General features: G+C 38.6%; 8 protein-coding genes across 19 annotated transcripts; 7 read left to right on the top strand and 1 right to left on the bottom strand.

The window, feature by feature from the left end:
• Positions 1-73797: 73797 nt before the first annotated feature.
• SLC13A1 (solute carrier family 13 member 1) lies at positions 73798-148954 on the top strand (the record flags this gene model as incomplete). Its single annotated transcript, XM_082846143.1, has 15 exons — positions 73798-73896; positions 93288-93416; positions 95260-95396; positions 97780-97967; positions 98583-98640; positions 98719-98767; positions 118870-119021; positions 129837-129956; positions 133988-134086; positions 134532-134633; positions 137765-137871; positions 139911-140020; positions 145175-145336; positions 146822-146959; positions 148704-148954. The coding sequence occupies 15 exons, from the start codon at positions 73798-73800 to the stop codon at positions 148839-148841; spliced, it is 1788 nt and encodes a 595-aa protein (XP_082702269.1). The 3' UTR covers positions 148842-148954.
• Positions 148955-226286: 77332 nt separating this feature from the next.
• Positions 226287-227203, top strand: TAS2R16 (taste 2 receptor member 16; the record flags this gene model as incomplete). Its single annotated transcript, XM_082846215.1, is given in 4 exon segments — positions 226287-226321; positions 226323-226834; positions 226837-226947; positions 226950-227203. Coding segments are annotated over 4 exon segments (891 nt in total). The 5' UTR covers positions 226287-226307.
• Positions 227204-316986: 89783 nt separating this feature from the next.
• CADPS2 (calcium dependent secretion activator 2) lies at positions 316987-801755 on the top strand. Of its 5 annotated transcripts, XM_082846686.1 has the most exons (29): positions 316987-317487; positions 424094-424207; positions 463051-463383; positions 488672-488752; positions 494775-495011; positions 500126-500247; positions 540143-540254; positions 565164-565303; positions 605051-605117; positions 626975-627083; positions 628111-628311; positions 639356-639492; positions 641793-641980; positions 666644-666745; positions 676437-676500; positions 679696-679819; positions 681884-681904; positions 704943-705046; positions 719068-719224; positions 731414-731555; positions 736420-736575; positions 737948-738095; positions 738821-738835; positions 745708-745782; positions 762753-762836; positions 762943-762975; positions 776411-776518; positions 795608-795712; positions 801338-801755. In XM_082846686.1, the coding sequence occupies exons 1-29, from the start codon at positions 317146-317148 to the stop codon at positions 801509-801511; spliced, it is 3795 nt and encodes a 1264-aa protein (XP_082702812.1). In that variant the 5' UTR covers positions 316987-317145; the 3' UTR covers positions 801512-801755. The 5 variants fall into 5 exon arrangements, with proteins under 5 accessions (XP_082702812.1, XP_082702814.1, XP_082702813.1 ...); XM_082846688.1 differs by lacking the exon at positions 681884-681904; XM_082846687.1 differs by lacking the exon at positions 738821-738835.
• Positions 438052-440205, top strand: RNF148 (ring finger protein 148). Its single transcript, XM_082846824.1, has one exon. It carries the CDS (start codon positions 438957-438959, stop codon positions 439866-439868), a length of 912 nt encoding a protein of 303 aa, XP_082702950.1. The 5' UTR covers positions 438052-438956; the 3' UTR covers positions 439869-440205.
• Positions 442047-444002, top strand: RNF133 (ring finger protein 133). The gene has a single exon (XM_082846318.1). It carries the CDS (start codon positions 442429-442431, stop codon positions 443554-443556), a length of 1128 nt encoding a protein of 375 aa, XP_082702444.1. The 5' UTR covers positions 442047-442428; the 3' UTR covers positions 443557-444002.
• A 14268-nt stretch (positions 801756-816023) lies between the features above and the next one.
• Positions 816024-820272, top strand: FEZF1 (FEZ family zinc finger 1; the record flags this gene model as incomplete). 2 transcript variants are annotated; one of them, XM_082846340.1, is made up of 5 exons in its annotated part: positions 816024-816100; positions 817850-818723; positions 818974-819108; positions 819366-819498; positions 819935-820272. In XM_082846340.1, 4 exons carry the CDS (start codon positions 817923-817925, stop codon positions 820270-820272), a joined length of 1407 nt encoding a protein of 468 aa, XP_082702466.1. The 2 variants fall into 2 exon arrangements, with proteins under 2 accessions (XP_082702466.1, XP_082702465.1); XM_082846339.1 differs by lacking the exon at positions 816024-816100 and having other exon boundaries at positions 817923-818351; positions 818502-818723.
• Positions 820273-904817: 84545 nt separating this feature from the next.
• Positions 904818-978108, top strand: AASS (aminoadipate-semialdehyde synthase). 2 transcript variants are annotated; one of them, XM_082846692.1, is made up of 24 exons: positions 904818-904931; positions 913503-913724; positions 916708-916884; positions 919610-919694; positions 922752-922819; positions 922929-923075; positions 923993-924071; positions 924204-924331; positions 925737-925885; positions 928176-928298; positions 928685-928796; positions 944917-944976; positions 945166-945233; positions 947676-947797; positions 947985-948111; positions 951847-951957; positions 952051-952159; positions 954580-954720; positions 961542-961709; positions 969092-969187; positions 971349-971464; positions 972129-972217; positions 972717-972893; positions 974584-978105. In XM_082846692.1, the coding sequence occupies exons 2-24, from the start codon at positions 913518-913520 to the stop codon at positions 974700-974702; spliced, it is 2778 nt and encodes a 925-aa protein (XP_082702818.1). In that variant the 5' UTR covers positions 904818-904931; positions 913503-913517; the 3' UTR covers positions 974703-978105. The 2 variants fall into 2 exon arrangements, with proteins under 2 accessions (XP_082702818.1, XP_082702819.1); XM_082846693.1 differs by lacking the exon at positions 904818-904931 and adding an exon at positions 914042-914177 and having other exon boundaries at positions 913626-913724; positions 974584-978108.
• Positions 978109-984022: 5914 nt separating this feature from the next.
• On the bottom strand, positions 984023-1146283 carry PTPRZ1 (protein tyrosine phosphatase receptor type Z1; the record flags this gene model as incomplete). 6 transcript variants are annotated; one of them, XM_082846332.1, is made up of 30 exons in its annotated part: positions 984023-984163; positions 985762-985897; positions 986695-986837; positions 988450-988596; positions 989048-989176; positions 991364-991437; positions 991761-991854; positions 994151-994297; positions 995716-995851; positions 997461-997624; positions 998658-998792; positions 999337-999471; positions 1000809-1000891; positions 1003076-1003172; positions 1003338-1003358; positions 1006260-1006345; positions 1009315-1009406; positions 1015980-1016124; positions 1021102-1024675; positions 1028868-1028914; positions 1035128-1035254; positions 1036681-1036865; positions 1045621-1045771; positions 1045939-1046096; positions 1052569-1052635; positions 1053434-1053529; positions 1057051-1057202; positions 1059339-1059518; positions 1094301-1094366; positions 1146226-1146283. In XM_082846332.1, the coding sequence occupies 30 exons, from the start codon at positions 1146281-1146283 to the stop codon at positions 984023-984025; spliced, it is 6966 nt and encodes a 2321-aa protein (XP_082702458.1). The 6 variants fall into 6 exon arrangements, with proteins under 6 accessions (XP_082702458.1, XP_082702460.1, XP_082702462.1 ...); XM_082846334.1 differs by having other exon boundaries at positions 997461-997642; positions 1023676-1024675; XM_082846336.1 differs by having other exon boundaries at positions 1023676-1024675.
• Between the last annotated feature and the right edge of the window lie 7150 nt (positions 1146284-1153433).

Genomic DNA, 1153433 nt, shown 5'->3' with positions numbered 1-1153433 from the left:
TAATTAAACAAGTAACTGAGGATGGAAAAGACAACCAGAAATCAGAAACTCAAAACTCAGACTGAAAATTGTCAACAATAGCATACAATGTTAGAGAAAAGTAGGGTAATACTTTCAAGACATTCAGGGGGGAACGTGTGAGCCAGGGGTTTTATACGCAGTCCTTCAGTGTTTACAGCTATAGACAAACCCATTTTAACCATGTAAGAACTCGGAATATTGCACTCACAGGCTTTTCCTCAGGAATCTGCCAGAGAACAGTCTTCATTCAATCGAGAGATAATAACAAAGGCCTTCTAGTGAGCATCGTTGCATATATTTAATTATGTCTAAGAGTAAAATAAAGATGAGAGTAAAGGTGGAAGATTAGAATGTAAATGTTAAATGTTCTGAGTAAATAGAGATAACATAACTAAAAAATGGGAGAGGAAAGTATAAAGTTAACAAATGTGAAAAAGTTATAGAGAAAGCCTTAAAATATTTATGAAACGTACATTATATTTGAACACATGGAAAGCTATTCCGTATTCTTAAAAAGAAAGAATAAACATCATCAAGATGCTAATTCTATCCAAGATAATATACAACCCCAATAAAAATACCAATTTTTAAAAAGACAGAATTAGATAAACTGAATCTAATTTTATATTTATATAAGTTTATATGAAAAATATTAATGAAGCTCAAATTACTATGGAGGGAAAAAAACACAGGAGAAAAAGGGCAATGGAAAGTAAGGAGACTAGAAGTAATAGATATTAAAACATACTGTATCGCCTCTAATTAAAACAATGTGGACTGTGTATGAATGGACTGCCTGACATTCCAAGGGAACACATAGAAAACTAAAAATTAGACCCAAGTATGTAGGGCAATGTATGTATATTAAATCATTGGGGGAAAGAGACATCTTTCAACAACTGGAGAAATATTGAAAAAAGATAAAATTTAGATTCTAGCCTCAAACTATACATCAGAATAAATTCCACTGATTGATCAGATATCTGAATATTTTAAAAATGAAAATTAAAACCCTATATATGTACCAGAGAAAGTGAATTCCTCTAACAACTAGAAATGGAAAAAGCTTTCTTAATTATGACTAAAACATTTAAAGCTATTAAAGAAAATACAAAATATTGACCTCAAAAATCTGTAAGGCAAAGAAAGAATTTAAAAGAAGAATAAGAGATTTAGAGAGGGAAGGAAAAGAAGACTTGCTTTGCCACTATAGTCAGTCTTTCCCCTTCCCAATTTGATCTTAAATGGTTGTGAATAAAGAGGCTGGATAAAATGATTTCCTTTTAATATTAATATTTTAGAATTCTAATATGCTTGAACTACCTAAATACAGGAAAAAGACGGTTATATGCTTGGTTGAATCTTGGTCTTTTTTTCCCTTCTCAATAATCTGAGCATATCCTTTTAATCTCTTTGCCTAATCATAAAATACAGGCCCTATTCCACTGTTTCTTCTCCTGATAGCCTTCACTCCTTATTCCTCCTCTCAATATGGTGATCCTGCCATTACCCCATGAGCAGTTATTCAAATCTCATGGATGAGAATTTCTGTTTCCTCAAACCCTCCCGCATCCAGGAACTTTGGAACTTCAGAGTGAACAGACAACAGTTGATTAAGGCCCCTGGGTTTGTGGGGTGAGGGTGATGCAGTTAACTCAGAGCTTTCACCTTGGGAAAGGTGGTAGGGAAGGAAAGTACCCAGTAGTAGGAAGTAAGTTCCATGACCTTTGACTATGATGTTTATCAGTGGTAGTTTGTGAAAAGAAAGTGTAAGAGGGTGAAGAGGCAGATGTAGAAGAGAAGCAATATTGCTCTCAGAAATAGGAAGCTAACTATAAATTTTATTCTAGATAAATATACAACTTTTAGCTATTTAGAATATATTTATTCCAAAAATTGTTTGAGGTTGCTTAAAATAGAAGATGCATTTCTTTTTCCTTTTTCTATTGAAGTATAGTTGATTTACAATATTGTGTTAGTTTCAGGTATATAGCAAAGTGATTTAGTTTTATATATACATGTATATATGTGTGTTTTTTAGATTATTTTCCATTATAGGGTATTAGAAGATATTGAATATAATTCCCTGTGCTATACAGTAAATCTTTGTTGCTTTTCTATTTTATGTATAGTAGTTTGTATCTGTTAATCCCATACTCCTAATTTAATCTCTCCCCCCTCCCTTTCCCCTTTGGTAACCATAAATTTGTTTTCTATGTCTGTGAATCTGTTTCTGTTTTGAATATAGTTTCATTTGTATTATTTTTAGATTCCACATATAAGTGATATCATACAGTATTTGTCTTTCTCTGCCTGACTTACTTAACTCAGTGTAATATTCTCTAGGTCTATCCATGTTGCTGAAAATGGCAATATTTCATTCTTTTTTATGGATGAGTAATATTCCATTATATATATATATCTCACATCTTCTTCAGCCAGTCATCTGTTGATGGCTCATCAGCTATTGTAAATACTGCTGCTGTGAACATTGGGGTGCATGTATCTTCTTGAATTAGAGTTTTGGTTTTCCAGATATATACCCAGGAATGAGATTGCTGGATCATATGGTAGTTCTATTTTTAGTTTTTTAAGGAAACTCCATACTGTTTTCCATAGTGGATGCACCAATTTACATTCCTACCAAAAGTGTAGGAGGTAGAAGATTCACTTCTATAGGAAAAAAATCATGTGGTATATGAGATTGAAGGTAATTATATATAAAAGCTTGGATATAAATAGTTTCAAGATTATGTACTTATTTAAGGCATGATACTGTAGCAGCTAAAGCCAAAAAAGGAGAGCTATATTGAGTTATATAATTCCTATTGTCAATTAGAAGTAAGCACATCTTTTTTGAATTAATAGTTCTATTTTATTTATCGACATTTGTTTATTTATTTGAACTCTTTTTAAGAGAGAGAGCTATTTTTTCTATTGCTAAATTCTTTCAATAGTTTACCTGAAGGATCCTTATATAGGCATAGGGAAGAAAAGATTTAACAGTGGGTCTGTAACTAGTTTCCTGTCCTCAGGGATGCTGGAGGGAAGATTGACCTGAACTTGTGCAAACATTGACTTATGGAACAGGAATCCTTTTAGAAGGGTGTACCTGGTTTATCTAGTTTGAGTCTTATAAGTAAATCTGAAATTTATGGAATTACGTGCTCCTGCTGCTGTGTTGAAGAATAGGATTTAATTATGTAGCCAGGACAGGTCTATATGATTAATGAGGCATATAAATTCAAGAGACCCCAACTCAGTGATTTCCCTGTGCTTGCCTGATACCCAATTAGATAGCATAACTCTGAAACCAAATGAACTCAGGTGCAGAAATGAGTATTCTAAGAGCTGCATCTGACGTATGGGGCCTCATAGATATTGGTGCTGCTTGCATTATTGTTTTGAATTCTCTGCTAATCATTAATAAAGCTTAAGGCTGAGGAAGACTCTTATTTCATTGATTGATAATTCAGACCTTTGTGACAGCACAGGGATAGTGAACAGTATAAGATACAGCATCTTCCAGTTTATTTTAGAAAGGATGCTGACACATTCTTCACATAACTATTCCTTATAAACAAACTTCATAGCAGCTGAGGGCCCTCTGTTTCTATAGGGACTCAGATTTCTCTGGGACAAATATGTGGCTTCTTGGAAGTTCAGTTCAGTTCAAGGCTTGAGTATCAGTAACTTAGAGTGATGAATCACTAGCATGTTTATAGACTTCCTTTCACATACTAGTGGTCTTTACAGGGCTTATATCAAGAGCTCTGCAGGGATCCATTTCTAGAGAATGCCTGAAGTGTAAGTATTCATTGGATGAAAAAAAGTTTTTAAGATTTAGAAACAAGATGTGAAGTGTTAAAGTTGGCATTGTTATAAATTTTAAAAGATTCTTCTTTTTTTCTATGGTCTGGAGGCAAGACAATTACATATATGATCTATTAACCATTTATAATGATCACTGAACAGCAAATACCAATTCTGGATGCAGAAATGGAAGTCTGAATCATTCTTTTATGAGTATTACTTGCTTATAAGAGTACTCGGTATATATGCTTTGTATTTATAAGTTGTTAGGTTTATAGTACATGTCTGTTTTGTAAAACTTAAAAAAAGTTTTTCCTATTAAATTTTCCTGCTGGATAAAGAAGGTATGATCCAGTGCAAATAAATTTTGTTTTTGCTCCTGGAATACTCCTCATTGTAAACTAACAAATGGTCTTTTAGCTGATTGAGCTGAATCAGTCCCCTAGAGCTTATCATAATAAATTTATATTTTTTACCTATAAATATGAGTATCAGACCCTGGCCTCATGGGGACTCTACCAGGGCGGAGATAGCTGGGGAGGCCCTACCTATAGCTATGAAACTTTCCATCTGTTCTAGGTACACCTAACAGTGAAAACACCTCCTTGTTAGGAAAGCAAAGTAAGGAGGGAGGGGACAAAATAGAATAACTTTAAAAATGGGGTTTGAAAAGAGGAGATTATGGAATCTCTTGAGTCATGGTTCCCTGAATCCCTGAATTATACTGGTACAGTGAATGTATTTTTACATTCTGAATGTAGTGATATTTTACTGGACAGTATTGTCTACATCACACCCAAGGTGATATGTTTAATCAAATCCATTTAATTGGCCAATATTTTTAAATGCCTGTTTTTGCTTAGCACTGGCGCTCTGTGCTAGGGATACAAGAGAGTAACAAGATAGTTAGAGCTCCTTCCCTTGGGGAAACCACTATCTCAAGGGAGAAACAGACATTTAATTAAGCACCCAGTTGATTATTTAATTATAATTGTGAGAAATACCTCAAAGGACTGGAGCTCTGTGCAATGGAAAGGTGTAAGCAGATGATCTGATGTGAAGTGAGGTTCAGAGAAGTGCCTTTAATTGCCCAAGATCATGCAGCTTAGAAGTAGCAAAGCAGAAATTTGCATCCAGGTGGAATCTTACTCTGATGCACTACATTTGCTGCCTCCAGCTATGCAGCTAAAAAGTGCCATGTGAGCAAAAAGAATGGTGCGTTGGTCTTCCACGACTGCTGCAACAAATCACTACAAATTTAGTAGCTTATCTTAATTTCTCTAGGTTAGAAGTCCAACACTTCTCATGGGCTAAAATCAAGGTGTCGGCAAGTCTGTGTCCCCTTCTGAAGGGTGCAGGGGAAAATCTGTTTTCTTGCAGAATTTTCCATCTTCAAGAGGTTGCCTGCATTCTTTGGCTCATGGTCTCCTTTCTCCCTCTTCAAAACCAGCAATGATGAGCTGGATCCTTCCCACATCACATCACTCTGACATACCCTTCTGCTTCCTTCTTCTACTTTTAAGGACTTGTGATTACACTGAACCCATGCAGATAATCCAGTATAATCTCTCTATTTTAAAATCAGCTGATCAGCAAACTTGATTCCATCTGTAACCTTAATTCCACCTTGCCATGTAAAGCAACCCATTCACTGGTTCCAGGGATTAGGATGTAGGTATCTTTGGGGGCCATCCTTCCACCCACCACAGAAGGCGTATTAATTGTGGCTCAAGAGTGGAGGAGTCAGAGATGGTGTTTGGTAGAAGAGTCCATAAATAGGAAACTGGAACATCATGAACAGACATGGAAAAGAGTTTCAAGTATGATCAGAGAAGAGTAGTAAATTTGATTGTCTTTCTTCTAGACCATAGGCACTCTAGTAGGGAGGCTGTGAAAGAAATATAGTGGATGCTAGTTAGAATAGTTAGGGTAGACCAGGTAATAGTGGCCTTGATTAGCAAGTTATACAGATGGGGTTTATCCCAAGAGCAGTGGCGAGGCACTGAAGAAGCTCAGCAAGCCACAGCATGGTCAGCCTCTACTTTAGTTTCATCCCCTCTCAGATACAGATGGAAAAATGTTCTCCTCTCTGACCCACTAGAACCATATGCAGCCATGAGCCTGGCTGCATGGCAAACAAGAGGGTTCTGAGTAGCACGCTCTTTTCAAGACACCTCCAGCGTATCAGGAAGGAAGAAGGGGCCCCTGGAATCAGCACTGGCCACCCAGAGACTTCCTTACTTTGACGATGGAATCTCTTCACTTTTTATGTTCAAGGTAAACATGTAAGGGAAGAGTGGCCAAGATGGTAGAGTAAGAAGACCCTGAGCTCATCTCCTCCCATGGGCACACCAAAATTACAACTATTTACACAGTAATTATTGATGAGAGAGACCAGAAGACTAGCAAAGAAGATCTTCTACAACTAATGATATAAAGAAAGAACCACAGCGAGATGGGTGGGAGGATGGAGAGATGGTACACTTAATACCCCTGGGTAGGTGACCCACAATGGGGAGGAAAATTTCAGGTGCAGAAGTCCTTCTCAAGGAGCAAGGGATCCAAGCCCCACATCAGGCTCCCAAGCCTGGGGATCCTGCACTGGGAAGATAAGCCCCCAGAACATTTGGCTTTGAAAGCCAGCAGGGCATACTTTCCAGAGAGTCAAAGCGCTGTGGGAAGTAGAGACTGCACTCTTAAAGGGTACATACAGATGCTTACATACTCCGGGACCCAGGGCAGAAGCAATAATTTGAAAGGAGCCTGGGTTAGACCCACCTCCTGATTTTGGAGAGCTACATGCAAAAGAATTAAGGTGTACTACTCCGTCACAGCATGCATAAACATAAATTCAAAATGGATTAAAGACTTAACTGTAAGACCTGAAACCAGAAAACTTCTGGAAGAAAGCATAGGCAGTAAGCTCTTTGACATAGGTCTTAGTAATATTTTGGGGGATATATCTCCTCAGGCAAGGGAAACTGAAGCAAAAATAAACCAATGGGACTACATCAAACTAAAAAGCTTCTGCACAGCAAAGGGAACTATCAACAAAACGAAAAGGCAACCTATTGAATAGAAGATAGTTGCAAATGATACATCCGATAAGGGGTCAATACCAAAATATTCAAAGAACTCATACAATTCAACATTAAAAAACAAAACACAAATAACCCAATTAAAAAATGTTCAGAGCATCTGTATAGACATTTTTTCAAAGAAGACGTACAGATGGCCAAAAGGCGCACGAAAAGATGCTCAAGAGCGTTAATCATCAGGGAAATGTAAATAAAATCCACAATGAGATGTCACCTCTTGCCTGTCAGAATGGCTGTTAGCAAAAAGACAACAAGTAACAAATGTTGGTGAGGATGTGGAGAGAAGGGGACCTTTGTGCACTGTTGCTGGGGATGTTAAATTGATGCAGCTACTTTGGAAAACGGTATGGAGAGTCTTCAAAACCTTAAAAATAGAACTACCGTATGATCCAGCAATTCCACTCCTGGGTATTTCTCCAAAGAAAACAAAACCACTAATTAGAAAAGATATGCACCCCTATGCACCCCTGTGTTCACTGCAGTGTTATTTACAATAGTCAAGATATGAAGCAACCCAAGTGCCTATCAACAGACAAATGAAGACATGGTATATATACAATGAATGATTACTCAGCCATTAAAAAAGAATGAAATCTTGCTATTTACAACAACTTGGATGGACCTAGAGGGTATTATGCTCTGTGAAATGTCAGACAGAGAAAGACAAATACTGTATGATATCACTTATATGTGGAATATAAAAAACAAAATAAACGAACAAACCTAACAAAACAGAAACAGAGTTATAGATAACAAACAGGTGGTTGCCAGAGGGGAAGGGGTGGGTGGAGGAAAGAAATATGACAGCGAGATTAATAGGTACCAACTTCCAGTTGCAGAATGATGAGACATGGGTATGAAATGCACAGTGTGGGGAATATAGTGTAGTGACAGATCATAACTAGATTATCATTGTGATCATTTTGAATTGTATAGAAATACTGAGTCAATTTGTTATGTAACAGGAGCTAACGTAGTGTGGTAGGTCGATTATACTTCAAAAACAAGCAAGCAAACAAACACACTCATAGAGAAGGAGATCAGATTTGTGGTTACTAGAGACAGAGGGGAGGAGGAGTTGAAGAAAGGCAGTCAAAAGGTACGAACTCCCAGTTATAAGATAAATAAGTACTAGGGATGCAATGTACAGTGTGATAAATATAATGAACACCTCTGTATGTTATTTATGAGAGTTAAGAGAGTAAATCCTAAGAGTTCTCATCACAAGGAAAATAATTCTTTTCTATTTTTAAAATTTTGTATCTATATGAGAAGATGGATGTTCACTAAACTTACTGTGACAATCGTTTGATGACGTGTGTAAGTCAAATCATTGTGCTGTACACCTTAAACTTATACAGTGATGTATGTCAACTATATCTCAATAAAACTGGAAGAAAAAAAAATAAACAGGTAGAAAAAAATCATAATTCCTGTCATGGGTAGATGAGTAGTCTCCTGCCTTTTCAACATTTAAGCCTCCAGAAAGATGCCTTTAGTTTTATTGCAGGTTCAGCCCCTTAGACTTTACCAATCCTTTAGTAGTGAAAAGTTCTACCTGTCACACCTGGCACATCTCTATATTTTCTCTTTGGTTGTCTTTTATTAATTTGAAACGCATTTACTTAGGAGGACTAAAGTGTACAGTGTACAAAGTGACAACTTCATACATTGGCTTTCTAAAAAAAGTCCCAACTTTTTACCATACAGGTGCTCACCAGTATAAAATCCTTTAAAATAAATTTTAATACTTAAAAAATAAGACCCTTAACTTGTGATAATTAAGGTAAGCTGGTAAATAAACTAATCAGTAAAGGAAGAAATAAATTCTTTATCCTGTCTTTCTTATCAAATTTGTAGCATTGTTTAGCCAAGTATTAATAGAGGAGATACTCTTTTTCTAAAGGAATTCCAGCTAAAAAAATGAAGAAATGGTAGAAGTAAAAAATCATTATGCAAATTCTAATAGGTTATTTGAGCATAATATCATTATGCAAATTCCAATAGGTAATAATCATCAATGACTGTAATATCACAAAAATAGATGATATTAGACATTTTGTGCCCTGATGGAAGAATATTACCACATCTATGAAGTAGTTTAGAAAAAAAATTGACCCTGATTCTGCTCAAGCTTTTAGATCCAACTACCGATTTTAGTAGTATGAAATTTAGAGGAACATGTTAAATGCCACCAGTGGATACAATGACAACATCCAGACATCAGGACAAATGCCATATTTCTTCAACAATTAAGTTTCAAAGAGGAAGAAGAAAGATAGAGGGGGAACTGGTAAACTAACAGAGACTTGAGAGATAGAGCAATCAATTGCAAGGTGGGTCTTATTGGATTCCTATTCAAAGAAACAACTGTAGAACATTTTTTATATTTGTAAGGAATTGGAAATGTGAAACTTCCAAGATATTTAATGATATTGAAAGATTGTTACCTCATATTTTAGATATTATAATGGTATTACGGTAATGTATATAAAACAGTCCTTACTTTTTAGGGATACATATGATATATTAGTGGATGAAATCATATGACACCTGAGGTTTGCTTCCAGTACAGGAGAAGGGGAGAGATGAAACAGAGTTGGCTATGAATTGATGATTTTTGAATCGGAGTCCCAGAAGCATGGGGATTCATCATGCTCTGTGGTTTGAAGTTTTTCATAATAAGAAGTTAAAGTTAAAAATAGAGATAAGTCTTTTTTAAGGCTGAATGATATTCCATTGTATGTATGTAAGCACACTTTCTTTATCTGTTTATCTGTCAGTGGACTTCTGGGTTGCTTCCATTTCTTGACTATTCTGAAAAATGCTGCAATAAATACAGGAGTGCAAATATCTCAAACCTTGGGGACATTATGCTAAGTGAAGGAAGCCAGTCACAGAAGGACAAATACTGCATTTCCTCTTATACAAGGCATCTAAATAGTCAAACTCATAGATGCAGAAAGTCAAATGGTGGTTGCCGGGGCCAGGAGGTGGGGGTATTGGGGAGCTGCTGTTCAACAGATACGTTTACAGCTATGCAAGATATAAAATCTCTAGGAATCCATACAACATTGTGCTTATAGTTAACAATATGGTATTGTGCACTTAAAAACTTGAGGCTAGATCTTATGTGTTTTTAAAATAAAAAACAAAGATATGTCACCATTTTACATATTTTGATGACAAATGAATAATTGAAGGATGATTGTCAAATATTGCATTCCTTTTCTTTCCCATTTGTTATAATCTCGTCAGACATTCTACTTAATCTGGGGAGCTAGTGTATTATCCAAACAATTCCAACAAAAACATTTACATTTTTACTTTGTAGGTAACGATCTTATTCCGCCATGACACTACATGACATAAATTGAGTTTATTGGCAGAGAACTAGGGTATCGACACACCAGTCATTTACCTCTAATTCCATCTGGTAAAATCATGCTACGGTTGACATATCTAAGGGAAGATATATGACCTTTAATCTTAGAACCTATAAAAATACTGACTAGATAAGACTTAGAACCATGGTCTATGAATCTTTAATCTTAAAACCTATAAAAATACTGACTAGCTAAGACTTAGAACCATGGTCTATGAATCATTACATCTGCATTGTAGCCTTAGCTCTACCTATCAAACTACATTCTTTTATGGCCATTCAGATGATTTGGTTTTGGAACAGGGCTAATAATACTCACTGGAAGGAGAATGATGGGGATTAGTGTATTTGAGAATGTTTTAGCCCTTAACATGAATTTTTGACTGATGATTTCAAAGTGTAATTAATTAATGAAAATAATTTCAACCCTAAGCATATTTGATAAAATATTTGTAATATCTCTACTGACACGCTTGGAGGTTAAAATACAGACTTTGGGAGTTTACTGTGTTGTAGGCAATGAGAAAATTTAATTAGTGCTTCTATAAAGACTGTTAATTTTTTAATACAGCTCCTTGCAAAAGTTTCACCCAACTTAAATTAGTTTCTCCTATGTTTTCTCTTGTAATAACTCATGGAAATAAGTGAGAACCATAAAGTCTGACGTAGATAACAAGCAGGAATGAGCACAAAGACAGTGAGGGGCTGCCACTTCAGTTACTTATTGAGAATCTTAGTCTGGTCTTTTACCCAACTTTTCAAATTTTACGTACCATCTTAATATTCTAGGACTTTTAAGATGGGATGGACATCAAAGCATCAAGCTCACACAGTGATTTTGCCCCTTTGATATCAGATGATATAGGTTGCTGGGTCACATGAGCTTCCCCATAGCTCTGAACCAGGAGGTTTACTTAAAAGACATCTTAAAATGATTTATCTATAACTCTAGTCCCACTTTAGAAATCCTAGTATTTCTCTTTAAAGCTGTTATTGACCTGTTGTCACAGGAGCAAACTTAAGCTACTTTGGAAAGGGTAGTTATAGATTTTTGTTGCTTTAGCCACACGCTCATTCCCAGGTTCCCCTGTTTGTGAACCTTGCCTTTGCAAGGTCCAACCTGGTTCAACCTGGCTGACTATACTGGCACAGTCTGTGGCTGCAAAACAGTTGCTCCTTATGTAAAGCTATTTGGTATAAGGAGTGTTCTTGAGACCATGACCTCATTACTATGGTACCCTAATCAAGCAAGGAAACCTTTGAGATACAACCGTCATACTCAGTTGCCTAGCAGAGTAAACTCTGAGGACCTGAGGGCTGAGAACTTGTTTGAACTGAGACCTTGGCAGTGGCTGATGAACTATTTTGATTCTTTTTAATACTGCAATTCTCTCTTTTTAGTTCACCTCCTGTGGCCTTAAGAATATAGGGCTACTGAGGTATGACCAGGAACAATCTTTACTTACAGTCTCCACCATAGTGGCTGGGTTTTTTTGGCCTTAAATATTATCTATAAGCCAAAGATTTTAACAATTATGGAGTGAAGGTCCCAGATAAAGTGGGGAAAACAACCTGTATAGTGATCTGTAAATCTACAGATCTGTAAATCTACATGAGAGTGACCATTTGACATTTGACCTAAGTTTTGTAATGTTCAATAATGTCTTCACTGGGCTTCCCTGGTGGCGCAGTGGTTGAGAGTCCGCCTGCCGATGCAGTGGACACGGGTTCATGCCCTGATCTGGGAAGATCCCACATGCCGCGGAGCGGCTGGGCCCGTGAGCCATGGCCGCTGGGCCTGCGCGTCCAGAGCCTGTGCTCCACAACAGGAGAGGCCACAACAGTGAGAGGCCCGTGTAATGCAAAAAAAAAAAAAATTAAAAAAATAATGTCTTCACAAAAAAATTCTCTAAGGATGTAGGAATATTTGTTTTGCAAAATAGAAGTAACTTAATTTTCCTCCATTATAAAAGGAATATATGTATATTCATTGCAAATAATTCAGAAAATACAAAAATATATAAAGAAGAAAATTAAAATCACCGTAATTTCATCACTGAAAGATGAATTCGGCTTACAATTGACTATATATTTTTCCAGACCTTTAAAATATATCTATTTATTCTTATGAAGATATGTTCATACTTTATATACTGTTTTATGACCTGATCCCCCATCCCAGAAACACACAAACACGTACACACACAGACAAACACACATGCACGCACACCCCACTGGAATTTTTCCATTTAAAAAATGTGCTTATATACAACCAAAACATAAAGATGTGGAATAACGTCTAATCAGAGGGTTTTCTATTTAGGTGCAGGAAAGGTAAAGGATTATTACTTAAATATTAGAAATACCAGAAGTTTCTAGGTTTCATAAGGATCACATACCCAGGTTAACATTGGCAGAGGCACCAAGGCAGAATTTTGAGAAATATGTCTTTCAGGTATGATACAGAAATATAGTGGTACTCTCCCATATGGCTGAGAACAAAAATCCAATTTTCATCTTACAATTTCAAGTCTACGTTTGTATTTTTCTTTAAGACACTTTATTGCTGGGCTGGTTACCAATAGTTATGCATAAATTTATTGGTTACCAGCTATATGGTGAGCTCTCCATATCCTTGTTGCTATATGAAAGCTGAATAAGAGGAAGGTAAAAAGCAGTTGCTGTTTCTTTACGTCAGCAATCAGTAAAAATGAGAGAGCACTTCTGAAGGAGGTCCTGGACCTGGCATTGCTTACAAATTCCAGCAGCCAAGTTCAGTGTGGTTAGAAGCCTTGAGGCATAAGCAGGCATTCCGGCTTTTAAGTTGCAGTTTTTTAGACTGCATGTGGCAGTAACAACTTGTCTGCTTTACAGATTGTCTAAAAAAACAGGTGTACTCAAACCTAATTTTCCTATATCAGACTGAATTTACCAAATTCTTGTCCTGAATAAGAGTTATCTTGTTGAATATGATAAGGCATCTCCTTTTGTCATGTGATCATAACTCAAAGAATGCTAAATATGTACCTAATATATTTAAGATTTATCTACTCAAATAATGTTTAATTCACTAGTGGAAGAATTAAAGGCTAGAGAAGTGACCTGTTACACAGATAATTGCTGACAGAACTGTGATAGGAACACACAACTTGACACCTAGGGGGTCTATTAGACTATTAGTCTATTGTAATGGATTAACAATGTCTTTTATTTTGTGTATTCTGATGCTTTGAAATCTGGGGCCTTTCTGACCTGGAGGGGCTACCCCTCCAGAATTAGCCAGCTCTCAGAGATAATAAACAACTTGCTCATCAGAACACTTTCTGATGGCAAATCAATCAATCCAGAGCCCACATCCCTTGGGCTCTCACACTCCCAGTCACTATCCATCTGCCCTAATCATCTCAGGACCAGGTACCAGACAACTAGGGACAGTCCCTATGGCCTGGAACCCACTGAAATTATTCAGACTGGCTAATTCTAAGCCTGCTTACCCTGTCTTGCCTGTTCCTTCCTGTGGAAATCACAGTAAAGGTGTGTCCCCATATTTCCCCCTCTCCCTCTGCCTCCTGTCTGACCCTAGTGCTTCCCTATGTGGCCTCCCCATAACATGGCAATGTCTTCATTTCTTGTGACCTGTGAGTATAACAAGCTAGTTTTTCAATGGCAGTGATCTCTGGATCTGTTGGCTTTGCCATACCTGAATAAAAATAAATCTAATATTAAAACACATAGACTCTTCTTAACATGATAAACTTCAGCTATGTTACTACCACCAAATGAGCATTATATGTACAGAGATTACAATCATTGCTTCTGTTTCTGCTTTATACCAATGCTGTGTCATCTCTAATCATTCAAGTCGATCTGAGAGAGGTCAGTACTACACCCCTAATAATAGTGTGTATATTTTAATATGTACATAATATTACAAATACTGTACATATTTCAAACTTTCTTCCCTTTCAATTTTTCCTTTTCCTCCTCCAGATTCAGAGTCTCTGGCAAACTGCTCCATTCAGTTCAAAGCACACAAGGCACATGGCCTTTTGGTTTTGTTTTGGTAGTCCTGGGCTACTTATGACAGACAATGTTCTTGCAACATGTTAGAAAAGAAAGATGTGCCTAAAATCCACACCATTCACAAATGATATCCCAATGACCACTAAGAGGGCCCACCACCAGATGGGAAAGTAGGAAGAAGACTTCGGGGATTTCAGGTTTTGGAAAAAGCATTTGGGAGTTCTCGGAGAGAGGGAAAGTTTTCATATCAGAATTTAGAAAAGTCTGTCCTTTTTTTTTTTTTTTTTTTTTTTTTTTTTGCGGTACGCGGGCCTCTCACTGTTGTGGCCTCTCCCGTTGCGGAGCACAGGCTCTGGACGCGCAGGCCCGGCAGCCATGGCTCACAGGCCCAGCCGCTCTGCAGCATGTGGGATCCTCCCGGACCAGGGCACGAACCCGTGTCCCCTGCATCGGCAGGCGGACTCAACCACTGCGCCACCAGGGAAGCCCCCTAGAAAAGTCTGTCTTTTTAAACTAAAGATATGTAGAAAAAATTGCTTTCACCTATTGGGTTGAACTCTAGGAAATTTCTAATTTTGTAGGTGAAAAATGGTTGAACGTTGACAATTTCCTATGCTCAACTTATAAGTAGAGTAGGGTTTTTCTCTGCTGAGCACTGCTTTTTATCAACGTGAGAATTAGTGAAAGGAGGCCTTACTGATAACAAAGATAAACTCTTACTCATATTTTAATTATCCTCCAAATCTATAGATAGAAGATTATAGCATAATTCTCAGTGACAGAATCTTACAGGCACAGTGACTCTTGCCTGTAAATCAAAGAAAGGAAGACAGAGCAACCTTTCAGGATTGAGAAGACAGAACCTCCCCTTCTGGTTTTCAGAGGAGAGCTTGTTTTCTGCTCTGGTATTATTACTTTCTTGTCATTTCTAATATGACAATTACCAAGCTTCCTAGTGGCATTGACTGATGGTTTGATAACTTTATTTTTATACCTTTCTCTAGCATTTACAGATGGTGAATTTCATATTGGCTCCAAGAAAACACTGACTATTAACTGATTACAGAAGTTTCCTCAGTATTTTTCTCCCTGGTATTATATCTCAACAGGCTTGAATTTGCAAAATGGATGGAGCAGCTGGTAAATAAAGATTGTATTAGTAAAGATCTGTGCCTCCTCAGAGGAAAAGGAATTGACTGAAGTGAAAAAGACTTTCTGTAGTGTTTATTTTTAAAAGTTACATTAGCAGAGCAAACCTCCCAGGAATCTTTCTGTGCCTCCACGACCTCTTCTGTTTGTATATTCCAGGCTATGGTGTCAAAAACACCTTGCACTCATATGCATTGACTCTCTTTCCTCTCTCCTGATGTCTGAATATCTGGAGAACATTAATAAATTCACTCTGGAGCCTGAAGTATACGAGCCACGTAATCTTATATCTCACAGCTAACAGTAGAATAGATGACCCAGGAGACCAACCTTGGACAGTTCCTCAGAAAATATAATCTTGTCTGATTTACCTTTGTGCATAGTTTCTTAGTATTGTGTTGAGAATGAATGTATGCCTTTTTTGTTTGATGTGGACACAGCTGGGCATGTTCTGGAGGTCTGATGTTGAGGTGCCCCAGAGAAGGAGGTAGACTCAAAGGTTCAGACATGAGCAACTAGAAAAAAGAATAAAAGAAGCAGAAGCAAACAGCAGAAGCAGAAACTAGGATGGTACTTCAGGGTCTTCTAAAATATGGAGAAGACTTTAATAGCCCAAACTGAGTTGACCTTGGATATCTGGGACATCCAGGACTCAAAGAGCTGCTCATTTCCACTTCAGGTAGAAGTAGGCTGATGCTCTGGAATTTAGTTAGTGGTTCAGAGTCCCAGTTCTGGTGGTCAGAGGGTAAAACTAGTATGTGGAGGGGCTTCAGATTTATTTATCCTTCTCAAACTTGGACACCACATGAAGTTTGGCTTATAAATCTCTCTCCTTTGCTGATGAAGGGATGAACTCAGGTATCAGCCTGAGTATGAAGAATATTTCATTGAATGTTGTTTATGATTAACTTACTTTTAGAAGATATAAAAACTACAGTGTTGGGCTTCCCAGGTGGCGCAGTGGTTGAGAGTCCGCCTGCCGATGCAGGGGACACGGGTTCGTGCCCCAGTCTGGGAAGATCCCACATGCCGTGGAGCGGCTGGGCCTGTGAGCCATGGCCGCTGAGCCTGCGCATCCAGAGCCTGTGCTCCGCAACGGGAGAGGCCACAACAGTGAGAGGCCCGCATACCGCAAAAAAAAAACCAAAAAAAACCTACAGTGTTTAGGTATACAACATATTGTTTTGAGTGAGTGAATCAAAGATAATTTTAAACTGGCTATTATGGCATGACCATAAAGATGTTTAAACCTCAAGTATCAGTTTAACTTGTTCTCCCTAAATAATATATGGACGTTTAAGCTAATATAAATTTGCAATAAAGAAGTATAGTATAGAGAAGAGGAGTAGATGACAGAGCAAAGAGAGAAGAAAAAAATGTTTGTTTAGCATCTTCTAGCCCTAAACTGTAATTACTGGAACAGGCATATTATGCTTTTTGCCAGCTGCTTAATAAAGAAGATAGATTGTTTGAGCTCCCTCCACTTCCTTGGCCAAAGACATCAAGTTACACCCAACCAACACCTTTGTTAGAAAGTTCTCCAGGTCTAAAAACCTGTGGCCATATAACAGTGAATTGGAGTGACCCAGGGAGGAATTAGCATTGAGGTGCTCTCAAATAAATAGCTACTTACCAGCCCAAAACTATTCCAGATACTCTTAGACGCCACGGTTAAAAGACAGCTTAATCCATGCTTTGTTTCAGGTATCTTCCTGACTTTGAATCAAAACTCTATTTAAGTTGATCCTAGTACGTTCGTGTCTTAAAAAGCAGTTTAATAAGCAAGAGTGAAGTAGGTTTGGTTTGTTCTGGCCTTAATTTGATTGACTAAGTGGCAGTCCCATTTAGTCAACGATTAATAAAGCTATGGTTCCTGAATTAACCATGTTGTGATACATGGTTTATCATTATTTTAGCTGGAAGGCATAATGCCATGGCTAGCTTCCTTTCTTCCTCATATAATTCTGTCTTTTTCAACTTTTCCTTTCCACTATGCTGACTCTCTGTTTTTACTTAAGTGGTATCGGTATTTAAGTGAGGAGTTGGGTTTTCTTTTTTTCCCTGTTCTTAATTCAGTAAAGACCTTTAATGCTTTTTCGGATGCCTTCCAGGTGGTTATTATCTTTTTAATGGAATGTTCTTTTCTAGCTGTGATTTCACTAGAATAAACCTTTTCATGCTCTGTTTGTGGAGGCCCCTTTATCTCCTTCACCCTACTGAACAGTCTAAGCCTTTGTGTTGTAACATTGAGTTGCAGCTAATGTGGTATCCACTAGCCCATATGCTAGGGCTAGGTTTCTGCCCACTGGATACTTCATGCTTTCGAGTGGTTCGTTTTCAGATGTCTATATGTCTTCTCTGCTCTCCCTACCCCCCGCCCTTTTCAAATTGAGTCTCATTTTGTTCATTTCTGTTCCCACTTCCCAAGTCTTTTGGGAAATTTACATCATCTTGTTTTCCACACTAACTTTGTTGAGCAATTTCCAATTTGAAATCATCAGCCAACATTGTTTTTGAGAAGTTCATTTCCTATCTCAGATTATTAATAAACACAGAGTCTGTTCCTCTCTTCTCCTAACTCCTAGAAAACACTGCTTACACTTCTCTCTTATCACTTCCCAGACAGCTTTGCATATGATTAGTTGTGTTCATTTCCCCTACTGGATTATAAGTGTCTTTAGGGCAGAGGAGAGGGGCTTTGCATTTTCCACAGGGACTAGCATAATGCTTTCCACATGGTAGGAATTTAGTAAATATGTGGGAATTCTATTATTATGGATATTTGTGGTAGACTGTGCAAATGCCTCCTTAGAACTGGAAATATTGCCATTCAATCTAACACATCATTTGTGTTTTTTCCTTCTCATTGTCTTTCAGCTGATGTTTCCCACATGTACTTATGCAAATTAATTTGAATTAATACTGTTTTTATAATTCGGGATGCTGCATTATGTCTTCTAAAGTCCAGGCACACAATAAATGTTACATTTGTTCTAATCACAACATTAAATTCAGTGGGGAAGTTTTTTTTTTTAAGTTAATTGAGCATTTCCATCCTGGCGTTTAAGATCCTAATTGCTTTTGTTTCGAGATATTTAAATGTTTTCTCTTGGAATTTTCTAATTATTACACAAAATCACAGGAGCAGTGTTTCAGCCTTTTCTCTTGTTTTGCCAGGGAACCTAAAGTTATTATGTTAGCCTTGAAGACTCTCTTCATAATTTCCCCCTAGTTTTCTGTGATAACAGATTCTCCTGATTTCAAATAATTACATTGTAAAAAAATTAGAAACCATAAAATAACATAAATAAGGAAACATAAATTAACTATAACCTGTAATTCAGATATAAAACATCATTAATGGTTAGCAGTATATTCTTCCATTTTTAAGTAAATTTTTTTGTTTTATGATTTTTTTTTCACTTCAATGTGTATATGAAACTCTTTCGAGTCCTTAAATATTCTGCAATATTTTCAATATTTTCTTATTGTGCTATTTTGATACATCATGATTTATTTTGACAGTCTTCTAAGAAGTTTTGAGTATAAAAGACTGTTGTTATTATAAAAACCAGTATATTACCCTCAAACATACTTTATTTACTTATGTTTTAAAATATTAATTTAATTTATTTATTTGGTTGCACCACGTCTTAGTTGTGGCAGGAAGGCTCCTTAGTTGCGGCTCGCCGGCTCCTTAGTTGTGGCATGTACACTCTTAGTTGCAGCATGCATGTGGGATCTAGTTCCCTGACCAGGGATCGAACCCAGGCCCTCTGCATTGGGAGCGCGGAGTCCACTGCACCACCAGGGAAGTCCTCAAACATACTTTATGACAAATTCATTTTCAATGAGTGGGCAGTCTTAAGTGTAGGGAGAGAGGCCATGGCTGGCACATGGGCTGTGACAAAGTTTAAATTCTTAAAGTTCTGTTGTTTGCTTTTTTACTTTGGGCACCACTCATTCCCACTGGTGAGCCTACAATCTGACTAAATCATTTTTAGGCACTGAAGCTAGGGTTCTTTTACAGAACACCATAATTAGAGCTGGTCAAAGGGCAATTCTGTGCTGAAGCATTAGTGCGGCCAGAAAGGAAGTGAACAAACCCCCCAATCTGTGGTGTGCCATGGAAAATGAAGTGTATTTTCTTTCAATATTTCTATACTAATGATAATGTAAATGCTGGTACTGAGTTCATACAAAACTGAGATGTAAGTAAACCGGGAAGATGAGGAAAGGAGAGGTAAGGTATCACGGTGTTACAGTACCATATCAGTGAGTCTGTTAGGATTAGGTTTGGCTGTGTATAAAATAAAAATACAAAAGAAAACAGGCTTAAATAAATGATAGGCTTATTTTCTCTCAGGTAAATACATTTGGGAGACAGACTGCCCAGACTGATCTGGAAGAAGTTCCACCAACTAGTTGGGGACGCGTATACCTTTAAAATCACTGCTTTGTCATGCTACTGTGTTACCTTCATACTCAAGGTCCAAATGACATCTGCCTCCAGAGATAAGCATAACATGAATAAGCAGTATACACAAGGCCAAAGAAAAGTGTTTACTTTTATATTTTTATTTCAAGGGAAAAAAGAACTCAAGAACCAACCAAAGTCTATTCAAAGAAATAGAAGATCTCTTTCAACTTGTAACTTGTGTCTCACAGTTTCTCTTATACAGTCACCATGAATCTTCCTTACAGCCGGGAGCCTCAAGCCTCTCAAACGATTTTCTAGGGTCCCAAAACACAGATTGGTCCTCCTGTAGAATTTCAGTCTACTTCTGAAACATACACATACCCTTCTTGGTAGGAGCCATATGTTAACATCACTGTATTCCCCTGTGTATGTAATATAGTGGTCTATATGCTTCAAGTAAAATAAAGGTGTTGATTGAATGGATGAAAAAACAATTAGCATAACTGTCGACAACACATTAATTCCTTTATGTTTTATCCTGTCATATTCCAAATAGCCTGTTGACTTTCTAAGCCTTTTCTCTCATCTTGTTCTGAATAGGTCTGGCTACTATTCTGCTCACCTCCATTTCCCCAGGAGAATGTAGGAAATGATGCCTTGGTTATACCTGACTCTGATACTTAATGGCAATTTGAGCACATTATGTCACCTTTGAGGTCCTCAGTTTATTCACCTGTAAAAGTAAGATAACAGCTCCTGCTGTATTGGCCTCACAGATTTCCAAAAGGATCTAATGAAAACTGATTATGAAAAACTGAAAATCTGAAAGCCAATGTACAAGTAGAATGTGGTGGTATTCACCAAGCACTGAGCATGGGTTGGTAAGCTCAGAAAGCCTTTCAGGAGAAGAGGTTGCCCAGTAGGGGTCCTGCATCAGCTCTGCTCCTCCTAAGATCTCCTCCTCTCCTTAAATAGCCTGTGGTCTCCCTGCAAATATAGGAACTATATTCTTTCCCCTTGATCTCTCACATTTCTTTTTTTTTTGTGTGTGTGTGTATGCCATTTTGCAAAGTCTTGTATTTATTTATTATTTTTAAAATATTTATTTATTATTTTTTTACAGGATTTTGTTTTTTTAAATTTTTTTTAACATCTTTATTGGAGTATAATTGCTTTACAATGGTGTGTTAGTCTCTGTTTTATAACAAAGTGAATCAGCTGCTCTTCTATCTTAAGTGTTCCTTCTCTGACATTTTTGTTGCAGGCTTGAATCTCCACCCACCTCTCCCATCCACTAAATGGGCCTAGGACAACCTTATCTCTTTTAGATTCTCTCCTTAAAACTAAGTTAATATCTGATCTCATTTTTTACTCTGTCTGGTATTAGCCATAAGCAGTTTTTCCCAGAATCTTTTCAACATACCAAGTGTTCGTGAAGGAGAAATTACTAGAGCAGAGATGGGAAGTACAGAAAGGAAGGAGTAGACACAGAAAGAGAAATGAAAGTCTGCAACAACCAAATATTCTCCTCTTCAAAAGTCTCCTAAGAAGTGGTGTTTCTCTATTGATTTTCCAAGCAAGCAGGCTAGATGAAGCCTGCCGAAAATGTCATCTCAGGAACCTACCTGCATTGCTTGGAACTTCACTTTCAAACATGTAGAATCATTTCTTTCTCTAGGACCTAGAGCTGTAGAAATGGATACACGGCACATAGTGGAAAATTGTATAAGTCAGTTTTTCATATGTGTGAGAAGCATGTATTAATTGTGACATAGTGCTCAAAAAATATTTATTGGGTGTTTATGACAAGCCATATGCTTGTATTAGATGCTGTCGATAAAGCAATGAATTAAAACAAATACAGCTTAGAGTACAGTTTAATTGTTTATACTTTTATTACAGATCTTTTTGGTTTTTAACTATGCATTTCTAGTTTCCTTAAAGTACTTAGTGGTAAACAAAGAAAAGATACTACAAATGTATTTGAATTTAATGCATCGCCTTCATAGCAGTTCTCATTTCTTCAGTTACCTCCATGTGATACATAAACAACACTTGTAACAGTGTCTGAACATGGAACCAGTCAATAGAGGTTAGTTCTGAGGAGGAGGAAGAATGTTACTAAGCCCAAGCTCTTACTGCTCACCACACCACAGGCCAATAAATCAAGAGGTGTTGGGGCAAGGAATAGTGACTTCACTTGGAAAGCCAGCAGACCAAGAAGATGGTGAACTGGTGTCCCGAAGAATCATCTTCCCTGAGTTAGAGTTCAGGCTTATTTTATTCTAAAAGGGGATGGGGTGTGGCTTATTGTTGCAAACTTCTTGGTGCCAGAATCCTTTGTTCTTGCAGCTGTCTGGGTAGGTCTGGTCACAGTATTCCTTTATTTATGTATTTATTTATGGCTGCGTTGGGTCTTCGTTGCTGTGTGCAGACTTTTTCTAGTTGTGGCGAACGGGGGCTACTCTTCGTTGAGCTGCGCAGGCTTCTCATTGCAGTGGCTTTTCTTGTTGCGGAGCATGGGCTCTAGGCACGCGGGCTCAGTAGTTGTGGCTCGCAGGCTCAGTAGTTGTGGCGCATGGGCTTAGTTGCTCCACGGCATGTGGGATTTTCCCAGACCAGGGCTCGAGCCCGTGTCCACTGCATTGGCAGGCGGATTCTTAACCACTGTGCCACCAGGGAAGTCCCACAATATTCCTTTAAACCTCCAACAAGACAAGTGTTATTTTCTGTTTAGCAACTTTTTATCTTTATATGAATGGTAAAGTGTTATACCTTTAAAGGTCAAGCCTAGGAAGGCAGAGCCTTGAGAATGGGTTATTGTGTATATTTCAGGCTATAGGAAACATTCTTTTACAGAAGTGCAGAGCAAGCATGAGGAAGCACAGACAACAGAGCACAAAGGTTAGACCTAAGAGAATAGATCCAATGTGGAGTCAGGTTTGTTCGTCTCTGTTACAAGAGGAAGATGAAGGATTCAGAAAACTTTATTACCAGATTTGAAAATAACACTCTAATGAGATATGGGGAGGTACAATAAGTTGAAGGGGAACTATCAAGAGATCTGGGTGCAGGTTCCTATATTTGCCATTTTCTCTTGGGCAAATTAGTCTCTTTGGGCTCCATGTGCTCGTTTATACGATATGAAAATAAAACCATGTCTTCTTATGTCATTGAAGACTGCATAAATCAAATAATATAGCACATGTGATAATAATTGTGTGAGTTGTAAAAATACTATTAAATATAATGGTTACTAAGATTAATGTTGAAAATAAATCAAAGTATTTATCAATCAATCCATCTTCTCCAAATGTAACTAATATTTTAAGAAATTCACCATCCCTAATGGTGAATTCACCATCCTTCATTGTTAAATGGAAAATGTGACATCTATTTTTTTATCTCTCAGAATGAAAACATAAGAAATGTCTAAGACAGGAATATTTCTTTTATGGTAGGGAAAGATACTTAGTTGTTTGGAAAATGGTCCATGCTGGTGAATCTGTGCCATCTCTATCATCTCCATAGCAACAAGCTCTGATGTAACAAAAAGAGGAACTTGAAGGAGAAATCAAAAATAGCTCAGAGATACGGTAATGGGAATTTATAAAGTTACTAGCAAAATAAGAAAATTGTTTCCATGTAAACATTCTCTTCCACCTCTGTTCTTAACGTGAAGTTCTTCTTTGAAAGTTATTTGTTACCTGGCTCTTAAATTTTAAATACCATTTATTCTTTTTTTTCTCTATATTAAAAAGTTGGCTTTTGCAGAGTGAAGCATTTTTTGGAAAACAAAATATAGCAGACTTTATCATTTCTGACTTACTTAAGGGGACATGTGGCCTCTGGTGCAAGATAATATTCTTAGGGCCCTGCTATGGTTCTAAGAGTACAGTAGTCAGGGACTGATCTCACTACTCTTGACTCTTTGGCTCCTAAGGTTAGAGTATTGAAGAATTAGATGGACCAATAACCAGATTGTGGTGTATGTACTTGTGTTTTAGTATATTCAGTATTTATTGATTTAACAATAATAATAAAATAAACATGTAGCACTCACAACTAGCAGGCAGTATTCTAGGAGATGTGTGTGTGTGTGTTTTCATTCAGTTTATCATAACAACACTTCGTGAAATAGGTACTATTATTACCCCCAATTTACAAGGAACAGAGAGTTTAAGTAACTTGCCTCAAATCACATAGCTGGTAATGTAAACTGTGCTGTTTGTTAATTACTCTGTTTGTAATTAGTTTGTTAAAAACTCTGGCCGATGGTAATTTATTTGGTTTTGTAGCTAGAGGATCACCATCTAAGAATTATGATTATTGTGGTAATACGATATCCCATTTCTATCAGAGATGATGAAACCTTTAATACTTAAGTAGGCACGGAGAAAAAGAACTGAGAATTATCTTTCCTGAATAGGCACAAGGAGGAACGGAGATGCAGTATCTTTTGGTTCAGGAAAAATCCTTCTACTATACTTTGCAATAATTGATAGCTACAATTTATAAAGCACCTTGTATGTGATAGGCAATATAACGCAATACATATATTTCTCACTTAATTCTCACAGTAGCCCTTTCTGTAGGTGTTGTTTCATTTTATAGGTGAGGAAGTAGGGGCAAAAGGATTTTGAGTGAATGATGGAATGATGAAATTGACCAATAATTCTGTATGCTTTCAGTTGGGGCACAGAAATTTTAAATAAGTTCATAATGATGGGTGGTCCAGGGTTTAAATCATAGACTATTTAGTTCCAAAGCCTAGGAAGTGATCAAACAGAATTGATGAAATTGACCCACACAAATGCATGGGTGCTTCTGCAAAATATTTTATCAAAGTAAATAAGGTGAGTGTGTATAGTTGAAAATTTATCATGTATGATGTTTCTCTTGCCTCTAGTAGATGCCCTGGAATGATAATTATTTCATTCCTTGTGTACTTGGCTGTATTAAAGTCTCAGAGCTACAAAAAATATATGGCAAATATGCCCATGTGTTATTTTACTTTTATTTGTTCATTCAAAAAAAAATTTATTTAACACCAACTCTGACCACATGCCATGCCAAGTAATAGAGATACAGAGATAAGTAAAATATCTTCTTTGGCTTCAAGCTGCTCATAGTTGAATGGGTGAGATGATAAACAAACAACGACAAATGAATATGTAGGGTAAGATTCTCGTTGGGGGGCTTTCGGAGTTGTCAGGGAAGTAATGCCAGGCAGGAAGTATTGTCTGAGCAGAGATTTGAAGGATGAATTGAGTTGTTCCAGGGAGGATGGGTGCCGAAGCCGATTTCAACCATGGGAGAAAAGGATGAGATTTTTTTTTTTTTTTTTTTTGCGGTACGCGGGCCTCTCACTGTTGCGGCCTCTCCCGTTGCGGAGCACAGGCTCCGGACGCGCAGGCTCAGCGGCCATGGCTCACGGGCCCAGCCGCTCCGCGGCATGTGGGATCTTCCCAGACTGGGGCCGAACCCGTGTCCCCCGCATTGGCAGGCGGACTCCCAGCCACTGCGCCACCAGGGATGCCCCAAGGATGAGATTTTACGATATCACTATGTAAAGAGAAAATAGAAAAACAAAGTTGCCTTGTCTGAAAACTGATCACTCCTCTAAAACAAGTGACTTTTTATTTTTGTATTAGCATTATTAATTTAAAAGCGTGTTTCTGATTTCTCAAGAGGATATACACTTGTAAGACCTCTTGTGGTAACATAGATCCATGGAGAGAATTGTGCATGATTTCTCATTGTTGTCTACTTGTCACTCTTAAAGACATTTATCTAATAAAACTTTTTCCCTAAGCATATTTCAGGATTGTTTGTCAGTAGGTCTTTTCATTGAGAAGGATACATTAAAGTGTAATGGTTGAGCTGCAAATTGACCATTTATGATTATAAACTTCCCACCTAGACTTCCTACAAATTTCAATTTATCCTTTTAAGACTCTGCTTAGACACTACTTCCTTCTGATCTTCCTTTCCTAATAATTGAAGGGTCTTTAGAAATCTCATCTTTCCTTCCCCAATTAGTGAAAGTATGTGAAATACAGTTATTTCTTTCAGCTTGAGAAACATCATCTTCTAAGTGAGGGACGTAAAAACACACTCAACTTTTTCTATTGATGTCTTTGACACCGCCACGTGCAATCCTAATTTGTCTTATTTCCTGTGCATTCCAGTCTCTCCCTTTGTCCCCAAAACTCTTCCACTTATCCCTTCCGGCTTACTATGTAGTTTTCATTCTAAATCACCTGTTTCATTGACAATCCTTTGTTTACTCGTAAATATGGGGATTTTTTTTTCCTCTCCTACCCAGTGCTTATGAAGAGTGGGTTGGTGGGTAAACTCTTTTCAGGGAGCTTTCCCAAATTGCTATTTTAACTGCTGATAAATTTCCTAATCCAATCACTAATTCAGTGCTCCTGGGTGTTTTCATTTGTTTGAAATCACAAACAACCCCAATCACTGACACCATGTAAAAGCCGATTCCTTTCGGGCTTGTGCTTGTGGGTGTGAGTGGGCTGGAAGCAAACAAATTTTAAGCGCCATAGAATCTTTACATTTTTGAGCCAAAAAAAGAACCTAGAGATCCTTTAGTTCAGTCCCTTCATTTTAATAAAGAGCAAACTGAAGCACAGAATCCCATAGCAAGTAAGGGAGACCAGATAAGAAGGTAGGACCACAGGCTCCAACCTGTGCCACCATGCCCAGGGCTCTCAGTGCCGACCTGTTGAAATCAAGTGGGCTCGGCCTTTTGGAAAATGTAGATTTTTTTTGGAGTCTTTCAAAGAAATGGCCTGGAAAACACCATCCAGTCTGGTGTTTGACAGCATCTTTCATTTTGGTCTAGTTCTTTTCACTGGAGTGCAAAGAAGTAGTGGAGATTACATTTCAAATTGTGTTTACTGATGTCCTCAGCTCTGAAGCACTTTGCAGGTCAGAGAAAAAAAGACATACATAGAAATTCGGTTCTTAAAAGTAATTAACAAGCTATTTAAAATGCATGACTTAATACTCTGTAGGGAAAGGGTGAGACTCAAAAGAAATTGATTTTTAGTCCTTCTCGAAGGAAAGCCCATTTTGGCCTCTTAGGTACCAGGGCTTAGAGAGTGATATTCTGGATGATAGGATTTAGCCAGCCATGTCTTCAAAGTGAATCCCTGTCGTTTCCTTAAATATCTATTTCTTTTCCCCTCTCAAGTCCTGTCATTTCTACCAAAAATTTGAAGGTTTTTTTTTTTGTTCTTTCTGTAATAAGTAGACAATTTTTTTCCTATCCTATAAAGAACAAGTTAACCCCTCTGAGTGCCACATACTCATATGAGAACATTATGTAGGATTCCCAAATGTTCTTCCTTTGAGACTCACAGTAAAGTCGCAGCCTCATGCTGGGTCACTTTGGCTGCTCACTCATGCCCAGGGTACCCTCCTTCCCCTTGCTGTCTCTGAGATGTGAACGTTGCATTTTTTTCCTTCCTCTGTCATCCCTTCTGAAACTTCAGGTCTCCTTCTGAGTGGCTACGGAACATAGAAATAGACTTGCTCTCCTTGATAATTTCCCTTACGTATAGAATTTCTTTCCTGGTATTTGAGCAGTGATGAGGGATTTGGATTACTCCTTGAGAATCCGTAGTACAGTATTTCACAGGAGGGTGCAGAAAAAACGAATCTCATACCAAATTCTATGTAACAGTTGCAGGGAGAGCAGAAATGTAGACGTTAGAATCTAGGGGAGAAACTCAATTTTACGTTTGGTAGGTTGCCTGCTGCTAGGGTAAACAGGGCATGAGTCTGAATGTAACCTTACTTTTTGGATGTGCCCCCAGAAATATATCTGAGGATATGAAAGCACCCCCTGGAACTCATGAAATCGACTGCAATGCGTTCATTTAGCCACCTTGAAGGAGGTGGGGCTAAGCAAGTCGTGTCTGTTAAATGTGTTTTCTTATTTTTCCAGCGTTCACTAGGTGTATAATATATATGTATGAACATAAATGCATACATACATCTGCCCGCAAGTGATCGTTATGATCAGTTTGTAATTTGCTGCCTTTATGCAGAAAGAAGCTTTTAGAGTGAAAGTGTTAGCTATTTTACATCTTAAGACAAGTCACTAGGTGAGGGCTGATCCTGCATTCCTTAATAGCAAACTACTCAGCAGGAGCTTGGAGGCAGAGATATATACAGAAGTAATATACCTTCAGTATACGCTTGAAGCTCATTTGGAGTTGTTCTTTTATGGTGATTATGAAATCTAGACCTTAAAGGCAAGATTTTCAAAGTAACTTGTCCTCAAAAACAGTGATAAAAAAAGGCCTCATTAACTGTTGAATAAGTAACTTGTCATTTTTGTTCTTTATGTTCTGTACTTTATGTCAGTGAAAGACTAAAACTGTGGGGAAAAGGACCTAAAGAACAGAGTGCACTTGAGGTGGTGATGGAGAAGACTGTCACAGATACGGCAGGGCTTACCCAAAGATAGTTCATCTCTGGTTTGCTCACAGGACTGAAACACCAGCATCACTAATTGCTTCAGGATCCAAAGACGGTAGTTGCAAGTCTTCTTTGGGGTTGATGAAAATCCACTGAATCATTATCAAAGTGACCTCCCTGGTACAAGATATATATTTTTTAACATCTTTTTTGGAGTATACTTGCTTTACAATGGTGTGTTTACAACTGTATAACAAAGTGAATCAGCTATACATATATATATATCCTCATATCTCCTCCCTCTTGCCTCTCCCTCCCACCCTCCCTATCCTGCCCCTCTAGGTGGTCACAAAGCACCGAGCTGATCTCCCTGTGCTATGTGGCTGCTTCCCACTAGCTATCTATTTTACCTTTGGTAGTGTATATATGTACATGCTACTCTCTCACTTTGTCCCAGCTTACCCTTCCCCCACCCTGTGTCCTCAAGTTCATTCTCTAAGTCTGTGTCTTTATTCCTGTCCTGCCCCTAGGTTCTTCATGACCTTTTTTTTTTTTAGATTCCATATATATGTGTTAGCATGCGGTATTTGTTTTTCTCGTTCTGACTTACTTCACTCTGTATGACAGACTCTAGGTCCATCTACCTCACTACAGATAACTCAGTTTCGATTCTTTTTATGGCTGAATAATGTTTGCAGATGACATGATATTTTACATAGAGAATCCTAAAGATGCTATCAGAAAACTACTAGAGCTAATCAATGAATTTGGTAAAGTAGCAGGATACAAAATTAATGCACAGAAATCTCTGGCATTCCTATACACTAATCATTAAAAATCTGAAAGAGAAATTAAGAAAACACTCCCATTTACCATTGCAACAAAAAGAATAAAATACCTAGGAATAAATCTACCTAAGGAGACAAAAGACCTGTATGCAGAAAACTATAAGACACTGATGAAAGAAATTAAAGATGACACAAACAGTTAGAGGGATATACCATGTTCTTGGATTGGAAGAATCAACATTGTGAAAATGACTGTACTACCCAAAGCAATCTACAGATTCAATGCAATCCCTATCAAACTACCACTGGCATCTTTCACAGAACTATAACAAAAAATTTCACAATTTGTATGGAAACACAAAAGACCCTGAATAGCCAAAGCAATCTTGAGAAAGAAAAACGGAGCTGGAGGAATCAAGCTCCCAGACTTCAGAGTATACTGCTAAGATATTTTTTTAATGTTTCCTAGTAAAACGCTTGACATAAGAGAATACAGTACATATAATAGTACTGAAAAAAAGAGAGGAGGAACAGGGTAAGAGCGAAGTTTCCATCGGAAACTGCTGGAGTGCTACAGAGGGCCCTGGGCAGTCACTAAGCTTGCTGATGTGGGGGTGAGGGGGACCAGCCACACAATACCTTGCAATATTATCCAGATTTTTTTCTTCTGCATCACAGTCCAGACAGAAACTGATCATATGTGGAGAGCACACTGAGATTGAAAACATCGATATTTCAGTGCCTTTGTAGTGCATGCTCTGCTGCATACTGGCTGGGAACCTGGGCTCTCAGGGTGGATTACAGTCTTACTTTGGACAGCAGACACTTGGCTTCTAACGTGTAGGCTTTGCATATTATGTTGGACACCCTGCTGCTGAGCCAGCTGGGCACTAGGAGGGCATCGGGTGTGAGCTCACTCATCTGGGACGCCTTCTTCAGGGAAATCCCTGGGTGATCCCACCTTGCTATTAGCATCTACCTCCTCCTCCCAAGGGAGTGGGACTGGTAGGGGCACAGTCTGAACAGGTGCTAAAAACAACAATTATACAGCTGCAAAACCTTTTACCATGGAATCCTACTACAGGTGTAGGCATTTTGGCAAGTCTAAAATATTGGCCAGTATGAATTCCAGAGCTCTCTGGAGGTAAGGACTGGAGGCCCTGAGATGGTTGCAAGTTGTTGTTGCTTTTTTTTTGTTTTTTGTTTTTGTTTTTTGTCTGCACAGCGAGGCTTGCAGGATCTTAGTTCCCCAGCCCGGGATTGAACCTGCACCCTCAGCAGTGAGAGTGCAGCGTCCTAACCACTGGACTGCTAGGGAATTCCCGGTTGCAAGTTTGAGACACTGAAAAACCTTCGAGGTGAAAGAGGAGATTACAGGTCAGACTGGAGAGGAAGGCAAGGCTGTGATAAATAGTTTGGGTTTTATTCTAAGAAGAGAGAGTTAAGGAAAGAAGCAACACGATCAGAGCAAAGATCACTTGACTGCAGTGTGGAGAATAGATTAGGGCTGGGGCTGGGAAGGCTGAAGGAGTGCATGAAGACGACCATCCATAAGGAAGCTATGTCAGGAGTCCAGGCAACAAGAGTGGTGGTTTTGACTAAGGTGGTAGCAGTGGAACAGGATAGAAGGGGCTGGAGTCAGGATATACTTCAGAGGCAGAGCAAATCATTCAGATCTTAAAGGAAGGGTTATGACATTATGTTGGGGCAAATATTCAGGTTATTTGATGTAATAGGGGACCTATAATCTGATATTAATCACATTAACACAAGACAAGAGGCCCTAACGGTCATAGCAGAGGTATACACAGTATGGAGATCTTAGCAACATTTAAATCAAGATTGATTACCTTTCCTCAGTGTTAGAAGCTTAGAATTGGACCCCCCAACAAAGTTGGGGGAAACCCATCCCCTTTGCACCATCCCTCAGAATGTCCCTTCTCCTGTTGTTCCCAGTACTGGAGCTCTGATTCTTGAATGACCACTCAAGCAGGCCAGACAGATTCCTGCCTGCTGTAGGCTCCATAGTGGATACCGATAACCCATGAACCCTTCTAGAAAAACTTGGAAACCCAATAGGAATGTTTACCTATGAATCTCGACTTGTAGAAAATACAGTTTTTGATTGAAATTATCCTGGGCTCACATATCTAAATGATGCCATCTCAAGCCTAAGAAAATCTGGAAAACCAGTAGTATATCATTCAGTTAAGAAAAATATACTTCATATGTTGAATTTCAGCCTATTTGAATTTGTTTGAATCAAGATAGGATCCAGATATTGAGGTAATGAAACAGGATTCTGTGAAGTAGGCTGTAAACACCAGAGGCCAGGGTTTCCCCCCAAAATTGGCATTTTTCTAGCAAATAATAACATTTATTTTTCAAATATATTTTTCATTTTATTCTTTATAGAAATACTTCAGAGGAAGCCTGTTGTTGTTGTGTTTTAGCATTTTTAAAATTTTTTTTTAATTGAAGTATAGTTGATTTACATGTCCACTGTTTTATTTTTTGCCCATACTGTGCGGCATGCAGAATCTTAGTTCCCCAACCAGGGATCGAACCCGTGCCCACTGCATTGGGAGCACAGAGTCCTAACCACTGGACCACCAGGAAAGTCCCAAGCCTGGTTTTTTAAAAAGCCATAAACTTTTTACAACTAGGCAGAAATTCCTTGAGTTCTATACAAGGTCCTGACTCCCTGTTTATCTTTTTATTCCCTTGAACATCAGGGTTTGAGGCCCCCTCACTGTATTAGAAGTAAGAAGAATACTAACTAACCCATTGGTAAAATTTGTCATTTTCCTACAGTAAAAATATTCTATCTACCTTATAGCCAGAAAATAAAGAAGTGCTGTTTTTTTTTTTTTACCTCTGAAAATGATAAAAACAAAATGATCACAAGAAAGAAAACTTGAACGTCCTTTCTAAATCTCTTTCAAATAAGCTTAGGCTGATTTTTTTAACCTAAGCAAAAATCAAATCTTGTCCCCTACAACAGTACTCTTCAACAAACTGACATTCACAGAGAGTGCTTTGCTGTGTTCTGAGAATTTTAAGTAAGTAATTAAGTCAGTGAAGTAGCCTGTATACATGTGGAAAATAACCACCAATGGCCAAAGATGATCCAAACAGTGAGCTATTGTTGACTGAATGACCCTTCAGGGTCTTGACTGGAGGAGCTCAGCCTTGGCTGCACATGAGAATCACCTGGGAAGCTTTGAAACATGCTGAATCTCGGGCCATGCTCCAGACCAACTGAGCAGAACCTCTGGAGGAGGGCCCCAGGTATGATGGTTTTTGAGGGTCCCCAAGTGATCCCCATATGCAGCTATGATGCAACCACTGATGCATGACAGTGGTGCTTTACCATCAGGGTTACTTAGGTGTTTTCTCCAAACTTACATGAATCTTAGGGAACTGGAATCTAGAACTCTCAGGATGAGAAGTTCATTCGGTAAAGGGCACAGAATTTGCCACAACTTGCTGCTTCCTGTCAGTAAGCAAGTGTGCACTGTGTGATTGCTTTGAAGAACTGGGTGAAAACAATTCACCACACCTAAACAAAGCCGTTTTCTTGGTAGGTCAAACTCGCTCAGTTATTATGTTGTGTTTCCAAACAAAAAAGAAGGTAGGACCTTGGGATGAAAATGAAAGAGGAAGCTTAGTAATTACTAACCTGTTCCGCCAGGTGCCAAGACACCTATGAATTACAGTAAGTGGGTGAACAAACATTGGCCTCTCTGAAACTTGGCTTCCATACAAAACCCAGGGCTTCTGTAAAGCAGTAATCATGGGACAATAGGAGGAAGCAGAAATTGTTTCTACTTGGAGAGAAAAATCCACTCCCAACAGAAAGACACTCCCATCCCAACACACACACGCGCGCGCACACGCGCAAGACTGTTTACATTTGAAGAAATTGACATGCATGCACAGGCGGTGAAAGTATCCTTTATAAAAGAATAATTAAAAACTATTTGACAATGAAGGTCACAACTGAATTCGATTTTCTTAGTCTTTCTGAAGTAATCCAAATTATGATGTGTTAATTGAGTAAATACAGATTGATTTTAATAAATGGATAAAGGAATATTATTCTCCCTACCACCAGCAATGATTATGTGGGTTTTTTTGTTTGTCTGTTTGCTTTTTTTTTTTTTGCGGTATGCAGGCCTCTCACTGTTGTGGCCTCTCCCGTTGCGGAGCACAGGCTCCGGACGCGCAGGCTCAGCGGCCATGGCTCACAGGCCCAGCCGCTCTGCGGCATGTGGGATCTTCCCGGACCGGGGCACGAACCCGTGTCCCCTGCATCGGCAGGCGGACTCTCAACCACTGCGCCACCAGGGAAGCCCTGATTATGTGTTTTGATCTCTGCTCTATAACTACCCAACACCTTTCAAATTTGTTATTCAAAGAGTACAGGTTAGCAGAGGATTTGTACTGATGAAACTGGTAAACATCTGGGAATCCAGGTGCTCGACATTTAAAATCTCTGTGGCAGAAGTGTTCCTTCATCATATGAAACTGTCACATTATTGTTTTGCCTAATGATACCATCATTATCATATTCACTTGAATGATAAAATGCAAGATTCATGCTCATCAATTTTCTGCTCTGTCTTTCCAAATCAAAGAGCTTTTTCTTTTTAAATCTATCAAATTAGCATGGTGGGCTCAGGCAACAGAAGGTGGAGTTTCAGTAGTTATATTGAAAAATTATTCGCCATCTTAGTCCATCACCGTAATTCATGCATTAAATTTAGTACTGCGAAGATTTAGCCAGTTAAGCTTGAATTGCTCTGAATTTAATTATGTGTATCAAGACAAATATTTAAGTGTGAAAATTTCAATCACAAGAAATAAGAAAAGAGTAAACAATTTACAGAGGAAGGATAAGAAGAAATATTCTTCTTATACCAATCTGCTAGCCTACCTATATAATTCTAATTTTTTGACTGAATTAAAAGAATAAATTTGCTTTTCAGGTATTTTTAAATGGTGCTTTGTCTACACACACATGAAAGCAAGCATGGTTAGTAGAAGTTACATGAAGACAGTTGTAGGAGTTAAAAGGTCTCTAGTAGTATAACAAATGATTTGGGGAGATCAAGTACAAAAAGAAAAGCAAGATACCTTAGTTGTTAAGGGCTTTGGCTCTGGAATCAAATAACATGAATTAAACCTTGGCTTAGGCATTTATATGTGAACTGGACAAGTTGTCGAACTCTTCAAAGCCTTATTTCAGTGCTACCTAACTCATATGTTTGTTGTTTGGATAGAAGTCGACAACATGTCTCGCACATAGCAAGTGCTCAACACTGATTAGTTATTATTATTAATAACGAAGTTTATTATATTGTATTGTATTATATTACACTACATTAGACTAAATGATATTATATTATATCGTTACACTATAAAGTGATTTTATTCCCAGTTATAGACTGGTACCTAAGAGGGATGAGTAGACAGAAGGTATCTAGATTTCAGCTAACGTTTGAAAGATACTTTCAGAATATTCATGTGAATTAAACCAAAGCTTGCAGGATAGTAGTTCAGGGTGATGAACTTATAATTAGATGATTAACTCTTAGAAAACTAGTTGACATCAATGAATTTGAACTCACTGGACAAGATCTGCCTCAGGTCAACTGATGGTACCATCCACACACCCACCAAGAGTACAATCCTCTTGGCCCCTGAGAGACCTTGCAGTCCTTCACTGCTCCTGACCCACCAGCCATTGTCACAGATTTCACCAGTTACAACTCTGGGAAACGTCTCCAAACTCTTCCTTCTTCCCCATTCCTCTCTCCTGCCAAAGTGCCACATTTGCCTCTCTTGCCCTGGGTCTCTGCCCTCCTGTTCTCCCGCCCACATAATCCCTCAGATTTCTGGTTTAAGAGCTCTCTTACTTTCCTGCTTTCACTGTCTTCTCAGTCCACAGAAAGCCCTTATCTTTCCTTCCATTACAGGATGGCTGGCAAATACAATCCTAGTATGAGAATTAACTAGTAAAAACCGTATTTTGAGCACAGGTTTACTAAACTTCCAAATCATTAATTTTTTGTTCCCTGGTTAAATGTGGTATACACAGTTAAAACCTCTGGCTTCACACAGATCTAGGAGAACAAGCCACATATATGCAGACACCCTAATTGCTAATGATTCTTGAACTCTGTATAAGTCAACACAGTGACACGTATTACACCAGCATAAAACAAATGCAGTGGACTCTTGCTGTGTACCCAAGAAGAGATCTCAAGCATGACGAAGACTAAAGTAGGCGGCATGGCAGTTAAAAACGTGGGTTGTGGGTTCGGACTGCCTCGTTCAAATCTGTTCTAAGTGGAGCCTTGGGGAAGTTATTTACTCTTTACTAGAGATGCTATGGGAGAATCCATGTAAATTGTTTAGCACAGTACCTACTGTATTTTCAGCATCCTGTGACTGGTAGATCAAAGTGATAATCCTATTCTGTATCTCTGGGAGTGTTTCTATGTGTGAATGTGTATGTGTGCTTTAATCTTCCCTTCAAGGGTGATCTCCAGCACAATTTCAAAGAAAGGATGAAACAAAAGTGGAGAACAGCCCCTTTTAAAGGGCAGGATGTCTACATATAAGGATTTATAAAAATCTAATTGCTACTATATTGGCTTCCTGAAATTTTTCATTCATAAATAATATTTATTCATTTACTTAAAATATTTTCACGTATGTTTATTGAGTATCTACTATGTCTACTGTTCCAGGCACAGGGGATAGAGCAGTGAACAAAACACAAAGTTCCTTTCTGGCTTACACCCTAGGGGAGGCAGGTAGAGTAAATAAACTAGTAAATATACAGTGTATCAGGGGCTTCCCTGGAGGCGCAGTGGTTGAGAGGCCACCTGCTGATGCAGGGGACACGGGTTCGTGCCCCGGTCCGGGAAGATCCCACATGCCGCGGAGCGGCTAGGCCCGTGAGCCATGGCCGCTGAGTCTGCGCGTCCGGAGCCTGTGCTCCGCAACGGGAGAGGCCACAACAGTGAGAGGCCCACGTACCGCAAAAAAAAAAGAAAAAATATATATATACAGTGTATCAGATTGTGATGAGTGGAATAGAGAAAAATAAGGCAGGATGAGGTATATGGAATTTCTTCCTCTCCTTCTCTTCTTAATTAATTAACCAATTAATTAATTAATTCGAAGACTGCTCTTCTGCCTGACTGACCTCTACTAGTTCCATAAGAGGAGCAGATCAGCCTGCAGATAACAGGATATCTCAGTGCAATCAGCTGGGACGGGTCTAGGATAGCCCAGGGCTGTCAGGTGGGACACACAGCAGAAACAACTGTCCTTTGCATGAGGAAATTCTGAGAATATAGCAGTGTACTCATGTAATATGGAAGAGACACTAAAGGGTAGTATCAAAAGAACAGAGCTAGAAAGGAATTTAGAGAGGTGAATTGTGGACTCCAGCACTTCCTAACACAGAGTTGCTTTTCCAGATATGAAGATCTGAAGAGACAGAAGGAAAGGAAAACAACTTTAAGTTAGCGGTTATAATGGACACTTAAGAATTGATTGCATTGAATAATTCTGTAAAAGAAATCCTGGATTTTATATAGAGTAGTCTATCTGATGAAGCCTCACTGTAAGGTGTCCAGTGAAGAAAGGACAGAGGGAGACAGCAATGAAGGCACCTGTGGGAAGAGAATTCAGGAAGAGGGAACAGCAACGTCAGAGTCCCACAGGCAGGAACATGTCAGGATTGTTTTATGTGCAGTAAGAAGACCCGTGAAGGAGATGAGGTCAGACAAGTGGGGAGGGTGGGAGGTGGGCAAAACACATAGGGTCGTAAGACCAATGTAAAGACTTTGACTTTTATTCTGAGTGAAGATGGGAAGCCAGTGCAGGGTTTTTGAGTGGAGGAGCAGCGTGATCTGACCGATGTATTGAAGGTCCCTCCAGCTACTCTGTGGAGAGCCGACTGAAGGGAGTGGGCAGTGGAGGTGAGAGTGAAGCAGGGAGCCTTATTAGGAAGTAATCACAACAGTCCAGCCAGAGCTGAAGGTGAAGCCTACGAAAGTGATAAAACATGATCAGAATCTGGATGTGGTTTGAAGGTAGAGCTGACAGGATTTACTGCTGGATCACCTTGTCACAAATTACAAAAGGTCGTTCTGTGCATTAGTACGTTGTCTCATTTAACTCCCTGGACAAAGATGAGTAGTTGTTGAACTCACATCATCAGAGGGAGAATTGATGATCTGAGGCCTTAACGTGGGTAGAGGTCTGACGGCCTCAGCAGGGCTGGGGCATGGTTTTGAACGTGGTGTTACTATTCCCAGCTACCTCCTCCTGTATAGAAGCCTCTCTCCCCAAGAGTTCTCTGACGGCCCTTTTATGCCGTACAACATCTATTTAAGGTCAGAACAAACATCTTATTTGAATTCATAGTACCTTCCTATTACATATCCTTTACTTTATGCCAGGAGGAATTTCCCAGCTTTCTTACACAGCAGCTTCACAGTGTCCTGGGGAGAAGACTTTAACTCCTGCGCAAAGCTCACCAACTTCTTCCTGATCTGGTGATAGGTAATTTCTGTAGCTTCCTGGCTCCATCTCTGGCTGGACTCCTCACAGAGCTCTAGTCCACACTCTACTCCACACCCCACACCTGTACCACACACACACACACGCACCCCACACCTGTACCACACACACACACACGCACACACGCATTAATCAATTACATTAATAAAACTACCTTAACCTCATTAGGTGTAGTTTCCAGGTTAACATAACAACTCAGGTGTGTATATTCTGATCCGGAAGGATAAAGAGAGCAAAATATGGTAATAGACCGAAACAGAAAGTATCAGTCCACTCAGAAAATAGTTATTAAACCCTCAGATATCAAAAGGACGTCCTTTCTTTTGTTTGTTTTGTACCTTTGTCTTCTCAGTATAAAAGAACTTTTGTTTTGTATTTTGAAGACATTTCTGGAACAGGGCTGGTGGGGAAAGGGTGTGTGATAGGGTTATAGAGCCAGGGAGATTTTTAAGTAGGCAAGTTATTTCCTTGCACGTAATTAGAATTTAAACAGCATGATGCTGATTTTTCTCCGCACTCTCATGGTTCAGGAATAAGTGAAAATTAACAGCATCTTTACTGAGATCAAATATAAAGTGATTCCAGCTTAGTACCTTATAAAATCAAGTTAATTTCCACCCCTGGGATAAACAGTCCCTCAAAGGCCTGTGAATGAAAACTCAAATACGATCTTTGGCAATTTTGTTCACTTTAGGTCCTCTTTGCTTTTTTATAAAAGCAAGTGCAGTATGGGAGGCGTAATTGTTTAGTCTCTGAACAACCTTTCAGCTCCCTCTGTGATTCTGAGGCTCTGGTGTGTCTGTGAAGAGACCCACAGAAAGCTGCTCTCACACTGGATTTTGGCGTGCAGGATGCCTTTCTCCCTGAGCCATCATGGCACCAATATAAGGAGGTTTGGCTGGATTGACTTCGTCAAGGAATTGGGCTATAATGTATTTTAGTATCTTCACTCACCCCCCATGGAGAGCAGGCAAATGTCCCAGTTCCTCACGGTTATTGCTTATGTGTACCACTCTCCATTTTTTCATTTCCTCCTCTGTAAAGTGAGTCTGAGTGGCTGGCTTGAAGTTACAGAGAGGAAAGATTATGCACAGCCTTCCTAATCAATCAGCTCTCTACTTGGTTTCTAAAGACAATTAAATTGATTCTGTTACTCCAGTACTTTGTTTCTATTGGCCTATGCATAATAAGTCACTTCTGAAAACCAGCAAGCCCTACATTAGGATCAATCAGTGAAATGATTTTCAACCTCAGTGGTTCTATAATAACGATTTTTAGAAGAAAATACATTTCTCATAGAAATGCAATAAAGTACTAATTTCCAAATATACAAAACAAATAGATTAGGGGTGTGGTGGGTCAGTTTTTGAATAAGAAGAAACTTTTCCTTACTCTGAAGCAAGTATTTGCTGTAGATTCCATTCATTCGTTTCTCTGTGTTCATAATAGTCTTATGAAAACAGTGGCATTCCTGAGTAAGGTAACATATTAGGTTATTATCCGCCGCAGTAACTGTGGTGGATTAGATTATTATTTAAAATATTTACATACTGGGCTTAGGACTCAAAGCCCAGTAATTCCCTGCTTTTTAATTTTGGGCTCAGATTATGCCTTGGTTTGTCCGAAGGGTTATCAGCAGACTTGAAATGTGATTGCATTATTGGCCTTGATCTCTTACCTTTCTGCCATTACCGTACTACCCCCAGGAAGCTGCTGTCCCTTTAGCCTGGGCCCCAGAATGACATGTGTGGAGACAAGAGCTCACCAACAGTGAAGTCTAGCCTTAGGCCAGCAACCTTCAGCTGACTTGTATACACATGTCTCCTGTAAGTTTGTATGTTCCTGGGTTGTTCGCTATGCAATAATAGCTGACTAATACAATAACAACAACTATTAATTGGACATTTACTGGTTAAATGTGCTATAGACACACATTGTCTCATTTAATTCTTACCTCAAGCCTCTGGGCGAGACATCTTTCAAATTTTGAAACAAGATATAATTAGTGTCAGAGCCAATATTTGAACCCAACCTTTTATGACTCCAAAGCCAAATGCTCTTAAGTGCTTTCAGAATTAAGTTATTCAGTAAAATTAATAGATCAGAATGAGACCCTAAATCTGACCTCCTGACCAAGACCCAGAGGCCGTGTATGATCTGCCCCCCTCCCTTCTCTCATTCCATTTTTTTTCCCAGCGTGGCTCTGGCCCCTCTGACATTCCTCCGAACTCTCAAACTTGCTTGGATTTACCCATCTCAAGCCTGTGTATGTGTTTTATTTTCTCTGTTCTTTTATGGCTGGCCATTTCCCATCCTTGGGATTTCAGAAAGATCTAACAGACCACCTTAAGGTAGCCTTCTCTTCATTATTTTCTCTCTCACCACTGTTTGTTTCCTTCATAGCATCACCACAGTTTGTAATTATTTTATATACTTGCTTTCATTATGTCTCTTTCCCCAAATGCAAGTCCACTAGGCAAAGGTATGCTTGTCTTGCATACTGCGGTATCCAGAGCATCTAGGGCAGTGTGTAGGTGCTCAGTAAATATTTGGAGATCTGAACACTTCTTAGATGCCTGAGCTATAATAGCCCTGGTTCCACAAGTAATTACAAAGAAGGGAAGTAGGCCGTATGTTGAAGCACATAATGGAGGGCCTAATCTTTTGGTTGGGCTTAGGGAAGACTTCCCAGAAGAGGCAACATTTTATCTCAGGCAGGCAAGATGAACTGGAATTGGTCAGGAGTCGGATGAGAATGTGGATGGAATCTTGTTTAGGGGATGTCCTGGGGGTGTGAGGACATCTAGACCTTACTGTATACCGTAATCTATGTGAAGAGTTGATTGTACAAGGATGCAGAATAAGGGTTTCCACTCTCATCAAGAAATCATGCGCAAGATAGGGACTTTACAGTGCTCAAAACAGAGAGTTAGGGGATATAGGTGACTACCTGTATTGTTTTTGTTTCTCCTGGATTTGTCAGTTGTCCTCAGTTTCACCTGCCTGGATGTTCTATTCTTTACAAATTATTACAGCACTGAGGCATTCGAGTGCTGAAGTTCAACCATGATACAGTGAGTTATGAGCTGTATCTCTGATGGCAAGATGCCTTTGTTCAGAGTGGCCTCAAAATCAGCCATTATCCTCGGCTGATCTGCATTGGGCCACAAGAGAACCCTGAAGAGAGGCTGTTGGTGAAGGACCGTAATTTCAACTCAAAGTAAAAACAACTCCAGGAGTAAGGCTTTCCATCAGTTGGATTAGTAGATTGATCAACAGACAGGGAAAAAATATTTTGTTATTAATTTAAAAAAATCTGAAAACCTACATTTTAGTTTTTGATGACAGTCCTAAATACTGGTAGCAGAAGCTACATCTGTTAACGCAAGAAGCTAGTAAGAAAGCACAAGTCATCCATCTCTGATTTCCCTGTAATGAGCCTGCAACTCCCTCTCTTGGCCCAAAGAAAGCTTTAATAGGCCCTAGGGCAGCACTGGTTATGGGGAGGAAAACTTCATTTTCCGCCATATGTTAGCAGTAGAAGTAAGGACAAGAATTGGGGATTGAGATAAAGGCTGCCACTCACCGGCTCTCTTTTTTTGTTGTTTTGATGATGGTAAGGTTGGAGTTGGGACAGAATGGAGATGTGGGGAGAGAAAGGCATTTTTCAAAATTCACAGATTACTAGGGAAAATGAAATGGCCTCTTGGCACTCTCTGCAGTGGGCCATTGTACGAGAAAAAAATCATTCGTTTTCCTTTCACTTTTGGCATTGTACATGAATACCCCTTTAGGTAACCTGTACATGGAGACTCACAGAATTCGTTGCTCTATTCATTCAGTGTGACAGGAATGAAAATGATTCTATAGAAAACAAGGCAGTATGAGTTGGATTGTATTTTTTATTGCTCACAACCTAATTTTTTTATGATGACAGGATGACGGTGTCTGTTAACAAATTAGTCCTCATTGTGTTTCGTGTTTAAAGTAACTGGATGGGGATGGAAAGGAAGGGTACTGGAATAAAGAGGTAGAACTAGTAAGACTATATGATATCAACCCATCAATGTTTTTACTCTAACTGGAGAGCACTTGTCAATGTCTTTTTTCAACATCTGGCCTCTACCATCAAGGAGACTTTCAATCTAAAAAGAAAGTCCAGAAAGACCAAAAAAAAAAAAAAAAACAAAGTACAGGAGGAATGTAAAACTAAGATGTATATACATGGATGTTTCCAGACAATGCATAGAAAGCATTATCATGAAAAATGGCAGAAATCTGGACCTCCTAATACTGGTAGGGAATTCACCTTTTGATTCTTCAGATACTTTGGGCAAGGCTTTCAGTTATAAATAAACATGCATGAACAGCTAACCATGACAAGAACACCAAGGAGTAAATAACAATTAACAATTACTGATTTTAGAGTTAATAATTTGGCATTCTAATTTATATTGGATAATAAAATTAAAGGCAATGTTAAGTCCCAGCCAGCTGTTAAGTGGTTAAAACCAATGTGGAAAAGGAGGGCACAGAGTTATTGAGTAGACTATGGAAAACGATTTCCTAAAGATATTACTTCCCATGACCATACATTCTGGTTTGCAGGGAACAGATTCAGTTTATGACTGCTGTCCCAACATAAATATTAATGGATCCCCTTTAACTTCCAAAAGTATACCAATTTGGATAAAAAATTATATCTACAAATGGGTCATCATGACTATTGTGAAGTGGCCTCAATTTGAGGAAGATGAATAATTTTGCATTCAAGCCGAGCTGTATTTATTGAGCAATGACTATAGACTCAGCAATGATGATGATAATAGTAATGATGATAATAATAACAGCAGTAATTTTAGCAGGTAATATTTATTTTGTGATTACTATGTTCTGAGTAATATACTGGGCACTTTACATACATTAGCTCATTTAATTTTCACAACAACCTTACAAATACTCTTATTGCCATTATATAGATTAAAAAAAAAAAGAAATGGAAGCACAGAGTGATAAGTAACTTGCCCAAGGTCACACAGATAGTATGTGTTGAACCAGAATGTTCAACAGAAGCATTTTGATCCCAGAGCCTATTTTCCTAACCATTTCTGTTATTAAGATGCTTACTAATACAATAATTAGTTTAAGAAGTATTATGCAAGAATATGAAACAGAAAACATGGGATAATTAATGAGGCAAAATGAATAGTATTGTCTATTTTCCAGTGGTTTTTCCATCTGTGGAATTCAGAGTTATTGTAAGAAGTTTAAAAAAGTTATATAAAATATGTTGTCTCTAAGCTAAATAATGTGCTTATATATATTCCTGCTGTATTTTTGTGATTAATGAGTTGTATCTTAAAAGCAGTACAGAATTCAAAGTAGTTTGTTTCCTCAATTCAAAGATATTTTTCTTAAAAACTCTAATTTCACGTTTATGTGTGGCCAGGAGCAAGGAGGATACCAGTAAATCAATTAAAGCTGGATAAGTGAATTTTCCAAACAGCCTCAGATCCCCAGTTGAGGTTGGTGAGAGCTGAGCAAATGTATATATTATTCTATTTTGGGGTTTAATCCTGTCCAGCTGATATATGATTTTACAATAGCACCAGGCGTGGAATGCGGGAATATCAAGTGTGGTGTGCATGTGATATAGCGGTGAGAACAGCATTGGAAGATTCAGCCGTGGAGTAATGTGTCATCCAAATTAAGCCAGTGGAATTGATAAAGAGGAAAAGAATGAAGGATAAGAGGGTTGAAAGGCAAACTCAGAGAGTACCAGTATTAAGAAAAGCTAGGTTAAGGAGTTAACTTGAGGCAACTCAAGTTGGGGAGGCATCAAATTCAGGATGCTGGGTGCTATGAACTGAATGTTTGTGTCCCCCCAAAATTCATATGTTGAAGCCCCAGCTTATAATGTGATGGTATCTGGAGGTGGGGCATTTGGGAGGTAATTAAGTCATGAGGGTGGAGCCCTCATGAATGGAATTAGTACCCTTATAAGAAGAGACATGACAGAGCTGATCCCTCTCTCCACCATGTGAGAATGCAACAAGAAGGTGGCCATCTGCCTGCTAGGAAAGGAGCTCTCACCAGAACTCACCACACTGGCACCCCAATCTCAGACTTCCCAAGCTTCAGAACTATGAGAAATAAATGACTTTTTTAAGTCACCCAGTCTATGGTATTTTGTTATAGCAGGCCAAGCTGACTTAGATGCAATGTGTAGCTCGGGTGTCAAACGGCTGATGTGGCATGGAGATGAAGAACTTCATCTGCATAGAAGAAGTAAGAATGATTACTTCATAAATATAGTGAGGATTAAGTGAGGTTATGTATGTAAGTGTTCAAAACGGTATCAGCACATAGTAAATGTTTACTGAGTGGTTGTGCAACAAATGCTACTGAGGAATGTGACTCATATTGATATTAGGGTGTTAAATCATCGTGGAATTTGGGGATGCGAAGATACATTTGGAAAGGTAAAGAAGAAAAACATAAATGAGTAGCTGAAGACATCTAGAAAAGAAAAGTGAGTCTAGCAGAACAAGCACGAGACAGTAGATGGTGGTGGTAGTAGTGATTGGGAAAGGAGAATTTAAAGGTTGCTTGAAAAGGAGAGTAAAGTCCTCCAAAGCACTCACAAAATCCTTGGGAAGTTTGCTTCCTTCTTTTCTACTATTGCTGCAATTCACTTTTCCAGAACTGCTTTAGGTAATACATTCATCCTTTTAAAGCCAAGTTTTATGCATGTTGAATTATATATACTAAAAGGTAAACAGTGGGAGCATTTATAATAAGTTCAAAGAATAAATAAATGAAGGTATTTCTGTGCATTTATATTCCTCATTGTTTTGTGAATGTTTTGTGATCATTCTCTACTCTGCCATAGGATGTGGTGAACGTTCTTAATTTTCATCGTCAGAATGATGAAAGAGTTTCATATCACAGGTGTTGACGGCAAACAAATCTGTGGCTTCAGAAACGGAAGTTCCCGTCTGAAGACAAATGAATGTTTACAGAAGCAGAATAGATATTTCAAGGATATTACTCTCAAATTTATAGGGAGAACAGTACATGTCATGTTCTGCAGCCCAGGTTTAGGACATTTGAGATGAGAAACGTTTTCCATTTTGATTTCAACAAGAGCATTAATTGTTCTCCTCTTGCATTGTGTCTGGTGCAACAGTACAATCCTTGTTCCCTTAATTAGATTTCGGAGGATTCAGAAAGAGCTCACTCCTGATCTGAATTGTTTCCCTTGGTGACATTATTGGGTTTTAGTTCAGCACGGAGGCGAAAACCATCAACCAAGCAGCAAGTTTATAGAGCATCCCTACTATGCAGTCGGCTTTGTGTTAGGTGCTAAGAGCCTACAATTGAACTGAGGAGGCAAAACCTACACATATGAAATAATAAGGGAACAACAAAGGCCAAACTGGGTGGAGCTCACTCTCAGTGCAATAGAAACTCAGAGAAAGGAGAGGTCAGTGTGGGCTAAGTAGCCAAAGGTTTTCAAATTATTATTATCAATGACTATCATTATAGCAACAGTGGTCAGCATTTATTGGTCATTAAGTGCTCACCATATGTCAGGTACTATGCAAAGTACTCTGTGTGCCTTGTCTGATTTAATCCTCACAACAACCCTTTTTATTATTGCCACTTAAAAGAAAAAACAACATACTCTTATTATTCACATTCTATACATGCGGATACTGAACCTTAAGATGGTTAGATAAATTCAACCATAGTCACAGAGTTAGCAATGCCAGAATTCATACTAGAATGCAAATTTGTCTCACCCCAAACTAGTATATGCACATTGCCATTCTTTGTAGCAGGATGAAGTCCATGAGGTCAGTCTTAGAAAATATATGAAGATTCCAAAAGTCAGAAGAGAATAAGGGAGGGCATTTCAATAGGAGGAATAGCATACACACACACCTAGAGACAAGAAGGAGCGTGAGGTCTGTAAGGAACAGTGGAAAGGAGCATGTCCAGAGTAGAAAGTTAGTGGCATAAAGGATTGAGTGGCTCTGCTTTGCACAGCATTGTGCTGGGAATCTACACAAACCAAGGTGTGGAACTTGAAGTGGGTCAGACAGGAGACAGGTGGTATTATCCAAGAAATTAGAATACTATTAGACAGCAAAAGCTTTACATCAAGTTAGATGACCAAGAGGCTCAGGTCCACAAGAATCAGAATAACAAAACAAGAATAGGTCGGGTAGGTCATGCATTCATTCATACTTTCCTTTCATCCATTCACAGGGTTGTACCTGGGCATCCACTGCATTCAAAACATTACACGAGGCACTGTGGAAATTAAGGAGATGATAAAGACAGGCTTTCTTCCCTTAAGCAGTTTGCAGTCTAGACTGGGGTGTCTTGAGCTGGAGTTGTTAAAGTATATAAGAATCAGGAGAAAATGGAGTGGGAGCAGATCTTTGAAGGAAGACTGACACATTCTGATTGGACTGAAGACTCAGTCAGAGGAATAATTTATTCATTTATTGATTTAGTAACTATTTTTTGAGCACATACCTCATGCTAGGTGTTGGGGAAAACAGAGAGTCCTCGTTAATTTTAGATGTGGATAAAAGATAGACTTTAATAAGATGACCTCCCAGACAAGTGTAAAGTCAGGGGACGCCTCCCTGAGGAAATGAATTGAGATTGAGGTTCTCCTGGCAACTAGCCCCCCTCCTCAGGGGCTTTCCAGAAGTCACCTCATTAGCATAACAAAAGACATTTGTCAGTGTCCTCACTCAGGAAATCCCAAGGGTTTTAGGAGCTCAGTGCCAGAAACCAGGAGGGAGACCAAGTATATATATCTTATCATAAATCACAACAGCATAGGACTTTTTGCTCACCACTGCAACACACCATAGTAACTCTGTGCCCCCGTGGCACCCTTTACCTCTGCACCATGGGTTATACAGCTGTGAATACCTACTGTGTGCAAGAGCCAAACTTGGAAACCATGATATTGGAAAGCAGGGAAGGAATTCCATGGGGCAAAGCCAGTGAGACTTGGCTCCAGAGTCTGGGAAGCAGCAGGCAGTGAGGTAGAGGAGGCCTCTTTCTCCTCAGGGCAAGTGAGGAGCCATGTGAAGGCGAGTAAGTAGTGAGAACAAAGACCAGATTGGGGGTGAGGGGGGAATAAATAAATAGAAATGCAGAAAAAAGAGACGGCAAAAATTACTCTCTTGAGAACTTTAGAGATAAAAGGGTTGGGAGCAATGGAATGTTGATTTTAAAGGTTAGCTTAACATTTGGGAGACATGGGGGTGAATTAAACACGTATGTAACTAGAGATTGAAAATGCTGGAAAAGGGGGGATTAACCCCCGAGACCAAGACCAGTGGTGAAGGTGTTTGCTCTAGAAAGGAGAACGGATGTGTCTCCCACTAACGTTAAAGGGGAAGCGCGTGGACATGGAGATAGACATTTTTGAAGTGAAGGATCAGGAATCTTTATCTTCTCGATATAACTCTAATATTGATTTCCTGAAACTGTGCTTTATGGATACGGTGGCTCACTACATATCACTCTGCTAAGAACAATAAACAACTCATCTGCAAAGAGATTATACAATGAAATACAAACAAAACACCAAAAATGGACTTTCTTCTCATGTTGAGATATTGTTCCATCAAATATCCCTTCTTGCCTCTAAATATTCTCCTCCTTTGCATCCTTTCCTTCCTGTAAAGGCCTTCTATACAAATAAATAAGTCATCTAAAACCCTGTACTCCCCTTCTTTCCTACTTTTCAGAGATAACCATCTCATTGGCTCCATTGGCTCATCTTCCACTTACCCTTCAACCTACCTCAGTCTGATTTCCACGCCCACATCCCCAGGAAAGTGCTCTCACATGAGATCCATCATGACCTCCACCCAAGGACACATTCAAGAACTAATCCTTTTGTAGCTCACTCTTTCCTTGACCCCATTCTCTCTCTATGCTTCTTCTCCAATCTCTGATGTATCTATCACCGTCTCTTTCACATATTCTTATCCCATCTGACTGTCTGACAAAAGCCAGTGTTCCCTGGAGTCCTGTTGTATGATGCAATCTGAAACATTCTGCATATATTATGAACATAATCTAAAAGAAACAAGCTTGAAGAAGAGACTGAAATGGTCAGGAAATAAATGCGGATGAAGAGATGAAGATGAAGAGAGGGTAGTGTTGGAATGATGGCAATTCTGAGACCTTTAAGGTGAATAAGGTAGATTTAAACTGAATGGAAACGAAAGGTAAACGTGTTAAATAAGACATAGGGAAGCAGGCTAATCCTCACGGTCACTGTTTGGCTGCACAGAAGACTGGACAAGGCTGTAGGATCTCAGCTCTGCTCAGGTTGGATCAGAAGACCTGATCAGGTTTCCTGGCCCACTCGGGCTCTTGCCACAGTGGTCAGTAGGGGCCCCAAACTCCCTCTAGTAGTGAGGTGTTTTGGATGACGGACTCCTTTGAGAATCTGATGAAAGTTATATTCTGTCTTCCTAGAGAAACTCAAACATGTGCTCTAGATGTGAATTCAAGAGGTTCACGGGTCCCTACTCTAAATTATGGAAAGCTCCAAGTTTTGCAAGCCGGTAGAACACCCCACCCATTAACCTATTTGTTTGTCAAGTTTTGCAAGCAGGTAGAACACCCCACCTGTTAACCTATTTGTTTGTCCTTTGACCAGAAGCCTTCACTAAGTAAATCAGTATTGTTCTTGGCAATCAAGTTTTAGAAAAACTGAACGTTATTCTTTTTTATTTTTTCCAAATACTATCCTGTTCAGCTGCTCTACACTTACTGCTAAAAAGAAAACACACTGGTTGTTCTACTGGCATATGTTTGCCTTTTTTGTCTGAAATTTTTACATGTGACGGCATCAATTCACAGTAGTTCAATCCAGTTTCTCTCTTGCAACCAAATACTTTTGGAACGCTCTCCATATGTCTGAGATACTGTTATAAATCCAAGAGGGAAAAAAGCATCTTGAGTTTTGTCAACAAAAGGTTCCTATAGATTTTTCTCACTCAGCGGAGGATCCCTTGGTGTAATACTTAAAAGTCATTGTCTTTATTAAAGCATTCCCTCAACACCCATATCTGACATAAAAGTGGTCTGGGGTTGACATGTGCTTACTTCTATCCCTGTGGTCTACATTCATCTAACCCATTCATTCAAAGATCTTCTTTTGAGGACTCAGTGAAATACTCAGTTCTATGCTAGATCCAGAGAATAGTACAATGAATAAGACAAAGTCATAGTTCAAAGTCTTATTTCAAAGGCCTGAGCCTCTTGGCAGAGATAGACATATCAATAGATGATAAAGATACATTGTAATAATCAGTGGTCCTCAGCCCTGACTTCATAATAGGATCACCATAGAGACCTTTCAGGAAATGATGATGCTTGTCTCTGACCAAGAGGTACTGGTTTAATCGTTCTGAGATAATGCCTGAACATCAGTATTTTTTAACAACACCCAGGTAAACCTAGTAGCATCTAGATGAGGAAAATCTAAGGTATTGTGGAAACATTTAGGAGTTACCTAGGACCTAGAATGAATGTCTGAATTGATTCACTCAGTGAAGAAGGAATATCTAATTGAAGCAGGGAGAAGGCTCTCCCAACCAGATGCATCAGTATCTGCAAAAACATGAAAGTGGGAGGGCACATGATGGGTTTATTTATTCCTTTGCTCACCAAATACTTACTGAGTGCCTTGCTTAGAGCCAAGAGCTAGGTCACAGTAACTAGACAAATCACTCCTGCTCTTATAAAAATTATAGTAGGATAGTAAGTATTGACAGCATACCATTAACTGTAGAAATGATTGTTAAATTGCTGTTCTGAGAAATACCACAGAGCGGAAGCACAGGAACTATGAGGATAGTTGGAATAGATCCCACTCACTTTGGGGAAGCTAGGAGGGCTCACCTGAAGAATTGTTATTTAGGCTGAAATTTGAAGAAGTAGTCAGCAGAAGCAAGAATGCAATGCAGAGAACTGCTGGCAGAAGAGCTGTGAAAAGCCCTGATGTGGATGTGTGGTCAGTGGGTGGTCAAAGCACAGTGAGTTAGGGGAGAGTGATGGGGGGTGGAGAAGCAGAACGTTCCCTCAGTGTGGCCAGACAACCCAGGACCTTGTGGACCACACTGGGTCCTGAGTGCATCACATCCCTTCTCTTCCTGTACTGCATCAGCAACACATCGGTTTGTGCATGTCTTGGAGATTATCAAAACGTTTGCCAATGTCCTCAAGACAGTCCTGTCTCTTCGTTAATGTCCAGAGATGCTAATTGACTTGCCCAAGTTTGCATAGTTTAAAATTAATCCTAAGAACCAAGGTTAGAACTCAAGGCTAGTGAGTCTAAATCTGAGCCCCTTCCCATCACATCACAGAAAATATTTTATTAGATGATATATTGTATGCAGCTAAGTAAAGTTCTGATAAATCTAGAATCACTTGTCTGAGTTTTATGACAGTACAAAGATGTCAGGAGCACTTTGTGGTTTGTTGTTTGTTTTTGGAATAATAATAGAATCAAAAGATGGAAAGGCAGAATTTTCAGGCCATATAGTGGTAGCTAGGGAGAACTGACTAGATGAAAGGAAGCTATGAAGATAGATCTTTGTTTAGAGCCGGAGGGACCTTATTTTACTCAGTAACTGCTTCTAAGAGGAAATGAACACCTACACTCCCTAGGACTAAATATAAAGAAAAGAGAGGCTTCTCACTACCCAAATTCCACTGAAGTAAAGAAAAGAGCTTTGGTTTGTCAAACAAAGGTTCCAAGGAACCTGTGGGAGCTCTGAGAAAGCAGCCAACATAAGGGAAGGTCTGTGCCCTGCTCTAAGGCCTCACCCTCCGTGTGCCCAGCCAAGAGGAAAGCTGTACCTGCCAAAGTTGCCTCCACGTGGCTCACCCAGGAGCATGTTCACTGGCCTCCATTTTGTTGGTGGGCCCAGATCAGAGCTGCCACTTCCCCTCAGTGACACCCCCGAGGAATCTACAGAGTACCTGCCTGAGTAGAAAAGATTCGTGGTAGACATGAGACAAATAGCAATTTATCCTTCTTGTCACTTTTCCTAGTAGTCCAGACTGGATAGATTGTAGCGGCTATCACCACAAAATGTTTCAGAGAGAAATATTCCCTATAGATATGAAATTGGGACACATACTGTGTCTTTAAATAAGTAAACCACTAACTAGATAGATAGATAGAACTAAATGCCAGGAAAAGTAGCATCTGACGACCTGCTGAAAATGTCAGTTCTTTCATATTTTTCTTCCTCTGTATCCTGAATTTACAATAATAAAGTACATACATATTTCAGAGAATAGAAGCCAAATTGTTTTGAATTTGGGCGAGCATCTCAATTCCTTGAACATAATCGAGGGTTTTATAAATTCATGATTATCTCATTTGGTCAGTATTATTAAAAAACAGAATATCAAAAAGTGAATTTCTATATCACTAAAAGCAAAAACTTTTAATGTCAAAATGTATATTCCCCTATTTTCACATTTACCACCCTTTAGTATATTTTCCCTGTCCCTCAAGGCTGGCTCCCCATGGCCCTTTATTTCTCAGATCCCTTATCCAGTCTATCTTCTGGTTGAATAGATTCCACCTTCTAAAAGTTCACATGTTTAGTTTTGATTCCTCTCTTCCCTTCCCACTGTTGGCATCAATTTATGACACATCACCTGAATTACTGCAGAATGTTTTGAACACTTCTCAGGGTTGCCTGCTTCCAACTCATCGTTAACTCTCTTGCCAGATGAGATGCCATCTGTCATGATAACCCAGCACCTTGGGGCCAGGCTTACTGTACTTGGTGAATTTCCAACATTATGGAATCCACTTCCTAAGGTAGAAGTCAGAAATCAACCTTTCTGGCTGCTTGGTAGCCAAGGCACAGGCGTGAGCCCCGGGCTCTGTGAATTAGGTTCACCCATGCCACACATTTGGATTCCAAAGTAGGTAAATGGAGGAAGAGGCTCCGTGTGAATTCCATTTCACTGGCAAATGTTGTGGCCGGAAGTCTGCAGCATCCTGTGGCAGCAGCGTCTCAGGTGGCCATCTCGTGGGGAGCCAGTCCTGAGTGCAATGTAGGGTGTCATTCTTCAAAGTACCTTTGAGCCTAGTTTTCTTCAGCTCTCCCAGGGGTTCCATGCATCATCCAGTAATGTCAGTAAAGTCAGCTGATTCTTCTTGCCTCTAATGACCCCAGCGTAATCTTTCTGTCCTCAATTCTTTTCATTCTTTTTTCTTTATTTTGCTCTACAGTAAGTATTTCCACTCTTTTATCTTCCAGGTCATTTATCTGTCCATCTGCCTCAGTTATTCTGCTATTGATTCCTTCTAGAGAATTTTAAATTTCATTCATTGTGTTGTTCATGATTGTTTGTTTGCTCTTTAGTTCTTCTAGGTCCTTGTTAAACGTTTCTTGTATTTTCTCCATTCTATTTCCAAGATTTTGGATATCTTGACTATCATTATTCTGGATTATTTTTCAGGTAGACTGCCTCTTTCCTCTTCATTTTTTTGGTCTGGTGGGTTTTTACCTTGCTCCTTCATCTGCTGTGTGTTTCTCTGCCTTCTCATTTTGCTTAACTTATGGTGTTTGGGGTCTCCTTTTCGCAGGCTGCAGGTTCATAGTTCCTGTTGTTTTTGGTGTCTGCCCGCAGTGGCTAAGGTTGGTTCAGTGGGTTGTGTAGGCTTCCTGGTGGAGGGGCCTGGTGCTTGCGTTCTGGTGGATGAGGCTGGATCTTGTCTTTCTGGTGGGCAGGACCACGTCCAGTGGTGTGTTTTGGGGTGTCTGTGAACTTACTATGATTTTAGGCAGCCTCTCTGCTAATGAATGGGGTTGTGTTCCTGTCTTGCTAGTTGTTTGGCATGGGGTGTCCAGCACTGGAGCTTGCTGGTCGTTGAGTGGAATTGAGTCTCAGCGTTGAGATGGAGATCTCTGACAAAGCTTTGGCCGTTTGATATTACGTGGGGCTGGGAGGTTTCTGGTGGACTAATATCCTGAACTCAGCTCTCCCACCTTGGAGGCTCAGGCCTGACCCCTGGCTGGAGCACCAAGATCCTGCCAGCCATACAGCTTCTGTCCTGAACGAATACGTTCAAGAAGGCAGGGGAGCACTTGGCCCACAGTTTTCTCTTGCTGTTGCTTGACTCCTTATAAACACATCTGGTTCTACAAGAATGAAGTCACTGACCTTCAACACACTCTTCCTTCAACATATAAAAGAAGGGTCGATCCACAGCTAGGGTGTTCATCAAGACTCTTCCCCAGCACTGGCATCGGACTGGACTTGTTTTGCCCACTGCGCAGCAAGCCAAAACACCGAGAGGCAGAGGTCTGCAGCAAAAAGGGCTTATTCACAAAGCAGCCAAGACAGGGCAGGAGACGAAAAGAAAGAAGAACAAATCTCAAATTCATATTCTGGAAGGTAAGGGGCTAGGGGTATTTATGGGCTAAAGAAGCAGGGTCGTCTGAGGCATGAGGAACATGGGGAACGAGGGGGAAGGTGACTGGAAGTAAGGAAAAGCCACTTTTAAAAAATTGAAGTATAGTTAATTTACAATGTTGTGTTAGCTTCATGTGTACAGCAAAGTGATTCAGTTATCCATATATATATATATATATATATATATATATATATATATCCTTTTTCAGATTCTTTTCCATTATAAATTATTGTAAGACATTGAATATAGTTCCCTGGGCTATATAGTAGGTCTTTGTTATTTATCTATCTTATGCGTAGTAGTGTGTATAGGTTAATCCCATATTCCTAATTTATGTCCTACCCCATCCCCTCTGGTAACAATAAGTTTGTATGTCTATGAGTCTATTTGTGCTTTGTAAATAAGTTCAATTTTATCACTTTTTTAGATTCCACATATAAGTGATATCATATGCTATTTGTCTTTTTCTGTCTGACTTACTTCACTTTATATGATAATCTCTAGGTCCATCCATGTTGCTTCAAATGGCATTATTTCATTATTTTTTATGTCTGAGTAATATTGCATTGTATATTATACCACATCTTCTTTATCCATTCATCCATTTATCCATTGGTAGCTTCCATGTCTTGGCTATTGTAAACAGTGCTGCAATGAACATTGGGGTGCATGCAGATATAGGGTTTTTCTTTTTTAGCACTTTTTAAAAAGTGTTAAATCTAGCTGATCATTTACTGGACTTTCATGCCTCTGTCTTTCCATGGGAGGCACCACCCATCATATGCCAAAGTAGTTGGCGCCCATAGCACCCATTTCCTTGGGATGCTGAGTTGTCTGCCACTGGTCCTTCTAGCAGAAGCCTCACTAACATGTGCCAGGGCTCACTGCCAGGTGCCCTCAGCCTGGTTGCACATTGGCATGCAGATCAGAGGGCCTTGCAGCAAACCACCCAATGCAGGGCTTGTTGGGTTTTCAATTTCTACCCTGGTATTTTTGCAGAATTCTAAAGAAATCTCCCAAAGAGTTCATTTGGGCATCTGCAAAGATTTCAGTCTGAAATTATTTGAGTTGACTGATTCTACAGCTGGGATTTCAGTCTGTTTTCTCACTTTCTCTCCCTGTTCCCTTTCTTCTTTCTTTTAAGTTGAGTGACTTGGGCAATGCTGTTTCCTCTCTCTAAAGCTGCTGGTGGCATGGGGATTTCATAGATCACCTCACTCAGATTCTCTGGTAGGGACTAGTTTCAAAGCACTGACCCTCATCTATAATCACATTCACTGGCTGTCTGAGTCTAACTCCTTGAAGTGGCAGAATCCTACTGATGCTGTGATAAATACTGACCTTCTGGAAAGGAACACTGTATTTCAGGTCTTGGATCACCAAGAAGAAATGGTCAGAATGGCAAGCCTTGGACAAAGTCATCATTGCAATCTTTTTCCCTACAAAAAGTAGATTATTTTGTTTAATATAATTTTAATGTACATAATTTATAAGTAAGGAGTGGGCATAGGATATACTATCAGACTGTTTGTGTGTTATGTTATAATGGGATGTTAAATTACAGTGGAATGCAGAGGTGAGACAAGCATTGTCTTAGGGTGACCATGGCTTAAGTCAGCTTTCCTCCATGAAAGTTCAGTTGCTCATCCCTGATATAAGGATTCGAAATATAAGATTCAAACGTCCAACTTCAGTTTGCTTCTATAGCATATAGTTAACTCACCTTAATGTTGCAATAATAAATGCATCTATAAGTGCATCCCCAAGCATAACTCATGGGAGATTCATTTTATATTCCAGAGATTGCTTAGCTACAGTGTACAATAAACAGTGCTCCTTTTGGGATACCAGGATGCTTTGACTCTCAATTAGACATGGCTTTGATGTTTTTTTTTCTTAATTAATGGTGCGGATTTGTTCTGTGAGGCATCCATGCTTCCTGTGATGTGTAGCTGGCTAGGTTTAGATTGATCCTATGCCATGGGTTACAGGACAGAATTTTGGTTGGAAGAATCACAGACAGGATCACACTCGTGCCTTTAATTCTATTAGAGTCATACTGAATCAGCTGCAAACATTTAAATATCAGGACATTTCACATAAAAGAATGTTTCTGAATTGTTTTTGAAACATCAAAAAAAAAAAAATCAGACAATTTGGGACCTGTCATGTCTCATGCCATCTGGCTCTGAGGATGGCTGCCTCTTTCAGTGGGCCATCTACTTTCACTTTTACCAAGGTCCCCAGCCTGCTTTTCCCTTTCATATCTGACAGTCTGGTGTCTGAAAGCGTTGGGTTTGCAATCTCTGCTTTAGTTGTTATCCATGGAAGGACAGTGGCCTTAATTAAATTACTTCCCTCCAGTGGTCCTCTCTGATGGAGGAGGCATGAATTTCCCCGTTACTTTCACCAAAAAGGCATTTTATTCTCTTAATGGGATTAAGCCCTGTGGCCTGTGAATTAGCAAGTCTATCAGGACCATAGAGAAGATCTGTCTCTAACAGACATTCTTGTAACTCAACTAATTTTTGACACTCAGAAAATAGATTTCTTTCAATGTTTAAAATTTTTAGTAAAATTATCTGTAAGCTGTCAGGATTTATAAAAGTCCTCTATACCATGAGCCAGTCTGCTCATGTCAGCCTCCATTCCTTTTGCCGTGTCATTCCCTCTAAGCAGGACACTCTCCCCAGGCCCTCTAAATATTCAAAATCTTTCCTTTTAGACCCAGTTTTAGTCTCAGTTTCTGCCCTGGCTAAGGGGACCACATGATGCAATTTGTCTGTGATAGTCCCAGAGGAATTATTAACAGCATTTTTTTAATTCTCAAAACTCTCCAGGTTTGAGCCCTACCCTTGGCTACCTCAATGATATCTGTGTTTGCAACTGCCATAGCACAGAAGTGTCCATGTTCTAGAGTTTAGCAATTACAATTTTCTTATTGAATAGCAGACTTCTTTGAGTAAGAGATTTCTTTTTATCAAATCAAATTTAATGGACACCTCTGACTACCTCCCTCATAAGGCAAACTTCTTTTGAATAACAATAGATTATCTCTTATTTGTTTAGTTTAGCACTTCCCAAAATGTGGTTCAGGGACCCCTGTGGGTCTCTAGGACCCTTTCAGAAGGTCTGCCAGGTCAAACTATTTTAATAATATGACAAAGACATTATTTGCCTAATTCTCTCATTCTTTCACAAGTACACAGTGGAGTTTTACCTTTTCTTAAATTGAGATATAATTCACATGCTATAATGTTCACTCTTAATGAACATTATATTATATACTATTCAGTGGTTTTTAGTATATTCACAAAGTTGTGCAAACATCACCATTGTCTAATTCCAGAATATTTTCATAACCAAAAAGAAACCCCATAGCCATTAGCAGTTAATCCCCATTGCGCCCCTTTCCCCAACCCCTGGCAACTACTGATCTACCTTCTGTTTCTATGGATTTACCTATCCTGAGCATTTTATACATATGTTATTATGCCATATGTGTACTTTTGGCTTCTTTTATCTGGTATAATGTTTTCAAGGTTCATCCATGTTGTAGCATGTATCAGAATTTCACTCCTTTTTATGGCTGAATAATATTCCGTTGTATGGATATACCACATTTTGTTTATCCATTCATCATTAAAGGACAGTTGGGTTGTTTCCATTTTTCAAAGATATTATGAAAAATGCTTCTGTAAACATTCATGTATAAGTTTTTGTGTGCAGACATGTTTTCATTTTTTTCTTGGGTATATACCTAAATGTGGAATTGCTGAGTCATATAGTAGCATGATGGCATGAGACATGACAGGTCCCAAATGAGACCAGATGGCATGAGACATGACAGGTCCCAAATTGTCTGATTTTTTTTTTTTTGATGTTTTTTGGTGTTTAACTTTTTTGAGGAACTTCCAGAATGTTTTTCAAAGTGACTGTACAATTCAACGTTCCCACCAACCTTGTATAGGGTTCAATTTCTCTACATCCTTGTCAACACTTGTTACTGTCATCAGTCCTTTTTAATTCTAGCCATCCTAGTGGGTATAAAGCAGTCTTCCACTGTGATTTTGATTTGCATTTCTTTGGTGACCAGTGATCTTGAGTATCTTTTCATGTGCACATTTGCCATGTGTGTACCTTCTATACAGAAGTGCCTATTCAAATCCTTTGCTCAGTTTTTAAAAATTGTTATTTATGTTATTTGTGTTATTATATCTTTTTATTGTTGAGTTGTAATCATTTTTATATATTCTGGTTACTAGACTCTTATCAGATTGATTTGCAAATATTTTCTCCCATTCTGTGGGTTGTCTTTTCACTTTCTTGGAGCACAAGAGTCTTTAATTTTGATGAAGTTCAATTTTTCCAGTTTTACTTTGGTTACTTGTGTTTTTGGTATCATATCTAAAATAACCAATGCCAGGGGTGTGGGGGGCTGGGTGAAATGGGGAAAGGTGGTCAAAAGGTACAAACTGCCAGGAAAAAATAAATAAGTCATGGGGATGTAATGTACAGCACAGTAACTATAGTTAATTGCGTATTGAAAGTTTCTAAGAGAGTAAATCTTCAAAGTTCTCACCACACACACACACATTTGCAACCATCCGTGGTGATGGATGTTAACTAGACTTATCGTGGTGATCATTTTTCAACATGTACAAATATCAAATGATTAAGTTATACACATGAAACTAAATAAGTCAATTATATATAAAAAACTAGATTAAAGCCAACAACAACAAAAACAAACAAATAACCAATGGCAAATCCAAGGTAACAGATATTTAAACCTATGTTTCTTCTAAGAATTTTACAGTTTTGATTCTTACACTTAGTTCTTTGATCCATTTTGAGTTAATTTTTGTATACAGTGTGAGGCACTATTGCATTTTTTTGCATGTAGATATTGTTGTCCCAGCACTATTTATTGAAAAGACTCCTCTTTCCCCATTGGAGTGTCTTGGTACCTCATCATAGTAGTTTTACTTTTTTTCTTTTTTTTACTTCTTTAAATATAATTTTTAAAGGTTACACTCCATTTACAGTTATTACAAAATATATTCCCTGTGTTGTACAATACATCCTTGTAACCTATCTTACACCCAAAAGTTTGTACCTCCTACTCCCCCATTCCTATGCTGTACCCCCCGGCACCACTGGCAATCACTAGTTTGTTCTCTGTATCTGCGAGTTGGCTTCTTGTTTGTTATATTCACCAGTTTGTCATATATTTTAGATTCCACATATAAGTGATATCATACAGTATTTGTCTTTCTCTGTCTGACTTATTTTACTAAGCATAATGCCCTCCAGGTCCATCCATGTTGCTGCAAGTGGCAAAATGTTGTTCTTTTTTATGGCTGAGTAGTATTGCATTGTTTATATATGCCACATCTTCTTTACCCATCCTCTGTTGATGGACACTTAGGCTGTTTTCATATCTTGACAATTGTAAATAATGCTGCTATGAGCACTGGGGTGCATGTGTCTTTTTGAATTAGTGTTTTTGTTTTTTCATATATATACCCAGGAGTGGAGTTGCTGGGTCATATGGTAGTTCTATTTTTAGAGAGTAGTTTTACTTGTGCCTGATTTTTTCTTGCTTCTAAGTTAGTCTTGACCAGTTGCACCTTTCACCCAAGTTCAAAGTGCACATTCCCAGACCAAGCACTGGCTGCTAGATAATTTGCTGGGAAACTGCTTTACAGAAAAACATCAAAGGTGAAACAGGGCAGTGCAGAAGGATGAAGATGGAAACACAGACTGTCATTATACTCTGTAGGGCCTTTCAGATTATGTATGGATACTAGGCTTTTTTTTTTCCATAGTGGAGAGGCATTGATATGTCCAAACAGGAAAGTAATGTGGTCAGATTCATTTGGGAAGAGCTTTCTGGTGGCACTGTGGAGGATGTATCATTGGGTAAGTTTTTAGGAATGGAGACATAGACCAGTTAGGAGGCCAGTAATCGTAGGGGATGGCGAGAGCCTGAACAAAGAGCAGTGGTCTTGGAGATGAGGGAGACGAGGAATTTGAGAGCATTGCAGTGGTAAAGTGAAGAGACCTCGATGATGGATGCAGTGGGGAGGTGGGGATGAGAAGACAGAGTCAACATAATGTTCAGATCGCTGGTGGATGGGGGCAGGGAGCCTTCTTGATGCCATGACAGAGTGACTCCACATTCTAGTTCACCTGGGACTCTCCTAATTTTAGTACCGAAAGTCTCACGTCCCAGAAAACTCTCAGTCCTGGGAAAACTGGTACAATTTTTCGCCCTATTCACGAGCCTGATATGTTGGCTCCTGAGGTGACCACACCAGGCACCTTCATGGCCACTAAGCTGCCACCTCCCCAATCTCTGCCAAGTTTTATAAATTAATGTATTTGCATCCCACTTTCAGTTCCTGATCCAAGAAAATAATCACCCATCTGGGCAGGACATAAGAGCAATTGACCAGGGTGCTCTGTAGACCCCTCCTTTCAGTGGCTGCACTCCGTTTCCCACATTCCCAATAGCAAACAAGACAGGCTACTCAGAAATGACTCTAGCTCCTGTGTCTTTAGATAGGCTCACTTTAGGAGCCCTGTGCTCTGTGCCTTCCTCACTAGTTGGCATCCAAGTATGCTGTCCCATATGAAGTCAGAACTAGTGGTGAGTTGGGTGAAAAGAGCACAAGCTTTGGAATCAAACAAATCTGGATCTGGACTTGGTCTGATCTTGACCTTAAGCAAGCTACTTAACCTCCTGAAGCCTCATCCGTAAAAATGAGATTGCCATTGGAAATCAAGGGTATGACAAAATACTAGCCATCAGTAATTTGATTTTTCTTTCCTTGGGTCTTTATAATTTCAGGGGATGCCTCCTTCCCCCGAGGGGAACGTTTGAGGTCCTTCCACTCTTTCAGCCTTGCTGCTTCCCGGTTCAGATTTTCTATTTCCCCAGCAGACTCTGCCAAGATGCTGAGTGGCTGGCGCTGAACCTGCCTGGGAGGTAACATCCCTACAGGAGAAAAGAAAGGAAAGAATGGCCTGGAGGAAACATGCTAGTGGTTTCCAGGACTATTAGGTTCACACTAACTCCACAGGTGATTTCCTGGTTGACTGTTTATAGAGTCACACATAGGCATTCATACATATTTAATACTGACAACATTTACTTTCTAGAAAGAATGAACATTTCTAATTTTTAAATAATGATTGATGGATAATCCTTCTTTGTTTGGAGAAATCAATGCCACAATAAGTATAATAACTAACATTTCTTATCCAGACAAATGCATATTTTGAAGTATAGAAGAAGGATTGGTTTGTGAAGTTGAAAGTAACTTATGCCTTAGAAAAAACTGTTTATGTCCTTGTTGGCATTTTATATATAAAAAAAATATATATATATGAGTCTAGTACCCAGAATATATAAAATGCCAGCCAAGGAGTGGAAAGGTGGACATATAAAATGCCAGCCAAGGAGTGGAAAGGTGGACATAATCATATGTGTAATCTAAGTTTCTGGGAAGGTAGATTTCAAAAATTTTATAGGAAATGTGAATTTGTGCTCAAAGACAGGAAAATGCCATCCTGATGGTCAACAGGGCAAAAGTCATTGCTATTAACTGTATGTATATCAGAGAGTGAGGTGTCTGCCTAAAAAGGGAGATGATTCAGTAGGCCTGAGTTAATGATAGTATCCAAAAGCTACTTTCTAATGCGAGAGTGTCAACTTGAAGGGAGGTACTTGGAGAAGGGAGCTTGCTGAATACATTATCAATGATTTTGAATAAAAATGGGGTGGACACTCATTAAATATGTGTATAGCATGCATGTGATGAATTACAGAAGTCATGGCAATTTAAAGCATGTGTAAAAAAATCTAACATGATGAAAATTAGTAGGGAAAATTTGCCGTATTTACTAAGATGACAAGACAGAGATTCCTTAGCTATAGCACATAGAAAAATAGTTTCAAAGTTTATGGGATAGCAAGCTCAAAATATTTCAGCAATGTCATGGGGCAAATGCAGCCGGCGTTGCTATAGGAACCACATCCAGAACCAGGGAGGTGATAGTCCGGTTCTGCTCCTGTCTGCCTGTCTGCTTCTGTCTCCTGTCTGCTCCAGCATCTGCAATAGAGCATTGAACTCAGGCACCAGCCAGGGATATAGAAAAAGACTAGTCCATGTTCTTAATTTAAGATGAGCTCCCAAGATTGTGAAGAAACTTAAAATCTGAGACGTGAGAAATGGTTGGAGCAAATGGGTAAGGGAAGACTTCAAATACATAAAGGCTGTCATGTGGAAGAGCAGCTTGATTTCCCTCCCAATGATCCCAAAAAGCAGAATTAAAACAGTAGATGGAAGCTACAGGAAGACAAATTTTGGCTCAACTTCCAGGGAAAAAAAAATCTAAGAGAGAAGAGAGGGGATATTTAAATATGGAATGAGGGATGAGTCATTCAAGAATGGGCTGGGAAAGAATGGGCTTTTGGGCACCGATATTTCCTGGGGGGCTAGAACAATTTTCCAAACCAGAGATGCTATGATTCTCTAAAAGTAGAGAAAACCACATTAGATCAAGACTCTTGCCGTGAAATTTTATAATTAGTTATTTTAGGGACTGTGAAAATGGAGATTATTATGAAAGATACCAGAGTGCTCAGAATTAATTGCCCTCCCATAGCGCTTGTTTTAAGCTCTACGAAGCCACCAGGAGTTCTTGGCTGTATACATGCTGTCTTCCCCATTCGATGGCAAGGTCCCTTGTGAAGGGACAGTATCTTATTCACATCAATGCAATCACTACAAGAGTCTATTTTATTAGCCCTGTTTCTTTTAAAAACCTCCCAGAATTCAAACTATTCCTCACCCCTATCATTTTTTTTTTTTTTTTTTTTGTGGTACGCAGGCCTCTCACTGTTGCGGCCTCTCCCGTTGCGGAGCACAGGCTCTGGACGCGCAGGCCCAGCGGCCGTGGCTTACGGGCTTAGTTGCTCCACGGCATGTGGGATCTTCCCGGACCGGGGCATGAACCCGCATCCCCTGCATCGGCAGGCGGACTCTCAACCACTGCGCCACCAGGGAAGCCCCCCCCTATCATTTTATATCATGTTTATCCAGGCCAGAAGTATAAATTAAGCTGACCCCTCATGGTCTGTCCATTAATGTGGTTTAACTGTACAGTCCTACAAATGAAGAAGAAAATATTGTTCTGAAAATGTACCTCTGTGAGTCTATGGTAAAGAAAATGGACAAAAATGAAAGCATAAATAACTTGTCAGAATAAATGTTGGTATTTTTCTTCATAAGGTTGTAAGTAGTCACGAGGCACACATTGCCTTCCCTTAAACGATGAGTTGCCTCTAAAAGCAACCATTTTGAACCGAAAGCCACCAAACCCACATAGTAACAAAGTCAAGTGGTGAAGAGCAGTGAATGCTGTAGCTATGCCAGAGGAAAGTTACTCCACGCGGGCCCCCGGCTGACTCCTTGTGTTCATGTTAATGACATGTTGTGAGATATTCCACACTTAGGTAAAAATGAATTTCCAAGGAAGATGGGTCAGCTTGACAGTAAGCTGGATTGTGTCAATGCCACTTGCTACACTTAAAATGAAATCACCTTTAGAAACTTTTTCTTTTCATTGTCATCAAGGACAAGAGATGTACCGAGCTCAAATGGACAATATTTTTGGTAGCAAAATGGTGGGAGAAATACCAATTTTTTTCTGAGGGAGAAAAATGGACCCATTTGGCTATGAGCAACAAAATAGTGAATTCATAGCAGCACTAATATGACCAGGGGAGAACATTTACCTTTCTAGTTTCTTTAAACTGGTCTCTTGAGCTATACCCAAAACAGTTTCTGATTGCCTAACTGAACCCTGTGAAATCCTTTTGACTCTAGAAAAGAAGTGAGCACTTGGATCAGCTGGGATCACAGGGTTGTTCTGTGTGATCTATTGCTGGGGATCCTCAGCTTCCATTTTTTGGAGTCCTGGAGTCATAGCAATCCTCTCAGAGCACCTTACACTCTGGTCTGCTTTCCCACCCAGGTGCTGACAATAAATGCTACATTTGGGAGTCCTGGTTCACCTCTGCATACCCTGAAAGTTCTCATGAGGAGTCCCAAACTGTCTCCTGTGTGAAAGCTGCTGGAATAGGACTATTTCATAAGGCAACCGGGCAGGCGGGTGAGGGACAAGCAGGGAGCGGGAATAAACAGAGTTCTAGACATTTTTGAGTAGCTTTATTCAGTTTCCTTTTCTAACAATGTGCTAAGTGTTCCAGAATGTCCTTTCTCTTCCATTCTCCCCAACATCACCCTCTTCCTTCCTCCATCCCTGAATCTTCCCCTCTCATCCCCCAGAGAGCCCAAGATAAAGACACGGTCAGGCTTAGTCAAGAGAAAACCATCCCGTGCACCCTGGTGGAGGGTGTGACCAGTTGTGTCTGGGCAGGAGTGCTAAGGTGTCCAGGAAGCTGCTGTTCTTGCCAAAAATAGATCTGCCTCTTGTGGAATTTGCTTTGCTTCTCGGTTCATGGGAGTTCAGGTCACCACCTCATAGGACACAGTTCAGTCTTTCTCTGTTCAGTCAGTCATTTACTTCATGGAATTGGAGGAATGATTATTGAAATTGTGGTTAATAATGAACAATATACCAATTTAGGTGTCTAGGGAGTTGCGCATGAATCTGGAGTCTCTAGGGTAGATTATCCTACCCTAGGTAATGCCTTTATCTTTATCCTTTATTTTAGGAAATGAAAATAAAAACTGATACAGTTCATTGACATGGGCCTGGAAATTGCACTACATACACATTATCTGTACATTTCACTTTCATCAAGAGAATTCATCACCTTAAAGAATAGAACAGTGAGCATGAAGAAGTCGAAAATATTAAAAAGTGCCAAAGTAAATGACTATTGGATGCTAATTACGAGGGGAAAAAAGTGATCTTAGTTTTCATAGTATCTGAAAAGGTTTTAGGGCACAGCTCACATACGGAACGCAAGGAGTAAACACTTTACAGTACAGTGTCTGGAAATGATAGAATTTATGATGATAACTGGAATATATAAATGGGGATACACGATGAGTGAGTTTCAGAATTCGGGACTAGTGAAGGCCTAGAAACAAATGACTGTGAAGAGAAAATGTGTCTTACATTCCTGCCTCTATAGTCTCAGCAATAGCAATCAAGTCAAAATGGCATGCACTTTGGCATCCACAAATTCTAAGAATGAAGCCAATGTGCTCTTTTTATGTACAAATGTGCCTGGCTGCTTTCACCAACAGGAAAAGCATTTTGACTTTTCTTTCCTTGGTCAAAGCATACACTCAGCATATACACTTTCTCATCTAAGTATTTATGGGTATATTTGGAATGGAGCAAATATTCCCCCACTGAACAAGCCCCACTGAATACGTCTTTGAAAACCTAAATACTTAATTGAAGAACTGCTCCTGTGGGCTTCCCTGGTGGCGCAGTGCTTGAGGGTCCGCCTGCCAGTGCAGGGGATGCGGGTTCGTGCCCCGGTCCGGGAGGATCCCGCATGTCGCTGAGCGGCTGGGCCCGTGGGCCGTGGCCGCTGGGCCTGCGCGTTCGGAGCCTGTGCTCCGCGATGGGGGAGGCCACGGCAGTGAGAGGCCCGCGTACCGCAACAAAACAAAACAAAAAAGAACTGCTCCTGTAACCCATACTATATAAGCAATGGGGTTAATTTGTTCCCATTTATCTATATTTATAGGCAAATTTAGAGAAATTTTTCACTGAGTAGTCGACTACTTGTTGCTTTGCTAGGGTTTATTGAGGATTTAAGACTTACGTGCATTTTTAAAATAGTAATTAATGTCAGTGTGTCTACTCACAGGGAGATGCATCTTACAGATACTATGTCAATGATTCTCAAATTTTAGTGTGCATAAAAACTATGTAGGGAGCCAACTAAACGCGAAGCCACATTTTGACCTAATAGGGCAGGGACTCTGCACTTTTGTCAAGCACTCCAGGTTATTTGAATACAGTTGGCCAAAGAAGCTTCCCAGGTGGGTCCATGGAAAGTCAGGAATTGTCAGGATGGATTTATAGAAAGCAGCAGATTTGAGATGAGTCTACTGGTTCAAACTTCAAGGATGGGTGGGATTTAAAGACAGAGAAGGGAAGCATTTCCTTGGAAGAGGGAAAGGCCTGAAGAAGAGCACAAATTTGAGAGTAAATATGGCATAAGAAAGAGAAAACCATAAAACAAGCCTGAGAGAAGCCTAAGGGATGGCACATAAAATCTGGTTTCCTTTTCCCCCATGTTGATTGTCTACACAACTTAAGTATCTAAAGTCTTTATGAAAATAAGCAGAATATATAAAGAACGAATCTTTCTATTTGTGGCTGAACCTGCTTTTCACATAAGGTATGTCCAATCATAAGTCTCAATGGACATTAAGAAAGCAAGCCCTAGAGCTACAGTCCCTAAGCCAACCAAACCATGTACATATATACAAATGCTAGGTTTCAGGTTTTAGTGTGTAGTGTCAAACTAATAGTCATTATGGTAGACACGTGACATAGTACCAAAAACACCCCACGTTGCCTTAGGTCCCAGAAATAACTGGATTTAAATCATTATACCACTTAGTACCTGGGAATTTTACCTGGCCTCTTTGAATTTTAGTTTCCGAATCTGTAAAGAGAAACAATTATAAAAATACACACCGTACCAATCCCTTGTATTGGGTTTTTTTTTTTTACCACATCTTTATTGGAGTATAATTGCTTTACAGTGTGCTATTTTATGATGTACAACAAAATGAATCAGCTATATGCATACATATATCTCCATATCCCCTCCTTCTTGAGCCTCCCTCCCTATCCCACCCTTCTAGGTCATCACAAAGCACCGAGCTGATCTCCCTGTGCTATGCAGCAGCTTCCCACTAGCTATTTTACATTTGGTAGTGTATATATGTCAGTGCTACTCTCTCACAATGTCCCAGCCTCCCCTTCACCCCCATGACCTCAAGTCTGTTCTCAACGTCTGCATCTTTATTCCTGCCCTATCACTAGGTTCATCAGTACCATTTTTCTAGATTCCATATATATGAGTTAGCATATGGCATTTGCTTTTCTGACTTACCTTACTCTGTGTGACAGACCCTAGGTCCATCCACCTCACTACAAATAAGTCAATTTCGTTCCTTTTTATGGCTGAGTAATACTCCATTGTATATATGTGCCACATCTTCTTTATCCATTCATCTATCAATGGACATTTAGGTTGTTTCCATGTCCTGCTATTGTAAATAGTGCTGCAATGAATATTGTGGTACATGTATGTTTTTGAATTATGGTTTTCTCAGGGTATATACCCAGTAGTGGGATTGCTGGATCATATGGTAGTTCTATTTTTAGTTTTTTAAGATATCGCCATACTGTTCTCCATAGTGGCTGTATCAATTTACATTCTTACCAACAGTGCAGGAGGGTTCCCTTTTCTCCGCACCCTCTCCAGCATTTACTTTTTCTAGATTTTTTGATGATGGCCATTCTGACCGGTGTGAGGTGATAACCTCATTGTGGTTTTTTTTTTTTTTTAGCATCTTTATTGGAGTATAATTGCTTTACAGTGTTCTGTTAGTTTCTGTTGTATAACAAAGTGAATCAGCTATACGTACACATATATCCCCATATCCCCTCCATCTTGTGTCTCCTTCCCACCCTCCCTATCCCACCCCTCTAGGTGGACACAAAGCACAGAGCTTATCTCCCTGTGCTATGCAGCTGCTTCCCACTAGCTATCTATTTTACATTTGGTAGTGTATATATGTCCATGCCACTCTCTCACTTCATCCCAGCTTACCCTTCCCCCTCCAGGTCCTCAAGTCCATTCTCTACGTCTGCATCTTTATTCCTGGCCTGCCCCTAGGTTCTTCAGAATCTTTTTTTTTTTTTTAGATTCCATATATATGTGTTAGCATATGGTATTTGTTTTTCTCTTTCTGACTTATTTCACTCTGTATGACAGACTCTAGGTCCATCCACCTCACTACAAATAATTTCATTTCTTTTTATGGCTGAGTCATATTCCATTGTATATATGTGCCACATCTTCTTTATTCATTCATCTGTCGATGGACACTTAGGTTGTTTCCATGTCCTGGTTATTGTAATCAGAGCTGCAATGAACATTGTGGTACATGAATCTTTTTGAATTATGGTTTTCTCAGGGCATATGCCAAGTAGTGGGATTGCTGGGTCATATGGTAGTTCTATTTTTTAGTTTTTTAAGGAACCTCCATACTGTTCTCCATAGTGGCTGTATCAATTTACATTCCCACCAACAGTGAAAGAGGGTTCCCTTTTCTCCACACCCTCTGCAGCATTTATTGTTTGTAGATTTTTTGATGATGGACATTCTGACTGGTGTGAGATGATATCTCATTGCAGTTTTGATTTGCATTTCTCTAATGATTAGTGATGTTGAGCATTCTTTCATGTGTTTGTTGGCAGTCTGTGTATCTTCTTTGGAGAAATGTCTATTTAGGTCTTCTGCCCATTTTTGGATTGGGTTGTTTGTTTTTTTGTTATTAAGCTGCATGAGCTGCTTATAAATTTTGGAGATTAATCCTTTGTCAGTTGCTTCATTTGCAAATATTTTCTCCCATTCTGAGGGTTGTCTTTTCGTCTTGTTTATGGTTTCCTCTGCTGTGCAAAAGCTTTGCAGTTTCATTAGGTCCCATTTGTTTATTTTTGTTTTTATTTCCATTTCTCTAGGAGGTGGGTCAAAAAGGATCTTGCTGTGATTTATGTCATAGAGTGTTCTGCCTATGTTTTCCTCTAAGAGTTTGATAGTTTCTGGCCTTACATTTAGGTCTTTAATCCATTTTGAGCTTATTTTTGTGTATGGTGTTAGGGAGTGATCTAATCTCATACTTTTACATGTACCTGTCCAGTTTTCCCAGCACCACTTATTGAAGAGGCTGTCCTTTCTCTACTGTACATTCCTGCCTCCTTTATCAAAGATAAGGTGACTACATGTGCATGGGTTTATCTCTGGGCTTTCTATCCTGTTCCATTGATCTGTCTTTCTGTTTTTGTGCCAGTACCATACTGTCTTGATTACTGTAGCTTTGTAGTATAGTCTGAAGTCAGGGAGCCTGATTCCTCCAGCTCCGTTTTTCGTTCTCAAGATTGCTTTGGCTATTCGGGGTCTTTTATGTTTCCATACAAATTGTGAAATTTTTTGTTCTAGCCCTGTGAAAAATGCCAATGGTAGTTTGATAGGGATTGCATTGAATCTGTAGATTGCTTTGGGTAATAGAGTCATTTTCACAATGTTGATTCTTCCAATCCAAGGACATGGTATATCTCTCCATCTATTTGTACCATCTTTAATTTCTTTCATCAGTGTCTTATAATTTTCTGCATACAGGTCTTTTGTCTCCTTAGGTAGGTTTATTCCTAGGTATTTTGTTCTTTTTGTTGCAATGGTAAATGGGAGTGTTTTCTTGGTTTCACTTTCAGATATTTCATCATTAGTGTATAGGAATGCCAGAGATTTCTGTGCATTAATTTTGTATCCTGCTACTTTACCAAATTCATTGATTAGCTCTAGTAGTTTTCTGGTAGCATCTTTAGGATTCTCTATGTATAGTATCATGTCATCTGCAAACAGTGACAGCTTTACTTCTTCTTTTCCGATTTGGAGTCCTTTTATTTCCTTTTCTTCTCTGATTGCTGTGGCTAAAACTTCCAAAACTATGTTGAATAAGAGTGGTGAGAGGGGGCAACCTTGTCTTGTTCCTGATCTTAGTGGAAATGCTTTCAGTTTTTCACCATTGAGGACGATGTTGGCTGTGGGTTTGTTGTATATGGCCTTTATTATGTTGAGGAAAGTTCCCTCTATGCCTACTTTCTGCAGGGTTTTTATCATAAATCGGTGTTGAATTTTGTCGAAAGCTTTCCCTGCATCTATTGAGATGATCATATGGTTTTTCTTCTTCAATTTGTTAATATGGTGTATCATGTTGATTGATTTGAGTATATTGAAGAATCCTTTCATTTCTGGAATAAACCCCACTTGATCATGGTGTATGATCCGTTTAATGTGCTGTTGGATTCTGTTTGCTAGTATTTTGTTGAGGATTTTTGCATCTGTGTTCATCAGTGGTATTGGCCTGTAGTTTTCTTTCTTTGTGACATCCTTGTCTGGTTTTGGTATCAGGGTGATGGTGGCCTCGTAGAATGAGTTTGGGAGTGTTCCTCCCTCTCCTATATTTTGGAAGAGTTTGAGAAGGATAGGTGTTAGCTCTTCTCTAAATGTTTGATAGAATTCGCCTGTGAAGCCATCTGGTCCTGGGCTTTTGTTTGTTGGAAGGTTTTTAATCACAGTTTCAATTTCAGTGCTTGTGATTGGTCTGTTCATATTTCCTATTTCTTTCTGATTCAGTCTTTGCAGGTTGTGCCTTTCTAAGAATTTGTCCATTTCTTCCAGGTTGTCCATTTTATTGGCATAGAGTTGCTTGTAGTAATCTCTCATGATCTTTTGTATTTCTGCAGTGTCAGTTGTTATTTCTCCTTTTTCATTTCTAATTCTATTGATTTGAGTCTTCTCCCTTTTTTTCTTGATGAGTCTGGCTAATGGTTTATCAATTTTGTTTGTCTTCTCAAAGAACCAGCTTTTAGTTTTATTGATCTTTGCTATCGTTTTCTTCATTTCTTTTTCATTTATTTCTGATCTGATTTTTATGATTTCTTTCCTTCTGCTAACTTTGGGGTTTTTTTGTTCTTCTTTCTCTAATGCTTTAGGTGCAAGGTTAGGTTGTTTATTCGAGATGTTTCCTGTTTCTTAAGGTAGGATTGTATTGCTATAAATTTCCCTCTTAGAATTGCCTTTGCTGTATCCCATAGATTTTGGGTCGTCGTGTCTCCATTGTCATTTGTTTCTAGGTATTTTTTTATTTCCTCTTTGATTTCTTCAGTGATCACTTCGTTTTTAAGTACTGTATTGTTTAGCCTCCATGTGTTTGTATTTTTTTGTTTGTAGATTTTTTGATGATGGCCATTCTGACTGGTGTGAGATGATACCTCATTGCAGTTTTGTTTTGCATTTCTTTGATGATTAGTGATGTTGAGCATCCTTTCATGTGTTTGTTGGCAATCTGCATATCTTCTTTGGAGAAATGTCTATTTAGGTCATCTGCCCATTTTTGGATTGGGTTGTTTTTTTTGTTATTGAGCTGCATGAGTTGCTTGTAAATTTTGGAGATTAATCTTTTGTCAGTTGCTTCATTTGCAAATATTTTCTCCCATTCTGAGGTTTGTCATTTCATCTTGTTTATATTTTCCTTTGCTGTGTAAAAGCTTTTAAGTTTCATTAGGTCCCATTTGTTTATTTTTGGTTTTATTTCCATTTCTCTAGGAGGTGAGTCAAAAAGGATCTTGCTGTGATTTGTCATAGAGTGTTCTGCCTATATTTTCCCCTAAGAGTTTTATAGTGTCTGGCCTTACATTTAGGTCTTTAATCCATTTTGAGTTTATTTCTGTGTATGGTGTTAGGGAGTGTTCTAATTTCATTCTTTTACATGTAGCTGTCCAGTTTTCCCAGCACCACTTATTGAAGAGGGTGTCTTTTCTCCATTGTATATTCTTGCCTCCTTTGTCAAAGATAAGGTGACCATATGTGCATGGGTTTATGTCTGGGCTTTCTATCCTGTTCCATTGATCCATATTTCTGTTTTTGTGCCAGTACCGTACAGTCTTGATTACTGTAGATTTGTAGTATAGTCTGAAGTCAGTGAGCCTGATTCATCCAGCTCAGTTTTTTTCTTTCTCAAGATTGCTTTGGCTATTCAGGGTTTTGTGTTTCCATACAGAGTGTAAAATTTTTTGTTCTAGTTCTGTGAAAAATGCCATTGGTAATCTGATAAGGATTGCATTAAATCTGTAGATTGCTTTGGGGAGTACAGTCATATTCACAATGTTGATTCTTCCAATCCAAGAACATAATATATCTCTCCATCTGTTTGTATTGTCTTTAATTTCTTTCATCAGTGTCTTATAGTTTTCTGCATACAGGTCTTTTGTCTCCTTAGGTAGGTTTATTCCTAGGTATTTTATTCTTTTTTTCCAATGGTAAATGCGAGTGTTTCCTTAATTTCTCTTTCTGATTTTTCATTGTTAGTGTATAGGAATGAACTGTATTGGGTTTTGAAGACTAAATGAGGTGGTAACCTTCCTGATACAAAGTAGATGATTGTAAATGGATGAGCAGTATTTGTAATATTTTTATATTCATAGAGATGTTTTAAATGGACTAATCCATAGTTACACAATGGTGTGATTCATTTTAGGTCAGATAGATAAAACAGCACAATTCTGATGTAGTAAGAGAGATATATGTTTTTCTATACAAATAAGAGATGAAATTTGACAAGTGTGGAACTGGTTAGCACCATGATGTGATTTGAAAGATACCTTAAGATGTGTTTCCAAGTGGCCCAAAGTCTCCCATTAGAGTTTCATTCCCTGCTGGCTCTTGCAGAGGTGTGCCGCTCATATTAGTCTTTTGTGTTTAGTGTGAATTGTCTTCTTAGATCTTTTATCTCAACGACAATGGAGAGAAAAGCCCTGAGGAAAAGGAAATTGGCTGGTCGTAAAGCAAAGGTAGAACCATTTTGTGATAAAGGGCAGCCACAGAAGATGGAGCTGGCTAGAACCTCAGGCCATAATAGGAGGGACCTGCAAGACTCCGTCCGGTGAGAAATGGGAGCCAGAATAGAGAAAACAGCGCACTGAAAGGAGGCCCTGACAAAATGAGTGCCACTGTTCCCTGCATGCATAGGCCTTCATTTCCATTAAATATCATACAAATACCTTTTCATTTTTGGTATCATCTCACAGAGTAAAATCTTCTAAGATGAGAAAATGAGGCTCAAATGGTCTCACCAGGTGGCTGAAGGAAATCTGAGAACAGACATGGTTTCTTCAAAAAATATATATAAAAATAGCATGCAATTAACTGTACTGAGTGTTATATAGAAAAAAAAGTATCAAAACTGCTTTAACTCTCCTCCTTTAATGTGTTTTTTAACACTTTTATTACTGTTCACTATTTACTACTATTTTTTATAATTACCCTCCTTTTTTTCACCTGAGAAATTCAAGATGTAATGTGCCTTTCTGGTTTGGAGACTTTTTTTCTGCTTACTGATTTTCCTGAATCACTATATATGATATATCTTTAGAAATTTAGACTTTTAGAGGCGAAAAAATGTTTTCTCATCCGCATTAACAATACAGTGAGGTGAGTGTTGGTGAAAGAATTATCTTTCTTGAAGGGAAAAGAAGGCAGAGTTATATTAATGGGGCATAGAAATAAGGTCTAAATGCTAACCACAGATTATTTAAAACTAAGGTTATTTGTGGCAAGAGAAATTGACTATAGATTATAGAAGGAAATGTGTTTTGTTTATACCTAGAGCCAGGTGCATAGTAGTTGTTTAGTTGAGGTTTGTTGTATGATTAATTTATGACACAATGAGAAACTAACCAGTGAGTCCCTAGCCCTGAGGTGTTTCAAAACAGATCCTCCATGTCACTGTCAGAACAGTTCCCGTTTACACACACACACTCCTCTTGAATGGCCATATCTCTGTACAAATTATCTCTGTACAAATTCCCTGATAATTATACAGTCAATATAGTCAGTATCAGCACAATAGTATCAACTCAGTTCTGAAAAAGTCTTACAGGTGAGGGCTTATGGAAGACTTTATGGTAACTTTTGGTTTCCTATCCAAAGAGGTCATAGAGTCCAAGAAACACGGAACTTTGCTTTCGAACAGTGAAGAAATTATTGTGCAACTGAGTGTGGTACTGGGGAGAAAAATACTATTCACTCTCAGAAGCAGTGGTATTTATCTTTTGAATGAGAACAGAGAAGTCCTAAATGAGAGCGGTCAGGAGCTCTCCTCTGAGCCAAACTCCACAAAGGCAGTGCATTCGGCTGCCTCAATACCTTATCTGAGAAGTCCCAGAAGAACCCATCCGTAGCAAAAACTTGCCTTTTCACACTGGAATTCCTACTACTGGGGTTGCTATTTCGATTCACAAACTGAAAATGAGCTTCACTGGAAAGGGTACTGGAGGCACCCAGTAAAGACCTGCTCAAGGCACCACGCAAGTGTGGAGCCTCCAATTCAGGGAACATCAAAAGGTAAGGAGGGGCTTCATCGTGGGCAGACTCAGCCAGCCTCATGGTTTGCCTTCTCCTAGACTTGGCCAGTTCACATTCCAGTTAATGTGCACAGACTAAATCAGGACAGTTTTGCCCTTCAAAAACATAACAGAAAATGGTCTTTGAGTTCTTGCAAACACTCTTGAGCTTATCTCTCCATGTGAATTGTGACAGTAAAACAATAAAAATCGAGATTTAATTTTAACTCGTTGGTGAGTCTGGGGCAGTAAATGAAGACGATGGGCTAGAGAAATATTAATCCAGGTTGGCTATTTAACGTCTGCCTTTTTTTGGAGGAGAACACTATTGAAGGCACCAGTTCGGGACAATGAAATTCTTCAGTTATATTTTAGTTTATCGCCGGTTTCTCCTTGTACTTTTCACTCTGTTGATTTTATTGCCACTGCCACTCATCCTCCGCAACAAGGTAAGTGAACCCGGAGAATGGGCTGGTGGGTTTTCTGATTTATCTAATTGTCCTTTATTGTTGCTATGTAATTGTCTGGCTCAGAGCTGAATGGGTGATGACACCTTGGGCTTGAAATCAGGATGGTTATACATTGTGTTTTGTTCATCTTTTCTCCTTTTTAATGATTAATGTTGTTGATCCTCGGTATGATTAACTGCAATAATTAAATAGTATATTAAGTCAGAATTGTTCTCTGCCTGGCAACCAGATGAGAGGAAGGGCAAAAGAATCACAGCCCTTGAGATCCTGTCATTCTAGTTATCAATCTCCAGAGAGCATCCTGGGTTAACACAATCCTTTCCCCTGAGACTAGGCAGCAATGTGACACTGGGGGAAAGAGCTAGAAGAAAACTTGGGAGTCCTAGGGAGGGTCTAGCGCAAACTAATTTACTTGACAGCTCCGTGGCTTGGTGTGGGCCACGGAACCTTCTGGAAATCTAGTTTCCTTATGCTTCATTGAAAGCATGAAGTAATTTTCCTTGGTTAATCAGAAAAGTCTAATAAATAATTGTACATGTTCTGAGCATTTGAGATTTTTTATCATTTTGGTGTGCTTGTAGGGATTTTTCTGTTTCCTTTTAAGTGTGGTCAGTCTATTAAGTCCAGAATAATAAACACAATGCATTTTTAATACCTTGGGAAAATGACTGTATCAGCAAACACTTAGTGAGCACCTTCTCAACGCCAGGCACGATGAGTGTCTCTTGGTGGTAAGAGGACAGTCACCAGAGTCAGAGTTAGGTCCCAGGTTTCCACTTAGAGGCTGTGTGACCTGGACAAATTAATTAACCTCTCTGTGCTTCCATTGTCTCATATGTAAGAGTGAGAGAGTAACAGGATTGTTATGAGGATTAAATAAATAAGCACTCAGCAAGCACTTACTTGGAGCTGTGGCTGGCACACAGTAAGTGGGCTAGTGAGAATCTCCCCAAATCTGTTGATCCCACAGCTGTGCAGTTCCCGCCACCCCATGATGCCTTTTCTCTGAGTAGAAGAGAACCTTTCTGATGTTCTTCTCTCACAAGCATTAACCAAGGTTATACTAGTCTGGGTAAAAATAGAATTGCAGTAATTATAATACTCCACCCTCCCTCAGAAGTCTGCCACTGTCTGAAGGAAAGTCGTATCAGCGACTGAAAAGTCTCTTTTGACTCTGTCAAGGCCTCCTCTACCTGCAAAGCCGGCAAGGGATCTGGCCTCTGCCACCCACAGCTGCGGGGTGTTTCCTTCAGGAGGAGGTGCAACGGAGGTCTCACAGTGCCCCGAGGAGCGGGGGAAGAACTCTCTCCCACTTTTCGTCAAATATTGTTCTGAACCCCCAAAGTTTTAGAGAATGTCTAGTGAAAACAGCGGGCACACTCCATGGTCTTTGGTTTGGTTGACTTTGTTTTGCAAATTCTTTGTGACTAAACCTCCCCTGTTCCCCCTGCCCCTCCCACCCCAGCTAGTTCTGAGGACTCTTCTGTGAGTCTCTGGCAGCCACTAGATGACAAATGTGAATCACAGACATAGGGATTTCATCTGAATGCCCACCCCCACCTGCTTCAAAGACTCGTCACTCCATCTAGTGCGCATGACAGCCTTCTTTTTCCAACTCCCCTGGTCCTACCTGTCCCCCAGACCTGGCTGACTCCTACCATGAGTACATCCTGATTCATACCTGGACACCTGCTCTATTTTAATATTTCTGGGTTACTCTCAGTATAAGTCCTTACTTATGGCAGAGAAAATAAGTTAAACTAGTCAAGACAAACTTTGGCCATGAGTGCATATCATCTGTGCTGCTCCTTTGACATATACACATATGACACTTTGAGTATCTTCCATAATTTTCAGAGGAAGTGAATATAAGCTCCTTGAAAAGGAAGAACAATTAAATTAATAGAAAGCAACATTCTCCATGCATGAGTCATTAATCAGAAAGTGCACATTAGGTCTGTGGGGAAACCTGGCAACAAGTTGCATTTGACAAACTGTGTTCCTCTTTCCTTTCCCTCTAATCAACTCATTTGTTAAAACTCAATTAATGTTAATGGGAGGATTTTTTTCTAGTACAGTAACATGATTTCATTTTTTGTTTACTCTAAATGCATACTTAACCATTCAATCAACCGCTAATCAAACCCAAAGAATATTATTTTAACTGCTGCATACAAGGAGAGTAAAACTTTGTTTCAGAGGATGTGGGCCTTTGGAGTGTTTAAAAGTTAGGTAGAGGCTTACTTTGACATGAATGCAAATCAATTTATTGTAACGTTCATGTTACCAAACCGGAGAACCCTATGCTTGCTTCCAAACCCACAATAATAGTCAAGCAAAACAAAGTCGATTTTGCTTTATAAAAGCACAGTGAATCTACATGATGTAGGACCAACAAACAATAAGTTATTGGCTGATTTTTTTTCATTTTCCTTCTGATTATTGAGTTGTTTCTATAGACCAGCCTTAACGCTTACCTTAATTTTACCTTAATTCAAAAATGTAGCGTCAATTATGAGAGCCCCTAAGTGGCTTTGCAATGTAATGTTCAAAAGGGAGGGGAAGGGCTTCGCTTTGCAGACATGTGACCCAACAAAGGCCAAATAGATGCTACTGAAACTGGATTTGAACTCAGGTTCTGTCAGAACTCAGAATTCATGATTTAACAGTGGTTTTGTTTTGCTCTTTTCTATATTTTGTACTTTTGAAGATTTATCCTCTATTTTGAAGAGTCAAAGTGTGGCTTGATAATCATTTCTGAACAACTCAGGCGTAACTCTTTACAATAATGCTTTAGACAGGTCAGACCAGAGAAGAGGTGCATCTTTGCCATTTCTTCAATTGACCTCATGCAACTCAATGTCTTTAAAAGGTAGAGAATTGCAGTGATTCTAACCACTGGGGCGGACCTGTGAGAACTGGAGTAGCGGTCTCATGTGTGTCATTTGCTGAATGTCCCAGAGTCCCAGCTATACAAGCTTGTATTATCAGCTTGTCAGGATATGGTGCCCCTTCCCTTCACACCTGTGCCCAAATGTTTACCATGAGTCATGGCATTTAGTGGGCATCTTAAAATCTTCTAGTTGGAAGAGACCTTGGAACTGTGTATTTCAGTGTTTTCATGGAAATAATATTTTATAGCGAAAGAAAATATGTACTGATATCACCCCAGAAGCCTATGAGCATAAGTCAAACAGAAGCTCACATTGAATCCTTATGAATTAGGTATTGTAACTGGTCAAATTTTGCAGATTAGAAATGGAGATAGAAACATGCAAATAGCTTACCAAAATGTGGCTATACAGATGTTTCCAATCAACATCTGTCTGACTTTAGAGCCAGTGATCTCAACCACAACTGAGTATCTGTGTCTTTATAGCTTCCGAGGGTAATAAGTATACTCCTAACACATTGGTGTAAATGTCACTTTACCAAAGGAATTGTATTTCCTTATTGCTTTACACTGAAACATCAAAAATACTGTCTTTTTAATCGTCACATAAGTATAAGGGTAGTCCTAGTCCTTTCCCAATTAGTAGTTAGTGGTCAGTAAAACAAGCCTGTAGTGTAATTGATATTTATGTAAATATTTGAGTAAAATTAATAATTGCACTGAATTTTTCTTTTTGGAGAGGGAATATCTTAAATATTCCCAGATAAAAACTTGTTAAAATTGGCCGTAGTCCCAGTGATATTCACAGTGCAACTTTGTTCTTTTATGACTATTTCTAGCAGCTTGTTAATTTTACTTCTCAGAACTCCGTACTATTTCTTTACTTATTTTTCTAGTTTCTTGGCTTTTCTTTGTATTTCTTTTGATGGAACAAAATGATAAAAAGAAGGCCAAGTTTGTTTGAGGAGTTTTGTTTTTTTTTTTTTTTTTTTTTTTTTGTTTGTTTGTTTGAGGAGTTTTAATAGGAGAAAACTGAACAATAATATTTTCTGTTTGTAGACAGCATCCTTCCAGGTGTGTCACTCCATCTAATTTACCCATTCATTATGGACCCCCCCTTTTTTTTTTCAGTTAAGGAGACAGGAAAACAGCCACACAGATACTGAGCAGCATTCCCTAGTTGACTGGTTGTAAACCTGAGACCAGATTTCAGGTTTCTGTCAGATACTTCAGGATTTCTCTGGAAGATATTTTACACCAGGAGAAACTTGAAGAGAGGAGAGGGGAAGAGTCAGCCGAGCAGAGAGCCTTAGGGCACTGGACCGGCCCAGGTTAGGGATGGAGGAAACACAGCTGGGAGGGCCACCTGCTTCTGTTTCCTTCACAATCAATGCATCTGATACACCGTAAATTTCAAAGTTATAATAGAAATTATAATAAGTAAAAGAAATGATACATAATGAGAGTCTTATGGTGCTCCATCTAGAAAAACTAAACAGATGGGAGAAAGGTAGCTCTTGTAAAGAAATGTAAACCTGAAAGTGATAAAGGCTCTGATGGAAGGGGGAAAGTGGTAGGTTGAGAAGTCTGACAAAGGAAAGGAAAATGAGTGGGAGAAAATTTAAAAAGACCACAGGTGAGAGAAGAGGGAGGGCAGAATTCTGAGAAAACATACAGAACTTTTAAAGGGGCAAATCAAGTAATGAAACAGCTGATATTGTTTTTAATGTTGGTCTAAACTGTTGTAGAGATTTAAGATAAAGGGGGGAGATGCTATAAACTCCAAGAAAGTGAACATTTTAAATACAAAAGAGCGTCAAAATGATGGAGGGCAAGAAAAAGAAGGCATGGAATCATGCTAATTAATGTGGTAGGAGATGAACAAAACCAGAAGATCCAAATGTGATATGTATTTATTTCATGAATATTTGATGAGAACTTGCTAGGCCCAAAGTATTGTGCTCAGTGAACAGTGGCACATTACGCAGTTTAATGTTTCTGCTTTCAAGTAGCTTGCACAATTGCTGAAAAGTCAATATATACCATGGCCAACATTCATCACAAAATAAGGTTGTATATAAATCCATGCCAAATGATGGAAACAAATGATTTGTGTTATAGACGTGTAATTAAAAGGTGACTATATCTCTAGGGATTCATTGTTCTTCAGCCCCTCCATTCCCCCAGCCACACACATCCCACTTGCCCACAACCTGCTGCTCCTTCTATTTTCCCCTGTCTCGGAGAATCTGCTACCCCGTTTCCAGGTCTGAAATCTGTGTGTCATGTCAGATCCCTCAGATATTCCCAAGCCCTCATCACTCAGTCTATGTTGCTTTACCTCCTGAATCCACCCGCTTCCCATCTGTGTCTTCATCTCCGTTCCTGCTGGCACTGCTCTCCTCAATCCTGTCTTTTCCTCTCTCTTTCATAGACCATTTTCACACTCTTTCCCCCAGAGTCTCCTGCCAGAGGACTATTTTAAAATGTCAACCTCGTCCTACTGTACCACTGGTCAGACATCTTCCATGGCTCCCTTTTGCCGACAGGGGGAAAATATCTAAACCAAACAGGTATATACTGATGGATCTTTGGGATTTTGCCATTTATTCCTCCTAATAGCCCTCCCCAAAGCCCCCAGTACCTATCTCCCGCATTGCATTCACATTTCCCATGGCAGCAATATTTCACTATCTGCCACCCTAGGAGACCCATGATTGTTCTTCCCTCTCTTTCTCTGCACATGCTGCATCCTCCTCCTGGAATGCCCACTCCTTTCACCCTGTCCTTCTTGGGAAAGGCGGCTTGGGCTGTGATACAAACAGAATCATCCTCCATGCTCTCATTGCACAGTCGTGGAGACATCGGCCTCCATCGTAGTATGTATTCCATTTTGCCTTTATCTTTGCGTCCCCCTCTAAACTGCAGATACCTCAAGAACACAGAACATGTTGTTTAACTTGTTTCCTCCGGCCCAAGCACAGTGCCTGTCACACAGTTAGATAGTTGATAACTCTGCTGAACGGATGGATTGAGGACCTCTCGCAGCAGAAGGATATGGTACATAACTAGATCTTGTAGGAGGGATAAGATAGGAGAAAGGAGACGATGAAAGGAAAGAACTTCAAATAGAGTATAGAGAGCGACTGAGGGACAGAACAAGAATGTAGGTGTAACAGGAGTGTGTCTCTTCCATGAAGCTCTTCTTTTCCTTTCATGATACATATTTATGCCTTGGTTGGTAACAATAGTATATGTGAATGTCTACTGTCAGCTTCCTAACAACCATTAGTATAGTCAATATTATCCCCATTTTACAGATGAGCAAACAGACACTCAAAGAGATTAAGCAATTTGCCCAAAGTCACACAGCGTCTAAGGGGAATGGGAGGATTTAAAGACAAGCTGTCTGGCTCCCAAGCCCATTGATGCTATTGCTTCCTTAATGGCATTTATATCAGATTTTTACAACCTCGTGCACCATTGTTCCTGCATTTGTAATTACAAAACACATGTTGAGATGAGGTCTCCCACTGCCTGGATTACAGAGCAACCACGACCCCTGATGACCAAATAATGTCAGCAAGAAATAAACTTTGGTTGTTTTAAGCTGCTGAGATTTAGGGGGTTTGCCACAGCATAACCTAGGCTGTCCCAACTTATCTAGCATATTCTGAAAAACTCGCCAAGTGATTCTGTCATGCTACCCTCTGGCCCATGTCCTCATCTGTAAAATGAACAAGACTTAAAAGAGTTTTCAATGTTATTTGTGGATTGGCTGCCCCAGATTCACCTGAGGTACTTATGGATGTGAAGTCCAGGACGCTGCACATTTAACAGACTCATCATGATTCGGAAGCAGTTAATCCATGGCCTGAATTGTTATCACACCCTGGTGCATTGGAGAACAAGATGATCTCTATGGCTATGTCCAGTTCCACTGTGTGCATGGGGTGTGAATACAGCATGTCTCCTTTGCTAATTGCTTTTAGAAGTTAGATGAAAAGGAGTTAAAAATTCCCTTGTAACTGACATAGTGGAGCCACCAATTGCCTTTCCCTGCTACCCATTTTGGGCTGAAAACTAACTAGAAATGCTAATTATTTTTCCTTGACTTTGTAGTTGGGCTTCTTACTCTCCATCTTCCAAGATGGAGTCACTTTAACCTTTGCAGTTAATATGGATTGAGTCTTGAGAATTTCCTGCAGCAGTAGGGGTAGGTGTGTCATGAACCATGCAAAGCCCTTTATGGGTTCTGTCAAATAATAATAGTGTTTTTCTTGTAGCACACAGATTTAGAATGCATTATTTTTCTCCTGTCTTAATTGCTTTGCATTCTTTTTTGAAAATCAATTGCAGTGAGTGAGGCCTGTGATTGGTCCTGCTCTTCTCAAGCTGTGCTGAGAGATGGTACCTACATATGTACTAATTCATCAGTGAAATTATTCCATAATATCAGTCAGTGTGTCACTAAAAAGGGGGAGAAGAGGTGAAAAAACTATATTTTAAAGCCTAATTTATATTTCAATTCCACCCGGAACAATAATTTGAAAGAGAACCAAGGTGATTTTTAAATATAATCAGCCACATTTCCCAAGATAATTTGACACTCAGAACTTCAGTAGGGGGGAGTCATTATCCACATTGCCTAGTCATAGGGTCATTTGCCTTTTCTGCCTCGGCAGCAAGTTCCTGGCTGTGCTTACTTGGGGTGGTTGAGACAACATATGACTAATATTGTGAAATGGGAAAGTGGGAGAGTGGCAGCTACTGGGAAGTGACCTATGCAAGTAAAAGTTTTAGTTCCAATTTCAGCTTATTAGCAAGAGAGGTGAGAACCTCAGGAGAACTATAGAGACAATTCACCCACCGGGATGAGCGCCAAAACATCCAGTGCCAGGCAAGTAGGAGAGAAAACAGAAAAGAGAACAAGGCAAAGAAAAGAGATTCCTAGGCTAAAGAATTTATGCCTAGTAGAGGGACTGTTTTATATAGGGATCAAGATATATGAATAAAAACAGCTGTAGGAAAGACACCGAGGGAAAAAAGCTTCATTCATTTAATAAATATTACTGGGCACTTACTGTATGCCAGGCATTGGTTTAAGTGCTGGGAATAAGGCAGTAAATGAAATGAGATGTGCTCTCATGGATATACTTGGATTGAACTCTACTACATACTAGCAATGTGATTATTGATCCTAAGTTCAACATGGAATTACCACACCTACTTTATAGAATTTTGGTAAGGTCTACATAAAACAAATATTATATCTGGCATGTTGCAGGCATTCATAAATGTTATTTTCCCCTCCTCTTACTTAGTCATAAGTCAGAAAAACAGATTTGTCTATTTATTTGGCAAATATCTTCACCTTTTAAATAAGATTTCCTATCTTTAAAGCCTGTGATTACCAGTCTAGATGAAGTTTGTACAATTAAGACCCCCCTCATCCCTTTCTCCACCATAAACACAAAGCTAATAAACAACTCTGTAGACCAGAATGGGTCAGAAAAGCACGCAAGCAGAGCAGATGTGAGAACCTGTGGTCTGAAGTGCTCCCACATCATTCTAGGGTCAGAGTTAATTTTAGTGCCACAAACTAAGGGCTGGAGAATGGTTTTCTTGGCAACTATGACAGGCCCCAAAAAAAGCTAGACTGACCACTCTCTGTGGTGGCATTCAGAGGAAGCAGATTCTGCCCAGCCTCCCAGGCAGAGCTGATCCAAGCTTCCTGATCCAGCTAGATGACAGGATTTGCATTGTCCTGGGAGGACAGGACCTCAGGCTGACAAGATAAGGCACACTCTGTACTATGAGCTAAGGACTGGCTGGAGGCAACTGTAAAACTTCTAGATGGTAAATAATGAGTACAGAAAGAAAAAACACAAAAACAAAACAACTACCATACAGGGTAAATCTGGAAATAAAATTTCAAAATGAAATAAGACAACCAAGAAAGTCTGACAATGAAATCAACACAGAGATGAAAACACTCCAAATAAAATGAAAATAACAGGGAAATCAATAGATGAGGAAAGGGGGAAAATCCACAATAGATGTCAAATTATTTTTAAAATAGAAATATACAATATTGTATTACAATATGCAATTACACACCAACATATTAAATAACCTAAAAGTGGATAAGTTCCTAGAAACATACAACCTATGAAGACTGAATCATAAGGAAACAGAAAACCTGAACAGACCAATAATGAGTGTGAGGTGCTTGAATCAGTAATCAAAAACTTCCCAACAAAGACAGGCCAGGACCAGGGCTTCACTGGTAAATTCTACCAAATATATTTTAAAAGAATTAATGCCAATCCTTTTAAAACTGTTCCAGAAAATTGAAGAGGAGCGAACACTTCCAAACTGATTTTATGAGGCCAACATTATCCTCATACCAAAGTCAGGCAAAGAGACAATACAATGAAAGGAAATCACAGGCTCCTCTACAAAGTACTAGCCAACCAAACTCATTAGCACATTAAAAGGATCATACAACATGAGCAAGTGGGATTTATCCCTGGGATACAAGGATGATTCAATATACACAAAACAGTTAATGTGATGTATCACATTAACAGAATGAAGGATTTTTAAAAATCACATAATCATCTCAATAGATGCAGACAAATCATTGACAAAATTCAACATCCTTTTATGATGAAAAACTCTCAACAAATTAAGTATAGAAGGAATGAACCTCAACATAATAAAGGATGTATATGACAAGCCCTGAGGACATAACATCATACTCAATGGTGAAAAACTGAAAGCTTTTCCTCTAGGATTAGAAATAAGACAAGGATGCCCACTCTCACCACTTCTATTTAATACAGTATTAGAAGTCCTAACCAGAGCAATTAGGCAAGAAAAAGAAAGAAAAGGCATTAAATTGGAAAGGGAGAAGTAAAATGATCTTATGTGTAGAAAACTGTAAATACTCTACAAAAACCTATTATAACTAATAAACAAATTCAGTAAAGTTGAAGGAGACAAAATCAATGCAAAAAATCAGTTGTTTTCTACACACTAACAACTATGAGAAAAGAAAAATTTTTTTAAATCCCATTTACAATAGCATCTAAAAAAATAAAATACTTAGGAATAAACTTAACCAGGAGTTTCACCTTCTGAAAACTATAAAACTTTAAAACATTGATGAAAGAAATTAAAGGAAACCCACATAAATAGAAAGACATCTCATGTTCATGGATTGGAAGACTTAATATTGCTAAAATGTCCATCTACCCAAAGCAATCTACAAATTCAGTGCTATCCCCATCAAAATTCCTATGACATTTTTTACAGAAATAGATAAAACAATCTTAAAATTCATATGGAACCACAAAGACCTTGAATAACCAAAGGTATCTGAGCAAAGAGAATGAAGCTTGAGGCATCACACTTCCTGACTTCAAAACACATTACAAAACTACAGTAATTAAACAGTATCTTACTGGCATAAAGACAGACATATAGACCAATAAAACAGAATAGAGAAATCAGAAATAAACCCATGCATATGTAGTCAACTGATCTTTGACCAGGGTACCAAAAATACACAATAGGCAAAGGACTTGAATGGACATTTCTCCAAAGATGATATACAAATGACCAACAGACATATGAAAAGGTACTCAATATCACTAATCATCAGGGAAATGCAAATCAAAGCCACAGTGAGTTATCACTTCACACCTATTAGAATGGTTTTAATTTTTTAAAAAAAAGATGTGTTGGTGACCATGTGGAGAAATTGGTACCATGGTATACTGTTGGTGGGAATATGAAATGATGCAGTCTATGGAAAACAGTATGGAGGTTTCTCAAAAAATTAAAAATGGAACTACAATATGTATGATGCAGCAGTCTCACTTATAGGTATATAGCCAAAAGAATTGAAATCAGGATCTTGAAGAAGTATTTGTACTCCCATGTTCATTGCAGCATTATTCACAATAGCCATAATATGGAAACAACCTAAATGTCCATCAATGAATGAATCAATAAAGAAAAATGTGTTATCTATAGACAGCAGAATATTATTTGGCCTTAAAGTAAAAGAAGGAAATCATGTCATCTGAGACAACATGGATGAAATCATGTCATCTGCGACAACATGGAGGACATTATGCTGAGAAATAAGCCAGTGATAGAAGGAAAAATACTGCATGATTCCACTTTTATGAAGTATCTAAAATAGTCACATTCATAAAAGTAGAGAGTAGAATGGTGGTTGCCAAAAGTTGGGTGGAGGGAGAAATGGGGAGTTGTTCAACAGGTAAAAGTTTCAGTTATGCAAGATGAGTAAGTTCTAGAAATCTGCTGCACAGCACAGTAACCATAGTTAACAATATTGTATTGTGCACTTAAAATTTTTAAGAGGGTAGATCTCATGTTAAGTATTTTTAACACACACACACACACACACACACACACAACAAAAACAAACAAAACCCAGAATGGGGCCTGAGGAAACTTTTGGACATGATGGATATGTTTGTTACCCTGATCGTGGTGATAGTTACACAGGTATATGCATATATCCAAAACTCAGCAAACTGTATACAATATATATGTGCAGTTTTTTGTGTATCTATTAATCCTCATTTTTTTAAAAAGAAATATAAACCAAGAGCAGGTGAATATAAAAAAAAAGACTAGTTAGAAATCTTGGAAATGAAAAATAAAGTCTCTGAAATCTTTTAAAAATCAAATTTTAAAAACTCAAGATATAATAAACTGTAAACTTTAAACTGAGTACACTTGAGGACATAATCAGTGAACTGATAAGAATACTAGGAATTCACCTAAAAATCAGACAGAATAATAAATAAATAAATATGCTTTACATGAAAGAATAATTTGAAGGACGAATTCGGAATTTCCAACATACATGTAAAAGGTATTCCTGAAAAAAGAGGGACTAGAAGAGAGATTATATTCAAAGTAATAATGGTTAAAATTTTCAGAATTAAAAAAGATATGAATCCTCAGATAGAATATGCATTTCTAAGTACAAAATAATTTAATTAAATATTAGTCCATGTTTAGACACATCATAAATGAAACTTCAAACCACCGAAGATAAGGAGAAAATTTTAAAGCTACCCAACAGTAAAGAGAACAAAAATTATACAAAAGGATGATAATTAGATTAATTTCTCATTTTTTTCAACAATAATGAAGATGTCTAGTACAGATTCTTATGGGGAAAACTTCAAAATATTATAGAAGGAATTTAATGAATACCTAAATGAATGAAAGTGTTCATTTCTTGTTTTATAAATTCTGTGTAATTTCAATAAAAATCTAAAATTCAAAATGTAAAAGCCTAAAACTATCAAGGCAAGTCTAAGAAAAATGTAAGATAAGGGACTTGAGGTACAGATTGTAAAACTTATTGAAAAGCTATGGTAGTTAAAAGAGTTTAGTAATTCTGCAAGAGTTGATGTTTGAAAGGCGGTGGGGGGTGTAGGTGATTGAGGGACAAAACAAGGAGTCCATAAACACATGTGCCTGCATTTGTAGCGATTTGGCACAGGAAATAATATAGCAACACAAATTAGATGGACCAAAGATGGACCATCTAATAAAAAAAGCCAGGGCATTTAGGTTATACATTTAGAAAAAAGGCATCAGATTCTTCTACAAATAAATTTAGGCCCTACACTTGAAAACAGCCTTTTTAAGTTTTAGAAAAAAATATGGGAATATAATAGAATATAGAAAGAATTTCTCATACAAGGTAGTAATAACAGAAAGGATTTTAAAATAACTGCATTAAAATTAAAGTCCTCTTATCAACCAGAAATAGAATAAAACCAATTTCATAGATGAGTCAGAGAGTAAGACAAATATTTGCAAATATATACTTATAAAGAAATATTATTAAGAATCTAAAAATAACTCCAGAAATTCATGATAAAAAGAAATAAACAACTGAACAGAAAGATGGAAAGAGACTATAAATAAGGTAATTTTCAGGAGAGAAACAATTATGTTCAATAACCATGAAGAAAATACTTCAGTGGTATTCAAGCAAATGCAAATTAAGAAGAACTTTCCATACTATCAGATTGTCCAATAAATAAATTAGTCCAGTATGCCAATGGTTGGTGAAACGGAACTTTCTCACATTGTTGGTGCTAATACTGTATAAACTGATACAACCATCTTGCATACTTTCCACTCAGAAACTTCGATAACTACTTTTATACACTAGCTTAGAAAATCTCTTTCCTATATTCACTTTGGAACTAAGTACAAAGATGTTCGTAGCCCATAAACAGCCATCAGCAGAAAAAAGGACATATGAATTCTAATGTATTTATAAAAAGAAATGCTCTATCCATTTAAAACAAATTAACAATAGGCCTTCATGTATCAACATGAATGCACTTGAAATAGATAAAACATTGAGTGAAAAAGCAAGTTGAAAAATCACATATACAGAAAATCTTATTTAATCTCAAAACCACATGATGTTTATTAATGCATTAATGGCTACATGCAGTAAAATCACAAAAGCATGGATAGAGAGGACACACATTCTAGACAGTGGTTGACTTTCAGGATTTCAGAGAAGGAAGTGGAGTGGTGTATGTAAATCTTGAATGTTTTATTTATTTTTTAAAAATTCAAGCAAATGTGGCAAAATATCAGCATTTAAAAATATGTGTACGAATGTGTTTATTATATAATTTTCCATATGTTCTTAATAGTTCATAATTTAAAAAATGCTTTTAAAACATATACTGCTAGAAGGCTTCTTATGCTTCATTTTTTCAAAAATATCAAGGATCAGGAATCTCTTTTTTTTAATTTTTATTAGAGTATAATTGATTACAATGTTGTGTTAGTTTCTGCTGTACAGCAAAGTGAATCAGTTATACACACACATATATCCACTCTTTTTTAGATTCTTTTCCCATATAGGTCATTAGAGAGTACTGATCAGAGTTCCCTGTGCTATACAGTAGGAGGTCCTTATTAGTTATCTATTTTATATATAGTAATGTGTATATGTCAATCAGGAACAGGAATTTCTTGCCCATATTGGTTGGTAATCATCTGCACGTAATCTCTCTGGTAGTTTGAGAGAATCTTCTTTTAACAGGAAAGGTGGAGATGGCCCTAAATGAGCCAGAAAGGCACAGCGTACACACACAGACCAGGAAAACACAGTCAAGTGACATTACACCTCACACTATCGAATGGAATTTACAATATCTGTATTCTGCATAGCTGCCTCTGCCTGGTGGATGTGGTTTGCTGAACTTCTCGGTGTAACTTTTGGAAGTGGTAGAGGGTATATAGGCTTTTTTTTAACAGAAAATCGGTGTTTTTATTTTTGGGTAAGTCCTCTGGACTTTTCCCCCTTTGTTTCATATAGTATTTTGAGAAGAGATCATGACTTAAAAAATATTTCTGTAAGATCAGTCTTACTCATAATTTTGAATCTTTTTTCCTTCCTATATTTTCCTTCACAATAAACAAAATGAAAGTAGACGTTACTTGTGTTGCTCTCACTCAGTTCAAGAATTTATAATACTAAAATGTTTTGCTATCTGTGGAACAGAATTTGATTCAAGTTTTTACTTGTTATGGTTGCAAGGTTAATTTTAATAAAGACAACAGATGTACTCACGATTTTCACTAGACTTGAGAGGGACTGAGAGGGAAATGATTCACCCACAGTCTAACTTACTTGACAATTGGTCTTTTACTGTTGTATCAGTGTTTGCTGGTGGTGGTAGTACTGGTGATTGTGGTGTATAATGGTGGTTACAGTGGTGTCCTTCTGTTTTAGGAGTAGGGGGCTTGATAAGAAGGTGGAGAAAGAGAGGGAAGAGAAAAAAATTAAAGAGACAAAGATGGTAGAGCTAGAGATAATGGGTCACTCTAAGAATTTCCAGTGATATAATGAAGCAATTTTTCCTCTATCTCAGAGATGGTTCTACAAACATTCAGAATGGTTCAAACATTCAGAATGACTTTTGAGTTGTGAGCACTGAGATAACTCCTGAGCTTTCTTCTTCATCAGAAGAATGTGTTCACCCAAAATCATTCACCCTCATTTTAGTTTTGTTGAATATAATGTAAATAACAAATGAAATGTTTTTCTCTATCTTTTCTTTCTTTTTCTTAACAAAAACATCCACAGATCTTTGATTTTTTAAAAAAAATCCTATATATATTTAATATAAGATTCTTAAAATACTTGACTTTGTGCCTGGATTAACCTTGTGTTGTTAAAGGCCTAAAGTGCTAATGGGAAAGAACACGTTCCTGTCCAGGACTCCAAGCCTGACCAAGAAAGATCACATAATGGAAAACAGGAATTTGAGGAAGGAGGTAGTCCTAGGATAGATCCATCAATAGGATGACTGCATAATTTGTCAGCCAAAGAGGGACACTTTGGAGAATGAAAGTGATTGCTAATCAAAAGGGATACCTGCCCAACAGGTGTAAACCAGCACTATGCCATGAAAACTGACACAGATGGCCATCCTAACCCATTCAGAGGGGGATACATCTGTTTTCCTCCTTTTCTAGACTTCAAGCTTCCTTAAGATATGGGAAAAAGAGGCATTTCTTACACATTGTGGGAATGTAGCTATCAGGGACAACAGATATAGTGCCTTAGCCAGATGCAGCTGTAATCTCCTGGGACACATAGGCAGAAATATGAAATGTATGTAAGTGTTTGTGGGAAGCTCCATAGACAAGATGTAAATATGAACCTCACACTGAAGAATGGCCAAGTTTTCACAATAGATTATGAGTCTAGGGATTCAGCTTGAGCAAAAAAACACTTACTGGAAGCACGTTTCTGGTTTGCAAGTTGGACCCAGGGATAATGATAAAAGGGAAGGTCCGAAAAGTTACTTCCTCGAACGAGGTAGTAACCCAGGGCTTCTCAAACTGTAACTTATGTAAGAATCACCTGGGGAACCTTAAAATGGTGATCCTGATTCAGAACGCCTGGGGAAGAGCTTGAGATGCTTGCATTGCTCACAAGCTCCCAGATCATGTTGATGCTGCTGGTCCATGGACCACACAGCTGGTAGGCAGAGAAATCCAAATGAGCGATCCAAGTGTTGATTCTCACTTGGTGATTTGCAAGGAAGAGCAGGTAGGCAGCATTTTTATTACCAGAGATTTTACTCAAATGCTGTTTAAGGCCAAGCAGGTAAGAGAGTGCGTGAGATGGTGCAGAGGTACTGTGCAGAACTGAAAAGCACAAGTCAGTCTCTAAAGGGGGAATTTCGGAGTCCTCAAGTCTGGAGAATTATTGACCTGGAAGAATATGATTCCAATGTTACCAAATTCCTTCGTTTTTCAAGAGAAGCCAGAAATCTGGATTTTAAATCTAATATGAAATCTGCTTGTTTGTAAATCTTGACTCAAATGCACACACACACACACATACCATTGTAAGTCAAGTAAACTGTATTTTTTGCTAGATTTGGCCATCAGTTCGCAACTGCTTTGTCTACATAGTTAATCTAGGTCAGAGGGTCCAAGAGGCCAAGGTATGGTCACACGCAGGTAGAAGCCGTCACATAAGAGTATCTGGGGGCTTCCCTAGTGGCACAGTGGTTGAGAGTCCGCCTGCCGATGCAGGGGACAGGGGTTCGTGCCCTGGTCCAGGAAGATCCCACATGCCGCGGAGCGGCTAGGCCCGTGAGCTATGGCCGCTGAGCCTGTGCGTCCGGAGCCTGTGCTCCACAACAGGAGAGGCAACAGTGAGGGGCCCGCGTACCGCAAAAAAAAAAAAAAAAAAAAAAAGAGTATCTGGGGGCTCACTAGTATGACTGCCTGATTGAATGTTATGGATTAGAGTTTAGAAGGGTGTATGATGAGGAGCGGGGATCAGAACCCAAATATGAAGAAGGAATATAGATAAGACTCTTTAGAAATATTTCAGGAAGTACTGGGGTGAGGTTTTTTTTGGTTTTTTTTTTTGGCTGCGTTAGGTCTTCGTTGCTGCACGCGGGCTTTCTCTAGTTGTGGCGAGCAGGGCCTACTCTTCGTTGCAGTGCACAGGCTTCTCATTGCGGTGGCTTCTCTTGTTGAGGAGCACGGGCTCTAGAGCGCAGGCTCAGTAGCTGTGGTGCACAGGCTTAGTTGCTCTGCAGCATGTGGGATCTTCCCGGACCAGGGCTCGAACCCGTGTCCCCTGCATTGGTAGGTGGATTCCTAACCACTGCGCCACCAGGGAAGCCCTGGAGTGAGTCTTATAGTTAGAGTGAAGGTGGCCTTGAATGCAAGATGAGGATTTTGGATTCTTTTCAATAAACAACTGAAAAATCACTGACTTGATCATTTTAAATCAGGGCTGGGCCAGTTAAAACATGAAAGTCATCTACACAAGCAAATAATTCTTGAAATTTTGCTTTTTATTTTGTCCCCAAAGTTGCCCCATCTGAGCAGACTATGAGTGTCTAGCTGAAGTAGACCCATGTGGAAATGAAATTTCAACACTATGGCAGGGGTTATGAACAGAATTCTGGTGAACAGAATTCACTGGTACCATATTCTATTTATTTTTCTGATGTTTTTGCAGTCCCTCATAGATTGGTGCGCCAGACACTTGTCAGGGTAGCTAGTCCCTTAATTCAGCCTCATGAAAGGGAATGACGAAAACGAAGCAGATTTTTGAAAGATCACCTCATTCTGGAACAGCCTTGCCTGCAGTGGAGGAAGTAGAATGGAAGCAGAAGGTCAGGTTTTAGTGGTAAAATGACAGGGGGATGGATAGGACCAAGAGACTGGTTGGTTGTGATTAAAAAGCAAGATAATAAAAAGGTTCATTTTATCTTTGAAATCTAGGTTCTTGTAAGTATGATAGAAAACATAGGGTCATAATGAAGAGCTTTGGGGTTATCCACGTGTTCTAACTAAGAGAAAAAGCAGGCCTGGTCATTCTCTACACTGGCATTTTATTTTATTTTTTAATTAATTAATTAATTAATATTTTTGGCTGCCTTGGGTCTTTGTTGCTGCACACGGGCTCTCTCTAGTTGCCGGGAGTGGGGGCTACTCTTTGTTGCAGAGCACGGGCTCTAGGTGCATGGGCTTCAGTAGTTGTAGCACGCGGGCTCAGTAGTTGTGGCACATAGGCTTAGTTGCTCCGTGGCATGTGGGATCTTCCCGGACCAGGGCTCGAACCCATGTCCCCTGCATTAGCAGGCGGATTCTTAACCACTGCGCCACCAGGGAAGCCCTACACTGGCATTTTAAATTAAGCTCATATTCACAGATTCTCTCCAGAGCAAGTCAGGAAGATTTAGTCAAAGCTCAGCTTTGTTTCACTGTTTTTTATTGTTTGTCAAGATTATAGAGGCAGACTTTGTGTAATATTGTCAACATCAAAACACCTTTAGTCTTTCTCCTTGAAAAAGCACAACAAAGACATGACACAATCATGGCTTATTAAGAATTTCTTAGAAACCCACTGAAAGTACAGGATTTCTGGATGAGTAAATACCAGGCCCAGAGGACTCACCCTGAGGTAGGTGAATCAGAGGGCAGCAGAGCTAGAAATGTTATTGTCCTGGGAAAGCCTTAAATAAAAGACCTCGGTAAACTCAGACAGCAGTTTTTGTAAATTTGTAAATTTTTCAAACACAGCCCAGAATTTGCAGAGATTAAGCAGTGTGAGAGCAAAAGAAAGCCTGTAAGACATGCTAACCTTTACTGATCACTTAGTACATCCTGGGTGATTTCATATCAAAATTATTTATATAAGCCAAACACAATGACAAATTCCAACCATTCCTTAACAATGCCCTAAAATAGAAACCCACAGTTTTATACCTAGCAAAGCAAAACATTCTATTAAGAGTCTCCATCCTGTTGAGTCCCCCTGTGTCTTCCCAGGAGCTCAGCTGTCTTTCTAAAAAGCAAAGCAGAGGCTCTTCACCTCCAGGTCTGTGTCACTTAGGAGCAAATTCAGTCTTATCCATGCATGTAACAGGGCACTGTCCTTCTTTCCCTGTAAAAAAGTACACCAATACTTTTCTTCTAGGTTGATTTCCCTTTTTAGTAGAGGGAGAGGAAGGTCAGTGTGCATGGTTCCCACCCAACCAAGAAATACAGTGAAAAGGCAGGGAGTACATTTCACAGGCCAAATGAAGGTGAGGGCAAACAACTATATATGCTGACATGAACACAGAAAACTGACTGCATGCTGTTGTCTGTTTTGAAGAAAATGTGAAGGAAACATAACAAATAAGGATGTTTTTATGTCATTGGATTTTCATGTGTATTAAATTTTGACTCTTGGAACCCCTCAGAAATAACCATTTTGCTGCCCAACTCAAAGGGGCAGGGACCTTCAGAGTTTCTTCATAACTTTCTCTGTGACTCGACTCTATCCAGCAAATGTGATTGTGGTTTGAATGCTAATTTCCCAGCCTCATTATTTCACCTGGCATTTTGCCTTTGTTCTGTCCAGGAAGCAGAATGTGCCTACATCCTGTTTGTCGTTGCCACGTTTTGGCTGACAGAAGCTTTGCCTCTGTCGGTAACAGCTTTGCTGCCTGCCTTAATGCTCCCTATGTTTGGGATCATGCCTTCCAAGAAGGTAAGTTCTCCTGCGAATGTTGGACGTAATTAGATTCCCTACTTCATGCTGCTACTTCCAATGAGAAAGCTGTACTTAAAAGGATCAATAATCCTGTTGATAAGGCTTCCACATAAGTCCTCCAAACTTCCAGCTGTTTCTTGCCTCTAGAATTCTGCATGTGTGTCCACCTTCAGGTGGACAAAAACAAAACACAGACTGTGGCTTCTTGAGTCATGTGTGTCAGTAGGAGAAATGTGTGTCCAATCTTCCCAGGCTGACATCCATGCCCGGTGCCTACCTCCCAAGAAAAGGGCCAATTCTTTCACGTCCTGCATCAGCTTTTTCTAGTCAACAGAATTCGGTCTCACACAGTGTTGGAAAAGCAATTTTTGTTTCTAATGAAGAAAAAGCTTCCCTGTCTTCTTTTCCAGAAACCTGCCATTTCAGAAGATAAGGCCAAATTAACTTTCACATCTATTTCCATTTTGTTCTTGCTGAGAGTTTATTCATGCTGAGAGGTGTTTCTTACCTTTATACAATCTAAGGGTACCCATCTGAAGAAAATGGATTCAGTTTCCCATTAAAAGCATGAAATGCATTGAAACCAGAATATCTATCTCCATGCAGCTTTCAGCCACCCAGCACACAACTGCCTAAACCACAGCTGAAACATTCTCAGGCAAGATGTCATGTTCAAGATGCCAGGCCATGCAATTTATCACCTTTGGATTTCTATCTTCTGCCAGGGCCCCATACTGCTTTCATGAGGCTCATCTGTCCTGTAACGTGGGTGGAGACTTCTGTTTTTTAACTAACCCATAATACCCATGATACAGTTCTCTTCGCCTTTCCGCAGGAGAAGATTTTACCACAGCCTTGTGATTCAATTTAAGCCAAGCATTTCGTAAAGTCAGGTCTCTTGAATATCAGTACCATGAGGTATTTTTAAATAAGGTTTCTATGATTAGATAAGTTTGAAAAATATGTAGTATAGGGTATCCCACACTTTGAGAGTGATAGTATACACTAGTGTTTAAAGGTTTTGAGAAGGCCTACAAGAAAGAAAATTCTAGAATCATAGAAAACTCTGTTTTTTAAACTTATTTGACCACAGAAACTTTTTTTTTTTTTTTGGTATGCGGGCCTCTCACTGTTGTGGCCTCTCCCATTGCGAAGCACAGGCTCCAGACGCGCAGGCTCAGCGGCCATGGCTCTCGGGCCCAGCCGCTCCGCGGCATGTGGGATCTTCCCAGACCGGGGCACGAACCCGTGTCCCCTGCATCGGCAGGCGGACTCCCAACCACTGCGCCACCAGGGAAGCCCAGAAACTTTTTTTTTAAAGAAAAATATTATGTACCTTTCAGAGCATTCTTTGGTAAGTCCTGCTGCAAGTGGTTGCCCAAGTATCTGTATACTCTACTAGTCTCCACTCAAGATACAAGAGTGACTGCAGTTTTGGTATAATGGTGGTGATAAAGATATTGGCACGCCAAAACTTGACTTGAGATTTTCCCAGATCATAGTCATGGCCGTTCTGCCATAGGAGTACAAACTAATTAACCCGTTTACAGATGGAGAAATTAAGGCATAGAAGGCACCTGCCTGATGTTGCTCAGCTCTTTAAAAACTTAGTATATGGGTACCCTTTTTTCTTTTCTATATACTTTTTTCATAGCACTACTGTGTCTGGGTAAGGATGTGGAACTTATTTAAATTTGTATTCAAACACATCTACATTTCTTTCAACAAAATAGAAAGATCATGTAGTTGAAGGTCAAAGTTAAGTGCAGTGAAACAATGTCTTTCTGGTGCAATGTTTTCCCCCCACCAATGTAAATAATGGGTTTAACTGTAATTTCAGGTGGCATCTGCTTATTTCAAAGATTTTCACCTACTGCTAACTGGAGTCATCTGTTTAGCAACATCAATAGAAAAATGGAATCTGCACAAAAGGATTGCTCTGAGAATGGTGATGATGGTGGGTGTGAACCCAGCATGGTAAGTAAGTACTGTGTTTACCGTTCCAGGTTTACATTCCAAACAGACCATTTTTGTGCAGAGCAAATAAACAGATAAGTAATGCATATCCAGACAATCATTTGTATGGCAGTGTAAGTCATGACTTTATTTTTCTCTGCAAATATGAAAGTGATAAAAAAGGTACTTGAGGGGCTTCCCTGGTGGCGCAGTGGTTGAGAGTCCGCCTGCCGATGCAGGGGACACGGGTTCGTGCCCCGGTCTGGGAGGATCCCACATGCCGCGGAGCGGCTGGGCCCGTGAGCCATGGCCACTGAGCCTGCGGGTCTGGAGCCTGTGCTCCGCAACGGGAGAGGCCACAACAGTGAGAGGCCCGCATAACGCAAAAAGAAAAAAAAAAAAAAAAGGTACTTGAGTTGGAGGAGGAAAAGAAAGAAAACTTTCCCACTGCAGGTCTGATTACAGGGAGGTTGGAATAAGTGCACACAACTCGTTCACCTTTTATGCACTGTAGGAGTCAAAGCTGAGAGAAGCCTTGAACCTCAACAGACAAGACTGACAGACATCAGAGTAGATTTCAGTGCTATCTTGTTTATTTGGCTGATTACACATTCAAGTCTCTTTCAAGAGTATCCTTGATCATCAGGGAGGATGTTAAGAACCAAAGACATTGCTGACAAAATACAAATATGTGCAGAAAAATTCTAAGGTGAACATTTCTCTTTTTAAATGAACTGTTCCAAAGTGAAGCAATTAAGAAGGTTCATTTATAGAATGTGAAATCACTCATTAGACTGATTTTCCCCACTAAAATAAATGCTTTTTTCCATTAAATTAACTGGCTGTTTTGGTTTTAATTCTAGCTCTTGTTAAGAACATAGATGGGAGCTAAAAAAAAAAAATTCCAGTGTCATAATCATTTACCTAATGGCATTATGCTTTAAAGCCTTAGGTGGTTCTTCCCTTCTCATCTTTCTTTAAAACATAGGAAAATTGTATTGAATTATGTTGCATAATTCGTTCCAGGGTATAACCACATCTGTGTTTATCATTTATGGAGCAAACTGTTTTGTTAAATAGAAAAAAAATTCAATAACTCAGATCAGACACATTTTTTAAAATATCTGTTACTTAAAAATTTTACGACATGTATGTATTAAGGGTATTTCACTCTTACAATGAAATGGTGTTCCATGCCTCTTAAAGTGCTGTAGAAATGTGTCTCTTTTCCTTGGCCACCTGCTCACTGGCCCCAGGGGGTGAGGTCATGCACTGCACAGTGAGGCAAGGGTCCTGTCCATTATACCACTAAGCGGTTTTTCAATTTAAGGCATTTTTACCACGCAGAAGTTTTATCAGTTCCCACCCTTTGTGTATTGAAAGATTTCTTGTTTTGCCAGTGCCTGAAGTTAAAATTGTTTCTTTTTTTTAAGAATCACTTCTTGTTTAAACAGTTTTCTCAAAAGTTTTCTTTTACACATAGAAAATACCCACCTTATCTGTAGTTGGAATTTATAGTGTGGAATTTTCTTATAGATCTATTTCAAAAGAGACTCAGAGAATTTCATAAATGGCTCTATATGGAAAGATGTGCTTCTGAATGATTTTCTTGGACCTCCTACTCAAGAGATCATGTTTTTTTTCCCAATTGTGATTTTGAAAGCTTATAGACATGGTTTAAAATCCTATAATCTTAGGTATGTTATTTTTTAAGGGAGAAGAATTACTCTATTTGTAAGAGGAGACAGTGTAATACATCCAGTCTTGACAACAGGCAGGGATGTCAGATTCAGGAGAGCGTGAATAATTGAATCTACAGAAAATTCTGAAACCTCATTTTAGCTAGTGATTTTACCCATTTCCTCCACCCACCATATATTGAACCAGAGTAGTTAACAAGTAAAAAGCAGATTTATAAATATTAACCTCCCTCCTTGCCCTTGTGCCTCCTTGGCACATATACTAATAATCAGAGATATGACCCAAACATAAAAGGAAGAATAAGGGATCTTAAATGCAAATGCTGACTGTACCTTATCTTACTAGTATTTGAAGATGTGTCATCTGTAAAGGGCATTCAAATATTGGTGTAATATTATAAGCTGTTACACCATCTACCAACTTGCAGTTTGATTATAAGTTTTATCATTTTTCTGGTTTCAGAGAGAAGATTCTTATGGTTTTCAGGGAGACAAACCTCATAAGAAATTTGCCCTTACATGTGCCATTTTGATTTCTACCTGGCTATAGCTGTCCTCAGAGTTCCTCATCTGGGAGGAATCTTAACCTTCTATGTTTTGAAAAAATTAATTCACAACTCATGAACAACATCCTTTACAGTTAAGTGATACGGAGCTGGTGAAGCTAGAGAGCACAGTTCATAATAAGGGCCCTCTCATTTCAGGCTGACCTTGGGGTTCATGAGCAGTACCGCCTTCTTATCTATGTGGCTTAGCAACACCTCTACTACTGCCATGGTGATGCCCATCATGGAGGCTGTGGCCCAGCAGATCATCAGTGCTGAAGCAGAGGTTGAGGCTACTCAGATGACTTATATCAGTGGATCAACCAACTATGGACTGGAAACAGATGGTATCACATGTTGATTTGGCCACAGTGGGGTCTAGTCATTTGGGCAATAGAAAAAGCTCAAGAATTCTGGGTTATATTTTGAACTAATTGTCCATACATGCATGATGGGAATTTAACCTTCTTCTTTCTCTATTTTCCAGTATTTATACAAGGGAATTACATTTACCCAAATATTTTACTTTCAGTTAATGGCTGAATTTACATTCTCTGGCAAAAGGGAAAGAATAAGTATGACTTTTCTATCCTCCAGCCAGTCTATTAGAACTTTCTCTGTCTTTCATGCCTTTATCAGTAGACCTCCAGGTTACTCTTTTATACTGAAATGACTTTCCTGCATAATATTGGGAACGTTTAATTCTTATATTCTATTTGGAAACAGCATCACATTTTACCTTGGTTATTTCTGGTCTGATAAACTGCTCTGATGCAGTGAAAAAAAATGTTGGGAGGATATTGGTGTTCATAAAATACTTTATTATGATGACTGTTATGTCAGTACAAGGTGAATTTGTTTATTTTCAGTTTCTAATAATGCTTCCATCTTCACACACACACATACACACACTGATAACCCTTCATTTAAATTATTATTTTTTTCTATTTAATGTTTTGCAGAAAATGTTAATGGACATGAAACAAGTGAGAGAAAAGAGAAAACAAAACCAGTTCCAGGGTAAAGAATATTATTTTGATTAGGATTTTCTGAACTACATTTTAATAAAATTATAAACTGGGTCAATTTCTTTTTCAGATACAGTAATGATGCAGGGAAAATTTCAAGCAAGATGGAGCTGGAAAAGGTACATTAAATTTGATTCTCTCTGAATAATTATACATAAAATTATATTAGATTTGCAGTTAGATACGTATGCATTTTAAAACCTGTTACTTGCTTCCTTGTCTATAAATTACTTTACTTGCTTACATCAAAGCATGTTGTAATGATTTGATAAGCCTTCATGGATGGACTGAAATCAACATCCTGATAGGAAACATTTTAGGCTCTGAAAATCAGCCTCATTTTCTCCTTTTACCAGGTTCATGGTGATGGCAGTTAGCATATGTAGTTTAAAGAAATATAATGCTAGTCTCAGAATATTGTTTCATTTTCTTATTAAAATCTTGCTGCCTTTTTATTAGGCTCATCCTATTTCTTCCAGGGTATGAACTTAGAGCAACTCCTATTCATGTAATTACAATCCAGTTATCTTTAGTGTCTTCCTCACCACTAAATTCAATGCAGAATTCATGAGCTGCTACTGTCAAACACAGATGGAGGAGTTGTTGTAGCTATTCTGCCTATTAAAGGAAGGAAAGAGACTTTTGTAAACTATCCCATAGAATTCATTTCCCCAGAATAAATCAATGTAAAAATACTATACTAGGTTGTATTGGGAGCAATGTATCTTGAGACCATTGAAAAATAATCCTGCATAGAAATAGTCCAACGTAACCATGGCATTAGAAATATGAGAGTGGGGCATATGTTCCTTCCTCAGGCTATAATGCATTAGCATGCAACTCAATAGGAAAAAGAAAACTTTCTTGTTATTTACAGAAATCTTCAAGGAAAGAGCGAATTTTATGTAAAGAGAAAACTAATACAAAGATAAGTTTTAAACCACTAGCTACAGGGTGTATTAAGGGTTTTTAAGATGAGAATTGAATACATATTTATGAAAACATTATCATCTTTAGGGAGAGAAGTAATTCTTTTAAAACATAGAAAATCAACAGTATGCCCGCTGTATTACAGAAGAATGCATTATAAATAGGCTTTAAAAACTGCTGGATATACTTGCACTCGGTAACTTTCTTGTGGTCATCTTTACAAACCCAGTTTTCTGGTGTGATGCCTAAATTTGGCTTCCAATGATTTGACATCCAACACTGTCCTAGGCATTGTAGGAAGGTCTGTTGATGAAAAGACCTACTCCTTACCATAAGCAGCTCAGAGTCTAATGGGGAAGATGGACTTAAAAAAAAATGCGTGACATAGGGCTTCCCTGGTGGCGCAGGGGTTGAGAGTCGGCCTGCGGATGCAGGGGACACAGGTTCGTGCCCCGGTCTGGGAAGCTCCCACATGCCGCGGAGCGGCTGGGCCCGTGAACCATGGCCGCTGAGCCTGCGCGTCCGGAGCCTGTGCTCCACAACGGGAGAGGCCACAACAGTGAGAGGCCCGCATACAGCAAAAAAAAAAAAAAGCGTGACATAAATACCACAGCAAAGGTGCACACAGAGGCCAGATCTCCTAGAAGCTGGAGCAACTAGCTCAGTCTAGGAATATTGCCAGAGGGAATGTGAGGTAAAGGAATTTGAGTCTGGAGCAAGGTGTCGTGTGCAATCAGGGAAGTGCAAACTCCATGAGCGCAGGGACTGTGTCCACTTGGTTCAGCATGTAATCCCCTAGCACATTCCATTGTTTGACAGAGAGTAGGTATTCAATAGATATTTATCTTGACTAATTAACGAAGGAGAGAAAAAGGAAGAGGTAACATAATCAGAGAATAAGATGAATTCAAAGACCCCAAAATGTCGAGAGCAGGGCTTTTTTGGGGAAACATCTCCAGTGCAGGTGCCAGGAATGAGCTGTGGAAAGTGAAATGTTTGGATAGGTTGGACCAGGTTAAAAATTGCTGTTCATGCCATGCAAAAGAGTTTAGTTCATCTTAAGGGAAATAGAGAGCTTTGAAGCCAGGAGGCAGCATGTTAAATTCTGCCCTTTGAGAAGCTTACTGTGGCAACAATGTGAAAGGCAGAGGGTATGGACCTAATTGAATTTTTTGATTAATCTGACTTTGTGGATGAGAGAGGGAAAAGTATAGAAGATGCCTCTGCTACAGTAAGCTAGGTAAAGGCAGATGGTGATGCCACAGACTGAGATGGGAAACACTGAGGGGAAATGAGTTTTCAACGGGGAGAAGTAAGGTAATTTGGGTATATTTTAGGCAGTAAAGATTAAGATCTGAGTTTGGAAGAGAAGACCTTTGAACAATGATTCTATGGTCTTTCTAGAACTTTATATATACAAATTAAGCTTGGTGTAAAAGAAAAATTAAGGGATCACTTTTTGCTCTGTAATAGTGCTATTTATAAGAGATCACATGAAAGTATTTTTTACATACTGTACATTTAAGATACGTTTTGATTTTTAGCAGTTACACATCTCTTCTCAGATATAAACATATTGTATAGTTTGTGTTATAATTATAATAAATTGCACCTGTTCTTTGCTAGATTTAAACTAGATAATTTAAGATTAACTGGTTATGTGGAAGAATCTATATCTACTTAATCTAGCTATAAAATGGAAGGGATATTTATATTCATAATGTTTTAGTCTTCTGCTTTTTTCATGAAGTTGGTGGGACATTTTATTGAATTAAAATAAATCCTGTGTGGTTTGGCTTTGAATGTGAACTACAAGTCAAAAAAGATCCAAATATTACTCCTTTTGAGAGGGGATGGTTTAAAATAAATTTCAAAGAAGAGAAAAAAAATGAAAGTCATAGATTTTTTTGGTAATTTGCACCATTTTGCCATGTTTTTACACATCTGAATCACAAACGTGTTGATTTGATATACTCACATATTGCAAAATGATCTCCACCATAGCTTTATTTAACACCTCCATCACATTACATAATTACCATTCCTTTATTGCAGTGTTAACATTTAAGATCTACTCTCTTAGCAACTTCCAGCTATGTATATAGTATTACTAATTATAATAACCATGCTGTACATTAGATCCCCAGAACTTATTCATCCTAAAACTAGCAGCTTGCACCCTTTGACCATCATCTCCCCATTTGCCCACCCCCAGCCCCTGGTAACCACCACTCTACTCTCTGTTTTATGAGTTTGGCTTTTATGGATTCCACATATAAATGATACCATGCAGTATCTGTCTTTCTCTGTCTGATTTATTTCACTTAGCATAATGCTATTATAATGATAGCCATTCTAACAGGTGTGAGATGAGAACTCATTATACTTTTGATCTGCATTTCCCTGATGATTAGTGGTGTTGAGCACCTTTTCATGTACCTGTTGACCATTTGGATGTCTTCTTTGTGAAAATGTCTCTTCAGTTCCTCTGCCCATTTTTCAATTGGCTTGTCTGGGGATTTTTGTTTGTTTGGTTGGTTGGATGTTTTTGCTAGTGAGTTGTATGGGTTCTTTATATACTTTATCAGTCCTAAAATTATTATTAATAGAACTGCAAAGTTTTGGTAAAGATGATAACGATGATAATTTGATGATAATTTTCCCACTGCTGCTGCTGCAGCAGCTGATGGTGATGATTATATGCTGGTTTTGAAGCTGATGGATATTCAGCAGTTCCTCAGATTCCAGGAACTGATTAAGAAGCACTCCTATCTAAGAGTCATATTCCTAAGCTGCATACTTAAAAAAGAGATGTCTTCCATGACTCACCAAGTTCCCTTTTCACTATAGGCAATGGCCCACCCATTAGCAGAACTCCCTACTCATGCCCAGAATAAAAATGGTGGGTAGGTACTTAGACCTAACTGACCATAAATTCTATATTACTCCAAAAGTAGCTGAAATATTTTTAGAGAAGAAAAGGAACAAAAAGAAAGGAAGACCCCAAAATGACACTGACATACATGAGGGAATAGATTTGTCAGGTTCCAATGGAGCAATTGGGAGACCAATCATCACTCATATTATTTCCATAAGAAATGAGTTCCAGGTTTCCAAAAATCAATTTTTACATACCAAGAGAAGAATCGAGTTGCTATATATTTTCCTTCTTTCAAGCACTAGTATTAATCAAAGAGATACCTCAGATTTTTACACTAGCTCAATTTCTAAACCTCCAGACATCTTTGAATGAAAGGAACTGAAAAATCAGTACACTTTTAATGAAAGGCCTAAAATAACTGTTTTCCATTCATCTTATATAATTTCTTGTTCCCCAAAGGGAAAAATTCAAAGGAAAATTTCCTTGAACAAATTGAATTTTGCTTTTAATTACGTGTTGTTTAGTTTGGGGGTGAAATTCTTATTATTCAAAATCAAATTCCGTAAGAGGGCACTCTTTAATATTCTCCAAAAATTCTAAGAACCATATAACAGTAATTAGCATGGGTCATAATGTCAGGGACTAGGGGCATTAGTGCTGCTGAGTAAGGAGATATGAGTTCTAGAATATCTGGCCCCTAGATCAAATGTAGAAAAGGAATTTTAGATTAGATCAAGTAGGTGCTACAAACAAAAGTTCTTCTTGATTACTCTTGCCTTCTCTTAGACCGCGTGAAATTCGGCAGCAAAGCCAATTGTTAATGCCTCTCGGACCTCACTTGAGACAACTCACGGGTCTCCTTTACTCATCCTGCCAAACCCTGCGGTTTATAGAGAGGTGAGCAGAAAGAGAGAGAGAGGGAGAATGATTGAGAGAGAGAGCCTATTACACACCCTTTAGGAATCACAGCAGCATCAAAAAGACAAGAGATAACAAGTGTTGTTGAAGGTGTCGAGAAAAGGGAGCCCCCTGTTCATTGTCGGTGGGAATGTAAAGTGGTGCAACCACTATGGAAAGCAGTATGAAGGTTCCTCAAAATATTAAAAATAGAACCACCATAGGACCCAGCAATCCCACTACAGGGTATATATTCAAAGGAAATGAAAACAGGATATTGAAGAGATATCTGCACTCCCATGTTCATTGCAGTAGCCAAGATATGGAAAAAACGTAAGTGAATGAATGGATCAAGAAGATGTGGTATGTATAGACCATGGAATATTATTTAGCCATGGCAAAAAAGGAAATTCTGCCATTTGCAATGACATGGATGAAACCTGAGTGCACTATGCTAAGTAAAATAAGCCAGACAGAGAAAGACAAATACTGCATGGCTTCATTTATATATGGAAATCTTATTTTTTTTTAAAGTAAAACTCATAGAAACAAAGAGTAGGAAAATGGTTGCCAGGGGCTGGGGCAGGGTGGTGGGTAGGTAAATAGGGAGAGGTTGGTAATAGAGTATAAGCATTTGGCTATAAGATAAAGTCAGAGGACCTAATGTAAAACATGGGGACTAGAGTTGATAATACTGTTGTATGGTTGAGATTGGCTAGGGGACTGATACTTGAATGTCTCACCAAAAAAAAAAAGAAAAAAAAAAAGAAAAAGGAAAGAAAGAAAGAGAAACATGAGGTGATGGATGTGTTGATGGGCTGGATGGGGGTAATCTTTTCATAATGTATATGTGGATCAGATCACAATGATGTACACTTTAAATATCTTACAATTTTATTTTTTAATTATACCTCAATAAAGTTGAAAAGGATCATGGGATATTTAAAGTGTACATAATGGTGATTTGATGAAGTATTCATGGTGAAATGGTTTCCCCCATCTGGTTGATTGGCACATTGATCACCTCACATATTTATCCTTTTTTCTTTTTTGTTTTTTGGTGAGAACATCTGAGTTCTACTCTCTTGGCAAATTTCAATTGTTGAGTGCAGTGTTGTCAACTCCAGTCACCATGTTTTGCGATGGCTCTTAAGTCCTTACTCATCTTATAGCTGAAAGTTTGTACCCTTTACTTGGTCCTTTTTTAACCTGGCAGTTTTCTGTGCCTCTGGGAATACAAGATGAAGTTGAACTTTCAAAAGAAATTGTAACTATTCTACTCACTAATCCAATTTATGAGAACTCATTTCATTCAACTGAGAATTTGGAAGCCTCATTATCAATGGTATTAAATCAGAACAAAGGATGATATTTCTGACATACACTGGGGATCCAATATGCCCCACAAAGAGGCTTCACTAAAGTGAAGGTAAACGCCTGGGTGTCAGCAAACAGGTCACACCCGATCCACGTGAAATTCTGCCAGGTGCATCTTCTGAAAGAAGAGAGAAGTGGGTGGCAACCATTGGTGAGGTAAATTCACTTCTGAGTAAATAATTTATTTTAATATTCATTAAAAAAAGAGAGGAATCATAGCAGCAACCTGTGAACACAACCTCACTCAGATTTTAATATTTATTGTAGTCAAAGCCCTAGCTGGGCTCCACTGGTTTACTTAGCTAGGGTTCCACAAAACATTTTGTTATTAAAGAAACAACTGACTATTGATGATACCTCTTCTTCCATATATCTTTCATTTCTGAATCACAAAAATGTGGTTCTTCACATTTCATATTGTTAAAATATTATCTAGCAAATAACATGAGCTTAGCCATGTTGGAAGCATCTGTACTTTCCTCTAACTGTACAGTAAACCTCCCATACCATAAAATTTATTCTAATACTGTACTTTGTTTCCTAAAATCTTCAACAATATTTTTCTCTTCATATTCCAATGATATTTCCTAACAAAGGAATACATTTATTTTGTCCCCAAATTGTTTTTCATATATCTTGATTATGAAATATTTTAATATATACATATTTAAAGAATATAACACAAATTTAAAAGAATAAAACGAATAAAATGGTATTTACCAACACCCCAGCTTAAGAAATAGAACATAACAATTTCTAGAAATCTCCATGAGCTCTTCTCTGATTCCATCTCCTTTCTTCAGACCATCATATCCATCCCCTTATCAACATAGCCACAGTCCAGAATTTCATGTTAATCATTTTCTTATTTTCTTTTCAGTATTACCACTTACATTAGTTACTTCTTCATCTCAACAAAGACCAAAAATAGCAATAGTTTTAATAAGACAGAAATAGGCTGGTATGGTGGCTCCACAACCATGATGACCTTGACTCTTTCTATTCTTGCTCTGCCATCCTCAGCACTTGATGGCTACCTCATGGTTCAAGATGGCTGCCTCATCTCCCTCTATCCATTCTCTGTTCCAGCTAGCAGGAAACAGAAAGAAGAAAGTAGAAGGCATATACATATACTTAGTAATTATTCTATTACTTTCCTGGATTCAGAATTATTCATATTTTCTATTTCTCCTTGAGTTTTAGTTATATTTTTCTAGGAATTTATGCATTCCATTTCAAATTTAGTAGCATGTTGTTTATAATATTCACTTATTACCTCTTTAATTTCTACAGTATTTTTAGTTATGTATCTTTTAGTTACTAATATTTTTACTTATGCTTTTAAACATTTTTGGAATAATTCTTCCAAAAGTATGTTGATTTTATGTCTTATAAGTCTTATCAAAGAACCAGCTTTTGGCTCTTTTGATCCTATTTCATGTTCTACTTTATTAGTTTCTTCTCTTTATTACTTCGTTCTGTCTATTTAATCTTTGCATTTAGTTTCTGTTCATTTACTTTTAAAAGTATACATTTGCATTACTTTTTTTGAGCTTTTCTTCTCTTCCAAAGTAAGAATTTGAGGGGACAAATTTTCTTCCATTTCTTCCACTTTAGCTGTATTCCATATTTTTTAGTTCTTTGTGTTTTTTGCTTTCCATTACACTAGAGTCTTTGATCCATGAGCTGCTTAGACATGTGTTTTAAATTTTGAAATAAATGAGTCTTTTGTAGCTACTTTTTGTTTTGTTTTTTTATTTCTAACATAAATTTACTGTGGTCAGAAACTGGTCTGTATGACATCAGTTCTTTTAAACTTGTTGAGGCAGATTTGTGGACTAGCATGTGGCCAATTGTGATAAATACTTCCTTGTGCTAAAAAAGGATTGCATATTTTCAACTTACTGGGTGCAGTATTTTCCAAGTCTATTAGATCAAGTTTGCCAGTTGTGATTTTCAAATTGTCTGTGACCTAACAATTTTTTGTCTGCTTAACCCAGCAATTAATGCAACTGTTTTGTTAAAATCTCCCTCCATGATGTGGCTATATCTATTTCTCCTAATAGTTCTGTCAATTTTGGTTTCTATATATTTTCAGATTATGTTATTATGTCCCTATCACGTAATAATGTTTAGAATGTTTATATGTTCTGGTTAATTAACACTTTTACCATTTTGCAGTGTCCCTCTCAGTCTATGGTAATGTTTTGGGGTCTTTGAGTTTGTCTGATGATAATGTAATAGCAATGCCAGCTTTCTTTAGGTTAGTGTTTACCTGACATTACTTCTATCCTTTCACTTTCAACAGTTCTATGTCCTTATACTTTAGATGTTTCTCTTATAAAAAGCATATTGTTGGCTTTTGCATTTTTATCCAGGTTAGAAATTTTTGCCTGACAAGTCTGATCCCCTTGAACTCTCTGTGACTTTATAAATTTAGAATAATTTTTAGTGCCAGATTTCTATTTTTCTAAATATTTATTCTTTCCATCTCTCTTTCCTGCATTCTTTTTTATTTTCTTTTTGTTCTTTATTATTTATATCATCCTACACACACACACATACACACACACTTATACTGACGTCCTATGCTGCTATATTATTTATATATCATTTCAGTCATTTTTACCACTATAAAAAGAACAGGATTTTTTTCTAATAGCATGTATGTTTTGATTTTTTGCTCTTCACTAAGAAATTACAAAGGAAGCTTCTACATACTTAACATTTAGGATATAACATTTTGTAAAATAAATCCTGGATTTAATTGATTTTTGACATTGCTAGAAACAGAATTTTTATGAAAAGTCCTGTCTCGAGTGCTAAATTTTGAATATCTATTTGTTATACTATTACTATATAAACAAATATCCCAATTCACAATATGCATCATAATTCTTTATTAACTACAGTGGCTATAAATCCTATTTCAAGGAGTTATTGATAACTTCAAATTTGTTACCAGCTCTCCTGAGTTGTTCAGGTTATTGCTAATTAGATCTTCTCTAGATCTTCATGAAGAATTCATACCACAGGTAGGAGAAGGATATCCTCTTATATTTTATTGTATTATCTTCATTCTAGGTGTGTGGTTTTTTTTTTTTACATAAGTCATTTCCTGTAGAAATCATGTACAGCCGTAAGCACATTATGGGAGGGCTAGTTTAATTAAAACTAGAAAGGATAATTTGTTATCCACTTACCAAGCCCATATAAACTCAATATGCCAAGAGTGAACCAAGTGGGCAGGGCCCTATTGTCAGTCCCTCTGTGCACATGGAGCTTTCCTCTCCTCTCCCTTTACCTCCATCATCCACCAATGTATGGGCCATGAAGGCACTAAGGTCAATCTGTGCAATAATTATTAGTCAAGAATCATTTATTTCTCGGGGATTTTTTAATGTAAAAAGAGAAATATCGCGTCTTCCAATAAGATGGCAGATTGAATAGGTCCATTTACCTTCACTCTATCCCAAATCTCCATTAAAAAAAGAATAGATTTTTAAGTCATATGTCACAATTATAAAAATATCAAGAGAGGAGATGACAGCAAAATCATTTTGGAAGCTGGAAAGTTAAAGATGCCTCAGTTATCCCATGAAAGTGGAATTCTAAGTCAACAGTAAGTTACAAAAGTAAGCAATCTCAAGTCCATTCTCTAGTAGGTCTGCGTCTTTATTCCTGTTCTGCCCCTAGCTTCTTCATGACCTTTTTTTTTTTTTAGATTCCATATATATGTGTTAGCATACAGTATTTGTTTTTCTCTTTCTGACTTACTTCACTCTGTATGACAGACTCTAGGTCCATCCACCTCACTACAAATAACTCAATTTCGTTTATTTTTATGGCTGAGTAATATTCCATTGTATATATGTACCACATCTTCTTTATCGGGCTGGGGGAAGGGTAAGCTGGGACAAAGTGAGAGAGTGGCATGGACATATATACACTACCAAATGTAAAACAGATAGCTAGTGGGAAGCAGCCGCATAGCACAGGGAGATCAGCTCGGTGCTTTGTGACCACCTGGAGGGGTGGGATAGGGAGGGTGGGAGGGAGGGAGACACAAGAAGGAGGGGATATGGGGACATACGTATATGTATAACTGATTCACTTTGTTATAAAGCAGAAATTAACAGACCACTGTAAAGCAATTATACTCCAATAAAGATGTTTAAAAAAAAAATCTAATTTACCTAGCAGCAGCCCTCAAAGTTTTTAAAAATGTTGAAAAGTGAGGGTAAGTAAAAAAATTTTTATGCAACAGTTAAATCCACAAATTTCTTCCCAACCTCTACATGGATGCAGCTGCTCCTCCTCCACCAAACGGAAGTGTAGTCTTTATTTATTTATTTATTTAATTTTTGCGGTACGCAGGCCTCTCACCATTGTGGCCTCTCCCATTGCAGAGCACAGGCTCCGGACGCGCAGGCTCAGCGGCCATGGCTCACGGGCCCAGCCGCTCCGTGGCATGTGGGATCTTCCCGGGCCGGGGCACTAACCCGCATCCCCTGCATCAGCAGGCAGACTCTCAACCACTGCGCCACCAGGGAAGCCGGGAAGTATAGTCTTTTGACACAGTAAAGCAGACAGGAAGGAGTTCAGGGTCAGGAACAGGTTTCACAATGAAAACAGGGACACTGAGTGACAGTTAATATGTTGAATGGTGAGAGCCCCACCTTCCACCCCACTGTCCCCAACAGCCAGGCCTATTCCCTCCAGGTGACAGTAGGCAAGGAACCAGGAGGTTTTTCTTTGGGGAATGCAATGAGCACAAGAGAAAAGATGAAAATATATAGCATTGGGTTTTCTCAAAAAAAGCTCCAGTCAGATGATACTATATATGTGCCCACAGTCAACAACAAATCCCAAAGCACATGTACAGGACTTCCAACCAGCTTTTCACTGCCTTAAATATGAGCAAACCACCAAAGTTCCTGGATATCTGAAGACAGCCTCAGGCATGAAAGAGAGAGACCCAAACAAACAAAAAGGAGACAGAAACTTGCAGGAAACAGACTGTGCAAGAAGCTGAAAACACAAGACAAGAAACTATCATTAATATATGCAGAGAGGCGAACAAAGAAATTGCATTCATGAAATATGAATGACATTCTATAAAAGAGGCACGAGAAGCAATAAATAAAATAGAAAATACATAAAATACAAAATATCAATATAAAGATGTAAAACGTAAGTGGAAATTTTAGTATACAAGGAAGAAACAAGATAAGAAAATAATAGGAGTTTCAGAAAAAGAATAGAGAAAACTGAGATTACATCAAAACTCAAGAAAACTTCCATAAAAGAAGAATATAATTTTTATGACATAAAGTCCCGCTGCGTGCCAGCAAAATTGACGAAACAGATGCACACAGGGAAGGGCACTGGGAGTTCAGAACATGGTGAATGAAGAGAGACCCTAAAAGTTTCCAGAAAGGGGGAAAAACAGATTCCTTAAGATGAACAGAATGGCAGAAGACTTCTTTATACCAACACTGGGAACTCCCAGGCAATAAGGGGGAAATGGCTTCAAGGAAGAAAATGACTAGATGTAGGACAAGCAGAAAAGCCCTGGAAGAGATGTCTCTAAGACAATGGAATTGGTAGAATATTTGATGTAGATTAGGTGTCCTGTCACTTGATTGTTCGAAGGGAAGATTTAAACAACCAGGGAATATTTGGGGCTGATTTAGTGGTATCCACTTAGAAAGCTAAGCAAGTAAGCGGGGGACACAAAACAGGAAAAGTAATATAAATCCCATTGCTCAGCTGTTAACAGATATCTAGACAACATTCTGAACACTGAACTCTGCTCTAAGCAAACTTATGATATAGCCATAATGGGAGAACGATGGAGACATGTGTGAAATGCTGTGAAAGATAGCTAAATTCTCATCATCTAACATAGTGGAGTTTTAACTGTAATGCCTTCAACTGAGAAATCAAGAGATGGTATCATATGAATACTGTTAAAGTAAGTGCAAATAAATGTCCAAAAAGAGCTGGAACATTTTAAACTGGCTGTCTTTGGCAAGCAGAAAATGGTTAGCAGGAATTAATATTTTGTGCAATTTGCCTTGAATAAATATAGAAATATAAATAGAACCCCTAATGTTTTTATACCACACTCACCCAAATGAATTCTTTTGTACACTGCCTTGGAGACCACTGGTTTAGTGCATGGTGATTCTTGTATGCGTTATTAGCACCCGGGGTTGGTGCTAATCACTGGAGTCTGCAGTCACTACCACCAGGTGGCAATAGTGAGTTATAGCTGGACCTGCAGGATTTCTGTTCAGAAATGACCCTTGAGCACCACCCAGTTATCTTAGGATTCTGAATTTGGTCATGTCCTGGACAAAATGTTCTCAGTCACTTGAAAGAAGTTGTGAGACATACTCACAAGGTCTTAGATGTCATATATTTGTGGGAAATACGAATGTACGATGACAACTGGGATTGAATAAAAGCACACTAAGCAATATGAAATGTAATTAAATGTAAAGTTTTAGATGTAGGCTAAAAAACTCACATAAATAAAAAGTGTTCTGGAAGGCAAGATGACACAAGGGAAATTACTGCGAGGGAACTTGGATACACAGAAATCTGCTTCAATTCTGCTGTGACCATTATGTCACACTGAGATTTATTTTTGCTTTTCTGAAAATTTAGGTCTGTGTACCAGATTATCTCTAAATACTATCTGTTCTAATAGTCTATGATTCTTTTATATATTAAAAAAACTTTTTTATGATTGTGGAAGATACAAAAAGTATCAAGAAGGTAGCAGGTACTCTCATATCTTGACACATTTCATTTCAGTCTTATTTCTAGGCACATATGTGTATGTAGATATAGTTTTTATTTTTTAAAAAATTACATCGTTCTATACATTTAATTTCACAGAAGTCACTCATCATGAAACATAAAACAAGTACTTTCCCATTCACAGTATAGCCATGGCAATGTCCTTTGGTCACCAGCACAAGAGGTTTTCTCTGGCCACTTCATCCCTGACTGTCTCCAGCCTCACCCCTCTAGACACTTTGCTTCTCCTTTCTTCACTTTGGATTTTTTTTTCTCTCCCGAACTCCTAGGAGAAAATATACCCCCCCCCCAATTCCTCCTCCACTCATGGAAAAATGTAATGATTAGTCTGATAATCTGCAAATATGTGCTCTCAGGGTCTGAATCTTACTTTCTACCCTGAGTGACTTATTCCAACACCCTCTTAGATTAGGGTCAAACACTTGGTCTCAGGTTGAAACTACTGCCTTGAGCAGAAGATTAATTTGCTAAGGACACCCCCCACTCCCTTTTATAGTTTCTGTACCAATCGTTGGCTTAATTAGTGGCTCATCTCAGACTTCCTTAAGAGCTGTATTTTCCTGCCCATTGCCCTCTACTCCTATCCCTCTGGTCCTCAACTTTTACCCCTTACTGCAGTATCATCTCTTCACAGTAGTTCAGTCCAGCAATCACAGGCCCTAAGTAAAAATAACAGTAGAGCTGACTGCATGGGATTCATGTTTACTGGCTAGATAACGCAAGTGGTGCGCCCCATGCCACCTCCCAAAGACCTCCGCTTAACCCTTGATGTGTTTTATGATATATTACCATTACCATTTACTGCAGGACTTGAATTTAACTTGAATTTGTAATGCTTTTCTAAATTGTCCACGCTATTTGCAGAAACATCACCTTTTGTGCTGTAGCATTCATGTATGTTTTAAAGTCTTTATATAGGAAAAAAGTACGAGAAGTCCATAAGGTCTAAAGCATGCAAATATGTCAATATTTTTCTATTTTGATTTTTAAATTTTATACCTGTCAGTGCAGTTTTATCATTTTATATATATGACTGCATATATACATATATGAAGTCCAATTTTTTATGAAATCCAATTTTTTCTTTGTATTTTTGCAAGTTTTAATGTGATGATGAGAAATTACATGCACATTACATCTTTAAGTTTCCATTTCTTATTATCAATTTAATAATATCCAAATTATATATCATTTTCTGATTTGTGTTTGAAGTCTCTCCTTTAGTAAATAGCTAATAGTTAAGCCCTAAGTTTCATTTGTCATTTTGTATCACTGATAAGAACTTTTAAACTTATTTTACTCTTTTATTTACATATCCTTTATTTTTCAAATTTTCAATGGAAAGTTTTATCATGTAGAAAATACAAATCATTCCCATGTAGGAAATATAAGGCAAAGGGAGACATCTGTAAATTAATTTATTTGGGGTGAAGGGTAGATACCTTTGGGGGCTAACCTTTAAGTTAATTAGAAAGTAAAAGGCAAATTACAATCCAATGTCCTGACCCTGCCATGCTAAATGCCATTCCCACAACCATGATGGCTTTTAGTGAGCAGACATTTTTTCCTATCATGATTTCTCAAAAGGCTCTTTCAGTGCCAATGTCACACACAGCATGCTTATCTGTATGAAACGGGGCAATTCTTCTGTCTGCATATTTCTTAAATACATCCAGCTCTTTTTTTTTTTAAAGGCTCAGTGTGCAAGACAGGTCTGAAATAGGCAAGAACTGGAGACCTATAAAGAGGTGATTACAGTAACTCAAATCAGAGATAACGATGGCTTAGACCAAACGTGATAGTGGAGATGGAAAAAACCCAACAGACTCCAGATGTATTTAAGAAGATACAATTGACAGGATTTGGTGGGATGAGGGAAAGAATGATTTCAAGGAGGATGAGAAATATTGTGTAGTGGCTGAGGGTATGAGCCCTCCATGGTCTCAAAATTCAAGTCTACCATTTCCAGGCTCTATAACCTTGGGAAGCCATTTAACCTCTCTGTGCTTCATGTCTTCATGTGTAAAGTGGGATACTAGCAGTACTACCCTCATTGTGTTGTAAGAAAAATGTGAATTAAATCATTTATTTGATTTTAACCTGAAGCAGTGCTTTTGCATACTAGGCACACTCTAAGTGTTTGTAATCGTGGTGATGGTAATGCTATTAGCCTATATAGATGATCCTGAAGAAGAACAGGGCTTGAGGAAGGAAATAATGAGTTCGGTTTTGAACATTTGGGGACTGGAGTTTTATTTAAGACATTCAAATTATGTCGAACAGACAGTTGGACTGATAGGTCTAAAAGGAGAAGTCTGGCTGAAAACAAGTTTGGTGGTCTGGTTTTATCTTTCATTTCGAAACAATGAAAACATATGAGATTTCCTAAGGAGAAATATTACTATGAGAAGAGACAAGTACTTATGACAGAGTTTCAAGAAATTCCAGTTTTAAGGAAGGATCAAGGAAAATGAACTGGCAAGGGAGACAGAGGAACAGGCAGAAATGTAGAGGAAAACCCAGAGGACTGAGATATCACAGAGCCCAAAGAAGAGTTCTGCAGCAGGAAGGAGTGATCAACTATCTTAGGTGCTGCTGAGAGGTCTACAAACCTGACACTGAACAATATCTATTGGGTTTAGTAATATGGAGGTTGTCAATAATCATAGCAAGTATGTATTGGTGGATTGAAGAAACAGAAGCCAGATTGGAGAGGTTAAAGCAATGGAGTCAGTGAATGCAGACAACTCTTTTGAGTAGTTTGGCTGTGAAAATGGATGTGCTGTGGGCAGTAGTTTCATTGAGAGGGGGGTTAAGAAGGCCTTCTGTTTTTCTTTTGGAAAGATGACTTGAAAATGATTAAACTTTGGTGGGAAAATTCTAGTGAAGTCTATTGTATAAGGTTTCTGAGGAGGCCTGAGAGATTGGGGTTCAGAAACTAGTTGGAGGAGAGAGATTTACTCTCTTTGTATGTAGAATACGGAAGGAAGGGCAGATGCAAGTATGTTTCTACCTTTGACAGGGAGACTTCTACCAGCTTCTATTTTCTGTGTGGAATAGGAGGCAGAGCTACCCGTGAAGAGTGAGAGGAGGGAGGTGAAAAGAGAAGTGGGAAGGTTTTAAGTTTTCTTGTGGAGACAGGTAGAATCATTTGGTGAGAGAAACACAGCAGGGTAGAGGTGCAGCAGTAACAAAGCAGTTGAAAGTTGTGACCATGAATGTTGGGCGCCTAATCTCCTCTACTGTGTGTAATTTTCTTTTTCTTTTTTTTTTTTTAATTATTTACTTTATTTATTTTTGGCTGCATTGGGTCTTCGTTGCTGTACATGGGCTTTCTCTAGTTTCGGCAAGCGGGGGCTACTCTTTGTTGTGGTGCACGGGCTCCTCATGCGGTGGCTTCTCTTGTTGCAGAGCATGGGCTCTAGAGCACAGGCTCAGTAGTTGTGGTGCACAGGCTTAGTTGCTCTGCGGCCTGTGGGATCTTCCCGGACCAGGGCTCGAACCCGTGTCCGCTGCATTGGCAGGTGGATTCTTAACCACTGCGCCACCAGGGAAGCCCTACTCTGTAATTTTCATCAACAGAACTTGGCTGCTCAGGGGCAGACGTGACGCAGAGAAAGTAAATTGTTGGGTTAATCCAAAGTTAAAATTTTGCTAAAGAACTATCATTCTAAAGAGAGACAAGAGAGTTTAGGGTTTTGCTGAGAAAGTTACTGATGGTGGTGATGGCTTCATGGGTGTATAATTATCCTCAAACTCATCAAGTTGTATATATTAAATACATACAACATTTTACATATCAATCATACCTCAATAAAGTGGCTTTAAAAATAAATACATTTGGGGCTTCCCTGGTGGCGCAGTGGTTGAGAGTCCGCCTTCCGATGCAGGGGACCCGGGTTCGTGCCCCGGTCCGGGAAGATCCCACATGCCGCGGAGTGGCTGGGCCCGTGAGCCATGGCCGCTGAGCCTGCGCTTCCGGAGCCTGTGCTCCGCAATGGGAGAGGCCACAACAGTGAGAGGCCCACGTACCGCAAAAAAATAAAAATAAAAATATAAAAATAAATGCTTTTGACCACCTAGAGGGGTGGGATAGGGAGGGTGAGAGGGAGGGAGACGCAAGAGGGAGGAGATATGGGGATATATGTATATGTATAACTGATTCACCTTGTTATAAAGCAGAAACTAACACACCATTGTCAAGCAATTATACCCCAATAAAGATATTAAAAAAAAAATGCCTTAAAAAAGAAAGTTACTGAATTGGTTTACCAAGAAATCTAAACTGGATAAGAAAGGAAGTGAAGAAAGGAGAGGACCAAACTATTGGGAATAATAACTAGATGCTTTAGTGACCAAGACTTGTCAATAGAGTCAAAGGACAACAGGGACAGAAGTAATTCAACAGCTAAGTTGGAAAAGAAGCTGTGGTAAACTGCAGAATTCTTGGTTAATGGAGTGGTAAAACAAGGCTCTTTCTATCCCTGAAGAACTATCATATCAAGCACATACCATAAGTATTCCTGTGTTTTACTTACACGGGATTTGCAAAGCAAGTGACCAAAAAACAGTTTTAGACTCTTAAATTTAGTGTTGAAAATGAGAAGGTTGAGAGACAGTCTACCTTTGGAGAAATTCAGAATATTTTCCTAAACTCCAACTTGTATGATCAATTTTTGACAGGGGAGCCTTCCATTTACCTCGAGACAGTGCAATAGATATTGAGGAATCACCACTTGGAAAACTTGAGACTGTTTCCTAGAGATCAGTGGACTAGTATTTGACATACTCTTGAAACATTTAAAAGTGAAAGTCACTGCTGAGTCTCCTTATCTAATGGAAAGTCAGCCGCACTTTCACTGCGAACGGAGCAGAGGTGCCTGTTTCCCATGAGCCAGATGTATGACAGGAGTGGTATTTGGGGTCATTTTTAAAAGCAACTTTGCCCAAGACAGCTTCTTGACAGGGCAAGGCGACCTCTGCATCAAGAGATCGGGTGACCATCACATGCAGAAACCACAGGGTGTCATAGTGGAAGAGGTGCATTACTCCACAGAAGGAGCAGCAACCTGATGTTCTTATTTGGGTGACAGGAATCTCTAAAAGCACCATGACACATAAAATCCATAATACCGCCCACCAGATGAGGCCATCTGGAACATCCATCAAACATAAAGAGAAATCTGTATGTCTTCTTTGGAGAAATGTCTATTTAGGTCTTCTGCCCATTTTTGGATTGGGTTTTTTTTTTTTTTTTTTTTGGTATTGAGCTGCATGAGCTGCTTGTATATTTTGGAGGTTAATCCTTTGTCAGTTGCTTCATTTGCAAATATTTTCTCCCATTCTGAGCATTGTCTTTTCGTCTTGTTTATGGCTTCCTTTGCTATGCAAATGGACATATATACACTACGAAATGTAAAATAGATAGCTAGTGGGAAGCAGCCACATAGCACAGGGAGATCAGCTCGGTGCTTTGTGACCACCTAGAGGGGTGGGATAGGGAGGGTGGGACGGAGACGTAAGAGGGAAGAGATATGGGGATATATGTATATGTACAGCTGATGCGCTTTGTTATAAAGCAGAAACTAACACACCACTGTAAAGCAATTATACTCCAATAAAGATGTTAAAAAAAAAAAACATAAAGAGTACTAACATCGTATCTTATTTAAACCAGTCAACTAAGACCTCTCCTAATCCTTACTGCTCTTCTCCCGATACTGTCCATCCCTTGCCACTCCAAATATGGAGGATTTAGAAACTAGAACTAGCAAATGGTGGGAGAAACTGGAGCTAGAAGAGAGAGAACAATACAAACCCACAAACCTACTTCCAGCTATGGGCTTTTCAGCAAGCCTGATCTAGGGGACAAGAAAAAGTTTAACTTTACTAAAGTTTGGACTTTTGCTAGTAGAGGACTCTTTATTTCAGCTACTGAAATGAGGTTGCTTGTTTTTTTTTAAAACTAAACATGACTGAAAGACTCTATTAAATGAAGTGACCAAAAATGTTATAGATTCTACTCCAGATTTCACCCCAGGGATAGCAAGAATCAGACCAACAGAGTGTGTTACGTGGATCACAGGTGAGAGAAGGAATGAAGTTGCTTTTGTATTGCACCTTAGGGAGCTCTATTCTTAAACAGAAACATTAGAAATAGTGATTTTTTTTCAGATGGAGCCATCTGAGGTTGTGCTATTGTCCAGGAACTAGAGGAGAGGGTGACAGGAAGAGCGGAGTTGAAGGTCTCTGGAAATGAGATTTAAGAAATGTGTAAAGCCGGGATATTTAAGGGGTTACTCATGAAGACGGTATAGTTATCCAGGTGCTGACAGGATTTGCAGGATGAGGAATGTTGTGTGCCAGATGGGCATGTCATCTTAAGTGATGGCAGTGGGTGACTGGGAGATCAGAACATCCTGTTCAAAAGAATAGGCAGAGAAAGAGCCAAATTATATGAGCCTTAAAGAGAAATCGATTAGTTTTCATGTCAGTAGAGGATTAATGTTCTGGAAGAGGGTGGGGAACAAGGAGGACACTGACTCTCTCTCTCAACAGTGAAGTACAGAGGGTGAAAACGTTCAATTTCACAAGTAGTGGTATCCTCTGGGGAGGATCAGTGAAAGTGCCAAAATAAAGAAACACTCCAACAAGAGGTTTAGGAATTCACTGACCATGTACCACCAGTTCAGAGGGAAAACCCTGGAAAGATTTGGGAGTGTTTGGTGAGAAGGTAAGAAAGGAAGTTAAGAGTTGGCTCAGGAATAAGAAAGAAGGATGAATGAATGAAATTGTGTAAAGTATTTCAGTGGTTATGTATTTTTATTGTTAACATTTCTATTGATGGAAAGATAAATGTTGCATTATTGGGCTGCCATAACAAAATACCATAGACTGGGTGACTTAAAAAGCAGGAACTTATTTCTTCCAGTTCTAGAACCTGAAAATCCAAGATCAAGGTACCAGCAGGATTAGTGTCTGATGAGAGCTCTCTCCTTAGGTTGCAGATGGCTGCTTTCTCTCTGTGATCTCACATGGCAGAGAGAGAAAGATCAAGCTCTCTGGCGCCTCCTCTTACAAGAGCACTAATCCCATCATGCAAGGCCCCGACCATCATGACCTCATCTAACCCTATTACCTCCCAGAGTCTCCATCTCCAAATACCATCTGACTGGGGGTTAGGGCTTTCAGCATATGAATTTTGCGGTGGGGTGGACACAAACATTCAGCCCATAACAAATGCTATTACTGCTTGTTATGACCACAAACAGAGCTGTTCTCATAGTACGTTTTATTGTTGAACAGAATTCAGGCCCAGGAAACAAATATCGAACAAAGAAGGACCACATGATGTGTAAACTTATGTGCCTGTGCGTTGCTTACTCTTCTACCATTGGTGGATTGACAACGATCACTGGTACCTCCACCAACTTGATCTTCGCTGAGCATTTCAATATGTAAGTAAAATTGTTGGACTGGTGATTTAATAAATGGACAACACACAAATTATAAGAATTATTCTTACTTGTTTCAGAGAATCCAAAGACAGAGATGCTATATTGAGTTAACTCTCCTTTGTTCCCCATCAGGACTTCTATATTTCTAGAAACATGCCCTTCTACTCGTTCCCATGGAGTTAAATATGTAGGGCATAGTGAATTAACAGGTGTTTGCAGATTGCAAGGTAACCTTGAAAGAAATAACTCCTGGATGACCATGCTCACCAAACACAGAAGACACTTTTCATTATAAATAATATTGCAAATGGTAGTTACCTACAAAGAAAGGGAATTGTTTACATGGGACAATTTATGTAGGGTTTTGCAACTGACATTTGAACTTAAATGATGAGCAGGAAACAGAATTGCTCATTACAGAAAGTTTGGTGTTGAGGTTGAAAAAGATTTGAAGGATTGTGCAATTACCAAAAATAGCAGTAATAAAGTATTCTAAGGACAGATGTATGAATCTGAATATAAGTTAATGCTGTGATGTTACTCCAGTGCAGAAAATGGGGAACCTTGGATACAGTCAGAGCACTTGAGTTAAAAATTCCACAACTTTCAGTCACTTACTTTGTGAATTTGAACAATAAAAAGTAAATAACTCTTCCAAGACTTAAATTTTTCATACCTAAAATAGTCACAGTTCATATGATTATTGTGAGAATTAAATGAAGTAGACTATGCAAAAATACTTGGTACCATGTAAGAACTATTGAAGCAATAGTCTGAAAGTCCATGCTTCTTTGTGAGAGCTCAATCTGATCCTGCACCCAAGGTGCAGGATATTTTCAAGGACTAATAGGACAGATAATTGTCAGAGTGCTGGAAAGTGGGCAGTGCTGAGGATGGCCTGGAACAGGATTTAGGTCCTTTTCACAGAAAAATTTAGGAAAACCACACTCTAGGAAACAGATTCAGAAACTCTGTGAACTTTCTGAAATTATTTGCAAGATGTTCCAAGAAATCCAAGATTCAAAAAATGTCACCCTCCGTTGTGGAAAGAATGAGAACTTATGTACAAAAGAGAACACTAACAGAACAGTTTAGGGAGTTTGTAACACAGACCTCCATGTGCGCTTACTGTTTCTATTAGTACACAAGCAGCATGTGTACTCCAACGGCCTACTTAGAAAGGAGCCTTAGAAAGACATTTGGTTTATAAGTGGGAGACTTCTAAAATTCCTAGTGCAGAGAGGATTTATCCCATTTATCTCCCAGTTCAAGATAGGAAGTGTGCTTGATCCCTTTCTGAAAGCTAGACTTCTGTCCTTTCCCACGAATCCCCCAAAGAAAGAGATTCCACATTTCAGTCCTCTCTGCAAATCTCTTTCTCTAAAATTTAGACCAGTTTTTTATTTTTTATCTTCGTTGGTGTTAGAGAACTGCTGGTTTCCACCATTCCCATGAAAGTACTTGGTATTGTCAAAATGACCACATTGAGTTTGCCCTTGGTCTTTGTGTTCTTGCCCAATGTATCGACAAAATTTTCTTTTATTTAACTGTTCCTTTGACTCTCTGAATGCATTCATCCATTTGCAATGACAGATTGAGAGCACTGTAGCACTTTGGGAAAAATGTTTTAGTAACTATTTTCCCCAATTGTCTAATCTTCTAGTTCTTCTAATCATGGGAATTTGGCCAAAATGTTCTTTAAATTTAGAAAATACTTAAAATGTGCTTTAAAATTTAGTGGTTTTTTTCCTTCAAGTTTTCTTTAACATTAAGAGTTATATGAAAACTGGAAAAAAACTCAAAGTATCCCTTCTTGATAGAAAATATTAAAATAGAAGGGGGAAAACAACCTTATGTAACAAAATATAATTGATACTATTAAACAAACTAGCTGTTTAATAAATGTTTTCTTAAATATTGACCCTAAAAAATACAACAGCAACCCAAAGCAACAATGGAATGAAATGCCTTCAGTTTCACTGGAAAAAGTTTCAGAAACTTAAAACTGCAGAAAATAAAAAAGATTTATTTTCTATGTTCAGATGTTTGCAGCCAGAGAGAAATCGCCCTTTATTTCCAAATCCACTACAATAATCTCACCTTTTCTCTTGACACTGCTTGCCATCTTTTTGAGCAATACCAACGATCATTTTGTACAAATTCATTTTGGGTCTTGCCAACTTCCAAAGGGTACATAAGCATGAGAGTCAATGATTTCTTGCCTTTAGCATTTAGAAAAAGGTGCTATCTTACAAATAAACTATGGGAGGAAGAGACTGGATAACACATTTAAAAGCCTTATCTATCTATCTGTCTATCTATTTACTTATACATAAAATATATTTATATATTATACATGTGATGTCTTTTGTTCTCTTTTTTACACAAAGGAAATAAGAACAGTAAATTCTGAGAAACCTAAATTTTATTCTGTGCAAATAAAAAACAGATCTTCATTTATTCACTCAGTCAATCAACAAACATTTGTTGAGGACTGACAATGTGCCAGGCATGGTTTTGAATTCTTTCGGAAAAGGCAAAAAATAAAAATTACCAGAAAGAAGATTCCATCTCATTGTCTAGACAAAACATACATATATGGAAACCATGAAAACATTTAAAACATAATAACATTTGTTCTTTGACATATAAGGAAGAAGGTAAAGTGACATGTATTGAGCCCTTGCCAGATGAATTACATATATTATAGTGCACATGAATCCTATATATCCTTGCTGTGGAAGTGGTATACAGTGGTAATTAAAGATATAGCTCTGAGATTAAAATGTCTGTGTTCAAATACCAGCTCTTGGACAAATTACTTAATGTCTTTAAGCCTGTTATTTTGCCAGAAAATAAATGAAGATAATAATAAGATCTCTCTCTCTCTCAGAGAGTTGTTTTGAGTTTTACATAAAATAAATGGCACTTAGAACAGTGCCTAACACAAAGCATGTGCTCCATTAATGTTGGCTATTATTAGTAGAGTTGAGAAAGTTGGCATTCAGCTTAGCAGTTTGAAGGCCAAACCAAGATCAGTCAGACCCCAAAGTCTGTCTCCCTAAAATATTACCTTCCTAGTAACAGTTGAACATGCATCCTTAAAGAGGACTCTAGCTGTGTGCAGCACCCCTTGATCAGTAGAGAAAATCTGTCTGTGTAACCTGGCCCAATCTTAAAAGAGATAAACACCATGTTTATGGAGAAAATGAATGCAAATAATCCATAAAATCAAAGCACAAAAATCGTGTCATCAGTTTTGCAGGGAGGCAGTGCATAGTCTGTGCATGTCTTTGCACAGTTGAGAATAGCAGTGTGCACACTGGCGTTATAAGAGTCTGGGGACGGGAGACCAGTTAGGAGTTTATTACCAATGTACTGACAAATGATGAGAGGCAGAACTAGATTAGCTGTGAAGTGATGGGGGGATTTAGTCTTAGGGCACTGTACAGTCAGAAGGTAGTGAGTAACTAGGTGTGAGGATGTAAGGGTCAGGAGGGGTTAAGGCAACTCTGGGAAATTTTGACAATATGGCTGTATAGGTAGTGATGACATGAACTTCTAGAGAAGTCATGGCAGGTTCATTAGAGAAATAAATAAATTTTATTTTGAGTATATTGAAGTGGCCTGCTCAGAATCTATCCACAAGGAGATTTTCAGCAGGCATTTGCAAATACATTGTTGAAATTAGTTGTAAATTTGGGACTCTATATATATATCAACATAGATATTAAAATCTTGACTCTAGAAATGGTCATATAGGGAGAAAAAAAGTTAAAAGAATTGAGACCTGGATAGATTCATAGGAAATATTAACAAGAAAGAAGATGAGGAAAGTTAATCAAGGTAGGTGGAGAACCAGGAGCACATGGGATTTTTTTTTTTTTTTGCGGTCCGCGGGCCTCTCACTGTTGTGGCCTCTCCCGTTGCGGAGCACAGGCTCCGGACACGCAGGCTCAGCAGCCATGGCTCACAGGCCCAGCCGCTCCGCGGCATGTGGGATCTTCCCGGACCGGGGCACGAACCCACGTCCCCTGCATTGGCAGGCGGACTCTCAACCACTGCGCCACCAGGGAAGCCCCATGTGGGATTTTGAAAGACAGAGGAGACCATTTTCCAAAGGGAGGATGAGTCAGGAGCATGCAATGTTGTGTAAGGGCCAAGTAGGATGATGGCTGAGAAGAGGCTTTTGGTTCTCATCAGTGTCCTCCAAGAGAGCAGGTGCAGTGGAACAGTGGGGTATGGGGCAGAATTCGGACTGAAGAGAGTTAAGGAGTGAGGACATCGTGGGAGGGCAAGGCAGCTAGTTTAAATGATTGTTTCAAGTTTGACAAAGAAAAGGAAAAAAGAGCAAGCATGGTATAACCAGAGGTAGAGTGTTCCTTTAGAACAAGGGTAGTGTCAGTCTGATTTTACACTCAGGGGAAGGAGACAGTAAAAACAGAGCTATGTGAAGTTTGGGGGAAAAAGAGCGAGAGAGAGAATATATTGATTGGCTAAGAGTCAGGTGGAAGTGGAATGGAATAGAAACAAGAGTAGAAATGTCAGTCTTGGAAAGAAGGATGTGTCCTGCTGAGTGATAATGAAAAGGGACAAGTGAAGACAGAGATCTCTCAAATCACGTGTATGCATGCCCTCATTTCACAGATGAGGAAACCGAGGCTCCAAGAGTTTAAATCATGATCACTAGTCAGTGGAGGCACTTGGCCTGAGTCCCATTGCCCTTTTCACTCTGCAGCCTCATTGCCTCTCTGACCATCTGTGAGGGGGCCATGTTGGCAAAAGTCTTGAAAAAGCAAGTTTGCTGACAGTGACAAGTAAAGACTGCATGGGTATTTGCATTCATGAGTTGCATTTTCTTTTTATAAAATATAAACCTGCACACATAACAAGTATTATTTAAAAGAGTTGCAAAGCTGGGAATGTGGCTAGTTTGACTGAACCACTCCCTCATTGTCATAAGCTGATGTATAGCTTAGAAAGTGATTTTCAGAACAATACTGAGAAGACTAAGCCAATTGTCTAACTCAGCCAGAAGGTAGGAAATTTCTTGTGTTCTTAATCTTCGAATCTAGTACCTGTGACACCCGAATTCTGACTGCCTTGTGATTAATTCACCATTAGTTATGACTAATCCTTGGAATAGGGCATTCTGGAAATAGTCTTTGTTTCGTCTTCTCATTAGGGAAACCCTGCTTGCTCAATGCTCTCTACCTGACCCTTCTGCTCCACTGATAGACTCTTCTAGTCATCACCCAATCTCCTCCTTTCCTAACACTATTGTTAATAAATCTCACCCTGTAAGTAACCCATTTCTTTCTACTCTGGTTCTTGAAAGACCTGCCAATTCTGCCAATTTCTTTCTCTCCTTGTGTGGATGCTGTATCATTTGAAACTCTGTTCGGTTACTCCAGAACTTCCATTCCCATCTCCTCTTATAATAAACTATACTCACATTTCTATAAATTTGTCTTACCCACAAAAGTTGTGTTATGCACAACTACCACCCCTGATTGCAAACTTCTAAAGGCTTCATGAATTATTGTCTTCTTCAGCTTTTAGCCCACAAGGGGCACAGGTAGGTGATCAATAAACGTTGGTTGCATTGAACTGTACCAAGACATAAATGAAGTGCTGACTGTTCCTGGGAATCATCTAAGTAACTGAATAATCTTTTGATATTAAAATAAAGTTATTAAGGGAAATATGATTAGGGACAATTACTGCTTTCATAACAGAGGAGTTTTGATGCATCAATATCACTTAACAAATGCAACAGCTATTAATAACATAAAAGGCAAATCTATCAGATTAAGAATGGAAGATATCACAAGTAAAATTTTGTAGTTTGCTGATTATCAAAGTATATTATTCAGCTTGTAGGTGTCAGCAGTGAAATATGTGGGTATACAAAACAGCTTGGAAGGAAGCTGAATTATCAATGGTTAGCACAGTCACTAATTCTACGTTAAATAATAACTATTATAGCTTCACAGACGTAGAAATGGTAAAAGAAATGTGTTTATAGGCACCCTAAATTCAAAGCCCGCTTCCCTAACCCCCGTTCTTGATTAATCACAGAGGAAGAAGGCTAACCAGTTACCTAGCAACAGCCACTTTCAAAACTTACTATGATTCCCCCCTGCAGAAAAGAGCAATGTGTGTTTCTAAGAAAGAATTTCTCTGGCAAATAACAGAGAAGAAATTTGGATACTGCAGAGTTTGGACTTAAGACATTGGTTCAGATTTCAGTCTTACCATGTATTAGCTTAACTTCTGCAAACATCAGTTTCTCCATCTGTAAAATGGAGGCAAGACTAGAACTTATAACATTATTATGAGGATGAAATGGCATAGTGCATCCGTGGCCCTTAGCAGAGGGCCTGGCAGGTAGGAAATTGTCAATAACCCTAACCATTTTTTGTTGCTGCCGCTTCTACTTTTGCCATTGCCATTAGAAATCTAAGCCTGGCTCATGAGTAACGAGTAATTAATATTTCAAAAGAAACCTCTGGAAGTACATAAATACAAAACTGAAAAGTGACTTTGACTCAGAAATCATCAAAACAGTCATTAATCAAAAGGACTATAATCAGCGTGGATACCAGCTGATCGCACTCTTAATGGCCAAAATCTGTTTCAAGGCTGTAAACGTCCACAACCGCACCCATTCTTTTAAGACCAGTACTGTGTATTTCGTTAGTATGATTTGTGATCTTGTATGTGGGCATAAGAACTGCATCGACAACACCATCTTCCTAAATATCAACACTGACGCACATACATGCTTTAGGTCAAAGCATGTCTCTCCTATGGCGCCATCACTCCTATATGGTGTTCAAAAATGTCCTTAAAACATCAAGTTTGTACTCTAGCTTATGGATGTTTTGCAATATATATGGAATTTTCTCTTTTCACCTAGGAGCTGGTGTTGAAGACACTAGGCTTTAATGAAGAGAGGTTGTGTTTTCAACATTCGTCCTGGGTGTAAATATCCAGCTTGACTGCATTCTGTGACCTTGAGCGATCCACTTAACCTTCTGAGACTCAGTGTTTTCGGTGTAAAATGAAAATATAATGCTTTGCCCACAGGATTTTTGTTAGAATTAAATGCGCTTAGCTCATTCCTCTAAGACATAGGGAGCCCCAGGTGCATTTCCTCTTCCGCTCACCTCCATTTACTTCCGAAATTATCACACCCATTTCCATGGTTTATAAATCCACCTGTATGTGGGTAACCACCAATTTTACATCTCTAACCTGCCCTCTCAATTCCAGACTCATTTGTCTAACTGCCTATCCACCATGGCCACTTGGGAAACTAAGGGACATCTCACATTAACATGCCCACAGCAGCTTCCTAATCCATCATTCCTTCTGCCAACCTGTTCTTCCCAAAGACTTCATTTCAATGAATAGCACCTTTTCCCAATTTCGTACATTTTATGCCAAACATTTGTAAAATTTATTGCCTTCTCTTCATCTTCACTGCTACTCATGTAAATTAAGCTAAAATCTACTCAACTCCACTGTTTTTAAAATGTTTTTAAAAGCTGAAAAATAAAAATTTTTAAATAAATAAGAAAAGAAAAACAGCATGAATTTATTACCTCGTAATTTCTGTGGGTCAGGCATCTAGGCACAGTTTAGCCAGGTCCTTTGCTGAGCTGAAATCAAGGTGTCAGCTGGGCCTGCAACCTCCACAGAAGCTCAGGGTCTTCATTCAGGCTGTTGAGAGAATTCAATTCGCTGTGTTTGAATTACTGAGGTGCCCATTTTATAGCTGACTATTGGCGTAAGGTCACTCTCAGCAACTAGAGGCTACCCCCAGATCCTTGCCGTGTGGCCCCTTCCTTCGGCAACATGGAAGCTCACTTCTTTAAGCCAGCAGGAAAATCTCTTTTTTAAGGGCTCCCTTGAGTAAGTCAGGCCCACCCAAGATAATCTCCCTTTTGATTAACTCAGAGTCCATTTGTGGGAACCTCTGCAAAATCCTTTCACTTTAGCCATAAAAGAACATAATCCCAGGAATAAAATCTTGCCCTATTTACAAGTTCTGTCCACACAGAAGGAGAAAGGAATATACTAAGCATATATACCAGGGGCAGGATTCTTGGGGTTCATCTTGGAACTCTGCCTACCACACTTGACTTCCACTCTTGTTACGGTCAATCTTGACAATCCACCTGACTAACATGTTTTATGAAATTCATAAATTTACATAGATTTTAATTTAGATCATATCCCTAGCTTACTTACTATGTTCCAATTACTCCTAACTGCATTAGTATTAAAATCCAAATTCCTTCTGATGGCCTACAAGGTTATATATGATCTGACCCCTATTGGCTACTCCTTGGACTTTATTTCATGTGACTGTAAACTTAGCTCACTACCCACTGCCACACTGGTCTTCCAAACTCATTCCTACCCCAGGGCCTTTGTACTTGCTACTTCCTCTGTCTGGAATGCTATTTCCCAGTTATCTACATGACTGGCTCCTTCTTGCCATTTAGATCTCATCTCAACTATCTCTTTTGTTGGTCACACTATGTAAAATTTCTCCCTCCACCTAATAACTTTTTATCATATTATTCTGTTTTATTTTCTGATTCATTATATGCTTACCTGTTTGTTTATTGCCTGTGTTCTTCATTTAATATAAACTGTGAGAGTCTGGACTATGTCCATCTAATTCGCTACTACATCCCCAAAACTAGGAGACTATCCGGCACATGGTAGACACCCAAAACACAGTGCTGGGTGAAAGAAAATGATTCTATTAGAATTAAATGTACTTAACATAGTTTATGATAGAAGAAATCTGTATCTGCTTTAGGCAGATACTTGCAGTCCCTTCACTTACAGGATATGCGGAAGTGGGAAAAGAACTACCACAGTGAAACTAACCCCGAGTATGCCACTCATTCCACTTTCATTCAAAATATTTACACCTGCATGGTGTTTACTTTCTTACTACTGAGTTAAAAAACAAAGACAAAACAAACAAAACAACCCCCAGAGTTCAGCTTTTTTAAGCTTTCATTTTTCTAAATGACCTATCCCTCCAGGCAAAAATTTTGAAAAGCTCCTCTCCAGTCAAATCTCACAGGACTCTCTGCAGTGGGTGGGGAGAACAATGCAGCCTGATTTCTAGGTATGAGCTACAGATGGTGAAAAATGAAATTGGGTTTGGGGCATTGTTTTGAACCTAATCCAAGTAGCATTTCTCAATGTCTTCAGGCTGAACAAAGTAACATAGGCCACTGACCTGTAATCCAAGTCTAACAGATGGGAGAAAAGCTTAAGCCTTTTCCCACTTATTTTATTTTCCAACTGAAAACAACATTTATTTTTAAGCAGGCAATTCTCAGTAAAACCTCATGGACACGGTAAAGCATTTTTTTCCATTCATCAATTCTCTGTATTCTATAGCAATTTTTACTTATCATTTGTCACTTTCTAATGGCATAAATATATAAGCTAATCCTAGGATCTCTTCAAAGTAGATGGAATCATCCTCAAGTTGCCAATAACTCTAGGACCCAGGGAGATCAGCTCAAAGAAATTGTAGACAACATTAGAAATCTGCAGGTTTGAAAGCTTAATTTTGTTTTTTTAAAAACAGCCTTTGCATTTGTTAGGAACCATTCTAAAATAGAAGGAGTGCTCTAAAATAAATAAATTTGGCTTATGTTGAGGCATGTAGCATGAATCTTCTCATTTATTTACATGATCTTTTTTAAGTGGCAAAATACACTTAAATTTTAAGTGGTACGATTTAAATAGAAAAAATATATATTGAAAATCTGTCATTTCTATAAAGTTCTCTATATTTTGTGATTTCAAAAATAATTTTTAAAAATGTTAAGTGTTTTTATTACTTCTGTATTATATTCTGTACTTTTCCAATTTCTGACTCTGTGTTACTGCTTCATGAAGAAAATTTAAAGACAACTGTTTCTCAAATTTTCTTTTTTTTCCCACACAGTCATAAAATAGATAACTATATGAAATTTAGACTACATTTTGAAACAATGAATGTGAGGTTACCAAAGAAACTGTGCTTGTATCTGAACTTTTTTTGTTGCTATTGTCTTCTTCTTATTATGTGAGCTAAAAAGCTGAAAATAACTAAGAGAGAGAAAAGGAAAAGTTGATGTTTTCCACAGGACTTTTAATTATTTTTATCTGATTTATTCTGTTTGACTGAGCCCCAAAGCACTGTCTAATTCTAGGAAGAAAGGGCTAGAATATGTCTGGTAAGATGGTTGCAGTTGCTCTGGGGCAGAAGAAACAGAGAGGGAAACAGCTTTGAGAGACAACGCGGGTGGGGTCTGAGTCCCTTCCGAGTCTGGGATGTCAGCTCCCAAGACGAAATGGTAATGGACACATTCAGTTTTGTTAATTCTCATCTGTTCCCAAGTCTGCTTATTTGTCTTTCCTCACTCATATACTGATGACTTGAGTACGAACAACAAAACGCACACACCCATGCATACCCATTTCTTGTGCATTTCCATGAGTAGCAGGTACCGTGGTAGGTTCCTTCACAAACACTTCCTTATAGATTGAATAAAGGGAGCAAAAGTTATAACATGCCGACTCTTGTTTTTGTGGGAAGCAGCAATAATTATGCAGTTACAGACAGAGGTGAGGAGTAAAACTAACTTCTGTATTTAATGGTGAATACCTCCCACATCTTCCTTCTTGGCTGGTGGCACAGGAAAGACGGGAAGTGCTGCTTCCCCCTGACCATCAGAAAGGATTCCTCTTGTACTCCTTCTGTGAACACGTTTCCATATTTTCACACAGGCGCTACCCTGATTGTCATTGCATCAACTTTGGATCATGGTTTCTGATGTCCTTCCCAGCTGCTATTATTATTCTCCTCTTGTCATGGATTTGGCTTCAGTGGCTTTTCTTAGGATTCAAGTGAGTACATATTCCACGTTAATCAGATAAATAAAGGTGTCTGGGTTCCATGTTCTCAGCCCCTCATTCAGGGCTTTTACACCTATTTCACGAGTGCTGCATTTCTGCATTTCTCTTATCCACAACACTGACACGTATGAACACATACATACATTAAGGACCCTCTAGAATATCACCTAACCAGTGTTGACTGTGGAAGAGAGTTTGTAGACAGAAATTCCATCTTGGTCTCCTTTGATCCCAACCCATTAAGACATTAATAGACCAGAAGGGCATACGAAGCTCATTATGGTGAGGACCCAGTCCAACCTGTTCAAGTGTTACTTTAAGAAGTTTTGTCCCTCCTCTTGGTTTAATGTGGGGATTTCCTCAGGTTATCGAGTTACTTTAAACTGTAATATGCAGGGCTTCCTGCTTCATCCTAGTACCAACATTGATTTGCCCTTGAAAAACGAAAGAATCCTGGATTGGGAATTGGGAGGCAGGGACAAAGCTGTGGCTGCTCACCAGCCAGATGAGTAATCTTTGCAAGTCCTGATCCATTCTCAGTCTCAGTATCTTCAACTAAATACCATAGAATTTAACTGGAAGATCAGCAAGATCACTTTCAATGCTGTAATTCTAACACGGATGGGCCCCAGTTGAATACAGAGAAGTCAAGGTAGGAAACACGGATCAATCAAGAGCTGGAAAATGTCAAATATATGCATTCAAGGAGAATTTGCAAGTGTTTCTTTGGCTGGGACTGAAGTTGGTGGTTCATAAGTACCAATGAGTTACATGACTTAAATGACAGCCAACACTTAAAATTATACAGGGCTCCACAGCAAAATCTAAAATGCTGCATCATAGATTCACCATATATTAACAACACTCCAAAAGAAAGGGGAAAGGGCTGTATATCAAACCTTGAGTATTCTTTTTCCTAAAAAAAACCCCAAAAAATTCAACTTCATTTTCATAGGGTTTTATTTAAATAATTTCAAGGACCTATGAATGAAAAAACATGTTATCCACCAAGCAGGGGAGACTGAAGTCAGCTTTTTGTACTTCCTTTGAACAGCAAAATACTGCAATCAGGTCGTATTCCCCCCCATGCCTGTGCCCAGATTTTCCAAGCTTAGTCATGTAAGGACTGATATTCTTCTCTCTCCATTCCTCTTCCTGGTTTTTCTCCAGAACTGCCACAATTTTGTTAGTAGTGGGGAGATGGTACTGATGAGTTTTTGAAAAATCTATTTGTCCAGATTGTGGGAGCAGTGTGAGGTTGTCCTCCTGCTGAAGCAAATGAGTGGAATGTCACCGCCTTCAGCAGGTGGGCATTAGTGGGGAGAGGCTAGCTGCATACTAAATGCCCTTTCCTGGAAATCCAAGCCTTTGGGGGTCGATTCAATCGTACAGGTAGCAAAGCAGAATGCAGGGGACAGGAATCCCAAACCAACAGAGAAAGCATCCGGTCTCAGACCCACAGCTGTTTTGTTCTTTTTTTGCTGCATATAATGACTTTATAAAATAAGTATGCAACCCTTGTCATTATTCTGAAGTCGCCCACCGCTTAAAAAGGAGAAATCAAGAAGATAAAGGGCAGATGTACTGAAATGTGTTTCTCTATGAGGAAAAACATCCTGTGAAGTGCATATATTAGGCCAAGTCCATAAATCATGATCAGTAGCATGTTGAAACTGTCCCCTTGTGGTCCACTGTTGGTTAGACGTGGCACAGTTTCATGCTCCAGCTAATTCTTCAGTGTCCTTTTCAGTCTGCCAGGGTGTTCACCTCCAGAGGTTTTAGATTGAGAAACAGAAATTATCAGTCCCTCCCCTGGCAGGCCACCATACATTCTGATTAGCGTGTTGGCTGTTAACACAGTTAACTCACCCGTCATAAATGACCCCAACCCACTCGGGAAGTGAAGCTCATCTATCAGTGCCATGGAAGTTATTTAAAAGGAGAGGTTGATGCATTGTCATACGCTTCATCAGCTCCTTTGTGACGGCATTAACCTTCATCTGTAGCAAAGCCAGTATGGCTTTTGACTTAACTAATGATTATCCCCAACCAAAGTGACAAAATACATATGCAGTCTACTGGGTAGAGAACAGTTTCTAAGGAGACTCATCTTTTCCTTTAACTCTACTTTTTAATTCTACAGATGGTTCTCAAGGCAGTCCATGGATCAGTTTCTTTTTTAATGGTAGGATTTATATTGTGACAAAGGGAAAAACTTCAAAAATAAATAAATGAAATGTGTCTTTGTGTGACAGCTGCCCTCCCCAAAATATCAATGTTTACCCCAGCAATTTTACAGAAGAAAATGTCCCTGATTTCTTTTTTTAAAAAACTGCTTTATTGAGGTATGACTGACATACAAAGAGCTGTAGATATTAAATGTACACAAAACTTACTGTGTTTGGAGATAAACATACACCCATGAAACCATCATCAATATCAATGACATAAACTCATCCATCACTTCCAAAAGTTTCCTCCCACCTCCTTTGCTTTTTGGTTTTTTTTTTCATTTTTCCTTTTGTAGTAAACGCCCTTCGTATAAGATCTACCCTCTTAGCAAATTTTTAAGTATATAATACAGTATTGTTCTTCATAGGCTTTATTTTGTACAGAGATCTCCAGAACTTACTTATTTTGCATAACTGAAACTTTGGCCAACACCTCCCCATTTTCCCCTTACCCTAGCCCCTGGCAATCACCATTTTACTCTCTACTTCTATGTGTTTAACTGTTTTAGATTCCACATATAAGTGAGATCATGCAGTATTTGTTTTTCTGTGTCTGACTTATTTCATTCAGCATCATGTCTTCCAGGTCCATCCATATTGTGGCATGTATCAGTGCTTTATTCCTTTTTATAAGTAAATAATATTCCATTGTATGTATATACCACCACTTTTTCTTTATCCGTTTGTCCATCCATGGACATTTGAGTTGTTTCCATATTTTGGCTGTTGTGAATAATGCTGCAATGGATATATTTGAATGCAGATATCTCTTCAAGATCTAGATGTCAATGTCTTTAGATATATACCCAGAAGTCCTTTCTATACCAACATATAATCTAACTGAGCTTCTCATAGACATTCCAAGAGATAATCCATAAGAATCTGGCCATTTTCCCATTTGTTTCTTCCTCTGGAGGGATTTTTTTTTTTTTTAAATCAAGGTTTAGAGCAGCACTTCACAAAAAAATGTTCAAGGTTTGGAAGACCCTGGACTTCAGGATAGGTAAATTAGTCACAGGAGAAAGGGGTCACTAAAACAAACAGCTAAAAGAAATAGAGACTGACAGTTACTATTAGAAGTAAATTGGAAAATTATCTGGTTGATGCTATTAGGATATAAGGAGTAAACAAACTCAAAAAAAAAAAAAACTAATAGAATCGGTTTTAGTTCTGAGAACAGACCTAGTTTGAACTCTGTTCATCTTTAGTGTATGTGACTTCTATGCCCTAGTGTATAACTGGAGTTTAGCATATTTTGTGAAAATTGATGGATCTAGCAACCAACTATCTCATAAATTTGACAGAGGTACTGAGTGAATGAATCAAGTATTTACCGTGTATGTCAGTGTTTAGAGATAACTGGGCCAAAAAAAAATCCATGATACTGCCCCTGCCCTCTAATAATCTGTTTTCTCACTAGTGAGATAAAACTTATACATGTGCGAAAATTAACAATAAAGATACTTAAGAAATATATTAAAATATATAACAATCAGGTATATAATGAAGTATTAAATTAGAGATGAGTGGTACATGGCAAAATTCCAGTGGTGCAAAAGGACTTGGAAGAGATCAGTGGATGATGTCATGGGAGATATGGAATGAAAATTAAGCAAACCAGGGAAAAACAGAAAAAAGGGGAGAAGAAATTCAAAGAAGGAGATAGGGGTATAGGCAAAAAGCACAGCTTTTTATTATTAGCAGGGAGATTTGTATTTTCTGACACTTTGACACAAGTATCTTCTATAAAGGGAGAATTGTTTGCTTAACAGGCTTAATTATTCTTTTCAGCTTTAAGGAGATGGCACAGTGTGGCAAAACCGCAACAGCCAAACAAAAAGCTTGTGCTGAGGTTATTAAACAAGAATACCAAAAACTTGGACCAATAAAGTAAGTTACACACACACACACACACACACACACACACACACACACACACACAAGCAAGCAAGCAAGCAAGCAAGCAAACACACAGAGAGATGCTGCTTATACTGCAAGTATCTGTTTAAAGGCAAATATGTGCACAATTAATTGTCTTAGTGTATTTATTACACTTGATAAGGGCCCTGAATGTTCTAACCTTTGTGAATATAACTCAACATGATAAAATACACACCTTGTCTAACTAAAACTTACCAGGTGGAAGGACAAGCAGCTGAAAGGCCCACAGAGGACTAAAGCCCCTTTCAAACTGCAGATTCTCTTAAATACTTGATACATCAAGTTTTGACAGTGCTTAGTGTTCTGCTAAGACTACTTCTGACAATAGTTCAGGGAGTTTCTACAAATGTCCTGACTGAGAAAAATAAATGAAAGGATTGGAATTTTCCCACAGGTATCAAGAAATTGTGACCTTAGTCCTCTTCATTGTAATGGCCCTGCTATGGTTCACCCGAGATCCTGGGTTTGTGTCTGGTTGGTCCGTGCTTTTTTCAGAGTAAGCATTACATGTTATGTTTGTCAACACTTCCTGTTTTATACTCAGCTTTTCTCCTAAGTGGTTCCTATAACTCTGAAAAACTGTATAAGATTTTTTTTCTTCTTTTCCATCGAAAAGATTTAATTCTTATCTTTTCAGGAAAAAAAAAAGATAAGGAATGAAATCTAGGGTAAGGCAGCAAACAAGGTAACCAAACTACCCTGTAACTAAAGATAAGTCTCCTTCAGACAAGGCTATTTTCATCTTTACAAAATTAGAAATATGATTGCAGGAAAGCCATGTTTTAAAATGGTCAGGAGTATAGACCTTGGAGCCACACTGCTTGGGTTCCATTCCTGGCTCTTACACTTACTTTGGGCAAGTCACTTACCTCTCAGTTTCTCCATCTGTAAAATGGCGCTAATTAGAATAGTGCTGCGCTTCTCCCCACAGGAAGTGCAGTATAATTGTTTATTATGTGAACTCAATGCCACTCAATGCTTCTTAGTAACCTGATATGAATTCATATTCTGTGATTTTTGCTGGCTTATTTTTTTTTCTTTCTATGGAGGGTTATTTATTTGGTTCATATTTTGTCTTTTCCTCTATTGATGTCCATTTTTGTATTAGTTGCTATAAATCCATCCTGCCCCTATTTTATAAATAAGGAAATCCTGAGTAAGCAATAAGACTGAGTTTACAAACTAATGTTAGAAGCTGGGTCAGAGTTAATTTTATCTCTCAGTGTCTAATATCCCAGCAGACATTGCTGAGTCATGTGAAGTGAGGGGGAAGATTGTAGCATAATTTTCTAAATTAAGGACCATCCTACATGTCAATATAAATACTTTGGTTTTGAGATTCGCATTCCCAAATTTGTCTTTCACTGAAGTCCTCTGGATCCTAAATTCAGCAGATCTCTGATTTGAACTTCCTGTCTCACATCCCCCAGCAAAAATCCATGTAGTGGGGGTAGAAACCAAAAACATTTGAGTCAGATCTATTCTGCCCACATGGAATGAAGAAATTCTTGCATCGGAGCCTTCTGCTTATGTAGGCATTGCCAACATTTTTTTAAAGCTGCCAAGTCGGCGTCCCAATTCCTAGTGAGCACACAAGTGCAGCAATGCAGTGTGGTACATGTTTCAAAGGATCAGCTGCAGCTTTATAAACTTTTTATTTCCATTAGGACAAAAACGTTTCATCTCAAGAAGTCAAAACAAAAGGCAGTATCCAATCATTCAAAGCAAGCTATTCAAAGCAAACTATTATTTGATGGTTTGATTCGAACTTCATAGTTTTGGAATAGGACCTAGACCAACAGAAAAAATAATTCTTCCTCCTTTTAAAAATCCCACTCCTATCATTCTAGAGAGGGAGGGTCTTCTCTAAACACCAGTATGTAAAAACCAAATGAAATCAGGCAATGGGTAATAAAAACCAGGCAGAAATCCCAAGAGGAAATTCAATAGAATCAGCTTCTAATTTCTACTCTTTATGGGAGGAAAATGTAATTCAGGAGATGTTTTTTTTTGTAGCAGGAAAACAAGGAAAACTTGCTTTGGGGAGGTGCTCATGATATCTAGAATTCTGAGAGAAAACAATAAGAAAAGAAACAAAGCTTTGGAAGAGGAAGGGATTTGAAGATATACATCTAATTGGCAATTAGATGTATAAACTGCCAAGGCAAATAAAATTTGCATAAGCTTAATATTTTGTAATACTGAGACAACCTTAGTTCATAATAAACCAAAATAAAATAAACTAATAATAAATAAAATGATAGTTTTAAAAGTCTTTTAAAAAGCAGTTATTTCTGTATTTATGGCTTGATTTTATTTAAAGTATATATTCTGTAGAATACATTTGTAATGTAGAGGTTTTAGGCATTTAGAGTTTCCAAAGCTAGAATGATAAATCTAGATTTATAGCTACCACCTCATGTTTTCATTCCATCTGTTTGAACCTGGAAGGAATTCAATATGTCTTTTCATATAAAGCAAAATCAGATTACATGATGCCTGACCTAATTTGGCAAAAATTCAACCAAAATTATAACTGAAATAAGAGAAATAAGGAACAGTAAAATAATAAATATGGGTTAAGTTTGTTGAATAAATTACACCAAGGCAGCTTTTTACTCCACAATGAAATAAAGAAAATCTATATTTGGGGAAAACAGACTTCTTTATAAAATTGTCAGATTGAATAAAATAATGCATTTCTTGATTATGTAAATTGTTCAAATAAATTACAGGAATAAAGAGCCTCTATACTATGTATGCATTGCTGAGTTACAAGGTAGCAAAATAATTTTTAGGGTGTACATACTTCTTTTCAGACTACGAAGATTCACTAGTTAATACGCTAACTTCTAAACTGACTTCTAATTATTTATGCCTGTTTCACTCATATCTGGTCTCCAGGTACTTCTTAACTGTTGGGGCTTCTGGGAACCTGTTCTACTTGCTGGAATGGCCTGGTGATTCTAAGACCCCATCTGTTTCTGAATAACTCTTAATTTGTTCAGTGATCATTTATGAGTACCTCAAAGCCATTCTAATAATTAATAACCTTGATTGAGTTTCACAGGGTGCAAAGCATTAAATGGGTGATTTCATTTGTATGATATGGCCAGGGCCTATAAACACAGAAGCAGACGTTATATCTTAGAAAAACAGATCAATTCCTTTTCACAATTTACAGAAGAGTTTTAAAGGACACTCAAAACATCCATGCCGTGCCACAATTCAATAGTAGCCTTTTATAAATCAGTTATACAGGATTTGGCCTATTGTTTCAACCTCAATGCTTTGCCAATAAAATTAAAGAAATAATTCAAAGAAGTTATTTACCAGATCTGTCAGCTTTACCTAGAAGTGAACTCTTGGCCTAGTATATCAACATATGTATACATGGTTTTGAAAATAAGGAGATATATATGAAAACAATGGGGATATGATCTGAGATTTTTCAGTCCCACTAAGTTACATATTTAGTTGGGAATTACAGACTTTAGAGCAGATTAGCCAGAATAAATTACCAATACCACCACTTCTACTTGTATGCTATCAACATAATCAGTTGGTGCTTAGTTCATACAAATTCTTGATGGCATTTTTTAATGCACACACATGTCTTTTTTTCAGGTACCCTGGTTTTGCTACAGATTCAACTGTTGCCTTACTTGTAGGACTCCTGTTCTTTCTTATCCCAGCTAAGAGATTGACCAAAACTATACCTACAGGAGAAACTGGTTGAGTATTACTTATAATTCTGAATGAATTTGACAGAAGAGCAAAAATACAAAATTCCCTTGGTTTCAGTTAACACGTAGAACAGAAGGAATGGACATGGACACAGCCCCTGGCTTACATCTCCTGTTTATACACTGCAACCCCTATTCAGACAGCACACATCCTCTCCTTATACGAAGGATTATCTTACTTTGCAGAAGCTAGACTTAGATTTCCTTATGCACCATGGTTATGTAGGATTCTGCTATGGGTGATACTATTTGGATTTGGTCTGCCATGTACCCACTTCCCTGGTCATAATCGGAATTAATCTTACTATTGGCAAACGTAGGAAAAGGAACTTGGAAGTCATACTTCAAGATGAGCCCTTGGTAATAAATACTGAGGATCTAAAAAGGTGAGGAGTTTCAACGGGAAGAGTATTTACAGCCTCATAAGTAGCCTTGGAGAAAATGCAAATCAACCCCACACTTAGCCATAACCTAGTGTCACAGTTGAAAGAAACCACATTCAGTGGGAGCGTTCATTGCCTTTATAACACACAGACAAGAAAGTGTGTGTGTTTATGTGCGTATACCCATCCCGTCCCCAACACACACACACTTCTTAAACATAGGATCCATCCATGCCTGTGCTTTATACTAGCACAGAGTATTTTGGGTAGTCAGATTCATATGTTGTCAATATGGGAAAATGGTTTAAAATTGTTTGGAAATGGCCTAGCAGAGTTGTAGGTTTTTCATTCGTCCTTTATCTATTTATCTATCTATTTATTTATTTATTTATTTTTTATTTATCTGCTGGGATGGAACTGGGAGTCATGCAGTTGGGTTGGCCCACCTGCCTCCTTGAGTCAGAATAGATAAATGACTAATGGGTCACATTTCCAGGACATGATATATGTAAACAGTATAGTGTAGAAATACATGCCTTTTGTTCTTCACTTGAGACTAGAATATTTCAAATGTGTTATAAGGAGGTGTTGTAATATAGAGCAGTGATTCCTGTGAGACCCTGAGGACTCTGACCATTGCAGTCAAAGCCCTAAGGCCTTGCAGTGTCAAGTGCTATGCTTGGCTTAACTCCTCTGGCTCCCACATCTGAGTCCCCTTCTCAGAAAGAACCTTGCCCTACCCACCATCCTCTCCCTTCTCATTCTGCAGCTCCTCTTCTCCCTGATAAACTCATTCACACTAGGTTTTAAAATGCCAAATAAGACATAAAATATTCAGTTTTAGATGAGAGGTACATTCAGAGATGATTGCATTTTGACAGGATATATGGCTTTAATTCGAGCAGGAAATAGCAAAATTTCCATCAACAGTGAGGGTAGGTTTGGTTTAGGTTTGGGATAAGGAGACAGGAAGGGGACTTATTAGTAACCTTAAAACCTCAACATGTAGAAGCTTGCCTGTTACACACAAATGTTAAATGGGCATAATGTGTTCATGGATTATGTTATTTCTAAGCAAATCAATGGAGCTATCAGGACCCAAATATCGAAAGAAATCCTTATGATTATTGCTTTATGAGCATTTTAAGGGTCTCATGAATAATAGATAAATTTTAAAATCTGAACTTCAAATTATTTTAAACAGAAATTCTGGTGAATCTATCATGACCCTCCTCATGATTTGAAAAAACAATAAAATATTCAAATAGATATATGTGAATAATAATTATAATGTTCTACTGATGCTGTTGAACCAATGGCATATTACAGACATTTCACATAGCAAAGGACAGTATAGCCCAATGCACTTGTGACTCATAGTAGGCAAAGATGTTAGTGGAATGAATGAATAAATGAATGAATAGTATTATATATGACAGTGTTATTTATCTAAATTTATTCTATAATAAAATAGAAAGGATTTTTACAAGTTATGGAAATTACTCAAAGTCCAGATCAAGTTTCCTATCTAAGAACAATACAAGAATATTAAAAACTTCTTGTGAGATGGCTACTTAGGATAATAAGCAATGTCATATTGTCATATTTTAAGCAATGTGTAACTGTAGGACTTTTGTTTTTCAGTTGCTTTTGATTACTCTCCACTGATTACTTGGAAAGAATTCCAGTCATTCATGCCCTGGGATATAGCCATTCTTGTTGGTGGAGGGTTTGCCTTGGCAGATGGCTGTGAGGTAATACTCTGTGTCTAAGATAGTTAGCAATTAACTAGACTGTTCGAAAGAAGAACGCAAAGACAGTCAAGCTTTTGGAATGCTCGACTTCATCCTTTCATTGTAATGATGCAGATTTCAGTAGCCATGCAGTAACTGTACCACACAGATGAGGTAAGTTCAGAGTTCAAGAATCTTTATAAGCATAAAACATCATTGTTTATGATGTCCCAGCATATCAAAAGAAAAAAAGAAAATTAGAATTCTTAATCCATGAAATAATATTAGAAGACCAGCTTAATAAGAAAAATATGTTATATAAAAATCATATGTACATATTTTTTTTTGTTTATACCTTCACCTTATTTGATGATGAATTTAAGTTGCTCTCAGATGTCTCTGCAGTATATCATGGTCCTAATGTTGCCAACGAAGCATGAGAAACAACAGCACTTTATTACATTATTTATTACATATCATATTAAATACATTAAAGGTACTTAATACATGCTTATTGAATGAAGTCCAGAAAGAATTTCACATAGCCATGTTTAATATTGTATTATGTCTAATTGTAGGAAGAAACAAAACCGTCATGAGAAATAAAGTTGGCTATTTCTTTGGCCTGTCATCTATGCAGTTGATATAAAGTAGAAGTCTGGGGAAGCCTTTGTCCCTTGAAATTGCCCTGGTCATTATAGGGTTGCTAGAAGAAAAGTATCTTCTCCAGAAATTCCATGAAAATCCTCTCCTCTTTAACTAATTATTCGGGACTTAGTAGCCTCTGTGAAACACTCAAAACTATGGACATTCCATTTCCTTATTCAGTCATCAAAGTAAAAATGATGGTGAGAGAGATATCATGTCAAGCCCTTCAGTTTCTGAAAAGTTATATTTTTATACTTTTCAAGACAAATAACTATCTGTTCTGTTCTATTCTTGACAGTCTAAGGGAAGACTGGTTTTTACTTCTGACTTTATTGTCAATTCTTCTGTATGATATTTGGATACTGAGTTTTCAGCAATTTAGTAATAGGTGAAAGTCTTAGAAATTATCTCAGTTCTGAGTGCCCCTTACAATGTCGTTTTAGGTCTAGATTTGGCTTGCCTCATAGACTGTTCAAATATAAATGATAGAAATAGAAGACAAATACACTTTTCTACTAGCTCAGTAGTAATGAGATCAGGTTTCTCAGAATAAATAACTTCTATTCCTATGTCTGCTAATTTGAATTGTGAGGAAATCAGAATCAGCAATTCTAGCATTGACGTGAATTTGTTCATCTCTCCTTCCTAGAATATCTGTCACTCAAAGTGGTTTTAAAAGCATTGGCCAGACCCTAGAATAGCAAAATTGAAGGAAATGAAAAGGTGGGGACTTAGTCTGATGCACTAGGCTCTCTCACTGGAAGAATGAGAGAAACCATGGAGGGACTCTGCTGTGAAAATCCTAGTACAAAGAATCAGGTTTCTGTGGGATATCCCAAATCACCCTCTTTCTATAGCTGTGGACAACTATTCCACTAGAAACTGGTTTTACAAAGATTTGGAGACAGTTACTTTTTAAAAATTTTGTTCCAAACTGTAATTAGTTTGGCAAATGCCTAGAACTAGATAACCTTTCTAGTCGGGAACTGTGAGATTGCAGCTCCTAAAGCTTTCACCTCATTGCTATTTCCTCTCTCTTAAATGCCCCTTGATTTTGGTTCAACATGATTGAACTCTCACGAACTGACAGTCACCTTCAAAATCTTATCAGTGAACAACTCCTCCTCTCCCATTTTCACACATTCCTCAAAATTTTTCTATTAAGTTAAATATGGAGGACTTAACACTTTGACTCAGGCCTCCACTAAAATGGAAATAGCACAACAAAAAAGTATCAATCTCTAAAGACAAAGAATAAATGGCAGGAACAATAACATACAAGAGATACTGATAAAATTTAGAAGATGGAAGAAGATATATGAGGGGTCAATGACTTTGTACAGTAAAGAATTAGAAAAAGATTCAATCTACAGCCTGCAAAAAAAAAGCCAAAAAGAAACAAACATGCATCCACAAGATTCTGGAAGAGTTTAGGAATTGGAAGCAGCAGATTAACTGAAAGCTAGAGAAAAAACCAGCACTAAAAATGGAAGATTGTTTAAAAAGTGTGTAAGGAGGTGTGAGCCTCCAGACACTCCCTCCAGCCCTGAACAGAGAGACAACTGCCCTCTCTCCTCCCTGGCAGAAAATTTAGATTTACTCTGTAAAAAATCGAATCATTGAGACACTGGCTTACAGTTCAGTCACCTATAGGAATGTCTTCCTCTCAACAATCTTCACTTAGACACAAAGAGCTTCCAATTGTGAGTTTATCGCCTCCCTTTACAACATAAATAGGTAGTCCAGGATTACCAGACAGTGGGGAAAGCCTCTGATACAACAACCAGTAACAAAAAATAAGCAAAAAGAGAAAGAATACCAAAAAGACAAGGAAAATGTGTAAAGTAAAAGAAAACTTCCAAAATTTTTCATTGATGCTTCAAAGAGATATCAGAAACATTAAAGTCATGAAAGTAAAACAGAATGTAATTTTTTTTTTTTTGGAAAAATTCTGTGAACATAGGCTATTTTATTTCCACAGGGGATGCATTGGAAACTTTTTTTTAAATTTAATATTATAATTTTTTTTATACAGAGGGTTCTTATTAGTTATCTATTCTATGCATATTGGTGTATATATGTCAATCCCAATCTCCCAATTCATCCTACCACCACCACCCCCCCACGAGAATGTAATTTTTTTTTAATGGACTAGATAGAAAATAAGAAAGAACCACTGAAAATAAGAAATAGAACAATAGGAGTTTTTAAATTCAGTAGCAGGGTTAGAAATTGAAGTTTGAACTTATCCCAGAAAATAGAACAAAAAGATGAAGAGAAAATAATATTATTAAAAAACGATAAGAAAATTAGAGTATCAATCCAACAGCTGATTAATAATAGCGTCAGAAAGAGAAGGGGAAAAAAAGAAGAAAGAAAATAGAAATAGAAGGCCACTTCCAAAAAATAACACAAGAAATTTCATGGAACCGAGGACTTAGAGATTCTGGACAGAGAGAGCTACTGAGAACCCAGTACCAAACCACCTCATGTAGGATTTTGATATGATCCCAGTGGCTTCCAGAGACAAGGGACAATATGTGGTGTAATCTTTTCCAGCTGTATCTAATCAGGTGTAGATAAAATCCATTCTTAAAATATATTTAAAGATGAATTTGTGCCAATGTGATTTAAATGGTAAATAGTCTTTTTCCATCTAAAAAACAAAACCCAGGGAATTCCCTGGTGGTCCAGTGGTTGGGACTCTGCGCTTCCACTGCAGGGGGCACAGGTTCCATCCCTGGTCAGGGAACTAAGATCCCACATGCCTCGCGGTATGGCCAAAAAAATAAATAAATAAAAATAAAATAATAAAAAATAAAAACCCAAAACAAACAAAAAAGTAAGTCAGAACTGCAAATAATATACATAATATCTGGCTATCACATCTGGCGATGTTTTTGTCAACTTCTGATCTGAGGGTATACTGCTTGTAATTAGAGCATTTCTGATGTCCTGAGCATACAGATTCACACATGCAGCAGCTCACTGAAATCTCACAAATGGAGGATTTTCCCTTCCATTTGACTATTAATTTGACTGTGGCAGATTTTTCTGTATTATGTACAATGAATCCAAGATCAGAATATTATCCGGCTTCTAAAGAACCCAACTGGAAGCCACAGGAAGTGGAGCAGTAATTATTTGGAGTGGTAATTTTTTCAAGTCTAGAATTCTACAAAAGCTAAATATCAAAGCAATGTGAAAAGAAAAGAAAGAGGTTTTCAGACATGCAAAGACTAAAAAAATTTACTTCCCATGCACCAATTAACAGGAAGCTACAGAAGATGTGGTCCTGTGGCCCACCAACACAAAGAAGTTAGCAAGAAAGGATTCCCACATCAGAGAGAGGTGAAGGGAATCCACAGTGTGCTAGTGAAGAGAAGTCTCTTTATAACAGTAAAGTAGATCTAAAGAGCAACTAGTCCCAATGGAGCAGAAAAAGGGAATACTACAAAATTGATACCTCCATTAGGGAAAATGAAAAAGGACAATTACCTGAAATTTTTATCTACTTGTGAGGCGTTTTCCATTTTTACTGGAGAGTGTACTGGAGAATTAGTGATAGATACTTAGAAAACTAAGCAAACAAAAGAATAGGGAGGGCTTCCCTGGTGGCGCAGTGGTTGAGAGTCCACCTGCCAATGCAGGGGACACAGGTTTGTGCCCCGGTCTGGGAAGATCCCACATGCCGCGGAGCAGCTGGGCCCGTGAGCCATGGCGCTGAGCCTGCGCGTCCGGAGCCTGTGCTCCGCAACGCGAGAGGCCACAACAGTGAGAGGCCCACGTACAGAAAAAAAAAAGAATGGGGAAATTATTTCCTGGAAAAACAAACAAACAAAAAGTAAAACAAAAAAGTGAAAGCAATCACAGTACACTAAGTGGCTCAGTTGTGAACGATATCCATATAATCATAATGGCAAACTTTAAATATTGATTTAACCAAAAATGTTGACATATGAGTGAGTGTAAGGGAATGGAGGGTGGGGACAGGAAATATATGTATGGTGGAAGGTGTTAGAAAGCTGAATTCTTATGCACGTATTAGGAAATCAGTAAATAATGTCTACATTTGAAAATTTAGAAATATGAAAAAGTAGAATTTTGTAAAATAGCTATCAACACATAAACATGGTTATAAATAGCTAATATGGATGAAAGTTGTTGCCTCTGGGGAACACAGATGTGGACAGAGGTAGACCAGAAAGGCTGCTCTTTTCTTAAAGCCCTATAGTACTACATGGCTTGTTATACCCACATATATTAATTAGATATAATTAAAATTTAATTGAAAAGATGTGGGAAGACAATTCAAACTTCCTAAAGTTTGGTATATTAAAATGAGAATAACTGAGAACTTTTCCATGCCAAACCCACCTAGATCTAACAAACCACAGAAAAACATGAAAGATTAAAATTATACTTTAGAAACTGAGTTCTTAGATCAAATAATGCTTTTAATATATTTAAATGTCTGATTAAATGACTTATTAATGAATACTAAATATCGCAAATTTGTTTTTTTAGGAGTCAGGACTATCTAAATGGATAGGAAATAAATTATCTCCTCTAGGTTCATTACCAGTCTGGCTAATAATTCTGATATCTTCTTTGCTCGTCACATCTTTAACAGAGGTAGCCAGCAATCCAGCTACCATTACCCTCCTTCTTCCAATACTGTCTCCATTGGTGAGTATCTCATTTATCCTATTTACACTATTCATTGAAAGAATAGTGTTCTACTTTGTGTGTTCTCATATTGCAGTGTGGAATAATTTGGGTCCTGAATGGTCCCCCTGTAGGTAACTTACACAGTCGTCCTTATTTGCATTCATACTTTCTTAGGAGACCTCAACTCAGGAGAACTCTTTTCTTCCATGTTCAAGCAGCATGATCTTAAGTGAACCCTCTACCTTCTTTCTACCCATATTCTTCATTTGCAGATAAACAGGAGGGTCAGCCCAGATCCTTTCCAGCTCTAGAAGACTTTGGGATTCAGTGCTTCCTGGCAACTTTAGTATTTAGATCTCTAACACTGATACTTCTCCCTCCAGAAGATGTCTTGAATTTTTGAGAAGTGCTTCATATAAGTGATTTGCAAGGGAATAAAAAGCTATGTTTACACTTCAGGCTTCAAGCTTAAATGTCTTAGATGCAGTTCTCTACGGCCCAAGGAAGAATTTAAAAAGATAAGTAAGAAGCAGATTTGCAAGGAGCGAGAGGGAAGACTGTCTCTCTTCCTCTCCATCACTAGCTGGCAATTACAAGAAACAGCTTCAAGTAAAATATTTTTCTTATTGGGACAGATGAGTTTGGTGAAAGGAAAGCACTTTGGATGAAGAAGAATTGCCCTTCTGGAAGTGTTCTGCTACCAGCTCAAGGGGCAGATGTTGGCATTCTCGAGCTGCTTCAAATTAGAAAAGAAATGTAGGCAGGTTATGTTGGTAAAATACAATTTTGGGTTTTTTCTGGTTTTTATTTCTCAACATGGAGCAGTTAAAAAATCATGTGATAAATTAAGAATAGTAGTATCTCTTCTGTGATGATTCCTAAGAAAATTTTAAATTACATATGTCACAGAGGTAGTAAAGTTAATGGAATGATGAGAAGCTTTGGAGCCAGAGGGACCTGAGAACTCTGTAAGCTCTACTGCTTGCCAGCTATGTGTTTGGATCAGTTACTTTAACGTTTATGGACCTCAGTTTCTTCATCTGCTATTTGGGACTACAGTTATGATCTTTTAAGGTCGTAGTGAAATTTAAATTATATATATATAAATATACAATGTTATTATGTTATACATTATATATATGTTAAATTTTACATATATCTTATATATATTATATATATATATACACACTTAGCACAGCACTTAGCGCTAGATCAGTAATAAACAGCTGCTGTTTTAATTTTGTTTCTGGAATAAATGATACTTTATTTTCTAAATGAACTGAGCTATAATGCTTAAATGGACGCCAATCACCATATAAACAATGATAAGAGGAAGATACGTTTTCTAAAAGTTATTCTTCCAGTTATAACTGCATTTATGTATATATACTTTTATGTCTTTATATATCAATCTGCTTCTGGGAAAGTTTATTATAATAATTTTGCTCATTTTGATGCCTATCTCAAAATTTTACTTAGACTCCTTTTTATCTTTTCCAACAGGCAGAAGCCATTCAAGTCAACCCTCTTTATATTTTGTTACCTTCTACTCTGTGTAATTCATTTGCATTCCTCCTACCAGTAGCAAATCCACCCAATGCTATTGTTTTTTCGTATGGCCATCTAAAAGTTACTGACATGGTGAGTGAGCTGAAAGAATGCTATCAAGACCAATAGACATTATTTTGTGATATCTTGGGTTGTCTATCCTTTTATACGCTAGTCAACTGCTAGGAAATGCATAGCCTGAGTACTACTTCTGAAGGTGAGCTCATGACTGGCCATAGAATTGTTTTTAAGAGTGATACTGGCCATAGAATTGTTTTTAAGAGTGATAACCAGAAGCAAACATGCCATTAATATTTACAGTCACAAATACAGAGATATTGAATGCATCAGTAATACGCTGGCAGAGGAAGAGAGCAAACAATATGCTCAACACAATGGCTTAAGCTTACATGTCAAGATCAGGACCCAACTTGACCTAAGCAAAAGGGTTAATGAAATTCAGCAATCAAGCACTGTGGTTTACTATCATGAATATTTACAGGACTGACATTTGCTCTGAATAAGATGTTGGGCTCAGTGCTTGACTGATGAAAAGTCATCTTTCTTTTTCTGATTCTAATAGTGGCACCTGAAATAAAACGAAATGAAATGAAGTGAAATGAAATGAAATTAGCACAAGCAAGTAATAATAGAAACTTTAAGTGACAAAACGTGCACATTTTGCCAATTACAAAAGTTGTGGTAGAGAAGGACTAGCTTGAGAATATCCTGCTCTTCTCTCAATCTTGATCACCAGCTTCTGGAACAAACCAAGCAAGACTATAACTAAAGGCAATTCAGTGAGTTTGCTGTGCAAATGCAGTTCCAAGTTAAGCCCCAGGTTCTTTTCTTCCAGACAGATTGCTGTCCCTAAACCCCTGTAACATAAAAATTCTGGAAATGCCTCTATGCAGAAGTCGTATAATCTCCTTTGGGTAAAGAAAATGAGCATAATATACAATATAAACTGTGCTAGGTATGTGAATGTTAAAAAAAACCAGGATTCTAAAATAAACAAGAGGCTTGCATGGACAGAACAGGAGGCCTCTATAATATTTATTTTGCCTTGGGGCTCCATGTTTTAATACAGAGAATGCAGAGATAAGCAAGCTTTCTCTGTAAAGAGCCAGAGAGTAAATATTTGAGACTCTGTGGGTTATATGGTCTCTGTCACAACTACTGAATCATGAAAGCAGCCAACAACAACATGTAAACAAATGGGCAGAATTGTGGTCCCGCAAAACTTTCTTTACAAAAACAGTTTATGGGCAGTAGTTTGCCAACCTCTGTCTTAATAGCTAGAAAGCAATTTGAGATTGTTTAGTGCCACCAGAATAATGACGTCAGACCTAGAAAAATGGGAACTCTAAGAAAGATGAATGGAAGAGGTATTAAATCTCAATAAGAGAATACTGAAGGCTAAACTAAAAATAATATGGAGTGAATATGAAGGATTCAGTTTTCATATAGTGACCTGAACCTTATTTTCACTGAAATACAAAACCGCAAAACTCAAATCCTGATTTGACATGAAATGGCAGATTTTTAAAGGGATTTTTCTCTAATCAGAATGACTTCAGTATATTCCTAAGAGGAACCTCTCTGAGACTCTCAACCTAAATGGCATTTAGTTGGGAACAGATTCTTTTTTGACATGAGTGGAAGGACTCCTTGTCTTATGAAACCAATCATTGATACTAATCATTTAGGATGCATGTAAATCTGACATATGCCTTCTTCAACAGTATTCCAATTCTCCCGTAGGTTGTTTTGGGGGTTTTTTGTTTGTTTGTTTGTTTGTTTTTGAGACTGACATTCATGTTCTTTCATATTCAAGGTTAAAGCTGGACTTGGCGTTAATATTGTGGGTGTTGCTGTCGTGATGCTTGGCATGTTTACCTGGATTGTACCCATGTTTGACCTCCACACTTACCCTTCCTGGGCTCCTGCAGTTAGTAATGAGACCATGCCATGACAAGCATGAATGCTCTGACTATCCTGTGGTGGGTTTTGGGAACCACTAAGAATTCACTACAAAATTTGGCTCTAGAAAACTGATGACACTTAAATTAGTCCTGGTGTAGCTGCTGTAAAACACCCCAAACCTGCTTTGAGATGCAACCAAGACCATCTATGTGCCTTCATGAAGAAGCCCTCAGTTGAGATTTTGCTCATGGACCATATGCATCCTGCTTCATCATAAGAATAATTTATAACTTGACCTTCAAGAGATTAGGTCATTTGCTTCATCTTACACTTTGGGTTCAGTGTAACATTTCAAATGTCAATTTGTTATTTCAGAAACTTTCCATGAAGGTAGAAATAGAAAATAAAATATACAAGTTTATTAGCTACTTGTATAAATCATTTCTGTAGTGTCCAAGGGAATTTTCTGAAAAATCAGAGCTGTGGTCATCTGGTAGTACAAAAGAAAAGTTTAATCTAAGTAAAATATACATTCCCTCATTTAAAAAATATTCCAATCAGATTACTCTTGAAATATCCATATAGTATAAAAATTGAAAGTTAAGGGCTTCCCTGGTGGCGCAGTGGTTGAGAGTCCGCCTGCCGATGCAGGGGGCACGAGTTCATGCCCCGGTCCGGGAAGATCCCACATGCCGCAGAGTGACTGGACCCGTGAGCCATGGCCGCTGAGCCTGTGCGTCTGAAGCCTGTGCTCCACAACGGGAGAGGCCACAACAGTGAGAGGCCCGAGTACCGCAAAAAAAAAAAAAAAAAAAAAAAAAATTGAAAGTAGTAGTTGCAAAATTATAGCTGAATCCACTAAACAACAGAAAATAGATAAGGATTAATTTCTATTTGACCCTATGGTTAAAGTATTGATAATATAATTCATACTTTTATGATCTCGGTGCCCTGAGAAATGTACTTTGTAGAGCTATGGATAAGGCTTGCTATGACTTGCACTATTAGCACGGTATAGTTAGGAAAGAAAGCTAAACAGTATAAAATTATTAACACATTTGTGGATTTTTATAACAGTTTTGCTTAAATGTTTATTTTATTTCAGAACTACATAATGTCATATATAAAAACAAGAAATTCCGAAATTTAAATGAATTATCACTGTGTATGCAGATACAGAAAAAAGTCATGTAACTCCATTGCATCAACATTGAAATGGAATACCAGAGGGAAAATAAAGAATAAAAAATTGAAACTGTTGATATATTTGCAAAAGAAAAAAATAAATTATTTATGTGCAAACCAAAAAGAAAAAAGAACTGAACATTCGAACAAAAGTAGGAAGAAAATAGTCTCCTAGCATTCAGGATGTTAAACTGTAAGGTCTACTGGCATTCCAAAATTAGACTAAAGGCAAAAAATTGAAAAAGACAAAAAATGTGTACAGTTAGGAAAATATGGAGAAGTTAGAGCAATTCTCATGCTAAAAATAAAATGGAAGACAAGGTTAAAAAACACCTTTAATAGCTTTAATTTTCATAGAGCTCATCAGACCTGGTTTTTTTGTGCAAATGACATTATTTATAAAGTTATTCTTGAAAACTAAATATGGTAAAGAGGGTTTTTTAAAGTTATACATTTCTTTAAAAAATTATATATAATAGCCCATGTTTATTATTTGTCTGTTTATTAATTACTCAATGCAAAATTAACCACTTTTTCAAGAAAAAAATGTGTCTATTTAAGCCTGACAATATATTGCTGCTTTGTGTAAATCATCTATGTTCACCTTGTTCACTTGTTCCCTTCCCTATCATATGTTACACATTTATTTATGATCCATAGTATTTATTACATTACTGCTTTCTTCTAGTCATTCAATTTATCAGTGCTGAATTATATTATATGATGAATATATTTTCATTATGAAAAAATGAAATGACTTTTCAAATTATAGTAAGTTTTGCTCTCAAGAAAATAATATAAACATTTCAGCTTGAATCATTTTAACAGAATTACTTCCAACAGCTGCCAGCTGAGTGCAGGAAAAATGATACTTTGTTAAAATTTGTTTAAGTGAGCTGTATGGTTCTCTTGTAACATCTTTATGTTTAGTTGATATATCAAAAATGACTTAACTCATCCATTTCACATTTGTCCCATTTACATCAAAGTTCTCAAGTTCTTTTAGTTTGAGAGGTGCATACTGTCTTTGAAAGTTTCCAAAAGACAGCCTAAACAGATGATCAGACAAATCTTTGTCTTCCCACTCTAGGGTAGACAGTGTTTTTGTTCTTATATTGAGCCTTACTTAGAAGTTAACTAGAAGTCTTTGTCACTTTAAATCCCTGTATCTTGCTTATGGTTGGATCTTGTCCAGATAATAGGAGCAATTTCACTAAGTGCCTATTTACTGTCTGTTCCTTGCAAGTGCTTAGAGGGCTCTGCAGCATATGTGTATCCTTCACTCACCACAATTGCCACTGTATATGTCAGCACCTCTAGAATTCAGCTTTCCTTCCTTTCAGATGTGTGCACTGTTTTCACCCTACCTGGTCTCCAAGACTTTGTTCTCTCCTTTTTCAGCTTGGGAGGTAGGAAGGTACACTTTTAGCCAGTATTACTAACTAAATTTATTAGCAAAATTTGATAAAACAATATCATGACACGTGTCTGGACATGTGTACTACATATTATTATATGTCAAAGTTTATTATTAGATACTTTATTATATCTTTGCCATGGCTAAATATTTGATAAGAATCTTTGTGATGACACTTTTGTTCCAGTTTTCTTGGTTTAGTTATTGAATGATTATTACCTTTACTTGTGTGTGGATTTTTCCTAATTAAATACTTTTATTTTCAGGAGGGAGAGGATTGTACTAACAATGAAAGAGTAAACCCAAACAAACATTCAGTTTTATTACTGTAATGTAATATAAAAATAAAAATAGTTTAAATTATTACCCCAGAGCAGCATCAGCCATGTTATTCCCAAACAAAGTATTTTAGTCAAAATAACAATTTACTAGGTAAGTTTTGGGAATGCACTGGGAAATGTCCCCAGTGCAGAGTAAGATCAGATTAGTCCAGGAGTAAATAGTAAAAACAGCACATAAATAAAGTAAAAATTAAAAGGTTTTCCAAACATGAGGACCTTCATTTGTTTAGGAACAAAAAGATGTGGGGTTTGAAAAGAGAAATAAAAGGGCTTTTCTTAATGACAGTATGGAGGCTAGAGGTGGGGGAGATCTTCTTAAGGCCAAATAATAATAAATATTGTATAACATACATTACCATGTAGGCAAAAAAAAAAAATAGAAGTCCTTAAGAAGAGAAATATATAGAAGGACCAGCAAATGTCCAGAGACTTAAGCAAGGACTGAATATAGAAACTGCTAGTCCCTAGAGATATTGAAATTTTCTTTTAATAAGTACACAGCGTACGAGGGATGGGAGACCAAGCTAGGACCCAAGCAAGTTAGGGGTTGAATGGAAAATTACATAGAGTTAGGATCTCCAAGGGCTATCTATACTCTCAGTGAAAATTAGAAAAAACACACACAAAAAACCCACCTTGTGGCGGGAAACATCAAGGGAATTTTCATGTTTTGGCCTATGCACTTGGTGGAGGGGTAAAACCTCCTTTGAAAATTCATAACCATCCAGGTTAGGGGCCTAAAGTCTCAATAGCAATGTGTGTAGGTACCTCAATCTGAAACGTAGTTTTAAAACAGTCCTAGGCTGATAACATCCCACTACCTGGCCAAAAAAAAGGAACACTTTCCTCAAGTTGGGGCTCAAAGAATTTCTAAGATTATAATCAAAACCCATAAATTCTGCCAAGACATAAAGCATTTTGTGCAAGAGACAACATAAACAGAAGAAATAAAATCCAAAGTGCAAAGACAACAGATATTCTAATTATTAAATAAAGAATATAAAGTGAAGACTCATAAACCAATGTGATTATATGAGCTCTTAAAAGCAGAAGAGAAAGGCAGAAGAGTCAGGTGGGTGAAATCAGACAGAATGGGAAGTCAGGGAGATTTGAAACATGAGAACTGGACCCGCCAGTGTTGCTGGGTTTGATGATGAAAAGGGTCACAAGCCAGAGAATGCAGGCAGCCTTTAGAAACTGAGAATGACCCTGGTTGAAACCCAGCAAGGAAACAGAGGCCTCAGTCCTACAGCTGCATGGAACTGAATTCAGCCAACAACATAAGCCTAGAAATAGATTGTCCTCAAGAGCCTCCAGTAAGGAATGCAACCCTGCAGACACCTTGATTTTAGTCCAGTGAGACTTGTATTGGACAAATCTGCTAATCTACAGAGCTTTGAGATAATAAGAAGTATTGTGGTAGTTTGTTATGGCAACAATAGAAAACAAATACAATGAGGAACTAGAGACCCTGAAAAGTGACCAGAAAGATATGAAAAGGATAGGGAGGGTGGGAGGGAGACGCAAGAAGGAGGAGATATGGGGATATATGTATATATATAGCTGATTCACTTTGTTATAAAGCAGAAACTAACACATCATTGTAAAGCAATTATACTCTAATAAAGGTGTTAAAAAAAGATATGAAAAGGTGTCAAATAGAAATTTTAAGTAGAAAAAGTATAATGATTTAAATTAAAAACTTAATGAATAGTTTAAATAGCACTATACAAACTGGAAGAAAGTGTGTGAACTTGAAAACACATTTAAAAAATTATTTAGAATACAACACAGAGATAGAACTCTGAAGGAGAAGTTAAGAAAAATGCAAGCTAGAATGAGAAATGTAGCATATATTTAATCAGAATTCCAAGAGTATATAGTAAAATGAACGAGGGAGACACAATCATTGAAGGTACAATGGGTAACAATTTTCCAGTATTAGTGAAAACAACCAATCAAGATTTTCAGGAAGCATAATGAATCCAAAGCAGGATTTTTAAAAGGGAAATTTGCCCTCACCTACATGAGAGTGAAGTAGTAGAACACTCAAAAGAAAGAAAAGGTAATAAAGAGAGAGAGAGAAGAAAGAGTACATATAAGGAACTATAATTAGACTAAGGCTACCTTCTCAAGAACAACTGGAAACAGTGAAGAATCTCCAAGTGCTAAAACAAAGAGCTATCAACCTAAAATTGTACATCTAGAAAGTCTATGTTTCAAGAATGAAAGAAAACTAAGGAGTTTTCAAACCAATAAAAACTAAGAGAGTTTACCAATAACCAAAGCTCATAAAGGTACGTCTAACATATGTAACAAAGGAAAGAGAAAAACAATTCAAGACAAAAGTTGTGTGACATGACAAGAAATGGTAAGTAACCAAATTGGTAAACATATGGGTTAAAAAAAAACTAGAATTAATACTGAAAAAGCATAAAATAAGTTCAAAGAAAAGTATTCTAATTTAGCTCTCAAGCTTCCACTTTTCACAACAGCGGCACACTTTAAATCGAAGTCAATTTAGTCATTTCAGTGCTTTTTCTGATTTCAGAGTTTAACTTAGTCAACTTAGGTTTTTGTTTTTTACATCCCCTCTCTTGTTCCTTTCTTCTTGAGGTTTTTATCTAAGTTCTGTGAACCTTACATATGAAACTTGCACTGGATGAGTGAGATGCACCTGGTCTTTGTGATCAGCAATTGTCCGTGTTGGCTTCCACTGAGATGAACAATCCTCTGAAATGTATGATTCCTATCGGTTTTATCTTTTACTTCTGATTCCAAGATCTATTCATACTCCCTGGCTCATGCACCTCTCATGTCATGCCTAAAATCAACATCTCTTGAACGGAGCCACAAGCCCCACTGACCCACCACTTCAAGGGTGTAGGGAAATTGGGATGCCCTCTGCGCCTCTCTGGGATCCTCTGGGAGGAAAGTGTATCTCAGGCCCACCTGTATTAGACACTCCTTGCCATTAACCAACTCTACTGCAGAGCTTCGTGTTAAGTGCAAGAGAGACGGAGCCTGAAGCTCACATCTTTCACCTAGAAGAGTCAGTATATTAATAAATTCATGGCAAAAATAACTGATGTAACCTAGAGCCACAGAACAGAGCAAATCAGCCTAGCTCAAATGAAGACCAAAACCATTGTGTCTAGAGCACTGCTTATGAGAATAGAATCTGGAGGCTGACTTCCAGGACTGAATGCTTGCTCCACAACTCACCATACCATCCTCAGATATGTAATTTGACCTCTACATGCTACAGTTTCCTCATCTGAAAATGGACCACTGATGACACAAGAATATCTTCATAGGGTTATGAGAATTAAATGAATTAATACACATAAAACGCTTAGGGCAGTGACTGGCCATAATAAAAGCTCAATATTAGGTTGTATTCTTATTACTGTTATTTTCTTATCATTCCTTAGCACATCACCAGAAGTAATTGCTCACACACAGTCACCAAGCTTGGTCAAACTCCTTCTTCAGAAGACTCTTAGCCAGAATCTCATTGAAACCTTAGGTAAGCTAATTTTATTAAGTTTAAAAGGTTTCCCTTAGTAATAACACCTAAACAAACATTCCCAAAGAATCATTTAACTTTTACCCAATTACCCTTTGGTTGAGAGAGCACGCTGAAGGTAAAACAGTGAACAAAGTGTGCATTTTTAAAAATGCATTTTCACTTTACAGAATTCAGCACACAAAGAAAATATAGGACAATTTAGACACTGTATACAATACTAAAAAACAAGTTCGATACCTTATTGGAATAATGTGGTATGTTGGTATCAAATGAGCCTCTACTCTCATTATTAGTTTTCACTTCAGGGATTTTTAGATAGTTCAATCCCCTCCCACCCCATATTGTCAGGGCTCCCTGGAGCATTGTTTGCAGGGTTGTGGATGAATCTGGACAAATGTAGTTCTGCACACCTGCTGAGCTGAGCCTACCCTTTGACCTCTCTTCAATGGCAAGTCTATGGGCCACTGAATCAGACTCTATGCCTTTGTGGTTATTATTCTGTAAAAAGTATGTACTGAAGATCACCAAAATGCCAGAAAAGTCAGAGCCTCTCCATTCAAAGAAAAGTGGTGTGCTCTTGCATCCATGTTAAGGCTGACATTTCCATTATTTTCCTTATTTATTCTAATGCTTAATTCTTATCTTTTTTTATTTAGTGCAACTTTTTTTCTTGACACAGTATCTTTTTTTAAGAGATGCAGATATGCTTGGACTCTTCAGAAGAGTCAGAGACTGTGTTTGTTAGAGCCTCTAAGAATAGTGGCCTCTTATAGCGCTCCTACATAAAGAAATGACAAATAGATAGCTTTCTCCATTTACTTCATATTCTATGGCCTTGGAATAAATATTCAAACAAAGCTTGAAAATGACATGCCTTCTATATTATGCAATGGTTTTCAAACTCCAAATGATCCTGAAAGAGTGGGAGAGAGTTTTGGTGGAAAAGCTTAGGGCAGAAGAGATGTTCTAAAGACAGCATGTTTGATCCATCTAAACCTGACTGCCACAAAATCTGTTTCTAGTGTGAAGACTCCCCTTCTTCAAACAATATTATATTTTTTAGATGTTGGATTTCCAGACTAGCTTCCCGGGTCCTTCCTTCCTTCACACTTCTTGAGGGAGTTTATGGATTTTATCACCTTAGACAATTTAAAGTGCATACCAAAAGTGAAAACATTTGAGATTACAACAGGGACTCAATAAACTCTAGTCATAAACAATAAATCAACTTGGGAAGAGTTGACACCTTAAAAATTTTGATTCTCTTGACCCATAAACACTGTATCTTTCTACTTAGGTATTCTTTCCTTTCTCTGAGCAATGCTATATAGTTTTCAGTATACAGTCCTGCTCATCTTTAAACAGATTTATAAGTATTTCATATTTTTTATGCTATTGTATTTTTTTGTATTTCATTTTTTGATGCTATTGTAAATTGTATTATTTTTTAGCTTCTTTTTTTTTAAGATTTTTTTGATGTGGACCATTTTTCAAGTCTTTATTGAATTTATTACAATATTGCTTTGTGTTATGTTTTTGGTTTGTTGGCCACGAGGCATGCGGGTTCTTAGGTCCCGACCAGGGATCGAACCCGCATCCCCTGCATTGGAAGGCGAAGTCTTAACCACTGGACTGCCAGGGAAGTCTCTATTTTTCAGCTTCAATTTCTGATTGATAGTTGCTAGGATTAGTAATACACTGATTTTTTAAATTCTGTACCCTTGCTAAGCTTACTTATTAGTTCTAGCTGCTTTTTTGTGGACTTCATAGGATTTTCTAACATAAACAATGTCTTATGTGAATAAAGTCACTTATATTTCTTGCTTTTCAATCTGGATACCTTTATTTCTTATTCTGCTTTAAGATATCCTTATCTTTTTCCTTCTGTTAGCAGTAAACCCTCTTTTTTCTTACCATTAGTTATCAGTGTTTGTTAGCTGTAGAATTTTCAGATTGAGGAAACTTTTATTGCTAGTTTGCTGATAGTTTTTATCAGGAATAGATGTTGGAATTTGTTAAATGTTTTTGCTGTGTCTTTCAAGATGATCTTATGGTTTTCTTTTTTAGTCTGTTAACTTGCTAAATTACATTGAATTAAACTAACTTTGAGCATGATATATTATACTTTTTATATATTGTTAAATTTTATTTACTAAAATTTTATTTAAAATTTTCACATCAGTGATCAGGAGGGACATTGGTCTTTAGCCTTCTTATAGGTCTTTTGTTTGTTTGTTGTCAGGTTTTGGTACTAGAGTAATGCTGGCCTCAGAGAATTAGTTAGCAGTCTCTTCAATTATCTAGGAGAGTCTGTAGAATTTGATTCCTTTTAAATTTATTGAGATTTGTTTATGAAAGAATATCTTGGTATATATTACACGTGCCCTTGAAAAGAATATATATTCTGCTGTTGTTGCGTGGTGTGTTCTAGAGTGTCATTCAATCAAGTTGGTTGATAGAATTTTCAATTATTCTATATCCTTTTTGGCTTTCTACTTGTTCTATCAACTACTGAGAGAGGAATGTTGAAATCTTTGCCTGTAGTTGTGGATTTGTCAATTCTCCTTGCATTTTTATCTGGTTTTGCTTTATGTTTTTTGAAGCTCTGGTATTTGATTAGTTTGTAAACATTTAAGGTTGCTATATATTCATTATGAGTATATGCCTGTATCACAATACAGTGCTCTTTTCATCAATGTTGATATTCTTCATTCTGAAATACACTGATATTAATGTAACTATTACAACTTTTTAAAATTTTATAATGGTGTATATCTTTTTCCATCCTTTTATTTTTAAACTACTTGTATCTTTATATTATATTTAAAGTGGGTTTCTTGTAGGTAAAATATAATTGATTTTTTAAAATTTTTATTTATTTATTTATTTTTGGCTACGTTGGGTCTTCATTGCTGTACGCGGGCTTTCTCCAGTTGCAGCGAGTGGGGGCTACTCTTCGTTAACAGTGTGCGGGCTTCTCATTGCAGTGGCTTCTCTTGTTGCGCAGCGTGGGCTCTAGGCGCGCGGGCTTCAGTAGTTGTGGCACATGGGCTCAGTAGTTGTGGCTCGTGGGCTCTAGAGCACAGGCTCAGTAGTTGTGGCTCATGGGATTAGTTGCTCTGCGGCCTGTGGGATCTTCCCGGACCAGGGCTTGAACATGTGTCCCCTGCATTGGCACGTGGATTCTTAAGCACTGCACCACCAGGGAAGTCCAATATAAATGAATTTTGTTTTCTTAGGTTTTAGTCAAATATGACAGATTCTGTGTTTTGATTTATGTGTTTAAGCCATTTATATTTAATGTGGTTTTGGTATGACTGCACTTAATTCTACCATCTTTCTATTTGTTTTATTTGTTCTCTCTTTTTTTTTTTTTTTTTGCGGTACGCCGGCCTCTCACTGTTGTGGCCTCTCCCGTTGAGGAGCACAGGCTCTGGACGTGCAGGCTCAGCAGCCATGGCTCACGGGCCCAGCCACTCCGCGGCATGTGGGATCTTCCCAGACCGGGGCACGAACCCATGTCCCCTGCATCGGCAGGCAGACTCTCAACCACTGCGCCACCAGGGAAGCCCTGTTCTCGTTTTTGTTTTCCTCTTGTACTACCTTCTTTTGGATTAATTGACCATTTTTGTGATTTAATTTTATTTCGTTTGCTGACTTATTTACCATAATTTTTTGTGGTTGTCTAAGAATTTATAGTATACATTTTAACTTATCACAGTTACTTTAAGTAATATTATATCACTTCATGTGTATTATAAGACTCACAAGAGTTCATACCTATAGCTCCCTTCACATCTTTGTGTTCTTTCGTCATGTGTTTTATTTCTACATATGTCATAAACCTCAAAATGCATTGCTATTGTTTTTTATTTAAACAGTAGATAATCTTTTAAAAGATTAAAAAATATAAAAGATCAAAAAGTATCTTATATCTTCCCATATTCTTCTTTCCTTTCATATAGGCTTGTTATTTCAATTAATACCTGTTATAACTTTTATTCTTTTTGCTTTGTAAGTTTGAAAAAATCTCTATTTTGCCTTCATTTTTGAAAGATATTTCCACTGGGAATACAATTCTAGATTGACAGTGTTATTTTACTCAGGAATTTAAAGATGTTGAAAGACTCCTGGCTTATATTCTTTTTGTTGAAAAAATGTGATTTTATCCTTAACTTTGTTGTTCTGCATGTAATGTGTATCTTTTCCCCTCTGGCCACTTTTAAGATTTTCCTTACATGATCTTATGCAATTTAATTGTCAGGTAACTTGAAGTCATTTTCTTTATGCGTCTATGTGTTTGACATTCATTAAGTTTCCATGTATTTTTAGATTTTTAAGCAAATTTGGAAAACCTTCATCCATTATTCCTTAAAATACTCTCTCTCACCTCCTTTTCTTCAGGGACTACAATTACACACATATTTGGTTACTTGAAATTGTCCCAGAGTACACTGAACCTCTGGGGATTTTTATCCATTTCTTTGTCTGTGTTTCATTTTGGATAGTTTCTATTGCTACATGTTTAAGTTCACTAATTCCCTCTTTTGCAGTATCTATATTAACTTAATTCTGTTAATTAACAGAATTAACCTCTGTTAATTCTATCAAGCATATTTTTTTCATCTCAAACATTGTAATTTTCTACTCTAGAAATTTGATTTGGGTCTTATATAGTTTTCCTGTTGCTACTCAGCATACTCATTTTTTCCTCTACCTTCTTGAACATATGTAATATAGGTTTCATAACTTTTGCTGTTCTTGTCTACATCTCTTTCATTTCTGCCTCCATTCCTATTGTTTGATTCTCCTCTTTTTTAAGAGCCGTATTTTTGTTCTTTTTCTGCCTGGTAATTTTTTTCAGTTGAGGGCCAGGTATTGCTCATTTTACTTTGTTTAATACTATCTATATTTTTATTTCTATAAATATTATTGAGTGTTATTCTGGGGCACAGTTATTTGAAACAGTTTGCTCTTAAGATTTATTGGGTAAGACTAAAACAACCTTTAATCTAGGACTGCATTTGCCTCACTGCTGAGGCAATATTTTTCTGAGTATTGTACTTGATGTTCCATTAATTTTGAGGTTTTCCACTCTGATTGGAACGTGCATTAGTTTCAACCCTGTGTGAGCCCTTGTGATCATCTCATCTAATAATTTTGAGTGATTATTTCCTTACCCTGAGGTAGTTTTCTGACAGATATGTGTTGATCAGTATTCAGGAGAATAAGGGACAGAATTTTTGAAGCTCTTTCTATCTGTGCATGTCTCTCCTTTCTGGTACTCTGCCCTGCAAACTCTAGCCACCTGTCTTCCCCAGACTCCCAACTCCATCTGTTCAACTTAGGTTATCACCAGACTCTGCCTGGATTCCCCCTTTTCTGAGATGCTGCCTGGAAACTCTCCCCATGCTATGAGTTGGAGCAATCATAGAACTCAACTATTTCCTCCCTTTCAGAGACCACTGTCCTGTTTTGCCTGATATCCAATGTCTGAAAACTGTTATTTCATAAGATTTTTCCTTTTTTTTAAATTGTTTCAGACAGAAGAGTAAATCCTTTTCCTAATGCTGCATCTTGCCAAGAATGCAGGTCTCTAGAAGAGTCAAATTTAATCATAATCTTCTTCTCCCCCTAGTAAACTTGGAATCAGGACAAGCTGAGTTAATTGGATGGTTCTGAAGTCTCCAATTTTAATCACTGAGTGTGTAGTGCAGATCTTAAATAAGAGAGTAAAGAGTGGATAAGGAGCCTTTCTGGTGGTATTGGGAAGTAGAAAAGGTTCTTCCATGAATGCAATTTTGAATTTGTTGACCTTGAGATTTACTCAGCACTTATGAGAGAGTCAAGAAGAACTGACTAAACTCACTTAAATAATCCAAATGTGAAGCTGAGGACAGTGGTCAGACCTTCATTTTTAGCTTAAAATATAATATTTCTATAAGATGAAGTGAGTCCAGAACATACAAAAAAATGTGTAAGAAACTGTCTTTTCTTCAACTTCAGCACTTTGATAGCTACATAATATTCATATCCTAAATTATTTGATATTTATTTTATTTGAAGTATAGTTGTACAAGGTGTTAGTTTCAGGTGTACAGCAAAGTGGTTCAGTTATATATATATATATTTTTTTTCAGATTCTTTTCCCTTATAGGTTATTACAAAATATTGAGTATAGTTCCCTGTGCAACACTATTACCAAACCCAGGTCCAGTTGCTCGCCGCTCAAAAGCCAATACTCGAGAGACGAGTATTGGTAGGAAAGGAAAGGTTGCATTGTTGTGGAAGCCAGCAACCAGGGGATAAGGTAGACTCATGTCCAAGAACCAACTCCCAATTGACACTCAGGGGGCAAGGGGATTTTCAGGGGTGTATTGGCAGAGGGAGGGGGCAGAGCAGCAGAGTCAGCTCTAAGAGTCATCTCTAAATCAGTAATGTGGTGGTCTAATCAGCATCATTTTGAGGCCAGTTCTCAGAATTCTATGAAATGGAGTTGCTTCTGTCATGGTTACAATTTGGTTGTATTCCTCCACCTGGTAGGAGCTTTGTTATCTGCAAAACAGCTCACAGGATATGGCTCAGAATATTATCTATAGCCCTTGAGGAGTAACTAAAGGTCCTTGACTTTGCTTAATGACTAAACTATTATTATTTTGTCTTGTGTAAAGACTTAAGAGTTTAAAGTAAAACTAAGTTCTAAGGCCAAGGGGGTGCTTACAATACAGTAGGTCCTTGCTGTTTATCTATTTTATATATAGTAGTGCGTATATGTTAATCCCAAACTCCTAATTTATCCCTCCTCCACCTCTCTCCTCTGGTAACCATAAGTTTGTTTTCTATGTCTGTGAGTCTATTTCTGTTTTGTATATAAGTTCATTTGTATCATTTTTTTTAGATTCCACATATAAGCAATATCATATATTTGTCCTTCTCTGCCTGGCTTACTTCACTTAGTATGATTGTCTCTAGGTCCATCCATGCTGCTGCAAATGGCATTATTTCATTCTTTTTTATGGCTGAGTAATATTCCATTGTATAAATATACCACATCTTTATACATTCAGAGAAAACCATAATTTGAAAAGATACACACACTCCAATTTTCATTACAGCACTATTTACAATAGTCAATACATACAAGCAACCTAAATGTCCATTGACAGATGAATGAAATATATAATTTTAAATTATTATTTTAATTCAGAACTCAAGATTTCATGGCCATATTTGAAAGTATGTTGGGACAGATATAACATACTTTCTTGTTTTATCTAAAAAGAATTAGGGGATGTAGAGGTTTAAATCTTGCAAAAATTGTTTAGAAAATAATTCAACCTCAAAGTCAGTTCAACCTGAGGAGGCAGGTCTCTGACAGAAGCTACAGTCTGACAGGAATATTTTATTTTCACAGTCACAGGGCTTTTTGTGGTTCATCTAACAAATGTTAAATGAATAATAAATAATGGCAGGTTATTCCTCAGGATCTGGGAAGTCATTTTTACTACAGTCCTTGACTTTCCTCTCCGTAAACTTTTAATCTCCATCTCAGCTGGGAAAGTAATTACTTCTGGTCAGAATTGGGGGTCTACTGACTGTTTTCCAGTCAGAGTTGGGGGTCTACTGGGTGTGAACAGTCCTGTCTTCAGGGAATCTGGTAGGTTGCTTTGGGATGCCCTGATCTTCCTCCATATAGAACCTACTCATGGGTCCTCCTTAGAATTTGAAAAGGGCCAAAATCCATCCTCAGAACTGGAAGTTGACATTCTCTATTATTGCAACTGTAGTTGAGACTATATGTGAGATTTAATGTGCTAGATAATTTATACTTTGAGTTAAAGCCAGCTTTATAGTTAATATATTTCTGAAGGCTAGTGTCACTTATATTTACTTCCCTATTTTTTTTTTTTTTCCTATTTTTTTTGAAAGCCAGAACTGTGAGGTCATAAAGAACCTCAGTCTTCCCATGCGGAAGGAAGTCTCACTGGTCACTATTTACATTCCATCTCCTATATCTGTTTTCTTTATCTTCATATACTCACTTGACTAAATAATGTAATAAGCAAAGAAACAAAACTCTGTACAATTTCCTAAAGCGCTTTTGAGCATTTCTAGTAGCTTACCTTTTAAAATCTGACAGTAGTCAAGTACTCTACAAAATGTAAAGCAAGTTTTCAAGAAAGAGTATTTTAAACTAGTAATACTTGGTATTTGTCCTGGAAAAACTTACATGGAAAGCAGACATGATAACTAAACACTGAAGTACTAGTTGCTATAATGTGCTACTGCATCTTGTGCAACCTCCTCTGAATCTATTCGCCAAATATTATGGATATTGAATCAGTACTTAGGTGGTTCTGTGGATATAATAAGAGCATTCAAAGACGTTTAAAGTAGGCTTTAAATTTTTTTTTTTCAGTGACAAGACAGAGCCAGACTAGTGTACCCAACTTTGAGACTTATAATATAGATACAGTAATCAAGACTGTATGGTATTGGCAAAGGAACAGACACATATAATTGACACAGGATAGAGAAACCAGAAGTAGTACCACATAAATAACTGAACTCTGACTAAAGTAAAAAAGCAATTCATGGAGGAAAATTGGATTTTTAATGAATGATGCAAGAGAGGTGTACATCCACAGATAAAAACAAGAAAACAAAACTTTGACCTTTAAGTTTCATGCCTTATACAAAAATTAACTCAATATAGATCATGGACTTAAATAAATACTTTAAAGTAAAACATAATATTATAAAACTTTTAGAAAAAAATATAGAAGAAAATCTTCAGAATCTAAGCCTTGGCAAAGAGTTAACAGACTTGACATGAAAAGCATAGTCCACAAAAGCAAAAACGAATAAATTGGACATCAAAATTTTAAACTTTTTCTCAGCAAAAGACCCCATTAAGTGAATGAAAATACAAACAACAGAATGAGAGAACATTTCTGCGAACCACAGAGACTAATATTGATAATACATAAAGAACTCTTAAAACAATAAATAAACAATCCAATTAGAAAATGGGGAAAAGATATGAAGATATACTTCACAGAGGAGCATATACAGATGTTAAATAAATACATGAAAAGATGCTCAACCTTACTATCCATTAGGTAAATACAAATTAAAACCACAATGAGATATTACTACACAACTGTCAGAAAGGCCTAAATAAAGAATAATGACAACACCAAACACTGGTGAGGGTGTGAAGAAACAATCACTCAGACAGTGCTGGTGGGAATATAAGTGGTACAAACTAGTCTGTAAAACAGACTGGCAATTTCTTGACAAAAAAACTGGACATGAAACTACCATCTGACCCACTAACTGCAATCCTGGGCATTTATCCCGAGAAATGAAAATGTAAAATGCTATTCATACAAAAACCTACATACGAAAGTTTACAGCAGCTTATTAGTAAAGTCAAAAATTGGAAACAACCCACATGTCCTTCAAAGTGTGAATCATTAAGGAAACTGTGATATATTCATACCACAGAATATTACTCAGCATTAAAAAAGAACAAACTTTTGATACATTACAAACTAAAATGAACCTCCAGAGAATTATGATGAGTGAAAAAGGACAGCATGGAAGTTGGTGTGGTTATAACAGGGCAACAAGAGCAATCTTCATGGGGATGGAACTGTTCTGTATCTTGACTGTATCAATGTCAATATCTTGGTTGTGATGTTTTCTACAGTTTTACAAGATGGGGAAAACTGGGCAAAAATACAGGAGACTTCTTTGTATTAAGCATGTGAATCTGTAATTATGTCAAAGTAAAAAAGCTTAACTTAAAAAATACATTTTTAAAGTATACAATGTGATGATTTGATTTTTATATACTTTGTGGAATGATTACCAAGGTCAAGATAATTAACACATTTATCACCTCACATAGTTAACTTCGCCTGTGCATGTGCACACGTGTGTGTGTGTCTGTGTGTCTGTGTGTGGTGAGAATGCTTTTTAAAAAGTAATAAAAATATACATTTTTGAGTGTCAAGACAGGAAAAACTCATACCTATTGAGAGTACTTAAAATGTTACTTCCAGTTATTCCTGAGGCAATAGGATGTCTAATGTCTTTAAAATATCTTCAACTCAGGCTGCAAATATTTTGTGTACCCTTGTACTTTGTCTACATCAATGGAGAAAACATAAAGAAGACTGTAGAAAGCCTGAAGGTTTGCAGAAATTTTCCTGGACATTCAACCTTATTTATTAATTGCTAATTACAAATTATAGCCTTCCATCTTTGCTTTTCAGTGAGTTGGGTCCTTTTAAGATCTCAGTTCCAGTAGGATTCTTAAAGTGTCTCTAGTGACACAAGTTGCCCAGGTATGCCTTCAGAGTCTCTTTAGTATTGGTGATGTTTTGCATTAGTGAAGTGTTAAGCGTTTTGTGGAGCATTTGTAAAGATTTATTTCTTACACTGTTCTAAATCCTCTCTCTACAAACAGTAAATTATGGTAAAAACAAATGTGGAAATGGAGGTTGGGATGGCAGATGCTGTTGACAGATTGGCTCTGAGGTACAGATATCACTTTCCAGCTACACCTGAGCTTTGGTAAACTGAAGAGATGGAAGCAATACTCTGTACATGCAGGAGTGATGTTGAGCCTCATTTTTCTCTTCCAATTTTTATCCTTCACAATCCATCTGCTTTTCATTTCTACTATCTGAATGGCTGATGGAGTACCTTTTCTTTTTTTTTTTTTTTGCGGTACACCAGCCTCTCACCACTGTGGCCTCTCCCATTGCGGAGCACAGGCTCTGGACGCACAGGCTCAGTGGCCATGGCTCACGGGCCTAGCCGCTCCACAGCATGTGGGATCCTCCCGGACTGGGGCACGAACCTGTGTCCCCTGCATCGGCAGGCGGACTCTCAACCACTGCGCCACCAGGGAAGCCCTGGAGTACCTTTTTAAAGCACTCAGAATGTTACTGAGTGAATTGAAAGATGCATCACACCATAATTGCATGTTCTCAAGGAATTTTCAGATTGTTCACTTTTATTAGAGTCTGATTAAGTGCCCCCTCAGAGGCAAAGCAACAATATCAGAATTATCAAAGCAATCATCTCCAGTATATCTTCTAACTCCATGAAGAAATGTCAGCTTGTGAATTAGGAGATTTTCCAAAAATTTCTTGATATTTTCTAATCCCTTTAAAAAATTCTCTTTAAAAAATATAACAAATGGGGCTTCCCTGGTGGCGCAGTGGTTGAGAGTCCACCTGCCGATGCAGGGGACACGGATTCGTGCCCCAGTCCAGGAAGATCCCACATGCCGCGGAGCGGCTGGGCCCGTGAGCCATGGCCGCTGAGCCTGTGCGTCCGGAGCCTGTGCTCTGCAATGGGAGAGGCCAAAACAGTGAGAGGCCTGCGTAATGCAAAAAAAAAAAAAAAAAAAAATGATGATTTAATAGTGCCCTCTGTCTCTCAAGTATTGTTCTGAATTCCTACAAAAGTACAAGAATTCTTGGAAGGGTTGGAAAACCAGCTATTTCCCCTTATTCAGAGGTTAGAATTAGCTGTGGGCTGATTCAGCCCATTGTATCAATACAAAGCTTAATTCCAAAGCAAGACCTTGTGAGAGGTTCTAGAATTTCTTCATGAAATTGCTTCACTGTAATATATATTCCTATCCCTCTTAGGAAAAAATATTAAAATCAACCATGCTCTTCTGGAAAAGACCATTTAGTCCACATTTTCACTTTTTGGATAAATATGAGATCATAAAGATCTGATATGAAAAGCTCATTCATTAATCAGTTGATTTTAAGGAAGATATACCAGGCTGATGTTTTGATTGTATGAGTAGAGTTGTGGAAGGCTGAGGGTGGGGAAGTAAGGTAAAGAGAGACTTAATTAAAGAGTGCAGTTGGAAGATTTTTGTACAATCTTATCAAAATATTATTAAAATGCCTTTGTATTTAGGTTAAATGCCAGAGTACACTTGTCTAATTTAAGATTAGAAAAGTAAAGAATAAGAGTTAAACTAATTCAAAAAGATACATGCACCACTATGTTCTCTGCAGCATTATTTACAATAATCACAATATGGAAGCAACATAAATACCCATCGACAAATGAATGTATACACATATGTACATACGTATGATGAAATTCTACTCAGCCACTAAAAGAGAATGAAATCTTGCCATCTGTGACAACATGGATGGAAACTGAGGGTATCATGTGAAGTGAAATAAGTCAGATGGAGAAAACCAAATATACTGTATGATCTTGCTCATATTTGGAATATAAAAACTGAACAACACAAAATGAATTGAAAAACAAAAACCAAACCAAAAAAACACAAATGTACAGAGAACAGAGTAGTGATTACCAGGGGGGAAGAGGCAGGAGCAAAAGGAGTAAAGGAAGTCAACTGTATGGTGATGGATGGAAACTAAATTTTTGGTGGTGAGCACACCGTAGTGTATATAGAAGTCAAATTACAATGTTGTACACATGAAACTTATGTCATGATATAATGTTATAAACCAATGTCACCTCAATTTAAATCTTTTTTTTCAATAAGGTAATGTAATAAAGAAAAACCAGTTAAGAGCCTGGTTTTGGAGTAAGAAATACCAGAGCTTGAATATTACCATTTTCTAGTTGCATTATTTTGGCCCAGTTATTTAACTCTTTAAGTTTTCCTGACTGTAAAAGATCATAATAATAGTACTTAACTATTAGGATTATAAGATATAATGCATATATTTAGTTTTTAGGAAGCTCTTTTAAATAAAGAGTCCTTACAATTTTAGTATTGTTCATAAAATGAGTTTTTGCCTATATGAATAACTGCTTTTACTCAAGAGAAGGATTAGGGATTCAAATACTTTTTTGAATCCTCTTGATAATTTCTGTTAATCTGTTTATTCCTAAACTTTTCTCTGGACTTCCTCCCAAGAAGGATTTCAATTGGATTATAGTTATTAAAATAAAAGAGAAAAATTTTAAAAGAAAACAGAGGAAGAAAGAGCATAGAGAAAATAAATGTGGGAAAATCAGTCTAAGCTAAATATATTACACTACATTTATGATACTCTCCATATTGTCATATGCCTTTCTACCTTGGTGATATAGAAGATCCCATTGTTAATGATATTATTATAATAATTAAGCTCCTGAACTGTTACTTAGAATGTCCTATAATAAAAGCCCATAGAATAATGACAAAACATCATTTATGAAAACAGGTCTTGTTATGAGCTGGGGTGGAGGAGAGGGGTAGGAGAGGTGAGTTGACATGTGGTAAGGGTAGAGTGGGGGAGAAATGCCACAATTCTGTTTCAGGTGTCCGATATCTGACAGGTTTGACTCTGAATGTTTTATCTAGAGAATGAACATCATAGTCTTAGGAATATATTCCATGTATATCAATCCTTTTTATCTATTTTTAATTAGGAAACACTCCAAACATAAAGAAAGGTACAGAACATAATATTAACAACACCAGTGTATTCACCATCCCATGGACCCATAGTGCAAATTTTAAAACTTAATAAATTAAGAAATAATTTTAAATTAATAGTTTTAAGTATCTGTTCCATATATTTTCCCAAAAGAAATAAACAACTATACCCTCCCAACTCATTACTGCCCCCAGAGATAATCACAACCCTCAATTTGGTATGTATCATCCCATCTATGCATGATTTCATACTTTTTCTACATTTGTATGTATGTAAAAGCAATTTATAATACTGTGTTTAGAGTGTTTTAAAAGTTTTAGACTCCCTCTTGAGAGAACACCAGAATCACAACTACCTGCTGGACAATCATCAACAGGAAGACACTTGAACTCACCAAAAAAGATACCCCAAATCCAAAGACAAAGGAGAAGCCACAATGAGATGGTAGGAGGGGCACAATCACAGTAAAATCAAATCCCATAACTGCTGGGTGGGTGACTCACAGACTGGAGAACAGTTACACCACAGAAGTCCACCCACCGGAGTGAAGGTTCTGAGCCCCACATCAGGCTTCCAAACCTGGTCCAGCAACGGGAGGAGGAATTCCTAGAGAATCAGAATTGAAGGCTAGCAGGATTTGACTGCAGCACTTCAACAGGACTGGGGGAAACAGAGACTCCACTTTTGGAGGGCACACACAAAGTAGTATGTGCATAGGGACCCAGGGGAAGGAGCAGTGACCCCAGGGGAGACTGAACCAGACCTACCTGCTAGTGTTGGAGGGTCTCCTGCAGAGGCAGGAGGTGGCTGTGGCTCACCGTGAGGACAAGGACACTAGCAGCAGAGGTTCTGGGGGTGCTCCTTTGTGTGGGCACTCCCGGAGTCTGCCACTGGTCCCACCAGGGAGTCTGGGTGGGCTCCACTGTTGGGTTGCCTCAGGCCAAACAACCAACAGGGAGGGAACCCAGCCCCACCCATCAGCAGTCAAGCGGATTAAAGTTTTCCTGAGCTCTGCCCACCAGAGCAACAGTCAGCTCCACCCACCACCAGTCTCTCCCATCAGGAAACTTGCACAAGCCTCTTAGATAGCCTCATCCATCAGAGGGAAGACAGCAGAAGCAAGAAGAACTACAATCCTGCAGCCTGTGGAACAAAAACCACATTGACAGAAAGATACAAAAGATGAAGAGGCTATGTACCAGATGAAGGAACAAGATAAAACCCCAGAAAAACAACTAAAGGAAGTGGATATAGGCAACTTTCCAGAAAAAGAATTCAGAATAATGATAGTGAAGATGATCCAGGACCTCAGAAAAAGAATGGACGCAAAGATCGAGAAGATGCAAGAAATGTTTAACAAAGACCTACAATAATTAAAAAAACAAACAAAGATAAACAATACAATAACTAAAATGAAAACTACACTAGAAGGAATCAATAGCAGAATAACTGAGGCAGAAAAACGGATAACTGACCTGGAAGACAGAAAGGTGGAATTCACAGCTGCGGAACAGAATAAAGAAAAAAGAATGAAAAGAAATGAAGACAGCCTAAGAGATTTCTGGGACAATATTAAACGCCAACAACATTCGCATTATAGGAGTCCCAGAAGGAGAAAAGAGAGAGAAAGGACCAGAGAAAATATTTGAAGAGATTATAGTCGAAAACTTTCCTAACATGGGAAAGGAAATAGCCACCCAAGTCCAGGAAGTGCAGAGAGTCCCATACAGGATAAACACAAGGAGAAACACGCCAAGACACATAGTACCAAATTTGCAAAAATTAAAGACAAAGAAAAATTATGGAAAGAAGCAAGGGAAAAACGACAAATAACATACAAGGGAGCTCCCATAAGGTTAACAGCTGATTTCTCAGCAGAAACTCTACAAGCCAGAAGGGAGTGGCATGATATACTTAAAGTGATGAAAGGGAAGAACCTACAACCAAGATTACTCTACCAGGCAAGGATCTCATTCAGATTCGATGGAGAAATCAAAAGCTTTACAAACAAGCAAAAGCTAAGAGAATTCAGCACCACGAAACCAGCTCTACAACAAATGCTAAAGGAACTTCTCTAAGTGGGAAACACAAGAGAAGGAAAGGACCTACAAAAACAAACCGAAAACAATTAAGAAAATGGTCATAGGAACATACATGTCGATAATTACTGTAAACGTGAATGGATTAAATGTTCCAACCAAAAGACACAGGCTTGCTGAATGGATACAAAAACAAGACCCATATACATGCTGTCTACAAAAGACCCACTTCAGACCTAGGGACACATATAGACTGAAAGTGAGGGGATGGAAAAAGATATTCCGTGCAAATGTAAATCAAAAGAAAGCAATACTTGTATCAGATAAAACAGACTTTAAAATAAAGAATGTTAGAAGAGACAGGGAAGGACACTACATAATGATCAAGGGATCAATCCAAGAAGAAGATATAAAATATATATGCACCCAACATAGGAGCACCTCAATACTTAAGGCAACTGCTAACAGCTATACAAGAGGAAATTGACAGTAACACAGTAATAGTAGGGGACTTTAACACCTCACTTACACCAATGGACAGGTCATCCAAAATGAAAATAAATAAGGAAACAGAAGCTTTAAATGACACAATAGACCAGGTAGATTTAATTGATATTTATAGGACATTCCATCCAAAAATAGCAGATTACACTTTCTTCTCAAGTGCGCACAGAACAGTCTCCAGTATAGATCACATCTTGGGTCACAAATCAAGCCTCGGTAAATTTAAGAAAACTGAAATCATATCAAACAACTTTTCTGACCACAATGCTATGAGATTAGAAATCAATTACAGGGAAAAAAATGTAAAAACACAAACACATGGAGGCTAAACAATACGTTACTAAATAACCAAGAGATCACTGCAAAAATCAAAGAGGAAATCAAAAAATACCTAGAGACAAATTACAATGAAAACATGATGATCCAAAACCAATGGGATGCAGCAAAAGCAGTTCTAAGAGGGAAGTTTATAGCAATACAAGCCTACCTCAAGAAACAAGAAAAATCTCAAATAAACAATCTAACCTTACACCTAAAGGAACTAGAGAAAGAAGAACAAACAAAACCCCAAGTTACCAGAAGGAAAGAAATCATGAAGACCAGAGCAGAAATAAATGAAATAGAAACAAAGAAAACAATAGCAAAGATCAATAAAACAAAAAGCTGGTTCTTTGAGAAGATAAAATTGATAAACCATTAGCCAGACTCATCAAGAAAATGAGGGAGAGGACTCAAATCAATAGAATTAGAAATGAAAAAGGAGAAGTTACAACAGACACCGCAGAAATACAAAGCATCCTAAGAGACTACTACCAGCAACTCTACGTCAATAAAATGGACAACCTGGAAGAAATGGATAAATTCTTAAAAAGGTATAACCTCCCAAGACTGAACCAGGAAGAAATAGAAAATATGAACAGACCAATCACAAGAAATGAAATTGAAACTGTGATTAAAAATCTTACAACAAACAGAAGTCCAGGACCAGATGGCTTCACAGGTGAATTCCATAAAACATTTAAAGAAGAGCTAACAACTATCCTTCTCAAACTCTTCCAAAAAATTGCGGAGGAAGGTATACTCCCAAACTCATTCTATGAGGCCACCATCACCCTGATACCAAAACCAGACAAAGATACTACAAAAAAAGAAAATTACAGACCAATATCACTGATGAACATAGATGCAAAAATCCTCAACAAAATACCAGCAAACAGAATCCAACAATACATTAAAAGGATCATACACCATGATCAAGTGGGATTTATCCCAGGGATGCAAGGATTCTTCAATATACTCAAATCAATCAATGTGATACACCATATTAACAAATTGAAGTATAAAAACCATATGATCATCTCAATAGATGCAGAAAACGCTTTTGAAAAAATCCAACACCCATTTATGATAAAAACTCTCCAGGAATTGGGCATAGAGGGAACCTACCTCAACATAATAAAGGCCATATATAACAAACCCACAGCAAATGTCATTCTCAATGGTGAAAAACTGCAAGCATTTTCTCTAAGATCAGGAACAAGACAAGGTTGTCCACTCTCACCACTATTATTCAACATAGTTTTGGAAGGCCTAGCCATGTAAATCAGAGAAGAAAAAGAAATAAAAGGAATACAAACTGGAAAAGAGGACGTAAAACTGTCACTGTTTGCAGATGACATGATGTTATACATAGAGAATCCTAAAGATGCTACCAGAACGCTACTAGAGCTAATCAATTAATCTGGTAAAGTTGCAGGATACAAAATTACTGCACAGAAATCTCTTGCATTCCTATACACTAATGATGAAAAATCTGAAAGAGAAATTAAGGAAACACTCCCATTTACCACAACAACAAAAAGAATAAAATAACTAGGAATAAACCTGCCTAGGGAGACAAAAGACCTGTATGCAGAAAACTATAAGACAATGATGAAAGAAATTAAAGATGATACCAACAAATGGAGAGATATACCATGTTCTTGGATTGGAAGAATCAATATTGTGAAAATGACTATACTACCCAAAGCAATCTACAGATTTAATGCAATCCCTATCAAATTACCAATGGCATTTTTTATGGAAGTAGAACAAAAAATCTTAAAATTTGTATGGAGACACAAAAGAACCCGAATAGCCAAAGAACCTGAATAGCCAAAGCAGTCTTGAAGGAAAAAAACGGAGGAATCAGACTCTCTGACTTCAGACTATACTACAAAGCTACAGTAATCAAGACAATATGGTACAATATGGTACTGGCACAAAAACAGAAACATAGATCAATGGAACAAGATAGAAAGCCCAGAGATAAACCCATGCATCTATGGTCAACTAATCTATGACAAAGGAGGCAAGGATATACAATGGAGAAAAGACAGTCTCTTCAATAAGTGGTGCTGGGAAAACTGGACAGCTACATGTAAAAGAATGAAATTAGAACACTCCGTAACACCACTCACAAAAATAAACTCAAAATGGATTAGAGACCTAAATGTAAGACTGGACACTATAAAACTCTTAGAGGAAAACATAGGAAGAACACTCTTTGACATAAATCACAGCAAGATCTTTTTTGATCCACCACCTAGAGTAGTGGAAATAAAAACAAAAATAAACAAATGGGACCTAATGAAACTTCAATGCTTTTGTACAGCAAAGGAAACCATAAACAAGACGAAAATAAAACCTTCAGAATGGGAGAAAATATTTGCAAACGAATCAACGGACAAAGGATTAATCTCCAAAATATATAAACAGCTCATGCAGCTCAATATTAAAAAAACAAACAATCCAATTCAAAAATGGGCAGATGACCTAAATAGACATTTCTCCAAAGAGGACATACAGATGGCCAAGAAGCACATGAAAATCTGCTCAACATCACTAATTATTAGAGAAATGCAAAACAAAACTACAATGAGGTATCCCCTCACACCATTTAGAATGGGCATCATCAGAAAATCTACAAACAACAAATGCTGGAGAGGGTGTGGAGAAAAGGGAACCCTCTTGCACTGCTGGTGGGAATGTAAATTGATACAGCCACTATGGAGAACAGTATGGAGGTTCCTTAAGAAACTAAAAATAGAATTACCAAATGATGCAGGAATCCCACTACTGGGTATATACCCTGAGAAAACCATAATTCAAAAAGACACATGCACCCCAATGTTCACTGCAGCACTATTTACAGTAGCCAGGACATGGAAGCAACCTAAATGCCCATCGACAGACGAATGGATAAGGAAGACGTGGTACATATATACAATAGAATATTACTCAGCCATAAAAAGGAACGAAATTGGTTCATTTATTGAGACGTGGATGGATCTAGAGACTGTCATACAGAGTGAAGTAAGTCAGAAAGAGAAAAACAAATATTGTATATTAACGCATATATGTGGAACCTAGAAAAATGGTACAGATGAACCTGTTTGCAGGGTAGAAATTGAGACACAGATATAGAGAACAAACGTATGGACACCAAGGGGGGAAGCAGGGGTGGGGGTGGGGGTGTGATGAATTGGGCGATTGGGATTGACAAGTATACACTGATGTGTATAAAACTGATGACTAATAAGAACCTGCTGTATAAAAAAATAAAATGAAAGCATAAATTTAAAAAAGTTTTATAAAATTATTAGTCTCTGGGTATATTTTTACAATATATTTTTCTTAGTAACTGTATTCATATATGTAGATCTAGTTTATTCATTTTAATTTATCTAAAGCATTAGGTTTTATTTTAAAGGACAACATTATCAATTCTCCTAATGATGGACAATATATTTTTTCCTAGTAATAACCTAGTACATGGCTTGTTGTGCACATGGATGAGTTTTTCTAGAGGAGATCATTGTAATTGATATTGCTCAGTTCTAGAATATGGACACGCCCAATTTTACTAGATATCGCCTAGCTGCTTTCAGTAGTGGCTGCAGTCATTTAATACTCCTGACAGCAATGTATGAAAGTTTCCATTTGTCCACATTCTTGTCAACATTTATTGTTAGATATTTCAGGGCTTGCTATTCCCATAGAAATTTTATCTTGATATTACTTTAACATTTCCCTAATGTGTTGTGAGGCTGAGCATCTTTTCATATATTTATTAGCCCTTGGAATTTCACATTCTTTTGTCTGTAAATATATTTTCCCTAATTTTCTGCTATTTCTTTTTAGTATTTATTTATAGTAATTCTTTAGATAATAATCGTTCTTCTGGTTGGCAGATTGTTTTATTTTTAATCTTTTCATGACGTATTATCTTTGAATCGACTGTTAATTTTAATATAGTAAAATGTGTTTTTTCCTTTAGCATTTGTGCTTTTTGCCTTTTTTGCCCCTATGGATATACTCTATGCAACTTACTTAAGAAACATGTCCCTGCCCACAATGTCATAAACTACTCTCTTATGTTTTGCAGCAATGCTCATACATAAAATTAGTTTATAATTTTTTTCTTTTTTTTGTATTTGTCCAATCTTACTACTAAGATTATAGTAGCCTGATTATGTGAGTTGAGTATCTTTTCCACTTTTTCTATTCTCTGGAATCGTTTATCTTAGGTACGGATGGTCTTTCTTCCAAGACTTGAGAAAAACTGACTACATAAATACTTAGAATTCCCCCCCCCAACATTTTATTATGAAAATTCTCAAATAAACAGCAAAGTTGAAATAATTTTAATGAACATCCCTGCTCCTACCACCTAGATTCTATCATTAACATTCTACTCTGCTTGCTTTACCACACATCTGTCTGTCTGTCCACCCCTCTATCCAGCTATACTTCCAGTAAGTAGATTTTAAATGTTGATTCTGCTTTAATGTTATAAATCAGTACAAATTTTTAAAAATTTTATTATGAGTGACTTTCACTTTAGTTTTCAAAATTATTGGAGTAAAGTTTTTAACATGATCCTCATTATTTTGTCTACTGTATTTCTCCCTCTGCCCCATCTGTCTTTATTGTTTTTACAAATTGATTGATCATGAACTAGTTCACAAAACAAGTCTCAATAAATTACAACAAATCAATTTTAGACAATGTTTTCTGACCACAAGGCAATAAAATTAGTAGCTAATAGCAAAAAGGTAGTTCAAAATAACACCACTTGTTTCAAAATTTTAAAAACCTTTCTAATAAATTTTAATACAACATGAATTACATATTATGTTGTTGTATATGTTGTATATGTTCAATATGTTACTTGCCAGAAACACCTTTATGCTCTCGGCATTTATTGCTACCATCTGATTTGTGATTATATTCAATATGTATTTTCTTTTGTACTACATTTGTTCAGATCTAGTTTTATGCACTTTAATAAGATTCTACAGTTTTATTCTTATAGGTCCCATGCTGGTTTTATGTTATTGATGTTATCGTCAGCAGAACAATCACTTTTCAGCTGAGCTACTCTTTCTGTGGAATTCCATACAATGTTCCACCAATTCACCATAATCAGTATATGCCTCCCTTCACTCATCTCAACATGGCTAAAAACTGTCATTCCATCTGTTCTTGCCGGCAGATGGCATGTATCATTGATTTTTCTTACTCAGATTTCTGTTCACATTCAGATTGCCTATTCTTTCCCTGACTCTGGAAAGGGGTTGCTTAAAGAACATTTGCTGGACACAAAGAATGACCATTGTGCATTTCTCTTACTGGTGCTAGTATCTCAGAAAAATATATTCTTCTTATAAGTAGATAGGTTTTCCCTCAGGTATTTTCCCCTGTTTAGAATCAGCAACATGAGCACTTCTGGACTGAGAACACTGCACTTATGTTTCCTTTATTTGGTTAGTCACAAGATACTTATTAGATTCAAAGCCGTACTGGGATTTAGCATTAATAAAAACAGTAGCTCACGCTTATTGAGTGATCATCGTGAAGCAGGTATGGCTCTAGGGGATATACACGTACTTAATCTCGTATTTGGGATGTGTATATTTTATTTCACAGTAATCATAATAACACTTTTCATTTTCTTCCTACAGTGAGATATATCTGATGTTTGTCTTCCCAATTTGTTAAAGGTGGAAAAATTAATTTAGTTCAGATTCAATGTCAGCAGGGTTAGTGATAAACAAGTTTTCATCATTTTCCTCTTGCCCTTACAGTTAAGATTACGTTAAGATTGCCTCAACATATTAGATTAACATAATTTCAGTTATTATTTGCATAGGCTATGGAAAAATATGCCAAGTCAGTGAAACAATTTATTATCTGGCCTTTAGTACACTTAAAGTCTCGCCATTGACTACAGAAGATTATGAATGATCTTCACAATTGTTTTTTATTATTTACCTTCTCCATTCATTTGGTGCTGTTTACTAAAGCTATATTCACTGCCGTTGCATGCTTATTTAATGTTTTTTGTTCATGTTCAAACAGATGAGGGCAAAGTACATGTATAGTCCTCATACGTTCTGTGGAGACGGAATCTGGCTTTACTTCGTTTTCCCAAAAGCTGAGATCTCCACTAGAGGATTGTTTCTTAAGGCTGGTAACTATGTACTTGCCTTTCCTTTTTTTAATTGCATGATGTATCTACAGGTTATAAAACCAAGGGATCCAGGGAGGCTTGCCCTTCATCGTTTCTATTCTGGGCAAAAACTCCTTTTTTCTAATCACTCCTTTTTTCTAATCACTAGAGAGGTTAAGTGTTTGCCCTCAGTCAGGATCCACCCCACTTTCAGTCCTGTAAAACTTAGTGAAGAGGACAGGGGTCCCTCCACTAACCATTACTGAAGAGAAGAAGTAAAACAAACGAACAAAACATGCAGCCTTAACAAGCATTAGAATTCCTTATTCTAGGAGATCCTGCTCTCTGTTACACATTTGCTCACTTTGAAGAATTAGTTTAATAATTCATCTTTGAATAGATTTCCTTCTCCCTTCAATATAAATCAGGGTTCTCAAAAACAGCGCTATTGACATTTTAGTCCAGCTAAGGTTTTTTTTGTGAGGAACTATCCTTTGCATTGTGGAATGTTTAGCAGCATTTCTGGCCTCTACCTTCTTCTAGGCCCCAGTGGTAAATGCCCTCCATTTGTGGAAACCAAAAATATCTCTGGACTTTGTCAAATGCCCCTTGGTGGGCAAAATTACCCCCAGTTAAGAACCACTGATATATATTATTATTAATTATGTATATATTTAATTGCAATTATAGATAATATAAATCTAATTTACAGAAGATAAATAATTACAGAAAACAGGGTAGCTATTATAACAAAATATGGTTGAAATTTTATATTTAAAAGCAAGTAGAATATTTTTTAACTGATCATATTGACAAAAATATTAAATAATTTATGATTAAGAACATTGCATTATAGCCACCAGGGCATAACAGCTAGCTGTTAGCAACTAAGATGCACTACTCATTCTTTCCTTCAGCAATTTTGGAGTGATTCCCTTGCTCTAGAAACTGTGCAGAGGACAGAGATTACAGAAATTAAAACAGTCCCTTTCTTCAAGTAAAATGTTGTTGACAAAGATAGTTTTTCTAAAGACATAATGTTCATAAATTTAAGGAATATAAACATAGTATGAGGTAGATATTGAATAAAAGTTTAATTCAAAATTCTGTCATTTTCTCAGCTTTTGCCAAACTATGTATTTTGCAGGTGTCAATAAAAAAGTAGGGACTTCCCTGGAGGTCCAGTAGTTAAGACTTTGCCTTCCAGTACAGGGGGTGCGGGTTCGATCCCTGGTCGGGGAGCTAAGATCCTGCATGCCTCACAGCCAAAAGACCAAAAACAAAAAACAGAAGCAATATTGCAACAAATTCAATAAAGACTTAAAAAATAAAATAAAATAAAATAAAGTTTAAAAAAATTAAAAAGGAAAAATTCCCTAATCTTATTTAGCAAAAGGAAAATTGTTATAAGTTCTCAAGAATTATTTAGTAAACCTTCTTTCTGCATTTTCTATTGTTATTCAAATGAAATTAATAAAAACTTGCCACTTAAAAATTTTAGGAATCTGTTTTAATGCCTAGATAACCATGATTTGAAATTGGCTTATCATTTGTTCATGTTCATATATGTTTCTTCAATTTCTGTATTTCCCTTAATATGTATTCAAAATATAACACGATAATACACATATTTCATTCATTTCAATGAATGCAGAAAATTTCTTTGTAAGAATATACCATGAAGTGTTTGTGTCTCCTCCACTGATCTACACTGAGAACATTTGCCGTGTTTCCTTATTATAAATGATATTGCAATGAAAAGCCTTGCGCACTTGTGTGAGAATTTCTGTTCTGTAGACATTTAGTGCTATGTGCTCGTCTTCATCTTCACTGCATATTGCCAAGTGACCCTTGAAAGTAGTTACATCAATTTCAACTCCCACCAAAATTACTGGTAATTTCCCTCTCATTATTTGCAACAGTTAATAATTGCAATTTTCCAATAAGCCTAGCCAATCTGATGGGTGGATAATTAGTATTTCATTATTTAAGTCTGCATTCCATAATTACTAATAAGAATGAATATTTTTAATTTCTTCTTCTATGAATTGCCTGGTCATATCTTTTTCTGATTTATTTTTCTATTGAGTTGTTTGACTTCTACTTGTTAATCTGTGGAGTTTCTTTCTATATGTATATTCTTGCTTGTAATTCTTTTGACATTTGTTTGAGTTGCGTATATCTTGTCCTGGTGAATGACTGTCATTACCCTTTGCTTATTTTGTTTTTTATCATATTGAAGTTTTTAGATTTAACCCCTCATTTAAATTAGCTTTAAATTCCAGTTAATTTTTATCAAATTAATCTTTTTCTTTTGTTTTATTCCACATGTATCTAATTTAAGAACAGCCTTTCCTACTCCCCTATTACAAAGTTATTCCCTACAACTTCCTTTAAAATATTTGTTTTGCTTTTCGCATTTGTTTCTAATCCATTTGAAATGTAATTGTAAATACTGAGACTAGGAATCTATTTTTAACATTTCAGTATGTGTAAACCTGTTGCCCCAGGAATATTACTTAAAAGGTCTAACATTTCCTCCAATGATTGGTAAAACTACCTTTTTCACATGCCAAATTCCATTATGAGAATAATCCCTGTGTATTCTCTTTCATTGATCCTTTGGTCCTAGTTGTCTAAAATAAAGCTTTAGGGGCTTCCCTGGTGGCGCAGTGGTTGAGAATTTGCCTGCTAATGCAGGGGACACGGGTTCGAGCCCTGGTCTGGGAGGATCCCACATGCCGCAGAGCAACTGGGCCTGTGAGCCACAACTACTGAGCCTGTGCTCCGCAACAAGAGAGGCCGCGATAGTGAGGCCCGCGCACCACGATGAAGAGTGGCCGCCGCCTGCCATAACTAGAGAAAGCCCTCGCACAGAAATGAAGACCCAACACAGCAAAAATAAATTAATTAATTAACTCCTATCCCCAACATAAAAATAAATAAATAAAATAAAGCTTTAATACAGGTTTTAAGTAAGCTTTATTTTTAGAATAGTTTTAGATTTCAGAAAACGCAAAAATAGTATAGAGTTCCCATATGGTTTGCACGTTTTATATATATATATATATATATATTCTTCTGTTATTAACACCTTCATTAGCATGATACATTTGTTACAATTAATGAATGAATATTGATACATTATTTACTGAAGTTCATTCTTTAGTCAGATTTCCTTAGTTTTTATTTAATGTCCCTTTTGTGTTGCAGGATCCCATAGGGAGGACCACATTACATTAAGTTGTCATCTCTCCTTAGCCTCCTCTAGTTGACAGTTTCTCAGATTTTCTTTGTTTTAATGATTGTGACAGTTTTGAGGAGTACTGGTCAAGTATTTGGTAGAATGTAACTCTACTGAGATTTGTCTAATGTTTTTCTCATGATTAGACTGGGGCTCCACAGACTTTTTTATCTACTTGGGTGCCTGTCTGACTCTCCCCAGAAAGCTTCACTGTGTGAGTAATACAACTTTTCATACCCCATTGGTGCTTGTGTGGATTATCAGCCAGACATGTGAACCAGATTTGGGAGGGAAAGGGGTGAGGAAAGAATTAATCCTGCTTCAGTGGTGTGGTCACCACAATTATATTGTTCATTAAAACAAATTTAGACTTTGAATTGAGGTTCTAAACTGCACTCCAGTGAATGTTTACAGAATAACAATATTCCTTCAAATTTCTCAACAGGACATCAATTATGAGCCTGTGCTGATAGTTTTTGTGTTTTGCCTGTCTGGCTTTCCCCTATGGTCTGACGTGATACTCTCCCTGAGATCATAGCTTTGCTTTTAGTATCTTGGTATTCAATGTAGCTTGAATTTATCTTGTGCTGCTCTAAGTAAAAGATATAATTTTATTTTTTTCTATATGGATAACCAATTAATTCAATCCAATATTGAATGTTCCTGTCTTTCCCCCCTGGTTTGAAACTCTGTCATATAAAAATATTTCCATATACACTGGTGCAATACCACCCACGGACTCCCAAGAAGAATTGCCTCTAGCTTAGGATCCATGTTTCAAAGGGTCTTTTCTGGTTCCCATCCAGCCATATCCCTTTCTATGGTGAGAGGAGGTGGCCAGGCAAAGGATCTGCCCACCCAGAGCCCATGTTCCAAGTTTAAGCCTATCTAGTGGTAGATATTTTGGATCCCAGAATTTTCTGCCCAACAATTCTGAGCCTACTTATGGGGCCTGCACAGTCTGCTTCCCTCAAAGGCAGACCATACCACCAATAAGCATGAGGCTGGCCAAGTGGAAGCTGTCTTGAAGGATTTGTGGAAAGATCTTGGACGTACAGGCTAAGGCCCTGCTGTCCACACAGATAAGTGCATGAGACCTTTGGGAATGGGAAGAGAACAGGGCTGGGGAAAGGCTTAGGAGCTGGAGTCTGAGGCCTGCTTTTCCTGCGCCATCACTTTCTTTCAGAGAACTCCAGGGATCCAAGAACCATAAATTTAAACTTGCCTTTCAGGTCATTATGAAGGTTTACATGTCAAGGTAAAAATCTAAAACATTGTTTCTTTAATTGTTTGCTAGCTTGATTAAATATTTAAACATGTGATATACGGACCTCCATGTGCACCCTCGTCCTAGGTCCCACAAATGTTAGGTGTGTCTTGTGTGTGTTTCTAGGCTTTCTATCATGTTTCATTGGTCTATTTGTTCTTATTCCAACAGCACACTGCCTTAATCAAAATAACAACTAATCAAAAGAGCGATTCCTGTATCAATTTTGTTCAAAATTATCTTATTCTTGTCTTTTTGTTCACCAATATGAATCTGGGGGTCAGCTTGTAAAGTTCAAAGAAAGCCTCCTTTAAGCTATCACCTTAAAAAAAATAACTGTTTTATTCTCTTTTAAATGTGAAAGCTTCCTTTTAGCCAAATTTATGAATTTTATCATATTCAAACTCCCTCACTTTAGTTCTGTCATAACCTGTAAGTCAGTGGTTTTAGATCAGAGGCGATTCTGCCCTCCAGGGGACATCTAGCAATGTCTGGAGACACTTTTGGCTGTCACAACAGAGTGAGGGGTGTCGCTAGCATCTATTGGATACAGGCCAGGGATGCTGGTAGACATTCCACAGTGCACAGAACAGCCCTCCACAACAGTCAGCTTGACCCAAAATGTCAGTAGTGCCCAGGTTGTGAATCTTTGCTCCACATAACACAGGGACATGTAGCGCCCATCATCACACACACACACACACACACACACACACAAGTGTGTTCGTGCGTATGAATGTATTATAACCAGTACTTAGCTAGCTACTTTCTTACTCAATGCCCTTTATCTGAGAATCTCAAAGCAATTTACCAACATTATCTTGGTTTTTTTTAAAGGGTGATTCTATCCAAATTTTGAATTTTATTTATTTTTTTGTACAGCAGGTTCTTATTAGTTATCTATTTTATACATATTAGTGTATATATATATCAATCCCAATCTCCCCCAATATTATCTTGTTAATCCTGATCCAATGCTCTAGAAATAGGTGACAACTTGATTATGCTTGTTTTTTTAATTCAGAGATAGATTATGTGTTTTACCAGTGTTCATTACAAAAGGAAAAGTAGTGAAAAACATATTTCATGAAGTTCTGTGTTTCAGCTATTTTGTGGTAGTTGATCATTTCTTCCTTTCTTCTGCTTATAAAAGTTGGATGACTTTTTCTTTCAGGCAAAAATACTCTTCCTTCTTTTTAACATGCTATTGAATTCTAAGTACCTAATTCTCAGCAACAGAAAGGAATCTAGTTTTAATACACATTTTAAAATTTTATTTGGGCAGGTAGAAATATGTTCATGCTTTAATGAAACTCTAAGGAAAACTTTTATTAAAAAAACTGTAGTGGTTTTAGAATCCTCCAAACAAACTGATATTGTAAAGGAATCACTAAACTAATCAGGATAAAACAATGCCATTAGGCTTTAGACTTCATTAGACTTCATTTCTAAGCTTAATGTTTGAAAGCAAAACATTTTGCAGTAATTCTGAAGGGATTATTATGAAAGCATCTGATGATTCTCAAGGAATCATATATCTGGATGTGGCTATAGAAGAATATTTCATGCTGAGGTTATTGGTCATAAGGGCAAGTCCATCATCCTTTCTCTCATAGCTGGTAGGTGGAGTTATACTTGAGAATATGTCATGGTTAATTTTATATGTCAACTTAGCTGGGCCATGGTGTTCAGATAAGTGGACAAATATTTCTCTGGATATGTCTATAAGGTGCTTTTGGATGACAGTAACATTTAAACTGGAACTCTGAATAAAGAAGATTGCCTTCGATTATGTGGGTGGGCCTTGTCCAGTCAGGTAATGTCCTGAATAAAACAAAAGACTGACCTCTTTTGAGCAAGAGGGAATTCTACAGCAGATGATCTGTACATTAGAACTGCAAAATCGACTCTCCTCTGGGTCTCTAGCCTGCCAGCCTACCCCACAGATTTCGGATTTGCCAACCTCAATAATCACATGAGCCAATTCTTTACAATAAATTTCTTTCTAAATTACATTCACACATCCTATTGGTTCCATTTCTCTGGAGAACCCTGAATGATACAGTATGTAAAGAAATGATTTATGATGTATCAGCAATATGTAGAAAGATGGATTGATAAACATATACCTTGATCTAAGCAGAATTATACACAGTGTTGAGTAGCCAGTTGTGTTTTCTTTTATTCAGACTATTATTTTACACACTTTTTCATCTTCTCTACTCTCAGATCCCAAATATGTGCTGTGAGTATCACAAACATGCTGAGATAAATACTACATATTCAGCCCTCCTTCCTTCCTGGACACATGGGAAACTAAACTTCCTAGGAGTTCTTGCAGTTAGGCAGGCCAGTGTGACTAAGTCTTGGACAAAGAAATGCGAATGGAAAGGACTATGTCACTTCCAGGGTGAGGGAGTGAAAACCTCCCTGTGCAATTCTCCAGTCTCCCCCTTCCTCTACTGCAGCAAACCCTGAAAGCTCATGTCGAAATGTCAATGCGCCCCCGCACTTAATCAGAGTTTTTGAGTGGCTCAGTGGAGCAGATCCTGCCTCTGTCCAGCTTTCAACATGTAACTTGATGCAGAATAAACCTTTATTGTATTAAACCACCAGAATTCATGGCTAATGTTTTACCACAGCATAACCTAGTTTATCCTGACTAATATATATGCCAGTGTTTCCTTGCTAGCATTATATAAATACTGCAAGGAAAGCTGATTGCAACTATATCCTAATGAAACATGGTTGGATTCTCTAAAAGAACAATAAGTTGAATACAGAATTAATATAATAAATAATTAATATAATAAAGTTCTAATATTAATATTACCACTGTTATTTGATGCTTTGACTGAATTCAGATGTATTTAAATCAGTTTTTGAGTATAGACACAACTCTTCTGTCTCACACTTTTTCTGACATTGTCCAAGTAATTTTAATTCCCTGTGCCACTATTTTCTTACCACAATGGTGTAAAAATTAGGAAGATAAGTTTTTGAACAGTGTAAACTTCTCAAAAGAAAGTACTTAACAAATAACATCACAAGTTTTATTTGAGGCTGATCTTCCAGCGCACATACAAATAAAGAAGTGGTGGTTACATAATTTTAGACCCATAAATGTATCACAAGGTGACACAAATTGACATTACATACCTGACTTATCTTTCTTCTACTTCCTCTCCTTCTAGAAATGATAAAACACAGATATCACAATATTTCTCTAGTTCCTGAACTAGCCTTGCCACCTACATGGAAGGAAGATTTACTCCTCGGGTGGCTGGGGGGGTGGGGGGGAAACACACTGTAAAGCTGAAACCTAACCTAGCAACAAAAGGTCTTAGTCATTTGCACTGCCGGAATAAACCACCTTCCCAAACTGAAAAGTAATGAGAAGGGTGCTGGATTCATCTTACTCTCTGGGTGCAAGCCTTGGATCTAAAAATTATTCTTTTGTGATGCTGAACTAGTCATTTAATCTCCCTCGCCTTCAATTTCCTCAATCCAAAAATACATTTATAAATATGTAGTTATATGATTTCATCTAGCACTTAATAATTACTCAAAATTATATATTGATTGAAAAAATACAAAAATGCATGGGTGGGTGGTAGTTGTGAAATAAGGTTGAAATAATGTTTGTATAAAATATTTTCTAAGTGATTAAGTGCTGTAGAGATATAAGGTATTATCAGTAAATAAAGTGTTTTGAAAACAATATTTTTAACACTTGTTGGATATGAGTCTAAAAACAGATGGGTTAACAATGTAGAAGAATTCTTAACGAATCCTATAAGCATTTAGTGAATTTGCTCAGAAGTTGGGGAATTCCCTTCTGTAGCAACCTGAGCAACAGAGGCTCCCACGCCCCACCCGCACCTATCCCTGGCGATGCACGTTCACAACATGTTTGAACTTCGCAATGGAGTTGGAGTGTCTGCACTAGGAAGATAAAGGTTGGTCTTTTTAAAAATAATGATCAAAAGAAGTTTGAGTGGGACCAGAGGAAGGATGCCTGTAAACTTCAACCTTCTACACTCACCTCTCAGAGAAGCTACATTACCTTGAAAATTCCCAGTCCTGTGGGGCTCCTGGAGATCTTTCTCCAAGACAATGAATATGTGTGAAAGACTTTTGACCTTGAAGATGTGCCAGGGATTAGGTTTAATCTGTGATATAGTTTAGGGTCTTGAAATCACAGGAACCTCCAAAAGGGGAAGCAACTGCTTCAAACCAGATCTTCAGAGAAAGCCTCTGACTGAGTTTAAGCTGAAGTCCTTCAAAACAGTTACAGCTCTGACATCTACGAGTTCTGCAAAAGATCAGTGTGCATCTGATTCTGCTTTGCTATTGATTTAGGGAAAACTGCTTAGTTTGCGGGGGCGGGATCAAAGTTTGCTTTTGTCATAAACAAGAGTCTCTGGTATCTTATTCCCCCTCAAACCCACTTTATGGCCTCCCTCTGTTCTTCCCAGAAGTCTGAAAGTATTTCATCACCAAGAAAAACTGGCTTTAACTCAGGAACTTTACTTAGAACAGTGGAGATGTAGGCAATTTCCTAGTTATCTGTGAAATAGATCTTCGAAATTCAAATAAAGTTATTAAATCATGCTATCATCAATTCCAAGAGGGTAGGACGGCCTAATTAGGCAATGACTGGGGATTACAGTTATACCATTTTGTTTCTTTGTATTATTCTACACTCCACTCCTCTCCCAACACCAATGCCTCTATCGCCACAACCAAACTCCTTTTTCTTTGGTATAAGCATGTTCAACAGGGGATGGTTTGTAAGATAAACAATACTTTTAAATCTCAAAGCAGAAAGTTCAATTATTGATATATTTAACATTTTAAAAAATCTTTAGAGTTTTAAAAATTTCAAGGAGCTGAATTCATAATGGACAGCTACCAGATACCTACAAATGTGTAGGATGAGCTTCTCTAAGTCCAAAGATGTTTTCCAAAAATAACACTCCCTAGGGTCACTGCCTTAAGTCAACATTAACACAAGGGCAGGAAGTGCCCCCTGGTTTGCAACTTTCTTTGCTCTGGTCCCTGATTTTTGCTTTCAGGGTTCCCCATGAGTCTGGCCTGATTTCTTTTAAGCATGCAAGAATGAGGGTGCACCAACACAGCTTGTTCGCTCTCTCTTTCAATCTCTCTCCAACAATCAATAGGATATGGGGGTACAAACACTCTTCTAGGCCCCAGACAATAATGTTCCTGAAAGAAACTAAAACAAAACAAAAAATTACTCATACCAGAAACTGTCAAACTACTTGTGATAAGATAGGTACACAAATGTAATCCATGGTTTTATTGTTATTTTCAGTAAAACTGAATAGATGAAGAAGTGGTAGAAACCAATCACTACATGCAAATAAACTTTTCCCTTAACTCAGCCTGTTCCCCATCCTTCACCAAAAAACCTGTTAACCACATGTTCCGTGAGGCAGCTTATAGGGACATCAGAGGCTTTCATGCCCACCACAGACATTCACATTTGGGTGTCAAAGCAAAAATCCCACCAAAGTTAAACAAGTAAGGACGATTTTATTCCAAGCTATTGAAACGGGGGAGCAAGGCCAGAACTGGGTTTGAATTCATCACTACTGAAGCAAAAGGCAGGAGAGTTTTTAAAGCAATGGGGTGAGCTTGTGGAAGAGTACTGGAGGACACTGGGGGAAGGTCCCCAATCAACCAACGGGAAGGTTGGTTAACTTGATGTCTGAAGCCATTGAGTTACTCCTCAGTTTGCAAATATATGTTTTTCTCTGTGATGATGCCACCAACAGGCACCCATAGATGTTAGAAGTCAGACTCCCACTGTCCAACAGAAAATGAGATCTCCGTGATGATTGCATTTCAACGGGATGACTCCCAGGTCCTGGAGAAAGGCATTCCTGGGTTGTAAAACTGGCAAGAAGCTTCTAAAAGTTTTATATCTCAAAGGAGCAGAGAAAGAATTTAATGTTTTCTAAAGCAAAAAGGAGGTGAGGAGCCTGGAGTTAGGAAGAAGCCTGTCTAAAGTCATGCCAGTTTAGGGGAATGTTAAAGCTATTTTAGGTACTGCTGAACGAGAGTGTCTCCACAGTATGATTTTGACAAAACACAATTTTGTGGAAAATGGACTTCTTTTAACTCCATACAAGAAGGTTTGGCCAGGGGTGGGAGGGAGATACAAGAGGGAGGAGATATGGGGATATATGTATACGTATAGCTGATTCACTTTGTTATACAGCAGAAACTAACACACCACTGTAAAGCAATTATATTCCAATAAAGATGTTAAAAAATTAAATTAAAATGAATTAATTTTAAAAAAAGAAGGTTTGGCCAAAGAATGACCTCACTGGGGGAAGTTTCTCCTGTAAGTCAGATCTCCACCCAAGTACCTGCTGAAAACTACATGATGTCAGCATGGTTTTCCAGAGCCTTCCTGACTATTGCGATTAAAGCACAAAACTATACTAATCAAAATGATACTAATAAAATAACAAATACAAAAAGTATCTAGTCCCAATGTATCTGAGTTGAGACTTAGCTACTTTGTATTTATATGTATGACCCCTACTTTACCAACTAGGTTATGACTGCCTGGATCAATTCTAATACAAATATAGTGCAAGCTACATGTGTAATTTTTAATTTTCTATTAAGATAGTTTAAAGAAATGGAAAGAAACAGATGAAATTAATTCTATATATTATTTAATTGAAAACATTGCCATTTCATCATGTTATACTATCCTCCTATCACATTTCAAGTATGTGCTCAGTCGTCACAGGTGACTAGTGGTTAGGGAACTGGGTATTATAGATCTATGGCAGACACTGTGCCATATTTAGATGTATATTCTCTCTTGCCCAACACAGCAAGTACTCGATAAATAGTAAATGAATAAGCACTCAATAAATACTGTTGAATCAGTAGCTGGAAGAATATCTTGCTTTACATCACTGGGCTTGATCCATTTTTACGTTTTCATCAAGTGTGAGGACTTTTGGTCATTGTCTTCAAATATTTTCTTCTACCTATTCTCATTTTCTTATCCTGGGACTTCAGTAACATGTATGTCAGACTGTTGGCTATTGTCCCACATATCTCTGAAGCACAGTTTATTTTTCTCCAATCTTTTTCTCTGTATTCTTCTGACTGGAAAATGTTTATTGATATATCTTCAAGATCACTAACTCATTCTTCCACTCCCCTAAATCTGTTAAGCCCAGTCAGTGAATTTTCCATTTTATTGACAGTTACCGTACCACTTTTCAGTTCTAGAATTTGCAATATTTTATAGATTCCATTTCTCTGCTGAGATTTCTTATTTGTTCCCTTATGAAGAAAATATTTTTCTTTAGTTATCTGAACATATTTTCCATATTTTTTTTTGGTAATCTTACTTTAAAATATGTGTCTGATAAATCCAATATGTGGGCTGTTGGCAGGGGGTGTGGGTGGTGGTATTAATGACATTTTTTCCTTGACTATGAGTCATGGCTTCCTGTTTTTCTTTGCACGTCTAATAATTTTTTATTATGTACTGGTCTCTGAGGATGATAGACTGTAGAGACTCTGGATTCTGTTACCTTCCTGTGAATAGACAGTTCAATTATAGGATGAGCACCTTGAACTTGAAAAGGTTTGCTCTTATGCTTTGTTTGGTGTATATATGGAATGCCCAAAATATTTCCCAAGCCCCTCTAATTTGGTGGGTCTGAAACTCCAAAGGCTATCTCCCTGATTCCACTCTTTCTACCCTATCTGGGCAACACCTAGAAGGACTTACTTGTTAAAACATAAATAAGAATGTATCACTCCCCTGCTTCAAACTCTCCAGTAGCTTCTACTGGCTGTGAAAATAGAATCCTTCCTCCTTATAACTGTCTGCAAAATGTGAGTGGCTTGACTTTTCCTACCTCTTTAACCTCAACTCCTCAACTTTCTCATTAATTTCCTCCTCTCCAGAGGCTTCTCTCAGTTCCTGAAAAAGGCCAAGCTCAATGCTGCCTCAGACTTTATGCACATCTGTCTCCTCCAGACACCTGTATTGTTGGACTCTAATTATTCAGATTTCAATAAAAGTTTGCTGTGCAAGGTCTTGCCTAACCTGCTCAGTTCACTCCAGATATTCCCAATTATATTGCTCTGTTTTAATTTCTTCATAGCAATTATTATTACTTGTAATTAATTTATATTGTTATTTGTTTATTTTGTGTCTCCCCAAACTTGAAAACTAGATTCCATGTGAGGAAGGACCTTGTCTGACTTATATTCCTGGCAACCAACATAGTATCTGAATCACTGTGAGTGTTCAGTGAACATTTGTTGAAAAAAATGAATAAATTCTATTACCTTGAAAATTATCCAGTTTAGATATATATTATGTAATATATTATTATATATAGCAAAGTATACAGACATTTATTACAGTGCAGATGCACAACACACATAGGTATGAATACAGGTATAGATAGTCTATATTTGAGTGTGTGTGTACTTGTGTGTTTAGAACAGCATGAAAATGAGCCTACATTGAAAGTTGTAACTATCCAAAAACCAACACAGCAACATCAGAATTGAATTCTCTCTTCCCACTGCCCCATGGGTCCAGCTTCTTCCGAGGGAGAATGACAGGGTATTTGCCTTTTTTTATCCTATGACTTCACTCTGCCATCAGTTTTCCTTTCTTACTGCAGCTTGAACAAATTGGGCATGGGATGAAGAGATATTTCCTCTCTGGAGTCTTGGTGTTTCTGGATTTACTTCTAAATGTCTCAATCACAAAGAGGTCTGAGCAGTCCCAAGGAACTCTTGCTGAAGCACTATCAACAATCTGATTTGGAAAACATCTTGCTATTAGGAAAGCAAATTTGGGGGTACCTGGTATGACCCAGATGCTGAATAATGAGGGGGTGGTGACCCAGCGGAAGGTCTACCTCTCTGCTCACCCAGCACTTGCTGGCTAGGGGGTCTGGCTTCAGCAGCCCAGCTTGTGCCTGCCTCACCTCTCTGCCCTCAAGTTCACACCAAAGCTCTGGTCGTAATGGCTCTGTTTAGTCTGAGGCATTGCTTTTATGTTTATACTTCACTGGTAACTTCACTTGTAGCAAGAATTCAGAGGTTTTGAGGAATATCAAAGTTTGGTAGGAACTCCCGGCCATCTTTGAGACCCGCCTCGGCTTAATGCAGATCTTTCAGTTTCACTAAACTGCACTTCACGACACCCGGTTAACTGGACCCCTGTCAATTTCTCCTAAGCCTAAACACATAGGTCGGACACATCCTGACCCTTCTGCAGACACTCAGGTAGGATTTCAACATGTGAACACAGGAACCACACTCCTTGCTTCATCCTCTGTGACTGATGAGCATTCTGCTACAAAAATCGAAGTGGACATAATTATTTCCTAATGCCTGTTCCTGCGGACTATCCTATTAACCTAAGTCTCTGCTTAGCCCCCAAAGTCCGCAGACCCTGTTACAATTCAATACATTTTCTAAGCATGAAAGAATGTCCTCTTGCCTCAGACCTGATACAGTGATACCTGTGAAATTCCTGAGTTTGGGTAACACGGCAAACAACTTATAGCCGTGTTATCCAAACCTTGACAGCTGAGTCTCCATAGGATGGTCTCGGCTACTGACAAGGTCCCGGTGTAATAATGAGTGTCAGAGACCTCGGTTCCATTTCCAGGAAAGACTCAAATTCCTAAATAAATTGTGTGTATGAGGGAGGAAAGATAAACATGTTTCCAACCTATAAGTTTGAAGTAGAGTTTCTTATACTCTTTCACTCTGGGTATCTCACATAACACTGCCTAAACGTAATTCAGCTGTGTGGGGGAAAAATAGACCAGAAACTTTGAAATACGGCAAGGAGGAGATCATCAACCAGAGACCAGGGACTGCCAAGTCTCATTTCTTGACATATCAGTGTACAGTTCAACCCAAGATTCCCCCACATGCATACTCAGGAATTGCTTTAGGATCCACAGTGGAAGATGAGCCTTTAATGAAAAGAGAACAAACTTCATAAGGCCATTATATTTCAAAAGAGATTCAGGTTTGTATTTGAAAAGAAAGTGAGCCAGGAAAATCAGAAGACCAAAGATGAGGTCTATAAAAGGTTTTGATTATTATTCAAGGGAATAAACCATTCAGAATATTTTTCATTGCGATTTTTAAGTTTAGAAAGTGTGACAAAGTTCTGTTGATGACAAGAGGGTTGATTTCCTCTTCAGTTCTAATACATCAAATTCCAGACACTGCATTGTCACAGTGGTCGTAATTCCCATTCTAGACTGGCTTTCATAATCTTCCTCTTATTCTAAGGTGGTTGCCTTCTTTTAAAACCACAAACCAAGCAGCCTGGAAAATGTGATGTTAGAGGCTACCAATTCTATCAGAGTTGTAGGGAGGCAAAGCAAATAATATATCTTAGATTTTAATTTGACCACAATAAAACTTGGTCCCTTGGGGATGCAACATGATGATGCATCAGAAAAACATACACACCACAGAGGTGTGTCTAGCTATTTCTCCTTAAATTTCTACTCTTGGATACAGCTGGTCAAAAATTGATCTTATTCTCTTTCCACATAATCCTTTTAAAGGCCTGATCTTCCTCTCTCATTTGCTTTCTTTCTTTTCAGGACTCCTACTCAGAGCCCCGGCCAACCTGTAGGCCATCCTCCTGCAACAAGTTCTTGCCTTGGGAGGAGAAACTCTCTCCCACTTGGGAAAGAAAGAGAGAGAGAGAGAAAGAGAGAAAGAGAGAAAGAGAGAAAGAGAGAAAGAGAGAAAGAGAGAAAGAGAGAAAGAGAGAAAGAGAGAAAGAGAGGGAGAGGGAGAGGGAGAGGGGGAGGGAGGGAAGGAGGAAGAGAGGAAGGAAGGAAGGAAGGAAGGAAGGAAGGAAGGAAAGAAAGAAAGAAAGAAAGGAGGGAGGGAGGGAGGGAGAGAGGGAGGGAGGGAGAGAGGGAGGGAAGAAAGAAAGAAAGGAAGGAAGGAAGAAAAAGAAAGGAAGGAGGGAAGAAAGAAAGAAAGGAAGGAAGAAAAAGAAAGGAAGGAAGGAAGAAAGAAAGAGAGAGAGAAAGAGGGGGGCGGGGAGGGGGAGAGGGAGGGGGAGAGAGAGAGAGAGAGAGAGAGAGAGAGAGGGAGGGAGAGAGAGAGAGAGAGGGAGGAGGAAGGAAGGGAGGGAGGGAGGGGACAAAAGCAGGCTCTTTGGAATTCCCCAGCTTGAATGTGTGAAGCAGAGTTTAGATTTTGGCCATCTTGAGCCAAGTGTAAAGACTCATCTTACTGACCTTTCAGGCAATATGGAGAAACCCAATCACTCCCTCTGCCTGGAGGCCACCCCAGATGGTCCTGACTGGGAATATTTTCTCTTCATTCAACTGGGCCTTATAACGGCATATTTGTAAAGTAATGCTCTTCTTTTATATTTGTTGCAAAATTAATGCTTTCAGGAAATTGGATAAAGTAAATGCACAAGTGCAAAGATACAAAACTAAATTCTAAAGTTTTACAGTTGGTCCTGGCTCCTGAGTGGATTTCAAAGTTCAGTTCTAGACTTGGGCTTTCTAGGCTCCCTGTAGGCTTTCCTGTTATCTGATTCTGGCTCCCTGAGACTTGGTGGAGAGGCAGTGTAGCTCAATGGTTACGAAGGTAGGTTCTGAGACTCCCAGCTCCATGCTCCCTGGAGGTTATTTAGCCAGTGCTCTGTGCCTTATTTCCATGCAAGAGATGATGGTCAGTTGGACACACTGGCATAAGAATAACTGCTCAGCTGCCTGTGATGATATCCTGAGGTGCCACTCTTCCCAATTGTCTGTAGATAAGACCTCATTCCTAAGTTAACCCGACCACATCTCTTCCTTGTAAATATTCTAAGACACTATTGTTCATGTGAAAAAATCTGGAATGCACTCAGACTCTAGATTATTTTTCTTAATGTATGAAACCACTGTAATTTTACCCAGAACAGTTCCAAAAAATGATCAGAAAGTAAATGAACTATCCTGAAAATAATTCTGATGCTTCATAATAGGATTTATTTTTTAATTTAAGGATACATTATAGATTTCTCTAAAGAACTAGAAAGTAACCTTCTCTCAATTCCAGTGGTTTTGAAAGTGATTTCTCTCAATTCCAATGGTTTTAAAATTTTATTCTCTAAGGAATTCTAGGCACCCTGGAGAAGAAAGTTATAATGCTTTCATTTAAAGTATCCATATTAGTTAGAAGGAACTAATATAACCTTCTTATTTCCTGAGATTTTTTTTTTTTGGTAAATTATCCTTTTTATTACATGAAAACTTTGTAAAAAAAAAAAAATCAAAATATGTAGCAACTAGCTCACCTACTTTCCTTTCCAAAGCATACATTTTTAGTGTCTTGCACAATATCTTCTCTATTCCAGATTATTTTTAGCAAAAGGTTTTTCAATTTGATGTATAATTCAAGATAGGCTATGAACTATTTTCACTGTTAGATTACATATGGTTAGGCTTTCAAAAAATTATCATTAACAAATGGTATTTAAATGGCAATTTTAATAGTAAAATATAAGGCTGTGATTAATAGCCATTGTTAAATGTCAAAATATGTCAAATATGTCAAAATATGACATACTCTTTTCACATCATATGCTTGTGATTAGCCCATTTGCAGGAAAAGTACATTCCTAATATGTTGTCTTTGAATTACAGATTTTCCAAAGATTACTTTAGATCATATTTGTTCCAACTTTCTGCTTAAGTGACACTGTCTCAGAAATTAGATTAACTAAAATATCAGATGCCTGTCTGGTATGGGACTTTGCAAAAGCAATGTCTATTCACTGTGCCTTTTAAATCAATCAAACTCAGTGCCATATATTAATTAGAGTCACCTGGGAAGGTTTTTTCTTTTTTTTTTTTTTCTTGTATTAATAGTGGAGAAACCTAAAGATTTTAATTTAATTGGACAAGAGTGGGCCTCCTAAAAAGAACCAAGAATTGATGAATTGACCACTGATTTTCCCTAAAAGGGAACATTAAAGAGTCAGGAGAAACTGTAAGACCAGGAGTCTGTTTGTACATTAGTTTATATCTTTTTATTCCATAAAGGATTTAAGGCTAACCAATGGCACAAAAATCCCTTCTCTCCTTTCATATGTTTGCTATTCCTATATCCTATATATTCCTACATATTTTCTTAAATTTGATCTACCTGAATTCATGCAGGGCCTTTGTTTTTGACCGAGCACATGGAGACAGCAAATTTAACAGAGAAACTCAGAATGAGCCATCTTACTTTAGATATGAAACTGGCAGACAAGCTTCCTTATGTGGAGATCTGGACCAGAGCTCTTTACACGGTCAGCTTAGGACTTTACCCAGTAGAGTTTAAGGCCTTGTAAAGGGTGACAAGCCACAGAATACACTATGCTTCTGATTCTAAAATGGAAAGTCTGGAGAGGTCACGTCTCATCCTCTGCTGATGCAGAAGAAGACAGAAGATCTTAAGAAGCAGGAGATCTTAATCATGCCTGGAGGTGTGGAAGGCCTGGGCAGAAATATAAGAACCCATACTCCCTGTTTTCTAAAGTGTTTGAGTTTGGTGGCATTTTGCTCAGCCAAAGAACACATTTCTGGCAACCTACCCAATGCCTGGCACGTAACAGATGCTCTGTAAATATTGGGGGAATTGATTAGAAAAAATGGCAATTATAAAATCCTTGAATCCACAGGAAAAGAAGTCCTCTTCTGAGCCTCAGATAAAAGCCCACTGGTTTACAATGATTAGGAAATAAATTTTTTTGATTTAACAAACTTGGTCATCTGTGTCCCTAGATTACAGAAAAAAATCTTTTGGAAAGAATGACCAGACTGTTGTGCTAGAAGCTCACGCTGAGAAAAAAAGCTTATATAAGTAAGACCCAGAGCTAGAAAAATAGTGTCTCATTGTGTTCACAGTAAAACTGAAACAACTGAAATTTATCCTTGAGTTGCATAAGAGAAGTTTATATTTTGTTTAGAATACTGTGCTTCAGAAGACAGGAAAATATCTAATGTACATTAAGAAGGTGTGACTTAAATATCTAAGCAGCTTAAACATTACAGTGAATAAATTCTAAGCCTCAACTATTTAAAAATTTTAATTATGGGAAACTCATTTTCTGATAAAGCTAAATAGATGAAATGATAGTCTTTTTTTCTTTTTCTATATGAAATTAAGACTCCTGATCCCAGAGCAGATATAGACTCTTCATGTTCCCACTGAGACACAGTAATTGCCACACTTCTTTCTGTTACTGTTCTAGCAATGGATTGAACACCAGTCAGTGTTAGCTACCAACTCCTGGGGGCTTCTGAAGCTTGCATGCTGACTCTGTAATTAAAAGCCTGTGCAAGGAAGCAACTGTCAGCTCAAGCCTTCCCTCCTACTGTTGGATGTCTGTCAACTTAAGGATTTGTTTTTTTAATATGAGGAAATGTCAGTTGCCATCTGAAATAAATTTTTTGATGATTCAAGCAAACATTGAATGCCTGAAGGTTAAATAAGAAAAATACAAAAAATACAGCATTGCTTTGAAAGCAAACCCTTTCACATTGTAAAGAGAATTTTCCCCAGGAACTCAGCAGAGATCATAAATGTTACATACTCCCAATTTGTAAATGAAGGAATACACACACACGTTAAATATATATATGTGTGTATAGTATTTTTTTAAAGCTTTTGTCTTTATTGAGGAACTGAGCAACCAATTACTGTAAAATTATAAAAATGTGTGATGCTAATATGGTCACTGTTGGATTTTAAGTCAAGAATTCCATTGTCTTAACTGAAGCCCAAACCTTTGAATACCACCCTTTCCTAGTGTGCTAGGGAGTTGGGTAGGGTTAGTATTTTTTAATAGAAGAACCTAGAAGAACTCAAGATCTCTTATCACTACATCTGTTCCTTTGAACACAAAGACATTCTTAGTAGGAAAACACCATGAACTTTAGTTACAAAGATGATATTAATTCATCATGAGCTTTAACACTCGATTAAACAACAGAAAGCTTATCCTGATCTATACCAAAATAACAGGTTAATATTTTTTAGTTCAGAAAAAACAGTTAGTTCACATGTTATGAATATATGCCCATGGTGGCATTTCTTTACCAAATTCACTCATGCAAGTTTGAGTATATGACTTATCTACATTATTTTTATAAAAGCCAGACCTATGATTTCGATAGAGACAAAGTAATGGTAATAGCTCATTTCATTCTTGTTGTCCCATCAACTAAAACTTAGCCACGCAGATTCCCATTAATTGCTTTTTGGATTTCCATGAATCACAGATGTTCTCAAACAATTGTAATTCTGTAAGACATCACTCCTGCTCCACCGCTTTTCTTCCGCTCAAAGCCTTCTCTAGGAAGGGCCAGTGGGGTCATGTTCTCACAGCGCCATGGCTCGGCCATTTCACGTGTTCTTCCTGAAAATGGGTCATTCTTCTCTCGTGCACATCCCTTCTCCTCTCCTCCTTTTCTTTTCCTTCCTGCCTGGGCCCTTCCAGCCCTTTTTTCTCTAATGTCATAAACAGCAGGCTGCATGCAAAACAGCTCACCCAGGTCAGTTCCTTTAGGGTCTGCCCCAAAGGGCTTGCTGAACTTCTAAGTCACAGGTAGAGTAGCTGGTACATATTCATTTCGTCAACAAGCCTTTGTTGAAACTTTTCAAAATTTTCAGTGCATCAGTAAAAAACCAAAACAAACAAACAAAAAACTGTACAAGATGAAGAGTAATGGCAGGATGTTAGGAAAGATAAGCACACTAAAGTACGGGGAGTTATGCTCATTCCTCTTCTTAAACTAGATGAGTAGCAGTAGGGTGTCCATGTGTGGTTATATCCAATACCTGCTTTTATGAATTGCCTCTAGATGACTTCATTATAAACCTCAACAGCAACAATTCCATCTTTATTTCATAGCTGTATGAATATATCTAGAGGCCTATTTGAGGAGTACACTCCATAAATCCAGTTAACAGCTAATAACTCTCTAAGATCGCTCAGTTGCTAAAGGAGGTGGCACATGCTAAGCTTTCATTTGCAGGCACTGAAATAAAATTACATTTTGATTTCACACAGCTAGAGGTAAGGATTACTAAAGATGCTAAGCCCCATTACTCATCTCTTTACTGCACAATCAATAAATACATTTTTGACCGCCTGCCATATAAGAAACTGTTAGGTATTTTGATGCATTAAAAAATAAAGTCACTGACTTGAATGTAATACCTAGTTTGGGAAGAAAATCATATATATATAAATAAATATAAGACCACATGCTGTATTCCAAGTCTGTAGAATTGATAAAGCTATGGAAATTTCGAGTTTTTTTAAAAACGGGCGCAACATGCCTATATAAGAGCATAGACCCTTGATTACTAACTGTTCAGAGATAAATTCTGTGGTCTTAATCTTTTGCCATAAAAATCTCTATGTTGGGCTTCCCTGGTGGCTCAGTGGTTGAGAGTCCGCCTGACGATGCAGGGGACGTGGGTTCGTGTCCTGGTCTGGGAAAATCCCACATGCCGCGGAGCGGCTGGGCCCGTAAGCCATGGCCGCTGAGCCTGCACGTCCAGAGCCTGTGCTCCGCAACGGGAGAGGCCACAACAGTGAGAGGCCCGCGTACTGCAAAAAACAACAACAAAAAAAACAAAACAAAAGGTAAAATATATAAACAGTGAAGGATAAATCTCAATTTCTTTTCTCTTCCATAGTTACCAGGGCCCCTTCTCTGAGCTAATACTTTTACCATTCTTGCGTATCTTTCTTGTGTTATGCCTTTGAAAACTATACATACCTACTCTGATTTCAGATATAAATAGCAGCATACTATACACACTCATTTGTACCTGGTTTATTCACTAAATATCATAACTTAGAGTTATTATGATTGTATATTTCCATATCAGTTCATGTAAAAGTGAATATACCATAATGCACTTAATCAGCCCCCACCGAAGGACGTTTAGTTATTTTACAACTCTTGCTGGTATAAGCAATGCTTTCATGAATATCCTTGTACACACATTTCATACATGAAGTGGAATTGCTGGATTAAATGGAGGTGCATTTTAAATTTTGATACATGCAGTCAATTTCTCTCCAGCAATAAATGTCTTTAACGGCAAATCACTTATAAGAATAGCAAATCCATAGAAAGTATCTCTACCTTGACATAATGAACCCTCTTGTTCTTTAGGGATGTAAACATCCTAGTCTTAATGTGAAATGGCACTTAGGATGTGGTAAATTTGTTGAAAATTTATTTTTTAAAAACTATGGAGGGGGAGGGGAAAAGAGAGTTACTTGCTCCCATCTATTCTATAAAAATTAATTAACTCAATGTGCAGATGTTTCTGTGGAGCATCAAACTCTTCTTGCTTTTACTCTGATTCTAGAGTTATCATCTTTTTTGGGACAGGCTTTAGACTTTAAAGCACTGCCAAATGATTTTTGCAGAGTGTCAAAAGAAAAGCTCATGACGGTCAAGAAATACCAGGGACATGTAGATCTTCAGGCAAGCTGAACATCTGTTTTCTTATGCAAGAGCTGGGTGGTTTGAAGCCTTACATTTTCAGGTTACATCTATAGCCAGAGTGGTAAAGCCAAAATTATTCAAGACATTTTAAATGTAGCATTTGTCTTTAAAATTAGCCACAGTCTATAAAGTATAATTGTCAAGGGACAAATTTTGAGGACAAATTTTTTGGCTTTTATTTTTAACTAGCACTAAGATCTTAAGCAGGGTAAAATGGGAAATTTTTTGTCAGCAGGATCTATAAATATGGTCTAATAATTTTTCTGAACATTTTTTCAAAGTATTTTTTAAGTCAAGAAGCAATATTTGACAAATATCTACTTAGTCATGAGTTGGGCACTGTTGTAAATAGATACTGGGTATAACAATGAATATTTCATGGCCTCTGACTTCTATTTGTCTATAGCCTTGTACAGGGAGAACAGTATGTTAAGGAAAAGGCGGTGAAGAGTTACAGAAGTGTTAACAGGGATCAATGGATATACAGAGGAAAAGATCAATTACATAGGAGAGAGAAGGAAAGACTTCACAAAGGAGAACACTTGAACTGAGTTTGAAAGGATGAGTTGATATTCAACATGCCCATTAGAGATGGGGATAATGCAAGAAGTAGAGGCCAGGAGGATGAAAACATCTGGCATATTCCATGAAGAAAATTCAGAATAGCCAGACAGAAAGAGATACAGAGACAGAGATAGATATAGATAGATACAGAAACACACAAACACATATATTAGTATGTAAGTATACACATATGTATGTATATATACACATATATAATTCATCAAATACCTATGATATTTGTGATATATGTGTAATACATCGTGTGTGTGTGTGTATATATAACCATGTATTAGGAAGGGTAAGAGCAGAAAAGGAATGCAGCTTGAGATAAGGTTGGAAGGGAAGTAAAGACTGGGAGAGCTTTGTATGACACGTTCAGATATCTTGACTTTGTTTCTTCTAAGTCAGAGTTTCCCAAACAACATCCAATTCATAGACTGATTCTGTTACAGGTACCCATTCCATGAACAACTCAGTTCTGGAGTGTCTGAGGGTGCAATAAAATCACTCTGGACAAGTACTCTCATCCATTTACCCCAAGATACCATCTTTTTTTTTTTTTTTTTTTTTTTGCGGTATGCGGGCCTCTCACTGTTGTGGCCTCTCCCGTTGCAGAGCACAGGCTCCGGACGCGCAGGCCCAGCGGCCATGGCTCACGGGCCCAGCCGCTCCGCGGCATGTGGGATCTTCCCAGATTAGGGCACGAACCCGTGTCCCCTACATCGGCAGGCAGATTCTCAAGTACTGCGCCACCAGGGAAGCCCAACCATCATTTTCTATGTGTGATGAAAAGGGAAAAATAGAGACATACTCCTCTAGATAGTAAGGAGCTATTTAAGACTTATTTTTTCAAAAATTTTTTATTGAAGTATAGTTGATATACAACGTTGTGTTAATTTCTGCTGTACAGTAAAGTGATTCAGTTATATGTATATATACATTCTTTTTTATATTCTTTTCCACTATGGTTTATCATATTGAATATAGTTCTCTGTGCTATACAGTAGGACCTTGTTGTGTATCTAGACTTTTAAACTAGTAAATTACATACAGTTTAGAAGGCTCACTAGCAGCTGCATAAAGGATAAAGAAGATTTAAAGACCAAGTACAGAGTTGAGAATTACTAACAAGAAGTTACCATTAATATCTCCAAGAAGGCAAAAGGATGCACCCACATTTTGGCTTCACTGACTAAGAGAATAATGATGCCTTTCACTGAGTTGAACAATAAAAGATAAGAAAGGGCTTTTGTGAGAAGGATGAGTTGAACGTTAGAGTCCTCGTATGTCAAATGCCAGTGGGACATATAAGATATATCTGTAAGGTCAAAAGAAGTATCAAATATTACTACTGGATATATGTGTACTTAAAATCAAGTAACAGAAACTACAGATATGATTATCCTGCTCCCGTTAAAATCTGCGTTTGATCGTGAATAACCAAATATGTGAAAACACGTATTCAACAAGATAGAGATTTTTTTCGTAGGTAGCATGACTGATCTGGAGTTGGATATTCCAGGACTGGATGCCTCAGCTCCAGGGTATAAGCAATGACCCAGGCACCGTGGGCTTTTCCACTGTACTATGCTTTCTGATGGTTTCCAGCCTTAAAATCATAAGTTAATGTCATACAATGACCACTGTATTTCTAACCAAAACATTCACCATCCACGAAGGAAGAAGAGCAAGAGGAGAGGATGAAAGGCACAAGTCAGCTGAGTCTAGTCACTCTTTTAAGATTTCCCACAGAGCCTACCCAATAACTTCTACCCATACCTGGGTGATGAAAGCTGTGGCATGTTAAAAAAAAAAAAAAGGACAAAAAAAAACTGTGACACGTGGCTGACTTTATATGCAAGGGAGCCCGGGAATGTGATTTTTTAGCTGTGCACGTTACTATCTCAAATAAATCTAAGTTCAGTCAGAAAGGAAAAAGGGGAGATTAAATACTGCCTGCATTACTAGTAGTTCCTGGCACTCAGCCTACATAGATTAAAAAGAGGAAAAAAATCATTTGAATGCTTATCTTGAAAACATGCTACTCTACAATGACATAAGGGTTTTTTGGGGTTTTTTTTTTTGCACTTTTCAAAGCACTTTCTCATACATTATCGCATGTGATCCTCACACCACCCAGTAAAATAGGTGGGAAGTAATGCTTTCTCAGTTATTTTAAAGAAGCAACAGAAAAAGCAGAGCTAGTAAGCAGTGAAAATAAAATGAGAAGCCAAATTTTGTAAGATTAGGATTTCTGCCATGGGAAAAAGGAAAAAGACTGACTGGTTTTTAACTGGATTGACAGGACATCTTTAATATTAGGTAGTCTCAGTGTCTCTCTCCATCCTTCAGAAGGTACCGGAAATTACAGTAGTTTATTTTCAAGTTGATATCAACTTGGAAAAAAAAGAGTCTACAATTCGCCTTAATAATTCAAGGGCCAACCCTAGGGTGGCATCACAAAGTCCCTTCAAATGGACGCTAATCAAGTATGAGTTGGGGTAAGGAGCCATCAGGAGAACTGACGATCAGACCGTTTGTTCCCTCTTGCCTTTATTCTTATATGCTTCTTACTGTGACAGGGAGGGGCTTCGGTAATGCAGACTTTGTTCGTTTAATAAAATGTTACCATGAGACACAACTGAATGTGTATATTGTAGATGGTCCATTCTGAAGAGACTGGAAAAAAGAAGCCTCTTGCTTTGAGAGGATGATGAAAACCCATCACAATCTGGCCATGGGAACTGTCAGTCACCCTTACCCCTAGAGACGTTGAAACTTGCCTCTAGAATAAAGGTGGACCCTGTAAGGGTGACAGAAGTCTAGAGAAGTCAGGGGAGACTCTAGAGGAAAAGAAGGGCAAGAGACTGGAGAAAGAAAGTATCCCCACAGGAGGCAGGCTTAGCATGTACAGAAAGACAACTTGGTATAAAATGTTAAGTTTTACCCACCTGTGGGCCTTCATTTTCATCTGAATCAACTTGTAATGGATTTGTTTTCTATCAAATTATTTTGCTACCTCTGAGATTAGAGGTCCTTTCCAGCTGACAATTAATTTAAACATCTTGGTATAGATGGGAGAGATCTTCAAAAAAATTAGGACTTGAACACATGACAAATAAGAAGGTCACAAGATGAGAAATAAAACTAGAACAATCTCCACTGTCTTGATCAGATTAGAGCTCAGATATTTTCTCTGGAATTTTTCAGAAGCTTGCCAACATTTATAGAAGGTCAGAGAAAGAGAAGAGAAATAGAATAAAGAAGTGTCGCTTGGGAGCCTTTTAATTCCAGAAAGAAGAAAAAAAATAAAGGTGACTTCATTTAGGGGCAGCCTTTTTCCCAGTGATACTTTCTTTGCTTGTGTCCACTTGCAATGTTTGTTTGCTGGTAAACATGCCTTATAAATCAATTTTTGTAGTTTGTACTCTGGTGTCCCCACTGCCAAATGTTATTAGTACAATGACAAAATTTGCTGTATGTTGCATATCCTTCCAAAAAACCTTTTCATATTCTTTGTCTAAGCAATTGCCCATTAAAAAAAATTACTTATTATGGTCATGATTATTATATAAACAGACCAACTTTTGACACTTCTGCTTTAAAAACATCATATCCGCCAATCACCCTACTCCCTTCAACATTTTTCCTTCGGTGACTCATAAGTTTCTTTTCAATTATCATCCTATTTACCTTTTAAATTAATACTTAGCGAATCAGCGAAAAATGTAAGTGCTATGACAGTGTTATGAAAATAATCCCACACAAAACCTTTAAGAATTTTGTTTTCCATTTACCTCCATTGTGAGAGTGGTTTTCATTTCTTGTGAAAGGCAAATTTATCAACCAAGAATTAGAGCAGTTTAGGAAATGGAGTCATTCCTTATATTTGTGTGTATTCTCTCAGCTCAGAGATATCATGTTCAGACTTCTCTGAGCTGACCACATCTCAATGGTCAGTTGGGTGCTTCACACCCTATGGCTTTCTGTAGTTCCTTAATAATGACGATTGCATTTTTTAAGTGGTAAATATTCTTGGCAGCTCAGGTAACCTTTTTGGGGTTTTGGTTTTGTTTTTTTGTGTGTGTGTGTACTTTTGGCAGAACTTGTATCATCTTTTTTTGGGTTTATCTGTTCCTTCTGCCTTCTATTTTCATCTCCTACTTCTGACAGCCAGGAAATATAGAACACGTCTTTACTTTCATTCTCAAACATTCAGTCCTTCACAAAAAGTGAAGAGAAAAATGTCTGAAGTTAATGAAAGGCAATTTTTCCTTCACCCATTGGGGAAATTGAAAATATGACCTTTCGAGAGACAGCTTAAAGTATGATAAAATGTATGACAAATTAAGCGACCCCCCCAGCCCTATAATTGCTCATCAAGCGGTTGAACTCAGTCAGGATTACTCAGGAGCCACTCAGTCAGGATTCCTCAGGAGCCCGCATATCTTGTACAATTTACAAATACTCTCTCCTTTTCCCCTGTGAATTACCCCTTAGTTTCAGCCCCATTACTTCTCTCTGTCCTTTTTCAGCTTTCACCCATTTGCGGATCAAATTACACATCAGACACCAGTAACCTTGAACACGAATTTCAAAGTAAGTTGAAATGAAAAAGCTCATAGAAATGTCTCCTTTACTTGAGAAGAGCATCTTCATTTTTATGCTGGGAAGAAAGTCTGTGTCCTATTCTGGGTTTAGATATGACTAATAATTTAACCTGCATCTAATCTCATTTTTAAATTATAAAATAGGGCTGAATAATCCTTTTAGAGTGGTTATGAGAGTAGAAAAAGGTCCTATTACATGATCAATAAAAGAGGTTATAGTAAGAATAATAATAACAGGAAGCCGATGATTGTCTAGCAGTTTCAGCAATGCAAAGGGGTTTCACGTGCAGGTTTCATATATATATATTTTCTAACTTGACGTAGGAAGTAGATAGCTAGTAGATCCCACAGATGAGGAAACTTAGAGACTTCAAGTAACTTCATCAAGGTCATAACTTAAGAAGAACAAACTGTGACTAAAATAGTCATCTGATTCCACTCCCCAAACCGTCTTTCTATGCATTTAAAATAAAAATGAAATAAAATAATATTTAACTAAGTCTATATCTCTTCATTCATAAAATGCTATTATTCTTTCTGATCATTGAAAAATAAACTCTAAAAATTAGAAAACTCTAACAGCCAGTCTCTCATTCTATCCATAAATCTTTTCCACAACGTATCAGATCCTCTGGATTCTTCTTAAATACCAATGCCAAAGAGCATTCCATCTTGTTTATGGCAGCCTGGTCCAGTGTTAGTTTGAGCTGTCCTATCTTCTACGGAGTCAATATTTTCTTCCTTTCAGCTTCAAAGCATCTATAGCATTTACCCTCTCTATGTAGGGCAATGTGCCAGCATTTGGTTATGTTCTCCAGACTCATTTACCCTAGCCCACTGGGTAGACTATGATGGCTCTGCGTATATTGTTAAATGTTTCTTTTCTGTTGTCACTTCCTTCAGATAAATTTCTCCAAATCCTCATATTAGACAGTTATCTGGTTCCTCTCTAGCCTTGGCATCTCTTTTTGGACATTTCCTAATTGTCAAAAGAGCATCTTGTTGAAATCCCAGCTGTCTTCCCTCTAGGGCATTAGAGGAGTAACTTAGACGTGTGATGCCTCCACCACCTTCTCTTGTCCTCCACTGAGGGATGAGAAAACTGCAGCCCAGAAAACTAAGTGATTTGTCTACAAACACAAAGATCATGGCACAGGATTCCTACACGGCATCTAGGAGACACTATTCTATTATAATCAAGAGATTAATGATTCTTCCTTCTTAGATCTGCAAATATGAAATACTGAAAAGTCACTAGAATGTTAAAACAATCACCAAAAGAATGCATTCTACTTCCAGGGAAAATTACTTGCAAGACTATTGTAGAATTTCTGCTGCTGACCTATGGAATGACTAAAGGAAATGTCTTCAGTGTCTTCTAGTTACTAAAATTAGGCTATCAAAGGTATTGTAACGAAGAGTATTATATATTTGTACTGTATTTCTAAGATCTTGGTACAAAGAAGTATTAAATACACAAACATTTATTAACTGGTATAACTGAGGAATCGGTTGTTTTAATTATTCTTCAAGCTTTTTGGCTAACTGAGCATTCATCTTATGTAGTAAGGTTGCATAAGGTTTTGCCACAGAAATTTTCTTTTATGTGTGTATAATTATATGGTTTTATTTTTAAACAATGTGTTTTTAGAAATATGGTAATTCTATAAACTCAAACCTGACAGCAAGATAACCAATAACAATATTAATACATTTTAAAGGGAGTTTAATTAAGTAGGGACACAGGAAAAATAAATCCTCTAAATTTTAAATAAATAGAAAGCTTTAGGAATTAATAATAATAATACCAAAAAAGCAATCAGAAAAATAAGAAGTCTGAGGTGTTTCTGAGAAATAACAGACAAGTATTTGTGATGGTCACAATTAAAATGCTATAGTTCATCCATCATCCCTGCTTTATCATCTTAGAAGCTATTGGTGTGCTTATATAATTAAAATTCACTTCTAAAAATTCTTTATCCCCAATGGGCCAAGACCACTGAAATTTCTAAGAACATATTTACTTTCCTTTGTATCATGGCAATAATACAGATTCAACTAAGCAAATTGGGAAATGTAGAGATGCACATCCACAAAGTTTTACTCAGACTCCATTACTCAAACGTGAACAGTAAAATTTTTGCTATATATCCATTCTTCCTTTATATATGCCTATAAGTAAATATTATAATATGTAAATTTGAAATTTTAGGGCCATATGGTATATAATAGAGTGTAACTTTTTTTCACTTATGAAAATAAGTTAAAGGCTTTTCAATATTTTTGAGAATCATTCAAAAATGATTTTACTAAAGATACTGTTGGTATATTATCATGGATATATCAAAATATGTTTAATTCCCCTAGGATGCATGTTTTTCATTTTGTAATTAAATTTCTTTCTGATAAATGTGTATACAATGTCATGTATACACACGTGATACACACGTGATACATGATATATATTGTACACACATATGATACAATCCTTTTGGGGGGGCCAAACGGATATAGCTATTCTGAAGCTCTTTGGCAAATATGACTAAAATGCCTTACAGAATTTAAGGATTTACACTCCCAGACAAGTATGGAATGTGTGTATTTTTTTAAACATCTTTATTGGAGTATAATGACTGTACAATGGTGTGTTAGTTCTGCTTTATAACAAAGTGAATCAGTTATACATATACATATATCCCCATATTCCCTCCCTCTTGCATCTCCCTCCCACCCTCCCTATCCCACCTCTCTAGGTGGTCACAAAGCACCGAGATGATCTCCCTGTGCTATGCAGCTGCTTCCCTTCTGTTCTGTTGTTAAAACAACAACAGAAACTAATATGGCTGCTTTCATTAATTGTGGTTATTATTAAATTATTATTAAATTATTATTAAATACATATTATTTGTATTTTCTGATTTTTGAGTTGCCCAAACCAAGAAATATATAACCTAACTCTTTAAGACTATAAATACATTTGTTTTTTTCACTTCTACATTCATGAACATGCAAAATGCTTGACAAGAGTCTGAGGCCATCTGTGGTTACTACCCAAGGGAATAAAATCATAGGTCTTACATCAATAGAAGAAATAGATTTTCCTTACATATCTGGAGACACAGAGACTCAAAGACCATTAGCTCTCCAAGGGAATTTAAAGCCTATATAGTCCCACAAAAACTAAACCTTTTGTTTTAATAAGGAATACTTTAAGTTTTTGAAGTGATGCACATTTAGGTGAAAGTTTCATTTCCTTTAACTTTAATCCAAATCATAGTGACATTAAAATGGGTTTTAGCTAGCAGAATCATAATTGCCTGCTATGATAGACATGAAAACAGAAAAATTGCATCTAAGCATCTCCCAACTCTAGGACAGGTGGGAAAACTGGCCAGAACCTAGGATAGAGTCACACTAAATAACTGACTGGGGGAAGAAAAAAACAGTACTTTTCAGGCTTTCCTTGTGAAACAGAAAGGACATGGGGACCATCCCTCCTACAGTGTCCAGGCTCTATGTCACAGATACTGTGTGTAGCACCCAGACAGATACACCTGAATCAACTCCTCTGCAGAGCTGATGCTGCTTTGGAATCAATCAGTACCTTGCAATGCCCTGCACCAACTTCTTTTAGGACTTTTCCAAAATGGGAATGACACTTCATTTTAGATAGGTCCAATTTAATTGATTTTTTAAAACATCTTTATTGGAGTATAATTGCTTTACAATGGTGTGTTAGTTTCTGCTGTATAACAAAGTGAATCAGCTATATGTATACATATATCCCCATATCCCCTCCCTCTTGTGTCTCCCTCCCTCCCTCCCTCTCCCACCCCTCTAGGTGGTCACAAAGTACGGAGCTGATCTCCCTGTGCTATGTGGCTGCTTCCCACTAGCTATCTATTTTACATTTGGTAGTGTATACATGTCCATGCCACTCTGTCACTTCGTCCCAGCTTACCCTTCCCCCTCCCCGTGTCCTCAAGTCCATTCTCTATGTCTGCGTCTTTATTTCTGTCCTGTCCCTAGGTTCTTCAGAACCATGTTTTTGTTTCTAGATTCCATATGTATGTGTTAGCATATGGTATTTGTTTTTCTCTTTCTGACTTACTTCACTCTATATGACAGACTCTAGATCAACTATGGCTGAGTAATATTCCATTGTATAGATGTGGCACATATATACAATGGAATATTACTCAGCCATACTGATTTTTTAAAATAAACAATGAGATGGAAGCTTTTGAATACCAGGGAATGGAATTCCATTAAAGGGATTTGTCCACTTATACTTTTCAGTACCTACTAAGGCAATTCAGGATATCATTCCACCCTCTGCCTGTCTCAAATTTTTGAGCAAACACCAAGTAACTATGTTAGTCTAGGTTCTCTGAGAAGTAGATATCAAGGTGGGACTAAACGTACAAGGAATGTAATGTAAGAAATAAGTGCCTATGTGAAAAAATAGAGAGGGAGTTGGAAAAGTCTAGTAGAAACTAAGGTGGAAGTCTGACTTCAGGTGAAGGAGAGAACCCACTTTTCTCCAGCCTGCCAGAGACCTCCCCGCACCCTGGAAACAGGAATATCTGGTTCTATATCCCACTAATCTAGATCCTGCTAACTCCACTCCGCTAATTAAAAGTTGTGTGACTGTGAACAAGTGACATCTCTAAAACTTAGTTTGTTTGGCAGTTGAACAGGAATACTAAGAGTGTTCCCCTGCTAGAGTTGTGCTGGTAAATGAAATAATGACTATAATTCAGTGCTTGGCATATGCTAAACTTTCAATGAATACAGCTATTGCCACTATAGCTTGATTAGCTCACTTCTCTTCTAGGTAAAAAGAAAATGGGTTCAAAATAGTATTTCTCTTTTGAGATGCAGCATAGGATAGTGAAAGGTGACATAAAGATATTTTAAAAACATGGGCCTTACAATCCTAGAGACCAGAGTTTGAATCACATTTCAGCCCCTCAAAGTTTACCGACACATTGCAGTAAAATGTCTGAGACCTTCCTCATCTGTAAAATAAGGGTGATAGAAATATCTATAGCACATGGTTGTTACAAGGATTAAATGAGATAAGAAATGTATTCAAAATGCCTACCCAGTGCCTAGCACTTCGTAAGAATTCAATAAATGTTAGTTATCAACAATTATTATTCTCTATTATATAATATGTAATATAACATACTTTGATGCCTGATGAGTTAAGTAGGGTCATCAAATTCAAAGCTAGGCACTGCAAATTATTATCCTCAAGGTCTAATCATCCCTTTTAAAAATGTTTTTCAATCTCTTGTTGTTATTCGTCACTCATGTACTCAGGAGTCATACTTGGCATCCCCGCCAGTGACAATGTGACCATTGTAGGGCCTTTGTTCCTTCTTCTTAGGTTTTGCTTCTAATCTGCTAGGGGCTTGGTAACCAGAGATTCAAATTTAACCCAATACTGTATAAAATAAGAATAAATATATTGTGATGAGGGTCTGGGAGATTTTCCTTATGGAGTGTTGAGCTTGCATTCCAAGATTTCAGTGAGAAGCATGTTACTTTCCAAAGGCCATCTTCACATGCCTCCTGACTGCACTATTTCCCCATCAGAACTGAGTCTCAGGCAGGTTGCAGTTGCTAACTGCAGTCCTGTGTACATAAAAGATGCCAATAAATGGCCACTAATTGAATGAAATGGATTAACCTGAAATTCAGTAACATTATGCCCCTTCTTTCAGTGTAAGAGTGTTAGAGACTAAATGGTCTATAAATGTTCACACTGTTTTATTTCTATCAATCACTTCATATATCTAGTCATGTGCCTTTAGTAACTATGATTTTCTACCTTTTATACCAACAGAAGAATGAAAACTGTGCTAGTCCTGGCACTTCCTCTGTGAAGACCCATTCCTGTGTCTGATTAGACAAGTATTGGCATATGAACCTGCCTTTAGTCACAGCAAATATTCAATATCTCTCTGCTTATTTGGCTTTAAAAAGTTTATGAAGTGTACGTCTGGGTATCCTCAGCACTTCATTTTCCTTCTTTTCCAAGTGGCATTTAATTCTAAACAAAAACTGATCAGAGGTTTAGAATTATCCTTGGCCCACTGTGTTTCCATGGTTACGGGTCTGTGTTGTTCATCTTCCGAATTCAGCCTCAATGACTTACGTTGCCTTTGTGACCCGTGCTTATTAAATCTTGATTACTATGTTCTCTCTGTGTCAGCCTCTTACTTATACACTACAATTGCTTTTAAAGGAGGCAGTCTTCCCACATTGTGATTGAAGCACCTGAACACAAACAACCGTTTTTCAATATTTCTCACCTCTCATGACAAAATCCACACTAAAATAACTGGCCCCTTTTCAAGTTACTCTCTGAGGAAAGCAACATTTTTTAAAATCTCTTTTAATGATGTTATTCCTTCCCTATTCTCTCCAACTGATGATTAACCACCCATTGTTCTACTTTCTCACTTAGCAAAACTATTTGTTTGTTTGTTTGTTTCTTACCAGGGTAATGAATGGATTAATGTAAAACAAAAAATGAGATCATGTTACCAAATTAGTAGAATATTACAACACTAATTAATAGAAAATATTTAAAAATAAAAATGTATTGATAATTCAACTCATTTGGAGTGCCTGCCATCTTTTGTATGTTTTAGAAAATCTCAGATCAGAAATATAAGTAAAATAGAGAAAATTGAAGTAGATTATCAAAGGAAGGTAATTGAAAAGCAGTCTGTGTCAGAATTAGGCACAGTTGCACATAGCAGTCATAACAAAAATAAGAAGAAAAATAATATCATCTTAAGGAAGATAGAAGTTTATGTTGCTCACAAAAGGATTCTAAAAGTAGGCAGTCCCTGGAAATGAAAGCAGCTCCACGGCCATGAGAGACTTAGGCTTCTTTTACCTTGCTGCCTCAGAAGCCTTAGTGGGCTGATCTATGATCCATTGTGGCTGCTGGAGCTCCAGCTCTCATATCCACATTCCAAGCAGCAACATGGAGAAAGGGGAGGACTCCTTGATACTCCACACATCATGTGGGCTTACAACCCTTTGGCCAGAACTTAGTTACCTGGTTACATGTAGTTGCAAAGGAGTCTGGGAAATGTAGTCTTTTAAATAGAAACAGTGGTCCCCAACCTTTCTGGCACCAGGGACCAGTTTGGTAGAAGACAATTTTTCCATGGATGGGGGTGAGGCGGTGCATGATTCAGGCGGTAATGCGAGCAATGAGGAGCAATGGGGAGCGGCAGATGAAGCTTCGCTTGCTTGCCTGCCATTCACCTCCTGCCATGCGGCCTGGTTCCTAACAGGCTGAGGACTGGTACTGGTCTGCAGCCCAGGGGTTGGGGACCCCTGGACTACAAGGTAACCAGCTAAAAATCAAGATTCTGTTACTACAGAGGAAGAGGGAAATGGATATTGAGAGCAACTAGCAGTCTTTACCACAAATTCCAAATAACACAGCATTAAAAACATAAAAGAATACAGTGGACAGTAGGTACTACTGACATTAATCATATTAAAATAAGCTCTGTAGCACCACACACACAAAAACTATTTCAAATTCCTTAAAACAAAAGAATATTTGAAAAATTAAATTTAAAACTTTTTCCCCTTCTCGTCTCTCATAGTGTCATGGTATCTTTAGTAGACCACTGACAGTAAAGATAATTGATATTTATTGAGCATTTACTAAGTACTAGGCAATGAACTAAATTCTTTACATGGACTTTTTTTAAACCCTCAAGCCAACCTTTTGATGTGGCTATAACTGTCTTCCCATTTTATAGAAAACAAATTTAATGAGGTATGTAATTTGGCCAAAGTCACAGAACTATTAAGTGGGGAAGCCAAGACTTTAACCCAGTCAATCTAACCAGGGAATTCTGTTCTCATTACACTGTGGCATTCTTCACTTACTGTTATCATTTGTCTCTTGTGCTACTTCTATTTACAATTCTTATTTCCCTTACCTTCTGCTTTTTACATTCCTGCTCATTTTCTAACCAACACTCAGTAAATAACCTAAACTTTCTGCGTAGAAGCAATCTGGGGTGAGTTAGTGTGCTCACTGTCTAATCCAGCCTCCATACTTCCTAATACAGTCCCTTGCAGAAAGAAGGTGACACTAAATAATTAGGGGCAGAATAATAGAAAGTAACGGATGATATAGTTGTGAGTGGTTTCAGGCAAATGGTGCAGAAAGAAATAGATCATAAAGTGTAAACAGAAATAGAAAACAGAAATCGGGCAAGTCTACACCCTGGCGTTTTGCTTTAAACCGTTAGGGGTTGAAAAAAGGCTATGAGGATTAGCAGGATTTTGCACAATTTTGATTCTGATTGTTTAATTTTTGTTTGTTTTGATTTTGTCACCTGGGAATATTGAGAATGTTTGAGGGTATAAAAAGCCTGAGGAGACAGAAAGATAATATTGGTAAGGGAGAGGACAAAATGTGAAAATAACTCCAAAGGAAGTGGGACAGGATGAGATGAAGGGGTAATGTGAGGAGCAGAGTCCCAGCAAGGAGAGAAAAATCCATTTCCCTGAAGGATAGAGACATAGGATCAATGAAAAAAATCTCCTTTACAAAGACTTGGTTAAGCGCTATTGTTAGTTGAGGAATCGAGAGTAGGAGGGGAAATTAAATAGGAAGGAGGGAAAATGTTGGTGTTGAGCTATGAAGTGACCCAAGACCTAGACATGGGAGCTTAGGCAGAGAAAAATCGTCAAAGAACATTACTACTGATGGGCAAGTCAGGATGGTGGCAAGAGCAATACTGAAGGGCTGATGAAGTCACCAGGGAAAAAGGAGCAAGTGAAATGGATGAAAATAAAGGGTACTGAAAACCAACACCAACTGGGGCAGGGTATCTGGAGGAAAAGACTGAGGTATGTCGGGGAGGTGAGAGATAAGTAGACTTTTCCTCTGATAAACATTCTCTAGTCAGGTCACTGCATTCCAAGGTAATTTAAAAAAATGTGCTATTTTAGCACATGACAACAGAAAAGGAAAGGAACATTCTGTACATATCTAATCTTTGAGGATATTCAAAGCAACAGCATATTGTTTATTATCATATTTCATAATCACAGAGTTACTGTACCCAACTGACATTTTTCTGAAGTACTCCTTTTATTTTCCTCACCACCTCTCCATTTGACTTCTGATACTGTTTACAAATTTACCCCTTTGGTGAAATGAAATCTTGGGACTATTGCTCCATGAAATAATTAATGAAACAGTACATTCTCCAGATACAAGGCCAAACTGCCACCAGTGGCAACTTTTAGCTGTATAAATGCAGATGCTAGATTTCTCCATGAAGAGACTCCTATGGTTTCAATACCATTATAGCATTCGTGTTGAATTGTTTCCGCAACATGAGATGTACTTCCAATCCACATTCCTTCATCTGGTCCTCTTTGTTATAATCAGCAAAATATTCTCAAGAAGTTAGGAATAGCTTTAGAAAAGCTTAGAGTAGCATTAGCAAAATTCAAAAAATCTTTCAAGAAAATATTCACTGGGCTTATTTTGGTCCCGACACTGTTGTGGGCACTGGGGATACAGCAGTGCTCAAAACAAAGTTTTTGCAATCATGATGCTTACATTCTGGTGCAGAGAGCAGACTCTAAACAAATAATTTAGTACATGGTATATCAGTTGGGAAGAAATGCCATGAGAAAAAAGGGAGGAGGAGAGGATAAGACCAGTGACATAGGGCTAGGGAAGGAGAAAATGCAATCTTAAATAAAGGATAAAAGAAAGTCTCCTTGTGAAGGTGTATTTGAGCAAAGACCAGAAGGGGTTGAGACAATAAACTAGATATCTGGGAGAAGAAGTTAAGTGAGACTGGGAATAATAATGAAAAGACCCCAAGAGACTCTGCAGTTGGAGCCTGCATAGTCAGAGAAATGATGGAGTTGGAGAAAGGAAGATCTTGTAGGGTCTGGTAGACCATTATAATATGAGAAGCTATTGGAGGATTTCATGCAGAGGAGTAGCATGGTAGGGCTTACATTTTTATTTTTATTTTTTTAACATGTTTATTGGAGTATAATTGCTTTACAATGGTGTGTTAGTTTCTGCTTTATAACATAGTGAATCAGCTATAGTATACATATATCCCCATATTCCCTCCCTCTTGCATCTCCTTCCCACCCTCCCTATCCCACCCCTCTAGGTGGTCACAAAGCACCGAGCTGATTTCCCTGTGCTATGTGGCTGCTTCCCACCAGCTAGTTATTTTACATTTGGTAGGGTATGTCTGGACACTGTGTTGAGAATAAATAGTAGATGGCAACAGTGGAATCAGACAGATGGTAGAAAGGCTATTGCAATATTCTCGAGGTCAGGAACAATGGCAGCTCACTCCAGGATATTAGTAGCAGAGGTAATAAGAAGTGATAGGTTTTGAATACCTGTATTTGTTAATGGATGGGATTTGGGATATGAAAGAAAGGAGTCAGCAGCGACTCCAATATTTTCGTCATGAGCAACTGAAAAGCTGGCATTGTCATTTGGAGCCATGGAGGTGACTGTAGGAGGGGCAGGCTTGTTGCTTCTCTACGGCTGTTGGATCTAGGAGGTTCAAAAATGATAAATTGGAACATAAGAAATGCCATTAATTCTTCCAGATGGCTGGATTAGCTAGAGGAATGAGAAGGGGGTTGAGGATCGTTTATTGCAGTCCAGTTAAACTGAATATTCATCAAACCCAGACTCTTGAAGCAAAGCCCAATTCATTTTGCTCCAAAGAACAAAGTAGGAGGGAGAGGCACCAGCCCTTATCTCCCCGTACCTGTCACTTGTGAGAGGTTCCTCTCACCCAGGGCGTCCTCCCTCAGGCTGGGAGATGGGGGGGGGTGGGGGGAGAAATGGCTATAAGGCTAATTGTTCCTCTTGCCATGGGGTTTGATTAATGGTGAGGTCCAGGAACATTTTCATAGCAACAGTGGATGGGTAATAACCAAAACTTGGAAATGGCGCTTAAATTTTTATTGAAACACGGATGATGCACAGGTCTTTGAGTAGGGCTCAGAGTTTCTTACAATCTTTTTTTTCTCCTGCCTCAACCTCAGGAGTAAGGATCTGTACCATGCCGGGCCCATTCACCATCATCCTCCATCCAAGGGTGTTCCATCTGTAGCAAGGGCTTACTTCTAACTTGTTTATTGATTCCCAAGAAAAATCCAATCATTATGGATAACTTTTTTTTATTGGATCAACTAAATTCTCGTACTTAATTAAGCAAAGTTAAATGATTCTCAAAACATTTGTTGCTGTGTAAAAGGTGTTATCTACTTTTCTTTACCTCAAATACTATATTACTACCATAAATATCTTTATTTTTTTCCAGTTTTTTATTTCCCCATTTTCCGAGGCAAAACAAAATTTTAAATATCCTATCAAAAAAAAAAAAAAATCTCAGCCTTCATGTTCACTCTCTCTGTTCTGTTTCCTTTTTTCTCACCTTTACTCCAACTGCAGAGTATTATAAGGGAGAATAGTTAGGTCAAGCAAAAGCCCGAAGACTCTGATCTGGATTTTGATTCCTCAGAAAACCTGTGTATGCTACCCTGAGAATAAAGGTTTTTTTAATAAATTACTAAATGACCAGCTAGTTGACCTAATTCACACATTTTTATTCCTCATATGTCCAGAAAGGCACTTCCGCGTGTCTACCTAGATTCAAAGGAAAGAAATAAGCTGATGCATCATATCCAAAATAATAAATTACATCGTGAAAAACTGGGAAGGGATACTGAAACTGGCATGCTGTATGTTTTAACATAATGTGACTATCTTACATATACATTATAATATTTGAATTCATGTGAGTCTTTCTGTGCCCACTATCTTTCTCTGGAAGGAGATTAAAGGAAGATCTAAGAGACTAAGTTGAAAATATACATATATGTGAAAATGAGAGAGCATACAAATAAGTGAAAATGTAAGCAACAGACTAATCGCGAGAATATGTTATTTATTGGATACAGTCTCCACTGACTTATGTTCTACTTGCTTCGTTTTCTGTTTGTTAATAGAAATATTATAGGATTCACAAGCAAACCAAAGATTGCAAATTACAGTTGGGAAATTTTGCCCTCAAAATTTTATTAGACATTTTATAAGTCTTTCTTTTACTAACCAGATAGAGGTTGAAAGGCTAATTTGCATATCACTAGCATGCTCCTGGCTGGGCCCTTTGCTAACTGTAAGAATTGGCTAGCTCTGGTAGGGCCAGTCTCTCCCCAGCCAGAAAAGCTTTTCAAGATGTCAAAACATCATAATATACAGAAATTGTATTGTATAGAAATACGGTGTAAAATATACACAATATAAACACAAAATAAATTCCTAAATCCATCAAATGAGAATGTCCCAGGAAGGGGAGGGAAGAGACAAACAAAATACTTTTTCTTGAGGTGAGCAAGTTAAAAAGCTTATGTGGCCTCTTAAGCATGACTTCTTAACAGTAAAAAGAATTTTTAAACATCTAGAGGATCCCAGGAAAAACAAAAAAGCCTTCTGTCTCTTAAGCTCATTCCCCACATGGTTAAAACAAGACCAAGGAATTACATGCCCCAAAACAAAAACAAAAAAAGAAAGTTCATCTGTTACAAGTAACTCACTTCATAAAACAGTAATTTGTGGTATGTCAACAAATGAGTATTCTCTAGATAAGTTGCATGTTAGAGCTTTTAACTTTCCATTTTTTTAAACTTTCAATTATGAAGGTCTAAAATGAGCAAAGATACTACCATAACAAAAATAAGAAAAAATTTCAGACACTTAGGGTAACCCAAAATGTTGGGGTTTTTTGTTGTTGTGCAAACATATGTTTTCTTTCTCTTGGGTAAATAAATACCTAGGAATGGAATAGCCATATCATGTGGTAGGTGTATGTTTAACTTTTAAAGAAACCGCCAAACTGTTTTCCAAGTGTCCCAGCATTTCACATTTCCACCAATAATATAGATGAGCTCCAATTTCTCCATATTACTGCCAGCACTGGATCTGGTCAGTCAGCTAAAGATGAAATCTTTCAGCTTTCATATGCCTGAAAAAGTATTTATCCGACCTGAATTCCTGAAAGATATTTTTGTGGTTATAGAATTTAAGGTTGAAAGTTTAAAATTTTTCTTTCAGTGTACTAAAATTTTGCCCCACTACCTTCTGGCTTTCATTGTTTCCTACAAGAAGTCTTCTATCATACTTATTTTTCTTCTGTATCTAATGCATCTTTGTTCTCTGGCTACTTATAAGATTTTCTCATTAGCGTTGGTTTCAAGTAATTTTGTTATTATATGCTTTGGCATAATTTTCTTCGTGTTTCTTGTGTTTGGAGTTTATTGAGATTCTTGGATCCGTAAGTTTATAATTTTCATGAATTTGGAAATTTTTCCAACGATTCTTTTTTTAAATAGATTTTATTTTTTTTAGAGGAGTTTTAGGTTTCACAGCAAAATTGAACGCAGAGCACACAGAGTTCCCACATACCTCCTGTCACCCCACCATCAACATCCTGCTCCAGAGTAATACATTTGTTATAATCGGTGAATCTACACTGACACATTATTGCCACCACCCAAAGTCCATAGGTTACATCAAGGTTGACTTTTGGTGATGTATATTCCCTGGGTTTTGCCAAATGTACAATGACATGTATCTACCATTACAGTATCATATGGAATAGTTTCATAGCCCTAAAAGTCCTCCATACTCCCCCAACTCCTGATAACCACTGATCTTCCATAATTCTGCCTTTTTCAGAATGCCATACAATTGGAATTATAGACTACGTAGGTTTTTCAAATTAATTTCTTTCACTTAGTAATATTCATTGAAGGTTCCTTGATTTATTTCATGACTTTATAACTCATTTATTTTTAGCAGTGAATAATATTTCATTGTTTGGATGTATTACGCTTTATTTTTCTATTTTTCTACAGAGACTACCTTATTTTTTCTAAACATATCTTCAAATGTTTCTCTGTTCCTTCCCTTCTCCCCCATATCATCTCCTTCAGGGATGCCAGTTGCATGTATATTAGGCTACCTGAAGCTGTTCTACAGCTGTGTCCTCTCCCTCTCCCCCTCCCCTCCCCCTCCCCCTCTCCCTCTCCTCTCCCTGGCTTACCATTTTTTCTGAGTTTGGTTTCATATACATTCTATTGTTATTTCTTCAAGTTCACTGATCTTTTCATCTGCAGAGTCTAGTTTGTTATTTTTTCCAGCCTTATTGAGACATTATAAACATATACTTAAGTTTAAGGCGTACAACATGATGATTTGATACATGTATATATTGCAAAATGATTACCATAATAAGGCTAGTCAACACCTCCATCCCTCACATAATCACCATTCTTTCTGTGGTGATAACATTTAAGATCTACTCTCTTAACAACTTTCAAGTATGTTAGATCCCCAGAACTTATCCATCTTATAGCTGGAATTTTATCTCCTTTGACCAACATAACCCCATTTTCCTCACCCTCAATCCCTGGCAACCACCATTTTATCCTTGTTTCTATGAATTTGGCTTTTTTAGATTTCACATATGTTATACCGTATTTGTCTTTCTCTGACTATTTCACCACTAGTGAAATCTTTAGCAACCAGGCTACCATACTGTGCTAGGGACAAGCTGTGCCCTAAATAACCCTCATATTAAGGTCCTCTTTGCCTGCTGGGATATGAGTTTGTCAGTCCAAACCCCATCTGATCACCTGTTTCTCAGACCACTCCTGGTATCACTTATGTTTGTTCAGACTTCCAAAAAGCAGATACCAAAATAGTATTAGATATGCAAGAGATTTATCGGAGAAACGTCTGTGAAAAAAAAGGAGGATGAAGCTGGAGAAGACAAAGATAGACTCCAGACTGAGATGAGACTTGACCTCTATGAAGGGGTGGAGGGAAGCAAGAGGGTCAGGTAGGAAGATTCCTGAGCTGCAGTGCAGTTTTAAGAAAGTCCCGGCCTGAATGAAGAGTGTCCTTGAGTCAAAGTCACAGTTGATGAGTCCCCCATCTCACGGGAATGAATCAGCATTATTCCTCCTTCTACCTCTGCCATGCTTAGTCACTAGGTGAGCCCAGCCCATGGGAAGCATGGCTCTTATTGCAAATGTGGTTCTGGATCCAGAAGCTTGGCTCCCCAATTACATTCCCAGCAGCAGACAATCTGAGCAGCACATTTTCATAGCCACAGCCGCCACAGCCGCCACAGCTCCTTGCTGACTAGTCCATGCAAATACTGCCCTCTAGAGTTCTGCAAAGCACAACCCCGCGACGTCTTTGTCTCCTAAATACTGCACAAACTCGCCTCTGTCTTTAAATTCCAATATTCCCATTGCTTTCTCACTCTCAACTCACGGAACCTTGTTTCCCACCTCACTGGAAAACACGCATAAGAAAGGAACTTCTACATGTTATCACCACGTGTATGCTTCTTTTCCTCCTGCTACTAAGGGAAAAAAATCCTTGCATGCAGCAAAGGCCAACTCCTCTACTTGACTAAGCCCTACCATCTCTTGCTTACTAAAGACAACGCTCCCAGAAGTTAGTTTCCCCTCTCTCTCTCTCCTGCACCATCAGTTTCCCCTCCTCTACTAGATCATTTGCACCATACAAAAACATGCTGTTACTTATCTTTTTAAAATGTATGTATTTATGTGTATGAAGGTTTGGGGGAAGGTGACTGGCCCTAGACTAGCAGGATAGTCACATGTGGTTTATCCTTGAGAAACTCCAGGGACATAGTCCCTGCAGAGCCTTTCTTGCCTCTACAAATAGGGTTTAGGCAGCCCATGAACAACTCCAAATTCTGAGATGGGACAAAGACCAGGAGGTTTGAGAATGCTTGTCCTCTTTCTCTTCAATTCTTATTCCTTTTTTCTTCATCTTCATCTCTTTCTATCTTGCTGTTTGCACTTTCCCTGTTGTTTTTTTCCTATGCAAATGCTTTGGTGGTACAGAGGTATCCAAGTCATCCCTTGGGTGCACAGAGTGGGCACCACTGTGTGCACCCAGCACTGGCTGATGAGTTACTGACCTTGTAGTTGAGAAACATACAGAAGGTAACCAAGTGACGATTTCTCACAGCTCTTCCATAGCCAACCTCTCACTCCCCATCACCACATATTTTTAGTAAAGATTTATTCCAAAATCCCTCTTTGCAACATCTGAAAATTTTATTCTGCCCCAAAACTACAACAAAGAAATTTTCATAGTAGGACATCATTTATTAAAAACAAAACCAAAGATCTCACTTCTTTTATATGTTGAGAAAGTCTCAGCTTGGGCCAAAGTTGGGCCTTCCATTAGAGACTGATAAATCTATTTAAACTGGAGCTTCCTGAGGAGTGGCCACAGGGTAGCCTGTACGTACAAGGACCTGAGTCCTCCCCAGGCTAGAAGGAACCAGATATGACGTGTTTCAATCAATGATTTTCAAACTGAATCAAGCATCAAAATCACCTAGAAGCCTGGTTAAAATTCAGATTGTTGGGTCTCACTCCCAGAATCTCTGATTCAGCAGCTGTGAGTAGGGCTCAAGAATCTGCATTTCTAACTATTCTCCAGGAGATGCTGATGCTGTTAATCCTTAGGAATCACAGCTTTAGACACCGCAAGAGAGGAGTGTCTCTGAGGGTGGTGTTTATCATTCAATTGCCTTAACCCCACCCAACCTCATGGACTTGTGCTAAGTCCTAGGGAGAGACACAAAGTAAAGAAAACATCTCTGAGGCTCTGGAGTGTGTTTGTGGCTTTATTTTTCCCCCCTCTCATTGAATGTAACAGGAGAGGAGGAGTGTTATTCTCCTCCGTGTTACCTCTGATCACCAGAGGCTCTGCACCTTGAGTGTTGAAACGTTCTAAGGCAGCAGGGCCAGTGCCTGGGAAGAGTGATGAAAACAGAGGCAGTGCTGAATGGAGTTCTGTCTGTCACCTGAATCACAGTTGTTTTGCTGTTGATGGTGGGGATGGTCTTTAACTCCTTGTGGCCAGAATTTTGCCTAAGGCCTTTGGATAGCATCATTTTAGTATTAAATTATAGTTCTTGTATTTTCTACAATTTGCAATTTGCCAGCTGAGTGGGTATATGCTCCCAGGGTTTCAGTAATGCGTACATTCAATAAATTGGAGACTAAACAAATTAATGCTATGATTCTTAAAGAATGAGATAAAAAGCAAGAAAAAAATGAACTTGCTTCAGGCTGCACAGGTTGATGGCAGAATTAAAAATAGAAGAGAGAATGAGTTTGGATCCTGTGCTTGGACCACGTTAGTTACTATTGGATATTCTTTTCAAATGCTGACCCTTTGGGAGCCATTGCCACGTGAAAAAGATCGATTCTGACTGTTACAGAATTCCAGTAACACAAGGAAGAAAATGTGTTTGGCTAATTGGGAAACATCTGATTCCACTATTTTTTGGTCAGATTTGGGATTGGTTTAACAAGGGTCAAAGGCAAAACTCCACGACAAGCCTGTGGGGAAAAGAGTTCTATTTTTCAGGAAAGGGAGTTATAAAGGGGAAGGCAGGTAAACAAAGTGTGTTCTTCATTTTAAGGTGAGGATGAAATCATTTTTCCCACAACCTTCAAGGATGAATGCCATCTTCCTCCACAGAACAAATATATCCTGAAAAATGAGACTAAGCACAGACTGAAAAGAAGCTTCCTGTGCATTACCTGGCTCATGACTCTGATCTGTTCCATTGTATCATCTCCTTCTCTGACTCTCACCCTCCTGCCTCCTCTTATAAAGACCTTTGTAATTACATTGGGCCCACCCAGGTTTTCCAGGATAATCTCCCCACTCAAGGTCGTTAATCACAACTGCATAGTCCCTTTTGCCACATACGGTAACATATTCACAGGTTTGGGGCATTAGGATGTCGATATTCTGGAAGGGGGACATTAACGATGTAAATAAACTACCACGTTATATTAACAATTGTTGAGTTCATATTGTACTAACTTGGGGTCCATTTGCCAGCCCCACTGGTCCAAACACTGATCAATAAATGCACATTCACAGCAGTGCAGATCATGGGAACCACTCTCCACAATGTCACATATGATGTATAAGAACTTATAATCACCATTTGTCTCATTCAATTTTGAAGGATTTGTTCAAATTAAATGCCCAAGCCACAAGTTTTTCCCTAAAAAATTGTCAATTTGGGCACACTTATATTTTAGCATCTTTGTCAATTTCAAGTATTTGAATGACATAAGAGTATAATCACATGTGTGCATTTCTCTATTATACTAGGAGGCTAGCTTTATGATTTTCAAGGCCCTTACACTTGTGCTATAGTAGGACACATGGTCTGCTCTCCTTGTACTCATCATTCATTCAACAGCTATTTTCTAAGTACCTACTAGGGGCTGTTGTGTTCCAGTTGCTGAATCAAGGGACCCCAGAGATTGCTCTGCAGGATTCACAGGCCCACACAAGAAAAGAGCCAGCCTTTGAACTCCTAACCCCAGGGAACATCAACCACCAGTTAGGGGCTCACTTTATATGTCTCACATTCAAACTTTCACAAAGAGAATCTGGGTTATTCGATTGGTCACTATCATTATGGAGAGTGCCCCTGTGGAGTGCAGTAGAGCCAGGCCTTGAGGGTTCTCAGAATGAGGCAGTGAACACCGGAGGCAACATGCCTAGTGTATCCAGGACAAAAGGCAGGTGTTAATGCTATTATTGTATATTTCACATCATATCATTTCTTATTTTTCTCCCTTTTTTTTTTTTTTTTTTTTTGCGGTACGCGGGCCTCTCACTGCTGTGGCCTCTCCCGTTGCGGAGCACAGGCTCCGGACGCGCAGGCTCAGCGGCCATGGCTCACGGGCCCAGCTGCTCCGTGGCATGTGGGATCTTCCCAGACCGGGGCACGAACCCCCGTCCCCAGCATCCGCAGGCGGACTCTCTACCACTGCGCAGGGAAGCCCTCTTTCTCCCTTCTTATACCTGGATACATCTCAACCAATTCACCTTTTAATTGAAAACTAAAAGGTGCCATCTTCCTTTTAAAATTTCCTGATTCTTGCATTTTGTTGAGAATGCAGATCAGATGCTTTCTAATATTCTGTTTCCTAGTGTAATTTTTAAGTGTGGTTTACCTTTGCACCATGAGTTCAGTGGTTTCTTGTTTTACTTTCAAGGGTTCTATGACTTTCACTTTGTCTCCCTCATCAACTAGTAATTATCAGAATTATCCTCTCAATTTTGAAGGCACTAATTAAATATTTGGTGTCTATCTGGTATAGCTTTCCAGAACCAATTTCCTGAATTCATTTTCTGGTCTGCATATATAGCTCTGGATTCCTAAATACTGAGTTATTTAGAAGTAATGTGCAGTTTGTCCCTTGTCTAAAACAGCATTGAAAGTCTACAAAATCACAAGCGTCCTGCTTATACGGATCTTTGTGTCTCTGAGGCTTTCAATCACCATCTTCATATTCCAAGGTACCACACACCACCACGCATTCACTTCCACACCAGTGACATTGGATACTTGCAACTGTGGTCCCAGAATCAAGACAGAAAGAGGGCTTGCTTCAAGAGGGTGCTATTGTAGTTGTTTGGGCAACTGCACATCAAATTTGCCTCTAGTGAGATTACAAAGAATAGAAGGACTAAGGGTTAAGCTTCTAAGTTTCCTCAAACAGCTCAGAGTGTGAATACTCAGCTGCTTCCCCACAGACATCTGGCTGCTCAGCTCAGCCTCAGGGCCTATGGGGTGGAGCTTTGAGCAGCAAGAGCACAGACAGGACGGTGCAGCCCAGGCCAGGCTACACAGCTGGACAGGGAAGCAGCTGCCAAGTGCCTATCCTCAGCAGGTGCCTGACGGATCCGCCCATTCCACATCCACTGGGGTCAGACTTGCTTGTGAGCCCTCATAAGACACTTCCAGAAATACCTAGTGGGGACTTAACAGAGGGCTACAACTTTACAGAACCAGATTACAGCAGGGCCAGGGACATCGAAGTTACCATCAACAGCGATTACCTTTGTCTCCACAGGCTGGTTAGAGAAGGGAAAGCTTGAAGACAATAATACATAAACAAACAAATAAAGAGAGCAAGGCTTCTACGCTTCTCTATTCAGTAGACCCCATGCTTCAAAATGGTTTTACTAGTGGTAAGAGGGCCCTCTTTCAATTCATCTTGAGCAATGGGAGCAGTGACAAACAGAGCCTCGCCATGTAAGGCAAAAAAATGATGATGATAATGGAACAAGAACATTTCCCAAACATATATAAAGCATGAGCTCAAGGCACAGGAATCGGCAGAACAACAGCCAAGGAGGCCACACCTCAATTGTAGGGAGAGTACTGGGGGCACCATGCAGTGATTTCTCTGAGTTGAGAAATTCAATGGGCAGTAAAGAAAGTGGCCCGTCTTGGATGAGGATACTTGAAGGTGTCAGCTTCCAGCAATTTTGTGGGTGGAATCTCAAAGCAAAGATTTTCTTTATTGTTTTTTCTATGCATTCAAACTTTGATTGTAGCATCCACGCCCAACTGCTGTAGAAGCTGGGGACACACGGTTTCTGAAGTTGACATTGTTACAGCACTCAATGAGCAGAAATGTTACCCAGGATGTGAATGGACAGCGAAGGATTTATCTATCCTGTGGTTCAAACTTTAGGTTAAAAGACTGACGATATTCTATTTAAAAGATGGGGAAATAAGCTAAAGACACCTCAGGCAGATAAAGAAGAAATAAACAGCATGGTTATGAAATACGGATGCTTTTTTTTTTTTTTTTGCGGTACGCGGGCCTCTCACTGTTGTGGCCTCTCCCGTTGCGGAGCACAGGCTCCGGACGCGCAGGCTCAGCAGCCATGGCGCACGGGCCCAGCCACTCCGCAGCATGTGGGATCTTCCCGGACCGGGGCACGAACCCATGTCCTGCATCGGCAGGCGGACTCTCAACCACTGCGCCACAAGGGAAGCCCTAGGGATGCTTTTTATGGGAATAATCAAATCACCTCAGGAGCAAGAATCCACACTCAAACCACATTTCCCTGCATCCAGGCCTGATAACAAACCAGCAGGCAAAGCATAAGCAAATCCTGCAGATAGGAAAATGGGAAAGTCAAAAATAAGCCCAGAAAAATTTGCATCCAGAGGGAGATATTTTCTTGTGTGAAACACTAGTGGGGCCAGGAATCTGGTCCCTACCTGGAAATTGTTGCAGAGATTCTGAGTCTGTGCCCAGGAAGTTTCTTTGGAATAGAAGGATGATAACCATCCAACTCTGTCTTCTTCATGATCATCTATATGCTCAAGCTCTTGACAATAATTATGCAGAGCAGCTTAACTGTTGTAGTGCTGGGCACAGAGTGGGTAAGTTTCCAAAGGCTGTCACCTGTGGAAATGATTCTCACCGGCCTGGGTGTCTGCTGCTTCTGTCAACTGTGGTCATCAATGCTGTACAACTTTTGCTCCCACTTCTACCCTAGTTACGAATTTTGGTACTTCAGTATCGTCTGGGAATTTACTAACATTCTTTCATTCTGGTTGACCAGCATGTTTGCTGTCTTCTACTGTGTCAAAGTCTCCTCCTTCAGCCACCCCATCTTCTGGCTGAAGTGGAGAATTGTGAGGTTGGTTCCTTGGCTGTTGCTGGGTTCTCTGCTGATTTCTTGTGTGTCTATCATCTTTGCAGCTGTTGGGCATTACAGCAAGATTCAACTAATCTCCATGAGGCATTTCCCTAGAAACAGCACCATGACTGAGAGACTTGAGATATTCCTGTGGGATTCTTCCATGTGTCACAAGTGGTTGTGTTGATTATTCCTTTCCTCCTGTTCCTGGCCTCCACCGTCTTGCTCATGGCCTTATTATTCCAACACCTGAGGCAGATGAAAGATCATCACACCAGCCACTCTCCAGCCTGGAAGCTCACTCTACTGCCCTGAGGTCTCCTGCTGTCTTCCTCATTTTCTTCACCTCTTATTTTCTGACCCTACTAATCTCCATGTGGGGTGTCCTTTTTAATAAGGGGTCCTGGTTCTGGGCCTGGGAAGCCGTCATCTGTGCTCTGGTCTCTATTCATTTGACTTCACGGATGCTGAGCAGCCCTAAACTGAAAAGAGTTTTAAAGGTAAAGTGCTGGGACCTAGAGGCTGCCTGAGGCACAGGGGACAAGAAGACCCCTGGGCAAATGGGTGTTTGCACTGATACAACTAATATCAATAACCTAACCTGCAGGACTCTTGACAATCCCGTGTGATGGTGACGCACCATAAATGCAAGCCTCAATCTCTTCCCCTACAGCCATCTATCTCCAAACAAGCAATCCCTTCTCTATTCTATGCCACTCCTTTCTTTTCCTTTCCACAGTCCCCAGGTTGGCCCCAACTTTCTCATGACATCTCCATCTCTCCTTAGTCCTCTCTACCTCTGAAATCTTTCTCCCAGTATATTCAACACAAGAGACCCAAAGTCACGGTATCTGCATTTTGTTTTTATTTGACCCATTCCATGACTGCCAATTCTTCATACTAATATGAATCCCTTCCCCACAAGAATTTATTGCCCACATCCTGGATGTTCTCCATGCTAAGCCCTTGATTTACTTTCCATATTTTAGTCAAGAAAAGATCTTGTATCTCTCTCCATTGCTTCTGTACTTTTATTCAATAATATGATTTTCCTTATTTGTGTCTCTTCCAAATACTGTGCCTTTATGCTTTTAATATTCAAGTCAAATTTTTAACTCTTCTTTTTCTTGCCAAGACATTACTTCCCCCAGAATAGCAGATGACTTACCCAATCCAGGGTCATCCTGGAACCTCTTCAAATATTGGCAATTTAATTTGACCAACTGCACACAGTTTCCATTGGTTGGATTCTTGCCTCTTCATGGTACCACAAGTTGGAATGGACTTTCTAGAAATATTCCCAGATTGAGGCTTAGCTCATTCTCTTCCATACATAACCCAGATATCAGCTGGGAACTCCTCTTTGTAAAATCTGAGTGACATTGGCTTAAGTTTTCTGTAATTTTCTATTCTGTGTTCTCTGACAATCCAAAGTCCTTCCCAAATGGACAAGAATATAGGAACCACACAGGAATCGAATTAAAATCACGTACAGGACTTTCCTGTTCTTTAGAAGTCCTTTCAACCTCCCAATACTCTTTTCCTTATAGGGCTGAGTCCTACCTTATCCCCATGGCATCTCTCTCCTTATTTCTCTCCTCTTCACCCTCACCCACTAGCAACAAAGTGTCTTAGTAATTGCCAACCTCTGGACCTTTGAGTCTCAGCTTCCATCTGTTCCAGGCACTTGTCAAGGTATTTTTCCTAAGGACAGCTTCATCTCTTAAAGCATTCTGATGCCAGAGTTTATGAATATAATTGTTTTCACCTTTTATATATATGGGGCATGTCTGATGAACTGAACTTCTGGTTCTGCCACGAGAAGGCTCAAACACCTCCCGAGGAAAAAACCATCCTACAAGAAAAAGAATGCAGGTATCTCAAGTTTTGACCACAAAAGAAAGCTTAGTCCTGGAAAGGAATAGAAATTCTGATCTGGTCTTGGGTCTATCACTCTGACTTGTCTCCCAGTCAAGTCATCCCTTGAATTCATATTTGAAACTGAGGGTGTGAAGTATACGTACAAACTGAAAAAACTTTTTCCAAAGACTCTGTTCCATTTGATATATCTCAGCAGCATTTCTACTGTTACATAGAAAGGGGAGTAAAGTGTATTTTCCCACTTCACAGTAGCACCCCATGCAGCCTTAGCATTTCCCAAGCTCCAATGGTTCAACTGGAGTAGAAGGTGGGACAGAGCCTGGTGAATGCAGTAATGTCTGGGGAGCAGAGTCATAACCAGATGAAATGGGACTGGGTAAATAAAGGAAAATAAAACATAGATAACAACCTTGTGTTATCTGACGAGATAATCCCAGGAATGCTTAGGAAGCTGGTGGGATGGCAGGTTGCAAGAGTTTGGGAGCCTACCAGAATAGGTGAGACAAAAAAGCAACTGAAATTTGAATTATTGCTATTGGTCATTTGTATCCACATATTGCATGTTCTAAAAATCTCAGAAAGCTGAAAGAAACAGAAACTGTGTTCCACACATATGTGTAAATAGAGAAGAGAGTCAAAAGAAAAACCTTCCCCCTCTGCTCCCAACTATCAAATACACAGATACTCTTCCAGAAGTTGTTAAATATTTTTAATACTCTCGCTGTCTTATTTTGAGTAAGGTGCAATGGAAAAGGTATCCAGGAAGGATATGCATGAGGTAGGGATGTTAGAGCCAGTGGAAGGTATCCAGAACTTAATAAAATAAAATGTAGAAACAGAAATAATAACTGCCTCTTATCATTGTGGTATCTAATAGTTCACAAAGAGCTTCCACGTACATTTAATCATTTTCAACTGGACAGGTTAGGTCATGATCATCCAATCCTGGGAAACAGACCGACAAAAGTCATATGAATTACCTAAGTTCCTACTGTTTGTTAATACCAGACCTAAGAAGCAAAGGAAAAGGAAAGGAAACGAAGAGATAAATTTTAAAGAAGTGAAGAGTTTTTTTTGTTTTGGTTTGGTTTGGTTTTTTAGATTATACATCTTTTTTTATTAAAGTGTGTTGATTCAATCTCAAGTGTTTTCAAATGGATGCGTTTGTGGCCCAGGAAATTGCCTTTTGTAACTTATGGCCTGCATAAGCAAAGTCAAATATGGTATTACACACTAGTGTAGGGAAAATAATTATTAAAATAGTGGTTATGCACTCACAAGTTTGTTGTAGGTAGACAGAATTATCAAAAACCCAGATGCTTATAAAAAAGTTTGCATTATTTAGAATTTCTTCCTTAGGGATCAAAGCAGTTGCTTTCTGGAACTACATTTTTCAGAACTGCTCAAAGCACCTCATCTAGATGAGTGTTTTTTAAAAATACATATAAAAAGTCTACCATGAGACTTCAAACATCACATATTTCACCTTTTATAGGCTTTTTATCATGTATCCCTCCCTTTAAAGTCCTTCAGAATAAAATAAACCCTCACATTCCATTAGGAAAAAATGGAAACATTCATGGTCTGAAAATTTTCTGCATTCCCCCAAATCTTGGGTACTATGTGCAATTTCCTCATATACAAGTTTTGAGGAAACCCCTGATCATCTGTTATTGAATATTCAGCTAATGGACATGCCATGGAAAGTTGACATTAAAAGTAGTAAACAGATTAAAATCTATTCCATAAAATAAAAATGTTCTATGATTAGAAGTGAAAAGTTTTAATTTGGATTAAATTAAATCTGTTAGGATTTAAAAGGAAGATACTTTAGAAAGAATAACAGAGATGTTTGGGCTAAGAACAAGGAAATTCTTTTGAGAGCTTGAGTTAGCTAGATATGAGATTCAGGCACCAAGGGCCTAAATACCTGTATTGTCCAACTTGTAAGCAGTCTACCCTATATAACTCTCATTATTCATAACATCTATTGAGATGATCATTTGAATTTTATCTTTCATTCTATTCATATTGTGTATCACATTTATTGATTTGTGCATGTTGAATCATCCTTGCATCCCAGGGATAAAGTCCTCTTCTTGATTGTGGTGTATGATTCATTTAATGTACTGATGAACTTGATTTGCTTGTATTTTGTTGAGGATTTTTACATCTATGTTCATCAGTGTTCTTGTCTAGCTTTGGTATCAGGGTAAGCTGGTTTCATAAAATTAATTTGAAAGTGTTCCCTCCTCTTCAATTTTTGGAAGAGTTCAAGAAGGATTATTGTTAATTCTTCTTTAAATGTTTGGTAAAATTCACTAGTAAAATCATCTGGTCTTGGGCTTTTTTTGTTAAGAGGTTTTTGATTACCGATTCAATCTTCTTAATCATTGTTGATCTGTTTATATTTTCTATTTCTTCACGATTCAGTCTTAGATACTTTGTTTCTAGGAATTTATCCATTTCTTCTAGGTTACCTAATTTTTGGCATGTAATTGTTCACAGTAGTCTCTTATGATCTATGTATTTCTGTGGTGTCAGTTATGTCTCCTCTTTCATTTCTGATTTTATTTGTGTCTTCTTTTTTCCTCAGGTTTGTCCATTTTATCTTTTAAAAAGCAGATAACAGTTTCACTGACCTTTTATCTTTCTAGTCTCTATTTCATTTATTTCCATGCTGATCTTTGTTATGACCTTCTTTCTGCTTACTTTCAGCTTAGTTTGTTCTTTTGTTTCTAGTTCTTTGAAGTGTAAAGTTATGTTGTTTATTTGACATCTTTCTCTTAACATATACATTTATCACTATGAACTTCCCTTTATGAACTGCTGCTGCAGCATCCCATAGGTTTTGGTTATTGTGTTTTCATTTTCATTTATTTTGAGATATATTTAAATTTCTCTTTCGATTCCTTCTTTGACCCATTGGTTGTTCAGGAGTATGTTGTTTAGTTCCCTCATGCTTCTAAATTTTCCAGCTTTCCTCTTGTTGATTTATAGTTTCATACTATAAATCAAAAGGGAACTATTTGTAGAAACCTGTGGAATCTATAATACCCACAAGAGGTGGCAAATGATGGTCTCTAGAACATGTCTGAAGGCAGAAGTTGGAGAAAAACTTGTTTCTTTGGAGCTCAGTCTATTCAATAAAATTTTTACAGGAGATGTAAAAGTCAGTAAGATGTTAAATGTGCCTACATTTTCTCTGAGATTGCCTGTCAGGCACTGTGCATTACATTCTCCTTATAAATAGACCCTGAGATAAATTCCTTTCCCAGAAGGAACCAAACCAAAGGCCAAGGTAAAGGTTTACCTCTGATGATCCTTAGTCTTCCTGCCACCACAAACTTCACAATTCCCTCTACTTGAATCCAGACAGAGTAGCCTTAAAGTTTGGACTTGATCACAATAACTTTCAGTGTCTGGTAAATCTTGAGCAGAACATTGAGTTCTGCTCTTTTTCCTGTTTTGGTATTTGTGTTTATATTTTGTTAATCGCGTTACTGTTCTTGTGTTAATGGCCCTCACTGTTCTTGTATTTGTATTGTAAACTATGGCAAGTTCTTTCCAAAATTGGTCTTGCTAAAGATAAAGAGCCAAAAGAGAGAGAAAGGCTACCAAGGATAATAGTATGAGTAGTATTGTAGCAAAAAAGCAATCACAGCACACCTGCAATTGTAAACCTTTTAAAAAAATTATCCAGACTTACTTTAATTCCAGAAATGCATATTAAAGGAGAGATTTGGGGGAACTCTTTCTTATAAAGCCTAGAGGAGCATCTATAGTATATTTTACAATCAGTATAAAATAACTTATTCCTGTGGCTATTCATAATGTCAAAATGCTTCCTAATAAGAGGGGGAAAGGCATCTTCTTTGATTTTTCTAGACAGAGTTTTTAAATAGAATCTTTGAGACTCATTCACCATCTTTTAGCCATGTCTCAAACTCCCCAAACATTTCTTTAAGATGATGTTCTATTTTTAATAAAACTTACAAAATTGATCCTAAGTGTGAATTGACTTTTTGCTAGTTTTGGTGGCAAAGATATAGTTGTATTAACTATATTGCAGTGCCAAGTTTCTTCAAATAATTTTTTTAGATAGAATATATCAAAAATGACAGGTCACACTGGTTAGAGTATGTAAATTCTAACCTATATCATGACTGAAGTTTTTCTTTAAATTTTAAACTAAATGCTAGATTTTTAAAAATTAACTTTTATTAAAATATGCTAGCTGTAAGTAACTCAAACACAGCCAAGATACAGTCAAAATGACTGGGAATAATCACTTGCATTTGCAGGAAAAAAACAGATCTTAAAATTTAAGTTTAAAATTAGAGGGAAGATAAATTTCACAAGCCTTCATTCTTAAAGTCTAAAGACAGACTGTGTAGGTAGATATTTCTTGAGAATATTGGCAGACTGGTGTTGTCAGTATTTGATGGTTTGAATGAGACCCACTCCAAGAATTTGGAAATAAGATTGTCTTCTGAAGGGTAAATCAAGAAATCAACTTTTCTCCCTACCTCTGCTCTAAATGTAGTAACCTAAGAATTAATCAGAAAAAGGGTGGGTAGAACGTACTCCTATCAAATCTCAAGATGTATGTCTAGACAGAGTCCAGATTGTAACATATTACACAGAGAGGTAAAACATGTCTTAAAATAAACTAATAAACACACACACAAAAAGGTAAGAAATTTGAATTTCATGATGTTCATCCAGGTCTGCCCATGGTAGGGGGACGTTTTGGCCAACCAACTTGAAGCTTTCTAGTCCTATTGACAAGTCCTTCAAGCTATTATCTGAGAGGTTTGTCACAAGGTCATACAAATCCCTCCAGTTTTTGCTCTATATTCTCTCACTCACTCATTATGATTTAGCATTTCATGTTATGATAGTCTATAACCATGCCTCTAAGTAGACATAAAAAGAAAATTCCTAGGTCCTAAAATGTGGGTACAAGAAAGAGGAGAATCCATGACATACATGAGTATAGCATGGCAAGACTTCAGGACAGATCCTGGATATTAGGACAAGTGTCTGATACCCCACACTGACTGCTCTGCCACCTTTACCAGCACCCTGAGAGCATCCCCTGAGAAACAGAAGAGAGACTCTGCAAAGCTATTGTGCAGAGTTATCATCACGTTTTTGATACTTGATAAATATTAACATATTGGCTTCTATGAGGTTCATTTCTGCCATCTTTTTACTCAGTCCCAGTTTTCTTTACCCATACTTAAGATCATATATTATAGCTTGTGTTTAGGCAGAAATTTCCCTGACATCTTGACTGTTTAATTACCATGCATGCATATGCCCACCTCAGTATCATTTGTCTTCATGTCAGTTTCAGTAGTATGAGTCTTTTTTTCTTTTTTTTTAATTGAAGTATAGTTGATTTACAATGTTGTATTAGTTTCAGGTGTACAGCACAGTGTCTCATATATATATATATATATATATATATACACACACACACACATATACATAATGAGTGTGTAGTTCCCCGTTCTGTACAGTAGGTCTTTGTTGGTTATCTATTTTATATATTGTAGTGTGTATATGTTAATCCCAACCTCCTAATTTATCGTTTCCCCCCTTTCCCCTTTGTTAACCATAAGTTTGTTTTCTATGTCTGTCTCTCTCTGTTTTATAAATAAATTCAATTATATCTTTTTTTTTTTTTAAGATTCCACATTAAAAAAAAAAAAAGATTCCACATAAGTGATACGATATGACATCTGTCTTTCTCTGTCCGGTTTACTTCACTTAGTATGATAATCTCTAGGTCCATTCACGTTGCTGCAAATGGCATTATTTCATTCTTTTTAATGCCTGAGCAATATTCCATTGTATATATGTACCACAACTTCTTTATCCACTCATCTGTCAATGGACAGTTAGGTTGCTTCCATGTCTTGTAAATAGTGCTGCTATGAACACTGGGGTGCATGTATCTTTTCAAATTACAGTTTTCTCCAGATATATGCCCAGAAGCAGGGTTGTAGGATCATATGGTAACAGTATGAGTCCATTTCTTAACCTGACTACCTCAGAAAACTGACAGGGATGGGTCTCTGGACACACAAAGTTAAGGAGCAGAACCTAGAATGTGGTAACCTCACTGAGATATTATTTTGAGAATAATCCTGCCATACTTAGATTTATTACTGTCACTGACTGGGCCACTGTTCTTAGTTGCAGGCAATGAAATCCACTCTAGATCGTTTGAGGAGCGAGGGATTTACTGCAAGTTTTTAGGCAGGATATAGTTTCAGGGAGCACTGCAAAAATAGAAACCACGCAACCAGAAGAAATGCCCAACCATACTCCAGGGATTTTTCTGCAGCAGCATCTGCCAGTTGGCATCCAGGATGTTAGGGAACAGGCAACAGAACTTGTGTTACAGCTGCCCCAGAGGCTTGGATACCTCTGACCCAAGATTAAATCTTTTTTTTAAAAATTTTTATTGGAGTAGAGTTGATTGACAATGTTGTTTTAGTTTCGGCTGTACAGCCAGGTGAATCAGTGATACATATCATTACAGAGTACTGAATAGAGTTCCCGGGGCTGCACAGCAGGTCCTTATCAGTTATCTGTCTTACATATGGCAGTGTGTATACGTCAATCCCAGTCCCCCAATTCATCCCTCTCCCACTTTCCCCCTGTGTGACTCTGGTGGGTGCCTCGGCTTGACTGGACCTGGCTCACACGTAGAGCCCTGGCTGCAAACAGTCTGGAAAAGGTCAAATTCAGTTTCCAGCCTTCGCTGAAGGCTCACAGGAAGGGAACTAGAGGGGGAGCAGAGTGAGACAAAGTAGTCTCTTCACAACTTTCTCATGCAAATACCTACAATCGGTAATTTACAGGCCTCACACATCTATCACCATTTTTCACTAATAAAAAATTAGGTAAGTATCACCAAAAATGTTTTCATACCTGGAATGGATAGAAAGTTTTCAAGCAATTGATGCCAGAAAAATATATAAAAAATAAACAAGGATAATATGGCTACCTTGGCATTTGTTAAAAGCAAGGGTCCTAAAATGTCAGGGCTGGTAGCACACATATGTGAAATACGTGTAAGACAATGGTAAGCTTGGCAATACATACTTACCCCTCTCCATGTGGTTTGCATTCTATTTCAATGGGGGTAAAAAAATTCTTACACTTAATGGCAGAAAAGGGGAAGAAGAGATTATTAGCTGTAGTAGATGGTCTTTATTTCCTTCCCTGATCCACTTTACCAAGACAGTGCACTTATCTCCTAGCTGTTGTCAGTGTGGGCTGCTAACAGCTCACAGGTGCTCCCTTCCTGAGAGAATTGCCAACAAGCAACAGAAACAGCCTCACTCAGAAGACTATTTCCAGCCCACAGTTTGCAGCCTACAGCTAATTACTAAGTGATATGGAACATAAAATTCCAAGCCCCTTGGGCCAGACTCACTCTATGGCATAATTCATGTTCAAAACTCCCCCTGGGCTCCCACATCCTTACCTGGCTGAAGCTTCTCCCCCTTGCCCTATCCCCCCCCTTGCCCTATCCCCCCTTTCACCCCTTGCCCTATCCAGCACCCGTCACTTGTTTTCTCCTCAGAACATTTCTTCAATACATCACTTGAACAAGAAGCTGCTCAAGTTTTGTAGCCAGGGAATGAATAAGAACTAAGAAACTAGCTAATTTCAATACTGCTATAGAAAACAACTAGAAAATGGTGAAGAAAAAACATGACAAACAACGAATTAGTAAAGAGAAATATATGACACATAAACAATACAAAAATATGGTAGATATATGTCAAACTCTAACATTAGGGAATATACTTTCTTAACTATACATGTAACATGTTATGAAAATTGACTACATATTAAACCAAAAAAAGGAAAAAGTCCATAAATACCAAAATGGAAATAATACTAACAGCATTATTTGACACAATGTAATAAACCTAGAAATTAATAATAAAAAAATTTTAAAGGAACTTTTTACATAAAAATTGAAAAAACATGCTAATAAAACAACTCTTGGGTCAATAGAAAACACATCAAGATTTCAAAATTTATTGACAATAACAACCATGAAAATATATCAAATCTATGTGATACAACTAAAGCAGTTTTAGTGTTAAGTGCTGATAGAAATACAAATACAAAAGGAAAATTAATTAAGCACCCAACTTACAAAGCTATAAAAGGAAAACAAAGGAAAGCCAGAGGAAATTAACAAGTATAAAAGCAAAAATTAATGGATTCAAAAAGAGAAAGAGTTAAACTAATAAAATCGAAAAGTGTCAGTTGAAAATTTTAACATGGTAGACAGATCACTAGCTAACTTAATCTAGAAACAAAAGGGAAAAGCAAAATTATACAAAATTATGAATGGCAAAAAAGAAATAACCACTAAAACAGATGGACTTTTTAAAAAAAATCATGAGACTATTTTGCAAAATTCTAAGCAGTTTTAAAATATAGGTGAAATAAATCATTTTCTAGAATAATACAACAGGGATTACTAGTTGTCTCTTCCACATATAAGGAGCTTGAAAGTTGCCACTCTGTCCCAACAGCAAGTCAAAAGCTAAACAGACTGAACCCTGGCAAATATTACCTAGGCCAGATGATCAAGGTTAACCTCATCAATGATAAGTCATGTTGATAGCATGGGAGCTTGGTATGAAGTAATGAGAACAGCACTTTAAGGCTGTGATCTTCCTCCTAAAAATCTAGTTTAACCGTGAGAAAAACATCAGATAGACAAACCCAAATCCAGGGACAGTCTACAAAATATCCAACCAGTACTCCTGAAACTGTTCAGTTTATCAAAAAGTTGGAGAAATTGTCACAGACCAGAGGCGGCTAAGGCAGCATAATGACTAAATGCAACATGATTTTGTGGGTAAGATCCTGGAACAGAAAAAGGACATTAAGGAAAATCTAGTGAAATCTGAATAAACTTCAGAAGTTAGTTAATAGTAATGTATCATCAATGTTAGATCCTTAATTCTGACAAGTGCACACATGTTCCCTATGTATCCTAATTAACAATCAGGGAAACCAGGTATAGCACTCTTTGTTCCATCTTTCCAACTCTTTTGTAAATCTAAAAGTATTTTTAAATCAAAGTTTATTGTTAAAGAGCAATTAAAATTCCCTAATACTTATAACATTCTTGGTCATTTCTTTGTCTCTTGAGAATGATTTCATTATTCTTTTGTGTTTTTTAATTTTTTATTGAATGCCACGCGTTTTGCATAGACTTGTAGAAGCTGAGGTAAATAATATTTGTGTCTAAAGACAGGCATGCCATTTCTTCTGTCAGGGTGTAAGTATGGTGGCTGGCATCTCTTCCTGCCTTGCTCTACATAGCTGATCCATTCCACACGTTCCTTCTCTTCTTGGAGGAGGTTGTCCCTCCATCAATTTAGATTAGTGTCCTTAGTTCTCTGATGGATTCAGGGAAAGTTGTAATTTTTTCATTTATCCAGCTCTTTCTCACTGATAGATGGGAGCATGTTTTTTGGTTTTTTGTTTGTTTGTTTTTCAGCTTTCTACATCCTAGGAGTAAACAGAACTCCAGGGTTTTTTCTCCTTAAGTCTGTCTACACTACAATCAAACATGCATGTAGGAGGAATGAAACTGAGCAAAGTGATTAGAATAATATTTTTTAAAGCAAGAGATTCTGAATGTTTGAAAAATCACAGATTTTAACATTGGAAGGAATGTATTAGAAGGCATCCACCCTAGTTTTAAAATCTTTTGAACCATGTCTTCTTTTGTTAAAATTAAATTTTCACTTCTCATATTTCCTCCAGGAGAATGCTTCTAGTTAAAAATTACTATGTCTTCTGCATATCTCCATCAGTCAAAAAATACCTGTTGCAATTTTTTCAGCTGATATGAAAAGCACAGAGATAATTTTTTTTATTTTACAAATAAAAATTATATTCTAATATTGAGAATGTTTTCAAATTGTGTACCCCTTTCGTGATTCTGGTTAAAAACACCATATGGAATCTTTCCCCTCCTCGGTTTGAAAATAATTTACTGTACCAAACACTCACCAAACAAATATTTTCCTTCTGTATATTGCCTAGAGAGAGAAGTGTATTATACATCAAATTCTTTACACTGACACATCAGTATAGTAGACACAAGGATGGGGATCTATAAAATGGGCAGAGTGCGGGAGGTCAGGGCTATGTTTTGCAAGGAAGTTAAAAGATGGGCTGGGGCTTCCCTGGTGGTGCAGTAGTTGAGAGTCCGCCTGCCGATGCAGGGGACACGGGTTTGTGCCCTGGTCCGGGAAGATCCCACATGCCGCGGAGCGGCTGGGCCCGTGAGCCATGGCCGCTGAGCCTGCGCGTCCAGAGCCTATGCTCCGCAATGGGAGAGGCCGCAACCGTGAGAGGCCCGCGTACCGCAAATAAATAAATAAATTTTTAAAAAGATGGGCTGTATAAAACTGGGCTGCCCCATCTAAGGACTCAGTGCATCTAAGCCAAATGTAGTTAAGCACCGAACAGCCAAAGAACTGAGGTGATGGAACAGATTCAAATCAAGCATCTCTATTCTTTGACCAGAGGCAGAAATCTATGTGAAGAATAAATCAGAAGCATCCACAATGTGATGCCTAAAGAACACAGCACCTCTTCTTTCTCTGTAATTCCTAAATGTTAAAGAAAAAAGCCTGTAATGTTGACAATTGATCAGGAAAATCTAACCCTGTAGCAATGTCCTCTAACCTTTCTTGATCTAAAAAATGACCTGGCTTCTTATTAAAAATAGAGATTTCTGGGAACCATTCCAGATTAACAAATCAGAATCTCTAGGAGAGGCTCCTCAGAATGTGCACTTTTAACCAAAGTTCATGGGATTCCTCAGATCAGAATTATTAGGGAAACGGTGTTAGAATATACTCTCTTCACAATTTCTTACCCTCAACAGCATTTTTGTATTACTAGCTAATCACTTCTGATGATCAAGGCGTGATAATCCTGACGCTTAACACTAAAATATTAAATGCTAGGAGCTGCTTGTGTGCTTGTTAAATTATAATTTCCTTTCTGGAGGTATAAACAGAAGAAACTCAATACTGAATTCACCTTATAGTAAATTTTAGTGAGAAGCTGGCAGCAAACAAGTATTTTATTTATTTTTTGCCTGGATAATTTCCTTTAGAAAATTATTCAAGGATAAGAGATAACCTTTTTAAATTTTAATTTAAAATAACCTTTTAATTTTTAAATGAATTATTCCAATGCATGTAAAATTATATGAGCAGGAACAAAGCAAAATTTATTCACGAACACATGACTGACAGAGGGTAGAATCATCTCTGCAAATCTCTTGAGAGTACATCTCAGACTAAACCTACTTTGAGAGCCTGTTTGTGAAATATCCAGGGCTGTATACTTCAGTGGAAATGTATTTGTTTTACACAAAAAGGAGAGTTTCTAATGAGGACAACTTTGTCTTTTGTAGGAAAGACAAAAAGCATTGAGGCTTGGTTTTAATTTGGGGGAAAGGGATGAAAAGACTGCAGAGAGCTCTGAATTTTCCTGCAAACTACCTCTTGAGCTCTTATTGGTGACCCTTAGGCAGTGTTACTTAATGTTTGGCTCAAGACTATCCGAGTCAGAACTATTTGATGAAAGTGTTTAAAATGCTAATTCCTAGGCCTCTGCAGATTTACTGAATTAACATTTCAAGGATGGAACCCAGGAAGCTACCTTTTTAAAAAAGTATTCCAAATGATTTAGAAGAACATTGAGGTTGGAAAATTCGTGCCCTGAAGCAGAAGTCAGCAAATCTTTTCTGGAAAAAAACCAAATACTAAGTATTTTATTTTCTTTTTAAACCACTTTTTTTGAGGTGCGATTGACATGTAAAAAGTGGTACATATTGGGCTTCCCTGGTTGAGAGTCTGCTTGCCGATGCAGGGGACACGGGTTCGTGCCCCGGTCCAGGAAGATCCCACATGCCGCGGAGCGGCTGGGCCCGTGAGCCATGGCCGCTGAGCCTGCGCATCCGGAGCCTGTGCTCCGCAACGGGAGAGGCCAACAACAGTGAGAAGCCCGCGTACCGCAAAAAAAAAAAAAAAAAAAAAAGTGGTACATATTTAATGTACACAGCTTGGTTAGTTTGAGGGTAAGTATACACCCCTGAAATCATCACTACCATCAAGGACATAAACATATCCATATTCAACCTAACAAAGTTTCCCCCCTCACCTTTATTATTATTATCATTGTTTTTGTATGTGTGTGATAAGAACACAACATAAGATCGATTCTCACAGCAAATTTTGTGTATAATACAGTATTGATAGCTTTAGGCACATCTTATTTATCTTGCTTAACTGAAACTCTGTACCTTTGACCATCACCTCCCCCATTTTCCTCTCCCCCCAGCTCGTGGCAACCACCTTTCTATTTTCTGCTTCCTGAATTTGATTATTTTAGATTTCACATGTAAATAAGATCACATAGCATTTGTCTTTCTGTGTCTGGCTTATTTCACTTAGCATAATGTCCCCGAGGTCTGTCCATGTTATCACAAATGTCAGGCTTTCCTTTTTTTTTTAAGACTGAATAATATTTTATTGTACATATATACCACATTTCCTTTATCCATTCATCTGCAGACAGACACTTAGGTTGTTTCTATATCTTGTCTATTGTGAATAATGAACATGGGAGTGCAGATGTCTCTTCAAGATCCTAATTTCAATTCTTTTGTGTAAATATCCAGAAGTGGGATTGCTGGATCATATAGTAGTTCTATTTTTTAATTTTTTGTGGAGACAATATAGTTTTAGAATGCATTTAGCTAGAGGGATAAACCAAACCATACTTTTATCCAGAATGTCTTTGTGTTGTCTACTTTAAAAAAAATCTTAATAACTAATTGCATTTTTAATAAGAAAACTCAGAAATGCTAGTCATAATTAAGTGCCTCTTTTTCTTTTTAGCTTATTTAGAAAATGACTATGACTTTTGTAGCTCTGGGGACAGTGTATTATTCCCCTCATTGAAATCTTCACCAATAACTTTTTGGCTTAATGTCTTTTCACCTTATTCTTTTAACATTGTTAAATGAGAGACAGATTAATGTACTTTGATGTTTACAAAATTTATTTCATACCAAATTTCTATAATTTTCTAGATCCAGTATCAAACTTTAGCATCAGCTTTATTTTTATTTCATAGTGAAAACTCACTATGTCCAAGAGGCATAAAGTTCTTTTCAAAGATAAACTTCCCTGCCAAAGGTATTCCTGGATATGGCAGGTTCCCAGCCATCATCTGTTTTCTTCCTGCCTTCACTATTCCCACACCCTAATCCCCGTATCCACCACATGTATGTACACACGCTCAAACACACACTCACACTGACGCACTGTACACCCTCCCTTTTGCTACAAACACCTAAACACTGCTGCTTTGCCTATTTCCCAACAGAATGCTTGCATAGGAGAAAATGTGACTGATGATAACAGAGAAAGAGAATGAAAAAGAATGGAGAAAATGTTTGGGGGTAGCAATGAAATGAAGTGGGAGCTGCATATATATCTCTGCCTTCATGATCTTGAAATAATCTGACAACAGCTATCAGCTGATACAGAATTGGAGAGCTAGAAGAGAACTTTGAGTCCTCTAGTACAAAGCCCTTAGTCAGCAGATGAAGAAAAAAATAAATAAATAGGAGTAGAGAGTAGGTGACTTGCTTCAGGAACTTAAGTAGTTGGTAAGGAACCTAGAATTAGAAACTGTATCTTCCAGTTTTTCAACTGAGATGCTATTTTTTTCTATTCATACATTCTTTACAGAACATACTCATCTTAACCATGTAAGGCAAGACTGACATTTTCAAACTCTCTCTTTCAGGATCGTTCTCATCACAGTAATAGTGGCAGTGTATTCCCCATTGCTCAGGATTATAAGGACCTAGTTCTTTCCAAACTGCACAAGAAACAGAACTATGATTAGCTTATGCTATTGAATCTGGGTTTATTGGATAGACATAAAGGAAGCAAATTAAACAGTAAACGGTATCAACTATCCCATAAAAAGGCTTCACAGAGCACTGGAATGTAAGTACAAAGCAATTCTTTCATTTTCAACCAGCAGCAGACATCCTTTGTTCCCTATTCCAGTGTTCTGATATGATGTTGACTCAGTTAATCTCTATAACTGATGCTCTTGTTTTTACTAGTAATAGATTCCTTTTCCTGTGTGTGTGTGTGACTAATACTAATACCTTAGAAAAATGGCAGTCATCATTCAATATGGAAAACACATGTAAGATAGAGCACTTGTGTGTGGCCATTTCAAAGGTCACAACTTAACCCAAAGATTTGGTTACTCTGGATCAGAAGCTCATCCCTACTTCAATCAGCTCTGGCCATGGTGGTGGCACAAAACATGGCATCATATGACCTAAAGATTCCTCACTGGGGCTTCCCTGGTGGTGCAGTGGTTAAGAATCCGCCTGCCAATGCAGGGGACACGGGTTTGATCCCACATGCTGCGAAGCAACTAAGACCGTAAGCCACAACTACTGAGCCCACATGCCACAACTACTGAAGCCTGCGCGCCTAGAGCCCGTGCTCCGCAGCAAGAGAAGCCACTGCAACGAGAAGCCCACGCACCACAACAGAGTAGCCCCTGCTCACTGCAACTAGAGAAAGCCCGCGCGCAGCAACAAAGACCCAACGCAGCCAAAAAAATAAATAAATTTATTTTAAAAAAAATTCCGGGCTTCCCTGGTGGCGCAGTGGTTGAGAGTCCGCCAGCCGATGCAGGGGACACGGGTTCGTGCCCTGGTTTGGGAAGATCCCGCATGCCGCGGAGCGGCCGGGCCCGTGAGCCATGGCCGCTGGCCCTGCGCGGCCGGAGCCTGTGCTCCGCAACGGGAAAGGCCACAACAGTGAGAGGCCTGCATACGGCAAAAAAAAAAAAAAAAAAAAATTCCTCACTAAGGCCATAGGTATAGAAGCACTATGGTTTCCAGAAGGGCTGTGGTACTGCAAACACTTCACGTGACCCAGTCTGTGCTGAAACCCAAACTTTGAAAAAATAAACATGCAAAATGAATTAATATACAGTATACATGTGTAACACGCATAAAGCAGTGAGATTTCTGGTTGGACCTGCGTGTACACAGTAGTAACTCCTGAAACACATTGATGATGATGATGATAAAGGAGGAGCGGTGGGGGTGAGGGCAGGGAATAAATCTATACAGACAAAGAGAAAGGGAGAGGAGAGAACAGAAAGATTTTGGAAGCTGGAAAGCAGATGTTTGGTAAGTGACTCACCGTTACTGGGAAAGTTGAATCCTAAACTGGTAATATGGAAAGCCAAGAAGCAAACCAATTTACACCACATAACCCATGAAAGAAATCAAGGCACCAGTCACCTTGGAAACGGGAGTGAAAGTGGAGTAAGAAGAGATTTTGCTAAAGTCTATTGAAGAGAGCAATGGAATCCACAGTTCCTCTGCCAGCCCTGGCAAAGCCTGTAGGTTTATTCTCTAAAGAGGATCAAACAGAGGGTACCTGAAACAGGGGCCATTAGCACAGCCGAGATACTAAAAGCAGACTTGCATCAGGACCCAGGATAGAGAAGTCCAGGAGCCAAGTTTATACCTTCCAGGCAGGAGATTAGACACATTTTCCTGGGAAATTTGACGATGAGGGATTCCCCCAACAAATGGCCCAGCTAGATCACCAAGTAGTGAACCCCCCATTCGACACACCCCAATCCTGTGCATAGAGCTTCCCGTCAGTGTTTTAGTGCCATGTCCTTTCATACGATTGAATAGCATCTCCAGATATTTGAAAGATCTCCAAATATTTGAAGAAAGCTTCTAATAGGATAATCAGAGAAACAAGAACACAGGGAACAGTAACTTGGTGGGAACCAAAATTAAAAATGACTTTGTGCGGCTTCCCTGGTGGCGCAGTGGTTGGGAGTCCGCCTGCCGATGCAGGGGACACGGGTTCGTGCCCCGGTCCGGGAAGATCCCACATGCCGCGGAGCAGCTGGGCCGGTGAGCCATGGCCGCTGAGCCTGCGCGTCCAGACCCTGTGCTCCACAATGGGAGAGGCCACAGCAGTGAGAGGCCCGCGTACCGCAAAAAAAAAAAAAAAAAAGACTTTGTGGTGAACACACCCCTAATACATCACAGCTCTTCGTGGCCATGCTCTTTGCAAGGATGAATTGCTCATTCTCACATTAGTGTTAAAGTTCATTTCTCCACCCCCTTGAATCTGGGCTGGCTTGTGATGTGCTTTGACCAATAGGCCAATGGTGGGGTGAGAGTATGCTTAGGAAGCCTAGAAGCCTCTGCTCTTGCCTTCTTAGAACTCAGGAACTGCCCAACCTACCCAGGGAATCATGAAAAGCAGTATATTGAATTGTTTTTTTAAACCACTAAGTTTGACATGTTCGTTTTAAGACTGCATGAGATTCATGGCGCTACCTTTTTAAAAATTATACTTTAGCACAGCCAGGTCCTCTCCTCATCTTTCTCAAGGCAAGAGATAATGCCTAAAACTGGAAAATTAAAAAAAGGCAAATAGTATGTTACTTAGAAATGAAGGTTAGTTTCAAAAAAATCCATTAAAACTTGAAAATTCTGCTTTTCCCAAAAAGCTTTGCAGAACACTTGTTCTCTTAAAGCCTTATGCATGCATAACTTAGATAAAAACTGAAACTATATTTCAAAATATAAAAGCCAAAGAAAAAAGATTAGGAAGAAAATGCACCAAAATATTCATGATGTTATTGGTTGTCTGAATGGTAGATTGCAAGTGATTTTTATTCTTCATGCCATATATCTATTTTCCAAATATTCAAAAATGAGTACATATTGCTTACATAATCAGAAAGAAAAAAGAACTTGGAAAGACAGAAAAATAAATAAATAAAAGAAACATGGAGATGACCATGTTTCATCCCCAGACTGTCCCATGCCCCATAGCCCTTCTTATTCTCTTTTCAGTTCACTGGCTTCCATCTCTTTCCTGCTCTCATACATGATGAGAAAACAGTCAACTCTTCTAGAATAGTTCAACTCATTCTAGGTTCTTGGTTCCTCCTGAAAACAAAGCTTCTCTGAAAAATAAACTGGCATATATATTTTAGCTTTCTTTGATTTCTAACAATCCTCTGCATTTCCCCATAACTCTTTTTTTAGATGGCTTATTTATTTATCATTTAAATTTTCTATTGAAGAATAGTCGATTTACAATGTTGTGTTAGTTTCTGGTATACAGCAAAGTGATTCAGTTTTATACCTATTATATATATATATATATATTCTTTTTCATATTTTCATATTCTTTTCCATTACGGTTTATTACAGGATATTGACTATAGTTCCCTGTGCTATACAGTAGGACCTTATTGTTTATCTATTTTATGTATAGTAGTTTGTATCTGATAATCCCAAACTCCTAATTTATCCCTCCCCCACCCTCCATCCCCTTTGGTAACCATAAATTTGTTTTCTATGTCTGTGAGTCTGTGTCTATTTTGTAAATAAGTTCATTTGTATCATTATTTTAGATTCCACATATAAGTGATATTATACAATATTTGTCTTTCTCTTTCTGACTTACTTCACTTAGTAGGATAATCTCTAGGTCCATCCATTTTGCTGCAAATGGCATTATTCCATTCATTTTTATGGCTGAGTAGTATTCCATTGTACGTATATATATACCACAACTTCTTTACCATTCACCTGTTGATGGACATTTAGGTTGCTTCCATATCTTGGCTATTGTAAATAGTGCTGCTATGAACACTGGGGTGCATGTATCTTTTCAAATTGTAGTTTCCTCCAGATATATGCCCAGGAGTGGGATTGCTGGATAATATCGCCAACTCAATTTTTTAGTTTTTTAAGGAACCTCCATGCTGTTCTCCATATGCTGCACCAATTTACATTGCCACCAACAGTGTAGGAGGGTTCCCTTTTCTCCACACCCTCTCCAGTATTTGTTACTTGTAGACTTTTTCATGATGGCCATTCTGACCTGTGAGAAGTGATACCTCACTGTAGTTTTGATTTGCATTTCTCTAATAATTAGTGATGTTAAGCCTCTTTTCATGTACCTATTGGTCATCTGTATGTCTTCTTCTCCATAACTTTTTGTCTCTACCCTATCCTACCCCCTAAGACTACTGGTTCTGCCTACCCACTCTATCCTCCCCTCCCGCATCAGGAGATACAAACTCTGATCCTCCTATCAATGATTTGATTAGCAGTTTAAACATTGATTCAACATATCTGTGTTGAATTACAATCCATTTTCCCAGCCTATTCTCCTCACAATCTGATCCAGTGTTGGCCAGAGGAGTAACAGAAGTTTCATGGTCTCTGGTTCCACTCCCTGTGAGCTCTTTCCAAGGGGAGCTGTGACACTGAATGTCTTCTGTTGGTCACCTTATAATAGCACAGCCCAGGCTGTCTGCACTGTTGCCCCGGTTACCGGTTGATTTGCATGAGACACATATAATCTCCATGAATGGAAGGATCCTACAGAGCTGATCATTTCAGGAGACAAATCATATAAGAAGGATTTTTGTAGAGTGCTCATTCTTTCATTCTTAGAGGAAAGGCTAATTTCACAGCTAAAACATCGTGGAGACAGGGGAAGCCAGGAGGAAAGCACAGATAAGAATTTACCATTCACTAAAACATAAATATTTTATATGTGAAAACTGAGATTAACTTTTGCTCTGGTGTTTGGATTTTATTCTCTGGCTAGAGTTTGTTTTTTCAAAGTGTAGCAGGAAGGTTATAATACAACAGCATTTCCTAACATTGTCACTGTGCTGCACTCAACGTCGTGGCTCACCTCTTTAGATTGTGCTTCAGATTACACATAGAAGTCGTTAAACAAAGTCTCAATAACAGATAGTTATTGCTCACAGTTATTAATACTTCAGATATGTGCTTTATAAATTATGTTCAATATTTGTATTCTTAGTGGAAAAAAGTCTCCCTAGTCCTCTTTCCCCATCTACATGGGGGAGGGGTGGGATTGGAGAAAATGATTATAAACTAAAGACAGGACCATGAATAAAGTATTCACCCATCTAAAAATATATATTTCAGTCATTTTGAATCAACAACTCTAAGAGCATGAAAAGGTCCTTGTGTTTACATGGAGTACAGCTTGTACTTATACGCAATGTAACACCTCGGTATATAAACACTAGAAGTTGCTGCAGCCTCTCCCTCAGGAAATAATACCTACTTCCTTTGTGCTGAGGGCCTAGGAAGCTCTTTACTGTGTCAGGGAGAAATCATCCAAGGGGGGGGAAGGAAGGAAGGAAGGAAGGAAGGAAGGGAGGGAGGGAGGGAGGGAGGGAGGGAGGGAAGGAAAGGAGGGAGGAAGGATAGAATAAGGAAGGAACCCTACTTGTTTAAACTGGATTAACCAACTCGAAGCCACAGCTTAGATTAAGAAAAACATTTTTAGCTTACTATTAAGAGAGCAGGGGAAAGCAAACATAAGATGTCTGGTCACATCAAAAAGAGAATATTAAGTTCTATCTTATGAAACTGTGAGCAATAACTATCTGTTATTGAGACTTTGTTTAAAGGTACTACAGAAAATAAAAAGACTGAAAAGAAAATTAAGTTTATATTATATCTCTCTGAGTCTGTGAACACAGCCTGCTGTGCATGGAGTAGTAGCAGGTACTGGAGTAGATGGGCACCAGTCACAGCATACTTGATTTTAGAGAGCTTTTGAAAGAGGACAATCTGTTTTTTTGTTGGGGGTGTGTGTGTGTGTTTGTGTGTGTGTGTGTGTGTTTTCTTAGGGCATATTAAAGTCTTTTAATTTTATAAAATAAAGAAAAAGAAGTCAGAGAGAGAGAAAAATGAATGTAATAGAAACTAAAATACTAAAAGAAAATCCACAAAGAATGGAGATGGGAAGGATGCGTTGCTTACCAGCTTCCATTCCAACTTTTCTGCCTATATTTTATCAGAACTTTTGGATCTCACTTTAAACACAAACTTTATCTTTTCCTGTAGCCCCATTCCAAATTTTCCTTCCCTTCCCTCCAACTTTCCATATCTATCCCTCCACTCTTCTTGATTCTCTTCACTTCTTTTCTTCCTTCTCTTGTCTTTCTTCCTCCAGTTCCTATTTTTCTTCTCCTACTCACCAGAAATATGTGATGTACAAAACACAATGGAAGGACCATTTTTAATGATGATGGAAAAATTTACAGACACATACAGAACATTTGGGAAGTTAGTTCAATTCTACTTCTCCTCTCCTCTGCAAAAGCAGGACAAAGAAGGAAAAAGTGGGGAAGGAGGTGAAGGAAGATGAGGAGGAGGAGGAAGAGAAGGGGAGAGGGAAGAAGAGGGAGGGAGAGGGAGGAGGAGGAGAAGGAGAAGGGGACTTCCACAGAAAATATCCAGTGACCTTTGCGGGCAATTGGACGTAAGCTTGAAGCACTAAGAAGTGATGAAGACAAAACATGGGAGATCAACAGAGAAAAATAAGAGAGGGTGCCAATGAAGAGGGCAGAGATTAGGATTAGTGGTGAATACAAACAGGAAAATGTGTAAATTGGATTGTTAAAATATACATTCAATGCTTTGAGTGGTTAAAGCAAATATGATAATCCATTATGAAGGCTTTTATTCTAATAGTATCAAATGGCATAACAATTATGAAGTGAAACTGTGGCTAAGTATGTTGCTTTAAAAATATATTAGTAACACTTAAATGTACAGCGTATATAAATTCTTAATGCTGCCCACTCAAAACTATGAATAACTCAGTTTAATATGTAGCTGCTAGTTCAGACAAAATGGTTTCAGCACACTTATTTAAGTAATGAAAGGCCTCATTAATTATGAAGGTTAGTGGTGGGATAGAAAGGCATTCAAATCGGTTTCTTTCCACGATATGTTCTTATACGGAATGATAAAATCCTCTAAGTTTAAGCAAAACTGAGATTTGCAGCCTGTTAGAACACCAAAAACTAAGGGCTGTAATACTGCTAAATATTTATTTGTACTCAATATAATATTATACTATAAGACTTTACCTTTTTTTAAATTTGATGATTATACCCAACAGATTGTGTGATTGTTATATGTCTAATTATCTTGTGAAATTTTTAAAGAATAAATTTTCAGATAAGTGGTAATATAACCAGGTAAATTTTTTTCATTAAATAAAACATACTTTAGGATACATAGAGAGGTTAGCAGTAAATTTAATTTTTATTAATAAGACAACTATGGTAGTGTGAACTAATTCAATAATCTGTAAAGAGTAAATGTGTTTTAAATATATATTATCTAATTTAATTCAGTCAAAATTGCTGATCATCTACTGTTTGTTCAAGACCCTGTATTAGGCACTAAAGTGGACCAAATATTTTGGGTGAGAAACAAAAACATAAATAATTATAAAACCACATTTGCTTTTATGTAGTTCAACAGTACAGTGGGAGAAAAGATGTGGGAGAGATGGGAATAATAATAGGAGGATCTGGAAAATCCTATGGATTGATGAGAATAATGCAGCACCTCCAGCAGATATCACAGGATTAGGAAGTTTCAAGAAGGTGAAAAATAAGAGCTAAGACCCAGAGGTAGGCATGCTTTTACTTTTGAAGCTTCTTCACTGTATCAATTTGAAATCAGTCCTCCTGTGATTTCAACCCACTGGTATTTCTCCTGTCTCTGGGGTCACACACATTAAAACTATTCATTGTGCTAACAGAAAGCTTTTAATAATTACTGATTGTGTCTGAGTCTTCTGTAAGTAAAGACCTTCTGTTCCTTTTTAAATGACATCTTTAAAGTGTTTCTTAACTGTCAAAGTTTTGAATCACTTTATTATCTCCCTTGTTTTCTTCTACACAAGTTCTAGATTGATAATACTATTTCAAAAGTGTCAAAACTCTTTTTAATGGTGACAAAGAAAAACTGGATTGCAAGATCTCCTGCTCCCAAATGCAAGTTAACCAATAATCAAAAATGACAAATATATTACAATGAAATTGATGAAATCCTAAGAATTCTCACTAATACGGTTAATGTGGAGAGAGATGTACTATAAAGTGAGTGGCAGCAGAAGAAAGCTTTGAAAGTAGAAGCCACGATAATTGACATCAGGCTCTCAGAAGCTCAGGAGAGGCAGAAAATATTGTTAAGGATCATACTGTCTAGGGGTTAATTCCAAAACAAGGGAACAATCCAGGGGTTAATTCCAAAACAAGGGAACAATCTAAAGCCTGAAACTATTGATTGTCTCTTGAAAATGTAACATACCTTGGACTAGATAATGTACACTCTACAAAGACAGGAGTGGGTGATGAACAAAATATTAAACAAGAACTCAGCTCTCAAGTCCTGTGAAGAAGGCTCCAGCTCTCAGATATATTTCAAGTTTCAGAAAGGAGATAAAATACAGTTCCCAGTATTCAAGCAGAAGATAAATCAGTCTTAGGTAAAGTGTTAAGGCTGCCAAAAAGAATCCAACACTTTGCATAAAAACATTGAGAATCTGGATAAAACTGCCCACATTAAATATGAGTAAGCTGAGGAAAAAAAGCAAAAAACAACCACAAAGAAAAAGCAATCAAAGATATTAGGGAGAGAACGAGGAGGAAGAGAGGATGAGAACAAAGCATGTAAAGACAGATGAAGAACCCTATATGGAAGAAAACATTATCCAAGGTAAAGAAAAGTCCTCAATAGTGTTTTGAACCATAGAAAAATAAAATCTGAACAGTAATTCAATAAAACATAAACTCAAAAAGAAGATGATAAAGCAACTATATAAACAGCTTGAGAAACAACATTATTTCAGAACTAATCACTAACTTGGAATCAGCAAGGAACAAAACTGACATGGCTGAAAATCTATTAATTATGCAGAGGAAAGGCTTGAGGTAATCCCAATAAATACAGAAGATACAAAAGGGATTAAAATAATTAGCTAAAACATAATACATATATTACATTAGTAAAAATTAAGACCTGAAGAATAATTTCCCTGAAATGAAAATGCAAATACATAGATCAAATGGGTATGTTGTAATCTAAGAAAAATGAATGTAGGAGTATCTATATAAATATGTCCTACTTAAATTGCTATACTTCAAAAATAGAGATTTCTTTATGTATGCATGGTGGCAGGAAGTATATGGGAGATCTCTTTACCTTCTTTTTAATTTTGCTACAAATCTAAAACTGCTCTAAAAAAAATAAAGTCTTAAAAAATGAATTCTTCAGTTACTATACACACACACACACACACACACACTCAAAGTCAACATAAAGGGAAAAAAAATTATTCAGTAACAAGTCAGTGAAGTTCTACAAAGTTCTGAAATAAGATATATATAATCACAAATTTTATGCTCAGCTTAATTGTCTGCCTTCAGGTATATGAAATTTTTTCCACATAATTTTCTATGAATCTATCCTTGCATAAATCCCTTAATCCTTGAAGTCACCTTTTTTTCCTAGTAACCTGTGTACTGTTTGGAGTGATATTCACCTAAAGTTAAAATGGTGATTTCTGAGTTGTGAGTAAAGATAATTTTTTGCTTTTTTCTTTGTACTTCTCTGTATTCCTTGAATAGTTTTAAATTAGCATGTATCTTCAAAAAAAGATTCCACCTGAGATCTGATCAATGATATGTAATTATTATCCACATCACTCCAGGCCCTATACTTCTAATAATGTGGCCTAAAATGACCTACCATTTTGAGGTTGTCGAATCACACTGTTCCTTCATTTTCAGCTAATGCTGGAAAGAGGGGACAGCCTAGAATCCATCAGCATCTCGCGGTCACTGCATAACCACCGTGATCTTCAGAGAGAAATGACCACTGCTTCACTTTTGCCTTTCAAACCTTGTACAGATTCATCCTTTGCCCAACTCTAACCACTGAACCGTACAGTGAATGGAGATTCTGGGAAAAGTACTTCCCACTTAACCAAGTCGATATGGTTTGTAAATCACCTCGTGAGTAGCCTACTGAGTCAATCAGAGGAAATAATGAATACTACAGTGAGAGAGTACAGAAGGCCGAATAATGGCCACCCAAGGATATCAGGTCTAACTCCTTGGAACCTGCAAATATTACCTGAGAAGGAAAAAGGGTCTTTGCCGTTGTGATTAAGGATCTTGATGTGGGGAGATTATCCTGGCTTGTCCATTGGGCCCTAAATCTACTCATAAATGTCCATATAAGAGAAAGGGAGAGGGAGATTTGACACACACAGTAGAGGAGGAGGGAAAAGGAGGAAGGAGGCAGAGGCTGGAGTGACACTGCCAGGAGTGAGGGAACCCTCGCAGCCGCTAGAAGAGGCAAGGGAAAGATTCTCCCAGGAGCCTCCGGAAGGAGGACAGCCCTGCTGACATCCTGATTTCAGTTCAGTGAAACTCATTTCAGACCTCTGGCCTCCAGAACTCTGAGAGAATACATTTTTGGTCTTTTAAGCCAAAATGGTCGTTCGTTAAGCAGCCCCAAGAAAATAATAGAGAGAAATGACTGCTGCTTCATTTTTGCCTTCCAAACCCTGCAGAAGTTCCTCTTTTGTCTGGCTCTAACCCGAAACGAGAGGAAAGGGGATTCTGGGAAAAACAGTTCCAACTTTACCAGCTGATGTGGTTGGCAAACCAACACATTCACAGCCTCGTGAGCCAACCAGAGGGAGAATGTGTTATGAGGATTATAGTGAGAAACTAATAAGCAAGGAATAGGGCCAATTTTTATGTTTTATTTATTATGTGCCAGGTAACATTTTAAGAGTATTAATTCACTTAATTTCCACTATAAGGTAAGCATTATTTTTATCCAAATTTTACAGATTGGGCAACTGAGACACACAAAAGATCATACAATTAGTTAATGGTGGAGCCAGGATTTGAACGCAGGAAGACTGGCCTCATTCCACATTTTTAACATTTACACTACATACTAAAGAGAATACTTCATTCACTGGGCATCCTATTCATCTATTGCTGTGAAACAAATTATGGCAAAATTTAGCTGCTTAAAACAACCATCATTTTCTGTCATATCTCATGATTTCATGGGTCAGAAATCCAAGTGGGGCTCAGCTGGGGAATTCTCTCAATTTGTGGTTTTCAGCTGACAAATGAGCTGATCTGAGGAGTCCAAGGTGGCTTTACTCACAGGTCTGGCACTCACAGGGGTGGTGGGAAAGCTGAGCTCAGCTGGAGCAGTTGGCTTGGAGGCCCTCCACGTGACCATTAGAGCTGGCAGGCTGAGGGTAGTCAAACTACTTAAGTGAAAACTCAGAGAGTGTTCCAAAAGAACCTAGTGGAAGCTTCAAGGATTTTTATAACCTAATCTTAGAAATCCCCTCTGCTATATTCTCTTGGTCAAACAACTTGAAAAGGCCAGCCCAATTCAAGAGGAGGAGATTTAGACTCTACTTCTCAATGGAGGAGTAGCTAAGAATTTGAGACCATTCTTCATCTACTTTTATTTTAATCTACAGATACTGACTTGCCTAAAGTCAAGAACTAGTTCCTTGAACTTTATAGCTCATAATATCTTCATGCATTTCAGAATAAAACTGCTTTTAATGACCTATAAATATGAATTACCTCAACGATGAGTTAGGGGACCTAGTTTACAGTCCTCATTTAATAAGTAAGTCATTGTGAGCAAATCACTTAAACACTCCAAGTCTCAATTTTTTTCACCTATGAAAGAAGAATGTTGGGCTATTTTAATTGAGTATTTTTTCTGGAAATCTTGAGATTGTTGCCTGGAGGGTTGCTGGTGCTGAAGTCCTGGAGCAGTGTGTGGAGTGGGCACTGCTCTCCTTCCTGCCCATCTGGAACAGCAAGGGGACTGTGTGTTGCCTGGGCCACGAGAGCATCTGTCGAGTAGGTGCCTGGGTTTAAATGGTCACTAGGTCTGTTTCAGCTTTAAAATTATCATCTGTTACCTGGTACTTTTGATCATATCAAGCTGCATTCATTTAGGGATTACTTCAAAAAATCAGTGGATTAACACAATAAAAGTATATTTCTTACTCGCAGGAAGTCCAATCAGCAGGGCCTGGGGGCAGCGGCTAATTTGCTCCATGAAGTCATTCAGGGACATAGGCTCTTTACATACTATACTCCCACCATCTGTTAGGAACTCACAGACCTCCACTGAGTTCTCCAAAGCCATTTGGCTGACAGAAGGAAAGAGAGAAAACAGGCAAAATCACACAATAGCCCCTTCTGCACTAGCCTGAAAATGGCATATAACCCTTCTGCATTCCATTGGCTAGAACTCCACTGTATCCACCACACTTAAGAACTGGAAATAAGATCTGTGAGGCCAGAAGAAAAAGGAAATCGATTATGGTGAATACACAGCTGTCTCACACAGCTGTCTAGTCTTTGAAGCAGGGATGCACCATGGTGTTGTGCAAATCCAGATGAATTCATCCAGTTGTATTTTAGTATGAAAAGAGAATAATTTTTTTCATGTTTCCTGCCTAAGGGATACCTAATATCAAGTGCTAAATGACAACCTGAACAAATGAAACTCTACTTGTTTGATAAGCACTATGAAAAAAAGACTTTTTTGTGTGAATGCAGAGGTTTGAATTAAAACTAGAAACGTTCATAAGATGTACTATGGATGGAGAAAATGCTTCAGAACATGCTACAGTTCCTGTTAATGGCAAATTTATGCCAGTAAAATTATCAACCCTTTCTCCATGACCCAGCGCATAAGAGAATTCCTGTTGGGAAGCTCCTATAGCGTCTGCCCACACTGCACTTTGCTTTCATAGGCAGCACTCTTAAGCTGCCACTTCTGTAGGCAGCACATTTACACACTGTTTCATCAGAAATGCATCATTGTGTGCTCACAGTTTTCAAACAAGAACCTCAAAGACTGCTCTGTAATCAGAAGCCATCCAAATTAAACAAATCTATATTTGCTTATAAAATGACCCACTCTCTTTTCATCTTGTTCCTTAGTGAAGCTTATTATTTTCATGTCCAAGGTTAAATGTCCATTCAGGCCTAAACAGTTTGCTCCTGATGTTCATTTCAGATCTGGACCTCAGTGAGGTCGTGATTTCACTCTTGGGAACACATATTGGTAAACTGAAGTTACTTTTTAAAAGTATTTAATGCTGGGGCTTCCCTGACGGCGCAGTGGTTAAGAATCCGCCTGCCAATGCAGGGGACACAGGTTCGAGCGCTGGTCCGGGAAGATCCCACATGCTGCGGAGCAACAAAGCCCGTGCGCCACAACTACTGAGCCTGTGCTCTAGAGCCTGTGAGCCACACCTACTACTGAGGCCCGCGTGCCTAGAGCCCGTGCCCCGCAACAAGAGAAGCCATCGCAATGAGAAGCCTGCGCACCACAATGAAGAGCAGCCCCCGCTCACCACAACTAGAGAAAAGCCCGCGCACAGCAACGAAGACCCAACGCAGCCAAAAATAAATAATAATACAATAATTTTTAAAAAGTATCTAATGCCTAGCTCAAAAGCAAAAATATGAGATGATATAACAAGTAGCAAGGACTTTGAGTCTTTAAGTAGTTGGCTGTCTTCTTATTTACTTTCAGAGCAAGAGACTGACATAGAAACAGAGAAAAACTATACTACATACTGGAATATACCTGATACCCCACCACCCAACATTTTGTCTGATCATTGCTATATTTTATTTATTGATAAGAAACAGAATCAGAGAGCAGAATTTTCTGAAGTGCAAGAATGACTGCACTTGATTGTACTCTTGAATGATTTTGTTTCATGCAGCATTATATAAAATTTAGTCACACAGAGATAAAGATTTTCCCTTTTCAATTCTCTTTCACTTAATTATACGAAACAGAAAGTTTCAAGTTCTTGCTAGTGTGTCTTAAACATACCTCTAAATCTAACTGATCTCTTTTAATAAATAAGGATCAGGTCTCGGGTCCAGGGCCTTTGGTAGGTAATAATATTTTGCTATAATTTTTTTAATGCAGTTATTTTTGTAATTACCCTCTACTTACTCTAAGTCACATCAATTTCCATTTACATCAGTTATAAAAAGTCAATTTAAACAAAATGTTAAATAATTAATATTAAAAGTGGACATGAATATGGCAAGTATTATGAAGGTGGTACAATAATGAATGAACTTTGGGAAACAGTGTATGGGGAAATTATGCAACATACATTCAACCATATCTATGGCTGTCACTGCCATAAATAACACGCAAAAAGAGGCAATACCATCAGAGGTCACTTTTTTGGTACTAAAGCTATTATATTTATACTTTGTATTGTTCTTCACAGGGGACATTCCATGCTAAGGAATAGTTATTTACACATGTAAAACCAGATTGAATTATCTATGATATAAGTTCACCTGCTATTACTGATCACCATATTAAAAGTGGCTCAGATAGGGTAGAGTTTCTTTCTTTCTCCTCTAACAGTCATACTACAAGTAGTCCAGGAGGTTCCCATGTTTCTTTTTGTTCCTCTTGCATCGCTGGAGCAGCTACAGGTGCAAAGATGCCTCACCATCCTGTCTACATCCCATGTAGCAGGATGAAGGAAGAGACCAAAAGAGGGAAAGCTCCTTTTCTTTAAGTTCTATATCGTTGTAGAGACTAACTCATAGTGGCCACATTTAAATATAAAGGAAGCTAGTTGGTTGGCCATATGGTTCACTGAAAATTCCATTCAGATAGAAGAAGAAGAAGAAGATGTTGATGGACAAATAGCAGTCTGTTTAAAGATCCAAGGGATTTCTCAGGACAGAAAAGATGAAATTACATTTAGTACTATTTTATCAATGCAGCATTTTATAATATTTTACTGTTCCATTTCATACCAAATTACATAGAAACTCCTTGGCCTAAAGTTCAAGGTGCTTCACAGTTGTCTACAATATAAAAATATGGCATTAAGCTGCAAAAACTGTTTGAAATGGCAATAAGTTAGAGCTGCTTCTTTTTAAAAAACTATACAATGTGACTGACTTTATCTGGGTGAATCTGATAGTTAAGCAAGATGGGAATTTGAGCATTTAAGAGCATGTATATAGGATTTATTTCTTAAAGACAGCAACTGACACTAAAGCCTGGAAAGGTATTTTTATGTTTTTAGCACTGCTAAACGACCAGCAGGTCACAGAAGGTAAACTTAAGACTCCCACAGAAGAGGCTGACACTGACAAATGAAAATGAGGTTAAACAGAAGCTTTATAAAAATCCCTCTGGTAAAACTTCAGAAAAATAGAAGTTAAAGCCAGATGCTTCTGTTACCCAGCTCATCCAATTTAAGTCTACATGAGACTCTAAAAAGCTCGATTCTGAGGCCTCATAGCAATTGCTCAAGGTTTGGGGAGCAGCAGGAGGCTTGGTTAGCATTTGCCAACACTGGGGAATTTTGTATGAGGCCCCAAAGTCATATAACTTAATTTATGGGAAATCCCTAAAATCTGTCCTAGAGATAAGCATTAAATAATATTCATTATCATGATACCACCATTGGGAAAATAACTTCCAACCTCACAATCTCCTGGAAATAACTGTGACGTGTGATAAGCAGAAAGGTTAGCCAAATTCTCCGAAGAGTAGCATAGCTTTCATTCCAATATAAAAATGAACATAGCATGAAAAAAAAAAATGAACATAGCATGGAAACAATGTTTAATAAAGTAGTTACATTATTTCTCATTGCTCAAATGGTATCTGAATATAAGAATGCACTTAAAATTGGTATAGTAACTATGGAAAACAGTAAGGAGGTGCCTCAAAAAATTAAAAATAGAACTACAATATGACCCAGCAATTTCATTTCTGGGTATTTTTCCAAAACAAAAAAAAAGAACACTAATTCAAAAAGATATATGCACGCCTATGTTCACTGAGCATTATTTACAATAGCCAAGATATGGAAGCAACCCAAGTTCCCATCAATAAACCAACAGATAAAGAAGATATAGTGCATATATTTCAATAGAATATTACTCAGCCAGAAAAAAGGAGTAATATCTTGCCATTTGTAACAACATGGATGGATCTAGAGGGTATTATGCTAAATGAAATAAGTCAAATAGAGAAAGACAAATAAGACTTCACTTATGTGTAGAGTCTAAAAAACAAAACAAATGAACAAACATCACAAAACAGAAATAGACTCATAGATACAGAGAACAAACCGTTGGTTGCTATAGGGAAGAGGGATGGAGAGATGAGTAAAATAGGTTAGGGAGATTAAGAAGTACAGACTTCAAGTTACAAAATAAATAAGTCACAGGCATGTAATGTACAACACAGGGAATATAGTCAATAATATATATACATATATATATATATATATTTTTTTTTTTTTTTTTTTTTTGCGGTATGTGGGCCTCTCACTGTTGCGGCCTCTCCCGTTGCAGAGCACAGGCTCCGGACACGCAGGCTCAGCAGCCATAGCTCACGGGCCCAGCCGCTCTGCGGCACGTGGGATCCTCCCGGACCGGGGCACAAACCCGCGTCCCCCGCATCGGCAGGCGTACTCTCAACCACTGTGACACCAGGGAAGCCCTAGTCAATAATATTGTAATAACTTTGTATGATGACAGACAGTAACCAGAATTACTCTGGTGATCATTTTGTAGTGTATAAAAATTTCAAATCACTATGTTGTACACCTGAAACTAAAAGAATATTGTAAGTCAACTATACTTTAAAAAAAGATAACTAAGTACTAGGGGTGTAATGTACAACTTGATGACTACAGCTAACACTGCTGTCTGATATATAGGAAAGCTGCTAAGAGTAAATTCTAAGAGATCTCATCACAAGGAGAATTTCTTTTTCCATTTCTTGTTTTCTTTCCTTCCTTTTCATTATATCTATATGAGAAGATGGAGGTTAGCTGAACCTATGTGTAAATCATTTCACAATATATGTAAATCAAACCATCATGTTGTAAACCTTAAATTTATACTGTGATATATATCAGTTATTTCTCAGTAAAACTGGGGAAAAAAAGAATTCACTTATATATCAGGACAGAACATGTTCTCATTCAAATGTATGTGACTTAACACCATTTATCTTTCAAATGTAACAAATTGTGTTTTTCCATACTTAAAAGTAATGCTGAAAAGAAGATGTGGTACATAAACACAATGGAATATTACTCAGTCACAAAAAAGAGCAAAATAATACCATTTGCAGCAACATAGATGGACCTAGAGATTATCATACTAAGTGAAGTAAGTCAGACAGAGAAATACAAATACCATATGCTATCACTTATATGTGGAATCTAAAATATGATACAAATGAACTTATTCACAAAACAGAAACAGACTCACAGATTTCAAAAACAAACTTCTGGTTACCAAAGGGGAAACATGGTGGGGAGGGATAAATTAGGAGCTTGCGATTAACATACACACCCTACTATATATAAAACAGACAACCAACAAGGACCTGCTGTATGGCACAGGGAACTCTGCTCAATATTCTGTAATAACCTATATTGCAAAAGAATCTGAAAAAGAATGAATTTATGTATATGTATAAATGAATCACTTTGAGGTACACCTGTAACTAACACAACATTGTAAGTCAACTATACTCCAATAAAATTTTTTAAAAAATAATAGTTTAACTGGTATTAGGTATAGCTCTAAACATAATTGCAGAGCAAGCAGAGCCTCTGTCTTCACTTCCAGCCTAGCCGTTCTGCAATTTCCTCTTCTTGCTGGTCTCTTCTGCTAATCTTTCAAGTTCCTGGTCTTCTTACATTCTTGTCTGCTCTACCCGCTGTCCCAGCCTCTGACCTGCTCCATTCTACTTTTGCTCTGAGAAGGATCTTCTAAATAATGACAATAGTACATTACATTTTATATTCAACTTTGGAGAGAAAAGACCAACTATGGACAGGGTGTCCAGATATTTGTTTATGCTTCCATCCCTACCCTCTCCCATCAACAGTACCCTGGTTTCCCATGAAAGAATTCACTCCCCACTCATTCCTGGTCATGCAGTTTGGGTTGGATAACCCCATCCTCAGCTCTCGGGGTGAGGCATGAGCTCACCTCTTGTCATTTGGAAGCCAGTGTCTACAGAAGCCAGGTTTTTAGTGAAAATAAAGAGTATAACAACTGTGGGGTTGGTTGATTGCTTCTTTAAAAACTTGAAAAAGGAAAATGATGAGCTAGAGCTTTACATTCCCAGCTCAACGTCAAAGGAATGAACCAGAAAGCTTCCTTAGGTCCTATAGCTAAATGGTTGGTATTTCTGAAAACAAACCCAAAGTCCAGTCCTGCAGGCATCTAAATGATAATGTGCATGGAATTCACAACCATAGATTCTCTTACGTTAAAGTTGAAGCATTAATTGGAAAAGAGTAAGAACCATGAAAATGGGAATGGGCACAACTGGCTAGATTCTAGAGAAGCTGGGGACCATGAACCTCCAAATTCTGCTTTGCCACATTGCCAGTGGAAGCAGCCCATTCTTGCTGTCTAAGGAGGTTCAACTCTCCTTGCCTAAAGAACCAGTAATGATCTTTCCAAGAGAGAAAATTTTAATCTTCTTCTTCTTGTTACTCCCGACCGATAATTATATTAAAATCCAGGAAATCAGGCACAAAGTATGACCTGGGAGAACGTGGCATATACAATATTGCAAGACTTTGCCAATATACATTAACTAAAAGCTGGGGAATATTTATCATAATGCATTCTAAGGGGCTGGAATCTGGTAGAAGGAATGCAATACTGGATGAAGCCAAATCTACTGATGCAGGAGGATTAAGCAGAAATTTTGAATTTAATGCATTAACTAAAGTAACTTGGATTGGCTGGTTTGATTGCTTGGCTAAAATTTGGAATCAAATATGGTTTATGCTAACTGGGGTTGAAAAATCAGAACTAACCTAGTGTTAGGGTATCAAATGTTTAAGGAAATTGGGATGTTTTAGTGACTTTATAATCATGTCTTCTATTTATGTCCCTAGGGAACCTCTGGAGGATACCTCTTTTATAAAGGCTCTGAGAAGCACACTAGGGGCCGGGAGCACCAGCATCCTTGAAGACCTCTGTAACAGCTATTCTTTGGAGGCCAGGAGTAACAGAGTGGCAAATGCTGCTATTAAAATAGATTCTCTGCATTCAGTGTGGTATACAAGTGTTGAACAGGTGATTGTCTTTTTTCTCTATACTTGATAGAAAACATCAAGAATAGCTTGCTTTCAGCTCTCCATCACTGTTATATTTAGTTTGCAGGGACTTTGATACCCTATCTATCCCATAGCATATAATGCTGATCTAATGCAATATTATCACATTGATTGAACCTTTCTGGTAAACAGGAAATAGAAGCCTTTGTATGTCACATGAGGATCAGTGGGTAGGAAATATCCCCCAGGAAAATTCAGGGGTCTGACACCTCAGTGAAATTTATAGGAGTCCAATGGTCTGGGGCATGTTGAAATAGCCCTCCATGGTTAAAAGTCCTCTTCAGCTACTAAGAAACGGGCTTACTGGCTTCTCCATAATTTGGAGGCATCATATACTTTATTAGAGTGTACTGCTCCAAATCATCTACTGAGAAACCAGAAAGGCTGCAAGTTTTAAGTGGGCGCAAAGCAAAAGATAGCTCACCAATAGTTCCAGGCTGCTGTGCAAGTTGTTCTGCCACTTGGTTCAAACAACCCACCAGACCCAGATATGTTTGAAATGTCTGTAGCAGATAGGAGTGCTGTATGGAGTCTTTGGCCAGACCCTATAGGTAAAATACATCACAGACCTTTCAGATTTTAGGGCAAAGCTAAGTTTTCATCGGCTGATAACTATTTTCCTTTTGAAAAACATCTTATGACTTACTAGTGAGGGTAAATGGAGACTGAATGCTTGATCATTGGCCCTCAAGTTGCCATATTTTCTAAGCTGCCCATAATGAAGAGGGAGGTGTCTGACCCCAAGCCAGAAAGTTGAATGTTCACAGCAACAACCTTCATCAGGAAAAGTAGTATAAATGAGATGAGAATTAGGTAGGTCCCAAGACACAACAGCAAATGGCTCAGATTCCCGTAAGTCCTACTGGAGCTACATCTTCTTTTTTCTCTCATCCTCCACCAATATCTCATGGGAAATTCACAATGACCAGTTAAATGATGAGGAAAATATCCAGACGATTTTGCACAATATTCTGGCACCACCCATCTGAAGAGCTGCAGCACTGCAGCCCCATTCTATGGGTAGCCCTGAAGGACAATGGTGAAAGGAAGTTCTCCCTGTTGGCAGAATTTAGAACAGTACTTTTGATTTCTCATTTTGCCTGGAAAAAGAAATGTTCTAATGTGTGTATCTACATTGATTTATAGGCAATGATAATGGTCTGGCTAGCTGTCAAAAATTTGGAAGAAACATAATTAGAAAATTGATGACAAGAAGGTCTGGGGATGAGATAGTGACCTCTCTGAACGAGCACAGAGTGTAAGGATATTTATATCACATGTAAATACACGCGAATGAGTAACTTCAGCTGAAAAGGAACTTAATGATCAATGGAGCAGATAATTCATTATGTAGATGTCAGTCAGCCTCTTTTGAAAGCCACTCCAGCCTTGGCAATGTGTTCATGCATAAAGAGGTCATGACCACAGGGATAGAGGTTATGCTTTCTCTCGGTATCATGGACTTATCACCAAAGCCAATATGTCTACACTACTGAGTTCCCAGGCTGCCAACGGCAGAAACCAAGACCGATTCCCTGAAACAGCATAATTCCCTGGGAGATAAGTGGCACCACTCCCTTATGAAAAAGGAAGCATTTTGTTTTCACTGGAATAGACACCTATTCTGGATATGCATTTGCCTTCCCTACATGCAATGTTTTGATCAAAACACCATCCAAAGATTTACAGGGACTTCCCTGGTGTTCCAATGGTAAAGAATCCGCCTTCCAATGCAAGAGACATGGGTTCAATCCCTGGTCTGGGAACTAAGATCCCACATGCCGCAGGGCCACTAAGCGCAAACATCACAACTACTGAGCTCGCGCGCCTCAACTACAGAGCTTTCGTGTCACAAACTACAGAGCCCACGTGCCCTGGAGCCCATGCGCCACAACTAAAGAGAAGCCTGGGTGCCACCATGAAGAGCCCACGTACTGCACCAAAAAGACCCCGCGTGCCTCAGCGAAGATCCCCCGGGGCCGCAACTAAGACCTGACGCAGCCAAAAAAATAAAGAAAATAAACAAATAAAATAACAAAGATTTACGGAAAACTTATTCATCACTGTGGTATTCCGCACAGCATTGCTCCTGACCAAGGAACTCACTGTAGAGCAAACAATTTCATCAATGGCTTACGCTAATGGAATCCACTGAGTTGGCCTCAGTGTAATTGTAATGCAATGGCCTTTTGAAGACTCAGTTAGTTACAGTACCACCTAGGTGACAAAACATTGTGCGCATGGCTAATACCCACCAGCATGAGGTAATGCTCTAAACGGCAATCAATATATGGTGATGATTTTCTTATAGCAAGGATTCCTGGGTCCAGGAATCACTATGTGGAAATGAGAGCGGTTCCTCTCTCTACTACCCTTAATGATCCTCAGAAAAAGTTTTGCTTTTCATCACCACAACTTTGTAGTCTGATAGTTTAGTGGTCTTAGTTCACAAAATATGAGTGCTTCCACAAGGGGACACAACAATTGTTCCATTAAATTGGAAGTTAAGAGTGCCATCCGACCGTGCTAGACTACTTGTACAGCTGAACCAACAGGCAACAAAGGTTACAGCTCCATCTGGAGTTATTAATCCTACCTGTCGAGGACAATTTGGGAGTTTTTTTGTTTGTCTGTTTGCTCGTTTTTTATACAATGCAACAGGAAAGGATGCAGAAGATCTTTAGGGTATGGGTCAGTTTCAATCATTCGGAAAGCATATACTAATACAGTTAGAAATGCAGAAGAATTAAAGAGGGTATTCCTTGAGAAAACTTAAGGAGAAAGGAAGCAGGAATCGGCAAGGAAAGGCTTCAGACCATAACTCAGATCTGATATCTGTGAGTAGAGACTGGTAAATCAAGCCTCTGACTGTGAGACAGCTTGAAAAAGTCCTGGTTAGTCCCGTAAGGATCTTGAGCCAAAGGTTTCCCACACAGAAGTCCCTTATTAGGCCAAACAGTCAGGCCCTAGTACCCCCAGGATGCTCAGTTATTGGCTGGGAGTTCCCTGAAAGCGCATGACCTCAGTCTGAAAGCTGTAGCAGATCCTGAAGGTGCTACCACTGTCAGCTCGCTGCACTCCTTTTGGCAGGCTGTCTCTTGAAGGAGATCAGAGTGGTGCACCCCTATGACTGAAACAGCCCACCCATTATACTGTGCACACTCATTTCTTCATACACATTCAAGAAGAGATCTTCTGTGGTTCTGCTAAGCCTCTCCCTTTGAGAGGAATTTATTAGAGGGATGAACTGTAGCCCCCATCACTGAAGTTGGCCTTGGGTCTGCAGCTGGTACTCAATATCTTCTGTCCCCACTGTGTATGCTAAATTCTTTTCACTCTTAGCCATCACCTAGACAGTTCTCTTATGTACCTGGTGATATGACCTATACCTCCTTCCTAAGACTTCTGGGCCCCTGTTCGCATATGCTTCTCAGGCATAGATTGCTTCATTTGCCCATCTGTAATCCAAGTGGCAGGAGACATCCAAGTGGAATACATAAATTACATAATTATTTCTACCTGCCCCCACTGTGTAACTGCAGTCCTCCTTCCTCCTTCTGATCAGGGTCAATTATCTGTGCTAAGATATTAGCAACTCTTCTCTACTTGTCCATACACACAAGGAATCCAAAGTGATCAAGTGGTAGGCACGGTTATAGCTCAATGAGACCTTTGTTTTGTCTCATAGAAACAGTGAGCATCCTTTGCGGACCAGGACTTCTGATCCTGTAGAGCCCAGAGTTGGGATGAGAGGCAGAAAGTCTCCCCGCAGGTCACTGTGTTAGTAAGTGCAGCCAATCCTGCCTCTATCTCCTGGTTTCTAGACCTATGTGTCCATATTATTCAACTCCTATGCCAACAGGAGACAACTGGACCCAAAAAAACTTAACAGTGTTTCAAGTTCCTTAATCTTCATAGGACTTATCTCCTACACTCTGGAGGGTATGTGTCTTATTAATGCTTCTGGCAAGCTAGCCCCTTCTTCCTCATTCTGTCCAACCAGCATGTTGTCATCAATGTAACAGATCAATGTGCTATTTTATAGGCTGTCCGGATGGTCCACATTTCTGCCTGGGAGGAGTTGGAGTCTCTCACATGGCCTCCACCGACACCACAGGAGGGGTAACCTCAATAGCAACGAGCAGTGGTGAAAGTCATTACTGTCCACTAGGCCTTTTCTAACACTATCCCAGGAAGAGATGCCTCTTTACTGCTGGGTGGTATGGAATCTATTTTCCCCATGAGGTCTTCACTGACACCTTGGGGTGGAAGGTCTCATTGCTCCCAGTGGGAATAAAGGTCCTGGCTCCCTGCTTGGCCTTCTCTAACACTATCCCAGCAAGGGCATTGGAATGCCTCCTTACAGCCTGGCAATGGTAGAATTCTAGGCCTTTGCTGTTGTGAGAGTGGGGGGAATGAAACCATAGCTTTTTTCTCTGTGGTGTTTAGTCAGAGCAGAACAGTTATTGTCTAAAACTTTTCTGTCTTGCTAGCATACCCCTTTCCTGGCCCTTTAACTAGGTGGAACAGGCTTTTGTCGGAGCTATTATTGTCTGTGCCTGTTGGCATTTCCAGGTTGTGGATTCTTTAAGTTTGGGATACCTGGGGCAAATATAACACCCAGAGAATTCACCACCATGTTATTCCTTGAGTACCAAGGTCCCTGGACAATTGGACTTCTCTCCACCTTTCAGAGTCTTCCTATGTTTATTTTACATATAAAGGTCAGGAATTTTTAGTTATTAGCAGGAGGAACAGAAAAAAAGCACATCTGCTCCATCTTCCTGGAAGAGGAAGTGCCGTTTGTGTCTTTTAAATTTTAGGTGTGATCGTAACACTCAATGCATTAAACTCTCCAATAACCCCTCTTAATATCTAGAGTAAAACCCAGAGTCCTGATAATGGCCAACTAGGTCCTATACGAATTAGCTACCTGTTTGCCTAATATTTTCCTCCTTACTCAGTCTCCAGTACCTAGAAGAGGACTGGCCCCAAATAGGTAATCAATAAATACTTTTTAATTAATGAATTGAGTAACGTATCTCTTTTTAATACTGAAAACAATCAATCGAGCACCCACATGCCCAGAGGGACAAGTCCCTTGTGTCTCTCTTTGGGCCTGCATTCCCTGAATTATCCAAGAATCCAAGAGGCTTGCTCATTCCAAAGGGGCTGTAGTAGAAAGAATTATAAAAATGTCCCCCCGAGATTTCTTGCCCTAATACCTGGAACTGTATGATAAAATATCAGGCCCGTGAATACAGCATGCTGCATGGCAAAAGGGACTTTGCCAATGTAATTAAGGTTACTAATTAGTTGACCCTGGGTTGCTAATTAGTTAATTGACCTTAAGATAGAAAGAGTGTTCTGGATTATCCAGCTCGGCCTAATGTAATTACATCAGCCCTTTAAAAGCAGAAGAGGCAGGCAAAGAGATGGGAAGCATGAGAAAGCCCTGACATGCCATTACTGGTATGAAGTTAGAGGGGGGCCACATGAGAAAAAGGGTGAATTAAGGAGTTGAAAGAGGCCCCTTGGTCAATAGTTAACAAAGAAACATGAACTCAGTCCTACAGCTGCAAGGCACTGAATTCTGCCAGCAACACTAATGAGGTTGGAAGCAGATTCTTCCCCAGAACCTCCCGATGAGAGCCCAGCCTGGTTAACACCTAGATTTCTGTCTCTGAGACCCTGAGCAGAGAATGCAGCCATGCTGCACTCAGACTTCTGACCTATAGAACAGTGAGCTAATAAATGGATATGGCTTAAACCTCTATATTTGTGGTGATTTGTCACACAGAAATAGAAAAACATATAGGGGCCATTCCTGTGTCCAAGTGCCAAATAGAGAAAGTGCTAGAGGAGCTAATTAGTTCCTTATTTCCTCTACACATATTAGTTTTCTGCTGCCATTGCTTCTGTTAATATGTTTACACAATTGCTGTTGAAAACAACTCATCTTGCATGGTTAACACATCCTTGTCCACCAGTGTGGTGAAGCATATGTTGTCCAGCTCTCAGAACAGTGTTATTATTCCTAAAGGAAGCTTGGGTTCACAAGGTTACCATTAAAGAATTACAACCAAAGATTGTACTTACTCACTGGCTCAGTCGTTGTTTTTCAAAGAATGCTGCTACACCACGGTGGCTTGGTCCAGGAGTCCTTCTAGCTGCAGCCATGACTGTGCTGGAATCAGCCTTCCTCAAGAACAGCCTAGACCAGTGGTAAGAAAATATTGGTCACACAGGATGCAGAATGGTTTTGTTTTGCCATCACACTTAAATACCGTTTAATATGAACGGCAAGTACTGAATTCTGTTCCCCCCGCCCTCCCCGAATCCATATGTTGGAGTCCTAATGATTAGTACCTCACAATGTGACCTTCTTTGGAGGTAGCGTCTTTCTAGAAGTAAGTTAAGGTCATTAGGTTGGACCCCAGAGCAATATGCCTGGTGTCCCTTTTTATAATAGAGCCGGGACGGGCACGCTGCCATTACCTTACGGCTGCTAGCGGGAGGCCTTCCTCTCGAAACCATTATCGCGAGACTGTTAGCGCGTGATCCTTAGCGCGAGACTGCGAGACCGCGATACCGCGAGACCGCGAGACCGCGAATCCGCGAGACTGAGAGACCACGAGACCGCGAATCCGCGAGACCGCGAGACCGCGAGACCGCGAATCCCCGAGACTGCGAGATCGCGAGACCGCGAATCCGCGAGACTGCGAGATCGCGAGACCGCGAGACCGCGAATCCGCGAGATCGCGAGACCGCGAATCCGCGAGACCGCGAGACCGCGAATCCTCGAGACTGCGAGATCGCGAGACCGCGAGATCGCGAGATCGCGAGACCGCGAGACCGCGAGACTGCGAGACCTGCAGACCATTAGCCAACGGTTAACCTCACAGTGGTCCTTTGGGCGGAGAGTGCGATGAGATGTAAGTGACTGCCTTCTCCCCCCGGGGCCTTCGAGGCCCTCCGTGCTCGGGCAGGCGGGTGAGCTGGAGGGTCCGGGGACAGGCTGAGAGCTGTGTTCCGCAGGGCTCCAGAGCCCTCGCCACGGCCGCCCAGTGGCCGGGCCCAGGCCTTGGAGCAGCAGCATACTAATTCTTTACTAAGCTCTCTGAGGTTGCAAGGAAAAGACAAGCCAAGTTAGATGATATTAGGTTATTATAAAGATATCCTAGAAAATAAAGAAACATGGAAACCCATCACAGCAGCTATATTTATTCAGAAGTGCATCATGACATTGAGGTCCCTGAAGAACCAGAACAAAGGCCCATTTTCACCCAGGATATTTCAGACCGAGGCCTAAAAACCCACCTACTATTGGGGCAGCCACCCATTAGTGAGACTATCCAATATGGAACACCCCAATTAGGCTGAATTTTGCACCGAGCTATCTCAGTAGCAGATGACATACCGTTATGTCCATACCATATAAATTTACATTATGCAGGGCACCTAACCATGGCTGGATCCCTGGGTGGTGTATCTATTTCATTTTATGCACCTGGAATAAACCATGGTGTCTTAGATGCTCATTTCCTTACAAAGGGTCTGAAAGCTGTACTTGTCTACTATTCCTCTCTGGTATCACTGCTTCTGGAGGTAGGTGCTATCTAAATAACAAAATGTTGGTTCTCAAACATGAGTTTGTAATATTAACCTGTGATGTTTATTTAAAGTGTAGATGTCAATCCACAGTGCCTAGGTGTTTTGACTGGATAGATCTAGAGGGAGACCAGTACGTCCATTTTTTAAAAACACTCAGTGTTTCTGATGACGATAGTAGAGGATCACGCTTTGAGGAATTCCATATAGAGAAAACCCAGGAATAGATGTATTCTTAGTGTGCTTTGCTTTATCCAGAGTCACTTGAAGTTATTCAGAGTTTAATCTGGTCATATAATCTTGCACTAAGTTTCTTTTAAAGTGTAACATTTCAGAATAGGGCCAAGATACCCATAGAATGAGAAGAGAGCTCCTAAGAGGAAAAACAAAAAGGGTTTTAGATGTTACCTGTCACATCAGTATTAGAAAAAAATCTGTGTCAGAAATGATTCTGTGCAAAGTGGCCGTAATTCGCAATCATCAGCACCTCTACACTGTTAGACGCCATTAGAATGGGAGCCATTAGAAGACTACACCAGCTGGACTTGGAAACTTGATGAGATTGTAGCCCAGTGACAGATGGTAACAGGGAAAATAATGCAAAACACAACTAAATGATAGCTGGAAATGAGGGTGCATATTGAGAGGTAGCACACCATAATCTTTAATGAGAAATTAAGTTCATTTAACTAAGCTTGTCTAAGCCCTCAGTATTAGGTTGTGTGAGATTTTAGGAAAAAAACTTTGCCAAACAAGAATAGACCATTTCTTTAATAGAGAACTTAAACATAATCATTTGTCTTCTTATATTGATTGTTAGATATTTCCATTACCAAGCTTTCTTTGAAATACTTTTTAATTGATTTCTTCTAGGTTTAATAGTTAAGTGTTTATAAAGCATCAGTGGGAAATTTTGCTGCTAGGTAGCAATGTAAAACTTACGAATCATTTGTTAGGAAGCAATAGAGGTGATCTCTCCCCTACATGTAACTCTCCTGAAAAGATTAAATGGGTAATACTTCTAAAATACTGTGGAAGATTTAATTAAAACTACATAATTCAGCATATAGGATTTGGAGAAGCAGTGTCTGTCAGCAAGAATGGGAAGATGGGCTCTGGAAAATAGATCAGAAAGGCTAAGCATGAAAGAAGCTAGGGTCAGTTAAGAGCTAAGACAGCACAAAGGACCCAAAAACAGAGTGGTTGAGAGCATAGGTCATACTTCTCTCTCTCTCTTCCCCCCCCCCCAAGTTTATAATCCTAACTAACCCTTCTTTATCTGTTAAGCAGAGATAATAACAATATCTGTTTCATAGGACTGCTGCAAATAGTCAATGAGTTAAACACAGGTAAAGGACTTTGGACAGTGCCTGACACATAGTAAGTTTCAAGTAGCTCTTGGCTTTTATTATTAACAGGAGATCCATGCTACTCTAAGACAGAGGGTTTAAATAATAAGACCTTCCCCACAAGCAAGCCAAATCCTTTCTTCTCTTTCAGTTTAAACTCATATTCTCTTATTCTGTCATTATGGCAATAGGGACTAGCCGGCCACTTTTCTCTACATGATGACCCTTCACACTCTGAATGATTTCATGTAGTCAGAAACATTTGTGGATGTAGAGCTCTTCAGGGAAAAGCGTGTCCCAATCTAATTTCACAAAGTAGTGTCAGGAAGGAAACAATCAATGAGGTTACTCCAAATCAAAGCACTTTAGGGAAACTCTTTTAATCCATCTTTAGGCCAGTAAAGCATGGACAGAGAATCACTGATGTGCAAAAGATGTGTAAGAAAGGTGTTCTTACAGCTATATTTTTTACTATATGTTGAACTAAAATTAAATGTGGGGAAAGGTCTAATCTTTTAAGTAAAAATAATTTAGTGTCTGTTTCCATATCAAGATATCAGAGTATTTGTTTTGAATCTTGGACTTTATAATACATGATTTTAGTTTTTTCTAATCTTGGTTTTAGTCTTCTATTTTAAGTAACAATTTGAAGGCAGAGGACAACACTTACACATATTTAGATTCTCACAAACCCAGGAAATCTTCTACGTATTATAAGTGTTCATTAAACATTAGTCCTCTATGAGTCCATAGTAGTCAAATTAGGAATTTATAACTTAATTATTTCTGAGTTGTTTATTGAAAGTAATGGCAACTGGTGAACATCACATGGTAATATAAATGTCCCATAAATATGTTACTTCAAACCATGCAGACAGATAGTAAATAAAATGTAAACCACATTTTTTTTAACATCTTTGGAGTATAATTACTTTACATTGTTATGTTAGTTTCTGCTGTATAACAAAGTGAATCAGCTATACATACGTATACATATATCCCCATATCCCCTCCCTCTTGAGCCTAAAATATGGAACGCTTCACGAACTTGTGTCATCCTTGCGCAGGGGCCATGCTAATCTTCTCTGTATCGTTCCAGTTTTAGTACATGTGCTGCTGAAGTGAGCACCACATTTTCTTTAATAAGCACTGAGAGTGCTCATGGGCCAGTTGCGGGATCCGTGGGTGAGGCATCCCAGTGCCTCATGGGTGGGGTTCTTGGTGGAGTCTGTGATGCATTTAGTAGGACCCGAGTCCCTTTACTGCCCTCTTTGAGTCCTCTCTCTTCGCCTCCCTCTTCCCCCTAGTCCTGCAGCTCCTGACTCAGTACTCTGTAGGGAACGAGAGAGAAATGTGCCTCTTTGGCAACATCCCACACAGGGGGGAAGCTAAGTTCTGACTCATGCACTCACTTTCCCTCATGGGAGAAATCACAGGCCAGAAAGTTCCCGCTTGGCACTAAGCTGTGCCACTTTTTTTTGGCGGGGGGGGGGGGGGTAGGTGACACAGGTAAAGTTCCTCTTAACCTCTGTAATGCATCCTGACTTGTATTGTTTGGCTCCAGTGGTGTGCTGAACTTCTCCACTGGAAACCTGGAAAAAAAAGGCGCTCTCATCCACAGGTGATTGTCTAAGGCACTGTTCTCCCGGGACTCCCAGGCTGCAGCCGAGAGAGGCTGGAGCCCGTTCCCAGGCCACTGCTGACTTTGTAGACAAAGGCACGTTTGCCTGTGGATTGATGTCAAGTTGTTATTGTTAGGATGGGGGATACGACAAAGGACGTCTTATTAGCGATGACGCTGACGTCACCATTGAACATATACTTAACTCATACAGATTCCTCCCTAATGGAGCAATGTGCTTTGCTCCCTGTGTTATATTGTCACATCACCTGTCTCCCTGGAATCCATACCAGCCTCAGGCCTTCCCAGACTTCTTTCATTGTCATTGAGTTCTGAGGTTGTTTCATTAGACTACTCAGATCCCTGTAAGAAATAAATCAGAGCCTTTGACACTACAGACCCAGAGTTCTTCCTTTCAAGTAGTATCAGGATAAGTTTTACATATTAAACATTAATATGTGTAATTCTTCTGCTGTTTCCCACAACACAGAATTGAAAGATATATAACAAAAGAGAATCCGAATGTTTCAGGGTGATTTTTTCCTAAGAAGTCTAGAATATTTAAAAAAAATTTTTATCATTCATGTCTTCTCACCCATATGTACTTGGGAAATGGTAAGAGCGTTGCAAATTACAGGAGATCATGTGATGTGAATCTAAATATGAGAATCCAATGATTTAGAATCCAATGATTCTAAATATGAGAATCCAATGAATCCACAAACTGTGAATTATAACTTTGCAATACTCTTCCAGTAATTGCATGAGATTAAATGTTTCCCTTGCATTTTGAATTCTTTTAACTGTAAGGTTAATCTGTTATTTCGTGTTCTATAGAATTTTACTTTGCTTTTGCTCATGTTTGTTTTCATTTTCTATGTTTGTAGTTTAGGCAGTTCCTTACTAAATTGTCATCTGCCCGTGAGGTTGGTGAATAACTGCTGATATCATTTAAACTGTGGAGAATATATAAGCGCCCCAAATATTCCTTACTTACTGAACTTTCCACTCTTAAAATTAAAACATTTCATGTCCCTTAATCTCCTATTAAAATTCAGATGTGATACTTGGAATAAATAATGTTTTAAGTCATTATCATTCACTAACACATCTTGTAATCAACTTAGTAAATATACATAGTTCATTGAATCTTCAGTAGGTAAGTTTTATAAATAATTCAATTACTCTTTTCATGGATTTATTATTTTTAGTGCTATTTATTTAAAAACTATTTTAACTTTTGACCAAATTAGAGCAGTTTAATATACAATTCCTGATAGGTTAATGAATACTTATTTCAGTGATAGACTTTTTTTTTAAATAAAATAAGAGATTGAGATGAGGCAGAGATATTAGCTTAAACTTCAGTGGTACTTACAATATAAGTGTAATATGAACTTAAGAAGTTTATAGGTCCAAGAATCAAACACTAAAACCTAAAATGGAAGTTTAATAAACTCTTTTCAACTGTTACAAATGAAAGAACAACTCTATAGAAAGGGAACAACCCACACACACACACATGACCAACAAATGTTAAAAATCTTCCAATAAATATTTAAAACTAAAGTGTACATTAAAATAATAATGTGATATCAGAGGGTTTTACCTCTCAATTTGTCATACTTTAAAAGTTGGTAACAACGATTGTACCGAGAAAAAAACAGGTAATCCCTTACATTGATGGAGGCAACGTTAATTGATACAGCCTTCTTGGCAGTTGGATGAGAGGTACACAAACTTTCTGGCAATTAAAAAATACATGCCAAATATCTTGAAATACATGTTTATCAAGTCAGAAATACCTCTGCTAAAAAGTTGTTCTGAGAAAATAACGTATCTGCAAAAATTAACTGTATAATTAAAGGCTGCAAGTGTCCAATAATCTGGGTGAAGGAAGTAACTGTGTTTCTTAAATTATTGGCTAACCTTTTAAAATGATGTTCTAGAAACATGTTTATTGACATAAAATTATTTAAAATTATTGCTTATGTGAAAACCCATTTTTTGAAAAGAATATAAATATCAGTGCATGTAAATATATTCCCCAAATTACATACCTGTGTGGTGGGAATTTGTGTAATATCTATATTTTTTACGTTGGTTCATCTATATTTATAATTTTGTTCAGTGAATATGTACTTAAAGTTTTTTAAAGTAATCTAATAATTATTATATATAAATGGAATATGCCTTAAGTATATCATCCAAAAAAAGAAAATCTCCTTAAGCGGTGATCCTTTCTAATGAAGGAAAATCAGAAAATGTATTAGAAACTCTTCGAGCCATACACTCAGCGCAATGTCCTCATCTCTGACAAATATTTTTCTTCACCTCAGTGGTAGAGCCCATAGCTGTATTTATAATGGCTAATGCTGGTGGTACGAAGTGAGTACATTTGTGCAAACAAAGCCACTCAGGGTCTCTTCCTCTTCTGGAACTGGAATTCATACTGATCCCAGAGCCAAAGGTAGAGAAAATAGGTTTACTGAGAGAGCTAGAAAGAAGGTGAAGAAAGAGTAGAGAAGATGGGAGACCATAGAGTACCTTTAGAAAGACAAAAAGGACTAATCTTTTTTTTTTTTTTTTGGTCCGGTATGCGGGCCTCTCACTGTTGTGGCCTCTCCCGTTGCGGAGCACAGTTTCCGGACACGCAGGTTCAACGGCCATGGCTCATGGGCCCAGCCGCTCCGCGGCATGTGGGATCTTCCCGGACCGAGGCACGAACCCATGTCCCCTGCATCAGCAGGCGGACTCTCAATCACTGTGCCACCAGGGAAGCCCAAAAGGACTAATCTTAGTTTCAGGCTGTTTTCTAAAGCTGACCAGGCCTGATTGTACTTCCTGTCCCAGGATTCCAGGAGAAACCTATATGGTCTGTTTTGTTCTTAACCAATTTAAGTAAGTTTCTGTTATTTGCAAAGAAAAAGCATAGATTAAGAAATGGTCTATCACTTCAGAAAAAATAGAAATCACACCAACTATTTTAACAAGAGAATGTAATAGAGTTGATTTAGATACTGGAGAGCTGAAAAGACAAAAAAGAGAACACTGAAGTATGGTAGAGGAATCTACCACCCCTAGGGCTGGGATAATAAAGGGAAGAGAGTGGGAATACTAGAAGAAATAGTAGTTTGAGGACAGATTGCCTGGCTGGGGCTTGTAACTCAAAATCCTAGAGGATAGGTGTCAGGGAGCTGGGACTCAGATATGTGAGGAAAGGATACCAGCCAACTGGTGCTGGTCTCTGAGAAGGCAAAATGAGACAGGTTTTTTAAATTTTGGGAGGAGAAGTGGAAACTAGAACCAACTGCTACTGTACCTACTGCCCAGGTGAAAAATCATTGCTCATATGATGTTGACAGTCACAGGAAGCAAAACAGGAAAGAACATGTCCCTTTTTCCTTCTCCAGGCCTCCAGTCTTTCTTTAGAATTCTCCATTGTCAAAGTCTAACAGGGAGACAACTGGCAAAACAGAAACGTGATTTGCAGAGTCCCAGCCCTAGTAAGATAAGGCAGAATATAAAAGAGTCGGTTTGAAACAGAAAGAAAATGCCTTAATAACAAGTAAATATGGTAAAAGTAAATTTTATGTTACTTCTAAATTTTATGTTTATGCCAAATACACAGTCTAAAAATACTTTCAAAATGAATGAAAGCACTATAGAGAAATCATAGGAACCACTCAACAGATAAATGAACAAATTCAGGGGAAATTTGCTATTTTGGCAGCCTGTGTCCTACTAAAAAGTCTTTTAATTAGCTTTGTTTAGCCCTAAATATAATTTAGTTTGTGAATTTAGAAGCAATTTTGTATGTTTCAGTTGAACAAAAATGAAAAACTCAGTTGGTAATATTTTTGTTCAAACACATTGTATTTCAACAGTACCAAAATGAATATAAGACCAGAAAGTCAAAAATAAATGGTAACTATGTGAGGTGATGGATATGTTAATTGGCTTGATTGTGGTAATCATTTCACAATGTATGCATATATCAAAGCATCCATTGTATTCCTTAAATATATGCAATTATTTCTTAAAAAAGAACAGAAAAAATTAAATGCTCCTAAATCTATTGAAGAAATTGAATCAATTATTTAATTATTTTTATAAAACAAAGAAAAGCACATTCTTCAAAAGCTTCACCAGAGAAAATTTCCATACATTTAGGTAAGAAATAATGCCAATTTTATTCTAAAAGCTTTTTATGCTTTTTTTTGGGGGGGGGGTGGCCACACTGCGGTATGCGGGATCTTAGTTCCCCAACCAGGGATCGAACCCGTGCCTCCTGCAGTGGAAGCATGGATTCTTAACCACTGGACTGCCAGGGGAGTCACCAATTTTAGATAAACTTTTTAAAAGAGTAGAAGAAGAGTAAATACTTCCCATTTCACTTTATGCCAACATAGATATTACAAGAAAGAGAAACTACTGACCACTCTCTAGATGCAAAAATCCTTTTAAAAATTGTTAAATCAAATATAGGCATATATGAAAAGAATAAGGCATCATAACTAACTGGGGTTTATCCCAGGAGTGCAAAGTTGGGTAAACATTAAAAATTAATCAGTGTAATTTTCTACATTAACAGAATGAAGGAGAAAAGATGATCATTTTAAGAGGTGTCAAAAAGGTATCTGATAAAATTCAATACCTACTCATGATTTTAAAAAGCTGTTAGCATACTGGGACTAGAAAGGAATGTTCTTAAGCTTATAATGGTTGTCTATGAAAAACCCATAGCTAACATTGTACTTGATGATGAAAGAGTAAATGCTTTCACCCTGAAGCCAGGAATAAGATTCAAATGCCCACTCTCACCACGTCTATTCAACATTGTACTAGAGGTCCTGGCATGTGTAACAAGACAAGTAAAGGAAAGAAAAGGTACAAAGATCGAAAAAGAGGAAGCAAAACTTTATTTGCACGTGACGTGTGTGTATATTTTTTTAATCCAGAAAAAATATGCAGGAAAACTATTAGAACTAATGGGTTTGGCAAAATGGCAGGATTAACAAGGTTAATACACAAAAATCAAGTTTTTTCTGTATACTGGCAATAAATCAGTAGAAAGTAAAATATTAAATGAACATCATTTGCAACAGCATCAAATACCTAAAAGTAAATCTAATAGAAAATACGAAAATCCTCTACAATGAAAATTTCAAAACTTTATTAAGAAAAATCAAGTAATTAAATATAGCATTCACCACGTTTATAGGTTGGGAGCCTTAATATTTTTAGGACATCAATTATCCCCAAATCAACCATGGTTTCAATGCAATCCCAAGCAAAAATCCAGAAAGGTGTGTGAGTGTTTGTCAGAGTGTAAACTGGCAAGACACTCCTAAGAGTTATATAAAAATTCAAAGAAACTTGAATAGACAAGACAAACTTGAAGAAAAACAAATTTGGAGGACTTAAACTATAATATTTCAACATTTATTATCATGCCACAGTAATTAAAACTGGCATTAGTGCAAGGACAAATAAATGGAACAAGGGAATCAAATAGCCAAGGCACCACAGCAATTCCGTGGGAAATGAATAGCTTTTCAGGAAGTGGTTCTGCAGTAATTGGATATCTGTATAAATTTTTTAAAGGACCTTGACTCCCTACTTCATACACTATACAAAAATTGAGATTTGTCAAGGGCAAATGTGAAAGGTAAATAAAGCAAATAGAAAAAAATAGTAGACAGTATCTTTAGTAAATATTTTGGGATAAGCAACTATTTGTTGTACAGGACACAAAGAGCAGTAGCAATTAAAAATGGATTTGTTGGACTGCTTTAAAATTAAGAACTTGCGATCATCAGAAGACACCATTATAGGATATGAAAACATTACTGGGAAATGATATTTGCAGTTTATATAACTGTCAGGGGCTTGTATCCAACATATTTAGGAACTCAAGCAAATGCATAAAAAAAAAGACAATCCAAGAAAATATTGAGCCATAAACTGAAACAGGCATTACAAAAAGAGGAAATCGAAATGGCTAATAAATGTATAAAAATGTGTTCAATTTTATTGCACTACCAACTCCATGAAAATGTCAACATGAAAAGAACAGACAAAGATGACAAGGATGTGGAACAATTGGAACTGTCATACACTGCAGTAGACATTTACATTGATATTAATCACTTTGAAAAATTAGCAATACCTACTAATGTGGAATTTACACATTATCAAGCTTCTATTCCTAGATGTGTTCCCACAATGTTTTAAATGTTAATATGAAGAACATATACAAGAACATGCCTAGCAATGCTGTTTTAATAGCCCTAAACTGGATAAATATAAATGTCTATTTGCAGTAAGATTGATAAATAAATTGTATTTTTTTTAAAAGGAACACTACAGAGCAATGACAGTGATCAAACTACAATTTCATGCAACAGCACAAATATACTGTTGAAAGAAAGGCCATTATCAAAAGAATATATGCTAAGATCCTATTCATAGAAAGTCAAACAACAGACAAAACTAACCAATTCTATTAAGTCAGGATATTGGTTGCCCTTAGAATGGGAAGAGGGGCTGGATGGGGCATAAAGAGGCCTCCTGAGGTGCTGGTAATGTGCAGGGTAAGTGGGTGTGTTCAATTTGTGAAAACACATTAAGCCACTCATGATTTGTGTATTTTTAAAATGTAATAATCCAATCATATTTACATTAGCAAACCTGAATGGAAGGACTAAGTAGCTAATTAAACAGAAATGAGGAATAATTTGATAACTGGAAGACAGATCCAAAGAAATGTTGATAAAATCAGAAGAAAAAGATGAGGGATTAAAAGATGCAGAAGGTAAAATGACACGTGCTAATATATAAAAAATAGTATTCCAGAAGGATAGAATGGAGAGAATCAGGGAGAACTAATATTGGAAAAGGTAACGGTTAATCATTTACTAAAACTGATGAAAAACTAGAATGTTCAGTTTGAAGGATCACAAGAAATCCAAATGAGGATAAATAAAAACCAATACACACTAAAGTGTAGTGAAACACAAAATACCAACACACCACACATACACATAAACTCAAAATTTAAGCAGCAAGAGAAAGAAAAATTATCTAAAAAAGGAATGACAATTATCCTGGAAGCCAGAAAACCGTGGAAAATATCTTCAATCTAGACTTGTATACCACATGCCTGTACCCTAGATGAAAGTAAATCTGGCTATGTGAATTTACTTGCTTCTTGGGAGGGCTTAATTTACAATGTTGAAAATTACCGAAAAGTAAGAAGAATGTTCAGAGATGTTGGACAGCTCCATCTGATGAATATCCTCTAAATCCCATCCTTTGATTGCCCACCAACAGCATGCTAAGCTTCCAAATATTAATTCTCTCACCCCAGCAGAAGAATGCTGCTTCAGTAAAGGCAAAGCAAAATAAAATGTGTTCATTTGCTCCCTAAAGGGGTTCAGAATGAGCCTCCCCACAAAGTGCCACATTAGCATGTGGAATATTTTGAGCTAAAGGCACCTGAGACCCCGTGGGCTCAAGCGAAACTTCTGTTCCTCCCTTAACTACCTAGAAGGATTTAAATTGGGGTCTTTCCCGGAATGAGAATTATTACCAGAGATAAATTTTATCTGAATGATCCATCTGTCTTTCAGGGCAAACATCAGATTACCATACATCTGCTCTTCTTATGGTCCTGTGAATTGCCTTCCTCCCCTTTGAAACCCTAGGCCCTTTTCCCATTCCTTGACTCAGGATAGCATACATCCCTCATTTAACTCTTCTGTCTTGAAATAAAATAAAAATTTTTTTTTTCCTGTTAATCTGTCTCATGTCAATTGATTATTAGACCAGCCAAAAGAGCCTTTTAAGGGTAGAGGAAAATTCTTTCTCCCCTACACTCCCTTAAAAGGAATGATCCATAAATTTCATCAGTTACTGCATCCAACTCCAATTTCTATATTCCTAGGCCACATGCTCTTCTCCCCTGGATTACTCACAATGCTGGTTTTGTTTTTAAATTTTTTTTTAATTAAGATAAACTAACGTATAACATTATATTAGTTTCAGGTATACAACATAATTTTATATTTGTATATATTGCATAATGAACAACACAGTAAGTCTAGCTAGTATCCATCACCATGCATAGTTACAATGCTGATTTGATAGTCTATAATTTATCGGCTAAATTCTAAGAATAACCACCAGCCACAAGCCCTATATAAAATACTAGACGAAGTGGGGGAAATAAAACTTGATTAATACTTTAAATACCATTTTCATTTCTACAAATAATCACTAGACCATAGTTGGTATAACTTCCATCCTTCCACACTATTCATTCAGTATTTCTTTTGTCCTCAGCCACCTCAGCTCATTAACACTTTTTGACTGGCAAGGAGAACCAAACTTCATTCATTAGAGTAGTGAACATGTGATGTTCCTGCCTGGATGGATATGCTGTAGTGTTCCCATTAATTCTAATGAACATGATAGTACAAGAGGACACTAGGGGATCCCAAGGTTCCATCTTACTCCTTCCAGTCCTTATTGTTTACTTTTGTGCAAAATGCTCTGCAAAATGCCTTCTGCTGCTTTTTAGTATCTTGAGAATAGCTACCATTTGTTTGGCACTGCAGCTGGGAATCTTTCGGAAACTTGAGGCCAAAAATACATATAGACACCCCAAATTATCTTTAGACAGCATAAATAATATACCTTCTCCATCTATGTATTGCTATTTTTATATGTATAGATGCATTGCTGATTAGTAAAGTACAGTTTATTTCATTATTTCACACATTTAACTTTTATTGAGGGGATTTGGTCCATCTCATCACATGAACCAAGAGTAGGGGTGGAATGGATGCCCCCGGGAAAAATTTATTGTTACCAAAAGAAAGGTCATACCTTTTGAGCAGGGAAAAGCAGCAAATAGTCACATGTTTTATTTTCAAAAATCTATATAAGCATGGAAAAATGGGAATGAGAATTGAAGTTTTGAAAATTTGCTAATTCTTATCTCTTCCTCTTGAAGCTCTGTATGCAAATACAATGAAGAAAATGGCCACCATGATAAAGTGTCAAAAATCTTAGATTTGGTCTTGCAATATCACAACAAAATTATTTAATATCGGGACTTCCCTGGTGGCACAGTGGTTAAGAATCTGCCTGCAATGCAGGGGACACAGGTTCGATCCCTGGTCCGGGAAGATCCCGCATGCTGCGAAGCAACTAAGCTTGTGTGCCAAAACTACTGAGCCCACGTGCCACAAATACTGAAGCCCATGCGCCTAGAGCCCATGCTCTGCAACAAGAGAAGCCACCACAATGAGAAGTCCGTGCACTGCAAAGAAGAGTAGCCCCCGCTCACCGCAACTAGAGAAAGCCTGTGCGTAACAACAAAGACCCAACACAGCCAAAAATTTTTTAAAAATAAAATAATTATTTAATATCTATGGACATGAGTTTTCTTGTTCTAAAAATGTGGGGGAAGGGCAGGGAGAGAAAGAATTGAATAAGATGAGCTCTAAAGTATCAAAAGCTCTATCACTACCAAAATTCTATGTTTCTTTATCTCTCAAGATTCTTGATTAGAAAAACCTCATTTTTCCTTTTTCTGTTTAAGAAATTGGCATTTTTAGTATGTCATGCTTCCCAATTATTCAGATATGCCACGGGAATAATCTTATTGTCTGGTATTAGGGTTTGAGTGAAAACAGAGCTGCACTATGTAATGACAAATATATAATGAAAATTTTTTATGGAAGTCTGGTTACATATTTTGTTGGGATTGTTTCTCTCATCTGACTAACACATGATTCGGATGCTTTTGCAGGAAAAGGATGGTGTGTTAGGAATAGATTAGAGCTCATCATTAAAACGTGTTGCACTAACACGAGGTACAGAAATCATGCATTTGAGTCCAGGAGAATAGTGCCAAACGAATTATAATTGTCATTTTTTCAGTGAACCCTAAAAAGGATGCTGTAGAACCCTGGATAGAAAGATAATAATCACTATCCTTTATTGAACATCTGCTATGTGACAGCTGTTTTGTATGTTTTCTGTAACACTCTATTATAAACCATATTGAAGTGTTGTATGTAGTGACCACCAGGTAAAATATATGTATGAGAAAATGATGAGATTAGGGCTCAAAGAGATTAATAACATACGTAAACTCACAGATCTGATAATTGGCAGACATGGATCCATTCTCAGGTCTCTTGGATTTTATGAGACCTTTGTCTTTTCCACTTTGAGACCATGACCTTTTGTAATCTCCAAAAAGGGAACGCTATGTTCCCTGTGAAACATCTCTGCCACATTTGTGTAAGGTCGGATCTTAACAAACAGCACCGCGAAACAGAGGAAAGCTTCAAGTGAGCTTTATTAGGGAGCGCTCCCGGGCGAGGTTCACTGGTCCGAGAGAAAGGGGCCAGAGAAGTCGCACCCGGGCGAGGATGGGGCAAGATTTTATAGGGGAAGAAGGGAAAGGGGTGTGGTGAATCTGGGAGGACGCAGGGTATTCCTTATTTGGTGGTTTTTTCGGGTATCCTGGGGGACCGTTAGTCCCGCCCCTCGAAAGGCGGGAAGGCTGGGCCGGGTTCAGAGTCCCCAGGTCAGTTCCTGGAACTGGGTGGTCCGGAAAGTCTCCAGGTCAGTTTCTGGAACTGGGTGGTCCGGAGAGTTTCGGTCTGATGCAACCTGTGAATCTGATTGTGTTCCCCTGCCTCGGGCCAGTTGGCCTTACAATTTGAATCTCAGCAAATATACACCGAATGAGGGAAAGTTTATAAAAATGCAGAAATAATATTGAGGGGTTTGGCTTTTTAAGAATTGTTATTTATTATCTGGTGGAGCATATGAAATCTTGACATAAAAAAAGAGCGAACTGGCTCTCATTTCTAAATCCATAAGTGCATTTGATAGTGGTCTTATAGAAGCTGCCTTACTAGAATATCTAGCAGAAATATATTTGGTTACAAATTTAGGAGCTGTTTAAGGATAGCAGTTTAATTTCTCTTTGTTTTCCATGGTATCCAAAATAAATGATCTTATTTGGAGGAAGATGCCTCAGAAGCAAGAAGCACGACTAACTCAGCAGCTGAAAGTTTCTTACTCTTAAGAATGGTGATTGTTCCTTATTAAATCATTGGACATGGATCAGCAGAGCTGCCTCCGAAGGTAATTTTGGACAAATCAAGCCCTAAGGGAACTAAGGCAAAGGTTTCATGTTAATTTGAGTATGCCTCACAGTGCCAAAGGCAATAAAAGAACCCACAGCAATGAACATGTTAAAGTAGCTGGATGTACAAATTGGAAAAGAAAAGACGAATAAGTCACTAGTCCTAGTTCAACCTCAAGATTTTTTTCTATTCTAGATTTTCACAACAAAGTGATTATACAAGCAGAGGTAAATCTCAAGAGGTTGAATAAATGATTCACAAGCCAATTGGAATGTTTCCATTTTAGATATGGTCATTGTTTTGATAATGTCACTGATTGCTTAATTCTGCCGGTTTCTTTAACAGCAAAGGGAAATGGAAACCATTCCTGTAATTGTTAGTCCCCAGCTTAATACAGAAACCAGTTGAACTGGAATGAAAGCAATGCCAGCCTTTCAGTTAACGAGGTTTCTCAATCAATCAGCAATAGTTGCTGAGCGCCTGCTCCGGGAATACTACTCCAGGTAAACTCTGGTTGTTACATTTTCTATGTAGAGCTACAAAGAGTGCCTGTCAAAAACTTGGAAGAAGGGGAAATGAGTTTGCTTTAAGAGCCAAACTTTGAAATCAATGTATTAAGCAGCAATAAGCAAATTTGTCTCAAAGAGGCAAATGGCTCCCCTGGCTACTTGTAACCTGATTGAATGACATAGCAAGGTATTTAAAGGAAGAATGTATTAATGAATGGAGAAATGAGTTTGCTGGCAGGGAAGTGGAGGAAGCAAAGTTAGGAAGTGAAAATCCAAGCTTCTAGAGGAAAAGGAATCTGGCCAAAACAAGTCTGATGCAAATTAAACATTGGAATATTGTACCTCTAAGGACAAATACAAATTAAAAATAAGAGGCCTAATTCTTCCTGTTGTAGATAAGAGAACTTCTTTCTTCCTTCCTTTTTTTTAGGGTATTTACAAAGTCTGTAAGTTCTTTCTCTCCTCTTCAAAATGTATGTCTTTTCATTTTTCTAATTTTTTAAAAAACTTAGATATAATTGACATATAACATTATATTAGTTTCAGGTGTATAGCATAATTGTTTGATATTTGTATATACAGTCTAGTGTCCATATCCACGGGTTCCACATTTCTGAGTAACGAAAATATTTGAAAAAACATTCCAGAAATTTTCAAAAAGCAAAACTTGAATTTGCCACACTCTGCCAACAATTTATGTATTTTCAGTTATTTATAGAGCATTTACATTGTATTATGTATTATAAGTAACCTATAGGTGATTTAAAGTATACAGGAAGATGTGGGTAGGTTATATGCAAATACTATGCCATTTTATGTAAGGGACTTGAACATTCCTGGATTTTGCAATCCACAGAGTTCCTGGAACCAGTCCCCAGGATACCCAAGGACGACTGTATTGCAAAATTATCACCACAATAAGTCTAGGTAACATCCATCACCATTCATAGTTACAAAATACATGTCTTTTTTCCCCAGTTTTATTGAGATATAATTACATACAGCACCGTATAAGTTTAAGGCATACAGCATAATGGTTTGACTTATACATACATTATGAAATAATTACCACAATAGGTTTAGTGAACATCCCTTATCTCATGTAGATACATTAAAGCAATACAAAAAATTTTATTTCCTTGTGGTGAGAACTCTTAAGATTTATTCTCTTAATAATTTTCATTTACAATGTACAGCAGTGTTAATTATCTTTATCATATTATATATTACTCCCTAGTACTTATTTATCTTTTAACTGGAATTTTGTATCTTTTGACTGCCTTCATCTAATTCCCCTTCCCCCCACATTCCCACCCACCCAGCCCCAGCTCTGGTAGCCACAAATCTGATCTCTTTTTCTATGTTTGTTTGTTTGCTTTTGAAGTATAATTGACCTACAACACTATGTTAGTTCCTATTACACAGCATAGTGATTCGATATTTCTATACATTTCAACAGGTATGATCATGATCACTATGGTAAAGTCTAGTTGTCTTCTGTCATCATACCAAGATATTATATAATTATTGGCGGTGTTTCCAACACTGTACACTTTTTCCCTGTGAATCATTTATTTTGTAACCGAAAGTTTGTACCTCTTAATCTCCCTCACCTATTTCTCTCCTCCCTCCACCCCCTCCCCTGTGGTAACCATCTGTTTGTTCTCTGTGTCTATTACTCTGTTTCTGTTTGGTTATGTTTGTTCATTTGTTTTTTAGATTCTACATATAAGTGAAATCATACAGTATTTATCTTTGTCTGTCTGACTTATTTCACCTAGCATAATACCCTCTAGCTCCATCCGTGTTGTCATAAATGGCAAAATTTCATTCTTTCTTATGGCTGAATAATATTCCACTCTGTGTAGACACACACACACACACACACACACACATGCATTCATCTGTATGATAGGCACCATTCATCTATTGATGGACACTTAGGTTGCTTCCATATTTTGGCTACTGTATGTAATGCTCAATGAACATAGGTGTACATATATCTTTTTGAATTAATGTTTTTATTTTCATCAGATAAATACCCAGGAGGGGAATGGCTGGATCATATGGTAGTTCTAGTTTTAGTTTTTTGAGGACTCTCCACACTTTTTTTCATAATGGCTCTACCAATTTACATTCCCACCAACATTGTACATGGGTTCCCTTTTCTCCACATGCTCACCAACACTTTTTATTTGTTGTCTTTTTGATAATAGCCATTCTGACAGGTATGAGGTGATATCACATTGTGGTTTTGGTTTGCATTTTCCTGATGATTAGAGATGTTGAGCATCTTTTCATGTAGCTGTTGGCCATCTGTATGTCTTCTTTGGAAAAATGTCTATTCAGGTTCTCTGCGCATTTTTTAATTAGGTTGTTTGTTTTCTTTGATGTTGAATTGCATGAGTTCTTTGCATAATTTAGATATAAACACTTGTCAGATATATTGTTTGCAAATATCTTCTCCCATTCAGTAGGAGGCTTTTTCATTTTATTGACAGTTCCCTTTGCTGTGCAAAAAGCTTTTTAGTTTGATATAGTCCCATTTGTTTACTTTTGCTTTGCTTCCCTTACCTGAGGAGACATATCCAAAAAAATATTGCTAATATCAATATCAAAGAGCATACTGCCTATGTTTTCTCCTAGATGTTTTATGGTTTCAGGTCTTACATGTAAGTCTTTAATTCGAGTTTATTTTTGTATATGATTTGAGAAAATAATCCAGTTTGATTCTTTTGCATATAGCTGTCTAGTTTCCCCAATACCATTTATTGAAGAGGCTGTGTTTTCCTCATTGTATATTCTTGTTTCCTTTGTCATAGATTAATTGCCTGTATAAGTGTGGGGTCATTTCTAGGCTCTCTGATCTGTTCTGTTGATCTGTGTGTCTGTTTCTGTGCCAGTACCATATTGCTTTGATAATTGTAGCTTTGTAGTATGGTTTGAAATCAGGGAACATGATACCTCCTGTTTCGTTCTTCCTTCTTAAGATTGTTTTGGTTATTGGGGGTCTTCTGTGTTTCCATACAAATTTTAAAATTATGTGTTCTAGTTCTGTGAAAAATGCTATTGGTATTGTGATAGGGATTACACTGAATCTGCAGATTTCATTGGGTAGTATGGTCATTTTAACAATACAAATTCTTCCAATCTATGAACACAGTGAATCTTTCCATTTGTTTGTGTCATCTACAATTTCTTTCATCAATGTCTTATAGTTTTCCCAGTACAGGTCACCAGAACTATATGCTTCAGTGGTGTCCTCTCTGTGGGCTGCATGGACCCTTCTATTGTGGTGGTCTGACTACTGTGTGAGATCTGGTGGGTGTTTTTGGCCCCTGGTCTGGTTTGTCATCATGCACTGCCTTGTGTGAAGGCTGCCAGCCACTGGTGGGCAGAGTTGGGTCCTGGCACAGCTGGCTGCATGGCCAGGGGAGTCTGAGTCCTGGTGCCAGCCCTCAGGTGAGTGGGGCCAGGTAATGAGATGACTAGTATATAGCCCCAAGGTTTTCTGGGGCTACTGTTGGCCCACTTGTGGGCAGAGCTTTTTCCTGGGGTGGCTGGCTATGGTGTCCGGAGTGACCCAGAGCTGGTGATATACCACTGGTGGTGGGGCCAGATCCTGAAATGGCTAGCTGAGGGACCCAAGGTGTCCCAGAGCTGATATTGGCCTGCTGTTGGGTGGGGCCAGGGCCCAGGGAGTCCTGGAGCGATTCCCACCTACCAGTGAATGAGGCCAGGTCCTGGGGCTAGTGCCAGTCCACTGATGGGAAGACCAGATCCTGGGGTTTCTGGCTGCAAGGGGAGGGGTCCCAGAGCTGGTGTCAGCCCACTTGTCAGCAGTTTTGGGGCTCAGGGGGACCCAAGGCTAGTGTTGCCCACTGATGGGCAACTGGTCCCAGGGTCTCTGGCTATGGGGCCCTGGGGGGCTCCCAGTTTTGATATCAGCTAGCAGGTGGGTGAAGCCAAGATCCAGGGGATCCAAGGGCTAGTGCTGGCCCCTTGTTGGGCAGAACTGTGTCCAACGGCTAGCTGCAGGCAGCCCCAGGAGTCCTGGGGATAATGCCGGCCCACTTTTGGGTGATGCTGGGTGCTGGGCCTTCTGGTGGGTGGGGCCAGGTCCCCGGGAAGCTATGGGCTCAGGGGGTCCTAGGGCAGCTGGCCTGCTGGTGGGTGAGGTTGTGTCCCTGCCTAGCTAGCTGCCTGGCTTAGGGTATCCCAGGACTGGTGCCCACATGCTGGTAGGCAGGGCCAATCCTGGCACTAATAAGCTAGAGAAAGGATTTCAAAATGGTGCTTACCAGCTCCAGTGTCCTTGTGGTGGGATGAGCTCTCTAAACTAGCTATTGCCAGAGTCTGCATCCCCAGGGTGAGTTTCAAATGCCTCCTGCCTCTCCTGGAGGCTCTCCAAGATCAGCAAGTGGGTCTGATCCATGTTCCTTTCAAAGTTCCTTTCATGGCTTCTGTTATGGGTCTCAGAGTGTGTGAGATTTTGTGTGTGCCCTTTAAGAGTAGGGTCTCCATTACCCACCACCCTCTTGCTCCTCTGAAAGTAAGTCCCACTGGCTTTCAAAGCCAAATGCTCTGGGGGCTCAAATTCCTGCTGCAGAATCCAATGTGGGGCTTGGATTCCTTTACTCCTTGGGGAGAACCTCTATAATTGTAATTATTCTCCTGTTTATAGATCAGCTACCTGGTGGTATGGGTCTTGACTGTACTATGTCTTCACGCCTCCTACTCCATCTCGTGGTGGTCCCTTCTTTATATCTTTAGCTGTGGAAGATCCTTTCTGTTAGTCTTCAGATTGCTATCATGGATAGTTGCTCTGTAAATGGTTGCAATTTTGTTGTACCCATGGGAAGAGGTGAGCTCAGGGTCTTCTTGCTTCGCCATCTTGGTCACACCCCCCACTCCCTACATAAGTCTTTTCAGAAGTTAAATTAGCCTCTTACCAGCTTAAAGACTCAAGAATGTCTTTCTCAAGGACCTGGGGACCATCTCTTGGAAATGTACTAATCAAGGAAGACATCACCCTATCTCCCAGTTTCTGTGGGAGAATCGTGGCCTAACTTCAGTGGGAGCCCCACTCCAAGTTGCATAACTACCTCCTGCCATAAAGATGTAAGAAGACATAAGGTTATTTTTCTTTTGGATAAGGCCAATTAGCTAACACTGCCGGTCACCCCAATTACCAGGTGAACTGAGGATGAACTATGTGTGACAAATGGTGCTAAGTTATTTTACTTCTTAAGAACTTGTCACTGTACATCTTGAGAACAAGTATGTAATGGATTTTACCTGCTTGGCTATATAAAACGGTGAGGATTTTTTTTGTATTTGCATTCTCTTTAGCAGATTGTCTGTGATGTGCATCACATTGTTGATTAATGCTTATTCAATAGTAAAATTGGTTTCTTTCTCTTCTATCTTTGTGGTGAGGTTTACTGAGTTGGGAGGATTTTGTTTCTAATTATATTTTTCTGACACAAATCCCTTTGCTCTGATTCCATGCTCATTCCAAATTCTTGATTATAAATGGTTTTCCCCAAAAAGTCTGAGTTTAATGCCTTAAATAGGTGCAAGAATGTTGATTTGCAAGATTATTCTTATAATTATAAAATAATAAGGATTTGATTATACACTTCAGTCTCTATGAGTTTGATTATTGTCAGCACTCTCTCAAAGAAGAGTCCATTCTTAATACGCTATCAAGATTTTAGATTTGTAAATCTGAGACCCAACCTCAAATTCCTGATGAATTGCCAAGATTAATGCTATTCTGTGAGGACTCTTAACAAACAGCCAACAGGTCTTCCCTAGTGAATTCCTTTAGACGTGCAAAAATTGCTAAATGTTAAAATAAATGTTGTCTGTTCAGGTCTTGCTCTTGACTTAAAAGAGGTACCTATTAGGAAGCCTTCAAATTTGTTTGTGTGATAGCCAATTGAATTCATCAAAGCAGAAAGAAACAGGTGTTCAATTCAGGAATTAAGAAAACAACAACAACATTATGTTACAGTGTCCCTATCCTAACATCTCTCACATACAGCTGTCTAGCTGATGGAGGACACCAAGCAGGCCTCTTTATTTTGACCTTAGCATGAGGGTTCACTGCTTCCCATATACAATAGTGTAGAGATTACATTTTTGTTCTTTAAGTCAACAACTCCACCATTTGGAGAACCTGATACTCTGTGATTTATAGAGATTATATTGTAGGTATCTCTGGAAATATTTTTAGTTCTTGAAAATTATTGTTGAATATTTATATTCTTAGGAAGCATTGAAATAGAAACAATTTTCTGGGAAATTTCAAAATACCATTGATTATCTGGAGTTGACCTTTTACCTAGATAACATATCTGGATCCCTGTTCCTTTGCTTGAAGTTCCAATAACAAGCTCTCATTTCTATCTACTCTTCCCATGCTCATTTTGTCATCCAGCCTCTTAATATGCCAGCACATTTTCTCAGAGCAGCTCATCTTAAGTATATCAGCTTTTCTCTGGACTATGTATAATCTAACACTATGGATATATTTCACCAGGCTATACCCAGGCTGGACATCTGTAAATTGCTTAAGATATATAATCACTGAGATTTATGTTCACTTGAAGTTTGAGGTACTTAATTTTGATTCTAGATAACCTTACTCTCCAGTTTTTCAATCATTGTTTTCTAAGAAACCTTTTAGTTTTTGAGTCCCTGATTTTGATGTTAGCTTGAATTTTGATTATGATACATTTTGATGGTATGCCCTTGACTAAATTTTATTATTCAAAAGATGAATATTCAATTATTCACCTCAATATCATCCAAAAACTAAAAATATTTATGAACATAGCACCTAGTTACATTTTAATCTCATCCCTAGTTCCCATGTTTTGTAAAAAAAAAGAGTATTAGATGAGTAGGATACTAATCTGAAAGCCTTATCCCAACTTCAGTCTCAAAGTGTATAAAACATATAATCATTGTCTGTCATACTCATCAAAAGTGAAGAACAACAAATGTAGAAAAAAATGGGCATTTGATAATGGCAAGAATAATTAATTCATAGACTTTTTTCAAAATCTTCCTAATATTTTTTAGTGGAAATTAGGCAGAGAGAATGAAGGAGAATAAATATTAAGAACTCAATTATATATTTCAAGTACAACTTAAATAGTACTTCTGAACCTAACTATCAATACATATATCACATGCACACATATATAGACATATACATGCATATACACACAATATGATTTATCATTAATTTTCTGAATTCCCCATAATATTTTGTACTCCTCTTAGGATTGAGATCAATGTCTGAAGTTTTCTACCTACAGTTTTTTTTTAAAGCCTTACTAATATTGTTTTTCACTTGTTCAAAAATGTCCTATTTCATCCTATGTTACACATAGTTGGTTACTAAGCCAGCTTTTTGCTTCACTATAAAATTTTATATCCCCACCTCCACTTCCAAAGAAGCCCAACCGATTTTTAGTTATTCTTCAAGTGTAAGAACTTGTAATAATGGCCTTAATTATCTATCTTTTCTTACCTTTTTCAGTGCTAATCAAGCAAATTATATACAGAGAACATCATTCTTTGTGGTAACATAAGATATTTACATTATTACATCATAAGAAGTGTGATTTCTTAAAAAAAAAGTATAATAAAATTTTGTGATTTAAATAGGTAATTATATTTGGCAGTTAAAATGTCATTTCATTTCATATTGTTTTAGAGGGTGTTGAAATGCTATATTCAAACATCAAGACAGGAGGAGAAATTGGATTTAAACCGATAAACAGCAAGATTCTGACAAATAACAAGATTCACTAGCACTCAGTAGAACCTGACGTGCCATGAAAACTAAAATAAAAATTATTTTCCTCTCTTGTCTTAGTAAACCTGATTCTCAGTCACAAAGAATTCAAATAATCATGTCTGATTACCTCAGTTCTTTTCCAGGCTGGCCGAGTACAGTCAGAAAAAGTTCACTGAAATAAACAGGAGCACTGATGGTGTCTCTCTCTGGGCTGGGGCCTCTGCTTGGTCATGCCCAGCACCAGGGAGTGTCATTCACATTAACAATTGCCCTGGACTTGTGTGTTTATCACCATAGTTGTCTGTCGGGTGGCTGTACCTGTCTTAAGGAAGAGAAGGTTTTCTCCTAATATGAACAGAAACACCATTCAGGCTGCGGCAAGGCTAGTCTCTGACTAAATACACACTGAAAAGTGGTAACACGATAAGCCAGGATCTCTATCTGATTACATTACAGCTTTGACCAAACCTGTGTCCTTTGTGAAAATATGTGGAAATTCAAATGTAATATTTCCTTAGGAAAACTAGGGACTTTAATGAGGATACCCTATTCTGAAATAAAATAATAAAAATGATTAGCTTTTATGGTATAAATATAAATAGAAGTCTAATGAACATATTATTGGTTCCTCCCTGTTGCAGTCAATAGTTCTAGTTTATTTCATTTGAAAAATGCCTAAGAACTTTGGACATCATGATTTGAAGTGGAATACAATTAGGAAATATATTGGGAAAATGTTAATGAACTACATATTTTAAAATAATATAAGAAAGAAAATGAAAACAAATTATAATGAGAAAAATAATGGTACATTAAAATACTTAAGACTATTACAGAGAAGGAAGCAGTTGCCTATTAAATGTTATTAAAAATAATAATGTAGCAAATAGCATGATCTTGAAAGCAATATGTTAATATAAAGCTAAGAGGGAAAGTAATTCCATGCATTAACTCTTATGCTCTGGTTTAGAAAATACAAGGAAATAACACTTGTAATAAACTCCCCAAAATAGGAGATCAAAAATTAATATGGAAGAACAGTTATAGGAGCTTGTAATAGAATCAAATAGATGGGGAAGAGACCTTGAATGACACAAAACTAGTGGAAAACTGTCCCATGGTCAGGAGATCTTCAGGGAGCTCACAGCAAGAGGAGAGTAATAAAGGCATCAGAATAAACCCAGAAGTAAGAGGAAAGGAAAGAGTGGGCAAAAAGAAAAAAGAGTAGCCCTCAAAGTGAGGAGGAAAATATTCCATAAGGCAGTAGGTATAATCTAGAATAAGAATACCATCTCCAAAGCCTAATGGCTTGGATTTTATCCCAGCTCTGCTGTTCAACTAGCTATGTGACCTTGGGCAAGGTAGTAATCTCTATAAGGATTAAATATGTATATGTGTGATTATTATGGTTTTTGTCATAATAATGTACAGTATGTCCATCCATCCATCATATAGAGAGAGAGAGAGAGAGAGAGAGAGAGAGGGAGAGAGAGAGAGAGAGAGAGAGAGAGTTTTTATATATAGTGTATTATTTTGGAAAAAAACAATGGGAGAAAATATAAATATGGCAACCAGTTTTAGTGTTCAAAAGAATTTTAATTTGAGCCTGCAAGTTGGTAGATGTAGAAGAAACAGAAGATCCTTCTTACCACACTATTAATAATATTATTAATTATGATTCCTTTTCATTGCTATACTGTGCAGAGAGGGAGCCATTCAGAGCTCTCTGTTGACTATACCTACACTTTCCCTTCTTGGGAGTTAGTTTTTCCACCAATTTCCTCAAAATGTCACTAAATATTTAGTTTGTTATATTGATGGTTTTGTAGTTGATGATGGTTGCTTGTCCCTACCATCTGGCCCTTTTTCTCCCTTCCTAATAGAAGTTCATCTTTGATCATATGACTATTCCTTCTCACAGCTCAGGTACCTCAGGAGAAACTGACTTTTCCCCCAGCTCCAAGAGTTGGCCTGATTGGTCTAAGAATGCAGGTGAATTGTAATGTATAAAAACATAATCACTATGTTGTACACCTGAAACTAATATAATAGTATAAGTCAATTATACTTCAATAAAAGAAAACAATAAAGATGAATTCCAGTGATTGGTTCAGGGATCCAGGCCTAAGCCAATCAGCACATGGCACGTCTCTGGCTACAAGATTCAGTCACAAATGGGTATGTAAACAAATTCTGGCTAATTGGGAGAGATTTGCTGAAGGCTTCTGGGGAAAAGAGGTCTTTGATATTTTAAGATGTCCCCCTGAATCCTTTCTACCTTTCCATGGTATGGAGAGAGGTGATGTGCTATAGCATTTTTGCTACCATGCGGGGAGCAGCCTAAGGAAAACCCCAATACTCAGAGGAAGGCACAAGACAGGAAGCTGAAGAAACAGAACTAGCATTACTGAATTAAACAGACCTAAAGTCTGTTGGCCTCTGGACTCGCAGTCACATAAACCTATACATTTTCTTACTGTTTAAGCCAGTTTGAACTGAATTTTGAGATACTTGTGTGTTAATTGAGTATACATATCCAAAGAACTTCTTGTTCATTCTCCTATCAGAGTGCCCTTGATCCAGTTTGGTTGGCTTCATAAAATACTGTATTTTAGCCAGAAAGACTTTTAGCCATAAAATCTTGAGGGGTCTCCTGTTCAATCACAATCCTACCATAGCGGGGTTGGAGACTGTACCGAAAGATTCAAAACTTCTTAAAGACCATTCTCTTAGGAAAATCTTCCACTTGTTTGCACTAATTTGTCCTTTTTCTTTTGTTCCAGATTAACTACTGAAAACATTAGATTTATTTCTCATGCTTTCTTTTGCTAATGTAGGTAAAGCTTGAATGTGGTACAACGCCAAGAGATGTACCCAGTGATTTTCACAAGTCCTTCATCTTTTAGATTTGTGTATGGCTAACAGAGGATTTCCATTCAGAAATGTCATTCATAGGAAGCAAGGGGCTGAGAGAGATAAAACAGATGATTCTGACCTGAGACAATTTTGTCTAAATTTAAAAATATGACAAATAAAAATTAAATTAAAATGAATACATTATGAAATTTATACTACTTTTTAAATGAATAGAGATGGTACACATTGTATGTCATGTTAAATATTCTGAAATTCTTACCATTTGAATAATACAAAATAATATTTGAAATTAATATATACTAGAGGAAAAATAATGCAGAATTAATGTGTATTTTCGAGTCAGACTCATCATTTTTTTGTCTTTGATCTTCAAATCACTATCCTTTCAAAATGTATTTGATTTCTAATCCTTGTAAATGCTACAGTCAGCCTTCGTATCGTGGGCTTCACATCTGCGAATTCAACCAAATGTGGATTGAAAATATTCGGGGGAAAAACTTCCAGAAAACTCCAAAAATCAAAATTTGAATTTGCCACCCTCAGCAACTGTTTCCATAGCATTTAAGTAGTATTTATAGTTATTTACATAACACTTACATTGTAGTAGCTATTACAAGTAACCTAGAGATGATTTAAAGTATACACAGGTTATATGCTAATACTACACCATTTTATGTAAGGGACTTGAGCATGTATGGATTTTGGTATCATTGGTTGTCCTTGAACTAATCCCCCACAGATACCGAAGAATGACTATACTCCTTTTCTTTTACCTTAGTGGGACTTTTTTTCTTATTATTTGTTCACCAGTTCTTAGTTAATTTACTCTCCAGAAATAAGCTTTAGGGGAAAATATTAACAAATTCCAGACTACTAAGAATTTACTTAGTTGCTCTGCCACTGAACCATGGGTTTGATATTAGAACCAAAGGCTCTGCTTACTAGTAATCTTTTGCCTCTGTTTTATTTCTTGTTTCACGGGTGTCTGTTCACATCTTAAATATTATTTGCCACGAAAATCATTCACTGATGAATGTTGAGTTCAGATATTACCTCTTCTGGGAAGGCTGTATGGATTCCCCTAAAGCCACTCAGCCTTCCCCTCCTCTGTGCTCCCCTAGTGCTCTCTTCATACCTCTATTGACATTGCATTTACCAATTTTCTTTTATTTAATTTTTTATATAGCTGTCTCCTTCACTAATCTGTGCTCTCTTTGACAGTAGACTCTCAACCTTATAGAATTTTGGGCCTCAATGCCTGCCACAAAAGCTGCCACAGATGCAATCAATATGTTTCTTGCACCCCTGATTACATTTATGTCTTCTAAGGAATGTACCTAGTTTCTGTCATTCTACTTAAAGATTAGAGACAGTTACCTTTCACCTCCTCTGTAAATTGCAACCATTTGCAGTTCATCGTGGCTAAGAGACTGTGTTCTGGAGTAGACTATTTACATTCAAAATCCAGCTCAGCTGTTTACTAACTGAACAACCTTGAAGAAGTTACTTAACATCTCCAAGTCTCAATTTCTGCAGCTGCAATGTTGATATAATAAGAGAAACTACTTCATGGGGGTTTGTACAAATTCAGTGAGAAAATTTATATCAAGGTCTTAGTAAAATGCTGGCTTATAACACACATTTTCACCTTTATGTAGATGGCAATGCTTCTGGGTGTAACTTCAGCTGTTATTATTACTGTTATTATTAGCTCCTCAAATTTTTTACTTCTAGTGTGATTAGATATTACATTTCCAATAATAATGGAATTTTATTATGGGAAGGAAGGCTATGGACTTGTTAGCTTTGGAAAAATTCCAGGTCATTTTACAGCTGAAAATTAACATTATCAACAAGAAGCATTCATGCCAGGATTGTACTTTTGTTGTTCACAGGCTGGCTGTTTGCAGGAAAGCAAGTTTTATATTTCCAGTCGGTCTTCAACCCATCATTTGAATTCCCTGGTGTCTATTTTCAGGGTATTAGCAAGTGGTTATATGATTACACAAACTCTAAAAATCAAATAAAGAGTTGGCAGTGATAGGGAAAAAACGTTAATAGTATTTTGCTGTATATTCAAAATACTGCAAACTTCCCCATATTTCCATGCATGATATATCATTGTGGATAGGTCAGGATTGTGAAAGATTTAGAAAATTGATCTTTAACAAAAAATGCTGATTATTTAGTATTGTTCCACTAACTTTAATTTTTTCTTCCCAGTTCCAGCTCTTGAAAATTTGTGAGTGTGATGGAGATATGTGTAGGTGTATGTTTGCCAGAGGAAATATAAATGGCAATGCTTCTAGGTAAAAAGATAATCCCCAGATATGCAGATCCCATTAGAATTCCAAAGAATCTCACTTGACTATGTTTATAGCTCTTTAGCATTAGCCCTCTGAAATCAGGTTGAAAAAATTAAATTAGTTGGAACTTATAGAGACTGTCCTGTTAAAAAAAAAGTTTAACTGGGACTTTTGGTTGGACTACAGAAAAATTGAGTTTACTTTGGAAATGGACCCATAAACTCTGTTCTTTGTAAGTGTCATATTTAGGAAAGAAAAAGCAAATGTAAGATCAACTTGCAGATTCAAGTGTGTCAATTGTGAGGGGATAGCGACTAAAAACCAGCAGCTGTCTCCTCAGAGATGCACTAAATTAGGTCTGAATTGCATGAGCTTTGGTAGGCACTGAATACTGTACCCTGACTTGGGAGTACTTTCCCTGAATTCTGGAGACTGCATGTGAAATATTTAATTCTTTTTTGTGTGTGTATGAGTACTTCCAATTGCTTTAATGGGAGTACATGTACTACTGCTAGTATTTTATTTTTACACTCAAAAATTCTCACTCCTCCCCCAAATTAACGCTTTTGTGTGATTAGCATTAATCACACAAATAATAGATCTTTTTTCAACATGGGAAGAAGAGGAGGATAAGGAGAGAGAGGGAAAGAAGAAGGGAAAGCAACGTCCATCTGTTCAGCTAAAAGTGGGGAGTAGATATGAGGCAGGAGGAAGAATTCATAGACTCAGAAAGTAGGAGAGAAAAAATTTTATATTTGATTCTGTGACCCTCCATCTTCTGTGATGTTGATTTTTTAAGCACGAAAGAATTTTTTTCAAGTGTTCAGCAGTATTACTTTTTTTCTATTTTGCAGTAAATTATCTGCTAATAAAATGTTAATTCTCTATAGGTCATTTCATCCCATGCCTTTTGGAAAACTTTTATTTTTAAAATCAACTTTATGGAGATATAATTTACAAACAATGAACTACCTACTAACTATAAAATTTTTGAGTTTTGACATATATATATATATATATATATATATATATATACATACACCTGAGAAACTACTGCTACAAATCAAGATATGGATTGCTTTCATAACCCTCCAAATATTCCCCATGGCCCCATACAATTCATTTCTCTCTCTGCTCCTGGCTCCAGGCAACCATTGATCTGTCTTTTGTACTGATAGATTAGTTTGCAATTTCTAAAATTTTAATGAAATAGAATGATGTGTACTTTTTGTGTCTGGCTTCTTTCACTCATCATGATATTTTTGAGGTTGATCCATGTTGCATGTATCAGTAGTTCATTCCTTTTTATTACTGAGCAGTATTCAACTATATCAATTTACCACTTTTTTTTTTTTTTTTTTTTTGCGGTACGCGGGACTCTCACTGTTACAGCCTCCCCCGTTGCGGAGCACAGGCTCCGGACGCGCAGGCTCAGCCGCTCGGCGGCATGTGGGATCTTCCCGGACCAGGGCTCGAACCCGTGTTCCCTGCATTGGCAGGCAGACTCTCAACCACTGCGCCACCAGGGAAGCCCGATTTACCACTTTTTAAAAAATCCATTCACCTGCTGACGAACGTTTGGATAGCTTCCAGGTTTTAACTTCGTGAATAATGCTGATCTGAGCATTCATATACAAATCCTTGGGTGGACATAGCTTCTCATTCTTCTAGGGTAACAAAATACTTAGGAGTGGAATTGCTGGGTCATATGGTAATTATATGTCTAACTGTATTAGAAACTGCCAAATAATTTTTCAAAGTGGTTACACCATTTTACATTCCAATGAAGTGTAAGCTCCATGAGTTCCACATCCTCACCAAGCACTGGTATTGTTAGTCTTTTTAACTTTAATTCAAATGGGTATATAATACTATCTCACTGGGGTTTTAATCTGCATTTTCCTTAATGGCTAATGATGTAGAGCATCTTTTCATGTGCTCACTTGCCATTTGTATATCTTCTGTGAAGTATCTGTTCAAATCTCATGCCTATCTTTATGTTGGGTTATTTGACTTCTTATTAATGAGTTGTACAAGTTCATTATATACTCTGGGAACAAGTCCTTTGCCAGATATGTGTGTTTTTGCTAAATTTGTTTCCAATCTGAAACTTGCCTTCTCACTTTCTTAATAGTGTCTTTTTATGGAAAAAAATGGTTTTAATTTTAGTAAAAACCTATTTATCACTTTTTTCTATTATAATTTACTTTTTTTTGCATCTAATCTAAGAAATCTTTGCATAACTCAAGGTCAGAAAGATTTTCTCCTATTTTTCCTTCTAGAGATTTTATAGATTTTAGCTTCTCTCTTAGGTCTATTATCAATGTGAGTTAATGTCTGTGTATGACATGAGATGATGGTTGATATTTATTTTTTGTATGGGTATCCAGTTATTCTAGCACCATTTGTTGAAAAGATTATTTTTGTGCTACCTTTCCTATTCTGTCCAATGCTGATTTTCTAGTACTAGCCAAAGCTCATTTTTAAAGTATCCAGCAATATTATTTTATACCCATTTTATAATAAGTATCATTATCTGCCAGTAAATGGTTGATACTCCATAGGCATTTATCCTTTGTCTTTTGGGAATCTTTTTTTCAAAAATCAACTTTACTGAGGTATAGTTTATAAACAGCAGACTGTATCTTTTAGTGAATATCTCTTTTGAAAGTGGGTCAGAAGTGAAATCAATGATCTTTTGCTAGGTTCCATTGCTGGCTTCTCCCCAATTCTATCTAGTGAAAATTATGGATCATTTACCTGTGTCATGCACTGTGTTAGGAAAGAGACAAGAATAAGAAACCATTTTCTAGAAGATTTCATTTTGGGAACTAGGAATAAAAGCATGTCACATAGGATCCAGTCACTGCTGTAATAAAGATTAAGAAAAAAATATTGACAATCCCAGAGGAAAGAGGAAAGAGTTACAGAAAACGTCACAGAGGTGGCATAGCTTGAATTAGGTTATCTTTATTATAATTCCTTTCGCGTTCTTTTGAAAAACAAACATTCATCACAGAAAATTTAGAAAATATTTACCTCATTAATCTGGATTTTGGATGTTAGCAATCTCATCTGGATCAGAAAGCTCAGTGATGAGGTGTGCCTTAAATAAAGAAGGGAAACCTGTATGGAGATCTTCCCTATAGAGTATTCATTTATGAATACTCTATGGTTTATGGTTACTAAAGCTAGCTGCACCTAAGTGCAAACTATTTGCCTTGGGCTAAACAAATGTGCTTCCGTGAAGAAAAGGAAAGGAAATGGGATAGCTGTAAGAGGCCTGGAGGTGGGATTCCATTAAATGAAAAGAGCCATATAGAAATAGCAGTGTCTATGTTTCCTAGCACTCGCCCTTTGCTAAGCATCCTAAGTGCTTTGTTGAATTCTGACAGCAACTTTAGGAAAGATTTACAAAGAGAGAAATTAAGGCAAGAAATGTTAAGGTCTCCGTGGTAGATTACTGTTCAAAAATATTCACCCTCCCTTACTATCACTTCCCCATCCCACTGATCCTTGGTTTGGTCATGTGACTGGCTTTGGGCTCATGGTGGACAGAGTGTACTTCCTTGTCTCTTTACTTAGACTTTGGGCCTGGCCATGTGATTCTCTTTAGCCAATTGGAAGCTAACAGATATAACACAAGCAGAGGCTTGAAATATGCATTTGTGGAGGGCTTCTTCTCTTATGCCTCTGCCATCACTATGAGATGAACATGCCCTAGGATAGCCTACTGGTCCAAAGAGGATGAAAGACAGGTGGAATGGACTTGGAACCAACCTGTAATTTGGAGCACAGCCCAGCCTGGATCAGGCAACCCACAGATGGTGAGAGAGAATAGTTGATTGTTGATTATTCCACTGAGTTTTATGGTGGTTTGTTATTCAGCCACCTAATTAAATGGCAGAAAGAATTTGAACTCTGACAATATGGGTACAGAGTCTGTATCATACTGCTACTTGTACAGGAAATAATGAGTTCTTTTCAAATGTCTAGGTAAAGATAATCAGTTGGAGGATGAAGAAAAGGTCTATAACTCAGGAGAAAGTAATGGGTTTGGAATTAAGAGAATATTTCATCAATTAAAGAACTAAACCTTGGCAAATTGTTTAATCTCTCTGTACTTTCCTTAAAAGACTATTGTGAAAAATAAAGTACTAGCTGTCAAAGCTCTTTAAAATGTTGAAAGTGTTATGGAAATTCTAGTTTTTCCTTTAAGTCGATTTTGTTTCCTGCTGTATCTCAGTGCCTGGTGTGTCATAGGTGCTAAGTACATATTTGTTAAAATAAATTGAAGTGAATTATTTTCAAACAGTATTCTTAGTTCATAAATAACAAAAGCACAAAGCATATTTATCATTAGGAAAGTAATTAATTTCTATTCTTGACAAGAGTAGGAAAAAATGTCAAGGAAGTTCCTTCCACTTACAGCAGTAGACTGATATGGAATATACGGAGGATGTTCGTTTCTTATCTCTACTACCCAACTAATGGTACCAGACTGATGTTCTGCAAATCCTAACACTAATGAGAATGTTGCTGCAGTCTTCTAACAGGATACTTTCTGCCCCAAAGAGTGTTTCGTTAGTGGGAAAATATTTGAATTTAATATTTGTTCTGCAGTTTAAAAAATTAAGTTTTATTTATAAAATACAGATAATTCAGAAAACAACCAAATGAGCTTGTGAATTCCAAAGTTAGGTCACTGTGATAGGAAGAAAATGTTCATTTGTCCTTTTTCCTTCTCTGTTTACCATAAAGCAAGATATAGCCAAATAAGGTGTCTCCCTTTTAATACATTTTGCATTTAATTCATTTAGGATTCTGATCAAGGTTATGGTTAGTTTGGGTTCAGGTTAGGGGGCAAGTTTGTTCCTCACATCAAATCACAGAGACATTAAAGGATTAGAGGTGTTATATAGGTTGTTCTACTTTTTATTATAGCACAGGTTGCCTTTTTATCCCAAAACTTCTCCCATGATAACCTGAAAAAAATTTTGGTGGTGTAGATAAGGGTTACATCAGCTCTAAACTTTCCTGTTAAAATATTAAATGGGAACATTTGGACAGTATTGCATCACCAATGTGAAACTAACAGTCTGGAAGCAGTAAATTTTACTTAAGTATATTTCATTGTAGTGAGTGCTTCATCCTGTGACAGATATTCTCCAGTGAAGATTTTGGGTGAACACTTTCTGTCCCCGCTAAAATCCTTTAATAGCTACTCCTAATCCTGAACCAGTTCTGGCCTCCTGTTCACATGTGTTAGGAATCTATCAGTGTCATTGTTATATTAAGAGTTATAGACTAACCCTAGTACTGAAAGAAAGGAGGGAAAAGTTCAATCTTCTCATTATTTTTGCTGCAGATTTTCATCATAATGATTTCTTAGTTTTATTTATTGTAAATCCATTGTATCTGTGCAAAGACCATATGTTTGCAATTCTTGACTTGGAAATGCCAGAAGATAAAAGGAGGGAAATAAACATCAGAAATACAAATATAACTGATATCCTAGATTCCTTGACAGGACCCAGGGTATTAAAGCTGGTTTTACCCTACTCACAAAAGCTTATCTAATTTTATCGTCCCCATACTCCAGATGAAATAGAAATTAAATAGGAAGAATTTAGCACTCTAGTAGGGACTTAAATCTTTTAAAAGAGACAAAAGGGATTGAAATGCTCAAGATTTCATGGTATAAGAATGATACCAAGACAAAAATGTTATTTTTGAAATGTAAAATTCAAAAAAAAAATTCAATTAAAAGAAGTTCTTAAGCGCAGTGTTGCACAAACTCCAAAATTTGGGAGACCTTCTTAACATCTTCCTCTCATTTTTGCCTAATATCTATTTGTTCAAGTTATTTCATTTGTACCGCCTATATTTCTTTCCAGTCACTTTCTTTCTGACATTTCCATCGCCCTCAACTATCTTGCCATTTTCTAATCTCAACCTGGCTGATTTTTATTGTAAAAAATAAAATATATGAGTATAACTCTGGTGCCTAACACCCATCATTGCTCTTAGGATAAAGGCCAACACCTTTAGGATGGTCTACAGAGCTCTTTTCTGTCTGGCTTCAGTTCTCTCCGCTCCGGCCACCCTGGCCTTCTTTCCAGGGTTTAGAACAAACCAAATTCCTTCTTGCCTCAGGGTCTTCAAATATGTTCCTCCTTCTGCCTGAAATACTATATAATAAATATATATATTTATTACCTATAAATATATAAAGTATTTCTTTTTTTGTGTGTGTGTGTGATACGCGGGCCTCTCACTGTTGTGGCCTCTCCCGTTGCGGAGCACAGGCTCCGGACGCGCAGGCTCAGCGGCCATGGCTCACGGGCCCAGCCGCTCTGCGGCATGTGGGATCTTCCCGGACCGGGGCACGAACCCGTGTCCCCTGCATCGGCAGGCGGACTCTCAACCACTGCGCCACCAGGGAAGCCCAAGTATTTCTTTTTGAAATTATCAAACATATTCATATTAATAATACGTGTCTAATCATATTTCATCTATGGCACCACCCACCTTACCTCCACCCCAGATAACTTTGAAGCAAATCCCAGGCATGTAACGAAAGACTCTTTCTAACTCACACTTATCCTCAAGGTCTCTGCTCAAGCGCCACCTGTTTTCCCCATCCCTCTGCCATCTAGGTCATACTGCCTGGTCATATGGTCTCATTGTACCCAGCGCTTCTACTTTAAGAATCATTTCAGTATGTAATTATATATTTATGTGTATGGTTTTTGTATTAGTGTCTATCTTCATCCTATATTTCATGTCCCATGAGGGAGAAATGGTGTCTTTTTTGCTCATCATTCTACCTCCTCTTCTTATCAGAGTGCCTGGCTCAGAGTGAATTCTTAATAGATATCCATTAATTAAGCTGTGGGGATTTTCATAATAGAACCCTGCCCATTGCTGCCTTCTTAGCATTCTTCATGGTCTTTTAATATCAAAAGATTTCCTGCATATAGCCCCTGCCCTGTGGTACCTTTAGTCTCTCCAAATAGAGACTTCTATCCTCTCTTCGATTTCTTCTGAAGCACTTGATCAGGTACTATTTTACCAACAGGTGCAGTTGGTCTTATTTTCAAAATTAATGTGCAGGCAAAACTTATAATTAATATTTATCTTCTCAATCTTTTTAATAATCATTAGCTATTTCTTTTACATCATAATACTATTTTCTCCCCACTAAATACAAAACAACATTGTCATAGAAAGCAGTCTGTGGGAAGGTGCCTTCAACATAAACGTTTATTATGTGTCGTATAACCAACACTATGGTCAAGTGAATGGAAAAATATTTCATTGAAAGGCTGATAGATTATCTGAATGAAAATGGTTTTCAACAGCATTACTTGATTTTAGTTTCTTAATTTTAAATCACACAGATTTAAGTTTTGCTGTCTTTTATTTATATAAACCCCAATATTATTTAGAGTTTCTATTTCAGTATGAGAAAAATATATATATTAAGGAAAATTAAGGAAGTTAAATTCTGGGAAATTTTTGAGAAGGTGAAAATGTCCCCACAAATCTGGTCTCACATATTTCTTAGAGTTATTTTATAACTTTTTAAGATAGCAGTATATTTTGATATTTTGTTGACAAAATTTTAGCCTAAATGTATAAGTTCTTAATAACTGGTCACTAGGTTTTGCTATTTTGCAATATAATGTTATATAGGATTCTGTTTATCACTACTTCATAATGGCTACTAATCTAGTCAAAGTTTTCAGCAAAATTACAGCATCAGCTTGGATTAAGAGATGTAATGATTGGGACTTTCCTGGTGGCACAGTGGTTAAGACTCTGTGCTCCCAGTGCAAGGGGCCCAGGCTTGATCCCTGGTCATGGAACTAGATCCCACATGCATGCTGCGACCAAGAGTTCACATACCACAACTAAGGAGCCGGCAAGTTGCATCTAAGGAGCCCGCAAGCCGCAACTAAGGAGCCCATGAACCTCAACTAAGACCCGGCACAACCAAATAAATAAATATTTAAAAAGAGAGAGATGTAATGATGGTGTAATTCAGAAGATGACAGTGTTCAAAGGAAGAGAAAATTATGAGCCATTGCTAGGAAAGCAAATCTATAAAATTAAATATGTCCCCAAATCATAGCAGTAAATTTTTTTTTTTTTTTTTTGTGGTACACGGGCCTCTCACTGTTGTGGCCTCTCCTGTTGCGGAGCTCAGACTCCAGACGTGCAGGCTCAGTGGCCATTGCTCACGGGCCCAGCCACTCCGCGGCATGTGGGATCTTCCCAGACCAGGGCACGAACCCGTGTCCCCTGCATCAGCAGGCGGACTCTCAACCACTGTGTCACCAGGGAAGCCCAGCAGTAAACTTTTTATTTGAGATTTTCATGTGGTTATGTGATGAGGATTTGGTTCTTGTCTTGGACACACCCATATGTTGGTTTTATCAACCTTCATGACTCCAAATATTTCCTTTCATGAACACATTTTCCCTTGTCACCTTGTCACCTCCACTGCAATGGCTTCTATTCCTTTGGCATAAGATTGTTCATCTTAAAAATAAAAGATCCTATAACCAATTTTAAGCACTCTATTAAATCTGTTTATAAGTGATAATTAAATGGGATATGAAATATTACTTCTCCTAACTGTATCTCCCTGAATCAGAAATAAATTATATAATTAGCATGTCTTAAATTACTTTTCCCTCACTAGGTAAATAAACTTACTAGAGAAAATTATTGAGTTAATTCCTCTACAGTTCTTTAGCATTTGAAAGGAAGTGCTTACATGCAATGTCATTTCTAATTTCCATCAAATTGGATGTTTCAAAGGACTTTTAAAGACTATTATTGACCTTGGTAGAAATGGATACTGTATATAATTCAACTGCTTCATTTGTCATATGTGGTATGTGCAAAGTGGCTATTATTCAGAAAATGTCAGTTGAAATGAGAATTTCAATTATTTTTTTCACCTATAGTTGGCAACTAAATCTGGGGCAAAGATGCTTTAATAGTCTGTGATATATGAAAAATAAGTTATGCAAAGATTCTGATTATACTTATACTGACATCTTTACAGCATAAGACTTTTTAGAGATTAAACTCTAACCTAGTCTTTTAACCACATGTGTAATAGATATATTTTAGCGTTCAAGTATCTGACCAAATTAAATTAAAGATACAGCACCATCTTATGGATATTTCTATATCTGTAAAATATATAAATATAAAAATCTTTTTGAGTTTGGGAATAGAAAAGCTTTATCAGTTAAAAAAAATGTAGGAGGAGAATATTTTACTGTAACAAGGAAAAATGTTGCAATATTGAATAACTTGAATGTGTATGTGTGCATGCATGTATGAATGTGTGTGTTTGTGATGGCAAGGTAAATAAAGAGATTTGTAATTCTTTTTTCCCTTCAAAATTAAGAATTTGAAGAAGACAAACAACAGTTATTACAATACAAATTCATAACTTTGTGAAATAAGACATGTAGCTCAGAATACTGTCAGTCTCTAAATGACTCTGGGACATCACCGATTATCACCTTGCAAAGAAGTGTTCTTATAAGACATGAACCACACTTTATAGAGAGTGATGAGAAATTTAGGTATGATAATAAACCTATTTAACTATCTGCTGATACTATAGAACTGGTAATCAAGTCTCCTTATATTTATCTAGAATTTAAATGTTTTCATAAGTGATTTATGCCCATTATTTTGTTCTGATTTTAGATACAGATTTTTTTTTTTTTCCTGCGGTACGCGGGCCTCTCACTGTTGTGGCCTCTTCCGTTGCAGAGCACAGGCTCCATACGCGCAGGCTCAGCGGCCATGGCTCACGGGCCCAGCCGCTCCGCGGCATGTGGGATCTTCCCGGACCGGGGCAGTAACCCGTGTCCCCTGCATCGGCAGGCGGACTCTCAACCACTGCGCCACCAGGGAAGCCCAGATACAGATATTTTTGAATAAACACTTCTTAATAATCCTTCTTATTATTTTAATATAAAACACATAGGCAATTTAAGGTGATTATAGAAAAATTGATGAACAAAACTCTGCAATTAATTATTAAGGTGTAGTTACATGGGTATGGTTCATATCCTTCATGCTTAGCTCACTTTAGTTATCATATATAGACCTGAGGCTCTACAAGATTTACCCAGTTTATATGGTGTAAAATTATCCCACTTCTAACCAAAGCACAGATTCAGTAGTTCTTAACTTTTTAGGGTCTTGAACTCCATGATAAAAGCTTTGGAACCTCTCTTTTTTAAAAAGTCCGTAGATACTATACATTTTGCACATAATTTTAGGGGCTTCTGGACTCCCTGGAGCTCATCCATCCTCTATGATTTTAAATAGTATTCTCCTTATTTTAACATTTATTTCCGTAGGATGTGATATTGACAAGTAAAAGCCAGGAGCTTTATCACAAAAATGCAAGGTCTTCTTGTGGTAGAAGCAATCCATAATTTTTACACACACACACACACACACACACTCCTATTTGGCTTTAACTCATGTTCTTCCACAACTAAATTATATTAAAAGACCAGTGTAAATAAAGAGGTTATTAGTTTATTTTTATACAGATTTTATTTTCATGTTATTTACAGTGAGATGTAAAAATATGACATTGACTGCAAACTATAGAATTTTTGCCTTTATCCTCACAGAATACTACAGGTTCTAATAATGTCCTATTATGAATAGTTTTCTATATCATGTAGACGACTCTAAATTTCTAAATTTTGTTTCAAATGTAAACTTGTAACTGATTTAATAAAATTAAGTTATTCCTGGATGTCCATATTAATAGAAAAAATACAACATAAAGTTGAAAAATTCTAAGCATACCATATACATATTTTTATGTTTACTTCTGAGATGTGGATAGGTATTTTATAGCTTAATAAGAAATCCAGGGAAATTTAATAGATTTATAATAGTAGCATTATGTTTAAATGCAGATCCAAGACACTATATTAGATGTAACTTAATTTTTCGTGTTATCAAATGCAGAATTATCATAATGTAAAAATTATTTTATTGATACTCTAGAACACTCTCGCTAATTTAATAAAATGCTTTAAGTTGTAAGAGCAGATTCCATAAAAATTCATGAAAAATTTAGATATCTGATCATTTAAAACGGTAATGAAAATATTTCCACCACCTATACCTTTAACTGTAATACGATCCATGGGCTGGATATATCTGCTGTACGTAGTGTAATACTTACTTTGTCCTTAAATTGGGAGGAAAGTAAAATGATGAATTAGCCCCGCCCCAGTCGGCACCCCGCTCCCACCCCGAAGTCTGAGGAGGCGCAGGGGGGCTCTAGTCGCTGGGCTACTCTGCGGACCACGTGCTGTGCTCCCACCTCCCGCTCCTTTGCAGCTGCCCCAGCTCAGGGCCAGGGCCACGTGGCGCCGCCCCGGGGACCCCGGGTCATCCTGAGTGTGGGAGGGAGTCCTCAGGAAGCAGGGGCCTGCGGGTCCCCAGATGTGGTGGGGGAGGTGGGTGCCGTGCGGGCACTAGCTGGTGGGTCGGGCGAGGCGGCCACCATTTTCAGGGTGAGGGTCGTGCGGCAAGGCGCGGCCCTGGAGGAGGGAGAGGTGGCGGGGATCGGGGAGGAGTTGGGGCTGTTGGTGGAAGACATCATGCAGGGGGTGGAGGCGGGGGCGGAGGAATAGCAGGAGGAGGTGCAGGTGGAGGAGCCCCAGGAGCAGGGGCAGGAAGAGCCAGGGCCGGGACCCGGGACCCATGACCGCCCGGCCCCTGCCGGAGGCGCTGGCGGCCCTGTAGTTAGAGCTGAGCCCTCTGAATGCCCAAGCCAGCAGGGCCTACACTTGGCTCAAGCGCATGATGGGTCAGACGCGGAAGCCTCACTTGGATGGAAGAAAGGCCATCATCTGGGGCATCCCTGGCTTCTGGGCCAGAGCCATCATGAAGCAACCCCAGATGTCGGCCATGATCAGTGACCAAGATGAAGACATGCTTAGCTACATGATCAGTTTGGAGGTGCAGGAACTGCGCCATCCCAGGCACCGCTGCAAGTTGATGTTTTTCTTTCGGAACAACTCCTACTTCTGGAACGACATGATCATTAAGGAGTATCACCTTAGCATCGCTGGATATAGGGCGTCTCGTTCCACTCCAGTTCAGTGGTTCTGGGATTATGAACAAGGTGCCCCCAGCCGCAGGCAGGACACCACCAGCTTTAACTTCCTCAACTGGTTGTGTGACCACAACTGCCCAGGGTCTAACAGCATTGCTGAGATCATCGGTGAGGGCCTGTGGCCCAATCCCCTGCACTACTACCCCAGGGAGGAAGGCCCCACCGGGACAGACCCATAGATGAAGGCTCTGGGGGAGCCTCAGAGTTTGGCCAAATAGCACAAGAGGCAGGAGGCGTCTACAGATGTGGGGGACGGGTGGATGTATCTACCTATGCGGTTCTGGTGCCCAGGGGAGAAACGAGGAAAGGATGGCCAGTGAAGGTTCCAGAGACCACGGCCCCACGTGCCGGGAATGACGCCCAGAGAGACATAAATTAACAAGTGAAAAAAAAAAAAAAAGAATTAGTGATGCAATGGTAAAATTAGAGACCTAACCTTGAAAACTAGGAATTCTCAAAATAGGTCCTCAAACCCCTGGTTGGGGGTGTTCCCTGAGACCCTATCAGGGAGGTCTGTGAGGTTGAAACTATTTTTATAGGAATCCTAAGATCTCTTCTTTGTCTTTTTCACTCTGTTGATATTGCATAGATGGTGCAGTAACAATGGTGGATTCATGCTGGAGCTTTAGCATGAATCAAGGCAATAGCACCAAAATCACTTAATAATCACTGTGTTCACAGGCACACACTCACAGAAAAAAATAAGCCAGATTCACTTATGAATATTTCTGATTAAGCAGTAAAAAAATATTATTTTTAAAAATCTCAACCCTTGGGTACACATTTAAAAAATAATGTGAAGTGAAATGGGAAGTATACATAAAACACTTCTGCTGCATAATGAAGTACAATGATTGTCTGGAGAACTGAGTTGCAAGCTGAACTATCTGCTTTTTCATAGAACACCATTTTTACTTGAGAGAGCAACTTGACAAATTATAGTTACTCAGATATTTGGCAGACGTTTTCTCAAATGTGAGTGAAGTGAGCTTGTCACTTTAAGAAAAACAACTGACAGTTTTGTTGTGCCAGTGATAAATTCAAGCTTCCAGGTGAAAATCAGAATTTTGTAAAACGTTATCTGCCAAAGTAAACGATAGTGTTCCAGTACTTAATGACTTTTTTTTTTTTTTTTTTTGCGGTACACAGGCCTCTCCCTGTTGTGGCCTCTTCCATTGTGGGGCACAGGCTCCGGACACACAGGCCCAGCAGCCACGGCTCACGGGCCCAGCGGCTCCGCAGCATGTGGGATCTTCCCGGACTGGGGCACGAACCCGTGTCCCCTGCATTGCAGGAGGACTCTCAACCACTGCGCCACCAGGGAAGCCCTTAATGACTTTTTTGATGAAATTATTGACAAATGTAATTTGTTGGATACTATATAATAAAATAAAAATAATTTGTTGGATACTATATAATAAAATATAATAAAAGTGTCAACTTTTGGACAATCTACATTACCCAATGAACCAGTGTTTTCCAAATGACCAATGAGTGACATTATGAAATCATGCATCAGTAAAAGATCCATTCAAAGTTCAAGACAGACTAATGGATTTTTTAAAATCACAGAGTAAGAAAAATTTACTGATGTGTTTATACATTCCACATTGCAACTAACCTTAAAGAAACTACCACTCATTGAGTTTTGGTTTAATATCAAAGAAGAATATCCATAATTATGTGAAAGGCTATTAAAATACTCCTTCCTTTTTCAACCACATATCTATATGAGGTTGGATTTTCTTCATCTGTTTCAAACTAAACAATGTATTGCAACAGACTGAAGTAGAAGCAGATATGAGAATGCAGAAGCACGTGAATTCTACTAAGCCAGACATTAAAGAGATTTGTATAGTGTAAAATAGTACAACTCTTCCCACTCAACTTTTTCTTTTGGAAATAGTGTTTTTTTCGTAAACATATATAACATGTTATATAATAGGTTATTATTAAAATAATTAATAGTCATTTCTAAATTTCCTTAGTTTTATCTTTCTAATATTAGAAATACTAATAAATATAACCCACATAACCAAGAGAACTTTGGGGTCCTTACTAAGTTTTAAGAGGGTAAATAGGCCCTGAGAACAAGTGTGTTAATCACTGTTACAGACCAGGGTAATAGTAAATAATTAATAAAGACATATCTTCATTTTTCCCACTTAATATCATTTGACTATCCCTTATAATTTTCTCTGATAAAAACTCTATTTCAATTTAATTTCAGTTTACTTTTCTATTTCAGTTTAATTTTCTTGAGCATTATTGTTGAAATGGTCTAGCTTTTTGTTTTGTTTTTTTAATAGGAGTAGAATTCTCATCTCTTGAGACGTTGGTTGAATTCCTGGTCAATCAATGCAATGCTCTCTTTACAGTGTCCTAGTATAGTGCTTAATATAGACTAGGCACTCAATAAATGTTACTGACTGGCAGAACATGTGTTAAACAACAAAGTCAATAAAAGTGCAAAACAACTGTGAAAGCTAGAGGGAAAAAACTCCATTTACTGCTTTATCCATTTATGAACATAATTAGTAGATTTTAATCCATTCCCACAAAAAGCGCAGTTTGTGTCTCTATTACCATTTAAAACACAAACAAGTTCTTGCAGGTTAAGTACCTCCTTCTCTAGGAGACCATAATTATCATCACGTATATTGTACATCTTGAATTAAGGCAAGACTTTTCTCGTGAAATTTTAGGCTCAGAGGTCGCAGTATGCTTTTACCTTTCTTTACTCCCTGTACTTTACAACAAACTCATTTCCGTTACCTTCTCCAAATTTCTTAAAAACTGGAAATTGAAAAATGGAACGGTAATCAATCATTGATGAATGCTGACAGACTGAATAGGAACAGAAGGAAAGTAGCTTCGTATTGTGGGCTCAAACCATCTTATAAAAATTATGAAATCCTTAAGATTTTAATAAAACACCTTAACGTATTTGGGAGTTCTTTTAGGCTGGCTGTTTCAAGGCAAATAATTTAGAAACACAAATTATAAGCTATGTAAAAATCAATAAATAAATGCATTGAACCATTTACTAGTTTATCTACAATTTATTTCTATAGTTCTACAGTTAAAAATGAGCTACATAATAAAACAATTACAATAACAATAAAATACTTGGCATTTACTGAGAATTTACTCTATACCAGACAATCTTTTAGTACTTGAATACATTATTTTATTTAATCTTCACAACAAACCTTTGACTGTATCTTGTGTGGGTATCAGTGTGGATTACTCATTTTTCTGGTCAATTTGTGCTGATCATGTGCATATATTTTTACCCTTTATCTGTAAAAGGTGGGGTCACAGAATGATTCTTTCTAGGATTCAAATTCTAACTTGAGAGGCGAAAAAGAAAAAGCTGAGCAAAGTAAGGAGAGGGATTTAAATAAGGTTGCCAGGAGGATTATTGCCTCATAAGATATAAATACTCATCTTAAAGTTTCAAAAAATGTTTTTATCTTACTTCTGCAAATGCATACCCTTTTATTAGCTGGGCTTGTGAGTTGACATTTTTCTCATACATATTTGCAAAACTAGTCCTTCCATTTGACCTGAGAAAGATTCCTCTGTCTGTTTTTATATAATTTTAGCTAAAACTACAAAAAATAATAGACTCCCAAAACACTTAAGGGATATTTTGTGAATATTTTTCTCTATGACCACAAGAGCATATATTACCGTAACTTCTTATTTTGCTCGTGTTTGCTTCATATACGTCCCCTCAGCGACTAAATTCTACTGTTTTTATCTACTCAGAATAGTGCATAGCCTAGAGTGGGTGCCCCCAAAAATGCCTGTTCAATGAAAGAATGATTTCATCTGTGACTTGAAAGAGTTAATACCTTGCTTTCCGGTCAAATGCACAAATCAATTCTCAAGGAGAAAACAGACCACCTATAGCTATTCAGGTCACACACCTGTTTCCTTAAATATCATTGCCAAAACACATTTTATATTCTATTTTATTATTGTGCATCCATCTTTCCCTAGCATTAGAGGTGTTTCATTAAAAAGCAGTATAACTTCAATTTGTTTTTATGCTCACCTTGACGAAAATAAAAATGAATCACTGAATAAATTCAAGTGTATTTTATGTATTTTTGAAATGGTACAGACCAATCATAGTCTTATGTTGGGCATCATTTACTCAATTATCCCAGAGCATCAACTGAAGTTATAATTACCTGAAAAGGTAATATTTAAGGTAGAAATTTGGCAAGAACATTAGTATAAGCACAAAGTTGAAAATGTTAATTAATAATTATTAGGGCACAGTTAATGTTTAATGATCGGGTTTTCCTTTCAGATCCCTTTTCTTCAAACCATCTCTTTTTGGAGAAGAGGAAGGGAGGGTTCCTCAGAGACACATCATTGGCCCTTTTCTCAGTCTGAAACATGTTTTATGGACCTCATTATCCATATCTGTCTGTAGCTTCAACTACCACCAATATGCTGATGATTCCTTTATCCAGATGTGAGTTAACAGGTTTGCATTTCCAAATGGGTCTAGGAGCACTCTGATAAGCTCCTCATAACTTGATGTTTCTCTATAGCTACATGTCCTCTAGAAGTTCATATTTCTTCTATTCTCAGTCAAGTTCCCCTATCCTGGGAATCATTTTCTATCCTTGACCCTCTTCTTCAGCTCCTCATATATGTTCTATTAATTCCTTTGTCCACCTCTTAAGCTTTCTTCCCCCACTCCCACCCCTTGTCCTCATCTTAAATTCAAGCCCTCATTGTTTCTCTCCCAGATTTCCTTAGTAATCTCATTGGTATCTTGCATCTGGTTTCACTGCCCTTACATTGCTCCAGATTGACTCTTCAGAGTTATAGGTCACCTTATGTTGTACCTTACTTAAACCTTTATGTGTATACCCATTTTCTTCAGGACATAGTTTAAATTCCAAAGCATGGCGTACAAGGCCATGGACACCTGCCCACTGTCCTTCTGCTCAAGGCTGAATTTGACTATGTTCTCTAGCCTCATCTTCCCCATCTTCACATGTAGCCTTTATTTCGGGCATGCCAAGTTTACTTGCAGTTCTCCAAATGTGGCAAACAATTTCATACCTTTGCAAATGTGGTTCGTCTGGTCTATAGTGCCCTCACCCAAACAGCTATGAATCATTCTTCAAAACATATGTCAAGCATCCTGGAAGCCTTCTCTTACTCTATCTTGAATAAGCTACCTTTTCTCTGTATAACCATTATCTCCCAGGTTATTAGACCGATCATCAGATTGCAATACCAATATTTATTTTCTGGGTTTTTTTAGTAAGTGTTTTTCTCATCTGTCATTCTTTAAACTGTAATCTTCTAAAGGTCAGAGACTGTATCTTGTTCTTCTAAATATACCCTGCATAATATTAACAATGTTAGTTTCTTAACCAAGGTATGTTTAACTAATGAAATCCTTAAACATTCTCTTTGTTGTTTTGGATATTTCTTTAATTTATGCCCCTTAACCATTTTCATCTTTATAGAGAAAACACTGTATGTATTATTCTACAAATTATTAGATGTTTTCCAGTGGGATTTCCAAGGCTTGGAGAATCTTTGATAACCATTTTTTAATAGGAAGAGAATAATAAGCTATCACATCAAGCAATTTTAACTAATTAATAAAGGAAGCTGAAAAGATACCTTTCCTTGGCAAGAAAAGGAAGGGCAATAAAGCTGCTGTATATAAATTATACTTTTATGTGCCTAGGAATTAAATTCTTATTTTAAGTATCAGTTTAATAAGCATCATACATTTAATATACTGATTTATAATCAAACAAATTGTAATAGTAAAGCTACTATTTGGAAGTAGAGAGGATTCAGTGTGTTGCATCCTTGTTCTATTAGTTGTTCCTTCTGTAGGAAAGAGGATTCCCTAAGTCTCAGGTTCCTTATCTGTACAATGGAACTAAAAATAAATGGGATAATGTATGTAAAGGGCTTAGTGCAGTACCGGGTACAAAGCATGTAAATGGTAATCATCATCATTATCATCATCATCACTACCTTTCTCAAAAGTTTACTTTGGTGACATATTCGACAAGCACGTTTACAAAACTTTGCAAAATGTAGAGTGCTATGTATATAACATTAGATACTATAACTTAAATGAATAAGCTTGTTATTTATGGTTTACCTTGCCAAAAAGTGAAAAATATTGCTTTTAAATACATCAGTTTTTGAGATTTGTGTTCCTTGGCAGTTGGAGATCAGCCAGCAGTCACGCCCTCAGTGAACACCTTTCATCACCGTGGGCACCTGTAAGGATTGATAAATAGGCAAGTTTCCCCAGGAGTAAATGCTTCTTTGTCTTTCTACATCTTGGGAGACTATGAGTAAATGCAGAAGGAAAGCCTCCCTCATGTGTACCTAACTGCGGAAGTGGCTTGAAAAAGCTACAGCTGCTATTTGGCCACGGGGTAGACGAGCTCAGAGCCGGTAGTTTTACCGGCCGGGTGATATTTGCACTGAGCTTCCATCGCCTCCCTGCCAGTTTGGCCACTGCGCACTGCACCTTATGTTGAATGCACTATTTTCCCTATTTCCTCCTTTGTCCGGATTAAGAATACCGGAAAAAACACAGAAAGAAACTCCTAGGTGGTTCTGGCTTTGGGACTGAGAAATCTGCGCAGATAAGACAGGCTTCGGATGCAGCTACGAGACGCCCACTTGAGGCCGGAACCGATAGTGACCAAGTGTGTGTCCCAGGGCGCTGCGGGCTCGTCCAAACGCTAACAGTGCTGGACACCGGGCGTGTGCTAAAAAATCTGCTGAATAAATATCTACACTGCACAACCTGTCCTGAGTCAACCGCATCCCAACCCAGAAAATAAAGCTATGTGTGAGCTGAAGCAGAGTGCCATTTCGCAGATATAAAACCGGTCTTACTCATGCATCTACAGGAATAAAGACAGTTTAAAAAGAAAGCCTCATGTATTTTGTTTTTGCTTTTCTTTTCAAGAATGTTCCTCTGACTTTTACAATTTGGACTTCAGCATAGCGTCAAACAGCAGCAGAGCAGAGCGAGAGACTTTTTAAAGTCTCTTCTCCACGTTACTTGGCGGTAAACGGCTCTGGCCCCACTTTTCCGTGCTGGGGTTCAACCCTCGGTGTCAAATTCGGGTTGGAGACTCACGTTCTGGCTGTTCCGCTCACCCGGGGAGGTGGAGAGGGCCAGCTCTCCTGCCCCACGTCCGCCTGTCCCTCAGGAAGCTTGCGGGAGAAAAGGGGATAGGTGGTGGGGGTGGGGGTGGTGGTGGTGTCACGGCAGTCCAAGCGTCCCGGGCGGGCGCACACAGAGCCACTGCGCTCAGCGCTCCGCATCTTTGCAAACTACGCGCCTGACACCCGGGCACTCGGCCAGGGTCGCGGCGGCGCCGGCGGCGCGCGCACGCGCACTCCACGACCCCGTGCCCGCTCCTCAACCTTCCATTCCACGTGTTGCTTGTTGTAGGCGCCACAGGTTCCCCACCTGCACCCGGGCGCTCGGGCGGCTCCGCTTCGGCCGGCGGACGTTGGAGGACTACGGGGCTGGCGGGGCCCGGGCCAGCCGAGCAGTTCACCAGGCGCTCGGGCTCACCCCCGACGCTAACTCCGCCTATTTAATCCCGGCGGCTCCTCCACCACCCCCCCCCCCACCCCGCTACCAGTCCTCCTCTCGGCTCCCGCCCGCCTCTTTCGCCCTGGTGGTAGGAAACACTCTTGGGTCTAACTCGACGTGTCCGGAAAGCCTCGGCCAGTTTCCCTTTCGTTCTGCGGCCGCTGCGGCCAGCCGCGCGGCTCCCTCAGACCCGCGGGCGCAGCGGCAGGGGGTGAGGCGCCTGGGGGCCGCGGGCCGAGCGGCGGGGTGCCCCTAGCACTATGCTGGACCCGTCTTCCAGCGAAGAGGAGTCGGACGAGGGGCTGGAAGAGGAGAGCCGCGATGTGCTGGTGGCGGCCGGCGGCTCTCAGCGAGCGCAGCCGGCCCCGGCTCGGGAAGGGCGGCGGGACGCGGCAGGGCGCGCGGGCGGCGGCGGCGGCGCAGCCAGACCCGTGAGCCCGAGCCCCTCGGTGCTCAGCGAGGGGCGAGACGAGCCCGAACGGCTGCTGGACGAGGAGCAGGAGCGGAGGATCCGCCTGCAGCTCTACGTCTTCGTGGTGAGATGCATCGCGTACCCCTTCAACGCCAAGCAGCCCACCGACATGGCCCGGAGGCAGCAGAAGGTGAGTTGCCGGCAGGACCGGGCGTCTCCAGCCCCACTTCTTCCTCCCTGGGCTTTTCTGGGGCGCCTGCCCGTTGTCCTCCTGCAGGACACTGTATTTTTGTTAGTCTTGGAGGGCAAGGGAATCTTTGGAGGGAGGACGGTGCTTTAGCCCGCTGGGTATCAGGTTGCAACGGACGCATCTTCTCCCCCGCGGTGGGCAGAAGCTGTCAGCTTCGTCGGGACCGAGACCGACCTGACAGCCCGGCGGTGCGGCCGTTGCACCCGGCCGGGTGAGAACACAGCTCCCATCAACTTTAATTTCGAAGGGTAGTGGTGCATTCCTGTGCGCTTGGCCCTCCTGGAGCTGGGCTTTACCGTGGGTCTGAATGAGTGCGGAATCTGAACACTTCTGATAGCTAGGGAGAAGTCATTTCTGGGGGAGAAGGTGTAGAAATGTTACACGAAACAAAGCTAACTGGACAAGTTTTCCTGTATTGCTGTGTAACTAGGACATCAGATCCTAAGGAGGGAAGGTGTGCAGCTTTGGAGAGTTGCTGTGGGTTAGTAATTACCGGTCTCGGCGGGCCTAAGGAAACACGCTCTTGATGAAAAATAAAGGACTGGTTCATAACTACTTCATCACGAAAGCGCTTTTGTCCCCGTCCCCAAAGAGCTAAAGAGTTTCAGGTGAAAAACCTGCCAACGTTAGTTTTAAAACAAGACCCCAGGGTCTAATAGCCTGTAGCAGACGAAAGTGATGACTCAAAATTGCCCGAATTGGGTGAATGTTTTCAATAGAACCTAAGAAATCTTGATAGAATGTTGAACCTAGACGATTCACCAGAAATCTGCACTAGCCCCCTTAGTTTGGGACAGGATGTGGAGACCCAGAGAGATTGTATTGTAATTTGTCCAAAGCATACCTAGTTGCACAGATGTTTGTTAGTTTTCTGAACCATTAACTTAAGAATGTGAAGCATTTCTTAGAAATTTGGAGCATTTCTGAATTGACTTGTGAGAAGCTGGTATTTCAGAGTAAATGCAGTCTTCCCATCACCCTCCCACCCCCATTTACCCAACCTCTTAAAACAGGCCTAAACCAAACAGCTGTTTTGAATTGCTCCCTGGGAGTATGTAGGGGATGATTCGCTACAGTTGGTGGCTAATTACACAGATCCTTCAAATGCCTAACCCTCTAGGTAAGTTAGTCACAGAATGCTAGAGCTGGAAAAGACCTTGGGATCCAGGCAAGCCCTTCATTTTGGAGGAGAGAAGGATTTCTGAGTAACATTTTCTATTCCCTAACCAATTGGTATGATTGAAGCCACCATTTGTGAGGTCAGTTTTGAGTGCCCTGTGGAGTTTTTGTGAGCCTTCCATTTTGTTCCTAGGTGAGTACCACACTGTGTTATCCTTTGATTGCATTGGGTTGTATTACAGTCACCCAGTGCCTCTTAACTCTGTAGGTCAAGAGACTTTCATCTTCAGTAGTCACTCTTAAACAAAGTAAGTTTTTGTGTATGTTGTATGTAGTCATATAAGTTTATGAATATCATCCAGTCTCCAGTTTTAATATTCATATTGCATTTAAGTTTATTTTCGGTGTGTTAAAGTATAAAAATAACGTTTGGTGAAACTAAGAGGCTATTCCTGTCTGGAATATGATCACTGAAGATGCTTTTGCAAAGAGTCGCTTACTGGTAGCTGATTCTTACTGTACATACTTGTTGCGTTTTGTTAATGAAACAAACTCTCGCTTGTTCAAATAGGGCAGATTTCTCTGACACTCTTGTTTAAATAGAATGTTTCTCTAGAAATTATTTGAATAGGCAAACAGGTGCATTCACAATACCACTGAGGAGACCATTGTTATAACCTCCTTCAGGCATCACCAAAAATAATTCCAAACTGCAAAAAGGAAGCAAAACATTGCATATGTTCTGTACAAAAATACTTAAGACTGCTTGGAAATTTCTATTTTCTAAATATTGAGAGCATTAAATGCTGTGAGATGAAGTTTTGTGACTTATTCTTATATTTTAAGGGGGAGGCCCCCAAACAACTTAAGTGTTTCCCTTATTCAAACTTCTTCAAAAGGCCCCCCACTTTTTTTTTTAACAAGTTGCTTGTTAAAGGGAGCTGGAGCAATTCTTGGCAGTCGGGTTTCCTCCCAGGACAAAATGAAATGGGAATTTAACTGTATTCCTCCGGATTTGATGCGCAAGCCAATAATTAATGACAAAAACTTTGTTCTTGAAGTATACAGTTGGGTTATATAAAAGAAGTAACAGGATAATTGCAAAATCACTAATCCATTGTGTATATATATATATATATATTTTTGGCGGTACGCGGGCCTCTCACTGTTGTGGCCTCTCTTGTTGAGGAGCACAGGCTCTGGACGCGCAGGTTCAGTGGCCATGGCTCACGGACCTAGCCGCTCCGTGGCATGTGGGATTTTCCCGGACCTGGGCACGAACCCATGTCCCCTGCATCGGCAGGCGGACTCCCAACCACTGCGCCACCAGGGAAGCCCCCATTGTATATTTTTATTCTGTATCTTTAAGTAGTCAGACATCTAGTAAAAGGATTTAATAGCTTAAATTGTTGTAATTGAAATGCATATTGCTGCTTACTCACTTCTAACTTTAAGAATTTAGAAACTCAGAAACTGAGATTTGAAAGGGTCCTCATCTTATAAATGAAGAAAATTAATCACAGGAAGATAAAAGCCTTATCCTGGCAGTCAAAGCTGTCTCACTAGTAGGGTTGGTGGGTTTCTGTGAACCAACTGAGCTGCACTGTTTTTTGTTTTCCCACTTGGCTAAGATGGCCCACAAAGCTAGTAGGAGGTTGTATCCATGAGCTGAAAAAGCTTAATAGCGTTAAGCTCAGTTGACTAAAACATGTCTGTCTTTGCTTTTGGCTGGAAAATTTCAGCTTAGAAGAATAATGGTGGTTAGCTTATGCCAGTCTGATAACTTCAGGCTTTACAGAAAACTCTGGGAGGAGTGTAGACCAGGCACTGACAACGCCTTGTACCGGGTGGTCACACCACCTAAACGGTTCACACATGCTACCAATGTGGAGTAACAAACAGCCAATGGCAAAAATGACTTCAGCTGTGAATAATGCTTAAGCCTCTGATGCTTATTTACGTTGATTACCTTTGCACCATCAGCTAACAGTGATAATGATGAACCTTGGATGATTCTAGGTCATTGGTTAAAGGTGGGATCAGCGTTGAAACTAGGAAACAACAATGATGCAGTTAAAGCTAATCAGTTATTGCTTAATAAAGGCAATTTGTCGAACCTTTGGAAAACATTGAGACGCTGAAGGAAAAATAAAGTCCATGGTGGTTAGAAGGTAGGGAGAATCTGAGAAACATAATGACTACCATAGAAGAGGTTAAGTATGTTCCATAGATGTGGTTTACAGATTGCAGGTCTCAGTTTATAACGATTTCAGGTGTGCATGACTTAAAGCGCTCACAGTTTTGGTTGGCTAGTCTATAGGTTTCTAGTCAGTAGCTGCTTTGTTCATTATTTGTTTTATTAAATTTAGTAAGGCAGATGTTGAAGCCAACTACCTTAAACTAGAAATAATGAAGAGGGAATCAAAAAGACTAAAATGGTATCTAATAACTTAACATGTGATTCATCTGCCCTTGTTCTTTGCATTTTTATGTGTCACTGTAATCTCACTAAACTGCCTTAAACCTGCTTATATAATCACTCCCACCACTTTGCATAATTTTCCACACTAAGTTTGAGAAATGTATACAAATAATGTGAAATTGCAGACGGTGGGGAAGTAATCTCCTTTGGTAGAACCGATCAGGAAGAGAGCACTGTGGGGAAATAGCATTGGGGGAAATAATACACAGTGGGTTCTGCACTTGGCGCGTCTGAGTGTTTATACTGCAGTAAAGTGGCCACTTTTATCCCTCTTTGGAAATGGCAGTACTTTCTGTAGCTTAAAAAAAAATGTTCTCACTGCTTAGGTGATCCCCAGGCTCAGAAAAGACAATTTTATGAAAAAATGAGCTAGATTCACTTACCTTATGCTAGGGGTCATTGTTCCTTAGTGCTATGTTGTGCCATCTTTGGGGCCTAAGATACGACTGTGGCCTGATGTATTCTCAGCATAGTGCATGATGTATAAGAACCTAGTTAAATGCTTTTTGGATAGGAAGTGTCAGATTTAGTCCCTGTCTCGAGGAATTAGGGAGGTATAGGGTGGAGGGAAGAATATAAAGGCAAAGAGTCAGCCTCTCTTCTGTGGAAATTAATGTTCCTAAACATGTTTTGAGACCACCAGGCCTCACCCCACCCTCCGTAAAGAAAGCCATAAAAAGGGTAATACCTGTTGGTATAGAACTAATGACTTCGAAGAGAAGACTGTCCCAATGCCACAACCGAATCCGAGAGACAAGCAGTGTAGAAGCCCCACAGCATGCCTTGCTCTCTTGCTTGCAGGTTTCCAGGAGATGTGGTGATAGTCTAAAAAGCCCACCCTCTCAGGGAGTTAGGATAATTCATGCTTTGCTCCTTGCGCTTTGGTACTTTATGGTGCAGAAGGGATGGGTTATGTTGTTGGCTGCTTTTAATATGGAGTACGTTGTCCTGTGGGGAGTGAGTTGGAAACCACACATTAGAGTGAAACCTCAGACTGGACTTTATCTGAGAGAAAAAAATGCTGCTTGTTTCAATTGATTCATCTATCCCTCCGCAGGGTGTCTTGAGACCGCGGCACTTAATTTGGTGGAATGAGTTGTGCTAATGAGAACTGAAATGGATTAAGCGATATTGGAGTTCGCTTCTTTCAGAAATGAAATCAGCTGTAATTTTGGTTTACGTTTACTGCTTATAAAGTGAAATAAAATATTGTAATTCTGTGTGTTCCCTCTTTTAAATGTTCCCTCTTTTAAATGTGTTCCCTCTTTTCATTTCTACACTCACAAGATGAATGGCATAGTTTGTCAAGTCATGAAAGACCTTCAAAACAAAATTAAGAAACCCAATTGTCAGGCTGTTAAGTATGGGAATTCTGAATGGAAAATTCTACCAGTTATTGTTTTCTAGTGAGGCAGGCCTCTTTTGAGTTATTGTGCTACTTTTTATGCATTTCAAGTTAGACCTTTCTTTGGCAAAGAGGGTGGGTTGCATAGTCATGTGTTATTGCCATTTCAGTTTTTAGGCCAGGAAAAAAACTAATGATTGTAAATAGAATAGCATTGGAACAAATGATATAGTTCCAAAGCTTTAAGAGTATTCAAGAAGCTAATCATGGAACTGTCCCAAATCTGTAACATGTCACCTTAGGACCAGTGTTTAAGTTACCTAAGGATTTTGATATGATTTCCTTTTTTTAAAGAAAAAAAAAAGGAAAAAAAAACCCCTGGGATTCTTATCCTTAGCTTCACATTAGAATCACCCGGAGAGCTTTTAAAAATCAGAGTGAAGTGAGTCAGAAAGAGAAAAACAAATATCGTGTATTAACGCATATATGTGGAACCTAGAAAAATGGTACAGATGAACCAGTTTGCAGGGCAGAAATAGCGACACCGTTATAGAGAACAAACGTACGGACACCAAGGGGGGAAAGCGGGGGTGGTGGTGGTGGTGGGATGAATTGGGAGATTGGGATTGACGTATATACGCTAATATGTATAAAATTGTTAATAAGAACCTGCTGTATAAAAAGTAAATCAAAATTCAAAAAAAATCCCATTATCCAGGTTGTATCCCAGACTAATTAAACCAATCTCTGGGGTTAGAGTCGTAAAGCTTCCCAGGTGATACCAGTGTACGATCAGACTTGATAATCCCTGTTTTAAAGGGAAACTACAGGAAAATGACTTAGTTTATGGCTTATTTTCACCTAGGCAAGGTGAAAGTATAATATTTGCAATAATGAGTGAGATTACTGAGTAATTAAACCCGTTTTACATATTGAGGAAAAGGTAATAGGGGTGCTCTAGGCAAGGAACAAAAAACATCTAAATATTTTAGACTATTGAACCAATACAGTGGGAGGACAGTGCGTACTTAGACTTTTAAAAGGTCTTTAATTTGGTGATATGCTGGAGGCTATTGAACTACATTATCAATTGTGTAATTTATTCATTACAAAACCACGGATAGATCACGGTGTTTGCAACGGGAAATATAGGAGGGTAAGCCTGAGCGTTTACCATTACAAAATGAACTGGAAAGGAGAATCTAGTGAAATCTCAAAGTTGGAGTTGACCCTGAGCAATGCCTAACTGAAGAGTGAATTTCACAGTGGTCTGGTCTTACAAGATCATTAGCAGGTGGAATGTTTTTTCAGTGTGTGCAGTAGGAATGCATATGGGTTTTTCAAAAAGTAAACCTTAGAAGTCATTCTCTAGTAATTGTTTTAAGCGAAGTAATTAAAAACTAAGGACTTACCTAAGAGTGTCTTTATTTTTGTGCTGTTTCCAAAACTCTAATGTTAGGTTAGACAGTAAGGAAAGCCCCTGTTTTCCTCAGATTGCATAATGGGTTAAGTCCTTTGTTTGTATTTGGGAGTCTTCTGCTTTGTAGAGCATCCTTGATGCTTTGCTTTGCTTCTTGAAATTTTATCACATTGCTTTGTAAACTTTATGGTTTGAATATTTTCATTTTATAACTTTCGAGTTAGGAATGAATTATTGTGATGAAAATGTTACTGGGACAAAGGGTATGAATAATTAAAACGCTATCCTTCTCAGTCTGATAGCTGAGGTGGTATTTAATTTGCTCATTTCTGATTGCTTGGGAGGATGAATGTATATGATCTAATATCCTATTCCTACTTCTCTATTGAGATTTAGGTGTCACTTATTAATGTGTCCCCGTCCTCGGTATGTTGAAGGTAGCATTCCTTTGTGGAGGGTGTTTCTATAGTCTGCCTTTCTGCCTTTCGTTTCGTTTTTTAGATAGAATTCAGTTGATCTTAAAAACTTATTTCTTATTTATATTCTTGGCTAATAAGTTTCCCATGTTGAATTAAAATTTGAATCAAGGAGTTGACTTTTTTCCCCCAAATAGCTAAGCAGTTCTTGAAGCCTAACTTTTGATTAAGCTCTACTTCAATTACTAAGGTGTTAGACCAAATCGTTTATATTCTTTCCTTCATTAATTCATTGATCAAATATTTATTGAGCCCCTAGTATGTGAGTTTAACCACAAAATGTTCTGAGACTAGAGAATAAAATAAGCAGAAAATTTCTCATGGGATAATGTTCAGTGATATATAGACTATTTGTATGTATTTCTCTTTATATCTGTTTCTAGGCTACCTGTTCTAATTCATTAATCTACTTTTTCCTACTGCTAATACCAGAATTATGATCTTACCATATTTTAATATCTCATGGAAATCACTCTTTGGCTTCAGAGGGCCTGGGCTTCATTATTTTCTATTCATTCACTGTGTGAGCAAGGCATTTCATGTCTCTGGGCCCTGGGTTTTTCATTTGTAAAATGGGGATAATGACCTCATAGTATTCCTGTTCTGATTAAATGAAGTGATACATATAAAGTGCTTAGTATAGTGCCTACTGCATGGATGCGCTTCAAATTAGGTGCTATCATTTTTAATTTAATCTTGTTTAGGAAACTATATTTTATTACATTCAGTCTTCTAGGAACATAGCATATCTTTTTTTTTTTTTGCGGTATGCGGGCCTCTCACTGTTGTGGCCTCTCCCGTTGCGGAGCACAGGCTCTGGACGCGCAGGTTCAGTGGCCATGGCTCATGGGCCTAGCCGCTCCGCGGCATGTGGGATCTTCCCGGACCAGGGCACGAACCCGTGTCCCAAAACTGCAGGCGGACTCCCAAACACTGCGCCACCAGGGAAGCCCAGCATATCTCTTTAGTTAAGCTTCTTATGTCTTTGTGATGTTTTGCATTTTCATTATATAGAACCTTTGCATTTATAATTAAGGTTATTTTTAAGCATTTTATAATTTTTGTTTTTACTGTGACATCCTTCCCTGTTTTATTATGGATAAATGTAAAACTCTAATTTTTGTTACAGCTGGTTATATTACAGTACACTACTGACTGAGTAATTAGTACTTTATTCTTCTAGAATTTCTAAGTAGGTGGTTGAATCATCTGCTGATAGTTATAACTTTTGTCTGCTCCAGTAGCTGTACCTCTTTTGTTTCACAGGGCAACTGTCCTAATACAATGTCTAGAAGAGTATGTGTACTTGTTGCCAATACCTTAGGCTTGGTCCAGGCTTTCCTGGGAATGCTTTTGGTATTCTACCAGTGAATATAGTGTTGGTTAGTGTTTTAGGATAATTCTGTTTTTATTACGTGAAGAGGATAAAATGTCAGGAATGGACTCTGAATGTTATCAGATTTCTGCATCAATTGAGGTGATTGACTAGTTTTATTTTACTGATGTGACATATTTCTAGGTTCTTATTAAACCATGTTTGCATTGCTAGGGTAACCCCTATTATACGTGAACTTTTGAAACAATTGACTCATGAAATGAACTATATCCAGAACCTATTTTTGATTTTTTTCCTTTCCCTAGCATATTAGATTTTTTTTCTTATTCCAGATTCAATTGTGATGATTGCATAATTTCAGAAAATTGGCCATTTCTAGATTTTCATGTATATTAACATAGAGTTGGGCATATTTCTCACTTATTTTCTTAATCTTTAATGTTAGTTTTAAGTCTTCAGATTTTTTCCTTAAAAAAAAAAATTCACGGGAAGACCTTCAAGATGGTGGAGGAGTAAGACGTGGAAATCACCTTCCTCCCCACAAATACATCAGAAATACATCTACATGTGGAACAACTCCTACAGAACACCTACTGAACGCTGGCAGAAGACCTCAGACTTCCCAAAAGGCAAGAAACTCCCCACATACCTGTGTAGGGCAAAAGAAAAAAGAAAAAACAGAGACAAAAGAATAGGGATGGGACCTACACCTCTGGGAGAGAGCCGTGAAGGAGGAAAGGTTTCCACACACTAGGAAGGCCTTTCACTGGCGGAGATGGGGGGGGGAGGGTTGGGGTTGGGGGGAAGCTTTGGAGCCACGGAGGAGAGCGCAGCAGTGGGGGTGCAGAGGGCAAAGTGGAGAGATTCCCGCCCAGAGGATCGGTGCCGACCAGCACTCACCAGCCCGAGAAGCTTGTCTGCTCAGCCGCCGGGGCGGGCGAGGGCTGGGAGCTGAGGCTCGGGCTTCGGAGGTCGGATCCCAGGGAGAGGACTGGGCTTGGCTGCGTGAACACAGCCTGAAGGGGGCTAGTGCGCCATGGCTAACCGGGAGGGAGTCAGAGAAAAGGTCTGGACTTGCCTAAGAGGCAAGAGACCATTGTTTTGGGTGCGCGAGGAGAGGGGATTCAGAGCACCGCTTAAACGAGCTCCAGAGACGGGCGTGAGCCACGGCTATCAGCATGGACCCCAGAGACGGGCATGAGATGCTAAGGCTGCTGCTGCAGCCACCAAGAAGCCTGTGTGCGAGCACAGGTCACTATCCACACCTCCCCTCCCGGGAGCCAGTGCAGCCCGCCACTGCCAGGGTCCCATGATCCAGGGACAACTTCCGAGGGAGAACGCACAGCGCGCCTCGAGCTGGTGCAAAGTCATGCCGGCCTCTACTGCCTCAGGCTCGCCCCGCATCCGTACCCCTCCCTCTCCCCGGCCTGAGTGAGCCAGAGACCCCGAATCAGCTGCTCCTTTAACCCCATCCTGTCTGAGCGAAGACCAGACGCCCTCAGGCGACCTACATGCAGAAGCGGGTCCAAATTCAAAGGTGAACCCCGGGAGCTGTGCGAACAAAGAAGAGAAAGGGAAATCTCTCCCAGCAGCCTCAGGAGCAGAGGATTAAAGCTCCACAATCAACTTGATGTACGCTGCATCTCTGGAATACCTGAGTAGACAACGAATCACCTAAAAATTGAGGCAGTGGACTTTGGCAGCAACTGTAGACTTGGGGGTTTGCTTTCTGCATCTAATTTGTTTTTGGTTTTTGTTTACCTTAGTTTAGTATTTAGAGTTTATTATCATTGGGAGATTTGTTTATTGATTTGGTTGCTCTCTTCCTTTTTTTTAAATATATAGATTATACACTTTTTTCCTTTTTTCTCTTTGTGAGTGTGTAAATGTATGCTGCTTTGTGTGATTCTGTCTGTATAGCTTTACTTTTACCATTTGTCCTGGAGTTCTGTCTGTCCATTTTTTTTTTTAGTATAGTTTTTAGCGCTGGTTATCGTTGTTGGATTTGTTTTTTGGTTTGGTTGCTTTCTCCTTTCTTTCTTTTAAATTTTTAAAAATTTTAATAACATTCTTTTCTTTTCTTTTTTTTCTTTTTCTTTTTTTCTCCCTTTTCTTCTGAGCCTGACAGGGCTGACAGGGTGACTGACAGGACCATGGTGCTCTGGCTGGGTGTCAGGCCTGTTCCTCTGTGGTGGGAGAACTGAGTTCAGGACTTTGGTCCACCAGAGACTTCCCAGCTCCACATAATATCAAATGGCTAGAGCTCTCCCAGAGATCACCTTCTCAATGCTAAGACCCAGCTCCCCTCAACGACCAGCAGGCTACAGTGCTGGACACCCTATGCCAAACAACTAGCAAGGCAGGAACACAATCCCACCCATTAGGTGAGAGGCTGCGTAAAATCATGATAAGGTCACAGACATCCCAGAACACACCACCAGACGTAGTACTGTCTACCAGAAAGACAAGATCCAGCCTCATCCACCAGAACACAGGCACCAGTCCCCTCCACCAGGAAGCCTGCACAAGCCACTGAACCAACCTTAGCCACTGGGGGCAGACACCAAAAACAACGGGAACTACAAACCTGCAGCCTGCGAAAGGGAGATCCCAAACACAGTAAGTTAAGAAAAATGAGAAGACAGAGAAACACAGCAGATGAAGGAGCAAGGTAAAAACCCACCAGACCTAACAAATGAAGAGTAAATACGCAGTCTACCTGAAAAAGAATTCAGAGTAATGATAGTAAAGATGATCCAAAATCTTGGAAATAGAATTGAGAAAACATAAGAAACATTTAACAAGGACCTAGAAGAACTAAAGAGCAAACAAACAATGATGAACAACACAATAAATGAAATTAAAAATTCTCCAGAAGGAATCAACAGCAGAATAAATGAAGCAGAAGAATGGATAAGTGACCTGGAAGATAAAATAGTGGAAATAACTACTGCAGAGCAGAATAAAGAAAAAAGAATGAAAAGAATTGAGGACATTCTCAGACCTCTGGGAAGACATTAAATGTACCAACATTCGAATTATAGGGGTTCCAGAAGAAGGGAAAAAGAAAGGGACTGAGAAAATATTGGAGGAGATTATAGTTGAAAACTTCCCTAATACGGGAAATAGTCAATCAAGTCCAGGAAGCACAGAGAGTCCCATACAGGATAAATCCAAGGATTTATTCTACTCATTCTACGGGGCTGCCATCACCCTGATACCAAAACCAGACAAAGATGTCACAAAAAAAGAAAACTACAGGCCAGTATCACTGATGAACATAGATGCAAAAATCCTAGGAAGTGATGAGACTGGAGAGGTAGGCACGGGGTAGCTTATGTAAGTTCTTTAGGCCATGGGAAGATCAGACTTTAAGCAGGGTGGGGAGCTATTGAGTATTGAGCAGGTTCAAAAAGTGATCTGATTAAGATTCTAAAACAGTCTGTACCTGAGAAGATCCAGTGCCACTACGTGGCACAACTCCAGGGGCCACCATTTACGTGGAATTTAGGGCAACGCCTGAAGCATCGTCCAGCCTTGAGAATAGATTGTCAAGGCAAGAGTGGAAGCTGGAAGACCAATTGAGAGATTGTGGCAATGGTTCCGGTCTGAAGAGGGTGGTAGCCTCAGGGGTAGTGTAGGATATAGGTAGTATTTTCTCACCATTTAAGTTCGTGAATATATTATAAATGGACCATATGGTAATAGTGTTATTTTGAAGATGATAATGTGCTAAATCTATTTATGCTATTAAATAAAACATATTCATGTGGTTAAAAATTGAAGCCTTGCAGAACTTGGAATAAAAAGCTGTCTCCTGTCCCATTTCTCCCCAACCCCAGTTACATTTCCTGAGGGAACCCTTTTCACTCTTCCCTATGTTTTTAACTCTTCCGGCGAATCCTTTGTAAATTGAAATAAGATGCACAAACCACTTTTCGTCCTCCATCCTCCTCAGACTCCAGCCATTACTTCCTGTAGAAGGGGCAGGGTGGGGAGATCAAGTCCACTTACAAGCATCTGGCTCCTTTCTTCTACTTGGAATGTGGTTAGTTACCATTATTAGTCTGCTAGTTGACCCCAGTATGTTCTCCCCTCCTTACAAGCCACAGACTTTTTAGTTGGGAGCATGGTTACCTTTTCTCATCTTCTCCCCGCTTTTTTTTGTTGTTGTTGTTAACCGTGGGACTGGGTGTGCTTGTCTGCAGAGAATGTGGGTCGAGAGCACAGCCCAGGGGGATGTCGACTTTATTTCTCGCACATGAGAACAGGACTGGGTCTGTTCTCACGACGAATTGCACAGGCAATGTCTCTGTTCTTAAAGAATTCAAGAAGACAGGCTACAGGTGGCTGAGATTTTGCTGAGAAGAGCAGAAAGTGAGTCTTGCCAGGCTAGGAGCAAGTATGTGGCAGACGGACTGTTGCCCCAGATTGTTCTCCTGATGGCTCTGAACAATCTGTAACAATCAGGGTCTGTTGTCTTTTCCAGCTTCTTGTGGCTGGATAGAGCTAAAAGACTTAAGTTCAGGCAAGTGGGGTATGAATGGAAGTGCCCTGTGCAAACCTTATAGGCCATTCCTTGGAAAGAGGGGCACATCCGCCCTTTTTCTACTGGCTGGAATCCCCACGTCAGTCATTAGAGCAGCCATTTGGATGAGGACATGCTGCCTGCTGAGAGCAGAACATGTCTGAAGGAGCCTGGCGCCCTGATAGCTTTGCAGGGGAGAGCTGCCACATGCTCAGGTCTCAGAGAAAATGAACTTCTGTCATGTTTATGCTAATCTTACGTGATGTTAATTATAATCTGTTATATCCACATCATACCTACACTTAGCTTTTTAATTTACGTAATATACTCACCCCTTTTATTTCTCAGTTTTTCCTCTGTAGACCTTCTAGTTGTACTATTTCCGCTATGAGTGTTAATTACTTGATGCTCATTTCCCCTCCTCCTCTTTGCTAAGTTTTCAGCTCTAGCTTCCCTGGCAGCTGTGGGTGGCCATGTGACATGCGTTCTGGTGTATGAGACAGGAGACAGTCATCTTGTGACTGAGGAAGATGCTAAGGGAATTAGAGATGCTGGGTCAGACACACTTGATTCTGAAACCATTGCCAGTCGCCCCTGCATCCAGACATTTCTGTGAGGAAAATACCCTCCCAAGGTTGCTAATCTACTTTATGTTTAAGAATCATTAAGTAAGAATGATTTTTATGGTAAGAATCGTTAAGTTCTCTGCTCTTTGAGTAGTTGCTTCTAGAAATTCAAGGCCATTTAATGGAGTTTACATCATCAAGACTATTTTTCACTGCAAAACCACATAATGTACTTGGTTGCATTTCTTAAAATTTTATTTTTCTTGGGGTCTTTTTCTTCTTCTTTACCCATCTTGTCTCCCTTCATTGCTTCCTTAAGTTGTCCAAAATTATATACCGGTGCCTATCAACGGTGATGGTAATAACCCCTAGCAGACATTTTAAAAAGTATGGGGTGTTTTTGATTTTCTTGGTTGATTGGGGGCTTGCCACTGGTATTTAGGGGGTGGGATCCAAGGATTCTAGAAATCCTGGAATGCATGCTGTATTGTCCGTCACACATGGCATTTGAATGCCCTGTTGGACATTTCTGTAGTTAAAGCCGGTTTATAATTATTTGAGCCTAGAGCATAACTCTTCATCTACAAAATGCAAAGTTTTTTTGCATGGGTTTACTAAGTTATTTTTCTAGTGCGACAACTTCTGGGTAAATTGAAGGAAGATTGAACTTTGTCAGGAAGTTTCCTGAGAATTGCTTTTTTTTTTTTTTTTTTTTTTTTTTGCGGTACGCGGGCCTCTCCCTGCTGTGGCCTCTCCCGTTGCGGAGCACAGGCTCCGGATGCGCAGGCTCAGCGGCCATGGCTCACGGGCCCAGCCGCTCCGCGGCATGTGGGATTTTCCCGGACCGGGGCACGAACCCGTGTCCCCTGCATCGGCAGGCGGACTCTCAACCACTGCACCACCAGGGAAGCCCATTGCTCACTATTTTGAAAAATGTCACCAACAGTAATGATGCTTCTGATACTGTGTTACCAATACAAGGTGCTTGTGTCAGCCTTCATTTTCAGTTTTCACATTCTCCTTGATTTTATGGATACATATATAAAAACTTCTTAGCCCTTATTTCAAAATGTCAGCACTCTGTTTTTGATAAATTTCAGTTAAATATCGCCTAACTTCCCTTAAGTTCTGACTTCTTCATTATATAAGACTAGATGCATACATCCACTATCTTGTAGACCAGCTACGCCTAAGCATTTACATACTAATATACATGTTATTTCAGTTACTTTGTTTCTGTTCCTGTTAGGATGTTATATTTTTGAAAACGGGTCTGGGCAGGTAATATACCTAGGAATAAATTTCATTGCTGCATAGCAAAAGGGTTATTGTTCTGTTTTTTGCATTTATAGGGGGTTTATTAGTTAGGGCCCAGTAGGAGATAGCCTGTTCCACTCCAAGGGACAGTTCACAAATGAGAGGATCAGGCAGGTTTAAGGGAACCAGTGACGGGATGGTGAAGCATTCAAGAGTTGGCTACAGAAGGAAGAGCCCTTACTACCCCTGGGTCTCCAAGAGCAGGAGGAGGGAGCTGTGGTCTGAGCTGGGCGGGAGAAAGGCTGCCTGACAGAGGCTGTGGAGAGTCTAGTCACTGAGACTGTGCATGGCAGGGAGGGAGCAAAGGGCACGACTCTGCTGGCTTTGTCTTCCTTCGCTCCGATTCCTCTGATGCTGACCCTTCACCAGAAGGGAAACCCAGAGAGAAGCTGGAGAGCAGAATTGCTTGCTGTTCTAAGTCATTAGTCCCCCAAGGCACAGAACAGGGTAGACAACAGGGGGAAAATAGATCTGGAGGGCAGAGGGGAATAGCTAGCACAGGGGATGTCGTGTCTGATTAGGGTTGAGAGTCACTATTCCAAAGGATAGCATTCATCTCTCTCTCTACCTTTCCCCCCTCGTTTAGCCTTCCTCAGGCGTAACACTAATCTGAACTCGTGTTTGGACAGCAGGCTGAGTTGTCATTCTCCCTTCTTAGTTCTTTTGAGTTGGCAACACTTTTTTTTCCTTCTTGTTTGAACCTTTGCACATGCGCCTTTGGAAGAGAGAGTGTGATAAATTTCCCAAATCCATGCAAGTCTGTAGTTACCTTTATTTTGCTAGAGAAATGGGCTGGCCATAGAAGTCTGGGTTGAAATCGTTTTCCCTCAGACCTTTGAAGGCATTGCTTCACAAGTGTTGTTAATGAGAAGTTTGAAGTCTGGTGTCGTTTTTACATGACCCATTTTTTTCCTGTCTCATATGCTTTTACTGTTCTTTATTTTTAGGGGGTTCTAAAATGTTACAACAATCCTTTTGGCTTTTAAAGAATTTGTTGCGCTAGGCACTTATTTACACTCAATATGGCTATAGGAGTGTGTCTTTCAGCTCCTGGAAATTCTTGTATTTTTGTGAACTTGAAAGGGAGGGAGGCTGGGCGGTAAAGGGTGGTATTTGCTTTTCTTTAGGGTGAGACAGCTTCTTAAAATCATCCTGCTGTCTTTGTTAGAACATTTAAAGATCTTGGAACGTTCTATTTGGATGAATTTTCTAATCATAATCTTCAGATTGATTGTCATTAACAAACAAGTGTTTTCCTTTCATCTGCCTCTTGGCTTTACTTTAGGAACACAGAGTAATGTAAAATTCAGGAGAATCAAAGGATATAACAGTGTATTCATATTATGTGCATATTCCCTATTATGTTATAATTTTCTGCGACTTAGTTTTATGCTTGACTCCCCTGTGCATTAATGAAGCTATTAACTGGAATAAGACCCATAGTTCCTAAAATGACCTTGATATGATGGAATATAAACATCTGGTTGGAGAAAGGAATTTCAAAAGGACCGTGCTTGTTCAGCATTTTGCCTCTAGGCATTAACCAGTAATGGTAAAGGTAAGAATAAAATTAAAGGTTCTCATCTAATTAGTTACCCAACTCTTTTCAATCTGTGTGTGTGTGTATGTGTGACTCCTGTGTCCATGAAATTTTATGAGTCTGTTGGGCTATTTAATGTAAAATAGTATAAACTTTCAATTAAATAAAACCCAGGTAAGTTGAATATTTTAAGCAGTTTTAGGAGGAAACCAATAAGGGAGTAATGAGGGGAATCAATTTGTGAGGTATGTGTTAAGGTCAGAGGGAGACCTGAATTCCATTAGTAACTTTTTAGCAAAAGTTACTTGATTCTTTTTATAGTACAAGGCCCTCAGGCCCTGCTCTCTGCCGGTATCAATAGATAATGGCTTCAGTAGGTAGTACCGTCTGTGTCTTTCCCCCACCAAGAGACAAGTGCCTGACAATGAGAACATTTTAACTTTTTACAAAGCAGCTTCTTTTATTCTCATGAAAGACTGTTCTCTTCAGCAGTATTTGCTTAAATACTGCACTTTTCACTTGGTTTTTTTTCTAATGGAGGACCTTCCTAGGCCCCCAATGTTTTCATTAATTTCAGAATCACTGTATTGCTGTTCAGAGGCCTCTCAGCAGAATAGTCTGTATCTTCACAAAAATATAGAGTGTAAAAATGTCAACTATACATAATGTGCCTGAAATATTAATGTTTACCAGGTTCTGAGATGTTCTTCAGAGCATGAAGGTTAAAAAGGGATAAAATGCACGATGGCTTTTAAAAGAAATGAGAAGGATTAAATGACATTTTTAAGTCTTGAAGTTTCAGCTTATCTTATTTCTATTTCTGTATTTGCTCAGAGAATGTAAGCAATGTGCTTAAGGTCATTCAGTTTGTAAATGATGGTGTTTGAGTTCTAACTCAGATCTCTGTGCCTCCAAACCCTTGGATCTTTAATTCAGGTGTCTTTTTTAATTTTTTCTTGCAAGATCAGAACTACTTTGTTTCTGGTATAAGAGCTCTTATTTAAAATTGTTTTATTAGGTTATACTGAAGTCAGGAGTATGTGGGTATATTGTAGGACAAATCACATGCCCCTAAAGCATTGCTACCTACAATTAAAGGCTGACAGAAGGAAACTTGAGTATTGTTGTGGTCTTCAGCAGTGGCTTTATAAAGGGAGTTAGTTGGGATTGTATGGGAAACTGTTTGAATAGGAAATGTTAAAATGTCAGGACCTCATAATGGGAATTTTGAATTCTCAAACTGTAAAAGAGTCTGTCAAACTGCTAAGGAGGTTATTGATCTTGATCCCAGGTGCCTGCTCTTTGGGCACCTATGCTCAGGGCTTCTCATTCTGGATCTGGCTAGGGAAAGTTGTCATTTAAAATAGTTCAACCCGGGGCTTCCCTGGTGGCGCAGTGGTTGAGAATCTGCCTGCTAATGCAGGGGACACGGGTTCGAGCCCTGGTCTGGGAGGATCCCACATGCCGCGGAGCAACTAGGTCCGTGAGCCACAACTACTGAGCCTGCGCATCTGGAGCCTGTGCTCCTCAACAAGAGAGGCCGCGATAGTGAGAGGCCCGCGCACCGCGATGAAGAGTGGCCCCCGCTTGCCACAACTAGAGAAAGCCCTCGCACAGAAACAAAGACCCAACACAGCAAAAATAAATAAATAAAATTAAAAAAAAAATAGTTCAACCCAATTTTCTCTTTTACTATTTCAGTTTTTACCATCTTTTTCTCTATTACTCATCAATCTCCAGAATTCTTTATATTCTGAATATAGAAATAATATGTGCTTATAATAAAGTCCAGAAACATAGAGAAATTGGAGGGAAATACTTATGCTCTAACCAGAGGGTAAGGGCGGTGAGTGCTGAACAATTCATCCTTCTCATTTCCATTTCTCTCTTCCCCTGGTGATTATGCTATAAACACAATTTGGCATCTTGCCTTTCCCCCCCCCCCCACTTAGCACTGTATCCTGAAAATTTACCTATTCAAAACACTCTTCCTGATACTTTTTAATCTTTGTATACTCTTTCCTCATATATACATATCATAACATTTATGCTGTGATGAGCATCTGAGTATGTCTTATGGGACGAGGGATGGATTTCACATTTCTAGGCTGAGTATAAAGAGTGTGCACATATTGAGATTTGTAATATGTATTGAATAATTCTTGAACAAATGTACATACATATGCCTATGAATAGTTTGTAACAAATATACTTATCTCACTGTGTCCTTGCTAACTTTGAACATTGTCTTTAAGTTGGTTTTTTATTTTTTAACAGACATCTGGTCCTTACTGTTGCTCCATAGCTAGACAGCTTTGTATATTTGACACACATGGTATGTTGTTTTACTGTTTAAAATGCTAACTTTAGTTAAAATGCTAACTTTTCACGTGTTTTTTAGCAATCGTTGAGCCCCACCCTGTGAAGGCTCTTGAAGCAGGCTAGGAGCCCAGAACTCGTGTTGGTGTGTCTGAAAAGCTTGTAATTAGAGGTTTGTCTGTCTAAGAAGATTGGCGGCTTGGTGACAGGGAGAGGAGTTTGGTGGCATTTCAGTAGTGTAGGAGAGTATGAATGAAGGTGGTGAATGTAGGGATGGATGATGGAGAAACAAGACAAGGGCTGTAAGAGACGTGTAAGAAATAGAATGAGAAGCAAACAAGGACTGACTGAATGAGGAGGATGTAAAGATGATTCTTAGGATCTTGCTGGTGCCACTTGTGGGATGAGGAACCATTACCAAGATGGGAAACATGAGAAAGATTTGGGTATATTCCAGTGAGGATTATGTTGGCTCTGAACAGAAAGTCTAATAAACCACTGGGCTTTATTTATCTCACTTTACAAGACGCACTGGCTGGGATGGTGGCTCAGTGATGCCATCATAACGCAGCCTTCTCCTGTTCGCTGCTGTTCCATCCCTGGCATGCAGCTTTTGTTTGTTTGTTTGTTTGTTTTTTTGCGGTACGCGGGCCTCTCACTGTTGTGGCCTCTCCCGTTGCGGAGTACAGGCTCCGGACGCGCAGGCTCAACGGCCATGGCTCACGGGCCCAGCCGCTCCGCAGCATGTGGGATCTTCCCGGACTGGGGCACGGACCCGTGTCCCCTGCATCGGCAGGCGGACTCTCAACCACTGAGCCACCAGGGAAGCCCTAAAATTGATTTTAATAATGGTATACACAAAGGGAAATACATTTCTGAAGAACATTATACAAACTGAAATTAAAAAACAGTTCGATAAGTCAAAACATGAGACACATCAGAGACATGCCAGACTGTTTTTGTTTTGTTTCGGTTTTTTTTGCGGTACGCGGGCCTCTCACTGTTGTGGCCTCTCCTGGTGCGGAGCGCAGGCTCCGGACGCGCAGGCTCAGCGGCCATGGCTCACGGGCCTAGCTGCTCCGCGTCATGTGGGATTTTCCCGGACCGGGGCACGAACCTGTGTCCCCTGCATTGGCAGGCGGACTCTCAACCACTGCGCCACCAGGGAAGCCCCTGGCATGCAGCTTTTGCCTTCATGGTTGCAGCTACCTGCAGGTCAGGTATTTGTTCCAGGTAGAAGGAAAGGAGAAGGAGCTGTGGAGAGACTTTATTCTGGAAAGGAGTGTCCCTCCCCACCTTGACTTCTTTCTGTACCTTATTGCCAAACTATAGCTGCAAATCAGGCTGGGATGGTAGTTTTTTCTTACTGGTCTCTGTGCTGGAGGAAAGCAGAGAAAGGGATTTGGAATGAGAGTTAGTTAAGCCACTGACAGTCTGGTAACAAGAGGGCAGAATATAAATATAAATTTTGGCCATGTTTGTAGAAGAAGCTTTTATGCAGTGGAAAATAGCATGTAGATTTCAGAAGTTCTCGGGATTCGGGGACAGATGTAGATGCAGTCTACGTTTGCTTCATATTCACTCTTGTAACTGAAGGACTTCAAATTCCTGTTTCTAGGTTTTTTTCTTCCTGAGGACCACACCCTGTACCTTCCAACTGCAAGGCCAGACTCCCCATGACATCCCATCACTCTGGTTCCATTTACTGTTATTTCATCCATTGCCCTCAGAATTCTCTTGGATGTACTTATAGTGTTAATGGTAGGGTCCTTTGTCCATGTTTGGAATTCGAATTCCAGTCTGTAATTTATCAAATATGACAATAACCACATGTTTCAACCCCTCTCTGTATACCTTTTCTTATCTGAGGAAATGGATTGTTAGGACTAAATAAATGTATCTACTAACTCACTTCCCAGGATTGTTCCCTTCCTGTCTCCCCCTCCACAATTTTGAAAAGAGGCCTAGTGTCCAGGCAGAACACTGCTAAGGAATACTAGTAATACCAATAAGGAAGTGATCCCTCCATGAAATCAGCAGCCCCTTTTTCTAGCATCATGCTGTTTTCCCATCAGTCTTCCTCTCTTGCAGATGGGGATCAAAGTCACATTTTAAAAAGCTTTCAGACTCCACCACAAACTACTTCCCCTCCAGGGAGAAAGGCTTTTAAGTCATTCAAAGCTTTTATGGGTTATATTTTCATATATAACAAGTCAATAAACATTATCTAATTTTTTTTAGATCTTATGTAAATATAGTGATGTCCCTTTTATACTATGATTTTCAAGGACATGATTCCCTTTTGAATTAAACTAAGTGGTGACTAACAGTTGTAGTGCCGAAGCCATTTTCTCTGTTCACTGGGGGTTTTCGCCGGGTTCAATTCATCATCTCCTCCTACCAAACGGTTATGCAGCACAATATAATCTTAAGTGTCTTTCTATAGAACTTGTTGCTCTCTGCACATACTCGAAGGCAAATTTTCTGCCGTTGTTGATGCATACATTTATCTGCAGTGATAATAAGTGTTAGCCTTGAGGTTGCTCATGGGAGTTCTCAGCCCTTGCATGTGTGGAGCACGCCTTGTTCCAGCACAGCTAAGCAGCGTGGTGGTGTGGGGTGTCTTGTTTGGCGATGTTCTATAGCAAACGAGGGTGGCACCTTTGTCTTGATGCCTTAATGGCTTGAACTTCTCTCCACTGACTTTTCTGTGCATACATGTCCTCTTCTGACTTTCTGATTATTATATGCTGCGTGCAAGTACGGAGCTGGTGAAAGCAAGACCCTCTTTTCTGGCAGTTCCTAGGATATTGCTTAGGTAGTGCCTGCAGCCTGATTGTGTTGACTGATAGCAGGCTCTCCAGAAGGACGGGGATGGGGTTTTCTACCAGAGTTGTATGCCAGGAGGCACCTCTGGGGCTTTTGCCTTGGGCTGCAGAGAAAATGTTTGCAAAGCACTGAAGCTGGCACACAGTGCATGCCCTCCACCTCTTCTCCCACCCTCCTCCCACCCTCCTCCCACCCTCCTCCCACCCTCCTCCCACCCTCCTCCCACCCTCCTCCCACCCCATGTCCCCGTGTCTCCCGCCTCTCCCTTTTTTTTTTTTTTTTTTGCGGTACGCAGGCCTCTCACTGTTGTGGCCTCTCCGGTTGCGGAGCACAGGCTCCGGACGCACAGGCTCAGCGGCCATGGCTCACGGGCCCAGCCTCTCCGCAGCATGTGGGATCCTCCCGGACCGGGGCACGAACCCGTGTCCCCTGAATCGGCAGGCGGATTCTCAACCACTGCGCCAACAGGGAAGCCCGCGCCTCTCCCTTTTCTTCCTTCTCCCCTGCCATCCCTCCAACGTGATTTCCTTGGGAAGGATTGGATATGAATAGCGTGGATCATACGGGATGATATATGATATTGTCAAGGTTTTAACACAATAGGAACATTCGTGTATCTTTTGATGTAGGAGTTTATTAGTCAGGATCTAGTCAGAAAAACAACTGTCACAAAGTGGTTTAATAGAGGGAATTGAATATAGGGAGCTAATTATGAAGGTATTGGAGAGCCAGAGGGCAAGTGTGGATCTGTCATGCAATGCCTCAACTTCAGGAAACTGCTATCATCCCTTGGGCTAAAGGGATACAGGAAGGAATGGGTGTTGTCACAGCCAGGGAGGGGAGCTGCCTTGGTGAGAGCAGAACCCAGGACGTAGGGCTGCCTACACAAGAGCTGGAATAATGAAGGAGATGTGGTGACCACTGGAGGTGCCCCCTGAAGTAGAGGAGGTAGCGGGGGGAAAATACCCTGAACTTCTCCCCCTTATGATGTCCATTCACCTGCTGGGCTCTCAGCAGCCTAAGACACCAACAGCCAATCTGTCAAGGAAACCTGAGCGCTGAAGTTCGTGGGGTTCAGTCATGTGAAGGGGAAAGCTGGGGAGTCTATGGGAGAGCAAACAGAGGACTGGCACGAAGGCCACGGCCTTTTCCTTAGGTGTGGTTGCAATGACTGTTGTCATGCCTTATTTTTCTAGCATAAGGCACATCCCTAATGCACCTTCTATCATTTCCATTTTAGATTCTTTAATTCACAAAACTTAATTTGTGGGATTTCTTTTTTTTAAATAAATTTATTTATTTGTTTATTTTTGGCTGCACTGGGTCTTCGTTGCTGCGCGCGGGCTTTCTCTAGTTGTGGCGAGCAGGGGCTACTCTTCGTTGCGGTGCGCAGGCTTCTCATTGCGGTGGCTTCTCTTGTGGAGCGTGGGCTCTAGGCACGCGGGCTTCAGTAGTTGTGGCACGTGGGCTCAGTAGTTGTAGTGCACAGCCTTAGTTGCTCCGCAGCACGTGGGATCTTTCTGGACCAGGGCTCGAACCCGTGACCCCTGCTTTGGCAGGCAGATTCTCCACCACTGCGTCACCAGGGAAGCCCCTTAATTTTTTATTGGGTTTTTTGGAGTGGAGATTGCAAAGCAGTCTGCATGCAGGATTCTGCAGTAGCCTTCTAAACTTGTTTTCCAGCTTCCCGCCTTACCACCCCCATCTCTTTACAAACAGTCAGAGATTCCTTTACAACACAGGTCAGATTGTTTCTCTGTTCAAGACCCGCAGCGGGTTCCATGCATTCCCAGTACAGGTGAGAGTCTTTCCAGGGCCCCTTGAGGCCCTGCGTGGTCTGCCCACCTCATCTCCTGCTCCTCCCCCTGGCACTTTCCCCACTAGCTAAACTCACCTCCTTGCTGTTTGTGGAGCATGTTCACATGTTGCTACCTCTGCACCTGTGTTCTTACTGTTCCCTGAACCTTGAATGCTCTTCCTCCAGCTATCCTTCCCTCCTCTCCTTCACTCTTGCTTAATCATCAACTCAGCAAGGCTTTTCTTGACTTCCCTGTATTTTTGTTTTGTTTTTGTTTTTTTTTGCGGTACGCGGGCCTCTCACTGTTGTGGCCTCTCCCATTGCGGAGCACAGGCTCCGGACGCGCAGGCTCAGCGGCCATGGCTCACGGGCCCAGCCGCTCCGCGGCATGTGGGATCTTCCCGGACCCGGGCACGAACCCGCGTCCCCTGCATCGGCAGGCGGACTCTCAACCACTGTGCTACCCGGGAAGCCCTGTCATTCTGCTTTTAAAGTAGTATCTCATGATCACACGTAGGTAAAATAAAAGTGTTATGGACAGAACAAAAGGCTGGAAGGAAATAAATGAAAATGTTATAGTAGTTGTGCATGGACGGTGAGGCTCTTTTTCCTTCCCTAGATTGTTTCCCCAATTTTTTGGAAGGAAATAGATGTCAAAGTACCATACTGCCATTCTGTAGTTAAAGAGGAGCAATGTATTCACAGAAGCTAAGGGAAACAAAAGTAAAGAGAAATGCATTATTTCACTATCATTAAACTGTTTTGTTTTGTCTTTAGATAAAGACTTTATTATTATTTTTTTAGAGTAGTGTTAGGTTCACAGCAAAACTGAGGTGAGGGGAAGGTACAGAGATTTCCTGAATACCCTCTGCCCACACATATGCCTCACCATTAGAGCGGTACATTTGTTAACTGTGAACCTACATTGACACATAATCATCCCAAGCCCATAATTTACCATAGGGTTCCCTCTTGGTATTGTACATTCTATGGGTTTAGACAAATGTGTAGTGACGTATCAACCGTTACCGTATCACACTGAGTATCTTCATTGCCCAAATTGTCTTTTTAAAAATGCTTAGCTTCATGGCAAAGGGGACTTTGGTGCTTTATAGTCTCAACTATATTATGGCAGTTTCCATAGTGTACTGCGATTTCTTCTACAGTTTCGCCAGCCGTGGTTTTGAATTACTCTTACTATATATATAGCAGCTTTTTAACATCTGTTCTTTTACATATGTGGTGATTACCTCACTTGTCTTTAAATGGCAGCTGGAACCAGACAGTAATACTGCTGTCCACTCCCATGGATATGCTGGTAGATTTCTAGTAACACAGGCAGAAGAGGTCTATTTATGTTCCATCTCCCCTTAATGCAGATGGAAGACTAGACTCAGGGAAATACGCACTTACATCTCCAGATGACTTCGGTACATTTGTGGTAGGATAAGATTAATTTATGAGTAAACAGGCTTTGACAATCTGTATGTCACATTTTTCTTGAGCAAGTGGTACAAGCAAAGGGCCACCTACAAGACCAGATTTCCACATGCTAGTGATTCAGGATTCTTTTGTAAGTTTACACTTTTCTTTAGTATTGTGTGTATGCATACATACGTGATTTTTTAACATTTTTTATATTAGTTTATCGAACTGTTGTACTTAAGACCATGATTTTGCAAATGGTGGCTTTGCCAGAGATTTTTAAGAAAGTGACTTGCTGATGTTTTTGAGGAAATTACATTATTTGTTTACATGTCATCCTCCACTGGACTAGACTAGAATTCCATGAAAGACAGAACCGACATTTCATGTATATATTTTAACAGTGCTTGGCACATAGTAAGTACTTATTTTTGAATGACTTCAGAGTGAATGAAATACACAAGTACATGAACAACCCTATACACTTACAGTGAAGGTATTTTATAGCATTGTTTGTTGCATTCATAGTCTCTAACCAGAATGGAACCATTCTCTTATCTTTGGAGTGATGAAATACAGCTTACACTCTGATAGCATTTCCCTTTTTCTAGACAGATTTTCATTAGTTTTGAAGGGGAAAGGTTATCATTTATTACAAACTTCAGTCTATTTTATATTTGAGAGCTAAAGTGGTAGTCCTAGTGTATGCTTTTCTTCTCTGTGGTGTCCTCTTATCAGCATCTTTGTGCAGCACTCAGTAAAAAGGGATCGCCAATGTTTGGCAAAATTGCTTTAGTGTGACAGTGAGTTTCTTCACAAGTTCAGGCTTTGGCCTGTGCTGAGATGGAAAGTTGGGAGTGATTGAAATTTTACTGGCAGCAGTTCCAGTGACTTAATGTAAAACAACAACCGCCCCCATCCCCACCACAGCAGGAATTGTTGAGGTATTGATACTTCCCCATTTGGGAATATAACTCCCAGATCTGAAGTCCTTTAAAAAAGGAGCTTTATTTGTATATATCCCACTGAAATACAAATGTGATCTTCAGTTACAGATTTTCATCAAAACTTAAGATACTGATGCTTTTGAAGACTGGAATGTTTGTTTTTCAGGTATGAATGACATAGTTACATTTCTATTTTACTGGGCGGGGGGACCCAAAATCACACCAGTAAGGCATCATCATATTTTTTTGCTTAAGGTGATGATGTAATATAGGTCTGAGTTGTTTAAATCTTACTTAATGGTGTAATATTGAACTTGGTTTCCCTTTTGCAGTCAGGAGAGGAGCCGAATAACAGCCCCAATTGATCCTACTCAAGGCGGTTGGGGGGTGCGGGGAGTGTGGGGGTGTGGGGGGTGGGGTGGGGAAGGAGAGGGAGGAAGCCTACTTTCTACTTCTTATTAGGACATTGAGTTTTGCCTGGTACTTCCTCCAGCTTCTAAATTTCTCATGGAATAGATTAATAGAATGGCCCTTGAATGTTTAATTTCTCCATTAAAAAGAAAATTTCCAAAAAACTTTCTGATGTTAGATTTTTCTTCCTATTTCCACTTAAATCTGTTTTTTTTTTTTTTTTTTTAATTCTGTTCAGTGAAAGTCCAGATTGCTTTCTTTTAATGATGACATTTTAGAACTATCTTCTTCTGAGTTTCATGGTTTTATAGCTGGACTTTATAAATGGAAAACGTCAAATGACTTTTAAAAATTAAATACAGTAGAATGGAGTTATTTTATAGCTGAAGGGGATATTTAGTTATTGAACTTAGAACTGTCTTTAACCTTCTACTTTTGCTGTCTACAGACTGTTTGCCTTGTGATCTTTTAGCTTTTCTTGTTCTTCTGTCTGAATAACCTATTAAATAAAAATGGAAGATTCCCCAGTGTCCCGATGCAAATTTTTTTGCAGTTATTACAAATGGAAAAATCAACTTATTGAAAAAATATCTATTAAGCCTGTTTTTTCTGTTTGTCCTCTGCTGATGCACTGTATATGGGAGCAGTTATATTTGTTTTTAGTTTATTTTGGTACTTACTGCTTATTTTTAAATAGTTGCATATTATTCTGGATTGTTATCTTTTCAGGCCTTTTGAAATCAGTGGGATTTGCATCCTTTGATTTTAGCAGCATCAGAATAAGAAAGTTTAACTGATTTCATGCTATTTCTGTAGCAGTGTCAGTAAATGGAGTGCTATTTATCCTTATTTCACTTAAAATAGAATATAATCTTACAGACTTTATATTTACTTTACTTTTTTAATCTTGCAATAGACATGCTCCTTTGGTGATTTCCCAGGACTGGAGTGTCTCTGCAATGTAGTGTTAGGTTAGGAGCCAGGGACTCTGAAGACAGACTGCCTGGATTTGAATGGTCGTCTGCCTCTTACTAGCTGTATGGCCTTGAGCAAGCTAGTTAAACTTTCTGTGTCTAAAGTAGTCTCACTTTGAAATGGGGGCAATAGTTCCTATCTGTACTGTTTTATAGTATTGTGATCACGGCTATGAAGTATAATGGATAGTTATATAGTATGCCTTGTTTTATAAATTCATAAATATTCTTGCTCTGTGTCACAGTGTTCACACATTTGAAAAGGTGGCTGCTCTTATGCTATTTTGAATGAGGTTGGCCTAAATGAATTATAATTATTTTATTGGCAACTTCTGAATTATAAAGCCATCTTTGAGGCCCCATAGACGATTTCTGTTGTTGAAGATTTTTATAAACATAAGCTTTATCTTTTCTGCTGGGCTCGTTGTTTTAAGACTTTCAAGTTTTTTATATATATATATATATATATATATATATATATATATTTTTTTTTTTTTTTTTTTTTTTTTTTTTGTGGTACGCGGGCCTCTCACTGTTGTGGCCTCTCCCGTTGCTGAGCACAGGCCATGGCTCACGGGCCCAGCCGCTCCGCGGCATGTGGGATCTTCCCGGACCGGGGCACGAGCCCATGTCCCCTGCATCGGCAGGCGGACTCCCAACCACTGCGCCACCAGGGAAGCCCTCAAGTTATATTTTTAAAGTGGTTCTAAAATACATTTAATACATGAAATGATAAAAGCTGATGGCTTGAGCTTCCCTGGTGGTGCACTGGTTAAGAATCTGCCTGCAAATGCAGGGGACACGGGTTTGAGCCCTGGTCCGGGAAGATCCCACATGCAGCAGAGCGGCTAAGCTCGTGCACCACAGCTACTGAGCCTGTGCTGTAGAACCCGCAAGCCACAACTACTGAAGCCCGTGCTCCACAACAAGAGAAGCCACCGCAATGAGAAGCCCGCACACAGCAACGAAGACTCAACGCAGCCCAAAATAAATAAATTAAATAAATAAATTTATATTAAAAAAAGCTGATGGCTTAAGGTTATTTATGAGTGAAGTAGACCATTTAAATAACTGAACAAAATTATAAGCTTTTCCTTCAAAACTTATATGTCTTCTTCACATAAGATATAAAAAATAGCTTACTCTGTCTACCAGTTTAACAATCATTCTTCATTCATAGGATAGTTTAAAAAGTTGTTTTCAGTGTGGCTTTTGCATGCAAGGGTAGGAATCTGGGAGGCTCGTTTGGTAATGCTGTTTGCAAGATTTCTTTTGTCTTGAAAAACATTTGTCAGCATATTTGATCTAGTATCTCTTCCTTTGAAATGTGAAAGGAAGAAGATTTAAGCTTTGCTTTTGGATTTTCTGCTTCACTTTTGTGTTGAAGAAAAATAAAACACGTTAAAATTGATTAATGCAAGTAGTATAAATTGCATATATAACCTTAAAATGTGGGTAAAATTAATCAGGTTGGAGAGAGTGGAGTGCTCTTTGACCAAGAGAATACCTAGGTGTTACTACACTGACCTCAGGCTGAGCCCTCAAGGTCGTAATGGCCCTGTTATTTCTTGAGGAAGGACACAATAACGCCATTACCATATGTTTGCTGTTAAAATGGTGGTTTGGAGGTGGATGCTTAAAAACTATTTAAAACTTTTATACATTTTAGTTCCAGAAAAAATGGTGTAGGAAACAACCAAAGGAGAACTCTGAACTGTGATAAGGTGAGCAAGATTGGAACAGCACAGTGGCAGGGGGTCTTGTGTCCCCGGCACCCAACGGAAGACCACCCACACTTAGCATTTCTTGACCTGCAGCCCGGAATATTTTCAAGTGCTAGTAGAACAGAACTATCAACTACAAATTTTATGTTCAGTGAAACTATCCTTCAGGAAAGAAAGGCCAATAAAAAGCTTTTCAGATGAAACTAGTTGCTTAACAGACTTTGGCTCAAAGATTGGCTAAAGTTCTTCAGGCAGAAAGGAAATAATGTAAGCAGAAATCTTGATGCATCAGGAAGAAGAAACAGCATAAATGAGTGTGTAAAAGAGACTAAGCTTGTCCTCATGACTTTAATAAATCATACTTGATTGAAACAAATCATGATATCAATATGCAAAACAATGATGTTTATAAGCAGGGGAGGTAAAAGGACCTAAATGAAAGTGAGTTCTCCACACTTGAGGTGTTAAAATGGAATCAGCAAATTGTTATAATTCATATATATAGTACCCACAGCATCTATTACGAAACTATACAGAGAGATACACTGAAACACTAAAGAAATCAAGGAGTTCTAAAAAAAAAAAAAAAAAAAGTTCAAGTAACCTGAAGGAAGAGAAACAGGATGAGATCCAGAGGAACGAAGAAAAATAGAAAACAAATAATAACATGAATAACATGATAGACTTAAGCACTAACATATCAATTACCTTAAAATTAAGTTCTAAATGCACCGACCATTTGCAGAGATTGGCATAGTGGATAAAAAAAGAAAAAAAAAAACAATTCTGCTTACGCGAAACTCACTTCAAATTCAATACCAGTGGGTAAGTTGAAAGTAAAAGGATGGAAAAATTATACCCTGCTAACATTAATAAATAATAGAAATGGCTATATCAATACCTGATGAGTTAGATTCCAGAAAGGAAGAAAGTTATTAGTTGGACATTACCTAATGGTAAGAGGGTAAGTCTACCAGAAATATATCATGATCCTAAATGTGTACATACCAAACAACAGTGTCTCACAATAAAGCAAAAATTGGTAGAACTGCAAGGAGAAAGAAATCTACAATTTCAATTGGGAATGTAAACACCCCACTCTCAGCCATTGGTAGAACTACTAAACAGACATCAACAGGGTTATAGAAGATCTGAACAACACAATCCACCATTGAATGTTGAACTGTTTTGCATCCTTGAACTTTACCCCACCTGATCATAGTACATACTTTCTCTGTATTTCTGAATGCTATCTAATATTTTAAGGATTTTTGCACCTATAGTATCAATATTTTTTGTTCTTTGATATTGGTGTCAAGGTAATGCCAGCTTCATTTAAAAATGGGAAACATTCTCTTATTTTCTGGAAGAGATTGTATAGAACTGTGGTTAATTCTTCTCTAAACATTTGCTAGAATTCTCCAGTGAAACCATCTAGGCCTGGAGACTGCTTATTTTTTTTTTTTTAAAGCGTGTCCTTAAATACTAATTCAATTTCCTTGATAGTTATAGGGCTATTAAGATGATCCATTTCATATTGGGTGACTTGTGGCAGGTTTTGTGTTTTGAGGAATTGGTGCTTTATTTTTGATAAGCTGTTAAACTTACAAAGTTTTTCATAGTATTCCCTCATATTTTTTATGGCTGCAGAATCTCTAGTGATATCTTCTGTTTCATTCTTGACAATTGGTAATTTGTCTTTTTTCACTTTATTTTACTTTACTAGGAATTTATTTTATTTTTCTCCCAAGAATTCGCTTTTTTCATTGATTTTTTCTTTGTAGATTTCCTATTTTCAATTTCATTGATTTTTTTTTTTAATTTTCATTTCCTTCTTGCATTGAGTTAACTTTTTTGTAGGCTCTCAAGGGGAGAACTTAAGATTTTTTAAATCTATACATTTAGTTCTATAGCTTCTCTCTCAGCAGTGGTTTAGCTGTGTCCCTCAAATCTAGATGTATTGTATGTTTTAATTCAGTTAGATGTTTTTTTAAAGTGTGTTGCATAGTTTTCAGATGTCTGGAGATTTTCCTGTCACCTTTGTTACTTATTTGTAGTTTGATTCATTGTGGTCAGAGAACGTATTCTGTATGACATCAATTCTTTTAAAGTTCTTGATGTTTGTTTTGTGGCCCACGATGTGTTCTATCTTGATGTGTGCTCTCATGACACTTGAAATGAATGTGTATTCTGCTGTTGGGCAGGGTGTTCACAGATCCTGTTAGCTGTTGGTGTTATTCTTTTATATCCTTGACTATTTTGTGTGTTTGCTCTGGTAACTGTTGAGAGAGGAGTGTTGAAGTTTCCAACTGTAGATTTGTATATTACTTAGTTTTATGAGTTTTGCTTTACATATTTTTGCAGCTCTGTTTTTTTGGTGCATACACATTTGGGTTGGCTGTGTTGTCATAGTGGATGGACTCTTTATCATTATATAATGTCCCTCTCTAGTAATTTTCTTTGCTCTGATATTGATATCACTCCTGATTTCCTTTAACATTTGCATGGTCTTTTTCCTTACATTTACTTTCAATTGCCTGTATAATTATATTTGAATTGAGTTTATTATAAGCAGCATATATTTGGGTCATATTTTTTAATCTACTTTGCCAGTCTGTCTTTCATTGATATATTTAAACCACTTGCATTCAATATAACCATTTATCTGTTAGGGCTTAAGATTGCTATGTTTTGTTTCTGTCATCTCATTTCATTTGTTTTCTTTGTCTTGCCTTTAATGTTTTTCAGAGTTCTGATTTATCTGTAGTGAGTATATCTTTGTATAGCTTTTTTTTTTTTTTTGAGGTTCTAGGTATCACCTAAATACACATAAATTATCACACTCTACTGGTATCATCCCTTTACCAGTTCATTTGGAGAATAGAAATCTTACCTTCCTTTAGGTCTTAATACTCTTTAAAATATCGTTGTAGATATTTCATTTAAACCACATGAGACGTTTAGAAGCGCGTGGGACAATGTTAAAATTTTTGCTTTAGACTTCAAACATAGTTTAGAAAACATACGAAGGCAAGCTTACTGTATTTACCCAGCTTTTAGTTTATTCTTTTTTGCTTCCTGATGTTCCACGGGTTTTTTTTGGCTGGGGGTGGGAGGGGTGTTCTTTTCTGTTTAGAAAACACTTAAGCCATTATCTTAGAGTAGGTTTACTTGTGAAAAATTTTTCTAGCTTTTCTTTGAGAGCGCCTTGATTTCACCCTTTATTTTCTAAGGATATTGTGCTGACTGTGGGATTGTAGGCTGACAGTTTCTTTGTTTCAGCACTTGAATAACATTGTGCCCCTTCTGGCCTCCTTGTTTTCTGATAAGAAATCAATTTTTTCCTATAGGTAAGTTGTCAACTTTTCTCAGCTGCTTTAAAGGTTATTTTCTTAATGTTAGATTTCGGAATTCTAATTATGTTGTGTCTTGGCATGGGTTTCCCTGGCGTTATTCTGTTTGGGGTCTTCTCGGCTTCTTGAATCTGTAGATTTGTCTCATGGAAAATTTGGAGAGTTTCTAGCCATTATTTTTTTCAGTACTTTTTCGGACTCACCCTTGTCTCTCTTCCTCCCGTGACCCCAACGACATGAAAGTTAGATTGTTACCATCCCACAGGTCGCTGAGGCTGTGTTCATTTTTTTTTTTTCTTCAGTATTTCCTTTGTTGGTTTTCTAGTCTGTTTCCTAGCTCACAGATTCTTTCCTCTGTCCTCTCCATTCTGCCATTGAGCCCATCCATTGAGTTTTAAACTTTGCTTATTATATATTTCATTTCTAAAATTTGTTTTTCCTTTATATCTTCTATTTCTGTGCTGAAACTTCCCATTTTTTTGAGGCTTTCTATTTTTTTTCCATGGGTTTTAAATGTATTCATAGATGTTCCCTGAAGTACTTTTATGATGGCTGCTTTAAAAATCTTTGTTAGGTAAACCTAACATGTCATTTCAGTATTGGTGTCTGCTGATCGTCCCTTTTTAGTTTGAGGTCTTCCTGGTTTTTGTTTATGATGAGTGATTTTTCTATTGAAACTTAGATATTTTTGTATCATGTTATGAGAGGCTCTGGGTGTTGTTTAAATCTTGTTTTAACTGGCTGTTTCTGATGCTGTTCTGGCAGGAGAGAGGGATACTGCCTCATTCCTGCCGCTGGAGATAGAAGTCCAGGTTCCTCACTCAGCCGCAGTTGACATGGAGTAGGGGAATCTTAATCACTGCTGGGTGTGGTGGGATTTCTGCCCTCCTTCTCCCTCACCACGGACCCATGGTGTTCCCACTGGATGATGGTAAAAGTCCGTAGTCTCCACCAGGCCTCCTCTGCCTCCTCCTCTGAGGGGGAGGGGGCCGCCTTGCTGTTTGGGGGCTGAAGTGCAGGCCCCCCACGTTGTCTCCACTGACATACAAGGAGGGCGTGCCATTACTGCCCAGTGGGCATAACAATCTCCACTCCCTACTTGGCCTTCTTGGGCACCACCCAGGCAGGGGTACTAGAAGCCTTGTTAGTCTCAAGAGGGTAGAATTCTAGGGTTGCATTTGTCCTTTGCTGGCACGAGGGGGGATAGTGGTAAAGGCTTTCTGTGGTGACTGGTGGAATAGAGTGGCTGTTGCCTAAATGTTTTCTTTTTTGTTAGGTTGCCCGTTTCCTGGTCCGTTGGCAACATAGAGAAGCCTTTTATCGGGGCTTTTTTCTTTTTTCTTTTGGCTTGGGCCTGTTGGTGTTTCTAGGTTTCCTACATCTTCATCTCCAAATCAGGGGTAATAAGAGGTGGCAGATACAACCACCATGTCCTTCCTTGCTTCCCACAGCTTCTAGCCTGTCTACCTTTTTTCTCTTTTCCAGTCTTATGCTTGTTTCACATGGTATCCAATGTTTTCATTTGTACTTAACGACGTGAATAGTGAAAAGTATGTCTAGTCAGCCTTCCCAGAAGCAAAAGTACTGTATAGCATTTTTGAAATAACACAGTTTTAGAAATCAAGGACAGATTAGTGTTTGTAAGGAGCTTAGGGACCAGGTGAGGGGTGGCAGGAAGGATATGGATGATATATAAAAGGGCAACTTGAAAAATCCTTATGGATTTTGTGTCTGTAGAGTGGATATAGGAACCTTAACAGGTGATAAAATTATATGCAACTTACTGTGCGCACACAAGGAGTACAGATAAAGCTGGCAAGACTAAATAAGGTAGATGGATTGTCTGTTACAACCCTGGTTGTGATATCGTACTCTAGTTTTGCAAAATGTTTCCATTGAAGCCAACTGGCAAAGTGAACATTAGATCTCTCTGTATTCTTTCTTACAACTGTGTGATTCTGCACTTATCTCGGCAAAAATTTGAATTAAAAATAAGTTAATGATTTAAAATAGAAATTTTGTTTCCAAAGCTTAAACTACAGTAAGGCCTAGTCACAGAAATCTTGTTTCCAACCCTGTGCCCTCCCTCTCTCTGTAGGTGACCATATTAATAGTTTGTTTTATCCTTCTGTTGTTTCTTTGGGAAACATTTTCTATTAATTTTGCACCCTCCCCCGATGCCCCCTCATGAAGAATCATGAAACATTATTCTGCACCACGCTTGTCATTTAGTAGTTTTTGTTGAGATCACTCTGTATATAGACTAGTCTCTGTAGGGAGTTCAGCTCTTCATCAGTGCATTGCATGGACGAACCATAGTTTGCTCTTACAAGTAATGAGACAATATCCTTGTGCTTGAGTCATTTTGTATTCTTGCCAGTGTATTTTGGAATACACTAGAGACAGGATTTTTGGATTAAGTGTGAACGTATTTGTAATTTTGCCAGAATTAATTCTAGAGAGGTTATAAGACATTTAATATCTGCTATGGCTGGACTGCCTTCCTCTTTATTGCAATTACTGTGCTTTTTCTGGCTGTTCTTGCTATTTATTTTTCCACCTTGAACTTTTAAATCAACCATTAAAGGGCATCTTGACTGTTTAGTTTTTGGCTATTGGATTGCATCTACATTATTTTGTTTTATTTGTCAAAATTTAGTATCTGAAAAAGATGGCATATCAAATCAGTGAGGAAGAGATAGACTTTAATAAATAGTGTTGGAACAACTGGATAGCCATATGGAAATATAAAATTAGATTTGTTCCTCACATAATACACAAGAATAAATTCCAAATTCAGAATAAATTCTAAATACTGAAAATGAAATAGTACAAGCGCTTAGGAGTGGTGAAAATGTTCCAATACAAGATTCAAACCCCAGAAATGGTTAAAAGAAGACATTAAAACATTTACATGACCAAAGACATCATAAGCAAAGTCAACATACTCAAACTAAGAATTTTTGCTACGTGGCAGACGCAGAATAAGGACTAATCTTGATTTTTAAAGAGCTACCAACTGAAAAGAAAGGGAATAAAACCCATTAGAAAAAAAAGACAAAAGAGAAAAGTGCAAAGGGTCTTTAAACATTTGCAATTATATGTCATCCTTAATTAGAAGGGTCTTTTCTTCACTATCGGAGTAGCAAAATTCAAAAGTTTAACATTTCTTTGCTGGCAAAGCTTTGAGAAAGACGGTACTCAAAGACATTGCCTGTGAGTTCAGATTCACCAGTCCTGGGCAAGAGTTGTTTCGGGGTGCGGTGAAGAGCATGGGCATCGTAACTAGATGGGCCTCAGCTCTGTGACTGTGAACAAACTTCTTATCCTCCCTAAGCGTTAGTCTTCTTGTCAATGAGGTGGGGATGGTAAAAATATTTACCTTGGGTGGTTGCTGTGAGAGTTAAATGTTACATGGAAACACTCAGTTTTCATCACTGTTTCCTACCTTTTAGGTTAAACAATGGGTATTAATCATTAAGGGACCAGGAAAGTTAAGAGTACTTCATTTAGCTGAAGAACAAGGAGCAAGAGGGTACTTTGAGGTTGAGATTCGGTAATTGCAAGCCAGTGCCTTTTGCCTGAGCGTGTTACGCGCTCTGCTGAGGGAGGTCCAGCAGAACTTCCAGAGAGCTTTTTAAAAACACACAAGCACCACCACCTCCACCCTTAGTCTGATACTCACCTACTGGAGTAGGTGGTGAGGGACCTGGGTAGAAGAGGAGAAAGAGGAGAGTGGACCCAGGTGCATAATGGTAAACAGACTTTCCTAGAGGCCCAGCTCCAGAGTTAGGTCTCTTCCAGGTTATGCTTTAAGTTTTCTGGAGTGGACTCAGAGGAGTCTCTGTTCCTTGCAACCAAAATAGCCCTTCAAATTGCAGGCAATCTCCATCCATAGTCAATTACAGAGCCCTGCTACTTAAAGACCATGGATATGCAGGACCAGTATCATCCAAGCTTGTCAGAAATTCAGAATTGCTAGCCCCACCGCAAGGCTCCTGAATTAGAATCGGCATTTTAGCAAGATTTCCAGAAGATTTATATGTATATCAGTGTCAGAAGCACTGTCTAATGGATACTTCTACAGTAAAGCTATCAGAAACTCTATACCTAACTTAAATTTTTATTACGTGACTTGGCTACCTTTTCATTCTCAGTATTGAGACACAGGTATATCAGAAATGATCTATTAATCATATAATATGCTAAGGTTGTGTTAAATACTGTATACACATTGTCATTTAATACTTCAAACTTAGAAGTTAGGTTCTAGTCTACCCATTTTGTGGAGGGGGGGAAACTGAGGTAAGGAGGTTTTTCCCCCTAAAATGGAACGGCATTGTGCAAATAAGAAATTTGAGATGAGCATCAGATGTTTCTCTACTTCATAAGGATTGAATTTGAGGGCGCACACTGCTTGACATGAAATTTCTTAAATTTAAATTTTAACCTTTGTGAAAGTAGAACTTCATCTTTTCTTTCAGCTAACAATAACTCAGTTAATTTCTAAGCAGAATAATTTCAATTGGAGCTGCTTTGAGAGTTAAAAGGAAACATTTTTCTATCACTAGTTTAGAGGCTACTAGTTCAGAGGTAATAACTGAAAGTTTTATAATCATGTGGGAACTCATACAAGCTTATTTTGTATTAACCTCATCAAGGTCTAATGATCCTCTGGGATAAAGCATGAAATTTTGGGTAATCTTCATTATTAGCCATGACTGTTTTTTTCTTCAGATTTATTTGTTGTATTTCTCCACATTTCCACCCTCCTATACCACTTCTTGCTTGAGCCCAAGACAGAATAACTTTTAGAATTGCATATTTTCATTGACTTTTAAACGAGGGTTAATGTTTTGATCTTTGTTACAAATTGCTGTTTTCTGGGGTACAGCTTTGTGAAATTAGCTATATTACCAGTTTTTCTGGATATGAAGTCAAAGCATAATCATTTTAATACCTTTATTAGTTTGGGCATTACTCGGGATCTTGAGCACATTTCTTGCTAGAAGGGAATTAGCTAGCATTTTGGGTTAGTTAGGAGAGCATCTCCAGTGGGTGAGCTTTTGCAGATCGATGAAATTACAGTTTTGATTAGGGAAAGCAAACCATATGTTCTGTGTAGGATAACTTAATGAGTTGCAGGAGTAACGTACTCAAACCACTTTCTTTATTGTAGTTGTGTCGCAAAGTCTGTGCACAACAGGCTCTTTATTTAGCCTCCTCTACGCCTTAACTGTGTCTTGGCTTTTACCTATAAAACTGCTTCCATTTTTTTTTTCCCCTTCGTGCTTTATAATTTGAGTTTTGAGCTTTGCGTAAATGCTCTGTGGGACTGACCTAGGAAGGATTTGCACCCAGCCTTTTACAGTACGCAGACCTTGAAACGAAAGTGTCTGAAGGAGGTTTTTGGTTAACCAAAATATGACAAACTTAGTAAAACGACAGTTCTGTTTGACGGTTGACATAGTTTCTTGATTCACAGTAATTTCTTTTACTATAAAAATGGTTTTTTTAAATTCCATATATATGTGTTAGCATACGGTATTTGTTTTTCTCTTTCTAACTTCACTCTGTATGACAGTCTCTAGATCCATCCACCTCACTGCAAATAACTCAGTTTTGTTTCTTTTTATGGCTGAGTAATATTCTGTTGTATATATGTGCCACAACTTCTTTATCCATTCATCTGTCGATGGACACTTAGGTTGCGTCCATGTCCTGGCTATTGTAAATAGAACTGCAATGAACGTTCTGGTATGACTCTTTTTGAATTATGGTTTTTTCAGGGTATATGCCCAGTAGTGGGATTGCTGGGTCATATGGTAGTTCTATTTTTAGCTTTTTAAGGACCCTCCATACTGTTCCATAGTGGCTGCATCAATTTACATTCCCACTAACAGTGCAGGAGGGTTCCCTTTTCTCCACACCCTCTCCAGCATTTAGTGTTTGTAGATTTTTTGATGATGGCCATTGTGAAACTACCTCATTGTAGTTTCACAGCAAGATCCTTTTTGACCCACCTCCTAGAGAAATGGAAATAAAAACAAAAATAAACAAGTGGGACCTAATGAAACTTAAAAGCTTTTGCATAGCAAAGGAAAACATAAACAAGACGAAAAGACAACCCTCAGAATGGGAGAAGATATTTTCAAATGAAGCAACTGACAGAGGATTAATCTCCAGAATTTACAAGCAGCTCATGCAGCTCAATATCCAAAACACAACCCAATCCAAAAATGGGCAGAAGACCTAAATAGACATTTCTCCAAAGAAGATATACAGATTGTCAACAAACACATGAAAGGATGCTCAGCATCACTAATCATTAGAGAAATGCAAATCGAATTTTATGGTTTTAGTGCAGTGATAGTGTCAGAATGCCCCTTTGAGGCCTCCATGCATTTCCAGGCATTTACTTAAGTCCAGCTTTTTGACAAAATTCGGTTTTTAAGAGAATTTCTGCACCTTGATAAGGCATAAGTAAGCAAGGTAATTTACAAGTGATGGTGCTTCTAAGTGTTTTTTGACTAGAGAACTATAAACACTCCATTTATGGTTAATAAATTGAAATGAGTTATATAATTTCACAATAACAGTGGCAAAAAGACTTAAATGTAATCATTACAAATTGGCATAATTAAGCATTATAATTCTTACAGGCTGTTGTATAATTAAGTCTAAAAATTGGACTTGTATAGAAAATGAAAGTGTTTCATGATTTTGCTTTAAGTATATCTTTAAATTGGGAGTGGGAAGAATATAAAAATACATAAATTCAGGTACTGACTTAACATCTTACAGGGAGGGGCAAAAGGGACTTGGTACAGATAAAGACATAATTAGCTTGCCTGTTTCTCTAAGATAGTAAATAACGTTGACTTTTAAAGTCTTTTCTGGCCTATGTTGCTTTGAAATCTGTGTGGACAAAGAAGAATGGGCAGTGGTAGGTCCTTGCCCCTTGGTCCTTTTATCATAGCTTTTCCTGCTCCATTCCACATTGTGTATAACCTCCCGAAGAATTTGCATCCTAGCTTTATGAGAGCCAACTGAAAATAGGTTTTCAGTGTGCATTAACAAGCAATAGCATTGCCTCTGTAACTTCATAGTTAGGCACTATATCAATATTTAAAAAATGACTATAGTAATAGAACTAGGTTTTATTTTTAGCATCTAATTTACTGTAATACCTGGAAGATAGTGAAGACTGAAATACTTACTGAATGAATAAATACTATGTGCTGGGTGCTGTGGAGAAATTCTGAAGGTAGGGCCAATGCCTTATTATAAAAATAACTCCTCACCCCAACCCATACAGTGTTTTAACTTGTAATCCCCATGTTAGAAAGTTCTTTTATACTAGTTTTCTTTTTTGTTTTCTACAACTAGAAGTAAATGCTACTTATGTTTTTTGAAGTTCTGTTTTGTATCAGTGCCATGAAAATCCTTCAGAATAATGCTTTTCCAACACATAAAACCTCCATGCATATATCATTTCCTTCTTATAGATGAAGAATTGATTTGCTTAAGAAACCACTGAGCAAGATACTGTTATAAGCAGAATATGTAGTCTTTTGGGACTTCAGTTTCTAAGTTTCTTGAAAGGAGGTATACAGGAAGGAAAGAAATCAGTGAAATCTCCAATTAACTGGGGACCAAGAATACTGGAATCTTAGGAGAGGAGAAGGTAACAGCAAATGATTTAAATGACTGAGTAGATAAATAAAAGATGAGTTTAGCACATTATCTCCCTAATCAGTAGTTAGTCCTGCTTATTAGCACAGTGTAATGTAATAAAATGTTCTTAGAAAAAATTATCTTGCTGTGTAAAAAGCCACTTAGTAGTACACATTTAAGGTTTCTCCATGTCTTTTCATGGCTTGACAGTTCATATGTGGATATTTTAAAATACCATATTACAAAGCTGTTTTATACTAGGATGTGAAGGAGCATTTTTTATCTCAAAATGTGCTGTCTTTTTAATGTTGCAATTTTAGTTATTTAAAAACACTTTTTAATGATATGAAACAACTTATTTAATATACATACAGAAAACCACATGAAACAAATATAGAGCTTAATGAATTATTAAAAGCAAGTGTCCCTGTTTTGGTGACAAGGTGATAGGGCCTTGCCAGGTACCCAGAAACCCGCCAGTGTCCTCTCCTACTAAGAAGATAAGCAACTGTAGTCCTAAGCTTAAATTGGAATTATCAGTATGAACTTCCATATATATGTACACATATACATACCTATATATCTGTCTATATGAAATTAAAGGTATTTAATTAAAGGTAAATAAGCCCATATTTTCTACATTTTCCTCTTTCTACTGAAAATGCATAGAAACAATAACCTAGTAATAGTGAGTATGCCTAGTGCCAGGACTGAGGTCTTGAAATACTGCTTTCCATAAACTCATCCAGGATCTTAATGTTATTGACATGTATTGTGGCAAATGCTGGAGCTTCAGAGTGTCAGGTGGATAGTTTGCCTCTGTTCAGAGCTATCTGAATTTGGCTTGCTTTATGTTTATGATAAAAACATCAGTTTGGATCTAAAAAGTTAGTTTGACATCTCACTGTTAGTATGCCTTAAAGCGACACTTAACGTATTTGCATGGGTCTTCTGTAGTATCAAGGAGGTGGTTTACAGGTATCTTGTCACTTTAGCGGTACTTTAAGCTGCTGTTACCCAGTTTCTTAGTGTTGTACCACAGGACCTCATGGTCTTGATCAGTAAAGTGGTCATGGTGGTTAAGAGTAATTAAGTGCAGAGAATTCAACAGAATTGTACTATAATTCTGCGAAACTACATTTTACTTTAATTGTAAATCAGTAAAGGTACAAAACTACAGGAATGCTGAAGTTACAAAAATGTGAACTTAGAATGTGAGGGGGTTCCCAGTTCAAACAATGCAACTGCACCATCACTGTGTATCAGAAGGCAGAAACCACAAAGTAATTTGAAGAAAAATTTAATAAAAAGGCAACTATAACGGGATTACCCACAAAGGGGTAAAAAGAACTTGAAGCAGTGTCTTCATTGGATGAGTGAGAGTACCTGAGTGTTATGGGCCTCATTGTGTCTGTACTTCCCCAAATTCATATGTTGAAATCTTAATCCAAAGGACCTCAGAATGTGACTACTTGGAGATAAGATCTTTAAAGAGGTGATTAAGTTAGAATGAGGCTGTTAGGGTGGGCTCAGATCCAGTGGGACCAGTGTCCTGACAAAAGGAGATGAGGACATAGAGCCAGGGACGTGTACACACAGAGGAAAAACTGTGTGAGGACACAGCATGAGGGTGGCCATCTATAAGGCAAGGAGGGAGGCCTGAGAAGAAACTGAACTTTCTGACACCTTGATCCGTGAACGTCTAGCTTCTGGAACTGAGAAAATGAATTTGTTGTTTAAGCCACCTAGGTTAAATTCTCCCTGTTTCCTATAAACTGACAGTCTGTAAAATTCTTTGGGAATCATTAAAAAAAAAAAAACTTCCAGCTGACTTACTTTGGTTCTAATATTCCCCATCTTCAGATCATAGGCTAAGCTAACAGATTTCTAGACTTGAATACAATTATGAATACCACAGAGGGAAGGATTACGTAGGTGGTAGGTTTGGCAAAAATTCTTAGTGCTGATCTAAGTAACTCATGGTTTGATCATTATTATGTTCACTGAGATTGCCATATTAGAGTATTTCAGGCTACTTTATGGTAAGCTGTGAGAGAAAGATAAAATCATTAGGGTTGCTAATGATTAGAGTCTAATGACAAGACTCTGGACGATCAATTTGTTTATCTAGACACATTATTTGTCAGTGTTAAAGTAGCATTTATAAATCCACTAACTGTCCTTGCCAGTGTAGTGAAGTTACTAGAGAAGGAATTAATTGGGCCATAAATTCTAGATCCTGGCCTTTATTTCCAATCAGAACATTGTTAGATGTGTCCATTTTTAGTTTGGGTGCAGGAGAAGGGAAAAAATAACAGGTCAAACTATTTTTTACTGCCAGTTCTAAACAACTTTGTTTCAGTGTAGACCTGAGATCACCACAAAAATGATTTATTCATTCAAGAGAGAACACTAATATTCCACAGCCTCAGAAATAAGAAAACACTTATGTAGAATCAATTTTTACAGTTTCAAGATAATTTTGTAAATTTGCCTACATTATGAATAGCTTCTGACAGCACAAGTCTCAGGTCTGGTGGCTCTGCCGCAGCAAAAATATCCAAAAACCTGAAGATGCTAAGGTTAGTACCTTTTATTGCTACTTTTAGAAGTGATCATGCGGCAAAGCTTTGCATTTCCAGAGCACTAATATAAATATTAATATAGTCAGAAAGGCATGACTCCTACTTAAACGAGAAAGTACTGTTTTGTTGGAGAAGTCACTTGAAAAACTATGTAAAACATCCATGAGGAGCTAGCGTCGTAGGTCAGTGTGCCTCTTTTTATCACCCTATTGAAGTTTAAGCACCGGTAGGAAATTAGTAGTGTCTGTGCACATTGTTTCCCTTTTCCTCTGTTGTTGGCGGAGGGGTTTCTCTGAGTTACAGGGTGCACGTTTCCTGGTAACTGCTATGTGTTGTAACGTTATCACTGTCACTCTTGGCCTCTCACCGGCCCTTCATAGTTCTGAGAACCTCAGTTGTGGCTTCTCCTGATACTTGTCCTGGTTACCAATCTAATTGCTTAATTATAACCGGGAAAGATGTTTGTGTGACATGTCAGGGTACATAGAAGCACTACAACTTACCTTACAAGCTAGTAAATATGGAGGGTTTTGATCTTTGCTTCTACTGTTGACTCATCTGGACCTAAACTATCTAAAGTATAAAGGAAGTAAACAAGTGTGAGACTTCCTTCATTGTTAATCAAAGCACTCTGCTGGGTGGTAGCTTTGGGAATACAAGGAGGTACTGTGTGGCTTTTGCCCTCAAGGAACTTGTAGTTAATAATGGAAGATAAGACACAGCTAATATTAAATGGGTAACCTATTGCTAACAGTAGGTATAACATAGTCCTCCCACTGAAGTACACAGCTTGTGATGGATAAGAATGCTCCTTTCTAATCCCCGAAGTTTATTCATTGTTTCACACATGGTTCTAACAAACTCACTTACCTAGTTTTTCAGTGTATGATATTAATAATAGCAAATAGGTGGGGATAAGAGATTCTATAGGCAGCAATAGTGATTAGAATGAAAAATGATGGTTGACTTCAAGGCAGGACCTAGGAACTTAAAAATGTGTCAGTCTAGAAAATCTAGGGAACAATCCAGGAGCTCTAGGGAAACAGACCCTTTATGGTATATTGTGTCCTGAGGGCATCTCTATAATGATTTAGAGTAATAATTGCCATTCATAATAATTAAGTTTAAGAAAGGGTTAAGTATTTTCTGCTTCATCGCCTTGGTACCATATACTCTGGTTATACCAAAATCCTTGTCATTTCCTTAGAATGCCATCGAAGAAAATATTCTATGAAAATAGTAAACTAAATGATCTTTTGTCTTTAAACACAACTCTCAGTGATTCTAAAACTGTCATTCACTTGCACAGTATTTCAGAGACACTAGATGTTTTATTTTATCAAAACTATTTTCCTAAAAGAGTAAAGGTAACTAGTAGAGAGTTTATACCTGTGGTTGTGAAAATGCAACATGATAGTCTTCCATGGTTGTAAATACTTATATCCAAATCACAATCTATATACATAGGTCTTGTTCTGGCTTCTAAGAAGTCACTTAAAAACAAGCTCACCAGTTTTCCCTTCTTTGAGGGATTATGATTATGCCGGTGGCCTGGCACTGATGTGGGGAAAGGAAACTGCAGGGGTCAGGATTAAAGCTTTGCCCTAAATTTGTCCAAACAAACCAGAGTTGAGGTCCAGTCCCCTCTTCTATCAGGGAGCAGAGAGGCAAGAGAATTGATGGCTGGGAATGAACGACCACAGTGGATTACCTGTCCCAGGCATTGACCCAAGTGTGGCTGTCAGTTACTTGAAGCAGTAAGCCTCAATGCAAGCCTGGCAGTGGTTCCTTCCCTTTAAGATGGGTTAAAGAAAACACCAGTACAGGTGGGAAGTCAAAACTAGAAAGCCTAAGTATAAGAATTCGCATTTTAAGTAATCCATCCTCCAGCCCCGCTTAAATTTGAGTATAAGTGTATACTAGAAAAACCAGGACTTAAGCGTGTCATTTTGGTTATTCTAAAGCAGCGGTCCCCAGCCTTTTTTGGCACCAGGGACCGGTTTCGTGGAAGACAATTTTTCTAAGGACAGGTGGCAGGGGCGGGGTGGGGGGACGGCAGATGAAGCTTTGCTTACTTGCCGCTCACCTCCTGCTGTGCCACCCGGTTCCTAACAGGCCACGGACCAGTACCGGTTTGCGGCCCGGGGATTGGGGACCCCTGTTCTAAAGAGTGTTTTGATAGCTGAGTTTGAACTGTATAATGCTCAGTTGCAAATTACTTGTTAACTAATTAAACCATTAAAGTTTTAAGATGAATTGAGTGTCTAATTTTTCTCTTTGGTTGATGATGTCAGAGGCAAGAGCGACCAAGACACAAGATCACCATCTAGTGGTGAAAGGCTGCTGTGAATTAGGGTTTGTGTCCCATTTTTGTACATGTTTCCAATAGGAAACACCGTGGAAAATGACAAACTCTGTGTTACAGTGGTAGCAATCTAACGTTCTTCTAGATCTAAAATGAGAGATTCCGTAACAACAAAACCCTTTCTCCCCCGCTCTTCTTTGTACATGACCAGGGCGGGAATTCAGAGGTTTTGTTCTTGTTCCTACCTTGAAAGGGAAGAACTGTATCTTCCTGAACTGTGACTACCCTTTACAGAACAAACACCGGCAATATTTACTTTTTTTCACTTACAACTTGAATTTTTTTAAAGCAGCAAGGTACAGGAGAATTAAGTGGATTTCTGTAAACAGCACGGAGCTCTGTGGTATAATTAAGCTCACTGGTATAATTTTCTTTAATATTTTTTTCTTAGTTACATACATTGGGACAAGGGTAATAAGGGAATTGGGAAGTAAAGAGGTCTGTTTCTTAACCATACATATTTACGCATACAGTAACACACCTATATTAGCTTTTCCTTGTTAAAAATCATGGTTACTTTAGAAAACATAAAAAAGCATTAAAATTAAAAATACAAAAAAACCACTTGATGTTATGAACTTGAGGTTAGTTGTTGTAAGAATTGTGTGCATCCTGTTCACATGAATTTGATTACAAAAATGGGATTTTGCTCTACATTCTGTTTTATCTACTTTGACTAACAGTCATCCTTATTCACCAACATCATTTTAATGGTTGTATGTTATTCCATTGTACACATGTGGAATTATTTAACCAACCACTTAGACATTGTGATAGTTGATAATAGTGAAAAATGAGACACTGTGTTTTGAGGAACATGCTCAAATTCTTTTTTTTAAAGAACATTAAGCCTGAATGTCAGGTATTATGCCAGTCCCTGGAGACGACAGGAGAGACACGATTGCTGTGCTGATGGAGCTTATGTTCTAATGGGAGTGCCAAAGAGTAGGCAGGTGGATGGGATGCCATGGTTATGGTTTGAGATATATCATGGGATAGACCTACACTGGGGGTTCATGTGGGCACGTGTGCGTATCTACATTAGACAAAATCAGAAGGCATTTTTGAACTGAGGTCCAATGAGTGAGAAGACTTGAGGTACAACGTTTGAGACAAAGGGAGTGGGATGTGCAAAGACTGAGGCAGGAATGTACTCAGCTTGTTGGAGAAAGGGAAAGATCTTTTATCGTCTCTGGTTTTTTCCTCTTTGAACATGAATTATAGATTCAGTGTCAGTCTTAAAAAGCTGTTTTTTTTTTTTTGTTTTTGCATTTATAGTGTAATTTGGGAGATATTTGACATATTCACAGTATAGGTTCCTCCATAATAGAAACACAAATTTTCACTCCATATATTCAGGTTATTATTATGTCCTTCAAGAATTTCTTTAAAAGATGGATTTTTCCCATATTGTGATAAGTTTTAGACTTTTAAAGATTTTTTCTAGAGATTTAAAATATTTTTAGTTAATTGTATGGTTTATATTTGAATACTTACTGAAGTCTTATTAATTATAGTAGTTTAAAAAAAATTGATTCTCTTAGCTTTTACATGTAGACAGTTATAGTTTCCAGTAAAGACAACTAAAATTTTTCTTCCTTTCCTGTGTATATTTTTTGATTAGCATTTTCACTTTATTGCATTTACTTAGTGTCTAGTATGTGTCTTAATAGCAGCAGTGATAATAGACATCCTTGTCTTTTTCCTGATCTAATGAGAGCATATCTAATATTTTACTATTAACTGTTTTGTGTGGGGTTTTATGCAAGATATACTTCGGCACACTTTACTAAATGAAGAACCTACCTTGAATACTGTTCCTTGCTTGCTAGTACTTTTTGTTAGCAGAGGGTGATGAAATATCTGGATCAAATCTTTTCAGGCATTAATATTATCACATGGCTTTTGTCCTTTAATCTGCTAATGTAACAGATTATTAGGACATCTTTTCCATGTTGGACCACCTATGCATTCCTGGCATAAACCTTAGTGGATTTAGGCAGCATCATTATCATCTGGGAGCTTATTAGAAGTGCAGACTTTCAGGTCTCATCTGTGTCTACTGAATCAGAATCTGAATGACTCCCAGGTGAGTCCTGTGAATGTTCAAGTTAAAGAATCACTGCTCTGGAACTTGATCGGTGTTTGTAAAGGTTACATGGGTGTTTGGGGGGAAAAAAGCATTATCTGTGAGGTAAAATTTTCTCTCTAATTTATTTTGACAAGTTGTTAGGTTGAACACTGCGCTCTTTATTTTGATAATCCTGAGATGTGTTAAATTTCCAACATGACTACATTTATCAAAATATTTGTCATAAAATATTGTGAATCAAATGTCTAGTAGGAATAAAACTTGTACTAGGACTCGATGTGTTCGCTTATTCATTTATTGAATGCATAATATTTCCTAGTTACTGACCTTGACAGTAGATAAAAACCTTCCGTGTAAATGCCATTTATGGAGCACCATTTGCATATGATGTATACCTCCCGGGATAACTTGACTGACAGGGGTTACACTTCTTCTTCTGAGGAGCTAGGTGCAGCCTTTCTAAAGTCTTTCTAAAGCTTCTAAGTGACACAACCAAGATGTCAACTCATCTCCTGATTTTGTGGTTCAGTAACTTTTCTTCTACATCAGCAAATGTGTTGACTGAAAGAGGTATGACTACGATCAGGCTTTGAACCAAATCCTCCATAAGAGAAAGTGAACAGCTGACTGTTCAAGGTTCAGTTGTTAGTATATAGTCACTAATTGGATTGTCAGTGTTAACATCTTCATCTCCTTGTCCAGACTCTTTTTGGCACTTACATAGATTTTGTCCTACAATTTGGTTCCATTTTTAATTCCTTGTTTTTGTTTGTTTTTGTTTTGTTTTTTGCGGTACACGGGCCTCTCACTGTTGCGGCCTCTCCCGCAGCGGAGCAGAGGCTCCGGACGCTCAGGCTCAGTCAGTGGCCATGGCTCACGGGCCCAGCCGCTCCGCGGCATGTGGGATCTTCCCGGACCGGGGCACGAACCCGCGTCCCCTGCATCGGCAGGCGGACTCTCAACCACTGCGCCACCAGGGAAGCCCTCACTTTTAATTCTTTAGGTTAATTATATATTGTATATTAATGAGCTGCACTCACTTATAACATGCTTCTCTCTTAATCTAAAAAAAAGAATATTGTTTTGTGTTCGGTTTCTTGCATTATTCACCACATTTTACAGGTAATAGATAAATTGGCAATATTTCAAAGCTGGCACTTAAAGGGAAGGTGCAGTATTCTTGAATGGTAGGAAGATAACAAACGTGAATCTATTTAAGATTTTGTATATAAAGCCGTTTATGATTTATGTACCCTGTGACTATGTGAACATGTGAATAGCATTTTCACAATGGAAGACCACTGTTTTTTTTAGATAAATTAATTTATTTTTGGCTGTGTTGGGTCTTCGTTGCTGTGTGCGGGCTTTCTCTAGTTGCGGCGAGCGGGAGCTACTCTTCGTTGAGGTGCATGGGCTTCTCATTGCGGTGGCTTCTCTTGTCGCGGAGCACGCGCTCTGGGCACGCGGGCTTCAGTATTTATAGCACGCGGGCTCAGTAGTTGTGGCTTGAGGGCTCTAGAGCGCAGGCTCAGTAGTTGTGGCGCACGGGCTTCGTTGCTCCGCGGCCTGTGGGATCTTCCCGGACCAGGGCTCGAACCTGTGTCTCCTGCATCGGCAGGCGGGTTCTTAACCACTGCACAACCAGGGAAGCCTGGAAGACTCCTTTCTAAATGTGAGGTACACCTGGACAGGTGATGCACCTGTCCTCCTTGCAATGCATAGAGGCTGTCTTTTGACTGGATCATACCTAGCTGTCCACAGTAACTGTTAACAAGTGCCTTCTGCAAAGGGAGATTTCTCCCCCTCCATACTACCTGTCTTGGAAAAATTGAGTGGATCAGGCAAATTTGCATAAATAATCTTCTATGAGCTCAGGAAGCCTCAGACATTCCACCCATAGTATAGTGCTTTTATTTTTCCTCCTGGGACAGAACTTCATGAAGTAGAGTTTATAATAAAACAGAAGTCTCTCTACAATCGAGTTTACAAAAAAGGTCTGTGATGGAAGCAATGGTAAAGTTTCCTGTAGTGATTTCAATAAGATCTTCGTGAAGTTTTTAGTCAAAGATTCTTCTGTATTATTAAACATGGAGACTAAAATAAAATTAGGCTTTGTGAAGACTAATCTTTGGTTGGCTTTGCATTATTTGGGATAATAGAGGACATGTGTATGGGTTGATGTAGACAAAGAAGCAATAAACAAATATCCTCTAGCTATTGATAGTAAAAAAAAATTATCATTGTTTCAACTAATACTTCACATCTTAGATAACCTAGTTAGTCTATGGGGAAGCTTATATGCTTATTTCGGCTTTGCATCAAGGAGGGTAGCGTTTTTACGGTGACCCAGGGCCTGGGTGAGCTGTAGCCCTGGGCAGGCAGCGATGGTTGGGTCAAGTAGGAAGACAGTGTGTTTGGGGAGTTCCGTAGCATCTTTTTTTTTTTTCCTTGGTAATTGAAATAAGTAATTGGGGAAGGAAAGAGAACTCTTTGGTTAGAGCTTCTCCATGGTGTTAGAGTGGTTTTATTAGACATACTTGAAGGGCTTGTGAAAATGAGAATGCTGTGTTTGAACTTCAAAGAATAATGTTCAAAGGGCAGGGGTTGGAGGGATGGACTGAGGAGTTTTAATCAATGGAAGTGGCAATGAGGGAAAATTTGTGAAATCATAAAGCCCTTGAGGGCTTTTTTTTTTAAACGGAGGATTTTAGCGCATGTAACGGTATGGCTGAAAGGTACAGCTTTTTATATTTCTTCATTTGTACTCTGTATTCTTTGAAAAACAATCCAATAGGAATATTATAGTTTCTACATGAATTATATTAGAACTGCACAAATCCTATCCATGATGTATTGGACTAGAAGTTAACATAAATAAGCATGATGCTGTTAGGTAAACAGTTGATCTTGAGAAACCAGATCCTTTGCTGTTAGTTGTTTCCTGGCCTGGAATGAGCCATTTACCTTTATTTGTTCATTCTGTTCTTGTTTAAAACAGAACATCTTGTAGCTGGTTCGCTTGCTTTGCTTTGCTTTGCTTTGTAAAGAGAATAGACTGTTTGAAAGATCATCAAATCTAATTCACTTAAAATTCAAAATACCGTGCTGTTAAATACTTTCGAGAATCGTAAGGGTGCTTCTTTTAAAGACTTGCATTTTTAATGAAGTTACTTTAAAATGGCATATTTTTATACACTAGCTTTTGTTTTCCCAAGCATAGTATATTACCAGAATAATCATCTCTGTTCACCAAAGGGTGTGCTTGAAAAGTACATTTTGCTTGGTATGATATGTTGGTTTGATTGGCAGACACTGAGTCTGCCTTTTGTTTTAGGTTTCTTCCTTTTCAGTATTCAACACAGAAAGCTAATGTGATATGTGGGAATTGGTCCGTTGTTTACAGACTGACGTAGCCATTTGATTTAGTTACCTTTAAGGCATCAAGATTAGTATAAAATGTATTTTCTTTGACAGTGATGATTTTGAGACAGGTGCATATAAATCATTTAATTTAATGACAATTGAGATAAAGACGCATTTGTCATTTAATCAACCTATTTGGTAATCTTCATACTCATGCCTTTAACTTTGAACAAACATTTTAGGATTATAATTAGATCAAGTACATTGGGATTATAATTAGATCGAGTACATTTAGAAACATTTTAAAATTTACTCTGAAATCAAAAAGATAGACTGTTTTGTTTTGTTTTGTGGTACGCGGGCCTCTCCCTGTTGTGGCCTCTCCCGTTGCGCAGCACAGGCTCCGGAAGCGCAGGCCCAGCTGCTCCGCGGCATGTGGGATCTTCCCAGACTGGGGCACGAACCCGCGTCCCCTGCATCGGCAGGCGGACTCTCAACCACTGCGCCACTAGGGATGCCACCCCCCGCCTTTTCCTTTTGAGGAAAAGGTTGACTTTGTTTTCCAAAGTCAAGATAAAGTGGCTGAGGCAATTAAATAGGAGCTCTCACTGCTAATTACTGGGGCTTTGGAGTCAACGAACCAATGAGAGGCTAAACCTTCCTTGAAATGTTTGGGCCTTGGGGAAGTTGGGTAGTAGAGCAATAAGCCTTCCTTTCTGACAGATAAGAAAGGGGTTCTGGGGCTTCCCTGGTGGCGCAGTGGTTGAGAATCTGCCTTTAATGCAGGGGATTCGTGCCCCCGTGTTCGTGCCCCCGTCCGGGAAGATCCCACATGCCGTGGAGCGGCTGGGTCCGTGAGCCATGGCCACTGACTGAGCCTGCGTGTCCAGAGCCTGTGCTCCGCAATGGGAGAGGCCACAACAGTGAGAGGCCCGTGTACCGGAAAAAAAAAAAAAAAAAAAAGAGTTGGAGAGGGCAAGTACTATTTCCTCTTTTGTGGTCAGTGTCTGATAGGAGCCAGGGTGTTCTGAGTGTTGAAAACAGTAAGGGTCAGTGAAAGGGAAGTACTGAACTGTTTCTACTGCTGAAGCAGATAATTAATCCTAGCGACTGGCTGAGGACTGATGTCCTGGGGAGGACGAGACCACTTAAGCCTGATTGAACACAGGTGACAAAGTAGAGCCCTGTCATCTCAGGAGACTGGTTTTATTGCATAAGGCTTTGCTTGAGTCTAAACTCATCTTGAATCATGGAAAGGGTGGTTACCAGACGGCTTCTAAAAAGTCTTGCTGTAGCCCAGTCAGCCTAAGATCATCTGGGACAAAGCTGTAGTCCAACAAGATCACGTGTATTGACTCATTGCAGTGAGGGTGACCACACACCAGAGGAACCCTTCATTGGACTGCTCACCAATGAAAGGAAAATACAGAGTTGTTACAGGATTTTGGAGAAGGAGGGAGTTTAGGTGAAATTTAAATGAAGCAACTTTTTGATAGGTTCGAAGCAGAACAGAGCTGTTTAAAATGGGTCAGCATCACTGCAAAGTGGACCATGGTCCTGTTTCCTTGGAAACTATAAATCTAAGAGCAATGTGGAATGTTGTATCCAGAAACCTCTTTCTGAAGCTCTGCACCTGGGTTGTAAAGCAAGGCTACTTCTATGTCTAAGGGACTTATCATTCTTGCAGGCAAGAGTGAAATGCTTCATTCTGACTATAATTTCAAAACAGCAAAAGTTTCTGATTGTTTGAAGTTAGAGAACTAAGTTTCTCCATGAGTAAGAAAACAGACACTCAAAGGGATTATTACGGCACTCCACAGTAGCAGAATGTCCTTGAGAAAAATATAGCTTCCTGTTTGACGCCGGTTCTGTCTGCGTCTGTTATTCCAGCCTGATGAATGGCTGGGCAGGTTTTTCCTTTGAGTTAATATTTACTTCTCAGTCTCCTGTAGCATGCTGTGTCCTGTGGAGGACATTTATGTTGTCTAGTCTCGTACTGTTTGTCAGGGACCCTTTTCTCTAATTTGATCATTTAAGTACTGCACAAATATCTCTCCAGTTTAAGCTGGTGTTGGACCTTGGGAGGTGTCTTGTTGAGGGTAGGGGATCAGATGTTTGGTAATACTTTGCCTCATTCCCTGAGTAACGTGAATTTTTGCCTGTGATTAAAGATACTGTGGAAGGTTGCCCTGCCTGCTAGTGCCATCCTGGAGTGCAGTTACTTCGCTAGATTTGTATTTACTTCCCAGACACGTAACTGGGAGCCTGCAATGAGCTGTGCAGTGTACTAGGCGCTTAAATTAATTACTACTATGAATACAATGTTGATTCTCTTTTTCGAGGAGCCAGCCTCTACTGGGGTTGATGGATATGGAAGCAGATGGTTGCAGTGTACTGTGGTTAGTATCAAAGATGAACCACCTGTATTGGGGACACAAAGCTGGTGGTGATTCATTGCCCATTTCCAAATGTCCATTCGAACTTTAATCTTCAGTCATCTGGAATTTGGGCTTCATACTGGAATGTATCTGGGCTCAAAGACGAGAGTTACTGTCAGTTTACAGGGTGTGTGCGTCATTCAGAAAGTTTTGTAATAACAAGTAAATAGCTCATAGGCCTGTGGTTTTTATAGTCCTTTCTGCTGTGCCCCAGGGAAGTGTATGTACAAGTTCATGATACTTCATTCTGCTGTCAAATGGCATGAAACACAGGTGACCAAACTTTCAGACCTTTTTTGAGGGGGGAGGCACCTTGTAAAACCCTCATGAAATGCAGGGAGGTGAGACATCTTGTCTCAAATCACTCAGCTGGGAAGAGCATGACCTGTTCCTTGTGCTTTAAGTTTTATTCTTTGTGGAATGGCTTACCCAGAGACTACTTACACAAAGGAGTCAGGAAGGATGGTTTCCAAATAGTCCTTCATATTCTTAGGGGGTTTAGTTCTTAAATATTAGACAAGGCCTACTTTCGCTAGCAATGGGGATGTAGCTTTGAGAAACATAAAGGCTTCATTACCATGGAGCTTGGTTTCTAGTGGGGAGATGCTTAGGGCTGGGAGCATTGGGTCATACGCAGGCTTCTGTTTGCCAGTGTGAGCTTTTATTTAAACCCCTTTGGGAAAAAGAATGGTGGGCAAAACAAGTTTGAAAACTACTTTTATAGAAGAAAAGAATGGAATCTGGTGAAGCTTTACTGTCCTTTACTTTTCTTATAATGGAGAGAGCTCTGAAAGTAGCATTTGCAAAACTGTCTTGAATATAGGACTCACAACATTAGTAGAAACGCTCACATCTCAAAATTGGAAGGCAACATTATTCACAAAAGTTGTGCTACATATTTCTTACCTAGTGGGTACCATGCACTCACTGTTAAATCTCTGAATATCAAAAGTTCTTGATAAATTCTTATAAGCAAAATTTCCCAAGATTGACAGATAATAGAAGAGGTACAAGAATGTCACTCCCCGTTCACTCACTTCTGGCTGAACATCTTTGTTGTATAAACCTAATCTATAAATGTGCTCCTTGTCTATTTGTCTATATCTGTGTATCATGTTGACTTTGCTTCAGGCGTTGTCAGTCCTTTCTCCCAGTCTCCTGACTGCTTAATCCTCCTCCCTCCCTTTTGAAATTTGCTGTTGGCATTCTAATGCTCATTATTAGCTGACTTACCATTTCCCCTCTCGCCCATCACCCAGTGATGCTAATTTGCCATGTACAGCAACAAAAATTGTATTTAGATATTGACTGTAGACGTGGAAACATACAAAAGACCAAAGTCCATCTGATCCTTTCTAAGAGGTATAGTTTGAAGGTCTGTGTATGGTTTATTTCTTCTAGAACCTTGTTGCTTGGCTCTTCTGACCAACCCAGGAGGATCTAGAGGCAACTGGGTTAAGCGAGACCTTGTGCCAGGTGGGGACTTCAAGGAAGGGAACTAGTTCATGTGTTTGGGGTGGGGGGCTTGCTCTAAATGGTGTGAACCTCGCTGGAAGAACACTATTGGAACCCCAGGATAAAGAGCTTTAAAGAGGCAGATCCGGGGGAAAAAAACCTGGTCTCAGACATCCTGGCAGTAAGGGTATGAAGGTGTGCTGGATTTATTATTTGTAGACCTTTTGATGATGGCCATTCTGACTGGTGTGAGGTGAAACCTCGTTGTAGTTTTGATTTGCATTTCTCTGATAATTAGCGATGTTGAACATCTTTTCATGAGCCTTTTGGACATCTGTATGTCATCTTTGGAGAAATGTCTATGTATTGTAGATCTTCTGCCCGTTTTATGATTGGGTCATTTTTTTTTGATATTGAGCTGTATGAGCTGTTTGTTTATTTTGGAGATTAATCCCTTGTCGGTTGCAAATATCTTCTCCTATTCTGAGGGTTGTCTTTTCATTTTGTTTATGGTTCGCTTTGCTGTGTAAAAGCTTTTAAGTTTAATTAGGTCCCATTTATTTTTGTTTTTATTTCCATTACTCTAGCGACGGATCTAAAAAGATATTGCTGCGATTTATGTCAAAGAGTGTCCTGCCTGTGTTTTCCTCTAAGAGTTTTATAGTGTCTGGCCTTACATTTAGGTCTTTAATCCACTTTGAGTTTATTTTTGTGTATGGTGTTAGGGAGTGTCCTAATTTCATTCTTTTACATGTAGCTGTCCAGTTTTCCCAGCACCACTTATTGAAGAGACTGTCTTTTCTCCATTGTATATCCTTGCCTCCTTTGTCATAGATTAATTGACCATAGGTGTGTGGGTTTATTTCTGGGCTTTCTATCCTGTGGAGGATGTGGAGAAAAGGGAACGCTCTTGCACTGTTGGTGGGAATGTAAATTGGTACAGCCACTATGGAGAACAGTATGGAGGTTCCTTAAAAAAAAACTAAAAATAGAGCTACTGTATGATCCAGCAATCCCACTCCTGGGCACATATCCAGAGAAAATCATAATTTGAAAAGATACATGCACTGCAGTGTTCATTGCACTACTATTTACAATAGCCAAGACATGGAAGCCACCTAAATGTCCATCGACAGATGAATGGATAAAGAAGATGTGTATATGTGTGTATATATATATATATATATATACACACACATCTATATATAGATATATATATACACACATATACACACACACACACACACACATATATGTATATACACACACAATGGAATACTACTCATCCATAAAAAAGAATGAAATAATGCCATTTGCAGTAACATGGATGGACCTAGAGATGATCATAAGTCAGACAGAGAAAGACAAATATCATATGATTATCACTTATATGTGGAATCTAAAAAAAAGATACAAATGAACTTGTTTACAACACAGGAACAGACTCACAGACGTAGAAAATAAACTTATGGTTAACCAAGGGGAAAGGTGTGAGGGAGGGATAAATTAGGAATTTGGGGTAAAATATACACACTACTATATATAATAGATAAACAGCAAGGACCTACTGTATAGCACAGGAAACTATACTCAAGATTTTGTAATAACCTATATGGGAAAAGAATCTGAAAAAGTATTTACATATATAGTGTGTCTACATATATATATAAATAATGTGTATATATATATATATAAAATGTATAATAGAATCACTTTGCTGTGCACCTGAAACTAACACAACATTGTAAATCATCTATACTTCAATAAAAAAAAAAGGGTGCTGGATATTTGACTCTCTGAAAATCCAAGAGGAAGCTGAATGGCTAGACTGAATCACCTCTGCTCCTGAGCCCAGGAGAGGACAGGTAGACCTGAGAACAAAGAGGCTTCCCTTTGCAGAGACAGCAACAGGCTGGAATGGGTGAGATTCAGAACAGCATTAGGGCTTTAGTCTCTTAGCTTGACTTACCTGGGGAATTTACATAAGTACTGATGCCTGAGTACTTCCTTCAATTCTCATTTTATAGGCCCTAGGCATTAGGAGTTTTATACTTCCCACTACCCAGGTGAATCTAATGTGCAAATTAGAGAACCAACATCAGACTGGAGCCAAGATAGCAGTTTACATAAAACCTGTACCTGGAGAGAGGAAAATCAAAGCAAATGAAGTGAGGCAGAAACGTTGGAGGAGACATGTTTGTTAAACACTAGGGAGAAAAAAGTGTACCTATGAAGATTTAATTGTGGCACCTAAAAAATCTTAAGCATGAATTCCCAATTAAAAAGTTTCTGTATAAAGGGGAGGAAGGTTGGTCATTGTTGAGACCTGATTTAGTGTCCTGGAAGATTAAGTGCAAAAAATACCTCAAATCATAGAGCAAAAATATGAAAAGATAAGATAGAAATCATGAGGAGAAAAATGTGAGTTGGAGAGTAGATTTGAGACCTGAAATGAAAATAACTGGAGTTAGTGATGTGAGTAAAGGACATAAATAGGAAAGGTGATAATTATACAATAGGAGACGATCTTTCTGACCTGAGCTAAAGAAAGAACTGGGCCTGCAAATTGAAAGGGCTCAGTAAGGTCTAGGCTCACCTGGTGAGAAAGCTCCACAGTTTAGATATATTCTGGCAAAATTCTTCATTGTCTAACCATATAGATACAAGAAGAAAAAAATAATAATTTTAAGAAAATGGTGGGAGGTGGGATCCAGCTGGCCTTGATTTTCTCATCTGCCAGTAAGTCAGAAAGAGATGAGATGGGGGTATCCACACATTATATAGAGAAATGGACCACAATCCAAGAATTTTACTTCCAACCTACATCATTTACCTGCCTAGGTTGAAAGAAACATATTTGAGGCTATGCAGAAATTCAGAACATCACCCACATACCCCATCTATGGACAGATGCTAACCAAATAGTAGATGAACTAGAACAGACTTCAAGATGGGAAAAGATAAAGAAGTATTCACAGTAAACCTTAACATTGTTGGTTCATAGCTATTTAAATATTAAACCTAAATGGGTGGAGATAGCTGTCTGGGGATTTATAATTTAAGTGCAAAAGAAGGACACAGTAAGCCTCCCTAAAAATATTAAAAGTAAACTTTATCAGACAACCTAACTGTTGGAAGTGGTAGGCAGAGAAGAAGCATTCTAAAAAGATTTTAGGGAGGAGAGTGAGAGGAGAAATTAAAAAAAGTAATTATAGAAGAGTGAGCTTACTAGGGGATACAAGAGGGTAAATAGAGGGTCATAGTTGGAAAACTCAGTTTCTTAAGCAGAGTAGTTGTATTCTTGTTTTCAAAGAAGAGTCATCTGATTATGAGAACAGGGAAAAGGAAGATGGCTACTAATGGAATGGAAGAGTATAGCAGAATTTCTAAACTAATGAGGGGGAAAATAACTTGATCAGCCTCTCAAAAATAAGGAAATGGAACAAAAATAGCAATGTAAAATGACCAAAACACAAAGTAAGGTGGAAGGAATAAAACGACTAAAATACCAGTCATTATATTAAGCATGAACAGATTAAATTATAAAATCAAAAGCCAGGTATGAAACTGGGTTAGAAAAGTAAACCCAGCTATATGCTGTGTTCATTGCTTTGTTGTTAGTATGTTTATAAGAATGTTTGAAATACAGAGATGCATTAAAATGATACTAGGAAATGTAAAATATGTCAATAGAGCAGTATTAATATTAAAGAAAGAGACTCTAGGACAAAGAGATACAGAGTGAAAATGCAAGTTTATCTTGAAGGTAAATTAAAAATGTAAACGCACCAAAAAAATCAGTTAAAACAAAAAAACTAAAGATATGAACAGAACAGAAAACTCATATACATAATTGATTACATTAACACGTTTGGTGCAGATGACCAAATACAAAAGGTAATATGAAAAGCATCTATTGATGTGTGGTAACTTCATCAGTCATTTCCAATGAAAACTAAGAAAAATAGGAATAGAAAGAAACTTAAAACCAATCTTCAAAATTTAGAATAGTTGCTGCTAGTGTTGTTTCAATACCAGCCAAGTTATCTAGTCATGCTATATTTAACATGTTCTTGAAGATTTTAGTAAATGTTGGTAGTAAAATAGCCTGCAAAGGCATTGAAAGAGAAGATTATCCCTAATACTGATAGATGTTATTTTTTACCTGGAAAACCCAAGAGTCTAGTTAAAAAAAAAGACAGTTTGATAAGGTTGCTGGATATAAGGTAAATGCACCAAAATCAATAGCTCTTCTTTACACTAAACATCTAGAAATACAAATTTAATTTAGAAGAATGACAAAACTAAATTTACTAGTAAAGTCAACAAGATCAACCTAAGACATGTGAGAAGCAAACTACAATTTTTCTGATGTAAAATCAAATCCGAATAAGTAGATGGACATTTCTTGTCCTTAGATGGAAGGTTCAGTAGCTTGCAAGTATCAAGTCATTCAAAATACACATATTTAAAGACTTTTCATTTCAGATCCTATCCTGTTTTTTTTAGTTGGATGGAATAATTATAAAGTTTATAGAGAAGAATAAGGGCTTTGAGAATAGACAACTTATTGAGGAGGAAACTGGCTACTTAAGTTGAAATATTCTCTAAATCCAATACTATAAATTCATTATAATCAATATGGTATTAAGAATAGTTAAGTCAGTGGAACAAAGTGAAATCTAGAAATATATTTTAGAGAATTTAACATATGATAGTGATAGTTCATTACAAAAACAAGAGGATAGATTATTGAATGGTACAGGTGTAGTTGAAGGAAATGTGAATTCTCTTGTGTATTAGAATAAAATAAAGCACAAAGGGGATAAGACATAATATAAAAAATAAAAGCCTAGAAGTAGAGGAGACCTCCTTAACCAAGAAAAGAAATACAGAAACTATAAAAGAACATTCGACTTCATGAAATCTCTTTTGATTAGCAGAGGATACCATAAACAACGTCAAAAGTCTCCCCCCTCTGCAAATATGGTATAGATGATAAAGTATAGCAATTCTGTGGAGAAACTTCTTACTAAAAGACAAGGAAGACAGCAGGATAATGGTTAAAGAAATGAATAGACACTTCAGAGGAGACCAAATTAAAATGAACACATTTATGAAAAGGTGCAAATTAAAGTGGCAAACATGTTGCTTTCTATCACTGCTTTGTCTTTGTCTCTCATGGATGTGGCAGGAAGGGTAGTCTTATATATAAAACTTCTTAGAGTGATCTGTCAAAATCTATTAAAATTAAACGTACCTTTTAACTCAGCATTCCCACATATGGGAGTCTACCCGGTAGAGTAAAAGCACTGTTAAGTAAGGGTATACACATAAGAATGGTTTTTGGTGTATTATTTATAATGTCATAAAGCTGAAAAGAATGTAAGTGCTGTCAGAGGGGGAGTGGGAGTATGAATTGTGGTGCAGCCGTATATCGTGGACCGTTATGGAGCCCCTAAAAGATGGTTCAGAGCTAAACCAGATTACTTGGAGGAGGGGAGGTTTCCCTGGAGGTACAGTTGAATGAGAAATGAAGCCTACCCAAAACTATACAATTACCCATTTTTGTAAAACCAAAACAGTAACCATGATTTAACACATCTCTGTGTGCAGTTCATGTAGTTGTGTGCATATTTGTATCTGTAGTATGATGAGTGTAGGGAAAAATAGTCAAAGTTTTATCAGTTGCTCTCACTTAGGGGTGGGGTAGCATGCAGATGGTGCTCAGAGGTTGTTTATAAGACTCAGTATATAAAGAGAAGGCTTGTGAAGCAGTAGTGTGGAATTAGGCAGAAAAGAAAAATAAAAATGATTGTGATATTCATGTATTTATGTAAAATTATGTAATGTATGAAGAAATAGATTAAAATTATCATAGTCTCTCTTTTGGACTTCTGATGTCAAGATAAGTTGAGCCTACACACTTCCCTCCTAAAAATGTTGAAAGGACCAACAAATACATAAAAATTAAAAAACTTGGCAGTAGTGCTAGAAAACATGGAAGGATGCCACCAAGTAGCCTGAGACGTTGTGGAATTTGTAGCAGTTCTGCAGCAGACAGGATCAGATAAAGAGAAATGCTGACTGGCCCTTGAGTCAACACATGGAACAGATGGGACTGCCTAGCAAGTAACCAGTAAATGGATGGGTTTCACCCCAAAGGCTTTAGTCAGTCTGTAGTTTCAGAGTAGCAGTGTATTGGAGCATCATGGGAAGGGGATGAGGTAGTGCATAGGATGACAAAATGAAGGCTTTGGACATGTATCAACAAATTCTGCACATGTGACTCCTGACTTTGCTTACTGAAGACTGTTGACAAAATAAATGGGAGATTTGCTGCAGTGGGCTTTGCTTTCCTTTGACCCTCAAATCTTGAAGACCTTGAAGGACTAGTTAGTGGAGCCAGGGGAGGGGGAGGGGGAAGACTTGACCAAGGAGTCTATACTCGGTTGTATAATTGTAGATGAGTGTCACTTAGGTTGTCCAGCAAATGCTCACTTTGGGCAGAGTGTAGTCCTACCCCTTCACTTAAGCTTGGCCTTTTGACATGTTTTAGCCCATGGAGTATGTGTGGGTATCATGTGAGCAGAGGCTTGAAATGTGCTGTCGAGCTGGGGTTGGCCCCCTGAGAGCTGCTGACCTCCACCATGGGAAGACTCTATCTTCTGCTCCTTGAGCCTGGTCCCAGAATGAGACCAGTGGAACAGTCACCCTGGTCTACCTGCAGCCTGAGCAGAGCTGCTCCAGCTGAAGACCAGTGAGTGTAAGAATAAATGCTTATTGTGTGCACTGCGTCTGTGGCTGGTTGTCAATAGCAGTAGCTGAATGAGACAACTCCAACAGGGGGAAATTATTGTTGTTTTACAGGCCTAGGAACTATCAGTATATGCTCATCTAACTTCAGTAGGAAAAAAAATTTTGAGCTTGTAGAAGTACCCAAGTGAAAAAAAGAATCATGGTGAGGAACAGGAAAGAAGTGAAATGGAAGAAGTAGCAGTAAACACTGAAACTAGTAAAAACATGATTAAGTTTAAATAACCATTCATAAGAAGGTTGTGAATCTTAATGCAGTTAGGAAAAGAGTTTCAAAATGCACAGGCCATCCTATTGGGAAGCACATCGGGAAATTTAATGTCAATAAAATTGATGTTGGCCTGGAAGAGAGATTAAAAGTTTGTTTACTGTCATGTTTTATTAGGGGAAAACATCATATGTGGTGTTTAATTCTATTTTTAAAATAAATTTACTTACTCTTTAATTTATATTTTTGGCTGCGTTGGGTCTTCGTTGCTGCGCGTGGGCTTTCTCTAGTTGCGGCGAGCGGGGGCTACTCTTCGTTGCAGTGCGTAGGCCTCTCATTGCGGTGGCCTCTCTCGTTCCAGAGCACAGGCTCTAGGTGTGCGGGCTTCAGTAGTTGTGGCGCGCAGGCTCAGTAGTTGTGGTGCACGGGCTTAGTTGCTCTGCAGCATGTGGGATCTTCCTGGACCAGGGCTTGAACCCATGTCCCCTGCATTGGCAGGCAGATTCTTAACCACTGTGCCACCAGGGAAGCCCTATAGTGTTTAATTCTTGATGGTGATAAGCAAATGTGGGTTAAAATATGCTAAATTAAAGGAAACTACTTGTGAGAAAGACATACAGTATTTAAAAAAAGATATAGTATCTCTTTCTCGCACAGAGGGCAGGTTTTTTCCTAACTGGGGTAATAGATTGCCTCTCTCTGGGACAAAGTTTGGGTAGATGTGCTTAGTAGCACCTTTAAAAACAAAAAGTGGCATTCCCTAAACTCCACTATTCTTCAGCTGTAACTCAAACCTACTGTGTGTGCAGCATCCCGTTGAGCCACTTTGCGTCACCCTTTGGGGCTTGGGCCACGGAGAACCCATGAAAACATAAAGCTAATGCTGCCGTCTGTGTTGTGCATAATAATATGCTTTATCTTTGATCCAGGAGTCTCATGTCTTGCTCCGGTATCTGTAAAGCAGTGGCAGGCTAATTTGTTAGCTTGCAGTTAAGTGAGATCTCACTCTTCACAGACATCATGCTGTACTGTTTGTTACTTTTTTTTCATATCACACCTGGATAAAAGGTACAGTATACCGAGACCAAGAATAATTGTCCTAAAACTTTTATAATGCAAAACAATGCAGTAACTGAAATACATAAAAGTGAAACTTCTAGAAGGTAGGTTATTTTGTATTTTAAGTCATAGTTGAGAGACTTTAACCAGTTCTTTCAAAATTTAACAACTAGTCAAATCTCCCAAAATTTATATTTGCCTGTTGCCCTCAAAAAGCTTGAGTGAGTATATATATTGAATATTTATGGATACATCTGCACCGTATTTAAAAAGTAATGTAGGGCTTCCCTGGTGGCGCAGTGGTTGAGAGTCCACCTACCGATGCAGGGGACACGGGTTCGTGCCCTGGTCCGGGAAGATCCCACGTGCCGCGGAGCGGCTGGGCCCGTGAGCCATGGCCGCTGAGCCTGCGCGTCTGGAGCCTGTGCTCCGCTGCGGGAGAGGCCACAACAGTGAGAGGCCCGCGTACGGCCAAAAAAAAAAAAAAAAAAGTAATGTAAATTTAGTGCCCGTGAAACAGTTTAAAACATTAAATATAGTTGGTTTCAAAGAAAATTTCAATAAAAGAGTAGAAACAATTAAGTCCTTTTTTGCTTGCCTAAATCCATTTAAATTGGGAATTTGAGACAAATAAAAATTCTAACAGAAATTAAACATTCTTCTGAATCACTTGGGGATCAAAGAGGATATCAAACATGAAGTTAGACTGTGGGAATGATAAGAGACATGTTCTGTAGCAAAGGTTATGGTAAGTGGATAAACTGCAGTTGGTAGAAAATCTCTACAATGAGGTATCACCTCACACCAGTCAGAATGGCCATTATAAAAAAATCTAGAAACAGTAAATGCTGCAAAGAGTGTGGTGCAAAGGGAACCCTCCTGCACTGTTAGTGGGAATGTTAACTGGTACAACCACTATGGAGAACAGTATGGAGGTTCCTGAAAAAACTAAAAATGGAATTACCATATGACTCAGCAGTCCCACTGCTGGGCATATATCCTGAGAAAACTATAATTCAAAAGGAGACATGTACCACAGTGTTCATTGCAGCACTATTTACAATAGCCAGGACGTGGAAGCAACCTAAATGTCCATCGACAGATGAATGGATATAACCTATGCTTTTATTAAACAAAATGACCTGAAAATAAATGAATTCAGGTCTAGAAACCAGAGAGTCTACACTAACTGTTCCTTGGAAATGGTTCTGGTTCTTATTGCTAAATATAAGCCTGTGCTAACACATTGTTCCATTTTTGGAAAAGAAGAAAATATAGCTCTTTCACTTTGAAGGAAATAAATTGGCTTGAGGTGACTTTTTTGTCAGTAAGTATGTTTCCAATGTTTATTTTTTTTCCAAAGAAAATTTAGTAGATTAATTTCTTATGTTCAAAAAACAACTTTCAGTAACTCAAACCTACTGTTAGGGATGAATGCTTATGTCGATATGCAGTGGTTGAAATTAAATGAAATTGAAAAGTTATTTTTTTCTCCTTTAAAATCTTAAAATGCTAACAAGACTTTAATTCAGTATCTGTGAACTACATTGATTTTTTCTGGCTGTTTCTGCCTTTTTACAGCCTATTACTAATAAAAAATAGACCTATAATATGCAAAGTTTACACAAGACAGAAAACTAAGCAGACATAAGTTTATAATCTATATAGCATGCAGAGCAAACAGGGTTTCAGAAAATGTGAACGCTAAACAGAGCAAAACTGCTGAGATCTAGCTGTCTTCATTGCTTTAAAATGTAAAAAGTAATTTAAGGAAAGCTTCGTAAGAAAAGTGGGATGAGAATTTGAAGTGCAGTTATAGAAAAATAGTTTGGTTTGCTACAAGTAGAAAAGAATGTTAAATGTTTTGTATGCTAGTCTTTTGCTGACATTAAAGCAATGCCAGTAAAAGTAATACTTGTTCACTGTATTGCATTTAGCATGTGTCTAAACATATAAAAATGTTTTCCTAGCAGAAGCCTTTCCCAAACTTTTTTTTTTTTTTTGTGGTACGTGGGCCTCTCACTGTTGTGGCCTCCCTCGTTGCGGAGCACAGGCTCGGGACGCGCAGGCTCAGCGGCCATGGCTCACGGGCCCAGCCACTCCGCGTCATGTGGGATCTTCCCAGACTGGGGCACGAACCCATGTCCCCTGCATCAGCAGGCGGACTTTCAACCACTGTGCCACCAGGGAAGCCCCTGAACATCACAATTTTGAAGTTGTTAATCTAATCAATAAAATCTTATTGTTTAGTGTGCTTTTCATACTAGAGCAGTTGAACACTTAAAAGTTTTCATTCATATGAATTGTTCATGTCTTTTGTTTTATTCAGTGCTAATTCTAAAAGTTAACTTTTGCCCGTTTCATACGGTGCAGTTTTCTTCCAGTTTGTTTGCTTTTTAGTTTTCCTTGGGATCTGTTTTGACATACAAAATTTTGTACATTTAAAAGCATTGATTCTTATTTCCTTTGCTTGGAAAGTTCTTTGCTATCAAGAGCCTTGATTTTTATGTTTACTTTCTTATACCTTTTATGGTGGAGGTATCTTGTCTAGAGAGTCCAGTGTAGTTACTGGATTTCTATTAACTATGCATGCGGATTTGTGAAGAACTGACATCCAGCTTCACATCCAGAAACATATGGTATGTTTCTCCAATTATTTAAGCTTTCCTTTAAATCTCTTAGTAAAAACTTGGGTTCTCTATATAGATCTTTGAACCTTGCATTTTTTTTCCTATTTTAGTTTGATTAAATTTTCCAGTGGAATTTTCTATTACATTAAAAAATTATTTTTGCTATTCAGGAAGCTCTTTTTTTTTTGGCAAGTTTCACTTCTATCCATTGGATTTCCTGAACTCCCTTATTTCTATTTAATTTAGCTATTCAGTTAATTCAGGTTTTCTAGATGGAAAGTAATATCAAAGTATATTCTTATGTTATGAGTGATTTTTTTTGTTATGACTTTTAATGGGTAGTGTCAGTTTTTCACAAAAGGAATACACTTTGGTTTGAGAGAAAGGTTGTAATGTGACTCCTAAGATTTATTTGTTTAATGAAAAAAATCAAAAATCCGTATTGAATTTGACAGTACCTTCTCAGCATGTGTTAAGATCACTTTATGATTTCCAAAAGTTTGACCTATTGAAGTGACATATTAATAAAATTTATATCTTAAACCATTCTTGAAGAAGTATGACCTAATATTCATGGATAAGTATTTTACTGTATCTTTGAAATTGATTGACTTTTATTTTCCAAAATATAGAGTACAGTCATATTTTTCTGGCATTTTCATGGCCTACTCATGTTCCACATTCTGCTTGTTTTTCTGTTCTTATCTTTCCGAGTGGTTTCATAGTGTCACTCTAACTTAAGTCTGAACTCCTGTTTCTTTCAGTCCTCCATATCAAGTGGATCAGCTCAGTACCAGTTCTACCCCTGAATAAGTGGAATTCCCCCCACTCTTCGCCCGACCCCTCCTCCCAGAGCTCTGTTAGTCCTCAGTGTTCTTCACCTGGTTTATTGGAATGGCCTCCTGACTGGTCTTCCTATCTGCCTCTCTTCCATCTTTTCCTTGCTGTCAGACTGCATTTTTCCCCTGAAACACACATCTGAGCACGTCAGCTCAATTTTTAAAGCCAGCTGGTCGTGTCCCACTGCCTTCACCGTGAAGCTAAAACTCTTTAGCTGGGCCATTTCTAGCTCTGACGACCTTCAGGTTCCCACGATTGCCCTTTTCCCAGCCTCACTGCATCACTTAATTCTACAGAAGCCTGATATGAGGTTCTCACAGCCTAGAATGATCTACTGCCTTGCTTGCCTGGTGACTCCTGCAGCTTCCCGCCTAGACCTGGAATCCGCTTCATCTTGGAAGTGTTTTACGATACCTCAGCTATTCACTGTACATTTACACATCCTTCCTCTCTTCTCCTGTTGTATTCTTCGCATTTGTATTCTACTTAATGCACAATATTTTAATTTTCTTGCCTCTTTCTCTACTGGGAACTTCTTGAGAGCAAGAGTTGGTGCGCCTTATTCATCTTATTTGTTGTGCCTGCTAAGTAATAGAGGTTCCGATATTTACTGGGTGAGTGGGTGGATGGATGCAGTCTCCCCAGAGCCTAGACTGTAGCAGGCCCTGGTCTTTTCTTCCTCCCTGCTACCAGAGTGTCCTTTCTAAAAGATAAGTCTACTTCTTTTTACAACAGCAAAGTAAATTCTTTCCTTAAAGGGTTTAACAACACCCACATGCTAAAGTACTTGAGGCAGTGTTTCACCAGACTTTAACCATCCAAGGCTGTGGTTCTCAACTCCTGGTGCAGGTAAGGATCTCCTGGGGAGCTTTGAAGAATCAATCTGATGTGTGGGCTGTGCCCCAGACCAATTACATTAATTCCTGGGGTTGGGCCTCAGCACAGATAATTTTCAAAAACTCCCTAATTCTAATGTGCAGAAAGAATATTTGCCCTGCCCACAACTTCAGAATTTCTAGCCTCTGCCACATTCAGTCCATAGCATTGGGACCAGTGGCCCTGTGGGTTAGATACTGTGTGTGTGAGGATTCGCCTCTGAGGGGGTTGCTTTGTCACTTGCCAAAATGATTCGCCTGATTCTCTTCCTTTAGGGTGAGCTTTTAAAAAAAGAAAAAAATTAGGGGGCACTCTTAGTTTCTCATATTTTAAGTAAACCTTTTTCTATAACAGTATTTTCTTTTCCCACGTAAGTTATTAAATTCATTGCATGATCTGCATGATGTAAGGTAAGTTAGAGATGGGACAGGAAAGAAGGAAAAGAAATGAGCATCTCTTTGTGTGGCTGGCAGCGTATGAACGGACTTGTTACCCGTGGCATTCTCAGTAAGTGAGGCAAGGCCCTCTGTGGGTTCAGTTATGCAGACAAGCCTGAGTTCCACTTGTTGGCTCATCAATTCTATGCCCCAGTTTTCTGATTTCTTAAACAGATACTAGTTTCCACTTCCTGGGTAGTCTTGTGGATTAAGAGAGTTAATTATGTAAGTGCTTAGAATACCTGACATACAGACATGCTTAATAAATGTTAGCTCTAACAGTAATTAGGACAGTTACATTAATTTCACCCGCAAAACAGCCATTTGAGATTTCTGTTGCCATCCCTATTTTAGAAGAGGAGTAAACAGCCTCTGATGTTAGTTAAATCACTTGTTCCAGGTTACCCAGTTAACAGTTGTAAGATTCAGATCCATATCTGTCTCACTCTGAAGCCCACACCTTTCATGGACAGCCCATACTGTCCCTGAAAAAAGATGAGGGTATTGAAACCGTTAGTATTTTGAAGTCTTTAATTAGGAAGGTTTTAGTTTTATTTTATCTAAGAGACCATTGAGGATATTGACTTCTGGCAGAGGGATTGATAGCATTTCAAGAAAAATTGGCTCCATGTGTAAAATAAGTTAGACGAGGAAGGGGCTTTTGTAGGGCAGAGAATTGGCAATGGTGAGGTATGATGGATTTTGAATGAACAAAGTGATGGAGTCAAGGAATCACAGATGCTGTGGCCTGGAGATGTCAAGGAATCCTCAGAATTTTGCCCTTGCAAGCTGTGGATCCAAGGGCTGCTTTCCCAAGGCATGGAGGGCTCTGCCGTGCTCTGAATTTGGAGGCAACAGAAATGCTGCCAAAGCCCTGTCAAAGGGAGAGGATGAGATTTGGACTCTATAGCTATGAATTTTAAAACCACGTGTTGGCAGAAGAATAGAGCTAAGTGCCGTCTATCCAGTAATCATAAAACTAAGCTGAATTGTCTGGAGGGCAGTGCTAATCAAAAAGCAGAAAGTCACATTAATGTCTCACTCTTACTTACTGAGGTCTCCAGCTCTTGTGGTATGTATCTCATTAAATGTAGACTCACTTTGACAGTACAGTTTGAATGGCAGCCTTGCTGTGATCTGAAAAAATATATACTTATGGCAGCTGTGACTTTTTTTGGATATTGGCGCTTAGCAGCATATGCTGTCTTTCAGGTTATCTACATTTTTCCATCATAAGCTCTGTGTTTTGCAACTTGGTTGTTATTCCTCATTTGGGTTTTCTTTTTAGAATAAAATATATCTTCTGTGCTCTTGTGACTTTATATGCACGAGATCTTTGGGCTATTCAGTACTGAAATACAAGACATAAAAGGGAAAATATTTGCTTATAAGTATAAACATATGGCTTCCAGAGGAACTGTTATTACTTATATAACTATCCACAATATGATTTTCTTCACATCTAAGCAGAAACTTTAAAAATAGCGTACATTTTCTTTCTGCAAAACGGAAAACATTATTTTGTCCTTTTTAGGCATTTTGTTTTCAGCTCAAGCAGTTGCAGTTCTTTGTGACTGATACAGTTTTAAAGATCACTAGTGAATGTCCAGTGGGTTAGCTAATGTGACACTTCTGAAACCTTTCAGGTTCCTCTTTTATTTGACCTTAGGATTAAGTAACCGTCTATTGAGCTCCTATATTTGCTTTTAAATAATTATGGGAACAAAGTAGGAATTGAAAGAAAAAATTCCTGTTTTCCGGACAGTCTGGTCTGTCTTAGATTTATAATGACTTTGTTGTATGTTTCAGATACGGGCAACTAAGTGGCTCATGTTACCTTCACCCTCCCTACTCAAGCACACCAGAGCCATAAAGAGCAACTGAAGTTCATAACCCTGGATCTGGGCTTGCCAATATAAACTGTTTTCTATGACTAATATGTCAGATGCTTGTCTCACTCAGCTAGGTTGGCAGTTACAGACACTCGAAGGTGCCTGCTTTAAGCCCTTTATTAAGGGACAAGTTTGGCTTTAATTATCACATTTCCCTTTGCTAATTTGTGATTGACAGCTGGCTGCAGACTATAATAAAAGCTGTATATAAGGCCAGAAACTCATTTTAGCTATCTCTTCCACCCAGTCTTTACCTGTTTTCTAGATTTGTGAATAAAAAGGAATGCGCGCTTATTGTCTCTGCAGTGAAATAACAAAATGAGAGGCGACAGGTCAGTTACAGTACAGCTATCAGGATTCCAGAAGCTTAACTTTGCAGTATAGATTATCTGAGTTCCATTATGAAATACTTCCTTCCCCCTTTTCAACTATAGTCTCAGGAATAGACTGAAAACCTGGGGGTTCTTCCAATCAGTGATAGCTTCCACTGTCATATTGTCCTAAAGGTACTTGGAGTTAGATTATTTGGAACGTCAGTAAGTGACTGATTTACAGCTACTAGAATTGTTGACACACCACACCGTCTAGGGTAAGGCAGAAGGAATAAGAAAAAGGCACGGTGGGTGTGCCAGCTGTGTAGCATTTAAGCCTTTGTTGGTCTAACTGCATGCCTTTGAATGTGTCTCTCAACTATTGACTTTTCCTTTTAGAAATAACCGTACAGTAATCCCTCCCCAACTGGGAAGCTAAACTTTCTTGAAAAGCACCATGGGTGGCACAGCCATGGGCTCTGAGGAAATAGAGAGCTAGGGTAACATGACATTTAAAAACATAGACTGCGGAATCAAACAGACCTGAGCTTGGAATCCCGGCTCTGTCATCTGTCTGCGTGGGCAGTTGCCTTAACTTCTTGAGTCCACATTTTCTTGTCTGTAAAATGGGCGTTATAACATCTTCCTCACAAGAGTCATGAAGATTAGATGAGAAGAATGTTTAGCGTGGAGACCTAGGAAACATTCAATCCAGGAAGATGTCTTAACTTTCTAGGAAAAAAGTTAAAAAGACATTAAATGCATATTTAAACTCACTAAATAAAATTTCTAAAAGTGTCTGCTTGGAAACAGTCTATGTTTGATAAGCACTGAAAACCTGCTTTGGTAGGCAGCCTTTTCCCGAATCTTTTCTTACATTGCCTAGGGAATAATGATTTTTTATTAAGTAATTAACAAGTGCTATACATTTATTTGGCTTTTTTACTTTACATGTATTAGTTTACTTCATTCTTATGTCAGTCCTGTGAAGTAGGTGCTATTATTATCTCCACTTTCCAGATACGAAAGGGAGCTGTAGAGCATATGAGAATGAGTTACTTTCCCGGTAGCTAGCAAATGGTGGAGCTGGGATTTAGCTTCAGCTCCATCAATAGGGCCTGAGTTGTCACCTGTCACTCCTTATCCTGTAAGCTAGGATATCATCTGCTGACTCACCTTCTGCCACATTTCTGTGTTCTGAAAAGCCATTTTAAAAGCTTTTAAATTGCCCTTACTTGCTTGAGATTTATTGTCTCTTGCACTGGCACATACCGTTGCTAACACTTTTTCTTGGGTGTTAGCAAGATAGCTTTTCAAAATTATCCTGGTGTTAAGGGACATGTTCTTCTTAGCTGAATCTGTCTGTATATGGAAAGGGAAAGGAATGAATAGTTCACCTTGTTTCCCTACCCTGTGGTCCAATGAGCATGGTCTTTGGGACATGTAACAGTAATTGTTGGCTTTGTTTGAGGAGAGTGAACCAAATGGCATATTGGTAAAATGATCAGTTACAAGAATATTCTTAAATCAGTGTAAGATATTTCTAAAGTATAGCTGGCTAACAAGCACTCCTTTTGTATTCACATGACAGTGGTTCAAATATTTTTTAAAAATCTTCATATTGTTTATCTTTCACGAGAGAAATAGGTGCCCAGAAAACAAACACCTGGGATTGGCTCCACAGTCATCCAACTCTGTGGTTGCCCTTGGAGACATCATCTGCCTGGAGTATGTCTTTCTCAGCGGTAAGACATAATAAGGGTTACCCTATCGGTTTGTTTGACTGAGCAAGTCGATTTGCATTTCAGCTCGCAGAGCACATTCTGGGCTGTTGATCGACAGCTGCTCCTTCAACTATGAGAGTTTTTGTTATTTGATACCTTTCTTTACAGAGAGGACACGTTGTATCCCAAACAAAGAGTATTTGCCCTTAGTTTTAGGAATATTATAGACAGCTTTATTTTTGAATAGACATCGAAGTGGGTGCTGTAGGAAGATAGTCTGGTCACTAGCGATCCATGACTTCCTAACGGCTGCCGCCCTCTCCCAGTGAGTAATTGGTCAGTCACTCATCTGCGCTTATCAGATATTTAGGTTCTTACATCTTCTGTGCACTATCTTTAGCTGCCAGGGTTTGTTTATTTTTTACACAGGTCAGAAGTAAGCAGTGTAAGATGACCAGAATTCTTTGGCCATATTAATTGGTTGTCTTCCATAAGGAGGAAGAATTGTATAGACTATTAGGCTTGAACTTAAAAATCCTTGATTTAGAGATATTGAGGTTACTTGATATCATTCAGATTGGAGCCCTGACTTCTCGCTGGAGTGGAATCCAACCGTGAGCCTTCTGAATCCTGATCTGGCCAGCGCGCTGTTTGGCGCGTGTGAACTCTGTTACATGCCAGAACATGTAGCCTTCAATTGATGTGATCCATCAGTGTCAGATGAACCCCTCCATTTGGATTAAATTCATGAGAGAAAGAGTCAGGGAGTGACTCTGTAAGTCTCAGAAAGCCAGCACGCTTGGCCAACCATCTGCCCCAAGCTGAGCGGTGGTAGGAGGCGCAGAAGCAGTGAAGCCAGGTAGTAGGATGCCTAGGCTGCAAGTGTTGCTTTTAGTTTAATAGACTCCAGACTGTGTAGATGGGGGAAATAAGGCTTAGAGGGGTGAGATTATTCCATGCACGCTATTTAACCAGTGAGCGGCATGCCTACCTTGAATGCATCAGGTACATTGCCTTTTCTGGGCCTTGGTGTTTGGCGGTTTCCTCTACCTGGAATAGTCTTCCCATTGATTTGAGTGACTTACTCTCTCACTTAGCTCTCTAGCTTAATCCTTAAAGAGTTCTTCCTTCTGTCACCGTTCTAAAATAGTACTCTTTCCTATCCCTCTGTATCCTTTGACCCTGCTTTATAACACTCAGCACTGTCTTCCATTGTGTTTTGTACAAATATTATACATATATACAGCCATCCCCCTGAATCCAAGGATATGGAGGGCTGACTGAACTATATACCATTTTATATAAGGAACTTGAGCATCTGCAGATTTTGGTATCTGTGGGCTTCCTGGAACCAGTCCTCCACAGGTACCAGGGAACCACTGTTTTTGTGTCGTTCCTGTCTCTCCATTTAGAATGTAAGCTCCACAATGGCAGACGATTTGTGCTTTTTACAGTTTTAGTCGCAATGCCTAGAAAACGCCTGACACGTAGTAGGTGCTAAGTAAACATTACTTAAATTAATGAACAAACGTATTTGTTAATCAGACATTTATGGGATTACCAAGTATTATGCTGGTTGCCGAAGGTACGATTATAAGTAGGATACAGTTACTCTGATCAAGGTCTTATTTTCTAGTGGAAGAGAGTCAAAACCAGGAAACTTAGTGTGTTCTATTCTGTGATAGGGATGTGAACAGGGTTCTGTGGGAACACCTAGGATAGGGTCTCCTGCCTTAGGGATCAGAGAAGGTATCCTGGAGAGGTGTGATAACTTACCGAGTCTTAGAAGCAGCTGAGGAGAAGCAACTTGAATGAAGCAGAAGTGTGGGAAGGGTAATAGGGGAGGCAAACCAGGCAGGGGGAATTCTGAATGGAACTGTCAGGAGAAGGAGAGCTCAGAACATTTTAGAGGTTATGTGCCTGAAGGAGTGGATCTTCAAGTTTTTCGGCCGAGTTGAATATATAAATTTTTAGATACACTGATGAAATAAATATATACTCATAATACTTACTTGGCTACACTAAATCCCATAACATATAAAATAATACATGGAAAATCCTGCTTTTCCTTCTTTAATAATTATCATTTATGCCTTTAATGTGTATTTTCCACGTCAGTATTGTCATAAATAGAACCCCTTTGGTGTTTTCTAACCAAGTTCTCCAGAACTTGTCTTATTTACCTTACTAGGGCCATTTGTGTATTCATTGAGTAATAAGCATTATAGAGCAACTCCTTTATACCAGGCACAGTGAATAAAAATGGACAAAACCCCTTATTCTCAAGGATGGAGTTTACATTTTGGATCCTGGCTATACAGTACTTTTTGAACATGGTTATGGTGTTACAGTGTTATCTCCATCTACTTGCATAACATTAAGAACGATTTTTGTTCTTTCCTCTTCTGACAATTACTCATGCCCGTATTTCTAAATAATGCCCATATACTGGTGTATTGATCAGTTTTAGCCATTATCTCTGCTGATTTCCTATTATCATGGTTTAGGATTTCGTGTTGTTATCCCACAGTTTCCTTTGCTTTCCTTCCGTCCCTTCATTATTCCCATAGAGTGGTGTTCAATTTTTTCTCAGATCACTATATTATTATGTATATGCAAATACTCTTCAGCTGGGAATTGTGTGGTATGATCATATTTCCTTTTCTTTCTCCTGAAGCTAACGGCGACTTGCTTGCTTAGTTTTCACTGCACCAGTTGCAGATTTTCCCCCATGATCCAAAAGCCTCTCGACACGGCCCTCTGCAAGGTCGGTCTATGTTCAGGAAGACATCTTTTAATTCAGTTTTTGTGGTTTCGTCTCTCTGGAGACCTCCACGTACCTAGCTGGGCTGGTTGCTCTGTAGGCAGCCTCCTAGGTCTTCCTTCCTAAAACTTTTCCTTTGCTGCCATTCTGGATACTCACTTTGCCTCTTCTCTATTTTTCCTGTTACCTAGATTCCTACCTTTTTCTTTGTCTTTCCTTTGTTAAGGAGGGACCCATTCTCTCATGGCTTCATCAGATTGAAAAGAAGGTATGACAGCAAAGTGCACTGTGGTGACAACCCTTAACAAATCTGACTTTTAACTCTTCAGTGCTTCAGTCTGGGCAGGGTAGCCCTCTGGGGCTGGTGCATATCTTTCATCCGAAGATTTCCGCCTCTTCTTAGTTGAAGCCTCTGTTTCTACGACCTTGTCCTTCTCTTTCTTGAGAGAGTATCTCATTTTGTTGAAGCACATCCTCCAAAATGTGCTTCAAGGAAGCACATTTTGGGGAAGGAAGCACATTTGGGGAAGGAAGCACATCCTTCCCCAGAGATGGTGGTGCATGGGAGGAATATTTTTAAAATCCTTGAATATTGAAAAATGTCCTTTTTACTCACCCACTCAATTGATAGGATGACTGGGTAAAGAATTTTAAGTACAAATCAGTGTCCCCCCCAGTTTTTGAAGCCATTGCTCAGTTGTCTTAGTTGCCAGTGAAGAGTCTGAAGCCATTCTAATTCTTCATCTGTTTATTACAGTGATGCGCTGGATTCGTGTTTATTTTACCCTTTGTGCTGAGAACTCAGCCTTAATCTGGAAATTCACAAGTTTGCTTTCTGGGAGATTTTCTTGAATTAAAAATGATCTGTTAATGATTTGCTTTTCAATTTGCTCTATTCTTTTTTTTGGATTTCCAATTAGCCTGATTGCCTAGCTCGTCCTCCAGTTCGTTTTCACTTTGGTATTCTGTAGCGCTTTTTTTTCTCTGCTTTCTGGAGGATTTCTTGAACTTTATCTTCCAGCCTGTCTGTGGAGTGCTTCATTTCTGCTACCATATTTTTCAAGAGCATTTTTTGTTGAATATTTTTCATAGCTTTATGCTCTTTCATGTTGTATCTTTTATCTTTTAGACAGTATTAGGGATAGATTTGTTACGATCTTTCTGCATAGTTTGTTTCTTCCAAATTGCCTTTTTCTATTTGTTTTTATTTTCTTTTATATTAGAGGCTTTTCTCACCTCTCTGGCAATCCTTGGTTGAGTATATGTAATTATATATTATCCAAATATATATATGCATTTACAGATATTCACAACTGAATATGTGCAATAATTGTATTTCCTTTTTCCCGAAACTAATGATGACTTGTTTGCTTAAGTATACAGTACTTAATAATACATTGATATATACTGTTGATTAGTTAATTATACAGTTTCATAATTATACAGCATATATATATATATATATATATATACACCTGTAAATACCTACATATACAGTATGCATATACATACCGATTCTGTTATATTCTCTGTAGGAATTTATTCACTGTACATATGTACCTATATTCATATATTTGCCAAATGTATACATACATACACACACAAATTAAGCTTGTGACTGAAATTCTGAATTAGTTGGATAAAGATTCATATGAGCTGTCTTCTGTTTTATATGCTCACTTAAGGAATTAATCTTATTTAGATTTTTCATTTGCTACTAGCTTTAAACATTTGCCATATAACTTGAATAGAATTAGACAAAGTAATACTAAAATCAAATCACAAAGATAAGTAGCTTTCTTCAGAAATGGTGACAGTTGGATTAATAGCAAAGGTCTAGGCAAGAAGGAATTTTCCATTCCTTCAGTCTCATTTCTGAATAATCAGTTAATCCATTAAAATCATTAAAGTCTGTCTGTGTAGTCTAATGAAATTTCTTCTACAGAATTCAGATGTTTCAAAAGCCTTTTTGCAATGAAACCCCAAATTTCTGAGAATTCAGAAGCAATACCCCTATCATTTTCCTTTAATTTACACTGTGATTTGCTTAATGAAATGTACCAAGGTAATAATTCTTTTCTATTTGTACTTTTGAAAAATTAGAAATGTAACTTCATTAAAATGGTATTTCATTTTCTTTTCTAACTTTTGCATTTCAGTCCATCCTTTGTCTTGTGTTTTAATTCTGCTTTTTGTCCACTGACATCTGCTTTATCACTTGGAGTGTATGCCTTTTCAATAAAATAACTTACTCAATAAGAACCCCTGTAATGCGAATGTTGTTGTGTTTAATGTTGTCCCAGAGGACTCTTAGGCTGTCTTCATTTCTTTCCAATTTTTTTTCTTTATTCTGTTCCACAGCAGTAATTTCCACCATTCTGTCTTCCAGTCACTTATCCGTTTTGCCTTAGTTATTCTGCTATTGATTCCTTCTAGTGTAGTTTTCATTTCAGTTATTGTATTGTTCATCTCTGGTTGTTCTTTAATTCTTCTAGGTCTTTGTTAAGCATTTCTTGCATCTTCTTGATCTTTGCCTCCATTCTTTTTCCGAGGTCCTGGATCATCTTCACTCTCATTATTCTGAATTCGTTTTCTGGAAGGTTGCCTATCTCCAGTTCATTTAGTTGTTTTTCTGGGGTTTTATCTTGTTCATCTGGTACATAGTCCTCTGCCTTTTCATTTTGTCTTTCTTTCTTTGAGTGTGGTTTACATTCCACAGGCTGCAGGATTGTAGTTCTTTTTGCTTCTGCTTTCTGCCCTCTGGTGGATGAGGCTATCTAAGTGACTTAAGCAAGCTTCCTGATGGGAGGGACTGGTGGTGAATAGAGCTGGGTGTTGCTCTGGTGGGCAGAGCTCAGTAAAACTTTAATCCAGTTGTCTACTGATGGGTGGGCCCGAGTTCCCTCCCTGTTGGTTGTTTGGCCTGAGGTGACCCAGCACTGAAGGGTACAGGCTCTTTGGTGGTGGGGCTAATGGTGGACTCCAGGAAGGGTCATGACAAGGAGTACTTCCCAGAACTTCTGCTGCCCATCTCCTTGTCCCTGTGGTGAGCCACAGCCACCCGCCGCCTCTGCAGGAGACCCTCCAGCACTAGCAGGTAGGTCTGGTTCAGCCTCCTCTGGGGTCACTGCTCCTTCCCCTGGGTCCCGATGCGCACACTACTTTGTGTGTGCCCTCCCAGAGTGGAGTTTGTGTTTCGCCCAGCCCTGTCGAAGTCCTGCAGTCAAATCCCACTAGGCTTCAAATTCTGATTCTCTGGGAATTCCTTCTCCTGTTGCCGGACCCCCAGGTTGGGAAGCCTGTCGTGGGGCTCAGAACCTTCACTGCAGCGGGTGGACTTCTGTGGTGTTGCTGTTCTCCAGTCTGTGAGTCACCCACCCAGCGTTATGGGATTTCATTTTATTGTGGCTGCTCCCCTCCTACCCTCTCACTGTGGCTTCTCTTTTGTCTTTGGATCTGGGGTATCTTTTTTGTGAATGCCAGTGTCTTCCTGTCGATGATTGTCCGGCAGTTAGTTGTGATTCTGGTGCTCTCGCAGGAGGGAGTGAGCGCACGTCCTTCTACTCCGCCATCTTGAACCAGTCTCTCCCTAAGCCTCTTCTTAACTTTTAAAATGTGTTTCTGTTCTGTGTAAACAGTATCCTGTGGGTAATGGCTACTGTGAGTTTTTTTTTTACTTCAGTTAATTATAATTTCTTTTTCTCCTAATCTGCAAGTATTTAATAGTTGCTACTTGTTTTTAAAAATTCAACTAGAGATTGAATCCAAAGAAGAGTGTTACTATAAGAGGATTGTTCAGTACTTTCAAATTTCAGCCAGTTTTTGGTGACAGGTATGTCAAGAATGTCTAGAATTGTAACAGAAATTACTACAAAGCATCTAGACCAGGAACTGGAATTCTGAGTTTGGACAGGTGGGCCACAACCAGGGGCATTACCATCCCCTTCTTGTGTTGCCACGTAGAGGTCAGCGATGCCAGATGGTAGTCCAGAGAGCACTTTGAAAAATAATTGTTTAACTTATGTTAACAGAAGCTGAACAGCAGTGTTTGAAAACATTGCCCCTTGACCATGTTTCAGAGCTTTCCCACCAGTGTGCTGGAACACACTGAAAAGGGACATTTATAATACATACATATGTATAAATATATGGAGAGAAGGAGAAAGGGGGAGGGGGGAGGGCTGCTTTGCAGCACAATTCCAGGAAGTACCCTTCACATTTATTCCATACAAAGGATGCTCCCCGGAGGTTTGGAATATGGCAATACTGTCTGTACTGCACTGTGAGGCACAAGGTAGAGGGGATTGGGACATGTGAATGGGGTTTGAGGAAAGAATTCATGACTTGATAATATATGATTATGACATGGGAAAACATCCATGTGTTTGGAAATTCAATTACATGTTAAAGGTATAAGTATTTTAAAACCTAATCTTTTGTTAACAAATGTGCATATTTCTTTTGTAACATGAATGAACTTTCTCATATCAAGATTTCAAAATGACTCTATGAGCATACATAGGTGCTGTTTTACAATGTTAGGATACAAGTGATAACAGCAGCTGTACAGGGCTTAGTGACTTGTTTTAATCTCCCTTTCTGACTTTGAATTTTTATTTTGAATCCATTAGCTGTGTCAATATGTGTCAATATATATTTATGGACTCCTTGTAACTTTCAGTTTGTTCATTCTGGTGCTGTCGTGTCAATTAAGTTAGCCATCTTTTGAAGCCAGTAATAATCCAACAGCAAATCTGCAAGGTGGAAATAAAGCATTAACAATTTTCTTAAAAAAACCTTTAGCTTATAAACTCTTTATTAAACCTTTTTGTACCATCAGTATGCTGTGGTAGGAAACAATAAATGATGCTCTGATCCTGTTTCTTCACATAAAAGCTGAAAACAGATGGGACAGTAGCAGCTTGGATTATATTGTACTCCCTATTTTGTTAACATAACTTAGTGTGGAATTCAGGCAAACTTCTATAGGAAGCCTTCTTTGGAAGAAAACGATGTGTTAATTGCAATGTTTTCAGAATAAACTCTTGGTGTCAAAGCCTTTACATATTCCTGTCAGTGCAGAACATAAACATAGGCCCTGTTTGTATAATGTATTATTGGTTTCCTGGTTTTCTTCTACCACACAGACTATTTTATCCCCAGTAGTTTGGATAGTTCCCTACAAAACAAGTAGTGTTATTCCAAGCATTACTTTCCAGTGATGTAATTTTTTTTAAAATAAAATATTTTTAAGAGCTGGGGATTCGTTAATATGTAATGGAAATTCTTTTGATTTAATAGTTTGAATTAGTGTTGTCTCTGTCATCTGACATCTTTGTACTAAAAGTTTTGACAACTGACGCCTTTCCAGTATCCTTTGCTTCGTTGGTCCCATGTGCAATACAGGGTCCATAATATCACGTAAGCTGATAAAGTGACTTTGCAGTGTATGTGAGAGATTTTGGTTTTAGCTCTTAGTTGCATGACCTTGAGTTCTTGACTTCAGTATGATACTCTTGTAACCTAACTCGTGAAACAATTGTCAAGCTATTTAAATTTGTAGTTTTTTAATATTTAAGATGGATGTATTCTAGGAAGGTATCAGCCTGGTTTGCTTGGTACTTTTGCTTAACTTGATAATGTTTACATGAAATGAGACATTGTGTTTGCAGAAAATTGTTGGAATACAGAAATCTAGATTTTGTATCGTCCTCATCATATTGCCTAATTAGTGGCAGAACTTTGTGACTGTCATCGGAGGACATTCTGGATTAAAAAGAAAAGTTGTGCGTTTTAGTGGAAAGAGATCTGTAAAAATTAAATCAGTTTAGATAAAAACTTCTGAAGGAGACTGAGCTGTTAGGAGTTTAGAAACTTGATTTAAAAAATTAAACCTGTTTTCTTAAGAATGTGTAAATAGAGACTTCAAAAAATTAAAAATAGCATTAGGAAATACTGAGATACGAATTTGATCTAATTCAATAGTTAAAATTTAGAAATTCACATGATATAGATACTACAATCATGAGATTAAAAAATTGAAATATATATTTCAAAATTCTAAAGACCCTTTACTTAATCCTTTTAATTAAATTGCATTAATTATTTTAGAGGCAAACATTTTTCCAAGTTATCAAATTCCTTGGAGTCACTTTGTTTTTGTCTTATTAACCAATTGTAGATAAATTAATAAATAGTTGATAAAATTCACACAATCCTATTCAACTTACAAATACTAATGTAAGAAGGTAATGACAATAACAAAATAATAATAGTGATAGTAGTAATGGTAACTTCTTTCTGTGTTAGAAGGAAGAATTGTGAAAAGCAGAAGCAAATTAAATGGAATAAGAACTAAGTACTTCACATGTGTATGCTAAAAAAAAGTTTTGATTATAAAGGAATTGTGACAAAACCTTTCCTACTGACAGATTTGGCCAGAGGTCAGGGAGAGATGAGATTTGTGTAGGCCTGCACCTCACTTGGTGGGGGGACTGCCCTACATCAAGTTTTATTTGCCAAAACGACAATTACCTCATTAAGAAAGTTCATGGAGGGAGCTATTTAAATAATATTTAAATGTTATTCAATGGTTTAAAATTTTTGCATAGTGGTTAAAAATTAAACAATTTTTTTTTTTTTGTTCACGACCTGCAGACGTTGATTGGAAAGCTCCTCCCTGTAAAATATTACCCCCAGTAGGTGGGTAGGGGAGTATATATGCCTGCAAGTACATGCAAGTATTTGTGTGTGTGTATATATGCAACTGAGTGTGCTTTAAATTACTCATATTATTTTTGACAGCCATGGCTGTTGGGTAATGTGTACTATATTATAAACCAAGATCGTAGGAAGAAAAAATTTTACTTTCTTCAATCATAACTGTATTTGAACACTCCATTCAGAGTATCAGGTTATTTTACAAAGTATTGGAAAATTAGGATATTTTCCCCCAAAATATCACTAAACTTTTATTTGAAGGTAGGCTTATTTCTTTGTCTTTCCCATCCCTATCACAGTACTTGGAATGTAGTAGGCTCTCGATAAATACTTGTTGAATTGCTCATTTGCTGAATATTTGAAGAAACGTTAAAAGCAACATAGCCTTTCTGAATAAAAGTTGAGACAGTGAATGCTTCCTAAGTATGTAGCATAAAGTGCATCTTTTTCCTGGAAAAGTTCTTCGACTTAATTATACCCTATCAAATTTTATTTCAAAACCATGCTTATAAGATGTATTAATAAGAATCTAACTTATAGATACTAGTTGAATTTAGTGACAAGTAATCTCTTACCTGAGGACTTCTGATGAACTTGCTGTACTGTAGGACTAGCCACTGGGTACTCTGTCCAGATGTCTCTCTTCCGAGAGTGGAAGTGCCAGTCTCAGCATACCAGGCACTCCCACTCATCTTCCCTCCTCCTCTTGCTTCCTTCCTTCCGCCAGCCAGCCCTTCTCTTCTTCCTCCTCTTCCTTTTCCTCTACCTCTCTCGATTCCCAGTCAGCAGGGAAATTTTTTATTTGGTGTGCCATACCCTTTTAGGAGCAGGTTGTGTCAGCTTAGTCAACTAACGTTAAGCTGCTTTTGTGTTGTAAAGGACTGATGGGTTTGCATACTAACCTATCGCAGGAATCTTAACAAGGAAGGGGTCCTGGAAAGAGTACAATACCCCAAAGAGTTTGCCTATCAAAATGTCTGGCATTCTATAATGACAAAGGTAGGGTGTGTGACTAACATTTGGAAAATAAATCACAAAACTGTCACGTGGAAGCTTTTGAATTTGTAAAATTTACCCATTGTCTTTTTCACTTTACCTCATGTAATTCCTTGTGATATACTAATGATTTTGGTGCTAAATTATATTCGTGATTGTTAACATATTACTCTATATTGATCCCTGTATTGATGTTATAATTATTCACCTCCCCTTGTAGCCAAATTTCTCCATGATATCCAGGTACATTTCAGGAATTTGCAATACTCAGGACTTGGGAAAACTTGTCCACAAAGTATAGAATATGCTGTTCTTTGCTACAAAAAAAATTGGGGGTTGTTCTGTAACTTAGCAATGTAAATAGATAAAGGATAAGTGAGGTTTGTTAACGGAATTTTTGTGAGAGAAATTAACTGAAAAGAAACTAACACTAGAATAATGTCTTTAGTGTGAAAAATTTTCAGACCTGCTGTAGCACAAAATATTTAAGTTTTCTGTTCTCTGTATTCACATCCTAGAATATCTTTCAGTTTTTGGCATCTTGAATCACTTTTGAGTTGTTTTGGACATCTGTTTTGTGAATTTAAGTTTTCTCCTACAAAATGGAGCTGATAGTATTTCTAAATATTAATGAATTAAGTAGCGACTCTCCTTTCAAGCTGGTTTGGCTCAGTGTCTCCCACTAAGTGGGCAGCAGATGGACTGGAACCAAAGGTTCCCCTTGCACCAGTAGACGGGGGTTTTAGGACCAAAATGCATGTCATGGCCAGAATTACACAGCATTTCACTGTTTTACAAGCCTTTATTTATGCATATTTAGTATAGTGTAGGTTTCCTTTCTAGACCAGTGCTATACGTGGGACATCTGGTCAACAATGAGTGGCACTGTGCAGTGGTCCTCCATCTTTGTTGTATTTGGAGGTTTATTCTGTTTGTGTAGCCAGAGGCTTTCCATGTTTATTTGAATTGCTTTAATTTCTTAGGGTATGGCCAGGATATTAGGGTATTTAAAAATAATAATAAAAGTTAAAATTAAAAAACAAGCTTGTGGGTTTAGTATAAACCCACCACTTTTTGTAAGATCCAGACAAGTTAAGGTTAGGTTGTTCCTAATTAGAAATTTGCTTCAGATGTAAGCATTTCTAGGTTTTCCTAGCAGATAAGATGTAACATGTAAGAAGTACTTACGTCTTAAAATATGATTTATAACTATACTAAGCAGAAGATGAATCTGCTCTTATTTCTTTGTTATGAGTAAAAGCCTAATTTAATAATTGGTTTTAGTCCTATCCTGTGTATCATGTGTATCTGTCATTCCACTTTAGGTTGGTCAAAAATTAAAATTCTGGAGTTACAGCCAAGTATTATGGTGTGAAAATCTAAATCAATTCATTGATACCTCCCTACCCTTTGATTTAGTTGGGTAGATTTCTTTTAACTAACGAGTACCAGATCCAGCAAATCCCCTAACCTAGCTGAACATCAGACCTCCAGGAACTTAAAAAATTGAAGAGCTTTCTGGACCACTCTGTTCAGAATTCAGAAGTAGTAGCTATAGGTAAGGTATTCGCTATGTACATTTTTGAAAAAGCTTTTCAAAGTTTGTGATTATCCAGATTTGGGAAACTTGTTGGTTTTTTGTTATAGAAAAATGATCAGACTTTCCTCTTCGTGGCATCTCATCTGTTTGCCTGGATTTAATCTTACACAGCAGGTTGAGCTCTGCTATGGAAATTTCCTTTGAGCTTCCTTTTCAGGCAGCACTGAAAAGATTAAGGAATTTGACGTGACTGGGACTAGGAGTCAGTATCAAGTCCGAAGAGGCAAAGATAAACTAGGCAGAAACAGTGCAATGAATGAAAGAATGATGTTATCAAAGACTTAGCGTGAAGGTCGAAAGCTACAATACAAATGAAATATAGGATGACCAGTGACATTTTAATTTTAGGTAAATAATGGATAATTTTTACTACAAGTATGACCCAAATATTTCATGAGATACACTTACAGTAAAAATTATTTCAAATTTTTAATGTAAATATTTTATCATTACCTATTTATCTGAAATTGAAATTTAATGGGACATCCAGTATTTAATTTGGCAGCCCTACCTTGGAAGTCCATTAGTGTGGAAGGAGGATATGGCATACTGCTTAGATGCGGCAGTGTACCACAAAACAGCCTTTCAGCTTAACTAGCCCCAGGAGCAGGCTTTATTTTAAGACACCTGTTTTTTAATCTAAAATGAAAATACTACATTTTTATTGAGGTATATTTAATTTATAATATATTCAGGTGTGCAATGCAGTGATTCTAAATTTTTAGACTTTATACTCCAGAAATTGGCTGTATTCCCTGTGCTGTACAGTATATCCTTGTAGCTTATTTTACAAATAGTAGTTTGTACCTCTTAGTCCCCTACCCATCCTGCCCCTCTCCACTTCCCTCTCCCACTGGTAACCACTAGTTTTTTCTCTATATCTGTAAGTCTGTTTCTTTTTTGTTATATTCATTAGTTTTGTTTTTTAGATTCCGCATATAAGTGATAAGATACAGTATTTGTCTGACCTATTTCACTAAGCATAATACTCTCTAGGCCAGCCCATGTTGTTGCAAATGGTAAAATTTCATTTTTTATGACTGAGTAGTATTCCATTGCATATATGCACCACATCTTCTTTATCCATTCCTCTGTCAGTGGACATTTAGGTTGCTTCCATGTCTTAGCTGTTGTAAACAGCGCTGCAGTGAACACTGGGGTGCATGCATCCTTTTGAGCTATGTTTTTCTTCATATATATGCCCGGGAGTGGGTTTGCTGGATCATATGGTAGCTCTAATTTTAGTTTTTTTTTTTTTTTTTTTTTTTTGCGGTGTGCGGGCCTCTCACTGTTGTGTCCTCTCCCGTTGTGGAGCACAGGCTCCGGACGCTCAGGCTCAGCAGCCATGGCTCACGGGCCCAGCCGCTCTGCGGCATGTGGGATCTTCCCGGACCGGGGCACGAGCCCGTGTCCCCTGCATCGGCAGGTGGACTCTCAACCACTGCGCCACCAGGGAAGCCCTAATTTTAGTTTTTTAAGGAAACTCCATACTGTTCTTTATAGTGGCTGTACCAATTTACATTCCCACCAACAGAGTAGGAGTGTTCCCTTTTCTCCACACCCTCTCCAGCATTTATTATTTATAACCTTTTTGATGTTGGCTATTCTGACTGGTGTGAGGTGATATCTCATTGTAGTTTTGATTTGCATTTCTATAATAGTGATGTTGAGCACCTTTTCATTTGTCTCTTGGCCATCTGTATGTCTTCTTTGGATAAATGTCTATTTAGGTCTTCTGTCTGTCTTTTGATTGGGTTGTGTGTGGTTTTTTTTTTTTTTTTGATATTGAGCAGTATGAGCTATTTATAAATTTTGGAGATTAATCCCTTGTGGGTTGCATCATTTGCAAATATTTTCTCCCATTCTGAGGGTTGTCTTTTTGTTCATGGTTTCCTTTGCTGTGCAAAACTTGAGTTTAATTAGGTCCCATTTAAAAAAATCTTTGTTCTTATTTCCATTACTCTAGGAGACCGATCCAAAAAGATATTGCTGCAATTTATGTCAGTGTTTTGCCTGTGTTTTCCTCCAGGAGTTTTATAGTATCCATCTGGTTTTACATTTAGGTCTTTAATCCATTTTGAGTTTATTTTTGTGTATGGTGTTAAAGAATGTTCTAATTTTTTTTTTTTTTTTTTACATGTGGCTGTCCAGCTTTTCCAGCACAATTTATTGAAGAGACTGTCTTTTCTCCATTGTATAGACTTGACTCCATTGTCGTAGATTAATTGACCATAGGTGCATAAGTTTATTTCTGGGCTTTCTGTCCTGTTCCATTAACCTATATTTCTGTTTTTGTTCCAGTACCTTACTGTTTTGATGACTGTAGATTTGTAGTATAATCTGAAGTCAGGGTCCTCCAGCTCTGTTTTTCTTTCTCAAGATTGCTTTGGCTATTCGGGGTCTTTTGTGTCTCCATGCAAATTTTAAGATTTTTTGTTCTAGTTCTGTGAAAAATGCCATTGGTAATTTGATAGGGAGTGCATTGAATCTGTAGATTGCTTTGGGTAGCACAGTCATTTTCACAATATTGATTCTTCCAAAACAATATCGTGTATCTTTCCATCTGATTGTATCATCTTTGATTTCTTTCATCAGCATCTTATAGTTTTCTGAGTACAGGTCTTTTGCCTCCTTAGGTAGGTTTATTTCTAGGTAGTTTATCCTTTTTTATGTGATGGTAAATGGGATTGTTTCTTTAATTTCTCTTTCTGATCTTTCATTGTTAGTGTAAGGCCAGTGTTGCCTTAATGACTTTCTGTCTGGGTGATCAGTCCATTGATGTCAGTGGGGTGTTAAAGTCCCCTAGTATTATTGTGTTACTGTGGATTTCTCCCTTTTGTCTGTTAATATTTTCTTTATATATTTAGGTGGTCCTATGTTGGGTGCATATATATTTATAATTATTATATTTTCTTCTTGGATTGATCCCTTAATTATTATGTAATGTCCTTCTTTGTCTCTTGTAACAGTCTTTGTTTTAAAGTCTATTTTGTTTGATATAAGTACTGCTACCCTGGCTTTCTTTTTATTTCCTTTTGTATGGAATCCCTTTTTCCACCCCCTCACCTTCATTCTGCATGTGTCTTTAGATCTGAAGTGTGTCTCTTGTTAGCAGCATATGTGTCTTGCTTTTGTATTGATTCAGCCACTCTCTTTTGACTGGAGTATTTAATCCATTTACATTTAAAATGATTACTGATATGTATGTACTTATTGCCATTTGCTTAATTGTTTGGGGGTTGTTTTTGTAGTTCTTTTTTGTTCTTCTTCTGTTCTCTTCCCTTGTGATTTGATGACTACCTTTAGTGTTTGGATCCTTTCTCTTTTTTGTGAATCTACGATAGAATTTTGGTTTTCGGTTACCATGAGGTTTATATATAGCAATCTATAGATATGTATCTCTTAATTTCCAGTGTATTTTAACAACCCTCCATTTTAAGTTCTCTTCCTTTCACAATTACTATTTTTGTTTACATCTGTTTTGTGTATGCCTTGATTGCTTATTGTGGCTATAGTGATTTTATTACTTTTTAAGAAAACTTTCCTGTGCTAGTGTTGTACATAGTTGACTTACTACCTTTACTGCATATTTGCCTTTACTGATGAGACTTTCCCTTTTGTAACTTTTATGTTTCTAGTTTTGGCCTTTTCTTTTTCACCTACAGAAATCCTTTTAACATTCCTTGTGAAGCAGTTTAGGTGGTGCTGAACTCTTAGCTTTTGCTTGGCTGTATACTTTTGATCTCTCAATCAAATCTGAATGAGGGCCTTGCTGGGTAGAGTAATCTTGGTTGTAGGTTTTTCCTTTTCTCACTTTAAATATTTAGTGTCGATCCCTTCTGGCATGCAGAGTTTCTGCTGAAAGGTCAGTTGATAGCCTTATGGGAGGGTTTTTTTTTAAATCTAATGTTGTTTTTCCCTTGCTACTTTTAATATTTTCTTTTTCTTTAATATTTGCCGTGTTAATTACAGTGCATTTTGGTGTGGCCTTCTTTGGGTTGATCCTGTTTGGGACTCTGTGCTTTGTTTCCTTTCTCAAGTTAGGGAAATTTTCATAATTGTCTTTAAATATGTTCTCTGCCCCTTTCTCTCTTGCTTCTCCTCCTAGAACCCCCATAACTTGAATGTTGGAACATTTGATGTTGTCCTGGAGGTCTCAAACTGCCTTCGTCTTTTTTTTTCCTAGGTTCTTTTTTTTTTTTGGCTGCACCACATGGCATGTGGGATCTTAGTTCCCTGACCAGGGATCGAACTCATGCCCCCTGTATTGGAAGCACGGACTCTCAACCACTAGACCGCCAGGGAAATCCTGCCCTCATTTCTTTTTCTTTTTTCTTCTGTTCAGCTTCAGTGATTTCCGTGACTGTCTTGCAGCTCAGTGATCTATTCCTCTGTGTCACTTAGTTTACTGTTGATTCCATCTAGTGTATTTTCCATGTCACTTATTATATTCTTCATCTGTTTGGTTGTCCTTTATATTTTTCCTTTGTTAAAAAAAAATTCTAACTTTCTTGCCCTGCTCCTCCAGTCTTCTTCTCCTGTCATCTTCAGTCATCTTTACACCAGTACCTTGAACACTTTCTTGGGTAGATTGCCTATCTCCACCTCACTTAGTTCTTGTTCCTTCATTTGGAACTTGTTCCTCTGTTGCCTCATTTTGCCTAACTTGTTGGGGCTTTTTTTGTTTGTTTGTTTGTTTTGCGGTACGCGGGCCTCTCACTGCTGTGGCCTCTCCCATTGCGGAGCACAGGCTCCGGACATGCTCAGTGGCCATGGCTCACGGGCCTAGCCGCTCCGTGGCATGTGGGATCTTCCTGGACTGGGGCACGAACCCGTGTCCCCTGCATTGGCAGGCGGACTCTCAACCACTGCGCCACCAGGGAAGCCCTAACTTTTTTTTTTTTATTTCTACGTATCTGGTAAGTTGGTTACATTTCCGAACCTTGGAGAAGTAACAGCCTATGTATCCTGCCAGTGCATTCCCCTCTAGTCACTAGAGCTATACACTCTCGGATTGCCCTCCAAGTGGGCTGTGTGGATCCTTCGGTTGTGACAGACTGACTGCTATGGGTGGTCTGGTAGGCATGGCCAGCTCCTGATCTGGTTGGCTGCGAGGTCCTGCCTTCTTTTGAGGCTGCCAACTGCTGACTGGGGGGCTGGTTCATGAGGTGGCCAGCTGGGGAACCCTCGGGGTTCCTGGGGCTAGTGCTGGCTCACTGGAGGGCGGAGTTGGGGTCCAGGTGATCCTGAGGTTGGTACCTGCCTACTAGTGAGCAGAGCCATGTCCTGGGGTCTGGCTGCAGGGCCCAGATGTCCCAGAGCTGGTGTTGGACCACTGGTAGGTGGGGCCGCCCCCTAGTTGTTCTGTAAATGGCTGTAATTTTGGTGTGCCTGTGAGAGGAGGTGAGCTCAGGGTACTTCTACTCTGCCATCCTTGAAACTCCCTCTACCTGTTTTTTCTTTTTTCTTGTTTATCACTTGAAAACTAGCTTCGTAAGTGGTAGAATAGACCCTCATTTTGCTTTTCTCTCTTAATCAGAAAATCATTATATATTCTCCTTATTTGACCTCACTTGGTGAACAGATGTGCTAAGCATTTGCCTTTATTTATCAGCAGTCTTCTGTACTTGAATTCAGAATTGGTTTTAGAATCCAAAAGTGTAAAGCAAATATTTATATCATGCTAGTCTAGGTGTTCAGTTCTTTTAATGTTACTCTTGAAGAGGATTTTTATCTGTTTAATCTTCACAGATCCTTGAGTTTGCCAACATACATGATGTCTTAGAGGTCGTATAGCATTTTTTTGCTGGATAAATTTTGTAAAGTTAAAGAAAGAAATAAATACGAAATAATTTTCATTGTTAAGGGAGCAATGTGACCCTGGCATTTTTTTTTTTTTTTTTTTGCGGTACGTGGGCCTCTCACTGCTGTGGCCTCTCCCGTCGCTGAGCACGGGGCTCCGGACGCGCAGGCTCAGCGGCCATGGCTCACGGGCCCAGCCGCTCCGCGGCATGTGGGATCTTCCTGGACCGGGGCACGAACCCGTGTCCCCTGCATCGGCAGGCGGACTCTCAACCACTGCGCCACCAGGGAAGCCCAACCCTGGCATTTTTGTCCCTAAATATGTAGATACAAATGCAGTAGTCAATATCATTTTACTTATTTTGAAAATTTTAAAGATGTTGCAGCTAAGATTTCTGTTCTAGGTAGAGGTAGAATTTTGTTATTTCTTAGGGAATTTGTGTTAGACATAAGGAGATATTAGTCTTGATATTTTGAGTGTGGTTTTCCAGTTCAGGCCTCCTTATTGGACAGGTCAGGACAGAACAGCAGTGTGTTGCCCACACAGTAGCCATGTTCTAGCTCCTCTTCTTCCTTAGCAGGCCTTTGGTTTTATTCAGATATATAGTCCCTATTTTTCTACAGGAGTGGCTGGATTCTTCTTGTCTCTGGGTGACTTTTCATTGGTCAGTCATGATATTTCCTTTACTTTCCCTCCCTGGTTCCTTTAGGAATGGATGCATGAATCATTTCTGGCCAGTGACCTGTGGGGGAAGATCTGCTGGAGGGTGTGCTGTTTCTGGGAAAGTTTTCTCCTCCCTCTTTCCATTTTTCAGAATGAAAATATTTTCTTCAATCCTTGGTTATTGTTGTGAGGATGCTTTGCGTAGAGTTAATGTGGAATTCTTTGGAGGCAGTAGATCTGAGAACAAGCCAACATATGGAGGATATAGACTTACTGATAAGGCTTGGGTCCTTGGTGACTTCATCGAGTGACCAAGTTAACTGACTCTGGAACCCTCTTACCTTTGGACTTGTTGAGAAATGTGATAATCTGCCTTTTTATTGTTTAACAGGCTATTTTGAGTTGGGGCTTCTGCAACCTTCAGTCACATGCACCCTCACTAAATTAAAGGAGTAAGGTAGACTTAATGCTTTTCTTTTTAGATTCTACCGCTGTGTGTGTCAGAAGGATGGATCCACAAAGATGGCAAGCTGAAAGTTCCTTACCTTCCTTCCTATTCTTCCGTTTTCCCTTTATAGCGAGACATTTCTCATCCTTGACATACCTACTTTAGAAAGAAAGTAAAAACTTCAAACACTTCTTTGGAAAGCAAATTTATATCATGTTTTCTTCTTTCAAAAGGAACTATTTCAAACGACTTAACTGTCTACTGGAAAAGGCCGTTGGGCTTGGAGCTGGTCAGTGTGTCTGAGCTTTTAGGCCAGCATGTGTCTACTGCTGAGCCCGTCTGAATTCCTTATAATGAATATAAAATCACTGTTTCTTGCAAATATGTTTTCGGCATACAGAGCATTTTCATGCAGTACCAGGTGGTTCTGAGGCACAGAGTTCTTCCTGCCTAAGAACAATATCATCTGCATAACAGAACCACTCACACTGCAGCTCAACCAAGAAATCCTTTGCTTTTTCTTCAGGCTTCACCGAGTCTGGCCAGGAACTTATTATTTGGACAACACATAAGCTATCTTGGAATTCTTTTCTAAGACTGTTTGTTCCCTGTTCCTCACTCAATTATATCACTGCTAGTGTCTTTTGTCAATGGCTGTGACAGGATACATTCCCAGAAAAGCAGTATTGAATGGTGATATTGTCTTCCACTCTGGATTTTCTTCACCAATAGATAAATTCATAATCAACAAACATTGTACTGAGTGGGGAAGGGGGATATAGAGATGACTGGCATTGCTGTTTAAGGGGTCTGTACCCTAGTAAGGAGAAAGCCACATTAAGCAAATGATAGATGAATGTATGAGGTGCAGAAGTGACAGAGAGGATGAGATGACTTAATTTGGGGGGAGCTGAAGGAAGATGATTTCTAGGCGGTTTCATCTGAGTTATGTTCCTAAAGGATGAAAGGATATTCCAGGCAGGAGGAAGTGTTTGCAAAGGCTCAGTAATGTGGATGAGAATGAGATGATGTTTTGGAGGTAAATGGGAAGAAGGGGAGCCTTTACTTGCCTCTTCAGTCCCATCAAATCCCATGGTCAGCTTTCCCAGGCTCTGGTAGCCCCCGTGTCTTTACCTCGGTATGGAGATGTGATTTGGGGAGTTCCAGAAGAAACCCCAAGGATAGCCAGTGGCTAAGAGCATGCTAGTAGGTGTACCTGTCCCTGCCCCTAAATCGCATGAACTGGACCACTTTATTTATTTCTCTGGGTCTTCGCTTCCTCCTATTTGAAACAAAAAACCCACCTTATAGGAAGTTTAAAATAATACTTGTAATGAGGTTAGAAATGTGCTTCTTATGTAGTAAGTTGTCAATTAGTATAACCTATTGGGTATTAGTATAAGCTACTGGGTATTAAATTACACATTAAGTTTAGTCAGGGGGAAATTATATTGTCTCAAAAGGGCAGTTCCCTCATGATGTACCTTGACATAATTCACTAGTGTTATTTGTAGGAAACCATTGACTAGAGTTTGAAAGATGGCTCATGATGACAGACTCTTCTGGCTTTGTAGGACTATAAGGTAGCAAAGCTTGTCCTGAACTATCTCCTATTCCTGTCTTTTTTCCATAGTAAACTTCCAAGACTACTTGGTTGAGGAAGGCTTATTGATTTTTGTCAGACCTTAATGGGGGAAGGAGTGACTTTTGATTGTAGTAAGAAGTTCTCAGAGTAGCTCCTAAGGTTTGTTTCTCTTTGAACCTTCTACCCTGCCCCCCATTCCCAGCCCCCAGTTATCTCTGAATTGCTAGATTGCTAAGGCTGTTATTATTTTTGGTGATTGGTGTATTAGTCAGGGTTCTCTAGAGATAGAAGCCCAATAGGAGATTATATATGTAAACATCATATAGGAATTGGCTCATGCAGTACGGAGGCCAAAAAGTCCCACAGTCTGACCTCTGCAAGTTGGAGAAGCCAGGAAAGCTTGTGGGATACTTAAGTCTAAGTTGAAAGGCCCCAAGAAGCAGGAGCTCTGATGTCCCCGGGCCAGAAAAGATTGACCTCCCAGCTCAAGGAAAGAGAGAGAATTTGCCCTTCCTTAACCTTTTTTGTTGTATTCAGCTGTCAATGAATTAAGTGATGCCTGCCCACGTTGGTGAGGGTGGATCTCTTTACTCGGTCTACTGAATCAAATGCTAATCTCTTCTAGAAACACCATGATAGACACACTCAGAAATAACTTTTTACCAGCTTTCTGGGTGTCCCCTTGTTCAGTCAAGTTGACGCATAAAATTAACCATCACAATTGGTTTTGCTTTTGATGAGGTTATGTTATTAATGGGGACGATTAGAAGTTACTGTCATAGATCTGTTTCACTCTGGTGGGTGAAACAGATGCTAATGAAAAAGCAGGTTTGGGGAGGATAATCACCAACAAGACTTGCCAGTGTTCTCTCTCACCTATCGCCATGTTCTGGAGTATGAGGCAGTTCTGCTGAATGACTCCTCAGTACTTAGCTTGATTGTCTTTTGTAAGAGTAGGCTGAATGAAGGCTCAGTCATGTAAGGACATGCCAATGGGATGGGGGCACGCAGGGTCAGGTAAAAAATGTGGGCTTGGATTCAGGAGAGACCTAGGCTAGGGTCCTAGTTCTGTGAGCTAACTGATTTTGTATCTTCACCTCTCAGTTTGTTTTCTTATCCATAACATGGGACTTAATAACACCTACTTCACTCTCTGACAGTGAAAAACGCTAGGCAAATACCTAGGTTTTGCATTTTGGCCTTTGCTCCGTTTCTCTTCAATCAGTTATAGCACAGACTTGTCACAAGCTTTATACTGTGGGGCCTGCTGCTGTGAGTGAGGCCACCCCTGTTCTGCGTGGTGCAGCGAGGCTTCGTTCACTTGTGTCTTCAAGGGACATTTCAGCATCTCGCACATTTCTCTATACCGGTGCTGTTCAATTGAAATATAGCGGGAGCCACACAGGTACTTCAGAGTTTTCTAGTAGCAATATTAAAACATTATTAAAATGATAAAGGTCATGTTAATAATTTATTTTACCCCATGTATCCAAAACACTTTTTCAACATGTAACCACTATGCAAGTGTTAGTGAGATGTTTCGTAATCTTCTTTTTCTTGTGTAGAGTATTTGAATCCAGGATGTGTTTCGACATAGAGTGTGTGTTGAGTTGGGCTGGCCACGTTTCAAGTGCTCAATAGCCACGTGTGGTTAGTGGCTCCTCGATGGGACAACCCAGCTCCGGACAGTCTATTGTTGATTGTTCATCTGCATCCATCTTTTTTTTTTTAAATTAAATTAAATTTATTTATTTTTTAGACAGCAGGTTCTTATTAGTTACCTATTTTATACATATTAGTGTATATGTGTCAATCCCAATCTCCCAAATCATCCCAACACCCCACCCCCACCCCCTAACTTCCCCCCCTTGGTGTCCATACATTTGTCCTCTACATCTGTGTCTCTATTTCTGCCTTGCAAACCGGTTCATCTGTACCATTTTTCTAGGTTCCACATATATTTGTTTTTCTCTTTCTGACTGACTTCACTCTGTATGACAGTCTCTAGATCCATCCACGTCTCTACAAATGACCCAATTTCGTCCCATTTTATGGCTGAGTAATATTCCATTGTATGTTTGTACCACATCTCCTTTATCCATTTGTCTGTCAATTGGCATTTAGGTTGCTTCCATGACCTGGCTGTTGTAAATAGTGCTGCAATGAACATTGGGGTGCATGTGTCTTTTTGAATTATGTTTTCCTCTGGGTATATGCCCAGTAGTGGGATTGCTGCATCATATAGTAATTCTAATTTTAGTTTTTTAAGGAACCTCCATACTGGTCTCCATAGTGGCTGTATCAATTTACATTCCCACCAACAGTGCAAGAGCATCCCCTTCTCTCCACACCCTCTCCAGCATTTGTTGTTTGTAGATTTTCTGATGATGCCCATTCTAACTGGTATGAGGTGATAGATACCTCACTGTACTTTTGATTTGCATTTCTCTAATAATTAGTGATGTTGAGCAGCTTTTCATGTGCTTCTTGGCCATCTGTATGTCGTCTTTGGAGAAATGTCTATTTAGGTCTTCTGCCCATTTTTGGATTGGGTTGTTTATTTTTTTAATATTGAGCTGCATGAGCTGTTTATATATTTTGGAGATTAATCCTTTGTTAATTCATTTGCAAATATTTTCTCCCATTCTGAGGGTTGTCTTTTCGTCTTGTTTATGGTTTCCTTTGCTGTGCAAAAGCTTTTAGGTTTCTTTAGGTCCCGTTTGTTTATTTTTGTTTTTATTTCCATTACTCTAGGAGGTGGATCAAAAAAGATCTTGCTGTGATTTATGTCTGAGTGTTCTTCCTATGTTTTCCTCAGAGTTTTATAGTGTCCGGTCTTAGATTTTGTTCTTTAATCCATTTTGAGTTAATTTTTGTGTATGGTGTTAGGGAGCATTCTAATTTCATTCTTTTACATGTAGCTGTCCAGTTTTCCCAGCACCACTTATTGAAGAGACTGTCTTTTCTCCATTGTATATCCTTGCCTCCTTTGTCATAGATTAGTTGACCATAGGTGTGTGGGTTTATCGCCGGGCTTTCTATCCTGTTCCATTGATCTATATTTCTGTTTTTGTGCCAGTACTAGATTGTCTTGATTACTGTAGCTTTGTAGTATAGTCTGAAGAAAGGAAGTCTGATTCCTCCAGCTCCATTTTTTTCCCTCAAGACTGCTTTGGCTATTCGGGGTCTTTTGTGTCTCATTACAAATTTTAAGATTTTTTTGTTCTAGTTCTGTAAAAAATGCTGCTGGTAACTTGATAGGGATTGCATTGAATCTGTAGGTTGCTTTGGGTGGTATAGTCATTTTCACAGTATTGATTCTTCCAATCCAAGAACGTGGTATATCTCTCCATCTGTTTGTGTCATCTTTGATTTCTTTCATCACTGTCTTATAGTTTCCTGAGTACAGGTCTTTTACATCTTTAGGTAGGTTTATTCCTAGGTATTTTATTCTTTTTGTTGCAGTGGTGAATGGAATGGGATTGTTTCCTTAATTTCTCTTTCTGATCTTTCAGTGTTAGTGTGTAGGAATGCAAGAGATTTCTGTGCATTAATTTTGTATCCTGCAAATTTACCAAATTCATTGATTAGCTCTAGTAGTTTTATGGTGGCATCTTATCTATGTATAGTATCATGTCATCTGCAAACAGTGACAGTTTTACTTCTGCTTTTCCAATTTGTATTCCTTTTATTTCTGTTTCTTCTCTTGTTGCTGTGGCTATGACTTCCAAACCTATGTTGAGTAATAGTGGTGAGAGTGGACATCCTTGTCTTGTTACTGATCTTAGAAGAAATGCTTTCAGTTTTTCACCATTGAGAATGATGGTTGCTGTGGGTTTGTCATATATGGCCTTTATTATGTTGAGGTAGTTTCCCTCTGTGCTCACTTTCTGGAGAGGTTTTATCATAAATGGTGTTGAATTTTGTCAGAAGCTTTTTCTGCATCTCTTGAGATGATCATATGGTTTTTATTCTTCAATTTGTTAATATGGTGTATAACGTTGATTGATTTGCGTATATGGAAGAATCCTTGCATCCTTGGGATAAACCCCACTTGATCATGGTGTGTGATCATTTTAATGTGTTGTTGGATTCTGTTTACTAGTATTTTGTTGAGGCTTTTTTCATCTATATTCATCAGTGATATTGGTTTTTTAATTTTCTTTTTTTTTGTAGTATCTCTTTCTGGTTTTGGTATGTTGGTGATGGTGGCCTCATAGAATGAATTTGGGAGTGTTCTGCAATTTTTTGGAAGAGTTTGAGAAGGATGAGTGTTAACTCTTCTCTGAATGTTTGATAGAATTCACCTGTGAAGCCATCTGGCCCTGGACTTTGATTTGTTGTAAGATTTTTGACCACAGTTTCAATTTCATTACTTGTGATTGGTCTCAAATTTTCTGTTTCTTCCTGGTTCAGTCTTGTAAGGTTATACCTTTCTAAGAATTTGTCCATTCTTCCAGGTTGTCCATTTTATTGGCATAGAGTTGCTTGTAGTAATTTCTTACGACGCTTTGCATTTCTGCGGTGTACGTTGTTACTTCTCCTTTTTCATTTCTAATTTTATTGATTTGAGTCCTCTCCCTCTTTTTCTTAATGAGTCTAGCTAATTGTTTATCAATTTTCTTTATCTTCTCAAAGAACCACCTTTTTGTTTTATTGATCTTTGCTATTGTTTTCTTTGTTTCTATTTCACTTATTTCTGCTCTGATCTTTATGGTTTCTTTCCTTCTACTGACTTTGGGTTTTGTTTGTTCTTCTTTCTCTAGTTCTTTTGGGTGTAAAGTTAGATTGTTTATTTGAGTTTTGTCTTGTTTCTTGAGGTAGGATTGTATTGCTATAAAATTCCCTCTTAGAACTGCTTTTCCTGCATCCCATAGGTTTTGGATTGTTGTGTTTTCGTTTTCATTTGTCTGTAGGTGTTTTTGGTTTCCTTTCTGAGTTCTTCAGGGATATCTCGGTTATTTAATAACGTATTGATTAGCCTCCATGTGTCTATGTTTTTTACATTTTTTCCCCTGTAATTGGTTTCTAATCTCAGAGTGTTGTGGTCAGAAAAGATGCTTGATATGATTTCAATTTTCTTAAATTTACTGAGGCTTGATTTGTGAACCAAGATATGATCTGTCCTGGAGAATGCTCTGTGTGCACTTGAGAAGAAAGTGTAATCTGCTATTTTTGGATGGAATGTCCTATAAATTTCAATTAAATCTATCTGGTCTATTGTGTCATTTAGAGCTTCTGTTTCCTTATTAATTTTCTGTCTGGATGATCTGTCCATTGGTGTAAGTGAGGTGTTAAAGTTCCCCACTATTGTGTTACTGTGGATTTCCTCTTTTATAGCTGTTAGCAGTTGCCTTATGTATTGAGGTGCTCCTATTATTATTGTGTTACTGTGGATTTCCTCTTTTATAGCTGTTAGCAGTTGCCTTATATATTGAGGTGCTCCTGTGTTGGGTGCATATATACTTATAATTGTTATATCTTCTTCTTGGATTGATCCCTTGATCATTATGTAGTGTGCTTCCTTGTCTCTTGTAACATTCTTTATTTTAAAATCTACTTTATCTGATAGGAGTATTGCTACTCCAGCTTTCTTTTGATTTCCATTTGCATGGAATATCTTTTTCCATCCACTCACTTTCAGCCTGTCTGTGTCCCTAGGTCTGAAGTGGGTCTCTTGTAGACAGCATATGTATATATGGGTCTTGTTTTTATATCCATTCAGCAAGCCTGTCTCTTGTGTTGGAGCATTTCACCCATTCACATTTAAGGTAATTATTGATATGTATGTTCCAATGACCATTTTCTTAATTGTTACAGGTTTGTTTTTGTAGGTCTTTTCTTCCCTTGTGTTTCCCACTTAGCGAAGTTCCTTTAGCATTTGTTGCAGAGCTGGTTTGGTGGTGCTGAATTCTCTTAGCTTTCGCTTGTCTGTAAAGCTTTTGACTTCTCTGTCGAATCTGAATGAGATATTTGCCAGGTAGAGTAATCTTGGTTGTAGGTTCTTCCCTTTCATCAGTTTAAATTTATCGTTCCACTCCCTTCTGGCTTGTAGAGTTTCTGCTGAGAAATCAGCTTTTAACCTTATGGGAGTTCCCTTATATGTTATTTGTGTTATTCCCTTGTTGGTTTCAGTAATTTTTCTTTGTGTTTAGCTTTTGTCAGTTTGATTAGTATGTGTCTCAGTGTGTTTCTCCTTGGTTTTATCCTGCCTGGGACTCTCTGCGCTTCCTGGGGTTGGGTGGCTATTTCATTTCCCATGTTAGGGAAGTTTTCAACTGTAATCTATTCACATATTTTCTCTGGTCCTTTCTCTCTCTCTTCTCCTTCTGGGACTTCCGTAATGTGAATGTTGTGTTTAATGTTGTCCCAGAGGTCTCTTAGGCTGTCTTCATTTCTCTTCTTTCTTTTTTCTTTATTCTGTTCCACAACAGTGAATTCCACCATTCTGTCTTCCAGGTCACTTATCTGTTCTTCTGCCTCAGTTATTCTGCTCTTGATTCCTTCTAGTGTATTTTTCATTTTAGTTATTGTGTTGTTCATCTTGGTTTGTTCTTTAATTCTTCTAGGTCTTTGTTCTTTAATTCTTCTAGGTCTTTGTTAAACATGTCTTGCATCTTCTTGATCTTTGACTCCTTTCTTTTTCCAAGCTCCTGGGTCATCTTCACTGTCATTATTCTGAATTCTTTTTCTGGAAGGTTGACTATCTCCATTTCATTTAGTTGTTTTTCTGGGGTTTTATCTTGTTCCTTCATCTGGTACATAGCCCTCTGCCTTTTCCTTTTGTCTGTGTTTCTGTGAATGTGGTTTTTGTTCCATAGGCTGCAGGATTGTAGCTCTTGCTTCTGCTCTCTGCCCTCTGGTGGATGAGGCTATCTGAGAGGCTTGTGCCTGCATCCATGTTAAGATTCAGCTTTGTCTGGTGCTTCTTTAAGTTGTTGAAATAACATCACCATGTGTTTCTTTTTAAGCCTTTTTTTTTTATGTGGACCATTTTTAAAGTCTGTTGAATTAGTTACAGTATTGCCTCTGTGTTTTGTTTTTTTGGCCCAGAGGCATGTGGGATCTTAGCTCCCCAGCCAGGCATCAAACCCTCACCCCCTGCAGTGGAAGGTGAAATCTCAACCATTGGACTGCCAGGGAAGTCCCCACTGTGTGTTTCTGACAACAACCCTACTAAATGTGCATTATTACTCTCCTTGCTGTCTCGGTGAACACCTTGAGGTTAATGACCTGTGGAAGACCCTACAAATTGTGGGGGTTACTGGATACAGACAGTAGTCTTAAACCAGAGCCTGTGCTCTTACTCACTCTAATGCCCTGTTAGTCATATATAACCTTATGAAATAATGAAACGAGTGAAGATATCCATAATAGACTGTTTTCTCATCCATTGTAGTGGTTTGAGGCACTATTTTAGTATGGGATTAGTGCTGTGAGGTACAATGAAGTTCTTATCCTAAAGTTAGTTTTATGGTAGTGGGAGGAGTTAAATAAGCAAATACATACAGGAATTACATACCTCTTATTGAAAAAAAAAGCGTGGCTGTGAGGGAAACAGAATAATATGGAGATTGGAAAGAATATATGCTTTAGATCAGGTTACTGGTTGAGATTCTGCCCTTGTCACTTCCTAGATGTGAAGTTAGGTGAGATGCTTAACTTCCTCATTTGTGAAATGAGGATGAACTTTCTAGAAGATTTAGGGAGATTTAATGAGACATGCGTGAAGTGTGCTCAGTACAATGCAAGGAAATTCATAGAATCATGGATTTAACTTCCCTAGTTTCAGTGTTCACCAGCAGCTCCCCTCCCCCAAGCCAGTCCCCTGTAGTGACTTGTACTTTTGCTGAGGCTTGAATTCAACTAGGAGGTCGGTGAGAGTGTGGATAGAAGTCATACTTAGCAGCTGGGCAAGCCTAGCCTGGGACCCATTTGTTCACAGTGCAGTGGGATTTTTCTGCTCTGTACTCATCTTTTAGTATAGCTTTTATTATAAAATATGTTAAAGCAGTATTTGCAAATCTGGGGCTTTCTAAAATTTCCCCTTTTCAATACTGTGGGACAGTAGAACTCAGTCTGTCAAACTAACTTTATTTGTAGTCTACCTCAGGCACTGAGAATCTGGTGTTCACTGTTCATTGGGGCAAGTTCACTGGATGAGGAGTTTTTCATATAAGATAACATATGGAAAGAAGATTTTGTTGTAGAGTAAATTGAGATAAACCTACTAGCCAGGGATGGTAGTGCTGTGGCATTTTCTCCCTGACGGGGTATTCTCATTGGGATTTCTATGAGTTAGGATTTGGTTCAGTCACATATGACCAGTGCACCCAAGCCCAGCTCCCCCTGCCCCCAAGAGTGATCTGTACCTATAGATGTTTCTCTCTCTCTCACATAAAGCAAGTTGGGAGGTGGCAGTCCAGGGTTGTAATGGCTGCTTCACGTTTGGGAGAGTCTCAGGCTCTTATTTGTTGCTTCACCATCTTCATGGGCAAGCTTACATTCCCAGCTAGCACATCAAATTCCAGCCAGTGGGAAAAGAGGAAAGAGAAGGAGGCAAAAAGTGCTTGCTTCAGCTACCGTTTATGGTTTTCTGCAAGTCACATATACTTGTGCTTACATCTTGTTGGCTTTAACTTAGTCACTTGACCATGTCCACTGTCAAGTGAGGCTGGTATTTGTAGTCTTAGATAGGCATATTCACTGTCCCAAGTATCTGCAGCTGTAGAAGAGAGTGAGAAATTATTTGGATAGGAAATTGTTAATAGCAGTGACTCCCACAGGGTATTATAACGTGTGAAATGGGCCAGAGGCTCTTTGTTGTTCTGTTCCGACATGCAGTTTGGGGAGGTCTGTTTCAGAAAGGCTCTGATGATTTTGCCTGAGTGGTTTTATGCAGATCTTTCTGGTAGAGTGTCCATAGGAAGGGAAAAAGAAAACAATACCTATCCTATAGTCTTTTCCTGCTAATGTCTTTTGCTATATCTCATTAACGGGTGTTAAAGCTATGCCTTTGTGCATTTCAGAGACCATCTGTGCCTGGAATAAATCCTTTCACCTCCTTGAGAAGTGCTTGTCTTTCTACTTTCTTTAAGGTTTGTGCGTACACCGACACCCACCCTCCTGGAGGAGGTACCTACCCACTGGTCACCTGCCACTGTGCTATAGAGTCTGACCTTGGCCTCCTTCACTTACCAGGAGGTCATGCAGCCCCACCATGAGTGTTCAGACTCATGACGGGGCTGCAGGGCCAGGTAGGCTCCGCACAGCAGTGGTTGCCAGGTTCCTGAGTAGCATAATGGGTGGTCTCCTGCTGCAGTCAAGATCCAGGCATAAGGCTTCAGGGGATCATGACTTAGAATGGAAAGGCTAGGATATAATTTGAACAGGGACAAAAAAAAAAAAAAAAACCCAAAACAAAAAACGCTCTAGGTTGCATAAGACATCTCTGAACTCAAGAAATTAAGTATTTTTTCTGAGGCCACTATTATTATGGATAAATTATCACTGCCAGCCAAGATTTATGAAACTTAGCTTTTACTGTCAGTAATTGAAGTGTTCTTTTTATAAGGTAAATCTCTTGGTTCTATTTAGATGTTTGCAAGGATATTTATGTTCCCGTTAAGTTTTTGCAATTTGGTTTCATATAAAAAGCTCTTCTTAAAATTCCCATTAGATAATTTCTGGTGGTCAGTTTTTTTACTTCTGAAAAATATTTTCTTCATTCATTAGTAAATATACTAGGGTGAAGACAGTATATGGGCAAAACTAATATATAGGCTGACTAATAAAACCAGCTGCCCTCCAAAATGTTAATTGGTTGTGTCAGACAGGAGGTATGCATGTGACAGGTTTCCCTCTTGCTTAATCCTGAATTGATGAATATTTTTATAATGATCTGGATGATGAAGAATATGGATAGCACATTATGTTAGTGGTATAACAAAACTAGGAGGGTTCTTTGGTCACAGGGTGAAGGAATCAGAATTCTAAAGAAAAAACTGAATCAACTGGAACAATGGACCAAATATATCTAGCCAGGATGGAAACACGGCTCAATGAAGCACATGTAAGAATGTTTTAGAATTTTTGTTGATCATAAGCACGATGTGAGTCAGTTGATGTGACTGCCAAGAAGAGTTAATTTGTTTTTCGTTTGAGTTAATAGACATAGCGTACTTAGAATGTGCGAAGTGGCCCTCCCACTTGTCTCTGTGTTGGCCACATGGTCCTAGGAGAATCATCATCAGTCTGTTGAGTATATTTTGGAAGGGACATGGCTGTTGTAATGAGTTTCATGATGTTATAGCTTTCAAAGTACTTGCTTATATTGAGTTTTATGTAAATAAGTTTTATTTAGCTATGTAATGCTTTATTTATGGGCAAACTGGAGAGTACTCTTAGGATGCTGGGGGAACTGGTAAAGTTTATTCTAGAAAAGAGAAGACTCAAATAATCTAGTACTTGTCTCCAACTTCCTGAATTGCTATGTTGAAGAAGCAAGGTAACGTTTAGTTTGTTTGGTCTTAGGTAGTATAGAACTAGGATTTATGCAAGGCATAAGGAAGCAGGTTTCAATCCTTCATAGTTGTCTAAAATTAAAGTAGGCTTCATTGCAAGGTATAAAGGTAGGGTGTGTATGTCTGTGTGTATTTTAGTTTCAATAGGCTCAAATGGAGACCGAGAGATCACCTGGTATGGATTTTGTAAAGATTAGTGCATTGATTAGAATGTTGAGTAGCATGATTATTATGGTTCTTTTCTGACTCTTTCTGTTTCTTTGAAATCCTCAACCTTGAAATGTTAAAAAAAAAAAAAAAAGGGGGTGGGTGGGTGGATATACAGTCAAGTTCAAATCTTATACCTGAAAGGAGAAATTAAAGAAAGTCAATTGGTTTGTTCAGTCTTTCTGCAGGATGATCAGATTTAAGCTGTCTGCAATGAGTCATAATTGTTCTGAGTTTAAAAATGTGTAAAGTGGCTCTTAAAGCTTAATTTCTTTTTTTTTTTTTGGCGGTACGCGGGCCTCTCACTGTTGTGGCCTCCCCCGCTGCGGAGCACAGGCTCCGGACACGCAGGCTCAGCAGCCATGGCTCACGGACCCAACCGCTCCGCTGCATGTGGGATCTTCCCGGACTGGGGCACGAACCCATGTCCCCTGCATCGGCAGGTGGACTCTCAACCACTGTACCACCAGGGAAGCCCTAAAGCTTAATTTAAATGTAAATTAAAATTTGAGTATGTAAGAAGGGTCCTGTGATTTAAAACTTAAAAAATGAATAAAGTGATATAGGTTGAAAGATCTTTTTCATCCTTATTTTCCATCTGTCCAGTGTCCAAGGCCATCCTTCTTCCATAGTTTGTCAGTATATGGAAGCAAATACATGTTCTGATTTTTGTCCCTTTTCTATGGAAGTGGTGGCTTATTTTAAATACTGTTCTATACTGTTTCCTTCCCCAAGATATTTTGAGGATATTTTCACATCAGTACATAAGAGAACTTTGTCATACTTTTTTATAAAGCTAATAGTATTACCACCGTTTGGATGTAGTATTATTTACTCCTTTATTTATGAAAAGTTAGGTGGTCGGCATTTTTTTGTTTTGTTTTTTGCTAATGTGGGGCTTGAGTGCTACTCAAGTGCTACATGGGCCCAGTTGCTCCGCGGCATGTGGGATCCTCCCAGACCAGGGCTCGAACCCGTGTCCCCTGCATTGGCAGGCAGACTCTCAACCACTGCTCCACCAGGGAAGCCCCTGGGAGACAGATTTCTGGTGCTTCCTGCTCCACCATCTTCCCAGGAGCCTTCTGCTCTCAGGTAGACTTCATTTGGAAAAGAAAAATGTAAAGTAAGGTAGGCATGTTTTCATAGCTTGAGTCATTTCTCTGAGTACATCCATGTTGCCTGTCTTTCTGTTGGCTTATAGGTTAGACTCTTGTCAATTTCTAGGACCTATATGTTTGAAAACTAGCTCTTTAGGGTATGAGTTGCAAGTTTTTTGTTTTTTTTTCTGGTAAGTCTTTTTTTCCAATGATTTTATTTATGGTATGTTTTGCCATGCTAAATTTATTTATTTAAAAAAGGATATATTTGACATAACATTGTATAAGTTTAAGGAGTATAATGTGATGATTTGATACACATATATTGCAAAATGATTACTACAATACTAAATTTATTTTTAATGTTTAGGCAGTTAAATTTATGACCTGTAGATGTTGATTCATGCTTAAAAAGATCTCTCTCGGGGCTTCCCTGGTGGCGCAGTGGTTGAGAGTCCGCCTGCCGATGCAGGGGACACGGGTTCGTGCCCCGGTCCGGGAGGATCCCACATGTGGAGCGGCTGGGCTGCTGAGCCTGCACGTCCAGAGCCTGCATGTCCGGAGCCTGTGCTCCGCAATAGGAGAGGCCACAACTGTGAGAGGCCCGCATAACGCAAAAAAAAAAAAAAAAAAAAAAAAAAGATCTCTCTCATGCCCGTGTTTAAAGGAATTCTCCCATTTCTTCTAATACCTTTACGGTTTGGTCTTTTTTTACATTAGAAGTTTTCATCCATTTGGGCTGTAACCATGTGTTATGGTCCAACTTAATATTTTTCTCCATGGCTACCCAGTTATTCTAACATCATTGATTGAAGAAACCATCTTTTACTACTGATTTGAGTTGGAATAAAGGTATTTTATAGTACAGTTCTGGTTGTATTTGGATCTATTTCATGGGTCTATTACATTGGTCTCTATCTGTTGATGTATAGCATAGTTTATTTTGATAATGCCAGTAGCTTTTAGGAAATTCTTTCTGACTGCCTTCCCACTGCTAGATTCTAAATTGCCTTTTTTCCTTCCTCTCTCTTTTATGTAGAATTGTAGACCTTTTCTCTGTACTAATGGAGTATCCATTTATTGACTGTTTGTATATCGTTAGGATATGGCTGTCATTTTATGTCTTAAATGTAACTGCAGTAATTTTTATTCATAAAAAAGTTGAAGCCTGGGCTTCCCTGGTGGCGCAGTGGTTGAGAGTCCGTCTGCCGATGCAGGAGACACGGGTTCGTGCCCCGGTCCGGGAAGATCCCACATGCCGTGGATTGGCTGGGCCCGTAAGCCATGGCCACTGAGCCTGCGCATCTGGAGCCTGCGCGTCCGGAGCCTGTGCTCCGCAACGGGAGAGGCCACAACAGTGAGAGGCCCGTGGACCGCAAAAAAAAAAAAAAAAAAAGAAGTTGAAGCCTTATACTTAGCCACGTGCCTCTGGCATGTTTTGTGAACTACACCACCATTGTTAGAGTTTCCAAGAAGATGGTTTGTGCACGTCTCCTTCTCTTGATTCATATGCTTGAATTTCCCACAACATAATCACCAAAACATAACTCACTGCCACAATGGCTGAACTTAAACACTGGCAAACTAGAAATTGAAAAGATTTAGTTCTTAAAGAATAAAATGCCTCTGAAAGAAGAAAATTGAAGGAAGATATCCCTAGGTTGTAGTTTTTGAACAATATTTACTTTATTTATTGAATGAGGGAGTTGGGACAAATGATCATTAAGGTCCCCTCCAGGTCATTGTCGTTCCCCCGTGTACATTTCCAGTTACATTATTTTACCTGGACAGTTGGTTTGCAAGTTGAAGCCCTTCTTGGCGGTTCCCAGGGCTTGGCAACTAGACTGCTCTCAGCCATTTCATTCTCAGCAGTTGCTGTCCTACTTTCATCTGGTCCCTTTTGTGAACCATGTTTAGAGAGCTAAAGGCATGGGCTTAATTTGCCTTGCTAGTACACATACACGAAAGGTTCCTGCTTTCATTCTCTTCATATTATAGAAATGGAGAGTGTAATATAGTGGTGACATTCCTGCTTTTCAGCTTGGTTTAGCTTTCCCTAAAATGAAGAAGGTAACCTTACTAAAGAAATGGAATGGTCTCCTCTCTCCACTGCTCGGGGCAAGGGGTTTTTTTTACACTGCGGCACAATAGGACACTTCTTTATCAGTCTGTTACTACCAGCAGCAGTTTCTTTACAGGCTGTCTTGTTTATTAGACCCCTAAATAAAACCCGTGTTTTGAAAGAGCTTGTCTCATATTTGAATGGCATTTTAGTAAGCCTTTTGAACAGTTTTAAACTTACTTCATATCGGCCTTCTTTTGGAAGCCAAATCATACCAGTTTGTTTAGTCTTTCTAATCCTTTAATCATTTTATCCTCAGCATGTTTCCAAATGCTTCACATCTCTCTGTAGAATCCAGAACTGGGCTGAGTTCTTTAACAGTCTGATGAGGATGACTGAAATGGAAAGATCACTCCTTCTGTTCCTTATATATCTCAGGATTTGTTGTTTTATCTGCAAGACCATGCTCTGTCTCCAGTTAAGCATTAAAAAAAAATGCTTCTGCTTGACCTAACGCACCCTGCCTCTAGTGAAGTGGATGCCTCTGTAGTCGGTGCTGGCTTCGTGGGGATGAGCCTGTGCAGCCACCTGGGGCTCCTGCTGAGAAGGGTCCCATGCTTGGTTTAATGCTCTTTTGCTGCTGTATTGAACTTAATTTTTTCAACAAGGAGCTTCTCTTTCTCGTTTTGTAGTGCGCCCTACAAATGAAGTAGCTGCCTCTTCTTGTAGTTGATAACTAGAGGACATGCTTAGTAAGTCATGGTTCGTGTCTAACCCACCCTCCGTAACTGTGATGGGTAGACCCAGGGTGAACAAATCTGGTTGTGAACTTCCACTCCACTCCCTGCGTCACGGTCTTCCCCTAGCCTGCCTACAGATGCACTCACTGCCCCCCATCGCCTCTCTGTTCGCCTCCTTATCATTCCTTTATCTCAGCTCAGGCACTGAGGTGTGTTTACTCATGGAATCCAGGCTTTTGGCACACAACAGATGTCTTTTCCAGAGGATTCTTTCTCTGGGTCCCTCTGTCTTTCCTGTCACCTTTTGTCCAAAGCTGATGGTTGGCCGTTCACCTCCAAGAGCACTTGTCCCTTCTGCTCTCTCTATTCAGGGCAGCTGCCAGTTAGTTTCTCATTCGAATTTTAGATTTTTTTTTTCTTCTCTCTACAGAGGGATTAGAGTGTAGTAATCACGGGAATTCTGTTTGGGGCAGAAATTTGGATTCCATCGCAATATCAGGTATCGCAGAGTATGTGGGGCAGTGCCCTACATTTTTAAAATGACCCATAAGTTAATTCTAGCTATCAAATCTTAGACACAAGTAGCAAATGTAACTTTTAAAAGTCATTATGTTTCATGGATTGGCTAGTTTTTGATCTGATTCCCTCTTTTTTCTTGCAGCTTAACAAGCAGCAATTGCAGTTACTGAAAGAACGGTTCCAGGCCTTCCTCAATGGGGAAACCCAGATTGTAGCCGATGAAGCGTTTTGCAATGCAGTTCGGAGTTACTATGAGGTAAGTTTGAAGAGTCCCAAGCCTTTTAAAAGACATTTTTAATGGCTTTCCCATTTTAAGAAGCTCACTGGTATGATAGGATGGCTGCGAATTTGCCACCTTCCTTGAAAGCATTGTCAATTCTATTTTGCAATTTAAAAACAGATTCCGCAGCCTGGTTTTGAGAGATAAACAGAATTGGAAATTATTCACATCCTTTGAGGGAGAAGTAAGCTGTTTAGAAAAATCTTCTGGCAGTGATTGATATAGCTGAGTGTAGCTACCTCTGGGTCCACATGTCTAATTTATCCTTTTTAATCAGGATTTCAATAGTAAATTGCTATCTTGTGCCATTCTGTTCACTAAACTTTATAATATTTAAGGCCAGGAACTAATTTCATGAGGATAAATTGAATTCTTTTCTTCCTGGGGAGATAATACTACAATACCACCGTTCTCTTTCTTCTGATTTTAGTTTCTGAGTCATCAGGAATTCTCTGTGGACTTCCTATGGGCACCAGTTTTCACACAGTGTCATTAACCGCTTCAGTGAGTGGCCAGTAGATGTTAAGAGAGTTCCCTTTTTTCCTGAGGACTTTTAGAGTCATCTGGTGCATGGATTCCTTCCAGTGTGAAGATAGTCTACATCTCTCAGCTGAAGAACAACATACAAAGGTGTATTAGACTAGTACAAATTAAAAATATAGAGATGCAGCGTGTCTGAAGTTTTCTGAGGCAGGGAAATATCTTTGCAAGAGTTAACAAAGTAACTGGATGTACAGATACTTGGTTGGATTAGTAATTAATTGATGGTGTGTATGTATCAGAAGTGGCTTAATGCAACCCGAGGGAGGTGTATGTTATCCCGAGCCTAGGCCTGTCAAACAAGATAAAAGTATAGAAGTCTTACTCACCAGATGTTTGTGTGTGGCAAGAATCTAGTGGCAATAGTGGATGCTGTCTAACTGAACCTTGACTCAGAATACCTTATTTTTTTTTAACTAATTAATTTATTTTTGGCTGCATTGGGTCTTTGTTGCTGTGTGAGGGCTTTCTCTAGATGTGGCAAGTGGGGGCTACTCTTCGTTGCGGTGCATGGGCTTCTCATTGCAGTGGCTTCACTTGTTGCGGAGCACGGTCTCTAGGTGCGCGGGCTTCAGTAGTTGTGGCTCGTGGACTTAGTTGCTCTGCAGCACGTGGGATCTTCCCAGACCAGGGCTCGAACCTGTGTCCCCTGCATTGGCAGGCGGATTCTTAACCACTGCGCCACCAGGGAAGCCCAACTCAGAATATCTTAACAAGTATAGGGTATCCAAAGCTTGAGTCTTTGAGTCAAAGTTTTGCAAGATGAAATCTTGCCTTGAATCTTAATAGATGAAATGTAAGGGCCTATACTTGCATCATGTAGTAAAAGAAAAGCCAAACGTCTGTGTTCAGGAGGAAAGAAATGGGTTAAGTAATTTGTGTAAAAAGATGTAATTAAGCAAACTCATTTTTGGTTCAGTACTGTGGTATTGTACGTGTTAACATTAGGAAAAGAAACCGGGTGAGGGGGGCATGGGGGCTCTTTGTACTACATGTGACACTTTTGTGTAAACCTAAAATGACTCCAAAATAAATATATTCCAAAGTAAGTGTTTTTCGTAAGGATATTACAAAGATATTACAAAGTGTTTTTCGTAAAGATATTACAAAGGATATTACAAAGATATTACAAATGGTTGTCAGTTTCGTAAAAGGCACACTTAAGCTGTGTTAATGAGAATATTTTTCCTGTAATAAAGGAGTATCACCATTTGGTTTCTAAACGAGGCTGGTGTGCTCTTCTGGGTACAAACTACAAATGAAAAGTTGTGGATAAGTTTAGTGATAACAGATTTGAAACATACCATAATATAGATCACTTGAAGGGCCTAAAGACAGATGAGGCTTGTGTTGTGTGTGGCCCCAAGGATAAAACTAGAATTAACATGGAAACTGAAGTGGGGAAGATTTTAACCTAATACTATTGGAGTTTGGTTGCACTGCCCAGATACAGAGTGGACTGGAGAGTGCAGCATCACTGGCGGCCAGATTCCCGCTCACTTCACAATCACTTGGGAAGCATTTTGCACAGAGGGATCCCAGAGCTCTGCCCTGGGCTTACTGAATCAGAATTTCAGAATCTATCTTTTTAAAAGCTTTCCAGGTGATTCGCTTACAACTGGTAGATTGCCGACCAATGGAATTAGATGATCGCTTGCTGGGATTGTTACAGAAAGTGATATAAGTACTGAAGAGTGTTCAAAATGGCAGCTGGGAAACGACTGCGGCCTATTAGAAAGTCAGGAAATGTGGCTTCGCATTGAACTCAGATGCTTACCAAACACATAACAGACAAGTCATTGAACCTCTGTGAGCTCCAGTGTTTCTATTTCTATTATCTAGTTGGTGGGTAGTAATGTTTAAGTATTGGGCTAGGTGATCCAGGGTTTTCTGTTCTTTGGGTAGTATTTCCAACAATTGTTGGCTTGTGAGACTGTAGCTAACTTGTCTTTGTGAAGTTCTCAAAGGGGTTAAGATTTATATTAACGTCTATGGAGTCTATATTCCTGATTTACATTTGGGGAGTTACCATTTTCCCAGGTGGCACACATTCAGTACTCAAACTCTTGATAAGTAAATTTTGTTGGAAAAATAAGGTTAAAAAATTCTCAATTTTTCCTACAAAAGTCTTTACCCTCTTTTTTAAGGATTATATTTTAGTATACTTTGCTATGACTAACAATGCTGGTAGTCTCAAGTGAAGTAAGTCAGAAAGAGAAAGACAAATACCATATGATAATCACTTATATGTGGAATCTAAACTATGACATAAATGAACATATCTACGAAACAAAAACAGACAGACATAGAGAACAGACTTGTCATTGCTAAAGGGCAGGTGGTTGGAGGGAAGGACTGGGAGTTTGGGATTAGCAGCTGCAAACCATTATATATAGAATGGATAAACAACAAGGTCCTACTGTATAGCACAGAGAGCTATATATTCAATATCCTGTGATAGACCATAATGGGAAAGAATATGAAAAGAATGTATGTATAACTGAGTCACTTTACTATACAGCAGAAATTAAACAAAACATTGTAAATCAACTATACTTCAATAAAATTTTAAAAACCTGCTGGTAGCCTCTACTATAATTACCTCTGTGGTACTTCTTACAGCTTACCAAAAATATCTATTTTTTCTTCTTCCAGTATCTTTATGCTAAACAGTGAAAATATTACTACCCACAAATTCCATAAATAGAAACTGAAGCTCACAGAGGTTTCAGTGACTTGTCCACTGTTGTATATTTGGTAAGCATCTGAGATCAGTGTGAATCCAGATTTTCTGACTTTCACGGTGCCATTTGAATACACCTGTGCCACGTACTGTGCAAAACACTTCGAAAATGTTTTTATTCTTCAGAATAAACCTTTTAAACAGAATTATTCCCATCTTAGAGACAAAGTTAAGTGACTAGTGCCCAAAGCTGCATAGCTGATAGCAGAGCCAAAACCTCACTCTTTCCACTAAAGCTTATTAAAAACAGATCTTGGGTTCTACCCAATACCTATTGAATCATAATTCCTTGGGATGGAGCATCTGAATTTTGAACTTGCACCTGGGGATGACTTTGGTTCAGTCTGTATTTTGAGAAACATGTCGACCTAGATCTTAATGACTTCTTGAATGTATGTTCCCTGAAGGAACCATTTCTGCCCTGGTTATCATCTTATTCCACAAATGTAGCAAGTATTTTGTGGCACACAAATGCTTTCAACAAAAGCTTGTTGACTAAGTGGATGAGTATTGGAGCACTTATTGTTCTGTGTAAAATTGTATATTTGGGGTTTTTTCTCCATAATTTTTAAATTAAAGTATCACTTCAATAGTGCCATGGAATTTCTTTCCATTATGATCTCAATTTCATGGCTTTGTGCTTCCGCAAAGACAGCAGATGCTTCAGAAGCACGGTTGGGCTTTATTGTTCTTTCTAACCTAGTATTCTATGATTTTATGATCTTTTTTGGCTTATGTATTTCAAGGTCTCCCTTTTCAGGGATGTTACATGTTGTTTCCTGTATACAGCTGTTTTCAACAATTAATCCATCAGTAGCGATTTTCTAATATATTAGATTTTTGGTAGCCTTTAGCTGTGATGGACATTTCTAACCATGGCAGTATGTGTATGTGTGTGTGAATATATCCATATATGTGAAAAACCCTAGTAAACCTGTATCACCAATTAAATTGAAAATATATCTTTATACTCAGGGCTTACAAATTCTCCAAAGTCTGTCTGCTATTAATTTTTTTAGCTCCATAAATGGTACTCCTTCAGTGATTTTATGAATAGTCTTTTCCATCTTGGTTGTATGTCTGTTTTATATAGACAATTAAGAATTATCTTTTTTTTTTTAGCTAAACTTTGTTGTTATTATTGTTTTTTGGCCGTGTGGCATGTGGGATCTTAGTTCCCTGAGCAGAGATCGAAATCGCACCCTCTGCATTGAAAGCTTGCAATCTTAACTACTGGACCAGCAGGGAAGTCCCTATCTGTCTCTTCTTAAACTGGTTGTACCTTTGGATATTTGGTTTACTTTACCTCTCTTTAATACCTGGGATCTTGGTGTGCTACTCAATATATTTCTTTTTCTCCACAATATTTGACCAAAAGCATTTCTTCAAAGTACGTTCATTATTTTATTTATTTATTTTTTTTGCGGTATGTGGGCCTCTCACTGTTGTGGCCTCTCCTGTTGCGGAGCACAGGCTCCGGATGCGCAGGCTCAGCGGCCACGGCTCACGGGCCCAGCCGCTCCGCGGCATGTGGGATCTTCATGGACCGGGGCATGAACCCGTGTCCCCTGCATCGACAGGCGGACTCTCAACCACTGTGCCACCAGGGAAGCCCAGGACCTGTTTTTTGAAGTTGGCATATACATTAAGAGGATAATATTCATAATAAGCAACTCTATTATCATGCATCCTTTATGAATCATGAAATACTTTCTCTAATGGGCAATCACTTACTGTTTAGCTGCAGATGTTAACAGGCGTTTATGCAATAGATCAGTAGTTATGTATGTTATATATGGAAAAGTGATACTAAATGTTTTATGTCAATATAGAGACTTCCTTAGAATTAAAGGATTGAGAAAGTCCCTTAAAGACCCTGACATCACTCTTATCTAGTAAAATAAGTGAATAAGACTATAAAGATGATGATAGTGGTGGTAACACATATCGGTCTGTGTATGAGCCAAGCAGTGTTCTGAATGCTTTAGATACTGTACATTTCCTCATAAGAGCTCTAAGAGTTTGGTACTGCTAATTTCCCCACTTTACAGGTAAAGAAACCAGGGCATATAAGTTCAAGTGAGCTGCCCAAGGTTGCAGAGCTAGTGTAAATACAGGTTTCAAACCCAGGCAGCTTAGCTTCAGAATTAATTAAACCTGTGAAATTTAAGTAATTCCTATTCCTGTTAAAACTAATGAGACCTACTGTGAAACATGATACGAAACAAAGATTTGTTTTTAAATATAGAAATTTAGCAGCTCCGTGAGCTTCATGAACCTGAGTCAAGGAAGCTTTGTGATCACATGTGCTGTTTGGCCTGCTTTATTGTAAACTGCATGAAACATACTAGTGAATGTGGTACCTTAGCTTAGGGTATCCGGACAGTGTGTGAATAAACTGCTCCATCTTAGGGCAGGATTTATCCTTTCCTACTGCTCTGCCGTTTACTTCACATTACTTATTTATCACATCAGAGTTCTTGGGTGAGATACACCCTTGACCTCATTCATCTTTGAATCCCCAGGTACACAATAAAGATTGATTCATGAATATAGAAAATTGGTTTTTTGACCACTGCTGTAGCCTCAGCACTGAGAACTGTGCACATAGTAGGTTCTTGATAAATATTTGCATGAATGAGTGAGAGAATCGTGTAGGTATTGAGTAGGTGGTTCTTGGATTGTCATCCTGGAGCGTATGTGAAAAATAGGACTTGCCAAGTTCTTCGTGTCAGAGAATCACTTTTATTATGAAAAATCAAATAAGTAATTGATTTTACACAAATCAGTGTACTAGGCTCTGTAGGAAGACAAAGGAATATAACAAAATCCTACCCTCAAAAAACTTATAATTGAGAATCAAAAAAGCCTTTATTAGAATGAAAAGTAAATTAATGTTGTTTCAACACCTGTGGAAAAATATCACCAGGTAGTATATAATTTCCTAAGAAAGGATGTGGAAAAATGAACAATAGTATTTTTTTCTTAAAAATGTACATAGTACTTGATTTATTTTTATTTTAAAAATGTATATATATGATATATACTGTTTTTACTCTAAAGTATAACTACAAGTTTTTTTAGTGATAAAAAATTAGAGGCAGTTCACAGTAGAAAGAACATGATTTGTACCTGGTTAGTCAGATGGTTTCTAGGGGTTGCAGGATTTGAGTGTGTCTTGGGCCGGGAATAGAAGGCCTCAAGGGTTGTTGAGAAAGTTAGTTGCTGTAACTATTACTGCTCATATGATGATAGGGCTTTCTTTGAGGCACTGAAATGAACAAAATTATTCTGATACTTTTCTCTGGATAATGACTATTTGGCTTATGACTTGATACATATCTATATAGGTATGTGTGTGTGTGTATATATATATCTTGATATATAAAAGATAATTAAAGGAGCATTTAAAATATTGTAGAGTCTAGTTGCTTATATATTAGAAATAGTTGTTAGTTTATGGCTATAACTCAATTTTTATATCATTTTTCAGATACAGAGATGTGGATGGAATTCTTGACTTTTAGAGAGAAAATGTGAGACACATGGCCTCTGATCCTGTGATGTTAAATAAGCCTTTTTCTGGACAACTGTTGTCAAAGTAATTCTTAGCTGAGGGACGACATGGCAAATCATTGCCGGTTCTATTTTTTTTAATGGATGACCGTATAATGCAGAGGTTGCCGAAAGCTGCTGCTATGTCTTAATATTTTGAAGAATAAGTGCTTGAAAAGTCACACATTGGTTGGGGACCCTGAGCAAATTTTATTGTGCTGGGAACAAGGGAAGGAAACAGGATTTACAGAAATAAGATGACATTGCTTCTTCCAAGACATTCTAAATCAAACAAAAGTATAGCCAGACATATAAGCATCTAACTACACTATATAATATATGGCAAAATTAAATGACTGTCAAATAGACACAAAAAAATGGGAGCACGTTGTTTTGACTGGGATGATTGCAAAAGGGAGATGGGGATCAGCCTTGAAGGATGAGAAAATATTATTAGGTGGAAAACAGAAAAGAGCCTTCATAAAATTGGAAGGGGGAAAGGGCCTCTTTGCTGAGCCCCTGCCATGCTAGCTAGCCCTGTGCTTAGTGAATTACAAAGAGATGTGAAATAGGTCATCTGATACTGTGTACCAGAGAGGCAGTCATTTACTCCCCCATCTTACAAATGAGGAAGCTGAGGCTCAGTGTGACTTACGTCACACAGCTAGCACATGGCAGAGACTGGGTTTCATGGCAGGTCTGTTGCACATAACTTTGTGCCTCAGTACAGTTTCTGCTAGTGTGATGACTCCATATTCTTGTTTTTTTCTTCTCTGCTGCTTCCCAGGAGGGATTAAATTACCTAATAAATGAGTAAGGTTTTGTGACCTGTGAATCGGAAAAACGTAAGGGATCTGAGTGGGAAAATCTTAATCGCCGCTGCCCTGCTATTTCTGACTGCTAAGAGCTCACTCAGAGTTAACCGCACTCCAGGGGACTAGTGTTAGGAAGACAAAGCTTATAAAAACCTTCAATGAAGGCTTCCCTGGTGGTGCAGTGGTTGAGAGTCCACCTGCCGATGCAGGGGACATGGGTTCGTGCCCCGGTCCCGGAGGATCCCACATGCCGCGGAGCGGCTGGGCCCGTGAGCCATGGCCACTGAGCCTGCGCGTCCGGAGCCTGTGCTCCGCAACGGGAGAGGCCACAGCAGTGAGAGGCCCGCGTACTGCAAAAAAAAAAAAAAAAAAAAAAAAAAACCTTCAATGACCCCGATAGTGGCTTAAGAAGGTCTAGCATCTAAGGGTTTTAGGGCAACTTTGAAATGACAGGGCTCCAAAAGCAGGCTCCTCATCCCTGGCGGTTCTTAACTACAGGAGCAAAATAGTCTGTTCAGAGAACAGGGCAAGTTCTGGTGGTTCTTCAAAAGATTCTGCTTTTATTTATTAATTTTTTTTCCTTTTTTGAGTATGTTGCCTTCTCTCCGCCCTTTCGAACAAAAATCCAGTCTAAATGATTGAGTTAATATTAAGATGTATTTTGTCCTAGGCTCAAAGAAAGAGAACAGTACCACCAATTACCGTCCTTAGTCTTTAATCTTGTGTTTGCTGAGGAATATTCAGCTACTTTCTCTGTCCTCTGAGTGCACAGGCTGTGGTGTGAGGTTTTGCCCCCATTACTTTCCAAACTACTAGTAATGTTTTTCTACTCTGTTGATTGCCATTCTGTCTTGTAACTTGGCAGATTGAATGAGAAGGAAAAGTTGTTTTCAATTTAGTGTTAAAGTTTTGTAGACCTTGAGTTGAATTCAGAATGTGGAAGAGAGTGCAATTTATGTAGTTTGATTTATACCCATTAAAGTTTAAGATAATTTGGTCATATTCCAAGTGCTCATTTATCTTATTAGAATTCAGGTACAGCTATAAGAAATTCAGTTTTATGAGTATTAAATCTGTGGAAGAATTAAAGGTTAAACTTATTATGTATATTTAACTATTGCTCTAACTAGAATGATCACCCTGACGAAGATAAAATTAAGTAGATGCATTATTGCATGAGTAATATTACAGGTTAGAATTTGGAGGATAAGACGCTATCAATTTAATTAACTTTCATTGAGAACTTACAATGTGCTGGAAACTGAGTATTGAAAGAATGAGAATAAGATTTAGTCCCAGACCTGGAGATTAATGGAATAGATCATTTTGTAGAGGGAACTATATCAGCTGCTGTATAAAAACTCACTGTATATAAGGGCAGTATTCTTTTATAAACTCCTTTTTTCAAAGGTCAGTATCTGTCATTGCTCAGGAGTCTAGATAGGCTAAGCAACTGAGGTCTCAGCTGTACTGAGTCATGAATGTGTGGTCACCTCAGGATTATGGAGACATCTCTGCTCATCTTGGGTGCTCGCATATGTTTGCCCATCTGTAGGTTGACTTAGGGTAGCCTCAGCTGGGGCACCTGCGTCCTTCCCTGTCAGGCTGACCTTATTTGTTGGAGGACGGTGGGGTCCCAAGAGTGAGGGGAGGAGTGCAAGGCCACCTGAGGCTTAGGCTCGGAACTCGCACATCATCACGTCCGTGCCAGTCTGTTCACCAGCTTGAGTTATCAGGCCATCTGAAATCAAGTGGTATAGAGGTAAATCCCACGACCTGATGGAAGGACCTGCTAAGTCACATTGCAGAGGGCATCACTGGGAGGGAAGTAATTGGGCCATTTTGTGATTACTGTTCCTACCGTAGGGACAGAGTTTTGTAAAAGGAACAAAGCCTGTCTAAGGGCTTACATAGTGACTGCTGCAATAGGAGCCCAGGAAACTATAAGCCCTTTGAATTGAAGAAGCATACATTTCAGGACTGATAACGGTAGAAAATGAGGCTGGATTGAAGGAAAGAGGACCAGGTTGGAGAGGCTTATATTTGCATTTCTAGAAGCTTGGGTGTTACCCTTTGGATAGAGGGAGCCATCTAAGGTTTTAGGCAAACAGGAATGCCATTGTAAATTTCATTTTTTTCTGTAGGTTGCTCTGGCAACAATGAATTCAAGGTGAGCAGAACATTGGTGGAAGATTAGATGCTGTTGCAAAACTCTAGATTGTGGAAAGATTATGAAGGCCAAACTAAAGCAGTGGAAAGAATTCAAGTGTGGTAAACCTGATCATGTTAATCATTCATTCAGACAAACTTCTTTGAGCCAGGTGCTGTGTTAGGTGTTTGAGAACCGTCAGTGAGAATTCCCTTTCTTTAATGTTGCAAAGGCTTCTTGGAGCTTTAGACTTCTGGAGCTCTTACACGAGTTACCCTTTCATCATCCATCCCACTGTTAGGCGTGCAGATAAGTAGAGGGGAATAGTAATCCTGGCCTACATAGCGAAGAAATCGTGGCTAGTGATATGGTGATTTAGAATGTCTGTCTTGGCTATTTTTACTTTCTAGTATACTTAGTTACCAGAGATTTTAGTGATATTGCAAGTTATTTTATTGGTTAATATAAAGAATAATGAATAGGAGCCTGAGTAAATTTTGTGACTTTCACACATCTGTACCTGCCTCTAGTATAGTGTGTGATTGTGAAAGTAATTCAAAGATTTATTATTTTTTAATTTACTGTATTTCATTTTAGCATATTCAGAACACTTTCCTGGGTTCAGAAATATTAAGTGGAAAAAGTGTATTTGTATGTGGAGAATAATTTTTTTATTGCATATGTCTGGGAGAATATGTGGGAGTAGAGACTAATTTACAGGAGAAATTTAGAAGAAATTTTTATAAGGATTTACCAATTTGCAATCAAAGATAATAACGTTTTAAAGTAAGTTTTGCCTTTAAAAATCTTTAGAAATAAAGATATCTCTTTCAGAGAATATCATTAGCATTACTTGCTATTTTGTTGTTCTCAGTAAGCTACTTAGAGTCAGTGTTTTTTTCCTGTCACATCCCATTATGATGCATTTAATTACGCACAGAAACCCTATACAGTTGTTTTCTCAAGATTAAATGCAAATCCAGTGTGCTTTGTGGATTCCTAGAGATCTCTAATAATATCATAGCCCTGGATACGGTGACTTGGGAGGTAATTTATTGAAGTCTCTTCAGGGTTCCCTGCATTTAGAGATACAATTACAAAGCATTGCCCAGAGAGTTTTTGGCTATTTTTCTTCTCAGAGTAGAGATTTCTGGACTTTTGAGCATTCTTAACAGAGGTTGATGAATAGTGGAGGGATAGAGATCTGCTGATTCCCACCCCCCACCCCCCGCCAAGTTAATGAAATTGATAACCTTCTTGAATTTTAATTAGAACCTAGAAGTTAAGAGATATATATATATATATATATATGCATGTACCTAATTGGTGTATTACTCTTTTCTTCTACCTAGATGATGACCCCTGAGAGCAGGGCCGTGCTGTGTCCCTGGTAACACAGGCTCCAGCTCATATCAGTACCTTGTGTATAGTGAATATTATGTGTTTGCTGTGGTTAATGGTTATTTAAGTATCATTCCTTTGGGTAAACCTCAGGAACTTTGTTTACCTACTCACCTTCCAGTTCATACCTTTTCCCTTTGGGGGCAGGGCACTGATTACCTTCGTGTTCCCTCCTGCCATGTGCTCAGTCAGGGAAGAGATTTTCCATAGCAGGATAAATCGTGGTTAACCTTAGCTGATCATGATAATTCTACTCTGATTTCCAGGGGTTCCATTAAGCATGGGTCTCTAAAGCACTGCTAGCCAGAGAGACCTTGAAGGAAGTCTAGTAGGTTTCTGGAAAAGAAAATTGCCTTGCTCTTATATAGAGAGATGGGAGAAGAAAAGTCTCTTTGTGCTTCTGAATGTGGTCTGCCTGGAACAGCAGTAGCCACCTTGGGGGATAATGAAATGGGCCTGTGTAAGAGAAAAATCAGCATACTGTCCTTAAAGAGGCAGAGTGGCAAGGTGGAACAGGCAGGCATTTTTGAACGTGATCAGCCAGCCTTAGTATATTTCAGTCTCCTTTGGTTGAACCTGGCAGGTAGGCTAATGAAAACCTCTTTAATACTTGGCTGTTAAGAAGATAGAAAGTCTATATATTGAATAAATGGTCTAAAAGTCACAGATTAGAGTAACACGAGTTATCCATTTTCCACTCCTTCTCCCACCCCCACTGCCCACTTCCCTCCTTTCCTGTCCAGACATCCTGGCCCCAGCACAGAAGACTCTTGGATCTGGTCCTGATCAAATGGATGCAATTTTTAATCAGGCTTCATGGACTAACAGGCACTCGTGCAGGTGTCCACTGTTTCTATTTCAAAGACAACAGGAAGCGGAGACTGGTTGAGGAATCCTCCTTGATGGATGTTTTGCCAATTATAAACTTTGTGATAAGAGCTCAGGCCTCATTTCTCAGGGACACGTGAGTTTGGGGATGATTCCTCCCTCCCAAGGCTATTATTGACATTTTGGGTCAGAAAATTACTTCCTGCACAGGGCTGTTTCGTGCATTATAGAATATTTATCAGTGTCCCTTACCTCTACCCACTAGATGCCCATTGTGACGATCAAAAATGTCTCCAGAAATAGCCAAATATTTCTTGGGGGCTAAAAGTATCCCCCACTTGAGAACCACTGCGTTAGAGATAAAGGATTGTTTTTTGTAGGTGCGTGTGTCCTAAGACTCAGGTGAAAGAGGGGGGAAGTTCTAACTTCCATTGCCTTAACTGCTTCCTCATATGGTGAGAAAATACAATGAATTACTAAGTTTTTCAAACTGGTCTTTTCAACCATATGAAGAACCTTTAGATTTGAGATGTTTTGAGCTGACATATAGTTACTGCTTAAACTCCTTCAACCTTGAAAATCAGCAAACCAGAAAAGCAAAGTTAGGATTTAAAAACTAATGTAATTCTATCTTCAAATGTTAAATAATGGTATATTTAACAAACAGCCTCTGATATGATGATGATAACTGTCTTCGTGGTAAGGCTTCACTTTGCTAATAAATAAGCCAGGATTTCACACTGTTTGAACTTGGGAAAAGTCTACATGTAAAGACAATTCAGATGTGAACTGAAATGTTGCCTGCATAAAATTCTGTGCATGGGGCAAGTTGATTGGTTCCAATTTTATTTTTAACAGCAAATGTTAACTAAAATATTACAGACCAGGGAGTACAGTAATTCCTTTTGTGAAAATGACAGAATTCTTAACATGCCTCTGATTTAAATGTTGCTGTCTATTTCACACACAAGCAAATGGAGGCTGCCTTTTCTTTTTGACATGCGTAGCATGTGTCCTGTGTATAGTAAATAATGTTTGAATGAGTGTTGCCAATTTATTGAATCCTTGAGTGAAGTCAGGTGAAGATTTAAAATAAACGCAAACAAGCATTAAAGCAACTTTAAAGCAGTAAAGATTCTACAGTTTGCTTCAACTAAGTAATGTAGTGACTTGTGATAGCTATGGTCATCCTTTGCTCTGCCCACTACTACCCTTCCGGTTACCACGTATGTTAATTCAACCTTTAAAGTAACTTGATATGTCTGTCTCTACATCCTTACTGCTATTTCAAGAGTCCCAGCCACTGTCTTCTTTTGCCTAAAAGAAGACACTCATCTCATCAATTTATTCTCCTCTTCCTCCAATCCATTTTCCACTTCAGGAAGCCAAAGTGCACTTTTAAAAAAGTGAACATTTTGAAACACTTAAGTCACCTCCCCAGGTTGAAACCCTTCAGTGTGTTTCTCTGGTCCTTGGGACATAATCCAAAATCCTTAGTCTATGGTTCATGATCCTGAACCTCTGACTGCTGTTGGCCTCGCCTCCCCTCATCACCTTAACTTTTGCCTCTCTTGCTTTGCCAAACTCATGTTCCTTCAGATCCTTTAACTTGCCATGTCCCTTGCTATCTTAGGGTCTTGCAATTGCCGATTCCTCTGCCCGGAATCTTCTCAGCTCACACTTTGCTTGGATAATTCTGATGTATCTGTCCAGCCTCAGACTGACTATCACTTTCTTAGAGAGCAATGCCCTGGGCCTCTGGCCTCGAATCAAAGTTTGGATCCCCTTTACATTTGTTCTTTCTTTTGATACTCTGTTTTCCTTTCAGAGCTCTTATCACAACTTGCAGTTACACATTTGTGTTTTTGTTTAAAATCTGCCCTCACCAGATAATCTCCACAAGGTAGGTGTCTGTGTCTTCTCCAACATATGACCCATACTTAGTACTTGTTCAGCACATAGTATAGGTTCTTGGTAGTGATTTTAGTGAATAAAGTTGAATTCGCCTTGCAAGATGGCAATATATCAGACTAACAGTAAAAGTTTATATTACATTACCCTCTTTAGGCCTGGGATAAGCATTTAATGTTGGAAGAGAGAGGGAATGATTTGTTCCTGCTTCCCATAGAATGGCATATTGGGTAGCACAGAACCATATCTGAGAACTGGTGACTGGACAGGGACGTACACTTATACATGAACGATTTCTCCTTTGCCTTATAGATAGGAAAACAATGAGCAAAAAGTGCTGAGGCAGATTTTCAGGCTATCCAGAAGTAGAAAAGAAACTCGAGGTATTTAAAAAAATTATTTTTTTTTTTGCTTTAGAGTTTATTCAGGTTGGTACATGAGTCATTGCTGCCTAGCTTTTTGGCCAATAGGATTTCAGTATGCAGTGCACTAATATAAACTCTTGGATTGGCTAACTACCTCTGATGTCACTATTTCCCCATTAGGAAGTCACAGTTTTCTTGAAATAACATTGTACCAATAACAAGTCTTGTTATTCTGTTTCATTATGAGAAAGATAATCTACCAAAAGTAAAAATGCTAGAAGGAGCAAGATAGAAGGCCTTTTCCATTTACGTGCTTTAATGATCTACCGCCAACACCTGAAGGTAGCTTCTTGACTTTCTTTTACAACGGATGGTTTTTTTTTTCTTCATGTTTGTCAGTTAATAGGCAAATGGAGGAATGAGCCTACTTAGAATTACTCCTTCAATTCGTATTTCTGTTTCATCTCAACTGTGGAGGCTTGGCATCTTTCTACTACTTAGCCTTCCTGATTCAAAAGGAAAAGCCATTTGGACAGCCCACCTGAATATAACGTTTCAGGTGGGAAATCAGAGTATATCAGAATTAGGAGAGAGTGGCGTGTTTGGGAATCATTCTCCTCTGGAAAGGGTGTCTGGTGTGGTGGTACTTCCCGAAGGATGGAATCAGAACGCTTGTAATCCTATGACCAATTTCAGCAGGCCTGAGCGAGCAGACTCTTGGCTGGCCCTCATTGAAGGAGGAGGCTGTACTTTCACACACAAAATCAACGTGGCAGCAGAGAAGGGGGCAAATGGGGTGATCATCTATAACTATCCAGGTACGGGCAACCAAGTATTTCCCATGTCTCACCAGGGAACGGAAAATATAGTCGCAGTGATGATAGGCAACCTGAAAGGCATGGAACTTTTGCACTTGATTCAGAAAGGAGTCTGTGTGACGATCATCATTGAAGTGGGGAGAATGCACATGCCCTGGCTGAGCCATTATGTCATATCTCTGTTTACCTTTGCGGTTGCCACGGTGGCCTACCTGTTCCTGTACTGTGCCTGGAAACCTCGAGTGCCCAATTCTTCCACCAGGAGGCGAAGACAGAGAAAGGCAGATGTGAAGAAAGCTGTCGGACAGCTTCAACTGCAGGTGCTCAAAGAAGGGGATAAGGAACTAGATCCAGATGAAAACAGTTGTGTTGTTTGCTTTGACATATACAAGCCTCAAGATGTAGTACGTATTTTAGCTTGCAAACATTTTTTCCATAAGGCATGCGTCGACCCCTGGCTTTTAGCCCATAGGACATGCCCCATGTGCAAGTGTCACATTCTGAAAACTTAAGAAACCCAGAGAATCTCCTGAAGATGTAACTGAGTCTTACCAAAGGTTACAATGAAGATGAATTCTCTTTTAGCACTTTATGTAGAGAGAAAATTCAACTGCAGCTTGTCTATGCAAGTACTAAAGAGGGTGACATTTGTGTACTTTAAAAATAAAACTCCATATCATCTCCATCTATTTGAACTTGTTTTTCTAGTGTTTTGTTATACATTTTTGCCTTTATCTAAATAAGGATGTTAGTATACATTAAAAGCAATTTAGTCTTGATTTTCAAATTACAATGATTGTGACATTGATGCCACAGAGAGTTAGTCATAATATTTTAAAGTTTCTTTATACTCATTTTTATACTTTGCTTCCATATGTTTAATTTTTGATATCTAATAATACTTCTGTTCAGTAAACTTCATTATAGGTTTAGATCTTGATTTAATTTTCCGTGGTTAATTTTATTAATACCCAGAAAATCTGGTTGCCAAAGGTATTGACTGGGTAGGTAATGTGTTCCAAATAATTATTTTAGATGGTAGCACTTCTGGTTATGTATCTAAAAATATTTTAAATTATTATAGGCCTAATCTAGGGCAGCATTATAAAAAAAAAGTCACCTTTGTTTGCCAGAGCCCTTTAAATCCTAGCATGGTGAATCGGCTATGGTTGCAAATTTTCCTTCTAGAATTGACTCTAGTAAATGCTCCTCTTAAGATGGTGGTATGTCTCTATTTGGGACATTTTGATAATATAGACCTAGAGCAGAACTGCAGTTTTGTTCATTTGCCTTTCCAAATTGTATCTCTTGCCTTATTTTGCCTCTTCCTTTTTTCTGGTAGATGAACACCTGTATAACAATGAGAGGCCTGAAGACGTGGGTTTTGTTGTTTTGATGAAAATCTCTCTGGATAATATGCTAAAGCATTGATGTCCAACTCCAGTGGCAATTTGTGAGTCAACCCACTGTGTGCCTCACTGTCTTTTTTAAAGAGTGGGTGTGTGGAAATCAGATTAATGGTCTTTGGGAAAGAAAATTGACCACTGTGAGCCAGAGGTGTCACATCAATGTTCTTTTCTTTTAATGCCACTTTGTGTTGGGCCTTTAGGTACCATTCCTCCTTCCTCTTTTCTGCTTTGAGCTGTCACGTTGTTGACTGATATTTCATAAGAATACACTAGCTCCCGCAGTCCTGGTGAGACCCAACCTAAGGTGTCTCTTAGTACCCTATGCATAGAGGTCAGAGACATTTATGTCCAAGGTCAAAATCCTTGGCTTTGGTTTCCTAGCTGGTGAATGAGAACCACTGAGAGATACCCCTGAGAAAGCGTATGGCCGTGCCAGTGACTGCCCATATTTGTTAGTTCACATGTCATTCTTTGGCTTTGAAGTCATATTGTGCCATTGGCCGAAGTGTAGCAGCATGTAGGCAGAACCGACAGTGTATGCGAGGTCTTCCACCAACGATGTTTGTTGATTTTGGCAAACATTTTGTTAAAAGCATCTATGACCTTTAACAGTCACTGCTGTCAGTGGTTAAATTTAAGTGAGGACCTTGAAGTTTTTCTTTTTAAAATCTATAGCTACATTTTGGATCAAAGTAAATTGTGCTAAACGAATATTGCTCTATTTAATCTTTTCCCCTGTACCCGTCCTCCTCTTCCCTCAAAATATTGTGAGATTACTAACAGATGTCTCTGCAGACCCAAGGTCTGCAGAGAAATGAGATGAGGCTTTTTTGTCTTTACTGCTGTCATCCCTACGTATAATCAATGTAAGAGTGAGGGTAGTGAGGCTGAAGTGGTTTAACGGGATGCCCTGCTTTTAAAAGTTAAATCAAAACCAAACCTGTCCAACAAATTTCTGAGCAAGCTTTATTAAATAAATTCAGTTCAAAAAATTTACATGATAGATAAATTTGCACTGTGACCAAATGTGAGTTAAAAACAGTGTTACTTACCACTTTTATCCCATATCTGGTCATAGTGCTAATTTTTAACTCTCATTCATGGTTTTGAAACTTGCCATTTTGATACAGATGTTTACTTCACTGATTGTGAAGGAGAGTGTTAATCGTATGGTCTTTCTTGCATATGTTTTCAGGTTTTAAAACGCGTTGCATTATACAATTTTTAATATTCTTTAGTTTAACGTGATACCAGGTAACATTACATGTAGTAGCTCAAGGATTGAATCTATCCTGTAACAACACTGAAATTACCCATAACAACATTTGAAACAGTCAAGCCAATAAATGTACAGCATGCTCTAAGCTCTTACCTAATTGGCCGTGTTGTCTTTTATGTCATAATCATGCCACCCAACAGTAAGCAGTATGTAGAGTTACAGTAGTGAGACTGGGATTTTTTTTTTCAATCTAAAGTTTTTCTCTTTCTCTCAAAAAAACATCTGAAACTCATAAGACGTCTTTCTTACAAAAACATGCTGGAAGACAGTGGAACTTGTTTTCACCCAGAAGGTTTTTTTCACTTTAATATTTTATGTTGATTGTCAGCAGATGTGGAAGCCACATCTTTTTGTTGGGTTAGTCCTTCAGGCAGTAAGAGAGAGATGCATCTACTCAAGATTGGCACTCGGAGAAACAGCACTGCCTCTTCCTGGCTCATGAAATTCAGTTTCCTTTGGCTGCTTAGCCAGCACTGTTGCAGAGCCAGAGCTGTTTGGACTGCATACACGAACATATCATTTCACGTTGGGAATCGCATGTTGTCAGAGTTGGGGGAGACTGGAGTGTTTGGAAGAAGCTCTGCTCTCAAGAGAGTGGCGGGAGTTATCGTGCCTCCAGCGGGAAAAACGCAAAACGCATGTGACCCTGGTACCAGTTTCAGCACATCGAAGAACTCGGAGACGTGGCTCGCACTTGTTGAACGGGGAGGCTGTACCTTCACACAGAAGATCAAGGTGGCCGTGGAGAAGGGAGCCAGCGGAGTGATCATCTATAACTTCCTAGGAACTGGCAATCGGGTTTTTCCCATGGCTCATCAGGCGTTTAAAGACATCGTCGTGGTGATGATTGGTAACTTGAAAGGCATGGAGATTTTGCATTTAATTCAGAAGGGAGTTCACGTTACAGTCATGATTGAGGTGGGAAGAAAACACATCATCTGGATGAATCACTATTTTGTCTCTTTTGTGATTGTCACAACCGCTCCGCTAGCGTATTTCATCTTTTATCATATTCAAAGACTTTGGGTAGCAAGGATTCAGAACAGGAGATGGCAGCGGTTAACAAGTGATCTCAAGAAAGCATGTGGCCAGCTTCAACTTCGGGTACTTAAAGAGGGGGACAAGGAAGTAAGTCCAAATGGAGATAGCTGTGTAGTTTGCTTTGAACTCTATAAGCCTAATGATACAGTTCGTATTCTGACTTGTAAACATTTTTTCCACAAGAACTGCATTGACCCCTGGATTCTAGCCCGTGGGACATGCCCCATGTGCAAATGTGACATTCTTAAAGCTTTGGGGATTCAGGTGGATGTTGAAGATGGAACAGAATCTGTGCAAGTTCTAATGTTGAATGAATTGCCTGGTATCCTGTCACCTCGTGAAGAGGGCACAAGTAATGAACTTCCTCCTGCGGGAAGGTCAAATAAAGGGACGCACGTGGAGGAGTGCCCTGCTTCTCAGAACGATGGCCCGTCTAATTCAGTAGCAGCAAACGTTCATCGTCCACCTTGACAGCATGGCCTTTGAGGAAGTGGATTAAACCTGTCTGTGAAATCAGGTCCTAAGTACTAACAAGCAGTTTGTCTGAAGTGTGGTTTCTGTGTCTTTTTTTTTTGTTACTTCGGTAGTTTTCTACATGCTTTGTCCAGTCTCAGAGACAGAAGAAAAGTACTAGCAGGATTTTTTTCCCCGTTTTTCACCTTTACTAAATGTAACTTTTTGTCAGTGTGTGTTACTCCTGTGAGTATATATGTTTATTTCTGTATGCACATGACCAAGGACGAACTTTGCTTTTTATTTTTTTGGCCACAACATGCAGCTTATGGGATCTTAGCTCCCCGACCAGGGATCGAACCCAGGCCCCCCGCAGTGAAAGGTGCCAGGTCTTAACCTCTGGACCGTCAGGGAATTCCTAACCAAGGACAAACTTTATTCCCTAAATTTGTGTGTGTGTGTGTGTGTGTATATATATATATATATATATATATATATATATGGCTTTATTTTGGTAAGAAAATTAACATATTTACACATTCCTTATATTACAGAAACTATCGATGAAGTTTGAAAAACATAAATTACCTTTTATATACTAGGAAGAATAAAATGTGTCTTTTGATATTTATAGTACAGTATACTAATTTTGAGGTCATTGTGCTGTGTTTTCTTCATTCTTGGCATGAAAATTTTGTTGTATAGAATTTTAGTATTTTGACAAATAGTTCTGTTCAGCCATGAGTACATCTTATGTGATCTGCGTATATATAATGATAGAAATTTTAATAAAATACTAGGCACTCCTTAAGTGAATAGGAGCGATTTCAGTGCCCAGTATTGCTTATCATAGTTGTTACACGTTCATAATGTATAGAAAGACTTAAGTGAAGAATTCCTATATTTAGTAATTGTGTATTTATTTCCCATGTGTCCCACCCTACTCCCTAGCAATTAAATAAGGCACTTTAATTATGTCATATTATTTTGTAGATAAGTACCACAATGTAGAAGTTATTATGACATATTGGGATTGTTTGTTTTGTTCACTGTATTCTCAGGATGCAGCACAGTGCCGGACCCTCAAATATTTGAGTAAATGAATAATTATTATCTTTTAAATAATGTAACTATTATGTGTTAATCTGAAAAACTGGACAGTTTTATGCCAGTCATACAAAATAATGGGAACATAATCCTAATTTTCATCCCAAATCGCTTTGGAAAATATAGAAAATTACAATTTTTAGCCCAGAACTCAGTATTACAATTTAGCATGTGTAATTTTAACAAAGGGCTTTGAACTCTCCAGGGCTGACACAAGGATTTGATTTCTTGTGCAACCCTAGAGAGAGCTTTATTAAGAGGAATTTCATGAGTTGCTCGGTGCTAACGGTACTGGAATCCAGAGACTGGCAGGAGGGCAGTAGTTGATTCTAACTGCAGTGCCAGAGAAGACTGTTTAAAGGAGGAAAGACATTCCTCGAAGGCCAGGGAGAACTGAGACACAGCACAAACTAGGCAGACGGCCAGATGGGGGTGATGCCTTGCTTGGTAGATACAGGGTTTTTTTTTTATACCCAACCGTGGAGAGGTGTTTTGATGAAATTAATCCCAAGAGCTGCTCTTTGAAGGACTTGCATAGCACCAAGGCTGCTGAAGGATTTAGCAGGAACACTGTTTCATGTGTCTTCCTGAGTTTATCTTCAGGGTAGAGTCCTTTCCTGAAGGTCCACAGATCACACTGAAGAGACAGGACACGGAGGACCCCATGGGAGCCACATCTGGTAGGATTCCCAAGCCAGAATAAGCTGTCATTCTCAGACTGGCCACTGTTGGCATCTCTGCCACGAGGGGCTGGCAGCTTATAGGGGTGGCTAGACTGACTTTCTCCGGTTACCTGCTGGAATCATTGGAGCAATGGAAATGAATGCATCTGGTAATGCTGGCAGTCCCCAAGCCCAGGGTTCTCAGGTTATTATAGTTCTGTGAACTTTCAGCAGATTCATGTGGGGTACGTGTTCCGTGATAGACCCAACACTTGAGGAATTTATTTGCTCTTCACACTGACACAACATTGTTCTTTCCATCCTTCCTCTGCACTCTCGTTGCTTTCTCCTTTTCTTTCCCTCCTTTTCTTCCACTTTGTTCGTCATTGTCAATCTTAGACCTGACTTAACCCTCATGTGTAAGAAATTCGCATGTAATGTCTCTTGTTAATGTGACCATCAAACATTTAACACTGTGTGCTTGTGGTCTTGATTTGAGAATTTTCAACAGATGTTCTTTAAAGGATAGTTAGAATCTGTGTTTGAAATGGGGAAGGAAAGCTCACATCAGTGAACTTGGGAACTGTCATTGCTGAGTGCCTACCATGTAGCAGGCAGTGGACTAAATTCTTTCCATAGCTGTTTCTTAGGTCAGAACAAAATAGCAGTTTTAATCCTTGTCTTTAGAATGCTGTAAACAGATCAATAAACCACTTTCACTCTGGGTTTAATAACTAGAGCCTGGAAAGAGCACTGCTATGTCAAATGTTAGGTATTATTCATTGTAATAGATTTTTACCTATTTTGTGGGCTACACCATTTTCTCTTGTACCTAGTGATGCAAATGTATTTTGCCATAATGGCATGGGGCTATAATATGAATTATTTTGCCCCCAATACCAGTGTCATAATGGATTTCCCTTGCATTTCTCCTTTGTATATATTTTTGCATTTCTCTGGTAATTGATTCCCCCTGCTCACCTCGCTAGGTAGGGGTTTGATACTCCTTATAAAAATTAAACTCTTTTCCTTATAACTGGGATAAATTGGATTTACTATCTACTGAAGTGAAAATGATTCTAAAGCACTTGACCACTGATTGGGCGATGCCATAGGTGAAGTTACCTGTATAGTTCCTCGTATTATATGACACTACACTGATCGTATTCCTGCCTCTTGCTGTAGGATTGTTGTAACGCAGTTGTCCTGTAGAGATGTTGGTCAGCCATAATATTTACAATAATGTATTTCAAAGGATTTAGTGAGCCAGGATCTGGCATTTCTGATGGTATTTATGCTTAGTATATACAGTTAAAGTGTTTTCTCCTTCTGCAAAACTCACTGGTTTTTGAAGCAGCGTGCAGGAATCAAGTGGGAGAAAGGATCAGAATTTGAAGATGCATTGAAGTACAGAGGAAACCTTCACACGTTGAAACTGCGAAGGAGTCCATTTAATGGCAACTCCATGTTCCCACTCCATCATTTACTGTGAGCACTGGGGTTTTTTGGGTTTTTTTTTAGAATTTATTTGGTTTTGTACTTCATTTTAAAAAATGTTTAGTGCTTAGTAATGAAAAATAAGGATTATTACAATTACTGATACAGAAATATCTTAAGATACATACCTGGTTTTCTAAACTGTAAGAACTTTTTTTTGGGGGGGTGGGTAATGTACTTTAAGTTGGAGAGATGATCTGGTCCCTGGGCACAGGTGTTAGAGTTATTCCATCACAATCTCTCCAAAAAACGTCCCTTTTTTTTAATAACTACACCACAGCTTATAACACCTCTCTCTGCAACTATGCTGTCATCTTCGTCAGACCTCCAAGATATGTGTTCTTTGACTTCAGCTGCTGATAGGAATTTTCCTCATCACTGTTGATAAGCAGGGTAACCCTGATTTGGAAACTTCCCTACATCTGTAACATTCGTTGCTGCCCCAGAAGTTCTGTCGTCTTTGAACACCTCCCAACTTACGGCGCCTTTTTCAGAATTCCTTCTCTGAATTCACTTGACCTCACTTCCACCACTTGCTCTTTGTTCTCATTCCAAGCCTAGTTTCCCTTAACCATCCTTTCCAAGCCCATCTCATCTTCTCCAACTTCAGCCTACAGCCAGTTGTAAGCCATTTTAGTCCTACTCTATCTACGAAGTGCTACTGAATTCCTTGACTTCCAGACTTTTTTTCTGCAGTACCATTTGCCTACCCTGAGTCATCTCTACTGATTTCCACCAGATCTTTACTGCTATTTAAGAGTCCTTTATTAATCTCAACTCCTTTTTATATTCCCCATAGAGCAGTACTTCTCCGCGTTGGCTGCATGTCAGAATCACGTGAAGGGCTTTGAAAATGCTCAGTGCCCTTGCTGCACCCAAGACCTCTGGGGTGGGGCCCAGGTACCTGGTATCCAGGTGTTTCCAATGTGCAGACAAGATTGAGAACCACTGCCATAGGGCTCTTCCAAAGAGTCTTTATGTTAGTCAAGTTCTAGTTTTATCCTCTGATTCCTTCAGCTTTACTGGTTTTCACTTTCCTGAAAAATACAGGTAAAAATCTAAATGTCAAGTTATAAAGGGTTACATTTCATGGAGAGGAATTGTTAAAGGCTTCTGGGAGTATGAAGGAGTGGATTTCAACTGGAAAGGCAAGGAATGCTTAAATAAGAAAATAACATTTGAAATGGAACTACTGGATTGGGACAGAGGGCATGCTCGTGGAGGGAACAGTGAATAACAGTGTTTTTTAAAGAAGTTTTGAGTGTCATGTAAAATTTTGGTTTAGGAAAATGAAGACGGGGAATTTTGCAGGTAGTTGCAATAATCCAGGAGTTGATAAGATGAAAGTATGAACGAAAACAGTGACGGGTGAATTGGGTGAGATGAATAGAAGGTGGGTCATGTCCAGGGTAATGTTCTTTGATCTCATTTTCTGATAGGAATTTTCTACTTCATTTCTTACTGACCACAGTCACAGTGGTTTGAAAACTTGCCTGTACCTGTAGCTTTCATCTTCAGTTTAGCAACACATAGTGGATACAGAAGAGAAGGGTATGGGTCAGAAGGAGTTGAGAAAAAGAGTCAAGGATGACTCCTTGGTTTCTGACCTGGGCCAGTAGGAGGTGATGGTGTCATTCATTGAGGTAGAAAATAGTTAGATGAAGCAAGTTTAGGGTGGAAGGGGAGTTCAAATTTTTAGTATGCTGAATTTGAGGAACCCAAAGAACTTATAGGTGCTGTTCATTATATAGCTGAAAGTATAGGTCTGTGCTAATTAAATGAGATACTTGGAACAGTATAGCAAAAGGCAGTACTTAGTTGTTGTAATTTATTAACAAGACAATTCACATTAATTGTAATTTACTATTATGTGAAATTTAATGTTACTATTTTGGACCCGTATCTCCAATTACAAAGTTGTATGACTTTTTCTCTCAAATGTGTAGCAGCCTGAGTGAAGCTGATGATTGTGAAGGTGGCAGTGAGGTGGCTGTGAAAAATAACAGCTGCAATATACCCGTTATATGCACTTAACAGCTGCAGTATACCTGTTATATGCACTTAACAGTAGAAAGCCACTTAGTCCTAACAGCAACTCTGAGGTAGATGTTATTAGTACCCCCATTCTTTAGATGAGGAAACTGAGACCCAGCCAGGCTAAGTAACTTGCCCAAAGTTAAACAGCCAGTATGTGGCAAAGCCTGTATTTGAACTTGGTCTGGTTCCACAGCTCCTGGTCTTAACCACTACACTGCAGGTAGCTTGGAAAGCTACTTTTTACGTAAAGGAGAAAGTGTTTAGGTAAGTCTCGTGTTGAGGACTTCAAGGATGAGGCCTTGGAAGAAAAATCCCAGCTAGAGGTGTTGAAAGTGCTAGCAGCAGGATGGTTAAAGCAGTAACTCCTGAGATCTCAAAATAAATAATTAGGAAAGAGGAGTGTGGGCAGGGGAGGGTGTGGGGAGGGTGTGTCTGAGTGAGGGAAGAAGGACAGTCAAGCTCTAGGAAAGGATACTTCCATTTAGGAGGTACTGATTCTGGAATTGGTAGTTCTCTTGTGTAAAAACTTCAGTCAGAGGGGTTTTATAGAGCCTTCCTTTCCTCTGAAGTTGGAAAGGGGCAAAAAGTAATTTTTATAATTCTCTTAATAATAGCAGTTTGTTTTAAAAGTTCAGGCCTAGGAAGCACAGTTGCCTATTGAAAAGAACACCAAGCCTTTACATCAGATGGCCTGCACATTCATATCCTTGCCCCAGGGCAGAGCATCTCGGAACAGTGGTCCTCAGACCGGCAGCATCAGCATCACCTGGACTTGTTGGAACTGCACATTCTTAGACCCCACTGCAGACCTGTGGAGTCAGGAACTCTGGAGGACCCAAGAGTCTGTTTTAACAGGTCTTCTAGCTGATTCTGATGGACCTTCCAGTTTAAGAACCTCTTCTGTCACAGAGGGTCAGTTCATTTTCACAGAAGGATGCATCATACGGTTGTCATCAGAAATAGCATAAATGAAAATAAGTGTGAATTTTAAAGCATGACACAAATAATAGTTGCTGTTAAGTTTTCTAGAGACACATTTAGGCATATTTCAGGTATCCAGCTGCTCTGTTGTGCATGGCTTGTGCATTAATGCTTGCTCCTTTTCTCTCCCGGTTCTGGTTTCTCTGCCACCACTATCACATTGCCAAGGGAGTTGTGAGGAGATGAATAGATTTTAGATGGTTTATGAATTTCAAAGCATAAGGACAGAAAAAAACCTGAGAAGCAGAAACAGCTTAGGGCAATCCATGCACTGGACTGAGCAGTCCGCGCTGGCAAAGGATAGTGTTTAGTACCACCTGTTCACTAAAGGTCTGAAAATAACATACTAAAATGGTGGGCTGAAGATGAAATTCAAAAAAAGAATCATGTAGGGGCTTCCCTGGTGGCGCAGTGGTTGAGAGTCCGCCTGCCGATGCAGGGGACACGGGTTCGTGCCCCGGTCTGGGAAGATCCCACATGCCGCGGAGCGGCTGGGCCCGTGAGCCATGGCCGCTGAGCCTGTGCGTCCGGAGCCTGTGCTCCGCGACGGGAGAGGCCACCACAGTGAGAGGCCCGCGTACCGCAGAAAAAAAAAAAAAAAAAATTATGTAAATTCCTCGGTTTGGATCCGTAAAACCAGCTTCACAAACACTGGAGGGAGACTCAGTTTACTATCTTTAACATTGTAGCTGAAAGTAAGTACAAGAGGAGGACCATCGAGCATCTAAGCAGGCCATCTTAAGGTGTGTGGCCTTTCCTACTGCATTAATAGCAGCGTTGCTTCTGTAACTAGAATTGCTGTCCTTTTCTTCACATTAATGGTGAGAATTTACTTATGTGGCAAATTCATTGATGAATCATTTCATGCATTCATTCATTAAATATTGGTTTGCCCTGGAAATACAGGGGTGAATAAACCCAATGCCCTCATGGAGCTTACTTTCTACTTTCTAGTGGAAATAAATTATATTAAAAAAATTTAATTTATTGAATAGTTATAAGTGCTGTGTAGAAAAACAATACAGGATGGGAACTTGTCAGAGGCAGAGTTGCAGTTTTAAATAGAGAAGGCTTTGTCAAGAAGATGAACAGCTGGACAAAGGCCTGAAAGGAGCGAGGGCCCTGTGCTGGAACACAGAGAAAAACTGGGCCATGTGCCAGGAGAGCCCTCACGCTGGTGAGGGCGCCCTGTCATCTGAGGAGTGTTTAACCTGGAAGGTTGAAGACAGTGTTAGCTGACTTGAACACCTGAAGAATGGCCTGGGGAGAATTTAGATTGTCTTTTCTCTTGCAGGGGTTACAAGTAGGTAAGAGAGTGACAGCTACAGGGAGAGTGTTGCCCCCTGGAAACAAAGAACTTTCAGGTAGTGGGTCCTGCCCATAGACAGGCCATTGCCTCCGAGTGCCGAGAGTTTCTCTTCCCTAGAGGAGTTTGGTGGTTTGGATGTCGTTTTGATGGTGGTGGCGGCAGCAGTGGTGAGGGAATTCAAGCTCTGGAAGGGTGACTGGATTTATACCTTTGAAGTCTTGCACAATCCTGAAAATCACATGTGGAGATTGAAATCATTGTTATTCCACCCATAGTTGCCATCTGGTGGAAAAACAAATAACTACAAGGTATCGTTCAACAGATATTTAGTGAGAGTCATTATAAGCCAGGGAAATGTAGTTCAAAAGGTTTGGGGTTTATTTTTTCTGACTTAACAGAATGTTTGTTTTTAAGATTGATTTACTTTCCAGAAATTCTTTTTTCATTTTGGAACTTTGTCTGCTTGTAGGCTCTTGGCTTATCAGGAGCAAACCCCTCGCAATCCTCAAGATTCATGTTTTATAAACCTTCCATCTGAAAGGACAGTAGCTCATTCTCTGGTATGCTGATAGTGTTGTAGAAAATATAATTTGGCTTTTAGAAATATCTGCTCCCAATTTCTGTGTCAACATTAGGACATCATCCATCTTCTCAAAAAAAAAAAAAAAGTTTGAGATGATGTATCTGCAGCAAAGGACCTGTGTTATTTTCAATCCATTGTGGATTATTTTGTAAAAACACAAGATCATGCATTTCACTAATTCTGAAATGTATAGTGAAAATAATTTGGACTGATGGAGGGGACGGATAGTTATATGAAAGAAAAACTTGAGTAAAATGTTATTTGTGGAATCTAGGTTGAAGGTCAATGTCGGAACAGAAGAGATCGTTTGCTGTGGGTTTTAACTTAATGATTTCTTCACATTTGATAAAGGAATAGGATCAGTTAAGTCAGTGATTTTCAAACCACTACAAACTTTTTTCGGCTTTTCTGTATGTTTGGACATTTTCATAACAAAATACTGGTATAAAATCATGTATTAGGATGTCATGGCAATGTCACATCACTGCAAGTTTCTACAAACATACTCTCTGTACTTGTCGGGGGACAGGTTACAATCCGTGGCATTGGTCCACGGATCACACTTCGCATAACTGATTAAAAGCTTATTTTACTGTATTATTTCATATAATACTCAAAAAAACTGTTTGAAAAAAGGGATATAATTCCTATTCCACCAGTGGCAAAAGTGCCCGAGAACAGTTGAGTCTCTCAGCTTGTGTCACACCTTGAAGGCTCTTGGCTTGTCGGGAGCAAACCACTCAGGTCTGATTTCCTTCCAGGTTTTGGTACATTCTTTCCTCGTCGAGAGGAGAGCAGTGCAGCAGACGTGAGGGTGAGGTGAACAGCATTACACAATCGGGGTTGGAATATTGTAAAGGTGGAAACAGCACATTTTCTTCCATACAATAAAGATAAATGATTTTAGGGATTTACTGAACATTAGATAGTATAAGACTGTAAATGTAATATACATTTAAAAAATTTACTTTCTGTATCATTATAATGAGGGCAAACTGCGCCCCCCCCAAAAAAACAAACAAACAAACAAAAAACCTCTTCATAAAATAGGCAGAACGAGGCAGCCCAACCCAGGAACTTGTAGAGTTTTCTAAAATTTTCTATAATACCATGAAACATTGAATGAAATAGGGGAAGGGTGAGGGGATTGATTAGGAGGGGGTGATGCCTTCTTTCACTTTATGTATGCATATAGAAATTGACTTCACAAATTTACATTTATCATGCTCCCTTTTCCACTGTGAACATGATCTTTTTTTCCCGTTACGACTTTCAGTCTGTGCAGATTGGAAGCCCAGCCAGTGCTCAGTGATCGTGCTTCTCTGTTAAGATTTGTGCTCGGAGTGAGTGGTTTGGTAAATTCTTCAGTTTCTGGCTCTGTAGTTACAGGGTTAAGGAGAGTTTGCCATCGGCTTAGGGAGATTTAAGCTAATCATTGAGTTGGAAGATATCTATAAAGGAAGACTAAAGGATCTGCTATTAGCTAATATTAGAAGAAAAAAGCTTTCTAAAAACCTTGTAATATTGATGATGGGAAGAGCATGTGTATTCTTTTTTCCATAAAAATAGTTTTATACTTCTCAAATCACATTTATGTTCATTTGGATGTAAACTCGCCTCAATTCCTACCCGCAGATAATGCGAGAAGCCTTTGGTAGTTTAGGGGGTTTAGGTTTGCTTTAAGGGCTTTAGAGTTGATATAAGGGATTTAGGTGAGTTATAAGGCAGGGTCTTTTGTGAGCACCTGCTTCCTAGTTTACACATAAAGGTCTAGACATATCACAAAGGTCTAAGCACATTTTTTTTTTTTTTTTTTTTACAGATTGCTATCAGTTTTAAGGTATGATTTCTTAACATTTGAAAAGGGAATGGGATTGGTTAAATCAGTGGTTTATAAACCTTGGGAATTCATGGATTTAAAAAAAAAAACACCAATGTCAAATATAGCCTCTTAGTTTTTTGCCAAGAAAGATCATTAACCACTACAACAAAAAAACTAACCCACAATCTATTGTTAATAACATTGTATTACATAGAAGTGACTTGCACATACGATTTCTACTGTTAAAATATGGAGGAAATTTAGCTTTATTAGAATGACTTTGTAATCTTTATGTTCATTTCTTTACATTGAATCAGTGAAAACCTCACTCCACACTGGTCAAAACTACCCCCCTTTTCGGATTTAATAACTTTCCAAAATCCATTACGACTATAAGAACCTCATTATTCTCTGTAAAATTTGAATATCCAATGATACCAGACCCTGCAGAGGCTTTAAAGGTGCAGTTCTAATGCAGTTCATAGTCTAAGCAGGGGAGAGATACAGTGATGCTGTACAGAACTTGCTTGCTTGAGGACAGGTATATTTCATACCTTCAGAGAGGATGGGAAGTGCTAAGAAGGCACAGGATGAAGAGCTGGCATAAGCTGGGGAAAGTGCCACAAAGGAGCAGAGGATAACAGGAGTGCATTCGGCCTCCTCATTCTCTGCATTCTCCCGGCTCCTTGCTCTGTCCCACTCAGTTTAATGAGCCGTGAGCTGATCAGTCACCACACTTGATTGCATGGTCTGGGCTTAGATTTTCACTCCTCTACAATCTGGCTGTGTGACCTCGGACAAGTGTCTTTACCTCTCTGTGCTTTTGTTTCTTACCTTTAAAACAGATACTAACACCTACCTTATGTGTTTGAGGGTTAATATAAATAAAGCCCCTAGAGTAAACTTCAGCTGTTTTCAAAATGCGGTCTTTATCATGTGACTCTCTGACAAATATTTGGGTGGCATTCCCTGCTCTGGGGATAAAGACCAGATACCTTTCCAAGGCTTATAAAGCCTGTCCCTTCTCTCCAATCTCTTCTCACACCACTATAGCCTCATTCCCTTCACTGAAGCCCGCTGAGACCAGCCGTGTCCCACCCTACCACATGGTCCCTTGGTCTCCCCTCGTTTTCCAACTGATTCCTCTTGGTCTTCATACCTCCATTGACCTCCTCAGATAGATTCAAAGTCTTGCTACAGACTCTTACGGTGCCAGAAATGCTCAGTAGTATACATCAGGCTGTGGTCATTTTAGTTCGTGTAGTTTGTTTCTTCCACTATAAGTTCTGTGAAGGCAGCAAACCCATGTCATTTTGCTCACCAGTAAATCCCCAGCACTGAGCACATTGCCCAGCAGGGAATATGTTTTGCTAAATATTTATGGAACAAGTGGATGAGGTACGGTAAGGGGGAGGAAGCTTGTAGAGAATGTCAAAGGCTAAACAAGCGGTTCCCTTTATTGGAAGAGAAAATATGTTCTCAGGAGCAGTGGAAGAGAAGGCTGGAAAGGTAGGTTGAGGGGGACTTGGATGGGTGAAGAGGCTGGCACAACAGGGTGCCAACAGGGAATATAAGCCATGGACTGGCTTTAGGCGTGAGAAGTGAACAATAGGAAATACTGGTATTTATGCCGGTAAACTGGGAATTATTTGATATCTAGTAAAATCCATTTTTACCAAAAAATTGATCATGAATTGATAACACCTGAAAAACAGTTTAAGAAACTGTTTCTCCATGGGCCGCATAGATTATTCGAATCATTAGCCAGTATTTTATTTGTCATTATTCAGGAGAAAAAGGCGTCTCTTTGAAGCGGGGCTCTTGTACTTTCTCGGCGTTTTCCTGGCTGAACACACCTTGGTGGCCTTCCCGGGAACCATGTCATAGATGACCACAGTGATTTGGCAAGCAGATAATGTTTTTCTCATCGTATACAATCCTTTTGAGTCAAAGAAGCAATGCATGTTTCAGATCAAAAGCAGTATGTGAACAATAAGTACTTTTGTAGAAAAGTGTATTTGAGGTTTTGTTTGGACAGCTGAGCAGACTCACCCTTTGCAGACACAGCTGCTCGTTGCAGTCACCACATCTCAGTTGTGTTATTAGTTCACCATGACTTTAAGCTCTTCAGTAACTTCTTTGGTCTCGAAGCTGAGCAGGTGAATGGGAAGGGTGGCAGTTGGTGGTTCTCAGAGGGCCCACGTACAAGTTAAAACCCAGTAAAATGTGGAGAAAGGTAGCATGTGTGGTGTATTATTTTTCTGATGTCCGGATCGTAACTCCCCACCCTCACCCTGCCACGCCAGGTGTGTATTCAGTTGGTTGTATATTCAGTGGCCTTTTCACAGGGAGGTCACTGATGGGTGATTCCACATGTGTTGGCCAGCACCCAGCAAAATACATGGTGTGCAGGGGTGAGCCCTTGGTAGGAGTGGGGTATGGTGGGGTGGAAGAGTGCGTAAGGAGAATAAAGAAATGTTGCTTCTGGGTTCCAGAGGCAGGGATTCAGTCTCTGTTCTCCCAGTAACTTTGTGATCTTGGGCGAGTCACTTCTCAGCCTGACCACTTCATCTGTAAAAGAGAATGATAATGGAGAAAGGGACAGGGTGATGATGAGGATGAAAGGAGATAATATGTGAAGAGCTCTAGGGAGACAGAATATCTGCTCATTGGTGGGTGTGTTGATATACTAAGTTCCCGTGGCCGCTTCTGCACCAGGATGGCCCCCTGTTATGTGTTCTCCGGACAGAAGTTCACTGAGGATCCTGGGGCCTAGAGCAGAAAGCTGGCGTATGTGCACGCTTGGCTTGGAGAGCGGCATCTAGGACTAGCCTTTGCACGTGGTCACACTTTACCCGCCTTTAACTTGCTAACTGTTCTTATGAAAGGACACAGGATTAAGACAGTTGATATCTAATGAGACAAAATCCATCATGGTTACAGTTTCATAACTGATAACATCTGAAAAATTAAAAACTGTCATCTCTGCAAGAACAGCACAGATGGAGAATTAGACAGTATTATGTTTTTAGACAATAAACATCTTATTTTTCTCACAAAACTAGTTCTCTGTGGCATCACTCATCGTGCCTCCTTCCCTCTGAGATATCTTTCCCTCTCCCGTTCATATGGGCAAGGTTCATGTCCTATACTTTCTTCTGTAAGCAAGTAACTGAAACTCAGTAAACCATACTGGTTAATTGTTTAAATTATGCAGTTGCATGGAGGGGGAGATACAGTGGTGAATGAAACAGTCTTTGGCTTCATGGAGCTTACTGTCTAGTGAGTAAAAAGTAAGATGGTAATAGAATTTGCAGTTAAGTATTACAGTTATAAAGTGAATTTAAAGGAAAAAGAAAGGGTGCTAGGATTGCATACAAACAACATAGGATATGGCCGATTCAAGGTGATTCGGGGAATCACTGAGGGTCAACTGAGCAGGGATCTGAATAGTTGGTAGGAGGTAAGTTGGTTGTGGTGAGATGGACAACGTGAAGTTTTTGAAGGAAGGATGGTGGAGGGCGGGGCATGGAGATTGAGAGAGAGAGAGATTTGTGATGAAGCCAGAGTGATAGGTAGTTTGGAGCCAGTTGAAGTGTAGGGCCTCAGAGGCCTTGCTGATGACTTTTGGTGGAAAGTCAGCAAAGACTTTTTAAGCTGGAGAAGAATTTAAACGGCCAGATTAAAAAAAAAAAAAGATAGATACCAGTGAAGAGGATAAGTTGGGGAAAATGAGAGTAGAGTGGCTATCAGGGAAATTTCTAAGGCAGGAAGACCACTTAAGAGGCTGTTGTTCTTAGCCAGCTGAGTCACAGTGAGGGGCAGGAACGGCTTCTGTGGGGTGTGAAGAAGTGCGCAAGGATTTCAGAGGAATTCCAGGGTGAGCAGGACCAGCAAGGTTTAGGGACAAGTTGTATGTTGGGAAATAAACATGGAGGAGATGGTGGAGTTGAGAATGGTTTCCAGGTCTCTCCAGGAGGGAAATAGGTTTTGATACTCATTGAAGCAGGTAAGCAGGGGGTCGAGCAAATAATGGGAGAAGTCATGAATCCCATCTGAAATTTGTTAAGTTTAGGGTGTCAGTGGGACGTGTCAGGAGAGCTGATGGGTGGTATTGGAGATGCAAATCTGAAGCTGAAGTGAGATTAGGAGGGGTTGGTGGATCACCCTTTGTGATGGTGTTGGGATTGGGAACACGTGCAAAGTGGAGCCCCTCAGACCTAATGATGGTTGGGATGGAACCTTAGCGAGGACACAGGGAGGAACGGCCTTCTGATGATGGTAGGCCTTCCTTTCTCCTCCACATCTAGGGCCAGGAGGGCTGTTCCTCATTCCTGCTTTCAGATCATTGCTCTTCCTCCCTCAGGCGAAATCTCTTTTGCCTTCTGGAGTGCATTCCTGTTCACTGTTACCACTTATTACACTTGCAGTTTTTCGGTGTTTATCCATCTCCTGGTTCCTCTCCCATGGGCATCCGTATTTGAGGAAGCCTGTGATCCAGGTGCCTGTCTAAATTCTCTTCTTTAGCCTCAGAGGATTCAGTGTCTATAGATAGTCATCACTTTTTTCAACAAACCTTTATCGATCCCTTACTATAGGCAGGCACTGTGTTAGGCACTGGGTTCACTAGAAAACAAGACAAAGTCACTGCTCTGGTGGCTCTTGTATTCTGGGGAGACAGACCTACAGTAAATACATATCTGGTAGTGCTGTGTGCTAAAAAGAAAAACAGAGCAAGATAAAAGGGTGTGGTGGGGCTTCCCTGGTGGCGCAGTGGTTGAGAGTCCGCCTGCCGATGCAGCGGACACGGGTTCGTGCCCCGGTCCGGGAAGATCCCACATGCCGCGGAGTGGCTGGGCCCGTGAGCCATGGCCGCTGAGCCTGCGCGTCCGGAGCCTGTGCTCTGCAACGGGAGAGGCCACAACAGTGAGCGGCCTGCGTACGGCAAAAAAAAAAAAGGGGTGTGATGATGAATAGGGGGAAGGGCTGGGGCTTCCTCTGAGGAAATGATGGTACTGACACCCGTGTGAAGTAAGAACATAAACCATGTGGATATATGACATGAATATGATAGAATACAGTGTAAACCATGTATATCTATCCCTGTGTAACAATTTATCCCAAAACATAGCAGTTTAAAACAGTAAATGCATGTGATCTCACATGCATTTCTCAGGATTAGGAAGCTGAGAGAGGCTTAGCTGGATGTTTCTGCTCCGGGTCTCTCATGAAGTTGCAGTCAAGCTGTCTGCTGAGATCACACTCGTGGCTCAGTTAGTCATGAATTTGCTTTCCAGTCCACTCCCCGTGGTTCTGGGCTGACCTCAGTTCATTGAGGGCTGTTAGACCGAGGGCTTCAGTACCTTGCATCACAGCAGCTTGCACCCCCCGGGCATGTGATGGGAGAGTGCACTGCAGGCTTCCACAGACTAATCTCAGAAGTGACGCACCATCGCTATTTTCTGTAATCCATACCATAAGCTGCCTCTCTTTCCTGACTTGTCTCCCTCGTTGCCTACGTGTCGTTTCCCAGTTCAGCTTTTTGCCTTCCTCTCATTTCCCTTTTCATGCAAACTTTCTAGAAGAACAGTTTATATCGGGTTGGCCGTTCATTTGGGTTTTTCCATAAGACGTTACGGAACATCTTATGCAACGTCTTATGGAAAAACCCGAACGAACTCCTTGGCCAACCCAATATTTGCCGTCTTAACTTTATTACAACTTGTCCTTTCCTCCTTCCGCAGATCAGTTCCTACTCTTTACCACTCTACTATCTTCTCTGCCAAAGGTGACCAGATGGTGGTAGAGACAATCAAATTTCTGCTGATTTCCCTTGTGGTACTTGATTCTCTTTCTCTCAGGACTGTCTCCCCTCTTGACTGCGAATGTGTCATATTTTTCCTTCTGCTTCTGACGCTACCAGCCTCCCCTGGATCCAGTTCTTCTGCCAGCTTTGTAAATATAGGTATTTCATGGAGTTTTGTTCCTCACTCTGTTTTTACTATACTTGGTCTTCAAAGCTGACCTCTACCAAAACTAAACTAGTAATCCAGGACCATGCCCCCCATATACCCACCACCATTTACAAGCAACACACACACACACACACACACACACACACACGCGCGCGCGCGCACGTCATTCCACCTGTATTCTTTAATTATTTTTAGCTAGTGGAATCCAGACACCCCAGTAAAAACTGTGAATCATATTTCCCTGCCTTTACACATCCTGTAACTCAGCAGGATATGTTGATTGTCTCCCAGCTGTCTCTCCTCTGCCTCTCTCTCTCTTTAGCCCATGAATTGCCCTAGATGAGGCCCTTACTGCTTTTCACCTGGTCTCCAGATAACTGATCCCAATCTCTGTTCTGGCCAGTCGTCATCTACCCTTGATGCTGCTACCAGTTATTTGTCTCAATCATGCTTCTCAGTATTTCAGCACCGAGGTTACCTGGCCATCATCGACTCCTGACCCACCGGCAGAGCTCAGATTCCTTGCTTGGCACACACTGCATTTGGCCATCTGGTCTCTGTTGGTCTGATTGGCACAACTTGTGTTCCATTCACCCTTATATTTGATGCTCCTGAAGTATAAAAATTCTTATGTTTCCTTCAAAAGGTCATGCGATTTGATGCTTCTTGCTTTTTACCTCTTTTATTTTCCTGAAAGGTATTTTCTTCTACCTTTTCCCCTTACTCACCCCACAGGTCATTCAAATCATGGGTCCTTTGTCCTGTTCCCCTCTCCTCCCTAACCTTGTCCCCCAGATAACAGAGTTAGTAACTTCCTTTTCTTTCCCCCCACCTTTGCATAGGTCTCTATGATTGCTCCCACCCTCTGTCTTACTGTGTATCCTGTCTCTCTCAGGTGGTGTGAGCTGTTTGAGGGCAGGGTCTTTGGCTCATTTGTCTTTATGTCTCCAACACTTAGCAGAATGCCTGACATGTTGTTACCACTTACTAAATGTTGATTAAATAACATGCAATTGGACTGAGTTAGTATGGCTTTAGGTATGGTTTTACAGAGGAAATTAAGACTCCAAAAACCTAAGTTCATCAGCGCCCTTGCTTCAAAAACACTGTTTGGTTACTTGGTAGAATTTAGCACTGACAGAAGAGGTTGAAAAAAATGAAATGCCTCCTAACTTAGAGTATTAGATATCAAGCAATTAAAAGGTTTTCTGAAGCCAATTGTAAGGCATTTATGTTGTGCTTTAAAAACATCTTGCCGTTCCAGCTTTATACAATTACCAAATTTTTAAAAGCTGTTTCAATTTCAAATATTTTCTCTTAGATATAGTGTCCCATGCAGCATTTCAGTATTTCTGTATCACGGTGCAATCTGGAGACAGAAACCACACGATAATCGATCAGGGAAAATTTGTTATAAACAGTGAGGGGTTGGCTACGATAGGCGACTAAAGAATGTAGGAGTAGCAGATACAGGGAGCAGAGCGCCCAAGGAAGGAGCAGATCTGGAAAAGCCTGGGATCCAGACCTCACCGGAGAAGATGTGGCGTATCCTACCAGATGGCAGACAAGTTCACTGCAGTGCCGCACCGGCAGGATTCACGGGAGCCTGCCTTCTGCAGTGCTGCACTGCAGAACTGCCCGGGAATCTGCCAGTGTGGGCGCGCCCTGCGAAGCCATCCTTGGGGTCTGCAGAGAAGCTGCCCCAGGGGTGGGTGCCACGTGCCTCCTGGTATAAGAAGAGAACCGGGAACCAGGGCCCTTCCTCCTCCAGTGTCCCTCCAGCACCCTCTAAAACTGTACCAGTGGCAAGGCCACAGGAAGACAGCCCTGGAAAGCAGTGGACTGACAACTGGCGCAGTCCGCCCCCTCTGACTCCTGAGCCTCCGTACGTTCCCATTTAACAAGATACAGCTGTAACAGAAATTAGAAAAATTATGTCCGTATAACATTTATCTTGAAGCCTAGTGCCCAACGAGAGTAGTGCAATTAGATGAGGATGAGAAAGAAGTTGGAGAGACTCTTGTGTGTTTAGAGGTAGTTAAATGGCATTTTTAGATAAAATATTAAATATCTAAATTTTATTTTCCTTCATCTAAATAAATTAAAGACACTGTTCTTATACTTGGGGCTTAAGAATTAGTTTTGGCTTAGAAACATAAAAAATAAGAGTCCTTTTGACTGTAATTGAGCCACAGCTAGTAAAAAGAGAGGAAGCGCTGTGTCTGTGTGTCATGCATGTTTGCCTAGTGTAAAATTCACCACTCCTAATTCAGTACGTTAGTTAACCAAAATATTCAAGAGTCAGGAATCCCCTCTGGCCTTTGAGCAAAGATAGGAAACAATATTTTGTATGCATGGTCTGAAAAGAGGAGAAATTAAGTGGGGAGAAGGTTTGGGACCTGGTAGCTGAGATGCCAGTCGCTGGGACAAATGAGGCTGCTTTGCACAGACCACACATGCTGTTTGCCCACATGCGGACGGACATGGTAGTAGCATTAGAGCAATTAGTGGGGTCATAATTTGGGAGTACCTCAGTATCATGAGTCAGTTCTTAGGGAAAAGACTGACATGAATTTTTGTTCCATAAGCCTTAACAACGGATATAACTCATGGGGGCTGCATTAAATAGTCCTACGGGTTCTTTGGAAGGAGTTTTTGTTATTATAGGAAGAAAACAGGAATCAAATCAGTCTCATATGACCCCTAGAGGCTTCTTAGGAATATTATATTGATGACAGAATAGATGTTTCATGAATCTTGGCCGATACTCGTTGATACTTGGGTCTGTGACTTAGAAGAAAGGAGAGATTCGAGGCCAAGTCTGATGTCCCTTGCACAGTATGACCTTATTACTTATTACCCACCTCTTTCTACCCATTTCAAAACTGTCTCTCTCCCTGGTTGTCATTGTTTGTGCTTTACTTCTTACTTGATATTAGCGGACAGCTAAAAGTTTTAGAGTTTGCTTTTTCATCATCGATTTTTCCCAGCTACAAGAGGTGTGTGAGAAGTTGGGGAGGTAGTGAAGTCAGGGGTGGGGACAGGTGTACCCCCAGCTGTGGAGTAGTTTTGATTAACAGTTATACCCGGAGGGTATTGACTTGGACACTAGACTTACCACACTACTGGCCTTCAGATTTTCAGACAATAAGGGACCTTCCCTTTGCTGAAGAACTAACCAGAGCTCCCAAGGACACATAGGGAAGTTGGGTTCGTATCTCCAATTACCTTTTCAGTCGACTCTTAAGGGTTTCAGTTGTAGAGATCCCCATGACCTTCAGGTGGGGAGCGTGTAGGTCAAGGTTGGGTCATACAAGTTCCTCAAGACTCATTATTTTCTCTCCTGAACATTTCAACATTTTGAGAGAGATGATTTGGAGCCTCCATTTCGTCATTAGTTAGTGCGTATTATGAAACATTTGAACCGTTGTGAATGTTTGGTGTCATGACTCTTGGACTGCTAAAAGCAGTTGGTGTTAGTGTCCACGCCTAATTGTAAGTGGGTTTTTGTTTTCTTTTGCTTTTTGTTTTGTTTTCAGGTTTTTCTGAAGAGTGATCGAGTGGCCAGAATGGTTCAGAGTGGAGGATGTTCTGCTAATGACTTCAGAGAGGTGTTTAAGAAAAACATAGAAAAACGTGTGCGGAGTTTGCCAGAAATTGATGGCTTGAGCAAAGAGACAGTGCTGAGCTCCTGGATAGCCAAATATGACGCCATTTACAGGGGTGAAGAGGACTTGTGTAAACAGCAAAACAGGATGGCCCTGAGCGCTGTTTCTGAACTTATTCTGAGCAAGGAACAACTCTATGAAATGTTTCAGCAGATTTTGGGAATTAAAAAACTAGAACACCAACTTCTTTATAATGCATGTCAGGTAAGTGATCATGATATTTCCTATTCCCCTGACTCACAGAATGAACACCAAGTCTTTACAAGCCTATGAAGATATACTTTACTTTCTCTAATCACTTTGTTTGGAAAGGTGAGTGAAATTGAATTTTTATATGTCAAATAATGACATTTGGAAGAAGCTTTGAAAGAATTATTCGATAGGAGAAGAATATCTGTGCATTTTATTCAGTAAGTAATTGTTCCATGTGCCCTATTTTAGGACATCAGATTTATACCTATTGGGTATATGTGTATGGGGCATGCCCTGAGTAGTAAAGTGAAAATCGTCTCTTATCTGAAGAAGCTTGGCAATTTATAATAAACAGGTATTCCTCACTGCAGAATAATTTTTCATAAAGGTATGATACTCATCTTCAGAGTTTTATGGAAGTGACTGAAATTTCAAAAATTTTTTCTTTAACCCAGCCAGATAGAAATGAATTGAAGAAGATTGCTAAACTACATAATTTAGAGGTGACAGAGTAAATAATATATTTTCTCTTCAGTTGTTATTTTAATCATACATATGAAAAACTAAATATAATATCATGTTTGTTCCATGTCTTTCATCTTTAGATCCTATGATTTGTCTAAATGTATTCCTCCCTTAGTTGTATTTTGTTTGCTTATTTTAGAGCTATAAATTATTTAACTGTGCCCTAATATACAATTTAAGTTGCCAAAATTCTGGCATTTTAAAATTCCTGTGTTCATTAAGAGTCACACTTTTATAATGTACATATGTTTACATTTATTTTAAATCTTTTTGCAAATCTACTTCTCAATTTCTGTATTCTATGTGTATCATTTACTTTGCATTACTAATTTGTGAATCATTTCCAATGAATAAATTAGCAGAGTTAATTAATGGAAAAGCAATGTGGAACCTTAACCCTGTGAACAATTCATGCTTTCACTATAATTGATTTTACTGCATTATTAAACCAGGTGGTGGTTTTGATAATATTGGAGGATGACTGTACAGCCAAAATCTTCCATTGTAAAAGAAACACAACTGGGACTTTCTGTTTTTAATGGAGCAGTAGCTCACTTGTATAGTTAAATATTGATGAACAAAATTTATTAGTAAAATTCAGATTCAGACATTGAGTAAATGTTTACCGAGTATTCAAGCCAAAAACTTTGCTAGGTGTTGGGGAAACCAACCTTAACTAAATAAAATATTTGTTCTCTATGTGCTGAAGTCTTCACAGAGCAGGTAGACCTCTAAAATAAGTTATTACAAATGCAGTAGAATTTATCCTGAATGTTACAGGGTCATAACATAAATTCCTGTGGACCTACGAGTTTATGTTTATTTACTCAAAATGTACTCAAATTAATCTTTTGTTTACTTTTAAAGATCACTTCTACAGCAAGGGTTTTGACCTCCTGGTTTCTGTCCTCTGTGATTTGGAACATATTGCGTTGGCCAAAAGGTTCATTCGATGTTTTCTGTCAGATGGCTCTAGTAGTGCTTAGTTGTCTTTAACTTCATTCAAAACAGTTTTGTTAGATTGTATTATGACAGCTGTCATAGCAGCACGCATTTAAAAAAAAGTATCAAAATTGGTGAATTTTTGTGTAGCCATTTTAATATTGAAGATGGAAGAAAAACACATTTTCGGCATATTATGCTTTATTATTTCACGAAAGGTAAAAAAGCAACTAAAATACAAAAAAAAGATTTGTGCAGCGTATGGAGAAGGTGCTGTGACTGATACAACGTGTCTTTCGTGCTGGAGATTTCTCCCTGGACGTTGCTCCACAGTCGGGTAGATCAGTTGAAGTTAATAGCGATCAAATCAAGACATTAATTGAGAACAGTCAATGTTATACCACGCGGGAGATAGCCGACCTTCCCAAAATATCCAGATCAAGCACTGAAAATCATTTACACCTGCTTGGTTATGTTAATCGCTTTGATGTTTGGGTTCCACATAAGCGAAAGAAACCTTCTTGACCATATTCCCACATGTGAGTCTCTACTTAAACGTAACAAAAACATTTTGTTTTTAAAACAAACTGTGATGGGTGATGAAAAGTGGATACTGTACAACAATGTGGAACGGAAGAGATCGTGGGGCATGCGAAGTGAACCACCACCAACCACACCAAAGGCCTGTCTTCATCCAAAGAAGGTGATGTTGTGTATATGGTGGGATTGGAAGGGAGTTCTCTATTATGAGCTCCTTCCAGAAAACCAAACGATTAATTCCCAACAAGTACTGCTCCCAGTTAGACCAACTGAAAGTGGCACTCGACGAAAAGCATCCAGAATTAGTCAACAGAAAATGCATCAGGATAATGCAAGACAGCATGTTTCTTTGATGACCAGGCAAAAACTGTTACAGCTTGGCTGGGAAGTTCTGTTTTGATTTTTTTTTTTTTTGATCTGAACCATTTTTAAAGTCTTTATTGAATTTGTTACAATATTACTTCTGTTTTATGTTTTGTTTTTTTGGCTTCAAGGCATGTGAGATCTTAGCTCCCCAACCAGGAATCGAACCCACACCCTCTGCACTGGAAGGCGGAGTCTTTAACCAGTGAACCACCAGGGAAGTCCCGTGGCTGGGATGTTCTGATTCATCCGCCGTATTCACTACACATTGCGCCTTTGGATTTCCATTTATTTCGGTCTTTACAGAATTCTCTTAATGGAAAAAATTTCGATTCCCTGGAAGACTGTAAAAGGCACCTGGTACAGTTCTTTGCTCAAAAAGATAAAAGGTTTTGGGAAGATAGAATTGTGAAGTTGCCTGAAAAATGGCAGAAGGTAGTGGAACAAAAACAGTGAATATGTTGTTCAATAAAGTTCTTGGTGAAAATGAAAAACATATCTTTTATTTTTACTTAAAAACCGAAAGAACCTTTTGGCCAACCCAGTACTTCTAGTTCAAATCTCTGTCTGTAATAATGGATTTATTTTTGCCTTCAGTTCTATCAGTATTTGCCTCATGTATCTTGATGCTTTGTTAGGTTCATACACATTTAGCATTGTCATGTCTTTTTGTGGAATTAATATATAAATTTGTGGACTTTATATAAAGTCCCTCTCTGTCCCTGATAATCTTTTTTTCTTTTTTGAAGTCTACTTTGTCTCAAACTAATATGGCTACTTCAGCTTTCTTTTGATTATGGTTACCAGGGTGTATCTTTCTCCATCTGTTTCTTTTTAACCTGTCTGATTCTTTGTTTAAAGTGGGTTTCTTGTAGTCAGCTGCATATTACCTCTGGTTTTTGTTTTTGTTTTTAATCCAGTCTGACAATTTCTGTCTTTTAATGGGTGTGTTCAGACCTAACATTTGTATATAAAGTGATGTAGTTGGATCACATTCTGCAGTCTTTATAAGTATTGACTCTTCTTTGCATTTGTTCTGTCTCCCCTCCTTTTTCTGCCTTCTTTAATTTTAATTGAACATTTATATGATTCCATTTTATATTCTCTTTTGATGCACTACTTATCTTTTTTAAAAAGCGTGTGTAGTAGTTGCCCTAGGGCTTACAATATGTATTTTAAAATAATCTAATCTAAGTCTACCTTCAAATAACACTATAAGGCTTCAAGTGTCGTACAGCTCTCCTGTAATAGAGAATTCTCAATTCCTCCCTCCCGTCCCTTGTGAAATTTCTGTCATTCATTTCACTTATAATATGCTCTGTTCACCAAACATATTGTTACTACTCTTGCTTTAAACAGATAATTTTTAGATCAGTTAATAAGAAAAGTAAAAGATACGTGTGTGTGTGTGTGTGTGTGTGTGTGTATATATATATATATATAATTTCACCTTCATTTATTCCTTCTCTGACACTTTTCTTTCTTCATGTAGATCCAAGTTTCTGCCCTACATCATTTTCCTTATCTGAAAAACTTCTTTGAACCTTTTTTGAAAGGCAGGACTACTGATAATGAACTCCCCCAGTTATTGTATATCTGATAAAGTCTCTGTTTCTTCTTTATCGTTAAAGGATAATTTCATTAGATGTAGAGTTAGCTTTTTTTCTCTTTTAACATATTCTAAAGATTTCACTCCATTTTCTTGCTTGTGTGGCTTCTGATGAGTAGTCCGATCAAGCTCTTTTCCTCGATTCTCTGGAAGGTGTTTTGTTTGTTTTCTTGTCCTCTGGCTTCCTTTAATAATTTCTCCTTGGCTTAGTTTTCTGCAGTGCAAATATGATATGCCTGGTATGAGTTTTTTGGTATTTCTCCCGCTCGGTATTTTCTGAGCCTCCTGAATTTTAGGGGTTGGTGTGTGTCATTACGTTTGGAAAATTCTCAGCCATTATTAATTCAAACGTTCCTTATAGCCTATCCTCACCTTCTCCTGCCAGTATTTTAGTTATATTTGTTATGTCTACTTATGTTACTTGTCACAGTTCTGGGATGTTCTTTTTATTTTTTTGTTTACTTTTAGGTTCTCTTTCTCTTTGCATTTCAGAGAGGGAAGTTTCGGCTGACCTTCAAGTGTCCTGATTCTTTGCTCAGAATCAGCAAGTCTGCTGATAAGCCCCTCGAAGGCATTGTTCCCGTCTGTTAGTGTTTTTGATTTCTAGCATTTCCTTTGATTCTTTCTTAGCGTTTCCACCTCCCTGCTTATATTATCCATCTGTTCTTGCCTGTTTTCAACTTTTTCCATTACAGCCCTTCATACATTATTAACGGGTACTTAAATTCCTTGTGAGTTAACTACGTCCGTGTGACATCATAATCTGGTTTGGATGCATGATTTGTCTCCACAGACTGTGTTCCTTTTTCTTCTTTCGCCTTTTGGCATGCTTTGTATAACTTTTTGTTGAGAGCCAGGCACGTTGTATCAGGTAAGAGAAACTGCGGTATATTCGCCTTTAGTGTGAGGATTTATGTTAATCTGACTGGGAGGTTGGCTGTGTTTAATGTTTGTTGTAGCCACAGGCGCAAGAAGCTTCACATTCTTCTAGTGTCCTTGTCTTTTTCTCCTGTCTTGACTTTGGGCTTCCCGAAGTATTCCTCTTCAGAGAGTCTGTATCTGCGGCTCTTTAACCGTGATCAGCCGTTTTTCTGGAGCGATGCTGGTGTTGTGGTAGGGTGCTGGGGAGAAGGGAGTGTTCATCCTACCATTTGGTAAAGTCTCAGTCTTTCCATGGGCCTGTGTCTCAGGGCTGTAACTTGCACAAGTGTTTCTTGTTGTTGTTGTTTTTTTTTTGTTTTGTTTTGTTTTTTTTTGCAGTACGCGGGCCTCTCACTGTTGTGGCCTCTCCCGTTGCGGAGCACAGGCTCCGGGCGCTCAGGCTCAACGGCCACGGCTCACGGGCCCAGCCGCTCTGTGGCATGTGGGATCTTCCCAGACCGGGGCACGAACCCACGTCCCCTGCATCGGCAGGCGGACTCTGAACCACTGCGCCACCAGGGAAGCCTTGCATAAGTGTTTCTAACCTTTGTCCCCGAGTATTGTTTTCCTCCTCACCCACACCCCTTATTTCCTTCCCTGGCTAAAGCATCCCCCATTTGTTTCCTTGAAGTCTTGTCTCCTGTTCATGCTGGGTTTTTTGTTATTATTATTATTTTTCAAATAGACAGGACAGAAAGGCCGCAAAGGACTGCAGAGGGCGGCCTTCTCCTCCTCCAGCTAGAATAAGTTTTCAGCGTTTTCTTCTAACAAAGTCCTTTCCCCTTTGTTAGGGAAAAGAATCTGGGCGGTATAACAGTGGCTCTTCTCCCCCTCTTCCGGCCAGGTTCCCAAGGGGAACCTTCTTGGATCCTTACCGTGAGAACTTGGTGGGGTCACTGGAAGAAAGCCCAGGAAAGTGCGGAAGCCCCTTTATGATTACAACCCCAGGAGTTTCTCACTCTCTGCCCTCAGCTTCCAGTAGTTTGTTCGAATTACTAGTCAGATAAGTGGTTCTGTATTTCTGGCACCCATTGACTTCTGCTTTAAATGTAGTATCTCTGTTTTTCCTGTGTCTCCAGATATTGGGTTAGTGGTTTGCCCTGAAAGCTCAGTTCTCTGAGAAGTGCAGAAAAGTCATTGATTTTCAGCTTGTCCAGCTGTTTATTGTAAAGACGGGAGGCATGACTTCTCCTAAGCTCTTTACGTGTCTGAGCTGAAACTAGAGTTCTCTTCAGCTCTGAGATTTGAAAGAAAAGCTTAAAGATTTTTTGATTAACTTAAAGAAATTACAAAAATACTCATAAGTAAGGGAAGAGCTTTCCTTTGGAATAAGAATCATTTTACAGAAATTAAGAAAATGGATTGTTGAGAAAAACAGCTGAGGTTCTTCTTTTACCCTCAAGGACCTGTCTATCTTGTTTGTTCCTTTGTTGTCTTTCAACAGAGTTTTAAAAAGAAAAGGCTATAGAAATCACAGAAGATAGCCTGCCCTTTATAGGGAAGGAATGGTGTGAGGAGAGGAATTAGTAGAGCAGGGCTCGGGGAAACAGCTTGGTCTAAAGCTAGCCAAGCTGCGGGCACCTGGGTCCAGGTACATGTTGGTGGAATTTACTCCCCTTTCCCTGTGTCTCAGGAAAGGCTTTGAGGCTCTTGCTAACTGTAAAATTCTTGCTTCTGTATTTATTTACCCTGTCTGGTCCCTTGTTCTTGCCAACAGTGTTCTCCTAGGAAATCTCAAAGATGTTTTGTTGCTTCAGGGTCCAAAGCTCAGGATAGGAAGCTGCTCTGCTGAGATGTGCAGGTTGGCAACGGCCAGACAGCTCTTGGGGACTCGGAAAGGAAAGGACGTGAATGAGGAGGGAGCAGTGCCAGGGCTGCCACCTGAAGCTGGCAGGAGCCTCACGTGGTTTTGTAGCCCTTGTCCCAGAGCTGTAGGTTTAGCATCCATAATGGAAAAACAGGAAGCTGTCTTCTGAAGAAGCCATGGGTGTTGACATTGCTTCCGGTCAGAGCCGAGAACTTATTAATTTCAAAATTAAGGCATTGAAGAGTTTCCTCTAGGAAACTCTTAAAAGCGCTAATTTAGAAGATAGCATGTGTAACAATTAAGTTATGAAACCAGGGATAATTGAAAGAAAAATTATTTACATGTTATCAGAAAAACATAAGAACAACCCACATATGTCATGGATTAGTTCTTGTGCTACTGAAACTGCCTGTCAGATTTTGGATTCTTTGCTTTGAGAATATCGTGTTTGCATTGGTGCACATTCATAGCACAGAACACTAAGAAAAAAGATGAAGAAAAGAGCACAAACTGTACATTCTACAGTGACTAACATAACAATACCGGAATCTGAAATTGTTAGCCATCATTTACTTGAATCAGGATATTAACGGGGTGAAAGAAGCCCAGTCTGTCAGTAAAGACTTTAATTTCAGAATAACTTGAAGGAAATGCAGTGAATTTCAAATAAATACAGTCATACTTTTAGAGAAATGCAGTTAGTTGATATTAAAGCTATGTGTTTTATAGTCTTCAGAATAATTTTGATTTCACATATTTTTGAATTAAAATATTGTTACTTAAGTGGTACCGGTAAGGAGTCAGCTTTCCTTGAACAGAAATGAAATGTCTTTTAAAGATTATTTTAAAATACGACAAAGCGTGGTACACTGTGTTTAAATCAGTTCGTTAACCCATTCTCTGTAATCATGTAGAGAATACAGATGGTAATATAGAAAGGAGATCTAGTTATTTGCTAGCTTTAATTTTTTTCAAAGGAAGCACTCTTGTAAATGCCACAGTGGCGTGGTAAGTCCCTGGCTCTACCTTCTTGAGGTTGAGGAGAATTCAGTATTGGGGAGAATTGTGTAATCTTCAGGTGTGTCATGAAGAGGGTTACCAGGATGAGAAGATGCTAAATATTCTGTGAGGGGGGAGGGGTGAGCATGTTTCGGTGTGGAGATGTGAAGCAGCCCCTGGCGTCTGGGGGGAGCTGCTAGCATAAGGAGGGCTGGGTTGGGGCTGTGGTTTGAGGTGACATTAGCACGTGTGGGTGTGGCTCTTGTAGATTGCAGAGACACACAATCCTAAGTGACCGGAGTCTGCGTAGTGGAATACATAGTACCATATACACTGTCATTCTCCTCCTTTTACCTTTTAAGAGGATTAATTAACTGAATTTTACAGCCATCTAGATCCTGATCTTTTCTGCCGAAAGCAACCTTCATTAATCTTTCATAATCTCCTTCCATTAACTGAAGAAAGTTTCACCCACGTTTACCCAAGAGTCAAAGCAAAGTTACCTGGAACCTTCCTCTCTAAACACCGCTCCCACCTGCCCTCACCAAATTCCTTATATTCTGAAGACTGTAAGAACTGTGTTAAGTAATATTACAGAACTGGTTGTGTGTTTGTAAGGAATAAGCAGGAATATTTATGAATGGTTAAAAAGTATAGTGTTCAGGTTTATGATTCCCTTCCCCTAGAAATCTCAAGCTTTGGAGATTAAGCACTTGAGGTCTAGGAATTTTTAAAAAAATCAACAGAGGCAATTGCTGTGCTTCCTGCCCCTCTCACTGTGAAAGTCTTCCCCCGGAAGTGCAGGAACCATGAGGCGTTCTGTTCTGAAGACCCCCTTTCACGGTGTGTAAAGGGAAAATAGGGAGAGACATGTGAATCGCTCAGAGGAAATTGGTATCTGCCTTTCACTGCCATCATCTTTTTTCTCAACTAGTATCATGTGATTGATAATACATTTTAACATAATTTGTCTACTTTGGCAGAAATATAAAAGCACATTCTACAGAGACAATTACATTTGATAACAAAAATCACTTGCAAATCAGGAGAATAAAGCTGAGGAAATGATTGTTAGCAAGATATATCTTTCCTGGGTGTATAATTTTAAATCTCAAAATGTCTGAGGAAAATATTCAAGTGAATGTCATTAAATAGCAATTGTTATGTTTTAGGAAACAGCAAGGAGCAACTGAAGACCTTAAGACTGATTGGATCGTATAATACCTGACTTTTGAAATTCTGGAGTTAATAATTAGCTATAATATTTATATAAATATTCACTTCTTTTTTAAAAAATAAATGTATCATGATATATAATTGATGAATCTGATTTCAGTTAAATAAATGTGAATCTGATTAGTAATATTGAATCAGTTTCCTCTCTAAAAATTGTTTTTATTTTTTAAATATCTTTATTGGAGTATAATTGCTGTACAATGCTGTGTTAGTTTCTGCTGTATGATAAAGTGAATCAGCTATACATATACATATATCCCCATATCCCCTCCCTCTTGCGTCTCCCTCCCACCCTCCCTATCCCAGCCCTTTAGGTGGACACAAAGCATCGAGCTGATCTCCCTGTGCTATGCGGCTGCTTCCCACTAGCTATCTGTTTCACGTTTGGTAGTATATATGAGTCCATGCCACTCTCTCACTTCATCCCAGCTTACCCTTCCCCCTCCCCGTGTCCTCAAGTCCATTCTCTACATCTGCATCTTTATTCCTGTCCTGCCCCTAGGTTCTTCGGAACAAATTTTTTTTTTTTTTTTTTTTAGATTCTATATATATGTGTTAGCATACGGTATTTGTTTTTCTCTTTCTGACTTACTTCACTCTGTATGACAGACTCTAGGTCCATCCATCTCACTACAAATAACTCAATTTTGTTTCTTTTTATGACTGAGGAGTATTCCATTGTATATAGGTGCCACATCTTCTTTATCCATTCATCTGTCTCTGGACGCTTAGGTTGCTTCCGTGTCCTGGCTATTGTAAATAGTGCTGCAGTGAACATTGTGGTACATGTCTCTTTTTGAATTATGGTTTTCTCAGGGTATATGCCCAGTAGTAGGATTGCTGGGTCGTATGGTAGTTCTATTTTTAGTTTTTTAAGGAACCTCCATACTGTTCTCTATAGTGGCTGTATCAGTTTACATTCCCACCAGCAGTGCATGAGGGTTCCCGTTTCTCCACACCCTCTCCAGCATTTATTGTTTGTAGATTTTTTGATGATGGCCATTCTGACTGGTGTGAGGTGATACCTCATTGCAGTTTTGATTTGCATTTCTCTAGTGATTAGTGAAGTTGAGCATCCTTTCATGTGTTTGTTGGCAATGTGTATATCTTCTTTGGAGAAATGTCTGTTTAGGTCTTCTGCCCATTTTGGTGTTGGGTTGTTTGTTTTTCTGATATTGGGCTGCATGAGCTGCTTGTGTATTTTAGAGATTAATCCTTTGTCAGTTGCTTCGTTTGCAAATATTTTCTCCCATTCGGAGGGTTGTCTTTTCATCTTATTTATGCTGTGCAAAAGCTTTTAAGTTTCATTAGGTCCCATTTGTTTATTTTTGTTTTTATTTCCATTTCTCTAGAAGGTGGGTCAAAAAGGATCTTGCTGTGATTTATGTCACAGAGTGTTCTCCCTGTGTTTTCCTCTAATAGTTTTCCTTGGCTGTGCAAAAGCTTTTAAGTTTCATTAGGTCCCATTTGTTTATTTTTGTTTTTAGTTTTTATTTCCATTTCCATTTCTCTAGAAGGTGGGTCAAAAAGGATCTTGCTGTGATTTATGTCACAGAGCGTTCTCCCTGTGTTTTCCTCTAAGAGTTTTATAGTGTCTAGCCTTACATTTAGGTCTGTAATCCATAAAAATTGTTTTTATAATTGTGAATACAACTGTATTATATTCTTAAATCAAGTTATAACTTTTATCAGTGTTGCTTCATTTGACTATGCATTATTTTTTTTTTTTTACCTTTGGCCTACGTGTAGAGGAACTACATAAAAATATTTCTAAGTAAGGTTTCTCCTAAAGATGTTTTCACTCATTTCTGCTTTCTCCCAAATCTCATCAGATAAAAATATAGGCTACAGTCAGATATTCCATGCATTTATTTTTAGACTTTTCTTCTTTACTTAGATCTAGCCTATAGAAATTAGGGTTTTATCCCAGCATGTCCACATTTTTTTTTTTTTCTTAATGATAAGAGAACACAAATCTTCAGAGATCAGGCATTTTTGTAATAGTAATGGAAGGGAAAAGTGTATTTGCCAATGCACTTCATGACCTGTTTTCATCTATTAATGAATAAAAGATTATATGAATCTACTGTTCCAACTATAATAATATGAATATTGTTCTTAGGTTTTTCATGGTTGTTAATGAAAATATTCTGTCAAAATGACATATATGTGATAAATATATTTTATACATTGAAAAATGCTTATTGAATGCCTTCTAAAAATATCAGTTACTGGGCGAAACAATGAAAATACAAAAATGACAAGATTTTATTCTTTCCCTCAGGGTGTTTGCATGTGGTCAGGAGACAGGTATGTAAGTAAAATGTGACAAATGGTATAATTAATCAGTGTGTCTCTGAGGGTGTGTATAGGGCATAATGTGAACACGTGGATGACAGTCTCCTAATTTGATACTGGATAGTTTGCGTGGATTTCTTTAATGCTCCACCCTGGCTCCACATTAGAATGACCTGAGGAGCTTTACAAACCACTGGGTACCTGGGCCCCCACCTCAGACTGAGTGAAACAGTCTGTGGATGTGGGGCCTAAGTGTCTGTTTTTTAAAAGCTTCCTACGTGATGCTGAGGCTTAAGGACCCCTGGTCTGACAGTTCATCTGAGGTCTTCATGCCATGGTCATATCTAAGTATAGAGGAGGCTGGGAAACAGTCTAGCTCTCTGCCCAGAAGAAGAAATGATTTGGAAGTCTGGAAACTCAATCCTCTGTTGGAACTTTAATGAAGGTTCTAACAAGGACAATTCCTGGATTTTGGAAGATGCGTAGAAATTCAGCAGACTGGAGGAAAACAACGCTTACGAAGGCACGAGGAGAATGAGATGGCTTGGAGTCTATGGGAGATTCATTGTGTGTTTTGGTGGAGTAGCAGATGAAGCTAGAGTTAGGAAAGGACTTGAATGTTAAGGGGCCTCACATGCTGGCTGGAAGAGCTTGGAACTGTCACGAGATAGGGAACACTGTTGGTCTGTGAGGCAAGGAATGACAGGAACAAGTTGGGGTTCTGGAAAGATCACTCTCTGTGGTCTAAAGAATGGATTACATGTGGCCCATCCCCTGCCTCACCCCACCTGTGGGCATGGCGCAGCATTATTAAAAAAGAAGTGGAGGACTTCCCTGGTGGCGAAGTGGTTGAGAGTCCGCCTGCCGATGCAGGGGACACGGGTTCGTGCCCCGGTCCGGGAAGAGCCCACATGCCGCAGAGTGACTGGGCCCGTGAGCCATGGCCACTGAGCCTGCACGTCCGGAGCCTGTGCTCCGCAATGGGAGAGGCCACAACAGTGAGAGGCCTGTGTACCGCACACACACAAAAAAGGAAGTGGAACAGGACCTGCATATTAATGTTTTGAGTAGTCATGAGGCTCTGCTCCTTGCCCTACTGTGGTCCTGTTTTCCTGTGTTGCCTGTGAAGTTCCTAGACTACTGGATTTCACCTGGGTGTCGCGTCACATCCTCTTGGATCCATGCCCTGTTTTGTGCTTCGGAATTCTTCTGTGCTCCCGCGCTTGGGAACTTTGGCCTGAGTCAGAACACTAGACCACCTACTTGCCTTAAAAGGGACATGATGAAAGCCCAGGAATTCAAGCAGAAAAAGGGATCCGCTGGAGCCTGTAGTTTAAGACATACCATTCTCCAGAACTACGGGTAACATCCACCTATTCCCCTCACTCACGTTTTATAGAAAAGATAGTATCCTTTGATACTATGGCTGTCTCCCATTTACATTTCCAGCATTTATCTGATGCAGCATTTCTATTAATTGTGCCCTGATGGTGCATCTTTGATGAGGGTGTTCTTTCAATATAGCACCTACTCTGGTCAGCCACTGATCAAGGCTCTCCATATATTGCGGTCCCTCTTCCCATGGAGCAGTATTTTGGGGCAGGGGCATATGTGGCAGGGGGCGGGGGGAATCAAAAGTTCTGTTGTGTACCTGATGAAATAAGAATGTTATACGTCCATGTGATGGCAGGTGGTAGTCTGAAATTCCAGTGAGAGGTCAGAGTTGGAGATAAAGATTTGGAAATCATTTTGATAAACTTAGTGTTTTAATTTAAGTCATGAGACATTATGAAATCATACTGGGAGAGTCTGGGGCTCAAGAAGAAAAAGGGCCAACGACAGAGAGGCCTGGGGATGCCAGGATTTAGAGGCTGCACAAAGGCAAAAGAGCCAGCGAAGAGGGAGGAAACCAGAAAGTGCGGTGTCAGGAAAGCCGTGGGAAGACATTGCAAGGAGAGAGTTTACCTGTGCCACACAACAACGAAGTGACCCTTGAGTTTGTGAAGTGGAAGAGCCACTGTTGGCTTTGACAAGGGAAGACTTTTTGGAGTGGTTGGGAGTAAACCTGACTGGAGTGGGTTAAAAGAAGAACCAAGAGGGCTTCCCTGGTGGCGCAGTGGTTGAGAGTCCGCCTGCCGATGCAGGGGACACGGGTTCGTGCCCCGGTCCGGGAAGATCCCACATGCTGCGGAGCCTGTGCGTCTGGAGCCTGTGCTCTGCAACGGGAGAGGCCACAACAGTGAGAGGCCCGCATACCGCAAAAAAAAAAAAAAAGAAAAAGAAGAACCAAGAAAATAAGAAAGTGGTGTTAATAGGAAAACTTCAGGGAATCAGCTAATATGAAGAATATTATATAGTCAAGAAATTCCTTCTATTTAGTATATTGAATCATTTTATTTAAAAAAAAATTATTGAGCCCTTACCTTACTATGTGTCAGGCTCACAGTATCGGACTTGGTTCTTAATTGTTTATTGCTTTCGGACTTTTAGAAATGTGTGGCCCACAAAATCCCGATTTCTTCTGGTAGGGGGTCAGAACAACTTTTTACAAAGCACTTAATTTTAAAAAAGCAGTTTGAAAGGGCTGAAGAAAAAGGACTGTATGCTTACAAAGAGTATCCTGTGAATTTGACACTTTTAGATGATTATTGGGGTCATAATATCCTGAACCCTCTTTGTTTAAGACCAGAAAAAAAATTTCTTTTTTCCGTTTTCCCTAATTACCTTAGATAGAGCAGGGCCAATTGATCATTGTCTTAGTAAGATTTTACTTGTGTAATGGGTGGCAGTGATGATTCTAGTTATTTGTTACAAACTGGTAGAAAGGCCTCTCTTGTTAAATTTTTTTTTAATGATGTCATTTCCTGTTTGCAAAGTGTTTTCAGTTGTTTGTTACAAACTGGTAGAAAGGCCTCTCTTGTTAAATGTTTTTAAATGATGTCATTTCCTGTTTGCAAAGTGTTTTCATGATTCTTTTGTGAAGGTCTCCAGGTGAAGGAGGCTGACATCTTGTTTCACGAAGCCTAATCAGAAGTTTGTGCACTCATTATGTACATGGTATGGTACCAAGAGGAATAGTATTTGAAAAATATAGATAGGTTTGCTACCCTGTTTTGTTTGAGAATTCAGATGCTATTAGGATTGTTGCACTGAAAAATACTGCAGTGATAAAAATACAGATTCGCTATGCTTATTTTGAGTTTCCCTGTCTTTCAGCCTTTTCACGTAGGTCAGCTCTTCTTTCCACTCTACATCCATGGCAAACTGCTGAATCTGAAACTTCTCAAACTCAACAGGTTCAAAGTGCTCTTTTTTCTCATCTCAAACCTGGTTCTATTTATGTATGTTCAGCTTTCTGACTCAACACCAGGAGCCATTCGTGATTATTGCCTTCCCAGTGCAAACAATAATCTGGTACTGCTACTTCCTCCATTATATTGCAGTGTCTGCTCTTGTCTTCCACAACCACCCGCGTAGCTGGAAGCTTCAGTACCTTTCACATGGAGCGTGACAGTAACCTCTCACCTGCTTCCTCCCTTCTAATCCTACATGCTTTTATTGCCAGATTGATATTATTGAAGCACCATCCTGTTGTCATCATGACCCAACTTTGAACAGGGAAAAAAAATATGGCTCCTCTGTCAGCAGAATGAAGTTCATAGCCCTTGGCTAGGCTTTCAACACCTGTGGCATTCAGCCTGGCCCCCACCTGCCTTTCCATGTTCTTTCCCATATTCTTCCCCATGTGACGATTCTTTACACACCCCCTGTGCCAGGTGAGCCGAAGCACTCCCTGTTCCTCATCTACACCCTGTATTTTCTTGAATTTTAATTCTGTCTCACTTTATTCTCTTCACTTGGAATCCCCCTTCTCTGTTCTTAAAGAATCAAGCGAAATTCCTCCTCCACAAAGCCTGCTCTGCTCCTGCCTTCACTCATTTTTCTTAAATATTGTGGGAGAGGGGGAAATCCGTGAGGAATGTATAATTCCCTAGCATACCGAAAAGCTTGTGATATTCTACTTTGTATTATAGATACTTATACATGCCTCTCTTATTGCATTGTAACAACTTGAACATAGGATAAATATTTAAATCCTTTTACCGTAAATTGTCCAGTAATATTTAACGTGTTTCCTATTGTGGGCACTCATGGCAAGTGACTGACAGAATGGAAACTGAGGGTGAGGTGTCGTGAAGGAGAGGGAGGTGGTTACGTTGAACCCTGGGGTCAAACTATAGGATTCAGACCCTGGCCCTGCCTAGTATGAACTGTGTGACCTTGACCTTGGAAAATCGTTTAAACCTGTCTGTGCTTTAGATTTTTTCATTACTAACCTGGGATGATGATAGGAACTCCTTCCATATGGTTGCTCTGAGGCTTAAATGTAATGATGTTTACAAACACTTAGAACGGTTCCTGACATACAGTGCTGTATAAATTCACCTCTTACTAGTCCTGATGAGGCTAAAGTTCTAATCTGCTCTGACAGCGTCCTCTAAAGTCGCTGATAGTGTCTGTGTTATTTTACTTAGTGCTAAAATCTCTCCGTTTCATCATTATTAATGTAAATGTATATTCAATTATTTTACTGAGGGAAGTATAGTTAGTAAATAATTGCTTGAAAATGTTAGCTCATGACGTCTGTCTAGAAGATAAAATGTTAATACCAAATGGAATCCTAAGGAGAATTTCATGATGTGCAAAAATTAGCGAAGTTACACCTACCATTTTAGGCAATGATGTATGCATAGTCTCCAGGCTGTCGAAGTCCCCTGGTTTTTATGTTTGAGGTTAAAGTTCTTGCGTTCTTACTTTTGAACATTTTTTTCCATTACTTAATATAGTTTAGTTCAGTTCACATAGGCTAATTTTATATCTCATTAACTTGTTCATCTTTTTCCTACTTTTATGTAGTATTCAAAGGGAAGTGTGGTTTGGGAAATGCAATTTTAAGACTCTCAGAACTGTTCTCTGAGAAGCTGCGACAGAACTGCTCTTTCCGAGCCAGGTTTCTTATGCACAGTTTAGCAAGTAGACGTGAGAGTGATCTTTACAGGCTCTGCCTTTAGCAGCCGAGTGCTCCCTGACTCAGACGTAACAGCATCCAGGCAATGCGTCCCTCTTGAGAATACGGGGATCACTTCACTTCCTTGTGCTCTTTGTGCTGCACGAAGTTGCAGAAAGAGTTTTAGTTACCATGTTCTGTATACCTTGCTGGCTAATTGTCAATGATCAGGTAGCGGGGAGGAAGGATTTTTTTGTTTCTGTTTTTGAGGGAGGTTGCCTCATGGAAGATGGGTCAGTGTGGAGGGATGTTAGGGTCCAAGAACCTTTCAAATACAGGTGGAATTATTCCTTGCATTTACATTAAAACTGGGACTGGTTACGGAAATCCCACCATTGGAGATGGATTGGTTTAGGCCTCTTGTTAGGGTGGTAGGGTGAGCTAACAAGGGTCATATATTGCAGTGTGAGGCAGGGGTCATAAATATCTGAGAAGTTGAATAATGAGAAGACTACTATGAAAGACATGTTGTCAGATAGTACCTGCTTTGTTACCCAATAGGTAGGCAGGTAGTCTTCTCAGAAGATTTGGAGATTGATCTGGACAATGAAGGTAGGTAAGAAGAGCATCCCAGGCAGGAGAAACACAAACAAGGTATATGATTGGGGAAATGTAATATGTTTTATATATAATGAGCAAACTAATTTGTATAAATAATGCAAGTATCCAAGAGGTTAAAAAGTGAGATTGGTACAAAATAGGGTGGACCTGAAAACTAAGCTGAGATGTTTGAGTATCATTCTTTCTCATTCATATCCACTTATTTTCATTCACTTCCACCCATCCTTCCATCCCCCTGCCCTTTACTCCTCCTCCTCTTCTAAGATGTTAGCCTGATCAAGGGTAGTGAGAATCATGTGTAGAAACAGGGCAGCCATGAAGAAGAGTGGATTGTAAAGAAGGACACTTCAGTCTTAGCTGAGGCCATTGTTGGATGCCTGAAAGGAAAGACCTTGCCTTCAACTGGAGATAGAGAACTGGGACTCAGGAGAGAGGCCAGAGCTATGTGCTGAGTTATGTTATGACATCATATACAACAGCAGAGACTCTGTCTAGAACAGCGAAGGACCAACTGTGTGCTTATGGGCTGAGAGAATGAGGGGGCTCAGCACAGAAAACAGAGCAGGAACAATCAGTACTCTATCTTCACGATAAGTAATTTGATTCAAGTGATGGTAGAAAATTAACAAATTTATTGATGAAGTAAATGAATTTGCTAATTCTTAATACAGCTTTTGACCAGGGTTTTTAGGCTATGTTGCAAAATCCATGCATATTTGGCACTGTCAAATAAGTCAAACACTGGGCTGTGAGAAAATTATAATGTTGGGTGGAGTGTTCTTTTGGAATTGGGGTTAGGTTTGTGCAAATTCGTTCTCATGATGTATTATCTCTAGATCACCAGATTTATAGATGATATAAACAGAATAACCAGCAAATGAATTAATCTCAGGGAAAACACTATTTATGTAACAGTGCAAATCCTAGTCTACTTGTATATTTCATACTAAAAGATAAAGGTGAATGTTATAAGAAAGTAACAGAATATAATTTGTTTGAAAAGAGATATGCCATAATTGGACTGGGGACTCAGAAAAGAACTAATTTTTTTTTCACTGGGAGAAGGGCACAATTGACTGGGGTTAGCGCAAACAAAGGCATCATTATGGAAAAACACAGCTATTAATCCCCATTTTTAGTGATTGACAATATTAATGTGAAGACAGTTATCCTGGTTCTAGAAAATAGATTAATCATAGAGGGCAATGATGCTAAACAGTGCTATGAAAAGTGCTTTTTTTTTCTTGAAGATATGAGCAAATTTAATGAATTTGAGTATTTGATGTTTGTAGTTTTTACAGCGTTAGAAGAATGATATCAGATGCTATAAAGTGAAGCTGTTGGGTAAAACTTGGTAAGGTTGTTCTTATGTGGTTTAAAATTTTCTTACCTGTAAGATAGTTGGCCACCAATGAAGTCTTTGGGTCTTCCCAAGGACTTCTGCAAAGGGAGATTTGTTGATTTCTGAGACCTTCTCTTTTCAGAACTGTTTCCATGGAACTTGAGAGGACTGGGGCCCAGAGAGCCCAGGGTTTGAGATTTGCAAGTCAAGACTAATAGATGCGGCATCAGATCAGTATTTTCTCTATTCCTCAAAGTCCATTTTTTAATATTTCCATTTTAGCAAATTCATCCTGATATTATCAACCAGGAAAAACATCTCTTCCATCACTGATTTCCCACACTCCTTGATCAGTAGCTTTCTGGTGGCAATTCTATTCTGTTTTAAATGCTGTTTTTACTGTTTTCTGTATGAAATGTGAACTCCTGGAAGGCCACTACTTCTGCAGCTACAGAATAGCTTTCAGCAGTGCTTGCTGTACAGTAGGTGTATAAAAAACATAGAGTTAGTAAAGTAATTGTGGGCCATTCAGTCAACATTGTTCAGAGCCTTTGTCTTAGTGTCCTTTTATGAAGAATTTAACAAATCTTCGAAAGGGTAAGGTTGATGTAGGCCTGTGGTGGCCATTTTCCATTGCTTATGTTTGAGAAGCCAGACAGCCTCTTGTAGAAGAAATGAATAGAGACTTCTATAAAGAAGATTCTCCTAGAGCCATGGTTCTTTACCTCTTTTGAGTTAACCACCCCTTTGGGTAAGCTATGAAATTCAAACAATTCCTCAAGGAGAAAAGTGCATATCTCTCCAAATTTTGCTCCCAACTTGAATGGTCCAGACTCCTGAAGGTCCAGGTTAAGAACTTCATAGCCAAGAGAATAATGAATTTGGAAACAGCAATCCCTGTGTAATGAACAGGAGGAAAATAAAAGTACTGAATATTTGTCAAGACATTGAAATATTTTGATAATCAAAGTGATAAAATGTTCTGTATAATAGATACTCAAGGCATTGCAGAGAATAAAGATACGTTTGGGCATCTGTTATGGTCAGGGTTGAATGACCCTCTTTGAAAGACCTGGAAAATATTCTGTGCCAGGAAAGGATATCTGTGAGATATAAGTAATCTATTGTCGTATAAAGTGTTGTAATCAGGAATTTAAAGTAAAAGAAAATGAAATTAAAAGATGTCCTTGTGGAGTGAGGACTTGTCTCTGGCCTCTACCACCAACTCCATTTTCCCCAAATTATCCCCATTGTCTTTATCTCACAGCCCAAATCAGGCACTAGAAATGGATACATCACCAACATTTTAAAGTCTGATGTCCCACATCTATTAAACCATCCATATGGGCTTTTTTCTACTTTTTTTTTTTTCTTGAGGGGAAGGAGGAGAGGAGGTAGTGTGCAAAACCAAGTTTTCAGAAAAGAAAAGATTATTTTCACCATAATGATGTATACAACTGTATTGACAAAGTGAAATGCACTTCAAGTGGCTAGAGATACACTACACCACGCAAAAAAAGAGTCTTGGCCAAGGAGTAAGAGTACCTGGATTTGGTCTGCCTTCAACTATGTGATTCTGGGTTTCACTACATAACTCTAATTGGATTGGTTGTGGGCTGTGAAAGAAAGAGAGAGGTCAAAGATGAGACCTAGGCTTTGGGCTTGAACAAATGGTAAATAGGTGTGCCATTTATACGACATGGCATTACTCACGGAAGGAGTGATTGAGGTGGGGAGATGGCAATCAAAATTCCATTTGGGGCATGTTAAATGCAATGTGCCTTGTCTTCATGCAGGTTGAAATGGTAGGTAGGCAGTTGAAAATAACAGACTGGCCCTCTGGTGAGAGGTTGGAGCTATAAATACATACTTGGGAGTTATCAGTGAATAGATGCTGTTTATGGCCATGCGCTTTGAGGAAAGCACCTAGGCAGTGAACGTGTAGATTAAAGAGGTCTGTGGCCCCAATCCATTGTTTATAAATGTTAATCTCTCGTGCATGGGAGCACATCTCCAATTTAATAATGGAAATTAAAATCTATTTGCCTTATTAAATTTATTTTTAAACATTCTGAAAATGAGGTACATTGTATAAAACTAACCAGCTGGGGATTGGGTGGAGGAAGTGGGTGTGGTGATAAAAGGGCAACATATGGTGTTAAAACTGTTCAGTGTCTTGACTGTGGTGACTGAGTGAACCTAGACAGATAATAAATTGTACAGAAATCCATACAAATGAGTGTGCATAAAACTAAGGAAATTGGAATAGGATGGATGACTGTATCAATCAGTATTCTGGTTGTACATGATGGTCTAGTTTTGTAAGATGTTACCATTGAGGGAAACGGGGCAGTGTACAATGGATATCTCTCAATTATTTCTTACAATTGCATGTGAAACTGCAGTTATCTCAACTGAGGAGTCAACCTTTAAGAAAGCATTCATAATCCTAAAGATGCTACCAGAAAACTACTAGAGCTAATCAGTGAATTTTGTAAAGTAGCAGGATACAAAATTAATGCACAGAAATCTCTTGCCTTCCTATACACTAATGATGAAAAATCTGAAAGTGAAATTAAGAAAACACTCCCATTTCCCATTGCAACAAAAAGAATAAAATATCTAGCAATAAACCTAAGGAGACAAAAGACCTGTATGCAGAAAACTATAAGACACTGATGAAAGAAATTAAATATGATACAAAGAGATGGAGAGATATACCATGTTCTTGGATCAGAAGAATCAACAGTGTGAAAATGACTATACTACCCAAAGCAATCTACAGATTCAGTGCGATCCCTATCAAACTACCAGTGGCATTTTTCACAGAACTAGAACAAAAAATTTCACAATTTATATGGAAACACAGAAGACCCCAAATAGCCAAAACAATCTTGAGAAAGAAAAACAGAGCTGGAGGAATCAGGCTCCCTGACCTCAGACTATACTACAAAGCTACAGTAATCAAGACAGTATGGTACTGGCACAAAAACAGAAATATAGATCAATGGAACAGGATAGAAAGCCCAGAGATAAACACACGCACATATGCTCACTTTATCTTTGATAAAGGAGGCAAGAATATACAGTGGAGAAAAGACAGCCCCTTCAATAAGTGGTGCTGGGAAAACTGGACAGCTACATGTAAAAGAATGAAATTAGAACACTCCCTAACACCATACACAGAAATAAACTCAAAATGGATTAAAGACCTAAATATAAGGCCAGGCACTATCAAACTCTTAGAGGAAAACATAGGCAGAACACTCTACGACATAAATCACAGCAAGATCCTTTTTGACCCACCTCCTAGAGAAATGGAAGTAAAAACAAAAATAAACAAATGGGACCTAATGAAACTTAAAAGCTTTTGCACAGCAAAAGAAACCATAAACAAGACGGAAATACAACCCTCAGAATGGGAAAAAATATTTGCAAACGAAGCAACTGACAAAGGATTAATCTCTAAAATTTACAAGCAGCTCAATATCAAAAAAACAAACAACCCAATCCAAAAGTGGGCAGAAGACCTAAATAGACATTTCTCCAAAGAAGATATACAGATTGCCAACAAACACATGAAAGAATGCTCAACATCATTAATCATTAGAGAAATGCAAATCAAAACTACAATGAGATATCACCTCACACCAGTCAGAATGGCCGTCATCAAAAAATCTAGAAACAGTAAATGCTGGAGAGGGTGTGGAGAAAAGGAAACCCTCTTGCATTGTTGGTGGGAATGTAAATTGGTCCAGCCACTATGGAGAACAGTATGGAGGTTCCTTAAAAAACTAAAACTAGAGCTACCATACAACCCAGCAATGCCACTACTGGGCATATACCCTGAGAAAACCATAATTCAAAAAGAGTCATGTACCAAAGTGTTCATTGCAGCTCTATTTACAATAGCCAGGACATGGAAGCAACCTAAGTGTCCATCGACAGATGAATGGATAAAGGAGATGTGGCACATATATACAATGGAATATTACTCAGCCATAAAAAGAAACGAAATTGAGTTATTTGTAGTGAGGTGGATGGACCCAGAATCTGCCATACAAAGTGAAGTAAGTCAGAAAGAGAAAGACAAATACTGTATGCTAACACATATATATGGAATCTTAAAAAAAAAAAAAAATTCATAAAGAACCTAGGGACAAGACGGGAATAAAGACACAGACCTACTAGAGAATGGACTTGAGGATATGGGGCGGGGGAAGGCTAAGCTGGGATAAAGTGAGAGAGTGGACATATATGGCTATATATACACTACCAAACGTAAAATTGATAGCTAGTGGGAAGCAGCCGCATAGCACAGGGAGGTCAGCTCGGTGCTTTGTGACCACCTAGAGAGGTGGGATAGGGAGGGTGGGAGGCAGGGAGACCCAAGAGGGAGGAGATCTGGGGATATATGTATATGTATAGCTGATTCACTTTGTTATAAAGCAGAAACTAACACAGCATTGTAAAGCAATTATACTCCAATAAAGATGTTTAAAAAAATTCATAAAAATTATATAAACTTTCAACTGTGTTTGAGTTTGGTAATACTCAAAAGAAAACAAAACATATGGCACATGGAATGGTAAACTAAAATTCTTACTTACAGTTAACCAGCTGATTTACCTCCTTGAATTCTGTCTAGCATTACATAAAACAAAGACAACCAGTAAAAAGTTTTATTGGTTGTCTTTATTATATTAGCTTTTCCTCTTTTTTTTGTAAACATGTTTGGGAGTATGCTTTTCTGGTTTCACAGAAATGGCACTGTAGTCATCAGTCACATTTCAGTCTCTGATTGCTATTAACGGACAGTTTAGTACAGTAATGCTCTGCTTTTCTTTGTCTATATGTTTTCAGACATATGCAGTTAAGGCATTAATATTTTTTTTAAAGTAGTAGAAAACTCAGAAAGAAAACACTTGCAGACTGCAGAAGTGACTGAAACAATTCCATTTAAAGTTAAATAAGAACTGTTAATATGAAGATACAACTAGTTAAAGATGTTAAATAATATTTTGTGGTGAAATATGAAGGAGAATTTTTAAGGTTTTAAGATGTTAAATGCTATTTCTTGGTGGAACTGTAACTCTTCACTGCAAGTAACCATTTTATTTTTTTGTGGAAAAATATTTATCAGCATTTAAGCAAAATGAGAAGATACCCCATATTACGTTTACTGTATTTGAGGTACTGTACTTAGGGTTCTTACACATAATTTTTGTTTTTAGGACCTTGATTTCGGTTACCTGGAATAGGCATTTATCATCTATTTTTTTCCTTAATAATTTTGTTAGTTTTTAATGTAAGTCATTTTGACTTCAGATGCAGTGAACAGAGAGACTTGTTTCTGTTTGATTTTGAATATGAATCAATTAAAATAAAAAGTGTATTTTTTTTTGAGATGATATAGCAACTCCTTTACAACAAGGATTTAGTTTAAGAAAATCTTGGCTATTTAAAAACTTGTTTTTAAATAAAGTTGATTTTTTTATATAAACTTGGGAACATATTTTTTGGAATATGTTTGGAAAGGTGACCTTAGATCTGTTAAACAGATAGATGGATTGATATAGAGGGACAGGTAGACTTCCTTATGTCCCTCTTAACCTGTTTGTGATGGAGACAGGCACAGTGACCTTTCCGAAGTCCTGTTTAAAACCTCCCGGTGAAATCCCGGTGCTATAGGAACCAATTCCAACCTCCCTAATTTGCCTGCGAAGAGTAGGCTTATAAAATAGTCCCACCTCTCTCTCCAGCCCCATCTCTCATGAACCTTCCCTTCTTCCCCCTCTCCCCCCATTCCATTCCCCAAACCACTGTCTGCTCTCACCTCCAGACATTTGGTGCCCTCTTACTGGAGCACCTACCCTTCTTCTTGACCCTTCGTATACATTCTGACACCACCATCCTACTGACCTGCTTTGCCCCTACTCCTCTTTTTCAGAATTTTTCTTATTAAGGCTATTTTTTTTTAATGTAACACGGTAAATTTGTAGTTCTTCAGCAAATGGACAAGTTAATCTTATTCTCCTGGGTGTTTAATGTTGTACTCAGTACTAATCCAATTTTTAGATGGACTTTTACTAAAGTATGGTTGTATTGTGTGGTCTAGGCTTCTTAATGAGGGAAGTGGGAGAGGGGAAGGAATTAAAGAGAAACATTGGCCTTGTTCACATCTGTAACCCACCCAGTGCAGCCCACACCGTGCATGGCCTGGCCCATAGGACTGCCTCGATTTAAGAGGTCTTAATGAACTAATACAGGGAGATAGAAGGAATCATGAGGAAAAGTTAAAAGAGGTTATAGAAAAAGTTAAGGATTATGTCAGTGGAGAAGTTAAAGTAATATTCCATGTAGATGGAAATATCTATAAAAATGAGGATAGCATGCTAAGCTTTCAGTCAAATTTAGAACAAGAGAATGGAATTCTAACGTGGTGCCGGTCTGTGAAGGGATTTCTTGGCAGTATGAGCCTGTTGGTACTAGAATGAGGAGCATATGAAGACCTAAATGGTAGAAAGTTACAGCAATCAATCAAATAGTGCCTTGATAGTTTAGCACAAATAAAAACTTATTATAAAAATGAAGGAAATATTTTTTGAAAGATCAAGGAAAAAAGTGAAACATTACTCAGTATCTCACTATCCAGAAATGCATTCTGGGAATTTGAAAGAACAAAACAAGAGATTTATCTATTTTGAACTATTTAGGACTGACCTTAATGAAGGCAGAAGGATGGCCTGAATAAACTTAATGACAGCTTAATGCATCCTCAAGGAAACAAGGACTTCTTGGTTTAGCTCTGTTGTGGACAGGTTGGGCAAAGAATTATTATAATTAGATTTTTTGGTAAGCTGAGCTATTAACCTTAGAGATTTATTACCTTTTTTGTGAGCAAACCACAATGAAAAGTGCCCAAGAAATTTAATTAGAGTGTCAATCTAATTAAACAACTTTCTGTGTTCTCAGTAGGTAGTTGAGAGAATTTATGAAGTTTTTTCAGAGTCATTTTGTCTTTGCTTTAATCTGTAGGTCACTGCCATTAAGTAATCATGTATGTGTGATTTCTGTTTTATTTTCAAGTTGGATAATGCAGATGAACAAGCAGCCCAGATCAGAAGGGAACTTGATGGTCGTTTGCAGTTGGCAGAGAAAATGGCAAAGGTAAATTGTTAACTTTGATATACTGTACCACATTTCTTTCTGTACTTAGATTTCTGTGAGCTGAAAGAGTTCTGTATAGATAAAGCCAGCATAATTTTATTTTCTCATCTCCATGCATACCTCTTAAGCCCAGGTACCTGAATGCATATTATCTAAAATGGAGCACATTATCTATTTTACATATCCATCCTTATATAAGATGTTTAAATTCAGTGGTAACTTTTATAGATTATTCTTAAAGCAATGCCTGAATTTCTCAAACTGCCAGACTTAGAAGAATTTTAATACTGCACTAAGCATAATATAATCATGCTTAGTGCATGAGAGAAAACCATCCTGCCTGCAGAATCATACAATGTATTCTGAAGTATCTAGCACAGTGCTTGGCACACAGTGGTGTCAACTAATATTTGAATGGATGAAAAATATAATTTGAAGTTTCTAGTACAGAGTCTCATAGGGCATATTGAATACAATATTTTGTTTACTTTTATTTATACAATCATTGTGTGAACAGAAATAGATTTCAAACAAAAGCCATGAGTTTCTTTTTAATTCTGAGAACTCTTTGTCTAAATCATTCTCTAGTAAATTGATGCATTAATTTACTTCAGTGGTAAAAATAAAATTTTAGTCTCTTAAAATAGACTTGAGGTTATAATGCTGTTGATCTGAGAATAAGATTTTTTTCCTTTTGCTAAATGAAAAATGTGAGTATTTGATAGACTCTCCCTCCCTCCCTCTGTGTCTGTCTCTGTCCTGTCTCTCTGAAGAATCCTCTCTGTTGGGGATTTTTCTTCTTTTTAAAAACTTTAGGCATAACATGTATATAGCAAAGTGCACAGATTTTAAGTTTACAGCTTGATGAATGTGTATACGCCCTGTATTAACTACCTCCCAAATCAAGATAGTGAACTTTTCCAGCACTTTAAGGAGATATATCCCATACTGCATGTGACTATTGAAGTTTTGTGTTTTTCAAAGAAAAATGTATTTATGAATATGTAAGTTTTAAGACTAGTACTGTGTTTATCTAAATGTGTATGAAATTTAAAAGTAGCCAAGTTGTTGAGAAATAGATGTAAATAGAAATACATAGAAAATTGAGAGAAATTGGGTAACAGAGATGACCGTAAGTTGTGAGAACCAAGCCAAGGGCAGAGAGTGAAAAGACAACACATCTTGTTACCACCCTCTGGAGAGGTACTACATCATTCTAGAGATTCAGAAGTGGAATTCATAGGCTAGGAATCAAGTATTAGCTTGAGGCTTTGGGAAGCTTTAGGGAGAGAAATGCATTCCCCAGAATCCTAACCTGAGTTGGAAGCTGTCTGTGTCTGGAAGGGCACTGCTTTTCTTGAAGCCCTGAGGCTAAGAGAGAATCCAGAGAGATGTGCCCGACAGTGTGGGCAGGACTCTGGACCTGTGATCAGCATTTCTCAGTTGCCTACTTGTATTTAGATTGTACCTGAGCTGTACACACTGTCATAAGTTGAACTTCTTCAAGGGCCTGGCTGAATATGTGATAGTTTAGATGAATTTCTAGAGGGTTACAGAACAGGATGGAAAGCCTTGGGTGTGTCCCCGAGCTCATGTCTGTGGAAGAGGATGTGTGGTGTGTGTGTAACCTCTGGACTGAGTGAGAGGAGCAGGGTCAGTGATGCCCATACAGCAGCTTCTCTTTGCGGGGACCTTGATGATTTCATCAGAAGTGCTGATAAAGTAGAAAAAGCGTGGAGACAGGTGTCTGGGAACTGACTATACTGCTGAACTGAATGAATAAGCATTTTCAGAACTCTAATGGAAAACTGATGAACTCATAAAAGTGCTAACAAAAGATCAAGATAAAAAAAATTACATGGGACTGAGTGAACTGATGAGGATGATTATAATTTTTGTGACTTTCTGTTCGAATTAAAAAAAAAAAATCCCACAAGGACTCAGAGGCAAAAAATATACAAATCAATTTTCACTTAAAGTAAAGGAGCTGTTACAGTGGAGAATTCCTGGACTGAATGTCAATATTATGGCATAGTATGAGTGTGTTTCGTGCTTGATAATTGCAATCATTGTTGCTTCTGTTGTGGTCATCCATTTACAATGCTTGGTGTCAGTAAAAATAAAATACAGTGTGTGTGTGTGTGTGTGTGTGTGTGTGTGTGTAAAAAAAAAAAGCGTGGAGAAGGAAGGAATTGGAACTGATGGGATTGGAACAACAACAACAGCAAAAAACACCCCAAAATATAATGCCTTTTGGTAAATATATTGACATAGCAGATAGAGCATGTTTAATTGCCTTCTACTTCAGTTTCACCAAATTTAAGCCACCTTCATAAAATATAAGGCTAATTATAACTTACTGACCTTGTTGTCTTAGATCTCTACAATAATCCTGTGAATCCACAAGGGCAGATGATATAATGAATTTATTTTATAGACAAGGAGACTGAGGTTTAGGGAAGATTACTTAACAAATCAGAAGACCTCAAACGCTGGTCTTTGGACTCCAGAGCTTAGGTTTGCTCTCTTAGGCCCTGATACCTCTTCAGTCTCATAAATCCAGAAGTGTGGTTTATTCATAGTTTATAGTTTGCAGTCAACTATTAGTAGCACCTGTCATGCTTTACAACACAGTATAATAACACTGAAACCACAGGGCAGAAGTCTGTTTCAAGGGATGTAAATATTGACTTTAATATTTTAGCCAAGGCATAATTAGGAAGTAGTAGGAGAAAAAAATATGGCTGGACTGGGCCAGAAAGACTTGTGGGCCAGATCCATGATTGCTGTTTCCTCGATATAGGCAACTTATTTAACCTTTTGGAGCCTGAATTTTGCTATTCATAAATTCAATGAATAAATATTTCTTGAACACCTGTTAAGATAACCAGGCACTATTTTAGGCACTTGGGATACATCCAGACAAATGTAGTTCTCTTAGGATAAAGCCAGACAAAAATATTCCTGCCATGCCCTCAGGGAGCTTACATTTTATTTGGGAGAGACTTACAGTAATTACTGTAACTGAATTATGGAAGGTGAACATTTGCTACTTAGAAAATAAAGCAGAGAAGGTGGAATCGGGAATGTGGGAGGGAAGGAGAGTGTTGAAAATTTCCAGTCAAGTGGTCAGGGTAGGCCAGTTCTTGGCAGTACTGTCTTTCTAGTACATCAGGGTCAGAAAGTTGGAATCATCTTTGCCTCCTTTTTTCCTCATGCCAAATTTATCAGGAAATCCATTTCTATCTATCTTCAAAGTATTTCCACGATCTGACAGTTGTCACCGCGTTCATCCTACCACTCTGGTCCATGCTTCATCTACTGGAAAGTTAAGAACGCTTACAGTGACTAAAGTTGAATAATGGAAATTTTATGGAGCAAATTTTTTTTAATGTATATAGTGCGTTAGGGCTGCTAATGGGCTAAGCTGTACAGAGGACTAAATTAGAACGTTGAAACTGTGGTTTATAGGAACAACTCACAGGTAAACTACAGAATAACCCTATTTCTGATGCTGTTCTAATTTAAAAGATCAAATTTAATATGTACATTAGTTGTACAGTTGGTTTTGTTTCCAAGAAAGAGGCAACATAAGCAGGCTAAATAAAATTTATGAAATATTATCGACAAACCTCAAAGCTTTAAAAGAGAGTTGTTGGGGTTTTTTCCCCAGAGAGAAAAAGAAAATCTAGTATAGTCTATTTCCTGAAAAGTTTGAAAATGCTGATGAAACAGTTAATTTGGGTGATTCCTGCCAGTCTCCTCCTTGAAAAATGATAATGACTGAAGTGTTTTTAATGAAAGCTAAGTAAGAATAGATTTTTTTTTCATGTGCTAATGCTAAGTTTTCCATTAAAAAACACCTTAAAAATTTGGAGAAAATAACTGGTACATCCAAACTTTCAAACATGTGATATGTTTGCCTTTTGCTTTGCTAAAATGTTTCTAAAAGGCAAAAGTGTGACTGTTACATGAATATAAAATGAACAAACAATAATGATTGTACTCAGTGTATAATTAATGAGCACACTAGTTAGATGTTAAAACTAGTCTGAAGGGCATTTGAAAAGTAGGTGTTTTTAGGCAAAGTTAAAGTAAGATTCAAGTATTAGATATAAAAGTGGTTAAAAAAAACTGGTTAATTTCCAACAGGGATTTAAACTATAACCATTGGATTATCTTAGTCACCAGACACACATTATTTATATCTTTACCAGACAAAATTCTACAAAGTAACGTGTGACTTCACTTGTAAACAGGATCTTTAATCAATGTAAACAGTAAATTGAACTAGGTACATTTCCCCCACATGGTCCTTGGATGGCCTTTGCTCACATATGACGTTGGAAGGACCTGTTCCCTCACCTTTTTGCCTTATATCTGAGTTTTGGATGCTTTTTATGACAGCTTTTAAAATTAGTCCACAAATGTAAAAATGTTTTTATGCTTTATTTTCTTTTTCCTCTTTTGCATGTATTGAAAAACTATCCAAAACATTATTCCCTGCATCCCCAAAGGAAACCAAGTTACTATATAACTGAGTAGTTACGTGTTTTTCCTGAGGATGCAAACTTACTGTGTGGGAATGTTGCTTCAAGCTATAGAGGAATATTAAAAGGATACTTAAGAATCTTCCTTGGGAAAGTTTACTATGGATGTAGGTATTTAATCTCTCTGTGGTATAAATACGCAATTTTAACATTGATTATATGTAAATTATTTTAAAAGAAATATGTCAAGGTTATATTGGGGGAAAAGAAAAACAGGTGGTCCAGGACTCTGGGAATGATTCATGAGGTGGAGCCAGATGCTCCTTTCCAGCCCATGAACAGACTGGTGCAAGTGAGTCAGACCAGGGGCAGGTTGATGAATGCATTGTGGATGTATTCCATTCACCCTGGAGATGGGGATTTCTTAGGTAACAGTTTGAATGATGCCAAAGGAGACAGTAGTAAAGGCAGTGATTTTTCTGGAACATTAGGCAGTCATTCATTTGAATGATGGGAGCTTGAGGCTGTCATCCCCCAGCCAGTTTTATACCGCTGTCATTACATTACATCGCATTTCCCATCATAAAGCTGTATACCCTCTACCTTTCAGAGAGAAGACCTAAGTGCCAGGCTGTCAGAGGTTAAAGAAAGAGCCAAGAGTATGAGGAAACCTCACTTGCTATTTGTGGGAATGTAAATGGGTATAACCTTCTCTAAGGGCAATTTGGCGATAGCTGTTAATATCTATCTAAGTATCAATACTTGGAATGTCCTTTTAACTGAGTGAAAGAAACAGAAGTCTGATTGCAGAGGTCTGAGGACTGAATGGCAACACTCATGTAATTTGGGAAGAAAATTGAATCTCCTAATTTGATATTATTACTTTTTCATGTACAGCTTTTATCATAAATTTACATTAGGCTTTAAACTTAATTTTTTCTAAACCTTTACTAAAAAACTGAATTTATGGCAATAAGGGATCTTGATACATTTGTATGACATGAAAGTTAAGTAATTTTAGAAGTATGGCCATATTTCTATTTCATAGTAAAGGTTTTTCAATTTGAATGCCTAACACATCAGTGGTATGAAAGAGAGATACTGTTAAAATGTTTGTTTCTTAACAGTCAGAGGCAGTATATACTGAACATTCTTCTTATAGACCAGTTGTTCCAAGTATTTCAAAGATATCAGTGGCTAATTAAGATTCATCTATACACTAAAACTCTTTACATGTATGTTTTTTAGAGTTGGTTTTTCCCTTAAATAAATACCATATCAAAAATAAAGTTAAGCTGAAAATGTATATCATGTGATCATTTTTTATGATAATGATCCTCCATAAGGTAGATAAGGTACAGTTAAATATAATCAAAATTGCCAAAGCCTGAGGCTTTCAAAGCCTAGAGACTAAAGTATCATTGAGCATCACAATTTCTAAGACAGTGGAGTATATAGCCATCATATAATCTTTTACGATAAAATTGAAATATGACTTGTGTAACATTATTATTTTAAAAATTATTTTCAAGGAAAGAAATTTCCCCAGATTTATAGCAAAAGAGATGGAGAATATGTATATCGAAGAGTTGCGGTCTTCAGTGAATCTGCTAATGGCCAATTTGGAGAGTCTTCCAGTTTCGAAAGGTGGTCCAGAATTTAAATTACAAAAATTAAAACGTTCGCAGAATTCTGCCTTTTTGGACATAGGAGATGAGAATGAGATTCAGCTGTCAAAGTCCGACGTGGTGCTGTCATTCACCTTAGAGGTAAGTGGCTTTATCCCGTGTTTGCTTCCGGCAGTGTAAATGAGGCTACAGGGTCATTTCCGCTGACCTTGGTGGTAACGTTTCAAATTTAAAGCAATGTAGTATATTTTGAAGAAGTTAAATTATTCTTCATTTGCTAGACAATCAGAGTGTGAATGCAAATTAACGCAAATTGTCCTTTAAACGTAACAGTGGTGTTAGGGTTAAATAATAAAATAATACAAGTTTTGAGGCAAGTGTTCTTGGCGCCACCTAGGCTGGTGGAAATTTATTGGTAGAGTAAGCACTGAAACACGCTTGAGTGGAAATAGGATTTAAACACATAATTGAATTCTCTGTCATTTGGAAACTCCTTTCAAGCTTTTGGTTATTCTTGTTTTTAATCTGCTTTAACTACGAGATCATCTTTCTAGAATCAAATCGCATAAACCAGCTGTAGTGTACAGTATTGGTACTATAGATGATGAGAAGTAAAGACTTCTTCCTTTCTAGGATTTGCCGTTTCATTACAGGTACAGTAGATATCATTAAAAACAAACGAGAATAAATGTTGTGCATTTAAAATTGTGTTCCCCAAGACTTCAGAGTTTCATCCCTTTTATACAGATCACTGGAAACCAAAGACATTGATCCCTGACCCCTACCACTGCTCCCGTGGATATTTTTCATGATGGCATTTCCTCACTGCTCAACTCTGTATATGGGCTGATCCAGGGATATGTGTATGGGTTTATGCCCAACACCCGCACATACGCTTGCAATATCCAGCTTAAATTTTTAGCCTCTCAAAAATTCAAGCTTGTAACTCCTTTCTTGCGTTGTTATGTCCTCTCTCTGCTAGGTCCCAGTACTGCTGTTTGAGTTTGCTCGTTGACAAAGCAAAACATGTGGAGTCTTAGGAGGTACAGCTTTAGATTTTTTTGTTGATGCCTCTTACACTTGGCTTGCTTCGTTTATGGCAGAAAAAGCAAATGTCTGCTTCTGTTCTTTCCTCCACTTATTCAACTCTAAGAGAAATTCAAGCTTGAGGATAAGACAACTGCCTGTCTTTCTTCCCTTCCAGGCTAACATTTTCTTTGTAGGTTAATAGATTCAATTCAGTGTCAGGGTAGAAATAGGAGATTTTCTTCTGACTCCATACCCAGTTCAGGGATTAGCTAATAACTTTGCCAAGTGGCTTTGTTCCTGGGTTTCTTCTCAGTCTCTTTAACCTTATAACCTCAGGATGTTTAATTTGAAACTACATAGTATCTCAGGTGTAGAATTTCCCAATCATTCCTGCGTCAGGTTTCCTGCCAACTAACATGAAAACTGCCAACTCTTTTTTTCTTAAGGTTTTGTACAAAACAAAGTCAATTCTTTAATTACAGTCTAACTTTTCTAACAAGAGTTTGGCATTTAAATTCATTAATAATAAAAAATAATTTGGAAAGCAAATGATTTGTGTAATGTTTAAACCTACCATTATCTCTATAAGCATGAAGAACTGAAAACAGTTCAAAACACTTTCTCTTTTCTCTATTGTTTAAAAATCTTACACCATTGTTAAGTAATTAGCTTTTATGAATTGTCTTTCCCTTTTGAAAACAAAATTATGCTCATGAGTTAGTTTTTTTGTGAAACTATGAATTGTTATTCTGTGCTTCATTGCCAGTATGTTAAACAGGGTTGTTCAGTTAGCAATAAAAGGGTGTTAGGAGGATGAAATGAGTTAAAACTTCATTTTGCCATGATCTGAGAAGCTTCCATATTTTTACAATCGTTTTGACATCCTCTGTTACTGGGTCTATATGAGGCAGATATTTCCCTATCATGGCATAGTACAGATCTGTTCCATGTTGCCTACAGTATTTTAAAGAGGAGTTGTGTCTCACAACAAAATGAAGTCTCTTTCAGGGCAGACTACGCAGTGCTTGTCTATGGGACACCTGAGGGAATGGACCAGGTACCTCCTCCAGCCCCAAGGCCTCTGACCTCAGCCTAGCTAAATTGAATAATTATCTCTCGCCCATTATCCAGGCCTCGCTCATCAGACACCAGATTTCAGCCTAAGAAAACTCTGAAGGGCAAGCAGTTAATCCATTTTAAGGGTTTCACATTTCATCCGTCAGGCTTAGAGCTGGTCCAGTGGAGAAGGAGTTTTTCTAGGAACTGAAGTCTGAGTCAAAGGAATAAGTGCAGATTTGAAACACTGCTAAAAATTTTATCATTTCTTTAAAATTTCTACCCACTCCTCCCTTCTTGCACCACACCACCTAACATATAAATCAGTTATTTATTATATTTATTATTCATTATCTGGCTTTCTTTACTAGAATGTAAGCTTTAGGAAGTTAAAGTCCTTTTTTTTCTTTTTTGTTTACTGAGGTATCCCAGGAGCCTAAAACAGTGCCAACAGCCTAAAACAGTTGACTCAATAATTGTTTATTGAATTGGGAACTTTGATGGTATCCAAACACAGCAGTTAGCCTCACAAGATTACTCTTATGTCTCTTCATTTATGAAGCCTTCAGAGAGACTTATAAAGCAAGAGACAAGCTAACTCACAAAACACTAAGCCAAACAACGGTCTGTTACAATTTAATATTCGAGTAAGGTTAGGAAAACGTTCATCCATGAAGTTATGAGTCTGTTGTAAGGGGAATGGTGTCAGTGGCATGAATATAGTTGATGTTCACACTGAGTGTTTTAGGGCCGGCAGACCCTGTGACCTCCTCCGTGTTTGGAGGTACGTGTGTGGTCCCCCTATTCACCATACTGCTCAGCTGCCTTTACCCACAACCCGCACATGCCTGAGTGCCATGTAACTCTGTGGGCGGACAGTGCATTATCCAGAAGCGTGTTATCTGGTTTCATATTTTGTACATGCCTCCCTTCTTTATGCTTCTAGGATAACTTTGTTTTATCCTGATTACGTCAGTTATCCAGAGATCTGGGAAGAAAAGGCAGAACACAGATCAGCTTTATTTTCTGTAGTTTCATTATCAAGTTTTACTGGCAATTGGTTGAAACAGTTGCCTAAGATAACTTAGGTTAGTTGATGGTCCATGGAATTCTTAGCTGCCTTTATCATTAATGATTGAGACTAGCTGCACGTTTCAAATTCCTTTTGGAAGTCAGATCTGTAGAACTGTGTTTTATTTACTTATATGTGTGGATTCATAACAGAAGTTACGTCTTTTGAAAGTGGCAATTCTGCAGGATAGAACATTCCCGGAACAGACGGGAGCATTGTTTTGAGGGACAGAAAACTGTTTCACAACTCGTATGTTTTAGGAGGTCCTGTTTATAGTAGCTTTGTAGTAGAGGTGACAGAAATAGTGTTAAGCAGATGCTTCCTTTCTTCTCTCTTGCACTTTGGCTATTAAACACGCTACAGAAAGAGATGCAGGACAAACAGTCATATTCCCATATAGGAAACAGTGCCATCAGGATTTCTAGATTTATCTTGTGTACTCAATTCTGCTTCATGTTTAGTACTTCATCTAAACTTCCTTGAGTATTAGAGCGACTGTGAAAACTGTTACTATTATCAATTCTCATAGTCTGTTTTCAGTTGTCTTCATTTTAATTCATATGTTGGTATGCGTTTCAGTGTGACAAAATGACAAAAGCCTTGACTGGGGGAGGAAAATGGTTCTGAATTTGACCCGTATTTTTTGGTGATCAGTTTCCCATATGTTTTTATGAAAAAATGCAACAAAAATAATAGACATTTGTATTTACAAAAAAAAAGCTGTTGTACCAGAACTGAAAGGAAGAAAACTTCTTTTAAGATGGTTTGTTCCTTTGAGGTTTTTGCCTGAACTTTCATATCAGAACTCTATGAAGAGTGTAATGATTTTCATAATGTATTAAAAGATCAATAAATGACACACATCTTTTTTTTGTTTTGTTTTGTTTTGTTTTGTTTTGTTTTTGCGGTATGCGGGCCTCTCACTGTTGTGGCCTCTCCCGTTGCGGAGCACAGGCTCCGGACGTGCAGGCCCCGGACGTGCAGGCTCAGCGGCCATGGCTCATGGGCCCAGCCGCTCCACAGCATGTGGGCTCTTCCCAGACCGGGGCACGAACCCACGTCCCCTGCATCGGCAGGCAGACTCTCAACCACTGCGCCACCAGGGAAGCCCTGACACACATCTTTTTAGTGGATATTTTGGTAGCTACATGGCATGAATGATGCTATTAATCTTGTTTATACATATACAACAGGAGATCAGTACATGTGCATGTATAAAAAGGTCATTGAATATATTTTATTAATTTTGAGAATTTAGGAAACTGAATGATGCAAGTTTTGATTTTAAAAAACTATTATAAATGATATTTAGTAATAGTTATATTTTATGTGTACATCCAGTAAGAATGTTAGGTTATAATATTTTAAGATTGGCAGTCTTTTATACAGACATAAAAAGCACACTTGAAAACTATGTTTCCCTTTCCCCCAGGAGTTACAAATATATAAGGTAATATCAGTCTTTCCACCCTTTTCCAGTAGACTACATCAAATTGGTATATACCTTTAATGGATGGGGAAAATTGTTTTCCTTGTTAAGTTAATAGTAAGATATTCATTGCCAAGTTATATTTTCCATATTTTCATAAGGTAAACAGTGGCTATGAAGAAAATTCTTTTATAAATGCTAGTAGTCATATAAAATAAGTGAACATAGAAATTTTCTGACGTCATGTATGGATATCAATGAATTGGTGTGATGGTGACAGTGTCTACCAGTCGCCTTATGTGGAATTCAACCTGAATCCTTTTAACACATGCACTGAATTTTCATTAATGATTCTGCTTTGCCTCATGCAGACCTGCCATAATGTCTTTTCAGGCTCTGAGTTTATATCTCACTTACTTCATTGTGGCTCATATTTAGAGACTTGAATCTCTCATAACTGGCAGGAGATGCGTCTTCAGATACCAGACTTTCTCAAAATGTTACTTGCCTTCCATGAATAAAGGTGGATTATGAAGAAGATAAAATACCATGATATTGCCAGATAATGTTATCAGTTGGTCTTCCTAATCGTATGTGGTTCATACTGCCGTCTCTATTGCTAAGTGTTGTCAGTTTGACGAATCAGTGAAACGTTTTTCTTATCCTTAGATTGTCATAATGGAAGTGGAAGGTTTGAAGTCAGTCGCTCCCAATCGAATTGTTTACTGTACAATGGAAGTGGAAGGAGGAGAAAAACTGCAGACAGACCAGGCCGAAGCCTCAAGGCCACAGTAAGCCAGCTGAAAAAAATGTGTTTTTCTTCCCTCTTTTTTTTTTTTTTTTTCTGTACGCGGGCCTCTCACTGTTGTGGCCTCTCCTGTTGCGGGGCACAGGCTCCGGATGCACAGGCTCAGTGGCCATGGCTCACGGGCCCAGCCGCTCCGTGGCATGTGGGATCTTCCCGGACCGGGGCACGAACCCGTGTCCCTTACATCGGCAGGCGGACTCTCAACCACTGCGCCACCAGGGAAGCCTTTCTTCCCTCTTGAAGAAATGTGCTTTATCTCTTTGAAGAATCGTATGGTTTTACACTCTGAAACTGTTATTTGGCTAGCTTTGTCTCTACTGTGTTAGAATCAGTGTGTGCCTTTCTGGATAATGAGGCTATAATTAGAGCTATGCAGAATCCCTGTGTAGCACAAACAGAAAATCCAACATGCAAATGTGAAGCTAATTATTAGGCAATTAAATGTTTGTACGTCACTTGTAAGGAATGCATGTGTTGTTATCATGTGTTATTTAAAAGGCAGTGCTTGATCCTATTTCAGGTACTAGAAATGTAATCTATAGCTTTTCCATTTCTGTGTATTACAGCTCTGTGGTGGTGCTGAGGTAGATACCAGACAACGTCTTGGGATACTTTAGCGAGTAGGCTCGAGTTAGAGAACCGGTTAATGACTACCGTGCAGTAACTGGAGATGCTAAAGCTGTTCTTTGCTGGCAGTTTTATGTTTCAGATTCTGGGAGTGAGTTTAAGTTTGGAAGATGTTCTTTTTAACTGATTCAAACGTGGGAAACATCACAGTCTCTGGTAGAAATAACCACGTGGGCCAGGGGAATTTAAATGAAAATTGCCTGGCCTTCATTTGCACACTGCCTTTCGATGACACTTTTTCTTCCATTTAAACTTTATTTAGAATTTCGTACAGGCCTTAGGATTTTTGCCTTATAACGGTGTCCATATGTGGATTCTGCATTCAGGAAACCTCAACCTCTGAGGTTCTGGCTGAGCACTGGCTCGATGGAGATGAACGAGAAACTTTGATTTTCTTTGGGGCAAAGTCTAAGGAGGTATACAGAGAATTAAGTGTAACAGGACAGATGTGCACAGAGTGTTATGGGATTGAGAGGAAACAAACTGAAACTTCTCACCCTGCCTTCCAAAGCCCTACAGGTCTCCCCTGACCAGCCTCTCATTCCCTCTGGGGCCTCACCTTGTCTCTCTGTTCCCCCGGTCAGTTACCATTCCGCCTCCCTGGGCCTCACGAAGTTCCTCTCAGCCTTCTCTCATCATTGCACCTGCCTTTCCCTCTGCCTGCAGTTGCTCTGCCTCTTACCTTTTTTATAGCTGGATCCTTAGTACTGAGAAACTTAAACATCACTTGCTGAGAACAGCCCCTTCCTTTAGACAACGCAATGCTGAGGGGATATTTTCTGGCTCATCACTTGATAATTTTTAGATTCATCGGTTCCTCATCTGTGTATCTTGTACTGTTTCCCTTCCTCTGTCCTTTCGGACAGAGCTCTTGTCCTGTTGATCTTATGTCTTAGCACCTCGTAGGTACTCAGTCAGAATTTACTAATTCACGGTGAAGTGAAAATAATGAGGATAAACAGCTCTTTAAGAGGTTAAAAACCTCTCAAGAGGAGGCTGTGTGAGACAGAGAAACTGGGACCGTTTCTAGCAAGGCATATGGAGTCAAGGGAGGGGTTTGGTGTCTGTTTTAAAAATTAGCTGGTTTAGTGTATTCACAGTGTTATGCAACCATCGTCAATTTTAGAACATAGTCATCACCTCAGAGAGAAACTCCTTACCTTTTACGTATCAGCCTCAAATCACCTCAGCCTTAAGCAACTACTAATTGACTTTCTGTGTCTGTGGATTTGCCTTTTTGGGACATTTCCTATAAAAGGAATCATATATAACAATAATATGTGCTCTTTGGTGACTGGCTTCTTTCACTTAGCATATTTTCAAGGTTCGTCCATCTTGTGGCATGTGTGAGGACTTCATGCCTTTTTGTGGCTGAATGATATTCCATTGTATGTATGTACCACGTTTTGTTTATTCATCTAGGCTAATGAGACTTGGGCAGTTTCTACCTTTTGGCTACTGTGAATGATGCTGCAGTTAGGGCTGGTATACAAATACCCATCTGAGTACCTGTTTTCAGTTGTTTTGGGTATACAGCTAGGAATGAAATTGCTGAATGATATGGTCATTCTATGTTCAGCTTTTTGATAATCCGTCAAAATGCTTTTTCACAATGCACCATTTTATTTTCCCACCAGCAATGTATCAGAGTTAAATTTCTTCATATTCTCATCAGTGCTTGTTGTTTGACTTTTAAAAATATATAGCCATCCTAGTAAGAGTAAAGTGGTATCTTGTGGTTTTGATTTGCTCTCCTCTAATGACTAATGACGTTGATCATCTTTTCATATGCTGTAGTAGCCATTCATATAGCTTCTTTAGAGAAAGAAATGTCTATTCAAGTTTTTTGCCTATTTTTTGAGTTGTTTGCCTTTTGGTTGTTAAGTTGAAAGAACTATTTATATATTCTAGATACTAGACCCTTATCATATATATGATTTGCACATGTTTTCTTCCATTCTGTATATTATCTTTTCACTTTATTGGTACTATCTTTGGAAGCACGAAGTTTTACAACTTTAAGTCCAGTTTACCTAGTTTTTGTTTGTTGCTGTGCTTTTGGTGTCATATCTAAGAATCCAGGGCCAAATCCAAGGTCACAAAGATTTACCCCTGTGTTTTCTCCTAACACTGTCATAATTTCAGCCCTTACATTTGGGTGATTGACCCATTTTAATTTTTGTACATGGTATGATGTAGGGTGAAACTTCCTTCTTTTGTGTATGACAGTCCAGTTGTCCCAACACCATTTATTGAAGAAACTACTCCTCGTCCGTTAAATGTTCCTGGTACCCTTTGGAAAATCATTTGACGATAGATACATGGGTTTATTTATGGACTGTCAGTTTCATTTCATTGATATATCTATATGTCTATCCTTATGCTAGTACCACATTATCTTGATTACCATTGCTTTGTATTGAGTTTTAAGATCAGGTGTGTGAGTCTTCCAAATATGTTCTTTTTCAAGATTATTTTGGCTATTCTGGTTTTCCTTATGAATTTTAGGTTCACTTTGTCAATTTCTGCAAAAATTTTGTAAATATCACCAGCTTGGATTCTGATAGGAATTGTATTGAATCTGGGGTCAGTTTGGAGAGTATTGCCAACTTAACAATATTAAATCTTCCTACCCAGGAATGTGGGCTATCTTTCCGTGTATCTAAATCTTTAATTTCTTTCAACAGTGTTTTGTAGTTTTCAAAGTATGTTTTTTACTTCTTTGGTTAAGTTTATTGCTAGTATTTTTATTCTTTTTGATGCTATTATTAATGGAATTGTTCTTTTAAATTCACTTTTGGATTTTCATTGCCAATGTATAGAAATACAGTTGATTTTTTGTATATTAATTCCATACCCTTGCTGAACTTGTTTATTCTAATAGTACTTTTTTACTGGATTTCTTAGACTTCTTACTATATGTCATTTGCAAATAGTGATTGTTTTATTTCTTACTGTCCAATCTGAATGCTTTTTATTTCATTTTTTGCCTAATTGGCCTGACTAGCACCTCCAGTACAATGTGAAATAGAAGTGGCAAGAAAAGACATCCTTGTATTCCTGATTTTAGAGGAAAAGCATAGTCTTTCATCATTAAACATGATGTTACCTGTGCCTTTTACATAGATGCCCCTTATCAGTTTGAGGGAATTCCTCTCTATTCCTAGTTTGAGTGGTTTTTTTTCCATGAAAGGGTGTTGGATTTTGTCAAATGTTTTCTCTGCATCTATTGAGATGACCATATAGTATTTGCCTTTTGTTCTATCAATATGGTACGTTACATTATATGCTTTTGGTGGGGGGGGGTGTTAAACCAACCTTGCATAATTGCCACTTGGCCGTGATGTATATAATTTTTTTTTTTTTTTTTTTTTTTTTTGCGGTACGTGGGCCTCTCACTGTTGCGGCCTCTCCCGTTGTGGAGCACAGGCTCTGGACGCGCAGGCACAGCGGCCATGGCTCACGGGCCCAGCTGCTCCGCAGCATGTGGGATCTTCCCGGATTGGGGCACGAACCTGTGTCCCCTGCATCAGCAGGCGGACTCTCAACCACTGTGTGACCAGGGAAGACCCTATAATTATTTTTGCTACTGGATTATTTTCTCTAGTATTTTTAAAATCTATATTCATAAGAGATTGGTCTATAATATCCTTTTTTTTGTTGGCATCTATCTGATTTTATATTGGCCTCATAAAATTCTTTTACTTTTTGGAAGGATATGAAGAATTGGTATTAATTATTTTTTATGTGTTTGGTAGAATTACCAGTAGAACCATCTGGAGATAGATTTTTCTTTGTGGGTATTTTCTGGTTACTAATCCTGATTATATAGTGAACCATAATAGCCCTGCTAGGTTGGGTTCTTGGTGAGAGCCCTCTTCCTGCCCTACAGATGGCTGCCTTCTTGCTGTGTCCTCACATGGTAAAGAGACAGATCTCATTTCTCTTCATCCCATAATAAGGACGCCAATATTCTCATGGGTCTCCACTCCCATGACCTCATCTGAGCCCACTTACCTCCCAAAGGCCTCGCCTCCAAATACCATCACATTGGGGATTAGGGCCTCAACATATTAATTTGTGGGGGGGGGTGTCACAAACACTACCCTACTCTAGTACTCCGTGATTTCTCAAGGGAGTGCAAATGCCCTTAGAATCTCAATGTCATGATGTTTTTACAGAATCTTTTCTTAAAGTTTTACTGAGGTATAGTTTATATAGCATAAAATTCTTTTACTGAAATTTAGATGATTTTTAATGAATTTATACACTTGTGCCACGATCATCACAATTCAGTTTCAAAACACATTATTTCACAAAGTTGCCTCATTCCCATTTGCAGTCTTACTCACTTCCAAGAAAACACTCGTATGCCTTCTAGCTCTGTCATTTTTTTTCTGAACACTTCATATAAATGATATGCAAAATGTAGTCTTTTGTATCTGGCTTCTTTTCACTTAGCATAATCTCTACAAAGTCTTTTATTTAATTGATACTTAAATATTTGGTCAATCAAATGAGTTAATTTTTACATAAGTAGTTATTTTAACAATAATTTTTTCCACAAATAGTAAAAGTTTTCACAGAATACGTCTCATTTTATTTCTAATAAACTCAATGTATTCATAAAGAGATGCTACAATAGGGAACATATACATGCATAATTTAAATGAATTAAAACACTTGTGAGTTAGAGAGAAAATATTACAGTTAAGCCTCCAATACGCTTTTGATTACTCTTTTCACAAGGAAATTTGGCTAAAATATCTTACCTGTTTCTTCAGGCAGACTGAGTTAACTTTTAAAAAGAATTAAAAGATTTTTGTTTTTCATTGTATCCCAGGGGCAGATTTCCTTAAAAATGTATCTCCTGAATGCTGACCAACTGCAGCTTTTCAGCAGTGGGGTGACTTTTATCTTGAACTCATCTTGCACAACAGGAAAGAGATTCGTCTCCTCCATCATCATAGTGAATTATGCCTTGGACACGTTTTCTAAATCTTATTGCTTCAACACTTTGTGCTTTGTTGGAGATCAATTCATTCTTCTGTCTGATACTAATTAAGGTGCCTTATTTAGTCCATATTTCCAATAAATGTAATCACGATTTCTAGCCATTGCTTATTTCATTCTTGTAATTCAGATTTCCTGCCAGCAGTTAACGTGGAAAACAGCATGTGAGGTTGGTACATGACTTAGAATATGGAACCTGGGATCTAATAAAAGTGGTGTTTAGAGACAAGTTTGATTTGTGAAGAGTGGTAGTGAGGTCATCTATTAAAGTTTTTTTTTTAATTTTGATTTTTTAATATAGGGAAAGGAATGTAGACAAATGGTATTTTCAGTGGAGAAAATTCTATTACTTCTGAATTTTTAAGTCATCGTTTCATAGTCTCTCGGTCAACCAGGGAAAGTTTTGTTCTCTATGAATGAGGTACAGAAGCATTGTTGCTCCACTTTTATAGCTTCCTACCATTTCCAGACGTTTCATTATTTCAGTTTTAGCCCATACCCTTAACGATACCAGCTGAAAGGAAGTGGAGGGGTAGTCAGACGACAGCTGGAGCTGAAAGAGGGGTAGGGAGTGACTTGTCACGGTCATGTAGTGGTCACCAATCTCCTGATACGTAGTGATCTTAAAGCACTTTCCCTGCAGATGATGAGCATCCTTTGAGTGCCTAAAAGCATAAAAGCTAATAATACCCTATGGAGGGCCAAGTTAGACCTTGGTTCTGGGGAAGTAGAAGGAAGGAAATGCGTTGTTAAAAACAAATCAGGAACTTGGGGGAGCAGGGAATGGGGAGTTGCTATTTGAGGAGCTTAAAGTTTCCGTCATGCAAGATGACTAAATTCTAGAGAGCTGCTGTGCAACATCACACCTATAGTTAACGATGCTGCATCATACTCTTAAGAATTCTTTAAGACGGTTGATCGCATGTTAAATGTTCTTGCCACACACAAGAAAAGATCCTGGGGAAGCAACACTGTGTTTTGCTGTACTCTCTATCTCGTTCATCCATAATGCTGTTTTATTAAAGACCTTTGAAGGTTAATTGGTCTCTGTCCCCACCCCCCCTTCAAAGTAATAAAACAGAGAGGCAGGGAGCAGTAAGAAAAACTGATGAGTTGCATCATTAGAGAAATATATTTATGGTTTTTAGTATAGAACATTCTTCTACCTCATGAAAATGATGGGAAACACAGGCTTCACTACCCGTTTCTGGAAACTTTAAATTCTGAACCATAATTGTAATAATCTGTGAAACTATTGAAAGAATATTGCCACTATAAATGGAAAGCTTATCAGAATGACAAGCTACTAGGACAAGTGTTTAAGAGAGATTAAATACAGATTTCAAATAAACCAATAGAAAGGTAACCGTGCTTTTTAAAAACATAGTAGTTTTCATTTTAATTTACTAATGCCAGCGTTAGTTTTGAAGTGTAATTCATCAGCCAGCTACTCTTGCTGATGAGAGAGAGAATATGCTACATTTTTAAATGATCTATCAAAAAGGATGCCTGTTTTTAATGAATCAAAAGGAAAACACTCAGACAGCACACAAGTTTCATCTTTTATCATTTCCATCTTTAAAAATATGAGGTTCCTTCCTCTTACGTAAATTCACCAGAAATAACATTTCTCGAAAACTCATACTGCTGGTGCTGAAGAAAATGAGGCCTAAAGAGACGAACACTGGCCATATACAGAAACTACGTTCATGGAGAGTTTATTTGCAAGTAAAGGAAGCTAATGTGTGGATCCTCATAATTCGTGGCATCTGAATTAGAGGGGAAAATGTGATCGATTAAGATTCCAGATGCTTGCTGAAGAGCACTGATGGAAAACAGCAGTGAGAGAGCTTGGGAGAAAGTGTATATAACTGTGATTATCAACATCTCGAGGATGGATTTGCAGCTTGTAAATAACTGCCCCTTATAATCCGTGACTTTTTTCCAGAGCAGTGTTTTGCAGTTGCTTTCATCATTATTTTATTTGATCTGGATAGCCAGTTTATTGCACGGGATAAATTTGGCAAAGTGTAAGTAGCAAAAAACTTAACTTCTCTTCTGGTACGGCTCTCAGACGTGCTCCAGGGTCACCCTCCCCTGCCCTTGGGAGAGATCTTGGCAGAAACCATAGCTTTGCTGCCCATTTTCAGGTATTAAATAACATGTTCGGGTATTAAAATTTCAGACCACTTTAAGTCAAAACCTACCCATTTCAAAAGGGTAGGGTTTTCCTTTCCTTCCTCCCAGCTTTCCCAGAAACCTGCCCGGGGGAAAGGGTGCTGCTCTCTGTTCCTCACATGCTGCTTGTTTTGCCTGCTTGTATGCTCTTTCTACCAGTTTTGGGTAGGGTGGAGGTGGGGATGAGGGGAAGAGGTGAAGGGGCAAAATGTCTTTTAATGTAGCTACTCTTTGTAATCCTCTCTTGGGTAGCAAATGCCTTCTGTCATGGGGAATGTACACATTTAACTTTTCTCTGGTGCACTTCCTGGGAGACACACCTCGTGCTGCCCGGAACTACTGACATCACACCCTTCCGTCCTAGAATGATGCATCCTCTAGCTGCCTTCCTTCTGCTTCCCCTGAGCTACTGCTTTAATAACATCACCCACATATCCTCTTCCTGCTTGAATTTAACTTTCTTAGCAGATGGCTCAAGTAAATTGGAAGCTCCTTAAAGACAAAGGCTCTATAATATACCTCCTGGTTCCTGTCTAGCACCAGCCGCAAGTAATATGGCTCATGGAAGTTTTTTTCTCTACTATTTAGAGTATTAAAAAATACAGTCTCTCAGTAGGTGTCAGGCTATGACACTTGAGCCAGTACCTACCCTGATTAACACGATGTTTAGTCCTCATTCTCACACCCCGAGCTCCCATTTTTCTAGAAATTCCTTGGAAAACATATTCACTTTAAAGGGCCATTTCTTCTGCTTCTGTCTGGTAACTTGCGGCTGGGATTCAGGATCTCTTCCAGATCCTTGCTGTGCTGACTACCCTGAGATGGGGGACCACCTGCGTAAACAAGATGACTTGCCAAGGGATAGACAGGCACAAGTTCAGTTTTAATAGAATTGATATATGATTCCTCTAGTTCAGAAGTCCTCTCCCCTAAAGCCCTTCTTTCTAGGAAAGAACCTGCTAAACGCAAGTTCTCTCTCAAGCCGCTTTCAGTCTCCCTTCCTTGACTTTACAAAAAAAGGTACACCTCTAACCCAACTTGAGTCTTAACCACGGTGTGTTTGTTCTGGAGTGGAAAAAAACCTCCACATCACCTTTCAAAAGGAAAAATTTAGATGTTCCTGTTAGTTTTGGGAAAGCAATTTACCTGTGATGTAATAAATCCTCCTGTAAATTAGATGGCGTCTATTTCTCTGCTTTCAGCAAAGTTTATTTAAGTTTTATTTATTTATTCAAGGACTACATCAAACTAGAAAGTGTCTGCACAGCAAAGGAAACAATCAACAGAGTGCAAAGGATTTATTCAAGTTTTCAGCTGCTGAATGATGGAGAAATAGTTTTTGCTTATCAATCACTGTATTATTTTGGGACAATCAAATAGGACGGAAGCAAACAAATTGATAGACATTGCTATAATAGTGTCCCATCTACTTATTTTCTTAGAGCTTACAACAGAAAGAATGAATTTCTGGGTTAAAATTGACGCTGACCTGTCTCAGTGTATCAATAGAATTAAGCTGTGGTCACCCGTGGGTATGTGTAGGCTTAAGCCTTTTTTAACTGAAAGTTTGTACCCTTTGATCAAAGGGTACAAACTTTTCCTTTCCTTTTCCTCCACCCCCAAGGCTCTGGTAACCATCATTCTACTCTGTTATTACGAGTTTGACTTTTTTTTGTTTTAGATTCCACATATAAGTGAGATCATGCAATATTTGTCTTTCTGTGTCTGGCTTATTTCACTTAAAGTAATGTCTTCCAAGTACTTCCATGCTGTTGCAAATGACAGGACTTCCTTCTTTTGTAAGGCTGTGTGATATTATATTGTATGCATATACATTTCCTTTCTACGATGGATATTTAATTTGTTTCCCTATGCTGACTACTGCGAATAATACTGCAGTGAACATAGGAGTACAGATATCTCTTCCAGATGAGGATTTTATGTCCCTGAGTATATACCCAGAACGGGGATTGCTGGATGGTTTGGTAGATCTACTTTTAATTTTTGGACAAACCTCAGTACTGTTCTCCATGGCAACTGCACCATTTTATATTCCTACCAACAGTGTTACCAGGCTTCCAATTTTTCCAAATCCTTACCAGCACTTGTTATCTTTTATTATGTAGAAAATAGCCATCCTTAACGTGTGTGATGTGACATCTCATTGTGGTTTTGATTTACATTTCCCTGATGATTACGGATGTTGACCATCTTTTCATATATCTGTTGGCCATTTGTATATCTTCTTTGGAGAAATGTCCATTTATGTCCTTTGCCTATTTTCTCATTGGGTTTTTTGTTTGTCTGTTTGCTTGCTTGCTATTGAGTTGTATGAGTTCCTTATATATTTTGGATATAAACTCATTATCAGAGATACAGCTTGCAAGTATTTTCTCCCATTGCATAGGTTGCCTTTGCACTCTGTTGATTGTTTCCTTTGCTGTGCAGACACTTTCTAATTTGATGTAGTCCTGCTTGGATGTTTTTGCTTTTGTAGCTTGGGCTTTTAGTGTCATATCCAAGAAATCATTGCCTAGACAAATGTCAAGGAGATTTTCCACTGTGTTTTCTTTTAGGAGTTTTATGGTTTTATGCCTTATGTTTACATCTTTAATCCATTTTAGTTGATTTTTATGTGTGGTGTAAGATACACCATCTGCATATGGATATCCAGTTTTCCCAGCACCATTTATTGATGAGATCATGTCATGTGCCAACAGACAATTTTACTTTTTCCTTTGGGTTTGGATGCTTTTTATTTTTCTTGCCTAGTTGTTTTGGCCAGGACTTCCATTATTATGTTGGATAAAAGTGGTAAGTTTGGCACCCTTGTCTAGTTCCTGAACTTAAAGGAAATCTTTCAGTTTTTTGCTGCCGAGTATGATACCTGTGGGCTTGTCATATACGACTATTATAATGTTGAGGTATATTCCAGAAGGAAATATATGTATTCCCTCCCTCTCTCTTTCTTACTCTCCACCTCCCATGTTGAGCCTTACAATGATTGAAAAAATATATAAAAAAATGGTCAAGCATTAAAATATAGTAGGCTAAAATTCTAAATTTATGAGGGGTAAGGAGAATCAAAGTATAAGTTCAGGGCAAAAAAATAGTGTCAAATTTCTGTTAAAGAGGAGTTGTACAGGTGTGTTTTTTTTTGAATGGACAATGGTGGAATCATTTTGCTCTGATAAATTCCCTTGGATCCACTTAAGAATGATATCACTGTTTCAAATTAAATGTCAATGTTTCCAACACACCAGAAATTATACCCTTTGCAACTCTTTAAATTTATATTTAAAAATTCTAGATGTCAATTTAAAAAATGTGTGAAGAGGGTACATAATTTTTCAAAACTATTTTAGGAAGTTCATGAGGAAAAGGTTGAAGGCCGCTTTTCTAGGACATGTAGTGTTCTGGAGCCAGACCAAGTCCTGTGGTCAAAAGACTTTACTGTTGCTGTGTTTCAGATGCAGACTGCTTAGCCCAGACAGAAGAAATGCCTTTATTCTTAGCTGCTCCTGTCCTAGAGTACAGACCGGCAGCCAAAGAGATATCTTTGGGGCTCACTTCCACCAGTGCACATCTTCACCCAGACCAGGTCCAGCACCTGGTGGGCAGCAGTGAAGGACCTATGTTCTCTTGAGACACGTGCACAGTAATCACTACTTAGAGCATTGCTGTGAAGAGAGAGTGGGAGTAGTACATGTAAAGGATTTTCCAGGATCCTCAGAACAGTCAAGGAATGAGAAGAATGCTAATAAGTAGGAAAGACATTTTATGAAACCTGTATAGCATTTGGTGTGAGTTCGTAAAATAAGTTCATATTTTCAGAATTTCAGCAGAATTTATAATATTTAAAAATAGAAAGAAATACATTAGAAATGAAATAAGTTGGAAAGGGAGTAAGATATTTTAAAATTCAGATTTCAGGATTTTAAAATGTTAATTTCAGGGTGATGATAGTGGATATGTAACATGGCTCGAAGCCAAAGAAGGAGACAAATCAGAGGGTAAATCTCAGCTTCACCCCAGGTTAGCCATGTTGTCATGTGTGTGTTTCCTCATTGGTAAAATGGGGACAGTAGTGCCTATATCAAGGATTGTATTGTGAGTTAATTGACATAACGTATGCAGGAACACTCGACCATGCTCTTCTGCTTTTGCCTCTCCCCATATACTCACCAGTTTTTGTTATAGCCTTTGCTTTTCAGTTTTTTAAATCTTGTGTTCATTTCCTACTTTCTTTAAACCTTTTCTCGTAGCACCCTGCTTTCAAGTTGAGAATTTTCAGGAGGGGGCTCATAGTTGAAGAAAAATTCAATGCCGCTGACAACATGAAAGAACATTTTATGAAGCGAAATTTGCTTCTGTCTCCTGAGTCCCGTCTGAGATTTTTGGCTTGGGTGTTTTCATTGTCATGCAATATTTATTTGATGAGAACCCCATGACCAATTTTTTTTAGATTTGAGAGTTAGTTTCAATCAAAAAGAGGTCGTTTTCAACATGAATAATGCTCCAGTGTCAGTTTGAAGGAACAACATTCTTCGGTTGTCATCTATTTACTATCAATATTGGGTTTGTTTCTCAGTTGATGTCATTGAAGATTTATATCTGCTCTGGTAAAATGCAGCTGTCAGAGGATCACTAGCTCTGAGCAGCAGAGTGTTCTGCCATTGTTGACGGTAACTTCGCAGCCGCGTCTCCCATGTTGGCACCGTGTTAATACATTATGTGCAGGGCACTCAAGCGTGACCTGTACTAGAGCCGTGGAATAGAAATGCAGCTGGGGACTCCCATTACAACTGACGTGTGCATCAGTAAAAGAAAGGCTAATCCTAAATTCAGTGCAACTTATATAACTGGGATTGTTTCAGATACAGGGAAATCTAGAACAGTTGGGAAAAATATCCTGCAACCCTTTGCAGGCTCTCCCTGGAATGAAGGGAATACAGAAGGTTGTTTCTGCAAATCAGAGTGTTCAGATGGCCTTGGTGACCGGGAGATGCACGCAGAGTCAGGGTCAAAAATGCGGTATGGTCATGCCTCTGTACGTGAGAGCAGGGTGCTTCCCCTTGCCTTTCTCTGCCCAAGAAATGTGAATGATGTTCTAAGACCAGTTCAGCTTGGTGCAGGTTTTGCACCCAGGTTGATCTCAGCACACTCTCCTTTTATTAGCACTTTTTACTTAAACATAGTATAATATAATACATAAACATAGTATAAATATATAAACATAATACCACATATAATAATGTATTTTATTTTTTACATTCATCCTAATGCTGGTTTTATATTCCTTCATAGGAAAACTCATTTTGGGGTAATATCCATAATATGTATGTATACATTATTATATAGAGATTTTTTTAAGTTAGGTAACTGTATGAAATATAATTGCAGTAGTTGTAATGAGATCAAGACTGACATTCTTTGCAAGTAAAAATTATTTTTTATTGTAAGAATACACACACAAAAAAAAACATGAGATCTCTTCCCTTAATAAATTTTTGAGGGCCCAATACAGTACTGTTGACTATTGGCAAAATGTCATACAGCTGATGTGTAGAATTTATACTGAACTGAAAATGTCTGTTGAACAGCAACTCCTTTTTCCCTTCCCTCCAGTCCCTGGCAACTACCATTCTACTCCCCGTTTCTATGTATTTGACCATGTTAGATACCTCATATAAGTGGAATCATGCACTATTTGTCCTTCTGTGACTTAGCTAATTTTACTTATAATGCCTTCATGGTTCATCCATATTGCCACATATGGCAGAATTTCATTCTTTTTTAAGGTGGAATAATATTCCATTGTACATATATAAAACATCTTTGTCCATTCATCCATTGATATACATTTAGGCTGTTCCGTATCTTAACTATTGTGAATAATGCTGCAGTTAACATGGGAGTATACCTCTTTGAAATCCTGATTTCGGGTCTTTCATACACACACACACACACACACACACACACACACACACACCACACACACACACACACACGCACCCCCACCCACCCACCCACCCACCCACCCAGAAGTGGGATTGTGTTGGGTCATATGGTAATTCTGTTTTTAATTTTTTGAGGAACCTCCATACTGTTTTCCATAGCAACTGCACCATTTTTTATTCCCACCAGCAGTGTTCCAAGGGCTCCAATTTCTCCACATCCTCGCCAGCACTTGTTATCTTTTGGGTTGTTTTAGATAATAGCCATCCTAACAGGTGTGAGGTGGTGTCTCATTGTGGTTTTGATTTGTATTTCCCTGATGATTACTGATGTTGAGCAAATTTTCATATACCCGTTGGCCATTTGTATACATTCCTTCGAGAAATGGCTGTTTATGTCCTTTGTCCATTTTATAATCAAGTTACTTGGTTTCTTTCCTACTGAGTTGTATGAGTTCCTTATATGTTTTGGGTATTAACGCATTATCAGATATACTGTCTGCAAATATTTTCTCCCATTCCATAGGTTGCCTTTTTCACTCTGTTGATTGTTTCCTTTGCTTTATAGGAGCTTTTTCAGTTTGATGTAATCCTAGTTGGCTCTTTCTGCTTGTTGCTTATACTTTTAGTCTCATATCCAATAAATCATTACCTAGACTAATGTCATGAAACTTCTTCCTATGTTTTCTTCTAGGATCTGTTTAAATTCAGACCTTACATTTAAGTGCTTAATCCATTTTGACTTGATTTTTGTGTGTAGTGTAAAGTAAGGGTCCAGTTTTATTCTTTTGCATGTGACTATCCAGTTTCCCCAGCACTATTTGTTGAAGAGACTACATTTTCTGCATTACGTATTCTTTTTTTTTTTTTTTTTTTTGGTGGTACACAGGCCTCTCACTGTTGTGGCCGCTCCCGTTGCGGAGCACAGGCTGCGGACGCGCAGGCTCAGCGGCCATGGCTCACGGGCCCAGCCGCTCCGCGGCACGTGGGATCCTCCCGGACCGGGGCACGAACCCATGTCCCCTGCATCGGCAGGCGGACTCCCAACCACTGCACCACAAGGGAAGCCCAAAGTTACACTTTCTTTTTTTTATTTTTTTATTTTATTTTTTTTTGCAGCATGTGGGATCTTCCTGGACCGGGGCATGAACCTGTGTCCCCTGCATTGGCAGGCAGTCTCTCAACCACTGCGCCACCAGGGAAGCCCCTGCATTACGTATTCTTGACACCCTTGTGGAAGATAAGTTGATCATACAATATATGTATGGGTTTATTTTTGTTCTTGCCGTTCTGTTCCAATGGTCTATGTTTCTGTTTTTATGCCAGTACCATACTGTTTTAATTACTGTAGCTTTGTTATGTGTTTTGAAATCAAGACGTGATGCCTCCAGCTTTTTTCTTCTTTCTCAAGATTGCTTTGGCTATTCAAGGTCTTTTGTGGTTCCATTTGAATTTTAGGATTTTTTTCTATTTCTGTTCAGAAAAATGTCACTGGAATTTTGATAGGGATTGCATTGAATTTGTAGATTGCTTTGGATAGTATGACCATTTTAACAATATTGATTCCTCCAACCTGTGAACATGGGATATCTTCCCATTTATTTGTGTTGTCTTTAAATTCTTTCATCAGTTTTATATCATTATCATTCTGTAAGTCATTCACATCCTTGGTTAAGTTTATTCCTAAATATTTTGTTATTCTTGACACTGTTGTGAATGGGATTGTTTTCTTAATTTCTTCATGGATAGTTGTTAGTGTACAGAAATGCAGTTGGTTTTTGTGTATGTTGATTATTCTGCAGATTTATTGAATTTATTAGTTATAACAGTTTTTTGTGTACTCTTTAGTGTTTTCTACATATAAGATAATGTCATCTGGATCATTTTACTTCTTCCTTTCCCATTTGTATCCTTTAAAACAATTTTTTTTCCTAATTGCTCTGGCTAGAATTTTCATTACTATGTTGTATAAAAGTGGACAGCCTTGCCTTGTTTCTGATCTTAAGGAAAAGTTTTCTATTTTTCACCATTGAGTATGGCATTAGCTGTCTGCTTGTCATATACGGTCTTTATTATATTGAGTAAATTCCTTTTGTACTTAGTTGATCTTTTATCATAAAAGTATGTTGAATTTTGTCAAACATTTTTTCTTCCTCTGTTGCAATGATCATGTGATTTTTATCCTTTGTTCTATGAATATGCTGTGTCACATTGATTTGTATATGTCAAACCATTATTGCATCCTAGGAATAAATCACACTTGGTCATGGTGCATGATCCTTCTAACATCCTGTTGAATTTGTTTTGCTGGTATGTTGTGAGGACTTTTGTATCTGTGTACCTCAGGGATATTTACCTGTAGTTTCTTTTCTTGTAGTGTCTTCGTCTGGCTTTGGTATCTGGATAATGCTGGGCTTTTAAAATGAGCTTCAAAGTGTTCTCTTTAATTTTTTGGAAGAGTTTGAGAAGTGATTAGCATTAGCTTTTCTTTAAAATTGTGGTATAATTCACCAGTGAATCCATCTGATTCTGGGCTTTTCTTTGTTGGGAGGTTTTTGATTACTAATTCAATCTCCTTGCCAGTTATAAGTCTGATCAGATTTTCTTTTTCTTTACGTATTGGTCTTGGTAGGTTGTATGTTTCTAGGAATTTATCCATTTCTTCTGGTTATCCAACTTGTCGGTGTATAATTGTTCATGGTAGTCTCATATGATTCTTGTGGCATCAGTTGTAATGTCCCCTCTTTCATTTCTAATTTTGAGTCTCTCTTTATCCTACATAGTCTAACTAAAGATTCATCAACTTAACAAATCTCTGCTTAAACCACCTATGCAACATTTTTTTCCCCTGCTAAGGTACTTTTATTCATGACAGTGACTCTCCTTATTAAATTTTACTTATGAGATATTTTGTCACTAGTTTATTTAGTAAGATTAATTACAAGCTGATTATTTTTAAATTAATGTATTTTCAAAAATCATAATTTCTAAGCCTTTCTGTTTAGAAGGAAGTAGACACTTAAATAAATCTAAAGTAGTGACAATTATCAGATAACTTTTGCTGAATGAGACCCCTTGTTCACGGTATGTTTTCTTCTTTCTGAAATTTGAAGAGAACTCTTTATGCATGGGAACCCTATGATCTAGAAGATGTGAGAGTGTTTTTCCTTAAGCTTTCTTTTGTTTTAAAGAAAGAATAAGTCTTACGTAAATTTCAGGGCATTTTTGTTTGTTTGTTTTGCACTTTCCATCTTCCCAATTAAAACTATCAGCTCTGGAAATATGGCATCAAAGATATTGACATCGCATCATTTAAAGAGAGTTTTGAAAGATGGGAAAAGAAGCCTATTCTTGAATTTCTCTTGTTCTCAGAAAACACTTCATTGACTTAAGATGACCAAAGAAACCACAGTGACAGTAAGTTTGGCAAAAGAAATGTACGTGAAGAATCAGTCAATTTTTAGACAAGTAACACTTTTGTTATCCTGGCACAAATTTCCTTATTACATAAAATGCAAGATGAATTTGGTTGGCAAAGATTTTATATCTTTGGCTTATAAAATAGCAAAATTTTACCTGAAGCAACTTTGGGAAATTCTCACTGTGTTCTAATGTTTAAGTTTCCTCTTCTTGCCATAATATAGCTTTGCTGGCAGATGGCAACATTTGGATCATACTGAAATTGGCAAATTCTCATAAGAATCTTTAAAATTTTTAATATTTGCATGTGGAGAAAAAAAATCACAATTTTTACATAGCTCTGCCAGAGTGGCAAAGACAAATTCTTAGGCATTTTTCTTCTTTTCGTACCTGTGTTACAGTTAAATAGGATTGATGTCTAGGAAAAAAAAGTTAAACTATTTACTATGAATATAATCTTAGAGTTGTAAAAACTTAACCTTTTATCTTCCATATTTAAAAACTGTGTTCCTAAAGTAACAACTTGTGTTTTTATTAAAATATTACCAGTAGGTGAAAGTCAACATTTCTATCAGGGTCAAACACCTTTTCCTGTAGGTTCCCTCTAAAAATTCAAAATGTTCTCATCCAATTACTTATTTTACAAAGGGGCAGTGTTTCAGGTTACCTCCTTCTCGTGTTATTTCTCTGCAAATACTCCATTCTAGGTGAAAGCTCCAGAATGAACGTCTAGGGGAGAGACTCGTTAGTTCTTTAGTAAATAAGACCCTTGGCAAGTTAGGACCAAAACACATGTTTTTCTAAGTTTGGCTTCAAGCAAATTCAGGTCATAGCAGGAACTTGGTGGACCTCAGTATTTATTTGAGCCCCTTGCTTAAGTGTACATCCTACTTATAGTGGGACTAGAATGGTAAATGGCTTAGAGTAAGGGTCTCGATTTCTGCTGCAAACCCATTAAAGTTGCAGAAGTAACTATTTCTGGAAGGCTCAGAGCAGGTTTATGAACTTAATATGATTAGTCACTTTTGTGATGAGACCTGCTGACAGCTGGACCTGTTTCCCTCATCATCAGACAGATTAGTGATTACATTAAATTTTCATGATTAATATTTTCTTGGGCATATCTGTGAATGTTTCATGGCTCAGGTTTTCAGAGAAGGTCCCCAACCTAGCCAGTGACCTTTGCTGTTTTCCCTCAGTTGGTGGCATCTTTAGAAAGAGAAAGCTTGTTTGCACCAAGCTGAGCCTGGCTTTGTTGCTTTGACTCCACAGGGCTGCCCTTTCTGCTTGCAAAGAGGCTAATTCCTTTATTTAGCTACTGCATGTGTTGTTTTGCTTTGTTTTCTTTCCATCATGTAGCTTGTGATGGCCTGGACAAAAAGTGTACGTCCGTTTTATAATGATCCTTTTCTTAAAAGCAATCAAAAGATGTAATACTCCAACAGCACATTCTTATAAAGTGATCAAAATTGTTCACAGTTTTATAGCACCACTTATGTAAAGTAAGATATATTACAAGGAGGATAATTAATTTGATCTAGGAATATTTATCCATATGGCATGGATGAGCAATAATTTCACAGTAGAATATAATCACTCTCTTTTATTAGATAGGCAACAGATACAGTTTATTCTCTCTTACTTTAATAGGTGAGTAATTCATATTGTGTGCAGTATTGTTCATTCTGAAAGAAACATTTATAATGGGCCAACCCCTGTGGTAGAATACAAAGAAAAAAACTTCCAAGTTGAGAAAGCTGTTACTAAAAGTAATTCTACAATCTAGAGTCTTCTTTGTAGTTATGCAGATTAATACTGGACAGCATATCCTTCTCTTGTCTGGATATCTTCAGCTGGGTATCTTGCAGACTCTGAAATTCCACATGTTCAGAATAGAAACAATTCTTTTTCACCTTTAACAGACTCCTCCTTTCTGCTTACCATCTCAGTTTGTGGTACCTTTATATTATAGCGGTGGCCAAAGCAGAAATGGGGGCATTCATCATTTCTTTCTCTTTCTGATCCCCACAACTAAATCCTATTGATTCTGCTTCCGTAATGTCCAGCCAATCTCACTCTCTTCCCACATCTTCATTGCCAGCACCTCTGTTTGGGCCGTTGCTAACATTACTTCAGAAGCCTCTATTTGGTCTCCCTACCTCTGTTCTTTCCTTTACTTCAGTCCAATTTCTAAAACGCAAATCTGATTATGTCCTTTCCCTCAACATTTTTTAGTAACTTTCCTTTGCCCTCAGGATGAAAGACTCTATCTACATTTACCTGACAGCCACTGACCACTCCACCCCACCTCTTACGTCTTGCCAGCCACAGTGTTTCCAAGCAGGAGCGCTGTTGCATTTTTACGGGAGCAGTTTTCATCAGTGGAACTATCCCTTCTATCACAGGTTAGTTAGCTTCCATAGCTTCTGCCCATATGCGTTTTAAAATGCCCCTAACAGGGGGAGGTACCATCCCTGGGGAGAGCCACTGTCTGTTCTCACCCATGGCCTGCCTACCTTTCATTCTGCACCTAGCTGCCTATCTTTTACCTTTCTTCCTTGAAGGCTCAGTTTAGGGTGCTCTGCTCTGTGAAGCTGTCCTGAACCCCTGTCCCCCATTTCCCTAAGGCAGCTTCCTTAGCACCTGTGTATAGTCTGGAACTCTGTGTTGTAATTGCCTCTGTATGCTGCTCCCCCAAAACTGTGAGCCCCTGAAAGGCAGAGGCCAGGTCTTGTGCAGCCTTGTGTTCCCAGTATCCGGCTCAGTGACTGACCTCTATCTGATGAAGCATTTGACCTCAAATAATTGACGACAAAATTCTCTTGACTCTATTAAGCATCAGTGAGAGTAATTCATCCATAAGAAGGACACTTTTAACAAAAATAAGACATGCAAATAAAACTGCCAGCCTTCTAGTATTCATGCATGAGAAAGTTAAACCTGAGTCTGAATGGACTTGAGAGCAACTGGGAGCCAGTTGTCACCTTAATTTCCACCCACTACACAGTGAAATACAGTCTGCTGAGTGACAGTGTACAAATCACTTTCTGTGGCCCAGATCTTCACAAATTACAACTAACACAACACTGCCGTCCCATCTTGCATATCCAGAACGTTGGTGCAGTGACAAAAATGTTATATATAAATAAAATCTCCTGTGTAAATCAAATGGAATTTCTCGGAGAATATGCCCCTTAAATTTAAGCTGGAATTGTAAAGTTCTTTAAAGCTATTATAATATTCTAATTTTTTAAAGCATATATGGGTACTTTGCAAAAAGACATCTTTGTACCAAAGGTAGAATATTTTTACTTAACCAGATACACAACTGTGCTTGTTTCCACTTAATAATTTTCCAGCCACATTGTTTACTTCTAACTTTTGCATATGTAAATAAGGATTAACAAAGCAGCAGCTAAAAATATATGCATATAGGTAATAAAGAAAAAGGAAGTTGTAGTTCCAAAATAATTAAATATCTAACCAGGCAACTGAATTCCACCTGGTTTGTAAATACGTATGATTTTGGTGATCAGAGGACCCAGGTATTTCATCTTCTAAAATCATATTATTCCCTTTAAAAGTGTTAGGAGTAAGCCAAACCTGGCTTTACACAAGTTCTGTGTACTTCCACTGAAACTGTGGCAGATGTATTTTACTGGGTTAAATTGGAATATGATCCACAGTTTTGTGATTCTTCTTAAGTTATAAACATATCAGACATATGATGTGATTGGTTAAGTTAGTGTTTGTGAGGTATTCAAAGGGAAATTGGAGACAAAGTCTTTTTTGATCTTTAGTATTTGCTCTTATAATATGTACAAACAGACTCTGCCTCCGTATTTCATTTTTATTTCAGGGAAGACTTCAGTGAATAAGTGCTCTATCAGATTCACCTCATAGAGAAAATTATGATTACTACTTAAGCAGTCAGGTAGCATTTAATTCTTGTGACATATTCCGTACTAATTCTCTACTTAAGCAGGGCACAGGTGCAGTGATGATAGGACAAGAAACGTGTACCCAAAAAGACAAGTGGAAAAATACCACAAAATCATTTCGTTCAAGCACCAAAAAGAGCTTAAATAAATTTAAGCTCTTAAAAACTAAATGAAATGTTTATTGAATAAATTAGTAGAACACACACGTTACTCATTAACAAATTTTGCCTAAAGAAAGTTCCACATCTTCACAGTTGGCTAAGACAGAGATTGGGTAAGAAACGGACAGTAGTCTCAGGTAAACACTTAAAAAGCGTACGTGTGTTGTTTATCAGCCGTGACAGTTCTGATACGTAGAAATTCACTTATTTGAGAATATTTCTGAACCACTATAAATATATTAAAATTACTGGCAATATTATTTTAGTTAAATGTAATGTTATATTTTAAAATACAAAAGCGGCTTTCAGATTCAGATGATTGCTCTTATTTAACACCATCCCCCCACCTTGAGTTGGTTGCGTTATCCACAGAACTGTGTGTCTGTAAACATGAAATATTTTCTATATTTTTTGTATATATTAATGGAAGTCTGATCTAAAGCTCTGGTGCATGCAACTTGTGCAGTTGTCCGATGTGGCAGTAATTAAAGAAACTCAGCTCCTGATCTCAGTTCTCCTTCCATGTAAGTTGGCCCTGCACATCTGTGGGTTCCACATCCACAGCTTCAGCCAGAGGCACTAGGTCCGCATTTGGTAGAATCAGCTTATGTGGAACCCGCCAGATACCCAGGGCCGACTATACTTACGACATTGTATATGAGGGGCTTGAGCGTCCATGGATTTGGTATCTGAGGGGGATACTGGAACCAATCTCCTGCAGATACCAAGAGACAACTGTATAGCTCAGTAAAATATACTATCAACCAAACTTGGTCATTCAACTGCTGTGAATCACTTCATAGTCCTTTGAGGACTGGTTAGAATAAAGTATATGGTGTCATTCATTCATTCAACAAACAGTTATTGAGTCGCTCTGTGCTAAGTGCCACACAGGTACTGGGTTTGAAGTGATGACTAAAATCAGAAATGGCTAGTAAATAAAAATAAAATAAAAATTAAAAAAAAAAAAGAAAGAGCTATTGCCAATGGTGCTTGAAGTCTAAAGCAGGGAGACACCCTGTTACATGTACAGGAACACATAATTACAAACTGAGTTAACTGCTTTGAAGAAAAGGAATCTGATCCTAGGCAAATATATATGTCACAGTAATGTTACTTACTTGGGGGATTGTCCAGTGCTGCAAATGGAGTTGGCTAGGGAAGTCTTTTTGAGAATGTAACCCTTGAGCTCTCAACAGAAGGACAAGTAGTAGTTAATCGGATGATGGCAGAGGATCATGGGACAACTAGGAATCTATACTAATGAAGGAACAGGCAAGTTCAGCTGCCCTATGGCGGGAACCTTCTGGATGGGCATCGACTGGGGTTAGAATGGTTGACATGAGGCCTGAGGCATAGCTAAGGGCCGGGTATGCCATGGTAAGGATATTAATCTTCATTCTGGTGTCTTTGTTTCCTTATCTTAAATTTTTTCTTTTACCCTTTCCCATCTTCTATGGTAGAAACCTCAGTGTACTTCAGAGTTTTTGCTTCTGTTCATAAACATAGACTTGCTTGCTTAGTACATCTCAGAGTGGTAGGATTTTTCTAGGGAAAATAAAAAGGAACTGCTTTCATATTGTGGAGTTTGGTGGGAAAGAACCATTTGTAAGGATAGCTCATGTGTAAAGCAGCGGTATCTTCTCGCATCATTGCGGGAAGCGAGTTAATCGTTCACAAGTAGTTACTCCAGCTCTGTAGCTGAGTAAAGACCACCACAGATTTTCTAATCATGCTTCTCAGGTTACCTTAGCCCTGTTCTCCTGTACCCTTTTTCCTGGTTTATCGTTTTCTGATTTTCCCATCCGTAGTTGACTCTTTTGGGTTGCACCAAATCTGCATCATCTGGCCATTCCTTCCAGGGCCATGCGCTGCTCTGTGTGTACCACCATATCCCTACTACTTGATTTGGCCTGTTTCTTTTTTTTTTTCCGGTACGCGGGCCTCTCACTGTTGTGGCCTCTCCCGTTGCGGAGCACAGGCTCCGGACGCACAGGCTCAGCGGCCATGGCTCACGGGCCCAGCCGCTCCGTGGCATGTGGGATCTTCCCGGACCGGGACACGAACCCGTATCCCCTGCATCGGCAGGCGGACTCCCAACCACTGCGCCACCAGGGAAGCCCCTGGCCTGTTTCTTGACTCTGTCATTCTGGTCAGCTCACCTCTGTAGCCATTCTTTACATTTTACCATATCTCCACCATTTGAAGGTAAGACTCTGTTGCTAACCATAGCTCAAGGACAGAATGAATGAAGGAAAAAAACAAAAAATGAAAACAAAAAATCCCAAGCCTCCCTCTGCACATGCCAACCAAAACGGGGGAGAGACCTGCCAGCTGGTTTTGAATCTTAAGAAATTCTTCTCTAGGCCAGATTTCCCACTGATATGTTGATGACAAAAGCTCCACCTGGACTATCAGGTTCTTAGCCTGACCAAGATAAGCACCAGCTTTGTGCTGTTACAAAGTACCATAGGACTGGAATTTTCATTTTATTTTGTTTCAGAATTTCCTCCAAGTGGCACCTGTAAAGATTTAATAAGGATTCTAGGAATTCCAAATATCTATATCTTAGACTTGGATGCAACGTTCCCCAAAGTGCTTCGTGCCTCGAAATTGGGTACCATGACTGTGTGAAAGTAACTGTGCCTTACTCTCACAGACCAAGGGGCGCAGAAAGCCGAAACATGCATCAGCCGTGTTTTCTGGAGCTAATTCAGCACTGATGGACTTCCCAGAAGTCAAAGAGCTATCAGCAAAACCTGCATCCCCACCTAAACTGGGTAAAACCTGTGGTGTTTCAGGACCTGTCTTCTGTCCTACTTGATGTATTTGCTGCTGCTTTCGGCTGAGAACAGAATGTACGGTCATTCTCAGGGCTGCTTTCCCTTCAGAGAAACGGGTATGAGGAAGCAGTCAGGACTTACTCACTTGGATCTCTATCCTGACATCGGGAGAATAGGGTGCTCGGGTGAATTGAGAATAGTCATTTATTTAGTGTGCCCTTCTAATTTTCAAGACATTATGATAGGTGTTTTCTTACTGATTTCATTTATTCTTCTGAATCCTTGTCAGGGAGGACTTACTACTATTCCTGTTTTCTAGGTAGGAGAATGTATCCTCAAAAAGTTTGACATACATGATTTAACTCAGCTTTTCAAGCCCAGTCCTCTTAGACTACAAATTTTGTACTTTTTTTTTTTTTAACACATCATCATCTTCTCTCTTGAATATGTAATGTCTGCTTGTTATGTACAGAGCACAGTGGTGGTTGCAGTGAGGGGTCTAGCTGTTGTTGCTGAGACAAATCATAAACGTAGAAGGATGATGCAGTAGGGGGGAGACTTTGGTCTTAATGTGGAGGCCACTATGTACCTTTAATCTGTACTATATAGTATTTGTTTGTTTCACGCTTCTCCCTTTCCCACAAGCTAAGTCCCTGGATGCCGTAGTCTGTTTTCTTTCATTTTCGTATTTTAAAACACTCATCACTACAATGGTCACATACTAGGTGCTTATTAAATATCGTTCTAGAGGTTGCACAAATGAGGCAAGAATTAAAGTGTCGTTATTAAAATGTTTCCTCAAGTGCCAATTAGGTAAGTTATGGAGAAACATAAATCACTTTCACTCCTTGAAAACCTTAACAGAGTTCCCGTTGTCTCATAAGGATCAAACATTTTTTTCAAAAAAATCAATTTAAATGTCCTTAATTTTTAAAAGCACGTCTGCGTTGCATTTACGTTCTAAAGTATCACAAAATTAAGTAGTCACCGGCCATCAGAAGTCCCCAGCTAATGGGGATTTCTTTTCCTGAGTGACACAGGGTAGGTCTCATAGGGTCTAGAAGCACCAAGGGGCAGAGGTGACTGTGTCCTATGAAAATTGCCAGATCCGGCTCCTTGACCGGATTCCTCCTGCGTCTTCCCGTGATGTCCTCCGGGCAGTGGACTGGAGTACAAGTACCCTACTGATGCCCTTGGGGCTGGTTTGCGCCCTGCCGTGTTTTGCATGCTTTAGATCTGCTTGTTTCAGCTCCATACGTCATGCTCTTGTTGAGTGCTTGTTGCTTTTGGCTGTCTTCTTAACCCCTTCAGGATGGTCCCAGGTGACTCCGACCCTCTCTGGAATCTGAGATGTTGGTATAATTCAGAGACTTCTCCTGTTGTTCCCAAACTACTCTGCACTTGGCAAATCTTTTTATTTCACATAAATAGTCATTTAGGAATGAAAAAAAAAAGTAGTTTTATCTGCAGGGAGACCCCAGGAGGGATTTTTCTAGGAGAAAACAGCCTGTGTAGATGATTCAGTCTGCTGTCTCCCTTTCAACCCCCCTGCCCCCCACCCGATGTTACTGCTTGAAGACACAACCAAGAGTCTTTTGCCTTTGGAGCAGCTAGAAACAGCTGAGGAGCATTTGCTTTCAAATGTAAGTCATTAAGAATGGGATGCGCTAACATTGTATTACTTTAGCAATTCCAAGGCCTTCACATTAAAAAATATATAAAGCAAAATATTTTCATGCCCATATTGTCTAGCCCCAAAGAACATTAACCCCTGCTTGAAATTCTATCAAATTAAAGAGTAATCATTGGAAGATCTGGTAAAGCAAGCACCAGCTGACCCTTGAACAACATGGGTTTTGAACTGCATGGGTCCACTTATGCGTGAATTTTTTTCACTGGTAAATACTACAGTACTGCGCCATCTGAGTTGGTTGAATCCACAGATGCGTGTATAGGGAGGTCTGACTGTAAATTATACTTGGATTTTCGACTACGCAGAGGGTCAGCACCCCAACCCCTGTGTTGTTCAAGGGTCACCTGTACTAGTAACTGATGGACACTCCAACTTACTAATAACAGTATGCTATACTGATTAGTGATAATTATAACGTAGTATTTGGAAACAGTATAGTTTAAATTTCTTTTTATCCTTAAAGGATAATGCATGAATTCTATGACATTTGAAAGTTTTTTTTTTAAATTCCAGTTTATATAACACATCCACCTTTTATTTTCATGTCAAAAAAAACAGGAAAAAAATCAGACTGATATTCTCACATAAGCCTCAAAGTTACGGGTATGAGAACAGCATGCACATACATTGGCAAATTTCTGTAGTGGTTTATGCTCTCAGTTTTACACCATTGCATTTTATTATTTAAATCCTTTTCTAGGGATTTATATGTGTATAGTGGACTTTATGCTTTAAAGTTAAGTTAATTTATCTTCTATCAATTATTTAGCCTGTCTTTCTAAATGTAAGTTCTTAAAAATCTTGATTTTCAGCTTATAAAAAGTTACTTTTGGGTGCTTTCTTGACCAAGTAAAATTGTAATGCAAGATGTGACAAATGGTTCTCTTTAAAATTAGAGGCATCAAGCTAATGTCTCTGAACTACCTTGCTCTGAGGGAGAAAAAGAAAAATGCGTATGAGAGATTATATCTTCTGTCGTTCCTGAAATCCGATTTTGTGCTAACATGCTTGTTAGACTTGTTCAGAAGAAAATGGTTCAAATATAATGATTTCTGTACTCTGGATATGGAAGTTTAATGGCATTGAATAACTTCATAAATGAAATGCAGACTTTAGAGGAGAATTTTATCCTATTATTCTTGAGGCTTTACCAATCTTGAGAGCAACAAAATGGAGCTCTTTGAAGGCTAGCGGAGACATCATCGAGTAGAGGGTAAGAGCCAGAATGAAGGTGAAGCCCAGAGCGTTTTTCTTTCATTATGAAAGTGATCATTACCCATCCTGAGTCATCCCCAAATATTGTTCTACCTTAAACTGCAAGATACCATCCCAGGATTTCTTCATTGTCATGTTGAAGAAACAGATAACTTTGTATTGTCTTTTCATCATAATAAAAAGGTTTTAGTGTGGTGTTTTTGAAAGCTCCTCCCAAAGCTTAGAGTGATCAAACTTAGTGACTTTAAAGGATATTTTTTATTTCTTCTATTAAGATTAGCATCATGTCAGCATTTAGACTGTACATTGTCTTTAAAAGAAAGATTAAAGATAATGTGCAAAAATGGGTTAAGATCCAGACTACTCTGTCTCCTTTCCAGATTGGTCTTTTATTAATCCTCCTTTCTTTTCTCCCCCCTCTACCCTCTTTCTCCATTGTTCTTCTCTTTTTCACCCCTACTTTCTTTCTCCCCCATCTCTTTCTCTTCCTGTTTCTTTTTTTCTCCTTTGTCGTCTTTTGCTATTAGTTGGTATCTCTCTCTAGTTTCTGATATTGTCTGGATTTTAATGTTGCCGTTTTATGGAACAGATTAAAATCTTAACGTTCAAATCTATCAGTTTTTTTCCAGGTAGGTATCACTTTGCTTAGTAAAGCTAAAGGAATACTACTGTGGATCCTAATAGTAATAGTTAGCATTCTGTATGCACTTTCTGTGTGGCAGGTGCTGTGCCACTGTGAGCATTAATATGAATTGTCTTCATTTATACCTCAACAGTTTTATGCGGGAAATGTTAGTTATGACAGAGTTGCTTGCCTGGAGTCCCTTTGCACATTAGAATTGGTGTTTGAGCCCACAGACTGTCTCTGGGACCTGCACTCTTTAGCCCTGTCTCACTACCACTGTTACTCCACTGAGGCAAGGGCTCAGATACTGGTTCGGATTTTTTTTTTTTTTAGTCAATCTGTTTCCCCCCCCACACATCTTTATATGAAACTCTTTAGAACAATGTTGTGACACTTGTCATTAATTTCATTAAGGTTGTTGTATTTCACAGATAGCTATGCAGAATAATTCCTTTGGTTTTGTTGAAAGGATACAGTAGTATACTATGATGTCTTAAATGGAAATGTGATTTGTTGAATAAATGTTATCCTCATGGCCTAGGAAGTTATATCATCATTTTATTCATTACCACAGTATTGCCCTGGGCATATCATTAACCTCTGCATTTCAATTTAGATATCTCAAATTGAAATTTCAAATACTTTTGAAGTATGTCAACTGTTACGACAATAAGTAAGGCAACTTTTATAAACATTATTGATCACCTAACTTAAACTAGTTCCATTAAATATATAGAAAATTGTTTTAAAATATACTCAGTATATTTTTAAGGGAAGAAATTTAAATCTGCTCTACAGAGTAACTATTAAAATTGAAGGGGAGGGGTGTTTGTTTGTAATAAAAGTTTGAAATTCTATCCAGTAATCTTGGGTTTTGTATTACAATGCATTATTTTCAAATCTGGAGTTTTAATTACAATAGCTATTTGTGACAAATGTTATGTAATACATAGATAAATTTCTTATGAATCAACCTTTTTAATTACTTAGGAAACCTTTAATATTTAAGAACATAAAAGATGTCTTGGAATTCTGTCCTTGATCTTTTGTTTTTAATATTGTTGTAAAAACAATTGAATATATAGAAAGACTTTTTTGTAGTATTTCTTGTAATAGTTAAAACTGGGAGCAACCTTAGGATCCATTCACAGAAGAGTGGTTGAATAAATGGTGACATAGCCATATAAGGGGAATGCTTTACAAGTCTTAAAAATTGTGTAAATCCACGTACTGATGCATAAAGAATACGTAGTGTTAAAGTACAAGTTATGGAACAATTTAAATTGTTAGAAATAAGTATGCACTTAGGTACACACACAAGCATATGGATACATATATGGACCTAGACTTGTAAGATACAGGTCCCCATTATCATTGACTTTTAATGGGCACCTTTCACAAGCTCATTCATTGTCATAGCTTCTACCATCTCTATGTTAATAATTCTCAAATCCGTATCTTCATTTGCAGCGTTTTAGCAAAAGTCCAGACCTGAGTTTCCAGCAGCCTATTGCAATCAATTAAATTTTTCAAATAAGTCCCTCTGATAGTTTTGACCATAGTTTTGATGGGTAAATGACATCACCAGTCATCCAAATTCCCATGAAAATGTAGTTATCTTCACCATTCTTCCATTAATCTTTGGCATAAGTCCATCAGTTTTGGATAAAACTCTGAAACACTTGGGCCCTGGGAAATGACTTAGAAATGTTGAACTTTTTAAATTTGAAGATCTGTTCTTCCAAAAATGTCTTCTGTTTAAAAAGAGCTTTCCATGAAACTGTCTTATTACTTGCTCATATTAATCAAATGCTATATTTTAAAGGATTTATACAGTGCTTAACAATTTTTAAAATGCTTTCAGTGTTTTCTTATTTAATTTATATTCATGTAATTAATAATCAGGCTATTTGTAATGCTTTTTAAATTAATCCCCATTTAAAATAATTCAATTAAAAATATAGTCCTGTGTATTTGTAATAGTGAGGTCTTGTATCTGCTTGGTATATTTTATACGTCCTATTAATGTACCTATTTTACACACACATCTATTTCAGAGTGATTTTAGAATACTCATGGCCATGATGAGTGGGACAATGGCTGACAGAAATATACCAACAGATTCAGGCAAGGGTTATAGGTTTCTTTATGTAAGTAAAGCATGCTAGAGCTCAGCTGCATAAAGACAGCTGCACAAGCAGAGACACAGCTGTTTGCCCTCAGTCAACCAGGCAAACTTCCCTGGCATCCAGTCCCCAAGAAGGCACATGTCTGTGGATGATAACTCTTTGAAACTCTTGTGGGTACAACATACCATCAGGCCTTCCTCATGAACTCACTGCATCCCATTCTCAAGCATCTTATTCCTTCTTGGTCCTTGGAGCTTGTGAAGAATGCCCAACTACCTTGTCACCAAATATGAGTAATTGAAAATAACTCAAGACAGTCCTGACTGTTCATCATGAATTGGGCGAATCCAAATCTAGTTTCTTGGGCAAATTCCCTGTAGGACAGCAGAAAGAGACCTCAGACCTATTTGAAATCAATTGCAGAAAACTTGGAAGTGTTTTCTACTTTCCAAGAGAGTATCTAAGTCAGTGCTGCCAAATATCTGATGTTTGGATGTTTATCAACCGAAACTTTTATTTAGGCAAAGATTGTTGGATGCATGTTGCATTATTTTAATCTTAAAATGCCTAAATTATGAAAATGATAACTTATCTATAGTTGGATTGTTTGGTTAAGTAATTGCAGCATGGAAGATCTTAAGAATTACATGTGATTCTTTAAAGACTGATCTCTACCTCTGTAGTTGGATCCTTATTTAATGTTTTTATTATAAAATTAGTGATGTATTTGAATTATGTCACTGAGTTTTGATCATTTTAATAACTCAACTTGTGTAATAGAATTAAAGATAATTTGGTGAAGACTTTATTTTAAAAAGCAGTCACTAGATTGGAAATAAGGGTTTGTAAATTTCCTATATAAGAGCAATAGTCAGACAGTATAAAGGAAATAGATTCCGTAGAATTGCAAAATGAATACAATTGACCCTTGAACAACATGGGTGTGAACTGCATAGGTCCACTTACATGTGGATATTTTTCAACAGTAAATCCTACAGTACTGCACAGTAAGTGGTCGGTTGAATCTGCAGATGGAGAGGAGTTGCGGATAGAGGTCAACTATAACTTACATGGGGATTAACCCCCATATTGTTCAAGGGTCAACTGTACTATGAAATGAGTTCAACAAGGAATGCGTGAGACCTACATAGAAGAAGAAGAAAAAGTCTTCACCAAGAAATATCAGAACAGATTTTAGTTCACGGAGACCTCCCTTTTTCTTGAATAGAAATATAATTTGAAAATGTCTTTTTTCTGTTCTAACAGATATCTTATGAAGCTGTAAGAATTAAAACAGAATAGCACAGCTCAGGAGATAGATATTTAGGACAGAAAATTCAAAACCAACCTCAAGTTTATATAATAGTAAATGCATTTGACTTTTAAACCAAATGAGATTGGGATAAAAGGAAAAGTGAAACTGAAATTTAATATCACTACTAAATTTCAGACAACTTGACGATTTAAACAGTGGAAATGTGTGAAATAAATATAGGTTAATATTCATCTTTGGTTAATCTTTGGTTAAGAAGAAACTTTTAACGTCGGATGTCAACATCAGAGACTATAAATCAAATTGATAGAATTAGCTACCTAATACTTTTAAACTATACATTTTTTAAACTTTTTTTTTAAAATTTTTATTGGAGTGTAGTTGATTTACAATGTTGTGTTAGTTTCAGGTGTACAGCAAAGTGAATAAGTTATACATATATATGTAGAGCCACTCTTTTTTAGATTCTTTTCCCATATAGGCCATTACAGAGTATTGAGTAGCATTCCCTGTGCTATACAGTAGGTCCTTATTATGTGTTTTATATATAGTAGTGTATATATGTGAATCCCAGTTTCAAAGTCATATGAGTTAAATAGAAAATAACCAAGTGTGACAATATTTGCCATATGTATGGAAACAGTTAATGTCTATCTTACAAAGAGTTTTTAAAAATCACCAATTGATAGAAAGCCTGCTAAGAGAGAAATGGACCGTGGTAATAAAAAGGCAAGTCAGAAATGCAGATGACTAATAAAGAGAAAGTGCTAGACCTCAAAAGTAATTTAAAAGTACAATTTAGAGCCCTGTTCAGTTCTGTATGATTTAGTTTATTGTTTATATTTGAGTTTATATGTCTGTCTCCCCTACTACTATGAGTTTACTTAGTACAGGATCTGTTGTCTTGATTTTTTTTGAATGCCCACTGCCTTTCCCAATACCAGTCACATAGTTGGCTAGATAAAACAATGAAGAGATAAGATGATGGATGAAATAATTTTTTGAGTTACATATATCTTTAACTCGTTACTGCTGGTTATAATGAGGAATATAGACTGAGACTGCTTTTAAGTTCTTAGCTTCTGTAATCATGGTGCATTATGTGGTCACAATGAATAAGAATTTTGAGTTAAGGGATTTGAATGGTTTTTGACATAACTGTTGTACCGCTCATGGTTTTCAACATACTTTAAAACAAATATGCTATTAACTTCTGAGAATTCTTTCCGATCACAATATAAATCTAGTTCTCTAACTTCTCTGAGGCCATGGGAGGTATCTAGCGGTTAAGAATGCAGGGCAAGGGTAGAGAGAGATACGTTACAGAATAGAAGAATAAAAATGTTTATTGTCTATAATCTTCTGTTAGAATATGTTTCAAGAGGCGAGACTTTGGTTGCTGACACTAGAATATGTCTGGCACACACAAGGTACTCATCAATTTTTTTTGAATGAATGAAAGGCCCTGATTCAGTTTTGTGTCCCCTCTTTTTTTCTCTTTTTTTAATACATCATGCATGGCTGTACATCACCTTCATAGCTGTCATAGGTAGCAGCAAAATATTCCATTGTGCGCCATATAATTGACATAATCCTTCCCCTAATATTAGACATTTAAGTTGCTTGCTTTTGCTATTATACCTAATGCTATAGGGAATATGTTCCTGCTTTTACTTTTTTATTACACATTATTTTGTTAGGATAAATTCCTAGAAATAGTCTTACTGGATGAATAAATTGAACATATATTTTGGCTCCTGATACAAATTTCCAGCATACTTTATTTATTAGCAAATACATAAATAATGTCAGTTATTTCAGTTGTATACGAACTACCCTGTTTTCATAGCCACGAAGACCTGCAGGTGCTTTGTAGATATTTTATTGATTGGAAGATTTGCATTGGAAGTCTTAATCCTCATAAATAATACATTCATAGATGTAGAAAAAGGCAACGCATTTTGAAACAAAGCAAATTGACAGCAAGGGTAGTGTATTCTTTCATCACATAATACAGAGAAAATAGTAAGATGATAACTAGTATTAATTCCTGAAAGTGTTTAAACATGCCAATTAAGTAGAAAACAAGGAATATCATGGTGAATATTGAAGATAGGCCTATTATCTTTTTCCTTTCTTCCCTGACTTTTTTGGTGGAGGGGGAGGGAGACTTTGGTTTTTAATTCATTCGTTACAGAATTCATAAGCATGTTTTAACTGTACATATCTTTTTAACTTATTTTTCAGAGGAGAAATTATCAAGGTGATGCCAGTTTGCTTGTATCCTAGAATGTTGGAATATATAAGGACTGTTAAGTGTCACCATATTTATATTCATGCACTCTTTAAAATTGCACATTTTTGTCAAATGTCCATAAAAACTTAGACCTCTAGCTGTTAGTTAGGATCTGCCAGTATCCTTGTGCCTCAGCTTCTCCCTGCCTGAAAGCATGTTGTTTAAGCTTTCCTCATTTCACAGGAGTTGGCCATTAGCAATCCATACTCTGCATACAGAGTTCCTGGACCTGGTTTGTAGGTAAATGTACTCTTGTGGATCGCCTATCAGGCCTCTGATATTCATCTATTTCCTGCCTTCATTGGCATACTGGTTTTGAGAATGGATACTCTGGATTCCCTTCCAAGTTATAGATTACTAATGATTTCTCATAAATTTTAACTCTTTGTTTTCTAATAAATTACTGTCTCTACTTGGAATATATTGATTAGATTCCTTGTCTGACTTCTCTAAGCTTGTCTGTACCTTATCACCGTTCCTAGCATAGTGTTAGTTCTCTAATTTTACAAAAGTCTGATGGTTGAAAAGTAATCATGACCTTGGGATCGTGAAAAAATAAACTGTTCATACTTAAAGGGCATGGTTACTATTGAACACTTTACATCACCAAAAAGGACACCAAAAGTTGACAAAAATACAAAGGGAAATTGACAAAAATTTCAATTTTGGTGGGAGACCTCGATACTTACACCTTGCTATATAAGGGATACCAAAAATCATCAAGGATAAAATAGATTTAAATAGCACAGTAGAGGAGGGACCTTCAACATGGTGGAGGAGTAAGATGTGGAGATCACATTTATCCCCACAGATACATCAAAAATACATCTGTATGTGGAACAACTCCCACAGAACACGTACTGAACGCTGGCAGAAGACCTCAGACTTCCCAAAACGCAAGAAACTCCCCACGTACCTGGGTAGGGCAAAAGAAGAAAGAATAAACAGAGACAAAAGAATAGGAATGGGAGCTGTACCTCTGGGAGGAGCTGTGAAGGAGGAAAAGTTTCCACACACTAGGAAGCCCCTTCCACGGGCGGAGACTGCGGGTGGCGGCGCGGGGGAAAGCTTCGGAGCCGCGGAGGAGAGCGCAAGCACAGGGGTGCGGAGGGCAAAGTGGGGAGATTCCCGCACAGAGAATCAGGGCCGACCGGCACTCACCAGCCCGAGAGGCTTGTCTGCTCACCCGCTGGGGCGGGCAGGGCTGGGAGCTGAGGCTCGGGCTTCGGTCAGAGCGCAGGGAGAGGACTGGGGTTGGCTGCGTGAACACAGCCTGAAGGGGGCTAATACACCACAGCTAGCTGGGAGGGAGTCTGGGAAAAAGTCTGGAGCTGCCTAAGAGGCAAGAGACCATTGTTTCAGGGTACGTGAGGAGAGAGGATTCCTTCCCTGTCTGCCCACAGAATGCAGAACACCGCCTAAATGAGTTCCAGAGATGGGCGCGCGAGCCGCGGCTATCAGCTTGGACCCCAGAGACGAGCATGGAACGCTGACGCTGCTGATGAAGCCACCAAGAAGCCTGTGTGCAAGCACAGGTCATTGTCCACACACACACTGCACCCGCCCCGCCCCCGGTAGCCTGTGCAGCCCGCCACTGCCAGGGTCCCGTGATCCAGGGACAATTTCCCCGAGAGAACGCACGGCGTGCCTCAGACTGTTGGAACGTCATGCCAGCCTCTGCCGCTGCAGGCTCTCCCCACATTCCAATTATAACTACCGTACTCCTCCCTCCCCTGGCCTGAGTGAGCCAGAGCCCCCGAATCAGCTGTTCCTTTAAACCCCTCCTGTCTGAGCGAAGAACAGATGCACTCAGGCGACCTACACACAGAGGCAGGGCCAAAACCAAAGCTGAGCCCCTGGGAGCTGTGCGAACACAGAAGAGAAAGGGAAATTTCTCTCAGCAGCCTCAGGAAAAGCAGATTAAATCTCCACAGTCAACTTGATGTACCCTGCATCTGTGGAATACCTGAATAGACAACAAATCATCTCAAATTGAGGAGGGGGACTTTGGGAGCAACTGTAGCCCTGGGGATTGCTGTCTGTGACTGACTTGTTTCTGATTTTTATGTTCATCTTAGTATAGTTTTTAGCGCTTGTTCTCATTGGTGGATTTGTTTGTTGGTTTGCTTGCTCTCTTCTTTTATTATTTTTAATACTTTTATCCTATTTTATTCTTTTATTATTTTTTCTGTCATTTTTCTCCCTTTTGTTCTGAGCTGTGTGGCTAACAGGGTCTTGGTGCTCCGGCCTTGTGTCAGGCCTGAGCCTCTGAGGTGGAAGAGCTGAGTTCAGGACACTGGTCCACCAGAGACCTCCCGGCCCCACATAATATCAGTCGGCGAGAGCTCTCCCAGAGATCTCCATCTCAACGCTAAGACGCAGCTCCATCCAATGGCCAGCAAGCTCCAGTGCTGGATGCCCCATGCCAGACAACTAGCAGGACAGGAACACCACCCCACCCATTAGCAGAGAGGCTGCCTAAAATAATACTAAGATCACAGACACCCCAAAACATACCACTAGACGCAGCCCTGCCCACCAGAACACAGGCACCAGTCCCCTCCACCAGGAAGCCTCCACAAGCCACTGAACCAAACTTACCCACTGGGGGCAGACACCAAAAACAATGGGAACTATGAACCTGCAGCCTGCGAAAAGGAGACCCCAAACACAGTAAGTGAAGCAAAATGAGAAGACAGAGAAATATGCAGCAGATGAAGGAACGAGGTAAAAACCCACCAGCCCAACCAAATGAAGAGGAAATAGGCAGTCTACCTGAAAAAGAATTCAGAGTAATGGTAGTAAAGATGATCCAAAATCTTGGAAATAAAATGGAGAAAGTACAAGAAATGTTTAACAGGGACCTAGAAGAACTAAAGAGTAAACGAACAGTGATGAACAGCACAACAAATGAAATTAAAAATTCTCTACAAGGAAGCAATAGCAGAATAACTGAGGCAGAAGAAAGGATAAGTGACCTGGAAGATAAAATAGTGGAAATAACTACCGCAGAGCAAGATTAACAAAAAAGGATGAAAAGAATTGAGGACAGTCTCAGAGACCTCTGGGACAACATAAAAATGCATCAACATTTGAATTATAGCGGTCCCAGAAGAACAAGAGAAAAAGAAAGGGACTGAGAAAATATTTGAAGAGATTATAGTTAAAAACTTCCCTAATATGGGAAAGGAAATAGTCAAGTCCAGAAAGTGCAGAGAGTCCCATACAGGAAAAATACAAGGGGAAACACGCCAAGACACATATTAATCAAACTTTCAAAAATTAAGCGCAAAGAAAATGTATTAAAAGCAGCAAGGGAAAAGCAACAAATAACATACAGGGGAATCCCTGTAAGGTTAACAGCTGATCTTTCAGGAGAAACTCTGCAAGCCAGAAGGGAGTGGCAGGACATATTTAAAGTGATGAAAGGGAAAAACCTGCAACCAAGATTACTCTACCCAGCAAGGATCTCATTCAGATTTGACAGAGAAATTAAATCTCATTCAGATTTGACAGAGAAATTAAATCATTCAGATTTGACAGAGAAATTAAACAAGGATCTCATTCAGATTTGACAGAGAAATTAAAACCTTTACAGACAAGCAAAAGTTAAGAGAATTCAGCACCACCAAACCAGCTTTACAACAAATGCTAAAGGAATTTCTCTAGGCAGGAAACAAAAGAGAAGGAAAAGACCTCCACAAACAAACCCAAAACAATTCAGAAAATGGTAATAGGAACATACATATCAAGAATTACCTTAAATGCAAATGGATTAAATGCTCCAACCAAAAGAGCAAGACTGGCTGAATGGATATGAAGACAAGACCTGTATATATGCTGTCTACAAGAGACCCATTTCAGACCTAGGAACACATACAGACTGAAAATGAGGGGATGGAAAAGATATTCCATGCAAATGGAAATCAGAAGAAAGCTGGAGTAGCAATTCTCACATCAGACAAAATAGACTTTAAAATAAAGACTATTACAAGAGACGAAGAAGGACACACTCAGAGGTAAAATGCTGAAAATATTCCCTTTAAGAAGAAAGTAGGGGACGCGGGTTTGTGCCCCAGTCCGGGAAGATACCACATGCCGCGGAGCGGCTGGGCCCGTGAGCCATGGCCGCTGGGCCTGCGCGTCCGGAGCCTGTGCTCCACAGCAGGAGAGGCCGCAACAGTGAGAGGCCCGCGTACAGCAAAAAAAAAAAAAGAAGAAGAAGAAATTCTAGGGAATTATTAACACAAAATCCAAAATCCTAGCTACTTTGGTGGTAGTGTGGAGTAGGGGCGAGAGGAAGATGTGACCACTGCAGACCTGAACAGAGCTCTTCTAATGTCCTGGTACATTTTCCATCTTAACCTGAGCTGTGGGAATATCGATTTTCTTTTTATTATTATTTACATTGTGTCTCACTTTTAGGCAACTTATATAGGATGTTCACAATAAAATGGTTTTAATGAGTAAATGAGAGACGTACCACAGTGAATAAAGATTGAAGAACAGATGTTGAAGATGCTTGTTTGTCAAGGATCTGAGTTAGTAGGCAGTTTTCTGGAAGTTCGTGCGATCATGGGTGAGCACAGCTCTTTCCATGTGCGGTGTTATTTGTCTTATTGTATCCAACAAAGTGGAATTGGTAACACATTTCCCTTCCTTCAGGTAAAATTACAGGAGGATGAGGGTAAAAGACAAAACTCACCAAGTCCCTCAGTGATGGTTAATAGGGTCAGTCAATATTTTTCTCTTTGGAGAACTGCATATTGGAGTAGATTAGGAATTTCAAATAATCATCTAAAACTGTAATAATAGTTTCAAAGGATTTTTGACATTAGAGGAGACAAAATATCATTGATGTAATACACCAAAGAATTTTTATGAAGAGAATTTAATTTAAAAGATCAGCAAATTCTGTGGAAAACTATTAGGCTGTGTCTACATGACTACTAAAAATCATTGATTTCAGTTATAAGAAAATGTCTCCAAAAGTTAGTTTTCCAAATTTAACAACATGTTACTCAATAAAGAGAAGGGTATGTCATGGGCGTCAACTCCGGAGTTGTTATCCAGATCGGCTGACTGTATTCAAGGCTTAAGATTCCACACTCTAAATTAAGAATTGTTCTCTCCTTCCTTATTTTGGTTCTGAATCTATTTTTATTTTTATTCCTATTTTAGCTCTACTTTATCTCAGACCATCTTAATTCTATGAAATGGCAAAAAGATTCTTTGCTAATCAGTTTCTAGAAATCTAAAATAGAAATTAAGTTGCTTTCCATCCTGAATGAATCTCTCCCTTCCCTCTGAAGTATGACTTTAATTTCAAAAGAACAAAGTGCATCTTGAGGCAGGTTTCTTCAGTCATTGAAATGGCCTCTGCTTTTACTGTACATGTATCACAATGTTAAAAATTAAAACGGCTGTGATCGGAGAAGACATCATGATTATTTAGTTTTTGGTATACTTACGTCAGCTTTCTGTATTTCAGCTTTCTGAATAAGGTTTATAAAATAAAGTTTAGACAGTGCCAGGAATGTGGTAAACTTTTTTTTTAAATAAGAAATTGGTATTTTTATTTGATTATTTACTTTTAGCAGGAATCTTATCTCATTAAGCCTCTCTTTTTCTTCCTGTTATGTCTGTTTTTCTCGGTGGTGTTTTCTTTATGCTGTGCTGAATATCACGTCTGATCTCAGAATTATGAGAAACATTGATAAGATTTTTTAGTATCAGGTGTGTGCTATCTGAGTCTGCAAATAGACTAGAATGAGTTGGTATGTGGTAAAGATGAGATGCTATTAATTAAAAGATAAGCCAAGGGAGCATGTTATTTTGTTATGATTTGAAAAGCCAGATATCGACAGACTGACTTCCTTCTTAGCAGAGTGTACTGGGAAGTTAATGGCAAAACGCTCCTATCTTTATGGTGCTTGTTTCTTTCCTTTTGACAGGAGCTTTAAAAAATCATGTAAAGTAAGGCATGAGATGATTACCTCCACTTTTAAAAATATAAATAAAATATCTAGTGAAGACTCTGTAAGAAGAGATGGTGTGAAATCTTCAGCATGCAAAAATAATTTCTGAGAAACGACCTCTTACACACTCCAACCGTTAACAGTTTTCCCCAGCCATCCATAAAAATTGTGTTGTGATTTGTGTTTGAATTAATAAAATAGGTTCCAATAGCTCTATCTATAATGCTCTACCTTTCTTTTAAAACTGAAGTATAGTTGATTTACAGTGTTGTGTCAGTTTTAGGTGTACAGCACAGTGATTCAGTTACATATATATATTCTTTAATGCTTTACCTTAACCTTACGGCACACAGTGTTTTGTACTCTAATGTGCTAATTTTTAGAACAGCTGAAAAATTATTACAAGCTGTAAAGCTTATTGTTATTTTCTTTCTTGACTGTGCCATCTGTCAGAAACAGAAGCAAAGATAAAAATCTCTGAGCCATGAAAGATTCTCCATTGCTTAATCTGCCTTCTAAGGAAACACATCTACATGGAAAACACAATTAATGCTGCGTTTCAAAGAGAATCTTTGTTACTTCATTGCAGGTGGGGAACCCAAGGAGATTTTACCACTACTCATCCACGGCCTGTGGTCAAAGTAAAACTCTTCACGGAAAGCACTGGGGTCCTGGCCCTTGAAGATAAAGAACTGGGAAGGGTGAGTTATGCTCAGCTCCGTGTTTCCCAGAGAGCACAATTTTAACTTCTCTTGATTTAGAGTTAAGGTGGACCAGTATGCAGTGTGTAAACCTTCTGTTCGTACATTAATAATTTATTTGTAATTTCCCACGAGCCCAGCTTACAGCTCTGATTTACTAAACGTAATTGCTGTAATGGAGAAAGTATTGTGATAGGCCTTGGGTGTTTAAGGGGAACACATAAGGTCCTAGTCACTGACTGAGTCATTCTTGTCACATGTACTCCACTGGCCAGTGAGTGAATGGTATAGGCCAACTTGTCCTTCTTGGTGAAAGGTAACCCTAATTCAGACATTTCTGTCCGTGGGTTACAAGCATCCTCTTCATATTTGAAGTCATCTGCTCTTTATGTTCGTTGTGATTAGATTGATTACAGAATATCTCTTAAGTGTATTTATCTCTTGTACCTCTCTCATTTTCCCTGTGAGAAGGTCTTCGCCACACACCTTTTAGCATAGAATTGTTTTTTTCCTATAGTCACCTCTTCATACCTGTAACATATTTATCCTCTAATCCAGTATCTCTCAGCTTCTTCTGACGTTATGGTAGATGTGTGATCTTAACACCTCTCTGTGAAAGATTATCTGCACTTTTGTTAACGAGGTAGATGTGTTCCAGTGAGTAGACTATAAAGTTATCTTCTGTAATGTGGATCTATCTTACCCAGACCTGAGCACTGCTTTCATATATATTTTACAGAAAATAAAGCCTTAAGAAATCTTACTTGAAAATTGCTGGTAATGGTGGGTAGCTGGTGTGATGCTAGGTGTCGAAGGATGCTAGGATTCGTGTGTATGTTGGATTTTTTTCCCCCTAAAGTTGGGATTTCTGTTCCTTTCAACTCTTCCTCCTTTTCTGTATCCTTTTCACCTTTGAAGTTTTTTTCATTTCTAGGGATTTTGTGAATCGATACCCACACTCCAGAAATTGTGAGTCTGCATTCATATGCTAGATTTCCTCTTCTATTTCCCTGTTATGTGTATTTCTTAATACCTAAGAGAGCTAAACCATAATGTTCGTTCATTCATGTGCTTATATATTTGTGCATTTATTCATTCAACAAAGGTATACAGGTGGCATAATCTAAGCGCAGGACCCTGGAGACTGCACGTGGTCTGATGGATTTGTGAATCAGGGTTTCTCATTTAAATTATTGTTACATTCATTTTACCTTGTTTCCTTATTGCAACTATTTTTCACTGTGTAATAGCAGCCATTTTAAGTCTAAAGCTATAACGTAATTTAAGGTATTTTTAATTTATTTTTCAGCTCTCTAGATCGATATAGATATCTATATATATAAAAGCAATTTTTAAATTATGTACATGAGTGGTATATCTTCCAATCAGTTGTATATCTGAGAAAGACCTCATGCTCCCCTGTTCCTGTGATACATGAAAGACAATTTTTCTATCTGTATAAGAGTTTCTCAACCTCAGCACTATTGATGTTCTGAGTAGGATAATTCTTCGTTGTTAGGAGCACTCCTGTGCATTTTATGATATTTGGTAGCATTCCTGACCAGTCAATATATATGCCAGTAGTCTCGTCCCCTCTTAAGTAAAGATGGTAAGAAATGTCTCCAGACATTGCCAAGTGTCCCCTGGGAGCACCCCTGCTCGAGATCCATAGATCTATGCTAATGACCTCAGTAGGTTCCATGATTATAAATGTTTTTCTGGGTTAATAACTTCCAATTTTTAAATTAGTTTTCTGGAGCTTCAGATTTGTATATCCAACTTGCCTACTTGGTATTTCTAATTGTGTATTAACAGATATCTCACACTAAATATTTTTGAAATAAGAACTTTTGATTAGCAACCCCATCAAGTCTTCCATAGGGGCCATTGTCAAGCAGGTGACCTCAGCATGCCCTTTTTTTCTTCTTCTTTGACTCTAATACCCAATCTGTTTGCAAGTTTTGTCAGCTTTTTCTTAAATTTTTATACTGAGTATGTTCACACTTTAACATTTCCTTGACCGTAATTCAAGACATCATTATTTCTCACTAGTAGTAGTCAGCTTACTGCTTCCTCATTTGTCATCTCGTTCCTTCTGATCCAGCGTTCACACCTCAGCCACTATGACCTATTTAAAATTCAAAACAGAATCACATCATTCTGTCCTTAAAATCTTCCATTGTCTTCTCAGTTACTTGGAACAAAGAATCAGACCCCTCATCATAGTGTCGTATGGCCAAGAAGGGTTGTCAAAGTGGGACCCTGGACAAGCAGCATCAGCAACACCTGGAAAATTGTTAGAAATGCAAGTTCTCAGACCCAACTCTCCATCTGTTGGCACAGAAACTTGGGGGTGGGGTGCTGCAGTCTGTTCTAACAAGGCCACCTTATAATTTGGACACACACCAACATTGAAGAACTCTGCTCTGCCTGAACTGATCTCTCTCCAAATTCATCTCCTATTACACACACCTTGCTTACTATCATTCTTCCTTCATGTTTGGCTTTCTTTCTGTTCCTCAGACATATCAGACTCCTTCTTGGTTTACACTTTGGGTCTTTAGATGTGTTATAATCTGACCACATGTGTGCAATTAGAAGAAAATTAGAAGAGAATGGTGGTCATCGCTGGAGGGTAGAGCTACTCGTAATGTTTTCTATATATTTACCTACTTTTATACTTAGAAACAGTAACAACATTTTAATTTGAAGAAAAAGGCATTACTGAGCTTTGTAGTCTAAAATGATATAACTCTTGTATCTGGGGATCTTAGTTTAGTGAAGTTTTTTAATTAAAATTTTGTGTGGTATTTGAAAGATGAGTAACACAGCCTTTAAAATAGACGTATAGCACAAGAAGATACACTAAATGGATATAACACAAGAAAACTAACAGTAACAAAAGCTGACAAGGATTCAAATCAACAAACTTAATCTTTGCTGGCGGAAATGAAAAGTTGTACAGCCACTGTGGAATACAACTTGCCAGTTTCTTATAAAGTTAAACGTAGACTTACCATATAGCCCAGCAGCTGCCCTCCTAGGTATTTACCCAAGGGTTTATACAGTTCATGTCCACACAAAACCTGCATGTGAGTGTTTGTAACAGCTTTATTCATAATCGCAAAAAACTGGAAGCAGTAACATGTCCTTCAACAGAGTAATGGATAAATTGTGGTACATCTATGGAGTGGAATACTATTCAGCAGTAAAAAGAAATGAACTACTAATTCATGAAACAACGTAGGTGAAACTTAAATGCAAGTGAAGGAAGTCAGACCCAAAAGACTACATAATGTATGATTTGTTCTAAAAAAGGCAACATTATAGAAACAGAAAACAGATGAGTGTTTGCCATGGATTGACCCAGGGGGGAAGTGGTTGGCTGAAAAGGGGTGTACAGGGATCTTTCAAGGTGAAGGAATTTTTCTATGTGATACTGGGTATTGGATGTATGAATGTATGTATTTGCCTAAACACATAGAACTGTACGTCACAGGAGGAGATCAATCAAGATGGAGGAGTAAGAGAATGTGGAACTCACATGTGTTTGATAAGTACATCAGAAATACACCTACATGTTGAACAGTTCTCACTGAAAACTAACTGGAAACTGGCAGAAGGACTCCTATACAACCAAGGCTGTAAGAAAGATACACATATAATCAGGTAGGAAGGGAAGAAAAACGATCAGGTTGGGACTTGTGTGCCTGGAAGGGAACTTAGAGGAAAAGGGAGAATACACGGCTGAACGCCTGCCCTGAGGAATGAGCAGTGAGAGCCACAGATTAGACACCCCAGTCCCAGGGTCCTAAACAGGGGACACGAACCCCCTTGGCTGGTTGGAGGCTCTGGGAACAGGAGGGCTAACAGGAGGGCTCTGGGAACACTGGACTCAGCTTGTTGGCAGCACGAGCACACTGGCTTGCCCCCCAAGGCAGGGTGAAGAGAGGGCTGCTCTAGCAGCTGCCAGGTTTCCCAAGACATGGGATCTTGGGCAGCCGTGACTGGGGAGAAGACTCAGCTGTGGGACACGGAGACTACCAGGTACTGGGGCAGAGCCTGGGTGAGGGGGTGGCAGCCATTGTTGGCACTTACTTAAGCAGCCCATCAAAAGCAGCCCAGATCTCTGTGGCAGCCGCTCCACCACAGCTCATCACCCCCATACATGCTTAGAGTCCATGTGGGTCCCCCCCGCCCTGCAGTGTTGTTCCACCACAGGGCAAGGGTGGCAGAGGCTGGGGAGAGGGATCAGCTGTTAGGGACAGAGGGATTTGCACCTGAGGCTGTGTCTGAGCAGAGCGAGGGAAACTATTGTGGGTGCCTGCACAGGCAGCATGGCAGAGAAAGCTTGGACTTCTGTCTGAGGCAGACAGGAGCAGAGAGCCCCCAAGGACCCCATTTGCTTCAGCACTACCCCCTCTGGGGCAAGGGTCCCCAGTGCAGGGAGAGGGATAAACACATACTTAAATGGAATAGAGCCAGCTCAGGCCTGACCCTCAGGGAGTCTGCTCCAGCAACTTGGGATCAGATCACTCCCCCCAATAGGGTGTTGCTGGCCACTGAGCAGAGGGGAGGTCCTGCCTCACACCTGGCTCTAGCCCCTCCATCTCCAGCCCCACCCCCTACCAAGGTCATAGCTGCCAGAACACCCTGAGGAAAGAAGTGACTTGCATCCTCATCAAATCCAGCTCTCCTACCAAAGGCATTGGACACAGTCTGTATGGGGACTCTCCCACATAAGAATACTCCTTCAGGACCACAAGAGGTAACTGTTTCACCTAAATTCATAGAGGCAGAGAAAGTTCACCAAAACGAGAAGGTAGAGGCATTGCTCTCAATTGAAAGAGCAAGAGAAAACCTCAACAATTTGCAATTGAAACACACAATTTGCCAGATAAAGAATTCAAAATATTGGTAATAAAAATGTTAACTAAATTAGGGAAAAGAATAGATATACACAGTGAAAATTTTAACAAGTTAAAAAATAGAAAGACCCAATCAGAAATGAATTCAATACCTGAAATTAAAAAAAAAAAAAAAACACACAAGAAGGTATGAATAGCACACTGAATGATACAGAAGAATGAGTAAGTGATCTGGAAGATAGAATAATGGAAATCACCCAATCAGAGCAGCAAAAAGAAAAACAAATTTTAAAAAATAAAAATAAGAGAACTCTGGGATAATATTAAGCCCACCAATACTTGCATTATAGGGGTCCCAGAATGGAGAAGAGAGAAGGGGATTGAAAATGTATTTGAGGAAACTATGGCTGAAAACTTTCCAAACCTGAGCAAGGACATAAATATCCAGGTATTAGAAACACAGAGGATTCCAAACATGATGACCTCAAACAGACCCACACCAAGATATATCATAATTAGAATGGCAAAAGATAAAGAATTATAAATGCAGCAAGAGAAGAGTCAAATACAAGGGAATCCCCATAAGGCTATCAGCTGACTTCTCTGCAGAAACTTTGCAGGGAGTGACATGATATATTCAATATCCTGAAAGGGAAAAACTTGTAACCTAGGATACTCTACCCAGCAAGATTATCATTTAGAATACAAAAGGAACTTCTCAGGCAAGCAGAAACTAAGAGTTCATCAGTACTAAGCCTATCCTAAAAAATGTTAAAGTGTCTTTAAGTGGAAAGATAGGAATCTATAGGAGAAGGAAAATTCCACTAGGAGAGGCAAATATATAGTAAGGACTGAGGATCAACCACTTACATAAGCCAGTACAAAGATTAAAAGACAAAAATTGTAAAAGCAACTATAACCACAAAAAACTGTAAAGGGATACGTGTGAAAATGTAAAATATGACATTAAAAATGGTGCAGAGGAGGGGAGTAAAAAATGTGGCTCTTTTAGAGTGTGTTTGAACTTAAAATGACTACTAGTTTAAAACAAGTAGATACATGAACCTCACAGTGACCACAAATTAAAAACCTACCAACTAAGATAAAGGAACACAACCATACTACTAAGGAAAATCAAACCACAATGGAAGAAGCAAGAAGAAATGAACAGGGAAGAGCTATAAAAACAACAGAAAAACAAGTAATAAAAGGCAATAAGTAGGTACCTATCAATAGCTATTTTAAGTGTCCATGGACTAAGTACCCCAATCAAAAGACATAGGGCAAAAGACATAGGGTGGCTCTTTGGATAATACAAGAGACTCACGTCAGAACTGAAGACACGCAGACAGAAAGTGAGGGAATGGAAAGAGATATTTCATGCAAATGGAAACAAAATGGGGGTAGCAATAGTCATATCAGACAAGATGGACTTTAAAACAAAGTCTTTAACAAACCACAAAGAAGGGCATTATATAATGATAAATTGATCGATACAAGAGCAGAATATTACTCTCATTAACATGTATGCACCCAATACAGGAGCACCTAAACATACAAAGCAAATACTAACACATAAGGGGAGACATTGACAGTAATGCAATAATGATAGGGGACTTTAACACCCCACTGACATCAATGGACAGATCATCCAGACACAAAATAAGGCAACAGTGGTTTTAAATGACACAATAAACCAGTTGGACATAGTAGATATTTACAGGACATTACATCCAAAAACAGAATACACATTCTTTTCAAAGGCACATGGAACATTCTCCAGGATAGATCATATGCTAGGCCACAAAACAAGTCTAAACAAATTTGAGAGGATGGAAATTATATCAAGCATTTTTTTGGACCACAATGGTATGAAACTAGAAGTCAGTTATAGAAAACAAACAGAAAAGAACAAAGACGTGCAAACTTAAAAAACATGCTATTAAAAAACAATGGATTGGATTTCCCTGGTGGTGCAGTGGTTAAGAATCCACCTGCCAGTGCAGGGGACATGGGTTCGATCCCCGGTCTGGGAAGATCCCACATGCTGTGAAGCAACTAAGCCCGTGTGCCAAACTACTGAGCCTGCACTCTAGAGCCTGCGTGCCGCAACTACTGAGCCTGCGTGGTGCAACTGTTGAAGCCCACGCGCCTAGAGCCTGTCCTCAGCTACAAGAGAAGCCACTGCAATGAGAAGCCTGTGCGCCACAACAAACAGTAGCCCCTGCTCACCGCAACCAGAGAAAGCCTGCGCACATCAACAAAGACCCGATGCAGCCACAAAAAAAAAAGTCAATGAAGAACTCAAAAAGGAAATCATATGTGGAATCTAAAAAATAAAACAAACGGGTATAGCAAAACAGAGACAAACTCATAGGAAACAAACCAGTGGCTACCAGCAAAGACAGGGAAGTGGGGAGGGCCAAGTTAGGGGTATGGGATTAAGAGATACAAATTACTATGTATTGATATAAAATAGATAAGGATATATTGTATAGCACAGGGAATTTTAGCCATTTTCTTGTAATAACTTATAACCTGTAAAAATACTGAACCACTATGCTGTACACCTGAAACTAATTTAATATTGTAAATCAACCATACTTCAATAAACAAGAAGAACTGTACATCGTAAAGCATGTACTTTAATGTATGCAGATTAACACAGATGAACTTAGTTGTATTACAAGGTACAACATAACTGCACTGAAAGGAGTGGTAAGAAATGTACACCTAAGCAATATAAGAGAAAAACAGTAACCTGCAAACACTACCTTAACCAAGTAATGAAGATTAACACTGCCATTGATGCCACATAGCTATCATGTACTCCTGTTACGATGTTATGAGAACGGCATGTTTCACCTCTGTGATATTCTTTCTGAAAACCCCAACTTAAACCCAGTTTAATTATGATGAAAATATCAGACAAAACCAGACTAGGGGACACTGTACAGGGTAATTGGCTAGTATTTTTCTAGTCTGTCTAGGTATAAAAATAAGACTCAGAAACTGTCACACACAGATCAAAAGAGACTAAGGAGACATGACAACTAAATGCGATGTGGTGTCTTGGATTGGGTCTTGGAATAGAAAAGACTGATGGAAAAACCCATGGAATCCAAATAGAGTCTGGGGTTTAGTTAAGAGTAATGTAACAATGTATGTTTCATGGTTTTCACAGAAGTACCATGGTATCATATGTTAATTATGGGGGAAACTCTGAGAGGTATACAGGAACTTTCAATAATATTTTTGCAACTTTTCTGTAAATTTTTGAAATTATTTCAGAATGTAAAGCTTAGTTTTAAACAGATTTGTAATAAAAAAGGCTTTTCAGCATTTTTTTCCCAAAATGCTTCAGCTTATATTTTCTAAGAGACAAACATTTTCTTGTATCAATTCCATTATTGCACCTAGGAAATTTAATATTGATGAATATTAGTATGTGATATATAGTCAACATTCAGAGTCCCATTATTATCCTAGCATGTCTGTAAAAGCTGGATTTCCCCATCCCCCAATCCTGAATACAATTCAGGATCATATATTGGGTGGGCGGGGCGGGGGGTTGTCTATGATGATTTTCTTTTTGTTTTTTTTTTTTTGCGTTATGCGGGCCTCTCACTGCTGTGGCCTCTCCCATTGCGGAGCACAGGCTCCGGACGCGCAGGCCCAGCGGCCATGGCTCACGGGCCCAGCCGCTCCACGGCATGTGGGATCCTCCCGGACTGGGGCACGAATCCGTGTCCCCTGCATCGGCAGGTGGACTCCCAACCACTGCGCCACCAGGGAAGCCCTGATGATGACATTTTTAACGAGTTTAATTTTGTAGAATGTTTTCCCTTCTGGATTTGTCTTACTGTTTTTTCATGATTGGATTCAGCTAAACATTTTTGGGAAGAACCCTACATAGGTGATGTTTTGTGATTCCCATAGCATCATATCGGGAGTCATATAATAGTAGATTTTCCTGGTATTAGTGAAGTTAATTAAGCTTGATAGCATCAGTCTTTGTTTTTTGGAGCTTGAGATGTTGATTGACTCAGCTTGTACTCTCCCTATCCCGGGGCTGTAATCAGCACTGATTCTTTTTAGTGATAATGGAATTTAGAAATCAACATTCTGTGTATCATCACTTATGGTTAAGGAATATATACTTTTTAAAAATCATGAGTTTACAGGTTCCCTGCAGCGTCAATATGTTTACTTATCTTCTGTCTTGTAATACATACAAAATTGTTCCAGAAATAATGTACCAGTACCATAACCAACAAAGAACTTACCAACTAATGGTCAGTATTTCTTTGTAGTTCTTTTTGTCCTTAGAACGTATCTCAGTAAGGATGTATGTGTGATTACTTCATTAAAAGTAACCTAGTACAGGGCTTCCCTGGTGGCGCAGTGCTTGAGAGTCCGCCTGCCGATGCAGGGGACATGGGTTCGTGCCCCGGTCCGGGAGGATCCCATATGCCGCAGGGCGGCTGCCCCTGTGAGCCATGGCCGCTGAGCCTGCACATCCGGAGCCTGTGCTCCGCAATGGGAGAGGCCATAACAGTGAGAGGCCTGCAATGGGAGAGGCCACAACAGTGAGAGGCCCGCGTACCAAAAGTAACCTAGTACAATAGAAGATAAAGCTTATTTATATTCTAAATGGTAAAAATCACTGAAGATACTACAGGTTCAGTCATTATGGAGATTTCCTTCAACAGGTCTATCATAATAATTCTCATCCAAGCAGCTCACTGAAGGATTTATTAGATCAGTTTTGCCATACTGAGTAAGGTTAACTCCACTGACTTTTTATTAAGCGTTATCTGGAGTCATTTACTCTCTGGATCTGTGACCCCTTGTCTGAAATACACACTGTGTTGTCATTTCTTGTTCTCCTTTTCTATCATTATATTGATTTACTGGTTGCTATTACTGCTTAGTATTCACATATCCCATTTAATCCTCTTTGAAGATGCTAGTAGCAGTCCATATTTAGTTAAAGAGTGAGAATCAGAGGTTAAGACCACTCAGTTAGCAACTGCGAGAGTCCTGATCTGAACTCCCGTTTTCTGACCCCAAAGTCTATGCCCTAAAACAATCATTAAATGCTACGTTTCATAGATGAGGTAATGTGACTGTTTTACAAATCTTGGTGTTGGTGTGGACCAATTTAATTTCATGACTTAAAGCAGGAACTGAATATTATTTAAGCTAAAGCCAATTCATGCATAATCATTTTATATCATTTTATACAGTGATTTGAATCTTATTAGGGTACTGTCTGGCTGCTTTTATTACTGTCATTTGTGATGGTGCGTCTCAACTTGATGTTCACATAAGAACTGCTTCAGGGAGTGTTTGAAAAGACTCAAGGTCTGGGCTCACACTTTTAGTTGGTTTAGGGTGAGCCCAGGAAAGAGAATTCTAAGCACTTCTCAGGAGCTGATAATGTGCATATAGGGTCGAGAGGCACTGGCACAAATAGCATCGCCGATACTAAGGTGCAGCCAGGGTTGAGAACTAGTAACACATAAAAAAAAAGATCTGTTGTAGCACATAGTTCTGTGAAATGATAGCTCAAATTTAAATCGGCATTAGGCACTCAAAGGATATGTTCTTTGGCAAATGCTTGGCCTGCAGATTTTGTTTGTAGATGGCAAATGCAAATACCTATTTAGGGAAACGGGGGTGGCATATGGAGATTTTTCATCCAAGTTGGTGGCCAGCCCTCTACCGGGTGCTAAGGGAATACCTCGAGACAGAACAGGGAATTTTTCTTACTATGGGTATGTCCGAGCAGGTAAATAGTAGACCAGTTAAGCACCCAAACTTATACAGTTCATCATAATCAATTGTCCCCGCAAAAATTTAAAAGCGGGACTTTTGTAACATAGCCATATAAAAATCTAAATGATCCCACAAGGCATCTATTTGTGAGCAATGCAGTTTGCATTGAGTCTTTCAGAATGAATTAATGTACTCCTGGGTACTATTTAACCTGCCAAATGGTGTTCTTGAGTCCAAAATGGATTTTTTCCCCTCTGCATTGGGTCTTCGTTGCTGCATGCAGGATTTCTCTAGTTGCGGCGAGTGGGGGCTACTCTTTGTTGCGGTGCGCCGGCTTCTCATTGCGGTGGCTTCTCTTGTTGCCGAGCACGGGCTCTAGGAGCGCAGGCTTCAGTAGTTGTGGCACACGGGCTCAGTAGTTGTGGCTTGCGGGTGCATGGGCTTAGTTGCTTCGCGGCGTGTGGGATCTTCCTGGACCAGGGCTCGAACCCGTGTCCCCTACATTGGCAGGCAGAGTCTTAACCACTGTGCCACCAGAGAAGTCCCCAAAATGGATTTTTGAAGTTTCTACCCAAATAACTTTTTAGTTTTAGAGTGTTGCTGTAAAGACATTCTTTCTGACAGTTGTTAGAAAAAGAACCTATTGTCTATTCATACACTCTAAGTTTGTGGCCTTGGTATCACATCATCAATATACACAGGAGGGTGCTGGTTCTTCTGCCTCCCTGAGGTTGGAGAAGTGTATAAATCAGAATCTATTTTCCTTTATGGTGCAGTGGAGCTAGAACGTCATCTTTTTTTCTCATTTGATTAAATAATATTTCAACACCTGTACTTCTAGTAAACATTTCTTAATATGGAGATGTTCATAGCTAATAATGCAGAGTGACAATCATTATGCATGTTTTACAAATTTAAATATTGATATTATATGGAAATTTCAGGTACATTTTAAATATTAAGATAAATTAGCCTTGCTCAATAGATTATTCCATTAAAATGTACTATTATCTTTCAGGCACCTTGGTTAGGACCTATAGAGTTTAAAACATGTCTCTAATTGCCTGGTTTGTAGGGAGTCATCACAGAACTTATTTCAACATACAGAGTAATAGATCAGGAATAGACTACAGATGTTTTATTGACTAATTAACAATTCTGATTTTTCACAAATAATTATAGAGTTAAATGCATAAAAATCACTTTAGGCCTTCCCTTCACTCAGACAAAATTTATATTTGAGGATTAAACTTTCCAGCATTATATAAATTTGATTCATCTATATATGTCAAAAAAGCATTAAAGAAGCTGCTAGTGAAATCATAATCATAGGCATTTTACTTCCATTTGAAAGCAAAATTTAAGGTCCAATTTCATTGAAATAGCCGGTACTCAATGACTGCTATTTTAGCCAACAAGTTAATATCATTTGCTGCAAAATGGAATGGAAATTCATTTGCGTTTCATATATGTCTAATTCACCTCCTCAAACAGAGCAAACTTTTATTTTTGTAGTTCTAACAAGTGGTATTCCTTTTCTGAAACTAAAAATCACGGAAAAGCTCTCCTTCCTCCTTTAGTCCTTTCATGTAGCCATTTGTCACAAGCCTTTGTTATCATATCTCAGAAGCCATTCCAGTGACAAGAAAGGGACCACAGACAGGTGAAGGGCCAGAGATCATTCATATATGATGCGAAGTCTTTCTAGATGTATTTTCTAGCAGCAGTTGATTACATCTGTCTCATTAATTACATGCTGTGAAGTGCTAGAGGAGAGGACTTACTGCCATCCTGAGTCTGACTTGGAAAGGAACCTTTGATAATGTGCATCACTTGTTCCTCAGTGAGTCTCCCTCAGACCTTCTCTGAGGAGTTGGCTGGCATCCTCACTGTAGAGGTAGAGGAAAGCATTTCCTTACATTCTCACCACTAAAAGAGCAAGTTATAAATAGGCATCCTGCATGATGGGTCCATGTGGGTGATTATAGTAGCAGAAGTTGACATTTCAGTTTCCTCAGAAAAATAGAGGGCTGCCTCAGTCCCAGATAGAACAAGTATTCAACGTACACACTGTACCAATTCCTTATTTGTAATAGGCGTGTAGTGTTACTTCATTATGGTTTTAGTTTATACTTCAGTAACAGCTAGTACTAATCATGTTAACATCTTTTTGCATGCTTACTTTTCATTTGTACCTCTTCTTTGATGAAGAATCTGTTCAGACATTTTTCCAGTTTTTAATTGGGTTACTTGTTTTCTTATTCTTAAGTTTGGAAAGACCATAATATATTGTTTACACATCTTTTATCAGGTTTATGATTTGTAAATATTTTTCTCCCAGAATTTGGCTTGTCTTTTCATTCTGTTAACAGTGTGTTTCAAAGAGCAGAAGTTTTTAATTTGGATGAAGTCCAATTTTTTTTCTGTTATGGCTTGTACTTTTGGTGCCATATGTAAGAAATCTGCATTGAATATGTAGATCAGTTTGGGAGTTGATCAACAGAGTTGAGTTTTCCGACCCATGAACACAGTATATCCCTCCATTTATTAGGTCTTATTTCATTCCCCATAGTGATGTCTTAAATAGTTTTCAATGATCAGGTCTTGCATTTCTTTTGCCAGATCTATCACTGAGTATTTCATATTTTTGTTATTTTAAATAGCATCATTTTGTTAGTTTTAATTTTCTTAATTTAGATATTGTTAGTATATTGAAATGTAGTTGACTTTTCTATACTGATCTTACATCCTGCAACCTTGATAAACTCACTTACTAGTTCTACTGGTATCTCGGTAGATTGATTGTTTTTCCATAGACAATATTGTTGTCTACAAATAAAGACAATTTTACTTCTTCTTTCCAATCTAGATGGTTTTATTTATTTATTTCGGTTGTCTTATTGTACTTATTAGGATGTCCGATACAGTGTTGAATAGAAGTGGTGCAAGTGGACATCCTAGTCTTATTCTTGATCTTAAGGAAAAAACATTGTCTTTGAACATTAAGTATAACATTAGTTGTAGGTTTTTGGTAGACCCCCTTCATCAAGTTGATAAAGTTCCTTCTGCTAATTTTTATTTAATCTATTTTGGCTCTGATCTTTATTGTTTCTTCTATTTACTTTGAGTTTAATTCATGATACTTTTTCTATTAAAGCTGAAGCCAATGATTTGAGAAAAATCTGTTTTTTCTAATATAGACATTTAGTGCTCTAAGTGCCACCCTCCCTAAATATTGCCTTAGTGGCATCCCACAGATTTTTTTCTCATTTTCATCCTGTTCAAAATACTCTCTAAGTTTTATTTTGATTTCTTTGACCCATGGGTTACTAAAACTGTGCTAGTTTCCACATATGTGAGAGATTTTTTGGAGTTCTCTATGTTATGAATTTCTAATTGCAGTCTATTGGGCTTAGAGAATATACTTGATATGACTTGGATCCTTTATAAATTTATTGAGGCTTAGTTTATAGCCTATAATAGGGTCTATCCTGTGAATGTTCCACATTCACAGTTTAAAAGACTGCATATTCTTTCGTTCAGTAGAGTTTTATACATGTCAGATAGTTCAAGTTACTGTTATTTCCATATCCTTACTGAATTTTTGTATCTACTTTCTAAAAAGCAATTTTTTTTTTTTTTGCGGTATGCGGGCCTCCCACTGCCGTGGCCCCCCCAGTTGCGGAGCACAGGCTCCAGACGCGCAGGCTCAGCGGCCATGGCTCACGGGCCCAGCCGCTCCGCGGCATGTGGGATCTTCCCGGACCGGGGCACGAACCCGTGTCCCCTGCATCGGCAGGTGGACTCTCAACCACTGCGCCAGCAGGGAAGCCCTAAAAAGCAATTTTTGAGAGACTGTTACTAACCTGAGGATAATTATGGATCTATTCTGTCATTTTTTGCTGCTTGTATTTTGAAGATATGTTATTAGGTGCACAAATATTTAGGATTCCTATTTCCTCTTCATTAATTGACCACTTTGTTACTATGAAATAACTTCCTTATCCCTGGTAATATACTTTGGTTTAAAATCTTCTTTTTCTTAGCTATCCCAGCTTTCTTTTAACTAGTGTTAGCTTATTATATCTTTTTACATCCTTTAATCTATTTGTTTCTTTACATTTAAAATATGTTGATTGAAGCAGCATATCATTGGGTCTTTATTTTTTATTCAATCTGACAATCTCTGCCTTTCAGTAAGTATTTAAACTGTATTTTAATATGATTACTGATATGATTAAATCTGTCATTTAGCTGCTTTTTCTGTTTTATATGTTCTTTATTTCCTTTTTCCTCCTTTTTTTCCTCTTTTAGACTAATTGAATATTTTTTATGGTTCCATTTTTTCTTCTTTGCTTATTATTGGTAACTGTTATTTTAAGTGTTGCTTATGTTTAGTCTAAGTTCAAATGATACTATAACACTTCGTGTATAGTTTATGAGCCTTACAATATTATATCTCCATTTCCCATTGAAGGTAAGACATAGAACATATTATTTCAGCAATAGCACCTGTCTAACAGTTTCTGATGTGTAATACGTGTCCAATTATTGTTGGAAGGATGAATGAACAAATGAACAATCTCCTGAAGTTTCAGTTTCATTTCTCCTTTGCAGAGTTATCGTAGACAGTTTTTGTTTGAACACCTGAGCTCCCTAACCAAGTGATAAGCTGAAACAGCAACTGTGGAATGATACATGGTTTGGATCCTATAGCAAGAGTGAGGTTCTAGGATGTTCAGCCCATCTCCTAGTTATAATGTATAGAAGAAGCAGGTTGGAACATCCTGACATCCATTACTAACTTCTTCTTTTAGTTACTGCATGAAGAAGTCCCTGTGCCTCTGGGAGCTATACAAAACCTCTTAGGAATAGCCACCTTTATTGTCTCTAGCACTGATACTGAAAAGCTAAGTACTTTATTCCCTGCTAGTTTTTATTATATGTATTGAATGAGTCAGAAATAAAGTCTTTAGGTCAAAGGTCCAACATTCAGATTACTTAGTTGTTGAGCATCACAAACTGACAGTTTGAAACCTCCTTCCGTAAGACATTGATTCTGGTCTTGGCTCTGCCGTAATAGCCAAGAGGGCATGAACAGGTCACTGAACCTCTCTCCCTTGACCTTTATTCCCCACTACTTCCATCTTGTCATATTTCTCTAAATTCATGCAGTTCTTTGGAGCATGTGAAAATGGAACACTGAGAATTCTTAACCTCCTACTCTCCTATCTTCCTTTTCTATAAAGGATTTCTGACTAGTTTGTATACGTATAGAATGACAAATTGGGAAGGTTTTCATGAATCTTATCATTTTGGCAAATTGTTAGCTTGTAATTATTAGACCTTGCTTTGATTCCGTATTCAAATGAAGAATAATAATTCACGTTCACTCTTCAGGGTGGCAGTTGGTTTTTAATAAAAATACCAACACTTATCTGTAAATTTTTCAGTTCCCAAACACTTTGCTATAATTGTCTTCAGTTTAAGGACTGCAACTGAAGTAATCCAAGTTTAGGCATTAACATAACTTCCTCCTTTCCATCCTACCATCCTATGTATGGATTGACAGAAATAAAATTGATTTGGGCTCTAAGAGTTCTTATAGTTCTTAATAACCAAAGAATGAGAACAAAGCTAAATTGGTTATTATAATGTATGTGAAATTATGAAGGGAATGTGTTGGGGAGGGTATGTAAAATTGAAAGTGTCTATTGTTATCTTGAAGTAATGTCCCTTAGGTATTCATTTAACTTCAGTGTCAAGTTATTTACACAACAAGAGCAATGCCTATCTATTAAGGGTGATGTGAGAATTAGTTTAAATTTCCCAAAGCACTTTGAGGCACTGAGTTGAAAAGTTCTTTATAAATGCCAGGCATTATTATAACCAGACTAGTAAAAAGAAACATGATAAAGCTACTCATGCAGTGTCCTCTAATAGAAACTTTATTGGTAAGGAAATATAAAGGTTACTGCTATTCATAATTTATGGCTGAGGGGAATAGATCAAGAATAATAATGCTTTCCTGTCTACGTAAGTCTTAAAGACACAGATGTAGCTCGGATGGAATATATTGCTCCACTCAAGGAGAAGTATGAAATTGAGAACTTACAGGCAATAAAAGTGATATATGAAGATTAGTAAAGGCCAGTATCTTTAACTGAGCCCTGAAAAATATCTTGACAAATTTGACTATGTCTTTCAAAGTCTTTCTTGAAGACTGAAATAGAAGATGTAATCCTTGATCATTTGGGTATATGGAACTTGAAATTTGTTAGAAATATATGCATGATGGTCTTCATTCTAGTAACCAAAGTAAGCTGTCTCATTGTGAATCCTTTTCAATTTTTTCTTTTGTTTTGTGGTGAGGAAAATGAAAACTTTAAGTTAAGTAACACTGAGTGAGTATTTTTCAAAAGATTTAATGCAAGCAGAATACCTCAGGAAAGTGAGAGAAATAATCACACCCCAAAACATCTTAAAGTAATCAGAGATTATGATAGAAATCTGTCTGTAAGAATCTTTGAATGACACAGTTAGTAGAAGAAATTTTTTAAAAGGTAAATTTAGTGTTTTTGTAATCAGAGCGCAGCTTTTATTGGCTGTGTATTGGTTTCCTATTGTAACTTTAACAGATTACTGAAAACTTAGTGGCTCAAGACAACACAAATTTATTATCTTACAGCTGTGCCGGTCAGAAGTCCACAGCGAATCTTGGTGGGCTCAAATTAAGGTGTTGGCAGGGTTGTGTTCCTTTCCAGAAGACCTAAAAGGGAGAAGGCAGGTTTTTTTACCTTTTCCAGCCTCTGGAGGCTGCCTGTGTTTGGCTCATGCATGGTCCTCTTCCATTTCCAAAGCCAGCAATGGCTGGTCAAGTGTTTCTCATGTCAGTTTGCTTCGTCACTCCTCTGCCTTCCCCTTCCACCTCCCAGAACCCTTGTGATTGCACTGGGCCCACCTGGATAATCTCCCTTTCTTAAGGCCCACTAGTTAGTGACCTTAATTCCATCAGCTACCTCAATTCCCCTTTGCCAGGTAAGTAACATAGTCACAGGTTCTGGGGATTCGGAATAGGCATTTTGGGGGAGACTAAATATTCTACCCGTTACAGTCCAGAAATGGAAAAATGAGAGTTGCAGAAGCTTTTAGAGACCGGCAAGTAAGTGGCGTACCAATTCTGCCTTTGCTACTGTCATTTTCTGTTATCAAGTTTTGGCAGTACTTTAGTTGGCAAGCCTTTTTCTCTTTTCACCTCAATGAAGTTATCAATGTTTGGTTTGCATTTTTATTTCTAATTTCTCTAAGCATCCACCCATCTATGCAACAAACACTTGGTAAGTGTCTAGTTTAGGATGTGAAGCAACATGTATGGACCTAGACCATATTATCCTTAGTGAAATAAGTCAGAAAAAGACAAATACTATATGATATCACTTGTATGTGGAATCTAAAAGAATAATACAAATTAATGTATATGCAAAACAGAAACAGGTTTACAGATGTAGAAAACAAACCAGTGTTTGCCAAAGGGGAGAGGGGAGGAGGGAGAGACAAATTACGGGTATGGGATTAAGCTACAACTATTATATATAAAATAGATAAGCAACAAGGATATACTGTATAGCACAGGGAGTTATAGCCATTATCTTATAATAATCTATAATAGAATATAATCTGCAAAAGTACTGAATCACTATGCTGTACATCTGAACCTAACACAATATTGTAAATCAACTGTACTTCAATTTCAAAAACAAAAGCATGGCTTAATTAAAGATACTGGCTTAAATTACACTAGCAGCCACAGGTGAATTACTCTAGGTATCACTATGAGCCCTTGCCCTCAAGGAGCATACTCTGCTAAATGCAGTCCATGAGCCCCTTCATACAGTGGTTCATTATTAAGTAGTGATGCCAGACAAGATTTAGGAAGAATTTACACACCTTGATGTTTGTTTTTCATGCTCTCTCCAACCCCCATCATGCAAATAACAAAGCTTATAACCCCTATTTTTTTAACAAGCAAATGCCAAGAAAAAATATATAGTTCAGATAATACTTTCCTTTTTCTTCTTTTACTCATTTTTTTAAAGGCTTTTCTTATTAAAAAAAAAAAAGTACTATATAGAAGGAAGGAAATGTGTAATTTCCTGTTGGGCCATCAGCACATTTTTAAGGGGTTGGGAGTTTGATCAGTTCTATATTGTAAATTCCAGGATTCTTTCCAGCTTTGAAAATAAAGGGAACTGGATTTAGCCTACAGACAATAAGGTTCACAGAAGACTTAATGCTAATTTTTCAGTATACAGAAGGACCTCGTGTTAGTGAAAGTGAGCAGGTGTTCTTTGTTTCAGCCAAGTAGGACAGGAAGCAATGACATTAAAGGAGAAATTATTTAGACTAAAAAACCTCAGGTGTATTAAAACACTGGAAAATGTTACTAAGAAGGATGTATTGTAGATTTCTCTCAGAAGTCATCCAGTTCATCTTCTCCATACAGTGAAAATACAGGACTCTGATATTGGAGAAAATACATGCTAGTTATTAACATGTGCTAAATAAAAATTTATTGAAATGAAGTAAATTCAATTGGTCCTTTCACTGTACATACTTTCTTAAGGTTCTAAGCTCTCAAGAAGGTACTTAAAAGGTTCACAAGGCATAGTTGTCATGAATCTTTGCTAAACTGAAAAATTTGTCAGTTGAAAGAGAAAGTTAGAAAAATGTCAACTGAACCCCAAAAGTCAAGGTTTCTCGTAGAGATAGCTCTACTTATCTGGAGTGATGATCCCTTGGACATTTCCTTAAAATACCCTATGCCTCAAGGACATCTGATTGTCAGCAAAAAAAAAAAAAAAAAAAAATTTTAATCACAAACTGAAACATTCCAGCTAAAAGCATTTTCAGTCCCTTCTTACTCTGTTTTAAAGATGTATTTCTAAGGCCATTTCATTTCTTAATTGGATGTTAGACACTTGACTACACATGACTCCTCTCTAGAATGTATACAGCTGGATAGACAGGGATTATCCTTTCCACAAGAGTATGACGTTTTGATCATGTCATTCTCTGGTTTAGAAGCATCTTTGGATTACACGTTATGGGATAACATACAAACTCCTTAGCAAAACCTATGCTTTGACAGTCTATCCCCATTCTTCCTTTCGGATCTCACCTATCGGCACAACCTTCCCATTTCCTTACCCTCTTCAGTCTACGTGGCCATATCCTCACCACCCACCCCGCCCCCGCCTTTGTACACAGTCCCCCTTCCAGCCAAAACGATCTTGCTTATCTCACCCCATCTTGTTCATTTAAGAATTAAGTGATGTCTTCCTCCATTCCTCTCACAGACTTTATCCCTCAAGCCATTATAGTCTGGCCTCACCTAAACTTTCTCTTGCTGAGATCTCTAGTGACCTCTCTGTTGTTAAACCAAGCAGTAGCCTTTCCTTCCTTGCCACGCTTGACCTCTTGAGTGTCATTTGGCACTGACGGCCACTTCCTGTTCCCCGAAACACTCTCTGCCTTGAATGTCGTGCATCCCACCCTTCTGGTTTTTCTTCTGTCTCCTTGGCCTCTGGTCTTGATTATAGAGTTCTCTTCCTTTTCTTAACCCTTAAAAGTTACTGTTCCACGGGGCTCTCCCCTTACCTTTTGATAAGGTAGAGAATTGACATGGCAGAAAATGTCATGAACGTTTGTACTGGTTGAAGTTCCCTTGGTGGCAAGCAATGGAAACTGACTAAGGATAGGCCCCTGGGAACAAAGAGCTGACCAGTCACGCTTGGGGAAGGGCTTGAGAAGCAAAGGTAGTGGTAAGAATGTCAGCATCGGGATTGTGTGCCTACTTTCTAAGGGTGGGTCAGTTGCAATGGCCTCATGTCTTTATCAGTCCCTTCCCTGTGTCTTTTATTGTGTCTTGTATATTGTATCTTACAATATCTTAGAAATCTTATGTATTCTTTTAGACTCCAAAATGAAGCAGTGATTCCTCTATGAAGTCTGTCCTGATTCCTTTAAGAATTGTTGATTGCACCTATCTCCGAGCTAGATTCATACCAAAAATGTAGCTGTATTATTTTACTCAAAGACCACAGTGCAATTGCTGCAGTCATGTGGTCTTTTTTTTTCTTCCTCTGGACTAAGAGAGATTTATGGGACAAGGCAGTGAATTCTTTACCTCACCCCAGAGCCTACCTAGCTCCCTCTCAGTTCTTCTAGATTGTTCCTCCCAGTTTTTAGGTTTTTAGTTTTGAAACAGTTTAGAAATTTAGAAAGTCGTGAATTCATAGGCCACAAAGTTCAAATAATGTATATGTACAGATGCACATGGCTTGGCTTTAATTAATGTATCTTAATAGAAGAAAAATAATGTAGAGGTGTCAGTTTGTACAAGTATATTTTAAGAGAAAGATCCTTCTGTACCCCCATATTACTCTAGATGTTATGTACATGTGTATTTTTACACTTCATTTTAAGTTTTGACTCTATTAAATTTGACAGAATTTTAAACAAAGCCTGAAAAAAACATTTTGTGTTTTCCATTACACTTTAGCAAAGATGGAAAGTAATGTTGACGTTTTATTATGAAGAAGATACATTGGCTTTATATTTAAGATAAATCATAAAATGTGTTGTGTTATGCTAAATGACAAGGCATTTAAAGTGTTGGTGACAAAAATAAACTAAAAGACTAGAAGAAGCAGAAATACGTGTAGGAAAGTTAAGAAATGAATAGCAAAGAATAAGCTACTTTGCTAAATTCTGTAAGAAGCTAACTATTTTGCACAGAGCTACGATTTAACTTATGTGTGAACCTAAAATACAAGAAGAATCCTTAATAAATTATGTCTCTTAAGTATTCTAATTATTGTACCATCAACATCAGACATCCCTCTCTGAACGTGAACTAAGTCGTGTTGAAGTAGAACTGTTTATCTGCTTATCGTGAAAGAAAATTCTTCAAGGACTTACTACCTGGGCAAGTCTTGTGCAGCAAAACTCTGTGTTGATGTACTAGTTGGTATACTAAATGCTGTAACAAATGACAACATTTCAGTAATTTAAAACGATAGTGCCTGTATAACAGTTTATCATGGGTGTTCCTGATGGATGGGTAGATTTCCTCCGTGTGGTGATTCAGGGCTCTAGTTTCTTCCCTCTTATGGCTCTCTTATTTGCTAGAGCATTGGAGTCCTCTGCCTTTGGCTAGCAGATGAGCGAAGACGGCATACCTTCTTCACTTCTATATCTTAATCATCATTCCCCAAAACGATTTACCACTTTTCTTCATATTCCATTAGCTACAACTTTCATGTGCCCCTACTTAGATGCCAGGGGAGCTAGAAAATATGGCTGGCTAGCTGCTTCTTGGCAACAGTTCTATACTAGGGAAAGCATGAATCTTGGTGAACACGTTAGATCATCTGCCATAGCTCACCCCTATAGCCAAGGTAACAACAATTCTGTTACCCTTCCAACTACCCATAGAATGCATTTACTTCAAGGGAGACAACCCAAAGCTTCATCCTGTCCTTACTTCCAGTTCAAGGTCCAGCATCTCAATCAGGTCCAGCTGTGGCTCTTTGCAGCCTGGTGCCCAATGAGCTAGGGTTCGTGTTCACTGCCTGCTGTTCCGTCTCCCCTCCCCACCCTGCTCAAGCACAAATCCAATATATAGCAGTGGAGCAGGGGGCAGGAAAGCTACAGTTAAGCTTCCCATTCTAAAAAAAGGTGAAGTGGGAAATACAGAGCAATACGTGTCCAGGGAGAACAGTGAGATGCTGTCATGGCAGGCACTGTGAAGACACCCTGCCTGACAGTGTTCAGGATCTCTTGATTAGACCCTTGTTATGCATCTGAAAAGAATTGTTTTGTCCTTTATTCTCCCTGGCCCTTTGGGCTCTACACATTTGGGTGCTTCTTCCTTGTCTGTTATCATCCATGGCTGAATCATGGAAAGGAGTATGATCACTTTCTGCTTGTACAATTTGGGAACCTGGTAACAATTTAACAGAGTTTGTTCACCAGTACCATTTTTAGAAGTAATAGATTTCATATCTCTGGGCCTTCATTTGTTACATATGGCAGTGTTTACATCTTTATTAGAGTCTGTCCAGAAAGACAGAAAATTCCAGGCCATTCAAATGGTGGAAATTTAACACGGGGAGTTAGCTACATGTGTGATAGAACAGAGAAGCCAAACAAACGATGGTGAATAAACCCAGAGACTAACAATATCGGAAAACTGCTGCACACCCTAGGGATAGAAGGGCAAGAGAAAGAAGTGATATTACCAGATATTATCTGAGTTTTTAGCTTTGATAAGAAGAAACCATCAACTCCTTATGGAGTCCTCCATATTCTTTCATCTTTCTGTGTCCCCACAGAGTAAGCACTCAAATGTTTAATTGAACAGAGATACGCAGGAAATCCTTCCACCGACTTCAGTTAGAGGTACCCATCAGAACATTAAAATGTGGCAGAAATGATGGTGTTCAGTACTGAGATGATCCTTATTTGGGGATAAACTGCAGTTATTTGGGGACCTTTTTTAGTAACCCATTATTAGCATTTAGAAAATGAGAAATTGTCGAAAGTTTTAATTTAAATATTCTCTTCCTGTATACGACATTTAGAGTTTGGAACAATACCAATGTTCATATAAACATAGAAAGAAGAATTAAAAAGGAATAAAGTCTGTAGGTGGTTCGTGCCAAATTCTTTTTAAAAGGATGGGGTGGGGAGAAATAGAAAAAGCTTTTCAGACTTGCTGGGAAATAGCAGTAAAAGCTACAGAGGATGTATAGCTCTTTAGTCTTTGACTCTTCTTGCGGAATCACCTTCTGAGTTGAAAATGACACACCTTTGTCTGCTGGTTTGAGCCAGAAATTACTCATTTATTTTCCTTTACTGTTGTTTAAGAAAGAATCTGTAAAATATTCCATTGGCTATTTCAGCAGTCAAAAAGAACTCTTTCTAGAATCTGATCATAAGTTTTGAAAACGTCACAAATGCCGTTTAATCTGCTTTGGGCTGAGCATTTATATGCTGAAGTGTGTAGATACGCTGGACTGAACCTGGCTATGGATAGGTTTGAGAAAAGTCTCAAAATAGTAGATATATTTAACAACTTGGAAGTTGGAGACTATGACTATGTTGTTTTTCCTAGAGAGAGAAAGAGCCTTGCCTGAAGATTTCTCCATGCATATTTTCACTCATACATGGAAATGAAGATTTTTTTTTTTTTTGACAGAGCATGTCAAATTCAGTTGCCATGATGTGCTCTGAAAACATTTTATCATACCTGAGCATGTTTATAGTTCTTTCATTTTCTTAGAAACTTCAAGCTTTTTTACTTTTCACGTTGCTTTAAAATAAGAAATGGCTTAAAATATGATGTACTGCATTTCATATCTTCATTTTATCCTTCAGAATATAGTGCTCCCATTTAAAAATATTCATTAAGGCTTGAATATAGGCTGTGTCTAAGTAGTGTCATGACTGACTAAAAGGGGAAAATACTTTTTTTTTTTTTTTATCTACATGGTACGTAACATCTGAAGAGTAAGCTTTTCTTTCCTGTGTTGGCTCTGTGGAATGTGGGATTGTGAAATAACGACTTGATAATTTGGCAGTTTTATTAAAAATAATTACTTTGTTTCAGTCATCATAATATCATCTTTATAGTTTTGAGAACATGTAGTCAGGAAAAAAATCCTTCTCTGATATTGATCTAGAGCAGAAAACGCGACGATCCGTCTTTTCCATCTCTAATTGGGTTGATTTCCTTTAACACTGCTTTGCAATGAAAATATTAAAACATGAGGTATATGTTTGCTGCTTCAAATAATTGGTTTTGCTTTTTGAGCATGCTATTTGTAATTTCAAAGACTATTTCTTTCTGAACTTCTTTGCTCTGAGGAGTTTAGAGTGGTCTTGAAATTATAGGTGTCTATTAAGTATTTTTCAACTGTCAATTCACCCGTAGGCGCCGTGCTATTAATTCATTATGAAGTGACACAGGAAGAAAACTCGTTATGTGATAATGTGAAAACACATATTTGTCAAAAAAATAAATAAATAAACCAGTCTGTATTGAAAACCCATCTGCCGTGGGGGGAGTGAAATGGTTTATTAGACACATTTGAGCACGACACCACCTTTTCAAACAGGAAAATGTATAGAAAAGATTTCAGTTCTACTCCTTAGACGTTCTGTATTCACCTAAATGTGTTATTTGTGTCCCTTACAGGTGATATTATACCCAACTTCTAATAGCTCCAAGTCAGCTGAGCTGCACCGAATGATCGTTCCAAAAAACAGCCAGGACTCTGACTTAAAGATCAAATTGGCAGTGCGAATGGATAAACCACCACACATGAAACATAGTGGGTGAGTGTGCTTGGAGATGTTTTTCTCCTGAATTATTGGATTCCATTGTATCACTTTTGTCATTTTACTGAGAGCCAATATATCAGACATTCCCATGGAGTTTTTTCCCCCCAAGTTACATTAATAGGTTAACTTAATTTTTTAAATCTGTAGACATCTTTATAGCTGAATACATGGGTACTTAGTTAATATAACTGATTGCATGCTAACACACTATTGGTACTTGATTATGTTGGTATTGCACATCACTTATATTGATAAAGAACAGTGATGTATGGAGATAACGTGTAAGATATATTTCAAAATACAGTAGTAGTTGAAACAAGCCTAGAATTCAGATCCCCAGAAATAGTTAAACCTACATAGACTACATTAGAGTTTAATGGTGGTTCAGATATAACCCAGGAGGCTGTACAAGTTTTGACGGGAGGGGCGTGAGTGTTCATTGCAATATGTGAGTGAGAAACTAGATCAATACTGGAGGAAACTGATGTTGGTGGATAACCAGAAGTGCAGGGGCTGGCCCCTGGGGATTGCTGTGGGTCAGAGTCAACTTCTATCTCTGAGATTCTTTTTCCCTTGTAGCTGATGAGGAGACAGGTCTGAACTCTTCAGTACAATTCAATGAGTTTTTTAAAACCCAGGTCTTTCTCAGATTAATACTTTAGGACTTGCTACAGCCAAATTCTAGCGTAGGGGTGTTAGCCGCTAGGAAAGAATGTGAAGACTTTTCTTACTAAGGAGAGAAGCAGTTGCTAAAGTGTCTCCTCCCAAGCTTAGCAGCAAGTCTAACAGTCTGTGTGCATGCCTGTACAGAGGGGCATCTCTGCTGGCTTTGGAGCCAAGTCACTGGCACTGTGGCAGAGTTAACTGGTAAGTCCACAAGATAAGGATTCTTTAGATGACTGTTAGGGAAAACCAAGTGAGGCTCTGAGCAGGAGGCAGCCCAGATGTATCTACTAGAGCTGGGATGAGACTCTAAGGACCATATTGCTTCCTTGGTTTGGGTGGGCAGTAGTGTATGCAGTGTCAGAACTAGTCTCACCTGGGGGAAGAAGACCTCAGCGGGTGGGCTCTTAGAAAGGGAACAATAATTTAGGTATCCCACAGTATGGCGTCTTTAATGTAGTAATGCAGAGTCTAACTATGACTCATGATGCAGATGGAGTTCCTGGGATTTAATACTGAGAGTTCTTTCTTCCCACTTCCATCTACCTGCTCACTGTTGATTTATGCAGCAGACATGGATTGAGCACTTCCTCTGTGCCAACCAGAGCAAGCCTCAATGAGATACCATCCCAGGCCTGAAGGAACTGGCTAGCCAGGGATTCAGGCTTGTGTACGAATAATGATAATAGTGATAAGCGCTACAAGAGAGGAATGGGAACGGGTGGAAATAACACCTGATTCTAGCTGGAGTCAAAGAAAGTCTCACAAGACAACTGACTTTTGAGATGAAGCTTGAGGGATGAATTCAGCAGGTGGGCAGTGGGGAGGAAGGGCAGTCCAGCCACCAGCCACATGGCATAGCCTATACATAGGCAGGAGATCTGGAAGGGCTGTTAGCCAGCCATGACAATTTTGGTATGGCTGGAGAGTGCTTTAAGACTAGAGAGAGTACTACTGCTCTAAAGTGCTTAGAGACTAGTAGAAACTAGAGGGAGATAAAAAAAGAACACATTATGTTCCAAACATGGTAGTTATTTCCCTACTCTTTTGAACTCAGTCTCTTGATGAATAGTACAGCAAGAAATGGGAACCTATGCACTGTAACGCCAAGATGGCCCCTGATTTACACATGGGCAGCACTGTGATGAATACCCTTTGAGCCTTCAGATTGACCCAAGAACCAGGATTGAATATGAAGTTGGGCACATAGCAAGTTCTGAAGCCTTCAGCTCCCGTGGAAAGAAAGCTCTGCTCTAATCCTTGGCATTTTCTTGCTCTAAAATGCTTCAGGGCAAGTGGTGCGATCTAGCTGCTTTCTAAGACTTGAATTTTTTTTTTTTTTGCTTTTTTTAATCACTCCTTTGCAACGAAGGAGAATTGGTTTGTATCACATCTCAGAGACCTTTGACTAAATTAGGACCCCCAGAATGGTTCTGGTGTTGACTTCTGCCCAAGACTATGGGTGAAAGAGCTGACTAAAGAGAATGTCTCATAGTTTCTGAATTTAATCTGTAAAGCTCGAGAGCTATTGTGACCTGCCTTTACGAAGATACTAGCAGGCATTGCCAGACATTTGGGTAACTGCAGTTTGTGGTATGTAAAAGGAAGAAATTCTAGAATTGAAAATATCTGTGACGTTGTTCTGCTAGTTGGTGTGTTATGGGAGCATAATTAAGAATATCATATTTCCTAATAGTTATTCAAAAAAGCTATGTAAGACCATTATTGAATGTAATAATAACGATCAACCAGAATTTCAACATTGCTATGATAGCAATTTATCACTATGGGCAGGGACCACAAGCACCTGTCTAGGTTTCTCAGTGCCTGTGTGGTAACAGTTTTAAATATTTTGAATATCACCCCTGTGTTTAGATGTATATGGGAAAACATGACTTGACACACACATGACAATCCTAACCTTATACATCTTTTTCTGTGGTGCTTCACAGATGGATTTTACTGAAGCCCCAATTGTTGCATTTTAAAATGACCTTTTTTTGAACCAGAAGGAAAAATATAACCAATCTAAAGCTCATGCTTCTGGTAATTAATCAGTCCATGACTATACATTATAAATTTTTAATAGGACTGACTACATGCAAATGAAAATAGATGTTTAATTTGGATAACATAAGCATAATGACGACTCATTCATTCAAAGCCAAACTAAACATTACTATGTGACATCTAGCTAGTAAAAATTTGGGTTCATAGGCTTCCCTGGTGGCGCAGTGGTTGAGAGTCCGCCTGCTGATGCAGGGGACACGGGTTCGTGCCCCGGTCCGGGAAGATCCCACATGCCGTGGAGTGGCTGGGCCTGTGACCCGTGGCCGCTGAGCCTGCGCATCCGGAGCCTGTGCTCCGCAACGGGAGAGGCCACAACAGTGAGAGGCCCGCGTACCACAAAAAAAAAAAATAAAAAATTTGGGTTCATTTGTTCTTTGGGGGTATGTCATATAAACTAATTACATAAACTCTTATATAAATTTGTTAAATGAATTTCCAGCTAGGTTTTAAGTGTTAAATAATTCACATTCAGCTTTAGAATATATCTTCCTTCCTTTTTTTGGGGTGGCTGGAAGACAGAAGTGTTCGTGAACAAATGGACTGTCCTTTAGCATAGCCTAGTGGCTGAGAGGCAGTATTAACTTAAATCTCAGAACTACCGTCGTCGTTTTTATTAAATCATGTTTTCCTAATTCAAATGTTATTTTCTCAGCCCAAAGAAAGGCAAAATAAAATGGGGCTAATAAAGCAAATGACTATTATGACAAATCTACAACTGAAAAGGAGAAAGATGAAAATTCAATTGCCACAAATATGTAGAAGCATTATGACCGGGATCTACGTAGTCTGCATGAAGCTGATTACTTTTATAGTTAAAAGAAAGAAAGAAAAAGAAAACTTCATGAGTATATAACTATAGAAGGATTATTTCACAGTTAAAATCAGTAAGATAAAATTTTAGCCAAATCACTACCATATAAATCTCATAATTCTCTGTGTGTAAAGTCATGCTTGGCAGTTTGAACATTTATTGAATGAATAGGTGTTTTGAAATACTTTGAGAGTATCATATATAAAGCTCCCTAACTTACATCATAAATGTAGAAAAGGCCCTGGGCCCATTGCTTGCTGTAGGGGCAAGACAGCATGTGAGCTTCCAGCAGGAAGAACAGCATAAGCCCCAAGCTGGCTGCTTGATTGGTTTCGTGTGCTTCCCTGTAGAGAGGACCGGCCAGGCATTCAGGGTCTGCTGTGTGATGCCTACGGAACCTTTCAGTCATACTCTTAATGTTCAAGTGTGGCATTTGCTCTAAAGTGAAATGACTGCACTCTAATGAAGTTGAATTATTTTGTTTATGACTTAGGGTTTATTATCTTCAAGTAGTTTAGGGGACAGTCTGAAGACCAAAAGGAGGAAAATCTTATTTTTGGCAAAGTGGCGCTTACTTAGAGGGTCTGGACCTTCCAAAAAAAAAACAAGTCGGGGTTTTTTTTTCCAAGGAAAATTGATTCCTCATTTTAAATCGACCTTTTAGCATGACTTTTCTACATGTCCTTGTCTAAAATAACCATGTTTTGACATCTCTGCATTCCCAATTTATTACCTCAATCTGGCTTACCCCAGTTTCATAGAAATCCCACTCCTTGTAGCCGTGCCAAAACTTCTGACAAAGTGTTTGCTAGTTTCTTAATAAATGATTGATTCTTTTTCTGGATACAGTTTTCAGGAGAGAAGGGCTGTCTGTGGTCCTTTATAAACGTTGATTTAGTCATTGTAGAATGATAAAAATGTTCCAAATACCTTAATACTCATGTCATTTTATATATACTAATATAAATCATTGAGTTATGGTTTTCATTTTAATTAACTAGTGATTAATAAATTATTATAATGTTAGAAACATAGTTTTAATAATTATTAAGCTAAATGTCTTAACTTGTTATACTCCTTTGCAAAACTTCTCTGATTTCTCCTGTGACGGATTAGTTTGTCTGCAACTTTAAGCTCAAACTGTGGCTTTCTGTTCAACACAGGATTTTTCTCTAGGAGGCTAACATCTTAACCTGTGTTATCTTCTTCTACTTTTTATGCATCAAATAACTATTCTCTTGCTTTTAGACACCCTTCAGTATCACATTTGGGCATCTTAAACAAAGGTACTTTAGGTCAGATAATTAAGGGTAGCAGATGAGTTCCTTTTTTCTTTATTTTCTTTCAGAAACCACAGACCATATTCATTGGTTACCTTAATTAATTTGGAGCACTTTTCAAGAAGGTATCGTGAAAACTATTTAGGAATACTATAAAATTTTATAAAGAGTTAATGCACATAATTGTAATGGAATGGTTTCCTCTTCTTGATTGATGCCTTGCTGTAAAATTTTTGTACTATATACTTGACACAGTGGTACTTTTTATTTGTGCATTTGTGCATATCCAGAAGTTTGGAAATAGTAACACTGTGTTAATAAAGCAAAAATCTTGGGCTGGTTAAAGGCCTGGGCATTGTGGAAGGTCAAGAAAAATTTGTACGTTATTTGAAGATATTTATTTTTAGTTCATTTCTCTGGTACTTGTAGCTGAATAGTGGCATAGATGGAGGACAGTACTATAAGAGTTTGAAGAGTAAGCAGTAGTTTAAGAGCCAAGATGCTTGTATTTTGGCCCCAGTTCTGTCACTAACTTTGGGTAAGTCACTGCATCTTTTTGGCCTCAGTTTCACCAATTACTGAAGGAGACAGTGGGCTACAAAATTTGAACGGCTCCTTAGACCCCTGGAAAATTATAACTCAGTGAATCATTTCCTCCCTGGCCTCGCCAGGTGCATATTTTACTCATTCCGTAGTATGTCATCAGAGAGAGGGTGTAAGGGTTCAGGGGGAATAGAAGTGGTAAAAGCGGGGGCAACAGGGAGGGATGTGGCAGATTTGGGGGTATATCTGAATCCTCTCAAGGCGAGGAAAGGAAGTATCATGACTGACTTAGAAACATCAGGCTTCTGTTGTATAAGGTTAATTTGAAAAATGCACAATATAGAATTGTTTGTACTCTGATGGTGTTAAATGCATATGAAAATTCAGAAAGGATATATACTAGACCTACTAAATAGAATACAACTGTGGGTGACATTGTTTTCCAAATTTTCTGTGATGTCATCATACTTCTTTTATGATGAAAGAATGCAGTTTATTGAACTGAAAAAAAAAAAAGGAAATAGGTTTTCTTTTCACTAAAAACAGTTAAATTTGTTTTACCAGAAATCTGATTGTTAGGGAGACCTTTGAGAGGATGCCTTCAGGAGAGCCTAGCCTGGGAGGAGTCCTGCCCTTCCAGTACTTAAAGGGACAGTGTCATTTAGGAGTGTAAATTCTGGAGCCAGACTGCCTGCCTTCAAATTCTGGCTCCATCACTTAGTAGCTAGGAGATCTTGGGCAAGTTATAAAACTTTCATAACTTTGCCTCAGTTTGCTCATCTGCAAAATTAAAATGTTGGTAGAACCTACCTCATAGAATTGTCTGGAGGAGAAACATTTAATGTGTATAATGTGCTTACAGGGGTGGCTGGCTAGCTCACAGTAATAATATATTTAGCTATTAATAAAACCCTAAGGCAGGTACATCTTTGAGTTGAGATACTAGTAAAAGAAGGAAAAATATTAAATATTTAAAATATGAAACAGACAAAAACACTTCAAGAAATAAGACATTTCCATTTCACCCCCAACTTCTGACCCCCTGCTCTACTCCTCTCCAGCACTCAGGAGGGCTGCAGCTGGGCAGTAGGGGGCCAGGACTGGGAGACCTGGGCTCCAGCCAGCTCTGCTTTCAGGTAGCACTGAGTCCACAGTCACGTGCCTCCTTGGTTTCTTCATCTTTATACAACATATTGAACTCATTAAATGATCTTTAAGTTTCTTCCCGCTCTGAAATCTTTTAATTCTTTACGTCTAAAATTAGGATTCCCTTAAGGAAAGAAAGATGGAAGTGTTTATATTCCTGGGCAGGGTGGAAACAGTTAAGTGATTTTCAATCCGCATTATTCTCTTTGAGGACATTTCCATAGACATGAAGCAACGTGCAGAGTGACACAGAACACAGACTTTGAAGTTAGACCTGGGTTCAAATTCTAGTCCTGTCACTTTTTATGCAAACTTGGTCAGGTCTTAACTTCTCATAGCCTCACTTTTCTCCACCATGAAGTTGGATTGTCCTGAGCATGAAATGAGATATACTGACTGATAAAGCATGTAGCACAGTGCCTGTTCCATAGTAAATTCTCAGTTAACTAGTAACAATCATTAAAATAAACATTAAAAAAATGTATAATTCCTTAAACTATAATACACATTATAATCACATCACATCATTTGACTTTATTTGGAAGAAAACGCTCAAAGACAGATGGGACAATAGCAGTGCACAAATCCTCACTGATTTCTTGAGAGTATAAAAGTTATATCCCCATTAATCCCCCATTAGGGCCTTCTGCTTATTGTTAGGCTTTAATTTACATTTTTATTTGACAGCTGTTATGGCTGTAGGTGGTGGCGGTGGTTTGTTTCTCTTAGTGTGTACGTTTGGGTGCTCACTTTATTTTGTCTACTCTATGTCCAAAGGAAGGAAGAGGAAAATACAGTTGATTCTTGAACAACATGGATCTGAACTGTACATGGCCACTTATACTGGGATGTTTTTCAGTAGTAAATACTGCAGTACCACACCATCAGCGGTTGGTTGAATCCAAGGATGCGGAGGAGCCGTGTATACGGAGAGCCAAAGTTATAGGAGGATTTTTGACGGAGTGGAGGTTCAGCACCCCAGTCTCCACGTTGTTCAGGGGTCAACTGTATTGCCTAAGAGCTTTCAACTGTGTCTGAGCAACTGACCTGAATGATTTATCTAAGAAATAAGCTCCAGTTCTAAGAAAGAACACCTGGAGATCATTTCATAGCAAGTGAGAAGAATCTGATAGAATTTCTCTCTTTATTTTAGTCCAGTGCAGTCTAACTTCTTTGAAAAATGGCATGTGCTCTCAAAGTGTATTATTTTAAATAACTAGTGTGGTGCCTTTTGTAGGTTTAGTGCAATTGCTAGCTTTAATTTCCTTAAATCATTAGACAAGTATTACTTGACCGACATAGGTCTAAACAGTCTATCAGATCTTTCTCTTTGTGGTATTAAAATTTGTTCTCTTTCCAATAAGTTGTTGATCTCAATTTGTATATACCAAATAAGTTAGTTTTAATTTCATCTCAGGTATTTTTTTTGTTTTTTTAAACTAGTGTTGTGTATGTGCTTTGTTTAAGGAGGCATTGGTAAGCCTGAATAGCTTATGCAATACTTACTGAGTAAAAGACTTTTATTTTGTAGTTAGCATAGTACCCAAGACATTCAGGTAATTGAGTAGTCAATTATATATGCTGACATTTTATGAAAATAATCACTGGGAGTGATTAGTGTCTTTGAGATTAGAGTTCTACAGCTGCATCTTGGACATTCTTAGCTGGCTCCTGGTAGAGGACTGTAGCATTTACTGATGTTACTACAGAATACTCTTACTCCACATCCACCCCCGCCTCACTTCTGCCAGTTTTCAGATCAGATACCATCTCTGCAGTGAGGCTCATCTTGACCACCTTGTATAGAACGGTGCTCTTCTTGCCTTGCTGCCAGCTCTCTTAACCTGCTTCAATCCTTAAAACTCTTATTACCCGATATTATAGGTAGTGACTATTGCTTATAGACTGTCTCACCATCTAGAATGTTATCTCCATTTGGGTGATTTGCTGTTAACTAGCTCCCCAACCAAATCTAGTTTCTGTAAGATAAGTACCTTGCCTTATTCACTGCTATTTTTAAACCCAGTTTTTAGAAGATTGCCTACCACTTATCAGAAGCTAAATAAATATTTGTTGAATGAATGAATGTTTTCTTTTCCAAAGAAAGAGGAGAATGCACAACTTAGGTTCACAGATCTTTTGTATTCAAGGTTTTGGATTGGTTGTTTGGATATATTGGTTATAAACTTCAAATTATAATGCTGTCTAATTGGTACCACTGTAATATAAGTTTATTGGAGTGTGCTTCAGAACATTATTGCCCCAGACGAAGTGCAGGAAACTTCATTAGTCCACAGATTTCTGTATGAAATCTAAAAGTTATATTATGAAAAAAAAAATGTATTCTTGTCTAAAAACTTTGTTATTCTCTATAGCGATGCTTTCTTTTTTTAAAAAAGCTTTTTAAAAAAGCTTTTTTGTCTAAACTATGATGGAGGAAGTAAATTTCTAATATCTATTATCTGCAGACATTTATATTTAGACTATTCCTGTGATATGTGGTTGGAACGTAGAAGGAGGCTTTAGCAGCATTTTGTGTGGGCAGCATTATACCTCAGGGTTCGTATATAAGAATGACGGATCACGTAACCCATACTTATTAAGGGCAAAAAAGAGCTAGGCTTGAGCTTTGTTCATACTATCTCTGTGGAATCAATAAGTTACTCACTTTCTTTCTCCTGTAGCGCCTCCTGATTTGAAGTAGTCCCATTTATTTCAGGAGTTGTTCTGTCCGTTCTGTTTGGTGAACACTTTTACTCCATTTACATAAGCTCAAAAATACTTCATGAAAATATTCTTCCCGACAACTGCCGAAGAAGAATGAAGAGACACCAAAAAGGAGCCAGCACTTTGGCCATCAGTCAGATAGGAAGGGTCTTGGATACATTACATGGGAGAGGAGTCGAGGGGACAAGCAAAAGAATGGGCTGATTGCTACCAAGATTTGTAAAGATTTCAAAGGGTCCAAACATGGCCCAAATCATCAAGAAATGTAGGCACCTGAAGATTACATAAGTTAGGAAGAGTGAAGCATGGCATCAGGGAAGGGCAACAGCACTAAAAGAACTTGACCAACGTATGTTGCAGCAAAGCTGGCCTCATTGGGAAGCCCCAAACAAAAGGAGTAAAATAGCTTAGGGGCATATGAGAGAGGTCCAAAGGGACGAAAATGAGTGTTGGTGGGAAGTAGTGATCGATAGGGTAGTGTCTGGAAATACAGAATTGATTAAAAACAATCTCTTCAGAAGTAGTCCCAACGTGTCTAGTAGTGTACTTAATTCGGTAATTCTTTCAAATAACACATGATCATTAGGAATATTTCCTAATCTTCTCTTTATGATCAGAGCTGGAGTTTAGCAGGTTTGGGTATTGGTGACAGGAGGTAACATCACAGCCACAGTTTCCCATCGAGACTGTGTTTGAAATGCCTGAAAATCGTTGTAAGCCCATGATCGTGGGGAAGATAGCAAATGAGCTTGTTTTAGTCAGATAGACGTGTGTTCTGATTATAAAAAGAATCATCACCACAATTTAAATGTTCATTAGTACCAGTGTTGATGACATGAATGAGCATGAGCAAAGGGTTTGCAAGTATTAACATTTCTAATCATTCATCCTGGAATCATTGATATCCTTAAGGGATAGTACGCTAGTATTAAGTCAGAGGAAAAGCACATCTTATTTTCGTAATTTTAAAAAAGGAATGTTTATTGCCTTTATAAAACTGTGAGTATCTTTTAGTGTCTTTGATTATTTCATGTATCAGAACTTATGAAAAAAATTTTTTTAATTTCTTTTGACGGTAGATTAGAAGGGCATAGCAATAGAACAAAAGTCAGAGAAAATTTGAATGTCAGCTCTTTCCAGCTTTGTGAAATTGGGAGCCTTATCCTTTCTGCCAGTTAGACTGATCTTTACATTTGTCTTTAACCACTTCCTCTTCACCCATTGTAGTTAATACCTCTCTCTCTATAGTCTTTCCCACAGATAAATCCATTCGTTCTGCCAACCCCAATTCAATCTCTATTCTAACAGCAACAACAAAAACAACCCAAAAAGCTGTTCAGTGACTTTTGTACTGATTTTCCTGTTTCACCTGTTTTCCAACGCAGTCGGGAATTTAGGAATACTATTTAATATGTCTACTGAAAAACTTCTTGTGCTTCCCCATTGTCTGTAGGATTAGAGTTACATTTTTTAGCCTAGCATTCAAATTCTTCAAAAACCTGTCCCCATCTAGTCTTTACAACTTTTTCTCCTTTCCATACCCAATACAAACCCCCAGCTTCAACCAAATCGATCAGTTTGTATACACTGAACATGCTTTTCCTAACACAACCTTATTATTTCCACTTTTTTATTAACAAACCCTGCCAGTCTGATACTAGGTTACACATTTTCTCACACTAGTACAGATGTACCAAGAAAGGTCGTTTGTTAATCTAACTTCCTCTTGAGCAGAAACCCAGCTAACCCTCATCACTTCATCTCCATGCCCCTGGTTTTGAGGGAACTGCTGGAAATCACTCAGATGTCCATTTTGATAAAATGAATAAATTTATAGAAAGGTTTAACCATCAGATTGACTAAGTATATCTGAGAGAGTGATAGTGTTAGGTGTGTTTGTAGTGAAAGATGTGAATAATTGATGAAATGTTTTAAGGCATAATGAGAACTACTAAAGGACAATGTAATACCATAGCAGTACGACTTTGTTGCAGTGGCTGGGGGTGTACAACCCGGCTGTAGCCCCATCACTGTGTACTCCTGGCATAAATTTCTTAACCGCCTTGTGCCTCAGTTCTTCACTTGTAAAGTGGAATGGTAATCACCTATTTCACAGGGTTGCTGTGAGGGTTAAATGAGTTAGCATCACTAAAGTGCCTGGCACATAAATGTTCAGTACATTTTAGCTGTTCTCAGTAAACAATAATTAATTCAAACTATGATTTACAAATAAGTGCCATGTTTGTTCTTAATGAAAGATTCTTTAAATTTTATAGTGCTTTACAATTTTCAGAAGTTTCACACATGTGAATGCCGTGTTTTAATTTTATGATATAGTATTATATAAAAATAATTCCTGTGACTGAGATTTTCCTATTACTGTAATAATATATGTTTAATATAAAAAACTGGAATTATAAGAGAATCAACATAGAAGTCACCTCATAATAACAACTTTTTAAAAAAATCTTAGGTATAAACACAACATTGTAAATCAACCATACTTCAATAAAATTTTTTTAAAAAATAAAGGAACTGGAGAGAGAAAAAGAATCTTAAGTATTTAAAAGTTAAAAATAAAAGTGCTTCTCGGGGTTCCCTGGTGGCGCAGTGGTTGAGAGTCTGCCTGCCGATGTAGAGGACGCGGGTTCGTGCCCCGGTCCGGGAAGATCCCACATGCCGCGGAGCGGCTGGGCCCGTGAGCCATGGCCGCTGAGCCTGCGCATCCGGAGCCTGTGCTCCGCAACGGGAGAGGCCACAACAGCGAGAGGCCCGCGTACCGCAAAGAAAAAAAAAAAAAAAAGTGCTTCTCTTTATTCTCTGATCCCACCAGCCGTATCAGCAATTTTGTGCATGTATCTTTGTTATGTTAATATATTCAATGTACAGTAATTTATTTTAATATTTATTTAATTGGCTGCATCAGGTCTTCGCTGTGGTACGCGGGATCTTCCTTAGGGCACTCTTTGCAGCGCGCGGGCTCTTCGCTGTGGTATGCGGGCTTCTCTCTAGTTGTGGCGTACGGGTTTTCTCTTCTCTTGTTGCGGCACAGGCTCTGTAGTTTGCAGCACGTGGGCTTAGTTGCCCCGCAGCATGTGGGATCTTAGTTCCCCGGCCAGGGATCGAACCCACGTCCCCTGCATTGGAAGGCGGATCCTTTACCACTGGACCACCAGGGAAGTCCCTACAGTAATTTTGTTTTTTTTTTTTTTTTGGCCTACAGTAATTTTTGATGTCTCATATTCCACCACTGTTATTTTCTGCCAACATCAACCACTCTATGTATTTAATGTTCTGACTGTTAAAGTCATATCATGAATAAATGTGTTAAAAATTATTTCTTAATTAAAATTATCCCTACTACTTGCATTCCTACAAAATCAGTTGGTTTTAATAGGTTATGTAAAATGAAAAGTTGAACTTTGTGAGACAGAGCACAAGTTGCATTAATGATTGAAGGGTAATAAGTGAAATGAAAAATTACTAGGCAAGGAGGAGAAAGTGTTTATCCTGCTACCGAATATTCAGTGAATGGATTATAGCTGCGATCTTGCCTTTAGTGTTTCTTGTGGTAATTGTCAGGAAGAGGTATGAAGAATCATGGGACCTTAATAGTATGCCTTGCCATTTTAATTGCTGAGAGAAGCAAGAGAATCTAAATTGCCAGGGGATGCATTACTAATTAAGGTGTCATTCTACATTCATTCTGAAATAATTAGTTTGAATATCTGTAAGAGCTGAGATATAAATTTACTTCCAAATTCAAGACCGTACCCACAGCAGACTTTGTTAAAGTGATCTGTGGTTGGGAAAGGTTAACAGTCATAAAATTTTAAAGGTTACTTTAATTTGGTACAAGTTAATTTTTTATTGGATTGATCATGGAACTTGAACAGATAGAGTTTATAATACTTTAAAACTTAGTATGTTTTTAAAATTTTTATAACACTGAGTACCTAAATTGTTTTCAGCTTCCTTGAGTATTGATTTTTTTGTTTCAGCATTTTTCACCATTTGGGAAAAATCTTCTTTAATAAATAATGATGTCAATATTATATGAATTACATGTTCTCTTAACACTCCATGGCAACTTATAAATGTAGTCATATTCAATGGACACTTAAAATTCTAGATTATATCTCAAAAACTTCTGGTTAAAATAAATTCACCTGAAAGGACGTGTACTTGAGAAGAGTTTAAACAATTACATGTTTCTCTAGAATCTGAGGCACAGAAATTCACATACTCATATTCCTCATTTCATGGCACACTGTCACCAGCTCTTCCTCTGTTTTACTTTTTAGTCCTTTCATCCCTTGTCCCATCTCTTACTCTGCTCCTACCTGCATAGGTGTCCATCCTGAATTGGAGAGTGTATCTTTGAATGTTAGGTAACCTTATAGAATATGTTTTGTATGTGTATGTCTTTTAAGTTTATATATTTTGTGCTAAAGATACTCAACTTCTTGTTTTCATTAAACATTAAGTATTTAAGACCTATGTACATAATTATGCTTACATTATTCTAGGTCATTGCTTCTTGATATTATGTACATTCCATAGTATTTATCATATTTTACCTATGCAGTCCTCTTATGATGACCACCTACCTGAACTGTCTTCTCCAGTCCATCACCATACACAGTGCCCCCTTGATTGTCCTTGTTCATGTCCACTTGTAGGCCTATGTCAGAATTTCTCCCCCATACATAACCAAGAATCAGATATACACATACTTTTGTTGGTTTTAGCTGTTACAGATACCCTCTTGATCTGTTATCTGACGGATAACCTTGTTGAACAGAAACGCTTGGTCAAATTCATCAGTTTTCTTTCTGTGTATTTGTGCTTTTGGAGTCATTTTAAAAGGATCTTTTACCCCTAAGTCACAGAAATAATCCCTTTTATTTTCTTCTTTTAGGTTTAAAGATTTATCTTATACTTTTATGTCTTTAACCCACATAGAGCTCCCTTTTGGAATGTTGTAATAAGAAAGGCCTCTAACTTTGTTGGGAAGGCAACCCATCCTTCCACCTTTACTTTTGTGGGATAGAAGCATAGTACTGATTGTAATAAGCTGACTTGATCAATTCTCTTATTCTAACAATTGATTTTGTTGTAGTTTTTCTGTAGGTGATTGTGTCACCTGCAAATAATGGCAGTTTCTTCCTCTTAACTTGCTGTCTTTACTCTCTCTTTTTCTTGTCTTATACAATGGGCCTAGGCCTTGAATGCTATGTTATTTAGAAATGACAGCAGGCAAGCTTGCCTTTTCTCAGTTTTAGAATAACTAAATCTGTATTAGGGTTCTCCAGAGAAAAAGAACCGGTAGGACGCACACACGCATACACGCATGTGTGTGTGCACTAAGAGACTTATCATAAGGAGTTGGCTGTTGTGATTATGGAAGCTGGCAATTCCAAAATCTACAGAGCCAGTGGTCCAGTTCTAGTCCAAAGACCAGAAGCTGCTGTAGAACCAGGAAGAGCCAGTGTCCCAGTTTGGAAGGTTTCAGACAGGAATTGCCAGTGTTCCAGTTTGAAGGCTGTCAGACAGGAGAATTGTCTCTTACTCAGGGGAGGGTCAGCTTTTTGTTCTAGCTAGGTCTTCAACTAATTGAATGAGGTCCACCCACATTAGGGAGGGCAGTCTACTTTATTCAGTCTACTGATTTAAGTGTTACTGTCATCCAAAAATATCCTCACAAAAACACCTAAAATAACATTTGACCAAATATCTAGGCACCCCATGGCGCAAATTGACATAAATTAACCATCGCAATATCTAAAATTTCTTTTATTAAGCACGATGATTGCTTTATGTTCTTGATATACAGCTTTACTAAATTGTTTATCAAACCATAAATTGTTCACCTTTATCAAATGCTTTCTGTGTGTCTATTAAGGTAGTAATATTATGTTTCTCCATTAAGTCATCAATATAGTGATTTTCATTGGTAGGTTTTCTGATGTTCAACCATCCTTATGTTCATGGAACGCATGTTTTATTATTGAAACTATTTAAAATTAAATGAAATTTAAATATTCTCATCAGTTTATCTGACTGCTAATGAGTTTGAGTAAATTTCCATTTGCTTTTTAACTAGTTGGGCTTCTCTTCTGTAATTCATATATTCATCTCCATTGCCAAATTTCTCATCTCTGTTTATAGGTGAAATTGGCCTACACTTTATTTCTTTTAATGTTTGCATTTAGTTTTAATTTGGGGAATCAAAGTTATGTTAATCTCTTTAAACCTCTTGGGCAGTTTTTTCCTCAATTCTTTTCTTTTTCCTTTTTATTAAAATAACTTGTATAAGAGGGATTTTCTGTCATTGGAAGTTTGTTAAAAACTTATCTTACAACATACCAACTATAATGGCCAAATTCTGGAACACTGGCAACACCAAATGCTGGAAGGATGTGGAGCAATAGGGACTCTCATTCATTACTGTTGGGCATGCAAAATCGTACAGTTACTTTGGAACACAGTTTAGCAATTTCTCACAAAAATAAATATATTCATAGCATATGATCCAGCAGTCATGCTCCTTGGTATTTACCCAAAGAATTTGAAAACTATGTCCACACAAAAGCTGGACATGGGTGTTTATAGCAGCTTTATTCATAATTACCAAAGCTTGGAGGCAACCAATATGTCCTTCAGTAGCTGAGTGGATAAATAGTGGTACATCCAGCAACAGAATATTATTCTGTGCTAAAAAGAAATATCAAACTATGAAAAGACATGGAGGAACCTTAAGTAAACTTAAGTGAAAGCAGTCAATCTGAAAAGGCTACATGCTGTATGATTCCAACTATATGACATTGTTGGAAAGGCAATATGATGGAGACAATAAAAAGATCAGTGGTTGCCAAGAGGTGGAGGTAGGGAATGCACAAATAGGCAGAACACAGAGGATTTTTAGGGCAGTGAAAATACTCTGCATGATGCTCTAATGATTGGTATATATGTATCATTACACACTTGTCCAAATACATATAATGAACAATACCAAGAGTGAACCATGTCCTAAACTATGGACTTCGGGTGATTGTGATGTGTCAATATAGGGTCATCAGTTGTAACAAATATACCACTCTGGTGTAAAATGTCCGTATTGGGAAGAATTTGCTTGTATTGAGCTAGAGAGTCTAAGGAAATTTCCATACCTACCTTTTAATTTTTTCTGTGAGCCTAAAACTCTTCTTAAAAAATTAAATTAAAAAAACCTTACTTGAATATAAATATATTCTTAGTTGATTATTTTTATGATGTATTCTTATTTCTTGCAACTCTTATATGTTTATATAACTTATGTATTTATGTATCATTTGTATAATATGATTGATATCACTATTATATCAATTTACAGAGATTACTGAGGCATAAAGAGGTTAAGGAATTTGACCAAAGTCTTATAACTAGTAAGTGACCATGATTTAAACCCAATTTTGTCTCGTTCCAGAGCTTGTTCTCTAAACCACCAGACAACATTCCCTAAGAATATAGAACACTTTTCTCAAGTGATAACCAGGTGTTCACAAAACTCAAATGGCACCATAGGCCAGGCAAGCCAAACGAAAGTGTGAAATGATTAAGTTTTAAGGTCAGGAAGAGTAGAATAGTCAGGGTTAGTGGAATCAAGATAACATGCCCTATAAAAAGAAATTCAGAATCGCTTTTTGTGATGCTGGGCTTTCAGAGCATATCTGCAGCCCCATTTGGCCCATCAGGTCACCGTGTTGGATCTCTTGGTTACAGGAATTATCCCTCACTATTCTTACCTTTGAATAATTGTTGAGGCTTTGCTAGTTGCCACATACTCAGAAATAGCATTTGTTTATTTTCTTAATGAGTAAGGAACCTTAGACAGTCACATATTTTGAAAGTGATTTTAAGAGCATGAAAGGAATGAAAAGTTAATGCACTTTTCTTTTTTTAAACCTCCTTCATATGTTCTTTTAAAATAATGAAGTCCCCATTGGTGTACACTGCTGTTATTCTGCCATCTAATCAGATGATCTTTTTCGTTGTCTCCTCTGTGATTATCTGACATTAAGGTTTTAGAGGTATGGCCCTGCTAGTTATTGAATAACTAATTTGCAAACTCTGAATATTAGGGTCTTGATTTAGGACATAATTCAGCATCAGTCTGGTATTTATTCATACTCTCAGAATTGTGTCAGTCTACAAGCTTGGCATGGTGAATATCTTAATAAGTAAATTTTAAGCTTGTGTCTTTGTTGTAAATTATATTCAAAAAAGCAAATCTTTTAGCCAAGTGAATATATTTGGCCCCTCTATGTGGTTACTTTGCTAAAATACATTTAGATACCATGTTGAGAAGGCTTTGTTGAAATAGGCTTTACATGTTAAAAACTTCGAATATTCTTAGTTCAAGGAATTTACCTTAGTACAAAAGCAGCTGGTTTTGATTGTTTAAAATGTAATATTAGGAAACAAAATTGCTCATGTTAAAGTGCTCTAGAGTTTAGATAAAAATCAAAACATCCCTTTAAAAGAATCCAGATGCAATAAATAGAATTTAGATCACCAAATATTCAAACTCCTAAATCGGTAGCAAAGTAAGTAACACACAGGGCTGGAGATGTGAATATTATATAATGAAGATAATAAAGGAGTTGAATGTGATGTGCCTTGGGTGCATGTTAGTAGCTAATTCCAATATGAATGCTTTGCAATCACTTGCCGGTTGAGATGCGTGTGTTCAGCTAAATGGAAGTCTTGGACGTTCTCTCATACACCCCATTATTTGTAATTGAACACCTGATTTCTATCATGCAACAAATTAACATCTGCACTGGATCTTTTCTGCATATGGATACAATGATTAGAATTTTGCAGATAGGCAGATACTTGAAAACAAAAAGACAACATTGTGAAACACTTCCAGCCATAATTTTTGATTACATATTGAGAATCGTTTAATTATCTTACTCCATTTAATTAGCCCTTCTACTTAGGTCAATTGCTTTTTTTTTATTAACATGACATGTTAACAGTTTGTTAATTGGCATGAAATAACATGAGACTTTTCAGGGTATTTTGTACGAGAAATACACGGGCCTAAGGAAGCCAGGGGAAATGCGAAGAGGTAAATGTACGCATTAGCCCCCCTTACAGCGTGTACCAGTGCCACCGAAGCCTGTGTTCCTCGGAACCCTTTGAATTTCTGTCCTTCTGTTAGGCAGAATGAGTTTATGTGAGCGGCTTATGAAAATGTGAGACTGTGGATATACGTTTGAAAGAGATGTCACTTTTCTGAAATTAAGAGAATGATGAAAAATGACGAAGAGATGGAGATACACATGTATATAAATAAATGCTAATAGGTGGGAGGAAGGTAGGCAGAGAGATACATGCATGTAAGAAAATTAAGAAAAACATTTAGTCAGTATCAAGCCTTTAAGCCCCAAGCCTCTTCACCAGTGTTTTATGTTAGAAATAATTTTAACCCGTCCGCAGTATCCCTTTCGTGGCATTGACTAAGGTCCTTTAATTTATTGATTCCGTATATGCCCGTTGAAGTGAAAGAATATATATAATTCAGCTGATAAGTTTTTAAATGAATTAGAGTGCTACAAAATGATATACAAATTGCTATGGAGTGTACTGTAAAGATACTGTTATTTACGCCTAGGAAGAAAGATTGATTTTCTTCCTAACAATTCCTCCAGGGTTGTGGCACAAGTAGCCGCACTGGGGAGGCAAGTGTTTAGCCAGAGCCCATTTAACCACCTTGCATTATATTCGATCATTTAAGTACGGATATTTTGTTTCTAAACCCTAAATGAATGCTTATTGCAGTCCTATCACAGCTTTGAGGAGCTATGTGATGGTGAGAATAAAGAGCATAGAATAATACTGGTTTCTCTGTTATTTCTTTATATTCTACTTGATTCTAAATAGGTTTTTGTGCTTACTTCACGCCAGCATAGAATTTAAGCACTAAAAGAGATCTGGGGATTACTTGACCCGACATTAGAGTTTTATAAATAAAACACTGAGGGAAAGAGTGGTAAGCCTTTCCAAAGTATGTGTGAGTATTTATTCCGTTAACCTGTCCTGAATGTATCCTGGCAAATACAAAGATAAATTTACCTAACTCCCTCCCAGTGAGAATTGTTTTCCTTTCCCGTTAGTAACATTTTCATGCACTTGGGGGCACTATGATCAAATTTAAGAAGAAAAAGGGAAAAATGTTATTTTGTTAGGTTTATTTCAGTTAGAAAAATTGTTCCTAATACTACTATAAGGAAACCGTAACTAATTGTATACTTTTAGGTAAAATACCTTTTAAACATATACTCGAGGTGGCTGAAGTTTTTGTTCAAGCTTCAGAATAGGTATAGATTAACCAGTGGTTAATGTGTGTTGCCTGGACCAGGAGTTTCAGCCTCACCTGAGAACTTGTTAGAAATACAGATTCTCAGGCCAGCTGCAGTGGATCAGAAACTCGGGGCGTGGGACCCAACAGTGTGTGTTTTCACAAGCGCTCTGTGCATGATTTCGTTGCTTGCTAATAACACTTGAGAAGCACTGGATTAGAATAAGTGAATGTCGACATACTTTAAAAAGTTCTAACTGTTAAAAATCATTAGGTTAAAAATTAACTTATCAGATGTGCTTGAAATGTTGTGAAAATGTTTCTCAGGAAAGTTTTCTCTCCTACATTAACAATAAATGAGTCTAAATTTATTTTTTTGCTCGTGATTATACAGCTGGGTCCATGTGAGTCACAACAGTTAGTTGATGAGTCACTTTCATCCCCCCTCCCAAAAAGAAACCAGTTTTTTTTGTTGTTTGTTTGTTTTTTTGCGGTACGTGGGCCTCTCACTGCTGTGGCCTCTCCCGTTGCGGAGCACAGGCTCCGGACGCGCAGGTTCAGCGGCCATGGCTCACGGGCCCAGCCGCTGCGCGGCATGTGGGATCCTCCCGGACCAGGGCACGAACCCGTGTCTCCTGCATCGGCAGGCGGACTCTCAACCACTGCGCCACCAGGGAAGGCCAAGAAACCAGTTTTAATCATCTGTTTTATATTATGTAAATAAATAAGCCAATTAATGGAATTTCTCATATTTAACTCCTTGTGATAGTAACAAGACATGACCTAGATTTTAATGTAATACTGCTAACAGTATTACGTCTTAATAGTATCTTTATATTTATTATAAGGGCTATTATACCTATTGGGTCATTTGATCCTAATGATAACCCTTTAAGGCAATTAAGAACCAATCATTAGCTCTATTTACAGTTAAGAAAAACTGAGGCTCAACTGAACAGTTTCAGAATTCTTATCTAAGTGTTATATTAGTGTAGGGACTATGCTAATTCTCTTTTTAATAAATTAATTTTGCTCCTCGTCTCTGAGAGTTAGTGGAAACTACTGGGAGAGAATGCCTCTGCCCTTAAAAGAACAACTGCAAACCTCCAACGATTTGAGTCAGGTAGGAGAATCTTCTGGAAATACGGTGACTGGACTGTGAGGTCGGGACCGAGTTTTCCCCTCCTGGAGATACTCTCTCACATCCTTCCTCCGTCCTGTGCTAGACCTCATCTCATTCTCTTTCTCTCCCATGATAGACTTCCCTTCCTATTTCTCTTTGGTCAGCTAGAATAAGGTAGAGCTTTTGAAAGTCTTCATGCTAAGGGAGAACAAATAAGAAAGTAATCACAGAGAGTATAAGAAACTACCAGTAAAGCTTGCCATTATTCTATAGATTCTGACCTGTTTATCTACTGTCCTGGGATACTAGGGGGTCTATCCAAAAAGCTGGCCTGAGTTAGATGGCATTTCATGCGGGTCCCCTGCTATTTTGCTCTTAGTCTTTTCTCCAAATGAAGACTCCTACGTTAACACCCAGCGCCAGGGAGCGGCCTCCTGTTTAAGTAAGTAAACGCCTCCCATTCACAACCAGTCCAGCAACTAGGACAGGATGTGCCTCACCCAGTGTACAAGGAGCGGTCTTGATATTCCTGTTCTGAGCTCAAGACCACCTTCTCCATATATGAGAGGTTAAACCTTAGGTGAAGAGAAGCGTTTTATGTATATATCAGTAGAAGCTGGGGCCTGTTCCCTCACAATTAACTACAACTGTGAAGTGAATCTTGTAGCAAAGTCAGAAAGTATATTCAGTGAGTGTTGCTAATTAAAACTTAAAGGTGGTCCTTAATATATAGTTTCTATAGTATTGAAAGTATTGGAAGTTGGTTATAAACTGTATGTTTCCTGTCGTTTGTAGCAATAACTATACCTACCTAATAGGATCGTTAATGAGTATTAATCAAGATAATATATGTAAAATACAAAGTACAATGCCTGGAATTCAGTAAATCTCAAAAAATGAAATGTAACCTGTTATAAAGAAAACAATGATGAAATGCATTGTGAATAGTTACCTGATACGAAGAATATCAACATAGGATGTGTGCTATGATGGGATATATTCTGATGTAATATTACAGTCTGTCATTTTACTCACTTTTGTTGGTTTTTGTTTTTGATTTTTTTTAAATTTCAGATTGATTCAAAAGGTTAACTTGAATGCTAGCAAAATAAGTCTAACTTATTTAAACGTTTTTAAATTTCAGACTTTATTGTTTAAAATTGCCTTGATGTTTACTGGAATTCTGTATTTCTCTTTAGAGTTCATAAGTACATTTTAATTTTATTTGACGATTAAGGATCATTTATTCACCTCTGGTCATCTGTCTGATTCTCTCTGACTTATAGGTACTCCCATGGTAGTTTATCTTCACTATTCATCGTATTTTCTACCTTTTGTTAATGTTTATGGTGATCATATCTTCCGTCCTGAAATGCACAAAGTAAATATAAATCAATTATCACTAAGGAGCAGCAACTCCAGGATATGTCTTATAGTCTCTGCAGTGAGGGGTTTTTTTTTTTTGTTTTTTTTTTTGGTCTATTTCCTCTAATTATAGAGAGAGGAAGGGGTAGGGCCTCTCATAAATTGAAAATTATTTGGATTCTTAACAATTACAGTTACAGTGTAATTTATGTTAATTCTAATAATCATGCATCCCACTAAAAAGCAGATATATATGTGCCTGCAACTGAATCACATCCCACACCCAGAGATGTAATTGTGATATGGACCTTCAAACAAGATTCTCATTTCTTTTGCTAGGAAAAAAATAGCCGGCCTTCTTAATTGAAAATGAACAGATCTTAAATTCTTCTGCTTTAGGTGATGACCTCATACGGAGAGAGGGGAAAAGAGCTATTTAGAGATCATTGTCTTCTGTGTACTGATTTTTTTACCCTCCATATTATTATGGTTGTGGTTATTTAATAAGAAAAACCCAGAGATACCTTCAGAATGGTTTCAGTTCTCTTCTGTGAAGTAATCTTGACATTCTACCAATTCATCTGACCATTCTAGTCTTTATCCCTAGCTGTATGACTGAATGGGAGAGAGCCTCTGCTTATATTCATTTTAAAATTAGGTGTTTGTATACTTTCTAAATAAATAGTAAAATGGTTGTATAATCTCCTTTCCTCCATCTGTGTTTCTCTGTCTTCCACATCTATTACTTTTGCTGGTGGATTAATAACTGTCAAATTAAGATGGAAATATTGACTTACTTGAACTAACGTATATTTGCGTTGTTTTACGGAAAAACGTGGTGATTTCCTCTACTGACACATGCAACAAAGAAAAGGACCAGATTTTGTTCCAGTGTTGCATTTTGGAGGGAAGTACCTCACAAGAATCTTTGGAAATGGTGTTAAAGTTGTCCTTTGACAAAAGTAGTAATATATTTCTCCAGTAGATGGTGCAAGCATCCCCCCCAAAAAACAAAGTGTTTTTATCTACTGAATGGAGAACTTGATAATAAAGGTGGCATTATTTAAGTAGTATTAAGTAATCTTCAAGACGTTTTCTTTTTTTAAACAATGTAAGAAAATGTTAGGTGAAGTGGTAGTTCATTTTGGACATATTAAACTTGTCAAGACATTTTATCACATTAATACAGAAAAACTTTAATGTTTAGCACTATATGAATAATCAAAGATGTCACTAATGTCAGTTTTAACCAAAAATATCTGAGACTTGAAATTCTGAATATGTTTCATTAAATGTCAAAGGTTTTTTTTTTCTATTGACTATCTTTTTCTTTTTTTGAAGATGTTGGGGATAGGAATTTATTAATTAATTAATTTATTTTTGCTGTGTTGCATCTTCGTTTCTGTGTGAGGGCTTTCTCTAGTTGTGGCAAGCGGGGGCCTCTCACTATCACGGCCTCTCTTGTTGCGGAGCACAGGCTCCAGACGCGCAGGCTCAGTAGTTGTGGCTCACGGGCCTAGTTGCTCCGCGGCATGTGGGACCCTCCCAGACCAGGGCTCGAACCCGTGTCCGCTGCATTAGCAGGCAGATTCTCAACCACTGCGCCACCAGGGAAGCCCTCTATTGACTATCTTGATTTCATTTTTCTTTGTATCCTGCATTCATAGGCAGAAGCATTGTGTCTATAGTTTAATAAGCAAGTAAGTAAATAAGTGGAGTTCTTAAGCTTTAAGTTAAAGGAGAAACATTTTACAAGTGTAGCCCAATGAATCCCAACCTGATTGTACATAGCCCTCTTATTACTGTTACCTTTATTTTATTATTCATTCTCCTCCAAATAAATAGATGCATGTGAGAGAGAAACTGAACATCAAAGTGTACTTTTTCATAGCAGTCTAGAGTTTTTTAGTAGGTGGTTAAGTAGCAATTTCTTAAGAACCTAAGGAATTCAGTAGCTGGGAAAGATAATACATGCACTCTATAGAAATATTGCTTTTATCTGATGAATGAAAAGAACTAGGTGTTTTGCTGTAACTTGTGTGATATCATAGTTATACTTCATTGTAGGAAAATGTATACTTAAATTTTTGTGCCACTCTTCAAAAGTCTTTTTTTCGTAAATGGGAAAAGTTGAAGAATTCATTGCCACTCTCCCCAACCTTTTCCAAAGAGTCCTTTAAAAAGTTAGATTGAAATCGTTTTCAGTATATACTGCTACTATTACTATCATAAAGATGATGATAATGCCTTCATTTACATTATGCTTTATAATTTCAAAGGCTCCTTTACACACATCATTTAACTAGATTTTTGTAATGACACTGTCTGTTATAATCAGAACAAATATTGCTCTTTCTATTTTACAGGTGAAAAATAGTGAAAGTCATACCAGGCACATAGCAGTTAGAAGTTAAAGAGACTTAAGAAAATCATTCATTCGTTTTCCCTCTCACTCTCTCTTTCTCTGTCATTCTTCTCTCTGTCTCTGTCTCTCATATTTTCACTCTTTCACCTCTATTTGGAAAAAGCTCTTATTCTGTGCCCCAATATTTGCCTCCATGTGGAGGAATATCCGTGACAGTAATACTCCTGGCTTCTCTCTACCCCCTTTTTTTTTCTTTTTTTTTTTTTAGTGCATCTGATTAGTTAGCTTGAGAGGAGGGACTGGGCATGCGTAGATCAGCCCTTTCCACTCCATTTGTCCCTGGAACACCTGTTCAGGCGACTGCTTGCTGCTGCCCCCTGTGTGACTTTGTCAGGGGCGGGATCGCCACGTGGACAGGCGTGGCCTGACCAGCGCTGTCTGTCACTGGAGTGGGGAAAGTATGTCTGATAGTAATACTGAACCTCATAAGGGAGCCCACTTCTTACAGAAAGAAGCCACATTCTCCAGTATTATTGTTATCACTAATAAGGAGATCTTTTTTTTTTTTTTTTTTTTTTTTTTTGCGGTACGCGGGCCTCTCACTGTTGTGGCCTCTCCCGTTGTGGAGCACAGGCTCCGGACGCGCAGGCTCAGCGGCCATGGCTCACGGGCCCAGCCGCTCCGCGGCATGTGGGATCTTCCCGTACCGGGGCACGAACCCGTGTCCCCTGCATTGGCAGGCGGACTCTCAACCAATGCGCCACCAGGGAAGCCCAAGGAGATCTTTTAACCCTTTTTAACAACTCTTTGTCTTTAGCCAGTTAGCTTGGAACTCAGGCAAAGAAAAGAGGTACTAAATTATTGGGCCTTCTCAAAAACTCCAACCATGTTTGTATATCATGAAAGATAAAAAAATATATATATATATATACACACACATACATTATATATATATATATATATATATATATATATATGCGGGAGTTAGAAATCTTTAGACAGAGAATATATTCTATTGCATTTTAACTTAAAGGCCCCTGTGATACTGTGACCTTGGGGCCATCTCCAGCTGTGGTTCAAACTGTCTTGCCAGAAACCCTGGGAGTCCCTTTCGTGACTGATGGGCTTGTAGGCGAACTGGACTCGGTTCCTCCTTTCCCAGCAGCCACTTCTTCTTTCCTCTGTGTTCTGAGCTTCTGTATTAAGTTAAATATCAGGATAAAATTCTGCTGCTAAAACCTTGAATACTCTTGATTAGATAAATATGAAAATACCAACTTTATGGAAAATCCAAAGTCTGTCTAAGGCTTTTTCTTTTACACTTGTACATATTATATAAATTTTTGCTGAAGATTTACTTTCTTCATTATGTTCTTATAATCATTCCTAATGACAAGACTAGAAATAGCCATTCAGTCATTCCAAAAACGCTTATGGAATATCTGCTGTATAAAGTCACAGTGCTGAGACAGGATGGTGAGTGGTAACTGATGTATGTGGTCCTTACCCTCACAGACCTTAATGTGTTGTGTTGGAAATAGACATTCATCCAATGTGCCATGCCATACACCATGGCAGGGCTGTGGAAGGAATGTCCACATCTCACCAAATACATGTAAGAAGGGCGTATGACCTCATTAGGGATGTCAGGGAGGGCTTCTCTGAGAAAGTGATAGTTGAACTCTGAGGGATGGGAAGAAATTGGAAACATGAGAGGTGAGAACTAAATGAATTTAAACTGTTGGAAATGGATGGAATTGTAAGATATGTGGGACTGATGGGGTAAGACAGCCAACACACAGCCAACACACAACCAGGGGAGCAGCAAGAACTCAGAGTATTGGTACAAAGGAGCACTTGGTGTCCAAAAAAAAACACAAGAAAAGTATCAAGTATCAGCACAGAAATGTTCCAGATATGAGCTGTCTTGGAAATGTCTGTGACCAACTAATAAGTCTAGAATTCAAGAGCAGGGTGTCAGAGAAAGATTCGCAAGAACAAGAGCAAAGCTGCGTCCTCAGCCTGGAGTATTGGGCAACTTATCAAAGCAACCACTTAAGCTCAAAGGAACAGGGACTGAGACGCTGAGGCCAAGGTACAGGTCAGAGCTGGCAGGACAGCAAGGGGATCTCACAGCTCAGTCCAAATTTTGACCCAGAATTCACAGTCCTCCTTGATGGCAGGTAAGATTGGTCACAAAGCACAAAAGTGAAGTTCAAGTGATACAGTTTAGGTAAAACAAGGCTGTTGCAGAATGCCGAGTGTCAGGAGGAATTCAAATACCTTTACAAATAACTCACATGAAGATAAGTTAAAGATGGACATAGGCAGTTTGTTTTCTAAATTTTCAGAGCCCTCCAAAATGTCCTCATTAACTAAGACCAGAGAATAACGTTACAGAAAAAGAGACCTTTCTGGAATCAAACATAATCCATGGCGATTATGATCCAAATTTTACAGAAAACTTTTTGTTTTCAAATATAAATGTTTATAGATTCTAAGTAAAGCAGTGTCAGAAGTGAAGAGGATTTTTAAAAAATATTTATTTATTTGTTTGCTTATTTATTTTGGCTGTGCAGGGTCTTAGTTGCAACATGCGGGATTTTTTTTTTTTTTTTAGTTGCAGCATGCAGGCTTCTTAGTTGCAGCATGCATGTGGGACCTAGTTCCCTGACCAGGGATCGAACCCAGGGCCCCTGAGTTCACGGAGAAGCGCGGAGTCTTACCCACTGGACCACCAGGGAAGTCCCTGAAGAGGATATTTTTCATCATGATTAGGATATTAGTTAATTCTGAACAGAATGCAAAAACCAAGTTATATGGTTGTAGTGCTTAAAGACTCATCAGCAGTCATCTGGTCCAGCTAACTTCCCAGAGTGTGTGCTGGAGAGCGTGACTGCTACATGGTCTTCAGTGAGAGAGAGTCTGTAATTTTGGAGACGCTGCCTGCACTGTTCTCCCCCCTCCTGTCCTCACTCCTCAGCGTTTCATTTCCCAGGTCTATTACAGGCTTTTACTAGTCCTCACACACACACAGCACTTAGCTTTGTTTAGCTCGGCATCTCTCACAGTTATTTGCTTGCCAAACTCGTTCTGTCTTTGTGTACTACTTCTTTCTATCCAGATGTCCTGAGACACACAGTGGAAAACACGGAATCCCAAATTATCTTCTCGATGATTTTCTTTTTAGAGTGTGTGCAGTTTATAAAATGGGCGTTTTATGTACGTATTTCACTTGAATTTAGCCTAAATATGAAGCAGGTAGAACAGATATATCCACTTACAGAAGAGGAAACTGAGGCCTGCCATATCTGTGTTAACTCAGGATTACCTGTACCGTATATACAGTTTAAAAGTGTGTGACCATTTTGCATTGCTTTAGGAATTTTGTGCCCCCAAAGGGAAGGTAGTTCCAGTACCTTCCAATGCCTTATAAATAATATGTACTATGATACATGCATAAAAGCCTTTGCTAAAACTTTTGTTTCCTTATTTCCAAACCATTTGCATTTTCAGGGAGAAGAAAGCGTAATGGATTGTATCACAAAAATATCTAGGAGTGCCTAAGTAAATTATTTCATTTTCATCATCACGTGTGCCAGAGTTTTTTGCTAAATGGTGCGGAGCATCCTTCCCTTTGGAATGTGTCATAGCCCCTAGAGAGTCACATCTTCATAGCAGCTACCCTCCACCCTTCTCCCAGGAGATGCAGGCATAGGCTTGACTCTAAGCAAGTTTGCCTGGTTGGGGTAGGTTACTCAGTACATTCTTGTGACATTTTTTCCCTCTTGTCCTCTTCTGAGACATTTTATAATCAACTTGGAAAGGTCACTAATTTTAACTTTTAACAAGGCAGTAAAGTTTCTGCACATGCAGAAAAGTATTATTATATTTCGAAGGACATTTAAACTGAGGAAAAACATGAAACCATGCCTACAAAATATGCACTCTGTAGTAGAGTATATTAGAATGAGACCCTAACATATTTATATAACTTTCTAAATATCAGCATTGGTAAGGTCATGAACCATTAAAAAATATGTATTGGGGCACCTTTTCTGCTAATTGAGATATAAAAGGGTACTGATGATCAGTTATCAAAAAATATAGGAAAAACTGCCTGTATAACAAAAGATTTCTCTGTACAGGTTTAGTTCCATGGTTTGGCTTGTGTTTAGCTGTTTAAAACTGCTTTTTGTAGAACTGCTTATAGTATAATTTACCCAGATCAGTTTTGTTTCTAGGTGGTAGTGCATTGCCATTTATATTAGAACACCTCCTTTAAGAGTGGTCACTTGTAGATCTTGATGTCTTAATCTGAGGGTGGAATAGGGCTTTATGGTCTTCTCATCTTGGCAGTTTGCCTATATTCATATTCTAGTTTGTGAATAGCAAGCCAATTTTTAAAAAAATATTTATTTATTTATTTGATTGCACTGGGTCTTAGTTGAGGCTCGAGGGCTCCTTAGCTGCAGCATGTGAACTCTTAGTTGCGGCATTCATGTGGGACCTAGTTCCCTGACCAGGGATTGAACCTGGGCCGCCTACATTGGGAGTGCAGCGTCTTAACCACTGCGCCACCAGGGAAGTCCCAGCAAGCCAGTTTTTAAAGGATAGCATTTATACCTTAGACTGTTAGACTGAATCTGAAAATGCTGATATGAGCTCAAGTTTAACTCCCATCTAGCTGAGATTAAACTAGCAGAAGATGAGACTTCTCAGAAAAAGGGTGGGGGGAGGCAGTTCATGTTGCTGATTCTACAAAACGTGATACAGAAAAGGAAGAACTACATTTTATTCCTTTGCTGTCACAGGTCTCCTGCTGACATAGCACGCGCATTTTAACTTCTTACTGAACAATAGGAGTTTCTGATTTTTCATCATTCATCATTTCTTTCAAAATGTTCTGTGATTTTGTTTGGTGATGATCCTCTCCTTGCAGCCTCACCTCTTGTTCTCTTTCCCATAAGAATTCAGGAAGTATATAAAAGCCAACTGGAAAGTATTCACTTCTAGGTTTCTTAATGCCCAGGTCACACTGTTGTTTTGAATCAGTTTCTTTTTCTCATCCTTAGCTGAAAACAAAACCAAAAAAAAAGAAAAAAAAAAGGCTTAATCTTGTGGGGTTAAATAAAGGAAAGAATGTAGTGAAAGAAGGAAGATTCCTTTTATGCGGGGAAGCTGTGAGCACAGACTGCAGGGAATGACTGAAAGTGCCTGAGGGCATTTGGTCCCTATTGGTTTTCACATCAAATGCAGTGATGCCCGCGGATAGCCTGTATTGTTGTCAGTTAAATGGGATCATGAGTGTCTGAAAGGTGTTTGAGAATGAACCGAAAATCATTTTCACAAGTGGATGATTACTTCTGCCACATGTTAACCGAACTCTATCAGAATGGCCCAGATTTTTGAGCCTGCATTAATTGCTCTTTCAACCTTGACTGAGGTTTCTCTTTAAGAAAGCCCTTTCCAGGACTAAACTACTCTATATATTGATTTTTTTTCTTCCTGTATTTTTCCTTGAGAAATGAAGGCTCGTAGAAGAATAGGCTTTATCATTCAACATGTAGATTGATTGTTCCATTTCTTTGAATAAAAAGCTAGAGTCATAAGTGATCTGCCAAAAGTAATAGTCTTTTTTTTTCAAGCACCGCATAATTCCCAGTTTCTGTATACAATTATGTTTTTCAAATATTCATTAGTGATGATTTTTCACCATAAAGTAAAACCATGGACTCCCACACCATGGACTCCGTGCAAATAAATCATCATATGCTCCTTTCTGTTAGAACTGTATGCCACCACCCTAACTGAAACTAAACTACAATGTTTAGTAAGATGTCTGGAGAATTTGTGTGTGTTGAAGTGTTCTTTGAACAATCTTCAAGTTAGAAAGGTTTTATAAGGTGCTTTTAAAGCGTTTGGATAGATGAGTTCTTTATTTCATATTACCATTTTCTATTTCAAATATGGCATAGAGAATATTAGCTGTTTCTTTACTATACTAGAAAAATATAGGGTATATTGTAGTTTAGACATACTGTGTTATGAAGATGAGTTAAATCTCAGTTATTAAAACTAATCAGAATGAGCTCTTGAAATTTCATTAACTTTTGTGACTATATATATTAGCAAATAATATATAGCATTTCTAGAAAATGGCTTAATTTATTAGTAAAACTAATTTCAGAGGTTTTTTGGCTTAAAGGAAGGCAAATCACAGAATGTTATATGGGAATCTGTTTTTTTTAAAAAAAATACTCAAGGGGTACTGAATAAAAAACAAGCATTTAAAGTAATTTTGTTTTACAAGCATTGCAATGTGAACATGTGATGAAATGTAAATATCTATTTGAAAATTCAGCAAAAATAAGCTTCATATTTTACTGATTTTTGTTTTGCTTGAAGATTATTTTTACCAAGCTTCATTTTACTCCATAAATATATTGAGACCATTTTATTGGTAATAGAGTAATGTATGTTGTTAATGATCAACATATCTCTACAGAAAAGTTTTTATTCCTGTTGTCACAGAACATTCTGATGGATTTCATTAAGACTCTGCTTTTGTTTGTCCACAAATGAAAACTTTTAGAAGCAACTGTGGTATGTGTTCCAGCTGGCTTCTTAAGTTAACAGATAACTCTTTTAAGGATCACGTTGAGACCATAGAGGTTGTATAATTTTTAATGCTAAGTATTGAGATTCTCTAATGACATATATAAATGTGATGTAATAGATGAAAAATAATGACCCGTTTGCTTTGTTGATAGTAACTGTATTGACTTGAGGTTTGGCTATGCCAAAACTTTTATTTTCTCTTCTTTTTTTTCTCTCTTTTCTTGACATTTTTCCTAACAGCCTGGTACATAATCTGTGTCCATACCATATTTTAAATATACAAGCAGAAATTCATAACGTTCATTGTCTCTTAGCTTTGATATTTGAGGATAGAGCACAACCTAAGAATAGTTAGAAATAAATACCAAAAAAAAAGTCGTAGGTGAGTGGATCATTGATAACACGTTAGTTTGTTTTGTGCCTTGTTTCCTAGCTGATTCCTATGTTTCTTTGGGGGAACTAGTACTCTCAATTAGAAACAGCCCTAGAAGAGGGATTAATACTTTAAGATTATTGCTGTATTTATACTGATTTATAAAACCAAATGCTTCAAGGCTTTACTCTTATGTGTTAAATCCGAGCTTTGTGTCAGGGCTGCTAATTTCTTTGTTACCTAATCCCATGTAAGAAGAGAAGATTTTAAAGTTAAGCAGGCAATTTTTTGTTCAAAGGGAACAGCTTCTTAATACCTTACTTAAGTTGGGTGTATTGATGAAAGCAAACACTTTAAAATAGTATCTGAGCAGTTATTTTTAAATAACCCAAAATACTCTAGTTACATGAGTATTGTGATGTATTGGAAATATTTCGATGGAAAAAGTGTTATATTTAGTATCAGTTTAGCATTGGAAATATGTGCTTTTGAACTGTGTTACATACATTAGAATATATCTTCTGTCCTCATTTAAAAAATCTTGAATCAAATTTAACTCCGATTAGGGAATTTGTTTCCTAGGGTCATACTCTAGTATAGAGTACTGGAGAATGTAATATGACTACGACTGTGAAAACTGCTGGTATGTGTTCCTCTTCCATCCATTTCTTTGTTGGTTTTTTTTTGGCCATGCCACCCGGCTTGTTGCATCTTAGTTCCCCGACCAGCGACCAGCGATCGAACCTGGGCCCCCTGCAGTGGAAGCTCAGAGTCCTAACCACTGGACCAGCAGGGAATTCCCTCCATCCATTTCTTAGTAACTGAGATAATTTAACAGGGTGAGAAAACATGTTTTGTTTAAAATCAAACTCTGTAGGTTGAGGAAAATGAATCATGTTGAAGACCCCACCAAAACTAAAACAGAAGACTTGCTTTTGGTTTGCTCTTTAAAACCTTTAAATAAGGTGACAAAAATTCACTCATTAGAGAATGTTGGTCTCATGCTGTGTGATAAATATTTATTTTATTGGGTAACATTGTAAATTGTCACACAAAACCCAGTTAAATGTGTGTTCCCAGTTTGCCTGGTATTTGGCAGGTCTAATTTACATACTCTGAAAAAAAACTTTTTTAATTTGAGATAATCCTACAATTGAGAGGAAGCTAGTAATGACTCAGCAGGTTACTAAATATTCAGGGAGAATACAGTTGCAGAGCAGACCGCAACCCCTTAACAACATTACCGTACGAGCCAAGGTACTCTCTCTGTCTCAGGTGACAAATGCACTTCTTGGAAGATGTTCTCTACACCTTTATGGGGTAGAATCAGATTTCATAAAGCTTTAAAAAAATGAATTTTTCCAGAGTTCAGACAGCAAGAAAATAATATTAGTAATAGATTTCTTAAATTCTAAACTATTTTTATGAAACAGAAATAAGTGACAAGTAAATAACTCTCAAGGATTTGTTTAATCATCACTATTGCCATTGTATGTCAAATAGATTTGGTCCTACCAGGTGTACCTTCTCCTTTTACAGAACTATGCAGTTATAATTGAAGTTCATGGTAATGACCCCAAGATGTTTATAGGATCCTTTTCTAAATCATTAAAGAATGATCAAATTATATTTTATGACTGTTTGAAGTCAACCTATTGTATACAGATTCTTTAAAAATTCATTATAGATGAATATACAGCCTCTATACAGAATAACTCATTTTTCAGTAATCATTGCTGTGTAAGTATAACGAAATGAATCTATTGCCTAGTATAATATGTTAAATGTAACTTTAGTGTATTTTTCTGAAATTAAAAAAAATGTATTGGATTTTCATCCATAAAAGAGATCATTTATAACCTAACACTCAACATTAAAAACAACAACAAAAAAAATGGAACTCTGAATTCAGCAGCAGTGCTAGGCATAAAGATGAGTCACGAGAGAATGCATCTTGAGTGATGAACTAGGCGATTGGGACTGACATGTATACAGTGATGTGCATAAAACTGATGACTAAAAAAAAAGGAAAAAGACCCAACGCAGTCAAAAATAAATAAAATAAATAAATTCAAAAAAAAAGAATGCATCTTGATTTTTACAGATGCTTTCTAATAAATGGATTATCTGATTGTAACCAAATATTCAAATGATTTTGGCTCCTTTTTCCTTACTTTCTTTACACTTTAATCATCCCCTGATAAGACAACCCACCTACGGAGAATTTAGACTGCTCTGCATATCAGAACTTGAGAACAGCTTTGAAAACTGGAAAACCCATTTAACCATTAAAGTTTATAGGAATTCGCCACTGTACTCAAGATAAAGTGACAAAGATCCTCATCTTTGGTCTATAGATATTCAACTTAGTCATGTCAGAAGTATTGTTTATGGAGCTGTAATGCCCACATCCTTCAAATCCTTAATAAAAGTGATTTTTTTCTAATGATAAAAGTAAGATGAGTTCTCATACATTGTTAATGACAATGAAAAATTGTACAGCCATGGAAAACAATCTGGCAGTTTCTTATAAGGTTAAACACACTTTCACTGTAACTCAGTAATCCCAATCCTAGATATTTACCTAGGAGAAATGCAAACATGTGCCCACACAAAGACTTATATGTGCATGGCTATAGCAGCTTTACTTACGATAGCCAAAAAGGTGGAAACAACTCAAATGTCCACCAACTGGTAAAAGGATAAACACATTGAAGTCGTACATTGAAATAAAAAGGAATGAACTCCTGATACAGACAAAAGCTGAATCTCGAAAACTTTATACTAAGTGAAAGATGCCAGACACCAAAGGCTACATACTGTGTAATTCCACTTATATGACATCCTGGAAAACAAAAAACTATAAGGTCAGAAATCAGATCAGTGGTTGCAAAGCTGCAGATGTGAGGAGGAGATGGTTCATAAAAAGGCATGAAGGAACCTTTGGGTGGGGGGGTGGGAGTGTTCTATAAATTCACTGTGGTGGTTACATCCCTCCTATTTCAAGTTTCGTCCAATTATATACCTAAAATGGGTGAATTTTACTTTAGGTAATCTACCAGTATACCTTACTTAAATGACAACAACAACAAAAAAGAAGACATGCTCAAGATAGAAACTGTGAAAATGGAGAAAGGTGTGAAGAAGAACATAAAATTTATCTTTAATCTCACCAGCCAGATACTCACTTCAGGTTTCCCATTTTGATACATCTTTCTGGATTTTTTTCCCCATGCATACAGTATAAGTTCATGTGACAGCTTTTTAAAAACATTATTATGATTTTCCATTATCTTTCTTTCTGGCCTCAGTCTTTTTTTTTTTTTAACATCTTTATTGGAGTATAATTGCTTTACAATGGTGTGTTAGTTCCTGCTTTATAACAAAGTGAATCAGTTACACATATACATATGTCCCCATATCTCTTTCCTCTTGCATTACCCTCCCTCTCACCCTCCCTATCCCACCCCTCCAGGTGGTCACAAAGCACCGAGCTGATCTCCCTGTGCTATGCGGCTGCTTCCCACTAGCTATCTGTTTTACATTTGGTAGTGTATATATGTCCATGCCACTCTCTCACTTTGTCCCAACTTACCGTTCCCCCTCCCCATGTCGTCAAGTCCATTCTCTAGTAGGTTTGTGTCTTTATTCCCGTCTTGCCCCTAGGTTCTTCAAAACTTTTTTTTTTTTAATATTCCATATATGTGTGTTAGCATACGGTATTTGTTTTTCTCTGACTTACTTCATTCTGTATGACAGACTCTAGGTCCATCCACCTCACTACAAATAACTCAGTTTTGTTTCTTTTTATGGCTGAGTAATATTCCATTGTATATATGTGCCACATCTTCTTTATCCATTCATCTGTTGGTGGACACTTAGGTTGCTTCCATGTCCTGGCTATTGTAGATAGAGCTGCAATGAACATTTTGGTACATGACTCTTCTTGAATTATGGTTTTCTCAGGTTATATGCCCAGTAGTGGGATTGCTGGGTCATATGATAGTTCTATTTTTAGCATTTTAAGGAACCTCCATACTGTTCTCCAAAGTGGCTGTATCAATTTACATTCCCACCAACAGTGCAAGAGGGTTCCCTTTTCTCCACACCCTCTCCAGCATTTACTGTTTGTAGATTTTTTGATGATGGCCATTCTGACTGGTGTGAGGTGATAGCTCATTGTAGTTTTTTTTTTTTTCAATCTTTATTGGAGTACAATTGCTTTACAATGGTGTGTTAGTTTCTGCTTTATAACAAAGTGAATCAGTTATACATATACACATGTTCCCATATCTCTTCCCTCTTGCGTCTCCCTCCCTCCCACCCTCCCTATCCCACCCCTCTAGGTGGTCACAAAGCACCGAGCTGATCTCCCTGTGCTATGCGGCTGCTTCCCAGCCACTCCACGGCATGTGGGATCTTTCCCGGACCGGGGCACGAACCCATGTCCCCTGCATCGGCAGGCAGACTCTCAACCACTGTGCCACCAGGGAAGCCCTGGATTCCTTTTATTTCTTTTTCTTCTCTGCTGTGGCTAAAACTTCCAAAACTATGTTGAATAAGAGTGGTGAGAGTCGGCAACCTTGTCTTGTTCCTGATCTTAGTGGAAATGGTTTCCGTTTTTCACCAGTGAGGACAATGTTGGCTGTGGGTTTGTCATATGTGGCCTTTATTATGTTGAGGTGAGTTCCCTCTATGCCTACTTTCTGGAGGATTTTTTTTATCATAAATGGGTGTTGAATTTTGTCGAAAGCTTTCTCTGCATCTATTGAGATGATCATATGGTTTTTCTCCTTCAATTTGTTAATATGGTGTATCACGTTGATTGATTTGCCTATATTGAAGAATCCTTGCATTCCTGGGATAAACCCCACTTGATCATGGTGTATGATCATTTTAATGTGCTGTTGGATTCTGTTTGCTAGTATTTTGTTGAGGATTTTTGCATGTATGTTCATCAGTGATATTGGCCTGTAGTTTTCTTTCTTTGTGACATCTTTGTCTGGTTTTGGTGTCAGGGTGATGGTGGCCTCGTAGAATGAGTTTGGGAGGGTTCCTCCCTCTGCTATATTTTGGAAGAGTTTGAGAAGGATGGGTGTTAGCTCTTCTCTAAATGTTTGATAGAATTCGCCTGTGAAGCCATCTGGTCCTGGGCTTTTGATTTTGGCATCACTCTTAATGGCAACGTAATCATTTTAACTGCTTGATTCTTAGATGGTTTGTGAATTTTTACTCTTAAATGACATTGATGAACATCTTTTTTCTTCATTCTCCCCTCAATTTTAAATGTGTCTTTTACACCAAGAATCTGCTTTTATACAGTGAAAAAGCAGCTAGATGGTGATATTGATGCCTGATTCCAGAACTCATGCTTATAGTGAAAAAACTCAGAGTTGTTGAAGTTTAATCTGTTCTTATTCAGTATAGTTAACTTTTCTGATATCTTTTATATATGTTCAAAAAAATTTTATGTAAAATTTTTGTCTGGCTAATATGAAAACTAAAGGGCAGGAGCTATCATATTTTTCCTACATAGCATTTGTAACATTTCCTTTATGCAGAAATGTTTACTTTTGTTGAATGTCATTTTTTTCTTATATAGAGACTAAAACTCTTATGAGCAATTCCTTTCTAGAAGTGTCTGATCAATTGTGACTTCTTCTGTATATATTCTGTTGAATTCTAGTGCAATAGTCCATAATACCTCAAGGCCCAACATTCAAATGCTTACCTTGGTTCCAGTCTTGAATTGTCTTTTATTCTAATAATATCTTTCAGTATACACGTGTACATCCACCCACCCCTCTGCTTTCTGTCTTCACAGAAACCATACCTTTTCATTCCAAATGTGGTGAGGCATCATTTTTAATGAGGTTGCAGATGACAGTATTATCCCTTATGCAGAACCTTCACTGTCAGCAAGACTTACACTTGCTTGTGGTGTTGATGGTTTGTGTATCCCTATTCACTTTCACTTATGTCTGACCTAGTAGCCCAGCAGCATGCTAAGTGAGACACGTTGAAGAACCAGCCTGTGGTCACAGGCAGAGGTTATTCCCGATGCCCTCTTGGCTCCTCAGCAGCTATTTGGTGCACTCCTTGCTAGTGAACTTGTACAGAGAGCATCTGTCGTGTCCACAGTGTATAGCTCCTGAGGTCATTGCTGTTAACCCTGTAATAGGAGCTTGGGTGTATGCCTTTCAGCAGAGGAAAATTACATAGGGGAGACAGAAAGAGAGCAACTAAACACCTATCACTGGCACCATAGAAGAGAAATTAGAGGCTAGAGCAAAGATGGGGCAAAGGGTTTCAAGGGGCCCTCAGGAGGAGATAGTGAACAGGTGAGAACAGTAGCGGTAGATATTTCTGATAGACTCTAAATGCATTCGCATTACATCCACAAGCGCAGACGATAGGTCATCAAGGGTATTGTGAGAACCAAATAGAAGTTTGCCAAACCCTTCAGCTAGCTGATGTGTCTGAGAGAAAGAAAATATATAATTAATTTGGGCAGTTTGGGGTGATGCTTTCTAGGCAAGAGCCTAGGATTTATGTCGACTTTTAGTAACCCCATGTTTGTTCGTATGTTTTTATTCAGAAAATATAGAAATACAGGGAATAAAGAAGGCAACGCAAATCTTCCATAATCCCACCACTCAAAGGCACTATTACTAAAATTTTGGAATATCTATTTTGTATTTTTTTTTTTACAAATTTCAAATCACTAAGTATTTGTGTATCAATAGTTTTGAATCTGCTCTTTTCCCATAATATTATGCAATGAAGTTTTCTTTGTTATTTTATCAAAAATATGTTTTCAGTGGCATAGTATTTCTATGCATTTTCTAGCATTTATTAAACATTCACCTACTGTTGGACATTTAAGTTGTCACCTTTTTCATAATATAAATAACGCTGTTCTAAGTATCCATGTAGCATACATCTTTGTGTATGTATCTAATTATTTCCCTAATTCCATGATGAAGAGGTGGAGACTGTTTCTATATACTGCCATGTTATCCTACAGGAAGGTGGTCTTATGTTACACTCCACTAGCAGTGAATAAGAAATCCCATCATTTCAGCACACCTTAGCTAATATCCCGTATTTTTTTCAAAAGGGGGCAAAGAGTATGTTTGTTTTGTTTTACAAAAGAGAATTATTTTCATAAGACAGAAACTAAAAATTCAAGCTAAGGTTTCAGTTTTAAAAATTTAGAGAAAGTCTGAAGACTTTAAGCCCCTAAACAAACTATTAGCTATAGTCCTTTTTTTAAATCACTCAGAATTATTTATAAATTAAGTTAGTTTGAATAGCCTCAGCAGTGTTAAACCTCCACATTAGAAAAAGGGATTGTGATAAAATACTGAAAAGTCTTACTTTAATTTAAAAATTAGCTCTCTATTTGTCATATTTTAAACTTCTGACAATGTTTCCCACTTTTGTAGGAGGTATGTGGTATAATTTTAAATAGCTCTCCATGACACACTCATACCTGATTAATTTTTAATTTCTTCTCTTTCCTCCTTGATACTTAAGCTTACATCTGTATATTCAGTAAGAACAAAAGTTCTCTTCTCCAATGATTGACTACTTGAATCATTTCAATTTAGGTTACTAATAGCAGTGCAAAGTTAAACAAAAGCCTTGGTTGAAACTGTGTTAAATTATACAGTGTCATCTTCATTAGTATCTAAATTTCATAGTTAGGAAAATTTGCAATAAGAAGCTTGCATAAGTCAGGCAAATCTCCAAATTATGGAGCTGGCAGGGATCTCAGAAATCATCACATCCAGTCCTTTCATTTGATAGTTGAGGAAATGGAAACTGAGATTGGTGCAGGCACATCTCAGGAACACTCAGCTGAACAGCGACCCTTCTCCATGGGTTCTGGACTCTGCAGCCAGCTCCCTGCGAGGCCACACTCCTCAGCCCCGGTCAGCTGAGAGCTGAAACATTTGGTACTATAGCCTCAATTCGTAGCCTTTGTCTCTCCTAAGAAATATGTATAAGAATAAAATTCCTACTACTTCTTTGATTATCCTTTCTAACTCCAACTTCGCTCAGTTTGTGGGAAGAACTGACAGTTGACAAGCCACATAAATCAATTCCCTTTCAAAAGCCTTAGAACAGGCTCAGTCATTTTGTAACACAGAAGCTGCGTGCTGTCACAGATTCCAAATGAACTAAACTTTGCCTTTAGCAGGCTTGTTGCAAGAATGAATACCTATGGAAGAAATACGATTACGTGGAACCACACCACTATTCATGTAAAGTATTCTTTTACTTGTTTTTCTTACCAGATATCTGTATGCCCTTGGACAGAAGGTTTGGAAAAGATGGAAAAAACGTTACTTTGTTCTTGTTCAGGTAAGTAGACTTTTTTCCTGTCACATAATCACTCTAAGCCATTCTCAAGTTTTTTGTGGGTTGTATCTATCAATATTCACTGTATCAGAAATTAAAACTGAGAAATTTAAAAAAGTTTTAATTCATTTTAAAATAAAAGTGGTAAGCCCATTATATGCCAACGCAAATAACCTTTTTATTTAAAATAACTATTTTTCAGGCCAAACATTTTAGTGATATGAGTGGCATTACTGTATGCTTTTGTACCCCTCTGTGATATTCTGGCTTAATAAAATAGAATGCAGCTGCATTTTCACATCAGCTTCTGCCTTCAATCTGTCGCAATCTCAGGTGAAATTTAGCCTCTGGAAAACTCCGCTATACGCTCTTGAGAGAGTAAGTGTGAAACAGGCAAAGATGTTTGAATATTGTTAGAAAAATGGTTTTGACTTCCCAAGTCCCTGAAAGGATCTTGGAGAGCTCCGGGATCCCAAGAGCATACCTTGAGAGTCACTGCATTGTTCGATAGTTCATAGATAAAACTTAATACATAGAAACATGCATTTTAATAAAAATGTACCATATATATCACTTATTCACATGTACAGGTCTTTAAATTACCTTGACTGGTAGATTTGTTTGTGATAGGATTCTGAATGTAGACAGGATATTGGAATGTACACTTCAGTTGACTCTTTTTTGTTTTGGTTTGGTTTTTGAATCGTGGATGACCTTTGCTCATGGAATATACTCATTTAGTTAAAGTTACATTAAAGAATAAATTTGAGTAATAGTCATTCCATTTCATGATAAATCCAAGCTGTTTTGTTCCCAGTGAATATATATGGAAAGAGAAGCTCTCTTGGGATCCTTAACTCAAAACAGTCTATAAAATCTCATCAATTCCTATTCACACGTAAGTAGTTTAAATAGCCCAGATCAGATTAACATGGTGAAATTCCAAGGAAAGAAAATTATTTGCTGTCTTCCAGAAATAAAGCCATCTATCAACTGCTGGATAAAATTATTTTAGTGATGTGCCATAATAGCATGGTAACTTCACGAAAAGTATAACCTTTTCATCAAAAGTGCTTTTTTTCCCCTGGGTAAAGTGTGACTTTTTCTTATGTAAATAGAACCAGTATTTGGTCAACGAGTTTACTAAAAGATGCACACACATGTGCGCACACACACTGACGATCTTTTGATATAAACCCCAAGCACTTGCTTTGAGAAAGGGCTCCCTGTTGGGAGTTCTCAGTGATCCTCCTCCAAAAACGACACCTATAAGCCATCTTCTTTGGTTTCCAGGTTTAATTTCTTGACATTGGCACAAGAATTGAAGTGCATTTACCAGGCAGTTTGAGTGCAGATCTTTCTCCAGTTATAGATGTCTCACCCACATCTAATTTGACAAGTTTGTGTTAGTGACTTGTCTTTGTCAAATCTTTCCAATCATTCAACTGATTTTTTGTACGAAGTGCAGCTTCTTTTTCATAGTCATATGTCATTCATTTACATAGAATCTCATAAGTTCCCATAAGTTCAATAGCTGATGTTATTGGCCTAATAAGCAAACGCTACTGACTCTTAGCAAGCCTAGGGTTTAACTGGTGGAAATATGTATGAGAGCACATGAGAATGTCACCCAGTAACCACAGATGTTCAGCATGTCATACCTTTTAGTCGATATTTTTTTTTAGAGCAGTTTAGGTTCACAACAAAATTTAAAGGAAGGTACAGAGATTTCCTATATATCCTCTGTCCCCAGACATAGCCTCCTCCACTGTCAACATCACTCACCAGAATGGTACATTTGTTATCAAGGATGAACCTACGTTGACACATCATCTTCATCAAAAGTCCATAGTTTTTATTAGGGTTCACTTTTGGTGTTGTACCTCTGTGTATTTGGACAAACATACTATTCATTATTGTAACATCATACAAAGCATTTTCACTGCCTTGAAAATCCTCTGTGTTCTGCCTATTCATCTTCCCCTCCACCTTTGGCAACCCTTGATCTTTTTACCATAGTTTTGCCGTTTCCAGAAAGTCACAGAGTTGGAATCATGCAATATGTAGCCTTTTCAGATTAGCTTCTTTCACTTATGAATTTGCATTTAGGGTTTTTCCATGTTTTTTCATAGCTCAAAAGCTCATTTCTTTTTAGCACTAAATAATATTCCATTGTCTGGATGAATCACAGTTTATTTATTCATCTGCTGAAGGACATCTTGGTTGCTTCCAAATTTTGGCAATTATGAACTGAGCTGCTATACACGTTTGTGTGCAGGTTTTTGTATAGACATAACTTTCCAGCTCCTTTGGGTAAATGCCAAGGAATGTGATTGCTGGATCATTTTCATTTTTTTTTTTCATTATTTTTTTTAAAGAATGAATCAGAGAGTGTTTGTTGTGTAGAGATCCAGTGAAGTGACAGTAGGCTAAAGAGTTTCTTATATACTGACTGTTTTAATATGAAAACTAGGCCTTAGCAGATCAGTTTTGAGAGGTCAAATGGACACCTCATGCTTCTGGCCAGGTAAAGTTCAAGGTAATCCTTTGCTTCTTACCTTATTTTCTGGCATATGATCACAAGAATCAAGTTACAAAACAACCACGTATACTTTGTCACCCCATAAGAGAGTTTAGAAATGAAAGAAGGAAGTTGAATACTTTTGAGATCATTAATTGGTATGTCTTTTAGGAACATTAACCATGTCTTTGGAGAGCTAGAAAGTTCTCCACGTAACAAAAATATGTTTAACATTTTAAAGGCAAAATTCAGTTTAAACCAAAGGAGGTAAACCTCTATACCCCGTAATTAAAATTTAGGAGAAACACCACCAAACTATCATGAATTCAGATTTATTCTACCTGAGGTATCATTTTAAAATTTGAAGTCATATTTAAGCATTGTATCTTTACCCAAATATATGTAAGTACGTGTACTCACACAAAGAATCCCATGCCCCAGTGTTTTGAGATTTACACGCCAGTAGTCTGGCAACTTTTTGAAGTTTTAAATACAATTGAATCTTCCTTTCAATTCCAAATGTAATGGGAAGACAAATTGAATGTACCCACTTCAAAATCAAGATGGGTATGTATGGAGGTTGAGCAAGAAAGACTCATTGGGAAGAGCCAGGTAGTTTTATCAGTATTTTTAAAGATAGCTCTCATTCTATTGGCAAATAGTTCGTAGATCTATACCTGCAGGCTGCACTATTAAAAGGTGAAGGAGTCATTTTCAGAGAGGACAGTATACCCCTGCTGTGTCTGCTGCCGCCATCGTCAGAATGGTGCTCTGGTGATAATGTGAATCTCATCACCACTTGTGAGTGTGTATTATATGAGTGATACAGCTGGAGATCTAGCCATCAGCCCAAGAATTTGTACTCATAAAAATTGATTGAGAGTCGGGTTTGGTCAGCTGCAAAGTCATTGTTCAAAGGGAACACTTGCAGAGCTGTTGAGGTGAAGAGACTTTTCAAAGACTCTTGTATAAACATTTAAATCAGAGTTGAAAATGGGAAAATGAATTACTTATCAATGTGGGGTGTTTATTTAGCTTCTAAGTAAGATTAGTTTTGGACCCCATTTAGATTCTGAAGCCAGTATAGTGACAGTATTAATTAGATCTTTCATGTATCTAAGAGGCTGCATTTGTTTTTCATGAAGGTAAATTTTGGTTCAAGCCAAACTGAAAGAACAGTGATTTTGAGGAATATGTTTGAACTCTTACCAAAACTTACATGTGTTTGTATTAAACTTATATGTGTTTGTTATGCTTATTCAGTGTTTTAGTATTACATTTGGAGGATATCATTGGCATAAAGTACTTATGACACTAATATGTTTTAGTTCATTATAATAAACCATTCAGTAGCTTTAAAATTCTATACTTGTATTTATGATTTAACCAAACTGAATTATTTCATAATTCTGTATTCAGCTAATGCCTATTCAAAAAACTGTATGCCCCCAGATATTGCATATTCTCTGATAATATAAAAATTCCTGAATCACTCACCTATTAATATAATTATTGCTATATTTAATCTAATATTTATTATGCAAATGTGGCAGGCATTTATGGGGAGCACTTTTACTACATTATCTCTTTTACTCTTCAGAATAAGGTTTATTTGAGGGTAGGTATTATCCCCACTGTACAGATTAAATTGATGTACAAAGAGGTTATATAATTTGCCCAGAATTATACAGTTAGTAAGTGGTAGCGTCAAGTGATTAATCCAGTTCTGTCAGTCTCTAGAGGCTAAGCTCTTATGTCCTCTGTCACGGTGCCATGATCAAATTAATGCACACAACTACAATTGATCTGAAGACAAACAGAAAAAACGAATAATCACTGTGGATCATTCATTTCACGAAGTACAAAACAGTGTCACTCCATTAAAGAAATGGCCAGTGACTGATGGCATAAAGAGTCCCATGCTCATGAAGGCCACTTACCGTATGACATGCCTGGAAACTGAAGAAGATAGACATCTATGTTGCTTTGGCCCTGTATCAGAGTGTTCACTGCTTGTTGTCGATGTGTCAGAATCATGACTTGAAGTTGCTGCAAACAGCAGGCTATCAAGACATAATGTTAATTACACATCAGCCGAGTTGGCACAGGATATAAACAGTCAGCCATGCCCCTGAGTGATCATTACATGCTGCAGACATACGAGAACCACTCTGTTAGTGGCATGCCATCAAAATCTCCTCTAAACTTAAAGAAGTGGCTGCCCCAGCCTACTGATATCTGAAATATTCAGCACACCTGGAGAAGCACTGCAGCAGGCTACTGTCACAGTTCTGAGAATGCCACTGACTGCAGGAAATTATATGGTCTAGGTTTAGTCTTAGGACATAAGCTGATGTTTGCTTATAGTAATGCAAAGTGAATAAATATGCTTCTGTCAAGTCAAGAAAGTCATAGCGTAGTGGCTCTCTGGCTTCATGTTTTAAACTGATTTAAAATGTACAAACCCAAGACATACTCAGTATAGGATAAAACCAAACCATACACAAGTATTTATGGCAGCAAATGAAAGGCCCTCTTCAGCACCCCTACCAGCACGGCCACCTTATTCCAGTCTTCCCCCCCAATAGCCAAATAACCATTGCTAGTAGTTTGACCTTTTAAACTTGTTTCAGTCTAATCCAACCCTAATGGAATCATTCCATGTATTGATACATTTGTGAATTGTTTTGATCCTCCTGTTTTTTTACTGGAGTATAATTGCTTTACAGTATTGTGTTAGTTTCTGCTGTACAATGAAGTGAATCAGTTATGTGTATACATATATCCCCTCCATCCCACCCCACGCCCTATCCCACCCATCTAGGTCATCACAGAGCACTGAGCTGAGCTTCCTGTGCTATACTGCAAGTTCCCACTAGCTGTCTGTTTTACACAAAGTAGTGTATTTATGTCAAACTTGATCTCCCAATTCATCCCACCACCCCCTTCATCCCCTGTGTCCACACATCCGTTCTCTATGTCTGCGTCTTCTCTATTGCTGCCCTGCAAATAGGTTCATCTGTACCATTTTTCTAGATTCCACATATGTGTTAATATACGATATTTGTTTTTCTCTTTCTGACTTACTTCACTTTGTATGACAGACTCTATGTCCATCCACATCTCTACAAATGACCCAATTTCATTCTTTTTTATGGCTGAGTAATATTCCATTGTATGTATGTGCCACTTCTTCTTTTAAAATATATCATAAAGTTACCATGTCAGTATTTTAAAATCTGTTTTATTCTTTTTAATGGACGATTGGATCCCATAGTGTAGATTAAGATAATTTATATAACAATTCCCCTTTTTGAGACATTTAAGTTCCTTTTTTTAATCAACAAATAATGCTGGAATCAATATATGTGCATAATCTTTAGGTGTATTGGGAGTATTCCTATAGAAATGAAATTGCTGGGCCAAAGGCATAGATACCTATAATATGAAGTAAGATTTATAAAGCTCTAGCTGACTCATGAATGCTTAAATACTCACCAAAACTTTTTTTTTGAATTTGTCTTTTTTTATAGTTAATGGTCATTATGTGTCGAGTTGCATGTATTATCTTTCAAAATGCACGTGTGAAAGAAACTCGAAAATTCTTCTGGTTGTGGAGCTTATTTGGAACAAAATCTCAGAGGAAAAGAATTTTTTTAAGTTTCATTTTTAAGATAACTTTTGCTTTGTGATAATTGAGTTTTCCATAGCCAAAAAAAAAAAGAACCAAAAACAAGAAAATGGCCATATTAATTTATACAATTTACCTTTGGGCATTAGCGAACTAATGCACTTACTCTTCAAAATGGTTCTAGAATATCATTTACCTGTGTCTCAAGAGCTAAAACTATAAAAGAAAGTAGAGTGCGAGTAGGGCCGAATTTGGTAAGGAGTATCTCATACAGATCAGGATATGATCGCAAATGCAAAAATTCCTCTTTTGCGTATACCCTGTGTTCCCTTAAACTTTGCGTTGTTATTTTCATGTTTAGATTGCAGAGAAATGTCTATTTCTCTTCTTTTCTAGCTCATATCTATATGAAAGAGCAAAGGCCCTATGAATGAGGAATGTGCAATATTGTGACAATATCCTTTATCTGAATTAAATTTTAATGGACTTAATTTTTTTGTTTTATAAAACTCAACTTTAAAATGCTGTATGTGTATATCTTTATGTATATGCGTGCATTCGTATGCATATATATCTTTACACATACATGTGTAGTGTTCCTGCCACATAATTAAGACTTGGTAAATGTAAGATAAATTAATATCTCACCTTTAATTTGGGTTCCTTCTCAAACCTCTATATGGAACATAAAAACTGACTTATATTTGAGCATACTTGAACCAAAACGTTGGTGTCGTCTTTGATGACTCTTTTTTCATTGCCCCCATGTCCGTCAGAAAATACTGTTTTATCTACAGCCAGAACAGTATCCTGCTTACATTCAATTCTTTCCATCTTCTCTGCTCCTGTTCTAGTTGAAACCACTATTATCTTCACATGGATTTTCACAATAGAATCCCAGCTGTTCTCTCTGCTTCTACTTTCTACCATTCTCTTTACAATCTATTCTTCACATTGCCAGAATAATCTATTTGAAGCATAACTCAGATTTTGCCAATTTTCTGTCTAAATCCCTCCATGACTTCCCATTACACTTAGAATAACCTCTGACTCTAACCTAGAGAAGGTCCGATATATTGTACATATTGTGGCCTCTAGCTTCCTCTTTGATGAGTCCCTGCCTGTGTCTGAGCAGCACCGTGACTTGTAATGCCCTGCGCCCAGATTAATCGCGGTGCCAAGAGCTGGAGTTTAGCACCTCCAAGTCACCAGCCCCCTCTCTCAAATATATGATAATATGAGTTTATTTCTAAAGTGTGATTCCTATGCAAATATGCCTTTGAATTAAGTCTCCCTACCTTTCTTCCACTCAGTTGTTGCTTGGCTACCCCTAAACGCATCTAAAGAAATTCTGAACATTTTTTCTACTGCTTATATGTCCTCTGTGACTGGCTCATTCTACCTACCCACTTAGGTATCAGGTCAAATGTCACCTTAAATAGGCCTTTTTTACCCACCCAATCTACAGTGACTCCCTGTCACATTACCCTGTTTTATATTTTTTCAGAGAATTTTTCTCTAATCAAAGTTGTCATCCTTATATATCTATTTTTTAATTATCTCTTTACCCTTTCTAGAATATATGCTCCATGAAAATAAGGACCTTGTCTTTCTTATAATCTACTGTGAGTAGAAACTGCCGAAATATTTGTTCAGTAAAAGAGTATATGTGACTCGGTCTGAGCATTGTTTTAAAAAGACTGCCTTTCCTCTTTCTAATTTATGCACTGATTGCTAAATCTTTTTGATGCCATTTGGTCAAGACAGTAAATATATATTTCCTTCAAATCCATCATGATCTTGAAGATATATTCATTTTCCTTGATTAAATTAAGCTCTGGGATTTTTTTTTTTTTTTAAATAACTCTAGCAGCACCTTTGGCCTCTGCCAAGAACATTTCCAGCTAAGGATTTTTAAGCCTTAATCTTTACTGAAATTAGACGGTGGCAGTTGCTAAGCTGCCAGCTGTTAACATGATCCCTGCGGTAGGAATACGGCACACAAACCTGAATGCTGTGGTGTCTCAGAACTCACCGTTAGCGGTTACACGTGTGGACACAGACAGGTGTTAAACAGGTTGGCAATTGAAAATAAAATGGGAGGTTTCGCAGACCAGATGCAGGTACCTCGTGGGACCTCGGCAACTCAGGTGCCCCATCAGAGGTAATGATGCCAAAACCTGATTTAACGCTGTCCTCAGATTAAAGTCTGTTTATATCCCCCAATTCTCAACAAATCCATTCTTTATGGAGTTATTAAGAGTGGATTGGGTTAAGGATATTGAATGTTTATCATTGCTCTTGTCTCTCCACTGAATGGATTTTCCATTACAATTATAGTATATAAGCTTATAAGTAAGCTTATACATGAAAACAAATGCTAGATCAGAATAGGTCAGACCACCTGTTTCTATCTAACTCCCTGGTATGCGAAGATGGAGCAGAGTGGAGGCTGCAAGACTGCCTTCAGCTGGAAGCATGGGGAGCATGGTAAACCCCTGGCCCCTGTAGCTTATCCTTCAGCAGCATACATTAACTGTTAGTGCCAACTGATACTGACAGTTCTTTTCGTTCAGAGTGCAACTCCTCCAGTTTACCCTCACTCTGGAGACTGGCGAGCAAACCAGTAGCTACAAGGTGTTGACACTCTTCTGAAGGATTCACTTGAATATATCCTACAGGTTCATTGTAGGGTTTGCCTCTGGAATGTGATTTAGCATGACCTTGCAAAAGAGATGGGCAAAAGTGAAGGTGCTTGGGGACGTTAGAGGAATCAAACGCATAAAACACAGCGTCATTTTATGGAAGCGGAACCAGGAGCCAATGAGTCAAAAGGATAGTGTTCGTAGTTAGTTGCTTCCTGAGCCAGAGTATTCGAAAGCCAAACTGCACTTTTTTCAGTTGTCTCCTGGGTCCGATTTCCTAACTGTCAGTGACAGCTTCGTTGGTCGTTGGTATTTTGTTACTCTTCCATCTGTACTGTTCATTAAAACTCTGGGCCCAATTATCTGTGATAGACTCCAGGACTGTTAGGGGACTTTTGAGATATTAGAGTAAACAAAATATTAAAAGAAGTACAAAATAATACATATTTAATACCATTTAAATTACCATGACTTTCAAAAGTAGGCGATCTCTCTAAAGCTGGAGGTTTTTTTGGCTTTGGGTTTTTTTCTTGGTATCTCTAAAGATTTTGAAATTGGTACTTAAACATATCCATCATGTTAAGAGATAATTGTATTATTTAAAGGTAGCTAGAAATACAATACGTAAAGCAGAAAACAGCAACTGAACCTGTACTTCAGGTTATATAAAGAAAAGAGCAACGTTGATGTAAGCGTTTTACACTGACTGAAAAAAACAAGTAGCCTTTTGGCGGGTAGTTTTTAAGGCTAGATCTTAAATAGCAAGCACATTTTTAGCACTTTAGGTGCGTTATGCATATTAATTCTGGATTGTTTAATGTGTGACAACACGAACATGATTTATATAAAGAGCTTTAGAGATTAATCTTTATTGTTTTAAGAGAATAATTTTTTTAAATATACATTGAAATATGTATTCAAGATAATGTCCATTAGAAATGGAGGGACTAATATCTAAAACTACATTTAAAAGCATCTCCAATTTTTCTTCTCCCTCAGTTTCTTGTTCATTTACATATTCATTCAACAGGTATCTTCAGTAACATAGTCACTGTCTGCTTAATGGAAAGAAACAACGCATGAGACTGGGGAGAAATAGAAAGCTAAAGGGGGAGAGAACCAAGTGAGGCTGGAAAGCAGAAGGCTGAGGCGTGAAAGTCAACAGTCGTTAGTCATTCCCAGCATGGAAGCATACAGCCCCCAAATCGGGTCAATCCCCAAGTCAGTCAGGTATCTTCACACCTGTTGCAGAACAAACTGCATCTCTAACCCACAGTGAAATGACTCTAGGAAGACACAAAAACATAGAGAGAAGGTTGATGGTTCCCTGACAGTTGGATTTGATTTATTGGGAGACCACTGCATAACAGGCAAGCATTGTGCTAGGTGCTCTATGTCAGTATCTCCAGTTCTCTCAAAGCCCTTTATAACATGAGTCATTGTTGTCTCTGTTTTACAGAAAATCAAACTGAACTATACAGGGCTTAAAGTAATTTGTCCAGAGTCTTGTCAAAGATAAGTTGGAAAGAGTAAGGTTAAGCAATTGAGGGGGATATGAAACTGGGACTTGGATTTGAAATGGCAGACTCATTTGTTAAGCCTGGCTTATCCCCCTTCACTTCCGATTCAGATGCTTCCAATGTTGAAATACGATTGTCTTCAGAGAGCCCTTTTCTGGCCACATTATCAGAAATAGACTCCCTTCAATGACATACTCTTTGCTCTGCTTTATTTTTCTTCAAAGCAATTCACCACCCAAAATTGTTGTAGGTATCTCCTTGTTTATTTGTAATTCAGTCTTCTCCACCTCACTATGTGAGATTGATTTTATTTTTCTAATTTTTTTTTTCTGATTCTGGTGCTGGGGACATTGTTGTATCCTCAAGGCCTAGAAAAATACACTGTAGTTATTCAGTAAGTATTTGTTGAATGAATGAATGAATAACGGGAAAAACGACCCATAAGAACATGGAAGAAGATAATAAAAATTGTAGATGTACATGAAACTACAGCCCGTTACTTACCATTCTGACTAGTAAGGAATGAAAGACTAATTCTCACAGTTCTAAAAGGTATCAAGGAAGGACCAGATGTGTCTTCCTAAAAAAAGACCAGTTAGGCAGGAGCAGTCACATCAGTCTTCAAACTGTTTTCCTAGTATGTCCCTTAAATTAAATCTTTTACAACTATAGATCACTGTAAACTTTTTATCATAAATTTAAATAGTTGCAACGGATGCAGATTCTAAAATAAAACCATTAAATTAATCGTAAAAATGCTCAATAGAATTTACATGCTGTTGTGATTTTATATGCACCTGTAACCATTGCAAATTGTATATTATTAGCTTTTTCTCCTTGAATTCTTATTTCTATGACTGTTCCCCAACAGAATTTTATTCTTAGGAAATAAGTATTATGCATCAAAATTTTTTTTATCACTCTATCACACTTCTCTGCAGTTAAAAATGTGTACAGGGCTTCCCTGGTGGCACAGTGGTTGAGAGTCCGCCTGCCGATGCAGGGGACACGGGTTCGTGCCCTGGTCTGGGAAGATCCCACATGCCGCAGATAGGCTAGGCCCGTGAGCCATGGCCGTTGAGCCTGCACATCCGGAGCCTGTGCTCCGCAACGGGAGAGGCCACAACAATGAGAGGCCCGTGTACCACAAAAAAAAAAAAAAAAAAAAAAAAGATGTGTATGTTGCCTCGTATTTCCTTAACACTCAACTACTGAACTTAATAGAGTATATCTACAGAGATATACTGTAGATATACTCTATTTGATGGGAAATAGAGTGTATCTACAGTATATGTAATTTGATGGTGAATTGTGTGACTTGAGAAGTAATATACATCCAAGAAGTTGTTCATGAATAAAAGCACTAGAAAATATTATAGTATGGGTGGAGATTCAGAAAAGATACAATTCACCTTCCTGAAAATATTTAAAGTGGAGTTCCTGATATTTGAAAGGTGAATGAGTGTGGTATCTCAGAAATATCAAACTTAAAATATAAAAGAATTAAAGAGCATAATGATAAGAAATAGCTAAATCTAAATTACTGTTATAAAATATTTTGACTCAAAAACGTGAAAGATGATTCCTAAAATACGTTATAGGTATATGAAGTAATTAAGGAATAATAACAATATGTGAAAACTAAACTCCAGATTTTGTGAAAGTTAATGAATGGAGCGATAAAAATAAGCTACATTTTTCAAGTTCTATAAGACACAGTAAAAAATGATTTGTCTTTCAATAAATAGAGAAAAGATAGGGTCAATGATGTCTTTGAAAACTTTTAAAGTAACTAGTATAGATTAAAAATAGGATGCCAAGGAAATTGTAGTAGCCATATTACAGAAGACAGCGATATATACGTATATATATGAATTTTTAGTATAAATGAGTTAAATGGACCTAGTAACATTCTCGGAGTGGGATAAAAACCAAAATCCCTATGTGAGATATACCACAAACAAAAGGCCAAAACACAGAGAAAGTAGGATGACAGTATTAAATTCAGACCAATTAAAATTCAAGAGAAGTATTAAATATATGAAAGGATTATAATTTTATATTGTTTAAAGATATAGTTAACAGTACTATAAAACAAATGATGGTGATTTATTGAATATGTACCTGAGAGAAATGCCTCAACTTGCTTGCTGTTCAACTCACTTTTCTTTCTCTCCCCTACCCTTAGTAGTCTTTGATTATAGTTTCTTACAGATACCTAACTAAATCTCTTATAGATCTCTTAAATAGTAACTTTGCCAGAAATTAAGGGGCAATTGGCTTGTTATTTGGGAATACAGTTTTTAAGTTTCAGAATGTGAATTAGAATGTGGTATATCGTAAGGAGTACTTACTGGATTGAGGAGACTTGTGTTCTACACTCAAGATGACCATCTCCTTCTGGGTGACCTCAGGAAAGTCAGTTTCCACATCCGTGAACTCTCAAGTTGAGGTCACAACCTCGGGGATCCATAACCCTCATCCCTCAATACCAGTATATTTCAGAGGATAATCATATGTTTTCTTTTCAGTGACGTTTAGCTCTGAGAGTAACTATTTGTCACTTAGTGAGACTTGAGTCCTCTAGGTATCACAGCCTCTAGTTTCCAAAGTATTAAAAATCCTCACCACATGATTGAAATCTGTAATTCTAGCAAATGTAACAATGTTTTATTCCATTGGTGAATTTTTACTGATTAAGTAAATACCTTGTAGAATGTTAGGACAATACTATCAAAAAGTGTTGCACCCTGGTGGTGCAGTGGTTAAGAATCCGCCTGCCAATGCAGGGGTCACGGGTTTGAGCCCTGGTCCGGGAAGATCCCATGTGCTGCAGAGCAACTAAGCCCATGCGCCACAACTACTAAGCCTGCATGCCACAACTACTGAAGCCCACGCACAGCAACGAAGTCCCAACTCAGCCAAAAAATTAATTAATTAATTTAAAAAAAAAAGTAAATCTATAATGTTGAGAAGTACAATCCCATGTATTATTATATAATGTGTATCTGATATATGTAAGATCTGGGATTTTGAATGAAATTATACATTTTATGATGTTCCACTACAATTTTAAAACTGCTTACTGTTTTTTTCTGATCAGCTTTCAGTTTACAGTACATTTCATTATTTTGGCCTTGTTTTTTTCTCTAAGTAGAAATACATAAAATATAGACAGATCTCTTTACTTTTATGAACCATTTATTTTTGAGAAGGTTAAGAATTTCTTTTTAATATGAATAGTCACTCCCTAACTAGTTGTTTCCCATATTATTTTTTGCTATATTATCTGTTGTTTCACTTTGTTTTTCCTGCATTTTCTTAGCATTTTGATGGCTTTATGACTGTGGTCACATCACAGCTGTGTATCCTGAAGGAGTACGATCTGGGTCCCCGTGGCCCTCACAGGTGTGCCCATCACATAATGGGTACTCAGGACAGGCTCTTTAGATGAAGGAATGAATTTGGCCTCATGTTTATTATTTCCTGAACATTTTAAGTGGAGTGTTCGACATTCAAAAAATCAAATATCATTTGTGTGCCAAGTAGTGGAGGATCCATTTAAGTACACGTTGGGTAATTTGGGCTGCTGGATTATTAGTATTATTTTTTTTTAACAAGGTAAGTATGTGATTTGTACTTTCAGATAGAATACATTTTCAAATGTGGCTTCATAGAATATTTATCGAACTGAAATAAGTTGGATTTCGTGGAGAAATTAAAAGGCAGGGACTATATGCCAGACAGTGTAGGAGCCAGTGAGGCAAAAACAGGGAACAACACACAGGAAATGCAGTTAGAAAGGTAAAGGGGACACGTTTGTCAGGGTCTTGGAAGGGGGAGTAGGGTTTTACTAGATAAAGAAATACATGGAAAGTGGGATTTTAAAGGCGAAGGTGATATTTTCCTGCTCGGCAGTTCAGGTGAAGAAATGCATAGAAGTGGGCGAGTCTTGCCGGATAGCCTGTCTGGAGTAGCAGATGCAGTGGTTGCTGGTACTCCAGCTGGTAATTACTGGAGATTGTTGCTAACCCTCGCAAGGAAGGCAGACCTCTCTCCCAGCGGGTTCCAGATCGTTCCTGTGGTGATTTGTCAGGAGACTTTCTTTTAGTCAGGTTTTGAAGACTCTCCAAAAGAATGAAATGGAAAACATGAATGATTTGCTTAATAAATATTTCTGTTTTGTTAATAATCACAAAATGACGACTTTGGAATAGTCTCTGGTGTCTAATAATTATGTTTTAATTATAAGACAAATTTGAACATATGTTTGGTTTTATATACTATCCATCATAGATTTTTTTTTTCCTGGAATGTGGTGAAAAAGACACGTATAGTCTCTCTCATGCATATAAAACTTAGACCTACTATTCAGAAACTCCATAAAACAAAATTAGAATCGAAAGTTAGCCAAAGGGTTTAAACTGGTGGTGTTGGCTAGTCATAAAAATAATACTAAGAATTATTTTATGGCAAACATCTAGAAATATGATATAATACACATCTTTTTACATACGTAACTGTAAGAAGAAAGGAAAACCTCAGGGACCAAATAGTGAAGCTTGTGAGTTGACGTTGTGGCTGTCCTGGGGCTGGGGTATGGGACAAGGGATATTGATGTTGGTCTGTCAGGGGCTAGGGATTTTACTGTTCACTCCAAGAGAAAGAAAACATACCCTGAGGCATTCTCAAAGTGGGAATTTGGAACAGAGACTTTCTCCTAAAGAACTTAAAAGAGTTAGATTTCAGGGAAATGGTAGACTAGAAGAAGCCTGCCCTCAGGCTGGTAAATTTCTTTTTGGCCTTAGGTTTGGAATGTGGAGTAAAATAGATGCCTGAGAATGTAACTGAGCCTTGACTCAGAAAGTTTTGAAGTTCTAATTTATTTCTCCAAATATAAGGGAAACATCCAAGTTAAGAAATTAACATAAAAAAAAAACTTCTGGATTGGTGATACATCTGAGGCATCTGGCATTAAAAAAAATTTTTTTTTTAGAGAAATGATCCCTTAACCTAGGCTTTATAAGAGATCTACGGATAAAACTGTGCTGGATATGAGCTCGTAATTTAAAATTATAGAATAATAAACTATTTGCACCCCCAAGAATTTCAGTAATAGAAATATCACATATATAAACTATAAAATAATTGTATTTAAGGCATTGAAATTTATAAGTGGGTTCAGAAGTATAAGAAAAGAACAAAACAACAACAGAAAAGAACGTAACACTATGAAATAATAAACAAGCAGGTTTGGAAAGGGACTATGCACAACTACTAACTAAAAATGTAAAGCAGTCATTGAAATTACACCCTTATTGGACATGTTAAACAGTAGGTTAGACACATCTGAAGAGAAAGTTAGTGATGTAATTAATGATAGCGTATTCGTTATAATCTGAAGAAATAACTCAGAATTCAGCATACAGAAATGCAGAAACATGAAACATGTAAAGAGGTTAAAAGATGTGGAGGAAAGAATCTACAGTTTCAAGATACTTCTGATAGAATTGGAAGAAAAGGCAGTATACAGGAAAAATGGGACAGATTCAACCTTTGAAAAAATACTGAACAAGATTCTAAAATTGATACAAGTCATGCATTATCAGATATAAGAAATACAACAAGTACTAACTACGATAAATATAAAAGTAGAAATTTTGCAGCGCAACTGCAGGGCAACAGAGATAAAGAGAACATTTAAGAGAAACCAGAGAGAAAAGGCAGATTAACTACAAGGGAACCACAACTGGATTTCCATCAGACTTTTCAACTTAGATATATAAGCCTTCTGACAATGGGGTAGTATCTTCAAAGTGCTGAAAGATTACTAGCCTAAAATACTATATATAACCAACTAAACCATCATTAATAAGTAAGGGAGAATTAAAGACATTTTAAAAGAAAAAGAGGGCTTCCCTGGTGGCGCAGTGGTTGAGAGTCCGCCTGCCGCTGCAGGGGACACGGGTTCGTGCCCCGGTCCGGGAAGATCCCACATGCCGCGGAGCGGCTTGGCCCGTGAGCCATGGCCGCTGAGCCTGCGCGTCCGGAGCCTGTGCTCCGCAACGGGAGAGACCACGGCAGTGAGAGGCCCGCAAAAAAAAGAAAAAAAAAAAAAAAGAAAAGAAAAAGAAAAACTGACTCAGCTTTTGCTAAAAGGAAGGAAGAAGGAAATTGAACTCAGAATGATGGAGTGTAATTCAAGAAATAATGGTCACAAAAAAAATATGGGTAAAGACAAGGACGAGGGCCTCCCTAGTGGAGCAGTGGATAAGAATCTGCCTGCCAATGCAGGGGACACAGATTTCTTCCCTGGTCCAGGAAGATCCCACACGCCGCGGAGCAACTAAGCCCGTGTGCCACAACTACTGAGCCCACGCGCCTAGAACCCGTGCTCCGCAACAAGAGTAGCCCCTGCTCGCCGCAACTAGAGAAAGCCCACAGACAGCAACGAAGACCCAACGCAGCCAAAATAAATAAATAAAAATTAAAAAAAGAAAAAGACAAGGGCAAATAAATATTGACTAGATAACATATTTGATAATGAATATTTTCTGACTAAATGTTAATATTAGTATATTAATAATAGTGTTAGTACAGTAATATTTCGTATTACTTAATACCAAGTATTAAGTATACGTAGTATACTTAAGTATAATTATTACCTTATTTATTACTAAAATAAGGTAGAATTAGCATATAATGAGCACTGCTTTATACGATGGGAGCTGGTGATAGAAGCAAAGCACTCAGTTTTCTACACTTAGGAGAGTTAAAAGCAAAAGAAATAGATATTTGGCCATCATCCCCATTCTAACACAGAGCTTCTAAAACCCTGAGAGTTTCCTAAGTAATGAGAGTGATAAAGGTGTTATGTTGATGCAGTGACTTTGGGAAGCACCTTAGGCTGGTTGTCAGGAGAAACAACCACAGGATTAGAGGGCTGGAACTTTCAGTCCCACCCACCCTGACCTCTGGGGCAGGGAGAGGGGTTGGTGGTTGAATAAATCTCCAGTGATCAGTGATTTAATCAATCATGTCGATGTAATGAAGCTTCAAAAACCCAAAAGGAGGGCATTCAAGAGAGCTTCCAGGTTGGTGAACACATGGAGATCTGCGGAGAATGGAGTGCTGGGAGAGAGCATGGACACTCCTCACTGTTTCTCCATACCTCGCCCCATGCATCTCTTCCATCTGGCATTTCCTGAGTTATATTCTTTTATAATAAGCCTGTGATCTAGTAAGTAAATGGGTTTCTTGAGTTTTATCAGTCTCTCTAGCAAATTAATTGAACCCGAGGGGGTGTGTGGGGCAATACTGGGAACCTCTGATCTATAGCCATTTGGTCAGAAGTACAGGTAACAACTTGGACTTGCAACTGGCCTCTGAAGGACAGGAGGGGGTCATGGGAACCTCCAGTCTGTAACCGGTTGACCAGAGCACAGGTAAACAATCTAGGCTTGCAACTGGCATCTCAAGTAGGGGGAGTGGGAGGGCAAGCTTTTCAGACTGAACCCTTCACCTGTGGAATCTGATGCTATCTCCTGGCAGATAGTATCACAATTGAGTTAAGTTGTAGGAAAACCAACTGCTGTCCAGAGCATTGTTTTGGTGGTGGTATAGAAACCACCCCTCACCCTCTCCCCACACACAGGTTGGAACTAGGTCCAGGAACCTACAAGAACTTACATGTAAAATAAAAGTTTTAAAGCATGAGTGGAAATAATAAACACAAAATTCAGCATAATGATTACCTCTGGGGAGAGAGAAAAGGAAATGGGTTTGAGTAGGTGTAATATGTAGGCATTAACTTTTTCTGTCCGGAGGAGCCGGGGTCGGGGGTGGGGGCTTAAAGCATATATATATATATATATATATATATATATGTATATATATATATATACAAGAAGTTATGATTGAACAAAGCTGAATGGGGGGTATATACATGTTAATATATTATCATGTTTTTTACGCTTGAAATATTTCATAATATTTTTAAGCTAACACTATGTTAAATCACTTTATGGAAGAATGGTGGGATTTTGGACTAAGTTAAGTAAGAGAGTGAGTTGCTTTTCAGAATAAATAATGGAAGTATAATGTTACAGTTTACCACTTACCAACACCCCCTAAAGAAACACCCACAGTCATACCTTTTTACACAAAGAAACTGAAGCTCCGATGGGAGCCAGTGGGTTTCATCTGTAAGCCTTAGGCATATGCAGGTGAGAAAGTGAATTCATTGGCCATCTATAAGATACGGAAAGCAAAAAGAAAAGGAAGTCTAAGAGTAGTAAGAACTGCAAGTGTCTCAAGTTATTGGACTCGCTGTTCCCAAACAAAGCTTTGGTTTTTTTTCCCAAAATAGAAAAAGTCTCATTATAAAGTAATTAATATTCTTTGGAAAAAAACTTTAAACACTGAAAAAGTAACTTTAAGTGACCTATAATTGTACTATCTAATAATAATCACTATTTATAGTTTCAGTATACATCCTTCTATTCATGTGTATATAGAGTGTTTACCAAAAAAAGCACACTCTACATTTTTTAAATCCGCTCTTCATGTTATATCTTAGAAATAGTTTCATGTCCAGAAAAAAAAAAAACCGTCATATTTCTTTCAGTGGCTGTATGGCATTCTGCTCCTGTGGGGTTATACCATAATGTATTTAATCAAACCACTGTTGGTTTTTCCACACTGCACATGCATCTTTGAGTATTTGTCCATTTGTTTCCTTGGGTAAGTTCCTGGAAGGAAATTGGCTGGATCAAGTGTTCATAATCCATCATAAGTCTTTTGGTATCAGTCAGGGTTCTCCAGAAAGGCCAGCAGGCTAGAAACTCAGGCAGGAGTCAATGCTGCAGTCTTGAGGCAGAATTTCCTCTTCTCCAAGTAACCTCAGTTTTTGCTCTTATCTACAAATCACCCCACATTGATATTAGTTCTTTGTTGAATATATACTTTGCATACACCTTTTTACTTTCTTCAGGGTATCCTTTAATGAGGAGACGTTCTTAATTTTAGTGTTGGTTCATGTAATCTATTTTTTTTCTTTCCTAATTAGTTCCTTTTTCAGTCCTCTTTAAGTAATCTTCATCTACTGAAAGGTGTGCTTATGTTTCCGTAGTTTTAATTTCTGTTCGGAAGTGGGAAAGGGAACTCTAAGCAAAGTGTCTTCCCTGGAAACCTGTGTTGTAGGAAATTTTGCAATTAGGTATCAATCCACCAGACATCTTTTTCTCCTGCTCGGAGCAGCACCTCCCCCCCACTGCTTTGGGGGAACTTCTAAGAGCCTGCCCACTGTAGCATTCAGTAGTCTTTGCCACAGACCCGGACTGGGCTAACAGTGGTACTTTTGCCCCTTGGCCACAGTGAATGGTCCACATACGGCCTTACACCTAAGCTGAGGCAATCAGAGGTGGCTGCGGAGCTGTTGGCAGCTATGGTTCTAGCCCGGTGAGACTTCAGGGTAAGAACATGAAGCCAGTTCCTCAAGAGAAGCAAAGCAGAGAGACAGCAGACCTTGGCCATGTTGAGTCCCTGGCTGCCTAAAACCTTAACTCCACCCTGGACCTTCCTGTGGGGTTGGCTATGTGGCCCAATAAATTTCCAACACTTATTAAGATCTTTCTTACTTTGGTTAAGTCTTGAAATACGTGTGCTTGAAAATGTGGTTCCATGATTATATGTTTGAGAATGCTCATAATATGTCTCATTCTTGGAGATTCACAATGTGTATTAGCATATTAAAGGCCGTAAAGAACCTGCAGTAAAAGAAGCCTGTTTGTCTTTATTTAACCTGATGATTCCCAAACTTTTTTTTAATTGAAGTGTAGTTGATGTACAATATTATGTAAGTTACAGGTGTACAATATAGTGATTTACAGTTTTTAAAGGTTATACTCCATTTATAGTTATTATAAAATATTGACTATCTTCCTGTGTTATACAATATAACCTTGTAGCTTATTTTAAGCATAGTAGTTTGTACCTCTTAATCTCCTCCCCCTCCCTCCTTCTTTCTTCTCACTGGTAACCACTAGTTTGTTCTCTGTATCTGTGAGACAGCTGCTTTTTTTTGTTATATTCATTAGTTTGTTGTATTTTTTAGATTCCACCTGTAAATTATATCATACAGTGTTTGTCTTTCTCTGCCTTATTTCACTTAGCATAATGCCCTCCAAGTCCATCCATATTGCTGCAAATGGCAAATTTTCATTCTTTTTTATGGCTGAGTAGTATTCTATTGTGTATATAAACCACATCTTCCTTGTCTGTTCATCTCGTTTTGGACACTTAGGTTGCTTCCATACCTTGACAATTGTGAATAATGCTGCTAGGAGCATTGGGGTGCATGTATCTTTTTGAATTAGTGGGTTTTTGTTGGGGGGGGGGTTTCAGATATATACCCAGGAGTAGAATTGCTGGGTCATATGGTTGTTCTATTTTTAGTTTTTTGAGGAACCTCCATACTGTTCTCCACAGTGGCTGCACCAATTTACATTCCCACCACCAGTGCACAAGGGTTCCGTTTTCTCCGCATCCTCTCCAACATTTTTGTTTGTGGTCTTTTTGAAGATAGCCATTCTGACAGGTGTGAAGTGATACCTCACTGAGGTTTTGATTTACAGTTCCCTAATGATTAACGATGTTGAGCATCTTGTCACGTGCCTGTTGGCTCTCTGCATGTCCTCTTTGGAAAAATGTCTATTCAAGTGTTCTCCCCACTTTTTTAATCAGGCGGTTTGGTTTTCTTGATATGGAGTTGTATGAGCTGTTTTTATGTTGGATATTAATCCCTTATCGGTCATATCATTTGCAAATATTTTCTCCTATTCAGTAGGTTGTCTTTTCATTTTGTAGATGGTTTCCTTTGCTGTGCAAAAGCTTATGTTTAATTAAGGCCCATTTGTTTATTTTTGCTTTTATTTCCTTTGCTTTAGGAAACAGATCAAAAAAAATATTGCTGCAGTTTATGTCAGAGTGTTCTGCTTATGTCTCCCTCTAGAAGTTTTATGGTCCCAAACTTATTTTTAACACAACTATTTTTTTTTATGGCTCTTCTGTTAATAAATAGCTCATGGAATCTTGGCCAGCAGGTCATCAAACTGGGAAATGCTGGGTCATAGGCATGAAAGGCCTAACTGCAAGCTGATAAATGAAAGGTGCTTAATCTCTGAGCAAGGTATAAAAAATGTGAACATTTAATAATTTATATGCAGATCATATGTTTGGGGGTTTTTTTGGTCAAAGAGTCTTCTGATAAAGAAAAACCTAGAAGATAAATTTAATGTAGGGGCTTCCCCGGTGGCGCAGTGGTTGAGAGTCCGCCTGCCGATGCAGGGGACACGGGTTCGTGCCCCGGTCCGGGAAGATCCCACATGCCGCAGAGCGGCTAGGCCCATGAGCCATGGCCACCGAGCCTGTGCGTCCGGAGCCTGTGCTCCGCAACGGGAGAGGCCACAGCAGTGAGAGGCCCGCGTGCCGCAAAAAAAAAAAAAATTAATGTAACCAATATGTAAACTTTTTTTCTCATGCAGGTTAGCCAATACACCTTTGCTATGTGCAGTTATAGAGAAAAAAAGTCTGAACCACAAGAATTAATGCAGCTTGAAGGATACACTGTGGATTACACAGATCCCCACCCAGGTAATTCTTAGTTGAATCACTTTCCCTGCCTCTCATGTATTCATGAAGTTGTCATAAATATCCTGTGTCTATTCTCCATTTCAAACTCCATTCAGTGAATGGTACATATTCCATTTATATACCTAGACAAGATTTGATAGGATTTGAATTATATCTTTATGAGGCTACTTAGTTTTAGCCATAACTCATTATCTCTGTTATCTCAGTACAAGGATGAAATATGTGAAAGTTACTGTAACGGGGAAATTATATGAGAAATATCAGCAGTGCTTTCAGAAACTTCTTTACTGAAAAGCAAAAGGTACAAGAGACAGAAATAGGGAAAGAAATAGCTAATGAATAACTGTATATTATATACTGCTAATTTTCTCCCCAGCATCATATTCTTGTACTTCTCTCCCTCCCTCCTAATATATTAATGCTGTGTATAGTACTGGACACTCAGTGCTTGAGATGAGTGAGTGAATGAATAAGTGAATGAATGAATATATGGAGATTAATGAAATTAATAAAGTGAGGTTAAGAAATATAGAGATACTAATGAATAGATTAAGAAATTATTATAGATTAAAAATAGAAGTCCGTGATCACATTCACCGATCACTTAAAATGCAAAATATCTTCTCTGTGAAAGAATTTTGCAAAAGTAAAATTCCATGCAACGTATCATTTTTGTCTTGCCTGTATTTTTTTTTACTGCTAAACTGGTCATATATATCTCCTGCATATAGAATGAGGAATGTGCCGGCAGATAATGACGTTCTTCTCTGGCATGGAATATCAGACTTTGCTATGCATCCCTTTGGGGTACGTTTGTATGTCTTGCAGAGTGCTGCTTTGTTATGAACGGTTCCCTAAGCTAATTTTAATTTCCAAAGTGATATGGAAGTGTATAGCATCGCCTTATTGTTTTCCTTCAATTCTTGGATTCTGGATTTGATCCTCAACTGAAAATGATTCAAGGCATTGAGCTCAAAATCTGCCAATTGTGTACATTTTAAACAATATCTTTTTTTTTCCTCCACAGGCCTTCAGGGTGGTCAGATGTTCTTCAATGCTGTTAAAGAAGGAGACACTGTAATATTTGCAAGTGAGGATGAACAGGATAGAATATTGTGGGTTCAGGCCATGTATAGGGCCACAGGTCAATCATACAAACCCATTCCTGCAGTTCAGGCCCAGAAGCTGAATCCTAAAGGAGGAACTCTCCATGCAGATGCTCAACTTTGTAAGTTTGGTTAAAAAATAATTTGATTATCAATTAATAACCTTAATAAGATACAAAATTGCCTGAGTCAAATTTGTTCAGTATTATAGTTTACATCATTAACTGATTCCTAATTGAATAAGAATAGTTCATTTTAGTAGTTATAGAATCAGTTATCTAATTTTTCAGACAAACCTGGAATAAATGGTGCCTATGATTTCCAGTCATGAATTTGCCAAGCACTGGGATGTCTCTGGGAATCTCAAGAGCATAAAAGAAAATTGATTTTAACTTACTGTAATTTTAACGTACGTGTTCTATTGAAATGGGAAAAGTATTGCAAAATCCAAACTGGCATTAAGATTCCAGAATACCACAATGATGGACCGTAACCTTCTAGAGTTGTTCCTAACAAACCAAAAGGATAATAGGCCTACTTTCTGTTGTAGGTCGGAAGAAAAAGTCATCAAGGCAACTTTCTTTTTCTAGATACCTTTATATTCATGCCATTTTCTCGATGCTAATGTAAATCATTAAGAACTAAATTTTTCATTTTAATTTACAAGTAATTAATAACAAATTATGTAATAATGATAGAAACATTTTCAAATGTAGCTTTAATAATCATTAAACCAAATGTTTTCACTTGTTATACTCCTTTTCAAAACTTCTCTGGTGCCTTCTGTAATATAATAAATCAGTTTGTCTTTAACTGTAAGCTCAAATTGGAACTTTTCATTCAACACCCTTCCACTCTCAAGATTCTTCTCCAGGGAGCAGCATTTTGACATTCATTATTTTCTTCTCTCATTATTTTCTTCTCTCCTCTCATACTTTTCATGCAGCAAATAACTATTTTCTGTTCTTTTTTAGACACCCGATAGTATTACATTTAGACATCTTAAACAAAGGTACTTTAGGCCAAATAAAGATGGAATATGAGCTCACCTCCAGATTCCTACATGCTTTAGGCTTCGAAGTGTACACCTTTAAACTCATCCCGATCCATCTTCAAGTGATGCTGGTGCTTCATACGTAGTCTATGCATCTCACAATTGTATACTTCCGTATCTCCCTTCCTGGCCCCTGCACAATTCTGGTCATACATTTTACTTCTACAGATGTTGTAAACCCCACAATACATTGATATTATTATTATGCCTTAAACAGTCAATTACCTTTTAAAGAAATTTAAATAATAAGAGAAAATGTTGTATACTCAACCGTGTGGTTACCATTCCTAGCACTCTGTATTCTCTTATAGAGATAGTTCACTTCTGAAAGGACTTCCTTTGACTTTTCTGTAGTGCTTTCAGCTTTTTTCTATATGAAAATGTCATTATTTTACCTTCACTTGGAAAGATGCTTCTTTTCAGTACTTTAAAGACTTTGCTCCACTCTCTGCTAACTTGCTTTTTTTTCTCCTGATGAGAAATGTGCTATCATTTTTGTTTCTTCCTCTGTATATAATGTGGATTTTTTCTCAAGCTGCTTTAAAGATTTTCTCTTAACCACTGGTTTTGAGCAATTTGATTATAATGTGCCTTGGTGTAGGTTTTTTTTTTTTTTCGGTACGCGGGCCTCTCACTGTTGTGGCCTCTCGCGTTGCGGAGCACAGGCTCCGGACGCGCAGGCTCAGCGGCCATGGCTCACGGGCCCAGCCACTCCACGGCATGTAGGATCTTCCTGGACCGGGGCACGAACCCGTGCCGCCTGACTCTCAACCACTGCGCCACAAGGGAAGCCCAGCCTTGGTGTGGTTTTGGTTAATTGTCCCCAGTTCTGGACCAAGACTATTCTTAAAGACCCCAACTGCTGACCAGTGAAATTTGAGGTTTTATTTTCTGGCTGTTGGGAACAGGCACTGCTCCAGGCTCTGTGTGAATCTGGGGCATTGGCCCGTCTAATCCTTTAGGGTGGTTCTTTCCCCATCTTCATATTGTTGCCTCCCTTGCGTGAGGTGGTCAGTATTCATTTGAATACGAAATGGGGCAGCGAGAGGGAACAATAGTCTTTCCTGCAAACTCCAGCAGCCTTGGCCTTCCTGAACTGTCAACTCCATCTTTTCAACTCAGGGAGACCACTGGCTCTCTCTGGGTTCTCCTTCCCTGAGCCACAGCTTTGAAAGTTTCTCCTGGCATTAACCTGGGGCAACTAAAAGGCTCATGTCATTTGTTTCCCCACCTCTTAGGAATCACTCTCCTATGTTGCACGATGTCCAAAATTTTGAGAACATTTTAAAAAATATTTTTACATGAATTTTTAGTTGTTTCAGGTAGGAAGTTTAATCTGTTTTTAATGACACTGTCTTAATCAGAAGCAGAGTGATTGTTTTCTTCGTTAGAGCAGTGTTTCTCAATCTCAGCAAGACTATCCTTTTGGGCCAGATAATTCTTTGTTTCAGGGGTTGCGGGGAGGGCTGTCCTGTGTATTATAGGATGTTTAGCATCATCCCTGTCTCCTACCCACTAGCTCTCTGTAGCACCTGATCGCACTGCCCCCCCCCCAGGTCTAACGACCAAAAATATCTCTAGACATTGTCAAATGTTCCAGGGGACAGGGGAAAAGGTGGAGAAGGTTTACCCCCATTGGAGAACTGCCGAGTTACGGTGACTTGAAAATTATTTTTGTGAAAATGTTTCCCTCATTCACTTGTGTTCCAGTATTTTTTCTTTACATCTTGTGTGCAAGGAATACCCAAGGAGTGTGCTGGTACCATAAAGGATATCAACCATCTTACACACAATGGCAAGAAAAGTGGACAGGAACCACTGGTCTAGAACATTGATATCATGACTACATGATACAGAATTACTGAGTAAAGGATCTAATAATCAGTTTATTCAGATAGCCGTATAATTTCTTTCTAGCAAAACCTTTCTATTAGATAACAATGTGTTGTCAAGGCAGTGTTGATCAGGCTAAGTGGAACTGAATTTTCTAGCCCCTTGATAAACTTGTTTTAAAAAAGCTAAATTTGTTCTAAAAAGCCAAACTGTTCCAGTCGCGTTAAGAGCTTTCTTGTATTCCAGGCTCTTAGTAAAGTTTTCTGTCAGAGCAGACCATGCTGTTTTACCTTTCTTTAAAAAAGAAAAAAAAAAAAAAGAGAGAGAAAGAAAAGGAAAGAAGAAAGAAAAATCTGTTTCTACCTCATCCAAATGAGCTACTGACCATGACCTTCATCAGAGATGCGACTTGACTGCTCCAGAGAGTAGTTTTCCCTTTAGTATTTTCCTCCCTTCCTTGGCTTCTGTATTATTTCTTTTTCTCTTTCTTGATCATCTCTCGGAAGAACAACTTTTAGAGTCATTAGTGGAAACTGAGAAAATAACATGAAATTAAAATGACTCGAAATAAACGTTTCTAAACATTTATTTAAATGTTTAAATATGTTTTTCATTTCTTTGCTGACCTATATAGCTGGTAAGGGTAAGTATTTTTATGATACTTTTTTGCTGCACTATATTAAATTTTTTGTAATGATGGGATTTTTTGTAACATCTTTATTAGAGTATAACTGCTTTACAAAGTTGTGTTAGTTTCTGCTGTATAACAAAGTGAATCAGCTATATGTATACATATATCCCCATATCCCCTCGCTCTTGCGTCTCCCTCCCACCCTCCCTATCCCACCCCTCTAGGTGGTCACAAAGCACCGAGCTGACCTCCCTGTGCTATGCGGCTGCTTCCCACTAGCTATCTATTTTACGTTTGGTAGTGTATATATGTCCATACCACTCTCTCACTTCATCCCAGCTTACCCTTCCCCCTCCCTGTGGCCTCAAGTCCATTCTCTATGTCTGTGTTTTTATTCCTGTCCTGCCCCTAGGTTCATCAAAACCTTTTTTTTTTTTAGATTCCATATATATGGGCTAGCATACAGCATTTGTTTTTCTCTTTCTGACTTACTTCACTCTATATGACAGACTCTAGGTCCATTCACCTCACTACAAATAACTCAGTTTCGTTGCTTTTTATGGCTGAGGAATATTCCATTGTATATATGTGCCACATCTTCTTTATCCACTCATCTGTCAATGGACACTTAGGTTGCTGCCATGTCCTGGCTATTGTAAATAGAGCTGCAGTGAACAGTGTGGTACATGACTCTTTTTGAATTAAGGTTTTCTCGGGGTATATGCCCAGTAGGGGGATTGCTGGGTCGTATGGTAGTTCTACTTTTTCAGGAACCTCCATACCGTTCTCCATAGTGGCTGTATCAATTTACATTCCCATCAACAGTGCAAAAGGTTTCCCTTTTCTCCACACCCTCTCCAGCATTTATTGTTTGTAGATTTTTTGATGATGGCCATTCTGACCAGTGTGAGGTGATACCTCATTGTAGTTTTGCTTTGCATTTCTCTGATGATTAGTGATATTGAGCATCCTTTCATGTGTTTGTTGGCAATCTGTATATCTTCTTTGGAGAAATGTCTATTTAGGTCTTCTGTCCATTTTTGGATTGGGTTGTTTGTATATTTTGGAGATTAATCCTTTGTCAGTTGCTTCATTTGCAAATATTTCCCCCCATTTGGAGAGTTGTCTTTTCATCTTGTTTATGGTTTCCTTTGCTGTGCAAAAGCTTTTAAGTTTCATTAGGTCCCATTTGCTTATTTTTATTTCCATTTCTCTAGGAGGTGGGTCAAAAAGGATCTTGCTGTGATTTATGTCATAGAGTGCTCTGCCTATGTTTTCCTCTAAGAGTTTTATAGTGTCTGGCCTTACGTTTACGTGTTTAATCCATTTTGAGTTTATTTTTGTATATGGTGTTAAAGAGTGTTCTAATTTCATTCTTTTACATGTAGCTGTCCAGTTTTCCCAGCACCACTTATTGAAGAGGCTGTCTTTTCTCCATTGTCGCCTCCTTTATCAAAGATAAGGTGACCATATGTGCGTGGGTTTATCTCTGGGCTTTCTATCCTGTTCCATTGATCTATATTTCTGTTTTTGTGCCAGTACCATACTGTCTTGATGACTGTAGCTTTGTAGTATAGTCTGAAGTCAGGGAGCCTGATTCCTCCAGCTCCATTTTTCTTACTCAAGATTGCTTTGGCTATTCGGGGTCTTTTGTGTTTCCATACAAATTGTGAAATTTTTTCTTCTAGTTATGTGAAAAATGCCATTGGTAGTTTGATAGGGATTGCATTGACTCTGTAGATTGCTTTGGGTAGTATAGTCATTTTCACAGTGTCGATTCTTCCAATCCAAAAGCATGGTGTATCTCTCCATCTGTTTGTATTGTCTTTAATTTCTTTCATCAGTGTCTTATAGTTTTCTGCATACAGGTCTTTTGTCTCCTTAAGTAGGTTTATTCCTAAGTTTACTCCTTAGGTAGGAATAACCCTAGGTTTATTCCTAGTTTTATTCTTTTTGCTGCAGTGGTAAATGGGAGTTTCTCCTTAATTTCTCTTTCAGATTTTTCATCATTAGTATATAGGAATGGAAGATATTTCTGTGCAGGAATTTTGTATCCCACTACTTTACCATATTCATTGATTAGCTCTACTAGTTTTCTGGTAGCATCTTTAGGATTCTTTATGTATAGTATCATGTCATCTGCAAACAGTGACAGTTTTACTTCTTCTTTTCTGATTTGGATTCCTTTTATTTCTTTTTCTTCTCTGATTGCTGTGGCTAAAACTTCCAAAACTATGTTGAATAATAGTGGTGAGAGTGGGCATCCTTGTCTTGTTCGTGATTTTAGAGGAAATGGTTTCAGGTTTTCACCATTGAGTATGATGTTGGCTGTGGATTTGTCATATAATGATAAGATTTTTTAAAGTAATATCATGATCTTGTTTATGGTATCATGATACCGCTTTCTAGGCAAACCTGGAATATTTACATTAACTTTACCATTTATGAAACAGAAATGTTTATTTTTGCCACAACAGGAAAGTAGAAACAAACTAATATCTATCATTCATGTGGGCATAAAGGAAACGGCTATGAAGGTGTTAACAACAGCATGCAAAAAATTCTCTGTAATGTTTAGTAGAAAAATGCTAAATTATATATGTGATGCTCTTTTCACTCTATTAAAAAAGATTTTTAAATATATGTAGAATGATACCTAAAATATTTACAGTGGATGCGTTTAATTGGAGGGATTGGTTGCTAATTCATTGCCTCTCTTGCCTGAATTTCTACAATCTATGTTATAACTTTAAAAAGAAAAGCTCATTTTTAAATCCAAGCATACCAAATAGTTAGGGATAGTCAGATCAAAATAATAAATTGATGAAATCTAACTTATTAGGATACAACCTTATTATCTTTTAAAAAGTATATATAATGGTGTGTATTTATAGATTTATCCGGTAAGTGTATCTATTCTACATCCATATTTCTTTGACTTTCAAGGTCTACAGAAATTCTAAGGAAAAGGGTAAATTGGAGTGAGGTTGGGGGAGTACTGTTGAGTTTTTCTGCTTCAGTCTGCCTCTTGCCAGATGGATGACGTTGTTTAAACTGTCCTTCTTTGCGGTCCCCAAACAAAATACTGTGCAAGCACCTTTTTCTTTTTTTCATTTTCCTCTCACACATATAATGTGTATGTTACATAATACAATACAACACAGTACTAGTTGACTTTCAATAATAAATCAGTGTCAAAAATGAACCAGAGTACTTACCTTCTTTTCAATTTTAGCCAGACTTTTAAAAAATTCTTAAATCAGACTGTAAACTTATTTAACTTTATAAGTTAATTCTCCTGATTGATCTAATAAGTTAAATTTCACCCTTCATCAGTAAAGTATATCCTACTTTATACTGAATATATTATTTCAAATAAATGTTGAATATCTGTGTACTTTGCCTATGATTATAGGTCTGTATGTGTTGATTAAGATTGTCATCATATACAAGTATTATTTATTTGTTATTTGCTGCAGAAAGTAAGATGTGTAAATCCATACATTCATTTTTAATCAATTAACGAAAACAAGCTAAGAAATTATTTGGGTTAATAATAGAGGCATGAACGGACCCCTCATGAATATATCTACCAACCTTTATTGTTAGGTCTTCAGCATAAACCATATGTACGTGAACATACCAACAAGATAATCTACATAAAATTTTAAAACATTTAAACTTTTCCTATTGAAGTCTATATGGGTGCTCTAAAAAGAGAAGTGGTACTTCTCTGTGCCACTTTTAACTTGCTGTAAATTTTCAAGCTCAGTGAGAGTTGGTGCTAAAAGGAAATTCTAATTGGGGTGGGTAGTGGTAAATGCAGCTACAGGCAAACTCCTGAACATAGGATAATTTTAAAACAAGTTATTGTATTTCAAAGGTTCATTTGCTGCTTAGTTGAGCTCAAGGTTTTGCAGAGAAGACAGGCTCTTAGCTAGCAGCACCATCTTCTTAGTCCTTTTGGTACTGGAGTCCCAGGCCTGGGACCAAGCACCTGAGTGGTCTCAGAAGGCTGATAAATGGCCTCCTCTTCTACGGTGCCGTCCTGTTCTTGCCCCTTCCTCCAACTCTCTTTTTCTTCCCCTTTCCCTTTTATATCCCTAATCTCTCACACCACCAGGAACAGCAAGAAAAAAAAGAAAGAAAGGAAGGGGAGGGAAGGGAAGGGAAGGAAAGAAAAGGAAAGGTAAGGAAAGAAAAGAAAAGAAAAAGAAAAACATGTAGCATCCTTAGAATTAGTTGCAAAGGAAAGAGAAACATTTCAGTTAATTTTTACCCTTCTCACATTCTGATTTCTGACTTAGGTACCCTTCCTGGGATTTGGGTTCCTGAGCACATAGGAGCTGGCTGTGGTCAATGCCCACCAAATAGCCCTCCCACCACAGTGGGACCTGCCAGCTTGCTAGTAGACCTCACATGGTTTTCTATGCTAGCTATTTTCAAGTCGTTGTTAACTGTTTAAATTGATACTGTGAACCTGCTAATTATTCTTTTCTCTTGACTTCCAATAGCTATTACCCTAATGAAAAACTTAAATTTTCAGGTCCCATTCGAATAAAGCCTCTATAATTTCTTAAATCTATAGCCAATAGTAATCCTCCTCAATTTGGGTTTTATTCCACCCACTTTTACCACACCTGGTGAGAGTACTACCTAAAGACGCTGGAGCATGTATCCAAATGTTACCATAGAAACTCTCCACCAGTACCCTCATTTATCATGTCCAACATCTGTACTTAGTCCGCAGATTAATCATCACAATATATGACAGCTTTACAGTACATTGTTTTAGCTCTTATCTTGTTGGTTTCTTTCGATGATTTCCTTATATTGTTTCAGAAGACAAACTGAACTGAGCTAAGTTGTCATTGAACATTTGATTAGTGCCATGAATAATTTTCCGTTTAAGCCTCATCACCATAATTCTGTGTTATGGTGAACATGAATTGAAGATGATCGAGTATAACTCAGTTTTAAAGCAAGTCTCCAAGCCTTGGATTTGGTTATGTAATTGATTGAAAGCATGTTTTCCATTTGACCCAGATGATAACTCTGTGTTACCCTCACAGTTAATAAAGACATGTTATTCCAAGAGAAAACTTTATGAAAATATTCTTTTATAAAAATAAGACACTAGCTATTTTAATGATAATTATTTTCCTATTTTACTTTAGTTCATGAGAGGATTTTAAAATGAAAGGTTTCCCACACAGGGAAACCTTTCTAATTTATTGCCTTTCTAATTTATTTTTATTCATAAATTCATGGAAACTAATGGTAAAATAGTGCATGGTGAAGTTTATTTACATAAAATATTTTGAATTGTGCTGATCAGATAGCATAGAAAGTACATTTCACTTTCATAGAATTTACAGCCCTGAAGAGATTGTAGGTTGTTGTTGCTGTTTTTAATAAAAATTTTAGTCGGTTTGTTTGCCTGTATGTTTTTTCACCGTCAATGTACATTCTATGTTTGTGACTTAAATTGCTATCATAAATATTATTTTTATCAGTAATACTGTTTGCTAGAAAAGTACTTTTCCTTTTACGTGTGTGATTTGGGAAGGTTTCTCACATTAAATAATATATGGTTTTGAGTTATATTTCATAAGGAAGATAATTCATAAAGTACCTTTATTTTTGAAAATATGATTTAATTATGGGAATGAACTATAGACTCAGTTTTTTTCAGAAACTTGTGTATCTTATTTAAAGACTGTATACCCATTATTTTAAAATAAGAATTTTTTTCTACAAACCTTTATAGTAAAAGGAGAATTATGGATTTTTTTCTCTGAAGTTTATTACATATCCTTTTCTCAACACATAAACCATTAATGGGTGTTATTTTTAACTTCTTGTTATGACCTTCTCTGGTGAAAGAAATAATGAATAAAATTCAGCAGATGTTTTATAAAACTAGTCATTTAATTTCATAAAGGTGATACTAAAAGATTTTTTTACTCAAATGAAGAGATGAAGATTCTAAGATAAATTCTTTAAAATACAAAATCTTCTGATTTTATAGTATGTATGCCTTGCATTTTTCAATATTCTTCCTCCACATTTGATATTATTTCACATGATCATATACTTAACTTTATATTAAAAGACTATCAGACATAAGAATAAAATACAGGAGAAGTTGGATTATCTCATTTCTCAGTTCAGGAAAAGCAGTTTAGTTCAGTGTTCATGCAACTAACACTAATTACAACATGTAATGTACTTAATCATTCAGATAAGTAATTACTAAATGCAAAAGAATACATATGCTACTTTCTCCAGGGACCATAACTGTATCCCTTACATCATTGATGAATGGCCATTCATTGCTTGCTTGCTGCATTCACCTCTTGATATCTGTCACTGATGTGAGATATAAATTAGTTTGTGTATCTTTTCTTTTTACATGTGATTCTGAAGACCCTTCAGCTTGAATTATATAGTTCTTCCGTCCACAAATATGGCTGAAAGTTGAACTTGACATGGATCAATATGATCTGGGCTAAATATCTAAATGTGACTGATTATGTTAGCATCATGTCCACAGATCAATATTGAGTTTTATTATGAGCCTGACTCTATAATTGGGTTTAATCAATAAGCTTTTGTCTCCTTTCCTTTGCAGTTTTAGGGTTGGACCATATAGATTTTTAAAAACTGCATTTAGCTTACATTTAGGACTCTGCTTCTTGTGATGACCAGTAATGAGATCTATCCGTGAATTTTAAGGAACAATGGAGCCTCAGCTCTACCACTGTGAGGAGAGCCCACTTTTATCTTGATAACTGATTGCTTGCCCAATATGCGCGACATCTCTAACAGAGCTAATGTAGTAACACCCCAGCACTCCTTTCGGGTGGTGTGTGGCGCTCTCTCTCTCTCTCTCTCCTTAGTAAATAACTCACATTGAAGACGTTGACAAAACATACCATTAATGAAAGCAATCATAAAAGCTTGCCTTTTGATAAACCCGCAGGGTCTATAGGCGTTGAAAGATGCAATCTGTAAAGAACAATAAATTTGGGCCTTTGATTGAAGGGCCATTTGGGACGTTGTGCTTGGTCTGCATATTTGCACAGGCATGATGCTCCCTTTTTCATGTCTCTTAAACTTGAAGCCTGAGAGCATTCATTGCCATTTCTACATTAAAGTTGGTCCCATTAAAAGCTCCCTACAAAAAAAAGACTGGAAGTGATCCAGCTGAAGCTAGTATGTTCATTTCTGCCCTAGTTTGCCATTTGGAAAGCAGGCTTCTAGCCATCGTTGTCGGTTTTTTTTTATAAATAGGCCCGGGTTCTTTTCCAGGCAGTTCCTTCAGTAAATGTATACTTCAAATGCATCAAGTTTTCTTAAATTAGGGGGAAAAAAGATGATTTCTGTGATGGATATTTGAAGTAGCTTTGAATGTGAATAGAATTTCCTCATTCCAAACGATTGGCAGATTTTTCCCTGTCGTTTTTGTTTAGGCTCCAAAAAATGTTGCATTTTATGGTTATATGCTGAATTTGTGGCGTCATATTTTATGTAATGGAAAGTAGTCATCTGTTATCATGAGACATACATTTTGTGTTGTTCAAAAAGCGCATTTGCCTGTTATTAAACCACAAAAATAAATGTACATGCCTCTCTGAATTTACAGATGCAGACCGTTTTCAGAAACATGGTATGGATGAGTTTATTTCTGCGAATCCCTGCAAGCTAGACCACGCCTTCCTTTTTAGAATACTCCAGAGGCAGACTTTGGATCACAGACTGAACGATTCCTATTCTTGCTTGGTTAGTACAAATCTGTCTATCTCGTCCCCTATAGGTTAGAGTGAAAGATTTTTTAAAGTGAGAAATACTTGTTATGAAGGAGCCTTTTATTATCCCTGACTCATTTAATAACTATAGTTGGAGTTAGGGATAAAGGATTCCAATCGATTGCTTCCCAATTTGAAAATTATACACTTGAAGACCACTGCTGTGCCACTCAATAGACAGGAGAATGGACTCAAACAGACTCTGAACTGTGGTTTCTCAGTCCCTCCAGAGAAGGTGGAATGAAAATAGAAGGCTTTACTAAAGATAAAAAACCTCTGTGATAGAATTTACTAACACCTGTACAGACATTTTAAGGTTTAAATTCTGCTCACCTAATGGTGATACTGTTCATGTCTCTCTTTTGTTCCTAGAAAGACAATCTAAGTGACAGGGAAAAGGAACAGTGCAATAAATAATACGATGACAGGGGCTGTATGTAACAGAGAGAGGAAAGCTTTAGTTTCATCTAACCCTCCAAAGATAATTTGAATTTCCTTTAAAAAAAAAAAAAAGGCATTAAATCGAGTAGCTAAACTGCTACTTTGTGTTTAAACCAGCCAAAATTCGGGATACAAAGTATAATTTACATTTAGAAGGAATGCTTGACTCCTTAGAATGTGGGCATTAAACTATAGCCTAAAAATCGTATGTACCTTTAAATCCAAGGATTTTTGTTCATGGCAGTTCCTCTGGAATTTCTCCAGCTGGAATATCCCTATTTCTATCACCACTTAGTCTGTTGGCTACTGAGCATGGTAGCTGCATGCAGTAAAGTTACACTCTCTTTAAAATAAGATTTTAGACAGGATGTGCTGTCAGCTCATCAGAGATGTTTCAGTAGACAGGAAGAAATTAAACAATTTATTGCCATGATCATGCTGATGGTTCATTAATTCATTTATAGACTCTTTTTTAAGTACCTGTTATTCAACAAGTAATTGTGTAGCTTAAACCCAATCCAGCCCAAACTTTACAATTACATGGAGAGTAAAACAAGTCATCACAAAACCCTAATGTATCTTTCTGTGGACGAGCACACGTAGACTGATCATCAATAAGAACACTTTCCTCTGGGATTCCACTCTGTGGGGTTAGTTCCTGAACTGTCAAAAGTCGTTTTCATTATGTGGATGACCTCACGTGCCATATGAAGTGTGAGGAGAACACTACAGTGTGTCTTCAACTGCACCTAGAGGGTAGGTGTGATTAGAAAGAGTGTTTGAGCGCAAGATGACCCTGGGTGTAAATCATGGCTCAGCAGCGGATTTGCACTGTCGTCTTGAGCAATTCACTGATTACCTCTGAACTTTAGTTTCTGTATCTGTAACATGGAGTCATAGTAACTACTATGCATGATGGTTCTAAATATTAAATATATACATAGTATGTCTGGTACGGTGCCTATACTATCACCACAGTAAGTAGTATTCTGGTTTTCTTTTTTCTCCTCTTCCTTTTTAGTTATTTTTTATTGCAGTCTCATCTTTCTGTATTTCTCACTGTTCTTTTCCTTCTCTTGCACAATTATGCTGCCCCCTTTGAAAACTCTCCATTTCCCCTTCTTTCTCTTTTTTATCTTAAATTAATCCATATAATCCCCTGAAATATTTTATAAACCAGCTCTACCTAACCTGGCCCTCTCTTGTTAGCCAAGCATACACACCCATCCTAACATCTCATTTCAAGAGAACCAGAAACTACTGCTGTAAAACATTAACTTTGTTGTATTGGTCATAGAAAGACAATAGAATGAGAACAATATCCCAAATATTTAAATACCGAAGTAGTACATGTTTACCACTGCTAGACTTACTGACATTCTCTTAGTTCACTTTATAAAATGCTTTTGGAAACTAGGCAATTTCAGTTATCAGGTCTGCTTTACCATTCTCTTTTTAGTTGATTCGTATAGAGATTGAAGTTTTTTGTAATGTCATTCTTTGTGACCAACAGTTTAGATGCTGTGAATAAATTTGACTAATTGTGAGTGACAGTGGAGAACGGTTGCCCATGCCTCACTGTGGCAATAAAGACAGGATGCTTTCACGTTGTCAGTGACCCAGATCAGTTCCAAAATTGATGACATTCGCTCTTTAGAAAACAATAGGAAACATACTACTAATTTTAAAAATATTGTCAAAAGACACTGTAACGCAGCTTCCGCTTATAATGCCTAAGAGTGCCTACAGAAAAGCAAATCCTGGTACAGAAAGAGAAAAAAAAAAACATATATATATATATATATATATATATTTCTGTTCTTCCTTTTGCAGGGGTGGTTTAGCCCTGGCCAAGTCTTTGTGCTGGATGAGTACTGTGCCCGTTATGGCGTGAGGGGCTGTTATAGACACCTCTGCTACCTTACAGAACTGATGGAGCATTCAGAAAACGGTGCTGTCATTGACCCAACCCTGCTTCATTACAGCTTTGCGTTCTGCGCCTCTCATGTGCATGGCAACAGGTATTTTTACTTGCAAACACACAGTGAAATGTGGAGGGGTGACTTGGGAAGAGAGAAAAATGCTATTATCACCTAGTTACAGATTTTAAATAGCAAATGCTTCTTGCAAGAGGAAAAAAAAAACCCACAAAGGAAAAATGTACATCAATATGCCGGTGATTTAGGTGGGCTGCACTTTATGTTTCTTTTTGCCATTAAAGCCACTTGAAACAGAGAGAGAGAGAATCTATGAGATTAGAAGTCGCCTTTTAGTTCTTATGTACCACCCAGTATTAGGGTCTGCCCAGCTTAAGTGTCATCTGTATTTCTGTTGTAATGCATGTGGATGTCTGGGTAGGGTTTGTTGACAGGTTTGTGTATACCTAATGATCCTTGCTTTTCCGCTGTGGAACAAGTGTTCATCGATAAAGCGAGACAAATACTGGGTTTATGTAGAGTCTCCTCCCAGCCCCTTCCCTAATCCACACTTGAGGAACAAGTATCCCCTTTTAGCACTCTAAGCCAGTGACCTCACCTCTTGTTTTACCAAAAGAGCAAAATACCACCTAATGCAGGCCCCCGCAACGATGCATCTCTGACCTTAAAAATCTCTCCACCTTGTTCCCTCTCTCCTCCCCATCTTGTTCCAGGGAACCTTCACTAGGTGGGGCTCCTCCCATAAAGGAGATGCCCTTTATCTCATCCCCTTTGTACCTTGCCTCACCCGTTATTCCATCTCCCCCCTTTATATTTCCTTTCTTCCCACAAGCCTAAGCTTCATCTAGCCGCACAAGAGAACAGAGTGGTAGTACTTGCTAACTAGATGAGGTAGGGCAAGTTTCTGCATCGAGTTCTGTCTCTATTTCTCCATCTTTAAGAAAGACATAAGATAGTATCTCTCTCAAATCATAAGTTGTGATAAGGATTAAACGCATTAAACAGTGCCTGGCTTGTGAGTGGTCAAAAAACTGTGAAGGGATAGTTTACATTGTCTTAAGTACTGTTGTCCCGTCAAGCTACCTCTCCATGGTTCTCTTTCTCCTCCCCACCAAACTCCTCTCACCATTTCCCCCGTTCGGCCCCCAGCTCCGCACTTGCCGGTGATGCTGCTTGAAATGGATTGCCTTCTCCAGCTCCACCCTCCTTACTCTCATGGGAGAGGTGACGCTGTGGAATATCAAGTCCCCGTGCTTCTGTAAATGCTTCTCATTTTCCCTGATGCAGCTATCTCAGCGCTCCTCTTTTTATTTTATTCTATTATCTTCTCTTTTTTGGCCGTCTCTTCGCTCATAGTTCGTGTTTCTCCAGACCCCAAGTGTGGCATTTTCTCACGTCTGTTCTTGAACTTGCTCTCTTCTTTCTGAGGATTTTTTTCTACTTCAGTGAAAAATTCTGTGTTGGTGATCTTGCCACTTTCCACAGCTTCAAGTATGACCTCTCTTCATACAGATAATTCCAACCCAACTCTTCTCCTAAGCTACAGATCTCTGTCTACAACTGGCAGCTTGAATCTTCTGCTGATGTCTTAAACTCTCCACATTTAAAACGAAATCCATCATCTCATGAAACCCGCTCCTGTACCTCTCTGAGCTCCTAGCAGAGTGCCTGACAAGAAGTAACGCTCAGGCACAAAGTAAGTGTTCAGTAAATACTTGATGAATGAATGAATGACTTTGTTATTTGTATTAATATCACTTCCAGTAATGGCCATTCGTCTTTCATTTATCTTTCCCTTTTACCTCCTAGCCCCATTTTGTTGCCAATGTCAATATTCTGTCTTTACAGTACTCCTCAGATTTGTCTTTTAGCATTTCCGTTGTGTCTACCCTAATTCTGGCCTTTATTTTTTCTTGCTTATCTACCTTTATTCATCTCTCTACTGCTTTTTCCTCCCCACATTAGTCTAGCAATCACCTTCAAAATTACAGGCTAACTTTTACCATACTCCTTTGCAAAAGCCTTCGGTGATTCTCATTTCATTAACAAATTAAAAATAAATTACAAGTATCGGGTTTTTCCAATATCATCATGTTCTGTCTACCTCGTTTGAAGTCCCGGTATTCTTCGCGACATAATCTTTACCCCAGACAACCTGTTTATCCTCCTTGTAAGGTTTCTTTTTTCAAGTTTTTAAAGTCAGATATCACAAAATTCCTCTAAGAAGACTTCTGTTAACTCAAGCAAACACTACAAACCTTTTGCCTGTAGTTATAAACTTTATCATGTATACTTGTATGCACACACACACTCGCACACGTGCACGCCTGCTTCTGCTGCACTAGATCATATTTTCAAAGCAAAAACTACTTCTCATTCCCCTATTATCCTCTGTAAACCTTAACACAGTGCCTTGCATATAGTGGGTGTAGAATAAGTACTTGCTGAAGTCCCCACTGCTGCCTTTTCTCATCCTACAATAAAATAAGACCGATCCTAATCTCAGAATCTCTTCAGACTTTCACCTCATTATGGAACTCAGCCTTACTTGGAAATTAGGGCAGTGTTACAGAGTTTAGTCGCTTTTCCTATTACCCCAAGCTAAACCCTCCACACTCAGCATACTTTGTGGGGGGGTGGCTGTTGGGTGAGGTGGCAGGGCAAGCAGGGGACCGTGAGAATAACCAGATGGCTAACCTTTGATAGTCAAAGTGAGGGGCTGTTGTACAATAGTAGAAACTGTCTCTTATCTCTCTGGGCACTGTCTTAATTCCTCCTGACCAATGGATATCAAAAGCTCGGCCCCCCAGTGTTAGGCAGCACTCTGAAATGCAAGAGGGTAAGAAGGTTACAGTGGAACAGACAAACCCAGAGAGCCCTGTATGATCAGATTATTTTAGTCATTAACACAGAAAGGTAAAATTAAATTGAGAACATTAAGTGGAAAATTCAGCTTATGTGCCCCCAAAATGTATGTGTTTGAGACACATTTTAATGGAAAGTTACTGAGGCCATTGGGAGCTGCTGCCACCACCTGGGAGGCAGCCTGATTTGAACCTGTGGGTTGCCATAGTTACTTCTATTCTGTAAACTATTGTTTTCCTTATGATGGTACACTGTAAAATACCATGTAAGGTATGTTTCTACGTTCGTGCATATATTATACTTAATATTACACATTAAATTCATTTTCCAGGTTAAAATATATACCTATGAAGGTATCTCTGGGTGGTGCTTTAGAATAGAAATTTGAGTCAGTCTCTGATTCAGCATTTAGGTCATATGTAACTTAAGAAAAAAAGAAAGGAAGGAGTATAGGTTTTAGGGAAATTTGAACCTCAGTTGGGGTAGAAATATTCCAAGATAACCCAAAAGGCATAATGTTTCCTATAATGTTTAGAGTCTAACAGATGTCACTCAGAGATGTCGTGCTGTCTCGATGAAAGAATTAAAAGAGGCAAAAGATCTCTACTTGCATCTTGCCTCTGAAATTTGCGGGCTGACCCATGTTGGGCAAATCACTTAACATTTCTGAAATGGGCGTTCTTATATGGAAAAGGGGAAATATTAAGGTGAAGGTCCTGGATAATTATAAAATACTCTGTCAGTATTGATTAGTCATTATTCTAGTATGTTTCCCTTTGTCAGCCAGCCACAAGCATGTAAATTGTAAGAGGAGGAAAAACGTGAAAAATAGGTAGTTGCTCAGTGGAAATATTTCAGCGTGTAAATAATTATATTCTTAATTTCTTTGCTAATAGAATATTCTGGGTTTTAGCAACCTCCCTCTGTGAAAATAAGCTTCTCTCATCCCTGTCTGTGGCATCTCATATGTATACAGACTTCCGTTAAAAATACTGTCAATGTCAAGTCTGACTTTTCTACAGTGTTTGCCGTATTCTCTTGTTAAGATCATCTTTCCGTCTGTCAAGACACACACTCAAAGAGTCGTTTTGCTCATTACCTGAACCGCCTCTGTCAAAAATGCAAAAGAAAAGAAGACTGCCTTTTGTTATGGATGGACACGAAGGACAGCAGTGCTGTCTGGATCTGAACCGTTTCCAGGAGCCCATCGTGTCACATGGCGCTGAGCGCGCTTAGGCGTGTGCCTTCCCTGCAGACACAGCGTCTCTGAATAGCACTCTGAGTGTTTCAGGAGTAAAAGAATAGAGTTAAACAGAAAAGGTCTGGCTGGTACTAAGACCAAGGAAGAAAGAGAAAAGTGAGTCAAGGACAGAAACCGACCCACTCGTGCAGGATGCTAGCCACGGACGGCCGTGAAGAACACAGCCCCGCACTCAGCGTTAGCGCAGCTCAGGACTGTCAGCGAGGAGAAAAGAGACTTTCGGAGACGATACCTGTAGGGCAAGGTTCCAGGTTGATGTGCATGGTTAGACATCTTGGTTTTGTGAGTCAGGCTGATGGTGGAGAAACTAAAGCAGCAACACAAAATGGCTTTTATGTCACTGTTTAATGTAAGGGATGCAGTGGAGTCGCTGACTCTTGTACGGTCTAGCAGGGCCATCCTAGAGCTGCTACACACCCGGCAAAGACCAGCTCAGCTGTGCGAGCTTTCGAGTACAGGGTACAGGGAGTACAACGTGACTATAATTTATATGGAAAGTAATCCCTACTTTCTGTGGATTCCAGATCATATCACAGAGTAATAGGCAACCTTCACGGGAATCAGTCAAATCATCATATCACAATACCTCCGTCTTCAGAGATCATAACATTTCCTCTTACCTATCACTTCAGAAGTCATGCCTCAACTTCCTGCCTCTCATTTTGGAGACAAGGTTGCATATTTTGAGTCACATCATAGAAGACTGCATCAAATAGGCTCATCAAGAATTTTCATTACCAGTTCTTAATTCTAGTCGTTGATAAATGACTTAGAGAAATTAAGTCTAGGTATCACACCCATTGTGAATCTAGAGACTCACTTCTGGGACGGGGGAGCAACCAGATACAATGTCATCGCAAGGTGAAATTTACACGGTGCGGCTAACCTGACAGATTTTATCCCAGGTGATATGTGTGCAGAGGTGGAAGAGATAAGTTACCAATGAGGGCCTTTTAAATATACACTGAGGAACCGTTTTTGATTCTATCAGAAACTATAGTACAACCCAAATGCGCCTCAATCAGACTTTCAAACAGAAATATCTACCCCTACTCAAGCTGGAATTCAATACTAAAGATAATTATGCTCTTTAAAATAAGGCAGAAACAGAAAGTGAGCGATGTGGGTAGAGACTGACTAAGTTGGAAATAGCACGGAGCTAGGAGTCAGCACAACTGTCTTCCTGCCGAGGTTCCCCCACTTTTGAGCTATTTCATTTGGAGCAGTTGGTCCTGGGCCTCAGTTTCCCAACCTGTTTCTTGTGAGTAATATCATCGATGCTGCCTACCTGATGAGTTCCTGAATAGGTCAAATACGATTATGTAAGCACTTTGTAAATGACAAAAATATCACGTAAATATCAAACAGTGACATTTTACATATGGTATGGTAGTTAAATAAGCTTTGGGGAATTGCTCTGTAAAAGACTGACAGTGCAAAGGTGAACTTGATAGTGGTGTTACTGCAGCACAATTTATACAAGCCTCAAGCAGGAAGATGAGACTGGAAAAGCGTTGAATAGGTGCCTCACTTCAACTACCACCCATAAGCATTAGAAGGAGCCATGGGGAGGTTCTGGGATCACCCCCCTTCCGTCCCAGCCCCTCGTGTTGCTGGAAAGCATTGTGGGCCTAATGGGGCAGCAGCATAGACACAGCCAGAAGCAGGAGCCGGGTATCCCATCATCCAGAGTAAGGAAGTTGCCAGGCTGCAAGTTGGGGGGAACGGTTACTAAGGTCACCTAGTCAATTTTCTCTCTTTTCCCTCCACACCATTCATGCACAGCAAACAACTCCTGGTTTTTTCTGAAACAGTGCACGAAAGAGCCTACTGAAGGTAAATCACTGAGGAAGAGATAAAGCAAAGGGATTTTTTCACTATGACTTTGAATATAGATCAAGTTAACAATGAACAGAAGCAAGAGCTACTTTTCTGGTGTAGCCTTTCTGAAGCTTGGGACCTTTAAAGCCTCTTAGCATCTAAAGTGTGGAAAGGAGTTTGGGGTCTTGCATTGGATCTCCATGTAGTTTTCCAACATACTAAAATTTTTAAAGAACACAGTATGTGATGCTGTTGCATGAAAACAATCAAACAAAACCCAAAAGCTGTATATATACATCTGAACCATTTACCATTACTGTTGCCACTCAGTCTGGTACTTTTAGATCTGTGTTGATCTAAACAGGCACAAGATTGGCCTATTATTTTCCCTTCTCATACTGTTTTTGTCAGGATTTGGTATCCAAGGTATTGCAGCCATATAAAATGAGTTGGGGAGCTTTCCCACTTGTTCTGTTCGAGATTCGAAAGGTCTATCAGTAACCCATTTTTAAAACCATCTGGGAGAGGTACAAACCACTAGGTATAAAATAAACAAGAGATAAGCATATAACGTAAATAATAGCAAGAATATAGCCAATATTTTATAATAACTTTAAATGGAGTATTATGCATAAAAACATCAAATCAGTATATTGTACACCTGGGACTAATATAATATTATAAATCAACTATACATCAATATAAATAAAGAAAGAAATATTTTTCCTATTCCAAAAAATAAAAGTTACATCAAAAAATAGGAAAACAAAACCATCTGGCCTTAGGGACCTATTTGTGAAAAGATTTTTAACCACTGCATCAGTTTATTTTATAGTTAAAGAACTATCAGGTTTTCCATTTATTTCCTGAGTTAATTTTGTCAGGTTATGATTTTCTGGGAAATAGTGCATTTCATCAGAGTTTTCAAATGCATTGATATTAAGTTATTCAAATTGTTCTTTTTATACTTTTTTTCCTGCCTATAAATATCTTCCCTTTACATTCTAAAAATGTTTATTTTTACCTTCTCTCTCTCTTTCCCCGTCAATCTATCTTATCAGAAGTTTGCGAAATTTATTGGTCTTTCCAAAGAAGCAATTTTTGGCTTTGTTGAACTCTATTGCTTCTGTGTTTTCCATTTCATTAATTTTTTGAAAAAAATAAACTTTTTGATTTTAGAATAATTTTAGATATACAGAAAAATTGCAAAGATGGTACAGGGAGTTTCTGTATTTCAGTTTAGTCTAATGTTACATACATAATAATGTCATACATTCCTACAGCACATTTGTCAAAACTAGAAGACCAATATTAGCACATTACTCTTTTTTTTTTTTTTTGGCTGTGTTGGGTCTTCATTTCTGTGCGAGGGCTTTCTCCAGTTGTGGCAAGCGGTGGGGGGCCACTCTTCATCGTGGTGCGCGGGCCTCTCACTATCGCGGCCTCTCTTGTTGCGGAGCACAGGCTCCAGACGCGCAGGCTCAGTAGTTGTGGCTCACGGGCCCAGCCGCTCCGCGGCATGTGGGATCCTCCCAGACCAGGGCTCGAACCCGTGTCCCCTGCATTAGCAGGCAGACTCTCAACCACTGCGCTGCCAGGGAAGCCCGGCACATTACTCTTAACTAACCACGAGGCCTTATTTGGATTTCACCAGTCCATTGGGGTATTTTGTTGTTGTTTCTTTTTTTTAAAATGCCCTTTTTTCTTTTCCAAGGTCCAACTCAGGATACCACATTACATTCAGTCCTCAAGTCTCTTCTGATCTGTGGCAGTTTCTCAGTCTCTCCTCCTTGTTTTTCATGACCTTGACAGTTTAGAGGAGTACTGGCCAAGTATTTTGTCAAAGGTCCCTCAATTTGGGTTTCTCTGACGTTCTCACAGTTAGACTGGGGCCACAGGTTTTTGAAGAAATGAAATACCCTCTCATCTCATCCTTTCTGGGAGCACATGGTATCTACAAGACACAGCTGGTCATGGTAACCTTGATCACTTAGTTAAGGTAGTGTTTGCCAGCTTTCTCCACTGTAAAGATATTGTTTTGCTGTCTCCATGTGCTATTTTTTGGATGTAGGTCACTAAGTCCAACTCATACTCAAGAAGAGAGGGGAATTAAACCCTACTTCCTAGAGGGAGGACTAGCTACATACAGTAAATTGGAATAATTCTGCAATGAAGATTTGTCTCTTGTCCCCTGTGTATTTAGTCAACCACTTATTTATATCAATATGGATTCATGTATAGTTACTTTGTACTTTGGGTTATAATCCAATACTACTTTGTTTTGCTGCTCGAATTGTTCCAGCTTTAGCCGTTGAGAGCTCTTTCAGGCAGACTCCCTTTGGTGTGTTTTTTTGAGCACTTTCTTACTCTCTGGTTCTAAAACATGCTTGTAGTTCATATTGGTTTTTCCCTGCCTCAGCCCTAGAATCAGCCATTTCTCCAAAGATCCCTGATACCTTTTCTTAGAGAACGGTATATAGAAACCAAGATCAGGATGATGGATATGCTCATTGCTATTGGGATGCCATTGCTTCCAGGCCCTCTGAGTGGACACAGCTAGGTGATATGTATGTATGTGTGTATACTAACCCATGAGTTCATGCTGATGTCTCCGCCTCTAGTCCAATACCACAAAGCTCATATTAGCCACCCTCTCTTGCTTATTCGTAACTTCTCTCTTCAACAGTGAGAAATCTGGCTTCCACCATCCCATCCATTTACTTGTTTGTTCAACCCCAGTATACATGTAAAGCAGTTTCAGAATTTGCCAACTAGAGTACACTGTGTACAGGGCCTTTAGTTATTGGCCTTAGAGTTTCCAATCAAAAATGTTTTCCGGGCTTCCCTGGTGGCGCAGTGGTTGAGAGTCCCCCTGCCGATGCAGGGGACACGGGTTCGTGCCCCCGTCTGGGAAGATCCCACATGCCGTGGAGCGGCTGGGCCCGTGAGCCATGGCCGCTGAGCCTGTGCATCCAGAGCCCGTGCTTCGCAATGGGAGAGGCCACAACAGTGAGAGGCGCGCATACCGCAAAGAAAAAAAAAAAAATGTTTTCCAAAGTTCAATATGACACCTTCTTTTTTCCCCCACGCTATTTAATGAGGTTATGTCATACAGTACAGTTAGAGCCACTTGCACGATATGCATTCCATCCTGGGATCCCTCAGCGTCCTAGTTGATATAGAATTTTTTTTTTCTTCTTTAAGCTTGTATACAGTAAAGTTCACTCTTTTTGCTACACAGTTCTTATAGTTCTGTGGGTTTTGGCAAATGCATAGAGTCATATATTCACCACCCTAGTGCTAGTTCTACCACCCTAAAAGTTCCCCTGTGTGCCCCCTTTTGTAGTCAACCATTTCATTACACTTTGTCTTTATTATTCCATCCTTCTACTTTCTTGGATTATTTTTTCTACCTTCCTAAATTAGCTGTTTAACTCATTACTAGTCATCTTTTCTTCTTTTCTAAAATAAGTATTTAAGGTTAAATTTCCACTAAGTACTGCTTTTGCTACATATATGCATTTTGATAATGTATTTGATTCAAATTCACTCTAAGTAATTCTAACTTTCCATTATAATTTCTTCTTAGACACAGGATTGTTTATAAGTATATTTTAGAATTTCTAGGAAAGTGAATTTTTTTTTGGGTTATATTCTTGAAAATTGATTTCTAACTTAATTTCTTTGTGTTCAGAGAATGTAATCTGTATGATACTGATTCTTCATAACTTGAGACTTCTTTATGTCCAGTTATGTGTTAAATATTGTAAGTGTTTCATGTCATTTGAAAAAATATGTATATTCTGTAGCTTGGTAGGGCAAGCAGGAGTTCTGTGGTTGAAATCTTCTAAACTCTTACTGGTTTTTTGTCTGCTTGAGCTGTGGGGTTATGACCAAGGTGAATGGAAAGCTGCCACTGCAGTGGTGTTTTCTTCCTCTACTTCTGCAAATTTTTGCTTTTGAGACTGTTTCTTAGGTGTATTCAAGTTTAAAAATTATTAAATATTCCTGGTAAATGGAAATTATTATTATGATTTAGTGACCCTTTTCATAATTAATAATGCATTTTACATTAAAGTTTATTTAGATGGTTATTAGCGTAGCCGTCTTTTGGCATTTGTCTGATATATGTTTATTCTTACGTTTAATCTTTCTGTATTCTTGTGTCTTATAAATAGCATACTAGAAGGGTGAGCTGTGACAAAACGAGAGAGAGGCATGGACATATATACACTACCAAACGTAAGGTAGATAGCTAGTGGGAAGCAGCCGCAGCCGCATAGCACAGGGAGATCAGCTCGGTGCTTTGTGACTGCCTGGAGGGGTGGGATAGGGAGGGTGGGGGGGAGGGAGACGCAAGAGGGAAGAGATATGGGAACATATGTATATGTATAACTGATTGACTTTGTTATAAAGCAGAAACTAACACACCATTGTAAAGCAACTGTACCCCAATAAAGATGTTAAAAAAATAAATAAATAAATAGTACACTAGATTCTGATTTAATTATCCAATATAACAATTTCTGTTTTTTAATTAGTTTAGTCCATTTACAGTTATCATCTGTATTGATATGAGTAAATTCATTTCTACCATTTTATTTTGGACTCTTTGGCTCATGTCTCTAAGCTTTTTGTTTCTTTCTTGCCTCCTTTTTGTTTCACCCAGTGTATTTTCTTTTTTTCTCCTCATTTACATTTTTCACCTTTTGAAGATTTTACCATGTATGTGACTAAAATTTTAAATCTTATGTTAATCAGCAAATTTTCCCCTCCTTCTGCCAAGTGCAGAGACCTTAGAACATTTCCCTCCAGTCACCAGCTTCCTGGCTTACATGCTTATGTTATCTGGTATTTTAACTGTATCCTTATTTGTTTTCTAATCTTACACATTAGACATTATTTTTTATTATTTTATACTCAATACTTGCTTCAATTTAGAAATTACTTTTTTCCTAAAATATATTCTTTGGAATTTCATACAGTGGAATACCTATAGATAATGAATTTTGGAATTTCTTTGTTTCATTCACATTTTTGAAAGAAAATTTTGCTTGTTATACATTCTACACTGACAGTTATTTTCTCTCAGAACTTTGCAGATAGTACTCCATTTTCTTCTGACTTCCTGGGTTAAGAAGGCTTCATTGCCATTCTCTTGAGGGAGATTTGATTTAATAGTTTTAGGATTATTTTGTTCTTTTGTGTTTTATGGGTTCACTGTTCAGTGTGGATTTCTTTTTAAATAATTCTGTTTGGGAATTTTGTGGCTTTCTGATCCATGTGCGCTGATATTGGGTAAGTGCAAATTTCTTTGAATTTACCTTGATTGGGATATGAAGATCCATGTTTGTCATCAGTTCTGGAATATTGTAATCTCTTTAAATATTGTCTCTCCTCCAATCTTGCTCTCTCAAACTCCAATTACCCATATATTAGGCATTTTATCTTCTATATCTCTTAATGTCTCTAAAACATATCCTATCTACTTATTTCTCCAGCTGCATTCTATATAATATTTTTAGTTCTGTCTTCTACTTCAGGACTCAGCAGACTTTTTCTGTAAAGGGCTAGACAGTAAACATAATAAATATTTTGTACTTTGTGGGCTATATGGTCTGTCACAACTACTTGACTCTTACTGTATAGCAAAAGCAGCCGAATGGGCGGTATGTAAATGAATGAGTGTGGCTTGTGTTCTAATACAATTTGATTCACAAAGACAGGTGGTAGACTATCATTTGCTGGCCCTTGCTCTACTTCCACACTTCTCTCTTCAGCTATGACACCTGCTTTTTTAACCTACTCATTGAATTGTTAATTTCAATTATTAAATTTTTTTAGTTCTAGAAATTCTCTCAGGTTCTTTTTTAAATCCATTTGGTAATTTCTGAGTAGCTCTCATTTCCTTTCTTGGCTTTTATTTCCTTTTCTGTTTCCTTAGACCTTTTATAATTAGTTATTTTGTATTCTGATCATTGCAATAGCTAAAATTTCTAGGTGTTTAAATAGATCCATTGTTTCTGCTGATGTTTTTGCCATGGTCAACCGTTTGCTTATTCTGCTGGTAGTTTTTGTAGTAAGCACATATACTTGGATTAATCTGTGGAAATTCTACAAGGCCAGGGTGGAGAATGCTTGCTTCGCAAAAGGATTTGCTCTTGCTTTTACTTGGTGATAGGAGGTGCTACTGGAGCTGTTTTATTTTCCGTCTTGGAGATTCCTCGATTGCCCAGGTGGTACCCAGTTTAATGAGGTCAGGCAAGTGGTGCGTATTCTCAAGAAAGACTCTTTTCACTCAGTCTATAGATGTTGTACAAACAGACAGATTTCCTTGTTTGTCCTCCTTTGCAAGGATATTGATTTTCTAGCCCATCCTTTCACTGATAGTATAGCCCATTCAAGCGTCCCAGTTTTTGCAGGCATCTCAAGTTTAGCTGCCCATGCAGATTAGGTCTCTGAGCCCGTGGTGCATTCCCTTGAACAACACAGCTACAGAACCTCCTTGGAATCGACATTTGCCCTTAAGGCAGCCCTGGTATTCACATGCACCCCTACTTTGATTTCAGCTCCTAATTCATTTTTATTTTCCTGCTCTTGGGAGATTTTTTTACTTTCTTATAAGTACAACATAACATTTAACTGTATTTGCTATAATTTATTCAGTGTTCAGGAGTTTTGTAGTGAAGAGGGACTTTTGGAGTACCACATCAGTCTACTATAATAGGAGCAGAAATCACATGATAAGACTTGCATTTTGAGAAAAACATTGGGACATCTCAAAGGAGAACCTCCTGGGACTCTCTCCCTAACCCCTCTGCTTCAAGTGCCCCCTAGTGACTGCTGCTCATCCATTGCATCTCAGCTTTAATATTCCCAAAGTGAATCCTTACCTGAAATTCAAACTACATCAGAGCTTTGTACTTTCGCCCTTCTTAAATGTAATGTACACTTACTCTCTAATTTTTCTGTTTTATGCCTTTCCCTATTATAAATTCTATTAGGGAAGGAGTCATTTCTGTTGTGCTTATATTGTATCCCCAGGACCTGGCCAGTACTCGATAAGTATTTGTTGAGTAAGTAAATGAATGACATTGGACCATATGTTTACAAACTTTATAGGTGACATGTTGGGGCACTTCATAAATAGATCTCACAATTACATGTTCTTCATGAGTTAAATGCAGTGAGTTTTATGGCCCGTGGAAAGACCCCGTGTAACCAGCAAGATTGTGCCATTTTACAACATAGAAATTAATAAATTGAAACAATGAAATACCCTTTTTATATATAAAATTGAAAATGATTATAACACATGATGAAGACCACAGTTGATGAGGTTAAAGGGAAATTAATAATTTCACACACTGTGGGTCAGAGTATAAGCTGGTAAGTGCTTTCTTAAGAAGCAGTTTTGTGATATGTATCAAATGCCTGAAAGTGTCATCTCATTTGTCTTAGCTCAGGCCACCATAACAAAATACCATAGACTAGGTGGGTTAAACAACAGAAATTTATGTTCTAACAGTTCTGGAGACTAGACGTCTGGGCGCCAGTGTGGTTGGGCTTTGAGGAGGACTCTTTTCCTAGCTTGTAGGTGACTCCCTTCTCTCTGGGTTCTTACAGAAGAGAGAGAAAAAGATCTCACTCTTCCTCTTCTAACAAAGCCACCAATCCTATCAGATTGGTGTCCTAGCCCTATGACCCCATTCCACCTTAAGTACTTCCTAAAAGCCCTGTCTCCAAACACAGTAATATTGGGGGTTGGGACTTCAACATATGAACTTTTAGGGAAATACAGTTTGATCCATAGTACTATTTAACCTAACAATATACTTTCAGGAATTTATCCCAAGGAAACAATCAGAGATGGGTTAAAAATATTTAGTGTGAGATTGGTTATCACAGCAGTGTTTATGGTAGGAAAAAAATGGAAAAAGTCTAAATTTCTACCAATAGAATATTGGATTAATATATTATGGTGCTAAAGACTGTCATACAGAGTGAAGTTAGTCACAGAGTCACTCTGTATGATACAGTATAATATCGCTTATATGTGGAATCTAGAAAAATGGTACAGATGAACTTATTTGCAAAGCAGAAATAGAGACACAGATGTAGAGAACAAACATATGGATACCAAGGGGGGAAGTGGGGGTGGGATGAGCTGGGAGATTGGGATTGACATATATACACTACTATGTATAAAATAGTTAACTAATAAGAACCTACTGTATAGCACAAGGAACTCTTACTCAGTGCTCTGTGGTGATGTAAATGGGAAGGAAATCCAAAAAAGAGGGCATATATGTATACGTATACATACTGTATACTGATTCACTTTGCTGTACAGCAGAAACTAACATAACATTGTAAAGCAGCTGTACTCCAATATAAATTTTTTAAAAAATATATGGTACATCCATATAATGAAATATCATTCTTCCATTAAAAAGCATATATTAGAATATTTAAATGATTTGAGCAGATGTTTATACTTCACTAAAAGAATCAAATTATACAGTAGAATGTGCAATATATGTATAGATTTATAGAAAGAAGGCTGGATTATATTTACAAAATGGTATTACCAGTTATTTCTGATTGGGGCATTTAAGAAAACTTTTGTCTTTGTATTTTTCTGAATTCTCCTCCCAAATTATGATGTGTATATAGTTCTTTAATTTTTTAAAAAAGTTATTTTTAAAAATATTAGGCAGAGATGATACTTATATCAGAGAACACTATCAACCTTAATTCTCTTTATTTTTAAACTCCTCTTGATATTTTATTTTTCTTGAGTTCTAGAATTTTGTGCAGTATTTTAATTGGTTCCGGGAGAGGACAGTTATGAGACACCTTGATACCTGACCTTGACCTGTCTGTCCATCATTACTTCACCACAAAAACTAAGTCACAAGATCACGTATCTTCATAGTGTCAGATTCCTGCCTTTTTTTTTTTTTTTTTTGTAGAAGTATCTAAAACCTCCAAAGAAAATAGAATACAGATGGAAATTCAAATATGGAAAGGATCAGGAGGGACGAGGGTTTGGAAAAAGAGAATATGATTTTTAAATTTCATTTCCAAGATATTTTCTCCTAGAAAATCTGTTTCTTCTATTTCAATGAATGTATAGGGGTAGAATTAATTTCTTCTTCTGTATATTTGAAAATTTTAGGGGAAGTAAAAGGACACTGATTATATATTATATGACCATCCAAGTGATACATCATTTTGTTTGAAACAATAGGAGGTGTTACAGATTTGAGAACAAAAATGAGAGATTATTGTTTTCTCCCTCATCTTCCACCATTTCTTATTTTCTTGTGTCCTGTGTCTTCCTCTGTTTTTTTTTTTTTTATTCTGTTCACAAATGGATATTGGTGGGAAATACATGAAGTGCAAAGTGACTTTTACCTGCTGTGCTGTAGGCAGAATTGACAATTCAGAAATACCACCCTCTAGGTGCCTCCTGCCTTCTCACTCTCTCTGGAGGAAGCTAAGATGTCATACATTCCTCATCAGAGAGGGCAGGTAAAAGAAGCCTATAAGAAACTCAAAAGCACCATGAACTTTGTCATTTGCCCACTCATTGCTTGCAAAATATCTTCTACCACAAACCACCAAACTTCCAGGACAAGCAAACCTACCTGAGGAGTTTGGGGAGGGAGGGAGTATGAGGCAGGAAGGTAAAGGAAATCTCATCAATTTACAGGACTTTTCTATATGTTAACTCCTGGTGTATTTATTCAACCCACAAACTTCCCAAGCACCCTGTTCCAGGTGGTATGTCCACTCCTAGAGATTATAAAGCAAAGGGCACATTTATCCTTCGAGTATCTAGAAGTTGTCCCACTGATAAAAGTGATTAAGAAAATAACCACAGAAGATATTATAGTTTTCATTGAGTAATAGAACAAATGCTCATCAGCACTAAATAGTGCTTTTTAAGTGGGAATTGTAGGGAGATACCATGACTAAACAATTCTCGGATGTGCTATTAAAACAAATTAAACCCATTTCTTTACTGTCAGCCTTCTCAGACCTCACTGTTGCACTAAGAACCTCCAACAAGGTCTCATGATTCGTGGTGTTCAAAAAAAAAAAAAAATACATGGGGCGTTTCACCCTTTTTGTTGGAGTGTGTCACAGAACCATTACTCCTTAAAGTATGTTGGCAGCCAGTAAATCGTCTTTACGTAAATTCACCCAGATGAAATGGATGTTAAACATGCCAGAATTAGTCTGTATTAGTCTTATGGGCCTCTGAAATGTATGATACTGAAAAACACATGAACTGTCTACTGTCGAGCCAAGGGAAGTGAAGTTACTGGGTTCGTCCACATCAGAACATTTAGGCAGATCCCCTCCTTGATATTTTCTCTTCTGCTCAAATACCCAACTCTGCAACCCAGTTGTGTACTCTTCTCCTCAGACCTTTCTTGAAATAACAGTGAAATCATCATTTCCCTTCATGGAAACTGTTCTCTGAACTACCCCAAAAGCCATCAGAGATCACAGGAAATGGATGGGTAATACTGTGCCTCCCTCTTGTTCCGGAGTTGTCTCTTCAGAACATCTTCCTCACTTTAGAGCTTATGTTGTACTCATTACAGAAGGAATTGGTAATCATGACAAGATGTCACATGTACAGAAAGGATTCTGTTTGCTTTAAAATACCTAATATGCCAGATTGATGAATAGCACAAATTATAAAATCCCTTAGTTCATGGAGGAATTGAGTAAAATTAATTTGTACAGGCCTTAATATGTATAGGAACTATTTTTTGGAGGAATCCGCCTTTCAGAAAAGGTGTTCTCTATGTGCGTGTGTGTGCATGGGTGTGCACATGTGCACACATGTGATGGTTTCTGTGAAAACAGAATATGACCCATAGGCAGATGTAAGATCAGTCTATTCAGTATGAATCAGTGGCAGAAAGTTGTGTTGTATGATCCTGTTTGTTAAGAATCTTTCAAGTATAATTAACATAGACACAACTGCATGTGGTGTTCAATTGCTTATTATGTAATACTGGAAGGAAGTTCTGTGTCATAGCTCGTTTGACAGTATCTATAACTAAAAGAAGTGTACCTGCTTTATAACTTGTTCATATCTTAAATTTATTTCACAGAACACTCTATTTTTATTAAAATCATGTAACTTCTGTAACTACAAGCCTCAGGAAAAAATGAAAATGTTAACTCTTGGTACAAGAACATACACTTCCTTCCCATTGGAACTGCTTTAACGTAATAATATAATAATATAGGCATAGCGTTAAACCCCAGTTAACATTCAAATCAGAAAACTGGTCTTCTTTGTTAGAATTTTAAATAACCACATTTTAACATCATCGTTTTATGAATGTCAAAGAGGCATTATTATTTTTGCTTTTACTATCTCAGGAAAACTATTCTTGAGATTAAAACCACTTCATTTCATGGCAGGTAAACACTAAAAATTTTCTGCTAAGTGTAAATACATGCAAATTTTTTGTTAGAGATCTTTTTACCCAGAATTCTTAACTATAATTCCTGCTCTAGCTTGCTTTTCAAAAATTTTTCTATTTTACCTACTGTTACATAATAAAAATTTTCCAAATAATTCATGCCATATTAATACTAATACGTAATAATATTATGTGATATTACTAGTTCATGAATTCTTATAATCATATATAACTGATACTTTTTATTCTATATAGCACTCATTCATTTCTTTAGCATTTATATATTGAATATTAACTGTATGCCAGCTACTGTTCTATGCACTAGGAGTGCAGCACAAAGAGACAGACAATAAACAAATAAATATATCATGTGTTGGACGATGGCAGTATATACAACGGCAAGTAATAAACAGGCCTGTGGAAGTGGGAGATAACACTCTTACACCAGGTGGTTAGAGATAACTTTGCTCATCCTGAGTCATGTCGGTAGAGATAAGAAGGAGGTGACCATACAAATTGTGAAATTTTTTGTTCTACTTCTGTGAAAAATGCCAGTGGTAGTTTGATAGGGATTGCATTGAATCTGTAGATTGCTTTGGGTAGTAGAGTCATTTTCACAATGTTGATTCTTCCAATCCAAGAACATGGTATATCTCTCCATCTGTTTGTATCATCTTTAATTTCTTTCATCAGTGTCTTATAATTTTCTACATACAGGCCTTTTGTCTCCTTAGGTAGGTTTATTCCTAGATATTTTATTCTTTTTATTGCAACAGTAAATGGGAGCGTTTTCTTGATTTCACTTTCAGATTTTTCATCATTAGTGTATAGGAATGCCAGAGATTTCTGTGCATTAATTTTGTATCCTGCTACTTCACCAAATTCATTGATTAGCTCTAGTAGTTTCCTGGTAGCATCTTTAAGATTCTCTATGTATAGTATCATGTCCTCTGCAAACAGTGACAGCTTTACTTCTTTTCCGATTTGGATTCCTTTTCTTTCTTTTTCCTCTCTGATTGCTGTGGCTAAAACTTCCAAAACTGTTGAATAAGAGTGGTGAGAGTCGGCAACCTTGTCTTGTTCCTGCTCTTAGTGGAAATGGTTTCAGTTTTTCACGATTGAGGACGATGTTGGCTGTGGGTTTGTCGTATATGGCCTTTATTATGTTGAGCAAAGTTCCCTCTATGCCTACTTTCTGCAGGGTTTTTATCATAAATGGGTGTTGAATTTTGTCGAAAGCTTTCTCTGCATCTATTGAGATGATCATACGGTTTTTCTCCTTCAGTTTGTTAATATGGTGTATCATGTTGATTGATTTGTGTATATTGAAGAACCCTTGCATTCCTGGAATAAACCCCACTTGAACATGGTGTGTGATCCTTTTAATGTGCTGTTGGATTCTGTTTGCTAGTATTTTGTTGAGGATTTTTGCATCTATGTTCATCAGTGATATCGGCCTGTAGTTTTCTTTCTTTGTGATATCTTTGTCTGGTTTTGGTATCAGGGTGATGGTGGCCTCATAGAATGAGTTTGGGAGGGTTCCTCCCTCTGCTATATTTTGGAAGAGTTTGAGAAGGATAGGTGTTAACTCTTCTCTAAATGTTTGATAGAATTCACCTGTGAAGCCATCTGGTCCTGGGCTTTTGTTTGTTGGAACATTTTTAATCACAGTTTCAATTTCAGTGCCTGTGATTGGCCTCTTCACGTTTTCTATTTCTTCTTGGTTCAGTCTCGGCAGACCCCAAATAGCCAAAGCAATCTTGAGAACGAAAAATGGCAGCTGGAGGAATCAGGCTCCCTGACTTCAGACTATACTGCAAAGCTACAGTAATCAAGACAGTATGGTACTGGCACAAAAACAGAAATATAAATATAGATCAATGGAACAGGATAGAAAGCCCAGAGATAAACCCACGCATGTATGGTCACCTTACCTTTGATAAGGGAGGTAAGAATATACAGTGGAGAAACGACATCCCCTTCGATAAGTGGTGCTGGGAAAACTGGACAGCTACATGTAAAAGAATGAAATTAGAACACTCCCTAACACCATACACAAAAATAAACTCAAAATGGATTAAAGACCTAAATGTAAGGCCAGACACTATCAAACTCTTAGAGGAAAACACAGGCAGAGCACTCTATGACATAAATCACAGCAAGATCCTTTTTGACGCACCTCCTAGAGAAATGGAAATAAAAACAAAAATAAACAAATGGGACCTACTGAAACTTAAAAGCTTTTGCACAGCAAAGGAAACCATAAACAAGACCAAAAGACAACCCTCAGAACTGGAAAATATATTTGCAAATGAAGCAACTGACAAAGGATTAATCTCCAAAGTTTACAAGCAGCTCATGCAGCTCAGTGACAAACAAACAAACAACCCAATCCAAAAATGGGCAGAAGACCTAAATAGATATTTCTCCAAAGAAGATATACAGATTGCCAGCAAACACATGAAAGAATGCTCAACATCATTAACCATTAGAGAAATGCAAATCAAAACTACACTGAGATATCATCTCACACCAGTCAGAATGGCCATCATCAAAAAATCTAGAAACAATAAATGCTGGAGAGGGTGTGGAGAAAAGGGAACACTCTTGCACTGCTGGTGGGAATGTAAATTGATACAGCCACTATGGAGAACAGTATGGAGGTTCCTTAAAAAACTAAAAATAGAACTACCATACGACCCAGCAATCCCACTACTGGGCATATAACCTGAGAAAACCATAATTCAAAAAGAGTCATGTACCAAAATATTCATTGCAGCTCTATTTACAATAGCCAGGACATGGAAGCAACCTAAGTGTCCACTGACAGATGAGTGGGTAAAGAAGATGTGGCACATATATACAATGGAATATTACTCAGCTATAAAAAGAAACGAAATTGAGTTACTTGTATTGGGGTGGATGGACCTAGAGTCTGTCATACAGAGTGAAGTAAGTCAGAAAGAGAAAAACAAATACCATATGCTAACACATATATATGGAATCTAAGAAGAAAAAAATAAGGTCATGAAGAACCTAGGGGTAAGACGGGAATAAAGACACAGACCTACTAGAGAATGGACTTGAGGATATGGGGAGGGGGAAGGGTAAGCTGCGACAAAGTGAGAGAGTGGCATGGACATACATACACTACCAAACGTAAAATAGATAGCTAGTGGGAAGCAGCCGCATAGCACAGGGAGATCAGCTCGGTGCTTTGCGACCGCCTGGAGGGGTGGGATAGGGAGGGTGGGAGGGAGGGAGAGGCAAGAGGGAAGAGGTATGGGAACATATGTATATGTATAACTGATTCACTTTGTTATAAAGCAGATCTAACACTGTTGTAAAGCAATTATAATCCAATAAAGATGTTAATAAATAAATAAAAAGAAGGAAGTGAGTGAGCAAGCCATATGTGTGCATAGGGAAAGGCTCCTGGGCAGTGGAAGCTACACGTGCAAAGGCCCTGAGGCAGAGCCTGCTTCCTCTGTTTGACGACTAGCTAGGAGACCAGCATGGCTAGTCTTGCCATGAGGGGGCAGAGGAAATCAGAGTGGGCTTTGGCTTTTACAATGAGTGTTACCACTACAAGGATATGACTCACACTTGAAAATGGCTCACAATAGTGTGTAGCCAACACTCTGACAAAGAAAAGACTGGAGGAGAGAGAGACCAAGAAGGCTACAGCCATACTCAGGGAAGAGCTGATGATGACCGGAACCAGGGGAGCAGCAGAAGTGGTCAAGGGTGGTCAAGTTCTGAAAATGTTTTGAACATATAGCTGACAAATTAATTTATAAACTGAGCTTATAAAACTATTATACTTTGAATCTCTATTACCCTGAGTCTACTAGGCAAATGTTCATCAAATGAAACTGGTTTAAATATCTCTCCAGGACTCTGCAAGTACCTATGTCGTAATGCACGAAAGCGCAAATTTTAGGATTTCCTTTGTTAGGGTCTTTTTTAACTGAATCACTGATTCAGTGGTAGGTATTTTAAACTGTATTGGTATTTAAGCTCTCTGCCTTACACAGGTAACATAGAAAATGTGTGACGTGAGGAAGTGTATTTAAAATAGTTCCACCATTGTTGCTTCTCAAATATAGCTTCCATTTTTTATTAGGGATTTTTCGTATTGTTCTTGATTTTCTGTTAAAACACAGAGGAAAGACAATAAGGCATGGGCACTGAGAGCCTCTGATTTGGAAGGCAAGAGACCTAGATTCAAGTCCAGGCTCTGTCCTTACAAGCTGTGTGACCTTGGGGAAGTCACCTAACCTCCCTGAGGCTCAACAGACTCCTCTCTTGGAGACTAGAGAAAGGATTGCTGTGGGCATCCTATGTTGTTATACATATAAAACAGAACAGTACGAGGCACGTTGATAATTGCTGTGTTTGTTTTAATAGCAGCTATGACAAGAAGATATTGATGAAACAGAAGTATCTGCAGTTACTCAGAAGAATGATTTTAGAAGGAGCTGTTACTTTTAGGCTTGACTGCAGCACAGTTGCCATTTAGCCTCAATAATTTAGATACAGAAGGCCACTTCATATACCTAATATAGTCTGGTATACAGATTAAAATAAAGATATGTGAATAAGGGCAAGTCCAAAATATAAAATGTATTTAACCTGTCAGATGTATACGTAATTTAGTAATAAGCTCAGTGAAGTGACAGCCCTTCACTGTGTATAACAGTCTTTATCTCAGTGAAAGTGACACGAGTGACATTCCCCCCGACTGACTTTTCTCGCTGTTCATTGACTGAACCCCTGGCCTCATTCAGTCAGGTAGGCGATGTGCCCCAGTGAAGCTTCATATGACCCACCAATGTACTCTGTCACTGTGGATTACAATCTCCTTTGACAGTTGAAACAGACAGTAAAATTCACTCAAATATAATTGTGTGGCATCTGTCAGAGCGCAAGGCCAAAGGACCATGTCAATCATCAGAACAGTAAAGAGAAGTTCTTTGCTCTTTTTCATCAAGTTTGCATAGGTGTATTTAGTGAATTGACCACTTGCAACTTTGTGGTATGGGATGTTTTGCTCTCTATGTAATAGCATAATGTAGTTATAGTTCTTGTCTGCCCAAATTCCCAAATTAATGATTTATATAGAACTATCCAGTTCAACTTTTGTGATCATTGGCAGTAGTTATGCTTAGGTTACAGTCCGGGTTTTGTGCTATTGTTTGCTTGGTAGGAGTTGACTCTGAAGTAATATGTGAAAACAAATCCATTGTTAAATTATTCTAAAACATTGGGGTTAGTTCATAGTTCATTGCTCTAGAATTTAAAATCAGACTTTCTTTTTTACTTCCTAAAAATTTTGAAAGACCAAATATTTTGCCCTTAGTTTTTCTGCAGTTAACATTCAAACTGCATTCTGATGGATCAGAATGAAATGTAATTGTAAGTAGTATTTTCAAAGCATAAATTCAAGCAGGATGCAAGTTTCTGAAATAACAAATTATTTACTCTGTTTTAGAAAAAACTTCTCAGATTTAAATGATGCTTTTTTTCTGGGAAAAATGATGCTTTGATATGAATAAAAGGTCTTTAAGCCAGTATGATTCAGGTATAACTTTAGAATTAATTGCTTTTATCCTAACTGACTAGTTTACAAGTATCAAAAATGCACACACACACATGTCTAGGTGTCTAGGTAAAAAACAGTGGGAACAGCAAATAAAAATCTTGTTGGGAAAGTTATTTTAAATACCCATTTTTTTCATAATCCTCACTTGTACCTATTTTATACATAAACATTAAAAATTAGTAAGTTCAAATGATAAATCTTTGGAAATTAAAACAACCTTCAGAAAAATAAGTTAATTTGAAAAGATATGATTGGTGTTAAGAAATGCAAAAGATTCATTTTGTTGAAATATATAAATACTTAAAGTAAATGTGAAATTAATGTATCTTTTTCTCTGTTTTAACAGACAGTGAAATTCATATATTCAAAATTTTAGATGACTGCTATACTACCAGATACTTAAATTGATATAGAATAAATTCTGAATCCCTATTGGATATATTTTATGGTTTCAATCCTAATCTTAGTAAAAGAAGACTTCTGTTCAATCTTTGTTGCTACTGTTTTTTCTTTGTTTTGGTTGCGTTGGGTCTTCGTTACTGCACACAGACTTTCTCTAGTTGTGGTTTGTCGCAATGTGCGGGCTTCTCGTTGTGGTGGCTTCTCTTGTTGTGGAGCACGGGCTCTAGGCACACAGGCTTCAGTAACTGCAGCACGCGGGCTCAGTAGTTGCGGCTCATTGGCCCTAGAGCACGTGGGCTTCAGTAGTTGCAGCTTGCAGGCTCTTGAGCACAGGCTCAGTAGTTGTGGCACACGGGCTTAGTTGCTCCGCAGCATGTGGGATCATCCCGGAACAGGGATCGAACCCGTGTGCCCTGCATTGGCAGGAGGATTCTTAACCACTGCACCACCAGGGAAGTCCCTGTTGCTACTTTTAAAGGTACTACTTTATTTATAAAGTTGATACTTTACTTCATAGGCATATTTGGTTCAGCACAAAAATCTTGAAACATAGGTGGTCTTTCTTCTCTGTATATTTTTATTCAAGTATTCATGTTTCATTTATATTTAAACAAAAAAATAGAGCAGTACACCACTGCATGAATCCAAAATGTCTGTTCCTTACAACAATTAAAATTAAATCTCCAGTTTCACATTAGCTTAATTTTTATTTGGAAGAGAAGGAGTTAAGACATTTTAGCTTACATTCAGTATATTTTTTATAATAATTCCATTCACGATATTTAATTGATCAAATGTTTGGTATCACCATAAAACACTTTTTACTGCTATTCTCAAGGACTAGTCATTGTTTTCTGTAGATCTGAAAAATATTTATTGTAATCCTTTACCTTGAAGGCTGTCTAAAAGAGAATAATTCTGTTCCATTCATTCCAGGTCGAAACATGAAGCAAATGGCTATAAATACCTCCAATAAATTTCCAGTGTAGACACAAGTAGTATGTATACTGTGAACCAATATGCATTTTCCTTAATTATTTGGATTTTTCAGGGAAATAGAAAGATATAAAATATACAAAAGTAAATGTTCAAGGGACTTCCCTGTTGGTCCAGTGGGTAAGACTGCACGCTCCCAGTGCAGGGCACCCGGGTTCAGTCCCCAATAGGGGAACTAGATCCCGCGTGCACGCCTCAACTAAAGATCCTGCACACCACAACGAAGATCCCGTGTGCTGCAAATAAGACCCAGTGCAGCCAAAATAAATAATAAATAAATAGATACTTTTTAAAAAAGGTAAATGTTCTATCACAATAAATTACTGACTCTTTTTTTCCAGGCCTGATGGAATTGGAACTATCTCAATGGAAGAAAAAGAGAAGTTTGAGGAGATCAAGGAAAGACTGTCTTCCCTTTTAGAGAATCAGATAAGCCATTTCAGGTATATACTCCATTAGTACAAGTGTTTGTTTCTTTAATTCACTCAACCCTCTAATCCCCTACAAATGTTTATTATGTCTTTCTGCTACTGCTCAAGCACAATCAGTAGCTTCTCCTCCATTGCCCGCAAGGTATGATCCACGTTCCTAGGTCTGCGTTCTGCTTCTCAGCCTGCCTTCAGTTTTTGCACTACTCATTCAGTAGTGCAAACCCGCCCCTTGCAGTATCCTTTCCACTGGCCCTCTTGCTAGCCCTGTGCAGTTCTCAGCCTTGCATAGCCTCTTCCCCCAGCTCTGGGGGCTTTTCCTCCCTCTCACTGCATAGCCAGGCAAGGAGACTCAAGCCCCACCTTCACAGGGGAGACTTTTTCATTTATTCCAGCAGAGAGTGGAAAAGCTAAAGTCTTCTTAGCATTCATCATCTGTACTATGCCCTGGTCACCTATCATATAGTCCTTAGTTATCCTTTTATTTACATTCTGTGAGAACAAGGACCACAGTGCATCTAGCACAGTTTCTTTGCCAAAAAAATTAAGTATTGATACTAAGAAGCATTTGCAGGGTGACGGATAAATATCTTGATAATATTGTTTCCCCTGATTACAGTTAGCTTAATAGAACCTAATGGTTAAAAACAGAAATATACCTTTTTCTATCAGTCTCATCATTAGATCGTATAAAATGTTGCTATGTCAGTGTATTGCATCTTATAGCATATCTGTCATGCTGCAGGTATGTCATTTCATGCGAACTTACTGAAAAATAAATTCGGTTAATATTCCCCCTCAACAGTTTGAAAACACTGTTGTTTAACCATATGAATAGAGTGTGGCTGCTCTGGGCCTCAGTTTCCTTATTTGTAATATGAAAAGCTTAGACTCTTACTTTAAAATGATACTGAAGGAAAAAATTATCATAGGATATACTATCCATCTGTTTCTCTGCATTGGTGTTTTCATCTGGGGCTGGTACCACTACCTGAAGGTAAGTGAATGAGGGAGGATTTTCTTTGTCATGATAACTGGGCATAGGGGCAGTCATTTAGTGCTGGATTTAGAAATGCTATTCATGGAACAGTCTCACATTGGAGAACTGTTCTTCCCAAAAGGCCAATAAATTCATATTAGGAAACACATTTGCAGAGGATGTTTCTGCATTTGCTGTTAAGAGTATTGTCTTTTAGGTTGTGTAGAGACCCTTATATTTATTGTGTTTGTCATTTAATGAAAGTCAGTATATAATTTTCCTGTTTTTGACATTATTGAGACAGAGCTGATCATTCAGTTGACTATATACATCAGTAACTATAAGTCTCTATGGTTATTTGTAGTAGTGCTTTCATGTGCAAGTAACAAATCCTATCTCAAACTGGTTTAAACAAATAAATGGATATGTTCACTTACATGCAGGTCTCAGATGGGGTGGACTTTAAGACAGGCTGAATTTAGTAGCCATAGCTCAATTTCTTTGTAATTCTCACACGGCTATTCTCCTTTATGGGATGGCTTCATCCCCAGATGGGTAACAAGACCACAGAATTCCTTGGCCTCACATCCATACATGTTGGAGTTGAAAGGGAAGGTAGTAGAGGCTGTCTCTTTCTGTGATTCTCTCTTAAGGTGAAAAGTTTCCTTAGAAGATCCTAGCAAACCAGCCCACATATCTCATTTGCCCTAGATAGGTCATAGGCCCAGTCCTGAACCAAACCCAGGGGCCAGAGGAAGCCCACATACTAGGTCCTCAGTCACTGACAAGCCATGGGACCGCCACGATCGAGTTAGCTTGGTAAGAGCCAGCCCACCAGCGGGTCCTGTCCCCCACAGTGCTTACAGCTACACAGTAGAGGCGGGGAATGACAGTTGTCCACATCATTTATTGTATTAGTATTCGCTCTCTTACAGTTTTGTTTCTCTATTTCTCTTAATAATGTCTGTAAAGATGTACGCTAGAATTCTTTTTTGTTTTTATTTCTTTGATGTACTATAAAGAACTGAACTAAACTGGTCTAGACATTTTAGGCTGACTTTTATATTCCCTTTTGCTATTTGTAGAGTTTGTATAAATTTTACCAGTTTTATTTTTCCTGAGTCCATAGAAAACTGGATAAGAGGAAATGGGGTTAAAGTAAAGCAGAGGAAATTTTAGGTATCCATATAGGCAAATATAGAAAAATGTTTAAATTTTCCATGAAGATCTTCCTAAGGATTCTGCCAAGTGATCTTCCTTAGCCACTTACATTAAAATTTAGAAAGAACGTAAATTACTTATCAACTCACACTAAAGAAGTAACCAGAGTACTGTTAATAACTCTTGTATAGAAATTTATTTATTCAGGCCCAACTGTATTTCAGAAATGGATTTCAAAGATACAGGTAAAATAATAAGGCAAACTAAATTAAACAAAAATGAGGAACTTCTGGTTAAAGACAGCAGATTAAATGCATGTCTGGCTCAGTTTCCTCACAGAACCTAACCAAAACAACAGAACAGTACTTTTCAGAAGACATAAACCCACAAGGACAGCAAGAGTAAGAGGGAAAAAAAAATGGAAAAAATAAGTTAAAAATGTGGAAGTCAGTTGGATGGATGGTATCTAATTTAGCCACCCAGGAAAAACTGGATCATAAACGGGCAATGGGGAATACAGAGAAGCAATCTGATTTATGTCATACAATCACCAAAACGTTCGGAATTGCCAGTTGTAAGCCCTCCTGGAAATTAAGAGTAAAGGATGATCTGTTGTAAATCTGCTTAAGACACACTTAGATCCCCAGATCTCCTTTCCGCCTCATCAGCCAGACCGCTGCCCCTCCCCTTCCCTGGAAGAGCGCTGCTGGTTTGTTCCCTGGAGAGGGTAAAATTAGAGGGTACCTGAGCTGAGGTAGAGGAGGGGAGGAAACATCAGGCACAGTTGGAGTTTGGGATTACATAGAAACATGGGGATTAGATAAATGGTTATTCTGAAATCTGAGAATCACAGCCTTCTCCTTCCAACTCACACACTTGACACCCAAAATGCTGGCGGGCAGGCTTACACTTTCCATACATATTGTAAGTACCTTCCCCCGGGACTCTGACTAGCCCAAGAGAAAAGACCTAAAGCTGTGGAAAAGAAAGACTCCCACCGAAACAGCCCAGCTCTATTGCCCTTCAGCAAAGACCACAGTCTGCACGTACCCACCTAGGTGCATATAGCTTCCGTTCAGTTTTTTAATAACGCAATTTTGAAAATGATCTGACAGCCAAGGTAAGGCATCAGATATTTGAGGAAAGTATTTACTGTGGGAGACAGAGCCCAAACAAGTAATACAAAAAAGCAACTTGGGGAAAAAAGAAAGATTATGTGGGAAGAAGGAAATGGTGGAGGGGGTGGTGGGAATCTGTTATTAATATGCTTGGAGATTTGAGAAAATAGAGCATCCATAAAACAAAAACAAGATGTTGCTTAAAAAAAGAAAAAGAAAAAATCTTAGGGAAAAAAATTAGAACTCTTAGAAATTGATGCAAATGACACAAATACTTACATACTATTGAGAGATTAAGTTAATGAAATCTTCCAGAAAGTACAGGGTGGAGGGTGGCAGGGATAGGAAAATAGGAGTTCAGTTGGCCTTTCTTATCCTTGGGTTTCACATCCCTGGCCAGATCGATTTGGATTGGTTGAATCTGCAGCTATAAGGGAGTTGAGTATCGGTGGATTTTAGGATCCATGGGGGTCCCGGAACCAATTCCCCACAGATACTAAGGGGCAACCGTACAAAGACAGGAAAAATGAAGGATCTGCTTAAGAGTTTCATCATCATAAATAATAGGAATTCCAGAAACAGTTAAGGTTGAAGATAGGAAATTATCAATAAAGTTATTCCAAACAATTTTCCAGAATTAAAAGACATAAGTGTTCAGATTAAGAGAGCCCATTGAGTACCAAGCACAAGGGATTAAAATAGATACTCGTTAGAGTGCATTTTTATGAATTTTCACAATCTTGGAGATAAAAGGGAGGATGCTGAAATACAAAGCATCAAGATCAGAATGGCTTCTCAACACTGCTTTATTCTACAGTAATTTACTGAGTGCCTACTGTGTGTCGGGCAGTGAACAAAATTTTTAAAAAGATCCTTTTCTTCTGCAGCTTTCATTTTGATGTGAGGAGCAGTACTGATATCCAGAAAACAATGCATCAGTGGCCTCACAATTTTGAGGAAAGATTATTTCCAACCTAGAATTCTACACTAGTAAACGTCTCCATTAAGGGTAATGGTAGAATAATGATATTTTCAGGCATACTGGACATCAAAAGGTGTGCTTCCCATATTCCCTTTCTGGGGAATGCAATTTACCAAGACAAAGGAGAAAACAAAGAGGGAGAGTTAAGATCCCTGCGACAGGAAATCAACATGAGAGAGGAGGGAATCTTCATAGTGGTAGCTAATAGAGACCCCAAAGTGGCAACTGAGCCTAGAGAGGAAATAGTTCTAACCAGAGCAGGTCAGAACATTCTTCAAGTAGATCAAATTGACAAAACACTGAGCTATTTTAACATATTGAGAGAAGTTTCACCCACTTGGAATAGAGTTTGGAATTATATTAATTGTGTTAGAGCTTGGAATTGTATTAGATTAAGTACATAATAAAAAGAAGAAATTAAAACAAATATAGCAAAGTATTATAAACAAAATAGTGACACTAGAAAGTAATCATATTGGATACATTTCAGTTATCTAGGACATTTATGTAATTAATGTAGATGCTGAATTTCGGTCTAACACACAAAAGTGATGTAACTGCATTAAGGGAAGGAGGAACAGAAATTATGTCTAGGGTGGTGGAAAGTGGTCTTAAAAAAAAAAAGCAACTTATGTCCAAGATGGAGTAATGGGATGATATTTACCCTCCCACCTGAAACAATTTTTTTTTTTTTGCGGTACGCGGGCCTCTCACTATTGGGGCCTCTCCCGTCGCAGAGCACAGGCTCCAGACGCGCAGGCTCAGCGGCCATGGCTCAGTGGCCATGGCTCATGGGCCCATCCGCTCCACGGCATGTGGGATCTTCCCAGACCGGGGCACAAACCCGTGTCCCCTGCATCGGCAGGCGGACTCTCAACCACTGCGCCACCAGGGAAGCCCCTGAAACAATTTTTTAAAGACAAAATATGTGGGAAAAAAATGCTTTTCAAGATATTAAACATAAGACAATAACAGTAATTCCTGAGAAATGGAAAACAATGGATAAGCCCTTTAATTGCCCCAGCTTACTGACAGCACAGTGTTTCTAGATCATGGTCCAGGGAGGAGGAATCTGGGTGGATCCCCGTGGACACCCTGACTTGAGGAGACAGAGCTGAGAGTCCATGGAGGGTAAGGCTGCCAGAGTTTTCAACTCCAAGTTCTAAAGGAGAGAGCAAAGAGACCTACAAGTAATATTTGCTGAGGGTCCTCCTGGCGTCTTCAGCTAAGTATTGATCTGTGCATGGATGTGAGGAAACTATTCAAAGTTGGGCCGAGAACTATGTGAAAGGATTACAGGGGTCTCTTTACACAGGGCTAAGAGTAATTCCAGTTTTCAATATCTAGAGTGGAAACCTAATTCATGAGCATCAGGTAGAATACAGAAGGTTTTGCCTCAGTAGTGGAAAAAAAATAGCCCTAGAATAAACACTGTCATGGTCTCTCCTGATGAGGCTGAAAACCAAGATTCATATGAATCAAACTATTTTCAAGTAATTTAACTGCATTCCAGAACAAAAGTCAAGAGTATTGAAAGAAATACAAAAGCGTGCAGCCTCCAAGAAGGTAAAATAACAATGTCTAGCATCCAGTCAAAATTTTCTAGGCATACAAAGAAGTAGTAAAATACGACCAATGAAGAGAAAAAAAACAAGCAAAAGTGAAACTGACAGGGAAGATAGAATTAGTAAACAGTAGTATCAAAATAATTATTATTACCACATGTCATATGTTTAACCTGTTAAGGGCATCATGGAACACCTACCACTAACATCATACTTAATAGTAAAAAAGTAGGAAAGACTGAATGTTTTCCACCTACAGTCAAAAACAAGGCAAGACTGTCTACTCAAAAGTCAATAATCAAGGTAGTGTAGTATAGAGAGTCCAGTAATAGACTCACATACATATGGTCAATTAATTTTCAACAAATGTACAGGTAATTTGCAAAGTATACTTTATTCCACAAGTGGTGCTGGAACTATTGGATATCCAAATGTAAAATAAAATCCTGGATCCGTACCTCACACTTGATCCAAAATTTAACTCAAGATGGATAGACATGGAAAACAGAAAATCTCTGTGTCCTTGGACTAAGCACAGATGCTTAAATAAAACACCAAAATCGTGATTCATAAATGGAAAAATATTACTTCCAACTTCATCAACATTAAGAACTTTTGATCTTCCAAAGACATTATAAGGGAATCTCAGAATGGGAGAAAATATTTTCACAATACATATCCCACAAAAGACTTCTATCTAGAATATATAAATTTATTTATTTATTTTTTGGCCACACTGCATAACTTGCAGGATCTCAGGTCCCCGACCAGGGATTGAACCTGGGCCGCAGCAGTTAAAGCCCAGAATCCTAACCAATAGGCCACCAGGGAACTCCCTATAAATAACTCTTAAAACAATAAGAAATAAAACAGCCCAATAAAAAGTTGTTTTGACAGATATTTCACTAAAGATATATGATGGTGAAAAGGCATATGAAAAGATGCTCAACATCATTACTCTTTAGGGAAACATAAACTAAAGCCACAGTGATTGATAGGCATATAAAATGGTACAACTCATTTTGTAAAATAGTTTGCAGTTTTTAAAAATTTAAACACCTAACGTATGACCCAACTATTCCACTCTTAGGTATTTCCCCAAGAGAAATGGAAGCATACATCCACACAAAGACTTTAATATGAATATTTATACCAGCATTATTCATAATAGCCCAAATATGAAGACAAGTCAGATGACCGTCAACAAGGAATGGATAAAAAAATGTATTAGAATACTTCTGAGAAATGAAAAGGAATGAATTGTTGATACATTGCAATAGCATGAAAGAATATCGAAACAGCTATGCTGAGAGAAATCAGACCCAAAAAAGTTCAATACTGTATGATTCCTCTTACATGAAATTATAGGAAAACACAAACTAATCTAAATGACAGTAAATCAGTAGTTGCCTGGGCCCCACGAGTCGGGAGGAATCATTTGAGGGGCATGAATATGTATATTGCCTTGATTGTAGTGATGGTTTCACAGGTGTATACATATGTCAAAACTTATCAAATCGTATACTTTAAATCTGTGTAGTTCATTGTATGCCACTTACACCTCTAAATCTATTTTTTTTAAAAAGCTAAGAACTCGTCTTCCATAGTGGAAAGTTAGTAGGATAATATCTAAAACTGGAAAATCAAGAATTTGAAATATTATCATGTAGGTTAGGGATATGACATTTAAATACCAAAAGAATCAGCTAAAAGTTAAAAACATTTTTTTCTCGAGAAATTACTTGGGAAATGGGGGTGGAACTGACATAAAGGATTTACGTTTTTCATAAAAATCCCCTTAGGAAAAGTTCCCTTTCAGGCTATGTGCATATACAACTGATAAAAACAGATACTGTATTTAAAATTTTAATTTAAAAGTCAAAGAAAACCAGTTTAATCATTGGACAGGTCTATGCAGGCTCACTTATCTGTGTAATTAATTGACTAAAGTGAAAATCAGCGTGACTTTGATTTATTCAGATTAGGTATTAAACTTGGTTGAATTTTCTTTGTTAATTGAGTGTTTTTCACTTTGCTTAGCTATTACAGAGCTATCAAAGTGGTAAAAACCCAAAATATTTATCCTGAAAGGCAGAACAAAATGATTCCCTTCTTTTAAAACTTGTTTTGTGAAGATTAATTAAGCTTCTGTGTAGTTATTTTCTGTATTTTATTGATTCAGGATTACTTGTACTCTGTAAATGTGTTGAATTATTTACACATCATGGGCAGCTAATGCTAATTCAGAGCATACCCAGTGGGACCTCAAAGCTCTGAAATGCTAAATGTAATCTGGGGATCAGTAACATTCCATTCATAAAATGTGTCACCCATAGGTTAATGGAAATAAACAATAGGAAAGACAATGGGTGGATTATGCAGAAACACTGAAAAGATTTAAGCAGGAGGAGGGGACTACAAGAACCCAATTTGTGTTTTATTTAAACGTGGATTAAGGTTTATGGTATACAAAATGACTAAAGCTACTTTACTAATTTGCTAATGCTCTAAAAAGCACCACTGTGCAGGAAAAACTCTTATCAAAATAAATTGGTCATGTTTTTTTATGTGTGGGCGGGGGGAGGTAGTGGGGGGGATGCATAGAGGCAAGATTAAGTGAAGAAAAGTTTTAACAGTAAATGGAATGATAAACAGTGCTCTGAAGAAAAAGGTGAGTGGCTAGATTTATAAGACACTTACTTGCATTTATCTGACGCGAATGGAAGTTTCGCAAAACTAAAAGCTAATCCGAATGTAAATTCAGCTACGGCTTTGTGAGGAATCCATCTTTCTCTTTCTCTTTAAAATTAGGTCCAGTAAAGTTTCTCTTTAAAATTTGGTCCTGTAAAAGAACGTGAGCTTAAACTATATGTGCTTTTGAGGGAAACCTCTTCAAATTACAGTGTGGAAAAAAAGAATTTCTTTGTAATTACGTCTTAGAAAATACGTCTACTTAGTCCTTGGATAATGGCAAAAGACATGGAAATAAGTAAACTTTTCAAGTTATTAGTTTGAAGATGTCTAAGAGCAAAATGTCAGTCCGCGACAGCCCAGCTGCCTGTGTAGCACTTCATCTTGGGGCTGAGGCAGCGGTCAGGGAGGCTTTGCTGAACCTGGTTGAACAAGTGAGGGGCACCCGCAGGATGAAGTGGCCCTGACATTCTGTACTCTCTAAGTGGAAAGTGACCTGAAGAGGGACCCTCTTGTAAAGAGCAGTAAACCTGTCACCACCATGTGGCAGCTAACTTTTGAGGGGCCTACGCATCCTCCCAACTCTGACCCTGATTTCAGAATACCTGCCCTCCAGTTGTTGGTGTGTACTAGGAATACATGGGACTAGAAATACTTTGGATAAATGACTGCGGGCAATAGAGCTGCAGAAGGGTTACGTGAGGGGATGGGGAGGTTGGAGAGCTAGACACCAGCAGAGACAGGCAAGCAAATGTAAGGACAGGAGGGAGCCGGAACCTTGCTTCTCCTAGAAGTTATGTATGCAGTGTGTGTTTCCATCTTAAATCGCACATAAATATAGGAGGAAATAGGGGGAATCGTTTCATTTTATCATAGAGCTTGAATAACAACACCTTAAACAAGAAATTAGTAGGAAATGCATTTTAAGTTTCTCTTTACTTATAGGACCCTAGAGATTCCTTTTTGATTACTGTATTTTTGTACATGTATCATCGAAACTTGAGAACCTTTTGCATCACAGTTTATATCTTTACTGTTTAAGACATTTGAATCATGGGACTAGGTAAATTTCAGCATTTAAAAATTTCCTGCATGGGTCAATGCATGGGTCAAATGTTCTCCAATAACACCAAGTTATAGAAGAGGGAATTATTTAGCAGTCTTGGATATTAAATGTTTGACTTTTTTGTTCCTCCCTTTTTTTTTAAAGATACTGTTTTCCCTTTGGACGACCTGAAGGTGCACTGAAAGCTACACTTTCATTACTTGAAAGGGTATGTTTGAACGTTACTTTTTAAGTACTATTTGCATTCTCAATGGCTGTGTATTTCAGTGTTGAACTAGGCAAATGGTCCCATTCCTCATGAGTGTGGTGTCACCTGGGTCTGTTGCATTTCATCAGTTTCTCACTTTTTCTTGCTACATTCAAATTCTTCTATATCCTGCTTTTCCTCTCCAAAGCCTTTCTGAAGCCTACCACTGCCATCCTATGCTGAGTTAGGGTTAAAGTTATCATCTTTTTGGTAGTATCCATTTTTCCCACCTCTTTTTTTCCCCTCCTTATTTCAGATAAGTACAATTATCTGTTTTTCAGACTTTACAGTTGTCTTTTATTATCCCCCTGACTTATTTGTACTTCTGTCTGTCATATCCCTCATACCTATAAGAGTTTAACATTTAATATTCACAAACATATAATTTCTTTCATTCTAAGTTTATCTCAGAATTTATTTCAGTTCAATTTGTGTTACTTTGAAAGAATTCATGAATTACAGAAATTGATGATTATAGAAGTCATGAAATTATAGAAATATACAAAAAGTAAATAGCAAATAAGGTGTTATACCCATGCTAGAAATAATTTATTAATGAAAGTCTCTTCTCCACTGCTGTTTTTGTGGTAGATTAAGTGTAAAGGGAGGGGGGGGGTGGGAGGAAGGTCCAAGAGGGAGGGGATATATGTATACAAATAGCTGTTTCACTTCGTTGTACAGCAGAAACTAGTACGACATTGTAAAGCAATTCTACCCCAAACTATACCCCAGTAAAAAAAAAAAAGGGAAGTATCCTTTCACCTGTCTATAAAACTATTCATGTGCTAGTTGGAAGCTAACAGCTTAAGTAATGTGAACAAGTTTTATTCCTTATCTGTATTAAAAAGAATATCTAGGGATCATCTCTATCTCTTGATTTGATTATTCTGGTCCTGATTTGTTGACTTTAAGCACTTGGCTCTTGTTGATTTTTCTGCCCAAGGAATTGCAGATAATATATTATTTATTCGCACCTCTGAAAAGCAAAAAGGGGAGACATTGTTCAGTGATTTAAGGATTTGGGAGAGGAGGGCTAGAACTGATGACTAAAGTGAGATCTTTGGATTATAGATTGGTTTTATCTATATATCCCTGTCTTATCCTTGATTACTGTGAATGGTGTGATAGAAATATTATTGTCATAATTATCTGTTTTATTAGAATTTTTATAATATTAAAAGCTGCATGTAACTCAGGCTTTTCAGAGTTTTCATTTCATCCTATCCATTAAGGTATGATCAATGAGATAAAAATCCTTAAAGGCAGCTTTGCTTTTTGGAACGGCATCCCATCTTGGGTACCTAGTACAGCCTCTCTATATGCTGGTTTCCATGGCAGAGCTCCCATCCTCCCCCCGGCAGGGAAGAGTTAGTAACAGAAGAGATGCCCTTGTGCCCTGTACTGACAGGTGGCAGGATGAACAGTGACCTTTATTCCACTTACAGTAACTAATCATGTCTCTTGCTGAATTGAAAGAGAAATGGTAAGGGCTATTTCTTCATTTTCATGTCTCTGTACTTACTGAAATCTTAGAAAAATAAAATCTACCTGTGAATTCTTGATACAAATGGTATCTTGGAAGAACTTGGGGCGGAAACATGAAACAAATTGTGTGTCTCCCTTTTTGCACTTGCTAGCCCTTTATCTGTGCTTCTCCAGGAAAGGGGATTTAGTTTCCCCACACGCACTTCAAATGAAGTGTCCAGCTCCTAGATACTGTGAAATATTGCCTGATTTCAACCCTAGACTCACCTCTGTAATAGATACAGACATTCTAATTTTAACAGCTATTTCTATTATTTGAAAGTTTGGCACCATGGGAAAGCTTAATAGTAAAATTAATCTTAAATTTTAGTAATAATCACCTTAAAAATGATAGTGCCTGTTAATGCTTATATGTTTTTACTCTAAACACAAGGATTTTTCTGGCAATAAAAAGTCTAATGTGCAGTTCTAATTAAAGTGCCAAATATACATCAGTGTTGAAGATTTTTAATGTGAAAATATGAAGAAAAATTTAATTTGTTAGGGGAGGAAATCTTTAAGTGATAAAGTTTGCTGTTTTCAGAAGGAAGCCTTGTCTGACAAAATGAAAATATGTTGTCAAGGATCACCAGTGCTAGAATGACTGAATGAATTTGAGATTATAAAATCCGCAGTGCCGAGGCTGATCGAAATAGAATGAAGTAACAAACCATGAAATGGATGTCTTCATGTTCTTTCAATATTTCTTTCAAAGTAAAAGACTAATAGGATAGTCAGAACACTTACAAAAGTATTGACTTCTTTATGTTAAGATTTTGCTATACCTGTATATTGTAGAATTTGAATGTAAGCAAAGCACGGAAAGCCACATCAATTATATGGAAAATAGCGTATGACTAATTGTATAATCAAAACTTACTGTGAGCAGTTTTATCAGTAAGAAAGTTTTAAGGAAAATTATCAATGAGTAACTATAAAAGTACTTAAATACATTATATTTTGAATTCTGGATACAATTGTATTTTCCATTTGCCAATAGTAATACTTTTAAGTGAAAAATCCAAAAACACAATTTAGGAACCCAACAGAAAATAATCCGTTTTTTGTTTTTCTTTTAAATTTCAGGAAGTTTTCCTTGTGTTTTAACATTTGATACTCCATTCATTTCACTAAGACAAAGAAGTTCCCCCTATCCCCAGCAGATCAAAATAACTAAAGTATAATTAGTGAGAGTAGTGGTCTTGATTTTTATAAAGCCCATAAATGATGCTTATTTTAATGGAATTTATGTTTTCATATATATTGCTCAAAAGATTTAAAGCTTTTAAATCAGGTATATGCAAGGTAAACTTTATTACAAAGTATCCTAAGGACTGTAATCCTCCTTTGAAACAGCTGCTCTAGTGGCGTTGTGGGTCCCTGGAGGAAAAGTGACAGTCACACTGAATGGTGGCTTGGGCAAGGGAGGTTTTGATGTGCATAAATGATGCTTAGACAGGCGGAGCCAAGACTGGGAGAAATTACTTCCCGGTTGTGGAGTGCTGACTCATCACCTCCCCCAGCGTTACCTAGGACCCCTTCCTACCAATAGGTCTAGGGCAATTTGTGTACTTGATTTTTAGTATGTTATGCCGTCTCTCTCTCCCTCTCTCTCTCTCTCTCTCTCTCTAGGTTTTAATGAAAGATATTGCCACTCCCATACCAGCGGAAGAGGTGAAAAAAGTGGTCAGAAAATGTCTTGAGAGAGCTGCCTTGATCAATTACACGAGACTCACAGAATATGCCAAGATAGAAGGTCAGTGCAGTGAGCAATTGCCGAAATGGCAGTGAGAGCCAACATTGCCTATTAACTGCTTTTTCTGTGAGAAGTCCTTTCCTTTCTTGAACAAACCTGTGCCATGGCAAAGGGAAATGTCTCATTAAAATCTCAGCTGGTGAACTAAAGAGCTTTTTCCTATTCATTGCCTTAATATGCCTCCTGGGACTCTGCTTGAATGAAAGACCCAGGATTCATGCTTAAGTTGTCCTTTGTTCTTACTTTGAGTTTTGAAGAAACCAAAACGTGTTTTCATGGGTTGTATTTTTTGACATTACAGTAAGTATGTCTAACATTTAAACTATGGGCAGTGTATTCTTTCCTGATCAGTAACAGTGTAGTATTATTTTATTTTATTTTTGGTTCTGCAGCATCTCTCAGAGAAAGAGGAAACTTGTTGATTGTCGTGAGGGCTGAAATAAACTGATAGAATTTCCTGCAACTTTTAATTGCTTACAATATATTGATGCATTTGTAAGATTAGCTCTCTTGAGAGGACTGTGCATTTTTTCTCTTTCTTCAGGTTTTATTCATTAAGGATAATTATTTTATTCATTTAAGGTTTAAGATAACTTAGAAATACATAGATTGAAATTTGTGGCAAAGTCACACAATCAGCTTTTATCTGACAATCCTTTGACTGATATAATTAAAAGTAATAGAAATGACCTCAGGTTCTTTAATTATCATAAAACTAGCTTGTGTAATACATGTAGCATTAACTTAGGGAGGAAAAAAGTTTATAGTGTTAAATACTTATCTCTAAAAATAAAAAGTAAATCATCTGTTAGAAAAAATTTAGTAACTTTTAATATAAAATTGTATTTAATGAATTATAAATTTATTAATGAGTTGATACTGTGATAGATTCATCAAAATTGGGACAATGAAAAAGATGATTATAACTGGCTGTGTTATATCCTTTTTTCTCTCCAAATCTGATCAAGCTTTCTAACAAGCACGTGATAGCCAGCCTCCTGAGTGATTAACAAAAAAGCCATCCCATCACTATAGCAACCAATATTATATCACGAGAGTAACAACATGAAACCTCCTTAGATACCAGTTTAACATCATTAATTATGATACCATGTTGTGTCAAAGCAGAAGCAATGAATATTAGGTCATTTGGGGAAAGTGGAAGATAAACTGATTGGTTTTCACGTTTTGAATACTCCTTCAAACAATTTTCATGTTTTGGGAATATTGGGTATTGTGAACATGGATTGAAAGATTGATATAAAAATAGACATATGAAAACCTTTCAACTCTGGCAAAGAGAAAAAATTGTAGGCAACCTGAGTAAACACAATATTGTTTTATCTAAATATTATGAATGCGCTCCAAAAAACTATGAGAATCCTTTTGGTCTTAACTATTTTAGTTATTTTTGACCATTACCTTATCCAACAATACTGAAAAGATATGCAGTATATTTTTTGTTTTATCTCTGTATTTATTTTCTAGTTGTAGAGTCCATTTTAATATGGACAAATGAAGAACTTTCTTTTATTTGTACACAGACATGGGCTCCTCTCGTTAATCAGCTGGATAAACACGTTAACAATGGTGATCAGAAAGGAATAGTTATTCTTCTGGATCACACACAAAAACAAGTCTGTGTTAGAGAAAAGCCTAAAAGAGGACCCAATGGAGAGTGAGCAGGGAACTCTCCCACCTCTTCCTTTCTGGAGTCACCCCCTCTCTTATCTCGAGTCCAGTGTGAGAACATTCTAGAAAAAGGATCCTAGACATCTAGTCAGGTAGGACTGCTGAGCAGTCTCTTTTCAAAAAAAAAATAAAATGCATACTTACTAGATAAGAAAAGCTTTTATCCTTTTCATTTTCTCCCTTCTCCCCCTTTTTTTGTATCTTAAAAAATCAAGTGCTTTGTTTTATGCTCAGACCAAGACCAAAGTCGACTTTAAGTTAGAAATAGGAAATGGGCTACTTTTCTTTGCTTGATTGGTCTTTTACGTTACGTGAGTGAGCAACACGTGTAGAGTTTGTTTTTCTCCTAAATTCTCTTCTCTTGTGTTTTAGGCCCAGCAGAAAAGGAAACAGGTAATTAATGTTTGTACATGCATGTGTCATTATTTCTAATGTGGCGGTGTTGTGTTTTGATATGGATGAATAGCTCTTTCCTTTTCAGGGCTCCTGTTAGATCACTTTGACTAAGATACTGAAAAGACTTTGATTTTATTGGAACTGTTGCTAATGCTTTGTATGGAAAATATAGGCCATTTATCTCTACAAAAGTTCAGCAATGTTTTTTTGATATGAATTCAAAGCAAAACACCTGAGGCTGTATTAATGTTATGCATTAGGTTTTAACCACGTACACTAATCTTATTTGGAAGCTGTTGCCAATATTTGAAGGACTCTGACAGCTAGAAAAGAGGACCATCTTTCTTTTATCACTCCTGGAACATAACCTGAGAGTAAAAATGCATAAATGCTATTAAGTAAAAAGTAAGCAGCTCTTAACTTTGAAAGTTGTTAATCATAGTAATGAGCAGAGGTTATAAAATCCCATTCTCAAGAAATTGCTAGGAAAGAGTTCTTCTCTGGGTCTCTGAGATTTTAAAGATTTTGTTACTTTTGTGTGTGTGTGCGCGCACGCCACTTATCACGGTTGTAATTAATTTATGTATGTATTTATTTTTGTCTGCGTTGGGTCTTCGTTGCTGCACACAGGCTTTCTCTAGTTGTGGCAAGCGGGGGCTACTCTTCATTGTGGTATGCGGGCTTCTCATTGCGGTGGCTTCTCGTTGCGGAGCACGGGCTCTAGGCGTGCAGGCTTCAGTAGTTGTGGCTCACAGGCTCTAGAGTGCAGGCTCAGTAGTTGTGACGCACGGGCTTAGTTGCTCCGCGGCATGTGGGATCCTCCCGGACCAGGGCTCGAACATGCATCCCCTGCATTGGCAGGCGGACTCTTAACCACTGCACCACCAGGGAAGTCCCACAGTTGTAATTAATTTAATTAATGGGCCATTATGTATTCATCCTGTCCATCTCCGCTTCAGCCTCTTGCAGGCAGGGTCTCTACTGAACTTGTTCACTGTTGTATCTCCAGCACCCAGCACTGTGCCCATGACACAAAGTAGGTACTTAGTAGTTGGAAAGAGACAAGAGGTCCATTAGTTAAGTTCCATTTGAAATCAGTGGCATGAGAGACAAGTGATGAACCTTTCTAATCTGAGTTTTCTCATCTTAGTCAAATTTTGCGTGCAGTCTTATGGACAAGTTTGTTTGGGTTGTTTTTAACTGAAGTCTTCCATTCAGGATGCTATTTCTTTTTTCCGACCTTCACTTCTTTCCCAGTGTTTGACCTCAAAAAGTGTCAGGAACAAAACACTCAGAGCCAGGAAAAGGGGAAAGAACACACCTACAATGATCGCTGAAGTGCACTTTAGAAAAGATGAATTAGAAAACAATATTACCATCCCCTCTTATGACAGCCCGCTGTGATAGCAGCAGCCCCATGATCTTTAACAAACTTCTTCAAAACCTCGTATAGCATCTTATCTCCCACATTTCTGTTGTAAAAATAGTTTTTATATAACTTTCAGACAAGAAGTCTAGGGTTGTTAGTGGTTTTCCCACTTGCCATAGAGTAAATAAGTCAGCCAGCTGGGACTGGAGTCAGGTGTCCTGATCCCCAGCCTACAGAGACTACACTCCTGTCCCTGTGAAATAGGAAGGGGCCACCATATGCCATGACAAGGATGGAGCAGAGGCAGTTGCCCTGTTTGTGACAGTTGCTGTCCGCTGTGTACAGCACTTCCAACCAGATGAAAGGCTTCCCTTCACTTGTGTTTAACACCGTACCATGGCTCAACTGTCTGGGCTGCAGACTCTGGGAAAAATACTTTTTAAAAGTCAAATGCTTGTATAGAAAAGAGAAAAAAATCAGTATAGCCTCAGTAATTTAAGAGAATCGAAGGGAAAGCTACCCTCCATTGAAGACTTCTGAAGTAACAGAAGAGAGGTTTTTAAGAAATGTCGTTACATTCCTTTAGTTGTATTTGGTTGCCAGTTAACAGGGTTACCTAGTAAATGTTCTTGGAGGTGGTTTTAAAAGTGAGTAAAAATGAGAATATCAATTGCATATGTAAGAGCTTAAATGCTTGATAAGACTTTGAAACAGCACGCACTTGAGCATTATAATCATTATCCCCTGTTCGTTTGTTCCACATAGAGAAGAGGAAAATTTGGCTCAAGTTTTGTCATCATGTTGTCGTCTGTTGACCTGCCTGTTGCCCCAGAGGTTTTTCATTTACACTGCTTCAGGAGTTCCTTAAACAACTCTTCAAAACAGATATTTTACAGAAGAGGTAACTAAGACTTCAGAAAAAGGCGGTAACTGGCACAAGGTTGTGCTGCTATTAAAATTCAGCAGACCTGAGATTCGCACCCATGTTCCTCGGACACCAGAGGGCTCCTCTCCCCGTGGCTGCCCTGCCTCCAAGGCTGTCTGATCCAAAGTCATGGCATTTTCTGATAAACCCCTCACACACATCACAAAAGCCAAGGGTTAATATTGGTAGCGTCTCTTTTTCCAAAAATAATATTTATTTAATAATAGGAGCAAACACTTACATGCCAGGCACTATTGTAAGCACTTTACATGTATCTGTTTATTCTTTACTACAAGCCTTTACAGTAAATACTACTATTATTATTCCTTTTTTAGTAAACCAAAGTAGAGAGGTTATTATCTACCAGCCAGTCTCTGGTCACATAGCTAGTAAGTGGGAGATTAGAACCCACTGTCTACCTATTAAGATATCTTCTTATTTTCCTATGTCTTCCTTCCTCTCCATTCTTGGCAAGCTTGCATAGTTCAATTTGCACTCAGTTAAAATTCACGGACATTTAAAAAGGAGTCTGGAACAGTGCTGCACATAGAAATATGATGAAAGCCATATATGTAACTTGGAAAAAAAATTGTAGTCACATTAAAGAGGTAAAAAGAAATACGTGGAATTAATTTTATGCATATAGCTTATTTAACCCAGTATACCCAAAATATCATCATTTTAAAATGTATTCAGTATACACAACTATTGAGATATTTTACATTATTTTTTTCCTGTGTCTTTGAAATCCAATGGGCATCTCCCTCTCCCAGCACATCTCCATTAGAAGTAGCCCCGTTTCAAGTACTCATCCACCACATGTGGCTAGTGGCTGCTGAATTGGACAACACAGGTGTCTGGTTGGAAGGCTAAGAGCTGAACTCCAGAAACTGACTCTTTTTATTTTCCCGGACACATGTTAAGTGTCGGGTGTTGAACGTGATTAAAATGTGCAGCCTCCCCAACCCCGAATGTCTCTTCCCTTTCCCTGCTTTATTTTTCTCCATAGCCCATTTGATCTAACACACAAGATAGTTCTTTCACCCAGCTATTGTCCTAGAATGTTAGCCCCACAAGGGCAGGGCTTATGTATTTCAAAACTGCTGTATCTCCAGTGCCAAGAAAAGTGCCTGGTGCGGTGTTACTCGATAAGTACTTCATTGAATAAACGATTGAGTTAATGTCCCAGAGAGTGATCAGGCTCTTTACAGCAGAGAGAACATCTGTAAGCTGGCAGGTTGGCTTGCAAAAGATCATTCAAACCAATCACTGAATAATTAACAATATAGAGCAAAAACTAACCGCTAAAAAATAACAAGGTTGGAACAATTAAACCAGAATTTCATGCCCTTTACAATGGTGTAGCGTGGGAGTGAGGAGGCACTAACTCTGGATCACAGACGCCAGAAGTTATAGACAGCAGCTGTATTAATGATAGTTAAGAATCTAACCTGTTTCCGTTGTTTCTATAATTCAGCGTGTTGCTCAGTTTGACTCATAGTTCTTGTCTATCCTTGGGAATTCTTCAGATTCTCCACTGGCAGCACAAATTTGCAGAATAAAGGAATTTTACAACTCTGTAATAGATGAAATAAAACAGATGACCTCTCTCTAAATGCCTTCTTTCCTTCTTGGGAATTATTCACATGTGTCTTATGAGAACAGATAGTCCATTTTAAGAACTTGAAACTTCTAGAAAGCAATTTTTTTTTTTTAATTTTAAGAAAAGTTTGAGATTTACACTGTTGTGAAATCAGCTACTTTTCTTCTTTGGTTTAATTTTATCCCTAACTTTTTATGTAATAGTAAGATTATTTTTATTTATAATCCAAGGTTCAAAATGATACTGAAACTTTATGTTTCTCATTGTATTTTTCTTAAATCACATACCTTGTTGATGCAGATTAGCTGTTACTTATAAAGAAGAATCCATTCTTTAATTCACGGAAGTTTTTATGGACAAGAATAACTCTAAAACATCTAATAACAGTCCCTGTCTTCTCCTGAAAACTACATAACATATTGTGACTTACGATAAAAGAGGGAGACCACTCCTTAGAGCTTGCCTTGACCTGAGATCTTTTATGTAAATTTGGTACCTAAGCTTCTTGTGAATCTCAAAACGTGGAGGTGCCCTAAACAAAAGGTAGCATGGAATGAACAGGCAGAGGCTTTGTGCAGTGATGATCTCTCTGGGCCCTCTGGTTGCCAGGTTCCCAGGTCTAACCCCCAGTGCTTTCATTTTCAAAGTCTCAGTTGAACAGAACAGAGATGCTTTCCCAGAGGGCCACGCTGCTTGCTTGCTTTGAGTGGAGAAGTTGCACTGTGGCCATCCTTACGTCATTAGGATGTGTTTGCCATCTGGGTGGCATTTTAATTTAGCACTTCATTGTCAGAGTGTAGCGATAAATAATAAATAAGTGAAATCTGTTCTACTGAAGGACATGTGTGTGCACAGAAATGAGTGTATAAACTGCACAGTTGATGAAAATGCTTTTTGTTAATGAATAATTTCATATTAATATTTCTAGGATAACTTAGCAGTGTACTCTCATAAAAGTTTTTTGAGTTTCCTTATAAATTTGATTCTTAAAATTTTTGAGTATTATATGTTACCATGAATTCAGGCTACAATGCCTAAGTAATAGACCTGAAATTTTGCACTCCCATAGCACTGGCAACACTTTGCAGGAGGTAATTTGTATACTAAAAGAAACAGGGCCCTCACCTTAGAAATGATAAAACAAAATTAAAGAACTGAAGAATTTCTGTCCAGCCTGTTTGGACAGTGTGGCTTGGACTCTGGGACAGGCCTGAAAGTAAAACCTCTGTGACCATGTCTGCTTCTGATGATTTCACCTGATGATTTAGGGACAAATTGATAGATACGATTTCCGGCTCTGAAACAAAGAGAATGACCTATTGTCTTTTTATTTAAAATATTTGAGAACATCATATAAATCTGTAAAGTTTTTTCTTCTTTTAGTTTGTAAGGCAATATGTGCATATAAGTAAAAACTCATTGCTTGAGCTACCCTGATTTAGCATCTGTGATTACCTGGATAGGATCAAATTAAAATTTATTTTTGCACTATATACAAAGAAAAGCTGTGAGTATTTTTCAGATGGTCAATGAACTATTTAAGTTACCTAAGAAGATAATTGTTTTCTTTTTTTTTTTTTTTTTTTTTTTAACGGTACGCGGGCCTCTCACTGTTGTGGTCTCTCCCATTGCGGAGCACAGGCTCAGCGGCCACGGCTTGCGGGCCCAGCCGCTCCGCAGCATGTGGGATCTTCCCGGACCGGGGCACGAACCCACGTCCCCTGCATCGGCAGGCGGACTCTCAACCACTGCGCCACCAGGGAAGCCCGATAATTGTTTTCTGATAACCATAAATTACTTTGATTCTATCACCGAGTATGATACAATTGAAATGCTAATTTTAAACTATTTTTATCAGCATGTTCTTCTCAATATATTGAATAAGATGTCTTTCACATCTCCTTGCCACACCGTTAGCCTTATTCTATATAATGTATGTGCCAGAAAGTATTAAAACCATATTCTCTTTTAAGTACTACGTAAGTAATATGAATTCACTTTGGCTATTTCCACATCTGATCTGGAAGAATGAGGATTTCTGGTACATTTGCCCCAACTTCTCTCCCACCAACTCGCTAGCCCCTCAAGATAAGAACCCCGCACTATATAATTTGTGTTCTTGTCAATTAGTCAGCTCATGACAACGTTGACAGATTCATCCCCATGTATCCAAAACTGGTTTGGGAATATAACAAGCAGGAGTTGCAGGGATTATTGATTAGAAAAGGCAAGTAAAGGCGTGACTTGCTTATGTCTGACAGAGCTTTCAAGCTCTGTATGTACCTTCTGTCAGCTTAGGACAGAGGACAAGAGTGTGGTGCAGTTGCTCAGTAGCTCTCGGCACACTCAGGTCACTAACCAACTAAGTGAAAAGTCAAATGAAGAGATGAGGTGCACCCTTGTACACCAGTGGCAACCCGATGGCAGTGCTTTCAGCACTCCTGGGACCTCTGCACCCACTGTTTACCCACAGCTTTAGTGACCAAAGGACGAGGGTTCTGTCAACTCCAAAGCATGGAGACATTTAAAGACACTTCGGTCTCTCTCCTCTAAAATTAGTTCTGGGTCTGCGTTCCTCTAACATCCTTGCTGACTGATCTTCGTTTGATTCTGGAAAGCGTTAGTATGTGTTACTCTGTCTAAAACAACTGCTGGCCTTCTGTCCTGCTGCCCTCTGCTTTTGGCTTTCTGTCCCTTATACTGGGGTTAACATTACCAGTGCCGAGTGATTTCTAATGCCATGAGATCATTTGCGACCCAAATGAGCAGAACTTTTCCTTGATCCACAGTCTCTTTGTCAATGAGTCATCCATCATTTCTCTCCATTTTTATGTCATTCTATTTTGAGTGTGAATTACAATAGATAAGGACGATCTCAATCAGAGACAGTTGTAGCTAATTCCACATATAAAAAAAATGAAAACTTGATTCAATCTTGAACAATGTTCTCCTTCCGGATCAGGCTATAATAGGAACTTGAGCTTAAGTTTAAATGACACCTAAGTTAAAGGTTATTTAAGGGCAGACACTTCCTTTCAATCTTGTAAAGTGCATAGTAAGCCTCAGCTTTCCAGCTCTGTACCTCCCAACTTCCTGTTATTTATACTCACCTGTGTCTTCTCTTCTGCATCATCAGGGGATGAGGTATCTTCCTCTTCAAGGCCAACGTGTCCACCTATCATGTTGACCCCAATTCCACTTACCTCTTTCCGGATGTATTTTACTGCATTATATATCTCTTCTTTCTCCTGTGGCTTGTACCTCCGTCTTCTTTTACATGTTTCCCTTCCATTTATAATCATGGTATCTCCCTAAATAATGCCTTATCTTGAGCTCTACACCTCCTTTCAGTTACCATCCAAAAAGCAGGCTATACTCTCACCTTCATTGTACTCACCTTCACGCCACTTCGCCCAAAGAAGTTTGGCTTCCAATGTCACCAGTCTGTCCTGTGGGGAGTTAGTTACACTAGCCTGGAGCATGGCTGGTCAGAAGGAGAGCGGAAGGGAGGAAAACTTTTAAATTCTGCTCCTGCCTCCCCACTACATTGCCTTGAGATGTCCAACTCCTTATCTTTTGTCATTGGAATTGGTAGCAGTAGGTCAGGTGGTGTCTGTGGTATTAGCAAAACAGGGCCTCAGCTGTGCTGCAGTGAGATGTTGATGAAGATAGGAAAGGGCTGAGCCACAGCTGCTCATCCCTTCACTCCTCTACATCCAAACGCTGTAGCCTGGTGAATTACAGGACTGTTGACCAAGTGCTGTTGCTTTGAATCCAACAAATTAATGGTGAATCCCTGTCCACAGGAGTTGCCTCATGACTTAGTAGGAAAAGGAAATTATCAGTGTTGGTTCTGTGTTGCCTGGAACTCTCTGCTCCAAAGCTTAAGCTTCTGTCTTTTCGAAGTCCCTGCAAAGGACACAAGCCTGCCCATCACCCCATTCTTTGTACCTCCAAATGATCGTGAGCTCTCAAACTAAAATTACTAGACTCCTAAGGAGTGCAGCTCTTAGTAAAGACGATAGGTGATATGTACCACCTGGAACTGATGGAGCAAGAATTTAAATTGAGCATAATACTCTCAAGGTGTTACAGGAGGATGCTAGCTTGTCCCTTCTTGCTGCAGGGACAAGAAGTCATGAAAAACCAAGTGGAAATATTGGGTATGAAAATAATATGGTTGTAAGAAAAACAGGATACAGGATGAATATAGCTGAAGAACTTGATAGTGACCTAGGAGATCAGAATGGGGGCTGCAGGGAAGGAGAAATAAGTAGACAATACAAAAGGAAAGCTAAGTGATATGGAGAATAGAAATAGAGTAAGACAGACTTCCATCAGACTGGTTAAGAAAAAGATGCAGATAAATATAGTATGAAAGAGAAAAAGTAACTAGAGACACAAAACAAAATAATAGAGTATTGTGAACCAATACAAAATTGAAAGTCTCAAAAAACTGTATATTGGTAAAGTCAGCACAAAAAACAAAACTCAAGTAGGCCAATAAATTTGAAAGAAATTGAAATAGTTGTCAAAGATCTCCCATCCCCAAATTCCTAGACCCAGTTGTTTTAGGAGGTAAGTTCTACCAAACTTTTAAGGAACAAATAATTCCTATCCAAAATAGGTTCAGTAAAATGGGAAGTGAGGGGAGTTCATTTCATGAAGCAGGTATAATCATGGTTCCTAAACCTGATCAAGACAATAGAATAAGAGAGAAATAGGGCTTCCCTGGTGGCACAGTGGTTAAGAATCCGCCTGCCAATGCAGGGGACATGGGTTCAAGCCCTGGTCCGGGAAAATCCCACGTGCCACGGGGCAACTAAGCCTGCAGGCCACAACTACTGAGCCTGTGTGCCACACTACTGAAGCCCACGTGCCTAGAGCCTGTGCTCTGCAACAAGAGAAGCCACCGCAGTGAAAAGCCTGTGTGCCGCAACGAAGAGTAACCCCTGCTCGGTGCAACCAGAGAAAGCCCACGCGCAGCAATGAAGACCCAACGCAGCCAAAAATAAGTAAAATTTTTAAAAAAGAATTATTACAGGTCCATTTCATTATAAGCATCTATGCAAAATTCCTAGATATGATATTAGCTCACAAAATCCAACAGTGTATTTGTAAAATAATATATCATAGTCAATGGGATTTGTTCCAAGAATATAAAAGTGATTCAACATCAAAAAACTAAAAAACTTAAAGATCAAATGATCTCAACAGATTTTTTTTTTTTTTTTTTTTGCGGTACGCAGGCCTCTCACTGTTGTGGCCTCTCCCATTGCGGAGCACAGGCTCCGGACGCGCAGGCTCAGCGGCCATGGCTCATGGGCCCAGCCGCTCCGGGGCATGTGGGATCTTCCCGGACCGGGGCACGAACCCGTGTCCCCTGCATCGGCAGGCAGACTCTCAACCACTGCGCCACCAGGGAAGCCCCTCAATAGATATTTTTAAAAGGGTGAAACAGTTTAACACTTAGCCATAAAATTAAAAAAAAAAATAGGCTGTTAGCCTAGATAGACTTCCTTAGCTTTATAAAATCCATATAGGAAAAGACCTACAGTGAATATTTAATGAAGAAAGTTTAAAGGCATTCTCTAGGATTAGGAACAAGACAAGTACATAAACTTCCATTTTTCACAGTACTGAGAGTCTCAGACTCTACATAAAATGAATGAAAAAAAGGTGAATCAAAAGATTGGAAAGAGAGGAGATAAAACCATCATTGTTTGCAGATGAAATGATCATCTCCCTAGAATATTCTACAGGATCTAAATAGAGCCTATTAGATACAAAAGTTCAGCAAGGTTGTAAAGCCAGCCTGTTAAAATCAATAGCCTTTCTCTACATCAGAGGTCCACAAACTTTTTAGTTTCAGGACCCATCACACTCTTAAAAATTAACACAGATCCCAAAGAGCTTTTGTTTATGTAGGTTATATCTACCAATATTTACCATACTAGAAATAAATTTATAAAATGTCATTGTTTAAAAATAAATATAAACTCATTACTTGTCAACACGAAACATTTTTATGAAAGAAAAAATTTCCAAAACAAACAAAAAACTATGTAGTGAGAAGTTTACAGTGTTTTACCTTTTCGTACATCTCTTTAATGGCTTCCCTAATAGAAAACAACTAGATTCTCATACCTACTCTGCATTCAGTCTATTGCAATATATTATTTTGGTTAAGACACGAAAAACAAATCTGGGCTTATATGTAGTTGAAAAGGGAGGAATATTTTAGAAAACTTTTCAGATAATTGTGGGTTTCCTTCTTTGATATTATACCAAAACTCGGCAACTGGAAGTTTGTTACAGTTTAATTGAAATGTGAAGTCTGAAAGTACATCAATGAACTTTTCATGCTATTACATTAAATTCCACTGGTTTATCATGTATTTTGAATAGATCTTTCACCGTGCATAATTTTTAACATTATGTATTGATTATTTGAAAAATATGCAGTGAATTGCAATCTTCTTAATGTTAACAAATATTATGTAATATCAAAAAATCACCCTTGTGAATATCACCCCCGACTCATCAGAAGAGTCTTAAAGTATTAGGAAGCTGTCAAGCTCCTGACAGATACAAGTTTTCTAAAATTCTACTTTTCCTTAAAAGCTCCCATTTTATCATTGGCAACAGATACTATCTATTGTTTCCTTAAAGTGAGAGGTTTACTTCATTTTTCAGAAAGTGTCTACCAAATTTCCAAGTCTGAATAACCATACTTTGCCAGTAGTCAAGTGGTTCTCTGTGAAAGAAAACAAAAAGCAATTAGCTCAGCCCTGGACTCAAACAGTCACACAAACAATTTTCCTTGAGATAGTCATCATACTTCAGTACACAAAAGTGCTTTATGCAAATTTCTCATTTTGTCACAGATGATACTTTTTTAAATGTATACTCAAGCGAGATTCAATGAAATTAATAATTTTTTACTCTTTCCTCAAGGACATTCTTATGTAAAACTAGCTGTTTTTCTTGAGTGAATGGTGATAAAGAATACGTGATGAGTATAATTTAGCACCATAACCTTGATTCATGCTGAGGTAACAGTTTTGCCCACTAGTGCTTTTGCATCATTACTGTAAATGTCAACGGAATTTAAAAGGCAAAACATCTTATTATGAAAGTACTTCTGACTATGCAGGCCCCCAAAAGGTCTTAGGGATCCACAGTGGTCCATGGACCACACTCAGAAACACTATTCTGCACCATCATTCAACTAGATAGATAGATAGATAGATAGATAAGGTACCTTTCATAGTAACCACCAAACTATAAGGCATCCAAGAGTTAACTTAGCCAGATTATACAAAACTTCCTAGACCTCTATAAAAAAAATTTTGAAATTCAAATAAAGATCACAGAGAGTAATGTAAATAGATGTAGAGGCAGTTCATGCCCTTAAGAGAGATGACTTAATAATATATAAACTCTCCCCCCAAATTAATCTATAAAATCACTGCAATGTCCATCAGAATTCCAGGGTTGTTTTTTTTTTAATTTGATAAAGTTACTTCAAAATTTAAGTAAAAGAATAAAGGATACTGGAAAACTATATCACCTTAAGGAAAAAATAAAACAGTGTGGAGATTTGCCTTGCCAGATACTAAGACAAATTACAGAGCCATCACCAAAGCCCAGGATCAGGCAGATACTCAGAAGAGGAATGCAGAGACAGAGTCATGTATAAATGGGAGACTGATATGCTTCATCGAGAATAAAGTGGGACCACAAGTCAGTATGGAAGGATGGGCTGTTTCAGAGATGTTAGAAAGAAGGGCTCACTAAATGGATTAAAATAAACTGAAGCCCTCTCTGATAAAAACGTGGTCTCCAGAGAGACCTCAAAGTATTGAAGAAAACATCTATCCCTATAAATGCATCATTACTCTTTATTGTAACTATCTTCAACTAATATTTTTACCTTTTCACATCCTCAGTTTTCTAAGTGTCCAATTTACTTACTTCATTTTCTACATAGAATTGTCAACCAACCATTTATGCTTGGAAGAAAATACTTCACACTCTGAAATGAAAGCTCCATGAACCACATTGACTCTCAGAGTTTCAGAAGAAGATGTAAAATAATGAGGTAAATGCACAAGATATTGTATCAGGAGGACTTAATTAAGTATATCCCAGATTCCTCAGGATCTGGAAAAATTATATTCTTCCAAAAGCTTCTCTTGTGTGAACATTTGCCTTCTGCAAAAATTCTTAAAACATAAGCACCTCCTGAGAAAACCAAACGTTTATGTAATATCTCTTTCAGTTTGTTCCTTACTGAGAACTGTCCCCTCAGCCATGATCTGTAACACTCTGAACAGCTCTTGCTAGAATCCTATCTCCTTCCTCTGAAGATGCATGGAAATCTCATTACAAGTGTTCAACACCTGTTCCCTAAAAGGTCTCAGAAATGATGTCAGGTTATTCAGCTCACTTGACAGTGTGTCATGTATTTTTTGTGTTTTTGTTTTATTTTTACTTTTATATGGAATGTGATTCACAGATAAATGCAGTCTTGAAATAGCAAGCTTTCCTCCTTTCATGAGCAATTCTGTAGAATTTATCATTCTCTAAATCCAGGGTTTGAAACCAACTGATTGATGACCCTCTTATTTATTTACTAACACATGTCAACAGGTAACCAAGTGACATGCAGCAGTGTGGCTTCTGCAGCACCTTGTTAATCCGAGTAGTTTAGATGTATTAAAAAGTCTTTTCACTTGGACAAAACGAGAGTAATGCAAACTGACAGATTTCACCTCTTTATTTCTCAACAGAGTTTGTAAGTACTCAAAGCCTAGACAGATGACTAGTTTGGGAAATTAGGGAGATTTCTTATAGACCAGAGCGAAGTGGACGTAGAGCTTCAAGCACTCAATTTAAAGACCTAATTGAATAATTTGTAATGCCGGATTTTTTTCAAAAGGGAAACCTATAAAATATCCCTGAGGCATCATCGGTGCATACACACACATTCACAGTGGCAGGCAGACCCACGATGTTAAAACCAACCATAGAAATACTCAGGAAGTCACCAAGCCCAACCCTACTCTCTACACTTGGTCTTTACACTTGTCCAGCTAGGAGACTTTCTCCAAATCTTGGCATCAAATACTTTATCACCATTAATGCATGAGCTGGCTGCCCTAACAGATCTCGATTATGTGTCAAAGGAATCAAAGACATATGTACAGACGTCAAGATCTTTTGACTAATTTCTTAGCACCCAAGGCTACAAATCTTCAAATTATCTCTTTCATATTGTAGTTGCTGTGTCTGGGAAACTTCTCGTTTCTTCTCCTTCAGCTTGCTACCCAGCTGGCAAGCCTCTGGAATGCCTTTCCCCGTAATCACTGCTCATTCCTGAACAAACCATCTTCACCTCCATTGCCTCACTGGATCCTGCTTGCCTAACCCCCACTGTTCACAGGCAGACTTTCTCCCTGAGAATGAAAAAAAGAGCATAAGTGGCAGGAGAAGTATAAGTGTGGAGGTGTAAGGGTATTATTCCCTTTCTGTGGGAATGTAACAAACGACTATGGACAGGCTGCTTGTTTCAGGTAAATGTAATTAGAAGACAAGAAGATCTAGGCATGAAATTTAAGACGCTATAGGCTTTAATTATATGATAATTTAGTATTGCCATGGCATAATTGAGATTATTCTGATGGTTTTCAGTTTCTGAATCTGAATTATATTGGGGAGAAGTAAATACGGGATATATATATATGAAGAGCAGTAAACCAGGGAAGGGACCATTTCTCAGTTTCAGCTGCTGAATGTAATCTGTGTTGTGAATACAGATAGAGCTATCATGGCTAAAGCCCAGTCTCTAGAAAAGCCCCTGTTATGCAACTAGCTGACGGAACTGCCAGTGGAAGAAAATTTCTGCTGTCATTAGAGTCCTACCACATAGTTCTAGCCAGAGCTAACCAGAGCAAAGTAAATATGCATGTAAGAAAATTTTTTTCTCTTTCAAGCCTTCACAGGCTCTGCAGTCAGCAACACGATGCAGATATTTTCTTCCTGTGAGATCTTAGATCTTCTGGTTTCACAGATTTAAGGAGAGCCAGAATCTCAACAGCTGAAAGGACTAAGTTAAAACCTTAATAAAACTCAAACCAAGGTGTCTGTTTTTCCAATCTTTTTTTTTTTTTTCCCTTTTTTGGCCGCACTGCGTGACATCTCAGTTCCCCGACCAGGGATTGAGCCCTGGCCATGGCAGTGAAAGCCCAGAATCCTAACCATGAGGCCACCAGGGAACCCCCCTATTTCTCCACTCCTATAAGTCACATAATTATAAAAGCCTGTGACAAATGTTAAACCAAATAATATTAAATTGTGTGTGTGTGTGTGTCCTAATAATCCTCTCTCTGTAATTCCATCACCATCATGTCTTTAAGATCTTAAGAGGAGACGATGCCTCCATATTCCTCCTCAAGGAAGGTTCACGAAGTGTCACTGACATTTACGTCCAGAGGTATCTGCCTTTTTATGGCCAGTCACTCATGGATCACCACTGGCTGTTGCCTTATGGAGATGGCTCAGTTTGCATCCAGTTTGACTGCCATTGCCTCTAGTCCAGTGTCCAATTCTCCTTTGCTCTATAGCTGACCATTTCCTTAAAAATGAACTTATTGATGCAAAAGATAATCCAGGTAAAGCAGCTAACGTGACTGTGACTGCAGGACAGTTATTCGAAAGCAGTGTATCATTAGCATGGTTAATTCCAAGGAGATATTAACTGCAACTGTTGGTTTAAATGACAGGGTCATTAAACAAGTTGGCCCCAAAGGGAGCCTTGGAATTAGGAGGCCACAGACCTATTGTTTTCAAACATCTGTGGCATTGGTATTCTCATGGATTTTAAACGTCCATAGGCAGGCCATAACATCGTAGATTATTTTCATTCATCTAAGGATTGTCCAAATATGTACCTCATCCTATCTGGGATAACAATACTGAAAGGTAAAATGTGTTCCGATTCTACACAAAAGTCACCTTTTTCCTAAAATGAAGTTTATGTAAAGATATAGCTTGGGCTTCCCTGGTGGTGCAGTGGTTGAGAATCTGCCTGCTAATGCAGGGGACACGGGTTCGAGCCCTGGTCTGGGAGGATCCCACATGCCGCGGAGCAGCTAGGCCCGTGAGCTGCAACTACTGAGCCTGTGCGTCTGGAGCCTGTGCTCCGCAACAAGGGAGGCTGCGATAGTGAGAGGCCCATGCACCACGATGAAGAGTGGCCCCCGCTTGCCACAACTAGAGAAAGCCCTCGCACAGAAACGAAGACCCAACACAGCCAAAAATAAATTAATTAATTAATAAACTCCTACCCCCAACATCTTCTTTTAAAAAAATATATATATATATATGTAGCTTGATTTCAGGTAGGTAAAGGAGGAAATAATCTGAAGCTTAAACAGTTCATCTTTGTTTTTCGTAAACACTAGTAGTTCTCAAAGTGCATTCCCCAAACCAGCATCATCAGCATCTCCTAGGAACTGCGAGTTCTTTGACCCCAAGCAAGACCTTCTGAATCTGAAAACTCTAGGGGTAGTGCTGTCAATCTGTGTTTTAACAAGCCCTCCAGGTGATTCTGGTGCATGATGAAGTTGCAAACTACAGACCTATACTGAAATACTCCATTCATTGATTAGAGTGATGTATTATGTCTGGCAGTCATAGAACCATAATAGATTGCAGTCAAGAGAGAGTCAGTGATTCTCCATCCTTTTGCATCAGTTGACAGTACCAAGTCTTGGGGCGTCACATACTGGGCAAGTAAGTATAGGTCAGGCTGGAGAAGTGGGGTTTAGATTTAGACACCGCCTCTCTCCTGGATTCTGAGGTGGTCTTCTTAGCCAGAAAGTTATATACTATTCCCTCTAGGGGACTAAGTCGAGGGAGATTCCCTCCCCCTGCCGCCGGAATCATCTAATCTAGTCACAAGCTCTAAAGGTGGCAGACAGGTGGGAGGGGGAGGGGTTTTGTTTAATGGGAAAGTGTTTGATCTCCTGCCCTCCTTCCCTCTTGGGATGAAAAGGCCCATGAGTATTGAGATCTGGCAGGGGTAGGACTCCCAAGGGCCTAGCTGTACTAGACTCTGGTACTGTATCACTCACCACAGGTTGCTATGCCTGGAGCTAAAGGGTGGGTCAGAAAATCTCAATAAAATTTACACTTTCCAACTGAGTCCTCAGTCTGGATCATGCAAAGAGGAAGAACACTGATCCCAGACAGGAATTAAGGTAGGTTTAAATTACGACAAACTAGGGAGCCAGTAGAAATTCCTGAGCCGGCTGGGCTGGCCTAAAGGGGTGTATGAATGGATAAAGGCATTTAAGATGGAGTTGGTAGCTCAGATGGAACCGTTTCTGATCTCTCTAACTGGTACAAATCATGTATGTGCCCATAGCAGTGCGCAACGTGTGTAATGTGGTTTTGCCCTATGTTTTTGTAAGAGGGTGAGGTGGCTGGTGGGAGCAGTCACCGTCTACTTGGGTGGAGAAGGAGCACAAGGAAATAGAGGGGTCCGTTCCACCATTTCTCATTGGGGTCTGTGGGTAGATAAGTTTTTCTGACCAGCAGTCCACAGAGAGGGTGCTGACAGTCCTTGCTACTGAATGAACTTTAGGGTTTCAGGTAGAACTCAGGTGTTGTACCCTTGGCCCAACTTCCTTGTTTAGTTAAACCTCACAAGGCAGAGCCTCACTACTTGGGTCTCCACAGTGTCCCATGTAGATGCTTCCATGTTGCTGACATCCTTACTCCTTCCAAACTGTAGGCCTTCCTTTAACTCCTTTCTCTAGAAAGTAGTCATTTGCCCATTTTCTCCCCCTCATTCCTCTTCTTCTTTTTTCTTTCTTTTTCTTTTATTTTTTATTTATTTTTTAGGATTTTTTTTTTTTACATCTTTATTGGAGTATAATTGCTTTACAATGGTGTGTTAGTTTCTGCTTTATAACAAAGTGAATCAGTTATACATATGTCCCCATATCTCTTCCCTCTTGCATCTCCCTCCCTCCCACCCTCCCTATCCCACCCCTCCAGGCGGTCACAAAGCACCGAGCTGATCTCCCTGTGCTATGTGGCTGCTTTTTTTCTTTTTTTCCCCAGGACCTGCAGTTCTCCCCAGTCTTTTCTTCAGGCATACAAGTTTCTTGCCTCAGTTACCTCCTGAATGTCAGGGCTTTCTCCGCATTCATCTGACTTTTGTCCTTTAGAGGGAGGGAGTTCTTTTTCTTCAGATGGGAGGAGGAAAAAGATGGGAGACCTCAGTGTCAGACTGCTGCTTTCTCTGATCTAATGTTTCTGAACTCAAACACCCACCCATTAAAAGGATAATTTGATTCTGAAGAACTCCATATATTACGCATGAGCAATTTAAAGCCCTCTTTTTGATATATCTTTGATCCTATTTCTTGCAAGCTAGTAACTCTTTTCTTACATATTGAATGCATTTAATTCACTCTTTATCAGAGCTTTATTATAGGACTTCCTCATATTGACCAAAAATGCATGGGATGCAGCTCTATCCTCTACTTCATAAACTGGTTAGGGAAAGAGATACATAAATTGTTTGAAGGCAGAAATACTGTTTTGTTCATCATTTTATCCCCTCGGTTATTAGTACAATATCTTACATGCAATATATGTTTGTTGAATCAAATTCAGGGCCACAAAATCTGGGGATGTTGAAGAACCAGCAAGAAATCTTAGCGCAAGGGAGGAGATCTGGGGATGTATGTATATGTATAGCTGATTCACTTTGTTATAAAGCAGAAACTATATTATTAGTTTCTCCAATAAATTGTACTTCAATAAAGATGTTAAAAAAAAAGAAATCTTAGCGCATATGTAGGAATTATATGTTGGTGCACTCTAGCTGTTATCATGATGTAGATGCAGAGGAGAGTAGACGAGGCAGTATTGCAGTGGGATTATCACCATAGCCCTTCAATCCAACACCATCTTGAATTCTAGTCCTTGTTTAGCTGCAAGTACAGATACAATCAGTCTGTTGAACGTTAAGGTCAAATAATATTTCAAATTTCTTTGTATCTTATATGGAGAAAAATGGACTGAAATGATTTTACTGGCCTTCTCCCCGTATCCCTTTACAACCTTCACAATGAGCATCATTGTGTATCCAATGTTACAGGCAGTGGCAGGAAAGGAGGCAGCCAAGGAGAGGATGCTGAGAGTATGCACCCTCTTTGAAACAGGGGAGCAGAGTTAAAGCCTGCTAACACACAATGGTCAGGCTGTCTTCTTACATCTCCCCACCTCCGACTTTTTTTTCCAGTGAGATCTCTTCTTAAACGTACACAGGTGCATAATTACAAGGGGTTGCTTGGAGGAGCCTAGCAATGTTGCCATAGAAAAGTAAAAGTGTTCCAGAATGAAGAAGTATCGTAGCCAAGAGCAATACATTGAAATTCATCAAGAAACCTTGCTACTTTGGGGTGTATTTGTTTTAAATGCCACTATTTGAAATGCGTTACCAACTACCAGCAACTTGGCGTGAAGCTTGAAGAATATAGAGGCATCTGTAATGCTGTAGAAATGTTGCAAAAAGAGGGAAAGTGGACATTTTAAGGGGGAATTCTCAAATATTCACAGTGCTCAGAATTTTAATGGAGCTGTTGATAACCTTGTTGTCTAGTAGAGTTCTGGCTAAAAAATGCATTACACTTCTTGGCTGTACTCAAATGAGTGGCAGCCAGAGATGGCATACATAGTGTACTTGATAAAAATGCTGTTTGTTTAAAGTATTAGAGTGGTCATTATGTTCAAGTACAAAGTTTTGATGCTCAGTAAATTTAATCTAGAAAGAATAAAGTGTTTCAGACTGTTTTTAAGTTTCAGTAGAACACAGGGGTACTCTGAGTTTTTCCTTAAGAGAGTGTTAAATGTAAAAGCTGGTTTTGATATATTCACACATAAACAGAAATACGTTTTCAGGTTGCTTCCTTGATTCTTTCCCATAATTGCCTACTTGTGGCTAAGGATATGGTGACTTTATAAACTCAAGCTTTCAGCTATTTCAGGAATTTATATTGAACATATATATTCAGTTGAGTGTATGTGTGTGTATGTTAATCCTATTCAGAGAATTTGAAAATGGAAAAGAATTCAAGTCACTGGATTATCACTGTTTTAACCTCTCCAAGACACTTTTCCCTAATCTGGAAATGGGGCTCCTGATTCCCTAACTTTCAGAATGGTTTTAGGGATAGAGTAAATATTGTACTAAAGTATGTAGGAAAAATAAGTTTCTCTTCTGTGATCAAAACAATTACATTTTGTTGCCTTTCCCTTTCCTCATGAAGTTGAAATGATATAATCCAATACAGGTAAAGCCCAAAATTTATAGGAAGCGTAGCCTCTCTTAGCTAGAAGGAATCTTAGAGCATATATGGTTCAGTGATTCTTACCATTCGTTTGGCTCATAGACTACTTTGAGAATCTGAAAGTTGTGATCCTTCACTGCCCCAAAAATGCCTCTATACACAAAAATTAGCATATAATTTTAAGGGGTTCAAGGACTCCCTAAAACCTATTCCTAACCCCTAGGGTTAAGAATCCTCAACTTAATTCAACACCCTCATTCTAAAGATGGAGGGACTTCCCTGGTGGCGCAGTGGTTAACAATCCGCCTGCCAGTGCAGGGGACACGGGTTCGATCCCTGGTCTGGGAAGATCCCACATACCACAGAGCAACAAAGTTCGTGCTCCAAAACTGCTGAGCCTGCACTCTAGAGCCCACGAGCCGCAACTACTAAGCCCATGAGCCACAACTACTGAAGCCCCTGTGCCTAGAGCCCGTGCTCCACAACAAGAGAAGCCACTGCAATGAAGAGTAGCTCCCACTCGCCACAACTAGAGAAAGCCAATGCGCAGCAACAAAGACCCAATGCAGGCAAAAAAAGCAGAAACAAAAAAATCTAAAGATGGAAACATTAAAGAATATAAGTGACACGCTCTTGAGAATTAAAAATTATTTTGAAAACTCTTCCCCAAAAATCTCTAATAATTTAAGGACACAGCTTCATCAATTATTTGAGCAGTGTCCTTGGACTACAGCTGCATTTCATTGGTGGACTTGCTGTCACTCACCTTGGTTTGTGAGTGACAGAAGAGCTATTTGCAATCCCACACAAAGTGAAATGAAATAATTTGGGCATTGATTCTACTTTTAACATGCCCTTTCCCAAAAATTATACTACTGCATTCTCAGTAAACATTCATTAAGTACCTGTCATGGTCCAAAGCCTATTCAAGGTAGTGAGAGCACAAGATCATGAGACCCAGTTTCTGACTGATCTGGGCCTCGTCTAGTAACAGCTCATGAGCTGGTAATAGGGGAACCCAGAGGGAGGAGCGACTCACCCAGCCCCAGAACTTTGAGAAGGTCCTACATTTAAGGTAGCATTAAAGCTGTGTCTTGAATGATGAGTAGTTTTCCAGGCAAAGGATCCAGATATCCTAACTCCCTGTGCATGCAGATTTTACAATGCACCACTTTCCTTTTAGTTTAGAATAATTTGCTTGCTTTAAATTTTATGTACATGGTAATTAGGTGGGGTGGCCCACCGAAGACCCGTTTGGTGGTTTCATCAGCCACGCATCTCCATTCTCTGAGCCATGCAGTCTCCAAACCTCAAGGTCATTGTCCTCCCTGACCCGCAATTTCTAGTCACTCACAAAGGCTTGCAAGTCCTTTCTTCAAAGTGTCCCTTCTACCTTTCTCTTCTTTTCTGTTCCCATTACCGTCTTCCCATAGTTCTCCACACGCTAGACCTGGTCCCCACCAGTCCTTCCTTGTACTACACAACCACAAATACGTTCTCCCAAAATTAATTTATTCTGAAGCCCGGCAAAGAAACATTTGCTCCAGGTTACCAGATAGGATATAGTTACTGAGTCTATTTATTTTCTTACTTAAAGCCTCAGAGAAAAGCTGAGAGAACCCTGCTCCGGACGCGCAGGCTCAGCGGCCATGGCTCACGGGCCCAGCCGCTCCGCGGCATGTGGGATCCTCCCGGACCGGGGCACGAACCCGTGTCCCCTGCATCGGCAGGTGGACTCTCAACCACTGCACCACCAGGGAAGCCACGATCCAACCTCAGGCTCCTCACCCATCATTTCCCAGAACTTTTTTACTCCAGCCAGGCAAATGCAGGGTAGAGATGCTAAGAGCCCACACCAAGTCCGGTCTCACCTTTACCACGTGTTAGCTGTGGCATTTCATCTCTCCAAGCTTGTTTCCTCATTTACGACTTACATGAATAAATAACCAAACGGCTTAAAGCTGTTAGGAAAATTAGTGTGATGACACATGGGAAGTGCCTGGTGCCGGGTCTGACACGTAATTGGCTCTCAATAAATGGTGACACTTGTAGCCACCTTCATCATCACCTTCCTCTGAAACGCACCACATCTCTGACATGCAAGCATTTCTAGAAACCCTTGCTCCTCTTACCCAGGTCATTTGCTTCTCCTGTAGGACCTGCTTCAGGTTCTACTTATCTTCCCACTGATATCCCGGCCCCCCCCCTAAATACACCTGCTCTCAGCAGTCTCTCCTAACATCGCCTGCCTCCCCTCTGTTTGCTTTACACTGTTTCCAAACTTTGAAGTTTCCTCACTGCAATAGCGAGAGCTGCCCCCAAGTGGAGCAGACTGTCGTGCAAAGTCACAAGCCTCCTTGACTTCACCCTCGTTTGAGGATGTTGAAGTGATGATGAAACAGACGGGAGGTTGGATAGTGGATGTCTAAGGGTCCCAGCAGCAGTGATTTTTGGAGTCTGAGTGGTTTAAGAGCAGGGACATGTCATCTACTTCCTCCTACTTCCCACAGCTAAGATTATTGTAGGCACACTCAACTCTGTTGTGTTTGGCCGACTGTTTTCCTGAAGAATCATCCTACTCTTTGATCCCTGTGACAGATGAGCAGTGGCTTTAATCCTGCAGGGGAGTTTGGGAGGATGTGTATCAGGGTTGGAGGATGGGAAACCCCACGTGCATCACACTGTGACCCATAGTGAGTTTATAAGAAGTGTTTAATGAACAAGCACCAATCATAGGCTGTTTCACTGAATCGTATGTCCCTTGGGAACAAATTAAGAGCAAATGGAAGTCTTCCAAAGTTAAGGCTGAAGTTATAGGGAGATGTAGAGGGAGTAGATCTCTTGCCCTGCCCCTGCCAAAAAAAACAAAAAACAAGAAAACTCCTTAGGTTCCACAGAAAAAGCTCTTTATCTAAACATTTTATGTCTCTTCCTTATAATCTCCATACAGGGGCAAAGAGAGAGTCCAGAAACGTTTATCTTTAGTATCCTTATTGGAAACTCTATTCCTCACAGTTGTGAAACAGTTTCATTACACAGGGCAGCTCTAATTTTTGCCAGTTCGTTTTATCTCTGAAATCAACTGCTTTGCCTTCTCTGTTGCTGAATTTCAGCTGCACTTAATCTCATTGTGGCCTGGCCTTTTTATACCAGTTTGCTGTAATGCTGAGAGAACCTTCAACTTTAAAGAATGGCTCTTCAGCCCTCCCCGGTTGGAGGAGAGGAAATCAGTTAATTGCAGCCTGTCAGAGCTGTTTTAGGTGACTTTGTACTTCTTCCATTTAAGATCAACATGAACCTTAGACATTTCAGGCTGGAAATCTAAATAGCAACAGAAAAGCCTGCGTTTCACTAATGCCAGGAATGACTCATCTCGTGAGAATGGTATTGTATTGCTAATACAATACAGAGAGAAGGAAAAGACTGTGGTATCTGCCTTTCTTTGTATTTCTGACCTTGAGGAGAATTATAACTTGTTTGTTGCAGAAGTTGAGCATCTAATGTGCTGATGCACCTGTTAGTTGTAATATGTTAAATGGCAAAGCACTTGCAGTTTCCCATGATTGCTTTGTGGGTGAAATATTTTGTGCAATCTTGTGTACTGATTTTTTTTTAAAGACTGTATTCATTTGTATTTCTTGTCTCTCATTTCTCAAAACTATGCTTTCTCATTCTATTTCAACACCCTGGTCTCATCATTAACATCTTAGAATCTGCTTGGCTTTTTATTTTCAAGGTAACATTATTATGATCTGTTTTTAATGCAGAGACCATGAACCAGGCGACTCCTGCTAGGAAGCTGGAAGAGGTTCTTCATCTAGCAGAGCTCTGCATAGAAGTCCTACAGCAGAATGAAGAGCATCATGCAGAGGTGATGGCTTGTTTTAACTGTCACATAAAGCGTCGCATAATGCTTCACCGTAGTGGGAACAGCACTGAAGAAGTGGCTTTTTTTTTTTTTTTTTTTTTAAGAAGTGGCTTTTGATACACATCTGGCCATTTATCTACAGAAAACTGAGAACGTGTGTGCATTTCCTGGAAATATAGCTCCTATATGTTACAAAGGAATTGTATATGTATATAATTTAGTATCTGTTCCTGACAACTGTCTTCCTGTGAGGAACGTGGGAGAACTTATGGGATCTGCCTAAGGTGTACGACTAGTAAGAAGCAGAGCTGGAACACGAACCCCCATCTTGTGATGCCAGATCACTTGCTTTTCCCCTGTGCCCCGATTGCTTTAGTTTCGAAATGTAAGTTAATCAATGTGCAAAAGGGAAAGTAGTGATAAACTGTAGGACACCAAAATTGAATAGAAGACGTTCGGAGCTGTATGATTGATAACTCCAGTCTTTCACTTTTACCGTCAAACTTTTCTTTAAGTTTTCACTAAACTTTCGTTTTTAAGAGATTTTTAAAAGTTCTAGTACTAATTATATACTGACATTCACTAAAAATATAGAATGGTATTTCATCAGGCAAACTGCTTATTCTGAGACTTAAAAGTGTCATTCTTTCTAATAGCCATGAGTTTATTTTTAAAAAACAAGAGACTGAATTAGGTAGGGGAAATGTGTAGGATTAAATAAATGTAATAAATTTCAGTGCCCTAACAGTGCTTTTATTCTTGAGGAAGCACATGAAATGAGTAAGTATGAAAAAGACCAGGTACAGAAGAATTTATAGAATATTTATATTTAATGAAGCCTTGTTCTCAAAAATACAAGAAACTACAGGAAGTACGTTTTAAGCAAATTCTCAGAAAAGAATATTCATGAAACCTGGCTATAGATAACTAAGATTTATTGTATCTGGTTATAAATATGATCATTCAAAACATCTGCTTCTAGCTCACACTATGGAATCTAGCTTTTACCTTGCATCTGTCATGTGTGAACTTGTTATGGATATTTTATTTTAAACTGAAGAAACAGCTGCTTCAATAATTTGAAGTGAATTCCCAGGAGGAGCTTTTCTAGGCTAATACTACCGCTATGTTACAATGAAAATGATTATATGATAAAATGTATGTACGTGTTGTCTTTTGTTAAAAGGCATTATCATCAGAGTATTAGACCTTTTTGAATTAAAAAAAAATTCTGATTGGGTATCCAATTTCATCTAAACAGGTACATCTAATATTCCTGTACATTTCACAAAAATTACATTTAATTTTCCTGCACTAATAAGGGAAATAATAACTCCCCTGTCTTTTAAATGTAATTAGCATTATATACTCCCTGCAACCACTACATGCTTGTTAAAGTACAGTGTATCCAAACACAATTAAAATGTAAATATTACTTAGTTTCTAATCCACAAAAATACAGTTGACTCTTTTGAACAGAGGTAATCAAAACTCATAAATGTAACTCAACTATATGCCAAAATATAGAAGTGTTATGAGGACCTCTTTTTAAAATGCTTTGTAACACTATGACATGTCTTCATTCCACAATGCTTCCAAATTCTTGGGATTCTTCAGGGAAGAGAGGTGAGCAAAATTGTTTTCACCATTTTTCTAGCATGGAATAACTCTTTTATGTGAAGATAAGACAGAACACACTCTGGTTACACTTTTAAAGCCACCTTAGTCCCTCTCCTTGGAATTAAAGACTGTATTTCTTTAAATGGGCAACTCTTTGTTGTACTGGTTCTGTGAATGTGTCTTATTAGTAATTGCATGCATAATTATTGCTGGCCATCTAAGTACAGGCCAGCTGAGAGGGTTTTGCCATTTTGGTTTTGGTTTTATCTTTTAGCCGTTTTTTTTTTTGGCCTTTTTCTTTTTTTAACCAGGAGATCCAGCTTTTCCTTTGAACAATATTGGGGGGTGAATTGATCTGATTCCAAAGTCATTTCCACAGTGAATTGATGGACTGCATTGTACACTGATCTTGATTTTGCTGAATGTCCAGGCTAGACTCTACTGCACAAAAGAGGACCCGGCCCGGCTCCCTTGGTGAAGGTTAACGCGTCTGCCTCAGAGACCTTCAAGTGGCCGTGTGTCAGCTCCTCTCATTTCCCTCTCCTTTCCTCCACAGAGGCGGTTCATTTCACAAGGCCAAGAGGTTGTTTCTGTCCTTCAGCAATTTCTCAGTTAAGCAGGTTTCACGTCCTTCAGATCTTTGACAGTAACTTACTCATAACACAGTCCTCCCTTCTCTCTGAAGGCCTCTCCACCTCTCCCCTCAGGCTTTTCTTCCGATTTTCTGTGTTTTCTTTTGAGAAAGACAGTTCACACTCCTTTCCAGAAAATCTCGAAGGACGTCTTCCACATTCCCATGATGAGACTGTGTCTGACCAGAAATTTAGACAAACTGATCTGACAACTGTCCATCCAAGGCCACTCACTCTGACAAAGGCGGCAAGTCCCAGATGCCGACCAGAAGGCCTTAGGCTCTCACCAGCCCACCCCCTCCACACACACGCAGCACTTTCCTGCTAAGAAAACTTGCCAGGTGCACAGCTGGTCAGTGACGGGGTGAAGACGCAGGCCAACTCCAGACTCCACACTTTCCAGGGAACCACATTGTTATTTCTTGGTTTCAGTAGAATGGCAGGTATGGGTGCCTTGTCCTAGTTTTGCTGGCAGGTTTGGCACTTAGCATCGTAGCAGGGATATAAACGCAGAGAGGAGGATGATGGTGCAAGCCTGGGGATGTCCCTTCTGTTCTGTCAGGCTCTTCTCCTGGCATATCTTGGGACTCTGCTATGGGGATGGAGGGCTGGAAATATCCCTCAGTGAAGGGGCAGAGAGAGAGGCAACATGATCGATATGAGCACAGCTCAGGTTGTTACTTTGTGATTTATTGTTGCAGCAGAATCTTAATTGAGGGTCCCTGAAATATTTTAAATACGATATTGTCCACCATATCAGTGACACTGTAGGCCAGGGGTATGTCTGGCGGTAATTCGGTATTTGCAACTTAGCTCTCGGTTCACTGTAAATGGTTGATGCATCCTGCCCTCCAGCTGGCTGGGTCCCAGGCTGCTCCAGCAGCAGAGTCAGGGCAGGGAGAGGAGTTCAGTACGGACACACATATTTGTGCATGTGGTCATTCGCATGAACATCGGTGTCTGGACCAGATTATGCGTCTGGATGGATTCTAACATAAAGAGAATGGATGTTTGATTTTTTTTCCATTGTTTTTACTTCCTCATATCCTTATTCCTCTCTACTACCATGCATATCTAATGACCATCTTAAAGTGTAGTTATACAAAACTTGATTATAGACAAGATCTGTTTACTACCTACTACTAACTAAATTGCACTCATCTCAACAGTTGAGTTCATCTTATTTGCCTAGTATTTATATCTGGATAGCCAGTGAGATAAATCGATATTTTCTTTTTTAGGACGGGTTTAGGGTTAGATTAGCCTGTGGTCCAACAAATGTTCCTCTTTTTGGAAGAAGATGACCAGTAAGTGGCTTTCATACAACTAAGCTACAGAGGCAGAATTCAATTTGCAGCAGTGACTCTCAAACGAAACTGCATCGGCAAAAATATCCTATCAAAAATGTTTGTTAGTCACTCACTGACTTATAAATGTATAATATTAAGAGTAGCACTTTACCCCAACATGTTTTTAAGCATTTTCAGTTCTTCATCTCACTTGGTTATTTCAGTATTTATATTCGTCTATGAACACAATTAGGGAAAGATTTTCGTGAATCAAGAGTGCAGAAAACTTATGATTCGTTTGGCAGTAGTTTAGGTGTCACCAGTCTAGTTTAGTCCATTCTGCTGGCTCCTCAAAAGCACTTAAATATTTCTAGAATATGACCCCTTAGCATTATGTTGCTCTGTGTGTATGTTGGGGGTTGTGGTGATACCCTAGACACTGGGTATCCTAGACACCGGGGCTTTTAGGATCATCTGCAAAATACAGGATTGCAAGCTGATCTTTTCTTGGGGGGGAAAAAAGCACGTAATACATTACAAAATCAGACACGCTATTTTTGCTCATTTATGCAGCCATATTTTTTGTGGTATTTTAAATTATGAAATGTTTACTATATTTTGAGGGTAAAAGTAATCAAAAGCCTAAGACCTCAAAGAAATTTGAAGAGATATAAAGAAATCAGACCGTTAAAAGGTGCTCCGGCAAGAAAAAAATCAGAGGACATTAACATTGGTCTGATCTGCAACACTAGACCGACAGACAGACAGGCCCTGTGCCATGTATAGTTAATTAAGAAGAGGCTGTATGTGTAAGAGCTTGGTCTCTACACTCCAGCTGACCTGGATTCAAATTATTGCTCTGTTACCTACCAACTTTAGGCAAGTTCTTTAATCTCTGAGTTTGCTAACCTATAAGATAAGGATAATTATACCATCTACCTGAAAGGAATAAGTAAGATAATGTATAAAAAGCCTTTCGAATATTACAGTAAACCCCCTACATATGAACCTTCAAGTTGCTAACTTTCAAAGATGCGAACATACTTTCTCACATCCAATCACGTAAGTTAGTTCACCTGTCTGGTGTACATTGTCACGTGCGTGCATCCTCTACAGGTGGTTGTGCTTTTGTGTACTTTACTGTACACAACTGTATAGAGTACAGTAGTACAGTATCTTTATTTCAAGCTAGATCTACAAGAGGACAACTTCACCGAACTCCTTCCTGTGCAGACCAAGGAGCTTACTAATAAAGACCTGATGGAATTGGAGGCCCAGAGAAAGGATGAAGAGAGACAAGAGGAAGAAGAAGTAACTGAAGAACTAAGAGATTCACGATGCAGGAAATGGCAAGGGGATCTTCTTTAGTTGGGAGGCACTGTTAGTTTTTGAGGCACAGGACCTGAATGTAGAATGGTACACGAAGGTTGCAGCAGCTGTTCAGAATGCAATCCAGTGCTACCGTGTCATCTATGATGAGAAAAAAAGAGCTACTACCCAGACATCACTGGATCGTTTTTTCAAGAGGGTAGATAGACTTGGATCCAGCAAGGAACCAGAACCTGTGCCATCAGCGTCAGGCGTGAGTGAAATTGCAGCTTGCCCTCCGTCTCCTATTGCTGACAGTCCTTCGCCTCTACCATCTCCCACCTCCTCTCCCTCCTCCAGTCACTAACTCTTCTTGCCTGTTCACTCGATGCCAGCCCCTGTATGCCAGCTGTTGTACTGTACTACTGTACTTTTCAAGATACTGTACTGTAAGATTAAAAATGTTTATTTTTGTTTGTTTGTTTTTTATGTATTATTTGTGTGAAAAGTATTATAAACCTATTACAGTACAGTACTATATAGCTGATTGTGTCAGTTGGGCACCTAGGCTAACTTTGTTGGACTTAGCAAACACATTGGACTTAACGAACGCACTCTTGCAACAGAACTCATTTGTATGTAGGGGACTTACTGTACTTGGCACATAGAAACTATTCCATTCATGTTGGATATCATTATTTTAAAAATATCTAAAGTCACAATATAAGATTTGTGTGAATTTTGTCTCATTTTTATGTTACTGATAATGATTCATTTTTTTACTTCTGTACAGCAAGAGATTTTCATATTCCTTGACTTTTCCAAACAGCCCTGGAGGAGGCTGGTACAAGTATCGTTATTAGCAATTTGCAGATGAGGAAATGGAAATCCACTGAGGGAACTGATTTGCCCATCATCACTTAAATCTCACCAAGTTCAAAAGCTCAGTACTCTGCTTCCAGTTTCAGGGATAGTCTTACCTGCCACTATTTTCAACTACTCTGAGTAAACAGACACGGCTTTCAGAGTATTGTCAGCCTGCCACAAATATTGTTCTCACTGTACAAGATTTATTTACTGTTAGAACTTTGATAGAAATCGTATGGCTAAAGGATTACAATCAAGTTTTGTTTTGTATTTCCTTCTTAATCAAGTTAAACATTGCCTTCTGCCTGTGCTGTCTCATTTACACTAATTAGTGGCTTAGCTTTAGAGCCAAGATAACTCTAACCTAGATAATCGTGACTTTTGATTGGTGCCCTGCAGATGGGTGTGTTGCTGAGAAGGGTTTTCTCCTCCCTGGTGGAGCCCCTCATGCTGTGGAGCCTCAGCCACTCCCAGGAAGTGGCGCTCTAGGACGGAAATTATATAGCCTCTGCTCTTAGCACCAACCCGGGGTGCGAGGACTGCCACCCAGAGGGATGGCAAAAAGCAGGAGGGGACAGGTGGGAGAACTGACCCTGTGTTCTCAAGGTAACAGCCTGCAACCCTTGCTTTTCGTTTTCAAGGACAGTGGTTCCTTAAAGCTTTCTCTGGTCATCATTAGAACAATAAGCATTCGTCACAGATTGGCTTACGTTCATTAGGAATAACATCATCAGAGATACAATTTGAAACATAAATATATACTTCGGCAAAACATAATGAAAATTTCCAGTTGATAGCAAAGTCTTGCCGACCTGAAGCTGTTATTTTAAAGAAAATTATCTTCCATCATGTTCCATTCCCCACTACGACTCTGTCTTCCAAGTAAACTTTAAAAAGAGCTTTGGAAATTTTTCTCAGAGTCTTGATACAATCTTGACCTAACGTGGCTGTTATTGTCTTAATTTTAACCTTTCGCAAAGGTATTGGTTGCGAACTGGAAGTGAGACTTTGAAAATGTCTCTCTTTGCAGTGCCGCATTTTCAGTAGCATTTCTATCCTGCTCTACTCAGAGGGAGGAATCTCAGATTCTTCTTATCTATGTCACCAACACAGCTCTAAAAGACAGGAGCAAGGTATATGCAATGAAATTGTGTATGCTATTTTATTTTTTTCCTTTTATATTATTGTCATATAACCATTCTAGTAGAAATTTAAACAAAACTTATTCAAATATAATATTTTCAAAGAGCAATAGCTTGGTTTACATAGAACATACCACTTCCAGCAGGTTTTCACATTCACATGTTTATACAGCAAAGTCAAAGTTACATGCTTTGAGCCAACCATTAAAAATGTTCCTACCTCTGTAGTCTGTGATTTGTACTACACCACTCTTTTTTTTAGCCAGTGTTTTCTTCAGTTTCCATCTGCTAATTAGTTACACGGTAATGTTTTTTATAAACATATTGAACATTATTATTGTGACAGAAGTTTTTAAGAAAATACTCAATATGTCAATATTTTATAATCCACCTTTTTTTGGTTTGTGGTTTGACTCTTTTTGTTATAATCTAATTTATACTGGAGGGAATTGAATGGAGTTTTGCGACCACAAGTCTCACATGTTCTTAGAAAGTTCTTGAAAGTAAATATGGACTTCTCTGAGTATATAGTATGATTAAACATTTATTAAAAGTTACTTTTAATTGGAAGAATAACAAGAACATCTGTATCACAGAAATGTGTGTGCTTTGTAGTTATTTGGTTACAAAATTGTAACACTTATCAAAAGTTAAATGAAAATAAAGGGGAAAAGACCTGAGAGACATTTCACTAAAAACAGTATAAAGAGAGCCCTAAAACATTTGTAAAATGTTAAACTCATTCAAAATTAGACAAATGCAAATTAAAACAAAACTGAGATACAATAGCCAGAGAAGTCCACATTATTTTTTGTGAGTGTGATAAGAACACTTAACATAAGATATACCCTCTAAGCAAAATGTTAAGCATATAATACAGTGTTGTTAACCAAAGGCACTGCGCTGTATGTAGACCTCTAGGATGTGTTCATCTTCTATAACTGAATCTTTGTACCCTTTCACTAATACCTCCCTTTTTCCCTCTTTCCCCAGCCATTCTACTCTCTGCTCCTATGAAATTAACTATTTTAGATTCCTCATATAAGTGGGATCATACAGTATTTGTCCTTCTGTGTCTGGCTTATTATACTTAATATCCTCCAGGTTCAACCATGTTGCCGCAAATGGCATGATCCCCTTCTTTTATCAGGCTGAAAAATATCCCATTGGATATAAATATCATACTTTATTTTCTATTCATTCATTTGTGGACATTTAGGTTGCTTCTGTGTCTTAGCTGTTGTGACTAATACTGCATTGACCATGGTAGAATATGTATCTCTTTGAGATCCTTATTTCAATTCCTTTAGATATATACCCAGAAGTGGGATTGATGGGTCATATGATAGTTCTATTTTTAATTTTTTGAGGAACCTTCAAGTGTTTTCCATAGTGACTGCACCAATTTACATTGCTACCAACAGTGTACAAGGGTTCTCTCCTCTACATCCTCAACAAAACTTACCTTTCGTTTTGTTTTTGTTAATAATAGCCATTCTAACAGGTGTGAGGTGATATCTCATTGTGGTTTTGATTTGCATTTGAAAATCAAATGATGATTAGTGATGTTGAGGACCTTTTCATATACCTGTTGGCCATTTGTTAGTCTTCTTTGGAGAAATGTCTGTTTGGTCACATGTCCATCTTTTAATCAGGTTATTTCTTTTTTTGCTTTGAGTTTTAGGAGTGTATTATATATTTTGGATACTAACCCTTTATCCAGTATATGGCTCACAAATATTTTCTCCCATTCCTTTGTTGATTGTTTTCTTTACTGTGCATTAGCTTTTTAGTTTGATGATTTGCCTGTTTTTGCTTATGTTGTCTGTGCTTTTGGTGTCATATCTAAGAAATCGTTGCCAAGGCAAAGTTAAGAAGCTTTCTCTCTGTATTTTCTTCCAGGAATTTCACAGTTTCATGTCTTAAGTTTAAGTATTTAATGCGTTTTGAGTTGATTTTTGTATATGGTGTAAAACAAGGGTCCAGTTTAATTCTTTTGCTTGTGGATATCCACTTTTCCCAGCACCGTTTATTGAAGGGACTGTCCCTTCCTCGTTGTATATTCTTGTCACCCTTGTTGAAGATTAGTTGACCATATATGTGTGGGTTTATTTCTGGGATCACTATTCTGCTTCATTAATATAGGTGTCTGTTTTGATGCCAGTGCCAGATTGATTTAATTACCACAGCTTAGTAATATACATATTTTGATATCAGAAAGTGTGATGCCTTCAGCTTTGTTCTTCTTAAGAACACTTTAGCTATCTGGGATCTTTTGTGGTTCCATATGAGTTTTAGGATTATTTTTTCTATTCCTATAAAAAAAAGTTCAATGGAATTTTGATAGGGTTTGTGTTGAATCTGTAAGATTGTTTTGGGTAGTATGGACATTTTAACAATATGAATTCTTCCAATCCATGACACCAGATATCTTTCCATTTATTTGTGACTACTTTAATTTCTTTCATCAGTGTTTTATACTTACAGTTTACAGGACTTTCACCTGTTTGGTTAAGTTTGCTTCTAAGAATTTTTACGCTTTCTAATACTATTGTAAATGAGATTGTTTCTTAATTTCTTTTTCAGATTGTTTGTGTGTAGAAATGCAACTGATTTTTGTATGTTGATTTTATATCTTGCATCTTTGCTGAATTTGTCCATTAGTTCCAACAATTTTTATAGAGTATTTTAGGTTTTTCTACATACAAGATCACATTATCTGCAAAGATAATTTTACCCTTCCACTTTGCATACCATTTATTTCCTTTTCTTGCCTGATTGCTCTGGCAAGGATTTCCATTACCGTGTTGAAAAAAAAGTGATGACAGTGGGCATCTTTGCTATATTCTGGATTTTAAAGGGAAAGTTTTCAGTTTTTCACCACTGAATATGATGTTAGCTGTGAGCTTCTGACATATGGCCTTTGTTGTGTTGAGGTAAGTTCCTTCTATACCTAATTTGTAAGAATTTTTATCATAAAAGGATGTTGAATTCTGTCAAATGTTTTTTCTGCATCTACTGAGATGATCGATCATGTGATTTTTATCCTTCTCTCTGTTAATTTGGTGTATCACATTGACTGATTTGTGTGTGTTGAACCAACTTTACATCCCAGGGGTAAATCCCACTTGGTCACAGTGTCTGGTCCTTTTAATATGCTGTTGAAATTGATGTGCTAATATTTTGTTGATAATTTTCACATCCATGTTTATCAAGGATATTGGCCTATATTTTTCTTTGCGTATGGTGTCTTTTTCTGCCTTAGATATCAGGGTGATATTCTCCTCATAAAATGAGTTTAGAAATGTTCCCCCTTGGGCTTCCCTGGTGGCGCAGTGGTTGAGAGTCCACCTGCCGATGCAGGGGACACAGGTTCATGCCCCGGTCCGGGAAGATCCCACATGCCGCAGAGCGGCTAGGCCTGTGAGCCATGGCCGCTGAGCCTGTATGTCTGGAGCCTGTGCTCCGCAACGGGAGAGGCCACAGCAGTGAGAGGCCCGCGTACTGCAAAAAGAAGAAATGTTCCCCCTTCTATTATTTGAAAGAGTTTAAGAAGACTTGGTTTTAATTCTTCTTTAAACGTTTGATAGAATTAACCTGTAGTGCTATCTGTTCCTAGGCTTTTCTTCTTTGGAGGTTGTTGATTACTGATTCAAATTCCTTACTTGTTTTTGGTTTGTTCAAGTTTTCTGTTGCTTCTTGATTCAGTCTTGATAGATTATATATTTCTAGGAATTTATCCTTTTCTTCTAGGTTGTCTAATTTGTTGATGTACAATTGTTCATTCTAGTCTCTTATGATTCTTTTTTCTTTCCTGTGGCATCAGTTGAAATGTCTCCCTTCCATTTAAATGATTTTATTTATTTGAGTCTTCTTTGTTTTTTTTCTTTTTAATCTAACTAAAGTTTTGTCATCTTTTCTAAAAAACAGCTCTTAGTTTCCTTGATTTTTTTCTATTGTTTTTCTATTTTCTGTTTCACTTATTTATACTCTAACCTTTATTATTCCTTTCTTTTTCTAACTTTGAGCTTAGTTCTTCTTTTTCTGGTTCTTTGAGGTGTAAAGTTATATTGTTTATCTGAGAGTTTTTAAAATTTTTTAATGTAGGTGTTCATTGCTATAAACTGCCTTCTTAGTACTGCTTTCACTGCATCCCATAAGTTTTGGTATGTTATGTTTTTTGTTTGTCTCAAGATGTTTTCTACTTTCTTTTTGCTTTCATCTTTGATCTGATGTTTGTTCAAGAGTATCTTGTTTAGTCTCTATGTTTTTTCTCTTTTCCTTTTGTTATTCATTTCAAGCTTTTTTCTACTGTTGTTGGAAAAGATACTGGGGATGATTTCAATCTTCTTAAATTTGTAAAACTGTTTTTGTGACCTAGCATGTGATCTTTCCAAGAGAATGTTTCATGAGTACTTGAGAAGAATGTATAGTCTACTGCTGTTGTATGGAATGTATGTATGTGTCTGTTAGGCCCATTTGGTGGTGTTCAGGTCTGCTGTTTCCTAACTTCCTGTCTGGGTGATCTCTCCATTATTCAAAGTACAGTATTGAAGTCTCGTATTGTAATTGTGTTGCCATCTATTTCTCCCTACAGAGTCAATGTTTGGATTACATGTTTAGGTGCTCTGATGTTTGGATGCTTATATTTTTATAATTGTCCTAGCTTCCTGGTGAATTGACCCTTTCCCATTACGTAATAACCTTCTTTATTTCTTTTGGCAGTTTTTAACATATACTGTAGTTTGTTTGATATAAGTATAGACACCCCTGCTCACTTTTGGTTATCATTTGCATGGAATATCTTTTTCTACCCCTTCACTTTCAGCCTATGTGTATCCTTAAATCTAAAATGAGTTTCTCATAGATAGCAAGCATATAGTTTTATCTTGTTGTTTTACCCATTCAGCCACTCTGTGTCTTTTGATTGAAGATTTTAATCCATTTACATTTAAATTAATTACTAATAGGTAAAGCTGACCTCTCAACTGGACTTCAGAGCTTTTAACCATCTATTTTAAACCTATAACTCCAATCATATACAAAATCCTGCACTTGGACTTCCTACACATACTTTATGTTATTCATGTCAAATTTTACCTCTTCTGTACTATATATCCAGTAACAAATTTTTGTGGTTATAGTTATTATTACTACCTTTGTCTTTTAGATTTTATACTAGCGTTAAAAGTTATTTATGCACCACCATTACAGTATTGTTTGTCTACATATTTACCTTTACCAGTGAGATTTATACTTTCGTATACATTTGTGTTGCATTTAGCATCCTTTTGTTTCAACTTGAATTTTCTTTCACACTTTTTGTAAGGCAGGTCTAGTGGTGACAGACTTCCTCAGTTTTAGTTTGTCTGGGAAAGTCTTTATCTTGCCTTCATTTTTAAAGGACAGTTTTGCTGTGTATAGTATTCTTGGTTGGCACTTTTTTCTTTAGCTATTTGAATATATCTTACCACTCCCTCGAAGCCTCTAAGGTTTCTACTGAGAAATCTGCTAATAGCCTTATTCTTGTATATGATGAGTCACTTTTCTCTTGCTGCTTTCAAAATCCTCTCTCTGTCTTTAATTTTTGACATTTTAGTTATAATGTGTCTCAGAGTAGACCTCTTTTGGTCAACCCATTTGGGATCTTTTGGGCTTCATCAATGTGTATGTCCATTTCTTTCAGATTTGGAAAGTTTTCAGCCATTATTTCTTTAAATAAATTTCCTGGCCCTTTCTCTTTCCCTTATCTTTCTGGAACTCCAGAAATATGTATTTGATAATACATATCAACTTGGTTCACTTGAAGATGTACCACAAATCTCATAGGCTTTTCTTCACTCCTTTTCATTCTTTCTTTTTGTTCCTCTGACTAGATAATTTCAAATTACTTGTTTTCAAGTTCATTGATTCTTTCTTCCACTTGATCAAGTCTACTGTTGAAGCTGTCCTTTAAATTTTTTGGTTATTGTGTTCTTCAGCTCCAGAATATTTATTTGGTTCATTTTATGGTTCTCTTTGTTGAACTTCTCATTTTTTTCATATATTATTTTCCTGATTTCATTTAGTTGTCTGTCTTTGTTCTCTTGTAGCTCACTGAACTTCCTTAAAAGAATTTTTGAACGTTTTTAGGCAATTTATAGATCTCCATTTCTTTGGGATTGTCTATGGGAGCTTTATTTTGTTCTTTTGTTTGGTGTCCTATTTCTAGATTCTTCATGATCTGGTAATCTTACCTTGGTGTTGTGCATTTGAAGAAACTGTCTCTTCTTCCTTTCTTTACGACTGACTTCAGCAGGGAAAGCCTTCACCAGTCAGCCCAGTCAGATATTCCGGGTGGTCTGGTTGGTAGGATCCATAGGCAGGCTGGCTGGTGGGCCTGCTGCCAGGTTACATGGGCAGGCCACATTATTTTTGAGAACCTCCTAAAAAGTAAATACTCTTTTCACCCATCTAAACAGCAGAGATTTTTTTAAAGTGATTATTGTTACTACCTAAAAGGCATTAAAAAATGCCCAGTGGAGTATAAAGTAATAAACAGGACATACACAGCCTTGCCCCTGTGGGGTTTACAGTCTAATTTAAGAGGCAGACATTAAAATATTTATATGTGTGGTCATAGACACAGTACTAAGTCTTGTGAAATGGAAATACTTGGTATCAGAGAGACTATCTAGGAGGACATAATTTACACTGGAGGGTCAGGAAATCCCTCTCTGTGAAAGTGTGTTTTAGCTTTAGACCTTAGATTCATAAAAAAAATACTACAAATAAAATGTAATCTTTTTTAAATGGGAAATAATTTTGTAGATACGTGTATTTAAATAGTAAACAAATTTGGCATTGATAAATAAAATATGAAATCTAATGTAGAATTAAAATGTAAAATGACATTTATTGCTTTATTTTTTAAAACACATTTTTGATTTAGAACATTTGAAAAATACATAAAACAAAAATTCCTTGTATCTCATAATTTATACATAACTACTATTTGGCATATTTATTTCCAATTCTTTTTTCTGTGACTAGAAATATTAAAACATTTGGTATCATACTCTACAATAGTGTCCTACAGTTTCACTTTTAGTGACATATTTTTACAGTATTTGTGTATGTTTCTAACAGGTAATGTATGTTTACATTATTTCTTTATTTGTTTATAGGCGTTTGCCTGGTGGCCTGATTTATTGGCAGAGCATGCAGAGAAATTTTGGGCTTTATTCACAGTGGATATGGATACTGCACTGGAAGCACAACCACAAGACTCCTGGGACAGTTTTCCTCTTTTCCAGCTGCTTAATAATTTCCTCAGAAATGACGGTAAGCACTTGCATTTTCTTTAGGGTAGAAATGGGGAGGAGGGGAGAACTTTGTGTGTGTGAGTCTGGATTTACGGAGCTCTAGCAGTCACCCAACAAGAATCAACACGGGTAACGTTAACATTTGCTCGGTCTCCCCCGGTATATCCGGCCCGGGTCTGGGCGAGACCAGCAACACGCTCGCATTGCTCCGCTGGCCTCTGAAGTTGCTCTCATTCTACCCTCCTGCTTCTTCAGGCACTGACAACATAGGTACCTTCTCAGTGTACCTGGGAATCAGAAAATCTTCAAAGGTTAACATTTCTAAAGTACCTGAGAATTTAAGATCTCTGAAAAACACCTTAGAAACTTATTATTCTAGACATCATGCCATGTTAAGGCTTCTACTAATACACACTGTGCTAATATTGTTTGCCTGAAGAGATTCGGTTCTACAGATGATGGGAATATTGCCCTGCGGTATTGCTTGCTCTCTCAGTATTTAGAAATTGAAGAGAACGTAAAGGTTCTCTGTTGCGATATTTTTTTCCAATGCAGTAATAACTTTTATAATTATTCTGGTACATGGTCTTCTAGCAGCCAGTATAAACATAGTTTTCAGTCAGGATTTTTGGAGGCATTTCTTAGCATACAGATTCCTGTGGGCCTTTCCTCTGATGATTCTTTTTGAAGTTTCCCTTCAACTCAGGTTTGGTTTCTACTGACAGCCTTTTGCTTCAACACTTGCAGTGGTCTTGGGGTCACTAATTCCCTATTGTATCACACTACTCTCAGTATAAACCAGGTTGAACTCTGCCTCTTTCTAACCTCTGGTTCTGACTTGTTCTGCCGGATCCATGGAATGGCCTTCTTTTGTTGCATAAGTTCTTCTCCCAGCTATTATTCCCAGTCATTTAACTCTTTCTCATGTGATAGCGTTTTCATGCCCATCACCATTTTTATCACCTTCCTCTAAGAAGGTCTCCCTCCGGTTTTCAATATTGCTCTGGAGTGTGGTGCTAAGAGGTACACAGTGCCCACAACGTTACCTGGGTAACCCAGGCCCCAAGGAGAGCTGCCTGCCTTCTGCCCTGTCTTCCTGCAGCCCACGGCTGCCCTCTCTCCCAGGAGCTTAGTCACACTGGTGATACAGTTCACACTTGCTGTCTTTTAAAACTCCAAATCTCTTTGCTTCTCTCTTTCCAGGATATCACTAACCTGTATTTCCAGGTTTAAATTTAAATCTTTTTTTTTGACATTTATCTTTGTTTTTTTAAAAATGACTCTCTTGATTTTGTTCATCACCCTAGTCTATCATTTCTTACCTTCCTTTGGTTATTCATCCCTTTGAGTCTATGATAAAACTACAACTGTTTTACTGGGAAAAAACAGCTACATAGATATGAAATTGTGTGTAATATTGGACTGCCCGTGGACATCTGGATTTGGGACACCAGGGTAAGAACCTTTGTTATACTAATTAATAACATGTTATACTAATTACATAAGAGAGAGAGGCATCATATTATGCTAATTAATAACATGGGCTTTGGTGCCAGACAGATTCACATCTGTCTCTGTTGCTCACTACTTGACCTTTGGCGATAGCTTAACCTCGGTAAACTTTAGGTTCTTCATCTATAAAAGAAAGAAATAATAGTACCTACAGTGGCATTGGTGGTGAGGATTAAAGAAGGTAATAGCTCATGTATAATGAATGCTAAATAAATATTACAGATATTAATCAGTTACAATTTCAGTCTTGATTTTTTTAGCCATCTTATTCATTCTCTTATCCAATTTCATTTCCAAAAGTCCTTATTAAAAAGCCAAAGAACTAAGCTACAATTCCTAGTTCAGATTCAACAACAATGTCTTCTCTCAGGAGTTGCTATACCCACAGTTATCCGTCTGTGAATCGTTTATTCTGCAAATTGTCCTCAGACAACTTTTACATTCCAGTTTGGTTCCCTCCTGCCAGCTAGCAGACCTCAAATGACCTTCTTCTTTCCCAGTCTCTTATCATCATTTTATTTTCTGCTAAGAAATTACAAGTGAGGTTTAGTATTTTCTTACGACAAATATATATCAATAAACTTGCTGCCAAAAATAAATACATGTACAATATTATACATTTAGTCCCTAAATAAGAATAAATAAACATAGGATTATTTCTAACATTGCTCTTTTCCACTTGCATGAAAACTCAAGAATTGACCATATTTAGATTTATTTGGGGGTTTGTTCAAAGATGAAAGTATTTATTAATATTCTCAGTGAAGTAGTAAAGATGTTGAATCATTTAACTTATTTAATATATTAGAATTTATTTATAAGGAAAAGAAATATGCTGTAGATTTCTTAGAAATCGGGGAACCTCTACTATAATGCCAATGAATTAACATCTTTTAAAATTTATTTTTAAGAAGAGCTCTTACATTCAAGTGTAATTTTATGAGTCATATCAAAAAGAACACTAAAAAGAGTATAACAGAAATGTGATTTTTAGCCAAGTATTTAATTCAAAAGAATATCACATTCCTCTCCTGTTTTAAACCATTTTTATAATATTGGCTACTATTAAATGCATAAAGTATTGTGTTATGTCATTTTGGTATACATTACTCAATCACACAAAAGCATTGATTAATGATTTCTTTTGAATGTTATCAATTTGGGGGGGGAAGTCTAGATCTAGGCTTTGATTTTGCAGTGATTAACATATTTTAGAAAAACATCAATTATTTCAGAGAAAAACAGCTCCTCTATGTAGTGAGGTAAATAGAAAAGTTCCCCAGTGCTGTAATTTCCTTTTGGTACTGGGAGAACAGTGTGGTCTGGGTAATTGAAATAGAATGCAGTAACTTTCAACTCAAACTCACAAGTTACTATCCAAAGCCAAGACCACTTAGTAATATCTCAGTAGTTGGTAAGACATATTTTTTTTTTGCTATTAATATCACCCTTGATAATAATGAAGAATATTGTTAATAATTATGTTTGTTTCATTAAATTCCTGAAATATTCAGATGGTGAGTTAGTGAATTCAATTCAAATGTTAAATGTCAACCTATAGCTGCCCCCAAATTGTCCTTTTGGAAAGCTTATAGGAAAACATAAAACTTCTGTCCCTTTACCACCACCTCCCAAAGAAAGATTCTTACATCACTGGCCATGGCCTGACAGTTTTTACCATATTGACCCAACTAGAGGTATAGTCCAAATTCTAATTAATTTAAACCTCAACTAGCCAGGGGTAAAATAGGAACAGATTGCTCCAAAATGTCCAATCTTGTTAAGGGAGATAATTTGCTGGATAACAGTGCTTGCTATTACCCCACACGTGGCATACCACTAATTATATAGAGATTTTAAATGGTTGTGATTTATTACGAATAATGTCACATACTTCTGTCTGCTTTTCCAAAATAAAAATTACTAACACGTCTCTAACAGAAGTATTAGTTAGAATCTGTGCTTTATTTGTGCCTTGAAAGCTTTATAGCTGAGTTGTTTTGGGCTTTTTTTTTTAATGAATAATTTAGATGTTCCTGCTGGATGTTTACCATCTTTATTTTGTTAAAATATTTATGCTTTGATATTTAAAAATAAGTGTTTATCTTTAGGGGAGCGGGGAGGATCTTAGACAAACGTCTTCATTTTCCAGCTGAATAAACTAAACCCCTAGGAGGCGAGGTGCCTGGGCTGGGGCTTGCGGGTAGGAAACCAAGGCAGCGGCAAGTTGCAGCCTGATCACTTAGTCTCCAGCCCACCTCAATCTGCAGGCGCAAATGCAGATTCTGGGGGCATTTATAAAATAAGATCATATTTTTAAAGAAGATAGGAGATTCCTTGAACTTCTATTTTTACCTCATAAAATGTTTATAAGGGCCTTGAATTATGGGGGCAAAGGAAGCAGGTTGGTTAAAGGGTGCAGAAGGGACCAGATAAAGTATTGTCTTAGCATGTACCTTATAAAACATCCATGACGAGATTTCCAGGGACTGAACTAATTAGAGGAGGAAAGAGATTCAAGACAGTGAATTCGGTTGCTATTTTAAGGAGGGAAAAAAGAACTGTGTCTGGGGTAGGTGTGTTTCCTTACAGTTGGGCGTGATTAGGGAAAATCTTAGCCTCAAGGATCCTTGGAGATGAAATGTGGTTTTCCTCGAGGGAAGAGTACCAGCTGCACCACAATTGTAGCAACTGTCCCCAGTCTCCCGCCCCTCACAGGCTCACCCATTGACTCCCAGAGAAGGACTGATGAAGAAAACAAACTCCGGCTCCCTCATTTCTGTCCAAAAAAGACTGAACTCCTGCTTACCTCTCCATCCTTCCTCCATACATCCTGATCCACTCCCCACAACTCAAGTCTTAATTAGATGGGTAATCAATTTAAATGGTATCTCAGGAAACAGTTTTGAAAAACAGATGTATTAAAATTAGGGAAAATAAATGTTTTCATAATGAAGCAATTAGCATGATAGTTGAATGATCCTGAATGACTATGAAGCTGGTACAAATAGATTCTACCCTTGCATGCCGTTTTCCACAATTGTCCTGTCCTGTCGATAATCCGTATGGCAAGTGACTGCTTCTGACAAATGAAAGCCATCTGCAAATGGCACAAATCATCTCTTTCAGTACTACCGAAAGACAGACTCTTGGAGCTAGTCACCTTTTAATCTGTGGATATGCTAGCAAGTGGCAAATGACCATTCTGTTGGGAACTGATTCCCAGCTGAAAAATACCACGGTGCTTCTTCTTTAATTAACAGCCTTTTCACATTGCTAGCACATTAAAGCCATCCTTAAGAACACCCGTGCTTATATAATCAATGTCACAGCGTCTCTACCTAAACGAATAATAAATGTTCAGGCTCTACACTAAGTGAAAACCTATCCTCCAAGACTTTCACCTTCATAAAGATGGGCTCATAAAAATGGAAAAAAGAAAAATTGGAATGTGGTCTCATGAGGATAAAAAGGCTAGTGTTAATAATTAACAAGGAGAGTGAAGTGGAGTCAAATTAGCCATAATAGAGCCCAGAGTGACTGGCAAAGTCACCTCTCATTATCAAAAAACTCATTAAGAAATGAAGAGGTGGAAATCCTGGTGGTTATTCTCACACTTCAGCTGTATCAGAGATTATTTTTTAGATTTCTTTCAAATGAAGAACAGTTAGGTCACCATATTGCATATTAGGTTAATTTTCAGGCTTTGAAATATGGAGGGCTGGCACCTGCGTGTCATTCTACCTCAAGAGCTTAAATGAGCTGTACATCTGAAATTCACAAATTGGTGTTTACAGTTATATCTGTATATACATCTACTAGGAATAATGCAGAAAGGATGTGACTTCTAGATTATAGCAGAGCTGTGTGCCAGGTTAGTTTTATAGCTCTTTTACAAATGATGAAATGACCACTAAAACTCAAAAATGTATTTAACACCAATCCCAAGAGCTGATTGAATTCAAAATTGTGTGTCAGAACTTGTTTTACTGACTAATATAGTAAAAGAAATGAAAAAGCAAGGAGTCACTACCTTTTTCTTAAATTGAATGCTGCACTACTGCTCTAGTATCTTTTTACTACATGTAGACATTTTAAAATTTTAATCTGTATATTTTCTTAGAAATTAGTGCCTTAGAGAAAATAACCTAAAATGCTCTAACAGTGTTCTTCACTATAGATTTGTAGAAACATCTTTAACTTTTGAAGGCCACGAACGTCAGGAACCCCACACTTGAGGGCTATTGATCATGTTACAGCCGTACTCAGTTGTTTCCATTACCGGGACGGTATTGTGGGACATAACCCCAAAGATCAGAAGGTTGTATGTAACTGGAGTAAAATTTCAGACTTTTCCATTTGGCTTTAATACTAGTCTCATAAAATCCAGCATGAGAATTGCTAGACCACGAGACTTTGCTTATTTTTGCCCTAAGCCTTGCTTAATGTTTATATTGATTTTTTCCTGAATTAATTCTGCAAGAAACGGGGGCTGAATGCCTACAATTTACCAAATCCCAGTCACCTTACAGATACATGGGTAAAAAACAATTCCTGCCCTTGGAAAGCATATAATCTAGTGGAGGATATGGGCATATATGCAGTACTAACTATAATGCAACAGATTGTAAAACTGTAATTCAATGATGTGTACTCTGTGCTATGACATTTTTAATTATAGTTTTAACCTTGGTTTTGTTTGATTTGGATTTGTTGCCCCCAAAATAATAAACATTATAACATCAGTGCTCTCATACCTTGTTACCTCCTATCTCTAGATAGATAGATAGATAGGTAGATAGATAGATGGGTATTTTTTAACAAGGGCCCTGAGAGGAAAGGAAGAGTTGGGTGTGGATTTAGGAGGTTATCATTCCAGTATAGTATAAATTAAATATTACCAAACTATGTAAAATTGCTTATCAGATTTTTAGTTAAAAGGAGAATAAAAACTGAAGCGTTTTCTATTTTACTTAACCCTCAGCAGGATGCTCTCAGAGTTTTCCTTTAGGGGGTGGATTATTCAATAAACAGATATTTATTGAGTGCCTGCTTAATGTGCCAGCTCTTTGGCTGGGCGCTATTCCTAGATCTGAGTGGGGAGGAAGTTTGGTTTGGTTTGTGTGTATGTGTTTTCTTTTTACATACTGCTGTTCTAGGCTGCAGTCCTCCAGGCTTTTCTCCTGAAGCCCATAGTCATATTTCCTGTGATGGGGATCCCATTATATGTATTTGTCAACATAGAGAGTGATCTATTAATTTTATATCTTAGTCCATGGTGCTTGCATTGTTAAGGATTGGTACAGTTTGTAGTCCCTTGAATAATTGTTGTTTTCTGGCAAAATCTATTGTTTTTATTGTGGTTCGCGTGGTTGGGTATTTTTTGTGTTTTGTTGCTGGTCATAAATTACTCATTCCCTTCTGAAATGCCTAATTAGAATTAGAATTTTAGGGGGGAGTTTCATTCTTCCTAGTAATCCACTAATGCTGACTAATTAGAAGGAGGAATGCAGATATAAAATTGGATTATATGGTCTCAGGAGTCAACAGCGCATTTTTACCCTAAACACAGTATGTGGACTCTTTCATCTGCTTATCCTTAATTTATCCAGTGGTTATTGTCTCAGTAATCGTTATTAATTGGATTGTCGTTTAAATTCTGTGTTGAAATCTTACTATTAAAAGCCTATGACAAGTACTTTTGTAAATGTAAGACTCTTTGGGGTCTGTAAAGAATCAACACTAATTTATTAATTATTGGGATGCTCAAAATAACTGGGCACATCTGCCCCCCTAGTTTACCTTTTATTTAAGCCTTTTGCTTTCTTTTTGCCATTTCTGATTGTACTGTTGGGCTTGATGTCATTGATGCTTCCCTGTTTTCTGACAAGGTGATATTTGGAGATATAGAATAGAATCTTTTTGGAAAAAAATATTTTTATCAACCAACTAGATGCTAATCCTCCACTTATGTTCTCGTGACCACTATTTGAGACTCCTTCTGAGCAGTTCTTTCTACTTCCACACCTCTGGTATAATGTCAGAAGCGTTCTTGGATGAGGCCACATTGAGAACTGGCCTCTTCCAATGAGCTTTTGCAATGGGAGCCTTGTAAAGGCTTGATTTGGACAGGTGGCAGCCCCAAATCCTAATCTATCCTTATTAAACCGTATGGAGAAGATAGAAGCACTCATTCTGATGCCTGGGGTTACACATTACAATGGCTTTTGACAGTGTCTGATAGGAACGGGATGCAAACTGGCATATGGACAACTGAGGAAAGGAGCATGCATTTACATACACAAGTATAGTGTCATCTGTATTCCAGGAGTCTTGCCTTTTGAAACCGGATTCTCCCTTTTCTTTCTTTCCCTTTCTATGTGTATTTTCTCTTCATTTCTTCTCATTTTTCCTCTTCCTCTTTCTCCCCTCCATCCCATCTCTCCCTCCATTCTTCCTCGCCTTTCCTGAACCTGATTACCAAAGAAATACTACCAATTGCCAATTTTCTAAAACTTTTGAACATGGGTTTATAATTGGATTGACTTTAATGAAAAGGAAAACTCTGCTGAAACGTAAGCAAACTTTTGGCCAGAATTCAATATTTGTGACCATTCTTAGGAAATACAGGAACTCTCCATTTTCTCCTCATTCTGCAGGATGTAATAGTTTGCTATCAAGTCATGACTGAACAGAGAAAATCCTCCCTTTGGTACATTCATTAAAATAAGAGACATAGAATTCCCTGGTGTTCCAGTGGTTAGGATTCCGGGCTTTCACTGACGGGACCCTGGTTTGATCCCTGGTCAGGGAACTAAGATCCCACGAGCCACAAAACCCGGCATGGCCGAAAGAATAATAATAGTAATAAAATAAGAGACATAAAATAGACAACATTCATATCCAGTAGAACTTTCAGCAGCATGATCTTGGACGTATGGGTCTAAAAATAAGATTTATCATAAAAATATTTAGTACTATATATTTTATAGAAAATATGAAGAGCTACACAGGCCTCAGACGTTCTTATACAGAATAATAATGTAGTAACTATGTAGTAATCTTAATAGTGTATACAGGTAGTCATTCATTCAACAAACGTTTGAACACTTGCTCTGAGCCAGGGACTTTGTTGGATGCTAAGAATACAGACATGGTCCCTTCTCCAAGGACCTTGCACACTCATAGGAAGAAAGAGATATGTCAATGAGGACAGAAGTATAACATGGACTACAGTAGAAACCTGTGCAGGGTGGAGAATAAACATGGGAAACCAGTAATCAGGGAAAGGGACAGCAGAATGAAGCATTTCAAGGAAGACTTGGAGGGGAAAGTGTATACTTGAACTGAAACATGAAAATCATTATGTCTGGACCACAGGAAGTAGGGGGGTCAGGCAAACGAAAAGAGCCAGAGAGGTCATATTAAGACACCTCATAGGGACTTCCCTGGTGGTCCAGTGGTAAAGAATCCACCTTACAATTCAGGGGACGTAGGTTTGATCCCTGGTCAGGGAACTAAGATCCCACATGCTACGGGGCAACTAAGCCCGCGCGCCACAACTACTGAGCTCGCGCGCCTCAGCTAGAGCCTGCGTGCTGCAGACTACGGAGCCCACACGCTCTGGAACCCACACGCCACAACTACAGAGCCCACGCGCCCTGGAGCCTGTGTGCCACAACTAGAGAAGAGAAAACCCGCACGCCGCAACGAAAGATCCTGCATGCCTCAATGAAGATCCTGCATGCCGCAACTGACCCGATGCAGCCAAAAATAAATAAATAAATAATAAATAAATCTTTAAAAAAAAAAAAAGACATGCCATAGATGGCTTTCATTCCATGCTAAGGCTTTTGAAGTTTTTCTTGAGGATCCATTAAAGGATTATAATCTTTGGGAGATACATTATTTGTTTTACATTTTAACAAGCCCCTCTGCTTGAGATTTTAAGAAGATGAATGGGCAGAAGGAAAATTAGGAGTCTAAGACCAGTTAGGAGATTATTGCATTAGCCAAGGCAGGAGATGAGAAGGCTGGAACTAGGACAACAGCAGTGGTGATGAAGAGAGGGATGAGAAGTGTTAGAAAGATAATAAGGATATAAAATATGCAGGTTTTGACTACTGCTTGGAGGTAGGAAGTGAAGGAGAGACCTCTGGTACAACTTCCAGGTTGCTGGTATAATGATCAGGTGGACAATCCCTATTTTCACTCCTAGGGTGAGAATAAGAGAAGAGAAGTAGGCTTATTTAACAAGATAATGAATTCGGTGCTTATCAAGGATATCAAAAAAGAGAGCTCTTGCTAGAAATACATTCGAGTCAACTGCTACTTAATCTTAGAATCATTATAACATTTAATAATAACTGAGTGTGATTCTCCTTATGTGCTTCATTTTAACGAACTAAGTATGACTTCATAGCCAACATATCTAATCTCTAAATGTACAGTAAAGTAGCATTTGAATTGATGAGGTAGAGTGCTCATTTGTAGATATAATTTGTTACATAAGAGAGCTCTTGCTAGAAATACATTTGAGTCAACTGCTACTTAGTCTTAGAATCATTATAACATTTAATAATAACTGAGAGCGATTCTCCTTATGTGCTTCTTCATCTTAAGAAAGTAAGTACGGCTTAATAGCCAACATACCTAATCTCTAAATGTATAATAAAGTAGCATCTGAACTGATCAGGTAGAATGCTTATTTTCAGAGGTAATGATTTGTTAACATTAGCATATGTTTTGGCTTTGGTGTACTTAAAAATAATGACAATATTTAACAGTACCTATCAAGGTGCAGAGCCTAAGGTTCTTTATACTTTTTATTAGTAAGCCATATAAATTAAGGCTTAGGCACACAGTCTAGCTGTATAGCAATGTAAAATTATCCAGCTTTCAATGCGTATTATAAGCGCATTGAATATTTTCACAGTGTTCACTTTTTTATTGAAATATAGTTGATGTATAATATATAAGTTACAGGTGTACAATATAGTGATTCACAGTTTGTGAAAGGTTATACTCCATTTATAGTTATTGTAAAATATTGGCTATATTCCCTGTGTTGTACAGTATATCCTTGGAGCTTATTTTATACCTAATAGTTTATACCCCTTAGTCCCCTTCCCCCTTCCCACTGGCTCTTTTTTGTTTTATTCACTGGTTTATTATATTTTTTATGTTCCACATATAAGTGATATTATACAGTATTTGTCTTTCTCTGTCTGACTTATCTCACTTAGCATAATGCCTTCCAAGTCCATCCATGTTACTGCAGATGGTAAAATTTCTTTTCTTTCTTTTTTTAATGGCTGAGTAGTATTCCATTGTATACGTATACCACATCTTCTTTCTCCATTCATCTGTTGATGGACACTTAGGTTGCTTCCTATCTTGACAATTGTAAATAATGCTGCTATGAACATTGGGGTGGATGTATCTTTTTGAATTAGTGTTCTTGTTTTTTTGGATATATACACAGGAGTGAAATTGCAGAAAGACCCCAAATATTCAAAATAATCTTGAGAAAGAGCAGAGCTGGAGGAATCATGTTCCCTGAGTTTAGTTTACTTTTCAGTTCATTGAATATAATCGTTTTGGTAACCTTTTCACTTTTTCATGTTGTAACTGAGTTGTTGTTTTTTTTGTTTTTTTTTTTTTTGCGGTACGCAAAGCACTAGCAGATTCAGTGTCTGGGGAGAGCTAGACTTCCTGGCTCACAGACAGCTGTCTTCTCACTGTATCTTCAAGGGTGAAAGGGTCAAGGGAATGTTTCTGGGGTCTCTTTGATAAGGATCCTAATCCTGTTCTTGAGGGCTCTGCCCTAGACCTGATCATCTCCCAAAGATCCCATCTCCTAATGCCATCATACTGGGAGTTAGGATTTCAACAAATGAATTTGGGAGAGACACATTCAGTCTACAGCACTGACCTGTGTTCTAATAAAACTATGACCTGTGCATAGAAAGCAGCCATCTTTTAGTGGAGGTAAGTGCATCTTGTCCAGCAGTCCTGTCCCAGTAGTGCAAATTCTTAGACGTCTGCAACGGCTTCAGGTTGGATGTCCTATATCATAATTCAGTGAAGACTTATGGACAACTAACAAAATGCATGTGATATGCTGACGTTTTTAATACCCATATGAAAAAGTAAATGCCTAAGAAGAAAATCCACAAATAACTAAAAAGTTCATGAAGCAGAATAGACATTCGCAAGGCCACAGTCACCCTCCTGCTGAATTAAACTAGTGTATCTCTTAGAAGCAATCAAACTTATCTCTTAGAATTGAACAGGTTTAGCTCTTCTGTGATACACAGCATACCACAGGTATTCTAACTCTGTTTAATTGCTGTATTTACACGTGTCAAGACCTTCAGGGAATTCGGCAGCTCCCTTGAATCTCCAGCAAGTGGTCAGATGCCTCGTGTGCTAAACCTCTTAGAAAATAAAACCATACCACCTGGCAGGAACATTTTAGAGAGATATAATCTATCTGTGGTTTTGACAGCCATATATAGGAGGTCAATTGTACTTCTTGATCAATTTTCATGACACGATATCCAGTATGAGGGGCCAGACCTTTGTATTTTATTGGTTCTGTGTCAGACTCTTTCCAGAAAAGTTTTTCGTCCATATTTTCCAAATGCCTGATATTATCCCTCTGACAAACACTGTTTCTGCTTGACTATTTCAGCACTTCTATGTAATGGAAAATTTCATAAACACTTGCAAGAAATCTTTGTGCCCTTGGTTGTCCGCTACGTGGATCTCATGGAGTCCTCCATCGCCCAGTCAATTCACAGAGGTTTTGAGCAAGAGACATGGCAGCCTGTCAAGTAGGTATCTTGCCTAGTGTCCACAGAGCCCCTGTCTCTTCTATGCTGACCTTATGACTTTACACGTGGCCATCTGTAGTTATTGCTTATGGTGGTCCCTTCCCACGTTGTTTGTTTCTTTACAGGAATATCGCCAACAGTCTTCCCAATGTAGCTCTTCCAAAAGTTCCAAGTCTGCCTCTTAATCTTCCACAGATTCCTAGCTTTTCTACTCCTTCGTGGATGGCTTCTTTATATGAGTCCACGTGTGTATCCCTCACTTATTTCCTGGTGGTTTGTTAGCTGGTGCATGGCCTGGGCTGTATTCTGTGCAGATGTGTTTAGATTGCATGGCATTTATCATTGGTTGAGGAATACTGTGTTTGATTTTATTTGTTTTGAGTTTTTGAAGCTATTAAGCTAAGCTTAGCATATCAATGATAAATAATATGGATTTTAAAAAAAAAATACTCACTGGTTTGATGTCGTTCATATGTAATCTGTGGGGCAAGGGTCATTTTGTGACCCAGGTTGTAGACTCTAGTCTAAGTGGTATAACCAGAGTTCTCCATATTCAGACAAGCAGTGTGGTTAACGGTTGGTATGTATCTCCAGGATCCTTAGTTGGCTCCAGCTTTGTTACTGCCACTTGATTTATCTTGTATATGTAGAAAAACCTTTGTAAGAACAGTTTCAAGAACATAATCTTTTTCTGCTTTAATCTTAGTCTCACCTTTAAAGAAATAATAATGCAGGCTCCAGAGAATGGGTTGTCCTTTGTTTCTCAGTACCAACAAGTTCTTCTTTTGTCCTTTCATATATCATTTGATGCACCTTGTTATTTTTAAGTAATCTTTTTTTTTTTTTTTTTTGCGGTACGTGGGCCTCTCACTGTTGTGGCCTCTCCCGTTGCGGAGCACAGGCTCTGGACGCGCAGGCTCAGCGGCCATGGCTCACGGGCCCAGCCGCTCCGCAGCATGTGGGATCTTCCCGGACCGGGGCACGAACCCGTGTCCCCTGCATCGGCAGGTGGACTCTCAACCACTGCGCCACCAGGGGAGCCCTAAGTAATCTTTATATCATTACAAACCATATTTATTAACTCCACATTTTGCTGAGCCTACCTATTGCAGATTCAGTAACCAAGAGTCATTAAAGTGAAAAGGACATGGGCTTTGAAATCGATCAGCCCCACATTTAGATCCCAGCTTATTCATTGTTAAGTCTTCCTTTGCCTCAGTTTCCTCAATTCTAAAATGGTTATGACACCTAACTTAAAGACCTTTTTTGTGAGAATTTTTTAAAAAACTGAAAAGTGCCTGGCACAGCATAGGGTCTCGATAGATGATAACGACTCCTATTCTACATTATGATTGTTATTACTATAATTATTATTACATTATCGTCAATCATCATTATTACTCATAACTGTATGGTTGTCAAAAGTATGAGCCTCACAGCAATCAAATGGACTCAATAACAGCCCATGCTTTGCACAAGGTCTCTCATGAAGTCAGCAGAAAGAATAATAATTATAAGAAGAAAATTAGCTACCATTTATAGAGAATTTGTTATATAAAGTGCCAAATTCTTTATCTCGGTTAAGCTTTGTAACAACCCTGCGAGGTAAATGTCACTTTCCCTATTTTACAGTTAAGGAAACTAAGTCACAAAGAAGTCAAAAGGCAAAACTTACGAGTGTCTCACAGTAAGCAAATGACAAAGACAAGATTTGGACCCAGGTTTGCTTGACTCCAAAGCTCTCACTCCGGTTATTAATATATTTTGCTTCCAGAGAATATACTGATTAAAAAGTTGTCCAACATCCAAAACCTATCCCATCACCACATGTCAAATCTATTCCCAGTCTAATCTGCATATAATCAAAAAAAAGAGAGAGAAACAAAGACCAAGGAAGAGAATGATAACTTGCAAAATAGTTTGGCAGTTTTTCTCCAAATTAAACATCAACACTATACTCATAATAATTATTAAGATATTAGAAAAAAAAAAAGATATTAGGTTACATGTGAATCTTTTTCTTACAAGCAAATGCTTTGGGCTTTACAAGTGGTGTCTGTGTGTCCTCAGTTATCTAGGAAGTGTAGTGAACCTTTCTAAGTTTATGATATTTTTTTGTACTTCTTTACATGGTTTTCTAATTTAACTCTTCTTCCTCATTTCCCATCTGTTTAACATCCTTGATTTTAATGAAGAACACTATTTTGGGCACTGCCTTGTGAAATTTAGTGGGGTTTTTTTGTAATTACTCTATTAGCTTTGAGATATATGTGAGCCCTAAATCTCATTATTGGGAGCCCCTTTTTAAAAATAACCTGTCTCAGGACAGGAATGTCCTGTCTTTATAACAAATTGTGACTTTGTAAATAAAGTGCTTCTACTTTCATCATTCTGGGCAAATAAAAAATTATGTTTTACAAGTTAGTTACCATTATCTTTACCTGCCAAGGTTTTCAACACTAGGCTTTGTGTCAAGGTGGCCAGAATTACTGATAATGTTCTGATGTCATTGCAAAGTTTTTTTTAACTTTTCTTATAAAGCATTAAATAACAAGAAAAAAATCCCATTTCACATATATAAGGAGTTAAAAATACAACTACTGATAAAGTAAAGAGAAATAATACCAAACTAGCCATGAGTCTGAAGATGCATCTCTACATACTCATGTATAAATCACCTTAAGAGGTGCTCCTCCAAATCTCTCGTTGTATATAAAATCTTCATTCTGGGTGTTTTCGCTCTAGAAGTGAATGCCAGTCAGGTAAGTTTACTGCTGGCATTTTGAGAAAATTATCTCAGACTCCATTTTTCACGTTTGAATTCTTTAATCTGTTACTAATACTTTTAGGGATAGGTCACTGATTAGAAATAATTTTAAAATGAAAAAGCTCTGAATAAATTGTGGGTTATACATGCCAGCTTGAGAGAAAACCTATTTACATTTTTTCATCTATTTGATTATAACAAACTCTTGTTATCTTAATTACATTCCCAGTTAAGCACATGTATCATTCAGAATCTCACCATAACATCAAAGAACAGAAACAACATATATCCATCTTCTCTATAAAGATTTAATTGTCACATACGATGAGAAAGTCCATTTTTAATAGAATCCTACCTTTACTATTTGGGGGTTTGTTTTGATGGTGGCTTTTGTTGCTGTTGTTTTGTTGTGCTGTTACTTATATGTCTCCAAATTAGAATATTATAAGAAGTAGATTTGCTTCTTTGACAATTATATTCAATAGCTCTTAAAACATAGTTCCTCTATCTACTAAATTGTACACTACAGATGTACAGGAGGATTTTGCTTCAGGACTTTTTTCTCTTATTTTTTATTATATAAATGGCAAAATGGAAAATTGACTATAGTGTTTTCTCAAACATTTTTTGCAGCAATGTCAGCATGGTTGTCTGGTTCTTTTGTTTAATGATACATTTGGGGCACTGAATATTAAGGTTTGGAGATATTAAGTGAGGGAAGTGCTATGGGTAGTGTTCACTGCTTTGCTGTGATCGTTCCCTTGAGAATTTAACTCTGAGGACATCTTGGCTAGACGAGGAGATCATGAGGAATTACTGGCAAAATGGGAGGAGGAAAGCACAGTAGATTGGTGATGGAGCGAAGATGCTGGGCGCTGCAGGGCAGAAATAAGCTTTTAATTAGCCAGAGCAGGAGGTGATTGTTTTTACGCTTGGCTAATTAAGATATATTTAGCTAAACAATGTGGTTATTTAAAAGACTTTTTAATAAAATTTTTCTACCATGCCCTTGTGATAAGTTAGTTTATTTTATTTTAATATTTTTCTTTTACAAACCTAAAATATAAATTTTAGGTTAGTGTATGTTAAAATTTTGGAAAGCTAAGCAGAAATGAATCATACAGCAGTTTTTGTTTTTTTCTTTTTCTTTTGTTCTCTTTTACAATTAAGTTTCAGTATACATAGGAATATTTTATTTTCAAATCATCTATTTTCCTATTAGGCTGTATACTTGCTTAATGAAAAGTAATAATATTATCCTTTACTCAAATATGATATACTCTGACACAAATTACCTTCTCGCAGGGTGTGAAAATATGGTCCCTAGAGTAACTTTACCATAGTAGTGAATGCATAGCAGACCTTGGCTCCATGGTTACGTAGATGGAAGGACCTGAAATATATGATGGTGCTCCAACTTGAGAGCACCTTGAATATCTTTTCTCTGTTAGACCATACCTGGTACTAAGTTAGGTTTGATTATGAACGAGAAAAGGCACAAAGCATTCCAAAGTAAAAGTAAGATTTGCTTCCCTACCCAGCCTGTTACTTCATTCCCAGTACCTGTTTCACCTTTACCTGTAACTGAGAAATTTAAGGCCCTGAAGGCTACATACCTACAGATAAACAGAAGCCATCATCATGGCTGTCATCATGATGACAGAGGCACGTATGCATGAGTTAAATAAAGCTGCTAGTTGCTGTTATATGAATTTTCTGGCATAAAACATACTTTTCTGAATATCTAGGAGGAAATGTGTATTTTATCTTTATCCTAGAGATTGGTAAAGAACGATTTAAGATGTTTGTTCCTATGTATATAATTTGAATTCCTTAGTAAAGAATCATTATTCATTTTACCCCTTTTTAATGAAACCCTACTACTATATTTCCATTTTGTTCTCCTTGCCTTATTCATTAAGAAGAAGTGAAAGGGGAAAATTAGAAGGTTGAACAAAGAAAAGTATTGATCACTAGGGGGTTTACGTAGTATTTTTTCACTGATGGCAAGTGACACAGAAAAGAAGAAACAATGTATTGGTGACGCAGCTAACAGTGGAAGTTCACGATGTTCTTCATTTTTCCCTTTTCTTCTAGCAATGGCTCAGCAACATCAGAAGACCTTTTTTGGAAACTTGATGCACTGCAAATGTTTATATTTGATCTTCACTGGCCAGAACAAGAATTTGCCCATCACTTAGAGCAAAGACTTAAACTAATGGCCAGTGATATGATAGAGGCCTGTGTCAAAAGGTAGACATGTATTTTCAAGTTGCTGCTTACTCTGCCAACCCCCAAAATACCACTTTTCACCAAGTCTCTTCTATATAATTGTCACAAGGAAGGTTTCAACATGTACCACTTTTCCGAAATTTCAAGGACATGAGGTCCTTTGACCTGAATTCTGGGGACCCATGTAATTGATAAAATTGGCCTGCTACTTGTTCTCGGGTCTCCTAACCGTTACCCTCATCAATAGCACCCGTACCGTATTAATCCTTTCTGTTGTGCTTATTATCCTCTGGGAATACTGTGCTTTAAATTCCCAAAGCAATACTTCCTGAGACATATGGAGGAGATCTGTTAAGTACTTTATACATTACTTACTGTGTCTGTGTGCTGTGAAATGACATGGCAAACTCCATGGGTGATCATTGCCATCAATTGTTCTGTTTTTCTGGCATTCTCTATCCACATCGGATGAATTCCGAGTATCTATTTACATTCTTTCAGAACTTAACCAGAAATAAGTTATGAGGCTTTGGATTCTTCCACATGTGCTTTCCTTTTCTTTAATACTTTTTACAAAATCAGTATTGCATCCTAATTAGCATTGTTTTCCCCATCGCCCTTGTTCACAGTATGTGCAAGAACAATGAGGGCAGCATACGGGAATAACAAATTCTGGTTGGAGCAATTAATAATCCTGAATTCTTTAAAGCAAGAAAAATCTTGTCTTTAGAATAATGTTTAATGGCTTTGTAAAGCAAGGCCATGAATTAGATTATTTAATGTTTAAAAAAATTCATGTTCGTCATCTGTGATTCTGATGTATCAAATCTATGGATATTCTTTGGATACTTTAGCAAAACCATTTCCAAACTACCTGTTATGCAGTTTCTTTAAAAAACCTAAATGCAACTTCAGGTATTTGAAAGAGAAACTAAATGGCATAAAAGAATTACACATTCTCCATTGCACACTGATTATGGTGTTTTAGTGTTTTCTAGACTTGTCCTTTTTTTGATGTGGTGAACACTCACACAGAGGATTTGTTCTGCTTTAACATAGAGAAGCAGGTGATTTTTCTACTTGGATATTCATTCAGACAGTTAAGCGCAACTATGAAGTTTTTCCATGAAAAGTACACACTAGATGTAACAAATAGCTTCATTTGGGTAGAAATATTGTCTGAGCAACTGCAAAAGCTATGTTTAATATAAAATACCACAGTCTGATTTTCATACGAGACACCTGAAAAGAAGAGCATCCTAGCTCCCAGGCAATGCCACACCCCATATTTGCATGTTTTAAATTAGCATCTTGTAGTTTTGATTTCACTTTTACAAAACAGGTGGGACATATGTCAGAAGTTCTTACTCTGAATTCATGTTTTAATGAATAGAACAAGAACTGCATTCGAACTCAAGCTGCAAAAGGCAAGCAAAACAACTGACTTGCGCATCCCAGCCTCTGTGTGTACAATGTTTAATGTATTAGTTGATGCCAAAAAGCAAAGCACCAAACTCTGTGCCCTGGATGGAGGACAGGAGGTAAGTGGAGACTGAATGTCCCATGTGGAAATGCACCACTGGGTGCCCTGGTGGAGGAGGATGCTGTTTCTAGAAGTCTCTCACTTGACTAGATTAAAAAGACCACATTCCGCCTACAAGTGTTAGATCTTTACTATAATAATGGAATGCCCCTTTATCCTTTGCTCTTGTCAATTTCTTCTTTTTAATATAAAGACTGCCCAAAATTTTACAAGTGGCCATTGAATTTCAGATATACCTTTTAACGGCTTAGGTGTTGTGTATTTACATAAACCTTGCTTTTCACAAGCAAATGAGAAAGCTAGAAAGCTACTTACTTTGTTTATACAAATATAGAGTATCCAGAGTTTGCATACAAAAAACAGGCCACAGAAAATAGCGCATGAAATATTTTATTTACACAAAAGTTTCCATTTCTTTTCAAGATCAAGTAGAAATGTACTTAAAGATCGGGCTTTGCTTTTCTTCAATAAATACCCCGTTGTTTCAATTTGATTTCTATTTTGTTTGATTCTATACTCAGAAATACGGTTTATTTTACCCCATGATTTATTTTTGTTGAGAGTGGTGATTGGGTGAAATGGATCTCTTTTTCTTAGATTATTTGTTTAAGTTGATGTTTTATTGCATCTTTTCCCATGGTAATTACCTTTTCATCATTTCTTTATTTTTCCCTTATGTTCTTCTTCATCATCTTTTCATTTCCCCCCCATGGCATGATCCAGTTTGGTAGTCAGTGGGTAAGTTTCTTTTTTAAAAAAAAAAGCACATTTTCATTTGAATTATTATTTTCGTATGTGTACATTTTTTATTTTCGTCTTTTCAAATTAAAATAATATAATTAATTCCATTTTCAGGGTTTTGGTTTCTGCGTATAACACTACATAGCAATACCCAATGACTCATTAAAACACGTGTCGATACTTATACCTTAAATAGTGTCAAGGGGAATGTTTCTTCCCTGTTAAGCTGCAGAATCAGCAAACTACTTTAAAATTTTTAAAGATAAGATTATTTAAAACCAAATGAATTCACCCTCCTTTAAATTCTAAATAAATTCAGAAGCAGAGTGATTGTTAACATTTTCAAGATGCATATACCTGTATTATGTACTTTCATTAATACTAGAAGAATTTAGAGTTTGGGGCTTTGGATGACATATAGCATATATGAGGGTGACCTCTAAATTTGAGGACCAGGAGGCAACTCTTAAGGTCACTTCATACAGAAGAACCCAGATGTGGATTTCAGTGAGGGACATGCCCACCATGATAACAGCCTTTCCTCCCACTCATGGTGTGGGATGTAACCATCATCAGAGGCAGGGAAGAGGCAGGCCTGTGTCAGGAGCCTTCTTCCTCCCTGACACAAGGTTTTCTTGAGGTACTACCCAGAACCTCAGGAGGAACACAGTTTGAAAACCTTTTAGAAATAAACAAATGAGACCTAATGAAACTTAAAAGCTTTTGCACAGCAAAGGAAACCATAAACACGATGAAAAGACAACCCTCAGGATGGGAGAAAATATTTGCAAATTAAGCAACTGACAAAGGATTACTCTCCAAAATATACAAACAGCTCATGCAGCTCAATATCAAAAAAACAAACAACCCAATCAAAATATGGGTAGAAGACCTAAATAGACATTTCTCCAAAGAAGACATACAGATGGACAAGAAGCACATGAAAGGATGCTCAACATCACTAATCATTAGAAAAATGCAAATCAAAACCACAATGAGGTATCACCTCACACCACTCAGAATGGCCATCATCAAAAAATCTAGAAACAAGAAATGCTGGAGAGGGTGTGGAGAAAAGGGAACCCTCTTGCACTGTTGGTGGGAATGTAAATTCATACAACCACTATGGAGAACAGTAGGGGAGAGGTTCCTTAAAAAAACTACAAATAGAACTACCATATGACCCAGCAATCCCACTACTGGGCATATACCCAGGGAAAACCATAATCCAAAAAGAGTCATGTACCACAGTGTTCATTGCAGCACTGTTTACAATAGCCAGGACATGGAAGCAACCTAAATGTCCATCAACAGAGGAATGGATAAAGAAGATGTGGTACATATATACAATGGAATATTACTCAGCCATAAAAAGGAACAAAATTGGGTCATTTGTAGAGACATGGATGGACCTAGAGACAGTCATACAGAGTGAAGTAAGTCAGAAAGAGAAAAATATCATATATTCACACATATATGTGGAATCTGAAAAAATGGGTATAGATGATCTTATTTACAAAGCAGAAATAGAGACACAGACATGGGGAACAAACGTATGGACACCAAGGGGGAAGCAAGGGGTGGTGGTGGTGGTGGGATGAATTGGGAGATTGGGACTGACTGTATGATACATACACTATTGATACTATGTATGAAATAGATAACTAATGACCTAGAAATAGATAACTATGTATGAAATAGATAACTAATGACCTAAATGAGAAGGAAATCCAAAAAAGAGGGGATATATTTATACATATAGCTGATTCACTTTGCTGTACAGTATAAACTGACACAGTATTGTAAAGCAGCTATACTCCAATAAAAAAAAAAAATCCTTCTCCAGAAGGATTCACGCATTATGGATTTCTCACTGATTTTTAATGCACCCAAAGTTCATTGTTCTGTAGTGTTCAGGTATTCAGTGAACACAAGTTGCTGAACCACTTTGTTTCTTGTTCAAACCAGTCATCTTTAAAAAAAAAAAAAAAAAGAACTATATCTTAATCATGTTCTTATCAAAAAATTACATCTAATGAGACAATAAAATCTAAAATTTTCAAAATAAAGAAAACCTTTTATACCTGCAGGATTGACTAAATATTTTTTAATAGGTCAAATGCTTTTGTGCTCTACGGATATGTTAAATCTTACAAGTCTTACAGTTGACACCTGGGAATCAAATTCAGAACCAACTCTTCACTGGGCTAACAATTCTCATCCAAGCAGAAAGGCTTAAGTAACTGCTAAGAGGATGAGAAGGCCCACTTTTTGTGAATTTCATACTTTTTAGCCCAGAGATAAACATTAGCTATTTGGCCATAACTTATGTGTGTGTACACATCTTTCATTCTTTGAGCAGTTCAGGGGGAAAAGATGTGTTTCTAATACCACAGCATACAACCATACAGACACATTAAGTAGCTGGTATGTGTTATAGAGTGTTCAGTAATTATTCTCTGATCTCTTATGATGTGATTTATTATCTCTAATTACCTGAATGCGTAGGCAGCTGGCTTGGCTCTCAATGGCTCATAACCACCTTCTCTTGGTTTTCTATAGCCAGATGTAAGCCTTTGATTGTCTGCTTGGGAATATTGCCTTAAGTCTCTTTATACACACATCCATTTCTCATCAGGTTGATAGAATGATCTTGCCTCTTCCATTAATACTGAATTTATCCATTTGTTCTTATTTTTACATACACTGCAGTACCTGATACTGATAGGCACGTAATAAATATTTGTTGAATGAGCAGACTGATTTTTTTTGCTTTAAAAATATTACCCCCATTAAAAAAAAAAAATCCTCCTCTGTAAGAAACAACTCACTGTAGGACTCTGAAAGCAAAACAGGCACAAATGACAAAACATTGTTGCATTGTCAAATGATTCTTTACATTAATAGGTGGATGGTTTTGAAGAGTAATCTGCTATTGTTCATTATGTTTGCACCTGTACCTTCTCACCAGAGACAATTAGTTTCCCACAACTTTCACACAATTAATATAGTTCAAAATGTGCAGGTGTAAAACTCATTAGCAACCCTGAAAAGTGGTAAACAAGAATTTCAATGCAAAAGAAGTATTTTATACTTTGCTTTTAATCTCCAGGAAATATATGCACGTAATTGCACAGGCTTTTCCTCCCTGTACGTGTTTGAGACAAGTTTTGGAATTATGGCAAAGTGGTGAATACATTACATAACAGAGGTGAACCAACGGACCCCAGTGTATAGCAAGCAGCAAATAAAGTTGTTGAAAAAACTAGATTATTACACAATTTGGAACCTTATAAAAATATATACTACATTGGTAAACCTAGCAGATTTTTTTTTTTTTTTCCTAAATTTAAGGGAATTACCTCTCCACAGTCTCTAGTAAATTTGTTATATCGTCATTGCTGGGATAAAACCTTCCCAGCTCCTTACCCACAGTGAAGCCTCTTCTGGGCTCCTAAATGATGATTCTGTTTCCTTACGTGGCACACAATGATGCAAGCACTCTGGGCCACAGCCCAGAACAGCATTTAATGGAGTGATTAGTGAGTGAATGATCTGCTCTTGTGACAGCTGTGTGCAATGAGTCAGCAATCTCAGGCCAGGCCCTCAGGGACAGATGTGGGGATCAGAAAACCACCAGTGTTTAGAAATCCTCCTTATCCATTCCTGCAGAAAAGCAGATGACTGCGTGGGCCTTAGGCAGTCATATGCTCTCAGAACCACTGTACCTCATGGTCCGTCCATTGAAGATGGAAACACATTAATGGAGCTACTCGGGAGCCCCTACTTACGTGGGATTTGTTCTCAGTTGCAGTAAAATACTTACATTACCAGAACAATCCAATCCAACAGAAGGACCAAAATCTTTTAAGAATGCTGGATTGCAGTGGCCTTTGATTAGTCTTCGTTTCTTGCGTGTTTCCTCATGAGAACAGTCCGGTGAAATGAGAATATTTACCCACATGTAGGGGGGCAAGGATTTCAGACCTGTGCCTGATCTGAATTCCCTGGGCTCCATGAAGTAAAAATTCCTCAACGGTCATCTAAGTTCGGAGTCATCTACTGGAGAAGCAAGGCACCAGCGGTTTACTTTTGAGGGCAGATGTGGGGAGAATTAGTCTAAGAATGGTCTGGAAATTACCAAAACCCTGGTCTGTAGAATCATTGATCCAGCTTGAAATATCCTGATAGGAATTTTATTTATAGGCTTTTATGGTTGCCGAGAAAAAGTTTGCAAGTTTTTAACAAAAATTTGGTCTGCTAATCTAAATGAAAAACCTATCAGTTTTAGCTTAGGAAATGTAAATGTCTCCAGATAAATTCTCTTCTTACCTGTTTTGTGGTTTTTGTATGTGTCTGTATTTGTCTTTGGAAGCTATCTGGATCTCCTGATGAATAACTTTTTCTAGCTAATTATCTATTATCTGTATGTGGCATTTCTGAACTATTCTCTTTGCAGAATATGTATGTAAACTATGAATTCTCAGGCCACCTCCCCATTTCCACCCACAGTTCTCCTAGACCACCTCTACCAACTGTGCAGCTAGAGCAGACTCTGGAAGTTCCCAACAGCTTTCAGATTTAGAATTAGTGTAAGAGCTAATCAGAGAAATTTACAGTAGCAAAATCCCATATTAAAAAAATCTAGCAACCCTTATACTATTTGGGTTTGCCCCCTGGGTAACACATTTAAGATGTATAGTATATTTTCTTTCTTCCTTTTTGACTTTCTCTCTCTCTCTCTCTCTCCTTCCCTCCATCTCTGCTTTTGGCTAGATTAGATATGAAAGAAAACAGCAGTCAAAAGATGTGTATAGTAGGAGAATTTGATGGCTCCTAGAGTCTTTGGCTTTCCCTGCCTTTCGATAAAAAGGATATAAATGGCCTCTTCAGCGGCTCATCTCTTGACTTTAAGAATTGACAAAATCGGTCCAATGCAAAAGTTTAACATGTATAAGCTCTACTATTTTATATCCAATAGCCTTCTGATGGCATTTCATTATTTTTGAGTTAAAAATAAAGTTTATGGCAAAGGGAGATGAACATGGAGGATAAGGCATATTTAAGAAGATGGAACTGTTTGCCGGTTCGGGCGCCTCAACCCCTGAATGTTCTGTAGCACTTTCCATGTGAGAGGGATGAGAGAAGCTTGAAGCCCATCTCCTGTATCCCTTTCTTATTCTACCCCAAAGAGGAGGGAGCCTCAGGCTGCTATTTTAGCTCTTCCTGCTACACAGACACGAATGTGGAGAGAGAAGGATTTGAAAAGAGTGTGTGCATGGAGGGAGAGCTGCTGTGCTCATTTGCATAAGCTCCTCCACTGCCGAGGCATTGGAACAGTTTCAGCTGGTGGGGGCCAGGGGGAGTGATGTTTTTGTACCTGTATCTGTGGGGGGCTTCCTGGACATCTCAACTACCAGCCAGGTTTTTCAGGTTCTTCCTCTTCTGCCTTGCTTTTCTTTGTTCTCTTCCCTTTCCCTTCTCTTCAAGCTGTTCTGAAAGCAAAAGTGTCAGTACTACAGCAGTAGAAATCCCCCATCTAGGTTTCCGTTCTGTTTGTCCTTCGGGGAGCACAAATTTGAGGATCAGTAAGGCTTTACGTGAGATGGACGCTTAGTATTTTGTTTCACTGGGTGGAATACATGCCTAGAAATTTCCTTGTTCATATATGTGTGCTTAATTTTAGACCACTTGTCAACACACACATGCATACACACACACAAGCAGGAAAAGAAAATAATTCACATGCTCCAAAATTATGCTTCCTTTCTTCATTATTTGTGCAGGTAAATGATGGCTTGTAACTGTCAGAGCCTGTGGGGAGACCTCATTCCTGTGTATTCCAACGCAGACCTAAGTTGATGTTTTGTTCTGTGTAGAAACTTTGAGACATGTTTTCAGAAGAAAAAATAGCTTTCAAAAACTTACATCTTTGGAAACCATTCACCCAGCAGCTGTTAAGTTGGTCTAATGTTTATACTGACCTGAGTACTTTTACTCTATGCATTACGTTAGCTGTTGCAAGAAGCCTTGAACCATCAAGATAGGGTTAGTCTTTACAAGTCACATTCTCTGTGAAGTGTGCCTTCACACACTGTCAAGCCCGAAGCTCCTGCTAGCTTAAGAAGGGGACTCTCTAGTATTCTCTAAAGAAAGCAAAAAAAGAGTCTTTCAGGTTTATTTTAAATACATCTTTTTTGCATTTACTTAAAGGCGTCTTTTTCAGAGGAAGCAGTAATAAAACTATGGGGAGTGAGTGCGGTTTCATTATACCTTTTATGGCCTATTAATTTGTTACCATCTATCACCTTTGTTGATGAAATTTTAATTTTGCCCTTGCTTGAGCATATTGTAAGAATTGTATAAACTGCGGCTCCCTGTGCTGACAAAAAGGTCCTTTCAGTGTGAACAACTGGGAGCTCATTTTATTTCTAGAGCACATTTAAAATAACTTATGAATGAGAGTTGTCAGACATGAAATGCTGTATTAATTAAATCTTTTTCCAGTCTTTTTGCTTCTCCAGCTAAACCAACCCTTTAGAAAAATACACAGCCACCTTAATTATAGAGGAGAAGACAAAAAGTATCCTTCACATTCCTTCTCCTGAATAAGAATAAGAACTCAATTCATCTATATAATAACCCCATTAGCTGCTTCACTCAACAGAGCACATGGGAAAATTTTCAAACCCCACAATGTAAAAACTGTTGATTGGGTGGATCGTTTTCAAGGTTTTGTTCTTCTAATGTGCAAAATGGCCATTTTGTATAAATCGGATATGCCATAACTAGTAGCTTTAAAACATTTGACTTACGACAAAAGTTTTGTGTCCACATCAACTAATGCATCATTGTCTTTTAATATCTAGCAGCAGTACCATTCGAAAATAGATGATTTGATTGACAACACTGTAAAAGAAATCATTTCACTTCTAGTTTCAAAGGTAAGGTATTTTTTATTTACCTTTTAAAATCACATTAAATAATTTTCAACTGAGAATGTTTAGAAATATCTGTCTTAGGTTTCTAAATACCTAATGGAGAAATAGTAGCTTTAAAGACAGATGCAAGAAAAGTTCAAATTTTAAGGAAAGTTATGAGCAAACTATGAACACTTTGTCAGTAACTTTTGGTTTTTCATTTATAATTAATTTTGGCTTTTTTGCAATTGTTGTCTTTCTAAAAATAACTCTATCTTCCAGTAATACCTTATTCTTTCTCATTCATGTTCTCTTATTGTTTGTCTCCACGGATAAGTTGAGTCATCATCAGTTCTTGAATTTAGCCTATTTTTTTGTGTTGACAGCACTGGGACTCTAGGTCTGGAAATTTGAGGCTTCAGATATCTTTGACAAAAGCTATGGCCTTTAGCTGTATAAGGAGAGATGAAGTATAAGTCAGTGTTCCACTGAATGATTAGGTGATTTAAAATCCCACTAAGGTGGAACAGACTGCCATAGATGACATTTGAGATCAGGGTCTGATAGGAAAAGAGATGAACAACCGGAGAGCACGGGGAGCTGAAAGAGGGTAAGGAGAGAGGATGGATTTCTCCCAAAGAGTCACTTTCATAAGAGCGGGTGCTGAATCAAAGAGCCCTAGACCAGGCTTCATAAGACAATTGGAAGAATGTGCAAAAAGCAAAGGAAAAGCTACCCTCAGTTCAATAAACAGACAAAGGACACATTGTTTAGAAGAGAAAAAAATAGAGATGCCCAACAAGCATGAAAGCTGTTAAGCCTCAATAGTTTAAGGAATACCAATAAAACTAAAATTTATATAATATTTTTATAGCAAATTAGCATAGATGTTTAAGCTATCACCCAGTTTTAGAAAAGGTGAAGTGGGACACTCACATTTTCTATTTATGGGAGTATAAATGGCTACAGCCTTTCTAGAAGATAGTTTGGAACTATGTCAAGTACCTTAATACCCCTTCACCTAAAATTCTTTCTGCGTTTCTTTTTTCTTACTACTCAGAGAGATGCACAAAATTTATATACATGGATAGATGTCACCTTATTTCTAATGAAAAATACAGGAATCAACTTTAACATGAGGGCAACGGTAAAGTAAATTATGGGACATCTATGTTAATAAAGTTTGCTTTCAAAGACTATAATGTTAAAGGAAAATTTCATAATATCGTGGTAAGTGGGAAAAAAGCTGACTATTTAGAAATGTAAACTATGATCTGAATTGTCATCACATAGAGAAAAGACAGATAAACACCACAGTACCAACAGAGCTTTTATCTAGGTGGTGGGATTATAGTTGATTCAGGGGTGGTGGGGTTCAAATTGTTTTGTGCTTCCTAATTCTCTGGTAACAGGTCTTGAGGTAGAAAAAAAGTCACAAAGAAAGGGGATTTTAGAACTGCGCCACCTCCCCAGTTTGTTCTTGCCCCCCAGCTTCTACCCCAGCACTGAACACCTACACTTACAACACAAATTCACCAGCAGGGGGAAAGGGGAAGTGTTAACAGGAAAACCATCTGGGAGGTAGAGGAAGAGGTGGATCACTGGAGAATGAAGCTCCTACAGGAAGAACCATGAGATTCCCGCCCTCCCAGGAGCCCAGCCCAGCAGCTTACAGCCCATAGAACAGACATAGTTAACCCTGCACCTTTATTGTTGGCGAGCCATCCAGGGAAATTTTATCCGGGTAGAGCCTTCCCATCAGCACAGTTCTCCTGTGGAAGTTGTCTTCTGTGAGAAGGGTACATAAAGAGAGCCACTGAATTGCAAGCATGCAGTTGATAAAGGGTTAAATAGGCAACAAGGCAAAAAGGCTACAATGAGTTTTGGTTTGGGGCAAAGGGGAGGAAGGGTTGCAGAAAAGGCAGGACGGTCTATACATCAGTTCTGCATTTGTTTCTGGCAAAGTAAAAAACTTAAATTTTTCTATATCAAATGCATCTGGTTAATTGAAAAAATAGTATATTTGAGTCAAGCTGGGAAATGGTGTCCTAGAGATCAGCACTATGAAATAGAACTTTCTGTGATGATAGAAATGTTTATCCTTCACCATCCAGTATGGTAACTAGTAGCCACATGTGGTTGTGGAACACTTGAGACGTGGCTAGTGCAACTGAGGAATTGAAATTTTGATTTTACTTAATTGTAATTAATTTTAACTTATATAGCCTAATGTAACTAGCTATTATATTTAGAAATCAGGTCTAGATTATAGTTTTTCTCTCTGGATCCATTCTCCTGCAGTCAAATGGCACTTTTTAATAACCTTTAGTTGAAAAGAATAAAATAAATTAATTTGATAGTTTTGACAACTGTCTTAAGCTTCCATCAAAGATGACAATAAATGGTGCATTTTATTTCATTAAACAAAGATGAATAAGATTCTGTAATACAATCCTTAAATGTTAGCATGCCAAAACATTGCCTGAGAGCTTTTTAAAATACAGATGCCTTAGCCCTGCTTTCCAGAAGTTTTGGAAGAAGGGCAGGAATGTGCATGTTTAACCAGTCACCATGGTGATTTTGATGTAGGAGTCCCTGAGCCAGACTTTGAGAACCACTGCTCTGATGACCCTCCACTCAGATGGACATGCAAACTACCTTAAAACTTCAGTATATTTAAAAACAAGACAACCGCTTAGATAGTATGTTCCCATTTGTCTTCACCAAAGAAGAAATGATTTTTTTAAAGGAAGTATTTATGGAGTACCTACTGTGAAGCAGCTACTATACATATGTTATTTAATTCAAACTACATAGCACCTATGGAATGGGTGGACTTACCCTATTTCACAGAGAGGAATGTAATCTTCAAAGTAGTACAGTAAACTGATCAGAGTCACACACCTAATAAGTGCAAGAGCTGGGATTCAAACCTTTGAGTTTCAGATTCCTAATCCAGTGCACTTGCTGATTCCAGATCTCCAGGAAATCAGTAAAAAGCAAAAGACTAAAAATTAAAATATGTAACTTCTACATTAACTGTCTTTATTCTGGAAGATTCTAAGAGCTGTGTCCTAGACATTTTTATAGCATATTGATTAATTCAATATAGAGTAGATGCATAAAATAGTGAATTCCTTGTATTGTATCCCAAATGTTTCTGCCCATATTTCAATTCTTCTGTGCGTATTGAGAAATATGTTTGCTACATTCTTTTCATGTCTTTTCTTAAGTTCAACTTCTGCATCCTCCTTTTATCCACATGTCTTCACAAATATTTTGAGAATGATCCAGGGCTCTTAATCACATGTAACACTCAACAGGATGTGTCCCACCTGCACACACATTTCCCATGCCTAGAAAAGATCTTGGCTTTCCATCTCTATGTTCTCTCTCCACCTAGCAGCTAAATGGTGGGATTCTTGGGTTTCCATCTTTAGTCTTCTTTTGAATTCATTCTGTATATATATCTGTGACTTTCACACTTCTGGTTTAAGTACATGCTGATGATTTCTGTACCTGAGAGGTAGTATGGAATCATGGTTAAAAGCCCAACTACAGGGCTTCCCTGGTGGCGCAGTGGTTGAGAGTCCGCCTGCCGATGCAGGGGACATGGGTTTGTGCCCTGGTCCAGGAAGATCCCACATGCTGCGGAGCGGCTGGGCCCGTGAGCCATGGCCGCTGAGCCTGCGCGTCTGGAGCCTGTGCTCCACGATGGGAGAGGCCACAACAGTGAGAGGCCCGCGGACTGCAAAAAAAAAAAAAAAAGCCCAACTACAGGCCTGAGGAGTTTAATGTCTTCATCATTAGAGCAATGAGAAGTCACTGAATGGTTGGAGAGGCAGGGAGTAGGGGTGTAGAGTTAATCATATTTGCATTGTAAGACAATTCATTTGATTGCCCACAGCAAACAGATTGAGAGGGAGTAGTAAGGAGGCTATAACATTGGTCTCTATTGGACTAGTCCAAAGACATTTAAGATATACAATGGGCAGGGTGCCATAAACTGAATGTTTGTGTCCCCCCAAAATTCATATGTTGAAACCTAATCCCTAATGTGATGGTATTTGGTGGTGGGACCTTTGGGAGGTGATAAAGTCATGGGGTTAGAGCCATCATAAATGGGATTAGTGGCCTTATAAAAAACACCCCACAGGAGTTGAGTGTCCTGTGAGGAGCTTCAGTGCACATCCCAAGCTGAGGTGTCAGCCCAGCCATTTCACGAGGAGCTCTGGTCTGAAGGCCGGGGGCAAGGCCTCTGCATGGGGCCCATTATGAGCAAGTGAAACAGACTAAGCACAAAGGGAGAAAAGGTGGATGGGCTAGGCCTGAAGTGAGATTGCCAGATTTATGTCCTTTCCAGAAGAAATGTGGATCCTCAAGCAACAGGAGCTATGTGGCTGACAGGGTCTTGGTGCCCCAGCCAGGTGTCAGGCCTGAGCCTCTGAGGTGGGGGAGCCGAGTTCAGGACATTGGACCACCCGAGACCTCCCGGCCCCAGGTAATATCAATCAGCAAGAGCGCTCCCAGAGATCTCCGTCTCAACAGTAAGACCCAGCTCCACTCAACGACCAGCAAGCTCCAGTGCTGGACACCCCATGCCAAACAACTAGCAAGACAGGAACACAGTCCCACCCATTAACAGAGAGGCTGCCTAAAATCATAATAAGTTCACAGATACCCCAAAACACACCACCAGACATGGTACTGCCCACCAGAAAGACAAGATCCAATTTCATCCACCAGAACACAGGCATCAGTCCCCTCCACCACAAAGCCTACACAACCCACTGAACCAACCTTACCCACTGGGGACAGACACCAAAAACAACGGGAATTACGAACCTGCAGCCTGTGAGAAGGAGACCCCAAACACAGTAAGTTCAGCAAAATGAGAAGACAGAAAAACACACAGCAGATGAAGGAGCAAGATTAAAACCACCAGACCTAACAAATTTAGAGGAAATAGGCAGTCTACCTGAAAAAGAATTCAGAGTAATGATAGTAAAGAAGATCCCAAATCTTGGAAATAGAATGGAGAAAACACAAGAAACATTTAACAAGGACCTAGAAGAACTAAAGAGCAAGCAAACGATGAACAACACAAAAAATGAAATTAAAAATTCTCTACAAGGAATCAGCAGAATAACCGAGACAGAAGAACGGATAGGTGACCTGGAAAATAAAATAGTGGAAATGACTACTGCAGAGCAGAATAAAGAAAAAAGAATGAGAAGAATTGAGGACAGTCTCAAAGACCTCTGGGACAACATTAAACGCACCAACATTCGAATTATAGGGGTCCCAGAAGAAAAAGAGAAAAAGAAAAGGGCTGAGAAAATATTGGAAGAGGTTATAGTTGAAAACTTCCCTAATATGGGAAAGGAAATAGGCAGTCAACTCCAGGAAGCACAGCAAGTCCCATACAGGATAAATCCAAGGAGAAACACGCCAAGACACATACTAACAAAACTATCAAAATTTAAATACAAAGAAAAAATATTAAAAGCAGCAAGGGAAAACCAACAAATAACATACAAGGGAATCCCCATAAGGTTAACAGCTGATTTCTCAGCAGAAACTCTGCAAGCCAGAAGGGAGTGGCAGGACATATTTAAAGTGATGAAAGGGAAAAACCTACAATCAAGATTACCCTACCCAGCAAGGATCTCATTCAGGTTCGACAGAGAAATTAAAACCTTTGCAGATAAGCAAACACTAAGAGAATTCAGCACCACCAAACCAGGTTTACAACAAATGCTAAAGGAACTTCTCTAGGCAGGAAACACAAGAGAAGGAAAAGACCTACAAAAACAAACCCAAAACAATTAAGAAAATGGTAATAGGAACATACATATCAATAATTACCTTAAATACAAATGGATTAAATGCTCCAACCAAAAGACATAGACTGGATGAATGGATACAAAAACAAGACCCATATATATGCTGTCTACAAGAGACCCACTTCAGACCTAGAGACACATACAGACTGAAAGTAAGGGGATGGAAAAAGATATTCCATGCAAATGGAAATCAAAAGAAAGCTGGAGTAGCAATTCTCATATCAGACAAAATAGATTTTAAAGTAAAGACTATTACAAGAGACAAAGAAGGACACCACATAATAATCAAGGGATCAATCCAAGAAGAAGATATAACAATTGTAAATATTTGTGCACCCAACATAGGAGCACCTCAGTATATTAGGCAAATGATAACAGCCGTAAAAGGGGAAATTGACAGTGACACAATCATAGTAGGGGACTTTAACACCCCACTTTCACCAATGGACAGATCATCCAAAATGAAAATAAATAAGGAAACACAAGCTTTAAATGACACATTAAACCAGATGGACTTAATTGATATTTATAGGGCATTCCATCCAAAAACAACAGAATACACTTGTGTCTCAAGTGCTCATGGACCATTCTCCAGGATAGATCATATCTTGGGTCACAAATCAAACCTTGGTAAATTTAAGAAAATTGAAATCATATCAAGTATCTTTTCCGACCACAATGTTATGAGACTAGATATCAATTACAGAAAAAAAAAAAACTGTAAAAAATACAAATACATGGAGGCTAAACAATATGCTACTAAATAAACAAGAGATCAATGAAGAAATCAAAGAGGAAATCAGAAAATACCTAGAAACAAATGACAATGAAAACACGATGACCCAGAACCTATGGGATGCAGCAAAAGCAGTTCGAAGAGGGAAGTTTATAGCAAAACAATCCTACCTCAAGAAACAAGAAAAATGTCAAATAAACAACCTCACCTTGCACCTAAAGCAATTAGAGAAAGAAGAACAGAAAATACCAAAGTTAGCAGAAGCAAAGAAATCATAAAGATCAGATCAGAAATAAATGAAAAAGAAATGAAGGAAACAATAGCAAAGATCAATAAAAGTAAAAGCTGGTTCTTTGAGAAGATAAGCAAAATTGATAAACCATTAGCCAGACTCATCAAGAAAAAAAGGGAGAAGACACAAACCAACAGAATTAGAAATGAAGAAGGAGAAGTATCAACTGACACTGCAGAAATACAAAGGATCATGAGAGATTATAACAAGCAACTATATGCCAATAAAATGGACAACCTGGAAGAAATGGACAAATTCTTAGAAAAACACAACCTTCCGAAACTGAACCAGGAAGAAATAGAAAACATAAACAGACCGGTAACAGGTACTGAAATTGAAACAGCGATTAAAAATCTTCCAACAAACAAAAGCCCAGGACCAGATGGCTTCACAGGCGAATTCTATAAAACATTTAGAGAAGAGCTAACACCATCCTTCTCAAACTCTTCCAAAATATAGCAGAGGGAGCAACACTCCCAAACTCATTCTACAAGGCCACCATCACCCTGATACCAAAACTAGACAAAGGTGTCACAAGAAAAGAAAACTACAGGCCAATATCACTGATGAACTTAGATGCAAAAATCCTCTACAAAATACTAGCCAACAGAATCCAACAGCATTTTAAAAGGACCATACACCATGATCAAGTGAGGTTTATCCCAGGAATGCAAGGATTCTTCAATATACGCAAATCAATCACTGTAATACACCCTATTAACAAACTGAAGGATAAAAACCATATGATCATCTCAACAGATGCAGAGAAAGCTTTCAACAAAATTCAACACCAATTTATGATAAAAACTATCAAGAAAGTAGGCATAGAGGGAACTTACCTCAACATAATAAAGGCCATATATGATAAACCCACAGCAAACATCATTCTCAATGGTGAAAAACTGAAACCATCTCCACTAAGATCAGGAACAAGACAAGGTTGCCCACTCTCGCTGCTGTTATTCAACATAGTGTTGGAAGTTTTAGCCACAGCAATCAGAGAAGAAAAAGAAATAAGAGGAATCCAAATCGGAAAAGAAGAAGTAAAACTGTCACTGTTTGCAGATGACATGATACTATACATAGAGAATCCTAAAGATGCTACCAGAAAACTACTAGAGCTAATCAATGAATTTGGTAAAGTAGCAGGATACAAAATTAATGCACAGAAATCTCTTGCATTCCTATACACTAATGATGAAAAATCTGAAAGAGGAATTAAGGAAACACTCCCATTTACCACTGCAACACAAAGAACAAAATACCTAGGAATAAACCTACCTAAGGAGACAAAAGACCTATATGCAGAAAACTATAAGACACTGATGAAAGAAATTTAAAATGATACAGACAGATGGAGAGATTTACCATGTTCTTGGATTGGAAGAATCAACATTGTGAAAATGACTCTACTATCCAAAAGAATCTACAGAGTCAGTGCAATCCCTATCAAACTACCAATGGCATTTTTCACAGAACTAGAACAAAAATGTCACAATTTATATGGAAACACAAAAGACCCCGAATAGCCAAAGCAATCTTGAGAAAGAAAAATGGAGCTGGAGGAATCAGGCTCCCTGACTTCAGACTATACTACAAAGCTACAGTAATCAAGACCGTATTGTACTGGCACAAAAACAGAAATATAGATCAATGGAACAGGACAGAAAGCTCAGAGATAAACCCACGTACATATGGCCACCTTATCTTTGATAAAGGAGGCAAGAATATACAATGGAGAAAAGGCAGCCCCTTCAATAAATGGTGCTGGGAAAACTGGACAGCTACATGTAAAAGAATGAAATTAGAACACACCCTAACACCATATCCAAAAATAAGCTCAAAATGGATTAAAGACCTAAACATAGGCCAGAGCGTATAAAACTCTTAGAGGAAAACATAGGCAGAACACTCTATGACATAAATCACAGCAAGATCCTTTTTGACCCACCTCCTAGAGAAATGGAAATAAAAACAAAAATAAACAAATGGGACCTAATGAAACTTAAAAGCTTTTGCACAATAAAGGAAACCCTAAAGAAGATGAAAAGACAACCCTCAGAGTGGGAGAAAATATTTGCAAATGAAGCAACTGACAAAGGATTAATCTCCAAAACATACAAACAGCTCATGCAGCTCAACATCAAAAAAACAAACAACCCAATCCAAAAATGGGCAGAAGACCTAAATAGACATTTCTCCAAAGAAGTTATACAGATTGCCAACAAACTCATGAAAGGATGCTCAACATCACTAATCATTAGAGAAATGCAAATCAAAACTACAATGAGGTATCACCTCACACCAGTCAGAATGGCCATCATCAAAAAATCTACAAACAATAAATGCTGGAGAGAGTGTGGAGAAAAGGGAACCCTCTTGCACTGTTGGTGGGAATGTAAATTGATACAGCCACTATGGAGAACAGTATGGAGGTTCCTTAAAAAACTAAAAATAGAACTACCAGACCACTCAGCAATCCCACTATTGGGCATATAACCTGAGAAAACCATAATTCAAAAAGAGTCATGTACCAAAATGTTCACTGCAGCACTATTTACAATAGCTAGGACATGGAAGAAACCTAAGTGTCCACTGACAGATGAATAGATAAAGGAGATGTGGCACATACATACAATGGAAAATTACTCAGCCATAAAAAGAAATGAAATTGAGTTATTTGTAGTGAGGTGATGGACCTAGAGTCTGTCATACAGAGTGAAGTAAGTCAGAAAGAAAAAAGCAAATACCATATGCTAACACATATATATGGAATCTAAAAAAAAATAAAAAAGGTTCTGAAGAGCCTAGGGGCAGGACCAGAATAAAGATGCAGACGTAGAGAATGGACTTGAGGACACTGGGAGGGGGAAGGGTAAGCTGGGACAAAGTGAGAAAGTGACATGGACATATATACACTACCAAACGTAAAATAGATAGCTAGTGGGAAGCAGCCACGTAGCACAGGGAGATCAGCTCGGTGCTTTGTGACCACCTAGAGGGGTGGGATAGGGAGGGTGGGAGGGAGACGCAAGAGGGAAGGGATATGAGGATATATGTATACGTATAGCTGATTCATTTTGTTATAAATAACACCCACAGAGCTCCCTAGTCCCTTCTGCCATGTGAAAACACAGCCAGAAGGTATCATCTATGAACCAGCAATTGGGTCCTCACCAGACATGAAATCTGCCAGCGCCTTGACTATGGCCTTCTCAGCCTCCAGAGTATGAGAAGTTACTGTGGTTTATAAGCCACCCAGTCTATGGCATTCTGTTATAGCAGCCTGAGAAGACTAAGACAAGGGGTTAGTAATGGGGAGAGAAGGGAAAACGTTGACAATTACCTCTAGGTCTATAGCCTGCAGCAGGAGATGGATGTTGTGCCATTCGGTGATGCAGGGTGCCCTGGAAGAGGGACAGATTTGGAGGGAACAACCCATGTCAGAATTGGACGTGGGGGAATCGAGCTGCCTCTGAGATACCTGAAGGAGGAGATAGCAAGGGGACATTCAGATATTTAGGTATTTGGGGCTGGAGTTCACAGGAAGGATATGGGATGAAAATACCAATGGGATTATAAGATTTCAGCCATTGAACATGATTCTATCAGTGGCTGCTGTTCTCAGGTATATATGTTATAAGTGGAACTCCTGTGGAAGACATGGAGAAATGAAATGGAAGAAATAAAAACCATTTTAAAGAAGGCAAAAACAAAAACAAAAAAGAAGCTTCTATCCAGAAAAGGATATAGATAATTTTTACCAAGAAAAAAAAAATGAAGGCAGGAACATTAACTCTTGCCAAGGAAAGGATACAAGAAATGCTATATTTATTGCTGCCTTATATTAGAATTAATTCAGTCAGATAAACTGTGGGAGGCTCAGGAGAACTGGACTCCATTCCTGTTTCTTCATGTTACCAGCTGGGTCTCCTTGCATGACTCAGTTTCCGCATTAAAAAAAAAGCAGGCATACTGGATGAGAAGAAAACCTACAGCCTTTTCTCAGTCTAAAGCAAAAATTCTGGGAACTTCCATGGAGGTCCAGTGGTTAAGACTTCGCCTTCCAGTGCAGGGTGTGTGGGTTCGATCCCTGGTCAGGGAACTAAGATCCCACATGCCTTGTGGCCAAAAACCCAAAATATGAAACAGAAGCAATATTGTAACAAATTCAATAAAGACTTTAAAAATGGTCCACATCAAAAAATAAATAAATAAAGCAAAGATCTTTCTATATGTTTGTGTATGGAGGCTTCCAGGGACCTGCATCTTTTCTCTGCAGGCTCTGAAGTCCCATAGCACACACGATGCTAGAGTTGGAAGAGAACCCTGAGATTGTCTAACAGAGACTTTTCAAACACTTCTGTAATGTTTATAAGACATATTTCTATATACTTTTATGATGTTTATGAGATATATTTAATGTCTTCAGATATATCTTAGGTGGCACCCCAGATACAACACTGGTGGAAGCAAAGCTATTCTGATTGAGGAGGGGAAGCAGGCCAGAGCTTACCTGTGTAGCCCCATCGCCCAAGGCAGGCCTGATCCACCCAGAGTCCAGTCTCCTTGTTCACAGATGAGGAAACAAAGGCCCACGGTTTTACAGTGGCTGGCGGAGAAGCCAGGACTTGACCCTGTAGCCCTAAGCCTGTCATCTTTGCACAACAGCACACAGAACTCAGCAAGATCAGAGAGGAAAAGAATGGGAGCTTCACTGCAGTCTTCTCATGTCCCCTTTATATGTCCAGGCTCTGTGGATATTTCCTTCGATATTTGTTACATGCAGGCATACACACTGTGGGACCAGCGTGGGCAGGCAATCATGTGGGACAGCTGTGAGTCAGGTAGGTGAGAGTGGAATTCATTGTGTGTAACATCAGGATGCTAAAGAAAAACTGGGAAGGCTGTGGGAAAGAACTGTTTGGAGGAAATGGTCAACAGAGCAAAGAGTGAGAACGTGATTACTCTCACGATGCACTCCAGTAACGGGCTCAGTAAATTCTGGGTATGAATTAAAAGACCATAGCAGTGTATTCAACTTCCTGAATTCTCAACTATTGCAAAAAGGGATTTAAGAAAGAGTATATACTTTTTCACTAAGTACATATATAGATATATAGGTATGTAGGTGTAAATACCTGTACATACCACTTTTTTTTTTTTTTTTTTTTTTTTGCGGTACGCAGGCCTCTCACCGTTGTGGCCTCTCCCGTTGCGGAGCACAGGCTCCGGACGCGCAGGCTCAGCGGCCATGGCTCACGGGCCCAGCCGCTCCGGGGCATGTGGGATCCTCCCGGACCGGGGCACAAACCCACGTCCCCTGCATCGGCAGGCGGACTCTCAACCACTGCGCCACCAGGGAAGCCCCACCTATTCTTTTTAATAACTTAGAATATTTTCCCCTGAATTTCTCTTAAGAGGGACAGAGGACAAATCTGACCTGACTGTCTAGATGTTGCAATTAAAGTGTCTCCTCCACCACCACCAATTCAGTCTGATTAAGTTAACTTGGTTAAACTTACTTGTTTGGATCAAGACAATGTATTCAGAAGACAACTGTTGAAACCCAAGAATGTGCTTAAAAGGAATAACATGCACTGTTAGGAGTAATTAGAAGAAAAGAAATACAAACTAACATAGTTCAGTCTATTTGGGAGACAAGGGAGAAAGGAACAATGAGAGGAATGTGGAGACTTCACCAACATCCGGGCTAGGCGTGCTGTTTTGGAAGTTGTCTGAGATACTGTGCAGAACAAGGCATGTCGTATAAATATGTGCTGTCAGATCCTGTCCATCCTCAATACCGATCTGGATCATCTGGAAGGACCTTTTCGGAGTCATTTGGAACAAAGGTTCAAAGAGGACGTGGATACACAGTGGGAGAAGCGAGGATTATTTTCCATTGTATCATAACGTTAACATTCCAGTTCAGGGAAGGAAACCTGCTTTCTTCCAATCCATGACATTCTGGTTCCAGGTGGATTTTTAGCAGTACTAGTCAGTCCTGATTGTACCAAACAAAAATAAAACATCTGATAGATATCTCCAGCCCTATGTATCCTCCCCCCTCCAAAATACACCTAGTTTTTCATGATTAGTCTTGTTTATGGGTGCATCTTTTTTCTGTGGAAGATTTAATAACTTGCAGTGTAAATGATGCAAATATTCCTTGTTTACTTCCTGAAATTTCACAGTTGAAAAAAGTAAGAACTGCGTGTTTTGAACCCACCAATCTACAGCTGAATCGTTCCTATCACTTCTCAGAATTTGTCGTTCTACTTTCCATACATGTAGGAAAATGAATCCTATACCCTGTTAAAATCCAGCAGGAAATTTAAACCGACATGCCTCGTGGCATACTTCATGTTTCATTCTACCAGTCCTTTCAACATACCTTCATCTTTAATTTCCCTGAGCGTGTACATAATGAGGCAAAGTTGGTAATGACCCAGACAGACTTTGGGCGCTAAATATTATTCAAACAAACCCAGTAAATGACATCCGCAATAAAAAGCAGGGAAACAGAGATTACAGGGTTTCCTTCCAACCTGACACCCTCAGGAGAACAGGGAGCACAAGGCAAACCTGTAAGTATTTATATCCTCCCTGAGCTGTACAGAGAAAGTTCACAGGAAGCAGTTACAGACACAGCAACTAAACCCAGCATTTAGCTGGATTTCTTTGGAATCTTGCTGCCTTCTACAATTAAAAGCCAGATGGAAACTACATCATTATTGGTCAATCTTGTTAATAGATTTTGGGTTTTAAGGTAGCTCTTCCACCACATGTGCCTTGACAGAAATCTTACAAAGAAAACCTTCCTCTTGGAACTGTATGGCTCATGTGGTTGGTCCCAGAGGTGCAGTCACTGTTCACTGCCATGTAAGCACTTAGAGTCCCTGCTGTATTGGGCCTCCCCAGGGACCATTTGGGGTAGGGAGGATCCCAGGGAGAGGCTCTACACTATTGTTAAAATGGAAGCCAAGGGGCTTCCCTGGTGGCGCAGTGGTTGAGAGTCCGCCTGCCGATGCAGGGAACACGGGTTCGTGCCCCGGTCCGGGAAGATCCCACATGCCGCGGAGCGGCTGGGCCCGTGAGCCATGGCCGCTGAGCTTGCGCGTCCGGAGCCTGTGCTCTGCAACGGGAGAGGCCACAACAGTGAGAGGCCCGCATACCAAAAAAAAAAAAAAAAAAATGGAGCCCAAGAATGCTGTGACATGCATGCAGCAGGTGCACACACTGGACTTCGTGGGATATAACCTGGTGCTGCTTCACACTCTAAAGAGAAGACGAGCCAGACAGGTTGTCAGATGCCACAGTGGGGCAACTTCTGCCCTAAGGTCATCTGCTAATGGGCTTCCCCAAGTGTTGTTTTAGCCACTCGATTTCTGCTACCCTGCTGCTCAGCCCCTGTGCCACAATGCAAACGAAGCTTACCCAGTATCCTCCAATGGAAGTCAGTTTCAGTTACACTGTTTGTCCCTCATCACTTCCTGCCTTGTGTCATGACCAACTGTGTACACGTCTGTCTCTCCTACTAGTTTGTGCATTCCTGGAGGGAAGGGTCTAAGACTCACTTTTTTTTTTGTATTCCCCATATTAGGTGCTCAATAAGAAGAAGAAAATAGCATTTATTGAGCACTTATTATATGCCAGGCACATTAGTTATAGCATTTAATGCTTACAACTCTGTAGTGTGATGGCAAAGAACACGGGCTTTGGAGCCAGACCACCTGTGTCCAAAGCCTCCCTCCTCTACTGTCAGCCACATGACCTTGATACAGATGGGATTCCGACATGGGTCTTCTGACTTACAGCATCAACTCTATCCTGCCTGCATAGATATCATGTCACTGAATTAGACGCATGCGCTGGTAACCAAATGCATTATTTCTCCTTATCACTAAACAATCCCAAGGCTACCCCCGTTAACTTGTGACTTAACATGTGTAGGTTTTTAGACATATAATGACTAGTGATTTAGCTCATCATACCAATAATATTCATTCTTTATATCTCTTAGTGTGTTGCCATTTTCACAGTCCCTTCACCTAAATCATCTCTGCTGATTTTCACACCATCCTTATTGTGAGCAAAGCAGTGACATTTTCCCCGTTTTACTGATGAGTACACTGAGGCTAGAGAAGCTGAATGTCCAGACTGTTGTCTCACCTCCAGAGAGTGGCAGAGCTTCAACTCGAGCTAAGATCTTCTAAATCCATCCACAGGACCTGCCTCTACTTTGCCTAGTCCCTCAGCATCACTCACCTGTGTAAACAAATACTAAAGTGAAGCAGATGCTATGCTAGAGCCTTCAGTGGTTCACGTTGTCTGGTAACCATAGCAATTGTCTCTCTCCTCGTGGCAAATGATATCACCCATCACACACTGGCTTTCAAGATTTGAGTTACAAGAGATGAGGCATTTTCCGCAGAGGGCCATTAAGTTTGGCATTCCCTTCCCCTGGTCATAGCCCTGGAGTATAGGTCTTCTGGGTCTTTGCCAACCACAAGAAGTTGAGTTAGCCAGCTGTGATTGGTAAGAAATCTTAATGGGCAGGAGGAAAGTGCTAAACTGACTTTTAGTTGTGAGCAATTTGTAATTTTATGTTTTTTGCTATTTGTATCCCCAAGGATAACTAACCAACCATACATAGTTCTCATTCTTTAATAAAAATAAAATTTTAGTCAGCAGTTCACATGAATTTGTTTCTGTGTTCTTACATCATGTCTCAAATGATGTGATGGAGAAACCTGCAGGGAAGTTTTTGTTTCTTTTGCATAAACTATTTTGCAGTAATTGACCAGCCATAGCGAAAAGATTATCTCCTGTGCACTCTCAGCGAGTTCTCTGCTCACCAGAGACCAATAAGGTGTGTCCCTAGAACTATTATCCCTTTGTTGAAGAAGCTGCTTTAATTAATTTCCTTCATTAATTTCCCTTTTTGTATTTAAAAAACCGTGTCGGTATTTTCCCTTTGGGAAGGTATAATTTGTCAATAGTGCATATTATTTTGCTTCTAAAGAGGAAAGATGTAGGGCAGTAGATCCTTATTAATATCTTTTATTTATCTTCATGCCAGATCTTAATGTTTCTGCTCAATGAAATAAAATTCTCCACATTTTTAATTACATTACAGTATATATGTCTTAACTCTCATTTCGTAGAAGTATAACATTTTAGAAATGTAAAACTCTTAAGACAATTTTAATTCCATACCCGTCCCACCAACACAAACACACCTTTGACTGATGGGGGAACCGGTGCACTGGTTGGCTGGAGCCCACATAGCAGTCAGTCAATGACAGAATCAGGATTTATATTCTCAGTCTGGTGCTCTTTTCATTGTACTCTGCAGTGCGTGTATCAGTTTGAGCTCCCCAACTACTTTGTAAGCTTCTGAAAGCAGGGATGATCCTAACATGTCCCAATTGGAACTGCTTGGTGAATACTCGTTAGCTGATGTATCATACTTCATTTCAATGTTACAAGGGCCCCAAATGTTACACCTTTCCATTTTCTGTTCTTTGTCATTCAACCTCTTCTGTAGATAGAAAAAGTTGGGGAATGGTCAAGTGCTATATGTTAGAAAGGAATTTGATGAAGCTTGACCATCGTTGCCTTGAAACGTCTCTCTATTTTTTTTTTATTGAGGTATCAGTGACATACAACATTATGTTAGTTGCAGGTATACAGCATAGTGATTTGATATCTGTATAAATTGCAAAATGATCACCAAAATAAGTCCATCCCCATACAGAGTTACAACATTTTTTCTTGTGATGAGGACTTATAAACATCTATATTGGAGTTGAAAATTATATTAAGGAAGAGTCACAGGGATTTAAAGTTTTTTACTAATGGTTTAAGTCATCTCACACGTAGTAACCAGACTCCTATTACACATTGTTCTTTTATCTTAAAAAAATGTGCGTAATTTTTCCAGCAATGTAAAAGGACCTTAGAGTTCATCTTCAAAATGAGATTTTGTCATTGTGTCACTTTATACATTTCAGGTTTTTGTGCCACGGGAGAAGTTGGTCCAAGAGTTGTTTGCCCCGTTATTTGTTTGTATGCACAGTACTATCCTAAATACTCACTATAACGTGTATTCTAGTTTGTTTCAGTGTTGGAAGGGGTGTTGTCTAAGCTGTCAAGATATGATGAAGGTACTTTCTTTTCATCCATTCTGTCATTCACTGTGAGTATTTTGAATGAGTTCTCCTCTGCTGTCTTTTGACTGCTGTCACAGTACTTATCAAACAGTTAAGAAAATAATTCTCATAATTATCTCTTTTCCACTTAAGGTGAAAGCAGCCGCAAAATATGTTGATGTTCCAGTAAGTATTTTTTTATCTGCTTTTTAAAATTATAAACAAGTCTTTAAAAAAATAATTATGGTTCACCGCGGGTGTATTTCAGATCTTTAATCTAGCATCGTTGCCTCAGGGAGCAGTTTATTTTTCTTAAGCAAGCACTAACCCTCATAGCAAGGCCTGGCAAGGTTATTTCAGTGTACCTTTTCCGTTGTAACTTGGGGAGGTCAATTCATCCTGAGAACGTATCAGCTCAGCGGCAGCTCTAGGATGGGGGAGAAAATGACTCACATTACTTATAGGAAAAGGTTCACTCTCCTTCCCTTTCCATGAAAGCTCTAACAGGTTTCTTATAGGAGTTAAAGTAACAATTAAGACCTGTTGAATCAAAGAACTAGTTTTCTGAATACAGAAGTGTTATAAATAAATCAGTGTTCACTTAGTTCAACATTTGGTTTTTCACAGAATTCTTGGGAAACAATGCGTGACCTGTAAATTTGTTCAACAATTAAGATACCATGAGAGGAAAGTATGAAACTTACTTAGCTACAATGAAAAAAAATTCATGTGATAAATATAATCAACAAGTTAGTACAGCATTTGTAAGTTGATAGTCATTAACAAATTAGCTTTTGCCTTAAATTCTGTTATCACGTATATATGATCAAGGCCTAAGATGTTCTGTTTAATCATGTGTTTTGGCACGTGTATCAATTTTCAGAGAATTAGAGCACAATGGGAAGAAACTAAAAATTTAAAACTAAGTGGAATATAAGTCATCTCATCTTTGATTAAGGCTGTACTTGAATAGCATCACCATCTCTAGATCATCATTATGAATGTTAGTGGTTCGAGAGCTGGCAAGCGTTGTATATCAGTTGTAGGTGGCTCTTATTTTTGAAATGCATAACTGCATTTTATACTATGGACTAGACAGTCTCCAGGTTTATTGCTGCTATAGTTATTATAAATGAACATTTTAAATGAAAAGGCCATGGACTTTCCTGCCTTTGCCTGGGGTTTCTTCAGAGTAGTTTTTTGTTTGTTTGTTTTTAGTTTTACAGATGATTCCAAAAGAAGTCTTGGCATACTCCTTGTCTTGTACCTAGAATCAGAAAGTCAGTACTGGGCAATAAGCAGAAATAATCACATTTGTATGGTCCTGCAAAGGAACAGCATGAAAGAGAGAAAGGGAGAATTAAGGGGGAATGGTTTATACTCGCTGTATGAAAAAAAAAGACAAGTAATCATGGGAACACATGAATTTTATTGGAATTCCTAGCAAATACTTTATAATATAGATTTTTTTAAATTTTGAATTACAAATTTTGAATCACAAATTTTTGTTTTTAATTTTGAATAGGACACCATAATTATTTCTGTTCTTAGAGCTTTTGAAATTCTTTATTTGACTGTGTACTAGATCTGTTAGAGCCCATAGAGCTTCAGCATTGAAAGACACAGAAAGTGGTTCATTCACTCTCCTTCTCAATGCAGAAGCCCCGTCTCCTGATAGCCCTCACAAAGATTCAGTCAAGCTCTTTTAATTTTTTCAGTGATTGCAGGCTCACCGTAAGACAGCCTCCTCTTATGTATAATGAGTTGAAATTCTGTACCTCTGTGAATTCTGTCTTGGTTCTAATCCCTTTTCTGCATGATAGCCCTTCAAATATTTGTTGATAATTATCATACATCCACTTCCCAAGAGATATGGTGGCTATTCAAAGGGATATATTGTGTGAGGAATTCTTATTTTCTGTATTAAACATCCTTAACTTCTTCACTGAATTCACTAATTAAATACTTATTTAACACGTACTAAGTGCTAGACTCTGGGCATGTATGATGAAAATATATATACGTCCTGCCCACAAGCTGTTCAGTGTCTAGGAATAAAAGAGATAGGGAAATAGACATATCATGAAAACAGCTGTAATAATTGTATCCAGACTCTTTATCATAGCAATCGCTCTCTAGATGAATTCCAGCTTACCAATTTCACTATTAAATCAAGTTGCCACCCAGAGCAAAGCATACTAAACCATAGATATGGTCTGGCCATGGCAGATTGCTATAGGAAGAGTTTCTCCCTTAGATCCAGACATTACACCTCTATTATTGATGTCTGTAAGCATTAACTTCAAAAGCTATGAGGTGCTGTTGGCTGTTACTGTTTGTTTGTTTGTTTGTTTATGCTAAAACTCCAGCAAGATACCTTTCTGAAGCAGTCTTTTAAGGAGAACCTTATGAGAAAAAAAACAACAACACTGGCTCACCTTTCACAGAAATTAACTCAAAACTGATCAAAAACCTACCTGTAAAATGCAAACTACAATATAAAACTCTTCTGGAAGAAAACATAGAGAAAATATTTATGGCCTTAAGTTTGGTGATAAGGTTTTAGATACAACACCAAAAGCATCCATGAAAGAAAAACATTGTAAGTTGGACTTAATAATTGACTGCTCTGCACTGTTAAGGGAATGAAAAGACAAGCCACAGACATATATTTGATCAAGGACTTGTATCTAAAATGTACAAAGAACTCTTAATACGCAACAATAAGAAAACAAACAGCCCAATTAAAAGATGGTCAAAAGATAAGAACAGACATTGCAGTGAAGACATATAGGTATCAAATAGGCAAATGAAAAGATGCTCAACATCATTTGTCATTAGAGAAATGAAACTTAAAACAATAAGATACTATTACCTATTAGCATGGCTAAAATTTAAAAACTGACAGTAGCAAAATGTTGACAAGGATGCAGAGCAGTAGGGACTCTCATTCATTGCTGGTGGAAATACAAAATGGTACAGCCATTTTGGAAGAGCATTTTGCAGTTTCTTACAAAGCTAAATATAGTCTTTAGCAAACCACCGATTGCACTCCTAGGTATTTATCCAACTGATTTGAAAACATATGTCCACAACCAAAACCTGCACACAAGTGTTCATAGCAATTTTATTCATATTCAAGAATTGGAAGCAACCAAAATGTCTTTCAGTCAGTGAATGGATAAACAAGCAGTGGTATATCCATACAATTGGAGTACTAGTCAGCAAAAAAAAAAAAAAAGAAGAAGAAGAAGAAGAAAAATTAGCTATCAGGCGACACTAAGACACAGATGAATCTTAAAGGCATATTGCTAAGTGAAAGAAGCCAGTCTGAGAAGGCTACGTACTGTATGATATCATTTATATCACATTCTGAAAGGGAAAACTACATCTAAAACACTATAAATAAACTGTATAAAGATTACAGACAGGTTAATGGTTACCATAAGTTCAAGGTCAGGGAGACTTGAATAGGTGAAGCCAAGGGAACTTTTTGGAGCAGTGAGACTATTCCATGTAATACTGTAATGATAGATATAAAACACTATGCTTCTGTCAAGTCCTAACTTTATAGCACAAAAATTGAACCTGAATATATGAAAAAAATTTTTAAATCAATTAGGATATCATGGGCTCCTAGGATGGAGACCGTGATAAAATAATCTAAACCCTACTGCAAATGTATGGAATAACCTCACTAAAAAAAGTTGAAGGAAAAAAGTGCTGAGCTGAGTCACTTTTGAAATGGGTGGCATATATAAAAATAAAGGAAAAAGGAACTGTACATAAACATTGTACTCTTGCTGAGAAAGTGTTTCCTCCCAGGTTAACAATTCAGAAACCACTCTACGTGTATAATGGAATTGAACAATTAAGTAAAGGGTGGTGGCTGGTGGGAGCCAAGTTTCCCATGGAGTGAGATGTTGAAGACAAACAAGAGGAAGAGGCTAGAATTATTGCTGTGGTAATGGATTGGAGTTGGAGCCGTCAATGTGAACTTGTCTTTAGCTTAATATAGATAGAGCTGGTTGCATATAGAAATATTTTTAGATATACGTCTATGCACGGGTTAGTATATACACATATATTTCCTCGGTTTGTTAGCTGAGAGAGCCTAGAAGCAGTGATATCCCAGTAGCTACAAGCACACCCAGTGCCCAGATCGTGGTCTCTAATCTCCAATAAAATGAACCAGGATTCCTTGAAGAAATGGCTGACACTAGGACTGGGGCAGGAAACACAAGATGAGCCTGGAGCATCTTATATATGTGTGAGAGAAAGTAAGGAAGCGTCTAGAAAGAAAAACCCACAATGATAGGAGATATGTTAAAGGAACCCAGGAGACCCCTGAGAGAGCTCCCAATGGCCTGAGCTAGAGTAAGTTCAGCAACCAGATAAATTAGGTAGTGTTAGCTTATAACACAAAGTATAAAATATATATCTGTTAGTCCATACTGACGTAAGTAAATGATTGACTGAATAAATAAATGGGGAGGGGGGCTTCCCTGGTGGCGCAGTGGTTGAGAATCTGCCTGCCAATGCAGGGGACGTGGGTTCGAGCCCGGGTCTGGGAAGATCCCATGAGCTGGGCCCATGAGCCACAACTGCTGAGCCTGCGCGTCTGGATCCTGTGCTCCGCCACAAGAGAGGCCGCGACAGTGAGAGGCCCGCGCACTGCGATGAAGAGTGGCCCCCGCTCGCCGCAACTAGAGAAAGCCCTCGCACAGAAACGGAGACCCAACACAGCCAAAAATTAAATAAATAAATAAATGGGGGAAGGACTTCCCTGGTGGTACAGTGGTTAAGACTCGGTGCTTCCAATGCAGGAGGCGCAGTTTCGATCCCTAGTCAGGGAACTAAGATCCTACATGCGGCGCTGCCAGAAAAAAAAGAAATGGAAAAGGTAAATCTCCCAAGCAGAAGAATTCCAAATAAAGAATGTGGATACTTTACTTCCAAGGAGACAGTATAACTCCGTACTCCTTAAGGCTGTACGTAGCAACTCCCTTCCAAAGAGCACAGTATGAAAAGGAGGGTGAGGAGAATGGATTTATCAGGGAGAAACCTGACAGTATCACCTCAGCCAGTTTACTGAGGTCAACATCAACAGTGATAAATTATATAGATAATATTTATTCTTGATAAATATTCTGTGGTCTCCTTCCAGAAGCCTATAACTCCAGTCTAATCAGAGGAAAAACAACAGACACATCCCAAGAAAGGGACAGTCTACAGAATATCTGACCAGTACTCAAATTGTCAAGATCATCAAAAAGAAGGAAAGTCTTATAAATTGACAGGAAGAGGTTAAGGAGACATAATGACTAATTAAATGTAATGAGGTCTTCTGGACAGGATCACGGAACATAAGGAGGACATTAGGTAAAAACTAAAGAAATATGAATAAAGTATAGACTTTAGTTCATAATGTATCATTATTTGTTCATTAATTGTAACAAATATACCATACTAATGTAAGATATTAATAATAGGGGAGGGCTTCCCTGGTGGCGCAGTGGTTGAGAGTCCGCCTGCCGATGCAGGGGACACGGGTTCGTGCCCTGGTCTGGGAGGATCCCGCAAAAAAAAAAATAATAATAATAGGGGAAACTTAGTGGGGAGTAAATGGGAATTCTCCATACAATCTTCACAATTTTTCTATAAATCTGAAATTATTCTAAAATTTAAAAAAATTAAAAGGCAATGGACTAGGACTTAATACCTGAGGTTTAATTCCTCTTATGCTGCTCTACGCCCTTGGATTAACTGTATGACCCTGGGCATTACTTCACTTCAGTGGCCTCAGTTTAGTTATCTATAAAATGGATGAATAAGTTATATAAACTGCATTAGTCCCTCTAACTGTGATATTCTATCATTCTGTGAATTCTAGATCTCTGTCCTATTCCATCCAAGAAACAACAGAGCCCATAAATGTCACTTAGAAGATGATAGTAAGGTAAAGAGCTAGAAAAAAAATTCTTCAGAGAAATGAACAACATCTTCTAGCAAATAATCTCATTTTTGAAATTTTGAAAAAGCAAAAACTAAAAAATACATTTTATGAAATGAAGCGTTAGAAATATAAAATTATCTATGATATCAAGTGGCATTCCTAACACAAAAGAGAAGGAGGAATTCATGATCCTAGTACATACTTGATTGTCAGGTATTCCATGTAATTATAGCACAGCTGAAGATCTATAAGAGTCAATAACAAATGGGAGAAAATATTTGCAAATGAAGCAACCGACAAAGGATTAACCTCCAAAATATACAGGCAGCTCATGCAGCTCGATATCAAAAAAACAAACAACCCAATCCAAAAATGGGCAGAAGACCTAAATGGACATTTCTCCAAGAAGATGTACAGATTGCCATCAAACACATGAAAGGATGCTCAACATCACTAATCATTAGAGAAATGCAAATCAGGACTACAATGAGGTATCACCTTACACCAGTAAGAATGGCCATCATCAAAAAATCTACAAAGAATAAATGCTGGAGAGGGTGTGGAGAAAAGGGAACCCTCTTGCACTGTTGGTGGGAATGTAAACTGATACAGTCACTATGGAGAACAGTATGGAGGTTCCTTAAAAAGCTAAAAATAGAACTACCATACGACCCAGCAATCCCACTACTGGGCATATACCCTGAGAAAACCATAATTCAAAAAGAGTCATGTACCACAAAGTTCATTGCAGCACTATTTACAATAGCCAGGACATGGAAGCAGCCTGAGTGTCCATTAACAGATGAATGGATAAAGAAGATGTGGCACATATATACAATGGAATATTACTCAGCCATAAAAGGAAACGAAATTGAGTTATTTGTAGTGAGGTGGATGGACCCAGAGTCTGTCATACAGAGTGAAGTAAGTCAGAAAGAGAAAAGCAAATACCGTATGCTAACACATATATATGGAATCTAAAAAGCAAAAAAAATGGTTCTGAAGAACCTAGGGTCAGGACAGGAATAAAGACACAGGCGTAGAGAATGGACTTGAGGACATGGGGAGGGGGAAGGGTAAGCTGGGACGAAGTGAGAGAGTGGCATGGACATATATACACTACCAAATGTAAAATAGATAGCTAATGGGAAGCAGCCACATAGCACAGGGAGATCAGCTGGTGCTTTGTGACCACCTAGAGGGGTAGGATAGGGAGGTTGGGAGGGAGGGAGACGCAAGAGGGGGGAGATATGGGGATATATGTATATGTATAGCTGATTCACTTTGTTATACAGCAGAAACTAACACAACATTATAAAGCAATTATGCTCCAATAAAGATGTTAAAAATGAGTCAATAACAGAAAATGATTCAAATCAAGTCATTTAAATATAACATGTTATGAACATAGTCTTATGTATCTTTGTAATCTGTACTTTCATGACACTTCTTTATGAAAGAAAAAATATCATACATAAGAGAAAAATCATCAGTATGTTCCTGAACAGAAGTGAATTTCATTACCTCCTGCTTCTTAGCAAAGAAGCTAGTAGCCAACCCCTCCCCACCCCCGTGATATCTTTCTAATCAGGGTGATAAACTGTGACCTTCGGATGGTTTGGTAGATTTTTTCTTGGTTAAACAACCCTATTCTGGAGAGCTGTTCCTGTTGTAGTTGCACAGTTTAAGGCTCCATCATAGAACCTTGGAATGTTCATGGTGGCAAAGCCCTTAGACATATAAGAAAAGCAAGACCTCGAGGGCGTGAATCTGTTCCCCCTGCTCAACAGTAACTTAGATGAAGGGAACTCAGACCTGAGAGAGGGGAAGGGAGAATGGCTATAGTAGATGTAGGACCAGCATGAAAACATTCACTTTAGCTTTACAGACGTGAACACTAGGCCCAACCCAAAACTTCAGTAGATTTAAAGTAGAATATTAAACTAACCACCCCCCCCAAAAATATTGCCTCCCTATAAGGTAGGGAGGATATAGATGATAGCAATGTATGTTAAAAAGTTGTATGAAAAATTAAGTGAGACCATAATGTAAAGTAGCTGCTTAAAAAAACAAACACAAGGTAGCACAACAGAGAAGCTACAAACCCAAACTCAGGAGCCAGACTGCTTGAGTTTGGACCCTTGCTCCATCACTTTTGCTCAGTATCTGTATGACCTTGGGCATCAGTTTCCTTTTTTTTTTTTTTACAGCTTTATTGAGGTATAATTGATATATTTAAAACTGCACGTATTTAATGTCCATAATTAGATGAGTTTGGACATAGGCATATACCCGTGTGGACATCAATTACTTTATCAAATGGAAATAGAATAGCACTTCTAGGCTTGTTGTAAATATGTTAAGCACTTTTCAGGATTCCTGGAATGAAATTAGTGATCAATCAATGTTAGTTGTCATCATACATTATTACTGATTATAATAAATCTAGTGTCCAGATTCTAAAAAATAATCATTCTGCTCTGTACTATCTTGTTCACATCTGTGTTGTGGGAAAATCCATCTGTAGTCTTTTAAAAACGACGTATAATTTTTACTTTACCTCCTTTTGAAGAGAGCAGCCAGCATAGTTAAGGGGATCTGGAAATAATGGCTTATAAAGAAAAAAAGGGAAATTGGAATATTATCCTTGAGAGAGGAAAACGCTAAGAGACAAGAGAGTCACGTTTAATACATGGAGTTCCCATTTAAAGAAGCCTCAGTCTGTATCAATCAAGAGGATAGAACTAGGATCTGTGACTAAAACCTAGTGGGAGGGCTTCCCTGGTGGCGCAGTGGTTGAGAGTCCGCCTGCCGATGCAGGGGACACGGGTTCGTGCCCCAGTTCGGGAAGATTCCCACATGCCGCGGAGCGGCTGGGCCCATGAGCCATGGCCGCTGAGCCTGCGCGTCCGGAGCCTGTGCTCCGCAACGGGAGAGGCCACAACAGTGAGAGGCCCGCGTACCGCAGGAAAAAAAAAAAAAAAAATTGTCTCCTTGTTAAATAGACACCATGACAGTGTTTGCATAGTGTATTGTTAACCTCCTGTGGAAGGTTAAACGGGCTTCTTCTGTATCTAAATCTGTAGCTGTGAAAAATGTCTGCAGCATTGCACCCACCCACCCGTGAATGGGGAAAGTGAAGACTTGCACCTGTGGGATTAGGTGTAGCAGCAGGAAGTAAGAGCATTTGCAGTGTGTAATTAGCAAGGAATTTTTTGCTTTTCTTTTTTTTTTAAACGGCATTTTCATCTCACTGGGTTAACCAGTGATTAGCGCTCGAAAAAAATTTGCTGGAGTCTGCATCCTTACTTAAACTCATTCCCTCGCTGGTGTATTCTATTATGCAGCCAAAGTCAGAGGAGCTCACCTTACCATACTCCATTCCCGTCCATATTTGATTTCTTTATGCTCGTGGGGGAATGTTTTTAGTTATTTGTATCCTTTTACTATAACTTCGTTAGCCAAATTCTGTTCTTTTCTGAATCGAATTAGAAGCAATCCAGGAAGGCTTATTTTGATTTAGAGATTACTACCCTAAGAAATAAGATGGAGAAGTTAGTGCTTAATGAACTGAGGATCTCAAAGTTTTTTGTTTTTTTTTTTTAACATCTTTATTGGAGTATAACTGCTTTACAGTGGTGTGTTAGTTTCTGCTTTATAACAAAGTGAATCAGCTATACATATACATATATCCCCATATCCCCTCCCTCTCGTGTCTACCTCCCACCCTCCCTATCCCACCCGTCTAGGTGGTCACAAAGCACCGAGCTGATCTCCCCATGCTATGTGGCTGCTTCCCACTAGCTATCTGTTTTCCATTTGGTAGTGTATATATGTCCATGCCACTCTCTCACTTCGTCCCAGCTTACCCTTCCCCCGACCCCGTGTCCTCAATCCCATTCTCTACGCTGCGTGATCTCAAAGTTTTAAATGGGAGAATGAAAAACAACATTTACTCTCTCTTGGTGGTATTTAATACATAATGTGCTCGCTATGTGGTTTTTAATTGTTATTTTCTCGTTCATTAAGAAAACTGTAATTACAAATATAGCGAAGATTTCTAAATGTAGCTCTCCAGAACAAAATATCCTTGATAAAAATTCATCCAGATCTACAGTTGTTGAAGTTTAACAGGCTGCTCCTTTGATAAGGTTGGAGACACCCACTTGCACCAGAATGTGTAGCAATATTCTACCTGGTGATGCAGTCACATGCATGCTTTTCATTTACACACCAGCAAACAAAAACGTAACTGAGTGTGTTCAGTTTTTTGCTTTTTTAACTAAACTTTATTTCCTAATAAGATAACATGTAATAATGGAATGAGACGCAGTGACTTCCAAAATATGTAGATCTTACTGCCATAAAACAGAGTCTTTGCACAAAGGAGCACTGAACCAGCGATAATGTCTTCTATCCAAACACATTTGTACTGTAAGTAGAAACTGTTTAAAAGGAAAATTACATCTTTTTCAGCAGTTTATCAGAGATAATTACCCTTCATACACCAAAGGAAGGATAAAGTGTTTTAAAGAACTATAATTCTAATTGGTAAATGTCACCAGCTGTTGCAGTTATCCTTACTTGTATATATTCTTTTAATGATTATAGTCTCATGCCACAAGCTACATGAAAATATATTCACTAGGTGTGAAATTCCCGTATGTCACAGTTGCAAGAATACGTAAACAGCTCAAAGATAAAGGAAGAAATAATGCTAATGAGGAATGTAAGAATTGTAGGTTTTGTTTTCTAGGCAAGTGGATCTTAATTTGCCAAAGGGGAGAAAATGTAATTTCAAAAAGAAAAAAAGAAAAAGACAACACTTAATTTGTTGAAATAAACTTTTAAATGAGCTTTACTTCACACCCTCAACCACGGTTGTGATTTTCTTAGCTGTAGAACTGTCTCAGCTTACAGATTTCAGCATTATATCCCTCGGGTCTGCGGAAGGGAATAGCACTGAGTTTTTTCTTAGGCTTAAACTGTAAAAGTGTTTGTTAGTTTTAGATGACAAAAGATAAATTCTTCCTGGACAGTGTTTCATGATGTCTAATGTTATCTTAAAAGTGATCAAGGAACTGGGAAAAAAATTACCTTCGGGTCTGTGGCAAGCGTTTAAAGCCATCATTCTCCATTTCTCCTGGCTGTAACTCAGTTTCCAGTGAGTCTGATGGGTCAAGTGATTGACTAGTTTAAACTTCTAAGCGTACTCTTCTTTTGAAAGGCAGAAATAAAAATGGGGTAGCGGTGGGGAAAAATGGTGGAGGAGGCACGCCTCTCATGTGTTGATTCTTAACTCTCAGGTCCTCTGGGCTGTGCCCAGCTGCCTTGGTATTATATATATCACAGCATTTTGTTTCTAAGCACCTGACTGAAACTCAGATGTGGAGCTGACTTGTTATCATGTATAGAAAGTCGTTCTCCTGTCATTTTCATTCTGCGGCAGTATCCTTTCTGAATGTTCACACTTTCAGTGTCTTGACGAATTTGAGAGGCACCGAGAGAAATCCTTATCTTATGGGCTAGCTATCTTCAACCGTTAATAGTAGTTAGTAATCTTGTACAAATTACCCTGCCTTTTTACTGGAAAAACTTACGTGTAACACCCCTCGCCCCCAAAGAAGAAAATAACCTAGGCTTCTCTTGAGTAGCCTTGTAATTATTTAAACTTTCAGACATTGCTTATGAGAATTATGTAGAAAAATAGTGAAGGCATGAATTTGGTAAGTTGTCTCCATTAAGTTTGGAATATATTTCCTACATTGTGTTTGGATGCTCTGGAAGGAAAGATCAGTGAAGACATTTATATAAATAGTTGTTTCAGATTATAGCTAGTCACGAATTTTGGTTTTGGTTTTTGTTTTATAAATTTATTTATTTTTTTTATAAATTTATAAAAGGTTATGGTTTTTGTTTTATAAATTTATTTATTTTTTTGGCTGTGTTGGGTCTTCAAATCTGTGCGAGGGCTTTCTCTAGTTGCGGCGAGCGGGGGCCACTCTTCGTCACGGTGCGCGGGCCTCTCACTGTCGTGGCCTCTCTTGTTGCGGAGCACAGGCTCCAGACGCACAGGCTCAGTAGCTGTGGCTCACGGGCCCAGTTGCTCCACGGCATGTGGGATCTTCCCAGATCAGGGCTCGAACCAGTGTCCCCTGCGTTGGCAGGCAGATTCTCAACCACTGCGCCACCAGGGAAGCCCCCTCAAGGTTATGTTTGAAAGGATCCTTCCGTCCATGTGGTATAAATTTCCCTTTAGGCTAAATATAAGAGGTAAATATATAAGAACTTTCTGTGATTTTCATTGCCCAGAAATAACTTTGTTACCAAAAAATCAAATTAATTTTTATTAATGAGATATGCCCAATGTCTATACTGTGCACTGGTTAAGAGATGGGCAGCTTTATCATTGTATCAATACATAAGATACAATCCCCTCCTGGAAAAAGAAGTGATAAGAACTTTGTCCTTAAGTGCCTTAAGGAAAAGGCACTACTACTGTCCTAGCATCACTCAGATGTATATCTTGTCTTTCCTGCAGTAGTAATAGTTAAATGATTCATATCCTCTTTCACCTAGTTTCCTTACATTATTTACTTTTACAAAGAGTCCATTGATGGAGTTTGTAAGCGCATCCTATAGATAAGAAGTTATGCACGACTGACATTGACTTATTCGGGCATCAGTTCTACCATTTCATCATTATTATTGTCCTATTCTAATGAAATGAATTACTCAGTACAGACTATGAGTCAACCCCAGGTATAGAGTATACAGATCATCTAGTCCAGCTGTGTGAAACTAAAAGAAGAACTAGAGATAAATTTAGAAGGAAAACTCTCTAGGAGCCATTCAGGTTTTTGTCCCTCCCTGGTGCTGATTCTGTAGACTCTGTAGGGAGGAGGAATTCTGTTAACTGCCTTATCTTGTCTAATATTAGAGGACACCAACTGTTGAGTAACTTTGGAAACTTGTCTAATCCACACCTTTGGCTCTTCATGGGAGACTAGTTCATCAGTATTCTTATTGCATTTCTAAAATAATATAAATCCTTGAGGTAGTATTGATAAATATGGATGAGTAGAAACAATGGATAACCCACAAAATTTTGATTTGCATTTCACTTTGTAATGCATTAAATATTTTTTGTTCAATATCTTCCTAATAAGAAAATTTATTTTGTATCCCTTGAACACCCATAGTAGTTGAGGAAGACAAACCAAGGAAAGCTAACATTTTTTAAAATATATATGGATAAACCAGCCAGAAATGATGAAAACGAAATTGAACTTACAATTAGGAAATGATTATTGCATGTGGGAACTTTTTTGAAAAATGTATTCATTTATACTGCTTGGCATATTGACCTAGCAAGTTAGCCATTAAAAAAAAAAAAAAGTATCTACTAGCTTACAACCACATATTTCTAATCATCTTAATAATGATAAGAAACTATGACCTCAAGTTATAGACCTCAATAATAAACGTTCATTTACTTTAATTATGGAATTTGAAGGTGTCCATTGTTGATTTGATCTTAAGCATATTTTTCTACTGTAACTGTTGAAGGATATAAGGAATGATTTTCTAGGATGGTGATTAAATAACATTTTCACAATCAAGACGTGATATTGTCTTATTCCCTGTGCTTTTCCCTCACAACAGAAACCAGGAATGGACCTGGCAGACACCTATATTATGTTTGTTCGGCAAAACCAGGATATTCTTCGAGAAAAGGTCAATGAGGAAATGTATATAGAAAAGTTGTTTGATGTAAGTACCCTTGCAAATCATGCTGGCTTTGCAGCTGTACTGTGAAGGAAACAGTTACACTTTGATGGTATGTCTGCCGAGCAGACTCTCTTTTTTATTTCTTTTTCTTCTACGCAGTTAATATAGTTGCCCATTTTATTTCTTTGACTGCTGACAGAAGCCTTAACTGGCTTTTTTCTGTACTTGAAAACTGTCACTATTAGAGTGAGAGTCTCAAAATCCTTCTAAGGTTAATTTTAGCAAGCAAGGTGATATCCAGTTTACCGTTGTATAGAGTTTACATCACTTGCCTTTGCAGCAATCCATAAACAGAATCAGACTGTAATGGATTTGGCCCCTACTATAAAAGTTTTTCTTAAGTCAGTATAATATTCTTCATTTTAACAAAGAAACAAGCTGCAGTAAAGGCAGATATCTGCCACTGTACTGTTAGTGTGCACTTTCATCTTGCTTTCCAGTACTGACGTTTGCTAACAGAATACTGCTGTAGTCTCGTGAAGGTCTTCATTGAGGCATGGCAGCTCCTAGAATGGGGAGGTTGTGGTTTTAGATGGCCTGATCAGCAAGTGTCATTCACCGAGTACCTGTAAAAGAGACTAAGAGAGCAGTCCATTTCAACAACAATGTTGTCACTCATTTGTAATTATTCAGCAGTCAGTTCAAAGGAAATGGTGCTTTGCTTGTGACATAACTTGGCATAATTCACTACAGTGCTGATTCTGAAATGGAGTATTTGCTTTGAACTGTATTTATTTATGTACATCTTCTCTGCATTTTAGAAATGCTTTTCTGGCAGTTTCATTTAATTATGCAAGTTACTGCAAATGTTTTCATAACAGCAGTTCACGGGCTTCATGGTGACACTTCAGCTGTGGCAGTTACAGAAGGTCCTGCTACGTCATCATCTCCACCATGGTCTGTCATGTCAGTGTTTGCTGTTTGTCAGATTGGGTGGTCAAAATGAGCCTTATCTTTCATATTTTATGTTTCTAGCCTCTACCCAGGCTGTTTTACAATAAAAGTATCATCTGTTTTAATAAGCTAAGTGTTAATATGTGTGAAAAGAATGATTTCCTAAAAGCTTTGATGCCCTGCAGGGGTAGAAAAATTATCATCCATCCAGCTGGCTCCTTTACAAAATACTGAAACCATATTAGCAACTTCTGCTTCCACTTGGTATTGCTCTGAATTTACAAGCATATGTTTCACTTCCAAGTTCTCTTTTACTTTTTTGCTTATGTGGTAATTTTCAAAAATGTTGAACAGAAAAGTTGAGTTGATGTTATTCCTATTATGTTTCTTCTTGGTATAGCTAAAGCACATCTTCTATGGTGAAAAAATTGTAGAGTCATTCTGGAAATAGGCCACTGTGTGTGTGTGTGTGTGTGTGTGTGTGTGTGTGTGTGTGTGTGTGTGTGTGTGTGTTTCTTAACATCTTCAATTTTTTGTCTTGGCGACCTATTTACTACAAAGCTTGCCATCAGATTGTAACAGAGGTAGAATTTCTTTTCTTTTTTTATAAATTTATTTATTTATTTATTTATTTTTGTCTGCGTTGGGTCTTCGTTGCTGTGCGCGGGCTTTCTCTAGTTGCGGTGAGCGGGGGCTACTCTTCATTGCGGTGCGCGGGCTTCTCGTTGTGGTGGCTTCTCTTGTTGTGGAGCACGGGCTCTAGGCGCGCAGGCTTCAGTAGTTGTTGCACGTGAGCTCAGTAGTTGTGGCTCGCGGGCTCTAGAGCGCAGGCTCAGTAGTTGTGGTGCACTGGCTTAGTTGCTCCGTGGCATGTGGTATCTTCCTGGACCAGGGCTTGAACCCAATGTCCCCTGCATTGGCAGGCAGATTCTTAACCACTGCACCACCAGGGAAGTCCCAGAATTTCTTTCTTCATAAAGTTATTTCCTACTTAAACTCCCCTTCATTCACCAAACTTCTTTTGAAGACCTTTTGTATGGCAGCAATAACAAACGGAGCTAACTAAAGTGGATGCCAGGAGGCCAACATTAAAATGATGGGCTAGTTTGATTGTCCTGGTGATAGGTATATACTTTCCTTTCAACGCCTAAGCATCAGACATGGCTGTGAGTTTGCTTCTAAGGGGAACCCTTGACAAGCCACCATTCTGTTTTGGTTGTGAAGGTTTTGTCATTCTGTGTATCCCCAGTAGAACATTGGACTTGTTATTTGTAAAATAGTTATAATGTCCTTAAACATTCTAATATTTTTAAGTTGCACATTTTTATTACTGTAATTAAAAATAAAAAGTAATCTGTAATTCTATTGATATGTCACCAAGAATAACATATGAAGGGGTACCGAGAGCCCCTAATTAGCCAAGACTGAATTTGCCTCAATTACAGTTAGTAAATGAGAGGTTATCAAGTATGTGTTGAAAGGTAAAGTAGAATGTGTATCTTAAGCAACAGATCATTACTGAGAGACGTTATATAATTACTTGGCTGGAGCTTAAAATAATATTGTTAGGTGTCAAGAAACAGTTGAAAGTAATGACCCTATAAATCCTGTTAGCAACCTTAGCCTAGTACAGATAAAAGAATGAACAGTTTTATTCAGGCATCATGACAAACTTTTGCTATTCCAGTTCGCTTCCTGAGTAAGGAAATGGAGCCTCCCACCTTCAGATGCAGAAGAAAATGCGCACACACACACTCACACGCCTGCGCGCAGACGCGCGCACACTCACTGCAGTGAGTCAATACTTAGTGGTTTTAACCCACCCAGATGAGAGTACAGGGCCTGCAGTTTCTGGTCATGAAATAGGAGAGCTTAACTTCTTACAAAAGATGTGCTTTTTATCCAGATGAAGTTCGCTTCGTTCTAGAACACATAGCAGTATTTCCATATAAAACAATTATTCTACAAAACACCCATCCTGCCACCAACACCAACACTTTAAAAAAGAATGCATGTGTTTTACTAAAGAATTTTTCTCCGCATGATGCCTCACGCATGAAAAAGACTGCTGAAAATTCTGTGAAACTGGCCCTGAGAGTAGTAATTAATTACTTGTGGTGTTCCTGGCCTCAGAAACTTTTTGATCCATTAAGCATCTTACTAGTTCCTGATACTTGTGGCTAAATACCTTAGGTTCTGATTAAATAACTGTACCAGGGACTAAGGTAAAAAAATGACCATTGCCCTGGATTTGCATCCATCGTGTTGGGGAGGCACCTGCAGAGGAGAGTGGTACCTTCTACTGTTGTCCATGTGCAGCCCCCCACCCAGCCGTACACCATGACTGCTTCCTAAGCATCCTGCACTGCTATTATTATTGTTCTAGCCCCTAATGGAAGTTTTCTTATTTCTTCAATGTGTTAAAGAGGGGGATCACTAAAATCTGTATTATCTGAAAGACCATAGATAGGATAATCTTAGACGTTTACATCAAATCTTGAAATATTAAAAGTATCATTTGAAGATCAAAACAGTTAATATTAGGATAAATATCAAGACGTTCTGCTTTACTCCACAAGTGGTTAAACTTATAAACACTTTCTGCTTAAAACAGAAATAATTTCCAAAAAGTGTAAGTAAATGATGGCAGATCCCCTGTTTAACGGAAGGTACTAAGTTTGATTAAGGTACATCCCTAATCTTTTCAAAGTGTCAAAATAATTATAATAGCCTTCCCTGTCACCACTACTATTCGCAGGGCACCTCCGTGTGCCAGGAAATATGCTAGATACTTGACCTATATCATTTCTAACCTTCTGGGTAGATGCCATCACCCCCATTTTAGCCTTATTTTCAGGTTAAGGAATCTCCCACCCAGAGACAATAAAGGACTTGTTAAGTGCTAAATCGGACTTTGAAATTGTGTCTCTCTAGTTTCAAAGTCCATGTTATGTCTACCATACTTCAGACTTACAAAATTTGAAGTGGTAAAACAGTGTTTGTAGGAAGAGGGCTAGGCCAGGAATCCAGAAACCTCAGATCCAGCCACAGTTCTGCCATTAATTGGATGAGTGAGCTTCAAGAAGTTATGTCACCTGTTTGAGACTCAGTATAGGTAGTACATATAAACTGAAGAAGCTAGTCTAGAACTCCAGATGGTTTCTGAAATCCCTTCCAGATTTTAAACCAACCAATTAAATTAGTTCTAATTTTAGCAGTGGCGCCAAAAGTTACTGGGTTGGTTGCATGCTGAGTCTTGCACCCCGGAGTAGCAATCAATTCTTAAGTTTTTTTGTGATGGCCAGGTGAAAGCAATAAGCAGTAGCAATTACAGTAGATAAGTAGAAAATAGATTCTATGTAAAGACTGTCATTTGACATTCTGTACAGCTACCACCATGGTTCTGAACCCTACATTTAGAAAAATGGTTGGAACTCATATTCTGTATTCATGTTAAGTCTTTCTGAGTGACCAGAATATCTTAAACAGAGGCTCTCTTTGCCTGTCAAGTGGTCATTGGTGGTACACAAGCTGTGTTTAAAATCTATATGTTAATATAATGGTCCCTGCGTCACGCAGTATATTCTTGTAGCTTATATTGTACAACATGGGGAATATAGCCAATATTTTATAACTATAAATGGAGTACAACCTTTAAATGTTGTGAATCCCTATATTGTATATCTGTAACTTATATAATACTGTATAGCAACTATACTTAAATTTAAAAAAAGAAAAAATTATACTCACTTATTATGTTTTGAATTTAGCCAAAGGAAAAAAATATACATGTTAAATCTACTTTTTCAATTTAAAAAAATGTGTCTTATCTGGGTAAGAGAAATCTAGAGGAAGTTCTGTAGCAGAAGAGAATATGGATTCACCAAAAGAAGGTGTTCTGCTTTGCAGGCAATCTCCCTTACCTCAGTGTATAAAACATCATTGTCAGTAGCCGTTTAAAAATTTTATCAAATCAAAACCATCTACAACTTGTCTGATCCCAATATAAAGGCATGGCAATGATTTTCTAATTCTTAAGTTCCATTTTTAATGCCTACTATGATGTTTCTTCCCACGCTCTCAAGTTTCAGCAAACACAGTGAGAGCCCCAAGTGCCCATGGGTCAGGAGAGAGGCTGGGCAACTTCCCTGAGAGCTTTGGATCTCTGGGTCGGAAAGTGGTGATGTTTCAGAAATCAAAACTGACACCACGGTAATCGCCACGAGAGCATCCTCTGTGGTCACTTCCTAATGTCCAAGAATATTACCGTGCTGAGGCCCGTAGGGGTCGACTGAAGTGCATCCTGCTGTCCAGGAGAGACACTCAACCTTCCTACCTCTCTAAACCTTTGTGCATCTATAGGGCATTTCCCATCTTGTGTCCCTTTGAAACAATTTCGATTTAGCTCTAGTGTTGCTGAAGACACATCAGGGTGCAATATTTAATTGGTAAATCATGCAGATTAAACATTCTCTTGTGTTATAAACTGATTAAATATCTAATTGTTGAGGAGTTTCATCTCAATGAGATTTTTTTTTAAATCGTGTTGTGATGTCTTCTAAAATTAAAAGTAATTCTTTAAATGATAATTAATCAGTGATATTCATCCGAATAGTGTTTTATGAAGGATTAATTTCTTAGGACTTTCCTTGAAAAGAATTCGTTTCAGTAAAGAAACTCTAAATTAAACATTTTAAGTAAAATCGACCTAAACTATGTCAGTGAGTTCAGTAGTCATTTTAAGATATGGTAAGAAAAAGAAATGAAACTATTGCAAGTGAATATGCTTTTCAAAATAAAACTAATTTTGCACTTCTATGCTCGTTTGTCTCTGGACTCCCAAATAAGAAAAAGGGGGGAAATGCTCAGAATTTTTGAGTTAACTGTTTCACACCAATGCCCAAATATTTGATTTGAGAATTTATTCATCCTCAGTAAGACTGACACTACTATTCTTAACTTATTTAAAAATTAAATTTATCATGTTGGTTTCCCAAGAATACATGAAAGCAACAGGACATGGGTAAGAATGGCTGCTAGATAGTAGGATATATTTAGAACTGACCATCTACTTTTTCAGTCATATTCCTTGGATGAATTTCTTTGTGTATGTAATCAACCTCATTATTAGAAATGCAGGCTGGAACCCGTTAAGACCCGTTAAGAAGACTTCTTTGCCTTCCTGCATTTCTTATCATTCCATGATATTATAGATATATTCTCTTATATGTGAATGTCGATTTAAAAATAGCGCTTTTCCTCTTTTCAATGATCTTTCACTTTCAAATGACGAGCAAGTGGTTATATACCTGCCTAAATCAGTATAGCTTCCCGTTACAGCGTATTTTCTTTTTGGTTTTGTCCCTATGTAAAAAGAAGTCAAATGTAAAGCATTAACTTTGGCACATCATGCCCAATCATGATTTCCCTATCAGCACTCAAATGTTACCATCACTCTCATGTCATTGCATTCTTTTCGTTTTCCATCACTAGAAAAGATGGATGATAGAAGCTCAGCGATGTCCTTGAGAGTCTTTGAGATCATTTATTTCTACCCACTGTTAGGTCGTGTACCCTGGGCCACACTGTGCTCTAAAGGTAGATAAGAAGTTTAACTGTCTGTTTCTTACTTGTGTTATAGGACCGGCATCTCACATCTCCTACATTTAAACAATGTCTGATTTCGCTGCTTTAACACATTGTTTTCCAGGTGGTGGTTTTTATTTTCATTATATATATTCCTGCTTTGTTTTACCCACAGTATTCAGACTCCCACTGAAGTTGTTGGACGTCTTTTAAGACAGTTGTAGTCAGACTTGTTCTGTATATGGTCATGTCTGCCTCAGTAAATGCCATACAGAGCTTGCCCCTTAGCTGTTTTCTTTTTTCCCCTCAAAGTTTGTTTCTCTTCAAAACCTCTGCTCTCAAATTACAGCCGTCTCGTTCATTTTAGTTAATAATCCTTATTTTCATGTTATCATTTGTAAGTGTAAGGATTTGTGAAAGGATCTACTTTTGATGTACGGTGTGTGCCAGAATAGCTTTGGCAAGTCCAGACGCGGCTCTGCGGCCAAAGGCCCTCATTTGAACCTAAGCTGTTGGTGCATTAAGACCTGAGAAACTTGAGATAAGCGTGCCTAATTGCCTAAAAGAAACTCAACAAGAAAATGTATTGTAGCGTGTTGATCTTATTTCTTTAATAATTCAAAAGAATCTTCCAGAAATATGTGGACTTCTTCCTTAGATTCTTGAAATGTGATCACGGGACACAATTGTCATTTGGCACTTGCCCAGAAATACACATCTTTGCATGAGGCACCTGGACATATGTGGCAGGTCTGGTAGAATCAGCTAATTAACAACACAGGCTTAAACAGGCACCTCATCTGGCAGCGCAGTTAGTTGCCTGATGGTGCTCAGCGGGACCGGGTAGTGCTTTTTATTTTTCTACCCTAATGGTCTGCTGCCCACCTAATTTTGCCTTATTGTCAGTCACTACTTACCGCAGCTTGGGGCCCTCCCAGGAGGCTAAATTATTATCAAAGGATTAGGGAGATGTAGCCTTGCAGCTCTGACATTTCTGATTACTTGTCTATGCCCGAACACTAATTAGCTGTGACTAATTAAGAAAAATGTTCCTGCCATAGAAAACCATTTAAAAGAACTGAGAAGTAGAAAAGCAATTCAAAAGCTGAGCAGTGCTCAGATTTGCTGATGCTCTTTAGATTTCCACCAGAGCCTTAACTCACCTTTAATTGTGCTCAGAATTTAAAAAAAAACAAAAAACAAAAAAAAACCTCACATGTGAACTGATCTGAGGTTTTTGTTTGAATAGAAAAAAAAAAAATGGTGGTTGATCACCTTAAAATCCCTTAGCAATGGTAAAACTCTCTCTGGTGAATGGAAAATGTCAAAACTTGCATTTCGATCGAGAAATTTTTCTTCACACCGAACGCATAAGTACGCATTTGCTTTCATTCACCCAAGCCGGTAACAGTGACTTAATAGTCATGGAAGAAATTAGAATATTCTCCCTCCTGATCTTATCAAAGATAGTTGAAATAATTACAGGCAACATGTTGAGCATTTCAAAAGTTATTTAGTATTGATTTCATGCTGCCTTCACATGTAATATGGTCTGAAAACTCTGACTTCTCCACACAGAGCCTGGCTTTTCCTCGGTGGTTTGCATGCTTGCACTGCATCTGGCAACCACTGACTTATTAATGAAAATACCCAGGGCTTCCCTGGTGGCGCAGTGGTTGAGAGTCCGCCTGCCGATGCAGGAGACGTGGGTTCGTGCCCCGGTCTGGGAAGCACGGAGCGGAGTGGACCGGACCGGCTGGGCCCGTGAGCCATGGCCGCTGAGCCTGCGCATCCGGAGCCTGTGCTCCGCAACAGGAGAGGCCACAACAGTGAGAGACCCACGTACCGCAGAAAAAACAAAAAAAGAAAATACCCAGGACTCCCCTGAGACCAGCATCTCTTTCAGTTGACCAGTGTGATGTTTTCATAGAAATGATAGCTACGGCTCTTCTCTTCAAACCTAACTTCATAAGCAAATGACACATGGCTTTAAAGCCGTTTTCTGTGGTAGCCTTTTGAACTCCTCCTCCGTCAGACACTCCCTCTGCAAGCTTTCCATGCAGCCCCATCTACATGGTCAGTGCCATTCACAAGTGGGCACAGCAGTGGCAGCCAGATTGCCACTATTGACTACGTCCAACTACAAAAAAAAAAAAAAATCCGTGTAAGGAAACGGCTATTGTAGTGAATCAGCATCATTGTGGCAAAAACGTGTTTATTGAATGCATTGAAAGGAAACTCTATAAAAGAACAATTTTCACAGGTACTTATAAATACCTAAACTTCAGAGAGCTCTCAATTTCTTGATCGCAGCCCAGTCCTAATTAAGAGACCATCTAAATTTTGCTCTCTTAATATGGGCAAGGTGTTTTGTTTGAAATAAAGCAAGTTCTAACCCCTACATCACCAAAATTCTTCATGCTGTTTTTTAAACCCATTTCCCTTTTTCCTCTCAGTGGAGAACAAAAAGCAGGTAGCCAGCATCTCTAGGGAATAATCCTTCCTATATATAAAGACTATTATTAAGGCACCTGTCATACTTGTCTACTCCAGGATAAATAATCCCTATTTGCTAAACTTCTCTTCATAGGCCCCTTTTCTAGCCCTTTAATCATCTTTGTGGCTGTCCTTTGAAACTTCTCAAAATGTTCTCGGTCATGCTTAGGGTTTAGAGTCAGGAATAGGACGCAGTATTTGAATGTGGCTGAACAATATTTTTTTCAAGGCATATTCCTAGTTATGCATTCTCATGGATAACTTTCCCATACTTTTGCTCTACTGATCCTTATAAATTTGGTCCCATATACTCCCCATATTTCTTGTTGACTTTCCTCTTACTGCCTATGTTATACAGTTAAAAATGTATATGTTTATAGATGTAGGATGGTCATTCGTGTGACGTTTTGGATAAGATCTAGAAAAACAAATCCAAAGATCTAGATCCAAAGATCTAGAAAACAAATCCAATTCATCCTTCAAGTAGGAAGTGCAAGGGATGGTGGTGAATGTTGGGATAAAAGGTTAGGCATTGGGACTTCCCTGATGGTCCAGTGGTTAAGACTCTGCACTTCCACTGCAGGGGGCACTGGTTCAATCCCTGGTTGGGAAACTAAGATCCCACATGCTGTGCGGCCAAAAAAAGAAAAAAAAAAACGTTAGGCATTTGTTTCCTCCCACATAGTTGGGTATCTCTGTCACAATGACTCGGTAGGATTCTAATTAAAATAGGAAATCAAAACCCCTCTTATTATTTATTCATACAACCAGTATTTATTTTCTAGAGGCCACACACTGCTAGAGGCTGAGAAGGCAATGTTAGATAAGATATACCAAGTTCCTGCCCTAAGGGAGCTTACATTCTTACGGCCAAGTGGGTCTTCTGAAAAAGTTGTTAATTTCTACATTAAAATGTTTCATATTTTCGTCTATTGAATAGACCTTCATAGATTTTTTCCAAATGGATGTACTATGGAGAATTAAAATTTAGTACCCTTTCAAAATAGATGATAGTGATTATCTAAATCTGACGTTTATTTTTTTCTCTCCGTTGCAAGTGGATGGTTGGAAACTTGCCAGAACTTAGGGCCAATGCAAGGGTTGTACGTAGCTCTAGTGCCTGCAATATCCAATGCCGTGACGTTACAACAAGGGCACACTCTCCCTCTCTACCCTTCATGGATTCTTTGCTCAAAAGCCAGGCTTATACCAGCTCCCAGGAGAGCTCTCATGTCCCCTCAGACTCAAGTCAATAGTGCCACACCAATGATGTTTCTCACTTTTTTTTTTAACACCTCTCACAAAACCAACAAGCACTGAAAGCACCCAGGACATGTCACTTCTTGGTGTAAATGCACAGGCAGTGCTGCCAGCCATACACCAGATATGCCCCACAGCCTCAGGTACCCCCCAGGAATAGCTACCAATACCCCTGAGCATATGCTGGGGGGGCAGCTCACTGCATGCGTGACAGACTCTTGAGGGCCAATCCAGGAGCTGAGCACATCAACCGCTGAGCACATAATGTTATCATATCTTTGTGTATAAGAGTATATATGCGGACACTCATATATGTACATAGACATGGGGGTTTGTTAGTTTACAGTACTTTCTCCTTTACTTAATTCATCACTTAAAACGAAATTAGACTGTCACATTTTCAGTTCTATGTTAAATGTCTTTAGCCAGATGCAGTTGTTTTCTTTTTGATGATATCTACAACTTTAGCATGCATTAAATTATTTTGCTATTAATGAAACATGTTAATTCAAGTCAACAGTTCCTCTGGCTCTGATATTCTTTTATCTTTTTTCTGTTGAAAAGCTGCCCTGCCACTATTATATACGTAACAGTTTATGTTTCCAAATATTTAAAAGCATTCAGTCCTTCAACAATTATGTAATGCATGTCATGTGCCAGACATTCCGCCAAGGGCTCAAGATATCAATAAAAAGACTTGGTTTCTGCCTTATGGATACTCACAGCCTGGTGAGGCAGACATAGGGCACATTGTGCAGTATTTTTATAGACACCTGTACAGGGTTCTAGGAGCAGGAAATACAGGAGCATCTAAGTCTACCTGGTAAGAGATAGTGTTGGCTTCGTAGCAGAAATGATAGTTGAACTGAGTCTTAAAGGTCAACGTGAATCTGGCCAATGAAACGTACATGGGAATAAAAGTCCAGACAGAGGGATTGGCATGTCCAAAAACCATAGATACAGAGAAACCCAACATCTAGCAGATCAGCAGGTCATTCAGGTCCTGTGGGAGTGCGCCATGAGTCGGAGACCGGAAGGCAGCTATTTATCCCAGTCCCTACCACACTCTGGAAACGGGACTTTGGAATAATTGTTCCCTATTTTTTATAAGGAAACTGAAGCAGAGAGACTTGCTAACCATTAATTCTCAGACCTAGGTTTTATCTCAAACTTGTACCGTTTAATAGTCTAATTTATTTTTATCCGGATCCTACATTATTGATTTAAATGCAATATCGACCAAACTTTTATATATAGTACTTAAGATGAGTCATTCAACCAGATGAACAGGTCATATGCCCAAATAAATCATTCATAGTCTATGTCTGCACCCCAAACTGGTGCACACACCATAATAACTGGGTTGACCACTGAGTTCAACCAAACCACTGATTAGTCAAAAGATTAGCCAAACCAGTATGCGTTCCATCATTTGTCAATAAGTAGGCGAGAGGGGGAACAACTGATGATCTGAAATTTTCACTTTGTAATCACTAATCTTTTTAGCACCAGGGAAAGAACCACAGAATAAATTTACAAAGGCACTTGCCTACTTGATGATAATGAATGTGAAGAATAGTATTGATTTTAATGCTCTTTGTCTAGCGTGAGAATAGGTAGGCTAGTTTAATAATATTACTTTCAGGATATTTTGGAAGAAAGGAAATTTGGGGTTAATGAAATAGTAGTGAGTGGAAAAGAGCTTTTGCAACCCCCAATTTGTGGAACTTACCCTGTTATGTAACTTATCCTATTTTATAAGTGAAGAGGATTGAATGCATCTTGGAAGCGTCTTGGTTATTATATTCATGTATTTTTTTTAAAAAAAGGAATGGGAAAAAAAAAGTACTGAACTTCAAGAGCAGGAAAGGTTTTTCAGCATTCAACAAGCATTTATTAGGTACCTACTATATGCCAACCCTCCCATGTTAGTACTTTTTACATTTTCCCTTTCTTAACAGACATCATAGTGCTCATGAGCTCTCCTTTGCAGACTTCCTCATAGAGATAAGAAATGGAAATCTCCCTGAATGTGAGTTTATTGAATATGGAAGGAAAAAGGCATGAATCAAGTTCTTCTCTGTTCTGTATTTTTAAAAAAGATGAAGAAAACTGCACATATAGATCGAGTCCCCTCATGAATGTACTAAGGATCTTCTTTCCGCATTGCTTTGTTTTGTTGCAGTGAAAAAAAAATTCTTCCCAGGATTCCTAAGCATTAGGGTATATGGCACTGTAAAACAACTTAAGAAGTAAACACGTGGGAAATGCATAGCACAAGGACCATTTGGTTGGTTACCCTAACAGAGTGTGGCTCTTCCAAAAATTTATTACATTATGTAATTACATTATCAGGTGTACAAATACCTTTGGAAATGCAGATTACAGTAACTTGCAAGAAAATGTGATGGACTTCTTTGAAACAACAAGCATCTCCTGTATTACTTCACAGTCCTGGGTTATGATAACTATCAGGGACCACCAGGAATGGTAGAGTTGTTTTCTTAGTTGTTTGCTGCAAGCATCAAACTACTCTTAAAAAATCAGAGACTTCACTGATGGAACAGACTGTTTCATAGAAGGAAATGGAATAACCTAGTAGTCATGAGCACGGACTCTGGAGCACAGATATAAGATGAATCTTAACCTTGCCACTTACATAAACTTACATAAGTAAATTGCTTAATCTAAACTCAGTTTTCTACCTACGTGAGCTCAGTTTCCCTGCAAAATAGGAATAATAACCACTTCACCAAGGTTGTTTTAAGAATCAAATGAAAACTGATGCACTTGAACTTCCCATGGAAGATTTTTTAAAAACATCAGATACCTTTATAATCAGAGTATTATTATTATATAATATATTGTATATAACGTTATTTGTTATTATAAAATCATCATAAGAATACTTCACAGTTCTTAATAGATTTCATTTATTCCTCATTGTACTTTATTGTTTCATTTTTATAATATGTCTGTACTTCATTAAAAGGCCAAATGAAACTTCTGGAATCCTAGACTTGCATATTTGGATGAACAAAGCTATATTTAAGTAGCATTAAAAAAAAAACAATTTGGCTTTTCCCTTCTTTGAGGAGAATCACAAGCTATATTGCTTCTAATCATGCCCCTTCCTTTCACAGTCAAATCTAATCTCATAGTATTTCTGGAGAGCATAAAAATCTTATTTTAAAGCTAGTTCATATAATCTGTCCGTCATATCACAGATGAGAAAACTGAGGCATAGAGAAAGCAAGCGACAGACTCAATCAAGCAAATAGTCGCATCACAGGGGCCGGCACTGCGGCCCCTGCAGCTTCTGTGTCGATGTTCTTCTCTGGTGCGTTCACGGCCAGCCCTCAGCCTCCATGTCCAGATGCGAGTCTCTGTTTCCCTCCTCCTGAGCGCCTCCGGGGCTAGCTGGTTGATAGATGTAGGTTGGGTTGAACACTTCCTGTATTCTTAACCTAATAGACTGGTTTCAGTTTTCCTTAAATATAGCCTTTAATCCTATTCCAAGCCAACACAAAATTCACACTTAAAACTTTCAAAATGCTTGTGGTTTTTTTTTTTTTTGTGGTACGCGGGCCTCTCACCGTTGTGGCCTCTCCCGTTGCGGAGCACAGGCTCCGGACGCGCAGGCTCAGCGGCCATGGCTCACGGGCCCAGCCGCTCCACAGCATGTGGGATCTTCCCGGACCGGGGCACGAACCCCCCGGAGGTTCGGAGATGCAGGAGATGTCTCCTGCATCTGCAGGCGGACTCTCAACCACTGCGCCACCAGGGAAGCCCTAAATGCTTGTGTTTTGAGGGTCTGTTTTGTGGAACCAAATATAATCATTTTGAGTGGGTTAGCTTGAAAAGAGGGTGGAAATGTTGGTATTATTATATCAAATGTACCGTTAATATAGATCTGCATTTTAGTGCCTAGAAATGGGAAGTGACCACGAATTTAGTTATATTAAACAGATGTACAATTGACAAAAGGAACACTCCATGTATAAAGAAACATTTCTATTTACTTTTTAATGTACTGGTGAAACTGTAGGGCATTAACATTTCTAAATAATTTGTTGCCCTCTGAAGCCACGAAGTGATCCTAAAGGATGCTTTATATATATCAAGCTTTTCAAAACCATTATTCTTTTATCCAATTAAACTTAACATTTAAAAGGCACATATTTCCTAAGATGAGATTTTCTAGATGGTATGTCATTTCAACACGGTGACTTGACGCTGGTAAAACTATCAGCTTCTCTTGAAATAAATGAAGAAATGCACACATACTGTGGAAATGTAGCCATTTCATATCTGGGGGCACTAAAAAGTGTTGGGTTTGTTTTTTTGTTGTTGTTGTTCACCTATTGAGACGAGCCTAGCTGGAGAAGAATGAAAATACATCAGCTAGTTGTACCAAGTTCATAATCAATAAAAAGCTAAACACTTAAGCAGAAAATATATCACAGATTTGTTCCCCAGCAAAGCAACTATTTTTACCCTGCCATCATCCTCAGAAGCCACATTCTGACAGAAATCATTTGCTTGAAGCAGCCGCAATATATGAACCCTATGTGGTCCTGTGAGTCAGATTTAGGAATATTAGCCCCAGAAGGTCTGAAGACATTGTGCATTAGTATGTATTGAGACCTCATTCCAGGTGGCAAGCAGCTGGACTTTTTAAAAAATAAAACTTCCAAAATAAAGGCGAAGCGCCTGTTTCCAGGCAGTAAGTGTTATATTTAATTGAATCCTCCTCAAAATGTTATAAATTAGGCAGCAAAGGGAGCCGTGCATATTTAATATATTTGTTTTGTATTTCCACTAGTCGACAGCATAATGAAATTCCTTAACTACTTCTCTTTAACTTGCATGAAGAAAGCACGGTATGTTGCTAAATCTCTTTTCACCAGCACTGCCGAGAAACAACTTTAATCCTTGTTAGAAAATTGCCGAGTCTGGGACTGACAAAGAGCTCATGCTTGTTCCATTGTTAGTGCTCCCCGGCCCCAAGAGCAGAGCCCTTTACAGCTGCGTGGATCCCGCCCGGCTCAGCTGCACTATTTAGGAGAGGAGGTTTGTCAATTTCTATTGACAATGGAGAGAGTTTTTCAGGGCCTGTAGCAGTGCTGACACAGTTGGGGATCAATGCCAGCCATTCAGAATGCACCCTCTTTCATTGCTTTCGTTTGTTAATTCAAGACTAAAGGTCCGCTGAGGGGGTTCAGGGTGTTTAAGAAAGCTGATGAACTGTTTAAAAAAGCTGATGAACTGCAAGCGTTTATAGCCCTGGTGTGGCAATTTCCATAGTCAGTGGCAACTCCCGGCACTGAGGGAGCTGTGTCCTTGTTGACCCTCTTGTTATTAAAAATGCACAAGTGCTGCGCTTCTCAATATTTCAACACTCTTTCATTGTCAATACCACCTTCTGAGCCCTTCAGCTTGTTGCTTGCTCTAAAGATCTTCTTAGATTGGGTTTGAAAACTTCACCTTAAACACTAGATTAGACTGATGTTCTGTTTTCCGTGCTCCTGTTGATTTGTTGAACCTTCCCAGGGCTGGAAAGCAAGTAGCAGCTTGATGGGGAGACGGGCTGCTAATATGATTTACCAGTCTACAGTCATGCACAATAAGTGTGAATAAATACAGGGGTCTCACAGAGTCAACCCTAGCCTTTCCTTTTCTTTTCTTTTTGCTTTAAAAGAGATATCTCAAGAAAATGAAGTGAGTAAGGCATGCCCTTACAGGAGTTGAATGAACCACAAAAAAGAAAAAAAAAAAAAAAACACATATATTTTGTTAAAGTGGTAGGCTGCTGGCATGGATTGATGGAGAAAAAAAGTGTAGAATATACACTAACTGCTTTATTCTTAAGTAGACCAAGCAGGGAATAAAGCAGTAATGCCATACCCACGACTTGAGTGCAAGCTCCAGTGCCCCTTCGTTGTCATCCCCTGAAAGGAAAAGTGAATAGTCAAACAAGTTGCTTTATAAAATTAACTTTTCCAAAATGAAAGCACATTTTCTAACAGTCACACTTCAGTGCACATTCACCCCTTTCAAATTTTGTTTTCTTTGCTTTGGAGGGTGGTTTGGTTTGGTTTGGTAGGGTGGGGGGAATGATGCTAACTTACCTTTGACATTTTTCTCAAGATGAAAAAAATGGAATCTATGGTCCACCCAGAAGAAGGACATAACCATTCCAACACCAGAAATAGGAAAATGCTAGAGATTTCTGTTTGGTGGTTTTGTCTGTTTGGGGTGTGTGTGTGTGGGGGTGTGTGTGTGGGTGTGTGTGTGTGTGTGTGTGTGTGTGTTTCACCATATATAAGAAAGAAGCAGTCCTAATAAGGTTTTTTGTTTGTTTGTTAGCTTATTCTTCATAGCAACGTAAACTCTAAGCTAAGCTATTGATTTTTCTTCATCATTTGCTTGATTTAGCTGAAATTCTTCAAAATGCTTTGACTTTGGAACCAAGAAATATGCATGATTAGCAGATGGAATAATTTTTCTTATAGAATGTTCCTTGTAGAATAATTTGTTTGCCTTTAAAGTAAGATGATGATGAAGTAGCTTAAGCACTTTATTAACATTAGTTCTTTTTCTCTGTTTTTATAGTTAACTTTAGATCATTTTATTCCCAAATTATTCTTCTTTAAAATTATAATTTTGGCATTGTGTTAAAGAAGTTATATTAAAAATAAATTTCTGTGTTATGTTAGATGTCCTTTCAGTTATCGCTTAATCATAAGTACCACTCATATGTAATGGAAAAATGAAGTTACATTAATTTTAAATTACCTAAGGATTTTTTAAGAACATAAGATGCATATGGAGTAATTTTAAGAAAGCATTTTCATTTACTTCAGATTCATGCAACTTACCATATATATAGTAACTTTACAGTCTAACAGCCCAATTAACTTGTATGTTATAAATTTTGTACAATGTATCGTATTTTGTCCCCCCAACTAAAAAAAAAAATTATTCCTTGAAGAAGCACTATAATTTAAGAGTCATAACCATTATGACTACATTTTAGTTTTCAAGTTACTTGGAGGGTGGGCTGGGGGTGAGGGTTTTAATTCAGTATACTCATGTTCAATATCACCAATACCTATGAGTGTTTACCTGCATTAAAATAGAACTCAAGTAGTTGAGGCTATAACTTGAAATAAGGAAGTATAGAATTTAAATACCAGATACTAATCTATTAAGATTTAATATGTCAGCAGAAGTACTGAATTTTTTAGCAGTTTATTTTTTAAGAATTTAGGAGTATCTCATTTTATAAAACTTATTTCTGATACTTTTACATGTCCTGAAAATTAGGAAAGTAATCATTAGGAAAAAGAAAAACTGGGTACATGAATAATATTTTTTTTAAACAACCATAGCCCATCTCACATTTTAAAAACTTGAATGTTCATTCATCCATTTAATATCACAGTATTCAGTAAATCAGTTATTCATTTTCATTAGCTTATCTCATTTTATGCATGTGTGTCCAGTATGCCAACAAACTAATAGAAATAAGTCTGATGAAATGTTAAACTAATTCATTTTTATATTATGCTTAAACTACCATTCCTTATACTAAATTTTATTAGAACAATGTTAGTAAATACAAGTCCAGGTGAAGTTCAGACTTACTTGTATCACTTGAGATTTCTTTTAGAAATTTGTATTTACTGCTTTATTGTGGAAGAAAAATATCCTTTAAGATTTTTTTCTGTGTTTGAATACCTAAGAACATATGCACGTACCTATGTGATCTGTAGTGTCACTGTGTGTACACAAGCAAGGCACAAAATACCCTCTCTTTCAAAAACTCTTTTGTCATTTCCTAAATGCTGCGTGGACATTGATATTTCTCACAGTTATCTGAATGACTAGCATTATTTTCTTACAGTATTACCTAAACCTGGCTCTGACATGTAAGTACTGAATCCCTTAAAATGCCATCACTAATGGCAGATTGCCCTTTTTTGAAAATAGGAACAAAATTTCTTCTTTTACTATACTCACAGGCATTATACAGGAGCAGGAAAGTACATTAGAGAAGAATTTCCATTTTCCCACCAAGAGAGTTATAATAAACAGAGAGAAAATATGAACCCTCCAAAAACACTTGCAAAATGAAACAGATTGTTTTCTTTTATAATTTGGTCAACTGACATCTGTTTTTGTGATTCTTATAAGACACAAGAATTCCATCCTGATAATGTTCCTTCCTAAGATCTGAAATCTTTATTTTAGGTGGTTTTAGACCATCTTGGCAAATACTTAACAACCAATAGTAGATAAAGTTGTGACTGGGGATTAGAGGTTAGTAAGCTGTGGATGTTTTTCGCCATCCCTCCTTTAAAATGCTATTTCTAGGTAGTGCCTACATGCATGATGGTATCTACTCTGATTTTTACATAACATGCAGGCTAATGGGAAATTTCCCTTTGAAAATAATTTACCTGTTTTTTTCCTGCTGCTTGGCAGTCCATTCAGTCCCATAACATGTATTTAGTACCCATTGTTACCTACAAATTACAAAGCAGGCCGCTAGGCTGCAAGTGCAAAAACACTGTTTCCCATGAATATGTTACAGCTAAAAGACTGTAATGTTAATTCATGTAAAGAACAGCCTAGGTCAACTTAGCAGATTTTCTAGCAAAACATACAATTCTGTTAACAGGAAATTATAGCATTATTGACTTCAAGTGCTGATCTGTGGTCATTTCAGAGTGTTTCATTACCCCCTCATTACCGAATCTGTTAAATGAATACTGCAGAGGTTGTTTTCTTTTCTGTTTTCTTCCCCCCCGCCCCCATCCTTCTTTCCAGCAATGGTACAGCAGTTCCATGAAAGTCATTTGTGTGTGGTTGGCTGATAGATTAGACCTGCAGCTTCATATTTACCAACTGAAGACACTAATCAAGATTGTGAAGGTAAACAAAATGTGTTTAGATGTGTATTGCCCAGCAAGCTATAAAGAATAATGGCAAGATATTGACATATAAGAAAATCGTATTTAATATACCTGAGTGGATGTAAGTACTTTAAAAACATCACTTTCAGCAATGATGTGCTGCTGTTTATTCCATTTTCAGTTAGATTACTAAATAAACATAAATTTATTGTTTTTGTGTTAATAATCATAGTAATAGTAATCATATTTGTAATATGATATCAAATAGTAATCATATTTGAAGATAATATATACATAAAGCCCCTAGCACATGTACCTGAATCTAGTAGGTCCACAATAATTTTGTATTAATTGTCTTAGGTATAGAAAAGTTTTCTCCTAATATATTTCCTTCATATTTATTAATATATTATTCGGAGGGCTTTTGAATTATATTTGCCCCTAGGATAAGGAGAGTCTCCTTTATTTTGTTATATCCTGATATGAAAGTAAAACATTGTCACTGCCTGAATTCTTTTGGAAGCATGCCCCTTCTTATATGTAAGAGATGATCAGTATGAGTGTCGGGGACCATCCATAACCACTAACAGATGTTATATCAGTTCAATGAGGCCATTTTGACTTCTGCTTTTCAAGAGGAAATGTAATCACGTGCATGTTATATTGAGTGAGTAGGGGCTTTAAAGTAATATATTATTCAGCATGATTTTTCACACCTTATAAATTCCAGTGGAAATACAAAATTTACCACAGGTATAACTTGTTCTTAAAATTGAGACAAATTCTACATTATGGCAAAAAACATAACTCTAAGCTCTTGTGAATCAGCTGTTCCTTTAAATAAGTGACTTTTACTTCCATTCTAGTACCATTTATCAAATGGTATACATATGCCATTGATGTATTTATATATATGTGTGTGTGCCTATATATGTGTATATCTATATTTGCACGTACATATATATGTATATGTGTATATTTGTGTGTATGTGTGTATATGTACACACACACACACACACAGTGGTTCTCACAGTGTCATTCCTGATATAACATTATCAGCATCACCTGGGGACTTGTTAGACATGCAAATTCTTCGGCTCCACACCAGACTCACTAAGTCAGAGTGTCTGAGAGTGGGACCTGGCCTTCTGTACATGAACAAGCCCTCCAGAGGATTCTGATAGAGATAAAGTTTGAGAAGAACCACTGTATCACATCATTAAAAGTTTTATCCACATTAAAATATTTTCCACCATTCTCTTGGTTCCTGCAGTCTCATTAGAATATGAATTTTTTTTTTTTTTTTTTTTTTTTTTTTTAGAATATGAATTCTTTTGTGCCACAGACACATAGGTTATAGAAAGAGCCACCAAGAGGAAAGTTCTATTCTAAAGTCAGAAATCAGCCAATCTACTGGAACACAGAACCAGACCTATCATGTCACAGTAATAGCAATCATGATTAGCCATAAATAACAAGTGAAATTGGTCACCCACTAATTTTAATACACTACAACATTACATTTCAATTGACAGACTACCTTTGATCGAGAACACTTTTTACCAGGTGTTATTTATTTTACAAAGAAACTGAAAACACATTTTGATAACGTTCAGGTTTGCTTTAGTTCCTCCATGGTTTCTTCCTTGTTTCTACAAATGTCACTTGGAGAGCTTTCAACTGAAGTTTGTTTTTCATAAAAGAGAATCAGAATAATCTGTGTTTACCTTCTAAATATGTGTACATGTTAAGATTGCAGTCTATACTGTGACTAATATTGGGATTAGCTTGTTCCCCTTAGGATCAGCCATATTTTCAAGCTAATGTCTACTGTGTTCAGGATGTCAGAAATTACATACTCGGCTGATTGGTATTAGTTGATAGATTGGTAAGCTCTTTCTTTGTTTTTATAATAATAATCTCCATTTTTTTATTAGCCCATCATCTGTTTATTTCAAAGTTATTCTCATATTCACAGTCATAACAGTTCTTCTCATATTCACAGTCATAACAGTTCAAGCACCAGTGAATATTTTAGCAGAAAAAATGATTAATAATTTTGTTAATTATAGGGTGACATTTCCATTGTATTCTAAGCCAGTCAGTTTATCTTATTTTAATATAGTCTTCATTATGGCTACCAACAGTCAAGAGTGATAAATATGAAATTAAATTTCATGTATATGTTTGACTTTCCATGTTTTGTTTTTCGCAAGCAGGTCCCCAAACTCAGCCGTTATTTTCTTGGGCTGATACATTTAATCAACTCATAGGGCTTTATTTAATAACTAAAAGTGATTATTCTCACAATGAAAATTAGGATGAATTAATTCAGTGTCCTAATTGGTTTTTTTTCTACTTTGAATATAAACAGACTTTAACCAATTTCATACATAGATTCATCACTCTTCAGAGCCTATATGGCTATGTTTATAATGTTCATTTTCCAGTGAATTTAAGTGGCTATTAAACAGCACATGTATAGAATTGTGCAGGCCCTGAGTAGGCTTTCCTTCCATCCACATCACTTAGACTGGACCTGCATGTTACAGCAGGGTAGTGCATTCTACTCAGGAGCTGAGCCGAGAGCTACTGGACTCTGGCAGCCTAGTCCTTAGAAGCATTGTCATTCTTCTGTGCCCACGGAGACCCAGATGCCATCAAGATGTATACGATAGCCAACTTTGCCCCACAAAGACACTTAGACGCCAATTGGTTCATTGACGTTGCTCACTAAGAAGAGACAAATTGCAGTAAGATATTCACAGAAGATTTAGGACTAAGAAATTAACAAAGTTTAAACATCAGAATGGTTTATTTGGGGAAGGGAAAAATAGAATCCTCAAATAATCAAAATGGCTGATGGATTTCTGTTCTCCCTAGAGGCCATTTGACATTTAAAAGCGGTTAACATAAACGAGCTGCCTCTTTTACTAGGAGAAAAGACGACAAGTGAGCAGCACCCTGCGGCAGGCACTTGTCTTAAGTAAGAGCCAAGCAGACCTTCTTGGCAGCCACAGAGGATCTCTAAGTGTCAATAACATGTTATGAATTCTAAAAAAAGAGAAAGAGAGAGATTGCAAGGGTACCTGCCCTGCAGTGCCCCTAACTGCTTATTGCTTACTAGTAAAGTGAGGAAGCAGAGTCTTAATTTTATACAAATTAGAAAGCCTTTAGGGCTGCAAATCCACAATACAACTCTGTCCTGGCCAACTTACTGATAATTAAGCTAAGTCTAAGGAAAGTCATTCCAATAAAATAAGAGAGTGGGACTCACAAACTTGGCATATAATTCTCAGTGGAACACTAATACTTTATTTCAGATGTATTAGCTGTAGATGAATGTTTTTTGTGCTTGATATATTTTTAATCTAACTATCAGAGTGTTAGAGGCTTGAACAGAAATCTCTGTGGTAGTAATACCATGCATACTAGTTACCAGATTTTTCCAGACAAAATTTACCTTACAGAGTTACTTCATGGGTTCTGATGCAAATTACCATATGTTTTGGTGTGAAAGTATCACCTTAGTAATAATAAGCTTTAATGGTTTAGAAAGAGAATATGAGGATGGTGGGATTTATGTGTCTTAATACAAAATATTAAAATCAAATTAAAAGGACTACCCTGGTGACACAGTGGTTAAGAATCCGCCTGCCAGTGCAGGGGACACAGGTTCGAGCCCTGGTCCGGGAAGATCCCACGTGCCGCGGAGCCACTAAGCCCGTGCGCCACAACTACCGAGCCTACGTGCCACAACTACAGAAGCCTGCGTGCCTAGAGCGCGTGCTCCACAACGAGAGAAGCCACCGCAACGAGAAGCCCGTGCACTGCAACAAAGAGTAGCCCCCGTTCACCATAACTAGAGAAAGCCCACACGTAGCACCAAGACCCAACACATTATCTATAAATAGATAAATAAATAAATAATCAAATTTAAATAGTTTGGGTCATTTAAGAAAAAAAAACACTAAATTTTTCTTGCTGTTGAGATACTGACCTCAGATACAGTACAGTGTTCCTCACCATTCAGTTTATTTTTTGGACATGAGGTGGACTTTATTTATGCATTTTATTTATAACAAGTGACTATCACTTCTGACACTTGAATGGTACCGTGGGGCATAAGGCAGATGATATAAGACAGGAAGATAAAATGTGAAAACACCAGTGACACCACTACCTTGTAATGGTTCTGTTCCTTCCCAGAAGTCTGTTTGTAGACCAGGTGTGTATATCCAGGGGATTAAGATGCCATCCATCAGCACTTCCTACCTCAAGTGAATAAGCACCTTCAGCTGAGCTGTTTGAATATTATATTTTCCTTCTAATTGTGTTGAGTGAAATCAGGCATCCCTTAATGTTAATTTTCAGCTATTGGAGTTGTAATTTGGGGCCAGGAAGTACAACATTCCTTTTTTTATTTGACTTTTTTCATCTGTTAAGTGCAAACCCCCAAAAAAGTGACTGTTAGCAATCATTTAGAACAAAAAAGTGGCACATTGATATGTATTGATACTTTGGTCCAGTCAATTGACATCTGGCTGTTTAGTATTCTAAATCTAACATAGGACAGTTAAAAAAAAAAATCTTTAAAGATATTTAGCATTTTAATGGCCTTAGAAGTGCCCCTACAGAATGAGCTATCTTCGTTTGTGCTTTGTTTCCCCATTGAACTAACTCTAGACTTTTTCTACAACTTTAAAAATCAATTTAAAAAAAAAATCAATAATAAAATACCAGCCTTGTTTGTCATCAAAAACTCATGTGTGAAGAAAGTCTCACTTAGGAGAAAAGTAAAATAAGGAACGTTTTATAGGTTACATATCTTAAGAGCCACAGAAATGAGAGTTTCGTTGTTATTCTTGTTTTTAAGAATCACTGTATAAACAGTAACATGATATTTGCACTATTTTTGACAGATAATACACCAAATAATAATTTACTGTTTCACACCAAAAAAAGTAAATATGCTTTATTAGCCCATCAGTGGAAGTTTAATGCCAGAATTTAACACTTCACATTCCAAGCCAATTTCAGAAGGGCAAAATTCATACAGACGTTTAGGTGTACACAAAGTTTAACCAGTGTGCATATAAATAAACTTTATAATTCACAAATGCTGAAAATGCAAACTTCTTTTAGTGATAATAGGATTAATCCTCTTCCCTCCACACACCTTCCCCAAAAACCTAATGCATTTTATAAAATGTAACGTATTTTTCAATACTAAAATAAAGGCTCCTCAATTGAAAAACTAAGAATTCCTTCATATTGAAAATGTACATAAGTACATATAATTTTACCTTTGTTACAGGTTATTCAAATAGTAAATTCTGCGCAATTAGTAATATTTGGGGGGGGAAAAGCTCATTTGTCATCTGACAGTCACAACATTTTGATCTACTCAGAGTGATTCTAGTTTGAATAGCACTATCAAAAGTCTCTCATTTCATTTGCTCCCCAGAACCTACACCAACAGGATGACTGGCCTGGGCAGCTACAATCCGAATCCATTAGTGAATTGTCCAAGATCATTTCTGAAATGCCAACTGAGTATATATACATTCAGACATACACATATACATCCATCCAGACATATAATCCATAAGGGATCTAAGCAAATTCTCTCTCCTTCCTCCAGAAAACCTATAGGGACTTCCGATTGCAGGGTGTGTTGGAAGGCACCCTGAACAGTAAGACCTATGACACCCTGCACAGACGTTTAACAGTAGAGGAGGCTACAGCTTCTGTTTCGGAAGGAGGTGGACTTCAGGGCATCACGATGAAAGACAGTGACGAAGAAGAAGAAGGCTAATAAAATGCAGCTCTGCAGAAGGAAGGAGGGCCTTGACATTGTTTATTTTGTACTTGTAATTACATTGATAGTTTGGACCGAATATAAATGCTTATATTTCACTCTACATTTTAAAAAGTTAACCTGAAGCAGAGTTAAAAGAGAAAACGCCAAGTATTTTTTTGAAGAAGATCAGCCTTTTTTGTGTAGCTTGATCTAAAATGATGACCTTTGGCTCTGTGATTGGAACATGAACCTTTTTTTTTTTTAAAAGAAGATTCGACTTTTTTTCCTGTAGTTACATCAAAGTCATGTCGCTTGTATGAAGTGAAATATGTATTTCTCATGATACGACATTGTGAGAATAAGCCACTTCTCATCATTGCGCCTGCTCTATTGTACGTACCCTTGTTAAAATGGTGTGTACTTGACAGTTTATCATTTACGTGCAAGGTTTGTTTCCTAGTTAATTTATCATTGTTGTGATGTGTGTTAAAACTTTAACCTTGGTTCTTAGTACTCTGAATTGGTCTTCCTGGGCTTAAAGGATCGCCAAACCCAAATATAAGCTAGATTATCCAATGGGCTTGTGTCTTGTTCCATTCTGAACATTTTTTCCTTCAAGTATAAAAATCCCAAAGTGTGGGGTAGTAAGTCTGCTGTCGTCAGCATACCATATTCTCCTACTACTAAGTGTAACAGCTTGCAGGCAATAAAAGTCCACTTGGTCCTAACCACTTATGTATTTATTAGACTTGTATAAATTAAATCCAGTAAAATATGTTTGCAGTATTATAACCATCTCAGCAATTTGGCTCTGTGTTTTTATTGTGTTTGTTTACAATCAAATGAGTAAAAGATATTAACACTGCTTTCCACCTAGTAGGCACTCACACTTGTTAAAAGAACTGGTTAAATATGAGAGCATATTTCCATAGCAAAGCTGATGTTGACTACATACTCATAGATTGTGTATTATTAGTTAACATTAGCAATTAGTGTTAATAATGAGTAATACTAGAAATGCTAGTAATGTTAACTAGCAATTGACATATTAACAGTTTTTCTTCCCCCAAAGTATTTTCTGGCTACAATTTTAAATTGTAATTTATCTTTGAATTTTAATTTTTGTATTTTTTTCAAAAATATGCCGGCACTCATTCATAAGTAGTTTTTTTTGTTTTGTTTTGTTTTGTTTTGTTTTGTTTGCGGTACGCGGGCCCCTCACTGTTGTGGCCTCTCCCGTTGCGGGCCTCTCACTGTTGTAGCCTCTCGCGTTGCGGAGCACAGGCTCCGGATGCGCAGGCCCAGTGGCCATGGCTCATGGGCCCAGCCGCTCCTCGGCATGTAGGATCTTCCCGGACCGGGGCACGAACCCGTGTCCCCTGCATTGGCAGGCGGACTCTAAACCATTGCGCCACCAGGGAAGCCCTGGTAAGTAGTTCTTAAATGAAGTGAGTTAATGCAGAATAAGTGAAGGTACCCCTGAATTTGTGTAAACATAAGTTCTGAAGCTTTGGAAGTGAAACAACTTCTTGGCCCTCCAAATTTATTCTGGTGCCTGACCTAGACTAGCCCACAAAAACCTATTTAATCCACAGTTATTATATAATATTGTTTGGGCTCAATTCTGGGTCCTAGGGGTAAGAGACCCTGTGCTACAAGATAAACATGAATGGAAATTTCTTCTCCTTTCCTGGATTAGAGACCCACTGTACGAGCTCAGTATTGTTGAAAGGCAGTTTGTCTTGGAATGCTTGTCCTTCCCTTTCTTCTCCACCCTCATGCCCATACTATCCTTTCTCAAGCCCTCAGGTGTCTAGTCAGGCTACCCTCAAATCCCCAACGGTACCCTCCCCAAGCTGGCTCTGCACAGCTCAAATTGCTCTCTACTTGGAACTTACCCACCCTTCTTTTCCTTTATATCGAATGTCTATTTCTTTGCTGCAGCTTATCTCAGAGTAATTGGCCCATCTTGTCCTAAAGTATGAATAACTGATGAACCCACCCCCTTAGCCATATATATACATTTTTTTTAAAGGAAATATCTAGCTGATAGAATTCGGAAATAAAGGGGAAAGCACGTGTTACAGGGGAAAGTACTTGGGGTCAGCAGGGTCTCCCTGCTGACCTGACCTATTTAACCTGCCCACTGGTCCTCTTTGCTGGTCAGCCTCTTGTAGCTTCTCTCCAGATTTGGGTATTCTCTGCTCCTTCCCTTAGACACCCAGGAGATTTCTAAACCTTCCACCCCCACTCCAGCCTCCACTGGCTTGCAGGGAGAGGACAATAGCAATCAAGGGCAGGTAGTGGAGGTGCTCACAGTTTTCTGAGGACTGTGTGGACTAACCTTTGAGCCGCAGAGGGGTGTATGGAGAGAAATTTATAAAGTCACCCTGAAAAAGAATGAAAAGTTAGTTTGGGGCTTTTGCCCAGAAATGCTTTTCAACATAACTGCAAATTGCTTGAAATGACTTCATAATTCATCCGTATGTATAGCTGTGAGAGTGGATGCCCAAGCATCTGTCTATTAAAGGATACCAAGTGTTCTTTAAAAACAAAACAAAACAAAAATCTTTTTAAAAAGAATTTAATTGAAAACCTAACAAATGTACAATTTTTGAAAGGAAAATCATTTTTAACTTCAAAGAAATAGTTGTACTCTCCTAAACGGTCTTGGGGAAGGGGGGAAAAAAAGTGCATTCTTCGGCCAGTTCGGTGAATGTTGCAGGAGAAAATAACTAATACAGTCTAATGTCCAGCCGGAATGAGTTTGTTAAAGAACACACCTAGAGGGAAAGTTTCTCCAAGCTCTTGTTGGAGAAAAATAATAATAAGGCCTTTTTCCCGGGAAGGGAGAGAACCACATAGAGCTTAACGCAAACCTCCCAGCTCCAGCTGGGGGTCGTTCTTGTATTCACGGATTTTTCCACTTGAATTCCCCTTAGTTCTTGTTCATTGTCCCTCGCTCTGGAGAAAGGATTTCCTGCTACTTTTGCAGTAAGCGCCCATGCAAAGTGTCTCGGGGCTCCCCCCGCGCCCCCAGGGTCACAGCCGGCCTGGTCCCGCGGCGATCGTGGGTGAGGGGGTCCGTGAGCTCCGGGAAGGTGCCCTTGGTGGGAAAGCGGCCACTCAGCTGTCGCCATTCCTGGACCGCGAAACCCCTCCCGAGAGGGGCGCGCCCCGAGCCACCCCGCGAAAGCCCAGGGGAACCCCAGGCCCGGCGCGCCGCGCAGAGCCGGTCTTCCGAGCCCCTCCCGCCACGCCTTTGGTAGAAGGACCGATGGAAGAAATTAGAGCAAGAGCTCGATCGCTTTCATTTCTTACTCCCAGCACAGAAAATGGAAATTTCCCGGTCCGGGTCCCTAAAGGGAGGTGACAAATCGATGTTCCCGAGAGTTGTTCACGCGCCGCTGGCGGGGCAGCTACGCGGCCGGAGAGCCACCGAGTCGGCCCCCGCGCGCTCGCGCTTCACCGCAACCCCGGCCCCGCCCACAGCCCTTGACCCTTCCCAGCCCCGCGGGGTTTGTGCGGAATTCGGGCCTGGTTTGGGGGGGGTTCGGGAGGATGGGGCTCATCCCGCCTTTACACTGAGTCCCCATCCCCTCCCCGGTACTGTGTTAGCGAGACGCCGTGGGCCTGGGTCTCCTTTTCCCTTCAAGTCCAGATCGCTGGACCCGCAGGAACCTTAGGGAAAAGCTGGCGGCTCGTTTGGCCCCGGTATTTAGCTGCAGATGGAGTCAAGCCCAGGGGCCTGGGCAGCAGGCCAGAGGCAAAGAGCAGTTGCGACCCCGCAGCAGCGACGGCTCCAGAGCGCTTCACCCCAACCTCGGGAGCCCAGGGCGAGGCTTCCTCCCCCACCCTCCCCGCCTTCCGCCGCGTGGGCTGGTAGATGCAGGGCAGATGTGCCTTCAACTGCCCTTCTCTGTAACGTTGAAGCGTGATACTTTAAGGGGCCCGAGGCGAGTGCAGGCTGTGAGCGCAAAGCTCTGAGCCTGGCTTCTAGAAGCCACGGTGACGGTCAGCCACAGCCTCTATCCAGGTGCAATACGTGATCATTTTAAGGGAGAAGGAGGCACTAGACTGTGAGTGTGTACAGCCGAGAGACAGGAAGTAAGACAAGAATTCGATGTGTTTCCCAAGTTGAAAAAGACCTCGATTTAAAGATCTACCCAGAAACGTGTGAACGTGACACAGCTTGGGGAACCGTAAGGGGCCAGGGCCTTAGAGCCAGGAAAGCCTGGGTTTGAGTGCCAACGACTACACTTACCCGCGTCCGAGCTGTGTGTACTTGGGCAAGTTATGTAACCTCTCTGTGAAGTGGGCGCTCAGTTACGAAGGTGATGCGTATAAGTTGTGGCCGTTGTTGACTCTTCATGTAGGGGTGGATTCGAAAGAAATTGTGGGAGGCCTGCCCCTGCCAACATACACCACCACTCGCCGCCCAGTTCTCGCCGGGTTGGCACAAGGTGTAGACCACAGTCATCTCGGTGGACCTTTGGCTCCGTCCCTAGCGTGTCAGTGGACTGGCTAGAACTGTCCAGTTTCAAGGTTATTTATACAGCCAGCCTAGTGGGAGGAGAGGAGACCGGGAGGGGCAAGTCGACTGTCTCCCAAAAAGGCCAGTATTCCGAGAGCAGCCCTTGGAGCTGCAGTTAGGAGGGGAGGCGGCTGGAGACGTGTCTTTGGGTCCACGTTTGTTGGTCAGGGCCTCCGAAACCGGACGGTTATGATCGGGGGGTGTCGGACCACAAGCGAGGAATCTCAGGCCTCTGCCTGTGACCAGTAGGTTGAGTTCAAGGGCAAATTGGTGTTCATTAGTGTTTTCCCAGATTTAAGGAGGCCTTTAATGGCGTCCTGCGTCTCAGCCCAGGGATGCGCACACGGCACGGGAAAATGCGAAGCAGCACCGGGAGTGAGGCAGAGGAGACCGAAGGCCGCCCCGGCGCGCCCCAAGGTGACCTCCGCCGTGGCAACAGAGTAAAAAACGGCAGGCTCGGAGGACGACAGCCAGCACGGAGTCCTGCCCCGGAGTGTTGAACTGACCGCCCTTCGAAGCCGTCAGGGAAACGCCAATAGCGTAGAGACCCAGCGCGGGGCCGAGGGCGCGCCCAGGGTCACAAGCCAGGATGTCCGTGGCGAGGGAGGTGCGAGCCCAGGTGGTGCCGGGGCCAAGAACGCGGTGGCCTTGAGGAGGGAGAAACTGATCACTCACCAAAGGGAAAGAGATCGCACCCTGCTTTGTGCCAGGACTAGAGCTGCTTTTTTTTTTTTTTTTTTTTTTTTTTTGCGGTACGCGGCCCTCTCATTGTTGTGGCCTCTCCCGTTGCGGAGCACAGGCTCCGGACGCGCAGGCTCAGCGGCCATGGCTCACAGGCCCAGACGTAGAGCTGCTTTTGTAACTGGAGAGATGTTCCCCATCCCCATCATTCCTTTAAGATAGCCTACTTGCAGCTTCCTGAGTTCCAGACCTAGGAAACAGGATTCGTGCCCCACGCCCATCCTCCCACTCCGGAATGCCACGTTGCCTTTAATCTCTCCTACTTTGCAACTTTACACTGCGGGCCGCTGTATTTGTGTGCTTATTTGCAGTGCGATTAAAAAAAATAAATCAGGGCTTCCCTGGTGGTGCAGTGGTTGAGAGTCCACCTGCCAATGCAGGGAACACGGGTTCGTGCCCCGGTCCGGGAAGATCCCACGTGCCGCGGAGCTGCTAGGCCCGTGAGCCATGGCCGCTGAGCCTGCGCGTCCGGAGCCTGTGCTCCGCAACGGGAGAGACCACAACAGGGAGAGGCCCGCGTACCGCAAAAAAAAAAAAAAAAAAAAAAGAATCCGCCTGCCAATGCAGGTAACACGGGGAGCAACAAAGCCCGTGCGCCACAACTACTGAGCCTGCGCTCTAGAGCCCGCGAGCCACAACTACTGAAGCCCGCGCGCCTAGAGCCAGTGTTCCGCAGCAAGAGAAGCCACTGCAATGAGAAGCCCCCGCACCGCAACGAAGAGTAGCCCCCGCTCACCGCAACTAGAGAAAGCCCGCGCACAGCAACGAAGACCCAAGGCAGCCAAAATAAATAAAGAAATTTATTTTTAATAAATAAATAAATCAGACAATAAACATAGTCTAGAGTTGTCTGAAATCTCCTTTCACGTGGTCCATCCCTAGGATCGGTGGTTCTCTGGTCTGAGAGGAAGTGAAGAGTTGATTTCAAACAAGAACCATCAGGCAGAGTAGATACTCTTTCCTGGCCCCTGGCACAGGCTTGTTTATGGAGCCCCTACACATAATATGTACCTTTGCAAAACTGAAAGTGGTATGTCAAATTATTTCTTTTTCTACTTTAAGTCACTTCTGGTTTGCCTTTTAACACTGCCTCCTTCCTGACACCCAACTGGTAACACCTCTCTTGGGTGTGATTGACAGAAAGAAAACTTTAAATGCTGAAGTTTGTTGTTTAGGGTACTTCCTTAAAATGCCAAGGGTACTTCCTTAAAATGCCAAGGGTACTTCCTTAAAATGCCAAGGAAGCAAAACTAATTGTAACCTTGGAAGGAGATTTTGCTAGGGAGGTAGAAAAAGTTTCATTAAAGAGGGGTTACATTAGTAAAAGGTCAGAACCCAAGAGGACTGGATTTCAAAACGTGGAAAGTGAAATATGGAAATGCCAGGATAGCAGCAGATTGTGTCAGGGGAGGGCTTTTGTTAGGTGTCCCTGACCTACACATATACCCCAAAGCTGGGTAATAATTTTTTTAAACACACTACAAAGTTGCTGTATTGAAGAAGGTTGTTCACTGTCACTCATTCAAGCTGCCCAGTTTTTTGTTACATTGGGTGATGGCTTGGTGTGTTCTTTCATATAATCATGATGGTCTATCAGGAAGTTGATTAATTTTAGAAATAACAGCTTCGAAAGAGAAGCTTTAATCAAATTGGGATTTTTGAAAAGCTTTTGTGAAAGGTTAATTCACAAATCTACAGAAGAAATTGTCCCCTGGGGAACTCAAGACTGGACGTGGGAGAGCAGGCCCCCAAGGATAAGGGAAGTCCTCAAGGTTGTGAAAAATAATTTAGCAAATGTGATTTTTTTATGTGTATTTTAACATTTCCATGTATATAACCAGAAAGCAAATCACTGAGCAGAAGCGTTGTTTTTAAAAACAGTTGTCTGAAAAATATTTGTGAAAATTTTATAGCTTAATTTTTTAACAAGGTGATGGATAGCTTTTCACATGTAAAGTAGTTTTATTTTTAAATCTCTTTTCAATCTCAAAGCCTCCCAAGAATGAAGTGGGCTTTGATTTAGTCCCATTTTACAGAAAAACAAGGCAAGGGGAACTGCCACTATCCGTTCAGGTTAACAAGGAGTCCACTGGCTGGGTGGCCCTCCCCAAGCTGGCACTCCCTGGCTAGAAGGCTAAAGCAGGACAGGAAACTGGCATCATTTATTTCAGCCCTCAGAACTCCTGGGACACATCGGTGGTAGGAGTACTTAATGAAAAAGAAGTTTCTTAGAAGGGAGGAAACGTTCTCAATTTCAATGGATAATTGAAGAATCAAGTTTTAAAAGTATAGAAGGGGACAAAGAGGAGAAAAGAGGATTACTATTTACCCTTTATGGGGCAGCAATTGCTGGGGGGGGGGTGGTTAGTGAAGGCAGAATTCACTGCATACTTGAAAAAGTAGATGATTTCTCCTCTTAAGTTCCTGCCCATACAGGTTTAACTAAAAGCTCTAGAAATTGATTTAAAATAACTGCAAACTACTGATGGGTTGGACTGAATGAGAGAGAATATGGCCAATTTTGCACATAGGTTTTGGAGAGAAGAGGGAGGCTGGAATAGCAGTAAGATGCAGAAAGGCAGAGATGGGAGGAGAAAGGCCTTTCCTCTTTCCGATTTCCAGTGACCACCACGTCCGCCACTAAACAAGAGGGGAGGGCTCCACTGCTCACCCGCGGATGGACTGGATGCCAGATGCACTTGGCCGAGGCACAGCACGAGTCCAAGGGTACCTGCACTCCTGCAGCCTTCCCGCTAAAATAAGGGGACGCTGGGATCCCACAAACCTTGCCCTTGGATTTCCCCATGCCCGGTGTTCCACAGGGAATCATTGAGAAAATGCCTCCAGCAGGGCTCCAGAATTTGAATTTATTAGTGGTGTCTGAGTTCAAATGCAGAAGGAACAAAACAAAACAAAAATACTAGTCCAAAAGGCAAGACAGCCAATCATGTGTATTTTGTAGCTGCCACGTCTTACTTTTTGATCTTACATTGGAGCTGGCCAGCTGGAGCCCAGTTGACAGCGGGGCCTCTCCGTAGATGTTGTGGCCTTCACTTATCTAGGGAAATAATGAATTGGAATGTCCTATTAATATTAAAGGGTAATGAATTTGCTTTTCAAATAAAAGGTCCATGTTAGCCAAATCAAAGGGGAACAGATCCTTTGGAAAGTGAGGGACCCCAATTACCATCATGCCCACTGCCTTTTGAACACAGCATATGCTCTCAATTTTTAAAACTCTTTTGCCGTCAGTAAGAAATCTAAATCAGAGTCACTAAAGCCATTTTCTCTCTCTCTCCCTTTTTTTCCTCCCTCTCTGCCTCTCCTTTCAACGCTGTTGTGAAAGTTCAGTTACTCTCCGTCAGGAGTACAAAGCTCGGGGAATCAGCTACATGCCAACGCCGGGAACACGTCCAGGCCCATGGTGCGAATAATGGAACATGTGCTGTCGAATTCATATTTTTGTCCTTTAGGTTTACATCCACGCCCTGGTATTATGTAAATTTCTGAAAAGCTGTGAATCACAGGGTTAGATCGAGGAGGGTCCCCCCACCTCCACTTGCAACTGGAACCGACCCCATTCAGTCTTTGAATGATTCACAGCCTCGTTTCTTCCTCGCGCTTTTCTCCCGGACCCAGCTTTCCTTCCCACCCTCCACCCCGCGGGTCGGCAGGGAAACAGAGCCTCCAACCCGGGCCCTGGGAGCCGCGGCGGGGCAGCGTTCGTGACATCAGGCGGCCGGCCCTCGAGGTCACCGCGGGCCGCCGGACGCCGTTCCCCAGTAGTCGGCGTTCACACGGACTCGGGCCGCTTAGCTTCGCGGTGTTTCCAGCACCCTCTTCCTCTGTGAGACTGATGGGAAACTCTGAGGGCAGCAGACCCACTGCTGGTGAAATTCAAAGAATCAACTGAACTTAAAGAGGAGACGGTGGGAAGAGAAAAAGACAAATGACTTCCCAAAACAAAGGCAATGATTTAACCTAACATTGTAAAAGTCAGATTCCTTAACGACGGATCAAGCCTCATCTTGGGATCTCCTCGGCGTGGATGTTACAGCTCACCTCTTGAAACAGGGTCAACGCCTGTAGGATCTGGTCCGAGAGGGGCCTTAGGGAGGGAGGCGGGGGGAATCGCAGAAGAGCGTCCAGCACCCCTGAGAAAAAGGGGTCGGCCAGTGGCTGAGCGATTCCTCCCCTTCGGGACTGGGGCGGCCTGCTGGAGGTGGCCGCGGGGGCATTGTGCTCTGGGGACAGTCGTCCCATCTCCTCCTTTGAAGGGGGGAAAAAAGGGATTGACAGGGAGAGCTCAGGAACCCGAATAAAAGGACAAGTTGGAGGATGGGCCGAGAGGAGAAGGTAGAAGGAAAATGTCTTAAAACAGGAGAATCTAGTTAGAAAACTCTCTCTCATCCCCAGGACTTTCAGAAGACTCCAACTAATTGTAAGGACAAGCGAAACGGCTCTGAAAGGAGGATTCGCGGGGTTGGGGGGCGAGGAGTGGGCACGAAAATACGGTACGGGAATGGACGTGACAGGTTTGGGGAGAACACAGTGGTGCCCCCCCCCCTTTGCCCCCATTTAAAATTGGCTTAAGAAAGTGTTTTCTGGGAAACTCAAAATGACAGGCAAAACTAGTAAAAAAAGTTGCTCTAGTTCCTTCTTGGGCGTGCCACAGCGTCAGGCCTGTTTTCTTTCACCTGACATCTAGATTAAATGACCCTTCAGTTAAACTCGGAGTCGTCAAAGCAAGTCTATTAGCGAATGTTCTGTTCAAAAACTTTTCAAACAGAAGTTCTCTGCCATCTGTTACTGGGTCTTTAAACACGATCCGGCAGCCCCTCCCCCCTCCCGAAACTCTTTGGAGTTTTGGAGACTCCCCCCATTCTCGCAGCCTAGGGGAGGACTGAGAGGGAGCCGCGGCAGGAGCCGCGGGGTGCGCGGGGAGGGGGAGGAGCGCGATCGAGCCCCGAAGGGGCCGCGGAGCCCGCGGGGTCGGTGGCGGTCCCCGAGGCCCGAGGTCAGAGGGACCGGGTCGGCGACCGCGCGATGCTGGCGGACCCGGCACCCCGGAGGCCCCGCCGGGGCCCGGAGCCCAGCTGGACGCGCACCGCACCGCGCGGCGGGCGGGAAGGGAAGATCGGGCTAAGCGAGTGGCGCCCCAGGCCCCAGTCCCCTCCAGGCGCCAGGCGCCATCGCCCCCGGGCCCCTCAAGGCCACAGCACGGAGCCAGGTCGCCCTAGGCCTTGCCAACCTCAGTTTTACTGTTTGGGACTCGGGAGCAAGGGCCATTGAGTAGAGAGCCCGGCCGGGCCGGGGAGAGTGGGTCCGCTTTTCTGTTTCACTTCGGGCTTCTATCACCTCGCTCAGCGCGGGCCAGCGCTTCGGGAGTGAGGAGGGCGCCCCAGCTCCCACGCCGACAGCCGGACGCAGTCTCCCTTGGAGGCCACGGCAGGGGGCGCCGAGGCCGCCGCTGTGATGGAGGCCCAGGCGGCCGAGGCAGAGGGTCGGCGCGGGGCGCTGCGACGGCCGGGGTCCGGGAGGAAACTGAATTTATAAACGGCTGTCAGAGATTTCTCGCCCAAAGATTTTGATTTACCTCGATTGCTTCTCCATTTCTCTAAGCTCATTCTTTGCTCTGTGTTATTTGAATGGCCACTGTCGACTTTTATTTCGTGTGAGAGATAAGAAAGTTTGAAAACAACATGAAAACCGCTCTAAATCTCGTGGGTGGTATCAAAGAAAGAGCAGCACTGTGTTAAATATAGTTTTTATTTTGACCACGAAATGACTTTGAAAAAACTGGGGACTGCGGCAAAATGCTAATCGGTCAATTGCATAACGAGCTATCAGTGTAGGGCAAGAGCGCATACTTGGGGCATCCTCTTCTAATTGTCCACTTCCCGGGTTTCAATAACACCGTTGTAAATTGCAAGTAAAACTTTGCTGGGTTTTGTTGCTTGACTTCGGGGCAGCTCCTCGAATATGCTGGAGAAATTGGGTTGCTTGTTTATAGACTTCTTTTTCCATCAAGTCCAGCCCTGAGTCGGAGCCTGGCAGTCTGGAGGGAAAACACCTCACAGGCCTGTGGGAACGGGTGAGAAGAAGCCCAGCATTAGTGGAGGGGCAGCAACAAACCCAGGGCAGGTGATCGGAGTCTGTAATGCCTGCCAGCTCATTACCAGCTCTCACCTTTGGGGCTCTTCATTTACTTTCACAAACCGATTTAATATGCAAATGCTGTTTTGAGGAGAATAATTTCACTAGGTTTAAGGGAAATCCTAGTATGAAAGAAATACTAACAACAAAGACCTAGAGATAAACAACAAGCCATATTCCCTCCTCTCCGACCCCCAAAGAAAAGAGGGCTCTGCGAGTTAACTGATGCCTCCTATACTCCTAACCTGTGATACTTACTGCCTTTCACGTGCTATATGAAATTAGCAAGAATTCTTTATTTGCTACTAAACTAACTAAAAGCAAAAGCAGTAGCCTTCAGTATGAACTTGTGGCCCATGTATTTGTTAATGTACTGGAAAGTTAGTTCCCACTGTGTATTCAGTAATTAATCAGAGGAACTGAACAAGACTCTTTCCTTGAACCTTGCAGACCCTTCCTATTTGTGTCCTAGTCCATCACCCGCCTCCATCACACACAAGAAATAACAAAAGACCAGTCGGAGATAAAGACTGAGCAAAACTGTAGAAGAATTTAGGAATGTTTTTCCTCCTCTAGAAGGAAGGTACGTTGCCCTTGGTGCTATTTATTAAATAGGAAAAAGTGTGGATGAATCTGAATGCCTGGGAGAGGGGGGTCATCATCATAATAATCTTCTCTCCTTTTTTTTTTTAACTTGCAGTAGTTAATAAGAAGCAAAAAGAAAGCTGGTTTGTTGCTTTTGAAAAAGAGGCCGGGGTGGTAGATGTTGTTGGAAAGGCCTGAAAACCTTAAAAGCGTGACCAGGGATGAATTAGTGCACTTGGCAGAAGGCTGAATAATTCCCAGTCCATTTTTTATTTTTAAAATAGTCAACAGTATTTGATGACATTAAAGAGAAGAGATTAAAAATTGTGGCTTATTTGGCAATTGATGGTTCTGTTATATTGTCTTTTATTGCAGTAATCATGACCAGAAACTTCATTTCCTTATGACAGGGATGTAAATCAAAAGCATGTGAAAATTATGCAAGTTCTTGAAAAATATCAAGAACATAGTTTAGGAAGCATTGAGATCAAAATCAGATTCCCCAGGAAAAAGAGAACTTTGAATTACTTTAGCGGAGTAGAACTTCTTTCTTATTTTCTCAGAAAGTCTTAACTCAGAGCTTGTTACCTAGTCTCTTTGTACCAAAGGTTTTTTTCTGCTTCCCTTAGGACATCTCATGCAGGATAAACCAAACATTAAAACTCACCTTCCCCAAGGATTTAAAGTAGTAGAGCAAATGAATACTGGCTTTCCAAGGCTGGGAAGGGGAGGGAACTTAATCATCAGCTCTGATGAGAAAAAGGGGGGATTATAGGATTCTCCAAGAAAATCCAAAGAAACGATAACCGAGTTTCTATTTTGCCATTAACAAAACAAACAAGTCTTCTTTGCATTCTTTTAATAAATAATTTTAAAGTGTTGAACTGATTTAGAAGCTTCTAAATTTGTCAGATAAGCTCTGCTTTCATTGGTGGTATTTTTGTTGTTGTTATTTTTCAAATGTATTTGGAAAAAACCCAAAGTACTGGCTAGATTAGTTAATAAAATGGAAGACTTTGCTGAATACATTGTGCATTTTGTTTAAGACAATCCTTACTTAATAGAGATTTTTAAAAATTAACATATAGGTTAGGCTTTTATATATATATATATATATATATATATATATATATATGTTAGGTTTTAAATGGAAAACACTCATCAACAAATGTTGGAATAACAAGACCTGGATTTATAAAGAACCTCCTCGGTCTTTAGGATTAGGAAGCTCGGCACTAGTAAAGGAAGGGTATAATTGCTACTTTGTGCTATTTGTGTTACTCAAATGACACTATACTTTCAAACAACACTTGTCAAAAAGGCAAATCCCAAAAAGACCAGTGGAAAGCAAACTACTGAAGTATTAGCCATACAAAACACGTATACCCCTTAGCCAATAATTTTCCTTTTTAGTTCACTGTCCAACGAAGGGGAAATTTACCGAGGTCAAACCAAGGCTCTTTTGCCGTTAAGGAGGAGGAAGTGGGGGAGGGGAAGAGAGGGAGGGACACGCGACGAACATAAAACAAACTGGTGGCATTCAGTCAATAAGGCAGGTAACGCTCCGGAAGCGGGTGAGTTGTATATGTCAGCTGGGCGCTGCAAAGCTTTCCAGAGTCGGGCAGTTTCGTGCTTCTTTGCTTTTTCCTTTAAATCTGGCCCTGCCTCGGAGGAGGGCAGCAGGAGGGGGATTCTTCGATGCTGGGAAGCGGCAGGTAGGAAAGGAAACCTGATCCGCCCCCCAAAAGGCAGCAATTAAAGTCTTAATCGCGACCCATCTGTGGCGGGACCCGCCCCCACTTTCCCCTAGCAAAGCTGTCCGGCGCTCTTTGTCTGAGCAGGGGAGAAGAGGAGACAGGTTCTGCGGCCCCAGCAGCAAACGGAAAGAAAATTTCCAGCCTGGGAGCACCCTGGGCGACTGCGCCTGGGCCTCAAACCGCCCCAAAGTGCCGCTGGGGGTGTGGCACCTCTTCCTGGACCCGGGCCCCGCGCTCTGCGCTCGCCTCATTCTGCACTTCTCTACCGCCGCATCTGTCCTCCAAGCCCGACGCCACCTCGAGACCTGAAACCAGGCACTTGCAGGCTTGGTTGCTAAGGCCGGTCGCAACCGGACCTTTCCCCCACCTGGCCCTTTGGCTGCCTTCAACTTCCAGGCGGACTCGCGTCTCCTCCCCCATTGCCCCAGCAACTGGGTTTCCTCGCCACCCATCCAGCTGCTCTGCTTCGCGGTTGGGCATCGGGCGCGCTCCCAGCCCAGACTCTCTCGGTTTCCACTCCTCTTGGCCCGCCGGGCGGGGGCGGGGCAGACCCCCCAAGTAAAGCCAGAGAGAGTGGTCCCCGGCCTGTGCTGGGCAATGGGTTAGGGAAGAGGGACTGTTTTGAGGTCGATTTCCTCCCTTTGAGGTCCAGGCTTTGCATTTGGTGTGTAATTTGGTCAGCGGCTCAACAATCCCAGGGTTTCTAGTCCGCTTGCATCCAGCCTCCCACTGCCGACCGTTTCCACCGCTCCTGCTGGAAGAGGACGCCCACACCCGCTTGGCCCGATGTCTGGCGCCCGTCACCACCCGTTCTACAAGCACCCACTCGGGGTAACTCACCAGGTAGATGGCACCCTGGGCTGCTGCGGGCGGCCACTCACAGGGGCGGGCAGGCCGCAAGGCCCGGAGCTGGCATCTCTGTGCTCTTCCTCTGCCTCCTGGCGCGGTCTCCCGGCTACCGCGTCCTCCGGGTGTAGCGGCTAGGGCACGCCCGGCACTAGCACACCTGGCCCCAGGGCTAAGCTCCGCACGATTGCAGGCTTGCCAAGGGGAGCGACGAGGACGGTGCGCGCTGCTGCTCCCGGCGCGCTCCGGGCGGCGCCCGCCTAAGCTATGAGAACCCGCGCTGCCGGAGTCGCTGCCGGGAACATCCTTACTCTCTACAGCTCCTCCCCGGGAGTTTTGGCCCAGGCACCGGACCCGGAGGGCGCCTTGATGGGGGACGTTGCGGGTCCTAGTCTCCGCGCGCTCTCTGGGAGGCGAAAGCGCGGCTGAGGCCGCGACAGGCATGCAGCCAGCTCGCGGTGCTCGTCGCCCCCGAGCGCACACACACCCTGGCTGCCGCCCGCGCTGCTTTGAGGAGGCGCGCGGACACCAGCAGTCAGGAGGTTGGGGGAGGGAATCAATAGGTTGCTTCCCTTCTCTGCCCAACATTCAGGATTTTAAATGCTCCGAGAGAGCTCTAGCTGAGCGCAAGTACTGAAAGAAAGACTCTCTTTCCGGGCTCTCAATGGAAACGCCAAAAAGCGCGCGTGTGTGTTTGGTGGATGTGGGGGGAGGGTGTCTAGTCCTAGCCGAGGTTTCTTTTGGTGTGACACCCGCTTATTCCTTGCAATTCCTCCTCAACTTTGTGGATGGAGCGTGTCTTTCCCAAGCTTAGGTCACGGCATCGCGCTTACAAAACCACAAACATAAAACAAGCCTCCCAAGGCCTTTAATTCTCAGGGGCTTTGGGGGGAGGCCAGTTACCTGGCTGGCGTCTTCCAAATGGTCCAGACTCGGTTCAGGCCACGGAGACTTCGGGATTCCAGGAGCCCTCAGCCCCAGGCCCTAGAGGAAGAAAGAGGACCGCGGAGGAGGCAGCGGGGCTCCGACCCGGGCCCACCTCGGGCCCGGCGGAACCATGCCTGGAAGGCTCGGATTTCTCTTGCCGGAGGCTTTCTGGCCGCGGCTTTCTAGAGCCTGGCGTTTGATAAATATAGCCTGGTGTTTGCCCCTGAATTCGAGTCTGTTTCCTTATTTAGCCCTTGTACAATGATTTTAGATGATGTCATTTAGAGCTAAACGAGAAAATTGATCTCAGATTTGCTTGGCCTCTAAAGCCCGGTTAAGCAGATTGAGAGTTAAAAAGACAGGAAAAAGCAAAGGGGGGGGCCGACGCGGAGGGTAGCGAAGTGTCCGCCGGCGAGTGTGTGCGCGGAGGCGACGGTCCGCCGCGCCTCGGAGAGCGCCCCCGCCTCTTCTGGGCGGGGGAACCTCGCTCACCAATGAAAAGTAGTCACTGACTGCAGAGAAAAAAAAAAAAAGTTTTCCTGTTGAGTGTTGGAAGCGAATTGAGCAATTATCTAGTTTACCTTCTCCTCTTGGAAGTTAACGATTGGCGAGATCTTGGCTGCGTTATTGACACAACACTTTCTATTGATAGAAATAAGTAGTGATTGTCCCCGAGTCATTGGTGCGCCAAGAACTCTGCGATGGGCTGGCAGGAGTCCATTGGGCTGGGCAGGCAGGTTCGGCTGGTGATGCTGGGGAGGAGGAGGAGGCTGTTGGTGGTGATGGTGCCCGTCCCCCTCTCCGCAGGTCTGTGACAAGCAGGGAACAAGGCAACGACGGCGCAGCCCGGCCCCGGCTGAGGGACGCTGGAGACTCAGACATGGACAGTAGCTGCCACAACGCGACTGCCAAAATGTTAGCGACCGCTCCGGCCCGGGGCAACATGATGAACACCTCCAAACCCTTGGCTTTCTCCATCGAAAGAATCATGGCACGCACCCCCGAGCCCAAAGCCCTGCCCGTCCCCCACTTCCTGCAGGGAGCCGTGCCCAGGGGGGACCCCAAGCACTCTCTGCATCTTAACTCGTCGATCCCCTGCATGATCCCCTTCGTGCCCGTGGCGTACGACACGAGCCCTAAGGCGGGAATGACGGGCTCGGAGCCGCGGAAGGCGAGTCTGGAGGCTCCGGCTGCACCTGCAGAAGCGCCCGCGGCGCCCGCGTTCAGCTGCAGCGACCTGCTCAACTGCGCGCTGACTCTCAAGGGCGACCTGGCCCGCGACGCGCTCCCGCTGCAGCAGTACAAGCTGGTAAGGCCGCGGGTGGTCAACCATTCTTCCTTCCACGCCATGGGAGCCCTGTGCTACCTGAATCGAGGTGACGGCCCGTGCCATCCGGCGGCCGGCGTTAACATCCACCCGGTGGCCTCCTACTTCCTCAGTTCCCCTTTGCACCCGCAGCCAAAAACGTATTTAGCCGAAAGGAATAAACTGGTGGTCCCGGCGGTGGAGAAGTACCCCTCGGGAGTAGCTTTCAAAGACTTGTCCCAGGCTCAGTTGCAGCATTACATGAAAGAAAGCGCCCAGCTCCTGTCGGAAAAAATAGCGTTCAAAACCTCTGACTTCAGCCGCGGCTCTCCTCATACCAAGCCCAAAGTTTTCACTTGCGAAGTGTGTGGAAAGGCAAGTACTGTGTAAGGGGTGGGGGTGGGGGGCTTCCTTCCTTCCTTCCTTCCTTCCTTCCTTCCTTCCTTCCTTCCTTCCTTCCTTCCTTCCTTCCTCCCTTCCTCCCTCCCTTCTTTCTTTCCACATTTAATTTTATTTTGTAATTATTTGTATACACTTGTTATAACGTTATCACCTCCCTCCCTTCCCTCTGCCTGGTTTGATCTCCAAGGGCTTGTTGAGCTAACCTGTTGTACTTGTGTTTAAGGTCTTTAACGCGCACTATAACTTAACCCGTCACATGCCGGTGCACACAGGAGCCAGACCCTTCGTTTGCAAAGTTTGTGGAAAGGGCTTCCGGCAAGCCAGCACCCTGTGCAGGCACAAGATCATTCACACCCAGGTGTGTTCGGCTGTCTCAATTTCACCTGGTTTATTTCCGAACGATTTGTTTTTTTTTTTAATGGCCGATAAACTCTTACTCTTTAGCGTAAGGTTTGTTTAAAATGTGCCGGCTGTGAGAGAGAGAAATGCCAGGTATTGTTTGCCTTTGTTTTGCTTAAAAGCATGTGGAAGAGCATTACAGTGTTTGTGAGTTTTTCAGACTCCACTGAATAGCAAAATACCTTAACTTCTCTGCTTTTTCTCCTTTCCGCTTAGGAAAAACCTCATAAATGTAACCAGTGTGGCAAAGCATTTAATAGAAGTTCTACTTTAAACACGCATACCCGAATACACGCAGGCTACAAACCATTTGTGTGTGAATTCTGTGGCAAAGGATTTCATCAAAAAGGTATCGAACCCAGGAGGCGTTGTCTTTCGCAGTAGTCTTACCAAAAGCCCTCAACTTTGGGGGGTATTTCAGAAAACGATTTGTTAAGTGCAGCTAGTTACCAGCGCATGTGTTGCCATTCCAACGTCGTACCCTCAAGTGTGATGAGTGCTAGAGAAAGGCATGGCTCGTATACAGAGGGGGCATTTCTTTTTAACTGCTTGTCCTCGTTTTATAGAATTGGATTAATAACTTGTATTAAAACGTGGAGGGAACGACCTCACTGCTGATGTTTAAAAATAAATTTGGGGAGCGAAGTGCAGGCGGGCAGCATAGAACTGCACCGGCCCTCCGCGCTGTGGCCCCTCTTCTCTAGACTCGTTGTCCTTCAATCGTCTGCTCCTCCCGTTCCAAGCTTTCTTTTCAGATCCACGTCCCTGTCATTTGTCTGTTTCAGGGAATTACAAAAACCACAAGCTGACCCACAGCGGGGAGAAGCAGTTCAAGTGCAATATCTGCAACAAGGCTTTCCACCAGATTTACAACCTCACGTTCCACATGCACACCCACAATGACAAGAAGCCCTTCACCTGCCCCACGTGCGGCAAGGGCTTCTGCAGGAACTTTGACCTCAAGAAGCACGTCCGCAAGCTGCACGACAGCGGCCTGGGGCTGCCCTGCACCTCTGCTGGGGAGCCGGGAGCGGACCCGTCCCCCCCTCTACAGCAGCCGCTGCCCGCGCCGCTGCCGCCCCCTGGGCCCCTGCAGCCTGGGCTCCCCCCGGGCCACCAGTGATCAAGGCCGAAGTCCCTTCCCAGCCCCAGCCGGGGTCCCCACTACTGAGACAGCGGCGGAATAGAGCTGGACCTCTCTACCCAAGCTCACCTGTAGAACCCAGGGCATGTTGGGCCTTACACGTTAGCGCCAACCAGAAGCCTCTGAACTCCCCGGCCTTTCGCCTCTTGCATGCACCTGCTAAATGGTTTTGTGTATTATATCCTATATAGGCACTAACAATTATGAGAAAATTTGGGGGTTTGTTTTCTGATTTTTTTTTTAATTTGCAAAGAATTTTCATCTCGGGTGGAGAGATCATGTTTGTTTTGCTTTTTAAACACAAATTTCTGCTGTATTTATTGAGATCTGTATTATCCTACCCGGGAATGCTGCACCATTTTAATTTTATTATTGTATATACTTCCATTGTGTGGATTCTGTGGTCTCAAGATGCCTGCCGATTGTTTATTACCAGTTCCTCTTTTCCTGAGGTTAAAAAAAAAAACCCAATTCTGTGTGTATGTTATATATACACGCATAGATGTGTGTGCCTGTAAAGGCACAGTCCACATTCATCAGCACACACACACATACAAACACACACACATTAGATAAGGACGGTTCATTATGGATGAATTTGAATTTTGGGTTTGATTCTTGCACGTGAAAACTGATTCATTGACTGTTGGAAATAAATCCTTGGAACATGCTTATTTAATCAGCAACCTTCAGGGCTCTGTTCATATTATTGAGCCAGGGATCCCTGATTCTGACCCCCTCAGCCTTCTTTCTTCCTTTTTAAAAAGTTCAACCCTGGGTTAGTATCACCCAATGTTTCATCTGAAAAATTCACCAGGAGCAAATAATAGTCTCTCCAAATAGTTATAACTTTGGTAAAGTAATGAAATTCGATAAGTTCAGAGACAGAAGATGTGGAGCTTTCTAACAGAAGCACGTCTTTGTCCTGGACCATCTGGTATATTTGTAGTGCAAAGTTAAGTGGGAACAACATATCTATAGGAGCTGTGTGTAATATACATCCCCACACAGGCGTTACAATGATATCATGTGGACGGGGATCTATTGTTCGCATCCTGAACGCACATACTGACTTGTACATAGCTGGCAAAGGGAGCCTGCATGTTTTTATGTGTGTGTATATGTTTATAGACGAATATACTTCCGTTCAAGGAGGAAAAATGGATGAAAACCAAACTGTGGCGGGTGCCAGGTCCTTGAAATGCTTCAAGTGTTAATCAGCATCTCCGCTGTGAGCTCGGGCTCTGGTGTTTTCTAACTGCAAGTCTCTCCTGTTTTCTTGCCAAAACAGTGAAACAACTGCTAAAGACTTTAATTAAGAGGGGTAATTAGTTCAGATTTGTCAAAGCCGGGTTGTTATACTATTAGCTGCTCAGTAGAAGCTGCCAGACAAGCTCCCAGCCCAGCCACCCTGCTGCAGCGGGGCCACATCCAGGGAGAGAGGCTGGGGGGAGTGGGCCGCAGGGGTCCCCGCAGCCCCGCCTTCCTCGGGGGTGCGTCTCGGCCCCTCCCTCGGCCTCGAGCTCCCGCCGGGCCTGGCCGCTGCGGAGAATGCACCGCGGATCCGCACGGCGGGCACAGGATCCCCTCCCACCCGGGGCGGCCTCGCCGGCTCTTCGAGCGCCTCGACGGTCGCAAGAGAGGCGTAGGGAACGAGTTTAAATTTGCTCTCCTGCCTCACTTTTGTACGTCTTGGGGGGCGCTCAAGGAAATGCGGAGCCAGGAGGCGACAGGCGGGACGAAAGGGAGATGGGTAGGGGGCACCGCCGGGGCGAGGCGGCGATTTCCTTGGCAACCAGAGCCCGCATTTCCAGGTGGGGGAAGGATTGACCGCTCCGGGCGCCGAGAGCCGACGACCCGAGGCCCTCCTCGGCGGCCCAAGTCAGAGAGGTGATAGACACCCTGGGTGAGGCGACCGCGGACAAGCGGGTGAGCGGGCCCCACGGGACATCCGAGCCAAGTTCCACCGCGGCCGCTCTCGGGTTGGGGGACCCCAATATCCTGGGCACGGAGCTGAACGGGAGGGATCCCGAGAACAGGGGATTCCTGATTCCACGTGCAGGCGTCGGGTCCAGACTTCCCAGCTCTTGCCCCAGGACGCAAGCCCTCGGGCACTGGGACTTTTAAGTCCCAATCCAGCAATCAGTAGATCGAATCCCTACCTTTCTCTTTTCCTGACGTCCCCATACCCCACCTTATCCTTTGCTGAGGCTAGATCCGTGTTAGATTTGACTTCAGAAAGAGATAGTTCTGAAATTCCATAGTTGGGTAAATTCTGAATCTTCGAGGCTGGCAGAAGAGCCATTTCTCCTGAATATCACAGCCAAGTGGAAAAATCTTTTTCCAGGTGCTTGTCACATTCCCTCACAGCTGCCTGTGCCCCAGGGAGCTTGGAGGAAATGTCTGGTAGCTTATGGGTAGCCACCTTTTCGAGGTAACTTTGTCGAACCTTGAAAGCGTTTGTTCTCTTTGAGTAAACAGAATGAGGTCAGGGGTAATTATAAAGGGCAGAAAATGGCTTTTGTCTCTTGAATTTATTCTCAATCAGTATTTGAACTTATCCTCAGAACCCCAGGATGTAATTCTCCCAGACTTTCAAGGTGACACAATTTCACTGGTGGAAAAGAAAATGAACATTGTTGAGGAAAATTACTAAGCCATAAAATACTTACAGTTAGGAAGTACTTATATGTGGTACTCCCACCTTTTAGCCCCTGCCAGTGTGCTTTGACATATTGAAAAAGAAGTCTTCTATGGAAGGATAGAATTGGTCTGTTTGGGGAGGTGGGAGCATATAGGGGATCTGTTATTGTAATCTGGAGAGACTTTGCGCAGGTCTGATTTGGGATGGGGCAACAGTTCCAGAGAAGGCAGGCAACGGAAACAGTAGTCTGTCTGGTCACAGGTTTGAGTAGTCTGAAGTAGTGGTGATTAAGTAGGAGAAGCCAAAAGGAAATCCTCTAAAATAAGCACTCAGGAGGACTACTTGTCAGGAGGTGAATTATCGATGAACTTTGATTTATGACAAAGCTGTTAGAGCTCACTAAACATCAAGGAGAATCTCCTTAAAGATAGGATGAGCTTAGAGATTAGTTGGAGTGGCGGTGACTGGGAGGGGGGTGTTAAAAATTGATGAAAAGGGATACTTAGCTAATAGTCAGTGGAAGACCTTACAATTCTCCCACCTCCAACAAATGTGAAAAGGTGCCCCTTCACTCTCTAACCTGTATGTTTGTATTTGTGTGTGCTTATATAAATGTTTATGTTCATTCATGAAATAGGCACCCCAATGGTATGAATAACAAATTGGCTCATCCCCATACACCTTCTCTTTACTTGAAGTTAGCCAGCAAATTCTCTCATGTTTAGGAAGAGTGGCCAGTGTTCAGATCATCTGCAGAGGGAAATGTTTTATCTCCAGCTGTCTGTTGGAGTTAACTTTTGGTACAGAGGAAGGTGGCCTATGGGACTGCAGGAACCAGTTTTAGAAAGTTCCTGACCTGGAGCCTTGTGTTTTGTTCAGTTTTGGAAATCAGAATATAGAATGGAATTAATAACGTTAAATAGTTAATTCCTACCGATTTTATTTTAACCCAGATCCCAAATTCTGATTTCTAATAATCTCTTCCCAAAGGATATAATATGTTCGACTTTAAAAAAATTTAGTTTGAGAACAAGTTATTATCATGCAAGATTAGGAGTGAAGTGTCAATTTTTCAATAGTAAATGAAAGCATTTTTAGGGGCCTCGTCAAAGCAGTTACTTGTTCATGAAGTCTGAAGCTTAGTGAGCCTATCATAGAACTTTGCTCCTTTCCAAATATGGAAGAAATGAACCCACAAGGCGCAATGGACTCATGAGTCCCAGAACTGTGCACACTGATAGATGTCCCTTATGTTAGTGGCAGGTAACAATGTCAGACATCATAATTTTGTTAGATTTGGTGACAGCTCAAAGCAGTGACTAAATTATAACTGTGATGGGATGTTTTGTCTTTGCAAAATATTCACCCCCAAATATGCGATATAAAATACAAATGATCTCAAATTCAAAATTAGGGTTTATTTCTTACAGAAATTTTTTGGGTCACTTTATAAACACTTTCAATGGGTAGAACCTTTATTACACATAAAGTTTATGATTTTAAGGGATCATGATCATGACTTACTCTGTTACCAAACAGTACATTTTTAAAAGCATAAAAATTAAAGACAAACCTAAATCTCAGTGGGTAAGAATATGAAGTTGTTGCCTGGCCCTGAAAAACATTGCCTTTTGCTATGTTTTTGCCAAAAACACATATTATTTCGCACAAGAAATTATATGTTTCCATTAGGTTAATTAAAAACCAAAAAATAAATCATATTTATAAGTGTAAGCAGATACCTTATTATACATTTCATTGTTTCTAGAAGTCAGTGCATATGTCCATTCCAGCTCCAGGCAGACTAACTAAAAACAAAGCTATATTAATCTACACACTGGTCATTTGTATTCTCTTGGTGTTGAAGCAATTGGCAGTTCAAACCAGGATAGGTTACTCACTCCAGGCAATAGAGAAGAGGAAGCTTGGTGTTTAAATGACCCTGATAGGAAAATCTACCTCTGCTATTATATTATTTCTGCTTGTATTGTGACATGCTGCCCATAATGAACTTTGAAGAAAAGTCAAAATCCATCATGCACTTGAATGAGTACAAAGTTATCACAAATAACTGTGTACATTTTCTGTTCAAGTTCGAGGTGATATTGGTGTCAAATGAAATCATGTTGCTATTGGTCATATGGAGATCAAGTTACTAAATAAAGACGAAGTAAAATTCTGTCAGTACAAGTCTCCAGGGCTAATATTTTGCTGTCAAACAAATGTTGATCATGGGTACAAAGGTGTGGGAGTGGGGAGAGAAAGCATCACGTACCAGTTCCTAACTGGAGCTAGAAATCTATACTCACATGAAGAACAGATCTTCAGTTTGATTTCACTCTATTCTTCTTGATAACAATAATGTACACTTTTTACGTGTGAGAAATGCAGAGCCCTTGAATCATAGTAACAAATATAGTGATGTCTTTTGATAGCTCACCATAGAAAGGTAATTTTTCAGTTAAATGTGAACCAGATCTGGAGTTGGTGAAACATTCTACACCTGTAAATTGTTTACACAAATTTCCGAATAAGATTTGCATTTTTTAAGATGTCAGCTAAAACCAAAGTTTGGAACAAACCTCTGTGGAACAAACAACCCAGTTTCTTCAACAAACAGTAGTAAGGGAGAGTGGCAGAGGGAGAGCTAGAAAAAGAGAAGAGAGTGGAGGGGGAGTGGGCAGGGGGAGGGAAAGAGAGGAGGAAGGGGACCAGGACAGCAGAACAAGAAAACCTACCAGTTAAAAGAGATTTTAAAGACAGTTGCTATGTTTTTAACACAGCTATTTATTTTAACAGTTGCTAAAAACAGTTGCCATTAATAATCAATTGCTACATGTAAATCTTATTTCAATCCCAAGTCAATAAAATAAACTATAAAAATGAAAGCCATTTATGACATTCGAGACTACTGGAAATTTGAACACTGACTGGGTGTTTAATAAAATTAAGGAATTATGTTTACTTTTTAAGATATGAAAAAAGCATTGTGATTTTGTTAAAAAATAGTTCTTTTAGAGCTATGTATTCAACTGTTTAAGGGTGAAGTGATAAGATCCCTAGAATTTGCTTAAAAATAATACAGGAGAAGGGAAGGGGTGTAAGTACAGATCAATAAAATTGGCCATGAATTAATCATTGTTGAAGCTGGGTGATGGTAAACAAGATTATATTATACATTCTGAATACTTGGATTAAATTTAAATTTTCACTTAAAAATATTTTACAGTAAGTTGTGTCATATCAGAAAACATTTCCCCCTTAAACATTCATAATCCTATCACCATAAAGCATTAATTGCATTGTTTATACTGTTCTTTTTAGTCTGATTCCAGGACTAATCCCATTACAATATAGAGCTTTAAACCTTTTGTAGAATTAAATAATTCTACAATAAAACAATTAAATAATTGTCAGTTTACATAAAAGAATGTAAAGGAAGAGAATCAGTGAACCTGTTACTCTCTTGAGAAGCAAAATGTTGAGGGTAAAGGACAATTGAAAATTTATATTGGCTAGGATATTTCAGATAGTGAGAAGAAACATATATATGCATGGGTTAATCGAAAGGCAATACATAAAATGGAGACTACCTCAGCATTGTATAGTCACTCCAAGTCCCAAGAAAACCAGAACTAAAACTCAATATTCATTCATTATTTCGTTGATTCATTCAAAGTGCAAGGCGCCAGCTTAGGTGGAGGGTATGCAATAGGAATTAACACCCATATGTTTTTTATCTTCCTGGAATTCACATTCTATCATGGAAAACAGAGTGTTTTGCATGGGATCAATAGATTTCCCTTTCACTAAGATTGATGTGGTTTTCATGGATGAATGACCTTCTAGCCAATACTAGAATCTAATGCAGAACCTCTGGCATGGTACTATGGGACCAGGTGACCAGCTGGTGATACGCTGATTACGTTGGACTCCTTCCGCATGGAGGACATCATGCTGTCTTTGCTGGAAGAGATACATATTCTGTACCGTAAGTCCCCTACATACGAACCTTCACCTTTCAAAGTTGCAAACGTGCGTTTGCATGTCCAATCACGTAAGTTAGTTCACGTGTCTGGCCGTACATTGTCATATACATTGTCACGTGTGTGCATCCTCTACAAGTGGTTGTGCTTTTGTGTACTTCACTGTACAGTACTGTATAGGGTACAGTAGTACAGTGTCTTTATTTCAAGCCCAGGCTGTCCGGAAGCAAGCGTAAAAGCAGCGGTATACAGCTGATTGTGTTAGTTGGGTACCTAGGCTAACTTCGTTGGATTTATGAACAAATTGGACATACAAACATGCTCTCGGATCGGAACTCGTTCGTATGTAAGGCACTTACTCTGTATAGATTTGTCTTTCTTGTACATGGTGTTTTTGCCAGCACTTGCGTCTATGGATTCTCTAAATGCCTCATTTACTTTCATACCACATGAATTTTTCAGGCTAAGAAATTTTACAGTAAGAAAATGGAGCTACTAAGTATACAGCGAGTATACAGAAGGTATTTGCAATGCCTAGAATAGCTAAGACATTCAACACATATAATTTGTGTTATCCCACATACATCCAACATATATAAAGAAATCTATAAAACAAAAAGAAATGGCAAAAAAAACCTAATCAAAAAACAAGCAAAAACTTGATAAGGAATTACAGAGAAGGAAATCAAACTGCCCATATACATGTAAAAAGATGCTTAGCCTTCTTAATCATCATCAAAATACAAAATATCACCACAGTGAGATCCAATTTCATACCCAACCAATTGGACAAATTAAAATTCTTACAATAGCAAAGGTGGTGAGTACATAAAGCATCCAAGACGTCTTTATCCTCTTGATAGCAAAGGAATCTGTCATAACTTGAGAAATCACTTTAGAAAACATGTTGGCATTAGCTAGTAATTTGTCTATACATACACTATTTCTATCAGCTAGAAATCCCTCTATTAGCTACATAACTTAGAGAGTCTCTCACACACAGTTACCAGAGACATATAGGTACCGGGGTACAAGATTTCATAATAACACTGTTATAATTATAAAAAACTGGGAAAAACTCAAATGTCTATTAACAGGAAAATAATAAATTGTGGTATACTTATACAATGTAATAGTATATAGCAGTGAAGATAAATGGATTACTGTTATATGCAAAATCATAGATAAATCTCAGGAACATAATTTGAGTAAAAACACAGGTCATTGAAGAATGCACACTATGTGAATCCATTAAAAAGTTAAAAATATATCAATAAGGTCAATAAATGAAGAAAACTTTTTAGAATAGTGGTTACCTATAAGCAGGAAATAAGCCAATGATATTGAAGGGTACACAGGAGGCTTTGATATTAATAGTTGTAGTCTTTTTATTAAACTAGCCTGTGTGTATACAGATGTTTGTTGTGTGATGATTCCTAATAGAATTTATAGCTATTATTTTTATCTGATTAAATTTAATTAAAAAAAATTAAACCACTACATTTTAGAACCTTTAGGATACATCTAAATCAGAGGAAAATTCATGTCCTTAAATATTTATAGTAATAATCTGGAAAGAATGAAGAGAAATGTATTAAGCACTTAACTCATGAAGTTAGAAAAAGAACAAAAAATGTTTAGGGAAGCAGAAGGAAATATAGAAATGATAAAATTGATCATTAAAAAATTAAGTAACAGAAAAACAAGATAACTAATAAATTAGACCATGCTGTGTTTTCAGAAAAATGATAAATCATAGTATTAAACAGTACTGGGGCAGCTGAGCAGTCATTGAGAAGAACAAATACGGTTCATACTGCCTACCTTAACCAAGGTAAATTGCAAAAGGACAAAAATTTAGATGAAAAGTGTGTAACCATAAAAGTCATAGAAGAAATTATGGCATATGTTTTAATACTCACATAATAAGTATAATCTTCTAAGTATGGCAACAAAACTAGAATACATTAAATAGATGTCGATAAACCAACCTCATAAAAATGAAAAAAGTCATGCATATCTAAAAAAAACTAAGCAAAGTCAAAAGAAAAATGACAAACTGGGGAAAATATTTGCAACTTAAAAAACAAACATAGTGCAGATATCCTTACTGTATGAGAAGAGTTCCTTACACATTTGTTATGAAAAGGATGCACCTTACAAATGTTTATAGAAATAGTTCTTAAAAAAGAAAGTACAAATGTTTGTTAGCCATCAGAAGATGTTCAACCTCACTTGTGTTGAGAGAATTGTAGATCAAAACTTCAATAAAGCAATTTTCAGCTCTCTGATTAGCAAAGATTTAGCACATTTTGATGGTGAGGTTTTGTGGGAACAGGCACTCAGTCATTGCTGGTGGTGTTTTAAATTGATACAATATCAGTGGAGGGCAATTTGGCAATATCATTCAAATTACAGGTTGCAAATCCCCTTTGACACCACAATTCTACTCCTAGGAATTGATCTCATATGTGGGAAATACTCTATAATTTATTTCAGCATAATTTGTAATAATAAAGACTGGAAACAACCTGTATATCCACGTCTAGGGCTAGGTTAAATTCATTGCATTATATTCATATAATAGAAACCATGCAATCACCAAAAAATGAGAATGTGGGTAGAATTTTACAAAGTTAGGTTAAAAAAAAACCCCACACACAACAAGGTTTTAAAGCAGAGTAGCAGTATACTATCACTGTGAGAAGAAAAATGCCATCTGCTTGTATATGCATGTAATCTTACTGGCAGGATGTGCAAGGAACAGGTAATTTTGGTTACCCAGTTAGAGAACTGGCTGACTGGAAGGGCGGGAAAATGGAGAGAGGTGGGAGGAGAGATTTTACTGTGTATCCTTTTGAACCAAAACAGTACTATATACTCTTTTGAATTGTGAGTCTGTGTAAGTGTGTGTCAGACTGTTACTAGCCTATCCATTAGTCATTTTCCTTTCTTCCATGCTGGAAGAGACCTAATTTGGTTCAGGTGTTCGCATTCTGACTTGTAACTCAGATGTATTTTCCTTAATTTATGCCTATCATTGTGTTTTGTTTTCTATGTCAGAGGTTTGTTGAGAGTGGGCAGTGGTGTATTGGTAAATATTTAACAACTGGCTCTCTTTAAAAAAAAGTCCTGATTTGGAGCATTCAACAATTTCTCTGGTGTGAATACTCCCTCTGTAGTGAATTCAAACTCCAACGTGACATCAACTGGTTCACAAAATTCCTGAAAATTTAACAATTGACTATTGCAAGCCACAATGAGCCAGCTCTAAGATACCACTCTTCCTGCAAATGAGAAATGAGGGAAATTCTTCTATTATTTGGGGAAAGGCTTCATTGCTCATAAAAAGAGACTCAGAAGAATAAAACAATTTTTTTTCTGGGCCTCTTTCCCCAGCATTTTATTATGAAACAATGTTTAGCAAAGATAAAGGATTTTTGCAGTAAACACATATGTGTATCACCAAGATTCTACTACTAACATTTTGCTGTATTTGGTTTATCACATATCTATCCATCTATAATTCCATCAATCCATCTTATTTCTTAATGCATTTCAAAGTAAATTATAGACATGCCTACCCTTCTCACTAGATAATTCAGACATGTAATATTAACTAGAGGTCATTATATGTTTATAATTTTTTCTTTTGAAGTAAAATTTTCAAATGAGATGTAAAAATCTTAAGTGATAAGTGCATACACTCGTGTAACCCAAATCCCTATCAACGTACATTGCCGTCACTCCAGAAGTTTCCCTCATTCCCCGTCTAAGTCAACCCTACCTCTTCCCCCAAGAGGCTACAATCGTTCTGTTTTTTTTTTTCTATCATAGATTAATTTTACCTATTCTAGACTTTTATATAAATAGAATCATACATCTGTGTACTCCTTCGTGTAAGACTCTTTGCATTCAGCGTAGGGTTTTCGAGATTCATTCATGTCCTTGCATGCATCGTAGTTTCTTCCTTTTTAATTACTTGGTAGTATTTCATTATATGAATATATCAGAGCTGTGCATTGGACATCTGAGATTTTTCCAGTTTTCGACTATTTTTAGTAAAGCTGCTATAAACATTTTATGCAAGTCTTTTTGTGGAAACTTGTCTTTATTTCTCCTGAGTAACCACCTAGAGGTAGGATTGTTGGGTTATAGGGAAAGTGTATGTTTAATTTTATAAGAAAGTTTTCCTGGGTGGTTGTAATATATTACACTCTACAAAAAAATATATGCAAGTCTCTGTTAGTCCAAATTTGGCATTGTGGTGGGTATACAGTGGTCATCATTTCCTTGGTGACTAATAATGTTGAGCACTTTTTCATGTGTTTATCAGCATTTCATACATTCTTTTTTGTGAAGTATTTATTGAAATATTTTACCTATTTAATTGAGGTGCTCTTCTTTATATTATTAATTTGTAGGAATTATTTACACAACCTACATACCAGTTCTTTATCAGAAATATATTTTGCAAATACTTTCTCCCAGTCTGCAGCTTCCATACACCTTTTCTTAATAGTGACTTTGGATAAGCAGTTTTAATTTTGATGAAATTTAATTTATTAATCTTTTTCTTTTATTCATTCTCTGTAGGAAACTTACTATTACTCCAAAGTCATTAAGAATTTCTCCTGTTTTCCTTTAAAATTATTATTGCTTTAGCTTTTGTGTTTAGGTCCACAATCTATCTTGATTTAATTTTGGACTATGATATGAGGTAAGGGTTGAGAATCATCTCTTTTCCATATACATATCCAGTTTTCCCATAACTATTTGTCAAAATATTATTCTTTTTCTCATTGGATTTCTTTGGTGCCTTTGTTGAGAATATAATAGCCATATAACTGAGGATCTATTTCTGCAGTTGGTATGCTGTTTCATTAGTTTATATGTCTATCTTTATTCTAATAGTATCTTGATTACTATATCTTTAAAGTACATCTTTATTATTACTTTTCAAAGATTCCTTTCAATATTTTAGACAGTTTGGATTTCTATACACATTTGAGAATCAGCTTGTCATGTTTGATGCAAAATCCTCCTGGAATTATGATTATAATTGTGCTGAATAGACTTAGTGAGAATTGACATAGTAGCAATATCGTCTTCTACTCCATGAATATGACTTATCTCTTCATTTATTTAGACATTCTTTAATTTCTCTGAGACATGTTTTATAGTTTTCTGTGTAGAGGTCTAACACATATTTTGTTGAATTTATTCCTAAATATTTTTTGATCCTACTGTATATTGAATTATATTTAAATTTAATTTTCTAATCGTTTACTTCTAGTTTATAAAAACACAGTGAAGTACATTCACCTCATATGCTGTGACCTTGCTAATTTTATTAGTTTTTGTAGTTGTTTAGTAGATTCCTTAATTTTCTAAGTAAATAATCATGTTATCTGCAAATAAAACAGTTTTTCTTCTTCCTTTCCATCCTTATGACTTTTATTTCTTTTTCCTTGCCTTATTTCAATGATCATCATTATCTTTTGGATATTTTAGTGTTTTTATTTGTTGCCTAGAACTTTAGTAACCATCTTGTAACCACAAGGAGAGATAACTTGAAAAGGATATGCTGAAGATGGTACAGCATAAATCTGTAAGGAACCTACATCTTTAGTGATATCATCAAACTGCTGAATTCATTACCTATTACAAATTTACTTCTAGACTTCTAGTGATGGGAGGTATAAATCATTTTAACGCAAAGCTTAAAAATCAGGGTGTTTCTCCTGCACAGGACTTTCTAAGACCTGGAGAGCAGTATTAAATTTGTAATTTTGCATTCTTTTGCATGAAGAGAGCCTCAAAGATTGTATTAGCCTTCAGGTCTCATAATGCCTGAATCTGCCCAAGATGCTCCCATTGTTTAAGCCCTTTTGAGTCGTGATTTCTGTTATTTGGAGCTAAGAACATCCTAAAAAATAAAAAAGGTGATATGACATTTGTGTTCTTCAGCATCTTCTAAGACAAAATAAATTCTGCCCTTTGTTTTTCCCTCCTTTGTCAGAGCTTATCTCAAGTCTGGGACCACCTGCCTGACAGCATTATCATATTTACTTTCTGAATTAGAAAGTGGGACCTCCCAGAGTTCCAGAGTGTCAGCCTCTCTCCTTAAGAAAATGAGAGTGCAACAGAGGAATGTATAAAAAATATGTGGTGCATATATACAATGGAATATTACTCAGTCATAAAAAGAACAAAATAATCCATTTGCACCAACATGGATGGACCTAGAGATTGTCATACTGAGTGAAGTAAGTCAGACAGAGAAAGACAAATATTGTATGATATTGCTTATATGTGGAATCTAAAAAAGGGTACAGGTGAACTTAATTATAAAACAGGAGTCACAGATGTAGAAAACAAACTTAATGGTTACCAGGAGGTAAGGTGGGGGAGGGATAAATTGAGAGATTGGGTGTATTGAGTGTATACACACTACTATATATAAAATAGATAACTAATAAGGATCTATGGTATATGTGTAAAGCACAGGGAACTCTACTCAATACTCTATAATGGCCTATATGGAAAAGAATCTAAAAAAGAGTCGATATAAATATGTATATGTATAACTGATTCACTTTGCTGTATACCCAAAACTAACACAACATTGTAAATCAACTATACTCCAAAAAAAATTTTTAGAAAGAAAAAGAAAATGAGAGTGGTCCTACGTACTATTCAAGATTTGTAAAAACAACCCACAAAACTGGATCTGTGGATCTGAAAAGAAAAGGAATTTCTTGAGTGGGAATTATTTGGCTCACAGACCCAATTGCTCACAGCTTGGATTACAGAGATTTGAAGTGAACTCAGACAAAAGCAAAGGGAGGCAAGGCATAGGCAAGGTCCTGCCTAGGATGCTGCCAGAAGCACCACTGCACTGGACACATGACTCCATCACAGCCATGGGTCCTAGTGCTGATAGCTCAGAACAATGAGTCCTGGCCAGAAATACCACGTTGGCCTCTCAGAGAATGGTGTTTGGATGTTTACTCCACTCATCCGCCTGAGCTTCCCCAGATTAGAGATTCAAGGCTCATCAAAAAGCCTTCAAAAATGAGTTACAGGGCTTCCCTGGTAGCGCAGTGGTTGAGAGTCCGCCTGCCGATGCAGGGGACACAGGTTTGTGCCCTGGTCCGGGAAGATCCCGCATGTCGCAGAGCGGCTGGGCCCGTGAGCCATGGCCGCTGAGCCTGCGCATCCGGAGCCTGTGCTCCACAACGGGAGAGGCCACAACAGTGAGAGGCCCGCGTGCTGGAAAAAAAAAAAAAAAAAAAAAAAGAGTTACAAAAGATCTTTTCTTTCTTCCCTCACAGCGACATTCTATATAGGCTGGTAAAGTAGGTTGAAGAGTAGCATTTAAAGGAGGACCCTTGTGATGAAACACAATGTTTTTTTCTACTTGGCTACCTGAAATGCCCTCAGAATTTTCATTTAATTTAGCAGGAAGCACATTCCAAGAAAGATTTCTTTAGGGACATTAGAAATTACTCTCTTTGTTCCAGGAAGAATTTAAAACAGATTACTGAAATACATACATATAATAAGAAAATAAAGTTTAAATTAACAGATGAGAAGGCAGGAAAGATAAAATCAAGCCTGGATTAGGTTTAGTGCCTGGAACAGTGCGGCCGGACCTTGTTGGTTTACTGTCACCGAGACACCAATTTTGTTTTACACTTTCAAAAAGCAAACATGAAAAGGGAGAAATCATCAGTGGTGTGATTGACTGTACCTATAAAAAGATTTGCTGGGAAGAAATATAACTATGCTGGTAGTGAGACACCGTAGCAATTTCCACAGGTAGGTCTTCCTAGAGAGAAGACACTGAGAGGATGCAGAGAATTTCGTCCTCAAAAATGTCTTTATAGTAAGCACTAAACTCTTCAAAATTGTTTTGTGTAGCTTTGCTCAGCCTGGGCTATTGGCAAAATGTCCAAGTACAACTGAGGGGCCTAGCAGTTTGACTCAGGAATGTAATTCTCCAGTTCTTTCTAAACATGGAGATTCTGCAGGTATAGCTAGACTGTATTTCAGGTACTTTTTCATGAATATTGTGTTTCCCCTAATGGAGATTTAAAAAAATTTTGAGCATCAGTGAATTAAGGTAATAGAACCCGTAATGTACATTGCTAACTAAATCAATGAACAATGTTTTAAAAATCAATAGAGATGGAAGATAGGATTAAAATCCTATTAGGGGGCTTCCCTGGTGGCGCAGTGGTTGGGAGTCTGCCTGTCAATGCAGGGGACACGGGTTCGAGCCCTGGTCGGGGAAGATCCCACATGCCACGGAGCGACTAGGCCCGTGCGCCACAGCTGCTGAGCCTGCGCTCTAGAGCCTGTGGGCCATAGCTACTGGGCCCGCGTGCCACAACTGCTGAAGCCCGCGCACCTAGAGCCCGTGCTCCACACAGGAGAGGCCACTGCAATGAGAGGCCCACGCACTGCAGCGAGGAGTGGTCCGCGCTCGCCAGAACTGGAGAAATTCCTGTGCGCAGCAGCGAAGACCCAACACAGTCAAAAATAAAAATAAATAAAAATTTAAAAATCCTATTATGAAAATTGAGGAATTAGGCTAGGTAATGTGCTGGAATAGATTGCTACACCACAATACCATAGATGAGGCCCAAGGGATACCTTTATACAGGGCCAAGAGTCCTGTAAGACATTAATATTGACTCTGTTCTTACTTACAATGAGTCATCAAATCGAATTTTCTATGTTATAGGACAGGGCTGCAATGAATTTAGCCTGCAGAAATTTTAAGGCAGTTGTAACCAAATACTCATCTCAAAAAAAAAAAAACTCAAGTTATCTTGTAACATATAACATTGAGCCATGTAACTTTACTCACTGATGAAATTTCCAAGATAAACTGGTTGTAAATGTATAGCCAAGTAGGACAGAAAATTGATTATACTGTTAGTTTGGGCGGCGGGGTGGTGGAGAGGCTCTTCGTCTGCAAATTGTAACAATTATTACCATATGAGGGAGGGAAAACAAATCCTTATTTTACCAGTTAAGCTGTCGTTTTGCTGTGGAGCGGGACTTCTGAACTCTCTATTCCCACATTCTGGAAGATTCAAACAATTTTTTTTTGTCATTCTTAAGACCTTTCTCCAACAGGTCAAAGGTGAAATAATTACACCTAAAACGTCCGCCACATCCTCTCTCATTTGCTCCATAATCTCCACGCTGGTGTTCTCTAAGCCTCTTCAACACGAAGACAAACAAGATAACACACCAGTACAGGGCTTCCTCAAAAAATTAAAAACAGAACTACCATATGATCCAGCAATCCCACTTCTGGGTATATATCTAAAGGAAATGCAATTACTATCTCAAAAAAATATTTGCACTCCTATGTTCATTGCCACATTATTCACAATAGCCAAGATATGGAAACAACCTAAGTGTGCATCAATGAATGAATGGGTAAAGAAGATTATATATATACATATATTTATATCACAGAATGGAATATTACTCAGCCCTAAAAGCAGGAAATTCTGTCATTTGCAACAGCATGGATGAAACTGGAGGACAACATGCTAAGTGAAATAAGCCAGCCAAGAAACGACAAATACTGTATAGTATCATTTATATGTGGAATCTAAAAAAAAAAGTTGAACTCGTAGTAACAGAGAGGAGAATGTTGGTTACCAAGGGCTATAAAGTGGGTGGAAAAGAGAAATGTTGGTCAAAGGGTACAAACTTTCAGTTATGGGATGAATAAGTTCTGCAGACATAACGTATAGCATGATGATTATAGCTGATAATAATGTATCACATGCTTGAAATTTGCTGAGTAGATCTCAAGTGTTCTCACCACACACAGAAACAGTAACTACATAAGGTGATGGATATGTGAATTAGCTTGATTGTGGAGATCATTTCACGATGTATACGTTTATCAAAACATCACGTTGTACAACCTAAATGTATATAATTTTATTTGTCAATCATACCTCAACAAAGCTGGGGGAAAAAGAAGCTCAGACTCATAGTCAATGAAGGACATCGACAGACAATGCTTTTGAGAAAGAACCAGTTCCTCAGAGGTGGATGAACAATAGGAAGTTTCCAATTTCAGCTTTTCAAAAGCAGCCAAGTAGTCTCTCACCATCCTTTTATTTGTGACACTAAACAGACACAACGTGCTTTGTGGGGTTCCAGGATAAGGGGAGTACAGAGGCTGACACTCCTCAAGGCTTCCTTCAGGCCTGCTTAAAAACTTAGCCTTAAGACCATTCAATCCTGCCGTCCTGTCACGCCTCACCCCCTGCCATAGTCAAAATGCAAGTCTCCCTGGTCAATTTTGCACTTACACAAAGTCATCGTCATCTTTCAAGCCATTCATGAATTCCATCGCCAGCTGCTCTTCAATACACTTCTCGGAGACCTCCTTCTGTTTCACCCAGGTCATTACCATTCTCACAGCCTCGCCTCCTTCCCCAGTTAGACTACATTTTACAGTGCATGATGTCAGCCACCCGCTTGCAAGCATTTTCAGCATACTAGTCTCCTTCTATTTCTACTGCACCCCAGCTTCAAGCCTCAACCTTGAATCAATTCATATACCTGTTTTCTCTCTTGTTACACAGTTTGCTAAAGTGCTGTTGGAGAAAACCACAAAACTGAGTGGATTTATGCCACTATATAAGCCTGGTTTCAATCTCAGCGGGGGAGTTCTACCCCCCTTAAGGCAAAGTGTCTACATAAATTATTTGGAATTTTTCTGCACGAGAGATTTTTTTCCCCATTCATTTATTTATTTAATCATTTATGTATATCAGTATGGACTGATGGATGTTTATTTTATACTTTGAGTTATAATAAAATACTACTTTATTGTTTTGCTCAAATTTTTCCAGCTTTGGCCGTTGAGAGCTCTTTCAGTTGGCTCCTGTGTCCCTTTGACACATAATCCCAGCATTGTCAGTGTGTGTGTGTGTGTGTGTGTGTGTGTGTGTGTGTGTGTGTGCGTGTATATGTGAGTGTTTGAGTACTTCCTTACATGCTGGCACTGCAAGATGTTCTAGGCTCATCCTATACATTTCTTGCCCTAGTCCTGGAATCAACCATTTTCCTACGGCTCTCTCATTCCTTTTTTTGGAGAATGATATAAGAAATCAAGATCTAGGGGACTTCCCTGGCGGTCCAGTGGTTAAGGTTTTGCCTTCCAATGCAGGGGGTGTGGGTTTGATCCCTGGTCAGGGAGTTAAGACCCCACATGCCTCACGGCCAAAAAACCAAAACATAAACCAGAAGCAATATTGTAACAAATTCAGTGAAGACTTTAAAAATGGTCCACATCAAAAGAAATTAAAAAAAAAAAAAGAAATCAAGATCTAGGCACTAGATGTGCTCTTTGCTATTAAGCTGTCATTGCTTCTCGGCCCTCTAAGCTGTCAGAGCAGGGATAGGTGTGTGTATACTAACTGGTGTATATATATGTACTTATAAATATTTCTATATGTATTTATATTAAGCTAAACATGAGTTCATATTGATGTCTCTAACTTGAGTCAAAATCAACATGGATCTTTCTAGCCCTCCCTTCTTTCTTATCTGTAATTTCTCACTCCAACAATGAGAAATCTGGTTCCCACCATCCACTATCCATTTATTTATTTGTTCATGTATAGTGGTTTCTGAATTGGTAACCTGTACACTCATGGGAAAAGGTTTCATCAGCTGGAGTACAGTGCCTGTGTACAGTTCTTGTGTCATACCATGTCCACTTATTTCCAACATTACTTAAGTTAGCATTTTGTATCCCATCACATCCCACTCAGTGAGGTTGATGTTGTATCATGCATTTGTAATACAGTTAGAGCCTCTTGACAGTCTGCTTTCCTTCCTGGGATTCCAAGATCTTCTGAGTGAAATTTTAAAATTTGCACACATTAAGGTTTACTCTTTGTGCTATAAACTTTCATGGTTTTGACAAATGCATGGTATCATATATCCACCATTATCGTACCATGCAGAATTATTTCACCATCCCCCCAAATCTCCTGTGCCTCACATATTCAACCCACTCTTCCCTTGAGCCCCTGGCAAACATTTATTGGTTTTCAGGCAAACTCTCTCTCCATTTATTTAGATTTCTTTCATCAGTGTTTTATAGTTTTCCACATATATTCTGTATAAATTATGCTAGATATATACCAAAGTATATATTTTAGTGTTATTGTAAATAACATTAAAAAAATTAAGATTACAGGGGACTTCCCTGGGACTTCACTGGACTTCCAGTGGTTAAGACTCCACACTTCCACTGTAGGTTCGATCCCTGGTCAGGAGACTAAGACCATGCAGGTTGCATGGTGCAGCCACAAAAAAAAAAAGAAAAAAATTCAGGTTACAATTGTTCATTACTGGTATATAAAATTTTTTTTCCTTTTGCTCATTGACCTTGTATCCTGCCACCTTGCTATATCAGCCTTTTAGTTCCAGAAGTTCTTCATAGATTTTCGGGTGAATTCTATATAAAAATCATGCCATCTCTCACTAAAGGTAGTTTTATGTCTTCTTTTCTGATCTGTATGCCTTAAAAATTTTTTTATTTTATTTTATTTATTTTTGGTTGGGTCTTCATTGCTGTGCACGGGCTTTCTCTAGTTGTGGTGAGCAAGGACTACTCTTCGTTGTGGTGCACAGGCTTCTCATTGTGGTGGCTTCTCTTGTTGCGGAGCATGGGGTCTAGGCACGCAGGCTTCAGTAGTTGTGGCACACAGGCTTAGTTGCTCCGTGGAATGTGGGATCTTCCTGGACCAGGGCTGGAACCTGTGTCCCCTGCATCGGCAGGCAGATTCTTAACCACTGTGCCACTAGGGAAGTCCCAATCTGTATGCCTTCTTATTTCTTTTTCTTGTCTTCGTGCATTAGCTAGAACTTCTAGAACAATGTTGAAGAACAATGTGGTAAAACAGAACATCCTTGCCTTCATTCCAATTTTAGGGGGTAAAGCATGCAGTTGCTCATCGGTAAGCTTGATGTTAGCTATAGATTTATTGAAGATAGTACTTGTCAAGTTCAGGAAGTTCTCCTTTGTTCCTAGTTTGCTGAGAGCTTTTGTCACTGATGAGAGTTGGATACTGTCAAAAGCTCCTTCTGCATTAATTGTTATGATCATATGATTTTTCTCTTTTAGGCTATTGATATGGTGGATTACAATAATTGATTTTTTTAAATTTATTTATTTATTTAAAAATTTATTTTAGTTTTGACTGTTGGGTCTTCGTTGCTGCACGCAGGCTTTGTTTAGTTGCGGCGAGCAGGGGCTGCTCTTTGTTGTGGTGCACAGGCTCTAGAGCCCAGGCTCAGTAGTTGTGGCGCACAGGCTTAGTTGCTCCACGACATGTGGGATCTTCCCGGACCAGGGCTCGAACCCATGTCCCCTGCATTGGCAGGTGAATTCTTAACCACCGCACCACCAAGGAAGCCCGATTAATTGATTTTTGAATGTTGAATTAGCCTTAGATACTTGGAATAAGTCCCCCTTGGCTGTGGTGTATAATTCTTTCTATCCATTTTTGGATTATGCAGATATGAATAAAAATGTCTCCTGGGGCTTCCCTGGTGGCGCAGTGGTTGAGAGTCCGCCTGCCGATGCAGGGGACACGGGTTCGTGCCCCGGTCTGGGAGGATCCCGCATGCTGCGGAGCGGCTGGGCCCGTGAGCCATGGCCGCTGAGCCTGCGCGTCCGGAGCCTGTGCTCCGCAGCGGGAGAGGCCTGTGTACCGCAAAAAAAAAAAAAAAAAAAAAAAAGTCTCCTGCCTTAAAGGATGTTATAGTCAATTAGGGGGAAATAAACAGGTACACCCTTAACTATAATCCAAGGTGGAGCACGGCAAGTATTCTAAAAGAGGGGGAAATCTTACAGGTTTTTAATGCAGGGAAAGGTCATATCTGATTTGGAGGAGTTAGGAGGCACTGCTATGTAAAATGTGGCTAATGTAGAATCAGAATTTGAGAACTGGGAGAAACCTTTGGACCATCTAATTCAAACCCTTTCCTTTTCTTATAAATGAGGTAGTGCATAGTGTCCCTAAATTAGGAGGTGGAATCTGATCTCACTTACCCCATCCTTATGTCAGTAAGCTTTCCTGTACCTCACACAGCCACCCACTTAAATAGGTAACAAAAGTCTTGACTTTTAAGTCGCCTGTTTAGAAAATAATCATGGCTGTTCCTTTGAATTTCCTCATTCCTTTAATAAAAAGAAAACTGGAGGCAGTAGGTGGGTATGGAATTGCCTAACTCTGCAATTGAGTAACTCCATCGTGTTCTTGTGCCTCAAACCCTTAAAGCCAAACAAAGAAAACATAATCCCCATCTGCTACAATCTGTAGCTCCCTGCTCCTCCCTGAGGGAGGTGATTCCCTGGCTGATGCAGCCATTCCTGTATGTTCTCTGCACGGACTTGCCTTTAACATGTAAGTTATTTCTTTTTTCTAGACTTGGGCCAAGTTTTTCCCACAAATAGTTTACGGAGAAACTTAAGTTGAAGTCCACCTGTGTTTATTCTTTGCAATTTAAAGAGGTAAAATTCGCTTTGCCCTAAGGATATTTTAAATAAGGAATTTATAACGGCTTGTTCCAAGAAATGTAGATTTTTAAAGGCTGTTCAAAATGAAAACAGCCTCTATCTTAGTTGCCTTATAGTATTGCTGAGAATGGGGTTCTTTCCATCAGAGCCATGCGCAGTAGTGGATGGATATCTCCACTCATCTCATATAGAGAATTAATTTTCCTGAAATAATAATGATAATAACGAAGATGATAAAAATGATAATGTCTAATATTTATACTTCGTCTTACCATGTGTCCAGTACTTTATAGAGATGATTCTGTTTAACCCTCTCAAACAACCCATGAATTAGGAATTGTTAATATCACCCCCATTTTGGAGAGGCGGTACCTTGGCCTTAGATAAGTAACTTGCCCAAGGTGGCAGAGTTAGGAGGTAGCCAAGCCAATATTTCAGCTGTGGTAGGTCTGACACAAGTCCTTCCGTCTTCATTACGGTGCTCTAATGGTCTATTGCCACTTATGGCTATCCCTTATTAGCCGAAGTCCTTGGACAGCACCCATTCCCTACACACACACACACACACACACACACACACACACACACACACACTCACCCCAGTGGCCTCTGCGGCTTCCAATTATCCAGACATTAAAATTCCTCCACAAAGTGCCTCCTCTACAACCACTTTCCCATGTGAACCCTTCAGTCCAACCAAAGGAGTCACTTCATCTTTTCCCTTTGGGTGAAGTCTCACCTCTGCTCAAGCAGCTCCCTTCAGCTGCAATGCCCACTCCCACCCCCTCACCGCCTGTCTGCATTCCAGCTGGGTCAGCTCAAAAGAAAAATTTCCAAGGATGGAGAGAAACTAGGCAGTGGGTGGCTGAGCCCAAGGTGAAATAAAATAATGTTTTCTTTTATTGATTTACTGATGTTTGTCTTTTCATTTCCGGAGAGCCTCAGTTGTACGCAAAAATGTTAATAGGAGTTGAAGGTCTCTTATTCATAGAGTTCCAATCTATTCTGCAAATAAAAAGCAGTGAAAATGATTCAGATGTGAATAATTCCCCCAAACCTTTGCTTATTGAAATGGATCGGAGATAATTACCAGGTTGGAGAATTTGCATCCACACAATTTTCTATTCTCACAAACATAATTTTCTTTAGAACGAGTAGAAAATATTTGCTCTTTTAAAAGCTGTTGTGAATGGCGGAACTGCGTTCTTTCTGTCTCTGCAGAAATGTGGCTGCACCATCCACTGTTGCTACTCCTCAGAGCGAGGGATCTCTGTCCCCATCCTGGCCTGTCCAGCGCTGTGAGTCTCAGCATGTGTTAAACTCTCATCTGTGTTCATCTCAGTGTGGTGATCTGTACATTCTGTCGGTCATCATGTCCACTAGGAAGAAGTCAGTGTGATCACAGTCATTTGGGTGTTTGTCATTTCTTCTTGCAAGACGACTTCACATTCATACGCAAGTTGGAAGGATAAGGATAACCCGTCCCATCTCAGGCATTTATTTAACCACTTAACTTTTCGAATTTAGCTGAGAGTAGGAGGACATTTTCATTGGAGTTGCTCTGAAAAGGGGGTAGAATGAATGCTTTTTGTCTGTGAGCCTTCAGAACCATCTGGAATACACATGAGATTCATTTTCTGCCATTGTCTCTCCAAACCATCCGGCTGTTGTTCCAGGTGTGTGAAGTGCCTGTATGGCTTACGTTTAATACTTGATTTTCATTATGCCCAACAGCTTGGTCCTTTATTCTATGAGGGATGTTTTTTCAGTACCGCAGGAGATTTCTTTATGCCCAACCAAATGAATCTTGACAAACAGCTCAATTGGTGTAAGGCCTCAGGTAGGCTTAAGGGACCCACAAGAACAAGGTGGATGTGTAGGCGCAGGGGGTATTCAAATGTGGCATTATATTAAAGGCATTTTGAATTTCTCTGTTCTGGTTTTCTAGGAAAACAAACACCCCTCTTCCTGAAACTAAACAAGAGATGCCAGGGTTCCTTGAAACTATGTTGGAAAAAGAAGAAGCAAGGCATGTATGAGATACACAGTAAAGTAAACGAGAATGTTGTGGAAGAGGAGAGAGGAAATAAAGAAAAAAAGGTTTTAATGTTTTTTAAGGAAAAGATAAGAAAAAAAGGTGATGTCTATAGATGAATTTCCAGAAATGGATCTTGAAGATAGAAAAAATTCAGTAAACAAGATGAATGAACATAGCTACATATGACACTATGGGTGAATTTTAGGAATATAATTTTAAATGAAAAGTCTCCAGAGATTACATCTTGCATGATACCTTTAAATAATCCTTTTCATTGTGAAATATAATACAGTAAAATTGGATTGAGACCCTTTTTTATAAATTTTAAAATGACCGAACAAAAGTATATGCTATTGAGAAACAGAGTTAAGTGTAATATAATTATATCAAAAGGAAAGCAAGACAACGTGAACTCAAGTTTCAAGGTGAGACGCAGGGGGAGAGGATGGGTGAGGCTCTCATGTGAATGTTATTGTCCCATGAGATCCTCACCCAAGGAGAATTGTTTGGATCCCAAGGAGGATCATATTGTCATCGTTTAAATTTTCTCTTGGGTGGTGATTTCACAATTGTTTATTACGTTATTCAAACCAACAAATGAACAACAAACAAATAAAAGAGAGCCTTTTATATATAGATGATGGAAGCCTGTTCTGAATTTAGGATTATGGTTAGTGCAGTTCTGTGCACCCGATGCCCAATCAAAAAAATGTGACAAAGGAAAAGAGGAAAGAAATACATATTTTGCCCTTTGAGTAACATACTCTAAGCATGGCTGTTCCTATACTGTAGTATGTGTCTTTTCCCCCAGTACTGGACATTAATTACCCACCTTGCCTTTATATATATTTATGTATAGATAGATAGAGCTCTAGAGAACTCTCAATTCCACCAGCAAGCATTAGCCTTTTGGGAGCTACACTCCCCTTGCTGCAGAAAAGTAACGAGAAAATAATTTGTTCTCACATGTTCCAGGCAAAAGCGCCCTCTGCTTTCGGGTAGCGGTGTGGCAGCCCAAGTCTATATTCTGGTATAGCTCTAGCCAAGGTGTATGTCTCCACCATCAGAAATAAGAGCACTAAAAAAACAAGTATCAAAATTGATAACTTGAATTTCCAAGCAGAAATAACATCCCTCCATGCCTCCCACAAACTTTCTAAATGTAGAAATGTTAATCCTGATTTATTTCACTGGTTCTTTTTATTCATTGTTTGCAAGTTGGGTTTCCTGGGAAACAGGCTGAACTGGAGATAATTGAGATGTGTTTTTGGGCATAACCTCTATAAAGAGTTGAGGGAAGCAGGGCTGGGCAGAGGGAGAAGTTGGACTGTAGTGCAGCCTCAGAGAAGCCTGACCCGACCCCACACTGTGCTATGAAGCTGGGATAATACTTCAGACATGTCCTGAACCGAGGCGAGGGGCTAAGCCTTTGAATACCGCTTCCCCAGGGGCAGCCCACATCCAAGACTGCCTTTGGGGAGGATTTTCCTGTCACTATTTTCTTTCAGACACCTCCTCTCCCTCTGAGTGAGGAGATAGTGAAACTGCAGCCAGTTTTTGTCTTGCACATATATATATACTGAGCCAACTCACCTGTGAATGCAGCTTGGCCTTTTTTCACCTCTGTCCTCTGGGCCTCAGGTAGCACTCCCTTCGGGTGTGAGCTCAGCAGGAGGCATCATTGCAATACTGATGTATGTCACTGGAGTCTGGGCTCATGCAGCTTACTGTGCCTCTTCGTCCTGCTCAGGACCGATCTCCAATGTACCACGTCCATCTTATTATGGCTAATTCTCTGCTGCAGATGCCATGGTCTCACTCCAGAACCTTACTTGTCTAACGTTATGATTCTCCTACAGGAACTTGCCATAAATCCACGCAACATCTTTTTCATCACAGATTCCTTTAATATCATAGGGTCTGCTGGGTTACACAGCCCAAGTGACAGGGCTGCTTGTCCCACAGCCTAATCCTGCCCCAGAGCCCTTTACTTCTCTGGATCTCATTAAAATCTGTCAGCCTTCCATGTCACTCAGTAAATGGGTTGGAGCAGTATTTGCAAGTGTGAACTGTGCTGTCTCCAGAACCTAATATGGGATAATCCTGGCATACCTCAGACCATTAAAATCCTAAAAAGTTTTTTACTGATGTGTTTGACTTCTGAGTCTTCATCAGGTTTATTTTAAACCCTCTGGAACACAGGTACTTTACCAAAGGCTTCAACATATTAGCTTCTTTTGCTCATCTGTTTCAATTAGCATGACAACATTGGTATCACGGCCAATGTTATGTCACAAGGGATGTCCAGATGGTCTATACCTCTTTTAGGAAACTTTGCAAACAATTCTCCAAGGAGGTTATACTAATTTTTCACTCCCACTGGGACTATATGGGAGGATCAATTGCTCCACGACCTTATTTGGTACTGGCATACTTTTTGACTTTTAGCCACTCTTAACAGGTGTGAAATGGTACCCCATTGTGGTTTTAATTTGCATTTTCCTGATGATTAATGATTTTGAGCATCTTTACATATGATATCAGCTATACCTACATTTTCTCTTATTAAGTGTCTGTTCAAGTCTTTTGCCCATTAAAAAATAGGGTTGTTTTTCTTTTTATTGTTGTTTTGTAGTAGTTATTAAAAATATATTGCAGCCATGAGTTCTTTTTTTTTTTTTTTTTTTAAGAAGATGTTGAGGGTAGGAGTTTATTAATTAATTTATTTATTTTTGCTGTGTTGGGTCTTCGTTTCTGTGCGAGGGCTTTCTCTAGTTGTGGCAAGCAGGGACCACTCTTCATCGCGGCACACGGGCCTCTCACTATCGCGGCCCTTCCTGTTGTGGAGCACAGGCTCCAGACGTGCAGGCTTAGTAGTTGTGGCTCACAGGCCTAGTTGCTCTGCGGCATGTGGGATCCTCCCAGACCAGGGCTCGAACCCGTGTCCCCTGCATTAGCAGGCAGATTCTCAACCACTGCGCCACCAGGGAAGCCCCATGAGTTCTTTTTTAAGCATATACTGTGAATATTTTCCCCAATCTGTGGGCTGACTATTCATTTCTAAAGGTGCCTTTGATGAGCAGAACTTTTTCTTTTAATAAAATCTAAATTATCTTTTTTTCTTACATGATTAATGTTTTTTGTGATATAAAAAAAACTTCCTACCAAAAAGTCATGAAGATATATGCCTATATTTTCTGCTAAAACATTATGGATCTAGTTTTACATTTAGGTCTATGATCTAGCTCGAATTAATTTTTGTGTATGGTTGCACAAGCGTAGAGGTCTGTTTTTTTCCATATGTTTTTCCAGTTCTGGAGTCATTTGTTAAGAAGACTTTCCTTTTCCCATTGAATTGACCATATGTGTGTTGATCTATTTCTGGACTCTCTATTCTGCTTCACTGATCTATTCATTGATGCTTAGGCCAATTCAATGTTTAATAAATGTCTTATTTTTGTAGCTATAAAGACGTTAAGTCAGGCAGAGAAAGTCCTTTACTTTGTCCTTCTTTTTCGATATTGCTTTGGATATTCTAGGTCCTTTGTATTTTCATATACATTTTAGAATCAGCTTGTACATTTCTGTAAAAATCCTTCCTGGAATTTTGACTGGGATTGCACTGCATTTGAAGAGATGGGAAATATTTATGATATTGAGTCTTTTAATCCATGAATGGGGTATGTCTTTTCATTTGTATATGTCTTCTTTAGTTTCTTTCAGCAATGCTTTGTAGTTTCCAATGTTGATGTATTATGTATCATTTGTTGGATTTATTCCTAGTTATATGGTGTTTGTGATGGACTTACAAATTATATTTTTTAAAATGTAATTTTACAGTGTTTTGGATTACAACTGATTTTTTCATACTGACTTTGTATTCAACCAAATTAATAAATTCATTAGTACTGGTATTTTTATTAGTAGTATTATTTGTTAGTATTTTATTCTATTAGTGGTTTTATTAGTACTTTGGGAGAGATTTAGTTAGGTTTTCTATGTGTATTTGCATGTTGTTTGAGAGTAGTGTTGATTATGCTTCTTCCTTTCTAATAAGTCTTTTATATTTCTTTTTCTTGATTTGTAACATTGGCTAGGACTTATATTACAAAGTTGACTGGACAAAGTGAGATCAGACTTCCTTGCAATGTTCCAAATATAAGTGAAAAAGAGTTTAGTGTTTCACATTATGTATAACGTTAGATATAGTATTTCATGGATGTCCTTTATCAAAAGGAAATTTCCTTCTTTTTATAGTGTGCTTAATAGTTTTTATCATTAATACATTTTTTCCATCTACTAAGATGTCAAATAGTTTCTCTCCATCTATTAAGATGATAATATGACTTTCTCCTTTATGTTGTTAATAAGGTGAATTACATAGATTGATAGAAAAATGTTAAGCCAATCTTAAATTTTTGAGTTAAATCCCACATGATCATGTGGTATTATCCTATATATGCACTGCTGAATTTGATTTGCTAAAAATTTGTTAAGATTATTTTTTGCCCATGTTCCCAAAGGATATTATCCTGTAGCTTTTATACCTTGTTAATGTCCTTTCAAGTCTAACCTGTTAAACTGATTTAGGAAGTGTTCCCTTCTCTTCTATTTTCTGAAATATCAGCAGTTTGTGTGAGATTAGAATTATTTTTTCCTTAAATGTTTAATAGAATTCACTGGTGAAGCTTTCTGGACCTGCAGTTGTTTGTTACAATATTTTGGTTACAAATACACTTTCCTTAATAGATAGAAGGCTACTTGACTTTTTGATTTCTCTTCTGTCCATTTTGGAAAGTTGTATTTTTCAAGGAATTTGTTCTTTTCCTTTGTTTGCCAAATTTGTTGGCATTGAAGTTGTTCATAACATTCATTTATTATTGTTTTAATATTTGTAGCATCTGTAGTGTGGTCCCCTTCTACATTGATATTAGTAATTTGTCTCTTCTGTTTTTTGATTAGTCTTGCTAGAGGATTATAAATTCAATTGAACTTTTCAACTTTTGAAAAACTTTGTTGATTTTTCTCTATTGTTTGCCTATTTGCTGTTACATTGATTTCCATTCTTTTTATTGTTTCTTCCATTCTTTTGGATTTTATTTGGTCTACTTAAAAAATAACTTCTTATGGTGGAAGCTTAAATAATTTATTTTACACTTTCTTTTCTAATATAGGCATTTAGACCAGTACATTTTTCTCAAAACACTACTTTTTTTGCTCTATCTCACAAATTTTGATATGCTAACATTTCATTATCTTTTCATGATCTTTCAGTACAAATATTTTCCAATTCTTTTGGTAATTTGTCCTCATTCGACTCATGGGTTATTTAGAAGTGTGTTGCTATATTTCCAAATATTAGGGATTTTCTAGATGCCTTGTTTTTACTAGGCATGTTTTAATCTAAAACCATCACGGTTAGAGAACATACTTTGCTTTATTTTTATCATTTTAAATTATTGACTTGTTTTATGGCCCAGTATGTCATTTATTTTGGCAATTGTTCTTATACACCAAGTTATGAAACTTTGTGGTTTTCTCTCAATGTTAATTAAAGTTGGTTGATAATGTCATTCAAAAGTTCTATATCTTTAGTGATTGGGTGGGGTTACCTTTTCTACCAAATATTGAGAAAAACCCGTTAAAATCTCTAACTAACAAGTGGATTTGTCTACTTCCCCCCCTCATTTTACTATGTGTATTTTATTCCCACCTGCGTTGCTGCCTTATTGTTGATGAAGTGAGTACGTTTTAAGTATCCTATTTTATCTCCTAGATTATGTTTTAAGCTATATCTCTGTCTGTTTTATCTCATCACAATGTGCCTTCAAATAATATTCTATTATCTCATGAAAAAGTGTAATAATCTTAAAACAAGTGTTTTTATTCCTTCTCCTGACACCTGTTCTCTTATTCTTTTATATTTTACTTCTGTATATTCTATAACCCCTACATTATCAATGTGATTGTTTTTCATAATCAATAGTCTTTTAAATAAATTTTATATATATATATATATATATATATATATATATATATATATATATATATATATGCTTCTTTTTCACTTCCTCATATCCAATGTTCCATTTGACAGTCTTTTTCTTCAGCCTGAGAAACTTCTTTTAGTGTTTCTGATGGTCTTCTGGAGACAAAATCTCTCAGGTTGTCACTAATGAGAATATCCTTATTTCATCTTCATTTTTTTTTTAAATAAATTTATTTATTTACTTTTGGCTGCATTGCGTATTCATTGCTGTGTACAGGGTAGGCTTCCTCCAGCTGCTGCGAGCCGGGGATACTCTTCGTTGCAGTACGTGGACTTATTGCGGTGGCTTCTCTCTTCAAGGAGCACGGGCTCAGCAGTTGTGGCTCGCAGGCTCTAGAGCGCAGGCTCAGCAGTGTGACGCACGGGCCTAGATGCTCCGCGGCATGCGGGATCCTCCCAGACCAGGGCCCGAACCCGTGTCCCCTGAATTGGCAGACAGGCTCCCAACCACTGTGCCACCAGGGAAGTCCCCATCTTCATTTTTGAAGGACAATTTTGCTGGAAAAGGGATTCTAGGTTATGAATTATTTTCTTACAGCATTTTAAAGTTTCTTTTTCATTTTTTTTTTTTTTTTTGCCTATTCCACTAGCTTTTTTTGCTGTTTCTGATGAGAAGTGAGCCATAATCCATACCGGTTTTCCTCTGTATATGATGTGTTTTTTTCTTCTGGATGTTTTTTCAGATCTTCTCTTTGTCTCTGTTTTTCAGCAGTTTACTGTGTTACACGTGTGTGTGTGTGTGTGTGTGTGTGTGTGTGTGTGCGTGTGTGCTGTACTCCACTTGTTCACTGAGCTGCTTGTGTCCCTGAATTGATATATTTTATGATTTGAGGAAAAATTACCATTATCTCCGAACATTTCTTCCGTTCCATTTTCTTACTCTCTTTCTGGCACTCCATTTATATGTATATCAGACTCCTGGGTATTGTTCCAGACATTTAAGGTTTCTGTTTCATTTTTCACCTTTCTTTCATTTCAATGTGAATAATTTTTATTGATTTATCTTCAAGTTTACTTATTTTTCCTCTGCAGTAGCCAGTGTACTGTTAAGGCTATCGCTTGAATTATTTTTAAAAAATTTTAATTAAATTTATTTTTATTGAAGCATAGTTGAACATTTCTTGAATTTTTGATTTCATATTTTTCATTTCTAGCAATTTTATTTAACTTCTATTTAGTTTCTATCTCTCTTCTAAAATTCTCCATCTATTAATTCATGTATACATGTTGTCCATCTTTTACACTACCTCTTTTTAACATTCATCATAATTACTTTAAAATCACTATCTTCTAATGATGGGGTATTTTCTGCAATATCTCTTAATCTGCTTCTATTCATGGTTTTCCTTTCTCGGCTGCAGATGTTTTTTTCTTGCTTCTTTCTGTGTCTTACACAGTTTAATTGTATGGCCAGACATTACATGTACGAGAATAATAGAGATTGAAGTAAATAATACGATAATCCTTTTTTTTTCTGGCAGGCTACTAGTATGGGACACTAAGGTAATCTAATCTATAATTGAACTGAATCTCAACTTTGTTGCAGCTTTAGTTAAATTCGATTCACCTCTGGTTTAAATATTTTGGGGGAAACATCAGGACTTTTCTTCAGTAGTGCTTGGTTTTTGAGCTGTGCCGAAATTTGCCAAAGATCTGAGATCTTTGTGCTCCAAAGCCTAGTTACCAGCTTTTCGGGTTGGAGAGCACTTCAGGGGGTATTTCTCTTGGCTCTCCTGCACTGTGACCAGTCTTTTGTGTATCTTCCCTCCGCACTCCATGAAAACCTGTAGGAAAGTTCGAGTAGGCGCTCTCTCTTGGCTTGGGCTTCTGAGGGTTCCAATCCCCAGGTGCTGCTTCCAGAAGCTTGTTAAAGGTCAGCTGGTTTCCCCTTACCACTACCAAGGGTGCATTCCTCCTCTTCCCACTGCCTTGCAAGAGATGGAAGCCTCTCATCGCTTCATGTTTTTCAGTTTACTTTGGTTTCTTTGTGTCCTCAGCTCTCTGGTTGTTAAATAAAGCCGTGATTTAATGTTTATTTTTTTTGTGGGGAGGTTAGCTTTTTCAACTTGTTGGCAGTAGGGTTGGAACAATCTCTTGTTATTTTCTGTATTCTAACTGCAAGTGGAAGTCTCTTGCTTTTTGTTCACTATCTCAGCGAGTGTAAGGGAAGATTCAGAAGTTTCCACCTGGTCTTCTTCACTGCAGGGGCTTTTATCCCACATGTCAAGGGATTATTGTATTAATTCTGCCCAAATACTAAGTACTCAATATGTACATTGAGGCACTGGGTAAGTCCATGATCGAAGTGGGTTCAGTGGACCTACCATGAGTCAAATCTAGGGCAGAACACCATTTATTACTTGGTTCCCATATTTTTCCACTCTAGCAATTGGGCTCTAATGGTACTTCAAGTTCCTGAATATCAATTTCAACCCAGACCATTTGTCCAAGAGTCCTAGAAAAAAGCAAAATGACAACAAGCCAAACTGTGCATTCCCTCTCCCCAGTAAGCAATTACCCAAGTAACTAACTATAGGACCCTTTGGGGAAGGATTGGAAGAATTATTATGAAGTATACTTGCCAGAATTTGCAAGTTCTTTCTCACAGCACTTCTCTCTCTGGGCTACATTATTCTCTAACTCTTTAAAATGACAATAAAATGGAAAATTGCAGGACACCAAGAGACAGAACATACTAAAGAGCTTTTCAATCCATTTATTTCCTGTCAAATAGAATACTAAGCAATACTGAGATGTTTCACTGCTACTTCCGTTTTTTTGCCTAAAGGTGGGATTCTGCAATTATTGAAAGATTCTGGGCCATGAGATGACATTATCTTCTCAGGATTGGGGATAGACTACAAGAGGTTCTTGAAACTTCCAACTTAGTCTCTGATGTGTTGAAGTGCTATCTCCTGAAGGAGTGATTATGACCCCCTTTTGTTAACTTTCTCTGGGATGCCAAATTCCAGCAAATGCTTTACATAACCTGGAATCTAGTCATCACTCATTTTTTCTTGATAGTTTCTATTAAACGGAATGCTAGAGGGAAAGTTTCTCCCTATTGTCCAGAAGAAACACAAAGACTGGGTTTGCGTAATTTCTAAACAAAGAGGGACTTGTAATAAGAAATTTGCAAATATTATATGTTCTCTTCCCTTGTTGCAATATATGTCCTATCTTCTGGGAAAAGAGCCCACAAAGAGCAATGGACCCTAGTCCAGTCCCAATCTATTAATTCCATCTCCTCATTCCATGAGTAGAATGTAGTTATATATTGCTTGCTAACAAATATTCGTTGAGTGCCTACATCACCATGCATTGTTCCAAACGTTGGAAATACTTTTGTTACAAGAGGCAAAAGTCCCTGATTTCATGGAGATTACATTCTAGTGAGAAGAGATAGTAAAAAAATAAGTTAATATGTGAAATGGTGTTAAGTCTTATGGAGAAAAATAAAGGAAGGACGAGGGAGAGAGTTTCTGGGTTGGAGTTGGTAGTGGTTGTAATTTTAACTAAGTTAGGAGAGGCCTCTTTAAAAAGGTGACATTAAAGGTTCTCTGTGGGAGGATATCAAAGAATTTGAAAGCCCAAAGAAGGGAAGTTTCCTGAGCATCTTCCACAACACCTAAGTTAGCAGCAAACTGGGACCAAAATCCAGGTATTAGAATCCTCTGTTCCCTCCTTTTTCCATTATGTGACACTGTTATAAGGACTCAGAAGGGATTCACTGAAGCACTATATCAAGCAATGCGGTGTAGCTGTGAGCTGTTGGCAAACAGGAGTGGCAAACAAATTAGGCTAACGAGTCCTTATTGATTACCCACTGTTCAGAGAAGATCACCGGTTCCCTAGGGATCACAGAGGAATACACACTGGATTTCCTGCTTCCAAGAAGCTGACAACATGGGGTGGGGCTGGGGGCAAAGTGCAAACAAATAAAGCAAATGTTTCGAGGATACAATCTGAAGAGTGCAGACGCCGAACTACACCTAGGGATGCTCTTAAGGCAGTGTCATTTGCCAAAATTCAAATGACTTTCTTCACAGGCTTGCTGTGAAGAAAGAAAATTCTGCTCCTTCGTCTTCTTTTCAGCCCTGCTCACGCACATGGGTCATCATGCTGTCACCTGCATAATCTAATAAGAAGGATGGCAATATATTGTCTTCTGTTAGCTGGCTGAAACCCAAAGGCTGTGATTATTGAACACAGAAGGGCAGACAGATGCAAGTTTCACGCTGTCCTGTAATTGCAAAGTAAGCTTCTCTTTGAGAGTCTTTTCGAGAACAGCATCTATTACCTGTGGTTAAGTTGGGATGGTACACGCTAAACTAATATGGAATAGACCTACCGGTGAAATTTAATTGTCACCAATTAGATCTGGCAGGAGAATGTATATCAGATACCATGACTTATCTAATCGAACTACAGAAGTAAAGCTGTCATGATACTCAGGAGAGAAAGTACTTGTTTAAGAAAGTACTTGTGAAGTACTTTCACTGCATGAAAATATCGTGGCTAGAGGGGCTTCCCTGGTGGCGCAGTGGTTGAGAGTCTGCTTGCCGATGCGGGTTCGTGCCCTGGTCCGGGAAGATCCCACATGCCGCGGAGCAGCTGGGCCCGTGAGCCATGGCCGCTGAGCCTGCGCGTCCGGAGCCTGTGCTCCGCAACGGGAGAGGCCACAACAGTGAGAGGCCCGCATACCGCAAAAAAAAAAAAAAAAAAATCGTGGCTAGAAACCAGGCATTATACTGCCCCCCTATGCTGTGTACCATGGTGAGGAAAATAACAAACAGGCATTTGGAAAGGTGTTTAAAAAATAGGTCTTGTAAAAATCAGAAAAATTCAGAAAGTCTAGCATATATCTGCTTTGTAGCAATCCAAGCTATTTACTTGATCAAGCAAGTCCATTAAGGAAATATTCAGCCAAACCAGCTGTTTGTTCTTGCGTTGTCATAAAAGCTTATAATTAAAATGTTCTAGTATTTGCCTTGATACCTTGAAAAGTCTCAGTTTAAAAAAAAAAACTACATTGCTTTGACTTTACTTTTTCCCCTCAGTTTAAAAATATATATATACAACAGTTCAAGTTTTATTACACATTTAAATAGTTCCCCTTTCATCCTGTTTAATAGGAATTATCAAAAGAAAAAGAGTACAGGTTGTGGGCTTCCCTGGTGGCGCAGTGGTTAAGAATCTGCCTGCCAATGCAGGGGAAACAGGTTTGAGTCCTGGTCCAGGAAGACCCCACATGCCGCGGAGCAACTAAGCCCATGTACCACAACTACTGAGCCCGCGTGCTGCAACTACTGAAGCCCATGTGCTTAGAGCCTGTGCTCTGCAACAAGAGAAGCCACCGCAATGAGAAGCCTGCGCACTGCAACGAAGAGAGAGTAGAGGGAGATGACCTGGTCACCAAGCCAGGGGTTGATTAGGATTAGAAGTAGAAGTAGAAGTAGGCCGTGTTGTAATTCAGAAGTTGTAACCAACAAGTTCAGCTCTGTCATGTCACTGGTAGAGAATATGGTATGAATTAGAAAAGAAAAACCTGTTGAGTATGGTGGTGGTGGTGTGCAATCTGTGAATTGATTGGAAGAAGACATCAAAATTATTGCCCAAGATGGCTGGTGATTGCCTAGCAACCCTCTCTGGCCCATATTGCCCCCTCACCCAAATATCATCTAGAAGGGATGATATTGTAGGCATAGGACACGGCCTATGGGATCACAGCAATGAAAGAACCTTTAAAGGCTGGAGAATAAGTGGTGGGTTTAAAGTAATCCAAAACACCAAGCACCCAGCTGAAGCTTGAAAGAAATGGTGCTGTACTTGTTTGAGGAAATACATGTGAAGGGCTGAGAGGCTGAGCCATGGCCAGGACGGATATGAAGGAACATCCATGAGAGGGAGATACTGGAACCGGGGAGTTTTAGTTTCTGGTGGCAATAACTAAGTGTTGTTATTTGTATTTTCTCTGAATGAAACCTTTTGTGTTCCTAATGAGTTGTGATCGTAACGATAGCAGGAAAATCGGCAAGCTCTTTCTATCCCATACTTTAGATCTTTCTGGGATGGCAGGGTAAAGGTGGAGATAGAAAAAGGTTTGTAAAGGCTAGCAAAGTAATCATCCCACAAAGCTAATTACTTTGGCGGCTTGCAGACCACATTTGTGTGGTTGGTATAGGTTTCGGGTCCCATAAGCCACAGGAGAAGTGTTATCCCAGCACCATGAGTGAAAAGGTGACTTTGGCAGATAGAGAGAGCTTCATGTGTTTTTCATCACTAATGCTCTCACAGAATCTGCTATATTACCAGCATCATGATATGGTTTAGTTCAAGAAATAGGCCTTTGAAAACTGTTTTTACTTTTATTACTCATAAGATGCAACAGGGGGTTTCCCTGGTGGCGCAGTGGTTGAGAATCTGCCTGCCAATGCAGGGGACACGGGTTTGAGCCCTGGTCTGGGAAGATCCCACATGCCGCGGAGCAACTAGGCCCGTGAGCCACAACTACTGAGCCTGCGCGTCTGGCTCCTGTGCTCCGCAACAAGAGAGGCCATGATAGTGAGAGGCCCGCACATCGTGATGAAGAGTGGCCCCCGCTTGCCGCAACTAGAGAAAGCCCTCACACAGAAACGAAGACCCAACACAGCCAAAAATAAATAATTTAAAAAAAAAAAAAAAAAGATGCAACAGGGGAAATTGTCCAGATGGAAGAGTAACAGGGAACAGTCTTGATTATATTGTGGGTCTCCTTTCCACACTCACACCCACTCAAAGCAGCACTTTGGTCAAGGTCACGAGTGGGTGTTTGTTGGGGGAAAAAGAAAATTGAAAAAAGCAGATAGGTGTTATGGAAAAGATTAGAGGCCTAGGATACAGAAGACAGAGTATGTATGAGGTAATAATTGCCAATGTTTACGAAGCACTTATCTGCAGGTGTTGTTTAAGTGTCTTACATAGAGTAACATTTAATATTTGTAACAGCACTATAATGTCTGTTTTCCATATGACAAAACAGGCAAAGAGAGGTTACCTAACTCATCCATCACCACAGAGCTAAGGGTGGTAAATTGCAGAGTCAGGGTTGGATGCCAGGAAAGTCTGGTTTCCAAGTCCAGGCTCTTAGCCACTACACTGCCCTGCTACAAAGCAGCAAGGTGCAGATGTGGGGTGAGAGGGCTAAGGCAGTGGATATATACTAGGAGGAGGACAATGGGGGAGGTGTCAGATTATCTGTCTATCTAATGTATAGATTATTCTAGAAGCATGGCTTGTGTTGGCTCACACTTTTCAGATCCTTCTGCTCTAAGGCATCCCTGTGCCAGCAGCGCTAAGAATATAATGAAGGATAGAAGTTTGTGTGTGTAGTGTTTCAAATAGCATCTTCACATCCAATTTCCTGAAATGTCCTTTCAACAGTTTGCAATGAAAGAAGTAAACTTCACTTAAAAAGAATGTATTATACAGAATGTATTTCTAAGAAACTTGAATTTATTTAGAAATTTTTGTGGGTGCTCAATTTGCTAATGAAAAACATTATTTCATGTAAGTAGCGTCCTCAAGAATTGAAACTTCCCCATTAAGTGCTAAGGATTTCACATGGTACCAGGTTTTAAAGGTTTTTGAAAGACCACCTAAAAGCACCAATGACACAACTTATTCTGCCTGTGTGTTCAGAATTATAAAAAAGCTTTTGACAATATCGTCAATATGCTGACATTATCGTTAAAGGTCCTTAACCTTATTACGGAGCAGTTGAACAATACTTGTTTGCTTGTCCCAGAATCATGTGGGAAAGATTGTTGGGTTTCAAGGTTTTCAGGTGCTTTTTTCTTTTCTTTTTTTTAAACCAAAAGTGATGTTGGCAAAGACAAAGAGTACAGTGACAAAAGCTGCTGGTAACAGCAGAGATGAGTTCTCATACCACCCTTAATAGTGTTAAGAGTCTCTAGCTGCGGGTAGTTTTTTCATACACTTATTATTTTTAAGCGACGCACTTGCATAAAATCGCTTTTCTTCCCCTTTGGAATTCACTTCCCTTTCAGAGGTTGTAAAATAACCTGTTATATAAACTTACAATGGATATTTCAATAGTGTTTCACATTGCCTCACGTGAGATACACATGGGTTTAATCAAGGGCGTTGGGAGGCTTAATGTGCTGTCACATCCCTGGGTGTGACTGGAACTCACAACCACTACATTTTTAAAAATGTAACATTCTGATTCACCTCCCCACTTTACTGTTTGGTTTCTCAAAAAAATATTTAGAAACGTATAAAGAAGACAAAAATGCTACTGACCCTCCCAAGTCAGTACCCAACAAGACTCCTCCTGCCTGGTGCCTCTCTCTCCAATAGGAGACCAAGGTTGGTTCAGAAGCGAAGGAAAGCTTTATTCTTTGATCAAAGAATGGAGAAGGGTGAGCTCAGCTGGAGCGCACACCGTCCAGCTCTTGTAGCTCATGGGCAGGGATGGTTTGAGGGTTCACATCAGCGGGGAGGGAGAAGGGGCCGAGTTCTCGCCGGTGGGGGGCAGGTGCAGCATGCCGTTCACGGATCCAGGTCGCAGTGCCAGGTGCAGCACCTCTGCACACGGCCCGCTGCCCACCGTCCTGAATTGCAGTGTTGTGTGCAGTGCTTCAGCGCGTAGCCTGCCCAGCTAAGGTGTTTCGCACTAGGAACTCTGGTCTGAAGCACCAGGTTGGAGGCCTCTGCATGCAGCAGACACGCTTTGGGCAAGTGAAATGAGACTGAGCACAAAGGAAAAGAGCAAAGAAAGGTTAGACTTCATTTTATTATCCAGATTCTATTTTTATTTCCTGGGAATTGTTAATGGGCTCTGTCAGTGAGAAAAATGGTCTAAGTTGCCCCATCAGAATACTTCTAGCTGAATTTTTTAATTAAAAATTAAAGTACTACATTCACGTGATTAGGAAGTTACAACAGAGGTCTAAATGTAATAATTGGTCATGTTTGTGTTTTTAAGATCATGATTCACAGGGATTCATTTCATTGTTATGCTTCAAAATATATGCTTCGTAATATATGTTTCGTTTATTCTTTTGGGTGCGTGATGATTTTTAACCCTCCCTCCAAATAAATTAACAACAAAAATAGAAAGATTGAAAGGAAGAAAAATATCTCTTCCCTCCCAAGGCACTTGCCTTAAAGGGAACTACTATTTTGATCATTTCTAGTTTATTTTTTCCCAGAAAATGTTCTAAGCATATAAAAATACATGCTTTAAAAATGCTTTTTTTGGACTGTAGTTAAGACAGCATAGGGCTGCTAGGCAACCAGGCTCTAGAGCCAGAAAACAGGGGTGGAATCCTGTCTCCTCTGATGACTAGTTCTGTGACTTTGAATAAATTATTTAATCTCTTCATGCTTCAGTTCCTTCATCTGTAAAATGGGGCTAATAAGCCTCAGAGGTTCTTTTTAGGATTGAATGTGTTATTTATGTTACATACTTTCCTGATATAACACTCAGCAAGTGTGAACTATAATTATTATTTATGCAAAACAGATATTTATTTTTTCAGTTTTACTGAGGCTGGATTGACAAAAGTGTAATATATTGAAAGTATACAACATGATAACTTGATATATGTATACATTGTGAAAGGATTCTACCCATTGAGTTAATTAACACATCCATTGCCTCACATAGTTACCTTCTGGGATTTTCTGGGTGAAAACATTTAAGTTCTACTCTCTTAGCAAATTTCAGTTATATAATACAGTGTAATCAAGTATATCACTATGTTACACATTGAATCCTCATTCATTGTACTGCTGAAAGTTGGCACCCTTTTTACCATTTTATCCATAGTTCCCCCACCCCCCAACCCCTAGCAACTACTTTTCTATTCTTTATTTCTCTGAATTTGACATTTTTTAATTTTTTTTTAGATTTCACAAATAAGCAATAACACACAGTGTTTGCCTTTCTCTCCCTGGCTTATTTCACTTAGCATAACGCCCTTCTGGTTCATCCATGTGCAATTATGCATCCAGTTCCAACGTGTGGCATTTTTTACCACACCAAGCAATTCTCAGACATCAGTCAGGTGTCCCAGTATTCAACTAAATCCTAACAATATCTACCCGGAGGTAGCGTCAAATTCCATAGCTTTAGGGCTCACTCCTAGAAACCTGCACCCACTCCACCCCAGCCAAACTCCAACCGTTTAAGATGCCAATTGCAAGTCCAAGTTGTCACCTGTGTTTCTGATTGACTGACTATAGATTGGAAGTTCCAATGACCCATGACTCAGGTTCCATTAATCTGTTAGAGTGGCTCACACAGCTCAGAGAAACATTTTACTTACTAGATTACCTGTTTTGTACAAAAGGATATAACTCAGGATCAGCCATGTAGAAGAGATGCTTAGGGCAAGAAAGGGGGAAAGGATTTGGAGCTTCCATGTGCTCTCTGAGTGTATCACTCTCTCCAAATCCCCACAGATTCACCAACCGGAAGGCTCTCCAAACCCTGTCCTTTTGGGTTTTTATGGAAACCTCATTACAGAGCCATTGGTGATTAATTCAACCTTCATCCTCTCCCCTCCCAAAGATCATGGATGTGGGACTGAAAGCTCTAACTCTCCAATCATGTGGCTGGCTCCCCTGGCAATCAGCTTTCCAAAAGCCACCTCATTAATATAACAAAGACACTTATATTGCTCTCATCTCAGGAACCTCCAAGGGTTTTAGGAGCTCTGTGCTTGGAATGGGGATAAAGACCATATATATATATATATATATATATATATATACACACACACACACACACACACACACACACACACACACACACACACACACACATATATAGTTTTTTTTGCCGCAAGGCATGCAAATCTTAGTTCCCCAACCAGGGATTGAACCCATGCCCCCTGCATTGGGAGCACAGAGTCCCAACCACTGGACCGCCAGGGAAGTTCCCAAATAAATATTTCTTATAAATCACGTCACACCATGTTGTCGCAAATGAAAATATTTATTTTTTATGACTGAATATATTTCATTGTAAATACATGCCACATCTTGATCCATTCATTCATTAATGGACACAGATTATTTCCATTCCTTGACTATTGTGATTAATGCTGCCAATGTATATGGACATACAGATCTCTTTGGGCAAGTGGTTTTTATTATATTTAATAAAATTCAAAATTAATTGTGAATCCCCAATCCAGACAAAGAGCTTGGCACATCTTAATTCAGATCAATGCTGCCTTAGATTCATGTACAATCACAATTTTTCCCTTCATTTCCTTTTGCATTTACACCTTCTTTCTGGACTTGTTTTGCTCTTCCTGAAGTACATCTTAAGAAGTTTCTTAGTGGGGCTCTATTGTTATGTGCTCAGTTTTTCTTTATCTTCCCACAAAAACAACACCAGGCCCAGACATATATTAAAGGAAATTTTTGTTCTTAAAAGATAGTTCTGATGGCTTTATAATTCTAGTTGTTAGTTGTTTTTTTTCCTCAGTGACCTCTAGATATATTATTTTACTGTTCTCTAGCAACAATGGACACTAGCATAGTTGTTTTTGATCTATTTAGTCCTTTCTCTCCAGCTGTTTTACAAATGTAAAGTTTTAAATTGAAAAATGTTTGCTTCAACCTTTTGTTCTCCAATTTCATTACAATATTTCTATAAGCAAATTTTTATATATTATGCTTTGGTTTTAATGTTTTTTGAAAATGAGATGATATCTTTTATCAGGTCTGGAAAATTGTTAGGCATTACCTCTTCATATTTTGACTTTTCTCCATTCTCCCTATTGCCTCTTTCTTAGACTCCAGTTAGACCATCTTATTGAACTTTCTCATCTCTTAAATTTCTTTTCCTATTTTCCATATTCCTGTCTCTTTGTGTTGCACTATGGTAAATTTTTTCTTTTTTTATTGAAGTATAATTGGTTTACAGTGTTGTGTTAGTTTCAGGTATACAGCAAAGTGATTCAGTTTTATATTGTATATACATTTTTTTAAAGATTATTTTCCCTTATAGATTATTACAAGATATTGAGTATAGTATAGTTCCCTGTGCTATACAGTAGGTCTTTGGCATAAGGGTAATTTTTAAGCTCTCTTTTTTGGTTCTTCAATTTGCTTCCAACCGCATTTAACAAGCTGTTAACCTATCCACTGAGGTGGTATTACTAGTAGTAGTAAATGTAAGTTCTTGTTAATATTCTAATTCTTGCATTAGGTGGTGAATTTCCAAATGTTCGTTATGTTTTTAAGATGAAATAAAGTAAAAAAGGCCATTCTTGGGCAAATGATTCTAATGTGCCATGATTAAAGGGTTATGATTAAATCAATTCTGTGCACCAAATTTCCAATACAAATTAAAAAAAATTTTCAAATCATCTCAGAAGCTTTAAATAGTTTTTCCTAATCAAAAAATTCTATTTTTTATTTTAAGTGTTTTCTATCTAATAATTTTATATTACGCATCTTAATTTCAACATCTAAAGCCCCAGTCTTCTGAATCTGTTATTTGTTGTTTTTTTTTGTTTTTTTGTTTTTTTTGGTTTTTTTGCGGTATGCGGGCCTCTCACTGTTGTGGCCTCTCCCGTTGCGGAGCACAGGCTCTGGACGCGCAGGCTCAGCGGCCATGGCTCACAGGCCCAGCCGCTCCGCGGCATGTGGGATCTTCCCGGACCAAGGCACGAACCCGTGTCCCCTGCACTGGCAGGCGGACTCTCAACCACTGCGCCACCAGGGAAGCCCTGTTATTTGTTTTTAATGCTATTTGTTACTCATATGATCTATAACTAAAAAAGAAAAGATTGATAAATTAGACCACATTAAAATCAATAATTTTATTTATTAAAAAAGTCATTAAGAGAGTGAAAGTAAAGATTTAGAGGGAAGGAAGTTTTTTGCATTCATGTGTCTGATTCAAGATATATCCAGAGTATAAGAAAATCAACCACCTACAAATCAAAAAGATAATGACAAACCATTAGATAATTGGGCACAGAACTTGAACAGGTACTTCACAAAAGAGAGTTTCCACTACTATATACAAAATAGATGAACAACAAGGACCTACTGTATAGCACAGAGAACTATATTCAATATCTTATAATAACCTATAATGGAAAAGAATCTGAAAAAGAATATACATATATATATATATATATATATATCTGAATCACTTTGCTGTACGCCTGAAACTAACACAACATTGTAAATCAACTATACTTCAATTAAAAAAAAAAAGAAAGTTGAATGCCACCTCACCATACACACCATCAATTTATACTTCCACAGATATATCAACCTTGGAATATTATTTTCCTTATCACTGATATCAAGAATGTCAATCACTTAAAATTGAATGTTAGCTCTTTTCTCTCTCAATTTCCAGTTCCATAAAATTTTTATGGGAATTTCATTTCTCTTAATGAGTTACCATTCACTATAATTTACTTGCAAGTGCTTTTTATTGTCTGGATGTTATGAAAAAATGAAAGAGTAACTATTGTAATACCTATGATATGGTGTTTCTCTTTTCTCTTACCTGATGACTTCCAGGCAGCAGGTTTGGCTTTTTGTTTGGTTTTGGGTCACTTTTCAATAAATTTCCATGCCTATGAAAAACATTAAAGAAATAAAGGGGCAAAAAAGAGAGAGTTTCCAAATGGTCAATAAGCCTATAATAAGGTGTTTAACATCATTACAATTCAGGGAAATTAAAATTAAAATTAAATATCATTACACACCTGACACAGGGCTAAAATAAAAAAAGAGAGGTAATACCAAGTGTTAGCAAGCATGTGGAATTCCCATACATGACTGCTGAGAGTGTAAATTGATGCAACCTCTTTGGAAAAATTTGGCAGTATCTACTGAAAATAAACTCGTGCATGAGCTATGACCCAGAAATTCCACTCCCAACAGAAATTACACCCAACATGGAGCTATGCAGCCGCATAGCACAGGGAGATCAGCTTAGTGCTTTGTGACCACCTAGAGAGGTGGGATAGGGAGGGTGAGAGGGAGACACAAGAGGGAGGAGATATGGGGATATATGTATATGCATAGCTGATTCACTTTGTTATAAAGCAGAAACTAACACACCACTGTAAAGCAATTATACTCCAATAAAGATGTTAAAAATTTTTTTACAAAGAAAAAGAGGGCTTCCCTTGTGGCGCAGTGGTTGAGAGTCAGGCGGCACGGGTTTGTGCCCCGGTCCGGGAAGATCCCACATGCCGCGGAGCGGCTGGGCCCGTGAGTCATGGCCGCTGAGCCTGCACGTCCGGAGCCCGTGCTCCGCAACGGGAGAGGCCACAACAGTGAGAGGCCCGCGTACTGCAAAAAAAAAAAAAAGCTGACAAAAATGTGAGTTCTGCCTGTTTTAAAAGGGCTTCCCCGGTGGCGCAGTGGTTGAGAGTCCGCCTGCCGATGCAGGGCAGACGGGTTCGTGCCCCGGTCCGGGAATATCCCACATGCCGCGGAGCGGCTAGGCCCGTGAGCCATGGCCGCTGAGCCTGCGCGTCCGGAGCCTGTGCTCCGCAACGGGAGAGGCCCGCGTACCGCAAAAAAAAAAAAAAAAAAAAGAAAAAGAAAAAGAAATGTATACATATATGCACACTAAAAAGCATGTACAGAGAATCTTCATTGTATTATAGCATTATCCTATACTATCATTATGTTAGGAATCTTCAAAATAGCATTAACTCATAATATAATAGTTCCAAGAATCCATCAACATTAGATTGGAAAAGTAAACTGTGGTACATCCATAAAACAGGGCAATGAAAATGAAGTACTGTGACACATACAACAACATGGATTAATTTCAATAATGTTGAAAGACAAGAAGCCAGACAGAAGAATGCATATGGTATATTCCATTTATATAAAGTTGAAGAATGGGCAAAACTAATCTATGATGTTAGAAGTCAGAACACTGATTAATTTTGAAAAGGGAGTAGAGACTAGGAGAAAGAACAGAGGAATGGGCTTTTGAGATACTGGTAATGTTCTATTTCTTGATTTGGTTACCTTGTGTGTTTATGTGGTACATATATACAATGGAATATTACTCAGCCATAAAAAGGAACGAAATTGGATCATTTTCAGAGATGTGGGTGGACCTAGAGACTGTCATACAGAGTGAAGCAAGTCAGAAAGAGAAAAACAAATGTTGTATATTAAAAGGCATATGTGTAGAATCTAGAAAAATGGTATAGATGATCTTATTTGCAAAGCAGAAATAGAGACACAGACATAGAGATCAAACATGTGGATACCAAGGGGGAAAGGGGGGGTGGGATGAACTGGGAGATTTGGATTTACATATATACACTATTGATACTATGTATAAAATAGATAACTAATGAGAACCTAACGTATAGCACAGGGAACTCTACCCAGTGCTCTGTGGTGACCTAATGTGAAGAAAATCCAAAAAAGAGGGGATATATGTATATGTATAGCTGATTCATTTTGCTGTACAGTAGAAACTAACACAACATTGTAAAGCAACTATACTCCAATAAAAATTAATTTAAAAAAATATTGAGCAATGTACTTATTACTTGTGGACTTTACTATATGTATTCATTCATCTTCAGTAAAAAATTTACTTGTAAAAACAACCTGTATGTTCTCTATTCTAGAGTTAGATGCTAACTTACATAATTTTTTTTCAATTTTTAAAATGGCTCAAATTGGCCTTAGTGGGGTATATTCCATATAACGTCAAGTGTTTGTTAAGAAGTGTACTAAATATTTTGCATTCGCTATCTTATTAAATCTCCTTAATAATCCTGTAAGTTAGAAATTACGTCCCTTAGGTATATGAAGAATTAAACTCAGAGAAACTAAGTTTTTTGCCCAAGGTCACACAACTAGTAGTATAGCTATACTCTCCTACCCTGACAGTATATATATATATGTGTGTGGGTATATATATATATTTTTTTTGTGTGTGTGTGTGTGTGTGTGTGGTACACGGGCCTCTCACTGTTGTGGCCTCTCCCATTGCGGAGCACAGGCTCCGGATGCGCAGGCTCAGCGGCCATGGCTCACGGGCCCAGCCGCTCCGCGGCATGTGGGATCTTCCCGGACCGGGGCACGAACCCGCGTCCCCTGCATTGGCAGGAGGACTCTCAACCACTGCGCCACCAGGGAAGCCCTACTCTGACAATATTTAAAGCTACAAGTTAATTTTAGAGCAGAAAGAGTTTTCAAATTGGAGTCTTAGGCATGGAAGACATAGTTAAGTCATTTAACCTAGGTGTCTTTACTTACTAGCTATAGTATAAATTACCTTCGACAAGCAGAGCAGTGCCACTATCTTTTTTCCTTAGTTTTTGAGTTCCTGTGAATAGAGGGAAAAGTCATAAACAACCACTATTAATACTAAATATTTCCTTTGAACATGTTCACCTGAATTGCTTTCTAAATAAAATGCTTGGAAAATTAACATTCATCTCTCTGTATCTGTTGTTGACCAAAGAATTCCAACCAATCACTGGACATCTGAGGCTGTGATAAATACTTGCTACTGTTTGTCTTTTGATAGCTTATACAGGGAGGCAAACTGCCTAACACTCCAAAGGGATACTACTATGAAACATATTGTCTGACATTACATTAAATAGCTTGAAAATACCATAACCATTGATGCAAGGTTGTTGTTAAAGTATCTTAGAATCAATGAAAGAAATTAATAAATAGAAAACGCAGTCCTAAAAGAGATCTTCTTATGGTTTTCTAGTTAAGAAAAAATAAATTAACACTCTCAGCAGGAGCGAAAGCAGTAGATTGTGTGGGATTCTCTTGAAAATGAAGACTTCACTCCCAAAGTTAATTTAATTTGCATACACTTCTAGGGAAGTCATTTATCACCTTACTTGAATAATAAGGTGACTATACCTTGAACAATATTTATACTTCTATATAAGCATATACCTTGAATAATATTTATACTTCTATATAAGCATTTAATAAAATATACTTCTATCTCTGGACGACCAATTCAGAATCGGTTAATAAAGACAACAATTGAAGGAAAATTTCGATAAGAATTGAGTATAACCCCTTCACATACCTTAGGGATATTAGTGTTATGATCAAAGACCGATAACAAGGAAGTTCTGGTTGTATTTATCCACTGCTTGTGCTATTTATGACGCCCTGAGCATCAATTCTTTGATTCATATAATGCAAGTTACCAGTATGCTGACTCCATTTTCAGTAGTCATGAGTTTGGGGAGCTCAGGTAACAAAAAGAAGACTACAGTTGATTTGCCTTACAGAATCTGAGCTATATTATTGACATCAACATGAACTAGGGTATAAGTATGGATAGCTTAGCTCCAGAATGGACGTGCTGGGCAAATAATTATATCAGAAAGTGAGAACAACTCCGCCATCTTGCCATTGACAGTTGCACCCCTAACCTGGACTTGCTGTTGGGAGGCCCCTTCTTTCTTGCCCTCTTCATGCCCCTGTGAGCTCTCAGCTCTGTGTTGCTCCTTGCTGAGAGGACAGAAGAGTCCAATCTTTACTAGACATCTTAGTGTTTTAGTTTCCTCACTCGTGTAAATTAAGTCCTTCTGTCCTTGCCCCGACATCCTGAATAATAATAGATCAGGCTACTAAAATCACTTCAGTCTTTCATTAAGAAAATGTGAAGACCAAATGTTTGAAGACCAGAGGGGTTGCAGATGTTTACTAGATAAAGACACAGCAGAAAAAAGAAAAAGGGCTGTGACTCTGCTGCCAGCAGTGTAACAGCTAAGAAGGACTTGGACTCGGTGGGTTCAAGCCCCCATACCTCCGCTCACTACCAGTGAGACTGGGAAATTACTTAACCTCTTGAATCCTCAGTGTTTTTGTCCATGAAGTAAGAATAACACCTAATTCTTAGGGGGAGATGGAAGGATGAGAAGCAATCCTATAACTACGATGCTTATTAATCATAATATTTATATAAGTATAATTATGTTACATATTATATTATAATATAATAGATAACATTATAAATATATTTAATGATTAATATATATGTTACATTTTATATAATGTATTTATTATTATATTTTATATTTATATAAGTATAATTATAGTAATTATTTTCATTTCAATTATAATGCCTTGCACATTTAAAACACCCACATTTAAAGTTGAACACTGCTAGGTCTGTTTAGCGGCCCCCTCCCCCTTCATCTGGGAAGCACATGATTGGAGCACATGATTTGAACACAGCCAATCAGAATGTCTGAACCCCAGTCACCGTAATTAGCCTAGGCTTGGCAAGGGACTGAGTTGAGTCAGTTACTCGAGATCTTTTTTATCCCTCCTTATCAATATAGTAGTTGCTTACTATAGCTTTTATCATTACTAAGTTTACTTAATATATGCCATAATGATAAGTAATTAGTCCACATGTTTATAGAAAATTCTGGTAAATAATAATGAAGTAGCTTACGACATCGTATATGTGTTAAAGGAGGAAAGAATGGGAAAGTGGGTCCAGTAGTAAAGTGAACATTAGTTTCTAATGGTTCTATGATCCCGTATATTTCCTTTCTATTCCTTAAGCTGGTTGGAGTAAGAGCTCTGTCACTCACATTCAGAAGAGCCCTGACTAATATTAAGAAATAATAGGAGTCTTCCATATCCAGAGACGTTGTTCAGTGGGCTCTGGGAGCAGTGCCCAGGGCAGCTTAACCATAAGAGCTTCGTGAAATCGAGCTGAGGCCAGAGTTGGGCCCTTAATAAAACGATAACACTCTGGTCACTTGGGGCAAATCAAATTTTGGGGGAGATTCTAACAACTTTTACAAGTCAGAGTCGATAAATCTCAAATGCCTGGATGATAGGATAATTGACAGTAGAGCTAAGACATTGCAACCTCTTCCCAGCACCCCTGCTCTTGCTTCAGACCACCGCTCTCAAGGCAAATTGTCCTCTTTGATCAGAGAATTCATCATTTTGGTTAGAGTCCCTTGGTGTTCCTTTAAAATTCTGTCTCAATTAACTAGAACATACTGTTTCACAGCTCCTTAATTTTAAATCTCATTAATATTTTGCATTTATTACCTGAAGCTTTAAACAAAAATATAAATTCTAACTCTAGTTTTAAAAAATTTAGGCATAAAACAGTTTGAACTGATGAGCTGATTGACTTACATGAAGAATTTTAAACCTCCTGAGTTTTCTTTCTGTCCAATTTTACCCAGTGGTGATCATCTTCATCCAATCAGCTTTCGGTAGTTGATTATATAAACCAAGCTTCCAAAAAATCTGATGTCCTAATGATAATGAGACTGGTCAGTGACATTTAATTATGCCTTTATCCTTTAACTAGTTTTCTGTCATCCCTTCCCCACCCCCTCACTGCCATTGGTCATCCCAATAGCTGGTCCATTCATGTTTTGTCTCTAGGGCAGAAAATTGCCTGTATTAGAAAATGTTTTAAGTAGCCATGGGCTCTGGGCTCCCAGCTGACATTTGAGTAAATAATGCTTTTTTAATAAAAAGATCATGCAAGTTGAAGGTTACATTATAACGATTTACTTTAGTCTTTAATATGATCAGCCATCAGAGATGGAATTAGCAGTGAGATTTGGATAAGAAAGGTTCACAATTCCCATTTTCATCTGTGTTCCTTGGCAACACTTCCTGAGAACAGTGTGAACGAAATTCCAAGACTAAATAGCCAATGGCATAATACACTTTCCAGCAGGCTGAGAAACAGAGAGTGAAGAAAATTAAATCTCCAAAGGTTTCCCATGAAAGATTTCATAAATTATTTTCTAGTACAAAAACGAGGTTGAAAATAGCTCTCATAACATTTTTTATACTTGTACCAGGTTTAAAACTATGACAGAAATCCAAAATTATGTGGGCATTGATACATAATATACTTAAATATGAATGAATATAATTTTAATTATAACTAAATGTATTGAATACTTACTATCTGGCAGGCACAGGACTGAGTGCCTTACAGGAGTTAGCTCATTTAATTCTCACGGTATCCCCAAAGCAATAGCTATTATAACGTCCATTTTACAGATGAGAAACAGAGGCTTATGGGTTAAGGAACTTGCCGGGACCTGCCTAGTGCAAGGGCTTCAGGGCAGCTTTGTTGGCTTCAGAGCCTGGACAGTGCTGACAGTGCTATTCCATGGAAACCTTAATCTATTTGCTTTTTTTCTCTATAGATACCCTTATGTTTATTACTTCCCATGAAACACAAGTTAAAAAAAAAACTGTTCAGTATGCACGCATTTATTTTTTAATGTATTATTTTGAAATAATTATAGTGTATTAGGGTCCTCCAGAGAAACAGAACAAATTGGAGATATATGTATATCTATCTCCAGGACATATATATATCTAGAACCATGTGGGGTTAGGGGCACCAATGCCCCCATGCAGTAAAAAATTACGTTTTTCTCTGGGTATATGCCCACCAGTGTGATTGCTGGGTCATATGATAGTTCTATTTTTAGTTTTTTAAGGAATCTCCATACTGTTCTCCATAGTGGCTGTATCAATTTACATTCCCACCAGCAGTGAAAGAGGGCTCCCTTTTCTCCACACCCTCTCCAGCATTTATTGTTTCTAGATGTCTTGATGATGGCCATTCTGATTGGTGTGAAGTGATACCTCATTGTAGTTTTGATTTGCATTTCTTTAATAATTAGTGATGTTGAGCATCTTTCCATGTGCTTCTTGGCCATCTGAATGTCTTCTTTGGAGAAATAGCTATTTAGGTCTTCTGCCCATTTTTTGACTGGGTTGTTTTTTTGATATTGAGCTGCATGAGCTGTTTGTATATTTTGGAGATTAATCCTTTGTCAGTCGCTTCATTTGCAAATGTTTTCTCCCATTCTGAGGGTTGTCTTTTCATTTTGTTTATGGTTTCCTTTGCTGTGCAAAAGCTTTTAAATTTCATTAGGTCCCATTTGTTTATTTTTGTTTTTATTCTCATTACTGTGGGAGGTGGGTCAAAAAAGATTTTGCTACAATTTATGTCAGAGTGTTGTGCCTATGTTATCTTTTAATATTTTCTTTTGGTATTATTTTTAGAATTTACTTTTTGTATAGTGTGAACAGAATCTAATTTAATTCCCCCCCCCAAATGTATAGCCAGTATAAATATCATACTTTAACAAGGAAATAATACTGATGGGAGCCTACGGAGCATGAATGGCTTAAGTCCATCATGGTCCTGTGCAGTTCCCTCACCCACGTGCTTCTGGAGACCATGCAGGTATCACAACTGTGTGATGAAGTCAGCTGTAAGTCAATAAAAATTGGTTTATACAATAAACATGTGATTAATGTCTCTCCTAAAAGCATTCCATTTTAATTTTTTAACATCCATTTAAATTTTTTAACATGACTTTCTGTCCAGACACATCTGTGGTCTCTAAATGTCCACTTTTGGTCTGGTGCAGAGAATGCCGTTGAATCAAAAATCTCTCCAAGCTTCGCCATGTATTAACTTTAAGACTAGGAGCAAATTACTTAATCTCTCAGAAGTTCAATTTCCTCATTCTGTAAAAGAAATAACAATACTTCCCCACAGGGTTGGACTAGTTATTACATGCAATAATATGCATAAAATACTATATATAGTGAATTGTAAATGATCTTTACTCAATAAATATTAATGGACTTTAAACAGTAACTTATTTAGAGAGGGAAATATTGTATCTTTTGATCTATATAGAGTCCCCCCACCTTTTTTTAGCAAAAAAAAAGAGAAAATACTTTTTATTGTTTGAATTTCACATATTTTTGTTTTGGTGGGCATGGTGATGTCACCATCTTTTGATAAAGGCCCCTTTTAAGCCATCGTATTCAGGCAGCTAGAAACTTTGTAAATAAAAATTTATTTATGGGCGCTCATGTATAGCACTGTTTTGAATACTATCTGGGGAATACAAATAATTATCAGATGTAGTCCTTGCTCTTGATACGCTCACAGTCTGATTAAGACACAGACACTGTAAAGATCTTTTTTTTCCCATCCAACACCTCTTCTTACTCTGTGAGGACTTGACCACCCCACTCTCAATTCATGCGTTGGATTGGGGTTTACCTAGAAGTAGGCATATAGGTCCCAGGCCTGGCCTTTTGGACAGTTTCACTTTTCAATTATGATGATTGCTTCAAATCTGGGTTTGGGACCCAAGTCAGTTAATTGAATTCTGAGATTTTTGCTAGAGCTGTTGCAAAATAAAATCTTTGAATAAATAGTTATGCTAGCAAAATTTAAGCCTGAAACTGCTCATGGGTCATCTCATAAAAAAACACACAAACAAAAAATGCCTGAGAAGAAAGCCAGTGTAGAAGGTAGCAAAATTAAGACACGAAGGGAAGAGACCAAGGTTGGTGTTATCATTGGAGCCTCTGAATTCAGATTGTGTATTCATCCCTTGAACTTCCTAGTTACCTTTTTGGTTTATGCTAGTTTGAGCTTTGTTTTTATTAATTTCAAGAGCTGTGACCATATAGGAATAAAATACAGATATAAAAACCACGCAAGGAAGCTTACAAAGCCAAATAAACTATCAATCATTTTCTTGGGAAATCTGAAACTCCATTTCTCTTTCTAGGCATAACTGTTCCAAGTTTGGTTCATCAAACTAGGGAGGAGTTTTGGGAGGAGATCATAGGCATTGGTACAGTTTTTAAAAGTATCCTTAGAAATACTTTTACGGAGCATGAGTGTATGCATTGATGTTCAATGTATGTTAGCTGTTATCATGTCATCTTCATCACCGTTGTTGTTGATTGGTTTTATTACAATAGGAAAGATAGATGCTTTAAGGAAAGCAGCCTGACTCACTTCCCAGGTTTGCTTCAGGCAGGTATGTTCTGTTAGAGCAACACTGTCCACTGGAGACCTGCTGGGGATTGGGTAAGGAACATAAAAGCTGTGTATGCTCCGGACCTCAGTAATTCTAGAAGAATTAGAAGAGAGACTCCTACCACAGGGAAACAAATGTCTGCTACCATAAAGAGTTCCATACAATGCAAGGGAATTAGCAGCCTTATTCTTTTTTCCTTATCACTATAAGCACATACTGGATTATAAATATCAACAATATCTGAGTGCTTTATCAGGTCCAAATAAATGAATGTTTCTATCGCTAGCAGTTTTCCTCTTTCCTTGAATCACAAATGCTTCAATTAACAGAGCATCTCACTGTGAACACTGTGCTTAATCACATTCTGTTGGTCTCTATAGTCCCCACACACCCAGACAAAATATAAAACATCCAGTCCATGGTTTATTAACAAAACCCAAATATCAGGAGACCTGGAAGCATTGACATGTGGTCCTGTGGAGTCAGAATATTTAGATGCCAGGGTGGAGATTTCCCCTCTCTTGTTGCTTAGAAAACAGCACAAACCCAACCAGGGTCCAGACCCTGAGTCCCAGAGAATCCACTTAGCTTCTATATTCAGATGGTTTTCAACAGAATTCCTTATATTTGTATCAAACAGCATAGGAAAATGAACACAGCTTTGGAGTCACGCAGACTTGGGTTTAACGTTTATTTTATGCACTTACTAAACATGTGAGGTCTTATCATGGCTCTTTGAACTCATCTGTCTCACCTGCAAGGTGGAGATGATCATCTGTGTTGTGGCCAGGGGAGGTGAGCGTCATGTCAAGGCACTGTGATCTCAATGTAGAACCCTAGGAGAACTGGAGGGAGGAGGCACTTTTCCTCACAGGAAAGGGTAGAGTAGGGGAGTGGCAACTAGGAGAATCAAGGCTTTGACACCAATGTATGTGTCTTATACCCTATGACCCAATAATTCCACTTCTAGGACTTTACCTACAGACATACACTCACATGCATGCAAAAATGCCTGCACAATGATGAACACTGAAGTATTAGTTTAAAAAATGTTTTGAAAATGACCCCAATGTTCCTATATCAATTATTGTTAAATAAACCATGGCAGAGCCATTCAATATACTATTGAATTGTGGTAGAGCTATTTAAAAGAGTGAGGTAGGTCTAGATATATTGACATGGAAAATTGTCCAAAAATATAAGGTTAAGCCAATAAAGTAATTTGCAGAAAAATATTATATTATGATCCTACCTGCATTAAAAAATACCCATCAAACTGTCAATAGTAGTTTTTACTAGGAAGAGAAGGTTACTCGGGAATTTCACTGTCTATAATACTCATTTTAGAAATGATGGACTTTATCACATTGGACATGTATAATTTTTGGTGTAAGGAAATATAAAGATTCACCTTAAAAATTGCAACCTTTCCAATCAATGAAGAAGAAAAATCCATTGGAGAATTTTAAGCAGCGAAGTAATATTTCACATTTAAAAGGATCATTGTGTTGACAGTAGACTGTAGGAGGGAAGACAGTGACAGCATGAGCAGTCGTGAGTTTATAGAAATAATTGAGGCAAGAAATGGTAGTGGCTTGGAACAGGGTTACAGGAGAAGGAGTAGGGTGAAGTGAGTGGGTGTTTGTCTTGGTCTGTTCAGGCTGCTATAATAAACTACCGCACACTGGGTGGCTTATAAACCACAGAAATTTATTGCTCATGGTTCTGGAGACTGGAAGTCCAAGGTCATAGTGCCAGTCTGGTAGGGTTCTGGCAAAGGCCCTCTCTGGGCTGCACACTTCTCATTGTATCCTCACGTGGCAGAAAGGGTTAGGGAGCTCTGTGGGGTTTTTTGGTTGTTTTGTAAAAGCACTGATCCCATTCGTGAGGGCTCCATCTTCATGACTTAAGCACATCTATAAGGCCCCACCTCCTAATATCATCACAATGGCTGTTAGGATTTCAACATAAGAATTTCGGGGGCACACAAACATTCAGACCGTAACAGACCTGTATATATTTTGAAGGTAGAGAAAATAGAGTTTGGTAATGAATTGAATCTGCAGTGTGAGAAAAATAGAGGCGTCAAGGTTAACTCCAAGTATTTCTGGTCTGAGCAACTGGAAGGAAGGAATTGTCCCACAAGACTTTTCTCTTGCGTTCCATGCACTATCTTTTTCTGGTTTTCCTCCTTCTCCTGTGCATATTTTTTTCTTGGTAGTATGTGGGCTTCTGGTTACGATGCCCAGCCAGTCAGTATATAAAGTACATTTTTTCCCCTGGGTTTCTTGAGAGACAATTGACGTATAACACTGTGGAAGTTTAAGGTGTAAAATGTGATTTGATATACGTATATATTGCAACATGATTAAAGTACAATTTTGGATTGGATGTGTAAATTACCATCAGAGGGAAGAAGAAAGAGGAAGCGTGAGACGAGAACATCTTGAAGGTTCACTCCCTTTAAGAGAAGGTCACTTTGATAGGAAATCAAAGGATGACTTCATAGACCACAGCAAGACTGAGAAAACCCACCAAGGGAATGAAACACTGGAGTGAACTATTAGAGCAGATAGTTCAGGAAAACAGGTGGTTATCATAAGCTTTGGATAGTCTCCAACTTGAATTCATGTGGCTGGAGCATATTTGCATTACTTTCTGTCTTTGTACTGCGAGTTTGTTAAAGTTTATTGTGACTTATGGATTTGAACAGTTTTCCTTTGGATTAATCTAATTTCAAGGTTAAACATTCGTTGGTGTTGTTACATACAATTTACTTTGAGTCAACACTTTTGAATTGTAATGCTCATTTATACACATATTTTGTTTCTTCACTTACAAACATGTGGTGCAGAAATGTTAGTTTTTAGCGTTGACTTGAGGATTAGGGTGTGATTCTACCTGATTGAAGTGTTTTGTTCTTGATTAACTCCTGTAACTTAAATATTTACTTTACTGCTGTGCACTAGTCTCAATTTCAATTGAAAAATCAACTTTAAAAGATAAAATCTGGTGCCGTCCAGTGGTGAAATTGTGAATTGCCGCATAAGAGCAATTGTGAGGAGAATTTCACGTTGGAACTGTAAACTAGCTCCTTATTATACCCTACAGTTCACAGAGACACCAATAACTATAAAAGAAAAATGGCATAAGTTTGGAATTACATTTAACTGCAACATGATATAATATAGAAAAAATATTGAATTAAGAGAAGGGAGACAGATGTTCTGGAGTTGCTTCATTTATAAAAAGGGACTATGTTGCCTACATTATGGCTGAGAGCTGGAAAAATGTGTTTTTTAAGGTCTAAATTGCAAATACATATTATACTTTGGCATCAACTGCATTAGACAAATAAGATTTTTATATTATACTATGTTAAATAAAATCTTTATATTTGTGTATTTGAAAAAATTTTTTTAATGTTTTGTTCAAGTTACGAGAGCCTTGCAAAAGTCTGAAATATTCAGTCGTTCACAGGAAAAATATGAGACCCATCTCTCCAGGGGCCAAAATGAAGAGTGAAAATCCTCCCTGTGTAGGAAACTCTCTGCCTGCTGACAAATGCATTTTGTTGAAGTACCAGGAAGTTTTTGGTCATCCAGGTTGAGGAACAGCCATATGTATTCACATTTCTTAAACCAAAGTTAGTCTCAGATTATGACAGTAAGAAAGTCATACTTCCGTCTCACTTGCTGCAACTCTATCACATATAGCTGAAAAACCATCTAAGCATTTCCCCAGGAGAGGTTACATCTCTTTTTTGTCTTTGGGTATTCATCCTTCTCCCATCTGATTTACGCTCTCTTTTTGATAACCTGATAAATACTTAGCTATCTACTATTAATACAACCTATATTAGATAATAAAGGATGAAAGAGGTAAGAAAACAAAAATGTTCATATAAAAATAAGTAAAACCACTCATAAGTATTGCATTCCTCATATCTGCAACAGGTCACATGGTTGTAGCTAATATTTATAATGACATCCTTTCACTAACCCTCTATATTTCCTTTGCCCCGAGGATTTACCTCAACTGGTCATGACCCTTTGCCTGGTGAAGTGACCCTAAGCTTCATTCCTGAGGGGTCTGAGTCATTAGAAGTTCTGCTTGAATTAATTGTTGTCATTTTCCATGGACTTTACTCACAGGATATGACAGTAATAAGAGGTGTCCCAGGGATCGTTTCTCTCATTATGCACTTGCAACCTCAATTTCCCCCTTTTCACTCAGGATGAATCAACCCCTAGCAGTACAGTCACTGCTTCTTCTGCCTGTTGATTCAGTGTCATGAGGAGCTCAATGTGTCCAGGTGCCAGTCTCACCTCCCAGTACCATGGATCCATTGTTGTGCCCCTAGAGAGTAAGTTTATTTTTTATTGGGGTAGCATTGGTTTATAACATTATATAAGTTTCATGTGTTCAACATTGTATTGCTACTTCTGTACACACTACAGTATTCTCACCACCAAAAATTTAGTTTTGTGAAATGAAATTCACCATTTATGGCAAGACAAGAAAAATTTAAACAAAAAAAATGTCTCTGCCTTTTGGCCTCCTCTCTCCCCTCTACTGTGTATTGTGTATCTGGATTATGCATCAACCAAACATCCCCCATTGGCAGAAATACCTGCTCAACCATAAAGAGCAACCTTCTTCTAGCATCAACAAGACAATTCCTTAAAAGATAACATTCCTTCTTGATCTTGTAAGGAGTCATGATGACCCACCACTTTGCACTTACAGATCTGAGATTGTGTAAACTGTCAAAAATACATCACTTAAAGTTCAGCTCTCTGTCTCAAAAAACTTAAATAACTGTGTTTTGACTTCTAATGAGTGGGACAGTTCTCAAAGTTTTCTGAGAGCTGTTTCTGGGTTATAATCACCAATTTGGCTTGAATAAAATTTCTCATTTCTTTCTTAGATTGACTGATTAATTTTTTATTGACAGTTTCCATCCTTTGACAAATTAGAGGGTCTAAGTTTAATACAGTGACAAAGTGTTAGGAAATCTATTGAGACTGAACATTTAAGCCACATCTTCCTTCTACCTTTTATCACTAATAAAGATTATGCTTTGATCTCTGTCAGATTCCTGCATCTATTGGGGTATGGAAAAGTGGAGTGCTATTTATTGGCTCTCTAAAACCACAATCACAGGGTCCAGAAAATTGAAATAAAAATATTTCATTTTAAAAATGATACCCAATCAAGCCAGTATAGATGTTTAGGGAGCTGTCCTTTCAGGACTTAAGCTGAGCTCACTGAAGTTCTGAGTTTACAGGACTCTGTTTGCACATGCCTGTGTTCTATATGGGGGTCCAGTTGGACCCTTACGAAGATATCACTGCTGAACACTGGGAATCTTGAACCCTCAAAGTTGCCAGAACTCAATTTCCTCATGGTTGATAGGTATAGTCTTTCCTAATTTTAGTTCATTGCTAAGGGTTTTCTGGTTTCACACAGTGTAAGTGGGGCTGTCCCTGAAGTATGTTGTGCAAAGAGAAAAGGTGATAGGTTAAAAAAAAAAAAAAAAAGTACAGCAACAGCAGTCCTTTGAATTCAGCCTGTAAAGTGTTTAGTATATCTGGAATATTTCGTTATATTTTTTTCCAGTTATGCACACTCTTTCTGCTTTCAGAATACTTTGACAGTTGTAACCAGAGAAAAGGAAAAGGTGGAAGTTTTAAAATAAAATTGCATTTATAAAGCATTTGTATCACAATATAATAAATCTCCTTCAAAGTCACTTATCACCTGCATTGTTCAAAAGCAACTGCATGTTCTAATTGCTAATAACAAGTTATATAACTGAAGAAAAAAAAAAGATCACCTAATCCAATCTAAATTCCTTTCCAAGATAATCAATCAGTGGTGCTGCTTAGAAAATGGAATAAAAAACACTGTTCACCTTGTAGCCGTTATTGCATATTCACTGCTGAGACTTCTGGTTTGGTTGCCTTTGAGGGATTTTTCTTTGAAAATGTGAAAATCAAGGTAACAGTTTATTTTCAGACTTGTGTTACTATGGAGGTATTCATTATCTTGGAACACAATGCAAAGGCAACAAATAGAATTATTGGAGGCATAAACAGATATGAACCTGTGACCCCCTCCACTGAAGCTAGAACAAGTCTCTTTCCTAACCTTTCTCAATAGATCGTCTGAAACGGATCTGTGAGAATATGGGGAGGTAGCTGAGGGAGTCCCTTAAGCAAGGTCTGGGGGAGTTAAACCAGGACCCTACTGCCTTTTAATGCTCACGCAGGGTTTCAGCCTAGGGAGTGGGGAGGCAGAGAAAGAAAAAAGGTGAAAGGTTTGGGTGTTTAGCGTGGCACTGTTGTTATGACTAGAGCTCAGCCATTGGGTCTTTAGGAAATTCAAGTGAATGTCTAAGCCCTAGTTTTGGTCATTTTCTATGCCCTTTGGATCGAGGCAACAAATGAGACACGTTATAAATGAAAGCCTGGTGGCTCTCATTTAGTGACCGTCTCCTAAACAATTCAGACAGCATCTCGTTCTTGCCTTCTAACTAATTGGGTGTTATCTCATCATCGACTCCTGGTCCTTGGCTTTCAATACCAATCTCACTACAAATCTTAGGTCTTATCTCCACTCCATACTTCCCAGGAGGCTTGAAGTGAGTCCTTCTGGCCTTCCTTTTTTTCCACCCCATACTCATTCCTCTCCATAGGAGGGAGAGTTGCAAGTCTGACTCAGTGGTGTCTAAGTCACTGTGCTAAATCAATGCCGTTGGGTGGCACAGTCTCTTGGCTTTCCGACGTGCTGTTGGATTTAAACAAAAGTTAGATAAATTGGACAGTGTCTTCACAACAAGCAGAAGACTGGGTAGATGCAGTAGGCCTGCCCCTTCTAATCTTTGTTGCTGGTTGGGTTAGTGATTAGAGGTATGCTCTGCACAGTATCCCACCCTCTACCTGCCCTTCCCTCCCCGTAAGATCTCCAGAGTAAGAGATCTCCCTGCAACTGAAAACTAAGCTGTATCTTCTTATCCATCTTTTACCATTGAGATGTAGGGTACTTGCCGTGGTGTTCATAAAACTGGCAATAAATTCTTGCTTATCTATTTGATTTTTGATAATATAATCTCTCATCAGGCAGCCCCAGAAAGGAGGAGAGGCAAGTTACAGGAACTAAAATGTCACTGAGAACCCTCCAGTTTACCTTTCACCACTTTTTCCTCCCTATCTAGTTCAGTCTAACTGTTCTTGTGCCTCCAGCTCAGGCCTGTATCTCCTTGAAACTTCCTCCTGACAACACCTCTCCCCTTCCTTTCAACTGATATTCTGTTGTCAACAAACTCAGAAATACTCCAAACAATCCCTTTATCTCCCTTCTCAACCAAATCCCAACTTTCGTCTGATGAAAGCACAGTTATATTTTACAGTACCCCAAGTGGAGACCATTTTCACCCTTTATATCACAGGATAAGGAAAAAAGATTATTAAGTTATGATTATTATTCCCTCTGACCACCTCCAGCAGAAGTTTGCAACCCCTCAGCTTTAAACAGCAATTCCAATTGTTAATGATTTTCAGACTAGGGCACAGGGAGGAATCGTGGGTGCAACAGGTGGGTAAAAAGTTGATATTGTGGATGGAATGTCCTATAAATATCAATTAAGTCCATCTTGTTTAATGTATCATTTAAAGCTTGTGTTTCCTTATTTATTTTCATTTTGGATGATCTGTCCATTGGTGAAAGTGGGGTGTTAAAGTCCCCTACTATGAATGTGTTACTGTCGATTTCCCCTTTTACGGCTGTTAGTATTTGCCTTATGTATTGAGGTGCTCCTATATTGGGTGCATAAATATTTACAATTGTTATATCTTCTTGTTGGATCGATCCCTTGATCATTATGTAGTGTCCTTCTTTGTCTCTTTTAATAGTCTTTATTTTAAAGTCTATTTTGTCTGATATGAGAATTGCTACTCCAGCTTTCTTTTGGTTTCCATTTGCATGAATATCTTTTTCCATCCTCTTACTTTCAGTCTGTATGTGTCTCTAGGTCTGAAGTGGGTCTCTTGTAGACAGCAAATATATGGGTCTTGTTTTTGTATCCATTCAGCTAATCTGCGGCTTTTAGTGGGAGCATTTAGTCCATTTACATTTAAGGTAATTATCGATATATATGTTCCTATTCCCATTTTCTTAATTGTTTTGGGTTCATTATTGTAGGTCTTTTCCTTCTCTTGTGTTTCTTGCCTAGAGAAGTTCCTTTAGCAGTTGTTGTAAAGCTGGTTTGGTGGTGCTGAACTCTCTCAGCTTTTGCTTGTCTGTAAAGGTTTTAATTTCTCCGTCAAATCTGAATGAGATCCTTGATGGGTAGAGTAATCTTGGTTGCAGGTTTTTCTCCTTCATCACTTTAAATATGTCCTGCCAGTCCCTTCTGGCTTGCAGAGTTTCTGCTGAAAGATCAGCTGTTAACCTTATGGGGATTCCCTTGTGTGTTATTTGTTCTTTTTCCCTTGCTGCTTTTAATATGTTTTCTTTGTATTTAATTTTTGACAGTTTGATTAATATGTGTCTTGGTGTATTTCTCCTTGGATTTATCCTTTATGGGACTCTCTGTGCTTCCTGGACTTGATTAACTATTTCCTTTCCCATATTAGGGAAGTTTTCAACTATAATCTCTTCAAATATTTTCTCAGTCCCTTTCTTTTTCTCTTCTTCTTCTGGGACCCGTATAATTCGAATGTTGGTGCGTTTAATGTTGTCCCGGAGGTCTCTGAGACTGTCCTCAGTTCTTTTCATTCTTTTTTCTTTATTCTGCTCTGCAGTAGTTATTTCCACTATTTTATCTTCCAGGTCACTTATCCGTTCTTCTGCCTCAGTTATTCTGCTATTGATCCCATCTAGAGTATTTTTAATTTCATTTATTGTGTTGTTCATCGTTGTTTGTTTTATCTTTAGTTCTTCTAGGTCCTTGTTAAACGTTTCTTGCATTTTGTCTATTCTATTTCCAAGATTTTGGATCATCTTTACTATCATTATTCTGAATTCTTTTTCAGGTAGACTGCCTATTTCCTCTAAATTTGTTAGGTCTGGTGGGTTTTTATCTTGCTCCTTCATCTGCTGTGTGTTTCTCTGTCTTCTCATTTTGCTTAACTTACTGTGTTTGGGGTCTCCTTTTCGCAAGCTGCAGGTTCGTAGTTCCCGTTGTTTTTGGTGTCTGTCCCCAGTGGCTAAGGTTGGTTCAGTGGGTTGTGTAGGCTTCCTGGTGGAGGGGACTAGTGCCTGTGTTCTGGTGGATAAGGCTGGATCTTGTCTTTCTGGTGGGCAGGTCCATGTCTGGTGGTGTGTTTTGGGGTGTCTGTGGACTTATGATGATTTTAGGCAGCCTCTCTGCTAATGGGTGGTGTTGTGTTCCTGTCTTGCTAGTTGTTTGGCATAGGGCGTCCAGCACTGTAGCTTGCTGGTCGTTGAGTGAAGCTGGGTGCTGGTGTTGAGATGGAGATCTCTGGGAGATTTTCGCCATTTGATATTATGTGGAGCTGGGACCAGTGTGGACCAGTGTCCTGAAGTTGGCTCTCCCACCTCAGAGGTATAGCACTGACTCCTGGCTGGAGCACCAAGAGCCTTTCATCCACACGGCTCAGAATAAAAGGGAGAAAAAGTAAAAAGAAAGAATTAGTTGAAGTAGAAAGAAAGAAAGAAAGAAAGGAGGGAGGGAGGGAGGGAGGGAGGGAGGAAGGAAGGAAGGAGGGAAGGAAGGAAGAAAAAAGAAAGAAGATAAAGTAAAATAAAATAAGATAAAATATAATAAAGTTATTAAAATAAAAAAATAATTATTAAGAGAAAAAAATTTAAAAAACCCAAAAAACCAAAAACCAAAACAACAACAACAACAAAAAAACGGGCGGATAGAACCCTAGGACAAATGGTGGAAGCAAAGCTATACAGACAAAATCTCACACAGAAGCATACACACACACACTCACAAAAAGAGGAAAAGGGGGAAAAATCCTAAACCTTGCTCTCAATGTCCACCTCCTCAATTTGGGATGATTCGTTGTCTATTCATGTATTCCACAGATGCAGGGTATATCAAGTTGATTGTGGAGCTTTAATCCGCTGCTTCTGAGGCTGCTGGGAGGTGTTTCCCTTTCTTTTCTTTGTTCTCACAGCTCCCAGGAGCTCAGCTTTGGATTTGGCCCAGCCTCTGCGTGTAGGTCGCTGGAGGGCGCATCTGTTCTTCGCTCAGACAGGACGGGGTTAAAGGAGCCGGTGATTCGGGGGCTCTGGCTCACACAGGCCCGGGGGAGGGAGGGGCACGTAGTGCGGGGCGTGTCTGCGGCCTCAGAGGCCTGCGTCACCTTGCAGCAGCCTGAGGCGCGCCGTGCGTTCTCCCGGGGGAGTTGTCCCTGGATCCCAGGACCCTGGCAGTGGCGGGCTGCACAGGCTCCCCGGAAGGGGGGTGTGGGTAGTGACCTGTGCTCGCACACAGGCTTCTTGGTGGCGGCAGCAGCAGCCTTAGCGTCTCATGCCCGTCTCTGGGGTCCGCGCTTTTAGCCGCGGCTTGCGCCCGTCTCTGGAGCTCCTTTAAGCAGCGCTTTTAATCCCCTCTCCTCGCGCACCAGGAAACAAAGAGGGAAGAAAGTCTCTTGCCTCTTCGGCAGCTCCGGACTTTTCCCGGACTCCCTCCCGGCTAGCTGTGGCGCACTAGCCTCTTCAGGCTGTGTTCATGCCGCCAACCCCAGTGCTCTCCCGGTGCTCCGACCGAAGCGCGAGCCTCAGCTCCCAGCCCCGCCCGCCCCGGAGGGTGAGCAGACAAGCCTCTCGGGCTGGTGAGTGCCGGTCGGCCCTGATCCTCTGTGCGGGAATCTTCCCGCTTTGCCCTCTGCACACCTGTTGCTGCGCTCTCCTCCGCGGCTCCGAAGCTTCCTCCTTCCGCCACCCGCAGTCTCCGCCCGCGAAGGGGCTTCTAGTGTGTGGAAAACTTTCCTCCTTCACAGCTCCCTCCCACTGGTGCAGGTCCCGTCCCTATCCTTTTGTCTCTGTTGTTTCTTTTTTCTTTTGCCCTACCCAGGTACGTGGGGGAGTTTCTTGCCTTTGGGAGGTCTGAGGTCTTCTGCTAGCGTTCAGTAGGTGTTCTGTAGGAGTTGTTCCACGTGTAGATGTATTTCTGGTGTATCTGTGGGGAGGAAGGTGATCTCCACGTCTTACTCTTCCGCCATCTTCCGGAAGCCAATACCGTTCTGACATATAACATTTTTTATAAATTTATTTATTTTTATTTTTGGCTGCGTTGGGTCTTCGTTGCTGAGTGCCCGCTTTCTCTAGTTGCAGTGAGTGGGTGCTACTCGTCGTTGCAGTGCACAGGCTTCTCATTGCGGTAGCTTCTCTTGTTTCAGAGCATGGGCTCTGGGTGAAAGGGCTTCAGTAATTGTGGCACGTGAGCTCGGTAGTTGTGGCGCTCGGGCTCTTAGTTGTGTCTCATGGGCTCTAGAGTGCAGTCTCAGTAGTTGTGGCACATGGGTTAGTTGCTCCGCGGCGTGTGCGACCTTCCTGGACCAGGGCTCAAACCCGTGTTCCCTGCATTGGCAGGCAGATTCTTAACCACTGTGCCACCAGGGAAGCCCAGTTGATTTATTTTTGACAATGATGCAAAGGCAATTTAATGTTGAAAGGGGAACCTTTCAACAAACCATGCTGGAACAATTAGACAACCATAAGCAAAAAATAAGAACCTTGACCTAACTTCACACCTATGCAAAAATTAATTTACATGGATCATAAATCTAAATGTAAAACTTAAAATCATACAAATTTTTAGAAGTAAACCTAGGAAAAATCTTTATGACCTGGGGTTAAACAAAGAGTTCTGGGCAAGGCATCAAAAGCACAGTCCACAAAAGAAAAATATTAATACATTAGACTTCATAAAAATTAAAACCTTTTCCTCTATGGTAGACACTTTTCAGAGAATAAAAAAGAGAATTTACAGATTGAAAGAAAATATTTGCACTCCAGATGTTCTACAAAGGACTTATGTCCAGAATACATAAGATATCTCAAAACTCAAGAGAAAGAAAACAATCCAATTAAAGATGTGGGAATGCTTGAAAAGACACTTCGCTAAAACAGGTTATGTGGACAAAAAATAAGTAGTCACATGAAAAGATATCCAACATCATTAGCCACTAGGAAAACACAAATTCATGCCACATTTTTAATACCACTACTGTGTATCTATCAGAATATCTAAAATTAAGAAGAGTAAACATACCAAGTCCTGATGATGATACGGAATAACTGGAACTCTTTTGGACTCCTGGTGGTAGTAAAACATGGTAGAGCCACTCTGGAAAACAGATTGTCAGTTTCTTTCTTTTTTTTTCTTTTGGCCACGCCACACGGCATGTGGGATCTTAGTTCCCTGACCAGGGATCAAACCTGTGTGCCCTGCTTTGGAAGTGCTGAATCTTAACCACTGGACTGCCAGGGAAGTCCCGATTGGCAGTTCCTTATAAAGTTAAACTTCCTAAAACCTAGTAATCCCACTCTTAGGTAGTAAAATGAAAGCACAGCAACCTGTACACAAATATTTACAGCTCTATTCAGAATTGTCAAGAGCTGAAACAACCCAAATGTCCTTTAGTGAGTGAATGGATGAACTGTGGTACATTGACACTGTGGAATATTATGCAATGATAAGAAGGAATGAACTATTGATACACACTATAACTTAGATGGTTTCTGAAGACATTATGAGTGGAAGAAGCTAATCTCAACATTATAGACAGTATGATTCCACTTTTATGTCATTCTTGAAAAGACAAAACTATAGCAATAGAGAACAAATCAGTGATTGCCTGGGGTTAGACATGGGAGCAGGACGTCACTACAAAGGATGTTACCAACATGAGGGAGTTTTAAGGATGATATAACTGTCCTGTATCTTAAAATTGTGGTGGTGGTTACATGAATCTGTACATGGGTTAAAATTCATAGAACTGTATTAAAAAAGGTAACTTTTACTCTATGTTTATTTAAAAACCAAGTCATGATTATATGTGCTTATTTTTATTTTTTCCTTATCAGTCAGATGAAAGACCCAGTGATCTCATTTTACTTGCTGACAAATTTCTCAAAAGAATGTTGGACACCAGAACTTCTCAAACTAGTTTATTCAGGGAAACAGTTCCAGGAGAAATTAATAGTTTTGATGGGAAAAAACTTTCCCAACTCAAATAGGTTTTTTTCCTTTTTTGTTATAACAAGGTATTTCCTAGATTCTTTAATGTGCTATTGTTTATTGTGAAGTTCTGAGAGAATAATTTATGGCACAACAGTACCCAGCTTCTAGGACTAGAAGATCTATTGTTCTTGAAGTACTGATTAACATCTCACTAAGATTCCAGTTATCTTAGTCAGTTTGGGTCGCTGTAACAAAATACCATTGACTGGGTGACTTAAACAACAGAAATTTATTCTTCATAGTTCTGGAGGCTGAGAAGTCCAAGATCAAGATTCCAGCAGATTCAATTCCTGGTGAGATTCCTGGAGTGTAGAAAGCCTCCTTCTTGCTGTGTCCTCACGTGGCATTTCCTTGATGTGTTCTCCTGGAGAGAGAAAGAAATCTGTCTCTTTCTTCCTCTTTTTCTAAGGGCACTAATTCCATGGGGGGGGGGCGCCCTACCCTCATGACCTAATCTAAGTATAATTACCTCTCAAAAGCCACAGTCCCAAATATTATCATACTGGGGGCTTGGGCTTCAATATATGAATTTTGGTGGGGACACAAACATTTAGCCTACAACCCTGGTTTTCTTTGGACCACAATTTGGGAACAGCTTCTGCCCACTTTTTTGGAAATCATCTTTATTGAAGTTTAATTTACAAATGATATAAGTTGTTGATTTTAAGTATACATCTCAATGAGTTTTTACAAATGTATACAGTCATACAACCACAACCAAAATCAAGACATAAAACATTTCCATCAACTCAAAACATTTCTTGGTGTCCTTTTAGATTATTTTTTTCCACAATTTGTTTTTTCCCTCCCTTTGTTTTATTATCTCTTTATTATATTGTTATTTTTTTAGTGGTTTAGTGGTAGCACTATTATTTTAGTGCTCTAGAGTTTACCACATACATTTTCAACTTAACAGTTTTCCTTCAAATGATACTATGCTACTTCACATACAATGTAATCAATGTAAGAATCCTATAATAGTATATTTTCACAATTGTTGTCATACATTTTATGTCCACATTTATTAAAAATTCATAATACATTGCTATTCTTTTTGCTTTAAACGGTCAATTACCTTCTAAAGAAAGTTAAAAATATATATTTTATTTATTTTTTTAAGAAATTTACTTATTTTATTTATTTATTTTTGGCTGAATTGAGTCTTCGTTGCTGCACGGGGGCTTTCTCTAGTTGCAGCGAACGGGGGGCTACCTTTTGTTGAGGTGTGCAGGCTTCTCACTGAGATGGCTTCTCTTGTTGCAGAGCACGGGCTCTAGGTGTGCAGGCTTCAGGGCACATGGCACATGGGCTCAGTAGTTGTGGCTCACAGACTCTAGAGTGCAGGCTCAGTAGTTGTGGCATACGGGCTTAGTTGCTCTGCAGCTCGTGAGATCTTCCCAGACCAGGGCTCGAACCCGTGTCCCCTGCATTGGCAGCGGATTCTTAACCACTGTGCCACCACGGAGGCCCTAGAAAAAAAATGTTATATTTACCCTCACATTTGTCATTTTCGGTTTTCTTCATTTATTTAGGACTTCTTTCAATATTTCTCATAAGGCAGAACTGCTGGTGACAAATTCTCTTAGTTTTTGTTTGCCTGAAAATGGTTTTATTTCACCTTTGTCTTTGAATGATTTTATTGGCAGGGGAGGGCTGAGTATATAATTGTATTCTGATAGTTTTGTTGGTTTGTTTCGGTACTTCATTGGTATTCATGGCAGCCATTAACCCACCAGTCTATTCACCTGTTCGGGGGTTATTCTCTTTGGCCCTGGTTCCCCCATGACAGTTCATGCAAGATGACAAGATCCATGTTGAGCCAGGGTGGGAGCAGCCCTGGCTTAGAAACCCCATGTTCCACATGAGCCCATCTCTTCTAACAACTTCTTAGCCATCTCTTCCAGGGTCCTTGCAAGTCACTGCACTCACTGAAGGCCAAAATTATGGCTCCTCACTAGGTGTGTATATTCATACCTAGAACTCTCAGTCCAGGGGCCATCCTTCAAGCAGAGTTCATTGTGTTGCTTAGTATCAACATGACATTTCACTGTATCACATTTCCAAAAGTTTACAAATTATCAAATTTCCATGCAACATAAAACAGGTTTAAAACCATCTACCCACATCCACATTCTCCTTGAAGCTCCTTCTTCTCTCGAAGTCCCCTGTGTCACACTCTCTTGGTGCACTCTCTTCTCATGCCTTGCTCTCGTCTTCCCCTTCCATGTAGGCTTTTACAAGGCTGTGTCCTCTCTTTTTTTGCTGTCTATGCCTACAGATACCAAATCCTATCTACAACCTTAACTTTTCTAACTCTAGTCATTAATTCCTAGGTTCCTACTATACATTGTCATTTAGATGTCTTGCCAGAACATTGCATTCAATTCATCTAACCCAGCACCTCAACTCTGCCTACTACTGTATTGGTCACTATCCTGCCATTCTCCCGTTTCCAGTTCTGCCATTTCTATCTCCTCCGTTTTCCAGGCATCTTCAATGTTCTATTGATTCTACCTCTGTACTATTTTTCTCATCAAGATAGGTCTTCCTTTTCACGTCTATGTACTTTTCTTCTGCTTCTGAAGTGCTCCAGGCAGTCTCATGACTACATCCATGCTGGTAGTCATGAGAACTGAAAAAACATCTCTTCAACTGTCTATGCTTTGATTTGGAAACTTCTTCAGGCCTGCTCTTATTTTTCTTACTTCAAACTTTCTCTTGTATTGGATCCTACTGGTTTCAGATCATACTCTGTCCCTTTTTTCTTCTCTACTACTCCAACATGTGCTCCCCAGGGTTCGCTACCATCTACACAGTCAGACTCTAGTCCCATGCCAATAATTTTATAACTAGGTGATTTATGATAGGTAACAACATACCCCAAAAGAGTTCCAGAAAATTATTTGTCATCACTAGGTTACTTCATCACATGCTTTAACAATAAAAATTCTGTCAGTTAACTCTGAACATTCACCAAGGAGGGGAAGGAAAGGAGGTGTAACTGGTAGCATGGCATTGAAACTGAGTCCTCCTAAAACCAAGTTCCTCTGCTGAGTTTATAATTAATGTCTCTATCCAAATGTTATTCCCTTTCTTGCCTAACACCTGAACACCTGTTCTCCTCAAGACTGAGGATTATCAAATAAAAGGGGGATTGAAACCAAGCTGGACCCCGTGGGACCCTCCCAGGTAAAAAAGCCTTTCCGTGTCCCCCATTTTTAGTTTGTAGGAAAAAGGTTTCAGCCTCCCAGACCTTCCCTGATTTCGAAAGGGTAGAGTTACTAATTAGGAAAGGGAGGAAATGCAGAAACAAAGGAGGAAGAGTCAAGAAACAATAGTGTAGACAAAGCAGCCCTCACCCCCAATTTTGCCTATAAAAACACTTCTCCAAAAACCAGTGGAGAGTTTGGGGTATTTTGAGCATGAGCTGCCCATTCTCCTTGCTTGGCCCTGCAGTAAAGCTTTCTCTGCTCCAAACTCTGATGTTTAAGGTTTGTTTGACCTCACTCTGTTGGACAAATGAACTTGCATTCGGTAACAGTTGATGTTGCAGTATAAACATACCATCTGCTAGGGATTGAATTGTGTCCCCCTCAAAATTCATGAGTTGAGGCCCTTAACCCCTAGTACCTCAGATGTGACTGAATTTAAAGATAGGAACTTCAAAGAGGTAATTAAGTTAAAATGAGCTTGTGAGGTGTACCTTAATCCAGTTTAACTGGTGTCCTTATAAAAAAAGGAGATTAGGACTTCTCTGGTGGAGCAGTGATTACGAATCCGCCTGCCAATGCCGGGGACACAGGTTCGAGCCCTGGTCCAGAAAGATCCCAGAAAGATGCCGAGGAGCAACTAAGTCCGTGCACCACAACTACTGAGCCTGTGCTCTAGAGCCCATGAGCCACAACTAGGGAGCCTGCATGCCACAACTACTGAAGCCCGTGGGCCTAGAGCCCATGCTCCGCAACAAGAGAAGCCATCGCAATGAGGAGCCTGGGCACCGCAAAGAAGAGCAGCCCCCGCTCGCCACAACTAGAGAAAACCCCCATGCAGCAACGAAGATCCAACGCAGCCAAAAATAAATAAATAAATAAATAAATCTTAAAAAAAAAAGAAAGAGGAGATTAGGACATACAGAAAGATACCAGGGATGTGCTTGCACAGAGGAAAGGCTACATGAGGACACAGGGAGAAGTTGGCCATCTGCAAGCCAAGGAAAGAGGCCTCAGGAGAAACCAAATCTGCTGACATTTTGACCTTGGATTTGCAGCCTCTAGAAAATTAATTTCTGTTTAATATATCCAGTCTGTGGTATTTTGTTTTGGAAGCCCTAGCAAACAACATCAATAAAGGCAGTGGAATGCATTCATTGTGCAAGCTGTAAACTAGTATAAATACTAATATCAGGCTCCAGGTGAAACAGTAGACCCTGGACCAATTTGTTAATCATAATGAATAGGGAAAAAAGGAAAGTCCTCTTCTCCACTTTCATCTCTTTTTTCCCATTTATTGAGCCAATAATACACATAAGAGTTAGGTCATGCTAATGTTGTTTTAAATATACATATGTTGGAATAAATCTGTTTATCTTTGTAGCAGCAGCAGTAGCCTGAACACGAGCCCCCTCTTTCCTGCTTTCTCTCCCTCACTTCAAATGGACAGTTATGGGGAACAGTAGTAGGTGTCGCTGGTGAGAGGCCGTAAGAGAGATGCAGGAGATGAAGCTTTTTGCCCACTCTTCCTCAAATTTTTCTTTGGCTCTGTGAGATGGATATGAATGGGTGGGAATAAATCCATCCTGGCTGGGTGATGGGAATCCTCTGCAATCTCTTAACATGGTTATTAAACCTTTAAAGTCAGCTGTGTGAGAAGCTGGCAGCCAAGAGCTAAAACATATCTTGGGATGGCTTGTCCCATCCTTTATTTCTGAACTATCACAATCAGACCTCTGAATTTTAATCCAGTGGTGTTTCTTCTCCTTCTTCTTCTCCTTCTCCTCCTCCCCCTCCCCCCTCCTCCTTCAATTTTGACAAGAGCTGCAGATATTCCTTCTGAGGGGATGTCAGATTTGGGGGGGTGGTGAAGGACCAGGGAGAAGTCCCATGAGCAGTGAGTATCTTTATTCTGTTTTACACACATCTCATCTTGATTATGTTCATTTAGGCAAAATTAAAGAATTGGTTTGCTTTTACTGACTTTCTCCAACCACTTTGATGGTCCCCAGTCTCCTTCTTCCCAAGCATTTCATCTCTTCACAATTTTATATTTGATATGCCCTAAGTATGACCCAAACTGTTACTTCATCTGAGCTTTTCCCATCCCCCCCCCCACCTTTTGCCTCTTAGAACTTCAATTTTACTTTCATTTGTGTACTACTGGTAATCTTCAAACACCTCTGCTCTTTTCCCACATTTTTCTCCAAAGGTCCTTGTTGACAACTTATAATTTTTCTATTTGTCCATCTATAAATAATTCCTTCAGGATGTTCCAAACACAGCTTCTTCTCCACCCCTGACCCTGGATCTACCCATTTCTTTCAGTTCAGACAGCATGAAGTCTACAGCCTTGGAAATAAATAGATCATCTTGTATAGATGGACTATATTTTCTATTGATTTTGAAGATGAGAGAAGCAAAGTACCCAGAATCAGAGAGGCTGCCACCCCTAAAAGATAAAAGCTTTCATGCTTCAGGGCCATTTGTGGCAGGCAAGTTCTATGACAGGAAATTGTATAGAAAAGCAGTCACCTTACTAAAACAAAACGAAACAAAAACACCCCCACTAGTCCCGGTTCAAACTCACAAATTATTGTTTTTCTGAGAAGAATCATAGCATAGTGGTTAAGAGCATGAGCTTTGGAATCCACCAGGGAATTGACCTAAGTTTAGCTCCTCAGCAGGGATCTGAGTGTCTTCACTTAACTTTTCTGAGCCTCAGTTTTCTCAAATAGATTGCAACTACTATTAATATCTACCCCATGTGATACTGTACGGCCTGCATGAGATATTATAGGTTTAGCACTTTTCACAATATCTGGCATATAGGTGTTCAAACATGGTACTTTTCTTATTATCATTTTATTACCATATAATTACCTAATTGTTTGTATTTTATCCCTGTATCCATTTATACTTTTAAATTTCTTTCTTGTGTCAGCAAAAACATCAATTGGTCAATCTAAGAAAGAAGAGGAAAATTTTATTCGAGCCAAATTGAGGATTATATCCTGGGTACAGCCTCTCAGAAATCTCTGAGAGCTGTCCGGTCCATTAGAAGTAGAGGCACAGTTATAAAAATTTTTTTGAGACAGAGAGCTGAACTTTAAATGATGTATTTTGATAGTTTACACAATCCCAGGTCTGTAAGCACAAAGTGGTGGGTCGTAGTGACCCTTTACAAGATCAGGAAAGAATGTTATCTTTTAAGGAGTTGTCTTGTTGGTGCTAGGAGAATGTTGCTATTTATGGTTGAGCAGGTATTTCTGCCAATGGGGATGTTTGGTCGATGCGTAATGCAGATACACAATGCGCAGCAGAGGGGAGAGAGGAGGCCAAAGGACAGAGAAAAGTTCTTATGTTTAAATTTTTCTTGTCTTGCCATAAAATACGAATTTTACTTCTCTCTCAAGACTTTCTAAAATATACATTATATTCTTAGATTCTGACCTATACTTTCACCACTTTTATTTCACCGCTCTCTGTTGTTCTTCTTTTTTTTCATGGAAACCTTTAAGGTTATGGTTTTCATGTATTTTAGGATCTTTGCAGCATATTTTTCACTGATACCCTATAGAAAACATTTAGGAACTCACTGATTTCCTGTAAGAATCCAACATTTGTGTTTATATAAATAGCTTTCCTACATTCCTGCTTTAAATACATCGTCACAAGAATCAGTGTTCTCCATGGAATGAAAGTAACGTAAGCCAATCATCAAAATATTGTTAGGAATACTATGCCAAGAGCTAAAGTAAAAGAAGTCAAGTCCCTAGAATTTTATATGGGGATATTTCTACAAATCTACATATTCTCCATTACGTCTGAGTCTGGAGAAGCAGGTCCTGTGGTTAATCAAAGTCCACATTTGATTATCCAGATAAAGTCATTTCAGTGGAAATGGTGGTTCTTCAGCCAGGATGCTGAGTCTCAATAAGATCTTATGTTGGTGATTCTTCAATCACTTATCCTTCTCCTTTCCAAACATTACTCTTCCCAAGCTCTCTACTTCCCACTTCTCCACTCCATTTCAAGGCAAAGTATAATCAGTGCTGTTAAACTGAATTTCCGTCCATCAGTAGCAGAGCTCTGTAAGTTCTCCAACTGAAACACGTTAGCATCCGTAAATATTCCTTAGTGTTTACATTACACTGTATTTTAACATTATTTACATGGATAACCCACACCTATCATTCCCAGTTTTACAAGCCATCATAACAGGTCACAAAAATTCAACAAAGAGAAGAATGTCAGTTCCAAGGACCGTTGACTATTATAAGGATAAGAGTTGAGTATCCGTTAGTACCAGGAGATAAAGAAAAAGTCCAGATATGCTCTGGTAATTTTGTTTGCTCCAAATGACATTAGCAAACATGTAGGGTATTATTGAAGAATATTTCTAGTTATAATTATATCAAATATAATTTATAATAAATTATTTCTAAAACTGATAAATTCCATTGTAACAAAATTGCATCAGCAAGTTATTCAAACTCATTAAACCTCAGAAGGAAAACACAATCAAAGTAAAATAATTATAAGGCATGTTGGCATTTGCCGAGTAATCTTTCCATTGAGAAGTAGATTTAGATAGTGGTGTCCCAGGCCTCTAGAACAGAGAGACTTACATACACATGTTCATTTAGTCTTTTATGTTAATTGATTTAGAGGGATAAATATTGATATGTCTGCTCTGTAAAGAAGATTTTAAAACCTTCTCAACCTTAACTGTTATAATCCAGGAGTTATAACTTAAAAAACAAGTTGTTTTTTAAAAGATGTCAGTGTGACCAAGTATGCTGATTATTATCTGAGCGCTACATCACATCCATCCTCCAGGTTTCTAACTTGTTCTGTGCCACACCCAGGAGGCTGACTTCTGTGGATTGCAACCCTAGGGTTTGCCCTAAGATTTCCTGTTGAGTTGGGTTGATGAGATACTCTGGCCAAAGTTTGGAGCATGGGAAGAAAACTATGCCAAGGGACTCTGAGTGAGCTATCTTTTTTCCTGCTGTGATCCTGGCTGATACTGGTCTCAGAAGTGATCCTCAAAATGGGAAGCTCAGGTCGTGATGGTCACGTATTTGAATGCATAGATACCCTCCTTGTTGGGAAGAAAGGAGATGTAATAATATCACATTACTCAGATTATCGTTAGAGGCGGCATGTGATGGAGTTAGAGGGAGAGAACAAAGTAGTGAGGGATCAAATAGTCTTTCACTTAGTTGCTATGGCAACCATGAGGTGGATTGAGGAATGGACTGGACACTGTCTACTCTGGAGACTATACATAAAAGATAAACCTAAAGTCTAGAATTCCCAGTTCAAAACACTAGTCAATGGAAAACTCCAGTAGCTCAATAAATCAGAAACACCAAGGACTCAGATTCTGCAGGCAAGAATTTTTAGGTAACCCTACTAGATAAAGAATTCTGTTCAGTCAAGATGCTGGTAGAGAGTGAGGGAATGAGTGCTAAAACACGGAAGCTCTTGTTATCAGTTTAGATCTAACCAACTACAAAAAGCTTTGCAGCAGTTTTAAATTAATTGTCTCCCCCCTTTCCTTCTTACATTTTATGAAGAGTGCTAATGGCGGCTAACATCACAGTTTAGATTCCAGTGGTGGGAAGTGTGACAGAACTGACATCACTCAACAATGACGCTATGACTGATGATATTTTGTGTTTCTCCTGTATGGGGGGTCACAAGTTCTTCATCTAGGCAGAGGTCAGGAGTAAAAGCTGTGTAGCAAAAGGAATGGACTGTATAGGTTATTCTCTGTTTGCATACCCCCATGTCATACCTTGATCCATACCATGCCCTTTACCTTCTGTGCGTCAGACACTGACCTCTATGGATTACATTACCAGACTGCCCTTGCCCTTTGGCTTCCAGCTGGGTTTAGCCAAAGGGAGACAGCGGCAGGGTATTGGCAGATGAAAGGAGAAGCATGTTGGGTTATTTATTCCCTCTGCACTCTTACATTTGCTTGGCCACAGTTTGGGCAGTGGCTGTGTTCTATAGTTAGAGCTTCTGTCCTTCAGTTCCTCTTCTATGGCTCCAAACTTTTTCTAGGCTCTGGAAACACTATTTCCCATTCTTGTGCCTTCAGTTGTGACGTAGCAATGATTTCTCACTCTTGCTGATCCCTGAGTGTTTCACCCAGACTTGCCCATACCGCTTTCATGGAACTCTCTCAGTTACAGCCTTTGTGTTTGCCATTTCTTTCCTGCTAGTACATTGATACACCACGGAAGGAAGGACACATTGAGAGGGTCTAGGTAAGGACAGCCATTGGCAGTGGGATGCAGCTACAAGTAGTGGAGAAAATGCAGCTAGGAAGGCAGAGTAGAGAGTACAGAGAATATGGGCACAGATAACGGTATTCTAGATGAGCAATCAGCATTACACAGTCATAGCAAGGGGTAGAGGTGTGAATTGCTAAACATGAAGGGTAAGGAGCCAAGAATCTAAGAGAAGGTAGTCTTTGGGAGAACCCGCTAGCCAAGTGGACAAAATAAGGGAATCAGGATTTTCAAGTGTCAGGGCTTCAGGCACCAGAATTTTCATCTCTCTTTGGGACTTGGCAAGTGTACAGAAAAGCTTCAATCTCAATGACTCAGTTCCTGAACAGATTATCAAACACTGGTTCATTTACTTCATATAGTAGTTTGTTTGTTCATCCACTCACCAAATGTGGATTGAACTCCGTTTATACTGTAGGTCCTGAGTTGGATACCAAGGATATAAATGTGAATAAGATCTATTATCTGGCTTCATGGGGATCACAATTTACCAGGAGCTGAAGACATGTGTGAATGTAATTGTAGTACATGGTTACTAAACATCTTTACCTCGGTATATGCTGCAGGTACCTCACACCAAATATGCATGAAACTTTACTCGTTGTCTTCTAAAAAAGCACAACACTCCTCCACTCCGCATTTCACGACCAGCACTGCTACCACCTTGTCTCAGGGAAACATGATGTGGCTCTTTTTTTTTTTTTTTTTGCGGTACGCGGGCCTCTCACTGCTGTGGCCTCTCCCGTTGCGGAGCACAGGCTCCGGACGCGCAGGCTGAGCGGCCATGGCTCATGGGCCCAGCCGCTCCGCGGCATGTGGGATCTTCCCGGACCGGGGCACGAACGCACGTCCCCTGCATCGGCAGGCGGACTCTCAACCATTGCGCCACCAGGGAAGTCCCGATGTGGCTCTTTTTAATTAAGGCATTCGTCTATCCCTTGGTCCATTGGACTTGGTCATTCTTTTTTTTTTTTTTAATTTATTTTGTATACATTCTTTTTTTAAAAAAATAAATTTATTTATTTATTTAATTTATTTTGGCTGCATTGGGTCTTCGTTGCTGTGTGCGGGCTTTCTCTAGATGCAGCGAGCGAGGTCTACTCCTCTTTGCGGTGTGCAGGCTTCTCATTGCGGTGGCTTCTCTTGTTGTGGAGCACGGGCTCTAGGCGCATGAGCTTCAGTAGTTGTGGCAGTGAGCTTCAGTAGTTGTGGCATGCAGGCTCAGTAGTTGTGGCGCATGGGCTTAGTTTCTCCGCAGCATATGGGATCTTCCTGGCCCAGGGCTCGAACCTGTGTCCCCTGCACTGCACCACCAGGGAAGGGAAGCCCTGTATACATTCTTACTGGAGCATTTTCTTACTTGTAATTCTGATGAACAGCCAAGGTTGAGCACTGCTGCAGAAGATATAAATTCATCTTAAACTGAGATCAAAATTGATCCTTAAAGAATGGAGTGAGCTGTATCTTGTGGGGTGTGTGTGTTTGTGTGTGTACAATTCATCTTAAACTGAGATCAAAATTGATCCTGAAAGAATGGAGTGAGTTGTTTCTTGTGGGGTGTGTGTGTTTGTGTGTGTACAGGAAGGCGAAGAGTCCAGTATTTCTTGCTAAGTGTATTTACGGAGCTAGTGGTCCTTGTTGGAGATGTCAAAGATGCAGTGTGACTAGTTGTTCAGCCAGGGATTCTCAGGATGATGTTATCTGCTAGAGTCTCCACATTCAAGCTCCCTCATTGTTATCAGCCCTTTGGGTTCTTAGGGACTGATTCATGCAGGTTGAACTCAAAAGCCAAAATGTCAATTTATTATTAATATTTGATAAGAAATTCATGTCACTGCTTGACAGTACATTCTGTCCTGGACAGGGAAATCTCTGTTACAGCTGGACACAACCCTCTCTGCAGAATTGGATGTAGCATAAACAGGTTTCAGCTTCGGCCCCTCCCTTACCTGAGTCCTGTGAGTGCTGGGCGTGACTGGGAACTGTAGAGTATTCTAGGTAGAGAGGGGAAGCCAGAATTGCAACCAGGAAGTATTTCTATGTAAACATTTTTAGTAAATTGCCTAAAGAGATCTCAGAAGAATGAGACCTGAATTTTCAAGGCTCTAATAATCCATCGTGAATTCTTTTCTTAGTATAAATAAGAATTTATTCTTGTACTTAATTTTGAATTTATAATTTTGTCTTTTTTATTGAAGGAAGTCCAACAGATGATATCTCGGGCTCCCCCACATCTGGATCTTCTCCTGTGTCTCTAACTCAGGGATATGGACACTGCTGGCCTGAGCAGAGGATTCTCCTTCATAGGTAAGACTCTGTTCACCTTTTTTTTAGATTCCATGCATCTCACAGCTCTGGGGTTACCATATCATTGCTTCAGGCAGAAAACAAGCAATTAAGTTACAGTTGGTCTACATTATTGTATCCCATAGAGATCTTGAGAGGACAACAGGATCTCCTGAAAGAGACCTGGAAAATTCCTTAGTACCTTCAGCGATTCATTTAAAAACAATTTCTAAAGTTGGCCGCTCTTCTCTCCATTTTGGTGCTGGTCATCTGTTTCACCTGAGGGTGATACTTTTCTGACTTTTTTCTCACATTGTCAGATTAGTGTGCCGTGTACCATGTAAAATAATAACAATAATACCATTTTCAAGATAGTATTCACCAATTCTCTGATATGCTTTTTATCAGTCTACCTAATGAAGAAACATGGGTTACAGAAGACTTGTCTGAGATGAAGTGGTTAAAAATGTTTGTTTCCACCATTGTCTTTTCATATAGGCATTTTTGTAAATGAAGTACTCTTGCTAAATGAGTCTGTAGAAACTGCAGGTATAAGGGTGTTTCTCCAAAATCCATAGGCGTAGGTCTTTTAAAAGTAGAATCAACCAGCTTCAGTGTACCTGTATTTCAAATTGATTTTAGAGCTCACAGGGAAGCTGTAGCTCAGCTTCATTTTCTCTAGACCTTTAGAGCAAACAGTCTTTGGAAGATCAATCTAAAGAAGTGACCTTGACTTTGAATTCCTGCCTATGCAGTTATGGTATATTTCTACCCTCTTTATTCATTGTGTGATTTTATTTTGTTTTGTGTCCTAAGACAGTGATACATGAGCAATCACCACAACATTGGGGGGCAATCTAGCTCTTTGGTGGATTAAGGCTCTTCCTAAGGGCTTCCGTAACAAAGTGCCAATGACTGGGGGGCTTAGAACAACAGAAATGTATTGTTTCATCGTTCTGGAGGCCAGAAGTCCGATATCAAAGTGTTGGCGGGGCCATGGCCCCTCCGTAGGCGCTGCAGGGAGAATCCTTCCTTGCTTCTTCAAGTTCCTGGTGGCTTCTGGGTTTCCTTGGCTTGTGGCAGCATAACTCCATCTTTGCTTCTGTCTTGGGCTTCTTCCTTCACGTGTCCTTTTCATTTAAAGACACAGTGAGTTTAATCCCACCGGAAACAAATATGATCTCAACTTGATTCTTTCCTTCGTTATACCTGCAAGGGCTCTACCTCCAAATAAGGTCACATTTCAAGGTTCTGGGTGGACATGAATTTTGGGGGACATCATTCAACCCATTACAAAGGCCACTGAATTCCATTAGGTGGTAGGAGCGCAGTTCCCTTCCTGACAAGGGAGATGGTATTTCGCTGTTGTGGGCTCAGCAGGTGGCACAGCCAGGCTCCCAGCAGCCATGGAGCTTTCATGGCAGCCAGGATGCTGACAGGAAGCCGAAGATGTAAGCAGGCAAGGCAGCATGTGCCCAAAAAAGAGGGGGGAAGAAGCAGAAGTGGTTTCTAGCAGGAAAAGATTTCTTGAACTTAATTCCTTCTTAAAATTCAATAGAGGTGTTCTGAGATGTGGGTGTTATTCCCCAAACCTTTGACATATTTGTCCTTTCTGAAACCCTTTTGTGTCCTCATCCGCCTGTCTCCTCATGGGACTTGCATGCAGTGAGTAAACTTTGCTGTAACCCTTCTGCTGCTGGCCTCTCACCTTCCACTCACTTCATTCTTTATCCTTGTTTTCTCCACTCTTCCTCATTTTATTCCTTTTTTCAGTTGCCTGTTTCATCCATGGTCTAAATCTATTACTTTCACAAAATTGCACGGATCCCTCAGGGCCTAGTGGGTGTAGGGCGGGCAGGGGACACCTGAGATTCCAAAGACAGAGCACAAGTCTTGGACTCCTAAGAGTTTATTCATTGTTGTGGTGTTTGTCTCAACACATCCTTGGCATTGTAGGCATTTAGCTTCTTAGGGTAGGGAAAGTGTTTATTTAAACTATGTTTATAAAATAGCTAACAAATATTTGGAGTTAACCTGTGTATATAGGCCCAGGCAGTACTCTCTTTATGGAGTAAATTCTTGTCTTTCAGGCTTTTGCCTTTGTTTTGTTTTAGGGGGTTGGGAGTCGTTCGTTCAATAATGATAAATAATAATGCCAGACAAGCCTGTGCCTGTCATGGGCAATGTCCATATTATTACACCATTCAGTGAGAACATCTTCCTTTGATATTCTTTCTCTCTTCCTTTCCAATTCTGTTACCTTTGTTTCCGAGGAGCTATACAGATGGCAGTGATCATGAGAGTCAGTTCAGTGTCAGGGATACTTTCTCTACTTGACTTCCTGCTTCCTGATGAGACCTTGTCTATGCTGAGATTATTTTTCCTAGCTGCTACTTCTTACACTGCAAAAAACAATTTTTATATTCTTTTCTCCTTCCTATGTCTATAGTGAGATGACAACAGTAAAAGATTGGTTTCGTTCAGTCCCTAACCCAGATTAGGACTAGAGTGAGAAAGTCCTGACTCTCCTACCTCCTCCTCCTGGCCTGCTGGTTGTCTCCAGCTCAATTACACTTGCAGTTACTCCAGAAAAACTACACTTGTATTTTATTTTTGCTTTAAATACTTCCTCCCTCCTTTCTCCAATCTTTTCTCAGTCCTTTAAGACATCTTCTCTTTTGAGATTTTCATGCAAATGAGGCTGAGAGGAGGAACGCTGGATTTTCTTCCTCGATCTGAATATGTTAGATCCATTATTGGTCAGGGAGATATATTCCACAATCTGCATCCCCAGTACAATGCTTGTATTGTCATGGCATATAATTGTCACTCAATCTATAAAATGCATTGTTGTGTAACTGAAAATTTAGAAGTCCTGGTAGACTTACAATAACAGTTACTAAGCAGGTGATGATGGACAGCAAACCTGTCCAGTGAGTTATGTTTGCATAAGTAACTCTCAAGGGAGGTCATGGACGCTTGGGGACTTTGTGAAACCAACAAATGTTGACCCTGGAAATGCCAGGGGGCTTGGGATTTTCTTAAAATTTTTTTTCAGGAAGGCTCCCTAAGGACTGGTAATGGTAGAGGAGGTGAACTAAAAATTAGTTTTTTCTGCTTCTTTCTTCTAAGGGTGGGGGGAAAATACAATCCCCCAGGACATCACTGTCTCCACCCAGAACCTGTTTGCAGGAATTGTGATTTTTCTGTGGGTGGTTCCTGCTCTTATCTTACCTAATCAGATTTTTAAATTCCTTGATGGTAAAGAAGGTGTGTTTCATTCCCAAGATAATTTGGGAGTTAGGCAACAATAGTAATTGTCATTTAGAAACTTTTCTTTCCTAAACTACTTCTTATTTTATACAACATGACTTTGTACTTCCTGTCTGTAAGAAAGTTCTATTTATAATAATCAAATATTTTATTAGAGTGGGCTGATATAGGTGATATTGTGAAATTTGCTGTTCATGTGAGAGATATAAAGTCTTGAGAGATCAAGAGAACAAATGTCCACCTCTTGGGACTTCCCTAGTGGCGCAGTGGTTAAGAATCTGCCTGCCAACACAGGGGACACAGGTTCGATCCCTGGTCCAGGAAGATCCCACATGCCGCAGAGCAAGTAAGCCCATGCGCCACAACTCCTGAGCCTGAGCTCTAGATCCCACGAGCCACAACTACTGAGCCCATGTGGTGCAACTACTGAAGCCCGCGTGCCTAGAGCCCGTGCTCCGCAACAAGAGAAGCCACCGCAATGAGAAGCCTGCGCACTGCAACGAAGAGTAGCCCCCGCTCGCCGCAACTAGAGAAAGCCCGCGTGCAGCAACGAAGACCCAAAGCAGCCAAAAATTTAATTTAATTAATTAATTAATTAAAAAAATAGAACAAATATCCACCTCTTTTCTCTTTATGGCAAAGTTCACTTAAGATTAAAAATGGGTTCTGCATACAAAGAAAGGGGAGGGGAGGAGGAGACAGAGTAAAACAGTAAACCCCAATGATAGCTCACATATCCTGAGAATGTGTCACTTAATCTTCTTGAGAACATTATGATGTTTGCCAATGTCCTGGTGGGGGAAAATGACTTACTAGGGAGTTGGCAAAGGAGGGATTAAGTCTAGGTCTGGCTCACTCCAGTGCTCCCATGCCTGACTACTACCCTCATGGCCTCTCAGGAAGAACAAAACCAAAGTAAGGAACAACGAGGGGAGAGAGAAAGCCAAAGAATGTGGGAGAAAGAGAGGCAGCTTGAGTGGCCTAGAATCAACTTTCCGATTTCAGGAGTATTGACTCAGCACCCCACGTAGGTGGAAGAAGAATTCTCCTATATTGAAGGAGTCTGAGGGGTTGACTGCCAAAGTTGACTGTGGAAGCACTTGGGGTGTATCCAAGACTTGTTTTTCTTGCATCTGTTGTCTCTTTTCATTGTGAAGAAATTTCTGAGAACTGTCACACTTATTACAACAAATGTCACTACGATGAAAAACATTTGAATCCCCCATTTTAAGGAACAGGTTTTCTCATGTGCATATTTTGCAAAATTCTTGAACGCCATAAGCGTTTGAGCGGTAGTTTGGAATTAAAAGGAAGGACTCTTTTTGCCAGGTTAATGTTTCATCGGCAGGTCAGAAGTGCATGGGATTTCAAAATAAAGCAAGAGAGAGGCTAACGGAGCATCCCAGTCTCTCGGTGGAGTCACCGTAATCCAGGACCCTTTCCTGGCTTTGCCCATTAAGGGATGTAATTTTGATAGTTTTCCTATGAGTGTTCAACCATTTGCAGAGTAATTCACAGTGACCAATCATTCATTTAAACAAGCATTTGCTGAATACCTTTTGTGCCGAATACGTTCCTTTGAACCTTGTAGAACTTCTGCCCCTTTCTGTACCTGCTCTGTCCTGAGGGACTGACCTTTATGGACTGTAGCAAGCCTCAGGCTTTCCTTGGGCTCAATTTGTAGAAGGCACTAGCAGGAGAGGGGAGGGCAGGAGAGGGAAGTAGGGTTATTCATTCCATAGGCGAGGCATCTGCAAACTGTGACCCTCGATCCAAATCTAGCCTGCAATTTATTTCTATAAATAAAGTTTTATTGGCACACAGCCATGCCCATCCATTTAAGTATTGTCTATGGCTGATTTTACTCTCCAAATGTCAGAGTTGGGTAACTGTGACACAGACGTAATGGTCTGCAAAGTCTAAAATATTAATTTTCTGTCCTTCACAGAATAAAGTTTATTGACCTCTGCCTTAGGTAACTCCCTCTCTGGGCAGGGTTATTGATTCCTTAGGCATCTCCATGCCTGTCATAACTCACCACTGTCAAGTGGCTCTCCTATAGCTTCAGCTACGCCACAGCTAGAGCTCTTCCTGAGTTCTGGTAACTGTCTCTTCCCCTGGCCCTATCAAGGCCTACAGGTATTCTCACTATGGCCAGCCCTGGGGTGCATCACCATCTTTTGTTGCCCTTCTTTATCCCTGTACCCACTCTCTTAATGTCTCCTAATTTACCCCGTTGGAATTACAGAGAACCACAGATAAGTAAACAGCATGAGATTCTGGGAAAATGAAGAATAATTGCCTGTTTCTTTAGCTAAACACTTCGCAGAGCACTTTGGCCATCATCTTGCTTTATCCTCATAATGACCCCATGAAGTAGTTCCTATTATTTTCCTATTAGCAGGTAAGGAAACCAAGGCCTTTTTGAAAACTGAGTAAGTTGTCCACGATTTCTACCTTGAGGGGAAAAAGTAAGGATTCTGATTCAGGCTCTTAATCCTTAGGAGATAACAAAGCACAGATTGTGGTTCATTGTTCTTTTCAGGCTGGTGCTGCTGTTGAAATAAAGCTGAGATGGCTGATTTGGGCCATATCTTGAAGGAACTCACACATTGTGTGAAAGACTTTGGGCTAAATAGTCTAGGCATGACACACTAAACAGATGTGTGTAGCTCCTGGAAAAAAGTTTTGAGTTCACGACTATCACACTTGTTTAGCGATATGCACTTTTCAAAGTGTTTTCACAGCCTCATAACAAGTCCGTGAAGCCAGATGACGGTTCTTAGAACAGTTTCAGAGTCCAGCAAACTGAGACTGAGATGTAAACTTACTGTATCCACATCCAGTGAATATTAAGAATTCATGCATATGTGACAAAGTCCAATGTTCTTTAAAAGTCCTGGCTAAATGGCCCTAGAGGGTCAGGGGGAAATGCATTTTGTGAAGACTAGCCTCAGCACTAGAGGCAGAAAAAACACCTGAAGTCCATCTGTGGGCTTCCTAGGGAATCAATGGCCAGAGGGTAATATTCCTTTCTGTTTTTGTAACTTTCTCTAACACATACTTTTCTCATACTGCCACAGATGTGTTTAACTATTAAATGCTCATGTCAACGATCTTGAACCTAGAACATTTTTATAAACTCCACTCATATCTCCAATTACAGAGAAAATGAGAAGGTTCTCTGGAAGCTGGGGTTTTCCTCTGTATCTTTAGCTTTACACATGCCAAATCACATTCCTAACCACTCCTCTAAAGCCTTCCCTTCTTGCTGTGTTTTACTGCACTGTTCTTGATATCACCAACTTCCTAATCACCACTTAGCCAAGCCTGAAACACCAAATTTGTTTCAGTTCTTCCTCTAGCCTGTTAGTCTTACTGGTGGTGTTGACTCTGTCCTTTTAAATCCCTTTACTATCACTTTTACTTGACCCCCTTCTATACACTATCTAGACCATATTCCCTTAAGTGCACGACTCTGATCATCTCATTGACTTGAGCAAAAAGCCTCTGGGGCTACACACTATTCATAAAAATGAAAATTCATTATTCAAATTAGTAAATTCATTAATGAACATTAATATTCATTGGATGTGGATACACAACACTTAATTTCTCAGTCTTAGTTTGCTGGACTCTAAAATGGCCTTAAGAACTGTCATCTGGCTTCACAGTCTTGTTATGAGGCTGTGAAAATGCTTTGAGAAGTGCATATCGCTAAGCAAGCGTGGTATACATGAAACGGAAACTTTTTTCCCAGGAGATACACGCATCTGTTGAGCGTGTAATGTCCGGACTATTTTCGTCCTTCTCCGTCTCCGCCTGTCTCCTGCTATGGACAGTTACAAACTTGGTCAATAACAGTCCTGGAAGGACGTGACGCCCCCAGCTAAGGACGTAGGTCAGAGATCTAAAAGGCAGGAGGATTTTCGGGGAGGAGCAGGGGCAGGGCATGACCTAGCACCTAGCAGCGCCGCGGATTGGTGGAGGAGAAGGTTGTTCCCTCAGGGCGGGCGCTGATTGGCTGCGGAGGAAGAGGCATGACTTCCGAAGTTGAGCAAACACCTCCTCCTCAAGGCCCCCATCCCAATTTCTGCTGGGAATTCGGATCCTACTCTGCCCGGCCCCGGGAGCGCAGAGGCGGCGGGGACCGGACGAGGTGAGCAGGGGGAGGGTGCCTGGAGGGGCTGAGCAGATGGGCGGTGGGCTCAGCCTGTGAGAAGGATTTGGAGATCGCCGGCGGGGCTCTGCCAGTCCGCCGGGCGGTGCTGGCGAGCTCTGCCTCCCCCTCCCCGCGCCGCCGGGGACCCGGGAGCTCTGCGGACTCCGGCCTTTGCCGGGACGAGCGTACGGAAGAGGGTGGCGAGCGTTTGGGCCTCCTCGCCAGGCCTCCCCGCCTAGCGTTTCTCTGCACGAGAGGGCTGGGAGGTGGGGCGCAGCGGGCGCGGCTCCGGAGTTTCTGTATAGGAAGGAGAAGGCAGGGGATGGCAATTCGGATTTCTTTCTTGGCGAGGGCTGAGGTGGGGAGCGGTTGCTGGGGAGTAAAGCATTGGTATTGAAGCTGTAGAGCAAACCCTCTGTTAATTCTTGGACTGTGTGCTTATTTAGATAGGCAGCTGTGGGAGGTGGTTGACGGAGAGGGGGGCCTCCCCGCGCCACCCCGGTCCCCCCCACCCCGATTTCTTTCGGCGCATCTGAACTGCGGAGACCCCGCAGGGGCTGTGCGGGCCAATGTGAGCGTTTGCGCGGGGAGGGGGCGCGGCTAGAAGCAGTTATCTACCCTGTTTAATTCAGTGGGACTAAATGGCCCGACTACTTCTGGAAGAAATATGCTTTTTAGGCACTGATTTTAGGAGAGCGGGAGTGGGTGTGGTGAGAGGGAGAGAGTGTGTTTAGTAACTCTAACAAAGATGAACATTTTTTGATATTGTGGGTCGTCAGCTATCGGAATGTGGAAAAGGCGTAGCTGTTATTACGCCGACCTAGCTATGCACAGGACCGAACCATCACTGACTTTGACACGTGGCTTTCATATACTTTATATTGGAAGAAAAAAAAAACCAAGAAACCCATGGCACTTGGTGTGGACGCTTCTGTGTGTGTGTGTTTTGTAACTTGAACTCCCCCCGTTTTTTAAAAAATAAATAAATTTATTTATTTATGGCTGTGTTGGGTCTTCGTTTCTGTGCGAGGGCTTTCTCTAGTTGCAGAGAGCGGGGGCCACTCTTCATCGCGGTGCGCGGGCCTCTTACTACCTCGGCCTCTCTCGTTGCGGAGCACAGGCTCCAGACGCGCAGGCTCAGTAGTTGTGGCTCACGGGCCCAGTTGCTCCGCGGCATGTGGGATCTTCCCAGACCAGGGCTCCAACCCGTGTCCCCTGCATTGGAAGGCAGACTCTCAACCACTGCGCCACCAGGGAAGCCCCCCCTTTTTTTACTATAAAGCTGAGTGAACCTAGGGCCAGACTACCTTCTAGCCATGTAACCTGGTGGCCGTTCTGCAAAATGAGCTAGGACGACAGAGGTTAAGCCAATGTCCCCAAGTGACTTTCCCACTCTCCAGAAAATCATATTTGTTCTCAGTCTCACTTGTTACTGGTGACAGCGTCATCAGAATTTTGATTTATTTGTAATTGAAAATTTTCCCCCTTTACTAACTAATCTTCTATTTAATCATTAGCAGATTTTGGTTCAGGACTTTGGAAGTGATCTTTGGTATGTAACCAATGCCAATTTAACAAAAAAGTTTTCATTTCTCCAAATATTCTTTTTCTAATTTTCTCATAGAGATAACATTACAAACAGTGGCAAGTTTCTTTGATGAGGCCACAAAAAAATTCTATGGAATTCATGGAATCACGGAAATGCTGTACATTTGGAATGGGAAATAACCAACAACATTATTACCGTGTTCATAGAATTAAGGTGCAACCAATTATAAGATGCATCCCCATTTTGGGGATGCTAAAATGTGAAAAAACATGTTTTAAATTTGGTGAAATACAGTATTAAAATGATAACTTATTTTTCTTGAACACTCATGCCTAAAGGGTGAAGGTAAAGAGAAGGTTTACTGGGCTTCTAAAAAAATAAGAAAGGGGAGGGATTAATATGGAGCCATTGTGAAGACCTTCCCACGGTGTGACCCAGAGTATGGAAGAGTGGTGTCTTCTGTCAGTGGTGATGGTTGTGCTCACCTTTTTTTAAAATAAATTTATTTATTAGTTTATTTTTGGCTGCACTGGGTCTTCGTTGCTGCACGGGCTTTCTCTAGTTGCGGCGAGCGTGGTCTACTCTTTGTTGTGATGTACAGGCTTCTCATTGTGGTGGCTTCTCTTGTTGCAGAGCATGGGCTCTAGGGCACTTGGGCTTCAGTAGCTGTGGCACGCAGGCTCAGTAGTTGTGGTGCATGAGCTTAGTTGCTCCGCGGCATGTGGGATCTTCCCGGACCAGGGCTTGAGTCCGTGTCTCCTGCACTGGCAGGCGGATTCTCAACCACTGCACCACTACGGAAGCCCCTGTGCTCACCTTTGAGGAGTGGGCAGGCTTGCAGCCTTTTTCTTAACATTTACTGAGTGTTTATGGCATGCAAGGCAGTGCTCGGCACTTTATGCCTACTAGCGCAAATAAACTTCACAATAGCTCTAAAAGGTAGATAGTATGATTCCCATTTTGCCGATGAGGCACAGACAGGTTAAGTTACTCACCGAGGTCATAGAGTAAGTGGGAAGCTGAGGAACCCAGGCCATTTGTGGAAGAGAGGAGTCAGAATTCCTTTGAGGTACCCCCTCCTGTTTTAAGCTCTGGGCTCCTGGTCACTGCAGTTAATCCAGGTAATTTAAGTGAATATCCTGTCTTCCTCCATAGTGTTTTTGGTATTTTTGTCTCCCTGTTTACTGTACTTCACCTGGATCTTCATGAGTCAGAGTGCCTATTTATGTTCTAAAATTCTAATGCTTTTGTAATGCACAGTGCCTAGTCACTACTATCCTTAATAAGAATCAGTACATCAGAGCTGAAAAGGACTTTAGTATTATATTCCAGTCTGGATTAGGAAACTGAAGTCAGGTAAGGAGCCCCATATCTAGTTAAATGTCTCAGCAACCAGGTCTGGATTTTGCTACCATTTTTATTTGCATTTCAAAATATTCATTGGTCTATGAGATTTCAGCAAGAGATTAGATCTTTTGTGGGGCATTGTTGGAGGGATGGGAGATATGAATTCCTGTTCTTATTCATTAGTCTATTTTGTTTTCTCTGCTACATTGGTCTTTATGACATTCATTTAAATTTTCTCATTTATTTCTTCATTCTTTCGCAAAACACTTGAGTTCTCCTATGGGGCAGTCACTGGGAATACAGAGATGAGGAAAACACAATTCATTTCTTCAAAGAATTTAGAGTTTAACAAAGAGACAGACAAATATGCAGATAAACGTTTTGGATCAGACTCCAATTCAGAACTAACTTTGCATTCCATCTCAGTGAAGCTACATTTGTGGGCTAGAGACCAGGAGACTCATAGGTCTTATGTCTTTGGATGACTTTGAGTAGCTTATAGGCTTGAGAACATATGAATATTCTTAGACCAGATTACTTAGCACTAATAAGCACTCCCCAAGTCTGCTTGTTTTTACTTCTAGCTAACTATTTTGTAAGGAGTTTAATATTAAAAGAATATAGCTATGCAACAGGAAATAAAAGTATGGAGGACAGTGTTGCTGCATACCCAAGCCTAGTTCTAGCAGGCCTTGGGGTTGGGAGGTATTTGGATTAGTTCTAGGCCATCGCTGGGTGTTCTATTAATTTGGAACTCTTTTGGACCTCTACAGGATTATTATGGTCTGGATGCCAAATATGTTGTGTAGGCCAAGACTCATGGCCACGCGGCTGCCTACCCTTATTTATAGTACCAAGGCTTCCTGGGAAACCATGGCTTTTTAAATACACTTGCACTTTTTGAATAAACTGGAAGTGTGGATATAAAACATTTGCGTTTCTCACTCATTATTTATTTTAGTCAGCTCAAGGCTACTCCATCCTTAGTGTCTCAATATTTAACCAAGATGTATGCCTGATCATTTGCAAATAACTTGGCATTGAGAAATCTCCCCATGTAATTGGATGGTTTTAGTGTGAGTCACTGAACTATGTTCTAGTGGAATTATTTCAAAGATCTAAAATATAAGGACAAAGAGCACATCTCTGACTTTGGGGGCTAAAGATAGATGATTTGGCCTTAAAATTTCTTTAATACTGAATTTGTAATCCTTTTGACATGTCTCAGTGGAAGCACCAGAAATTAGAAGGGGCCAAGCCTAACCCTTTTTTGTACTTAAGCTCTTGTGTTTGCTTGCACATTGTTCTGGCTTTGGTAGGTGGTTTGTAGGTTTAAAAAGTTTTCTGTTTAGGTTGATAGTATGGAAAGGATTGAAGAGACTTAAAAGATTTTTGAACATTCGATGGAAGGATAAAAAGCTCTCTGTAGATCTCAGCTTTCTTCATCCACCTACCATTCTAACCTGTGAAAACCAGCACAAATCAGGTACTCTGTTTTCTGGCATAAGTACTACCTGAACAATAACAGATAAATGTAACCTAATCCAGTTACATTTAAAAGTTATACCAACCAAAGAGCAGACTGTTTTATTATGATTCATCCATAGATGCTTGGAAAATGCTGTTTATGAAACATGGGAAATCCCATATTTATATGAGGCACGCTACCTTCATTTGTATTATCTGGTTTTAGATGATCTTTTCTCCCATCCACTCTGACTCTAATATTCAGCTATAATTAGTGATTGATAAGTCACCAGCAGATACTGCTTGAGGTCATTTAATTAGATAAAATTGTTTCATGCTGCTCCTGTTGGATCTCATGAAAATGAGCAAGGGACTGGATTGCTGCTGCTTTACAAGAAACTAACATCACGCTATGCATACCTTAAGTAACCCCAAATTTATTTTTAATTAAAGAAAGAAAATCAAAACACTTCTCCCATAATCAATGGGCAAATTATAGCTCATCAAGAAAATGTCTGGCTTTTATTTATTTATTTATTTATTTGCGGTACGCGGGCCTCTCACTGTTGTGGCCTCTCCCGTTGCGGAGCACACAGGCTCCGGACGCGCAGGCTCAGCGGCCATGGCTCACGGGCCCAGCCGCTCCGCGGCATGTGGGATCTTCCCAGACCGGGGCACGAACCCGTGTCCCCTGCATCGGCAGGCAGACCCCCAACCACTGCACCACCAGGGAAGCCCCGTAGTGCTATTCTTGTTTTACAAAAACATACAGAAGAATCTTTTCAAATTTTATTTTAATGCCATTTGAAACATTGGCCCTTCATGTGTTGAAGGGAAGACTGTTTAGAAATTGTCAGGGAAAGGGCCTTGTTCTCCAACCCTGACTGGGTGACACTTCTCGTTCTCCCCTTATTTCTCACCTCTTCCTCCTCCTTATTTTTCCTCTTTCCTTTCCTTCTCTTGCTTTTCCACATTCTCCTTGCTCATGCCAGAAGCTGTTATCAGCACACAACCCTGTCAATTAACCTCACTTGAGCCAGTGAATAAGTCCGGAGTCTTACTGCCTTGCTTCCACTTGAAGGCATTGCCAGAAATATACATGACATTTACTTCACGATATTCTTGGAAAAGCCCATAAAACACAGTACAGGGAAGTCCAGAATAACCCACTTGGGCATTTCCATGAAATGTCAGACACCTGCAGTGCCATACCTCAGAGTAATTCAGAAATTCTCACTGTTACATATTTCTTGATGACCTGAGAATGAAATGAATGGCGGTCCCAGAAAGTTCTATGCTGAGACCAAGTTTCAAGGTTCAAGCAATTGCTAACATAATCAGACCTGCTATAATCATCTTTTTTCTAAGCATCCAGAAACTTAGAATTTACCTTGGCAGGGACTCAGGAAGGATTTTTGGTGACACATAGAAAGGGGTTGATGGAGGAACCCCATGCTGTGCGAGAACTAATAATATGCCATATGGATCTGATCTATTTCTGAATTGAGCTGGCAGGAGTAACATATGTCAGATGTACGAGGTGTGGATCTGCAGGCTTTCGCAAAGAAGAGAAAATCCTGAGTGTTGAATATTACCCTAGGGATTCTGCTTCTGCTTAAAAGCAACAGCTCTAGTTGGATTTCACTTCAGTTTCTTCATCTGTAAAATGGGGCTAATAATAGTATCTACTAAATGAGATTTTCACAAGGAGGAAATGAGATAATGTCTGTAAAGTGCTCAGTATAGTGCTTAGCATATAATGTTAAATCAGTGGTGACTATTGTTCTATTTCTTTGAAAACGAAGGGTCAGGAATTGTGATTCAAGAATTCCCTACAAAAAATGAAAGTGAAAGTAGCTTCCCAAATAAAACGCAGAAGGCCAGCCTCTGCTACTTTCCTTTCCTAGGTCCCGAGGAAGGTCTGCCGCTGCAAACGTGTATGTGTGTATTACATGAGTGTATGTGGTTATGTCTCTCCTCCCACGCTGTACCCCCCGACTCCAGGCAAAGGAGGTGTGGAAGAGGAGGGAGTGTTGCTGAGAAAGGGGAAGCTGTGGTTATAAATCAAGCTTGGGCTGAGGAAAGAGACTGAATTATTTGGACATGTTTCCTAATCTTTGTGCCAAGTACTGCTACTAAGTATAGAGGGTTAGGGTCACTTGGTCAACTATGGTATGTGAGATGCAGCCCCTGCTGAGAAGATGGGACTGTTTCTGGGCTTCTCAGTGTGTTTAGAAGACTCATTTGTCTTTGGAATTGATTTCATTTACAAACATAGGGATTCAAGTTCTATGGGACGTTGCAGATTTTCCTTTGGCTTGGGGGAGAATAAATCTTATGGGCTTGGGCTTGGATTTGGGCTTAGCATAGTCTCTTTTAAAAACGAAACTATATAAGTAAACCAAAAAGTTAGATAAAGTATATAACAGACTTTTACTGAAATGTCGGTCATCCGTATTTTGGCCTGAGTAAAAGTTAGCCTGAACTCCTCATGACCGGCATGTTCATTTGCTGTGTGCAGTGTTTTCTCTCCCTGCCCCTTTTCTTCCTAAAACCTTCTTAGCTGGACTCTTTGCTGTTTGCTTTATTCTTTTAGTCTGTGTTGTGAGTTATCCTACAAGTTTTCTATCTAGGGTGATAAGTAGTTTGCCCCCAGGAAATAGTACTTGTACATTCCATTGTTGGACAAAACTTCCCTGTCTATAAGGTGGGTCTGATTTAGAGATTGTAGTCTGATGTAACAGAAATGTGTTCCATAAGAATTGTGCTATATGCTAGGGAATTTCTAGAAGATGTAAAATCATTTAGTCTCTATATTTTCATGCCAACCTTAAACATAGAAAACTAAGGTCCAGCATCCAAATGACCAGCAAATTATCATCTGAAATGACTTCTGACTACTAAATTTATGTAACCATTTGAAGAGGCACAGAATACTGTTTGATACTTATGCTTTAAAATTTTCTGTAAAATTTATTCTGTGCTGACACATAGTAAGCCTCTTGTAAATATTTCTTAATTGAATTAATGAATAGAGTTACAGAATCTGGAATAGCAGTTAGAAAACTGAGACAGGTCTGGGTTTAATATGATAGCAGGGGGAGGTGGTCTGGTAGAGGAAAATCTGGAAAGGGGAAGAGCATGTTTTTTTTTTTGTCTGCATTGGGTCTTTGTTGCAGTGCGCGAGCTTTCTCTAGTTGCTGTGAGTGTGGGCTACTCTTCGTTGCGGTGCGCGGGCTTCTCATTGCGGTGGCTTCTCTTGTTGCAGAGCACGGGCTCTAGAGTGCAGGCTCAGTAGTTGTGGCGCATGGGCTTAGTTGTTCCGCGACATGTGGGATCTTCCCGAACCAGGGCTCAAACCCGTGTGCCCTGCATTGGGAGGCTGATTCTTAACCACTGTGCCACCAGGGAAGCCCGGGAAGAGAATGTTTAGAGCAACAACAGGGTAAGAGAAGTGAGGCTGGGGGTGTCAGGTGCTTCTTCAGCTTCTAATACCTGTGGTGATAAATTGTTTGTTTGTTTTGTTTTCTTAAATTTCCAATCTTCCAGGACCAATGCTTTTATAAAATTCAATACCAATGAATTACTAGAAAAATGATCCTGTCATATAAAGGTTTCTAAGTGCTTACTTTCTATTTCTGTACATATCTCACTGTGGACCAGTACAAAGTAGTCACTGACTGACAACAGGCTATAAAACACACTGAGTAGAACTAGTTTAGGAAATGGTCAGAGATGAAACTCGAAAGAGGTTGGAGCTAGATTGTCAAGGATCTTGTACATTATGAAAGGATTCTAAACTTTAATCATCAAAATTGGCGTAAATTATCTTCCTGTATTTGCATTGTAGATGAACTTGCTTAAAACTTTTGTGCTGAATGTGTGTTTGATAAAACATACATTAAAAAAATGAGTTCAACTTAGCAGATATTGATTAGTGTCCCATAAGTTGCTCGGGACATTTTATTGTGTTTTTTGTTTTGGAAGTAACTTTGTTTGTGGAGGCTTGGGTTTGTTTGGGTAAAGGAACAGCATCCCAATGGCCAGCAAATTATCATGTCATCCAGCTTTTCACTCTCCCTTCTTCATCTTGAATCTGTTACCACCTGAGTTGGTTGGATTTTACAGCAGGTTTCTCAGGAGACCAGAACTGACCTGTGGGTCTTCTTGCCTTTTGTTGTCCTGCTCTTACAATTTCTTTACAGTCACCAGGTTTCAAGATGCTGCGAGTACCTAGGACCAAACTGGGCAGGCTGGGCCTCAGCCTCTCCAGGCTTCACTATAAGGCGGTGATGGCATTGAGGCGGGAGGATGTGAACGCCTGGGAGAGGCGGGCTCCCCTGGCTCCCCGGCACATCAAAGGGATCACCAATCTGGGGTACAAGGTCTTAATACAGCCTTCCAATCGGCGGGCCATTCACGATAAGGTAAATATTTCCAATTTTTAAAAATAGGTGGGACTGAAATGACCCTGTGTATGAAAAATAGGGAGCATCTGAGTGAAAATAAAATGTTTGCTAGTGTCACTTAAAGACCACATGACAATATTTCTTTACTTTGGTTATAATGAGATTATATAGTTATGAGATTTCTAGTTAGAATCCTTTCTTGAGCCCATAATTTAGCCAGTAAGTACTATTTTCACCCCATTCCATGCTTTCTTCCAGCTGAGGGATAAAATGATTGCTTTTAGGAGATGACATCCTTCAGTCATTCTCTCCTTCATGTGTGACCCTGGTTCTAGGACTGGAAAGACAAATGTCTGCAGGAAATGCTTCACTGAGTAGAGTTTGTTCATGAGTGTTTACCTTGCCAGCCACCAGGTGAAGCCCCTCGTATTCATCATTCTGTTTATTCTTCACAATAATCTTATGACACAGGTTTGACTTTTATTTTTATTTTAGATACATGCATGTGTTTTTCCTTTCCTGAGCCGTTTGAAAATATGCTGCAGACAATGCCGCTTTATTTCTAAACGCTTCAGTATACATTTCCTAGGAATAAATCATCTTCCTACGTAACCATTGTATCTTTTTCACACCTAAGAAATTAATAATTCCACAATATCATCTCACATCTCACATTTCAAATTCCCCATTGTCTCAGATGTCTTTTATGGTTTTTATTTTAATCAAGGCTTAATTAAGGTTCATTGTATTCATTATGATGTATCTTTAGTTCTTTTAATCTAGAACAGTACTGGGCTTATTGTTAACTAGGCTTATTGTTGTGATCATTTTGCAATATATACAAGTGTCGAATCATTTAGGTGTATACCTGAAACTAATATAATGTTAATTATACCTCAATAAGAGAATATTGAATGGAATTTAATATTTCTTAGAAGAATTTTTTTTTTTTTTGGCCTTTAGAATACATCCCACAAAGAATATTCAGAGTGCTGTGTTCAAAAGATATCTGAATGAGTTTTTCTCTGTGGTTACATGTCAATGTGATATCCAGTTGGATTTATTTTTGTTTCTATTACATTTTAATATTTGCTTGAAATCCTTTTTGATTTAATTTTATTTTTCAAATAAGTTAAACATTTACAAGCTTCAAAGATTAAAACTGTATAAAAAGATGCGACACAGAGAAGTCTTGCTCTCATCTTAATCCCTTACATCCCATTCCCACCCACCCTATAGGTTACTATTTTCATCAGTTTCTGATCTATCATTCCTGTGTTTCTTCTTGCAAAAATAAGCATGTGTATGAGTGTGTACGTATGTGTTTTCTTATTTTCCCTTCAATCTTATACAGAACGTTTTATACTGTATATACTCTTTTGCACCTTGCTTTGTTCTACAGCCTACCTGGAAATCACTTCATGTCAGTTCATAGACATCAGCTTCATTCTATTTAATGGCTGCTATAATTACTCCATTATTTATCATGATTTATTTAACCAGTCTACTATAAATGGGCAAATAGATTGTTTTCAGAGAAACCAGGTATGAACCATATGTTCATTCTTTTACTTTCTTTCCTATTCATTTGTACTTTCCTTTGAAGTAGATTCCTAACTAGATTTATCTTCATTTTATTCAACTGCCATCTAAGATGCTTTAAAAATTCTGCCTGGATCATGGTACCCCTTTATTTAAAAATCTGAAATGATTGTCTATTGCCTCCATGTACTAGCTATGAAATCTCAGTTTAATGTGTAGGACTCAGGTTTCCCATTGATAAATTGGGGATAATAATAGTACCTACCTCATGGGAGTTTTGAGAATTAAATGAGATAATTCACCCAAAGAGCTTAGCAAAGCACATAGTAATTTATTAATAAATATCAATGGGGCTTCCCTGGTGGCGCAGTGGTTGAGAGTCCGCCTGCCGATGCAGGGGACACGGGTTCGTGCCCCGGTCTGGGAAGATCCCACATGCCGCGGAGTGGCTGGGCCTGTGAGCCATGGCCGTTGAGCCTGCGCGTCCAGAGCCTGTGCTCCGCAACGGGAGAGGCCACAACAGTGAGAGGCCCGCGTACCGCAAAAAAAAAAAAAAAAATCAATGATTATTTTTATTTTTATCCAATAAAGCTCATATTCACCATAATAATATTCAGTCTATTTTTCTAAATTGATTCACTTATTATGCCCTAAACATCTCCTTACTTTCCCATCTCCTTCACTATCTCTTACTGATATTACCACCTTGTATTTCCCATCTCCATCCCTCCAAATCCTACCCAGCCTTTTAGATTAATTTAAATTTCCACATTTCCTTGATCATCTCACCTGGGAGTTATCTCAATATCCATTAAAGTAATATATCACTTAGATTATGCTACTCATAATGTTCTTTTGAATTCAGCCTCATGCACTGTGCCTCTGACTTCTTTTTACAATATTTTGTGAGCTCCTTTACAGGGGAGATCTTGTCTCTGTTTCTTTGTGTCCTATCTCATCTTTAGCACAGTCCATGGAACAGAGTAGGGCAGTAATAAATACTAACTGAACAACAAAAAAACAAAAGAAAAGAAAATATTGCATATATGTCTTTCCTTTAAAAGTATACCTGTATATAAAAGTATATATATTTCCTTTAAAAGTATAAAAGTATATTACTATTTAGCATTTAATGTTTCAGGGCATTGTTGGCACAAAATATACATTTTACATGTATATTTAAATCACATGTGCTAGCAGTTATGGTCAAACTATTAACAGTTCTTAGATTAAAGTATGTGCTGAATTCTCTAATTTTTTGTTTCTGGTACAAAAGTCAAACATGTTAGATTGATCTTTAGCCAGCAAGTAAGAATATTAGAAGTAGTTTTTCTATGATTTGTTCCTTATATTTGTTTCCTTCAAAAGGTTGTGACTTTAACTGCTACATTTATTTATTAAAGAAAATATGGATACAACAAATCAAGAGAATAACTTTTAATCAAAATTACATTCCCAGGAATATGTCAAAGCTGGTGGCATTCTTCAGGAGGATATTTCTGAAGCTTGTTTAATTTTGGGAGTTAAAAGACCCCCAGAAGAAAAACTAATGCCTAAGAAGACCTATGCATTCTTCTCCCACACCATAAAGGCTCAGGAGGCCAATATGGGTTTGTTGGATGAGATCCTAAAACAGGTAATTAGTGGCCAATATTCATAAATGTTAACATAGAAACATATTTTTTTTTAACTTTTAACTGTCAAGTGGAGTTTTAGTTTTCTTTCAGCATCTAGAAAATACATGACGTATTCACCTCAGTAGGAGAGGTGATCTGCAGTTAGTCCTTGTATAGTTCTGCTGCTCTTTGGGCTGCTCTGCTGGGCAAGTTTGGAGTTTGTGATAAGAGGAACCAAACACACTTCATTCCTTTGTATTCTGAAATGGGAAGAATGATAGGAGCATTTGCTCCAAATGATTATTAACTTATAAGGTTAATAGTTCAAATATTAGCAAGTAGAATTTTTGAGCTAAAAGGAACCTCAGGGATCATATAACTTACCACCCTAATTTTTCAAATGGAGCCCAGAGAGGTGAAGTGACTTGACTGAGGCTGCACAGCTCTGTAGTACCAGAACTGTACTGGAAACTATTTTTACATTTATTAACATTCATAAGGAAAAGAAACATTTTTTGAGATATAAATACTGTGGAAAAACTATCATCTATTTAAAATACATCTATTTAAAATACTCAACAAATATTTACCAAGTGCCTACAATGTGTCTGACACTGATCACTGCAATGAACATAGCTTACATTCTAGTACGAGGAGACACTAGAATAAATAAACAACACCTCCTATGTCGCTTGGTGATATGTGTAATGGAGATAAATATAATACAGGAGAAAAAAAGGAGTGCTGGGCACTAGGGGAGGTGATAACGCTACTTGAAATAGGATGATCAGGGAGTGCCTCACTGCAGTATTGGCATTGAGCAAAAATTTGTAAGAGGCAAAGGATCAAGCCATATCCATCTGGGAGAAGCCTTCCAGCCTGAGAGAATAGTAGTGCAAAAGCCCGACAGACAGTCTTTTTGAATGGAGGATTAGAGTTCATCATATTCTAAAATGCTTATTCTGCCTGCTCTGTGAATAAAAGTTGGAGACGGGAGAAGGAGAGCAAAATGGATAAGAAGATCGTTAGTCTAGACTAGTCCAGATGCTAGGCTACAAATGATGTTGAGGGCGGCGGGAGTGGAGGTCGTGATACATGGACAAATCTTGGATGTATTTTAGAGGTCTGATCCTACAGGATTCATGGATGAGGTGAATGTGGACTATGAGAGAAAGAGAGGAGTCAGAGGCGACTCCAAGATTTTGGTTAGAGTAACTTAAAGGAGTTGCTTTAGATTGACATGATGCTACTGCACGAGGAGCAGGCTTGGGTGGGAGGATGAAGATTTGAGCTTAGGGCCTGTCGAGTTTAATTTGCCCATTAGACATGTAAGGGGAGATGCTGAGTGGGCCATTGGATGTGAGTCTGTAGCTCAGGAGGGCAGCTTCTCCAGATACACATTTTTCAGTTGTCAGAGACTAGATGGTATCTAAAGCCATGAGACTGGGTGAGGGTAAGGAGTGACTGTAGATGGAGAAGTCCAAGGTCTAAGTCCTGGGGTAAGGATGTTAGAGCATTAGAAACTAGACTTGAATCTGACAATAGGTAGAGGACAGGAGAGTTTCACAAGCAGTAAAAGTAATGGAGGAAAATGTATTTTACATAAACCTGTAGAATACATTCTTACCAATTTCAGATTCACTAAACAGACACTGTAGTTAATTTACAGTGTTTCATAAGAACCAATTCAAAAAGTAATTAAAGGAAATAGTATTATAGAAGAATGTTTCACTTTAAGCAGATAAAACTCCTCAAAAAGTACTTTAGAAACATTTTTCTTTTTGGTTATATGAAGTTTCATTCATTTCAAGAAAATTAATGAAAACAGACCCAGCAGGGCTGCTTTTGGGCAACATTTTGTAACAAATTACTTGGAGTTGGATTAATATTAAATATTCTTAAATCCAAGCACACGGCAAAAATTATATCATCTTTGAGACTATTTAAAACATTCTATAATTCCAATGTGTCAGCAGTTTTTGAGCATGAGGTGATAGGACATTTCCAAGAGAGAGGGAAGATTCCCAAGGAAAGAGGAAGGACAAGATTTTAGTGAAGGTGAGGAAGTGAAGAACAAGCAGCTTGTGCTACTTTTAAAATAAAGTTCGCTTGTGAAAGGTTGGAGAGAGAGAAAAAAGAGAGAGACAGAGAAACAGAGAGATACTAAGAGAGACGGAGAGAGAGAGAGAATGAGATAGATTCGTGTGTATGGACTTGAGAGGGTGTGTAGTTGCTATTTTTAAAGTAGAAGAGAGACCTGGGTGTATTTAGAATGGCTGAGGGAAAGCAACAGTGTAAAGAAGGAAGAAAGAAAAGAAAGAAAAAGTTTGAGAGGTCTTGGAGGACATAGAATAAAGCCGGCATCTAGCTCACAGGGATTAGTCTCAGGAAAGACTTGTGTTTTTTGAGACTAGAGGGAAGGATGTGAGGATGAGTGGGGGCAGTATGTGGATATATTTGTCAGTGGTGCTGGGCTAAAAGTTAAAAGAAATCATGCCTTTGTTATTTTATTGCCTACCATCAAGGGGTGTTAGCACCCTGCTAGGACCATTCTTTCATCTCTCATCACAAACCTATCATTAGTTTGTGACCCAGCATTTTCTAAATATTTCATGGTGCACCTGGCAAGTCAAGATCTATTTTATGAGGGAATACTGTGAAATAATCACTTGCTCATATATGTTTTGTACTCATTCAAATTAAGCTGGATGGGTCTGGTTGAGAAATTTTTTACTGTTTCTTCAGGAAATCCGACTTATTGATTATGAGAAAATGGTGGATCATAGAGGAATACGGGTAGTGGCGTTTGGACAGTGGGCAGGTGTGGCAGGTAGGTATGCCAAGGCTGTTACATCACCCATTTTGTAAATTTGCCTGGGAAGTAACTGCGTTCTCTCTTTTTTGTGGCAAGGGGATGGGAGTGTTCATTTCCACCAATAAAAATAAACATGGGGGTGTGACTAAGGGTGATGAATATCAGGGGAATAAAATAAAATCATTAAACTATATTTATTACAAAAATTAAGAAAAAGAGAGTAGGGAGAAGGACAACAGCTATGCTTAGGCTCTGAATTTTTACTGTCCGGAAGACTGGAAAGAGAGGTCAGTTTGGTGATGAGAAATTGAAGAATGGAAGAAAGGGTAAAAGAGGGAGAAAAGGTACGGGGACAGGAGCCAACAGAGGAGCAGTCTAGCAAGGATACAAGCTGGAGTTTGGGGAAAAACAGCACTTGATTTTTGTCCCAGTTAGTACTTTGAACCATCTTTAGTTGAGAAACACCACATGTTATAACTCTATATCAGATTAGACTACTTGAAGGTGTATAATTGTCAGAATAAAGTAGACAGAAAATTTGTAGGGATAGAGGACGCAAAACACTATCAACCGCCCTGACATCAGTGGAAGTTCTTGAGCACCCAGCACTCCACCCAGCAACTTGCAGAATAGAACACATTCCTTTCCTGTGGAACATTCATCCAGATGGTCCATATGCTAGGTCACAAAACAATTTTTAATAAATTTAAAAGGTCTGAAATCATAGAGTATGTGCTCTGACTATAATAAAATTGATTTTGGAATTATAATACAAAGATATATAGGAAACTTCCAAATATTTGGAAGATAAACAATGTATTTTTGAATAACCCATGAGTCCAGAAGACATCACAGGAAAAATTAGAAAATATTTTGAATTGAATGAAAATTTAAAACACAGCACACCAAAATTTGTGGAATGCAGGTAAAGTGGTGCTTAGAAGGAAATTTATAGCATTTAATGCTTTCATTAGAAAAGAAGAAAGTTCTTTTTTTTTTTTTTTTTCCAGTATGCAGGCCTCTCACTGTTGTGGCCTCTCCCGTTGCGGAGCACAGGCTCCGGACGCGAAGGCTCAGTGGCCATGGCTCACGGGCCCAGCCGCTCCGCGGCATGCGGGATCTTCCCAGACCGGGGCACGAACCCGTGTCCCCTGCATCGGCAGGCGGACTCTCAACCACTGCACCACCAGGGAAGCCCAAGAAGAAAGTTCTTAAATTAGTAATCTAAATTTCCATCAGAAGAAGCTAGAAAATGAAGAATAAATTAACCCAAAGCAAATAGAAGGAAGGAAATAATATTGATAAGAGGGAACATCAATTAAATTAAAACAGGAAAATAATAGAGAAAATCAAAAGCCAGTTCTTTTTTAAAAAAATAATCAATAAAATTGATAAACCTCCAGTTAGATTGATTTTTAAAAAAAAGAGAGAGAAGCCACTTTTGACCAATATTAGGAATACAAGAGGAATCGTCACTATATATGTCACAGATATTAAAAATGATAAGGGAATATTATGAATAAGCCAATAAATTTGACAACGTTGACAAAATAGGCAAATCCTTGAAAGACTCATCTCAAGAATAAATAAATCACTTGCATATCAATGTACTAAATAAATTCCACTCATAGGCATTTATCAAGAGAAACAAATTATTTTTTGTAAAGAATTATTTATAGTAGCTTCATTCATAATAGCCCAGACAATCCGCAGAGGAATGGATAAATAAACTGTGGTACATCCATAGAATGGAACACCCCTCAGCAATAAAAAGAAGCAAACTACTTATACGCACAAAGTATGCACGAATCTCAAAAACATTTTCCTGCATAAAAGCAGACACACAAAGAAGAGTAAATACTTAAAATTTCATTTGTATGCAACTGTAGAAGAAACGAATCTATAGAGACAAATAAAATCAGTAGTTGTTTGGGGCCAAAGTTTGGGGAGGATTGACTGGAGTGATGGGAATATTCTGCATTTTGATTATGTTGGTGGTAATATGGGTGTGTGCATTTGTTAACAGTTATCAAACTATAGACTTTAAATTGGTGTGATTTGTTGTATATAAATTATTCCTTTAAAAGTTGACATCAGAAAAAAGGTCAAAGAAAATTTGTCAGGGATATGGAGAGGGAAAGTTCCCTTCTGGAAAAGAAGGGGAGAATGGATGCTGAGGTCTTCGTTACAGGCATGCTAAGTTTCTGCTACGTGAAGGACATCCAGATTGAGAAATCCATAAGGTGGTTGGTTGGGTCTTGAAATAAAATATCTGCGTTAGAGATACAGACTTGGAGTCATCATCATACAGAGAGTACTTGAAATTTAGGAATGCATGAGATTAGCTAAGGGAAAAATGTAGAGATTGAAGAGAATAGTGCCTGGGACAGAATCCTGAGAGTGACCAATACCAAGCAAAGGGCAAGGCACTAATATAAAAGGAATGGGCATGGGAGGTGGAGCCTGCAGAAATGTAGGGTGAAAATGTTCAAGCCAGGCAAGCTGAGGGAAGAGAGTCCCAACAAAGAGGGGCTCTACATTGCCAGATACTTCTGACAAGTAAGTCAAGATCTGAAAAGTGTCCACGAGTTTAGCTGTGTAGGTCACTGAAATGATGGGGGGAGGGGTCATAGGGTCAATGGTGACTTCTTTTTTGCTTATTCGTTTGTTTCTGGTATGAGAGAAATGGAGGCGTGTTTAAATGTTGATAAGAATGAACCAATAGAGAGGGATAGAGAGAGGACATAATTCAAGAGTAAATTCCTGAGAGAGACAGGAAGGGATGGGATCCGGAGCAAAGGTGGAGAGATTAACCTTAGAGAAAAAGAGGGGCACTCTTTCCGTTTTAGCAGGATTGGATGTGGAGGGGACAGGTCGGGGTGCAGCTGGGTTAACGCTTTCGATGGCAGAAAGTTGAGGGAATGGATAAGATGACTACTGGGGCCCCTTCCAAATCTGAGATGCTGTGGTCTGTGCTTTCTCAGAGCACGGAGCAGGTTGGAGGACAGGTAGAGAGAACAGCTTCAACTCCTCCCAACTAATGGTCTTTCTGTTGGTCTGATTCTGCAACAGGGATGATCAACATTTTACATGGAATGGGTTTAAGGCTCCTTGCTTTGGGACATCACACACCTTTTATGGTGAGATGTTTATTGTGTCTATTTTTTTTTTGAAATACATGTCACATTTTAAGAATAGAAACCTGTCTCAGGTGGTAGACTAATGTGATCCATGTGTGCTTGCTTGCAGCACATTGGCATGGCTCATAACTACAGGAACAGCAGTCAGGCTGTGCAAGCTGTCCGAGACACTGGCTATGAAATATCCCTGGGTTTGATGCCAAAGTCGATAGGGCCCTTAACATTTGTGTTCACAGGGACTGGTAATGTATCTAAGGTATGCTCCAACTGTCTTCTTTCTGTAAAGCAGTCTGAAACTCTGACACTAACCCGAAGGATGTGGGCATTTTGTGTAACATTTCAGAGCCCTTCTTTTCCATGACTGGGCATTCTGTTCTTGGTACTTTTCTTACCTATGTACTTTTCCCACAGTAAAGTGCAGTACTGGTCCAAACTTAGTGTCTTTGCTTTGAGTTGATTCCAAGCTGTCAGAGGCTTTGAATGGTTTTTCTTTTCTTTTTTTCTTTTTAGAGGGATAACTCCTTGTTGTGTAAAGGTCAATTCTTAGGGTGCTCTGTTCTACCTCTATCACTGAGATATCCCAAAATTTGGAAGTGACCCCAGGATGTAAATTTTACAAGATTTGGAGTTTTGCCAAAAGATGTTAAGAGGCTTAACTCAAGACTACTATTGTTACTTTCTTCCTTCTGGGGTAGTTTCGAGAATGTATTTTTGATCCCATAGAGAAACTTGTAATTGCAAAATAGATCTTTCTTCAGCGAAAATATTTTACAAACAGGACATCACTATTTACATTATACTGTGAGATAGCCATCTGATATAAGTAGGAAATATAGTTTCCCCACTTGAAATAATTTCTGCAATGGAGCAAAAATTAAATAGAAATCTTTTTATCGTACTGTCAGTTCTTAAACCCCCTTGCTTCTATGCTGAATAACTTTAAGTAAAAAAATCAAAGCCCCTTCCAATGAGCGGTGTTTAAATGGGAATAAAAGTTGGTTCACAGGCTGCATGCAAGAGGCTCACCTGTGCTTCCGTGTTGTGGTCCCAGTTGCAGGGCAGGGCAAGTTGAGCTATAAAATTGTGGGGAAAATGAGTTGGAACCTTTGCAGGAAATCGGATTGGCTCTTTTCGGATTGATTTTTAGAGTTTTCACTCATGCATTATTTACAGGGAGCCCAAGAAATCTTCAATGAATTACCTTGTGAATACGTGGAGCCGCATGAATTAAAAGAAGTTTCCCAAAATGGAGGTAGGGAGGGCGGGGAGGGCGAGTGTTTGTGTCTTTTACTGTTTTTTTAACAGTTTCAGTGTTATAATATTTTATCACCATAAACCTTTATCATTTGTGACCCACTTGACTAATTCCTTTCTCCTCTGCAAGACCTGAGAAAAGTGTACGGGACAGTGTTAAGTCGCCATCACCATCTTGTCAGGAAAACAGATGGTATCTATGATCCTGTAGAGTATGACAAATACCCTGAACGCTACATAAGCCGTTTTAATACTGATGTGAGTATCATGCCTCGGTTTTGAGTTGGTTGCTCGTGATACACTATAGTTAGGCTGCTTTGAAGGAGAGAGATTGTGTACATTGGTTTTCAGTTGTCCATATTGACTTGTGGTGAGTCCTTTGGGTATTATGAGTTGTCCTTAGGTGTTGTTGGCTTTTCTTGGTGTTTGGAGTGGCCTTTGCTTTGTGGCTTTGGTAGTTTCTATGGGTATGCACATTGCTTCACTGACTCTGTTTCTCCTTCAGGTCTGCATGTGCCCAGTTGCTCTAAACCATTTCCTGTGGGTTACTCTTTTCTGTATTTACCCTGAATTAGTTAGTACTGTTGAGAAACCATAGTGTCTATGAGAGTTGTTCTCAACATAGTTCTATCCCTTCTGTGGCCACAAATTGCAGTCAACCTCAGCCAGCCATCTTGAAATACATGCCATTGATTACAGGGGACCAGAGTGAAACAGTATGGCTATGGAAGACCCATCTCCACTGTACCAAAGTTACTTCCAGTTCAGATCCTCCTTCTGATGGGGACACACTGGTCTCGTCTTATAAGAAGGATAATATATTTGTGTGTTTTGTAGTCATTGGTCATGCAACAGTCCTTCTCAAAATAAACCAACAAAAAAATGCATGCATCTAATTGTGAAAAGGAATATTTTAAATAATTTTAAATGTATTTGAACAATATAACATTTTTAGATTCTGGTATGAAATTTAGTGTTATAGCATGTAGAGCATATTATAGAAGAACTCTTATCTGTGGCTTGAAAATGCTTGAGATGCTTGAGAAACAGGAATTATAAAACTAGTTTCAAATTGAAAGATTTTGAATCCAGTAAGTTTCCATCCCTTCTCTTCCCCAGTCACAGAAATACTGGTGATTGGATGCATCCCCAAACTTATAATGACCTAGTTACCATGTATGCATGCATGTAGCACTTTTGCCCATGGAGCTTACAGATGTTATCTGATTTAATCTTCACAGCATTCCTTTGAGGAATAGGGTACGCATTATCCCCATCTGGCAGGTAAGGAAAACAGAGCCCAGAGAAGTTAAGGTAGCATGCTTTAGATCACATGCTACTAGAGGCTGAGCTGGAAGTAGAGCACTTGGTCACTTGAACTTCTGTTATTTCCTTTTCCTTGGCTAGGCAAGGCATTATAGAACACAAATATTAATGTATTTATATTCATATGTTTTTCTATAATGAGATAATTTTCCACTGAAATCTGGGTGGGTATTTATCGTCTTTGCTTCGAAAGGTGGCCACTGACTTGGCAAATAACGAAGTCAATTAGAAATAACGTTAAATTATTTCTCATGAACTTTACTGATAGCTCTCTTTCAGCACACTGCTTTGAAAAAGGCTATTTCCTATCTCGCTGACCTTGGAATCTGCTTTACAGATTGCACCCTATACAACTTGTTTAATTAATGGAATCTACTGGGAACAAAACACTCCTCGCTTACTAACCCGCCAAGATGCTCAGAGTCTCCTGGCTCCAGGCAAGTCCTCAGTTGCTGGTGTTGAAGGCTGCCCTGCACTGCCACACAAGTAAGGACTTCAGCAACGATGGCAGTTTTCAGCAGCAAGGCCCACTGTGAGGGTATCACACATAGGGGACCCGCATAGCACAGGACTTGACTAGTAATAACCAGTTGTCTGACTTATCTTATCTCTTGGAAATATTTGACAGTTAACCTTCCCTCCTTTTTTTTTTTTTTTAATCAAAGTATAGTTGATTTACAATGTTAGTTTCAGGTGTACAGCAAAGTGATTCAGTTATATATATATGTATAAGGTGACATCCCGAAAGTTAGAAAAAGTGTTCTGGGCTTAACTGTGTTAAGTGATCAGCTGGACTCGGTGATAACATGTTAGGGATAACTGAGATTGCAAAGTTTCTTTTTTTTGTTTGTTTGCTCTAGGAAGCAAGTTTATTTTTTTTATTGAAGTCTAGTTGATTTACAATGCCCTGTTAGTTTCAAGTATACAGCACAGTGATTTAGTTACATATATATATATATGTATGTATACATATACATACATATATATATGTACATATTTTCCTTTTTCAGATTATTTTCCATTATAGGTTATTATAAGATATTGAATATAGTTCCCTGTGCTATACAGTAGGTCCTCATTTTTTATCCATTGTATATATCGTAGTGTATATCTGTTAATCCCAAGCTCCTCATTTATCCCTCCCTCCCCCCCTTTGCGCTTTGGTAACCATATGTTTGTTTTCTATGTTTGTGAGTCTATTTCCTTTCCTCCTTCTTGAGATTCTCTTCTCTTATGGGACTCCACACGTAGCTCAAAAGTAAGCTCCTCAGAGAGGTCGTCTCTTGCTTCCCCATTCCCATCACTCTTCAGTCTGTTACTGTATTTTTCCCTGAAATTCATGTGTTTATGATTTTTATTTTCCTGTGTTTATGATATTTCCTGCCTCACTAGAACTTACTAGAACTTAATCTCCTTAAGGATAGGGGCCCTATTTGTTTTGGCCACAGGTACCCAGTACGTTGTTTGACATATAATGTTCATTCAAATAATTACTAAACGTTGAATGAATTCGTTAATAAATAAATATTTGTGGAGCACCTGGTCTGCCTGTCACTCTGCTAAGCTGAGAGATAAAGAAAAAATGTGGTTGCTACCCTCAGGCATGTAGCTGGCATCAATTCAATTCCAAAGGAATGCTAGGAGCAATCAATATCGCAAGAGTTTAGAAGCAAGTGGGAGCATGGGCTCGGCAAAGTCTCTAGGGAGGAGTGAGAACAGGGATTTCAAGTGATAGGATTGGTGCTTGATAACTATGGAGCCACCAAAGCACAGTTTAAGACAGTGAGTGGGACACTGTAGCCCTAGTATAGGGTTTATATGGGCAAGTGGAAATTAGAGATCGGGCAGGAAAATTGGGGTCAACTTCAAAAGGATTTCGAATCCTGGGCTGAGACTTTTGTTCATAATTCCAGAGATTTCTATGTAATAACACATAAAATGATGTATTACTAAGCGGGGTGGAGGTAGTGTAGTCGAACTTGCTAAGTTATTTAAAGTTGGCTGACTAGCTTAACTTTAGGCTGTTGTCAATGATTTCTCTAGGGAGGGTTTTTTTTTTCATTTTTATTGGAGTATAGTTGATTTACAATGTTGTGTTGTTTCTGCTGTACAGCAAAGTGAACCAGTTATATATATATATATATATATATATATATATATATATATATATATATATATATATCCACTCTTTTTTATTTTTAATATTTATTTATTTAGGCTGCACTGAGTCTTAGTTGCGGCATGTGGACTTCTTAGTTGTGGCATGCATGCGGATCTAGTTCCCTGACCAGGGATTGATCCTGGGCCCCCTGCACTGGGAGTGTGGAGTCTTACCCACTGAGCCACCAGGGACTTCCCTATCCACTCTTTTTTAGATTCTTTTCCCATAGAGGCCATTACAGAGTATTGAGTAGGGTCCCCTCTGCTATACAATAGACCTTATTAGTTATCTATTTTATGTATAGTAGTATGTATAAGGAGGGTTTTTTTCCTTTTACTTCTATCTCTTTTCCTTTCTTATCTTCCTCTATCCATCTCCTCTTCCTCTTTTTCTTTTTGCTTGGGGAGACTAAAACTCCTATTAGGAAGATTCTCTGTATCCCAAAAGAACAGTTTCCTGAACATGTGAGCTGTAGGAAAAAGAGCTAAGGAGCCTAGGAAATATTTAGCATCTACATTGAAAATTGTTCAAGCACCTTTCATTTTTACTCATTTTAAATTCTGTCGGAGACTTCAGAGATCCATGTTCACATCTAAGTATTGATGTTATTTACAGACTTGTGGCAATATGTGACATTTCAGCTGACACCGGAGGATCTATTGAGTTTATGACTGAGTGCACGACAATAGAGCATCCCTTCTGCATGTATGATGCAGATCAGCATATTATTCATGACAGGTGAGTTTGCTAAAGCTGTTAGATGGGGAGAGATACATAATAATGCATCATTTACTTCCTTTGATATACTACTCTAAAATACTCAATATTTCACGGCTTTATGAAGGCTATGCAAATTTCCAGAGATACGCTCAAGCATATTAAAAAATTTGGTAGAAAAACCACATTCAGATTTGAGCACTTAAATACACACACACACATACTACATTTCCATGGGTTGTGAAGAAGGGAAAAGTTTTATTTGAAAAGTCTTGTTTATTTTCCTATATACTGTGGTAGAAGATTACAAATGATTATGAAGTGTAAATAATGGAGTAGACATCTGGGAAAGTTAGAGCTTACACATAAATTTTGTCCATCCGAATAAAGCACGTTGCTTCTCCTAGCGTCGAAGGCTCTGGGATTCTGATGTGCTCCATTGACAATTTGCCGGCACAGCTTCCAATCGAATCTACCGAATACTTTGGAGACATGCTTTACCCTTATGTTGAAGAAATGGTAAGCGGACTGGTAGCAACACCTCTGTGGCTTTAAATAGGACTTTGGAGTGATCTTATGAATGTTCTGGTCTTCTGTGTCTAAGAAATCTGTTGTAAAATGAAATGCCAGCGCTTCCCCGAAGTACTTACTGACATTCTTATTTTTACATATTCTGCATAATTGTTTCATGGGAAATATGTAACTGCCTTCATGCTTAATTACAATTGCATTTGCCTCTCATTATGCATACTTTATTAAGAATGTTCCTGACATGTGAAATAAGATTTACTTTATTTTCACTTTTTCTCTGCTTTTCTAGGTCAATTCATATTTTGGGGCATTCTTACTATGCTGTGATTAATAGATTGGAAAAATCAGAAATACAGACAATTTTGTTGGATTTTACTCACTCATGCTTGGTTAATTGACAGCCTATGTTCTGGTCATATATTATTATTATTATTTTTTAACATCTTTATTGGAGTATAATTGCTTTACAATGGTGTGTTAGTTTCTGCTGTATAACAAAGTGAATCAGCTATACATATACATATATCCCCATATCTCCTCCCTCTTGCATCTCCCTCCCACCCTCCCTATCCCACCCCTCTAGGTGGTCACAAAGCACCCAGATGATCTCCCTGTGCTATGCGGTTGCTTCCGACTAGCTATCTGTTTTACATTTGGTAGTGTATATATGTCCATGCCACTCTCTCACTTCGTCCCAGCTTACTTTTCCCCCTCCGTGTGTCCTCAAGTCCATTCTCTACGTCTGCATCTTTATTCCTGTCCTGCACCTAGGCTCTTCAGAAACTTTTTTTTTTTTTTTTTTAAGATTCCACGTATATGTGTTAGCATACGATATTTGCTTTTCTCTTTCTGACTTACTTCACTCTGTATGACACACCCTAGGGACATCCACCTCAATACAAATAACTCAATTTTGTTTCTTTTTGTGGCTAATATTCCATTATACATATGTGCCACATCTTCTTTATCTCTTCATCTGTCAACGGACACTTAGGTTGCTTCCATGTCCTGGCTATTGTAAATAGAGCTACAGTGAACATTGTGGTGCATGACTCTTTTTGAATTATGGTTTTCTCAGGGTATATGCCCAGCAGTGGGATTGCTGGGTTGTATGGAAGTTCTATTTTTAGTTTTTTAAGGAACCTCCACATACTGTTCTCCATAGTGGCTGTATCAATTTACATTCCCACCAACAGTGCAAGTGGGTTCCCTTTTCTCCAAACCCTCTCCAGCATTTATTGTTTGTAGATTTTTTGATGATGGACATCCTGACTGGTGTGAGGTGGTACTTCATTGTAGTTTTGATTTGCATTTCTCTAGTGACTAGTGATGTTGAGCATCCTTTCATGTGTTTCTTGGCAATCTGTATATCTTTTTTGAAGAAATGTCTATTTAGGTCTTCTGCCCATTTTTGGATTGGGTTGTTTGTTTTTTTGATATCGAGCTGCATGAGCTGCTTGTAGATTTTGGAGATTAATCCTTTGTCAGTTGCTTTATTTGCAAATATTTTCTCTCATTCTGAGGGTTGTCTTTTCGTCTTGTTTATGGTTTCCTTTGCTAGGCAAAAGCTTTTAGGTTTTATGAGGTCCCATTTGTTTATTTTTGTTTTTATTTCCATTTCTCTAGGAGGTGGGTCAAAAAGGATCTTGCAGTGATTTATTTTTATTTATTTATTTATTTTTTTGCGGTACGCAGGCCTCTCACTGCTGCGGCCTCTCCCGCTGCGGAGCACAGGCTCCGGACACGCAGGCTCAGTGGCCATGGCTCACGGGCCCAGCAGCTCAGCGGCATGTGGGATCCTCCCGGACCGGGGCACGAACCCGCGTCTGCCGCATTGGCAGGCGGACCCCCAACCACTGCGCCACCAGGGAAGCCCTCTTGCGGTGATTTATGTCATTGAGTGTTCTACCTATGTTTTCCTCTAAGAGTTTTATAGTGTCTGGCCTTACATTTAGGTCTTTAATCCATTTTGAGTTTATTTTTGTGTGTGGCGTTAGGGAGTGTTCTAATTTCATTCTTTTACAAGTAGCTGTCCAGTTTTTCCAGCGCCATTTATTGAAGAGGCTGTCTTTTCTCCCTTGTATATTCTTGCCTACTTTATCAAAGATAAGGTGACCATATGTGCATGGGTTTATTTCTGGGCTTTCTATCCTGTTCCATTGATCTATATTTCTGTCTTTGTGCCAGTACCATACGGTCTTGATTACTGTCACTTTGTAGTATAGTCTGAAGTCAGGGAGCCTGATTCCTCCAGCTCCGTTTTTCGTTCTCAAGATTTTCGTTCTCAAGGCTATTTGGGGTCTTTTGTGTTTCCATACAAATTGTGAAATTTTTTGTTCTAGTTCTGTGAAAAATGCCATTGGTAGTTTGATAAGGATTGCATTGAATCTGTAGATTGCTTTGGGTAGTATAGTCATTTTCACAATGTTGATTCTTCCAATACAAGAGCATGGTATATCTCTCTGTTTATATCATCTTTAATTTCCTTCATCAGTGTCTTATAGTTTCCTGCATACAGGTCTTTTGTCTCCTTACATAGGTTTATTCCTAGGTATTTTATTCTTTTTGTTGCAGTGGTAAATGGGAGTGTTTCCTTAATTTCTCTTTCTGATTTTTCATCATTAGTGTATAGGAATGCCAGAGATTTCTGTGCATTAATTTTGTATCCTGCTACTTTACCAAATTCATTGATTAGCTCTAGTAGTTTTCTGGTAGCATCTTTAGGATTCTCTATGTATAGTATCATGTCATCTGCAAACAGTGACAGTTTTACTTGTTCTTTTCTGATTTGGATTCCTTTTATTTCTTTTTCTTCTCTGATTGCTGTGGCTAAAACTTCCAAAACTATGTTGAATAATAGTGGTGAGAGTGGACAACCTTGTCTTGCTCCTGATCTTAGTGGAAATGGTTTCAGTTTTTCACCATTGAGAACCATGTTGGCTGTGGGTTTGTTATATATGGCCTTTATTATGTTGAGGTAAGTTCCCTCTATGCCTACTTTCTGGAGAGTTTTTGTCATAAATAGGTGTTGAATTCTGTCAAAAGCTTTTTCTGCAACTATTGAGATTATCATATGGTTTCTATCCTTCAGTTTGGTAATATGGTGTATCACATTGATTGATTTGCGTATATTGAAGAATCCTTCCAACCCTGGGATAAATCCCACTTGATCATGGTGTATGATCCTTTTATTGTGCTGTTGGATTCTGTTTGCTAGTATTTTCTAGAGGATTTTTGCATCTATATTCATCAGTGATATTGGCCTGTAGTTTTCTTTCTTTGTGACATCTTTGGTTTTGGTATCAGGGTGATGGTGGCCTCGTAGAATAAGTTTGGGAGTGTCCCTCCCTCTGCTATATTTTGGAAGAGTTTGAGGAGGATAGGTCTTAGCTCTTCTCAGAATGGTTGATAGAATTCAAACATTTGAATTCAAACATTTGATGGCTTTGAAGCCATCTGGTCCTGGGCTCCTGTTGGTTGGAAGATTTTTAATCACAGTCTCAATTTCAGTACTTGTGATTGGTCTGTTTATATTTTCTATTTCTTCCTGGTTCAGTCTCGGAAGGTTGTGCTTTTCTAAGAATTTGCCCATTTCTTCCAGGTTGTCCATTTTATTGGCATATTGTTGCTTGTAGTAATCTCTCATGATCCTTTGTATTTCTGCAGTGTCAGTTGTTACTTCTTTTTCATTTCTAACTCTGTTGATTTGAGTCTTCTCCCTTGTTTTGTTGATGAGTCTGGCTAATGTTTTATCAATTTTGTTTATCTTCTCAAAGGAGCAGCTTTTAGTTTTATTGATCTTTGCTGTCGTATCCTTCATTTCTTTTTCAGTTATTTCTAATCTGATCTTTATTATTTTCCTTCTTCTAACTTTGGGATTTTTTTGTTCTTCTTTTTGTAATTGCTTTAGGTGTAAGGTTAGGTTGTTTATTTGAGATGTTTCTTGTTTCTTGAGGTAGGATTGTATTGCTATAAACTTCCCTCTTATAACTGCTTTTGCTGCATCCCATTGGTTTGGGGTTGTTGTGTCTCCATTGTCATTTGTTTCTAGGTATTTCTTCATTTCCTCTTTGATTTCTTCAGTGATCTCTTGGTTATTAAGTAGTGTGTTGCTTAAGCTCCATGTGTTTGTATTTTTTACAGGTTTTTTTCCCTGTAATTGATATCTAGTCTCATAGCATTGTGGTCAGAAAACATACTTGATACGATTTCAATTTTCTTAAATTTACCAGGGCTTGATTTGTGACCCAAGATATGATCTATCCTGGAGAATGTTCCATGAGCACTTGAGAAGAATGTGTATTCTGTTGTTTTGGATGGAATGTCCTATAAATATCAGTTAAGTCCATGTCGTTTAATGTATCACTTAAAGCTTCTCTTTCCTTATTTATTTTAATTTTGGATGATCTGTCCATTGGTGAAAGTGGAGTGGTAAAGCCCCCTACTATGATTGTGTTACTGTCAATTTCCCCTTTCATGACTGTTAGCATTTTCCTTATGTATTGATGTGCTCCTATGTTGGATACATAACTGTTTACAGTTGTTATATCTTCTTCTTGGATTGATCCCTTGATCATTATGTAGTGTCCTTCTTTGTCTCTTCTAATAGTCTTCATTTTAAAGTCTATTTTGTCTGATATGAGAATTGCTACTCCAGCTTTCTTTTGATTTCCATTTGCATGGAATATCTTTTTCCATCCCCTTACTTTCAGTCTGTATGTGTCCCTAGGTCTGAAGTGGGTCTCTTGTAGACAGCATACATATGGGTCTTGTTTTTATATCCATTCAGCAAGCCTGTGTCTTTTGGTTGAAGCATTTAATCCATTTACATTTAAAGTGATTATCAATATGTATGTTCCTATTACCATTTTCTTAATTGTTTTGGGTTTGTTTTTATAGGTTTTTTCCTTGTCTTGTGTTTCCTTCTTAGAGAAATTCCTTTAGCATTTGCTGTACAGCTGGTTTGGTGGTGCTTAATTCTCTTAGCTTTTACTTGTCTGTAAAGCTTTTAATTTCTCCATCGAATCTGAATGAGATCCTTGCTGAGTAGAGTAATTTGGTTGTAGGTTTTTCCCTTTTGTCACTTTAAATATGTCCTGCCACACCCTTCTGGCTTGCAGATTTTCTGCTGAGAAATCAGCTGTTAACCTTATGGGGATTCCCTTGTGTGTTATTTGTTGCTTTTCCCTTGCTGCTTTTAATGTTTTTTCTTTGTATTTAATTTTTGATAGTTTGATTAATATTTGTTTTTGTGTGTTCCTCCTTGGATTTATCCTGTATGGGACTCTCTGTGCTTCCTGGACTTGATTGGCTATTTCTTTTCCCATATTAGGGAAGTTTTCAACTATAATCTCTTCAAATATTTTCTCAGACCCTTTCTTTTTCTCTTTTTCTTCTGGGACCCCTATAATTCGAATGTTGGTGCTTTTAATATTGTCCCAGAGGTCTCTGAGACTGTCCTCAATTCTTTTCATTCTTTTTCTTTTTTCTGCTCTGCTCTTATCCTTTCTTCTGCCCCAGTTATTCTTCTATTGATTCCTTCTAGAGAATTTTTAATTTCATTTTTTGTGTTGTTCATCATTGTTTATTTGCTCTTTAGTCCTTCTAGGTCCTTGTTAAATGTTTCTTGTATTTTCTCCACTTGTTTCCCAAGATTTTGGATCATCTTTTCTATCATTACTCTGAATTCTTTTTCAGGTAGACTGCCTTTTTCCTCTTTATTTGTTTGGTTTGGTAGGTTTTTACCTTGCTCCCTCGTATTTTGTGTATTTCTCTGTCTTCTCATTTTTCTTAACTTACTGTGTTTGGGATCTCCTTTTTGCAGGCTGCAGGTTCGTAGTTCCTGTTGTTTTTGGTGTCTGCCCCCAGTTGGTAAGGTTGGTTCAGTGGTTTGTGTGAACTTCCTTGTGGAGGGGACTTTTGCTTGTGTTCTGGTGGATGAGGCTGGATCTTGTCTTTCTCGTGGGCAGGACTGCGTCTGGTGTGTCTTTTGGGGTGTCTGTGGACTTATTATGATTTCAGGTAGCGTCTCTGCTAATGGATGGGGTTGGGTTCCTGTCTTGCTAGTTGTTTGGCATAGGGTGTGCAGCACTGTAGCTTACTGGTGTTTGAGTGGAGCTGGGCCTTCACATTGAGATGGAGATATCTGGGAGAGCTTTCATCGTTTGGTATTATGTGGGGCTCTGAGGTCTCTGGTGGACCAATGTCCTGAACTCGGCTATCCCACCTAAGAGACTCAGGCCTGACACCCAGCCAGAGCACCAAGACCATGTTAGCTACACGGCTCGGAAGAAAACGGAGAAAAAAAAGAAAGAAAGAAAAAATAATAAAATAAAGTTATTAAAAATATATATTATTGGGGCTTCCCTGGTGGTGCAGTGGTTGAGAGTCCGCCTGCCGATGCAGGGGACGCGGGTTTGTGCCCCGGTCCGGGAGGATCCCACATGCCGCGGAGCGGCTGGGCCCGTGAGCCATGGCCGCTGAGCCTGCGCGTCCGGAGCTTGTGCTCCGCAACGGGAGAGGCCACAACAGTGAGAGGCCCAAGTACAGCAAAAAAAAAAAAAAAAAAAAAAAAAAAAAAAAATATATATATATATATATATTATTAAAAATTAAAAAAAAAGAAAGAGGGCTTCCCTCGTGGTGCAGTGGTTAAGAATCTTCCTGCCAATGCCGGGGACACGGGTTCGTGCCCTGGTCCGGGAAGATCCCACATGCCGCAGAGCAACTAAGCCTGTGTGCCACAACTACTGAGCCTGTGCTCTAGAGCCTGCGTGCCACAACTACTGAAGCCCGCTTGCCTAGAGCCCGTGCTCAGCAACCAGAGAAGCCACCACTATGAGAAGCCTGCGCACCGCAACGAAGAGTAGCCCCCACTCGCCGCAACTAGAGAAGGCCCTCACGCAGTAACAAAGACCCAATGCACCCAAGAATAAAAATAAAATAAATTTTAAAAAAAATAAAAGAAAGAAAGCAGAGAGCATCCAAACCAATAAACAAATCCACCAATGATAACTAACAGTAAATACTATACAAAACAAAAAACCCCCAAAAAAGTGGACATATAGAACCCTAGGTTAAATGGTAAATGCAAAGCTATACAGACAGAATCACACAAAGAATCATACACATACACACAAAAAGAGAAAAAGAAAAAATATATATAAAAAGGAAGAGACTAACCAAATCAATAAACAAATCTAACAGTGATATTAAGCTCTAAATACTAAACTAAGATAAACATAAAACCAGAAACAAATTAGACACAGAAAGCAAACCCCAAGTCTAGAGTTGCTCCCGAAGTCCACCACCTCAATTTTGAGGCGATTCATTGTCTATTCAGGTATTCCACAGATGCAGGTACATCAAGTTGACTGTGGAGATTCAATCTGCTGCTCCTGAGGCTGCTGGGAGAAAATGTTCCCGTTCTCTTCTTTGTTCGCACAGCTCCTGGGGTTCAGCTTTGGGTTTGGCCCTGCCTCTGCGTGTAGGTCGCCCTCAGGTGTCTGTTCCCACCCAGACAGGACGGGTTAAAGGAGAAGCTGATTAGGGGGCTCTGGCTCACTCACCTGGGGGAAGGGAGGGGTACAGAATGAGGGGTGAGCCTCTGGTGGCAGAGACCGGCATGATGTTGCAACAGCCTGAGGCGTGCCGTGTGTTCTCCCGGGAAGTTGTCCCTGGATCATGGGACCCTGGCAGGGGCAGGCTGAGCTGCACAGGCTCCCGGGAGGGGAGGTGTGGACAGTGACCTGTGCTTGCACACAGGCTTCTTGGTGGCTGCAGCAGCAGCCTTAGCATTTCATGCCCATCTCTGGTGTCTGCGCTGATAGCTGCGGCTTGCACCCATCTCTGGAGCTCATTTAGGCTGTGCTCTGAATCCCCTCTCCTTGCGCATCCCGAGACAATGGTCTTTTGTCTCTTAGGCAGTTCCAGACTTTTTCCCGGACTCCCTCCCGATTAGCTGTGGCTCACTAGCCCCCTTCAGGCTGTGTTCAGGCAGCCAACCCCAGTCCTCTCCCTGGGATCTGACCCCCGAAGCCTGAGCCTCAGCTCCCAGCCCCACCCGCCCTGGCGGGTGAGCAGACAAGCCTCTCGGGCTGGTGAATGCTGGTCAGCACCGATCCTCTGTGCGGGAATTTCTCCACTTTGCCCTCGGCGCCCCTGTTGCTGCGCTCTCCTCTGTGGCTCCGAAGCTTCCCCCCTCTGCCACCCGCAGTCTCTGCCCGCGAAGGGGCTTCCTAGTGTGTGGAAACTTTTCCTCCTTCACAGCTTCCTCCCCGAGGTGCAGGTCCCATCCCTATTCTTTTGTCTCTGTTTTTTCTTTTTTCTTTTGCCCTACCCAGGTAGGTGGGAAGTTTCTTGCCTTTAGGAAAGTCTGAGGTCTTCTGCCAGCATTCAGTAGGTGTTCTGTAGGAGTTTTTCCACATGTAGATGTATTTTTGATGTATTTGTGGGGAGGAAGGTGATCTCCACGTCTTTCTCCTCTGCTGTCTTGAAGGTCCACTGGTCATGTATTATTTACTGTGATCAGCGATTGACTGCTGAAATACGGTGTTATCTAAATTCCATTTTCTTTTTCGGGAAAAGCTTTCTTATTTCAGTATTTATCCTAAGCATTTATACCCATCCTGCTTTATTTCTATTGCTTATGGCTGTCTGCCTCAGGCAATGGTTCCAAAGGTATGAAGAGTGGCTCTTGTCCTTTTCATCCATGGCTTCACTCAGGAGCTCTCATACTAAAATGGGGCAATAGGTAATGTGGTATTAATAAGTGCAACTTCCAGCCCATTTTCTTCTTTTCTTTTTTTTTTTTTCTTTTTTAATCAACTTTATTTTTTTTTATTTTTTTTTTAACATCTTTATTGGGGTATAATTGCTCATTTTCTTCTTTTCTTTCACAAATTATTCTATTTTGACCCTTTGTTTTTCCTCCTGGAATATGTCAGCAGGGAGATGTAACAGGCTTTAGAAAATGATGGTGGCAGGCATTATCATGGTTGGAAACAATATTATATAGCACTTACTATGTTCCAGACAGTGTTCAAATTACTTTATATATTTTAATTTTTAAATACTCGTGATCACCCCTTCAGGTAGGTACCATTATCAACCCATTGTACTGATCAGAAAACTGAGACACAAAGAAGTTAAGGCTGAGAAAGCTTGCTGCTGCAGTACTGGATCTGCAGTGTGTCTGGAATTGGTGCTGAGGGATTAAAGTAGCCTGAGAAAGAGAGTATAAGTGCCAGGTTTTACTGGAGACATTACTTGCTTTATGGCCTTGAGCCGGGCAGTCACTTCCTTTCTGAGCCTCAGATGTTTCACCTGTAAAGTAAGGTGGTTTTAATATATAATCTTAATGGTCCCTCTAGTTCTAACATTCTGTAATTGTAAATGTTTAAGTGGTGAAAAGCATGTGTATATTTAAAAAGTAATAATAAATTTACCTAGATGTTTACTATTTTCAGTGATGTTCATTCATTTCCCTCTGGTATCATTTCCCTGAAGAATCAATAACTTCCTTTAGCTCTTTACTTGAATTTTTATTTCAGATATTCTCTTTTAGTTCTAAACTTTCCATTTAGTACATTTTTTTCTCTTTCTCTCCTGAGAATTTCTATCTTTTTATTTATTATGAGTGTAGTTTCCTCTATCACATGGAGCACAGCTGTAAAAGCCACTTTACAGTCTACCTCATATTTCCAAAATTCTGGGTAAACTTGGGCTTGACATATATTGATTGTCTTTTCCCTTGAGAATGGATCACGTCATAGTTTTCTTGTTTTCTTAAGCTGAATAGTTTTGGAGAACATCCTGGATGAGGTGAAGAGTCATGCTGTGGAGATTCTGGATTGCTACATTTCTCTGAAAAGTGTTGATTTTGTTTGGTTTATTAACTTGGCTAGACTTAAACTGAAAACTCTGTCTCACCTGAGACAGGTAGCTCAAGTTCAGCTCTTTCATCTTTATCTGGATTGCTTGTAATCTGACCTGCACATGCTCAGTCTTTCCAGACTTGGACCAGAGTTTACATGGAAGTTGGGCTTCACTTTATCTGAATCTGTCCTTTTTGGCATTTTCCAGTCACACTCCAGAGGCTGTGGTGCTGTGGGTTTTAGCCCTGTTTCCTCAGATCAGAAAGTCAGTGAGCTTGCTTGCAGGTTTTTAGCTCTTCACACCACGTGGCCCCTCCTCAGGGCAATGCCAAGAGAACAGCAAGCTCAACTACGGCACTGCTGATTTCTTCCGAGTTTTGACACTCTCCCCAAACCGCCTGCTATTCTTCATTCTCTGAAGCCCTCACGTAGTTAGTTTTGTTTGTATTCTGTCCAGAGTTTATAGTTGTTATGCGTAGAAGGGATGGTCTGTTAGAGCTTAGTCCCTACCTAAAAGAGAACTCCCCAGTCATAATACATTAATTAAATCAGCTTGACTCCAGCAGAGCTTTGGAGTAGCTAGAAGAGCTATCGGTGAGCCTTTGGCTTTAATTCATCTTTTGAATCTTACAAGTATGCATTTCAGTGCAACTCTTACCTTATTAGGCCAAAATATGGAAAATGTTGCATGCTAATTTGCCTTTGTGAATGGATTTGACTGTTATTTCTTGAAATGTCTTTTTGTTTGGCTGCTCTAAAATCATTTACCATTCTAAGAAGCTGTTACTAGCCATTTGCAAGTCACAAATTATTATGTTTCAAAATTTCAATTACAATTTCTTTCTTTCTTTTTTTAATTAATTAATTAATCTATTTATTTATTTATTTATGGCTGAGTTGGGTCTTTTGTTGCTGTGCGCGGGCTTTCTCTAGTTGCGGTGAGCAGGGGCTACTCTTCGTTGCGGTGCATGGGCTTCTCATTGCGGTGGCTTCTCTTGTTATGGAACACGGGATCTAGATGTGCAGGCTTCATAGTTGTGGCACGTGGGCTCAGTAGTTGTGGCTTACAGGCTCTAGAGCACAGGTTCAGTAGTTGTGGCCCGTGGGCTTCGTTACTCCACAGCATGTGGGATCTTCCCGGACCAGGGCTTGAACCCATGTGCCCTGCATTGGCAGGTGGATTCTTAACCACTGTGCCACCAGGGAAGCCCTACAAGTTTATTTCTTTTGAACCTTAGATCACAGTTTTTCATTCCAATTTGTCCTTAATCAAAATTGCCATTCATTCAGTACAGTTGATCTCATACAGATGTTAGGAGAAAAGCAAGCCAATTCAATGAAATCCTTAGTAAAGTGTGTTTGAGGGTTAGCCCATGTAACTGATGAGGGATAAGTAAAATTTAAATAAAATTTTTCTTAAAGAAGAAAATATAATTTTTTTACATTATATAATAGCATAAAATATTAAAGTCTCACAGATAAGTGATATGTAAGTATACAGCATGATAAATTATCACAAAGACACCCATGTGAACACTACATAGGTAAAAAAGAGAACAATGTTAACATCCCAGAAATCCCCTTGTGCCTCTCCCAGCACCGTTTCCACTCTCCTTCTGAAAGGTACCTATCATCTTGACTAAAAACTATGGATTAGTTTTGCCTTTTTGGGGAAAATTTTATTTTTTGAACATATTAATCTGAGTTTAAACTCACTTCTGATAATTACAGTGAACGTTTGGGTCTGTTTATGTTCTTTGTTTTACTTCTTCTTGGTTTTCAGTCAATTCTTATCACTTACTATGCCTGTTTGGTTTTGATTGAATGTTGGATATTGTGTCTATAAAATTTTAGAGATGATTTGAGGCTCTGGATTTTGTGTATTTTTTTTCAGAGAAGATTTCCTTTGTTTCTGGCAGGGGGATAGGCTAGGAAAAAAATCACCTCAATTGATGATTCAAAGGTGGGCTTTGGTCCTTTGGAAAACTGATGTTTTTCAATTTACCATTTATTTAGAATATAGTCTTTCAGGATCACAAATGAAAATCTGGCCTTTATTAGGATCCCCTTCAACAGAACTTAAGCTCCAGTTTTTGTCACCCTATTGTTTAAGGTCAGCCGAAAGCTCTTCTCAGTTTCTCTCTGCTCAGCGTCCCAGCCATTGCTTCCACATTGGTGACTACATCTAAGAAAAGTGCTTCGATGTCTGTTGACAAAGCCAACTTCCCTAAGTTGTCACAGCTCCTTCCTTTTATATGTCACTAAGGTCTTCCAAACAGTGTGGTGGGATTGTCTTGGAGACATCTATCTCAGCCTATCTTTGAGCACTGGACATTTTTGAAAACTGATGAGTGTCTCTATGTAGTTTTAATACTATGTGTATCTGCTTACCACTAAAAAATTAAGTATATTTTCTGTATTCTTTTCTGATAATGGTATGGGAGCTATACTTAAAGTACCTCGGAGATATTGTGGGTTTAATTTCAGACCACTGCAGTAAAGTGAATATCACAATAAAATGAGTCACACAAATTTTTTTGATTTCCCAGTGCATATACAAGTTATGTTTAAACTATACTGTAGTCTATTAAGTGTGCAATAGCATTAAGTCTAAAGAAAATGTACATACCTTAATTAAGAAATACAATATTGTATATCAACTCTACTTCAATTAAAAAAATACTTTATTGCTAAAATATGTTAACTATCATCTGAGCCTTCAATGAGTCATTATCTTTTTGCAATAATAACATTAAAGATCACTGATCACAGATCAGCTTAACAAAAATAATAATAATGAAAAATTTGAAATATTGGGAGAGTTACTAAAATGTGACACAGAGACATGAAGTGAACAAATGCTTTTGGAATAATGGTACTGATAGACTTGCCCGACACAGGGTTGCCACAAACCTTCAATTTGTAAAAAAAAAAAAAAAAAAAAATCAGTACCTGTAAACCACAGTAAACTGAACACAATAGAACAAGGTATGCCGGTATATGCACTGTCCTATTTCCCACAGATTTTCCTTTTTGACTTGAGGTCCCTATGGACCCTGTAGCACTGCAGGGCACAAGATATCATTTTGAACCAATATGGAAGTTTTGTTTCAGTTGAGTTCAATAGATATTTCTTGTCTGTTGGAACAAGGCACACATATAAGTGAAGAGAATTAAAACAGTTTCTGACCTATAGGAGTATGAGGTCCAGGAAGGGGATAAGATGAGTGTGCAACTCTGCCATAAGATGGAATGTGACAGCCATCAGAAAGATGCCAATGATGTTGTGGAGGGAGAGGATCTGCCCTGTTGGGAAAGTCAGGGAAGGTGACATTTGAGCTGGTTCTTGGTAGATGTATAGGATCTGTTCATTTGCGTAGGTGTGGGAGGCATCCTGTGTGATGGAGACGGCAGCAAAGGTGGGAGTAATTTAATGTAAGCTTTCTGTGCGTTGTCTGGTCTGGTGGAGTTAAGGTAAATATGTTGGTTTTGTGTTAAAAGGGTCTTAACACCAGGATAAATAGCTTGAAATTAATTTAGAAAAGACTGATGAGGGACTTCCCTGGTGGCGCGGTGGTTAGGAATCTGCCTGCCAATGCAGGGGACACAAGTTCCAGCCCCCGTCCGGGAAGATCCCACATGTCGGGAAGCAACTAATCCTGTGGGCCACAACTACTGAGCCTGCGCTCTAGAGCCTGTGAGCCACAACTACTGAGCTCGCGTGCTACAACTACTGAGCCCGTGTGCCACAACTACTGAAGCCTGCACACCTAGAGCCCATGCTCCGCAACAAGAGAAGCCACGGCAATGAGAAACCCACGCACCGCAATGAAGAGTAGCCCCCGCTTGCTGCAACTAGAGAAAGCCCGAGGGCAGCAACGAAAACCCAACACAGCCAAAAATAAATAAGTAAATAAAATAAATGTATTAAAAAAAAAAAGAGTGATGAGCCTCAAAGGTGTTATATGTGGAAGTGACGAGACATACCACATGTTCCAGGAGGCTTGTGCTTGCAAGTTTTGTACTGGTCGAATTCTAGCAAGGGAGACAGTTAAATGCAGTGATCAAACAGCCTTTTGTTGTCTTTTATGTTTGCCTTTCTTTAGGTGGACTCAAGACAATTATTAGGGACTTCCCCGTTGGTCCAGTGGTTAAGTTCCACGCTTCCACTGCAGGGGGCACGGGTTCTATCCCTGGTTGGGGAACTAAGATCCCGCATACCGTGTAGCATGGCCAAAAAAAAAAAAAAAAAACGAAATGAGGATTGGCATCTCTGAGGACTGCAGTGCAAGACAATTATTAGTTTCCTTGGGGAAAAAAAATCCATTGAACTTTAAGTAATTATTGCATGTATCCACTAAGGTATTTATTGAATATTTACCATTTTATAATGTAGTAGGCATACAGCAAGATGCCAAGTGCAGTTCCTACTTTCCAGGTCTGCCTGGGGGCAGATTTTGGTAAAGGCTTTTCAGAGGAGGCAATTCTTCAGCTGCATCTTGGAGACCAAAGAGGAGGAGTTCCAGGTAGAGGAATAGCATGTGAAGCGTCTACATGGCGTGGCACAGAGGCAGGTGAGGGTGTGATGCAGATACACAGCTCCACGCTGTTAGCAGGACTGAAGTGTTGGGTGTGAGGCCAATGGGAGGGTTGAGGCAGGAGAGGCAGAGCCAGACTGTAGAGGAGCCTGAGACTAACTTGAAGGCAACGGAAAGCTACTGAATTATTTTAAATAGGCACAGGAGAAATAATCAGATTTGTGTTGTAGATTGGAGATAAATGGAGGAAAGAGAGGTGGGAAGTAGTTCCCATGGTCCCAGTAAGGCCTAAATAAAGCTGTGGAATTAAGAGCTAAAGAGCAGAGAGAGAGTGAAGAGATACACAAGAGTTCAGCCGTTTAACCATATACCGAGTGAAATGCGAACTCATTTCATTGTCTTCTTACTGATGGCTCCTGGCTTGTAGACAGGGTTGGTAGGTGGAGAAGTCAGCTTGAGAAGGAAATACTCCAAAGGTGCCTGGGAGAAACAAGCAGTGGGGAGACCCCAGGTGTGTCCATTTCATCAGTTTCCCAAAGAATGCCCTGGCTTTGCCAGTATCCCAGCAATAGAGAGCCTAGGTGTCTTATGTTTTAGACACATGGAAGTAGTTTTATATTTATTTTAATACAGTAAACAGATACTGTCTTGCCAGCATCTGGTAGGTACATTTTACACTTTCGTAGTTGGATGAGTGCTCTGGACCTTAACCTATGGATAAAGAAGGAATGATCGTCGCATTGGCCATCAGAAGCAATCATACTGACTTGTATGACCTTTACCCTTTGGCAGTCTATTCAAGGATTCTATACCTTGGAAAAAAAGAGGAGGACTGGGTTGCTGGGATGTTAATATGAGAGATGTGGCCTTTGTTGTTGGCCATCTGACTCATTCTTGCAAGATAATGGGAAGAGTGTGAATGACTTTTTGAGTTTACCAGGTCAAGTCATTTTCCTTGACACTTTGGAAATGCTGATGTGCCTATAAACAGAACTAATATTGACCCGAGGGAGACTCTCTATTGTAGGGTTGGTGGCTCTTTTGTCTGCAAGACCCATTCTCTACTTCTAATAGAACAGCCTGAACTCTTTTTTTTTTTTTTTTTTTGCGGTATGCGGGCCTCTCACTGTTGTGGCCTCTCCCGTTGCCGAGCACAGGCTCCGGACTCGCAGGGTCAGCGGCCATGGCTCACGGGCCCAGCCGCTCCGCGGCATGTGGGATCTTCCCGGACCGGGGCATGAACCCGCGTCCCCTGCATCGGCAGGCGGACTCTCAACCACTGCGCCACCAGGGAAGCCCCAGCCTGAACCTTTTGGGAAGGGGTAGAGTTCCTCAGAGGGAGGACTATGGTTATAAAGCGTGTGATGGTATTTACCAGCACGCTCAACATGATACATTTAACTGGTGGGGAAGCATAAGTTTTTTTGTGCTTCCAGTAAGCAAACATGATTAAATTTTGGTTTTAGAGTTGGAAATTGTACTGAAATAATTGTACTAAAATAATGTTTTAGGGGGGCAGAATTCATTGCTTATAGAAAACTTCTTTTACCAATTATCTATACAATTCAGTGATTTTCAAAAAACTGTTTTCTAAACTATTTTCTTTCCTTTGACTAATATTTTCATATGGATAAAATAGCAAGAAGCCTTCTTTGCAATGTCATTTCTCTCTTTCCAATCTCATTTCCTTTTCAGATATTATCAGACGCGACACAGCCTCTTGAGAGTCAGAATTTTTCTCCTGTGGTGCGAGATGTAAGTTATGAAAAGAATTTCTTTTCATGAATGTCTTTTTCCACCACTCTCCTTGCTCCCCATTCTCCCCTTTCCTTTTTCTCTCCCTGTCTTTCTCTGTTACTCTCTCTTTTCTCTATTAGTCATGAGCCCATGTTTGTGGGACTAAATGTGGTGACTAAAGAAATGTCTTGTATCGTATATATTCAGGCAGTGATTACATCCAACGGCACATTGTCTAATAAGTATAAATATATCCAGAAACTCCGGGAGAGCAGGTAAGCATCATTCACATCCTCTTGTTTAATACATTTATTCTTATCATGGATCTCATGAGTCCTTTTTTTTAATGCTTCCATGTGAGTTCGCGATGCTAGGATTATGCAATATGTAATTTTAAAAAATGTCTGTAAATAATAGGAAATTCAAACGAAGTGACTGCCTGGAACCATTGTGAATTATTTTCCCTTAAACAGTAGTGTAGCATCGTTCTGGCTTTCTGTTATCCATGTAGACTTGGGTGTAAGTAAGCAAAACTCCAAAAGCTCTGTCCTTGTTCCTTCTCCAGCATTTTGCATGTTGTAATGTCTCAGCTATTCTCTCAGAGGAAAATGAGCTTGCTAACCCTTTCTGTGGTGCTTTCAGGCTGATTTTTGGTTGAGGATTTGGACTCTCTTTTGTTTCGGATAATACTCGGAAAAGTGAGCTTTTGGTTAGAAATTAAGAAAAGTAGTGAAGAAAGAAAATCGTGAGAGGTCAGTTTCCCCTGGGGATTCTTACTAGGAGGAAAGTGTCAGGAAGTAATGTGGCAAATCTACTGGAGAGAACAGTTCTCTTAGGAAGATACTTAGCTAAGGCCCTGGATTCTATAATTGGTTTTACTACTAAAAGTTTGGAAACATTGACATTTCTTTGGAATGTTCTGGTCTCCAACTGATTGCACTTGATCCGTGTTTATATCTGCTCCACTGGTCTATTCACATTAAAAAAAAATAACCCATGCACTGAATTCTCAGGAGAAGCCAGAGTGGGAAAATTAAAAACAAACAAACAAACTGCCTGGTCTTCTTTCTCAGTTTTTCCACCTGTAAGAAGTAAATAAGAGGTATGACCAGATCAAGTACTACTGTTACGCCTTTTCCAAATGTGTTTGTTAGCTTACAGTAATTTTGTGTGTGTCAGTGAAATATTCTGGCATGATACAAGAGTGTATAATTTGTTTTTTGAAAAAGCAACTAGTTCTGTAACTCCATAGGAGAGTGTCTTGTAGGGGAAATTGCACATATTTGTTTTTCATAGTTCTGTGTATCTTTGAATTGTCATCATCAGATGATCTCTTTCTTACATTACTAATCCAATGACGTGTCTACCATGACCAGTCCCTCTTTACACACTATATTTCACGTAGCGGCAGGTCTGCTGGCCCCAACTGTTGGGACTTCCTGCCCTCCTTCCCAGGTAGAACCTTGTGCCAAGAGACTGAAAATGAAGATTGCATTTTGGAAGGAAATTGGAGTTATCTTGAATCCCTGCCTTGTTCTTTTGTTCTCTTCGTTCCTTAGCACAATGATTATTAACCTGGAGCGTTTTGGGGTTGCTGATGGGGTGGGGAGTATTAAAATCTAGGAGCGAGTTCTTAAATATGCATTTTGAACATTTTATTTTTTGGACATCAAAATAATGTGTTTCAATTACACAAACTACAGAAAGTGCTGTTAGAGAGGATCTGTAATAGTGTTTCTTTCTGGGAGGTGAAATGGGATGGGGGTGGAAGTTAAAGGGGTCGTCCCCTCATCAGTAATATGAGTTCTGGGGGTGAAGAGGGGGCAGCAACATTTTACATTTAAATTTATTTTTATTCACTTATAATTAATGAAATGAAGTGAAGTTAAATAAAGGTTAAGGTTTGAGAGGCATCCTGTCCTAAAAGATTCCAGCAACAGAGCCTTCTGCTTAAGTCCCTGTCACCAAGCCATTCCATGGTTTTATAATGTCATCTGGGACTCTGATTCAAAAGACATTTAATGAGTATCTTCCATCTTTAAGGCAAAACACAGTGAGCAATAGTGAGTTTATAAAGACAGCTAAGACTCAGTCACTGTCTTGGAGGTCAGAGTTTGCAGGAAAGACAAAGAGTTAGCTGTCAGGAAGGCACAAATTCCAACAACAGAAAAATTCAAGAATTAAAGTTCTGCCTAGTGACTCATGTAGGTTTCTACATTTAACCCATGGCGTTTGTGATTTCAAAATTATGGTTTTAACTGTTTTCAAGTGACCCTGAAGATAAATCACAAGACAGTGTCTAATATGATAATAATCTCCTCCTCAGATCGTTGTCTTCTCGGATGGTTGCGAGGAGTAAATAAGGTTCGATGTAAGGCCCCCAGCATGATTTTGAGTCATGCCCCCCAGAAGGATAGAGTGTGACACCAAGTTACTCAGTTGTGAGTAGCCAGGCGCTGGTCCAGCATCTGCACCTCACTAGTGGTATAGGGAACTCATACACCTCAAAGATCTCAGGGTCTGTTGTTCATCATACAAGATCTAAAATAATGAAAAATGTTGGTATTGGGAACTCCTGTTGAGGTTCTTACTGTAAGAAGTGTGGGAAAAAAATAATTGCTTCACAGTCTAGGTTTTAGTCTGGTTTGGGGACAGCAACATTTTGTTACTTGAAATGTTTTTTTGTTCAAATTCCCTCCCCTCCCTTTTATTTATAGGGAACGTGTTCAGTCACTCTCAGCGAGCACCAAGAAAAAGGTCTTGGTTCTTGGATCTGGTTACGTATCTGAGCCGGTGTTGGAATACCTATCGAGGGATGACAATATAGAAATAACAGTAGGTAAATAAGCCCCAATTTTTAAAGAAGAGGAAGTAAAATTGATTTCAAAACATGGCTACTCTGTGAATGTTAGATGACTATCTTGTTTCTAAACTTTGAAAAATTATTTTTGGAGATGTTAAAATGTGTTTTACTCTCTGACTAGTAGAAGGAAATCTAAAGATTGGATGTTTTGATTCTTGAATAGGCTCTGACATGGAGAATCAAATCGAACAGTTAGGCAAGAAGTATAATATTAATCCTGTTAGTCTGTACGTTGGTAAACAAGAAGTGAAGTTGAACTCCTTGGTGGCAACGCAGGATCTTGTCATCAGGTTAGTAAATAGTAAGACATGATTGCCGTATATTTTGTTGTTGTTGCTGTTACTTCTCTTTCCTTATTTTCTCTCCTCTCCACTCTTCTCTTCTCCCCTCCTCTCCCCTGTCCTCCCTTCCCCCTTCTCTCCTCTTCTCTTCTCTCAGTAAACTTTTACACTCACATGTGCCTCCAGGAAAGTGTACAAATCATAAGTTTGTAGTTCAAAGAATTTTCACAAAGTGAACACATGGTGTAACCATCATCCACATCAGAAACAGAATATAATAGTGTCCAAGAAGTGCTCCTTGTGCCCCCTTTTATTACCAGCCCCATCCTTCAAGGGTAAGCACTGTCCTGGCTTCTAACATAGAGATTCGTTTCTGCTAGTTTTCAATTTGTACAGTCGGGATCTTTCAGTATGTCCTCATTCGTGGCTGCCTTCTTTCTTTAGCATTGTGATCGTCATTTGTGTTGTTGTCTGTAACTGTAGTTTATTCTCTTTACTGTGTAATATTCCATTACGTGAATATACTATTATTATCCATTTGACTGCTGATGAGTGTTTAGGTTGTTTCCAGAATTTGGCTATTATGAATAGTGCTGCCATGAACAATGTAGTGTTTGTCTGTTGGTTACCGTATACACACGCTTCTGTTGGATTCACCTAGAAGTGGAAATGCTGGGTCATGAGGCACTAACGACGTATTTGGGTGGCTATTTTTTCCTTTGGACTTATAAAGCTTAAATGAAAGTGAGTAGATTCTCTAGCCCTATGACCATTTTTAGCCTTAGCAGAGGAACATATCTTGAAATATATCATTCATTACTATCTAATACAACTGCAGATCTAACTCTAGATACAGGGCTACAAAATGAAGGCTAGCTACTTCACTTTGAAAACATCAAAGTGATAAGAATAAGCCATTTATTCTTAGAATATAATTTTTCCAAGATGGAAGGAAGAAAGTTAACCTGCTTTTTCATAATTAGATCACTTTCATAGTTAGATCAGATTCAAATGGTATCTTTGGAGGAAGTTCTGCAAGTTCTGTGCAAGTTCTGTGATTTCCTCCTTAAAAAAAGGGGGTGTGTGTGTTGGAAAACAGACGCAAAGAAAGGTAATTCTAAGTGGGAACTTTCTCATTATCTCTTAATATAGGCTCACTTTGGACACTTAAAAACATTATTCAATTTATAAAAATTTAATGTGAATTAATTATTTTTTAGCAAAAGTTTATCAATAACCAATAGACCTTGTCTGTCAGGTTATAATTATGAAAGTAAGTCCTTCAAAATGTAATATTCTAGCCTACTGAATAAAACAAAGAGAATTTGTTTTGCCACACATAGGTACCTAAACATAACGTTGTTTTTTGATTAAAAAAAGAAAAGAACATAACAAAACACATTTTGAACAAAATCAGAAGCAAAATATGACAAGATAATGGACACGATAATAATCTATGAACAGGTGTAAAATTTAGAATTCCACGACTTGGTGACCTGCAATAAGATTTAGCATGAGCAAAATCTGTTTTATATTCCATTTTTCTCAGTTGGTTGAATTTCTGTGGTGAATAGTGGAAATGATGTTAAACATTCCTGTAGTGTTTCTTACATAGCTTTTCATTTTTTAAGTTGGAGAAAGAATGTTTTGATGTAAACACAATGTTAGGGACTATCAAAGTAAAATGAGTGAAGAATATGTTTCACAAAAATTTTATAATATGTCAAATTCTCATGGTTTTATTTTGCAGTTCTGGTTTTTAACGATTTAATGCAAAGTAGGAATTGAGTTTGATAAATTACTTTGAAAATTAGATGTGTATTTTGTGTATGTTTTCACAAGTGGCATTTCCAACTATTTGGGTTAATTATGTCCTCTTGAGTAGTTGCTATATTACATACACAATGAATTATGAACTCTAATCCCTTTGTCTAAAATAGGCACCATCAATGGAAGTTCTATCGTTCTAGTTCTCAGCATATTATTAGGTTAGTGCTGATAATGCCCAAATTTAAAAATATTAGATCTGGATAAAATTTTTATCAGACAGGTTTTCAACGTGGAGAATGCGACAAAAAATCCCCACTAACCTTTAAGATGATGCCACTGAACATTTTCTATTAATAATTTTCCAACTAAGAGTTTTGCAAGTATTTCATTCATTGGCTTTTAAAGGGCTACCACATTTAGTAATAATTATTTTTGATTAAAAAAGCCAAAAAGGGCTTCCCTGGTGGCATAGTGGTTGAGAGTCCGCCTGCTGATGCAGGGGACACGGGTTCGTGCCCCGGTCCGGGAAGATCCCACATGCCGCGGAGCAACTAGGCCCGTGAGCCACAACTGCTGAGCCTGCGCGTCTGGAGCCTGTGCTCCGCAACAAGAGAGGCCGCGATAGTCAGAGGCCCGCGCACCGCGATGAAGAGTGGCCCCCGCTTGCCACAACTAGAGAAAGCCCTTGCACAGAAACGAAGACCCAGCAGAGCAAAAATAAATAAATAAATTACTGAACTCCTACCCCCAACATCTTCTTTAAAAAAAAAAAAAAAAAGCCAAAAAACAGAGATCAAGGGCTTTCATATTGTTACTGGCAAAATACGTACCCAATTTTATTCTGCATGATAATAAATCTAAGTAACAATACTCTGTTCTGTTAACCTGAAGAGGAATAAGTGCCTGAGAGGTGGTTTTATTGTTTTGTTTTATGTGAAATAGAGAAAATATGAAATAAACAGGAGGAATTTAACAAGTACAGTGATATACTGTAATAATGTTTACAAGTTTGTATTTATATTTTCATTGGTACTGTGTAGATTGCTTTGCCAAATAGGCAATAAGCTAGTAGAACTTAAATATTACTAAATGATTGACAGGATGCTTGTTATTTCTTGGTAGAATATGAATATACTTATTTATATGTAAATTTATGGAAATTCATTTTTTTGTGATTGTGTAGTCCCAGCACCAAAGTAAAACACCAGAGCCAGATTCTTAGAAGACCCAAAGTTGAGTTTTGAGTACAGTTTCAGTTTTTGCTTACCATATAGACGTTTAGCTGTTTCGATAGCTTTTACACCTAACAATACCATCGAAACTTATTTCTTCCGCTGGCCTTTCCTAGACTCTACTCTTTATTGTAACATATGGGTCACTTTGACTTAGTTTAACGATAGCCATTTAGGAGATGTGGAGGTAAAAAGAATAGCAACGTTACCTTTTACTAAGGGACCCAAGAGAGAAAATCATAGAAATATAAGGATGAGTAGAATAAAGTCCATTAAATGTTACAAAAGGATAGCTGAGTGCATACAGAGGAAGATCTGGATTTGGGGGAATCTGGGAAAGCTTCTTGGAGGATTTACCTTTTCAGACATTTCTTTAAGGAAGGTATGATCTGGATGGGGGTGGGTGGGTGAGGGACTATTTCAAGTGGAAGACACGGTGAGAGTAAAGATTCACAAATGGAAAAGTAAAGACTGTGAGTGGAGAATTACAATAGCTTCTTTGGTCCCCATATATGGTTTATGAAGGAGATGCAAGGAGGAAAAATAGAAAGGTTAAGTGAAGGTCATATTGTGGAGAGTTTTAAATATGATAACAGGATGAATTTATTCTGTAGTCTTCAAGGAGTCATTGATCATCTCTGAGAGAATAATCAGTGTGATATCTTCACTTTAGTGCAGTTCAAGGTACATTGGAGGGACGGTTGGCAAAGAAAGTTTCTGATTAGTTTCTCCTGTTTTTAAGCTTGTTGCCTTATGTATTGCATCCTCTTGTGGCCAAGGCATGCATCGCAAGCAAGGTTAACATGATCACTGCAAGCTACATCACCCCGGTGCTAAAAGAATTAGAAAAGAGGTAAGTTTCTGTAGGTTTTCAACAAAGTAGCTCCATGGAATTGTTTTTATTTTCTATCCAAATTTTCCTTCCTTCTCTTTCCACCTCTTTCAGTGTGGAAGATGCTGGCATCACAGTCATTGGCGAATTGGGATTGGACCCTGGTCTTGATCATATGTTGGCAATGGAAACGATAGATAAGGCCAAAGAAGTGGGAGCCACGGTGAGCCCAACGGACACCCAAAGGTCCATTTAGGAAAATATTAAGAGGTCCCGATTTTTGTGTACAGAAATACTCTTTCTATAATTCTGATTAAAGAAACTACTGTATTCTTTTTTTAAAGGTTATACTCCATTTATAATTATTTTTAAATGTTGGCTATATTCCCTGTGTTGGATATATTCCTTGTAGCTTATTTTATGCCTAATAGTTTGTACCTCTTAATCCTCTACCCCTCCTCCCTTCCCTCTTCCCATTGGTAATCACCAGTTTGTTCTCTGTATCTGTGAGTCTGCTTCTTTTTTACTGTATTTACTAGTTTGTTGTATTTTTTAGATCCCACATATAAGTGATATCATACAGTATTTGCCTTTCTCTGTCTGCTTATTTCACTTAGCATAGTACCCTACAAGTCCATCCATGTTGTTGCAAATAGAAAAATTTCATTCTTTTTTATGGCTGAATAGTATTCCATTGTATATATGTGCCACATCTTCTTTATCCATTCATCTGTTAATGGACACTTAGGTTGCTTCCATATCTTGGCAATTGTAAATAATGCTGCTATGAACATTGGGGTGCATGTATCTTTTTGAATTAGTGTTTTTGTTTTTCTCAGATATATACCCAGGAGTGGGATTGCTGGGTCATGTGGTAGTTCTATTTTTAGTTTTTTGAGAAACCTCCGTGCTGTTTTTCACAGTGGCTGCACCAATTTACATTCGCACCAACAGTGTATGAAGGTTCCATTTTCTCCACATCCTCACCAACATTTGTTATTTGTGTTCTTATTGATGACAGCCACTCTGACAGGTGTGAGGTGATATCTCACTGTGGTTTTGATTTGCATTCCCCTGATGATTAACAATGTTGAGCATCTTTTCATGTGCCTGTTGGCCATCTGCATTTCTTCTTTGGAAAAATGTCTATTCAGGTCTTCTGCCCATTCTTTAATCAGGTTGTTTGTTTTTTTGATGTTAAGTTATATGGCTATTTATATGTATTTTTATATATATATATATATATATATATATTTTTTTTTTTTTTTTTTTTTTTTTTTTTTGCGGTACACGGGCCTCTCACTGTTGTGGCCTCTCCCGTTGCGGAGCACAGGCTCCGGACGCGCAGGCTCAGCGGCCATGGCTCACGGGCCCAGCCGCTCCGCGGCATGTGGGATCCTCCCGGACTGGGGCACGAACCCGCGTCCCCTGCATCGGCAGGCGGACTCTCAACCACTGCGCCACCAGGGAAGCCCTTATATTTTGAACATTAACCCCTTATCAGTCATATCATTTGCAAATATTTTCTCCCTTTCAGTAGATTGTCTTTTTGCTTTCTGGATAGTTTCCTTTGCTGTGCAAAAGCTTTTAAGTTTAATTAGGTCCCATTTGTTTATTTTTGCTTTTATTTCCTTTGCTTTGGGAGACAGATCCAAAAAAACATTGCTGCAATTTGTGTCAGAGTGTTCTGCCTATGTTTTCCTTTAGGAGTTTCATGGTTTCTGGTGTTACATTTAGGGTCTTTAGTCTATTTTGAGAAGAAACTGCTATATTCTAACTCATACTTTGACTAGAAATTTCAAGTAAAATTTTGAAACTGCAGAAATATTTGTATGGTAAAAAAAAAGTCCAAGCCTTAACAATAGATTTTTAGAGAAATAGATGCTACTATAATATATATTTTGGTTTGATAAAAGATTTTAGACTGCTTTGGAGATTCTATAATAAGGTTTGACTTTTAAAAGTGGGAAAAATTCTTTGTAATATTATCAACCTGTTGGTATATAAAGTATCTTTTACACATAAGAAAGAACTATTGGCCATGAAAATGTGATGACTCAGATTAAACCTAACCTAACATAATATATATATAACCTAAAACAGGTTATATATATTTTATATTATATATATACACACACATATGTAATATATATAATCAAATATAGAATCAAATTAATTAAATTATATATCATATCAATTAATAATATTTATATTAATTACATATTAATACTAATAATTATACATATATAATCAAATTATAATGAAGTATATAATTTGAATTAAAAGTCAGGAGGCACTGACCAAGCAGAATTGAACTAATGGTTGGATTTTTAACGGAGCAAAATGTTAGCCACAATCTCTAGATGATTAAAAAAAAAAAAAAAATATATATATATATATACACACACATATATATATATAAATATACCTGACTTAATCTAAATATAACTGACAAACACCAAATGGTGTTTGGCTTTAAGGATGTATTTTTGAAAGCCTTTGTAACTTTAAGAAAGGAGAAACTGTAACAAGTTTACCTTATTTGTGTCACTGTACTCAATTAATTACTCGGATAGATTTGGATAGATTATTCTCCGTAACTAATTGTTAATTTCCCTAATTTATTGATTCTTTATCTTACAGATTGAATCTTATGTTTCCTACTGCGGTGGCCTTCCAGCCCCTGAACATTCAGACAATCCCTTGAGATACAAATTTAGCTGGAGTCCAGTGGGAGTGTTGATGAACATAATGCAGCCCGCCACCTACCTGCTCAATGGAAAGGTGAAGGCTCATCATCAAAGCTTTAGAGATACAAACCTGCAGTAACTGCCTAAGAAAGTCCAAACACTTTCTCCCCAGTACCAACGCCCTTTAACGCTGGCTGTGCTGCTTGCTCTCCATTCTCCTCCTGCACTGTTTCCCAGTGTATGTTTACTGTTCCATTCCGTGTGGTCTCCTCGCGGTTCCCAGCAAAGCCCAGGCTCATTCTTTCCTCTTTGCCCTCTTGCAAGTTGTTTCTGCCGTTGAAACGCTCACTTCTTAACTTCTCTGCGTGCATAACTGCTGGTCATCTTGCAGTTTATTTCAGCCTGACAAACATTTACTGAATCCCTACTATGTGCTAGACTTGGGCCAAGGCACTAAAGGTTGTCCTGCTGAATGAAGTTTCTGGTATCAGAGAACTCACAGCTAGAATGGGGGTAGCTCTCGGGATGGAGGGTGTGATGGGTCAAGGAAGGAAACTAAGATTTCTTCCCAGCTGCCGTGTGGCAGAACGTAAGAGCGCTCTGAGTTTAGTACTGTTTTCATCATTTTACTATAAGGAAACTATGGTGCAAAGAGAATGTTCACAGTCATGCAGCGGGGATTCAAACCCAGATCTAACTAACTCTAAAGCCTTTTTTTCCCCTCTTTTACCAGATCGCTTCACGGCAGGAAAGGCAGACAGTAGAATAAATAGGTATAATTCAATGAGAGAAGTTCCAAAGTATGCTAAAGTGCCACAGCGATGCAGATGAGAGGCCAATTGACTTTTTTTTTTTTTAACATCTTTATTGGGGTATAATTGCTTTACAATGGTGTGTTGGTTTCTGCTTTATAACAAAGTGAATCAGTTATACATATACATATGTTCCCATATCTCTTCCCTCTTGCGTCTCCCTCCCTCCCACCCTCCCTATCCCACCCCTCCAGGCGGTCACAAAGCACCGAGCTGATCTCCCTGTGCTATGCGGCTGCTTCCCACTAGCTATCTGTTTTACATTTGGTAGTGTATATATGTCCATGCCTCTGTCTCGCTTTGTCACAGCTCACCCTTCCCCCTCCCCATATCCTCAAGTCTGTTCTCTAGTAGGTCTGTGTCTTTATTCCTCTCTTACCCCTAGGTTCAATTGACTTTTGACTTGACCTTGGTGAGGAGGTCAGGGAGAGGAAACTTAACAGAGAAGAGAAGATGTGCTCAGCCTTGAGGGATAAGAAGGCGCCAGCCTGGCAGAGACACTGCCACTCATGACTGTGCTCAGCAGTGTCCAAATCACATCTGTCTGCTTTCATAGTTTATGCTCTTGACTGTAAGGAAAGACTCGCATTTAGGAATGAACATAACTAGACCAAGGCTTCCTCTTTATATTTTGTGCCCTAAGCACCTCACTCACCTCACCGTAGTCCCAGCTCTGCAGGGAGTGATGAATGACTTGATCAGATGTGGGTCTTAACAAAGATTATTCTGGCAGCAGTATTATAAGTTCTCAGTGTATCTGTGATCTAAATGTATTTCGTGTAAAAACCGGAGTAAATTGAAAGAATCTCTTAAGGTGAATGTCACTGTCAGCCATCGACTTCTGTACCTGTGAGCGTGGCTCACAGCCTTGGCCGAACACTGGAGTCACCAAGGCACTTAAAAAAATCCTGATGTCTGGGCCTCATCCCCAGAGATTCTGATTTTCTTGGGCTTGGAGATCTTTAAAAACTTCCCAAATGGTTCTAATGTGCAGCTGAATTTGAGATGGACTGACTTAGTGACCAGAGGACCACAGCTGCACTGAAAACACTACTGGACAAGCAAGACACTTGACCTTGATTCTGGAAAGACACATTCACATGGTTCAGGATATGAAACAGAACCCTTGAGTTGTGGTCCAAGTGCTGACATCCCTCAGTGTCACCAAAGGCCAGGCAATCTAGTTCTCCAATTCTAAGAATCATGAAGGTTTGGGTCTCAGTCTCACGTTCTACCAGACACACGCCCTTTTCCATGCCACTGCCGATCTCCTCTTCAACTGCCCCTTCTACCTTCTGCAATCATGGAACAGAGACTGGCCTATGTTTGGTATAAACTCACATGTGAATGCAGGAAGAATTCTTGCTTCAGCTGGGTCAAATGCTTATTCTCAAGAGGCCATATAAAAGATTAAGAGGGCTTCCCTGGTGGCGCAGTGGTTGAGAGTCCGCCTGCCGATGCAGGGGACACGGGTTCGTGCCCCGGTCCGGGAAAATCCCACATGCCGCGGAGCGGCTGGGCCCGTGAGCCATGGCCGCTGAGCCTGCGCGTCCGGAGCCTGTGCTCCGCAACGGGAGAGGCCACAACAGTGAGAGGCCCGTGTACCGCAAAAAAAAAGAGATAAAGATGATAACAAGGAGGTCAGTGGAATGCAATGTGCAACAGAAAGAGCATGGAACCTGATACCAGTGTGTCTGACTTGGTCCTCTCGCTCTGCCATGGCTGGCTGGGTGGCACTAGAACAAGCATTTCATCTCTCTGAGCTTTGAGCTCCTTGCCTGAAGGTAAGCATAATCACACCAGCCTTGCAGGGTTCTTGCGGCAGGGCTCAGTGGGGTCATATAGATTACAATCCGCCACACAGCAGACCTTTGGGCGTGTCCTAAGCCCCTAGCAAACATCAGCTGCATAAAGAAATTAATGGTGGTAGGAGCTCAGGAAAAGCAAGAGGTTATTTTCAGGCAGCAAAAGTTGTATTTGTTGAATTTGAAGTTTTTCCCTTTTATCCTGAACTCCTTTTGTAAAAGAGGAGTGCTTTTTGCATCTCCCTGACACTGTGGAGGACACCCAGAGAAAACACGATGCTTTTCTTCTCTTTGCTAAAATCATACTTTTTTCAAGGTCTCCTCTTGTGGACGCAGCTCTTCCTGACCACTCCAGCCCCTGTCACTATTCTTTTGTCTGAACTCCCACACTTTGGTTGTCTGTGTCTAACACTTTTTCCGGATGCTGTATTATTCACTCAGTAATTCAAGTGTGTCGGTCTGTCTTCTAACCCAGATTGTTAAACATCTCAAAACCTCTCTTGTTCCTCCATTGCCTCTGTCACCATCACCCTCCACCATGGAGCAGGCCTTATGTAATACACAGAATCATCATGGGGGAGCCAGGTGACTTCTCTGGCTTCTGCTTTTTTTTTTTTTTTTTTTTTTTTGCGGTACGCGGGCCTCTCACTGTTGTGGCCTCTCCCGTCGCGGAGCACAGGCTCCGGACGCGTAGGCTCAGCGGCCATGGCTCACGGGCCCAGCCGCTCCGTGGCCTGTGGGATCTTCCTAGACCGGGGCACGAACCCATGTCCCCTGCATCGGCAGGCGGACTCTCAACCACTGCGCCACCAGGGAAGCCCCTGGCTTCTGCTTTTAAGTTGAAACCTTAAACTTTTCCAGCAACTCAGGCAGTAGCCTAGGAATTAGGATGTATCTCATTGGAAATAACTGCAAGGATGTAGGACAAGATCTACCTCTGGTACTACTGCTAACTTCTAACTTCTAATCCTGTTTCTAATGCATCTGATTTCCTTCCACATGTTTGGAGACAGTGACTGTGTCTTCTCTGAGTTCTGTTCCCTCCATGGGTGGTGGGACATTGGTGACACCTGGGGGTGACATGGCAGACCTTCGCCATCATCTCCTTCAGCTTCCCAAGCCACTCCCAAGCTAAACAAATACACTAAGTAAGGATCGTGCTCGCTCTGCAAACACAGATTTGAGATAGGTTTTCTGGCTCTCTTCCTATTGCCTTCCCCTCCCTTGACTGTAGCACCCAGCCTTCCCTCTGTAGCTGCTGCTCTCTATTGCCTGCAGCCATTCTTTTTTTAAAATTTATTTATTTTATTTATTATTTTTGGCTATGCTGGGTCTTTGTTGCTGCACGCGGGCTTTCTCTAGTTGCGGCAAGCGGGGGCTACTCTTCGTTGCAGTGCACAGGCTTCTCATTGCAGTGACTTCTCTTGTTGCAGAGTATGGGCTCTAGGTGCGCAGGCTTCAGTAGTTGTGGCTCACGGGCTTCAGTAGTTGTGGTTTGCGGATTATAGAGCGCAGGCTCAGTAGTTGTGGCACACGGGCTTAGTTGCTCCGCGGTATGTGGGATCTTCCCGGACCAGGGCTCGAACCAGTGTCCCCTGCATTGGCAGGCGGATTCTTAACCACTGCGCCACCAGGGAAGCCCACCTGCAGCCATTCTTAACTCAGTTTTCAGGTGCATCACTGGTGGCATGATCAGGAATGCTGTACCTAGTCAATTAATATCCTTTTCAAACTACTGATCCACAGATGAGCACAATTAAGGGGACGGTATGGTATAGTAGAAAGAACACGGACACTGGAGTCAAATAGACATGGGTTTAAATCTGCCCCTGGGTGACTCTATCAGCCTCAGTTTTCACCTCTGAAAAGTGGGTTATTGCGTGGATTAAAGGTAATGTATATAAGGCACCTGGCACACAGTGGGCCCTCATAAATGCTTGTCTGTATATTGCCTGTGTTACATGTCTTGTTGGTTTAGTAATCCAGCTTATTGTCAGTGGTTCTCAGCGGTTGGGGGACGTGTGGGTGTGGGCGCATGTGTGGGGCAGAGTCACACTTGGAGCAGTCTGCACCGGCAGCGAGTAATGAGCCACTGTTTCTGCTGGGAGTGGGTCTTGGATGGAATCATTGTTGAGTCAGAAAAAAAATGCATATTCTCTGGCAAATGGATAAAAACATGCCTCTCTTTCTTATCTGTCATGTAGGGCGGGGCTTATTAATGAATCCCATGATAGGACATTAGAAATACGACTCTGAATTGATATCAAAGGACCCAGTGATTTTGGGGTCAGGTTCCCTTAGCAGCCGTCAGTCTCTAAACGGATCACTACCATCCAGCTTATATTTTCCCTGTTTTCTTTACAAGGACCTCATGATGGACTTAGGAACCAGCTGATTTATTTCTGATTAGTACAGTGCTGGAATATAGTGGTCTTTATTGAATTTTTCTTTAAAAATCCCTAACCTGCAAACAAGTAAACCAAACTTTAGAATTGCCATAGGTTGTAGAAGAGAGATGGGTGGGAAGACCCTAAAAGTCAACATTTGCCTCTTTATTAGACTTTTTAAAAAAATTTAGAATCCTGATGGAAGAAATTTGTTTTAAAGAAAAAGTACAGAAATGGCTCTTCAGGAAATGTTTACTGTGAAGTTCAGAAGAGTTTGACAAGAAACTTAAATGAAAAGCATTCCTCACTTCCTTCTGATTCCCACTCTTGGGATTTTTTTGTTTTGTTTTGTTTTGTTTTTTGCTGTACGCGGGCCTCTCACCACTGTGGCCTCTCCCGTTGCGGAGCACAGGCTCCGGACGTGCAGGCTCAGCGGCCATGGCTTACGGGCCCAGCCACTCCACGGCATGTGGGATCCTCCTGGACAGGGGCACGAACCCGTGTCCCCTGCATCAGCAGGCGGACTGCCAACCACTGTGCCACCAGGGAAGCCCCTCACTCTTGGGATTTTTGATGGTCCTTCGTGCTCTTCAAAGTGAGCCTTTGACTGCGGAGGCCCCTCCAGGCATGACTCTGTGGTCAGCACTTCCCGTTTCCTTCTGGGGCTTCAGCTATATATATACATACCTTTCCATTTTCCCTTTCATACCAAGACATACGCAGAACCTCCCTACAAATAAACCCTGTGAACCATTAAGTTTAGCCGAAGACTCCTTTGAGCAAATTGCTCAGACTCCGCCAGAAGGTACGTCACCAGCTCCCTTGTGCAGTGTTTTTTCGTGCAGCTTTTAGATGTGGTCAGAGATTGTTTCCAGTGGTGCAAGCAGGACAAAAAGTCTAGTTCCACCAGGATTCTCAGCCCTGATTTTATTACTCCAGAATGTTTTCCGTGATCTCAAGGATGATCATCAACCTCACAAACTGAAAGAAAAATTTAGCCCTTTAATCAAAATTAACGGGAAAAAATGCTTCACTGCATTTTGATTGTGTATGATGGGGGGAGAGATGTAGGAACGAGGATTACTGAGAAATCAGAAGAGCTTGGGAATCGGTGACATAACTTCTCAGAGGCAGTAAGATCAGGAGGTAGTATTTTTTTTTTGAGTTTCACTGTATGTTCATTGCATTGTCCTTGTGAGAGGGCATCTCCCCCACTCCATTTCCCAACGTACACATGTTGGTTGACTAGTCCAGGCTGTAGCACTTTATTGTTGCTCTAGTGCAGCTCCTGGGTCTTGGTAGACATTAAGTAAAGGTTTGTTCAATGAACAAAGGATTGCACGGAGGCAGGAATTGAATCTTATCCATCACTGTCCTTATTCCCAGGTGTGATCCTGGCACACACAGAGCAGGTGGTCCGTAAATGCTAGCTGTGTGAATGGATGTGCAAGACTGGTGCCTGATGTAGCGAGCATCCGAGAAGGGGGATGGGAGTGAAGAGAAAGAACAGAGTGAGAACGTGGCCATTGCTGTTTGAGCACAGAAGCCACTTTGAGTATCTGTTGCTTATAGCGTATTGTTTATTTAAAAACAAAACAAAACTCTACTGAGACATAATCCAGTGCCATCTCATCCAGGGGCAAGGAAAAATCAGAAACAAGATCTGAGTAAAAAACGAAATGCTTTGTCAGATTTTAAAGCTTGGGAGAACAATGGCCTTGTGAATTATGATATTAGTAGAACAGCTTGAATATGGGATGTTGATTAGCGTAGTTTCATTACATTTTTTTTTTCAAATCCCCTATTGCTTTCTTGTAAAACCTGGATTTCTTCCTTATGAAACGAATGCAGGTGAATCCAAAGAGGAATGCACTTTCTTAACCCCACGTGTGCCTTTTCCATGTTCCTCAGGTTGTGAATGTGGTCGGGGGTGTCTCCTTTCTGGATTCGGTTACTCCTATGGATTATTTCCCTGGATTAAATTTGGAAAGTTATCCTAACAGAGACAGTACCAAATATGCTGAGATTTATGGCATTCCGTCTGCTCACACTTTATTACGGGGGACGCTGAGGTACAAGGTAAGTGGCTCTATCTGAGATGATCATGTTGCCTGTTTTGATATAAGTGATGTGAACACTTAACTTTTCTTCATAATTGAAATAATTAAGATGATAAACCAGACTGGCACCCCTATGCTTACTATTTACAATAACCAAGATAAGGAAGCAAGCTAAGTGCCCATCAAGAGACAAATGGATAAAGAAGATGTGGTGTATACATACACACAGACACACAGACACACACACACACACACACACACACACACACACACGCAGTGGAATATCACTCAGTTGTAAAAAAGAATGAACTCTTGTCATTTGCAGCAACATGGATGGACCTGGAGGGTGTTATGCTAAATGAAATAAGTCAGAGAAAGACAAATACCATATGATTTCACTTATATGTGGAATTTAAAAACAAAATAAATGAACAAATGTTAAAAAAGAAAAAAAACAAAGTCATAGATACACAGAATAAACAGGTAGCTTCCAGAGGGAAGGGGAAATAGGTGAGGGCTATTAAGAGGTACAAATTTCCAGTTACAAAATGAATGAGTCAGGTATGAAATGTACATGTCACGGGTATGAAATGTAGTCAATAATAATGTAGTATCGTTGTATGGGGACAGATGGTAATTGACTTATCATGGTGATCATTTTGTAATGTATAAAAAACAAAAAAACCAAACCAGATTGGCATCTTTTTTCTCAGGGCTCTTTTCTTTCTTTCTTTTTTTTACTCTATATGTAAATATTTTACTTAAAAATTGGATTTTTTTAAACATCTTTATTGGAGTATAATTGCTTTACAATGGCATGTTAGTTTCTGCTTTATAACAAAGTGAATCAGTTATACATATACATATATCCCCATATCCCCTCCCTCTTGCGTCTCCCTCCCTCCCACCCTCGCTATCCCACTGCTCTAGGTGGTCACAGAGCCCTGAGCTGCTCTCCCCTCAGGGCTCTTTTGATTGACTATTTCAGGAGACAACTCAAAGTGACTGGGGCAAAAAGGGAATTTTTGACTCAGGAGAAGGGGGGCAGGTGAAGGGTCAGCTTCAGGTGTACTGAGGTTTGAGGGTTGTGACCTCACTGGCACGTAGTAGTTTCTCTTCACCTCTCAGCTCTTCCTTCAAGCATTGGCTGCGTCCCCTGTTTCACAGGGATGGCAAGATGGTGGCAGCCTCTTAGGTTCAAATCCAGTGAGAAAGAAAAAGTACTTCTTCACAGCCAGAAGTCGAGTTTTTGTCTCATTAGCCCCTGAGGTCAGTGCAATAAAAGGTGCCAATCAGCTTTGGCCCCTGTTTTATGTCCCCAGTGCTGAAGATGTAGTCAGCGTCACTTTCTCCAAAGTGAATCTGAAATGTTTTTACCACAAAATGGGGTGTAGCTACTAGGACCATAAATACGAATGTCCAGTACACATTTTTAAAAATGGTTTTATTTTTTATTTTTTAACTTGAGAAAGCTTCTTTAATCACAAACCAGGTCATGTTTTGTAAAACAATGTCAGTCCCCATACATAATGTTTGCTGACGCCTTCAAATTTGGCATTAGAGAAATTAATGCCTCCTAAGCCATGTGTAAAGAAAACATTGGTATATTTTTTAAAGGCTATTTTTGAACAATGTTACTTGCATAAATGAAAATCTGTCATATTGTTTGATCTTGGTTCTAAGTAAAATGAGTCCTTTATACTCCTGAACACCAAGGAATGGCAGTGAACATAATGTAAGATTTGCAGTGAGTGAATCTGAATAGTTCATAGGATAAATGAGCAGTATAATGGGGAATCTCCTTATATTCTCTTCTCCTCAAAAACTCATAGAAGTGCAGTTCCTTATTCTTGTCACCAAGGAAAAGCATGAAAATTCTCTCCCCCGCCAACTCTTTTTGGTGCAAGAAGCACCAGAGAAGCAGGGGATGGATTTCTGCCAATGGGGTCTGGGGAGGAGGTATGCTTTTAATCACAAGAGGGGGATAGGTAGTAGGGGGATACAAAAGACCTCCTAAAATAAGGCTCCTGCTACTGTGGGAGCTCCATCATTCCAAGTGCAAAGTCCTTACATGGGTCAACGAGAGTCTTGTTGAGAGAATTTCAGATCTGGAATGAAACTTAAGAGGTCCTCTGGTACAGTGATATCATTCTGCAGAAGAGGAAACTAGGGCTTAAGTGAAGTGACCTACATCAATTATTACTAAAGCAAATTGTCTTTAAGTTTCTCTTGTTGGTATCTTTTTTGTTTGAATGAACAAGTTTTTGGTTTTCAATTTTGTCACTCGGAGCATTTCTGCACTTTGGAAAACGTCATAGCTGCTCTTGAAGGCTGAGGGTTCAAAAAATGCAACGGAACATTTCCAAGCCAAATACCATCACATGCTAACAATGAGCACTGTGAACACGGCAACTCGTCTCTCCCTGTTCCGGGCCTTTTCCAACCATCATTCAGGATTAAAGAACTAGGAAGGATAAATTACCACATAATCATAATCTATAAAAATACTGACCTAGAGCACACTAAAAAACTCTCAATAAATAAATATTGGGTATTTGCTTTTGAAAGTCAGTAAAGATGTACTCTTTTTTTAAAATTTTATTTATTTATTTATTTTTATACAGCAGGTTCCTATTAGTTATCTATTTTATACATATTAGTGTATACATGTCAATCTCAATCTCTCAGTTCATCCCCCCTAACTCCCCGCTTTCCCCCCTTGGTGTCCATACGTTTGTTCTCTACATCTGTGTCTCTATTTCTGCCTTGCAAACCAGTTTATCTGTACCATTTTTCTAGATTCCACATATATGCATTAATACACGATGTTTGTTTTTCTCCTTCTGACTTACTTCATTCTGTATGACAGTCTCTAGGTCCATCCACATCTCTACAAATGACCCAATTTTGTTCCTTTAGATGGCTGAGTTATATTCCATTGTATATAGGTACCACATCTTCTTTATCCATTCGTCTGTCAATGGGCATTTAGGTTGCTTCCATGTTATGGCTATTGTAAATAGTGCTACAATAAACATTGGGGTGCATGTGTCTTTTCTCTGGGTATATGCCCAGGAGTGGGATTGCTGGGTCATATGGTAATTCTATTTTTAGTTTTAGTAAAGATGTACTCTTCAGAAATCATGTCCATACTTTCAAGGCTGCTTTTTACAAACCACACAGAGTCCAACAGATGACAAAGGTTCAGGTTAGGATACAATCTGATAGAAAAATGACTCTTAACGTGATATTTCTACAAAGGAATACAGTTTCAAAGGCAATACTTAAAGAGATCCAAAATGTTTTTAGCCACGGCAGCATCATTGAAATGAGTGTTCAGGTCCTAAGGTCACCCCTCTTGAAAGGGACAGCACTCATTAGGGTGTATTAGTTCTGGAATTTCCCCTTGTAAACCAGCTGCACTGCTTTGCAGTCAGGCCTCAGAGGCAGCTGTACATGGCACTTCTTGAGGAGTGCAGCTATCCCTGCGACCAATTCTGTTCCTCTTCCATGTCTGGTGACTCAGGAAGTTCAGGGGCCCGATGTCTGATACAGAGGGTACTTGGGATTTCAGTCTGGCCACACACTTTCCTCAGAATACAGGTTTGTTCTCAGGATGACTTCTAGCAAGCGATTCTGGTTTCCGGTCTGGTTGAGAAAAGTGAAAATTTAACGTCTGTACCCAGTTCTTTCTCGTTGCGGAGCACAGGCTCCGGACGCGCAGGCTCAGCGGCCATGGCTCACGGGCCCAGCCGCTCCGCAGCATGTGGGATCTTCCCAGACCGGGGCACGAACCCGCGTCCCCTGCATCGGCAGGCGGACTCTCAACCACTGCGCCACCAGGGAAGCCCCGCACGCAGTCCTTAAAGGCTCATTTCTCTGTGATAAAGCGGTGATGACTACCCTTCCGTCCTCACTCACGGGAGAGGTACATTGCACATTCATCAGGTCCAAAAGGTTCATAATAGTGATAAGGTACTGAAGGGTGATTGGGAGCCCTGCAGAAGTCTTGGGGATCCATGCCATAAACATTGGTCCTGTCGCAGAGCTCCAGGGCAATCGTCATTGTGAACCAGCCAGTGCCGAGCCAAGTGTTGGAGATCTTCCTTGTGGTCCGCCACGCCAAGGTATCCTTGCAGTGACCGCGGTCGCGCGGGGGCCTCGGGGCGCGGCAGGGGGCTGCTCTCTGCGGGCCGCTGCGCGCTGCCGGTCGCCGCTGCCGGCTGCTGCTGCGGGGGCTGCTCCTTCTGGCCGCCAAGGCCGCTGTACACGAGCGGCAAGCTGGTGCACGTGCTGGTGAGCGCAAAACACATTGCCAGCCCCGGGCGCCTCAGGGTCTTCATTATGGGCACCTCTTTCGTGCGGAATCCTCAGGCACACGCGTCTGGGACCACTTTTTCTTGGAGGGTTTCCGTCGTGGGTGATGGGACAGAGGCGGGTCTGATTTTTGCCCAGCAGCCAGCCACGCCTGACTCACCAGGGAAGCCGCCGCGGGACCCAGGAAGCACCGCCGTTGCAGAGATTCCAGCACACGTTTTGTAATCACAAAGGAGTAGTTACAAGTGTGACCAGATTAAGACAATCAGTGTAATTGTTTCCTAGGGTGGTTATAATAAATTACTACAAACTTAAAACGACAGAAATGTATCCTCTCACCATCCAGGAGGTCACAGTCTGAAATCAAAGTGTGGGCAGGGCAAGCCTTCTGGAGGCGTCGAGGGAGAAACTGTCCCTTGCCACTCTCGCCTCACTTCTGGTGGTTGCTGGCGACTGTTGATGTTCTTTAACTTGTAGACATACTGGTCCCATCTCTTTGTCTCCATCCTCATACCACCTTCTCTTGTTTATATCACTGTGTCCTCTCCTCTTCTTATCAGGACACCAGGCACTGGATTTAGGACCCTAAATATAGGTCGCTTCATACTGGGGTCCTTAACTAATTATCTTTGCAAAGAGCCACGTAAGGTCATACTCTGAGGTTCTGAGCGGCCGTGAGTTATGAGGGATACACTACTCAACCCACTACAACCAGCGTACCTAAAACACATAGATCTCTAAAAATTAGAGACCTGATTTCAGACCTGGATGCCCTGTGAGATTCCGCGGTACCTGTGCTCTCATGAATGCGATGTCCTCATTGTCTAGGAATTAAAGGAATTGTCAGTGACAGCATCCTAAGGAGGTCGAGGAACCATGGATGCTTCAGAAGCCTTCAAGCACAGCAGAAATTCTAGTGTGCATTGCAGCCATACTGTCCTCAGATCTGACAGATTCTTGATTCTGCTTCTTTTCCTCAGGGGCTTCAGGAGTTAGGATTTTCCAATAGATTTAGGCTCCTGCCAAACATATAGACCCAGAAATAGAGGATTTTGAGATTTAAGAATTAACTAAAGCTCTCAAGGATGTGCATGGATGAGAGCCATCCCCACAGAACCCCAGAGGATGGAAGATGTCACAGAGTTCACGTCCTGAGCAATGTCAGCAACCCTTCAGTAACCTGAAGATTCTTTCCAGCGTTAGAGATGAGACCCTGTCACCCAAGTATGACAGGGAGACCCTGACTTCTCTCCTGCACCTGCCTGTCACCTGAGTCCTTCCAGACCCAGCTTGTACCACCTTACAGGATCTTTCTTAATTCCTCTCCTTGACTCCCCTCCCCGATATCTACGTGAGTTCCCCTCCTTGTGCGCCCACAGCTCGGCGTTTACCTCTGTCGTAGCACCTGTGATAGCCCAGTGTGTCGTAGTCCTCAGTGGTCGTGGTTTTGCTCACTATGTGCCAGGCCTTATTTGTTGGACTTATCTGACCCTTCTCCTGGACTGTGGTGTCTTCATGGGGAGGGACTGCATTTTTCGTCTCTGTGGCCTCAGCCCCTAGCACAAGTCTCACACATGGCAGCACTTTGCTAAGTACTTACTGATAAATGAATACACATAATAAATTCATTTCTAGAGGTCACCATAAAATTATTTCTGAGATGAAGAAATAGCTGAGAAATGTCTCAGTATTTGAGGTGTTGGAAGAAGGGACCCCCAGCATTCATCAGATCCTAGAAGCAGGCTCGGGGTAGTGCTTTTTTGCTTCTCCTCTGTGAAGTATATTTACATCGGGTTAGAGCAAATGAATTTTAATTCTTTAATTAGTAACTTTGGACAGTTTGAATAATACAGCCGTTCAGACGTGTGAGAATTCACACATTAAATGGTGAAACATCCAGTGGCAACAGGAACTATTTTATATCTTAATAATTTTACTGCTTCCTGAAATAATTTCCTGCCCTTCTTCTCTTCTTCTTCTTCTTCTCCTCCCCCCACCTGCTGTCTCTCAGTTGCAGTGGCTGTAAAGCCCCTTATTTTGGCTTTCCAATCCCCCCTCCCTCCCGGCCCCCAGTGTAACTTGCTCACAGGAGAACATACATTATGATCCTTCTTCACTTCATCTTCATTCAGAGTCTATTCATCCAGTCATTTGTTCTCTTTCAGCATATTGGAATGATGGATAATGGGGTGAGGACATGGGGTTGAAGGACACACATACACATACTTTCTATGCCTGCCGTTCAGCAGCTGAATAGACAATTAATTAGAGTTTGTGTTAAGTGCGTATGTACAAAATGCTACAGGAATACAGAGAAGAAGGGAGTGCCCACTCACCTAGGGAGCTCAGTGTGTGTGCTGAGCTGGGTCTTAAGAGAAAAGTAAACATTTTCATAGATGAGAAAGAGGGGTTACCACGTTCCAAGCATGGGAGCGGCGTGCACCGAGCCCCAGGTCTCTGGAAGAGCACAGCAGCTTGTTTGGAGGTTGGTGAGTGGTGGAGAGGATGATTAGTGAGTCAGGCTGGAGGGGTTTATTGGGATGGGTTCTACATAACAGTGCCAAGAACCTCGGCCTGTCCTGTAGAGAATGAAGGACGTGTGAGGAATTTCTATCAGTGTGATGGCATTTTAGAAATACCTCTCTGATGCCTGCCTTTTCCCCTTGCTCCTTATAGACGTTAGGATAATGGCTCTTAATCAGTAGGATGGATTATCTTCGTTGGGAGATATTCTTACAAGCTCCTTCTTCCATTATAAGAGAGAGAACAACTATTCTATTAAATACAGTTCTGCTGACCTGAGCATGTAACCCAAGATGAAACTTTCCCTTATGCTGTCAGAAAACACCACTCGCATGTTACCCAGAAACAAAAGTAAAGACCCACGTTTTGCAAGGGCTCTCGTGTAAACCAGTGGAATTGTTGTGACGCTGCCGAGGGTGACTGCATCAATACTAGCTACAAATGGCTATTCTCAGCCTGTTTTCTAAATGAACTACAAAAATAGGTCCTTATTTTCAAATTTAAAAAATGTTTTTCTTTGAAGACAAATTTTTATATATTGCTTAATAACTCTTGTTACAGGGATATGCCAAAGCCTTGAATGGATTTGTAAAATTGGGTCTTATAAACAGAGATGCATTTCCTGCCCTTCGACCTGATGCCAACCCGCTCACCTGGGTGAGTGACTCCGGAATTATACATTGTCTGCTGCTCTTCAGAAATGCCTTCTGAGGGCTTCCCTGGTGGCGCAGTGGTTGAGAGTCCGCCTGCCGATGCAGGGGACACGGGTTCGTGCCCCGGTCCGGGAAGATCCCACATGCCGCGGAGCGGCTGGGCCCGTGAGCCATGGCCGCTGAGCCTGCGCGTCCGGAGCCTGTGCTCCGCAGCGGGAGAGGCCACAGCGGTGAGAGGCCCGCAGACCGCAAAAAAAAAAAAAAAAAAAGAAAAGAAAAGAAATGCCTTCTGAAAGGGTCAGGTTTGAACGTGGGTTTGGACCAGCAATGAACCCATTCTGTGGCTTATGTGCAGGAAGTTAAGTCCTAGCCCCAAAGCCCCCCTTTCCACACGTCCTTGTTTGGGGAGGATGGAGAGCACACGGAGGCTGACCCTCGGGGCCCGTTTCCTGCTGCAACTTCTACCACTTGATTGCGCCCTGAGCCCTGAGCAGAGATGCGCTTGCTCTCTGCACTGTGCTCCGGGCTCTGCCGCTTGTCTAAGTGGTGGCCCCATGACAGGAGTTAAGCTTGGGCCTCCTGAAACTGAGAAAGCAGGAGAGCTCCTGCTGGTATCGCAGAACTGGATTCCCAACGCCCGAATCCCATTCGTTCCTTTATTTGACCATTTGTAACCATGCGTAATCTGAGTTTTTAATTACTGAGTTTATGCCCGTATCTGTGTTGTATTAAAATCTAGAGCTTCCACTAACTGCCAGGAATTAACTTGTTACCAGCTGGTCATTCAACTTAAATTAATGTGCCCATATTCCAATAGAAATGCTAGAAATTTATCACAAAGAGAAAAGAATCAATACTGCTAATCCCATTAAGTGTCCCAAAGAAACTTGGATCTTGGGTATTTTGGTTAGCCAGTTGCTTTTTTAAAAAAAATTAATTAATTTATTTATTATTTTTGGCTGTGTTGGGTCTTCGTTTCTGTGCGAGGGCTTTCTACAGTTGCGGCGAGCGGGGCCACTCTTCATCCCGGTGCGCGGGCCTCTCTCACTGTCGCGGCCTCTCTTGTTGCGGAGCACAAGCTCCAGACGCGCAGGCTCAGTAGTTGTGGCTCACGGGCCTAGTTGCTCCGTGGCACGTGAGATCCTCCCAGACCAGGGCTCGAACCTGTGTCCCCTGCATTGGCAGGCAGATTCTCAACCACTGAGCCACCAGGGAAACCCGCCAGTTGCTTTTAAATTCAGTTCTTTTGTGTATCTGAGTCTTTTCAATCTAAGTTTCAGATTTCATAAACTTACTTGTTGGACAGGAGTGAATAAATACCCATAGTGAATCTGATATTGAGGCAGTTTGATTGGGAAGGCTGGTGCAGGCATTCTTGGGGCTGGTCCCCTTGTCTTGGTAGCTACAGTCTAGAACAGGGGCTGGCAAACGTTTTTTTTTTTTTTTTGGTAAAAGACCAGATTGTAAATGTTTTAGGCTTTTATGGGTCGTGTGGTCTCTGTCAGGCTACTCAGTTCAGACTGCTTGTAAACAAATGAGCACGGCTATGTTCCAATAAAACTTTTTATTTACAAAACCAGGTGGTGAGCTCAATTTGGCCTGTGAACTAGTTTGTTGATCCTTAATCTAGAGCGTAACGTTTTCCTTGGGAGCCTGGTAAAAGTCTTGTTTAGAAATTAGAAAAAGCTATGACCACTGTTTAAGTGCTCGTCCTTTGAGATTTTATTATCTGCACAATTTTCCTCATTTCTTGAACCTACAAAAGAACTCTAGTTGCTACTAGCAACCACAGCAATAAGCCCCTTTCACTCTATCCTGGACAAAATTGACTTCTAGACGGTGAGGGATAATGAGGGATAAGGTGATAGAGAGGACCTGCAAAGGTAGTCAAGGTGATGGTAAATATGGTATCACCTTTTTGGTATTGATTTGGTGTCATGACTCTTTTATTGCTGAAATATCATTCTGAAATACCCATTTATTGATGTGTGGGTGTGCAGATGTGTGTATGCACATGTGTGTGCCACAATTTACTATTTCTAATTATTTCTAATTTAAAATTTGAGGTTCTTTTGAGGTCCAATGTCTTAATAGGATACTTTCTCAACTCATTTTTTATTTTATTTGGAGCTTAGAATTTGTATCTTTGTTTTTCTAATAACCAGAAAGAACTCCTCTGTGATCTAGTGGGAATTTCACCCTCCTCCAAGTGTGATGTGCTTAAGGAAGCTGTCTTTAAGAAACTAGAAGGAGACAGTACCCAGCTGGAGGCTGTTGAATGGTAGGTACCCACCAGTCAACCTAGAGCAAAATACTGGATCAATGATTACTTAGTGCTTTCTAGTCAAAGAAAAGTCAAGATAGAAGCAAACATTTTACATTGTCTTTGATTAATTTGCTGCTCTAATGTTGGCCTGTTGTACAGAGATTACCATGTACCATGTTCATGTGGGGATGAAAAGTAGGTAAAGCGAGAAATTCAATGGCAATTATAACTTGGGAAATACTTATTTTTGAGCAGCTTCACTCCTCAGTTCCTGAGAAAGGTGGTATATTTTTTCTCTCCTGTAGGACATTCTCCCAGTCTTCCTTTAACTACTTTACAACACTTATTCATGTGGCTGTGGCCCATTCTGCTGGTATCCTTCATGTGGGAGAACTAACCTGTAAATTAATCTCATGAAAAGCTTTGCAACAGTGTGTACTTACAGTGCATCAGGTCTAGCTCCAGGCAACACTCCTGGGAGAGTCTGGGGATGATTCTAAAGGTTAAAACATTACTCTCATTATTATTATTTTACAATAACTTGAGAGTCCTATAACTTGAACTGTCGTCTTGTGATTCTGCCCTTTCAAGATAAAATCCAGTGAGCGTTCCCTTCTGCTTCCCAACTGAGCATATGTATAGGACTTGAACTAATGCAGCCATCTCTCGTGCTTCTCAGGTTGGGCTTGCTTGGGGATGAACAAGTCCCTCGGGCAGAGTCTCTCGTGGATGCACTCTCCAAGCATTTGGCCATGAAGCTTTCCTATGGTAGGCTGTGGGCTATTGGCTAAACATCCCAGCAGAGGAATCATAAGAACCAGTGAATTAGACTGAAGGGCGGGAGCTACACAGTGGGAATGGGGAAAGAACACGTGGACTATTTTTCCAGAGGGGAGAATAAGAGAACTATTAAGTAAGAGTGAACTTGGGTAATATGGCAAAGGAAAAAATCATTAGTTTTACTTTTTGACACATTAAGGAAAATGCTGAAGGAGCGTTTTGGGGAGAAGCAGGGACGGCCTCTACAGCAGTACCCTCGTGTCTGTAACCAGGTTATAGTGATACCCACCTAGACAGAGGAACCTGGTTAGTTATCATTTCCTTGAATTTTTAATTTGGTCTTTGGGCTAAAAAGCAGTACATATAATTGTTTAAGGATATACATAGTGGGAAGGGAAACGAGAGCAGAAGGGCAGGCGCAGGGGGATGAAGTACGATACTGGAGTTGTAATGATAGTGACATTTTAAACTGTATGTTTATTTTAAGGCCCTGGAGAGAAAGATATGATTGTGATGAGAGACAACTTTGGAATCAGACATCCTTCTGGACATTTAGAAAATAAAACTATTGATCTTGTGGTTTACGGGGATGTCAACGGTTTTTCAGCTATGGCTAAAACTGTGGGGTTACCCACTGCTATGGCAGCCAAGATGTTACTTGATGGTAAGTTCTTTCACTGGGGGACCAAGTTTGTCTCCATATTATCTCCAAGTCATTCAGGGCCTGGATGTCAAATAATTAGTCTTGAGTATGACACTAGCTTTCAGTAAAAGTGAGCCAGTTCAGAAGATCTAAGGGCTGGCTGACTGGGAGATCACCTTGTGATGAATAAAAAACCTTGGCTTTGGAGTTAGACCTGATTTCTGTCCCAGCTCAGTTGCAAGATGACTGAGTGATGGGGTGCAAGTTACTTAGCATCTCTGAGTCAGAGTTCCTTCATCTTTAAAGCGGGGATTGTCATGACTAATTCATAGGGTTGCTGTGACACTAAAGTGAAATAATACATAAAGCTCCTACCACATAGAGGGGTTCCCCAGGGAATGTTAACTGCCTTCTTTTCTTTCCTTATTTTTTTGTATTTTTGGGGTAACACTGAAATAGCAGAGGGTATTCATTTCCAGATCTTCAAAAATATAGGCCACATTTTATTAATCCTCATGTCTCAACATACTATCAATACTAAATATATATTTTGAACTAAATGAATTCAAATTTCAACTCTCCACTCTCCCCTTAAGATGATGTTTGCATTCAATAAGCATTAGCTCTGAATATGACACCCCATTTGGCCCCTGTGAAGGTGTGAGGGGAGTAACAAACACCAAAACATATAAATGGGAAATAATGGGGAAAAAACGTACAGTATCATATTAGCTAATATCAAATTAAACCACCTAGGGCTTCCCTGGTGATGCAGTGGTTGAGAGTCTGCCTGAGGATGCAGGGGACACGGGTTCGTGCCCCGGTCCGGGAAGATCCCACATGCCGCGGAGTGGCTGGGCCCGTGAGCCATGGCCGCTGAGCCTGCACGTCCGGAGCCTGTGCTCCGCAACGGGAGAGGCCACAGCAGTGAGAGGCCCGCGTACCGCAAAAAAAAAAGAAAAAAATTAAACCACCTACTTAGTTATTGAGGAACCAGAGTGAAGAAGTGATGAGGGATGAGGGCATCATAGTCTTTAAGGAAAGTGCCCAGACTTACTCTTTCAGCCCCCCTAACAGATGCCAGTGCCCAAATAACCAGACTGGTTTTAATTTCATTCTGTTGGTCTCATGCTTTTTAAAAAATGACATCAGCAAATAAAGCAGACCCGTTAGGTTGACTTTACTTTCTTACTAGACTTTATTCTCTGATTTGGTAGTTAATGCAGTTAAGTGTATAAATTCAGACTCTGTTCCTAACTCCAGCTGTGCTTTCAATTAACTGCTTTTTCTTACAGTGTTGATTAAGTAATAATTTAAAAAAATATTTATGTATTTATTTTGGCTGCGCCGGGTCTTAGTTGCGGCACACAGGATCTTCATTGCGGCATGTGGGCTCTTAGTTGTGGCATGTGGACTTCTTAGTTGCAGCATGCGAACTACTAGTTGCAGCATGCATGTGGGATCTAGCTCCCCGACGAGGGATCGAACCCAGGTCCCCTGAATGGGGAACGCGGAGTCTTACCCACTGGACCACCAGGGAAGTCCCAAAGTAATAACTTAGTAGGGGACATTTAAGCTGCTATTTTGAAAAATCCTTAGGCCTCCAACAATTTGTTGACTCACAGTTTCCTGCTGTATGGAGACTCTTGCTGTAGAAGTTAACCTTTCATACCACCTTTAAAATGGTAACTACAAATTTATTTTCTTCTAGGTGAAATTCAAGCTAAAGGCCTGATGGGGCCCTTTTCAAAGGAGATCTATGGACCAATACTGGAGCGAATTAAAGCAGAGGGCATTATGTATACTACACAGAGCACAATCAAACCGTAATTGAGAATTATATTTTGTTTTTATCTTCCCAGCCAACACAGCTCTGAACTTTTATGCAACAAACATGCTTGCTAATGTGATATTTTAAAACATAAAGCATGATATGTTTTGATTAAGTCAATACAATGGTGTTTTTGAAATATAAATCTCTATTTTAATATGAAAACATTTGGAACAAGAGATGCCAGTAATTACCAGGGAACTTTAATAATTCTATCATGTATTTTTTCATGTGTATGTAAAAGTGACAATGATTATACTACTTGTTAATTTATTATGCAACTTTTTTCTTACAAGAATATATTTTCCGATAATTAGCAGATGAAGTTTTATCTTTTTAGTAAGAAAAAAATTTCTCCATGCAGCTTTATTTTTCTAACGGATTCAGTTGGATGCTTTTAGATCACCAAAGCTTTGCAATAATACTATTTTATGCCTTTTTGTAAAATGATGATTCATTTAGAAAGTGACATTTCTTATAGCTTTCTTTTAATGTTTGGAGAAGGAAATAGGTCAGACTAAATCAAAATCCACATGGTCACCTCATTAGGCACAGGAAAAGCATTAACAAATCCAACACACTTTTATGATAAAAACACTCAACAAACTAGGAATAGAAGGGAATTCTTCAACCTGATAAAGGGCATCTATGAAAAAACCATAGCTAGTATCATAGTTAATGATGAAAGACTGAAGGATTCCCCCCTAAAATCAGAAACAAGACAAGGATGTATACTCTTGCCATTTCCATTCAACTTGTACTGGAGGGTATAGCTGGGCAATTAGGCAAGAAAATGAAGTAAAAGACATCCAGATTAGAAAGGAAGATGTAAAACTATCTCTAATGTTATACAAAGAAAATTCAAAGGAATACTCTAAGAAAACATTAGAACTAATACATGAGATCAGCAAAGTTGCATGATACAGGATTAATATTCAAAAATTGATTGTATTTGTATACAATATCAATGAATGAAGCAAAAGTAATATTAAGCAAACAATTCTAAGAAAAAGTGTAAAATAGGAATAGATTGAGAGTCCAGAAATAACTCATATTTACAGTCAATTGACTTTTGAAAAAGGTGCTAGGACAGTTCAATTGAGGAAAATAATCTTTTCATCAAATTGTGCTGAAACAACTGGATATCCACATACAAAAGAATAAAGTTGGACTCCCTACCTCACAGCACATATAAAAATTATCTCAAAATGGACCAAATACCTAAATATGAGAGCAAACACTATAAAACTTTTAGATGAAATCATAGGTGTAAATCTCTATGACCTTGGATTAGGCAGTGCTTTCTTAAATAAATGACACCAAAAGCACAAGCACTGAAAGATAAATTGGGTATCATCAGGATTAAAAACTTCTGTGCTTCCAAGAATACCTCAAGAAGGCAAAAGACAACCCATAGAATGAGAAAAAATGTTTGCAAATCATATACCAAATGAGAGAAGAACTTGTACTTAGAACAGGTAAAGAACTACTATATTCAAGAAAAAGTCAAAGAGCCCAATTAAAATAAATGGACAAAGGATCGCAATTAACAGTTCTCCAAAGAAGACATACAGAAGGCCAGTAAGCACATGAAAAGCTGCTTAACGTACATTAGCTATCAGGGAAATACAAATCAAACCTACAATGAGATACCACTTCAAAGTCACCAGGATAGCTACTGTGAAAAAATAATAACAAGTGCTGGTGAGGATGTGGGGAAATTGGAACCCTCATAAACTGCAGGTGGAAATATAAAATGGTACAACTGCTTGGAAGAACAGTTTGGCAGTTCCTCAAATGGTTAAACATAGAGTTACCATATGATCCAGTAATTCCACTCTTTGGTATTAGAGAAATGAAAATCTGTCCACGCAACACCTTGTAAACAGATGTTCATAGCAGCATTATTCATAACAGCCAAAAATCAAAACAAGTCAACTGCCCATCCAATAATAAATGAATAAACAAACTGTGGCATAGCCATACAATGGAATATTATTTGGCAATTAAAAAGAGGTTAAGTACAGTCACTTGCTACAACATGGATAAACATTAAGTGAAAGAAGCCAAGCATGAAAAGCCACGTATTGTATGATTTCATTTGTTTGAAATGTCCAGAGTAGTCAAATCTCTATATGGAGAAAGTAGATTAGTGGTTGCCTAGGGCTGGGGGGCTTGGGGGCAAGTGGGAGTGACTGCTAATGAGTTTGGGGGTTTTTGGGGGGAGATGAAAGTGTAGAGTTGATTGTGGTAATGGAGGTGCAACTCTGTGAATATGCTAAAAATCACTGAATTGTGCACTTAGTGTGAATCGCATGCTGTGTGAATTAGGTACCAAGATGTACAAATAAAACTTTGTTTCTCCTTGGAGGAAAGGAATGTTTCTCTTTAGGGATAAAAATTAAACTTTCTGAGGGACTGTGCTCATATTCTGGCATATGAAACATCCTGCCATCGAAATAAGCAGGTATTACATGTGGGACATATGGCAGTTGAGGAAGCATCTATGCTTTTGGAAAAGGATCAAAGTTGATTGCGAGCTGGTCCCACCTGCCAAAAATATCAATAATCTATTAACAAGTAAAGACATAACTGTTATGAAAGTTTTTTGTTTTTAACCACAACATTGATTTTAACATAATCAATTAGGAAATAACACTTGTGTTGCATTGATTCCACCCCCGGTCTGGATGAGCACCCAGATGGCATGGGAACTAGGGAACTAGCACCTTGGGTGGGAGGAGGAACCCACTGAGATAATATAATAACTAGTTTGGGCTTTAACTGAGTGATAAAGGGGGTATGATTGAAGGGGGGCTGTCTAACGTTAGTGCTAGAAAAGGAAATGTCAGTAAGCTTGAGTAAAGATATATAGAGTGAAACACTGCATTGGCTCTCAGTAACAAGTTTTCTACCAGAAATTTCAATAGTAAAGGTGGTGGTGGTAGGATCTGGGTATGGATGGGTAGATTATACTGTACTTAGAAGCATGTGGCCCCTGAGCCACAGTTTGGGAATCCCTGGTCTAACCATTTCGGTAGACTTAATGCTCACATCTTCCAGGTCTTTCTGACTTTTTTGGCTTCATCCAGATAATACTGATATTTGTATTTCCAGCTTTCCTCATCCTAGACTCATGAGACAGAAGTTTCTCTGAGAAGTAGTGTGATTAGTCCTACAACATACTAGCTGTTTCCTTTAACATAAACTGAAGACAGCAGTAACTCACAGCATGGTTATAAAGGGAACCAGGCAGATGCTGTGTTGCCTTTTATGACTTAACCTCAGAAATCACGTAGCATCACTTTCATTGTAGTCACAAGTCCATCCAGATTCAAGGCAAGGGACCATAGATCCACCTCTCACTGGGATGAGCTTCAATGAGTCACATGTGGGCTGAAAGCTATTGTTGAGCTATTTTTGGAAAATACAATCTGCCACAGGAAGGCACCCCAGAAGGAGAGTGGCATGTAGGTGGATTCTGTGAATATACAGTAAATGACCCCAGTTATCAATGTTTCCTCATTGGCCTTAGTTATTTTCTAACCATTTCATTTTTTTTCTCCAGGTGGTTCTTTGAACATTTTTATGTATCCTGTGAGATTAGAACTAGACATACTGTGTAAACAAAATGTGGAATGTTTTTCATTTACTCTCTAAAAAGCCCAAGAAATGTGCTTTTAACCTCCCGAGTCCTTTAAAACACTTACCTGAAGTAAAAGTGCTGTAAGAGACTTCTCTAATAGTTTCCATTAGGAAACTTAATGCTGTAGTTTTCAATACATACCTTCATTAAACAAGTTAGCAGCAAGGAAAAAATTACTTGCATCGGTTCATTTCTCATGTGGATAATTCAGAACTAAAGCAACTCCCCTAGGATTGAAGCAAGATAATAGGAATCTGAGAAAGTCATGTCCAAAGCTTCAGAGGAAAGGATTACAAATTAGCATATTCGGGAAGTTTTTCAAAGGTCAGGCTGTGTGTCTTGAGCTGCTTAGAATGTGTCCCAGGTGACAGGCTGATTAGGAGTTTGTTGTGTACGTAACAAGAAGTTTCAATCTCACACACAGTTTTTCTTACTCCCACTTCCAAATCTTATTTTTTCTTTTTAAAAATGATTACCTTAAGAAGCTTGTTAACTTTAATGCCAAGGATGTCCAGATTTGTTTTATATATATAAATTTATTTATTTTTAAAATTTTTGGCTGCGTTGGGTCTTCGTTGCTGCACGCAGGCTCTCTCTAATTGCGGCGAGCAGGGGCCACTCTTCGTGGCAGTGCCCGAGCTTCTCATTGTGGTGGCTTCTCTTGTTGCAGAGCACAGGCTCTAGGCGCATGGGCTCAGTAGTTGTGGCCCACGGGCTTAGTTGCTTCGCGGCATGTGGGATTTTCCCGGACCAGGGCTCGAACCCGTGTCCCCTGTGTTGGCAGGCGGATTCTTAACCACTGCGCCACCAGGGAAATCCCGGATGTCCAGATTTTTAAAACCAGTGTAGTGTGTTTCATTTATATGCCTTAACATTTAATACCACCTACCCTAACACACCAGTATTGTACTAATGAGGAGGAAACCTCTAATATACAAGAATATTTTGCAATTAGCCAGTGAGTGGATGATAATCAATCATGATTTATAATAAAAGTGTTTTTGTTTATTTTGACAAATGTGTGTATTTTTCCCACTTTCCCTAAGAAGTTCACTTTAATTCAATAAATACTTAGTATTTCTGATTCTATGTGCTATTTATGAATGGAATTCAATTCTAAGAAACTAAAATGTATCTGCTTATAAAGGGTTCTTATTTTCTAAGTTTTGTCTATTAAAGTCATTTTGGATGCTAACAAATTAGGGGCTTTCAGATGAGAAATGTGAAAATTAAGTCAGAGTCCTATGGTGTAATATTGAGTAGAACATGCACGTATTAAATATTTGTATTAATTTGATATGAAGGAGCAGCTGCCATAAATTCTCAGGTAGTATCAGGCTGAGACCCATGATGGACTATATAGAGTCCCGTGCACTTGGCTAAATAGATGGATTGTGCTCATCTTTAATACCTCTCTGCAGATTGCAAAACTGCTCTACGTGATTTAATATCGGAGATAAAGTCTGTATAGAACACCATTTCTCAATTGGGCTAATTTACAAAGGTGCTACAGAAAAAGAAAATGGGTAAAAATTGACACATTTATTGTATGTTGAGGAACACTACCTATAGGGTGTCGGGTTTCCCAGGATCACTAAAGAGCATTTTTGTCCTAGGTAAAACAAAACAAAACAACCCCAATTCATTCATTAATTCACTCCTTATTCATTCATTTATCTAAAATGTAGTGAGTGTTTTTAACGTGCCCAGTCCTGTTCTAGGTATAGAAATACAGAGGTTTACAAGAGCCAAAGTTCCTCTCCTCATGGAGCTTATATACAAATAGGGGGGGGGGGGACAGACAACAAATATAAAATACGTCAGGAAGCAAAATGTGCTCCGGAGAAAAAGCAGGGTAAGGAGACGGGAGGGCCTGGGGTGAGGGGCTCGCGGAGAGGGGGCCCCACATTCGGCTTGCACACGCGGGACACTGAGCCAGCTCGAGTCCCTTCCAATGATCAGCACTAAATATTTTGAAGATCTTCCTTAGGAGGAGGGGGATGCTGCTTCCAACAGGCCGATTGGGGAATGCTGCTCAAAGAGATGTTTGAGCAGAAGCCTGAACCCAGGAGTGGAGCCCTAAGACTCCAATACCTGAGCAGGGGGAGTGTAAACTGTACAACTCTCGGAAAGCCAAAGAGTATTAAGACACCCAAAAATATTCATACAATCTTCTCACCAACTGGCACTTACAGGAATTGGTACTAAGGAAACATCCTAAATATGGTAAAAGGCTTTTACATAAAGAAATGTTTATCATAGTTTTGTAGTTTAGGAAGAATTTGAAAAGAGCCTAAACAGCTGACATCATGAAAGTGATCACAAGAGCCCCGGTACATCACGAGGGCAGGTTCCTCCACCCTGGTACTACCGACATGCTGTGCTGTACGATTCTTCGTTGCGAGGACTGTCCTGTGCATTTCGAAATGTTTAGCAGCATTTCTAGCTTCTGCCCAGTAAGTGCCAGCAGCACATCCCCTTCAGATGCGAAAACCAAAAATGTCTCCAGACACTGCCAAATGTCCCCTGGGGCGCGATACTATCCCTGTTTGAAAACCACTATACAAGGTAGAATATTACACAGTGACAATGATAGGTTTATAATTATGTGTAATAAAAATGCCTATGTAACAACATGAAAGGCAGCATAAAAATATATTCATAACAAGGCCACAATTATGTAATAAAACAATGTGTGGATAAAAGCTGTGAATGCAATAAAACTCTATGAAATTTTGGTAAAGGATGTAAATAATTGGGTAAGACTTATGAGGCTTACTTACGAGGCTTCATTTATTTTCACTTCTCGTAATTGATTATTGTCTCAGAGTTAAGCTTCATAAGATGAGGAAAGATTGCTATATCTGACAGGATCATCTTTTTTATTGGTTTCAGGGTATTTTTGTTAGAATTTGTCTATAAAATACTTGGTTATCATACCTGCACTTGCAACATTACTTTCTCTTGGAAGAGACCCTACAAGGCACCTCACTAATAAAAAAAACCATGAAGGAAAAAAAATTCTATATCCCTTCAAAGGCCATTTGTTCCTGGGACAAAGGCAAACGGAAAAATAGAAAAAATAATTGTGACATGGACGCCTTGTTCAGATTAGACTTTGTGGGTTACGGGGAAACAAAACTGTAAAACAAGAGGACTAAGAGACAAGGCTAGAAAAGCAACCAAGGAATCAGAATTAACCTTCTGGCCTTCCTCCCTGGGAGGGTGAGAAAGAAGCATGTTAATTGTTTTATACCCTGTAGGTCAGTACTTATCAATATTTTGTGATTTGTGACACTATTTGTTGGAATTTTTTTCTATTTCAAAACTCTTCATGACTATTGCTTTAAAAGGAAAGCTGAAAAGGTAGAACCATAGGGCTTCCCTGGTGGCGCAGTGGTTGAGCGTCCGCCTGCCGATGCAGGGGACGCGGGTTCGTGCCCCGGTCCGGGAAGATCCCTCATGACCATTTGCCTTAAAAGGAAAGCTAAAAAGGTAGAAACATAGGGCTTCCCTGGTGGCGCAGTGGTTGAGCGTCCGCCTGCCGATGCAGGGGACGCGGGTTCGTGCCCCGGTCCGGGAAGATCCCTCATGACCATTTGCCTTAAAAGGAAAGCTAAAAAGGTAGAAACATAGGGCTTCCCTGGTGGCGCAGTGGTTGAGCGTCCGCCTGCCGATGCAGGGGATGCGGGTTCGTGCCCCGGTCCGGGAAGGTCCCACATTCCGCGGAGCGGCTAGGCCCGTGAGCCATGGCCGCTGAGCCTGCGCTCCACAACGGGAGAGGCCACAACAGTGAGAGGCCCGCGTACCTCAAAAATGTTTAAGTTTCTACTTTTTTTTTTGCGGTACGTGGGCCTCTCACTGTTGTGGCTCCGGACGCGCAGGCGCAGGCTCAGCGGCCATGGCTCACGGGCCTAGCCGCTCCGCGGCATGTGGGATCTTCCCGGACCGGGGCACGAACCCGTGTCCCCTGCATCGGCAGGCGGACTCTCAACCACTGCGCCACCAGGGAAGCCCAGCAAGTTGCGTTAGATTGCTGAGTTGCAACCTCAGAGTTTCTGATATTTTAGATCTGGGATGGAAGTCCAGGATTTGCATTTCTAACAAGTTCCTGGGTTTTTCTCATGCTGCTGGTCTGGGAACCATACTCTGAGAACCACTGGTTTCAACAAAACTTTTCCTGGCCTCTCGCTTTAGGCACTGACCTGGGCATTCTTGGGGACTGGTGCCCCCTTTGCGGGCAGTGTTCTAAAACACTCCTGGCTGAGGCAGGGGACTGCTTCCAGTATCAGAGCAGGCTTGCTACCCATGATTCCCTGTTTTCCTGCCCTTCACCTCCACATAGCTCTTAAATCCTGACAATAGGATTGTCACCTAGGACTTACCTTTTTCCACTCTGGGAGTTAGGACCTCCTGGTCCTTGTCCATTCACCCACTTGGCTCCCAAACCAGCTTAGCATCTCCCTGGCTGGCAAATCTGCCTGCTTCTAACTCCCAGCTTGGTTCTAAACCAGTTTCCCAACATTTCTTGGTACATCATGCCCTCAGGTTCTGAGTAACATTTTCATAGCTCCCCTAAACCAAAGGAAATACATAATGGTTCTGTTTATTAAGTAGTTAGATCCAAATAATTTAGTAGTAGTAATTGTGTAGTGTCAGTACACATTGCTGTGTTGTCCTCAAAAATCTTCAGTTTTGTGAGTTTCCTGTGTGCCTTAAGGCACAGTTTGGGAATCAGCTCTATACACTGTCCCATCCCATCAACCTTCTTTCACGTCCATAATCTCAGAGGGAACATGTCCACAATTTTCTGCTACACATGCCTCAGCACTCCACAAGCAAACACAAATTGATGGCAATATTTATATTTATTTTTGCAATGCCTTGGATAAAAACCATTTAAACAATGTCGGGTAAGGTGTTATTCTCATAAAAACATCTTCTTTCAAAACAAATGTATTTTTATTTTCCATAAAAGTTAAAATTACATGCTAAAACAGAGTTAACCACAACACAAAACAATATCAGAAGACTCACAGAGTAAGACCAGATGATGAGCTGCAACATTAAACTAAACAATTACACAGAACTAGAAAACTGACTCAGTAGTAAAATATAAAAATCTACAATTATAAATATAAATTTGGTCCATGGAGATGCTAGAGCAGTATTTACAGTAAGTATCAGATTATTTCTACTTCAGGTGAATACTGTGGTTGTAAAATGTTGAATATCATAGGGAACAGAGTGTTTTATTTACAGCATACTATATTAAAAGTTATATTTCTAGCAAACCTGACGATTGCTACAAATACAGCTAAAAATTTGACACTAAAAACAAACATGTTTTCTGTAGTTGGGAATTCCTAATATCTATAAATTGAAATTCTCTGTTAAAATCAATATGAAAAAAAGATACCACAATTCCATTCTTAGAAATACGGTAAATTTCAATCATTTTAGTTTAAACACAATAAGTGAATCACAAGAAGTTTTGCAAAAAGGCACACATTGTTAATGATGTAAACTTGGCAGCAGAATCCTATGCCATGATAGTTACTGTCAGGTGATGTGAAGTAAACAGATAACAGAAGAACTGGACTAATTTTCCTGTCTAATTTTAGAAAGAGGAAAGCAATGCCCAGATGTGGACTCTTCTCGCCCTTTTCCACGTTAAACTAAAGACTCTAAGCTCTCGGCTATATTTCCATCAGGCAACGCTGCGCCATTACTGTCCAGAGAGGTGGACGGATTCTCTTCCTGCCTGGTGCTCACAAGGCTGAGGACTGCTTTGTAGAGAAATTGATACTGCTCCTGGAGAACAGAGAATGGGAGGTCAGAAACAGAAAGCTCGCTGAAGACATACGTTTGTAAAAAGAAGCAAGGTTTTTAGTCACCCTTTGCCACTGTCATAGAAAGGCGTTGTGTTAAGGGCTCTGTTATAATCAGCAGAGGCCCACCATCCGTATTAATGTCTCTTTCTGATTAAATTTAAAGTGGCTCTATAATTAGCCAACAGTCATTGACCTAGAACACTGGCCCACTACATTTGCCAATGGTAAGCACTCCATTCTTATTCATTTACTTCATGGAATCAGAAGGTGATGTGATGAGGTTCTGATACTGATTTATCAACTTGTGTGTAAACCTTTTGGCACTAGGCTCCTGTAACCCACTAAGTTACTCATTTTCCTTTCTCCTTTTGTTACAAAATCTGTTGGGTTTGTCTATTTATGAAGAGGTCTCAGGACTGCACTGTCAGCCCAGGAACTCATGAGGAATGCAGGCCTTTCACAAGACCCACTGTTTACCAAGTATCCTTCACACTCCACCAGCCCGACGGATCTTATGTCCTGCTTGGTGAGAAGGAGAGTGTGTGCCCGTGTACCCTGCTGTGGTCTCATGGTAGAGACACACAGAAGAGTAAAGTAGCTGTTCTCTTACAGATGCCAACTTGGGGATGGTGAGGTGGGGGAAGGCAGTTGCAAAGGACATGAGCAAGCGGCTGGCTCCATAGTAGAAAATCATCAGGACCACGCGTCTCATTAAATGCATTTGTGAAACCTGGGTATGAGTTTAGTCCGCCGAAAGCAATTTCCTACAAGACAAGCCTGATACAACTCAACTCTCCTGAATGAGACTTTCAATAAGGGCTCCTCTGAAGTGCATGTGCACAAGGGTTACCTTACTCTCTGGCCAGCTGGTCTGGGCTAGAGCTTTGAAGATGGACTCCTTATAAGGCCCTTACACATACCCAGACGAGGAAGCTGGAAGTGAGCCTATGACCTCTGCATCCACCTAAGCTTCTCCCACTGGGGCATTTGCACAAAGTTCCCTATTGTCTTTCTAGCTCTTGTTTCTATAATAAAAAAACTTCCCAATTATTCTCAGAGTTGAGACTTATTTTTCCAGATGTGCTATGCTCTTTCTTGATTGTACGAGTGTCTCTCTCTCTCTCTCTCTTTTCAAAACTATCCCCAGAATTAGCTACTTCTTAAGTTCAGAAAATGAATTTGGCTTGAGAAAAAGGTGAACAGCTGAAGTCTATCTTCTGACTCTTCTTTGAGGCTACGTAGAACCCTAACCCCGGGAAAATAACTATTTATTTTGTTGGATAAATCAGATTAGCTGGTGCTTCTACTGAGGATACGTTTCAGAATTACAATAAGTCTTGCCAAAAGGCACACAATGAAATTTTAAAATTTTGATCCATCAATTTTCTGGAAAATAAACTTTAAATGTTTATTGTTCCAGTTCTATGGATTGCAAACTGAACATAATTCAGCTTGAAAACTACATGCTAACATTATCAATGTGATCTTTTTTGATACAGGACAAAACGATTTTGGTAGCCTCTAGAAAGTGACTTGTGCTCTAATGAGAAAAGTTTGGTTCGCTGCTTTATTACTTACAGCATCAGCAAAGACTCCTGGCCTCATCAAATTGATCATCTTGGCTACCTGGTAAACATCCACTGAATTTTCTTTTTCTAGTTGGTGCATAAGGGTTGTCAGAGCACAGAAAGTTCCTGCTGTCACTCCTCCATGCCTGGAAACAAATGGAAGGAACAAAGACTCCATTCAGATGCAGCACATGTTCACATCTGAAACTCACAGAGCACATGGCCTTGATAATTCTGCAGTAAGAACACTGAAATTTTTAATAAATTGTCTCATTACTTTATAGTGCGTGGAACTGTGGTCTACTTCGAATCACTGGGGAGTGTTCATGATATTACTAATGAGACACTTTCTAGAAGTTCAATATTTGGTGATACATTTCTTATTTTTATACTATGGAAGGGGTTGGCAGTAAATCAAAATGATCTGACTGAGGTTATAATATATATTATGTAATATTATCATATACATCATATATAATATGTATTGATATATAACATAATTCCAGCATATGCATTTTTTATTTGTTCACAACTGAAACTTGGAAAGATCTATTGGATAAAATTCCTGTTTCTGGTAAATAAAAAATATATCCATTTTACTCCTATCCCAGGAAGCCAATGGCTGAGAGACGCCTCGCTGGTTAGCACCTGAAGATTCAGGTTCTAAAACACTGACTCATCACACCAAGTGTTCTTAGTGTAGAATGCAACAGCAGATGCTTGTGATCATGCATACATTTTCTGCCTTCAACAGGAGCTCCCAGAGAAGCGGAAAAAAACCCCAAAACTATTCTGTGTTAATCCTGTCCATGAGAAGCAGATAAGCCACCCTGGCTAAACAATTCACGATTGGTCCAAAGTATTAGGTTAGTACAAAGACAACAGAAATATACATACACACAGAGAATGTCAGGTGTGAATTGATTTAAAGTGTGGAACTTACTCATCATGAACAATCATGGGGCCATCCCTGGTGGCAGCTTCTTCTTTGATAATACTTATAAGTTCAAAAGTTTTACTAATGGGGCTATCTGGATTTGGCCATTTGGGACACTGAAAATGCCGCACTTCAAGTACATAATCATCCTATAAGAAGAGATAAAAATGACTGTTTTAGAAAGTGTCACATTGGTTGGTGAGTAGATGAATTGAGGAAAGTCAGGAATTATAGGAAGGCAATAAAACCAAGAAACACGCTGAGTGAGCAGCAGTAGTTGCAGCCTGTCCTCCACCTTGGAAGGGAGAAACTGCCGCGACACCACATTTGCCAGGTACAGAGGTGATCTCTTTTTTATTCAAAAATAAACCTTGTTTGTGGGCGTATCTTGCCAATCAAGTCATGAACAAAGATGTATCTGTGCCGATAAATTTAAACTTACAAAAAGAAATCTTCAGTTTTAAAATTAGTTTTAAAAATAACATAGACTTCTTCCTCTAAAAATTGTGAATCACTATATCGTATACCTGTAACATATAATATTGTACATCAACTATACTTAAATTTAAAAAAAGAAAAAAGAAAAAAATAGCATAGACTTCTTCAAATACCAGCATTACTCAGGTTTAACTAAGGGAAGAATAAGATTGCTTGACACGGTGTGAGAAATGCTGGTAAGGAGGATGGAGACATGGTTTCCACTCCAGTCTCAGTTCTGATCCTTGCTTATTAAGTGACCAAACCAGGTTGTGTGACTTTAAATCTCTTAAATCTCTGATCCCCAGTCTCCCAAAGTAGCTTATACATATATAAAAATTTGATTTATGACTGAACTGGTATTGTTGATCTATAAATGATACTGGAACAATGGTTATTCACACAAAAATAATAAAATTGGACCCTTGACTCACAAAATATAAAACATCAATTTCAGGCAGAAGTATAAAACATTTAGAAAACAATGTATTTGCATTATCAATTTTATAAGTTTTGGTCAAATATTCTAGCGAATACTCAATCTTCTTATGTACCCTATATGTTTTACCAGTTTCAGAATTAGGGTAAAGTGAAACATTTAAACCATCTAAAACATGATTTATTTTTTTTCTGATTGAGAAAGTCCTCTGAATTTCACATGCTTTACTCATCACTATTAGCCTCTTTCAGTCTTTCACAGGAGCTGTGCAATAATTTATGAACTGTGCTGTAATCATAGAAACAGTTATTGACAAAGAATTAAAATTGGTGCCTTGTAGATAATCAGGAGTCTAGTAAAACAACACTAGTTCATTGCACTGCATGTTTTCAAAGCAGTTCTTCACTTAGCAACCCTCTGTACATAAGTAGAGAGCAGTAAGCTTTTTTTGGTAGGTAATATTTTTCCCATTTTATTTAGGAGAATACAAGGTAAGGACTTGCCTTAAAACATGAGAATTAGGATTAATGAAATTATTTTTTTACTCTGTTTATTTTCAGCTTAACTTCTATCAGCAACTGCTTTGGAGTAAAAGACAAATCTTTGACTTCCTGTGTGTGTAGAAGTCAGGGATGGTGGAGTTTAGTGATGGCTAATTGTTTAATGATTCTATAAGATTTTGAAAATGAAAATGACAAGTAAGGTAAAATTTATTATTTGGGTAATCTGTCTCAATTTGTAAGAAATCAGATTCCTTCTTTTTAGTTCTAGGAGAGATTCTTAAATTGGCATATATTTAACATGTGCTTAAGATGAAAAGTTTGTCATTTAAACTATGTCCATACCTGGGTAGCTTCTAAGATAAAATCTTGCATTATAAGTTTTTCTTCGTTAGACAGACATTTGTGTTCTTCAGCCATAAGAGTGACCTTAAAACTCTCACAATTTATGGGCTCATCCTTATTTGGCCAGTAAACAAATTCATCTTCTGCCTGGAGGATTAAAAACCAAAGAAGGTTCTAGATTTTAATAAAATGTTTAAGTCAGACTGTGAAACGAAGTTAACTGGTTGCCATAGACAATTCAACTCAAATTTTTCTTTGAATCTCAATATTTACTCTTAAAATATCCTAACAACTTTTATTTAAAAAAATGTAAATAGAAACATACGGGCTGACTTCCTTCATGATTGCAATTCTAATTTCCTTAAGCAGCGTAATAAATACTTAAGTTAATTTCAGCCTACTTTTATTTAAAACTGTCATTCAACAATTTCAGACCTGGGATATTGTATCCAAACCAAGTCCAATAATAGACAAGGTGCAACTTCAATATTAGTTTATTGGTTGAAAAAAATACATTCTTTGTATGCTGGACTTCTGGTGGTTGTGTCTTGATACCTACCCTGTAAAGAACATGCCAAAAATGATCTGAGGGACTTACCATGTTTTGACCATCTGGAAGCATAACGACCAGCTGGGCGTTATGGTCCCAGATCATCCTCCAGAAATCCTTGATGGTATGGAGAAGGGGATGTTGGGTGATGATGAATTCATTGCTCTGATAATAACCCTACAAAACCAAAGAGAACATAGAAAGAGCCTTGGCATGTGACTTTAAACATTCAAAAAACATTTATAGGTTAATGGTTACTGTCTTTTTATTTGTGGATTGTATCTATAAATAATAATGTGATTATTATAGCCAATGTTACAGACATCTCCTACATGCCAGGTATAGCACTAAACATTTTCTTCCTTTATTCCTCACAGTAGTACTATGACAAAGGGAATGTGATCTTCATTTTATAGGCGATTAAACTGAAGCTTAAGAAATTAAGTGCTGTGCCCAAGCTTACCCAGCTATCACCTCTAGGAGGAGACAACAAAAATGGCTTCTGGACTATGTCTCTCACACTAGATAGAAAGGAAATCTAGAGATTTTATATTTCTTACTTTTCACAAGTCCCAATGGCAGAGTGCTAAATTTCACACGTACCGGCAACCGGATACCTTTACACCCTGGCTGCCTCTACAGGAGAGGAGCCGGAGGGGTGGGGGTGGGGTGGGGGGGTGGGGGGGGAGAGTGGGGGTGGGGGTGCGGGGGGTGGGGGAGGGTGGGGGTGGGGGTGTGGGGGGTGGGGGGAGAGTGGGGGTGGGGGTGCGGGGGGTGGGGGAGGGTGGTGGTGGGGCGGGCACCTTGCAAATGTTGCTGCAGAAACCTGAAAGCTGGTGTCATTGAATTAATCATGATTTCCACGTTACTGCTTACCAAAATCATGGCTCAGTTAGCCCCTTCTGCAATGGAATCTCTCAGATCGCATTCTTATCCCCCATGGGCTCATATGAAGTGTGGAATATTTTCATTTTTTATTTTTTAAGCTTTAGCTTCATTTATTCATCAAGTAGAATTCTACTCAATTTACTTTGTTTTGGTTACAATCTTGTTTAAGAAGCAGAAAACTTTTAAGTTCATATATTCGGATTTGAATGAGCAGGTTGTACATAATTAAATGTTTTTCTGGTTATTTGTAGATTCTTTGGATGGGAAGAGACCCTGAAAGGACCTCTAGTTTATCCTGCAACTTCAGTCAATATCCCACTTAAGTCATTCCAGGTAGGTAAAAACTCATCCTATTTTGTAAATCTTCAGATGTAATGTGGCAAGCTTTGTAGGTAATATTTTCCAGCATTTAATTATTCTCTTGACAAGAACAGTCTGTCTTCTATCTAACCAGCACACAATGCAATATTTATATTTGTTCTCTTAACCCATTCTCAATTTTTGAGTAAAAATATCTGCTTCCTATAGTAATAAGATGCCCCTATTTTAAGTGTGGCATGCTTTTAGATGCCACCTCCACACATCTCCCTGTTTCTTGCATGGTATACCTTAGTATTTTCTAGATAAACAGAACAGTGATTTTGGCACGGGGATTAGGACTCTTTCATCTGAAGGCAAACTCTGTGATTGATTGACCTAAAATGGAAATGAAGGTCACACAACAGCTACTAAAGCACTCATCCCTCCGATAGTAGATCTAAATGCAGAAAGAAAGTATTGTATCTTTAGAAATCCAAGTCCCCAAATGAGCCCAGTTTGCAGGGTGAGAACCGTGCTGCAAACCTGGAGTGGTAATGTGAACGAGACTGGACTTTGCTAACGCTAGTGTATCCTGGGTCTGCAGGGAATCCGCTTTGGTGAATGAAATGGAGCTGCTTAGAAGGGTGAGTGGATGTTTTGTATCTACTCATGGTGAGTTTGGTTCCCACATCTACTCATTGTCTTGATTAAGAGTTCTCCAGTCCCAGCACACATAAAAACATCAAGGAATGCTATGATTCTACTGCTGCTGTGGACTGTGAGTCTGTAGTCATCAGATACGACTCACGTCCACCTGTGGTGCCTCCCGTATCTGCCAGTCACTGCTTTGGGCAGCCCACTCTGGTTTTTTTTGTTGTTGTTCGTTTTGTTTTTTGCTTTTTTGTTTTGTTTTGTTTTTTGTGGTACGCGGGCCCCCACTGTTGTGGCCTCTCCCATTGCGGAGCACAGGCTCCAGACACGCAGGCTCAGCGGCCGTGGCTCACGGGCCCAGCCGCTCTGCGGCATGTGGGATCTTCCCGGACCGGGGCACGAACCCGTGTCCCCTGCATCGGCAGGCGGACTCTCAACCACTGCGCCACCCGGGAAGCCCCCCACTCTGGTTCTGATTCTGATAACGCAAGCTACAGCAGTCTCCCCAGTGGCTCTCTGACTTACCATGATGTAGGAGGCATTGATGTAGTCTGTGCCTTCCCCACTCAGGGATGAAATGCCAACTCTGGATCTTTCCACTGGGAATACAGAACATTCATCATAAACAAGTAAGCTCTTGGCACTGTATCTCCTCCCCGCCCCTGCAAATGGCAAAACATAGCCACATTTTGCAAGTAGAGTGGGTTTGACTTTTAAGCTAGTTTTTCTATGTATTTTGCACTTCTAGACGAAGACCTCAAGGTTTAAGAGTCCTTGTTAAGTTATATTATCTGGCATGATTAGAAAAATATGAGTGTATTGTTTTTGTTCCAAGATGTACAACTATTGTCAAATTATCTACAAGGCTTCTATTATTTAAAAAGTGGGGTTTTTTTTTCTTCCAAAATTCAACATAGCTTACCAGGGATGATGGAAGACGTTCTGTTCTTTTCTCTGTTGCATTGCTTTAGGGCTGTAGAATAGTCACTCTGCTGTATATTTGATTGACTCAGGAGCTGAGAAAGGGTGTCAAGGAAAAATATAGATTATTTCATTTAAGCCCCTCAAATAAACACACACACACACACACACACACACACACACACATATACACATATACACAGGAGACTCAACAAAGATAAGATACTGAATATAAATATATCTGACTTATTTTCCAAGAATTCCTTGAATTAAACTTGTTCTGGGGGACTCCCTGGTACATCTATGTTCTATATTCTATACCAGGAGGGTTAAAATAAGCAGAGAAGACTTCATGTCTAGTTTGACTTGCAGCATTAGGAACCTTCCTCTATGGTGTGTGCCCTCCATTTTCTCTACCTAAATCTCACACTGCAGCTGGGAGATAAATTGCATGTGAGTGTGTATGTATGTGTGTGTGCACATATATATGCATATAGTTGGATTTTATTCATTATTTTAGTACTCAATCACACGAATTATCTACTTGTTATTTATCTATTCCCCAGTTAGTGAATGTTTGGGTTATTTCCAATGTTTTGCTATTTCAAACTTTGTAGCAATGAATATCCCTTGTATATTTCTTAATGTGCACACATGTGAGGGTTTCTATAAAGAATTAGGAGTCACTGGTGTTTAATTTTTGACAGGCTAACAGATGAAAAAAGTATATCCCAGTTTGTTTTTTTGTTTTTTTTTGTTTTTTTTTTGCGGTACGCGGGCCTCTCACTGTTGTGGCCTCTCCCGTTGCGGAGCACAGGCTCTGGACGCGCAGGCTCAGTGGCCATGGCTCACGGGCCCAGCCGCTCCGTGGCATGTGGGATCTTCCCGGACCAGGGCTCGAACCCGTGTCCCCTGCATTAGCAGGCAGATTCTTAACCACTGCTCCACCAGGGAAGTCCTGATTCTTTACTTTTCAATGCTGAGGTGGGTTTCTGATAAATATTTGTTGAATAAATAGACATGCAATTCATTTCAAGGACATTTTTCTATGGGTAAACTTGAATAAATACCTTTTCTTATAGGACAGTATACACACACACACACCTCCAAATTTCCCTAGTTAGGATGTTAACAGGAAACAGAGTCAAATGTCTCTGTTTTTAAATTAGATTCTGATCTCATAATTGATATTTCCATTTTGATCCTGAATTATCCAGTATAAGCGATATCAATTCTTTTATTAATTTAATTGTGTATGGGGTAAATCATATTTAAATAAGAAAACGGGTAATAGATGTATATTTTTAACTTAGAAAAAAGCCATCCTAGCAACATCACATTAATGCTTTATATTTATTATCTGTTTCTGGAAGCTGTATTGTGCACTTTGTCTTCCTTAAAGTGTTCCTTTATGACTCAGATAAGTTTGGCTGAATAAAACATTTATGTTTTCCTGTCTGCAATTTCTAAGTTCAGCTTCCACCCTTCCTCTGTCTCTTCCTCCTCCCAAAGCACAAAAGGTGCTGAACGAGAAGGTAAAAAGTCAGAGGGAACTCATGACTACATCTTCTATGGTGTAAGCTGTGGAAAAGAAAGAAAAAACTTCAATCTTGAGGTTTGTTAACTCTCCTGGGTTTTTCCAGGGCCTTCTGAATTCTTCCTAGACATTCCTTCTTCAGAAACTGGCCCTGTTTCTCTAGCAACCTTGAGAAGTAAGAGGTTAGAATAGAAATAATGGGGAACAAAATAACGCAGCCTTCATTCCTCTGGAAGATGACAGCTCTGCAAATCCCTCTATCTCCGCAGGCAGGTCTGGTAACAACTGCTTTCTGAATTCTTTGCTGACTGGTTTCTGGAAATCAGAGAGCTAAGCTGTGAGAGGTAGAACATTGAACAAACCATGCTCCCCTGTCTAGCCGACGTCCTTGTGACAGGGTGGGTGGGAGAAACTGGGGTTGAAGAAGCTATTCTTGTGGGATGGCCTATTCTAGTCTGGGGGTTTCAAGTGAGACAGACTCTTCCAAAGAGCAGCACAAGCAGCCTGAGCACAGCACTCGTGGTTAAGTGGTCTGGTTTTCTCAAAGCGAGAAGAGCACTTACACCGTCTGTGTTAGAAGTTCTGCCTGTTCCTCCTGTTCTGTTCTGTGCCCTCCTTTCCTGGACCACGTCTGCATTTCTAGGGTTTCTGAGAACCTTCCCTCTCGCTACTCAAAATTAAGGTTCTTGAAATTTGCCAAGTGGCTTTGTTGCCTGTTGTAAAGAACACAACAAAGCCACTGGGCCAACAGAGCGCTCAGCCTGTCCACAGGGCTTTGTCCACTCAAATGAGGAGGTGCAGGAACATTCCAACCTGTGGTGACACCCAAGAGAGGGGCTTCCGAGAGAACTCACCTTGAATTGTTTGTCTAGTTTTGTTTTGCCTGTTGGTCCAGGAATGAGGATCCCATTGACATAGGCGTGGATGTGGCTGTCCGGGACCTCAGTTTCTTTACTAAGTATCGCCTCGACCAGTGCGTCATGAATGAAGACATACTGTTCCTGGCAAAGCAATGACAAACAGGGATATCACCTCAGGTCTTCCTTATATGTATTGAGGTACAAAAGTAGTATCTTCCACTGATGGACAAAAAGCGTTTTACAAAATGTAAGGGAGGACCCACAGAGATTGTTCACCAGTCCTGGCAGGAAGTCAGATGGAGGAAAAGGTGGTCATCCAGAAACAATACAACTCTTTCCATCCCTCATCTCTTTATTTCTTGTGCGTTGGCATTTAGGGAAGGAGATCACTGGAAGATTTGGGGAGGCAAAGCAATGCCCTCTCTGCTCATCCTTCAAACCTGAGACCCTCTTCCACATTTTGCACTGACTTCTCTACTTCTGATGGGTCTTCCCTTCTCCCCATTCCAGTTCTCCTTTTAGCCGGTCATATATAATTGAGTACAATTATCTATACAGTTTTTAACAGTTATCTTCCATTTCACGTATGGGACTCTTCCCTCGTCTTATCTGACTAGAATGTCATTTCCTCGATGGAGTGAAGTTTGGTTGGTTTGGTGTGGAAGCCCACTCAGTCATATGTTTCTTATTGCTTTCAAGCTGCCATACATAGTTTTCAATTTAAATCCATTTTTATTTAGAAATAGTGAAAATAAAATACAGGTATGCAGAGTTTGTCCTGTGTCATATAGGGGTAAACGATCTGGACTTAAAAAAGGGAATAATTTGAGCATAATTCATACTATTTAAATATGAGAATAAATCCATTCATTCATTACATGCAGGAAAAGCTTGAGGATTCAGCACGAGACGAGGAGATGAGGGTTGACTGATCCACTTACTCTTTTTCTGAATCTCGCCTGTGACCGGTGTCATTTTAAAGATATTCCCCATTTGGTCATAAAATAGACAAAATTTAGCTGGTCCATCCATGACTTACGTGCAAGTACCTGGTGTTATAGTTTGAATTATGCACGCCTCCCACCCCCGCAGAAGATATGCTGAAACCCTAACCTCCCAGGACCTCAGAATGTGACCTTACTTGTAAATAGAGTCGATGCAGATGTAGTTAGTTAAGATGAGGTGGGGACTGGTGTCCTTATAAGAAGAGGGAAATTTGGACACAGACACGGACACAGAGGGAAGACAGCCGTGTGAAGAAGGAGGCAGTTAGGCTGCCAAGTCCAGGGAAATATGAGGCTATCAGAAGCTTGAAGAGACAGGGAAGGATCCTTCCCTAGAGGATTCGGTATGGCCCTGCCTACCCCTTGATTTTGGACTTCCATCCTCCAGAAGTAGGGGACAACACGTTTCTGTTGTTTTCAGCCACCCGGTTTGTAGCACTTTCTTACAGGGAGCCCCATGGGACTAACGCACCTGGTAATACAAACGCTGGTCTCTCCAGCAGTTTAGGGACACTTCCAACCCTTAGCTAAAGGACATTATCCTTTTTATCATACCTCGGTTTGCACCAGGTAATTTCTTTGTGAACGAATGTGTTTTAAAAAGCCAAATATGTTGACGGTTCCTTCGTGCTGAATTTGCTGCAGCATGCTGTCTAGCACGATATATGTGCCTGTCCTCCCAACGCCAGCACTGAAAAGCACACAGAGAAAGAGACTTCAGTGTCAACATAAAACACATTTGAGGATTGGTCACTCCCGGCCGTCTTGTAAATTAATATCCTTCTCCAAGCAAATGAGCCACTTAGTAAGTAATTCAGCAAGACAGGAAGCAGCTTAGGAGTTACGCATAATGCTTCAAAGAACAAACAAAGTTTTCTTTTTTCTTTCTCGCTTACAGGTCAAACTCCAAAGCAATCTGATTATTCCTGTTGGAGACGTTTTTATTTTCAATTACAGTTATTATTCGTTATACATTATACAGTGGAAATATTATGTATCAGAGTATAGCAAATAGACATTTAATTTGAGAAGAATGAAAGCGTCAGCCTCACCAGACTCTGAAAAGACAAGGTCTCTGGGTCTGTATCGTCAGGTAAACATGTTTGTAAAGGTTTCCACGTTAATGGAAAAAAAGAGTTTGCGAAGGCTTTCAGCTGAAAATATCATTTCAGTGAGATGGTGAGGAATAAAGAATAACTTCAGTCATTTCTAAAGGGCCATTATCTAGCAACTTCTTCAAAGCCTCTACTGGAGGGACAGAATTCAGAGACAGGGATTCTTTTCAAATGCTCTGACGAGTAGGAAGTACTAGAGTGAAGAATTAGCACCCGCTCTGCACAAGGCTCTGGGCCTTTTCCATTCGCTAGGAAACAATCCCTGACCTTCACAGCTATTTTTCCTGCATCTTCCCGTTTCCCTCAGCTTATCGTCGTCGGGCTCGCAGATAAAAAACTCAAGATAGGTCTCTCAGACTTTGAGGATAACTCCTGAGATAGGTAATTAGAATGTGTGAGATACTCTGCATATCAAAGGAAAACAGTTGTTTCTGTAAAAACACAGACGCCGCTTTGACAAAAGTACTCCACATAGAAATGAATTTGACTTTTGTGGTCGGAAAGCTTGGCACAGGAGTCAGCATGCAGTAAACAGTAACTGCTATTTTTGTTTTAACTGAAAAATATTAAATTGAAGCCTCTAATGCATTTTTCTCCTTCTCTGAAATATCATTATTTCTATTCACTCACCCAGTCTTGGAAATTAAAGCACCTGGGCAACGATGAATTGATTACACGTTCAAAAGGACATATTAGACAGAACTCAGGAAAATGAGAATGGGCTTTTGACCCCAAACTGTTTAAAAACAACTTAAAATATTTTGCTAAATTCCCCATACTTTGTGCACTTTGGTTTTTCTAACGTAAACCTGGCATATTAAGTCTACAATAGACTATTAACTCCTAGGAACAGGGGTTGTGTCTTAAGCATTTTTATCCCACGACGTTATGTTGTAACAAGTGCTTGTTTAATGACAAAACATTGTTCTGCCTGCTCCACACAGTTAATAAGCTGAAATCCAATTAACCAATCAAATAGAATACTATACATCATAGAAATACCTGGTGCTTTGAAATATTCAGCAATCCAAGCCTGAGTCTGGCACACTCACTTCCCAGTAACCAACGTTTCATGCCCCTCAGTTTGTGAAATCATTCCCACTTTGGCAAAACTTTGTGCCACCGATTCCCTTTTTGTTAGCATAAGCAATTCTATGGGTTTGGAAACCTGGCGCTGAGACTCACCTGCAATGGACAACAACAGGGCCTACTGCGTGGCGCTTGGCCTGGGATGCCTTTCTCACAAAGGTCAGTACGGGCAGCGAGTACTCTGGCACTCCCATGTCAGGCCACTGAGTGTAGTGGTACTGGGTGACCATGCGCCCACTGGGTCTTCCTTTCTGGGAACCCTGGAAGAGACCAGACAGCTAATCAGCTAATTATAGGAACACACACATACGGGGTCCTTAAACATCAACTCAGGATTCATAGCTTGATGTTGGTGGTTCATAAGGAAGCTAAAAAAGTACACTGTCATTTGTGATGGTTAACGTTATGTGTCAACTTGGCTAGGCTACGGTGGCCAGTAGTTTGGTCAAACACCTGTCACACCAGATGTTACTGTCAAGGTATTTTTTAGATGTGATTGACGTTTAAATCAGTAAGACTTCCAGTAAGGTGGATTACGCTCCCTGATGTCAGTTGAAGGCCTTAAGACCAAAGACTGAGGTTTCCTGAAGAAGAAGGTATTCTAAAGACTGCAACGTAAAAATCTTGCCTGAATTTCCAGCCTGGAGTCAATTCTTAAAACACCCGCTCTCTCTCTTTAAATATATGTATATATACACACATACATATATATCTACATGCAGATATATGTTTTTCTAAGGAACCCTGACTTATAACTTGCTCTTTTTCTTTTCCTCCCCTTTTTCAGTCTCCACTATTTTCAGCTGGATGTGCAGTTATCACATGGGGCAGGGACTTTTGTTCCTGTATCACTGCAACCATTGGCACCATGACCAATATGGTGCTAAAGCCACATCTGGCATTAAGAGACTTGGAAGAAACTTTTGGGATTGAGGCGTAGCTGTGATAAGAACTCTTTTTTTTTTTTTTTTTGCGGTACGCGGGCCTCTCACTGTTGTGGCCTCTCCCGTTGTGGAGCACAGGCTGCAGACACGCAGGCTCAGCGGCCATGGCTCACGGGCCCAGCCACTCCACGGCATGTGAGATCTTCCCGGATCGGGGCACGAACCCCTGTCCCCTGCATCGGCAGGCGGACTCCCAACCACTGCGCCACCAGGGGAAGCCCTGTGATAAGAACTCTTAATGCCTTTAATTATTTGTATTTTTACCCTGTTTCGGTTATACCACCTGTTTTCTTAAAAAAGGATTGAGATGTATTACTCAATTGATGATAGCCATCATTTGTGGACTCACCTTTTTGATCTTTGTGTTTCTTAGAGTAAAAGTCCTCACAGTGTAATATGCAAGCATTTGAACGCTCTTTTGAGTGACCAGAAAGTTCCCATACTCTTCATTCCCATCGGCAGGCCAGTACTGGTCACATTTTCTCTGCAAAAGAGAAAGTCAAGATGCTCTTTTCATATTTCAAATGCTTAGTGTAAGTCATCCCTGAAATCAGTAAAGATTTGATACCATGACTCCCTCATTCTTCTAAACACGTTCTTTCTGTTCTAAGTGATTGCAGGTTTGTTGTCGAGGAGAGCAGAGAGAGAATTACAGGGCTGAAAGAGACTTGAGATGATCAGATTCAAACTCCCCCCTTTCAGATGAGGAAAGTGAGGCCAGATGTACTGAGTTGCTATAAAGCCAGGACTAGAATCCAGCTCCCATGAATTAAAATCTACTTCACTCTGCATCGCTTTTCAATGAACCTCATTTACTTTTTCTTACGGAATGAAGAATGCATTTAAATAGCAGGTAGCTTGAGTTACAGCGAAACTTTTTGACCTTTTAACAGTTTCCCTTAAGCTGTCATACTTACTTGAAAGGAATGCTGATTAGCTTCCCTGACTTTAATGCTGACTCTATCAAAAGCAACTTAAAGCATTTCTAATCACTATCTCGGGGATGGCATAATAGATGACCTTCATACCCTTCCTTTCTCCACAAGGTTTGTTATCATGACAATAACTTCCACATTATGCTCCCATATCATTCTCCAGAAATCTTCAGCTGTAGATTTCAGTGGGCCTTGGGCAGCAATGTAAGCTTTTGGTCTGTTGTAGCCCTGAAGAAACAAATGACAAATGTTTCTTACTGACAAATTTGTATGCCATTTTTATCTGCTCAGTTTCTAAGATCAGGAGATTTTCGCTATAATAGAAAACCATAAAAAAAAAAAACTTTCAAAGCTAGAGAAACTTACTAGTACTAGCAAAGACAGCAACTCTTCTTTAGTTATAATTTTTGTAAAAAAAAAAAGAGTTCTTTTTGCACTGACACAACCACTATTCTCTGCACCTCTAGTCTAAGTGCATTTAATCCAAGTCTGTTTACTATGCTTAACATCTGGTGCTTAATTGTGCTGCTTTGAAATATGTTTGAGGCATTAGGGCTCAGCTGTTTATAATAGTCAGGAAACCTTTGGTGTTTTCTCCTTACCCTCTCCTTGGTGGCACTGAGCAATGCTAATCATTAATAGCTATCCTTCACTTATTACTCACTGTTGGCCAAGATAGTTTACAAACATTAACCCTAATCCTTAATTTATATGCAAAGTGGAAGCATCATCCCTGATTTGGAGATAGGAAACTGAAGCTCAGAGGAGTTCAGTGGCTTTCCAAGCTTTCACAGTTAGCCAATGGCAGAGCTGGGATTCAGAACCAGTTCTAACTCCAAAGCTCATATTCAGTCTGACATGCACACTTCCTACTATGGAAGCCTGAAGTGGTTGCCTACAACAAGCCTACTGTATACTTATATTTGCTACTCACTTCTTTGAATTAACTGTTCCAAACAGCATAAACCTGAAGGCTGCTAGACTGCAAGGTCAGTGTCAGGAAAATAACTGAGTTCCATTGGCATTCAACTGACCACAGGAAAAAAACCAGTAAGTTAGTCAGTGGTCTACAGTCCCTGGAGATCTCCAGTAAGTTTCACAAAGCTGGGTATCCTGAGAAGGGCCCAGGATGATAAAGGCTGGTAACTGGTTTAGAAATCATGTGTTTGCCTTTTAGCCAGTACCACCCTGAGAATTTTTCAGTCAAAATTTATTTAGCAGCTGCTACCTACATAGTAATGGGCTAGGAGCTATGGGACATTCCAAATAAGCACTGATCCTACCCCTCTTATTTAAGGAGCTATAAAACTATCAGAATATATACATCCTACCTTGAATGTAATTTCTCAGCCTGAATTCCCTCTCTCACCCAGGAGATGAACCAAGTACAATAGCTTGAATGCCACTCAATCTGAAAACTTTTAGCTACGGGATCTCTTACTACTAATTTGTATTTTTTATTATCTTTCATTTAATACTTATTACTATTCTATGTACAATACCATGGTATAATAAATTCATAGTTTAACATAATTTTCATAAAATTTCAGTTGAAACATGCTTACATCCACATAATTGGCATTGATGTAATCAGTCAGTTTGCCATCCTTTTCAGCAAGTTGTGTAAGCTTAACCCTACTATGATCATCTGTAATAAAAAAAAGAAAATATTTCACTATAGCATGAACTGCTTTTCAGCATAAAGTTCATTTATATTTACATAATAATTTATCAAATACAATTAAAATCAGTGCAAACATCATTTACTTTAGTCAGCTTTCGGAGGATACAGAGATGACAAAAATAAAGAGAAATACAACAAAATCCTCTTTCAAGGTTTCCAGTGTGGAAGGTGAGAATGGACATATACACAGAGAGGAATGTTCCGGTGTCAAGAGAGAGGTGCAGAATCCTAGAGGGACACGAAGACAGAAACTGTATTGGTTGGGGATGAAAATAAACCTTTTCATAGAGGTTGAATCCTGAAGTTGGCATCTTAGATGGGTTTCTAAAGGTGGATACTGGGGCTGTGAACACTGCAGAGCCAGTGAAGGGGAGAGAAGAGTGACGGGGGTGTCAGAAAGCTCAGGAAGGATGGCAGCATGCATGCTCTGAACAGGAGGCTGATGGTGGCAGAAGAAGTAGAGAAGGAAGCAGAAGGGGTCTAGAAAGTTTCCGTGAATGGTTACAGCAAACAGCTCTTTCAATGGAAGATCTCAAAGAGGAGCTATTGCAAAGGGAAGCAGGGCAACGACTGCCCAAGAACGGAGGACACGGATCCTGTACTCTCAGTGAAGAGGGGATGAAAACCGTGGTAACTTATACATGGTGCACGGTCATAATTAAATGTGTTGAAATGAGGCATTTGGGATTAAATTCAGTTCTACAGAGAAACTATATTTGGAGGAACTGCGTAGTAAGAAAGGAAAGTGTCACTAGAAGGACACTTGGGGATTTCACTGGGCAGACTATTTTTTTTTTTCAAGGATGAAGAAATGAATACAGACCAAACTATGACAAGTTAAAGAGACGTTCTGGGATAATACTACTTTGGTGACATTAGCAGTTCACAAAGATGCAGGAAATGTAGGCAGAAATAGATGTGTGGCCATGGAAAGAAGGGTTTGGATGGCAGGCTACTTTTGTATCTTGGTTTTCAGATTTTCAGAAGGGTATCACTGGGTAAGTTTTCCGGGTTGCTTTCTTCATCTCAGAGTAGGATTGTTATTACCTCTATCTTGCCAGGTTATTTCAGGGATGGAATGAAATGACGAATTCACAGTGCCAGGCACATAGTAGGTGTTCAACAAATGTTAATCTCTATCTGCTTCTTAATTAGCCGGCGGGTATTTTCTATTTAGCTTGTGGAGAGAATGGTCTAACAACCACTTCACCCTGTCCAAGAAGCAACTGAGTTTTTATGTGCAGCAGGATAGCTGCTTCTGTTGAGAAAGACAAACATGAAGCAGAACGTTCTATCAAAATGGAAAGACTGGTGTAAACCTTGTGGGGATAAAAGACAGCATCCATGCAAACTGCTTAGAACCGTGATCGTAAAAATTCCCATTCCAGAAACTAGAATGGAACCAGAATTTAAATAACCGAGCTGGTAATACCATGTTCACATGAATCTAGGAAGGCCCACTGAATACATAAGAAAGGATATAAGTTGAAGTTTCGGGGAAGAATGAATTTCAAGAAATGGAGGGGGCTATAAAGCAAAATAAAAGGGAACAGATGTAAATAAGAGGTGCTGCAAGAAGACGGAAGAAACATGCTAATTTCATACAAAAAAATAGGTAAACTTGTCCTAAAGAAAAGAGCCAGAAAGCTGCTCATGGAGGAGAAAAAGAGAGGTCAGCTAAGGCAGTAAAGGGAGAGAAGAAATAAAAAGAATGAATCCAATTAACCCTTTATCAGACCCCAGGGGAGAATGGCAAGAAAGGAGGGAAAATGGTAGAAGGAAAAAATAGAGTCTAAAGAAAATCCCATTTTATTAGTAAATTCACATCAAGTAGGGGGATCTCCAGTAAAAATAGGACTATGGAGTATAAATAATGACAGAAAACCATAAGAACAGATTTACAGGCCATGGGGTCTGAAGAAAGGACTGGATTAAAATATGAGTTTATTTTGTTCAAAAGAAACATGTCATTCATTGCAGAATGTATTTAAACTGGAGTGTTATTATCTAATGCAAGTCTCATCCCCTGATACAAAGGTCCTGAAACAGCTACACCGAGGTCTGCTGTCAGAGGACTTCAGGACAGTGAACTAAAAGCACCACAACGACAATGATAACAAGTCAGAGTTGAGTGAAGGGTATACTTACAGGCAACAATATTTATGTATCGGTTCTTGTGCTTATTGTCAGGGTGATTGGAGCTGTCTGCTGTGATACCTAAATCAACAGTACAGCTCTGCACCTCCTGTAAAGAAATTGTACGCATAACGTTTTAACACACATCCTTTCAAACAAAGTGCCTTAAAATATACTACAGAAGACAAAAACAAAACAATCTATCCAAAAATTTTTTTTTATATGTTACAACTATTTCTTGGCTAAAAGAAAATGCAGTGAAATAATGCCTTACCTGGTAAAACTCTTTCAGTGTCTAATGAGGGAATGAATGCCAAAAAAGTAAAGAAATCAAATTCCACAGCACACGACAAATGAGAAAAGAAAGTGTTCATATTAGGTTTACAATGGAAAACCATGATCATGCAATAAATACATTTGTCAAATACTAACAAAACAGAATGTTTCAAACAGTTGCATGCAAATCAAAACTTCTAACAGCTGGGAACCTTAACATTATGTAAAAGGAAAAAAATAACACTTTTAAAAGGGGACAGTGGTCTAATAATATGATGAATTTTTAAAATGCTGATGAGAAAAACCACATACTTGATGACACATTTTAACATACTAGGCAGATTTACTAATATCCAAATATAATTGTATTTGATCATGATAGAACTATTTAACACTGAATTAGTAGTACATTTTTTTTGTTTGTTTATTTTGAGTAATTTCAAAGAGTAAACAGTTTCCTATTAGGTGGTCTGTAGAGCTGTCAAAACATTAGAAATCTCCTGAAATTTTTTTTTATCATATATACTATGTCTTTTGAAACAAAATTTAGATAGTACTACTTTCTACATATTTAATTAGTAGATCTCTTTTTAATTAAAATAAAACTTCAATGGGTAGAGAAAAATTATTTCTGCCATTTCTCTTTTAAAATGAATTAAAATCCTTCCCAGGGATGTCTTCTATCTAAATATATTAGTTTGGAATTTACAATTATTTAGTACATATTAAGGTAATAACATGAAAGCTTTATAATTTTTGAGAAAGTATGTAACTTAAATATAAATCTGATTCATCAGCAAAATGGCTCAGCCTTTCACTAAACAAGCTTTTAAGCCCTCTTCTGGAGCAAGTCATTCTGACTCTAGATTTAAAAACAATTTAATATATGAACCACTGAAAAGGTGTAGCATTATTAGTTATTAAGCTAATTACTAAGTTAATGAAAAGTTTTCTTTAATCAGACTATGAGTTAAACCAATGGAATTAAGAAAATACTTTTTGAGTAAAAATGTGAGGTTATTTTATTAATTTAATCATTATGAACTGCTTAATAATATTCAAAATGATTTTATAGTGAAAACTGTGAATCTGCCTTTGTATATATGCTTATCAGCAACTTTTACAATAAACTGTCTATTTTTCCTTATGGCTTTTTTTTTTTTTCTTTTTAAAATTTATTTATTTTTGGCTGCGTTGGGTCTTTGTTGCTGCACATGGGCTTTCTCTAGTTGCCGCGAGCGGGGGCTACTCTTCGTCGCGGTGTGTGGGCTTCTCATTGCAGTGGCTTCTCTTGTTTCAGAGCACGGTCTCTAGGCATGCAGACTTCAGTAGTTGTGGCTCGCGGGCTCTAGAGCGCAGGCTCAGGAGCTGTGGCGCACGGGCTTAGTTGCTCCACAGCATGTGGGATCTTCCTGGACCAGGGCTCTAACCCGTGTCCCCTGCGTTGGCAGGCGGACTCTTAACCACTGCACCACCAGGGAAGCCCCTCCTTATGGCTTTTAACATCTGGAAGATTAGACACATCCTTAGCATATTCTCCCTTTTACAACTATGATTTTGTTTGATGGATGCCTGATAGTTTCTACAAGTTAATACCGCACCACCCAGTACCCTCTATTATAGTAGGAAAAAATAATTTGATGTTTTAAAAATATAATTCTTCATATTATTCCACTTTACTTAGTAGTCACTTCACACTGCTTTCTTATTCAATGTAGCTATGACTTAGACTTCTTTTAAGATTAAATTAGCTGATTTCTACTGTTTTTAATTTAGTGAAAACATATATTTCATTTCTCTTTCCTTTGGTTTCTTAAAGCTTTCTAATCTCTGGCATTTTCCTTCCATAAACACGTTCTTGTTGATCTGATTCGTGGGGAGCAGTTTCTGCGTATATTAGGGATGGTGGTGTATCCTCTGATCAGGATCAGACCTCAAAGGGCTCCAAAGAGGGAGGTCAGTTGAGCACTTGGGGCTGAGGTAAGGAGACAAAAAAGCAATGTGATGCTTCCTTAAGGGGAGAGGCTGGGGAGGGGGTGGGGATCCCTCAATTCCTAGAATGGAAAGGACATGAGTGTTAAGTTTGAATCCCAACCCTGCTCTTTATTAGTTGTTAATTAACTTCTGTGGAAGTTGATTTCATCAGCAATACGAATAGAAATAAAAACAAATAACTTCCAGAGTTGGGTGACGGTTGAATGTAGAAGCATCTAGTACAATGATCAGCATATTAGGGAGCGCTCAACAAGAGTAACTTTATGTTTCGTGGTTATTATTGCTAACTGTTGGTTTATGGCGCCCTATTTTGGAAAAGCTCTTTAACTGACAGCTCAGTGGGCCATGATAAATTTGCAGTAAATTTCTCTGCCCCTACCATCTAAGAGTGTTTTACAGAATAATACTAGAAAAATCTTCACTGATTGTGAAGTTCAAATGTTTTTTAGAAATGCATATTTTCTTGAGAAGATGGGGTTTTACCTTGTATAATATTTATTATGCCTTGTATAATAAATGCTTCTGCATTTACACTGTTGTAGTCCTTACAATTAAGAACTTGTATGTACTTTGGCTGAAAATTATGAAATTTACTAGTTTACTATAATTCATATAATTTAGGAAATTAAAAGGAATCAGTGTTACTAGTTCAGATTTAGAAAAGAATACTAGAGCTCTGAGTTTATGGGAGAGAATTAACAATGTTTTTGTTTTTTCCACTTTTACAACTTGAATTTTAAAATGGAAAACCAATTTTCTAAATTGTATGATAAACATAACACATATCTTAAACACATAATTGATTATGGAACTAATAATCTTGCTTGAAGTGAAAATGGTTTCAATGTCAAGAAATAGCCTATTGCTGAATTTTAAAAATTTACTATTTTCCATATTATTTAAAATAGACATATTAAAATCATACCTCAAATTCTTCAGTAAACCCACTACTTGCATGTAAGTCTGCAACATGCTTTGGAAAGTGCTTTACTGGAATTGCTCCAACATCATCTAAGTGAATAAAAAAATCATGTTGGAAAGGATAATTCAACAGAAATAAACGTGCCTCTCATTTATAGAGATTTATAAAGAGCCTTCTTCTAAAACAACTTCAAAGTTCACTTATTCCTATAATCCCGACTGAATTTATGTTCCAAGAAACATTCAGCAACAATTATCAATTTTCTCTATATTTACTTTCAATCATAACCTGCATTTTAGAATTCTGATTTGATCAGGAATCTCTTTTCCTTTCACACTCTAAAGAGAAACTTAATTTTCAATGTTAAGTTATAAATAATATCACAGCCTCACTTCTTATCAATGGACTGCATCTCTTTATGGATAACTTTCTTTAACATGAGTGGAAGTTGCCTGCAAATTCTGGGGAAAAAAATGCAGAAATAATATATTTTCAATTTTACCCTGGACTAAACATAATATATCGTGCAATTTCAGTTTTATAAAATTGTACAGTTTAATGCCTCTCCGTTAAATAGTCAGATGTTTACATTTGAAAACATTTTTTCCTTCTTTCTATAAATAATAGAAAACATTTATATGCAGACTATTCATTAAGGATAATGTCAAAAACCTTTGGGACTTTTAATCTGTAAAATTTCAAGAATTCTAACTTGAAAATATGCTATGTAAACAAAGTCATTGGATCTGTTAATTAATTGTGAAGGGGCCAAATTATTTTACCTGGTTCTGTTTTTTCTTTTTTTTTCCTGGAAAGACTTCCTTAGATTAAACATATTACTAGTTCACAGTGTGCAATTTCACAATTTCCTTCCTCTGACAAGGAAACATCAAACACATTTCACTAGAACCAGTTATCTACATCAACAGATGTTCAGCATCTAGGCCATTTAATATTTTTAAGCTTCAGTTGCCAAGAATTTGTTGATTTAAAAAAAATTAGAATCCATCTGTTCTCTTTTAGATGAGTATACCTGAATACTAAAATTGAATTAGCGAGTTAACCTTAAGAAACACTAGACAAAGGTGTAATTTCACCTTCACACCTACAGAAGGATCTTGCCTAGAAGTAGCTTTTATAATTAGACAAGAAAACAGAAATAACTTGTCACATCTAAATCGTTAGTTCTCCTAGTAAAGCTTCGTCAAAACCATGGATATTATCCTGCACAGCTAACCTCTTCCCACAAGCAAACTGACTACTTCTCATTTGCCATCATGTCTTTTGGTAATTCTTTTACGAATTGGTCTGCAAGTAAAAGGAGGAGATGCCCTTGAGCACCTTTCTTCTAAGAAGTGGAACAGGGGATTCTGGATTTCCTGGACAACCTGATTTTGGATTATTTTATTTATTGTTAATAATAAACTGTGTTGGACTTTGGATAATGGTATAGTTAATTTGCATACCCACGCTGACAGGATATGTAGAAGAGGTATGTTTGAAAGTGAAGGGAACTAAACACAACAGATCACCAAGAGCAACTGGTCTCAAAATTCTAAATATGTTAATGAGAAATTGTGCTGTACTAAAAGAAAGAATTTTAATATAAACTAGAAAAACAAAACAGTGGTGGTTAAAGACACAGAGTTGCTAGAGTTGATAAAAGAGGTAAAGGAGCAAAACACTTCTTATTCCTATGCCTGCTGCAAATTACAAGGAAAATGCTTCTCTTCTTTATTTTTGTTTTTGAAATCATGAGACTTCAGGAGATAACTTCATGTAGAATTTGAGCCTCAAGCAATAACATATGGCATCTCAGACAATTTAAAAAGAGGCTTCTGTACAAAGATGTAGAGTGGAATGTTTCCATTTGCTTTCCCTGGTTTGGTGATTCTCCGTGTCCTCGTCTCGTCCTCTGTCCTCCAGTTCTGCTTCCTTAATTCGCACATTTCTAGTAAACTTTTTTTTTTTTATTATTGTTAGCACTTTTCATTCTGAAATGTTATAAAATGTTAATTCATAAGTGTCTGTGACCTTAGTTACAGTGTGAACTCTAGGGTCAGTAAGGGTCTTAAAATGACCCTGGTTAATTCTTGAATATTGTTAACTAGGTAAGTTCTGATAAAACAGTTGATGTTTTCCCAGGGATACAACTGACATTTTCACTTAGAGTATTTCCGGCAACCACGCATTCTTTGTGCTCAAGTTTTTCTTGTACCCTCCCCATTTTAAAATTTCTTTTTTTTCCCGTAATGTAGTTAAGAAACCTTTTCTCACATACACTCAGATAATCAGAAGGGAACTAAACGTTATCCTTACTTTTGTGGGTTTTGTCCTGGCCATCCTTACTGCAATGATTTAGTCTGACTTTTGTTGTTTAGGTTTCCATTAAAGGAATGCAAATGACTGAAAGTCAGCATTATTCCTTACTGATATTTTATTGCTATAAATATTTATGTTCTTTAACATGTAACATCTGAACAGCTATAAATTATTTTGCCACATTACCTGTACGGTTAAGACTGTTCAAAACATTTTTTTTATTAATTACTTAAAAAAATTAATTAATCAATTTATTTATTGACTGTGTTGGGTCTTCATTTCTCTAGTTGTGGTGAGCGGGAGCTACTCTTCATTGCGGTGCGTGGGTTTCTCATTGCGGTGGCTACTCTTGTTGTGGAGCACGGGCTCTAGGCACGTGGGCTCAGTAGTTGTGGCTCACGGGCTCTAGAGCACAGGCTCAGCAGTTGTGGCGCACGGGCTTAGTTGCTCTGCGGCATGTGGGATCTTCCTGGGCCAGGGCTCGAACCCGTGTCCCCTGCATTGGCAGGCAGATTCTTAACCATTGTGCCACCAGGGAAGTCCCAAGAATGTTCAAAATTAACAAGAACAAGTTATAAACCTGAATGCCTGATACATAATATTTTGGGCAACACAAACATTTAACTAATCTACATTATAGCCATTTGCAAAGTACTCCAATAAGGAAAAACTTTCCAACATCACGCTTTTCATTTAACATCTACCAGCTACTCAGGGTCACACTTTAAGCTATTACCTGAAATTGGAAAGATAGGTGTTGGAGGTGTGGATATTACTCGAGGGGATGTACTGTCCTCTAAGTAAAAGTGTGCAGTCTGGAAACATTTCCTGGAAAGAAAAGAAAGCAATTTATACTACTAGCTGGCATGGTCAGCAAGACAACTTCCAAGATGCTTAAAGATTATGACAGAAATCTCCAGAATTAAAACATAAGTGGAAATCATCTAGTTATCACCTACTTTTACAAAACACCGTTATTAGAGAATTTTATAGCCTCCAAATTTATCTCAGCTTTACCTGTACCAGATGAAGAAGACTGAGCAGATATCAGACATGGTAGAAGCAGAGATGACACTTGAACTTGGCAGTTGGTGCCAAGGAGTCGGACACCTCCATGCCCTAGTTACTCTTCCACTGTTGCCGTATACCAGGATGTCTTGCCATCTTGGACAGGACCAGAGTGGAAAAGAAAGCCTGTCCAAAGCTATTTTCACTCAATATTTAAGGGACCATGCCGTTCTGAGGATATTCAGCTGCTGGCAAAAGGCATCAAGCTGTGACCACGTAGAAATGAAATTCTAGTGTGGTAACATTTTGATGAAAAAAGAAGGCAGCTTTATATTATAAGTATGATAATGCAGTAATAACAAAACGAGGTGAGGAAATAGTGAGCATATAACCAAAAACAGGGGTGATTTTCTCTCCAACAGATGCTAGCCTTGATGAGAGTTTTGAGAATGAATATATTTGGAATCAACGACACCGTGACCTAAAATGTCACCTGAATCTATTTTCATTCAGATAATAAGAGTAACATCTCTCACTACAAACAATTGAGAAGAGCAAAGAACCAACTGCTGCTGTAAACTAATGCAAACGATCCTTAATTTAAAAAATGTTTAAATTAATACTGCTAATGACACTCTTTGATGTGGGTCATTTAATTTATTTGAAGCATTACTCATGAGTGGTTAAGTTTAAATGGAAAGATCTGTTTAGGGGAAAATGCCAATCTCATTTTCCATTTAAAAGATCCAAGCGACAGGATATTTATCCTAATGAGCTTTAACGTAACATTTGTTCTTACATGACACACTTCAATTTGTGATATTTTTTTCAATAATCATTTTCCTGCACAGAATTCTTCAGTGGCTTCCCACTGGAATTACAATGATATTCTATTATTTCAGCAAGGGCTATAAGACCCTCTGCCACCTGGTCCCCTCGAACCCCAGCGGTTTCACCTCCTACAACTCCTACCTGCACCCACTAGGCTCTAGCCCACTGGTTCTTTCTTTCTCCCTCTAAGAAACCCGCCAGGATCATCTCAGGGCCCTGGTTCTTGATGTTCCCTCTGGCCACTTGCCTCTTTCCCATCATTTATGCATTGGCTAAAATGCCACATCCTCTGAGAGTCCTTCTCTGACCACCTGAGCTAAAAGTACCAGCCCTGCCAGCCAAGTCACTATTCTTCCCCCTTTTGTTTGCTTTGTGGCACTTATCACTATCTGAAATACTTTATTTATATATTTGTTTATTCATGTTTCATAATTTTAGTTGGTCCTCCCTCACCAGAACGTAAGCCCCCAAAGGGCAAGGTACTTGTCTTAAGGCATTGTTAGTCCTCAGTGCTAAGAATAATGTCTGGCATGTTGTAGGTGCCCTGAAATATTTGCTCAATGAATTCACTGCTATAATTATGAATAGTACAAAATTATATAATGTCACAAGCCCAAAAAAAAAATTCAAAGGCGACGATATGCATAGCAAAAAACTAGCCCTCGGCTGTGATGTTATAACCTTTAATAATCAAGCCTGTGAGAGCATAGATAACTGACAGAACACAGGAATGTCTTCAACAGAGAAGAGGTGATGTAGGAGGAAGACGAGTGGATGTAGAATCAACTGCAATGTGGGGTCAAAGGGACCCTGAGCGAGGTTCATATCCTGGAAAGGTGAAAGAGCATGGCAGACTAATGAGAAATGGGAAAGATGAGGGTCACAGGTCTCATGATAAAGAAACTATCCTACTGAAAGTCCACATTTGAGCAGAATTGACACCAGACTGGAGCAGGAACTACAGGGAAAGTGTGGCTTACCTGTGTAACCACAGATGTAGTATTTCCTGACACGCTGATATGAAAACACTGGATTTGATACACCTGCTTTTAAGATCACTGAATTAAAACCTCCTTGATTCCTCTAAAATACGGTTACACAAGCCGGTTGAAAGGGTTTCTATTTATTTTTCAATGAATCTTAAAGTTGTAAAATACCTTAAGGGACCTAGTGCAATATCACAGCTGATACAAGAGTCCCTTCCCTAGCATCTCTGACATATTAAAAAGACCCAGTTTGAATACTTTCAGTGACAAGGAGCTTACTTCTTTATGAACCATCTTTACTTACTAGACATTTCTTGTACTAACTCAAAACTCAATCTCTTGTAAGTATCTCCAAATGGTGCCCAAAGAGGAGACCCTCCTTTTCCAAAGTTACGCCTCCTACTGTTGATATTTTTTTTGTGTCGAGCCCCAAATATATCTCCCTGTTACTTTGACATATTGGCTCTAGTTCTGTGCTTTACAGATTTTTAGATTATAGTACCCCAAATCTTTTAATACCTAAACCCTACCTATCTGCGGTCCAAATCTTTTTTGACTTTTCTCCTTGAAGTTCATATCCAATAACACAAACATGTTGTAGATCATTGAACATGTCTTTTCCTGCTCTAACTCAGTATCTCTCCTCCCTGCTTTAAACATGGTTCTTCTGACCAAAATGCCTCAGTCACTAATGTGCCATGCAAACACTTCCTTTTTAAACACAACTCAGTGGTTTCCTCCCTGTGAAACAGCCTCTCATTTCCTAAGCAGACTCTTGCACTCCAGTTTCTGTTTCTACTATACCCAACGCAAATCTCCATTCACACTCACCTTAAGACTGCTTTGAAAAGTATGCTTAATTAATCCAAGGATGACCTTCACTTCCTGGACATTATTCTCCATTATTTTATTTTAAATATTTTAATTAATCGGTGGTTATAGTATTTTGCAGTATATTTGTTTTGTGCTTTTATCCTCATTATGTTTTTTTTTTTTAAAGATGGGGCCATGTCTTTTGATTTATGTAGACTCAATTTTTAATACAATGCCAGGAGTACAATAGGTGTTAAGGGTTGAATGATTAGACGGATTTCCAGTAGTAAGTAAATTCCACCAACCACAAAGTATTAGGCTGCATCCTAGACTCTCTTGTCTACCTGAGCCTCAAATGAGATTAACCTAAAATTTCAAAACATTTGGGAAGGAGAGGTGGAATACGTAGCTAGAGAAAAATGAATGGATAGGCGGATGGATGGATGGATAGAGGATGTGTCTGAGAGAATGGGAAGAAGGTAGCATCTCTTAGAAGAGGAAAAGGTAAATTAAAACATATTAGTATAGCGGTTTAACATGTTGCTAATATTCATCATAGTATCTGGGTATATACCAGCTCTATACTTTTCAGCTATGTAATCAAACATTCGTTGGTTTTAGAAAATAAGTGGTCTTGTAATGATACTTGCATTAATAAATAACAAAAGCATCTTATAAATCATACCAATAAGCTTAAAAGTGGGGAAAATTAAAATAGTACAGGATAAATTCTGGATGAAGATCATCTGTACATGGCTTAGGTACCCTTTATAGTACAGTCTTACCTAGGAAGTGACATTCTACTTAAAAGGCAGCATGGTACTGGGAGGCCTCCATTCTGGGTTGGTAGCTACTAGTGACCCACAAATTTAAATGTAAGATCAAGAGAGAATTCATATTGCTTCTCTTCCCACTCTCCCCAGCCAGAACAAGTGTGTCTATGGAAAGTTCTGTTCTATACAGCTTTTGATGAGTGCTGTTTTGTTGAATATAGCCTTGGTATTTTTCAGATTCTAACTATTAAAAAAGCTCTCCAAAATGTACCCTTTGTTGTCTTTAAAAAGAACTTTCTGAAAATATTCCTTATGGAAGTAATTTTGCGTTTTAAAACTTATGATTTGGCTCACGTAAATTATACCTTAAAATATCTGGAAAATAATTTCAAGGCACATTATTTAATGTATGACAAGATTCAATATCTAATGGTCCATCTGTTCTGTATCAACAGTGAATGTCTTCACGTCTACGTGCTAAGTGTTGATAACTATGTCTCCTGCTAATTTTCAGTCAGCCATGAGGAAAAAAGTGATGACTGTTTTAAACTTATAGACATAGGTCCTATCAATCAATGTTAATCTGATTATTTAATTTACACCTTTTCATCACAGTATTTAGAATTAAAAGCTAGAAATGTGTAATTATGATTCCATTTTTTTGGATCCTTATACAAAAATGAAACAACATTCATCATGCTGTATTCATCACAGAGACCCTAAAGGAAGTCTGACTACAATCTTAAAGATGATCTTTCCCCCCAAATGGTAAAAAGAGGAAAGTTTCATTCCTAGATGGGTAAGTGACTTGCCCAAGGCCATATAACAAATGTCAGGAAGAACTGGGAAAGGGATCCAGATTTATCACCTCTGATTTGTTCTGTCTTCCTGCTACGACATGCTTCTTCTCAAGGTTTACACAAAACATGAGAGACCGAGTTACATAAATTAGGCAAAAGAGAGGATTTATTATACCACTTTGCGATTATTTTTTCTCCTCAAGAATTAGGTCAGAAAAGTGTTTTAATATATAAACTGGAAAAACCTATAAGGACCATACACCTATTAGGACTCTTGTTGGTATGCCACTAGATTTTTAAACCTTTCTACAGGCTGTAGTTTCCACAAAGGTTGAAAACGTTTCCATATTGGATAGTGAAATCATATTGCTCACAAATGCAGCTACACTGGAATTTGAATAATTCACACAGACCTTGAAGAATGCACTAACATTGTCATTAAGTCAGCAAATACTACCCCTCGTGTATTCGTGTTACTGATCTAAAAAGTTACATTTGGAAGTGAATCAACTTCAAATGGTTGTGAGTTGGACAGATAAGTGAAATTTGTAAATTGGTAAGTAAGAGTAACAAATCTTATCAGGACATTTGATAGTTAGATATAAAATACATACATAAAACCCTAAGAGTGCTTATATTTTATTTAATTAATTTATTTTTTTTGCGGTACGCAGGCCTCTCACTGCCGTGGCCTCTCCCGCTGCGGAGCACGGGCTCCGGACACGCAGGCTCAGGGGCCATGGCTCACAGGCCCAGCCGCTCCGCGGAATGTGGGATCTTCCCGGACCAGGGCACGAACCCGTATCCCCTACATCGGCAGGCAGACTCTCAACCACTGCGCCACCAGGGAAGCCCGAGTGCTCATATTTTAAACTAACACTCTGTACTCAAGTTACATAAGACCCTGACTGGAATGCCCTTCTCCTTTAGCTCCTGTTTCTGAACCCTATCCAGCTCAAGCCTGACATTTTACATTCACCCTGCCCATTCTGGCTTATCAAGATCCCTTCTTCTCTGACCTCTCTTAGCATTAGAGATTTCAGCTGCCATGCATACACTTTTGTGTAATTTTTTATAAATTTTGCGTGGAAAATTCTTTCCCCTCAATAAGCATAAATTTCTTGACAGTGGTGATTCTCATTCATTCATTCATTCCTTCTTTTATACTTTCCCATAGTAGTTCACAGAGTACTAGGCACATGGGAAACAGTCAATAAACATACTAAATAGTTTTGAATAAACTGAGAGAATATATTTTGGAATAACACAAAGAGTGGTGATATGAACTTACAGACAGAGGTTGCTAAAAAAAAAGAAACTGATTATAAATCTTCTGAACAAAATTCCCTTTTAAAACAAAAGTATAGCGTACTAAGCTATATCCTTTCTTAGTTTACAGATATGATTCCTTATATCATCATAAAGTCCTTGTTTTCCAACAGACACAGTTATAACAGTTATACTGATTTACATTGTGTCCCTAATAATCTTATCACTTTGCAGTGTGTTCTGCTTGCTGTAGGATGGGAAGCTTACAGTGGGTACAATTTTCCTTGTCCTTTAAAGGTTTCAAGAGATTATTGATAAGAATAAAGCTATATCTCATCTTCAAGGCAAATTACAATGAATTGAAAAATCCCATCCATCTTAATATAGTCATTTATTTTCAAATTATATTTTAATGCTTCATTTTTACTTTTGTGTATGGGTTATCATTTTTTGTATTAGTATGCAATTGATATATATCTTGTACAAAATCCGCTGCTATATATAAAAGTATATTTCACTATATCAAAAACTATGTTTTCTAAAATAATAACTTTTAAAGTTATAACAGCTGGAGCATTTAACTGAGAAGCTTAGATTTATATTAAATGCTATGATAATGTTTGAATGCTAATTAGATGAATATGAAAGTGCAACTGTCAAAATGCTGTATTAAATATTAACTGAAACCAAAGTTCCTCCATTTCGCCTTTAATTGTTTGACAGAAGTATGAAGAACAGTCAAATCTTTTATTATTATGTCTTTGGATTCACAAATTCACCTTACTCATAGTTACCTGGATAAATTAATGGTAGCTCTCAAGTAAAGGGAATTTTGAATATGCTTTGAAAAGCATTCAGGTAAAACAAAGGCAAAAATCTGAGCTTTATGAAATGCATATCCAAAACAAACACTCAACTTACCTCCAGTAGATGAGAATACCCACAAGAACCACTAGACAGATAAAAGTCAGGGCTGACACGATCACAAGGGGTATAACTGCCTTCTTCTCGGATTCCAACCCCTCAGCTAGACCAATACGAGACTCATGGCTACTATTACTGGCCTCTGTAGTCGGAGAAAATTGAGAAAGTTGATATTTAAGCTTAAGGAAAAGCACATTTTTCAACCGAATAACTGTAATCTTCACTGCTGTTGCTTACCTTTAAAATTTCGACTCTATGAGACAAGCAAGGTCTATGATCATAAGCTAATTTAAGTAACACAAAGCTTAAAAAGTAAGGCAGGCTATCCAGTTGCAAAATAAGTGAGTCATGGGAATGAAATATACAGTGTGGGGAATTCAGTCAATAACTATGTAATATCTTTGTATGGTGACAGATCGTAACTAGACTTATTGTGGTGATCAGTTTGAAATGTACAGAAATATCAAATCACTATGTTGTGTAACAGGGACCAACATAGTGTTACAGATCAATTACACTTCAAAAACAAATGAATAAACTCACAAAAAAAGAGAAAAATAAAGTAAGGCAGCCGATCAGAGCTGAAGAACTGTAATATCCCAACAAAGACTGGCAACCTAGAGGTGCCATGGCAAGAAGTATAATATTGCCTTGAAAAGCTTAGTAAAAGGGACATGAAAATATTAAAATAAGAAAACTATTCAGCTTCTAAATAAAATGATCAGGGAAAACAGTGCTACTTACTGAATCACCACATATAATCTTGATTTCCCAAAACTAATTGTAATGGAAATATTTTTAATCCCACAGTTAGGTAAATAGTTAGGAGCAGTTAATAATTTCATGAAGAGAGAATCTTAGGATAACCCTCCTTACATTAGGAAAACCCTTCAATCCAGCAAACTATTTAACATTTAAATGTAGGTTGCTTTTAAGATGTTATTTTGAATGCCCTTCTTACCAACTGTTTTTCTTTATCAACAATAAAAATACTATTGCATGTAAATTGAAGGAATGCACAGATCTAAGAAATTCTTTTTAAATATGCAAGTGTAAATTACGAAAATGTCTAAATTCTGTCCTTTGGTTAATTTTAAAAGATGGCAAATAACTATTTTTGTGACCAATCAGGTACATTATTATTCTAGCATTTTCAAAATCACTGCAACTGAAGCTGTCATTCTAAGTTGTTAAAAAAAAGTTTCAGAACTGCAGGGTGTCAGTGGCCAGTCACAATTCTTCGCTTTTACTCTGAGGTGTGTGCAGTGTGAAACCAAGATGATTGAACATTAGAACAATTCTACCAGGATGATACGCTGACACTGCTACAAAGTAACAGCCCTTATCCTGTCTACCTGTAGAACTTCTGGAATAACGAAGTTTAAGCCCCTCATCAGAGTCTACATTGCCTCCTACACATTTGGTACGTTTGGTGCTTTTATACCAAGTATCTTATTCTTAGTGATATGAGACAACAGCAATCTATTTAATTGAAAATATTATCAATTTAGTTGAAAATATTTGAGAATAAATTTGATAGTCACAAATTCATAAATATAGCATTGAAATATATCTAACTGGAGAGAACTTAAGAGTTAAAATGATAGCTTCCTTCTGTAAGAAGAGATGATGCAGAAAGGGTCATGAATTTAATCCACTCATATAGGAAATGCATCTATAAGTGACAACCAAATGTCCCAAGATGTTTGTTTTTATAACTATGGAAGGATTTGCTAGAAAAAAGCAGAATTCAAAGTTGTGGCTAGAAATAATAAAGCTGTATAAAAAGTGGGAATATTGTAAGTCAGTATTGTAACCCACCCCCTTAGCCATATATATATATATATATATATATGTAAGTCAGTAATCAGTAAGTCAACTGATCCCTGAGCTGTAGTTAATATTCTTGTGAGAGAAGGCTGAACTTTACCTTTTATTATGTTAATTATATGCTCTGGTCATTACATATTGTAGGGAGACTCATCTAGAAGCCTAAATAATCTGACGGTGAATGTACCGGTATTTTTAAAAGAAATTTAGGAAAGTATCTTGCTTTATACACAATTGTCTTTACATTGTTTCTTATTGTAATTATTGTTACCTAAGTAGAAAGTTTGTGGTTAACAAAGGAAATAAGCCACTTAGCAAAGTCCCTGGTACCTAGAAATTACAAATGCAGGTTAGTATTATTGTCTATTTCAGTCATACTTGAAGTGTGTCCCCCAGAATAGCAGCATCGACATCACCTGGAACTTGTTAGAAATGCACATTTTCAGCCCCTCTCCAACCATCCCAAATCTACTGAATCAGAAACTCTGTGGCTAAGACCCAGCAATCTGTGTTTTAACAAGTCCTCTGGGTGATTCTGATCCACATTAAAGTTTGAGAACCAATGATGTACATTAACTTACATGCAGAGTGAGGTTATATAATTATACTGGTCTTCAATGACCACAAATATTCACTGCAGTGTGTATATAGGTGTATGTGTATATATATATGTATCTAGATACATACATATCTCATTTATATAGATGTATGTGCATACATATATATGAGATATGTCTGATCAAATATGTGATACATATGTAAGATATATAACACATAAAATATATAACAAATTACCACATATATATCATACACTCTATATACATGCACTATACACACACATGCACACACACAGAGTCCTGTATATAGACTTTTCTCATAAGTTCACTGGGATGTCTGATTTTAAAACAAGCCTTTTAATTAGGGAGTTAGAATGATAAATTCATGGTAATTACATATAATGAAACTTAGATTTTTATATAAGATGAGATACCACATGAAAGTAGACAATCCCCTGGCTGCTTTGTATATACTACAATGAGGAACAACTAGTTATACTGATTTTTATATTCATTAGTTGACACTAAATATCTTTTTGGATATGGCTCCGTAGTGTATATGAGTTACCTAAATGATAAGACAAAAATGTGCTAATAGACAATTAGAAAAAAAGAACTAAGATTAATATTTTAAAATTCACTTTGAGAATAAAACACTAGAATTTTGGTATTACAAATTAAGCATTATACATATTTTATTGTTCTCAATCATGAAAACGTAGTCCCTAAGAGACAGACACCAATGACACATGTTTCCAGTCTCAGTTTTTTATTAACTCCCTATGTGACCTAGATCAAGCAATCTAGTATCTCTGGGACTCAGTTTATGCATTCATAAATTGCAGATACTAATATCTGCCTTATCTATATTATTTTGACGAGCATGTCTTGTAAATTATTCTACATTCTAGAAGTAGGTAATAAAATGATAAGCTTCAGAATTAGTCTATATGCATTTGATAAAGAGGCATATTCAATTATTGGATAAGACAGACTACATATGTTTTTTTACAGATATGTTTTAAAAATAGGCAAGAATTTTCCCCTAATCCTGTATGATCTTATTTACTTCATTAATTATGTTACTTGCTGCTGTCAGATGTTATATTTGTATTGTTTTCCTCATCAGTGGGAGAACATACTCAAATTAAATAAATCTAATAAGTGCATTGAAGAGAAATTGCTAAGTTTTAGTCAATAATTTAAGGTTTGGCATTTTACAGTATATATAGTCTTTCCATAACAGCATAATCTAGCAAGAACATACAGATGATGTCACTACCTAAAAAGACAGAAAAATGGATGGATTCCCGATGTTTTATTTCTAAATAAATCTAATAAAAATTAAAAAAAACACAAGGACTATATTTGAAGCCAGATAACAATTCATATACATGGCAACACTAATGAAATATGGTGATTCATGAATTCCTTACTCATTTTCACATAACAGAATGTAAATGTTTAAACTGGAACGAAATGTTAAACAGGTATCAAGTCAGAATGTAGAAAAACTTCTCTATCAAAATATACAAACTTTTAGTTGCTGCTGCACTGAAGGAAAAGTAGATAACTAATTCAAGGGATGGAAATAACAAAGAGGAAAACTATACTAATGAGATTGTTGTCTATGTTCTGGATTTTACATACCTACTTTTATGCAACAAGAGTGCAAGATTTACTTTAGCCTATCTTTTGACTTACTGTTGAGATTTAAATATTTTCATTGTTGATTTAAAAAATGCCTTAAAATGTAACAAAAGCAAATTATAAAACTCTTATGATCAATGCAATGAAATTATCTAGTATTTCATATTCTTAATGGTTTTGAATTTCCCCTTTTCTCTCCCATTGGCATCTAAAGCAAACATCTGTATTTTATATGCTGCAAGTAATCTGCTCGAAGAAACATCTGGCTGATAAATTAATTTGCATAAAATACATTAACAAATGAAATGCATTTCTACAGAAAATGTCTAGTGTTGTACATCTTGTCATACAATACCTATACACACTATGCATATTAATGGCCGTTATTTAACTTCTTAGAAAGGTGTATAACAGCAAGTATAAAGTAGAATGTATTTTGTTAGTTCACACTGCCCTCTTTAGGCAACATTAAGGTAATCAAACAAAGACAATTTTTAAAAATTAAAATCTTAAAAAAAATCTTACCATTAACTCTCAAAACTTAGCAATAGGACTTTTTTTAAAGCCCCCAAGCTGATATGGATGTGCAATTATCTAACTCCTTTCCATTGGGTGGGTCAGAGAGAGGTGATACATATATCGTATTACTATCAGTTTATAATTCGTTTTATAATTCAGTAGAATTAGTTGACAACTTATTTTAGAATATGAGTAAACCTTAAAATTAAAATCATCTAAAACACACTCCAATCTATCATTTAAAAAGCCGTGTACTGAAAATGTATTATGCACACAATAATTGCTCTCACATGTAATAGGTATCTTGCAGAATACGAAAAAATTGACAATAAATAAAATCACCTTATCTATTTTGGAGAGTGTTAACTTAAGGATCGAAACACATTGAGTATGCATTTGAAATAATGAGTAAAATCATATTTTAAAAACTTTAAATTGATTTGTGAACATCTTGATTTTGAAAAATGATGGCCATTTTACCAAACTTCTCTTCCCACGATTTTTCTATTTTTTGAGGCAAAAGGCCACCACACCTCAATCTATCCCTTGGATCCATAACTAACCTGCCTCTGAAATGTTGAATACTTCTGAGTGCCTGCTAGTAACAGTCGGTGTTGAGGGCTGTGGGGATCCAGGACTTATTTCTGAGTCACCTGCTTCCAGGACCCCATCACCATCTTTTTCATTAATATCTGGAAAACTGAAATCTGTGGAAGTCTCGTTATCATTAAGGCTATCTGAGGTGGCTTGCCCTGATCCACTCTCTTCATCACTTGTAGGAACTGCCCAAGCTTTAGATTCTGGGCTGAAAGGAAGCAGGGCATTACCAGTCTGAATGTCATTTTCCTGTTTTCCATCACTGCGCTTCTGGGGTGGCACATTTGTTGGTGGTGATCTATCAGGACTTCTGTCCACATCAGTCTGACTGTCTGATATTACACCTGTGACTTTATTTCCTTCTTCAGAATTCTCAGATAGTGAGTATGAGACTGGGTTATTCAGATCCACAAGACTGTTTTCCTGGGTGTCTGAATCATTCATTACCTTTTCCTGTGATTCTCTATAGGAGGAGCACGACATACACTTATTTAGGGATAAGCCATCTCTATCTCTGCCATCATAACCATCATCATCATAATCATCAGTATCACCATCGTCACCACCACCCACTAAATCAGCATCAGATCTGGCACTTTGAGTCAGCTCGGAAGTTGTTCTAGAAGGAAACAGCAACTTGGTTGTGGTTACAGAACCATCTTTGTTGGGAGAAATAACTGAAATGGAAACATACACGTTTCCTAAAGGGACAGAATGATCAGCAGTTACAACTGTATCAGAAACAACTGTTGGAATACCAGCCAATACCTCATCAGACATAGAACCCTTGGCAGAGGTGAAGACTTCATCAGAGTAAACAAGCTTATTTATAAGCGCATCTGGTGGTGCATCAACTGATAAAACAGGAGTAGCAAATGCATGCCTTCCTTCCCGGGGGGTGGCCTGGTTAAGCTCCAAATTGGCAGTTTGGAACGACTCATCATTACTGTACAATGAAGGTACCGCTTGCTGGGAACTTTCGCTTTTAAGCAAAACTGGTTCAAAATATTTCTCACTTGCGTAAGAAATGGTTAAACCTTGAAGTGAAGAAGCGTGCATATTAGAAGTAGGCGATACATCAGAGACTGGTACAGATGTAGCGTGCAGCGTGTTTTCCCTTGAAGTGGAATTTGATGCCATGAGATGCAATATTGTAGAACTAATGTGATCAACCTTGGGGGTTTCAACCAATATTGGATCACTAGGCACAGCTGGAAGAGCAGTTTTAAGCAACGTGTCAACATCAGAAGCCTGAAAGGAAGGTTGCAGCAATACTTCAGTATTAAAAGAAGCTGAGGGCTCATGAAATAAGAGCTGAGTTGAAGGAGATAACATTTCACTAGAAGCAGGGTCAGAGGATGCTGGCTCTGAGCTTGCGCTAAGCACAGGTTTAAGCGAAGTATCACCAAATGCTTGAGATACAGCGTGTGAAGACTGAACTGGAAAGTTATTTTCTGGAACTTGACTAATCTCATGATCAAAAACCTTAGTAGCAGTAAAAGCAAGAAGCCCTGGGAGGATGCCCTTTGCACTAGAAGTGCAAACAGGGGATTCTTGTAAAGACGCATTCAATTTATTTACATTATCATACAGGTCGGGCATGACTGTGCTTTCAGAAGGGTAAATCAGCTCACTGAAAGAAGCAATGTGTGGTTCCGTCTCATTTCCATTTATTATGTCACTTTTAGAAAGCAGCTTGTTATCATCCCCAAACATAGATGCTGGATATGAAAATTCAGCTACAGAAACAGGTGAAGACACGTTAAGGGCTGTCAGACCATCTGTGTCAGATAAAAGAAATTCACTATCAGAGGAGGCTCCAGACCACTCCCCATCACCAGAGAGGCCATGAGTAGGCTGCGGCAACGGTGCGCTTGGGGTTACTAAGGGAGACTCAGGCATCGGAACGTGGTTAGGGCTGCTAAGTAAGGAACCCTGGATAGACTCATGCACAGGTACTGCAGAACTGTAAGGAACACTGAAGAGGTATTGGGAGCCCTCATCATTAGTTAAGGCATAAGAAGGTTCAGGCCCTGAAGAATGTGCATGCATCATAACGTCACTGCTGGACGGTTCAGCTTGAGAAAACATAAGCGTTTTATAAAGCACACCAGGTTCACTACCACCGAATTCCAAGGTCTCTGAGGCAGCACGAGTAGTGGTCTGATGTGACACCACATCAGAATATGGAGCAAGGCTGGGCTCTAATAGCAAATCACCCCCAGCCACTGGCAGAGAAGCATGCAGGGACACCTTATCACTCTCAAGAGCTGAAGTAACTTGTGGAAGGATCTGAGAAACATGGTGAAACAATTCACTACTGAAGGAAGCAGAGGAAAATGGAAGCAAAGGCGCATCATCATAGGAAGACAGGATGGATTCAAATGACACACCGACACTGGGAAATACAGGCGTAGCATGCAAGGCCGAATCACTACTTGAAGCAGCAGGGGTAGTGTTGAGGATCTGATTGTCAAGCAACAAAGGGGTGACTAGAGGAAAGACTTCACTACTGTAGGAAGGTTGGAGAGGTGTCTCACCATTGTATACTGGTTGAGTTGTCTGCGGGTGTGCCAGGTTGATGGTGGGGACCGAATCGGGTTGTCCAGAGGATGGAGTAAAAGCATGAGGTGTTACCTCAGTTGGGAAGTACGCAAAGGTAGAATAATGTGGCATTTCCATATCTGTGACCAAGGGACCCTGTGACACCAGTGGGCCTGGAGGAGAGGACTCAGCTGTCTTCTCAGATTCATCAATATCCATCTCGGTGTAATTAGTCTGGAGAAAGCTCTCTCTACCTGATCCAACGTCGGGCAGTGTTGTCACATCTGTAGTACTAGGAAACCACACATTTCCACCAACGGAAGGATCCTTTAGAGATTCTTCCGAACCCGAGGAGGCTGAATCTTCTGAAGCATTTCTCGTAGATTCTGGTACAAGGACATCGTATGTGACTGCCTCTGGGATTTCTGAAGAAAACACATAGCCACGGGATATGCTCTCAGAAACGAACGGCACAGCGGAAGTTGCAGGACTGGAGCCTGAAGAATCATCGGCTTCCGTACTGAGCTTGAAATTGGTCAATAAACTCTCTTCCCCACTGATATCAGTAGATACCTCTGGAGATTCCATTACAGAAACTGTATTTGAATATTCCACAGTCCCAGACAAGTTCATCTGTGGAAATCTGAGAACAGTTTTAGAGCCATCACTTAAAGAGGCTGAAGTGTCTGCCAGAGTGAGAGATGGTAGCTGGGTCGCAGTCTGTGAAGTCAAAGGAACATCTTTTTCTGGGTCTAATTCAGTGACTGGTTGGGAAGTGGAATCTAAGGATGTGTTGGGAATATCACCCTTTCCAGAGAATTCGCTTCCTCCTGCTGGGGACCGGTTAGTCTTGGCCTCATTGTATTTCGTTCCTACTTGGTTGTAGTTTGTTGTGGTAGGAATCTGGGGTTCCTTTCTCCTGATCTGGTTTGTGGTACCGTCTCTACCAGGATTCACAACAGTGTCTTCTTCAGTGTTCTTTCCCTCTTCTTCCTCCTTTGAAAAACAAATAAGATTTAATGGGACATAAGGAAATAAGAGAAAAATGAAATCTTAATAATATCTTATACTGCATTATGCTGTGAAACTTCACTTGTGGGATTTTGGGAACGTCACATAAAGCACCACCCCGTAGAAGCCATGACTATCCTATAACCGTTATTATCCACCCTTGAGGGAGAGTAACTAAACTTAATGAAAACATCTTATTTATGGCTACTTTATTTTATTTTATTTGATGAAAGGAAGTAAATCAATAAATACCACAACTTTGAAGACACATTGTAGTGGTATTTACTTACTGAGAGTGTTATGTAACACAGTATTTATTTTCTTGTGTTTATATTTCTCTGTTCAGTTCATCTGGCAACAAGCTAGATAGCAATTAGCTTCTTGTGCTGTGAAATGGCAATGAAACAACTTACTTCAAAGACAAAAGTAGCTGTATATTCAGAATATTTCATTGTATATATTAAGGATAAATCACAATTTCTAAGCCATCATAAGAGGAAGGTTTAGGACTGGAAGAGGTTTTTGGTTTTGTTTATTATTTTGTTTTAAATACTTCTCCCTGAGAATTTCATCTTAGACGGAGGCAGACATTTTAAAGACAACTTGTCAAAATATGGTTCTAGTACTGGTCATTAAATTTCGTGTCTCCTTTGGAAACACTATTCAGGTGACCCAGTCTTTCATGGACACTTAATCACTATAATGGCGCAGGAGTTATCTGGCTAGAGGTCAACCAAAACCCATGCTTTCTTTTTTTCTTTAAACTGTGCATTTTATAAAACATCTAATCATATGCTTAGAAAACTAAATTGCCAAACGTATCAAGATATGATATTTTTTGTCCACGTGGGACATGACTCTGTAAGTTTGTTAGCACTGCCATCTATTAGACCTCTTAAGGCCGTGTGCCTTAAACAGAGAAAAAAGCTACCGAGTACAAATTAGTCAGTGAGAACGTGACCAATATCAGTAGAAAGAATCTGACTCTTTAACCACGTGCGCTCATGAGCTTTTGTCTCATACACACGGAAAGTGGCCCTGTATGAAACACAAGCTTTCAAGCTTAATGTCTGCATCATTATCCAGAGCTTAATTATTCAGTTAGTTTTAAGTATTTTTTTTTTATTTTAAGGCACATGTGATAACCCTGAGAAGTGAGTCGTTAAAAATGGATATTCTCTTAGATTCCCCGGATACATTTCCTCACCAGTGGTATTTCTTGATAAAATTTTGCATTGTGTTTGATGCCTTGTTCGCAAGGACAACCAGGAGATTTTATCAAATAATTTCCTGAATAAATATTCCCCTAATCTTCAAGCCCAGAAACTTCATGTAAAAGGAAATAAGAATAGTTTGTCTTGACTCGCTCTTGGTGAAAGATACTCTTCTTTCCTTAGAAGTTCTCACAAACACTTGTTTCATAATCTGATCCAGAGTTTCTCTGAGGATCAATGTTCAACTTAGCAATATGGAGTTTCTGAACTCTTCCTCATTTTTGCAAATCTGCATATTTGCCTAGTTTTCTGGTATCACTCCACACTCTTACCCTTTATCAAGACTTTCAAACTTTTTCTCTGCTCTATTCAAATCTCCATTTCCTTCTCTCCTCATTCTCAGCAGATGGCTTTCCTGGCTATAGAGAAAGTAGAAGCCACTAGACAAAAACACACCTCTTCCTAATGTTAAAACATCAAAAACCGGGACCAACAAAATCCACCCCTGCCCCTCTCATCCTGTTGTAACTGAAGAGATGTTCCCCTTCCTTTCTATTTCCTACATTTGCGCTCTAATCCATTCTCTATCATCTTCTCGGGAACTGAATGCAACTATTTCCCTCTATTTTGTATTTTAAATTTTTTGCTCTCTTGAATAGATCATTCTCATCAGCTTAAACTCAGATCTCTCCTATTTAAAAGGAACATAAAGGAAAATCTCTAATTCAACGTCTAGTATTCATTTTACCTCTCCCCTTCTCTTCACAGTAAAGTTCCCAAAACACATGTCATCTATCTTCTCTATAGGATCTGACAATTTCTATCAAATCCCACAGTAACACTGCTTCTCTTCCTCTTTTCTTAGATTCCCACACAAACCTCCTTTATCATCCTCCTATCACAAGCTACGTAGATGTCTATAAAATTGTTCTTAAAACATAATGCCACTCACCTTTTCTTCTATTTGATCTTTTGGAAAAAAAACTATACACACATTAAACACACATATCCCTTTCATTGCTTTCTTTTCTAGCAGATTTTAGACTGTGAGGTTCAGATACCTCTTAGAATCTGATGAAAGTGATGGACCTTTCATTAATCCCACCCAACTAAGTCTTGTACATCTCTATGAGGTCATATTATCTCATGTCCACATTTCAAGAAGAATATATGATTCATGTTCTAAGATTACTTTATACATATCTGAAACCACAAATATTTTAATGGACACTGTTTCCTGTAACTTCTTATGGAGTTATTGTGAATCTCTCTTTCACTATGGTTTGGACTACTACTTATTATTATAAAGGATCACACCTGTTATCCTTCACAACTTCTATTAAAATTTTTTTATTGTAAAGCCTTGATTGTGCTGGAGATACTTTGTCTTTCAAAGTCATGCATTCCTATTAGAAGAGAATTTGAGGAACATCTCCCAAACTATTCATTTCCATATTCAAGCTTAGAACCATCACTGATACATTACAGATGTTTGCCAACCTCTATCATTCATTCCTGCATGAATTGATGAAAGTGAATAGTGTTATGAACTGTGTTTGTGTCCCCCCTAAATTCACATGTTGAAACTCTACACCCCAAAAGTGATGGTCTTAGGAGGTGGGGCCTTTGGGAGGTCATTAGTATTAGATGAGGTCATAAGGTGGAACCCTCATGAATGGGATTAGTGCCCTTATATTAAGAGTCATGAAAGATTGCTTCTTCTGCTCTGCTCTCCACCATGTGAAGACACAACAAGAAGTCTGTAGTCAACAATCCAGAAGGGGCTCTCATCAGAACCCAGCAGTGCTGGTGCCCTGATCTCAGACTCCCAGGTTCCAGAACTGTGAGAAATAAATGTTTGCTGTTTATAAGCCACTTAGTTCATGGTATTTTGTTATAGCAGCCCAAACTGGCTAAGACAAAAACCAATGATTTGTAAAGGTAATTTCTTTTTCTTGCCTTTGACTTGATTCTGGTAATCATTTCTAGGTATATTCATATCCACATGCATGTGCACACATGCATGCATGCAAACACACACAGACACACAGAGATATCTTTAGCTGAGTTCTGTGAACTCTTGATGAAATGCGGACTGGTCATTTTGGTAAAATAGTCCTTTGTAAGAGAGAATTGCCATAAGATAAATAAATTATTGGGGTAATTATATCTGTGAAAACACAACCTAATTGCTATTTATTACTAGATAGTGGAATTAGTTTTCACCAGTTACCAGCTCATACACACATATGTACTTACGGACAAATTCATACTATCATTAACAACAGAATCTGGCTTTAACATATAGTCTCAGTTATAATGAATAGCACACTTGGGCTTAGGATGAAATATTGAATATAAGACACAAACAGTCATTTTCTCTCTATTTCAAAAATTAAGACAATGTCAAAATTTATAAATATCCTTAGATGCCCGTTTACTTAAAGGACCTTGTGCTAGCAACTGACATTTATAATATAAGTAGTCCAAACAAAAATAATCAAATTAAATGGGCAAAAGAATATATACAATTTATACTTTGACTCATATTTATTATCAATCTGTCAATCATTGGTTAAGTTAGTTAAAAATAAGCTGTACTAATATTAAGGATGGCTTAAATATTATTTTAGTCTTTTAGAGACATTTGAACATGAAAAAATTTCAATTTGTGGCTATAGTTCATAGCTATCATTATTTTTAAAGTTCACTGTTTTTCTAATTATCAACAAACCTTTTCTATCTCTTTTTAAAAATTATACCAATTAAAGTGTCTTCCAACTTCTTCATAAAAAAATCATGTATATTAATCACATGTCTATCTACAAAGCTCAGCAACTAATCCCACAAACAATGAATAATGCAACATGAACTTTTTATTAATGCAACATCTGAAACCTAACCGGTAATCCAAACCAGACTTCTTAATTTTAAAGCACTTGAATAAAAAGTAGCTATGATACCTTAATTATTTCTTCAGTTCCAATTAATTCAGGAAAGAGGTCAAGTTCTACAAAATTAAAAACAAAATTATTAACATTTTTATTCAACGATTTCAGCCTTATGGGTCAACCGTTGGATGAAAGAGGGAAAAGGGAAAAGAAAGACTGTTAGTTTGGAAAATACAGAATTGCCCAAAATAAAAATTTCGAATTTCAGTTTTCAAGACTACTGAATGTTACATAACACAACACTACATAAACGTATAGTAAACTGCACTCAAAACCTTCATCTCTATCCTCCACTCCAACTCCCTTCCCTATTCTCACCCTAACTGTGATTGAAGCTCAGAAGGGAGAAGGGGACAGTGAGGCTGATATTACTGGGGGTAAAGAAACCCAAGTAATTTTTCATCAGTGTAGACTTACTTTCATTCTTAGCATGGCTGATAAAAGCATAGTTGGGAAAATGCCAGGGGAGAATTGACGGATTTATTTTCGTATTCAACTACTTATTCCTCAAGGTCCACTTCTGACTGAAGCTCAAGTAGGTCTTTTTATTCTTCAGATTTGGGCTCATACGTATTTGTACACAGGGTACTGCACCAGATAAAAGGAAGAATGTTTTCCAGCAGGTCCAGCCTGGACTGGCAGCAGGAAGGACTGACCGGGGTTAGCCCCACACCTTCTTCCCAGGGATACTCAACTAATGCCATCTATGCGAGGAATATAATGACCAGGATCATTTAAGTCTGATTTTCCCAACTGGCTAGAATCAAGCGTATTTCTAGTCCCTGGCTATCTCAATCCTAAAACAAGACCCGTCAGTAAATGTTAGGAAAGATAAGGAGCTGGTTCCCTCTCTCCAACAAGGAATGTAGCCCCACTGCCAAATTACCGAGGAGCTCGAGGACCACTTTTCCTCACTCTTCATCCAAGCTGCATCAGGAAGATGGGAGACAGGGTAACTGTGAGGGCTTGAGCATTATTACAAAGATGCCCTTCTTATGCCTATTATTTTAGAGAATCTCATTCCATCTCCGAAGTTTATGCTCTTCACTATCCTACAGCTGCTTATATTCTATTTTTTATGCCTCTATAGATCCTCAAAGGAAATGCATAGTCTATAGAATTTTCAAAGGCATAACTGAACTAACATTAAATATGTATCACATCCAGGCCTGTTTTACAATACAGACTTTCTTGAGTTTATTTTTATGATAAAATTTCTAGGTATTAAGAAATGTAAAACTATAAAATATAGTTATGTGCCCGAATTCTATTTAGACGAGAACTCAAGTAAAACATAGAAGTAAGCCCAGGCCCCATGAAGATTTAGATAAAATTAATACTCTTGACTATTTAATTATTTTAAAGTTACTTACCCTGAATAAGTTTCGATGCTATAAAAATGAAAATATTCATGGGAAACAATCATAGTCTTAAATCTTAACTCTCAGTTATTATTTTTTTCTTGTTAAAAGAAGGAATTTGAAAACTTTCATTTGGATCCTTAGTGTTCTCCTTTTTCTATTTTTGTCTCTGTGAAACCCTTTCCCACCCTGTTTTTCATGCTCTTTATTCTTTATATTTTTAAATTAAAGTGATTTCAATAGTCTGAAACTGTGTCTCTATAACCTCCAAGGAAACCAATATATGTGAATTTTAAAATGGGTGGCAACTAAACTGTGAGAGAGAGATAAAAAAACCTTTAATATGATTTTTAAAAAACTACAATTAGAGAAGTTCATGCATGTAAAAATCTCCCATTTCAGCATGTAAAACAATACATAATTTTATGTATCCTTTTCATGTACTTTTAAAATACTTTAACATTAATAAGGGCAAATCATCATCAAATGCCTGTTAAGTGATATATATATTATACAGATTTTTCCGTTAAGAGGCTACCGAAAAACATCTCAGTGAGAGTCCATTCTCTTCAACGTTCTTACAGAAGTGTTTTTAAAAACTGGTCTAACTTCACCTAACTTTATACTTTTAATGAGCAAAGATAATTCTCTTATTTATTGTCAGGGTTGGGGTGGGGTGTATATAATTATTACATTGAGGACTGATTTTCTTTTCTTTCAGTACTCTCTGTGTGTATTGCATTTGATTAATTTTTATCGTTTGACCAGAGCATAACTTAACTGTATAGATTATGTTTCCTATTAAGTTAAAATACATAATTCTACTCAATCATATCCTCTAACGAGTATCAGGATCAGTGAGTTCTACTATAACTGGCTTTGCTGTTTACCGCAATAAGAAGCAAGAAGTTTCCTTTGGGCCCCTTCAGGCCCTAGGGGCAGAACCTATGGGTCCAAGCAGCGCTTTGATCCTTTATTTCATGGCACATTCATGGGTGAATATAGCACCCAAGTATGGGTGCCTTCGTGTTGGTACGTAAAAACCCACTTTGAAGGATCTTCATTTTGGTTTCCTACTAGACTCAGATCATTTGCATTGACCGAAATCCTGGGGTTGCCCAGGAACACGTTAATAGCCCTGCCCAAAATAATCTAGAAGTGTTTTGCTGAGCCTCTTCAGAACAATTTTGAAATAAAATAATTTTGAAAGGTTGTTTCTATCTCCCTGGAGAATCCGAGCCATAATCCTGGGTCTGAGAGCTCATAGCACTCAAGGTCTAGCGCTGCTGATTGGCATGAGGTCTCAGAATGGGTACACTTTGGCCTGCTGTTTTCTTGCAAATAAGAACTAATGTTTTAGTGGCCACTGGTCTGACTCAGGCACATATATTAAACAGATAAAAAATTACACTGGTTTACAGAATCTTCTCACTTCATCAAAACAGACTCCATGAAGGAAACAAAAAGTCCAATAGTGAAGACTGTCAATATATTTTTTTGACTGAACACTTAAAATTCACATTTATGTGATAATAGAACAAAACCTATTGGTTCGTTCTGGTTTTGTTTTGAGGCACATGCAATGTTAGATTTTCTAAAAGAGCATGTTAGTCACACATTAACATTCCATAACACAAAAAAGCAACACTGATGTAGGTTGGCAAGCAAGGCTTATTTAATTGTTTGAAGGTTTTAAGCCAAGTTTCACAGTGCAAAAAGGCAAAAGCAATGTCAACTGCAATCTCTTTGAAGTGTGATTTTTAAATATCATTATATAATAACTCCTGTAGTGTAGTGTGGTACAGGCTGAATAAGGACAATATATAGTGATTTAACAAAGACAATTGTTATACAAATGAAAAGCACACAATACAGGAAAATGTGTTGACCTAATTCACCATGCATTTAACACATATAATTATCAAGGCCCTAAAACATGTACTTAAATAATGTCCTCTATAACTATTTCATAATTAGATCTACATTATAGAAACGAGCATTATTTTAGTTACAACCAAATAAAAAAGAAAAAATTCTAAAAAAGTTTTTAAAAAGAATATCCATTTTGTTTAACCTTAAAAAGGTTTCCTCGACAAATTTAAATTGTTTCTGGACATGAGTTTATGCATTTATCTTAAAATAGCGATTTATAATAAATTTAATGGACACTAATTTATGGTGATACTGTTGTACACAACAACAAATGTAATTAAAATGCACAAGTGATAAATTAATCTAATTAGCCAAAGTTAAATGCACAATTTGGAAGATTGAGTTTTCCTTCACAGATATTGATTAGAATATTTAAAATCTGTGACTGAAGGAATGAGGGCAATTATAAGTGATCTCCTTCATTCCTTTTAAACAAAAGCAACAAACAGTACAATATTTAGGAAACAGCTTACCCAAAATAATAGAATAATTCAATAGGGTACATTACAATGTTACTAAGGTAATGAAACAACATGATTAACAGGATGAAATGGTACTAATAAAAACCATGAAATAAGCAGCAAACTCAAAAGCCACTTACATCTATATTAGCCACATAAATCATAAAATTTACAAATCTTGTAGGTACCATCACACTAAACCACAGGATAGTACTGCTGTCAAGACTTTTACTGTGATATATTTACCAAAGAAACAATCTTTAAGGTAATGTAATTTCAATAATGAACTGAAAATATATGGGCTGAAATGCCATTGTAGTCTTCACAATCAGAAAGAATGAGTTCTAAGAAAGAACTAATATTTTTTTATAAAAATAGGAAGAGCCCAAACTTTGGGTAAATTGGTTTTAGACAAAGGACTTTTTGGTAGAAATAACTAAGGAATAAACTAAGTTTTTAACCCTTGGCTTTTAAGAGTAATATCATAGTAAAATATCAAATCAAATACCATCTTTTACCAAAACATGTACAAAATGCTCTAAGGGACTGGGATATCCATGGAGATTAAATGATGTGTCCAAGCTAGCACCTCATTAGTTCAATGGTGTCCCGATCCTTTGAACAAATAGAAATTAAGTTATAATATGTATTATTTTGTACAAATGGTGTAAGTGCTACAAATGATACAAGTAGGTTATACTTTGTGCCAGTATAGACTCAGTCTAAAAGGATCACTCAGAAATCACTTCTGTAGAAAATAGACATTTGATCTGTTTTTCCATATGCAATAAGCTTCTCTCTCAAAAATAAAAAACAAAAAAATTCAGAAAGTCTAAACTTTTAGCATAGTGGCTAGAGTAAGAAAGTGTACAACATAAATAGCTAAAATTATTTTTTGTAAACTCCTGGGAAATTTTTTTATGTTCAGAAATTAGAGTGGTATAATCAAACCAAGATAGTAAAGTTAAGTGAATGCATTCAATATATTAGAGGAGATTTTTCTATATCACATTTAAACAATTCACATATGATATTGGCCAACATGGTCAATGGTGCACTGCTACTGATGTCATTTTGGGCGTGGATCAATATGGGGAACTTTGGTGAAGGATGACATTCAATGGAGGGGCATGATATGGTACAGTGAAACCACGGTCAGTTAATTTGATACTCACCTTTCAATAAGACTTAGAGCTCACATTCCATCTAAAACAACCCTGCTTTTGAAAAATAATGCTAAATAAAAGCAATAGGAAAGATGGTTATACCCAGGACATGAGGCAGATTATAAGAAATATTATTAAATAATGATTTTGCCATCATGAAAGTAGTCATATTCATTAGCCATCAATGCTCTAACTTGGGAAATATCTTGGCAAGTTTTGTAGCCTGTGGTTTGGAAGGATCCATAATCTAACATCTAACGCTCTGACATATATTCTTTAACTTAAAAGTTCAACTAATGAGAACAACTATGATGAGGTCATCAATGAATGAGCTTGTAACAGATTAAAGCCCTGCTACGGCATAGAGACCACAAAGGCAAATCAACAGACATCAGTTTTCCTTCCATATGTAAAAGTAAAAAACGCTACAATTAATATCACTTGTAACCATCGCCATTAAAAACTTGTGAAAATTTCAGTGAGTAGCCTCATGATAGGGATGAGCAAAGAATATTTACATTTGTGTATGTATGTATGTTTGCATATATTTATGAACATGCAGTGCATGATGTGTATGCGTATATATATATACGCATACACATATATGTACATATATAATTCCATTCTATCACTTTAAAAATGCTTATACGAACAAAAGGAAGGCTTTAATTTAGTTATGTAAATTTGTAAATTGTCAAATTATGATGGTCAGCACTTCATTCAATTATTGCATATGCCTTGAGATCAAAGATTTTCCTGTAATACTTAGAGAAGATGCATGCAAATGAAATACAATTAGAAACAACTTTTTTGTTTGCTTTTATGGAATAATACTGGCAAATCTAAGAGGAAAGCTCCCCCTCCCCCACCAAATTACAAAAAGTGGATTAAAATATCTAAGATAAACTTTTGAGATGCTTTGTATAGATATTTCAAAGTACCTCACATGATTCTTGAATCACGTATATACTTACTACAAAATGCTTTGGGGGCTGAAAGAGGAAATAAACACAAATGAAACCAACTCTTTATTTTCCAAAATCAAAGACTTTATATTTACTTAGCTATTTTCATTTGGTGGCCAGTACAGACATTACCATAGGTTTTGCTGTTCTTATCTTACAAATAGAAAACTTCAATATTAAGAATAAATTTACTTATTGTGCTGCACCATATCTGCTGAATGAAAAATGAGTTCCATGCTTTACAAAATTACCTGATGATCCAGACTAAAAAGGAAATCATTTTGCCTTTTGGCCAAAAGAATATAAAGTCAGAGAGAAAGCACCAATGCATTCAGAAATTAAACTAGCCTCGTTTATTTAGATAAGGCATATCAGGGGGTCACTTACCAGGGTCATTGGAAGGCATGTCCACAATCAGCTGGTCGCTGTATTTTCCATATAAGCCATTAGTGCATATGGCTACTATTTGAAGAACATAACTCATATTGGGTAGTAAATTATTAAGAATAGCACCCTAAAAGAAAGGTGGCAGTAATTGTACAAATGTATTATTCTCATAGGAGTACTAACATGCTAGACATCGGTGCTTAGAAAAGATTTTCTCATTTGTCAATAGAAAAATTTATATTTTATTAGCCAGAGAAAAAATTCTATGCAATGTTGTTAAGTTGAACTTGTGATATTTGTGAATTAGGGAGACACTGGAAAACTGCACTTTTTTTTTCTTTTACAAATCAGATCTAGTATTAGAAAATTTCGTATTTTAAATATTTATTTAAAATTTCTATGTAAATAGAATTATTATCTTCACATCATTATGGAGTGAAAAATAGTATATTCTCATAAATCCCACAACTTTCTCAATTCATAGTGTCTTTGTTCTAGACATCTGAATTAAAAAGTTGTTACAAATCTCATTATTTTGTTTATATAATATTCAACACCAGCTTTTGTTTAAATGCAGGTTCCTAGGGCTTGAGTGACACCCCAGTGAGTGTCTGTATTCAGAGTTCAACGTCTTGGACCTATACTGGGGGCTTTCTTGAGGGGTTTTCTCAGCTATACCTCAACACCTCCCTTCCAGGGCAAAGCTTAATACTGAGATGTCCAGGTCACAGAAGGAATCTGTACTTTATTTTCTTTAATTCTCGTGCATGGGTGGGGAGCAAGAGGACGTGGATTCTTTACTAAGGATTACCTGCCTCATGTCCCCAGAGTTCTATCTCAATTGACTTCACATCTGTTACTTGGAAATTTTTTTTTTTTTCCTGCGGTACGCGGGCCTCTCACTGTTGTGGCCTCTCCTGTTGCGGAGCACAGGCTCTGGACGCGCAGGCCCAGCAGCCATGGCTCACGGGCCCAGCCGCTCCGCGGCATGTGGGATCTTCCCGGACCGGGGCACGAACCCGTGTCCCCTGCATCGGCAGGCGGACTCTCAACCACTGCGCCACCAGGGAAGTCCTGTTACTTGGAAATTTGATGCAAAGAAAAGGACTTTCAAGACCCCTACTCTATTTCCCTTGTACTGATTCAGTATGATGGGGAAACAACATACGACGGTATCAGAGCACTGACATTCCAGGCCCAATTCTTTCCCCAATGGTGAGAGCATAAAGTATTTAACTGTTCTTTGAGTCCTTTTCTTTGTAAAGAGAGGCTGCACTAGATGATCTCCAGTTCTACCTCTTCCATAAGTGTCTACTCTACAATGTTGCTGTTGGCAAAGCTGTGGTCTCCATGTAATTCAAAACATTAGTAAGAACCTAGTGTCAACCACTGTAAGTTCTGACATAGTTAAATATAGCTTCTGTGTCCCCTTCACCCCACTAGAGAGCTTCATACAAAGTCTAAAGTCACGAAAGGCAACAATATACAATCATTTTAAGTTCTTACCCTAAAAATTAAACTACAATACATGAAACAATTGATTTTATAGTTACCAAGTCTTGATAGCCATCTGTCAAAAACTCATGCTTGGTTTGGTCTTCTCCCTCTAACTGCTGGTACAGAACTGCGAATTTCTCAATCATGGTATCATAAACTACTCGAGGTCTCTCCCACGTAACAAGAAGGCTGGTATAATTCTCTGGGTCAGCTTGAACATTTTCTGGTTCTGAACTACAAACTTCAGAGAAAAAAAAAGTACAGTTATCGATACAACTGTCACCCTCTAGGATTTCAACAAGTGAAACATATTCTGTGAACATTTTTGTTGTATTTTAATAAAGGGTAAAAAGTTACACTTCCCCACTGTGGCACTTTTGTTCACGCCATTTCCTGTATCTGAGATACTTCTTCCTTCCTTCTGTGAATGAAAAATATTGCCTGCCATATCAGTAAACAAAGGATGTTGCAGCTGTCAAGCCATCACATTACAGCTGCCCCAACCGTGCCCCCTGAGGAAACTCAGGATGACAGTGTACAGGAAACTGACCCCAGATAGCTGAGGTGCATATCAAAGGAATGATTTCAGTGAGCCCAGACTCGTGCATCCTCCGATAAATAGAAAAATGCTAAACTCCTTAACTTGAGATATCTGGTTTTCTTGAATTAACAGTAGGTAACCTTTTGATGTTCTGACTACCTGGTCTTTGTTGCAAAAACTCCTATATATCCTGGCTCCCCCTTTGCCTCTTCGGAGCAGTCCCTCAGAGTGATCTGAGAGTCCTGTCTCCTGGGCTTGAAGTGCTTAGAATGTCTGCCGAATAAAACATAACGCTCAACTTTTAGGTTGTGCGTTCTTTTTCAGTCGACATCTCCTATCTCTATCTGTTGACGTCTGATCTTCCCACTCAGGAAACGTCTTGATCAAGCGCAACCTTCTCTGTCATGCATGCTTTGATCTCTGCTGAAGTGATCGCTGTCTTTCTCAATTGTCTGTTTTGTTTTACCACTATTATTTCATTATTATTTCATTGCATTATTATTCATTATTATTTCATTGCATTATTATTCATTGCATTATTATTATTTCATTGCATGTCTTAACTCCTTTAGTAGATTATAAACATAAGAACCAGAGCTTCATATTTCTGTATTGCCCAGAACACTGTCTTGAATATATCTGGAATACTGATTCATTGTCAAAAATAAAGGAACAAAGTATACCTTCAAGTTTATGGTGTCTTTATTACACTTGTTGGGTACCTGACAAATATGCTTAGCTCAGGATGAGGAGAATTTCAATGATAAAAGATGGTCTATTATCAGACGTTTTATTGTTTGAAAATCCTTAAACTAATTAAAAATTCCCTATGAAGAATTCCCAGAGAAGAACAACTAAAACTATTATTTCAATATTTTTCAGACCTGCTGACAAAAATCCCACTTTGGCATCATAAACAGATTAAGCAATTAATTTCAGGGAATTAGAAGATTTGTTTGTCTTAGCTGAAAAAATACACTGAAACTCATTCAGGGACTTCTTAAAATGAATTGAAACCCATGCTGGGAATCATGCCAAAAATGTAGTCCCATCAGAAAGAAAACTCTGATACTTTCTGAAATACATTCATAATGTGATAATTTGGACTAACTGTGAGGATAAAAATGACAAAATTCATGATACTGTGCTAATAAAGCAAAGTAATGAATATAATCTCTTCATAGGCCAGATAGATTTGCAAAAGAGAGGGAGAGAAAGGTCTCTAAGGCCAAAGATTATGCTCGCAGAGCATATTATGCTCACAGAATCCAGGCTTTGCTTTAAAGGGATACCAGAAGTTACAAACCACTGGACGAGACCACGCAGTTTACTTAAGTCAACCAATCATTGCTACTGCCAAAACTATTTCCAGGACCCAACGAAAACATGCAAGCAGCAGCATCAGAATATGACCAAAAAGTCTTTTTGTCTCTATCAGTCTGTAGTTTTTCTCGTGAACATGGGAGGGCACCCAAAACTAACAATTGACCTTATAAATTGAAACAAATTTTATTACAGTACTTAATAACAGATATTTTGGCATATGTATGCTATGCTAGCAATGGTATATGAATGATTCAGAGCAACATAAATATATATAAACATAAATATATATACACATATACTCTTTAAATCAATATATGAATAACTTTGTATGAGTTAGAGACAGAAGTTTTCACTGTTAAAACTATATACTATTTTTTGTTTATCGAGGATGTAGGGTGGGGTGTTCCTTTGGGAACAAGAGGACAATTCTTCCGTTATCAAAAACCACGAATTCAGAATAAGAAGATGTATTCTAATTCAGGTCTAGACTCCATCATCGTTACTCTATCTAGTGACAATTCTACTAGTGTCCGCCAGATGGCAGAAGACCACCAAAGCATCTCAGAAGTAAGCTGCTAACAAACTATACAGGTGGAGGAACAGGACTGCCTCAGCCTAGATTCTGATGAATCCCAAGTCTGTTTTTAAAAGACAGAAAGTGATTCTGGACAATATCATTTGCAGATTTTGTTCAAAAATCACTCCCACTTTGTACAGAGTGAGAATGATTTAAAGTGAACTATCTCTTCCTCAAAGATGAAACTATCTTAAAATGCATTAGAGTTTTATGCATGTACACAAAACATAAAACTCTGAGAAACTGAGAAAAACATAAAATTATTAGCTGCAAAATACCCAAAGGACTACTTCCTAAATAGTGCAGGCAATTTTGGTCAGACGTCTATGTTTATCTTGCCTTAATAGTAGAAATCAGTGGGTACTTCAAATAGTAGAAATCAGTGGGTACTTCATCAACATTAATATAAAGTAGGATTCTGAAAAGAAATTCACATTTCCTTGCCACCAGGTTTTCATTCCTTTGTTTTCTTCTTTACACTTCTGTAAAAGCTTATTAGTAATTTGTTTAAGAGTTTAAACTTACATTGTAATTAGAAATTTATTTTTAAAACATTCCTTTTGCTTATTGATAATCATAGCTTAGTAATATGTTATAAAGCTGCCGCTGAATCTTATCTTTAGATGCTGAAATACAGAATTTTATGGAAAAAAGATATATACTTTAGAATGTATTCAAGAGAAAGACCAGTACTTCCGTATATAGTCTATGACCTTGCCAAAGGGTTGCCCTTCTATAAGGTAGGACGGGATCTTTTAAATAACAATCTAGTTAATTTTATATACACTACTTGGTGTTCAGACATAAAGCTGCATAATGACTATGGAATAAGTTATTAATTTGCACTAAGTTTTCATTATATTTTGTATTGAAAATAGTTTATCTTATTAGAAGGACATACACTCCATAAAGCTCATTATCTGGATTGAAAATCAAGAAGTGTCTTCCAGATCAACATATATTCAGACACCAAATACAAGCTACCAATAAATGTAATAAAATAGTAACAAAAATATAATTTCCTTGATTATGGGGAGTTCAGAACTACAATATGTTGAGGTCCCATTTCCTTCCTTAGGAATGAATCGCATGCCCTGGTTCCTTTCTACAAGCTACACGTGACCTGGATCACAGTTACTGATCCTTTAAGGAACACTGGCCAAGGAGGAGAATCGGGTTTCTGCAAGCTTGTGGCTATGAGCCAGGCTGTGACAAATCTGGAGTCCACGTCGAGTCACACAGAATACAAGTAAGCGCTTCAGTTCACATGCAAGGGATCCTCACATATAAAGAATGAGAATGTGGTCTCCATTTTAAGGGAGTGGTAAGTGTTCTTACTTAAAAACTTATTTCTAACATTCACTTCTCATCTACTTGGTTCCAGGTACTCTTGGACATACAAATAAAGACGGTGTCATCCCTGCCTATAGGAAACTCACTCCTCTCATCCTTAAATTTAGTAAGGTATTAAATGTAATGGGTGCTTCTAGTTTCCAAATCCTAGACTCCATTTACAGAGGAATGCAAAATAATCTTTTAAACATTCTGCCATTCAGGTCAAATTAGGTTGTGCTTTTCAAAAGCACATGTTTTTCTCACTAAAAGTTGTAAAAGCTTCACACACTTAGCTCACACGAAGTCCTTTCCCTTCTCATCACTTAAATGACTGGATCTGGAGAGTGAACACCTCCTACATAGGAATGCATATGCCTTGCAGAGCAAATTGCAAAAGAGTAATAGGCAAAGCGCTGAGTGTCATGAGGAAAAAGGAAAAGAAGTGGGAAAAGACAAGGAAGTAAATGAAGGAAAAGCACAAAGGAGGAGAACATGACACCTCTTTCCCTATGACATGTCTCGTGATTGGCTAATCACGAAAGTCAGTGCCGATGGTCGAGGGCAGGAGATAGGAGTTTTCTTCTGCCTTTGCTGTTCTATGTGCCCATCCTGGGAGAAGGGACACACGCCCTAAGGGAGAAGGTCCAGTCTTACCTCCACGGATTATGAGTAAAAATGTAGATGGAAGTGAAAAGACAGCGTGGTGATTCTTGGGGAGTGGCAGAGAAAATGTCACCAGGTTTTCACCCAGTATTTCCCATTGTTTGAGGTTTGGTACAGTTTAACACAGCCCGTGGCAAAAGTACTTCCGTGAATGCGCACTGATAAATCCACCACATCCTTGTTTGAGGTCCATGAGCCTCATTTTAAAAAGTATTGAGACAGGGAATTTGATGACTACCACGTGAGGAACTTGAAGACTGACAGACTCAGAAGACAATCAATATTAAGGTTGTGATTTCCCCTCACGGAGTAGCAGATCTTAATAAAACGAATGTAAAGATTGCCACAAATGTTAAAACTAACTAGAAATGATCTATCACTGCTTTGCACTTCTCAATGATTATATGCCATTCCCTTTAAATAACCAAAAGAAATTTTTCGAATTCTACCTAATTCAGTCAATCTTCTCTAGGAACACACAGTCATTTCGTCAACAGTTCAATTTGTAACATATAATCTTCCATGAAGTAAATAATCTCCACGTCACTTTTCTGCAGATGGTTAGAGCACAGAGTTAATGTACATGTGACCTTAATGAATGCTATTTACAACTACTGACCTTCAGGAAGGTAGGTCTACTGATGCATAATGCATCATGACATTTCTCAGGAAATTATAGAAAATTTCTCATAGCTCAAATACAACACTAAGCTATGAAGACACTCTTTTCATGCTACCCTGCCTTGAAAAGCATTATATATTTTATGTTTTTTTTAAAAAAAGTTTGCATTAAATAATATTACAATGCTAGCAAATGAGATTTAAAGTGCATTTGTAATTCTACTTAACAAACAAAAGTCTTAAGCATGGAAAACTTGAATAGCACGCCGTACTAGTGAGAGCTTGCCCCATTCTATATATACAAATATATAAATGCATACACACACATATATACATGAGTGTATACATACACACAAACACATACACTACAGTAATAGGAGCTATGGGTCTGGAGCATATTATGTTCAAGGGAATGGACTGCTTTGCAAACTTTAGTTCATTTAAACCTCACAACAACCCTACAAGGTGGCCATTTTGAACTCACATTTTATAGGTGAGGAAACTGAGCTCAGAGAAATTAAATAACTTGATAATTTTTATATAACGAATAAGTATTTGCACTGCGGTTTGAAACCAGAAGTCGACTGGGCTTTAAAAGACCCAGCTCTTTCCTACTGTGCGTCAGGAGGCCCCTGCTTCTAGGTGGAGAGCCTTGCTAGTGGGATAAGAGGGCAGCAGGGAGGCATCTGTTGCCTGGAAGGCAGGGGGCAAACCTGGACTTCACCTCCTCTACACACATGTTATGTTTGTATGGTTACTGACACGTATTTCTCATTAACTAAGAGACAGCTGGTACTAACTCCTTCAAGATCAGATGATTCCATTAAATTCTGTGATTCTTAGAAGAGCCACCACCCATTCCTTGAAGCCAAAAATAAATGCCTTTTAATAAATAGCAACGCTAGGTAAAAATTCAAAAATAGAGGACTGAAGTTCTGGTAAAATATGGATTCATTCACAAACATTGAGTGCATTTTCCTACGAATGCAAAAATGAATAAGGCTTGATTTCTACCCTCAAGAATTTTGCATGGATATGCAGACCTCTCATGGGTTTTGCAATTACTTATAATGTATTGATATTTTGCAAAATATGTTTTTCTAAAATGCATTTACCAAGAGCAGAATTCTAACAATTTTCATGCCACCTCTTACTTTTCTCATGGTCAAAGTGAGGATGTTCAATATTTATAATAGCAAAATATAGAAATATAATCTGAATGTCCCAAACTGAGAAACTGATTTAATAAGTTGCTATGACTACACAATGGAATAGTACATAAAATTAAGAATGTGATTAATGATATGTTTACATCATTAAGTAAAGCAAAATCAATAAACAGGTAAGTGTGGTACAGCCTGATTTTTGTGAGATACAATAATATAGTTTTAATTTAAGAGACAGACCTAGAAGGATATTCCTCAAAATCCTCATAGCAGTTATCTCTGGGTAATGACAGTATAAGGCATTTTTATTTTCTCCTGTGTGCTTATCTATATTTTCTCCTTTTTTACAATGCTCATGTAATAAAAACATTTTCAGACTAAATTTAATAAAGATTAAATCCTGAAAATAAATGCAATCCTCAGTTCTTATTTTCAAATTCAGTTCGAGAAAGTAGAAGGGCAATAGTGTATTAAGGGGAAAAAAAAAATCACAGGAGTATGCACATGGAAAATACGTGCTTGGTGAATGCAAATACTCATAATGGAAAATGCAAGAATTCAATTGTCCTAGTTTTTGAAAAGAGCCAATACTATGTTTAAAAAAGTTTCACGTCATTAAAGTCATCAGTTTTTATTATAAAATTATGTAAGCATAAATTATGTTCCCTTATAAAGCATAGTGGAGAGAGCTTTGAAAGTCTGTAGAATTAGGAAGACCTGGATTCAAATACTGACTCCAGCCTTTTACAGTTCCGTGAACTTGGGTGAGCCACTCAGTATCAGCTTCCCAAACTATAAAATGAGGAAAATACGGCCAATGCTTGTTTGAACACACTGGTCTATTACTGTTTTTGTTATTATTATTTTTAGCCTTCATCCCTTAACTGTGAAATACAACAATGATGTGCATTAAAACGGAAGGGTTTACATAAGGGTTTACATGTTAAACGATGCAAGAGGCACCCATTGAGCACAGACTGCCATATTTTTACTATATATGCAAATGGATTTTTTCAGTCATTTGGTGACTATTTGATGAATGAGAGCTTTACTTTAGCCCAGCAAAGGAGGTAAAGTGATAAGAGACTTAGTTACTTCCTTCTTGGAGCTCAGACGGTGGTGGGGGACAGATAAGTAGACAGACAATATCCTACAATGGCAACTGCTAAGAAGTGTGGCTGCCCAGCGTATAGGAACTCCAGACGAGCTTCATTCATCTTGCACCCTATGGGCACGGCACCTTCACGAGGGCACAGTCCTGTGCCCCCGGGCCAGAGCCAGGCTTGGTAGCGGTGGAGGTAGAGTCAGAGATGGCTCCCCAGTGGAGGCAATGGTCGACCTGAGTCTTGAAGAACAAGGAGGAGACCAGCAGGGAAGAACATGCAACCTGGGAGAGTATGGTCTGCCCCCTTCAGGGACCTCATAGAGGTCCGGATGAGGGAAGGAAGTTGGCCAGGGATGGGTAAGCACTAAGGCCAGTAAGTGCTGAATAGGACCTACCATGTAATGACAAACTGTTTGGATTTTATTCTAAAAGCAATGGGAGCCACTGAAGGGTTTTAATAAAGTATAACTAATAAAAGTACATGACCAAAAAATCGTATTTATTTACTTTGTGATTTGGTCATTTGCATTTCGGAAAAGGAGATGGGTAAATCTGTTTCTTTTTTCTAATCAACTGTGTATTATTTACCAGACAGGAAGTTTTAGTATTTACTATTTTTGGTAGAAATATAATTAAATGTCCTCACTTTGGGGCAATTTAATTTGAAACAATGTCACATTAAGTGCAGCTATTCATCACTGTTGTCTTGTGCTCTGTCGTTGTTAAAGGATAAACAATTCCCAAAAATATCACATTGAAACAATAAAAACATGCTGTTTTAATGCCCAACCTTCAAAAGCAGACAATTATTGAATTAATATTATACACGGCCAAAAATTCATTGCAGGACGGGGATCAAAGAAGACCATGTACTTGGAAAGGTTTTCAGTGCCCAAAGCAAAGGCCACTTCAACTCTTTCTTTCATGAACCAGTGCACCCTCAGTGTGAACTGAAAAGAACAAGTCAGTAGATGCAACTGATTGTGTCCTCTGGACACTTTCAAAGGCTTCTGACTGCTGTGTCAGCTTCAAAAGACTCCAGAGACTTTCCCTCCTCTCCATCGCCTGGACTTGACAAGGACAAACTTCTTTTCTTTCAAAGAAAGAAACTGGGGGAAAGACTCACTTTTTATTCATTAATAATTCAGTGCCTTTGGTTTCAATCCTTACTAGGTACCAGGCTTCTCTGGGAGCTGCCAGCACAAGGATGAGTACTTATTTAAAACCCAAATCACACATCAAGACTCAGGTCAAATGTGGTTCTCCCACGGAGATTCCCTAGTCATCCCAACCATAAGTGATCTCCCCAAGCTCTGAACACCTCACCCCTTATTCATCCCTCTCTTATAGCTGTTAGCTCAGGCAAATGACACAAAGAATGTGGAGGTGTGTATGTGACTTTGCCACCTATTACTATGTATTTTAGAAAAATTACTTTCCTTACTGAATCTGTGTCTCTTGTCTGCAAAATGGGGTTATTCATGTTGGAAAGACAGATACTTTTAATTGCCATTTTATAAAAATGGCAACCGAGATTCAGAGAAGTTAAAGTGCTTACCTAAAGCTACAAGGCTATAATCAAAATATTTCCAAAAATCAAAGCCTTGTATATTTTCCACTATACCACAATTACCTCCTACAAAATTATATTTCAATACACACCTGCTTCATGAATCTCTTCCTTTCCAGTATATGAGGAAAACACCTGCCTGGAGAACTTGTACTGTTGTTCTCGGAAATTATTTTGTAAGTAGTCCATCAGCATGACATAACCAGACTGTTGCATTGTAAGAACTTCACAAAAAACAGCCAGCTGGAAAGAAGATAATTTAACATATAATAACACATAATTTAACTGTGTATCTGCTTCAAAGGCATATCGGCAAGTGCTTTAAAATAGATATTCTATAGTAAAGCTTAGAAAATAATGCTTTCAAAATTGCTTCAAATTACTTCATTTGTTTGAATTTCCAAGATTACCTGGCTTTCAGAGATGCTAACTGTATCTTTAAAAACAACCCAGTCAACGGTGTCTGTGCAGGGAGGAGATGTCAGGGAGCCATTGTAAGTGTAATACTTGTCGGTTGAGTTTGGCAGAAGGTTCAGCAATGTGAATGGATCCAACACAGCCTGTTTCCCTACAAAGGAATCACACACATCTCAGCTGAAATCCCAACAGTGGAACTTAGCTGCTCAAAGCTCCTATGAAACAAAGACATATGCTTTGGTATGTATTTAATCAGAACTGAAATTTTAAGAACATTTTAGATTTATTTCAAAAATGGTGATAAAACTGGCATATTCTAAATTTTCTTGCATATATCCCTACATAGTGCTAGATGCTTTATCATTACATGGGCAAGATGCTGGAGAGATTATTTTTACCTATGAAAGATATTCAGAAATCATATGGCCATCTGAATAGATACAGTAAAACCATTTGATAGGATTTAATACCAATTTGTGTAAAAGAAAAACAAAACCTTATTCTGATGAAGATATCTTCAAAAGTCTATAATAAACATCATATTTAAAAATGACTTATTGAAAGTTTTTCCCTTAGAGATAAAGAATGAGACAAGGAATCCTTCTACAATACCACCATTTTTATCTAACATTGAACTGGAGGACTGGGACCATTTATTTACTTTATTTATTTACAATAAGGTATGAAAAAGAAAAAAAGAGTCATGAAGATGGGGCAGGAAAAAATGATGTCATCATAATTTTCAAATAACTCAGCTGAGCATGTGAGATATTGAAAATAATTTACAGACTATTAGAACTAATAAGTGTGTTTAGCAAAGTCACTGCATGCAACACCAATATATAAAACTTAATTGTACTTCTATTAACTGGTAACAAACAATAGAAAATGAAATTTCAAACAATATAACATGATAGCAACAAATATCAAATACAAGTAAATCTAACAAGTGATGTGTAAAACATCTACACTGAAAATTTAAAAACTTTGAGAGAATTAGATAAAACCTTAAAATGGTGGGAAATATGTTAACGGGAAGATTCAGTATTGTGAAGATGTTAATTTTCCCTAAGTTGTTTTATGGAGTCAATGACATCTTAATCAAAATTCCAGATGGGTTGGTGTTGGGGTGTGTGTGTGTGTGTGTGTTTGTGTGTGTATTAAATGACATTCTGTTTTTAAAATTTAAATGTAACCACAAAAAATGTTAAGACAATCTTGAGCAATAACAAAGGTAGGGATACCAAGTAGGAAGACCTACTATATAAGGCCATAGAAATCACGATAGTGAGATATTTATGCAAAGATGGAGAACTATGGAAGAAAATAAAGAGTCCAGACACACACATATATGGTTACATGATTTAAGACAGAAAAATTACTATGTAATGAATGATTAACCTTTTCAATATGCACTGCTGTGTCAACTGGATATCCTTATAGAAAAACATGAATCTTTATTCCCTACTTCACACCGTAAGCACAAATCAGTTCTAAATAGAGTGTGGATCTAGACGTGAACAGACTAATAAGGCTTTTAGAGGAAAACATAGAAAATTATCTCCATAACGTTAGGGTAGGTTGAGATTTCTTAAATAGCATGCAAAAAGTGTTCTTCACATAGGGAAAAATGAGGTACATGATACTCAGGATCTCTTTATCAATAGTCACCATTAAGAGAGTAAAAAGGCAGGACAAAGAGTAGAAAATATATTTCAGATTTTATATATATAATAAAAATATTGATTTATTCCTGCTATATTTACAAAGATATATAACTTGTATCGAGAATAGAGAATTCCTACAAAAAATTGGTAGACCTTTCCTAAGTGTTCCATCTAGTCTTAGAACCTTGAAACAACCCAGCTAAATCCATCTCCTTGAAGAGTCCCATTTTTGATCTTGCATCTTTCCAACAGCACTTACCAATGGCACTGCCTTGGCCATTTTGCTCTTTGTGTACCAGTCCTCACTCATATGGGCAGCGATCTGCTTACCAGTGAGATCTGTGTTTAACTTATTTTAACTTATCTGTGTTTAACTACCCAGTCCAGTACATGTCCTCTGCTCTGTCTTGTAGATTTAGGTCATTAAGAAATAGTCCCTGGGCTTCCCTGGTGGCACAGTGGTTGGGAGTCTGCCTGCCGATGCAGGGGACACGGGTTCGTGCCCCGGTCCGGGAGGATCCCACATGCCGCGGAGCAGCTGGGCCCGTGAGCCATGGCCGCTGGGCCTGCGCATCCGGAGCCCGTGCTCCGCAGCGGGAGAGGCCACAACAGTGAGAGGCCTGCGTACCGCAAAAAACAAAAAATAGAAATAGTCCCTGACGCCAATTTAATCTAGCCTAAGTGAGATGGTACAGTACAGAGTAGCAGTATACGAATTATCTGGGGAGCATTAAAAAAAAATCAATGTCCCAGACCCCACCCTAGGCTGTTTTAATTTAAATCTCTAGTAGTGGGACCTGAGCATCTATATTTATTTTTAGGCTATAATTTTAGGTGCGTCTACATTTTTTAAAAGACCATCCCCAGGTGATTCAAACATGCAGCCAGAGTTGAAAACCTTAAGTAGAGTAAAGCTTTTGCAAGATTTTAGTCTTCTTGAACCCCAAATTCCTCATTACAAAATGAAATAACTGGACCGGATGATTTTTTTTTTAAACATCTTTACTGGAGTATAATTGCTTTACCATGTTGTGTTAGTTTCTGCTGTATAACAAAGTGCATCAGCTATACATATACATATATCCCTATATCCCCTCCCTCTTGCATCTCCCTCCCACCCTCCCTATCCCACCCCTCTAGATGGTCACAAAGCACCGAGCTGATCTCCCTGTGCTATGCAGCTGATTCCCACTAGCTATCTATTTTACATTTTGGACCAGATGATCTTAATAGTGTATTACAGCTCTAAATGAAATGAAGATTGGACACATCCAGAAAGCCTCAAGGAAAAAAACTATTTCCATTTAAAAGTTAGTTATTGAATGTTACTTTTTTCTGCAATACAGAAACTTCTTCAGGAAGAAAGAAGCCTGCTAATAAAGTTATAGATAACTGCTTCCAGTCTGCATTTAAGACTAAATCTTAGAGGTAAAAACCTATTGACAGAATTGATAGTGTCATGTAGATACAACCTAAGTCGTTTTAATCCACTAGAAAATTCAAGCTACATTAGGTTTAATGGGTTAATTAGTAACTTCTAAAAGTATGTCTTCCTCTCCTCCAATGTCAAGACAAGATTATTTAGAATTCAGACTCAGATTCAAGTTCTCAGAAACTAAGGAAACTATTTTGAATATGTGAATATTTTTCCATTTTCAGATTTATGTTTTTGATATTTAGAAAATTTGTGATTAAATAACTTCTTTTTTAATCATCAATGGACTACAATTCTTCCTTTTTCTGATGAAAAAACTTATCTTATAAATGTTCCGTGGAAATGTGGACGTAGAGAATACTAATTAAGTAAGGAGCCGGAAACTGACTCACTGCTACATTAGGTGGGAAATTAAACACCAGGAGACCTAGAAGCCAGAAAAGGAAAAACAGAAGATTTGAACAGGAATGGTGAAATAGATAATTGTCATGAAATTGGAGAAGAAATTAAAGGGGAAATAATTAAGAGCAATGGAAAGAATCAGAAGAAAGTTTTCAATTCCTCCTTCCCTCATCTCAGTATAGAATCCATTCCTCCTTCAACGGCACTTCAATACCACTTATCTAGTCTCTGTTATGGACACGTTAACTATTTTGTACCTTATTTTTTTTTGTTATGTACGTACATGTCCTAAGTTTCTTTCTGATATCACAAGACTTTACAATTACAGTAGTATTTTCCAATTGCACCATCATCTTATGAGAAAACTGGACTAAGGTGGGGTTTTTTTGTGGCTTGCAAAAACATGCACCTCATCTGAATGACCTCACTATTACTAACACAAGAGAGAATCACACCTGAGCCAACACTGCTCTATTTGTGATCAGTCATTCACTCAGTGATCCTCTTCCTTTGAACATGAATTAATGGTTAACAAACCAATCAGATCCTCCTTCGTGGGAGGCTGATAGGAGGAGGTGGAAAGATTAGGAGGGTGAGAGACAAGGAGATAAAGACAAAGACCATGGTCAGGCCCAATGCAAGGAAAGAACCATTAAATATTTAAAACCAACTCTTATCACTTAGGACAATGAGACTTAGGATGGGGCCACATCAACACTGCCCGTGAGGATTTCAATATACAAATTCCTGGCCTGCATTTGCGATTAGGAAAGCACAACAAATCATTCTGATGAGAACTCCCATTTGAGAATCACTGATGATTTACCTGGGGTGTGTCTCCTTCTTGCAACTTGAAGGATTTCGACTAACAGTTTTTCCTTTTGTGGGCTCTGCTTAGGGAATATTAATGCATTATCTCTGATTGCTGCAACCGCACCCTCCCTCACCACTCCACATGAGGGCAATGTCTAACACAGAGTAGGTGTGATGGAAGGAAGGAAAAGAAAAGAAGGTGCGAAAGAGGGAAGGAAAGAGAAATGGGTTTGTCTCTTAGAGAGGAACATAGGAAATGAGCAACCAGCCCACACCGTAATAAGGCAGACTTTACAATCTGAATGACGGTTGAACAGTGTTGATTTTTTTGTGTCACTCACATTATATGGAGAATATGTGGCAGGATTTTAGCCGCATATTCTCCATATAATGTGAGTTTAGCTGCAGTTCCTGAGCTACTGTCTAAAGACGAGCACTGCCTTCAAGTTCCCAGCAGCAATGGCTGGCAGCCAATGTTGGGAAACCTACCGTTTATGGGGCACCAGGGGTTTTTCTAGACTCTGAAATAGGACTAAATTTAATCCAAGAATTCTCAAACATTTAACTTTGGAAGGACTTAACTTATTTAGTTTGGACAGATCATATCTCACAACCATTCAAATCAGATTGACAGGTGTTTCATATGTGTTCTGAAACATGTAACTAATATAAATCTCTACAATATATTAGAACAAACTTTTTGGACAGACAGGTTCTAAATCCTAGCTCTACAACTGTATGGGCTTAGGTGTCCTTGCTGAGTATATGGAAATATTAAGTATCTAGTAGATGGGCTGATAGGCATGGAGGATTTTATTTTTTGGTAAAAGAGGAGAGAAGTTGGTGCATGGGTAGAGAGAGAGAGAGAAGATAGATAGATAGAGGGCAGACTAGTATGTGTTTCCAGACAGCCAGGAGACCATTTGTTCTGTTTCTGAATTAAGAGCCAGGACAGAGGCAGAATGCTGTTAGGGAACCCACATTCCCAGGGAGGGTACTATGTGACAGCAGGCTCTGATGAAGCATCCCCCTCAATGGCTTATAGACAGTAGATATTAAAAAGGAAACTTTAGTCCAAGAACACGAGCAAATTGGTTCTTAAGCTCAGACTACACCCTCCTAGAAACCCCCAGAAACAACTGAAGAGGCCTCAAGAGAGTGGCCAAAGTGCCACAGTTGCACAAATCAGGACTAACAACCAGTGTTAGTATCACTTTTGTGGTCCCACAGGCTGGTGCAAGGCCTGGGAACATTTAGGTTCATATTTTACATCATTTTAAGTTTAGGAATTCAAACTAGCTGCCTTCTTGCAGTCTGCAAAGACTCCACTTTCTGACTAAATGAGGGAAAAATTAAGTGTGGCTTATGGCATTCAATGTTGAATTCTGCAATCTAGGTGGATGGAGGGAGATAACTAACAGCTTTATGCTGTTTGATTGCACCTTTCAAAAAAAAAAAGAAAGAAAGCTGCACTGCAGGAGCTCACATATGCCTGACTTCTGAAGAGTTTGGTCAATTCAAGTTCTCACATATAATTGACAAAGATGAATCAACCCTAGGCCAGATTTCTGCTTTCGGGAAAAGGACCTATGTGAGTTGTGTTTCTGATTTCACATTTTGCAGCTTCCCGGAGAGGACTACTCCTCCTTTATTGATAACTCAGGACAACATTAATACTCTGCTTAATAAAAATAAAACAACAATAACAACAGGTTTGCTGTCTCTTGCCAATGTTGTCAAAAGCATTTGCCGTGACCAATTACAAGATCCGTGAGATAGCAGGCAGAACAGTATAAAAGTATAGTGAACCTTGTTCTATGTAGGCATTCACCTTCCAAAAATCTTATCTCATCATATTGGTAAAGCAAAGGACTTATCAAGGAAACCACCAGGGAATACATTTGAACTTGAGTAACAATTCCCTTTTCACTTTAAAATATAATTTTTATAAAATTAACTGGTTTCAGATTATAGAGTCTTTTACAGATGTACAATGCAGAGACAGAATAAAAATACGTTTAAATGCATAATGTGATTAGATTATTTTCAATAAAAGAATTAGAAAACTTCCAACTTCCTACTTACATTAACGTTTTATGATTTTATGTGACAAAAATTTCTGATGAATTGTTCTTTAGTGAGAAGTGTATAAACCGTCAAGTGTAAGATGTGAGAGATTGCTCCTCTTTACAAATGTCTGCCCTTCTTCCTTGGAACAGTGATTTTTATAACATTGTAAAAACATTGTAAAAATTCATATGCATTCCAGTAAATCTGGAAGAAAGAGATTTCTCCAAATAGCTTACCGAAACGACTAACACTCTCAACTCCATCAATAATTGCTTTGTAATCCAAATTTTCTTCTATTCCAACCTGTGAAAGAAGAATGATGTTCTAAAAGTTGCATAAAATATTTGACTAATTATTCAATAAAATGTAAAGATTAGTAAATTCTATTTTAAGTATTCAAAAGTAATGTCCTAAATGCACACTTCTTTTTCACAGCAAGTTAAGAATAAACCAAACTGGGCTTCCCTGGTGGCACAGTGGTTAAGAATCTGCCTGCCAATGCAGGGGACACGGGTTTGAGCCCTGGTCCGGGAAGATCCCACATGCCATGGAGCGGCTGAGCCCGTGTGCCACAACTACTGAGCCCACGTGCCACAACTACTGAAGCCTGTGCACCTAGAGCCTGTGCTCTGCAACAAGAGAAGCCACCGCAATGTGAAGCCCATGCACCACAATGGAGTAGCCCCCGCTTGCTGCAACTAGAGAAAGCCTGCGCACAGCAACGAAGACCCAACGCAGCCAAAAATAAATAAAATAAATTAAAAAAAAAAAAAAAAAGAATAAACCAAACAAAAACCAGATAATTTTCAAATTTTCCATGAAGAAAAGGACATTTTAAAATGTTACGATTCGCAGTTACTGCTGTATCATGCTGATGCTTTGCGAATAAGCAAATCTTATAGTGTACGAGTGCACAGATTTGCTCCAGCTGGAAGTGACATATCCAATTGACAAATACAAGAGTCCCCTTTTAAACATTGTTCTCTTTGAAAATAATCACCAGTTATCATTCCACTTATGAGCCCTTCTATTTGTAAAAAAGTGTGTTTTGAAATTCCCCATGATTGAAAAGTTAGTGCTAAATCTCTGTATAATGATTACCTCAAATAAAATGGATAAAGCTCTTAACTTCCCTTTTCCTTTAATGGCTTCCTCAAAACTTGAAAATCGGTCCGCATCAAAGCAGTAGATTTGCATCTATAAATGTAACAAAGATGGCTTTATTACATACAAAGACTTCACAAAAAAGTCAGCAAAAAGACAATAAAATGATTTATCAGTTCATTAAATTCTATTTGAAAAATTCTATAAACTATATAATTCTATATTTTGTGAATTTTCAAAATATTTTATCAATTACATGTATACACAACTATCACTTATCCTTCAATGAAGAAAGAAATATGAAGTTGGACAGATCTAGAACTGGAATGACCACTTTGTGATTACCAGGGGACACTGAATAATTTACTAGAGCAATTATCAAATGTAATAAATTATCAAATGTAATTTTCACTATTTTGATGGAATTCTTTCAAATATGGTTTCATTCTTTCCTGAATGGACATGCCTTTCTTGATGGTCTGAGCTACCAGTTTTGGACATTATTGTATTGTGCTCTACTAACAGTGAAACTCTCAAGAACTCTCTGCTTCTACCTAAAAAATACCAAAGGAGTCATAAATTTTATTTTCCTTATTTTAAGTCTCTCCCCCCCTGGTGCGAGGCTATCCCTTGTTCATTTCTACTTCAGTCCACACATCTATCTATAACAGCCTCCACTCTCACTTACAAGCTGGTGCTCCTAGGGTCGTGGGCTTGGAAATTTGATAACTCAGGTAGTTTAGACATATAATTAAGGGAAGAGCAGAAAGCCTCTGAAAAGATTAATGTGCAGTTAGGGCTATGGATCAGAGAAATAGCAGGTGTGAAGCAGAGGAAGGCAGTGGCTCCTGCCTTGGGTGGTCACCAAAACCTTTTCAGAGAGAGGATTTCCAAGTTGACCCCTGAAGCATGAGTGGCTTTAAAGTTGACAGAGGAAAAAGCAGAAGAGATGAATGTGTGTTCAGGTCAGAGGGACCGGCTAGGAAAAGGCCTACAGGCAAGAAAGTATGAGAAGTGTGGGAAATGGAAAGTAGTTTGTTAGAAGTTCAGTTGAGCACACGTGAGAGGAGAAGAGAGATATGAGGTTGGAGAAGTAGGCAGGGGCCACACAGGCAGTCCCAGCAGTTTGGGCTGGAGGGCAATAGAAGTCCCTGATGGGAAGGGGGCAGGGCTGGGGAGAAGGGGGGAGAGCAGAAGGGATTAAGACCGGAGAGAAACTAGCTGCAGGGACTTAGATACTCAAGTAAGAGACAAAGGTGGTTTGAACCTTTTTCTGACCTCCCACATCATTTAGGGGCAGGACTGAGGCGCTGATTATAGGATGTGAGAGGCCGGAAAGAAAGAGCAGGTCACGCATACCCCCCAGTTTCCCTGCTTGCACAATTACGTGGAGAGTGTTTTGAAAAACAAACAAGATGGAATTCCCTGGCGGTCCAGTGGTTAGGATTCTGGGCTTTCACTGCTGTGGGCCCAGGTTCAATCCCTGGTCAGGGAACCAAGATCCCGCTAAGCCATGTGGCGCGGCCAAAAAAATAAATAAATAAAATAAATAAATAAAATTAAAACCATGAATGTTTTTAAAAATAAAATAAAAAGCAAACAACAAACAAATGACATCTCTGAGAGACAACTTGAGGGGCTTTTAAATAAGAAAAGTACGTGAGGTTTAGTACACAGATTCTGTATAATTTATTTTGCTGAATCACAGCTTTTGTTATTGTTAGAGTTTTTCTTGATTTTCACCATTGTTCTAAGTAGTAGTGTGAGAGAGCTAAACTCTCGGAAGTGAGAATGTTATGTGTTTAATGGGTTGACTTTCGTATTTTTTTTTTTTTTTATTTTTTTTATTTTTTATTTGAAGTGGGCCTCTCACTGTTGTGGCCTCTCCCGTTGTGGAGCACAGGCTCCGGACGCGCAGGCTCAGCGGCCATGGCTCACGGGCCCAGCTGCTCCGCGGCATGTGGGATCCTCCCGGACCGGGGCACGAACCCGTGTCCGCTGCATCGGCAGGCAGACTCTCAACCACTGCGCCACCAGGGAAGCCCGACTTTCGTATTTTTAACAAACCAAATTTGATAAATATGCTTTTCTTTAAGGATATTTAAAAAGTTATAAGACAAACTTGAATGTGCTTCTCCACATTAAAATATTTTAATCCTTTATGAAATAACTAATTTATCTTATTTTTATTATCAATAACTATTTTGGATTATAAAAGTAATACAGATTTATTACAGGTAATATTGAAAATATGGCAACTTTAAAGGAGAAAAGAAAAGGCACCTATAATGCCATCACCCAGAGAAAATCACTATTAATGTTTTCTTGGTTTCCTTCAATTATTTTTACAATAGCAATAATTCAATCTTTCATTTAATCCTCATAATAACTTTACAGAGATGTGCTACTACTATTATGTCAATTTCACGGAACAGAAACAGAAGCTTAGGGAAATTAAATAATTTTTACAATGTCATGTCATATAGCTACTAACTAGACGGTGAAGCCAGTATTCAAGCCTCGTCCATTTGACTCAGACTGTACTCTCAGCCACTAATTAGTTTCATGTTTTACAAAATTTGGAATAATAATACTGTGTATACGGGTTCAAGCCCTGGTCGGGGAAGATGCCACATGCCGCGGAGCTACTAAGCCCGTGCGCCACAATTACTGAGCCTGCGCTCTAGAGTCCACAAGCCACAACTACTGAAGCCCTTGCGCCTGGAGCCCGTGCTCCACAATAAGAGAAGCCACCACAATGAGAAGCCCGCGCACCGAAACGAAGAGTAGCCCCCGCTCACCGCAACTAGAGAAGGCCCGCACGCAGCAAGGAAGACCCAACGCAGCCAAAATTAAATACTTAATTAATTAATTAAAAAAAAGACTGTGTATACTATTTTACACTCCACTTTTTAAAAGCACTTATGATGAACTTTTTCTGTGTAAATAAATAGTTGAAAAACATGATTTTTACAAGATCTATAATAATCTATCATAATGTATTTAATCATTTCCTTTTGTTTCAATTTTTATTATTGTAAATAAGTCTTTGCACATAAATTTTTATGTCCTTAATTATTCTTCAGACTAAATTGCTACAAATTGAAATGTGAATATTGAGAATAAAACATTTAAAGTTCTTGATAAAAACAAGTGAACTGCTTCCCAGAAAGTCTACCAATTTATACTTTCTCCAGACATGTATGAAAGTGTTTACATATTTCACTGCACACACACTATTTATTATAATTATATTTATTTTGCCAATTTTAAATCTGAAAATTTTCTCATTTTAATTTGAAGCTTTTTGATTCTCCAGTATGTTGATAAAATTTTCCCCTTCTGTTTCTACTGGGCTATGGAAAGAATTTCATTCATTCACTCATTAGTATTTACTGATCATCTATAATGTGACACTCTGCATTACCAGGACGTGGAAAATCACATATGGATCTTATTGAGCTTAGGCTAGTGAAGAAGGCAGATATTAACCAAGTAAACAAAATATAGCTGTATAAATTATAAAGTTGATTACAAATGAATTAAATTATATGCTAAATAAAATCCCAATGATTTAGAAAATGAAATAGTAACTAGTGGAACTATTGACTTACCTCCAGTGGAAATTTTTGTCCTTCTAAACTATGTTCTGATCCATCAGATGACATATTGCATTTTCCCCAGTGAAAAGTTATCTTGCTTGCTCTGAACACCGTTTCTGAAACTCCTCCACTGAGACGGTAGTCATTTGTGAGATTAATTTCCACTTAAAAAAAACAATAAAATTGCATCTAAGTTTCTGAGAATCAAAATTGCAAATTTAACTAAATTTTCATCTATTAAAGTACATTAATAAAATCATTTATTTGATAAATTTAGAAAAAGTTACCATTTTGGAAGCTGAACTTTGTAACTCTGCATAGTATACTTAATGTATCCTATTGCCACAAATGTAAAATAAACCTAAGACCTTCACTGCTATACAGCACTAAAAGCAGGAGACAGGCAGTCCACCTGCCCTGTCTGTTTGGTGTTCCAAGATTTGTTTGTTTGGTGTCCAAAGCCCTGCTCCCCTAACGCATCAGAGGGTAGTGAGGGGATAGTTAAAGGGAGAAGGAACAGAGGAGTGGAAAGAGGAAGTCTTTTCCTGGGGGTACCCCCAACCTTCTCAAGGTCAGCCTGTTTCTACTCTTTAACAGGCTGCTGCTTTTGTCCCATCTCCTTATGCCTCCAAGCATCACTCCAGGCTTCAACAAGCTTCAGAACTTCTGTCCTAGACTGTGGCAAGGGAGGCGGGAGACCCATTCCTGTTGAAGGGGTTTAAGCCATCTCATGTTTGAAGCCTCGGTTGCAACTCTCAGAATCTTAAACTCTCCTATTTCAGTTCCGTAGCAGATACTATCTGACTGTATTTTAGGAGTCATCTGGAGATTAATGATTCTCTGGAGACCCTAATGCAAGATTTCAATGTCTCTCAATCAGATTTAAATAGTTTTGTTCTATCAAGCGGAAACCACTGTTGGCATTAGGAACAGAATCCAACACATTGGCCAGTATAAAGTCTGCCAAATAAAACATAATTCTTAACTTTTAGGCTGTGCTTTTTTTTCCAGTGGACACCAGCCAGCTAGAGATATAAACTTTCATGAATAATAACAATAGCAACAAACACAATAACAATAATGGTCAACATTTATCACTTACGACATGCCATGCATTACACTACTTTACGTGTATTCAATATTTGATCCTCACACAACCCTAGGAAGAAGATACCATTACAATCCCTATTTAACAGATAAGGAAATTGAGTCACAGAGAGGTTAAGTAACTTGCTCAAGGTTCCACACTGTGCTTTAAATGGCCAGTAGTGAACCTAAAAAGTGTGGCTCTAAAGATCATTCCACTAAGAAAAATAAAGCAGAGATTACATGCTTTACTGCTTTGTAACATCCTTTAAAGCTGGTAATTAAAATGTCAAGATTTGGGACAATATACTTTTATGTATTAAATTAATTATATCTTATAACATGTAATAATTTTTCAAATTATTCATTCAGAAAAATACTTACTGAATGCTTATTATTTATCAGGCACTGATGTTGAAAATTCCTACCCTCACGGGACTTAAAATTAAATTACCACATTAAAATAATTATATTACCAAAATATGGAAAACAGAGAAAAATACCACTAATGATAAAACCACACCAATATAGCTACTATTATAGTGAATATTTTTTCTAATCTTTTTCCTATATTTGTTTTTACATAACTTCCTGATATACATACGATTTCATTTAACCTGTAAGATCAGAAAAACAATACTGTTCACTTTTATAAACTATTTTGTCTATCTGTTGTTTACTGGAATTTTTTATGGTATTATATTTTGCATACTAAGAGAAAAAACTTAGAGAGTGCTTCCTAAGGATGGTATATAATTTTAAACTTTCTAATAGAAGGGCTAGTAATTTCTTAAAATTCAATTATAGTAGATTGCTTTTTTCACATCCAAATATTGAACACAGCACAAGGCTGAGCAGACAAGACCAAATAAAATGCCCAAGAAAAAGAAATCCTGATTGACTAAGTGATTAACCAGTGATGGGGTTATTAAATTACAATAGCTATATATTATATTATCTTTAACAGCTCTTCCAGTAGAGGCACCTTTATTGTTATATTACTGGAGAACATGGTATTATGACTTTGGTCATTTAATTTTTTGTACACATTTTCAGAAGGTCTAAACTTCCAATTTCCTATTTGACTTCTTCTACCTATAGTTTCTATCCGGTTCAGAATACATCATTCAAAGGAAAATAAAAGGAAAATAACCTAAACATGCTCTAGGTCTGATAAACATATTAACGTCAGAAACAAAATGCAAATATTTTACCTGTTTTCCCAGTGTTATGAATGAATGTGTTTTCCAAAGATGTTTTATCCCAACCCTGAAATTTAAGTTTCTTAAGATTCACATTTACTTGTGTAAGATCTTCATCAATATTGATAGGAGATTGTTTGGGGCTATTACATGTTGGATATTTCTTTCCCCAATTTTTTTGATTCAATGCTCCTAGGGGGAAAAAAAAGTAAGAAGTTAGTTTTTTAAATTACCATGCAAAAGCTAAATTTTATATTTATAAAGTAGTTAATATGTTACATAAAAGTAGACACAATAGTAGGGAAAATTGGGATATCTTTAAACCAATTCTTAAAATAATTACAGTTGGACCTCTGTATTCACAGGTTTCACTTCTGCAGATTCAACTAATCTCAGAGCAAACACATTTGGTAAAAATAATTCCAGAATGCTCCATAGCACTGGCAACTATTTACATAGCATTTACATCGTATATACAACTATTTACATAGCATTTACATTGTATATACAACTATTTACATAGCATTTACATTGTATATACAACTATTTACATAGCATTTACATTGTATTAGGTATTATAAATAATCTAGAGATAATCTGAAGAATATGGGAGGATGTATGCAGGTTATATGCAAATACTACACCATTTTATATAAAGGACTTGAGCATCACAGATTTTGGTATCTGAGGGAATCCTGGAACCAATTCTTCTCCAATACTGAGAAACAACTGTATGCCTAGATTTAGATTCTGGGTTTTAATATGATACACTATGAGAAGATGCTTATAGAACAAGTGCAGGGTTCAACAATGGCCTTGTTTAGCCATCACGCTCTTCCAAATCAACAGAAAACCTACTTGTCCTATCAGATAGTTAGTCCTAGCTCAGGGTTCCAGATTGAAGCATGTCCAGATGAGAGGAGTTAAGTTCTGACTTCCTTAGTACTCTCCACGGGGATGAGGTGGGGGGAGGCCCCTTTAGACTTTCTCTTATCCCTGCGTTGAACGATTTGGTTTAATTTCCATCTGCTCAGGGCTTATTTATAAAAATGTAATCACAGGCTCTCCTTGAAATATCTCCTTCCTTCCCCTCTCCCCCTTTTTTTTCCTGGTTAGAAAGCCTAACAGATTTTATGGTTTAACAATAGAAAAAATAAAACAGGGCTTTCTCTAAAGATTTTTGCTTACAGTGAAGTGAATTTTCATCTGTTCCACAGAATGAATAGTCCTCTAAACCCAAATTGCCCTATGTTGCCTTTATTTCACCACTACCTGAAACCACAAACCATCTCTCATAACCTATTTCACTGGACATTAACTTAGCTAAGCACCCAAGCAGTGCTAACAATGGGTATGTTTTATTTAATGTTCATCTATTAAAATATATGCAATGTTGTGAGTCCAAGTCTCAACCTCTTCTCTGGCTAAACTCTAGCATTTCTGCCGCCATTCCACGAAAGAGCAGGTAGCCGCACCGTTTTCAGCTTCTATCCTTTCAAATGCTTTTCTTTCAGAACATGAGTATGGGTAAGGCCAAGATTTCACACGGTTGATGTTCAGAGAAATTATAAGAAAACATACACTCCGTGCAACTCTAGTCTATGCCATCTTCTTTTTGTGATAAGGGAGTCAGTGAGGATCGACTTACATGCAAGCTCTCATAATGTGATAAAGCTAATTTTGCATAATTTAACCCAGGAAAGAAATAATAGTCACACCATGAAACTGCCTATATAGCCAGGGAAATTTTGGTAATTCATCTCCTAGTGAGGCATACACCAGAATCAATAATAGGTGCTGAAAACTTATTTTATTTTAAAATGTAGCTCTCTGTTTAGAGAGCACTTGAATACAATATGCTTTAAGTATGCAGAGTGATGCACATTTTGGCTTCTGGCAACAGCTCTAACAATTTGAGTAATAATACGTTAATTTCACTGTAAAGAACACTGGCACCGGGACAAGAAAACGCTGCTTGTTTTACTAGCGTCAATGCAAGAGAAGCAGAGAAAGAAACTGCAGTACGAATCAATAAACCACTTTTTATTGCTTACATTTTTTCAAACAGTACAATAAATTCTGAGCACACTTAGGAAGAGTCTCATAGTTGTGGTGCATAGAAACACAAAGTTTTAAGTCTCTAGAGCACTGAATATGAGTTATAACCTGTTTTGTCCACAGCATTTAGTGCTCATCTCTACTTGGATTCTAACTTAGCATATCCACAACTGAACACTGGATTTTTGCCCTACAAGTGCCTCCTATAATCACTGCCATCCCCTAAACACAGAAGTCATCCTGGTGCCTCTGTTTCCTCCTCAGCAAGCCCTTTTGCGTCTACCTTCAAAATATGTCCTTAATCAGATCATTTCTCATCTCAACTGTTAGCATCCTTAGCCCAAGCCACTGTCATCGCTGGCCTGTTAGTGTTGTTGTTTCACATGCAGCAACACCATCACCTAGGAGATTGTCAGGAGAGTCAGGCCTCCACTGTAGCCTTACCAAGTTGGAATCTACAATTTAACCCAATCCCCAGGAGATTCACACACATGTTAAATTTTGAGAAGCAACGGCTTAGACATCTCCAGCGCCTTCTAATTAGTCTCCAGCTTCTTCTCTTGCCCCTTTCACAATTTTGTTCCCCACCTACCTGGTAGGCAGGATTCCGAGATGACCCCCCACACTCTAGTGTCTAGAAAAAAAGCCTGGCACATAGTAGGTATTCAATAAACATTTGTTGAATGACTGAAACGGACAAAAAATGATGATGTCTTTCATTTTATGAGTCTGAGCTCACAGGGGTCTAACATAGGATGAAAACAAGAAAAAAGAAAGAATGAAAACTGACCGACTGAAGAAATATTTCTAAACTCAACTGCAGATCACATCTGACTGTTTGTTATATGACAATTTTGTTGAGTAGTCCCCACTAAACTTCTCTTGAAGGATATAAAGAAAGATCTCGTGTCCAAATTGTATGTTGTCTGACCTTGTACAGCACAATGATCCTGAGTCACTGGATCTCTGAAGTGTATGAATGTAGACTCAGTTTAAAATACCTACTAGATCGTGATGTCAAGTACGGTATAGGTTCAGGAAGCCTCCTTAATTTCTGTGATTAACAGACAAAATAGAAGAACCAGAACAGGCAAAAGGAAATTTTTTAGTGAAAAGGCTGTAAAACAGAAAAAGTCCAAAAAAATAAGACCTTGATGTTCTTTTTGCAGTGAACTCTGAAAAGAGGATGTCTCAAATCATCGTAAGTAGAGACCCAGGGAAAGTAAATTAATAAAGTGTTAAGATTGCACACAAGGACGAAACATAAATCAAAGAAGCATTAAATATACTCTAGCTGTTTTTAATAATGAACCATTAGGTTAACCTTATGCTTAAACATTACTTTTAAAATTCCCAAATTAATGTTTTTAATTTTGCAGTTGGAGACCTCAGTCCATGTCATAATAAAAACCAGGATGACATACCCAAGGAAGCAGGTGTACAGAATTCACTAGAACTATATTGTATCACTTGAGTGTTATTAACAAATGTTGTGAAGGAAGAAATTAGGATATGCATTGTAGTTGCAGCAGAAGATTATCAGGGTGATTTACCCATCAGGAGGACTGCAGAGTACTAAATGTCAGCTCTAGAGAATTAAAATAAATTATTCATTCACGTATTCATCCATTCTTTCATCCGTTTATTGACTTACCTGAACTAGTACCACTCCAATAAATTTGCTGTGCTCACCTGTGTTGGAGCACTTCACAGACTGTATGCTGTTTGTCACCTTAGCTATCGCATCTGTGTCTCATTGCTAAGCTCTGAGTCTGGCACATAGTAGAAATAAATTAAACGCTTGGAAAATAGGCTCTGAACACCAAGTGAATGTATTCAGTATTTACATCCTGTGCACTCCTGATTCCAAGCAGAATGGAAAGTGATTGTAGGCTCTGTAGGAGATGAGCATGGGCTCAAGTTTCTTTGTTTGCTTGTTTATTCTTGCATCCCAGAAGGTTGGGGGCGTGTTCAAGAAAAAGTAGACAAATGCCTGAAGGAGTAGATGGGATGAAAGAAGGTAAACGTGGATATCAAAGCACACAATGCAGGCCTTGAGGGATGGGTAGAATCTTGACAGGCAGAGGGGAACTGAGAGCATGTCTGGTTGAGCGATGAGCCTGAGCAAACTCATGGGGGCAGAAAAGTGCAGAGAGTGAATGCCGAGGACTTCTACAGAGGGAGATGGAAAGGCAGACTGTGATCAGACATACCTGGGGAGGCCAGTGGGAGGCACTGAGGCTTTGGAAGGCTGAGGAGCTTACTGCTGCCTTATCAGAGAGGTTGAGCTGGCAGGAATGCAGGATGAGCAGAGAGAGGGAGGCTGCATAATTAGCAGACATTTCCCTTGGCATCTTCTATTTGTCTTCATCTGATTTGTACATAATCCCTGTGCAATGGACTGAATGTTTATGTCCCTCCAAAATTCGTATGTTAGAATCCTAATCTCCAACGTGATGCCATTTGGTGGTGGGGCCTTTAGGAGGTGATTAGGTCATAAGGGCTCTGACTAACACAAAGGATTAACGCCGTTATGAAAGAGATGCCAGAGAGATCCCTCACCCCTTCTGAAATGTGAGGTTACAGTGAAAAAATAATGGTCTAGGAAGCAGCCCTCACTAGATACAAAATCTGCTGGTGCCTTGATCTTGGACTTCCAGTCTTCAGAACTGTTACAAATAAACTCCCGTTGTTTATAAGCCAACAGTCTATGGTATTTTGTTATAGCAGCCTGAATGGCTAAGGTACCTTGTATTTATTTGAGCTACAATATGTCTGTTTCTTATTTGTATCGTAATTCCAGAACCTTTGTTAGAACCTGGCACTTAAGGATTAAATAAACATTTCCTGAATGAATAAATACTTCAATAAAATATCTACAGTTACCTACACTTCAGTATCTTTGTACTACACACCTTCTAAATAGGAACACATTCTAAAAACCATTCTGTGTAGGGAAGTATTTATTACTCCACCAGTCTCTAACATAAAGATATCAACTGAGGAAAACTAAAGTTTAAAATAAAGAAGGAATGAGTAAAAAAAAAAAAATACCAATGAAGATTTTTAATATTTGAAGAAAAAAGTGAGAAAATGATGAAAATGAAAGTCAAAGAAAAAATCATCCTCTCTGTTTTTTGCATGATTCCTGTTGAGTCTTACCTTCTAATGTCAGAAAAATGGATAAAATAATTATAATACAGTGTAAGGTATTCAGCAGACATCCACTGAAATTTCATTTAAATATGATTTTAAAATCCCAATATTTGTTTCTTTTCAAGGTTATCATAAGTTACTGATATTTAACAAACTTTGAATAACAGTAGACTTAGAACTGATTCTTTAAAGACCAAGATATCGTTAAGAAAAATACATACTGCTTTTAATCTTAATGTATTTCTTGTCTAGTCCAGGTTTTGACCTAAGAAAATGTTTGTGTCTCTACACATTTAAATATAAAAATATTATTATTAAGAGGCAAAAATAAATGTAATACTGGAATGTAGACTGCAGTAATGATTGTGGCATTAACTGCAAGTAATTGCTTTGAATAAACTCCGCTCAAGATTCCATATACCATAAATCAAAGCTTTATAAATGACTCTGGACTTGCTTTATGTGTGCTAACAAATATACCAAAAGCCAAAATTTAAAAGTCACTGAAATAGCATAAAGCTATCAGCAGTGAAATGTCTTGGATTCAAATTTCAGTTTATTCAAATACAAAAATGAAACAAACCAGTGTTATTTTCAATAAAAGTATAGCACATAACTTAGTACTCCAGCAAACTGTATATATATACTTAAGTATGCACTTTTCAGATAAGGCAATCAGCTGCTTGAGAAAGGGAGCTTCCTCAAAGATTAGAAAATAAACCCCTGAAGTACTGAGTAACAGTCATTGAGTGATTTTATGTCACACCAGTAAGTGTCACCATTTGAAAGCAAAGGAAGAAAGATGTCTGAGGTAACTTTCTATGTTGAGAACAAGAATGACGATGTATTTTTACACACACAAATCAGTGTGTCTGCTTATGGTTTTGGTTTAACAGAGGTTTTAGGAGCTAGAAAGAGCAAAGCAGTTGGTGAATATAGATAATGGTTGCTATTAAAACTGTGCTGAAAGTAGATCAAATGCAAACAATTTCAGCACGAGAAGCTGTTTAGTCAAGACTGCATTTTCCCTTATTATCTGCCCTAATGGGACACTCACATCAGGGCAGCAGAAAATCTTTGCAAGCCTGGCAGATATATCCAATTGACAGAGGGTTACAAACGTCAGGGAAGGTAATTATCAACTGATTCAGGAAAATGCTAGCACAAAACTTCCTTAAGCACTATGATATTGAAGAACATTATTAATTGAAGTTCAGTATAAATAGAGAGAGCGATCAGAAACTTACTTCAAAGTTCCTGTTTAAAATTTTATGACTTGGGGCTTCCCTGGTGGAGCAGTAGTTGGGAGTCCGCCTGCCAGTGCAGGGGACGTGGTTCGAGCCCTGGTCCAGGAAGATCCCACATGCCGCGGAGCAACTAAGCCCGTACGCCACAACCACTGAGCCTGAGCTCTAGAGCCCGTGAGCCACAACTGCTGAAGCCGGCTCGCCTGGAGCCTGTGCTCCACAGCCAGGGGGCCCGCCGCGGTGAGAGGCCCACGCACTGCAGCAGGGAGTAGCCCCCAACTCGCTGCAGCTGGAGAGGGCCTGCGTGCAGCGGAGAAGACCCAATGCAGCCCAAAATAAATAAATTAATTAAATAAATTAAAAAAAAACTTGTTTAAAAAAAAAGTTTATGACTTTTTCAAGTTGGAAAAATCCGAGGTAAACAAATAAAAACCTTAAGAAAACAATAGCAATAAAAATTACTGCTCTATAATGCAATAAACAACTTAAGTTTTTACAGACCACGGGGAAAACAAAAATAAAAACACAAGGTGAAGATCTAAGGACACCGACATAGTAAAAAACTATTACTCTGAAGATAAGTAATTCCAACCTGATAATAGGCGGTGGGTACAAATGAAATCAATGAGCAGAACAAGTAGACTGGTACTTCTAATGGGTCACAATTAACCAGTGCTTTAATCAGAAAATGGAATGAATCCTATAGAGAAGTAAAGAAGAATTGAATCAAGGCAGGGAATTTGGGGGGTACAAACTAACACAACAGAATTCAAGACTAAAAGTAGGATGTCATTTCAAAGGATTTAGGAATGTTCAAATGATTTTTATTTGAAAGTGAGAAAGGGATATAGGCAAAGGATGACTCCCAAGATCCTGACTGGAGTATACCTGGGTGTATCATGGTACCTGTTATGTTGATAGAGAGAATGGATAGAAAGAAAGACTTTGCCTCTGGCTTTGAACCTACAGACTGAGATTTCCATGGAGGCTCATTAGGCAATCAAAAATATGGGTCCAAGAGCCATTAAGAAGTCCAGACTACAGATAGAGACTGGGGAACATTAATGAGGGAGTAATTTAAAACCATGAACGTGGATGAAATATTTCAATTAAGGTCAATAAGGAAGAAGAAGCTCAATGATGAGACACTGAAGGGTATTAACATTTAGGGAGCCTAAGGGGAGGAGGGAGCACTCAAAGAAATTAAGAATAAGTGACCTGAAAAAGAATTGCAAATTGAGAAGAAAATGGTATCCTGAAAGTCATAGAAGGATGGTTCCAGCAATGAGAGATAATCCCAAAGTAAATATCATACATGTCAGAAAGCTTACAGTGTCATGGCTGAAGAGTAACTATTGGATTTTGTTATTTCTTAACTCCAAATCTTGTATTTCTAGAATAAAACTATCTCAGTGAATGGTGGACCTGGAATTCAGACTACAGTAGGCAGAAGACTACATTAGTGGTGACAGAGTAGCATTAAAAAAGAGCTTTTTTAAAGCTTGTTATGAAGGAAAGAAGATTGATAGGGTAGCATACAAAGACTGATGCAAGCATGAGGAATGCTTTTTTTAAGACAGAAATTTAAGCATGTATATATATATTGAGGGGAAAAGTTATTATAAGAAGGAGTTTGAATAATGAGAGGTCCATGATCAAGGTTCCCCCAAGGGGAGAAGATAGATCACGGATGGAGGATTATTAGCCTATGAGAGGAAAAGAAACGTAACAAAAAAATCAAGGAAATATGGATTTGTAAACATTCAGAGATGGGGGAGTAAGAAATCTGATGGTTCATACCACAGAGCTTCAGGTGTAGAGCACGATCACATCCCATGGAAGGAAAAGAGGTTGGGAGTTGAGTTGACTTTGGTTCAATCCCAGCACCACCATTTACAGGCACCACTCACCTGTGCCTCAGTTACCTTCTCTGTCAGAAAGGCAATAATCTCTCTCTCCTAGACTGTGCAAATTAAATGAGATAATACATGTAAATGGGCTGGCAGATAGTATGAACTTTCTTAACCCTTTTGCCTATTTTCTCAGGAAAACTGGAAGCAGGATGCATTAGCTGTGGGAGAGATTCAAGTAAGAGAGGGTTCTTGAGGAAACCAGTAGAGAATGAAACTGTGGACATTCAAGACTGATGGAAAGCACTGAGGACTCCACTGGTGTGGGCGACCATGAACTTGCAGAGGCACCACTCAAAAGTGTGTCTGTGTGTGCTTCTGTCTTTGTTTTTTGTTTTTGTAAGTTCAGTAGTCCTGATGGACAAGCAGAGAGGGTAAGGAGTTGCAGTCCTACAGTGGAGATCAGTAGGATGGGTGTGACGGTATTAGAAAAGGTCAGGGAACTGGAGATCTGGCTAAAGAGTATTGAAGACCTCCCCAGTCCCCAGTCTCAGATCTGGTGGGGGGAGACAAAGGTAATTTTTTTTTAAAAAGCTATTAAACAGTTACGACCACAGAGTCCTCTGTCATCCTTCATTTTGTTATAAAATGAGAAGAGTGATAGTGGTGAGGCCCAATACTACAGTGTTTCTACTGCTGTAGCTTGGTATCAAATATTTAATCAAAATCAGAAAAATCACCGCTGAAATTTAACAATTCCCAGAAACCATGAAGAGGTCTTGCTGCTCTCTCATCACCCTCTGACAAGCCATCACTTCTAAAAGAAAGAAAAGGTTCAGGCTTTAGGTAACTCTGTGATTAATGTTATGTCCTTTATATTTGCCTGTTTCTCTCCAAATGAGTCCACTGTGTTTAATATTCAGGATTGAGATTGAAGGCCATGCCAACTGATTAATCGCAGAACTTCAGTGTATCATTTGCTGTTAACTAACTGACTTCAACAAAAGGCAGGCAAAGTATCAGTGGGAAGATGAGAGAAATACAGAGCAAGATTTCATTGTTGCTGCAATCTGTCTATTCCCAATGAGATAGCAAACACAGAACCAAAAATACCCCCTGGAAATTACTCCTTTGTTTAAGGAATAAAATACTCTTCATGTAGAATAGCTCTGAAAGTTGCCTAGGAGTCACTGTAAACTCCCCTGTGGTCATCAACTTTTCCTCTGCTCCAATAACTGAAGAGCCAAGCTCTTCCAGCAAGGAAGTAGCAGTGCAACAGAGAACAGTGACAGTGGTGGTGACAGTGACACCACCATCACATCTGCACTCAAAGCTTATAGCCCACATACTTATTATCAATACGAGGCATAACAGAGGCTCTGTTTCCTACCTTTGCTGGGAGGACCAGGGATTCAGAGTTGAAGACTAAGACACAAACATAACTGAGATCTTTCTATTGGTAATAGGACTTCTGATAATTTTCCTACAGTGTTGTTTATTGTTTCGGTTAAAGAACACGCTGCCTATAAGACCAAAGTTTCTGGTTTAATTCCTAAATAGAACGATCAGTTCCTCCTTTCTTGATACACTTATCACAAAATACTCTAAAATCAGATCACCTAGATGCATTCTACTGGTCACGTGCAAGGACTAACAAGGAAGCTGTGAGTATCAGAAATCCATTGCTGCAGCTAAGAATACTAAGTTTTATATTATCTTCAGATCCCATCAAAACTTAATTCCATTAAATACAGCTTTTACCTGTTCATTTATTCATTCCTTCATCAAATATTTATAGACTGCCTAGTGTGAAACAGAATAAAAGTCTAGTACAAAAGGACCTAGAGACTGTCATACAGAGTGAAGTAAGTCAGAAAGAGAAAAACAAATACCGTATGCTAACACATATATATGGAATCTAAAAAAAAGAAAATAAAATGGTCATGAAGAACGATTGTTGTATAGAAATAATTTGGGTTAGAAAATAATACAGGGCCCTCAGAAATACATCATTTCATGTGAGCATCCCTTTATTCAAGTCTGCCAGGAATTCTCACTGAAATAAATGAAAGTAGGATGTTGCAGTGAAAATTTGTTTTGTAACTCTTTAAGATTCTGTTACTTAGCCTCCATTAGAATTTTGTTTGCAAGGCCAAATCCAGACTAAACTAAATAGATCTGTCATGGTAACATTACCATTCTGGGTCCTAAATAAGTGTTTCCTTTTAATACACATATTGAAATTTCCTAATATGACAAACTGGGGCACATGAAATGGAGTTTCATGCTCCACTGAACTGAATTCTCTGCAGCTGCTTAGAAATGTTTGGAGAGTTTTAGTGGATTTTATTAATTTTAGTGGCCCTGTTTCCCCTTACATTTGTGAAATACCTATTGCTATACATTTTAGTTATTCCAAAAATGTGAATTCATTGATCTGCCTGCTTCAGAGAGCACTCATGAGAACTAAGAGAAATGATAAGTGCTAATAAATACAATAACAAGAATAGTTGTAGGTGATACTCATCAATTTATTTATTCACTACTAGTCTCTGTAAATATAACAGTTGACAGACCAGATAAGGTATTGCTCCGATTAAGCTTCCATTCTATTAGGGAAAGAAAAACAAATAACTAAACAAGATAATGGCAGAGTGTGAGAAGTATTGTCAAAAGAATAAACAGAGTGATGTGATAGGCAGTAGTTTAGCAGAAGTGGGAGGGCCTTTCCAAGAGGGGGACATTTCAGCTGAGATATGAAGGAAGAGAAGACAGCCAGTGAAGAGGAGGCAGGTCAGCTTTTCAAGCAAGGGCACAGTAAGTGCAAAGGCAATGAGACAGAAAAAAGAGTAGTGTGATTGAGAAAAAGTGAAGTGTGGTAATGAAATGGAGAGAGTACGCAACCCGTTATTTTGTGTTAAACACTGTGTTGATGGTTTTCCCTGTACTAGCTCATTTAATCCTCATGGTACTTAATTCTGTGAGGCTCATCCTAATATGAACCATATTTTCAAGTGGTAATAGTGAGGAACAGAGAGGTAAAGAGTCCTACCTATAAAATTAGTCATCCGATAGTGGTGAGGACACGATCTTCACCCAGGAAGTCTGACTCCAGAACCCATGCTTCCAACATTATTCTTATGCTATTTCCCAAAGAAAGCACCATACAAATGTAAATTACTGTTGTTATTATCATGATAAAGTTTTAGTTATCTTTTATAGCTTAGAAAACTCACCTATATTTCCATATTTCATTGCTTAAAGAATGTTGTGCCCTGCTATAGATGCCCGGCTTTACAAAGAACAGAGACAAAGCAGAGACTCTTTGGAAGAAGACCCTCTGGTTGGTAAAGAGTCTTGATATATGTGAAGCAAGTGTGACCCTATCATGAAAAAGGTAAGGCTCAGGAGACTACAGTATCAGTATTCACATATTTAGAGGGACATCCTGAGGAAAAATAACTAAACATTTCACATGACCCCAAGTAGATATAATTTGGAGAGAAATTACTTTTGGAGAGAAACTTATTTTGAAAGAGGAAATGACTTTCTAACATTGAAAACAATCCAAAATTGGAATACGCTATGCTGGGAGAGATAAAGAGACTCTAACATCAGAGACATTTAAGCCTAAGCAGAAAAACCTATTATTAAGAGTGTTGTATAGAGGACTCAAGCAATGATTGGATAATTGAACCAGGGTGGGTTTTCCCATTCCTAAGATTCTATGATGGATAAGCTATAGTCAGAAGCCAGGAGAGTCAGACTTGGCAGAGCACAGCATACAACCCCGATGCCAGATATAGGCGAAGAAGCAAAGTAAGATCCCAGACGGCGGGGTTGCAATTAAATACCAAAACCCCATTTTCTTCTCTAGTTTCAAAGGAACTAGTAATCTGGCTTAGGCTAGAAGCAGGAGTAACCCTGTCTTAGTGAACAGGTACTCAGCTTTCTACATTTCAAAACCAATCATATCACCCCAGGGAACTGACCATGTAAACATGTCTTTATTAAATTACCTTTAATTCTCATTGCACTGATTTGTTTATCCATATGTCTTCTCCTTCTGGACCCTAGACTCACTGAAGAAAAACTTATATTTGTGTTTTCAGATCTACAAATGTTGCCAAAAAAAAAAAAAAAAGTAACAGAGACAACCAGTAGCAGACCCGTACAAGTCCAGAGAATAGATCAGAAAGTCAAAGTTGGATTTAGAAACATAACATGTTTGTAGCCAGCGTTCACTTTCCAGTTACCCATCAAGGTCACTGACATGTGCTCTTTGAACATGAAATCAGAAGACTAATTCATAAAATATATTTTTGACTCACAAGATTACAGAATCCAAACGATTCTATGAAAACCATAATGAGTTATGATGGAATTACATCTTAGATTTGGAACATTTTCTCTATTTGTTGTTCTAGAGATCTACCAAACAGAATCACAGTGAATTCATTGAAAATAAATATTTTGTGCTAAGCCAATATGTCGACCTTTACAGAGATATGGTCTAGGGTCAGCTTCTTTGAAATTCCCAACATTTGGGATAGATTTCTTAAACAAAAGGTAACACTGACTTCTTGGAGTTGAGATGATTACAACCTCAGCTATCTACCAATGAAGAAAAAAAAAATACTTTGTTGGCAATACATTTTGGTATTATTAGCATAATTTTTTAAAGTTTGTTTAGGGGCAGTGAAAATGAGTGACTTATTTGAAGGGTTTTCCTAATTTGACTGTCTTGAACACCTTTTAGAAATGTGGTTGTTTATTATTTGTTAATGGTGTATGCAAAGACATGGATACCACATTAACTAAACCAGAGGAATTTGCTCTTCTGCACATGCATTGTTGACTTTTACCTTGTTCTTAATTTTGGCATTCTTCAGTATTAATTAGTTGAAGATGTCTAAAACAGATGTCAGCTGGGGCCTCCCAACTTTTCAAAGATCCAGCTTATGTTGGCTTGAAAGCCAGCCTTGCTGCTTCATCCCCTCAAGTTCTGCCACCTGTTGAAGTCCTAAGCTCTCTCCAAGCTTTCTGTAACTTCTCAAGGGGTCTCCCTTCTCTGCCTGCTTCATTTCCTTTGCCCCAGCTTCCTGTCACACCATCTTTGTTTAATCATGCAGGGGCAGGGAACCTGCTCATCCAAAAAGAGAACCTACTTATATCTATAGTTGCTGAAAAGACTGTTACAGAATTTTTCACTGATCTGGACACAAGGTAGACACAAGTTAAGATACCTTTGAATCCATGCAAATGTATCCTTATTTTGCATACATGATAAAGCCTTGAAGAATCGATTTATTAAAAATCAAATATAATTGACTTGCATGACAATTTTAATATTTTTTCTTTATTCGGGATTGATAGTCCTTTGGCAGAGGCTCATAACATTTGAGTTTAAAGCGTCTAGCCTTTTATGTATATTCATAAAGAGTAGAGGCACTTGCTTGTTTAATGGACTATTGCACTAAATCTCTTTGTAGTGTAAATTGATTACCACCTCATTTTATCTGATTTATAAATTGTCACATACTGGAATTACTCATGTTCAAAAACTCTCACATTTAAACATCACTAAAAAATAAACTAGAAAAAAAATGAAAGAACCAGTGTTCAGACTTGTCTGTTTTCAAGAGTTTCCTGACTTGAGACTAATTAAAAAATAAGTGGAGATTCAGAAAGCAGAAAGGCTAGAGACGCAGCAATAGACTGTGTGGTTCTCACAAGCTGTTTATTGCAACATTAAAACAATTTATTATAATTCATGAGTCAACTTTAAGATTTTTTAAACCAAGCATTAAATTTACTACCTTTAAGTAGAAATTTGGTTTCATTATCACTTAAACACTTTTTATTTTCTCATTTTAGGCTTTAAATTTGGGTAATAATGTTTCATCATCTATTTCTTTTATATTTCACAGGTTCTGTTAGCTTTCATTGGACAGTTTATTTCAAATTGTTCGTGAAAAAATAAATTTTCGTTATCATTATTTCCCTCAAGTAATAGCCATATGAGTGTCTGTCTATAGAACATTTACCTTGTTTGGAAGGACTGTGATATAACAGCAAGACTGAGCAAAGGTAGATTTACACAAAAGGCAAACAGACCTTCAATTCTTTGGGGGATTTTTTTTTCAATTCTAACCCTTTCTATTATTTTAAGAAACATTTCTGGCTGTATTTTATTATAAAGAGCAATCAGAATGATCACTGATGTCACATAATGTTTATTATTATTCAGCAATATATATGTTTAAGGAACCTGCTACCATTAAATTATTCTTTATGTTGCTCTTGGTCAGACCAATGTTTTATTGGCACTTTGCAAACAAAGGGAGTAAGGTGAAGATAAATTTCTCATGTACGGAATCATCAGTCTAAAATTTTTATGTGATTTTAGTTCCCTGAAACGAGCCACCATGCTCTGTGAGAGGCTGGAATCAATGGTGCCACTTTACTGACATCCATGGCAGAGCTCTGACCCACAGAACAGTTCAGTTAGGCCGTCTTCATGCTATTCCCCGGGATTATCAAGTCTGTAGTGTAGACTGGAGAAAACCGTGGCTCTCCCCCTCCCCGCCCCGAAACGAATGCCTGGTTGCACAGTGGCCATGGCGGATGCCATGGGAGAGAATGACTTGGCAAGCAGTCCCCTGGGGGAATAGAAACTCTTGCTTCTTCATTGCTAGCACTGCCATCCTCAGCCACCCAAGCCAGAGTCATTAAAGCAACCACTCACTACCCCTTCTTGCTAACTCCTACTGCTAATCAACTGGCCCTGAGTTTTTTCCTTTTTCTCAAATCCCTCTCCCTCTTTCTCCCTGCTTCTTTATCCCCATCCCCGATCCTTACTATTCTTCAGTTAAACTGTTGCTCAAACTTTTAACTGACCTAAAATCAGTTTTGTCCTCCTCAACTGAGTAACCGTAGTTACCTGCATGAAACTTAAATATGACTCTGCCACCTGCAGCTTAAATCCCTTCAATAGCCTCCCAGAAAAGTTCAAACCCTTTGTCATGGCATTCAGAGCCTCAGCATCGGCTCACCCCTATCCATTCCTCTCTCCTCTCTGCCTTGCCTTTTATGTATCAGCACATAACACTTCCAGCTGTGCTTCTCAGATAACCATTCTTTCTTTCTTCTGTGCTCATGCCTTTCTCTCTTCTTGGGTACTTTCAGCCCTAGATATCTTCCCCACCTTTAATTTGGTAATACTTGCCCATCATTGCAGACTTATCTCAGGCATCTTGTCATTCAGGAAGCCTTCTTTATCTCTTGTCCCATCTGGGTTAGATACAACTCTTTTATGTCCCTGAAATATTCCATGCATATCTCTGCTTTTATCCTTAGTAGACTGTACTATAATTAACAGTTGCTATGTCTTGGGGTCCTCACTAGAGCCTGAGTTCCTTGATGAGGGATGCCGTTTTATTTGTCTTTGAATCTTTTTTTTTAAATATCTTTATTGGAATATAATTGCTTTACAATGGTGTGTTAGTCTCTGCTTTATAACAAAGTGAATCAGTTATACATATACATGTGTCCCCATTTCTCTTCCCTCTTGCATCTCCCTCCCTCCCACCCTCCCTATCCCACCCCTCTAGGTGGTCACAAAGCACTGAGCTGATCTCCCTGTGCTATGCGGCTGCTTCCCACTAGCTATCTATTTTACGTTTGGTAGTGTATATATGTCCATGCCACTCTCTCACCCTGTCCCAGCTTACCCTTCCCCCTCCCCGTATCCTCAAGTCCATTCTCTAGTAGGTCTGTGTCTTTATTCTCGTCTTGCCCCTAGGTAGAATTACCAATTGAATTTTCAGTTAAAACTAGAGGTAATTCAGTAGTTGAAACTACTGTAATCACATTTCTGCTCTGGTAGGCGTATATGTGTGGGTTCTGTGATATTATCTTTCCCTTTTTTACTATTAAACAATTAAAATTTGCATGTATTCTCAATGTAAAGGGCAACACATACAACTATAGAGTAAAATAGTAAAAGACTCCATATTAACCTTCTTCACCTTTTATTCCTCTTTTAAAAAGTTAAGTCTTGTTAACTAGTTGGTGTATACAGTTATCCCCCAGTATCCATGGGGGATTGATTCCAGGACCCCCTCGAATACTGAAACTGATGGATGCTTAAGTCCCTTACATAAAATGATGTAATATTTGCATATAATCAATGCACATCCTCCCACACATTTAAAATCATATCTGGATTACTCGTGATACTGAATACAATGTAAATGTCATGTAAACAGTTGTTAGTACAATGTAAATGCTATGTAAATAGTTACCAGTGCCTGGGCAAATCCAAGCTTTGCTTTTTGGAATTTTCTGGAATTTTCTGAATATTTTCAATCTGCGGTTGGTTGAATCCAACATTCATACGTGACATTCTCCTTGTATCAACAGGTCTCTGATTCCCTGTGCCAGGCCATCATCTGAGTGGATGCCCTCTTCATCTCACTTAACACCTGACACTCTGCCTTGGTAAGTCCGCCTTTGGTTGACCATTCCACTGGCACAAACATTTATTTTGCTTGGCCTCTCCTAACGGCTTTAAGACTGAAACATTGAGAAAGAAATGAAATGAAAGGGAAATGAAGGGAAGAGGAAGAAGAGAGGAAGCGCTCCAGTTCTTTGTCTATGCATTTGCATTTGTACGCATGTGCATATATCTGGAATCATTTTTCTTCTTATCTTTCTACATAAATGAGAATCATGTTACACATGTTGATATGACTTTCTTTCTGCAATTGTCTCTAAACAATAATGTCTTGGAGGTCATTCAATATCAGTGTATCTAATTCTGCCACATTTTAAAAAGTGGCTGGATGATATTCCATGGCATGGATGTACTATAACTTATTTACCCACACACATACTTGCATGCACACACACACACACGTATAGCTATTTACTCTCCTATTCCTGGACAATAAGGTTGATTCCAATTTTCTTTATTACAACCAAAGCTTCAATTAACATATTTGTACACCTATGTTTTTAATCTCACTATAGAAATCTCATCCTATTAAAACGGAGTGACAAATTTTAGAGAAACTATAATGCAGTCATAACTTCTTTGATTTATGGCTTCTAGAAAGCTGTTAAAGCATGAAATAACAAGCAAAATGTTCTTTTCTAATGAAAATGAAACTATTCTTTTGTCTGCTATGGTTTGAAGGACATAAAAAGGCTTGCTGACCAAAATTATCTCCCTTACAAACAGACACAGTGCCTGCAGTTCTCATGAAATTATTCTTTTGAGGATACAACCTATAAAGGCAGTGTGATAGGTAAACATGGTCCCTGAGAGGGCCCCCGTGAACTCATTTATTCCTATTACTGTCTCAGAGTGCAGTTCATTAGATCAGGAAAACAATATTTGAGAACAAGTACTTAGAGATGCAGTTGTCAAGGACAGACAGCTACACGTTAGACTTCAGATGAAAGGTTGATAAATAGAAGAGCAAATGACTGGAAAATTCCTAAGAATGGGGCACTACCTGAAAGGCAGGTCCTGTTGAGAAAAAAAAAAGATGGCGCTCAGGGTAGTGGTTGGAGTTAAGTGAGCGATGGCTGAGAACCAGTGCTGCATGAGAGAAATGATGCCTAAGGAGCAGTTTCAGGGACCCACTTTGAGTCAAAGCACACCTGCTCCACAGTCTCTTAGGGAATGGAGAAAAATCACAAGTTTGAAATTTTATTTATTTATTTGAGAATGAGAAATACATTAAAAATTTTTTTATTGGAGTATAGTTGCTTTATAATGTTGTGTTAGTTTCTGCTGCACAGCAAAGCGAATCAGTTATACATATACAAAAGTTGCACTTTGCTTTCATTGGTTAACCATAACTGGTTTATTTTTTAAATGATCCTTCTTCTATTTTAACAGCTTTGTTATATAAAAATAAGAAATTACGAAATTTCTGTTTCGTATATATATAGTTGACTAACCATGGATAAAATATAATTATAATCTGGTATTCTTCAGTAATGTTACTGGAATGAAAACTTCACGTTGTCAGTTTTGTTAGTGCAGTGCAGTCATAAGTCATTTTAGAAACATTAGGGTGTTAATCCCAATATAATATATAAGAATATGCCATACATCATATCATATATATTATATAATATACAAGCAGATGTCATACATCATATCATATATATTATATGATATATAAGCAGTTGTGTTAAGTAATATTTAATGAGTGCTGTTATATCATTCTGTTGAGATCTGAAAGTAATACAAGATTTTTAATTAGATGAAATTATGCCCTGGGGAAGGCAATTCTGTTAAGTAACTCCAAGTATGTTTAAAAGTAGAGACATCTCCATTCTTGAAAAATAATTTTACTTAAATTTTATCTCTTCTTTTTACAAGAAAAATTGTATAGAAAAATATGAATCATTATGTGCTCTTATAAAATCCAACACCCTTTAAGAATGACTTAACCAAGGCAACCAGGCTATCACATTTGTAGGGCAAAAATAAAAGGATCCTTTTACACTAAATTCCATCAGCTAATGAGGGGTGGGGTAAGAATCAGTAAATAACAAAGTTAGCAAGACACAGGCAGGTAAGAGGCAAGAAGCTGACCTGTGTGTCAGATTTTAGGGATTAAGGCAGACATACAAGGAGACTAGGGTTAGCAATGATGAACATCTAAAAAACAGACTGAGGTTTAAGCAGGTTAGACTAGGCTCTTCACAATCAAAGTAAGGGAATCATGTTTCCTTGGCAGGCTGGCAACAGACTCTTAAAGGAGTAGAAGGCCATGCCAGTACATGTATCCAGAGGGCTGGTAAGTGGTAAGTGAGGTATGCAAGATGGGCCTGGCTGTGCTGATGTTGAGGGTTGAGACTGCAGGCTGAAGGTTTGGGAACCCTTCAAGAATAATGCCATCTGTCCCACTAGGCCCCTTTAGCCTTTCAGTGGCCCCTTATCCCCCAAAGTTGATTTGGCTTGTAAAGATAAACCTGATTCTCCCATTTCTCGGAGGTCCTAGGACTTCTGTATGGGAAATGCTGAGTTATCTACTAGGACTTGGGGACTCTTTTGTCTTGAAGAACCTGAGTCCTACAGACTACCACTCAGGGTTAATCCCCATTTTACTCTGCTGGGTTAAGGTGGTCTTTCAGTGTGTGACCATTTTACTATATCCCAACTCTACTAAGAGAATACCCTTAAATCTTGGGGATGGCACCATGTCTAAAGGAGACTCTGGAACTTTTCTGTACCTTGTTATGTTCAGTCTCTTTTCCAAGAAATGATTACGAGCCATGGCAACTGATTTTAGGATTAGTGTAGAACAGAAACAGCTCCTACATTCCATAGGCTCCCAGGAGGGAGGCTTTGAATTCCCTGTCAGACTCATATTCTCTCTCATCATGTCCTTTGGGGTATAGGCCTTAGCGTCCAGAAGTTCCATTAGAATGACTTTGACAGGGGCCATCACTACATACAGGAATATGGGGGCTAGGGATTGCAAAGATCGTCACATTGCTGAACACTGGCTCTATACTGTTGAATAGTTCCTTAGGTATTTGTAGGTAAACACTAGGTCCTTTCCCCATTTCTGTGACTAGGATGAAAAGTCTTATTTCAGATTCAGGACCTTCAACAAGCACTGCCCACTCATAATCAGACTGGAGTCCGAGTGTTCCTCAGGCTTCTCTGTCACTAATGACCTAGATTCCTGATCAACATCTAATAGTACATGCACGGGTGGGATGCAGAACTTTTAATGAGTGAAGGAGATGTCATAATCAGGGCATGGTCCCTACTGAATTCTATTCTGAAGGTACTTGACTAGGCTTAATGATAAGAATTTGACCAAAATGACAAGCTGCTTCTTCCAAACTTTTGAGAAAATGACCCTGTCACTAAGTCTATCATTCTCAGGGTTCTGGAGAAGAAGGTGTCTTTAACCTCGGAGGGATATTCCATGGCTAACAAGGGAGAGAGAATTTCTTCTCCCTGGAATGGACATGGATTGAGATGTTATGCCTGACACACTGCCACCAGGGTATGGATGAATGGAGGCCCAGAATGCAAAGGAGGAGTAGATATGGTTGGCTGCAGATATCAGTAAGAACTAGGTAGTGTTCAGTAGTTTTTCTGGAGTTCCCAACACTGACCATGTCATTACTAGGCAGGGCTTAATTGGGACTTCTCATATCACCTGGAGGTATACTGTGAACGCTCCCAAGCCAAAGGGCAAAAGTGAGTCAAAAGGAAATTAAAAAAAATTTTTCCCCAAACTTTCAATTTAAAAAATTTATCAAAAATTAATATCTACTGAAAATAAGACAACGTCTTGGCCTTACGAATTTTGTAGTTATTTATTTACTTGAATAAATGTAATCCCTATAATTTTGCAAAGTCTCCAGAGGATAATAAACTAAAATGACTGTACTCAGTGTTCATGACCATACTTATGCAGCATAACTTAACAGGTCAGTAGGAGTCATTTCCTTTACCTACAGATGTTTGTTTTCTGCTGCCAGATACAAAGTGCTCAATTAAAAGGTGTTGAATGAATGAATAAGTGAATGAAGTGATTATCCAACAAGTTCAGGCTCTATCATCCACTGTAAGATTTTCAAATAAGTTTTCTACTAGAATAATGAGATCTGACAGATCTTTTTTTCTCAATGTCTACATACAGCTATTAAAACTTTCAAAAATATCCCCCAGGGTGAGAGACTAAACTCCAAGCAAAATGCAGCCCAGTGATGGAAAATATGATTTGCATGTGTAGTAGTAAAATAATTTATCCTGTGGAGTTGACATTAGTGACTTGAAAAGTGACAAATACATGAGTCACTTAACTCAAAACAGCTACTGAAGAAAGGAATGAATAACAATGTTTACTTAAAAAAAGAAAATCCGGAAACATTTCAATCCTATTTTTCAACTTGTGAAGGTAGCACTAAATTACATTACCAACAGCCAAAAAATTTAGGAGGAAACCGTTATTAACAGTAATAGTTTAGGAGAACTGCAAGGCTGGAATTTGGAAACTAGAAAGAAAAGAAAAAGAATCAAGGAACTAATAATACCATTTGGATAGCATTGGAACCCAGGCTTTTTTGGAACCAGGTCAATAAAAAACGATTCTTGAAAGGTTATGAAAAAGAACTTTCCTTGGCAATTGCTAGAGATAAATGTGTCTAGAGTAATTCAAGGTAAAGATAGCTTGCAGCCAGACTCACTAGTGAGGTATTCCCACTGGACTCACCCAGGCCAAGAACTTCATGAGGTAGGTAATGATGCCCTACCTAAATCAACAAAGTAATGGAAGTTGTGTTAACTGTTCAAAAGTTTACCTTCTCTCTTTACTGATGCAGATAGCAGGTTTTGAAAATAACATTTACAATGTTATTATATGTTAAATAGAAGCAATAATAATATTTTTTCAGGTCAATATACTACATCCAGAGAACTAAAGCACTAATAATATTTTTTCAGGTCAATATACTACATCCAGAGAACTAAAGCACTTCCATGTGGGTAAATGTATTCACACATACGCTTTCTCTTTTTTACTCTATCATTCATTCATTCCCCAAATTAAGGCAATGTAAGTAGAGACTGATCTAGATTCTGGACACTGCAAGATGAGGTTCCCCAGACCAACAGCAGCAGAATCACCCGAAAAGTGTTAGGCATTAAATTTACGGCCTCCACCTCAGATTTACTGAATCAGAAATTCTGGAAGTCGGACCCAGCAATCCTACTTTAGTAAGATTTAGTTAGTAATATTTAGATAATTCTGATGCACGCTGAAGTTTAGGAAACACTGATTTGGATTATAAGCTCTCTAATGCTCTTGTTAAGCTTTATCATTATAATTGCTCCTTGGGCAAATTCATTTTCAAATAAGGAGCAAAATGTAAAAGCTTAGGAACAATCCAATTAAGAAAATGGAATTGCATACTAATCCAGTATTTGATTATCTTTTAATGTTATTTAAATGCGAAGGAATTTCATATAGTCACAAAAGTTATTTTTAGTTGATGGATCATCACATACTGTGAGCAAAAAATACACTAATCAACTGTGATAATTTAGCATGAACCTTAACATTATTAAACATATAATAAATTATTTTTCAGTGATAACCTATAACATACAACCCTCCCAAGATGTGTGAATTTCAATGTCTTGTAATCTATTCTAACATAGTCCAAATATGGTGAAAAACTTGTGTGTGTGTGTATACATATATATACATATATATACACACACACAAGTATTATATATATATATATATAATTGACAAAGTTTAATAGTTATCTGACTAATAGCTGCTTGCTGTTGAATTGCTTAACATTAGGAAATTGGAAGGTGACGAGACTACTTAATGTTACTAATATTAATTAGCATCAGATAAATATAGTTCCTTAGATCTCTGTGGTATCTAATCTATATAAACATCTTGCAGTGATAACTCATAAATGATTAAACAAAGGTCAGACACATTAGAGGAATTTGCATCATAAGCCCGAACTTAATTTTCTACTCAATTTACTTTTAAAAATGTTGATGGGATTAAAAACATGTCAATAAGACTTGGACTTTAAATCAAACCTTCTTCCTTGTGCTGAGGAAGCATAAAAAAGCAATCTCAATCACCATAAATGAAAGGCATAGAACAGTTATTATAATTTACCCAAACATGTACTTTGGGGGGTAAAGGATCATAGTTACAAGTCACAGAATCTTCTCCCCAAATCTACTCTGAAGACACATAAACGTATCCCAAACTGGCTTTCCTCACTATCTCCACAGAAATTAAAGATGTAATTATTCTGCTAAAAGGAAACAATAGACGCTGCACTCTGAAGATGAACTGTTCTCCTTCCAAAAGAGAATGAACTCTTTCATATCAATAGAGGCTCACTTAGAAAATGGGGAATTGGAATGGGGGATCCTTTGATCTATAGGTCAGCAACAACACTGTCGATCAATGTGCAAAAGAATGTGAGCTCCAGGAGGGTGACTGCTCTGAAGCACATTCTGAGAGCATATCAAGGCTACACGTTACCTGCATAATTGTTCTGACTTTTTAAAAAAAACTATACTTCCTGGTGAATGATGTAGAAAATGTGACTGAGCTGGCAGTGATTCAAACAATCAACTATGGGAAATTGACTCTCACTGAGCTAGGATAACGATCTCGATTGTGAAACGAATGCAGAGTGGATATACTGCACTGCAAGAGAATCAAGTTGTGTGAGACTTTAAGTGCGCTCAGTGGAATCCTGGCTAGATGGAGTCTGGGTGAAATGTAAGTGTATAATGATATGGCCATCTTTCTAAGAGAACAGTATCCATTTCCACACTAATTACAATTTATTAGCTACTCTTTAAGGATATAGATGACTACTATAGTATTTTCAACTTTATTGATCAGTAAAGAAGTTCACCTGCTACAGCCAAGTAGGAAGAGACCCAGATACAAGGCCCTCAGATACATAAACCATTAGATCATCATATGAAGTGAGGAAATACGCAGAAGCAGAAGACTTTCTGTGACGCAAAACAACTTGTTAATCACACATAGAATAAAAATTAATTTAAATAAATTTATATTATATTAAATAGACGTTTAAGCCCCATTTGGTTATAAAACAAATATATATCTAGTGTAGACAAGCTAGAAGATATGGACAAGCAGAGATGAAAATAAAAGGCACCCACAATTCCACTTTTTAATAAAAAGACACATGCATAAAGCAAAAAGACCATACCAAACACGATGGCTTGGGAACCAGCATTTTTTATATCTACACGATAATTAAAAAATCTAACAGCTTTGTGTTGTAACCCACATCACTGAAACAAATGACTTAGATGTGGCCATAAGGAGTCTCAGGAAGAGCCCTGGGAGTCAAGACCCAGGTTCAAGTTTCCAGTCTGCTGCTCAGCTTGTGACTCTGGGCAAGTGACTTCACCTGTCTTTCTCCATTTGTAAAATGAAAACACTATCATGTCTCAGCTTTATTCATTCATGGCATAAGTATTTGCAGGGTACATACCACGTCCACACTATGCGAAAGGAAAGATGAATAAAACACGGGACCTGCCACGTCCTTGTGTTATGTGCAACAAAGAGGAGGGCACAGGGACACGGGAGGAATGTGAGAGATCTGCGCTGGCCTGGGGGCAGCAGGAATCAGGAAGGCCTCACTTCTTAAAGGAGGCGCAGAGGTTTGGAATTCTGGCAAAACAGTGAAGAATGATTAGAATCAGAGAGACCTGCTTTTGAAAATGCTGGCACAGCAGAAGGCGGGGGGGGGAAGATAATTATGGGGGGCAGAACAGGACAGGTGGGCTGAAACGGATCACGAAAGTCACTCTATGGCACACTAAGGAGTCCATTTTTCATTTTGTAAGTGATGGGGATCAACTGAAGGGATTCAAACAGGAGAATAATATAATCACATCTGTACTTTAGAAAGAGAACAGTGTGATGGATATTAACCTGGTACAAAACAAGTCCTGAGTATTACAGAAAATGGATCTGACTTTAATACCTTTATTGAGCACTTTATATGTACTGGGCACTGTTCTAAGTGCTATGAATATACTGACTCATTTAATCATTGCTGCGCCCTTTGAGGTAGGTACCATTATTAGCTCTTTTTTTTTTTTTTTTTTTGCGGTACGCGGGCCTCTCACTGTTGTGGCCTCTCTCGTTGCGGAGCACAGGCTCCGGATGCGCAGGCTCAGCGGCCATGGCTCACGGGCCCAGCCGCTCCGCGGCGTGTGGGATCTTCCCGAACCGGGGCATGAACCCGTGTCCCCTGCATCAGCAGGCGGACTCTCAACCACTGCGCCACCAGGGAAGCCCATTATTAGCTCTTTTGACAGATGAGGAAATAAAAGAGGCAGAGCCTATGGAGCCCACTCTGAAGTTAAGCAGTTAGACAGTTTGACCCCAGACCCTGTTACTTATCAGACAAAATAGCAAAGGAAACCCCACTAAAACCTGCTTCCTTAGACTATCATGAGGTTCATAATCTTTATCTCAGCTAGCACTCCCTGTGAAGTCATGTGACATGGTTAGTCCCATCTCCTTGAAACCCCCTCTCATTTGGATTCTGTAAAACCCTCTCCCTCCCCCTGCCTTCCTAACATCCCCCTCTTTTGGTCTCTTTCACTAGTTCCAGTTCCCTTAGTTTACTAACTAAAACAGTGATGAAAAATCATGCTTAACATCCCTTAAACTAAAAATTTAAGTTACTGCCAATTAAAGTATGCTATAAATTTTATTATCTAGAATTTTGGATAGGATAGCAGTTAAACCAGAATTAATTCATGGGGCCCTAAGAATGTTCTCATCACATTCCTAGCTTTCTGTCCAGAGAGGAAGAGTACTAGAGAGGCTGGGGCATAGCGATCTTGATTTCTCTCTCACCCACAGCTTAGGACGGCCGCTCTCTTTGCCTGGAACCATCCTTCACCCATGTTGGCTTAGTTAGCTCCTACTTATGCTTTATCTCAATTTAAAGTCCCTTTCTCTCGCTCTCGGGAGCCTCCCCTGAACCCCTTAAGCTCTGTAGGGGCCACAGACCTGTGTCACCACAGTCTACTACTGGGGTATTTGTCACACTTCGTAATTTGTCGTTGGCATGTGATTGCTTCTGCATTCCCGGAACCCGGGAAAGTGTCTGGCTCATGTTATACATCCAGTAAGTATTGGTTCATTAAACTAATGATCTCAAAACTTTAAATTTCGCTTTGTCGAGGAGTATATAATAGCATCCAGGTAGAAGGCAAGTCAAGAAGTGATAAGAACTCAACTCCTTCACATTCTAACACAGATTAACTGAACCTCAGAATCTCCTCAAGGATATATGGGGTGCTATAGGCATGCGTGCAGCTTTGGGGGTTTTAGAAAAGAAAACTATATGTTATTTATGAAAAAAGTGCTGCAAGCAACTCTTACTTCCTAGAGATACTCATGAAATATGAAAGGAAACACACATGTAAAAAAGCTAGATTAGCCGTTAGTAGCTTAGAGGTGATCCAGTTCAGCATGTGCCAACTTTTGAATGTGCTTTGATGCTGATTCTGGGTGGCTCTGCTATTGTTTCAATTTCCAGGTGGCAAAGGGCTATAAAATACAGCTTTTCCTGTTTTCCAGTTCTTTAAGATTTATAGCTATTTTCTATAAATTCCAGCTATCATATACATTTCTATATAAATTTATTTAAATTATATATATATATTTAAGATATTTACATAAATATATTTATAGGTAAATATTTATAAATATAATATATTTATATTGTACTTATACATACTTATATTCATAAACATAAATACATTTATATATTTATACATAAATAAATCTGCACTTACAGATAAATCATATATAATATGATTTTTCTTAAATGAACGTGTGTTATTTTTATAATGAGAAATAACTGATTTTCATTTTGGGGGAAAACATATATCAGATTGTTACTCTTGATACTCATCAAGATAATGGCTCATTGACTTTGTCACTGGGAGAAATGAAAGGAGCAGAGAAATGATCAGAAAGGCATCTACAGTCTTATCACACTCAGTCTCCTCAGCCCGGGTACGGTCTCCTCTTTCTCAAAAAAAACTGTCATCAAAAATTAATCTATTAGGGCTTCCCTGGTGGCGCAGTGGTTGAGAGTCCGCCTGCCGATGCAGGGGATACGGGTTCGTGCCCCGGTCTGGGAAGATCCCACATGCCGCGGAGCGGCTGGGCCCGTGAGCCATGGCCGCTGAGCCTGCGCGTCCGGAGCCTGTGCTCCGACTGCAACGGGACAGGCCACAACAGTGAGAGGCCCGCGTACCGCAAAAAAAAAAAAAAAAAAAAAAAAAATCTGTTAAATTAGAGCTGGATAGCATCTTCTAAGGGACTAAAGTTTAGCCGAGGTAGACAAGAATCTGATTTTAAGTTCAAGGTTGCTGCTCCTTCCTAGAGACCGTCAATCACCTCCCTGGCTATGCGCAGCTGCTGGATGGGACTGGATGCCTGCACTTCGGCTGGCTTGCCTGTGAGTCTGCCTGGGAACCCCCAGGGTGGTCTCCTCATTTCGGGCTCTTTGAGAAGGAGCCCACAGTGGAGTTGCTTGAGCTCTTTGTTTCCAGGACAGTGCATACAGGCATTTAAAAGTGAGGGGGCCTCTGGGTGGGGAGTAGCCCCGCAAACAGCCGGGAGCATCACGGGGAACCTGGAAGCTGGTCCCACTGATGCCAGGCTCCACTCTGCACTCAACCTCTGTTGCCAGGTTTCTTCCTCAGTCACGATAATTATTTCTCAGGGGTTCCCAACTGCCTCTCTCAGTCCTGGCTTCCTTCAAGCCCACCTCCCTAGGTTATTAGATACTACTCTGAATTTACCTCTAAATAGGGTTCAAGTTCGCTTCCCTCCCCATAGAACCCTAGGCATATACAGTTTGAGGAATGAATCTGGGCAGCTGTTAAGTGTCCCAGAATATTCTGTGATAGTTAAGATGGTCCCTGCACAGTCTATTAACAGTTTGGAGGCAGGTTTGCCAGAAGCCACAAAGAGCCTCTAAGATCCTCTGCATTCCAGCCAAGAAAAGTCCTAGCTCTGGCGCAAAGCATCTCTTACCTGAACAAAACATACTACATGGTTAAACAGAGACCTGTATTCATAGGTAGCAGGATAGAGAGATAGCCATATAGATACATACATACATTCAATGGATAAAGGGGAAGAAAATCAGTCCTAAACATGTCTGAATATATTTCAAAATAATTTTTGTATCAATAATTCTCTGCTTCGGTTAATAAGAAATCTTTCTGAATAGAAGAAATGAGTCATTTACATATTCTTCATCTTTTTGCTCTTTGAAAGTCCTCGGTTTAAAGAGTCAGAGTTACCACACAGAAAACAGGAAACTAGGTAAATAAGCCTTGCCCTCAGCCTTTACTGATTCATAAAATAAGAAGGTGACATAGGTCAACTTAAAATAATTGCAATGGCATTTTGCCTAAATGTTGAAAATATTTAAATGAATTTTGTGTGATTACATAAACTGTGGTCTGATCTTAGGTTTCTTTTTTAAATTAATCATGTAATATTCTCTCTCGGTGTTTTTTGTTTGTTTGTTTTTGCTGAAAGATGAATTTTATGAACCAGGGCACTTCAGAGTAAACACAGAAAGTGAGATAAAGGAGGTCCAGAAAAGGGAGGGAGAACAGTACATCCAGCCACTAAGCCCAGACATTTGAGCACAGACAGAAGGAGAAACAGCCAGATGTTCTCATCTTGAGCTGCTAAGGGACTTGTCCAATCCATTCAAGACTACCAAGTATAGTCAGCAGGGGTGGTTATGAGGCTGAGCTAGAGAATGTGTGCAATTTCAACTCTACTCACGGGAGAATACTACTGACATATTGTTTTACTCTTAGATACATTCAGCAATGATTATTTAATTGTAATGCTAATCTGTAGCCACACCTTTATTTTTTCAGTTCTATACTAAAGTGATAGTTGCAGAGAAATAAATTCTAAGTTTTAGATTATTTAACTGAACCTATTCAGCCTTTACAATGAGGCATGCTCTACTCATCACGTTTAGCATAGGGAAAGTTTGCTCAGTCATACATCTTAGCTAAACTTTTAAAAATGTACAATGATAGGAAATACCTGTCTGTAATATGCATTTAAACAGCCCCCTCTAATCCTCTTGTGAGATGATCAGATACACCCCGACTTGTTTAATCTGTTTGGGCTCAAGTTAAGACACTGCCATAATAATCCCTTGGATTTGTAGCGTAACTGCTCAAAGAGATTTCCTACAACAATGTGAAACACTGATTTGATTCATGCACAATCAGGTAGGGCATTGTTAAAAACTATTTACTGAAAGAAAACTGAAATACAGAGCAGTTAAACAGCCTGGTCAGTCTGAACGTTAGTGATGACCAGACAGCCTGACTCTACATGTCCTCGTGCTCTGATTAGATGTCTGTGGCATCCTCTCACTGCAGCTTAGCAGGGACCCTACATTCTGACAGGTGAAAATGCAAAGCTGTGGTCCTTATCCAATTACCTTGCCCTTCTTAGCTAAAACTAAGAGAAGCAAGTTGAAAACCTTTTGTTTCAATATACGTGTTTAAACAATTAGCGAAATACGAATCGCATACAATAAGATGTGATCGTCTCCTGCCTCCTATGGCGCTCCGTAGTCCCGTTCTTCAAGGGTAACCACTGCCAACAGGGTTGTGTGTATCTTTCCAGGCCTCTCTTCTATGCCCATATAAACATATAATATTTTACAAAAATGAGGTAATTCTATACATGGAGTTCTAGAACTTGCCTTTTCACTCTTAAGTTGGAAATGAGAAATGAACAGTCTGTTTTAGATAAGGAGTGATGATTCAGAGGAAAACATAATATGTTAAAAATGTTTTCAGATTCTAGATGTAAAGAGAGGGCTGGGGCTTCCCTGGTGGCGCAGTGGTTGGGAGTCCGCCTGCCGATGCAGGGGACACGGGTTCGTGTCCTGGTCCGGGAGGATCCCACATGCCACAGAGCGGCTGGGCCCGTTAGGAGCCAGAAATCAGTCATTATTCAAGGTAGCTTCAAATTTTCTTTCTGAGTTACCTTTGGCCTACTTTCTCCTAGGTTAGAGAAGAAAAATTACTAAACCTAGCTATGGTCCAAAAATAAATGTCAAACATCAAACAAGACAATACACGACCTTATATTATGGTTCTTTTGTTTTCCACAAGTAGCATCTTCTAGTCTATATATGTGTTGGAAATACTGTTTAGACAGGATACTCTATTTAAGGAAGCAGAAATCAATTCAGCGTTCAGAGACTTTCTCCTTCCAAGGTATTCAGTCAAGTGTCTAATTGTGACTCCTGTGTGGCCTTTCTAACTTGTACCCAATGCAACCCTTTAACTAAAACTTTAAAGGTATCTGGGTTTAAGAACACTTGAGAATATATCAATACAAAATTTTCAGTTTCAAGTTGTCTTAAGGTATGGTGAAAAAGAACCAACAGAATAATTTTTTTTCATTTTCAGGAAATAAAGACTACATTTCAATAGTGACTACTTCTAAGAACAGAGCAGTGAAAGTCCATTCATTTCTGATGATCTTATCATTGCTTGAAGGTGGAAAGGTCTAACAACTCAAACAGAAGGAAGATCTTAATCTCAAGTGATCATTATGGGCTATGTGTTCATGATACTTAAAAAAAAGACCAAATGACTTAGTTTTTTTTTTTTCATTGAATTGTCTTTGTTCAGGCATTGTTATAGAAAATTTAAGGTTAACAGAAAGAAACCTTATGTGAAACCTTCAGAAGAAACCTTTATGAAACCCTTACATGAAATGAAGTTACTAAGGAAAGAACTGGATTTTAGTGCTGACGTTCCCATATTTACAATTCATTCTTTCATTGCAGAGTGACAAACGAACTTTGCTCACCTTCTTGTAATAACTTTAAAAATGGAACTGGTGACTGTATTTACCAACCCTGCCATTTCTCAACATAATTATAGACTATATCCTGAATAGAAAAGTTGTTTATGACCTATGTTAAAATAACACAACTGAAAGAGTAATACTTTCTCCTCCCGTTCCACCCTCTATTGCTCCAACCATTTGGTAGCCAGCAGGGATTTTTATTGTTTCTTCACATATTACAATTGTGTAATCTTTCTTAAACAACCTTAGCTTAAATGATTCCATTTAAATCATGTTTGATGTGCGATATGATATTTTTAAATGGCTTATGGTAAAGCAGTGAGCTCTCTTACAGACAGATGTTACGATGTTCTTAGTAATTTTTATGAATAGAATTCTATATATACAAACATTCACGGGTAGGTCTTTTCTTCTGAGATTGCAGCTAATCTGACAAGTAGCTCAACAAGATAAGCTGCTGTGAAGAAAACTAGGCCTATGTGTGGTCAAAACCAATTTACTCCAGCCATTCATCAATTACTTAAATTTAAGAATCTTAAAATTAATTTATCCTGGAACTTTACACAGTTAACACATATAGTTTTTCATTTTCCAGGTGGAATAATCATAGAAATTGAAAAGACTACCAACCTTTATCTACATTTGTACTAAAAAGAAAAAGAGTTAATATACTTAATAGTGAATAATCCACATTTAAAATGCTTGGCTATGGTGTGATTTGCTTGGGAGAGATATGTTTATTTAGATAAAGGCTTTAGTTTGTTTTCTTTTTGATGCTCTAGGAATTCAGACAAAATAATCAATCCACACTCAGCTTGAGCTAAGCAGCTATAAAATGTCCTCAGCTGAAACTCTTTCTAATCTCTTCCTAGGATCTTTTGGTAAGCTTCCACCCTCACCTCAACTCTGGAACATTCCCTTTTGAGACCTACCACCCCTCCTCCCATAGCAAATGACACTTTTTAATGAATCTATCCCTTTGATCACCATACTGTCTCTTAAAGGAGCTAAAGCCAATAGGCCTTAAGTTATGAACAGGATGATGCAACTGGATTATAAAGCAAAGAACTGTGCATTGTTTGTGCATAGATCCATCCATGAAAGCCTGGCCACTCTTCAGGTGCCATGTCTACATGCATTTAGCCCATTAAAAGGAAGAGCTCTGTGGCTGCCTCCTAAGATAGCAATATATGCATGGTGGTATTTGCAAGAAGCTACTGGTAAAACTGCCATCTTCTTGTCTTCTCCTGCCCTGAGGAGGCACCTTCAGGAACCTCAAGGACCTCAGACTGCTGGAAACAGGTGGCATTACCCCTCATACACCTGCCCTTGCTTGGGGTGATGAGAACTGTAACCCTCTCTCTCCCTAGGCTACAGGTCCTCCATTTTCTGATTCTAGGTTTAGGGAGAATGAGGGATGCATTAAAGCTTGTTTTTCATTTGTAAATATATGAGTTCTCTGTTTAAAAGTTCATCAGTTAAAGTAAACCTGCTTTTAGTTCCACCTCAAACTAGGAAGGTAGATGTTAACAAAACTAACCAGCTGATTTTTATTCTATGAACATATTTATGTATCAAGTTTTCTACAACAGTTATATATTATATTTTTGTTCTTGTTTAAGGATTGTTTTATTGTTAATATTATTTATAGCTCTAGTATTATTTTAATAAGGTCAGACTAAAGGAAAGTATTTTTTCTCTTATGTTTAAATCCTTAAATCCTTAAAAAAAACCTTAAATATAATTTAAAGATACTTAAAAGATACCTTTTACTCAAAATAACTTAGTTTAAAATCTTTAGGTTGTATGAGTTATGTATATAATAGAGAAAAATTGGTCCAGAACCTGGAATTAAATCCAGAGAAACTAAGACACAAATTTATTCAAGTAGAATGTAACACACACTTTTACTGAAAACAAAAGTGAAATTGTTTAGGGTAAATAAATGGATTGTTCATTTTTTTATAGTACTTACTCAGGTGTGCCCTTCTTATTCACTTAACCATTACTTCAGGTAGTATTTATTTACCATATGTCCTCCCAAAATCCTAACCTAAACTCTGTTATTTGGGGTAACTTAAGAAATTAAGTAATTAGATAAAAGCAAATTAAAAATGGCATTTTACTTTTTGTCAAACAAGTTGATCAGAGTTTTTAAATTAGTGTGAGTAAAAATGTGGGGAAATGGATAAATTAACACAATTTTCTAAAATTTGACCATATTTATTTGACCATATATATTAATATTAAAAACAGTAGGTAGGCACTTTGATCCAACAACTCTCTTTTTGTTAAAGTCCAATTTTTCTGAAAAACAATTGCTCAAGTAAGTAGAATTTGAGGATGTTCATTACATTAAGTACATAAGAGCAAAACATAAACAAAATTTTTAAAAAAGAATAATTACTTTAAATAATTAAAAATGGCTTAGAATTATGGAGAATCTTTGTTTTTATATATTTCTCAAGATTAAAAAAATTAAAAATAATAAGGCAGAATTCGTTAGATATATAGGTCATAATTATAAATGGGTAAATTAAGAGCAAGTCTTTCTATACAATATCATACAGAACAACCACATGCCCATCTGCACAGTAATCCACAGGCTAGATATGCCTTAATTTGTTCAATTTTTCCTGCTTTGATGGATATCTTGATTATTTTCCATGTTCTAATTTAACTTATTTCATAGAAAAGGTGATACAAATGACTAATGAAAATTAAAATACTGACTTCAACAGTAATCAAACAGAACAAATTAAAACAAAATGTCATTTTTTTAAACATGTCAAATTGGTGAAGATTTTCAAAATGACAGTCATTAAATCCTGGTTTATTCAGTGGGGTAGTCACTTACTTATACTATATGTAAGCATATATATGCTCTCTAGAAAGCAATTAGGTCATGTGTATCAAGAATTTTGAAAGCATTTATTTTCTTCTACTCAATAATGGCATATCAAGGATTCTCTAATAAAAAATGATAAAAATATAGACATATCTATTCATCTATTTGCCACCATTTCTTTAAACAGTGAATAGCTTGAACTGGATGATTAAAAATGAAACATTTATTCAATGGACTATTAAGTACCAGGATCAACAGGAATTGTCACTGCTCAAAACTAATTTCCAGAATAAATTGGATGTAAAACTCTATATAAAAAATATATAAACATAATATAATAAAAACTGGCCTGAAAAGAATATACCAAATTTTCTAGTGGATGTACCTGGTGGGAGTAAAAAATGATTTTTATGTTCTTCTTTGTGTTTGAATTGTTTTTTTTAAGTTTCTACTTTTAAAGTAAGAATAAAAAAAGAAAGAAAATGCATGCCTTGCTACAAAATTCATCATGCTTCTGCCCTTCATCTACAAAATAAAGTCCAAATTGGCTAGGCTCTTGTTGAAGCCCTTTTAATTTGATCCTGACTTATCAACCCAATCTTATTTCTAATGAGTACCCAACTCTACTACTCAGCTTTATCTCAGATGGTCATGAGGCATGTCATGTTCCCTCTAGGTTCCATCCAGGCTCATCTGATCAAGCCTAGAGCTTCTCTTCTTTCCTAAGGTTTCTGATCAGGATTTCTGGATGTAACTATTTTAAGCCAACTTCAGCTGCACATGATGCTCAAAGCCATGTCTGGTAATCACACAAAATCACGTTAGACCCTGATTCCAATTAACTCAGCACAGTAATTCAGAAGGAAACCCCTTTTGAAAGCAAGATTTCCCTCAATATTTGTTAACATTGATCATAACAACAACTGTGATCATAACAAAAATAGCAGCTAACATTTATTGAGAATCTTCTATTTACAAGGAGGCTCTGTGCCAACTCCATTTATCTCATTTAATGCTCAGAAAAATCCTCCATTTCACAGATGAAAAAACTGAACCTCAATTAGGTTATGCATTTTTCCCAAGGAGACATAGCTAGTGTGGATCTGAGATTCAAATCTAGCTCTGTCTGAGATCAATATACTCTACACTACCAACTTGCTAATGGAAAATCACTAGAAATCATTTTGCATATGATATATTTTTAGTGATTAATTGCATACCCATGTAGCTAAGTTAAAATGATGTGTGGAGCTACAAAGTTTTCTTTTACATATAAAAACAGATACAAAAACAAATAGAATTTTCCATTGAATTTCATTATATTCTAATATATTTACCTGTATAGGACCAGCCAATCTCTTCAACAAGTTTTCTCTGTTGTCTGTAGTATCCATAAGCCCAATCTACAACCAAGAAAAACCAATTGATCAATGCATAGAAAAATATGTGTGCAAATTTAAAAAAATATAAGATGCCCAAAGCATCATTCATACCATAAATGGTCCTTGATTACTCTTTTCTATGTCACCTTCCCGATGTCTCCTCCCAATTCCAACTGCCACCATTATAGACTCCACTGTCCATGCTCTGGTAATTAGTGTGAGTTTTAGCAGGGCACAGTTAAAAACTGCTAAAGTTCAGACAGAGACAAAGAAAATATTCTGTGAAAAGCAGGAGCAACCTAGAGGGTTTCATCCCAAAGTGAGACTGGGATCAGAAAGGACAGCTTGTCCTATCTTCAGACTTCTCTTACCATTCCCTAAGTTGAATACTTGAAATCCTACAGATTAGAGATACTTTAAAGGTTACAACCCAAGTTTTATCTGTAAATGCTTCTAGGAGATCCAGAGGTTACCACGTTTTCAAAATTTACTTCCCTACAACGCAAAACAAAATTAACTGCCTTGAAGAAATGGAAATTTAAATGTGTGTGTGTATGTTGGCTGGGAGAAAGGTTGTGTTAGACGGTGTAGGTGAATTTGTGTCTTGGAGGAACAGAGATGGCTGATGAGGTAATACAGTGGGAAGCTCGGAGTACCATAAAAGTAGTGGATGCTTCATGACCTAGAGATAGAGACTCTACATCTTGAACATGGGACAAGGGGTACAGAAAAGAAAATGGATGGAAGTCGAAGTCTCACTCCACACAATTCAAAATTTTGTCTGGAGTCATTCCTGTACCCAAGAAACAGGGATGTTATGATTCATCCTCCTCCTTCCTGTGCCACTGTGCTATTGCTCCCTTTATCCCAGCCTGTGTTAACCCTAGTACTCCATTTCAGCTACATTGTGGGCAGAATAAATCTTCCTGAACTAGGTTTGGAACCTGATCAGTGTTGACAAAACTATTTCTGTAGAAAAGGCTACAGGAGTTCCCTGGTGGCCTCGTGGTTAGAATTCCTGGCTTTCACTGCTGTGGCCCGAGTTCAGTCCCTGCTTGGGAACTGAGATCCTGCAAGCTACATGACGTGGCCAAAAAAAAAAAAAAGAAAAAAGAAAGAGAAGAAAAGGCTACAAATAGCTCATTTACAAATGAATGTGTGGAACATTACTTATTCATAAACTGGGGTTCTGTCAATATAGCTTTCATTTGAATGTGAGGATTTATTTATACCATACCATACCATATACATATACACATATTATATAAATAGATAGATAGATCTTTCTCATCAGCTGCGAAGACAGACTCTACTTCCTCTTAGTCTCTCTACACAGGTGTTTTTTTCTTTATTGACAGCTCCCAATTTCAAGGAGGCAAATATCTCAAGGACATTTCAGAAATTATTTTTCTCTCCCATGTTATATACAATCTGATTAGAACACGGTAATACATGCTAAAATATTTTATAAAAACTTAAAAGCAGGCCAGCTTCCAGAAATACGCATTCTGAATCCACAGATTATTCAAAACCAAAACCTAGCTTGGAGAAAACAAAAAAAAATTGTTTTAAAAATTTCATTACCCATAAATATAGGTAAATATTCTACTGGCTGTGGAGCACATTTCAACAAATAATTTGTTCTTATAACAGCTTTACTGAAATGCGATTTACACATCTTACAATTCACCCATGAAATTTAATGGCATTTAGTATATTCACAGAGCTGTGCAATCATCACTACAAACAATTTTAGAACATCTTCATTATCCCAGAAAGAAACCCCATACCCTTTAGCTGCCACCCCCTACCCCATTTCTACCTTCACTAAGCTACTTTACCTCTATAGATTTGGATATTCTAGATATTTCTAAAAAACAGAATCACACAATACATGGCCTTTTGTGACTGGCTTCTTTAACTTTGCATAATTAACATTTCCAAGGTTTATCCATGTTGTAGGATATATCAGTACTTCATTCCTTTTTATTGTCTAATAGTACTCTATTGTACGGTGACCAAGATGGCCTTAAAATTCCCCTCAGCTTGCCTAAACTTTAGACAGGCTACTTCCTAGCTCTAGGCTCTTGACCTCCCTTTTCTTCCAGCATTCAGTTTAGAAAACTTATAAATTTTCTCTCTATTCCTTTAAGATGTAGATCTTTTTTATTAGCCACATGCCAATTTTACAACTAGGACTGTACTTCTCAAGAATATGGGAATTGTCTCTCTGAAATGTAACCATTGAAGGAAATAAGCACCCTTATCTCCCACTTTCTGTGGGAGGGTAGGAACCTAACTTCCAGCTAGGTGTCTTGCTCCAAGTTGCAAAAACTACCTCCTGTCATAATGATATGAGCTTATTTTTCCTTTGAATAGAGACAATTAGCAAATGCAGATGGCCTATGACTTCCTCTCATGTCCTGCATTACTTTTACACTGGGGCTTAACCTAGCTCGTAAAAAACCTTACCCTCTCTGCCTCATCAGAGTTGAGCTCAGACTGGATTCTGCCTTCTCTCCCCTACTGCAATAGCCTTGAAGAAAGTTTTCCTTGCCTGTTTAATTTTGTACGCTGTAATTTTTGTTTTGACGTTGGCTATGCCACATTTCTTTTATCCATTCATCAACTGAGGCTACTTGGGTTGTATCCTCTTTGGGGCTATCACGAATAATGCTGCTTTAAATATTCATGCATATATTTACTTTTCTACTTAAAAAATAATCATTAGGTTCATAATTTTTTTTTACATAGAGTTGTACCATAAAATGGTAGTCATTTAAGGTTAAATTCTGGGGACAAGTGTTTTTTCATGATCAAGGAATATATACAGTTATGGCCTCAAAGGTCATTTGATCCAGACTTTAACAGACTACAAAAAAATAATTTTAGAGATAAGGTAATTTTTCCCAAGGAAATGTAAGTGGTTTGTACAGGCAGAAAGTGACAAAAACGGAAACAATAATCCATGGCTTCTGCCTCGTACTCACTAAGTCTTCCACAATATCAAGGATTCCTAACAATCCTGAGCTATTGGTTACTCCCTTAAGCGCTCTGCCTGAGTAGGAACCTCTTCAAGAGAAACAAAATAAAACAAAACAATACACTGGGGTTGAACTTCACCGGCAGGAATTACTTAGACAAATAAATTATAGAGAATTGGGACTTCCCTGGGGTCTGTGGTTTAGATTTCGCCTCCCAATGCAGGGGGTGAGGGTTCGATCTCTGGTCGGGGAGCTAAGATCCCGCATGCCATGGGGCCAAAAAACCAGAACATAAGAAAAACGGAAGCAATAGTGTAACAAATTCAACATAGATTTTGTTGGTCCACATCAAAAAAAAAAAAATTATAGAGAATTGACTGTATACCTAATCTGACCTGGCCATCAGTTGGAATTTTCCTCTGAAACTTTGCACTGACCACAGGGAAAAGATTTTTTGTCATCTTTTATGTTTTGAATATAAATATTTTTAAAATGTAAAGACATTTTTGTCATATAAGTGCATTATGATGATTTCAGACGATCAAATACACAAAACCTACATTGAACAAGTATTATGTTGAAACAGATAAAACAACTAAGCTCTTGTTTTAATGGTTCAGGCTAAAGGATGACAGCAAAGTGTCAGCAGATTTAGCTCTCCTTGTAGGGCTTTATGGCTACACAATCAGCATTTGTCCTTGGTTTCTAATTACTTAGGTTAAGAAAGCTTTTTTCAATACAAGATTCCCAGGTGTTGGTAACTCTCTTCAGTTCCTTTTTGTATTGTTCCCTTAATTATTACTTCAAATAATCCGTTACACATTCATATGCTAATTACATAGTCCTTGGGCGTGAGAGAGTACCCCACTTTTAAAATTCTACTTAGAGATCTGATAGATGAGATGTGATAGCTCCAATGAACAAGAAAAAAAGAATCTAGGTTCACTTTTTTTGTTGCATTATATACTTTGAGAACCAGTAAATCCTATATAAAGTAGAATCTATCAAAGTGCTTACACATTTTAAAATCAATTAGAATAATGAAACATAGATTTTTTTTGTTTCTGTGGATTTTAGTTTCTTTAGTTTTTATATTTTGTTTCTCTCTGTTCAAAAGTATTTTCCAGGTCTGCTTCGGTGTGAGTGTTTTGTAGGGCTAAAACTAAGAAATAAATTTCAGGAATGAATTGTATACACATGATACACAATAAGAACATATACATCAGTGTACCTTTTTAAAAGGTAACTCTAAAATTTGTCCTGAAAAATTATTCTTCATGAAGTGGTTACCAAAGTTGAGAGAAATTTGGTTTATACTATTTTAGGTAACCTTAAATGTCTCTGTTTCAATCTATTCCATCCTGTACTTACCTTGAGCACCTACTTATTTGCAAACATGATGTATATGCCACATATTCCTTTATTTTTCTTTACACTCAAACGGAAACCAAAGTTTTGATAACCACCACATGGATGATGTAGATAAATTTAGCATTTTTTGCGCATGCTTTATAAACCAAAAAAAAAAATGTTGCTCATTTTCTACTAAAAATATCATTATAAATATTTTGAATTATACAAATGCCTCTGATTTTGCCCTAAATGCCTAAAGAAAGTCTCTGCTTTATGTTGATCAACAATTCATCACCTGTATTCTACCACATAATCTAGCAACAGTGCTCTGACAAAATACACACACACACACACACACACACACACACACACACACACACATTTTAATGCTATTAAGAGGCCAAATATATGACAGAGAAGAAATAGAGTGGTCCTCAGAAAAAGTAACTTCAGGTAGAAAATAGCCACAGTTATAAATTTGAAGACTGGGATCCTAAAACTAGATTTCTCAAAGTAGACTTTTCCAAGATAAATGATATTTGCATATTTCACATCCTTTAAAAATATCACTAAGGAACTTCAGAGGAGGGGAAAAGGAAGTCAGTTGATGGAAGAAATCTGGAAAGGCAGAGAAGAAGGAACAGAATTATAGATGAATCTTTAAAGCCTTTGAGTATAGACTTTGATTGAGGGAAGACTTGGGGAGAGGGTCTAAAATGTCTCAGGTAGAAGAAGGGCATTGGGCAAATCATGGAACCAAAGAATTGGGAAGCCAGCTTGGCTCTCCTATAGGGTCTGTGTAGGTCACTAGGGATTTACTAGGGACTTGGTTATGGCTCTCCATGATACAAGGGTCACATCAATCTTCACTTTTTGTTTTCATCCTATTCTCTCCTCTTATCTAGATTTCTTTTAAAAGCATGAAAGAGATAATCTGCTGAGCTGACTGAAAAAGTGTTGAATACATTTTGTATACTGAGTATATTTTAAAGAAAAATAGTAAATAAATAAACCCACAAACAAACAAATATTTCTAATTGAAGTGAAAGAGGTGGCAGGGGGTGGGAGAAGAAAGGTTAAGTGGCTGGTGACCACTTAGAGAAGAACGTGGAAAACCCTGGAAACAGACTAGTATTATCAGAGTGATTATAACCATCCCCTAAATCATTTGACAGTCAGACACGCATAAGGCTGAAGTGGCAGTGATAAAAAAGGTTGATGGTTACTGCAGTCATAACTATCAATTACTGAAAACAAAATAATAGCAGTCCCCTCTCAGAGAAGAAAAAAATAAAATCAGAAATGAGTTCCTTTAAGGAGAGAATCAGCTTTTGATTAATGAACACCTGTGAACACATCATCTGGCTACAAAAGTCCTTTATTTCTTCAGATACTCTATTGTAAATATCTTTGTTTGATAAGAAAGCTGAGTTTATGACCCAAGTGATCTAAACCAAAACCTTGATTAGCCAACTGAGGCAAACTTTCCAAGGAAAATGAAATCTGCCCATGAGTATAGTATAGAGTCTATAATATCATAATATCATACATGGCAGGTTTTATCTGTGCATTTTCCTGTCATTCAGTGTTTGCTGTCAAATTGTGTTAGCACATACCTCATCTTTACCTATCTGGAATATAAACTTGTATCCAGTATATACGCAAAGACATTTGTGAAACATAATTTAGTTAATTATGGTAATTCAGATAATAGGCTTGTTTAGGATATATTTATAGTTCAAACACTGTACTTACTGTTAATCACTTCAGCTGTAACTTTAAAAAACACACATATATTATTTTCCCCAAAACCATTTGTCTTCCAATTTCAACTGCTTTCCAGGGTTATAAAAAAAGAATACCATTAGTTTTCTCCTCTCTGCAGAGGTTTAAAAATGTAAGTACTTTTTACGGTTTCAAAACTTAAATTGCAACTTATCACCAAATACGAGGGCACATGAATTCACACTGTTAAAGATAGGAATTCTGGAAAAATGAGTTATTAGAGTACAGGTTACCTCTTTATTTAATGATAAGGTTAAAGAGATGAAAAAGTAGATCCTTGAGGCACTATACTAAAAAAAAGTCGAATGGTAAAACTGTAAAAGGAGATGGAAAGATTGAACATAAGGGATAAGGGATAAGGTAAAGAAGAGGGGGCCATTTCTTCCATATGCTTGTTTTGGTTGTCAGACATCCAATGAAATACATATTTCTCATAGGACTTAGGGAAGAGTTTGGAGGTGAGCAATTAGGTCTTATTGTTCCTTAGACACTGAGGACTGTGTATGCTTTCCCAGAGAGAGTTTGTACCTTGGCAATATGTCTACCAAACCTATTCAATGAAAGCTCAGAATATTCACAGGCTTGTCTTGGAAAGTCACCAGAGTATTTTCTTACACTTAGATAAACGCGTTTAATCTAATGTGATTTATCTACGTTTATAAAGTTGAGGTATTTACTGTTGAAAACACGTTCATAATTTTATCTTTATCACATAAGTAATAATACCTGTTTCAGATAAATTAAAAAAATAAAGATAAGCAAAATAATTTAAAAAATCACCTATAATCCCATCTCCTACAGAAACTAGTATTTACAATTTCATGCATGTATATATATTTTTCTAGGCGTTATACTATGCAATATAATAATTTTATACTTTACATTAATTGAATTACACTATTTCATTATTTGGTGACTTGCTTTTTCTACATAATAATAAATCACTTCCCAAGTAATAAATATGGTTTTATAGCACCATAATAGTTCACCTGAAGCATTCTTCTACTTTTTGGATATTAAAATAAAAAGTTGATTTAGCTTTGGAAAATTTATTCCTTGGGCTTAAATGATGAAATTAAGCTACTTTGAACTTCCTGTATAAAATAAAGTCTGTAGGAAGTTAACTGCCACTTTTTATCCCCTGTCAATCTTCTTCTACAACACCAAGAAAACACTAAAATGGAAGAAACTTATTGTTATTGTACAGTGCTACAAACATTAGCACATAACATTAGCACAACATAGCTACCTTGTTTCCATAACTAACAGTGAATTTATTCTGCCTTAAGAGAAAAGCTCAATTGTTGATGGAACAGTGATAATGGGAGCAGAGATAGAAATAACATGTGTAAAAATAACTATTAGAAGAAGCTAAAAATAATATTAAAAGCGGGAGAAGAACCAAATCTGTATAAGAAAAGCATATGAAACTGGGAAGAAAGCATGGACTTCATCAAATTACAAAATATAATATGTTATTATATTTGTGTTATGTATTATTATATTATTATGCCATTATATACTTTTATATTATTATCTGTACAATAATAATGTGTTATTATTCAACAATCTAAATAATGGTTCTGTTGTGAAGTCTTATGCCCGTGCACTCTTACTGAAATCAGGTGTAGAGCAAGAACGCCTGCCATGTTGCTTTAGGATTAGGATTGGTTGCGAAATTCTGGACAATTGACATCTTAAAATAGCCAAGTAGAAAAAAAAAAAATAGCCAAGTGGAGAATACAATGGGATTCCATTCACATCTACCATGAAAAGCATAAAACACCAAAAATTGCATAAATAAAGAGATGAACTATTATTAATATAAAAAAATGTGAATAAATTAAGAGACCTACTACATCGTTAAATGGGAACATTGAATTTGGGTAAATCATCAGCTGTTTCCATATTAATAAACAGTTCGGGTCTCAATGGGGTATTTTTAACTGACAGATTATTCTAAAGTTCATTTAGAAATATAAAGGGAAAATAATAATTGATAAGAAAAAGGGAGAAATAATGGGGGCTTGGTTAACCAGTTACTAAAAGATAAATTGACAGGCTGATCAACAGAACAAAGCATGTGGCACTAAAATTGGACTCAGTATAGATACAAGTTTAATTCATGATAAAGAAACATCAGATAAGAAGAGTATGAAAGTTCAACCCATATTGGGAACACTGGCTGTTTGGAAAAAGAAGTTAAATCACACTTCACACATAGACCAGACCAAAATACATTTCAAGTGGATTAAAGAATGATTTAAAAAGGTTATACAAAAACTATTTTAAAAAATGTAAATGAATATTTAATTTATTATAAGATGGGGAAGGCCTTTCTATGCAGGAAAAAATAAATCATAAAGAAATAGTCACAGCTTTGATTATATAACATTCAAAGCTTGTAGAAAAATGCTTAACGAAATGCAAATTACAAATATTAAACTATTGGTAACTGCTAAAACACATTGAACAAATATAATGATATATTTCAAACATATATAATTCTTACAAATCAATAAAGGCAAATCTATGAACAGAGAAGTTTTGCTTTTTTTTTTTTTTTTTTTTTTTTTTGCGGTATGTGGGCCTCTCACTGTTGTGGCCTCTCCCATTGCAGAGCACAGGCTCCGGACGCGCAGGCTCAGCAGCCATGGCTCACGGGCCCAGCCGCTCCGCGGCATGTGGGATCCTCTCGGACCGGGTCACGAACCCGTGTCCCCTGCATCGGCAGGCAGACTCTCAACCACTGAGCCACCAGGGAAGCCCCAGAGAAGTTTTTAAAATGCAAAAATAATAACGCTATAAAGAACTATTAGACTTCAGTAGGTATAAAAGAAACAGAAATTAAAATAACACTGAGATATCATTTTTCCAGCTATCAAATTGTCAAAGGTATATAATTTTAATTTTTTAAATATTCAATGATGCCCAAAATATCTTAAGATGTTCTTTTACGTACAGGTAGAAGTATGAACTAGTATAAACTTTATGGAAAGTAAGCTGGCAAGAGTTAACAAGATTCTTAAAATACTTCATATTCTTTGAGACGGTAATTCCATTCCAAGGAATATATTTTAAAAGATTAACAGAGATGAGAACAAAGTGCCAGGTACCAAGATGTTTACAGCACTGAAACTAACAGTGAACAATTGGAAAATATGTTCATGTTCAAAAAGTGGGGGAAATTTAAATGTTCATCATGTGAAATGGTGTGAATCCATTAAAATTAAGTTTCAAAAGTTTTATTGATGTGAAGAAATGTACCTAGTATAAAACATCAAGTTATGATGCAATTTTGAGAATATCACATAATATTCAGAAATGTAAATTTCCTCATGCTGTGCCACTGGGAGTGATTTTTACTTTTTTCTATGTTCTTATGCTTTCCATGTATTTTGAGTTTGTATGAGTGAATATTTTAAAAATTTAAAGTGTATATGCACTTCTGAAACAATATCTCTGATTCTACAGCCAAATAGGTTAGAGACAAATATATAACTATGTTTTGCTCGAAACCCCCAAAAATGCTTGAAACCCATTTTTCCCTGCTTATTTTGGATTTTACAATAAAATCTTCTCCTTACTCACAAGAGCCTGCATGCATTAGCTAGTGTTAACCGCATGTTTAAGTTTAGGAAATCATAGCCAAGTCTACACATGGCAAGCAATCTGAGCACTTCAGCTACCAAGAAAACTAAAAACAAGAGCCATAGCAAAATAGCAATGCAGTAACTCGCAGATCATCTTATTGGCCATAATGATCACATTGACTGGATCCTTTATTTTTGAGTAGACCTTGAAACAGCCTTATTTTAATTTGTGTCTTACTTCTAATAATACCTTTCACTTACATAAAATTATGCCCAAACATAGGAATCTATCCATTAAGTGGGAAAATCTGGCAACTTGGAGATGGCAACCTCTTCAGAAATAGGTGTGGATCATATGTTAAAACTGCTGCTGGTGTGTTGACTGATTCACCACGTAGTTATGTCTGGGCAAGGCAGAAAGATTTTCTTGACTTCTTTCCAGAATATTGACTAAAAATTCATTTTTGTCATGTTTTTCATTTTTTACTTTTTTCTAGAAAAATGGAAAGCTTTTATTCATAAGAAGCATATTCATTATAATAAAAGACTAATATTTTCAATGGATTTTTAATGATTTAAAATATTTTTGATATTTAAAATATTTTTGATATTATAATGATTTAAAATATTTTTGTCAATATATTTTATAGACTTAGTAAGCCACATTAAATCTGCTTTGGCTTGGGCAACATTTCAAAAAGAAACCACAGTGAGCACACTGTAGACCTACCTAATTTAAACTATAAACATATATCAATATTTTGTGCCTCTTTTCACTAATTCTTAGGGTTAGAAATATAGACTTTCCCTTTGAGTCCTGACCTTGGATGAGTCACATGTCTTTGCTTGTATTTCTACAACTGTAAAATAGAAAAAGGTATCTCCTGTTTATTAACAAGATGCTACAACAAAAGATATGGCATATATTAAACCATTTTGAGTTCTTTGTAAAAAATGTGTTTTTCAACTCACATGATTTCCTGAATTTATTTTTCAAGTATTTAGTTTTTCCTTTCAATAGTGAAGCAAAAAGAAAAAAAAAAGTGACATATCATGGGCACAGCATGATAGCATGTGCTTGTTCAGTCACAAAATTATTCATTTGTTTACTGTTGCTGTTTGATTTGTACCCTAAAGTATTCTTTAGTCTTAAAGATAAGTATGGACACAGTGCAGATAGAAAATACAAAACCCTGTATTCAAATGTTGAACTGAGTCCCACAAGAGCAATGTGAACACTGAAAAACATAATATTTAATTTTAATTAAACTTAAAGGGGCTATCCTTATCTAATTTCCTAGCTATATTCCAAAATGAATACATTTTAAAAAGCAGGATTTTTACAACATTCATGCTTTCTTTGTTTCAGACAGACTTAAGGGGGATTAAGATCATTATTTATTTAAAAGTTCCCATTGTTTACATTTTAAAGAAGTTCCTCATTTTAGAGCCACCTTCCCCACTAGCAATTTTAAAGAATTAAATGCTTTGATGACATCCTTAATTAGTTGGCTTTCCATTGTTAACAAGCACCTACCAATATTAGTCACTGATTTCGCTCTTAATTGTATAAAAATGATTACATCTATTGCTTTATTGGTATAGATGTTTCATTGCCACCAGACTACCAAGAGATAATTATTATTCATCATCTTATCTTGCTCTGTTACAAAATGTATTTGAAGTAAGTGGAAACTGCTCAAACCCTATTGGCTCAATTGATTGGTACAGTACAGGGATGCTCCATCTGGCTAGCAGAATCGTTTTATTTGATTTCCTCTGCTTGATACTTTTATTCCCCCCACAATGCCTTTACTCTTCTCAAAGCACCCCAGTTGTACTCTCTTATCTTTCTACTGTAGATGTATACATTCTCCATGGAACTTGGTGCCTCCATAATACTCATTCTGTGAACCAACATCAGTTCAATCATCAATCACAACATACTTATCTTTAAGTCTTGCATGGGTGTCTGATCCTGACCAAAGACAGCACTGGGTCTTACTGGCCCACTGGTGCAAAAGTTTTTCCTAACTTCTGCCTGAAACTTGAAAGCTCTCTGCAGTGGCAGATGCTCAAAGATGCTCATTAGGTTGCCTCGATTATCCAGGTTTATTGCACTCAGAGGAACAGTACCTAAAAAGCATTCTTGTTCAGTACATAATTAATAGCCTTAGAGAACAGTGCTCATTGGTTACTTTTTACACACAATCACAAATGGTTGGCCAGGGGCTGGATATATTTATTTTGGAATAGTTCACTCAATTGGAACAAATATGTTTTCTCTCCAGGTGTATCGTTCTGTTTGTGAGGATGTCAAGAGACTGAACAAGTTAATGCAGTGTTTTCAACCTGGCTTGCAGCCAGGATTCTGCTGGCATTTTGCCCTCGAGTTACTGGGCCACTGAGACACCTTAAGATAATTAACATATTCCTGCAGTGTCTAATATGACAGTGGTGATGGTTAAATGAAAAAGAGCACCTTACAGCAGACCAAGGGTAGCATCTTTGAAACTCAAGGGAAAAGAAAACGTGTTTTTTTATGAAAGGATTTAGGCCTTGCGATTTATATATGATATATCATGAAGACATGAGATATTGAGATAGAACTTATGTTTTCCTTAATATCTTTTTAAACGTCTAAGTGACTTCACACTTTTCTGAAGTTTATGCTTTTCCCATTGATTTCATTAATGGCCAACATTTTTGGTGGAAAATGTTTAACTGATAATCTATCATATGTCTAGCCAAAACCATGTTGATTTAACCTTGGAAATAAAATCTCATGATACCCATTTGGTGCTCAAATAAATGTTATTTTATTGATGTTTTGAGTTTTACAATAAAAGAACAAAGGAGTGACTGAACAGATCTATGATTAAAAGAATTGCTAAAATCAGCCCTCCAAGTATACTCTTAAATATAAAAATAGTGAACTTTAGATTAAAAATAATGCTCTTCTCTTTTCCCATATTTATTCTTTAAATGGTCATACTGACTGAACAGAGATTGTAGGACGAAAAGGCAAGGGCTAAATGCTTAGAGATGTTATGTCTTCATATTTAGCACTAAGATTTCACTAAAAGAGTTCATATTCATGTTGATATGGTTTACAGCTACTTGCCTCCTACAGTGGCTCAACTTCTCCAGTCAAGGGTGCTGCTCACAAAAAAAGGAAAGCTAATTTTGATTTGTGATACTTTGAAAGGCTGTGTATCATAATGGGAAGAGACTGGAACTAGGGACGGAGATGACTCAGACAGAAGAGCTAGGAATGTAAATCCTGGCTTTTAAACTTCCAGTTGTAGACCTCTAGGAGACTCCTTTGCCCCCTCAGAGCCTCAGTTCCTCTATCTGAAAAATAAGTCCCTCCTATACTGGTGAGGGGGTTTGGGGTCCAATGAATTAATTCATTTGAATGTGTTTATAAACACAAGCAATTATGCTTTCATCTGGAAAGAAAACTGAAGCTGATTTACACATTCTTTTATAGAATGAACAGTGGTTATTTAATGCATTGTGTAGGACAGGAACTTTCTCTATCCATTCTGTCATGTTCCATGTAAGACATTACCCAATTAATATTGCTTAAAGTGCCTGTTGGATTGCTTACTAGCTCTCTGGGTGAGTCAATGTTTCTAAGTTTCAATTCCCATATCTACAGAGTGGGTATAACAATCACTATCAACACATGCTTAGGACGAATCACACATGGCTATCAGTCTATAAATATGTATATCACATTTAGAGTTCATCCTGCTATTTTTTTTTCCAGCTTCAGCAATTTCACTGATTCTTTATCTTCTCTGCAAAACAACAAACTTAATTTGCCAACAAATGGGGAGTGGAAAGTCATTTTACATGAAGATTATTTTCAGAAATACGTCCATTGAATTTCAATACAAGAAGTACACATTTTCTACCTATATTTTATAGTCAGTTTTACTCAATAACATACTTAATCTAATTGAAAAGATCCAGAGGAGAACTAGGCTGTTAATAATATACAAATTTTAATTTAATTTAACTGAAATCGATTCATTTAAAAAGCTGAATAGCTACAGGAATAGCTTCAAAGCCAATGAGCACATAGAATTCCCTTATATTACATTAGCAATACCCAAAGTTCAGATTTTGGCATCTTCAACATACATGCAACTATCATGAATCCAGATGAAAGTAAGTCACAAAAACTATGCCACAGTAATGGACCTAATATAGACAACTGTGTCTAATGTAAAGAAGAAAATCTGAGGTAAGAAATTCAAATACCATCAAGAAGTTTCAGTAGATAGTTGAGGAAGTTGACCTAACCACCATTAAAAATCAGAAGGACAACCTCAAAAATAGTAATGAACTATTAATGATGTGAAAAATGGCTCTCATTCAATAGTGTTGCAAAAAATTATTTCAGATAAGAATACTGATATAACATTTAAAAAGCTAAATTATATGAAAAATATTTTCAATAAGGTAGAAAAACCCATTTATAGTTTTTAGATTTCATCCAAATACTGGAGAGATTTTTAAAATAAATAATTTGTGCTTCAAAGGATGTATTTTAGTTACTTAAAAAATTCAGTTGTGCGGAATGCCCTTGCATCACAATGGTGCCAAATGGAATGTTCCTGTAGAATTCATTTAACAGTCATGGCTTCACATTAAACTCCATGCACTAGGGATGCACAATGTAAAACAGGGCCTCTTCAAGGAGGTCACAAACTAGAAGCATAATGCCTCAAGTGCTTTAACATGTCATTCAAGGTCACTGGCAAGCTAAAAAAATACTAACTACTGAAATACACATTATTTTAAACTATCTTTTTTTTAAACCCCCAAAAAAATATCTTACAGAAACTGAGAACCCTTTTAATTTTAACTGATATCTATGTACCTCCAACTAACTGAGATGTTTTGCTTCATGTAATCTTTAAATGAAAGGAATGTTTCCTGTGAGCTTAGAATTCCCAGAATCCTCTCTGGTGCTAGAGTGAGCAGCATTGCTAGGCTTTTCCCAAGAAGATCCCAGCTAGAACCTTAAAGCTCTGCACTCACTTTCTACCTGAACACCCCTAGGCAGTACAGTAGCTGGGGGATGCACTGTTCCCCCCTGAGCAGGGAGAGCCTGCTGATCTGGGGTGGTGTTCCATGCCCGGGGAGCAGGTGGTAATGCCCTGCCCTGCCATGGCTTTCACATCTCACACAGAGCCCCTGTTAGTCAGCAAGAGCATGTGTGCAGTATATTGAGATGCCCTAGTGAGCCTTGCTTATCTTTCTCTCCTCAGAGGGAGAAAGCCCACCCCCATTTCCCTGGCACGTCCAACAAGAATTAATGTAATCAGCCTCTTGTACAATGCTGTCCTTAATTCCCAGTCCACCAAATTATTTATGGGAAACCTCGCAGTGCTTTTGGATATAACCAGAAAACCCTGGAATATTTTCATCTGTAAAACTAGCCTGGCACATAAGTGAATAAATGAATGAAAGATATAAACCTCACACTGTGTTCCGCTCCATACTCAGGAGAGGTACACCAAGTATCCACTAAAAACTCTTCAAGAAGAAAAAGCACTGAGGATTTTATTCCATGGTCTTCAACAATCTTTTATGTTCTGGTTTTAATCGTATTTTTCATTTTGTTCTATAGAATACCAGTGACCACTAAGGACATTTCAGAAAAAAAAACGATTAATAGATGATTTACGATTTTAATGAACTTGATTCTTCGCATTCAAGGCACATCTTAAGGATTTTTCACAAAAACAATTGATCCTTTTCATGGCTTAATGCCGCTGTAACTTCCTGCACACAGCCAGCAGATTGCCATGGACACACACTTGATGGCTTTCACACTCTCTAGTCGCCAGGAGTTTACATTTGGGTAAAAGAAGAGTGAGCAGTGGGATCTTTTCTATGCATGAAGCTTACTTAGGACCTGAAACAATATGCACTTTTGTAAGTGATGATACAAATCACTACCAGAAATTTCCAGTATGCTAAAAAAAATTTTCTACACAAATAACAAAAGTCATGCTTTAAAAATTCAGATAATATCAAGCAACCACAAACCGATGATTTAAGACAGTGGTAAACACGTATGCTTTCACAGAGGTGTAACAAACCACAGCTAAGAAAAGCAATGCCAGGTTTTTGCTTCTCTGTAAATAGGTGCTGTATATAGAGGTAAAGAGGATAAGTATGCAATTTAAGAAATATAGTCAGTGGAGCTGGATAATTCCAGGCAACAGTTCCAGTTTTCCCCAAAAACTAAGTTGGATTATTTTTGCCTGAACTTTATGAATGATTTCCTGAACTGTTTATTTAATCTGTCTGTGTAAGTACATTAGGAATTCTTTTGGTTGAATATTAAATAATTTGAAATTCCTCTCAATCTTATTCTATTGTACAGACAGTACTCAATTAAAAAGAAATGAGAGAGGGCTTCCCTGGTGGCGCAGTGTTTGAGAGTCTGCCTGTCGATGCAGGGGACACGGGTTCGTGCCCCAGTCTGGGAAGATGCCACATGCCGCGGAGCGGCTGGGCCTGTGAGCCATGGCCGCTGAGCCTGCGCGTCCGGAGCCTGTGCTCCATAAGGGGAGAGGCGACAACAGTGAGAGGCCCACGTACCGCAAAAAAAAAAAAAAAAAAAAAAGAGAGAAAACTTTCTCCCGTATCAGTTGTCTAAGATAAGAGAATCGTCCCAATTTCTTTGTAAGCAACCCCAAGGTAAACTTTCATTTTACACACTATTGGTTGGTTGGTTTATGATATTTATAAAATTAGCACAGGTTAAATGTAGCATCATTTTATCAAATACATACTTGCTAAATAAATGAATTAATTCAAAGACTGTAAACATGAAATGTAAAAACATCTAGAGATATGCCAAATTCGGGGTACCACATTAAGAGCTGAACAGATGAATATTGGACACACCTGTCACCCACTAGAGGCACCACAGCACGAAGGGTGGGAAGCCCTGCCCTGCCACCCTCCAGCAACTCCCTCCCCAGAGCCTTTGCTCAGCATTTCCCTGCCTGGATAACTCTCCTCATTCCCTTCTCTGCCTCCTTACCACGCCCAGGCCTTCTCATCCTTCATGTGATATCCTAACACCACTTCTCCACAGAAGTCCTTTCCATTATGACTTTTACTTATTCGTTCTCACAATTATAACTGAGTATTAAGTTGTGTAATAAGTTTTTGATATTTGTTTACTACGCGAGGCTCCGAACTCCTTGAGAGTTGGAACTGTGTCTATCTTGTTCTGCTGTGTACTCGGCACTGACCTAGGCACACAGTAGGTATTCAATGACTATTCACTGAGTGAATAAACGACAAATTTAGGATTTAAAATCTCAGAGGACTCTTCCCTGCCACGTTGAATTTATTTATCCTTCTCTGGTAATCAACATTTTCCAGACGGGTGATTGTGCTAACTCTCTGCATCTATTGTTAGGAGCTGACTCAACCTTCTGCCGCTGCCAAGAACACAGAAGCCGCTGCACAGGAAGATTTGCAAGTCCCCTGCGCTCCACCTTTTAATCACCTTTCATCTTCACTCATAGACCTCTTTCAACCCTTGTGTCTCATATAGAAAGTGTTTCCACATGTTCCGCTCCTCTGACCTCCTCCAGGATTACTTGGGGCTCAGTTTCTCTCTCTACATGGGATTGTGTTCTTAGGCTCTTGTAACTCACTCAAGCCTGCTAATCTAAAGCTTCTCCTTTCTTTGACCCAACCTTACCAAATTCACTAAGCATTTGTGCGTCCATACATTCTTCTATGTATGGCAGCTGTCATTCTCCTTCAGTGAATATAGGCTTGTCTGACTCCCTTCTGTCCGGGGTTCATTTTATCTTCATTTTTATTTTTATTCTTTTTTAACATCTTTATTGGAGTATAATTGCTTTACAATGGTGTGTTAGTTTCTGCTTTATAACAAAGTGAATCAGCTATACATATACATATATCCCCATATCTCCTCCCTCTTGCGTCTCTCTCCCACCCCTCTAGGTGGTCACAAAGCACCAAGCTGCTCTCCCTGTGCTATGTGGCTGCTTCCCACTAGCTACCTACTTTACATTTGGCAGTGTATATAAGTCCATGCCACTCTCTCACTTCGTACCAGCTTACCCTTCCCCCTCCCCGTGTCCTCAAGTCCATTCTCTATGTCTGTGTCTTTGTTCCTGCCCTGCCCCTAGGTTCTTCAGAACCATTTTTTTTTTTTTTTAGATTCCATATATATGTGTTAGCATACGGTATTTGTTTTTCTCTTTCTGACTTACTTCACTCTGCATGACAGACTCTAGGTCCATCCACCTCACTACAAATAACTCAATTTCGTTTCTATTTATGGCTGAGTAATATTCCATTGTATATATGGAATATTTATCCATTCATCTGTCAATAGACCCTTAGGTTGCTTCCATGTCCTGGCTATTGTAAATAGAGCTGCAATGAACACTGTGGTACATGACTCTTTTTGAATTATGGTTTTCTCAGGGTATATGCCCAGTAGTGGGATTCCTGGGTCGTATGGTAGTTCTATTTTTAGTTTTTTAAGGAATGTCCATACTGTTCTCCAATGTGGCTGTATCAATTTACATTCCCACCAACAGTGCAAGAGGGTTCCCTTTTCTCCACACCCTCTCCAGCATTTACTGTTTGTAGATCTTTTGATGTGCTTTGACAAGTGTAGTCAAAACCCGCTGCTACTTCCCATGCCCCACCCAACACCTCCCCTTGAAACGGAGGGAAAAAGCCAACCACCTAAAACACCTTCAAACCAAACTCAGTTTTTGAAAACTCGATACTAGGTCAGGCATCCAACAAACAATAATAACGTTCAACTGAATTATAATTCTTTGTAAGCCAAGAAGCTTAATTTGAACTATGGAAGCCCACCCACCTCATGACACTGTACAAAAATATTGAACTAAATTTCAGACTGCTGAGATAGAGCCTGGATTGAACAAAACGGACAACAGTTTAATAAAAAAATAAAATTCCTTTTATTTAACCTCCAGTGCATTAGTAAGAAGACAATCCACTTAATTTTATAAGTAAACTGCTATTAAGTATAAAAATAACCATGCTGTACATCAGGGAATGACTAATACTCATCCACATGCTGCCTTAAATCTGAAATTTATGTTTTGAATCTGAAGGTTCACAAGACAGAAAACATTCCAGATGTAATCTTTCAAGCTCTGATATAGTATTTAGTCAATCACAGACCCTGTGCTTTTAGAATAACTGCTTCCTTTAAATAGAGGAAGAGCCCTTTTTAAACTGCTATTACCAGGCTAACTTCTAAGACCAGAGATTCATCAATAGGTGTTTCCTAAAAAAAAGTACCACTGAAACATTACAGTGAGGATAAGAGTATTATCATACAGACAGAGAACCATAACTTTTTTTGTAGTGTCTTATGTAGCCAAGGTCCTTGTGCCCTTTGTGTAGCAGAGGCAATTGAAATAGGAAGGAAACCACTTACTATGATCAGCACCTCTTGTAAATCTGGCTAAAAATCTAGAAGGGATACAACAGGGTGATGGAAAAAGAATAAAAGGGAGAGGTAGTGATAAAATAATTAGGAGAACTACCAGAAAAATAATGCAGATTTACTTGTGGTAGGACCACATAGAAAAGGTAATGTATTTTCAAAACAGGTCTTAATGTGAATTCATATCACAGATCCTTGTTTTCCTTCACACTTTGTGTGTGTGTGTATAAAGACTAGAACAAAGAAATAGCCGCATACACTGAATATATTTATTTGCAACTCTCAGCAAAACCTTAGATTTAAATCTTATGGCTGTCAATTTTCACTTCTTTTTTTTAAAAATATTATTTATTTTTGGCTGCATTGGGTCTTTGTTGCTGCGTGCAGGCTTTCCCTAGTTGCGGCGAGCGGGGGCTACTCTTTGTTGCGGTGCATGGGCTTCTCATCGCGGTGGCTTCTCTTGTTGCAGATCACGGGCTCTAGGCGTGCGGGCTTCAGTAGTTGTGGCACACAGGCTCAGTAGTTGTGGCTCTCCGGCTCTAGAGCACAGGCTCAGTAGTTGTGGTGCACGGGCTTAGTTGCTCCACGGCATGTGGGATCTTCCTGAACCAGGGCTCAAACCTGTGTCCCCTGAATTGGCAGACGGATTCTTAAACACTGCACCACCAAGGAAATCCAATTTCCACTTCTTGCAGAAAGCCCAGACCTTCCTGAATGATTATCATGGCTTAATCCCATATTTACATGACTTTGTTGTAGGCTTAAATCAGGGAGTGGGGAGAAGCACCCTTACCATAGGGCACTGTATGGGGCAGATGTCCTTGATAAGTCACCCTAAGATTCGTCTCTCTCTTCCAGGACTCTGCTCACAAAGGCTAGGAACTACTGTGAGGGATGCCGGGGTGATGGCTGACTGTGGCAGGATTTGTTCTCTTCGTAAGTCCTGGGGAAGGGTGCTGCCTCCAATTGTCGGAGGTTTTCCATAGAACATGGAACTCTTAGGTACTTTGGTTTTCATCCCAAGACAAATATCAGCAATTCCAAGGCAAGAGGAAAAGTCCTCCTCCTCATCATATTGCAGAATTAAATTATCTATAGTTTCTTTAGTTAAATCAACACGAAAAGCATATCCTGAGGTTCAAATCAGTAAAAGAACATTAAGAGTTTTAAAGGTAGAGATAGATCTACATAAATATAGTTCATTAAAAATCTTTAAATACACTGAATAACTTTAGTAAATAGCAAAAATGAACTTGCTTTGAATCTGTCAAAGTAAGAAATCACCTATAATTATTAGGTCCATATAAAAACTGAACTATGATAGATTATGTATGTAGTTACTTTTCCAGGTAATTGAGCAAAATTGTTCTTGTATTTATTAAAGTATCACTGACATAAAAGTTATATTTCTATCCAGAGTCAAGTTCTCATTATTTTTAGAAACCAAACCATAAATTCTGGAAACTATAGAAGTTATTCTTCCAAATTCTAGAAACTCTGAAAACTATCCTTTCAAACTTACTGTACAAAATTATCTGAGTATCTTCTGATTATAGGCCCATTCAAATTTTATTAATAAAGAATTAAAATACATTTCCTGTTCATGGGAATGGTGACACAGAGCTAAGATTATTTATTGTGTCAAAATGGAATAATCAAAATGTTAAGACTCAAAATAATTATTACATCAATTATGGTCATCTAAGAACATGAAATCAGCACATGAAGAAAAAGACGATACACAGCTGATGTTCTCTAAATATCAGTTAAAAAATGAATGAATATATGATAAATGAAATAAGCAGAAGCAGTTAAATTCAAGGAGTTGCTAAAAGTTAAGCTGAATATATACAGGACTGTGTCTAAATCACAAAAAAAACAGTAGGTGTTTGGGCCTTAAGAGTTTGAAAAAAGAAAAGAAAATGAAATTCAAGGGAAAGAGCTCCTTTGAATATAAATTACTTTTTTCTATATTATTCTGCTAAATAAGTATGCCTTGGAGCTTTCACTGACAGATCTCCAAATAATTTCCCATTGTGGTTGGGCAGGTGTTTAGCAAGAGTGTGTGCTGATCTTCCACTTTCTTCCGGGGTAGGGGACAAGGGGACTGGAGGGGCAAGGGAGGGTAAGCCGTTTTTCAGGTATCCCATTCAAGGGGCTGATAGCCAGTTGAGGGCACCCAGAAGGAAGAGACTGTGGGCTGGATCTCTGGTGGTGGCGAGGTCTGAGATGGGCAGAAGACGAGAGTCGGGAGCCAGGTCTCCCTCATCAGGGATCTGTGCCTTGGGGAATGTGTCTGGGGCTCATTCAAGGAGAACAACCGTGTGCCCCCAAAGAGACTGAGCTTTTGCCTCCCCCCCACCCCCACGGAGGGTATTAGCAGGGGATGAGCAATGACCAGAGTAATCTCTTCTTTTACTTTCCTGCATGCCTCTCAAATGAGAGGAGCGTTTAAGAGGGAGGAGGGAAGGAGCTAAATGGCAGACTAAGTTTCTACACCGCGAGCTCCTAAGGCCTGAGCTGAGGGATGGGCGAGAGATGAGGTCTACATTGTCTGAGATTGATTTTTTAAACAGAACTGGACTTTAGAAACCAAGAGTGACCCAAAAGTTGCAGAATCTGCCAAGGATGCCATCCCATGGTGAAAAAGTGGAACTTGACCTCACCTGATCGGACACAATGACTGAGTCAGTGCTCCTCGATAGTTGTCATTTTACTCAAAAATGAACAACAGGACCCTTGTTTTCCTTTCACTTGCCTTAAAATCTAGTAATCTTTAACTATGCGAAGCAGAGAAATCAAGTGCTTTAACAACAGAAGTTTATAATAAAATTAAACTCTACCATTTATCATTAAGAAATGAACATGACAGTAGCTTTTTAAATAAATAAACTATATTGTTATTGATAAGTTGCAACTAGAGAATTCCCAGTGAATTCATACCTAGCAGGAAAAATATGCATTTTTATCAAATTAAATAAATTAATTTTTGCAATCAACATACAATACAGTATATGATACTTAGCCACAAAGAGCAGTTGCCTGACGTTAACTACGTGATGCTATAGTAACTAGCACTGCATTAGCACCAAGCCTGTACGACAGCAGTATCCTGTGGGGGCAAAAGGGACGGGACAGGCTTGCTGTCCTCTGTGTTGCCACCACTCAGCCAGCGCCTGGCACATAACAAGCGCTCTGTATTGAGTGAATGTTAGAGCATTCAAGATACGGAATTTGTGGTAGGCAGCTGTCACCTCTGGTTTTGCTTTCTCCTACGTTAATAAGGAAGTTTGCTGATTTTCTACATTTTTCTACATAGCTACAAAATCCTGAGGAAATACAGAAAGCAATATTCTAAGGTTTTTGCTTCACTGTGGGCATAAAAGAAGAATATTACAAATAACCCCTCAGAAATGAACGAGATAAAGAAATTAATAATAACCTTTTTATGATACTAGATTATAATAGGTAAAAGAAAATTCTGGATAACAAATACTGGAACTAAAGAATCTTTTGTGCTCTGGTATGCATTTATGGAATAACTCCTAAAATCACTTCAGTAAATAGAGTCAAAGGCTAAATAATCAAAATTTTCTAAAAACATTCTCCTGCAATAAAATGTCAAAGTCTAATAAATAATTAAATTCTGGTTTGACTTGCGAAATATTTCCTTCATCAAATTTTAGAATATACTAACCTATAAAATCATTTTTTGGTAACTATATAATTCCATAATATTCACTGAATCATTTTTTAAAGTGATCTATGTTTTTTCTTATATCCTGGAATAAATATACAGAAAAAATTTTAAGGCCTCATTGTTCTGTTTCCCCAACTAACCATTTTAACAAAACGCATCTTTTTTGCAATAATATTTACCTAAATTTAACTTTTATTACATTACTCAGGAACTTTACATTACATTGCCCGAGTCCTATTTTTAGTTTTATTTTCTCACTTTGAGTAGGTTGTGAATATGAAAATGAGATTACTGGCACACACGTCTTTGCGTGAATTATGGAAGGGACTTCTTAAAATATTGCTCTCTGTTACTACTTTCATTCTCAAGAAAGAGACACTATTAATCAGAATCTAAGGGCATTCACAGTGGTAAATGCCAGAAACAGAGACTTGGGTACACACATAGGGACAAATACTACTGAGATCCTCCCTTTTCTTTGGGCTCAGACACTTTAATGCAAGTTATTCTACTTACAAAGTATATGACATTGGGCAAATTTTTTGACCTCTCCGTACTCCATTTCATTTGTAAAGTGGATGTAACAAACCTTATGGGGTTTTTGTTAGAGCTAAATTACATGAAAAAGAGACAACACGTATCAATGCTTAGGACAGAAGTCATGTACAAGAAACAGTGGTCATCATGCCCCATAACAGACTTTACAGGTAGGGATTTCACCATCTTCATTTTGTATCCAAACACTGATCACAGTGCCTATCAAAACATACATAAACAACTTCTGGCTCCAGGTACATCCTATGTCTTCAACAAATGTAAAGATTTAAAGCAGACCGGGAGAGGTATTTGAGTGAATTGGGGCAATGTGACTTACTCTAATTTATATCCCAGAATGAACCAATATAGCAACGCTATTCGGTTGTTTTTTTCTACAAACAGATATAGGCCCTCAATATATTTTTGCCAATTCAACAACACTTATATGATCCATGGTAAGCTAGCTTTTGGCACCAAAGAGGTCACAGACTAGAATGGGAGAAGAAATGTATAAACAATTACCATACAATGGATGCAGGTAATGACAGAGACACCAGAGCAATCTGGTTTCATGGAAGAGAGAGTGGCCCTTTGGAGCAGTGAGAAAGGCGTCAGAGATAAGGTGATGCTTGTATTCTGTCCTGAAGGGTGAGAGGCCTCTCCTGGGTTGACGGTGTCCTAAGTTGCCAGGGCTTTGACCTTGGCTCATAGTATAACTATGTCCTTGGCATCCAGTATCAGTTCACCCTTTCTAGTTAGCCCCTCTGTGGTCATGTTTCTTACTTCTTTTCAGCTCCCAGACTTGACCTCTCCACCCTGAAAACCAAAAATGATTCTTGACACCTGTATCTCAAGTTTCAATACCTGCTCTGTGTCCTGTTCTGCCTCAGTCAACGGCTGACTCAACTCTGCTCAGACTTTGGTCATGAGAGTATCTACTGACTGGGTCAGAATATTCTTCAGGAAATGGATCTGGGTCTCTTCCAAGAGCAATGCAGTCCCCAACACTTACCCACTGAGAACACAGTTATCGCTCTGTTACCCAACTAGATCCTGAGTTACAAATGATAATTCCAGAATTTGCCTGTACTTTAAAAACTCTCTGTTGTCTGAGACCCCAAGTCTGGTCTTTAACAATCTATAAAGGCACCCTCAATCCATATACTCCATGCAACCCTGCCTCAGGGCACTAGCAAGCTCCATCTGAAAGCTGCTTCACAGTCCCAGCCTGGCCTGCACAGGCTGTAGAGCCTTCCAATCAGATCTGGTCCTGGCGCAGGCCTGAGGCCTGGTCTCCTGTCCACAGCCACCCACCCTGTCCAAGCCTCAGCTCTAACTTTCAAGAGTTCCAGGATCCACACTTTCTCAGGAGGGAGAGAGTCTGAAAGAAACTAGATAAAGTTCCTAAATGATCATTCTGTTAAATGAAATCTGAGCTTTCAGTAACTTTAAAGATTAAAAAAAAACTTCTGATAACATAAAAAACAAGATATGAACTTGTACAATGGCAGAATTTATCTTTCATATATTCAGAGTGTTACACATAAAAATATTAAGAATATAATGAAGGGAGAAAGATGCTGAAAATGTATTTGAGAGATCTGGAAATCATATATGAATACATCTCCAAGGATTAGAAGTTAGAGACATTTTGAGTCATAGATGAAAATAACCGATTTGAATTGGGACGTGAACTGCAATGCCTAGTAGGACTGGCAAAGAAGAGGAAGTGAATAGAGACAGGCTACCATAACTTTTGTTTCAGTCCAATATGAGCCGTTAGTACTTTTGGAGCTAAGAAATTTTTAATATCCTGGGACTTTAATGCTAAGACAAGCTGAGAGAGAGAGAGAGAGAGAGAGAGAGAGAAGAAAATGATGGTAGGTTTTTAATTTAGGAAAGTTTTAAATATAGCAATAATTTGAGTCTTTATGATAATAAATAAACAGGAGCATTAGATAGAATTTGCTGGGTTCTCTATGTAGTGTCACCTCATATCAATTCCTCATGCACTCCCATCATTAACTATTCTGTTTTATGCCTTCTTTTACTTCTCACAAATACACTCTGTGTTAGTTTTCCCCTGAAGTTAATCAACCTGAGCTGCTTACTAAGAGCTCCCCTGCACTCTCTGGTAGCTTACAAGTATAGGAAAAACTTCTCTTTGTAGCAAGATGTACTTATTGTTAGAGTAGCATCCACCTTGTTCTGATGTCTAAATCAGCAAAGCTTTCAGCAGCACTTCTTGGGCAGAATTCTCAGTTGACTCACATTCAAGATATTCCTTCATCTATTCAAAGTGTAGTAATAGAAATGAATTTTCCACTATCCTTGCAGGAAACAGCAGCACCGTTTGTTTTTTTGTAAATCAGTAGAGGTTGACAGCAAACTTCAGCTTCTCATGCTCTAGAAAGTATTATTTGAATATAACAGATGCTACCTATTATGTTTATACTATAGTTACCCAAAACAGCAGATGAAAGACTTCCAAGAAATTCTTTTAATAGCAGAGACACCTTCTGAATTGCATGCTGCAACACTATTTTTGGACTGGGGAAATATCTATGTCCTACTTCTTTTGGATTCTTTTATACTGCCACCATACATAGAACATGAGAAAGACCATCCAATTCTTTTTTCCATTTCTTTATTTTATTTATTTATTTTTGGCTGCGTTCCTTCTTTGTTGCATGGGCTTTTCTCTAGTTGCAGCGAGTGGGGGCTACGCTTTGTTGTGGTGCACAGGCTTCTCATTGCAGTGACTTCTCTTGTTGTGGAGCACGGGCTCTAGGCACGTGGGCTTCAGTAGTTGTGGCATGTGGGCTCAGTAGTTGTGACTCGCGGGCTCTAGAGCACAGGCTCAGGAGTTGTGGCTCACGGGCTTACTTGCTCCCTGGCACGTGGGATCTTCCCAGACCAGGGCTCGAACCCATGTGCCCTGCACTGGCAGGTGGATTCTTAACCACTGCACCACCAGGGAAGCCCTGACCACACAATTCTTCCATGGTTAGAAGAGATCTTCCCAGAAGAGAATTCAGTGAGTGTGGTGAGATTTATGAAGGCTGCACATATTCTTGGATATCTTCAAAGGTTTATATGGTTTATTGTTTCAGCACCAGAAGGGGTCATATTTCTCCTATACATTTTCAGGTTATCACTTTCTGCTACGACAGCTTGAACTATACCACCAAAGGATGTGACTTCCCTACTTTACTGGGAACAATTCCTCTCCTTCTTCTCTTTCCTCCTCTACCACTTCCTCCTCCTCTTTGCCATCTTCTTTACTTAACCTAGGTCAGCCAATAGACCATTATGACATCATCAGTTTTTAGGGAAACTAATGAGTGCTCAAAAACCCTAGTTCAACGACTGAATGAGAATGAATACAGGAAACGGGTAACTGCATCACACTCCTTGGTATTTCTGGCTGCCACAATCACTTAGTGTTTCTTGATCACCTGCTCTCTTTGCCTATGGAGAGTAAATGTATTCACTGCATGCTGCTTTGGGAGAGACGCACAGAAAGTTGCTGTGCATAGGAAGACCATGGCTCAGGTTTCCTTCTTAGTGGGGAAAGTGAAGAAGACTTTCCAGCTGGTGAAAGGGAGGGATCTTAGTGAAATATGGGCATTAAGACTGGTGACAGAGAGGGCAGACTAACCCACCAGACAGCACTGCACTCCAGGCTCTGGGGAGAGAGGCATGCACAAAGGGAGGTAGGACAGTGACAAACGTCCACACTTCTGAAAGCCCCATGGCAGCACTAAGCCTGAAACCAAAAGTATCGATGAAAAATCTCAATCATATGCTTTCTGAATCATATTACATTTTTCCCCAAAGAGATTAGTTCTTTGAAATGTGTATGCTAAGATGAACTTACATTAAACCTTAACTCCAACCGTGATTATGAATAAAGCCATTTTTCACTGAAAGGTACAGGGGTTAAAAGCAGAGGCTTTGGAATCAGCAGACCAAGGGTTGAAATCTTAGCTCTGCCACTTTCCAGTTGTGACTCTAACGAAGCTAAACGATGAATAAGAAAGTGAACAACAATAATGTCTATCACAGTGTTACAATGATTACATGAGAACACAAATATAAAGTGTTTGGTACCACAAATGTCTCAATAAATGGCTACTATTAATAATGAAAATATTAACCAAGCTAGTGTCTCTTTTTACATAGGCAATGCTGGTTTTTAAATAAATCCATTGCCAACCTAGAGATTAAGGCAAATTTCAATGGAGGGGAAAATAGATTGGAGTCATAGGAGGACAGAGCACTGGAAAACATCCCACTCGAGAGAGACTGTTGCCTCAATCCCTCAAAAATACCCACTCTGTACTGAAAGCAGTTACAGAATCGTTGATGTTAATGTGCTTCTCTTTTCAAATGTACATATGTCCTTATCAATTTTGGTCCTTTACAGTCCAGCATGAATTACATTGATCAAATAATCAGTGAAAAATATGTAAGTCAGTAGCCAAGATAAAGAAATGGAGATTTGATTGGGAAAAGAGGCAGAACAACTGACTAATTAGGGAGTCTAGAGCACTTGGCAAGATGGAGGACCAAGAGAACGTGCAGAAAGCATGGACTGGCCCTTCCAAGTGCAGCTGGACATATTATGCATCTGGGGAGGGTGGAAGAACACATCAAAAAGAGGGAAAGATGCTAAGCAAATCCCCTTTTCGTTGAGATATTCCTGGGTGTCTGAAAGGGCTGGTCTTTTGTATTTCACTGAAGATTATTTTCTGAAACTGTCTTTAACACCTCACTTACACCAATGGACAGATCATCCAGACAGAAAATTAATAAGGAAACAGAAGCTTTAAATGACACAATAGACCAGACAGATTTAATTGACATTTATAGGACATTCCATCCAAAAACAGCAGATTACACTTTCTTCTCCAAGTGCACACGGAACACTCTCCAGGATAGATTACATCTTTGGTCACAAATCAAGCCCCAGTAAATTTAAGAAAATTGAATCGTAACAAGCATCTTTTCTGACCACAATGCTATGAGATTAGAAATGAATTACAGGGAAAAAAATGTAAAAAACACAAACACATGGAGGCTAAACAATACGTTACTAAATAACCAAGAGATCACTGAAGAAATCAAAGAGGAAATCAAAAAATACCTAGAGACAAATGACAATGAAAACACAATGATCCAAAACCGATGGGATGCAGCAAAAGCAGTTCTAAGAGGGAAGTTTATAGCAATACAAGCCTACCTCAAGAAACAAGAAAAATCTGAAATAAACAATCTAACCTTACACCTTAAGGAACTAGAGAAAGGAGAACAAACAAAATCCAAAGGTAGTAGAAGGAAATAAATTATAAAGATCAGAGCAGAAATAAATGAAATAGAAACAAAGAAAACAATAGCAAACATCAATAAAACTAAAAGCTGGTTCTTTGAGAAGATAAACAAAATTGATAAACCTTTAGCCAGACTCATCAAGAAAAAGAGGGAGAGGACTCAAATCAATAAAATTAGAAATGAAAAAGGAGAAGTTACAACAGACACCACAGAAATACAAAGCATCCTAAGAGACTACTACAAGCAACTCTATGCCAATAAAATGGACAACTTGGAAGAAATGGACAAATTCTTAGAAAGGTATAACCTTCCAAGACTGAACCAGGAAGAAATAGAAAATATGAACAGACCAATCACAAGTGATGAAATTGAAACGGTGATTAAAAATCTTCCAACAAACAAAAGTCCAGGACCAGATGGCTTCACAGGTGAATTCTATCAAACATTTAGAGAAGAGCTAATACCCTTCTTTCTCAAACTCTTCCAAAAAATTGCAGAGGGAGGAACACTCCCAAACTCATTCTATGAGGCTACCATCACCCTGATACCAAAACCAGACAAAGATACTACAAAAAAAAAGAAAATTAAGACCAATTATCACTGATGAATATAGATGCAAGAATCCTCAACAAAATACTAGCAAACAGATTCCAACAACACATTAAAAGGATCATACACCATGATCAAGTGGGATTTATCCCAGGGATGCAAGGATTCTTCAATATACGCAAATCAATCAATGTGATACATCATATTAACAAATTGAAGAAGAAAAACCATATGATCATCTCAATGGATGCAGAAAAAGCTTTTGACAAAATTTAACACCCATTTATGATAAAAACTCTCCGGAAGTGGGCATAGAGGGAACCTACCTCAACATAATAAAGGCCATATGACAAACCCACAGCAAACATCATTCTCAATGGTAAAAAACTGAAACCATTTCCTCGAAGATCAGGAAAAAGACAAAGATGTCCACTCTCACCACTATTATTCAACATAGTTGTGGAAGTTCTAGAAATCACAATCAGAGAAGAAAAAGAAATAAAAGGAATACAAATTGAAAAAGAAGAAGTAAAACTGTCACTGTTTGCAGATGACATGATACTATACATAGAGAATCCTAAAAATGCCACCAGAAAACTACTGGAGCTAATCAATGAATTTGGCAAAGTTGTAGGATACAAAATTAATGCACAGAAATCTCTTGCATTCCTAAATACTAATGATGAAAAATCTGAAAGAGAAATTAAGGAAACACTCCCATTTACCACTGCAACAAAAAGAATGAAACACCTAGACATAAAACTACCTAAGGAGACAAAAGACCTGTATGCAGAAAACTATGACACTGTTGAAAGAAATTAAAGATGATACCAACAGATGGAGACATATACCATGTTCTTGGATTGGAAGAATCAACATTGTGAAAATGACTATACTACCCAAAGCAATCTACAGATTCAATGCAATCCCTATCAAATTACCAAGGGCATTTTTTTACAGAACTAGAACAAAAAAATATTAAAATCTGTATGGAGAAACAAAAGACCCCTAATAGCCAAAGCAGTCTTGAGGGAAAAAAACGGAGCTATAGGAATCAGACTCCCTGACTTCAGACTATACTACAAAAGCTACAGTAATTAAGACAATATGGTACTGGCACAAAAACAGAAATATAGATCAATGGAACAGGATAGAAAGCCCAGAGATAAACCCATGCACCTATGGTCAACTAATCCATGACAAAGGAGGCAAGGATATACAATGGAGAAAAGACAGTCTCTTCAATAAGTGATGCTGGGAAAACTGGACAGCTACATGTAAAAGAATGAAATTAGAATATTCCCTAACACCATAAACAAAAATAAACTCAAAATGGATTAGAGACCTAAATATAAGCCCGGACACCATAAAACTCTTAGAGGAAAACATAGGAAGTACACTCTTTGACATAAATCACAGCAAGGTTTTTTTTGATCCACCTCCTAGAGTAATGGAAATAAAAACACAAATAAACAAATGGGACCTAATGAAACTTAAAACCTTTTGCAAAGCAAAGGAAACTACAAACAAGACAAAAAGACAACCCTCAGAATGGGAAAAAATATTTGCAAATGAATCAACAGACAAAGGATTAATCTCCAAAATATATAAACAGTTCATGCAGCTCAATATTAAAAAAACAAACAACCCAATCAAAAAATGGGCAGAATACCTAAATAGGCATTTCTCCAAAGAGGACATACAAAGAAGCACATGAAAAGCTGCTCAACATCACTAGTTATTAGAGAAATGCAAATCAAAAGTACAATGAGGTATCACCTCACATTTTCTGATGGGCATCATCAGAAAATCTACAAACAATAAATGCTGGAGAGGCTGTGGAGAAAAGGGAACCCTCTTGCACTGTTGGTGGGAATGTAAATTGATACCGCCACTATGGAGAACAGTATGGAGGTTCCTTAAAAAACTAAAAATGGAACTACCATACGACCCAGCAATCCCACTACTGGGCATGTACCCTGAGGAAACCATAATTCAAAAAGAGTCATGTACCACAATGCTCATTGCAGCTCTATTTACAATAGCCAGGACATGGAAGCAACTTAAGTGTCCATCGACAGATGAATCGGATAAAGAAGATGTGGCACATATATACAATGGAATATTACTCAGCCATAAAAAGAACCAAAATTGAGTTATTTGTAGTAAGGTGGATGGACCTAGAGACTGTCATACAGAGTGAAGTAAGTCAGAAACAGAAAAACAAATACCATATGCTAACACATATATTTGGAATCTAAAAAAAAAAAAAAGGTTCTGAAGAACCTAAGGGAAGGACAGGAATAAAGATGCAGATGTAGAGAATGGACTTGAGGACATGGGGAGGGGGAAGGGTAAGCTGGGACGAAGTGAGAAAGTGGCATGGACATATATACACTATGAAATGTAAAATAGGTAGCTATTGGGAAGCAGCCACATAGCACAGGGAGATCAGCTCGGTGCCCTATGACCACCTAGAGGGGTGGGATAGGGAGGGTGTGAGGGAGGGAGATGCAAGAGGGAGGAGTTACGGGGATATATGTATACTACAGCTGATTCACTTTGTTATAAAGTAGAAACTAACACACCATTGCAAAGCAATTATACTCCAATAAAGATGTTAAAAAAAGAAAAAAGTTTGAGGATAATGCCATCTTCCTCCCCATGTTATTGTTCAGAAAACCAAGCTAGCAGATGGCTCCTAAAGGGAAAAAATGAAACCAAAATTGTCATGTCCTTTAAGTAATGAAGGAGTACAGTAGTTTAAGAAACCAAATAGAGGCTGATAAAATCAGATTGCAAACCACTCAGGAGGCTCATAGGGAGAATGTGCTGAAGTGCAAGGGGAAGGGATTAAGGATTAGGGACAAGTTTGCCACAGGCTAAATTTGCAAAGAGAAAGGTGATCCTGGACCTTGAATTATTACCATCTTTATTTTGGGACAAATCCCAAATGCCTTATCAGAAAGATTGGATTGTTTTCTTAAAAGTCACTGCATGAAATTTATATCTATATCTATTTATATTTATAGATATAGACACACATACACATGAGAAATGCTTGGAGAATTCTGAAATATATCAGGCAGAATGAGTTTGCCCTTTAAATGGTGAAATAGAAAAGCCAAACTTAAAACTTGTGAAAGAATTATGTTAAGTATTACGGTTGCAAATACATGGTTTTAATGTATTTAATTATTTTGACTACGGAGAGAAAACTGATACATTATGTAGGTCTAATGTCTCAACCAATGAGAAGTCTGTGTCCCTTTCTTTTACCAGGCAGGCACTGCATTTTGAAGAAACCAAGATATTGCTCCACTCCCAACACCCCTGCCTTTTTTTTTTTCTAGCCATTAAATATGTCAATTCTGGCCGAAAAAAGCTGCGTTGGGTGAAATGTTCCACTCTTTTCTCAGTAACACTCAATGCCGTAATATTAAAAAACAGAGCCCATGTATTTTGTAAGAAAAAAGGTTGTGACTAAATAATTTCATGTCCATCCAGGTTGTCTTTCACATGTGAAGAAGAAAAAGACTTTTAATTTGTGTTGATACAGAAAATGGGTCACTTAAGTATGCTTTAAGCAATTACTTCAAGGAGTAACCCAGCCAAGAATGATAAAATTCTGGTATAACACAACGTACTGTAAACTCGAAAGCATAAAAAGTTATCCATATATATCTTAAACAGCAGGTTGCTGAACTGATTATGAATCTCCAAAGAAAAATGTAAAACATAATAACAATAACAATGTTCTCTATTTAAAATAACAAGTCTTGGAGCGAGGGGAGGAGGGAAATAGGTGAGGAAGTTTAAGCGGTACAAACTTCCAACTACAACATAAATGAGTCAGAGGCATGAAATGTACAGCATGGGGAATATTTTCAATAATTATGTAATATCTTTGTATAGTGACAGATAGTAACTAGATTTATCATGATGATCATTTTGAAATGTACAGAAGTATCGAATCACTGGGTTGTATACCAGAAATTAACATACTGTCAATTATATTTCATAAACAACCAAACAAGTGAACTCACAGAAAAAGAGGTCAGATTTGTGGTTACCAGAAGGGGGTAGTTGGGGGACAGGGAATTGGAGGAAGGCAGTCAAAAGGTACAAGCTTCCAGTTATAAGGCAAGTAAGCACTAGGGATGTAATGTACAACATGATAAATTGAATTTACTCTGCTGTACTGTATTTATGAAAGTTGTTAAGAGGGTAAATCCTGAGAGTTCTCATCACAAGGGAAAAATATGTGTATCTATTTCTTTAATTCTACATCTTATATGAGATGACGGATGTTCACTAAACTTACTGTGGTCATCATTTCATGATGTATGTAAGTCAAATCACTGTGCTGTACACCTTAAACTTATGCAGTGCTGCATCTCAATTATCTCTCAATACAACTGGAAGAAAAAAAAAATAACCAATCTGTATTTGCAATACCAAGTAACTGAAGTAGCGGGAGGAAGCTGGTTGGTGGACGGTAATGCATTTCATGTCTGCTGTAGTGAAGGACTCAAAGACGCTGCTTCCTTCTCAACAATTAGAGAGAAAAGAAAACTTTTAAGCATTCTATTAGTTAATGATAAGAAAAATCAGAAATATGGCCAAAATATAAATAAATGCAAAGACTAGACAGTGCATAAAGCAAAAAACCAGAGAGTATGTAAAACAACTAGGATGCATATTTATGAAATCATAAAACAAGATGAAGGAAAGATGTTGAAAAAATATGCTGATTTCAGATGCCAAAAATTGACTATACAATGTTTCAAGGATCATTTAATGAAGTTACATGAAATGTCAAAATTAAAAGCACAGCTTAAGATAGCCATGGCAATGCAAACTAAGGAAAGACATAAACTAGAATTCAAAGAAAATCAAACTAAAAATGCAAAAAGGGGGTTGTTTTATTTATTCATTCATTCAAGAAATATTTACTGAGCACCAATTATGTGTCAATCAGTGTGCTGGGGACTAGGCTAGAGAGTGAACATGGACACAAACCCACATAGGCCTTATTTCTAATGGGGAGAGTCAGAAATCACATAATTTAGAAGTACGTGTAAGTGATAAGCATAATGAGAAAACTGGGAGATGAAGGGCATTTGGGGGTGGGAGGTGGTTACAGTTTTACAATGGTGTGTCCAGCAAAGTCCTCAATAAAAAGGTAACACTAAGCAAAACCAAAGGAGGTAAGGAGGTGGGTCATAAAGAGTTATAAAAGAAGGGCATTTCAAACAGAGGGAATGGCAAGAACACAGCGTGGAGGAGAATGTGCGAGGAACAGCAGCGCACCGAGGTCAGTGGGGCTAGAACAGGAGGAATAGGGGAAGTGCGGGCCAGAGGAGGCAATTAGAGAAGTAATAGGAGGCCAGATTATTCAAGGCTTGAGGATAACTGTAGTGATTTTGCTTTTCATTCCGTGTGAAACAGGAAATTGGGGGAATGACATGATCTGACTTGTATTTGCACAAATGAGTTGGGAAGCTGGTGCAATAATCCAAGTAAGAGATGATGAAGGCTTGAATGGATGGTGGCAGTGGTTGGAGATGATAAGAAAAGATAATCCAGGAGAAGTTTGCTGAGAAGTCGAATGCAGGTTGTGAGAGAGAAGGAAGAATCAAAGATGACTTCAAGATTTTTGGCCTGAGCAACTGGAGGAGTGAAGTTGTCATTTACTGAGATGAAGAAAGTGCAAGTTAGGAACTGAAGTGGTGGGTGGCAAGAGCAGGACACATCAAGTTGGAGAGATGTATTAAATATATGTGGGCAGTTGGATATACGACTCTGGAGTTCAGGTAAGAGTTCTGGTTTAGACCTATAAATTTGGGAGTCACCCCGGTAGAGAATATAGGGATGAGATAGGCAAGTAGTGTAGCCAGAAAAAAAGAAGCATCCCAAGGAATGAGTCTTGAAGACTCCAGTTTTTAGAGGCTGGAGATGCAGACGAACCATCAAACGTAATTGAGATCACCAGTGAAGTAGGCGGTCAATGAGATATCCAAGCGTGGTGTTCCCGAAGTCAAGTGAACAAAGCTTCGCCAGAAAGACAAAGTGGTAACTGTCAAAAGCTGCTTGGAGGCCAACAAAATGAGGGCCAAGACCACTGACTATTAGAGGTAGCAATGTTGAGGGCGCTAGTATAATTGCTGAGGAAAGTTTTGTTTTGAGTGGTGGAAACGGAATCCTGTTTAGAGTGGGCTCAGGAGTAAACGGGAGGAGAGCAAATGGAGATGGAAACACTTTACAAAGGTTTACCTGGAAGGAAGAAGTGGAGCGGAAGCCAAGAGACGTTTTTGCTTTTTTGTTTTTTGGGTTTTTTTTTGTGGTACGCGGGCCTCTCACTGTTGTGGCCTCTCCCATCGCGGACCATAGGCTCCGGATGCACAGGCTCAGCGGCCACGGCTCACGGGCCCAGCCGCTCCGCAGCATGTGGGATCTTCCCGGACCGGGGCATGAACCCATGTCCCCTGCATCAGCAGGCGGACTCTCAACCACTGCGCCACCAGGGAAGCCCCCCAAGAGACGTTTTTTTAATGGCAGAGCTAACAGCATGTTAAGAAACACCTATTATTTGAACCTCATTGACTGATTAATTTGTATTATCATATGTTAAGCTAACAATTTGAAAGAAAATGCCGATGATTTAATTATGAATGGATAGAATGCCAAAACCAAAATTCTGCTGCTAAAAATGTGACCTTTAGCTGTAAGCACTGGCACAGAGCCTTGCTTCAGGATGGAAGTTCTTCCAAATCACTCAGAGAACTCTTACCTACATCTTCTAATATCATATTGCCCCTTCTGCTTTTGCACAGAAGATAACTTCTTATCAAAAGCTTCTGAAGTCACAGTGAGCTTTTCCAAAAACGCAGGCTACTCATTATGACTAATATTGCCTCCAAAGAACCATAACCATAATGGCTGAATTTTGTGCGAGGATTCTCACACCTGAGCGTTTAACTCAGGTCTCATTTTAAATAACGAAAACAATTAAGGCCTCTTTAAACAACAGGATGGAAATAGTGCATCCCTTAAAAATTAATGTTAAATCCACACAATTCTTCTCTGTGCTCAGAATTTTAAAAATTCAACAAATGAATTCACTCCTTATATAATTGTGTTTTAAAACCTGATTTTTCCAAAGTAAGTCTCACAGGAGCCTTAATCATTGCTTACAGCTATTTGTCAGTTCTTCATCAGATCAAATACTGCTGCTTCCAGCTATTATATAATAATAGCTTTTTAAACTTCTAATAACCTAGTTAATATTCTATCAAGCATCACTATTTATTTAAACAAGTCCTCTGTTTTTTTCAGGGTCTTTTAATTAAACATCTGAATATTGTAATTATTTTCCTCAGACATTGTTTTCTCTTAATTTTGTATTTCTTAAATTTTAATGATTACATTTTATCCTGGACACAGTAAAACATACATTTTGAAATAATCTCTTAAATCATCTATTATTCAATATTAGTACAATTCACCCTAAGTTGAAACTAACGACTATTTTTCAGTATAAGTGATTATGTATCTTAGTGGGTCCTTTGTCCTACTCTAACCAGGATAAGTTTTCCTGAATTAGATTTTCTTATCATTGCTGTTTGCAATTGGGAAGTTAAAGAACCCTGCAAATAATTTCTATGTGCCTGTTAGCCTCATACATATTTAAACTATTTTTATTGAGCAGAACACTAACGTCTACAGTATTTCACTAAACATTTGCTCCGTCTCGACAGACTTTTGTTTTTAGCAATCTGTTTTTTTTCATAATCTCTTTGTGTTTCCATGTCTTCTTGCAGACTCTCCAGCTATGTCGTAAACAAGGTCAGCAGCCCAAAGAAAAGATACTCTGATTCTTGTCACAAAATGTAGTTTTAGAATGTCCCTCATAGCCCCTCGAGCAGGGCCAGGCATAATTCTGCTATTCTCACATTTTTAAAGACTTTCAGGTAACAAGAATACTGGCTTTTCTTTTCCAAGAAAAACAGCTTTAACTCTACAAATCTAAAACTTAGGCTGCTCAAAAATTTTAAAGCACTGGAGCCATGATAAAATGTTGACAATACAGCGATTGACAGCAACAGGTAACCAGTGGCTGTAAAATATACAGTGTTTTCTCCATGCTTGAATCAGACAGGATCTCACATATCTCAGATCTTGTTCTTGGTTTAAAAAAAAAAAAAAAAAAGATAAAAAGAACTGAGAGAAATGCTTTTGGCTGGAACTGCCTGGGGTGTTGGAGGGATGAGGAGGTGTTAGCGAGAGGGATCCAGTATCTTTTTGTTTCATGAAAACCCTAGCTTGACAGGAAATACAGGGAAAACTTAGCCATAGAAATGGTGCATCCGCTGTGCAGGCCAACAAGTAGATTCTCCCACCGCTACTTAGAATAAAGAAACTTATAGTTCTCTTTCTGTCCTGTTTCTGGCCACAGTCATCTTTTTTCCCTTCTTCTGCATTCACTATTGTACTCTATTCCAATCACTTAATTTTCTTTCTTAAAAGTCTGAATGCCAAGAGTAAAAAGCCCTTAGGAAGTTGTCCATGATCGTTTGCCAGTTCAGTTCAAAATCTATATAGACTCTTGGACCTGTTAAAACGAGAATGTGATTTGATTGACCTACTTTTAGTTTTGGTTGTTTTTTTTTTAAATAAGAGGGATTGAGTGAATTTGAGGGTGAATTGAATTCTAATTCTGAATGCTGGGAATGTGATCCCAAGTTTCTTGCCCTGCCGAGGAGTGCACTGAATGAGTTGAGGTGGTGGCAATATTTCCATTTGACTAGACAGATTCTGTTGTATTTTCTGTTTTTAGAGTGACTGCTTTGGAAGGAATTTCACTCAATGACTTATGCCACAAGTATTTACTGAGCACCTACTATACGGGCCAGGGGTCTTTAGAGTCTTGAGACCAGACTCCTTCAAGGCAGGGAGCTATGGAAACAACTGAAATACAGTATGAGTGATGTGTCCCCCTGTCTGGCTGAGAACAGTAATGTGTCAGAGAAGGCTTCACAGAGGAGACGAAAGATAACTAGGAATGCAAGGGGGTACAAGTCACCAAAGAAAAAGGAAAAACATGAGCCAAAATGAAGGAGAGCAGGTGAGGAAGTTCAGGACAAGCTGGACAGGTAGGCTGAATTCAGGTTTTGAAGCATCTTGCATGCCCTGGTAAGGACATCATATGACGTCAGGAGTTACATGAACCTATGGGTCCTTCCCCAAAATGAGTAGGAGCGACTCAAAATTTGATCTATTATTTCCTCAATGGTTTCCAGTGATGGAGACCTTCATTCCTGTATTGTGTTTCATCACTGAAGTCAGATTCAGGAGAATTTCTTTCTGAGAATTACAGACACACAGTCTGTTAAAAGGAAAATCTTTCTCCTAAGATGCAAGTCCCTACAAGCATGCCAGTATCCATTCTACAAACTTGCAAAAGGCCTTTTTAACATTGGCCTTCAACAAAGCAATGATTTATGTTAAGTAAGTAATGACTATAGTGTGCTTATTGAACTGTATACATTTTGTCAAGAGAGCACGTTGGTGAGGATTTCCTAAATTAATAGGAGATGCATTTGTTGCTATTTTCATGGCTCGTGTGTGTGTGTGTGTGTGTGTGTGTGTGTGTGTGTGTGTGTGCGTGTGCATGTGTGTGTGTGTGTGCCTGAGAGAGAGATTTAATATAGTGGAACGTTCCAGATGTGTTTTGACCAACTAATATGTGTTTGGGATTTATAAGTGATGGAGCAAGAAAATATGCAATATGCAAAGAACTTTTCACTCTTTATTATTGGATACCGTATAAGAATCCTGAGAAGTTTAATCAGTGGTAACTTAAACTCCAGGCTACAAATCCTAAGTGAGATTATGTGAACATATTTTCTCATTGGCACTTGCATAGTCTGGCATATGTAGCAGAATGTAGCACAATGCAATAAACAAGCATAATTACTTCCACACAGAAAAGTCTATATCAATCTTTTCTTGATGACCTACTTTCAGTGAGTTTTCTCCAGTAATGCAATCACCCAAACAAATCTCCAGCAGACTGTGTACTACAGTGTCAAAGCCTCACATCGAAAAAAGTCAGCACTCCCCATGTATTTAAAAGGGAAAACTCACTACGTGGAAGTACACGTTCTCTGCCAGTATTCAGAGAAGACCCAACCCATCTCACAGTGAAAGGGTTTATATGCCGTTATCATTAGCAGAGAGATTATTTGGCTAAGTGTTTTCTTATCTTCACTTGCCTGAATGCCATTGTGTCTAATATAACTTAATCTCTCATCATGTTTGTAAAAACTAACAGTTGTTTTATTTTTTCAAATAGACACTGTAAAATTCTAATTTTAAAATGTGGAGATGTGGGGGGGGCGAGGAGAGGGGGGAGAGGAGAAACCAGCCACCTTGAAAAGCTCCCACCAGTAGAGAACAGGAATACTTCCATACGGATGTTTAATTGTTTGGGGAGGGGGTGGAGGGGTTGGTGTAAAATTCTGAATACATTATTGAGGAACAAAGAAGCATCTTGTGTGTTCTTGACTTCTGCCAAGAATACTAAATAGCTAAAATACAATGAAAAGTTTGGAAGAAAATAAGTTGCAATCACAGGCAAGAGAGAAGCATTATGGGATATTCTCTTGTGAGATGGATGATGCCCAGATTGTGCTGTATTGTAAAGGATTTAAGGGCAATATGGACTAGCCATACTGGCTAATTAAAAATGATTTCATTCTTTGTGCTTCTTTCCAGGAACCCGTTTTGCAGACAGCATTGCTATCTATGTCCAAAATTCTTGCCCCATTCTGATAGACTTTTAGCAAGAATCATATGCATATCAACTCATTCTTTGAAATTTTAGCACCAAGAGTTTACCTTTGTCACAAAATAGCAGCTGCCACCAAAAATTTAGCCTCAAATTGGGACACAGACTTAACTATGGAAATTATGTGGCATCTTCTCAGCAGTAAGTGTGTGTTAAACAGAACATACAAGAAGAGTGCTTTAACCTGCACATTTTGTCCATATATTTTGCTACTTACACTATCATCTTGAATGTGGTAGGGTAGAATATGGAAGAGGACACAAACGATGCTTAAATTACTGAATGAAACAGTAAACACTCCACGTTCAAAAAGAAGAACTGCTGCTCAAATGCTCACAGAGACATTTTTTAAAATGAATTCACATCTTCATTTTGTCTCTTTTTCTATGACTTTCCACAGACTTAAAATCTGATTTATACAATCTAACATGTATTTCATTATTCTCTATTCTGGTATGCTCCCACCAGGGTTCATTTTACATCTGTAACCAGATGAACTCCTCAAAGAGAAAAACTATTAAAGTCAAGCACAGTGATAAGCACACAGTGGCTGTTCAATGAGGACCTGGTAAAACGAGTTCCATTGATCTCAACCGGACTCAAGCCCTTTGGTGAAGAACAGCACTGTATTCAGGTCACAGGAAAAGGCAGACCTTCTTCTTCTCCTTTCTTTATGCTGGAGGCAGGAAAAGTCAGGCTGATAATATCCAGGACAATTCCCATCATTAAACTTAATGATTTTCCCATAGGATGTAATCTCTTAATGCTCAAAATAAGGCAATATCAGTTTTGCGAAGCAGGAATACATGGATATATATATATATATATGTATACTTATTTATTTATTGTGTACATATATGCATATCTACACAATATATAATATATGCGTATCACATATATTTATATATAAAGTACTTATATAAATATATTTTCTATATATGCATATTACATGTTATTTCCCCACTCTGAAAACCATCCAAGGAAACTTGACCATAACCAAGTATTACTCATGAAGAATTCATTCAGTCATACTTCTTAAATACAAAAGTCTTGCATCCAACTCATATAGCATAATATAGCTATGTTTCTTCATTACACAAGAAAATATGCTTACATTTCTATCCTTGACAGCTGCCACTTTATCCCTTTCGGAAACTTAATGATTCATTAATTTACAACTTTGTGCATCCTTAATATATCTTAAGAGACAAACAGTAGATAAAATCCTATTGTATTTTTCATGAATTAAAAGAAAAAACTTGCTAAAGTCAATTTTAAAACAGATTCTGGGAAGCCTATTTTATGGATCATCTTCCATTGCACTGTTTTTATGTAAAACACAAGCTGCAAGCAATATACAAAGATATTAGCTTATGTGGTAGGAATATGATGGCCTTCAAGCAATCTGAAATCATGGATATTAAGAAAGCCTACTTATCGGCAGACAGCTGACTGAAATGTCCAATATACCTGTGCTCATTTTTAACAAGACAAATACAAGGATTTTCAAGGTGAATGAAGTAAAGAGTTTTGATAAGACTTGATAAAATTAACCCGACACTGTGAATATACTCAAATCCTTCCTATTCTTAAGAAAACAGAAAAGCTTTTTTTAAGAGTTGTGACTACGATCTCTACTAAAATCAAAAAAGACAGATCATTTTAAGCAGCAACATTTCTTCTTGTTACTTCTCAAGGCACTGAGTTAATCAGTTCAGAGGAAATGTTTACCGTCAATTCCTATGTCTTGAGGTAACAAATTTGGAGTCCTACCATTCAATACATAAGCAGTCTTCATGCTACCTTCCTTCTTTTCTTCCCTTCTAATTATCAAATTCTGTATGTATTTGCTGCCTCCACTTTTCCTTCCTGGATATTTCTCTAACTCTATACAGTCCTTGCTACATCTTCATCTTCCCAGGGAGGACGTTCCCTTGAGGACCACCAATGACTCACTCTCCAGAGAATGGCACCAAGTCCTAGCAATTATACTAATTACACTTATATTATATGAGGCAATGTATTTGAAAATACTTTTAAACATTAAAGTACTATTTAAAGAGGATGGTATTATTATACCTCCAAATGATCTATCAAATTTCCACTTTGACACAGTGTAATAGCCTTTTAACTGAGCTTCCTGATTCCCAGTCTCACTCTGCTCCAATCCATCCTACACTCTGATATACTGGAGTTACCTTCCTAAAGTAAAGAGATCTACTCGAGTCATTCCACGGCTCGAAACCCTCCACTAGCTCTCCACAATATACTGGATAAATTCCAAACTCCAAACCCTTCAATTAGCCATTGGAAATCCTACCTACTATTTGAAACTTTTCCACTAATACAAACCCCTCCTAATTTTTTTCCTCCCTCTAAACACCACATTCTCGATCTTATTCCTTGCTTCTGTGTATGCCATCTTTTTTGCCACTAATACCCTTCCCCTCAACAGTGGCCCTTGAAGACCTACCCTCCTCCATCCAGGGGCTCCATCCAACCCATCTCCTCTTAGAAATGTTCCCAGAGGTGAATTTCGCCTACTCACAACTCACGCTTTCATATTCTGCAAACTCTGCCATGTATGAGAGCTACTTATGTATGGATCTTTCTCTCTTGCAAAGGCTTAGCAGACCACTAGAGGAATATTCTCTCTAGGAGAATATTTATCACAAACAAGGTGTTCAATAAAGAGTCAGTGAATTGTGTGCTTGTGTTCTCACTATTTAATGATTAAGAATATTAAAATAGTCGTTTGGGCCATCTAAAAAAGTTCTTTGTTAACTTTTAAGCAGAGCTATTAGTGCTTTTCAAATACAGTAAAAACAAATAGCCAACACCTGGTCAATAATGAAAATGTAATTTTAAACACACACACACACACAATAAATTGCTGAAATGAAAAAATACAGCTAAATCTTGTATCTACTACATAACAGAAAATAATAACTATGACTAGAACAAATTATGCATGGAGAAAGAAAATAAACAAGACAAGGGAACAGTAAGAATATGTATCGTTGACAAAACAAAAGATATTATGTGCCCATGTCCTGATAAATGCACTTGTGTCTCCCATCTCAGAGTGGTTCAGTAATCCTCCCATCTGCTGATAGACTTGAATCTTTGGACCAACTCCAAGACTGTCTGGCCTCCTGAAGTTCCTCTGGCTTTCAAAGACTATGAGGTCAACCATTATAGTCCATACTCCTCCTTCTAGGGTTACCCTGAAACTGAAACTGCCTTAAGAAGAGGAGAGAGGGATGGGAAGTTTTCCAGGGCCTTTGTCCTGTGGTACTAGCTTTGTTTTAGAATGGCATGAAACTTGCCAATATATCTACCTTAAGAAAAATGAACTAAGATTAGTAGTATCACAAGGTTGACCTAGATCTGTCATTTTAAATGGTGGCTGTACTCGGTAATCACCTGGGGAGTTTTAAGAAAATGTTCACGTCTGGAGCCCACACCCACACATGTACTTGATCCAGGGTAGGGCCCAGACATCAGTATGTTTTAAAATTTCCCCTGGTATATAGTCAACTCAGGCTGCTATAAAAACAATACCATAGACTGGATGGCTTAAACATTTATTCTCACAGTTTTAGAGACTGAGAAGTCCAAGATACAGGGGCTAGCAGATTTGGTTCCTGGAGAAAACACTCTTCCTGGCTTACAGACATCTGCCTTCCCTCTGTGTTTTCACATCAGAAAAGAAAGAAATAGAGTTCTGGTCTCTCCTTCTCTTCTTATAAGGACATTAATCCCATCAAGGGGATTCCACTTTCATGATTTCATCTAAAACTAATTACCTCCCCAAGGTCCCACCTCTAAGTACCATCACATTGGGGGTTAGGACTTCAACATAGGAATGCTGGCGGGATACAAACATTCAATCCACAACACTAGATAATTTTAAAGTGCAGCCAGGATTGAGAACCACTGACCGAGATCAATGGTTATCAACCTAATTTCACACTGAAACAAACATGACAAGGATATCATGTGTGCAAAACACACCAGTGGGCAGACCAAGATTCTGCACAATTCTGTGTGCCAGGTGAGATGCCACCCTTATTACCCTATTCAAGAAAATGTGTCAAAATGCAAGGGCAAAAACATCATTACAGGAATATTTTTAATCTGATGACCAGGTGACTGAAAACTTTGAGAAAATCCAGAAAGTTCCTTATATCTGGCCAGCATTCTGTTATTCCAAGCACACAAGCAGGACTCTGGTGGTGACCAGGATCTCTGCAAAAAGAGGTCATTTTAAACAGCAACATTTTCTTTTATTCCTACTCAAGGTACTGAGTTAACCAGTTCAGAGGAAAGGCCTAGTATCAAGACCCATCTTTAAGTAAATATGTTAGAGCTCTAGACATCAAGAAATAAGCAGTCAGTCAGTGACAGTGAAAGAACAGAAAAATTATGGAGTAGATGGGGAAGGCAGAGAAAAAGAAGGATAGAATGATGCTCCAGGAATAGGAAGGTACCTGTGGACATTGTTATGAATATTTTAACAGAAAATCCTTCTTTCTTGCTAATTAATAAATTATTCTTTCCGAATGTATAAAGACTATATTTCCAAGGAATTTGTAAAAAATTTATCTTTTGTCAATGTGTACATAAATTAATGCATGCTTATTGAATGAAACCAGAAAGTTCACATTAACCAGGACTCTGAATAATCACATTTACTCTAATATCTGCATAAGTATCAGAAGCAAAAAAAAAAAAAAAGATAATCTGCCCATTTTAACACATTAGAATTTTTAGGCAGAAAGATATGTTAACACATACTTTTAAAATTATGTTAACTACAAAGCTCCCCAAATTATATTAACACATCAGAAATATTTTAAAATAATGGTATCAAACAGTGTCAGTCTTCTTCCTATCATAATCTTCATCACAATGCTGAGCAATTTTGAATGTTTTTAAAATCTTAAACTCGTGATTAAAGGAAGTGAGGTGAAAAGGAAATAGAAACCAATAAAAGAAAGGAAGGTGAGTGAGAAGAAAATAAAGCAAAGATCCTAATCGAAGAGCAAATCTTGTTTCTGTTTTTAACTCCTGTGAAAATTTCTAACTCATCCCCTGCCCTGTTCCATCTGAATTTAATTAAATTCAAATATTTGCTGAACATCCGCTATGTGCAGGGCTGAGCCACATGCAGTACCTCATCTCTGAGATTAATGATAAAACTTCAGACAAATTCCAAAAGCATGAATAGCCACATAATGTAACTGCACTTCCTGTCATTTATCTGCTTTCCAGAACTGACTTGGGCCACTACCTCTTACGGCCAGCTTGACTACAGAGCACTTAATCTAACATGATGGCTTCTGATTGATTAAAAATACTGTCTTCGTGGTATCAAGATACTTCATTTATCATTACTGACCATCCCCCACACCCACCGCCCTCTTCTCCCTAACAGGGAAGCATGCTTGCATGTGCACGTGCACTTATATACACACATACACACTGGCTTAATGCCCTGCCCCCGGGACATATCCAAGCTTCATGGCTGCCAACTCAACTAGAATTAAATGTTCACTCAAAACTGCTCCTGCCACTACATATGCAGTAGCTATCATGGGGACTATATTTTTCATCCACAGATAGGATCTAGGTGATGCTTAAGTGCATTTCTGGGAGAATCAAAGAAAGCAAAGGTCTGGTGCCAGAAGTGGCATTAAAGATGGATGGCTAGAGGTCAATGGTGACCGAACTCTCGAATTGAGATTAGAATCAAAAGAAGGAAAGGCCAGAATAAACTGGCTGATCCCAACAGCAAAAACCTACTGCTATCTAAGAATCTTCACAGTACTGTATTAAAGATTTACTAAGCACCTACTATAGGTGCTAAGTCCAAGAATGCTAAGTCCAAGGTTGAATGAAATACAGTCTTTGCCCTCAAGGAGCTTGTCTAATTGGGGAGAGAGACAGAGACATTGCAAAGCAACACAGTGAATGCTAGAACAGGTACAGAAAATGAGTTGTGGGAGCTCTCACTCCTGGACCAGAGCTAATCTCATCCATTCAGCCCCAGTCTCTAAAAGGCCACGAAGCCATTTAACATTCTTCATCTATTGCTGCTCTACCTCAGGCCACCAGAACATCTCTGTGATTTTTGTATGGCTGACACAACACAGGCCAAAAATAACCAACATACATCGATACTTCAAATAATTTTAATGACTCTAGGAGTCTTTTTAATTGAGTTGAGTTCTCATCAGTACTATCAATCAATACTTTATCAGCTTTTGATTCTAAAACAGCACTGTTTAATAGACTTTCTCCAGTGATATAAATGTTCTATGTGTGCACTGCCCCATGCAGCAGCCACTAGTCACATGTGCCGACTGAGCACTTGAAATATGACTGGTGTGAATAAGGAACTGAATCAATGTATTAAATAAATTTGAAATTAAACAGCCACATATGCCTAGTGGCCGTGGCACTGCACAGCACAGTTCTAAAATGTAAGTGTTTTAAGACTGTGCCATATAATCAAATAATTTTTCCCTTAATTCCTATACATATGTTATACATGCCTCTGAAGAATTAAAAACACAGGTAAAAACTGGTTTCCTTCTGTAACCTGTGGTTGCTGCCAGGAATTACTCCCAACAAGACACTAAAAGTTAAAGCACAATCGTAACGTACATATGTCATGTTTAAATTGGTTCTGACTTTTACCAATGGCCTTCTTGATGAAGTGGGAAACATTTAAAAATATTTAAAAGTTAAGATATTTAACACATTAAGAGATATTTGGGAAAGACTTATTTTCAACTAGTTCTAAAAGAAGAAAACACCTTCAAAGTGAGATTTAAAGGAGGTTTCAATGTGGGGAATGATTCAGATCCGCTGGATTGCAGGCATCAGGAGTATTAGGACTCTGTATGTTGATGCACTGCTTAATTATTAGTGCCTAGCAGATGCTGGGCACTTAGGAAACCTGTAATGAAAGAGCAGTTAAAACAGTACGGATGGGAATGTTCTATATCTGGATCATGGTGGTTGTTACCTGACTATATGTATTTGTCAAAACTTTCCAGATGGTACACTAGAAAAGATAAATTATGCCTTAATTTTTTTAAAAAAGAAAAGGGGGAAAAAGTAATATGGGAGCACATGGGAAAAATCATGAATGGATATCTGCAAGAAAGCAAATGGGAACGTGAAATGTAGCATCACATCTCATGTGAAACGAGCTAGTATATTCCAAACAGCAAATTCATCTCCCAGGAATGAAAGGAGGAAAAGGCTCAGGCTTGAGAGTCAGAAGGAACACACAGACTGAAACAGGCTGTGCGATTTTAGGTAAGTCATCTAACTTCTCTGTGCCTCAGTTCCCTCAGCTGAAACGTGTAAAATGAAACACCTATCTGAAACACTTTTGGGGAGAATGAAATGAGAAAATGTACATAAAATGCCCAGCAGTGGGTCTGCACCTGGCAAGCACTGAGTAGATGGTAAATGGAAACAAAACACAAGCTCATCTTCTTAATCAAGGCCTTCCTCTGAGGTCCTCTGGTCCTGAATGAGGGGGTTCCATTTCCATACTACAGTCTAAACAGTTGGCAAATGAGTGGTCAAGCAACGCTACCAGGTTAGACAAAACTCAAATCTCCTTGGAGTCAGGGGAATGAGGAAATGCAGCACATGCTTCCAGAAAAACCTGAATTTTTGCCGGAAGCAAAATTCCCACAAGAAATTTTCAACAAGTTCCCAAATGTCTCATGCAGACATGACAGCATAAATGAATTAATCAATGAAATGATTTATCCTGGCAAACTTCCCTGAGTGGAAGCAGCTATAGTCTACATAAAAAGGAGAGAGAGATGAAATAAAGAAAATTCCTATTCTGCAAATCAAAAGTAATTAATTTTCTGAATGGAGACTAGTTATTATTTGGGGGAAAAAGGCATGAGTATTTTCTATTCCTGGTTACAATTTGTCTTCGGAAGGTAAACAGACCAAGCTGAGAGTCACAACATACTGGATTCTACTGATTCCATACTCGAGATAAATTAAGCAATTAATTCTTGCAGAGGAATTGGGTATAATTTGTAGTTAATGTGTCCTTTAAAGCAATAATACATGACTTAAAAGTTCAGAATTTGATTCATTACAAATTTAACAGTAGTATTTAAACATATTAGTTCAGTGTACCTTGCATGACTGTAACTCAATTCAGAGATCCTGAAATTGACATATACACACTAATATGTATAAAATGGATAACTAATAAGAACCTGCTTATAAAAAAGTAAATAAAATAAAATTCAGAAAAAGAAAAAAAAAAGGATCCTGAATTCTCATTAGTTGAAAGAAACTATTCCTCCTTAAAAGCTCTTAAAACACCTACCTCTCCTCTATGACTCATACTTAAGCCTCCTTACAGGAAGCCACTGCAGATTTTCCCATTACCTGTTCAGTGGGTCACAATTAAATAATAACTAGAGTTATACAGTCATTACATTAGTTCTCCACCTAGCAGAAAACCTCTCAATTATTTTAGAGAAGGTTCAAATTCACTTAGGGAATTCTCTTGGAGTCATCTTTATTTTCTGCCTCTCTGATTAAGAATCTCCTTCAGCTGAATAACACTAAATGTTGTGTTCCTCATGTGATTTTTAAAATTAATATTAAGTCAGGTATCAGAAATCAAGTCCTTGGTAAAATCTTGTTAATAAGCCAGAAACTTTATTGACATTTAAATGTCAAACTAGCTCAGCAGTTGTCAAAATGTGGGCCTAGACCAGCAGCATCTGCATATCCTGGGAATTTGTTAGACACTGAGATTCTCAGTCCCACCCCAGAACTACTGAATCAAAACTCTTCAGGGTGGCCCCCACAATCTGTGCTTTAACAAGCCCTCCTGGTGCCTCTGACGTACCCTAAAGTTTAAGAACTGTGATCTAGCTAATTCTGGCAAAAACATTTGAGGCTTCAGGCTAATATTGATATGATGATCCAAATGGATGAACTCACAGATAGATTTAACCCCCTCCCCCAAAAAACCCATAATGTTCCTCTTTAGTTTCTAGTGATCCCTAGCAGTAATGTGGAAAGGAAGAATTTGTTTCACTCCAAATAATCGAATGAGGATTTTTGTGTTTGGAGAGTTACTTGAAAGAAGCAATTGGTCCTTATGTCCAGTTCAAAATCATCAGGACATTTTGGACACAAAAAGTGATAAGGTCATTATGACATTGCTAACAATGAACACCTTAGTGAATTCTACATCTTGTTTCTGGATAATGGTAAGGATGGCAGCCTAACATTCAAATTGTATCAGAGCTGTCATCCTGCACAGTAAGTCTCAGTGGGCGGACCTTTCCTGGGCATCTATTATATGTGCCAGCTCAACTCACTGGCTCCAAAGACACTGAGAATGAGTAGTAAACACATTTACAAATACAATAGTAGATGTTGAGAGTAAAATAATTGAAGTGGAGACTGAATTTTTCATTGGTAGATAATGTGCCTCAGTTTTTCAAAATGTCCTATCTGAGATCAGGTATTCATTCCATCTGAGGTAGCCAAGGTCAGTCTGCAGGCAACAAAGTAAAAGGCCAACTGTGTTCAAATGGGAAGGGATACAAAAGTATTCACCTGCCAGTCTCAAAAAACCCACATTCTGAGTTCTAATACAAGCTCACATTCAATATCATCACATAAACTTGCAATACTCTTAAACAATTCATTTAATCCTTTCCAGTTAAATTTTACATCATCAAAACATTAAAGAAAATGTCCAATAAACTGAAATCTATAAACCCCAAGCAACAGGCTACTAACAATGCTTTATTGAGAAAAGCCTTTGCAAAACATGGTGTATTGAAATGGAATAGCATTCCACCCAAAAGGAATGAAGTACTGATACATGCTACAACATGGATGAATCTTGAAAACATTATGCTACGTGAATGAAGCCAGACACCAGAGGCTACGTATCATACAATTCTATTTATATAAATGCTCAGAATAGACACATCTATAGAAAAAGAAAGTAGATTAGTGATTGTCAGGGCTAGGGTCAGAGAGAATGAGGAATGACTGTTCATGGAGTTTCTTTTGGGGGTGATTAAAATGTCCTGTAATTAGATAGTGGTGATGGTTGCACAACTTTGCGAATATACTAAAACCCACTGAACTGAACAATTTAAAAAGATGAATTGTATGCCATGCAAATTATATATTAATTTTAAAACTTCACAATATACTCAGGGAATGTGGTTTAGGTGGCATGCAAATCAGCATTCTCTGGTTTATTTTTATACTACAGTGAGAGAATAATCTAAGTACCAAGAGGACCTGGCTTTGTTATTAAAACAGATCTATAACAGAAACATAAATTCAACAGGTATGTATTTGATGACCACAGTACTTTTTAAAAATGTCTTCCCCTCTCCAGAATCAATTGTATGGTTTTAGAGAAAACCAGGACCAGATTCCTCGCAAGTCGTAAATGTCAACCGTGTGCATCACACCACCTCTGAGCACTTTCATAAAGCTTTTAGAATTTAAATTATGTGCATATATCTGGCAGGCTATTGGCAATTATCACCATATAGCAATGCAATGCCCATTAGTTACAACACAGAAATGATTTCTTTTTGTAAAGGTTACTGTGCCAAGAGCAGCACCATCTACTGGATAAAAATATAGGTTAATATCTACTTTATTATGAACAATCTATTAGGATCCTCTAACTGTAAAGAGTAAAATATGTGTGCTCACAAACGGAGGTACATTTTCTAACTTTTGGGTTAATGGCTCCAAACCTATTATATGCCATTGTAATAGAACATCTTCATGAAGGATAAAAAGACATTTCTTTAATAGAATACAAAAATCCAGTCTTACAATCCTTCCAGAAAATGCCCTGAACAGTTGAATCTGCATCCCAGGTAAAGATTCTAACTGGCTCTTTCAGAAGACAGTTTCAGTATTAAATGTGTAACCTGGAAGGTGGTGGGTAAAAGATGAATCCCTGAATACCTATATCAACCTGCAGCTCTCCTCTGACTTTGGCAGCAGTGGCAGAATGTTGACAGAAATTCTGATTGAAACTTTTTTTTTAAAGTAACTGCCCAGACTTGAATGTGACTAAATTAAAAGTACTGGAAACACTGAAAAGTCAGGTTGGTGCCTGTTCCTGTTACTACCTTTCGGGCGTGTGTGCGCGTGTGTGTGTGTGTGTGTGTGTGTGTGTTTAATTCGCATCAGACACGTGTATTCCTCATTCAAGCCCATAAATATCCGTAGCATGAACTAAACAGCAAGAATGCGATACAATACGTAGCCCCGCACCAAGGGTGTATTTATCTTTTTATGTATATCTAAAAGGCTCTTTTCCACACTTTGCAAAGAGGAGAAGAGCTGCGAGTACAAGAAGCGTGACGGGCAAGCCCCCCTCTCCTGGCCGCGGGAGCAGCATCCCCGCGGGCAGGTGAACTGTGGCGGAGGTGCGAGGTGGGGAGGGGGCGCGTTCTCCCACGCTGCCGACACCCCGTCGTGCCGCCGCAACACGGTGGGCTCCCCAGTCCGCCGTCCCTCTTGCCTCCTTGCTACACGGCGACAGCAAGTACCGAAAGCTCTGAAATCCCCCCACCCGTGTCCCAAACGATCCCACAGGGGAAACCCCGCCGAGGTCTTAACACTCACCCAGGCGGCAAACACTGAGGAGCTGAATACAGGCGAGAAAGCGCTTTAGGATTCGCATTTCCAGACGATCCGGGGGCTCCCACCGCGCGGCTCCTCGGCGTGTCTGAATGGAGAGGGAGGGGACGCGAAGGAAATGTTCTCTCCTCCAGTGTATAGACTGGTGCGAGGCTGTGTGTGTGTGCGTGCGTGCGTGCGTGCGTGTGTGTGTGTGTGAGAGAGAGAGAGAGAGAGGCAGAGAGGGAGAGAGAGAGAGAGGGAGAGAGGAACAGAGAGAGAGAAAGGACAGAAATAACCTAGGGGAGGACGCTTGGTGCTCGCGGGCTCGGGAGCCGCTAGCCGAGGCGCATGTCGGGCGGGCAGGACTCGCTCTCCCAGACCCGCAACGGTCGCGGTCTGAGCTCTCGGAGCGCCACGGCGCCTGTGTGCCGGGTGCGCGCTCGGGCCGGGCCGTGCGCGCCGCGGTTCGGTGGGGGCGCGGCGCGGCGGCGGCGCCGCGCGCGGGGGCGGAGGGGCGCGGCTGCCGTTCGGGGGCCGGGTCCCGGGGTAGCGACTCACAGAGGGACCCCCCCTCCCCCCTGGCCCCCTGCTAGTAGCTTAGCTGCCCCGGAGTTTGTGGAACCCGCTGGGGTTTAGAATCTTCGTAGAGAAAATGTCTCTTCGTTAAGACTCCTTCATCCCTTTGGAAGAGGAGGCCCGACCCCCATTGTCCCGCACAGCCAGAGATTGACCTTTGGAGTTCACCCCTGGAAATGTTTTTCATTTGATTGTTTTCCTGCCCGCCTATGCTAAGTGTGTACAATCAGAAAGTGGTGGAGTCACCTGGGTAACCTGGGTTCCCCTTTCCACTTTCTTTCCATTTTCCAAAGCACCAGAGTAGTTCCAGACCACATTTCCTTCAGGGCAGTTGACTGCCAATAATCTCTGGCCCTGACTGTGACCAGTCAGACCCTGCCCCTGCCCCAGAATCCAATCAAATTGTCCTGCTGTGCACAGCTGCCGGGAGGAACTTTCAACTCTGCCGTGGTCCTTCTGGACGCACCGAACTACCCAAGTGCCTCCTTGCACAGAGTCGCAAGGGAAGATTTTTTAATCGCTCGATTGCAGGATATACAAAAGAGATATAACACATGCCTTGTACTGCCTCAGAGCTGGAAATGTCGCGTTGTATGTGCTTGTTTCTATGTGCTTTCTATTTGTATACTTATATAAGACCCCGTTTGTCGCCTTTCAGGAGTCCACTCTAAGGCACAGAAAGTCAAGTTCTGGAATTATCCCTGTGTTCTCAGCAATCATTTGATGTAGGTTATCTGTACAGTGTGTACTCCTGTGTCCTGTACTTGTCTCAAAAATAGTATTTTAGCTTTAAATTTTTAAAGAAAGCTTATCACATACAAAATTGGGTTCTGAATGTATTTTGAGTGTTACTACCAGTTCTCCCTAATATCCACAGCCTCTGAACACTCAGTTAAATATGCAGAGCTAATGATGCAATTTGCTGTTGCTTCAGAAATTGATTACAGTCGTGTAATAAATTTCAAATCTATATAGAATGTTATTCAGGAATACATATAAAGAAAGTGACCCTGGATCCTATTCTTCCTGTGAATAAAAATAGAAATGCTGCAATTTTTATAAGAATTATGATCTTTTATAAGATTGATGATTGCTCATGTGAGTTTCCACTTTGGAAGAAAAATTTTGCTTGCATAGCAAGAAGTGTGTATATAAACTAGAAATGCACTGAAAGGTCAGAGAAAGTGTTTAATATGGACTAGAGTAGGCAGAGAAATTTTCCTAGAGATGTGTAGTTAATCCAGAAGGACTGGCTGGAAAACAATTGATGTCAAAGGGGTTGGAGACAAGAAGAAAAGAAGCAGATGTTTCATGCTATAAAAACTACATGAATTAAATTTGAGCAGATTGAGTGGGGTCAGATCCTGGGAACTTTGATTTCCTAGTGGAGGAGCTTATACCTGAAATACTAAGCAACAGGTAACCACAAAAGACGCTTCCAAGAACTTTATCTGTTTAGAAGCTAGGTTTGCTCGGGGTCATGTATGGTGCTCTAGGAGGTCTCGATGATCAAATCTACCTCACTAGACTGCCAGAATAACCCAACAGTAACAAAATTTACCCTAACTCCCCTCTTACTTGGCCCCAAAGTCACACCACTAGTCACTTTTTTGAGTTAGATCATGAAACAACGGCACTGTTGAAATCAAAGTTACTCTGATAAAAAGGGCAGGTAGATCTTGTGGTTTCTGCTAATGCCATTCTCACAGTTAAAAGTACTGTCATTTACCTGGGAAGGTACAAAAGCCACCATGAGAGAGTAGTCAAGTTGCTGCTGAAGTTTGTATGGGGAGCAGGATGGAAACCAATTCTACACGACTGAGTGATAGCAATGGAAAACTGATTTGCAGGACCAAATCAGTGGATCTAATAGTCCTGAGGAGGGCAATGGAATAGGAGGCTTAGGAGGTTCAGTCCTTGGAAAATAGGGCCTTGCAACAGCCCAGGTGTGGAAGAGAAGCCATCAGAAGGGCGGGAACATCAAAAACATTGTAACTCACATACAATTTTATGGGGGTCATGGCCGTTTCTGAGATGTGTTACCTGATCAATATACATTGGCCATTGAAAGTTATAAACCCATAAAATCACATGCCTCCATTCACAGGCTGAATCAATCAATCTATCTACCTATTTATTCATGTATAAATAGATATAGATATATTCTCTATACATTTATACATATTATTTATATTATTTATTTAATATATATTCAAGGTATATTTTGTGTGTAGGTGTAATGGTAAAGTTTATTTACAGTATGCTGTTTCATGTCGATCACATATAAGTCCTGGAAATTTGTATTTACATACAGAGTTCAGTACATTCCTGGAAGAATACTTTTTTTCCAAAAATAATAACAAAACAGGATACAATTAATATGATATTGGATAGCTTAATGAACATCTTGCTTCTTGGGGGTCTCATCTGGGACTTCAGTGTGAACTCTATCTAGAGGCTGCCAGTGGCAATTCATGAGAGAGTCATAGAGTTCTTCACTTTTCACCATAAGCTCTTTGTTTAATTCCTCAATGTTCAAATGAAGATTTGGATCTTCCAGTGGGTCTTCATTTTAGTTTTCAGCCAGAGCTGTGGCTTCCTCAAACATAACCAAAGTTTCAGGCAGACATCCAGAGTTCTCGTGTGCAGAAGAAGGTTGCGTCCATTTCCATCTATTGCACAGCCACAGCTGTAGCCAGAAAGAGAAAAACAGCTGTGCTGTTGCTCATACCAGTTGCCAAAGGGGTAACCCTGGTGGGGCTGGAACTCTGGTTTCACTCTTTTTAATGTCAATGCAAATAAGCAATAAACAATTTATATCAAGGAATAGAAGAGAGTTTTATTTGAGCCAGACTGAGGACTATAGCCTGGAAGACACAGATTCAAGAAGCACTTGAACTGTGTTCTGCCAGACTACAAAATGGGGGAGGCTTTTAGAGGCAAAACCCGCAAAATTACATAAGTTATTTGTCCAGAATTGGGATTGGAACTGGCAAGAAGTAAGGGTGCTTGTTGAGCAGGGATTGGTTGGGGTCTGAGATGGTTGCATAGTTACAAGGGGAGACCTTGAGACCACAAGGTTGCAGCTGGCGGCTGCTAGCAGATATTGTTTTGAAAATGGCTGGTGGTGTCTTTGAGTTTGATACAGTGCAGAAAATTCAAGTTCTCAGTGATGCAGGAACGTGTCTGAAACCACATCCACAACAGCCACGTGGCTCGATTTTGAATACCTGAACCACAGTTACTCCATTTTGATTTTTACATGCATTCTTTCTTTAATGGCTAAAGCAGATGTATAATGCATGTTTGACCGGCCATAAGACAGACTTTTCTAGGTAGCATAACATTCAAGCCAAATCATATGTAAGCCAGAATGATTTCCTCCTACCTGAATACGTGAAAATTTCTTCCACTAGCTGGTACCAATAATACATTATTTTGTTGAGCTATGCCAACAAAATAAACTAGAGAGTAAATATCTATATCTATAACTCTATCATCTATCTATCTCTATTTCTATTGATTCTTTAAAATTCATCCTTGACATTCACTCATTCATTCAACATATTTCTACTGCATATCCATTATGTATCATGCATTGCTTTAGGTGATGACCATCCAAGTATGAATTACTCTATTCCTACCATAAAGGAATTCAGTATCAGATAGGAGAGGAAGACATAACCACTACAAAATGCCATTGTAGAGGATTGCCATATAAAATACAGAATGCCAAAGTTAAACTTGAATTTCAGATTAAATGGTGAATAATTTTTAGTACAAAATAATGTTAGTGCATTATAATACTAAATTTAATGAATTAAAATGAAGTAACTTAATGAATAATTTTGAATATAGTAAATAGTTTTTTTTTAGTACAAAGTAACTTTTAATGTACTCCCATGCAATGTTTGGGACTTATTTCTATTTTTAAAAGTTCATTGTTTATCTGAAACTCAAATTTAACTGGATGTCCTGTATTTTTATTTGCTAAATCTGACCATCTCCCTTTTGTGTGTCTGGGAATTGTCTGATGTCAGGGCTAGTCATCTGTGGTTGTGAAATGTCCATGGTTTCCCATGTGTCCTTACTCAGCAAATTATTTCCAAAGTGTTCCTGACATGAATAAAGATAGAGGCAGATGGTGGAAGGGGGGTGTTTTGTCTGCAGAATCTGTTTGACTCGTAAATTCAGTGGAAGAGCTAGGAAACTACAGAATATTGTAGAGTCACTGAATAAAACATGGAATTAAAGGGAAAGTAAAATATCTGTACTTCGTACACTATCACAGTAATATGTTGTTCCCGTGTGGCTCACATACATTATTGCTTATTTTTATCCATTGTCACTGACAAATGTATTTGAGCAGAAATCATTAGGTTGGATTAATTAAATATTTAAAATTTGAGAAATTAATTGTTATTTTTTTAGAAGTAAAATACTTCTTAGTTGTCAGTAGTATTAAGATAATTGTTAGTTGTACTAAGACAAATGTGTTCACCAGAATGGGAGAGGCGATTCTTCTTCTACATTGTGCTGGTTATAAGCTAATGACTGATATTTCAACAGTCATTACACATGCCGATCCTTTTTCCCCACCCCATGACCATCATCTCTATTATAAAACATAATAGAATAATCATAATTTTCTTTTCACCTGACAACCGTGATCTGAGCTCCATTATTCAAAAAGTTCCAGAGGAATGTATCCTCAAATTTGTATGGCATTAAAGAGATCCACATGGCCAAATTTAGGTTTATTGCTACTTTCATTTCCTTGTCATTTAAAGGTGAAAACGCATTTCTCCCTGTTCTATCAGAGACAAGCATGGGATTTAAAGTGTTCCTACAAGCTTAATTTAAAATCAATATTTACCTGCTCTCTAGGACTTTGAAAAATGTCCAGGATAGTGTTAGACTAGAAAGCAAGTGTGTAAAACAAATTCTACAAACCAGAGAATCAGCATTGGACTGGGTCATTGGAATGAGCTGTTCTATCTCAAATGCATAAACATTCCTGATAAATGGTCACTTGGCTGTTTCTTGCCTATCTCCAGTCAAAAATAACATACAGCCACTCTAGATGATCCATTATACTTTTGACAATATTAAAAATCATTATGTTCACCTTTATTTTTAGCCAAAATATTATCTCTCTATAACTGCCATCTATCTGATTTTAGGACCAGAACGAATCTCATCCCTTGTAGAAAGAACTGCTTTTCTCTAATCCCAGATAATGAGGTTTCCCTTTTCTGGCTAAATGCTCATTCTTCCAAGCTTGATTTGAACCCCCTGACTCTTCTGGAGCCAATGGTCCATCATTTCTTTGAATCTCTCCCTCCTGATTTATTCTTCTCACTAGGCTATTAAAATATTTTTCCATTAAAAAAATCTTTTCTTGGGCTTCCCTGGTGGCGCAGTGGTTGAGAGTCTGCCTGCCGATGCAGGGGACACGGGTTCGTGCCCCGGTCTGGGAAGATCCCACGTGCCGCGGAGCGGCTGGGCCCGTGAGCCATGGCCACTGAGACTGCGCGTCCGGAGCCTGTGCTCTGCAATGGGAGAGGCCACAACAGTGAGAGGCCCGTGTACCGCAAAAAAAAAAAAAAAAAAAAAAAAAAAAAAAAAAAAAAATCTTTTCTTAACCACATGTCTCATTATAATTATAGTACCGGCTGTGTCTTCCTTCATAATCTTCTTGTAAGAATAGACTATAATCATTATCTCCACTTCCTTACCTCCCGTTTCTCTCAAACCACTAACACTAGGTTTCTGCCTTCCTTATTCCATTTATAGAGGCCTTTAAACGGTGTAAAAATCACATTCTAATGGTCTTGCAAGTGCATAGTATCCGATACTAAAAACTCATCATTCTTCCTAAGCTAGAACTTTCTAGAGTCCACAAAACTTTAGAAGTTTCCTTGACCTCTCCTTCTTCACCACCCCCATCTAATCAGTCACCAAGTCCTACAGCTTACTCTTAAATTCCATCCTGTCTCTACCATTTTCATAAATGGGCCTGGCATATATTCTGTACTTAATTAATGTTTAAATATATGAACTAATTTATCGAAAAAGGGCTGCTGTCAGACCAGTACTACCAGCTACTTCTCTTGCCTGCTTATAACAAGGTTCCAGAGAGCTCTGTGATGTTTCCCTGTCAGTTCCTAGATACTAATTTAGATCCTCAGACTCAGGAGGTATCCCATCTCTCTTGACTTACTGGCTGGCTTTTTTGATTACAGACGTAGACAGCTCATGACATATTTGCCTTAACTTAGAACTTACTTGGTGGTTTTGGTTCTTCAGCTGACAGCATGGCTAGCAGGCCTAGAACCCCTCTCGTGCATTCCCAGCCTACTATGATCTTCTCTACCCTTCCTGCACAGTAACCACTTCTCCACTGACTCCATGCAAGCAGAGAACAGGCTGGGCCTGAGAACTTCAAACTTTCCCTATTGTTTCCAGCGGCAGTATATGGCCATTAGTTAATTTTAAATTTTGAGAGTTAAGAAACATCTGTATTTCCGGGCTGTTACAAAACCTTGACATTTGCCATTGGCCATTCTCTCTAAGTATCTTCTTTTACTTACATTATTTCTAGACAGCTTCTCCTGTTCCCTAAAGTAGGAATA

This window comes from Leucopleurus acutus (assembly GCF_964270905.1).
Source record: "Leucopleurus acutus genome assembly, chromosome: 9".
Taxonomy (NCBI): Eukaryota; Metazoa; Chordata; class Mammalia; order Artiodactyla; family Delphinidae; genus Leucopleurus; species Leucopleurus acutus.
This window is presented reverse-complemented; position numbering and strand designations above follow the sequence as displayed.

Bases quoted from the DNA above. Each gene is read 5' to 3' on its own strand.
- CADPS2 (XM_082846686.1), top strand. From the start codon at position 317,146: ATGCTGGACCCGTCTTCCAGCGAAGAGGAGTCGGACGAGGGGCTGGAA. The intron at 540,255-565,163 runs GTGAGTTATGCT...TGTCCCTTACAG, and splicing joins AAGATAAAGAACTGGGAAGG to GTGATATTATACCCAACTTC. The intron at 776,519-795,607 runs GTAAGTACCCTT...CCTTCTTTCCAG, and splicing joins ATATAGAAAAGTTGTTTGAT to CAATGGTACAGCAGTTCCAT.
- RNF148 (XM_082846824.1), top strand. From the start codon at position 438,957: ATGAGCCTACTTAGAATTACTCCTTCAATTCGTATTTCTGTTTCATCT.
- RNF133 (XM_082846318.1), top strand. From the start codon at position 442,429: ATGCATCTACTCAAGATTGGCACTCGGAGAAACAGCACTGCCTCTTCC.
- AASS (XM_082846692.1), top strand. From the start codon at position 913,518: ATGCTGCGAGTACCTAGGACCAAACTGGGCAGGCTGGGCCTCAGCCTC. The intron at 924,332-925,736 runs GTGAGTATCATG...TCTGCTTTACAG, and splicing joins TAAGCCGTTTTAATACTGAT to ATTGCACCCTATACAACTTG. The intron at 948,112-951,846 runs GTTAGTAAATAG...CCTGTTTTTAAG, and splicing joins ACGCAGGATCTTGTCATCAG to CTTGTTGCCTTATGTATTGC.